Source organism: Rhodnius prolixus, unplaced genomic scaffold, assembly GCF_049639745.1.
Source record: "Rhodnius prolixus isolate KJV_2025 unplaced genomic scaffold, Rpr scaffold_8, whole genome shotgun sequence".
Lineage (NCBI taxonomy): Eukaryota > Metazoa > Arthropoda > Insecta > Hemiptera > Reduviidae > Rhodnius > Rhodnius prolixus.
In genome coordinates this window covers 14,529,533-15,484,072 of record NW_027411593.1, presented here as the reverse complement: position 1 = coordinate 15,484,072, position 954,540 = coordinate 14,529,533, and the positions used below count along the sequence as shown (strand labels likewise).

The 954,540-nt window shown below is 33.0% G+C and overlaps 16 protein-coding genes, 6 long non-coding RNA genes, 1 other non-coding gene and 1 pseudogene across 54 annotated transcripts; 12 read left to right on the top strand and 12 right to left on the bottom strand.

The window, feature by feature from the left end:
* Positions 1-1,806: 1,806 nt before the first annotated feature.
* Positions 1,807-13,902, top strand: LOC141450928 (alpha-tocopherol transfer protein-like). Of its 3 annotated transcripts, none has more exons than XM_074121845.1 (7): positions 1,807-2,008; positions 6,587-6,758; positions 6,833-6,989; positions 11,412-11,661; positions 12,378-12,488; positions 12,961-13,063; positions 13,605-13,902. In XM_074121845.1, the coding sequence occupies exons 2-7, from the start codon at positions 6,620-6,622 to the stop codon at positions 13,745-13,747; spliced, it is 903 nt and encodes a 300-aa protein (XP_073977946.1). In that variant the 5' UTR covers positions 1,807-2,008; positions 6,587-6,619; the 3' UTR covers positions 13,748-13,902. The 3 variants fall into 3 exon arrangements, with proteins under 3 accessions (XP_073977946.1, XP_073977948.1, XP_073977947.1); XM_074121847.1 differs by lacking the exon at positions 1,807-2,008 and adding an exon at positions 2,449-2,471; XM_074121846.1 differs by lacking the exon at positions 1,807-2,008 and adding an exon at positions 6,039-6,151.
* A 2,216-nt stretch (positions 13,903-16,118) lies between these two features.
* vap (RAS p21 protein activator vap) lies at positions 16,119-29,339 on the top strand. The gene is made up of 18 exons (XM_074121844.1): positions 16,119-16,437; positions 18,140-18,289; positions 18,634-18,840; positions 20,162-20,364; positions 20,481-20,701; positions 20,808-20,919; positions 22,702-22,823; positions 22,896-23,057; positions 24,481-24,593; positions 24,668-24,787; positions 24,861-24,981; positions 25,057-25,277; positions 25,353-25,557; positions 26,237-26,352; positions 26,611-26,765; positions 26,844-27,010; positions 27,623-27,748; positions 27,835-29,339. Exons 1-18 carry the CDS (start codon positions 16,241-16,243, stop codon positions 27,910-27,912), a joined length of 2,796 nt encoding a protein of 931 aa, XP_073977945.1. The 5' UTR covers positions 16,119-16,240; the 3' UTR covers positions 27,913-29,339.
* On the top strand, positions 21,520-22,277 carry LOC141451506 (uncharacterized; annotated as a pseudogene).
* Positions 29,340-35,589: 6,250 nt separating the features above from the next.
* On the bottom strand, positions 35,590-47,454 carry DCAF12 (DDB1 and CUL4 associated factor 12-like protein). Its single transcript, XM_074123018.1, has 6 exons — positions 46,750-47,454; positions 46,444-46,662; positions 46,008-46,292; positions 45,765-45,924; positions 44,480-44,631; positions 35,590-42,784 (listed from the first exon to the last, which is right to left on the bottom strand). Exons 1-6 carry the CDS (start codon positions 47,155-47,157, stop codon positions 42,629-42,631), a joined length of 1,380 nt encoding a protein of 459 aa, XP_073979119.1. The 5' UTR covers positions 47,158-47,454; the 3' UTR covers positions 35,590-42,628.
* A 145-nt stretch (positions 47,455-47,599) lies between these two features.
* LOC141451555 (ubiquitin-like protein 7) lies at positions 47,600-52,227 on the top strand. 2 transcript variants are annotated; one of them, XM_074123034.1, is made up of 8 exons: positions 47,600-47,887; positions 48,030-48,131; positions 48,214-48,317; positions 48,434-48,567; positions 48,656-48,818; positions 49,130-49,205; positions 50,131-50,294; positions 51,915-52,227. In XM_074123034.1, exons 1-8 carry the CDS (start codon positions 47,746-47,748, stop codon positions 52,083-52,085), a joined length of 1,056 nt encoding a protein of 351 aa, XP_073979135.1. In that variant the 5' UTR covers positions 47,600-47,745; the 3' UTR covers positions 52,086-52,227. The 2 variants fall into 2 exon arrangements, with proteins under 2 accessions (XP_073979135.1, XP_073979134.1); XM_074123033.1 differs by having other exon boundaries at positions 49,109-49,205.
* Positions 52,228-52,376: 149 nt separating this feature from the next.
* SK (small conductance calcium-activated potassium channel) lies at positions 52,377-688,663 on the top strand. 13 transcript variants are annotated; one of them, XM_074123002.1, is made up of 18 exons: positions 138,366-138,555; positions 139,761-139,841; positions 168,277-168,362; positions 171,352-171,469; positions 227,597-227,764; positions 233,233-233,428; positions 248,595-248,644; positions 306,014-306,622; positions 335,513-335,614; positions 479,155-479,532; positions 621,682-621,777; positions 630,831-631,252; positions 648,815-648,950; positions 671,529-671,639; positions 673,326-673,453; positions 675,883-675,952; positions 677,052-677,159; positions 679,061-688,663. In XM_074123002.1, exons 8-18 carry the CDS (start codon positions 306,035-306,037, stop codon positions 679,373-679,375), a joined length of 2,454 nt encoding a protein of 817 aa, XP_073979103.1. In that variant the 5' UTR covers positions 138,366-138,555; positions 139,761-139,841; positions 168,277-168,362; positions 171,352-171,469; positions 227,597-227,764; positions 233,233-233,428; positions 248,595-248,644; positions 306,014-306,034; the 3' UTR covers positions 679,376-688,663. The 13 variants fall into 13 exon arrangements, 12 of the variants coding, with proteins under 12 accessions (XP_073979105.1, XP_073979104.1, XP_073979108.1 ...); XM_074123007.1 differs by lacking the exons at positions 227,597-227,764; positions 335,513-335,614; positions 648,815-648,950 and adding an exon at positions 649,508-649,643 and having other exon boundaries at positions 138,365-138,555; XM_074123006.1 differs by lacking the exons at positions 227,597-227,764; positions 335,513-335,614.
* Positions 70,216-74,832, bottom strand: LOC141451562 (uncharacterized). The gene is made up of 3 exons (XR_012456887.1): positions 74,524-74,832; positions 74,026-74,359; positions 70,216-71,480 (listed from the first exon to the last, which is right to left on the bottom strand). It is a non-coding gene; the product is annotated as an uncharacterized lncRNA (long non-coding RNA).
* Positions 89,752-91,478, bottom strand: LOC141450926 (uncharacterized). The gene has a single exon (XM_074121843.1). It carries the CDS (start codon positions 91,436-91,438, stop codon positions 89,960-89,962), a length of 1,479 nt encoding a protein of 492 aa, XP_073977944.1. The 5' UTR covers positions 91,439-91,478; the 3' UTR covers positions 89,752-89,959.
* On the top strand, positions 127,117-130,275 carry LOC141450925 (uncharacterized). The gene is made up of 2 exons (XR_012456438.1): positions 127,117-127,719; positions 129,747-130,275. It is a non-coding gene; the product is annotated as an uncharacterized lncRNA (long non-coding RNA).
* LOC141450924 (uncharacterized) lies at positions 297,733-299,636 on the bottom strand. Its single transcript, XR_012456437.1, has 2 exons — positions 298,702-299,636; positions 297,733-298,586 (listed from the first exon to the last, which is right to left on the bottom strand). It is a non-coding gene; the product is annotated as an uncharacterized lncRNA (long non-coding RNA).
* Positions 385,304-413,196, bottom strand: LOC141451560 (uncharacterized). Its single transcript, XR_012456885.1, has 4 exons — positions 412,727-413,196; positions 388,148-388,421; positions 385,956-386,134; positions 385,304-385,708 (listed from the first exon to the last, which is right to left on the bottom strand). It is a non-coding gene; the product is annotated as an uncharacterized lncRNA (long non-coding RNA).
* Positions 459,095-460,363, bottom strand: LOC141450923 (uncharacterized). Its single transcript, XR_012456436.1, has 3 exons — positions 459,855-460,363; positions 459,591-459,741; positions 459,095-459,450 (listed from the first exon to the last, which is right to left on the bottom strand). It is a non-coding gene; the product is annotated as an uncharacterized lncRNA (long non-coding RNA).
* On the top strand, positions 490,121-490,315 carry LOC141451589 (U2 spliceosomal RNA). Its single transcript, XR_012456903.1, has one exon. It is a non-coding gene; the product is annotated as a U2 spliceosomal RNA (small nuclear RNA).
* Positions 622,618-625,739, bottom strand: LOC141451561 (uncharacterized). The gene is made up of 3 exons (XR_012456886.1): positions 625,602-625,739; positions 625,353-625,484; positions 622,618-622,783 (listed from the first exon to the last, which is right to left on the bottom strand). It is a non-coding gene; the product is annotated as an uncharacterized lncRNA (long non-coding RNA).
* Positions 688,664-690,497: 1,834 nt separating the features above from the next.
* On the bottom strand, positions 690,498-695,493 carry LOC141451550 (uncharacterized). 3 transcript variants are annotated; one of them, XM_074123011.1, is made up of 8 exons: positions 695,333-695,493; positions 693,073-693,949; positions 692,853-693,001; positions 692,563-692,776; positions 692,327-692,416; positions 692,179-692,248; positions 691,330-691,386; positions 690,498-691,243 (listed from the first exon to the last, which is right to left on the bottom strand). In XM_074123011.1, exons 2-8 carry the CDS (start codon positions 693,832-693,834, stop codon positions 690,801-690,803), a joined length of 1,785 nt encoding a protein of 594 aa, XP_073979112.1. In that variant the 5' UTR covers positions 693,835-693,949; positions 695,333-695,493; the 3' UTR covers positions 690,498-690,800. The 3 variants fall into 3 exon arrangements, with proteins under 3 accessions (XP_073979112.1, XP_073979113.1, XP_073979114.1); XM_074123012.1 differs by having other exon boundaries at positions 693,073-693,905; XM_074123013.1 differs by having other exon boundaries at positions 692,327-692,413; positions 695,333-695,491.
* A 343-nt stretch (positions 695,494-695,836) lies between these two features.
* On the bottom strand, positions 695,837-702,886 carry AsnRS (asparagine--tRNA ligase). 3 transcript variants are annotated; one of them, XM_074123014.1, is made up of 12 exons: positions 702,728-702,886; positions 701,994-702,039; positions 701,338-701,486; positions 700,196-700,445; positions 699,798-699,955; positions 698,501-698,644; positions 698,218-698,366; positions 698,015-698,143; positions 697,803-697,938; positions 696,767-696,880; positions 696,265-696,528; positions 695,837-696,131 (listed from the first exon to the last, which is right to left on the bottom strand). In XM_074123014.1, exons 2-12 carry the CDS (start codon positions 702,025-702,027, stop codon positions 696,000-696,002), a joined length of 1,659 nt encoding a protein of 552 aa, XP_073979115.1. In that variant the 5' UTR covers positions 702,028-702,039; positions 702,728-702,886; the 3' UTR covers positions 695,837-695,999. The 3 variants fall into 3 exon arrangements, with proteins under 3 accessions (XP_073979115.1, XP_073979117.1, XP_073979118.1); XM_074123016.1 differs by having other exon boundaries at positions 702,668-702,880; XM_074123017.1 differs by having other exon boundaries at positions 701,998-702,039; positions 702,728-702,880.
* A 360-nt stretch (positions 702,887-703,246) lies between these two features.
* On the top strand, positions 703,247-728,731 carry IntS3 (integrator complex subunit 3). 3 transcript variants are annotated; one of them, XM_074122996.1, is made up of 16 exons: positions 703,247-703,438; positions 703,632-703,796; positions 703,891-704,156; positions 714,225-714,496; positions 717,540-717,685; positions 719,637-719,868; positions 719,959-720,038; positions 723,166-723,358; positions 723,442-723,594; positions 723,715-723,856; positions 723,937-724,083; positions 725,193-725,478; positions 725,558-725,717; positions 725,914-726,121; positions 727,218-727,704; positions 727,790-728,731. In XM_074122996.1, exons 1-16 carry the CDS (start codon positions 703,361-703,363, stop codon positions 727,859-727,861), a joined length of 3,087 nt encoding a protein of 1,028 aa, XP_073979097.1. In that variant the 5' UTR covers positions 703,247-703,360; the 3' UTR covers positions 727,862-728,731. The 3 variants fall into 3 exon arrangements, with proteins under 3 accessions (XP_073979097.1, XP_073979096.1, XP_073979098.1); XM_074122995.1 differs by having other exon boundaries at positions 723,667-723,856; XM_074122997.1 differs by lacking the exons at positions 703,247-703,438; positions 703,632-703,796; positions 703,891-704,156 and adding an exon at positions 712,758-713,996 and having other exon boundaries at positions 723,667-723,856.
* A 3,185-nt stretch (positions 728,732-731,916) lies between these two features.
* RpL24-like (ribosomal protein L24-like) lies at positions 731,917-733,549 on the bottom strand. Its single transcript, XM_074123036.1, has 4 exons — positions 733,229-733,549; positions 732,467-732,653; positions 732,211-732,360; positions 731,917-732,136 (listed from the first exon to the last, which is right to left on the bottom strand). The coding sequence occupies exons 1-4, from the start codon at positions 733,307-733,309 to the stop codon at positions 732,021-732,023; spliced, it is 534 nt and encodes a 177-aa protein (XP_073979137.1). The 5' UTR covers positions 733,310-733,549; the 3' UTR covers positions 731,917-732,020.
* Positions 733,550-733,560: 11 nt separating this feature from the next.
* Positions 733,561-743,542, top strand: LOC141451546 (importin-11-like). Its single transcript, XM_074122998.1, has 19 exons — positions 733,561-733,877; positions 734,033-734,133; positions 734,258-734,371; positions 734,458-734,689; positions 735,563-735,731; positions 736,358-736,615; positions 736,702-736,857; positions 738,038-738,078; positions 738,158-738,340; positions 738,421-738,753; positions 739,540-739,704; positions 739,792-739,990; positions 740,408-740,487; positions 740,589-740,746; positions 740,824-740,920; positions 741,006-741,163; positions 741,237-741,329; positions 742,549-742,693; positions 743,317-743,542. Exons 1-19 carry the CDS (start codon positions 733,740-733,742, stop codon positions 743,419-743,421), a joined length of 2,925 nt encoding a protein of 974 aa, XP_073979099.1. The 5' UTR covers positions 733,561-733,739; the 3' UTR covers positions 743,422-743,542.
* A 1,766-nt stretch (positions 743,543-745,308) lies between these two features.
* Positions 745,309-748,134, top strand: Vha13 (V-type proton ATPase subunit Vha13). The gene is made up of 4 exons (XM_074123037.1): positions 745,309-745,537; positions 745,808-745,908; positions 745,985-746,083; positions 747,857-748,134. Exons 1-4 carry the CDS (start codon positions 745,456-745,458, stop codon positions 747,926-747,928), a joined length of 354 nt encoding a protein of 117 aa, XP_073979138.1. The 5' UTR covers positions 745,309-745,455; the 3' UTR covers positions 747,929-748,134.
* Positions 748,135-750,861: 2,727 nt separating this feature from the next.
* On the top strand, positions 750,862-928,329 carry LOC141451553 (protein Aster-B-like). Of its 10 annotated transcripts, none has more exons than XM_074123019.1 (11): positions 773,222-773,398; positions 773,942-774,046; positions 820,983-821,356; positions 887,473-887,559; positions 915,493-915,680; positions 918,142-918,245; positions 918,326-918,544; positions 919,486-919,663; positions 919,766-919,988; positions 921,963-922,017; positions 923,484-928,329. In XM_074123019.1, the coding sequence occupies exons 3-11, from the start codon at positions 821,235-821,237 to the stop codon at positions 923,604-923,606; spliced, it is 1,299 nt and encodes a 432-aa protein (XP_073979120.1). In that variant the 5' UTR covers positions 773,222-773,398; positions 773,942-774,046; positions 820,983-821,234; the 3' UTR covers positions 923,607-928,329. The 10 variants fall into 10 exon arrangements, with proteins under 10 accessions (XP_073979130.1, XP_073979131.1, XP_073979123.1 ...); XM_074123023.1 differs by having other exon boundaries at positions 773,225-773,398; positions 919,501-919,663; XM_074123022.1 differs by lacking the exons at positions 773,222-773,398; positions 773,942-774,046 and adding an exon at positions 750,961-750,979.
* Positions 796,860-803,382, top strand: LOC141450922 (coiled-coil domain-containing protein 85C-like). The gene is given in 2 exon segments (XM_074121841.1): positions 796,860-801,176; positions 801,179-803,382. Coding segments are annotated over 2 exon segments (660 nt in total). The 5' UTR covers positions 796,860-800,735; the 3' UTR covers positions 801,398-803,382.
* A 3,944-nt stretch (positions 928,330-932,273) lies between the features above and the next one.
* Positions 932,274-939,870, bottom strand: LOC141451554 (ornithine aminotransferase, mitochondrial-like). Of its 2 annotated transcripts, XM_074123031.1 has the most exons (7): positions 939,734-939,870; positions 939,515-939,647; positions 938,312-938,536; positions 937,665-937,888; positions 936,755-937,006; positions 936,403-936,658; positions 935,174-935,460 (listed from the first exon to the last, which is right to left on the bottom strand). In XM_074123031.1, exons 2-7 carry the CDS (start codon positions 939,642-939,644, stop codon positions 935,273-935,275), a joined length of 1,275 nt encoding a protein of 424 aa, XP_073979132.1. In that variant the 5' UTR covers positions 939,645-939,647; positions 939,734-939,870; the 3' UTR covers positions 935,174-935,272. The 2 variants fall into 2 exon arrangements, with proteins under 2 accessions (XP_073979133.1, XP_073979132.1); XM_074123032.1 differs by lacking the exon at positions 935,174-935,460 and adding an exon at positions 932,274-932,542 and having other exon boundaries at positions 939,515-939,767.
* A 926-nt stretch (positions 939,871-940,796) lies between these two features.
* Positions 940,797-946,866, bottom strand: LOC141451556 (dnaJ homolog subfamily C member 8). The gene is made up of 6 exons (XM_074123035.1): positions 946,714-946,866; positions 946,352-946,510; positions 946,203-946,269; positions 946,038-946,132; positions 945,721-945,960; positions 940,797-943,470 (listed from the first exon to the last, which is right to left on the bottom strand). Exons 1-6 carry the CDS (start codon positions 946,840-946,842, stop codon positions 943,342-943,344), a joined length of 819 nt encoding a protein of 272 aa, XP_073979136.1. The 5' UTR covers positions 946,843-946,866; the 3' UTR covers positions 940,797-943,341.
* Between the last annotated feature and the right edge of the window lie 7,674 nt (positions 946,867-954,540).

Genomic DNA, 954,540 nt, shown 5'->3' with positions numbered 1-954,540 from the left:
TTTTTGTTTAATTTATTAAATTAGTAATTTTTTGTGTAATTCGTTAAATAAATAAAACATTTAATGTTTTAAATAGGTCATTAATACATTTTAAACTTTGTTTTAAAGCATAAGTTGTTATTTTATTTAAAGTTTATTATTTCACCTTTTGTAAATAACATATGTATGTACTTTTCAATATTTTTGCTCTTCTTTTGATTTGTTTAATTTTGTATTTATAACTGTTTCAAACGCATTTATACATATTATTTTAAATAGCAGTAAATTAGCGTTATTAATTTTTAATTGTAGAGTTTGAAAATGTATACTTTCATTTTAAAATAATTGTGACCCCATTCCACGATTTACTTAATTTTAACTGGTATTTCTTGTGAATTTTAGGTGGTAAAGCGAATGTAAGACAAACCCACTCTATCGTAAATGATATATTATGGTTAATAAAGTGTTGAGCTTGTGAATAGATAGTAAACATCAATATGTCACCATCTCTAAAGAAGCGATTGGTGCTGTTTTAAAAGAGTAACAGTTTGAAAAATACGCTCTAATTGCACGTTTATATTCTCTTTTTTCTCAAATCCTCAAAACCAAATTCTTTGTGGTAAATCTTCAGTAAATTATTTCTTATGCAAAAAATTAAATAAGATTTAAGCAGCTGTCTGGTATTCTCGTACTTTTGTTCCGAACATATGAATTACTGGTCCTATTATTAATAGAAAACTTTTGCAAACATATAAAACAGTTGTGTTGCATTTGATGAATATGAGATCGTATTACCTCATTAACCAAAAGATCTTAGATGCTAAATCCTCTTTACATAAACACCAGGTAGACTGCAACTCTCTGGAAACAAACTTCTACCCTGACTGAGCCACAAATGATAGTGTCTAGTAGAAAGGACTAGTTCATCAAACTGGGTTTTTAGTCTTGGCTGGCTGCTATCTAATACCTAAGATTATCCGATACTTTGCGACAAGGAGAGGAGAGTAAGAATGGGAGTATTGCGGCGATTGCTGAACATAGAATGTGATGTTTCATGATCCATGGTTACATTAATAGAAAATATGTCCTTGCTAAATGATTTCAAGTATATTTAGGTAAACATTTTAAAATGAGATTTGCATTAATCTTTTAGAGATCTTTCTCATCCATCAGTTTGAGGAAATCACTTTTTTTTTGCGAGATCTTTGATAATAAGGCCTTATCGCTCACACAGTATTCAAATAAATCCTACTATCTAAGTCGTATAAAGTGGAGTTAGAGTTTTAGCGAATATCCCAAGATTGGGATAAGACCTATAATAAAATCCTATGACCTAGTCAACGAATGGTCAATGGTAGATTTACAAACTTTTACACAATAAAACCAATAATATTTACCACATTACGTAAGGATAATTTAAAGTAAATAAGAATATTTGTAATGAATTATACATCGTAAATCCTCTTGCTATTTAAATCCAAAATAAACAATCAAGAAAGCTTTTATCTGTCTACAAGTATAATTCTGATAAATTAACCACACAATGAATTTACAAAAAGTTCTCATGACCTAGTCATTGGTGTTAATAAGAAAACCAAAATTTAAAATAAAAAATGCTTCCCCCTACATAATTACTATAATTTGGATTAATACTTTAATTACCACGAATCAATATAATTAATTCTTCCTTGTTAAAAGGAACCAATATTTTTCGAAAGACCAAATAATTCAAAATCATTGTTTATTAATTTTTTTCTTAATCATTTGTTTTTTTAACTAATAAGAAATATTAACAGTGGAAGGTGCAAGGTGAATTAGTGTATCAGGAGTAATGCTGAAGGACGTATTTAATAAGGTGACTCAAAGAAATCTACTACTTCTGAGGTGGTTTTCATTAATTGTGGTTCATTACTGAGGTATACATCGTACGTTCCGACATTTAAAAGCGTTTCATTGTTACAATAGAACTTTTTGTTTAAATTGTTGTGATTTAAATAGTTTAGTTTAACATATCAAAATAGCCAGCCAGGTAAGTATTTTATTTTATTTAGTCCACAAAATATATATTCTCACTTCTTTTAAACAAAAACAAATGATTATTTTTCTAATTTAAAACTTAAAATGTAAACGAAAAACAATGAAATCATTCACAAGGCTTTCTCTGACTACTTTCTTCAAAGATTTAAGTTTTCTAATAAATTAATTGTATGATTGGTCGTTATAAAATTTTTTATTTAATTTTTCTTTTCTATTAAAGCTAAACATTTTACCGATGGCTTACTTAGTAATTTTCTTTTCTTTTATTCAAACTAATAGCCGAAATTCACTCATCTTCAGAAGTTGATTAAATCAAGTTTTTGTTGTGCAGGTTATATAAGCTAGATAGTTGCGCCAGGAGAGCAAATGACAGATTTTTGCAGGTCGTTTTCATTTTTTTAATTGTAACGCATTCATGATTAATGTTGCATATCTCACAATATCTAACAAATTTAGTAAGTTCTGCTTGTAGATTTGAAATGCGATCACTCGCATCTAACATTAATTCTTTTTGATTATTTTTAAATAAACACCATTCAAAGGCAGCAGGACAAAATGAAATATGTTTTGAATAAGATAGAGCCACCACGTGACCAGGGTTATATTGCAGGTTGTTCAGCAAGTGTTTTCCCAACCTTTTATGGATGATATTAATGGTCTCAATTTTACTAGATTTATCTCCTCAGGGAGGATTTCAAATCCAAAGTCTGCGTGTGTATACATTTTGCAGAATTCCATCAGAGAGATGTGACTCGCTAAGGAATTGCATTTTTGTAGAAGAAATATTGGTAACAAAAATTGCAGTGCCAAACTTTAAGTGGAGGTTCTTCATACTCCATTGATTTGATTGTTGATTGAATTGTCTAGAAGCTGTCAACAAAAATAATTTTTAGTTCATTATGTCAGTATTTATTAGAAATATTTTAGAATTTATTAGATTTACAAGAATATAGACTTCTTCATTTCAAGCGCTTTAAGACCAAATTCTTGTAGAAATATATTCGCAATATTTACCAACGCAAAATTAGGAAGTAAACTGATCTGATATCGTACGGCACGATGAAAAAATGTCACTTCTAGATACTAGCTTTTTATTTATATCTTTAAATCTATCAATAGTAGTCTGGAAATTCAATATATGTTTGCTTGAATAATTTAATCGAAGTATCAAGTTAGCTTAGTTGGATTAAATTTATTTAGGTCAAGAACAAATTCTTAGTAATATCTGTTACCTTTTAAATTTTTTGTTTTGTTTTGTTTAGGTTGGCATTATTTATTCCTATTTATAATATCATTTGGTTTGGTTTTAAATCTTTGATAATCATCACAAGTTTTGAAGTTGATATCAAATACAGGCGCAATATATTAGACTCCCAATTTTTTTTTTTTTTTTTTCTGTTTAAGGCGCGTCAACATCTGAGTTTATTGCCTCCCGGAGCTTTTTCAGTGCACTGCCGGTCTCCAAACAATGTTGACAGCTCTGTCCATCACCGGACAGTAAGCTGTAAGAAGCTCCTAGGAATAGGAGCAGTAGAAAGGATTAGAGCAAGTACAGAGAACAATATATAGAACTTTTGATATTTCGTCTTGGCCAATTCGAATGGGATGTTGAGGTCGTTGTGAAGAGTGAAGTTAGTTACGTAGAAAGGGGCGTCAACTATCTGTAGGAGTAGTTTTGATTGAAAGGACTGCTCAGTCCGTAGGTTCTTAGGGATTGCTGAACTGTACTGCTCTGGTCCGTTTGTTTTATATAACAATCGTTTGAGTGCTATGGGCATTTTGGAGCGTCGTCCAAGTGTATGCGAGAGAACTTTCGCACCATTTATCACTGCTTGTCTCTGAAGTCTTGTGTGTGGATGCCAAGTGAGGCTTGGCATATGAAGAGCCCAAGGTAGTGCATAGGTTCGTACAAAAAAAAAAGATTTTTATTAAAGAAGACAGGAGAACAGGAGCCCCTACCGAAGCAAAAACGTGGCACGCTGGTATTTCTGTGGTTTCATTTTAATCCGCCACTTCTTTGCCCAGGATTCTATTTTATGTAGGTGTGTCTGTAACTTGTATGAAGCTGATGTAATCAGTTAAAATTAAAACATTTCCCTTTCGATGATTCTGCATAAAAGTGACAACTATTCCAGTCTAAGGCTACCTAAGGCTAAAAATAGCCACTTTCCCATCTATCGAAGGCGTAAAATTTTATCTTTACTTGACGACATAAATGTTGATGAATTGATGAGGTTTTCTTTTAGCGTCATCGTTACAATCGTGATGATTTGCCATAGTTACGATTGATGAAGAGAAGCGAAACGAATGGTTTGATTCAAAGCACTCTTACAATAAAGGGAAAAAATACAAATTAAATAGCTTCTTATTGTAAACTCATAATAATAAGAATAATGGAAGTTTGAGAATAACTAAAGAATAGACCCTAATATTTCATATTTAAAATAAATTTTCAATGTAAAATTTACATGATTTTGGTCAGAATGAAATTGGTGCCGGAGGCAAATGTACGAAACGCCTGGTTATTTGCGTAGAAGAATAACAAGTTTTGGATAGATAATAAGATTAGAAATATAGGAGAAAGTCAGAAAACTATTATTGTAGTCACTTTTTCTATTAGCTAATTTTCTTTCAGTCTGAATTATAGCGATGATTTAAAGTATCTTAATATTGTTAGGAGATGATATTCTGCTAAATTAGAACTTTGGAGATTAGTATGTTGAAGTTTACAACTTTAAAAATTAAAAGTGTAAGTGATGGATTATGTGTGTATGAAGTTAGGATGATCATGTAAAAAAGTATTGCCAATTTCCGTTCTATTCTCTTTTTTATTTATTTTTGCCGAGCTTTCGAAGTAGAAGCTAGTTCTTTTCCAAAGAAGCTTCTAATCATAAAGATGGCTTAGTCCCAAGTTTGCCAAAATAAATAACAAAAAGCCTTAGATTAGCGATAATATTCCTCTTTGGATAAAACTATCAGACACAAAAAAAAGATTAATGTTAGTCATGAATGAATGTACCTTGTTTAGTACACATTAAGTTTTTGAAAATAATAGAAGCTGTTTTTGGTAGAAAAAGTAGATAAAACCATTTTTGAAAAGCACTCGTCTAGCAGGGCATTTTTGTAGAATCCTTCTGAGAGGGGCTTTAATGCAAGAAGAGAACATTAAATTAAAACCTTCTTAATTTTTAAGATCTGATTGCAATGTTGCCTTCATTTCTTATGATCTTGTTTAAAATAACTCATCAACCCGTTAGTTCTATTCCGTATGTTGGTTTTAAAAGAACATTGCAAGAGATGTAGGTCTCACGACGATTGCCGACTTTCCACGGAGGCTCTTGGTCTGTTTAAGGTGGCTCTACTTAATGTTAGGAGACTTTGGACCTGGTCAGCTAATCTAGGTGTTCAGTGAATAAGCTGCCCTTATTTATCATCTATTCCATTGTAGCCTTACCGTATCAGTGTTGGTTGTAGATTGTAGTGAATCTAAATAAAACCGGTGCGTAGATAGAAGATTGTTGCACTCATGCCAGGACCAGATTTCTGGTCTTCAGCGAGATAAAGATTTCCCTTAAATTAAACGAACTCTCGAAGTAACTAAACCTTCACTTGTCCTGGCTTCAATCGCTCCTAGTTTCACTGTTACACAATATTCTGTAATTCTCCAGCTACTCTTGATTGGAAGAATTTCCAACCAAAGACCTGGTGCCCATTCACGAGGAGTTTCTATCGGTATCCCTTATGAGTAACGTCGTTCTATCTATGCCACACTACGAATTGGACATTTGTAAAAAAAAAAATCGTGTTCAATGAAATGATTTCAGATATAAGTATTTCAGATTAAAAATCTACTTAGAACACCTTACATTACTGCTGCTCTTTTTACATCAAACATTAGATTTGTAGATAACATGTTTTTATGACTAATTTCCTGGTTGACCTTGGAAACGATTTCAAACGATTTTAGGAAGGATGCTTAGTTTGGTTCGAATTTATGAAATTCATTTTTTTGGCCAAGGTCAATTGCATTAATATTGTAAGCGAGCTCTTTGTGAATTGCTTACACGTGTTTATGCTGTTCATTTGCTGTATTTGAAAATCCCTGAAGAAGTAGTTTGTCCACTTTCTACTAAAGGTACTTTTTTTTTTAATATATATTCTCTAAAATTGATATTTTATCCTTCACAACAAACTCATGATTATTATTTCTGAAAAGTTTCGGTTTTACGTCCTTTTTACACATTTCTTCCTCAGTTCCAGAAAAACGTAAAGAATTTGATTTCCACTTTTTGTTTCATTTTACGTGTACTATTAATCCAGTCTATTTTCTAAATAAACCTGAAGAAAAAATATCCGAAGATGAATAAAAATCCGAAACCAGTCAGAAGTAATAAATAATTAGAGATACAATTTCATTTATCTTTTACTTTTATCGTTATTTAATTGCAACTATGCTAGCGATTCCCCTTCCTTTCCTTTAATTTGTAATGGTCAATGCCAAATTTCCCTTCACATATTTCTTTTGTGCAGATTTTCTTTTTGTAATCTTACATTTTCTTTTTCTTTCCAGCTAGATAAACATTTGTTTTTATAATTAAAAAAAATGACAGCGGCTACTAACGAAAAATGGTGGAAAATAACTAAAGAAGAAGAATATAAAAATAACAAGAAATTAAAACCAATTGATGTTAGTTTTATAAAAGAATGGATTAGGAAACAACCACACTTACCTCAACTGAATGGTTAGTTCTTTGCTCTAATTTTCTGTTATAATTTACTTAAACCCTTATTATCATTAAAATTGTTGTATTTTCAGATAATCAAATAATTATGTTTTTACGAGCGTGTGACTATAGTTTAGAAAGGACAAAGGAAACTATTGATTTAAATTACACTACAAGAACTAAATTACCAGATTTTTTTTCTGAGAGGGATTTAGAAAGAAAGGCTATAAAAATTGGGATGGAATATTTGTAAGCAAATTATTTTCATTTATACAAACTGCAATAATTGAGTGGTACCCAAAATTTTAATTTTTTTATTGTTCAAAGTTTTGGTTCCCCATGCAGTTCGAAACATCGAACATTAAATAAAATGTATTATTTTAGGCACCAGCTAATTAATGCTGTTTGCATTGTAAAGCTATTTATATTTTAAAACAAGTTTTCAAAAATGGTTACATATTTGATGCTGCAGTTAGAAACAATTATACTCATTGTTGTTAAATTAGGGCGGCAATAGTCAGTACTTTCAATCGACTGTTTTGAGGATACATGAAGAATTGACCTAGCGTGGTCGAAAAGTTCAGCAAGAATGTCTAGAGCGCTAAACCTCGTTCTGAACCTTCTGTAACCACGAAAACTTGAAATAACCTGAAATTGTTGCACTTGAAAAAATTTAGCTTCAGGGGGATTTGCTTAAATTGCTAACATATAAATTAGGACTGGTTGTACAGTGCCAACGTAAATCTGAAAATTTCCAATAGATTATCTGAATCTTCACTTATTCCTTATTCCAATAGCACTTCGAAGACATTTTTTCTGAACCAGGAAATGACCTTATTTGGGAAAGCGTACCCATTACTCCCCAGTGTATAAAACGTGTGTAAGCAGATTTGATTAGCTGCAGGTACACCTTGTCTTTCTTTTTTAGTTTAATATTCGCATTGATTGCTCAACAAAATTTGTCTATTGCCAGCAAATCTTCTACTTGAAAAATTGAATTATCATTTTTTTAACTAGATTAACCCGAAGAACTAAAAGACCTTGACCTATACAAGATGTTCATCATCTAACAAGATCCTGTTTGTTGGATCGGGAGAAGCAATTATTTTAAACCAAGTTCTGCGTTTCTATGGGCAGGTCATTAAGTATTTTCTTTATCTTTGTGCGTGCAAAATTAAAAAGAGGAACATAACAAAATCTAGTGTGAGAAATTTTTTACTGACGTCTTTCTGTTTATACAATTATTACATAAATTTTTATTTATTTATTTATTTTTTTGAATAGAACTCTTTTTAATTAATGAATATCATACACAATCAAAAGTGGAAGTTGTAAATGTATTTATTTTATTTTTTTGCTTAATATTGATGTGAATAGATTTATTTTCTGACAGACTTAGTTTTATACTCCTATCGTTTTATCAAGAATTTATAATGAATGTTTCTCAACATGGAATATTTTTATGAACCTTCCAAAAGTCATTTTCGTCAATTTTTAAAATATAACTTACATTTACACTCACATTACTGTACAAAGTCAATCGGTGGAACAGTTATTCCAAAAAATAAATGGTAATAAAAAATATCTAAAAAATCTATTCTAAAGTCGTTCCTTTTTAAATCTATCAACCTCTTTTTTCTTCAGTCTTGGAATTCTAGCATTGTTTTAATGTTCTTTCATATGTCGATGCTTGGAAAGAAAATAAATCGCTAGGAAAAGATTTTAAATTATATTAATATGAACCTAATTGTGAAGTGAGAATATTAAGTTTATAAAGAAAAGGTGATTTTAGTTTTAAGGAAATCGCCAAAGTTTAGAGGAAAAAAAAAGGTTTCAGTTTTTGAAGTCCCAAAATATAAATCATAAAGCCACTCTTTAATTTAACGGAGTTTGTTCAAATATATTTGTGTCAATTGGTGCGGACACTCCAGATTCGTGTTCCTGGGACTTTTACTCTTTTTTTTACGCATTTTAAGAGGATACATTGTATTCGTACAAGTCTTCGATTCTGAGCTTTATCTGGAACTTAGTATCAGATCGATTGTTTACGATAAAATGTATTTATTCAATTTGCTCGAACATCAAATCAGCTATTTCTTTAAATTTGTTCAACGAATTACACACAAAACTACTGAAAGAACAGGCTACTGAAACTATTTCTGAAAATTACTTTTTTAGAAGGGTTCTTTGGAAGTGGATTCTTTTTACGCTCCTTAGAGATGATCTCTGGCACTGCGACCAAGGGCTGGACTTATTCTGTCCTAATACAGGTCATTCATCCAGCATCATTTTTACCAATCTTTTTCTTTCTTACATCCGACATGCATAATAACTCAGTAATTAGCTGCAACTGTGCATATGTCTATACTTCAGTCAGTATCTTGAATATTATTTAACGAGTTCGCACTGGATTTTCGCTCCTGAGGAACCTTGTTTTATGAGTTTAATATTAATAATACGCTTATTTAGTAATTTCTTATTTCAAACAAACAACAATGATAACCTTGAAATTCAGCTAAATATTTATTTCTATTTCCTTTATTCCTTATTAAAATGATTTAAAAAAAAAATCAAAACGATACTTAAATTGGTATATGTTTGAACTTCTTCTTTTTTTAATTAAAATTCAAGGGTATTTTATAAGTTAGGTTTACACTTAATTTTTTTGTTCATGGCAGAATTTTCATCTTGTTCACATCCTTTACATTTTTCCTGTTATTTATTTTTACTTTTTAGTTCATTCAATATTATTTTAATAGTTGTAGCTTTTAATATTTTAATTAGTGTTGCAAAATAACAATCTAGCCTTGCTTTTTCCATTATTTTTTTTCTTTCATTTTTCTAAAAGTACTATTTTTTGTCTTATCCTCTTCTTGCATTCAACTAAGCAGATTGATGCTCAAGCCTTTAGCCTTGTATGAGCCTGCTACTCATCTTGCTCGAGGCGTGAGTGAACTTTAAATAGTTCTGCGAGTATATACTAAGAAAGTTTAAAATACTCGAATGCTTTCAAATTTGCTTAAATCTTACTACCATTCAATTTTAGTGATTTTTTTTTTTTTATTTGAACAGTATAATTGATTTAATCGTATGAATTTGATGACCAGTGTCAGTAATCTTCAATTATATAATTAAGGCCTTGTATTATTTAGAGTAGCTCGCATTGCTTAAAAGGTTTTTTTTTTATTTAGACTCAAGGGATTTTTTTAACACTTTTTAAATTAAGAAATTGGTTTTGATCTAGGAAGTATGCTCCCATCCGACTCTGGGTACTTGCCAGGCTCACTAGAGATGTCCAGGTCAAGAGAGGAGCCAGCAGTTTGGGATAACCATTCCCTGGTGCCTAAAAATCTTTCTACCCAAAAGAGTTTTATCATTCACCATCCTCTGGTAACTAAACATGCTTTGAGGGGAAGTTTTCACCAACCCACATTCATCAAGGTATCCCGTTGGGGCACTGCGCCATCCAACCTCGATACCTTGGATTGGGATTATTTAAAGTTGGTCTATGGCTTCGATAAACTTGAATAGTTGTATATCTCAGGCCCTATCTATATTGTCTTAGTGGGAGGTTTCAGTATTACGCGATTTGTGTGCCTGAAGAAAGACCCATAATCTGTTAAAAAAACTAGATTGACTGATAAACTGGGTAGTTCTCCTAAAAGAAGAAAGCACTGCATGCATTGTTTGGATTTGGCCCTAAGAAACGAAATCCTCAAATTTGGAAGTTAAATATGTTATTAAAATACTAATTTTGAAGCAAATCGACGGTAAAAACTACATTCAAATTAAAGGAAATAATTGTTATTAAGATGGAGGTCGGAGAATGATGGTTTGGCGTGCTATCTGTACGAATATCTTTTGAGTGAATGAATTCTAATAGAATACGAGAAAAGAAATAACAATAATTATTATTATTATCGAAAAATAAAATTAGAACTACAAAAAATAATTAGAACTGTGAGAATTGCAAAAAATTGTAGTAATAAAAGGATTGTGAGAAGTTCACGCTATAATTTTTCAATGTACAACTGAGTGAACGCAGTTACAATCAGGTGGAAAAAATAGAAAAGTCACTAAGTTCTTGGAGATATTTTAAAAGTTAATTTTTAGCAAGAATTTGATGAACAGCCGTAGGAAGAGCTCTATTATAATGAAAAATATGTTAATTGTTTGTATAAACAGAGTTAATTGGAGTAGCAGTGTAAATGTTGTTACTACATATTGTTAGTTCTGGATATTCACAGAGATGCCACAGTCCCTGCGAAATAACATGTCCACTCCTCTAAGGTGTGATAAGGGAACGTATTTCGAGTATTTTACCATAAAATGTAGAGAGTTCTTCGACAGGTCTTTTTTGTCAAAATTACTTGTCATAAAAAAAAAATTCATCAATTTCTTGAAAGCAAATTCTTTGAATTATTATCTTTGCGATAATTGACAAGCTCTCACACTAATTTTATTAATTGTAAGAGGAACAAAAGAATGCAAAGTTGGAGGAGTGTGGAACAGTTAGAGGAAACAATTGTTGTTTATATTTAAAAATAAATAAAATATTTACTTTTAGTTATTTAGAATAACTTGTATTCTTGAAAATAGAATCATAATAACATCTTCATTTTTAAAATAATATTTTCATAATTGAACTAATATTAAAAAATAATGTTCCAGGCATATTGCTGTAAGTCCAAAACGTGAAGATGACAGTATTGTGATTTCAGCTGGAATCAAACCGCTAGAAATTTCGAAACTCTTCACAGAAGAATATTTGAAGCTAGCGTTAATGATACACGATATGACCCATCTAGAATATGGTTCAGCTGAAGGTTACATTTATATATTGGATTTTAAGAATGTAACATTTACCTTGGTACTTCATTTACCACTTCCAGTGATTGTAAATGCTCTGAAATTTTGGCAGGTAATAGCTTTTCTTAACTATTATCTTTTGCAATTTAATTAATTAGATGATGAACTCAAGAAGTTCAACTTAATCGCTGTTTTTAATTAATTTAAGATTTCTTTTTTTGCGAAAATTCGAGCTTGACGGACAAAAAAGTGTGTCAAATAATCCTTATTTTAGTATAATTTTCTTTATATTAGTTATCTTGATTGGAACCACCGTTCCAATTAGGCTAGAAAGAGATATCAGAGACAACAGGCCCATCTAAGCCAGTTCAGGCACATAAATGAAGCAGAACGATGGCATGGCCTAGATCTTGTTATCTCAGCTTGGAGAAAGTAGTAAAAAAAACCAAAACCATTTTCGCCAAATTACTGACTTAAGCGGATGTATAAGTTAATGGCTTATTGGAAGTCTCGGAAAGCTGTGAAGGAAGCATTTCTCCCCCTAAAAGACCTTGCGAAGCGCAAAGAATTCAATAATAACGTGGGTGAAATCAGATATATGGTCTCAGAAAGTAATTCTCCAACAGTGCTTTCCATAACTTTCCGTACTTTTCAAAAGGGCCAAAAAATAATTTGGTTTGTGAAGTTACCATAAAATGAAATTTGGAAGAGGTGAGATCTGGCAGATATGACAGCATCACTATAGCAGTAGTAGTAAATTAAAAAAAAACAAAAACTCTAAGTAATTACAAAATATTAATGCTTCCTTTTAAAAATTTTAACTTTCAGTATTGTGCAACCTATAAAATTAAAGGAATTCATATTATAAATGGAGGAACTGTATTTGAAAAGGCTCTGCCTATTTTTCAACCATTTTTGAAATCAGAGATTGTTGCGATGGTAAATTATTATTTAACATGTTTTAAACATTTTCAAGAGTAAATTTAACATTATTTGACTATTATTGTTCTTATTACCTATTATTTTTTATAGACTATTGTAGTATAAGTTACTTGTGGTTTAAGCAGCTCAAGAGAAATAAAGAATGACTGTTAGGCTACAGTTCGCGAAGACATTAGAGAATATTTCCGCCATATTCTGCTTTTTATTTTTTGTAATCTACCAATTTCAGATGCTTCACCTTCAGAATATTTTGATAAAAATAGCGAAATCCAAGATTATCTGAAACTGGTCGATGATAAAAAATTTAAGCAAACTATCAGGAAAAATATCTCTTGTGAAAAAACTTCTTTTTTTTTATACTATTTAAAAAATAAAACTTCAAGTTTAGATATTTTTAGAAATGTTTATTTTATTAGCTAAGTAAAGTGGTTATTAAAATTTTTTAATTTTAACCTTTTTTTTTTTACAGATAAAAGTTCATTCAAATTATGAATCTCTTAGAGATGCTGTATCTCCAAAAACACTTCCAAGTGACTATGGTGGTTCTTGTGCATCAGTAGAGGAACTTACCAGTAAATATTTTTGATATTTTTAAGAAATGTATGAAAACTTTCAGTACTAGAGAATCAAAAGAAGGTGTTTTCGCCCTAAATTCTTTTCCATTGGATAATAGCTTCTTTTTTTTAATCATCCAACTAAAAATCAATTTTGGATGTGTTTCTGAGAAACACACTAGAATAGTAACTCGATTTTCAAAGTTCAAGTTAATATTCTCATAGCTTTGAGCAATATATTCAACAGTAAAAATAAATAATAAATGGCATAATAAACCATTCATTGGTTCATTGCCCCCCCCCCCAAAACAGAGTTCAGCAAAACGTTTTGTACCATGGCCATTGAAAAAGATAAAAGCAGAAAATTATCAAGCGCCGCAAAACCGAAACAATTTGAGACGGGGCCGGCAAAGCTAAAATGTAGAAGTACTTGGTTCAATTTCATGTCCAAGATTCTATTTAATTTTTAATATGATAAATTGATAGTAAAGTGTATATAAATAAAATCTTGAGGAATTCAAAGATTCTTCAATAAAGACGTAATATTCTTTTTTTTAAGGAGAAGCTTATAAAAACACCGCATTATATAAGGAATGGTTCTTTGAGGAGGAAAAACAAAGAGTAGAAGAGAGAAAAAGATTATCAAATGCACCAAAAGATTATGGAATTCAAGGATCTTTCAGAAAACTGGAACTTGATTAAATATGTATAATATTAAAGTTAAAAAAATGTAAAATAATTTTATTTTAATCATTAGAGAATAGAATCTTGAGCAAATTAAGCATAGAATTAAGCAAAAATATGTAATTATGTAAAATACATGTATAAATAAAAAATACTGGGATGTTTCAAAAGTCTGTGCTTCTAACTGTTTTACTTTAATAAGTATAAAAAATAACACTTACTAATTTATAATTCAAAGTATAATTCATTCAACGCTTTTTTCTTTTTTGCCTGAAATTCGATTTTTTTTGGTAACACTAAGGTTCTTTGAAGGGATATATTTAGTAATTCAATACAACTTACACTCCCATCTGCCTTGACCACGCACTTTGTTTTAGTATGGGAAAAATTTAGGTGTTAAAAATAAGAGCCGTTTAGCCTGTTAGCCCATTTTCAGTTGTAAAAAGTTACGAAGATTTACGGAGGGAATCGTGTCCTCTGTTATGTGTAAAAAATGTTATTTTTTAAGGAACAAATTGATGCTAGCGTTTATATGTTTATTTCTTTGAGTGCTACGTCTATAACTAGGTATTGGATTCATTGGAAACTTTAGCCTGGAAATCCTTCTGCATCATCCTCACAGACGTCATCGCTTAAAAAAGTAATCGATACAACTAATGTTGGTAATTTTTGTGTTTATATTGCAATTTATTCAATATGTCATAGTTCTAGGGGATCACATATTAAATACATTTTGAAAGTTCTTAATCTCCCTGATCAAAGATTGCCTAAAATGATAGCTTAAAAAATTGTCAATAAAAAAGCTTAATGGTTTGAAGATTGGTCAAAATTATGTTCACAGCTACAGTTGCCACAATATCAAGTAGATTACTTAGTTATCAGGAAACGTAATTTAAACAACTTTATTAGGGAATTGCAGTTAAGAGAAAGAGCCACTTAGAATAAAGAGCGAGGAAGGGGCAGTTTCTTAGGATTTATTCCAGACTGCTGTACAATGTAGATTATATTCGTAATAGATCTTACACTGATTCAAAACTTGTGCAGGCCAGATCACAATCATTTTACCTGAATTACAAACCTCACGCTCCAGATGCTTGTCAACTGTGTGCCCTTTGCAACTTAAAAGAAACCGAAAATGTTTTGCACTTTATCGGAGTATGCCCTTTACAGGCGGCAATATCTAGGGAAAAATGTGCTCTCAGTAGATGAAATCTACAGCAAACATCTTGATGGTAAGGACTGGTCTATTCTCTGTAAATATCTAAAAGATGCCCTACATTATAGGAAATTGTTGTCAGACTTTACATAATTAACTTCCGTTTTCAACTCCTGAAGGACCAAAAAAGTTGCATATTTGAAAATAAATACTATTAAGCAGCAATTTTTTAGGTACTGAACAGTTTCTGCATTAAATATTTCTTTTAATTTCAGCTTCTAGCTGAATCAATTCCGGATATCTTCTTCTCTTAATCCGTAACCGTCGAGGCTTTCTCGAGTGACATCTATCCACTTTTCCTTGGGTCTACCCTTTCTTTTTCTTCCTTCGGCTTTCCAATCTAGAATTCTTTTAGCCATTCTTCCATGTTCCATTTTTTTACTTATGGCCGTCAATGTTTCCTTCCCTCCACTTTCTGTAGCACAATTTTTGAAACGTCCATCTTCTTTCTTCATTTCTTACTTTTTTAAGAGATTACTTCACCCTTGATATTCGTGCTTAGTGAGTTTCTTTCTTTAAGTCTCATTCAAGATCCAAGTCTCAGCGGCGTGTAAAAGTATACTTTGTACCATGCTACTGTACATTGTCTTTTTGGTACTATTTAATATATCGCCGCTCCAAATTGCGGCGTTCAGTACACCAATAGCTCTTTTTGATCTTTCTTTACAATTCATCTTTTTTGATTGAAGCATTATCACTGATGTCAGAGCCCAAGCATTTGAAATTCTTCACCCTTGGATTTACATGTCTTCTATAGTAAACTCTTCTCCGCATTTAATCGACTTAACCTCAGTTTTTGCTAAATTGATTTCTATACCCCATTTTTATTTGCCTCTATTACATGGCGCATCATATATTCCAGGTCCTCTTTATCTTGGGCTATTATTAACTGGTTATCCGCAAGCTGTGGAGATGCAGGTTATTTTTAATTGTAATGACCTGTTCTATCTGAAAGCTTCATTCAGAATAGCTACTGTTTTAAATTGAGGGGGCGCGCATTCAATATAATATGATTAAACTTTAATCGAAATCACTAAATTTACTCTCAGTAAAAATAGTTCTTCACGAATAGTTTTCTTTAAAAATTATAATTCGTACCCGAAATGAATAGTTTGTATTTTAATCAAATGGTTACACTGTTTCTGATCTGAATGCCATCTAGTAGAAGTTTGTAGAAAGTAATCATTCATTTTGATGTTGTGTGAACTGTGCAGAGGACGTAGCACAGTTAATTTGTTTGTCATTAATTGTTCAATCACATACTAACTATGGGTATGTGATAATTGGTTTCAGCTATGAATATGGCTGAGTTTATTAGAGGTGGATGTGGAGCTGGGATAATTATGCCAAAAGAAAAACTTCACGGATCTCCAAGCACGGGCAGTGAGGAAGGGCACGATGGTGGTATTGCAGACGATTTTGACCCTTTTATGGCCGACCAGGAAGAAATAGGAGGAAATGAAACAATTCCAAACGCTCCCCCAGAATCTCAGTAAGAAAATTAAAAAATAAGAAAGTTCTACAAACAAAAAAGTGGCTAAGAAGTTATGATACTTTTAAACTTGAAAAATCTGTAGCTTAAGCTTTTTCCATAAATAATTTTCACTATATTGCACAAACTTATGAATTTACCATTTTCCACCTTATATATCAGTTTCCAATTAGAAAGAATGCTAACTAATGTTTTAACATGAATATTAACAGTTTTCTGAAAACAGCGCATTAACTTCCAATACCACTTTCTCTTCTTTGCCATTTCTTGTTTTTGTTTTTTGCAGTTATAATTTGCTGTGACTAAGAAAATATGCCTATGTATTTTTAAAAAAGAGAAGTATCTGTGAATTGAACATAAGTTCAAAATTATGATGTCTTTGGCAGAGTTGACATTTTTCATTTGGGTGAATTAGAGCTCTTGTTTATGCTTCATTTATTCGTATAAAGAAACTGTCGGTTGTACTGAATATGTGTTACATTTATTGTAAAAAGTACTCATTAATTTTTGTTAGCATAAAGTTGATTCAGTTATTTATGAAAATAAAGGTGGAATAGTCTTATTTACTTTCGGTCTTGTTTACTTCATGAAGTGAAGCATTTTAGTTTTTCTATTCTCAAGGAAATAATTGAGATGAAGTAAAATATTACTACTTTTTATTAATTGCTAAAATATAACCCATTATAACAAAATGTTAACAAGAAATCATTCTAAAAGTTGTTGGTTCCATGATTAATGTTACTTATATTTAGAAAAAAAAGTAGTAATTTGAAGAAGTTATTGTCAGCTAAGTCTGCTTTGGGTGTAATGAAAATTGAAGGACATTGGATTCTTTCTGTTTTCTTTAGATGTGAGGAACATATGTGGCCGAGCCGATGTTGCCCTTAATTTTTTGATGGATTAAGCTGAATAACGTTCGGCTTTTTTAAAAAAACTTACTTTTTAGTTCAGTTGTAGTTAATGTATTTGATGAAAAGTCATTCGGACTTATATTCATGATTAGATTGTCATTCTTAGTTGTGTAACTATGTTGAATTCCTTAATTCGGAGTTAAATATGTATCAGATAAAGCCGTGAAAAACAGGACTTTTTTTTTCAAAAAAAGAAGTTTATGAAACTTTTTTTCTGCAGAACGTAATAATTGAGTAGCAAAAGTTTATTTTTAATTTATATGAGAATACTTTAATCAGTTTGTGGTTGGAGTACACAAAGAATAATTTTCCTTAACGTTACGGATCCCTTTGGTCCTTCTTCAAGTACTGGTGACATACATACCTAATTGCAACTTAGAACCATACCAGTTGTGAATGTATTCTGATGGATAAGTAAATATTTGTGTTTGAGTATAAAATAAAATTTAATAAATATAAAAGGAAAATGTATTATAGGTGTTTCAAAATTGTTTGAGTATTTTTTTTTTTCAAGAGGAAATGAATATAATTAAATTAGATAATATTCATTGAACTCCTATGTCCTTCTAGTAGTAAAACATTTTACTCGTAGCTTCCTAAGTACTGATTTAAGTTTATTTCTGAAATTTCAGTACAATAAAATTGCTCAGTATTTAGTTGAACTTCACATTACAAATGATAGTATAGATTAGTGCAATGATAAATATAATGTAGACACCACATTCAAGTTTATTTCTTCCTATCCTTTTATTACTAAAAAATATATATATATATTTTAAATATGTTTGTAGATGGTACCACGGAAGGTTGGATCGCTACAGTGCACAAGAAAGATTGTGGCAAGCATCGAAGATGGGTAGTTATCTGGTTAGAGAGAGTGATCGTAAACCAGGATCCTATGTTTTATGCTATCTGGGAAAAACTGGCATTAATCATTTCAGGTTAGGAGCAATTTTATTTTTTCTTAGTTGAATTTCTTATCAACATTGGGTCGTTTCTTCTCTTCTAGCAGGGTCTCAAGTTATTTAAAGGAATTATTCCTCTGATTAATTTTATTAAGTAAACATTTGATTACGATCGAACTTTTATTTAGTATTAAAGGAGCTTTTTAAATGCCTACACTTGTTAAATTTAAAAATATTAATTGAATTATATTATTTATTGATAAAAATTCAGTAGAAAGAAGCCTATTATATTCTCGAGGGATTATAACAGGTTTCTTTCTATTTTCAACGTTATTGATTAGTCTACTACCCAACAAAGAAATTTATTTATAATGTGACAGAATTACGGCTGTGTGTGGAGATTTTTATATTGGTGGCAGGCAGTTCTACTCATTGTCTGACTTAATTAGTTACTACACCAATTGCTCTGATTTATTAAAAAGAGAACGCCTAGTACATCCTGTACCTCCTCCAGAGCCAGTAAATGATAAAAAAAGAATTGTTGCTATTTTACCATATACTAAAATGCCAGATACCGATGAATTGAGGTAAGTCATTTAGTTTGTTATTCATATTTTTGTTTTTATTTTTCTCCTTACCGGCCTTTTGTACTAATGAAAACTAGCATTAGAAATATTCGTATGACATTTATGGAGGGTTAAATACGAAAAAATGACAGTAAATTAGTGAAAGATAGCGTTTACTGTGTGTGGTGTGTGGATTGGGCGGCGTGTGACTGTAATATTGTTAGTCCTAATGTAGTCTCACAAATCCAGGTTGATATGGGTGCCTTTGTGATGCCTGAATATGGGATGTAATTCTGTTCATAGTTTGAAATTGTTCGTATAATTATTTATTAGTTTTTTTTAAATTTATATTTTGAAAGGAGAATTTGAAAAGCCTCAAAGCTTGTTAGAATAATTCTATATTACTTAAATAATTAATGAACATGATGGCCTGTCTCTGGACTGGGGTTTTCCCTCCCTATTGTACGACTTTGCGTACCCGTAGAGCCGCTGCAATTGTAGCTGTTGCAATGCTTTAGAAAAAAAGTGCGGTCCAATAATATTGCAACAGGGTCTTCTCAGTGGCTCATACTTTGGCCAGTCATTAAGGTGACCAAACAGAAATAGATCGCTCTTAATGTATCGACCATTTAAATTTTCTGTTCAATTGCTCGCTAAAATGTTTTACAGAGCTGGTCAGGTTTATAATCTCATTCGCGTGCTTTTTTTTTTTTTTTAAGTTTTATTTTTGTCTAATTTTGGATTTTCAACCATCTTCCGGCATTGGTTGTACAGGTTTGTCTAGAAAAATTTGACTTTCCTGAAAAGCTTGTATCCTATGAGAAAGCCCAACACTTTAATTTAGTGTCGGTGAGACAGATGCTCTAAACGTCTGAAATGCGAATCATTTTTCTAACAATTGTTGACTTATTTTGAAATAGATTTGTACTTGAATTTCGCCATATTTAAGTTGTTTCGATATGTAAGAGCTAAATATGCTCTGGGATTTTCGTCTTATTTCTTTATAAAACGCGAATTAAAGAATATTCCTACTTTCCCAGGATCTAGCTAGTGTCTCGAGTTGAAGATTTGAAATCTGGTTACTTTGCTCATTACTCTTAACTATGAGTTCTCAGCTCCACCGTTAATTAAAAGTTTACATACATTGTTTTGGTAGCAATTGTCGCCAAATAATCGAAAGTCCATCACAAGTCTCATTTAAACTCTGTAATAAACAAGGTTAAAAAGCCATAAGAGCATTGCTAAAACTCTTAATAGTTCTTTTTTGTGAAAGAATTTTTCTAAAATTTGGTGCCCTAATTTTACCATAAATTTATTTTTGTTTATTTATTTTTTGCTACAGCTTTCAAAAAGGCGATATATTTTTCGTTCACAATGATATGGGAGATGGTTGGCTTTGGGTAACAGCACATAGAACTGGTGAACAAGGAATGATTTTTCGTGATTTAGTTGAAGATCTGGATGAAAATATTGATCCAAATACAGTTTTTAATTGGTTTCATCCCAATGTTACTAAAAGTGAAGCTGTTGATATGCTTGTAAAATGTAAGATTTTATCATTTTTTTTAAATTTAAATTTAATTATTACTGAAAATTTAAAAAAAAAATGTAATTATCTTTCTTTTAAATTTTGTATTTAAAGTCGAAAATTGAATTATTAGGTGGCCCAGGTAGTTTTCTAGTTAGACCTAGTGACAATTCCCCTGGTGATTACTCATTATTTTTTCATATAAATAATCAAATACAAAGGTTTCGAATTGAAAAGAAAGGTGTGAGGTATTTGATGGGTGGTCGAACATTTGAATGCTTAGATGCTGTTATTAATCGTTATCGAAAAGAACAAATTGTCGAAGGACATACTCTAATACAACCAGTGTGCAGAGTGAGTTAAATTTTGTGTAATTTTTAAAATTGTCTTGATGCATCAATTTTATTAAAATTGTAATTGTAAAATTTGATAATTTACGTTTATTTGGTTTATTTTTAAGGCTATGTCTGATACGGATGGTCCAGTTAAGTCAAAGGAAGTTCAGCACGCTGAGAAAATTTATGCAACTTTAAGAGAATGTCGTGAACAAGTTGGACTGAAAAAAATTAAAGGTATGTAACAAAGTCTAGTTTTAAGTGATATACTGTACCATTGTTATGCTCCCCGATGGGGAAGGTAAAGCAGTGCCACTAGCTCAGTGAAGAAGGGGTGGGGAAGGGCGGTTTATAGTTGCCTTGAGCGCCACGCTGTTGTTTCGAGTGAAATAAGTACCGGTTTCAAGGGGATAAATGAAAATAAATAAAATAAAATAAAATAATAAATGATTAAACAAAAGGTGTAGGGAGAGAGGATGTTTATGGGCTGGTAAGAGTAGGTTCTTGGGGGTACAGCAGCACCCGGAATAGTAGGTTGGCTGGAGTAAAAGAGAGAACTGTAACTATAAGGAAGCAGGAATTTAATTTAATTTAGATTTACGGAGCATTCAATCATCGTGTAATGCACCAGCTACAGCAGGTCGTACTCACTTCAATATCAGAATAGGCTATTTTATGATCTATAACAGAAAATATAATGCTTGGTTAGAAATTATTGAACATGAATATTATATTAATTATACAAACAGAACTTGGAATTAAATTAATGGGCCCAGCTGACCAAAGAATATTTTCAACACATTGTACATTTAATAAGAAAAATAAATAAATTTAAATAATAATAATAATAATAATAATAAAAAACTTCAGTTCAGAATTATAACGGATTCAAACTTTGTCAAATTGTCCAATCTCCATTACCTTTGCTACCACCAGCGCTGGGGTTCACTCACCGCTCCTTTTAAATTCAACTTGAATTGGGCAGACACCTGGTTCTCTACTCTTGCCTGTACGCCTTTAGAGTTTTCGTTCTGTCGGTACACGATAAATCCTCCTGCAAGCGAGTTTTCGTTTACTTTTCTTCACCAGCTATCCAAAGGCTCAATTTACTTCGCCAGCGTCAGAACCAACTCTGTTCGGTTCGCAACTTTTTTTTTTCATCTGCTCCCACTGCCTTCTGTACTCCTGGATTTTCTCTCTTCTTTTGTTTCCGCTCACTTTTGGTCTTCTAATCCTTTCTTTTCCCAACCATTACTAAGCCTATTTTTTTTTTTAATTACACAAAATCAAATTCACTTCATTAAGAGGTGCATTACAAATGACTGACCCCCTCTCAACAAAAAAAAAAATATTATTTATTTATATATTTTGGTTTTTGTCTGTATAAATAATCACTGCCTCTCTCTCTTCCACCAGACTGACGGACCTAGCTATTATTTTCTTTTTAACCCCTAAAACCATTGGGGGTTAGGGACGAAGATATTTTTTCGGAATCTTGGTGTCCCTTAAGAGATGTGTTTTTGTGATAAGGACATTTCATGCTCCTTGGTGTAGTGTGCAAGTAGATGCAACTGAGAAGCATGTGCGGTATGATGTCTGGGTGTACCCTTTTAGTCGCTTCATACGACAAGAAAAGTATACTGTGGATGTATCCTACTTTTCAGAGAGGTGTAACAAAATGTAGGAGCAATAAATACAAAAATATTTACCCAATTGTTCTAAACTTGACTGCTCGAAGAGTTTTAATAATTTCTTATTTATTCGTCGGTGCTTTAGAAAACTGTAGAAGAAGCCTCCGTGTTTTTTATTTTTTCGGTATATACGAAAACAATTTTTTAGAAATAAAACCAAGATGACCATATTACAAAACAGTGGTGACTAGCCTCCCACCCTCCCATGATTTCTGATGAGTGTCTGAAATTGATTTCATTGCGTTATATTTTACATTACAAAGATAGAAATGGATAGCTTTCAAATCTTAGTTAACTTGACTTGTATTTTTTCAACTGTGATATTTAGGTATGAAGATGCAAGGCTATTTGTGTAAAAAAAGTGAAAAAAATAAGAAATGGAAATCCATGTACTTCGTATTGATTGAGGATGGAACAGATACACATTTATGTTTCTATGATAATCCCAAGGTATTTTAACAGTTTAAGAATCAATTATGTTCTTAAAATTGATAACTTAACAAAAATTTTTTTTCTTGGCAGCGAACAAAACCTAAAGGATTGATAGATCTCAGCTGTGCTTATTTATATCAAGTTCATGACAGCGTTTTTGAGCGACCTAATTGCTTTCAATTGGTGGAACGTGCACTTCCTTGTCTTGCCACAACCACTTATCTATCCGCCAATTCCGCAGATTCTGCTCAGGTAAAATTAGGAGAAGAATATTTACTTTAAAAATATAGCTGGTTATTAGAATAATAAAGTAATCGTTTTGACATAAATATTGAGTTGAAATGCCTGACCATTACATGACCTTCGTTGTTGTTATCCGAAATTTCTTCTTATTCCAACGTGGTGCGAGATGGCTTAAGATTCCTTTAAATAATACTCTACACAAACTGTCATTTCAACTGATCTTTTAAATGTCTAAGGTCTTGGGGAATGAATGCTTAGACGGGTTTTCATTCTCTTGCAAAGAATTTTCGTTTTTGACTTAAACGGCTACTATTGTCAACGGGTAAAATTTTTTTTTTTAATCTGCAATTGGAACAGATAGAAAAGTTGAATTATCAAGGGTTTTTGAAAAAAGATACCAATTGTTCTGTATGTTGTTGGACAATGACTCGTTATATCCCCTTGAAACTCAAGGCTGAAAGCCCTTGTACCTCCCTTCTAGTAATTCCATGATCTTTTTCTTTTTAAGAGAATGTAAAGCAAATTATGAACAAGTTGTCATCATTTAATAGGTTGAAGTATCTAACAATTTTAGATCAGTAATATTGCATAAACTGAAACTTACTTTCTCTTTTTAACGAATTCAGTTTTCTACTACCTCCAGATGTTTTTGAAGGGCACTGATAATAACCAATACGTCAAGCGAAATAAAATATGAGAAAATAATGATAGAATTAGAAAAAATAAGTGAAAGGTATTGAAGCAACATTATTAATACGCTTTGACCCAGCCCATAACAGATTATCATTAGACGGGGCGTGATTACACTAGAGGTGGGCGTGATTACACTAGAAGTGGGCGTGACACACTAGTGGTGAGCATGACCCGCCCACAGTCTGCAACTGTACTGCATTCTGATTGGCCACTACTTTGAAATTAATATTTTCAATGAAATAATTAATTTAAATTTTTTTTTCCAACATTTCTCCCATAGGTATTTAATAAACTTTCGATTTAAGCAAGAAAAAAATTTCACTATAAAAATACGATAAATAATATTTCTTTTGGAATAATACTTCATGTTTTATTCAATTATCGTTAACAGAAACAAAAGTTGAGAATTGGTATTGTTTTATCGTGAAATAGGTAATAGAGAAATGGGCTAGTACGCCACCATTAAATAGGCTGTAAGCTTGCTTTATGCTCCATCCGATGGAGAACTCTAGTGGCAATTTCTGAAAACAAATGCAGTTTCTACATTCACATTTAACCATGGTGGCTCACTAGATTTACACAGGACTATCTTAAACTCACATTTTAAATCATATAAGACTTCCTATCAAAATTCTCAAAAACAAAAATCTCTTTTTCAATACAAAATTTTATGTATTGAGTGAATTAGAAAGTGATTTTGGCCAACAAATTAGAGAAATAAAGGAACTTCTGTATATAGGATTGGATTGCTGCCATTAAGCCCCTATGTGTCACACAGATGACTAGATCTCCAAAGGTACAAAGACTTAGAGAATTAAGATGTCTTCAATTGCACATACTTGATGCTCACAGGTAAAAATAAGAAAAAATAAAATCATCAATGTTTTTATTGCTTAATCCTTTCATTATGTATATTCGTTTTTTAGGCTACCCTTTAAGCTCGTACCAAACCCGTTTTGTATCATTTCTTTAAATCAGGTCAAAGTAGCCCGAACGAAAGTAAAAAGTGGATCTGATCCTGTTTGGGATGAGGAATTTACGTTAGAGTAAGTCCAGCAATCAATAAATGAAGAATTTTGAACTCCTTAAATTTAATAAACAAATGACATTTATTTTCAGTGATGTCCCGCCAGATGTCTTGTCCTTTACCATTACGCTTTATAATAAAGGAAAACGTTCTAAAGACACCGAAGTGGCTGAAGTAACTGTAGAATTGTCTAGTCTTACTAATGGGGATGAAGTAAGTAATTGCTCTTGAGAACTGTCGGCATTGGGAGTTGAACATAAACATTAAAAATTTTGATTATTTAAACAGATTGAAGATTGGTATCAATTATCTGGTATAACCCCAATTGGTGAATGGGGCTCATTAAGATTGCGAACTAGATATCTTCACGATTTAATAATGCCCCAAGAAGAATATTCACCTATGCAACAGTTAATATTGGATCCTTCTTTAGAAGTTGTGAGAGCACTATCAGATATTTGCCATTTGGATAGAATGCCTTTGGCAACGTCTCTTTTACGGATATTTAGGTACGCAATATTTAGAATATTATTTCAAAATGCCATAATCTCTTTTATGTTAAAATATGCTCTTTGGTTTTGTAGACACGAAAAGAAGGAAGCTGATTTATTGAAATCATTAAATGATGCTGAAATTGAAAAAGAAGAGGAAACCTCTACATTATTCCGTGCGGCCTCATTAACAACTACCTTAATGGATTTATACATGAAGTCTGTATGTCATGGGTTTCTGCAATCAGCTGTACAAGATATTGTATATAAACTTATTGAAGCAAAACAATCTTGCGAGGTTAATAATTTTATTTATCTTGAGCTGTAATTCCAGACGTTGACTGATATTTTTACTGCCCCTTAATGTAGATTTTATTAAAGTAATTACAGAAATATTAAATTGAAACTTTCTTGAACCTATACCGTCCGTCACATTCGGTCTCGTTTAGGGTTTGTAAGGATTTAAAACCAAATTGGATTTGCTTTCTCTGTGATTTAGTTGAATAAATATTAAATACAATATATTGTGCGTTATGTGTTTCCTTGATAACATTCCAGCTTTTCTATTAGTGGGATTCGTAGCCATTGGTGTTTTGTGAGACTGGGTTACTAGTCCATCTGGAGGACCAGGTCATTTGATATCAGTCCCCTCGTTTAATCCAGCCGGCTTCACCACGCCTGGCCTGCCTGTGGTTATATTTGGAGTTTTTCTTCTCCTTAGACAGATAGCCTTCACCAAGATTGTGAGATCGGCCCTCCCAGGATGCAGTTTAACGTCTTGCCCAGGACGTATTTCTTATCATCGAAGAAAATAAATAAATAATTATTATAAATGCTATTCGTAAGAATAATTAAAAAAAAAGCAATAAGTGTAAGGAAACTCAAAATACCTGCTGTAATTTTAAAACTATTATTATTATTATTATTTTTGTACATTGAGCTTTGAATACTGGCTAATTAATAACTTTTTGTTTCAGCTGAATCCTAATAAAATGGAAACTCCTGACGATGCTTGTGCCAATGCTGAATTCCTTTTACAAGTGCTTGACGAAGTTACTTTATCTATTTTTATGTCTGCTGAGGCTTGCCCTAAGTATGTTCCACGATATTTTTTTTTAGAAATTGTAAATGAGAAGAGGGTTAATATTGAATGTTAACGAGCTTAATAATAATGATTCATCCAAATACGAGTAATAAGGAATTTTTGATGAAATCTCTCGAATTAATTGCAACTCTTCCTTTCACTCCTAGCTCAAATCAGAAATGCTTCATTAGCCACTGCTAAGTACCCCCGCTGTTGTATGTTTCTAAAAGTCGCCAAATTACACTTCATTTTTATTTTTCATTTCAGAACTTTAAGATATATATGTGGTTGTCTTCAAAAATCTGTAATGGGCAAATGGCCTCATGAAAGATTTGTTAGAACTAGAGTTGTTAGTGGCTTTATATTTTTAAGACTTTTGTGTCCAGCCATACTTAATCCAAGACAATTCAATCTGATATCTGGTACGTTTTTTGTTGTGTAATTTTTTTTTATTTTGACAAATTCTTGATAAAAACACAAAAATACTTTTTTTTTTATAGAACCAGCTCCTCCAATGGCTTCTCGCTCTTTAATTATGGTCGCCAAATGTCTTCAAAATTTAGCTAATTTAGTTGAATTTGGTGGAAAAGAACCATACATGGAAGTGGTGAACCCTTTTATATTAAAAAATAAAGAAAGGATGGTTGTCTACTTAGACCAGTTGTCAGTAAGTTGATCATAATTAAAAACTGAATATAGGACGAATACAAAAATCTGCAACTTATTTTTTGGAAAGTGAAACAGATCTAATGAATCATTCAATAAATTAAACTCGCAATAAAGCGGGAAGCAGCTTGTTGAAAACTGATCGGTTAACCTCTTAATCCAATCTAATCTAGAGAGGGAACCACATATATAATACAATAGAACTGCATATAGGCCACTCAAGGAAATCAGGGAAAAAATTGTGAATTAGCAATCTAGCACAATGTATTTATTCTCCAAGAATTATTGAGGTCTTGGCAATGTAGTACTGAATGAAAGACTTGAATATATTTTGATAAAGTTGTACTAAATAAACTTCCACTGTTGACTTTATGCAACCAAGGTTCATCTTCAGTTTGCATTAAAGAAAATTAATTTTCTAACTAAGCTGTAGTATGAGAACTTGTCAGTTGTATATGGGTTGATTAAAACCAAAACATTGAATTAAAATATGTCCAATTTAAAATTAAAAAGATCATTTGGCTTAAAAACAACTTCAGCCCATTTCTATCATTTTTATACAATTGGCCATTATTTGTTGACTGTTAAGAAGTTTATACCTTACATTTTGTAGAACATACCTGAAAAACCTGAGAGTGAAGGTGAAAGAGGCAAAGGAGATCCAGCTCGCGATCTAGGTACGTTACATCATATATGTGTGTCACACCTTAAAGAACTTCAGGCACTCAGTAAATCACAAGTAAGTATTGTGTGTAAATAATTACTTCTGTGAGAACTGTAAGCTCTTCCAGTTTAATGTTAATTAACTTTTTATTTTTTTTTCAGGCGACTTTAAAGAAATTGGTAACTGTAACAGAAATGTTAAGTAAACATAAGCAGAAATATTTGGAAATGATAAGGTAGTTTGTAATTGCTAAGCAAGTTTAAGAAATTAGTTCAGATTTTTTTTATTGTAATTTACGAGATCTTTATTTTTGACAAAATATTTCAGTAATTATCATAAATGAAAATAAAATAGATGGCATTAAGTTTTATTGCAGTAAATATACGTCATTTAATGATCTTGAATGTAATTTTATATTGTATTGGACTTATAAGATTCTTCAGTTACTTTCTATTAACTCATGATGTGCTAAGTACGCTGAAAATGTGATTGTCTGAAGATTAGTACTTACATTAAAATCTTACGAGTTTGAAAAATGCCTGACAAATGATGGAGGTTTTCTGTGCGTTTTTTGGTATGTAGCTTCTTTAAAATATTCCAACTGGTGTGCTATTAATTTATTTCGTTGCAAAAGTAAGTATTAATTTTTTAACTATCATTTTACAAGAAATCTTAATAATACTTACTCATTAGTAATTGTAGCCAAAGACTTTCCACTTCAAATTTAAATAATGGACACGGAGGAAGTGTTGGTCTGAGAACGGTCACTTTTGAATGCTTGTGAATATAGGTGATCCGTCAATTTTTCTGGTGTTAATAGTATTTGTCTATCCTTTTCGACAATCTAACCTAACTTCTTCACGCTTCAAAAATCTTACAAGTTGAAGTGTGTTTTATCTCACAAAATTTACAAAAAATGTTCGCACAATTATGTCAAGGCGATTGTTTAGTGAGACCCAGTTTCTCACTAATAGCCTTGAACAGACTTCCAATCAGCATCTTAATCCGAGATCAACAAAAGGTTCAACAACAGAGTTCATGCCTGATAACTCGATTCACATGTGCCAAACAGCTGCGCTGGGTATGAAAGGGGAAAAAGCGCTGAATATGGTCTGCCCATCTACCTCCCTGCCATCTTTGATCCCCTTGACGTAAAAATGTTTTCAGGTGACCGGATTATAAAGAAAAATTACTATGCCTACCATGATTCTTGTCCTTTAAAGTTCGATTCTCTGTGATTGGTAGAGTCAAATAAGCATCTTCGATGTAGCCTTTGGCTAAAGTTTACTGAGTTTGTTAGGTGTGCATAAATACTTTGAAAATATTATTGTCTTTTCTCCGTTAATCCTATAGTTTGAGTTTTGAAAGAGATTTGATTAAGTCAATATTGCTAGGTTTTCTTTTACAAAGGCCTGGTAGAAAACGTGAGAAAATGCAGGTTTCTAAAATCATTTGAAAGGTACTTTACTAGAAATTTAGCATCAAATAATTAGCCATGTCATTTGAGTGTGATGAGTTAAAAAGCATTTAAAAATAGAATAATTAACTCTATAGCATTTTTCTTATTTAAAGTTATATGTTATATGGTGGGAAACAGATTTACAAACAGTTCATATAAATGTTAAGCATTTTAACTTTTTATACGTTACAAAGTGATGATCTTTAAGGACTTCATAAAATAATGGTTTTTTTTTAAACCAAGCATTTTCATGTTAGAAAAATATGAAACATTACCAGACTTTTAACATAGTATTTTTGTACTTGGAGCTACTGAAATTGTTAACATAATAGTGTTCTCTAATATGTGCCATTAGTTTTGTATAATGTACCTTGTAAAATTTATAATATTTGTAAATATTCAGTAAACATGAAACTGAATTAAGGGGAAAACAATTAATAATGATATGTAGAATATTTGTATCTCTTAAATTTTTTGTTGCTAAACGCAATACAACTTTAAAAGTTTGTCTTCAGACCATAACTAATTAATAAACATTCCTTTAATTTCACTAAAACATAATGTGGGCGTTTAATAAAGAATATATAAATATTGTTAATAAAATTATTTAAGAAAAAATCGTGTTAATTTAAAATGAGTTGTTATCATTATTTCGTTGTAATTTATACATTAAATTTTAAATAATATTGAGTTTTATATATATTATTTGTTAGCTGACGTAAAATAATTTTCATTTTTCAAATCATATTAGCCTGAAAGTGTTTTGTATATAACGATATTATTATTTTATTTTAATAATTTTAACTAAGAGAGTGCTTTAAGTACATTTTGTTTTAAAAACACATCTGCTTTATTTAAGTGCAATCATTCAATCATGATTAGTTGTTGCAGTTCACTAAAAAATATCAATCATTGGTGAAATGGTTCTCAAAATCTTTCAACTTTGCAATTTGTTTATGTGGGTAATGATATTTTCAGAATTTTAATGTTGAGAAATGCCATTACAAAGAAACGTAATTCTTGTTGATGTCAGGTATTCACTTCAACCTTCAAACATCAGCTTTATGTGCTAGAGCTTCTCCTTGCTACTCATAAATGTTAGGTATCCTCTACTTTTTCATTTTCTTTCTAAAATTCAGTAAAACAATTTCAGTCCTAATTGCCCATCCACTTTTAATAGATTTCCTTCCTTGAAAACACTTGTGATTGAATTTTTTACAAGACAGACGTAAAAATTTTTTGTCCAAGTACTAAATAATATTATCCTTTATTTTTAAAATAATTTCACTACTTAGGCTACTTCTGCCTCTCAGATTCATTCTCATATTTCTTCACAGAACATTTTTGGATATCATTCCTGAAGCTTTCTTATTCCACTTTTATTTCATTTCCTCTATCAATTAGGTCCGAACATTATCTATTACATACTTTCCCTGCAATTTTAACCGCTGATAATTCCAAGCCTATGTATGTATACTTCAAGAATTTCGAACCCAAATGTTTTTTTATTCGACGCACATTTGCTCTTCTTAGCAAAACATGTATCTTCACTTGAAATTTAAATTTAGACCTGAAAGGTAGAACTATTTGAGATAAGTTTCACATATAGATTGAAATCAATGTAAAGAAGTCGGTCGCAGATACTTTATACCTGAAATTCCAACGTTCCAATGTTGAACAAAAAGAAGTCGATCGCAGATACTTTATACCTGAAATTCCAACGTTCCAATGTTGAACAAATTTCGAGAACCATTCATTTTTTTATTTTATTTTGGTTCCTGAAATATTTACTCTTTAAATTCAGAAATAGCATTTATAAAACTTAATAAAAAAAAAGTCGACAAAGTAATTGCTTAATGCAAAAGTATAAGAGTATTTTTTCCGCTTTTATGTAAATATGTTTATATTGGTAATTGTTTTTAAATATTTAAATTTTGTAGCTAATTGTTTATAATTTCAAGAAATTCATTTTTCTTATTTGAAAAAAGAAATTATTTTTACTTTTTAAATTGTTTCCTTTCTTTTTCTTATTTATTTTTTAAAATAATAAAAATAAAAATTTCACAAATTTTGTGAATAATAATAAAGTAATTACTGCCAATAATACGCCTAATTGTATGTTTCTGGAGCTAGTCTAATTTAACATCTTCATGTGGTGAACTTTGAAGGGTTAGTTGGGATTTTATTAATTTAACTTTTAATAATAGAACTATCAAAATTATATTGGATAAAGCAGCATATTTTATTGCCCTAATGTCTGGAAAAAAATATGTTGCTACTTTTATATTCTAAAGGGACTCAACATTTTCATTCTGGTACATTTTTTAGTAAGATGGAAAAAATAGATGGTATTTTGTAGTTCTACAAAAGTTGTGAACTCTACAGTAAATAATTAGCTCAGATGTTTAATGAATATAAAAGATAAGTGTGAAATCAACACCAATTTTCTTGAAAATTTATAGAAAGTATAAAGAGTAAAGTAAAATAATAGAAGTAGAAAAATATTTATTTCATTTTCCGGATTATTTTGTAAATATAAATGTAGATAATTTCTTCTACCGCTCTCATTAATTAAAAAGAAGATAAGTTTTACAATATCAAACAACAATAAATATATTAAAATAAGGATTATGTATGCGTTATTAAAAAAAAAAATTATATTTTTTCTTATGATTATTCTGATGAAAAAAATTCAGTTTAAAAAGCCAAAATTATGTATAGATAGAATAATTAATGTATATTTATAATTTATATTAATAAAAATGGAATAGATCTGATTTTACTAAGAATAAATTTAATATCGTAAAAAATCATTGATTTTTAAGGTTGGTTCGCAAAACATTAAGCAACCATATTCATCATCAGCCATTGAATTCCTTCGGTTTTCCTTTAAAGATTTTTTTTTTTTTTATAAATTATATTAACTGAAAAAAAAGAAGATATGTTGCCACCTTTATATTCTAGAGGGACTCAACATTTATTTAAAAAAATTAATATACTTAGTGCAGAAGTAATGAAAAGTCAGTTCGCAAAATCCCAGTTTTCTGCATTTACACCCCTCTGTTCGGGGTAGGGTTTTATTAAAAACCAAAAAAATCCATATGATCTTGAAGCTCAATAAATGCGCAACTTTTTCTGAAATTATGTGATTCCTTGATTCATTAACCATTGAAAAAATGCAGTTGAAAATTTTAACAAAAATCATCGAGAACGACATTTTTAGACATTCAAGTAAAAATTTCATCGTTATAAGAATCGTTTTGAGGTTCTGTACCAAGCAGATTTATAGGAAATTTAATGCTCTTTCGTTTGGAGTAAGCAGATTTGTTGTAGGGTAAAGGATAGAAAAGTTACGGCCGTTTTTATGGTGGAAAACGCGAATATCGATGAAAAGTTAAAAATGCAACAAATATCTTGGACACTATTGAGAATCGGGCCAAAGTGAAGAGAATATTTTTTGTTGTATTTGAGCTGTTAAATCACCTCCCCAAGTTTCGACCACTCCTCCGTATACACCCTGTATATCATTACTCCACTTTTTCGTGAACTTGCGAGCTTTGAAAGTATTCCGACAGATAGTTAAAGATCCTTTCTATGGATAAAATCGTAATCTTCATAATGACTTCAATAACTCAAAACAAAATACTGCTCTATCTGCTTGTTCTTAAAGTTTTGTTTAGTTTCGGGTCTTTACCAACGAGTCTGAATCGTTAGTGGACTCAATGCTATCTTACGGACTGAAGTGGTTTCTTTTCTCAAAGCACCAATGCCTCTCACACATACGAGGGGCATGTATGTATGTATACATGTACGAGGGTCGTTTGAAAAGTCTGTGCAAAAATAAAAACTACTTAATTTTTGGGGGTAAACCTTTTTTATTTTTCAACATAGTCTCCTTTTAGGCTTATACACTTCGTCCAACGCTGCTCTAGTTTGTTGATCCCTTCCGAATAATAGGATTTTTCCAAGTCTGAAAAATAGCCATTCGTCTCTGCAATCACCTCCTCGTTTGAATAAAATCTTTTTCCTGCCAGCCATTTCTTCATATTGGGGAACAAATAGTAGTCCGAGGGAGCCAAGTCTGGAGAATAGGGGGGATGTGAAACGAGTTGGAACCCTATTTCCATTAATTTTGCGACCACAACTGCTGAGGTGTGAGCTGGTGCGTTGACGTGATGGAAAAGGACTTTTTTGTGGGCCAATCGTGGGCGTTTTTCTTGCAGCTCGGTTTTCAAACGGTCCAATAACGATGAATAATATGCACCTGTAATAGTTTTACCCTTTTCCAGATAGTCGATGAGGATTATTCCTTGCGAATCCCAAAAGACAGTTGCCATAATCTTTCCGGCCGAAGGAACGGTCTTCGCCTTTTTTGGCGCAGATTCCCCCTTGGTAACCCATTGTTTAGATTATTCTTTGGTCTCAGGAGTGTAGTGATGTATCCATGTTTCATCTACAGTGACGAAACGACGCTTAATGTCCTGCGGATTCTTCTGGAACAGCTGCAAACCGTCCTTGCAACACTTCACACGATTTCGTTTTTGGTCAAGCGTGAACAATCGCGGCACCCATCTTGCGGATAGCTTTGTCATGTCCAAATGTTGATGCAAAATATTATGTACCCGTTCATTCGAGATGCCCACAGCACTAGCAATCTCACGCACCTTCACTCTTCTGTCATCCATCACCATATCATGGATTTTATCAATGATTTCTGGAGTAGTAACCTCAACAGGTCGTCCAGAACGTTCAGCGTCACTTGTGCCCATATGGCCACTCCGAAAATTTTGAAACCACTTATAAACTGTTCTAATCGAAGGTGCAGAGCCACCATAATGTTTATCAAGCTTCTCTTTAGTCTCCTGAGGCGTTTTGCCTTTCATAAAGTAGTGTTTAATCAACACACGAAATTCTTTTTCGTCCATTTTTTGAAAATCACTCGACTTCCTCGATTGAAACGAATGCCAAACACAAAGAAATAGACCGATCTGGCTGAAACTTGGTGAGCGTTCTTCCAAGAGATGCTACTAACTAAACATAACCTCGATACGCGCCAGTGGTGTTATCTCTCTGACTTTGCACGGACTTTTCAAACAACCCTCGTATTATATTAAATAGTTACACATGGTTTGCAATAATTCATGAATAAATTTTTAAAAAAATACATAAGGTTAATCGTATATTTTATTCCTAACTCCTTGAAATGTGCTTTAAACTTGAAAAATAAAATTTGATTTGATTTACGAAAACCATATAAATAAGTTTAATGATTCATCACTACATGCGCCAACTGAACTTATGGGCAAGCTCAGAATGAATGATAAAACGTACCATGGATAGCCGCCATAGAGGACAGGTCCGTGGCAGAACGTCAAGTCCAAGCGGTCGACTACATAACTGATGGCGTGCAGGAGGAAGAGAACGTGGAAAATAGAAAATAGAGTACGAGGGACAAAGGTGAAGTATAGAGCCCACAGTTAAGAAGAATGGTGAAGATCAAAGGGAAAAATTAAATAATAAGTTTTAAAACTGAAAATACATTCCATCCAAATATCATTTTTTATACATTATCAAATAAGTTACATTTTGTTTTACTTTATTACTATTATTTTTTAAAATAAAATTTAAATAAGTTCTAACTAGGTATCTAACTTAAATTAATCTTATAAAATTGTTGTTTTTTGTTTTTTGAATTAGATTTTATTTTATATTTACACTTTATATATCACACAACTGCAGTTTTAAATTACAAGTTTACAAATATAATTTAAAAAAAAAAATGCTTATAAAGGGTAACAAAATAAATCTTTAAATCTGTTGGGAAGTAAAAAAAAAAAAAATTAAAATTTAATAAATTGTACTTCTTTGTAATTTGTAAAATTCATTATTTTGTGAGGATTTTTTTTTATAAAGAGCACAATTCATTTAATAGTAAAAAAAATAATTAATAAGTCAATTTAAAGAAAAAATGAAAATTCTTTAAATATATTTAATAAATAAATGTACGCATGTGTATCGTAAATATATTTTGTAGGTGTATTATTTATATATTTTCTGAAACTTAATTTTTAAACAATATTTCTCTTCTTGGAATACATTCAAAGTGATTTATATTGAATACACATTGAATACAATATTTACATCACTTAAACATTAATAATATTTTTTTTTTTCATTACAAAAAAATTGTCTTTTAAAAACTTAAGAAGGTTTCGCGACTATATTATTTTACTTGATTGCATTTATCAGAATCTTTTAACGTACAATGCAAAGATTTAAGCTCATACCATTCTAACATTTTGAATTTTATGATAGAAATTGTGTATTGGCTTCGTGTTTACCAAGCTTGTCGTCGATTTCACTGCTTTTTAAAAATATACTGAAGACTGGCGAAGAAATCAAGTGGACAATGAATAATACTTTCTTTTTTTTTGTGGCAAAATTCACTGTTTGTGTGAGTTTCGTAATCTCATTTATTTAATTATTTTAAAATTGTGTTGAAAAAAACTTAAAATTATTATTTTTAATTGATAATATATTAATTTTTTGTTTAAATAAATATGGTGTTTCATAACTCTTTTTTTTTCTCTCTCTTTGTCTTGCAATAATTTTAAACACGGTGTAAAATACTGCTTTAAAAAATATTTTTAATTATTATTTTTTTCCATTTTGAACAAAACTAGTGTAATCTTGGGGGTCCAAGGATTTGTCTTGCATGGCTAAGATAATAGCCCATGAAACCATTATCTGACCCATCGTCACATATGCAAGCGAAACGTGAATGTTCAGGAAAGAAAATTAAAAGATCCTCAGGGTTTGGGAAAGAAAAATATTCAGAAAGATATTTGGCCTGAAATGTGTGAATGGAGGGTGGAAAATAAGAAAGAATCAAGAACTGATGAAATTGTTTGGATAACCAGACATAGTCGCCCAAATAAATTTAAAACTTAGATGGCTGGATGACGTAGAGGAAGACCTCCGTCGGGTTGGAGTGAGAAGATGGCGCCTTAAGGCTGCAGACCGTGACGAATGGGGAAATCTTGTTAAGGACTGCTGCACCAAGTAGTAAGTAAGTAATCTTGAAAGAGCTAAAAGTAATACCGAATTAAATTGCTTAGAAGGAAACGAGAAATTTTTTTTTAATGAAACTTCGATACATAGAAACTTGGCTCTTGAAAATATGGTTGTTTTGCAGTGCTACTAACATTGCTGACTTTATCTATCATGCAATACATACAATATTATTTCTTATTCATGGACGGTTTTTGATTTTCATCCATTATTAGAAGTTCTTTCTTCAATTTGATGTAGAGACTTTGACTTCTACTTAGAAAGCATAAAGTGGAAACTTAAAATCTCTAATCAAAATGATGAATCAACAATTCCTTTATAAATATTTATACAATAAATACGGGCCAGCTTTCTAAGAGTTTTCCTCATTTTGATACTACCTAATCTTTAAAATGGATAAAAATTTCAGCCTGACAGAATTAAGAAAAACTTACGCGCTAAGATGAATAAAATCAACAAATGTTTCTATATTGGGGAGGGGGAAGGTAATAATTAAATAAATATATTTGAAAATGTGGTAAAATATGACGGATAAAATCGAAGATATTAGAGAATTCTAAATCTTTGGTGGGATGAAAGCGCACTGATAGGTTCCAAAAAATCTCTGAAATATCATTTTCAACAATTTAAAGAAACCACAAGAACACGTTTTCATCTCCAGCTAAGATGTAATATTCTCGATTGAAGTAGTATAAATAGGAAACCTGAAATCAGCAAATAAAAAGAATTAATTATTTAAAATTATCCTGGCTTAACTTCATTATTTTTTTAGGCTCTATAATTTTTACAGATTTAGAATATTGAATAACGCAGAAAACGTGAATAATTTGATTTTTTTTTTTTAAATTACTATTTAATTAGTAACATTTACTTATTTAGAAAATAGATTCGAAGTTTGCGAAATTATGTAAATGAATGATTTTTTAAAAATAAAAATACACTTTTTTAGACTTTTGTACGGTAATAGTTAATAGTTTTAAGAGTTCAGTTTAGGATAAGCGCCATAGTGCAAAAGCGCTGCGACAGTTTACTAAATAATCATTTAAATACATTTTTTGTAGATTTGTTTAGGTGTAATTTAATTTACTTTGCTCAAAAAATTGGCTATCGAACACTTCTTGTCGCATACTTAAATGATTAATCATGCAAATATATGAGCCCATTGTTTACACAAGACAGATTGCTGACTAGCTAAGTAATAAATAATTAATTGCACTAGAACGTTCAAAATTTAAGAAACAATTTCAAAGTTTACACAGGTGAAATTGTAGTAACTTGAACAATTTATCTTTAATTAAGAGAAAAAATGTAAAATTACAGAAGATTCAGAAAATAAAAAATAATATTACATCGATAATAATATATGATTTAAAAATAAAGATATTCACATTTAAACTTATTTTTAAAAATTTGTTTATAATATAGTCCTCTGAAAAATAAATATAAAAGTAAAGATTTTGTATTGCACTTAGTGATGAAAGTAAATACACAAGTTTTTTTTTTTAATCATGAAAAAAGTCCTGTAAATGCACAAAACGAAATTAACGAACAGGTAAAGATACGAAATAGGACTTATAAACGTAATCAGATGTTAATTCTCAGTCCAATATCACGGCAATTCTTTAAAATTTGGCTTCTGAAAAAGTGTTCATGTGCAAATTTCAACATTTATTTTGAATTTAGCTGAAAAAAATAGCATTGGAAAGTCACTCCAGCATATTTTCGAAAACATTTTGAGGAATAAATAGAGAGACTGTTAAAAATGATAGTAGAAAGAAAATTAAGAGTTTGGTTGCAGTTTTCATTTTTATTTTACAAATATTAACTTTGTACCTGCTTCATAAGAGAAATTTTAATTTTTCGTAAATATTTGTTTTTAGTAATTTTAAAAACTTAGTTTAAAAGCAAAATAGATTTATTTTTTTACGAATTTTTCAGACACTCGCCATTTTTATTATTTCTATTTTACTATAATAATCCACTGATAGTATTATTTCTGGGAGCCTCCACAGCTCATAGTCTTGTGATAGACAGAGTGTTACTTACAAGGAGCGAGATCACTTTCTAAAGGCCGATGGAACTTAAAAGGATCTAGAAGCCAAAAGCCTTGCTTTAATCACAAAATATATACTATATGTTGACCTTGACAGAGAAATCAAGGATATTCTAATTCAAGGCAACTAATGAGTTAAAGACCAAGTACTAATATCAACATACGAAGACCACATAATCTTGTCACCAATAACTTGTACTTTTGGAGCCGTCGAATGTTTAACATAACTTAGAGCTCAAAATAAACAGCATAAAAAGGTTAGTGACGACATGAGGAAAAGAATAACGGTTGGAAACAAACCCATATTTAAGCCTCTTTAAAGTTGTTCAAATCGACTCTTTTAACAAGACCAACCAAAATTAAGCTGTAAGTCCCTGGTCAAAATCATGATCTCTCAAAGTAGTGGAGTAGCAGTTTTTAAGAATCTTCGAGAAGAGAATAATGAGACGTATGTTCAGACCAGAACAAGATACTTGGCGGATGAGGTCCAACCAAGAACTGGACGACCTGACAGGTCATGATGTTATAGTAAGTTTCATTAAATCAAAAAGAATAAGCTGGCTTCAGCATGTAGCAAAGATAGCAGATTAGAGGATGGTCAAGAAAATAACAGAAAGGTATTTCCCGGAAAGAGAACGTTTGAGGAAATGCTGGAGTAAAGATCAGTCTAAAATCGGAGTGACCGAATGGAAACGAAAAGCTCAAGACAGAGATACTTGGAGACGAATCGCCAGGGAAGCCAAAGTTCACGTAGGACTATAGAACCACTTAAGTAAGAAGGTATATTCACTTACTCCTAGATCAGCTCCCAGTAGATGACAGTTCAACCTATAATGATTTAATAAAATAATGGAATATGATGAAAATGCTTTCGCTGCGGGGAAAAAAATACTGATATTTTCTTTTATTAAAGCGCGTCAACATCTAACGGTGCATTTCCTGTAGCCCATGCTCTACAAGGTAGTACACACAAAGAGGAGACTAACGTTCATCACCAGAAAAAGCGCTGTAGACAGTCACTTCTAGATTGAGAAACTCTAAAGATACCAAGTAAAAATTTGAAACCAGGACCGATGCCTTACAAGTTCACCGCGCTTCCTACTAACCAAATCACCAGTTTTATTAAAATTAATTCCAACAAGATTATTTTTGTTTCACATATACGCAAATAACATTGCAAGCATTTCAATTAATGTTTATTGGTACACGGTTCGATTTTTTTTTTGGTAAAACTAATTCAATATCAGATGATACGTGCTGTTTAATCTGAGGATGGTAAAGAAAATAACAGAAAGATATTTCCTGGAAAGAGAACGTTCGAGGAATAAATACTTAGTCGATGATCAGTCTAAAATCGGAAAATGACTGAATGAAAACGAAAAGCTCAAGACATAAATACTCGTACTTGGAGAGTAATTTGATTACTCTTTAATTTGATTCCTAAATTACTGATTATTTAAATACTACTTTAAAATTTGTAGTAAGAAAACAAAGAGATTCAGATGTTTCGTATAACGAGAATAACAAATTTTAGAAAGGTGAACAAAATAATTACATTAAGATAAAAATAAAAAAAAAATTATATAATATTTTACGTCTATTGAAAAACGACAACTAAAAAGTCTATGATTGTTTTCAGTGCCGAATGAAGACCCCAAGCTAAGACAAGTAATAGTAATGCCTATTTTTAAGAAGGGCATTACGTCCAACTAACGATTAGGTGTCGCGGTTGAAGCGAATTGCAAACGTAAATGACTAAAAAATTCCCTTTTTTTAACCATTAAATAAAATTCAAAACTTAGACGCCAAAATAATTATTAGCTTTTGGTCCTACCTCAAATGGCTATCGTGGATGTTCAAGTTTTCAAGCACCAAATATTGAATGATTCTTAAATATTCTAAATATTATAAAAAATCGCAAAAGTATGAAGGAAGCGTAGCTAAAAACCAATACATCCAAGATTAAGTACAAATAAAAATTAGAATCTAATATGAAGAGTTCATTTATTTTAAATTTTATGTTAACAACTATTAGGAATAGAGATTCCTCCCAATAGCTAATTGAAGATTTTTAGTAAATTATTTTTCCTAGTTCCTCGGCTTCAAAATTTCCTGTAACCGCACTTCTAGTTTTTAACCTACCTACCTAATCTACATCTCCTATCAAGCAGGAACAAAGTTATTACTCTAAACATACATACATCTATTTAATGTATGCAACACTACTTTTTTTTATTACAACCAATATTTTTAATTTGATAGAAATATGTTTTTTCTGTATTAGACATCGGAAGACCTTTAGAAATCACTGTACTTTATTTTTAAATTTTAAAAAAGATTGTCTTAGGTTGTCAACAAATTTTTTACGATCTATTTAACGTAAGTTGCTTTCAACAATAGCCCAAAATTTATTAAAGATAATTTTCATAAAATTCTCTCGCTTTTTTAAAAATAAAGTTTCAATTTTTTGGGGATGGTATCAGAAATTTTTGACCAGTTTGGTTGGGGGTTCTCGGTTCTCTATCTTTAGAGACTGTTCACCTATGGTTTATGCAAGGACGTTGTGCATCACGACGTTGTATTCTACATTTCTAATTCCTTCGTGAATTTGGCGCACATACTATTGTGTTCATACAGTAACTGCAAGGTAACATACGCATACTACATCGTACATTTTAGTATTATAATTTTACTACTACTATAATTTTTCTTAACCAAACAAATTTATACGTGAAAAATAAAAAATAGCAAGATAAAAAAAATGTAAATAAATATTACAGAGAATTTTATGAAAATTCTTAGCCGAAGAGAAACTTACAATGCATTTAAAAAAAACAAAACACAAAAGATTCAAGTAAAATATTTGATGCAGTGCAATTAAAAAGATTCATCAACAACGCTTAGCTTCTTCAAATGCCTTTAAAAATAAAAGTGAGATGGAAATTAATTTCTCTCTTTCATACACAAACGTCCATTATCAGGTAAATTATGAAATCGAATAAATGAATGAACAAAATTTAAAATGTCGGATAAAAAGATTAAAACAAAGAGGTTTTTTTTTTTAGGTCTTATCGTTATGGATCGAGTTGAAAAGCACAATATATAATTTCAAGATAACTTTTATAAATAGATGTAAAACAGTAATTATTTATTATTATTATTATTATTTTTTTGCTATTGCAAAAATTTAATCAAGGATTAAAAGCTTCATTTAGGTAATTGATTGTTAAAGTTTCATTACTAAAATAAATTTCAATATTTAAGAAGTAGCAAATTTGCTAGGTCTGAGTACTGTCGCAGAAAGGAATGTTAAAAAAACAGGAAATCTCTGCAAGTTTAAAAGATTATCCCACTGGAGCAAATAAAAATATAAAGCAATGACAAATAATTCTTGCCTCATCGTTTTCGAGAAAATTGTGAACACAAACATTGCAGTACTTTGAAGAATGCATTTCGCAATTTTCAAGTATAAACAGAAGTTATAAATTTACGTGTTAACAACAAAAAAGTAGGATTTAAAGTTAAAGAAATAATAATAATAGCAAACGAATAGGTCTGGTTTAAATTAATTATCATCCAAATGTAATTAAGACAAAATTTAAAAAACTGAAAAGTTACATGTCAGAAGTGCTAAGTATTAAAGTTTCAAGTATACCTAATCTTGATTACAGACAACTTCAAAATAGCTAAATAAATCTTTGGAATTACTGATTTTTAGCTAAAAAGACTGTAGACCCAAGATTCCATTTACTTCAATTTTTCGAAAAATTATATTTAAATGTATTGAAACCACATTAAAATTCCCTCATAATTTAGGAAAATTTTGAACTGACATTCTAACTTTCTCGAAAACAAAGCGGAAGAAATTAAAATTTCCAAGCCAAATATGTTCATATACACGTATGATAATAGATTTATAAACTTTCAAGAAACAATAGGCCCTTGATGCTCCTTGAGCTAGCAAATAAACAAAAAAATAGCAAAATACAATTAAATACTTCTCGTTAAAAAAAATGTAGGTTGTAAAAGAATTACCTATAGAATACGTTTAATAACTGTTATCAATTTACCTTCTGTCCTGTCTGAAGCTATTGAAAATCTACACTAAAAAAATAAAAATAATAATAAACACTTTGTACAGTATCATTTATAGTTCAGCTTTAAAAATTAAACTAACAATATTTCAGGAAAGTCTTAAAATTATTAATAAAAAGAACGAACAAAAACTAGTCTCTAAGTTTATAGAGAGGGGATAAAAAAATAAATAAAATAGAATAGTTTTTAGAAAAAGTTCATCACCAAATTAAAAAAAAAAAAAAAAAATCACTCTACAGGTGTCCGCAGGATGATTTTTTTTGTAGTGTACACAACATTATTGCCATAAACCGGCATAATTTCCGTAGATATTAGCTGAAAGAGGACCGCCTGCTGTAAATAATCTGGTACCAGAGTAATCATAACAATGTGTGTAAATTGATGGAGAATATTTTACTTGATGAAGTCCATCCAATAATTCTTCATCTGGAAACTAAATTAAAAAGTGAAATTTTGTATTAATAGAATTGTAGAAGCACTTCAGGTTTTACTAATCAAGAAAAGACAAATAAAAACTTTATATCAAAAATATATCTTTAGAGATTAAAATCTAAAATTTTGGAAAAATATTTTTCAGAAGTTTGTAAAACAGGGCAGTTTTTGTGTACAAGAAGCCCTAAAGAAAGTACTTTTGTATGTAGCAGGTTTACTTCTAAACAGTGGCATTTTTAGATTTTTTAGAGGCCAACTAATCTTCTACATATCTTTTAATTTGAGTTATTATGCATTTTTCTGAAGTATGGTTGGAAGGAATTTCGCAGGTTTATGACATTCGTACAATTAAAGGAGTTTTTCTGATAGAAATATTCACTTAAAAGTTTTCTTGGAAGAGTAAAATGTTGTTGGTAGGTCGGCTATAAGCAAATTTTCTGCTTTTAAGAATGCGCCTTTGCTTTTTTTTTTTTTACCACAGCCATTATGACATGTTAAGGAAGCGATTTCAGACGATTATTTCATCCCATTTTTCTGTTTCAAACAAGGATAACACTGCTGAGGTGGCTATAAAATTAATGCTGTAATCTTTAAGGACCATCGTGGAAGCTGACCCACTTTAAACGGTTCAGAGGATCGTTAACAATTCGGAAGTTGTACATAAAGCTGTTGTGGATAATTTAAAGGTATTGGAAACAATAAAAACAAACACGAAAATGGATGTTGCATGATTTCAACGATCGACACTATTTTTTTATGTTCAAAGGTTTGTTCTACAATGCGTTCACACAACAAAAAAGACCCATTAGGCTTCTTTTTTTTAACAGAATCGTGTCTCGGGAATATAACTGAATCCTGTATGGCAGTAGAAAACGTTCTGGACAGAGGATGGACGAGGATGAATCACCCAAATACACGTCCCAAAAGCCAAAGAAAAACCATGCTAACGAGAAGTGAGGTCCGCGGCTTGCCTTGTTGTTTAAGCATATGTAGGAGTCTTGCACATTAAGCACAAGGGATTCATATTTTCTTCAGGAAATAGACCAAACCGACGATTAGTCGAAAAGTTCAAAAAAGATCAAATATATCATTTCACATAAACCACGCTCCAGAGAATGATAGAAGAGATTCCGACAGTTTAAGAACTGCAAGAAAGATTACAGGTCCTATGTCAAGACCTGAACCATCTAGTCGGATCTGATATCACATTCCAACTTTTAAGAGTTAATAGGTAGAACAAACTCACTAAGATGTGGATGTATGTATATCTCACAAGATCTCCGAATTAGAAGTGCGAGCATGAGTCTCATAGCAACCAGTACGACTGACGAAACAATAGCGACCAATGATTGTCCACACAATTTTTTCATGTCCATTTCACTACTTGAATGACGCGTTAAATTGACCATAGAACTCAAACGACTATCTATATATTACTATCCTTAAACCCATGTGACTTATGATCCACAGCTGAGTAGATGTGCTAAGTAAATTACCGAGTTTTTTCGTGTATTGCTTCTGGGACCTACTAATAACCCATGGATTGAATAAAAAGTTGTTTTTTCTTTTTTTTAAATATAAAAAATAATTATTGTCAAAAAAAATAATGATCTAAGTTTTTAACTGAAGTGGATCTGCCTGGTATATGATAATGTTGAAAAGAAGGTTATTTTTCTAAAAAAGTTAAGTTACTTACAACATATCCTCGCGAAGATTTTAGAATTACTGTGCGACTAGAATTAATACTTGATTCCAAATATTTTCCTGCTTTAAGGTCATAAAACATTATCATGCCAACTCCAGTTCCAATAGTCAAAATATTTCCCTGGAAGCTTGCAGATCTGATACCTAGAATAAATAATACATGAAATAGTACTGCGGACGTTTATAATTTAACTTTAGAGAAATAAATAATGTTGCCTGTTAAAACGATTTTATAGACTGATCCTCAATATTTTTTTTTTTTTTTTTTTAATGTATTTAGATATTTTCGATCTGTATATACATTTATAAACAATAAGTAAATAGGAATATATGGGATAAACTGGATATGAGAGGCAAGAGGAGAGAAACTACCTAGCGGTAGCACTCTCTACAGGATATTAATGGCATTTAGGTCTTCAGACTGCAAGGAAGTCGCGGGGCCACTGGTGATTCAGTCGGCGAGAAGGATTGTTAGGGATGTCAGAGGAGGTGAGAGACTGCCCAAGAAGATTAGATCAATTAGAGGGAGCAGTATGGAACTTTTGGTATTTCGTCTTGGCGAGTTGGAGTACGAATGGATCCTCAACATAGTATTATATTAGTTTCAAACATATTCAGTCTCAAATTTTGGTTGAGTATTAAGCCGAACTTCATGCGCAGCATAGACTTCAGATAAAACTTTATTTTTTAATTTATTTTATTAATTTTAGATAAAGAAATGGTAAAAAAAGAGCCCCGAAGACCGAAGGTCGTACACCATATCTTGTTTTCGAATAATATGAATAATACATTAAAAAATATATATAAAAAAATCGTGGAATTTGCTTCGAAGTTTGTGAGTTGCATCATTGTTTAAAACGTACTTGTAAAAAAATGCTCCACAACAATAACATACGTAATTGAAAAGGACACCGTAGAGGTTTGAAACGAAAGGACATTGTCCTGAGTTTGGCAGTGTGCTGGGAACCAATTATTCAGATGTTGACATCCCTTAAACTAAAATAAGAATACTAAAACAAGTTTTTGAATTGAAAAAAAAAAAAAAAAATTCTAAACTCAACGATTTTTAGAAAACATTTTATGCCCTGCGTTGTATTACTTCTACAATGGGCATATAGGATAAGGACAAATTTGTTTATATTGCCGAGAAGCTGATGTATTCACTTTAAGCACATATTTATAAATGGGAACAGTATAAGCTAATTGTAAATTTAATATAAGATAGATTAGCAAAAATATGTTAATGTTATCAGGCTTTTATCCATAAATATACTAACCACAACCGCTATATCTCGAAGGAATTTTCTTCACAGGTTGCAGAGTTCTGGAATCCAATAGAAGTGTGTAAGATTTGCATCCTATTGCATATAGGGTGCCACATTTTTGTACCGCAATGCAAACATTATCCTGACATGAAGGAAGTTTGCGTGAGAGTTTCTGTAAAAATAATAATAAGAACAAATATTATTAAAAAAATATAAGATGCAATTAAAAAACTAAGATAACTGATGAAGGAGTACCTGTCGAAAGCGCTCAACATCCCAGATATGGATGTATCCATTGACAGATAATGCAGCAAGTTCTTTTTTGGGCTCATTAAACGCAAGAGCTCTTACTTTTTGAGCGAACTTACATTCCTTGGCTGCTAGAGGATCGATGAATCGATAACATGGCATACCATCGGTAGGTGGCAAATCATCATCTTCATCCAATCTCCACAGGGCCAATCGGGTATCTTTTGAGCCAGAAACTAAAAATCTGTCATCGAGCCAACACAAATCTAGGACCCAATCGCTGTGTGCACCCTTCAACAAGAAAATTAATACAATGATTTAATTTGATGCTAAAAATATGAATCCAAATGGATGAAAGAGAAACATTCAAACTCTTAAAGAAAGAAATCTATTTTATCTAAACTATCAAGCTGTTTATATTTTAAAAGAGTTTAATACTCACTTCTCCTAAGCATACTGGATCTAAAGTTGGTAATCTATAAAAAGCTATTTCGCTGGAATTTTTTGCTCCAGATGCTAGAAGGGTGTGTGATGGATTGATCTGGAGCGCGTGAATACCATTAGATAATTCACCTTGTGGAGCGTCTGCGTTAGGTTCACGCTTACCATAAAGACTTGGAATTTGATCTATTCGTTCTGTGACTACATCGTACACCATAAGCTGAGACAACAGTGAACAGATAAATTTAAACATTTACCAAAACCTAAAAACCTAATGTTTTATTATAAAGTAAGCAATCAAACATACCTTGTTACACTTCGTGCCAAACACAACTTGACGATCACTTAACCACTGAGAACAAAAAACTTTATTCATATTGTTTAACGATATCGGATGCTCCCTAAACATATCATGCGCTAAGATATGTCGAGAGCCGTAATCTGGATTGAAAGTCCTTCGTTCCTTGAGACCCATTTCCCTACTACGAATATAATCAATAACATTATATGAGGTACTTAACAACTGTTTTTGAATAACGGGTGTTTCGTCTTCATCTTCAGAATCTGAGAAACAAATAAAATCCTCTGGCTTTTCTGGTTTCCTAGATTTTTCTAGTTTCACTGCACAAGCTTTAACGGCTCTCTCTTCAAGTCTCCCCTTATACGCGCAAGGTGGTTTCTTACCAAAAATGGGTCTACGAACTGTCGAGGCCATTTCGAAAAATGACAATGACGATTTACAAATACAAAGTTTTTAATCATATCCTTTCTAAGACACAGCGAGAAAACAATAGATTTGTGGGGGATTACCAAAATTCTTTACAATAAAGAACTTGAATTCACTAAACACCATAGTTCTTAAAAATCAAAAATTAGTTGAAATTATTTGCGAACACTATCCTTTAATTAATTAAATACAAAAAAAAACACTTCAAAAAAGTAAAAACTGTCAAATTACTGTTCATCATAACCTATTCAGCTCGACAATAACAATAACAAACAACACCTACCACACCAGCAGTTTTAGTTCTTTTCTTTCCCTGCCACATTAAGAGCTAAGAAGCTATTGATAATAAAAAAGTTTGCATTAATTTAATTTTTAAGTTTATTACTACTTGACGAACCCAAAAAAATTGTGAATACAATACTATTAAATGTTATTTAATATTTTCCAATTAATTTTGAGGATGACAATCAAAAATCACTTGACAGCGAGTACTTATAGTCATCGCGGGAAGGTTTCGTGGTAGAGTTTCGAAGAGCTCAGTGTGTGTTAGATGAAGATTAGAACGTAAACACAAAAATGTCAAATTTGTTATTAGGAGTTCGCACATCATTATATGATTTCAAAAAAATCAAATTAGAAAATGTTGATTTTGATTCAAAAGTTGAAAATTTTAAATGTGAAGTATCTAGAAAAGCAAACATTCCAAAAGATAGTTTAGGTGTTTATATTTTTAATTTTTATGAGGTTTTAATGTTTTCACTCTTTTTTTTTAATTAATTACAGTTGAAACATTTTTCTTAAGCTCGTAAGTCGCTTTTAACTTTAATTTACTAAATTTTTGTTTGTTTGTTCTTTGATAGAATTGGTATATTGTGGCAATATTTTAAGCGATGATTCAACTTTGCGAGGAAGCGGAATCAAACCAGGAGTTATGGTCCATGTATTAAAGAAAAAGACGAAAGGTATGTCTTAGACGCGTGAGAATTAACATTTTCTTCCAACGTAATTCCATTTCACAGATAATAATTCTCATTTTTGCTATAGAATTACCGCATCCTACTGTACCTATGTCTGAAGCAGATATACAGGCTCTCGTTGTAGCATTTCGTACTTTAACTCTCACTCCTTCATACCGTACATCGTTGCAGGTATATAATGATAAATATTTTGTTTATATGTAACTAATTATATTGCTTCCAAGACAGTGTGCTTTAAAACAAGTTTCAGCATTATTGTTGATAACACTAGTCTATACTTGTTTCAGAAACTTAGTCGTCCAGATATTTTGGATAATATTATCATGATTACTCCTGGCCTTAGTCAAGATCCTGTAGCAATATCAATGATTCAAGACCCTGAGTTATTGGTCAGAATGGGAGATATAGAAACTGTTAGAAGGTATAAAGATAAATTTAATATGGGAATATTTCTTAGTACATATGTTATTTTACATTTGAATGTAAAAAGGGTTTATGATTTCGTTTAGAATTGTAGAGCTTCATCCTGCCTTGGCAGAAGCAGCGAACCATATCGCAGCTGCAGCGCATGAAGAGGCAGTTTCTAGTAATAACTGTGGTCCTAGTACTTCAGCTGGCTTTTCACAACTTATGGACGTTTTAAGTGATGAGGATGATATGGAATCGTCACAGGTAAGCCGTATTACTAATAGAAATTTAAGTTTATTAGACAGGCTAATTTTGGTCTGAATACAGAACCAACAGAAATTTGAAATATAAGCATTTGATTAAAACTAGGAAATTTTGATAAGTAAGTAAACCTTTCAGTCATCCTTATAAATAGTTACCCTTGGTTAATGTTCTTATACCTGAACTATAAGCAGAACAACTTACATGTATTTTTATGCTTAGTAAAACTTAGTGTATGATTCCTCTATTATCTAATTCAGGATTATTTTTAATTTTAATTCTTTCATTTTTAGTCTTCTGATTCCGTTCAACAGGGAGTGTCACGTCAGCAGTCATTTTCCGCTATAACTCCAGCTCAACTTGCCGCAGCATTAGCTTCAGCGTCACAAGGTATGTTCATTTTCCTTCAGTGCCTTTTAAGGGATGCCCAGTGAATGGCGCATCGATAGCTAAGGTCATTAGCGCCCCAAAAGTCCGATATGTCCAAGTGGACCTAACTCGCCATAGCTTAGATCTGCTAAGAAATCAAATGTGTCTAAAGACAAAGTCGAAGCCCAACACAAAAAATCCTATTCTTCACGATTTATGTTGTCAAGAATATTGAGAAAATAAGTAATTCAAAAAATGTTGACTTTAACAATATTTGCCTACCTAGTTTGTTCAAAAATCTTTTCTTGTTGTTTAAGTACTTGTTGTAGTCACTATTTGAGACAATAATGTTCCACTCATTATTTTATTTATCGAAATATGCTGGCTAAAACATTCGAATTAATGCGTGAAAAGAGTGCTAGCAATATATACGTATATATATAAATAGTGCGCGATGACTTACAAAATTTAAATTTTTCAAAGTCTGACGGTGTTCGAAAAATATTTTGAGAGAGCACTGGCAGAAAATAAGACTCGCCCAGAATTCGTCTCAGAGGATTAAGAATTATTATTTATTGTACAAGCTTGGAAAATTGAGTTTTTCTCACCAAGCCCAGGTTTTTCCCAATAGGTTACAGTGGGTTAAAACACTTCCCTCATGTTTGCTTTCGTTACATTTTGTCTGCAATCGTTTCAATAGTTGAGAAGAAAACTCTAAACTTAGGTTAGAAAGCTATCTGCTGAAGGTTAGATAAGTTATAACTTAAAATATATTTACACTAGCAAAAAAAGTCTAACCTCGCAAAGAGTTTCGTACAACAGTTTGCAGGCATTCAGTCCTGTGTGATGGTGAAGATTTCTGAATTTCCACTTTATTACTTTTTGTTTAGAGATTTAAACAAATGTTTAAAGTATACATTTGTCGTATGCTTTTTAAACTTTTCAGGTTCTAGCCCAGCGACGGCGGCTTTGGGAGGAAATGCAGTAAATAGCATAGGTGGTGGATCCGGTGAGACCAGCAGTGCTATCACACCCGAAATGGTTAACGAGGCAATGCAAAGAGCCATGGCCACGGTTGCTCCAAATTCTCGTCTAGGAACAAACTCAGAAGTCAGTGTGGTAGAAAGAGATTATTTTATATTTACGATTTTAGAAACTCTTTTGTTTCTGTCTAAGAAGTTATTAGATATGCCTTTTTTCTGTTGATTATCTTGAAAGTACATTAAAAAGTTAGTTGGGCCTGTATCTACTCATTTTCGTTGATTTTATCCATTATAAAAAATATGATTTTTATTTTATTTTTGCCTGGTTTCGTAATTTCATCTATCAACAGAGGTATGTAGATTCACAGTTTAGTGTAGAGAATTTCACTTCCACCAAGTTGCTATACACCATATACAACAAACAGCTAAAATGGTTGACTGCGGTCTAAGTGAGGGAGATTACAACATGTGATTGTGTGGTACTTAGAATGTTAATATCAGGAAACGTTTTTTAATCACTAAATTATGTTAAGGAATAACAGTAGGTTATTGAGGGATCGGCACGTTTATGTATTGTAACCTTCTGGAATCGTAAAGTTAGAGTTGTATTTAGGGGGGTGTGAATAGACAGCATTAAATTATGTTAGTCGTTTGTACTTCATAATAATGATTTGTAAATTAAATATTCATAAACATGGGATTCTAATAATTTAATGCGTAAGTATGTAAAGTCTAAAAAAAAAACGCCTTAGTCAATTTAACGAAACATGATCGAGTTAATTTATTTTTAGAAGTTTCATTTTATAAAATTGTGTATAGTAAGTATTACTTTTTTCTTCAAATTCATCTTTTTTTTTCGTTTATTGTGTTATTAAATATATATATCATACGTATATTATAGAGTTTTGGTGAGGTTCGATTTCCTGCATTTTGGTCTAGTGACTGAGAATATCTTTGAAGAGTACTAAATTTGGGCAACCATAATATTTCAGTAACTGGCTTTGTTTTTATATATTTCTAGTCTCACTTTCCTCTCCCTCACACCCCATTCTCTCACTCCTTTCTCTCATTGTCTCTAAGATGGCCGCCCGTTTTCCTCTGAACTATTGTAATCCTGACAAATTTTAGAAAAAAGGGGTTTCTTCTGATATCCATTTTAAATTTTCTCTGGGTCCACAAATAGTTGTTTTAGAAGATGGTGGTATGTTTGTGGATTCTTTAGCTCATAAAAGAAATATCGGAGGTAGCTCAGTGTTTACTTTTACTTTTTTGCACTCCCAGGAACTTGAGAGAGATTTATTAAAGCAATTACTCTGCTAGTTAGTTATGTTTAGGAAAAGTGCATTTAGCGACTCATTTTCAGTTTTTTTTTTAATTCTTGTATATATATTTTTTTTAAGCAATTATTGCTTTGACCATTGACAGATTATAATTTGATATTGCTTAAGAACGTAATATTTTTGGAACAGTCATCTTTAATCAATACGAGCATTTTTTAGTTTATTTGAATAAGAAACTTAGTTTGCTAAGGATTGGAATCGATTTGGGGCATATCATTTGAGTGCTTTTAGTTACACTCCTTAGACTTGATAATGCATAAACTTCTACACTCACGGTTTTTGGGATTTCATAGTCCTATACTATCATTTATTACCTGTTAAGATTTCCTACATCACTAATTAGAAGCTCTATCATAAAAATTAAAGAATTTTAACACCAAAAATTAATTTCAAATTTCTCTGTTTAGGGTACATCTCAAGAAGGTAACAACGATCTTACCGAACAGATGAGGCAAATGAGAGAACTCGGTTTAACCGATGATGTAATTAATTTACAAGCGTTACAGTTGGCTGGTGGAAATGTCCACGCAGCCATTGATTTAGTATTTAGTGGTGCTATTTCATCAGAACATCAATAACAAGTAAAAGTATTTAAAATAAAATAAAAATTGTAAAAATACCGGCTTCCGCTTTCTTAATTTGTATATAGTTTATTAAGTTAATTTGTTGTAGTCTATTTATCAGTGAGAATAAATTTCAGTAAACATTTTGGGCTTCTTATTTAGATAGTTCTTAGTTCAATATTGTCAAATCCTGTTAATTTTATAAATTATTTTATTATTAAATTCTCGTAAGCTATTCAATCATTTTATGAAAATGTTCTTTTTCTTGCTTCACGGTGTGGAGTGAAATGCAATGTATATTGATAGATTTAACTAGGAGCATCTTCTTGAGGTTAACTTATGGTTCGTCAGTGTTGTTGTAATGTGATTTTGGGTCAGATACAGGCAAAATTCTGGCGAATTTAAACAAAGATATTCGTCTCAATTAAAGAGCTTAGTATTACCCTGTTTTCAACATGCAAACAAAGTTTTATCTCACTAAGATAACGCTTGTTTCTCCTTCTTGAAGAATTTTTTTAAAAAAAACCTATTGACCTCGCTATTTACAATTTTATACTGGTGCAATTTAATAATTCAAAGTTTTGATTATCTAACTGAATTTGTTCCTCTACCACTTTAGCAATCCTTTAGTGTAGCTCTGTACAAAAAATTTATAAAATCTCCATAAAAAAAGATTTTGGGTAATCTCGCCTCTATACTACTTGCCACGTGGACTAGGTCAACCTCTTCTCATTCTGACCCTGGGAATTCACTCAGTGCAGATTTTTAGCCCAATGCTTGTCAATAAATCTGGCTATTTGAATTCCAATTTTACCTTGATTGACTGCATTCTTTCCATAATATTTAATTAGCTAGTCAATATTACAGAAATCAAGAAGTAACTACAAATTATTTAATAAGAACATAAAAGGAATCAAGTTAAGTTGGTCAAACTAATTATTATTGTGAAAATAGTAATGCCTAATACTTTGTCTAAATCTTTAAAACAACAATTATTCTTAAAAAGTAAGTAAACGAAGCCAAATTCTTGCAGGATTGTTAATATTTTATAATAATTTTAGCAGAAACAAGTCTTATTACCAGGGGTGTCTTGTTAATTATTTTTGTATCGGAACGCTTAGGTGTATACATACATATACTTAATTTTTTTTAAATATTTTTTATGCACCAAAAAGGAAAGGAAGCGAAAATCATTGCGAACCCCATTTTTTGTATTATTACACATATATACGTTTATTACAATAATAAGAACATTTTATAAAAAGAGTTAACAAATATAAAACTACAATATAGTACTCATAAACAATTGCATAAATATTTATAATACATTAAAAATAATAATTTTTATAAAATATTCCAAATAGGATTTTGTTTAGGATCTTTTGGTTGAACTTTCTTTATTTTGTTGTCACCTTCTGAACGATGAGACCTCAACCAAATTTTTGCATAATCATCTGGATTAAATAATTGTTGCAGTGGACCATTCATTTTTATAAATAGGAGATTTGCTAGATTTTCAATTTATACTCTATTTCTTTGTTCATTTAAAATAACATTCATATTACTAAATCCTCGCTTACACTCTGCCGAACTGCAAGGAATAGAATTTATATATCAAATTAAAATTTGTAAATCTTCAGGAATTTCTTTGCCTCCATTATCAATGTAATCTCTAAACGCATTGATACATCGCGCCGTTGATGTTATTAAATTAAATCTAGTGCATAACGACTCGATTTCATTTTCCCCATAGTCAGTTTCAATATCCGTTGGCCATTCCGTTGGATCTAATACTCGAAATTCATTTATTAAATTATTTTCTGTCATCATACAATGCAATAATAACCACATATAAGACTTATATAAATTACATAAATTAGAGAATTCAGTGCTGGATCTGACCTCCAAGCGACCAGATGTAGAAAATTGTATTCACGAAATTTTTTTTTTTTTAATAAATCAACCAATTTTCGTTAAAACAGAAATCATCTTTAGTTCCGGAACGACGTTCCGGAGCGTTCCGCCTCGAAGACACCACTTCTTATAACCTGACTATGGGTGTACTTTCAAATAGTAGCACTCTATCGTCAAGGCAAAAATTGGATTCTTATTTTAATATTTATCTTCAGTGGTACACTTACTTTCACGTGGAAGTTCCCGTGTTTGAGTACAACTGGTAGGTCTTAAATTTTCTTATTCCTGTGTCTCACATCTCAAATGTCTTAGGTATTATGAGAGTTTTGATCTATTGCAAGTATTTATTTATTTCATTGCTTGCAATACAGGTCGAGCGATGCCTTCAGCCGTTCTGGAGTACGTGAAAAACTTGTGTGCCTTTCATAATAGATTAATTCGAAGCATGAATTGAATTAAGTTATTTTGGAATCAGTTGTTAAATTTAATGAATCATTGAATTCATTATATATTATGTCTGCATATACAGTTTTCTCTGATTATTTTATTTGTTTTCTGCACATAAAACGAATTGAGAAAAAGTGAGCGAAAATTAACGCTGAAAGCCGAGGCTATACGAAGTGAGTAGGGAGTTTATATAGCATAAGCCGGTTGCGTTCCAGAGCCATGCCGCTTCCAGTCGGGCGCCGACCCTCATGAAACTACGTGGACCAAAACTGCACGAATTATCGCAATTTTTTGTTTGTTTTTTGTTTAATTTTTATTGCTAGGAATAACGATATTTTTAATTTATTATATATATTTAAAGCAAAAAAATAAATATTATATAAACAAAATAAAGACAATTCCAAATTACATTTTATGGATTAATAAGTGGATGTGTTTTAAAAGTGTGACAAAGTGATGATTTTTTTAATTTTAATTTGTTTGGCCCTCCCAAAGAATATAACTGTTGTGAAGCAGTAAAACTTAAAAAATAATAGATAATACAATTAATAAATAATAAAGAATAATAAAAGATATTTTTTATTTTCTGGTGATTATTAACAACGAAATTTTGACAAGGTAAGAATTGGTGTTTACCCTTGTCACGCCCTAGTTAAAATCCACCCTTCACCATCCCTTTAACACTCGTAAATCTCTTACACGTTTTCCCTGTAAATCACAAATATTTTCCCAACAATTATTTGAACCACGTTTTCTTTTTTTTTTTCATTTTGGAAAGAGTCAAAATGAAAAGGGCATAAAAAAAAATATATATATATTTTCCTCAAACAAAAAGAAAACAAGCTTGCATTTTGTGTGTTTGTGAACTTGCTGTGTTTGTTAAACAATTAACATTATATTATTTCACTTGTTTAATTTGTTATCACTTATTTAATATTCTCTATAGATATTAGAAAAGGAACAAAGGATGCGATGATGTTTATTATAAAATTTTAAACAAAGTTGTTAAAACCAAGTTCTTGGTAATCAAAGGAAGGAATTTTTACAAAATTTTAAAGGAAACTTATTAACTAATACACATGCTATTTATACTTTTTCTTTTATTAATGAAAAGCAACTTTTTGAAAATAAACTTTCACTTTTATAACTATTTATCAGCTTCTTCTATTTACTCGTATTCGGACAGCTACGAAAATTTAATATTTGGCCCACAGGGAGAAGAAAAATTAATTATATAGAACTAAATATCTTTCGATTTTAGAAAAAAAATTTTGATTTTCTTCGAGTTTTGGGGCTTTGGTCACATTTTAATAAAATTATTTAGGTAAATTAAAATAATTTGAATGTATTTCAGAATTATGTACCTAAGTACTATACAATAAAAAAGTTTTATGAGAAAATATAAAATCTTTACATTTTATAAAGAGGTATACGTCGCTGATTAAAAGTGGAATTATACTGGGCTATACTCCCAACATACACTTCAATTTTGAAAGCAAAACATTCATCTTATTGAAGAATTTTGTAAGTTTTTTTTTTTATAGACCGTTATCCCTTTTCTGGCACCACGCGCCTGTATTTTGGTCACTTTATGCACCTCAAAATATATGAAACATTTTCATTCATTGCAATTTTCAATTTTCAGTGGAATAGTTTCTTTCAGACTTGAAACTTACTAAATAAATTTTTAATTGAACTTAATGTGACACGCTTCTTTAAATTATAATATGTGTCAAGAAAATGTAAAAAGGAAATAGTTTAGACATCTTTTTGGAATGTTGCTTCGAAATTTGAAGGAAATCATTCTTTAGTAAGTTAGCGTTTCCCGGAAACTGGCTATGACCACTTTCTTCATATGGAGACTCCTGAAGATTTATCCTCAATTCTACATATTTTATTCCCGATGGTAGTTTGGATTTTTTCTCTCTTTGATGTATTGACACTAATGTATTTTCCTGCGCCTTATGTTCTACGTAAAGAAATGATTGCCATCTCAAATATCATTCGGAACATCTGTCATCTCCCATTCTTTTTACCTTTAATCTTTAAACTTCTAACTGTACACGGTTTTTTCACCTTTTGTAAATTCTATTATTACGACAGTTTCTTCTAGAATCTTCCATCCTTTGGAACCCACTCATTTTGCCTTGGAGCTTTGTGTTATCTTCCGCAAGAAATCAATTTCAACTACAAGAAGCTTTTACGTCTATCTCCTTGTGAGGATCCACAGTACATTTTATTTTTTTTTGTTTTTTTTTTCTTTATGTTGTAATCGGAGAATTTTGTAATACGGAGCTAAACATTAGCAATGTTCTCTCTTGACTTTAACCCTGCATTGTTTTTTAAGACAGATAATAGATCTGTTCTTTATTCACATTCATAAAATACGAAGATGTATCAGCCTCCTTTGAACCTCCTTCCAATATATTATAATTTGTTTTTTGAGCATTTATATACATTTTTTTGTAACAGCTACGCGTTAAACGTTGTCCACTCTTCCTTGTCCACTGCTCAAGACAGTTTTCGAACTTTCTCAGTCTTTCCCTGTCTAAAACCTCTCCTTTATGGTGAGCAATATACCCTGTTGTTAAAATTTAAAGGTCTATAATAAGCGTGTACTAAGAATAAGACTTTACCAATCTGAAAAAATACTTATTCGGTATCACCTGCAGCGAGGCGATGTTTAATAAGCAGGCCAAGCTCCAAGACGGGTAGGAATACGTACAGCAATTTCGGTCTAATTATTGCAGTAAACTGAAGCATTATATTTACTTGGGACTTCTTGCTACTGGAAGAGGCAATGGAAACCCTGTTTGTTGGCGTTGCAATCACTAGATTTGTAATCTTCCAGAGGAAAACACGTCATAAAAGATTAGTCGATAAAACCCTGGGATTCTTCATAAAGAAGGGAAATATTTTGATCTACCAGTCTTTTTTAGGGATTGGAACTATTTGGCTCTTTGGTTGCAGTGACTAGAGAAACAGGACCCGCGTAAGACCCAATAAATTAATGATTTGAAAAGAGATTCGTTCAAAGTAGGTCCTGATGTTCGAATCAAGTATGTTTAAAACATCTAGAAAAATTGCCTTACTATTTTGATTTATAAGAAATTAAACATTCACTTTAATGAGCACTAATATTATTTCAAATTTTAATTATTACAAGCAATCACTCAAAACTTTATGTATCTGATAAATCCGATATTTAATAAAACTATTTTTTCCTCTTTTTTTATTAAATATAAAATAAGGCTCAGCATTTTCTATTTCCCTAGTATTTGTAAAAACGTTTGCCCTACAGGAAATAGACCATGAACGGAAACAGGTGGTAATCTTGTCAGGGCACGCATGGAATATCAATTGAAAAAAAAAAGATACAGTTTAAATTCCCGTGCTACGTAAACTCTTAGAATATTTACTGTTATTTTCAATTGCACCAACATTCGCTAGAATGGCACTTACACGAATTTTATTGAGCACATTATGATACGATTGAATGTGTAATAGCTTTGTTTTATTGCTGTTTAAAATGAAAGTCAGATTAAAACAAAAACATTTTTTTATTAATTAATTATTTAAAAACAGGAGAATTAATAATTTTTTCAATTCTATTGCACTTTTACACTTGCATTTTTGCTTTGTAAGTTAAAATTATAATGCTTCTACCACCTAATCAAGCCTTGATTCGAGCCCTGAGGGTAAATCTAATACTCAATACGCCGAGCTAACTGCACTAGACTACTCGAGGAAAGAAAATCGTGAGCCGCTAGCGTTTTATTCGCTTCGGAAGGTTATCGATAGTATAGGATGAAAGTTGACGAAAACGGAATCGGATGACAAGATTAGGAAAATGGAATTTTAATGGATTTTTGTGGATTATTAAGTTGGATACGTAGAAAGGGACATTCACGATTTTAGTGCGGATTTTGGGCTGAAGGGACTATTCTTTTGAGGTTGAATCGGTTGTTTGAACACCATTGTTCAATTCCGTTAAGTCCAGATAGGTTTTTTTAAAATGTGATTGTCTTAAGTCGTGTATTGTTAAACGAGAAACTGTTTGTTATAGTATTTCTTAGTCAGTAACGCCTGTTGGGCTTAATACTTTTAGTCGTGTGTGCGATTTCTATTTAGTGTTTTGTCTATGAACAACCCAAGGTAGAGGAATACATTGGTGGATGTGATAGGAATAAAATTGTAATCAATTTTTGGGAGATTTATGCGGATTGGAGAGTGACGGATTGGGATTTGGTTTCATTCAGCTATATTTTCCAATTTAATTTATTTTTAATACCATTTTTCTAAGAATGTGTGATGGTATTGCAGATTTTCGTGAATCACTGTTAGTTTTCTGTGAGAAAAAACAAAATCGCAGTGTCATTTGCATGAATGAGAAGGATAGATTCTAAGTTGGCTTTTTAGAGAAATCAAAATGGATTATTAATTTGAACGTGTAATGTGCGGCCGAGGCCAATTTCCAGGCTAGCGCAGCGTCATGAGGACGTAACGATCTCTAGTGATGTTCCACGTGGATGAAACAGGTATACACTTGATACCTTTATAATATTTATCAACTTTAAGTTAAATAAGTCCCAATTTCTGGTAATACATCCCCAAATTTGGTGTTCAGAAGACCTCAGACATGTGCAGGGTGATCCATTTAAAACACACCAATCGTTAATAACGTTTTAGGAAAGCGGAATTTCGAGAAAAAAAACCCACGAAGTAAACTATAGGTTTACTTTGTCTAGTTTTCAAATTTTCTAGCCCCGATGCTGTATCATCATTTTTGGTGGAGGTACGGCCAAAAACCTGATTGGGATTTCATAAGGACCACTAATTTTGACAATGATTATGAAAATTTCATAAAAAAAACTGTGATTAGTGACGTTGACCCCGTTTCGATATCCCTAATATTAATCAAAATATTTAAGATCAAAGTTACAATTTTATCTATTCGTGAACGATTTTTAATATTAATTTTCCACCAGAAATACACGTTTTGGGAGATCTTCTGACTGCAAAAAATGTTATTTGTGATGCAAAGTAAAAATAATAATAATAATAATTGAAGATTTTAAAACATGTAGTGTAATGTAATGGTTGTGGGTGAATCAGGATAAATTGGTTTTATCATCAAATAAAAGCAACCGTCACATCATTTTAATGTACCCAGTATGCAAGACTTCTTGACCTATGATTGCGGTAAGAATATCTTGCCAGGGTGTTGATTTAGTTGTCAAGAGCGTGATTTTGTAAGTGGGAGATCCCCAGTTCGAATCCCGCTTATGCAGTCATCCTTATTACTTAAAAAATCATAATACTTTTTTTAATAAAGTGTAGTCATCCGCGGGATTGGAACTTTATGAAACCCCAATCAGGTTTTTGGCCGTTATTCCGCCAAAAATGAAGACACAGAATCGGGAGTGGAACATTTGAAAACTAGACCAATAAAAACATATAGTTAACTTCGAAATTCCGCTTTCCTAGGAAGTTATTAGCGATTGTTGGGTTTTAAATGGATCACCCTGTGTACTAACTTTTGGCTTATTTGACATGATCCAATTATTTGTGCTCCTCACTATGCGTTTGGAGTGTAAAAAAGAATTAACTCTAAATAAATAGAAAATGGAGTCCAAGTCAAACTATGATGCGACATTTCATTCGGTATGATTCCCGGTTTGGTGGCCAATTGGTCACGCGATATTTTTATTTTCTTTTATCTTTTTTTTTTCAGTTCATCGCGTTTTTATTAAATATTCAATGATTATATCTTTGTTTGTCACACCGACCTCCTTTTCATCCCTTTTAAATTTGGTTTTTTGTCAGTTTATTTTTTTTATAAATAATTAAGTTGAGAGCCTTGACACGTCTTTTAAATACCCAACAATCTGTTTTCGGTGCAGTACTTTTCTTAATCTCGCTGGAAGAAGTATTTGCACATAGTGTGGATGTTAACTTTTCAATAAAACTTCATTTTAATCATCTTTTATTCTTAGTTAGAGAAGGTCGTGTCCAATTTTTTTTTTAAACAAAGTTTTCTTTTTAAATACATGTTTTGAAATTCGTCTGAAATGATTAAAAAACACAAAACACTGCATAGGTTAAGCATGTTTTTGTTTGTGAATGTGGAAACAATATTCTGAACACCAAAAAGTCGCAGATAACTAAATGTTGGTTTTATTGTTTTCGAATTATTTTGCAATATTTCAGTTATTAGGGGATTTCTTTTTTTTTAAAAAAAAGTTCCAACCATTTTTATTTAAAATCATGGAGTATTCACCTATCTATCACTTTTATCTGAAGGCTGATGTTACTCTAGGCCAGCTACACCTGGAGCCTGGACCTGTAGTAGTAACTTCACAGACAATATAGAATAAATTTCTCGAGACTCTTCTCGACGCCCTAAAATCGACTCCTTCTACGAGATATTTCCCATAATCCCACTACATTCCTTTATCCATAACCTTCTGCTGAAACTCCTCTTCACTCTAAATTGTCATCCTAACCCACTCTGCCACGATAGAGCTACCACCTACGATCCTTCTATTCCCTACAGACACAAAAGAATTAAGTATGTTCTACTCTAACATTCTCCCTGTAGCTGTAGGTTTTTCTATTCGTTTTCCTTGAATATTTTATCCTTGTTCCAATTTTAAGCGTTCCCTAAACTGTAAATGTTAATGCACTGGTACTTCATTTTTTTTGTAATGAATTGTACGTATTGAATAATACATTTTATCTTACTTCGATTTGACCTATTTCTCAACAAAAACAAAGTCGAGTATTTTCTGGTACACAATGGGTGCTCTAATCAGGGTAAAAAAAAAAGCGAGATCAACTAATATAAGATTTCGAAGACTTCATTTCGATTCGAGCTTCTTATTTATTTTGTTGTTAATTTTTGTTTTTATATTCGTGATGGAGAGTTGCTCCTCCATTGTTATATTTTTCTTAAACATTTTTTTCTAATTTCTCTCATTTTTGGCAAATAAAAATATTGCGAACTGTCAGTTTTTAAATAGTTTCATGGCGATTTCATGTTTTGAACTGCAGACTTTTTTGTACGTAAAGTTTTTTTGTAATGTTCTTTTACCGCTCGTGCTTAGTAGTATTGCGGTCTTGACGATTACAATTATAAACTTTGTATCCATACTAATTCCTTAGAAGCCTATTACTTTTATTTGATATTGTTAACAGAAAAACTTATTTAAACTGAGTTCTTAGAGAGAAGTAGAGATAAGCATTCCTTTAAAGTCCTATGTAGTACGGTGTTAACACCTGTATAATATTTTTGTCTTGAAATGTCTAAACAAAACTCCATCAAAGCAAATTTAAAGTTTTCTTTTTAGTTTTCAGCAGTTTAACTCCTCCTCCGTGACGTTTTATTTGCTAGTTGGACATCAAACCCGATTGGAAAAAATTAATTGTCTCCACATTATTTGATTAAGGCAGATTGACTGAGAATGTCAAAAGATTGCACGAATATGCCATAAACACACGCATTTCTTTACACATATATCTACATATTATGCTAAAATATTTGTGTTATAGTCGCCCAAATATTTATTCTTTCTTCATGTTTTATTCATCTAAATATTTCCCAAAAGATAAAAGGATTGAAGTCGTTCGTGTAGTAAAGGATATCTTAATTTTTTTCACTGTTTATTTAGTGAAAATTGAAATTAAAAATTCTTTTAAAGTAGTTTTGTTTTAGTAAATAAACTTTTAACTTTTTTAGTGCACTGAAAAAAGCTCCGGGCGCCAATAACCTTAGATGTTGATGCGCCTTAAATCATAAAAAAAAACAGTAATTTATTTATTTACAAAACTTTACATATGTATACAAAATGAAAGATTTTAGAAATTGGAGGTTTCAAGCTCAGCGCCTGTATACACTCCTCAGATAAATATTAGTACAGAATAAAAGAGAACATATTTACATTTTAAGGGAAAGAAAATCTGTAAATAAAATAACAAAATTTAAATTGGACTTTTTGAGTTGTGTTTTTCAAAAACTTAATACCGTACAATTAAAGGCCAAACATTTTAATTAAAAAAAAAATCCGGGGGTATTTTCGGTGATTTTAGGAGAATCAAAGCCTAGGTTGCTGGCAATTGTGGTCTCGGATTCGTAGTGGTCATGTTTTGAACTGTTACTCCAAGGACTATTGATATAAATTGTGCGGAAGGAAAACCCGGTGCTAGCCTGAAGGTCGAAATGCATTTACTAATGTGCACGGATCACCAATATTCTGGAGGAACGAATTTTTTTAAAGAATTTGTAAGAAGTTTACTTACATTTATAGGAGCCGTTTTTGAGAACAATCCATTGTAAAAAACCTACTACCGTTTGAGGAAATATCTTCAAAAATTGGTATTTTAGTAACACATGATTGTTTAAAGAGATGGGAACTTTCGGTAATGTACCATTAAACAAAAATCACACTTTAGTACGCACTCTTAAAGTTTACAATTAAAAATTTATTTGAATACATTCTATAGCAGCATTAATGTTAAATATTCTAAATTGAAATTTAGTAGGTTATTAAATTCTGGATATTTCAACATTTTTTTTTTCATAAAGCATCCGGTGGAAGCAGTGAATACTGCGGGGGTAGGTTAGAGTAATATCCGACTGTAATCCGACATTGCACAATGTATGGAAGAACGGAATCTCTCTCACCATATTTTTCACCACTCTTCCTTCTTTCTGCTTCTACCGGATGCTTTTTTATTCCCTCATCCCACTCTGGCTGTTGCTGACCTCTGGATATATCTTGAGCTTTCCTCAGGGGGCAATATCGCCCACACTGGAACGTGATGGTCGTTTTAAATACAGTATCCATTCAGCAAGTTGTATAATCTAAACGTTTAGTAAACATAACTTGCCCAAAGAAAGCATGGAAAATGTTTTTTCTTGAAAATCGATAGGAGAGTTTCAGTTTGCACTGCGCACTTTTATTATTAATAAATTTCCCACTTCGGCACCCGTTTCTAACTAATAAATTGTGAAAATCTATAATTGCTTTTCCTTTTATACACCCACTTATAAAAAAATAATCATTTTGATATTTCTAAGCACAATGACTTTTTGAGATTGACTGTGATAAGACTTCTTTCAGTCAAGCGAACATTCTTCGGTGAAATTTTCTTTGAAATTTCAATAAATGAAAGCCTCCGATTTCAGCTAATTTGCTAAATTTTCTCCTTAAAAAAAAAAGAAAAAAAAAGTTCGCTAAATGCCATAACAAATGGTATGGCCTAGATTCAACAGTTTCTCAAAAAACTAGATCAAAATAAGAAGATTCCTAAGTCATTTCCAGAATTAACTACTGTCTGCAGAAGACAGAAAGTCAACATTCAACATTGATAGAGGATGATCTGGAATGTGATGAGATGATAAATAGCGGACTAGAGGATTGAAAATGAGACTGAAAGTTCTAATGAAAGTAAAAATATAGACTTACTAAAGGGAATTTCTTAAGACTGTGTGGGTGGTTAGATTTGAAACATAAATTGGAGTGTTAACGTTAGTGCGGAGAAGAAATTGAAGATTCGAGCGTTAAGCTGAAACCCATAGTTCAATACCTTTGTTATTAAGTAAGAGATAAGATCGTTGGGCTTTTTAAGTAGTGGATAGCGCCTGGTAACTTCTGTTCGTTTAACTTCACGAAAAGATAAATTAAAAAAATAGTATCACTTCTTCTCTTAACGCGACTTACATGAATAAATCTTCTTAAAAATTTGTGAAGGAATAACAAATTAGAAAGCTGACTAACATTGAAGTGGATGGAACTTTAGTGGAAGAGGAACCAACACCCTCATCCAGAAACGTCTTAAAGGGATTTTAAGGGCAAATGTTCACTTAAGTCGGTACCATTGAACATTATCTGTTCAGTAAATCGGTTCTCATCCTTTTCTTAAAAGGTTGGATTTTTTAAATTTCAAATTAACCCTTATTTATATTGTTATTGTTGTTAAGTCCTTACATTAAAGTAAAGAAGATGCTTTATAATAATACACAACCATTCCCTCCAACATGAGTGCCTTTAATCTCGTTTTCCAAGGAAAATGTTTTTGAAAAAAGTGATCTACATGTTATAATAATGCCAAGTTAAAAACAAAATCTTTGGAGCTGTTTTTTGATTATATTAAAAAGAATAATCCCACAGAGCGATTCGTTAAAAACCATTTATTCAGACTCAAAGAACCACAAAAACGAGTATATCCGTTGAGAAATTCCATATAGAAAATCGAAACATTAATTAATCCTTAATAAGTTGTTTAAACTTGAGGATTTGAAAAAATAAAATATAAATAATTGTAAACTGTATAATTTCCTAAAATCTTTAGCAAAATAAATACAGTCGACTCTCGATAATTCGAACCTCGGTAATTCGAATTTTTCGATAATTCAAACTCTACAGCTATTAACTTCGGTAAATCGAAAAAATGCAGTATATTTCGATACGCTCGATAGTTCGAAATCCTTTTCTTAACAACAGGGGGAGAGAAGGCTCTATAATTCGAACGAGGCCGCTTCCACTCTTTACAATTCGAATTTTCCCTAGTAATGTTTACTTCTCATTTTCCGCTCATTGTTCATTTCCTGCGTAATGTTCCCCTCCTCTCAACCCAGTTTAACTTTCCCCTTTGTCACGATGGGAAGTACGTCTCCCTTACTGTGTCCGATACAAAAAAAAAATTATCGCGGCAGTGGAAAGTGGTTCGAAAAAATAAAGATATCGCCAAAACTTTCAATATTCCACCATCAACGCTTTCTACAATTCTAAGTTAAGCCACATTGAAACAAAAAACTGTTCCTCATTTTTTTAATTTGGTACATATATTATTATTTATTGAAATGTTAATACATATGTAATTTTTTGTTCTTTTTTGTCGTTTTCATTATTTTTACTTTTTTACTTGAGGCTTTATACTCGTATGTCTAAAATTTAGGTAAGTTCAATGTATGTATGTACATACACATCTACATAATAAAAACTCTTAATAATTCGAATTTTTCTTTTTCCTCTTGATAATTCGAAGTTTCGATAATTCGAATTTTTCTTGTAGTCCCTTGGATTTCGATTTATCGAGAGTCGACTGTACCTTAAGAGATTTTATTTCGTAGAATATCTGATTTAGAAAACTCTTGCCAGAAAACAAAATACAAAGCTCAGTTTAAAATTAGAAAGCAGCAGTAAAGCTAAACTTAAAATCTTCTTCATTTTCTAAATTTTACTATTGTTTGCACCACTAATTTATTATTTAGCTCGAAGGAAAGAGAGAGAGATTTTGTTGAAACAAACATTGAACGCGTCGTTGAACTGATTGAACTTCTACAAGAAGCGTATAATTCAATTTTTCTCTTTCAACCAGATGTTTTAAACATGTTAGACAGAATATTGTCTTTTCAATTTTACAATTTACTTTGAACTTTTCAACTTAGCCATTCGTTTAACCCAGCAATTCATTCTTGTTTCATATTCACTATTCATTCTTTATTTACTTATTAAATATGAACCACATAGTTAATTGTCCTTATAGGCTGGCTTAATTACTCTTCATAAACTTATTAAGCTCACATAAAAGCTTCTCGTACATTATTAAATTCAATTTTAAGTTATGAATGTTTTTATTAAGTGCTTTTTAAAGTAAATAAACGTTAAAATGAAAGCACTAATTTAAAGCTAAAACTTTTGCATTTGTTGCGAGCTGTGTTACTGGGACAAACTGGGAAATCCAATAATTTATTAAGACCATTTCAAAAGTTAAGCATATATTACGTCGGATTGTAGAATTAGGCATTGTCTCTCAAACAGCTTTAAGACGTTCATTATAATGCCAAAGAGACTCATACTGGGTAAATGGGGGAATTGGATTACGTCACTTTGACAGTTTTGCTATAACTTAGGCCTTATACTAAACTCTTTTTTTTTTTTTAAACATAAGAGAAAGAGATAGTGACTTGGAAGGCATATTATTTTGCAACCAAAAAAGACCCGTTAGAAGTGTCAATAAAATTGCTTTCAGCTTTGGATAATGCCAATTTATTTTACGATTGAAATTGCCTTCCTAGTTGTAGAAGATTGTTCATGATGCTGCCACTTTTTGTTTTTCGCTATCGATTTCAAAAACAGATTTAAACGGAATTCACAACAGTTGGTGATTGTTTAAAAATTTATGGTTGAATGAAACTTTTACTTTAAATTTCCATTCGATGATGAATCTGTAGGACAATAAAATGTAACTGCCAACAAAACAATAATAATATTAATGATACAGGGTTCAGAAGAATCAACACTAAATCTCTTTTATTTATATATTAATCGAATTGAATGGATTAACTCCGCCTTCGAATGTCTATTTACGGTTGATGCAGCTTCTTCCGCTAGAGACTGTATCTTCAAAAATATCTTGAAGTTTTTTTGGCCATCTAATGATTTTTAAGAATATTTTTCAAATGGATTTTGTACAGTGGAGGAATCATTCTCTCGAGGCACGTCACTGACGCTTGGAGTCCCATTAATGTTTTGTACAATCCACGTCTGGCTTATTTATTAAAACTCAGGCAGAAATTTCAATCTTTCCAGTCCAACTAGACGAGAATTTCAAATTTTTCCATTAATTCAGCAAGCGGAACTTCTAATTCCGTCAACCTTGGGTGTATAATCCAGTTATTAAGTTACTGAAGCAGAAATCAAATACGTTTGTTCAAAACTAGACAAGAATTACTTATATTTCCAATTATTTTGTAATGATGTTTTGAAATTCATGCGTGATTGGAAATGTACAAATAAGGGACACCGAATTTGACGTTACTATTGCAAAATAAAAAGAAAAATAAGGAATTTTCGTCTAGTTTGGCAAGAAATATTAGGATTTCTACTTCAGTGTATTAATAATTAAGCTTGAGGTAGAATGTATAAACAGAGTAGCCTGAATTTGAAGTTTCAATTGCAAATTAAATGGAAAAATAAGAAATTCTTTTCTAGTTTTCAAAAAATGAAGGAGAAAGATTGCAAAATAATGAAGAAAGAATTATTAATCTTCCCAGTCAAGCTAGACAAAAATTCCTTCTTTTTCCGTTAATTTTGCAATCGTAACTTCAAATTCAGGATACCCCATTTGCACAATCCACCTGTGGCTTAGATATTACTAGTATAAAGCAGAAATCTTAAACTTTTCAGTCAAACTAGACTAGAATTCCATATTTTTCCATTTATTTGGCAATCGTAACCTCAATTAAAAGGCTACTCTGTATGTACAATCCACCTTTGGCTTATTAAATAAAATACTGGAACCAAAATCTCAATCTTTCTAGTCAAACTAGACGAGAATTCGTTACTTTTCGTTTTATTTTGCAATTGTAACTTCAAATTCGGGTTACTCTATTGTACAATCCACGTTTGGCTGTTATTTTTACAATAAATTAGAAATCTCAATCCTTCCAGTCAAACAATATGAGAATTATTTATTTTTTCATTAATTTTGCAATCGTAACTTCAAATTCCGTCTACCCTGTGTATATAAGGTACCATTGGCTTAATTATTAATATACTGAATCATAAATCAAATACTTATGCTTAAAACTAAACAAGAATTACTTTTTTTTTTTCAATTATTTTGGATTGTATAAAAAGGGTACGACGAATTTGAAGTTACAATTGTAAAGTAACGAATTCTCTTCTAGTTTGATTCGAAATATCAGGATTTGTGCTTCAGTATATTCATAACTTAGCCACGCAGGGCCAACGTCAGCTCCAGGCTTACACGGGCAAGTGCCGGGGGCCCCATAGAACCGATGTGGGAGTCCTCCTCTTCGAGTGGAAGACCCAGAAGGAGCGATTAAAGCGAATCAAGAAAGCACAAGGTACATGGTATTAAACAGAATGACTGCCAAAGGTGACGGCGGCTAATCTTCAGAATAGTGACCGGGGGCGTGTCCTATTTATTTAGATAGTTTTATTTACTGCATAATCCATCTAGGTGGCTGTCACCATGTGATTCCCTTCATAAAGGGGCACAAAGAGGTTCGGTCTCCCAAGGGCCCACAAAAACCTGGAGCCTGCCCTGATTTGGACACTGTTTCTTTTAAGTTTAACATATATGTCACATTTTATTCATTATTATATTTAAATTAATTTACTATATTTTTAAATTAATGAAATATTTATTTGTGTATTTGAAACTTGGTCCATTTAAAGAGAAGAGTCAGGTTTATACACCGTCATTGACAAATAACTGAACTTTTTTTTTTTTTTTGACTGCATGAATCAACCCAACTTTATATGCACTTACCTAATTAACACACATACTTATATAAAGTAAATTATTTTTAAATGTTTTCAAGGCTATTTGTTCAAGGACACATTCTTAATTAGTAAATTAAGTTAATGTTATTACGACTTAGTTATTAATAAAATTGGCTTTATCAATTTTAATAAAGAAAGGAATACACACAAACTTTATTAAATTGAATGTGTTTGTCTGGGCTGCATTAGGTGTTCGTTGTGGAAGAAAGATAACGTATTGTCATGCATGTTCTACATAAAACATGCATACGAATTTAGCACGTCAGCCTCTATTAAGTAATTTGATTATTTCTCTAAATTTGTATATTACAGAATGTGGTTGCTTATAATTGGTAATATGGCTATGCTTTTTGTTTATTGGGTAGGACAGAGGTTTGATGAAATCAGCCATTAATTTCTTTTTGATTACTTTAAAATTAATATTGTTGTCGCCACAAGAGGAATTGTTTAGTCAAGCTTGTATCCTTTACTTTGCCAAACTACGGACTTATTTGTGGGTAGCATTCACAAATATTGTACTTACTAGCGATGTGAAACTAGAGAGGTTCTTTTAGACAGCCTTTGTATTATCAAATATTATCAAACAAATAATAATAAGAAAACATTGTTTTAGTTGTAGACCTTATGAAATGGATATGTAGGGTTTATATGATAGTTTTATGGTTCAGCGATTGTGGTGGATCCAATAAAGTTTTATTGAGGTGAGAAAATATTTTCGATATAATTATAATTGTTCAAGTTTTTAAATGAGGAAGCGAGTGAAGGCCTATTTCGTTTTATGAAACTAGGCTTTGGTTTTCTTCGTATAATTACGCCGTAAACTAGCTAACGTCTTACGATGAATCTTCATTTTCAGGATTTTAATTTCAGTTTGTTCAAGCATAACTCATATTTTAACTTTTGAAAATCTCAAATTATGTTCTTTTCATCTGTAAACATATGTAGAAAATTCCGATTTTAAAGTAACATTTATTTTATTTTAAATAATTTGTGAAACAGTTATCAGTTTGGCATAACGAAGCGTAGAGACGTCCGTCCACCTCTCCATATTTTGGAGACGTTGTTTACTGTATATGGGACTTGAGCCAAAATCAGTTTTAAAATATCCTACTGTCAAGTCCGTCCAAATTGTTGATTTATGTTTAAATTGGAGCGTGGCAACAATACGCTAAAAGACATTACTGAAATTATAATGGTAATTTGAAACAGTGGTTCTGTTAAAAGCAGGAGATGGAAGTTATTCAATACCTAGAGATTTGAAGGGAACCGAAAGTTGCAGCTTTTCATTAAATACAATTTTAAAATGTCTTATAATATTTTTTTGAACTTTTCATTTTATTATTTTTTAAATACTCATTAAAGTAAAACAGCTAAAAGTGCAAATACATTTTCACTTCAAATATTACTTACTAAGCAACAATAAACTAAAGCAGATGAGGTTAACAGTAATAATGCATTTTGGCACACAACAATAAAAGATAAAAATAAATATTACTAGAATTGATATAAAAAGCCCCGTAACATGGAATACTTAAATAGATATATGCATATACAGGGTGTCCCAAGCTATATGGATAACGACTTTTTCTCGGAAACTAAGATAGCTAGAAAAAAACTAAAAGATACGTGTTCCCTTAGTTTTTTGTTAGGAATCCAAATTTAATTTGTAAATTCTTTTCGGTGCTTCCAGAAGCGAGATACAGGCACCAACTTAATTTTTTCAAATGGGGAGGTGTGGTTTTTATTTAAGAAATAGATTCCTCTATTTTTTTAAAGAAAAATTTACTCGAACGTTTTTTTCTGTGAGCGATATTTTAGAAGTTATGAAAGAAAACATGATTCTTATAAGAAATTTCAAAATGATAATATTATAACGGTTTTTTGATTGAATAAGAAGAAAAGTACTATTTTATTATAAATTTTACTCCTCATTAATATTTCAGATCATGCTCGAAATGGCCTCCACCATTAGGGATGCATAGGCATGCTCTTTCCTGCCAATTGTCCCTTACTGCCAAAGAAATAGATTCGAATTTAACCGAGTTACCGGCAACTATTATTCTCTGCTTTAGTTCATCTACAGATGCAACTCCGACTTGATTCTGATACACCTAGATTTAGAAATGCTTTTAGGTAAGCAGAAATAAGGAAAGAAAGAAAAAAGTTATGAATAATCACCTTGTTTTTCAGGTATCCCTAAAGGAAACAGTCCATCGGTGTCAAATCCGGTGAACGAGGTGGCCACTATTTAGCCCCCGTGTCGATATAACACCATCAGGCATTTAAAGAGATATCTCGATAGGCAATTTGATGGGCGTGTTATATTGACAAGGGGGCTAATCAGTGGCCACCTCGTTCACCGGATTTGACACCTATGGACTATTACAAATTAAATTTGGATTTCTAACAAAAAACTAACTATCCGGTGATGGTTATCCGGAGGCCTGAAAAGTGCTCAGGGGCGCCAATGACCTTAGATGTTGACTCACCTTAAACTGAGAAAGAAACGTTTTAGTAAAAGTAATCGCCTATTTTTTTCAGGCGGGGCTTAAAGTCCAACTACCAATTAGGTGCAGTGGACAGAGGCGACTAGCAAACATACTTTACTGTAAATTTCTTTTATTAACCATTAAAATAAAATCCAAGGCCTAAAGACCGGGAATCGAACCCAGTACCACAATGTGTATTAACTTTGCAGGTCTCGCCTCTAACCGCTCGGCTACAGTTGCGCCTGAAAAAAACACTTTAATTACTACCATTTAGAGAAACTAAAAACTCTATCTTAAAATATGAAATTACAATAAAAGTAAAAAAAAAAACTAAACTGTCCTAGATAAAATAAAAAGTGATTGCTAAATCAGTTAGAGTTACATTTTAACAAATCAAACTTTAGCCAGCTAATCAACAAATCTAATTAACATTGATAATTGAATAAACAAATAGCAAAATTTAAAACTACAATCACAACAAAACTTTTATTTGCTTTGCTCCAATATAAAGCAATAAGTAAAAATAACGCAAAAAGGGTGTCTATTTGTCTTTTTTTTTTTCTGTTGAGTATGCAGTCGAATAAAATATTTCCTTCTCCTAACTGCTTCCCAACTTCATAATGCTTCAAACTGGAAAACCGTTCGCTGGGCTAATACCTCTGAGTGTCAGTATTTGAAAACCATTTTTCAACTCGAGCAGCATGCTTGAATACATTCTCTGTTAAAACATATTTTCATATATATTTGTGTTTCTATATTTATTTATGTACGCAAAAAAACAAAATTGCTTTCTGATTTACTGAATTTAATGTAAATTTAGATAATTCCTGTTCTATTCCTCGAAGTAAAATATTTAAAATTTAATCGATAGTTTGAACAATTATAATAATTGTTCACGCTGAGTATAGCGTCAGTCTAGTTTGCTACAATCAGTCAATAGTTCTGCATTATATAATAGATTATAGTCTTTATTTTTGTTTTATGCTGCTTAATTATAAGTTTAGAAACTGTTTTCCATTTAGTTTGCAGTATAAAGTGTCTACAGTTTATTTTGCCCATCAGGTGTTTGTAGCCATCCCCTTATTTTGCAGAATAGTTTGTCCAGGTAACTCTTCTTCTTGCACAGGATTTTTTGTTTCAGTTTCTCTTGTTTCCAGGGCTCGGGTTTCCACTGTTACATTAACGTGCCAACTTAGCTGCCCTCTGTCAATTATTTTGTGTGAGGGGTTCACATTTGAGCGTGCGTCTTATGGTTAAGTTATGGATCCTGTCTCTCTCTCTCTCTATCTTTTTCTATCTATTTTTCTCAGAAACTTCATTTCCATAACCTGGAGGCGACTCCGATCGGATTGCTTCAAAGCACAGGATTTGCTTCCATAAATAAGGTACATAGGGATGAAAGTCGAGCGGTAAATTGCCCTGTTTCGGTACTGGGTTCGATTCCCGGCCTTGGATTTTATTTTAATGGTTAATAAAAGAAATTTACAGTAAAGTATGTTTGCTAGTCGCCTCTGTCCACTGCACCTAATTGGTAGTTGGACTTTAAGCCCCGCCTAAAAAAAATAGGCGATTACTTTTACTAAAACGTTTCTTTCTCAGTTTAAGGTGAGTCAACATCTAAGGTCATTGGCGCCCCTGAGCACTTTTCAGGCCTCCGGATAACCATCACCGGATAGTTAGTTTTTTGATAGAAATCCAAATTTAATTTGTAATAGTCCATAGGTGTCAAATCCGGTGAACGAGGTGGCCACTGATTAGCCCCCGTGTAGATATAACACGCCCATCAAATTGCCTATCGAGATATCTCTTTAAATGCCTGATGGTGTTATTTTGATGGTACTTTGTTTACTTCTCTTTTGCTTAAAACTTTTATTTTGTTTACTACAGAGAACATTTTATTCTTAGCGGCCACTTTGGCATTAAATTCTTTCTTTATTTTCTCGTTGTCATTTATTCGTACCCCCTGATTCTTAAAACCAATGTTCGTCCCTTGATAAAGATTCTCGTTTTCTTATAGAGCCCAACATGTACTTAGTCTTAGCGGTATTTACAGTTATATTCCTGTTAGCCAACTCCTCTTTCCATATGTTTACATTTTCTTGCAGCTTCTATTCGGTGTCTACTATTTACTATAGGTCATCTGCAAGGCAGAGAAGGTAATTGTTTTTAAGCTTTCTGTGCCCAAGTCGTGGGTGCAGATTACACCAATCTTAACTGCATGGGAACCTAACTGGAAATGCCATTTCAATCAATAGATTTGTGCAGATTAAGCGATTATGTATTATTTACATTGAAGAGTGTAGACAGCATTATTATTATTTATATATTTTTTAAATTTTGGAGAGTTTAAATGGGTTAGGTCATTAGTAATAATAGTTTGAGTAATTATTAATGATGGAGACTGTAATTTTCCCAAAATCTTCAAACTAATCCCATATAATATTGAAATTGCTAATCGCTCTCTACTTTAATATCTAAGCTTTTTATTCTAAGCTTGATTGGATATCGGAAAAACTTGCCTCTAGCTAAAATTGTCATAAAAAAAAAATTGTTTGTATTGAACTTTTAGCCTCACAGCATTGAAAGTGAAAACCCTACCACAAGAGAGAGAAAACAATAGTTGTGAAAACAGAGCGAAAAAAAACCCTATTTGCATTAACTTTTATAAAAAAGAGGATTTTTTACAGTGAAAATACAAATGAAATTTTCTTTTAAGTTGTTTGAGGGTATATTTACATTTCGATAGCTTTTAGCGCTACAGAGGTATCTATATTGAAATTGAAATACCTGTGGCTTGTATAGTAGCACCCTCTATTGTGCGTTTGTAGCTGTTAACCATAATTAGAAGCCATAATGTACTGTCAGTGCCAGTTATATAATATATATCCGTTAACATTAAAAGAGAAATCGATCAACGCTATTGGAAATTTCTCTGGCTACCTTCGGCTTATGAAGAAAAGTCAACCTCGTACTTTAGTTTTGTTCAATGGTTGAGTTATTCTTTTATAACAAGTTGGTCTGGAATCTTTAATTACGTTTTCTCAATTATCAAACTATACAGTTCCTTCCACGACTGTTTTTCATCTTCCAAATCAGATCGTCCTTCGGTATTCCGCTTGTTCTAAAAAAAAAGGGTTAGTTTAATTTAAAATTTGAGTATGATAAAGTTGAACATTTATAAAAGGCGAAATGAAGGTAATAAAGTGAGAAGTTTGTGGTTAGAATAACATCAAAGAGCCATAAAACTATTGGTAAACCATAAAAAATAAAACTGAAGAGCCGCACTTAAAGTGAAACTGATAGCAAAGTTTTTAGAATCTGGTGATGCTAAGCCGAGCACATCCATTGTTTAGCAAGCTTCAGCCCCGTAAGCATTCATGTTGGAAATGCAAGGTATATTTCTTGTAAATTCTTCCACCAGGACCTGAAACCAGAAGAGAGTTTTTTTAATCGCAAGTGATCTCTTCTTTATCCCTCTCAATCATTTATGTTTCGAATCCAAATAATATTATCTGCTAGGCTTATCGGTTACATGTTATAGCCAAACTAAATCTATTCTCCTTTCACACAATAGATAAAAAAGGGGAATTCTACTACCATCATTGCGAAAACTCGTCCTCCACTGAACCTTACCTCAGCCCGCGAGCCTGGAAACAGAACCCCAGCGGGATGGCTCACGATCCCATAGCAAGACCAAGTAGGCTCCTACTTGAGGCCTAAAATGGTCACAGGCTGGCCATGTAAACATTGACTACGTTTTCTCCGCACCCTTCTGACATCAGCACGGGCATACTACGCCATTACAGGTGAAGATGGTTTTCCGTACCACAGCTTATCGCTTACAGTGGAAAGAAAGTGACTCAAGCGTAATTTTACTGTTATTAATGTTATTATTGTTGTAGTGACTAAGCAGCAAATCTGAGTTCATTTCAGTTCTAATTTTCTCTCTCAAAAAAGAATCTAATTTCATTATCTTTCAGTGGAAGTTGTTTGCATTTTGTTTCTTTTGAGTTGCAAAAGTTTTCAGTAATTGTCAAGTGTTGCTATATTTTCTAGCTTGCCTGCGTCTGCAGTAACCGCCACTTTGGTTCTGGCTTCTTGAATAGGCCTGGTAACTTGCTGAATTTAGTAAAAATAAAAAATGAAAATTACAGACTAAAAACGAAAGTAGTCTTCTGGTTGTTTTGTACTGTTAGCAATTTTAACTGTTTGTAAACAATCTCGAGAGACTTGTGTTTGTAGTACTTTCCAGCTTTCTACTTAGCAACGGCGTATTTACTTTTAACTTCTTCTTACTTTCATCCAAATCTTCTTTCTGTCTTACTCGGTTTTCCAAATTTGTCTCTGTCATATTCTATCATTAAGATGCAAAGAAACATTTATAAAACATTCATAACTCTTTTTTATTTTTCGTCTTCAACATTTCATTTATACTTACACAGAGAAGCTCTAGAAAATGTAATATTTCGTTTTGGAATAAAGCAATTTTTCATTTTAATTCTACTAAAACTCTGAAGTTAAAATCTTATCTCAAAGATTTATTTCTAGAAGAGAAAAATTATTCAACTTTTTATGTTAAGCAAGATAAAAAAAGTCCTCTAATTGAATTCTAATGGCTTAAACAGTAAAATTTAAAAGACATTTAGCTATATTCAATAAAAAATAGCATCCAAGAAGTTAATAATAATTTTAATTAATTGCCCATAAACGATCTCTATTGATGAAATCCCGAGATTGTGATAGCGAAAATAAAACTTTAAATGGGTTTTTTCACTTTTCTGCGATTTTTCGAAAATGCCTTCCTATGTTAGCCACAATAAATAGATCTAAAGTTTTAAATTTGAATAATTTTCAAATTTTTGAGCTACATACAAAACATTTTGGGACTAAATCAAGGTTTAAAGTTACAAATTCTGTTTTTGAAACTCACCAAATCTTCTTAAAAAAAACACTTTTTCGTATCCTAGGAAAGCAGAAAACGGATATTTCTTGTGATAATTCCATTTTAAATGGAACCAAGCCTAAAACTTATCACCTCCTACCTCTTTCAGAGAATTAAGAGAATACATTGTTATTAATTTGTTAATTAAATGTAAACACAAAGACATTTTTGTTAATTATTAACTTTTTGATAAAAGAAAAATGATTTTCTTTGTTCTATTTATGAAATTATGAAGATGGTAGAGCTGCGAAATTGCTGAAATAATGATTTGATATTACAATTGGATATGTTCCTTGTTTGCATAGCCAGTCGCTGCCTGTTAGTGCTGATGTGTATGCTATTATTTACTAAGATAAACATCCTAAATTCTCTGCTTACCTTAGATAACGTAACCTCAATTGCTACTACAATTGATTTGTATATTAACGGAGTAGAATTGTTTGATTTAGTTGATTTTATCATTAGTTAGTTATAGAAATTGTATTATTTTGTAATCATTATTTTTTAGAATTTGTCTTGAAAGGTTTTGTGAACATTTCGTTTTTACTGCTTCATACTTCATAGATTCGATCGTTTTCTCGGGAGTTCTATTTGACACTTCCTTATGCGTCGGTGATTTTTTTTATTCATTTTTCAAATGCCTCTTTAGCCATCAACTCATTTACTTTTTTCTTTTCTTATATCTTTTCCCTTTTATTTTGTATCGTAGAGTTGGTTTAATGGAGAATATCACGAGGCCACTGACGTTTCGACCAGTAATCGTTTACTCTTTACTTATTTCTGATTTTTCAAGCATTAATTTTTTAATTTATTTTTTTATCTTTGATTCATTACTTTTCAATAATTAAAGAAATAAGTTTGGTGAAGATTGAGCAGTACAGCAGCGGTCTGATTCTCCTTGGTTGGGCAATGTTGTGAATAAATAAAAAGTGAATAGGGCTCGTTGAAGGCGGCAGTTCAGAGTAGAGACAGACGGTGTCTGTCCTGGCCCGGGTGTATCGCCTGCTTGCAGTAGCCCCGGTTTATTATTTATCAATCCCACATACACCCTTGGCAAGCACGTGCACTATAAAAAAAAGTCGGATTACTTCTGATTTAATTTAACAGCGTCTTATTTCAGATTTAATAAAAGAAAAGCAAAGCTGGAAACTAAGGAAGTCTCTCTTTCTGTTCAGCCAGTCTTTCATTTAGGGATAAACTAGTTAAGTACATAATTATAGTAGTAATTAATAGTAAGAGTAATTAATTGCGTAATAAAATAACCAAATAAAAAAATTAATTAATTAGGGATCGTAGGTGCAAAATTCAAAGGGTAAACTAACAAAATATAAAAATGATGAACAAAATATTTAAAATTTTTTTAGCAAAACATAGAGAAAAGAACCCATTGTACAGAATAAAGTTAAACAAAAAGGACTAAAAAAATTGGCAAATTAGCCGAAACATTGTTTAATTAAATAAATAATATGACTACAGACTTCATAAAATTTTTTTTTTTGGATCGATTATTAAAATTCATAAAATCGAACATATAAAATCGAATTAAAAGGAGAAACTGATAATAATTATTTTTCACTGATAAGGGTACAGAACAATGGAGAGTTGCCAAATTTAAACAATATAATTTTAAAAAAAATAACAATTAATGTAAATATGGACTCGAAACAAGAAAAGAGTTCACTCTCAAGGGCAACATTTAATAATTTTCACGTCAAAGCCTCAGGAAGGTAAAAGACTAATTCTACGATTATGAATAAATAGCAAATAGCTCTAAAGGTGGTAGAATTATTGGATCTAGAGCAACAAAATGTATTAGTAATGAGCTCCAGCAGTGGACAGTCTTACGACGTCCAATCGCGTTGTAGTCTTCAACAGTCTGACAGCAAGTTGGAGAGAATTTTACTCAACTAAACACAATCTATTATAGCGTATTTCCATTCTCTTTCTATTCAAGCCATTGGGTCAATAATGTTAGTCTATAGGCAATCGATTACAGACCTGTCAAATATATACTACAACAACTTGTTTGTAATGCCATTGTCTGCTTTTATTTTGGTATTTCTTGTTGAATATTGATGTAATGAATATTATTTTTCATTTAACATTAATCATAGGGCAAACATTTACAATTTTGATTTTAAAACTACAGGAAATAAAATTTTTAAGGTCTTCGGAACAGTCGTACAACTCTCTACAATTCTCTACAATGTTCAAACATATGTTTTAGACGCCAAGGTAACCGAGTTGTTATTAGACTAGACCCGCAAAGCTAACATGTATTGCTGGTTTAGTCGATTCGATTCCCCCTATCTAGGCGTTGGATTTTATTTAATGTTTAATATGAGAACTTTGTTGGCTAATCGTCTCCGTTCACGGTACCTAATTTGGTAGTTAGACGTTAAGCCAGCCTAAAAATGAAATACACATTTACGTTATACCATAATCTGACCTCAGAATGCCTTAAAATAATTCAGCTAGAAAAAATAAAATTTGTATACATTATTAATCTAAACGTATTAAAGTTTTGAGACATTCGCAGAGGAAATAAAAAAAAAAAAATCTCGGAAAAAGTGACACATCCGGTAAGTACAAAGTAATTTAAGTACAGTAATGCATCCGGTTATTTTTCAGTCAGAATTTTAGCAACACATTTATCGCTCCTTAACAAAAGACGAAGGGCTGTAAATTATATTGAAATGATTCTTAATTGGGAAGCTAATGAGCCCCTATCTCGAAGAAGTACCCTTAATAGAATTGACAGGAACAAAAGTTTTAGATTAACCTGAGTAAAGTAACTATAAATTCATAGAAGCAATTTTTCTAGATATTTTCTAGAAACGAGAAAAATCTTTTCACTAGTGTAGGTTATACTCCAGCTGTGGAATTTACTACAAATTCAAAATTTTAACAAATGCGTGCATTCAACCCTTTATGATAATGTAATACGCAAAACCGTTAAGGTGAAGAATATCCACAATCTCTCCCAGAATCAGCTCTTCATCGAAAAAAGTTGTCGAATAGGATGATTACAATGTGTACATGATACAATCGGGTCACGGGACACATTTGCACATTCACCTGAATCTAAAACAATCACTTATTAAGGGAGGGAGTCCAGGATACTAAAAAAGAGATACAATCCGTTTTGATCCTATTTTAGAAAATTTGTCGTGATCGCAACTGCTTTCTTTTCGTAATAAGGTATAGTGAAAGTTGGGGGCTTTCTAGCACGGATTATGCACGGAGTATTGTGGTTTGTCTTCTCTCTAAAGGTACACATTATAACGTACGGATGTTAATTATTATTAGATAAAATTATAAAATAAACATAAAATAAAAAATTGAAATCAGGGGCATTCTTAGACGTAAGCCAGGCCTTCGATCGTGTTTGACATCCTGGATTACTGTTCAAACTAAAAAAGCATCTTCCCTCAACATACTACCTCATTTTGTGCTCCTATCTCTCAGATAGGTTCTTTCAAGTCAGTACTGGCTCCGCAATCTCTTCTTTCTCCACAGTGGGGGCGGGAGTGCCACAGGGGAGTATACTTGGCCCCGTTCTCTACACGGTATACACATCAGACATACCTGTACAACCCCCTACACTACTCTGTACACATGCAGACGACACATCCCTACACTAGCTACAAGTACACATCCCACATCAGCTTCATACAAGTTACAGACACATTTACATAAAATAGAATCCTGGGCCAAGAAGTGGCGGATTAAAATGAACCCCCAGAAATGCCAGCATGCCACGTTTACTCTCCGGCGGGGCTCCTGTCCACCTGTCCTTTTCAACAGCAATCCTCTTCCTTGTACTGATCTGGTGCGCTACGTTGAGCTCTACATAGACAAAAGACTCACGTGGAACCCACACACTAGACTTAAAAGACAAGCAATGACGAAACGTGCTAAACTGCTCTACAGACTACTTGGACGACGCTCCAAATTACCCATTGAACTCAAACGCTTAATGTACAATACTATCCTCAAACCTATGTGGACTTACGGACTAGAGCTATTGGGTTCAGCCAAACCTACAAACATACGGACAGTACAAACATTTCAGCCAAAACTCCTCCGACAGGTAGCTGACGCTCCTTTCTACGGTGACTAACCTCACCCTTCACCACGACCTCAACATTCCCTTCATAGACCAACTCGCCAAGACGAAATATCAAAAGTTCCATACTGCTCTCTCTACTTGCTCAAATCCTCTTGTACAGTCTTTCGCCTCCTCTGACATCCCTAACAATACTCCTCGACGATTGAATCGCCTGTGGCCCCGCGACTCCTCTCTCCTACTCATATTCTCCTCTTCACGTTCCCCTATCTCCTATAGAGAGTGCTACCGCTGGGTAGCTTCTCTCCTCCTGCTCTTCCCGCTCCAGTTCATCTCATTCACCTCCTATTTACTTATAGTATGTATTTATACAGATTGTGAATTATAAAATAAATTTAAAAAATAAAAATATAAAATTAATAAATAATGTAATTTTTAATTATTGTTACAGGAAACCGAGTAAGTGAATCGCGTAAATATTCTCTACAATTTCTTAACTTCATGTTAGGTTCAAACTGCGTTCAAATCACTTTATGCTTTTGTAATTCTTTGAATTTGGGATTCGAAGTAAGGCGAATTAAAGTATCACCAACTAATAAAAAAAGTAAGACCAAAATGGTAATATGTTTTTATGTAGGGTAAAGAAACCTTGCAAGAAACCGAAGACTTCCTCGCCAGATATAGCGAAAATTGTTTTTATTCAATTTTAGACCCTCCGTATCAATGTTAGCAAGTTTTAGAAGATAGAACTTGAGATGGTCTTGAGTCAGAACTTTCTTTTAAAATCAAGGGAGATCCATGGAGATGTTAGTTTAATTCAATTTAAATACCAAAATAAACTTGTCTTTAAATGGAGGACGATTCAGATATTCTTTTTTGATAAAAGAAAATTTGCAAACAAAATAAACGGACATTCAGTAGATAAACGAGGAATGATTTGTGAAAGGGTCACTTCTTTGAAGTTCGCAAAAAGGGTAAATATTAAATAAAGAAGAAGAAAGACGAGCCTCAAATAAATTGAAGCACATGCAGAATAGATGAATATTTTATGAATGAAAATCCAAATATCTACAAGTACATGAATCAGGAAATGCAATAAAAGATTCAACCGTCTACTTTATTTTCTAGAAAGATATCTCTTATGGTTTAGTTGTATGTGCTACATTGAAATGAATTCTGTAGACTAGAAATCTTTATGAATAAGATGTTGACTAGATTTTTACATAATTTATTTATATTTATAGTGTAATATAAAATATTTATCTAGCCACTATCGACTGGGCTAGCACTCGCATTTATATATATCGATTGAATCGAGGTTAGTTGGACAATGTTGGGTTGTGCCAATCTGGTCGCCAGGTGACCATTTACCGGCCGTCCCCTCCACTTCTTTACCAACATTAAACCTGATATCTCTAGGAGACACAATATTGGAAGAGCTCTCTTCATTTTGTCGTCGTTCCCCTAATATTGTTTGACTATGAGGCTATAAATTTACTCTCATAGAATTAATTAATTCTCTCCGCAAAGTTTTTAAAGAAAATCTATTCTATGTTATTTATGTTATTCAACAATATTAAGTTTGAAAAACTATTTTCCCCTTTTAATTCTAAAATTACTGGACTATTGTTCGCAATTAACAAAATTCCATTAGTAATTATTCTGTTTTAAACAACCTTCTTAAATCTCGTAACATTTTGCAAAACCTAGAATGACTTGTCTTAGGATGACTTCCTTTGCACTCTTCTCAACAAAGTAGTAAAGCTATTACTTTTGGAGGTAATCTAAGGCAATCTTCATACCGTGTTTGTTCGCCTGTTTTTAGGAACAGTTGTCCAAATCATGTAAGTATGTATTCAAATTGTAACCAAGTTTTGAATTAAACATTCAAAATTCAAACAGATAGAATCACCAAACGCTGACAAGACAAATCAAGGTGGCTACTGCAACACTAGAAGTAATTCTAACGTTCTTACTGGCTGGCATGCAGCTTACTTTTTATGCTAGTACATAGTTGCCTTTTATTCAGATAATACCTGGATGTTTGAATCTCTACGACAAGAGAATACGCAGTTAGCAACTCCTGATCAAGCTGAAGGCTTATCGCCTTCTCTCCGGTACTTTAATACTACCTGGCGTCCAACAGTAATTTGTATCTCGAACTTCAGAGTGGTGACATCGGGTTAGGAGTTTTATAAGTGGAAATCAATTTTCTACGGGCGAACCTGATGATGCCGTCTCTGAGAATCCGAAATAGATCAGAATGAAAGTAAAAAAAGGCAAGCTTAATGATTAAAAATCAGATAATGTCAATTAAGGGAGATCCAAGCCGAGTTCAACATTTAGTTATCTGATAGAAGTAAAAAATGGTAGAAATGATTGGCAAATTCTGATTGTAGTAATGCAAAGTTTTTTTCGAGTGACAGAATAAAGGCAATTAAAAGTTTGGGCCCAAAAATCGGAAATATTGAGCAGCTCAAAATAAAAGGAAAAACACGAGAAAATACTGTAAATTGTAAAAATATCACAATATGTATCGTTCTCGGAAAATTTAGCACCAAAATGCTTTTCCGACAGCTCTCGACCTTTATTGTAGTAATTAATTAAAGACAAGTCAATTTTGTTGGGTTCTAATTTAGAACTCTGAGTACTTCGTTTTAAATTTATATTATTTTCCTTTGGATTCTTAAATTCAATTACTTCATATTCAATACGACCAAGCGGAAATAAACTGACTAAAACACATTTAGATTTTACTTAATTACAAATACAAAGGAAGGAGCAGGAAAATGGCAGAGGAATGAAGCGGTCGCATATTTTTAGAAAGACGTTGAAAGAAGAAAACAGTGTCTTTGATTTAGTCACGTTTTATTTATTTATAGCGCACGATATTTCTTTTGTAAATTATGTGACATTTGTTTGCCTTACGTGAGGCAAGTTAATTCCTCATATATTATTCGATGTTATGGCTATTTCATTTGATATGTTTAAAGTATACATTTGAAATGTTCTATGTAATACATAGAAATTTATATAATTTTGCTTGAATTCCTCTTGTAGTATATAAATTTCAGTCACTCATACACGCATACAGCAAAACAAAAACAAACACAGAGAACTTAGCTGTATGAGCTACATCCAGTAGCATACGAGGTGTGGCTATTAAATAACGAGACTGATGCTGCTATAGAAGAACTATGCATGCGCCAAATCCTAACGACCGACAGCTGTGCAGCATAAAGCCTTCTCTTTCGATTGCAGCGTCTCACGTGTTTGTAGAGAAATCTGTCTGACCGGAACCGTCGTTTGTGTAAGAGGTGTTAGTTTCGTTTTGCCGAAAACATGATACTACACATGTAGTAGAGCAACGAATTTTCGTGAAATTTCACATGAAACTAGGTAAAACCGTTCTTGAAACTTATCTTTTATTAAATTAAGTTTATGGCGATGAATGTTTATCACGTGCGCAAGTTTTTGAGTGGTTCAAGCGTTTCCAAGATGGCCGAGAAGATGTCGGAGATGATGACCACCAGGTCGCCTTTCCACGGATGAAAATATCGATTATAATTAATCAACATTACCACCGTGAGGTGCTTGCTCAACTCCGTGAAAGAGTAAGGAAAAAACGGACCCGATTTGTGGAAGAACAAGTCACGGGGTTCTCCAATAAGACAACGCGCCGGCTCACACTGCATTGTCTGTCAAGACGTTTTTTAGCCAAGTACAACATCCCCAGTTTTAGGCCATCTGCCTTATTCGCCTGACCTGGTGGCCCCATTTGACTATTATCTGTTCCCCAAAGTCAAATCTGCATTAAAAGGAACACAATTTCAGTCCGTTGAAGCTGTGAAAGAAAAAGCAGCCCGTGTTATGCAGGAGCTCACAGAAAAAGACTTCCAGCACTGTTCCGAACAATGGTAAATTCGCATGGAGCGTTGTAGTGATAGGGGAGGGGTGTATATTGAAGGTGATAATAACTAAATATGTATAAATTTAAAATAAAATGTTTTACAGCAATAGTCTCGTTATTTAATAGCCACACCTCGTAAACCTTCACTTTAAACAAGAACCACTAAAAACCAGAATTTCATGACGAAAATATTATCGCCCACTAGAGGACATTTGAATACCACTGGAGGAATATGAATTTTTTGGAAGCGCAATTGTAGGCGATGAGCCAGACGTAAGAAATATTTTCAAGCCAATCTCTATACTTCCTTTTCTAATTTAGTCTCATGTCTTCTTCGGTTGTCTAAGGATGGTTTCTGATCCTTTGCACTTCATTTGTATTTTCCATTTCTATAAAAAAAAAACTCTCATAGTTTTAGACAGAACTGGAAATCTTATATTTCTTGCCGCCATTGTGTGCTTCTGCGATGGCTGACTTCTTTATCGCTAGTTAATACCGGATGTAGCTCACTAAATACTGATATTTCTGGTGTTAACTCAAAATAAAAGTAAAAACCTTCAAACCTTTCACTTTTTAAATTGATTACTTAAATTTGAGATGTTTATAAATAATATTCATTCTTAAAATAAAAAAAACTTTAAGTAGAACTTGAAGAGGAAATGGTTATCCTCATTCTTATTTCTTGCGGCTAGATTTCCGTGACACAAAGGTATGACAATTTGTTGGCAAGAGTTGTCTTGCATGAGTCACGGAATAGAAATAATATGGTCTATATAGTACGTCATCATGAAAACCGGTCAAAGTCATGTACTTTTACATGTTTCTATGTGTGCATGTACGACATAATTGATAACATCCATATTCAAGGATCATGCGGTAGCTTGCTAATTGTAACTTTGAATTTATCGTTATTATTAAAGATTGCTGCAGCGATATTTTACTATATTATAGGTTAAAGAGATGGTTATTTTGCAAAATATATATTTATATTTTTTAAATCAATTTTATCTGGTTGTTATTTAAGCACAATTTTCCTCAATTTTTTTGGGGTGAACAGTTCTCCTGAACTCATTATTGATCGTCAAAACAAAATATCTACTATTTTACGTTCATTTTAGTTAGCTGGTATGCAGAGAAATGTTTATATCGCTCGAATTCTTACCAATTTCGTGAACTTCCTTTATTTTTAAAGATAAAACACTTGAAGGAAAACTACAATTTACCCCTCTTAACGATTCTCTTTAACAGTTCTACCTCTAATTTTCGGCACATTAAAAAGAGCTTCTTAAAAAAGGAATCGTACAAGAGATTGAATGAGTTAACAATTTTTGCTCAAAACAGAATTTCAACAACCTTTTTCATCCTAGGATTTACTCAATTTTATTCTAGTACTAGAGAATAATTGAAGTGAAAGCTGGCAAAACAATCCACAGTCGTTACCTAGACCCTTATTTCGGCAGACGAATCTTCGACTGAGAGAAAAAGCTGCTATAATGATACCATTATGATGAATGGGATACACTAGATCAGAAAGGTTACAGAGATATCAAAACTCCTAATGGAAGACGATCACTTAACCATGGTTAAGTTGAGAGGAATTCGATGGTAGACGTTAGCATAAAATAAACGTTATAAACGTGGTCCCCCAATAAAATGATTCAACTCGAAAGTGAAGGCTGCGAAGATTAAGCTGATGGAAAGATGAATTGAGGCAGTGGCGAAGAAAGGCGAGTGATCGAAACGTCTGGAATACGTTTTTTTGGGGGTCATGTTCTTAAAAGAACGCAAAGCTCACTTTATACAAAGCTAATCTTAAATATAACGACGTTTGATTTCGACCTTCAACATTCCAATACTTGAGTACAGTAAAAGCTCCTTATTCGCACTTCCTTCATTCGCGTTTTCACTATTCGCGGATTAAAAAAATGCGTCCCAATTCCTATATTCGCGGATATTCGCGGAAGTACACTATGATAAAAGGATTCCAATAGGTATCCAACCCAATATCCTTTGTAAATGCCGTCAAATGGACTAATAAAAAAAGTAAAATAGATCTTAGTATTACAACTTTGCCTAAAGTATGTTGTTAAATGATATCGCCGAGGACTTTGACATAAGCCGCCTTCGCCGCGATCGGTGTTTTTGAGAATGTAAACGCACAGAATGAAAGCAATTGTTCGTGATCCAGCAATAGAAAAAAATGGAAGTGGCGTTATCATTATGGATCGAAGACCACAAACCAAAAAAGGGTGCCCCTGAGTGGTCCAATGGTCAGGGAGAAGGCAAAGTATCTTTACGCTCATTTTAAAGAACCTGTTGGTAGTTGTAGTGGCAAGTTCAAACTTTGACTGCAAACAAAAGCTTTTAAAAACTGCCAAGCAAGAGAAAATTACAAAATTCTTCAAACCATTGCCTAAGCCTTAAGATAATTAATCAAAATGGTCAAAAACTTCAATTAAATTGATATTTTTATATACCTATTTGTTTTTTTTTATTTTGTCACCTAGGAACGTATCCCCTATAATCCCATATAAATTACCATTCCGTATTCACGGTTTCTGTATTCGCGGCATATTTATGGAACATATACCCCGCGAATAAAGAGCTTTTACTGTATATGAAACAACAAGAACAATATTTGGATATTTTAAGGGAAGACTATTAAAATCGATTAAAATTTTAAAGAACAAAAAATCGACGCCAAGTTACTAACAATCACTCACAAAATTATTATTTCATGTGATTTTTCTTGGTTACAAATGAGAGAGTTCTCTCTGAATAAAAATAAACATTGCATTGGTACAGTCTCCACCAAATACTAAACAGGATTAAATAAAACAAAACAAAAATCAAAATTACCTAACTGTTCAATTACTGTTAAATATCTCAAATTCAATTACCAGCAGCTAGAGTGGAAACGGATGTTCCTATAGAACTACCTTATTGTCTTGGCTGCTGAACTCAAGCTACTTGAGAATTAAGACAGCATTCTCGGGACCCCCATTCTCTTAGCTACCTCTTAACCGACGTATTCTATTGTCTCTAACGCTCTCTTGTTAATCTAGAAAGTTATATTAGAGTTTAGTTATCTGCTGTCACTAAATGGAAGTCAATATTGAAATAGTATGTAAATTTCATGAATTTATAAGTTGGATAAAATTATTCTAAGTTAATATTTTATAATAATTTGACCAGATTAAAAAAGAAAAGACATCGAAGTTATTACTTATTCATTTATTCATGGACTCATAACGTTTAATAAATCCTTTATATTTCAAATCAAACCTTTCTTTCTTTTTTTTTAGTCAAATGAGAAGTTGAGAGGACATTGTGAGATGTTCTAAAAAAAAGCTTTCATGGGATGTCATTAGAGAGATTATCGTATTAAAGCGAACGAAAAACGTTATTCACTTCTGAACGGAGACATGCAGTAGTTGCCCTTTTGAAAGCATGCATGGAGATTGGTTGCTCAGGTTGATTCACTTGTGCACTTCTTTTTGCCAATTAATCCGACTTCTCATTTCCAAGCAGCCGACAGTGCCCTGGAATCCATTGGAGCGCTATAATAATCTTAGTACTTTCATTTGCACCCTCTGCATTTCGCTATGACTGCCGACTCTAAATAGCCCGCTCCAGTTTTAGCTAGAATCGCCATACGCGAGCCTACAAAGACCACAATACGGCACTAAGGTCTCCGTTTCATTTTATCAAAAGCTAGTGATATTCCGGCAAGCTCGCCATCATAATTTGTGGATATTTTCTCCACAGATATTTGAAAACGTTATTCTCAGGCATTATTCCTTTCTTTACAGCTCCAGTTAATTGAAGGTTACATTGTACCTGCGCTAATCTTAGGAGGCTTTTGGGGTATATAAATGCCTCTCGATTTGTGCAGTCTAGCTGCAGGCGCTCCATTACTTCTTTGACATTAGTTAAGAAAGTCTTTTGGTTCGTTAGTCTTTGTGTTGGTGCCTGATATTGAGACCAATGTTTTGTCTTCGTGTAACTCACTGTTTCACCCACACTCGCGTTTTCTTTCTCTGTGCCCGTTTTCTTTTAATAAGTACAGCTATGGCAATAGCCGCACGAGAAAATGACACGAGGTCTGTTTCCATATTAAAGATGCGAACAACTAAATTGCACTAGAGCAGTACAGGGCGTAGAGAGACCATGCCCATGTAGACAGATCTGACACTACTCTTGCAACTTGACACAAGACGTCACATCTAGAGCACTCTAGCAACTTAGTCTAGCTCTTTTTAACTCTCACGTCTGGACAGAACTGCGACACAGCTCTAGCAAACAGAAATGGTCTAGCAACTAAAAAGTGTCCCCGTGTAGACTTACCTTTATAATAAGCGTGAATTAATAAACAATCTCAATGATCTAATAGTGAGATCAGGATTGAAAATAATTTCTAAACCAAATAAAAACTGCGGAAATTGTTACTAAAGAAAATAAGATAAAAAAAAACAAATTAAAAGAAAAGGAACAGAAATTTATTTACTTCGAACTGTTGATCGATGAGAAGTAGAAAACTGAAAGAGAAATTAGAAGAAGAATAAGACTCAGCTGGGCAACTTATAATAGGTACAGAACATTGTTCAGATCCATGGTACGTGTAGGAATTAGAAAGGTACTGAGATACGGAGAAGCACGTTGAAAATAAATAGTAAAAGGCAATAATTGGATTAGAAAACAGACTGGAATGGATGATTTTTTTTTTTTTTCAGGATTTTAATGTAAAGAAGTTGCAGTGGTCGTATTATTCGTCCAGAGGATGACAGGTGAATCAAGAAGATTTTAGGTACCCTAAAGTTATAAAAAAGAAAAGAGGCAAATCATAGGGGCCTTCGAATAAACAGAGTGGAAAAAGATGAGTAACTGTACGCAATGATATTTAATTGATATTCACAAAGGCTTTCAGAAAATTTATTTGTTTTATTTTTATAAATTAAATTTTATGGTTTGATGGTTACTTTTATTTAGACAAAAATAATAAATTTAATCAGAAATGAAGATAATAATTTAAAATATAATTTCTAGCAATCAATTTTGTCTAAAATTTAAGCAATTTCAATCACCTTAAGGTGGCCACAGCTAAAGCTAATAATATTGTATGTTGATATGTAATTTATATAAAATATTTAAAAGAAATAGGAGTATATAAAATGGTATTTGTTTTTTAAAAAAGACATTATTTTGCTTCTTTTAAGCGAAAAAAAATATGTCACAATAAAAGCAATCAAATGCAAACTCTTATAGTTTAAAACAGTTAATATCATTCAAATATTTGAGAGCCGTTCTCAGTGAGTGATTAAAGAAATAGGCAGAACAATGGCGATAATTTGTGTTTGCAATTTATTATTTTATAATTTTTCACTTTACTACCTTTAATAGATAAGTTGAATAAATGGTTGTAAGCCGAGAATAAGGTAAAGTGTCCAAATATCGTCCCCCTAAGCCAAACTTAAAATTTCAAATACTAAACTAAAGTAAAAAATTCCCAAAAAATTAACTTAGGAAGTTCTTTTAGATGGCAACAGATACTGGTATCGTAATTGGACAAAACTACATAACTTCACCTTTGAATAATAAAAAAGGCTATCCTTACCCATTTTAGGGATTTTAAAATAGTAGTCCTAATTTCGTCCCCTTATTAAATTAACTAATTACTATGTATTTTAAGCCTTGGGTATAGAAATAAAATCGAATAACTTCAAAAATGAAATGTACGGTATTTATATTGAACAATTAAAAAATGACAATTATTAAGTAATTTTTAGAAAATTATAATCAGTTATGCTTCGAAACAAAAATCACAAATAAATTTTCTTACTTTGGGGAAGGATGCACACAGTTCGTGGCACCAATTGAAACACTTTGTGCACTGTACCCATTTCTCCCCTCGTTTATCTTCTGAAAAACTTTTTTCACATATGAAACAGGGCGTATCATCTTCATCCGAACTGTCATCGTCATCAGTTGATACAAGTGGGACCTGACTCTCATCCTCGCTAGAACTTGAATCACACTTCTTTCTTATTTTCTTTGAAGAAGGTTTCTTAAATGATGTTCCAGGCTGGTCCGATTCAATGTTCAGTCGTTTCTTAGCTTTTCCTTTTTGTACTTTATTCTTCTGGCGTTCTTCTAGTTGCTGTTTTTTCTCTTGTGAGGTTTTTAACGACTCCTTGTGGGGGGTTCCAGTCACTAGAAATGATGTGCCAGCTCTGGCAGAGGTAGATGCTTGGATAGAAGGTACATCCCTGATTTCCCGTGGACTAACTACTTTTGACGTACCATTCCGGTCGCTCTCTTCATTGTTCCCTTCAGAGGCAGTCTCTTCTTGCTGCTCCGCCATTTGGGATCTAGCTACAAAATCGTGTTCTTGAAATATCTCTGGGTTAAATGGATTAATTCCAGTATTTTTAAATCCATTTATGGCAGTTTCTAGTGTAGCAGCGCGTAAATAGGCTCCACAAAACAAAGAAGAAACCTGAAGTTTTCTCACAACTCGGTTGGGATTATTTGTTAACCAATTTTCAATTTCCTTAGCATAAAGGGTTTTCAAAGGAAACATAAAAGCCACGTCTAGAGGTTGAAGCTTATCTGTTGAGTGAGGTGGCAAGCAAACGATGGACACTCCGACAGTTCTTGCTCTGTCGATGAGGTCTAGGTTTCTAGTATGAGAATAATGGCCGTCAAGGATGAGCACTACGGGGTCTTCTTTTGTGGGCTTCACAATAGAAACAAAATGTTTAAACCACCTCAAAAATATGGGCCCAGTTACCCATCCGGAATCTGAGCACGCGTCAATCGATCCTGGAGGAGCTCCATCGAGCAGTTCAGCCTGCCACCTTTTTTGAGGAAATATTAATAGAGGAGGTACGTATTGTCCTGCAGCAGACATACAGGTTATTACAGTAATGGTTGCCCCACGTTCAGCAGATGAAATTTTGTGAACTTGTTTCTTCCCTTTGCTGGTAACAACTCTGGTAGCCTTGTGCTGAACTACGGTTATACCAGTCTCATCCACATTGAAAATTCGTGACGGATCAGATTTTATCTTATCAAGTTCTGTCTTGAGAAGAGAGAAATACTTATCTGTATTTTCTTTCGTAAATCCCTTAGCCCTAGCCATAGAAAGATTTTGGGGTCTTCTTAGGGAAAGTTCTGGATGACGCTTGAAAAATAACCTGACCCATTTTTTTCCAGCAGCTTTTGCTTCACTTGAAAAAGGATTATTAACTTGATTCTTAATGGCTAACTGGTAAGCCATTCGTCTAAGATCAGAAATAGTTAACCCATAATAATTATGCTCCATATCTAAACAATATTTCACGAGACTTCTCTCAAGGTCCGGCGAAAAAACAGGTTTTCTTCCAAATTGGATTTGGCACATTCTTCTGGGGAGATATTAGACTTAACGTAGTCTTTTAAGGTTGCTCTTGGGACACTAAATGCTTTGGCGGCTGCCTTATATCCAATATCTTTGTTTCTCACAGCAATAATCGCCTTCACCATTAAATCAGGATTCCAAGATTTGCGAGGAGCCATCTGTGGATTAATACTATTAGTACAATATTATTAAGGTGTAAAAAAAAACAAACTTGTTACAATAGTTTAGGATTAAATTTTAAATTGAAAATAAGTTAGTTATATAAGGGGACGAATTTCAGAATCACAATAAACGTGGGTCCTAAATCCGTCCCGGGAACGAATTTGAGCATCTTGAGGGGGACGGATTTAGAGCCCGACTAAGGTAAAAGATGGCGACTTCCCCTAGCACAACGGTGAGGGTTACGGCTCTTAGACTTGTTTAATATTGAAACAATCCTCTAATATGCGAATAACAATCATAACATCAAATATAGCTTACCTTGATGTACCAGAATAGCGTTCTGAAGTCCAATCTAAACTATACACAGCTACTTTGCTAACTAAAACTGCAAATTACTTAGCAAAACTTTTAACAGCCACGACTACTCCATTGCCAACTGTCAACTAGGCATCACTAACGTGATTCATGAGGTTCCCGGCATATAGCAGCACTCCCCTCGTTAGATACCAGGGGGTACGAATTTAGGCAGCGGGACGGATTTTGGGCACTTTACCTTACTAGCTCCTACTCGTAAAAGGCAATATGAAAAGAGTAAATCTGTAAATAAGTGATGGAGATTTTAGGCTAAAAACCTAAACAAAGACATTTTTGAAGGAAAATACCGTCCCAGTTCACCGGAAACCACATAAAATTAATTTGGACAGAAAGAAGTTTCAAAAAGCAAATAAATGTGTCCAATGGTGTATAATTAATAATGGTGAATTTAGTTAATATACACAATTAAAGTAAAAATGAAACTACAGATGTGAGTAAGTGAAAGTGAATTCGCTAAAAGCCATTATTTCAAGCCCAAACTCTATACAAACAAGAATGGTGAATACTTGATTTCCAAATCTGGCACAAAACTTGTGTTTCCTCTTAAAACATTATGAGTAAGTTGTAAGAATGTTAGAGAGTACATCTCTAATGCGCATACCTTGAACACACCAGTACACCTTTTCTTTCAGAAGTGTCATCCAAATTATATTTACACCCTTTCTTTCCCTACTCATCCAAAACATCTGTCGCCATACTTAAAGCAACTTCATTCACTTCCTTTTCCCTAACATCTCCAAGTAATTAACAAAATGACGCTTGCTGTAAGGTACTCTTGTTTCTTGTTACCATGTAGCTTTTGCAAATTCTAATTCCATTTTGTAGATTTCAAAGACAACAACAACATGACAGAAATGTAATATTAAATGTTCAGCATGCACAAAAGTTGTATTTCACAAGCCATTTGTAAGGTGAAAGGTGATGTTTATTACATTTAAGGATTTTGCGCATAAAACTGGATCAGAAATGAATGTTTAAATACAACTTTGTAATTTTAGTTTAATTAATTTTGGAGAGAAAAGACCCAATTAAGATTACTGAAAATGGCCAAAATACGGTTCATTGTAGATCTGGAATAATAAAATAAAATGGCTAAAGAGGCAAATTGTACACAAAACCGGGAATCAGGAAAAAAACAAATTCAGTAGCCACAACACTGTGCCATCACCTAGAAAATGTTTGTTGGTTTCAATATAGTTTGATAGTAATCAAACTGCTCTTTTATGGAAAGATGCTTTCTCAGAAACCTTCCTTAAAAACAATTTCTATGAAAAGAAAAGTAGTTGCCAGCCAAAACGACAGATCTTCAACTCACTAGGGTGTGCTAAGAGCTTCTTAAAAAAGGAATCGTTCAAGAGATTGAATGAGCTAACGATATCTCCTCAAAACAGAATTTCAACAACCTTTTTCATTCTCTCCAATATAACGTAGAAGGTAAAAGAGTAAAATTCAGGGAAATCACACTATAGAAGAAAACCAGCACAGTTAGATTTGCTCTAAAATCAATTTTGTTGGAATTAAATTACAAACCAAAAATTATTGAATATTTTTGAGTAATTATTGGGCAAAGAAATCAGATAGAGATGCTGGAGAAAGCCTTCAGATCATTCGCATTTTCTTGAACATAATTTTCTTAAAGTTTTGAATTTAACAAATCTTTCTTTCCTCGATAATATTTTACAAGCGAACTGAAGATATTAGAAAAAATTTCAAATAAAAGTCACATTTAGAGATTATTTGGGATTTCGGCTCAGATGAAACAATTCCAAAGCGAACCTATAAAATTTAGCACTAAAAAGATGATACAAAATACATTAAATTTTTGAATGGTTCTTCTATTTTGAACAAAAAGAAAAACCATTTTATCTATCTCATGATCTCATGAAACCAATCTATTAAGGAATAGATTTATTTTTATTATTCTTAAAATGTTTTTCCTCTTTATTGTTTGAGAAAGAAAGAATTTTTTAAAAATAAAGCAACCAAGATATTAGTGGCTAACTTTATTTATTTGTTTGTTGAGTTAAAAATTACTTTTCTCTTGAGTTGTCTACTTATATATTCATCACAACATGAATAATGTAAAATGACATTCTTTCTGAGCTTTATGAATTTTTATTTTTGAAGGACCAAGTTTTTATTTAGAAATTATTTGAATTTATTTATTTATAATTAAGTTAATTTATTTATTAGTGTTAAGTTGTTAGATTCCATTATTAAAACTGTCCGGTAGGACAGTTGTATAAGGGTTGACCATCAAAAACTGCACGAAAAAGCGTAACGTTGAAAAACACCCAACTTTGACAATTTTTTTCTCTTTTTCTATAAAAGATAAAATTCCCAAATTTTCTTTAAATCTTACTCCAAACCCTCCTTTATAACTGTAATTTTTTTGCAACCACCCAGATCTAATAGGTTTCGAGAAAAAAGTTGCCGAAAATGAGCAAAAACGGCTTTTTCAAAAAATGTTCTTGTTCTTGTTGTTGTTGTTGTTCTTGTTGTTGTTGTTGTTGTTCTTGTTGTTACCTTTTTTGTAAACAACGTAGCGCCTAAACGCGTGAACCGATTTTCATGAATGAGGTGTCATTCGATTCGGAATTTTATGTAGATGTGCCTTTTGGGGGTCTCGATGCTGAACATCGAATGGGAGAGGAGTTAGCCCCCTTTATGTAAGGCCCCCTCCAAAATTATTATTACTAATTACTCTGTAAATCTTGGCCCGATTTTGATAAAATTTGGTAGGGTGATAGGGTTAGGGCTCCCATACGTAACATTAAAGCGACGATCAACTCTAACACTTTTCAAGGGGAAGTATAGCAATCGTTGCAAATTATCGACACGTGAACCGATTTTCATGAATGAAGTGTCATTCGAATCGAAATTTTGTACAGATTTGCACTTTAAAAGTCTCGACGCCGTGCCTCATAAGGAGGGGAGTTTGCCGCACCCAAATAAGACCCTTTCTAAAACTATTATTACCAATATTTCTATAACGCTTAGTCCGATTTTGATAAAATTCAGCTCGAATAAGTGGTTATAGCTCCTCTACGTTGCTGATTCTCTTGCTCCTACTAAGAGGAAGTACTGCAATCGTTTAAATTATCAATGAGTGAACCGATTTAAATCAATGAATTGTCGTTCGATTAAAAAATCTTTCTTCTTTGCCTTTTAGGGAGAAGTACTGTAATCGTAGTTTATTTTCCTTACTCCTCTTAAAAGGAAGTACTGAAATCGCAGTTTAATTTTGCTATTTACGTACAAATACCTTCCTATGTTATTCAAAACGCTTTATCAAAAAAATTGTTATTGAGGATGGTTTGGGGGAACGCAACTATAATCATTCTATAAAAAGATCTCTCCAGTGGTAGTTACGGTTCCGACTTAACACCTTATCAGATTATAATGATAGAATTGCTTATTCCAAATTTTAAAAAAATCTGTAAAGCAGATATGTAACTTTGTAAAATAGACAAAAAGGAAAATCTATCCAAAAGGTACAAAAATCTCCTTAACAAAAACTTACAGTTTAAAATGTTAAGTATAAGGGTTGATTAAACGCCAAAAGGTACACAAATCAGCGAGTACCCAACATTTCATTAATACTTCATTGATAGTCAAGTAATTCTACTGCATTAATTTTCATTAATAAGTTATTTTTTAGAATTTATTAGATGTCACAGACCCTTATGCTGGCCACTTCATTTATAATATTTTTTGTTATAATTATGATAAATCACATATATACGTACATGCATGCTAAAGTAGAAAAAGACAAAGTTAGAGTAGGCTACTGTCTTGAATTCGTCTTACCGAAATATTCGTGAGCACAAATAATACACAGATAATAACAAGTAGATTATTTAACAACAATTATTCATTTCTCAATTGTAATTTAATTTAGTCCCCCTAATTTTACTTAAAGTAAAATCCTGGAATAATTAGCTGTCCTAAAAATATGCATATCTTATTTATTTTATATTACATATACACAACATTGTGGGAAGAACACCTAGATGGAGAATGTAATTGAAGAAAACTATATTATTTACGATAAAGCCAGATAATTATTACCTATTATTATAAACGTTTGACTACTTCATAAAATAACAATTACTTTAATCGAAGAATGAACTTAAACCGACGATTTTTATTTAAAAATAAAAATAAATAAATAAAATAAAATCATTAATGTAAGTTTTTTATAAAAAAAAAGTTTTGAATTTTTTAGCCTCATATTTTTTTTTCTTTTTAACCTGTAATTAATAGTTTGATTATTATAAATAACTAGATATTACAGTCAATCTACAGTGCTACTTGAACATATATTTTGTAGACGAAAATGGCCAGCATAAGGGTCTGTGACATCTAATAAATTCTAAAAAATAACTTATTAATGAAAATTAATGCAGTAGAATTACTTGACTATCAATGAAGTATTAATGAAATGTTGGGTACTCGCTGATTTGTGTACCTTTTGGCGTTTAATCAACCCTTATACTTAACATTTTAAACTGTAAGTTTTTGTTAAGGAGTAAGTTCTTTGCTTTGACTGAAGTTTGAAAAATTTACTACCTTGTATTTATTTGCAGCGTATCTGTTAGCGCACTCTATCTTACAGAAAGTTTTGAAGGAAAGATATTTTTGGGGTTTGCTATTAACTATAGCAAATTTATGTTCTCTGAAAGTGCTGGAACCTAGGGATATACCGAAGGAGCAAAATAAAATATCTGCAGAAGAGAACACACAATGTTTTAGTTGCAATTAGTCTTAAATACCTCTCCTACTGTCCAGCTTTGGACAAACTTCTCCGTCTGTGCTTCATATAAAAGTGAAAGATCTGTATTTGACGCTGATCTACATTTGTTTCAGGAAACGTTGGTGTCATAGAATTGCTGAAAAAAAAAAAAAATCAGATTTTATTCAAACTCAGAATTTTAGTAACAAAGATTCTTATTAATTTTAGCAGAATCAAGAGCTGTTAAAAAAAAGAAAAAAGTAAATTATATTAAAATTTCAGTTTAAAGAAGAGTGTAAGCGCGTGAGGCTTACACCCAGATGCGGAGAGGGGAAGATGACGTAAACGTAATTTAAATCGATACGTGCTCGGGGGGGATAAATAAATACAAAGAAAATATTTAGTAATGAAAATGGTCAAGAAAACACTTACCTTTAACACAGCGAGCGCACACAGCATCCGCCAGGCGGTGAAGGATCTCTAATTAAGCGGTAGAAGGGAATAGGAACTATTAAGGAGCGTAGGTAAACAAGTGTGTAAAGATGTGTGTGTGTAATGTGTAGCTGAGCTCCTAGAAGCGTAAGAAATATTGGGGTTCAAGCCCAAAGAGGCGCATTAGAATTGGAAGTGAGGTAAGCGGAAGAGGGAAGGGTAATAGTGCACCAAGTGCACTAGATGCGGATGAGGAAGAGGTAATAGTACAATCAATGCACTAGATGCGCATGAAGGAAGAGGTAATAGTACAATCAATGCACTAGATGCGGATGAAGCGAAGTGCTAGATATCAGCGGAAGTGACTCTTAGCAGGTTGAGGTGCAGTAAGAAGTACACCAGCAGACAGACTCGAGTGACGTAGGGCCGAAAGCAGCCGATGATGAAGCGTTGCGGTAGTACGAAAAGCTGTACTTGAAGCGTTGCTCCAGCGGACGCGTACTATATCTGATGCAGAGCAGGGCCAGACGTCGACTCGTTTTGAAGTGGTATGGAATTGAAGAGCACAAACTTAACTTGCACTGAGTCAGCGGCGTACTGAACTACAGCAGAAGGAAAAACCCCACGGGTAAGAGAGGATAGAGAAGGGACAGGTTGAAACCATGGGAACTGAGAACTAAATAAAACTACAAAATAGCAGAAAAATAAGATATTGGCGGCGACACCAAAGGAAAAGATTAACGAAAAATAACGCGTACTACGAGAATTGGAATAAGGAGAGAGAGAAATAGAAAAAGGCGAGATGGAGAACTGTCAAACGGTACCGCCGAGAAAGGACGGTACGCGGCTTAACAAAGAGCTTTGGTAGCAGAACTCTATAAAATAAATTTAAATAGAAGGTGTAGAACTAAGTTTTGACTAGAACCATTTCAGAGGGTCACATTAATTTAAAAACGGGATGAAAACTACACAGAATTCATAGTTCTATTTACAGTTATACTTTCACTTTTTTTTAGAAACTAAGCGGTACATATATTGACAAAAAAGTATATAACATTATCTTAAATATTTCTAATGGTCACAGTGGAACCGACCTAATATATTGAAATTTCAAAATAATTTTTCGCTATATTCTATCCAATCTTGAAAACTGTTTTATGTCTAAAAATGTCTGGTATCTTCTTTTTAAGATGTCACATTAAGCACAAATTTCCATTGGTGCTTTTGAAAGCTTCAAGTGTAGCTTTTTACAGCTTTTTTGCCCTTTTTTTTTTGGCCAAACAAAAACTTTCTCAACACAAAATTATTATTGTTTAAGAGCAAAGCAAATGTTGACCAAGATCTCCATGTAAATGCTGTATGCAAGAGCTAGGCATAAGTCTATAGAAACAGTAAGGGAACCAGAAAGTGCCAGCACCTAAAGATAATTTCATATTCATAAATTTCAAAATCTCATTTTCTTCAAAATTAAAAATTGAAGCATCTCATTTCAATTGGGGCTTAACAGATGGTCTTCCTTGAGATCTATAATTATTTCATAGAAAGGTAATTAATTTGTGAGAGAGTACAAATCAATGCTCCCACAAAATTAATTGAGTTTTTCTTATTCCTTTTGTACATATTTCCGCCTCCATGACCAGGATAATACATTTTATTGGGCCCGGTGAACATTTTGATAAAAGCGTTTTCAAGATAATGTGTTCATGGTCCCAAAAATATTGCAGACAATAAGAGATGGGAGGGACGAGGAAATATGTATCTACGTCCCATTGTCCCATTACATATTTTGAAAAGACAAAACTCTGGTGTTTGGAGTGTTGAGTAACCAGTTAACTTAAGGGATCTCCAGGTAGTAACACATGGCAATACTGGCTCTTAGTAAAGTTCCAGCTAAATATAGAATTAAAAAAAATAATAATAACTTCAACTTTAAAGAAATATTTCTAAACGTTTTTGTCCACAATTTACATGAATATTCAGAGGAGCTTGTTGAATTTAAAATGAATGCTAATATCTTAGTTCAAACTGTAATTGCTTTCAATAAATGAGTTTGCCAGAATTCACTTTTAGAAATGCTATTCTCCTACATTCTGTTTTTCTTGTTTTTTTGTTTAACATTTAACTGAAGAAGTTTTAACTGAACAATATGCTTTGAATGCCCTTTTATGAAGATTATGCTCGTTTTTTATGTCCAATTATTAAAAATGATATTTTTATCCCATTTTTTATCTTTGTAAAACAGAATAAAATTGGAAAGAGTAAATTTGATCAATTTCTCTTGATATGAATCCTCCTGTCAGATCCGCTTATCACAGAGAAGCCCATTCTTATCGTATTTATTAGATTTCCTTTTTCGATGGCCTCTGTATCCAATGAGAACATTTTGCAACCGGAGGGGCTAAAACTTATGAATAAACGCTTTCACATTTACTATCATCTTGACATAGTACATATTTACTTTTTACGTGTCTAAAATTTAAAGATATTTATTTATCTTGAAGTGATACAAGATTTAGATAAAATAGATGATCTTGTTTTGCATAAAATGAATAAATGAAGTCCTGACTTGAGATGAAATATTGGAATTGTGATTCTTTTGATGCCATTTCAAGATCATCCATTTTTAGACTCTAGGGAATCTGTTTTAATCTTACTAATTTAAGAATATGATAGTACCACCCAAGCTATGCCTGAGCTTACCAAAGCATACTTTTAACTTTGAAATTCAGTTAACGAAAAAATAATCTGGTTAGAATACTTACTTGTTTTTCTCCTTCTATTCTCGAGTTGTTGACTTCTAGATACATTTTAACACATCCCAAAATGTCAAAAACGTCTCCCTGAAATATTGTTTAAATAAGACCTTTTTATATACTCGTAAATACCGAGTTTAAAGTTAATAAAGCTTTTTTTCCGGAAAAAAACAGAAAAGTGAGAAAATTCATTCAGTAATATGGTACTTTCAGATGAGAGATTTTATTCCATTTTAGTTCGCAGTCAGATCCTGTGGGAGGGCTCGAATCTAAATATAAACTTTCAGTTTACTGCAATTTTGTTTTTCAGGTATGTCATACACTCACTGGCACTCATTCTAGTGATCTCAACACTGATACAACCGGAGAAAGCTTGCCCAAGTGCTACCTAGGATGGACATGCTTCCTTCCCTGTAACTGAACGTCTTCCCCAGATGTTCTGGGAGGTAAATTCCCTTTCCCCAACTCATAGCAGGATGATAAAGAGTTGGGAGAGTTAGGAATACCTGGCTTTAGGGACAGATCCTTATTCCGTTTCTGTGGGCGTGCTCCTATGTCCAGTGGTCCGCTGTGGAACTACGAGCAGGTAGAGATAGATTTTTTCCTCCACATTTTAATTTTATTTGGCTGGCGAAAGGGGACAAACACTAATATTTTAAATTTCTATCAACTTTAAAGTAAATTTAATTTTCACTCGACTAAATGTATTTTTAAAATGGAAAAAAATTGTTTAAAAAAAGAAAACTCTACTTTCAAGAAATCACAAAATACCTGGCCGCCTGATCTTTAATAAAACCTGGGCTTTGAGAATTAACTTGTCCAACCCCTTTATTATGTTTTCCCATATAAGCAAGAAAATTAATCGCATTGTAATTATTAATTAGATTTTATCTTTTAAATTTGCGTTAAAAGGAGGATTTAATTGAAGAAATAACTGATTGAATTGATGATTTTATCTAAGAAGATGGTCGTCATAGTGATTTGTAGTACTCTACATAGAAGTGTCTTAAAGTGGGTAGCAGACGGTCAATGATAGTTCTCTCGTTTCTGACAATATTTGCGGAACTCCTTATTTCTCGGGAAACCATTTTACTGAGTGGTATTTACTCTTTAGGCATTCGAGTGCGCACCATTCTCTAAACAAACAAACACTCTCAAAAGATAACTTTTCGATGTAACTGTGACATCAAAGCTGAACTTCAGCCTCGATATAGGATTTAAGCTAATATTATGTTCAGTATTACACTGCTCTATAGAGTTCCATAATTTTACTAGCGATAACTGTACTACCAATTTTAAAATGTAAATAATAATGTGTGAACATTATTAGACCAAATTAGACCCTGCCTGAAAAAAAATGAGCGATTAAGATAGTTTTTGTTTTAGAACTGTAACTTTTATATAGGACATTCTATTTTCCTAGGATACCTCTTAAAGCAGTTCTCGGTGTAAGGTGTAATTAAACATCCCTCTAACGTGCCATCTAAAAGAAATGATTGGCTTGATTACTGCTAATAGAAATTTAACGATATAATGTCTAGTTTTATAATCTAAACAGTGTTCATAATAAATAGCTGAACTTCAGCCTCGATATAGGATTTAAGCTAATATTATGTTCAGTATTACACTGCTCTACAGAGTTCCATAATTTTACTAGCGATAACTGTACTGCCAATTTTAAAATGTAAATAATAAAGGTGTGAACATTATTAGACCAAATTAGACCCTGCCTGAAAAAAAATGAGCGATTAAGATAGTTTTTGTTTTAGAACTGTAACTTTTATATAGGACATTCTATTTTCCTAGGATACCTCTTAAAGCAGTTCTCGGTGTAAGGTGTAATTAAACATCCCTCTAACGTGCCATCTAAAAGAAATGATTGGCTTGATTACTGCTAATAGAAATTTAACGATATAATGTCTAGTTTTCTAAACAGTGTTCATAATAAAAAATTTCTTTTTTTTTTATGTTTACAATCTCGAGAATGGTTGTCGAGAATGGACTGTAGAATAAATGTTCATGCAACATTTCTTTTGTGAGCTGCAAATACAATATATCTGTTACAACAACATTTATTTTGGGCTTCTCTTTTATTGGGGAACATAACTTTATCATAAGAACGATTAATTTTTAGTCAAAACGTTGTTCCATCATAATTCATGCTTAACAATTGCATTAAAAAAAAGTTATTGTTAACAGAATAATACAATAAAGTAAATAAATAAATAAAAAAACTATTAAATAAGTTGATAACTTAAAATAGTGTGCTTCTATTTTATTTAAAGAAAATCTATAACTTATTGAAAATGAGTATAATAGTAGATTATAAGAGCACAAAATAATATGAAGTTTGATTGATCACTTTCTACCTTGTGTACAAAATGTTCATTTCATCGAAGTTTGTTGTCCGTTTTCTTTCATGATTTTTGCTGTATATTGAACTGAGTTGATACTACATTGATGATTACTCTTTAAAAAGGAGTTTCCAAGTTCAGAAAAGTTTTTACCTTTAAGTTCCTTATTCAATGGAAAATGTAAGGGGCATTTGAAAGAAGTAGCCGACTAGGAAAAAAGATTTTTTGGATAAACGATATAGTATTGAAAAATCGATCGTAGAGGAATTTAAGCCATTGAAATGGCCTGTTTTTCTAAATAATACTTATTTAAAAGGAAATTTGTGAAAAGATGGAGAGAACAATGAAATGGAAAATGAGAATTTATGGATTCTACCTTAATTGTTGTTTGTGCAGTACCCATTTGCTATTCTTGCTGCTTAGAAGCGATGGTTGGTTAATAAAAGACAATCCAATCCAAGCACCCATGATCTCTCCAAGAAGAGGACATGTTGCTTCTTTGAAGTTACTGCAGAAGTGCCTCCACTTTTAGCCAAAGAAAACCCAACAAGTGTCCTTCTGTAGTAATTGTAATTGATATGGATTCTGATAATCTAAACTTCTTGAACGGTATATCAAGGATAATGATATTGATAAACACAAAGCAAAATCGGTCAAATCATTGAGCTGCAAGTGGCCGAAGTTACCACGAACTAAAATAGGATAACAGAAAAGCCCAAAGACCACCCTAGAGGCCACAAATCTTTCACACAGTTAAAAATTGAATTCATTAATCTGAATTGATATTTAATAATTTTAGCTTACATTAAAATAATGTGGAACAGTATTTTCTGTAAGTTCTATTTCTGTACTTTGTGGTTAACAATTTATCTTTCATCAAAATGAGAATAAATATTTGACATTTCTGCCCGCTGTTCCTCCACAGAGGACCCCAATATTCCCAGCTATTTCACTGTTTACTGTTATTGCACTACGCCACCTCCTCCATTTCGCTCTTTTAAATTTTATTCTACACCATTATTTTTAATATTATTATAATTATTATTATTAAACGACAGACATTCGGAAATTTAATTAAAGGTTTTCACTTGAAATTGTATCTAGTTATTAAATGTAGGTGATTTTTGAAAAGTTTTTCAATATGCAGTTTATTTCACGTCGATTTTATTTTAGGAAGAGACATTTTGGGGGAGGAAAAATCTAATTTATTGGAAACATAATATTTACGACTATGACTGGCATATTATGACTAATTTTGACATATTTGATTGATGACTAACGACAAAAAAGGTTAATTGACTAATATGGGATATTGACTTTTAATTAAAGGTACAACAAAATTCCTGAAGCCTTATTTTTTAGAGATGGACTGCAATTCTCTTGCCTCAGACATGGTTGGACGTTCTCCAATCTGTGAACTTCTAGGTTGATAAATTTTAAGGGCAAATCTACCTGGTGTCAGACTTCGAATTGAAGGAAGAAAAGTTTAGCTTCAGTATTTAGGGAATCATTACCCACTTTTCACCTTTGGAATCAGTTTTTATGATGTCTTAACGGTTGATTTTAAATAATTTTCAATATCTTAGAAGCTGCCAGTGAATTTTATCAAAGATAGCTGCATATATAGCTATAATCGTTAACGGAGTTACAGAAAGTCCATGCGAAAAAAAGTCCCATATTTAACGCATGTTAACATATATGTTTAACTTAATGTATTTTTAAAACCCATAGCACATATCTGCAACAATTATGGTGATAAGTAACACATAGAATTCATCCGATTGGTTGAAACTTCTATAGAAGAACAGTAAACAACACTCTCTATGACTTTTTATCAAGAAGGTTGCTTAGCTTCATTCAACTGGAGAATATCCAGCCAACTTAGCTTTGTTGGGTAACTACAAGTATAGGATTTGAGTAAGCTGATGCGTTGAACTTGACATAATAAGGTCTTGCAGTTTCAGAAGCAAAAGAAACAATGATAACTCGGTAAAAGGTAGTATTAGAAACAAAATAAGGAGCATTACCAATACGACGGAGGGTTCTTGATTGAAATATGGAGGAGTGGAAATATTTAGAAAATTAGTTAAGTGAAATAATTTTATAAAGATCAGATGATTCTAGTATCCAGCGTTAAGAACGAATTTAGTGTTCCAATTCTCAACTGATTCTATAAATATTTCTTACCTTTTTTCATGGTTCAGTCAATTTTTAATTAGTGTGTCAATTAAACTGAATAAAATTAATATATATTCAGACGGAAATTGAATATTATTTCTATCAACTTAATATTATAGCGGTTCGAAATCAATATCGTAGATAAAGTTCCACTTGTGTGGACACGAAGAATAGACGAGAGAGATAGCCATACTTCCAGACGGATCTGGGTCTGTGATTTCCCTCGAGTGTAAAAATCTTCGGCAATATCTTAACTTTCACTTTCATAAATGTATTTTCCTTTTTCATTATTATTTTATTAACTTAAAGATAAAGAAAAAGGATTTAATAGAAGAAATAATTTCCTTAAATGAAAATAAAGCTTTTCTCTTTGGTATTAATTTGTGTTCTTCAATTTCAAGTGATGTAACCACACGTGGAACAACTTTTTCAATTCACGCTAGGTTTTCTTTTTTGTAATATTCTGGCTTCAGAAATATACCCATCATTAAATTTATAGCTGAAAACAGCCTAACGAACAAAGCAAAGTAAATGAGGGCATTACGGATACAAGTTACACTGTTACACTGATCTTACCCTGATTGTTTGGGTGCTCTGATGAAGAAATGAAACACTAAAGCCGAAGATCATAAAATAATGAAGATATGAAAAAACAACTCATTTTTCCCAATGAATATCAATTTTGGAATTTACACAATTGCAATTCTTTCTTTCTTGGTTTAAAGGGATTTTAATACCAGAAGGATTTGTAAGTTAGATCTAATTTTAAATTGCGATGTCTGTTTTACTAAAGTGCGGAAATAATTAAAAAGTGATAACAAACACAGCATTAATAAGTTAGTAATATTGTTATTTTATCGAAAAGTGAGTAAAAGAAAATAAGGCATGTCGTTCTATATAAATCCACCATTTTATTTACTTATGTCAGCTAATTATGTTATTCTTCAATTCTAAATACACTATGTTTTAATCAGTTTTAGAGATTATTGATTATATATTGATTATATTGATTATTTCGACTATGGTTGTTTAGTGTATGGCGGTCTATCTGGTGATATTGAAGCTAAGCTTAAGCGCCTCATGAACTGCTTCATAAGATTTATTTTCAGCATTTCCAGAGACTCTCGCATTTCGCACTGCTACGATGAGTTGAAGTGGCTTTTTCCTGTCTATCGCCGCCAATATTTTTTGGCTTCTTTCCTTTTTCAAGTCATCCAGTCTCAAAGGCCTTCCTATATTTTTCAACTCCTTAAGTTTAAATCCTCCATCCATTCCCGTAACACTAGATCTCGCTCATCTGATCTTTATATTCCCTCTCACCGTACCTCATCCTTTGACAAGTCCTTCCTCATACGTGCTACCTCTCTATGGAACTCCTTGCCTTCATCTGTCCGCCATGCTCCTACCCTATCCATCTTTAAATCCCGTCTATTCAGTTATCTCCTTTCTATTCAGCTTCCTCCGAAATTCTAATTGTTTTAATTCATTTCCTTAATTTCTGCTGTTTTATTATTTTATTTTTACTTTCATTTTCACTTTTGTAAATATTTATTTATTTATTTAATTTCTGTATAATCACAGGCCAAACTATTAAGGCCTCTATTTGTACCTGTATTTATTCTTAGGGGACAATTGTCCCAGAATAATAAATTTCTTTTCTATTCTATTCTATTCTATATAAATTAATTTTAAATTATGTTAGTTTAATAGACCTTATTTAAAACATTAATTGTAACGATAGATGACAGAGCATAAAGAAGATTGAATATGCATATTTATAACAAAAACTGTCCCTTAATAATTGAATAATTAAGATATGATAATCACTGATGGATTATATGTGTAATGAATTTCATTACAGAACAGCTCTAATTGCTTTCTATTTAGAACTTATAAAGCTTCATCATTTAATGGGTGAATAAAATTAAACTTGTTTATTATTTTATAATAATTGGCCATTTACTAAAAAACTTGCTTGAATGTTTTATCTAATCTGGACAGAATCTACAACTAACCTAATCTTTAAATCACTAAATAAAGGTTACATACGCTACAATCTTTTTCGATCTATCCTCAAGGGCCCAATCAGCTCTGCCTTGGGCTGATCTGCATTCTGACCTTCATCGCGCTTAGATCTCTCCTTACAGCGTATCCTCGGTCTTCCTCTTCATCTTTTTGTGATCGCATGTACGCTTGGTAAACAACTTTGTAGGGATTTTTTTTTTATCTTCCAACGTCTCGAAGCGTCCTAACCACTTTTGAGCTTTCCATTATTTTTAAACACAAACCCAAATTTTGGGCCTTAAACGAATGCCTTAATACTTATAGGTATTTGACCTATAAACTTTCTTATCTATTCAGGGAAGAAAATTATTCTCAACACTCTGAAACAAAGAATGATTTAAAGCGATTCACTGCGATATCTGCCATGATTTTGGTTTTATTTTCTTGGATTTTCATTTTTACCAGCGATGATTGAAACTGTACAACCTTTTGACAAAAACTGCCCACCGCTTCTCCTCTAAATAATCTTCTTTTAATATTCAATCATTTTTTCTTTACTCCCCATTAAAGCGAAATAGATTATTTGAACTTTAACATTGTTACCGGGCTTTCGATTAAACGTTTTTCTGTGAAAGAGAGGTTGGTAGACTAATTCTGATGTGATAACAAATATAATCATCAATCAGACTTTTGAAGTTTCAATAAAAATTGTGAGTTGGAATTTTGAGCAAAATACTTTTAAAAAGGCAGTAGTAATAACTGAATTTAGACACACATTAATCGCATCTACTTTCAAATACATGAATGCATTGTATCAAAATGCTTCCAACCACTGGTAGCAGCCATTAGGGCTAAATATCTGTCAGCGTGGAAGGGTTAACGTTAAGCCAATTGATAACGACGGGGCCATCATCGGATTAGCCTTCTAAATGAAGTAGATTTAAGCTTATATAGGAGATAATATTTTAGAAATTTTATTTAGCGGGTTTGGGCAAAGTTATAGTCTTAGGCTGAAAACATAGTGGAGCGGCGAGCAAAGCGGCGATGATAGCGAAGAGCAAAGCGGCGAAATCAAACGCAAGTAAACATATGGGACCGCGCATAGTGGCGAGCAAAGCGAAGATAGAGCAACGCTATCTATAGAGAGTAGAGCGAAGCGTTATGATATGTTTGATTTCTTCGCTCTTATCGTGCTCAATTTGTGGTTATTTTTCAAAGGTTATGGATATTGATACATTTATTGGTTTAGTTTGTTTAAAGAAACCTCTGTGGGGCCATAGTATTTGCGAAGCTGCAATAGTTTTTAACAATTAATAATTAATACTTTAAATTAATTAACAATTAGTAGTTAATGGAGAATTCAGGTAATTTTTGCTACATTTAATTTGGTTCTCAATCCCTTAATGCTAACTTTCATCTAAATACTAGGCAAAATTAAATTACATTTTCACGTCCTACTACTTCTGATCAGGACGAATTCTCCAATCCTTCTTCTGTAGCGTCGTACTACTCCAGTTTTTCAGATGAACAACATTAATTTACGACAAATCATGGTGTAGTGATTTAATAAAATTATTGTTTTTTTAATTGACTAATTTCTTTTTATCTGCATATATTTCTATTTTATTCTTATTTATTTTGATTTTCTTATCTTAAAGTAACGGCTAGGATTAATGGGGTTACACAGATTTGTATTTAGTTAATAACCTACTTATGTAGTTAATTTTTCTATATTGTGCCTAACTCTTGTTATGAGTTGTATTACTCAAAAACAATAAAATTTGATTTTGATTAATGGGCTAGTATGTAATCAAATGTTGATAAAGACATTCGAAAATACGCATGAAACTTGCCATGATGCTCCCGAAGTTGTTGGTACAAGTGATGAAATTCACCAAGTTCATTTCTAGACTTATTTATGTCATGTACACTGCAGCTCCTACTACTAAGCTGCTGCTAATACCAAAGTTTCAACGAAGAATTTTCATATAAAAATAGTTCCTCCATCTTGTTTTGCCAAAGGAGAACGCGACTAAGCTCGTCACTATGTGCATGCGAATCTTTGCTCGCTGCTCGTCGCTCTCTTTGATCTGAAGCAGCTATCATCGCCGCTTTGCCCGCCGCGCCACTATGTTTCCAGCCTTAGTGAGCTAGCCGTGGATCAATTTTCGATACATGAGTAGCGATGATACCAACGTTATATTTATACAGTTCTGTATAAGAGTGACACAATTGAAGTTAAAGTGCCAACTATCGCGTTGACTATGGCACACGCTAAACATTCTGATTGGAAGAGATATGACGTTATATTTTCACCAGTGGGTTTGCCGCGAGAGGAAAGAATGAATTCTTGTTTCATAAGACTTTTTCATTGCTAAAGTAAACATCGAGAGCTGGATCATGTATCTACGATGGCGAATCGACTGCTGTTAGAATGGCTTAAGAACAGGAGTTAACTTACAACTTAGCATGTCACTTCAAAATCCTCAGCATGTCTTCTTTTCAATCACACTCTGAAATTCCTTCGTTACTTAAAATTAACCAAAGCAATGCGCCCTCTTTTACATAATTAATAATAACTAAACTAAGAATAATTCCACGTGGTTAGATTTAATTATTATCTAATTTTTACTGCAGTTAATTTCTTGTTGCATTTAATTAGAACATTCATTTTCTGTTTCAGCCGATGTACGACACTAAACTGGTTGTTTTTAAGAGGTAAGCAAAAAAAAATATAATTCTGTCTAGTTTTTATATGGATATACCTCTATGGAGGAAAAAAAATAGTGAACAAAATTCTAGAGTACTTTTTTGATAAAAATAATTGGTCTAGAAAGTCTTAATGGTGGAACGTAGAGGTATGAGGGCGTCTAATTGAGCGTGGTCTACCCCAAACTCCCTACGGTTCTATTGGGTTCCTCCATCACTAAAAGCCAACAGCTGATGAGTGTGCGGCAACTTATTAAAAAACTAGATTAACCGAATCCTTTCAATAATAATCTACCAGGTAAATCTTGGTACAAAGGATTCCGGAACCATCATCCTATTATTGCAACAAGGATAACCGAAAACCTCACTGTTTCTGGAGCCAAAGTAGCCAATACTATGTTTTAACGCTTGGTATAAATGACGTCTCTCGATACTTGAATGAAGAAGGAATTAAAGATGTCCTAGAAGGTTTGGACGTAATTAAAACTCTCCGCTAGGACAGTTGTATAAGAGTTGATAGTCAAAAATTGCACGAAAAAGAGTATCGTTGAAAAATATTACTTTATTTAGGTATGCCAATTTAAATTATGAATGTCTGATTTTTATTGTAAAGTGATTTAGGTATTTTGAATACATACCTAATGTCGTTTCATGAATATACTTGTTAGTCAATCAATTGTCCCACCCCATGTCAAACACAGGGTTTGATATATAATTTGATGTCAATCACAGGGTCATTGAAATTCTTTAAAAAATCATTTTTGGTTAACATAAAGATCGAATTTACTGCTATTTTAATATTAATTATAAAAAATACATCCTAATAACTTCCATCACTGGATGCTTGTCGTTCACTCCACTCACGCCTCTTGGCGCACATGCATGTGCGCGCACGTTTATGTAAGTGCATAATATACGTGCACGTGTATTTGCGCCATTTCCTTACCCTCATCTCTTTTACTTGTTGTATCTATTACAGTTGCAAAATAAATAAACAAATATATAAATATAATGGAGTGGTACAATTGTATAACCTACACCTGGAGCCAAAATAACGGAAAATATTCTAAACGAAACTCGAATTTTTTCTTAAGCTGTCAGTTACCGGTCCATCCGGTAATTCTTGTATGAATAATCAAATTTAACTAAATAGTTGTAAACAGAAAGATGTCAAAAGCATTTACTAAGTTCGAAAGGCAGAATGGTATGTACTAGCTGTTATATTACAATTTTATTTGGTTTCAGATATCAGGAAAAATAACATGTTTTCTGAAAAATATATTCGATTTTACTGCCAATTTTTTCCTTTGTTTACACCATCACTCACATTTACATAAAATAATATAAATAAACCTTGTTAAAGTATATTTTAGATATTTTTCTTTGTTAGTGTATAGATGTAGTTAAAACGAACAATATATGGCAAGGGAATTAGAGGAACTTTTATGATTTACGAGCGACATTTTGCATAGCCACACACAATTTTCTCTGTTTCTAATCTCTCTAGGGAGCCATATTGGTTTTAATTCTAAACGATAGCGTTAAATATTTCAAATGTTAATTCCACTTTATGTAGGCGCGCTGCAGCAAATAATACAATTAATGCTGGAAATTCTATTTATCTCATTTTGTAGAACATGTTAGCAGTTTGTAAAATTTTAAGTCTATAATATATTTTATTTTTAATTAGACATACACAAGTACGGATGCAAAAAGTATTTTAAGTGAATCTGCAGTCGATTCGTGACGTATTTATGTCTTGAAAACGTGAAAGAGATGCCTCCCAGTGGAGGAGCTAGACTAAAACTTCAGACCACTGGGTGAAGTTGTCATTTTAAGGAATATGGCCAACGGCGTTTCAGCTCTCCTAGGAGGATTGTTTGGGATTGTGAACGAGAAGAGTCTGTAAATATAGTTGGACGTGTTGTTATGGAATTTTCTATACAGGTTTTTAATAAATTGTACAAAATGAATTTTGAGGTTCAGTAAGACGGGTTAAAGTTTAATACGTAGAACAGGGCGCTAATGACCGTAGACGTCGATGCGCCTGCAAAAAAAAAAAAAAAAAAAAAAATACGTAGAACGGGGCGCTGATAACTTTTCTGAGTGCAATTGATTGAAAGGATTGTATGAGGTAGGAGTTGGAATGCTTAGTTGAATCCCAAACCTCGTAGATCCCGTTCGAGCAGATAATTCATGAAATCAGAGCTTTGATGGCAGTCTGGTTATCGGAGAGGTATAATATTCTCCTAATCTGGATAGATTCTGATGAGATTAAACTGTACGCTGTATCTTCCTATAGCGTTAACATCCTGATAGGTGCTATAAAACTTCCCCACGGGTTCTGAATACCTGGTTTTCAGCTCAAAGACTCTAGTCCCAGTTTCCTCAAAAGACATGTTCGTCCATCTTTGCACCATCCATTCTTATATTATCAATTCTATTTCTCTAAAACGTATCCTAGCCTAGTTGGTCCTTGGTAAATATATATTTTATAACTCATTGGCTCTATAGGTATTTATTGAGTTTTCTGAGGATGCATGTTATATTCTGTGCCTATCTTTTATTAATTCACAATCCAGTAACCCATATAGCTGCATTTTAATCGCCAATCCCATTCCTCTAGCTGATTTTGTGCGATGCTTTGGACTATTCTTAGACTAAAGGCTTACACGAAACCATCAATCACAAGTCAAACTGTCTTCCAGGTAAATTCAGAAATCCTGTAACCTTTTCAGAAACTCATGTCGCTCGTCACTCGATCAACCTTTCACCTATATAGCCTACATCAAGCCATTAAATAATTTTTATTTGTAAATTTAAAAATAAAAAGTAAAATAGAATAAAATACAAAATTATTTGACGAAATTTTGCCAAACAAAGGCTGAAAAATTATCCTCTTTGCAGCAGTAATATGATATTTAATGAATTTGATTCTTTCCTTAGTACAAAGGTATTTGTACAAAAGGAGTCTGAGACCTGATATTCTTTAACTGCAAAACCTAGGTTAAACCAAAGGACTAAAAAATAATAACAAAAACAAAAAAATTAACATAACAAAAGAAGAAAAAGAAAACTAATTGGGAAATCTGACAATTAGGCAATCTGACAATTAGGCAATCTGACAATTAGGCAATCTGACAATTAGGCAATCTGACAATTAGGCAATCTGACAATTAGGCAATCTGACAATTAGGCAATCTGACAATTAGGCAATCTGACAATTAGGCAATCTGACAATTAGGCAATCTGACAATTAGGCAATCTGACAATTAGGCAATCTGACAATTAGGCAATCTGACAATTAGGCAATCTGACAATTAGGCAATCTGACAATTAGGCAATCTGACGCTGTTTTCCACACTAAACGATTGCTTGTTATGTAAGCCCTCTTGATTCTTGCCCTTAATGCCTTCAAACAATCCGGCTCGAGCTGTTTTCTTTACTTTTACTTAAACTCACTCTTTAACTAACCGAGAAATGTATAAACAGTAAATTTATGTTTTTATTATTTACAACGTTTTCATGCCGTTTTGTTTTCTCATTTATTTGAGAAAGATTCTTGAGGTTGTTTCTATCCACTTTTCACGCTTTTTTATTCCGAGAAAGAGAAAATGTTGAGATCTTGCTTATTTTCAAAATTTAGTTTTGTAACGGTACGAAATGTTTGGATTAGCATCAAGTAGCCTTGGTATCAAATCTAAATTGCTATAAAACAAATCATTGTAGAAAGCTTAAAAAACTTGGCCATCGTTCCTTCTTGATAAATTTGATCACTCTAGGTCATCATGTTTCTGCCAAAATCCGTCCTCAGGAGGTGCAACTTGACTGAAGTGACTTAATCTAATATTGAATCAAGAAAATATCGAGTATTTCTAAACATTATTTGGGAAATTGCGGAAAACCGAGAGTGAAACGTTTTTGCTTGAATTGAATAAATTGAATATGAGCTTTCACTGCACAAATCGATTAACACCACTGTTTGAAATAGCTTAAATTTAAGTGTCAATTTGGTTCAGTCATAGCTTTTTATATTTATAATAAATTTCCCAAATAATGTACCAATAAGATTAACTTAGCGCGTCGAGACCCATGCCCCACGGCACCACAGTTAAAAGAGGCTTATTGTGCCCTCCACTTTGGATATAGTAGACGAAACCTCCCCTACTAAGAAGGTTGAGGGCTTTCTCTACTAGTTCTTTTTTGCGCTACTATCTCCTTTGGTCTCAAAGCAACGCAATCGAACAACAAGTGAGAGATCGTTTTCTCCTCTTCCTGACACAATCTGCGCAACGGTACCAAGCTAATAAGCGCCCCTTGGACAGAATCTACGATGCCCCGTAAATAGGCCTGAGTCATCTGATTTCTGCCCAAGCACAGAGTCACTTTGGCTCTTCGTTAACACAGCCAAAGCATAGTTCTTGCTGTGTTTGTCTCCAGTCTCTGAGAGCTGCACCCTTAGTGATTTCTAGGACAGGTTCCGGGCCAATGAATGCAGTGTTAGCTCTAATCCTGGCCAGTTGGTTGGCTGTTTCATTCCTCTTGATCTCCCTACATGACCCGGGCACACACTCCAACCGAACTTTATTGTGCCGAGCCAGTTATTTCAGTTATTTCTCCACTTTCTCTTTTTATGGAGTTAATAGAGTTGTGCAGTGAACGGTTCATGTATCGGAGTAAATGGAATACCATTTACAATAACAATAGTTAAATTAACAATGTTAGAGACGTAGTATGGAGCATATTTGGAGTCGGTAGATGTTGGAACTCTTGCTTAAATCCCACACTTCTTAATGTCCAAATCGGTTTCAGTAGCGCATTATATAAATTGTTTCCGCGTCAATTTGTATCTTATATATCAAGGATAAGGCCAATGAGTTATATTTATAAATGCTACAATTTGTTAAGTTACCTTAGTTAAACAATTTTTTGGGATAACATTTAGCACTGAAAGTAATTGATTTTTAAAGTTTGAAATACATAAATCTGTATATGATAAAAATCATGTGCAGATAAAAGTGGAACACATATTTTTAGCACTTCAGTGGATAACTTGAAGTGGTAAACATTAACCTTTGCCTATTTTAATTTAGCTGAACTTCACTCATGCAGTTGGCTTCATGCCATACACTGATGATTCCACATTTCAAAATTAATACGCTTTCCGGTTTTTATTTTGTCTATTTTAAAATTGAGAAATAGCCGGGTTCAAAGAATTGTGCATAGTGTTAGGTTAGTTTCTTATTCATAATTGGATATTAAATTACCATTTCTTTTAACGCGCTTAGCAGCAATAAATTTATAATTAATTACTGTTAACAGAATCCGTTGTCAATAACATTGGCAAAAACGTTTATATAGAAGGCTAATCAAATAACTACAAAAATTAATAACATTTAACAACACTGATAATTATTAAAATTGAACTTTTTAAAAAGAAGTTAAGAAGCTTTAAAAATTTGGATTATGAACCAGAAAAGAGGATTAATTTTCGTAATAATTAGTAAAGGGAAGGGATTAAGCTCAGTGCTTAGCTTAACTGGATTCCCGGTTCGAATCCAGCTCTTTAACTTTTCACTTCCTAGGAGCTTCTTACAACTCACTGATTGGCAGGGTTATCTGTAACGAGGAAATGTCCAGAGTGACTAAAAGAAGCACCATGCGCGCCAGTGACTTCAGATGTTGACGCGCCATAAATGTCTTTGTGGAGTTACGGTATAAGAGGGTTTCCCCACACTGGACGCGATGAACTCACAGAAAATGTTGAGCGTGTCTCAGGCGACATGACGTTGTTCTACCTTTGGGGGCCTGTTCGTGAGTTTCTACTCCAAGCGTTAACGTTGGTGATGCTATTGTTGAACCTTAAGGCTCCGAAATGTGTGCCGCTTCAACCAAACCCATTTTTCTGGCTGTTATGTTCTATATTCTAACCCATAAAAAATTCATTTTAGCTGTATTTTATTGTAATAAACTTTGACCTGTACAGATAGATAGTGGGTAGAACGTTCTAATACTCTCCTTTACATTGCTGTAATTAATTAGTATATAGTTCAAAGGTCATGTCTTGTCAACGCGTTACACCATAGCAAATGAAATATTTATTAATTGCCTGCAAATACCAATTCGTTTCTTTCTTTTAATGAAAGGTCTAAACTACTTGGGACGAATAAAAATTCCAATTTTTGTAATGACTTAGTAACTTAAATGTTACTATTAAGTTTTGTTAAATTGCTACCGGCTTAATCTTTAAATCTTTAAAGAGAAGATAAAGCAAACACAATCGTTAGTAGCCATTTATGAGAAATAAATATGCAAATGAGAGTCCGCTATAAGGCGGATCCAATCTTCTAAGTTGAACCAAGAGGACCTCCTTAGGTATTCCAGGTTGGATATAGAATTTACAATAGTTTGTTAAGTTTCGAATGGAAGAATCACAGAATGAATAAAACTACTCAAGTGAATTGTGGGCGAACGACGATCTAGAATAAGCCTATAGGTTTGCCGGCCTCAAGTGCCTGCTCAGATATTCTATAATCTATAGACTTATTGGAGTGTGCAAGTGAGTTTTTTGGTCGACCATTGCTTTATATATTTCAAACTCTGTTGTATTTAGAAGTAGGACTCTTTACATTAAATTAAAAAAAAGCTCTTAGAAGACAATCAGAATTTAGAAATTATCATTACATAATCTAACGATAGAATAACACAACAGTTAAACTGCAAGCTAAGATATTGCAAAATAAACAGATCAATCTAAGGTTTCAAAATTGGCGAGGAAACGGTCAAATAAAAAACAACTCGTCTTTATGCCAACGTTTCGACAAATATATTGTCTTCTTCAGGGCTTGGCTATGCGGGTTGTTTGAGTTACAGAAACTCATTATCAATACAGAAACAATATATTTGTCGAAACGTTGGCAAAAAGACGAGTTGTTTTTTATTAGACCGATTCCTCGCCAATCTTGAATCCTTAGTTTAATAATTTACGGTCACGAAGCCTATATATTCATAAACAGATCAATTTAATAAATCAAAATTAGCTGCACCAATATCCACTAATATCCTCTATCCTCTAAACAGAAATACAAAAACTTTTTTGGAAAAAATAAATGCAGTATAAGAGATTGTTTCACATGAAACAACAAAATATAGCTTTATCATTCTTCACGCCACTTCACTCAACCGTACGTTTCACAACACAAGCAACCCTAAAATTAGAAACAAAGAAAATCAAATAACAAAAGAAATATGTCAGTAAAGAAACTTACAGTTAAACATCCTAAATTAATTAATTATGAGTAGCCACAAATAAGTGAAACTAAATTAAAACCAAAAACAGAATAAGAAATAATTAGAAGGATAAATTATCACACACCGATATCAAGTTTATAATTGCAAAAGCAGCACTACAAAAATGGCAGACAGATTACAGTAATGGTAATAAAGGAAGATTCTATAAAACTATGGCTGATCAGTTACCTAGACAACCATGGTTTAAGGGAAACTGTCACTAATAAATGGGTTGTTACGATAATAAGCAGGCTGAGAGCGAAACACGCTGTGTGCGTATCATATCTTCACAGGATCAACAAAAGGTCCTTTCCTCTTTGCGTAGATTGCAATGAGGAGGAAGATTTTAAACATATAACAATGATATGTCCGACGTTATGTGGTAGAAAGGAAACGAATGTTTGACGACATATACAGGTATTTAGATGCACCATTTCGCTAAGAAGACATAATATTCTCCACCAACATATATGTGCTTAAGTCTATAGCAGAGCTAGCAATGAACTATGAATGTATTTAAAAGTTGTAGAATGAATGCAAGAAAATGATTACAGAAGGAGTACGTGATTTTAATTTCGGTTAAGCTATAAGGATGGCAGGAATATAGAGTACATGTAGGAATATAGAGCTGTGGCCATCCATTAGTTGTAAGTTTGTATGTACGAGGTCGTTTGAAAAGTCCGTGCAAAGTCAGAGAGATAGCACTACTGGCGCGTATCGAGGTTATGTTTAGTTAGTAGCATCTCTTGGAAGAACACATACCAAGTTTCAGCCAGATCGGTCTATTTCTTTGTGTTTGGCATTCGTTTGAATCGAGGAAGTCGAGTGATTTTCAAAAATGGACGAAAAAGAATTTCGTGTGTTGATTAAACACTACTTTATGAAAGGCAAAACGCCTCAGGAGACTAAAGAGAAGCTTGATAAACATTATGGTGACTCTGCACCTTCGATTAGAACAGTTTATAAGTGGTTTCAAAATTTTCGGAGTGGCCATATGGGCACAAGTGACGCTGAACGTTCTGGACGCCCTGATGAGGTTACTACTCCAGAAATCATTGATAAAATCCATGATATGGTGATGGATGACAGAAGAGTGAAGGTGCGTGAGATTGCTAGTGCTGTGGGCATCTCGAATGAACGGGTACATAATATTTTGCATCAACATTTGGACATGACAAAGCTATCCGCAAGATGGGTGCCGCGATTGCTCACGCTTGACCAAAAACGAAATCGTGTGAAGTGTTGCAAGGACGGTTTGCAGCTGTTCCAGAAGAATCCGCAGGACTTTAAGCGTCGTTTCGTCACTTTGGATGAAACATGGATACATCATTACACTCCTGAGACCAAAGAACAATCTAAACAATGGGTTACCAAGGGGGAATCTGCGCCAAAAAAGGCGAAGACCGTTCCTTCGGCCGGAAAGATTATGGTGACTGTCTTTTGGGATTCGCAAGGAATAATCCTCATAGACTATCTGGAAAAGGGTAAAACTATTACAGGTGCATATTATTCATCGTTACTGGACCGTTTGAAAACCGAGCTGCAAGAAAAACGCCCACGATTGGCCCACAAAAAAGTCCTTTTCCATCACGACAACGCACCAGCTCACACCTCAGCAGTTGTGGTCGCAAAATTAATGGAAATAGGGTTCCAACTCGTTTCACATCCCCCCTATTCTCCAGACTTGGCTCCCTCGGACTACTATTTGTTCCCCAATATGAAGAAATGGCTGGCGGGAAAAAGATTTTATTCAAACGAGGAGGTGATTGCAGAAACGAATGGCTATTTTTCAGACTTGGACAAATCCTATTATTCGGAAGGGATCAACAAACTAGAGCAGCGTTGGACGAAGTGTATAAGCCTAAAAGGAGACTATGTTGAAAAATAAAAAAGGTTTACCCCAAAAAATTAAGTAGTTTTTATTTTTGCGCGGACTTTTCAAACGACCCTCGTAAATAGTTGTATATAGTAGAGGGATGAATGTGTGAAGCGAATGTATTTATAAGTAAGAATGGAGAGTGAGTGATATTCTAGTGATAAGCACCTAGACGATGCTGGCTGTATGGCGAAAGCCAATGCCAAAAAAAGAAGGATAAAAAAATCAACAACAAGGGCCCCGTCAACATATCCTTAGTGCAGCACCTGATTAAAAAATAAATTTATTAAGCAGTGATAGTATTTACTTTTTGTTGCATAAGATAATATTATTTTTTTATAACCTATAATAAATGTTTTATTAGCAAACTCTTGTTTGTCATATTAAATCTTTTAGGTAAAATAATTTATCAAAATGTAGGCTATGTCAATAAATTACAGGTAAATTGCATACACGTAGAGACAAGATTTTTTTCCATGAGCTTTGCATCGTTTGACACAGCGTCTTTTTCGAGATTGATAAGAGACGAGAATATTGACTTTTCATGCCAGATAATTTAACACCGAAGATAAAAAGTGCAACCCATAAAGTCAAGCATGATTAGCCTAGCACTTGATATTTATTTCTGTAATAAAAAATAAAGTGACCACCTGTAGTGCCATTAAACAAAAAATAATATTTATGATACCATTCTGTTTTATTTTATTTTTTGCTTTATTTTTTTTTTTTTAATAAAAATTGTTGAATTTTATAAAAAATAACATCCTCCATAGAGTTGGGCAGCGAAAGAAACTAGAAGAAAGTAAATCCTTATAAAATAGAAATACATTTCTAAACAGAGAGAAAAATCTTTTTTATTCTATGTATTTATTTTCTTTATTTGCAACAAATCATTTCTAAAGAATCGTAAGCATTACATAAAAAGACTAAATAAGAACACCATTATAGTTAAGTTTAAATGAATAATGTAAATTAAGAACTTGCATATTAAGCAGCTTGGTTGAATAATGTACATTAAAACTGTCCGGTAGGACTGTTGTACAAGGGTTGATATTAATTATAATTTATAAAATGAAATGATTATTTTAAATAAATTGTAAAGTCTGACAAGTACATACCTATGTAACAAGATAAATAAGAATTATTTTTTAAAGATGCTAATTCAAATATCGACTGAACTGTGAGAAATTGTAGCCCTATTAACGGCCATTTCTTTTTTCTTTTTTGTACAATTTTGTTTAACACGTAAAAGTAAAAATTGGAAAAAGTTTTAGATGGAAATCATGACACTAACTTGAGGAAATTGCAGAATAGCGTGTACTTCGCAGATTTAGAAAGAAAAAAAGAAAAAGAACATTTTTGGAAGGTGAATTGCACTTCATTATGTGAATGGGCCAACTAGTATTATTACCTTTAAAATGTAAGAGGTGGATAATAAATATTCGTAAAAAAAAATCTATTTTTGAATACGTAATCACTCTGTAAAGACACGTCATCCAAAAAAAAAAGAAGAGGAATTACCGAAAGTGAGTGTCCAATTAAATGTATAGATAAAATTAGAAGAAGAAAAATAATGTTGATGCAATATTACGCAAAAAGAAAATGAATATAGCGTGCAACTAACCTAATGGTACCCTGAACACATGAACTGTATGTTATATTCCACATAGATACTCCATCAGTTTGGGATATAATCAATGACTTCAGCTTTACGTCATAAAACTATAATATTAAACCACTCCATGAAAAGGAGGAAAATACATTGGAAATAATGATAGCAAATTAGTTTTAAGGGAAAAAGCAGGGGGAGGAAAGCTTGAAAATTGGTGCAGGATAATTTGACGTTAGCAAGCAGTAGGTGGAAGAGATCGGGTAGTTTGGAATAAGGAAAAACACGGCATTTGTCATTGAAAACATGATCTATCATTTATTTATTCCGTTTATTATTTATTTGTTACTTTCTCTTGTTTGTAGAAGAGAAAACAATTGCAATTGAATGATTTTTCATATGATTTTTTCTCCAGAAATATATGTTTTAAAAGTATATTCTATTTTCTTTTTTAATTGTTGTGTATTTATGTTTGTAATTAAACAAAAAAGCCAAAACAAAAAAACCAAAATTCATCTTTGATATTACAAACGGTTGTGACAAGAAGGATTTCAGAAAAATCTTTCAACTGGAGGCACAACTTTACTGAATTTTTACCCTATTTTTCTTGTTTTTGTTTTTAGTATATATTTTCTCTACAATAAAGGCATTTCATTATTATTCTTATTATTATTATTATTATTAAGATTGTTTTTTTTTTTGTTTTTTTTGGCGCATCAACAGCTGAGGTCATTAGCGCCCGGAGCTTTTTCCAGTGCACTGCCGGCCTCCGGACAGTGTTCTCTCGTTACAGACAACACTGTCCATCACCGGACAGTGAGCTGTAAGAAGCTCCTAGGAAGAGAAAATCTAGGGGTCAGCTGCTGGATATTATTATTATTATTCTTATTATTATTATTACCGGAAGCAGATGCCTTCGGTTCAAGGAAGAGGAGCGTTAAGGATCGCCTGTTCCTATCGAACGGGTCTCGGAGCCTGCGGCACTAGTGGTGGTTGGAGTGATCCCCATAGATTTGATGGCCCAAGAACGTAAGATGGCCTACGATCTAAGGGAAGTCCTTAGAAGGTGGTGGCCAGGGATCGCTCAATTCAGTCCTGGCATGAGTGGTGGCAGACGGACATACGAGGCAGTTGGACTGCACGGCTCATTGGCAACCCTTCTGTGTGGGCCGGAAGAGAGCATGGCGAGGTCGACTACTACCTCACCCAGTTTCTTACAGGGCACGGGTGCTTCACCTCGTACCTGTGTAGGATGGGGAAAGTTGGAGACCCGTCATGTGTCTTCGGAGACTCTGACCTCGATGACGCCCATCACACATTCTTTTTGTGTGATAGATGGGTGCCGAAGAGGGAGAGCTTGGAGGAAGAGATCGGGAGAATCACTCCCGAGAGCATAGTAGGGATAATGCTCTCTCACAGAGACTGCTGGGACCGGGTGGCGACCTTTGTGAAGGCAGCCTTGATAAGAAAGAAGCAGGAGCTGGATTTCCGTCTGCTCCAGTCGTTCCAGAGAGGTATATAAAGGCCGGTAGGAGCTCGTATGAGCTATTGTGAGGCACCACCCTGAAGTAATGCGCAAGTGGTTCCAGGGTGGGTTTCTCTGCCTCTAGGGGAGGTGGGTTTTTTTAGTGGGTGAGGGTCCCGCATACCGTGGGCATTTCCCCCACGACGATGCATTGTGCATTTTCCCTCTCCATAAAAAAAAAAAATTGTTATAAGAGCTGAAGACCATAACCGAAATTGGGTTCTTGAGATCAAAGTGTGTACGGGGGCTGCCAAAATAAAAGTAAAACAGATGAAAAGAACAATGTTGACTCTTGATAATAGGCCTAAAGTGAAAAACAAATTTCAATAAGCATAACAAAAGATGATGGGAACTTTATCATCATGAGGCTTATAGAAATGATGATTGCATTCAAGCTAACCCTGGACTAATGGTATGTTGCATTTTTTATCCGCTAAGAAATCTAGATTTGAAATTCTAAGAGTGAAAACAAAAAAAAATTGTTCATAAAATTCAAAAGTAGTTCTATTTATTTGATTGATGGAATTCCAGGTCATTACCACTGGCTGAATATTTAATCTAAATCTATTCGTAGATTACAGTAGAAGCTGAGCTTTTCTAAAGAGCTAGAAATAAACTATAACAAAAAAATGAACATGAACAGCTTTCGGTATGCTCGTAAAAGTCTATGTAAATCCAAGTTTTGGAAGAAGAGAGGCTGGACTAGCCAGACGGTGCCTGTCTTTTCTAATAATAAGTCGGCAGTAAAAATAGTCAGGCAAGAAATATTGCGCAAATGGAGTAGAACTGTAAAAAAAAAAAAAAAAAAAAGAATAACAAAAAGTTAAGCAAAAATAAAGGACAAGCAAAAATGGAGATGGGGAAAAAAGTATAGAAATGGCACTTAGCTTCAGAGAACGTACGGACATGATGGAGTTGGCATTGAAACAAAAGTAATCTTCCTCATTACCACCTTTCTCTCAATATCATTGCATCATTTTGGTTTTTTTTCTAACTTCCGTTGCATTTTAAAACACATTTATTGTTATAAACGGGCACATCATCCATTATTCTTCTTTGAACAAAATATTTAAGCATTTTTTTTTGTTTAGGACATCCTTTTTTCGAACTCCGAAAGTTTGAGTCAATTCTCATCAACATTATACATTTTGTAACCGTACAATAAACTTGATTATAAACTTATAGAGAAGTCACAAACGCCAAACCCTCTCTGAAAACTTCTTCGAAACGAATTATTCTAGAAAAATTATAAAAAATCTGTGTATGTAATGTAATTATAATGATTGCAGAAAAGCCCAGAATCTATTTTCGACTAAGTGATTTAATATGAGAGATTTTGTTTAAGCTTGATTCTAGCTCTATATATTTAATTCCTCCATATTTATTTTACTTATTTACTTATTTAATTCCTCCATACTTACACTTTTTTTTCATTCCGAACTCTTTTCTCGTTTTTATATTTTTGTGTTCTTAACTTATAGTTATTTATTTCTGTTTCATTTCTTGCAAGTAAAGTGACCTCAACTCCTTGCCACAAAGATGTAATTCTTTTGTGCAAATAAAGTGATTGATTGAACATTTAAATCCTCCAATACTTTTAAAACACAAAATCTCAGAAAGTTGAAAACTTTATACTTCTAATTGGGTTCCATCCAAGAACCCAACATGTAACATGTAAATTTGCGATCAAAATCACTTAGGTAATTGAAATTATCACTTTTGCAAGAAATTTTTTACCAATTTCAGTTTTTCTGCAGAATGGTTCCAACAATTTTCTTAAAACTTAATAAAAACTTAGTTACGTACAAGAAGGCACAATAAGCCTCTTGGTGGCTGCAGTGCCGTGGGGCGTAGGTCCCGTCCCGCTGAGTAAAATCTAGTTACGTACATGTTGATCTATGACTTTTATTTGAAAAAAATTCGATAAGCATTCGTACATGCAAAGACATGAAGCAAAAGTGGGTAAGCTTGCCTTTAAACTATCATTTCAACACCACCAACCGACTTCTATCTAATATTTTATAAGTTTTGCTTAAATTTGGTATAATATATTGTACACCTATCCCCCGATTTACACGGTACTCGATTTACACGATTTCACTTTTACACCGTTTTTAAAATATGAAATTTTTTGCAACCCACCTTACAAATATATTCTTGCCACATATCGACATACTAGACCAGCGACATACCGCAGACGTTAACAACAGACTGGACATCCCCCTCCAACTCAGCCTACCACCAAAACCTTTTACACCTGCAGACGTAATGAACGAAATTCGCCGACTACCTAAAAAATCACCTGGCTACGATCTCATAACCTCAACCATCTTAAACGAACTTCCAAAAAAAGCCATACTATTCCTCACACTGCTTTACAACTCTGTCCTCAGAACGACGCACTTTCCTACTCTGTGGAAATTCTCAATCATCAAAATGATACCAAAACCGACGAAACCCATCACTAGTATTACTTCCTACCGACCAATCTGCTTACTACCACTTCTTTCCAAAATCCTCGAAAAGCTACTTCTTAAAAGACTTTATCCTTTAGTGTCAGAACAAAATATGATTCCGGATCATCAATTGGGATTTCGGAGAGATCACTCAACTTCTCACCAGGTGCTTCGCGTTGTAGACACTATTGCTACCTCCCTCGAGCGAAAGCAGTATTGCCCGAGTGTTTTCCTTGACGTCGCTCAGGCGTTCTACAGGGTGTGGCACGAGGGACTACTGTTTAAGCTGAGGGAGATTCTTCCTCATACTTACTACCTCATCCTCAAATCTTACCTAAAAGATCGATATTTCAGAGTCAACTGTGGAGCAGCAGACTCTGATATCCGTCTAGCTCGAGCTGGTGTTCCTCAGGGCAGTGTCCTAGGTCCTATTCTTTACTCCTTGTATACAGCAGACATACCTCAACATCCAAATACTATCCTCTCCACCTTTGCTGACGATACTGCTATCTTATCTCCACATTCCGATCCTCTTATCGCTACACGAACTCTACAAACACACATCAACCACTTACAGGACTGGCTTTTCAAATGGAGAATCAAAACCAACGTTACGAAGTCTAAGTTTATAGTATTTACTCTCAGACGGAAAATCCTACCTCCTGTCATCTTGAACCAAACTCCTATACCAGCTGTGGACAAAGTACGTTACCTTGGACTGCACCTAGACAAACGGTTGACATGGAATCCCCATACTAGACTGAAAAGACAAGAAACTAACCAACGCTACAAACTTCTCGCCAGACTACTTGACAAACGTTCGAAACTTAACCTACATAACAAAAGACTCTTATATCTAATGTTACTGCGACCCATTTGGTCATACGGCATCGAAGTATGGGGATCGACTAAGCGTTCCAACTCACTACGCCTCCAGGCATTACAGTCAAAAATACTTCGAAAACTTCTTAACGCTCCGTTCTATGTATCTAACCTCACTATCCATAATGACCTCAAAATTCCTTTCATTACAGATCTTGCTAACACTCGTTTTTTCAAATTTCATTCCTCTACAGCAGCTCATCCTAACCCTCTCATAGATCACCTATCTTCCTCCACATTACCAGGTAATCCTCTAAGGAGATTGAAGAGAAGATGGCCTCGTGATCTTCTCTTATCTTAAGCACGTTACTGGAGTGGCACCACTGGGTGCCTTCTCCAATCATGATTTCCCGTTATTTCTTTTCCCTTTCACCGTATTTGCTTGTTGCAACAACTGTTGCAGTGGTAAATTGCAATAAAAGATTTAAAAAAAAAAAAATATGAAATTTGAAAAAAAATTCCACACATTTAATTCCGTTCGATTTGTTTACATTGGTAGTAATAATTCTAGGTATTCCATTTATTCCAATCTAAAAAGTGGTACGAAAAATGTATTCCTATTTTGTATGTACTAAGGTCCCGGTACAATAAGAGCCAGTCCCAGTCCGTCGCTCATCAAGTCGACAAAGTGTGCACTAGTGGAATGATAGCAACGCGATCTTGTAGAAGCAGGAACTGTAAAAAAAACGCGTCGCTCTCATTATATCAGGACTCTTATGATCAAACTTTATACATATTCATGTGATTTAGTGGAATAAATTAGCAGCAGAAAGGTATTCTTAAAAACTTTATATGACATCATAGAAAACAAGGAAAAAACGAAGAGTCTTTGAAAGTGATAGCAGTACATAATGAAATTTCTAGTTCAATTTTTGAATTTACATATATTTCTTGTTTCTACACGTAAAATGAATTATAGGTACACTATTATTATTTTTATGTTTTTTAAGATGTATTTAGTTTTATTTTACTTTGAAATAAATAACTGAATTATGCACATTTAGTCTCTTTTCGATTTACACGGTTTTCTCTGGAACCTATCTTCCGTGTAAATCGGGGGATAGGTGTATTTTGATTAAAACTCCTAATTCAAAATTTCCACATTACTGACTAGGGTTTTTACTTCTATTTTTAAAAGATTTTTCTCGAAAATGGTTGCCCTTTTCATTTCACTTAGTATCTATAAACTCACACAAATCTAGAACTAATATTTGAATAATTTTTTTTCTAGCTGAATTAATTTTAAGGCATTCTGAGGAGCGATGGAGATAGTTTAAAAGAATAAGTTGGCTTTGATGTGCATTTTTACATTTTGATATTGAATATTTTAGAATTGTTTTAAAAGAAAAATCAAATGGCTGGTAATTCCAGTTTTCTCTAATTTGTTTCAAAAGTCAAAAGTTTAGAAAATTTTGCTGGACAATATAATGTTTCAGTTTTTTTGGGGAATTACATGATGATATAACGATTAGGTTGAGTTTTTACCTAGACAAGATTTGGTTAAAGAAGATTCTGCATTGAATCCACGCAAACTCAGGATCTACATTAGCCTCTTACCTTCACTTAAAATTATTGTTCTTATAACAAATTCATCCTTAAAAAAAACTTTCTATTGCAGTTGCAACAATTGCAATTTTAAGAACAAGTTGTTGCGAATGCATTTTCACACAAGATTTTTTGTATTTACAGAAATAGAAAAAGAAAATAAACAAAATATTTAAGTTTTTTTTTTTTTTTAAAAAGTATAACACTAATATTTACATATAATTGTAGAGAGTAATGGAACAATAGAGACGACTTGATATTTTTGGCACATGTTAAGACAGTACTTGTTTGGTTGAAATTAGTCAAGCTTGCCAGACATAAACCAGAACAGGCGTGAAATATTTTGCAACGCTCATGGATACTATTCCAAGCGCAAGTCTAGTCTCTCAGGGCCAAATACTAAATTTACTCTCGGTCTTTAAAAGAAATATACTTTAAATTTCTACTTTCTCCAATTATAAATGTAAGAAAAAGCATTGTAATTGTGATTATTTTGGATTTTAAAGAAAAAACAAAAACTTGCTAAGACTTGATAGTTTCAAACCCACTGAATTCACAATAAGTTTTCGGTGAAATTTGGTCAACTAATACTTCTCGGAGCCGTTTTTTTTTTTTTTTTTTCCAGTTTTTCTCTAACAGTTCCTACCAATTGTGTGGAAATAGATCTATAGTATTTAAGTGAAACATTATTCCAGAAAAATGTAATTAAGGTACCTCTAGGATTGAGACAGGGGATGATCAATACTGTCGTCTTGCCACCTTTATAATTAGAATTGATATAGAAATTGTACGCGTTAATGTCCAGGAACTGTCCGTGAAAATGGGTGGGATTGTGGAACTGATGTGGATCGTGGTCATAGTGAGGAAATGATAGATTTGGCATCCATCCGTTCGGAACGCTACAGTCTTTATAAAGAGCTGCTCTCATGTGTGGATTATGTGTCGTACATTTCAGATGAGCAGAAGCTATCTACGATGAGGTTAGTATTTCGGACGAGATGTCATATTCTGGGTCTGAACTATAAACCATGGTCCACTGAAGCCAATTGGGATTGTACCATGTGCAACTTGAAAGCTGAAGAAGATATTCTCCATTTTCTGGCTGTGTACCCAATTCTTGCTGAGTATAGAATGAGGTATTTTGGGAAGATTCAACTGTCCAAAGAAGAACTAATAGAATACTTAAACGGGAAGGATTGGAATAGACTTTGTTGGTATGTGAGGGCGGCATCCATATACAGAGATTTTCTTGTTGCCCAGTACAATGGATAAATATGTATGTATATAATGTAAATAGGTTATTATTATTAATATTATTTTATTATTATTATTTTCTCCAGGTTTTATTTTATTTTTGAGTTATGTTATAAGTTAATTTAAGTTGCGTTTTCATTTTTATTTTTATTTTATATTCTGTAAATTAAAGACTAACTTGGCAGACGGACGTATGTCTATTGTCGAAAAGTGTATTTTTTATTAGTATGGTTTATACAATATTCTTTTCAAATAAACACTTATTATTAGGGAACGGATTAGTATGTATTTACATATTTTTTTCTAGGCAATTTACAGACGTTTTTCAACTAGAAGTATTCATACTGACACTTTTTAAGCCGTTTGAGTCTACTTTTATTTCACATATTTCCACATATTTGGATGTTATTGCATATTTCTACATATTTGATTAAAATAAATAAATATTTCTACATATTTAATCAAAATATGTACATATTTTTTCATATTTTTCATTTTGGGCATATTTTCATAATTGGGAGGTGGTTGACAGGAACTGTGAACCACAGACTGTAGGGCTGTGAATCACAGTGGGTACAATGGTTATTGTAATTTACACAGAATGCTGCTAAACAGTGACGGGCACTTGTTAGTTCTTTGAAGAACGAAAAAGTTATTTTGTTTCTCTCTGATGCTGCCCCCAACATGGTCAAGGCTGGGCAATCTATTCAGGTATTTTATCCTAAGATAATTCATGTGACGTGTGTTGCTCATGCCTTGCATCGAGTAGCAGAAACTGTCCGATCTTTGTTCAGTGACGTAGATTCCTTAATCTCCTCGGTTAAAAAAGTGTTCTTAAAAGCACCAAGTCGCATTAAAATGCTAAAAGATCTCTATTCAGACTTGTGCCTTCCACCAGAACCAATATTGACAAGATGGGGTACTTGGCTGGAAGCAGCTCAGTATTACTATGAAAACTACAATAAAATCAAGAATGTCCTTTCACATCTCGAAGACGAAGCAGTAGCGATAAATACAGCCAAGTCTTTGTTCGAGAAACCTAATTTAAGGAACGACCTTGCATTCATTTCTGACAATTGCGTATTTCTTGCACAAGCCAATACCCAACTTGAGTCCCAAAATGTTCGACTGACAGAAAACGTGCCCAACGTTAAAAAAGTCATCGAAAAGATGGAAGGAATACCTGGGAGTAAGGGAGATCTGATCAGATCAAAACTGGCAGAAGTACTGAGCAAGAACAAAGGGTGGGAGACCATCTGCCATATTTCTGATATTATCAGTGGAACAGAAGTCACCTCAGAACATCGTGTACCCTTTACAACCAACGAGATAACTTCTTTCAGCAAGGCACCTATAACATCTGTAGATGTTGAACGATCTTTTAGTCGTTACAAGTCCATCTCACGCCCAGATCGTCGTCACTTTACGTTCCAACATTTGAAATTTCATGTGGTTGCAAACAATTTCGAAGAGTGAAGTTTTCAAAATTGAAAATTTAACACATCTTTTTATAAATAGTAAAAATGTTCTTTGTTGTATAAATCCTTATAACTTGTAAAAACAAATTATTTTGTTCCTAATAAATTATTATAAATTGTAAAAATGTTCTTTTCTTGTATAAATAATTATAACTTGCCCCCCCCCCAAAAAAAATTCCATTTTCATAAAAAAAATGTCCATTTTACTTAAATATTCCAGAAAATATTTTAAGAAAATCACATATTTTCCACATAATTGACGAAAATAAATGCATATTTTAATTAAATATTTGGCATTTTTAAATACATAAAAATCCGTTCCTTACTTATTATTATTATTATTAATTAGAATTGTCCAGTAAGACAGTTTTATAAGGGTTGATCGACAAAATCTGCATTAAAAGCGATGTTAATAGAAAGAATTCATGGTTGAACTAAATTTTATTAATATCAGCTGACAGGAAATTCAGCCATTTCATGACAAAATTTTTATGATACTTGAAATCCTTACCTACCCTTTTTTTTGTTAAATGTGTCAGTATAAATCTATATACTATTGCATCTTTTTCAGGAAAAGAGAACAAAATTGTCACCGAATAAACTGAGAGTTTTCTCAACTTTTTTTCTTTTGACATTCGTCTAGCGAATGCCATGTTTTTTTTTTTTCTATACGGCAAGAAAAAATCCACAGGAAGGTGGAATTAACGCACAACAAAAGATCTAATGGACAGAATAAAGCACATTTTTCTGGAGAACTTAAAAACTACAGATGCTGAACAAGAGAACACCAGCTGCGAAAGAGATAACAGACTACTGACGTCTAAAACCATAACTACCACAGGACCCTTTTTTCAAAAGTTAACAGCCAGCCAGTAATAATTTTAATTGTAAACTGTGTACTTTGTAAGGCAAAAACAAATTGCATGAAAAAAATTAATGGTATTCTTAAAAAAAAGAGAAAAAATGTTGTCCTTGTTGAATAATACACTATATTTCATCACTAGCATGAACTATTTTTATTTTTAATTGTGTGGAAGAATTCTGTAAAAACATAGTTCACAGATGTGTTCGCAGTGCAATAAAGCCTTCCTGTTAATTCAGCTATCTTATCTTTATTGACCATACGTTATTTAGTTATTGAGAATTTCCCTTCAGCGAGTGCGGATGTCTGTAAGGATGAAAATATTGTTTGTAAATTTTATTTTATCATATTTCACTTGTAGTGTTCACCGTGTATATTTGGTACTTTGTTGGCGCCACGATAGCCGAGCGGTTAGAGGCTAGACCTGTTTAAGCTAATATGTATTGTGGTACTGGGTTCGATTCCCCGGTCTTAGGCCTTGCATTTTATTTAATGTTTATTATGAGAACTTTGTAGTAAAGTATGTTTGTTAGACATCTCTGTCCAGGAAACTTAATTTGTAGTCGGTCGTAAAGCCCATCTGAAAGATTAGGCGATTACTTTACTTTATTTGGTACTCTGCGATTTTTATCAAATAACCGGGATTAAAATTATTCTTCAGTAGGTTGATGAGAAATATAAATTTAAAACGGGACAATCCCTGATGATGCCCACTAAACCTAAGTTTCAGATGGATGCTTAACATTACCTCTTTAAGTTTTACTCAATTAAAAAATTCAATTGTTGTTCATTCTTTTTGGTGACTGATTCATAGTTTCAATGGGATTGAAAAAATAACTGCCATTTCAGTCTAATAAAATTTATTTTGCCGAGCTCTCGACCTAGGGACTAGGTCATCTTCAGGGCTAGTTTAGAAAGTAATATTACATTTCAGGGTTGGTGTGTCTTCTGTCTTGTCTGTTCATGGACAGAAGACACACCAACCCTGAAATGTATATAGTATTACTTTCTAAACTAGCCCTGAAGATGATCTAGTCCCTAGGTCGAAAGCTCGGCAGAATAAATTTTATTAGACTGAAATGGCAGTTATTTTTCCAATCCTAAAAAATTCAAATAAAAGTAATGTTGTGTATTTACTCGCAGGCTTTCTCTTAATGCTAATGAATTTCGTAAGAACTTTACAGACTCCGGATTTTGAAACAAATTTAATAATGAATAACATTATTTCGATAACGAAACAGCTCCTTTCACTAAAAATAACAAATTATAGAGACACCAACTCTCACATTCACCCTTACGCCCTAAAATTAATTTTGGTACAAAAAAATATTAGAATACATATAAAACATGCATTTTATATGTAATTAATTTGTGTTCAATGTTTATAAACTTTAGCATTTTCGAAAAAAAGAGTAAAATATCTATCCTGTAAAGTGGTAGAATCGCTAATTTACTAGACGTCTTTTTGGTGGAACCCAATCGAAATTTAAGGTTTCATATTCCAGCAATGTTTAGTTTCTTGAAATGTTCTGTTTCACACCAGTCCCAAAAATCTCTTTTTTATACTCTTTTTCTAAAAACCACTCAGAAAAATAAATAAAAAATAAAAATCTAACCAATAAAATGGCATTTATGGTCAATCGGTTTTCTTCAAGTGTGTAATTTTCATTTTTAATAGGTTCTAGGTGAAAATATCGTTCATTTTCAAAGTTAATAGTTATTTATTTAACAAGTGTGGAAAGTAGTACTTTTCCTCACGCGAGGCAGGGTTTGCACGCACTAGCGAGCGAAGCGATGCGAGTGCAAGTGCAAATTGCCGAGTGTGAGGAAAATACTTTACACTAGAGTTAAATATTATATTTTTTCTGCAACCATTTATTAACTAATAAAATTAAAAATTTCATTTTTACAGTCTACAAAAAGTAATTTATTTATTATAAACATTTATTGTTATATTACAATTATTTACATTACTTACGTATTTACATTACTTATTACATTTTCTGCTGTTTCTTTTATTGATGGAGGAGTGTTTTCTAAACAGGAATCACTAGAATCCATTTTAAATTTCTATAAGGTAACACTATAACCTTTTTAACTGTTATAATTAAAAATATCTAATTATTTATTAAAGTATTATTTTTATTTCTATATTCCTTTCAATTTTTATTTTATTTTTTAATATTCGTTTTTTAATTATTTAAATATGCTTATTAGAGTTTTACAGAAAATATTTATGTTAATAACAAAACTTCTTATATCAAGGAAGCACAATAAAGTTTCTCCACTCACTTGTGCGGAAAGTGACACTAATGGGAATTTCCCCCCACTAGTGTGGGAAGTTGGGCATTACACAGCTGATTTTAATTGAGTAATGAGAACTTCCCTACATGGTTGCAGAAAAAATACTTTTCGACTCGGTGAGAAATCGTTAAAACAAAGAATTACCAACAAAAAAAAAAAATCAAACAATTTAAGTGTAACTTGATTTTTCTACGTAATTGTTATACAATTTTCTCGAGAATACAAAATTTACTTCACCATTACGTTCTTTATAGTAGCACCATATTAATTCTTACTTCACGTGTTCAGTATGGACATACCATTACTCACTTACCTTGAGCAACTACTATACTTCTAGCCTACCAGCTTGGTCTAATTGATGGACCTACAGTAGTCGCCGACTTTGTAATACTACGACACGCAATAATAATATCTATTAAATCCTGCAGGCTAACTTTATCTGTTAACATTGCAGGCAAATAAAGTTACCTAGAGGTTACTCTGTAATTTTATTTATTTTAAGTAAAGTAGGGAAATTGTTGAAAGTTTTTTGCTTGTCTATTATTGTTTTTAAAGTGAGCCCCACGTTGAGTCAAGTATAAAATACTTTGGGCCATATTTTGATAAAACTGACTGATTTTTACTTTTTATTGCTGATTTTTATCTTGAAATCCACTACTCGAATAAACTTCCTTTATTTTGTGTTTTACTTTTTATGGAATAATGTGATTTATCGCCATATTTCTATTGTAGATGATCTTTAAATTATTCATCATTAAAAGAAAGTTATAAAGCATAAGGTGGTGTTTATTCTTCACCTGGCCTCTAGACCAAGATTTGTGTTTAAGAAAAGTCTTTTAAATAAGGTTTCAACCAATTGTAATACTCTTTCGTTTGGAATAAGCAGATTTGTTGTAGGATAAAGGATAGAAAAGTTACGGCCGTTTTTATGATGAAAAACGCGAATATCGTCGGAAAAGTTAAAAATGCAAATATCTTGGACACTACTGAGAATCGGGTCAAAGTGAAGAGAATATTTTTTGTTGCATTTGAGCTGCTGAATTACTTCCCGAAGTTTCGACCACTCTTCCGCATACATCCTGAATAACAAAGATCATAGTTTTTAATGATAACCAAAATTTGTCATTATGAAATGTTTCTAAGTAGTATTGTCAGGCAATTGTAAAATTTTATTTTACTATTCTGCTAAAAGGTTGTATTGAAATATCTCACATGTTCTCAATACTTGTGTTTTTGGATTAGATTACAGATAAGTCAGATATTCAGAGTTCGTTGGGAAAAGGTAACTGCTACAATACTGAAGATTCACTCAGGTGTAATAAACTACGCTACTTCTAGTAAGGTAGTCGCGCTCTATTCTTAAGAAACTACTTCTAGATCCCAAAACCTTTAAATTTCTTAGTAGGTCGAGTGCCGTAGAATCTAATCTAATCTCCCTACTGGGTCTGAATTAACGGCCTCGCACTGTGCTGGGCTACTCAGCTACCGCACAAGACTAACAAACTTAGACTAGACATCGAACTTCCCAGACGAGGAAAGTAACTATAAAAATTAGTTTTTACTTTTTGTCCTTGACATCACCACAGATGGGTTACTAAATTAGGTTACGAAAATATTCGATATTTATTTCCAAAAGTTCGGTATTTTGATATTTAAAGAATATTTTTCATTTACAGGTTAATTGGAAGTGTTACGAGTGTGAAATGTAAAATCGTTTTTTACAATTACTCATTTACCAATTACTACGCAACAATTTTATTATAATTATATCATTTTTGGGAAAATTCATTTCCATTTTTTTTTATTTCATAAAAATAAAAGAAGAGATGTAACTTTTAAGATTTTTAATCAATGAATTTTTAACGCTCGACTTGTCAAAGTATGCCGAAAATAGCGCCTATTGTTTGAGAAAAGATTAAAAATATTCTGTAAAGTCTAAATTTGCGCAGAAAAAAAGAAGAGGATTACTGAAATGAAAGCTCATTAAGGAGAGAATATTTGCTCGTTAAATGTCCTAATTAATGGAGATATTTCGTCTGAGAAGCTGAGATATTCTTTCTTTTTTTCTCTAAATATTTATTAAAGAACATATATTTCTTATTGCAAAAAGCACTTTCTTAATTTAGCACTTTAACTGAGACACATTGTCTCAACTTGATAATAGCATCACTAAGTTCTGTTCACAGCAGCTGCAGAAAGTAGAACCAGCTAATATGACACCCACTTAGTACGTAGTATATTCCTACCATCACAATATACTACGTTCTACTTCAATAAACTCATAAAGTTCGCATGTCTATATCCACTTTCTTAATATGAAGTCACCAAGCTGTTCCAGGATATATCCTATTTAGAAAATATTACACTCTATGTTGAAATGATGCTCGCATTAAATCTCATGCTCACATTCCTTATGAAATCTTGTTTGGTTTAATATCACCAACATAATATTTTGCAATAGCAACTTAATATCATAAACGCTGTTATTACTAAATTTTTAACCAAAAAATTAAATGAGTAAATAAAACTATACAGTTTTAAAACTATAATAACTGCGATGCATAATTTATTTATCAAAAGATTTTTTAATATTTGTCATTAAAACTGTCCGTTAGGACAGTTGTACAATATAAAGGTTGATCGTCAAAAACTACACGAAAAAGCGTAGAGGAGAAGGTGGTGATATGGGACAGTCTTTTTTTACCTTGCATATTTTGAACACTACAGAATTCAAAATCTACTCTGAAGTAAAATCATAGACATAACATTATTTGTCTTTGAAAATTTGAAGTCCTGAGTGGATCACAGCAAAGAGTCTGAAGTTACATTGAACAAGTCTGTCTTGGTGCCATATTGGGTTTTCAAAAAGTGTGGTCGTAATATGGGACACACATAATAATTATATTTAATGTTCTCGTTTCTCCATGAATCGTAAAAATAAGCCTTAAAATATGCCACAAAACTATATTTTACACAATTATCGTACATTAAGGACAAAAATTAGGGTGTAATCAGTTTTCTGAGAGAAATGTCAAGAAATCTTTGAAATGATCTTTTTAGGCCCTTTACAGTACCCTGTAAAAAAAAAAAATTTATGAGACACTAGTTTCGTCCTCAGTGCCACTTTTCACACTTGTTCGGCAGACGATTAACGAGGTTGTTATATGGGACAACGCTGTCCCACAATACCACCATACGCCTCGTACAATATAACCTCATTTTTTTTCCAATATACATTCATATTTGAAATCCATAATACTGGCAATTAAAAACTCTCTACTTTCTACATGTTTAATGTCTAAGGGAAATTATTCTAACTTTCCTCGGTGTTAACCAAAAGCAGAGGAAAATCACCCTTAAGAAAACTCTTTAGCATTGACAAAATCAACACGGTCCTCTCTTGGACATAGCTGCCACTCGATTGGCGCAAGGCCTTCTGCAGCAGACAAAGCCTACCACAAAGAGTAGTAAGGCACCAAAAAGTAACAGATAGCCACTACTGGTCTCACAAAAACAGGGGTGTCCCAAATTCCAACCCCATCCCATATTACCACCTTCTCCTCTAACGTTGTAAAACGCTCAACTTTGACATTTTTTTCTCTTTGACAGTCAGTTGTGCAAAACCTTCCGAAGTATATTTTCATAAAGTTTATATTTAAAAATTTGTGACGAATCAGGTGTACGAATTTTGAATTGATTTTATTAAAAACTACTGATGATTTAATGAATTTATTATAAAAAGATACAAATTTGTACTGCTCATGTCTGAGACACCAGTATTTGTATTTCATGACAAATAAGTACAAGAATATAATTACGGTGTAAAAAAAAGGCGTGTCTACGCTTATAACTTGTAAGAAAATTGTCGAAAACGCAGTAGTAAACCCTAATACTGCTAGATTAGAACCCCTGCACTTTAGAAGTGATAGTTTGGTTCACTGGGGTCACCGTGTCTTTCTAAACAATCTACTGTCAATGAAACAATAAAAAATTCGGTAGTTACTGAAGTTGAAGCCCGCTAACCAGGTAAGAAGTTCACTGACGGAGAGCAACCTGAAACAAAACAAGGAGCAAACGGAAAAAGCATTCGTTGCGAGCATTGTATTAAAAGGGCATTCACACTAAACCAAAACACTACTAACTCGTATCGTGTTAAACACTATCGATTCGTGTTTTTAGTTCACAATCTTTTGTTTATTATTTTGATGAAGATACAAAGAAGTAAATTTCTATTTTAGATGTTCTGGCCTGTTTTTTTTTAACCCAAAAACCTGAAACAACACAGAAATAGTGATCTAAACGTTTATTAGTTGGATAGAAGGGGGATTTGTTTTATTTTTTGGGGGGTAAAAAAGCCTAGTGAGGGCACTGAATGGCTGCGGAGATCTCGAGCAATATGAAAGGATTAGAGGAAGCTTTTTTTATAAAACGTTACTTTATTTTAAATTAACTTGAATTTGTCATATGTTAGGCATTTTATTTTATCAAACCACTATAAACCTCATGCAAAAAAAAGAAAAATTTGATGGTAGAAAGCCCCTAATGCATGTTGTAACATGATTACATTTCTTGGAGCGCTCCTCTAATATAATATGAAGATTTTCATGCTTTTCAGTATACGTACTACAAGATAAAAAGTGCTGTCCACAGCTATTAGGAAGCCATGTTAGTGATGAATAGTGTGTTTCATAAGAAAAGATATATAACTTAGTTTTATCACTTGAGTTTCCGTCTAAAATAAGTTATAACCTGGTTAGAAAATGGAAAAGTTCCTCTCATTCCGGAAACTCTCTTATTACTTCAGTTTACTCGATGCTAACTGTGATTGCTCATAAATCTGCTCTGCAAGTCACATTTTATGTACGTATTAAGTTTGCTCGTAACTCTTAGCCAACAAAACAAGATATGAAATATAAGACGTAAGTATTCCATTAAAAAATAATATACATATATTATAAATTTATTTAATAATTTTTTGATGTTTAGAACCTAATAAATGAAAGATTTACTGTATTCTGCTGTTTTATTCCAAAAAAAAGGTGAAAGAAATTGATCATATTAAGGAATTAATTTATGTTAGATCTAATTTGTTAGTCTTGTCAGCGCTTTTTTCCTTATTATATTTTAAGTTTTTTTTCTTTATAACGCACTGTACAGTTGTGATTTCTTTTTGCTTTGATTAATGGTGCCATCCTGGAGATACATTCCCAGGACAATAATCGTCTTTCTTCTTCTTCTTCGTCTTCTCCTCCTCTTAATCCCCTTACATCTCACCTCCTCAGTACATTTTCAAAACAAAGATAATGTGATCTTTTGATCATTTGTGGAACATAGTTTTATTTCTTGGACATCAGGTGAGTTAGAAACTCTTTGTGAACTATGTGGATGCCTTACAATTTTACACTGTAAATAGCAAAGACAGAAAGCAAATTACTTCTTTCTTTCTTTCTTTACATTCATTACAAACAGAGATTGCAGAGCGCCTAACTGTTGTTTTGAAATGACTGAATGTTAGAAAAGATAGCTGGTTTTACATTACTACGCTTAAAATTGGAAATTTACTGCATTAGAATTTAATACATTACATCAGCTATGATTATCACTTTTCCAATGCAAAAACAAAATAATCGAAATGAAAATGTAATCTTCTTTTTCCCCAGATCTCTTTTCATATTTATTTTTTTATAACGATAAAGGGAAATGTTTTGACAAATTTTTAGGAGGAAAATTTAATTAAATAAGGCTCTTAACAGTTTTATCCAATTATCGGAGAGTTCTCTGCTTCAATTCTTCTATAAACGACAAGAAAATACTAAAAGATTGCTTTTAACAGTAAACTTAATACTTTTTAATGTTCATTTTGTAAACATCACATTGAGGGGCAAATCTTAATTATAATAAATATTTTATCTCAGTTTTATTAATTTTAATGCAGTTTTATTTAAAATTGAACGCTTGCAATTGTATCTACATATGTATAATTTTACATCATCCTTGAATTTCACTCAAATAAAAAAAAGGTTATAATTATTTTAGTAAACAGCTGATAAAATATTCCTACTGGTAAAACTCTTGAAAATTTGATTTAATTCTTCTTCGGCTAAAAGAACAAAATCAGCAGAAGCTCAGACTTATACTTCGCTGGTCAAGTATTTCCAACTTTACCAAGTTAATGGGGTAACTTCTAAAAGTACAAGAATTTCACTTAAAGAAGGTAATAAATAGTAGTTTGGTAATAGGTTGTCGTTGGGAACTTTACCAGCAAGAAAAGCCAACAGCAATGTAAAGATGAGTCACACCTCCCAAAACATTGATCACACAAATATGTTACTTATCTAAAGCAATAACATCTCTTCCTGACAAGAAAATTGGAAACTTTATTCCTACATAAATAACATTTGGATATGTTCTACACAGGATGCCGAACTTGATAGTTTAAATATAGATACATATAACTATTGCTTTAAACAAAATAAAAGAATTTATTTTGAATATTTAGAGAATTCACCTCTTACAATTGGCGTTAATGTACTGAGCTTTTGATTGACTATTCTGTAAACCAGAATATCTTTTGCAAATACTTAATGAAATAAATAAGGCGAACCAAAAGTGAGAACTGCCGTGGCTGTAATCTCTACTTAACAGAATTAATCCACTATCTGATATTACCACATTATTAGAAATCAAAATGTTTAGAGTTACTGCCTTAAAATCTTTGATTACCACAGATCTGTACTAGTTTCATCCTCACCTTCTTCTCTTTAACATAGAAATATTTTTTAATTTATATTTATTTAATTGTATAATAAACTTTTGCTCTTAACTTAAATATACTTACCCTATGTTCACGTCCATCTCTTGTATCTGTCCAAAAACTCATCAGTAGAATAGAGTTGGCTGTGTAATACAGAACTCAAAAAACATGCACGATGGTATTTCTAACAAGAACAATTTTGTAGTTTGGGCCAGCAATTCAATTTTTATTCACTTCTTTTTTGATAAGTAAATAGTTTCGTTTTAATCATTAGCTCAAGGCCCTCTGTTGCTATTTCCAGCCTATGCAGTAGCCTGTAAAGATGATGTTTAAATTAGTGTAAGAACCTAAAACATTTTAATAATTATTACAACAAGATAAGGTCATTAATACATTGTGAAATTCAATTAAAGGGATTATCAGCTTGAAAACTGTATTTAGATAAATGGATTACATTGCACAAAATTTGATCACTGGATTTGAGTGACCCATAACAGAAATCAGATAGAAAATTAATTAATCCTATAAACATGCAGCTTTTTATTGTGCTTACAATATGATATTTCTTTGTTTTAATTCTAAATCGCAATCATTCATTTAAAAAAAAATGCTTTAATTTTTCTTTAGAATCATAATATTAATATTCAACAATATCATTTACTCAGGTATGTGAACGATGAAAGTGTAGTGCTGCAGTCTTGCTTGCAGCTCACTGAAGGCTGAAAACACCTTCTTCCACAGTAAAGGTATAACAGTTACACTTGAAATTATTTTGATGTTAACATAATCAGGGTGATCATTTCTTTAATACTTCCCAAAATTAAAGAAATATGTAAAGCTATTAATTATACAATTATTGCATTCACTGAGTGTTGATAAATTGGTAAAAGTGTCTTATACACGCTAACAATTGCACCAAAAAAGTGCATTTTGTGCAACATACCTTTAAATTGTTCAACATTGTGTCCTTCTTGGACAAAGCGTTAAATCCAGATTAAATTGAATTAGGGTATCTTTTAAAGAGGAGGAATTATGTCTCAACGTTATACGTATTTTAAGTTACGTTCTTGATGTAAGATTCTTTTTAAATAGCAATTATCCTAAAACAACAGTTCTTTCTCTAAATCTTTGAAGTTCAAGCACCCCATCGTCGGTTAGATGTGTAGAAAATTCTTCACCAGGCAGTGGGAGAAAAATCATTAGATCTGTTTACAAAATACTTCACTTAGAATGCACTTGACTCTTTTATGTGTTCAGTTGTGGAAAGGAGACTTCTGTTTTCGCTCATACATATTTATTCTCTTCCCTTTATTCTACTCCTGCTTTTAGTAAACAAAAGGCGACACTTGACTTCCTCATTAGTAACATATTCATATTTTTGCTTAGGCGCTATTTGTATAAATAGAAGTATAAGATGATAAACAAATTTAAATTATGGTTGTTATCTTCAAAAATGAAAGCATTTTTAATGAAATATTCATAGTTCCATTGGCCTAAGATGTCTTTATTTATTTTGTAGCAGAAACATAACTGCAAAATGATGATGACAACGCCAGATCATTTATTACAGACTTCTTGACAAGTCCAATGTTACAGAAATATATAAATAAAAAATCTAGTGTGAATGACTTTCTTCTGATTTTCAAGATTCTAACTTCACTTCCTCCAAGTTGTATTCACTGGAAACTAATTAATGATTAAAATGCAAGCTATAGATCTTCGTGAACGTAATGTATTCACTTAGTTTAAAGAAAGTCTTAGGGAGCTCTTCAGGAAATGCTTTAAATAAATAGTAAAAATTAATCATTGAAGTGATATATTTGTTTGAGGACTTTTATTTAAACTGGCAATTTTAGTCAAATATCTTTTCAAATTGTGTGTTTTGATCGTATAGTAGGCTGGTATGGCATTTTATAATGAAGACTAAACATCAGAGTTTTCTTCAAAAGTGCTTTTCACAAAATAGACTTCTTTTTCTCCTTTAGCGTAACCAAGAGGCAACAAAGCCATTGGGTGTTTCGAAATCCTGTCTAGTGTCGGCATGAGAACAAATAAATACGTAGAATTGATTAATTTATAGGCAAGCTTTAGCTTTAGAAAAGGACCGAAAAGTGACCAGTAGCATAATCTTCAAACTGACCTCTTCATAAAAAAGGACAACTTGTCCAATCACACATATTATTTAATAGTTTTAACTGAAATTAGTTACTTCTTAGTGCAGTATTGTTATCATCTGTATAACAGTAATTTTGTGCATCTTGTAAATTTTCATTTTTGAAATACTATGTTCATAGGCACTGACCGATTATTTTCTAAAAACCATTTGTTCCTGCTCAGGGTAACACCTTAAAACTGACATTTTCCGTATTATCCAACATCCCGAGGAAAATATATACCTAGTAAATCCAACATGACCGTAATACATACTCCAATTACGATTGAGAGAAGTTAAAATAGATTTTAGCAAATAATCGCAATAAGTGCCAGATTTTGTAGATTGATCAATTATCAACATTATTTGAAATACTTATCAATGCTACTGCCTTTAAAACGAGCATGCTTACTGACGGTCATTAATAATGGCAAACAGTTTGTTAGTGATGTCATTAACGAAGATAGAAGTAGAGAGAGTTATAATGGTTAATAATGAGAAAATAGATTGGATAATGGTGAAATGGTCACTATGGTAACTTTGTCTACATCCATTACCAATGAGATTTGTTCTCTTTTAAACTATCTTGCCACGGAAAATGATCTAGTCTCGTAATTATTTAGGTTAAATTGTAGCCTGTTCAAAAAATAAAAATAAATAAAGCATTGTTTTAAATAATAACAGGTAGTTATATCAATATTGATGTTGTAAAGAGGCATATAATGAATTAGACAGATCAAGTAGACTATTGATTTAAAACCATTACTCCATTACATGTACCATCAAAACAAAAACCAAAATTTATTGTTACCACTGTATTCACTCGAGAATTTTTCACCCAGCTTTGAAACCTTGACTTCGATTCCTGCTATCTCTGTAAATTAAAAAAATCTTTTCAAGAAAACAAATACAAACTGAATTTACTCTTATAGTAGTTATTACTTGCCCTCATCTTAATATTCCCTGCTTCTTAAAATAGTATTTCTTGTGAACTAAAATTGTTATTTACTGTCACTAGCCAAGCACTCCTTACTTAAAGTTACTAGTTTTATTAGCCAGTAAAAAATTAAAGCGAAATAAAAGAACAAGTTATGTTCTCCACTCTAATCCATTTCCACCATGGGATGTGATGGAAATTCATTTTATTTTTTCCACCATTTTTTAGTCTGTCATTTTCCATACTTTTTGGATGAACAAAAAGTAAATTTTTTTTTCGCAAGCTACTTCATTAAGGGGTTTTTTTTTTCAAATGTGAATGCTCTTGCATGCAAAGAATTCTCTTTTTTTTCGGGCGCTCCACTTCTAGGGTCATTAGCGCCCCTAATCATTTTCTCTTATCTCTTTCCAAAGCTGACTCATGCTTCTTCTGGCGCCCACAACATCGTTATTATTTTCTTAAACAAATTTTTTCGAACTTAACTTGAATAGTTAATTGTAACATAAGTTCTCTACAATGAAAACGAAGGTTTGAGATAACCGAGACGTCCCTTTTGCCCTAGAACTTCTCTTCATGAAAAGAATTAAAAATAAAACATATCTTCATGTAAATTTTTATGAAAATTATAAAAAAAAAAGTCTTTACGAAAATTTACTTAACCGGCTGAGCAACCTTTTACTAACCCAAATTCTAGAAACATATTTCATTCTCAAAAGTAGTAGATAAAAAGAAATAAAATTCACTGAATTAAAATTTAGTGGTACTAAGAATGTGTGCTTCCGAAGAAAACTAAATAATCGATAACCTGCTTAATTAGAAACCGTAAAAAGGAAAACAATGGACACATTTTTGTCCTGTGGCCCTGAATAGCCTTAGGGCCTAATCTCTAGAGGACTGGACGTTATTTTAGCGACCTTAGCCTCAGAGTTCAATCACTAGAGGAGTGGACCCTATTTTAGCAACCTTAGCCTGTCTAGGATATAACAAACAATTGGGTTATCACCAACAATGACACCCACTTACCCCAAACCCACAAGCTAGAACCATAGAACTTGCTATGTAGTACAGCTGCTTGGTATAACAAACCCATACGGGTAAACTCCTAGATTTCAACAATGTACAGAATTTACCGTATCCTACTTTCACCAAAGACTAGGTTGTATTTCAAACAATTGGCAATCGTCTATAATTACAATCCTCTATATTCATAAATGAATACAATTTAATACTAAGTAGAAAAGCGTCACAGTTTTCTGACAAAGTAGTCTATAAAAATAATTTTTTAACTGCATTTTCTGTTGTAATTTGTGCATATTTTTGAGATTAAATATTCACTGAATTAAACGTTTCGATATTCTTGAAATAGGGCATGGTGCTCTATACAAATTAGTCTTTGAAATCCTATGTCCTATGTTACAATTTGATCAAAATGCAGAGTTCATTATTTTTTTCTTTTCTTAGTTTTGCTTTTCTATTTAAAAAATGAAGTATGAAGTTTTGTGAGGTAAAAGATATAAATTATATTTTTTGTTTTAAATTAGTTTTTTTCTTTACTCCTTGAATACAGAAGACATACCTCAACACCCAAATACTATCCTCTCCACCTTTGCTGACGATACTGCTATCTTATCTCCTCATTCCGATCCTCTTATCGCTACACGAACTCTTCAAACATACATCAACCACTCACATGACTGGCTTACCAAATGGCGAATCAAAACTAACGTTACGAAATCAAAATATATAGTATTTACTAAAAGACGAAAAATCATACCTCCCATCATCTTGAACCAAATTCCTATACCAACTGTGGCCAAAGTACGCTACCTTGGACTGCACCTAGACAAACGGTTGACATGGAATCCCCATACTAGACTGAAAAGTCAAGAAACTAACCAACGCTACAAACGTCTCGCCAGACTTCACCTTCATACGGCATTGAAGTATGGGGGATCGACTAAACGTTCCAATTCTTTACGCATCCAGACTTTACAATCAATAATACTACGAAAACTACTTAACTCTTCATTCTATATTTCTAACCTCAAAATCCCTTTCATCATTAACGACCTTACTAAAACTCGTTTCTTAAAATTTCATTCCTTTACAGTAGCTCATCCTAATCCTTTAATTGAACACTTATCTTCTTCCACATTACCAGGCAATCCTCTAAGGAGATTGAAAAGAAGATGTCCCCGCGACCTACTCTCCTCATAATAGTATAGTGATCTGTTCACGTTAATGGAGTGTCGCCACTGGGTGCCTTCTCTAATCTTCATTCAAGACCCTTTATTACATCATTTGCTTGTTGCAACAACCGTTGCAGTCCCAAATTTCAATAAAAGATAAAAAAAAAAAAATTAGTTTTTCTGTTCTTGAGTTAATTTTATGTTATAAAGGAGGATTTACCCTATATTATAAAGAAAATTTTGGAATTTTATCTTTTATAGAAAAAGAGAAAAAAATTGTCAAAGTTGGGTGTTTTTAAACGCTACGCTTTTACGTGCAGTTTATGACGATCAACCCTTATACAACTGTCCTACCTGACAGATTACATTTGTTCAGGTTTCAAATTGGTAACTAATATATTTATACATTTTTAGTTTTGTTTTGTTTCGTTTTCTGAATTTATGTATCATGCAAGCTTTCAAATTAAATCCCCATCTATTAAGCAGTTAATAAATAAATAATAAAACATTTCCCTAGCGAAATTCACAGATAATTTCTAATTTAGTGGAGCGATCAAGCTGCCCTCTCTGCATTTTTGATGAAACATACTGGTTTTATCACTATCTTGCATTACATTAATGATTTTTAAATTAATTGCTGAAATTTGCAGTTACAAGAAAATAATTATCTCTTCTTGTGGAGTTCTTTCAGTTTTCAATGATTTTCTCAAAAATCATTACTTAAAATTGGGTGAATAATTACTCAGGTAGCAGATTATAATTTGTCTCGAATTTTTATTTTTGAGGAAAGTTATTTATGATTGGTTCCGGGAAAGGAAACTGTTTTACATCTATGTACGATTATACAATGAAATCCACTTTATAAATAAATAAACTTGATGTAAACAGCTTAAATCGTATATTTAAACAACACAATTAAAATACAACGTTTGTAAATTAATATCCAAAATGACAGCACAACTCAAAACTACCGAGCGATTTATTTAAAATTCAAATCATTGCTGCGACAATATTTGAATATAGTGCCCCACAGCTATTTCGCATATATTATGAGTGAAAATTCAATGTTTTTGTTGATTCAATGTTTTTTAGAAAACAGAAAAAAATGTGTCACAAATAATGTCAATAATGGGAATTGTCACCAGCGAAACTCGAATGCTTTACACATGTTTAATTATATTTATTTTCTTACAATTATTTCTTATTATTTGAGATTTTAAAAAAAAGTTTTTTCATTTTGGTGAGTGGTTTTTTTTGTTTAAGTTTAAATTTACCTGGGCAAGAATTTATTTTATTTATTCGTGGTTCTGTTAACTTAGATTGGTAAATATGAAATGGCATGAGTACATCTCAACCATGTTTGAACTGTACATTTCTTTTTTTACCTGAAGTGTTATATAAATAAAGAAAAGGAAGTGGAAGCCTGCAAAGATGCTGTGTCTGACGTCACTGACTAAGATGTACCAAGTTTGAGATGTTCTATTGGTGTTCTTGAGGCAAGACGCAGCACATAGTTGCTGATAAGTTTACATTGTGAATGTAAAATCAAGTCATCATTCAAGTTACGCCCAGACTTCTTTGTAACGCAAATATGTTCGTGATATAACGGCACACCTTTTGTGAATCATTGTCAGTATATCAGACCTGCGGTTTCCGTGTATATTTAGCGCTGATGTTATTTTTTTCTTTCACTGAAAACTTTTCTCTTCAGCGTAGAGTCATATATTCGAAGATGCATTCTTACCAGACATATACGATCCGAGCTCATCTGAACAAAAGAACAAGTTAACTAAATGGCAGTGACGGCTTAATGTTTTTGTGGGCCCCCGAGAAAGACAGAGACACAACGAGTCCCATTGCCAAGTGTCATGTGTATAAATTCCACCTCTGGCATAATTATAAATACACTGTAGTAGATAAACCAATACTTCTAGTCAAACAAGACTAAAATTTTTTATTTTTCCATTCTATTCAGGGAACTGAACCTATAAAAACTACAGCTTATAACAAAGTAGAGAAATATAATGTATAAATTTCATCCTAATATCTTGTATACAGGAGTAGATGTAAGGGGTGCCACTACAGAGCAATTAAGACCAAAAAAATTCAACCTTCAATATCTTCGCAATTTATGGATCTGTACACAGAAAAAGTATAGCGTGTATCTGAGAAAAACGTAGTGTATAAGAGTACAAAATTTCATACTTGTCTGTTGCTTATAGAGGGAACAGCATAGAGGTCGTAATTTTAGAGAATTTCATAACCCAAAAAAAATTCAACCTTCAATATCATTGTAATTTATGGATCTGTACACACAATAACTATAGCGTGTAACTGAGAAAAACGTAGTGTATAAAAGTACAAAATTTCATACTTATCTGTTGCTTATAGAGGGATCACCATAGAGGTCGTAATTTTAGAGAATTTCATGACCCAAAAAAAATTCAACCTTCAATATCTTTGTAATTTATGGATCTGTACACACAATAACTATAGCGTGTAACTGAGAAAAACGTAGTGTATAAGAGTACAAAATTTCATACTTATCTGTTGCTTATAGAGGGATCAGCATAGAGGTCGTAATTTTAGAGAATTTCATGACCCAAAAAAAATTCAACCTTCAATATCTTTGTAATTTATGGATCTGTACACACAATAACTATAGCGTGTAACTGAGAAAAACGTAGTGTATAAGAGTACAAAATTTCATACTTATCTGTTGCTTATAGAGGGATCAGCATAGAGGTCGTAATTTTAGAGAATTTCATGACCCAAAAAAAATTCAACCTTCAATATCTTTGTAATTTATGGATCTGTACACACAATAACTATAGCGTGTAACTGAGAAAAACGTAGTGTATAAGAGTACAAAATTTCATACTTATTTGTTGCTTATAGAGGGATCACCATAGAGGTCGTAATTTTAGAGAATTTCATGACCCAAAAAAAGTTCAACCTTCAATATCATCGCAATTTATGGATCTGTACACACAAAAACTATAGCGTGTAACTGAGAAAAACGTAGTGTATAAGAGTACAAAATTTCATACTTATCTGTTGCTTATAGAGGGATCACCATAGAGGTCGTAATTTTAGAGAATTTCATGACCCAAAATAAATTCAACCTTCAATATCTTTGCAATTTATGGATCTGTACACACAAAAACTATAGCGTGTAACTGAGAAAAACGTAGTGTATAAGAGTACAAAATTTCATACTTGTCTGTTGCTTATAGAGGGATCAGCATAGAGGTCGTAATTTTAGAGAATTTCATGACCCAAAAAAAATTCAACCTTCAATATCTTCGCAATTTATGGATCTGTACACACAAAAACTATAGCGTGTAAATGAGAAAAACGTAGTGTATAAGAGTACAAAATTTCATACTTGTCTGTTGCTTATAGAGGGATCAGCATAGAGGTCGTAATTTTAGAGAATTTCATGACCCAAAAAAAATTTAACCTTCAATATCTTCGCAATTTATGGATCTGTACACACAAAAACTATAGCGTGTAAATGAGAAAAACGTAGAGTATAAGAGTACAAAATTTCATACTTATCTGTTGCTTATAGAGGGATCACCATAGAGGTCGTAATTTTAGAGAATTTCATGACCCCAAAAAAATTCAACCTTCAATATCTTCGCAATTTATGGATCTGTACACACAAAAACTATAGCGCGTAAATGAGAAAAACGTAGTGTATAAGAGTACAAAATTTCATACTTGTCTGTTGCTTATAAAGGGAACAGCATAGAGGTCGTAATTTTAGAGAATTTCATGACCCAAAAAAAATTCAACCTTCAATATCTTCGCAAGTTATGGATCTGTACACACAAAAACTATAGCGTGTAACTGAGAAAAACGTAGTGTATAAGAGTACAAAATTTCATACTTGTCTGTTGCTTATAGAGGGAACAGCATAGAGGTCGTAATTTTAGAGAATTTCATGACCCAAAAAAAATTCAACCTTCAATATCTTCGCAATTTATGGATCTGTACACACAAAAACTATAGCGTGTAACTGAGAAAAACGTAGAGTATAAGAGTACAAAATTTCATACTTATCTGTTGCTTATAGAGGGATCAGCATAGAGGTCGTAACTTTAGAGAATTTCATGACCCAAAAAAAATTCAACCTTCAATATCTTTGTAATTTATGGATCTGTACACACAAAAACTATAGCGTGTAACTGAGAAAAATGTAGTGTATAAGAGTACAAAATTTCATCCTTATCTGTTGCTTATAGAGGGATCAGCATAGAGGTCGTAATTTTAGAGAATTTCATGACCCAAAAAAAATTCAACCTTCAATATCTTCGCAATTTATGGATCTGTACACACAAAAACTATAGCGTGTAACTGAGAAAAACGTAGAGTATAAGAGTACAAAATTTCATACTTATCTATTGCTTATAGAGGGATCAGCATAGAGGTCATAATTTTAGAGAATTTCATGACCCAAAAAAAATTCAACCTTCAATATCTTTGTAATTTATGGATCTGTACACACAAAAACTATAGCGTGTAACTGAGAAAAACGTAGAGTATAAGAGTACAAAATTTCATACTTATCTGTTGCTTATAGAGGGATCAGCATAGAGGTCGTAACTTTAGAGAATTTCATGACCCAAAAAAAATTCAACCTTCAATATCTTTGTAATTTATTGATCTGTACACACAAAAACTATAGCGTGTAACTGAGAAAAATGTAGTGTATAAGAGTACAAAATTTCATACTTATCTGTTGCTTATAGAAGGATCACCATAGAGGTCGTAATTTTAGAGAATTTCATGACCCAAAAAAAATTCAATCTTCAATATCTTCGCAATTTATGGATCTGTACACACAAAAACTATAGCGTGTAACTGAGAAAAACGTAGAGTATAAGAGTACAAAATTTCATACTTATCTATTGCTTATAGAGGGATCAGCATAGAGGTCGTAATTTTAGAGAATTTCATGACCCAAAAACAATTCAACCTTCAATATCTTTGTAATTTATGGATCTGTACACACAATAACTATAGCGTGTAACTGAGAAAAACGTAGTGTATAAGAGTACAAAATTTCATACTTATCTGTTGCTTATAGAAGGATCACCATAGAGGTCGTAATTTTAGAGAATTTCATGACCCAAAAAAAATTCAACCTTCAATATCTTCGCAATTTATGGATCTGTACACACAAAAACTATAGCGTGTAACTGAGAAAAACGTAGAGTGTAAGAGTACAAAATTTCATACTTGTCTGTTGCTTATAGAGGGAAAAGTATATCAATGTGTCTTGGAAACACCTTTGACATGTGTATGGTAGGTTCGCTAACTCCTAACTATGGTAAAGTAGGATGGTACTACACTCAGGGTTGACCGAATTTGAATTTACAATTCGAAAATAAAAATAGAAATTAGGAATTATCTTCTAGTTTTAGTGCGATGATGGAGAATTTATTTTCAGTGTTTTAATAAATAAGCCAGTCGTGTATTCTATCCTAAACAGTAAACCGAATTTGAAGCTACAATCGCAAAATTAATGGAAAAATAAGTAATTCTAATCTAGTTTGTTCGGAAAGTTTGAGAGTTTTGCTTCTGTGAATGATTACTAAGTCAATGACGGATAACATACACTGGGATTGACCGCTACACTCTAAACTTGCTGATTCGATTAATAACAAATCAATTAGTAAACTCCTTAACAAAAACTTACAGTTTAAAATGTTAAGTATAAGGGTTGATTAAACGCCAAAAGGTTTTAATTACTTATTTGTTCAGGATTAAGTTGAAGCAATTTTAGGAGTAGGTGTGCATAATTAGCGGCTAACCAATGAGTTATTCATTATACTATTTATAACTTTGTGATTCCAATTCCTGGTCTGATTCTTTAACTCTATTACCAATTGGTTAGTCAGTGAATTGGAACAACCATTTTCACCTCTTCAATTATTTTTAAATGAGCATAATCACAATGTGATTTGTCAGTGCTTAATCCGATTGGAATATACTATAAATAATGCATGCGCATTTGTCAGTCGATGTTAATGACAGCATTATACGTAATATTCTGTGTGAATGTCAGCATTTCAGATGTTTAATATAAATCCTGGTTTTGTTATTGACTTGGCCAAGTAATCACTGTTTTTATTTAAATTTGTTCCAATTTCTGAATTTGATAGGTAAACATAGAATATTTTTAAGCTGCTAAGTTTAGGATCTTGGGTAGGAACTAGTAAAGGAGCTGTTTCCGCTTAGGGTTTGGTATACGATTAGTTTGAACTTAAGTGGCCCGAAATCGGAACTGGGACTGGACTTTTGTTTTAAACATGGTCTGTTGCAGTTGTTGCTTTTGTTTAGGATAGCAGGGTCCAGAGGGATATTAGAAAACGGACGGCAGCATTCTCCAAACTGTTGAGCGCGTTTCTAAGGGCGCAAGAAGAACGCGCAGTTTGTGTCTGAAATATCTAATTTAGAGTTCAAACAAGCTAAGGAATTATCAATCACCTGTTTAGGCCGTAAAATAAGAACGAAACATTTAAGGAGCAAAGGGGATAGTAAGTGTAATAATCTGAGAAATTTGCATGAGTTAATTATAAAAACAAGTTTTAATAAATATAGCTTTTTTTTTGCCTGTTAAGAACTTTAAAAATATCGAACTTTGTTTAGACATCCTTTAAAGTAATTTTATTTTATTTATTAAAGGCCCTTCGGCCATTCAAGAATCTACCCCAATAATATTCATTCATAATAGAATGGCTATCTGCAAAATGAATATACGAGTATTTAACGTGGAATGCTAAAATAATGGAAAGATGTGCACAATTACAATACTCACATATTTACAAGACGTGAGAGGAGGTGAACAATATTTAAAAAGGATTTTATTTGTTTTATATACTCTCTGTAATCCATTATCACATGCTGTTCAATATTTTAGATTACTTTTGGCGGTGCGCAAGAATTTCACAGGTGTGTCTTCTGAGTACGGTTCTGCACTTTGATTGATTGAAAATAGAATATCTGTTATAGCGAAAATATATCTTTCTCAGTTATTATATCATTTTTATTCCTTCAACTTAAGAAATTATAGAGACTTTTTTAATAAAAAAAGTATAACAGTTGCATAATATCGCAGCTGTTACGAACATAAAGAAGTTAAGTGCATAGCAATGCAGGAAAAAGAAAATCGACTTAGCCTAAAAGCTCGTAAATAAAGATATGGCGAACATATCAAATTTGGTGAAATGACCTTTTTTAAAGTAAATAATAGTTTTTAATTTCTATTTTATATTAAATATATGTTTAATAAAATAGTTATTAAAATTTCTTAAAGTCTAAAAATCTAAAAAAATTCAGAACTGGCAATACCTTTTAGATATCATCGCCAATGTTTGTTTTGTGTTACTATCATGTTCCACCGAAAGAAAAGCAAATCTCAAATGATTCAAACAGACTCGTATATCCGTTATGTATTTGGTTATTACTCATTTTAAGGTTTTATTAAAGAAGAAATCGGTCGGAAGTGGTATTCTACATGGCAATCTCTCTGCGGAGATTAGCCTCAATTTAAGAAGGAAATCCTGTGAGAAGATTGGCCTAAGGAATGAAGGTTATCTAAACTTTCTGTTAAGAAATTGCTGGGATTTTGATGGATTACACAATCCAATCAAAAGTATTACAAAAATTGGCAATTTGAGTGACAATCAGGCAAATTTTGACACAAAATTTAATGAACAAAAGAATTTCATTGGAGCTTTGAAACTACACAATTCAGCTATTCATGTGCACTGACTACGCTAAGGGACATTTTTTTTTTATACATCACATTATCCATTCACATTTTCTTGGTCGAACAAAGAAAATTAAAATTGTGCAGTTGGGAAGTGAAAGATGGGATAAGATTGATCGGGATTATCAATTATGCGATTAGATTGTTCATATTCATAAAAGGATGCATTGCTAAGTACCCAGCTACTTTTTTTATGCATTTATTTTTTGTTCCAAACGTTTTTTTCCTTTATCTGAGATTTTAATTTCTGACACTTTTCGATGTTTCTTATTGAAGTAATTCCTCTATGGGTTTCACAAAAAAAAAAAATTTGGCTACGAGTTCGATAGTGTTAAATTATTATTTGAATCTACTTTTAACTTTTTTAATTTCCATACTTTAAAGACTTAATATTAATTAATCGCTGGCACAAATTTGAAAACTAAGAAGAAAAACTAGAAATTTTAAAAGATTTGAATAATAATTAAGAATTCTTGTTCCCACAAAAATTTTTATTTTTCAATATTTTCCTTAAAGAAATATCACAAAATCAACATCGAAATACACTGGGCCAAAAAAGTCTGTGAACACTAACCTAAATTTTATTACTTTTATTATTATCTTATTAGAAACTTCTTTTATTTTCAAATGAAATATACTATTCGATAGAGAGAAACCAGAGTTTTTCATTTTATATTCAATCTTTTATTTTTGTTCAACAGGAATATCACAATTAAATGTTTAACAAAACAACACCCCAAACGAATGCAAAAAAAGTCTGTGAACACTTTGCAGAAATAAATCATTCTTACACATTGTACGTGAATTATAAATTTTAAAAACTTGTAGGACCTCCTATGTTCCTAATCACTTCCAACAAGCGAGCTTTCATCGATCCTAATAATTTTGTGGTCGTCAATGTTGGAATTTTATCCCACTCTTCTAAAATAGCGTTTTTTAGTTGTTCACGGTTTCTTATTCCTCGTTTATTTATTTCGCGGCTGATTTCATCCCACAAATGTTCTATTGGGTTAAGGTCTGGCAATTGTGGAGGGGTGTTTAGGCGCCAGAGTGTATTATTTAAAAGCCATTCCCGAGTTTTTAGTGCGGTATGTTTCGGGTCATTGTCTTGTTGGAAGACAAACGTTCCCTCCAACCCTAATTTTTTTGAATTTTCTTTTAAATTGCGTCTTAATATATCCACATACACATATTGGTCCATCATACCATTAATTAGATCTAACTTGCCCACTCCTTTAGCACTCATGCACCCCACACCAGAATGTTGCCTCCCCCATGCTTAAAAGTAGGCTTCATATTTTTCATTTTCATAGCTTCATTTCTTTTTCGCCACACTTTTTGTCGTCAATCAGACCCACATACATTGAATTTCGACTCATCTGAAAAGATTACGGTTTCCCAGAAACTAGAAAGCTTAGAAACATATTCTTTCGCGAAATCCAATCGGCGGTTACTATTTATTTTATTGATTAAAGGTTTTTTCCTCGGGACTCGACCGCAATAATCGTATTCATGTAATTTATTTCTAATTGTCTGTGGTGTTACGCTTACACATAACCACTTGATAATTCTTGACTGATTTTTTGAGCGCTTGTCCTGGGTTCTTCTCGAACAGACTTCAGAATTTGCAGTTTATGAAAGGAATTAAGTTTTGGTGGCCGTCCACTGCGTGGCCTACTAATCACATTTCCGTACTTTTTAATTATATTATGCACCGTTGAAGGGTTTTTTTGAACTATCTTCCCTATTTCTCGAATACTTTTTCTTTCATTTCGCAACGTCACAATAAGTTCTCGAATTGGTCTGGGAACTTCCATATTAGTGGTTAAATATGTACTAATTAGATTATTTATTCACAAAACTGACTGTAGTGGTTTCTACAATACAATAGAGAACTTTGAAACTTTATTCAATCGTTTTTCTGTTTGTTATCTTAATGTTTTTACATATTTATACAGCTGTTCACAGACTTTTTTTGCATTCGTTTGGGGTGTTGTTTTGTTAAACATTTAATTGTGATATTCCTGCTGAACAAAAATAAAAGATTGAATATAAAATGAAAAACTCTGGTTTCTCTCTATCGAATAGTATATTTCATTTGAAAATAAAAGAAGTTTCTACTAAGATAATAATAAAAGTAATAAAATTTAGGTTAGTGTTCACAGACTTTTTTGGCCCAGTGTATATAAAGATGACGCATTATGCACCTTTATACAGCTGGCAAAACAGATGAGTTATAGCTACTTTTACTAAAGAGAAATAGGTTATTTAGATTACTGTAATAAATACACTAGGTCTTAAATATAGTTGATGAAGTTTGCACGAAATATTGCAGATAGTACCCAGTTGGTATTACGCTAATTTCCATCAGTAGAGAATACCTGAAACCTTGATACTAGTATCAACAAGGTAAAACAGCGTATCGTTCATTTGTTATTTAAATGTTCTACTCTACTTGAGATGCTACCCCGGTTGTAAATGAAACCAGTTTTTTTTTGTTTTTTGGCTTTCTTTCATTTTCTTTGTTTGCTCTGTTTTTCAAGAACAATATTGTTCTTCAAGAACAATAAAATATGCGTTGAATTATATTCTAGTTCTATTTTCTGCTTTGCAAATAACTTACAACATTTTTAGTCATTATTATGCTATTTCTATTTTTGAATGTCCTCACTTTTGTACTTTATTACCATTGTTACTCGTTTTGATTGTCCCAATCTTTAATTTTATTTTCCTTTTTCTGTGAAGCAACGATTATTTCCATCCTTAAATATATATATGCATGAGAAATCTTTAGCTGTTCAGCGCGATCTTCCTTCTGTCCTGTAAGATCTACTAGGTCAGCGTAGACTTAGATAAACATGACTTCGGCGAGCGGCAGGCGAACAAAACGCACGCATTTGCAAATGATAGCGATTTTGCTGGTAGCTTATCTTATGAAGATGTTTCCCCAAAAGACAATGCCCTGTGACATATTTTTTTGAATAAGATTTCTACAATTATTGTAGTAAATCGATTAAATTGCATGGACTATGAGGGTCGTTTGAAAAGTCCGTGCAAAGTCAGAGAGATAGCACTACTGGCGTGTATCGAGGTTATGTTTAGTTAGTAGCATCTCTTGGAAGAACACACACCAAGTTTCAGCCAGATCGGTCTATTTCTTTGTGTTTGGCATTCGTTTGAATCGAGGAAGTCGAGTGATTTTCAAAAAATGGACGAAAAAGAATTTCGTGTGTTGATTAAACACTACTTTATGAAAGGAAAAACGCCTCAGGAGACTAAAGAGAAGCTTGATAAACATTATGGTGACTCTCCACCTTCGATTAGAACAGTTTATAAGTGGTTTCAAAATTTTCGGAGTGGCCATATGGGCACAAGTGACGCTGAACGTTCTGGACGCCCTGTTGAGGTTACTACTCCAGAAATCATTGATAAAATCCATGATATGGTGATGGATGACAGAAGAGTGAAGGTGCGTGAGATTGCTAGTGCTGCTGTGGGCATCTCGAATGAACGGGTACATAATATTTTGCATCAACATTTGGACATGACAAAGCTATCCGCAAGATGGGTGCCGCGATTGCTCACGCTTGACCAAAAACGAAATCGTGTGAAGTGTTGCAAGGACGGTTTGCAGCTGTTCCAGAAGAATCCGCAGGACTTTAAGCGTCGTTTCGTCACTGTGGATGAAACATGGATACATCACTACACTCCTGAGACCAAAGAACAATCTAAACAATGGGTTACCAAGGGGGAATCTGCGCCAAAAAAGGCGAAGACCGTTCCTTCGGCCGGAAAGATTATGGCGACTGTCTTTTGGGATTCGCAAGGAATAATCCTCATCGACTATCTGGAAAAGGGTAAAACTATTACAGGTGCATATTATTCATCGTTATTGGACCGTTTGAAAACCGAGCTGCAAGAAAAACGCCCACGATTGGCCCACAAAAAAGTCCTTTTCCATCACGACAACGCACCAGCTCACACCTCAGCAGTTTTGGTCGCAAAATTAATGGAAATAGGGTTCCAACTCGTTTCACAACCCCCCTGTTCTCCAGACTTGGCTCCCTCGGACTACTATTTGTTCCCCAATATGAAGAAATGGCTGGCGGGAAAAAGATTTTATTCAAACGAGGAGGTGATTGCAGAAACGAATGGCTATTTTTCAGACTTGGACAAATCCTATTATTCGGAAGGGATCAACAAACTAGAGCAGCAATGGACGAAGTGTATAAGCCTAAAAGGGGACTATGTTGAAAAATAAAAAAGGTTTACCCCAATAAATTAAGTAGTTTTTATTTTTGCACGGACTTTTCAAACGACCCTCGTATTATGGTGTGTGCAATTAATGAGTTTGGCGCCTGGAGCTTTTTTTTCAGTGCACTGTCGGCCTCTGGATAGTCTACTTTCGTTACAGACTGTCCATCACCGGTCTGTAAACAGTAAGAACCAACTAGGAAGAGAAATTCTAAGGGCCCATCAGCTGGATTCGAACCCATTAATCTCCGAGTAGAAATCCAGTCTACGCTGACCACTGGAGCTAATCTCTTTCCCATTATTTTAATATCATTTTCAATTTTCGAATTCTCACCTTTTTGCCTGCTTTTGTTCGCCATTAAACTTTAAAAAAAACCACTTTTACTTTAGCCACTTTCTGCAAAAACTTTAAGAGACCAACTAAGGGAAACTGAAACAGCGAGCAATCGAATCTGTGGTATTTTTTTTAATGTTTAAATAAGACGGGTTGTTAACGACTTGTATGGCTAGACATCTGCAAAATTTACGATTTGTTTTCTAAGTCTTTACAAACTTCTCAGCATGAGACTTCGCAGAGTAAATTCTAGAAAGGAAACTTATAAATCAAGCAGCTATAGTAGAGTATTTTGATACAATTGTTGCTAATAAACTTAACTATGTTTTTGTCTAGGGCTAGTAATTTCCAGATTTTCACTTTGTACCATTGTGTTAACAAGACTTGGTTTGGCAAATATTCGATTATTCATAATTGTATGCCAATATATCTATCTATTCGTGATTGGTATAAATAAAATCAGTTATAGACCATCTTCAGTACTCTTAGATTGACAGCAAAATAGATATTCAGAGAAGTATCAGATCTGCTTCAATCTTTTTGAAGTTAATATCAACCCTGCATGCAATATTGGCTCATAAATTGGAAACGAAACGGAGAAAAAGTTAAATGCCAAAGACTTTTCATTTTTACTTTCATAAAAATCGTCTGCCTACTATTCTTCAGTCTGTATAGTCATCTATTGTTCACTTTATATCCATATCAATATTGCATTCCACGAGGCTGCGACTAATTTAGCTGCAAAAAGAACCTTTTTAATAGACCAACATAGGTTATTATTTAAAAAAAACAACGTTTAAACTACATAAGTTTCTATTTCTAGATGAAATGTAAATAACATAAGTTACAATATATATTGATCGAAGCATAGCTCGTCATGACTACGTCAACAAAAATCTAATACACTGTAGTTAGTGTCTGCGATCAATTATTCATTATCTTTTCCTTAAATAACTTTGTCATTACGTAGAGAAAAACCAATTATCTCTTAGGAAATATTTTAAAATTTGTTACTTCTCAGAGATTAATTTTGTAGAAAATTGATGTTTATCTGTATGGTTTCGATGTAGATAGTATTTCTTCGCAATTTGGAAACTTAATGCACGCTTATTGGTAACCCTTATTTAGTATTATTAATACTATTTTAGATACTTTGGACCTCAAAAAATTTATAACCGGAGATAGTTCACTATCGAAAATTTTTCTGTAGCATTTCAGAATTTGAGAAATAAATACATTTATGTTTGTACAACATTAAGTTTGAACTTGTTTCGTTTTTATGGAATATTGTTCACAACCACCTCTACTCGTACACTAAGTATATTAACAAAATACCTTATTGTATTAAATTGTAATAAAAAAAATATCTTTTCTTTAACAGCAACCATACATTTTCCGTTTAATGGAAAATTTATTCACTACGTAAATTTAATGTGGTTGCAATTAACAGCAGTTCATTAAAAACAATTTTATTAACTGTAACTGAAAAAATTTTCACTCAACTTAAAAAAATAATAATAATAATGGTGCCCAGTTGGTTAAAATGTTTAATTATTATCTACCTATTACATTATTCTAGTTAATATTGTTAAAACTTTGCAACTAATTATAGTGTGAAACTGTAAATATTAAGTTAACTAATTTACTTTTTATTTTTTACTAACAATTTTGTTAGAAAAAGTTGATTAAGAAAGTTATAATGGCTCCCAGCAATATGTCTGTACTTGAAAGTTATTGTTAGGAGTATTGTTGTTACAATTACACGAATATTACAGAAAACAATTTTCATACAGCACAAATTGTACATGTGTTTAGTAAAACTCTTATATGTAACATTAAATACAAACATTTTAGTAACAAATAATGTTATTTCAATGTTTTTGTAAATTACAAGCTAGTTTTGTTGTATAATCTTCTTTATGGTCTGTTATTCCTAAGAAATAGTAAAATTATCTAGTATGAAAAACTCATTGGCATTCTAATATTAACCAGAATCATGTTCTCATTCCATCACTGTCAGAACCAGTTGTCCTCGTTGGACCAAGAGAATGTCTCTACTGAGGTACCCTGAATCAGTAAAAGTGGTAGTTGATGTTAAATAAACAAAAAAAGAACTAACAAGAGATGCTGAAACATTTTTAAATTTGGCCTCATCAGGGGACTCGAATGTAACAGTCCCTGAATTGGAAGTACCAATTAACTAAAATTATTATTATTATTTTTTTTTTATATTTTCTCGAAAACGGTTCCAAAAATCGCAACAAAACTTCGAATTTACATTTTATACTATCTCCAACAGTTAATTAATTATTTTTTTAAAGGAGTACTTGTTTTAATTTGTCTAATTTGTTTGAAAAGGGAGATATGTTTCTTTTACAAACAGTATACAAAGTTACAAACTGTATATTTCGAGGTGAAATTTAAATAAGTTTTGAAAATACAAGTTTAGAACTTTGGGTTCGGTGACAAGAAGAAAGTCGGGTTTGTTCAAAATCAGATTTTGGGTTTTGTTTAAATGTGATCTCTTAGTTAAAGTTCGAATTAGTAAACTGCATTTTCACAGTTTTCTTAAGTTAGTTTATTAGTAACAAGAGCAACGAAAAATGAAGGCTAGCATATTGTTTATTTTAGGGCCACAAGAAACCAGGGCCTCAAAATGCTCTCCCTCAAATACCCCAGTACAGTTCGCCAGTATCAAAACAATATCAGAGAATATCACTAGATCCCTTTAACTGACCAAGATCCTCCCATACTATCTGACCCAGGAAACGAGGACACTCGGGCTAAATAATGATACACTTCTCTCTTGTACCCTTCTGCCATTAACAGATCGTGGACAAATGGCGTTAGTATTCCAGGTGCGCAGGCCAAAGAGTAGCAGGAATAAAATTGGTTCCTGAAGTGCTACACTTACGTACATGTATCTGTTACTGTTAAAGGTTTTGGGAGCGCTGAAATAGATTTAGTGAGAACTTGCCACCAACACCTGGTTGTGGGATACGCCGGTGTTTAGGAGAAAAGATCATTTATTAGAAGTTGCCACAACATTGGAAAATCCAACTGTTAACTGAATGTCTTCAAAGTATAAAAACATCTTTTGAAATTGATGATAATGATAAAGTGTTGACAGTGGAATAATATGTTAATTCATAATTCACAAAATTTAAGAATAGTTTTTTTATATTCTCTTACTTTATTAGAGGAAGTGCTGCAATCGTACAGTTTTTCACCTGAATTAACCGTTTTGAGAATCCCTGTGTCCAAAAAGTGGTTTTCACAAATTGTCTGTGTGTGGACGGTATTCAAAACGAAGTACAACTTTATTAAATACATTTTTCAGTCTTTTTAGGATTCTCATTAAATTTGGTGTACTGATTGCTTATATTTAGTACTATAACTTTTATTAGAAACATTTTTGCCGAAAAAATCGATTTATGAAACTTCTTAAATAAAGAGAAGATGGCTTAGGTTTTGCTCTAAAGTGTCGTTGCAGTTTATTGTACTGGCTAACCAGTTGCAAAATTTTAATAAGAATCAAATGAAAAACTGCATTTCCAAAGTTAATGAAAAATGGACTAATTAAAAGTATCACTTTACTCAATAGAATTTTCGGTTTTTCCTCGCAAACGGCTTCTAAATAATATTTAAATTTTAAAAAGTATTTACAAACTATAAATCTATAACTTTTATAGCAAACATTTTTCCTGACAGTCGGTTACAGGTAAATGTGAGGCAATTTTTAGTTAGATTCCTTTTAAACCCGTTAAGAATTAAATAAAACACAAAACATTTAGTGTAGGCAGAAAAATGATAAGTTGCGACGTTAAGGATAGCTGGAGAAGATTTCTCTTTACCCTACTTTAAATAAGTAAATTTATTTACATGTAAATAAGAATTAAGTACTATCAAGTTTGCTTCAGGTAAGAAAAACTAGATGTGGCAGCTTGGCCAGAATCACTTTAATCATATTCTAGAAAATCAAACAGATTTACGAGCATACCATTAATGGGATGTGTTTATACGTGATTTGCGAGCCTTGCGCATACATGGTTTGAGCATTAACTTCCACATTATTAAAACATGTATTTTACACTTTACAGCAAATAAGTTGGGCACAATGTACAATCGAGTAAAATAGTGTTAAAGACCTAAATTTTATTTTATTCTATTTTTATATGAACTGAATTCAGTAGATATTATTGTGCTGACTGCAATTTATCTAGAATATTTTTCCCATTTTTAGTTTTATGAATGAACTCTATATAAATGTATTTCCAGTCCAGTGAGTTCTTTCACTGTATTTCCAGTCTGTTCATCTTTTTCTCGTAATGTCAAAGAATATTTTTTTAATTTTATTTTGCTCGATAAAATAAAAATTCTGAAACAATTTTAATTCATTTTTCGTGCTCCATTCATGAATCCATTTGATTGACAGTCAATCGTGGAATCTCTTTTAATTATTAAAATTATTACATTTGAAAAAGACTGGCCAATAATTTCGTAGGTAGAATATGAATCTATCGAATATGAATCTATCAAATATGAATCAATCGAATATGAATCTATCGAATATGAATCTATCGAATATGAATCTATCGAACATGAATCTATCGAATATGAATCTATCGAACATGAATCTATCGAATATGAATCTATCGAATATGAATCTATCGAATATGAATCAATCGAATATGAATCTATCGAATATGAACTTATCGAACATGAATCTATCGAATATGAATTTATCGAACATGAATCTATCGAATATGAATCTATCGAATATGAATCAATCGAATATGAATCTATCAAATATGAATCTATCGAATATGAATCTATCGAATATGAATCTACCGAATATGAATCTATCGAATATGAATCTATCGAATATGAATCTATCGAATATGAATCTATCGAATATGAATCTATCGAATATGAATCTATCGAATATGAATCTATCGAATATGAATCTATCGAATATGAATCTATCGAATATGAATCTATCGAATATGAATGAAACGTAGAGTAGAAGAATCTGAATTTAAAAAAATTTGTGAGTTGACATCTAGAGGATGATAATATTGGAAAGCGGATGGAGAATTCGCATCATATTTTTTAATTTAAAATGCTAATCATCCATTTTATTCAATTAAGCGTTTTCTTTCAAACATTAAAACTTGTATTTAGTAATGATAAAGGTTTACGTTGTTTACGTCATATGATAAGTTTGTTTTAGCCAAGATATTTGAATCTTTATTCAGGCTTTTACTGTACTGAAATAATTTACAGAGAGTTTTGTAAGCCTAAATCTGATGGGCGCTTAGAAGATCTAGTGCGTGCCAGTGTTTGTACATGGAACGCGGTTAGGTTTAAAGTGTAGTATGTTCCAGATCTGTCTCTCACAGAGTATATGAGAGAGACAGGAGGCGAGAGAGTGCGTAATGATGAGCCAAGTTTTCTTCTGCGTTCAATACAAATCCTAGGCATACATCAACTTCTTCTACTTCGTCTACATGTGGTTTTGTGTGAATACTCAAGCATCTGTACAATTACCCGTATCAAGATGGTATTACCCGTATATCTTCAAGATGGTATTACATCCTGACTACTGAAGAAGTGCACAGACATTTCCATCGACGGTTTAAGATCTCTACAGTTTAATGTAATCTCGTCGTTACTCTCGAGACTGAATTTATCATTGTTTGGCACTCATCGTCAGTAATAAACTAAATTCTTAGACCAATTTTTCTTATAATGATTTTGTTTTTTGTTTTTGCAATACTATCAAATTTGCTTATGATTAGCACTCAGTCTGTAATAATATTTACTGTTATTTATCGCGAATAAGAAGAAAAGTTATACCATCTATTATTCAATTTATACCATGGAAAGTTTTAATAAATTGAAATGAAAACATTTTAATGGAATCTTTTCGTATAATTAATAATTTCCTTCGCTTTTTAGAACTTCGGAAGTTCTGATCTATCAATTTTGTGTTTTATTAATCAGGAAGTGAATTATTAAACTTGTTAATTTGCAAATTTCCTTCTTCTCAAAAGAATTCTTTACAAATAGCAGTTCCTGTTTTAAAATAATCAAATTGATGCTGATAGATTGTTTTCCTTTTCATTAATCAATTGTTATTCCTTTTAATTTTTTTTAATAGTGACTTATGGAATCTGACTTAAATAACATCCTGCTAGAAAGTCACGTCGCAGCTGGGTACACTGTTGCTTATTTTCTGTTTCCGCTGGTAATTGAAGGTTACTATTACACTCATCGTTTCAACATTTTATCTTCTTGGCGAACCGCTACATTTCTTGCATCGGTTGTGATTACGATACTTGATTTCTCAGCAATCTAGGCAAATTGAAGCGATCACGACAAAATACTTCCGGCATCTTCCTGGCTAAGCAAAAACAACTAATATCTCTAGTTAATACTAATCTTTCTTTTTTTAGTAATGAAAATAATTAATTAAAAAAAGGAAAATTAATAGCGTCAGAATGAATTTAAGGATTTCGCCAATGTTACTTAAATTGATCCCTGAAATTTTATCTGCCAAGAGTTGATCTGCAAAAATTAACCTCTTCTACTTACAGCATTTACTAACACACTTCAACTACACCGACGGTCTATGAGCATGGATAATGTCTTTAGAGATGATTTTTTTTATTTTGATTATTGTATTTGTAGACGCGCGAAGGCACCCTCACCCAGAAGTGGAAAACGCGAGAGTTTTTAGAGAGGGTTAATCTCTAGTGGCCTTAGTGCGTAAGCCCCACCACCTCGGCAAGGTTGGACACCAAGTGGGGGTCAAGGCCTGAAGGGCCAGGCTCATATAGAGGGCAAACTAAAGATACCGAGATAACCCTGCAGATGTAGATGGAGAAAAACTGATGCTGAATAGAAGTATGTTTAATATAAAGGATACAGGAAGGCGGTTGTTGCTCCTTCTTCTTGCCAATGAACAAGATGCACTGTAGCTTGGAAAGAACAGAAATGGAAACACAGCGAAGGTTATAGAATCCGAGGCTACAGAAAAGGCATGGCGGGAAAGTTAAAGAGCCGCCAAGTAGAGCTGAGTACGACTGAACTGTATTTTTTTTTATTGTATGTAACATTTTTAAAAAGACTTTAAATAAATAATAATACGCTTCAACTTACCCATTTCCCACACATTTTCACAGAAATGCGTTTTTATCAAGATAACCTATAGTTTAAAGCATTGTTTTGTGTATAGTGATTATATTTTGTGATTATTATAGCCTTGAAACAACTTCTATTAAGGTGTCATACCAGGTGATGCTGTTCTTGTCACTGAAATCAATTACTGCTTCGTTGCTGAAGTTCGGGAAGGGTGTACCAAACTTCTGTAAAGAAGAACTTGAACAATGTCATGCTAATTACTTTCATACGCAAGTAATATCTTATTTTCTTAAAATCTTTAAAACTTTTATTAAAGCTAAACATCTCTTTACTTCTTTTACTAACCATCAGAGAATGAAGGAGGTGATCAGATATTGTGAAAGTTTTGAAATAGTGGTTTTTCCTGGAGAAACACAATTTGAGTCACTCTAAGACACCAGCAATTTTTAGATGTTCACGGTTTTGTGTAAACAGTCGCACGACTTACACTAACCGCTATTTGTTTTATTAAATTATTTTGATACTTAGAATTCGTTCTAAAAAGATAGTTGACTTTAATAATTACTTATTTAATAATGGTGATTAAGTTTTAATTGAAGAGAGTCACTCACCTCCACCAGGTCTCCATTAAAAATCCAATTTTCCCGACCAAAGTGACACACCCGAACATAAATTATGAACAAGTTAAAATGAAACTCTAAGTGAAATATTTGAAAACTACTAGAAACAGCGGTCTGAACGGTCTTTCTTTAAACTAATAAACTTCTATCTCGAAGTTTTTATTGGACATTTTAAACTTTTAAATTACGAATTATATTATATAGAGCTGGAACCGCGCAATATACTGAAATAACATTTTAAAAGAAGTATTTGACTTTATCTCTTTCAAGAAATTCGGTTTAAACAAAGTTTTCTGGACGAATATTGCAAAATAAAATTAATCTCTGTCCTGCCCTAGAGCTTCTTGTACATCTGGTAGCGTGGTTTTAGTGTGGGGTTGGCTTTAACTGGGTAGGCTTTTCAAATACTTATATACAGGGTGTTCATTTTAAGACGGCTCAAATGCATTTCATGCTTAAACGGTAGATCTGAGCAAAAAATGGTAGAGGAAAAATTTGTTACCCGTCACGTCTAGTTTCAGAATATGTGACTTGATTTTAGATTCCTGATCGCGTACAAAGGCTCCTTTGGTCTTCTCCTCTGGTTCGCAAGCCAGGTTAGCCAGGAGATTATTAACTTCTCTCTGTATCTGAGGAGGCACTTTGAAGGTACAGTACATGCATTATTTGATAAATTAAGGAATAAGTTTGATCCTTTACAGGAAAGATCACTTAAATATGTGGCAGGTTTCCAATTTGTTTGGTAATTAAACGCAACTCTCCCAAAATTACCAAATAATTATTAAACCTTCTTGTTTGTATCAGATGTAAAATTAATTTTTAGCCATTTTGTGAATGCTTGAGAACATCTAAAGCACTTAACATTTGATTTTTCTTAGAAAAATCACTCGGAAAACGACTTATTTCCCGCTATTAAGATAAATACTAGCTTTACGGCCTTGGCAATATTTTTAGTAGAAAGGGGATGAAAAAATACAAAAAAAATGACCTATCCTACCTATTCTTTCTCTTTGATAACAAGTTAAAAAATTGAAATATGATTAATAAATACCAGATTTTGAAATGGCCTAGTACCTTTAATTTTAGTGAAATCGAATTGCGGTTTCCGATTTCTTTCATAACTTTTTATACTCTTTAAAACTGTGTATATGAAAATGGGGGTCAAATCAAATCAAAAAAGCTACGGGCGCCAATAACCTGAGATGTTGACGCGCCTTAAATCATTAAAAAATAAATAAATAAATAATTTTCATTTTCCAGCCGATCTTACTGAATTAATTCAAATAAAAATAAAAACATTTAGACTTTAAATTTAATGAAGTTTTTCTGTTTGAAATAATTCTTCGTTTATCTCTCTGACTTCTCCGTAAGGCTGGCCTACGGATCCTCAATACCATTAAGCGCTACTCAGAATTGGAGTGGATGACTGCACAAATGCGGAAAGCTAGCATTTTGTCTAATAATTGAACATTCAGGCAGAACATGGTTTTTTTGAAGCTTTTTTAATAATCAAATATATTGAGACAGACTTAGCCTTGGAGCGTAAAAGGAAAGCTACACCAATTTCCACAACACCCAACCATTTTAAGCGGTGGCGTCCTCGTCTTCTTGGACCTCCTGACTTTCAGTCAATCGCAGCACGAGGCTATCTTAAAAATTGGCGATTATATCTAGCTCTCCGACAATGTCATCATCGTTAAGTTCATCATTAACTTAGATTTGCCATTTCCTATTTATACATTTTGAATTGTATAACATTTCTTAAAAACTCTATTCTTTAAAATCCAGCATTTTTGGAATCCTGTATGTAAAATGTACTTGGTTTCAAAACCATTGCTTTTGTTCAACTAAAACAAAATAGAAATTAACGAAATAATTTGTATACAAAAAAATATTTGTTTATTTAAAATTTTTTTTCATTAAATTGTTCTAAATTTGGTCATATTTTGGAATAAATCACGATAGAAATCTACCAATCCCAACTATTAAAACCTCTTCTTCAAATACTCCATTATAATCATCGTTATATTGGGAGTCTGTAACTTCTATAACTCGCTGAGTCAACATTTGTTCAAACAATACATTTGCTTTCTAGAACAGCAAAACGATGAACGTTTTATATCTATATGCAATAGTATGAGTTCCAGTTATAGTATGAGGCAATGGTAAAAGATGGGGTATGTATAGTGAAAGAATAGAGCTCAGGTGAACATCACGCACATTCGTTATTGATTCTTCCGTATTTACTAGATTAACAGTCCATAATTTGGTAAATATCGATCTCTAGATATCTACATTAGAGGGGAAAATGAATTTTTGTTTCTTTCGTATTCACCTTGTGTATTGACACAACTTGAAAGTTCCAAACATTATTTAAATGTTTTGAGGATTTTCCAATTTTTGTAAATGAGATTTCACGAACAAGACAATGATTTGAATTACTGTGAATTAAAATTAAAAAAATCTTGCGCATTTATTTACATGTGAATCGAGATACACTTTTTTTTCGCATTTTTCCCAGGTTAATTGATTTTTCTTTGGGAACTGCAACTTAAAGCACCCGTTTTGAGAGTCACTTCAATGTAATATTTTTTCGAAAAAGGTTTCAACAAATTGTATTAACTTGGCCGTGCTTACTGCTTAATAAATAATAGTAATTCTTTTAAATATTATCCCCTGAACAATAAATGTGTTGGATTCTAAGAGTGGTATATGTTACTGTAACATTGAGAAGATATAGTAACGTTGATTGTCAGAGCAACTAATTAATTTTTTCTACTTGGTAGTGCAATTTATGGATACTTTGGATTTTGCAAGAAAAAGAAAAAAAGATTAGGTTGTTTGTGAAGTTAAATTGTATCTACCTGCAGGAATACTTTTTGAAAAAAAAACGTGAGTTTTTGAAAAACCTTTGAGGAATTTACATTCCCGGAATGGCCTTTTTGTTTAAGAGTCTAGTAATATAATATGAGTACTTAGCAACCGAAATAAATTACTAATTATATTTAAAATTAAGTTCCTTGAGTTCGTGGGATAATGAATCGTCTAAAATTTTAGATGTGTACAAAGAGAACTTTACACAAGTATGTACGAAAATGGCTGCACAGGGGCCATTACAATGCATTAAATAAATCAATAGATTATATCCCTCAATTAAAATATACTAACAAAATTGGCGTAATAATGAAATGAAGAAAATTAAATTATAAACCATTTGAAAAACAAAAACACAGTTATGTTCAATATGCAGACTAACAGAACTAGAAAATACAATAGTTATTGTGGGGGACCGCCCGAATCTTATTTTGATTAAAAAATGTAACCTTCTAGTCGGCTAGGCGGTATGAAACAAAATATTTATGTGATTCATGTTGATAACGTTGGTACTGCAAAAAGTGCTAGTTCCACGTTGCTAATTGTAATAAACTATAAAAATAAAGAGTTTTGTGGTGTTTTGTATTTTTTTGTGATTCGAATTGGTAGTAAATAATAGTAAACCCACAGTTATCACTTTCATAGCAGTATGCCCTATTTTCAGCTCATTTAGAAAAAAAAAAGTATTTAAATATAGAAAATATGTCAAAAGAAGAATTGATAAACATTTTAAATGGAGAAAATTTAATAGGTTTATACTGTTTTGTAATAAAAGCAGGGCAATATAAGAGTTTTTTGATTTCAGAATTTAATTATTAATTTTTTGGTTAGTTTGATTTTGTTTTCATTTAGAAGTGAAGTTTTTTTATTTTTTGTGTTAATTTATTTTCAGTATTATGAAAGTAATGATTTGTTTTTTGAAGAACTAATACTCCCGGCAGACGGTACATTGCACCATGCTGTATTTTTCTTATTATTGTAAGTAATACATAAATTGTAAATATATCTTGATCAATAAAAGAAAAAAAAAATATATAATACACATAAACTGCATTGTAATAATATTTTAGATTAAGCCTAAGCTATATATTTGCCAGTAAAATATGTTGCTTCAAGTATCTGTTTAGAAGATAATCTCAAATAATTAAAAGAATAGCAACTAAGTAATGCTCAAACTAGACAGGTAATTTAGTTGTGATGGGTTCCTTAATTGTTATACAAAGTGGGCTTAAACTTTTCTCATCTTTGACTACACTGATGTCTTCAATGATAATAATTGGATTGTTATTAATGTGATATGAGGTATCTGATGAGATGAACAGATGAGAACTTCTAAATGTTATTGAGGATATTACATTAAGAGAGGGAATGTTGAAGAACCATCTCTTCTTGATGGAAAGTTTTATTTCTACATTTAGGCCAAGAATGAGTGAGAAAAAAATGTAGTTCTTGTTGAGTTGGGCAGATAGACTTTTCCTGAATGAAGTAATATATATTTGGGGAGCATCCAAATGTGGATCAATCAATTGGTTTTTTTGTAATTGATACTTTAAAGCTTCAATGATTTTTGATGATAATATTGGTAACTATTATTACTTAAAAGTTGTGTCATTTTAAAAAGTCGGCAATGAAATTTGGGACAAAAAATTGTAGTAGAGTATTGCTAATTTTTCATGTTGTCCAACTACAAATCGATGTCTTGGAATAGTGATTTTAAACATACTATAAATTTCTTCCGTTGATTTATTAAATAAAACCTAAGGCCAATGCTGACAATATCTTAAATACATCTTAGTTTTATGTTCTTTAACCGTTCAGAACTTCGCTGAAGTTTATAGCCTTAAGCTCCAATAACCATTTAAAGTTAGTACAGATTTTTCAGGCCCTTATATTAAATTAAATTAAATTGGCACCCCTTAAATTAAAAGAATAACAATACGGACCCAATCTCATTTCCAGCAATTTAATGTTCTTTATTAATTTAGGATACTAATAACGTATCTTGGCTACATACAGTTGTAACTTCATTAGATGGTTCTAAATTGCATTCTAGTAAAAGTTTGGTTTTGTAATTCTCCGAAATCTTCTTTCACAACACTTGAGCAAGACTGTTAAGTTGGATACCACTGACCTGACTAGAAGATTGACTAGTACTGTTTTAGCTAGCTGCCTCTGGTCACTGAAAACTTCAGAAACGGACTTTGAGACGATAGACTCAGGAGTATTTTATTTATCTACAAATTTGTGTATTTTGTTTTTTAAGTAAGGATATACCAATCTTTTATTTGAAAAAAAAAGTAGCTGTGAATTTAATAGCAGTTTTACATCTTTTATCAGTTCCAGTAGAAGAATTCAAGCTCAATTTAATGGCAATGCTAGTTTTTATTACGAAGTTAAGGTTCTTTATCATTCCTCTTTTTTTTACCACGCACTTAATTAAAAATAAAACAAGTAGAAAATTTGATCGTGATCAAGTTGCTAATCTGATAAACTGTTCATAAAAAATAAAGTTTCACTTGCAGAAAATTATTCGCTTTTATTAACTTTGAAAATAGTCTCGAGTCAATCCTCTATTTCTTTTTTAACATTACACATTCTGTTCTATTTTGAAACGTTCAACTGTAAACCTATACTTCAGTGAAAAATGATTAAAAATTCGTAATCTTGGATTGTGAAGAGTTTGCATTAAATTTAAATTAAACATGGCACGTATTGGTTTTAGTTTTGGGGGGCTTTGGACTACTAAATAGAAATCCTGTCACAATCTATGTATCCCATGCTACCGATTGAGACCAGAAGTTCAGTCTATTAAAGTCTGATTAGATTTCCTCCAAAATAAGCCAATCGAAAGTGATTTTTACTTTGACGACTTTTAATTTTACTTTTATAAGATTGATCCAACAATTTGTGGGGCCCCCTGATTGCGATAAATTGCCAAAAATTTCAAAAGTTTCAATTTAAATGTTACCAGTTTCGTGTAGATGTTACCAGCGTACTCCACAAATAAATTTTCGACAAAATTAGACCTACTTTATTGAATATATATTTATCCATTTGCTTTTCCTAAAAAATAGCTTCTACAATTTCCTTCAAACTCTAAGTCTGTTACTTTGTCTAATTATCTCAAGAAAATTTATTTAAGAAAAGTTCTTAAGGAGGAGGATAGCTTTCCTCTAAAGCTTTCCTTATTTCCTCCTCACTGGTTTACACTGTGACTCGTTTTTTTTTTTTGTTTTTTTCACTTTATTTTTATATTTACAACTGCAACAATTGTTGCACCAAGTAAATCTGATCTTATTGGTTCAGTTCTCTTGAAAAGTCATGGTTGGAGCAATCACCCACTGGCGAAACTCCTTCACAATGATTTAATCACAACAGATCTCTAGGCCATTTTCGCTTCAGTCGACGAGGAGGATTGTCTGGAAGGTTTAGAGAGGAGAGTTGTTGGACAAGAGGATTAGGATGGAGAGCTAGGAGGCTGTGAAATTTACGGTAGCGAGTCTTTATTAGGTCAGTGACGAAAGGGATGTGAAGGTCAGTGTGAATGGTAAGGTCAGAAATGTAGTAAGGAGCATTCAGGATTTTCCGTAGGATTTTTGACTGTAGTGTCTGCAGGCGTTTGGAGTTAGAAGGTTTGGTTGAGCCCCACACTTCAGCTCCGTATGTCCATATGGGTCTTAACAGTGTTTTGTAAATTGTCAGTTTGTGGTTCAAGTCGAGTTTGGATCTGCGGTCAAGTAGTCTAGTAAGTAGCTTGTAGCGTCTGTTCACGTCTTGTCGTTTCAGTCGAGTATGTGGGTTCCAGGTGAGTCTCTTGTCAATGTACAGTCCTAAGTATCGTACTACGTCAGCTGGAGGAATCGTTACACCGTTCAGTAGAACTGGTGGACTTGCAGATTTTCGTAATGTAAAAGTAATGTGCCCTGATTTTTGTTCATTAATTTTTATTTTCCATTTTCGGAACCAGGTTTCGAGAAGATTTAAATGGATTTGACTGTTCTGACTGGCTTGTATCGGATCGGAGTGGGAAGAAAGTATGGCAGTATCGTCAGCGAATGTTGGAACTATTGTATTTTGAGATAGAGGTAAGTCAGCAGTGTATATTAGAAAAAGAAAAGGGCCTAGAACGCTTCCTTGAGGGTTGTGACTCGTAAAATTATAAAATGTTCAACTAAAATTCCTATTAAAAAAAAAAAAAAAAATTCAAGTGGTGTACCATGGCTGCAATTTCTCCCTAAACATTTAGACCAGTACTTGCTGCAACTTTCTGTAATATAGGGAAAGTTTTCGAACGATGTAAAGTACAACCCATAACGGGCCTTACACTTAGACTGAAAGTTCGTTTTAAGAGGTTTCGGTTATAGGGAATGTTAGGTTTCCCTGTAATGTTTACCAGTTTTTCTTACTTACCAAATTCTTATTTAGATAAATCCATAATAGGAAAAGTTTTTTGTATGAATTTCTCAAGTTAATGACCTTTAAAGTTATCCTGCTATACTCCAAATTCTTAAGAATTTTATTAACATAACAGGGTAAGGTTATATGAAGTTCAACCTTATTATAAACAACTATCTTGTCTCATGTAACGGTGCGTATATCGCAAAGTGATTGACAGTAATGAATGCACAACACTCTACCTTCGAACTGACAACATAAAAATTCTTGAAAAGTAATCATTTCTCTTGTAAAAATTGCCTTCAAAAATCTACATTTAAACTTTTCAAATGCCTCATGAGAATAAAAAAATAGCTCAGAAAGAAACTACTATTTTTTCAAATACAGTGTACATTTGTTTGAGATCAGCTGTCAAACTTTAGCAGTTTATACGACTGGATAACACATTTATCGCTTGCAAAGTCAATCGAAACAATATCATCTATCGTTTTGCACAGTATCGTCATTTTACTTGAATATTGACGAAGTAGGAGCAATTTAATCATCGTCAAATTTTAATATCTTTCTCTGACATTTAAATCATTTCATGAACTTCAAGAAATTTCTCCTAACCAAAAAAAAAAAAAAAAAAAAAACAAGAAAATTGACGAGAAATGCAATTTTACTGAGTAGGTATCAGAAATTTTACAATATTTCTATGAAAATGGAATGCTAACTGACAAGAATAGTTATTTATTTAACAAGTGTGGGAAGTAGTACTTTTCCTCACGCGAGGCAGGGTTTGCACGCACGAGCGAGCGAAGCGAGGCGAGTGCAAGTGCAAATTGCCGAGTGTGAGGAAAATACTTTACACTCGAGTTAAATATTATATTTTTTCTGCAACCATTAGATTTATTAACTAAAAAAATTAAGAATTTCATTTTTACAGCCTACAAAAAGTAATTTATTTATTATAAACATTTATTGTTATATTACAATTATTTACATTACTACGTATTTACATTACTTATTACATTTTCTGCTGTTTCTTTTATTGATGGAGTGTTTTCTAAACAGGAATCACAAGAATCCATTTTAAATTTCTATAAGGTAACACTATAACCTTTTTAACTGTTATAATTAAAAATATCTAATTATTTATTAAAGTATTATTTTTATTTCTATATTCCTTTCAATTTTTATTTTATTTTTTAATATTCGTTTTTTAATTATTTAGTTACGTTAAATAAGCTTATTAAAGTTTTACAGAAAATATTTATGTTAATAACAAAACTTCTTATATCAAGGGAGCACAATAAAGTTTTTCCACTCACTTGTGCGGAAAGTGACACTAATGGGAATTTCCCCCCACTAGTGTGGGAAGTTGGGCATTACACAGCTGATTTTAATTGAGTAATGAGAACTTCCCTACATGGTTGCAGAAAAAAGAACATTTACTTTTACTTAAAACATGTGAAAGAACAAATAAAACCAAAAGTAGAAAAATTGTTGTATGGGAATCAGATATTAAATTGAGCATCAAAATCCTTGTTAAAACAGCGGAATTTGGTAGTTAATCTGCACGTGAGGTAGATCACAACTAGCCATGTTCGGTAGATGTAGAAAATTAAAATCTAATGTTTAATGCAGCATCATTCCTCTAAAGAATGAAATCCAAATGTTAAGGAAAAAAGCAAGATTGGAAAAAAATTTTGTCAGTTGTCAAAAGTGCATCAAGCGAATGTGATCTGAGTGGCTTACGTCAGAATTCTCGTCAAACCATTATTTATTTACGTATTTTAAGAAAAGCGAATGTACATAAGTGCATTTTATGATGTCGGTGTGTTTATATCGTTGAATTGTTAACAGAGTGGTTTGATCGATAACCGGGTCATGTAAAGACACAACTACGACCAAAAACACTCATAGAAAACTTATAAATTCTTCTGATGTTATCTTTCTGTTTGTCCCAACCATCAATTAATTCTAAAAGAAGAAATAACAAAACAAATAAAAACAAAATATACAACGTAAGAAATTAAACTTTTTTCTTTTCCCAAACTGGGTTAAAAAACACGCGCTGTTTCTTTAGTTTTCTGCCCCTTCATTTTTTAACTTCCTTTTACAAGAAATTATTTCCTTTTACACCTTTACCTCTGTACTTTGTTAATAATTATTTAAATCTGTCCTTCTGTACTATTTACATCTGTCATTATTTTGCGAATGTTTGTGCTTAATTGTGATTTCTATCATTTCACACTTTTTTTAAAACCAAAAATAGAAAATCTAAATTCTCTCTGTTTGAATCAGTAGAGAGGAAAATTTAAATTTAGCTCACATTTGAGCGAAGAAATTCCCTGCCTTTTACAACAGTATTAAGAGAAATATCCAGTTGTTTTAAGAAATTGACATCAATTCTAAGACTGGCCTGGATAAGGTGTGGCTATTGTAACTTCAGGTGACCCTCTTTGTGCTATCCACCACTGTTCTGGTTTTGGGACTACAGTGATGGAAATTAACGTTTTATCGCAACAATTAGACTAGAATTTCCACTTTTTCTTCGTATATTTGCACTTCTATCTTCAATTTAACGTGACCCTCTTTGTACTATCCACCACTGTTCTGGTTTTGGGACCAGAGTGACGGAAATTAACGTTTTATCGCAATAATTAAACTAGAATTTCCACTTTTTCTTCATGTATTTGCACTTCTACCTTCAATTTAACGTGATCCTCTTTATACTATCCACCACTGTTCTGGTTTTGGGACTACAGTGACGGAAATTAACGTTTTATCGCAACAATTAGACTAGAATTTCCACTTTTTCTTCGTATATTTGCACTTCTATCTTCAATTTAACGTGACCCTCTTTGTACTATCCACCACTGTTCTGGTTTTGGGACTAGAGTGACGGAAATTAACGTTTTATCGCAATAATTAAACTAGAATTTCCACTTTTTCTTCATGTATTTGCACTTCTACCTTCAATTTAACGTGATCCTCTTTATACTATCCACCAATGTTCTGGTTTTGGGACTACAGTGATGGAAATTAACGTTTTATCGCAACAATTAGACTAGAATTTCCACTTTTTCTTCGTATATTTGCACTTCTATCTTCAATTTAACATGACCCTCTTTGTACTATCCACCACTGTTCTGGTTTTGGGACTAGAGTGACGGAAATTAACGTTTTATCGCAATAATTAAACTAGAATTTCCACTTTTTCTTCATGTATTTGCACTTCTACCTTCAATTTAACGTGATCCTCTTTATACTATCCACCACTGTTCTGGTTTTGGGACTACAGTGACGGAAATTAACGTTTTATCGCAACAATTAGAATAGAATTTCCACTTTTTCTTCGGGTATTTGCCCTTCTATCTTCAATTTAACGTGATCCTCTTTATACTATCCACCACTGTTCAGGTTTTGGGACTAGAGTGACGGAAATTAACGTTTTATCGCAACAATTAAACTAGAATTTCCACTTTTTCTTCGTATATTTGCACTTCTATCTTCAATTTAACGTGACCCTCTTTGTACTATCCACCACTGTTCTGGTTTTGGGACCAGAGTGACGGAAATTAACGTTTTATCGCAATAATTAAACTAGAATTTCCACTTTTTCTTCATGTATTTGCACTTCTACCTTCAATTTAACGTGATCCTCTTTATACTATCCACCACTGTTCTGGTTTTGGGACTACAGTGACGGAAATTAACGTTTTATCGCAACAATTAGACTAGAATTTCCACTTTTTCTTCGTATATTTGCACTTCTATCTTCAATTTAACGTGACCCTCTTTGTACTATCCACCACTGTTCTGGTTTTGGGACTAGAGTGACGGAAATTAACGTTTTATCGCAATAATTAAACTAGAATTTCCACTTTTTCTTCATGTATTTGCACTTCTACCTTCAATTTAACGTGATCCTCTTTATACTATCCACCAATGTTCTGGTTTTGGGACTACAGTGATGGAAATTAACGTTTTATCGCAACAATTAGACTAGAATTTCCACTTTTTCTTCGTATATTTGCACTTCTATCTTCAATTTAACATGACCCTCTTTGTACTATCCACCACTGTTCTGGTTTTGGGACTAGAGTGACGGAAATTAACGTTTTATCGCAATAATTAAACTAGAATTTCCACTTTTTCTTCATGTATTTGCACTTCTACCTTCAATTTAACGTGATCCTCTTTATACTATCCACCACTGTTCTGGTTTTGGGACTACAGTGACGGAAATTAACGTTTTATCGCAACAATTAGAATAGAATTTCCACTTTTTCTTCGGGTATTTGCCCTTCTATCTTCAATTTAACGTGATCCTCTTTATACTATCCACCACTGTTCAGGTTTTGGGACTAGAGTGACGGAAATTAACGTTTTATCGCAACAATTAGACTAGAATTTCCACTTTTTCTTCGTATATTTGCACTTCTACCTTCAATTTAACGTGATCCTCTTTATACTATCCACCACTGTTCTGGTTTTGGGACTAGAGTGACGGAAATTAACGTTTTATCGCAACAATTAGACTAGAATTTCCACTTTTTCTTCGTATATTTGCACTTCTACCTTCAATTTAACGTGATCCTCTTTATACTATCCACCACTGTTCTGGTTTTGGGACTAGAGTGACGGAAATTAACGTTTTATCGCAACAATTAGACTAGAATTTCCACTTTTTCTTCGTGTATTTGCACTTCTACCTTCTATTCAAAGGTACTTAAAGTCGAAAGCAACGCAATCGCAATAACTTACACAATAAGAGAAAGTAACTGTTATTTACATTGAGTAAGAGAAAGGAAACCATCTGACCTTTAGATTATCAATTTGGCTGTGACGGATGGTTTTCATTGATTTGTTGTTTAAACTTTGACAAAAGATTTCCCTCCTTTCTGGATTCTAAGAATTATCTTCATTCCATCTCGCAACTAATAAATTTCACGATTGGGTTTTTATTTATTCAGGAATATTCTTCTTCGTGTTTCCTTTATTGGGAGGTAGGAGCACTTTTAATTCTCTAATAATTAATTAGTGAGCCATTATGTTCTTTCTTTCAGTCTTCTCGGTGGAAATGGGCAAAAATTAAACTTTACAAAGTAGGCTGACCCATTTCTTTTTTGTCTACGGGAATTTAATTATAACCAAACAAACTTGGAGATTAAATTCTTCAGATAGTTACCTCTAAATCCTCAAAAAATGATTGCGTAGAAAATTTCCAAATTTAAATAACAGACCGACAAATCAACTGAACTTGTTGTTCCTAAAACTAATAAATTATTGTAAGAGATTCAAATAAAATGCTTTCATCTCTTTTTTTAGCTCCCTTTCAGAGAGAGATAGAGAGGCCAATATTAAATTAAGGTATTCTCTCGATGAGAAATGAGCGCAGAATATTAATAAAATCACATTCAGAGTTGGCGGAATCAGTTCGGAATATTGAACTGTAATAGCTTTAAATAATTGAATTCAAGCGGTACCACAGCATATTAAATTGATGGAATTAAATGATACTCCAGGCGCTATTTCATGCATTCATCCAACAAATGATTTTGTTTTAATTTATCCACAAATTTTTACACCTAATTTAGGGGGAAAAAAATCTCTAGGGATATTCAGAAGACTCGAACTTTAAAAATTATTAATTGTATTAGGATTTGTAACCCTGATCATGCCTTCCTGGCAAAACCTTTTTAATCTCCTCCGTGTGGTTTAAATTAATTTTCTCACTAATTACCCCATTATTAATGAATTCTCGTTGTTTCTAGTTAGAGAATACTTAGCATTTATCTATGATTAGGGTACCCTACATAGTTTATTAAAACATTGGTTATTTCTATATATGTATAATGGACAAGGAATCCTCAGTTTATTTCGGTAGTATTTCACAAATTAATTAATTTTGTTTTTGTTTCATTTTATTTAACATGAAAATGCAGCATAACAAATCTGTTGTAAAAGATTAGCTGTTAATTAATGTGGCTAGTCTCATGCTCCAAGTGTCAGTGTTCTAATTACCTTGCCTTTACGTTAGTATCTTTGTAATTGATACTTCGTCCTCATCATCGTATTATCACTTGATTAGTATTATTTTTTTTTTGCGTTTATTTTCGCTACAATCAGCGCGTTAGCGCTATAAGTAACAGTGATAACAGTAACAATAAATAACAGAAGAATACGAGTGGAGAAGTTACCCAGCGGTAACACTCCAAAATAGGCTATTAGTCGCTCTCTTCACTTGAGAGGAGATCACGAGGCCACTGTCTCTTAAGGCGTCTTGTCGGGTTGTCAGAAAGAGTTCTAGAAGAAAGATTTTTAGCTAGAGGATTTATATGAGATTTCAGGTTGAAGTGGAGTTTTCTGTATCTTGTTTTAGCAACTTGTGTGACAAAAGGAATGTTAAGGTCAGTGTGTATAGTCCAGGTTGGAGACATAAAATGGAGCGTTTACGATAGTTCGAAGTATTTTAGATTGTAGCGATTGAATCCTTTGGAGATTGGAGCGTTTGGTTGAATCCCACAGCTCTATTCCATACGTCCAGAAGGGTCTTAAAATAGATGTATAAATCAGTCTTTTGTTGTCCAGAGAGAGTCTTTTAAGTAGTCGATAGCGTCTGTTTAGTTCTGTTCTTTTAAGTCTAGTGTGGGGGTTCCAAGAAAGTCTTCGGTCTAAGTAAAGCCGAAGGTAGCGGGCACGTTCACTACTAGTAGAGGTGTTAGGTTATATAAGACTGGAGGAAGAGTAATACGACGAAGAGTGAAGGTAATATTTTGAGACTTGGTTTCATTAAGTTTAATAGCCCATCTCTTGAACCACTGTTCTAAGGAGGAGAGATGTGACTGCAGATTTCTGTGAGCAAGTACAGGATCATGATTAGTGAACAGTAAGGCGGTGTCATCTGCGTATGTGAGAAGTGTAGTGTTAGGATCTGTTGGTATGTCTGAAGTGTTAATTATTTAAATTCTAGTTCTGTTAATTATTATTCTTTTAAACGTAAAGTATGTGAGATCAAAATTATTCTCTTAATAAGCAGTAAGGTCCAACCAGTCAATTTTTTAGATAATCACAAAGCCAACAGCATTGTGACCTTAAATATCTATCGTGCCACTAATTTGTTAGCTAAAATTTGTTTGTGGGCTCCCTAATTCTGAGCAATTGAACTGAACAACTGAAGAAATGGCATGTTAATTTTTCCTATGGTTTTGTCACACCATAAAATGGATTCAAAATTTATTATACTTTACCAGCGCTGGTCCAATGTGAACTAATACTTTGTACACATAGGTAACGCTGTTTTAGTTACAGTAAATGATGTATAATTAGTATTCTTTGCTTTTATAAAGGTTGGTCCAAATATCAACTGTTTTGAATCTTGTTTAGAAAATAAATAAATAAAAAGAGATACAAGTTCCTGTTTATTTACTTAAATGTTAATTGTAAATTATTTTTAATTTTCGAGCTTCTGTAAAACGATTTACAAGAAATAGGTTTGCTGTCAGAACATGGAAAATTAAAAAAATAAAAAAAGAAAAAGTAAACTAAAAAATTTTAAATTCCAAATAAGAACGAAATGGGGAAAAATTTATATTATTCACTACACGTAACGTATTATATTTTGAGTAATTACGTATACAATGTATTCATAATTAATTTGTAAAGTAAAGTTGACACAAATTCAGCTACCATTATACATTTTTTAATATTTTATTTTTCCAAACAGCTTGTTATTTCAAAATTCAATATGCAAAATTTTATTAATTTATGAATTTCACGGACATTTGCCAATATTTCAAATTTTCTTCTCTTGTAGTGACGCATAAATTCAGATTCAATATTCACGGTTATACTAGCTATATTTCCATTTTTAGATTGTTTACGCATTGATTTTTTTTTATTATTAGTAGCAATGTTAAGTAAAGTACTGCTTTCATTGTTTTTGAGTTCTTAATAATAATTGTAATTTAGACATTGTTAACAACCCAAATAATTATTATCTTTGAATATTTAAAATGTTATTTCAGTTTGAACACGGCAATCCCATAATTGTTCGTGATAGAAATATTCTAAACTGTTCGAATTCTGATGAATTAATTCGAATGTATTTTTGACTCTTTTTTGAGGAAGTTTTCTCAAAAAAATAGTTCCGATAACTTTGTTTTGAAACAAAGTTTGTTTTTTTTCTTTTTTGTACTGGCAAGGTGATCCACTACTTTTAATTTGATGTCCCAGGACTATCCGTTTTTCTTGCAGCTCGGTTTTCAAACGGTCCAATAACGATGAATAATATGCACCTGTAATAGTTTTACCCTTTTCCAGATAGTCGATGAGGATTATTCCTCGCGAATCCCAAAAGACACTCGCCATAATCTTTCCGGCCGAAGGAACGGTCTTCGCCTTTTTTGGCGCAGATTCCCTCTTGGTAACCCATTGTTTAGATTGTTCTTTGGTCTCAGGAGTGTAGTGATGTATCCATATTTCATCCACAGTGACGAAACGACGCTTAAAGTCCTGCGGATTCTTCTGGAACAGCTGCAAACCGTCCTTACACGATTTCGTTTTTGGTCAAGCGTGAGCAATCGCGGCATCCATCTTGCGGATAGCTTTGTCATGTCCAAATGTTGATGCAAAATATTTTGTACCCGTTCATTCGAGATGCCCACAGCACTAGCAATCTCATGCACCTTCACTCTTCTGTCATCCATCACCATATCAAGGATTTTATCAATGATTTCTGGAGTAGTAACCTCAACAGGGCGTCTAGAACGTTCAGTGTCACTTGTGCCCATATGGCCACTCCGAAAATTTTGAAACCACTTATAAACTGTTCTAATCGAAAGTAAAGAGTCACCATAATGTTTATCAAGCTTCTCTTTAGTCTCCTGAGGCGTTTTGCCTTTCATAAAGTAGTGTTTAATCAACACACGAAATTCTTTTTCGTCCATTTTTTGAAAATCACTCGACTTCCTCGATTCAAACGAATGCCAAACACAAAGAAATAGACCGATCTGGCTGAAACTTGGTGTGTGTTCTTCCAAGAGATGCTACTAACTAAACATAACCTCGATACGCGCCAGTAGTGTTATCTCTCTGACTTTGCACGGACTTTTCAAACGACCCTCGTAATAGATCAGATAAGTTACAACATCAAGATTTATACTAAGAATTAGTTATGTCAGTGTTCGCACCACGTTGTTTTTTTTACAATTTCAACTTCTTGCTTTGACCCAACTACCACAAAATCCAACTTATCTAATTTTGTTAGTTTTACTGACACCTTTTCTGTAACTTCAATTTCTGATTTACAAACATAAATATTTTAAGTTATGTACATTAGATGGCCAATTAAACATAAGTGCAAATTTATATGCTTAAATATAATGCAATGAAATAATAACCAATTGCATTTGATGAAAATGCGCTGAATGGGCTAATCTATTATTTATTTAAATTTTTCTTCAACATGTTTGAAAAGGATTTTTGTTTTTAGGAGGAAAACATCTGCTTGAGTTTCATTAATTATTCATGTAATGGACCAACTTTTTCTCTATTTTACTGTTTATGTTCCTATCTCTAAGGAATGTAAAGTCACAAAAGAAATACAATTAATATATTGTAACGAAGTTGACCTGGGCAGAAACGAAAGGCCTAGATTGTTCTAGGAGTTGAGCGACCAAAGTCTGTAACAGGCCACCACTGTGTAAACAAAAGGGCCGGTCTCTGCCTGAGGAGAAAAGAAAGGCCTAGATTGTTCTAGGGGTTAAGCGACCAAAGTCGGTAACAGGCCACCACTGTGTAGACAAAAGGGCCGGTCTTTACCTGAACTGGAAAGGAAAGGGCTTTAGTTTAAGGAGTTTAGTGACCGTAGCCTGTAACGGACCACCGCTGTGTAAAAGCCAGCTAAGAGAAAGGCTCCGGTTGGGGTGGTGGCAGTATTTGTTTTCCCCAGGCAGTGATTGACAGGTGAGAGTGAGACAGACGAGTTGGAGAGAGACAGAGAATTGGAGGAGGCGGCCCTAGTTGGGGTGGTGGCAGTATGTGTTTTCCAGCCAATGAGCGGCAGGTGGGAGCAAGACAGGCGGAGTTGGAGTGTGACAGAAGGTTGGTGGAGGGCGGCCCTAGTTGGGGTGGTGGCAGTGTGTGTTTTCCTCAGCCAATGAGCGGCCGGTGGGCGTTAGACAGACGGAGTGGGGCAGTCGCAGTTAAAGGGAGGCAGACACAGCTGGAGAAGTCAGTTATTAGAGTTTTTAGTGAAGTCTTTGAGTGAGTTTTGAGTCAGTCTTGGAAAGTTAGTTTGGAGAGACACTTTGGAAGTGACAGTTCTTGAGGAGAGTCAGTGTTGCGAAGTGCTTCGGAGTTAGCCAGTTAGGCAGTTAGTGAATAGTGCTTTAATAGTGCGATTGAGTCTAGCGCAATTCGGTGCAGTGCGGACCAGTGGTCAGTTGTGGAACAGTTTTGTGGTAGTGAGTAAGTAACAGTAAACTGTTGTGACTGTTGTAAATGGTGATTGTAATGAATAGCGTTTGCTGCTAGTAAATGTTAATGATAGTAAAGCTAATGTGTTAATAAATCAGGTTATTACCTACAAATTTAGCGAGTTTTATTATTTATCAAACCCACATATATTTAATAACTAGTGGCAGGCATTAGTTATAGTTGTGAAGTTTTTAGTAAAAGATAGGAAAAAATTTACAATATTAATGAAAAGTTGTGACCAAAAACAACAAATTTTTCATCGAAACTTAATTCATCAACACTTATCACTTTCTATTTGTGAATATCCGACTTAGAAAACATTAATTCAATAAATTAACGATTGAAAAATTAATAATTTCAATATTTTAATTGAAAAACACTTGCCCACAAATTATTATTTTATAAATGATAAAAAAATTTAATTATAAGATTGTCGACTATTACATAAATAAAATTCATGAGATTCAAAAAATTAACCGGATATTTTGGCTAAATGAAATTTGCTTTAATTAAACAGGAAAAGAGTTCTCTTCCGTAAAACCGATAAACTGAAATTATTTAATTGAAACATTTTAATTGAAATGAAAAGATAGATATTGGAATTCCAGATAAATAAGAACAAAGAGACCGAAATATTTTAATTTAAAATATTTTCACGTTATTGAATTTAATATCCTTAACAAGAAGTTATACACAAAACTAGGCACCGGACGGTCTATGACCATAGTTAGTGTCTTTATGGGGGTGACTATTTTATTTTGGTCATTGATTTGTGTGTGTAATATTTATAAATAAAGACTTTTTTGCAACCATGTAGGGAAGTTCTCATTACTCAATTAAAATCAGCTGTGTAATGCCCAACTTCCCACACTAGTGGGGGGAAATTCCCATTAGTGTCACTTTCCGCACAAGTGAGTGGAAAAACTTTATTGTGCTTCCTTGATATAAGAAGTTTTGTTATTAACATAAATATTTTCTGTAAAACTTTACTAAGCTTATTTAACGTAACTAAATAATTAAAAAACGAATATTAAAAAATAAAATAAAAATTGAAAGGAATATAGAAATAAAAATAATACTTTAATAAATGATTAGATATTTTTAATTATAACAGTTAAAAAGGTTATAGTGTTATCTTATAGAAATTTAAAATGGATTCTAGTGATTCCTGTTTAGAAAACACTCCTCCATCAATAAAAGAAACAGCAGAAAATGTAATAAGTAATGTAAATACGTAAGTAATGTAAATAATTGTAATATAACAATAAATGTTTATAATAAATAAATTACTTTTTGTAGACTGTAAAAATGAAATTTTTAATTTTTTTAGTTAATAAATCTAATGGTTGCAGAAAAAATATAATATTTAACTCGAATGTAAAGTATTTTCCTCACACTCGGCAATTTGCACTTGCACTCGCCTCGCTTCGCTCGCTCGTGCGTGCAAACCCTGCCTCGCGTAAGGAAAAGTACTACTTTCCACACTTGTTAAATAAATAACTATAAATGAATAAAAATACTAGATTTAAAGGAAACGAGTTTAAAATAGGGGATCATTTCTAATATTTTTGTAAATACATTCTTCTTTCTGTTTATTTAGGAATTAAAATAAATGCTGACTTGGAGTACACAGCATTCAGATTACTTAACCGGCTATCTGTATATTATACATAAATAATCTATTTGTATTGCTCTTCTACCGTATTATAAAGGACAGGGTAGTGTTTTTTTCCTATTCATGAGCCCTTTGTGATTCATTACTACTTTGGTAGGTGGCTTTTATACTGCCACTTACGAGAGTAACTGCAACTTAAAACTGCCCTAAAAAGCTATTTCAAGGAAATAAGAGGAAATAAAAGGCTATTTCGAAAATGAATATTATAGATCCATATGTGTGCAATGAGTTTAAAAATTTTATTTGAGGTGTCATGGACGGAGGCAGATAGCAAACATACTTTACTGCAAATTACTTTTATTTAAACATTAAATAAAACCCAAGACCAAGAACGGGAATCAAACACAGAACCACAATATATTTTAGCTTTGCCCGTCAGCCAAGGCCTCTAACCGCTAGATCAGTGGTTCCCAAAGTGGTCCCTACGGACTCCCAGGGGTCCCCGGTATCATTCAGGGGGTACGTGGAAAATTAAAATTGATTTAGGGGTCCCTGAACAACGTCAGGGGGTCCGCGCAAGGTTCAATATAAAATAATAAAACTGTGATCCATTTTTATTGTTATGGAAATTAGAGACTAACAAGGTGACCAATTAAATTTAATCAAAACCAAAAGGGTAATATCTGTGTTTGTTGCGAAACTTTTTCTGTAAAAACAAAACTTGGGAAGAGGAGAATGTTCTCAGTTTCCAAATCTTTCGAAATTGCTAAAAAGAGCTCACTGTCGAACACTTAACGGCTCTTCATGCAGACCTGAACCAAAGATTACTCGTGGGGATTGGCGGTTGCTACTCACAAACATTGAGCCGGATACAAATACTCTCATATCTCATCACGTTCATCCAAATTATTATTTTTTTTTTTAATTTTATTTTAAACAAAAGTTATAATTTCAATAAAAACTTCTTCAACTAGGTAAATGCTTTTTTAAATTGGTATTTTTTATACTATGCATTTATGTAGCTTTTTCACTTGGGGGTCCATGGGCAAGTTTTGACTATAAAAAGGGATCCATGGGTCAAAAAAGTTTGGGAACCTAGACTAACGTCTAGGCGTTAAAGTTTGGGCGCTAGACTAACGTAGCGCCTCGATTCAACGAAATAATACCCATATACAGAGTGAACATAACGCGCAAAAGTGCCCAGCGGTAGAAAGTGTACCTAAGTACCATTATTAATAAAGTTTTGGAGTGTAATTCTTAAAGGCGGAAGTTAGCCTATCAAAAGAGACAGGAAGTCTTAACCCTGTCCAACTTCCTGCTCCCTTCCAATTCAGCATTTGTCTTTTAATTTAAGTTTTATGATCCAATTTCAATTTGTGCATTACGCTGCATTACCTAAGATGAGCTGATCATACCAATTGTAACCTTTCACCAGAGAATAATGCTGGTAAAAGGTTATAATTGAATTTCTTTCAAACCGACTGTCAGCCAATATCACAAAACATTGGACTTTGTATGGTTATGTTTGTTTTATCGATTCTAATGCATTTACTACCTGCGGCCAGATACTCTGTGTAATGGTTGGATTTGTATTTGTGTAGATTGTACTGTGATTAAATTATTTTATTGCCTTCATATTAACTACTTCATGTTAAACCGCATTCTGTTTCCATTAGCGTAGATATAACATTAGCTAATCAATAATTTGCTTGAATTAAAACATTTATGTTTCATTTCACAGTATCGACTGATTCTTGTTAACAGTTATCCACAACCGTTAAGTAAATAGGCAGTCAAAGATAACTCTTCACTAATGGAAATCTTTACTTTGCGATGAGATTCTGTTATTCGATTTTATTAATACGGTTGATATGATGTTTAATTTTAAGCAGCTAACTAAGTGAACTCAACTTTTTGTGATTGAGAAGCAAAATTTACTGAATGCCTCAGATACTTCGTGTTTTCTTTGTTATAAACTAGTCATGTGATTCTAACTTGCTCATTCTGTTATTGCTCTCCCTAGTCGTAACTTTGTAGAGATTCTTCTTTTTCTAATTAATTTATCGATTCTAAGTAAGTTTTGAAGAATGCTTTAGATTAACTGTATTACTTAACACAAGATAGATTATTATTTTAATGCCTGCCTTCCTTTCAGTAACAAATGTATTTTCTAACCTCTTAGAAAAAAAAAGAAAAATTCAAATGAAAACCCAATCAAAACAATGAACCTAGTTTTTACTTAAAAATTGGAGTGTATATGTATATCATAACAAGAGCAAAAAAGTATTTAATGAGATCCACAAGTCCTCGGAAGCCACTTCTTTTACGAATGGAGTGGATGATGTTGTTCGATGAAAGCAAAACACAGAAATTTCAGCATGTAGTGAAAAACCTAATAGCCTTTTAAAGACTTAGAGTATCTCTAAATTCTATTTCAAACACAAATGGAACAGGGGAAAGTACTAGATTTAAATGTGCGTAAAATGATTCAAATTTTAAATATAATCGGTGGGGCCGTTTTTGAGTAAGAGAGAGGAAAAAACAAACAAAAAAATAAATAAATAATCGTCGAATAACTACAGCCTTTCTAGATCCTGACTTCGCCACCATATGTGCTGCTACAAGCAAAGCATGGGAGTCCAGAGTTTTGGCTTGCCTATCCGTTGATTTTGCCCAGTTTGAACAGATTCTTTGAAAAAAATAACGTAACTTTTGAAAAATCTAACCGATTTCAAAAAAAAATTTTTTGTTTTTTTTAGGAGCTCAAATACTATAAAAATATGCAAAAAAAAATATAACGTTCCATTTGAAAAACAAAAGTTGGATGCTGTATCTCGAGATACAGGGGTTTAAAAAAATGGGCCAATCACTGAATATAAACTAGACTAAAAATGATTAAATACGTGTTTTTTATTTTTTCGAAATTTCCCGCCGTTAGAAAAAAAAGTGGGTGGAGCATATAACTCTGGTCACCCAGTATACTTATATTATCGATTACAACTTAATTTTGTAAACATCATACGATGGCAATTCCATTTCCTTAAGAGAAACTTAAATATCTACAAAATTATTGATATATTGTATAGAATTAAATTAACTTTTTATGAACAAAATATAATTATTTTTAAAAGGTCTTCAGTTAAGTATCTTCGTACACTAAATCGTGAAATTGAAAACATACTGATGTACCTTCGTTATTGACATAACCATTCTGTACACCATTTTCCACTCTAGGTTTAACATGGGTTTAACAGTTCCCTAGGGAGAGGGTTGAAAATCAAGCGCTGAGAAACATTCTGTTTTCTCTCAGATACAATGCTGTTTCCTTTATTTATATTCTAGTCCCCATAAATAATTAATAATTTTTTCAAGGTATTTATTGTTTACTTCTTCCAAACATTTGTAATTTAAAAAATGTGTTCATTGTGGTTGAACATAAACAGATTTTATTAAAAGAAGAAATACGCCAAAGTTCTCTTACCTTACGAGGGTCGTTTGAAAAGTCCGTGCAAAAATAAAAACTACTTAATTTTTAGGGGTAAACCTTATTTATTTTTCAACATAGTCTCCTTTTAGGCTTATACACTTCGTCCAACGCTGCTCTAGTTTGTTGATCCCTTCCGAATAATAGGATTTGTCCAAGTCTGAAAAATAGCCATTCGTTTCTGCAATCACCTCCTCGTTTGAATAAAATCTTTTTCCCGCCAGCCATTTCTTCATATTGGGGAACAAATAGTAGTCCGGGGGAGCCAAGTCTGGTGAATAGGGGGGATGTGAAACGAGTTGGAACCCTATTTCCATTAATTTTGCGACCACAACTGCTGAGGTGTGAGCTGGTGCGTTGTCGTGATGGAAAAGGACTTTTTTGTGGGCCAATCGTGGGAATTTTTCTTGCAGCTCGGTTTTCAAACGGTCCAATAACGATGAATAATATGCACCTGTAATAGTTTTACCCTTTTCCAGATAGTCGATGAGGATTATTCCTTGCGAATCCCAAAAGACAGTCGCCATAATCTTTCCGGCCGAAGGAACGGTCTTCGCCTTTTTTGGCGCAGATTCCCTCTTGGTAACCCATTGTTTAGATTGTTCCGCACCCATCATGCGGACAGCTTTGTCATGTCCAAATGTTGATGCAAAATATTTTGTACCCGTTCATTCGAGATGCCCACAGCACTAGCAATCTCACGCACCTTCACTCTTCTGTCATCCATCACCATATCATGGATTTTATCAATGATTTCTGGAGTAGTAACCTCAACAGGGCGTCCAGAACGTTCAGCGTCACTTGTACCCCATATGGCCACTCCGAAAATTTTGAAACCACTTATAAACTGTTCTAATCGAAGGTGCAGAGTCACCATAATGTTTATCAAGCTTCTCTTTAGTCTCCTGAGACGTTTTGCCTTTCATAAAGTAGTGTTTAATCAACACACGAAATTCTTTTTCGTCCATTTTTTGAAAATCACTCGACTTCCTCGATTCAAACGAATGCTAAACACAAAGAAATAGACCGATCTGGCTGAAACTTGGTGTGTGTTCTTCCAAGAGATGCTACTAACTAAACATAACCTCGATTTCTGAAATTTCGAATTAAAAAAAAAAAAACAATTTGGGGAAACAAAGAATGATAATTATGTACATACAGTCGATGAAAAATAAAAAAAAAATAAAAGAATATATCAAAAAAGCTTTGATAACAAATTTGATAACAATTTAAATATGTTTTGTACTATTCAATATTGAAAAATTAACCAACATTGAACGTAGTCAAGACGTAGGTAGCACTAATATTAATTTTTAGGCAATAAGTAAGTAATAAAATATAATTTGCAAGCAAGTATAACAAATATAGTTGAAATTTAAATTAAATATTTGATTAAAAGTCTTACCTCGTTAAAGGAATTTAAAAAATTTTCAGCATCTCAATAGATCACCAATCCAATAGCACTTGACACTAGTTAAAATAATTTACAACACTATTCGCTCTAAAATTCAATATCACGCACTAAGTATAACTTGAACACAATTTATAAAATAGAATTTCACGTTATCATCCATTATTATTCACTTACTTACTTGGAAATCTCAACTAGAAACAATTACTATTAATTATTATTATAATTCTTAAATTTTGTGTGACTCACTGCAACTCTGCTTTCGATTGACTGCTCGGGAGCTTCAATTTATCAATATCGAATCGATTTTTTTATACGTAAATTGACATTAAGAGCCCTTTTTTTTAAAAAAAAATAATTTTTTACTTTCCTTTGAAAGAAAGAATTGAAATCGTACCTTTTTTTCAATATGGGATTTCTCTCAGACAAGTTGTGCTACATTTAAATTAAAATTTGAGAATGGCTGGTGGTACTTATATCTCCTGTTGTAACAGAAATAAACTTTATGGTTGTTCTTGAACACAGTAAAATGTCATATCCTTCGTCTACATATAACTGTAGCACAAAAACAATAAAAACTATCATAAAAGTACCTTAAAAAGATGCTATTAAAAGTAGGGCTTATTCATGACACTTGGATCGAGTAAGTAGGCACTTAGTTCATCAGAAATTAATCTTATTTTTTTACCTCCTTTCTCCGTAATAGTTACTTCCCTATTTATCATTACTTATAGAGAATCGTGTTGTAAGTTTGTTTAAGTTTTTCTCTTATTTGATAAAATAATAGTTATTTATTTAACAAGTGTGGAAAGTAGTACTTTTCCTCACGCGAGGCAGGGTTTGCCGAGTATGAGGAAAATACTTGACACTCGAGTTAAATATTATATTTTTTTTGCAACCATTAGATTTATTAACTAAAAAAATTAAAAATTTCATTTTTACAGTCTACAAAAAGTAATTTATTTATTATAAACATTTATTGTTATATTACAATTATTTACATTACTTACGTATTTACATTACTTATTACATTTTCTGCTGTTTCTTTTATTGATGGAGGAGTGTTTTCTAAACAGGAATCACTAGAATCCATTTTAAATTTCTATAAGGTAACACTATAACCTTTTTAACTGTTATAATTAAAAATATCTAATTATTTATTAAAGTATTATTTTTATTTCTATATTCCTTTCAATTTTTATTTTATTTTTTAATATTCGTTTTTTAATTATTTAGTTACGTTAAATAAGCTTATTAAAGTTTTACAGAAAATATTTATGTTAATAACAAAACTTCTTATATCAAGGAAGCACAATAAAGTTTTTCCACTTACTAGTGCGGAAAGTGACACTAATGGGAATTTTTCCCCACTAGTGTGGGAAGTTGGGCATTACACAGCTGATTTTAATTGAGTAATGAGAACTTCCCTACATGGTTGCAGAAAAAGATTATTATTATGATCATCTTAAATTATTGATTTTGAGTCTTTACCCAAAATATCTATTTTGAGATCTTCTCAGTCCGATAAAGTGGTTTATAGAAATTCGTCTGTTTGGATTAGTGTGTTGAAATTTAATAGTTCGGAGGTGTTTCCTTTTGATGGTAAAATAATTCATTTTCCTAATTATTTATATGTCAATAATAATTTGCATTACTGAATATTCTCGAAAGCGGTTTCTTAAGGTCTGTAATACATACACTTCATTAGAGAAAAGTAAAACAATTCAAAAATAAGTAAGCATCTAATTTAAAAATAATAATATGGAATACAGTAATTTTTCTAATGAATAATTCTAATCATTATTTTAAATAAAAACACATAAATTAGTATCTGAAGGTTAGATCTTGATCAGTCTGAATAGTAAAACATTACACATTTCACTAAAGTTCACTTAGAGGCATTACTACATCACAATACTAAAATTTGATTACCTCAATTAATGTAAATACTTTCTTATACTATAATTTAAAAAATTAAACTGTAAGTTAAAATAAATTATTAACAGGGAAGAGTCCATTTAACATTACAGTGCATGCAATTGCACAAGAAGCGAAAATTTTACGTCAATGTTCAGGTCCTTCTTGCAAACCTGATTCCAATCTAGTTATTAAAATTTCTCAAGTAGAAAAACTGCATTGATGAAAACCTTTTTATTTTTATATTTTCAAAATAATTTCCTAAAATTTGTACTAAATTTTCCCAAAACTTTGAAATTGAGATCTTTTTTTAAAGAATAATTTTCTTGAAAAATGTTGTGCTTTTTAAAGCAGAATTAGGTCATTTTGAGTTGCGGTTAAATGGTTCTACAAGTCAATAACTCGAGAATTGTAGTCAAAGAAAATGATACGACGGTTTATATGATTTTGTTTTGTTTTGTTTTACTTTTTCTATTTATAGAAGTATAAAGTATAGAAGAAGATATTTCAGCAATTATCTAAGAGAAAGAGATAGAATTTTAGAAAGATGGTAGAGCTGATCCAGTTACGTTCAACGAATAGAATACGCCTCCACACATGGGCACAAACATTCTACAGAATGTGTGGCCAATGAAGTTGTCCAACTTGACACACGGAGAACATATGTATTATTGTCAGTGTATAGAGTTTAATTTTAACCACAAGAGATTAATGGCGTCGGAGTTTTCCAGTTACCTCTTTTACTGTTATCAAATTCTATACCAGAACCAAAACGTATCCAGCACGTAGTTCTATATTTACATTTCTCGCTGTTCAATTCATCTCCAACTGCTAACTATTCACACAAAAGATACACAACCCTATCTTAATTAAAAACATAACTTAATGATTAAAACATACACTAATTATCTTTCTGTTTAGATAACTTCTTTTTTTTTAACGTACTCTTGAAACATTTAGTACAGAGTGGGTTTGTTAAAATTTCTAGAATGGAGCCCGCCAGTTAAATAGAATTAAAAATCACTTTTAACAAAGGGAACAAAGTGGTGAAAAGTTTAGGAGCTGGTGTTGGAGGGGATTAACACAGAAGTGGATTAGCCACTTTTTCAAGGATCTTTGCGACCTAACCTCACAATACTTACACTGGCTGGCCTAATTCTCACAAAGCCTTCAGTGGTAGTGAATTTGGGCAACTATTTGGGTTTCGTGAACTTTTGGGTACACTCTAGCTCAGGGGTCGGCAACCTTTTTCTGTAAAGGGCTACATGAGGGTATTGGTTTATTACTGAGGGCCGCAAAAGGGTATTGGTTTATTACCAAGGGCCGCAGTATTATACAGATTATACAGGGTGATCCATTTAAAACGCACCAATCGCTAATAACTTCTTAGAAAAGCGGAATTTCGAAAAAATCCACGAAGTAAACTATATGTTTTTTTTTGGTCTAGTTTTCAGATTTTCCACCCACGATGCTGTATCTTTATTTTTGGCGGAGTTACGGCCAAAAACCCAATTGAGGTTCCATAAGGACCACTGGTTTTGACAATGATGGTGAAAACTACATAAAAAATTGTGAAAAATGACGTTGAACTCGTTTCGATGCCCCCAATATTTGTCGAGATATTTAAGATCAAAGTTACTACTTTATCAACTCGTGAACGGTTTTCGATATTAATTTTCCACCAGAAATACACGTTTTGCGAGGTCCTATGACTGCGAAAAATGTTATTTGTGAATCAAATAACAAAAATAATAATAATTGAAGATTTTAAAACATGTAGTGTCAATGTAATGGTTATGGGTAAATCGGGATAAATTGGTTTTACCATCAAATAAAAGCAACCATCACATCATTTTAATGTAATATGCAAGACTTCTTGACCTATGATTACGGCAATAATATCTTGCCAGTGAGGGACGGGTGATGGTCAAGAGCGTGGCTTTGTAAGTGGGAGATCCCCAGTTCGAATCCCGCGTATGCTAGTCATTCTTATTACTTAAAAAACCATAATACTTTTTTTAATAAAGTGTAGTCATAGGCGGCACCCGAACTGAGGTTTTCTATTATTACTTGTGAACGATTTGAGTCAGTTTCTCTCGTTGTTTTTTGTTCTGTAAATAAAGCTGGCGAATGATATTGTCATCATGAGCGGACAGCTTTTATCCATTAAGAATTACTATCGATTGATGATCATTACGGCAAATTGCATTAATGAGGTATGACGTAAAAGACCTACTGACCCACCAACATACTTTAGAGTTCCTCTCCACCCATCGGAAACTAACTCCCCACTCTTTTCAATCTATGGATTAAAATGATGGCTTTAGAATCATCACTTTTGCTACCTTTACAAGATAAATATATGAAACATATCTGTTCGGGAAACAAGTATTGTTACCTACCATCCTTTATATATTATAATTGTTTTTTCGTGATACCTGTACTATTTAAACCAAAATGTGTAAAATAAGAATGTCTGAGGATGATAGGACGATATAAGAAAACATAATTGCGGAAACCTTTGAAAATTTAAATATGGTTTTTAAACTATGGTTTTTAAACTATGGTTTTTTTTATTTCTCTTGAAGTGATTAAACAATAACTTTTGACTTCTAATCTCTGAACTCTAGCCATTTTCTTAAATGACTGCGCTTAAATGAACATTCAAGATTTAATTAAAATTTTGCTTGGATGAAGAATTTTACTGAAATCTCTGATAACCTTAATTAAAATAAACGGTGTAGATTCAGCTCTGAACTTCACTCTAGTTTTTATGTTATTCCAAGCAATTGAATTTAGCTCGGTATATTTTAGATATTGCAGTTTGTATGCTTTGTTGGCACGAGCGAAATACTTTGGTAAAGAATTAGAAATGAAAACAAAAAGGATGTGCTCATCTTCATTTGGCATGCTAACTAGATTGCCTGGCCATATGAGAATGCTAAGTTTGATCGTTTTAAAGATGTCTGCTTCCTGAAATAGATGCTGTAATTTCTGATTCTTTCTTCTCCTCCAAACTGTGCCCTCTCGATTGGGTCATAGATTTGCCGGAGAATTCTTCTTTTAAAGACGTAGCATCATCTCTCTGCCACTTTTTTTTGACACTACACAGAACAGGCCTCAGAACCATAGATAGTATAAAATTACATAGATAAAGCCTTGACCCCAATAAAATTTCGAATCGAATGACACCTCATTCATGAAAATCGATGCAGCAGACGCTTAGGCGCTACGTTGTTTACAAGAAAAAAGGCAACATCAACAACAAATTTTATGAAAAAGGCCCATTTTTAGCACCTTTTCCTTCAAAAATCTAATCTCCAAATTTATAAACGAGTACAGTCGAGCCTCCCATAAAGGACACTCTCACTAGCGGCCACCTCCATTTACAGACAGTTTTTGGATTTCCCCGTTTTACCCCTATACACTTTCTATATATAAGAACCTCCTTCTAACGGACTCTGTACATAGCGACATTGATTTTGGGGAACGGATTAAATGTTTCACCACCCACCAACGACCAACTTATTAAAAGTTAAAAGTTCGTCTGACGCGGTGATAAAAAGAATTATCCCCTCTCAAGTTTTTCTTTTTTTTCTGGTTTTTCCTAAAGTTTCCTATACAAGCTCCATACATCTTGTACCATTTTAATCATTTTTCAATATAACTTTGGACGAACTATGTATATTATTTGTTCCGATATGTCTTTCAAAGTGGTTAACTCTAGAAGAGAAAATAAATATGTTGGAAGATTTTACAAAAACCAAATCGAGCCATCGTCAACTTGCCGAAAGGTTTGTTCTATTTTTCTAATAACAGATGATAGTATGAAGATAATTTTACCATAAATTATTATTGTTACAAATGAATTGTGATGATTATTATAAAAATTATTAATTAAGTCAATAATACGTAGTTTTCTGATAAATTTTTTGGATAATTAAGAAAAATTTGATGCATATCATATAGCTAAATAATTATGCAATTATGTACGTTTTTAAATATATTAATAATAAACAATTATTAAATAGATGTTTGGAAAAAAAACCCATATTTTTTCATTATGAAACTTGCCTACCTCCTTCTAACGGCCACTTTGCTTTCCCACGCCAGTGACCGTTATTGAGAGGTTCGACTGCATATGCTCTTTATTTTAAAGGAAATAGTACCTTGTATGAGGAAAAATAATGGTCAGTTTGTTTTTTATTCACTTGACGCTTTTTTTAGACAGTTTTTGACGATCAACTTTTAATAAATAAAACATCCTGGTATTTCGATTAAAGAAAAATTCGGAATAAACTAATTAGAGTTGGTCTTCAACGTGAAACATAAAATGTTTTCTTATTTGAGTCACGTGTTTCCTAGTTGGTCATCAGACATGACCCTATTATATGAAGAAAAACGTAGAGAAGAAATTGTACACGAAGAAGACGAGAGCAGGATCGAAGGAAGAAGAAAGTTTATTTCTTTGTTAAAATGACTTCCTTATTTCCTTTCTGTTTCCTTAATTAACTTTACACGGTAAGGAAGAAATAGTTTGATACATTTTCAGGAATATTAAATGAAAATATTTTCCTGTCTTCGCTAAGTTTGAATAGCTATCAATTTAAGATGCTGCAAAATATTTCTGAAAAGGGTTATTGGAAAACTAGATCTGGATCGTTACTCTATTTACTTATCCAATTGTCTTTTTGGTATTACTCCTATTTTTCTTCTGTTGTTTTCCTTTTAAGCTCAAGGACCATTAAGAATATTAAAGTATACAGAACAGACTGTAAGAAGAAACTCAACTAATTGAATTTCCAGAATAAATAAATATAATTAAGGAAAGCATTTTCCTCAACACAACAATACTGCTTAATAAAATATGGTAAGTGTGGATTTTGGCATTAGATTGGAATAATAACATCATTCGTGAGATAATTAACTTCAATTACTTTAATTTCTGAAGAAATTCAAATTGAAGTAGCACTTTAGTATTTCAGTTGATTAAAAATAAGTAAGGATTGCTCATAATCCGTTCCAGATCATCATTCTTGTTTATCTGGAATGATTTAAATCATTTATTATTAAAACAGCTGCAAAATTGTCATCTAGAGTCAAAATTTACTAAAAAACATAAGTACGAAGGATTTGGTCAGAAATAAGAGAGAAAACCATAGCAGCCTATTGTTTTCAAAGGAGCACTTGAAGAGTTCTTGACCTACCACATCCTCTTTCTCTAACCTTTCTTGCCCTCTGAACTTACTGAGGTTTGCTTTTTACTACATTTCTTGGCTGTTACCAAAATGTTGCTATTCATTCACTCATCATGGTCTCCGTTTAATCGGACATAGTTCTGTTGTTTCTCTTATTATTATTATTTATTTACTGACATAAGGGGTGGTTTCTGATCATCAAGGCACTGCAGCCCTTGAAAGATCAAATAGATGAAGGCTCCCTTTTTTTATGACTTTTACGGATTAACCTCCTAGACTTCTCATGACGCAAACTAACGATCGCAACGTCGCAATTAGGGTGGTAATTTCTTTCTCTTCCTGACACACTAAGCACAGGGGCTAATTACCCCTATCTGTAAGCACCCAGAAGCGGAAAACGCGAGAGTTTTAGAGAAGGTTAATCTCTAGTGCCCTTAGTGCGTAAGCCCCACCACCTCGGCAAAGTTGGACACCAAGTGGGAGTCAAGGCTAGAAGGGCCAGGGCCATAAAGAGGGCAACCCTGCAGATGAAGATGGAGTAAAACTGAAGAGAAGTGTAATGTAAAGGATACATGAAGGCGGTTGTTGCTCCTTATTCTTGCCGATGAACGAGATGCACTGTAGCCTGGAAAGAAGAGAAATGAAAACATAATGAAGGTTACAAGATGCGAGGCTACAGAAGTTTGGCGGGAACCAAAACGCGGGAAAAAACATGGCGGGAAATTTAAAAAGAGGGCGCGCAAAGAAAAGATGAGTTCGACCGAACACCTAACTGTAAATTAAGAAGGCTATTGAGATAACCCTATTTTTATTACAACCTCCAGTGTTTTCTACACACTTCGTTTTGTGTAATTTTTTTAATTTTTGGTCGCCAAGTAGTCACGTCTAAAAAAACTCAAAACGCAATCTGGCAAGGTTCTACTCTTCACAGGAGCTGGACCCTTCTACGAAGAACACCATATGGAGATGTTTTCTGATCTATTCTGCCTTATAATAAGGTATAATGTTAGGTTGTAATTCTGCATAGGCACTCGGCAAAGAACTGGTCAATTACCAATTACTGGCGGACCGCTTGGAGATCTTTCTTGACCAGAAGTTTTGTTATTGATAATTAATTCTTAAGCAGACCATTTTGTAAACTGATATTTAGTCTCTGCTTTAATGCAGTATTCACGTAGAGCTAATTTTATTGAGTTTTTGTTACCAATTTTTCTTAATTAGGTTTCAATTTAAAATTGTATAAACGCCTAATTTTTTAAAATCTAAAAAATCAACTAGCTGCCCTAATTAGGTTATTTGCTTATAATGAGTGATGCTAACAAAGCCTTTATAAAGACATAACAGTATATTTCAATGATTATTTTATTTCTTGGGCTTTCACAAATAATACAGAAAGGCTACTAACTACAATTTTACTGTTGTAGCCAAGAAAATAATTAGCAATTAGTATTCAAACAGTTCATTTTTTTTGTGTGTGCTGATTAAAATAAAAGGTTTAAAAATAAATAAATCTCTGGATAAAATGGTCGTTTTTAAGGCCACATTTTATACCAAATGAATCACTGGTATCAAGTAGGTTTAAAAACTCGCTTTCACTGAACTTAATAAACTGGGAAAATCATTCACTTCCATTACTCTGTAATTTCAATGGAGTTTTCCACGCCTGTCTACAGTTTTCTACTTAACCAGAATATATCTTGATTTCACAATTTGTAAAATATCCTGTTTTTTCTTGCTTCTTTGCTTCCTTTTATTTTTCTTTTCTTCCTTAATAAAAAGAAAGGATTTTTTAATTTTTTTTTTATTAATGTAGGAATCATTTTCATCAATAACTTTTTATAAAAGAAAATTTTAAGTTTTTCTTATAAAAGCTTCTATAATAATGATCTCTAACCTTCCCTTTAACCTTCAATAAAGGATATTTTAAGATTATCATATTTTCAGTAATAACAACTATAATGGAGCATCCTTTAAAAATAAATGCTTCACAATTTATACTTCAGTTATTAACTTATTTTCAAAGCATTCATCTATCCAATAATTTATTTAAAATAATAATGATAACGAAAATAATAATGAGAATGATATTGTTTTCATTTGATGACAAAATATTACTTGATTCTGGATTTTGGAGGTTCGACGACTTTATTTTAGAAGTTTTGGGACTAGTTGTTGACTGCAGTAATTCAGGGTTGATCTTTTTGTATTCTAACTAACCTAATTATGTTATGAAAGAGCTGACAATGCTCTCACAGTGTTTAGATTACGAAGAAATCTATTCATTAAGTGGAACGAATGGTCGATCAATTTTCTACTAAATTTTCTTCTTATTTATTGCACAGTGGCTTAAAATAGAATAAAATGTGTCCCTGAAAAGTGTGCCCTTATTCTACTTTTTCTGTGAAGATTCTTCTAATAAAAGTTATAGCTTTTAATACATTCATCTAACTTATGGTTGACAGAAGTTGACTTAAACGTGGCATCCTCAAAGAGAGATATCAGATTTGAATTCTGCAATTTTACGCTTATTGTGTCACAGTAGATTAAGGTTAACAGATTTTTTACCTGAAATCCGGGAACACCTGGCAGCTCCATGTTTACAGATTATCGTATCCTTGTTACTGGTGTCGTCCACTGATTAGAGTTGAGTTTCTCAAAGTAAATTCAATACTACTATTATTATACACTATAAATATAATTATTAATACATGATAAAACATAATATTCTTTTCTGACACAAAGTCACAAGTATTTTTTTTGTAATATGTCATCTCTTGAACTAAGTTTTGTAGCAACTTCTCGACGACTCATAGGAGAGTTAGTGATGATAGTTAACATAGAAAGCACTGTTTGAACACTCATTTTTGATCGCTGTTAAGTCCACATCATGTTCATTGTTGAGAAAACTCTTTCGACAGCCGCATTACTCCCTGGCAAACAGAGAAAGATATTTCAACTAGCATTTGCAGATTATTAAGTGATACCATTCTGCTAGTGAAATGTGAAAACACATCACACCGCCTTTCACATGTGCTGAGGTTCATAGTGTTCCATTATCTCTCACTCTCTCTTGATTAACATATTCCTTCAATGATGATGATCTCATCAAACATGACATCTTCATCCAAACCATACAAGTAGATGTGTTTAGCTTTGAAGAAATGGATTGCATCCTCAAACTTATCTCTCACTGGAATGCTTCTTAAGAGTCATATCTTTCCCACTAGGTGGTGATGATTTACAAATTACTTACCTGCTATTTAGTGATTCTAGGACTAAGGACATTGATATCGAAAGCGGGCACAGTCAGGGAGAAATGTAAAAATTCGGGGACATTCCGGGGACTTTTTTCAATCGGGGACAGAAGTACGAATTCGGGGACTGTCCCCGGGGACGTCTGGTAACCTTGAATAGATGGATTCACACACAATGAAAGAATTTATAAACAAAACTTTTTTATATTTAGAATGCTTATAAACAATATTACTTCTGAAAACTTTAAATGCAAAATCTGCAAGATTACTGTACCTTCTCATACTGGTCTGCACTAGAATAAAGGAAATTCTTTACAATGAAAGCAAGGTTCAAGTCGGTCCTTGTATACCCAAACATATGTATTAATGCCTGTTACTGAGAAAGGAGGTTTTGCTTTTTGTTTTGAAATATAAACAAACAAAAGGAGAATATAGAAGTACTTTGTCCTTCAACGTGAACATGAAGAATTGTTCCCACAGGTTTCATATATTCATCTTTACACCTCTTACTCCATTGTTTCCTAGACGTTCGACCGTTTCTTAGAACACAGGTGCCACTGATACATGGTTGAGATTCTGAAATTGAATAAAACAAAATTTTGAATTAATAGAACCAAGTTAATAAACCCATTATAGGATTTTCTAATTCCGACTCATGTTTTTGAACACGAGCAATCTTAGGAAACATAATGTTTCTTTATACATATAGAAATGGCTGGCCTGGAATTGATTAAATTAGAAAAATAATCAAGAAAAAAGTATAATATTTACGGGTTGTCCCAGTAAACAGAAATTTCTACGCTGAGTTAGAACCCAGACGCCAGTTCCTAAATTTCGTGTTCCTACAAGCTTCTTGTAGTTCATTGCCTGGTGATGGACAATAACGAGAGCACACTGTCCGGAAGCCGGTAGTGCGAATTTCTAAATTTGTTTTAATCCAGTAAATATTAGTTTTTTTTACAGTTGTTTATTTATTTAATGTTTATGACTAAAACAAGTGTTCTAATTGTAATTTTAGACATTTTTAATGACAAAGTTTTATGTGTGGAAATTTCAGATTAAACTAAATAAATCTTTCGTGAGTGCTTTCTAATTTATATCACAGTAGGCCTTCTTCTTTCGGTAAATAGAATAGAAAGCAAAAAAAGAATGTAGATAGTTTATTTTTACGTTTAAAATTATTAAAACACTATTTAGAATGTTTCACTAAATTTATTGACATTATTGAAGTTAGAAGGCCTTTGTTTGGTATTCGAATGTTCTGTCTTTTTAACTCTACAATATAATGTGACCTCCAATGATTTATGTTTGTAAAACAGACTTTAATAAACTACTACTTTAATACTTAAAGTTAGTCTGTAAACTCTAATAAAAATAAACACAAAATAATGGTCATTAAACTTCCCATTCAATGTTTTGAAATAAATGCGAACTGTAAAAATAAATACCCACAGATGTTGAATCCCACATGTTGATACTAAAACACTTATCGGTTTCACTTTGTAATATCAGTTTCATTGATACTGCCTTGACGGTTATTGCTTTGGCTATCGGCCAATCAGCTACTCGTTGTCGGGATAAAATTATCTCATTCTCTCTGTATTAGAGTTTATATATATTTTTTGTTTCTTTTCTTTTTTCAGAAAACCACTAAGAGTCGTATATTTTAAACTCGTTCTTGTTAGTAGATATTAGCGACAGTCGGTCGCTTTGATAGAAAATTGAAATAGGGTCTGACGGAAATAACTGAATATTACACAACTGCTTTTAGAGTTGGATTTCAGATTCTGCCATCTTGTTGCCATATTAGAATGTTCTCTTTGGTTTTTTCTTTCATCTTATAGTTTATTTTTTGACCGGAAATAAATAAATCCAACGATATTATCCAGCACAATAAAAATCCTATTTTTTGGTACTTGGTAAAACGGAAATTTTTGGTCAAAAATACACTTATGCAATACATAAATCCAATAAAATACAGTAAACTTGGTAGCTGATGCACTGCCTATTAAATAAATGAATAATCAGAAGGGGAACAATAAAAAATATGATCGACATTATATCGTCATTACTATTTTATCATTAAAAAGAAATATGCTGTTCGATTAATACGTAGCATAAATTGCTAGGACATGTGGGTGGCGATGGCAAAGAGGAGAACATAGGTCAAAGTTCAAGGGCTAAACTGCCACAATTAGTTTAGCAAAGAGACGATCTGTTCGTCAAAGTAGAATATTGTAAATGTACGACTTATCTAAAAGAATTTTAAAAATTTTGCTTAAGGACTATTTATTAAGTTGAGTCAAATTATTACTATCTCTGACTTCTCAAACCAGAGCTGAAATTCACTAGAAAGGAATCTATCAACTCTCGAAACTCTACTTTTATTTCTTTGAACATAGTGATGTCACGAAGAAGTAGTAGAATTTGGAGTAGGTACATAAATTTCCAGACTGAGATGCTTGTGTTACATAATTTTGGGCTGATATAGAAGTTGTATCGCAACAATCAGTTTTTCTGCAGAAAAGATTTTGATTGGAGAAGTGGAAGCGTCACTTTAACACGGTCAGATTTTTATAGTAAACATCTCTTAGTGATAAAGGGCCTTCTCGCGCATTGATACTAAAACAGATAAAGCGTAAAAAACGATAAGTTTATAACCCTGCATATTGTGAAAAGGCAAAAGGCATGGTTTTGCCATCTAGATCTAGAAAAATGGTCGTCTAAATAAGCCACCTTTCTTCGCAGGAAGTTTAATAGTCTGTGCCAGGAAATGGTGGAAATAACCTCCATTCGGCAATACAATCGTTAGGCGGCAGTAAAACTATCTCATACGTTGAGAAAAAGATATGTTGCAAAAATGACCAGTGGGTAGAATGCTGGACCAAGCAAAGAGGGTAGGCTATATCAACTAGGCTTTTCAAAGGGTGGCAAAATAAGGCCTCTAAGGCTTCATTGCCTTGGAGATCAAGCACTGTTCATGATTCAGTAAATGGTAACAACTGGATAGAATTTCCTCCTCGCTGCCGTTTTATACCAAACGTTTTATTAATAAGCAAACATTTATTGGGAAAGTTCTGATCTCCTGCTAATCGTAGACCTTCATGTAGATGCCTCAGTGTAATAGTCTAAATAAAACTAGAGTTTCAATAAAAAATTTTTTAGTGAATAATGTTTTGAAACGTTTAATCTAAATTAAAACCCAAATTGAACAAAAAAACTTTACATAAATAAACGCGTTAAAGAATTCTCATTGATATAGTTTAGATATCAATAGAAGCGCAATAAAAAACTATAAACTTTGACTTTGAATACATTTATTATTTAGTTACGACACAACTAAGAAAATCTTCATTAAAAAATATCCTGCCTCCAGATGAAGCAAATGAATAAAGATGGTTTAAAGTTATACTCCGCTATTTTTTAAAATAAAGGTACAGCCAGTTTAGATTTCTTAGAGTTTTAAGGCTTACTAAAAATAATCTTAAAGATCTTGTCTGAGATTGCTATGGCAACGTGATATTACTTTTATCAGGAAATGAGGACATTCTTTTTTATTTGTCAACAGATAGCATGGTTTTAATTTCCTCTTACATTTTTGTAAAGACTTCGGAATGCCCCCAAAAAAATGTACAAAAAATTGTATTTGTTAACCTGGATTATATAATTTTGTTTTAATTCTTCATAAAATAAACATTGATTGACTTAAAGATAATTGTAATGTTTACGATGCGCTCGATTACACGATGAACTTGGTTTTTCTTAGTCGGCCACACGTATTTTAGAGACAACTTCAACGACATAAGGCAGAGATTAATATTTTACTGTTTAGAATGAATCAGAGCGAGAATTGAAGAAATAGTTGTGCCATTTATTAATATTTTCAGAGGCTGAATGAAACATTGGGCAGTTATAATCGAATAAAATCGTCAGAATAGAGTAAAGGAATGTCAATTATTTCGTTTTGATTTGTTTTATTGCTATATCATCGAAAATGGTGGGCATATAAGACAACCCAATTTGGCCAAGGAGAGCTGTTATCTAAAAATGTTATAAAAATGATTCCGAAAAGAAAAATCAGGACTATAAAGACCTACTTCCTGATTAGTTGGAATTAATTTTTGAATGAAAGCCAATTTTCTTTCAGTCGCTTTCATGATTGTATTCTTAATAAAGTTCAATTCTAAAAGTGAACGGAGACTCTTCAAAGTAGATATTTCTTGCTTTATACTTCTTTATTATCCTCTTCCAATTAACTTCAATGTTTCTTTTCTTTTTCAAAAGAAAGAATTACAAACAAATAAGAAAGGGAAATATCAATCACTTAAGAAATAATTGGCCGAATGGCAGACAAATAGAAACTGATACAATCCCTTAAACTCATCCCTTTTCTTGGAATATTTTGCTATTATCAATATTTAGTATTCCTTTAGATCTGCTTCAAAAAGTTTATACTTAGACATGAAGCCGAAAAAAAGAGTATTTGATTGTCTAATTTACCCAAATTAACAAAATTATCCGTAATTTTTTGTCAAAAAAAAAAAAGAACTACATCTATATGTTTGTAATCACTATATAATTTCCAGTAAAAATTGTAGAAGCTGTTTTTTTTAGAAAATTACAAGTTACAGAAAAATCTCTCCTGTAAAATGGTACTTTCATACTGCTAATTTTCTTTAAATTTGAAAATTCAGTCCTAAATTTAATTTTTATTTATATAATACAATTGGCAAGATAATACGAGGGGGTACCCAAAAATAACCGGAATTGCGTTGCCGCGCATGGAGCTTATGTAGTACGCATTTCTGCCGCTAGACGTGTATAGCGCAATTCCTTGCCAGTTCAGTCCTGCCTGTGTTGTCTGCCTGGCTTGTTCTGTTCATCTGCAGTGATTGTTTTTACCAGCGCTGTTTTGTTCTTTTTTCGTTTTTTCTGATGGCAAGTTTAAGTGAACAACGTGCAGCTCTGAAATTTTGTTTTCTACTCGGCAAAAATGCTGCTGAAAGTGTTTTAATGTTGAAAACAGCTTACAAAGATGACGCTATGGGAAAAACTCAAGTATACGAGTGGTTTACTCGGTTTAAAAATGGCGACATGTCGATTGATGACAAACCTCGTTCTGGACGTCCGTCAACTGCCCGAATCGACGAAAATGTTGAAAAAATTCGAGAGCTGGTGTTCACAGACCGTCGACAGACAATTGATCAACTGTCAGAGAGTAGTGGGTTATCTTGGAGCTCGGTTCAGCGAATTTTAACGGAAGATTTGGGGATGAAAAGGGTTGCTGCCAAGTTTGTTCCTCGAGTTCTGACTGACAATCAAAAAGAACATCGAGTTGAAACATGTCGTGCTTTGAAACAACAGCTTGAAACTGATCCAGACTTTCTGTCAAAGGTCATTACTGGTGACGAGTCATGGTGCTATGGTTATGACCCAGAAACAAAGCAACAGTCGAGCCAATGGAAGACGTCATCTTCACCCCGACCAAAAAAATGTCGTCAAGTCACGTCAAACATCAAAACAATGCTGATTTGCTTTTTTGATGCCAAAGGCATAGTCCATTCAGAGTTTGTCCCCCCCAGGTCAGACCGTCAATCAAACCTTGTATTTGGAAGTTTTGAAAAGATTGCGCAATAGTGTTCGCCAAAAAAGACCCGATTTGTGGCAAACAGGAGACTGGTTCTTCCACCACGACAATGCACCTGCACACACAGCCATCTCTGTTACACAGTTTTTGGCTAAAAATGGCATGGTTCCGCTGCCCCACGCACCCTTACTCGCCTGACCTGGCTCCGTGCGACTTTTTCTTATTTCCACGCATGAAAAAGGGCATGAAAGGTCACCGATTTGACAACATTGAAGAGGTCAAGAAAAAAACGAAGAAGGAGCTGTCAGCCATTTCTAAAGATGACTACAAAAAATGTTTCGAACAGTGGAAGCACCGGTGGGACAAATGTATTAGTTGTAATGGAGAGTATTTTGAAGGGGATAAGGTTGTTCTGTAAAAAATTTGTAAATAAATAGCTTTTAAAAAATAATTCCGGTTTTTTTTGGGTACCCCCTCGTACAGTTAGCAAAAAGAGGCCCCTTGTCAACGTTTTCAGATCCAGAAAAATTAGATTTTTAAAGTACTACTTGACGAACACACCATTTCCACAACTATAGTTGTAAGAAAAAACAAATGCGATTTGTTATGTAGTCAGATCTTTAAAGGCACGAAAATTAAAGTGACTTATTCAACTTTAATACAAAAAAAAATCATTAAAATTTAATCAAAGTATGTCGTCGAAATAGTTTGTGTGTAAAAAATAGTTGAAGATAATTTCATTTTTATCGAAGAGGAATTTATTTAATAATAATAAAAAAAAATCCCATTACATTGTAGATCCCCTTGCTTCTTTATTTATTCTCAATTTATTAAACAAGCTTCATATTTATTATTTCATAATTAAGTTGCAATAAAATCGATAACCGTTGACACAGCAACCTTTATCAGGGATGGCCGAACTCCAGCTTGTAAAAATTGGGTACCTTCTCAAAGATAACTCCAAATCAAGTTGTATGTTTTAAGAATTTAAAGTTAATGAAAGAACTTAATGACATAAACCGTCTATGGTTAACTCCACTGCTGAATAATTCTTTTTTATTTTTATAAAACTTTAATTAAAGGTGACATTTTGTAAAGTAAAATGATTTGCTTTGAAAACTTTAATCAAACGCTTCAGTTGGTAATGATCTAATTTTATAAATGATTAAAATTTTAATTGAACTGTTTCCAAAATGTAAAAAATATCTGTTAATTTACTTTTTTTAAAAAACTAACTTAATGAGAGCTTTGGCTTTAAAAATAAATTAAAAAAATAAAACTGACCTCAATCTGAGGTATAAAATGTTGAAAAGACTACTTGACAAACGATCAAAACTGACCCTGACGAACAAACGAACACCGCTCTACTTGCCCCAATATGGTCGTACGGAATACAGCTCTACGGAAGCGCCAAAAAAATCTAACATCAACCGACTCCAAACCTTACAGTCTAAAATCCTGAGAACAATAGTTATCGCTCCCTTCTACGTCTCCAATCATACTCTAAATATTCCTCTCGTCTCTGAAACAGCTCAATCTCGATACACTAAACTCCACTCAAATCTACACAGCCATTACAACCCTCTGATCCACAACATGTCTACCACAACACTTCCTTCTAATCCACAGCGCAGACTAAAGCGGCGGTGGCCACGCGACCATCTCAACACAACGTCGACCTCCTAGGATGGTTGCTGTGTAAGCTTGCCAATCCGGCGAACTAACGGCTTCCATCACTGGATGGTCGTCGTTCACTCCAATCACGCCCTTGGCGCACATGCATGTGCGCGTATATGTATGGATTGTATGTATGCGTGCATGTGTATTATTTGTGCTATCCTATCATTCATCTCTTTTGCTTATTGTTCTACCTACAGTTGCAAAATAAATAAACTAATAAAAAAAAAAAAAAATAGTTTGATAGTTTTCACTTATTATTCTTTTCTTTAAAAGATTCAAATTATTATTGTCATAAAATTAATGAAGAATTTACATAATAATTTACACCAATTTTTAGCTTTTTATGGAGAATATGTTTCCCGAATAATTTACAATAGGATAAATGATAGCAAATATTGATTGCTTATTCAATACGGCGGTAGGGCTTTTCGTAATGTTGGCTTAAGAGTTAATTAAATGATTACATTTTAATTAAGAGAGGTATTAATGAAGTTAATTGTTTTTTAATTGTATATTTTATAATGCTACTTTCTTTTGTTTGTACGGGTGTAAGTATTGAGTTTGTGGCAATACAATCTAGAGAGACCCAATTCTAGAAAGGGTGAAGTGATTGGGTTACCACTTACTGACCATCCCACACTCTATTGGGTGATACAGGAAAAGACTTGGGAGACACGGTCAACGGAAGAACCTTAAACTTTACCAATAGAGTTACCAACAAGAGATCATCACTTTGCTAGCTACCATTGCTCGTACATCCACATTTCATCTTATATTAGTTTTTTAAGTTAGTTCGGTTTTTTTTATATTAATAAAAACTACTTACTTAAACTAATGCCAAATTTTTCAGGCAAGCAGGATTACCACAAGTACATAAACAAAAATGTCTGCGATATTTTTGTTTTTTTGAAATGCATGGATAAATATTTGAATAAAATTAAATAAAAAATTATGACCTTTGCGAGAAGAGCAGGTCAGAAGTTAGCTTGATTGATTGTTAAGGTCAGAGATGTCAGACAAGTAGAGGCAGTTACTTTTAATATTCTTATGAATTATTTATTATATAATTTACAATAATGTCCGTGACATTTACAGTATGCAATACTTTTTTCTGAAACTGCAAAGTAATATCAATTAAGTAATTGAAATTTTATTCTTTTAAATGACAGCACAAGTTTGATTTACAGAATAATTGTAGTGGAATGCTGTAGACTTGTTAAACTTATGTAGCTGACAGTTCCACTAGGTAGCTTACTTATACTCGTATAGTGAGCAAGGATAATTTATTACAGATAGATTGTTAGAAAGTGATAAATAAATGGTTTAAACAATAATATGTTCAAATAATGTTGGATTTGGGGACTGTTTTATCATATAATGAAGCAAGTAGTATAGTTTCTTTAGATTAACAATTGCAATAAGAGATTTGCCATAAGATGCTGATAATCCAGGTCCAGTTTACTCTTCTATTCTATTCGGCGAATTCTATTTTTTCTAAAAAAAAAAAAAAAACGCGTCAGTAATTACTTGATGAGCTAATTACAAGTTTTACTACGGCGACCTAGAATTAATTGGAGACACAGAATATTTACACAGATCAGATTTCGTTTCTCAAATTGTTGAAAGCAAATGAGCTGGAGCACAATACAAGCTACATGTCTCTATAATTTTATGTGTGCTCATGAATTATTTTTAAATTGGATAAAGTTGCTAACTTACCATTGGAGTCAGCGTCGAGCTTGAATAAAATGAAATCGACCAACGGGATGGCCCCAACGTTTAGTCGGTTTTCCAAGAGCCTTTAGTGCCCTTAAGTGCTTCACTGTAGCTTTATCTTCATTCTTTGCTATAGTTTACTCGAATTTCAATTAGAATCTCTGGGCATAACGAACAGGTCTTTGACGTGTAGATTGAAAGATAGTAACAGCTGCCTTTCAGTTTCGTCGTGTCTTCATTACTTTATATAATACTATTTAACTTAAAACCTCATTTTTATTAATCATCTTAAGTTTCTGGACCTCCCAAATTAATAAAAAAATCAATAGATCAATTAATCAATTAATAAAGAAATTAACAGAACATGTAGGTGATTGAAAAAACAAAATATTATTTCTTAAATGTGGAAATAGATATTTAGGACAGATTTAAGGAAAGAGAGGTAGAGAGTGACGTCAAAAAGGGTATTGGGTTTTACGACCCCAGCTGCTAAAGTACTGCGTCTTGTCACTATGAGGGTACTAAATATTTAAGGAAAATATACCCTGGTAAAAGAGTTAGTTTTCTGTCACTCGTCAAGCTGTTCCAGTGTTATGTAAGTCAAAAAAACTCATATCAAATCATCTCTGTAGGTCTGCTTTCTTTGATATTTTGACTTCTTGTAATTTGATAGTTTGATACTACGAACTTAGTTTGTTATCTCATTGGAGAGAATCAATGTGTTTAATTAGAGATAATGATGATACCACACCTGGGGACAATTTCATTTCGCTTCAGAAAACCATAAACTGATCATTGTTCACACATTTTGTTTATCTTAAAGTTCTCTTATGCAGAATCCTGCAACTTCTTAAACTGGGTAAAGCAGTGACCAGTGTGACCAGTATGTAGATTTAGGAGGGCTTTTAAAAAACCCTATCAGTCTATAAGCTAGTCAACCATTTTTAACCAGTTTAAACAAAAGAATAAGAAAGACATCATGTAAAGATCAGCAAATTAGAAAGATCTAATTATTTCATTCATACATGATGTCTTCTGCTCAAAAAATGTAGATTTAAGGATGGTAATTTTAAACTCTGATTTTGAGCTTCAGATACTTTCAATTTCATTTCCCAACCTTCTTTGTGCTCATCATTGTCTTCAAATTTCAAGATTTCTCAGTGCAAAGTTTCAAATTGGTTGATGATGTTTACACGTTTTTATAATTTCAAGGTATAATTTAACTTAAGACCCGAGGTTAATATTAGCACTAACTAATTTATTGGCAACTGTTTTCCAATGATATTTTGGGTCAGCCCTGACTTTGTTTAACATCATTGTCTATAATTTTTAACTAATTTGAATTACTTATGGATTATGGATGAAGGGAAAAAAATATCATACTTTCGGCAGGATAGATTTTCCTGCTATATGAATGTCCTGGAGGAAAAAACAAATTTCAAGTTTTCGCTCTTAGCAAATTTTTATTTTCCTTGAAAAAATTACCGATATTTGGCTCATAAATGCACTCGTTCATATTATTTAACACTAAGAGAAACTTCAAAAAATGAATTTCTAGTGCAAAGTCCATTTAAAACGTTTGCGATTACCATATTTCGCCAAACTCCTGTTTAAAAAAAAGGAAAAAATCAAAGTAAAATTAAAAATAGTAAAGATTAAAAATATATTCACAAAAAGGCATAATTACCTTCGGGATTTAGATAATTGAAATATCAATTTACAATTAATAATGCAATTTTAGTAATATAATAGTTATTTAACTTTCATATGTTATTTAACTTTCAAATAGTAAATATTAGAAAAAGTGTTTGTGCTATTACGCTGTGTGCTATTAGTAATTTCTCAGTTAAAAATAGTAGTTCGTTTGATTTTCTTGTTCTACAGTTACCTTATAGTTAATTTATTAAAAAAGTTTTGGTGAAAATGTCTGTGAGTAGCGGTGGCCCCGGGCCACCGTTTACTACTAATAATTCAAATAACTTAGACATTGATAATGGAAGTGTCGGTAACAATACTACAAGACGGACATGTGAGAATGGAAGTAAGAATATGGAAGTAGAAGTCACACCTTACCCAACCACTACAGCACCTAATGAAGCTATGGTACGAGGCAATAAAAGAGGGGGGGATGCTGTATCGAGTAGCGTAAATAAGGTTCATATCCATGAAATCAGAACTAATAATAAAAATCAACCTCCTAGCAAATCAGATTACATTGATAAGGCCACGAAAAATCGGTATCGCAATTCTGACAAAGGTCCATACGTAGTAAATTTGGAAGGAAATAAAGGCAATTTGGGTAAGTTACATAGGATGGCTCTGGGTAAGTGGCTGTTTAAGACATCTAGTACATATAAAGATGAAATAGTTGATATTTCAGTAACGGGTCAAAATAGAATGAAAGTGACCACACGTTCACCACAGGCTGCCAATGATTTATTAAATCTTGAAATTCTCAAGGAAAGAGAAATAATTGCATACATTCCCAATTTCAGAGTTCAATGTACTGGCGTAATCAGGGATATCGATGTTGAGTTAGAGGACAATGAAATTCTGGCCGAACTAATATCTCCGTCCAGGCCCATTAGCATTAGACGGCTTACTCGCAAAACTTACGTAAACAACAAACTGCTGACTGAAAAATTACCGGTATGTTTCATTAACTTTGACAGTCAAAGTCTACCACAGTATGTTTCACTGTATGGAGCAAAATGTAAAGTAAACCCTTACATTCCTTCCATTAGGCAGTGCAAAAATTGTTTACGTTTCAGACACTCTGAAGAACAGTGTAGAAGCAAAATGAGATGCGAGCATTGCACGCAAAATCATAATGTCAGGGAATGTCCCCTAGCCGAGGCGACATTGCCAGTGTGTATTCACTGTAACGGTGAACACAGGTCTACGTTCCGGGACTGTCCCGTTAAAATAATGCAAAATAATGAAATTAAAAATAAAATACTAAATAAAAGTTCCTTTGCCATGGCAACTAAAAATAAATTTGATGTACTGAGTGTGAGTGAATTTCCAGAATTACCTGAAGTTAGTCCGACAACTTCATCGCTAAGAAAACCTCCAAAAATAGCGAATAAAACTAGACACGTTAATAATGAAATGTTGTCAAAACAGTTTCGTGATGCAATGAGGTCAAAACCCTTGAATGATGACAGCCCAATAGTTTCCCGTATCAGTGGCGAAGAAATAAAACAGTCAGCTAGTAAGATGCACAGAATAACTATGCAAGGGACACAGAGTGGTCTGACATACAGACCATCAATAGGAAACACTCAAGACAGTGGTGTAGAGTATATAGTACACTTAATTCAAAAGATAAATAATGTGCATGACAACAACAACGAAATAATTCAGGTCATTACGTCTAACTTAGAAGAAATTCTTGCTAAATATATTAATAATTGTAATATTATTACAAAAGCTCCTCAATTAATTCAAGCTAAAATCTCAACTCACGAGCATGAATTGCAAAGGTCAGATAATACCGCACAAGACAATCCGTAACGTTAAGACCAACGTCAACCGATCAAAATACCCCTGAAACTTGGTTAAAGATGACGGACAATTTCAGCATCTCTGGATACGAACATTGGGAGAGCCGACAGATACACAAAGCTAAATCCAATAAGTGGACAACACTGCTTGAAACGTGGAAGCAACCAACCATGTTTGGTAGTGACAGGAATATGCTCATCATTCCAGCTGAGGAGGGGGGGAAACAAACAAAAACAAAAACAAAAAAATGTTAAAAATTTTACAGCTAAATATTAGATCTCTCGCTGCTAATAGGAATTATCTGGAATCATTTCTTAGACTGAACAAAATTGACTTGGCGTTACTTTCTGAAACTTGGCTTAAAAAATCACAATTATTTACTATTTCTGGTTACACTATTGTAAGAGCGGACAGAAATGATGGTTATGGAGGCGCGGGCATTGTGATAAAAAATAACATACAGTATCAAATAATTAGCTTCCCTTCAAAATTTAATAACAATGCGATGCAAGTTTGTGGTATTGTGTGCAAAGTAATGAATTTAGAGATGAGTATCCTATCAATTTATTGTGCACCTGGCCATAAATTAAATACTGACTACTGGACATCCCTAATCAGGACAATTAAACCTCCTTTGTTGATGTGTGGGGATTTGAACTCATATCACACTAGCTTCGGATGCTCTTACGATAATTTTGAGGGTCGAAACCTAATAGATGCCATAGACATTGAGAATCTCTGTATTCTAAATGATGGGACTCCCACTCTTATACGGAGACATGACAGACGTCCTTCCGCAGTTGATCTATCCGTTGGTACTCCATCTCTCATACCTAGGATGGAATGGAGGGTCGTGGATGAGCCGTTCGGGTCGGACCATGTGGGCATCCTCATGTCAATAGATAAACAAGTTCAGCCTGACCATCATCCTCCTCATAATAGTAGAAAATGGAACCTGAAATCTGCTCAGTGGGACAAGTACACTCTCTTATCGGATCAGCTGCTCTCTCAGATGCCTACCTCTCAAGATCCTTGCCTTAATTATGATCACTTTGTGGCGTGTATTAATGGTGCGGCCGAAATCTGTATCGCCAAGTTCAAACCTTATCTAGGGCGCAAACCTAAACATCCTCCCAAACCTTGGTGGGATGAGGAATGCGATAAAGCCAGAAAATACAATATAGATGCATTCAAGCAGTATAAATTGACTCCCAGTCTGTCAAATTTCATAAGCTGCAAACGAGCCTCTACTTTATGTAGGAAAATATATAGAGAAAAAAGGAGACTGAAATGGGCGGAGTTTTGCAACTCCTTCAATAGAAATACACCAGTCAAGAGGATTTGGAGTGGGGTGAGAGCTCTCAGGCATGGATATGTCGGTCGCAAAATCTCTTCAGACAACTGGGTTCCTGAATTCTTGAACTCCTTCTCTCCTGAAATAGTACCAAATCAAGATCAGATTCCTTATACATCCTTCGGCGCCCACAAACTTAATGATCCATTTTCCTACAATGAACTCATACTTGCCCTTAAAACAAATTCAAATACCTCCCCGGGTGAGGACAATATCCACTACCCAATGCTGACTAATCTGTCATCCAATGGCAAAAAAGTTCTGCTGAGAGTACTAAATGATGTTTGGGTTCAGGAGAAACGCATAGATGCCTGGAGCAATCAAATAGTTGTGCCGTTATTAAAACCCAACAAAGATCCTTCCCTACACGATTCCTATCGGCCCATTGCTTTATCCTCCTGCATAGGTAAAACCTTTGAACGCCTCATTAAAGCTAGATTAGAGTGGTGGGTAGAGGCAAACAGAAAAGTCCCTCAATATCAGAATGGCTTCAGGAAGAAGCGCTGCACTTTTGATGCCTTAGCTGGCTTTGTGTCTGACATATACGGCTGTTTCTCTGACAACAAGTATATGATGGTAGCGAATATCGACTTAAAAAACGCCTATAATTCTGTCTGTATCTCCGTGCTCATAAATAAAATGGTTAATATGGGCATTCCATCTAGAATTATCAGACACACGCATAACCTTCTCTCCTTCCGCTCCATTAAAATCCGGTATAACGGCAAAATATATGGTCCTCGTGTAACGCACTTGGGATTGCCGCAAGGGGCGGTGCTCAGTCCCTTGCTCTTTAACATCTATACGGCCGATCTTAAGGCAGCAGTAGGCACGGATGTTTCTGTATCTCAGTATGCTGATGACATAATCCTGTACAGTCAAGAGCTAACGCTAGACGAAAGTTTGAGAAAACTAAGCTGTGCAATGTTGTTGTTCAGCCGGTGGTGCTCAGACATGGGTCTCACTCTGTCTGAGAATAAAAGTAGCGTGACTGTGTACACTAGGCACAGAAAATACTCTATCCCATCCTCGATATCGCTAGGTGGCTATCAACTACGAGTTGAGCCCATCATGAGGACGCTAGGTATGGCAATAGATAACAAATTGTTATGGAGACAGCAAATTGAACAGTTGGTTAAGGGATGTGAACAGTCGCTAAACATACTGAGATGCATCAACCGTCTGAACTACGGAGCCGATATCAAAACATCGCTAATGCTCTACAGACAATTAATTCTTTCGAGAATAGACTATGGTTGTTTCCTCTACGGGGATGCGGCAAAAAATCACTTGGTGAAAATAGAAAGAATTCAGTACAAAGCGCTGAGGTCCTGCTTGGGGGCTCTCAAATCCACTCCTATCAACGCCCTTTTAGTAGAGGCCCGTGACTTCCCACTAAATATAAGAAGGAAGCTGTTAGCTTCCCGCTTCATTGTAGACAGACTGAGAATCAAAAATCATCCAGTAACTCGCAGAATCAGTCACATGGCTACTCGAGTCCTCACAGAAAGATACTGGTTTGAAAGGAAAAGTCCAATGCTAGTAGAAGTGTTCTGTGACTTGTCGCACTTCTCAGTCCCCTTAAATCACCTTGAAATCCTTCCTAGGTATCATTTTGACTACCCTACACTGATTCAAAACTATAGTTCGCATATCGCCGTCAACTTCTACCAATACGACCCGGATCTTCCCAATGCAGTAAATAATTCTTACCTCCTGTCCAAACTCGAGAACAAATTCCCTCACTTTAATTATTTCTATACCGATGGCTCTAAAAGTAGTGACGGAGTTGGATGTGCAATTTATGATTCCCAGTTAGATTCCTGTTCTCAATACAAACTCAATAATTTAGCCTCAGTTTTTACTGCAGAATTAGTAGCCATCAATAAATCCTTAGCTTATTTACTGTCATCGACGGTCCAGCACGCCATTATTTTGAGTGATAGCAAAGGTGTGCTCCAAAAATTACAAAACCCAGGCAGAGACCCCTCTTTCCTGATTATAGATTCCTTAAACTTGCTGAACCAATTGATTAGGAATGGTAAGTCAGTATATCTGATATGGGTGAGAGGCCATTACGGGCTGGTCGGCAATGAGAAGGCTGACGCTGCGGCGAAAGCAGCCACTCGATTGCGGGAGCCTACCATTAACTCACTATCTCCCTCAGACATAAAAAGCTATTACAAGAGAGTAAGTTATAAAAAGTGGGAAGAAAGTTACTCCATATCAAAAAATCTAAAGGGTAAATTCTATTCATCCATTCAACCTTCCATTCCGGTCAAACCGTGGTTCAATCAATTCACAGAAGGTAGAGGATTTTACAGCACCATCTGCAGGCTAAGATTTAATCATAATTATTCACCACACCATTTGGCGCGTATCGGAATTCACATAAACTCTACATGTCCTTGTGATTCCGAGTCAATAGCTGATGCCAATCATATAATCTTAGCCTGCGACAAATATACCAACGGCAGGGATCAGCTGTGGAAGGCAGTACTGAAGACAGACTGCCCTCTACCCGCCGATTTACATACTATACTGACGCACCAGACAGACAACATCTACCGAGAACTATACAACTACATCCGAACAAACAAAATAACAATATAAAAGAAATAAATTATATCCCCTCGTAACATCTGTCAAGGTGTACGTTTCAACACATACTAAATCCGACTGTTCAACTTTAAATTAATCGCAAGTGCACGTTACCAATGGCTAATTTGCGGTGTACAATAAGGCCAAAAAAAAAAAAAAAAAAAAAAAAAAAAAAAAAAAAAAAAAAAAAAATATAGTAGTTTTCACCTAGATAATTATTCAAGTAAAGAGGCAAAGTAGATTTGACTGAAATTGAAGATAATAGCTGGCCAATATTTCAACAAGCCGCCACCAACAGCTAATAATACGTTTGATGTTAATTTAGTTATCTATTTAACTTAACGATTTGAAGTTAAGTTCTGGTAGAATAGAAATGGAATAGATGGGAACTTTAGTGAATTTACAATTCACTTTAGGTGCGCAAATACATTTTACATATTAATTGGAATCAGTTTACCTTTCTATTGTTTAACATTATGGCTGTTGCATCGTTATGTTAGTGATCTCAAAGGAACGATTGCTCTTAGCCGGTAGCGCCTTCTGGTAGTTTGCTGTCCATTGAAAACAGCTTTAGTTGAAATTGCCGATGAATTTTTGAAAGCAAAAAAAAAAATTAACTAGTTTTAAATAAATCTAAATATCATCAGAAACTGGTTCAATAAGTAAAGTAATCGCCTATTTTTTTTCAGGCGGGGCTTTACGTCCAACTACCAATTAGGTATCGTGGACGGAGGCAACTAGCAAACATACTGTAAATTTCTTTTATTAACCATTAAATAAAATCCAAGGCCTAAGACCGGGAATCGAACCCAGTACCACAATACATATTAGCTTCGCAGTTCAACTGGTTCAACGTATTACTCAATAAAAATTTGTTGTCATAAAAGGAAAAATGGAGCAAAAACGATTTTTTATTATTCAATTTCAAACTAATAAAATTTGTTCTCAAATTAGAAAGTTGCTCTATAGCTCAATATGATATCTATCTCTTAAAAGAATTTTTTCAAAAATATTTAATGACATCCCTTAGGCAACCTGAGAAATAGGTAGTGGCTATTCTTATCATTGGCATTTCCCAGACTAGAACTCCAAAGAATTCTTCCTCCTCACTGTCTGGGAAGAGTTTCTATGCTTCCAAATCTTCTTTGATTGAGTTCAAGATATTTGAAGGGAGAATGGAGAACGTCTCCACAATAAAACTGCAACAGCCGACATTTTTTTTATGCCCATTCTCAATTTTTAAGGTTCTGGATTAAGGGATGAAGTTAAGTTTACCTCTTGAAGTACCAGTTCAAAATATTTTGTGTTCCAACAGTCATAAAATGATTTTTAGTTAATTATTGTATTAAAAATCTGCGTTGGAAGGTAGTGTAATGGATATTTACAGGACCTGTCTTCCCTTCGTGCGGGAATATAGCTCATATTGAAAATTCCTGGTGTCAATCAATACAGTCCCTTTTATAATTACAATAAAGGCTTTCTACTTATACAGAATTAGCCTAAACTTTAATATATTAAAATACAGAATTAGCCTAAACTTTAATATATTAAAATACAGAATTAGCCTAAACTTTAATATATTAAAATACAGAATTAGCCTAAACTTTAATATATTAAAATACAGAATTAGCCTAAACTTTAATATATTAAAATACAGAATTAGCCTAAACTTTAATATATTAAAATGAAAAGTATTATTTCCTTTAAAATATGTTTACTAAACCATTTAATGTGTTTTATTAAAAAGCCTGTGTGTATATCTACTAGAAAGCTCTCACTTTACCTAAATTTATTTATCTATTGTTATTGTTATCAGTTTGTATTATTAAGTATACCGTCTTTTCAGTCAAAGAGCTTTGGCTTTAAACAATTATGAATAACGTTGATGAATGTATAAGCATTGTAGATTAATAATTGTTTTGTTTTACAGGTAAGAAGTATGGAAGTGAATTGAATCAGGTAAAATATGTTGTAAGCTTTTATCTAATAACTGTTTGATGAGAATGGTAGATAGTTGGTCATCATCACATTCAACTTTATAATGATCTAGGCTCACTGTGCGCTTCTATTTTTACTTCCGCTTGACAGAGAGTTTAGAATGAAACATACATTTTAATGAACAGATTCTTGGGTTTGGCCAAGAAGGCTTCGCCACCGGTGGCACCCATTAGCCCAGTGCACCTCTAGCATTCCTTTCCGTTTAATTAAACTCAGTTGAGCGGCTCCTGAGTAAAGTATTAAGCAATGTTTTTTATTCTGTCTCTCTCTAAAGAGCCAAACTAGCTTTCCGCACAGGCGTAGAATATGCAGTACCATTATCTCTTCTTCTTGAAATCACCTAAATAGGATATTCCTCGCTAGACTCCCAAGATGCAGATGTTTCTTTAATTAACAATTGCTTACTAATTAGCCTTCGATCATCCGAATGGCCGCTCGGCCTCGTGGAATGGCCTTAGAACGAGTTGCTACTGATAAACTTTGCCATCTGCTTGCAGCCTAGGATTCCTCAGTTTCCAGTGAGCCATTGTGAAATGCTACCAAAGGTTTTGAGTAAAGTTAAAAACTCGGCAGGACCCCTTCTGCGCCAATGTTCTTTTTTTTCATGTTAGTGAGTTTAATTTGTTGGTATAATATTGCGAGTACCGGCGTATTCATCGACGGTTACAGGGCATTTATTGATTTTCTGCAAGTCTTAATGTGCAAAGATTGTTAGGGCGAGCGATAATTATTGAAGTAAAGATGGAAGTAGTAGCTATAAAAAAAAAATTACAGAGAAAGGTAAAATTCAGGCAATGTCCATCGCGATCGAATAATTATGAACCTCCCAGTTTCAGAAAATGCATATCCTCAAACTTTTCGTTTGCAATAATAAAAATGAAGGTTTGACTGTAGTTTTATCAATTTTCATGCAATTTAATCAATTACCAATTAGATCATGATTTTACTAAGAAATCCACTTGGTTTTCTATATCACTATTCTTCGCTAGAAACGTATTTTAGATGGATTTGTTTTTAGGTGAAGTTAGAAATCAAGATGTATGTTCATGATACTTTGACTAACATCAATTTTACCTTTTCCTTGTTATGGAGATGGCGGCTAATGGTGTCTAAACATTGAGTTCTGGAGATAGTGTAGAAGTTGGTGTTTGTATGTTCTTTATTCTAACACAAAGAGAGAACAAGAGAGCAAACTAAGGCCATTCAGTTTGTTAGGTAAAGAAATTTTGGAACTATTTCACAGTCGTTATTGCTTTTCATGTGAATTTACAGAAATATCTGTAGCGGTTTAACTTGATTCATGTTTTAGTGCTTTTATTGTTTATAAGTTTAGGTTGATAGCATTACTAATAGATATCGTTTATAGTTATTGTTGATAGATATTGTTGATGGATTACTTCGGTAGTTTATTAAAATAATAGTTATTTAATATTTATAAAATTTGAATAATGAAAACGGTTTTATTTTCACTGAATACAATATCCAAGAACACTTCTTTTTTTTTGCAATTTCTTTTAAATAAAAGGAGAAAGAGAAAAGAAAAATAAATCTTCATTTTAGAAAAGGTTGCTCTACTCTCACTAACAACCCTTGACCTCCATTCTAAAGCACTACCTTCTAGTCAAGAAAGGCTCAAGATTTTTAGCTCATTCTTCCTTAACTCAACATTTATACTTCTTCAATTACTTTATTACTTTCTCTGAGTAAGGGAACTGTTATGTTTATGACAAATGATTAAAATGGAGTTCTCTTTGGAAATATTAACATTATTATCCTCTGTGTCAGAAAAAATTGACTATAACTACATATAATGTACGCTATAGCAGTGACCATTTCAGTTCTAATTTTCAAGAAATTTCATTATGAGAATCGCCCCCGAGTGATTGCCATAGAATCAAAAATTAATTTAAGAACTTGTATAGTATATTATGTTCCTTTAGTTTTATATAAAACTTAAGCTTAGTATAATTACAAGTGACAATACTGTTTCATCACGAAGCTTCTTTTAATCCCTAGAGATTAAAAAGTTTTTCCGTCCCTTGATATTTAAGTGTAGTACTTTATTAATTGATTTTTAAAGTGAACAACTTTATAACTTTGAAATGCTGTTAAACAAAGAATATATATTTACTTAGGATGAATACTAGAAGTTAAAGTTTTAATCAAGTCTTTTTTACAAAGTTGCAATAACTTGCAAAATGGCTGTTTTTCCCTATAATATTGTGATTTTTTTTATTTTAAGAGGATTTTACTACTAACTACCGATTAGGTTCCGTAGACGGAGGCGTACAGCAAACATACTTTACTGTAAATTTTTTGTAAACCATTAAATAAAATCCAAGGCCTAAGACCGGGAATCGAACCCATTTACCACAATACGTACTAGCTTGCGATCCTCGGCTCTGATCTTTTAGCTATCGTAGCGTTCCTTTGAATACGGAAAAGTGGTATTTAAACAAAAAGGTATCTTAAGGTCAGTAATAACTCTAAAAACGGAAAATCTCGAAAAGTTAACATTGGAGATTTCAAGTAATCCATTTGGGAAATGGGAAAAGAGATATTAGTGAAAACTGAACAACCTATATGCCGAAAATAGCTTATTTAAAAGTCGATTCACTTTGCTTCTGAATTTCCTTTCTAAAACATCTTTAGCTTATTAATTTATTTTAATCAATCGCATTTTTAACTGTTCGATTCAATAGTTTCGAGAAGTTTCTGGTAAATGAGATGCTTTTCTGCTACCGCAAAGTAAAGACTGTTTATGTTTCCAACACTTCATAATAAAAAGCATAAAATAACTAATAAAGCTAATTAAACTAAATTAAACTTAAAATAAACTAATATTAAGTGTCTTACCGTTTCAAAACTAAGAAACAAGATAGAATGTTGGACTTCAAAGGCTATTCTAGTATATATCTGTTTAGATTTTTTTACTGGTGACCAAATAAATACTAAAAGCCACTTCGAGATGAAGACACTTGAATGCTCTCCTAGAACTCCAAGATACAAGCAATGAGTTTCTCTAGTCAACATTTTTAAAAAACTGGTTATAAGTCACAAAGAAAGTTTTAATTGCCAGTAAGTATTATCAGAACTATAGATGAAGACTTGAATGACTCAGAATGGTTATATTAATTTATCAATCTAAAACCTATCTACTATCTCGTATATACTTGTATTCTAACGATTACTCTATTGATTAACACCAGCAAAAAATGACAGATTTAAAGTATCAACAGATGTCGCATAAATAAATGAAATCAATGACGTAATTTTTTAATTATTTGAAAACCGAAGTTATGATAAATCGCATACATTGAAACCTGGTCACATTGAAAATTTGTTGAATAGAGAAATTAATGTTAGACTGAAAGTTCGACGGAGGAATTCCATAGAGGCTTGACAGATTAGATTGATGCCAATTTAATGGACATTTTTGGTGAGCAACTCTGGCCGCTGACATGAGAATGAAATGAAAAGAACAAGAACTGGCCTGATGAAAATGATTATTTATGTCACAACATTCTTCTGTTCACCTCTAGCGGCATTCTCCAGAGTCATCAAAATCATTTTTTTTTTTTTATTCATGATTTAATCAATCATTTCTATTCAAAGCCTTTATAAAACCCCAAATTTAATTTTTAAAAGCTATTATTAGGTTTTATGTAGAAGAAAAGAAGTGACAACGACCATTGTACCTGTATGCAATCTATTCTGGATGTAATGTAACTAACAACTTGACGGTATGGTGTTTCTATGTCTATATCTTACTATTTAAGAGTGTGTAGCCACCTTGTTTTAATTTCTTCGTGACGCAAGAATATTGACACAAATTTTTGAACAATTTGATTTAAAAAAAATAACATTAGTTATGTGTATTGTGTGTGAATTAATTAGAGAGTCTACAAATTTTAACTAACAATTTTGACAGATTTTATTTTTATCTTTTAGTTACCATTGCTCTATTTTATTTTGATCAAATGTAAAATATTTTGCCGGAAATTTGAAAAAACTAGTAAATAAGACAGCTGTCAGTTTCAAATGATCTTACTTTTCCTTTTTATTTCCTTCATGTCAAAAATATTATTTGCAAATAAATGAATGAATTGATAAAAAAACTCTTTACAACACAACATTTATATTTAATAGAAATGTATAAAAATAAATATATTATTATTTAATGTTTATTTTTTATTTAAATAGATATAGAAAATATTCTATATTAAATTCATGAAATCCCAAGCCACAAACGATTTTATGTAAGGGAAAATTAATATTGTGATTTCTTACATACCAAGAAACTAAATTTATTAATTAAAAGGAATTAATTGGCAGCAATTAATTTAGGTGAATTCTATTGAGGGCGCTCCTCTGAGAAACATTTAAAGTTCTATTTACGAGCAGTTGTGGTCGCAAAATTTCGGAGTGGCCATATGGGCACAAGTGACGCTGAACGTTCTGGACGCCCTGTTGAGGTTACTACTCCAGAAATCATTGATAAAATCCATGATACGGTGATGGATGACAGAAGAGTGAAGGTGCGTGAGATTGCTAGTGCTGTGGGCATCTCGAATGAACGGGTACATAATATTTTGCATCAACATTTGGACATGACAAAGCTGTCCGCAAGATGGGTGCCGCGATTGCTCACGCTTGACCAAAAACGAAATCGTGTGTAGTGTTGCAAGGACGGTTTGCAGCTGTTCCAGAAGAATCCGCAGGACTTTAAGCGTCGTTTCGTCACTGTGGATGAAACATGGATACATCACTACACTCCTGAGACCAAAGAACAATCTAAACAATGGGTTACCAAGGGGGAATCTGCGCCAAAAAAGGCGAAGACCGTTCCTTCGGCCGGAAAGATTATGGCGACTGTCTTTTGGGATTCGCAAGGAATAATCCTCATCGACTATCTGGAAAAGGGTAAAACTATTACAGGTGCATATTATTCATCGTTATTGGACCGTTTGAAAACCGAGCTGCAAGAAAAACGCCCACGATTGGCCCACAAAAAAGTCCTTTTCCATCACGACAACGCACCAGCTCACACCTCAGCAGTTGTGGTCGCAAAATTAATGGAAATAGGGTTCCAACTCGTTTCACATCCCCCCTATTCTCCAGACTTGGCTCCCTCGGACTACTATTTGTTCCCCAATATGAAGAAATGGCTGGCGGGAAAAAGATTTTATTCAAACGAGGAGGTGATTGCAGAAACGAATGGCTATTTTTCAGACTTGGACAAATCCTATTATTCGGAAGGGATCAACAAACTAGAGCAGCGTTGGACGAAGTCTATAAGCCTAAAAGGAGACTATGTTGAAAAATAAAAAAGGTTTACCCCAAAAAATTAAGTAGTTTTTATTTTTGCACGGACTTTTCAAACGACCCTCGTATGTGTAATCTACGGTCCTAAAACGCTTGTGCTCTGTTAAGGCGAGTTAAGTGCACTGCTAACATTATATTTTTTATGCAATTTTGAGTGTTAGTGTTTTAAGCTTAAGTATTAGAATCACGTGTGTTTCCACACCAGATTTCGGCGTACTATTCGTAGAACCATTTTTGCAATAGCCCGTTAGGAGACAGGAATTTTACACGCTTCCTTAAATAACAAAGAACTACTATTAATAGAAAGTTGGTACTCTAATTATACCTAATTGATATCACTTTATAAAATTAATAGAGAATATAGGTTTATAACTAATTGTACTTAGTTTTATGAGTTCTGTTCCTTTTAGGAGAAAAGATATTAAGAGATGTTGGTGATAAAAGTTAGATGAAGCTGTATGAGGTCCTTTAGAAACAGTGTCCATCGTATCATTACAATCGTTCATTAACAACTGACCAAAGCAGCATCGAGAAGTAACGAGCTAATTTGTTATTTGACCTTTGAAAGTCATTTTGAAAGTTTATTGCCTTTCTATAAATATTTTAAGTGATGAGTTAAAACCACTGTAATCACTGCAACTACAAAACTTCGTCATTTAAAATGATATAGATTTAAACAAGAGAAATACCACGCAATCTTCTTAAAAATAGAAACTTGAAGAACATTAGTTTACTGTTCGGCGGTCACAGACAAAAATAAACAATCAAAGAATGAATATTTTTTTGAAAGCTTACAATTACTTGTAAGAAATTTACAGTAATTGTATTAAAACGGCTCCAAAATAATTTGTGTTGAAACAAATGAAAGCCTAAATTTAGATTTCAAAAGAATGTGAATATACCCGACAATAAAACATGATCCTGCACAGTTTTATCAAATTTGCAAAAAATAGTGTTGTTGCTGGGTTTAACATCTTTGCTACAGCAGAAGAGTCAAAATTGTACAAAACGTGGAAAAAAAATGAGTAAATATTATATGAAAATAGTTCTAAACGTTAGTAATGTTAAACAAGTGTCCTTGTATTAAATAACCGGCTAACCGATAAGTATTTGATGTAACTCTTCGCTTATTTAACTGATGTACCAAACTTATACCCTTTAATGTTAAAAGCAAGACATCCAAATAAAGACTCTTTCTACAAAAGCAGACGCAGATGAAGTATGGCGACCGCTTTGAAATCTTTAAAAAAGCAAGCAATGCAGTCTTAGTTATTTCGTGAAGTTGTGTAGAAATGTCAAAATTTTGTTAATCTTTTCCACATCAGACAGCGTTAATTTACGAAATTCAGTCTGTTTACGAATGTGTCTTTTCAGTCTTTGGTTTGATTTCAGCTTCCTAGTTAGTCGTTTGTAATCGTAAGATAGCATACTGTGTCAGCAACTTGGAAGTTACGAATTATTCAATTTAACATCAGCACAAATAGTGTATCCAAGTGTAAAAATGGATTGGGTATTCTTTTGTTCATTCCTTCACCCTTAACTTCCACTTTTTGCACCACATTGCTATTAAGGATGATGTTCCTTCTTAATCATGATTATTATGGAAGGAGTCTATTTGCTGAGAAAGGTTGAGGATGGGAAGAGAGGTTAATAGTATCATCAGCAAAAGTTGAAGTTACTGTTGCAGGATGCTAAGGATGATCAGCAGTGTAAAGAATACGGATATTATAGTTGGTACCAAAATACTTCCCTGCGGAACTCTCTGTGAAAAATCCAAATTGAAAATCTGCCCAATAACAATACCTTCTTTTGCTTAGTGTAGAAAAGAATTAAAAAAATGAAAGGAGAAAGTCTCAGCGACTCTTAAGATTCTTTTATCTTTGGTAAGACAAGAAATACTACATATTAGAGGGCACTGGCAGTGACAACTGTGAAGTGATTGAACAAGAAGTGGTAACTAAAGTAATCTAATTTATCAATATTCCTCTAAAAAAACAATTGAAGTAAAAAATAAAAAAATGAAAATAAATATTTAAAAAAAAAATTACACCGTAATCCCTTAATCAGCAACTTGTCCTGCACCAACCTCCCATCAACCTCCTCCTCGCAGACTGAGGTGCCGATGGCCTCGCGATCACCAACCTGTTCTAACGATAAAATGGTTATCCTTCGTATTCAATTCATTCGGTATTTTACTTTAACCGACTTATCATGGTCATCGTTGAATGGCTTTCATACATGCCATTCCAGTGATTTTATTTTATTTATTTATTAATTATTGTATTTTGTTTTTACCTACTTTACATATAACTGTATTTATTTATTTTATTTTTTCTATATTAAAACTGTCCGGTATGACAGTTGTATAAGGGTTGATCGTCAAAAAATGCACGAAAAAGTGTAACGCTGAAAAACATCCAACTTTGACAATTTTTTTCTCTTTTTCTATAAAAGATAAAATTCCCAAATTTTCTTTAAAATATAGTGCGAACCCTTATTTGTGACTGTAATTTTTTTTGCAACAACTTAGATTAAATAGAATACATTTATGATGTACTTATATGTTTTTATATTGGATTGTTGCGTCTATGTATTACGCAGTCGCGAATTAAATAATAAAGGAAAAAATAAAAAATAACGTAATGAAAGGGGGAAAAAAATATTGATCTGGAAAAAATAGGCACTCTAAATTAATCGCTTGTAAAATATTGGCAATGGATTAAAGTTTGATGAACATACTTCAAGTAGAAGGGTAGATTATGATCAATATAAATATGCTTTCGATTGGACTGGATTGCAGGGATGCTGGTTAGCTGTTATCTAAGAAATAGACGATACGATGTGAGTGTAAGTAGGTAGGTTATTGTGGGGTTCACAGGGGAGAAAGGTGGAATATTATGTTCCCCAACACACCTGTCAAATGAACTCCAGAGACTGGCGCTCACATTCCAATTATATTCCCTCTCAGTAGTACGCCCATTTGCGCTCAATAAGTCATATCCCCTACACGGATAACTGTAATCAAAGGAAATAAATATATCATAGCGCGCAATTATGTTTACGAAAAAGTAAATAAATATATTTTCATATTTTATATAGTTTTTTTCCATCTTTTTCTTACCACTAGTAAAAAAAGAAGCATTGCTTTTCATCAATCAATTTTCGAAATTGATTTTTTCACCAGAACAAAAGTACAAAGAATTTTCAGACTTTGTTTTGATACCATAGTCGCTTCAGAAATCATAAATTTTGGTCAAAATCTCAGAAAAAAAAAGAAGTGCGTCTTTTCTGGTTCGATTTCAGTCTCTTTTTTTGTAGCGATTTCTTTTAAATTTTTCATCCTATTTTTCATCGTAATTGTTTATCACTTTTTTTTTGTTTTCTAGGAGTTCGCAGATTTTGTTTTTTTACTAAATTGTTGACTTTTCTTTTTAATTCTAATTTGTTGTATAGGGACCTTATAGCTTATTCCCTTATTACCTTAGACCAGTGGTTCGGCAACTTATATTAAGTAGAGAGCCATTTCTCCTTAAATAATTTTAATAAATCTTACCAAGAGCCGCAAGGATGATAGTGTAAAGAACTCTGAAGATCATTTGTATTCACAAATTATTATTTTATGATATTCAATAACATTTAAATGTTTTATATATTTATTTTCACATATTGCAAAGTAAATAAACTAATATATAATAATTAAACCTGTGTTAGAATGAAAAAGCGGCAGTCATATAATTATGTACTTCATTTTAATTTAATTCTATTCAATTTCAAACCAAATCTCATTTAAAATTCTTTTTGAAAAAATATCTTTACTTTAATAAATGAAATTTTCATTTTTTTCAACAAAATCAAAATATACAATATATTTTTGACAGGCTGAAGAGCCACACAGTTTGGATAAAAGAGCCGCATGCGGCTCGCGAGCCGCGGGTTGCCGACCCCTGCCTTAGACCAGTGGTTCCCAACCTGTGGTTCGCAAGAACTAAAATATGGTCATTTTTCACTTAACCCTTTTTAACACCTTAATGTTAACACTTTACATTTTTAAATTAATAATATATTTATTTGATTTGCGGCCACGTCTGCGGCGACGGCGCGGTGAATGGGACGTCGAGCGTGCGTAGAGCGCCTAAAAACAAGTCCAAGAGTCGACTAAAAAGCAAATGATGATGTGCGTGTAGCTCTGAGCAATCTTGTAAAGAAAATGCAAGCGCAAAAAGCACATTAATATAACTGAAAACATAATCACAATGTTAATTATAGTTTATTTTAAAAATTTAAAAGTAGTTGACTGTGATATTGAACCTTGTGGTCCCTGCTAAAAACAAAAATATTAAAATGGTCCCTGGTCATAAAAAGGAACTGCCTTAGACGTTTCAGAATATGTGCCTTCCTCAATGGCTGATTTAATACGGAGGAATGCTTGCTTCCTGAGGTAAGCATGATTATTACTCTGTTGTGGTTATAATCAGGTCAATGTAATAGCAGTAGCTGCTATAATTTTCTTCACCAAACTCATCAATAGTTTAAATTCTGAATCCGATCATACGAGTATATACTAAAAAACGTGCTTGCAACTAGCGGATAAATTCAGCAAAAATACATTAGTTTTAAATATAATAATCGTCCCACTAGTACATAAATACTGAATAAATAAGTTAGGCTTAATTAATTATTGATAAATTTCTGCTTTATAGGAGGAAGAGTGTTATATTTAGTGGTCATATAAAGTTGGATGTAGTTGGCGTTGAAAGTGGTGTGTTGGAGGGCCAACTAACAAATTCTCTCTCTCCACTTCCCTCTTCAGATGACTGAGAGAGAGTGAACTGCTTGATCAATGTTTATTCAAGCAGCTTAATATAAAGGTAACTCTAGTTGTTTCTGGATGTGTGTGTGTATCATGTCTACCTGAATCTGACAGGTTTCAGTTGAACTCTAATCTAACTGTTGCTTAAAATTTATTTGTATTCTTTTTGTTAAAGTAGCAACAAATTTATGAAATTTCACTTACTTTATCTACATTATTTTTTCTTTCAAAATTATTTAATTATTAGGTAAACCGTAATAAAACATTTTTGAGTAAAGATACATTTTATTTGTTAAATAAAAGGTTAATAGTAAAATAGAAGCTTCCGCCTTCCGTCTACGAAGCCAAGTTGGCAATTGGAAGTTAATCACTTTTGGAAGCAATTACTTCTTCACTTTTTTAACCATTTTTGTTAACTTCAGTTCTATGGATGTAGTATCATTAATTTTTTCCAAAGTTCTCTATGGCGTACTGATAGCCAAACCAGATCGTCAGTGAACGGAGATTTGAAGTAAAAAACTTCGAATGGCATTCTTCATTTGTTCACTGAATCTTGATAAGGTTATTTTTATATACAGGGTGTCCCAAGCTATGAGGATAACGACTTTTTCTCCGAAACTAAGATAGCTAGAAAAAAACTAAAAAATATGTGTTCCCTTAGTTTTTTGTTAAAAATCCAAATTTAATTTGTAATTTTTTTCGGTGCTTCCAGAAGCGAAGGCACCAACTTCATTTTTTCAAATGGGGAGGTGTGGTTTTTATTTAAGAAATAGATTCTTCTATTTTTAGTAAGAAAAATTTACTTGAACAGTTTTTTTCTGTGAGCGATACTTTACAAGTTATGAAAGAAAACATGATTCTTATAAGAAATTTCAAAATGATAATATTATAACGGTTTTTTGATTGAATAAGAAGAAAAGTACTATTTTATTATAAATTTTACTCCTCATTAATATTACAGATCATGCTCGAACTGGCTTTACTTCACTATTAGAAATGCATAGACATGCTCTTTCCTGCCAATTGTCCCTTACTGACATAGAATTAGATTCGGCTTTAACCGAGTTACAGGCATCTAACTATTATTCTCTGCTATAGTTCATCTACAGATGCAATTCCGGCTTGATTCTGATGCACCTAGATTTAGAAATGCTTTTAGGTAAGCAGAAATAAGGAAAGAAAGAAAAAAGTTATGAAAAATCACCTTGTTTTTCAGGTATCCCCAAAGGAAATAGTCCGTAGGTGTCAAATCCGGTGAACGAGGTGACCACTGAATCGCCCCCCGTGTCGATATAACACCATCAGGCATGTAAAGAGATATCTCGATAGGCAATTTGATGGGTGAGTTATATCGACACGGGGGGCGATTCAGTGGCCACCTCATTTACCGGATTTACTAATTAAATTTGGATTTCTACCAAAAAAAAACTAAGGGGCACCTATTTTTTAGTTGTTTTTCTAGCTATCTTAGTTTCCGAGAAAAAGTCCGTTATCCATATAGCTTGGGATACCCTGTACATATATATTTTTTTAAACTCAAAACTTATCAGCGAAGAAAAATAATCCCATCTTTACAATAATCCTGCTTTACCCACTATATAAGACTTAGATCAACTCTAACATAACGCCCGCTCATGGGATATGGAGGGGACAGCTAACAAGAAGGCTGGAAACATTAGGATTCAAGGGAAACAGAACATTTTAACAGTCGAAGTATCCTATTTGCTACCATCTTTCTTCTTAACCATGATTTTTTTTTTGTTGTTCATCATTCTTGATTAAATTGGTTCAGTATTGATATTTAGTGCAATTATAAGTATAGTGTAGTATATTCCTGCTTTCCAAAACTCTGATATGTATTTACTTCTTGTTGTTTTTGAGGGTCGTTGGCTGTGGTAAATTATTCTTTTCTTAATTTTAATTATTTATAAATAAACTAATCCTATTAAGATCAAAATTTCCCAGCTAAATGAACCACTGTGCTCTACTGATGAAGAAAAATGGCAAAATTAAATTATCGTTTGGTCCTCTTCTTTTGGCAGCAAATTTTGTTTGATATTTCTTTTGTTCTTTTTAGTTAGTTAATATTTTGTACATTTTTGACCGTGTAAGATTCTATTAAATGTACGTGGAATTTATTAAAGTTACATTATGCAGTTACTAGTTCACGGCTGCCAGCAATGTACGAGATGCACCCATTACTATTGTTTGGTATTGACCCAAAAGCAAATGTCCCCAACACTTCAAACAATACATGCTTGATTGATGCAAACAATAGAAGGCTATTGCTTTTATTTATTTAATTTACTTTTACTTAATTTGGTTATTAACTGGCTGGAAATGGCGTAATGACTAATTATTAATGTTAAATACATTTTTAATTTCAAATAAAATGAAAGGTCAGTGTGAGAGATAAAATGTAAGGATTGGCATTTGTTAATCATTAACAAATACTTAAGCAATTTATCTTGACAAACGGCTCACTTGGAATCCACACATTAGGCATAAAGACTGGAACTTTATCAGGTTAAAAGAACCTTTTGAATAAAAGGATACGAAGTTTAGGATTCAAACAAGCGTTCTAACCGTTCTCAATCTTTCAAGTTAACAGTCTTACAAAAATTACTAAGGTATCAAACTTAGCTCTTCATAATGACTTCGAAATTTCTTTTGTACAAAAGAACTAATTAAAAAGTGTCATAAAAAATTCACTGACTTTAGATCCAACCATCTTAATCCACTCATTCACAGATTCTCCTCACTCTCAATCCCCCTGGGAGGTTAAAATCTCTGCTGGCCCCGCCTAGCACTTCCTCTTTAGTGAATAGTTTCAATTAATTAGTTGAAGATTCACAATGAGTACCATCACTTGGAGCTACCATCATCCTGCGTGTTCTGGAACCTTGAAGTTCTTTAACCAACATCATACTCGCCTATAATACTTTTTTGTTTATTTGGGAGGAATTTTGGTGTACTGTTATGAAACAAGAATTTGTAAGAGGAAGGAATTCTGAGTTCGAATCCCGCTTGTAGCAACTTTTTATTTGTTAGAGAAAATATTATTTGTAAAAATATGTGCCTCCTCGTCAACTATTTTAATTTTCTTCCTACTTCAGTATCCCTTTTGTACCACACAATTTCATATAACTACTGTTTTTTTAAGAACAACCATGAACATCCCAAAACTAGTTAAGAATTAAATTTTACGTTCCATTTGATATTTAATAACTAGTAGATCATTAAAAAAAGTTTAGTATCGACTTGCACAGTAGAGAAGTCTTTGGGCGATCTAGCAAACTAACTCTTTGAAAATAATAACTTGCAAAAATCCTTTGTATTATATTAAAAAAAAATATATATTTTTCAATCATTGAATAAATGACTAAATTATTATTTTGAATACATAATGAAAATTTTAAGAGAAACACGATATTTGGAATTCTATTAGAGATAATACTCCGTAGTGCAACTACAAGATAATACTGTTAAAATTGAAGTTATCTCTTGGATATATATAATCTCATAATTCTCCGGTGCTGCTGTATTAAAGTTACAATCTACAATGGCCTTGTATTATCTCTGTAGCAAAAGGAATTCCAGCTTATAATCAATCTTGTAATATTAGCATCTATAGGTCTACAAGCATTATATATTCTAATATATAGTTCACTAAATATTGTTAAATAGAGCAGTTATATGTATAACTATTTATGTGTATATAATATATTTATACACATATAATTAGGCGTTGTAGCTTTAAGTACGGACTAGAAAGTGGGAGACACTCAGTTCGATTACCGCGTGTGGCTACTTTTTATTTTAATTGGTAAAATGTTAATCGAAAAGTATGAGATTCTGCCCTGTCTACGACACCTAATTTGGTAGTAGGACTGCCTGAAAAATAGGGATTACTTCTCTTTACTCACGTTTTAGCAACCAAAGTTTACTTTCCTGGGCATCTGACTGAGATTTAATTAGTTTTTTTTATGTAGGAATTCGATTACTTAATGATCTATGACTTTTAAAATAATATATGTTTTCTCAATTAAGGATGAAATATTTTTGCTGTATTTTGGATGGGTAACAATTTATAACTCCAGTTCAATTTTAAAGGTCCGACACACTTTGTCCAGTCGTTTTAATCATCGTCTCCTTAAAGTGCTCTTGTGAGAGTCCAGCTTTATTGTTGGTCTAGTAGTCCATTTGCATTTTACAAGTTGAAATAGTGTTTGTGAAGCCTAGTGAACATATTCTAAGTAAGCTATCAATTCAGGAAGGTCTAAATAGAGTATTGCTAGCATCGAAACTGATGCAAGATGGCTAGGGTCATGTAAACCTGAAGCAAGCACCATCGTAATGAGGTCTTTCCATATCAAGTTAGATTTCTCAAAGTAAAGGATTAACTTTCCTTCGCTTTTGAAAACGGATAGTTATAAACAAAGAGGTTTTTATCACATTGTAAGAAGGTAGACATTGTTCTAAACTTTTTAAACCTGTGAAGGTTCAAGTTTTATGAATTTTGAGTGGAAAAAAAAGCAGTTACAATCTTCGCGAAGTGTCTAAATATTAGCAAATTATTGGATCTAGGTTCTACTGGGATCTCTTCAACTTCTGTTGAGCAGAGAGCAGAGCTATCAGGTAAGCTCTTCCATGACTACTGTTGAAGCAAAAAGAAGTAGCAGAGACTGACTTTTTTGAGCTAACTTTCAGCTCTAGGAAGGGCCGATGTGAGCTGGCTCTTTGGAAATAATAGGCTGGCTAATCTAATTGAATGAAGGAATGAAGAATCGGCTGCTATAGAAAGATATTGCTGCCTCCATTGGACTAAAGAGGTTGTTACTTAGGGCAAATATGCGACATAAAGTCTATCCCTCTAGCCTTTGCAGTTCAAGGCAAAAGGCACAACTTCTTGCTAATCAAGATGCTAACTAGCCGCAAGTCTTGTCCTAACCTGTCCAAGTACCCCTACCTATAATAATCAGAATGTTTATTAGGGCACAGTTGGCTCAGATTATATTTCCAATTGGTGTTCTTCATCCAATTACTGGATTGCAGTGTGAACCCCTTAGCATTAAAGACCAAAAGAGATTTTACGAAAAAAACTGTGAGATTGGAAACACCGAACTTTGTACAAAGAAAAAGTTTTTCCAAACAAAACTTTAGAGAAAATTAGGTTCTTTAGCGGTAGTGTTTATGAAACAGAAACTGCCACAAAATTGTACAGTAATAATTATAAAGAAACTAGCTGTTGAAAATAAACATTTGGGTAGCAAAAGTTCAGCGTCTGTTATAAGATCTTGATAAATAGTAAAAGAAAAATCGATCATACTTTAATGTTATTAATGTTCCTTCTAATCAGCCAAATGGTTTTACTTGTAATGGATACAAGTTTTCTTTATTAAAGTCGATAAAAGTAAAACTTTTCCAAACGTCATTTTAAAGATACAAACATTAGGAATGCAAATCTCTTCGACTCTTTTTTTTTTTTGAGGAGATTAAGCTGAAAGAGGCGAATTGATGTTCCAGATCTTTCTCATCCACATGAACATTATAATTGGAGAAGGACCTCTGCCTAGGCTTAGAGAGGGAGAGAGAAGGCTTAAGGGAAAGAGCGGAAGAGGAGGATGTTCTTAAGTATGCTCTCCAAGATTGCTGCCTCAGATATTTCACATCCTACTTGACAACGTTTAACCAATTTAAAGCTGCAAAACTACTTCATCAGGCTTGTTATTTGTTTTTTGTTTTTTTAGTACTTTACTGCTTCTTTATCATTCTTTAATTTATTACATAAGTGTACTTAAGTTGTATACTTTAATGTATCGTTTCCTGCTAACCATTCTTAAATAATGGATTTTTCTATACCATTCATTATTAGAATATTCTTTGTTAACATAATGCTGAAAAGTTTTACCCACAATTACAGCTGCAATGGAAAGTATTAAAGTCACATAAAATTTGCAAATTTTCATTTATGTTCAACATGTTTTGGGAGTCCTGTGAAATAAAGCAAATTATTGATTAAAGTGGCTACCAAGTTTGTCACGAGAAAATAAACGTGATCAACTTTTGAATTACCTTTAGAAATTAAACTTTAAAATATCCTTTATCGAGTGAATTTCATTTCTGTTCAACTTCATCATTAGATTGGCTATTTTATGGCAGTCATAAATGAAAACTAAACATAAATGAAAAATAAAAAAGTATAAATTATTGAATTGATTTTTAATTTTGTCAAAAATTTATTAATTGTTGTGATGAAAAGTTTATTTTTCGTATTATTTTTCTTTGAAAATTTGTTTTGAGCATTTTGAGGGTTAAGTAACAATTTTCCGATGTAAACAACTTGATAATTGAAAGAGAAAGCCTGTTTTCACTATAGTTAACCCCTAATTTTTTCCATCATTAGTTTTATTCGCATCCTTTTATCTTTTTCACTTCTCCTATTTATATTTATCTAATTTTAATCTCTCACTTTCGTTTGTGTGGATTGGATATTAGAACTGCTTTCAGCAGTTTCAGTTTAATCACTTGTTTTAGAACTTTATTTATTCATGCAACTCCTCTGAATTTCATCTTCCTCAGATTAAACTTATGACTAACATTAGATTTATTACTTACATTCTCCACATTCTGGCTTTACAGTTTCAGTATCAGTTGTCCCCTAATCCTCTGATTACCTAAGTTTGAAACTTTATAGCCTTATTTGTAAACATGATAACTTAGAACATTTTTAGCCTTATTATACTATATTAAAGCTATTTCCTAACCAATCTCTTTTTGAACTTTGGCATTGAATCTGTAAACAGCGTATGCTAGCTAAGTTAATATCTCTTAATAAAACAAACAATATAAAATCAACCTCAACGGAACTGTTGTACAAAAGAAATTTAAGAATAGAAACATTTTGTTATTTGATGTAGTTCCAAAAATATGACACCTATCAAATTCACTGTATTGATCAAGTTTGCTAAAAATAATTTCTTTGAAAACAAACTTTTGCATAATCACTACAAAAAAAAGAGTAATAGTAATGATAATAAATTTAATTTTTTTATCTTTCAATTGCATCTTATTTCTTAGGCAACATCAGATCTTTAAATACAGTAGATTTCAAGGTATTATTAATTCATTTTTTGCTTCTTCTTTCAAGAACGGTTCATGACCAATTGTGTGTAAAGTACGAGGGTCGTTTGAAAAGTCCGTGCAAAGTCAAAGAGATAGCACCACTGGCGCGTATCGAGGTTATGTTTAGTTAGTAGCATCTCTTGGAAGAACACACACCAAGTTTCAGCCAGATCGGTCTATTTCTTTGTGTTTGGCATTCGTTTGAATCGAGGAAGTCGAGTGATTTTCAAAAAATGGACGAAAAAGAATTTCGTGTGTTGATTAAACACTACTTTATGAAAGGCAAAACGCCTCAGGAGACTAAAGAGAAGCTTGATAAACATTATGGTGACTCTGCACCTTCGATTAGAACAGTTTATAAGTGGTTTCAAAATTTTCGGAGTGGCCATATGGGCACAGGTGACGCTGAACGTTCTGGACGCCCTGTTGAGGTTACTACTCCAGAAATCATTGATAAAATCCATGATATGGTGATGGATGACAGAAGAGTGAAGGTGCGTGAGATTGCTAGTGCTGTGGGCATCTCGAATGAACGGGTACATAATATTTTGCATCAACATTTGGACATGACAAAGCTATCCGCAAGATGGGTGCCGCGATTGCTCACGCTTGACCAAAAACGAAATCGTGTGAAGTGTTGCAAGGACGGTTTGCAGCTGTTCTAGAAGAATCCGCAGGACTTTAAGCGTCGTTTCGTCACTGTGGATGAAACATGGATACATCACTACACTCCTGAGACCAAAGAACAATCTAAACAATGGGTTACCAAGGGGGAATCTGCGCCAAAAAAGGCGAAGACCGTTCCTTCGGCCGGAAAGATTATGGCGACTGTCTTTTGGGATTCGCAAGGAATAATCCTCATCGACTATCTGGAAAAGGGTAAAACTATTACAGGTGAATATTATTTATCGTTATTGGACCGTTTGAAAACCGAGCTGCAAGAAAAACGCCCACGATTGGCCCACAAAAAAGTCCTTTTCCATCACGACAACGCACCAGCTCACACCTCAGCAGTTGTGGTCGCAAAATTAATGGAAATAGGGTTCCAACTCGTTTCACATCCCCCCTATTCTCCAGACTTGGCTCCCTCGGACTACTATTTGTTTCCCAATATGAAGAAATGGCTGGCGGGAAAAAGATTTTATTCAAACGAGGAGGTGATTGCAGAAACGAATGGCTATTTTTCAGACTTGGACAAATCCTATTATTCGGAAGGGATCAACAAACTAGAGCAGCGTTGGACGAAGTGTATAAGCCTAAAAGGAGACTATGTTGAAAAATAAAAAAGGTTTACCCCAAAAAATTAAGTAGTTTTTATTTTTGCACGGACTTTTCAAACGACCCTCGTACACATCCAGCACTTTACTCAAGAAATACCTTGGGTAACCTTGCTCGACATTGCTTAAAAATTGAGCCAAAAAACTGAAGAAAAGTATTGGAATTCAACAAACGGGTCGAACAGTTTTTTATCAAAAGAATCTGGTTTTCCTGCAAGAGAAAAATATTTGTTTTTCGCTGTTCTGTAATTTAGTTGTTCCAATAATCTCGATGCAATACCATTGTAGATACGTCTTGTACAGCTCGTGAATATTCGATACTTTTTTTAGTGACATAGAATTTAACACAGTAATAAAAAATACTATTGTATTATAGGGATTGAATAAGACATAAAGGGGCTGTAATTGCTGATCTAAATTGAAAAATATAATTTAGGCTGGCACCATGAAAATATAATAGCCTGCCAAAATTTAAAATTTAAAAATGAATAAAAAAATTATTGAAGAAGAATTGTTGAATTGAAAAATTTTTTTGGGTAAAATGTGAAAGAACGATCAGAGGTCTGTGTGGTCGGCTGGGACGTATAATTACGATGGCAGTAACCCACTGAAATGAAATGGCACCGACTATTATGGACTATCCGGGGAAAATTACATTTGGAATTTATAAACGACATATGTACATGTCACTGACAGTCGCGATATTTAAAGAACAGCAGCCGGCTGTTTGACATTAATTACTGTTTACGGATTTGAAAAAAAAATGTTTGGTGAAATGCTGCACATTAATGGTATATTATTTTATGAGGAACTTTCCTAGTTCCTCCCAGATTTTATTTATTGTAATATAATATTATTGTTATAATATACAGGGTGTTTCAGGGTTAAGTTTCCTAAAATTTTGAAGGTATGCCCGTAAAAGGCTTTGTTTATGAGATATTCGCGTCTAAAGATTTCCATTTTATGAATTATTATTAGGTAGGTTATAATAAAAAAAAATTAATAGTGTTTTCCAACTACTTTATTAATTGAAAATAATGAGAATTAAAAGTAAATAAATAAATAATAAAGAAAATGAGGAATCGGTATATTTCTTCAACAGCAGCAATAACCGAACTGCACTGGATTGCTGTTATTGATTCAATTACTCTTCTTCTTAAAGAATGAAGATCATTGACCGGCATTTCATAGACTTTTCCTGTAATGGCACCCCAAGCAAAAACAATCCATTGGTGTTAGATCTGGAGAGTAAGCAGGCTAAGCCGTCGGTCCTGCTCGGCCAATCCATCGATTGAGATAATGTTGATTTAGCCACTTTCGTGGACGTCTGCCGCAATGTGCTGGACAACCATCTAATTGAAACCATGAGTTCCTTCTGATTTGAGGCGGAACAACTTCAATCAAAATGTCATTACTAAGAAACTGCAGAAATGTGTCCTCATTTCTTCTTGAAGATGGTAAGAAATGCGAACCAATTGTCTAATATCACTGAAACTCACGCTGAAAATGGTGCTCATGAATTGCACGAGGATTTTCGAGCATCCAGAGATGATAAGTTTTTTTGGTTGAACACTTCTTCTGAGGGTAGCTTCATCCGTCCAGAGAATATGACGCGGAAATTGCGGCTTAAGATCAACTTTATTTAAATACCAATCGTAAGAATTTCTTTGACAAAATTCGTGAGGTGGTAATAAATGTCGTACCCGTTGTTAATGCTATGGGTGACGTCCATCTGCAAAGAGAGTTTTCCTTACTCTCCTTAGAGAGTTGGCATAATGTGTAATTCAGCTACAGCTCTTCGTACACTGGCAGACGGATTATCATCAAAAAAATTGTCGCACTCCTTTCATTTCATTAAGGGGCTAGAGCTCCATCAGCATGTAGCATTAAAGCAAATGTGCCAGTTACTCTAAGACATTGAAATGTGGACCTAAAGATAGTCTTTTATGGTAATCTTTTATTCGGAAATCGCACGGAATATTCACGACGGGCAGCATTGCAAACACTATACACAAACACCATATCGGCATATTCACTGTTACAATAAATGCGATGCATAATGATGCAAATTCTGTAAAAGCGTCAATGTGATAAATGTTCTTCAGAAAAAGTTATTATTTAGAAAGTCTACAGTGCAAATTTCAGATGGTATTATTCCGTAAAATGTCAATATTGGTATGTGCAGTTCAGTTAGAGACACAAGGTGATTTTAGCAGTTATACGAGTAGAATCAATTTATTATCTAAAATCTTTAACAAAGCTTTAACGGGCATACCTTCGTAGGAATTTTTTTTCTTGTTATGAGGTCCTAAATTCATATTTTCAGTTAGGACACTTAACCCTGAAACACCCTGTATAATAATATAATTAAAGAATTTAATAGTAAAGTAAGTTTGTTAGTAGTCTCCGTCCAAGATACCTAATTAGATTGTTGGACATAAAGCTCACCTGAAAAAAATAGGCAATACTTTGCTTGTTTTACTTATTTGAATCATTGGTTTTTTGGAAAAATCTATTGTGATCACTTCCTGGAAAGAAAGATGATTAAATACATTCCAGCAAGGCCATTATTGTATAGTTAATTATTATTTCATTTAGCTTGAGCTCGTTTACCACACTCCCGCCACTATAAATCTTTCTCAATCCTCTCACCTATACGCTACAAATGCTGTTATAGAAATTGTATCTAATTTTGTAAATTACAGAGAATAGAAAATAAATGATTGTGATTAATTGGGTTCCCCTTCAAATGGGATGTAACTGTCTACATGTCACTAGTACTTCACCACAGATCTACTAACTCACAGATTAATTTGTCAACTCTTGTAAAGGCAATCATTTCCATCTAATTTCTAATTTTGTTAACTACAGTTTTAAGTTTATTTGAATATTAAAAATAAAGGTATAAAAGACACTTTGTATACAATACTAAGGTGACCAATTTTTTTACAATGAAAAGGAGGACAAAAAAATTTAAGAAAAAAGTACAACGTAAATAAGTGAAACATTTTATTAATTCAATAATTTACAAATTATGCTTACTATAATTATTTAATTAAACGAGCATTTTCCATTGAATGGATATTTTTGGTCAATATATCATTTTTTAACAGTATATTGGAAATTCCGGAGCAAGAAATATCCTTCATATTGAACTTTACAGTAAGTGCTGCAGCTGGAGTATCAACATTCAATCTTGATTTCTCACTTAGCCAAAAATCATTACCCATTGAAAAAACTCTTTCAACTGCTGCATTTGTTCCAGGGCAGCACAACGTAAATTCAACAGGAATTACTAAATTTTCGTAGGGAATGTGTTCATTTTTGAAATGGTTAAATATTTCCACCCATCTTTTATCAATTTCAACATGTTGATTTTCCCATTGTTCTAATTTATCAGAATTTAAATATATATTCAGTCTTCTAATTTCTTCAAACAGACAATTGTCATCGATTTTAATATCAGGCATTTCTTGCGATAAAAACTCAACACAATTTCTGAATACAGAGATTAACATATTGAAAAGGAGGACAGGTAGGAGGACATTTTTCGAGGGAGGACAGAACCTACAAAAGGAGGACTGTCCTCCCTAAAGGAGGACGATTGGTCACCTTAACAATACTGTATAACATAATTTGTTTCAGTGCAATGCGGATGAAGGTTATTTATTTATTTTTCTGAATTAATATTTAAGCATTTTCTTCCCTCTAAGGTTTGATTTAATTTTTTGCAGAGTATTCAGAGAAGCTAAATTTGAATATCACTTTGGTCAACTGAATATATATATACATATTATTTAAGGCGCCACGGTAGCCGAGCGGTTAGAGGCGAGACCTGCGAAGCTAATATGTATTGTGGTACTGGGTTCGATTCCCGGTCTTTAGGCCTTGGATTTTATTTAATGGTTAATAAAAAGAAATTTACAGTAAAGTATGTTTGCTAGTCGCCTCCGTCCACGACACCTAATTGGTAGTTGGACGTTAAGCCCCGCCTGAAAAAATAGGCGATTACTTTACTTACTTACTTTAAACATATTATTTATAAGTACTAAGAACTTAGGTACCTTTGTCGTCAATCTAGTGCAAAAAACCTATTATTTTATACTAAATGTTTTAGCCTAATGTCAACACAATCACAAACATGTTCCAGTGACCCACAATAAATGCATGAGTCCTTGTTAAATAATTTTGAAAATAGGATCCATAATTCTTTTCCTCATTCTAGAATTATGTGGACATGACATTTTTTTCAACAATTTTAAACAGCCATTAATAGTTCCCGTTAAATCTTTAAAATATCTAAGAGCAAATTGTAGTCCATGTGAATAATTTAAACATGAAGCTGTTGAATAAAAAATGTGTGAATAGATTTGTTCATTCAAACTGCAGATTGACAGTTCCAATTGAAAAAAACTTTATGTCAAAAAATGTATTAATTTTTCATGAAAAAAGTTCTTGTAGATTTGAACTTCTAATTTTAACTTCATAATTTTTTAATATTTCTCACTAAAGAAAATTACCTGCAGATTATATTGTTTCAATAAGGAATAGTTTCTGAAACACACAAAAAATGCGACACAATTTTCAGATATCCATGATTGATTCCAATCTCGTAAGTTTTTCTAAATTACACAGTTCACACAATTGATACTTAAAAATAGATTATCAAAATGTTTAATTGGAAAATGATTACTTAAAAATGAATTTTTTATCTCTTTTTATTAGTCCCCTAGTGAAAAGAAGTATTTCAACTCTGTAAAAATTTCCAAAATGAATTTCCAATGGAAGTCTTAAGTTCTGAGCCTCAAAAGTGGGTGTGCGACAAAATTTTCGAAAAAACTGAAAAATCTCAGAAAGATCAAACTCGAAAATTAAGTTAGGCTTCTAAGCACAGCTTCCGAATGTAACTTATTGATCAAAATTCTTTAAACTTTACTGATTGAACTTTTGCAAGTTTTTTAAGAGATTGTTTTGTCTCAAATGTCTCCTACAGTTTCCTCCGAACTTGGTTGTTTTAATTAAACCCAAGTTAATCAATAACTTCTGCTTGAAACGTTAACCCTGGAAAATTAGAATTGAAGGTATGTTTACTCTTTAAAACGATGTAGTGTAACGAACTTTCTTATTATTTACATGTTATTATTGTAGTTTAAATGCGCTGAAATCGCGAGTTTGATTTTATTACAGACAATAGTAGATATTGGTTAATTGATTAATTTGTATTAAATTCAGTTCTTGTTCGGGACAAAAAGGAGATTTTACTTTTAAAAATACTGGTTCAGTTTACAGTTTGAGAAACAGCATAATGTAAGAATTACATTCACTTTGAAAATACCTTAACGCAATAATACTCACACACACACACACGCAGTTTTTCATGTATATATATATATAGTGAGAGAGAGAGAGTAGTGCTCGTTTTTATTTTTTTGGTGACTAATTCACTAATCCAAAGGGAATTGCAAATTTTAGTGTTAATTTTTAATTCTGGAGACCTAATCTTGGGTTAGATGTGGACCAACGACTAACTTGGAATCCTCACACCAGGCTGAAAAGAAAATAAATTAACAGATAATTTCGCATGCTACAAGACTTCTCTTACAAAGGATCTAAACTTTCATTACAAAATAAGCATTCTTTGCACAACACTTTGCTGCGTCCTACGAATAACAAGTGAAAGTGATCCGCTAAGCATTCCAACCTTTACAGAATCCATCCTTTACAATCAAAAATCCTTCGAAAGATCATGAATGCTCCTTATTATGTCTCTGATAAGACCATACATAATGATCTATCCATTCCTTTCATATACGATCTGATAAAATGCCACTAACAAAGATCTACCTATCCTCTTGTACAAAAGATTTCAAACCTAACTTTATCCAATACACCCTTTAGACATCTAAAACGCCAGAGAGTATGCCTTGCTAATCTTCACTAATCCAACGCTATAAAATGATACCTCTGGGTATCTTCTTCTTCAAATGTCATTTTATTCAAGCTTGAAAATTGTTGAATTAGAAGACAAAATAATATATTTGTATCATTGCCAAGCTTTCGACTTAGGGACTGAATAACTCGACCTTATACTACATGAACAATGATAATTTTTTACATTATGTGTGTTTGCCTTAAAGGATGGTGTGACTTCTTTTCCTCAACACAGTACCTCAACAGTCAGGAAAGAAGAAAAACCTAAAACTAAACCAGAAAAACAAGAAGAAATGTCCATAAGTATAATCCCTGAAGAAGGCGCCACGGTAGCCGAGCGGGTTAAGAGGCGAGACCTGCAAAGCTAATATGCATTGTGGTACTGGGTTCGATTCCTGGTCTTGGCCTTGGATTTTATTTAATGGTTAAATGAGAAATAGTAAAGTACGTTTGCTATTCGCCTCCGTCCACGACACCTAGTAAATGGTAGCTGGACGTAAAGCCCCGCCTGAAAAAAATAGGCGATTACTTTACTTTACTTACTTTACTAATCCCTGAAGATAATCTGACCAGCTACTGTAGGGCGAAAGCTTGTCAGTAAAACAAATTATCATTGATATTAGCAATTACCATTCTTCCATTCTATACAGGATGAACCAGTAAGTATTGTCCATAGGCCTACTGTGTGTAGTACATCTAAAGTGGAGATCAATGTCATATTGGCCAACTTCATATTTTCCCCCTGTTCTTGAGTGATGTCACTTTAAATTGTTTTCTAAAATCATTACTTTTTTTCAATTAAAATGTTATTACTCAAAAAGGTTTAGTCCGAATTCGATTCTGATTAGACGGTTAGAAAGGCAGATAAATTTTCTAAAAATTGATACCATTTTGAAGCATAAGTCTTTCTCCAAACAGCCTCAATCTTCCTCCGGAAACTGGGAAAATAAAAGTAATCGAAATTTTTAAGAAAACTCATTAGGCCCTTAAGTGATCATTATCAGACGTAGGTGCTGGCACTTTTTATAAAAGTTTTCTTGACTAATGGGCTTTCAAACGGTATATCATTTTCCAGGATTCCTTTTATCTTTGTATGAGAAATTACGTTTGTTTTGCAAGAAAACGTGTTCACTAGCACTCAAGAGTGTTAGTTATCAAGTTGTACAATTCATTGAAAACTCTTTTAGATGGACCAGTAGTCAATTTTTAAAGTAGATTGTCTTAAAATAAGGAATTCAAAGGTTACAAATTGCACTTTAAAAAAAAAAAAAAAAATACTTAATGGTTCACCCTGTATACAAATCCATCCAATCCTAGAGATTATATTTTTACATTATTAAGAGAAAACTTTGCTTATAATATTTGCACACAATTGTATAATTATTCTTAAATTAGAAAACATATAACGTTACTCTTTGAGACTACTGTATAAAATCAACTTTATTTACTAATACACAAAATGTGAGAATGCTATTTAGGCTGAATATATAATATTAAGTGGGATGAACAACCTAAAGTTGTACATAATTAAAATTTTACGAAATTAACTCATATAGGTACATCATGTAGAAGAAAGTTATACAGTTATTATCGAAACTTTTTATTAAGATTAAGTAAGAGAGAATCAATTAAGGGTTCCGTACTAAATATTGTTTCTATTTTTTTACTTAAAACTTAAATTTTAAAAATGAATTAAATTATTTTTTTCTTTACTTTCTTGAGGCTGTAATTTTCTAAATAATAAGATGAAGAAATTTAGACTGGTAAAAGAAGAAAGAATAAAGGTTGGCCTCTTCAAACACGACAATAGGCCTTAAGGCTTGAAGCCCTTTTATGAAGGCTATTCAGAGAAATTCCCTTTCCGTCAACTAGATGTCTTATTCCATTACTTTTTCTTTAAATTTCAATGAAACTTGATTAGTATTTTTTTGTTTATACTATGTTTATTATAACTAAATTGACAAGGTGAAATTATTAACACAATTCTAATAAATATATACAAAATTAATCAATTGGGTTAAAACGGAGATGCGTTATTTATTTATCTATTTTTTAAATAATATTCTTTGTGGACCTGGCACTTCTTTAGTAATCCGTGAACTTGTGACAACATTTCAGTAGAACAAAATTATATATGGACACTCTACGTCCACTTAAGGCTTGCAGTGATAAATGATTAAACAATAAATGCAATGTTTTGAGTTTAGCAAATCTATAGTTTACTTCCAGTTAATCGCATAACCTATTCAAACTAACTCAATAATTTCTGAAAGGAAAGGGAGATTAGTTTAATTAGATCCTGGGTTCGAATCTAATTGCTAGCCTTTAGATTTTCTCTACCTAGAAACTTCTTACAGCTCATGTCCGGTGATGGACAGATAGTGTGTGGTCTGTAACGAAAGAACACTGTCCATAGGCTGACATTGCACAGTGACCTCAGATGTTAATGCTCCTTAAATTAAAAAAAATATTAATTTCTAAAAATGTCGTATTCCGTTCCCAAGACAATTCCTGCAATTCCTTCTTCATTCAAGTATCGAGAGACTTCATTTTACCAAGCGTTCAAACTTTGGCTCAAAGTTTTCGCTTATCCTTGTCACAAAGATAGGATGACGGTTCCAGAATCCTTTGTACCATGATTTACCTGGTAGATTATTATTGAAAGGATTCAATCTATCTAGATTCTTAATCAGTTGCCGCACACTCATCAGCAGTTGGCTTTTAGTGATAAGGAACCCAGTAGAACCGTAGCTAGGTAGGGGTAGATCACGGCCTACGCAATAATTTTGATAATTTATTTTACGTTTCACCAACAACTACAGTTTGAGAGTGATTGCAGAATATGTTTTATTTCAAATATTATGTGCCTAATTTTGATTTGTTTGAAGAATTTTGTCGGAATAAAACAGTTAAGTTAAAAATTACATTAATTTCTGTAGTAAAAATTTGTATTGCATAAGTTGATTCTTTATGAATTACGTACGGATCATTATTGTTGATATTTTGGTATCTAGTCTGGTATTTCTTATTTTCTTTTATCTACGTTTATATTGCAAAATGAAAAATCACTTCAATTCGTTTCCATATTGGGCAAGATATTCTTTTTCAACCACCGAAATCTACATATCTTATCTAAACATTACACGTATACACAGTAACACAGAGTAATATATACGAGGTATGTTCAAAAAATAAGGTGAATTTTCAAATTTCGCGGGCTACGTACATTCGAATTTCGATTGTCTTTTTTTTTTATGTTGGTACACTTGTCTCGAACATATTTTCAAAGTTGTAGCTATATAGCATGTTTAGTTTGTATGTTAGAGGCATAAATAAGACAAGTGTTTTGCGAGTTCGGCGATTTTCTTCTGTCGAAAAAAATGGATCAACGAATTTGAATCAAATTTTGTGTAAAAAATGGAATTAAGTGCTCAAAAACACTTGAAATGTTGAGAGTGGCGTACGGTGAGAGTACTCTGTGTCAAAAAATTGTTTACAAGTGGTACAAGCTTTTCACAGAAGGTCGAGAAGATGTGAATGACGACGCTCGCCCTGGACGCCCCAGCACATCAACAACCGATGAAAATGTTGAGAAGAATCGTCGAATCACAATTAGAGAAATTGCTGAGGTTGTCGGCATATCGGTTGGCACATGTCCTGCAATTTTTTTCGGAAATTTTGGACATGAAGCGTGTAGTAGCGAAGTTCGTTCCAAAATTGCTGAATTTTGATCAAAAAAACCGTCGCATGAGCATCGCTCAGGAATTGTTGAATGACATTATCATGTCTCAGTCACCGTATTCACCAGATTTGGCGCCCTGCGACTTTTTCCTGTTCCCATGATTGAAGAGACCCATGAAAGGACGGAGATTTGCGACGATTGAGGAGATAAAAACCGAATCGCTGAGAGAGCTCAAGGACATACTAAAAAGTGCATATCAGAACTGTTCCGAGGATTGGAAAAAACGCTGGCACATATGTATTATATCTGAGGGGGACTACTTTGAAGGAGACAAAATAAAAATCGATGAATAAATAAATATTTTTTAAGAAAAATGAAAATTCACCTTATTTTTTGAACACACCTCGTATGTATGTTTATTTGAGCATGATTTTATCAACAATAGTAAAGAAGTACAAGGTAAGCGTACTACTGCATTATGCCTCCTAGATTGAATAAAGAGATTTCCCTAACTATACCCTGGGAAAAGTCAGAGGTTCAATTATATGCTGATAAGAAAAATGGAGTTCAAAATGATGACATTAGTTTACGTTAACATCTGAGAAAAATAATCTAGTTCTAGTTGGGCGTTTTATTTTTCTAGTCGAAACAAATTGTATACAATATGTTTTTTAATTTTATATTTTGCGCTCCTATCTTTCAGATAGATTCTTTCAAGCCCAGTACTGGCTCAGCAATCTCTTCTTTCACGACAGTGGGAGCGGGAGTGCCGCAGGGGAGTATACTTGGCCCCGTTCTCTACACAGTGTATACTTCAGACAACCCTCTACACTACTCTGTACATATGCAGACGACACAGCCATACTAGCTACAAGTACACATCTTTCATCAGCTTCAAACAAGTTACAGACACACTTACATAAAATAGAATCCTGGGCAAAGAAATAGCGGATTAAAATGAACCCACAGAAATGTCAGCATGCCACGTTTACTCTCCGGCGGGGCTTCTGTCCATCTGTCCTCTTCAACAGTAATCCTCTTCCTTGTACAAGTTCTGGTGCGCTACCTTGGGCTCTACATAGACAAATGACTCAGGTGGAACCCACACACTAGACTTAAAGGACAAGCAATGACAAAACGTGCGAAACTGCTTTAGGCTGGAAACATAGTGGAGCGGCGGGCAAAGCGGCGATGATAGCTACTTCAGATCAAAGAGAGCGACGAGCAGCGAGCAAAGATTCGCATGCACATAGTGACGAGCTTAGTCGCGTTCTCCTTTTGACAAAACAAGATGGAGGAACTATTTTTATATGAAAATTCTTCGTTGAAACTTTGGTATTTACAGCAGCTTAGTAGTAGGAGCTGCAGTGTACATGACATAAGTTTAGAAATGAACTTGGTGAATTTCATCACTTGTACCAACAACTTCGGGAGCATCCTGGCAAGTTTCATGCGTATTTTCGAATGTCTATATCAACATTTGATTACATATTAGCCCAGTGTAACCCCATTAATCAAAATCAAATTTTATTGTTTTTGAGTAATACAGCTCATAACATGAGTTAGGCACAATATAGAAAAATTAACTATTTAGGTTATTTACTAAATACAAATCTGTGTAACCCCATTAATCCTAGCAGTTACTTTAAGATAAGAAAATCAAAATAAATAAAAATAAAATAGAAATATATGCAGATAAAAAGAAATTAGTCAATTAAAAAAACACAATAATTTTATTAAATCACTACACCATGATTTGTCATAAATTAATGTTGTTCATCTGAAAAACTGGAGTAGTACGACGCTACAGAAGAAGGATTGGAGAATTCGTCCTGATCAGAAGTAGTAGGGCGTGAAAATGTAATTTAATTTTGCCTAGTATTTAGATGAAAGTTAGCATTAAGGGATTGAGAACCAAATTAAATGTAGCAAAAATTACCTGAATTCTCCATTAACTACTAATTGTTAATTAATTTAAACTATTAATTATTAAAAACTATTGTAGCTTCACAAATACTATGGCCCCACAGAGGTTTCTTTAAACAAACAACTAATAATGTATCAATATCCATAACCTTTGAAAAATAACCTTTACAAATTGAGCGCGATGAGAGCGAAGAAATCAAACATGTCATAACGCTTCGCTCTACTCTTTATAGATAGCGTTGCTCTATCTTTGCTTTGCTCGCCACTATGCGCGGTCCCATATGTTTACTTGTGTTTGATTTCGCCGCTTTGCTCTTCGCTATCATCGCCGCTTTGCTCGCCGCTCCACTATGTTTCCAGCCTTACAGACTTCTTGGACGACGCTCCAAATTACCCATTGAACTCAAACGCTTAATATACAGTACTATCCTCAAACCTATATGGACCTACGGACTAGAGCTGTGGGACATACGGACTGTACAGACATTTCAATCAAAATTCCTCCGACAGATAGTTGACGCTCCTTTCTACGGTGACTAACCTCACTCTTCTCAACGACCTCAACATCCCCTTCGTACACCAACTACCAAATTACTGATTATTTCCTTGAACTGATACTTTACTATACTGAGTTTTTTTTTTTTTTTAACAAAATTCTTTTAAAGAAAATAGTTTTTAACATATTTTCGAAACTTCTCAGTAGATCTACAATCTTTATTTGAATAAATTTTCAAGGCGATTTGGTTTTTGGGGCAAAAACCAAAATGTGTGAACGGTAGGAGCAGGTAAAAATTAAATAATATATTTTTCATTTAAGAGTTTGTAAAAATTAATGTTTTAGATCCTCGTGGCAATCACATCACAGATATTACTTTCTCTAATTAAATATTTGTAAAGTAGTTGTCCCTTTTTGTTTCTCTAATAGTTTTTGTTGTTTCTCTTTTCAGAATGAACAACCAAAATCGAAGAAGAACGGAAAGTTCAAAATATTACCCAGGTAAGGTTAAAACAATTTATTTTAGTTATAATTGTTTGTTTAAATTTTTTCATAGCCTTACTGCAGTATAAGATGCATCTAATAGTTGTCATTTTAATTCTTTAAAATGCATTCCATAGTTTATTTCGCATTAACTTCCACATTTATCTCTTTTTTTATTGATTCATGTTCTTATTTTTGCAGCACTTTAATGCATTTTTTACTTTATTGTTTAGAAAAAGGCAGCTGGAAGAATAAGTTTTGATGTAAATCTTTCAATAATATAAATTTAAAATTGTTTTTTTTTTTTTTTTTTAATTTATTTGTTAAGTTACACCAGCGCTAGATGCACTATTAGTAACAATGTCAATAACTGATACCACTACAAACTCCACTAATTGAGGGGAGAAGTTACCCAGTGATAACACTCCCTGAAATTGTTTAGGAAAATTATTTTAGTATCTTTTAATGAAAATTATTCTTTTGTTGTCAAAGGTGAATTCTACCTTTTTATAATTGGTCCTAAAATTTCCCAGATTACTCCTTGCAAAAGAGTCTTTACTTCAAATTTAAATTAATAGCATTCGGCCACAGCGAATTGATTAGCGTTTCTTTATCTGCTATAACTTTATTAACTTTTGAGAATACAAATGTTTCTCTCATTAAAGAGTTGGCACAAATTATTTACAATATAAAGGAAAATGTGTGATTATTACAATATTTAAAGAATATACTTAAATAATGTACTGATTAATAGATTACTAAATCAAAGTATCTATAGAGAAAAGTAAATCAAAGTATATCTGCTATTAACTGATATGATGAATGAACTGAATAGAGAATATAAACAGCTGTAATCTGAGAAAAATAAAAAATGAAATAAATCATTAAATAAAAATCCCACTGCACTCAAATCTACATAGACATTACAACCCTGTGATCCACAACTCTTCCTTCAAATCCTCAACGCAGACTTAGGCGGCGGTAGCCACGCGATCATCTCAACAAATAACTTCGATCTCCTAGGATGGTTGCTGTGTAAGCTTGCCAACCTGGCGAACAATTCCTAACAATCCTCCTCGCCGACTGAATCGGCCAGTGGCCTCGCGACTTCCTAGCAGTCTGAAGGCCTAAAAATCATTATATCCTATAGAGAGTGCTACCACTGGGTAGTTTCTCTCCTCCTGCTCTTCACGTACCAGTTGAACTTACCATCACTGGATTGATGGTCGTCCACTCCACTCATGTCTCTTGGCGCGCATGCATGTGAGTATGTTTAGGTATGTACATATATATATATATATATACGTGTATTTGTATTTGCGATGTCCCTCTTCTCTTTTGCTTGTTGTCTTGACAACAGTGGCAAAATAAATAAATAGATAAAATTAAATAACTCAATCAATAAATATAAAATGAAACAAAAAATTAAAAGCAATTACAATATTTAAAAAATCAAGTGTAACTCAATTGAAATTGAAAATCAATTAAGGAAAAGTTAACAATTTTCCATTATTCAATATATATATATATATATATATTTTTTTTTTTTTAATTAAAATAAGAGTTGAATCTCCGAGGTGGCTTTTTCTTGTCTTTTTTCTTAAGGAACGGTGAAATCGGTTTTGAATTATTCACTCACTGATAGCATTTTCATTCAGTTTAGAGAAGTGAAAGAGAACTGGTAAAGGTCATTATCTGGTAAAAGTGGATAATAGTGGAGCAACGGCAGGATGAAAAAGAAAACACTTTATGTGTAAATCTACTTCACTTGTTTAGGAAATAAGAAAACCTACATATAAAACATAATGGTTTTTGGTATTATACTATATTCGGTTGGTCTTACTGCACATGTTACAGTATCATTCTTGAGCATTTCTGCATCCATTTTCTGTGCTCTTTCATTTAATGGGCGAACTCTTTTGTCATCATTTAATTTTACTGTTTTGCATAAAACCGCAGACTTAGTGGGTGCTTATTTTATACGGAATTAAATTATTATATTTAAGAGGGAAAAGCAAAGGTAGATGGTGTTGATAAAATAGTATTTCTAAAATATTCATTAAGAAAGTGTAATGCCTTACTTTTTTGCTAGTTTAAGTAAAACTCTTTACAAGTGGTTGGGTTATAAACTATCGCAAGCTTCTAGCCCGAATTAAACTTAGCAGCTAAGCACAGAAAGGAAAGGCACTTACAACGTTAACACAGTTGTACTTCATTCTCACTTAAACTAAATCTCATTTATGCAGTCAAGTTGATAGATAACTACCCTCGTCAGGCTAGATTGTATCTAACAGGAGATTTAGCATTCACGTCTATTTGGCTCTCTCTCCTTTAAAATGGCTAAATGTCTTCGTGCATTTGTATGAAGACCACTTAATCAAACTCTAAATCATTATTTTATTTAAAACTTTGTTTTTTTTTTCTTCGTTTTCTTACAAGTTTAACTTCTATTTCCTGCTAGTAAGGGAATTTGAGTTCCAGCAGTCTTTCTACTTCGAGCTTTCACCAGATAAATCCGTTTTGACATCCCCTAAGTCAAAAAAAAGAAGAAGAGGATTTTACAAATTGGTCTAAGTTATGTATGTGGGCAGCAATTAAATCTTTCTGGCAGTGTCCAAGATAAAACTTAGAGAGATGAGCTATGCAGCTGCGATTTGATGGCCTAGAGTTTTAGTAAAGATATACAATAAACTCCTCTGAAAGATGCAGAAATTTATATGTCACTCAATCTCGGCAGCTATTAGGACCACATCTAGGACAACTACGGAGAGGTTAGTCTATTTAACACAGTTGGATGTAATAATTCAGGGTGAAGCTGTAGAATAATAATTATATTGAAAACAATTACTAAATATAGACCCTGTTAATTACAAAATTATTAAAATCAATCGGTATTGAGTGATTCGGTGCTGAGAGATGCACAGTTACGAGGTGTGGCTATTAAATAACGAGACTGATGCTGCTACAGAAGAACTATGCATGCGCCAAAGCATAACGACCGACAGCTGTGCAGCGTAAAGTCTTCTCTTTCGATTTGCAGCGTCTCACGTGTTTGTAAAGAAATCTGTCTGACCTGAACCATCGTTTGTGTAAGAGGTGTTTTGAGTTTCGTTTTGCCGAAAACAAGATACTACACATGTAGTTGAGCAACGAATTGTCGTGAAATTTCACATGGAACTTGATAAAAACGGCTACTGGAACTTCTTTTATTAAAAGAAGTTTATGGCGATGAATGTTAATCACGTGCGCGAGTTTTTCAGTGGTTCAAGCGTTTCCAAGATGGCTGAGAAGACGTCGGAGATGATGACTTTCCAGGACGCCCTTCCACGTCCAAAACGGATGAAAATATCGATTATAATTAATCAACATTACTACCGTGAGGTGCTTGCTTAACTCCGTGAAAGAGTAAGGAAAAAAACGCCCCGATTTGTGGAAGAACAAGTCATGGGTTCTCCATCAAGACAACGCGCCGGCTCACACTGCATTGTCTGTCAAGACGTTTCTAGAGCCAAGTACAACATCCCAGTTTTAGGCCATCCGCCATATTCGCCTGAACTAGCCCCCATGTGACTTTTATCTGTTCCCTAAAGTCAAATCTGCATTAAAAGGAACACGATTTCAGTCCTCTGAAGCTGTGAAAGAAAAAGCGGCACGCGTCATGCAGGAGCTGACAGAAAAAGACTTCCAGCACTGTTTCGAACAATGGTAAATACACATAGAGCGTTGTAGGGATAGGGGAGGGGTGTATATTGAAGGTGATAATAACTAAATATATATGAATTTAAAATAAAATGTTTTACAGCAATAGTCTCGTTATTTAATAGCCACACCTCGTATTTGAGTGCAAATTCTTTGGTATAAATCCAAAGGTTTGTTTATATTAGTGGAAATTTTGCGGCACTAAGTAAAATGTTTCTGGGTTTCTTGAAGAACTAAAGGCGACTGATTAGAACAAAGAGACTGACTACATTAAGAAAGAAAACAGAAGGATTCATAAATGGTAACAAATTTTCCTTGCGGATAACGAAAAACCTAAGGATAAAGCAAAAGTTATTTAAAAAAATATATATTCAAAAATAATATTTCTCATTCATACATTTTCATAACTAGGAAATTACTCTTAAGGCCAGAATAAATCCAGTTTAAATAAAAGATCAAAATAATAAATGAAAGACTCAGCAAAAAGAAAATAAAAGAAAAATGCTTATTTCTGTAGCAAGATTTAAACTCATAAACTCGTTAATTTTAAAAGGGAAAGCAGAATGCTGATGATAAAAAGCGGAGAAATGTGTATGATGCAGAGAATAATTTCCTTCTTTTGATCATCAATCTGAGGCTATCATCATTAATCTACAAGACTATGAAGCTGAGGTTTGATATTACGTTACATCACATATCTGGGATATACTGTAAAGGTCACCATAATTTCCTGAACATTAATCAAAACATTATATAAATTCATGGCAGTAAGTAAACGACCAGAGAAATAAAATCTCTTTTATATGATGTGGAAATAGTTACACTAAATATTGGTTTTGAAATTTTTTGTATATTTAAGTCATAATTATTGTTTAATTATTCATTATTTCATAGGATGCCAATTTCAGTCATAATATTGATTTATTTTGCCAAGCTTTCGATCTAGGGACTAGGTCATCTTCAGGGCTTATTGTCTATACAATATTTTTACATTATTATAAAGTTGATGTATCTTCTGTCGTGTCTGCTTGTGGTGGTGTTGTTCAGTTGAGGTTCGAGATGAAGGCTCAAGCGAGTGGAGCTTCGACTCGAGCCTTCAGAGCTCGAGCACTATAGCCCTCGAAGCTCGAACCTTAAAGCTCAAGTTGGAGGCTCACAAACCTGGCGATGAAGGCCCACAAAGTGCAAGCCTTTATAAATTCTTAAGGAATGACGAGTAATCAAAGAACAACGTACATTTTAAAAACTATTGTATTCATTTATACAAAAATATTTTGAAAAATTCATTAACTGATATAAGTAAAGTAAGTAAAGTAATCGCCTATTTTTCCAGGCGGGTCTTACGTCCAACTACCAAATGAGGTGTCGTGGACGGAAGCGACTAGCAAATATTCTTCACTAAAAATTCCTTTTATTAACAATTAAATAAAATCCAAGGCCTAAGACCGGGAATCGAACCCAGTACCACAATATACATATTAGCTTCACAGGTCTCGCCTCTAACCGCTCGGCTACCGTGGCGAAAAAATACAAACAAGATAAAAAGATCTAAAAAGTTGTACTCGTTTTCACTTTTATGATCTTATAATCCAATAAATTCAATAGAACGGTAAAATATCACTTGATTAATAAATTTTTATTGATTTTTACCAAGTTGGGTGAAGGAAGAAATATTCCTCCTTCTTTTACTATCTAAGAATCAGGTGGAAAGACTTAAGAGAATAATCATGCAGCTTCTATGAGCGGAATTAAGGGTCTGTTTATTATGAAAATTTAAGAGAATTGGCACTTTGTTTTCTGTTGAAAAAATCCCAAATAGTAAGGGTTTTTTCTATCAAACTTTTGAGTTAGATCTAAAGATTCGATCTTGTTGGGCAAGAATCCTTACGTCTTTACTTTTTAGCTGATAAACTTGCATTAGTTACAACAGTGAATTCTACATTTCATCCAATGAAGGCTGGAGTTCCTCAGGAAAGCATTCTTAGACCCATTCTATTCATAATATACGCTTTACACATTCTAATTTACCCACAAACCATTATCATCACAACGCAGACAACATAACCGTTCTCTCTGCTCAGTCAGACCTAGCCCAGTCAACTCGTCTGGTGCAACATTTAAATTCTTGCTTTCAAAAAATGGAAAGTGAATGTAAACGTTCAAGAAGGTCAAAACATTACCTACATTAACAGACGTGACTTATGCCTTCCAAATTATACTACAAACAGACTTAATTCTTCTTTGTAATGACTTAGTACGATTCCTCGGACTGCGATTTGACAAACGCTTGACTCTCGAAGGAAATCTTTCGTTAAATAAACTAATTATCTAAACTTAAATTGATAAACAATTTAGCGCTGCAATAAATATTACAGTGTGTAAACAACACTTTATTAGAACAACACCGACATTTATTTTGTACGGAATATTAAAGTAAAGTGCAAAACAACAATGCTGCGGGCACGTTGCGTTTGTATTCAAAGCAGATGATAAATTATTCGCAAGTGTTTGGGGGTCTGTTTGGGAATATGGGATATGTCCGCTAGTTGTCCCATTTTCAATTATTATTCAGTCTACCTGTGGCCTGCTGATTCTAAAGTTTATTGAATATTATTAGCATTTCATTCGAAATAGAGTGTTCATGCAATTTATTTGTTCTTCCATTTCCGTCAACACTGACCTTCACCGAACGAACAGGGAGGGTAAGAGACCTCTTTGGTGGTTTCTTGAAACAAAATTGTTGGTAATGCCCTACATTATTTTCAAAACCATTCGGTTCTTATTTTAGTTCCATACTCTCTCAATGGGTGCTCCACTCGACCTTTCCACTTTGGTTTGTTTGTGATACTACAAATAGGTGACCTTACAATAAACACTTATTAATTAGGGCTTTGCTATAGATTGACTATAAAATTTCAACAAATTTTCGTGAAACGTCCGAGTAATGGCTATTTACGGGTTTTACTTCCAACTACCAGATTAAATGTCGCGGATGGAGGTGACTAGGGAACATAATTTACTATAAATTTCTTTTATTAACCATTAAACAAATCCCAAGGTCTAGACCGATAATCTACTTAGTACCACAACGCGTCACAGCTTTACGGTTCAAAGCCTCTAAGCTCTCGACTACCGTGGGGCCTACGGGAAACGTCTACTATTCTATCGTGTCGTTATCGTCTTTCTGCAGATAAATATTTACATCATATTAATGACGCAAAAAAAATGATGCAAAGAGCACCAATAACCTCAGATGTCCTTCACAAAAAGCCTATGTACACGTCAAAATAACTATCCGCACTTAGGATTAAGATGTAAATTATGTCCATTATTTTAATTTTTTATTATTTTTCAGGAATTCTGTGAACTTTGGAATTTTTTGGTCATGGGTACTTATATGGGCTGGCTGCATCTAAGAGTAATTCTTTCGGTCCTTCAAAAGACATTTAAGTTTAGAGCTAATCTAGAGCAGAAGTTCCGATTCCGGACTAGCATTTTTTTCATAGGTTTAGTTAGTTCACCAATAAGGTATTAGAGGATGATTGGCCTCATGGGTGTACAACTCAATGAATGGATTTTTTGGTTGCAGTTAAAAACAATTCAAAAATGAAAAAATAAAAATAAATGAAACTTTGGTGGAGAGAATTAGGCTTAGGTTGGGGTAAAACAAAAATTGATTTCCAGGATAATGAAAAATTATAGCGTAAAACATGTCCTACATACGAGGGTCGTTTGAAAAGTCCGTGCAAAGTCAGAGAGATAGCACTACTGGTGCGTATCGAGGTTATGTTTAGTTAGTAGCATCTCTTGGAAGAACACACACCAAGTTTCAGCCAGATCGGTCTATTTCTTTGTGTTTGGCATTCGTTTGAATCGAGGAAGTCGAGTGATTTTCAAAAAATGGACGAAAAAGAATTTCGTGTGTTGATTCAAACAGAAGCTTCATAAACATTATGGTGACTCTGCACCTTCGATTAGAACAGTTTATAAGTGGTTTCAAAATTTTCGGAGTGGCCATATGGGCACAAGTGACGCTGAACGTTCTGGACGCCCTGTTGAGGTTACTACTCCAGAAATCATTGATAAAATCCATGATATGGTGATGGATGACAGAAGAGTGAAGGTGCGTGAGATTGCTAGTGCTGTGGGCATCTCGAATGAACGGGTACATAATATTTTGCATCAACATTTGGACATGACAAAGCTATCCGCAAGATGGGTGCCGCGATTGCTCACGCTTGACCAAAAACGAAATCGTGTGAAGTGTTGCAAGGACGGTTTGCAGCTGTTCCAGAAGAATCCGCAGAACTTTAAGCGTCGTTTCGTCACTGTGGATGAAACATGGATACATCACTACACTTCTGAGACTAAAGAACAATCTAAACAATGGGTTACCAAGGGGGAATCTGCGCCAAAAAAGGCGAAGACCGTTCCTTCGGCCGGAAAGATTATGGCGACTGTCTTTTGGGATTCGCAAGGAATAATCCTCATCGACTATCTGGAAAAGGGTAAAACTATTACAGGTGCATATTATTCATCGCATATTATTCATATTGGACCGTTTGAAAACCGAGCTGCAAGAAAAACGCCCACGATTGGCCCTCAAAAAAGTCCTTTTCCATCACGACCACGCACCAGCTCACATCTCAGCAGCTGTGGTCGCAAAATTAATGGAAATAGGGTTCCAACTCGTTTCACATCCCCCCTATTCGAAAGACTTGGCTCCCTCGGACTACTATTTGTTCCCCAATATGAAGAAATGGCTGGCGGGAAAAAGATTTTATTCAAACGAGATGATTGCAGAAACGAATGGCTATTTTTCAGACTTGGACAAATCCTATTATTCTGAAAGGGTTCAACAAACTAGAGCAGCGTTGCTCTAAAAGGAGACTATGTTGAAAAATAAAAAAGGTTTACCCCAAAAAATTAAGTAGTTTTTATTTTTGCACGGACTTTTCAAACGACCCTCGTATGTTCCATAGTTTTTGAAAATGCATGTACCTTAGAAAAATGAAACTTTTATGGCGCGCCAGATGATGTGAAATATATTATTATTTATTTACAAGCATTTAGGCTACAAAATGGTATTGCTGAGAACACGGCAATAAATGAACAATAAATTCATAAAACATAATGAAATTTACTTGGAAAAGAAAGTAAAATATCAAATATCAGCTCTTTTATAACCATTTTCTCCATAACAAAATGATAGAACAGTATAATTTCTCAATATTACCTATGTCTAGAATGGAGGCGACTTGGTAATTTATAAAATCTTTTCACGTAGACGTATTTATTTATAAAACTTATTTCTGTAGCCCTTGAAGCGAGAGCAATGAAGTAGAAAATGATATGACGTATCCTTATTTTGGACAAAATATTTACAATTCTCAACATTAAAAATAAATTTCTTTCCTTTTATAAACAACCTAGTCTGACTTTTGACTGACAATCTTGATTGGTAGATAAATCTAAATTTGTCTACATGAATATTACAACTTAAGTAAAATGGATCAGAGTTAAAATGGGCATGTTTACTGTATGGAAACGAATGGAGATAAAATAAGGAAAGATTGTTGTGCCACAGATCGAAAAAGATTTCGCTCAAAAATATTTTTATTACGGTGCCCCTAATTGTAATGTTACAAGAGAAAGTTTCTATCAGTTCGCAGATTTGTTTTTTCTTCGTCAATGAACACCAAAACTACATTTAATTAGATAAACTAGTTTTTCTTAAACTATGCAAGGTTAATATTCATTTAGAAACGATCATTTAAACCTTGCCCAAGTTAATTGCATGTCCTTCACTTTTTGATAATGCCTATAGCTATTAAATATAGCTCAATTAATTATCCTAATGGGCTATACATCACACTAATTAATTGGAATCAATTTCATTGGATCATTTATACATTTTAGAACCCCCAACACAATTCAGTTCATCAGTTCGTGAATCAGAGATAAATAATTTATTTTGTAAATTTCCCTTAATTATTTTATTGACATTTTTATTAATTATTTTTCTGATTAGGAAGTCTTGCAATTTTGCTAATTAAGGTAATAGAGCTTGCACAGAAAGTGTGTCATAATTTTGGAAGTAACACTGGCAGGAGTCAAAACAGTTTTGCGCAGGAGAGATCAGTTGTTTGATTTGGTTGGATATACAGGATACAAACCTAACTTGGTAGTTGGGATGTAAAGCCTGCCTGAAAAAATAAGCATAACTTTACTGATAAAATATGAACCTGGAATACTGTTGATGTATTCTAAAAAGTGAAAGATTTTGACTCTCTTTTGATTTTAATGAAAAAAAATGCAAATTAGAGATATTTAAACTCATATAATTTCTGTCAACAATAAAGTACTATGTTCTGCTCTTCCAATCTTCAAATTTCTTTTAGTTCCTGTTTCAGAAATATAATTTCATTCTTGGCAAGGGCCGTTTTGCTTCCAAAATACACACATTTCTTTTATAAACAGTTGCGCCCTTTTTTTTTGAGAAATAGAAAAATGAAAAAACCTAGATTGCAATACAGTCGAACCTCCCATAAAGGACACTCTCACTAGCGACCACCTCTATTTACGGACAGTTTTTGGATTTCCCCGTTTTACCTCTATACACTTTCTATATAAAAGAACCACAGTCTAACGGACACTCTACATAGCGACCGCGGACATTGATTTTAGGGAACGGATTATATGTTTCACCTCCCACCAACGACCACCTTATTCTTAAAAGTTCGTTTGACGCGGTGATAAAAAGAATTATCTCCTCTCAAGTTTTTCTTTTTTTCTGTTTTTTTCCTAAAGTTTCCTATATAAGCTCATACATCTTGTACCATTTTAATCATTTTTCAATGTTACTTTGGACGAACAATATTATTTTTTCCGATATGTCTCTCACACGGAAGTGGTTAACTCTAGAAGAGAAAATAAATGCGTTGAAAGATTTTGCAAAAACCAAATCGAGTCATTGTCAACTTGCCGAAAGGTTTGTTCTATTTTTCTAATAATAGATGATAGTATGATGATAATTTTACCATAAATTATTATTGTTATGAATAAATGTGATGATTATTATAAAAATTATTAAATAAGTCAATAATATGTAGTTTTTTGATAAATTTTTTGGATAATTAAGAAAAACTTGATGCATATCATGTAGCTAAATAATTATGCAATTATGTACGTTTTTAAATCATTTAATAATAAACCATTTTTAATTAGATGTTTGGAAAAAACCCATATTTTTTCACTATGAAACTTGCCAACCTCCTTCTAACGGCCACCTCTAAACAGCGGCCACTTTGCTTTCCCCCGCCAGTGCCCGTCATTGAGAGGTTCGACTGTAATTAGTTTTCTCAGAGCTCACTGTCTATCGGCTACAGATTTGTGTCAATTTTAAATAATCCTAATTATTTTCATGCTTAAATAAATATTATAAGCTTACGAATGTATATAGGGTTTAGAGGGGAGTCGAATTGAAAGAGGTATCTCGTCGTTTGATGAAATTTATAAAGGAAGGAAACCATTAGAGAAGGGTTTGTGTGTGATCGCAAAGTAATAAAGAAAGTTTTATATTTTGATCAAGAAGTTTACCTTTAAAAAGTTGCGATGGAGGAATATTGTTCAAGTTAGATCTAGAACTCATCTTTGATTTTAGGTTGATCTTTTTTTGTTTTTTTAAATACTTTCTATTGAATTTGATCAAAGAGATTTGAACTTATTGGAAAGTGATTATAAGTCTTAATGTAAATTTCGATTTCCTTATATTTCCTGCTACGAGGTCTGTAAATTAGGTAATGAGACTGATTTTTTAATTTTTTTTTATTCAAAAAGAATTACAATTCTATGTTGTCACCTTCAAAATAACTTCCTTCTGAAGCCACACAGCGCTGGAGACGTTTCTTCCACACCTCATAGCAGTGCTCGAACTCCGATACTGGAACAGCCTTTAGCTGGTCGGTTACATGTTTTCGACTGTCCCAAAATGAGTTCCCTTGAGGTGATTTTTCAACTTGGGGAAGAGAAAAAAGTCACAAGGACTCAAGTCAGGCGAATAAGGAGGCTGAGGAGCCACAGGAATGTTTTTACTGGCCGAAAACTCGTTTATTGAAATTGAAAAAAAGCAAGGATGTCGAAGTCGAAGATCAAATGCATGCTGATTTGTTTTTTCGATATCCACGGAATCGTCCACAAAGAGTTTCTACCTCAAGGTCAAACAGTCAATCAACACTTTTACCGAGAGGTTCTTGAAAAACTTCGAAAAAGGGTCATTCGTGTGAGACCAAACATCAAGAATAAGTGGGTGTTGCATCACGATAATGCTCCTTGTCACACAGCAATTTCAATAAACGAGTTTTTGGGCAGTAAAAAACATTCATGTGGTTCATAATCGTATTACTCGATTAGGCTATGTTAGCTTGGCTTGATTTGTTGGTCCGGTAATTGTCCGATTTAGGGCGCATTTCTTCATTGTTGAACGATGTGATTGATGTTTCTGATCTGTATAGAACTGTCAGAAAAAGGGGTACATCCAAAATGGCTGCATCACTTTTCTTTGGACTAAATATGTTTATAGTACACGTGCAGATCTATCGATTTTATTAGAAACATTTACACAAGAAAATTTCATTATTTGTATTGGAAATTGGGGTTAGGAAGGCTACTCTCTGTAGCGCTATATAAGCCCACCTTCTTTATATTTTTAACAAAGATTAAATAAACTACTAAAATTCTGAGTTCGAATGAAATCCCTCCGCCAGAAGTATCGATTTACTGAGTTCAAATTTCGAAATTACTTTTCATACACGGAGATGCCTGATCTATTATTGTTAGCGTTACTACTCTAATTTACTTCGTTTTGCCGTATTCCTAAGCAGGGGTAGGCATAGACTTCTCTCTTGTGGGTTACTTAATTCTATTGCACTGTTTTGCAAAGTAAAAATGTGAAGTTTCGAGTTTGATTTAAATGTATTGGTTAGAACCTTCATAGGAACAATAAATGAGTGGGGCTATTTTCTTTTTTGAAATTTTGAAAAATATTTTCGGATAAAAGAAACTTCCTTGGAATTAAACGTTATTTTTCTCAATAAGTTTTCTAAAGCACAACACTTTTGAGTAGAAATGTATGTATTCTGACAGAAGCAAAGCAATTCAGTGAGACGATTTATAATAGACCAAGTTGAATTAGATTAGTCTTAAATCAAAAACGGTATCTAATTAATGAAATTCTAGTCTTCTTCGGTGTTAACCAGTGGTTAGTTTTAATGATAAGAAGTATGCAAATATATGTAGCATTATGAATCCAAAAACCTAACAGTAATTTGGGGGATTATCTGGGATGTTCATCACATGGTATTATTTTAACTTCATTCATTCCTTTCCAATGCTTAAAATTTATTAACTTTTTATTAGAAATTTGCTGTAATTCTGCAACATTTGCCGCATTTAAATTAATCTAACAAATGTAGAAGGAAGTAAAATATTGGAAAAAAAACGCGTTAAGATTATTTTTATTATAATCTATAAAGATTTTCAAGATCAAATCCGCAAACGATGAAATTCCAAAGAAATACTTCTAAGTTTAGTTCACATTTAAGCTCCTTATTTAAGCTTCTCTTTTTTTACATTTCCTTGTTTATGTTATTTAGATTGACATCGTATTAGATTTGCGGCTTTTGCAGCAGTTAATAAAACGAAATCAAGGAAATAGTCTTTGAAGATAACAATATAATATAATTTACCTCTCAGAGTTAAACAGAGAATACAGCAGTGTGTACACGCCGAAATATTTCCTTTCATCTTTCCATTATTGGCAATTTTTACTCTTTTACCATTTTACGCTCAAAAAGATAAAATTAGCGATACTCACTTAGGAAGATTCGTATCCAAATAAACCGTGGAGGAAGGAAAAATAGACTTACGTAGTTTACAATACTTTCATGCAAAATTTCATCTTCACACAAAATGCATGCACTCAGGCGTACCAACTGATGGAAGAAATTATGTAGTAGCAATACTTCATTCGCTCGAATTACTTCTCTCTTAACCGAGCAAACCGTGAGGCCCATGTTCGTTTCAATTCCCTGTCAGCATTACCTGGAATGGTTGATAGCGTACTGAATGGTTAAAGTGGAATTTTTAATTGCTGATTCTATTGAGCTGGTATTGTTGAATTGAAAACGTAGAAAAGCAGTTTTAACAATTGCTCTTCAATGTTTTAGAGATTGGAATTTTTCCGTTTAAATTCTTTGTTTAAATTCTGTACATCCAGGTAGATTTTTTCCCGTTGTTCTAATAGGCGATTATTTTACATTTACTTTGGCTACCTTGTGTAACACCTGCTTCAGATTTATGGTTGGGAGAGTAATGTTTCTATTAAACCAAACTTTGACATCTCGGTATTTCTAGTTAGACAGTTCTTTCAGGTGGAGCTAGTCGCAATCTCACTTCGTAATACTGTGTCCATAAGATATGGAATAGAAATTCCAAATTTATCATCTTCTTGGAGAGCCAGGAGACCGTCAAGTTCTTTGGGGGTTCCTCCAGCTAATGCAGGACTATTTAAAATTCTTGGAAGAGAATGAATATCCTCAATAAAGTGTTCCTCATCTAGGTGCTCAGCCATTCCAGTTTCGGTGGCGGATAGTTCGGTTCAGGCGAAGGACCTGTGTAGTTTTTTTTAAAACCTAAACCTTTGGTTTTGCGTACGGGCTCTAGCTTTTTTTTCTTTAAATTTAATGCTGTCGAAATGAGCTGTCACAGATTCTTAAGGAGCTCGTTGGCTGGACAGTAGATGTTTGCCACACTCAGATTCATTTCTGTTTTCTGGAGATCTTGAGCTTTGTCAGCGCAATTCTCGATAATTTATTTTAAAAAAACAAAATAGAAGCGTATAAGTTAATTAAGAAATCGTTTATCGAAAAGAAATGATACAGATTACCTTTTATATTGTATCTAGCTTCTGAAAACAGGAGTCCTTCCCTTGTCTTAAATATATAAAGAAGGATATTGATCAAAATGAAGCAAAATACGTAATGTATACAGTCTAGTACACTATCAAATTTCAAAACTTAATTTTACTTCTTCAAGCGGATGAGTTCTCGGATACCATTGATCAAATATAATAAATTAAATTATCTTAAAAGAACATTCTGGTATTTATTTACCTTTATTTTATTTTTTGTAATAGTAACTATCTTACATTTAGAGAAACAATGTTTATATTTTGTGGGAGATTTGGAATAATGACTTAGTTGTTGGTACTTTATAGTTACAAAAAACGGAAAATCTCCGTCTTAGTCCATGTTGCTAGATAGAGTGCCAGATGTAATTGCAGCCATCTGAACGTTTAGCCTGAGGTAAATTACTTTTATTATGTTTAGTGTAACTTTGTGGCATACAAATAACTCTTGAATTCATTATTCATTCTGTTAACGTACTTTAACTGTGATTTCTTTTCTTTCTTCATCTTTTTTTAAGGGATAATTCTTAATGATATTAACTTGAGAGTATTATAATTTTCATTTCACTCCTAAGTACCTCAGTGAATATTTTGAAGATTTTTTAATTAGATTTAGAAGACTCATAAGCTTAAGTTTATAAGTCAAATTGCAGGAGATAGTACTGAAAGAATATTCCCATTTGATCTTAAATTTTATATTCAAGAAATATTAGGTCGTCCGGTTGTGTTTTTCGTTATTGTAGGTTCGATGTTATATTTAGCTCTTTGGTTTGAGCTCTCATAGAACTGAACAATGTTTCCTTGTTCTAACATTATAGCTATTATATTATAATAGTATAGAAACTACTAAATAGAATGACCACTAAGGATTAGAAATGAATCATTTCTTCGTCTCCAATAGGATTAAATATGACTGGTTTTAGGGTTTGCTTTTTAGATTGTTTTGGAGGACTCCAAGATGGGCTAAATATGTATGTATTTGTACTAACCTAAACAGAGAGAACATATCAGATATAAACGAGTTATAGATCAAATGTCACACAATGAATAACAAGGTTTACCAATTAGAGTAAAAAGAGATGGGATGAGATCAATTACTTTTACTACGTTTTCATATTTTGGAAAAATAACAAAACTGCAACAAAAACCACCTTCTTGACACTCTTTGACCTTATAAGTTTCTTGTCTCTGTTTATGTAACGTTCAGGTCGTATGTTTGGCATAGAGAGTTGTAAAGCTTGTGAGAAGAATATTAAGCGAACTACATGACGAAGTTAGTCTGTGCACGTATCTGCAACGTTACAGCTTATTTCTGTTACGACATGTGAGACCATTTTGTTCATAATTCATCTTAAAATCCATTTTTTATTTTCATTTAATCTCTGTTTCTTTATTTCCTCTTCTAGATTTATGAATTACAGTTTTTTATCGGAAGTATATTTTATCTAAAATCTATCTATCCATTAATGGGGATTGAATGTTTTGCCTAGTTTTTGTAGAGAAACTAATTAATAGAAGTTGCGAATTTCTTGGTTCTTTTTATAGAAATATTGTTTTTAAGGAAGGGTTTTGGGGCATCATCTTTTTTTTTTAAAAGCTCCCCGATAAAACGTATGTTCGCTAAGGAGCAGGATTCAAATTAATGAGCTAGAACTAGCGTACATCCTGACAACATTCACCCAACGGCGATTGCCCTAAGAATTACGAAAATGCGAAAAATATGCATGCATTCTGTATGTTTTACTACCTGTGGGATAGAAATTTTTCCAACTCGTACTTTTTGGCCGCTTCTTGCCTTGGTTGATTAAAAATATTATATTGATATTTGGTGTAGAACCTCAGATAAACGGCACTTTGAAACAAAATTTAATGAAGTTTCTTGAACAAATATATGGTTTTTCTTAATTGATATTCAGACTTTTTTATTTCTAAAACAGACCAATGATTTGTTTAAATTACTTTGATGTTCACATTAAGAAAACATCGAATTAAAGTGATCTTGGCAAGAGTAATTAGAGTTCCTTCTAAATTACCATTCTAACACCTGTAAAGTTCAAAGTCCTGAATTATTTCTGTTCCAGATAAGCTGGCATTATAATGAAAGTAAAGAGTGTAAAGTGAACTTGTAGATGTCAATTTATTGTGGTCAGTAAAAGTTAATTAAAAAGAATTGGAGAGAATATAATACAAAATGGACAGATTGGCTGGGGACTCAGCCTTACTAGGTTTGGGAATTGTTAGGCTTAAATTACCTTAGACCGAGTTGGATAAAGGGTAACTGCTAGAGAATATTCCAGTAAGAGTTGATGAGGCGAATGTAAAACAAGGAACAGAGGATGATGCACTAACAGGGTATTTTAGGATGGTCAATATGCATAATTAAATAATACCGTCTAAACTCTTGGAAACCCTTCAATAAACGGGTAGATTACATTCAACATACCCACAGAAAAAAAAAGAAAAAATAGAACATTAATTCAAAACCCTTAGATACCTTTTTTTTGAGTCACTGAGAGGGAAAATGCATTAAGCTCCTTTAGAAGGAGGTTATTTGTTTTTGCGAACTCTCTCCGTCGTAGAAGGAAAACCCCTTGGGTGCTAGAAACGCTAATAAACTCCTCTAAAGGCAACGAAACCCGCTCTCTGAGACGCAGTGTTTCGTAATGTGCCTTTTTAGGCTTTGTTTCAGAGTATTCTTATTAGTTCTGCCTATTACTGGAATATCTGAGAGAAAATTTAGAGTCGGCGATTCTCGTGGTCAACATAAAGACTGCCGTGAGTTTATTAAGCCTTCATCTGTAAAGCAGAATGTATCAAAAATGTTATATGCACTGTTAAGATGAGGAGATAACGATGTAAAACGTACTTGTTATATAAGTTACTGAGAAAGGATTTGAACTCGTCAAGATTCTAAGTGGATATTTGGGTGCATCCAACTTCTCCTGCACCACCATACAAGCAGGACAGCAAGGCGCAATTCATAACAACTTAATCGCAGTAACGTTTAACGTTAAAATAATAATAATCTAAGTAGGGAAGGGATTAGCTATGCGGTTAGCGTACTCGACTCCTACGCGGAGGTCCCGGTTTCGAATCCAGCTGCTGACCCTTAGATTTTCTCTTCCTAGGAGCTTCTTACAGCTCACTGTACGGTGATGGACAGTGTTGTCTGTAACGAGAGAACACTGTCCGGAGGACGGCAGTGCACTGAAAAAAGCTCCGGGCGCCAATAACCTTAATATAAGTAATATTAAACAATATTAATAATATAATAATATTTGGTTGAACTGGACGCTGTAGTCTCGGATTATAATCCAAACAATGCTAACAGATCTTCTTCCGAGGAGTTTCTACAGCTTAGTTATCCTCATGGGTAATTAGGATGGAAAAATAAACGCCAATTTTAGTCATGATATTTATTTATTGTGCCGAGCTTTCATAAGGAGAGTCCTTAAGCGGACAGAAGATACATCAACTTTATAATAATGTAGAAATACTCGTATTATAATATAGACAAAAAGCCCTGAAGATGACCTAGTCCTTAGATCGAAAGCTCGGCAAAATAAATCAATAATATAACTGAAATTGGCATCCTATTGAAATAATGAATCAGTCAACAAAAAATAATGAACAGTTACTCATGGGCAAAGCTTTTTGTATGAGACGAGAGAACACTTTTAATCACCATGATCAGGGCCCTGTAATATGATTTTTTGTCAAAATTGTCCAACCAAAAGTGGTACATTATTTTAAGAATTTTTTAAATTTCCTGATTTTTTCTCAAACGATAAGTGGTCCATAAGTTTTCTAATTACAAAAGTTTTCTTGTACCACTGGTACCCTTCATCAAGAGCTTCTTGAAAGCTGCCATGACTCTTTCTAGACATTCATGAACATCTCTCCTATTCTTGTTTCACTTATTTCAGATGTTTAGATCTAAAAATTTTGAAACTCTAAGGAAATTCAAGGAGCGATGCTTAGGCCTTCCAAAATAGGGTCTTTTTCGTGAAATATTTACCATTAACGGGGATTGAATGTTTTGCCTAGTTTTTGTAGAGAAACTGATTAATAAAAGTTGAGAATTTCTTGGTTCTTTTTCTAGAAATATTGTTTTTAAGGAAGGGTTTTTGGGACATTATCTTTCTCTTTTAAAAGTCTTTTTATTTTACTGAATAAATAACTTCTATTACGGTGAAATCAACTAAATTCAGTCAAAATTCTGAATTGGAAATAAACCTTGGTAATTGTTTTATGAGTGTCAAACTGTGATGAGCGTATTTATTGGGAGATATCAATTTAATGGAAGCGATATACTTGGGTCGCACGTTGAACCTGCCACGAATTAAAACATATTCTCAATTCATTTCTGCGTATAACCTAATAATATGTGATACAAATCACCAGCCGAATTTGTCAGAAGTTATCACTTTTATTTTTAGCCCGAAATTACTATGGATTGATTGAAAAAAAAGGAAAGTAAATGGTTGAAAATAATGATTACTCATCTGTCTTTCTTAACAGCTGTCATTGATCATTGACAGATCATTAATCAGTATACTTTTATTAGCCATAAAGGTCATCATAAGTCAAATCAACTGATGATGATTTACAGTGTGTTATGGGCTCAAGTTTGCTCGAATTATTCTTGTTTTAATTGCGAAAACTACTTTTTTAGTGCACTTCTAATTGCTTGTAGATGGGTTAGAACCCGAGATTTCCTTGTAGGAGTGGTTAGCTACTGGAGTACGCTAACCACTGAGCAAATACCCTTCCATTTAAAATCCTATTATTACCACAGATGAGTAGTTACCTTTTTGGAGAGGCAGCCAACCCAACTTTCCAATAAGAATTAATAAAAAAAACGGCAAAAATGTTTTAGATCAAACTGTCTGCAATACGTACGAGGGTCGTTTGAAAAGTCCGTGCAAAAATAAAAACTACTTAATTTTTTGGAGTAAACCTTTTTTATTTTTCAACATAGTCTCCTTTTAGGCTTATACACTTCGTCCAACGCTGCTCTAGTTTGTTGATCCCTTCCGAATAATAGGAGTTGTCCAAGTCTGAAAAATAGCCATTCGTTTCTGCAATCACCTCCTCGTTTGAATAAAATCTTTTTCCCGCCAGCCATTTCTTCATATTGGGGAACAAATAGTAGTCCGAGGGAGCCAAGTCTGGAGAATAGGGGGGATGTGAAACGAGTTGGAACCCTATTTCCATTAATTTTGCGACCACAACTGCTGAGATGTGAGCTGGTGTGTTGTCGTGATGGAAAAGGACTTTTTTGTGGGCCAATCGTGGGCGTTTTTCTTGCAGCTCGGTTTTCAAACGGCCCAATAACGATGAATAATATGCACCTGATTATTCCAGATAGTCGATGAGGATTATTCCTTGCGAATCCCAAAAGACAGTCGCCATAATCTTTCCGGCCGAAGGAACGGTCTTCGCCTTTTTTGGCGCAGATTCCCCCTTGGTAACCCATTGTTTAGATTGTTCTTTGGTCTCAGGAGTGTAGTGATGTATCCATGTTTCATCCACAGTGACGAAACGAAGCTTAAAGTCCTGCGGATTCTTCTGGAACAGCTGCAAACCGTCTCTTGCAACACTTCACACGATTTCGTTTTTGGTCAAGCGTGAACAATCGTGGCACCCATCTAGCGGATAGCTTTGTCATGTCCAAATGTTGATGCAAAATATTATGTACCCGTTCATTCGAGATGCCCACAGCACTAGCAATCTCACGCACCTTCACTCTTCTGTCATCCATCACCATATCATGAATTTTATCAATGATTTCTGGAGTAGTAACCTCAACAGGGCGTCCAGAACGTTCAGCGTCACTTGTGTCCATATGGCCACTCCGAAAATTTTGAAACCACTTATAAACTGTTCTAATCGAAGGTGCAGAGTTACCATAATGTTTATCAAGCTTCTCTTTAGTCTCCTGAGGCGTTTTGCCTCTCATAAAGTAGTGTTTAATCAACACACGAAATTCTTTTTCGTCCATTTTTTGAAAATCACTCGACTTCCTCGATTCAAACGAATGCCAAACACAAAGAATTAGACCGATCTGGCTGAAACTTGGTGGGTGTTCTTCCAAGAGATGCTACTAACTAAACATAACCTCGATACGCGCCAGTAGTGCTATCTCTCTGACTTTGCACGGACTTTTCAAACGACCCTCGTATAATGATTACAACTATTGAGTAAATTGAATTGCTCAAAAAAGCTATAAGCAGTCCTATGATGGCTCGAATTTCCTATTTTTGAGTTACGATGACCCCCCCCCCTCAATGAATATACAAAATAATTTGTAAACTCTGCTTTTGTAAGCACAATGGATCTTCAACAAAATGAGTAATTCCGCGTGGAAAAAAAATCTGCAGTCTGCAATGTCATCTCTTCTTAAAGAGTTAATAGAAAATGAAAATGTTTTTTTTGTACATAATATATCATGAATGAGAGTTCTATTTTTTATCAATACTTATAACAGTTCAGATACAAAATAAATATAAAACTCAAGAAAAGATATATTTGGAGCCTAGAGTATAGAGAAGAGTGGGTATGATTGCGATTTATCTCCCTGAGATGAGGCTGCAACAAATCTTGTTTGAGATAATAAGGAAAGAAAAGGCTTTCTATCGGATAACTCTTGTAAATACAACACAAATACACATGAAAAACTGTCTAGTGTGATATTCGTTTTCTTTTTCACTACTATAAACTTCAAATTGAATTTTCTTTTATATTATAAATGGAGGTAATAATATTTATCGATACGGGTCTGATATTTATGTCTAATATTTTTGAAAATGGAACTAAATTCTATTTTCTTAATCTCCTTTTTTGTATCTCCACTCACCCCAATAGTTAAGTGGTGTTGATAGTAGAAATAGATAACTAGCTCTATTTCTTGCTATTCTGTCCAAACCTACTAATTTTGTTTCAAGATAGATTAACCCTACAGCTAAGAAATTGTATTATTTGCATAGAATAATATCTGTAATTGAAGAAAATCTATTTTTGGACCATACTTTCTTTCCGAGACTTTTTTCTCATAGATATGGATGATAAATAGTTATTCATAATTACAACAAATGTAATAAAACTTTACAGGAGCTTGCTAGGGAAGTAATTTTAAAATTTTACAATAGCTTCAGGCCTTATTTCATCTCATTACATAACTACAACAGATAAAAGTTTTTGTATTCATTCATTTAATTACCAACGACAAGATTATTTGTAACGGTTACAATATTTTTACCTTCTCTGGAGAATTTTAAAATTAATTAGTAACCGTATACCGTTTTTTAATTAAAAGAAATAATAAAGGGCCCAAATAAAATTAAAAACGAAAAATAAAATAAAAAAAAAATCTAAAATAGAATAGTGGATGTAACCAACCAGTTGAGTATTTTGCGTTGAGAATTCACTGCCGCATTTCAGTAGTAAGTGGTGCGTGTAATTGAATCAAAAAGTAATTAATGACACTAATGAATGTAATTCAAGGTGATATATATGCATAATTAGTGCCAAATCTATGTTAGCAGGCGGCTCACTAATGGCCATTTCAGTTCTTGCAATTAATTACGAGTAAAGTGTTTGGAAGACAAAGAAAGAAAGATGCGAAATGTCTTTCAGAAGAGAGCCACATCTTTTCCTGGTCCATAGTACATAAATTTTGGTTTTTAAATTAATTTTATGAGTATTCAAAAAGTTGGAATACTTAATCAACCTTTATTTTGTCTCTGACATAAATCTAGATAGTAACGGTAAAGTTGAACGTTAATTATCAGAAAGAATAGTTGGATTTACGTGATTACATAATTCATCGATAAAACTGCATCTACACCAATTTCTTCATGTGAACAAAGACTACAAAGAAGTGCCACATACGAGGTGTGGCTATTAAATAATGAGACTATTGCTACAAAACATTTTATTTGAAATTTAAACATATTTAGCTATCACCTTCAATATAAACACCTCCCCTATCCCTACAACGCTCCATGCGAATTTACCATTGTTCGAATCAGTGCTGGAAGTCTTTTTCTGTCAGCTCCTGCATGACGCGTGCCGCTTTTTCTTTCACAGCTTCAACGGACTGAAATCGTGTTCCTTTTAATGCAGATTTGACTTTAGGGAACAGATAAAAGTCATATGGAGCCAAATAAGGCGAATAAGGCGGATGGCCTAAAACTGGAATGTTGTACTTGGCTAGGAAACGTCTTGACAGACAATGCAGTGTGAGCCGGCGCGTTGTCTTGATGGAGAACTCATGACTTGTAATTTTACAAATCGGGTCGTTTTTTTCCTCACTCTTTCACGGAGTTGAGCAAGCACCTCACGGAAGTAATGTTGATTAATTATAATCGATATTTTCGCTTGAACCACTCAAAAACTCGCGCACTTGATAAACATTCATCGCCATAAATTTCTTTTAATAAAAGATAAGTTTCAGTAGCGGTTTTACCCAGTTTCATGTGAAATTTCACGACAATTCATTGCCCTACTACATGTGTAGTATCATGTTTTCGGCAAAAAGAAACTAACATCTCTTACACAAACGACGGTTCCGGTCACACAGATTTCTCTACCAACACGTGAGACGCTGCAATCGAAAGAGAAGGCTTTACGCTGCACAGCTGTCGGTCGTTAGGCTTTGGCGCATGCATACTTCTTCTGTAGTCATCATCAGTCTCGTTATTTAATAGCCTCACCACGTAGTTTGGCGATCTGCTATTCGGTCAACCTTACCACTCAGGGTCGAGGGAATGAAGTCATGTAAATATTTTGAATGTAATCAGCGAAGATATTAGAAGTAACTTCTCAGCAGAGAATACATGTTTGGAGCAATAAGTGGTACGCTTCATAATATAAGCGTTGTCTCCAGGCAGCAAAAGTTGTACAGAAAATGGTAAACAATTCAGGAACCTTGAAAATCGCAAAATCTCCATTGTCTTTCTCACAAAGGTTTAATCATCGTGCGGAATCATTAGAAGATTCTTTATGGTTTATTGTAGTAGACGCCAAATCTAAATGGTTTTATTGGAAGTCTATCCAGTGCAGCTTTCAAAGAGATATTTACAGATTTGGACCTTGAAAATTATTTTAAATGATTAAAACACAGTCTACCTCTTTCAAGTTCAAAATTTAATAAACGCGCTTAACATAATTCATGGAAAGACTGCTAATCCGGGCACTAATGAACTTGCAGAACGAGCGGTAAGAACTTTTAAAAATACTATGAAAACTGCAATGCATCTCAAGATTTAATGAAGACGAAATCGTTGTAGTTTTGTTCAATACTTTAGAACCATCATGGAGATGATTTGTTTTTAAAATGGATAATTATTAAGAGGTTATGTAATGAAAATAAGGTTTCAATTTTCAAAATGAGTTCACTTCTCTATTAGAATAAGTTTAGGTATTCTAACAGTATTTCATACTCTTATATATTTCAAATATTACGTCTTATCTTGTTTTCTTAAATCAAAACTTCTTTTCTGTTATTTCTCTTTATGGAAGTAGAAATAACAAAGAAGCAGAATTGAACTGACTAGCTAAGGTTACGATATAACAGTTGTAATGTTTTCTAGCAAAGCGCAGTGCAATAACAAACTAGATATAAAACATTCTCAAGATCATCATTTGATGATTGGGTCACTACTTGAGACGGTTGCATTCATTGCTCTTTGTTAGTGATATCCAATTTAATTGTTATCCAAATAATAATGCATCTATTTTTCACATTTTGTTATTTTTTTTTTATAATTTAAGCTTATCTTATAAACTAATCGAAAACTATTCAAAAAAAAATAGGAGAGAAAAAACATTACGATTAGTGAAGCTAAATTTTGAAAAGTTATCTAATCTGTATTCAGTGCTAGATTGCTTATTAATGAATATTGCAGACATTACACGATTCCCTTGACCACATAAATGGTAGCACTTGGAACGTTTTAGATTATTAATTATTACTGCAAAACCAGTGGAACAGTTTCCTTGACTATTTAATGGAAACCAGCAAAATATTAGTTTATGTATGAAGTAAGTTCACCTATTCCAGTAGCTACTAGTTGATTTTGCAGATTGTACAATAATTCCTAACTACGAGGGTCGTTTGAAAAGTCCGTGCAAAGTCAGAGAGATAGCACTACTGGCGCGTATCGAGGTTATGTTTAGTTAGTAGCATCTCTTGGAAGAACACCCACCAAGTTTCAGCCAGATCGGTCTATTTCTTTGTGTTTGGCATTCGTTTGAATCGAGGAAGTCGAGTGATTTTCAAAAAATGGACGAAAAAGAATTTCGTGTGTTGATTAAACACTACTTTATGAGAGGCAAACCGCCTCAGGAGACTAAAGAGAAGCTTGATAAACATTATGGTAACTCTGCACCTTCGATTAGAACAGTTTATAAGTGGTTTCAAAATTTTCGGAGTGGCCATATGGGCACAATTGACGCTGAACGTTCTGGACGCCCTGTTGAGGTTACTACTCCAGAAATCATTGATAAAATCCATGATATGGTGATGGATGACAGAAGAGTGAAGGTGCGTGAGATTGCTAGTGCTGTGGGCATCTCGAATGAACGGGTACATAATATTTTGCATCAACATTTGGACATGACAAAGCTATCCGCTAGATGGGTGCCGCGATTGCTCACGCTTGACCAAAAACGAAATCGTGTGAAGTGTTGCAAGAGACGGTTTGCAGCTGTTCCAGAAGAATCCGCAGGACTATTACAGGTGCATATTATTCATCGTTATTGAACCGTTTGAAAACCGAGCTGCAAGAAAAACGCCCACGATTGGCCCACAAAAAAGTCCTTTTCCATCACGACAACGCACCAGCTCACACCTCAGCAGTTGTGGTCGCAAAATTAATGGAAATAGGGTTCCAACTCGTTTCACATCCCCCCTATTCTCCAGACTTGGCTCCCTCGGACTACTATTTGTTCCCCAATATGAAGAAATGGCTGGCGGGAAAAAGATTTTATTCAAACGAGGAGGTGATTGCAGAAACGAATGGCTATTTTTCAGACTTGGACAAATCCTATTATTCGGAAGGGATCAACAAACTAGAGCAGCATTGGACGAAGTGTATAAGCCTAAAAGGAGACTATGTTGAAAAATAAAAAAGGTTTACCCCAAAAAATTAAGTAGTTTTTATTTTTGCACGGACTTTTCAAACGACCCTCGTATTTATGTTGATTGTTTCCGTTTTTAAAAATTACTTTTTTTATTTGATAGGCCATGTTGATAAGTATGCTTAATCTTCCTTCATAGAAATGAAAACAATGTGAAAACGATCCTTTTTAACTCCAAACATTTGTATAGTACTTACATAAAAGGAAGTATCAAGATCGTGCAAAATTTTCTAAATCGATTTATTCACTGGCAGTATCCATTTTAAGGTTCTCTGTGTCTCAAAAATGGTTCTCAGATTTGTGAGCGTGCGCTGCGTGTCAATTTGAGGAGTTTTGTGGCATCAAAACTCAAAAAAAAAGATTGCATTAAGTTTATAAATTTGATTTTGGGTACATCTACCACCTATCGATAAGTATTTGGAGAAAATTAGCTGAACAGTGTCACTTTTCTCAATTTTCAATTTTATAAAATTTGTTTTCAAAAACGCTGTAACGATTTTTTTTTTAAAACTTTTCATACAAATTTCACATAATTAGTTATACAATTTTTATTTGCAACATTTTCCTAGTGAAATTTGATTTAGGATCTTTATGGATAAGAAATGTTACGCTCCCTTTTAGAGTCTCGTTTCACAGTAATTTATGGATTCAGTAAGTTTTAAAGAGAATTTAATGGCGTGTTCTGTGGTTAAAAAAGTTGTATGAATGTTCGGACTAGTTTTTGTTTGAGTATAATCGACCTTGCGATATCCCCAGTAAGGTATAATTACCAAACAGACATCATCTTCCTTCGGAATATAATCAAGTTCATATTGGATGTACTAGATAGCTACCACGTTCGTTAAACGATTCTAAAAAGTATTAAATAAACGTTAATCAGTGTTGTATAATGATAAAAGAACATATTAAGTCTTTATCTTTGTATTTATTATTCTTGAAGGTATTAAAAATCTCATTTCTATTTCGCTATTGCTAGCCAGGAATGTTACAATAATCCTGGACGCCAGATTGACCCAATTATAGCGTGGATATGTAGTTGCCCGATAAGCCATTAAATTATTACGCTGTTTAGAATATTCTAGATTATTTTCCAATTGGCAGTAAGTAATAGTTATGAGGCGCGTCTTGGGAAATGAGATGCACGTTTTTCTTTATTAAATAAGCAGGTTTTATTATTTCCTTTTTTTTCCAGGTCTTATAATTCAGAAAAAGTAGCTTTTCTCTCAAGACCACTTGACAAACGATCAAAACTCAACCTAAATAATTTTTACCTACTGTTATTGCGACCTATTTGGTCATACGGCATCGGAGTATGGGGATCGACTAAGCGTTCTAACTCTCTACGCCTCCAGACATTACAGTCAAAAATACGAAAACTTCTTAACGCTCTGTTTTTTTATCTAACTTCACAAAACATAGTCAAAATCCCTTTCCAGGGCCGGCGACAGCACTCGGCTTACCATGGCAAGTGCCGGGCACATATCGCTTCTAGCGAGTCAAGAAGTTGAATCAAGAAAGCACAAGGTTTTAAACAGAATGACTGTCAAAGAAGACAACGGCTAATCTTCAGAATAGCGACCGGAGGCGTGGCCTATCTATTTAGAACGTTTTATTTACTCTATAACTTTTCATCTAGTTGGATGTTCCCACATAATTTCGTCCACAAAGAGGCTCGCTGAGGCTTTGTCGCCCAAGGGCTCGCAAAAAACTGGAGCCTGCCCAGTTACACAAGGTAGCTTGAATTTTCAGCTACCATTGCCAAATTAATAGAAAAATAAGAAATTCTCTTCTAGTTTTGAACAAATGATAGAGAAAGATTGCGAAAGAATGAAGAAAGCACTATCAATCTTCCCCGTCAAACTAGGCGAGAATTCTTTATATTTCCATTAATTCTGCAATCGTAATTTCAAATTCCGGGTACCATATTTGCACAGTCCGCCTTTGGCTTAATTATCAAAAGTACAAAGCAGAAATCTTATTCTTTGCAGTAAAACTAGACCAGGATAACTCATTTTACCATTGATTATAGTAATTCCAAATTTAACTCAACTCTTTGTGTAAAATTCACCTTTGTCTTAGTTATTAAAAGTATGAAAGAGAAATTATAATCTTTGCACTAAAACTAGACGATATTCATTATATTTCCTTTTATTTTGCAATCGTCACATCAAATTCGGTCTACCCTGTGTGTATAATGTACCATTCGCTTAATTAATAATACGAGGGTCGTTTGAAAAGTCCGTGCAAAGTCAGAGAGATAACACTACTGGCGCGTATCGAGGTTATGTTTAGTTAGTAGCATCTCTTGGAAGAACACACACCAAGTTTCAGCCAGATCGGTCTATTTCTTTGTGTTTGGCATTCGTTTGAATCGAGGAAGTTGAGTGATTTTCAAATCGTGTGAAGTGTTGCAAGGACGGTTTGCAGCTGTTCCAGAAGAATCTGCAGGACTTTAAGCGTCGTTTCGTCACTGTGGATGAAACATGGATACATCACTACACTCCTGAGACCAAAGAACAATCTAAACAATGGGTTACCAAGGGGGAATCTGCGCCAAAAAAGGCGAAGACCGTTCCTTCGGCCGGAAAGATTATGGCGACTGTCTTTTGGGATTCGCAAGGAATAATCCTCATCGACTATTTGGAAAAGGGTAAAACTATTACAGGTGCATATTATTCATCGTTATTGGACCGTTTGAAAACCGAGCTGCAAGAAAAACGCCCACGATTGGCCCACAAAAAAGTCCTTTTCCATCACGACAACGCACCAGCTCACACCTCAGCAGTTGTGGTCGCAAAATTAATGGAAATAGGGTTCCAACTCGTTTCACATCCCCCCTATTCTCCAGACTTGGCTCCCTCGGACTACTATTTGTTCCCCAATATGAAGAAATGGCTGGCAGGAAAAAGATTTTATTCAAACGAGGAGGTGATTGCAGAAACGAATGGCTATTTTTCAGACTTGGACAAATCCTATTATTCGGAAGGGATCAACAAACTAGAGCAGCGTTGGACGAAGTGTATAAGCCTAGAAGGAGACTATGTTGAAAAATAAAAAAGGTTTACCCCAAAAAATTAAGTAGTTTTTATTTTTGCACGCACTTTTCAAACGACCCTCTATACTGAAGCAGAAATCAAATACTTTTTTTCAAAACTAGACCAAAATTACTTATTTTTCTTTTATTTTTTGTAATGGTAATTTGAAATTCAAGCATGAATTTGACTGTACAAACATGGTACTCAGCATTTGAAATTACGATTGTCAAATTAAAGGAAAAATATGAAATTCTCGTCCAGTTTGACCGGAATTATTAGGATTTCTGCATCAATATGTTAATAATTAAGCCAGAGGTGGAATGTATACCCAAGGTAGTCTGAATTTAGAGTTACGATTGTAAAGTAAAAAGAAAAAAAAATGAATTCTCCTTTAGTTTCACTGGAATGATTGAGATGTCGGCTTTATTAATCTCTTGTAACAACTGGATAGGATTATCTAAGGGAGAATAAACTGCAGATCTCGTTCTATATCCTAAACAATCTGTTCGTGGTAACTTTGGATGTCTTGTATGTCTAACAACGTGACCTAATATCTAATAATAATAAATCATACATCAGACATAGTAATGTTTGCGTCAGTTTGTAACTCATCGTTTTTTATTGTTCCCTGTACCATATTTCTATGTCGTTTAGTCTTTGCAAGATCCTATGATGAAAAAAAGGGTTTTTCTTTTTATCTGAACAAAATGTCCTTTTGTTTTTCTATCCTCTGTTCGTTCATATGATCAGAGAAGAAACTAATACGCCTCGTTAAGCTTGCTGCATTGATCATGAAAGAACAAGACTTTGTAGAATAACCGTAATTATCATACTCGTATCTTTCAACAGAAATAGTCAGCCTAAAAAGCATATTGTGAATCTCAAAACTATATTGTACCATTCAGTACCATGGTACTATCGAGGTGCGTGTCTCACTAACTAGACATTACGAATATCTATGGTAAAACGCAATTATCATTTTTCCTAAAGTTCTAGTTTTAACTAGTTTCTCCATGTTTTTTGGAGTGTCGTCAATCTGTTTTATAAATTAGATGTAGTTAAAACTTTGACAAATTATGTAGTTTTGGGAATATTTTCTTTGGCGTGGAAGATACGGCAATTTCTCTTCAGTAACTACTAGTTTGTAACCGCATTGCAGACCTGCAAATAGCGCAGAAATTATTTTCAATTTAATTTGATTTGATAGCCTAATTTGAGTTTAATTCTTAGTGGCTTATCTTGAATTTTGACCGAGGCATACTATCATATATTTTACTTTTTTTTTGCTACCTAACTTTCAGCTCTTCTGCAAAGTTATTTAAATTTAGAATTAACCGAATTTAATTGTGCATGATGCATTGACACTTATTTTTATAACAACGTTCTCTTAAAGTGAAACAAAAAGTATTCCGCCGCTTACTGAACTACTTACAAGTACTGAAGAATAATTTTAATGAGAACAGTTGGTTGAGCAGAAAACGTCTTAATCTTGACATTGTGAAAATTAGTTTTTATTTTTTAATATGCACAAAGGTTCGTTATCTGGGGCTCTACCTAGACAGCGGTCTAACCTGGAACCCTCACACAAGACTTAAAAGACAAGAACTGAACAGACGTTACGGACTACTAAGGAGACTCCTTGGACCGAAATCCTCCATGAACGTACAAAACAAACTTACACTTTACAAAACACTATTACGACCAATATGGACATATGGAGTAGAATTGTGGGGCTCCGCCAAACCATCCAACATCCAACCTATCTAATCTTACCAGTCTAAAGTCCTCCGCCGAATCGTTAACGCACCATTCTATGACTCCAACCGCACCCTCCATCATGATCTCAATATTCCTGTATATGTAAATGAATTAATTCACACCCGATTCCTAAATTTCCACAGCGAACTCTCGCGATCACCCAAATCCTCTGGCTCAATCACTATCCACATCGTCTCATCCTGACAATCCTCCACGTCGACTAAATCGGCGTTGGCCACGTGACCTCATTGCTTCCTAAACCCCTAATAAGTTCCTAGAGAGTTCCAGCGCTGTCTGGTTTCTCTCATGCCGTCATCCTGGTTGTGGCACTGAGCCAGCTCTGTGACACAATCAAATGTTTATCTGTAAATACACATTTGCTAGATGTATATTTTCTACAGTTGCAAATAAATAAATAAATAAATAAAATTTTTAATAATTGGTCCATTATTATGTCTTCCTACCGATCATTTGCAATATAATATACGTAAATGACACACTACAAATTGAAGCACCTGTCCCACAGCATGTAATTTGAACTGGATATATCAAATAACAAGGCAGGTTTCTTACAGAAAATACAACATATTTTATCGCAAAGTTTTTCAGGAAAATAATAAATTATTTAAGCGTGAATTTTTAATAGAGCTGTCGGTTTAAAACTCAAATAAAGTTGCGAGTCTCAAAGCTACAGAAGAGTAAGTTTTCTTCAGCATTGTTAAAGTGAAAAAATAACCATATCGTTAGTCAGCTCAAGTGATTAATATTTAACTTTTTTATAACTTTTAACTTTACCTTGAGTTGAAACTCAAGATAACATTTAATTATCCTCTAACTTCAGTTTACTACTTTATTAGATGTTTTTGCCTTTATTTTGTGTTTATTATTAAATAAAAGTTTTAATAAATTAGCTCATTAGTAAATTATAGTATCAATTTTGCAATATTATCCGTCGTACCGAGTAGTTGTGTCTCTTTATCAAGTTGAATAAAGATTTAAAAAAATTATTTGAAGTATTTGGTAACAAATATTTTATTATTTTTTAAAATGATTTAAGGCGGATCGACATCTGAGGTTATTGGCACTCGGACAGAGTTCTTTCATTACAAATAACACTGTCCATCACTGGTCAGTGAGCTGAAATAAGCTCCTAGGAAGAGAAAATTAAGAGACAGCAGCTGGATTCGAACCCAGGACCTCCGCGTGGGAATCCAATACGCTACCGCATAGCTAATCCCGTCCTTACTATTATTATTATAAACTGCTCCACAAAAAAAGTGGCGCACTTTGAGAAAAGCGTTTATTTTTTGTTTTATCACATTTTGGGGAAAGATTATTAGTTTTAATTATTTTCATAACCAGTCAGGGAACAATTAATCGAAACAAGGCCCAAAGTTTCTTGTAAATAGAGAAGCAATTCCTCGTTTAATCCCCTTCGGTCTTTTTGTGTAAACAACAACAACGTGAACTTCACCTCAACAGTAAATAAATTTATTGACCTCTACAGTCGCGTTTCGACTTTTTTCAAGCTGAAAGCATTGCAAATTCTCAGAAAATGGTGATTACTTCAGAGCAAGTGGCCCGTATTATTGCAATAGTTGAGGATGGACGGAGTCAGCGGTACGCAGCACGAACGTTAGGGTTGCCTGAAACCGCCGTCCGTAGAGCCATCCATCGTTACCGGGATACAGGCCTCTGCACTCGCAGACGAGGTTCGGGTCGACCAAGAGCCACAGAAGCACTTGATGACCGATTTATTAGAATTCACACTCTGAGAAATCGTACATCAACTCCTTCTGAAACTGCTCAAACACTGTTTACTGTTCGTGGAGTTTCAGTCAGTGCTGAAACTGTACGAAGAAGGCTCGCTGAAATGAATTTACGCCCTAGGAAGCAAGCCATAGGACCATTGCTCACCGTAGACCATCGGAAAGCCCGTCTAGAGTTCGCTAGGGAACACCGCAACTGTCTGAGAACGATTGTAAAAACGTTCCCTTTTCAGACGAGTCCCGTTTTGCTCTCTACGCACCTGATGGGAGGCGATGAGTTTACCGAAGGCCTGGGGAGCGCTACGCTCCGTGCAATATTTCTGGTAGACTACCATTCGGAGGTGGTTCTGTGATGGTGTGGGCTGGGATTTCTATGGGGGCTTAAACTGAGCTCCACGTGTTCAACAGGGCAATCTTGAATGCAGATTTGTATGTGAGGGAAATTTTGCAGCAATATGTGATACCCTATGCACCATTTATTGGGGAAAATTTTATTTTTATGCAAGATAATGCCAGACCACACACTGCCGCCTGTGTTGTTCAATATCTACAGGATACTAGCATTCGTATTCTGAGATGACCAGCACGCAGCCCGGATTTAAATCTAATTGAACATCTTTGGGATGAGCTGGGTAGGCGATTAAGATGGAGAAATAATCCTCCCAGGAGCTTAGAAGAGTTGCGAGGTGCTCTGGTGGAAATATGGGAGGAATTAACACAAGATTTCGTGAGAACTTTAATAAGGAGTATGCCGAGGAGATTGGATGCAGTAATGCGAGCAATACACGTTACTAAAATTCTTTTTGTCTATTTTTAATCGGAAGAAATACTTTTTTTTTCAAACTCATTTTTTGCTGAGAAGTACTTTTTTGTTAAATTAAAGGTTTTCATTACTTTTAGATCATTTTTTATTTTATTTTAGCCTTCCCGTAACTTTATACTTCTTATATTTGCTAACTAAAATAAAATGTAGAACAAAAAAGTTACAGAGAAAAAAAAATAACGCATTTTTAAAGTGCGCCACTTTTTTTGTGGAGCAGTGCATTATTTTTTTCTATTTTTTTATGGTAGTAGCATAACATAAATAGAAGCATAAAATTTTAATTTTTCTATTCAATTTAAGGATCTGTTCTTTAAAGTTTCGATTCCAATTGTAATCAGTTTGGATTTTTTAAAAATAAATTTTCATAATTTATTGTTTCAAATTTAAGACTAGTCAAAATCTGACAATTTATTGGCGCCTGGAGCCTTCTCAGAGCACTTTTAGCCAACCATCAACAATTGTTGCGTGGCAGTGTATTTTAAAACAGCCTCATAGTTAGTCACTAAACTGGTGATTTATTTAAAGAAATAGGATTAGAAGCTAAGGGCTTATGAAATATTCTTTTAGAACCATTTTAAATAACTGATTTAATGACTAGAGCAGGACAAATGATTTATAAGAATAAAATATATAATTAGATTACAGTTATAAATGGCTGAACGGACGGGCATAGAAACGGCAATTGGATTTTTTTTTTGTTTTCTGTAGCAAAATTCTCCTATTTATATAAAGTGGTTCAATGTCCTTTGTTTGATTTACCCTTTGGGTAACCCCAAGGTTGGTGGAGATAAATCTCTGTTGACCTTTGAACTCAATCTACCCACCAACCGCACAAAACTCCCTCTAGCTTATAATTTTTAAATGATTTTCGATTTCTGGATTCCTATTTCAGATACTAAACTTTTTTTGTGGGGTTCTGCTTCTATTTCACAATCAATGTGAACCATCAGATCAATTTCCACCAGTCCTGTGGAATCTCATGTTAAAAAACTGGGTGAGTGACATAGCAGACCTTGTAGCGCACTTAGAGGCTCTCCAAATAGTTGGTTGCCATTGATGATACGATATCTATTAGGAAAAACCTCGGTAGTTAGCTCTAGAATGGTGACTACTACATATCTCCAAACTCATTCAAGCAAAATATACTGGGTGTTCATTTTAAGACGGCTCAAATGCATTTCATTCTTAAACGGTTGATCTGAGCGAAAAATGGTAGAGGAAAAATTTGTTGCACATCACCACTAGTTTCAGAATATGTGATTTGATTTTAGATTCCTGCCCGCATACGCGGCTGACGCGCGACCAAAAGTGAGGGTTTGCAGTTGACCCCCATTTTCAAATACAGTTTTAAAGAGTATAAAATGTAATAAAAGAAACCGGAAACCGCAATTCAATATCTTTAAAATTAAAGGTGCTAGGCTATTTCAAAATCTGTCCTCAGATACAGAGAGCAGTTGATAACCTCCTGGCTAACTTGGCTTGTGAGCCAGAGGAGGCACCTTTGAAGGCACAGTACATGCTTCACAAGTTGAGTAAAGTGCATTATTTGATAAATTAAGGAATAAGTTTGATCCTTTACATGATAGACATTGATCACTTAAATATGTGGCAGGAGGTTTCCAATTTTTTTGGTAATTAAACCCATCTCTCCCAAAATTACCAAATAATTATTAAACCTTCTTGTTCGTAAAAGACGTAAAATTAACTTTTAGCCATTTTGTTTTGTATGCTTGAGAACATCTAAAGCTCTTAACATTTTATTTTTCTTAGAAAAATCACTCGGAAAACGACTTATTTCCCGATATTAAGAAAAATACTAGCTTCACTGCCTTGGCAATATTTTCAGAAGAAAGGGGATGAAAAAATACATAAAAATGACCTATCGCGTGCTCTTCTTTCTCTTTGATAACAAGTTAAAAAATTGAAATATGATTAATAAATACCAGATTTTGAAATGGCCTAGCACCTTTGCCAAATATCTGTGAGTGGATTAAGAAGTTAAGTGCACTTTTGTTATCTCGTCAATTTTGCGTAAGGTACAAAAGAGTGAGTCTTAGACTTCTGTCCTAAATAGATGTCTCTGGAAGTAGTTTTTGTTAGTAATCTGCCAAAAAAATGCAGCTTCAATTTGAGGAAGACCTGCTTCTAATCTTTTTGGTCTTTCTGAAGCGATTATTGACATCTTTCTTTTCAGAACAGTTCCCAGTTTGCCTCTAACTTTTGCACAATCCTTTTTCTATGTAATGTAGATTTATTTAAATGGTAAATCAGTAAAAGTTTACAATAAATTTTATTTTCTTTGATTGGCGTGTGATATATTGTCTAAAGTAAATATTTTATTAAAACCTCAAACCTTTTTTAAACTAGAGTAGGAATTTCAGCTATTTTTGACTCGTCACAAGTGTTTATAGTTTCTAGGTCCTCTAGACATTATTTATAGTCTGTTTAACTATAGCCTGTGACAAAAGGGAACTGCAGAACTGGCTATATTTAAGGTAGATTCCCGAGCTTGCAACCTAATTTATAGGCACATTAAATAGATAGAAGTCAACGACCTGAAGAGACTTGGATCGTCTGCTTCAGTTTTTTGTCTTTTTACTTAATTTTTATATTTTGACTTCATTTAATTGATTGATATTTATACAGGGAGTTCATTTTAAGAAGGCTCAAATGCATTTCATGCTTAAACGGTTAATCTGAGCAAAAAATAGTAGAGAAAACATTTGTTGCCCGTCACCTCTAGTTTCAGAATATGTGACTTGATTTTAGATTCCTGCCCGCATACGCGGCTGATGCGCGACCAAAAGTGAGGGTTTGCAGTTGACCATACACAGTTTACCAAATACACAGTTTTGAAGAGTATAAATGGTTATGAAAGAAACCGGAAACCGCAATTCGATATCTTTAAAATTAAAGGTGCTAGGCCATTTTAAAATCTGGTATTTATTAATCATATTTCAATTTTTTTAACTTGTTATCAAAGAGAAAGAAGAGCACGCGATAGATCATTTTTATGTAATTTTCCATCCCCTTTCTTCTGAAAATATTGCCAAGGCAGTAAAGCTAGTATTTTTCTTAATATCGGGAAATAAGTCGTTTTCCGAGTGATTTTTCTAGGAAAAATCAAATGTTAAGAGCTTTAGATGTTCTCAAGCATACACAAAATGTCTAAAAATTAATTTTACATCTGTTACAAACTAGAAGGTTTAATAATTATTTGGTAATAATATTACCCTCTGGAAGCCACATATTTAAGTGATCAATATCTTTCATGTAAAGGTTCAAACTTTTTCCTTGATTTATCAAATAATGCACTTTACTCAACTTGTGAAGCATATACTGTGCCTTCAAAGGTGCCTCCTCAGATACAGAGAGCAGTTGATAACCTCCTGGCTAACCTGGCTTGCGAACCGCGTATGAGGGCAGGAATCTAAAATCAATACACATATTCTGAAACTAGAGATGACGGGCAACAAATTTTTCCATATACCATTTTTTGCTCAGATCAACCGTTTAAGCATGAAATGCATTTGAGCCGTCTTAAGATGAACACCCTGAATATATTCTTAAGGCAAAAAAATGACCTAATCTTTCTTTTTTCTTTTCTGCCTAAAATCCATCTTTAGAGACTCTTTTCGAAATCGAGTTCTTATGTGGTTCGTTAAGTGCACAAAAGTTTCTAGTTCAATAAATAACTTTATTTCTATGAAGAATGTTTCTCGAAAAACCTAATTCCACGCGAGGATATTGTGGATTTCGGTACATTGATATTACATTTAGCGGTAATCCTATATATCTCAGTGGCACAGGTACTTATAATTACTGCGGTGCTTAGGAAAATTCAAAATTTTATGAAATTTAAAATTTAAAGGTATACTGGGGCTCCAGAGATGAACGAAACAAGACTACTATGGGGTTCACTAGATTTGAATGAAGTCCTGAATGATGCCTAAAACTTGTTCACCAATTCCGACAAGAGTTTTTAATTGTTGGAATTTAATTTGAATATTAAGGAAAAGTAAAAATTTAGTAATAATAGTGGTCTTTATTAGTTGGTTGATTAGTTGGTTATAACCTGTAGACTAATTTCAGACGTCCGATCAGACTATCCAGAGACAAGTGTTCTATGATTACTCTAGATACCGCTAGTGAACCCACTTAGTCTTGTGTTGTTGAAATAAGGGAAAACCACAAGCAACCACAATTTCTCCATGTCTAAGCTCTTTACAGGCTTGCATTCCATCGGAAAACTGTCAACATAACCTATAATTTTGCTAACCCCATTACGATCTTACTGTTTCTCTTTAACTTCTAGCCAAATTTGCTGAATTCACTACCTCGTCGCCTTTACCTTACCTACAATCCAGCAAAGAGTTTAAACATTGAAAACTAGTGGCGCCTTGTGCAACCCCAATTAAAAATTAAAAGCAAAATTTTGTAATACTTCATCGTAAGATTATTCTAACCACTTAAATAGCAATTGTTTTACAGCAACTATCATTCATTTTTTCAACCAAGGCTAGAAGCTCCAAAAATTCGAGTAACACGTAAAATTCTTTTGATTTCGCGTAATTAAGGAACATAAAATGACCCAAAATTATTTTAAGTTAAAAAGTGGTTCAAGTAGTCTGTATGCTATATTGGATTTCAAATTTGGGTTTAATCACTTTTAATATTGATTATCAAGATATCAAGTTGGTTTTAAAACATTTGCTTAAAAGAGGTTATTTTTCCATTTGGTTGTGGACTTTTAGTGGCATGAATTTGAGTAACAAATAATATTTATTTATTTACTTATGGTACCAAGACTCCACTCTCACGCTCCAAGAGACCAAGAGTTGTCTTTAGTTAAAAAATAGAATAAGCATTCTAAGCATTTATTTATTTTATATTGTAGTTTTTTAATTTCAAGTTATTTATGAAGATATATGTACATATTAATTAATAAAGACAATTATTATTAATATTTGTGGAGTTTAATTTTACTTTAAACGTAAAGCCTCAACTTAATAATGTTACCTCAACGTGAGAAATAGCTGTGCACAAACTTAATTATGTTTTACAGGGCTGCAATTTCCACAGTTTTTCAGCGCCAACCGCTAGTGCTCAGAAAAAATGTAGGCATTTTGCTCTTCCAGTTGCATCAGGTTTGTTAGATTAGGTATGAACTCAAGATGAAGTTTTGGGTTTTAGCCTGGTGCAACGTATTTCCGCTTCACTCCCAAGAAAAACCGCCTTTTCGCTGCACTTTGTATAAATTTAACTTACACAAAACCCTCTTCACTTTATAGACGCTTACAACCTATGAGTCCTGACTCTTAAGGAAGCCATTGGATTCAGCTTACAGTCATCCAATGTAGTACTTATAATTTAATTTATCACAGAGTTAGCTCGAGGCCTTTATTGAGAAAACCTGTTGGCCTGCATCCAGGTTGTCTCAAGTTTGCAGAAAGAAGTTGTGCAGCACAGGTTGCTGGGCTAAAAACGATTGTCAGATGATTAGAACAATAATGTTGATATTGACTGGATAATGGCTTTCAGATGAATCACCAGATTTCCTACAGGATTTTGGTACTTTGTGGATTAATTCTTTGGAATAGAGTACTTGATGTTCATTATTGAAGGTACTGTTCGAGACATAAATAGGACGCTTTTACAGTTCAGCGGAGGCTTTGGACTAAAAAGATTGAGTACGTTTAGCGGAGATTGTTTTTTTAAATACATATTTATATTATTATTCTGTTACAATAGCCCATTTTGTTTTAAGTTAGAAGTTTAGGCTTGAATTTTTATGGGTATTCCTAAATTCATTGACAATACCATTTTATAAATTTGACTCCTTGTAAAATACCTTCTTGTTTCTATAATAACAGAGATAGAAGAAGATGGCATTAGACTCACAGCCCATTCGAGTAGCTGGTTTAATAATCAAGAAAATTTAAATAAATAATATAACACCATTAAATGAACTGCCATTGGAATAAAATATGTCATTTAGATAGATACATCATATTTATTATTTAGATGAATAATTTCAGCAGCAATAGCCTTTAGAAAATTCAGAAACATTTATGATCAGTCATTATACGTGAATTTTTAATAATTGATATTGATGCAAATCGGGGTCAATGAAATCGATACACATTATTCTCTCGATATTTTTTTCAAAAGACAAATCGTTTTTGGCTAATAAGAAGCGTTATCTTCCATTATTTTTGATTTTCTTTTAATACAGCGCTCGGAAATTATTTTCTAACGAAAAGAGCATTAAAAATATATTTTTCGTTTCCGCTGTTGACAATTAAATAAATAGATAATAATTATTTTTTGTCTGCACGTTTACTCTTTGAAAGAGGCTCCTGTCCTTCTCTCTTCTTTTACAGCAATGCTCATCTTGGTACAGACCTGGTGCGCTACTTTGGGCTTTTCATAGACTAATGTTTCACTTTGAATACGCACAAAAGACTTGAAAGAGAAGCTATGATATATCTTCCTGAACCGACTTATTATTGGAAGACAATCTAAGCTACCGACGGAACTAAAATCTTCTGAAACTCAATTCTATGATAAATCCTAAGTGGACACACGGACTAGAACGCAGGTGCTTAGCCAAACTGACTACTTACGGACAATACAGACATTTCAATTACGACAAATAGTTATTGCCCAGTTCTGCACCAGAAATCTTCCACTACATTCCGTTCTGTCAACATTCCATTCGTAAAGCTACTTGTCAAATAAAACTATCAGAAGTATTATTCAGTGTGCTAATCCTTTCGACCAGGCTCTTGACTCTGCTACCATCTCTGACAATCCTCGATGTCGAGTCCATTAGTAGTTTCACTTCTGTTACTCACACCTAACAGATTTCAAATTCATCTGATTCATCTATTGTATAGCTTTCTAAACGTACCGTAAATTTCTTAATAACTAAAAATAAAATAAATATAGGTTATTTTTGTCAGAAAAATAAATGTATTAAGTTTAACATTGAAAGTTGCATAGCACAGATGACAAACAGTGTTTACGACTCGTGAATTTGAATGATGAAATGTTTGGGATTTTGCCAAAGATTCCATTCTGTTGATGAATACAAAACATTTCACTCTATGAACCATTACAGATACACTCAGCTTACTAAACTTCGCATTAAATACTGACCTCGGCGTATCCCATGAGGTTTAGCATAGTTAAAAATTAAAGCAACTTCTCTTAAAAATTCTTAATTAATCTTACGGGGAAATAAGTTAAATTTAATGGACGCGCCAGATAGTTATTAATTCCTTGAAAAAAAAAAAAAAAAATTGGAAACCATCTGCCTTCGACTTAGCGAATAGTTGCTCCTTCTATGAAGATTTGGTGGTCATTTTAAAGCTTCTAAAGCTTATTGTGTTAGGAGACTGCGGAATAGGTTGACTAAAAAAGCGTCCAAATCTGAATTGTTAATATTGGTGTGCCACAGTGAATGTATTTCGTTTGTACAGACCAACTACACCAGTTATGTTTGAAAAGAATAAGAATTAATATCAGACAAAATATAAATAAATGCACCGATAAATTAATATTATTAATACTTTGCAATGGTTTAATTTTATATCTGACGTAAAAATCAAGATGTCATTTAATTGAATTTCTCTTGCATTTTTCCTTCTTACAATGGTTCTCCTTTATAATGCGATTACAAGGGCAGCGGAATAAAGAACCAATGAAATCCTCTTTCAATAATAAATAATCCCTCAATAGTTCCATTAATTGATTCTTCATCATCGAACAAAAAAAAAGAAAAAATATTGTTTAATCTTCTCTTAGCAAAAGCCTTTTATAATTAATTTGCGACCTCTACAATAACTAGAATTCTTAATAACATTAGAATTTTGATTAAGACTTTTTAATGCATTTATTACTGAACTGATATTAAATGTAAATTAGAAGTCACGATTGAGTTTAGAGTATGATCCATTTTTTTTCCAATTTTTAAGATACTGTACTTGAGTCATTTGTATTTTTTGTCTCTGTTTTTTGTTTCTTAAAATATTTTGAGAAGGCTTAAAAAACATTTTGTGTTAAATTTACATCAAAACAACGTCACCATTTCTAGCAGGAAATGTAAGTCCATTCGAAGACTCGTTTGTATAATTCTGTTGCAAAATGCAATTAATATAATCATCTTCGACGTTACTGCGAAGAAACAATTATATTCAATCATAATTACTATTTTAATGTTTAAATTTATAAATATTAAATCAGCAAATTGTTAGGTTTAAATTTAATTGATAAACAGCCTAAAATCGAATTTCGCTGAACGTTCGATTATCAGCGGTAGCTAATAATGAGGATATTAGAGGATCAAAATGGGTAGAAATGCTGGAGTGGAATTTGCTAAATTGAGAGGTAATCTGGTCTGATATTGAGGTCTTTATGGAGGATAATATTGGCGATACTCGTATAATTGGGGCAGTCTGGGTAATTCGCCAGCAGGATGATTGGATGCGTCAGGAATTAGAAGGCTTTGTGCTTTCTCAAATTTAGATTTTCAGCAATCACTTTAATATTAATTGATGCGCTCGGAGCTGTAAGTGATTCAGAAGAGCATTAATATGATACCTTAACTTGGCCGTTCCCCTAGGAATCCTCTAAAAAACAATGAAACAATCTTTCTGGAAAAATGTACAAATAAAAGTGATAGGCCATCATCTTTTTTAGATCTAGGATGCAATAAGTTTACAGGAAAACGGAATACCACATTTAACTTCCAGTAATTTCTGCGGATAAGATGTTCATTTAACATAACCACACAAACAGGCAATACTATAAAAATATTTCTTTTTTGCCATCACGATCACAAACGTCCTATAACAAGAGAGGAGAAAGAAAACAATAAAAACAGCTTTACTTCTTCCCAATAGTGAGGCGCTCTATGAACGTCTCCACAAACTAAAAAGAAAACTGCCAGTTAAAACATTTGGCAGGCGTAAATAATATAGCCACCGTATTATATTTATTTAGAAGTTTCTAAACTAAATAAATAAATTAGTTTAGAAAAGATTAGAAAAGTACTTACCAGTATAAATTTATAATAAAGTAATTTAGTCAGTTATTTAGCCGGTAGAAGTAACCTAAATTTATTGTCAACAGTAAAGACATACCTAAAGTCAAATAAACGAATAGAATATTCATATATATACTTTATTGTTATTTATAGATAATATATATGTGTTATAAGAAACATAATTTATAGGAAACAACTGGCATGATTTAGCAAATTGAATTCCAGAGTTGATATGTTAAAAAGAATAACATCTCTTCTAATATTGAATTATAATACCATTATCACTTAAATTTTATTTATTATTTTATTACAGTTATCTTTTGAAATTAAATTTTTATTAATAGAATTAAGATGATCAGATGACAGGCTGATTTATTATCTACTGTTACAAATCCATCCTCTGCTCCCAAATGTTTATTATTTAATCATTTTTGCAAAAGGTTAATAATAATTAATCAAAATGACTTAAAATGAAATGACTTTTTAACCTGGAGAAAAAAAAAAATTGAAGACAGCTATGACATTATTTATCTAGTGAATTTAAGTCACTTATTTAAAGTTTTCTGTCCATCATCTAGGACCCTAAGTTAGGTTTTAGAAAGATTATTCTAGATACGGAAAGAAAGTCTGGATTGGGATAAGTAGTTTTGCTTTGCAAAGTGTTACATCTTGATTTTGACCAAAAAACTTATTGTGGCGTTCTCTTGGTGGGTATCTAATCTAAATTATTATATTTCAACTTTCTGCGAGTTTGGTTTTATTAGTTATGGTGGATACCGGGTATTCCCAGGGACGATTAATATCGAAAATTGGCAAGATTAAAATACCTACTCTTAGTAGTAAATTAAGAGAATGAAGTAAGACGAGAATAGAAATACGAGAAAATAGGGTAAATTGTTCGCACCCAAATTTCCACGTTTTGTGATGGTAACATTAGCTGCTGTACAGGAGCGGAAAAGCTAATATAAAGCTGTATTCCCCAGGGCGGATATGAAAGTTCTCTATTCTTGCTTCAGAATACAGATATTGATCGGTTTTGATTGTTTATAAAGCTTTCATGCAGTCACTATCTAGTTTTTATTTATGTATTTTTATTTCTTGATTTAAAAGGATTTTAGTCGTTTAGAAAATTTTTGAGCTGGAATTTTCATTTGGAAAATAATAATTTGTGCACCAAATATGGTTTATAGAAACTTTGTGTATGCAATATCATGGCGGAAAATGGCAAGCCCTCTACGATCAAGTAGTTCAGAGTTTCCATATTCTTCACGAAATGGCATGGTATATAGTATTTAGAGATGTTTCTAGGCTAAATTAATTTGGAACGTATGATGAGGAAGGCAATTTGGGTAGTCGTTGTTAGGCTTTCAGCGTTAAACGAGGACATGCTGGAGCAAAAGCACTGGCGGCTGTTCTCTGAGGTAATTCATTCTTCTAAGTACTGAGGGGCTTTTAACCTTGTGGTGTAAGCAACAGAGTATCTCTTTCGCATCTACAGGACAAGAAAATGGGACATTTCCTAGCGGCCCTGTCGGATCGGGATTGGGGCTAAGATGGTCGTCAGTGCTAGCATAATCTTATCTTACGCCTGCTAATATGATAAGAATCTAGAATACATCCAGTCTAGCATCTGTGGAAATGGTAACAAAAGGAGAGAAACGTCTCTTATACCCTGTTATATTGGATTGTCGGTATTCGTTATAAGGTAGGATGCAGTATTCTAGGAAACAAAGGATCTTTTTAAAAGCCTTGGATTTCTTACAAGTACTACTAAGAGTCAGCCCAAGATAACTATTTGCTTCACAAGGTAGGATTGATTCTAGAAGTTCTTTTCTAGGGCCTCTCTTATCTCGACTTAGATTTTCAACACCGAGAGACCAGAGAAACTTATGTCACAAAAACAATGAGTAGACTAGTCTCTGGTCCTTGTTAATGCTTTCGAGGTTTTCCAACTATATTCAGGGAGAATGGCCCAGGCTTTTATGGAATAATTTTTGTTATTATGATCGTCTTAACCTCTAGCTCATTAAACTGTCTAAATATAGTGCAGATGCTTTTTGCAAAACTAGGGCAAAATGTTTCTTCCTTTTCCCAAGTTACCTAGAACTTCTCATCGCCTTAAACCAAGTAATTTTATTCAAAATACTCTTCTTTACCACTGTTCTCATGATTAAAATCTGTTGAAACCTTTTTCTTGTACGTCAAAGTTGGAATTAATGTCACATTTCAACAAGTATCATTCATTCTTTTAGACTTCTTTTTTCCAGCCTTTAAGCACTCCTCAATTTGATTCCTCTTCCATATTCTAGGTACTGAATTTGCTTACAACATGATAGCGTTATCCAATTCTTCCTTTATTGAGTTGAACTTGAGATTTCTAGAGTTTGTGAACATCTAGGAGAATTTCATACTTAAGAAAATACGTGAAAAACATTAAGCTACTTTCATAGTCCACAATTTGCCATTCCAGCTGAATGGTCGCATTTTCGCTCTCAATTATTTGAATACTAAGTCTGGTATCGTGTTGGAAGGTATTGAATGAGGCTGTATAGCTGTCTGATCCAGAGAGAATTTATTCTGTTCTGATACATATTTAATTTTGTAATTTACCTTGTGACTCGATAACCAATTTTATTTATAGAAGTAAATTATTCTATAATTTCTAAATATTTAAGAATATTTCATATTCAAATTTTAATAACTTTCATATAAATTCTTTTCCTTATTAAACTAGTTTAACTCTAATACATTGCTGAGTTTGAAACCGAGGCATCCATTTACCATTCTATGTCAAGGTAATACATAGAGAAAATCAATCTAGTTCTAGGAATCTATAATACCTTCTAAATATACCTAAAAAAGAACTTCAAATAAAATCTAATATCTCACTCATTTTTTCCCAAATTATTGTTTTACTATGTTATTTGATAACCTGATCTTTTATTAACACTTTTATTTTCCTATTATTATTTAATAATCCAAATAATAAGGAAGTGAATATTGTAAAAAAGTTGATGTATTTTGAATGTTTATTAGTTTAACTAATTTCCAAGTTTAACCAAACTACTTTACGTCTATGAAAAAATTACTTAAAATTGGTAATACAGAAAAGCGCTCAAGTGATGAAAGTTTAGCCCGAAGTTTAGTTATACTAATAATTAGAACGCAATATGCGAACATAATGCGGACCATTCTCATTCGTAAATGGCAAGGTACTTCATATCCCGTGCATTTTTGGAAGGGCCCTAAGAGTGATGGGTCTTTATGAAAAGAACATTTCACTAACACAAAATCCAGAGAAGCTTGAAATTAGTAAACTATTTTGAACACTTTTTATACAATAGTTTCCAGTAAATAGTTCCAAATATTTTAAACTAATAAACAAAAACAAATCACTTTAATTTGAAACATTTTTAACAAGAAAAAAGTATATTGTTTCAATGGAGTTCTTAAGGTAGTAGAAATTGAGTTCAAATGGTTCTTCTAAACAATATACTGTCTTATCATTTGTACATGCCAAAGAATTGTGAAAGGATTGTTGGAATTCAACTTTTGGGAAAATCAATTAATCGGATGAGCGATTAAAAAAATAAGTAATGACTACATCACAATTCCATAAATTTAGTTTTCGGTTTTTAGCTAATTTAGATACTATTAATTTTATTTTTCACATTTTTCTAAAAAAAAACATTAATTTTTTTAAGTAGTTTCGAACTCTAGAATTATTTGTGACATTGATTATTAATGACTTTGTGTTAAAAAGGGCGAAGTCTTCATTGTTGGACAACACTCACCCTTTTTTATTCCAGAAAAGAAAAGAACCATCTACATCCTCACCACGTTCCAACTTATTTGAGAGTCATTATACCTTTAAAGAATTAGTTTAAGAATTAGTTTCTAAATAATTGTTGATTCAAAAAACAATAAGATCAATAGAAAATGCACACCAGATTTTAATGTTGTAAATGATAAATTGTCCTAAACCTATAAAAATACATCAGGTTCATTTAATTGCACTTTTGGTTAAACAGTTTTCCATTCAAACTTTACAAAAACTTTTGGCTTATTTCTCAACTTTTTTGGTTTTCAATTAATAAACTGCTCCACAAAAAAAGTGGCGCACTTTAAAAAAGCGTTTATTTTTTGTTTTATCACATTTTGGGGAAAGATTATTAGTTTTAATTATTTTCATAAACTGTCAGGGAACAATTAATCGAATCAAGGCCCAAAGTTTCTTGTAAATAGAGAAGCAATTCCTCGTTTAATTCCCTTCGGTCTTTTTGTGTAAAGAACAACGTGAACTTTACCTCAACAGTAAATAAATTTATTGACCTCTACAGTTGCGTTTCGACTTTTTTCAAGCTGAAAGCATTGCAAATTCTCAGAGAATGGTGATTACTACAGTGCAAGTGGCCCGTATTATTGCATTAGTTGAGGATGGACGGAGTCAGCGGTACGAACGTTAGGGTTGCCTGAGATCACCATCCGTAGAGCCATCCATCGTTACCGGGAGACAGGCCTCTGCACTCGCAGACAAGGTTCGACAGCTCGGAGGGCCACAGAAGCACTAGATGACCGATTTATTAGAATTCACACTCTGAGAAATCGTACATCAACTGCTTCTGAAACAGCTCAAACACTGCTTACTGTTCGTGGAGTTACAGTCAGTGCCGAAAATGTACGAAGAAGGCTCACTGAAATGAATTTACGCTCTAGGAAGTAAGCCACAGGACCATTGCTCACCGTAGACCATCGGAGAGCCCATCTAGAGTTCGCTACGGAACATCGCAACTGGTCTGAGAACGATTGGGAAAACGTTTTCCTCTCTACGCACCTGATGGGAGGCGACGAGTTTACCGAAGGCCTGGGGAGCGCTACGCTCCGTGCAATATTTCTGGTAGAGTACCATTCGGAGGTGGTTCAGTGATGGTGTGGGCTGGGATTTCTTTGGGGGCTTAGACTGAGCTCCAAGTGTTCAACAGGGCAATCTTGAAGGCAGATTTGTATGTGAGGGAAATTTTGCAGCAATATGTGATACCCTGTGCACCATTTATTGGGGAAAATTTTATTTTTATGCAAGATAATGCCCGACCACACACTGCCGCCTGAGTTGTTCAATATCTACAGGATACTAGCATTCGTGTTTTGAGGTGGCCAGCACGCAGCCCGGATTTGAATCCAATTGAACATCTTTGGGATGAGCTCGGTAGGCGATTAAGATGGAGTAATAATCCTCCCAGGAGCTTAGAAGAGTTGCGAGGTGCTCTGGTGGAGATATGGCAGGAATTAACACAAGATTTCGTGAGAAATTTAATAAGGAGTATGCCGAGGAGATTGGATGCAGTAATACGAGCAATACACGTTACTAAAATTCTTTTTCTCTTTTTTTAATCGGAAGAAATACTTTTTTTTCAAATTCATATTTTGCCGAGAAGTACTTTTTTGTTAAATTAAAGGTTTTTATTTCTTTTAGATCATTTTTTATTTTATTTTAGCCTTCCCGTAACTTTATACTTCTTATATTTGCTAACTAAAATAAAATGTAGAACAAAAAAGTTACAGAGAAAAAAAAATAACGCATTTTTAAAGTGCGCCACTTTTTTTGTGGAGCAGTGTATTTGAATTGAAACTGTCAGAACTAAAGATCAGCAATATTATGTTTGATTTAATTCAATTCATGAAAATAATTGGTGTTAAGGTAATAAGTTACTTATTTTCTTTGTGGAAACCATTACAATCTATGGTAATGCCGGTTAATTCCATAAGTTCTATAAATTTATGTAATACATAAATTATGACAGATTTTTCCCTGTAATGGTTTTCTGTGTAATGTGTTCTATTTTTATAAGAAATTTCATTTTCTGACAATGCTGACACAAACTGACATGCTAATGTAAAGTTTTCTTTACTTCCAATATTCCTCACTCAGTTCTGCTTCTTCTTTATTTTGTTTTTTAATAAAACTTACCTGATTCATAATAAGTGTAGGTTATATCTTTAGAGTTTGTCGGCCATGCGTACATTTAAAAAGCCTGTCAGTTTGCTGGGAACGGCCAAGTAATACTTGTTCTCATATTTTCTAGATTACTTATGCACACATGAGGCAAGAAAACACCGCTACCTTCTAGATATGTGTTTTTGTGTGAACCTCTGAGTAAAGTGTTCAGAAGAAGAGAAAGTGTATGAGACATTATAAGATGGTGAGGTAAATGTTAAAACTGTTTTCCCAGACACAGTCTTGCTTGGTGCCCGTGCAGCGTGCTCTACAAAAATAATTAATTTTACCTCCATTAAATCTTTCCTCAGGCTTTTAAAACTGATTTAGTCTTAAAATACATTTACCCATTTCCCTTACACGCTGCTGGAAAGAGGAAATATTGTGATCACATCAAATTTGCAAACTGAAGTTTGCAACAGATAGGAATATTGTTTTTATTATCTTTTTAATTTAAGAACATATTATGGATGAAATAAAATAATGACGGAGCTGTGTTTTTTCAACTTGTGAATTTATTGGCGCTTGGAGTTTTTTTTTTACAGTTCACTGCCAGCCAGTGTTTTTACAGTGTTCTTTCGTTACAAACAACAATGTCCAACACCGGTCAGTGAGCTGTAAGAAGCTCCTAGGAAGAGAAAATCTAAGGATCAGCAGCTGGATTCAAACCTCGGAACTAAGCGCTGAAATCCAGTTTTACCTAAATTAACTCAGTATTACAAAAAATTGAATCATTTATACAGTTACAAACAAGATTTATCACAAACTTTTCAACAGACTATCAACAGAAAGCGATTATTTGAGAGTCGATTCAGGATTAATCAAGCATCAGCTTAATATTTAAAAAAAAAAAAAAAAATCGATATATTATGAGATTAAGCATTTAATAAAACATTTATTCACATTCCAAGTTTCATTTCACTTAAAATTCATTAAGTGCAGTTAGAGTGAAGGATTTAAGCAAAGTTGTCAGAAATTGCCTTCCTTGCAAACTTCGTAGGAGGTTCTCTCTTCACTTGTACTGCTCCAATAAATTATTTCATCTTATTCTTTACAAAAGGAGGGACCTACACTATCCTATTTTCACACTCGTCCTCAGATTTCTCTCTGGTCTAATTTAATCTGCAACTATTTCTTCGCTCTGCGTTACAAGTATCTGATTGGTAAAGTGTTTTCTACAATATTTGCTACAAACATTCTTAGACTTATCTGACTAAAGTTTTTAAGATTTAAAGTCAAGATATAAATTTTAACTTTTACTCAATTCCCCAGACTTGCCTCAACTTTTAAAACTAAGTAGCAGAATGTAGAAACTGAAAATTACATTAAACATTACATTAAATTACATTACATCTATTTAGTTTTTTCTTTTTATTTCTGTATGGATAGTTTCAAATTTATTTAATTAAAAGCTTTCTATTTTTTGGGTGAAGATGATGTAGAAGGCGAGATTATATACTTGGCCTTGAATTGAAAGACAGGTCTGGAAGAGGTTCCAAATTAAACTCTACTTTTTAAATGGTTCTTCAGTATAAGAAGATGGTCTTCCAAAAGACAATGCTTGGCTATCTTCAGCCTTTTCGTCTCCATTCTCACAGATATACGATCTTTCATTCAGAGACAATTCAACCTCCAACAGCTTTTCCTGTCTTTATTCTTGTTCCCTTGCCAAGGAGTTTTGATTTTCATCATTTTCTGTCTCATTCTGTCTTCCATAATTCCTAGAACATTTCCACAAGACCAAGCTAGTTAATTTGTCTTTATTAAATGAATGTTTACAACAAAAAAAACTATAAAATCAAAACTATTTTTGTAAACAATGTGAGCAAAAATTACCTTCTTTTGTTTACAAATTTTACCAAAAGATTTATTCTTGATAAAATAACTCTCTAATAAAGAAACCAGTTTTAATAAAATTATTATTATTTTTAATCAAGCAAAACTCAGTAAAAGCCTTTTTGAAGAGAAACATGAAACTTCAAGTAGAAAAGATCATATACCTACAGGATTTCTCTAAATTAATTGGACCAGTTATTAAAAAAGAAAAAAGGTTGTTTATCGTTAAAAGAAGTTGAAGATTTGGTTTCATTTTTGCCTTTTAGAAGTTTCCTGATACCAAGTTGTTGAGACCTCACTCTGTATATTAACATTTTCAACAGTGACCAATTTTTTGAAATTTTCTTTCTTCCTGAAATGTAATTTACTTACAATTAAAAAAGTATAGTTACAAATCGTACAAGAAAAGACGTTTCAAGGTGCAGTGGCTAAACACTCTACAAGTTCACTGTTTACATTAATAAATATGAGCAACTTTACTTTACTAAGGACAAAAAATAAATCAAAAACCTTAACTACTTTCTTGTGACATTTTTTTTGTATCTATTAAAAGCAAATGTACTTTAGTACTCTACATTTCTTCCTTTTTTATTTTCTCCTGCTGCGCTAGTCTACGAGGGTCGTTTGAAAAGTCCATGCAAAGTCAGAGAGATAGCACCACTGGCGCGTATCGAGGTTATGTTTAGTTAGTAGCATCTCTTGGAAGAACACACACCAAGTTTCAGCCAGATCGGTCTATTTCTTTGTGTTTGGCATTCGTTTGAATCGAGGAAGTCGAGTGATTTTCAAAAAATGGACGAAAAAGAATTTCGTGCGTTGATTAAACACTACTTTATGAAAGGCAAAACGCCTGAGGAGACTAAAGAGAAGCTTGATAAACATTATGGTGACTCTGCACCTTCGATTAGAACAGTTTATAAGTGGTTTCAAAATTTTCGGAGTGGCCATATGGGCACAAGTGACGCTGAACGTTTTGGATGCCCTGTTGAGGTTACTACTCCAGAAATCATTGATAAAATCCATGATATGGTGATGGATGACAGAAGTGTGAAGGTGCGTGAGATTGCTAGTGCTGTGGGCATCTCGAATGAACGGGTACATAATATTTTGCATCAACATTTGGACATGACAAAGCTATCCGCAAGATGGGTGCCGCGATTGCTCACGCTTGACCAAAAACGAAATCGTGTAAAGTGTTGCAAGGACGGCTTGCAGCTGTTCCAGAAGAATCCGCAGGACTTTAAGCGTCGTTTCGTCACTGTGGATGAAACATGGATACATCACTACACTCCTGAGACCAAAGAACAATCTAAACAATGGGTTACCAAGGGGGAATCTGCGCCAAAAAAGGCGAAGACCGTTCCTTCGGCCGGAAAGATTATGGCGACTGTCTTTTGGGATTCGCAAGGAATAATCCTCATCGACTATCTGGAAAAGGGTAAAACTATTACAGGTGCATATTATTCATCGTTATTGGACCGTTTGAAAACCGAGCTGCAAGAAAAACGCCCACGATTGGCCCGCAAAAAAGTCCTTTTCCATCACGACAACGCACCAGCTCACACCTCAGCAGTTGTGGTCGCAAAATTAATGGAAATAGGGTTCCAACTCGTTTCGCATCCCCCCTATTCTCCAGACTTGGCTTCCTCGGACTACTATTTGTTCTCCAATATGAAGAAATGGCTGGCGGGAAAATGATTTTATTCAAACGAGGAGGTGATTGCAGAAACGAATGGCTATTTTTCAGACTTGGACAAATCTTATTATTCGGAAGGGATCAACAAACTAGAGCAGCGTTGGACGAAGTGTATAAGCCTAAAAGGAGACTATGTTGAAAAATAAAAAAGGTTTACCCCAAAAAATTAAGTAGTTTTTATTTTTGCACGGACTTTTCAAACGACCCTCGTATTACTTGCTATATTGCAATCATGTCTGATTTTAGGATGTGTGTTTTAACGGGAAAAATCTATGTTCAGTCTTCATTGAATAGAAGAAAACAGTGGTCGGCCTAAACCCATTTCAATGCTCTAAAACATATTTTTTATAGAAACAAATTACGTTGTACATAATTCTTTTCCACTTCATTAGAACAACTCACAATACTTTAGTACTTCACTCCTCTATCCTTACTTACACATTAATATTTCACATCTTTAAAAAATTATGAAAGAATCCAAAAATTGTTTATCGCAAAAATAAATTTGTTTCAATTCGATTTTAAAGCACATCACAATTATTTCGATTGCACTATTTGTGGTGCAATTTGAAAACCAGATGGCACTACAACTCGTTTGATAGGCATCATGGCCGGTGTGGTTTTCACGAAACATTGATGTTGATTCAGCGTTTCCCTTGTTACTACCTCACACATGTGTCATCCAATTGTAGCCAATAAACCTTGTCCCAGGACGGCAGGTTTAAACTGGGTTTAACTTTCCGGGTAATCTCAAATACATTCGAGTAATTTTTTTTTTTAATTTCTACTTTTTTTATTTTTGCACATACATATATACATTCAAGTAAAAGTAAAGTAAAGTAATCGCCTATTTTTCCAACTTCCAATTAGGTGTCATGGACAAGGGTGGAGCTCATAGTTTACTATAAACTATTTTTTCTAACAAATTAAAAGTAGTCATACTCGGGATTCGAATTGGAGATCTCCCACTTACAAAGCCACTAGACCAGCGGTTCCCAATCTTTTTTCATTAGTGTACCCCTTTACCTGATTGTTTCCTTAGTGTGTACCCCTAACATATACATATATAAAATAAATAATCGTATTCTTGATTTTACGTATTGTAACTTTAAATTAACAGCAAAACAACCTGAATATAATGTGTCTTGTAAAGAACATATACATATGATATGTTCCTATTAAGAAAATCATTTATGAATAGGTAAACATTTCAAACCTATAACTATTGCAGGGGTCGTAAATTTAAAGAGCAAAGCGTTAATAAAGGAGAAGTAAATTATATGCGGGCCATGTGTAATATTAGTCAAAACTAAAGCAACATTTTTTCAAATTTTCGCAGTATCGAATGAGTACTTAATTCTTGTCAATTTATATGTTATTCAGTTTTATTATAATAATTTTGTAATTAAGTTGTAGGAATCATTTATTATATAATTTTTTTTCTCATTAATAACATATCTGTATAATTTTTATATCTTCCGCCATAATAACTTTTTTTTTGCTTACCCTTAAACAATCTTTCGCGTACCTCTAGGGGTACGCGTACCCCAGGTTGGGAACCGCTGCACTAGACCAACACCCCGCCACATGTACATATTTATGTGCTTCATTTTATCGATGAATAAAATTTAATTAAGTAAATATTATTTAAATAAACTGTAAAGCCTTCAGTAAAGACAAAAACTCTCTCATTAGCCCATGGATAACCAGGAAAGGCTCCCTCACTCCAAGGGAGTGCCCAGTAATTAGGAGACTCTGTTTTCAACAGAATCAACTTCTGGACCAAACATCTTTCGACACAGTACTCACAAAAATTTTAGTTTGAGCTTGGTAAGTGCTTGAATGATTACGGAGTTGCAGTATGATGGGATATCTTACTCTGTAGCTTCCAAATGCAGCCTTCCCTGTCCACGAAACATCTTCACCAGCTGTTCTGAGGATGACTCCCCTTAGCCAACCTCTCAGTAAGATAAAGACATGTGAGGTTATGAATATCTCAATGAGAATACTGTCTCAGTGTCACGATGAAGTAAAGGATTTTTGCCACCTAATTCTTCTCCTCAACAGAGATGAGAGAATAGAAAAAGTCACTCAAGCTTGCTCTAGTCCATCCACTAGACTCTAGTGGCTAGTGCAAGTCTTGTCAACATGGTCTAGTGATCGAACATTCAATATATTTGAAGAGTTTGTGGCTACAGAATAGAGCAGAGGATGGAAAGCTTTGTTCTTGATACATAAACTGCAACACACTATTCACAACTTACAAGAAATTATTACAAGAAGTCTTAAAATGCATGCAAAATACCGAGCAACTCCCAGTTATTCCCTTTATACCAAAACATTTAAAAACATTGGGCAACTTATTTTAAGCTCTATTAAAAACAACAAAAATTGCTTAGTTTGCTGCAGTAAAAATTATTAAAAAGTAACCACCGAGTAAAAATTAAATAGTTAAACTTTTATATTAATTAAGTGTTTTAGCTTGCCTAAAGAAAATTAAAATTTATATTCTAAAGGAAACTGTTTCTCAGCAAAATTAATGTAAGCAAAGTTAAGTGAGAGCTAAGCACCGACTGCTTCTTATTTTAAATTACTAGTTGAAGAAAATAAGCAGATGTTGGTGGAAAAATAAATTTTTATCGCTTAGCTCGGCCGTCAATGAAAAAAGTTAAGGAGTGTTTGATTTTTTTTATTCATTCAAACCATAATTCTAAAAGATAAGAAAATCCATGGAGATTGTGATTCAAGCTTAGTGTGACATTTTTCAATATATATTTTGATACCAATTTTATAAAAAACTAAAATAATGGATAATTTCTTACTACTAACATTGCAAAGCTGGCTTATCTACTTTGATAAAATGACATCTATTTTTTTGTTCTTGAGAAGATGATGCTAAAGAAATTTGTTGCAAACAGTCATTTGAAAACTCTCTCTTACCGCATAATCCGTCATCAAATTTTCTTTTAAACTTAGCATTGTTACTAAAAGTTGTTTTCAGTATTGTGCAATAACTCTTAGTAATCAAGATTCCTTATAAATTAATGCCTATTGCTTTTAAACACAAAAAAATAAAGTAAAAAGTTTAAATAAATGTACAAATAATGAAAGCGACGCATTGATGTCACAAAAAGTCATAGAAAATTTAAGTTATCTTTGAAATTTAGACTATTGCAGATTTCGATCACTAAACACATTAAACTTCGCGCATTAAACGTTTTTCTTTTCAGGTTTTTGGGAATTATTGGAGAAAAAGAAAGGTTATAAATTATTTTCCTTTAATTTCTTGATGTGACACTAGGTTATCTTGGATTAGAATGGGTTGTAGGGGCTTCAAACTTTGGTTTAAAAATATTTGTCAAAGAAAATGCATTTTAGTTCAACTTTAGAGATGGGAAGTATGGTTATTTATCCTTCGAAAAACTCATTTTAGGGTAATTTAATAACGAGATTAATTTATTTGATAAAAATCAAATCATAAATATCCGAAGAAAATTTGTCCTTTAGATCTTTGAGAATTGTAATTTGTTAAAGTCATGTGAGTTACAAACCAAATATATGCTGCCAATTAATCTTTACTATTAAATTTTACATTACTGCTCCAACTATCGGTGAAACTTAATAATAATACCAAAAAGACCTGTCTCATTAGTTCATTTTGATTAAATAAAAAACTATAGAATCATTAATTTCCCAGTTTGAAGTAATATCATTGTTCATTGCTTGTTCGAATTCAATTCAGTTGTTTCCTAAACTTTTACTGTATTAACTTCAAGCACTAATTTACTCAATAACTTTATTGAGTACCTTAACTCATTAAATGAGTTACAAGCCGCAGGGAATGTGTAACGCTCACTGTGGGGCCATGTGCGAAAGAATGGAAGTTAGTTTTTGGTCCATATACGAGGTGTGGCTATTAAATAACAAGACTATTGTTATAAAACATTTTATTTTAAATTTATACATATTTAGTTATTATCACCTTCAATATACCGTTGTTCGAAACAGTGCTAGAAGTCTTTCTGTGAGCACCTGCATGACGCGTGCCGCTTTTTCTTTCTGAAAACGAAAAAATCAGACTGAAATCGTGTTCCTTTTAATGCAGATTTGATTTTAGGGGACAGATAAAAGTCACATGGGGCCAGGTCAGGCGAATAATGTGGATGGCCTAAAACTGGGATGTTGTACTTGGCTAGAAACGTCTTGACAGACAATGCACTGTGAGCCGGCGCGTTGTCTTGATGGAGAACCCAAGACTTGTTCTTCTACAAATCGGGTCGTTTTTTCTTTACTCTTTCACGGAGTTAAGCAAGCACCTCATGGTAGTAATGTTGATTAATTATAATTGATATTTTCATCCTTTTTGGACGTGGAAGGGCGACCCGGGCGGTCATCATCTCCGACGTCTTCTCGGCCATCTTGGAAACGCTTGAACCACTCAAAAACTCGCGCACATGATTAACATTCATCGCCATCAACTTCTTTTAATAAAAGATAAGTTTCAGTAGCGGTTTTACCAAGTTTCATGTGAAATTTCACGACAATTCGTTGCTCTACTACATGTGTAGTATCATGTTTTCGGCAAAACGAAACTAACACCACTTACACAAACGACGGTTCCGGTCAGGACAGATTTCTCTACAAACACGTGAGACGCTGCAATCGAAAGAGAAGGCTTTACGCTGCACAGCTGTCGGTCGTTAGGATTTGGCGCATGCATAGTTCTTCTGTAGCAGCATCAGTCTCGTTATTTAATAGCCATACCTCGTAAATGAAAAAAAAAACATTTGTCTGTAATTTTTTGAAATAAATGCCAATTAACTAAAAGTTTGAGTTAATTTCTCCAGTGATCTGTTTACTACACCATACTCCAAGGTAATGCATGTTGCTTCTTATAGGCTACATACAACTGAAGAAAAAACTGTCTAGTTAAAGAGGCTGATCATAAAGTTACTCGAGAAAAGAGTTATTGCAAAGATACTACTGATAGTGTCACTTGATCTTTAATAAATTTCATGAATAATCGTCATCTTTCTAATATTATTCCATTTATTAGTTAATAAAATTCGCTTTCTTTTTGGATTTACTTAAATTAGTGCATAATTGTATAATCTTCTAAATGAAATCTAGTCCTTTTGAGTTTTTAACTAACGTTATTTAAAGACCTGGATTACTTACTTGTTCCAACAAAACGATCCCTTCTATTGAGTAGGATAACTGTTTAAAACTAGAGATTTAGTTAACGATACTCCTTCCTAGATAGCTAAATAGCAAAAAAAAAATTTACATCTCACATAACGAGAGACAACTTACTTGGATTCCAGAGAAATATGAACGTAGTGCATGACAAGTTACTTAATATCTCTAACTTGTTAATTTAAAATTTTTGATGGACAATGAAAGATTTATTTTTAATTTTGTAATATTTTCCTTTATAGTTTGCTTCATTTTATTGGTACATGATCAAATGTTCGTCTTAAAACAGATGGCTAATACTATACGAACACTGTCAAGCAAGACATAGACCTCTTTTCCTCAAGATCATGGCAGATGAAGCAAGCTGTCAAAAGAGTAACAAACAAATAATAACGAATAACATATTTAAATTCTTCACAGGTGGTGTTCGGTGGTGAAGATATGAGCACAGCGGGACAGGAAGTGGTCGGCGCTAACTCCGGATATGGATCTGCCGATGAAACGTCGCAATTGTTGGCGAAAACCACCAAACCGGTGCTTATGCGCCAAGATTGTACGACCACTCTGGTCGTATCGCAAACGCCACATCTATACGCGTCCGGTGGTTTGATGGGCGGCAGTGATGAATCCACCGGCCTACCAGCGCCCGAAGAGACAGGAGCAGCGCGTTCTGTGCCCGACATTGAAATGCATTTTGCACGTTCTAGAAGTGGGCCTAATCATTTGATACCGCATCGTTGTTTTTGTGGCGGCGAACGTAGGAAATCACAATCAATGGCCAGATCAGTTTCGCGGGAAAGTGTTCGATCGTCACAACCGGTACAACCACCGCCAGTATTTTTAACGACGGTCGCACAAAGTTCTAGAATCATTAGACAGAGTTCACAGCCGGAAGCGTGCCACTGTTGCCCTCATCACTCACCAGCTCCTAGTGCTTCGCTGCGACAGCTGAGAGAACCTGGCGACGGGATAGCAATGATTGCTGCGGATTCGCTGAGGATTAATGGCGCTATAAGACAATTTAAACAGGTAAACAATTGTTATTAGTTTTATTAATACTATTATTGTTGCAGAATAATTTTTTTAATTACTTTTTGTCCCAAACGCCTCCAACATTTCACGTTTTGGTTACTAAGAGTACGATAAAACATAAGTCTCAAAAAGAAGAATTAGTTTTTTTCCCCTTAGAAATTTAATGAATTAAAGCTAATTTAAATCAAGCTTGCACTACGTATTTTTCATAATATTCTAAACAAACTCTGGTAGTTCGATTAAAAATGTTAAAAATCTAGGTTTTGTACCGATAAAAATGTATGCCCTGGCCCAACATTTTAGTAGCTCTAATTCCTGATCCATTAGTGTAATCATTATCACTGGGTGTCCTAGTGATTATCTCACGTTCGCTTTGGTTAATCCTACTTGAGCTTCTACACACGCTCCAATCTAGCTAGAGGCTCTGTTTTAGCTATTAGCGACAGCAATGGAAAAGTCGTTTAAAATTATAATTAAATAAAAAATATACACGCATAATGTATTCAAACCCCAGAATATATTTTAAGTATTAAATCTTCATTCTCTTATTTGCAGTTGAATGTAATATATGCCCTAATCAGGCAATGTTTTCATTTAAAACAGACCGTGTTTATTTTGTAAATTAATTAATATTAAAACCACAATTCCATGTTAGTTCCATTTATATTTAGATAAATATAAACTTATTATCCAGCAATAAACAAATTTTAGATGTAATAAAAAGCTTCTATTCACAAGATTATTTATAATAATAATCAGTCAAAGTCAGTCAAATAATGTAGGGCAAACTACTGTAGTTTTATATCTTTTTCATTGAAGCATTTTAAACCTTACTTCTACAATCAGATCTAAACTAATTTCTGAGTTATATCGATTAATTCTTTCACATAATTAATACCAGGAGAACTTTGAACTTTTCCTTTGAAATTTTGTTAGATGTTGCTGTTCGTTACTAAAAATGAAACTAAATCATCTTTAAGCTATTTTACATTGTTTGTTTATTCAGAGATACTGAATAAAATAGTTTGTATTTATATATCACTCCTTAATGGAACAATATTGTGAGGTCTTTATTGGCTAGATTATATCAAAACTGAATAATTCAGGCACCTAATTTTAAGGAATTGGTAGATTTATTTTTTCATTTAGTACCAATAATGATATATTGGAGGCGTTAACGGTAACAAGAGTAAATGTAGACCACTAGAATGCGCAAGCGACGCTTGTAGCCCCAAGCTATCACCTATTTTATTTATATTTAGTTCACTGCTTCTGCCAGTAGAGTGGTGCACCTTTCACGTAGCTCCACATTTGGATTCCCTAATGATAAAGAGTATCTATGAATAATCTTCAACTTGTTTTTTGAAATTGTATTAATAGTTGTAGATTTTTTTTTTTTTTTTCTTTTCTAAGAACAGAAATACCATAATTTGTACGTTAATAAAGTACAGAAGTTGTATTTACTATTTTTATTATAACTAACATGAAAATATTTTATATAAACACTTTGTGACCACATTGAAAAACCCTGGCTGGTCACATCTTTAAGAAAAAATAATATTTTAGTAATTTTAGTAAAACCTTTAGTTTATGCAGTAGTGTAAAACGTTGTAGTATGTGCATTATTTTTGCAGCAAATATTACTTTTTTCTTTTACTTGGCAAAAAAGATTTTATTTTTAAATACTAATAGTTTATTTAAAAACACATAATAAAGAAAATAAAATTCTTTTAATTACAAAATAAAGCATTTAGTTTTTCAAAAACACTTTTTAACGGATTATCTGTATATATCCTTCTTAATGACCTTAAGTCATAGGTCATCTTCAAGAAGATTGCTACATTGCCAGTTCTAACAAAAGAGAATGCTCGCGACGATTCTTACTTGCGTCAGATTGCCAATCACATGCGACAGGTTAAAATATTGTGAATGAGGAGCGTAAATAAGTGTGTGAGTTGGAATGTATCATCTTAAATTTTGAACAATGCGTGCCCACGATTGATAAAATCAATGATAATTTAAGTAGTAAAGGTATCCTGCCGATATCATAATACGGGGAATAAATAACCCTCATAGTCATAATCTTTTCTAATAGAGAGGCGGCATTTAAAGACCATTAAGTGCTATGAAGTCTACTCAAGACTGGGGTATGCCAACTTCCTAACACGAATCAGCAGCTAAGAATAAGATCTTTGGAGCACTGGCATTCAGCGGATTAACAGATCGCTAACCTCTCGCATTTCGTACAGGAATCCTAAGGTTATAGCAAAATTTGAGATGCACAGTTATCCATAACACCCATATAGTGAGGGCAACTTTGGAGAAATTGAGACAAACGCTGTCCAGTTTTATTCATTCGAGCAGTACGTTTGCTTTATTCAAAATATTACTGTTTTAATAGGATGAAAAAATGAATTCCAGTTTCAGTCATTATAAACTTTATTCTGCTGAGCTTTCGACCTAGGGACTAGGTCATCCTCAGGGCTGTGGAACATATTTACAGTGTGTTAACAGTTATATTACCAATTAATTATATTACAATGAATATGTTTAATGTAACGAAAATTTACACAAATATTTACTTAATTTACAATATACTGTTTTACATCATTAGAGAGTTGGTGTGTCTTCTGTCTTGTCTGTTCATGGACTGAGTGTGATCGGTCTGTGTGTGATATGTGTTAGGTTGTGTGGAAGTCAGTGTTGCCAATTATCAAGTAATTTGCAGTAAGTTGGCGTATATGTTGTTTAAATTGTTGGTGTCAGTTCTGAAATTTAGACTGTTTTCTGTCTTAGATATGTACGATATCATTTCTACAAACTTACAGCAAAATACTTGTCAATTGGCAACACTGACTTCCTCACAACCAAACACAATCACAACACAGACCGATCGTATTCAGTCCATGAACAGACAAAACAGAAGATACACTAACTCTCTAATGATGTAATACAGTATATTGTAAATTAGGTAAATATTTGTGTAAATTTTCGTAACATTATACATACATATTCATTGTAATATAATTAATAGGTAATATAACTGTTAACACGCTGTAAATATATTCCACAGCCCTGAAGATGGACCTAGTCCCTCGGCATAATAAAGTTTATACTCGTAATGACTGAAACTGGCATTAATTTTTCATCTTATTGAAACTATGATTCAGTCCCCAAAAATAATGAACAGTAATTACTGTTTTAAGTTAATGGTAATGCTAAGATGATTTCTGTTCAATTAGATATATTTTTTATTTTGTAGATTAAATCCTACTTGTGCATAAAATCAAGTATTCTTTAAAAGGAGAATATTTATTAAAAGGGATTTCCAAAAAGAGAAAGTAATTGAGAAATGCTAAAGTTAAATAAAAATAGGGATGCCCGAATTCGGCGGCTGGGATTATTTCTTTAAATTTCATTTAGAATCCTCTGCTAAAGTATCTTGGAAGTATCTTGCAACAATATTGTCCTTGGAGAACGCTCTTCATGCATAATAAGCATTAAACGTTGGATTTGGACTCGGGAAAGTGCTGCTTCTCTGTAAAGTCGTTTCACCATTTATTGCCAATTCTCTAATGGAAGGAGTTTTTATTTTATTTTTGTTCCCTTTCCCATCAGCCAAGGAAGTGAATCCAGCCTGGAGGATTTAGTCAGTGGTTTTATTCTCCTTCTCTCCCACACTCACCAAACTCGCTCTTGCTCTGAGCGCTAACTAAAGTCTCTATTCTTTCCTTTCTGCTTTTATTTAACCAAGATATCGGCAATATTATTCAATTTTGTGAGAAAACTCTTCCTTCTTTTTTCCTTTTTTAAAGTTTTATAGATAGAATCAGGACACTTTCAGGCAGACATACTCAATATGCAAAGGTTCGTCAAAAATATTGTTCATCAGAAGACAAAAAAACATTATGCTTTCTATAGTACATTTATAAAGATTTAGTTACAAGATATAAGGGGCTCTAGAGGCCAATCTTTAATTTCTAGAACCGTAATCAGACCAATTGTTGGGTCAAGACATCTTTTACTTATAATTGGCTGTTCTCTTAGTATGCACGCCATGGGAAAACATATTTTTTCTATCGCTTATAGATAATACGAGGGTCGTTTGAAAAGTCCGTGCAAAAATAAAAACTACTTAATTTTTTGGGGTAAACCTTTTTTATTTTTCAACATAGTCTCCTTTTAGGCTTATACACTTCGTCCAACGCTGCACTAATTTGTTGATCCCTTCCGAATAATAGGATTTGCCCAAGTCTGAAAAATAGCCATTCGTTTCTGCAATCACCTCCTCGTTTGAATAAAATCTTTTTCCCGCCAGCCATTTCTTCATATTGGGGAACAAATAGTAGTCCGAGGGAGCCAAGTCTGGAGAATAGGGGGGATGTGAAACGAGTTGGAACCCTATTTCCATTAATTTTGCGACCACAACTGCTGAGGTGTGAGCTGGTGCGTTGTCGTGATGGAAAAGGACTTTTTTCTGGGCCAATCGTTGGTGTTTTTCTTGCAGCTCGGTTTTCAAACGGTCCAATAACGACGAATAATATGCACCTGTAATAGTTTTACCCTTTTCCAGATAGTCGATGAGGATTATTCCTTGCAAATCCCAAAAGACACTCGCCATAATCTTTCCGGCCGAAGGAACGGTCTTCGCCTTTTTTGGCGCAGATTCCCCCTTGGTAACCCATTGTTTAGATTGTTCTTTGGTCTCAGGAGTGTAGTGATGTATCCATGTTTCATCCACAATCACGAAACGACGCTTAAAGTCCTGCGGATTCTTCTGGAACAGCTGCAAACCGTCCTTGCAACACTTCACACGATTTCGTTTTTGGTCAAGCGTGAGCAATCGCGGCACCCATCTTGCGGATAGCTTTGTCATGTCCAAATGTTGATGCAAAATATTATGTACCCGTTCATTCGAGATGCCCACAGCACTAGCAATCTCACGTACCTTCACTCTTCTGTCATCCATCACCATATCATGGATTTTATCAATGATTTCTGGAGTAGTAACCTCAACAGGGCGTCCAGAACGTTCAGCGTCACTTGTGCCCATATGGCCACTCCGAAAATTTTGAAACCACTTATAAACTGTTCTAATCGAAGGTGCAGAGTCACCATAATGTTTATCAAGCTTCTCTTTGGTCTCCTGAGGTGTTTTGCCTTTCATAAAGTAGTGTTTAATCAACACACGAAATTCTTTTTCGTCCATTTTTTGAAAATCACTCGACTTCCTCGATTCAAACGAATGCCAAACACAAAGAAATAGACCGATCTGGCTGAAACTTGGTGTGTGTTGTTCCAAGAGATGCTACTAACTAAACATAACCTTGATACGCGCCAGTAGTGCTAGCTCTCTGACTTTGCACGGACTTTTCAAACGACCCTCGTACAATAAAATACTTGTATTAATAAGCTAGAAATATGCGTGAGATTAGAATACAAAACACACTGTTTCAGATAGTTACGGAACAATTAAACAAAAGTTGTAGATACCACAAGGTAAAGATACTTGAAGAAACTTTATTTGGTCGCCAACGATTTGACAAATATATTTCATTAAAAAAAATAATAAAACGCACAAAAAGAGTTTTAAAAAAAAGTAACTTATAAAACCAGATTAAGGGATAATAATGGAAAGAGTAAATCACTAACCTCATTGAATATTTGTTTATCTTTCAGTTATTGGAAGGTTTGCAAAGATGGTGTAAACTGAGCTAGTATGTGGCTCGACTTGAATTTTACTCACCGGTATACCGTACTGGATGGATACACCAACGAGGCAAATTCATTGGAGTTTTTAGTCATCTTCCTTCGTTGTATAACTCTAGTAATTCCTTAGTTTCTTCGTACGGACGCCACATTCCATGCTACAAAAACAATGTGCCGAATTATCATTTTAACAAGGATCTACCATTTTACTTAGACTGGAAACATAGTGGAGCGGCAAGCAAAGCGGCAATGATAGTTGCTTTAAATCAAAGAGACCGACGAGCAACGAGCAAAGAGTCGAGTTTAGTCACGTTTCTCCTTTCGACGAGACATGATGGAGGAATTATTTCTATATGAAAATGCAGGAGCTGCAGTGTTCATGATATAAACAGCACTAGACATGAACATGGTGAATTCCATCAGTTGTACCAACAACTTCGGGAGCATCTTGGCAAGTTTCATTCGTATTTCCGAATGTCTGTTTCAACTTTTGATTACATACTAACCAGCGTTGAAGGCATGTTAATCAAGAAAAGGACGCATTTCAATGTTAACCCCATTAATCCTGTCCCATTTCTTATCCAACACAAATCGGTTGTGATGTAGAGGGATCCTTTTGGTCCCACAGGGGTTTATTTTAAAAAAACTACACCAATAAATGCAGCAATATCCATTTTAATCTAGAAAATTGAGCGCGATGAGGGCGAAGAAATCAAACAAGTCATAACGCGTTGCTCTAATCTCTCTCTTGGTAGAGTTGCTCTAAGTTCGCTTTGCTCCCCACTATGCGCGGTCCCATATATTAACTTGTGTTTGTTTTCGCCGCTTTGCTCTTCGCTATCATCGCCGCTTTGCTCACCGCTCCACTATGTTTTCACCTTAGAGAAGATTTCTTGACTTTCCTTCTTAAAGCAGTTTTTTTTTGTCAAATAAGCAGATAAGAGCAATTATAACATAATTTTCTGTGATATTTAGATCTTAGTACTTTTTGCAGAAACAATTTAATATAGATTCCAAAACAAAGTTAACCTTGTCTTCTATGAAATCACTCTTCTCGCAAGTATTTATTGGTACTTATCGCAGGTGTTCAACGTTTAAGGAGTCAAAATCTGTAAACGTAATAGGTGAAAACGTTTTTTTTCAGTTAATACCAGTCAACTTTCCCTGCAAAAATAAGCGAATCTTGTTCATAAATACACGAGTAAAAGAATCATCTCATATTGTTTTAAGAAAACTTTGTTTTTACTCAAAACCTAATTTATTTTGCCACATCAGGATGCTGTTCCAACAAAAAAATGGTGGAGAACAAATTCCCTACTCTAACCAACGCTAATAATTTAACAGTTAATTAAATTGAAAAATCTGATAATAAACGGCATTTGTTTCTGGCAACTCTCAACGTCATCAGTCCACCCAAAAAAAAATATGATTCATTTTCAGCAGTATTTACGGATGATTTATGGTTAGGTTGATTTTAGAATTAATCAATTGTGGTGCAGCTTTATGAAATTAGTGCGTAAGTGTTACTGGGCTGTGCGCGCTATCATTGTAGCGTGCATGCGTACGTGACGGCCTCTTTTAACGGGACACTTGGTTGTTTTATGCTTCTATTTCCAAAAACGTTTGTGACATGTAATGCTAATTTTAAAGTTACTGCATACATTAAAAGTTACTGAGTTTTGCCACCTGTTTTGTTCTTTGTTTTTTTGATTTTTCCACTTCTTTAATTCATTTCAGTACTGCGTACTTAGTTTATATAAGCTAAGGCGAAGCTTTATGAGTAATAAATTAAGTACATATAGAATAAAAGCTCTTTTGCAGACCTGTAAGCTGTTCGTGATTTTTTTGAGAAGATTTTTAAATTTCTGAATGATCTCTGTTGGCTCATAAGACTGTGTCTCTTCTCGGATACGATTAAGAAAAGGTATGGAAAATATGAACTAAAAATTAGTATAAATTAAGGACTAAAGTATCTTGGCACGACTAAGTTTAATTTCAGCAGGTCCTGGAGTTTTATTTTGTCTGCCTTTTTTTGTTACAACTTATAAAGTAAATAATAATTTTATATACATTAAGTCCAATCAAGTGTACTTTGTGTAACAGCTACATTATAATCCGGAATCTAAGATTATCAATCTTCGCTCGCTTGGTTGATTCTTATTTGACGCTCAGTACCTTCTTTATGGGTAAGAGTTAGGCAGTAGGTTGCTTCTTGCCAGCGTTCCCTCGTTAATTCCTTCCTTTTGAGCAGTCTAATCTAATTTAAACCCTAAATTAAATTTACCTTAAATGCAAGGATAAAAAATTCTAAACTCTACACTTCCTTTAAGTTTTTTTTTTTTTAAGGACAACTTTAGAAACTTTGAAAGAATATGTTTGACGTTTAAAATTTAAACCATTTTTGTATTTCTTTTATTTGAAAAGAGGTTCTATAGTTTGGAAAGTTTACTTTTCTCTTCTACCTGGAACTAGCTGAAACTAGAGTGGCTCTCTTACTGTTATGGGTCTGTAGAAATCAATCGCTTTCATTGAGATAAAGCAGACGTGATAACCTTCTCGTAGGTATTTTTGTAGAATCTTTTAGGTTGTTTGAAGGATGAACTGCTTTTGCTCCAAGTACTCCAGCCAGAGAGAAAGACTGGCCAAACACTTCAAGACACAGTCTTATCTCTAGGCATCCTTCTTCCTTCATCCTTCAACTTCTTCTATGTACATGTATGTTTCATTACTTTTATTGTTTTGTCTTATTTTTGATGTCTAAAAGTCAAGTAAGGGCAGTTTTGTTATTTTTTTTTTTTTGTATTCTAAGGTATTATTAAAAATAAAATAAATAACACTCGAATAATCATTACGAAAATGTTTGACGTTTAGAGAGAACAAGATCCTACAAAACCAAAACAGAGTCCAAAATTAGGAAGCTTTCGTTTTTGTATGTACTTACTAATAATAACCTTTCCTTAAATAAATAACCTTTAGTTAACTCCTGAAATAATATCCCTTCTAATAATAATAACGCTTGATAGAATCACTGATAAATTTTCTTATACAAAGATCTAGAATACTGAAGAGAAAATCATTTCTCGATTATACAATTGATTCCTAGTTTTTCTGAAAACTTTTCGTTAGTTTTCTTAAGAATTTTTAATACAAATTTCATTTTAGTTCCTGCAATAATGCATCACTAAGTAAAGCCCAAGTCTTCTCTCTCTGCATCCTCCCAATAAGCGAGATATCCAGCCTTTCTGTCAATTCAATTTATTTCAAATGGACTATTTTCAAATTATTACAGTGATTTTCACTTTGGGCTTTAATAGTAATAATATTGCACTCTGGTTTAGGGGTCACAAGGTCGTAAGGACTAGTCTAATGGTAAGTTCAGGGTCATGACGATAATATTTATCAAGAAAAATTATTTAAATTAAGAGGTTAAAGCAAAAAATTGCCAAAATTTGGGAAAACTGTCAAGACGATTTAATTTTCAACTAAAGTTGACGAGCGCTGAAACTAGCTGATTAAAGTGACAGATGTGATTGGACAGATTTAAAAATCCTTTAGCACCAATGGCTAAGAGCATTGCTTTGAAATGCACTGTTTAGCACTGGGCTCTCTTTAAGGACGAGTTTTAGTAAGACTAAGAGTAAACATGAAGCTAATACAGAACAACTTCTGAGAATGCTAGTTGAACAGAACTAATGAAAAGTAAGATCAAAAGTTTGGTAAAGCGCTCAGCCTAACTTGGAAAAGACACGATTATCCACAGGATAGTTGCTCAACTTTTATTTATGGTCCTTCGCCCTGTCAGTCTTGAACAAACCTTAAGTTTCCATATTGTCGATGAATGGTCATTTCACCTAACTGTACTTATTAATCGAAGTAAATAATTTTAGGAATTTCTGCAATCATGTAACCAAATATGAAATTTTCAATTTAAAAACAAAAATGTTTTAGAACGTTCAGTTTTATGTAAACATTTTTGATTGTTTTTTGTTTTTACTTTGTGCTGCTTTTAAAATTGGTGCTTTTCCATTTCTGTAACTATCTAATTTTTTTGTGCTCATTTTTCATGAGTTCATTTCATTTAGATATATTTTATTCACAATGAATCAGGTTGCATGTTTATTGATTCTTTGCTGCATGTTGCACGTATATTTAGATTATCATTATTAAATTTGCAATTAAAATATGTTTAATGGATTCAATATTCCATATAATGAATTCTGAAACAGTTTCGCTTTTATTATTATCACTATTATTATTATTAAATCTATTTCAATGTTGCTCTGAATGGGCTTGGTTGTAATTGCATACATTATTGTATACTTGCTTCAAACATTTGCCACATCAAAATGCTTGTGCATGTATTTTTTTTTTTAATTGATAATGTATAAAACATTTTCTAGCTGAGAATTATACAACGTTAAATCCATTTAGTGCTCTCAAAATTCTACTTAACATTATTTTTTATTTTTTGTTTTGTAAAAAAATGAAAAGTAACAAAATTATTTCAGAAAAGAGCATTTTTTTAGCTCCCAAAAACTTCTTTATAGTCGTTTTACGAAAATGGATTTAACTGTTTGATGATTCTCGGTTATAGAAATTAGTACCTCATTTTTTTAGGAATTAATTTAAAAAAAAAAATAATAATATTAGTCAATAGGTGTGTGTTTAATGTTTAGATAACCATTAATTGAAAAACAAAGAACAAATAATTGTTATTTTATTTAGTCCAAGGATGAAGGCTACAAAATCGTCGTTATTTTCTGTCTAGTTCATCAATTGATGAATTCTGTTACATAACTCTGGCTCCACATATCCATGTTTTTAACACTTTCTAAGTTTTCATCTCCTTATTATCTTATTACTTGGTTCACTTCAAATTATTTCAATTTTTCATAAATATTTTAGGCATAAAAATGAATATTTGGATCAATATTTATGTAGCTAAATAAATAGTTAAATTCATATCTCATTAAACAAAATCACAAATATTTAAGTAACCTCTTCTTTTTCCAGTCGGACATTTTTAACTTGTATAAACATTTTTAAATTGATGTTGCCATATTTTCTCTTAATAACACATATCTCTGTTTCAAAATGCGTTATTCCCTCTCCTCTTTAATCTGTTTCCATAGAAGACTATTTGACCCTCCTGCTTGATTATTGTTTTAGAAGTTTTCGTTTTTACGTTACATTATTTATTAAAAAATTTTCTAATTGTAGTAGAGCAAGTATTTATCACTTATCACTACAACCAGAAGTTTAGTTCACCATGACCTCGTTTTGACTGTGTTATCTGTCCTATCTTAGATATCAGAGGCCTTTCTTTTCTGGAGTAGAGAGTCTAGAGTAAGAGGGTCGTTTGAAAAGTCCGTGCAAAGACAGAGAGATAGCACTACTGGCGCGTATCGAGGTTATGTTTAGTTAGTAGCATCTCTTGGAAGAATACACACCAAGTTACAGCCAGATCGGTCTATTTCTTGGTGTTCGTTTGAATCGAGGAAGTCGAGTGATTTTCAAAAAATGGACTAAAAAGAATTTCGTGTGTTGATTAAACACTACTTTATGAAAGGCAAAACGCCTGAGGAGACTAAAGAGAAGCTTGATAAACATTATGGTGACTCTGCACCTTCGATTAGTACAGTTTATAAGTGGTTTCAAAATTTTCGGAGTGGCCATATGGGCACAAGTGACGCTGAGAACGTTCTGGACGCCCTGTTGAGGTTACTACTCCAGAAATCATTGATAAAATCCATGATATGGTGATGGATGACAGAAGAGAGAAGCAGTTGTGGTCGCAAAATTAATGGAAATAGGGTTCCAACTCGTTTCACATCCCCCCTATTCTCCAGACTTGGCTCCCTCGGACTACTATTTGTTCCCCAATATGAAGAAATGGCTGGCGGGAAAAAGATTTTATTCTAACGAGGAGGTGATTGCAGAAACGAATGGCTATTTTTCAGATTTGGACAAATCCTATTATTCGGAAGGGATCAACAAATTAGAGCAGCGTTGGACGAAGTGTATAAGCCTAAAAGGAGACTATGTTGAAAAATAAAAAAGGTTTACCCCAAAAAATCAAGTAGTTTTTATTTTTGCACGGACTTTTCAAATGACCCTCGTAAGAGTTACATTACTCTTGATGACAGCACTGTAGTAGCAATGTTGGTATCGGTGATGTACAGATCAAAAGACAAGACAGTCTTACTTGTCATTGAATCCTTTGAAGTCTACTTAAGGCTGGCTAGTATGGAGGTGTTTATTTATCCTGACGAGAATCTGTACCAGATTAAGGGCTTTCTTGTTAGAATAACCAGAAATTCAAGAATTACAGGAGTAATAAGGTGGCGGATCTCTTAGCCACAGAAGGTTCTCGAAAGACCTGCACGTTTTATGGCATCCCACCAAAATAATAAAAATAAATAAAAATCGTGTTCATCGGGGGAAAAAAGGCAACCTAGTTTTAAAAATGTGTAAAAGCAAAATGGATTTCTTCTCTCATTGACACAAAGTATAATAAATTGCAATTTCTGAATAATCATGTACATAATGAGCCATATTCTATTAAAGAAATCCTTTTGTTAGTTTATGCTTTGTAAATAAGTTTTTATTCATAATTTAAACCATCTAAATATGCCCTCATGTTTTTTTTTGTGTTAGTGCATAATCCATGTTGTCTTTAAATAATAAAAGTTATAATTCTAACCAACAAACAAATCAATTATCTCTAAATTAATTATGATATAATAATAATGCAAGGCATGAATTATCTGGCGGTGGCATGATTATGTTTAATTCCGTGTTATCTCTTCTCTTTTTTTTGTCATCAATTAAATGATATAGTTCAACAATTTCTGTTGCTTTCATTTCTGATATTGATTTACTGTTACAATAAAAAATATATAATCATATACATGATTAAAAGAAATAAAATAAAAAATAAGAAGATGGAGTTTACTATAGTATCCATATATTTTTAGTGATTTATAGTATGAAATACAAATTTGATTGATCATAGCAGACTAAAAAAAAAATCTAGCCGTATACAAAATAGTTATACAAGTTTAATATAGAATGGCAAAGTGTTGTATGATGGATTAGTGTTATAGATAAATCTATGTTCGTCTATCAGCATGAATATCTCTCTCTATGGTACATATATAGTGCAAAAGAAGCAAACATAACAGAAAATAATTTTCTTTTTGGCTGATATTTTATGGTAATATGTCAGCATAAATTTTCGATTTATTTTAATATCAACTTGTCAAATGATTTTTCTAAAAATGTTTGATTCAATTTTTAGTTATGTTGCAATTACTGTTTCCTTAATGTGCCCTTAGTTATGTCTTTAATTAAGTCCACATTTTTAACTTTATTACATTGAGAAAATATCTTCAAAGGGAAATGCTCTGAACGATCGCCTTAATTGCAGCAATTAAATATTAAATTCGTTGCAGTTATCATGTTTAGAAACCTGTCAATCTACTCATCTTTATGGTTCTAAAACTTTTGGAAGACCTTGGTATCCGCAATGAGCTTAATTCAGAAGTCCCTATTTGTGGTTTCTCTCCTATTACGCACCCACCCCTGTAAGATTTCTTACATCGCTTGCAACTGGTTCTGCCGATTTTCCTTGACGTACCCGTAACACTCCGTACTCATCAATTGACGGGTCAACTCATCCACGTCATTTTAATCGCTCCCTTGACGTCCGCTTCTTTGTACAATTCGTACAAAGTCCTTGCTTTGTTTTTTCTCATCAGTTCTGTGGGTAGACCAAGTTTGCGAAGCTTACGTCAGAACTGGGCGAATAATGAAATTGATTTAATGAACCAGGATAAGCTCTTACAAAACCTGTTAGGTTAAAGTAACAACTTGGGAGCCATGATTCGTCTACGTATTTTCTATGCGATATTTTTTTACGGGAGTATCTAAGGTAGGTAAATTCTCGCACTCTTTGAGATTAATAAGATCCAATTTGAAAGTCATCTCTTAGTGGACCCTTGCCTCTTCGAACGTATACGTACTTAAGTCTAGTTCTGGATTATCAGTGCGGCCCATTTTGATTGCAGAATAAGAAAGATCTACTTTAGCTTAATGATGATGCTACGATGCTGATCCCTAACATTATGCACTGATTGAATTTGGAATCAATCATTGGGATCTCGTGATACTTCGCTTGGTTGCGCAATTTCCTTGACGCCCAAAATTAGGCATATAATTCTAAACTATTCCAAGGAAAATAAGTCCTGGAACATTAGGGCTCACTTCGAGTTTACAGTGTTTTTAGTCTCAAGATTTATAGCCCGAAACTAACCAATAGAATCAGAAAAACACATCTTTTAAATAAATTATTTATCTTTACAGATCTTTCCTACAAGGATCAGGATTTCTTTTGTTTTTGGTTTAAAAGGACCAATTTACAGTGAGCTGCAGTTTGCTGTTTTCTTCTATTGCTTACTTCTTCTGTTAGTAGATTCTATTTTGAGGACTTCTTTCTACTATCCTAATTTTAATCAGGATATATCTTTCTCTATCTATCTTTCCACTCAATCTTTCTGTAACAATTTTGTTCCACCTGCTGTTGCCACTTCTGGACCAAGTACTGGTCCAATCAATCTAGCTTTTTAATGAAGCCTCTGCTTCTCTTGCCTAAGTCTTCTTCCTTATTTGATTCTTTCTATGTCATCTAATTTTGCTTTATGTTTCTTGGACGCACTTGTGCCCAATTTTTTTTTGCAGCAGTCGAAGCAAGTGATTATATTGTAATAATAGGTATTATATTCACGTAAGAATTAACTTTATTGGAATTATGAAGGTTTGATTAGGTTATGTTTAAAGAAGTCAAATTGCTATTATAAAATAAACTATTGAATAGCTAATTGTTTGAAAATTGATCTTTTGCTCACTTAAGTAACAATACCTTCTAAGATCGCAGAATATCTCTTTTCTATCACATTTAAATTCTAAAATAATAACAATTTTCAAAATTGTTTAATGTTTATATTATACATAATAAATGTTCTCATTTTATTTGTGTGCTGTATGTGTGCGCTTAGCATAATTTCAGAAATTGATAATTTTCAGAAGAAAATGATCATAAAACCCCAAATAACGGGTGACACGTTTTACCACAAATATATCATCTTTTTTTGTTTATTTTTCAGCTCGTGTGTTCAAAGCGCAGTTACCATTTTTTTTTTTTTTTTTAAATCTACTGTTTACATTGAATTAATTATCTATTCTTGCTCAACAATTTGATTTCTTCGTAATTAATTTGATTTCTTGCTCAAACCTGCTGCAAATTTATTGGTTTCTTGCAAATAATGCAAGAACATTCACATGACTCTCTCTTACTGCACTTTATGCAACTCAATTTTCTTGAAACTCACAATTTAGAACTATATTTGAGTTAAGTTAATAACTTTTTAGAGTACCATTTTATAAATAATCGCAAAAACTACATTTAAAAAAAAATCTATTGACAATAATATGATATCATCAGTCAGCCAGTAACCCTCAAATTTGAATTTTTTTTTATATATACATGGTGACCATGGTTACAGGCTCCACCCACTTTTTTTTTTTTAACGGCAGGAAATTTTGAAAAAATAAAAAACACGTATTCAATCATTTTTAGTCTAGTTTATTTTCAGTGAGTGACCCATTTTTTTGAAACCCCTGTATCTCGACATACAGCATCCAACTTTTGTTTTTCAAATGGAACGTTATATTTTTTGTTGCATATTTTTATAGTATTTGAGCTCCTAAAAAAAACGAAAAAACAATTTTTGAAATCGGTTAGGTTTTTCAAAAGTTATGGTAATTTAAAATATGAAAAAAAAACAGTTTACTGTCAAAATTACGTTATTTTTTTTTTAAAGAATCTATTCAAACTGGGCACAACCAACGGATAGGCAAGGCAAAACTCTGGACTCCCACGCTCTGTGTGTAGCAGCACTTATGGTGGCGAAGTCAAGATCTAGACAGGCTAGAGTAATTCGACGTTTCAGATCATTGACTGAAGCCACGGGATTAATGATGCTTTACACTTTATTTTTTTTAGGTATCCCCACAAAATATAGTCCATTTGGGTCAAGTCCGTAGATCGAGGTGGCCATTGGATGGGACAATGAGTCTTTACGCACTTTTAATGGAAATTTCTGCCCAGCTAACCCCGAACCACTCTCGCCGGGCAACCATCTTGTTGAAAATACATATCTAGCCGACGTTGTAGATGAACATCTTCAATCAGAACTGGCAAAATATCTCTTAAAAAAATGTTAGATACCTTGCACCAGTTAAGTTCTCTCTGTAGAAGTATGGGGCCGATTAGTTGATTTCCTAAAACTCCACACCAAACGTTTGTAGAAAAAACAACCTGAACGTCGAATACTTCTAGCCTGCCTAGATCTTGGACTTCGCCACCATAAGTGCTGCTACAATTAAAGCGTGGGAGTCCAGAGTTTTGGCTTGCCTATCCGTTAATTGTGCCCAGTTTTAATAGATTCTTTAAAAAAAAATAACGTAATTTTGACAGTAAACTGAAATTTGTTTTTCATATTTTAAATTACCATAACTTTTGAAAAACCTAACCAATTTAAAAAAAAAAAAATTCTTTGTTTTTAGGAGCACAAATACTATAAAAATATGCAACAAAAAATATAACGTTCCATTTGAAAAACAAAAGTTGGATGCTGTATCTCGAGATACAGGGGTTTAAAAAAATGGGTCAATCACTGAAAATAAACTAGACTAAAAATGATTAAATACGTGTTTTTTATTTTTTCGAAATTTCCCGCCGTTAAAAAAAAAAGTGGGTGGAGCCTGTAACCATGGTTACCCTGTATATTTAAAAGTAATGTAATCGCCTACTTTTTAGTTATGGTTTAACGTACACCTAACAAATTAGGTACATGAGTGGGGCCGGAAGCACTCACTTTACGTACAATTATCATTTTTTTTAACAGATAAAAAGTAGCTAATCGCGGTATTCAGAATTCGGAACAAGGGATCTGCCACTTACAAATAAATGCTTCATAACTTTTCACCAATATACTCGCCCTTTTAATATATAATAGGTGATAAGTCTGTTCATTTATTTGGGTTTATAATATTAGCTGAAATTTTAAAAAAACAATTAAAATTATTTCATCGCATTTTTACACTTTTTGTTTTGTTGTGTTAATCGAATTGTGCAGTGAACGGCTCAAATATGCAATCAAAAATCCAAATTAGACGGGAAGTGCCATTCAATGAATAAATTTTTGTTGTTTTCAGCGAATTTTGAAGATAGTATCTCGAATTAGGCAAAACAATTATTGCATTCAACTTCGTATTCTTTCAAATTGTAACTTTATCACGTAAGCTGTGGTAATGGAAAGACGTAATAAATGATCATACCAGATATTTTTTTCTGGTTTATTTAAGAAGTTAAAGTTGTTTCAAATTAATGGACACTTCTAAAGTAAAGTTAATATTTCTGTCTTGACTGTTTTCGGCATTTGGGAAGAAGTAACGTCTAAAGTTTTGGACCTTTCCGCCTTATAAATGGACTGGAGGAATTCTTCTAACAAATCTTCTCCTACGGCTTTGAAAGTTTTTGGAAGATAACTGTACGAGTTAGCCCATTATTTTGATCTTCCACTTTTGACCATTCCATTAGCTCACTTCTCGTCGTTTAAATGCTTCAGAATTTGTCTTTCGTAATACAAAGTATTTATAAAATAACCATTGTAAATTATAATGTCTAATAGATCCAACATCTTGGTGAACCACACTTATTGTAAATTCAATTCATTAACTATTTCTCTGACTTTATCAGTAAATCTATTCTATACTCTTAGAACGGAAAGTAGCTTTGAAAGAATCTTAATTAGTAATCATTGTATTCAGAACATTCTTAGTGAGAACAATTTCAACTAATTAAAGAAATTTCTCTTTAGCGTGTAATTTAAAATTCCAAACTATCCTTCTGAAATAATCGCCTCAAGTTATAGTAATAAATCAACATAATTCTCGACAAGTTTTACCAAACTTTATTGATTTTAATATAATTAAATTCTACGACCGCAATAAAGAAATAGTAAGAGATGGTAGTGGGATGTACTAATGGCTTTCTGGCGTTCAAATAGATGTAAATTCATTGCGAAGTTTTTTTCTTTTATTTTCTTGTTCTTAGTTGATTAAAATAGTTAATTAATTAATAAATGTTCATGTTTTAAATGTTCATTTTAATCTTACAAACAATAGAAATTTTTTACTTTAATTGTTTTCCAATTTTAGCTGGTTTTTCGCCTTTTAAATTCAAATCAATTATTTAAAAGTTACTGGGTGGATAAAAATACGCAACATTATTGAATAAAAATGCCAACTTGGACAAAACTGGATTCAGGGACTTCATTGGGAAGTAGGATATTATGTATTTAGGCCACAAGTGAGCAGGCTGTGTCCTTGGTAGAAAACTGTTGACATCAGCCCTTCATCAATCAAGATTGCCTTGGCGAAGACCACTGAATCGTCTTCAGATTACAGGCATCAAAGATTAGTAAACTTGTGTAAGTACATACGAGGGTCGTTTGAAAAGTCCGTGCAAAGTCAGAGAGATAGCACCACTGGCGCGTATCAAGGTTATGTTTAGTAAGTAGCATCTCTTGGAAGAACACACACCAAGTTACAGCCAGATCGGTCTATTTCTTGGTGTTCGTTTGAATCGAGGAAGTCGAGTGATTTTCAAAAAATGGACGAAAAAGAATTTCGTGTGTTGATTAAACACTACTTTATGAAAGGCAAAACGCCTGAGGAGACTAAAGAGAAGCTTGATAAACATTATGGTGACTCTGCACCTTCGATTAGAACAGTTTATAAGTGGTTTCAAAATTTTCGGAGTGGCCATATGGGCACAAGTGACGCTGAACGTTCTGGACGCCCTGTTGAGGTTACTACTCCAGAAATCATTGATAAAATCCATGATATGGTGATGGATGACAGAAGAGTGAAGGTGCGTGAGATTGCTAATGCTGTGGGCATCTCGAATGAACGGGTACATAATATTTTGCATCAACATTTGGACATGACAAAGCTATCCGCAAGATGGGTGCCGCGATTGCTCACGCTTGACCAAAAACGAAATCGTGTGAAGTGTTGCAAGGACGGTTTGCAGCTGTTCCAGAAGAAACCGCAGGACTTTAAGCGTCGTTTCGTCACTGTGGATGAAATATGGATACATCACTACACTCCTGAGACCAAAGAACAATCTAAACAATGGGTTGCCAAGGGGGAATCTGCGCCAAAAAAGGCGAAGACCGTACCTTCGGCCGGAAAGATTATGGCGACTGTCTTTTGGGATTCGCAAGGAATAATCCTCATCGACTATCTGGAAAAGGGTAAAACTATTACAGGTGCATATTATTCATCGTTATTGGACCGTTTGAAAACCGAGCTGCAAGAAAAACGCCCACGATTGGCCCACAAAAAAGTCCTTTTCCATCACGACAACGCACCAGCTCACACCTCAGCAGTTGTGGTCGCAAAATTAATGGAAATAGGGTTCCAACTCGTTTCACATCCCCCCTATTCTCCAGACTTGGCTCCCTCGGACTACTATTTGTTCCCCAATATGAAGAAATGGCTGGCGGGAAAAAGATTTTATTCAAACGAGGAGGTGATTGCAGAAACGAATGACTATTTTTCAGACTTGGACAAATCCTATTATTCGGAAGGGATCAACAAACTAAAGCAGCGTTAGACGAAGTGTATAAGCCTAAAAGGAGACTATATTGAAAAATAAAAAAGGTTTACCCCAAAAAAATTAAGTAGTTTTTATTTTTGCACGGACTTTTCAAACGACCCTCTTATTGCTTGCGTACTCTAAGGAGATGGAACGGAATTTCATCCAAAGCGATCCTTAAATTAATTTCATCCAATATGGAGATGCTTACTCACACCCATTTCCCCATATTCCCACTGGCATTTCTGTGCGAAATGCTGCCGAAGGATATACCTGTTGGAATAATTTTACCTTCAATTGTTGTTTTAAGTTTAGTTTAGGGTTTTCTAAATTTACTTTCAAATTCATCATCTGCACTGTACAGAGAATTAGAAAATGGCTAAAATTTGAATAAAAATGCCCTTAAATCTTTTAGAGATATGCGTATACTAATCTGTATCATCACTGTTGCATAGGACACATGTAGGGCTCTCCTTGACTCCGATAAAATAGATGCTTCTAAGTAATCTTAAAGAAGAACAACCCTTCTTATTAAAAGGATCATGGGTATGCTATTATCCGGGTCTTTTTAAATCTCACCATCGCTGTCCATTAGCTTGTTAAGTCAGCTTGTCTCAAATTTCAGCTTTAATAGACTGAAAGGAATTTGGCAATTTACCTGTGATATTTGACTTTATTTTTTAGCACTGATGTCAGTCTAATCGTTCCCAGTTACGATAATTTGAGGTGAATTAGAAAACGATCTCTACATCTTAGCTCATCAGTCTGTTTGCAGTTTTTCTGCTGTTAAAGGCCGTAGATGTATCGTTGATGAGGGAGCATGCTTCCCCTGAAAATATGATTTCAGTCTTCACTTATCTGTTTTAGAATTAATTAGGCTCTTAACTATATTTATTTCTACAACTGCAATGACTTTCTGAAATAAGTGAAGCTGATAAATTGTGCAGCGTATAATATAAATGAGTAGCATCAGAGGAGAATCCTCCCAATGGTGAAACTGCTAAAGAAAGGCAATGCATTACGCTAACTATGCATTATGCAATTTTATTGAGAAAATCGCATGGCAGTCGGTGCTTCATTGTCTAGGAAGATTTCCAGTCAATGCAGCAATACAGTCCACAGTGTAAACAGTTAGAATTCAGACTGCCAGATCGGCTAAAGGTTGCAATGTTCAAAATTGAGGAATTGTATTGTGCAAAAGTACTCCAAGTTGCTTGTTCCCCTGGTAATATTTCTTAAATAATGGTTCCAAAGCTAGTTAGTAGATGAGAAGGTGGTAATATGGGACGGAGTTGGAATTTGGGACACCCCTGTTTTTGTGAAACCAGTAGTGCTATCTGAGAGTTTTTGGTGCCTTACTATTCTTTGGGGTAGGCTTTGTCTGCTGCAGAAGGCAGCGCGTCAGCCGAGTGACAGCTTTGTCCAAGAGAGGACCGTGTTGATTTTGTCAGTGCTAAAGAGTTTTCTTAAGGTTGATTTTCCTCTGCTTTTGGTTAATACCGAGGAAAATTAGAATAATTTCCCTAGGACATTAAAAAATGTAGAAAGTAGAGAGTTTTAAATGACAGTATTATGGATTTCAAATATGAATGTATATTGGAAAAAAAATGAGGTTATATTGTACGCGGTGTATGGTGGTATTATGGGACAGCGTTGTCACATATAACAATCTCGTTAATCGTCTGCTGAACAAGTGTGAAAAGTGGCACTGAGGTCAAAACTAGTGTCTTCTAAATACTTTTTTTTCCCTACAAGGTACAATAAAGGGCCTAAAAAGATCATTTCAAAGATTTCCTGACTTTTTTTTCTAAGAAAACTGATTACACCCTAATTTTTATCCTTAATGTACGATAATTGTGTAAAATATAGTTTTGTGGCATATTTAAGGCTTATTTTTACTATTCATGGAGAAACGGAGAACATTAACTATAATTATTATGTGTGTCCCATATTTACCACCACACTTTCTGAAAACCTAATATGGGCACCACGACAGACTTTTTCAGTGTAACTCCAGACTCCTAGCTGTATTCCACTCCAAGGACTCCAAATTTACAAAGATAATGTGTGTCTATGATTTTACTTCAGAATAGATTTTAAATTCAGTAATGTTCAAAATATGCAAGGTAAGAAAAGACTATATTCCCATATTACCACCTTCTCATCTATATATTGTGACCTCAGAATGCGACACCGTAAATTTGCGTTAGTTCTTTATGACCAATCAGAAAGATGCTTGAGGGACCATTCTCCGCATTTAATCTCCAGAATGTACCCTCGCTACAATAACCTTTCAGGCAATTTATACGAAATGTCGCGAGGAGCTAAAGTGTACTTGCAAAGTCTCCTCATTTGTTAAAACTTCCTCCAGATGTCTTTCTTCAGGGAATTGAAAAATCCTTATGACATACATTAATAACCTTTTACCAGGCACATTTTTGCATCCAAAATCACTTAAATCAACTAACACTTTATTCAACGAAGCTTGAAGATTGATTTGTAAGTTAGGACTGCTCTGTTTCAAGAAAAATTGTGACAACATTTCACACTAGATTCGTTTCGAGTTAAAATTTGAAACAAAGATTTCTGACGACAATATAAATAAAATAAAATATCTTTGCTGTGTATCTGTATTGAGCAAACTCGATTGCCAAGGTCTCCTTACCAAAAAAAGAAAAGAATAAAAAGTAAATAAAAAAAGTGTAATGTCACTAGAGAAAGGCAGAGTCAATAAATCTGATAAAATGGAGCGTGCAAGGATGGCCCAGAGGGTTGGTAGAAGTTATTGAGTCCGGTACTCCAGCTTCCTTCTTACAAGATCGTGCTGATACTTCTTTTACTATATAGAATTATAGGTCGCCACTCTACGCTGTAACCATCACCATCAACCGCAGAATTATTGAAGAGTCTCCGTTCATAGTATTTTAAATTAAAGTTTTACATTTATTTTTTGTTTAGTCCTGTTTAATTTAGTTGTAAAAAAAATGAGAGGTTTTCTGTGTTAAATTGAAGCAACTTTATTCTCCATTCATCAACAAAATAAAAGTATTAATAATAACATAAAGGCCGTAAATTATTTTTTACTAAATTTAGTCCAACAATTCATGATAAACAATTCACGCAATGCGCAATACGTTTAAGTTTTGGTCAGTCCTGTTCTCCAAGTTTTATTCTTAAATCGCTAAGTTGTGTTTTTAGGCGAATTAAAACTGTCCGGTAGGACAGTTGTGTAAGGGTTGATCGTCAAAAACTGCACGAAAAAGCGTAACGCTGTAAAACATCCAACTATGACAATTTTTTTTCTCTTTTTCTATAAAAGATAAAATTCCCAAATTTTCTTTAAAATATAGGGCAAATCCTCCTTTATGACTTTAATATTTTTGCAACTACATAGATTAAATAGATTTCGAGAAATACTTCGCTGAAAATGAGCAAAATCGGCATTTTCAGAAAATGTTCTTGTTCTTCTTCTTCTTGTTACCTTTTTTTTGTAAACAACGTAGCGCCTAAACGCGCGAACCGATTTTCATGAATGAGGTGTCATTCGATTCGGAATTTTATGTAGATGTGCCTTTTGGGGGTCTCGATGTTGTACATTGAATGGGAGAGGAGTTAGCCCCCTTTATGTAAGGTCCCCTCCAAAATTATTATTACTAATAACTCTGTAAATCTTAGCCCGATTTTAATAATTCTATAGAAGATAAAATTCCCAAATTTTCTTTATAATGTAGGGCAAATCCTCATTAATAACTGTAATTTTTTCGTGATAATATAGATTAATTAGTTTTCGAGAAAAACGATGCCAAAAATGTGCAAAAACGATATTTTCAAAAAATCTTCTTCTTCTTCTTTTGCTTGTTGTTGTTACCTTTTTTTGTAAACTGCATAGTAAATATTTGTGTTGGGTACATCATAACTTTCAAAAGTAAAGTGATACTGTTTGTAAACTCTTCTGAAACTTGTTTAAGTAGATATGATATCAGCTGACGGATTTCTAACTATATAATATCCACAGAAAACTACTCACTTCCTTCAGTTCACTTAAACTCTCTATAGAAAGTAAACCCAAACTATGTTCTTCGTAAATTCTGTGTTTGACACTCCCATTTCCTTCCTTCCAATATCTATCCCCATCATCCATCTTAACACTCCTTCACTGTCTTGAAATTCCACACTATGTCATTATTTAAGGAAGAAAATAGCTAGTGTTAATATACTGTCTATGACAAGAACAACTTCAAGTTTCTATACTTAGTCTGGTGTACGTAGTATACCCATTAACTTCACAGTTACAAATATTAGTAAATTTTCCTTTTATTAGCAGGTTTTTCCACCCCTTTGAAACTTTTATGCTACTTTTCTATTAGTTTTTTTTTGCTTTCCGATACTGAAGTTAAACCCACAATCCATTGACAAGTACCAAATTACTGAAGAAGAAGTACCAAATTACTGATTTTTCCGTATTTTTTCCAACTTTTATTTATTATTTATTTATTTTTCAAGAATAACATAATAATATAAGATGACTTCGTGGAGTAAATTTTAAAAAAATTTGTGAAGCATAATCACGCTAGAATTTTGTTTTTCTTTAGTTACATTGCCATTGAATATTTTCTACTAACACAGAAATCTGCTGGAACGGTTTTTGTTTTTAGAACAGTTAACCAATTGTCATCAAATGTGGAATTCAAGAAATGCTTCTAATTTCTGCTCTTAATTACAAATGGCTTTTTAGGGAAGGCTAGAGGATGCGATTCCCTGAAAATTGCTCCTGAAAAAAACATTGTACATAAATACGAGTAGTTAAACAAGGGCGTCACGATAGCCGAGCGGTTAGAGGCGAGACCTGCAAAGCTAATATGCATTGTGGTACTGGGTTCGACTCCCGGTCTTAGACCTTGGATTTTATTTAATGGTTAATAAAAGAAATATACAGTAAAGCATGTTTGCTAGTCGCCTCCGTCCATGACACCTATTTGGTAGTTGGACGTTAAGCCCCGCCTGAAAAAATAGGCGATTACTTTACTTTACTTACTTAAATACGAGTAGTTAAACAAAGAAAAATTACTTTGGGTAGAATATTTGTAATATGATGAGTTAAAAACATTTCACCTGTTTTTTTTATTCACAAAGCGTCTCATATTTCTGTGAAATTTTTTGCTTAATCACTATATTTTTTTACTTATCTAGTGTAAGTGAAATTGTAGCAATCGGTCAAATAGTAATAGTTTTTACTCGAAGGTTTTGAATATATTTATGTATTATAAAATACAGGGTGTCCCAAGCTATAAGGATAACGACTTTTTCTCCGAAACTAAGATAGCTACACAAAAACTAAAAAATACGTGTTCCGTTAGTTTTTTGTTAGGAATCCAAATTTACTTTAAATTTTTTTCGGTGCTTCCAGAAGCAAGATACAGGCACCAACTTCATTTTTTTAAATGGGAAGGTGGGATTTTTATTTCAGAAATAGATTCCTCTATTTTTTTAAAGAAAAATTTACTTGAACGGTTTTTTTCTGTGAGCGATATTTTAGAAGTTATGAATGAAAACATGATTCTTATAAGAGATGACAAAATGATAATATTATAACGGCATTTTGATTGAATAAGAAGAAAAGTACTATTTTATTATAAATTTTACTCCTCATTAATATTACAGATCATGCTCGAAATGGCTTCCACCATTAGAGATGCATAGACATGCACTTTCCTACCAATTGCCCCTTACTGCCAAAGAAATAGATTCGGCTTTAACCAACTTACAGGTATCTATTATTCTCTGCTTTAGTTCATCTACAGATGCAACTCCGGCTTGATTCTGATACACCTAGATTTAGAAATGCTTTTAGATAAGCAGAAATAAGGAAAGAAAGAAAAAAGTTATGAATGATCACCTTGTTTTTCAGGTATCCCCAAAGGAAATAGTCCATAGGTGTCAAATCCGGTGAACGAGGTGGCCACTGAATCGCCCCCCGTGTCGATATAACACGCCCATCAAATTGCCTATCGAGAAATCTCTCTACATGCCTGATGGTGTTATATCGACACGGGGGGCGATTCAGTGGTCACCTCGTTCACCGGATTTGACATCTATGGACTATTTCCTTTGGGGATACCTGAAAAACAAGGTGATTATTCATAACTTTAGCAGAGAATAATAGATACCTGTAAGTTGGTTAAAGCCGAATCTATTTCTTTGGCAGTAAGGGGCAATTGGTAGGAAAGTGCATGTCTATGCATCTCTAATGGTGGAAGCCATTTCGAGCATGATCTGTAATATTAATGAGGAGTAAAATTTATAATAAAATAGTACTTTTCTTCTTACTTAATTGCCAATAGCATAAGCCCTGAAAATGACCTAGACCCTAGATCGAAAGCTTGGCCAAAAATACTGACTTGAAACTGGTAATAATCTTTCTTCTTTTTGTTTACATGTTTTGTGAATAATCTTTCTGTAACCTTCTCTTTCCGTTTCTATGTTATTTCCCTTACGAAAGTTTCGCTAGAATCTCAATCTGAATTCAATACATTATCGTAACATCTACCTCCCTGCTGTTTTTCACAGTTTTCTGTAATGCTACTTTAACATTTCTTCATGAATTTCGTATAGTAACTGCACTTACAATATCCTTGATGAAACAATCTTCATTTGGAAACAGGCTAAGACATTTGTTTTGGAAAGAAGTTGATCAGAAAGTTTATATAATTTCCAATTTGGGGTAAATCAATGAGCCGGATGGGTAAACAGAATTTTGAGTCTCTTGGAATTTTCTCAATAAATATTGCAATGATTGATTGATTGAATAATGATAACCAGATCAATTATTGAATTAATTTCTCCCCAAAATAGGAGTGTATTTGATTCTTGAGAATCTATTTACGTCCATTCCTGATTGATGATGAAGATTGATTGAATAATGATAACCAGATCAATTATTGAATTAATTTCTCCCCCAAAAAAGGAGTGTATTTGGTTCTTGAAAATCTATTTATGTCCATCTGTTTATCTATTTTAGTGTTGGATTTTGATCTAATTAGATTATAGGTAGAATTTGTCCAGCGAAAAATGATAAAACGCATCACAATTTTAACGTAGACAATAATTTTACAATCAATTATTAATTGAAATTTTAAAAAAAGTCGTATTAGAATTGTTTCAAGGATATTGTGAAAACGGGACCCCATATTTAACACTGTTTGTTCTAAAAATGTTAGTTAATATTGAATTGTAAAAGAAAAAGTCGATCTGTTTCTACTGGTTACCAAATCTAGGAATTCGTATAAATAAAAGCAAATTCTTTGGACCATAATTCATGGCCAGTATAGGTTGCAATTAGTATTGCGATAAAACCAAGTAATAAGTAGCTCTTGTTTCTATCCCTCGGTCACACAAACTATTATATCGCCACTTAAAACTAGTCATTTCCTCTGTCGGCCAGTCTGGGAGATAAGCTAGTAACTGACATGAAATTTACGATATTATGTGAACATTAAATCCTTTCTTTTATTATTACTGCTATTATTATTGTTAGGATTTATTGTTGGGTTTTTTAGCGTAAATTTTTTTTTTGTTATAGTTCCATGTTAACTACTTAAATAGCCATGCCAATTAAATAGTTCTTTTAACGCTTTTCTCATGGTTAAATATAGATATATATTCAGAGATCTAAACGAAATCTGATAAAATCGTAGTTACATTACTGCTATTCACAAACTTCTAACATAAAAATTTATTCTTACATTTGGACTTAATACTTCGTTAGCTTCACTATTTTCTTAATACTTATAACTATTTCTCCCGAAATATAGTTTCTTTTAAAGGCATTTTTTTGATGAAATACTATGGAATTAAAATTCCAAACTTAACGAAACGTTCTGATTTTACAGCCCAGAAAGCTAAACTAATTTTATGTTTGTCTTTAGTTAAAATTCTTTAATTTGTAGTACTGAAGAAAGCTTTAATATTAATTAAAAAAATCTTGGGCAGAGTTGATTTTTTTTTTTTTTTTTTTTTTGAAGTCATAGAGCGTCATCTGTGACGAAACAATACCCTTCATCAAATTCTCTTCCAGCAGTTCCATCAATCAACTTTTCTCCGAGTAATTGTTTTTGGGGGCTTTCTAGAAGCATCGGATTGTAGGTGAAATGCAATATAGAAGATAAAACGTATTTTGTAAACTATAGTGGGTGTATGTAATTATCAAAATTACTGAACTGAAAAGTAATTAATTAAATTATGATTAGATAAAAAACCTATTTTCATTTAGGATCCTTTATTGTGCGAAATGATGTTTGTCCAGGGATGCACAATCTCTTTGAAGTCTGAAGGCTAGAATTGGTGCACAAGAGTTGGATGATAGGTCGCACTAGGTGGTTATTTTGTATTTAGAAAATTTCTGGTAAAGATTTGTGAATGGATTTAACTGTCCGCATTGAAGCATTTCATTTTTTTCCCGTTTCGAAATTGTTTCGAAACCGGACATTGTTTCAGTGAATGAATAGATGGTCAGTGCAGTTAGTAAAAACGCAGAGGAAAGCGTTGTTTTTAACCGTTTTTTCCACCGAAAAACACAGAAACCCCCTACATAAATTAAAATCCTATAATTACTTTTAATACCCCTTGATATTTCATAGATGCAAAGCAGTACATTGTTAAGATTCACTTGAAAGGATAGTTTAAGATTGCAGTTAGTAACAATCACTAAAACATCGTACTTTTTGGGCAAATGAAAACATATTTTAAAAGATACAATTGGTTTGGTGCTATGTTCATTAAAAACTATGAATGCGTTTTCTATTTTAAAGCTACAAATGAGCTATCAAATATTGCATTTTTCGTAGTAACCAGCAAAGAAACCAACCAGGAACATGAGGGATGTCCTGAAAAGGCACAGCAAATTCTTGTCTATCCAAACAGCATTTTGATTTCATTGACAATCCAACAAATTCGTATTCATTGCACAGATGGCTTTCTAACAAAGCTTGATACTGAATTTGATTTTTCCTTTCAATTGTTGGAAGTAAAATGAAGTTTGTTTATCGTACTATCTTCTCTTCCTCCAAAAGATCTGCTTTAATGCATTTTAATCAAACATTTACACGTACAAATTATTGGAAAAAATAAAAATAGTCCACTGAATGAAATATTTCAATTGATTTTCATTCTCAGCTTGAAATATTTGAAATAAAAGGTTTATCGAAGAAATTCCATCATAAAATGACTTTAAAACAAAGTATTAGAAATTTAAAAATACTTTTAGCAGAAAATTTAAGTATAAATTTTTATTTCTTTGACAGTAAATAAACTTAAATCCGAAATAATATGAAGCCTTCATCCTTGGTGAAATAAAACTTCACAAAACAAGAACAAGTAAATGATAATAATTTTCTATTATTTAATCAAATTGAAATATAATAAAATTTGTGATAATTGTGGGTTGTATGTACCAGGGAATACTGCTCAACCCAAACACATTGGCTCAACAGAGAAGGGCAAAGCTGCGCAGAGCTTTCACGGATGCTACTTCGGAGACTGTGAACATTGTAAAAACGGTGCGAAATTATATATCATTAGTATTTTTTATCTCTTCCAAAATAAAAATTAAAAAAAAAAAAAAAAAAAAAGTAACATTTAGCAGAAGAACAACAATCCTACTAAGAAAGACCCTTAGTTCTACTTTTCTTGCAAGCTTTTACGCATGCGTTAAAAGGGAAAATTCATTGCTAACTTAAATCACTTTTCTATTAAATTATCACGTTTTCACAATCCTTACACAGCCTTCACAATATTTCTTGAATTTGTTTTCTTTAAATTTTTTCATAAATAGCACTGTCACCTCTGGATATTTTTTAAAAATTATATTGTTATAATTATATTTAACTTTTAGAATATGAATTCTAGAATTTATTGTTTTTTAAAGAGGAGAAGAGAGAAGGCAGTTATTTATCTCCAAAAATTGAGTTTTTAGGTGATGTTCATACTTACAATTCTTTTATTATTATTACTTTTGTTTATATCCATTATTCCATTACGATTACTTCTATCTTCCTAAAAATCTCCTCTAGGAATCTCTCATTGAAACTAGCGACTCCATTTTTTACCTAGAAATCATCCTTATCACTTTTCAGGAATATCTTTCAAAAATTTTGTTCAACTCATCATCTAAGAGTTTTTTTTTATAAGTTAAATGACTATTGTTATTATTTGTATTTATTTATAATGATACTCCGCTAGCCGTACCAGCAACTAACAAACGATTTTCGGCGAAGAAGGAATTTCCTCCTGACTAACAATAATAGCCAAGCACTTTCACTATTTCACTGTTACCACTTTAGAAGAGATCACGAGGACACTGTCGGTCGCCTCAGTCGTCGAAGGAGATTATGAGGAATGGATGATGAGAAAATTGGGTTGGTTGTGATGATGGGGTGAGAAGGGAGTGACATTAAGGATAGTTTGTAGATGGGGACTGGAGATAGGAATGGATACATGATGATGTTATTTGATAAGAAGCATTAGTTGTGTACAATGAGTATTTTTGATCGAAAAAGTGAGGACAAAAAAAAAAATGTAGCAAAATTTAGTTACCGGTAAAGAAAATCATGATATTTCAACTAAAAATTTGGTATATATTTAGTCAAGTAACAATTTCTCATTTAGGAAAACAAGTTTTCTGATCTGATTACCGTTATAAGATATTGTGAAATTAAAATATATCAGGGAAATGTACAAAAATTATAATGAATAGAATTATGTTTACATTTCATCCAATTAGGGGCTTTTCTTCAACATAAATCAAAGGAATTTCTATCTTTTTAGGTTTTCATAATATGGAAGGTAATTAATTAAAAATAACAAGTCAATTATTAATAATTTTTGGGGCGTTTGTTGGTCTAGTAGTCAAGAGCATGGCTTTGTTTGTAGGAGATCTCCAGATCGAATCTTGCGAATGACTACTTTTTATTTGTTAGAAAAAATGGTTAATAGTAAAGTATGAGCTCCCGCCCCCGTCCACGTTGACTGGAAGGGTTTACCTTTTGGTTGTGCTTAAATTACCATCATCATCTTTGCGGTAGACCTTGCCTACATCAAGTCACCGGTATGTCTCTCTCTTCCAATCTCACCACTTCCCTACCAGCAGACCTCTACTCCTTCATGAGATTCCCATCTTTTGGTTGCTCTTCTTCTTTGCGTGCATCCAGCATCCATCATGCCAGCGGCAGAAACGTTTCTTTCCCCAGCTCATATTCCTAAACCGTCCGCAGTAATAGGCTTTGCTATTAAATTCATTGATTTCTTTTGCACTGATTACATATTGATTGTAACTAAATCAGTAATGTTGGTAACGTTTGCTATTGTAAGTAATATAACTTAAAATAGATATTGATTAAAGAGATATTATTGAATGAAATTAACAATAAAAGGGAAACAAGAACAACAATGTTCAGTATATTACGTACTTTGTCAGCAGTAAAAGACTGTTTAAATCTGTTGTTTCCGTTGTTAATAAAACGTACAGTCTGGGACTCCGACCAGGGGATATAATCAGAGCTCTGGGGTTATATAGTAAATAGAAATGTTTGGGTCTATATATGTATGTATAGCATTTGTTGTGCCTGTTGTTGGCGTACCGTAGAAGTTAGATTCTAGTTGCAACTTTGCGTCTGTGTATGTGTGGCCGGCATACAATCGAACGTTAAATTATTCACTCTTTACTCCACTCTGGAAAAGAAACCACATTCGATGTGAACAACCCACCACTGCGTATCCCAAGAATAACCCATTTCTCCCTTAGACTTCAACTTCAAACTACCTAAACTTTGGTGCTTCACTCACTAAGAAGTTCAACTCCTCAAACTTAAGGTATTTTTCTCACCCTCTCTGCCCTTTATCACACACCCACACTGAAAACAGGTCTTTACAAAATGAAGTTAACCTAGAGACTCTCCACCATGAAGTTTAGCAATAAAAAAAAATGCTAGGGCATCCTTTATGTTAAGGTCTCCATTAGAATCCTTACAAAACACAATACTCGGCATGTCGAAGTTTTACATAGCCGGCAAGATATGGTAATCAGCTTTTCTCTTTTTGTCCTTTTCTAACCCTTTATTAATGAAAAGAAAATCTAATTAACCTTTTCAAGGTCATTATTTTTTCATAGAACGATTTAGAGTTTAAAAAGTATATTCTAAATAGAATTGAACTTGAAAAGTTTTATAAACTACAAGAACATTTGGAATATATTATTGATTCACATTACTAGAGAATATCGAAGTTTTGATCATTATATTGTGTTTTTAATCACACTGGATTAGTTCCACATTTTCATCCATTTTTCATCCAAAAATCCAGAGATTTTTGCATATCGTTCCATACTCAGAATGTAAACTTCTGCTTCTTCTTGGAATCTATCAAGTATCTCTACTTTGTACGTATGTCTATGAAAGGTTCTTTTTAAGTGTGATTAATAAATTACTAAAGAACAATCTAATACTTTTGGTCCAGAACCTAGACAGAGTCCTGAAGCCCTAGGACCAGCATTGCTTCAAACCTAAGTCTTTGACTTAATCCATGGATTGCCTCTTCACTACTATACTACTTAGGCTCTCATCCAATATCCCTTTCGAACCTCGCTGTCGACTACTTCCAGTTGACATTACTGACTTGTATCGCCTCTATGAAAGTATCTTTCGAGATGAAACCACTTTTAAGATACCACTCAACCGTTCCCATCCGAGTACAGGAGATGGAATGTGTGCGTGAATAATACTCAGCAGAGCAGGTATTCTTTTTCAACCTCTGTAATCTCTATTTTATCTTTTATTCAGAAAGTCTCTGAGAAAGGCTATTTCTAAAGATCATCGTCACTTCCTTGATTAGGCTAGCCGTTCATCGGCATTTTTTCCCCCTGCGGATTGCCTGCCACCTTAGAAACGTCTCTTTTTCAAAGATAGTCTCATTTCTCTTTTCCACCTTTTTAATTGCTCTTATCGGCAATTACGAACAGAGTGCTAATTGTGAAAAAAATACTTATTTTATTCTTGATAATAGATTTGGAGTCTTTTATTTTTTTTAAGAAATTCTTCAAACTTTTAGGGCCATTTTCTCTTTGAGTACCTTGAATGTAAAGATTTATTGATTTATTAATTTGTGTAAAGATTTATTGATTTATTAATTTGTGTAAAGATTTATTGATTTATTAATTTGTGTAAAGATTTATTGCTGAACACGATAGTTAATTGATTAAAAACATAGCAAACCAATTGTACAAGTAAAACTACATTATTCAGAAAATAGATGATGCAGTGATAAAATGCTGGAAGTTATTTTTATAATTCAAAGTAAGATGAGTTTTTAAATTATCATTTCAATCGTAAAATTGCTTGTTGTTCAAATTTTAAATATGGTCTCTATGATTTATTCCCAAAGTATTTAACAGAAAAGTTGACATTCTTGTCTTATTACTTTCAAGAATTTGGGCACAGAATCATTTGGTCACAATCTTGATGAATTAGCCTGTGAAGATATCCCATCTGAGGTATTTCCGGCATTCTGCATAAGGGTATCTGAACTTGTTGGATGTTGCCCAATAATTCGACCAGGTGTCTGGCAATCTGCCAGAATGTAGGCGCTTTTAAAACTATTTGTATTAGTCGTTTTATTCTGCATAATCACAAACAAAAAATTCTACGGTTTATATACGCTTTCTGTTTCCGGAAAAGATTTCAGTAAAACTTACAGTTATCTGAGTTTCGAGTATTGCAAAATAATTGAGACAAACATTGAAGATTCATGTAGAAATTGAAATATTTTCCGTTGTGATCTTCGAACTTTCTGACCCATTTTCCCTGAGTACCTAAACTGGATAGATCGATTAGTAAAAAAAATTATGGTTTAAAGTGCTTATTCAATAGAAATGATTTAGGTATATCCAAGGAAATCTTTATTTAAAGCTCTTAATCGATAATCGATGCCACAGCTTACTTCTACACTCTTCCCGCCCATCTCAGTTCCGACTGCAACTTGCTCAGCATACATACGTATTAGGCCGCGATCTGCTCTTATTAAACATGCATTTCTCCACACTGCAGGGAAGTAAAAACTGCTGCAGTATGGCTACTTTTTTCGTCCAGTTCCGGTACTACCAGAAGTGACATGTTTAGATTTGGATTATCCTTCAAACAGGAATACCTCTGTCAGCAGTCGAGTACAATGGCCGGAAGGTGTAGTAAATTAACCTTAAACTCACTCACACCGTTTGATCACTAATTGTCTTGACACTGAACTGCCACATTGTCAGCAGTTCCTTCTTGGTCCAAGGTCAGTAAATAGGTGGCATTGACTTTGTGCTCTAATCCAAAGACTAGGAATTCTGATTATCCTTTCATAGAGATTAGATCAATATTTCTAAAATTTTTGAACATTAAATTCAGATTAAATACAAAATTCTTGTTTGAACACTCTAAGTTCGAACTTTTGTGTTTTCTTCTAACATCAGGTTAAACCTGTCTAGTAGTTGTATGAGAACAGATGATCCAAAACTAAAAAACGTAATCTTGCAAAGCGACCCAACTATAATATTTTTTTCTTTTCCTATAAAAGTTAAAAATCCCAAATTTTCGCAGATTAAATAGATTTAAAGAAAAACGATGTCAAAAATGGGGAAAAAAAGGCATTTCTAGAAGTTATTGTTATTACCTTTTTTTTGTAAACAACGTAACGCCAAAACGCTGGCACCGATTTTAATGAATGAGGTGCCATTTAATGAACATGCTTAATGTTTACTATCGTTAAACTGTTTGTCAAATCGTACATCACAATAAAAAGGGCATTAAGGTGAGTCTATTCAGACACCCTCTCACAGAAATGCCGTTGGTCTTAATATTTTAGTGAAGTTGTTTTTAAAAATTAATTTCTAAATTCCTTATCTGAATGAGTAGAGAAAATTTCGGACGAAAAAGTAAACGACAAAGTTCAACTTTTCTTCGATCGATTTTAAACGCTGAGTTAAAGTTGAATTCCGAGTGGCACCCAAAACAAATTTGGAGTTTACGATTCTTGCGATTTTAAGTTATTAACTGACCTATTCACATCTACACCTTGGCAGCCCTATAGCCTCGTTATTAGCTTTGATGCCTGAAAAGTTCGTATTTACTTTGGAAATCTTAGTTATTTTTTTAAAAAAGCTATTTTTGAAAGCAGCATGATTACCAAAATTACTCTTTTTCCCCTTTCCGAATCGAACATCCGATACAAACGCACAGTTCCCCAAAGAACTTTGAATCAAAGTTAAAAGTAAGTTCATTGGAGCAGATAAGAACTTAGAGAATATTAGGTGAGTTTTCTCTTTAAAATAATAATTAGAGGCTAAAACCTCGGCCATTAAATATTTAGGCAGATGGAAGAAGAACATCCTTTTCTGCGGCAAGAAAGCTAGTTCTTGACCTTCTTGAGGTGGAGCTTACTCCACTAGCTCTTCTCTCTCATGCTTGGTGTTTATTGAAGAGAGGGAGTGATTCTGTGCAAGACCCCAGATTTAAGGAAGCTTTATGCGGTCTTAATTCCCCTTCCAAAAGGGTTGCCTACTGACTAAATTAACCATTCACAGTTCCTTGTATTTTATTATGAAAGATCAATGCATCTACTTCACTATGCTTCTTTTCATGCTGTCTAATGCTTTTAATGAAATCAATATATTATTGTTAATAGTTTTTAAGGAACATTAACAGTTTCAAAATTTCCTTTGATTTTTTTTATTAAATTTTAAACCTCAGCAAATCTCTGTTACCACTTTTGACTTGATGTGCTCAAGTTAAACGATAATAAACATTTTTTTTTATCAATAGATGGAGTTACTGTCAATGGATGAGTAAGGATGAATTATTAAAGTTGCAGTCAAACAAAATGGCACTCACTTAGCGCAAAAAACAAGTTAAAAATGTCAAAAAAAATTCTTTTGATTCTTTAAAGTTTGTTGGAAATATGGAGCCCAAATTCCAAATTTAAGTCCCACCCGATCAAAAAATAAATAAATAAAAAATAAAAAAAAATAGGCAATTACCCTACTTACACACTCTTTTTATAATTTAACTGATTTTGCAAATGACGAGGGTCAATGGAGTATTTTTCCCCCCCATAATTATTGGAAAGAATGCCACAGCCTAACCTTCGAATTGTAAATCTTATGAATATACAAAACAAGTATTAAACTCTAGAAGGAACACGTCTTCGCGAATAAACTCTCCTCATAATGGAAATAACATAAAATAATACAAGCGAATAATATTATTTAATACAAATTTTGATTCTCTTTTACAAATGCGCCACCTGGTGTTACATAATACTATATAAAATCAATATTTAATTGAAAATTAATACGGACAATAATAACGATAATGGCAACACAATATTATACTCTCAAGAACCCAGGACCTGGAATACGTTCGCTACCCTTATTAACAGGATCATGTTCTGCATAATGATAATAATAGTCGCCATGGTTGGCGCATGGGGTTTCTGTTGCTGGTAAGTTCCCTAATAATCCCACCTGTTTTTGGCTGTTACAAAACAAAATAATTTTTGTGAGAGAATAAATTCCGATCTTTGAACATAGTATTTTTACAGGTACTTGTCTTTTTCCTTATTATTCATTACACTGTTTTTAAAGAATAATTAGTCACTTCAAAGAAAAATGTGGTACCACTTCGCTCCTTATTCCCTTGAAGTTCCTGTAAATTTAATTTCTTCTTTTTATGCCATGCGAAATATTAATGGAGTGTTTAAATAAAAATAATGCTTTCAATAAAAAGTTAGGTTATTTTTATATGCTCGGATTAGGATACAGAAAAAAAGGCCTGAACATCATTTTCAACTTGGGTGAAGTTGTAAATTTTCTGGTGCAAAGAAAATGTGTAATGGGCCGAACCAAATGGCAGTCGGATGGAGCTGCCAAGTCTGGACAGTTGGATGAACATAGAGGAAGTCCAGTGTTACAATTCTTTAATATTTTTTTTTTTAATTCTTCCTTTGCTTTTTTTTAGTTCCCAAAAATCATAGTAACAATTTGACCAAAAAAAATAAAAATCTATATTTTCCTTAATTTGGCATTAAAACAAAAAAACGCGTAAACTTGTTGGACAAAACTTATCTGTAATTGACCAAAACAGGAAAATTAAAACAAACTCTATAACTGTGTTAAATATCAGTACTTTAAGTATCATGTAACTAAAACCCGCCTGGACGTACGGTATTGAACTGTGGGGTTCAACGAAACGCTCCAATCTTCAACAAATTCAATCTCTTCAGTCTAAAATTCTCCGCACCATCGTTAACGCTCCATTTTACGTCTCAAATCTAACTATCCACAAAGACCTGGAAATTCCGTTTGTAGGTCCAGGTTGCACGAACTCGCTACAAAAAGTTTTCATCAGAACTTGCACTCTCATTCCAATCCTCTTGTCCGCCATTTATCCTCTCATCACCTTCTCTGGAAGGTGAATTTTAGACTGAAGAGATTGAATTTGTTGAAGATTGGAGCGTTTCGTTGAACCCCACAGTTCAATACCGTACGTCCAGGCGGGTTTTAGTTACATGATACTTAAAGTACTGATATTTAACACAGTTATAGAGTTTGTTTTAATTTTCCTGTTTTGGTCAATTACAGATAAGTTTTGTCCAACAAGTTTACGCGTTTTTTTGTTTGATCATCCTCCTAGACGATTAAAACGCCAGGGGCCTCGTGATTTTCTCCCTTCTGAAGAGAGTAGCTAATCCTGCGAGACGACTTAGGGAGTGTTTATAACTGGGTAACCTCTCCCCTCAATTAGTGAGTTTGTAGTGGTGTCAGTTATTGTCATTGTTACTAATAGTGCATCTAGCGCTGGTCTAACTTAACTAATAAATTTAAAAAACAAAAAAATAATAAAAGTATCATGTAAAACAAAATGTGACGTTGAAAATTAGAGATTTTACAAACTAACTAAAATTTAAGTTAAATATCTCTCTTCCTAATGCTTAGAAACATACAAAATTTCACTCCATTGTAGACAAGATCAAATTCTACAACTGTGTAAAATATCAGTACTTTAAGTATAATAACGTAAAAAATATACGACGTTGAAAATTAGAGATTTTACAAGTTACCCAAAATTTAATTCCATCTCGCTTCTTAATGCTCAGAATGCTACGAATTTTAATAATTAATCTTGTGGCCAAGTACATAGTAGTTTATGCTTTTTGAAGATATACAATCATAAGATTAAGGCAATTTTTCGCCACAACTTTGCCAGCATTTGACATAAAACCACATGGTTTAGATAAGTTTACCACTCCTAGACAACATAAAAAAAAAGGTGAAATAATATTACATTTTTGCAACGAAGAACCAGTGGCTCATTAATGTGGGAGCCAATCAGAGGAAGGTGCTGTGTACTGTGTTCTCCAAAGAAGATTTGAAAACATACCTAATAATCTATCTAGATGCTGTGTTAACTATGAAAATTACATGTTGTTGAGAGAATAACGAGTAGAAATAAATTCCGTTTTAATGTTCTCATAACACATGTGATAAAATGTAAACTTTTTTATATACTACATTTCAATAATTTTAGCTAGTATAATTTATATTCTAACTGTAGTATTTTCACTTCTAAAGTATGATGTTTTAAAAATTCAATTAATTTCTATCATCTCTAAATTTATTTTTTATTTTTTTGTATCAATTACTTGATGGTTTCTATTGATAATTACTTGATGGTTTCTATTGATAATTACTTGATGGTTTCTATTGATAATTACTTGATGGTTTCTATTGATAATTACTTGATGGTTTCTATTGATAATTACTTGATGGTTTTCTCAATGATTTCTATTGCTGGGTCCACTTTCTAGCACCTAGATAAGAAGTAAAATTCAATTTTACTTTCCACTAGAATAATTATATCTTTTTTTCAATGAAATAGTAATCACAGCATTGCTTAATTAGTAAAGATTAATAAACATTTTAATTTACCAAGTTAAATCTTCCAGTTGAAACGTTTATTTAACTTTGTAGATAAACGGCAGCCGTCTAAACTTCTCATAAAATTGTAGCAACCCAGATCTACATACATCCATGTTTATACATCTAAGCCCCTATTTGATTTTACTACTGATTACACAGACTTGGATTAATATTTAACAGCACATGTATTCAAGTTTTTTACCATTTTGTTAAACTTATTCAGCAATTCATTTTTTGCTGTTCAAGCCAAACATGGAGGGAAGAAGATTTGCATAACTCCATGGATCTTTTGCTAACACAGATTTTTAAAGTAGCAAATGTATATATCATATATTTTAGTTCTAAAACAAGTTTTACAACTGTAAAAGAGGAGTTTTTTGAAGAAGAGATATGAAACGGGCCTGAACATACTCGCCGTTGTTTAAATTACAATTTTTTTTACTGATCTCATCATTTCCCAAATGTCAGCATACAAAACATTTGTTAACTTAATTTATTAAAGAAAATAATCAACAATATATTCTCTGTTAACAGTGTGCAGCCTTAATTATATAGTTGTAAAAGAGAATCTGTCTAGACTCAAAGAAAAATGATCTGCTACAAAGATATTGTTGGGTTTCTGAATTCGAGATACAATTCACATTAGAGGATACTTAGTAAACAGGGTGAAAAAGAGTCGTTTCTGCAAGTCAATGTAAATATTCCTTGGCTCAATATTACTGACACATTTGAGATTCATAAACTATAATTATCCTACTATTTACGTTAAGGGTAAGAAATATAAGTTCAACCGTCCACTAATTGTTTTCCAGCAGAGACCCCTCTTTTCAAAGAGAACAGGGAGAGATTTGCCTATGCTACTGAATGTAATTTGGTCACTATCCACTCTGTAGATTCGGAGAAACAGATATTTTCTTTGTTGTAAGATGTTTAAGCAAGAGGTAGTGAATTCAAAATATTCCTAATATACAAATTATATCAACATTATCACCATTTTTATTAATTATGAGCATTTAATGTTTAAAAATCGTTGATAATTAAAAGTTTTTATTGAATATTAAAATGTTTGGCGAAAAGCCAATAGTTAAAAATTTGGGAAGGCGTGATTTGGTTGCTGCAGATCATAATGTATAAATATTACTGTAAAATACCAAAATAAAATGAATGATACAAAAGGGAAAACGTCTTTATTTGGAAATTACCAATAAAAATATCAATATTTGGATTTTATGCGTAGAAAACTGAAATAAACGTAATAAAAACAGAAATAAAACTATGTAAGCAGCCTCAAAATGCCTCCAAATAATTAACACTTAACTTCTGCACTAATCATGAAGTTGGCAGATCTTACTAACCGTTTATTGCAATAAATTTTACTTAGCTTGGGGCTCTTGTCTAATATCCTTTGAAATGTCTATTTAATTACAACTTAGGACTTAAATTCTGGAAGAGACATTTAGTAGCTTCTGTAAGGAGATAAGTCCTCGACTAGAGGAGGTATGCAAATTCTAGCACATATGTATGCCATTCAGTTGCCTGTTATCTTGGTTATAAGGAAAACAATAAAGTTGTCAGAGGAGCGCTAGCACACGCCTAAATTTAATAGTTTGGGTTGCTATAAATTTTGCACAATAGCTTCTTATACTTAAAGTGTGTAAAAGCTGTAAAATTGTCTGGAATTAATTTTCTTTAATTTTCTCTGGGATCTGAATGGTTAATAAGCAGTCAGTAAATCTTCACGAATATCCAATGAGATGAAAAAAACACAAGAGATTAGAAATTCAGAGGAATGACTTTCCCCGAATCACTCTTTCTACACTCTTCTAAACAGAAATTACCTAAACAATAGTAGCTGAAAATTGTTATTGAATTTTATAAAATACATCTTTACCAGTGCTTCCTAAAGTACTTTTTACGCAGGATATGAAATTTTTGCAAATGTTTGCCATTAATTTTATCTATTTATTTTTTATAAAACATCAATACAGCAACCACATCGAGTGGTGGATGTAATCGCTACTTCCCTTGAATTAAAGCAGTATGCCCGGGTGTCTTCCTTGACATATCTCAGGCATTCGACAGGGTATGGCACACGGGACTGCTTTATAAACTCAAACGCCTACTGTCTTCTACCTTTTACCTCATTCTTAAGTCTTATCTCTCCGACCGTTTCTTCCAAGTCAAACAAGGTTCTTCATCTTCTCTTATCCTTCCAATACTCGCTGGAGTTCCTCAAGGAAGCATTCTAGCCCCCTTACTTTATATTCTCTATACTGCCGACTTACCAACTCACTCGACTACAATTACTTTCACATTCGCCGACGACACTGCAATTCTTTCTCCTCATCTAGATCCTGTTATAGCATGCCGTGCACTCCAAACTCACCTCAATCTTCTCGAACCTTGGCTGCAAAAGTGGAGAATCAAAGTGAACGAATTGAAATCTAAATACATAGTATTCACTCTAAACAAGAAAACTCTCCCTCCTCTCTCCTTCCACAATACTTCTATACCAATCACTAACCAAGTACGATATCTCGGACTACATCTTGACAAACGACTAACGTGGAACCCCCACACGAGACTCAAACGAACTGACCTCAATCTGTGGTATAAAATGTTGAAAGACTACTTGACAGACGATCATAACTGACCCTGACGAACAAACGAACACTATATACCGCTCTACTTGCCCCAATATGGACGTACGGAATACAGCTCTACGGAAGCGCCAAAAAATCTAACATCAACCGACTCCAAACCTTACAGTCTAAAATCTTGAGAACAATAGTTAACGCTCCCTTCTACGTCTCCAATCATACTATACACTCTGATCTCAACATTCCTCTCGTTTCTGAAATAGCCCAAACTCGATACACAAAACTCCATTCAAATCTACACGATCACTACAACCCTCTGATCCACAACATGTCTACCACAACACTTCCTTCTAATCCACAGCGCAGACTAAAGCGGCGGTGGCCACGCGACCATCTCAACACAACGTCGACCTCCTAGGATGGTTGCTGTGTAAGCTTGCCAATCTGGCGAACTAACGGCTTCCATCACTGGATGGTCGTCGTTCACTCCAATCACGCCCTTGGCGCCCATGCATGTGCGCGTATGTGTATGGATATGCATATGCGAGCATGTGTATTTGCGCCATCCTTATCACTCATCTCTTTTGCTTATTGTACTGCATACAGTTGCAAAATAAATAAACAAATAAATAAAAAAAAAAAAAAAACCAATACAGCAACCATCAGTTAGCATCCTCCGGAAAAGCTAGTAATTAATTAAGAGTAACGCTACTTAAAACTCATGACTTCTAGCTTTCGATCAAACTAGAAAAACTAGTAAAACTTCATAGAAGTGTCAATAGGATGAAAAAATTATTGCTAGTTTCAGTCATTATAAACTTTATTCTGCCGAGTTTTCGACCTAGGTTGGTGGTTACAAATTTTGAAATTACCTCGAAACAGGTTGCCTTATATTGCCTTTCGAAGATTGAAAGCTCTTACCGACTGCCCTTCCATACCGTATAACTGGGCTCTACAACTGAAAAGTTATCTAGCTACTATCGGTAAAGAACATCTGTGGGACTGTGAGGACCATAATACCATTATAAAATGTAAAAAAGACTGTATTAGCGCATTTAGTAACCACTTGTTGAGCAAAGATATAGATTTTGTTATAAATTCAACTTTTAATTTGTTCTATAGAAATATTAGTTTATTGGGCGGCCAAGAAACGTACCTGGATTCAATTCCTCAAATCAGTCGAATCAGAATTATTTCTCAGATTAGACTAGCTTCAAAAAAATCTGTTCGATTATTTATTAATGGACTGAAATACACATTTTATCCTGAAAGACAATGTAAATTGTGTAATGAGGCTAGTTCTAAGGACGATCTTTGTCATTTCTTTACAGAATGTAAAATTTTAGATTGGCTGAGAAATAAATTCTTAGTTCATTTTCAAGAGGAGCAGGTTTCTAACTTGGTCCAATTTGAAAAATTATTGTGCGTAGATGATATCAAAGCAAACAGTATTTGTCAATTTACTATCGAGGGATTAAGAGTAAGATCAATATTATTGTAGGGCTTAAACATGTACTATTGTTGTCTCTCTTTTGTGCTTCTGTATTTGAATTATTCTCTGACATAACATTCATTTCTTCAAAATATCATTGTCATTTGTCTATATGTAAGATGCTGAAGATTTCTGTCATATTGTCTAAATAAGATTTCTTATACCCATATGTATTTTTTTGTGTGTAAAGTTCACTATATTTACAGGATTTCAAAGAACCCAGTTCTAGTGTCAGATTAATATTTTGTAATGTTGTTTCAGCTTTGTATGCTCACCCCCTTGCTATGGTGAAAAACTTGAAAGCAATAAAAATGTATTGTATTGTTTTCGACCTATGGACTAGGTCATCTTCAGGGCTAAATATACTGTTTTTACATCATTAGAAGGTTGGTGTGTCTCCTGTCTTATCTGTTCATGGACTGAATGACAAGACAGAAAACACATCAACCCTCTTAATGATATAAAAACAGTACATTATAAATAAAGTTTATAATGACTGAAACTGGCATTAATTTTTCATCCTATTGAAACTATGATTCAGTCACCAAAAATAATGAACAGTAATTCATAGAAGTGTGTTTAGATTTTAAATTTATCTTTTTGTTTCAATTTATACAAAGTATGTACAATTTTAAATTGAATTTTGAATTATTTTCTACAGAAATACTGCATGCAAAAATGGTCACAATTAATAGTAATTGTTGAAGGATGCCAGATAAGATTATTTAAAATGGGAAACTGTAAATGAAAATGGCAATAACTTATTCGCCAGATTCCCAGTGTAATGTTGAAATTTATACGGATTGAGGGACAGCGACAAAAAGCTAATATACCTTAAGTATACCTTTTTTTTTAACTTTGTTCTGGTATGAGCTTTTGTCATCTGGCATTCTAATGAAAAACAGTCTTTGTGATGAAAAGAAGTCCACATTGTTAGTAAGCACTTCTTTCATTGCTTTTTCATCAATGATAACTTCTGTGGTCTTCTGTGTCTCTTGCTGCTCTTGTTGCCTACCCGCCTTGAACAAGCTCTTATAATTAAATATGATTTACCACTTTTTGTTTTCTTTCTTCTTCTATTACTTTGTGGTTCTTTGTTGTACAAACAGTTGTAACCAACAAATGACAACTAATTTTTTTGTTGTTGTTGTGCATTCCTTTCATCGGGTGAATCTCCATAATAGGGACATTGTTTTTGTTGTTTGTTATCTGATGTTGGTAGTCACTTATCTCTTGCATAAAAACTCAAACATGAAAAACCTGTGAGAGATTGTGTTTTAGTACTCTTTAGCAAAGCTCTCATGCAAAATGTTATTCTTCTGTTTTTTGTTTTGTTTCTTTTTACCTTCGTTTATTTGTCCCAGAATCAGCATGTTGGCGTTTTAAGTAACAAAAACAGTGAACAATATTTGTTACAAACAAATGGAGAAGTTACAGATTGTTAAAATACTGGACCATTTAGTCACTCTCTTCAGAAGAGAAGAGATCTCGAAGCCACTATCATTTAAAGCGTCTTGTTGGGTTTTGGTGACTTGGATAATAAAAGGAATGTTAAGATCTGTTTGTACCGTCCGGTTAGAGACATAAAATGGAGCGTGTGCAACAGTTCGAAGTATTTTAGATTGAAGCGATTGAATTCTTTGGAGATGAATGCGTTCGGTTGAACCCTGCAGCTCAATTCCATAAGCCCAGATAGGTTTTAAAAATTGATGTATAAATTATAGACATTTGTTGTTAAGAGACCGCTTAGAACTACCGTCTAAGAATTTCTGAGTCGTCAAAAGTGTCTATTAAGTTCTATTGTAGCCCAAGGTAGCTGGCGACGTTCATTATTAGCAGAGCTATCAGGTTATAGAAGACTGGTGGAAGAGTAATGCGACGAAGAGTGAAGGTGATATTTAGAGACTTGGTTTCATTAAGCTTTGTAGCCCATCTCTTGAACCACTGCTCTAATGAGGAGAGATGAGATTGCAGATTTCTATGTGCTAGCACAGGATAATGGTTAGTGGACAGCAAGACGGGGCAAACTTCGTAAGCTAGAAGCATGGTGTTAGGATCAGTTGGTATGTCTGAAGTGTAAATGGAATAAAGAATGGAACCCAGAATGCTGCCCTGTGGAAGTCCAACGTCAATATTTAATTGGGGAGAAAGAAGACCCTATTTGCACTCTGAAGTATCTGCCGGACAATTAAAATTTTATGATTAAATAAAACGTGGCAGGTAAAATATTCTTAAGCTTTCACAAAAGACCTGTTTGCCATTCTCTTTCGAAGGCCCTCCTTCTGTACATCGAGGAAAACCCCCGAGCTGCACACCTTTTTTGTCAAGAATGGACGTTATAATGTCCACAACATAATGAAATTGCTGTACAGTAGCGTGGTGACGTAATTTTTCCAAATTAAATATATGTAATTTAAAATGTACATGAAAATTCAAGCCAGGCAATGTCACAAATTTTATAGCCCTTATGTTTTCAGAATTGGTTGTAAGTTCTACTGTTATATTATTCACGTGTTTTAGATTTTATAGCAAATACTGAAACGTGAGATTCTGGGTAATACTGTGCTTACGTTTGAATTTTTTTTTTTTAATTTTATTGAGCTAACTTTTTTCTAGAGTAAGCTGTTACACAATTTAAGCAAGAGGAAAGATTTCTTTAGTATGGTAGCTCTGTTTTAATAATTAAACTTACCAAAGGGAATCCAAATGGCCATATAGAAACAGGAATAAAATGATTGGGCATCTTCTTCTTGATCAAATTATTGTAATTACTTTTTTTCACCAGTGCTACATCCAACTTGGGACAGGCATTAATCATCTTCAAGTTTATTTTACAGAGTTGTACATGGCTGGCAAGAGCTAGAAAAGTGGCTTTCAACTTGTTTTTACTTTGTACAGATTCCGATTTCAAATGATAAATTTGAAAATATAGGGATTGTTTTTTCTAAAATATATCGACAGTGGACAGCATGGAATTCTAACTATGCATAGAATATAAGTTATTATGTTGTTTGACACACTAGAATTAAAAGACAAAACGTGCGAAACTGCTTTACAGACTTCTTGGACGACTCCAAATTACCCGTTGAACTCCAAACGCTTAATATACAACTACTATCCTCAAACCTGTGTGGACTTACGGACTAGAGCTGTGGGGTTCAGCCAAACATACAAACAAACGGAGTGTACAAGACATTTCAGTCAAAACTCCTCCGACAAGATAGCTGACGCTCCTTTCTACGGTGACTAACCTCACTCTTCACAACGACCTCAACATTCCCCTTCATAGACCAACTCGCCAAGACTGAATATCAAAAATTCCATACTAATCTCTCGACTAGCTCTAATCCTCTTGTACTGTCTCTCGCTTCCTCTGACATCCCTAATACTCCTCGCCGACTGAATCGCCAGTGGCTCCGCGATTTCCTTTCAGTCTGAAGGCCTAAACGACATTATTCTCCCATCTCTCCTCTCTCATATATGTAGAGAGTGCTACCGCTGGATAGCTTCTCTCCTCCTGCTCTCCTTCAGTTCATTACTCTCTCCATATTTACTGATTGTATGCAATGTATACAGATTGTAAATTACAAATAACTTAAAAAATATATATATTTTTGAAGCCATGGGAAAAAAAGTCACCTCATAGAATTTTATTTCACACTAGTTCAGTGATATGTTCTAGGTAATTGTTAGTGTCAGTGTTTGCATTTATACATACAATATATTTATAGTATGTGTTAGAGGGAGGTAAGAAGATAGTATTATTATTATTGTACGTCCTTGAATATATGAGAGCTAAGTGGGAAAAACCCTCTCTCGGCTCCCGAACAAGGAGGAGGAAGACAGCTAAAGCTTTAGCTGTAAGAGCTAAGGGAGTGCGACTGCGCACAAGAGGGGCGGCAGAGTGAGGAAGTGCGAGAGGCGGCGCGCGAGAGATGTAGAGCGGGAGGAAGCACCGGGTCAGTAGTCGAGGACTGGGGACCTAGCGCCAGACGACGCCCTCATCAAGTCCCCCGGATGATATGTGTTTCTTTTTTTTACGCCTTCCATAAAAAAAAATAATAAACCAAAATAAATATATTCATGTAATTAAACTAAATCAGATAAATAATTAAAAATATATATTGCAAAAAAAAAAAATATCATTCGAGTCCATTAAAAATAAAATAAATAAACCCCCCAAAAAAATTCGGTTCGCGTTTAATATTAAAGCTGGGCAAGAATGGGTGAAGCAGTGTTCGGCAGACTTACTTTGCCGTTAACAGAAGTTTGGCCGTGCAGTAATAATAATAGCAATACCACAAATATCAACAACAGATTATATGATAATGATGAAAATGTAGAAAGACCAAATCATCAAACTTCACCATCAATAATCAGGCCTGTGAACACCATCACCACCACCAACATTGCCGCAAGTAATGAGTGTCCATTATTTGAAGAGGATTATGTTGATGAAGATGTTTACGGATATTGTAAAGAGTCGACATCCATAGTCAGCCAAGGCAACATGAATCTGTGGTAGTCCATGCTAGTCTTCTTCTTAAACTCTAGCTTCATTCCTGCTAAGGTAATCCATTTTAAGATATTTTATTTTTTTTAATCCGTACAAAAATTATGGCTAATCCATTACCTTGTTTTGGTCCCTTTGAAGGGTGAAAAACAAATTTAAAAATTCATTACAACTTTGAACAATAATAAAACATTGTAAATGAATCTACTGCCTCTAAAAAGGTCCACCTTTGCTGTTAGATTATCAGATAATTTGATAACCAAAAGGTGATATGAATACTTATCAGGACTCCAGTTCAATAACAGTTATCACTTCATTATCACCTACCTTTTTTTTCAACCCTCATTAGCAAACAAAAAGCATTTAAAGATATTAAATAATATTGTAGCGAGGAAAAACCCCTAAATTTCCTAATTTTCCTTTAAAAACAAAACAAAAGTCAAACCAATTGAACATTCGCATCCCCAGTAGTTCTATTAAAATCATTTTCATTATCACGATTCACATTCAGTCCATTTATTTACTAATTAAGTGAACATTTTGCGTTTGATAAGTTACTAGAATTTTATTTCCACTCTAGACACCACTGCTTTATTTATCTGGGGAAAAAAACCGCTAACAAACTATGTTACAAACTAAAATCATTCATATCTTGTTTAATTAACCTTACTCTGATCGAACGCATACCTACACAGTTTGTTAACAAACTTCCTTCAATTTTTTTTGTAATTTTTCCCTTCCCTTGATGTTACCATAATTATTTAAACAAATCTAGTCACTAAAAAAAATCAGGCAAAATACAACTTCCCTGTAGTATAAGGACCACCACGGTAATAGTATATTATTCTTTAAAACATAATATAGTTGTGCAGAAAACAAAGTGTCACTTTTTGCCCCTCCCTTAAACATTCAAACTCTCGAAGCTTATAATCAATACGAATGGAATCATCAATGTTAAAAAACTATTTCTGTTAGAATTACACTCTCCTCGGCCCCCTTTTTTTATTGACGTAGTTATTTTTTTTCTCTTATTTTTTGTCCCAAGTCCTTTAAGTTCGTGATATTTATGCATTAGTAATGGATTATCAATTCTATTTTGGGACATTACTTGTCTTCTTTTTTTTTTAATTTCACTGAAAAATAGTTTTTAATTATACTCATAACAAAACAAAGGTCCATAATTTCAGCTTAAATTTAAATTTAAATATTAATTTTTTTTTCTAAATAAAATAAAAATAAACTTATGGCGCACCATTTCAAAAAAAAAAAATCAAAAGAAAGGGAAATCATTGTTTCCCTTGTTGGCATGCTTCTGGATTCAAAGATTTTTTGTTTAACTTCCTCATTGGAGTTTCGAATTTGAATTTACCCGTAAGAGTTTTGTATACATATTCGTAAAGACATAAATCTCTATCTAAAAATGCCATTGAAATGTCTAGAATTGATATGAAATAATATCGCTTTTGAATGAATAAGCAGTTATAAAAGGAAAAGATCGTTTTTTGATGTTCATTCGAGCCTTTAATCCGATTCTTTTAGAAATACTTAATAATCCGATTCTTTTAGAAATACTTAATAATCCGATTCTTTTAGAAATACTTAATAATCCGATTCTTTTAGAAATACTTAATAATCCGATTCTTTTAGAAATACTTAATAATCCGATTCTTTTAGAAATACTTAATAATCCGATTCTTTTAGAAATACTTAATAATCCGATTCTTTTAGAAATACTTAATAATCCGATTCTTTGAGAAATACTTAATAATCCGATTCTTTGAGAAATATCAAGTTAATAATTTTTTCTGGTAAATTTTCGTACGTTGAACTGCGATGTTTACACATTCAACCAATCTATGTTTTCCTTTGCTTCAAAAAACTTGTCATTTCTAAATACCATTTAGCAAATCTGGAAAGATCATTTCGTGTTGCCAAGAGAACGTAAAATCTTGAAATAATTTCATGTTTAAATAATGCACATCTACTTCTGCTACTATTTAGATTTCTAATATACTTTCAGACTATTATTTATTTTTATAATTTCTTTGTGGACATACCTAAATTTCTTTGGACTTTTTCAAAACTACAGTAATTTTCTCCTGACTGAAAAACTAATTTTTAATTAACCCAAAAAAGAATCTTTTATACTTTGCTTTTGGCTCAATTCATACTACACAGATTCTAATACAATGTGAACACCATTCCTCAATTCCCCAGATAGTGCAGTTTTATAATCCCCTCAAAATGGCTTTATAGTTTTGGATAACAAGTTTATTTCTGATAGTCGGATATTATGCGCGAATATTAAGAAATTCTCAATTACCTTGCGTAAGATTCCTCAATTTTCTGTATTATTTCTACCTTTAAGTCTCTACCTTAGGCAATAGGGATAGACAAGGTGTTGAACAGAACTGTAGCTCGCACATATAACTCTATTATTTATTCATGGTCCAAAAGGATGGATGTTATATTTCTGTGGCTATTTAAGGTCCTGCCTTTTGCCTATTTGTTTCTTTTCACTTTCAATTTATTTATTTCACAAGGAGATAAGGCTCCAAAATTCTTTTTGTTTCAACTTAATTCGTGCTCAATTAACTTACCATAACTTGAAATAAATGAGCATATATATATTGCTTCTAACTTGTTAAAATAAACCAAAAATTATTCATTAAAAAAATAAAATAAATAAAAACAAAACAATCAGTTAGTCTTTACAAGAACAAAAATAACAATAGTTTAATTGAACAATAGTTTAATTGAACAATAGTTTAATTGAACAATAGTTTAATTGAACAATAGTTTAATTGAACAATAGTTTAATTGAACAATAGTTTAATTGAACAATAGTTTAATTGAACAATAGTTTAATTGAACAATAGTTTAATTGAACAATAGTTTAATTGAACAATAGTTTAATTGAACAATAGTTTAATTGAACAATAGTTTAATTGAACAATAGTTTAATTGAACAATAGTTTAATTGAACAATAGTTTAATTGAACAATAGTTTAATTTTTACCTACCATTTCTCATCCAAGCTTTACATAGCCTTGGGACTAATCAGGTGCGATACTCGTGAAGTGAATCTATCCAATCAAGACTCGGGAATCTTACCTTTAGCGGCCACAAACCAAATGCAAAGAGTCTTTTGACATATCTATGTACATACATATGTCCGGTTCTCGAACGTGGTTGGCCTTTCAGTATTCTCCCTTAATTGTACAATCTCCGATTGTAAGTTCAAATAATTGTTGATTGAAACGATCTCAAAACGGATATTTCCAAGGTTAACCCAATTTAAAAAATTTAACATAATCGCAATTCTTACCATAATCTAGAAAGTGAAAGTTATGCGATAAAAATGATTAATTATAGTAATATTTGTGGTTAATTAATTTTGGACAAAAGTTCATTAAATGATTCTCGTGATTGTATCTAAATCAAATATCAAATTTGATTTTTCCGTGATTTTTTCCGTTTTTCAATTAAGTTTGGCCCTCCGTTTCTCGTACTTCACTCATTTACTTAGAGAAGCAATTTGTAAATAGTAAGAGATGGTAAAAACATTTTCTAAAAGTAAGGGGACCTCATAAGTGTTTCTCTTATAAAAACTCGCGTCAGAAATTTACATGAACACAGTACTTCCTCTTTAGAATGCTAAGAGAAGTGAAAAATACTGGCGTTGTATATTTTTAATTTTTTATTATTAGACAAGTATCGAAACTGAAAAAGCAGAAAAAGAGATCAAGTAAAGCTGCTGCTCCTAACGAACCAACAAAATTGTATTTCCATTCTATCTGGTTAACGAATCTGAGGCCAGAACATAATGCAAGATCCCTAGGGATATTGTAATGGAATAACAAGTTTATGCTTACTTGTTACTTTTGTGTGATTGAGTGTGGTTTTTTTTTTTGCCTCTTTCATTTACCTTCTAATAATGTTCACCAAAACAGCGTTTGGCTCATTCTTTCTCGAGGGAATTTTCTAAAAAGTATTCTTCTAAGAATACTGTTTTGAAAATCGATATCTCTTTTTTTCAACAATGTGAACAAATACTTGTTCTTCTTCTCCTGCAATCTAGGACTCCTTGGGTCACGAAGTTTCTTGTCTTCCAACTTAAGACCCCAGCTGCCTTTATTTCTTCAAAACGCGCTGTGATGGCCACAAACATCTACATCATAGGTTCTACCTCCTAGATGTCCTTCATATTATTTCTTACAGTCTAGTTTTCCTCCGTCCGATGAACTGAACCACCTTGGCCATCTTACCCCAATTAACCCAACAAGATTAAGTTCATCTAAGAGTTTTCTCTATAGTTAGTTCTTTAGTCCTTAAATTTTGTATGAAAACTTTTCACTTCCAACATTTTCAACCTCGCCGTGCATCGTTCAGGATTGATCTAGTCAGGATCGCCTTGAAATTCAAAATGGTTGCATGCATGAAGTCCTCTCTGTTTCATAGCGTTTTTAAGAATTGCCGCATACCATATACTGCTAGGAGTAATCAACATAACAAAGGAAATACTTGAAAAAATAAGCCCCTAAAGCAGAAACTTTAGTTAACACTTAGTAGCGACCAAAATCCAATTTCGTTACTTATATTCTGGATTTTGTTCCTGTGTTAGCCACCGACCGGATTTGATCGGCAGTCGGCCCCTTTAGCTTCAGTTTGACAGCTCAATGTTCATCAAGATATGCTGAATATGGATGAGCATGTATACTGGGTTTGAACAAAGGATTAGCAAGCTATACAAAAAATCTTTTTATTATTTAAAAAAAAAATATCTTTTTCAGATTTGTTTTCTATAAAATCTTCTATTGTTGATAAAAATCAATTTTCAAAAAGTCTAATATGTTTATTAATTTCTTACAATGTAAAATAAAATATCATTCAGTTGCGAAATTGGGAAAAATCTTAGCCTTCAAGGAAGTGGGTTCATAGCCCTTAATAGAAGTACGCTGAGCGTACAGAAGTTAGCCGAAAATTCTTCTTGAGAAGGTAATTCAAGAAAGAATGAAACAAGGTTACCTTGGGTCATACAAGAAGCTAAATTAGTATGGCAGAAAGGGCGGTAGAAGTCCTTTGAAGTAACATTATAGTAGGCCTTTGAACTAAGTTATAAAAACAATATACGCAATAGCCCAAAGGGAACTAAAAGGACATGCTTTGAGAGTGACTTAAGTCCAAACTGTCGTGCTTTTCCACATTTATATCGCTAATATTCGCTACTAGTAGTATTACGATTACGCGTCACTGAAATTTAACAATTCTTTAAAAGAAAAATTCCCCTTCTGCAGTATCAATTTGGTGATGATAGTACAGAAATTTAGTACCTTCAAATGCTACGTGACTTCCCAAACAAACAGTTGTTGAAACCCCGATCTCCAAAGATAAAACAAATGATAGTAAAAGAAAATACTGTTTCATTCCCAAGTGAAATAACATAGAATTCCTGACTCTTCTTAGTTACTAGCACTAAATCAGGATGCGAGAAGTTGAAATGAAGGGGAATATTGAAAGAAAAACTTGTGTAACTTATAATTAAACATATTTTCGCATGCCAAACGTTGTAACACTGATACAGCAGGTAATAAGTTTGTATAATTACAGATATTAACAGTTACTTGCCTACTAAAATAAATATACTTACATAAATGATGTGATCAAAGACCCAAGATCTTGTGATAAAGTTTGAGATCAAGGTAAGAAATTTTGAATAGAACACTCTGTGTAATATCCTTATAAAGGTACCTAATTAACAAGGAGCAATGAAAAAGAACTAATTAAGTATTCATCAAAGTGGGTTATTTATAACTATCTTTCAACAATTTCATAGTAACTTCTAGACTAGAATATGATTTAATTCCAAATCTAACTTTGTCTCTATTAGTTTCTCTTTTCCCAGACAACTAATTGGTCAGTTTCAAATCTTTAGGAATTAATTTCAATACCTGGCTACCTCTTTATGAATTGTCAGTGTTCCCAGGGATTGATGATGTTCTAGGTTATAAAAGCAGTTTATTTATTTACATAAAGATGATTATTAAACATATTTAATTAAAAAACTGTATCGATACATTTCTATGGTAAATTGTAAAAATTCTAAAGTATGAGGAGAATATTTATGAAATGAAAATAATAATAGGAACAATTAGGAAACAACAACAACAACAACTAAAAAAAAGAATAGTAAACAGTTTTATAGATCAACAATGAACCGGCACGAGTACAAATGGAGAGCTAAAATTAGTAGCAGATCCTGGTAGCGATGCCAATTCTAAATTACGAGAGAAAGGTAGTTCTGATGGCTGACTATGATTTATTAAGCCAAGCTCAAATTTTCTCTATTTTTAAGGTATATGAATGAGAAAAAGAGATGATTCTTTTCAAAAAAGGTTGTTCTTGCAACAGTGTTTTCCTTGGAACAGATTACTCTCAAAATTCTCAAATTTTAATGGGACTTCAAGATACAAGGAAGAAAACCCATTCATATTTCTGTAAAATCAAATTCTGTTTGAGGCAACTGAAGACCATAACTTTGCTTTACAGTTGATGCTCTTTTCTAACTAAGACATTAATCTATTTAGTTATTTTTCTCAGGTCTTTTTCTGCCGTTAGGTTTAGGATACATATAACAAAGCTACTATTTCCATCTCTCCTTGCTGAGATATTGGCATTTTGCTGAATAAATTCCAGCCTTAAGAAGCTGCCGCTTTGTCTGCATTTTTTTCATCCCTCTTGGCAAGGTATTGAAAATTTTTGTTGAAATACTCTCCTTTGAAATATGTCAACTGGTCTTTAAATGGAAAGAAATTACTACTGGCCAGTTTTTGGATCCCCAATTCGCTACCATGTTCAGCTATTTTCAACTATTTATTTCCTATAACCTGAAGAAGTCTCCCTTTTCTGAGCTATGGTCCTGTTGATACTGATTTTTTTGAATGACTAATTTTAAATTTAAACTAGGTCGTAGGTTATTACTTGACGTGGAATTAATTATTTATTGAATTGACAGCCATCAGCCTGAATATTTTCATTGAAACGATAATCAAGGTGATGTTTTAACTGAAATGAGAATCAAGATGCCATTTTCACTTAAAAAATAATCTGCTTTACATTCTCATCTCCTAACTTCACCCTTAAATTGTAATATCAATGCTTTTATATTGCAACATTGCTCCCTTTGTTTATCATTCCGTTTTTGAGATTGTACTGGGGTTTGTCAGTGTCCAAGGAAACGTTTCCTTAGCATTGTTGAGGTTGGACAGATTGTTGCCCAAATCAGTTACAGAAAAAAAAAAAACATATTAGATTCATATCCGCCCATAGTCTGTTAGCACAGTACCTACACTTCACTGGGGCCATCTAAATAGTCCCTCTATAACGACGAGAGTCAATAAATGCTGCAGTGTTGACAGAATGTTATCCTCTTGGGGATTTCTCTTTTCTGAGCTAGTAGCGGACATTCTAACAACTGTGTTGCTAGTAGGGAAATGATGCATTGTTTGTAAAAAAATAAAATAAAAATGCATTTTCTCATTTTGGTACCAAATGTTCCTTCTAATATTAAGGCGTAGTCTTAATAAACGTTACCTAAAATGAGATTATTTTTATTAAATTCTTCTATTTAGAACAGTGCTTCTTATCCGGTGTTCCGCGGAACACTGGTGTTCCGTGAATATGGTCCAAGTGTTCCGCGAAATTTCAATTTTAAATGTATTGAAAATTAGAAACTTAGGAAAGATTGAAAACAAAAAATCGTTCCTTTTTTTTTAAATTTGAATTTTCTACTACCAAAGCTGGCCTATCTTTTTAAGTCATAGTCTTTTACAGCATTTTTCCAGTGGAAGTGGATGGGCAAAATCGTTCATTTTCTTTTTAATTTTAATTAATACATATAAGTCAGCTGACTGCTCTAATGTAAGCAAGACGCGATTACTTATTGTGCTTATTGAAATTAAAAGTTTTTGGTGATTCATGGACTATTTGTGCCGATTTTTGGTAAGTAAGTACCTTACCTTAAGTGGTACTTGTTTCTAAAACATTCTCCGGTACATTGTGTTCGGAAGTTTGTTTTTTTCCTTCTTTTCCTATTGTGACAATTTATTAACAATATTATTAGCTTTTATTATGTGACATTTATTATTTTTAGTGAGTATTTCGGTTTTAGGATCTAATAAATTATAATAGCAGTAGTACTTATTTCAAAAAGTTAAAAAGTAATTGTACAAATTTAACCTGGACAGTAACTTTAATTATTTTGTTTATAATTATAATCATATGTTAAATTGTAAATATTATTATTAGTGTTAAGCAGTGTACATACGCATTTAGTTCGCTTTTCTTTTTTGTTTATTAACTTTTTATTACTCTCTTTCTGTTTATATTGTTATTCTCTTATTTATTTCTCTTTCACGATGAGCAATTCTAGTGACCGCACAGTAATAGCTACCTCCACGGACAACGAGTCCACTACCTCCACTTCTTACAAAAGGAACTATCCTTCCGGTGTCTCCCCCAAAAAAATCAAAAAAACCAAAAGTTCACGGAACGCCTCTGCCAAGAAGAGTCCTCAGTGCCCCATGCGCACTGCAACCTGCACTGCGGATCAACCGCAAAACCCTCCTGTTTTTGTTCAGCCAGCAACGCCCCTCGCTCAGAAACCTGAAGTCTCAGCGACCGTAACAGCTCCTCCAGGAGTTCTAACCAACAATCCCTTCGCTTCTTTGGCTGATCTACAGGACATGGAGACTGCAGCGCCCGCCTCAATACCTGTCCACAAGTCACCTCCTATTTACGTAAAAAACCTCAATCAGTACACTGTTTTATGCTCTGCATTATCGCAACTCGTGGGAAGAGATACCTTTATATGCAAAGCAAGAATCACGGATCTAGTCATACACGCAAAAACAGTTGACAGCTACAGAGGCATCATCAGGTACCTCAAACAAAATAAGGCGGACTACCACACTTTCCAATTAGAGGAGGACAAAGCTTATAGAGTAGTCTTAAGACACCTCCACCAAAGCGTGCCCGTCGAATTCATAAAAGAAGAACTTAGTGAGCTGGGCCACACTGTTCGAAATGTGGCACCAGTGATTCATCCAATCACCAAACAAACTTTGCCTCTCTTCTTTGTGGATCTCGAACCACGGCCAAATAACAAAGACGTTTTTAACATAGAAACTCTTTGTTACTCTAGAATAAAGGTCGAAGAGCCACACAAGCAACGGATTGTTGTGCAGTGCAAGCGCTGCCAGGAGTACGGGCACACGAAGAGCTACTGTCAGCATAGACCAAGGTGCGTTAAATGTGCCGGTGAGCACTTTACTCAAGATTGCGGCAAAATGCCAACCACACCAGCCAAGTGTGCTCTCTGCAGCGGCGACCATACAGCCAGCTATAAAGGGTGTATGGTGTACAGAGAGTTGCAGCGAGCTCGGAGACAGCCTCCCGTGTACGAACATCGGTCAGCACAAAGGAGTATTCCACAGCCACCGCCAACAACACAGCAGTCAAGAAACTTTCCTCCTCTGCATACTCCCATCACTAACCAAAATCTATCATATGCAAGGGTGGCCGCGGGACCTCAGCCGCCTCCTATTTCTCAAATGCCCACGACCTCATCCACAGGAGACATCAATACACTTCTCACAAGCTTCTTAACAGACTTCAAATCCCTCATCACACCTCTGATATCTCTCCTTACAACTGTCGTTTCCAGACTCCTTCCTAACCAATCTCCTTAATGGCTCTTTCTCAACACTCTCTCACCATCATCCTCTGGAATTCTAATGGACTGACTAACCGCCGACATGAACTAGAAATATTACTACGAGACAAACGTATTGACATCGCCCTTATAACTGAGACGCACTTCACTGACAGATCAAGATTTTTCATTCCAGGTTACACGACTTACAAGACTAATCACCCCGACGGAACTGGACACGGAGGAACTGCAATACTTATTCGAACTTCTTTACATTTCTTAATTCCCTACAACGCTACACCTTTCCTACAATCTACAGTAGTCTCTTTACTGACAGAGCCCTTCTCCTACACTTTTGCAGCTGTTTACTGTCCTCCTAACCACAATATCCATCAAAACGATTTCTCATCCTTTCTCTCTTCTCTTGGGTCTCGTTTCATATGTGGTGGCGATTACAACGCTAAGCATCCGAGTTGGGGCAGCCGGGTGGCGAATCCGAGAGGTCGAACTCTTAGGACTATCCTCTATCAAAATAGTTACATTTCCTTATCTCCTTCTCAGCCAACTTCTCCTCGCAAAAGACCTGACCTTCTTGACTTCTTTATCTCTTCTAATATTACCTCTTTACACACTGATATACACACATTAAATGACTTGTCGTCAGATCATAGCCCCGTCATTCTAACCCTTGACATTCACCCAAAACAAGCTCTTCCACGACAAACCCTAATAAACGGAACTGTTGACTGGGACTTATTTCGAGAAACTCTTGACGAAAAACTGAACTTAAATGTGTCCTTAAAAACTCCTCAACAACTAGACGATAACGTGGCATACTTGACTGCCGCTATTCAGCAAAGTATTTGGCACTCTACTCAACGGACTTCACCCAACAGAACTGCACAATTACCTCTAAATCTACCTCTACACTTGAGAGAATTGATAACGCGCAAACGTCGCGCAAGAGCTCTTTGGCATCGCACCAGATATCCCTCTCACAAAAGACTGTTTAACCAACTCACTAGAGAACTGACAACAAAGCTAAGGGACTACTTTAACGACCAATTCTCTGTTTATACGCAATCACTCACAACTGAAGACAACTCCCTGTGGACAGCAACCAAAAGAATTCTTAAATATAGAAAAACTTCTCACCCACTAAGACGCCCGGACAATTCTTGGGCTAAATCCGACGAAGAGAGAGCCCAGTACTTTGCCGAACATCTTTCTTCAGTCTTCACTCCTCATCACGACGTACAAGACTTACAACATACTGGAAATATTCTCAAAGAACTGGACATCCCTCTACAACTTTCACCTCCTCCTAAGCCATTCACTCCTAAAGACATCATGGACATAATCAACTGTCTTCCCAAAAAGAAAAGTCCAGGCTATGATCTGATTACTGCTAACATCCTTATACAACTCTCCAAGAAAGCAATAGTATTTCTTATTACTCTTTATAATGCTGTACTTCGAACCACTTACTTTCCTATTCTCTATAAATTCTCTTCTGTAACAATGATCCCTAAACCAAATAAACCTTCTCATATCCCAAGCTCTTACCGACCCATCAGCCTTCTACCCATCTTGGGGAAAGTCCTCGAAAAACTTCTACTACTCCGTCTCCAAACTGAAATAGTCCCTTTAAATATCATTCCTGACCATCAGTTCGGTTTTCGGAGTTGCCACTCGACTGTTCTCCAAGCACATCGAGTGGTGGATGTAATCGCTACTTCCCTTGAATTAAAGCAGTACTGCCCGGGTGTCTTCCTTGACATATCTCAGGCATTTGACAGGGTATGGCACACGGGACTGCTTTATAAACTCAAACGCCTACTGCCTTCTACCTTTTACCTCATTCTTACGTCTTATCTCTCCGACCGTTTCTTCCAAGTCAAACAAGGTTCTTCTTCTTCTCTTATCCTTCCAATACTCGCTGGAGTTCCTCAAGGAAGCATTCTAGCCCCCTTCCTTTATATTCTCTATACTGCCGACTTACCAACTCACCCGACTACAATTACTTTCACTTTCGCCGACGACACTGCAATTCTTTCTCCTCATCTAGATCCTGTAATAGCAAGCCGTGCACTCCAATCACACCTAAATCTTCTCGAGCCTTGGCTGCAAAAGTGGAGAATCAAAGTGAACGAATGTAAGTCTAAATACATAGTATTCACCTTAAACAAGAAAATTCTCCCTCCTCTCTCCTTCCACAATACATCTATACCAATTACTAACCACGTACGGTATCTCGGACTACATCTTGACAAACGACCAACATGGAACCCTCACACGAGACTCAAACGAACTGACCTCAATCTGAGGTATAAAATGTTGAAAAGACTACTCGACAAACGTTCAAAACTGACCCTGACAAACAAACGATCACTATATACCGCTATACTTGCCCCAATATGGACGTACGGAATACAACTTTACGGAAGTGCCAAAAAATCGAACATCAACCGACTTCAGACCTTACAATCAAAAATTCTAAGATCCATAGTTAACGCTCCCTTCTACGTCTCCAATCATACTATACACTCTGATCTCAATATTCCTCTCGTTTCTGAAATAGCCCAAACTCGATACACAAAACTCCATTCAAACCTACACGATCACTACAACCCTCTGATCCATAACATGTCTACCACAACACTTCCTTCTAATCCTCAACGCAGACTAAAGCGGCGGTGGCCACGTGACCATCTCAACACAACGCCGACCTCCTAGGATGGTTGCTGTGTAAGCTTGCCAATCTGGCGAACTAACGGCTTCCATCACTGGATGGTCGTCGTTCACTCCAATCACGCCCTTGGCGCACATGCATGTGCGCGTATATGTATGGATATATAGATGCGTGCATGTGTATTTGTGCCATCCCTTTTCACTCATCACTTTTGCTTATTGTACTGCATACAGTTGCAAAATAAATAAACAAATAAAAAAAAAAAAAATTAATACATATATCTTTTTTGAAAATTATATTCGATTTTTTATTATTCATTAATTTTAAGTTCCTGCTAAATACCGAATTTCGAATTTTTTAACGTTAGTGTTCCGCGAGAAAAATATATACATAATTGTGTTCCGCGTCTTTGAAAAGATTAAGAACCACTGATTTAGAATATTAACAACATTGAAAGTATTTCTTTGTTTCTTTAAATTATTGCATTTCAGTCGAAAAAATATTCGCAATGTCTTCAAATCTGTTGGGCATAGTTAATGGTTAACAACTCATCACACTTTTGCCAAAAATTTTACTAAAGACACGTCATCATTTATTTTTATCTGTGCATGTTATTTTTAGATACATAGCCCATCTATAAATCTACCAGAAAAGATAATATTTCATATGCCGCCTTTCAAACAATCTTTTTTTTATTATTTTTTTAAAAGAGTTTAAGTGGATCGTTCTAACATTTTTTTTATTTTTATAGATTATTTCTTACTGCTTTAAGTGGCAAGCTTTCTAAAAATTGTCATTTTTTTATTTATTGATTACTTAATTTTATGTCTCAGATTCTTTTTATCAACAAGACATAATATAAAAGAACCTGGAAATTTATCAGATCACAAACAACACCTCCATTGATTCAAACAAGTAAATAAGTTTGGATTCAGCTTCAAGTACAACTTATTGTTTTTGTTCGGTTGATTTTAGAGTCTATTTCCAGCGAGAACATATCACAGTTACAGTGAACACTATTCGTTGCTGATGAAATGAAAATATTCTTAAATTTGTTGAATACTGTCAATCAGTGGTAGCGGTTTTAGTGTATTAGTTAGGATTCTGGATTGTATCTAACAGTTCACTAATTCTAGAGTCTTAAAGATTCCATTAATCTCCAACCTTCAGGAATTCAAATCTATTTTCGTTAACACAAATTTAAAGTCCTATGTGAACAAATTATAAGAGATTATTTTAATGAATGTGGCTAATTCAATCATTGATTTGTTCGTTCATTACTGATCTAATCGCTGACCCTTTTAGTTAGACGGTTGTCTCCACTCAAATCAAAACAAAAAATTGATTATTCTATAAAACCTAAAAAATAAAAAATCGTTAAATGCTTTAGGAAATCCATCGATTTTGCGTCGAAACTTAGTACCAGTAGCGAAAGTGCTCCTCCTCCTCCTGCTCGGCGCTACAGTCTTAAAAGGACCAGGGCCTCCTCAACCAAAGCTCTCCACTGAGCTCTATCCAAGAGCGTTCAGTATCCATCTTCGCACACCAATTTCCCTCAAATCCCCTTCGACGTCATCAAGCCATCTCATTCTTGGCCTACCTCTTATTCTGACGCCTCCGAGCCTTCCATATTAAAGGCGTTTAAGGATGAGGTTATCTACCATCCTCTCCACATGTCCTAACCAACTTAATCTTCCTTTTTTTAATACATTGAACGATGTCTGCTTCTCCATACAGAGTAAGCAGTTCCAAGTTGGTGCGGATTCTCCATCTTCCTCCCTCGTTCACAGGACCATTTTCCCCAATTCTTTCCTTTCCCACACTTCCAAGGCTGTCTGACTCTCTTGGGTCAGAACCCAGTATTCGCTCCCATATACGAGTAGCACTACCGGTCTTATCAGGGTCTTTACATATGAGAAGCTTCGCTTTTCTAGAAAGGGATCTGAAACTTAATATTTTCTTTAATGCGAACAGGCACTGGCTCCCTGCCGCATTTCCCGCTTTTAATGTCCACAAATGTTTCATTCCTTTCAGTGACCAGAGACCCTAAATATTTAAACGATTTGCACGACATAAATTCGATTATTTTTCGGGTCTTCTTACTTGTTGCCGAGAGCTTCTCATATTATCTTGTCTTATCAGCATTTATCCTGAGACTTAGCTTTCAAGTGTTATCAAAACAAATATTAGCTTTGAGCGTTTTTAGACTTCCTCACTCATATACACAAAATTAGTTTCGAAAATGATCTTTTTCTGCAACCATGTAGGGAAGTTCTCATTACTCAATTAAAATCAGCTGTGTAATGCCCAACTTCCCACACTAGTGGGGGGAAATTCCCATTAGTGTCACTTTCCGCACAAGTGAGTGGAAAAACTTTATTGTGCTTCCTTGATATAAGAAGTTTTGTTATTAACATAAATATTTTCTGTAAAACTCTAATAAGCTTATTTAAATTTATTTTATTTAAATAATTAAAAAACGAATATTAAAAAATAAAATAAAAATTGAAAGGAATATAGAAATAAAAATAATACTTTAATAAATAATTAGATATTTTTAATTATAACAGTTAAAAAGGTTATAGTGTTACCTTATAGAAATTTAAAATGGATTCTGGTGATTCCTGTTTAGAAAACACTCCTCCATCAATAAAAGAAACAGCAGAAAATGTAATAAGTAATGTAAATACGTAAGTAATGTAAATAATTGTAATATAACAATAAATGTTTATAATAAATAAATTACTTTTTGTAGGCTGTAAAAATGAAATTTTTAATTTTATTAGTTAATAAATGGTTGCAGAAAAGATATAATATTTAACTCTAGTGTAAAGTATTTTCCTCACGCGAGGCAGGGTTTGCACTTGCACTCGCATCGCTTCGCTCGCTCGTGCGTGCAAACCCTGCCTCGCGTGAGGAAAAGTACTACTTTCCACACTTGTTAAATAAATAACTATTTATTAAATTTAAATTTTATTAAATTTTACTACTTTATTAGTGATTAAATTTGCACGTGTATATAACATACAGTACATTTTGAACTTGATATATTTGGTGAAACATGCTGTGAAATAAAAGCCCTCACTTTAAGGTTATTTTTTTGTAGGGAAAACTAATTCAGAATATCAAAAGGTTTACTGACGGTGTAAACTTGAACATTCTGTCCGATCGAATTTTGAGCCATGGATAATCCTTCATAATTACAATTATGAGCAAATTTTTTTACATAAGTTGACTGAAAATTTTCATAGAGAATTTTATAACAAGAGTAAATGTTGCTTTCCATCCGGTTTGCTCTCTTCTAAACAGATTAGTATTGTCTGAAGCAGGAAGCGTACAGTTTTAATTAAATCATATTGCTGTATTATACAGGTAACTACAGAAAAGAAAAAAACTCATTACTAACTTTTTCATCTTTGATGAAGATGTTTCAATTGAAAAAGCTTTAATAATGCAGTAATGCTTTTGTGACATATTCACATTAAGTTGTTTCAAATAATCAACAAAACCCGTTCTCAAGTTACCACAACTCTTCTACTTCAATCGATACAAAAGATTTAATTATTTTAATGGATCTTCTGATCATAGATCAAATTCAACAAGTTACTCGTAGTTATTTACTAAAATGGAACTAATTATTGCCCTTAGTATATCTGACTTTCTTATCTCTTCCAATTGACCATTTGTAGAAACTAGTCCGGAGAATTCTTTGATAGATATGCCAAGATAAACATCATCAAACGAAAATAAATTTAGGTACGTTTAAACTTGTTTCATGATTAATTGCTTTTTTTTTATTTAACATCGCATGTTTAGAGGCCTAGGGTATTTCTATTTTTTTCTCTCTCCGTAATTTTGTTTATTTGTTCCTCTTTTATTTTAATCATTTGGAAATAACAGAATTCTAAAGTTTGAAGAATGTTCAATTTTACTCTAAACAACTTTTAAAAACATATTCATGAAATGAATCATTTTTAAACTTAATTGATTTTTGAAATTAGTTCTTAGGTTTCATCTTAGGACCTATCCTATATGTTATATACACTGCAGACATACCAATCCATCCTGAAACTGTCCTTCTAACTTATGCAGATGATACCGCGATACTTTCTCCTCACATTGATCCGGTAACTTCACACAGAAACCTTCAAAATCATCTCTTTTCTCTTGAGGAATGGTTTAAAAAATGGAAAATCAAGTTAAATGAAACCAAATCTCAAAATATTACTTTTACTCTCCGCCGCATCACTCTTCCTCCGATCTTCTATGACTCAATTCCAATTCCTCCTGCCAATGTTGTCCGTTATCTTGGGCTTTATTTAGACAAAAGACTGACTTGGAACCCGCATACACGACTTAAACGAACTGAAGTTAACAGGCGTTATCGACTACTTAAAAGACTACTAGACCAACGTTCAAAACTTTCACTTAACAACAAACGACTGATTTACAATTCCATACTAAAACCCGCCTGGACGTACGGTATTGAACTGTGGGGTTCAACGAAACGCTCCAATATTCAACGAATTCAATCTCTCCAGTCTAAAATTCTCCGCACTATCGTTAACGCTCCATTTTATGTTTCAAATCTAACCATCCACACAGACCTGGAAATTCCGTTTGTTGGTCTAAGTTGCACGAACTCGCTATAAAAACTTTCATCAGAACTTGCACTCTCATTCCAATCCTCTTGTCCGCCACTTATCATCACATCACCATCCAGATCATCCTCCCAGACGACTGAAACGCCAGTGGCCTCGCGATTTCCTCTCTTCTGAGGAGAGTAGCTAATCCTAGAGATGACTTAGGGAGTGTTATCGCTGGGTAACTTCTCCCCTCAATTAGTTAGTTCGATGTCAGTTATTGTCATTGTTACTTATAGCGTGTCTAGCGCTGGTGTAACTTTACAAATAAAAAAAAAAGTTCTTAGGTTAACAGAGAAAAAAATTGTTTTGAGCAACGTTTTAAGTTCAAACGAGAAAACTGTTTTACAGTTAGTTGAACGTCAATTGTATTCAAGGCGGAATTGCCAGAATGGTCTTCGACATGCAGTAATTTAAACAAAACCTAAAAAAAAAAAATCTAGTAATGTACACTGAGCTCTTACAGGGTACCCGGTCATATCGTGGTAGAATTGAAAGTTTAATATACCCCAACACCGTTTTGTGGCCTCGAGCCAACAGTACTTGTCAGGAAGCCGGTTTTTTACTATGAAGAGAAATTGAAAATTGGAAGAGAAGGAGATTATAATAGCCTGAGGAAGCCAGAGAAGGGCGATTTAATGCGAAATAGAAATAGTTAAGAGGATTAGAAATTCTTCTCTCCTGTTACACAGTAATAGTCTACTTGTGGGTTGTTATTTGGATCAATTTCGAAGATCATTTTATATTTAGTTCAATTTCAAAAATCCAATGAAAGAAATATTCAGTAAAACTGTATTAGCGGGGATTAGCGATGTTGACATGATAAATTGAATTAAAAATTAAGTGAAATTCACACAAAGGTGGAAGAACCTTCTACTTGTTTCGAAACAACAAAAAATGGGCCAAAGCTACTGGCGGCACATCTACACAAATCGCAGTGGGTAAACATTTGTATTTTTCATCCTCCAACGTCTGTCTTTTGGCAAAGTAGCCATTCCACATTACTTTAATGAATGACTTAGTTGATCATAGTTCTTAGTTGATGTGCCAGCTGAAGCTTGGTTTATTCTACTGTTAGGAAACGTGACAAGAGAATCTTCCGACAAGACATCTTGGCCAACTATAGGCAGTCATGGCCAGTTAACAGAAAGAAAGCAACCATTCAGAAGATGTTGGTCTGTTGTTCGGCAATGGAACACTACACAAATTTTTCTCTCTCTGCTACAGAATATTGTTCTTGGCAGCATTTTCGGCTAGGCGTTTTGCAGATATAGTTAGCAGTGAGAGTAACACATCGGTCTTTGCAAATAGTTTATCTTAATATTTTCCTGTATTCACTGCAATGAAAATATAATTAGGGACAGTAAAAATTATGTGAAAACAAAAATCAAAGAAAATCTTTGATTTGTTTACGAGAAAAATCGCTAAAACCCTAGATATTGTCCTGATTTATGGTTACTGTCACGCAATGTGACCTGATTAGCGAAAACTTTCTATCTAAGAGTGAGTGAGGAATAGAGAAAAAGTGATACCAACTTTATGAATTTATACGATAATATATTATATATTAGGAGGCGCCACAGTGGCTGAGAGGTTAGAGGCAAAACCCGCAAAGCTGAAATGAACTGTGGTTCTTGGGTTCGATTCCCGGTCTAGGCCTCGGATTCTCTTTAATGGTTAATACAAGGAATTTACAGTAAAAGTATGTTCGTTAGTCGCCTCCTTATTTGGCACCTAATATGGTACTTGGACGTAAAGGCTGCCTGAAAAAAGTAGGCATTACTTTACTTCTTTTCATGAATACTACAAGTAATATGATGTAATTCGATAGACGAGGAGATGAATAATGAATGAACAAGCATTTTTTTGTGGCGTTGATGACAAATTCTGAACAATGAAGTTGAAGGTTGACTAGTAAAATTTAAATTGTAGATGAGGTCTCGTGCCCTCATAATGAGAGTCTAATGAGTTTATTGAAAAGCTTCTAATGAGCTTAATGAGTGCGATTGCCTAAATATTGTAGTTCTTCCGTTTTGTGGCCTCGAGCCAACAACAGTATATGTCATGGAGCAGCTTTTTTTGTTTTTTTTGCTATGGAGAGAAATTAAAAGTGAAAAGTGATGGAAATTATAATTGCATTGTGAAGCCAGAGAAGGGTGATTCAATGATTTTGTGCGCGGCTTCCATTTGACAGGTATGTCTGTTTCCGCTGTTTCAATATTTTGACTGCTCTAATTTTTTTCATCTCTTTCTTTTATCAGCAGCTCTTCTTTTAGCTGTTGTTTTTCCTAAGTTTGTAACAGAAAGATGGTGTTTCATCAATACAAAGTAGTATGTGACAATGCACTAATTAGTTTGTTAGTGAACCGATAAATTACGTAAAAGTGATCGTGTTTGTTAATTAGCAACTCTGTAACAATAGTCTACCTCAAATTATTTGTATCACAAAACATAACCTTCACTCTTTAACGCATCACTCTTCCTCCTGTCTTTTACAGCTTAATTCCTTTACCAGCAGTCAACGTAGTCCGCTACCTTGGGCTTTATCTTGACAAAAGACTTACATGGAACCCTCATACTCGACTTTAGAGAACAGAACACAACAGACGCTTCCGACAACTAAAAAGACTACTCGACAACAGATCAAAACTCACTCTGGACAACAAAAGATTTATATATGTAAGTATATTAAAGCTTATGGCATCGAACTATGGGGTTCAACCAAACGCTCAAATCTGCAAAGAATACAGGCCTCGCAGTCCAAAATTCTTCGCTCTACAGTAAACGCTCCTTCCTACGTCACCAATCAAACCATTCACACAGACTTCGTGTGTGCGTTTAACATTCCTTTCGTGAAACACAAGTGGCTGAAACACGATACAGAAAATTCCATCTTAACATTCAATCGCATCACAATCCACATGTATAACATCTATATTCCAGAACATTTCCAGACAACAATTCTAGAAGTCTTAAAAGACAGTGGCCTCGCGATCTCCTCTCTGATGAAGAGAGTCAGTAGAATTTAGAATGTTTTTGGAGTGTTACCGCTGGGTAACTTCTCGACTCTGGTATGTGTGAATGTTGTTTATTGTTATCATTGTTGCTTATAACGCTATAAAATAAGTTGATTGTAACTAAATAAACGATCAAAAAACAAAAAATTATTTGTAAGAGTCTCAGCTGCCAATAAATACAAATAAATAATTTAATTAATTTCAGAGATTCAAATATAAATTAGAAAAATCATACATAAATCCTAAAATACATTAACCCACTTGCTTTATTGAGTTGAATATGAGTCTAGGTTTGATAATTGCACCAGAAAGTTAATTAACTTTAGGATATATGAAACCAGGTTGAGATGTGGTAGATAATAGTGTGACAGGAAATTCACTTGGTGACATCTGGTTCTTGTCCAATGAATTGAAAGAGAACGGAAACGGAAGGTGGCTAGGTAGATGGAATGATGTAACCAGGTAGTAAATATCGATCAGAATGTAAATATTCCTATCTTGACTAAAAGGTATATGGTTTAAGAAGAGAAATCAAATGGAACGTAAAACTTCCCACATGGTGTCCTCGGGATTACTGTGAAGTAATAGTATATTTCACTGTATTACGTAGTAGTTATGTAGAGTGCCTTTTATAGCCACAAAATTACACATTACTAGTTTGTCTGTACGATTTACAAACAATTTATATTACCAACTTTGGTGTTCGCATTACTAAGTCCAAATCGTTCTCTTACACTGTTAAGTAAGCTGTAATCCCATTCGCACGATTTCATCCAATTAACTCGATTTAATAACATCTCACTTAGTGAAAGCGAAGATGTTTATTTTTAGGTATAAATGGAGAATTAATTTTACAGTTCTCTAGTCCAGCGGTCAAAACCCACGCTTCTTCCTCAAATATTGAAACCATAAATTCTTGACGAGTTCATAACCCACTAACATCACTTAGGCTAGACAAATGTTTCAAATAATAGGTAATAAATGAAATATTAAGTTTAAATAAAAGCATTGTTGTGGACTGAAACCTTATTCAATAATGAAACAAAAAATAGATTCAGCAAACTTGTTCGTGCGCTTAAATAATTTTCTTTCCAGTTTAAAATTCCAGCAATGTTCCATTAAAGTGAAGCTCCGGATGGTGAAGTTAGATCGATGATCTAACCGTACCTGCTGTTAAAATTGAAACTGTTTGGTACAGAACCACATTTCTGTCAATCAAACGATAGCGAACCAGCTAGGCGAAAATCCTAGAGTGTGAACTTTTAAAAAAAAGCTTTGTGGCAACTATTAGATAATAGTTATCATATTATAGAACAGCTTTTATGTATTTGTATATTTACAGCTGTATGTAAAATAATATGAGCGAAATTCTGTTCGTCTGTTACTATTTACTTGTAAATTAGAGAAAGACGAATTTCAGTACAATTGGCTCATAAGTAATCATGTTTGGCAATTGATCTAGCCAGGGCCGGATTTAGATGAAAAGCGGCCCGAGGCTCTTCCACTTACAAGGCCCTTTCACCTCCCATTTTTAAGTTTGTAAATTACATGAGAGATAATAAAATACATCACTACTGTGATGTATATCAATATGTCAAATGAAACATGATGTTATTGGTACTGTTTTTAGAATAGTGTAATTTTAATTTTGCTAACAATTTGAATGTAGGCCTTTCTTGATCTTGAGGCCCTAGGCTGAAGCATAGTTAGCCTATAGGAAAATTGCGGCCCTGGATCTAGCGCAACAGGAGGTCTCGCGGCCAATGGACTTCAGGATATAAGATAAATGGACTTATCTTCTTGGGATAAGAAATAAGACCAACTTTAGGTTTAGAAAGAAGACTGAGGTTTCATTTAAACTTTTAATAACGAAAAGAATTTTAAGATCAATTAAGATTCGACTATTGGATAAGGTTGGATACTTGGGAGATTTTACGGTTTATAGAATTGTAAGGATTGAATTCTTTTGGGGATGGTTGACTTGATTGCGCCCCCCACAGACTACAACCATGAATTTTCACAATTGGTCGCAAAATTATTTTATAAATCAATAGTTTGTTAGTTCGTGACAGGCTGGAACGTTTGTCTAAGTCTTAAGAAGCAGTCTGTATCTTATGTTCAGCTGTTGTCGTTTCAGCTTCTTTTGTCCAAGTTCACACCCGAGGTGCCAGTAGCCAAGAAGTGAACAAATAACGATGGAACTTATTAATTAATTCTGATTTTCCAAAAATAACACCATCTTTTAACAATTATTATTAATAATAGTTTCAAAATGTAGTCTACCTGCTAACTCGTTCCAAAGAATTCTTGATAATGTTTATACGAGTAGATTTGTTTTCTCTCTACTTAACAGATTAGAGGACTAATAAATTCTTATTGACTTCTTTGTAAAAGCACTAATAATCAAAAGGTCGGGTTTCTAACTCCATTAAGCTGGTAAGGCAACTTTTCCATTTGTCCAGTAGAACTTCTTAACTGGTTTGGTTTCAAAAGTGAAGACTAATGATTGCCGCAAACGGCAAAGGGTCGTAATGGGAGCACCCTCCGTCTAGAGTCGATACTTAATGGAAATTCATATTAGGAGGGTTTCGGTGCACTGCCTTCACAATGAAATCGTTGCCAGAGGAAGCTATATGAATGTTTAGCTATATGGATGTTTTTACCGTTGCTTCCATTTACATCTTAGCAAAGAATAAGATAATTCCTAGATACTGTAATCTCTTTCAAATATATTTACATAAAAATTGTATGGACTGTGGTATCTATCGTTGAAACCTTTTTAAAAGAACATTTTTGTAAGAAGGACTGCCGCAACTGCACGATTGTGATGCTCAGTGTAAGGGCTGAGAAAAGATACGAGTAACATCTCGTACAAAGCAAGATAGAAAAGTGATTTGAATCTTTGCCAAAGTATCTTTCTTTCTGGTTTAGCACTAACTGTAATAACATTCTCTCTTACATTTTATCCTTTATGTACTTACACAGATACATATATATTTATACGAAGCTATATTCTTATCGTATAAAACTAGATATTGAGTTGAGTGACAGCTATTTAGGATCCGTACCAGTGCATTACTTTGTTAGTTTTATTTTGGTTGTTTTCTATCTTTCTTCTATAATTCCTTGTTAAAAAATGTTCATTCGTAGTTCATAAAAGATTATTGGCTTTAAAATGCAAATATTTTTCTCATTTTATAATCAACACTGAAAAGAAGTACTCATACTTGCATCTAAAATGTTGAACTTTCACATTTTGTTAATGAATATAAAAACTCCCTTGTGGATGGAGGTTTTAAGAATACATCCCCAGTATCTCTGCTTGTCCTAAGAGGCGACTAAAAGTGAGAGACCCTGAGTCCCACTGTCTGTGGACTCAGGTTTATTCCCATCCTTTTTCCTGTTTCTCCTTTTATCCTACTTTGTCCTATATTTTCCAGAGTAGACAGGACTCTAAGCCGCAGCGAAGACAACAACCTGTCTAGGGGAAGAGGAGCCCAAAATCAGGCAGCCTGGTCCTCTAAGTTTGGGGTCAAAAAAAAAAAAAAAAAACTTACAATGCTAAAAGGCGTAGACGTATCACTAGAGAAAATGGACGGATCAATCGTCATCGACTAGGTAAACGGACTAGGGCTATTATTTTTGTGATGCTGGAATGTGCAGGTTGTAACAAATAAAGTGGATCTGTTAACAGTTGAATTGTCGAAATATGGAATCCAAATAGCCGTTTTATTAAAGACTAAAAGGAAACATTATGAGGAATGCTTGGGAAAATATACACATTTCTGGAGTGGTGTGGATAAAACAGCTAGAGTAAAAGCAGCAAGAGTGACTGTCCTGATAAGTAAAGAACCTGGAAGAAAGATAACGTCCTGGAACTTTATTAGCGAAAGGATAATTTCCTTGGAGATGAAGCTTATGGGTAGGGGAAATGGTCATAGTTGGTTCGTATGCGCCAACTAATGATACCCAGCTAAAAGAGAAGAATGAGTTTTGGAACAGCCTAAGAGAAAACTCCTGCAAGAGATATCGGAAAGGAAAAAAATATTTTTACTGGGAGATTTGAACTCCAGAGCTGATGGTGAACAAAATGGCAAGATATATGGAAGGTTTGGAGATAAAGAAACCAAATAACAATGGTAACAGGCTTAAGAAGCGAAAGGGCATGCTTAGATTTACATGGACTCAAAATACAAGGAATTTAAGATCAATCATTGATTATATCGTTACCAGCAAAGCTCGATAAGATTTCTAGACGTTAGAGTGTACAGAGATGCGGAACGTGGCCCAGATCACTTGCTGGCGAAAAGGCAAAACGTCATGGCCGTGGATAATAATCATATTTCTGCAGTTTAAGATGTGTTTTCAATGACTTAGTCATCAATTAATTTTTTTTTTAATAGAAAGATTCAAGGAAACTGGTGATTATTTTTTGTTTATTTTATTTTCTTTTTATATAATTTAAGGCGCGTCAACATTTAAGGTTATTGGCGCCCGGAACTTTTTTCAGTGCACTGCCGGCCTCTGGACAGTGTTCTCTCGTTACAGACAACACTGTCCATCACCGGACAGTGAGCTGTAAGAAGCTCCTAGGAAGAGAAAATCTAAGGGTCAGCAGCTGGATTGGAACCCGGGACCTCCGCGTGGGAGTCCAGTACGCTAACCGCATAGCTAATCCCATCCCTCTGGTGATTATTATACACACTTTTTAAAACTCATTAATTTTTTTTTATTCTACTTCGTTGATTGGCATTGTTACGTCTTCCTCGAAAAATTAGTATAAAAATATACTATTATTTTCGATACAATCGCATATACATTTTGTTTGCTAACATCTACTTCCGCCTAAAAGCAACATTTTGAATATTACCTTAAAGGTGTTTGTTGTGCATATTTTCTGAAATGACACTTTAGAGAGAAGTTTAGCATTAAGGTTATCTCAAAGCTATCGTTAAAGCAGTTTACTCAGTAAAATGTATCAAATAAAAATATATATACAGTTCATGCTATATTCTTATAGCAAAACCTTCAGACCTTTATTAGAGTTGTATGAAGTCCTGGTTCGCTGATTTGCACTTCTACTTGATGGAGTTATAACAATCAGTCCGATCTGTAATAATAAGTTCCAGTTGACACGATCCTTAGCTCTCTCATTCTTTCTTAACTTATCGCAATAGTTCTCACTTCGGCGGAAGTAATAAAAACGTAATAATAGTTCGTCCTTACTAGAGCCACCTAAAGTAATTTCACTGTCTTTTCCTCGCCGCTTTGAAAAATATAAATATATTTTTAAAATAGTCATAAAAAAAGGTAATAACTAGTTTCACAAAAGCGTTAAGCCTCGTAAAATATCTCTCCTTTTTAGATTATTGAGGTTAGATAAAACTTTGCTATTAACTGAACTGCAAAGGGAAGTAAATTTCATTTGATTGTACTTTCAAAAAAGTAATTTTTTGGTTTATCATTTCAGTTATAATATTTTGAGTGATAAAAAGTTTGAAAACTTTATTAATGAAACTCAATTTGTTTTAAAACAAAAGAAGAGTGCCATTTTTGGGGGGGAAAAAGGTGTGCCATAATTTTGTAAAATATATAATTTAGTATTTTCATTTCGATGGTATGAAAATAGCGCACTTCCTGCACGATATTCATTGATTTCCTGTGCAAGTCGATAATTAGATGACCGTCTACTTCCACACAAGTATTTTAATTAGACTACAAAGTTGATCAAACCGATACAATCCATAACAATTGACAGATAGTCTAGTTACTAGCCTTAAATATACAAAAAGCTCGCCTAAATAGCCTTCTTTAGCTTCGCATTGTACGACAAAGCTGCATTGAGCTCATTTTCAAGAGTTCCTGAAGATGACAACTGCTTTTTATATACGTATTTTACCAATTCAACATTGCTACCACTACCTTATTACATATTTTAAGAATTTTTTTATATAATAGATATTACATCTTTGCTTAGAACACTTGTAATTACTAAAATATGACTTCATTTTGCTGTGAAAGTTTTTAAGAGTTTTGGGAGCAAATAATTACAATTACTATTTGAACAGTCATTCTAAATTCTTCTGAAAACTTTTCCAATCGATTTGATTACCCATTCTGGTTAATTTGCAGTCGCCTGTGAAGCACTTTTGGTAGTTGGACTCTTCTTTAAATATTTGTTCCTTAAAGTGGTGTTTCTTTAAAGATAATTGCGCTTGACTGACAATATGGCTTTTAAGCTTCTTTATTTTTATTTTGCAGTAAAGCTGTCTTATTAATGCGGTGTTTTACGCACAGTTCAGTTCGACAATTAATTGTAGAGATGAATAGATATAAAAATATAATATTAAATAATATATTGGTATATTATTATATACATAATACACAATAATAGAAATAATATTTATTATTTTTTATTACATTTTGTGTGTATTACATAAATATTGATTTAGTAAATTATTCTATTTATTAAATATATTACTGTACTATAATGGGCATCGCGTGCCCATTTAGATAGAGTGAGCCATAATTGGGGCTTTAATGGGAACCCAGTAAAGAGAAAGTTAATAAATTATTCAATAAATTTTGGAGGGGTGTGACTACTATTGTGGTGGAATTGACGAAGTGATAATCCTTTCTTTGGGACTCTATTTTAAAATTTTATTTTCTAAGATTTTTGTAATTATTTTTTATAAACTTAAAAATAAATTAGATTTTAATAATTAAAATAAAAATCTTACTTTTTTTAGGACTATAAAGTGAAATCGTAAAAATAAAATGAAGGAAAACTCTCAGAGAAGTGGATAATCCATTTGGTAAAATGAGACATTCAGCTTTTTTCAATTTTTCGTTTGAGAGATTATTATTTTTTTTTTTTTTTTTAATTTATTTGTTAAGTTACACCAGCGCTAGATGCACTATTAGTAACAATGTCAATAGTTGATACCACTACAAACTCCACTAATTGAGGGGAGAAGTTACCCAGTGATAACACTCCCTATGTCATCTCTAGGATTAGCTACTCTCCTCAGAAGAGAGAAAATCGCGAGGCCACTGGCGTTTTAGTCGTCTGGGAGGATGATCTGGATGGTGATGAGATGATAAGTGGCGGACAAGAGGATTGGAATGAGAGTGCATGTTCTGATGAAAACTTTTATAGCGAGTTCGTGCAACCTGACCAACAAACGGAATTTCCAGGTCTGTGTGGATGGTTAGATTAGAAACATAAAATGGAGCGTTAACGATAGTGCGGAGAATTTTAGACTGAAGAGATTGAATTCGTTGAAGATTGGAGCGTTTCGTTGAACCCCACAGTTCAATACCGTACGTCCAGGCGGGTTTTAGTATGGAATTGTAAATCAGTCGTTTGTTATTAAGTGAAAGTTTTGAACGAGATTATTATTAATTTTATTTTGTTCATTTGTTTGTATTTTTTTTTTTTTTGCGTTGGTTATTTGGCACTTCGACCTAGAATTACACCTGTTTGGTCCCACACCAGTGCCAAATGAGACTGCATCAACTTTGTGATAAAACAGCTCTACCTGGAACTACCAGGTGCTCTTAGAAAATAGAGGAGAAGAAATGGGAGCTGACATTCTAGGATAACATGGAGCCATGCCGGCCTATTGACAGTGTTCTTTCGTTACAGAGAACAATATCCATTCTCAGCTGTAAGAAGAAACAATTGAGCTAATCATTTCTCTTATTATTATTATTATTTTTTTTATTTATTTTTTTTTATTATTATTATTATTTAAGACGCGTCAACATCTAAGGTTATTGGCGCCCGGAGCTTTTTCCAGTGCACTGCCGGCCTCCGGACAGTGTCCTCTCGTTACAGACAACACTGTCCATCACCGAACAGTGAGCTGTAAGAAGCTCCTAGGAAGAGAAAATCTAAGGGTCAGCTGCTGGATTCGAACCCGGGACCTCCGCGTGGGAGTCCAGTATGCTAACCTCATAGCTAATCCCTTCCCTATTATTATTATTATTATTATTATCATTATTATTTTTTTTTTTTTTGGCGCATCAACAGCTGAGGTTATTAGCGCCTCTAATATCTGTTCTTTCTCGAACATATTACTCCACTACTTGGGATGGCGGATGTTCTTGTAACCCTATTATCATTATTATTATTATTATTAAGTGGTCTCTGTGGGCCTTAAAGATCCTTTCATTCTCGCTCAAGAGAATATTTCAAGCTTCACGACACATGCTTTTCATCGCCATCCTCGCATTCATGTTCAGCAGGTTGTCCTTCAGCCTCCAGTCTTCATTCGCTTTTTCTGAGTCCTTACTCAGATCATCCATTCTGTGCTAATCGTCCTACCAAAGAAGTCGTCCCATTCTAATAAGTACGGCTTCCTTATTAGACTCTCGGAACCGGTATTTTCTGTCCGTATGATGGAACATATATTTTAGCACCAATTTTCTCCCATCAGCCAAGTTAAGATTCATTTACAAAGTGACGAGTCCATGGCCCTAAACTATAAATAACGGCTGAGCCTATAGGATGTTTTGGTCTTAGTGATCATTGCCTTTCAGGAGTTATTCTCGATAATGAAAGATTGATGCCATTTAATGAATACAAAAATTGTTCATGGGACGATTTTAGTTTAAAATAGGTTTGCAGATACTGCCTTATTTTTAGTTGGTTTAAATTCATTTAGTTAAAAAACCAAACAAATGGAGCGCGAATAATTCGGCTCACGACTCATCTCCAATTCGTCCACTTTCTGTATCTTCGAAAATGAAACTACTGTTTCTTTTTGGCCAATAAACATTGGTTTTTCCAAATAAGGGTATCAATATAACATAATCACAAATAATAAAAGCACTAAGGGAGGGGATTAGCTATGCGGTTAGCGTACTGGACTCCCACGCGGAGATCCCGGGTTCGAATCCAGCTGCTGACCTTTAGATTTTCTCTTCCTAGGAGCTTCTTACAGCTCACTGTACGGTGATGGACAGTGTTGTCTGTAACGAGAGAACACTGTCCGGAGGCCGGCAGTGCACTGAAAAAATTTCCGGGCGCCAATAACCTTAGATGTTGACGCGCCTTAAATCATTAAAAATAAATAAATAAAATAAAAACACTCATCTAGTCCAATAAAAATAATACAGCATTACAATCCATTAACTAATTAGGTGGTTTGACATAATTCTTGTTAATTATTCGTTGCATCGAATTATATTTTATTTTTTTAAAAAAAAGTTACAGATGATTTATCTGATAAAGAACAAATTAATCGATTTTTTGTTTCTTTGTTTGCATCGAATTATATTTTATTTTTTTAAAAAAAAGTTACAGATGATTTATCTGATAAAGAACAAATTAATCGATTTTTTTGTTTCTTTGTTTGCATCGAAAATATGTACGTAGAAACACACAAATCAAATTACACAAACAGAAAAAATAGTGAGGATTGATAGTTCTGCTTTTGCTCCTCACCCTTTAGAAAAAAGAACAAAAATTAAGTGAGAAACAGGTGAACTGTAAATGATACATGGTGTATAATTCTCTCCATTTTTCTATAGGGAGGTTGCAGTTTCTATAATCGCTTACTACTAAACTGCTCAAGCCAATTTTTACCATAAACTGGCCATGAAAAATTATTTTTCTCTCATTTATTTCTTTTTTTAATTTCCTTATGCGTTTTTTTGTTGCAAAAAAAAAAATAGTTATTTATCGAAAAGTTAGTAGCAGCATTGCTTTTTTTATTTTACTCGCGAATCCATGTAAACGAAGAGTCCCATTAATATTGTGTTTTTACCAAAATTTCCATTAATTGGTTGTAAAAAAAAATAATTGGTAACAGTTTCAAATAATATAACCTTTATTTTTCCACTAACCTTCCTTTTCTGGGAAGGACGTATTTTATTTTGATCAACAGAAACTCTATTGTGCTCCCTGATAATCGGGCAAGACCCACATCTCTCACAGTCCCTTCAAAATTGAGATATCTGAATCTGAATAGTTGTGTCGCACACATCAATTACCTCTGTAATTTCTTAAAGAAGCGGTTAGCTCATTTCTGCCTATAGATTAAAAATGTAATAAAAGTCAATCAAATGCTTGGCCCAATTAACATAATTAACAATATTCAAACAAAATGAAGTTGAAAGTGTTTAAAGCTATGATAGTACATCGCACTTGGGACAACAATTAACCCAACCTCATTATAAGCCTCATTACTTAAAACTTAATCAGAATTTAATATGTTGTTCCAAGTTTTGGAAATTAAATTATGCTGTTCATCCTTTAATTACGTTTATATTAGATATTAAGCGAGATATCGAGATAATACAATGTAAATTTATTATATTATATTTGCATAAATTTCTAAAAAAAACAAAATCGTTTAGTAGCTAGCCAGAGATTGTTATCCATTCGATCAATCATCATTACTTGATTCTCTTCACTGCTAAATTAAATCCATAATACTAATTTGCATGCTGTGGGAAAACTTTTAGCGTTTTAAATATTAGCATGCATATGCAGTGGCATTTACAGTCACTTTAGTAAATAATCCTCTTAAGCATAGGTTTACAAACTTTTTTTTTTTTGCCATCTGACCCTTTTCAACAGAAATATTACTGGCCACCCTCTGTTAATGTTAGGCATTTTAAAAAGTTAACACGATGGTGAAGATCTCCTGTATTTCAGTGGGTATTTAGCGCGAATAAACTAAATATTTTATTGCAAGTAGTCCCCTTATTACAAGAAATAACTAAATTATTTAATAAAATCATTATAGAATTATAAATTGAAAACAAAATTGAATTTTTATAGTTTATTGGGAATGATGAACTAGTAGCAGATATGGATATTATTCTGTAAATTCTGGCTCTATTTTGGTCAACAGAAAACTTAGATCAAAATTCAACTATTTGTTATCTAGTTATTTTTATTTATTTATATAGTTATACCTGAGTGACAGTTTACTTTTGTATTAGTATTTAATTTAAAAAAAAAAGTTAAGGATACTTCTTCTGTAACCAATAATGTTGATACTTCATTTGCAATTTTATAGATTTTACTTACTTTCTGGAAGGTTCCTAACATCTTCTTATAAACATCTGCTCCAAATGGTCATGTTTTCCTTCCTTAACAAAATTGGTAACTGCCTGAATTCTCTTCTCTCTAAAATTGTTTGTAAGTTTGGTAATCAATTCTTCAACTTGAAGCAACAGATTAATGTCAATATTTTTGTTAAATATGCTAAATCATTTTTTTTGTCTTCATCTTCTTTTAGTTAATGCGAATAAGCTCGTGAAGCACTTGTTTTCTAAAAACTTTGAATAGAAGTGAAATAAAATAGATTCAAGCAGGCACTTTTTTTGGCAACCAACAAAACTCCTGAGAGAAGCAAGTGGCAATGTAATTCTTTCTTTGACAGAAAATGCCTTTAATGACATACTGTAACAATATGTTCCAATGTTCACCATGACTTTCAGCTACAAAAGTTTTATTTTTATTCATTTATTTTTTTTAAAGCTTTTTTATGCTTTAAACCACCTTTTTTAGTTTATAGATTTTGAGCTAATCAATCAATACCTCTCTGAGAAGTTTCATCGTCTCACTTTGGAAACCTATACTGAAGTGCAACTTAATAATTTCTAACTTTCTTTACTCAAGTAAGAAAACGGCGGTGTAAGAAATGCACAAAATATATCAAGAGTATTCTTTAGTAAGTTCATTAGAAGTATCCTCATTTCTATTCATCTTATAATTCTTAAAAATTAATTCAGAATTCATTTATCTTATTACAAGTCGAAACAAGAAGATTTATTACTAAATTGCGTAAAAAACATTACAAAATATTGTCTAAATTTAATCTGAATGTAACTAAATTTAAGCTTAGGGTCATTTGGAGCGAGACCGATTAGACATTCTTGGCTACCTTGCTAGTGTAATTACTGAGGCATGAAGAAGGAGCCAACTCCCTTTGCTTTCAATGATTTGTGTCTGCCAACCTGAAATAATGTCACATTAAAAGAGAATAACTAAAATAAATAAAAAGAAACTGAAATCAAGACATTTACTAGCTACTTATGAGTATTTAAGGACCTATTTAATCACCCATAAATGATTACTTGACATGATGGCTACTTTAAACTGTAGTAAACCACATGTTAATTTTTTTACTTCTTTATGTCTACAGATTTCTTGAAGTTAAATTATTTTTAGTTTTTATATTTTATGGTGAAATAATTAAAGCACCTTGTTAATTTGTTTTTTTCAATTTTCTATTACATTTTGTTATCTTTATATCACAGATTTCAAGTTTCAAGAATCACTCTGCTCATCAGCATCTGAATGAAAATCAATTGAAAACTGCTTGATTGCTTGATTGAAAATTGATATTGAAATGCTTCTGATTCTCTCAATCACTTTCATCCCTAAAAAGAGAAGATTAGTAAGCGTTATAGCCTGCTTGAAGATGATTACATTTTTAAAGATTACCAACTTCAAGTTTAAATACTATTTTTCAAATGCTATAGAATGGAAACCCCATGTGTTTCAAAATATTCAACATGAAGCAAACATAAAGAACACAACAAAAATGGAGCAATATTGATTAATTGATTTTAATGAAGAAATTGCTTCTTGAAACTCTAATGGTAAAATTCCCAAAATATGTTAGCATGGTGGTTAAATTATTTTATTATTGAATCAAAGTATCAGCTAAAATTGAAAGTGGCATTAAAATTTAATAATTAATTATTTTTTGGGTTGAAGGAAAATTTACTGCCACTCTAAATACAAAACCAACTGTAATGGTAACTGTAAAGCTTTTTGAAGACTAGTTTTACTTGAAAATCCTTTGTATTTGCTTCTCTTAAAACTATTGTTGTAAATTTAAAAAGTATATTAGGAGCAAGATGAGTGAATGTTTCTCAATTTCATGATCATATTCCTTTAACTTGTGTTACCATCCCTTTAGATGTTCTATTTTATTAATTGTTTTCTTTGTACATTTACGTGTACAGTTCAATTTTTAAACCCATATACGAGGGTCGTTTGAAAAGTCCGTGCAAAAATAAAAACTACTTAATTTTTTGGGGTAAACCTTTTTTATTTTTCAACATAGTCTCCTTTTAGGCTTATACACTTCGTCCAACGCTACTCTAGTTTGTTGATCCCTTCCGAATAATAGGATTTGTCCAAGTCTGAAAAATAGCCATTCGTTTCTGCAATCACCTCCTCGTTTGAATAAAATCTTTTTCCCGCCAGCCATTTCTTCATATTGGGGAACAAATAGTAGTCCGAGGGAGCCAAGTCTGGAGAATAGAGGGGATGTGAAACTAGTTGGAACCCTAATTCCATTAATTTTGCGACCACCACTGTTGAGGTGTGAGCTGGTGCGTTGTCGTGATGGAAAAGGACTTTTTTGTGGGCCAATCGTGGGCGTTTTTCTTGCAGCTCGGTTATCAAACGGTCCAATAACGATGAATAATATGCACCTGTAATAGTTTTACCCTTTTCCAGATAGTCGATGAGGATTATTCCTTGCGAATCCCAAAAGACAGTCGCCATAATCTTTCCGGCCGAAGGAACGGTCTTCGCCTTTTTTGGCGAAGGTGATAGCCCATTGATCTATCTCTAGATGTGATCATAACTGTTTAACTTGGTAACCCATTTTTTAGATTGTTCTTTGGTTTCAGGAGTGTAGTGATGTATCCATGTTTCATCCACAGTGACGAAACGACGCTTAAAGTCATGCGGATTCTTCTGGAACAGCTGCAAACCGTCCTTGCAACACTTCACACGATTTCGTTTTTGGTCAAGCGTGAGCAATCGCGGCACCCATCTTGCGGATAGCTTTGTCATGTCTAAATGTTGATGCGAAATATTATGTACCCGTTCATTCGAGATGCCCACAGCACTAGCAATCTCACGCACCTTCACTCTTCTGTCATCCATCACCATATCATGGATTTTATCAATGATTTCTGGAGTAGTAACCACAACAGGGCGTCCAGAACGTTCAGCGTCACTTGTGCCCATATGGCCACTCCGAAAATTTTGAAACCACTTATAAACTGTTCTAATCGAAGGTGCAAAGTCACCATAATGTTTATCAAGCTTCTCTTTAGTCTCCTGAGGCGTTTTGCCTTTCATAAAGTAGTGTTTAATCAACACACGAAATTCTTTTTCGTCCATTTTTTGAAAATCACTCGACTTCCTCGTTTCAAACGAATGCCAAACACAAAGAAATAGACCGATCTGGCTGAAACTTGGTGTGTGCTCTTCCAAGAGATGCTACTAACTGAACATAACCTCGATACGCGCCAGTGGTGCTATCTGTCTGACTTTGCACGGACTTTTCAAACGACCCTCGTATTCTTAAAAATGTTTAGCAGATTGTTTCCTAGCAGCAACCCTAGAGCTGTACTGCTATCAGTACTTACGTTGAAATTATTCTCTTATAACGGAGCGCTTCCAAAGAAGTGGTTTTTCAACTTAGATTTTATCTGGTATGGATTTGGCTTCTATATTATAATTCTATGAGCGAAATTATACAAGCTTATTGCGTATTAAGCAAGGTGATAGCCCATTGATCTATCTCTAGATGTGATCATAACTGTTTAAGCAAACTCTGTAAATCTCCAGATATTCCAGCATACTTTTTTTAATTCATTTTTATTTAATCCATTCTATATTAACGCTAAGCTGTATATTTTCCTGCAAAAAAAATTATTCTAATGGAGACTTAACACAGCATAGAGAGGCCACAACTTAACACAAAAAGGAAAAGCTGTGAAAAATAATAAAGATAATATAATAATAATATTCAGCTTGTTGACAAGGACCAGTGTTATGTTTACTTCGTCTCGGAACAGCAAAGATTACCAAATTAAGATTGCAAATAAACTTCCACAGCGTGCTAGTTATCTGAAATGTTTGTTTCCTACTCGTTTCTGTTGGCATTACTCGAAAAAATAGCATTAACACCATTTAATATTTCTCTAACATTACTCCAGTTCTATTTAGTAACTGCAGTCTCATTGTCTAACACTTAAAATAACACTAATTTTAGTGAAAGATAAACAACCTGTTTAAGAAAACGATAAACAGTTCTACTTTTCACAGCTCATTGTCGCAACGACATCAATCGTACTTGTACTAAAATCAAATATAAATCCCCACTGTTGGTATAGTGGTTGAGGCAACAAATGGCCCGTTTCCAAAGCAGGACATTCTAGAGAGAGACAGAGGAAGAAGAAGAGACAAATTTTCCACCCTGTAAACCTAACAAGGTCACAAAGTTCTGGCAGTTGTCCAGGAATATTCATTTCAAAGCACGTTTTAAAGTTGAAACGAAGCGACAGAAGTGTCCGCAACACTCTCAGTCAACGGGATTTTAAAGTAACATTGGGTAGTAAGAAGGTCGCTATCTTTACTGGCCGATATTGATATCTTTTATAAGTGACAATATGAAAATTGATTATAAAGCGGTTAAATAAAATAAATGATGAAATCCTTCCAATACAAAATGAAACCTTAACAATGCTTTATCATAATTTAATGATGAAAAAAAAATACATCAGCTAATGTTCTATCATTTCTGCAAAGTAAGTTATATCTTCAAAAAACCTTCAAAAAAATAAATTAAAAAAAGAAATAAATAACTAAGACATAATACGAGGGTCGTTTGAAAAGTCCGTGCAAAAAAAAACTACTTAATTTTTTGGGCAAAACCTTTTTTATTTTTCAACATAGTCTCCTTTTAGGCTTATACACTTCGTCCAACGCTGCTCTAGTTTGTTGATCCCTTCCGAATAATAGGATTTGTCCAAGTCTGAAAAATAGCCTTTCGTTTCTGCAATCACCTCCTCGTTTGAATAAAATCTTTTTCCCGCCAGCCATTTCTTCATATTGGGGAACAAATAGTAGTCCGAGGGAGCCAAGTCTAGAGAATAGGGGGGATGTGAAACGAGTTGGAACCCTATTTCCATTAATTTTGCGACCACAACTGCTGAGGTGTGAGCTGGTGCGTTGTCGTGATGGAAAAGGACTTTTTTGTGGGCCAATCGTGGGCGTTTTTCTTGCAGCTCGGTTTTCAAACGGTCCAATAATGATGAATAATATGCACCTGTAATAGTTTTACCCTTTTCCAGATAGTCGATGAGGATTATTTCTTGCGAATCCCAAAAGACAGTCGCCATAATCTTTCCGGCCGAAGGAACGGTTTTCGCCTTTTTTTGGCGCAGATTCCCCCTTGGTAACCCATTGTTTAGATTGTTCTTTGGTCTCAGGAGTGTAGTGATGTATCCATGTTTCATCCACAGTGACGAAACGACGCTTAAAGTCCTGCGGATTCTTCTGGAACAGCTGCAAACCGTCTCTTGCAACACTTCACACGATTTCGTTTTTGGTCAAGCGTGAGCAATCGCGGCACCCATCTTGCGGATAGCTTTGTCATGTCCAAATGTTGATGCAAAATATTAAGTACCCGTTCATTCGAGATGCCCACAGCACTAGCAATCTCACGCACCTTCACTCTTCTGTCATCCATCACCATATCATGGATTTTATCAATGATTTCTGGAGTAGTAACCTCAACAGGGCGTCCAGAACGTTCAGCGTCACTTGTGCCCATATGGCCACTCCGAAAATTTTGAAACCACTTATAAACTGTTTTAATCGAAGTACAGAGTCACCATAATGTTTATGAAGCTTCTCTTTAGTCTCCTGAGGCGTTTTGCCTTTCATAAAGTAGTGTTTAATCAACACACGAAATTCTTTTTCATCCATTTTTTGAAAATCACTCGACTTCCTCGATTCAAACGAATGCCAAACACAAAGAAATAGACCGATCTGGCTGAAACTTGGTGTGTGTTCTTCCAAGAGATGCTACTAACTAAACATAACCTCGATACGCGCCAGTGGTGTTATCTCTCTGACTTTGCACGGACTTTTCAAACGACCCTCGTATATTGGAAAGATGAACTTAGTAATACAGATATTAGTATCTTGTGAGGTAATGAACAAGTATTCCGAATTATATAGTTTTGGAATTTACATTACCTTAATATTTTACGGATGTAAATGTGGGGATAATTAAAATTCTCGTTTCTTTTTTGTTTTAAATTAAAAAAAAAGAAGAATTTGTTGCTCCACTTTGGCCCAGTTTTAATATAAAAGAATTTCTCTTAAAATTCTTTTGTTTTTATTCTTCTTTTTTTAACACGCTTTTTAATACACCCTTATTTTCTTTTTTTTTTCCTAAAAATTAATTAACTTTAAACAAAATTGGTCTTTTCTTAAACATGAAATACTAAATAATTTCATTAATATTTATAAATTTCTAATTTTTGTAAGGTAGATATTAGATTGATGAACGAAAACTCCACTCACTTTCGATCAAAACCTATCCTGGAAAAACCATGTTTCCCAAATCTCTCGTCGTTCCATCCATATCCTTAAGCAGTTTAATAGTTCCCGTCACCTTTTTCCAATTAAGACCCGGCAACTCCTAGTTTCCTCTCTTATAGTCCCCCATTTCGACTATGGTTGTTTAGTGTATGGCGGTCTTTCTGGTGATATTGAAGCTAAGCTTAAGCGCCTCATGAACTGCTTCATAAGATTTATTTTCAGCATTTCCGGAGACTCTCGCATTTCGCACTGCTACGATGAGTTGAAGTGGCTTTTTCCTGTCTATCGCCGCCAATATTTTTTGGCTTCTTTCCTTTTTCAAGTCATCCAGTCTCAAAGGCCTTCTGTAATGGTGTTTGAGGAGATGTTGGTTGTAGATGTTGATGGATAAATAACACCTTGTATTGGTATAAGATATATACGAGGTGTGTTCAAAAAATAAGGTGAATTTTCATTTTTCTTAAAAAATATTTATTTATTCATCGATTTTATTTTGTCTCCTTCAAAGTAGTCCCCCTCAGATATAATACATATGTGCCAGCGTTTTTTCCAATCCTCGGAACAGTTCTGATATGCACTTTTTGGTATGTCCTTGAGCTCTCTCAGCGATTCGGTTTTTATCTCCTCAATCGTCGCAAATCGCCGTCCTTTCATGGGTCTCTTCAATCATGGGAACAGGAAAAAGTCGCAGGGCGCCAAATCTGGTGAATACGGTGGCTGAGACATCATAATGTCATTCAACAATTCCTGAGCGATGCTCATGCGACGGTTTTTTTGATCAAAATTCAGCAATTTTGGAACGAACTTCGCTACTACACGCTTCATGCCCAAAATTTCCGAAAAGAATTGCAGGACATGTGCCAACCGATATGCCGACAACCTCAGCAATTTCTCTAATTGTGATTCGACGATTCTTCTCAACATTTTCATCGGTTGTTGATGTGCTGGGGCGTCCAGGGCGAGCGTCGTCATTCACATCTTCTCGACCTTCTGTGAAAAGCTTGTACCACTTGTAAACATTTTTTTGACACAGAGTACTCTCACCGTACGCCACTCTCAACGTTTCAAGTGTTTTTGAGCACTTAATTCCATTTTTTACACAAAATTTGATTCAAATTCGTTGATCCATTTTTTTCGACAGAAGAAAATCGCCGAACTCGCAAAACACTTGTCTTATTTATGCCTCTAACATACAAACTAAACATGCTATATAGCTACAACTTTGAAAATATGTTCGAGACAAGTGTACCAACATAAAAAAAAAAGACAATCGAAATTCGAATGTACGTAGCCCGCGAAATTTGAAAATTCACCTTATTTTTTGAACATACCTCGTATATGTATTTGACTGACTGCCAAGGACTGTATACTTTACACTACAAGAACAGAACAGACTGACTGACGTGGCTAAAACGATGTGTGCAATTGAAGTGCAAGACTTTGAACAGAATTTTTTTTGACTTTCCTCTCGTTTTTATATACATTCGCCGAGCCTCCCTTCTCTGTGTGCCGAGGGGGCTGTCTCTTTCTAGCCAGAGGGCTAGAGTGGGTGAGTGGTGGGGTTTCACTACCCCTACGCTAGAGTGGATGAGTGGTGGGGTTTCACTACCCTTACACCTTCCTATATTTTTCAACTCCTTAAGTTTAAATCCTCCATCCATTCCCGTAACACTAGATCTCGCTCATCTGATCTCTATATTCCCTCTCACCGAACCTCATCCTTTGACAAGTCCTTCCTAATACGTGCTACCTCTCTCTGGAACTCCTTGCCTTCGTCTGCCCGCCATGCTCCTACCCTATCCATCATTAAATCCCGTCTATTCAGTTATCTACTTTCTATTCAGCTTCCTCCGAAATTCTAATTGTTTTAATTTATTTCCTTAATTTCTGCTGTTTTATTATTTTATTTTTACTTTCATTTTCACTTATTATATTTTCACTTTTGTAAATACTTATTTATTTATTTAATTTCTGTATAATCACAGGCCAAACTGTTAAGGCCTCTATTTGTTCCTGTATTTATTCTTAGGGGACAATTGTCCCAGAATAATAAATTTCTTTTCTATTTCTATTTGACGGCAAACTTATATGTTACGAAATTCGGAGGGTAAAACATTTGCATGTTAGCTTGTGAAGGTAACTCGATAAAAGTTATGGTAGCGTATTTCAGATGCTGGTTCTAGAAGTTATAGTCCTTGATACATCGATACTTTTTAAAGAGTTCTTTTACAGTGAGTTAGGCTCGCTCGTCCAGAATATTCTTCATGAGATGTTGACTCCTTTACTAGAACGCAATCTAGATTCCTTTTTAGCTGCGAATTACCAATCTTTTACCCCGCATTTTACCCTTTTTCTTTTCTTTTAGCCGAATTTAGGGCCAGAAACAAGGGACAAACGAACTGTCATTGGTACAGATAATGTTCGGCATCAGCCATAGTAGTTTTTCTTGGCTTTCCGGGTTGAAAAAATTAAATCTCCTATTCTATTTCTCTTTTAAAATAAGTCATAGAAAGAAGTCGAAACAGAACAAAATAGATAAATTTTCTGTTGAAAATCTTACCCTCCAGCAAGGGCCGGATTTAGATGAAAAGAGGCCCTAGGTTATTCCACTTATGAGGCCCTTTCACCTCCCATTTTTAAGTTTGTAAATTACATGAGAGATAATAAAATACATCACTACTGTGATATATATCAATATGTTAAATGAAACATGTTGCTATTGGTACTGTTTTTAGAATAGTGTAATTTTAATTTTGCTAACAATTTGAATGTAGGACCCTCTTGATCTTGAGGCCCTAGGCTGAAGCCTAGTTAACCTATAAGAAAATCCGGCCCTGGCTCCAGCCTGGTTTCAGACTGGAATCTAATACTACCTGCACTTCTTAACTGAGTCCTGAGGTACTTGACGATTACAGAGAAGACAATCGCGAACAACATCAAGCTGATAAACACAATTTTAATTTTACTAAATCTTATAGCTTCTACATCTTCTTTGTCAAATATTTGCTGATAATGTCACCTCTAAGAAATCCTTTTCAATTACTCTGTTTTGCTCTTTCAAGAGACCTAATTCAAGGTTTCCCGCTTTGTGGTGCAACGTGACCCTACCGCTTATCTTGTACTGATGATGGTGTTTTCCCTTAACCACTTTTTTTTTTCACTGGCACGTTATCTACCTGAAGAAAATCGTGAGTATTTCCTAGAAATCGATAAAGTGCTACACATAAAGAGACCGGAGCATTTCATTCGGAAGTGTTTTGGTGCAACAGTGAATCCTTGCCGCAAATCCTCGTGAGAAAACACTTTCATTTCTGTAAGGATCTTCTCCCATTGCACTGACTTAACAGGACGCACCTTGATAATCTTCAAGGCAGTATTTCGTATCTCCCTCTTAACGGCATCCTCTTAATAATAACTGTTATTTTAATTACGGCTCTTAATTAACACAGTATTAAGAGAGGTAAATTTAACTATGTATAAAATGTCTGCGATTTCCTTTGATAATTAAATACAGATAGTCGTGTTTCAATTAAATCACCATGTTTAGGTTATCTAATTCGTGTGCGCTATTAATCACCTGAGTGTCGTTTCCATCGTGTCCTCTCACATTCTCCTTCCTCCCTCAGATACACACAACTAACTCAGTGATAAAATTAAATGGTACAAAGATAACCGCAATGCTGCAAATCATTTTTACATTATCTTTAAATATTTATTGTTTTAAATTTATTTATTTCCTAATATACTGAAATTTAGTTGTTCCTTTAAACAGATTTTAAAGAGCTTTTGAGATTTTCATTTATTTTCATACATTTTTACGCAAGACAATGAATGAAGAAGACAAAAACTCGTACGCATGATCTCAATTAATTCTAAATACACCTTTGTTATTTAGATTTAGAGATAAATTCAGATTTCAATTCCCTATAACACGCAAAACTTTGGACAAATTTGAGAAATTTGTTTTTGCAGAGTAAGAAAAGAGTTCCAAATGTAAGAGACTTTAATAGCAATAATAACTTGATAATAGCTTATTTACTAGACAGGTAAAGCCTAGAAAGACTATTTAAAGAGAAGTAGTCCATCTAGTTACTATCTAGTCACTCTATTTATCGCTACTGCCTTGTTTGGCCAACCCTAAAGGGAAACACAGTTTCCCTTAATGCCCCCAGCACACCTTAAGTATCCCGATCATATCTATAATTACGAAACTCCAAAGTTCTAACCGTCCTAAGTCTATACGCTAGCCTAATTGCTGCCCTAATCCATTAGAAACTCACTCCACAAAGCACTGCACTACTCTCTAGGAGTCTTGTGGCTTCAGAAGATAAAACCATCAATTTAAGCACCATAGTCTAAAGTTCTATTTATCAATGATTGCTGTAGTCAGGTCTTCTTCTTTCTGTTTCGACTGTTGTTTAGTTATCTTGTTTAGTTTTCTTTTCTCTGGGTCTTTCCATTCTATGTCGCAAATCAATCGTTATTTACACTTCAGTTATACAAGAAGATAGGGCGCGCAACTGTACTGATGTGAAGCGTAGCAATTCGTGGTGCGATAACAAAGTGCGTGAAAAGCATTAAATAACAATGCAAGATGTGCGTGTCAGTACAAAATTAATATACAGGGTGTCCCAAGCTATATGGATAACGACTTTTTCTCGGAAACTAAGATAGCTAGAAAAAAACTAAAAAATACGTGTTCCCTTAGTTTTTTGTTAGGAATCCAAATTTACTTCGTAAATTTTTTTTCGGTGCTTCCAGAAGCGAGGTACAGGCACCAACTTCATTTTTTCAAATAGGAAGGTGCGGTTTTTATTTCAGAAATAGATTCCTCTATTTTTTTAAAGAAAAATTTACTTGAACGGTTTTTTTTCTGTGAGCAATATTTTAGAAGTTATGAATGAAAACATGATTCTTATAAGAAATTTCAAAATGATAATATTATAACGGTTTTTTGATTGAATAAGAAGAAAAGTACTATTTTATCATAAATTTTACTTCTCATTAATATTGCAGATCATGCTCGAAATGGCCTCCACAATTAGAGATGCATAGACATGCACTTTCCTGCCCCTTACTGCCAAAGAAATAGATTCAGCTTTAACTGACTTACAGGCATCTATTATTCTCTGCTTTAGTTCATCTACAGATGCAATTCCGTAGATAGTAGTTTTCTTCTTATTCAATCAAAAAACTGTTATAATATTATCATTTTGACATTTCTTATAAGAATCATGTTTTCATTCATAACTTCTAAAATATCGCTCACAGAAAAAAAACTTTCGAGTAAAAGTTTCTTTAAAAAAATAGAGGAATCAATTTTTGAAATAAAAACCGCACCTTCCCATTTGAAAAAATGAAGTTGGTGCCTGTATCTCGCTTCTGGAAGCACCGAAAAAAATTTACAAAGTAAATTTGGATTCCTAACAAAAAACTAAGGGAACACGTATTTTTTAGTTTTTTTCTAGCTATCTTAGTTTCCTAGAAAAAGTCGTTATCCATATAGCTTGGGACACCGTGTATTTAATAAAAATATGTATTATATTTTTTTTTAAAAAATTATCTATTAATGCCAAAGTAAAAGATTTTTACAAATTCTGCTATTTTTTTGACGTTCTTAGAGGATAAACATGAAACTTTTTAAAAGTTAAAATGGCCACTTCATTTTACAGTCGAAAAAGAGATAAATGTTTTTAAAATGAATAAATAATTTATGTAATGAAAATCAGTTAATTCCCAAGTGGAGATAAAAAAGAAGGTACAGATTCTCTTCACATATGAAGATTAAGTTCTATTACAAAAACCGCTACAATGATAGGCTGTAAGCTCCGCATGTTCACGTAAATAGCTTTATTTTCCGGTTTTCTGACGTAAATGTTTTACCAAGCACTTCTTTTATTGGGGATGGGAAGCTAGCCCTGTATGCTGGTACCTTCACTGGGCTAAAAAAAAAAGGGTAGAAAGCATTCTGGATATAAAAAAAAACAAAAAACATGTTGCCCCAGGGATCTAAAAAGGATTTAACTTCGCCTCCAGTTTTCCTCCTTATCATTTTCCTTCCTTGTAAAGCCTGCAGGTTAACCTGAGCGCAGCGAACTTGTTAACCGTCTCCAGAGGCTAACTCCAGGATCTTCACTTTTTCCAGCCCATTATTATAAACATGAGTACCTTAAATATATATGTATATATACCTTGCTTTGTAAATATTTTCTCTGAATTTTTTTTTTTTTTTTTTCATTTTTTTGAAAATCCAAGACTATATTTCTTATGGATCTAAATTACCTATAAATGTTTTTCAAATATAAAACCTTATGCAATAATATTTAGTAGGCTTCAACTTTATTAAAACTGTCCGGTAGGACAGTTGTATAAGGGTTGATCGCAAAAAAATGCACGAAAAAGCGTAACGCTGAAAAACACCCAACTTTGACAATTTTTTTTTCTTTTTTTATAAAAGATTAAATTCCCAAATTTTTTTTTAAATAACGGGAAAATCCTCCTTTGAAACTGTAATATTTTTGCAACAACCCAGATCTAATAGGTTCCGAGAAAAAAGTTGCCGAAAATGAGCAAAAAAGGCTTATTCAAAAATGTTCTTGTTCGCCTATACGCGCGAACCGATTTTCATGAATGAGTCATTCGATTCGAAATTTTATGTAGATGTGCCTTTTGGGGGGTCACGACGCTGTAAATCGAATAGGAGAGGAGTTAGCCTTAAGTATGTGAGGCCCCCTCCAAAATTATTATTACTAATAACTCTGTAAATCTCAGCCCGATTTTGATAAAATTTGGCAGGATGAAAGGGTTAGGGCTCCCCTACGTACCATTAAAGCGACGTTCTGCTCTTACACCTAATATTGGAAAGTTTTGCAATCATTTAAAATTATCGTTTCGTGAACATATTTTCTTGAATGAATTGTTATTTGGTTTAAAAACTGATGTAGATTTGCATTTTTACAGCTGTTTGCTGTGTATCTTTAGTAGAGGAGTTTGCCCCACGTTTAGATAGAGAAACATGGTATAATATAATGAACTTTAGAGAGTAGCTCCCTTTCAGAACGCCGCTGTAATCAACATTCTCCTAAAAGAGGTTGAAAAGAAATTATAGGTCAATAAATTAGGAGAAGTAGTAATAAAATTGCTGCAAAAGAACTGAAAAATTCATCCTTTAGAATCGGATTTGAATTCTTTATGAGCCCTCCTCATTAATAATGCTATAGAGTTTGTAATTTACGTACATCAGAAGACGCGGCTATTCCACTTTTACCTCTAAAAACGCTTCCCAAAAACCTTCTTGTTGCTGTTATCACGTTACTGGTTCCCTCTTAAGAAGTGTCAGTTCAACTGCCTGAGAGAAAGTCACTGCTCATGAATAGATTAATACTGCACATTACAGTATTAATAAAATTATTTATTGAAGTTAATTTTGAAGAAAACTGCAATCCATTGTAGTTACTGTACAACTAGAAAATCTAATTCAATATTTCCCACAGGGAAATCGGGCAGTTTTTGTATAATACTTGCTATCGGATAAAAACCTCGAACGAACTATCAATACCTCGAAACTCTTTGCGGAAAAAGTTATTATTTTGTTATTAGGTATTTATTATTGATTTTCGTCTATAATTCGGAAAAGAAAATATTACTAAATTGAGTTCCTCCACCCAAATATCCGTTTTGTGTTTACCAGAGTAAGGAAAAGTGGTTTTTAACTTAGTCTGTATGGGTCTTTTTATTAAATATCTCCAAAACTAAATATCGCTTCTGAAATATTTCATGATTCGGGAATTTTATATTGTTTATTTGGTCGCTATAGAGGAACTGATTGTAACGTAGCGTTCAAAACTCCTTAAATCGATAACAGCACTTATTAAGAGTGACTCATATTGGTCCATAATGTTTCCTTTTTTCTTTCAAAAATTTTTTCATGAATATTCAATTGAGAGGGACTTCCGCTAAAAGGAGCTGTTAGATTTTCCTTTTAAGTGTTAATTTCAGAAAGTCCAGGTGAAAACTCTTGAAGGATATTAATAAGGACCAAAAATGTGTTGCGAAAATTCAAAATTCAAAGAAAAGCCATCAAAGAAAAGTAGCACTTTATTGAGGATGTAAATACTTTGAGTTTTTTTTGAAAATAGTTTTAATGACATTCTCTAAAATTTGAAAGCAGGTCTTTTTTTGGGGAAGGCGAAATAAAGGTTTAAATATGCTTTGATATTCTGAATTTGAAAAAAATTTATGGGCAAGGATTTTGAGAATCAGAGAAAGTTGTGTGAGTGAGTTCACTCGTTTTTTTGATTTGCACAACTTTTTTTTTCTTTTGGTAATTTGAATAAAATATAAATTTATTATGAAGTTACGGGTAAAAAGAGCTAATTACACGATATCTGATTCTTTGTACACAAATCTCACGAGTCTAATTCGTAGCCATGTAAACATCTCAACTGGTTCCAACGTGATCTAGCCAAGGGTAGAAGAGTTGATTGTGTAATCGGATAATTGGAAAGTTGGGTTCACGTTGTACATCCCGCAGAGTGAAGTGACCTTATGACCTTTTGTGTTAGGATACTGAAATACAGTATCCATGGTGATGTCGGCTGCCAGCACTCTGCCTCTCACATTCTATTATTCTACATATGCAGGAAAGAAGCGGAACAGTCTCTGGGGAAAAGTACATTGCTGTAACACTTAACTTTTCGCACACAATGGCGGACTGCGGGAAAATAGTCATTCGGTGATAAAAAATAAATAACAAATAAAGCACTGCCTTCTTTAATATATAAACAAAATCTTTTGTACGCATACAAAGGAAACATTATCCTGCAACTTGGTAATGTCGAGACTATAGGATGAGGTATAATTAATCGCTGGGTCATTATATTCTCGGATAACCAGGCGACATTGCAGGCTATAAAGTTCAATGAATCTGCTCTAAGTTGATGTGGGACTGATTAGAAATTCTGACTAAAATTAGTAGCCAAAATAAGGCATTTTTCGTCAGGATGCCCAAGCACTTGGGTTACAGGGACCATTAGGCGAAGGATCGCTTGGTACGGGAAGAATCCTGCATAGTTCTTCCTTTTGCAGCAGTGCGGCCAACAGAGTTATGGGAGCATAACAAACCATAGGAGTAATGGACGCAAATCTTGGGCCAGAGGTAAGCGAACAAGTTGTTCAGCCGCAGCTACTCGCCCACAATAATAATGCGACATTATTCCTGCAAGACTGGATGGCCATTATGTTGATCGTGGTCCTTTTCACAGGCTATTGCACATTAAAGTCAACAGATGCATCGCATGTGTCTGGCAGAGGAGGTTGATGAAAAAGAATTTTACACGTTTTCTAAAAATGTGAAGGCTGGGTTTGTCTCTGGGTTTGTCTCTGGGTTTGGTAGAAGAGAAATCAATGGCTTCATACTAAGTGGGTGCTAGCCTTTCACCAAACACCTAACTTTAACAAAACTGACAGGGCTGGAGGCTTGGTCTAATTAGTGGGTGTCACAAATACGATCTTCTGGATCTTCACCAGAAATAGGTAGGCTTTCTGGCCAATATTTTTAAGTACAATCTTCGATTAAAGTCATTGTTACTTTATGTTGTAGTCAAGCGTTAATAATAATAGATTATAATTAATCTGGATTAATATTAAATAATATAGTCTTTAACTGCATTCTTAATCTAGGTGATCTTCCCACAATGTTATATGTATGTAATATAAGTAGATAAAGATATGCATATTTTTAGGACAGCCCAAAAAATAATTATAGTATTTTGCTACAAGTACTCAATTAAAAGGGCTACAGTAAATTGCAAGAGAAAAATCAATAATTATTGTTTAATAATTTACTAGTTATTAACTGAGTTGTATTAACGCTCTCGAATATTTCTATTAAACGAATTGGAGATTCAAAATTTGTTCCAAATCAATTATTCAAATTTAAACAGAAATCAACCCAAACTTTGCCTTTTTCTGTGTTAATGTGCATGTGTATGAGGTTACACAGAATAAAGGGCGCAATAAAGATCAATCACAACAATAATTTGCAAAAGAGTTAAAATATTGCGCCTATTTATTTATGAAGAAGTAATGTACATTTTAATGATATTATAACAAAAAATTATTACGAATGAATTGGCCAGCGTAAGAGGATTATTTGAACGATTTGCAAAACCTCCTAAATTTAACCTTCTATATCTCAATAACCATTATCACTAAAATATTGCTATTTATACCAGTTATAGAGTAGACTTTTCTCTTCAATTAGGTAAAGAAATAATTAAAATCGGAAGATCAAGAAGTGAGATATAGAGGTTTGAAATTTTGAACGGTTTGCAAAACCTCGACAATTTAACCTTCTATATCTCAATAACCATTATCAGTAAAACATTGCTATTTATACCAGTTATAGAGTAGACTTTTCTCTTCAATTAGGTAAAGAAATGATTAAAATCGGAAGATCAAGAAGTGAGATATAGAGGTTTGAAATTTCAACCATTTGCAAAACCTCCAAAATTTAACCTTCTATATCTCATTACCTATTATCAATAAAACATTGCTATATACACTAGTTATAGAGTAGACTTTTCGCTACAATTTGGTGAAGAAATAATTAAATTCTGGACAATAATAAGGGAGATGCAGAGGTTGGAAATTTGAAGGAATTTAAAAACCACCAAAAGCAATTGATTGAAGTTGATTCTACATTATAAAGAAAGAAATACTTATACTTATTATCAGGCGGGCTTAAAATCCAACAATTTAATTAGTTAGGAGGCGCATTCTGTGACGGTTTCTAAAGAATATATATCTCATATAAACCTGCAAAATACGTAACTATATTCTCACTCGTTATAATTAGAGTTGGAAATTTGATAGAACAGTTCGTACGTCTAAGAGTTATCTTACACTAAATTAAGGTTTGTTCCCCTAGATTTTAAAGGTGTCTGATGGAATCATATTTGGACATACAATTGAAACAGGAAAGTAGGACGTTTAAGCTGCGAAGTAAAAGTGTGGCAGTAGTTTGTTATTTCTGGAAGTTAAGATGTATGCTAACGACCATTAGAGGGTTATGAAATCGGATCTGATTCTATTTGTAATCAAACTCAATTGTAATCAACTCTCCTAATGACCAGGATAACATTTAATTGACAAACATAGTGCCCGCCCTTTATAACCTACATTCAAACTAATTACACTATTAAATTAACTATATTGAACTACTATAACAACTATGGACTACCTAGTTTATTAAAATTGTTTCAATCCAGAGATTATCCAACCTTAAGTGATTAATAGTTAAATGTAATTCATTTTGGAGCAATTATTTACTGCCAAGTAAAGCGAAGAGTTTTAGCAATGGCATATACTACAGAAGTAATCGATCAACTGATGGACAAGTTAATCGTCTTAAAGGCACAATGCTCTCCTCCTTCATTCCGATTTATATAGGTTTCCTCTGCGTAACTAGCGCTTGCAACTTGTCATCAATATAGACTGACTAATGATGTGTAAGGGCACTACCTATATTTTTAATTACAAAACAGCTGTCTGGTGGGAAAAATTCGCATATCTTGATGAAAACGAATGAAAAAAAGTTAGGGTATATTTCTCAATTTTTTTAGTTTATTTGCATATGGCTGTTAATTCACTATACTTGAGTTATTCTACAATTCATTCGTTACAAAATATCCAACGATTTTAAAGACAATTGTCTTAAAATGACAAGATATTTGGAATTGTATTTCTGGCAAACTGATTTTATTAGAAGCTGGAATTCTCCTCAAGCGGGAATGCCTTCAATTATAGATAAAAAAAACTCGTTTTACAAATATTAACTGTTCTTCAATGAGAACGCTTGTTCAATTTTCAATCCCGATTAACCTACGCTTAATCCCTGAACCAAAGCGCAAATTTATTTTATTTATTCCTAGTACTTTTTCAACTGCTTCCGATGCTTAACAGTTCTACACAGCTTTGCCACTACCATATTACCCTTCGGTTTCTTGTGAATTACTTACATGTTAATGTTTGTTAATATAGCAAAGAGTGTTATCATTTCATCAACAACCCATCAACTTACAATATTACAATGTTTACTACTAAAAGAATAGCTCTTGCGAAATGTAGGCTCACTGTGCAACTTCAGTATATCTAACATCAACTTCTTATTAATTTAATGATCCAGATTTTGCTCAAAGTTAAGAACAATCTATTCTGTATAAAATATTCAAAGGGACTAAGTTTTAAAGTGATTTTTAGAGCAACAGCAGAGAAGGTCTTGGTGCATTTGTGAATGCCAGGCGTATACATATTTAAAGAAAATATGACACCTTGCAGCAGTTTCCAATCTTCAATCACATGGTAACTTCAACTATTCTTGCAACAGTTTTACTCGCGAATCTGAAATCACACTCAAGAAGGCATATCCTCAATGGCGATTGGGCTGATTACTAAATTATCTTGGATATGGCTTCCCTACAAAAGGAAATAGAAATCATAAATCTGCATAAAAGCTCTATAGAAACTTGTAATACTAAACTGTTTAACCGTCATCCTGAAATCCATCAATCATGATTTAAAAAAGAAATAATGATTAACGAACAATCAGTCAGTGTAGAGGTGCTTTCACGTGAAGGTGAAAGAGTTAATTAATTTTTATTTTTTAATTTAATACTATTCAAACGATAGCCGAAAAATTACCATCATCCCAAACTATATAATTAGATTAATTGTCTATCACTTTCTTTAAAAAAGGTTACAGGAAATTTCTTGACACCACGTCCAACTCATCCTTCCTCGAAACTTATCTATCTACCCTTCTCACACTGACCAGTACCATAAGTGCAGCTGACCTCTTACAGCCATCTTTTTTTAATCATCACATTTCTAAGAAGTCGAAATTGTGCAGAAAGGTACTCCATTGCGGGCATCTACTAACTACGAGGTACGAGGTGCGGCGATTAAATAACGAGACTATTGTTGTAAAACATTTTATTTTAAATTTTAACAAATTTAGTTATTATCACCTTCAATGTACACCCCTCCCCTATCCCAACAACGCTCCATGCGAATTTACCATTGTTCGAAACAGTGCTGGAAATCTTTTTCTGTGAGCTCCTGCATGACGCGTGCCGCTTTTTCTTTCACAGCTTCAACGGACTGAAATCGTGTTCCTTTTAATGCAGATTTGACTTTGGGGAACCAGATAAAAGTCACATGGGGCCAGGTCAGGCGAATAAGGCGGTTGGCCTAAAACTAGGATGTTGTACTTGTCTAGAAACGTCGCCTTGACAGACAATGCAGTGTGAGCCGGCGCGTTGTCTTGATGGAGAGAACCCATAAGATTTCTCTACAAACATGTGAGAAGCTGCAATTGAAAGAGAAGGCTTTACGCTGCACAGCTGTCGGCCGTTAGGATTTGGCGCAAGCATAGTTTTTCTGTAGCAGCATCAGTCTCGTTATTTAATAGCCACACCTTGTATATACTCCATTGATTGTTTTGGATATCTAAATAAAATAAACTTTAAATACCCCTAAAAAAAACAGATAACAAATAATAACAATAACTTTACAAACATACAATAATTGGAAACGGAAAAAAAGAAATACGTTGTATCCTTTTAAAGAAATTCACAGAAAACTGAGAGGGTCTGAGCTTCTGGTAGTTTTTGCGTTCACGCAGGAAACCACAAAACTGAATTACCGGTTACAACTCAATTAGTTAGCTTTGTTCCACCAGCTTCATCCTCCGTCTTACGAAAATAGAACTCATTTCATTATTTCAATTTTTATTTAATATCCCCCAAGTTTAAAAAAATGTACTTTCTCCTACTTGATAAGGAAAGTATTACGAATTTCGAAAATAAGTTTTCAGGTCTTTTGAATCCTAAAAAGTGTTTTTTAAAAAATGATGTATGTTTAAAAAAAAGGACACATTTATCATTCCAAATTCCTCAACCAAAATTAATCACTTTACTAGATCAATCATTCCACTGTAAATCTCCTAAGTTTTTCTTTATAACTTAACACAAACATTACACTCAAAGTGGTCTAAGACTTTTATTGTATTTAAAAATATTTTTTACAGGGAAATTCGACTATAGGGAATTATGCGAAAAAGTAACGGCTCAGTTCTTTTATTGTTGATGGAGGATTTTATTATTAATAATATATTTTTCACATTTCTAATACTTTTTCTTCCAAATATTGCCTCTAATCTTGTATTTCCATTCACAAACATGTAGTAGAATAACATTTAGAAGAAGAATAATTTAGCTAGAAACATTCTTTTTAAGGGCATCGTTCTCATGATGAGCGATAAGTTCTTCTAAAATGATACTTCGGAGTAATGTGGAGGATTAATTAATCAAAACATTGTAATAATAATAATAATAACTAGGGAAGGGATTAGCTATGAGGTTAGCATACTGGACTCCCACGCGGAGGTCCCGGGTTCGAATCCAGCAGCTGACCCTTAGATTTTCTCTTCCTAGGAGCTTCTTACAGCTCACTGTCCGGTGATGGACAGTGTTGTCTGTAACGAGAGAACACTGTCCGGAGGCCGGCAGTGCACTGGAAAAAGCTCCGGGCGCTAATAACCTCAGCTGTTGATGCGCCCAAAAAAAAAAATAATAATAGTAATAATTTTTTTTTATAAGTGAGGGAAACCTTCATAAAGGTACTATGCGAATGGTTATGGGGGTTTCCTACCCACCAAAAAACCTCACTTCCTCGATTTCCTTGATGGACCCAGCCCGGGACCGTTTATCACATTACTTCAGGCTGGACCAGGACACTATACACTCCGTCATTTTACCATCATTTCAACTGATGTGTTCCTCTTCCACTTTCTTCTTTTTCAAAATATCGCAGACAGTCTTGTCCTCCTTAGTTCAATTGGACCTCTCGACTAACATTTTCTGCTCCCTAATGCTCCCAATCACCAACTCCAGTTGCATTCTTTCTTCGTCCCATCTCTTACACTCGAAAAATGTGTGCCGCGCATCGTCCTGAAGTCCCTTACAATAAACACACTAAGGGCTCTCTACTTTTCTCATGGTGTTCAGATGCTTCCTAAAGCAACCATGACCAGTTTAAAATTGAGTCAAGTAGCAAATTTACTTGACCATGTTTATAATAATAATAATAATAATAATAAATGCTTTATTTAAATTAAATTAATCTGTTTTCAATAATTAAAGCATAAATAACTAAAGCAACAGTGCATATTAGCCGTCTGCTAAGGAGTTTGGTGTTACATCAATTCAAAAAATTTGTAAAACTGAATCTTAATTGCGTCAAAACTGAATAAAATAAAAAAATCTACATTACAAATATAAAAGCAGAAATACAAAATCTGAAACTATTATTAAATATTTTTAAAAAAATATATAAACTACACTTATACAATATATAAATAAAACTATCAATATTACCAAATGTTTTAAAATTCGGGGGCATAAAAAAGTTACAACCTCGAGAATTCTCTTCAGATTTTAGTAAATATACATAATCTAAATTTAAGTTAATCTTTTTAGTGTTACGTAGTTAATAAACTACGTAAATATTCTGCAATTTGTCAGATTAAAATGTAAAAATTCCAGTTCTTAAAATAAAACAACTTGATGTGGAAAAAAAATTATATTTCCGGAATATTACATTCTGGCTTACATATTTTAAATAGAGTACAAGTGTCCTTGGGGGAAAAAAGATTGTTTTTATGAATAAAATGGTAGTAAAAAAAAAAAACTTGGGTTTAATGGTTTCGTGTGCTTGTGTGAAAGTATGTGAATACGGAGGCGGCATAATGCTGCATTAACTTCAAGCGGATGGTGACGGGTAGGATGGTGAAGCGGCGTTATGGGAGTCGTATCAGTGATATGCTACCTCTTGCTCTATGATTGTGGTCTCCAGACTGGATAACCCACAGAGAGAACAGGAGAGAGTTTGATGCTGTGTATATGAGGGATAGATGGAGAACTCAATAATTCGGGTTGGAACTCATTTCCATTCATAGCTCATTCCGCTCACCTCTCTAGCAGAGTATGCAAAGCGTACTCCTAACCATTTCCACAGCTCAATTATGGCGTCCCATCGACGTCGGCCCTTCTTACGGACTATCTTCTAACATCCATTTTGGGTGCTTCTCTTGTCTGAGTGGCTTGTTTCTTGTGCTTGAAGATTGCATAAAACAAGGCTAAAAACCCCTTGGGTATTGTTTGTTTCGGTACATTTACAGCTTTATTGCTATCTCATTTCAGGAGGAATAACAATCATTTACGATTTCGAATTTTCGAAGGAAATATAAATTTTAAACAATTTTAGTTCCAAACTTGAAGGACACAGCGTGGTCAGAAGTATGAAGTTCCTTTAGAATTATTCCAATTATCCACAATTTGCTCAAACTCCATTTTGGCAGATATCAAACAAAAATTTTAATTACTAATTTTGTTTAGATTTGTTTTTAAAGGAAAATTTATTAAATGACAGTTTTAGGCTGGAAACATAGTGGAGCTACGAGCAAAGCGGCGAAAACAAACACAAGTTAACATATGGAACCGCGCATAGTGGGGAGCAAAGCGAAGATAGAGCAACGCTATCTATAGAGAGTAGAGCAACGCGTTGTGAAATGTTTGATTTCTTCGCCCTCATCGCGCTCAAGTTTCAAGGTTAAAATGGATATTGCTGCATTTATTGGTGTAGTTTTTTTTTAAAGAAACCTCTGTGAGACCAAAAGGACCCTCTACATCACAACCGATTTGGGTTGGATAAGAAATGGGACTGGATTAATGGAGTTAACATTGAAATTCGTCCTTTTTCTTAATTAACATGCCTTCAACACTGGTTAGTGAGTGATCAAATATTGGAACAGACATTCGAAAATACGAATTAAACTTGCCAGGATGCTCCCGAAGTTGTTGGTACAAGTGATGGAATTCCCAAAGTTCATGTCTAGTCCTGTTTATATCATGTACACTGCAGCTCCTGTTTCTAAGCTGCTGTAAATACCAAATTTTCAAGGAAGAATTTTCATATAGAAATAATTCGTATTATGTGCATGCGACTCTTTGCTCGCTGCTCGTCGGCCACTTTGAGTTGAAGCAACTATCATCGCCGAGCTTTGCTCACCGCTCCACTATGTTTCCAGCCATAGGGATAAATTGCGGATGTTAGTAAGAATTAAATGTGTTGCTAAAGTCATGAGTTAGAAGAGAATCGTTTAAACGCATTAACATTAATGGTCTCTACAACTTTTATTACAGTTCAGAAGTTTTGGCAGACCTGCAGCTATCACATAGTTCCTCTTTAATGACATTTAATTTATTAAAAAGGCGGACCTACGCAGGCTAAACTCGGTACTATTTGTCCCAACTAGCTATCCTTGACTCAGGAAAATAAAACTATACTACGTAGTTTTCTTTAAGTATACTATAGCCTTCACAATATGTGCTCAAGTAATATGTGTCGCTAGAATTAATCTTCCATCCTCCTATCTTGCACCCTCTGCTCAGATATCCGAACATTTCTCTTCCATAACTGATTATGTCTCGTCTAATGCTAATTCTAAATGAGAAAAACGTTCTCTCTATACTCATTTCATAATTTTCAGATCCATAGAAACAAATCAAACAGTTCTCTGCAAAGCAATTGAGAAAACTGCGTACGTGAATGATTGCTAAGTGTGACAGTTCCACTGATTAATTCAAGCAATTAATCGTGATTTTTCAAACTACATTAGCAACCAGCCTAAAAAAAAAAAAATGCAGAAAATGAATTATAAACAGTTAATTATAACCAATTTGTAACCTTCCTGTTTTTAAAAACTCCACACACTTAATATTCACATAAATTACGAGTTTTAAAACCCGCCAATTTACTGCTGCATAGATATAACTGAATACTTAAAGAGAACTTTTGCAAAGAACTGTGAAAAAGTAGTAACTTTCTGCAATATTTTGGGATTTAGAAATGAAAAACTGGTGCAAAAAAAAATAGTAATAAATTAAAAACTCTTAGTATCTCTGCAAATGGTGTTGGCTACTAAAATCTTAATAAAATTTTGAATATAGCCATTTTTTAAGGTTGCATAAATTTTCTTTATAATAGCTATAATGTATAGCTATAAACTTTTATTGCCATATAAATATAGGTTTGCTATTTTATAGCTACTTCATATAAATGCAACATATTTGAATAGCTGCAGGAAAAAAACATAAAAAGTTCTATTAAATCTGATAGAACGTCATTAATTTATTCAATTTGTTGTAAATCTCAAAGAATCGCTTGAGTATTTTGATATTTCCTAAATTGAATACGATTTTCGTTTCATTATTTCAATTTTAATTGAAAAATGTGATTAATGCTTAGAATTTATTAATGTTTTAGTTTTAGGATGTGCTTAGATAAGCACACCAAACAAACTAACCCTCTACAAGGCTTTACATAAACCCATCTGGACTTACGGATCAGTGCTGTGGGACCCAACTAAACCCTAAAATATCTCCCGCATCCCAATCCTTTCAATCAAAAGTCCTCCGCCGTCTTGTTTAATGCTCGCTCTAAGCTCCTGTTTCACAAAGACCTAAATATATCCTTTTGTCACTGAATCTATCCATTCACGATTCCTCAATTTCACTTAGAAGCTTATCATGCCATCCCAATTCAACAGCTCAAACTCTTTCCTCATTATCCCATCCTGATAATCCTCCACGACGTCTAAAACGACGATGGCCTCCTATCCTAGACCTTTCTATCAACTAAAATTCCCGAGAGTGTCCAGCAATGGCTGATTTCTTTCTTACTGTGCCTGTAGGTTGCGAAGTGCGTTGGCTATACCGGGCCGTTTATCGCATCATGAAATTGCAGTCAACTATGTCCACCTTTTTTACTCTGTCCATTCTTTTTAGTATAGAATTCAATTTGTATTTATTTATTACATGCAAGGGTAGAGTGAGCTGTAAAATTGACTTTTGTTTTTTAAAATGGTTGCAGAATATTAACTTAATCCATTCCTAATAATCTGCCTGTTTAAGTGAATTAGAACACCTTAATTCAAAGCAAACTATAACATGCTCCTTTCAATAATTTCCCATCAAAAATGTTTTAAAAAGAATTGATATTTTCATAGATGTCTGATATTTAATTAAGAACTCAGAAGTTGCAGTATTTATCCCGCACAAAAACTTTCAACTACTAGGATTATTATTTATGAAGCTGCAGCTATTTTTTTTTTTTTTTTTTTTTTTGCATAGTTACATAAGTAAAATTTACTTTACCTATGTATATTTTAATATTAAAGTTTTTGAAACAACTCCAAATTTCATGAAACTTCAGACTTTAATATTAAAGCGCACATGGTTTCATATTAAACTAGTAATATACGTAATGCAGACTAGTTCATTTTTGCCTGTAACTTTAAAATTTGATTTTATTATTTAATGTTCTGTGCAAATATTAAAATTGTTGCGTTCTAATTTATTTTATTTTATTTTCTTAGATATGTAGTAAATTTAAACTATTTAGGTTAGTTAAAAATAACTAAATTTAAACTAATTGGTAACATTTTTTCTCTTTTTCCTCTTCTAAGGTTTCTTTTCACACTTGGATAACTTGAAACCATTTTTTCCTCATCTTGAAATTTGATTTTAAAAAGATTTTTGAAAAATGGCCATTCTATTTTTTCATTTATTAATTAAAATTGTCAAATTATTCTCAACTTGTGCTTTAGATACGCTTAAAGCTTATTAAATGTAGCATATTTTTGCGATTGATTTTTAGGCTTATATTACTTTAGGTATTTGAAGAGTAGTGTACTGTAGCCCCATCAATTAGCCTTCCAAGCCTCAATCAACTAAATCATCGCCCTCAGATTCCGAAAACCATCCTGTTACAAGTATAAGTGGAATTAGTACCAAGCTATACTTTTTGTTATGCAGAATAAAGAGTATATTTGAAAAGAAAGTCCACAGTTCAATTTAACCATTGTACTAAGTCTTTTTTCTTTGAATACAGTTATTATTATAGATTTTTGAAGTAGCTTTTGTAGTATTTTATTGAAGTAGAAGAAAGTTTAAAGTTGTTTTCACGTGAACTAGCAAAAATGAATTTCAACTAATTGTTTTAATGCTAATTTTTGTAAAGTCCTTTTAAGCACTCGTATTTCTTTTTTCTGAAACTAGATGTCGCAAATTGATTAAAAGAAAGATAATTTCAAAGAACGATTTAACATAATAATCAAGGTAAATTTAATATTTTTGTTTAATTTTAAAAGGAGCTTCATTAAATATTGATCAAATTGTAGCAGGATATATTCATGTATGTAGATACACCTACTCGTTGTTTCCGCCCCCGGCGATGTGCACGCCTCTCTCATTAAAATATCTCGGAAGACGTTAGGTGGACCCAACTTCTGTTACTTTGGTCCTTGAATAATAAACCCGCGCGGGCGGTTATTTAATAATAATTTTGCGCAATAATCCATCTAATGGTTGTCATCTATTTTCAGTTAAAATAACCATGCATGCTTATACCTATTTCTTAAATTTAAGGAAATTACTGGAAAGCATGATATGGGAGGGCCCACAGAGATGGAAAATGTGGTAAAAGAGACACCATATCGAACTTCGGCTTACATTCAATTCGATTTAAGAACACACGGTGTTAAGTTGTTTGAGAAAAATATTCTAAAATTCAGTGATACAATGCAGTATAATCTAAGTTTAACAAATCAAACTTCAACTGCTGCTTTCGCAAATAAAGTAAACACAAACAATTTATTAATAAAAATTAACTGGAATACAAATTGATTTGTGCAGAAGTTATTTTTTTAAACATATTTATTTAGCCGCTGTGTTATGTATCTTCTAGTAATCAAAGAAGAACCGAGATTATTCGGAAATTACACTTTTGAAAGAAGTCAAATTATTGCGTCTCAATCGCAAAAACTATTAAAATTTACCTAATGTTTCGTGATAATAGTAAACGTTAAGAATATTGATCCATGAATTATAAATTTTTCGAAAATTTATTCTGTACTTCCGTTAGCCGAAATCTCCGACGGTGGATTTAATGGCGAAATCCTAAACGGAATATCAAGCTTTTTGTTTCATAAACAGCAGAATGCTATGTTTTGCAGGTTGTTTTTACACAGGAATACCTCAAATAATTATTTAAATAAACTAAGTGTTGAATGAAATAAGTGGGTTAATAATAAGTAGATAAAATATCTGTTGATGTACGTTTCGCCAAAAATAGCTAACTATTCGTATGTTAACTTGTTGTGAATATTTTTTCGCATTATTTCGTCGAAAAAAATTCTTAAACCTTAAATGTATTTTTTTGAAAATCTTTACCAACAAGTCTGAGGCAAACTTCCATATTTTCTCTTAGGAATGAACTCGATAGTTATCAGAATCCCTAGTCGATAGCCGCTATTTCAAGATTAAAAGTAAAGGTCTTCTTTGACAAAATAATGTACTTATTTTGCTTGTAAACAGTTCATAAAATCAAAATCTAATGAAATCTTACGGTTCAAGGTTTCATATAATTGGAAAATACTACTTTTCAGAATCGCTGATTAGTTTTCTGTTAGTTACGCTGGAATTACTTACTTAATTGTCCGTTTTCCCTGTTTCGGATTGCCGTTCAGTTCAATGCTGATCTCCACAAATCTCTATCCTGCCAGCAGAGTTGGGCACTGATTAAAAAAAAAATTAAATTCTAAATTTAATTGATTAAATTTTTTAATTGATTAAATTTATTTTTAATTTTAATCAGAATTTAATCGGCGAATTTAATCGTAATTTTAATCATATGACAATTATTTAATCAATTAAATTTCAGATTTAATCGTTAATCAAACTAAAAAAATTATGATTAAATCTGAGAATTAAATTGAACTTTAATTTTAATCACCGAATTAGTTCAATTTCAATCGTTAATCAAACTAATTTAATCATCCACTTTTATGGCTTTTCAACCATTGGTTCGAACCACGTTTTGGCAAGGACCTTTCTCTAAGCGTCTTCAATAAATACTTTTCGGTTAATTTTTGTAGACTTGGACTTCTTCACGAGTCTCTAGACCAGTGGTTCTTAATATGGTCCAAGTGTTCCGCGAAATTTCAATTTTAAATGTATTAAAATTTAGAAACTTAGGAAAGATACGAAAACAAAAAATTGTTCCTTTTTTTTAATTTGAATTATATTTTAAGTTCTTGCTAAATACCGAATTTCAAACTATTTAATGTCAGTGTTCCGCGAGAAAAATATATACATATAATTGTGTTCCGCGTCTATGAAAAGGTTAAGAACCACTGATATAAAAGGTTAAAAATTTTTTGGGTCATGAAATTCTGTAAAATTATGGCCGTTCTATATCTCCCACTGTGAACCACGTATTGGTATGGAATTTGTTTCTCTTATACACTTTGTTTTTCTCAATTATAAACTATAGTTATTTTGTTCAGAGATCTATAAATGTAGAAGATATAAAGGGTTGAAAATTTTTTGGGTCATGAAATTCTGTAAAATTATGGCCGCTCTATATCTCCCACCGTAAACCACGTATTCGTATGAAATTTTGTTCTCTTGTACACTTCGTTTTTCTCAATTATAAACTATAGTTATTTTGTGCACAGATCTAAAAAGGTAGAAGATATAAAGGGTTGAAAAATTTTTGGGTCATGAAATTCTGAAAAATATGGCCGTTCTATATCTCCCACTGTGAACCACGTATTGGTATGGACTTTTGTTCTCTTGTACACTTTGTTTTTCTCAATAATAAACTATAGATATTTTGTGCACAGATCTAAAAAGGTAGAAGATATAAAGGGTTGAAAATTTTTTGGGTCATGAATTTCTGTAAAATTATGGCCGTTCTATATCTCCCACTGTGAACCACGTATTGGTATGGAATTTTTTTCTCCTATACACTTTGTTTTTCTCAATAATAAACTATAGTTAATTTGTGCACAGATCTAAGAAGGTAGAAGATATAAAGGGTAGAAAATTTTTTGGGTCATGAAATTCTGTAAAATTATGGCCGTTCTATATCTCCCACTGTGAACCACGTATTGGTATGGAATTTTTTTCTCTTATACAGTTTGTTTTTCTCAATTATAAACTATAGTTATTTTGTTCAGAGATCTATAAATGTAGAAGATATAAAGGGTTGAAAATTTTTTGGGTCATGAAATTCTGTAAAATTATGGCCGTTCTATATCTCCCACTGTGAACCACGTATTGGTATGGAATTTTGTTCTCTTGTACACTTTGTTTTTCTCAATTATAAACTATAGTTATTTTGTGCACTGATCTAAAAAGGTAGAAGATATAAAGGGTTGAAAATTTTTTGGGTCATGAAATTCTGAAAAATATGGCCGTTCTATATCTCCCACTGTGAACCACGTATTGGTATGGAACTTTGTTCTCTTGTACACTTTGTTTTTCCCAATTATAAACTATAGTTATTTTGTGAACTGATTTATAAATGTAGAAGATATAAAGGGTTGAAAATTTTTTGGGTCATGAAATTCTGCAAAATTATGGCCGCTCTATATCTCCCACCGTAAACCACGTATTCGTATGAAATTTTGTTCTCTTGTACACTTTGTTTTTCTCAATTATAAACTATAGTTATTTTGTGCACTGATCTAATAAGGTAGAAGATATAAAGGGTTGAAAATTTTTTGGGTCATGAAATTCTGTAAAATTATGGCCGTTCTATATCTCCCACTGTGAACCACGTATTGGTATGGAACTTTTTTCTCTTATACACTTTGTTTTTCTGAATTAAAAACTATACTTATTTTGTGCACAGATCTATAAATGTAGAAGATATAAAGGGTTAAAAAATTTTGGGTCATGAAATTCTGTAAAATTACGGCCACTCTATATCTCCCACCGTAAACCACGTATTCGTATGAAATTCTGTTCTCTTGTACACTTTGATTTTCTCAATTATAAACTATAGTTATTTTGTGCACTGATCTATAAATGTAGAAGATATAAAGGGTTGAAAATTTTTTGGGTCATGAAATTCTGTAAAATTATGGCCGCTCTATATTTCCCACCGTAAACCACGTATTCGTATGAAATTTTGTTCTCTTGTACACTTTGTTTTTCTCAATTATAAACTATAGTTATTTTGTGCACTGATCTAAAAAGGGAGAAGATATAAAGGGTTGAAAATTTTTTGGGTCATGAAATTCTGTAAAATTATGGCCGTTCTATATCTCCCTCTGTGAACCACGTATTGGTATGGAATTTTTTTCTTTTATACACTTTGTTTTTCTGAATTAAAAACTATAGTTATTTTGTGCACAGATCTATAAATGTAGAAGATATAAAGGGTTGAAAATTTTTTGGGTCATGAAATTCTGTAAAATTACGGCCGCTCTATATCTCCCACCGTAAACGACGTATTCGTATGAAATTTTGTTCTCTTGTACACTTTGTTTTTCTCAATTATAAACTATAGTTATTTTGTTCACTGATCTAAAAAGGTAGAAGATATAAAGGGTTGAAAATTTTTTGGGTCATAAAATTCTGAAAAACACGGCCGTTCTATATCTCCCATTGAGAACAGCGTATTGATATGGAATTTTGTTCTCTTATACACTTTGTCTTTCTCAATTATAAACTATAGTTATTTTGTGCACAGATCTATAAATGTAGAAGATTTAAAGGGTTGAAAAATTTTTGGGTCATGAAATTCTGTAAAATTATGGCCGTTCTATATCTCCCACTGTGAACACGTATTGGTATGGAATTTTGTTCTCTTGTACACGTAGTTTTTCCCAATTATAAACTATAGTTATTTTGTGCACTGATCTATAAATGTAGAAGATATAAAGGGTTGAAAATTTTTTGGGTCATGAAATTCTGCAAAATTATGGCCGCTCTATATCTCCCACCGTAAACCACGTATTCGTATGGACTTTTGTTCTCTTGTACACTTTGTTTTTCTCAATAATAAACCATAGTTATTTTGTGCACAGATCTAAAAAGGTAGAAGATATAAAGGGTTGAAAATTTTTTGGGTCATGAAATTCTGTAAAATTATAGCCGTTCTATATCTCCCACTGTGAACCACGTATTGGTATGGAATTTTGTTCTCTTATACAGTTTGTTTTTCTCAATTATAAACTATAGTTATTTTGTGCACAGATCTATAAATGTAGAAGATATAAAGGGTTGAAAAATTTTTGGGTCATGAAATTCTGTAAAATTATGGCCGTTCTATATCTCCCACTGTGAACCACGTATTGGTATGGAATTTTGTTCTCTTGTACACTTTGTTTTTCCCAATTATAAACTATAGTTATTTTGTGCACTGATCTATAAATGTAGAAGATATAAAGGGTTGAAAATTTTTTGGGTAATGAAATTCTGCAAAATTATGGCCGCTCTATATCTCCCACCGTAAACCACGTATTCGTATGAAATTTTGTTCTCTTGTACACTTTGTTTTTCTCAATTATAAACTATAGTTATTTTGTGCACTGATCTAAAAAGGTAGAAGATATAAAGGGTTGAAAATTTTTTGGGTCATGAAATTCTGTAAAATTATGGCCGTTCTATATCTCCCACTGTGAACCACGTATTGGTATGGAACTTTGTTCTCTTGTACACTTTGTTTTTCCCAATTATAAACTATAGTTATTTTGTGCACTGATCTATAAATGTAGAAGATATAAAGGATTGAAAATTTTTTGGGTCATGAAATTCTGCAAAATTATGGCCGCTCTATATCTCCCACCGTAAACCACGTATTCGTATGAAATTTTGTTCTCTTGTACACTTTGTTTTTCTCAATTATAAACTATAGTTATTTTGTGCACTGATCTAATAAGGTAGAAGATATAAAGGGTTGAAAATTTTTTGGGTCATGAAATTCTGTAAAATTATGGCCGTTCTATATCTCCCACTGTGAACCACGTATTGGTATGGAACTTTTTCTCTTATACACTTTGTTTTTCTGAATTAAAAACTATACTTATTTTGTGCACAGATCTATAAATGTAGAAGATATAAAGGGTTAAAAATTTTTGGGTCATGAAATTCTGTAAAATTACGGCCGCTCTATATCTCCCACCGTAAACCACGTATTCGTATGAAATTTTGTTCTCTTGTACACTTTGTTTTTCTCAATTATAAACTATAGTTATTTTGTGCACTGATCTATAAATGTAGAAGATATAAAGGGTTGAAAATTTTTTGGGTCATGAAATTCTGTAAAATTATGGCCGCTCTATATTTCCCACCGTAAACCACGTATTCGTATGAAATTTTGTTCTCTTGTACACTTTGTTTTTCTCAATTATAAACTATAGTTATTTTGTGCACTGATCTAAAAAGGGAGAAGATATAAAGGGTTGAAAATTTTTTGGGTCATGAAATTCTGTAAAATTATGGCCGTTCTATATCTCCCACTGTGAACCACGTATTGGTATGGAATTTTTTTCTCTTATACACTTTGTTTTTCTGAATTAAAAACTATAGTTATTTTGTGCACAGATCTATAAATGTAGAAGATATAAAGGGTTGAAAATTTTTTGGGTCATGAAATTCTGTAAAATTACGGCCGCTCTATATCTCCCACCGTAAACCACGTATTCGTATGAAATTTTGTTCTCTTGTACACTTTGTTTTTCTCAATTATAAACTATAGTTATTTTGTTCACTGATCTAAAAAGGTTGAAGATATAAAGGGTTGAAAATTTTTTGGGTCATAAAATTCTGAAAAATACGGCCGTTCTATATCTCCCATTGAGAACAGCGTATTGATATGGAATTTTGTTCTCTTGTACACTTTGTTTTTCTCAATTATAAACTATAGTTATTTTGTGCACAGATCTATAAATGTAGAAGATTTAAAGGGTTGAAAAATTTTTGGGTCATGAAATTCTGTAAAATTATGGCCGTTCTATATCTCCTACTGTGAACACGTATTGGTATGGAATTTTGTTCTCTTGTACACGTAGTTTTTCCCAATTATAAACTATAGTTATTTTGTGCACTGATCTATAAATGTAGAAGATATAAAGGGTTGAAAATTTTTTGGGTCATGAAATTCTGCAAAATTATGACCGCTCTATATCTCCCACCGTAAACCACGTATTCGTATGAAATTTTGTTCTCTTGTACACTTTGTTTTCCTCAATAATAAACTATAGTTATTTTGTGCACAGATCTAAAAAGGTAGAAGATATAAAGGGTTGAAAATTTTTTGGGTCATGAAATTCTGTAAAATTATGGCCGTTCTATATCTCCCACTGTGAACCACGTATTAGTATGGAATTTTTTTCTCTTATACACTTTGTTTTTCTCAATAATAAACTATAGTTATTTTGTGCACAGATCTAAAAAGGTAGAAGATATAAAGGGCAGAAAATTTTTTGGGTCATGAAATTCTGTAAAATTATGGCCGTTCTATATCTCCCACTGTGAACCACGTATTGGTATGGACTTTTGTTCTCATGTACACTTTGTTTCTCTCAATAATAAACCATAGTTATTTTGTGCACAGATCTAAAAAGGTAGAAGATATAAAGGGTTGAAAATTTTTTGGGTCATGAAATTCTGTAAAATTATGGCCGTTCTATATCTCCCACTGTGAACCACGTATTGGTATGGAATTTTGTTCTCTTATGCACTTTGTTTTTCTCAATTATAAACTATAGTTATTTTGTGCACAGATCTATAAATGTAGAAGATATAAAGGGTTGAAAAATTTTTGGGTCATGAAATTCTGTAAAATTATGGCCGTTCTATATCTCCCACTGTGAACCACGTATTGGTATGGAATTTTGTTCTCTTGTACACTTTGTTTTTCTCAATTATAAACTATAGTTATTTTGTGCACTGATCTATAAATGTAGAAGATATAAAGGGTTGAAAATTTTTTGGGTCATGAAATTCTGTAAAATTATGGCCGCTCTATATTTCCCACCGTAAACCACGTATTCGTATGAAATTTTGTTCTCTTGTACACTTTGTTTTTCTCAATTATAAACTATAGTTATTTTGTTCACTGATCTAAAAAGGTAGAAGATATAAAGGGTTGAAAATTTTTTGGGTCATAAAATTCTGAAAAATACGGCCGTTCTATATCTCCCATTGAGAACAGCGTATTGATATGGAATTTTGTTCTCTTATACACTTTGTCTCTCTCAATTATAAACTATAGTTATTTTGTGCACAGATCTATAAATGTAGAAGATTTAAAGGGTTGAAAAATTTTTGGGTCATGAAATTCTGTAAAATTATGGCCGTTCTATATCTCCCACTGTGAACACGTATTGGTATGGAATTTTGTTCTCTTGTACACGTAGTTTTTCCCAATTATAAACTATAGTTATTTTGTGCACTGATCTATAAATGTAGAAGATATAAAGGGTTGAAAATTTTTTGGGTCATGAAATTCTGCAAAATTATGACCGCTCTATATCTCCCACCGTAAACCACGTATTCGTATGAAATTTTGTTCTCTTGTACACTTTGTTTTCCTCAATAATAAACTATAGTTATTTTGTGCACAGATCTAAAAAGGTAGAAGATATAAAGGGTTGAAAATTTTTTGGGTCATGAAATTCTGTAAAATTATGGCCGTTCTATATCTCCCACTGTGAACCACGTATTAGTATTGAATTTTTTTCTCTTATACATTTTGTTTTTCTCAATAATAAACTATAGTTATTTTGTGCACAGATCTAAAAAGGTAGAAGATATAAAGATTAGAAAATTTTTTGGGTCATGAAATTCTGTAAAATTATGGCCGTTCTATATCTCCCACTGTGAACCACGTATTGGTATGGACTTTTGTTCTCTTATACACTTTGTTTCTCTCAATAATAAACCATAGTTATTTTGTGCACAGATCTAAAAAGGTAGAAGATATAAAGGGTTGAAAATTTTTTGGGTCATGAAATTCTGTAAAATTATGGCCGTTCTATATCTCCCACTGTGAACCACGTATTGGTATGGTATTTTGTTCTCTTGTACACTTTGTTTTTCCCAATTATAAACTATAGTTATTTTGTGCACTGATCTATAAATGTAAAAGATATAAAGGGTTGAAAATTTTTTGGGTCATGAAATTCTGCAAAATTATGGCCGCTCTATATCTCCCACCGTAAACCACGTATTCGTATGAAATTTTGTTCTCTTGTACACTTTGTTTTTCTCAATTATAAACTATAGTTATTTTGTGCACTGATCTAAAAAGGTAGAAGATATAAATGGTTGAAAATTTTTTGGGTCATGAAATTCTGTAAAATTATGGCCGTTCTATATCTCCCACTGTGTACCACGTATTGGTATGGAACTTTGTTCTCTTGTACACTTTGTTTTTCCCAATTATAAACTATAGTTATTTTGTGCACTGATCTATAAATGTAGATGATATAAAGGGTTGAAAATTTTTTGGGTCATGAAATTCTGCAAAATTGTGGCCGCTCTATATCTCCCACCGTAAACCACGTATTCGTATGAAATTTTGTTCTCTTGTACACTTTGTTTTTCTCAATTATAAACTATAGTTATTTTGTGCACTGATCTAATAAGGTAGAAGATATAAAGGGTTGAAAATTTTTTGGGTCATGAAATTCTGTAAAATTATGGCCGTTCTATATCTCCCACTGTGAACCACGTATTGGTATGGAACTTTTTTCTCTTATACACTTTGTTTTTCTGAATTAAAAACTATACTTATTTTGTGCACAGATCTATAAATGTAGAACATATAAAGGGTTAAAAATTTTTGGGTCATGAAATTCTGTAAAATTACGGCCGCTCTATATCTCCCGCCGTAAACCACGTATTCGTATGAAATTTTGTTCTCTTGTACACTTTGTTTTTCTCAATTATAAACTATAGATATTTTGTGCACTGATCTATAAATGTAGAAGATATAAAGGGTTGAAAATTTTTTGGGTCATGAAATTCTGTAAAATTATGGCCGCTCTATATTTCCCACCGTAAACCACGTATTCGTATGAAATTTTGTTCTCTTGTACACTTTGTTTTTCTCAATTATAAACTATAGTTATTTTGTGCACTGATCTAAAAAGGGAGAAGATATAAAGGGTTGAAAATTTTTTGGGTCATGAAATTCTGTAAAATTATGGCCGTTCTATATCTCCCACTGTGAACCACGTATTGGTATGGAATTTTTTTCTCTTATACACTTTGTTTTTCTGAATTAAAAACTATAGTTATTTTGTGCACAGATCTATAAATGTAGAAGATATAAAGGGTTGAAAATTTTTTGGGTCATGAAATTCTGTAAAATTACGGCCGCTCTATATCTCCCACCGTAAACCACGTATTAGTATGAAATTTTGTTCTCTTGTACACTTTGTTTTTCTCAATTATAAACTATAGTTATTTTGTTCACTGATCTAAAAAGGTAGAAGATATAAAGGGTTGAAAATTTTTTGGGTCATAAAATTCTGAAAAATACGGCCGTTCTATATCTCCCATTGAGAACAGCGTATTGATATGGAATTTTGTTCTCTTGTACACTTTGTTTTTCTCAATTATAAACTATAGTTATTTTGTGCACAGATCTATAAATGTAGAAGATTTAAAGGGTTGAAAAATTTTTGGGTCATGAAATTCTGTAAAATTATGGCCGTTCTATATCTCCTACTGTGAACACGTATTGGTATGGAATTTTGTTCTCTTGTACACGTAGTTTTTCCCAATTATAAACTATAGTTATTTTGTGCACTGATCTATAAATGTAGAAGATATAAAGGGTTGAAAATTTTTTGGGTCATGAAATTCTGCAAAATTATGACCGCTCTATATCTCCCACCGTAAACCACGTATTCGTATGAAATTTTGTTCTCTTGTACACTTTGTTTTCCTCAATAATAAACTATAGTTATTTTGTGCACAGATCTAAAAAGGTAGAAGATATAAAGGGTTGAAAATTTTTTGGGTCATGAAATTCTGTAAAATTATGGCCGTTCTATATCTCCCACTGTGAACCACGTATTAGTATGGAATTTTTTTCTCTTATACACTTTGTTTTTCTCAATAATAAACTATAGTTATTTTGTGCACAGATCTAAAAAGGTAGAAGATATAAAGGGTAGAAAATTTTTTGAGTCATGAAATTCTGTAAAATTATGGCCGTTCTATATCTCCCACTGTGAACCACGTATTGGTATGGACTTTTGTTCTCATGTACACTTTGTTTCTCTCAATAATAAACCATAGTTATTTTGTGCACAGATCTAAAAAGGTAGAAGATATAAAGGGTTGAAAATTTTTTGGGTCATGAAATTCTGTAAAATTATGGCCGTTCTATATCTCCCACTGTGAACCACGTATTGGTATGGAATTTTGTTCTCTTATGCACTTTGTTTTTCTCAATTATAAACTATAGTTATTTTGTGCACAGATCTATAAATGTAGAAGATATAAAGGGTTGAAAAATTTTTGGGTCATGAAATTCTGTAAAATTATGGCCGTTCTATATCTCCCACTGTGAACCACGTATTGGTATGGAATTTTGTTCTCTTGTACACTTTGTTTTTCTCAATTATAAACTATAGTTATTTTGTGCACTGATCTATAAATGTAGAAGATATAAAGGGTTGAAAATTTTTTGGGTCATGAAATTCTGTAAAATTATGGCCGCTCTATATTTCCCACCGTAAACCACGTATTCGTATGAAATTTTGTTCTCTTGTACACTTTGTTTTTCTCAATTATAAACTATAGTTATTTTGTGCACTGATCTAAAAAGGGAGAAGGTATAAAGGGTTGAAAATTTTTTGGGTCATGAAATTCTGTAAAATTATGGCCGTTCTATATCTCCCACTGTGAACCACGTATTGGTATGGAATTTTTTTCTCTTATACACTTTGTTTTTCTGAATTAAAAACTATAGTTATTTTGTGCACAGATCTATAAATGTAGAAGATATAAAGGGTTGAAAATTTTTTGGGTCATGAAATTCTGTAAAATTACGGCCGCTCTATATCTCCCACCGTAAACCACGTATTCGTATGAAATTTTGTTCTCTTGTACACTTTGTTTTTCTCAATTATAAACTATAGTTATTTTGTTCACTGATCTAAAAAGGTAGAAGATATAAAGGGTTGAAAATTTTTTGGGTCATAAAATTCTGAAAAATACGGCCGTTCTATATCTCCCATTGAGAACAGCGTATTGATATGGAATTTTTTTCTCTTATACACTTTGTCTTTCTCAATTATAAACTATAGTTATTTTGTGCACAGATCTATAAATGTAGAAGATTTAAAGGGTTGAAAAATTTTTGGGTAATGAAATTCTGTAAAATTATGGCCGTTCTATATCTCCCACTGTGAACACGTATTGGTATGGAATTTTGTTCTCTTGTACACGTAGTTTTTCCCAATTATAAACTATAGTTATTTTGTGCACTGATCTATAAATGTAGAAGATATAAAGGGTTGAAAATTTTTTGGGTCATGAAATTCTGCAAAATTATGACCGCTCTATATCTCCCACCGTAAACCACGTATTCGTATGAAATTTTGTTCTCTTGTACACTTTGTTTTCCTCAATAATAAACTATAGTTATTTTGTGCACAGATCTAAAAAGGTAGAAGATATAAAGGGTTGAAAATTTTTTGGGTCATGAAATTCTGTAAAATTATGGCCGTTCTATATCTCCCACTGTGAACCACGTATTAGTATTGAATTTTTTTCTCTTATACATTTTGTTTTTCTCAATAATAAACTATAGTTATTTTGTGCACAGATCTAAAAAGGTAGAAGATATAAAGGGTAGAAAATTATTTGGGTCATGAAATTCTGTAAAATTATGGCCGTTCTATATCTCCCACTGTGAACCACGTATTGGTATGGACTTTTGTTCTCTTGTACACTTTGTTTCTCTCAATAATAAACCATAGTTATTTTGTGCACAGATCTAAAAAGGTAGAAGATATAAAGGGTTGAAAATTTTTTGGGTCATGAAATTCTGTAAAATTATGGCCGTTCTATATCTCCCACTGTGAACCACGTATTGGTATGGAATTTTGTTCTCTTGTACACTTTGTTTTTCCCAATTATAAACTATAGTTATTTTGTGCACTGATCTATAAATGTAGAAGATATAAAGGGTTGAAAATTTTTTGGGTCATGAAATTCTGCAAAATTATGGCCGCTCTATATCTCCCACCGTAAACCACGTATTCGTATGAAATTTTGTTCTCTTGTACACTTTGTTTTTCTCAATTATAAACTATAGTTATTTTGTGCACTGATCTAAAATGGTAGAAGATATAAATGGTTGAAAATTTTTTGGGTCATGAAATTCTGTAAAATTATGGCCGTTCTATATCTCCCACTGTGTACCACGTATTGGTATGGAACTTTGTTCTCTTGTACACTTTGTTTTTCCCAATTATAAACTATAGTTATTTTGTGCACTGATCTATAAATGTAGATGATATAAAGGGTTGAAAATTTTTTGGGTCATGAAATTCTGCAAAATTATGGCCGCTCTATATCTCCCACCGTAAACCACGTATTCGTATGAAATTTTGTTCTCTTGTACACTTTGTTTTTCTCAATTATAAACTATAGTTATTTTGTGCACTGATCTAATAAGGTAGAAGATATAAAGGGTTGAAAATTTTTTGGGTCATGAAATTCTGTAAAATTATGGCCGTTCTATATCTCCCACTGTGAACCACGTATTGGTATGCAACTTTTTTCTCTTATACACTTTGTTTTTCTGAATTAAAAACTATACTTATTTTGTGCACAGATCTATAAATGTAGAAGATATAAAGGGTTAAAATTTTTTGGGTCATGAAATTCTGTAAAATTACGGCCGCTCTATATCTCCCACCGTAAACCACGTATTCGTATGAAATTTTGTTCTCTTGTACACTTTGTTTTTCTCAATTATAAACTATAGTTATTTTGTGCACTGATCTATAAATGTAGAAGATATAAAGGGTTGAAAATTTTTTGGGTCATGAAATTCTGTAAAATTATGGCCGCTCTATATTTCCCACCGTAAACCACGTATTCGTATGAAATTTTGTTCTCTTGTACACTTTGTTTTTCTCAATTATAAACTATAGTTATTTTGTGCACTGATCTAAAAAGGGAGAAGATATAAAGGGTTGAAAATTTTTTGGGTCATGAAATTCTGTAAAATTATGGCCGTTCTATATCTCCCACTGTGAACCACGTATTGGTATGGAATTTTTTTCTCTTATACACTTTGTTTTTCTGAATTAAAAACTATAGTTATTTTGTGCACAGATCTATAAATGTAGAAGATATAAAGGGTTGAAAATTTTTTGGGTCATGAAATTCTGTAAAATTATGGCCGTTCTATATCTCCCACTGTGAACCACGTATTGGTATGGAATTTTTTTCTCTTATACACTTTGTTTTTCTGAATTAAAAACTATAGTTATTTTGTGCACAGATCTATAAATGTAGAAGATATAAAGGGTTGAAAATTTTTTGGGTCATGAAATTCTGTAAAATTACGGCCGCTCTATATCTCCCACCGTAAACCACGTATTAGTATGAAATTTTGTTCTCTTGTACACTTTGTTTTTCTCAATTATAAACTATAGTTATTTTGTTCACTGATCTAAAAAGGTAGAAGATATAAAGGGTTGAAAATTTTTTGGGTCATAAAATTCTGAAAAATACGGCCGTTCTATATCTCCCATTGAGAACAGCGTATTGATATGGAATTTTGTTCTCTTGTACACTTTGTTTTTCTCAATTATAAACTATAGTTATTTTGTGCACAGATCTATAAATGTAGAAGATTTAAAGGGTTGAAAAATTTTTGGGTCATGAAATTCTGTAAAATTATGGCCGTTCTATATCTCCTACTGTGAACACGTATTGGTATGGAATTTTGTTCTCTTGTACACGTAGTTTTTCCCAATTATAAACTATAGTTATTTTGTGCACTGATCTATAAATGTAGAAGATATAAAGGGTTGAAAATTTTTTGGGTCATGAAATTCTGCAAAATTATGACCGCTCTATATCTCCCACCGTAAACCACGTATTCGTATGAAATTTTGTTCTCTTGTACACTTTGTTTTCCTCAATAATAAACTATAGTTATTTTGTGCACAGATCTAAAAAGGTAGAAGATATAAAGGGTTGAAAATTTTTTGGGTCATGAAATTCTGTAAAATTATGGCCGTTCTATATCTCCCACTGTGAACCACGTATTAGTATGGAATTTTTTTCTCTTATACACTTTGTTTTTCTCAATAATAAACTATAGTTATTTTGTGCACAGATCTAAAAAGGTAGAAGATATAAAGGGTAGAAAATTTTTTGGGTCATGAAATTCTGTAAAATTATGGCCGTTCTATATCTCCCACTGTGAACCACGTATTGGTATGGACTTTTGTTCTCATGTACACTTTGTTTCTCTCAATAATAAACCATAGTTATTTTGTGCACAGATCTAAAAAGGTAGAAGATATAAAGGGTTGAAAATTTTTTGGGTCATGAAATTCTGTAAAATTATGGCCGTTCTATATCTCCCACTGTGAACCACGTATTGGTATGGAATTTTGTTCTCTTATGCACTTTGTTTTTCTCAATTATAAACTATAGTTATTTTGTGCACAGATCTATAAATGTAGAAGATATAAAGGGTTAAAAAATTTTGGGTCATGAAATTCTGTAAAATTACGGCCACTCTATATCTCCCACCGTAAACCACGTATTCGTATGAAATTCTGTTCTCTTGTACACTTTGTTTTTCTCAATAATAAACTATAGTTATTTTGTGCACAGATCTAAAAAGGTAGAAGATATAAATTCTAGTGAGTGGTAAACATGGTGCTATGTGAGTGTAAGGTGGTCCTATCTAAGTCTAGTGAGTGGTTAAGATAGTTAAATGTGAGTGTAAGGTGGTCCTATCTAAGTCTAGTGAGTGGTAAACATGGTGAAATGTGAGTATAAGGTGGTCCTATCTAAGTCTAGTGAGTGGTAAACATGGTTAAATGTGTGTGTAAGGTGGTCCTATATAAGTCTTGAGAGTTACTAACATGGTATAGATGAGTCACCAGACTGGTAGAATGAAGGTGCCAAGTTTGGAAAAGGTGATAATATTGATAGAAAAGAGGCACCAGTTAGGCGGAATAAAGATGCATTGGTCTGATTCTGGTTTAACCATTGGCAATGTTTGGTTTTAAAAATTTAATCTCTCAAATTTTGATTAAATTAAAAAAATTAATCGTCCAAAGTGATTAAAACTAAATTTGGAATTTTAATTCAATCAAATAAAATTCTGATTATTTAAATTAAAAGTGAATTTAATTTTAATCAACTAATTTTGGCCGATTAAATTTTTTAATTTTAATCATGATTAAAATTAAATTTCGGTTTAATTCAATTGTTTTTTAATTGATTAAATTTTTGCCCAACTCTGCCTGCCAGTTACCAACTTGGTTGTAATTAATAATAAAAATGGACACGCAGAATTGATAAGCACATACAGGAAGTTGAATGGTAGATAAACAAGAATGTCGAACAACATGGATTAAGGTCATCAAGAGAGGAAACATCATTTTGGCAAAATCTCTTTTCCCTTTTATATCATGTCTATACAACGATTTTCACATAGAAATTAATATAGCATTGTGAATTTTGTATATACAATATTTATACATACACAATCATCTTGACATAAAAAGTCAGTTAATTTAATAAAATATTCAATAAAAATATTTCAGAATTTTTCAGACAGAATACTGTATACAGTTAGATGGACAAGAGATGTGTGTTTTTCTTTTAGTTTTTTATTGAATTGCTCTTTAATTTAGTTAAAGCTTTTTAAGTTTGGGAGACATTGATATGAAAATTAACCTGCTAACTTTCTAATCAGTTCAAACAAGAGATATCATTGTAACATCTGTCCCAGTGTAGATAAGAGTAAAAATTAATTCTCTACTCGATTATCTGTGGACGCTCTCTTGTTAGCAGAATCAAAACTTAGTTAAAAATTGTAGTAGCATCAGACTTCAAAAGATTGTGCGTTTTTTGGACAAGCTAACTATCGCTTTTCAAACTCTTGATATTTAGCTAGCTGCTCTAAAAATCTAACAATAACATTGCTAAAGTCAATAGCCGAATCAATCCTGCTATCTGCTAGTAAATCTCTAACTCGGATCACTCTTTAAACAAATGTAAAGTAAAACTCAGTCACACTGAAAATATCAAATACATATTTATATAATTAATCGGTTGGTATTTGTTTATTTATTTTTATTTAATAAGGGCATTTGTGGTCCTACAATAGGGCCAAAGCTGATTACTTGAACAGTAGATAGAAATTGTACCTAATTTCATTCTTATAATTACTTTTATATAAAACACTTCCAATTAAAAATGGAAACATCTGCATTTTTATGAGTCTGATAATGTTACAACTTTCTGTCTTCCCTTGAAACGTCTCTTTACAAATACTTATATAATATTAGAATACTTTAAAGTACATTGTACAGTATAGAGTTAGGTTATTAGTACGCAATACCCAAACCCGGAATCAGGTACTACCTTTTTCTCGGTCTTTAATATTTTGTAGCAACCTAAGAACTTCGATTATCCTTTAACGAAAGAACTGCTGTTCAATATTCCTGTCTTAAACCATTTTTAAGTTTAACTATGTTTTTGTAAAAATTGTTGAATGTTCGAAGCCATGGTGCTTTTATCATACTGAATTTATATAAAAATAATTAATTTTTCTGCAGTTCCAGAAGTGTAACAAGAATGGTGAATACCAATGTAGTTCCCTCATTGAAATGGCTTTTATTTTGAAGGTAATTATGGTATTTTTAGGCTACTAATGGCTTGTAATACTTCCAAGCAATTTTGCAGTAATTTTACTGCAGCAGCGTGGTGCTTCGAGCAGACATTTATAAACAAATAAAAGTATTAATTCAACTCGTATTTACGAGGGTCGTTTGAAAAGTCCGTGCAAAGTCAGAGAGATAGCACTACTGGCGCGTATCGAGGTTATGTTTAGTTAGTAGCATCTCTTGGAAGAATACACACCAAGTTTCAGCCAGATCGGTCTGTTTCTTTGTGTTTGGCATTCGTTTGAATCGAGGAAGTCGAGTGATTTTCAAAAAATGGACGAAAAAGAATTTCGTGTGTTGATTAAACACTACTTTATGAAAGGCAAAACGCCTCAGGAGACTAAAGAGAAGCTTGATAAACATTATGGTGACTGCACCTTCGATTAGAACAGTTTATAAGTGGTTTCAAAATTTTCGGAGTGGCCATATGGGCACAAGTAACGCTGAACGTTCTGGACGCCCTGTTGAGGTTACTACTCCAGAAATCATTGATAAAATCCATGATATGTTGATGGATGACAGAAGAGTGAAGGTTCTTGAGATTGCTAGTGCTGTGGGCATCTCGAATGAACGGGTAAATAATATTTTGCATCAACATTTGGACATGACAATGCTATCCGCAAGATGGGTGCCGCGATTGCTCACGCTTGACCAAAAACGAAATCGTGTGAAGTGTTGCAAGGACGGTTTGCAGCTGTTCCAGAAGAATCCGCAGGACTTTAAGCGTCGTTTCGTCACTGTGGATGAAACATGGATACATCACTACACTCCTGAGATCAAAGAACAATCTAAACAATGGGTTACCAAGGGGGAATCGGCGCCAAAAAAGGCGAAGACCGTTCCTTCGGCCGGAAAGATTATGGCGACTGTCTTTTGGGATTCGCAAGGAATAATCCTCATCGACTATCTGGAAAAGGGTAAAACTATTACAGGTGCATATTATTCATCGCTAGTGGACCGTTTGAAAACCGAGCTGGAAGAAAAACGCCCACGGTTGGCCCACAAAAAAGTCCTTTTCCATCACGACAACGCACCAGCTCACACCTCAGCAGTTGTGGTCGCAAAATTAATGGAAATAGGGTTCCAACTCGTTTCACATCCCCCCTATTCTCCAGACTTGGCTCCCTCGGACTACTATTTGTTCCCCAATATGAAGAAATGGCTAGCGGGAAAAAGATTTTATTCAAACGAGGAGGTGATTGCAGAAACGAATGGCTATTTTTCAAACTTGGACAAATCCTCTTATTCGGAAGGGATCAACAAACTAGAGCAGCGTTGGACGAAGTGTATAAGCCTAAAAGGAGACTATGTTGAAAAATAAAAAAGGTTTACCCCAAAAAATTAAGTAGTTTTTATTTTTGCACGGACTTTTCAAACGACCCTCGTATCTAAGCCCATTAAAAAAGTTTATTATACATCTATTTTACACATAAAATAATAATTTGAATTTATTCGAATGAAATCATTTATAAAATAATATGTCTTTCTTTGTTGACGATGACTCCAATAGAGCCTTGCTCTGCTCTAATAGTTACTGAAGATTGATTGGAAAAGTTTTGTTCCTACGAACTGACGAACTGAAGATAGACTTGGAATATAGTCAAAGGAAGTTACGCTAAAAAGTTTTACATCTAATGATATCACGCAATATCTCCACCATCTTGGGCATTATATATATATTATATTTTTTTACTCACTTTATTTTACTATAAGAGATAGTTTTTGTTATCGTATACAATTATCAAAATCGAATTCTGGTGGAGTCAGACTACCTTTTATTTATTTATAAGCTGTATATACGCTGTACCTGGATTTATAAGTAAATATATTATATAATAAGGTTCTTCAAGCACGGAACTTCTTTAAAAATCTCGGTTTAACACATTAAAACATTGCATATATATTTATATGTTTCCTTTTTGCATAATTAGCATTTATCGATAATCAGTTTTAGATCATCACAAAAAATAAATTTTAAATTTTAAAAATAAATGGAAAGTTGGGCAAGTTAAATTGCGAAATCAACTTTGGGAAATATCAACAAATAATCCATCGCCTTTCATAGCAATCACGCTAACTTAAAAAATACACAGTTCGCCGTTAATGGAATCTTATATTAAAAGTAATCCTTAAACATTCTTTATAGAACAATAATATTATCTTTTACCCTCAGATTAATTATACTCAAATAAAAGTTAATTAGGTATTATTATATTTTTTGCAGCAAATAGTTTAAACTATTCTAAAAACAAAATGAAAGAAAATTCCATTAAGAAATAATCCATTCAATGGAATATCGAAGGCCATCATCGAGTGGGATGTTCGTCACAGAAACAGTTTCACTTTAATTCTCTTATATCCAATCTTCTTATTATTTGACAGGTCCATAGTTCAGTTAGTAACTGTTCTGAAGAAGATAATATCATCGTACCGATAAAGTGTACAATATTTAATTATTATTTTTTTTTTTTGTAATGAATCTCAAATTCTTTAGAGAATCTATTGTCATTCTGTAACATTCGTGTCACTTCTTTTTCCTTATAAATCAAAAGCATTTGAACTCTGAATCAGTCGAAATATCATTCATGGTAATCTAGTAACAAGTCCACAGTTATACATTCTTTAATTAGTACTTCTATATTTCTTACGCCCCTGCAGGGCCGGGGACAGAATAGGCCTGCTCCCGTCCAGGATGTCGTAAAAGGCGACTAAAGGACTACGCAGGGGCGGCTGGTATACAGCCGTATGGGTCTAGCGAACCCACGGAACCCGAGCTCAATACCACGCACACACATATCAACAAAACACACACATCTTTCACACACAAACACTCACACTTTACAGATACCCCCTAAATCCCAGTGTTAGGTTCCGAGCTGGGAGGTTTGTGGGCAGGGGTATCGGCCCACTGATCGGCCCCGCTGAGTACCAGGCCAAACTCAGTGAGTAATTTGGTCTTCCCTGCGGTAAGGGCGCACTGCCGTAGGGTGATATTTAGAGCGTCCCATCTCGTGGGAACTATATGTTACCTTCCACAAAAAATATTTCATCAGGCGTTACTGAACAGAATGAAGCATCAGCTTCATTTAAGAAAATAAACAAAGGAAAGGTATTAGATCCGAGAGTAGTATTTTCCGGATCTAATACAGAAAGTCAATTTCTAGTTATGAGATGTCTAGAAGAAGGGAAAACTTTTGAACCCTTTTGGCCATACAAAATTTTTAGTTTCCTAAAGAATGTTTGCCCAGGAACTAAGACAAAAAAACTGAGAAATGGTTCCTTATTAATCAAGACGACGGATAATGAAAGGGCCAAGTCTTTACTTAGTGTAGAAAATTATGAAGGTATGAAAGTCAAAGTGGAATACCATAGAAGTTTGAACTACTCCAAAGGGGTAGTCTCAAGCTATGACTTGTTGCACTGCACGGAGGAAGAGATCTTAAGTGAATCAAAGTCGCAAGGAGTAGTCGAGGTAAAACGTTTATTCAAAAGAACATTTGGAGAGATAAAGCCTACTCCCGCACTTATCCTAACTTTCGAGGGATCCCAACCTCCGGAAAGGATAACCGCTGGCTTTCTATCCCTGCCGGTACGACATTATATTCCTAACCCACTTAGATGCTTCAAGTGCTGGTCACTTGGACACATAGCAGCTGGTTGCACGTTAGGTGACCGCTGTAAAATGTGCTCAGCTCCTCTGCACCAGAATGAGTGTCCGACTACGCCGCTCTGTATAAACTGTAACGGTCCACACTCATCCGTATCAGCTGACTGCGAAAAATTTAAAAGAGAGAAGAGAATCCAAGAAATCAAAGTAAAGGAATGTATCAGCTATAATGAGGCGTTGAAAAAAGTTAAAGCAGAAACTACCAGAGCAGTCACTTATGCAGAAAGTGTAAAAGGAAAAGAAACGAAGGACAGAAATTTGGAAGAGCTGGTGACCCGCCTAACAGCAGTTGTTGAAACTCTAGCTAAGAGCATCGGCAAACTAGAAGAAAATTACGAAAAAATACTTAAAAAACTAGAACCAGAAAGTGGAAAAATAATAGTAGCTATGGAAAAAGACAATGAATCCCAACCACAAAAGATGGAGGTGGTCAAAATAGAGTCCGGAAAAGACTTAGCCCCTCCAAGACAAAAACGTCCCCAAAGCTCAGGATTCTCTTCCAAGGGAACAAATAGTATCATATCCCCTCCGAGAAAAATCCAAAATAAAACCGAAGGCAGGAGAGAATTAAGAAGCAATGCTTCATCAAATTCTTCCTTGCTTAGCGTTGAAGATAAAGATATGGAGGGTATGGACGTAGAAACGCTAAGAAAAATAGTTACTGACCTTAGAAAGAAAGGAAAAGGGAAGAAATAAAGTAGAACCTAAAACTAGGTTCTATTTTATATATTCTATAAGTTACAAAATGATTCTGCAGTGGAATATTCGCGGTTTCTACCGAAATTTAGAAGAACTAAGGCTACTGGTAAATAGATATAATCCGAGAATTATATGTCTTCAAGAAACGAACTTTAGAGATATAGACAAACCAATTCTGCGGGGATACCAAGTATTCCATGCAGATTGTCTCTCAGGCAGCAGAGCCTGTGGTGGAGTGGCAATCTTTGTTAAAAGCGAGTTGTACTGCGAGGATGTCGTCAGTATTATGAATAATGTGCAAGCGATATATCTCACAGTATATATGCCCCGGAAAGTAACCGTATGTAATGTCTATATACCACCCGCGAATAACATAACTAAGCCGGAACTGCTCAGGCTTATTCGGGCATTACCATCGCCTTTTATAATTTTGGGTGATTTCAACGCGCACCACACTATGTGGGCCTCGAACCATGTAGGCCACCGAGGCAGAATCATTGAAGATATCCTAATAACAGAAAATATTGTACTATTAAATAAACAAGAAGCCACGCACTTTAATAGTAGCAATGGTACTCTTTCAGCCATCGACCTAGCCATGTCTTCGCCAGCACTGGCGCCATTCCTGGACTGGAATGTCCACAGTGACTTGTGTGGAAGTGATCATTTTCCAATGTTGATAAGTTGCTCAGTTGATACACCCAATAATCGTATGGCACCCAGATGGTCTATAAAGCAGGCAGACTGGGATAAGTTTACTTCGCTGGCGAACTTCGCTAGACGAGAATTTCCAGATATTGATACGGAACTAGAATATATTACCAATGTTCTAAACGGAGCAGCAGAGGCTTCGGTACCCCGAACCAGCACTTTTCCAAAAAAGCCCCCTGCCCCTTGGTGGAACGAAAACTGCAAAACTGCTATTAAAGAACGAAAAAAGGCCCTTAGAACTTTCCGTAATCAGCCTTCAGAAGAAAATCTATCAAGATATAAGATACTAAGATCTAGAGCAAGGAGGACTATAAAGGAGAGTCGTAGTAAATCCTGGAGAGAGTTTGTATCTGGTATGACGCAATCCACCCCAGCAACTGAAATCTGGAGGAAAATTAAAGCAATTATTGGAGCTAGAACAGATAACCAAATAGCTGACCTGAAGGTAAATGGGTACATCCGAGCGAGTGATTCGCAAAAAGCAGAGACGCTAGCCGAAACCTTTGCTACCGTTTCCCTAACTGATAATTACGCACAGGAATTCCTATCTAATAAAAGGGAAGAAGAGAATGTCATTGACTTCTCTGATAGTCCGGACAGAAATTACAATATGCCCTTTAAATTCTGGGAGTTAGAAGCCTCTTTATCGAAGTCCAAAGCTACATCTCCAGGAGCGGACAATATCCACTATTATTTTCTAAAGCACCTCACAAAGAAGAACAAACTTTATGTGCTTAGTTTCTATAATAAAATTTGGGAATCAAAGAAATTCCCAGAAGCGTGGAACCTAGCAATTACTATCCCCATCTTAAAGGAAGGCAAAGACAAATCAGACCCTCATTCATATCGGCCTATAACGCTGACAAGCTGCTTATGCAAGACTTTGGAAAGAATGGTGAACAGACGCCTAATTTGGTACTTGGAGACGCACAAACTTCTGAGCAGGTACCAGACAGGTTTCAGACATAACCACAGCACAATGGACCCTTTAGTTATTCTGGAGAATGCTATCCAAAATGCTTTCTTGAAAAAGGAACATGTAGTCGCCGTTTTCTTTGACATAGAGAGAGCATTTGATAGGGTTTGGAGATACGGTATCCTGAAACAACTTAATAATTGGAATATAAGAGGGAATCTTCCATGCTTCATTCAAAATTTTTTAAAGCAGCGTTTGTTTAGAGTAAGGGTTAATGGAACATTGTCATCTCCTTTTGTACAAGAAAATGGTGTCCCTCAAGGAAGCATTTTAAGCCCAACTTTGTTCCTTATTGCTATAAATAGCATTTTGTACTGTATGGAGACTTCGGTCCAGGGAATACTGTATGCTGACGATTTAGTAACATTCTGTACCGCTCCTAACCCCTTAGCCGCAGAAGAAAGACTACAAACTACAATCGAAGGTTTGGAACGTTGGTCAGGAAAAAATGGTTTGCGTTTCTCCCCCAACAAAAGTACTTGTATGCACTTCCACAGAACACGTAAGGTACATCCTACAATCAGATTAAACCTTGATGGAAGGAGTGTACCTTGTCTCGACAAAGTCAGATATCTAGGAATAACGCTTGATCAAAAACTAAGTTGGCGCCCTCACTTAGTAGATTTGAAACAGAGGTGCGTCCGAAAGTTAAATGCCATAAAAGTAGTAAAAGGAACTTCCTGGGGAGCAGACCGGCAGAGCATGATGAACTTCTATAAAGCCTTTATCCGTTCGAAGTTGGATTATGGGAGCATCGTTTATAGTTCGGCCAGAGACTCTGTATTGAGAATAATAAACCCTATACACAATGAAGGGATCCGTCTGGCAACAGGCGCACTAAGAACTAGTCCCGTGGACAGTCTGTATGCGGAAAGTGGAGAGTCGCCACTGGATGTTCGGAGAAACATACTTATGTGTAACTATGCGGCACGGATGTTGCCGCTTACTGAACATGTTGCCTATAATAGTGTATACCTACCACAATTCAGCAATCAGTATTGTACACACACAGGCACCAAACCGCTAGGAGTCCGACTAGCAAAACTATATCTAGAGCATCGCATTAACGTCCCCCAAACAATGAGTGAAACTCCCAATAAGATAGAACCGTGGGTAATGAATAGCCCAATAGTGGACTATTCGCTCCATCGTTTTAAAAGGGGCAATACCCCAGATTATATTTATAGAACCTTGTTTCTGGAAAGGACCAATAAGTACAAAAACTATAAACAGGTTTTCACAGACGGATCCAAAACGGGAAGTGGTGTGGGTTCAGCTTTTATGATCGATGGTGTAGCACACGGGTACTCGTTGAATAATGTCGCCAGTATATTTACGGCGGAATTATTTGCCATTAAAAAAGCAATGGAGTACTTATTGAATAGTAAAGAAAAGAAAATTATTATCTGTTCTGATTCAAGAAGTTCTCTGGAGGCAATATGCAAATTAGATACGGACAACAAGCTGATCCAGTCCATACATACGCTGCTATACTCCTCTGTACGCAGTCACAAATTAGTCATTTTTCTGTGGATCCCGGGTCACACTGGGATAAGTAACAATGAAGCCGCTGACAGGGCTGCTAAAGATGCCACGTTACTGAACGATAAGTATGAAATCATTCTGCCCTCAGACTGGAAAAGTTTTCTTAGACCAAAAATTATGTCCCAGTGGATAAGAGATTGGGAATTAGTTCCTCTAACTAACAAATTGAGGAATATAAAGTCAACACCAATGAAGTGGGTAACATCATGTCGAAACACTCGCCGTGAGGAGGTGGTGTTAGCCAGGTTGAGGATTGGCCACACGCTATTTACCCATGGTTACATCTTCAAAAGAGAAGAACCACCTATTTGCTCTGAGTGTAATAACGTCCCTTTAACTGTACGCCATATCCTGGTTGACTGCCCCAAGTATTCCAGAGCTAGGCAAAAGTGTGACATTTCCTCACAAATGGAAGAAGTATTGAAGGACGATGAAAACAGCGTACAAAACACTCTGCGATTTCTGAAGGATATTAATGTTTTTAATTCAATGTAACAATAGACACTTTACTACGCGAGGTCACTTTTAAAATACAAACTTATAGAAATCGGCATTTTACAAAAGTTAGGTAGCAGTAAAAATAACAGTAGTATTTGATAATAGTAACAATTTTAGGCAGTGTGAATGTGTGTGTGAAAGAGGTGTAGGGGGGCCAATGCCGGGGCAGGGGTGGCAAACTTTTGTCTTCTTGTCTCGCAGGACGTCTTCCTGCACTTTCTCGGGAGCCACTGCTTTCTAGGACGGGTGGGTCTGTGTCGGGATTGGCACCCTGGCACGCGTATGAATGGGCTGCGTAAATGTAAATAGATTTAGGATTGTAAATGAGTGAGAGGAATATAGAGTACTCCACTCAATGTATATATAGGAATATAACTATTAGGATGAATGTATTTATTAGGATGAATGTATTTATTAGGATGATTGTATTTATTAGGATGATTGTATTTATCAGGATGATTGTATTTATTAGGATGATTGTATTTATTAGGATGATTGTATTTATTAGGATGAATGTAATTAATAAGATGAGTATATGAGTGTACATATAAATTTTGTGTAAATAGGTTTTTTTTAAAAAATTTAGGTTAGATCTCTATGGGGTGCGAGGAATATCGAGTACTCCACCCCAACATTAGTTAGTTAGGTTAGAAGAAAATAGGAGTTAGGCCAACCGTTAGGTTTGTATCGATCAGATTGACTAGGTTAGGCTGTGTAGTAAAGTGTCTATTCTACAGTATAGTTTAGGTGCAAAGGACCCTTGTTGTTGCGCACCTTACAAAACCCCAAAACAAAAACATATATTTCTTAGTTAATTCCTCCTTTGTATATAATTTCGTGGGAGACCTTAGGCTCGCAAGAGTTAAATTGATGTCTTCTATGACCATTTCCTTGAATCACCTATTTTCGATTCCTGCTGCCTAATATCTGCCATAAATATAAGTAAAGAAACTCAATTACGGATTCACCAAATCTATGAGAACCTATTTTAAAGATATAAATAAAGTTTAGTGCTATGCTTTGGTTCCAACACCCTTACCATTGCAAAGCAAAAACATTAAGTCCTTCAATTGTAAAGTTAAATGATCTAATGTTTACGATTTCCATTAAGTCTGAAGTTGTTCTAATTTGAAATTAATTTAAATAATCTATTAAAAAAGTTAGGTACCTTGAGTTTTGAGAACTTAATATCTTAATATTTGTAAAACTGAAGAATTTAAAACTTATAGAATTATAACTTTACAATGAAAAAGCATGCAATTTTCCCCTATTGTGGACTTTTTTGTTTGTTTTGCAATTGTTTTGTTGAGCTCCTCCTGTATTCTGCTTCATTGAACTGCTTTGTTCCAACCACCCTACAAGAATATACAATTTCTAACTTGATTAGCTCCTCCTCTAAGGTTAGCCCTACTTTGCTTATGTTGCCTTCTTTACTTCATAGCACTTACCTATCCTATCCGCTTTGCTTTCCAGTCCTGTTACAATAGACTTTATTAATTTACCTTTTCTGTGTTAGATTTATGGCTAGATTGATGAATTTGTGGAAAAATAACCAAGAAAATTGATAATCTCGATAGGTATTATCTCAATTGGCCAATTTCAACTAGTAATTCATGAATTTTGTTTAGATATACTCTGAATGGTAATTTAGAAATTACTCTGGTTATTTTATGTTATTGTTGCAAGGAAAAAGTGATTCTCGTTGATAAAGCTAATAAATTCGAGGTTTTACGAATTATGACAACACGCTTATACTCAATGGTTTTGAAAAGTGCAAATTGACTTCCAGATAAAAGGTGTTTCGTTTCAGAAAACAATTGTTTTTTTATCATCAGTTCTGTTCTGCTTCCATCTTCAGTGGATTATACACATAGTCCAGTATTTTCATCACCGCATTCTGATTGCCTAATTTGTTTTCTTTTGATAGTATGTACAAAACATTATCTCCGCCGCGCAGACTGTAAATTTAGTAATGAAAGAAATTTAAGTAAAATCTAAATTGTCTAAAATGAAACTCGATGTATATATGGCGCTGTAAATATTTTTAAAAAATAATTTTTAGCCAATTATTGGAGTACATTTTTGAAATTTTTAATCATTCGTTGGCCAAAATGAAATAAACAAATACTTCGAATTGAACAAACCCTTTTATTTTCAAAACTGGTTTTATTCCCATTCAAGAAAAGATAAATTTAATGAACCCTATGTGGCAAAAAAGGGGAACTTAGCATCTAAAACCAATTCCGAAGAAAATCAACCGTCCTCTGGCGATTCGGACTCAGAAAGCGAGAGGATTAAAAAAATTTATGCAAAAAAGAAATAAACGGAAAGAGCAATAAAAGGTATTTCTGACTCTAACATAAACAAAATAGAGTTATTTAATCATAAAACGTAAATTAGAAAATCTAGCATCTTCTTAGAGCTTTTAAAATGAGTAAACATTTTGTGATTACAATTTTATACTCATAAAAATCTATTGATTTTACCTAGTGATCAAAAAAATGATTTGATGGAATTTTACGTAATTTGGCGAGATCTGATGGGATGGGTCTATAAATCAGATACTACAAGTTTTGCTGTGTGGTAAATGTGAGTGCAAGGCAAACAAACATCCCCAAACTATGACACCCAAACCAGCTGCAATTCTCTTCTTTGTCCAAGTTCAATAGGGCCTGTCTAGGAGGATCCTACACACGTTGGAGAAGAGGTTAGTGTAGTAGAGTTGTGTGGGTCTTAATTAAGACTAGGTTTACATCGTAGCCCCTTGAAGGGCATAACCTAAGGCACTTCTGACCCTCACCCACTTCTAGCTCCCTCTCTCTATCTTCTTTATATTCAAGTCTTCTAATTAGTTTTGTCCTGGCCATAATAAGAAATTTATCTTGCCAACCTTTATGTCTTGACTACCTCAACAACAACTGCTCTAGGATTACTGCTTCCAATGTGGCATAACTTTGTACAATGTAATTTTATATTTAATTAAACACTAAATAATTGGTTTAATTGTAGGCTGTGGATTGATTCGTAATTAAGAAACTTATAATTGCATAGTACTCTTGCCATCTCCTACTTATGAGAGCGTCATTCATTCTTTTATGTACTACTTTCGAAATTTAAATTACGCAATTTGTTAAACATCTGAATTCATCACTGCACTGCAGACACGATAACTTTAAGCTATACTCCTTAGTTTCCTGTTTTGCTGTGTAAATCTTCTATGATGTTCACAATGTCAACCATAATCTCAGCTAAACGCGAGAAAAACGCTGTTGTCCACTAAACGTGACTGTACATCAATATTTTACTGATCTAATGCTCTTGTTTAGTAGTAGGATAAATTTGGCACTTTCATATGTGGTCCCAAGGTAGAAAAGACAAGTAGAGAACACTTAATCACGACAAATGTATTTACAAACTTCTCGAAAAACTGTCCAAATTACAAGGAAATGAAAAATTACGGATATTATTGAGAACTTACTGACCTGAGACGTGAATTTCGGCTAAATCTACTATATTGAAGACGTACTCTATTCAGACATCACTACTGTGTTCCTTTTGCTTTCCCCTTTTTCCCTTTCTGGTGCAAGGTGAATCCCTTCAATCCTAGATGACGATATAAATCCAGAACCATTTAGGGTTCTGTGGAGGATGGTATGTCCTTTTCCAGCACTTGGTTTAATCACCCAGGTGTCTACATTATCTTCCTTCACTCATTTTGGGTCTTTTCTATTTGCATAGTCTCTGAGGACCCCTAAATTCAACATTACTTACACTGTATCGTTACAGGATAGATCGTTGAGTATGACATTCCCTAAAAGGTAACAATGTGTTTTCTATTCTATTTCTTATTTTTTCACAACACATTTCTCTTTTATAAAATTTAAATTAGCCTAATTAAATTACCACTTAATTGAATTATTTGTTTGGATCAAAGTGATTTTTATTTCGCAAGAACATTTATCAGTTTCCATTGAACATGTTTTTCCTGTTATTTTTTTAAAAAAAATTGCTTTTCATTGCACTTTTATGAACAAAAAAATGCAATGTAATTCTTGAAAAGTGATAGCCCCATTTCAGGAAAAACAACGGTTTAACCAAGTTATAGACCTCTATTTACGAGAATAATGACAACTATGCGAAAATATATCAAAATCATATCAGTACATTCTTTGTTGAAGTTAACTCTGTAACCACCTTGGCTTAAAGTTTTGTCCAAATTGAATCCAAGGTCACATCTTTTTAGATTTGTAGAGATAAAACCGTTTGGACGATTTATTTTTATAGCAAACACTTTTTGAACAGGAAAAACTTCTGTTATATTTTCTACTCGATTACTCTTCTTATGACGTGGAAAGAAATATTCCATCTATTGTATAAGGGTTGCCATCTGTTCAAGATATATCTGTTTATCAAGAAAGAATTGCAAAATATTGCCAAAATTTACCATAATGCTTGTTCGTTTCTTTTTTCAATGTTCCGCTTAGAGAAAAAATGTTTGGATTTTAATTTACTGATTTCATACGATTTACAACGGTAGTTCAAAAACACAAATTTTTGTCTTTAATATTTCAAAAAAAGGAAAATGTAAGCGCCTTATTCTCACTCGTTCACACAGATTTCAACGGTTTAAAGAATGAAACTGCTCGTTCTGATCCGTAATTTAAGGAAGTATTTTTTGATAGTAGAGAAAACATTCTATTTTAATGGTTCTTTTAACTGTATCATAAGTTAACTACAGTTTAATTCTAAAGGGTTATTTTAGAGCATCTGTCAAGTTATCTTGCTGGTAGTTTGATTCCCTTGATAGGTGCAAGAAGGTTCCTAATAATTCTCTTGTCCAGATACAATTTGCATTGATTACGATATGTCCCTCATACACTGCATATAATTGCAAAATCAATAAATTATCATTCAAATATTGTTCAATTTAGATATTGTACATTTAGTCGTGGGGATTGTTAATTATTCCATTGGGTGCAATATTATATTAATATAATACTGGAATAACGTAATATACTTACTATAAAGATTTTAATGCATTTTCCAAAATGATAGTTAAAGCTCTAAATAAAGAAGAATATAATACTGCTCGCCTAATCTTTTGCCATATATTTCCTAGTTATTCAAATCAATAGATTCGCATGTATGCTCTAGCCGCTCTAGCCAAAAGTATGTCATCTGATTATACTGCTTAGCAGTAATCCAGTCCTATAAAACTTAATATTCAATACTGTTTATGAGTGTCGGCATTCAAATTCAGGTTTTTAGCTGCTTATTATTATTCTAAAAATGGAAATTTCAAAATTATAAAGGTTCATTGCCATAGACTTTTCAACAAAACTTGAAAACTGAGAACCTCATGCTACATATTTTATAAAAAATCCCACTCTTACGTCCATTTCCCTTTTAAGAGAATGAAGATGAGAAAATATGTTTTCTCATGGTAAAGTTCACTTGTAAACAGTAAATTTTATCATCCATAAACGGAGTTTGATTGATCAGTTTAGCTTGCAGTGCATTTAAAACTATACTACTGTCTCTGTCCTACATAATACTTGCTGACTAGAATATTAAAGAAACATAGTGAAAATCAAATTCTATATGACAGGTGATGAATCAATCTTTGATTAAATTCCGAAACCTGTCAGATATACTAAAAACAATCGCACTAGGATGGATAAAATGAACAGTATTATTAAATGGTTTGATAGAATTCCAAAATTTTAGGAAATGAAGTTTATAAAATGGATCGTTGAGTTTTTGGGAATTACCTGAAAATGGCAGCATTGATTTTATTTCAAGTTTCATTTATAATAATATATATTATATATATATATATATATATATATATATATATTATATATATATATATATATATATATATATATATATATATGCTTGAGGTTAGAAAAATTTGAGTTTAAAACATAATTTTGGTTTCTGGAAAGTAAGTGACGTGTCGAAGTACGAGGACCCAAAACTTTCCAGACCTATACCTCAATACACTTGCCATCTCAAAGTGCAGCTTTTGGGTTGGTACGGTGTAATTTTTTTCCAGAAATTCTTACATATTTTTAGAACTATTCGTTATGCTTATTCCCTTCTTTTATCGATTAGTGTGATTTGAATTTTTCTTCTAAACAGCTGTTCACTATGCAAGAGCCGTACTAGAAAATAAACAAATCAGTAGGTAGTGTTTGTTCTACCTATTTCGTGAAGTTCTTAGCAATTTTAACTACAGCTTCTGTTTTGACAATATACTCTGAAGTTTAAAGTCCTTTTGACGTAAACTTAGTGCCTTATTCTGAGTGAAGAATTGAAATAAAATATTAAGTATGTTTACATTTTGCCAAATCTTCTTTGATGACAGAATTATTGATGAACTGCTCAGATCCAAAAGACCTCGAATAAATTCAGAAATATAATCTTGTAAAACAGACGTTTTGTTTAAAAAATATATACATACTATATCTATTTATAAGTTAATAAAGATAAGACCCCAAACTTTCAAAACTTGAAGTAAAAACAAGAGACATTTATTTGTAGACAAAAATGTCTTACAAAGAAGAACTGGTTGGAGCACTTGTTTTATTGTTCCCTTAAATAGTAATATTTAAATCAATGACAACTTATTAGCGCACAAAAAAAATGTAGAGTCACTGTATCTTTCTTGTAACAAAGGCTAGAATTAAAGAGAATAGAAGTCACGAATTACTATCCATCCATCTAAGTTAACCCTTCAAGATCAGTTGGGACAAGTTTCAAACTTAAGTCTATAGTTAAAAATCCTCTTTTTTTAATGGTTTCAAAACGTGAATTTTTTGTTTTTTCCTGTTTCAATTTTATAACTTCCATTAAACATTTTACTTTTTCTTTCTTTTTTCTTTTAAGAGAGTTTTTCTTTTCAACAAAATCCCAAAAACGATTCAAAAGCATTCTTAGCTTGTAGTAGTATGTAAAAGAAGTTTTTCAGAGCAATCTTTTTAAAGGTTGAAGAGCTTAACTTTAAATTCTTTGACAGTTCTTAATAGTTTTGTGGTGAATGTAAATGTCATCTGTTTACTTATGTGGCAAAAAAAAAAAATGGTTGTATTGTGGCTACACCAAAAAATATCACGCAATCAAAGAGTTATACTGGAGAAAAAATGATTCTTTCAATTCAGTTTTTTGTAAAAATAAGTTGGTACGTTCATAAAAAATTGCTGGGATTGGGTAAGAAGCTTTTCTTTTTCTTTTTTCTGGCTCGCTTGGAAAACGGAAAACAAGATAAGGATGCCCTGCCTTCTTAATAGTATTTCCTTTTTTGCATTTAATTTTTTACTTTCCTTGAGAAGTTATAATAAAACTTTTAAGCGAGAGCATTTCTATTAAGAGGCCAGTAAATGATTTTTAACAGTAACCAATTTCACTCTACAACTAAATGTACAAGCATAAACCCAGCTCCAATACTTCGCTTAATAAATCTAGAACTCGTCCTCCGTCTGACTATATTCTTAGTTTTGACGATGTAGAATAAGCCTTTAAGATGAGTTTAGATTATGATTAATGAGGAAACTACTCCGTAAAATGTATTTAAGTAGGAAATAAACGTACACCCAGTGAGATATTTACGTTGAATGATTTCTTTGAAGTGCACTCGAGCATGTCCTCCAAATTCCAGACAAGGAATGGCTTAATACAGATGATGGATTAGTCACTTGCCCTACAAACTTGTACCACACAGAAAGATAGTCAAGGAATCAGAAATTCAGCTCTTAGAAACCATCCATAACAAATCTGTTGATGGTTTTATTTAAAAAAATATATATTTACATCCAAAGGAAAAAGATTTTAATATGAATATTCTTTATAAACAAGACGAACAAAACACAAAAACCGTAATGAACCATCATGCTGGCTGGTTATTACATTTTTTTTTTTTTAATCAGTACACTGCAAACATGAGCATAATATATTATATAAATATATAATATAAATACAAAATACATTATTAAAACTTTCTTTGCAAGCTTTTTTTTGTGTATAATAAACATAAATTTGTAAAAAGTAATAAAGGCATTCTTTCAATCTCTTGTAGGACATTGCAATGAAAAGAAATAACATGAGCATAATAATGAGTAGCTCATTTACTAAACAATAACAAGAACAGAAAGTCTGAATTGTTGTTTCAGGTTAACTTAAAGAAGAGAAAACAAAGTTGGACTACAATATTAATAAGTTTAAATATAGCTCGAATTAAAAAAGGAAAAAGAAGAGAAAGAATACTTGAAATTAAATATACATAGCCTAGTTATTACGGTGATAAAAGTGGTCAATAAATCGAATATTATTCAATTATTGATAAATATAGAACTCTAATAATGAGTGCTTTTCTTTTCTGCCCACTATATTATTATTCGAACAAAGTAATCAAATTAAACTATTAAAATATTTAATACTTCATTTATATTTATGAAACTTCTTTGTATTTAAAGTTAAATAGGTGCTTAACAATATAATAAGCATACTTACAGTGACTTCCATTAATATTGGGACACCTATTACAAAATGATTTAAAAGGAAAATGAAAACAACATACAAAAGTTTGGGATTTTTTTTTTTTTTAAATAACATTAGCAACATCTGTGGAAATTATATATAAGTATAAATCGATGAAATTCAAAACTGTTAGGTAGCACTTTTTGAAAAAGTGTGAAATAAGGCTCTCAAAAATATTGGGACACCAGAAGTGCTAGAGTTTAAATGTTCAATATTTAAATACTCCTACTATTTAATAATTGGTTGGTAATAATTTAATAATTGCTTTTTGACTTACAATAGCCCTCAAACGATCAGGCATAGGTGAAACAAGTTTTTGGTTAATTCAGGTGGTGTTTTTTTCCCATTCTTCCAGGAAACATCGTTTTAATTCATTTTTGTTAGATATTACTCGTTTGCTTAAAGCACTAGCTAAATATTGCCATAAATATTCAATAGGATTAGGATCTGGTGACTGCGGAGAGGTTTGGAAAACTTTTCGGCAATTATATAACAGTGACTGACGTATCACCCAAGCCGTAGGTTTGGGGTCGTTATCTTGGTAGAATTTAAAAGACCCTAAAATACCCAATTTTTTGGCACTTTTTCCAAATTATTTTTTAATATATTACTATAAACTATTTTGTCCAACATTCCATCAATAAACACTAATTCTCCAAATCCTGATGCGGACATCCAGCCCCAAACCATAACTGACCCACCTCCACCCGGAGGTGGAGCTTTAAAACCCTTTAATGTTGGCTGTAAATTCTTCTTTTCGAGCTCAGCATTCGCTTTCCTCCAGCCCATAACCCATCCATCTGACTGAAAAACATTAAATTTTGATTCATCGCTAGAGTATATCATTCCAAAAGTCACTATTTTCATTAAAATATTTTTTGGCAAATTTCACTCTCTTAGCACGATTTATCTTACTGACAAAAGGATTCTTCCAGGCTACTCTACCATGATAGTCGAGTTTTCTTAGCACTCTCCGAACAGTTTCTGCTCCTTTTTTGCTCTCTGAACATGTCAAAAATTTCACATAGAAGTTTTGGAGCACTAAGTCGGTGATCTTTTTTAATTCTTTTAATATATAACGCTGCTCTCTCTCAGAGAGCAGTTGAGGGCGGCCTTTTTGTGGGGTTGAAACAATTCTTTTTTCTTTTTGGTAATGCTGAATGATGTTCCACGCAGTAGATGTTTTAGGTCCGATCAGTTTTTCCGTCTCTCTAACACTTTTTATTGTCTTTGTGCAAAGAAATTACAAGTTTTCTTTGTTCAATCGTTGTATTTGTATTTTTGCGCGACATGTTATACGTGGCTTGATTTATATAAACTAATTTAATTATTAATTTCATATTGAATATATGCTTAAGGTATATATTTACAAATTGTATAAATATTCGGGCAAAACCTTGGACAAACTATAAATTATAATAGTGTCCCAATATTTATGAGAGGTAGAATTTGCACTTATTATTATATATATTTTTTTTTAATCTACCAAAACATTTTTATGTACTTATTTAAATAGTTTTTATTTAATTAATAGTAATTATAATATGAAATGAATTTATAAAAATTTGAATAAATGGGTGCCACTTTTAATTTTCGTCAATTTTGAACTTCTGTATGTACTGTCCCAATATTAATGGGAGTCACTGTATATAACTTTTCAGCTTGAATTATGGATAAATAATAAAACCTTATTAATAATATATTAGATTTGCCCCTACACCTTTGGCACTATTACTGAAAACTAGGTGAAGAACGCCTAAAATGTTTAATCAGTGTAAGAAAAGTTGAGGGTAAATTGCAGATTGAAATAAAGTATTTAATCTTAAAGGTGGTTCTAATACTTTCGTTACTTACTGTTGGACAGGCTTCTCTTGAGTGATGTTCTAGATCACTGCATCATTTTTGGCGATACTAGTGAGAATCACTTGTATTCAATCGTTCATTCGCCCCAAAAATCACGTGGTAGAAGTGAAACTAAGAATTTGAGTGGTGAAATGTTCCAGCTAATGAAGGATTTTTTCTGTGATACTGATGGAGAATTTTAAATAATTCGTCTGTAGTTTTTAAAACAGCTACTCTAAAGTTGCAATTGTACGTATTCTTATGAACTATGTGAAATAATAGTATTATGCGGCATTGCGAGTGTGAAATATTGCGTCACCAGCCGAAGGTTGATCGCTAGAGTAAGAACCAGAAACCTTCCGCATTAAAAGGAAAAAAAGAAACCAACGCAAATGCCTACTTCGAATTTTATCACAAGAATGTTTCTTCCAAGGAATTCGCTCAAATTTAGATATTAATACACTAAACCTACCACGACCGGTCAATTGACCGTTTTTTAAATTTGTTTTAAATTTTCTAAATACAACGTCATCATACCGCCATTAAACTTCACGACTTTTCCTAAAATGTGTATACAATTGTTTTTTTAATATTCACTTCTTTTTCTAATATTTGATTTTTGAGAAAAATATGTAGTCCGTCTTAACTATTGATTATCATTTGACCGGCTGAATATTTTCATTTTATTTACTTATTTTAATATTTTTATTTATTTTTTTTGTAACAGAATTCTCTCGAAAACTCAATTTGATAATGCATTTATCGGAATATTGTTTGCATGTGGTGCATATGAGGCCAAAAATTTAGGATATTGCCCTTTTCTATGGAACAAAAAATAGGGACGAGCATTCTTCTCAAACACTGTGAGCAGAAATGTATAGACGGAAATTGTGAGCTTTATTCGAGTGGATCAAAGAAATCATCGATAAATTTGCTTTGATTTCTAAATTTTGGAACAAATTCGTAGAGAACAGTCAAAACTGTTCTAACCGAGAGCACATATCTCTTCCAAGGACGTTTGTTCCCAACAAAGTCAAGATGCAGATTTACTCGGTACATGCCAAATAAACCGGACAAATTAGGTATCAAATTTTGGCTAGCGTTCGTTGTAATAAAAGGCTTTCCATATTTGGGAAAACTTGAAAGCAGAGAACCTTCAGTTCCACTTGGGGAGATTGTCGCTCTGAAATTAGCAGAAATGTATACAGCTCGTGGAAGAAATATAACCGTGGAAAATTTCGGAGATGGCCTCAACAAATAGTTTTCAATATCCTAGACTTAGGCCCGGGATAAATGCATGGATTTTGTATTTAAAAAAACTACCGGAAATGAAATTTAAAGGCAAAACGTTTTATTACCACTGCAAAAGCATGACAAATACTAGTACACCAACAAGTGGTCGGAAAATAGCCCAATAAGATACTGCAAAGGCAATAAGACTAAAAAATGCTGTCTAAAATGTAAAAATACGTACGAGGTCTGTAAATTAAGTAATGAGACTGATTTTTTTATTCAAAAAGAATTACAATTCTATATTGTTACCTTCAAAATAACTTCCTTCTGAAGCCACAGCGCTGGAGACGTTTCTTCCACTTCTCACATCAGTGCTCGAACTCTGATACTGGAATAGCCTTCAGCTGGTCGGTTACAGCCGTTTGAATGTTTTCGACTGTCCCAAAATGAGTTCCCTTGAGGTGATTTTTCAACTTCGGGAAGAGAAAAAAGTCACAAGGACTCAAGTCAGGCGCGAATAAGGAGGCTGAGGAGCCACAGGAATGTTTTTACTGGCCAAAAACTCTGGTTTATTGAAATTGCTGTGTGACAAGGAGCATTATCGTGATGCAAAACCCACTTTTTCTTGATGTTTGGTCTCACACGAATTTTCAAGAACCTCTCGGTAAAAGTGTTGATTGACCGTTTGAAAAACAGTGGGAAATGTGCCTATAATTATAAAAAATGATGCAATAAAGAATCGAATCTACGAGATTTATTTTTAAACAAAAGAAACTGTGCTTTTTCATTGTTAGATAATTATTATCCTCAGTCTAGAATAAGAAATTTAAGTAATTTTAAAGTCTGGTCATATGACTGATCACGGTAGGAATAGTTGTGCATAAATGTCGGTAGGTTTAGTGTTGAAGAATGTGTCAAAAATAATGTAATTAAAAAAAATGTTTCAACTAATTTCTTTACTCATTTAGGGCTTTCTTTCCCGAATTTTTGATGAATAAGATCATTAGATAAATAAGTGGAATAAAAATTGTAAGTAGGTGAATGAAGTGTGGAATATGGGACAGAAGGTGTAACATCTACCGGGAGAAAAGAGAGAGTCTGCAAACGGCGCTGCCATTTAGCGGTGTCCCGGCTCCCGTTGCCATAGATACCTCTCACATCGCTACTATCCATGTAGAAAACATGGCTTACTTTCCTCCATTTATCATCAATGACGGACCCAAGCATCAATTTCAAATTATAAGGCCTACTCTACCACTCTCACCCCTTCTGCCAAAAGTGAACAGACCTCATTTTGCGCAAATTCACTCTTCTTTAAGATACCTCCTCCAGTATTATGGGACAAGTGAACTCTCTTTGCTTCTCATCCCATATGTCCAATATTTTGTGTTGAATTAAGTATCAAGGAAATGTAAACGTATTTATTTTTTGAGGTCATATCTCGTGATTGATTGAGGATATCAATAATCGGCAAAGATTTATTCATATGATTGCAATCAACTATAAATCAATTGGGTAACCTACATTTCATATTTCAAACTGAGATTAAAAATTGCACCAAAACCAACCAGAAACATGAAGTATTAAAGAAATAAAATTAAAGATTACCCAAATTATCTTTTATAAATAATTTTACTAACTTTTTTTCTAGAAATCTATTAGATCTATGTTATTCCGAAAAAAATTACTGTTATAAAGGAGGATTTGCCCTATATTATAAAGATGACTTGGGAGTTTTATCTTTTACAGAAAAAGAGAAAAAAATATTCAAAGTTGGGTGTTTTTCAACGTTACGCTTTTTCGTGCAGTTTTTGACGATCAACCCTTATGCAACTGTCCTACCAGACAGTTTTAATTTATTTAGGAATTCCAATAAGTTTAGCCTCTTATATTGTATAATTCAGAATTATTGAAATAACTTAATTTAGAGATCTCTACAAAATTTATCTTAGGGTACGAGTACTGATTTCCTGGCCTAAATTTAATTCTGACTCATTCATATTGCCATTAAGGGACTGAATGAATAAAACTGTATTCCTAAAAAAAATCTTTTCTATTTTTTTAAATCTTTTATTGCAATTTACCACTGCAACGGTTGCTGCAACAAGCAAATATAGTAAACAAAAATATAAAAGAAAATCACGAGTGGAGAAGGCATCCAGCAGTGCCACTCCAGTAACGTGCTTTGCTCTCACGATAAGAGTAGATCACGAGGCCATCTTCTCTTCAATCTCCTCAGAGGATTAACTGGTAATGTGGAGGAAGATAGGAGTTCTATGAGAGGGTTAGGATGAGTTGCTGTAGAGAAATGAAATTTGAGAAAACGAGTGTTAGCAAGATCTGTAATGATAGTGAGGTTAGATACATAGAACGGAGCGTTAAGAAGTTTTCGAAGTATTTTTGACTGTAATACTTGGAGGCGTAGTGAGTTGGAACGCTTAGTCGATCCCCATACTTCGATGCCGTATGACCAAATAGGTCGTAGTAATAGTAGACATAAGAGTCTTTTGTTATGGAGGTTAAGTTTCGAAAGTTTGTCAAGTAGTCTGGCGAGAAGTTTGTAGCGCTGGTTAGTTTCTTGCCTTTTCAGTCTAGTATGGGGATTCCAGTCCAAGGTAGCGTACTTTGTCCACGGTTGGTATAGGAGTTTGGTTCAAAATGATGGGAGGTAGGATTTTCTGTCTGAGATTAAATACTATAAATTTTGATTTCGTAACGTTAGTTTTGATTCTCCATTTGAAAAGCCAGTCCTGTAAGTAGTTGATGTGTGTTTGTAGAGCTCTTGTAGCGATAAGAGGATCGGAATGAGGAGATAAGATTGCAGTATCGTCAGCAAAGGTGGAAACGATGGTTTTTTGATGTTGAGGTAAGTCTGCTGTAAATAAGGAGTAAAGAAGAGGACCTAGGACACTGCCCTGAGGAACACCAGCTCGAGCTAGATGGATATCAGAGTCTGCTGCTCCACAGTTGACTTTGAAATATCGTATCTTGTAGGTAGGATTTGAGGATAAGGTAGTAAGTATTTCTTCTTCATTACAATAAAATTGGTCCACAGATTTCACTCCAACGATTCACCCCCAACCCTTTGAACAGAACAGACACTTGCCACTACCTTCACCTTCATAGAGCTCAATGAACGCATTAAATATTTTAGTCTGTCCTTTTTTTCCAAGACCACATTCGGTCATTTGAATTAACCTTATCCCTCGCAAATTCACATTTTTCATCAATTTCACTTCCACCAACATGCTTCTCTAATAACAGCGGTTTTCGTCATCTTCATTTCTTCCAGAGACTCTTCGCTTCCTATAACAGCGAGGCTTGATGTGGAAAGTTTATTTGGAATTTTCCTGACCAGTAGACTTAGTTCTTTTTTGCCTGACAAATTACTTAAAAAGCTTACCATTCCCGTAGAGGATTCTACTTAACATCCCCCGTTAACCAGCCGTTAATGTCTTAAAGCAAACATTAATCTATTGATGCTCAATCCTCAAGAGAAATATTGTTAAATCTGCAGAGTAGATACCCGGGATGTGGACTATTTTTAAAGTTATTTTGTTTAGCTGTTACCATGTCAACCGCCACACTCAATTTTACACATTTTTTTTTTTATTTATTTATTCTTTTTACAATCTACAAAAAGAATAAAATGTAATAAGTGAAGACTTCATAACTGGATCAGCTTGAGGAGAGAAGCTGCCCATTGGCAACACTCTCGCTGGAGTTTCTTACACTACTGGAGATGGTCACGAGGCCAACTGCGTCTCAATCGTCGTGGAGGACGATCTGGAATCGTTTTGGAGGCAAGATTTTTCGAACAAGAGGATTGGTACAGAATGGAAGAGAGTCAAAGAATTTTCTATATTTAGATTTAGATTCTTCAGTTACCGATGAGATCTTAAGGTCGTTATGGAGGGTGAAGTTAGAGACATTTCATAAAATGGAGAATTTTTGATTGGAAGGACTGGATTTTTGGTGAATTGGAACGTTTGGTTGAACCCCACAGCTCAAGTCCGGTTACAAATTTAAAACATTTTTTTTTTATGTCACTGTTTTAACACTCATATTTTACAATAATATGGCGGGTTACATGACAACAGCTTCACAAAATCACTTCAACATTTATAATTTCATTTCATTTGGGAGGCTCCGCTCCTACACTCCAAATTTTTCCCTCAGCCCACTCGCCTACCATTCGTTTTAACATGGGGGGGACTTCGCCCCCAAACCCCCTTAAATAAACTAACCAACTAAATTCTATTGCAGTCCGCTATGTATAACGCGAAATTTGAGTTGAGTCACGTGTTTCATGCTAAAACAATAGTTATTTATTTAACAAGTGTGGAAAATACTTTACACTCGAGTTAAATATTATATTTTTTCTGCAACCATTAGATTTATTAACTAAAAAAATTAAAAATTTCATTTTTACAGTCTACAAAAAGTAATTTATTTATTATAAACATTTATTGTTATATTACAATTATTTACATTACTTACGTATTTACATTACTTATTACATTTTCTGCTGTTTCTTTTATTGATGGAGGAGTGTTTTCTAAACATGCATCACTAGAATCCATTTTAAATTTCTATAAGGTAACACTATAACCTTTTTAACTGTTATAATTAAAAATATCTAATTATTTATTAAAGTATTATTTTTATTTCTATATTCCTTTCAATTTTTATTTTATTTTTTAATATTCGTTTTTTAATTATTTAGTTACGTTAAATAAGCTTATTAAAGTTTTACAGAAAATATTTATGTTAATAACAAAACTTCTTATATCAAGGAAGCACAATAAAGTTTTTCCACTCACTAGTGCGGAAAGTGACACTAATGGGAATTTTTCCCCACTAGTGTGGGAAGTTGGGCATTACACAGCTGATTTTAATTGAGTAATGAGAACTTCCCTACATGGTTGCAGAAAAAAGAAAATTAACTTACCTTATTCTCAGCGATCGAGTTTTGTCTCTTACTGTCGTGGTGATAACATCGTTCAGTATTGCTCTTTAAACTGTGAATGTTTTTAATGAGTTGTAAGTTGTGTATCAATCTGTAAATTTACCTGTTGTTACTTTATTAATTAAAGATAATCTTCCCAAACTTAAAAGAAAACCCATCGAGTGGAAGTGTAGAAAAAAGAAAAAAAAAAGAAATTACAGTAACTACTACATTTGAGAAGATCCAGTTATAGTGTTTATTAGCGGAGTGTACTGTTCATGTTTACTTTATACTGAGTAAGTAATACTTCAGCTTCTTCTATTGAACGTCGGTTAATATCTCTAAATAATTCATTTTTTCTTTCGCATGTTATTTTAAAATTTATCCCACTAAAAAACTACTACAAGTAATTCTACTATTCGAATATAGTTAACTGTTAATATGTCCGAATTTGAGCAACTTAAAGAAATACTCTGTCAATTTAAGGCGGAAATAAAGGAAGACATTAATTCTATGAAAAAAGATATTAGTAAATTATCTGACATCCTAAGTGATCATACACAGAAATATGCGGAATTACAAAAAAGAAACATGCAATTAGTGGCCAAAATTGAAAAGCAAGAAGAAATATTTCAAAATTTGTCCAGGAAAAACAATATATTAGTTCACGGAATGCCAGCTTTCCCAAACGAAAGCAATGATATTCTGGAAGAAAAATTTATTGATTTCTGCAATAACAAGTTATCGACAGAGGTTAAATCTGACGATATAAACTTTATAAAAAGATTGAGTATTAAAATTAGAAAGGATGGCCCGATACTTGTTTCTTTCGTATCTTTTAAAAAGAAAATAAACATTTTTAAGAATGTAAAGTTACTGAAAAACACTGACTTTTCAATATCAAATGATCTTGACAAAAAAACCATAAATAGAAGGAAAAGTTTACGTCAGTTGCAACTAAAATTAATAGGTGAAGGAAATTCCGTTAAGCTGAGAAACAACGGTCTTATTATTAATAACAAGTTTGTGCACCACGAAAACCTATCTTTAAAACAGGCTACGCCAGTCTTACAGTCTCCTAGTTTACAGGCATCGGACGAGAGGAAGAAGAAAAGAAGAAGAGATATGATAGTGAAAAGTCAGACTACAATTCCTGGCCTTTTTCGAGTCAGGACCACCTCAGAGTCTTCTACTGGACAATCTGAAAAATGCTGAGAACAGGACTAAACCTCTAGAAAAATTTTATGTTCTATTTTGGAATATCAGTGGCTTTCACAACATTTTCAAACTTGACCAGCATCAACTCTCAAAACTTGAAAACGCAGCCACTGTAGGTGTTGTAGAAACATGGTTACAAACTAGTATAATTACACCTTACTTCCTAAATAATTTCCACTGTCTTGAAATTAAAGCTACAAAGGACAAACACATGGGCCGCGCCAGTGGAGGCATTGCTGTCTTCATTAACAAATCTTTAACTTTAATTAAAACTATCGTACAAAGTAACTATTGCATATTTCTCGAATTATTACACGTAAGCCAATTTATTATAGTAGGTATCGTCTATTTGCCACCCTCAGTTGACTCTAAACTCTGCATAGATTCACTGGAAGAAATAATAAATGACGTTCACAGTAATAACCCACATCACACAATAATCATAGCCGGAGATTTTAATTCTCGAATCCAAGAACTCAATAATGGGGAGCCTATTTTTTTCGATGGCACACAATTATGCCCTAAAAGAACTAGTCTGGACAAACACCTGAATTTCAGAGGAAAGTTGTTAGTGGATGCGATGGAAAACAACGGCTTTACAAATGTAAATGGGCGCAGCCTCAGTGACAACCCTGCACAGTACACGTACGTATCCCGGACTGGAAAATCTGTTAATGACCTCATTTGGATTAATAACTCAAAAATAGGGGAAATTTTTGATTTTGAAGTTTTGTCATTCCCTGAATTCTCCGACCACCTGCTATGTCAACTCATTTTGAATTTTGGCTATTTTTCAACAAACTCGTGCACCACAGATGTAGTGCATAGTTACGGAAGAGAAACTATAAAATGGGAAGAAATAAATAAAATATCAGAATTTATGTACTGTCTTAAGACCTCTAAAGGCATATATCTATCATCCGACTCTCCTGATATACTAGCTGACAATTTCAACACAGTTATTAAGGTCGCTGCTGTTTGTGCAAACTTGATAGCTCTTAGACCTAATACAAAATATAACCAATACATCAGAAACAAATGGTTTAATGTGGAATGTTACATACTAAAGAAGAAAACCAGGAAGAGTTACCGAACATGGAGAAACTGCCAAACAGATCAGAACCTCTCACTCTACTTAGACAATAAGAAACTGTATCGTAATGCACTGAGCATAGCTAAACATACCTACTACGAGAAACTCACTGAGGGTATATCTAACGTCAGAGATTCACATACTTTCTGGAAAACGATAAAGTCTTTTTGCTTCAAACAGTGTAATACTAAGCAATCTTTAGTAACACTCAATGACTGGGAAAAACACTTAAAGAATATGAACCCGGAAATGAATGTGGAGCCATTACCTCTAACTTGTGGTACTGAAGCGGCAATTGTTCATCTGGAAGGAGACATTACAATGGAAGAGTTACTGATAACTATTAAAAAAACAAAAAACAGCAAATCACCGGGAGATGACGGTATCCCGAACGAGGTATATAAGCATCTTCCAGCTGAGTGGCATCAGTATCTTCTCAACCTCTTTAACTGCATTTTAGAGCATGAACAAGTGCCAAGGATGTGGGCGAAAGCCTTAATCACAATGATTTACAAGAATGGAGACCCATCTAACGCAGCTAATTATAGACCTATAGCTCTGATAAACAACATACTTAAGATATTTACCTCGATACTCGCTCAACGTGTACTCAAATGGGCTGACATTACCTGTTCTCTCCCTGAACATCAGGCAGGCCCCATAGAGGCTGTATAGACAACATTTTCACGTTACATTCTTTAATCGAGAACAAATTAAATAAAAAGGGTCAATACCTCTACTCCGTATTCATAGATCTCAAACAAGCGTTTGACTCGATAAATCATTCCCTATTATGGCAAAAATTAACATATCTCAACTTTAGCCCTAAACTGATTAGAACACTAAGAGATTTATACTTTAAAACTTCCTGCTCAGTTCTCACCTCAATCGGCAAGTCAAATGAAGTGCATTTAACTACTGGAGTGCTACAAGGAGACTCTCTTAGCCCAATCCTGTTCTCACTTTTCATCAGCGATATTGAAGTGTATTTTCGGAAGCGCAATTTAATAGGCGTCTCTATTGATAGTATTAACGATGTGATTATGCTTGCCTACGCAGACGATTTAGTCTTACTAGCAGACAGCCCCATAGACTTGCAAAAAAAGATAAATGTTCTTCAGTCATACTGTGAAATTAATGGTCTAACAGTTAATGTGAATAAGACCAAGATTGTAATTTTCCATAAGAGCCCGCACCAGAAAAAACATTCACAATTCTTCATCTATGATCAACCAATAGAAATTAAAAAATCTTTTGTCTACCTAGGTTTTACGTTTTCAAGTACTGGACTCTTCAAACAATCTGCAGACGCTCAAATATCTAAAAGTTTTTCCGCTTTTGGTTCCGCAAAAGCTGTAATCAACAAAACGTCAGCAAACTCTTGGCCAGTCTCCCAGAAACTACTACACTCCATTATCCTCTCCATACTATTATATAGTGCAGAAGTATGGTCGCTACCTTACCTGGATAAAATAGAAGCAGTACCACCAAGGTTCTACAAATCTATATTACGCCTACCACTGTCTACTCCTCACCATTTCATCCGCCTAGAAACTCAAGATTATGTTCTACACTACCAAGTATTCTCCAGGACAATTAATTGGCTAATAAAATTGTTATTAATGCCACCGGATAGATATCCAAGAATATGCTATAATCGCCTCTTAATTATGGATTCACTACACCCTAACTTGAAAACTAATTGGATCACCCAGATCAAGCAATTGTTTTACTCCATAAATAGAACAGAAATTTTCAACTCTCAAGATCCTTTTCTTATCATGCAATATAGATCTGAAATCGTTGAGGCGTTGGTGGAAAGAAGGACACAGATAGATATCAACAGAGCCAATATATCTTCCTACAATGAAGATTTCTCTCAGTTATACCCCTCTTTTAATTATTTACATTTTAATATGAGCTTCGATAAAATTCGTTTAGCATGTCAGCTCCGACTAGCCAGTGCAAAAGAAATCAAAATCTTTACAAAACATTTCAACTGTGCCATAGACTGTACCGAAGAATGTCACGTGTGTGGCTGCCAAGAAACCGAAACCCTTCTTCATGTACTTTGGCAATGTCCAGCTTATCAACCACTGAGAGATCTTTATCTGAAAGACTACAGCTCCGATATTCTTCTCATGACCTCACAAAACTCCGTCAGTTCTGTTTATCAGTACTTTTTAAATGTTATAAAAATTCGCTCAAACATTCTCAATACTTAATTAATTCTTTATTAATAACTCATTAATAACTTAGATTAAAAAACAAATAATTGTTAAATTAATAACTATATTGTTTTCCGATCTGTTCAAGTTTAATTACTACAAATTTCATTACGGTAACCAAAAGAAAAGTTAAATAATTTATTTTTATTTTACCAAGGAATTTTGATGTTTTGGTAACTAAAAGAAGTGATATAATTTTTATTTTTACTTAAATTTATATTTATTATATTTATTTAAATCATTGCAAACATTATTATTGTAATAATTTATCATAATCAACCTCATGATACTATTAGCTTCTTATTTTCATATTATTATTTTTTTTACTTTTTAGTATTACATTTTCTGTAATCTCAAGTATGTTTTAAGTTCATTTCAAAGTAAATTTCCTTTCCATAAATTGATATGTAAAATCTTTTTTGTTTCTCTTTAAATTTAATTTCAATTTAAAGGTTGTGTGTAAAACCATTATGTTATTATAATCTAGACGATAGTGACAAACTCTTGTAAAAAAGTTTAACTTTTGTACAATAAAGATTAATAATAATAATAAATTCTCAGCGATCCCTACCGAACGATTCGTACACTTTCGCAACTACCAAAGAAATCTAAGTCAAATTGATTGGCTGTCTGCATCATACGAAAAATAGGGGAGTAAAAAACGTAATTATGTTTGCAGTACAGTACATTAATTGGAGAAGAATTGGACCGTTTATTTTGAAAGTGGTGTAAGTCCATTTTTGAAAAAAATGAGATATCACTTAATTCATGCTTAATTTTATGTAAACTTTTTATGTATAACTAGTCCGTGTTTAATTTCTTAAAAAATTCCCATGTTTTGTAGAATTTAAAATTTGGTCGGTAAATGAAATTGCAGAATCATCGATTATGAAAGTGGTGTAAGTCCGATTGACAGAGGTAGGCGGCCTAGCAGATGGTTGCCGATCAGTAGCCTGTTATTTTACAATTGTTTTATATTAAATACTATCAATATCTTGTAATTTTAACAATGTAATTAGCGTCTAAAATTAAAAATATTACTTCTATTCTTTGTCGTGTCATTATTATTTGTAAACAAAATTGGATTAATATGAAGTATATTATTATTTATTAACATGAAATATTATTATATGTTAGTATATTATTATTTGAAAATATATATTATTTGATTTTTCAAAATTGAAACTAAACGGTTTTTACAATTGTCTAATTTTGAAAGTGGTGTAAGTCCATTTGCAGCTCGTAAGTATACATCAGTTTAGTAAAATACGCCTAAAACAAATTTATATAACCAAATTACATATTGATAAAACAGTAGAAACATTGCCAGACTTCATATAATTTGTCTAAATTTTATAATTAACAAATATGTTAACCTTTAATTTTCTCGAAATAACAGAAAATGGACTTACACCACTTTCAAAATAAACGGTCCAAATATTCATCAAGATATGATTCAGATTTTATTTTCTTCCAAAGCTTAAATTATCACATATATTTCAGGGACGAAAAATTGTCTGTATTCATTGTTAGACATTGCTTCCAGAATTAAACAGTGTTTTGCTGAAACAAAAAAAAAAAGCTACAATATATAATAAAACAAGCTTTGAGCTCTCACAGCGTTGGTTGAGTGACTCACAACGCCTGATATAGTTTATGACACGGAAAACTCTAACCTGCCACGCGGAAAAAACTTTTCTTTTTGTTGTTACGACACACATTTCGTTCACGTTGTCATGTTTCAAATGTTACTATGGTAACAATACAAGCTACTCGTCCATTTTTTTTATTTTTTAGAAATGTTCATGTATTTATTCATTTTATTTTATTTTTTTATTTCTTTAGCCTTAATTACTCGTACTTTATGTTTCGTCATAAGCGCTATTGACCTTCTCTCTTATCGAAAATTAAGTTATAAAGAAGGTTAAATTTACTGTATTTTTGGTTGAGGTAGCTCGTAGTTAACTTCAGTCTGTTTTTTACGGTTACTCCAAATAAATGTTAATTATGTATGAATGTTATCTCGCTCAGTGCCCCATCTGCCGGATGGGTTTTGCGGTCTTCAATAAAATCTCAGTAAGTACTGTTTATTGGAAGCTGAATAGTTGGAAATAATCTTTTAAGATTTATGTTTTGTGGTAATTAAAAGTTTGTAAAGAGAAAATCTTCGATTCAGAATTTAAATTGCATTAAATTTTAGCTCAGTCTAAAACATTATCTTGTACTCTTGCCACAGCCTTATTAAGGAAAAGGAAAAAACACTTTTATTATTTCCAATACTCTGTTCTGATGAAAATGCAGTCATTGTTATTGACGATACATCTGAACTGTGGCAATTGGGAAAATGATTTCTCTGCTCTTCGTGATTTTATTAAGAGAATTCTACTGTAAACAAGATTTTGTTTAATATGAGACTAGGTACTTCTTGGGGTGCGTTCCACTTGGCGACCACAACGACCACGACCACGACCGCGATTTTGGCCGTTCCACTTGCTTGTGGGCGTTGCGATCGAAAACCCAAGTGGAACGGACTGTGGGCGTTTTAACCGTTCATGTAAACATTACATATGGCGGCTTCGAAAATAAGTTAGAAGCTTGAAGAGGTTATTTATTAATTTAAACCCCATTTATAAGCAGTTATAATAAACTTTATTAATTATTGGTAAAGTTGACTTATATTAAAAGAATATATATAATTCAATTTTTTATATTGCATTTTGGAGTATTTATAAAATTTACGTTTAAATAAAATTAAAGTGTCTTTTGTGGCAACAGTTGGATATTTATTAATAATGCTTTAGAAAGTTCTTTATCTAGTTCCGATTAGAGTGGAATGCAATTTTACAAAATCGTAATGATGAAAAGCGAAAACTTAGGCCACGTATTATTAGCTATCAGAGTAATTGATCTTTATTCAAATGAAGAATTTAAAAGTTATTTCAGGTAAATGATTTTGTGTTATTCAGTGATTTAGTATGTAAAGGGATAAGTAATTATTTATTTATTTATTTTTTGTAGACTTTCGAGAAACACATTCTATTATTTACATGAAATAATACTTTCATTTACATGAGATAATTTTTTCGGTCGCCATATTTTGTTTTAAAAATTGCGCCAACTCTGAACGCCCACTTCGACCCAGCTTTTAAGGTGGGGCGTTGTGGTCGTTGTGTGGGCGAAAATAATGACGTCATTAGTGACGTTTTCGCCACGACCACAACGACCGCGGTCGCCAAGTGGAACGCCTGAAAGTATGTTTTGGTCGTTGTGGTCGCCAAGTGGAACGCACCCTTAGTTACTTTTAGACGATTTTTTTTAACAATCCTAATTGAAAATCGAAAGAAGTTGCGCTTAATTTTGGCGGGACCAAATTAACAAAGTTCTGCGATGAGAATGATCTACAGATTGTGAATGGTCACTTTACTCACTACTTAGATGGCGAGTTGTATTTTTTTTTAGAACATGCAGTAACTCTTTTACTTCTTTACTTTTGGATGAATTTGAATTAGTAATGTCTTTTTGAAAGTTTCCACAGTGAACTGAGGCAGAATGATGCCATTGTTTTATATACAATTTTTAAATATAATTATTTTATAAAAAATCTCCCAAAAATAAATCGGCAAGTTTTGTTCTCTAAATTACTTAGGTCGCCATGTTCCTATCTAGATCACTTTCAGTTTTACACTGTAATTTTCTGAAAAAAAAAATGCTTTCTTGACTTACAGAGTTGGTTTCATTATATGATGTTCATTGTTTCACCTTTTTCACGTAAATAGAAACCAACTTAATGAAGATGCTATCTTAGTTCATTCGTTCATCTCCAGTACGAGGAATCCATAGTCGTCCATGTAAACTCCTAGAAACCTGAAAAGATCGACTTGTCTTATATCCTGTTCAGTATTCACGGATTATATTCAACATATGTTTTCAGCTTTTAAAGTTCAGCCTTTATACTATCTAAGCTTACTTTGCTATCGCAGTTCTGAATAATTTACATTATTTACGCAAGGGAAAAAAAAGAAAAAGTGAAAAAGCACAAGATGGCGGAAATATTATTATAAATGTTAAAGAAAAGAAAACTTTTGACTATCCTTGGCAAAGAGGAAGAATAGAAAAATCGAAGGAAATATAAAGAAAGTTAAATGAATTTCCCTTATCTTTTATGTTTGTAAAAGAGAGAAAAGTGGAAAGCACCTTATCTAGAGTAAACACTGAATACAACCCGGCTAAGTATTAAAAATAAGTGTAATAACAAAACTACGCTATCTAAACAGCAGGTTCTCTTGTAATTTGTGAAAATTAATATTTAAAAAACCAATAAACATAAAAGGTGAAATTTATTGTGCTACTAATTTGTTTAATTGAATATTACAATATTTATCTTAATAATTTTCTAATTTTGGTTCTTAAAAACAAATAATTTCTCTTTTGTAACTCTAAGATTTGATTGAAGTATGATCTCATGGCAGGATGTTACGAATATGACAGGCGATCCTCATGTACTCGTACTCCTTTTATATAATTAAATAAATTAAATACAAAAATTACGTATAAACTCCGATTTGTCCTTTTTTAAAAAAAAAGAATCAGAGTACGGAAAACAGTATCTGCGCATACAACAAAAAGTTAGAAGGTGAAATCCGCGAAAGGGCATTAAATGATAATAAAATGTTTAAATATACTGAATGTTCTCCTTTCATCAGGAAAACAGACTCAATGGCATTTCCATTTGGTAAAGGATTAATCCTGCATTGACGTTTGTAATCCTTTTAAAAGGATTAGGTTCCATATTATTTCATTTTTAACTGGGAAAATAAGCCAGTTGTGGTGTGGAAAAAAAAAAATTTAGTGAAAAACCTATTTTTCTCGTCTCTCGAGTTTATCATATTATTTTTCGGTAAAAAAGAAAATATAAAAGTACCAAAACATGTAACATAACGAAAGGTTACACACTTTGTGCTGCGTTACTTTGTGCTTAATTCTCTGTCAGCTTATTTACACAATTTGTTTTATAATAAGAGCATGGAATCTGAAATGTCTCCATAAAAAGTGTCACTCTCTTCTCACATTTAGTTGCAGTTAGTTGCCTCAAGATCCTCAAATGTATGGCCACTCTAAAGTGACTTGTTTAGGCCTAAAGTTTTGAAGTTTAGAAATGTAGGCAACACCAGACAGCTTACTCGCTGATAACCAAAGTCTCTTACAAAGTGCTCTAATTTGTTAAAGTTATCGTTTTAATTCTTTCTTCTGCAGAAGACATCATCACTTTAAAAGTTTTTATTAATATTATTGCAGCTTTTTGAAGACCAATCTCTTTACAACTCTTCACACATTTATCTTTAAAAGATCATTCTAACCTTCGCCCTTTTCGTCCAACAAACACACGATGCTTCATAAAAGCCAACTAATATCGATTAATATTTCAGTAATGAATATTGCATTTATGGTTTTTTTTTTTAGATATTCATTTACTATAGTGTTTTGCACGCAATAATTATTGATCAAAATAAGCAATTATAGTAAAAATATTCACTAAACAATCATCACAATAGGAAAATAAAGCAGAAATCATTATTTGTAGTGCACAATCTGTTTATATGAACGAAATATCCCTAAATCGGACGAAAACGCGGAGCACTCAATTTTGGTGTCTGTCAACGGACGTTTTGATCAATCAATCAATCAAAATCTATCTACCGGAATTACCTAATATCTAAATAGATTTTTTCCGCCCTTTTTTTGAGATTTTCAACTCCAATTTTGTTGAAACTTATTATACTGACTGTACACGAGTTGATTTAACATATGTATTCACTTTATAGCTCTTTTGGGATTAAAACTTCTATTTGAAAACATTTCTCTGGAACAATTTTATTAAGGGAAGTGGTCGGGTTACAATGAGTAAAATGGCATTTACGAAAATTAAAAATAAGTACTTTAATTCACTTAATTAATTTTATTTTACATTCATTAATCGTTTTAAAATAATGTAATGATAATTTTTAATCATCACTGATGATTCAATTCAATTTTTAACTAAGGATGAATTAGAAACTGAAGTTGGAAATTTAATATTTCGTTGGTATGTTCCAATTTTTTAACGGCTTACTTACGTTGTCAGTTGCCAAAGACAAAGGTCCATCTCCCGCACTGTCTTTCTCACTCTATCTTCTTCGTCTGTCTTGGCACGATACCAAACACTTGTACCCGCATGACACACAAACTATGATCCTAAGTAAGCTGTGGTAGTCAAGCTCCAACGTCCACTACAATACGCCACTAGTCTGCTGGAAAGAGCGGTGGGTTTTGTAGTGGAAATGCCACTCCACTATGGGGTTTCCTTTAATTTCTTAGGATATAAGATGGTATCTGTAAGACCCGCAACAATGTTTTTACTGTCAAAGAGTAGCTTTACTATCAGAAAACACATGTCTTCTTTTCAATAGAAATATGGGCTTGGAATAATATAGCTTATTAGTTGAACTTTTTTCTTATATAATTTGTTTACAAAAATTCTAAGCTTAGGCTCGTATTATTCATTGACAAAATTTCCAATTTATTGACTATCAGAAATAAATGAATACTTTCATTGTTTCATTCTTATTAGTGAATTTTAATATTTCTTGAGGTTCCTGAGTCAATGACTACATCCTAAGTCATAAATCCCAATTCCTAGTTTCACTATGTGTATTCTAATAAGTACTCACAATTTCAACATTTCTACTCTGACTAATCACAATTATGTAAATATTAAATGTTAACCTAATTGCTATCAATTTTCTTCCATAGTTGCACTGTAACGAAATATACTATATGTTTAAAAAATAAAATCTGCAAATTCTCCACTGGAACAATTGTCTGAAATTAAAATTTCCTCATAACTTTTATGCTGCAGATTTTACTAAAATGTTTGATACCAATATGTGGTAAAATCGAATATTGGTTTATTACATAGTAGATAAAATAAAAACTGTCCTGTTATTGGTATTGAAATGTTCAATATCTTGCTGAATATCGAAATGTTCAATATTCGTTTTAATTAAGTTTCAAGTTTCTTTTTTATTTAAATGCTTTTTATTGTTCCATAAATATTTTTTAGCAAAATTCTAACCTCACTTTTACTCTCTATATCTCCCTTTTAGAAGAATCTGATACTTTTCCTAAATCGGAAGTTGTGCTTCTGAAAGAGGTTTCTTCAGGTCTATCTTTCTCCCTAATTTTTAATTTTTGCTGGTAGATTTCATCCCTGAAGATAGAAGATGGTATAAAAAATTATGAATGTGGCATAGAAGCGTAATGGGTAAATTAGAATAATGGAGTATAAGGCGACATAAATAAAGTAGTGAAAAGCACAAAGAACTGATGAGGGCACTTTCGTCTTCTGCTAATGCCGCGAGGAGGTGATGGTGTGTTTATTTACAATAATGGTTTGTAAGGATTTGGAATGTGTGTGTATGAAGCTGATGAATTTTCTGAAAGATTACAATTAGAACCTGGCAGCATTTGGTGAATGAATCGCTTACCTTAAACTATTTTAGTTTAGAAATTTAAATCAGCAAACATTTTATGGAAATAAAGTTAAATGTTTTGTGTACAATCCCTTCGCGTTAGCAGTAAAAACTAGCTAAAACAACTACCGTACACCGAGCCGCTAAGTGAATTTAAGTGCGATCTGTTGGCTACAAATCGAATTACCAAGCGACCTTCATAACATTTTGTTTAACAGATTTGATAGGTACATGTTGTAATCCTTATTTCTCAATGTTGCCAAAAAATTTTTGTACTTATGACGACTTCTTTTAAGTATGGAAGGAGAAAGTAAAGGATCTACCATCATATCGTAAACTATGCAATCAGACAGAAACTGTTTCGTCCCCCTTCACATGTTGTACAAAGAATGTCCAAGTGGAAATGATCCCTGAGGTTTTCGACTACAAACATACATAGTTTATTACAAAAATTAAAAATTAAACTAACAAAAGTAGAGAAAAAAAAATTATATTATAATTAAACAGTGAGAATAAACATAATAATTCAACAAAATGAGCCAAACAAATAAAAGAGTTATTTAAAATTGTAATGGTAAAAAAGGAAAAGGAAAATAAAATAGAAATATTAATAATAAATAAAGTGAAATTGATTATAATCAAAATAACAATAATTATTATAATTACTGCTTAGCACAATTAGCAACTTCAGGAAAACTTGTCCAGTAAGCCTGTTAAAATTGCAAAAAGGCGAATTTATTTTTAAATGAGTAAACTTGAAGGGTAAATTTAGTACGAGCAAGTTTTGCAATAATGTCAACTTATTGAAAGTGAGTTTTCATTAGCAATAAAATTTTTGAATAAGGGGCGTCTTAAATCAAAGAGGGAAGAAGACTGAAGTTATTCGCTACTGTAATTCAAAAGGAAGGAAGATTATTGCCAATTTCAGTCGTTATTTTTTTATTATTATTGTTTTATTATTTGGGATTATGGGAGAGGCCTTTGCCCAGAAATGGGCCTAATTCCAAATAAAGTTTTAACTTATGTTTATTACAATTATATTATTATTTCAATTATATTATTATTATAATTATTTTATTATTATTTGTGGATTAGTTCTTTTGTATATCAATTTAATTAAGTGTAAACTTTCATTTCTTTTTAGTTATTAATTTTTCTACACATTTAAATAGAAATTTTTCTATTTTTTAAATGAAATTTTTATGTATTTGGTTTCATTTATTATTTTGGAATTAATAAAGGCTATTTTTATTTATTTATTTATTTTATTTATTTGGGATTTGGTCATCTTCATTGCTTATTGACATAATAATATTTTTACATTATTATAAGGCTGGTGAATCTTCTGTCCTATCTGCTTATGAAATTGGCATTATTCTTCTACTTTTTTTTTCTAGATAATGAATCAATCACCAAAAACAATTAACCTTACCATCTATGTAAACTGGATGTGCAATTTTAGAATCATTTCACTCTTCTTCTTTTTCTTTTTGTAAATCACGGCTAAACTTTGTGTGAAGATTTGAAAAGCTTTTTATTTCTATGAATGTTTAATGACATTTAAAAGACTGCCCTATATCTAAGCTGGGTAGTTCCTGACCTGTGGCTTTTAAGGCAAACGCCAATAACTTTGTGGTCTGTAGTTAGAGAGGAAAATACAAAATATAGTGGGAAGCAACTTTATAAATAATGTGCAACATTTACAACGATAAAAGTGTTCAGAAGAAGTGATGCTGTTTTGATTAAATGAATAATATTTTTTAATGGGGAAAAAAATGTCGTGGGTAGCTTCTCAGAAATAACCAGTTTTGAGTTGGCGTTTGTAGTTAGTAAATCTAAATAAATCCTGAGTTGTGAAAATTTATTGATAAAAACATAGGGCAAAGCTTTTAGGCCAAGCCAAAGCATAACTACACAACTCACAGCTGTGACAATAATGAGAAGTGACTCCATTATTTTGTGTTTATTCATATTACGACCCTCTCATAGATCAAATACTTGTAGTTAACTATTAATTATTTGGTTTCCTGACAGCCATCTGAGGCTTATTTCTCTTTAAGTTAGTTCCCTAATCAATGAAAATTCTGATGATCCGAGGAAGGGCGTTTTACCAAAAGGAGATTTTGGGATGACTGTTATGGTGCAATAGTGTTAAGCGTGTAAAATAGTGGCAGGCAACATCACTTTAGGGTTCCTTAATGATTAGAATACCCAAACCTAACTGCTTCTGAATTCCCTGTTTATGTTAAAAACTAATTAAATAATGTGGAAACAATGAGAGAAAATATTCAGTAAATCGACTTATCAGATTATGAATTTTGACCTTTACTGTCAATATTACTGAATATGTAAAGAAACGTGTCTACATCTCACCTCAGTAGCTTCTACAACACTGAAATTTTTCCATATACCCTGTAAATCCTCCAAAATCAAGTAAATGCCAATTTTGGGCCCCCTGTGACTTGTCGTTTACAAATTTACAGGCCATGAGCTAAAATCAGTTTTATCATGTGGTTACTCAATTTTTGATACTATGATTACAATTGAAAATACTCGCTCTTAAAAGAAATAAGTACTTTTACCAGTTCACACGTTTTTCTGCAGATTCCATCCAGTTTCAAAGCCCAAGTAAAGATCTGTTATCTTCTTCAATTCAATTGATTCACAACAACCTCTTGACTTCGACGCCTCTTTTACCATTTCATTTCGTTTAACACCTTTTTTTTTTTGGTGTTTCTGTATAGTTCTTTTGCGCTTCAACTTTTCCATCTTGGATTCTTATAGAATAAGACAAGATTCTAATAGGGCGGCCCTAAAGGACTACGCCACTGCGACCCCTTAGGATCTATTGTGGCTCCCCTACTCTAGAGCTCTAGCTCTATAATCAGACTCTTAATTCGGAGAGCGACTCTTGTGTAAAGCTCACAGGCCTTGGTTTTTCCTCCCCGAGAAGTAACATCCTTAGCCAGAAAAGCCCCTCACACTGACACAACACGTGCAGTGCCGTTTCCTCCTCTTCCTGACAGAACCTACAAAGGCTATCATCTACCAGGCCCATGCTATGTATGTGTTTTCTGAGTCTGCAGTGACCCAACTGGGGGTCACTAATAGGCCTACAATCATCCTTATAGCCCCACGGCCTTGATGGATTAATTCTGCAGTCAGCCTTGGCGAATATCCCGTTATGAACTCCTTCGCCTGTCTCTGCCCTATGGTGGCAAACCATAGTTTAATGGCCGCAGTTTTAAGACACTTGGAGACCCCTGATATTCTTATAGTTTTAATGTTGTTCGTTTCCAGACCAACTCTTAAAGAACAAAATCCATGCCGAAAGATTTTTCTTTCAAGTGATATATGAAAGGATTATTTGGAAAAGTTTTTTCTCAAATATTTTTATAAAAACTGAAGTGAAGTATCCCATTCAAGTGATTGCAGGGTAAGAGAATGATATTTATATAAGTAATACTTGTACATAGAAGTGTGATTTAACAAAAACACTCAGCGTACTAACAAGATTGTTGTGATTGTACTTTTAAGGTGAACATTTGTCGTGTGCTGAACAGGCGCTCTCCGGGTCCAAAACAGTTAGGTGAAGTGCGTCTGAACGTCACACTCTTCAAATATAATGAGTAACTTTAGGACGGAGGTCTGGGATACATTCTCTCCTCTCTCATACACACCAGCTCGCTCTCATGGTAGGAGGCGGTAGAGTGTCCCATGTCCTGCTGCTCAGAAACTCGAGCAGTCTATGATTATCGACCGTTTTCACTTCCATGCCCGCCTCTCATTCTCTCTCTCTCTTAGTGTATCCAGACAACTGTTTTAACTTCCTACACGAACTATGTCAACCATGTTCTCTAACACAACGTCTCATTCGCACACTCGTACACTTCCGTACATCCGCCTACACACCAGGGTACAGACGACCGTCCCTGAGTATACTACACACAGTTTCAGCGACATGACCATCCTTACTTCCCCATATTTTGGTTTCAAAACAGACATGTTTCTCTAGCACACATATTGTCGCCATCATCAGTTTGAAAACTTTTCACACTCAATATACATATATAACGAATTGTTGCTTAACAACAGTCATTTAGTTTTAGATTGTGTCTAAAAAAATAAAAAAACATTGTTATTTTGTAAGTTTCTACATGTATTTCAAGTTGTCTTAACTGTAAGGGCACACCTTTATTTTAAAAATTATAATTTTCAAAAAAAATAACTTGTTTCCGTTTTATTTTTTAAATTATAAACTAAGAAATTTATGATTTTTGGTGAATATCGAGGTGCGGTCTTGAATTTTTTAGTTTTACAGTCGTGTTGGTGTTGGTATAGTCTCTTGTTTAGATATTGTGATGTTTGTCCGACGTATGTGGCATCACAATTTTTGCAATTGATTTTATAAATTACATCTGAACGGAACAATTGTGGTGTAGGGGCTTTTAGTTTTGTGAATAAGGTATGTAAGGTGTTTGTGTTCTAAAGCAAAAAAGTTGTTTTTATTCAAGACCGCACCTCGATATTCACCAAAAATCATCTATCAACAACGGTCGAAAAAACCAAAACCATTAAGAAATTTATGTAAGAAGAGTCATAATAATAAAAAAAAAACCTCAAACTTTAGTATTTTAGTTCCCTAAGTGGTCAAATTTCTTTACAAAACCTGGCTTACAAAATGGTAAATCAAAGTCAGTTTTGACTATCACAAAAACTTCACTAGCACAATGTTCTTTTAATACACACGGAAATAGCAACCTGTTGAACATATTTCTACATCTGTTTTTACAAGTTACTGAACTCAGAGCTGACAGGGAAAGTAAGCAAAAACTCTGCATAAACCCTACATTTAATAGATTGACGCACTTCGAATAGAAATGGCCACCTATAGAGAAGTACAAGAGTGTAAGCCAAAACTCACCAACTTTTACACCTTACTACTAATTACTTTGAAACGCAACTACCAGAATACTATCCTAAGAAACTGTAAAATCCCGCTGCCGCACGAGTTCGGTTACTGGGCCTCTTCTGAGGCTAATTGAGCCGATCTCTTTACGTTGTTCCCATATCCTTATTTTTTTTACTCCGTAAATCACTTAATTTATCTGAGATGATCTCCTTTCTCCTCACTCCTAAAGTCCTTTAAACCATTTTAAGTCACCTATCACTGAAGAAGAAGTACCAGGACCTGATCTTACAAACAATCGATCAAATCCTTCGTGACATTCAATATAAGAATCATAAATGTTCACTGAAATATCATTCCTCTAGCACGAGTTATAAGATGTGGCCATTAATTTTTGTAGTTATCAGCGTAAAATAAAAAATAAAATGGAAAAATCACTTCAATATCTACTTCATTGAATAAGATCTACTGTATAAAGGGAAATTTTAGGAGTTTAACAAAAAAAAAGAAGATAGTTTTGCTAAATATACTCCACGAATCTTGGGAAATTTACAAATAATAAGATATCAATAGGCAGGATTGATGTGAAGATACTCGTAGTTTCCACTAGTTTCCAAGTGGCGTCTTTATTCTAGCACAAAAGGGTTAATGGTTGTTGAAACATATCACAAAAGCCACTTCACCAAAACTTGGCTAACGATAGGTTTTTTAATGAAGCGTTACAACATACTAAACTTAGTTCTTGTAAATTATTCTTTCATAAGTAGAATCATAATAAGAAATTCTAGTAAACAAACATTTTATAGTTCTTGCTTTGGAATCTTCAATCTGATTGTTCCTTCGTGTTGAAAGTGGATTTTAGGATTGTTTACTGATTTTCGTTCAAGGTCTCAACCTGGATTTTATTTTCTCTTATCTCCCGAAAGATGAAGTATTGCAATCGTACTAATTTTGAATTTTGAATTTTCACCGAATACCAACGTTTTGACATCTCCTGAAAGCAATCCTTTGTAAAAGTTCTTTTCTCTCTCTGACACTCACTCACTACGATCATGTTTATGTGAAGATGTGGCGTAGTGTGGAGCCTTGTTATAAGGTTTTGGTCAAAGCCTGTAAACTGGAAGGACTACTTTCTTGGGCCTATTTTTGTCTGTTCATTTCTAGGCCTATTACTTTTATTTCAAACATTTAACTGGGAGATTTTTGGAGAGGCACTTATCTCTTAAGTGCCTTTTTAATAATATACGTAGTGCACTGCCATATTACTTGTTCTATTATTATTAATTTTTTGGCCGTATCAACATTTGAAGTTAATGGTGCACGGAGTTGTTGTGGTGTTGTTGAAAGTGCTCTTTCGGTGTAGAAAACAGAGTCCATCATCGAACAATGAGAAAGAGAAAATTCTATGGAACCAACCTTGGGTCTTGGCATACTCTTCCAAGGTACTAATCTCTGTGATAATATCTCTACTCTGAAAGCCTGTACATATTATTAAGAATTAAGTTCGGAGTCAATATCTAAATATCTTTTTATGCAATAATGATTTTACTTTTTTGTTATAATCTTTTCTCAAAAAATCTTTTTCTTTTTTTTTTAATCATTTATTTAGTTACAATCAACGCATTTTGCGTTATAAGCAACAATGATAACAATAAATAACATTCACACATATCAGTGTGGAGAGTGGTACCCAGAGGTAACACTCCAAAAAACATTCTAAATTCTACTGACTCTCCTCTTCAGAGAGGAGATCGCGAGGCCACTATCTTTTAAGACTGGAAGTGTTGTCTAGAAATGTTCTGGAAGATTGTGAAATGTTTTTTTTTTTGCGTTTATTTTTGCTACAATCAGCGCGTTAGCGCTATAAGTAACAATGATAACAGTGAACAGTAGAAGTAAATGAGTGGAGAAGTTACCCAGTGGTAACACTCCAAAACATTATATGGTTAGTCCACTCTCTTCACTTGAGAGGAGATCACGAGGCCACTGTCTCTTAAGACGTCTTGTCCGGGTTATCAGGAAGAGTTCTAGAAGAAAGATTTTTAGCTAGAGGATTTATATGAGATTGCAGGCTGAAATGGAGTTTTCTGTATCGTATTTTAGCAACTTGGGTGACAAAAAGAATGTAGTGTGTATAGTCAGATTGAAGACATAAAATGGAGCGTTTACGATAGTTCGAAGTATTTTAGATTGTAGCGATTGAATCCTTTGGAGATTGGAGCGTTTGGTTGAACCCCACAACTCTATTCCATACGCCCAGATGGGTTTTAAAATAGAAGTATAAATCAGTCTTTTGTTGTCCAGAGAGAGTTTTGATCTATCGTCTAAGAGTCTTTTAAGTAGTCGATAGCGTCTGTTCAGTTCTGTTCTTTTAAGTCTAGTGTGGGGGTTCCAAGAAAGTCTTCGGTCTAAGTAAAGCCCAAGGTAGCGGGCAACGTTCACTACTGGTAGAGGTGTTGGGTTATAGAAGACTGGAGGAAGAGTAATGCGACGAAGAGTGAAGGTGATGTTTTGAGACTTGGTTTCATTAAGCTTAATAGCCCATTTTTTGAACCACTGTTCTAAGGATGAGAGATGAGACTGCAGATTTCTGTGAGCTATTACAGGATCATGATTAGTAGACAGTAAGGCGGTGTCGTCTGCGTATGTGAGAAGTGTGGTGTTAGGATGAGTTGGTATGTCTGAAGTGTTAATGTAGTTAAGAATAGGACCTAGAAGTGAAATGTAAAAGTGGATTGTGATGTGTTTGAATGTTAAGATGGAATTTTCTGTAATGTGTTTTTGCAACTTGTGTTGCACAAAAGGAATGTTCAAGTCTGTGTGAATGGTTGGATTGGTGACGGTAGAAAGGAGCGTTTACTATAGAGCTAAGAATTTTAGTCTGCAAGGACTGGATCCTTTGCAAATTTGAGCGTTTGGTTGAACCGCCACAGTTCGGTGCCATTAGCCCAGACTGGCTTTAATATACTTACATATAAAAGTCTTAAAAAACAAAATATATTTTCAAACTAACTACAATTACTTAAGTTCACGTATCATAACGTTAAATAAGATAGTAACTTTTGCTAGGGGATACTGGCGCTCAATTCATCCTTTGACCACTTAAGAAACTAATCAGAATATAAAATAAAAAAATTAATTTAGCTTTTAAAAACTTTGTCCCAATTATAAATCTTTCAATTATATAAGAACAAAACCATTTCTGCAATCCTAATAATGCCTTACCACTGAAAAATCATTTAAAGAAATGTCTTAAGTCTTTTAAGTAACTATTGAAGTGTTCCTGTAATAGACAACTTTTCTTTTTTTTGCGCTTCTTGTCTTCCATTAAGTTTGTTTCCAACTCTTAAATCTTCTTAAGATTACGTCAGTTTAAAAAGAAAAAAACTCTTATCACAGCTATTGCTGCCATTTTTGTTTTTTCTTTAACTTGTCAGTTAAAGTTCAGTAAAACTGAACTTGTTGGATGGATTTCAAGTTTAAAAACATATAAACAAATCAAACTTAGGAACGTAATCTGATTTAGGATACAAAATTTGGAGGGCATAATACTAGATCTAAAAGCTGTTCAGTCAATTACAAGAGTTAGTAAATTCCGTAATTCTTTCAACGATAAATTTAAAGAGTAGATAAAACAAAGTGAACGATTGGCTAATGTCTAATTGAAACAAGGCGTAAGTAATTAATATTTACAAAATTAATTAAAATCTCACAATAACCATAATTTGTGCAATCAACTAAAACTATGCTGCCTTTAGAATTATTGCTAAGCTTTTATACAAGAATTCAGCCATATTTCTAAAATGAAGTATGCAGAAAACTTACACTTTAGTAAACCGTTGTGTAGGAATTATTGATGAAATTCGTTCCATTTTAGGAAGTTGTCACATGTCTTCATGTAGGAAAGTTTTAGTATCCCACGGGAGTCTAGTTTTGCTCGTAAATCTTTATTTTTTCCCAGCTCAGCATAAAAGCAAGGTCAAAAATTGGAGCAATACTTGTATTTTTCTACCAAAAATAGAAAAAGTTTTATTTTAGTTATGATTGCGAAAAGAGTTTTTTTTGTACCTTGAATTCGTGTGATTTAAAGGAAAGAGAAAATGGCATACGTATATTCTACTGGCGGAAATAAAATTTTCTTGCTGTGACCAAGTTAGTTGTACGTAGAAGTTGGGCGAAGTTTGAGAAATGGAAGCGATTAGAGCGCTCTGCATTATTATTCTAACACTAGCATGGCATTCGTGGCAACAATGAAGTACATCCTTTCAAGAATATAGTCACGAAGATGCCAAAATTCAAATCCAGCTGGCTGGCTTTGGTTTTTTTCTCTTTATAAAAAGCCTCTTACAACTTACACGGGCAAAGAGGGAACTATAATGGTAATTGGCAGCGCTTTTCGACCTGGATGAGGCTGGACTTACTTTTCAAACGAGGGTCGTTTGAAAAGTCCGTGCAAAGTCAGAGAGATAGCACTACTGGCGCGTATCGAGGTTATGTTTAGTTAGTAGCATCTCTTGGAAGAACACACACCAAGTTTCAGCCAGATCGGTCTATTTCTTTGTGTTTGGCATTCGTTTGAATCGAGGAAGTCGAGTGATTTTCAAAAAATGGACGAAAAAGAATTTCGTGTGTTGATTAAACACTACTTTATGAAAGGCAAAACGCCTCAGGAGACTAATGAGAAGCTTGATAAACATTATGGTGACTCTGCACCTTCGATTAGAACAGTTTATAAGTGGTTTCAAAATTTTCGGAGTGGCCATATGGGCACAAGTGACGCTGAACGTTCTGGACGCCCTGTTGAGGTTACTACTCCAGAAATCATTGATAAAATCCATGATATGGTGATGGATGACAGAAGAGTGAAGGTGCATGAGATTGCTAGTGCTGTGGGCATCTCAAGTGAACGGGTACATAATATTTTGCATCAACATTTGGACATGACAAAGCTATCCGCAAGATGGGTGCCGCGATTGCTCAAGCTTGACCAAAAACGAAATCGTGTGAAGTGTTGCAAGGACGGTTTGCAGCTGTTCCAGAAGAATCCGCAGGACTTTAAGCGTCGTTTCGTCATTGTGGATGAAACATGGATACATCACTACACTCCTGAGACCAAAGAACAATCTAAACAATGGGTTACCAAGTCTGCGCCAAAAAAAGGCGAAGACCGTTCCTTCGGCCGGAAAGATTATGGCGACTGTCTTTATTGGACCGTTTGAAAACCGAGCTGCAAGAAAAACGCCCACGGTTGGCCCACAAAAAAGTCCTTTTCCATCACGACAACGCACCAGCTCACACCTCAGCAGTTGTGGTCGCAAAATTAATGGAAATAGGGTTCCAACTCGTTTCACAACCCCCCTATTCACCAGACTTGGCTCCCTCGGACTACTATTTGTTCCCCAATATGAAGAAATGGCTGGCGGGAAAAAGATTTTATTCAAACGAGGAGGTGATTGCAGAAACGAATGGCTATTTTTCAGACTTGGACAAATCCTATTATTCGGAAGGGATCAACAAACTAGAGCAGCGTTGGACGAAGTGTATAAGCCTAAAAGGAGACTATGTTGAAAAATAAAAAAGGTTTACCCCAAAAAATTAAGTAGTTTTTATTTTTGCACGGACTTTTCAAACGACCCTCGTATTATGCCACTTCATGCTAGGTAGAAAAGAAAAATATCATGTCTTGACTGATTGACTGATGGGATTGAAATCGCATATTGGCAATACACAAGACTTTTGGAACTTGGAAAGCGGACAAGATAAAGCAAGAATTACTGATGGGAAAACTCTGGACTTCATAAAAAAGAAGAATTTTCGCCTACTAACTGCAAGGAGTCGCCAAGAGTCTTCAGATTACTATAAAAAAGAAAACCTTGTGTGTATTCAAATCTAACTATACTCGTACATCTCACTGAATTGATGGTGCTATCTGAACTCTTTGAAAAATCTTGAACTTAGTGGCTCACAGTGAAATTGATACACTTCAGTAGATAAATAAAAAGCAGAATTAAGCGGTTCAAATAAAGAAATAAGTCTAGAAACTCTTAAACACATTAATTTTTAATGTTAATTTAATAATGTGCAACCTTAATAACAATTTGCGAGGAATCGGTCAAATAAAACAATTCGTCTTTTTGCCAACGTTTCGGCAAATATATTGTCCTCTTCAGGGCCTGGATATTACAAATACAAAACAATTTACAGAGTCAGTAACATAGAAAAAACAGTAAAAATCAGTAATACAAAAATACACAGTAAAATACAATAAATTCTTTATAATTATTGAAACTTACGTGGCTATGCGGGTTGGTTGAGTTACAGAAAACTAAGACAATATATTTGTCGAAACGTTGGCAAAAAGACTAGTTGTTTTATTTGACCGATTCCTCGCAAATCTTCCATCCTAAGTTTAACAATTTGCGGTCACAAAAACTATATATTCATATTCTTAATAACAATAAAATATTCAACACTGATTATCACAGTAGTCCAAAACTCGGGGTCCTTTAATGAATATTCATTTTCAAATTGTACCCTATTTGATTTTTCTTGCTAATAAAAGGTTTCACTCGCGCTACTCTTCCATGATTTTTTTTTTTTTTTTCTTAGCACACGCCGGACTTTTTCTGGGCTTACTGACTTACCTAAACGTTTTCATAGTTCTACGGCTATTTTTGGTGCACTCAGGAATGGATTTTTTTTTCACTTCTCTAATTTCTTATTCAACAATATCTAAAAAATAACCTGGTGTATCATTTTGACTGTGAGCCACTATATCATCAGATTTTAATCAAAATCTGTTCACAAACAATACCTATTTAAACGGAAGTAGATCCTCCCAATATCTTTTGCCTTTTTGAGGAGGTTTTCTACACATTCACCCACTACAGAACACTTTAGTTATCGTATTTTTGTTTCATATTCATCATATCTTCCAAGATCATATTTTCCATGAAGAACCTGTTTAAAATTTAAGTAGAACGTAATATTGTTGCTGACTGCAATAAGAGGAAAGAGAAGAAAAGAATAAAAAAAAACGTTCTAAAAAAGAACTAAGAGATATACTCGTACTTTCTGCACAGAAACAAGTTGATGTTTGCCAGAATAAGTGCAAGCGAAAGTACTTCACAATTTATATCCCATCTAGGTGCTTTTCTTGTCTCTTTATTTTATTTCTTTTCCTGCGGCACATTATAATTATTACTGCCTATTTCCTGGCCATTTCTTCTCATCCTTTTTATTGCATTTGTCCTGTAACTTATTTCTCAAAGTTAGCTAACAAAAGGAGGGGAAAAAAAGAGACCAGAAGAAGAGGAATTGCATTTAAATAAGCATCATCTGTTCTCTGTCAGAAAAGTAAAATTATTACCTTCCATTGAAATGTTTTCTACTTAATTGTTCCTATTATATTTTCTGTATTACAATTAGTTCGTCTTTCCATTTTGTTTTTGAGCTGGTTATATCGTTAACACTACTTAAAGTTACCTGTAATTTTCAAAACTATTCAAGTACTCTATTGTGATATTTAAGTTGTATCTAGAATCTAATGGGAAAAGCGTCTGTTATTAACTACTTTACTCTTAGCTACAACGCATACCTCATCCCTGTAGCAGATTTAACGTTCTCTAGAGAAATGGTTCTTAGTGGTATTTAGCAAACTCTTCTGTAAAGTTAATATCACCAAATCTAAAACAAAGGAATAACCTTCCCAAACTAAGTAGAACATCCTCACGCTTTGTGTAAGATCTCTCCAATGAATTCTTTGGTTTCCTATAGTTATTGGTATTCCACTACCAGTCTTAGATTAAAAAAATAATAATCATACTCTATTATTTAAATTTGGCATACTCTGTACTCTATAAACAGATTTCGTATTAATTTAAGGTTTAAAGAGCCTTCACGGAACTTTCGGAACTTTGTCCGCTTTTTCTTTTACCAACGTATCCTGCGAGCCCTGGCTGGCCCTCTGGATCAAGAAGTGAGCTTATTAGAGCTGTTTTCTTCTGCGAATGGTGTCCCGCTAAAGCCTTGGATCTTCTCAACATTGATGGCCTTAACTGCTATCAGGCAATCGAAATATTGCCTGTTGAGGAGTATTATTCCACTATTCGGTTTTAACATCTTTTTTTTTAGAAGAAGTTCCTACTTTCGACTAGGAAGATTGAGTTTTACTTACAAAAGCTAGCTACCACTTCTTGCTAGATGCATCCACAGTCTTACAGGCATTGATTTAACAGATGGAATCTTCCGGAGTAGATGATCTCTATGTTCATTCTGATCTGCCTGTAATGTAAATTTTTACTGGGATAAAAACTGCAGATCAGTGGACATGTCCAGGATGAGTACCCTTTCGTGGTTCTTCGCATCAAATAGAGTACAGAATCTTATTGGTCGTGTGACATTATTCATTTGTTATTCATCTTAACATTTTTTTATTATTAAATTCATAACTGTAGAGTAATTGCCTATTTTTTCTGACTTGGCTGAACATCAAACTATAATTACATTGATGATTTTTATTAAACAACTAATTAATTTGTTATTTCTTGTTGTTGACAGTTGCGGAAGCCCGTGTCCACTCTCTCAATCCCCGGAGCGATGAAGGGCGGTGGTACGGGCGGGGGCGGCGTGGCCGGAGGTGTGGCCGGGGCCGAGGAGGCGGGCATTGCCTTGGTCGGCGTCCACTCGGAGTATCCCAGGTACACTGAGGAACGGGCGCTTGGCGGTGGCCTGATCTGTAAAGGTCAAAGCCTTGGTTCGTCTGGCAACTTAAACGGCAGCAAACACAAGCCTAACGTAGGCTACCGTCTCGGCAGGAGAAAAGCCCTGTTCGAGAAGAGGAAAAGAATTAGTGATTACGCTCTCGTGATGGGCATGTTCGGCATAATCATCATGGTCATCGAGAACGAGCTCTCCAGTGCTGGCGTTTACACCAAGGTAAGCATATTCACTGTACTTCTGTTTGTGTTAAAAACAGTGGTATTATTTACAAGTTCATTTATACCTTTTAAAATCGCACCATTAAGTATTTTAGATGCACAGCTGTTCTTATAATGTCCATAAATAACTCTCTGATTTTCATTAATTATTAAAACTGTCCGCCGGATCGTTGTTCAAAGAATGTTTACACCACCTTTCTGTAATTTCATCTTTGATACTGAAAATGGAAACCGCATTTTCGTGCAGCTAATATTTAGATTATTCTAACAATTGTATATGCAGAAGAATACTGTAAGGTCTATTCAACCAAATCAAGATTCTTTTCATAAGATTAACCTATCTCGAAGGTAACGTAATTAAAATTTTATTTTATTTATGCAATGAAAATCAGTAAAGATAGATCATCTGCACATAAAAAACCACGAACATGCCCAATCCCATCTAATCTTATGCCTGCATGCCCATCTCTCAGAAGATTCTTACATCCGTAAGTTATATAAAAAAAGATTTTACCATCACATTGATACCCATCATGTATTTGCTGCTCTTCATTTGACCTTTACTGGATGGTTATAAATCGTCTGTAGGCATTTGTAGTATAGTTTCCTCTGAAGAAAGTACACATCTAACGCTATCAGTACTTAGTACTTACTATTCATGGTAACTTAGAAATTCATTGTATAACATAAGTTAAGAATCTCAGAAGGCTACTTCAAATTTTGTATCAACTCCTCAGATAATTTTTCCACCTGCTGGAGATTGAAGAAAGCCGAACTCGTAAAAGACCCACCGGCAGAAAATATTAACAGAATCAACCATATTTAATAAATTACAACAGTGAAAAGTGGATTTTAACCAGATGGTAAAGTGTAGTAGATGATCTAGCTAGAAGAGCAATTTAGCGAATGTTTAGGGTGGCTGGCAAAATAGTGTTCAGAGTATAAGGTGGCTTCTTGCACTATATCCTGTCTAAACAGATGGCCATTTCTTCTGGAAACTACTTGCTTAACTTTCTTGAGATTTCACTTGCGACTTGTTAGAATCCTTTCCTAACTTGGATTCTTGGGTTACCAGATAAGTTTGTTACTTACAAACCACTTACTACTGGCCAGCGATATCTTGTAAAGTTTACCTACCATGTGAAATGTACTGGCATTTTATGTTCCCAATCCTGTTACAGCTTCTATTTCAGGATTTTAAACTATCCTACCTCCCATCTTCATTAATCAAATTTCTATTCTAACATCAAACAAAATGCGTTACCTTAGACTTTACTTAGACTGAAGGTTGACATGGAATAAAAACCAAAATCTAAAGTCAAAACACTAAAAAAAACACAAATACTATGCTGAAAAAAATTAACCGACGCTACAAACTTCTTGGCAAACGCTCAAAGCTCAGCTTAAATAACAAAAGATTTCTATGCCTGATACTAATAAGATGAATTCATATTTTGAACTTATGAGCACAGACTAAACATTCCAATTTTTCACACATCCACTCCTTACAGTCAAAAAAATTCTTAAGAAAATTCTTAATGCATTATTTTCTGATTTTGTTTTATTTCTATGTATCAAACCTTATTAGCCATTAAATCCATATGTCAACAATTTTAGCTTTAATAACAACTACAATAGTTTCCACAAATTTCATTACTCTACAGCAGCTTATCCCAATTCTTTAATCGAACTCCTTTCCCGTTTCGCAATACCAGATGATCCCCCAAGGAGATTGAAGATGGTATTGTATCAGTTATTACCATGAAAGTAGTGAATAATGGTCACCATAATTGAGTTATACTCAAGGTGTCTTCTCCAATCAATATTCAATTGTTTAATGTTTAAATGAAATTTTTTTTTTTAATTTATTTGTTAAGTTACACCAGCGCTAGATGCACTATTAGTAACAATGTCAATAACTGATACCACTACAAACTCCACTAATTGAGGGGAGAAGTTACCCAGTGATAACACTCCCTAAGTCATCTCTAGGATTAGCTACTCTCCTCAGAAGAGAGAAAATCGCGAGGCCACTGGCGTTTTAATCGTCTGGGAGGAAGATCTGGATGGTGATGAGATGATAAGTGGCGGATAAGAGGATTGGAATGAGAGTGCATGTTCTAATGAAAACTTTTATAGCGAGTTCGTTCAACCTGACCAACAAACGGAATTTCCAGGTCTGTGTGGATGGTTAGATTAGAAACATAAAATGGAGCGTTAACGATAGTGCGGAGAATTTTAGACTGAAGAGATTGAATTCGTTGAAGATTGGAGCGTTTCGTTGAACCCCACAGTTCAATACCGTACGTCCAGGCGGGTTTTAGTATAGAATCAGTCGTTTGTTATTAAGTGAAAGTTTTGAACGTTGGTCTAGAAGTCTTTTAAGTAGTCGATAACGCCTGTTAACTTCAGTTCGTTTCAGTCGTGTGTGCGGGTTCCAAGTCAGTCTTTTGTCTAAATAAAGCCCAAGATAACGGACAACATTGGCAGGAGGAATTGGAATTGAGTCATAGAAGATCGGAGGAAGAGTGATGCGGCGGAGAGTAAAAGTAATATTTTGAGATTTGGTTTCATTTAACTTGATTTTCCATTTTTTAAACCATTCCTCAAGAGAAAAGAGATGTGTTTGAAGGTTTCTATGTGAAGTTACCGGATCAATGTGAGGAGAAAGTATAGCGGTATCATCTGCATAAGTTAGAAGGACAGTTTCAGGATGGATTGGTATGTCTGCTGTGTATATAACATATAGGATAGGTCCTAAGATGCTTCCTTGAGGAACACCCGCTTCAATGCGATGTTTAGCTGAATACGATGTCCCGATTTGAATTTGAAAATGACGATCAGACAAATAGGATTTCAAGATGAGGAAGTGAGTGAACGGAAGAATGCCCTTGAGTTTCCAGAGCAAGCCCGGGTGCCAAACCCGATCGAAGGCTTGCTTCACATCGAGAAAGACACCCGAGCAACACTCTTTCTTCTCAAGGGAGGATGAAATCGTGTCTACCACTCGATGGCACTGTTGTACAGTAGAGTGTTGTCGCCTAAATCCAAATTGATGGTCTGGAATAATTTTAGAGGATTCGAGTATGAAATGAAAAATAAAAATAAAATGCATACATTAAAATCTACTTCCAATTGCTGGATTGTCAACTACAAATCTTTTTTGACATTTTCTATTTATGCAAAATAAAACCATTTAAGTTAATTTTTATTCTGCAAAGATTGTGTCTAGTAGATAGAGTTTATGAACAGATCAGAAAGATCATAAAATCGTTTCTGATCTGAAATAAATAAAATCTGACTGAAGCATGGTGTTTGCTGAGGCAATCTGAACGGAAAATCAAGTATGAGCTCTTTAAGAGTTTTCCTATTTCAGAGCTTTTGTCAAAACAATTTTCAAAACAAACACAACAATGCTAACGGTAAGAAAACACTTTTTTCTTATTCAGGGGCCTAAATAAAACAGAAGTTATTATTGGAGAAAACTCAATTACCAGTCTTGGCAATATCGCTAAACTTCTTGTTAGGTAAGAGATATCTGGTCTACACTAGATTAGCTAAAACATTAGGCTGATCAAACTGGTCTATTCGGCATTAATAGTGCATGTTCCCATGGTTTGAGAAGAGTAAATTCTCTAGAGGATTTCTGTTTTTAGGACTTCAAGCAGGCTGATTGAAATTATACTTAGCCCAGATATTAGAGGTAAAAGTTTAGTAGTTTATTATGTAAAACAGAATCAATAATAACATTATAATCATTGTCTCCTTTCTTGAAATTAGAGCAAATATAATCAGAATAAGTTCTTTATTTTTGTTTTATTTGAAAGACCAATAATTTTAGCAGTATCAAAAATTTGTTAGTCATTTCTAGTAATGTCTATATTTTGTTAGTTCGTTAGTAATGACTATTTTAGAAACAAGAAAAGGTCGAATATTTGACTCAAACCCTTATTTAAGTTCAGTCCTTTATTTTTATAGCACTTACACGTTGACCTATCGAAGCAAGGAGAACAGCCCAAATGAGGTTGCCAAAATATAATGAAGCAGACTGGCCATATAGTCAGTTCTTCTATAACAATGCAATCCAATAACATACCAAATAATTCTTCTTTACGATCAATCTGAAACAGTGAACCCATTCCAAAATCTGGCCTTGTTATCTGTGCCAATAATCCAAGAGAGAAGAACCCACCAATAGAAATTCGTTATCAGTCACAGAATTATTTTCCAATTCAGTAGATTGGATCTTAGAAAATTGGATCTTTGGTTTTTCTTTCCTTACTTTCTATTGCATATGAATAGACCCAATTTTTGTTCATGAGTTTCATTGCAGTAAATGCTAATTGGAATTATTCTTGGAGATATTAATTAATAACAGAATTGACGTGCAGTACTTAATTTCTGATGGGATGGATAATGTCCAAGAAAGCCTTCTTTTTTTTAAATACCAATTTCTTGATTTTAACTCTCTGTTTCAGGAACTATTGATGTTAATTATCAGAAGCTTCTGAAAATGTATTGATAAATGACTTAAATACGTTTTTTAACAATAAATTTAGTGATATATGACACATAATAAACATTTATTTATAAATGAAGGTTCGAATCTATTTTCTAAAATTCCAGAGTTGAGTTGGTTGATGAAAGAAATGTGGAATACAAATCATTGAACAAGAGAATTGACATACAATAGAAACATTTTAAAAAAATTCAGTAAATATGTTTTCCTCTTTCAATTTTAATAATAGAAATTGAAATAAATAGAACGAACAAAATGCCCCTCATAATTACCTCTGTGACTCAAACTGGGTGTCAATATTCAAGCCAATATTTACTAATGGACTTGATCTTTCGAACCAAACGTTCCAATTCGCAGAGAGTCCTATGTCTTTCAATCTGCCTCAACAATTCCTACCCAACAGGAACAGCTAAATTCAAATGCCGAAAATTCTATCAATCTTTTCTTCTCCGTTCTAACCATCTTGTTTAAAAATATCGCTTCTGATCCAGTGCCGAACGACCCTCCATGTTGGTAGAGCTGTAACTCTAACCTCATGATCCTCTCCAAGACTAATCGTAATCACATTCTGTTATCCATCTAATAAATATGTTACTAATAAGATAATATCTCTTTAAATGACAACCATGCCAAAGAAACACTTCACAGCTGATTTACTGAAGTGTTCTATTATGCAGATTGTTAATTCATTCGTGGTCAAAAATTGACTCTCTCCGAAAATTTGTCCATATCCTCTTTCGATAGGGTTCTCTTTTGTGTTAAAGTAATTTTACTTTTAATCCCAAGAATATATGTGCTGCATTTAGTTAAAATCATTGCGTTCGAACTCTTTAATCAGAATCGTCCCGTGTTGCATGCCAAAGTTTTAAAAAAACACAATAATTTGTATTTTTTTAATAATACATAAAACTTTTTGTAACTCTGCATTTTTTTTTTTTATTTTAGTTTTTTCTCAAAGAATTATGTGTTAAAACCCGATATTTTAGGTTATATTTATGATATTTATATTTAAACTCATATTAAAATACTGGCTCTTAATGACCTAAAGGTTTGTTGTTAATAGGGACGTTTAATAAATGGAATACTCCCAATCGTTCCGATTATCGAGGTTCTACTCGCTATCTACATTTATTAATGTACAGATTTAGAGCTTTTAGAGCGTCTACAATGTAAACGAATAATTCTTTTTCCTATGATTTATCTCCTTTTCCATATTTTATCTCATATTAAATGGGAAATCATGAGTATGGTTTCATACTATATCTGCCTTGATGTAATATATTTATTATTATCATTATTATCATTATTATTACATTTAAAAAAACATATTTAGTAAACAAATTTTGTACTAACGATTTTCTTTAATTGATTTATCCATTTGCTGAGATTGGTCACTAGCACATTGTGTAGTCCCAATAAGTTATATAACTTCATAGTTATGCAACAGAAAAGTTTAAATGTAAAGTTACATAATCGAACTGATGAACTAGTACTTATTAGCTAAATAATAGTACAGTTTTATTAATTAAAGAATGTAATTGTCACAGACACTAATTGTCTCACTTTTTTGTATCAATTCAGTTTTAATTTATTTATAATGTGTTCATTATGCTACAGAATAATGTACTTAAAATATGCCTAAAATAGCCCTCATTTCTGAGATAGTTCTGTCCTATGTTTTTTCTATTCATTTAAATTTTACTTTTAATGGTTGGCTAGCGGTCATATTGAGTTTTAAGTTTTTAAATTAAGATGATGAGACACATTTTCATCCTAAAATTAATTATATTTACGATGCATTTACGAGGGTCGTTTGAAAAGTCCGTGCAAAAATAAAAACTACTTAATTTTTTGGGGTAAACCTTTTTTATTTTTCAACATAGTCTCCTTTTAGGCTTATACACTTCGTCCAACGCTGCTCTAGTTTGTTGATCCGTTCCGAATAATAGGATTTGTCCAAGTCTGAAAAATAGCCATTCGTTTCTGCAATCACCTCCTCGTTTGAATAAAATCTTTTTCCCGCCAGCCATTTCTTCATATTGGGGAACAAATAGTAGTCCGAGGGAGCCAAGTCTGGAGAATAGGGGGGATGTGAAACGAGTTGGAACCCTATTTCCATTAATTTTGCGACCACAACTGCCGAGGTGTGAGCTGGTGCGTTGTCGTGATGGAAAAGGAGTGTAGTGATGTATCCATGTTTCATCCACAATGACGAAACGACGCTTAAAGTCCTGCGGATTCTTCTGGAACAGCTGCAAACCGTCCTTGCAACACTTCACACGATTTCGTTTTTGGTCAAGCGTGAGCAATCGCGGCACCCATCTTGCGGATAGCTTTGTCATGTCCAAATGTTGATGCAAAATATTTTGTACCTGTTCATTCGAGATGCCCACAGCACTAGCAATCTCACGCACCTTCACTCTTCTGTCATCCATCACCATATCATGGATTTTATCAATGATTTCTGGAGTAGTAACCTCAACAGGTCGTCCAGAACGTTCAGCGTCACTTGTGCCCATATGGCCACTCCGAAAATTTTGAAACCACATATAAACTGTTCTAATCGAAGGTGCAGAGTCACCATAATGTTTATCAAGCTTCTCTTTAGTCTCCTGAGGCGTTTTGCCTTTCATAAAGTAGTGTTTAATCAACACACGAAATTCTTTTTCGTCCAATTTTTAAAAATCACTCGACTTCCTCGATTCAAACGAATGCCAAACACAAAGAAATAGACCGATCTGGCTGAAACTTGGTGTGGGTTCTTCCAAGAGATGCTACTAACTAAACATAACCTCGATACGCGCCAGTGGTGCTATCTCTCTGACTTTGCACGGACTTTTCAAACGACCCTCGTATATTTTGTATTACCAAGATGAAACAGAAAGGAAGAATAATAAAGAAAATATGTAGAGAAAATAAACTGAAACACAATTTAATAAATTAAAGAGAATGTATTTTAATTTGATGTTTTGTGGCTTGAAATTGAAATTCAAATGAAAAGCCAGTTGTGTATCTTTCTTGAAAATGATAATTAATTACGGCTTACTGGGGAAATTCCATTTTAACATGAAATTTCAATAAGTTTTCCGAAGGGAGTATGAGTGCTCTATTCACAGAAAACTTTCTCGGTTTAATATTTACAAACTTCGTAGAATCAAGAACCTCAACCAGTCTCTGCTTTTTTTGGAATTATTCTTGTTAGAGGAGGAGATATTAAGTTTTGTAATTTATATTTTTTTTAAGGATGTATTGCTGTCAAACTCGCATACACTGATATTGAGTCAGCAATGAAAATATATGTTTAATTTTCTATTTTAAGTGCACAGATCACAGATAAGTACGAAAAGTGAAATGAATTATGACTGTGTAAACCTTTAATCGGAGTTCAAAGCCTTTGCAAGAACTGTGGAGCTTCAACAAGAAGGAATCCATCAAAACAGAGATAGGGTTGAGATAAGACAACATTAAGAGTGCTTCAGTCACAAATATAGATCAGAAGAAAGCAGAACAGTGTGTTTCTTAACAAAAATCTTTTTTAAAATTTGTCATCCTGAAAGAGCTAAGTACTTGTAGTCTTAAAGAAATACTCGTATTACATCCTTTAATTATTGTTCTCATCGTTCTACAAAAATTATTCTCGTACTAGATCCCAAAAAAGTAACAGTTGCGCTTTATCTAGCTTTGAAATGAATGAGAAAACTTAGCGGTGAATTCCATAGATTTGACTTCTGTAATTAACCCTCTATTCCACATTCCTTTTACTTCACAGCTAAGTCTAGAAACGTACTAACTTTTGTAGTTGAAGTAATACCTTTCCCACATTCGAGATTTTGGACATGTGAAGTCATATAGTCAAAAAACAGGAGAATATCCCCGTCTTACGTTTATAACTTATTACTTCCCGTTACTAAGTAAGAAATGTTATTGCAATCATCTAGATCAGCGTTTCCCAACCTTTTTTGTCTCGCGTACCACTTGCTTAATTGTACCACTTCGTAAATATGATTGTATTTCGCAAACTTTGTTATTCCAAGTGTGTTATTTTATTATCTTTATTTGTATAGAGATACAATGTATCAAGGAGTTCAAGTTCGCTTTATAAACTTTGTAAAGTGTAAGATCTTAGTTTTAAACGTTTTTTAAACAATTAAAAATTGCTTACATATTATTTCTTTTAAGCATTCAAATACCTGTAAGTACCAATTAAATTTAATGTTGCTTGGATAGGAGCTTACTCATTACAATCAGTCTCTTTAAGCAGATCTTTACATAGTTATCATTCAAGTTCTGTCACATGATGATTCTATTAAATTTTCTTTATCTTTTATCGATAAAAATGTAGCTTTTCCTAAATTTTCTTTGTAGAAGGAGGTTTGAAATCCAATTATTATTTGTGTTTTCGGGTTTTGGAAAATACTCCATGAAAGACAATTTTAATCCCGTTAAATGTGCTATTATATTTTCTCGTATATCTTGAGGCAAACTAACCTTATTACTGTACTTACGTATTAACAACGTTACTGTATAATAGTATTAATTAAAATAATGTTTATGAATTATAGGAAACAACGTTTCTATGATATTTTTATGATTTAATTTTTTTTTTTAATTTTTTATGTCCGCCATTATTGATAATTTTTCGCTTACCACCAACCAGCAACTCGCGTACTACCAGTGGTACGCTGATCTAGATATTCTATTTTCGAGTGCAGCTTTGTAACACCGGTTGCAGTACGCAGGTACACTTGGTGTGTTGTGCCCTATATAGTTTTTTTTTTTTACAGTTCTTCGAAAGGACATAGAACGCAGTTATCAGCCTTAGAATTGTCTCGTCAAACTGTTAATAGTATACGTCTTCTTAATAATAATACTACGTTATAGTATCTTATCCTGAAAACCACATTCCTAAGTGTTTGGAAAATATTTCTCAAAAAAGATTTATCATGACTTATATCCAATAAAGTGCACTTACGAATGTTTTATATTCTTCTTTCTATTTCCTTGTTACAAATGTAAGAAAGGTTTTGATTTGATTGTTCAGAGTTTGGTTATCTAGCAGAGTAAGCGCTTCTTAAAAGTTTAACAAAAAAAAGAAAACATCTGAACACCTCAACTAACCATTGCTGGAAGCGGTTTCAGATTATCTTTTAACTATCAGCTAGCTAGACAGTTGCTGCAAATTTTGGTTAAATTTTCATTTTCCAAATTCCAAGTGTTGGGAGATGTATCTTCTAAGAAATTTAATTAAATTCGGCGTATAGTTTAGAAAGATTTAGCCAGCAAATGTTTCATGTGTTTTCTCCCTTCTGTCGAGGTGTGCATGTAATATCAGAAGACAAGTTGCTGGTAATGTGTCGTACAGGATATAGCCCCATCTCCGTTAGTTTTCCCAGTTGTGTTATACATTCTCTGGTAAGAAAATTAATTTCATGGAGTACAATACGTGATGTCAACTTGTCTACGTGTACACATTATCACACTTCTTATTAGACTGATCTATTAGAGTATTCTATAACCCCTCTTCTCGACCGCCAAAACCCGCAACTTTTTATTTCTGTACTTCTTCCTCACATACAATTTTTTTTCCCTTCCATATTTTTTGTTAGCTCTGACACAATAAATTTAATATTGCTTTCGTAAGTGGTATGAGCGCCATTATTATTTAGTATGAAATATTACATTTCTAGCCTTCCTTGGTTTCTTTAAGGGATGAAGGGATGAATCACAAAAAAATAGTTTGAAGAAAGAAAAATGGCTACTTGTGTTGTTTATTTCTTCAATATTTATATTGGATCGTTAAAAACATGTTTTTCCATCAGACTTCCTCTTAACTCCCTCTGGATACTGAAGTAAAGTGGTGGTATGGCGATCGTGCAGAATTTAAATTAAACTTATAACCAGCAATAATTTTTGTGGTGCTTGAATCTGAAGTGGGTTTAACCAATTGGTGTGTGGATTTTTTAAATTTTTTCATAACGTAAAAACTGGTGAAAGTTCCAATATTAAACTTAGTATCAGTATTTCTTTTTCGAAACTAATAAGCATTGAATATTTTGAATTATGTTTGATTCTCCTCAGCCTTTTGGCTGAGATCAAAGTTTAGTATCTGTTCTTATCAGTTGAAACTCTGGAATAGTTACTATAGCAGGCCATAAAACTGAACTGATTTTTGGAAAATAATGGGATGACTGGGCAGGCTTGCTCACTTCTTTGTTTTTATTTATTTTTTGAAGGGGACTGGTTATAAGTTTGGACTGATATCCAGTTCCGGATATGTCTTGAATCCAGTGTGCAGCTACTTTTTATGGTGTGGAAGGGTATTATTAATATTCGGGAATAAGCTTCCGAATCAGTACGCGGCATCTAATTTGGTAGTTGGATGTCCAGACAATATTTTACTTAGTTTTGTTTTTTTTCAATTAATTTCAATTAATTTCATGTTTTTCAATTAATGAAAGCAAGAGCGTTCACGTAACTTTCACGCTCAGGCGTCAAACGTGCCCCAGTGTTTTCTTACCTCGAATGTAGTACGCTACCTGGGTTTCTACTTGGACAGTATACACACGTGGAATCTACACACGAGACTCAAAAGACTACAACTAAACAAAAGGTACGGAAAAACTAACCCTCTACAAGACGTTACTTCAACCCATCTGGACTTACGGATCAGAGCTGTGGGGCTCAACTAAACCTTCCAATATCTCCCACATCCCAATCCTTCCAATCAAAAGTCCTCCGCCGTCTTGTTAATGCTCCCTATTATGTCACTATCCTCATCCTTCACAAAAACCTTTTGTCACTGAAACAATCCATTCACGATTCCTCTATTTCCACAAAAGCTTATCCTGCCATCCCAATTTAACAGCTTGAACTCCTTTCCTCATCATCCCATCCTGATAATCCTCCACGACGTCTAAAACGACGTTGGCCTCGTGATCTCCTATCCTAGACCTTTCCAACAACTAAAATTCCCGAGAGTGTCCAGCACTGGCTGATTTCTTTCTTCCTGTGTTCGTACGGTTGCGGTGCGCGTCGGCTATGTCGGGGAGCTTTCGTATCCTGTATTGTACTTGTACCATTCACACCTTGCCTGGTGTATATGTATTTTTATTCAGGTAGAACTATCGAGAGTGCCTCTTTATTGGTTAGATTTTTTTAAAAATTATTTTCACGAAAACTGTCTAATGATTTACTTTAAACTCAGAGTACTGATTGGCTACTTGTAGATCTATTACTTTCTATTGAAACTCTAAAAGTTTTTCTTACCCTGTTATCTTTTACGTTAGTTCTAGGCTGTAGCTGAAGAAATTTAAAACAAAATTCTAACAGACCTAACACTCGAAACCACGATTAAAACCTTTTCCCTACTCGCTTACATCTTCCTTCTTCATTACTAACATATTATTCATTTCAGTCAGTCCGTCTACAGTTTATCTTAATGTTTTTCTAAATTGTAGAGTTTGAAGCAGATCAATTAACCGTTTAAGTTTGAACCTCAGTTGCTATGGTTTAAGATAAGATAAGATTAAATTAGGGCGGCCTCAAGGCCTACGCCACTGCGACCCCTTTGGATCTATTGTGGCTCCCCGACTTTAGAGCTCACCCTCCAGACCCGTCCGTTTAATTAGACTCTTAATTCTGGAGAGTGACTCCTGGGTGAAGCTCTCAGGCCTTGGTTTTTCCTCCCCGAGAAGTAACATCCTTAGCCATACAAGCCCCTCACACTGACACAACACGTGCAATGCAGTTTCCTCTTCTTCCTGGCAGAACCTACAAAGGCTGTCATCTGCCAGGCCCATGCGATGCATGTGTTTCCTGAGTCTGCAGTGGCCAGTTAATAAGCCTACAATTATCCTTATAGCCCCCCGGCCTTGACGGATTACTTCTGCAGTCAGCCTCGGCGAATAGCCTCTGATGAACTCCTTCGCCTGTCTCTGTCCAGTGGTGGCGAGCCACCACTCCTGAGACCTACTCTGCACCCACAAATTAATGGCCGCAGTCTTGACACACTTCGAAACCCCAAAACAGGGCTCCGGGCCAACGAAGTGTCCCGCAGAGCCTTCCCGGGCCAATAAATCTGCCACTTCGTTTCCTTTATATCCTGAATGACCAGGTACCCAAACCAGAAAGACCTTATTTTGGTCACTAATTTCTTTCAGGGCACCCAGACAGTCCCAAACCAGCCTTGAGTTGACCTGGTAGGAACTAATTGCCCGTAGAGCAGCCTGACTATCCGAGAAAATTACGACCTTGGAATTAATAATTCCTCGCCCTTTAATCTCGGTAGTGCAGATCCTAATTGCAGCTAGCTCAGCTTGAAAAACTGTAGCTAGCTTTCCTAGGCTAACCGAAAAGCTACATTTCGGCTTCACCCCGTACACTCCTGCTCCTACACCCTCTCCCATCTTGGAGCCATCCGTGTACCTTGCTATGGTTTGCTAAAATAGTGAATTCAACGAAAAATTGTCTCCGTGTTTAATAATTAATTTATGTCATTTTAATTGTTTGTTGGCGGCAATTTTGAGTTACGTAACATCTATGAACTATATTCCTTAGACTTGGTGTAACAGCGGTTGAGTGTAGCGAACCAAAGTTGTAACTTGGTCGTAGTGATACAGACAGTACGTTTTATCTGTGTGTGTGTGTGTGTGTACATAGTGTGAACCTCTTCAAAAACTCCTTTTTCTTTTTTAGCTTTCCTGTGCAGTCTACTCAAATGTGGCTATTAGTTGAAGGATTAGATCCTGTAGTTAAGATTGAATCCGATGAACTCCACATTTCGAAACCATTCATCGAGGAGTGATGAGTGATAATTAGTAATGATGGCCTAATTTTTAGGTCTTGTTTGGGTTTTCTAAGGAAATCTTTCAAGTCTTAGTCAAGGTAGCTGACTAACTCAGAGGAAGAAAAGGAAATTTGTTTTGTAGTTAATAGGTAATTTTTAAAGGGAAAAGATTTCCAAAAAAAGATTTTATGGGATCCGAAGAGAGTCGGTCAGTACTTCTGTGCTGATAGAGAGAATGGTTTTTGGGGTTGGTTTTGATATCTGCCGTGTACAAAGCCACTATATTAGAACATGAACTCCCAAACATATTTGAAAATATTCCACACTTTGTTTTATAAAATACAAACAATATTAATACATAACCTATATTTGCCGAATAAAATTCAGTTTTAAAACTTTTACTAAGGGAAAACAAACAAATTTCCATGTAACCAACCACCGTTGTAGAATGTAATGTATTCTCCTGGGTGACTGGGGCTATTACACCCAATGAACTATTCGCTCCATTCCGTGGAGCTCTGTTCTGCGATGTTGCCAAAACATTGATAATGGACTTATCAATAAAATATTGCACTTAACAATAAAATATTTGAATTTAGTTGTACGTTAAAATATTCCCACGAACTTCTCTATTATAATAATGGCTCTCTTTTCAATTAATAATTTTCTTAAAAGTAGAGACCGCTTCTTAATTAATTTTAATGAAAGATAGAATGGTATAGCTTATTCTCTGGGCCACAGTATGCATCCTACGGTTATCCCAGCTTATCAATAAAAACGTCAAATTCAACGACAATATTAGACAATTCACAGAATGTACATTGAACTTTCTAACTTGGTTTGATTTCTAGTTCTCCATCACTTCTATTTGAATTATCAAGGACTGTGAACTCAACTCGACATTTGGTCAACTGAACGAACCCAAAGAAGCGATAATCAGTGAAGGACTTGAGCCTTCAAAGAACTAATATTCTCAGAAAGGAAGACTAGATTGTGTTCAGAGTCTAAGTAAAAAATCATCATAAACTGAATTGTAACAATTCATAAGATGAAATTGCAGTATTGTTTTTCACCCTTTCTTAGTTTATTTGCAAATTTAAACTTTAATTTGCAATCTAAAGCTATAAATTTGATATTTAGCAACTTAAGAGTCACTTTCCTTGTAAAACTCCAGCATTCCTCGAAGAGTAATATCTCGGCATTGCTATGACCCAAAATTGCGTAAATGTACCATGAAGAACAAAAGTTACCACGTAAATAAACCAGCCTTTCTGAATGAAATGATGCAGCCATGTTATTTAGAGTCTGAGGCTGCAAAATTGTATTACAAACTCACTAGTTGAACATCTTCGGTCAAAAAACGGTGACTAAACTTGCTCTTCATAACGATCTCAACATCCCATTCGTTCACCAACTCACCAAGACGAAATACCAATTCATAGGTCAAAAAATTACAATTATATATTTCTATAATTCAATGATGAATTTTTAATTTGTATATAATGTAAGAAAAGGTTCTACCTTTAGAGATGAAATGTAGAGATTAGCTTAAGAGACACTGCGGGATCATTCAATTTCTCAGTACGGGATAATTCGGAATCAATAATTTATACAGACTTTTAAAACCTGTATTATCATTTTAACAATATTTTTATTGTATAATTAATAGGATGACACTGGGTTTTCAGAAGGGTTCATCGTTATACTTTATTTTTTTTCATCATTTAGTACGTGATATTCTTCTCGCATCAAAACTCCAGGAATTTCCTTCCAGAAAGTTCACTCGCCATGATGAGAACATAATGTGCTTCAGGGAGTGTGGGACTGAGTTAGTCGACTGAATGATGAGAAATCAAGTGGTGAACCAACCAACGCTAGAAGAACATTAACACAGAATGCTGCGGTTGTCATGGTAGCCACAGAGACGCTTTCTTCATCGATTAAATTCCCTGACCCGACGCCTCTTAATTCACACTTCTGCCTACGTGTAGGAAGAGAGAGCAAAAAGAAAAAAAGAAAAGGGAAAAGAAAAACAAAGAAAAACGCAACAAAGTTAAACACAAGGAAAACTTACATTTGATTTTGCTGGCCAATACACTGAGATAAGCAGTTACTTACTACCTTATCTATGTATTTATTTTTTTAAATATTTCATAAAAGTTTTGTAAACACTTTTATTTGTTACTTAACTGGAGGATATATGAACAATTAAAATAAGTGAAAGATTCCTAATACCTTCTTAATAAGTGACAATTATATAAGTAGTGTAGGGTATGATTTATGCCAACCTCCAAAATTTAACCTTTTATATCTCATTAACTATTATCACTAAAACATTGCAATTTTTCTACAATCACTAACTTTTCTCTACAATTCGGTAAAGAATTCATTAAAATCTGAAGAATACGAGGCGAGATATAAACGTTTGAAATTTGAACGAATTTGCAAACCACCAAAATTTAACCTTCTATATCTTATTGACTATTATAACTAGAACATTACAATTTATACGATTTTTAGAGCTAACTTTTCTCTACAATTTGGTAAAGAATTCATTAAAATCTGAAGAATACGAGGCGAGATATAAACGTTTGAAATTTGAACGAATTTGCAAACCACCAAAATTTAACCTTCTATATCTTATTGACTATTATAACTAGAACATTACAATTTATACGATTTTTAGAGCTAACTTTTCTCTACAATTTGGTAAAGAATTCATTAAAATCTGAAGAATACGAGGCGAGATATAAACGTTTGAAATTTGAACGAATTTGCAAACCACCAAAATTTAACCTTCTATATCTTATTGACTATTATAACTAGAACATTACAATTTATACGATTTTTAGAGCTAACTTTTCTCTACAATTTGGTAAAGAATTCATTAAAATCTGAAGAATACGAGGCGAGATATAAACTTTGAAATTTGAACGAATTTGCAAACCACCAAAATTTAACCTTCTATATCTTATTGACTATTATAACTAGAACATTACAATTTATACGATTTTTAGAGCTAACTTTTCTCTACAATTTGGTAAAGAATTCATTAAAATCTGAAGAATACGAGGCGAGATATAAACGTTTTGAAATTGGAACGAATTTGCAAACCACCAAAATTTAACCTTCTATATCTTATTGACTATTATAACTAGAACATTACAATTTATACGATTTTTAGAGCTAACTTTTCTCTACAATTTGGTAAAAAATTCATTAAAATCTGAAGAATACGAGGCGAGATATAAACGTTTTGAAATTGGAACTTTTTTGGAAGTTCCAAAATTTATCTATCTTTATCTCATTAATTATTATGACACGGAAGTTACCAGTTATATATTCCTTACGATTTGGCGTTAAAGAATCTAGTAATTAAGCGAATAAGTAAGGATCGCTTCCTCTAGAATTATTTGATCATTCTTGTGTTCTCCATTTTGTTCGTCTACTTCGCCCTTTTTTTTATGTTACTCCTAATTTCTTTAGAATTAAATTTTTATTTTCTTATTAAATTTATATTATGATAAAACGTAAGGAAAAAAAAGTAAAGAAAAATAAAGGATTGTAGAATGTTGAAAGCTTATCTTTATTTATATAAAGGAGAACAAGATAGTAGCCATCTGGCCATTATAAAAAATAATAATAGAAACTGTAAAATTAGATTTCCCTCTCTGAAAAGGTAAAATAGGAATTGTTGTATAATGTGGGGCAGCAAAAGAAAAAATGAGATGAATTTTCAAATAAATAAATAAGTTTTATTGTGTAAGAAGATGGTGCATGCCTCCTCATCTAACCTTAAAGATAGAGAAATCCCAGTAATCTGAGATGGAATCTGATGTAAGTTACCGCATGCCTCTCCGAGTGGGTATTACAGTAAAGAATAGACTGAGTCACTGAGAATGCATTCCCTAGCCGAGATAGGCTCACTGAGAAAATGAGAAACATCCAAACAGGTGTTAAATACAGAGGGATGCTGTAACAGCATTGCCGCTACATTCTTATCTAAAATGTATATATAACAAACATTCTTTTTTTTTTCTTTTCTTACATTATAGGTCATTTCTTTAATCTTTTGAAATATTATTTTAGGCCAGATACTGTTCAAACTACCTGTTTTGAAATCCGTTTTACTAGAATAATAGTAATTTTTATTCATTTGGTAGCCAGCGTAACATTTGTTTACTTTTTTTAAAAGTAGATTATTTATTTAAGTTGTAATTATTTTAGTAATTAATTAAAAAGATTCATCGTTTATCGTCCCGTTACTCCCAAAACCAAAATAATTTGGAAGAGTGCCGAATTTAGACGAAACGTTTTGTTAAGTTCCAAGATAATAAAATTCTACTTAACATATGCATAAGTCATTTTTATTTTTTAAACTTTTATTGAAATTTGCGACTTCAACGGTTGTTGCAACAAGCAAATGTGGTGTAATATCATGTCTTGATTATTAATGAAGATTGGAGAAGGCACCCAGTGGAGGACAGACACTCCATTAACGCGAACTATTGTACTGTTATGAGGAGAGTAAGTTGCGGGGCCATCTTCTCTTCAATCTCCTTGGAGGATTACCTGGTAATGTGGAAGAAGATAAGTGTTCAATTAAATGATTAGGATGAGCTGCTGTAAAGGAATGAAATTTTAAGAAACGAGTTTTAGTAAGGTCGTTAATAAAAAGGGATTTTGAGGTCATTATGAATGGTGAGGTTAGAAATATAGAATGGAGCGTTTAGTAGTTTTCGTAGAATTTTTGATTGTAAAGTCTGAATGCGTAAAAAATTGGAACGTTTAGTCGATCCCTATAGTTCAATGCCGTATGACCAAATAGGTCGCAGTAACAAGAGGTATAAGAGTCTTTTGTTTTGTAGGTTGAGTTTAGATCGTTTGTCAAGTAGTCTGGCGAGAAGTTTGTAGCGTTGGTTAGTTTCTTGTCTTTTCAGTCTAGTATGGGGATTCCATGTCAACCGTTTGTCTAGATACAGTCCAAAGTAGCGTACTTTGTCAACAGTTGGTGTAAGAGTTTGGTTCAAGATGATGGGAGGTAGGATTTTTCGTCTTAGAGTAAATACTATATATTTTGATTTCGTAACGTTAGTTTTGATTCGCCATTTGATAAGCCAGTCCTGTAAGTGGTTGATGTGTGTTTGTAGAGCTCGTGTAGCGATAAGAGGATCGGAATGAGGAGATAAGATTGCAGTATCGTCAGCAAAGGTGGAAAGGATGGTTTTTTGATGTTGAGGTAAGTCTGCTGTAAATAAGGAGTAAAGGAGAGGACCTAGGACACTGCCCTGAGGAGCACCAGCTCGAGCTAGACGGATATCAGAGTCCGCTGCTCCACAGTTGACTTTGAAATATCGTATCTTGTAGGTAGGATTTGAGGATAAGATAGTAAGTATGAGGAAGAATCTCCCTCAGCTTAAACAGTAGCATAAGTTATTACAAATGAAATTTTCATTTATTGAACCGTTTCTCACAGAGAGCGTAGTTCATGTTCGAATGAAAAAAAATTAAATCCGAGAATGAATACATCAGTTACAAATACTAAATGTTTCAATTTTTCAAATAAATTCATCAATATGGCGGTTAGAAGTTAATAGGTGATTATTTCAGCGACAGCTTTGGTATTTCCCAAACTAAACTTAGTATTTCCACTAAATTCAGGAAGACGGGGGACATACCACGCCTCTACATGTTCATCTGACTGTACTGCCACGGGGTAACAAATAGCTATTTGAGATTAAAGTGGAATGCAGCCAAGCCAAAGTTAGGTCTTTCTTCTGCAATCGATAAACCTAATTCTTTCAATTTTAAATCACAAATGATAAATGTGAGTAGAGTGGAAGCTGGTACTTCTTGCTAGCTCGGCAATTCGAGAAAACTGGCTTTTCAAACTTTCGAGCACTGTTCTCAACTTTCTCGGCTAAGAGCAGAAGTGTCCTGACACTTATTGAATCCAATCTGGATTTATTTTATGCAGCCTAGACTGTGAGAAAGCCAGCCCAACGATATCTGGAGGAAACGATCTTCAATAAAGTGGATGTAAAACGAATTACCCTTCTTTTGCTGGGGCCTAAAGGAGCTGGAAACTCAATGGCAAGGGACTTCGAATACGTTGACTAAGAGTTAATCAAGACACATGGAAAGCAAAGTATTTATTAATACATACTAATTATCAAGGCACTCTCTTCTGTCAGCTCACAGGAAATCAGAACAAGGGTCAGTGTTCACTCCATATCTCAGGACCTGAATATCTTACAAAAATCAAACTTGAAATATCGCTCAAATGCCACTAGCGGAAATGACAACTAAGTTTCGGTTAAGAACGGACGAAAACTACACTTTACAGAATTGATTTCAGACAGAATATCCATTGTTTTTATTGGTTAACCAAAGTAACAAGGTTAATAACAATTCACACGGTATTTATAGAGCCATAGATCTAATAACATTGATATTAGCTCTCAATGAAGTGTGTATGTATCCGAACAGTTAAACACTTAGTATTGTACAAACACTATCTGTAGGCAAACATTCTAGTGGCTTGCCAGTGCTATCTCTCTATTTACAAACTAACCTCCTTACAACTCTCATAAGATCAATAATACATGCGTTTAAATCGCTGAGATGTTCAGATAACTGGTACCAGATAATGGTAACTAGCCATTTTGGTCTATTGTCTGTTAAATCTCTGATTATGCTTCAGATGATGAACTCTAATTTGAGAATCTGTATTAAATGTGGTAGAGATTATATGTAATTTTCGCTCTGCTGTAACCATTTTTCTCACATTAGTAAGATTACCGTATGTACTGAACAAACTACTACTAATAATAATAAAAACAATTACACTGCGTCCAAAAGACCATCTGTGGGATTGTTGACTGCAATAATGTACGTAATTAACACAGAAATTGCTTTTAACTTTTTCTTTTACCTATTTATTTATTTAGAATTTACAGAATTTTGGAAATGTCACGTTTCTAAAACATTTACTCTCTGGCGGGGCTCTTGTCCACCTGACTTTTTCAACAGAAATTCTTTTAAACAGATCTGGTGCGTTATCTTGGGCTCTTCATAGACAAACGACTCACGTGGAACCCACACAGTAGACTTAAAAGACAAGCAATGATAAAACGTGCTAAACTGCTTTACAGACTACTTGGACGACGCTGTAAATTGCCCATTTAACTCGAAAACACTAAATATACAGTACTATCCTCAAACCTATGTGGACTTACGGACTGGAGCTGTGGTATTCAGCCATACCTACAAACATACGGACTGCAGAAACTTTTCAATCAAAACTACTTCGACAGATAGCTGACTCACTCTTCCCAAAGACCTCAACATCCCATTCGTACACCAACTCGCCAAGACGAAATACCAAAAGTTCCATACTACTCTCTCCACTTGCTCCAATCCTCTATTACAGTCTCTCGCCTCCTCTGACATCCCTAACAATCCTCTTCGCTGACTGAACCATCAATGGCCCCACGACTTCCTTACAGTAAGTAGACCATCATTCATATTCTGTAGAGAGTGCTACCGCTGAGTAATTTCTCTCCTTATGCCTTTCACGCATTCATTTATCTTATATATTCCTATTTACTTATTGCATATACATAACATATTTATCTACAAAAATATATAATAAATTTGTAGTAAATTTAATCAGTAAAAAAATAGAATTTTAATTATAATTAAAAAGTCACTAAAATATTACTGAATTTATTATATATGTACCATTATTTATTACAATTTATTTGAATCAGATAATTGTGACGGTAACTCCAAGCATATTTACAAAGAATTTATAATTGGTTTCCATTTAAGATAACTATTTAGATATGTTATTAACTGCCCTTTTGTGAGACTCTCCTTTTACTGAAATACTAAATAGCCCTTTGTTTTTCACCCAGGAGGTTTCTACATCTCACTTCAGTCAGGTGACGGAGAGCACAATGCGCTACACACCTAAGGAGTTGTGTTTAAGGGATATGAATAAAAATTTCAAAAATGGGACGAATCGTTCAGTGAAATTGAACGTTATCCCAGCTCACAATTTTGGCAATCATATTAACTTTGGTTCTGTTTCTATAACTCATTGTGTAAAATGATTAAATCAAGTTTGTACCTAAAATATACTGAAAACGTACTTTAAAAGGGTGACAAGTTAATTCTATCATCGACAATGCCCTTGAACGAAACATCCTCACAAATATTTTTAAAACAAGTTTGCAGATATGTTACTTATTCTTGTAAGTTGTACATCTCTAAAGAAAAACGTTAGAGTTACTTTTAAAGTGGGAAAAAATTAAGTGCTACTTCGGATTCCATCACTAAATTGTATAGCTTCCATCAAGTTTTCAATACAACTTAGATCGTTCCCAAACATAAATCGTGTGTACGTACACGCGTATAGACTGTTTTTAGAAACCCACTTTACCGTACTCAAGAGATTTCAAAACGGGATATTTATGGCAAAAATTTTGTTATTATAAGTATATTAAAGTATGACATTATCACCATACTCTGAGCAAGTAAGAATTAAGACTATAAATTAGCTGCACTGTTTTATTGATTATTTAATTATGAACAGTTTTGACGCTAGTTATTTTTTAAATCATCAGATAATTCGATTATTTAGGTATGTTTAATGTTGGCTTGACTGGAATATTGAAATCAAAAATCATGGTTGGATTGCCAGCTTTTATTGACAAAGGTTTGGACAAATATTCACAATGATGTATAGCTGGTTTTCTATTTTCACCATGCCCAAATTTGCTACCTTGCAGAGCCGTATCCATGTCGCCAAGTTTTGAAGCGTGGCCCAGGCCCACTATCTGACTATTGCCTTCTTCATTAAAGTTCATGTTTACACCAAGATCGATTAAAAGATTTTTACGTTTTCCCTCTTTAAACGGAATGTCAAAAGATTCATCCGCTACAAGAAATTTATTTTCTTTTTTGTGATTTTCATTAGCAGCTGTTTGTTTTGCTCTTAATTTTGATATCATGTAAACTAGTCCTTCAATAGCAAGTTTATCTTTTTTCAGGATGTCTTCATAATCGAATAGATTGCTTCCGGTTATCCATATATTCAATAGCAGGAAATAAAGTCTGATGAACCTTAAACAAATTATAAAGATTTTTGTTTAATAGAAACAAAAATAGATCAATGTCAGAGCTGAAGCCAAAAATAATTTATAGATAATCATAGATTATTCGAGACTTCATCTTCTGCCAATTTTTGAAGTTCTGGTAATAAATATTTCTTCAGAAATTATTTGCCACCTTTACAATAAACGTTGAGATGTTGTAACGTTATTTCACTTTGAAATGGAACTTTATAGATAAGACTAACTAAATTATAGATAAGACTATGTCTAAATGCGGATAATTTTATCGATATTTTCACGAAATCCAATCAAGCTGATTTCTTCAATCACGGCTGAACTCTTCAATCATTGCTTACTAAAGTAATGCCTATTAATAATAATAATAATAATTCGTCTTTATTCAACAACTCTTACAAAACAAATGAAAAACAAAATACATTCTTTATTGTAGACAAACCTTGCTGGTCCATGACTGTCGGAGGGAAGTAATATTATTATTGGCAAGTTTTACGTCCAACTACCGAAGAGATGACGTGACTAGTAGATAGCTAGCATGCTTTACTTGTATTCCAATAAATAAAATCCAAGACCAAGACTGGCAATCGAAACCAGTACCAAAACGACATCCTTAGAATCCCGGATCAAGAAACTGAGTCAGGAATTGAGAGTTGTAGGTCCATTAATAGCTGAGAGTTCGTACTTTACCAAAGGGCTCTATTGGCCGGCTGGCTGTGCACAATCATGATAATCAGTTTCAGCAATTCCCTTTCACTTGTAGGTCTTGTAAAAACAAATATCTTACAAAGCTTTCTATAAGAGATACCGGTCGCCACATTTATATTTATCAACACTCTTAGTGGAATTTTAAGAAACTACCAGAAAACACGTTGTAAGTTTATTTTTTCACATAAAAACTATATTTTGTTTTCAAAGCACTCTCTATATTCCCAAATTAGACAAGCAAACAAATAAAAACAACTAGGGTGAAGGGACCAGTAATTGACTGCTTAAGAAAAAATTCGAGTTTAAGATAGAATAACTTCCGTTATTTTGGCTCCAGGTGAAGGTTGTAAAATTGTACCGCTCCAGTAGGATGTATTTTATTTTATTAATATTTTAAAAGCAGTAAATTCGATCTTTATGTCAACCAAAAATGATTTTTTTTGGAAGTATGTCAGTGACCCAGTAATTGACATACCGAATTTTCGGTGGAACCAGTGTTTGACATGGGGTGGGACCAGTAATTGACATACAAATATATTCATGAAACGACATAAGGTATGCATTCAAAATCACTTTTAAATCTAAATAAATCACCTAAATCACTTTTTCAATTGGATTTATAACAAAAATTAGTCTTATTCATAATTAATTACAATCAGTTTTTAAATAGGCAAACCTAAATAATCTAATATTTTTTCAACATTGCCCTTTTTTATGCAGTTTTTGACGATCAACCCTTACACAACTGTCCTACCGGACAATTTTAATTAAGTCTAAACCAAGACAGGTAATTTGAAGAACAGCCCTTACTTTCAATAGTACCAAGGAGATATTAGCTAAAATGCTTGTTAGATCGTACACAATGTCTGTCGGCTCGCTTTTATCTCTTTCTCTCAACTCTTCCGCTCTCTTATCCTTTCAAGTTTCCGCTAAATATTTTGTTACTTAAACCCTTTTTTGGGAACTTTTTTGGTTCTCACTTTACCAAACTACCCTCTCTACTTCCGATTAGACTATGTGGTCACATCCTTGTTTCATTCATTCCGCCTATAACGCTGCTACCGATGGCATCTACGCGTCTTTGGGTTCGAGTTGTTGGTGCTTTCTAGTGAACCAAATTTCTCCTAGCTTCCCTTCTTTTGGAGCGCTTCGCTAATATTTTCCACAATCTGTGCTGCCAGTGTCATTTGCTTCGAAACCAAACTATCTGAATGTAATTCATTCTTACTTTCTGCATCTATTCAGTATTTTATTGTTTATTATTACTGAGTTACCTCTTGGGCACATGTATATATACATTGTGTGCACGTTCATCGCGTCCCGCAACAGGTTGTAAGCATTCGCACTTATAACAGTAATAAATAAATGAAACGTCAATGAAGAAACAACTAGATTAAAAAATATATATCTGTTATTGACTCTTTAACTTGGAAAGGATAGGTATTAATATACACATACCTACAAATAAACCACTGATATTCACATAACTAGGTAACCAATTGACAAAAATATGTGTTATTAAAATAGGCACACCATAAAAGAAAAAATGAATGAAAAAACAAAATATTCTTTCGGAATACATAGGAAATGAACATCATAATATATCTTACGTAATTGATAATTAGCCACTTGAAATCACAAGCCATTTGAAAACCTCACAAATCAACGGTTTTATTAAATTGGTAACGTTCTCCATAAAGTAGTATAGGGCGATCCACCCTTCACCTATTTGGGAATTAAAAATGGTTTTCATACCGATTTCATTTTTTTTTAATACAGTTTAGCCTATTTAGCCTATGGGATGCTATATATTCGTCTTCGGTCAACATGTCTGTTAATTGGTAAATACAATAGATCTTACAAACATTTTTATGTTATTAATGTGTAACATCACAAAGTCACCAACTCTCCACGTATGTTTGATTTCGCACCTGGTACTTCTCTTGAGGGAGCTTCATTTTTCCCCTGGCCGTTTTATTTGATGGAATTCTATGGTTCAGCCATTTCCTCCCTTTCTTCTTTGGAATGTGGCAAGGACCCAAAACTGAGGGAGAATGAGAGATTTTCCAACTCCGATAAGTGGGCGTCGTTTTTATCAATCACGTAGGTCTCGTGAAGCTGTTCGGCGATCACGATTATTCCAGTTTGTTGTCCATACATTGTTGTTCTCTACAGAATAATCATTCTGCATGCCCTCTTGAAATAAGGCGTACATTTGCTAATTCATTAATTTAAACATATTTTGTTGGAAGTTTTACTATTTATTTTGCCGATTTTTATCAATGATTTTATTTTACAATGATTGAATTTTTAATTATAATAAAATTTATCAACCTATCTTACCATTTTCCCAGGAAGTCAATCACTGGTCTCAAACAAAAAAGCTGTAGGACTAGTAATTGACATACATGTCAATTACTGGGCAGATTGCCGTTTCAAGGACCAGTGATTGACAGCCCCATTTTAATCCTCAATGCTTCTTATAATTAAAAAAAAAACTACATAAATGAAATCTACAAGTAATACTAATTATAACAGAACATTGATAACCACACGAATATATGAACAAATAAACGAAAAATAAGAAAAAAGGAAAATTATTTTCTTATCAATCCTCCTTAGCAACGGCTTGTTTTTTCCTTGATTTTGAACTTTTAACACAAATAACCTTCCACTGATACCAAGGAACCTTCCAATAATTAATAATTTTCTGGAACTGCTGCCCAAAGGCTTCTCAATAACGAAATTGAAAGAATCACCACTAAAAACGGCTCATGTCCCTTATAATACCAGTTTATTTCTGGTATGTCAATTACTGGTGCCCGGTCAATTACTGGTCCCTTCACCCTAGTTCTATTTAAGCTTTATCGATAGAAAGCATAGATTCTACCAAGAAATAGAACACCCACTCTGTGACCAATAGTAGAATACAGACAGAATTATAAATGTAGATATTGATTAGAATAAAAAGAATCAATTCTACCAATATTTAACCTCGAAAAACACCTTTATTAATTGACTTTAACTAACCCAAGCTTTTTTTATATAGGTCATGTAATTAATTGGGGAAATAGGTCATGTAATTAATTGGGGAAATAGCCCAATGTAAACCAAACATGATAAGACAAAAATAGGTTATCTTCTGTCAAAGTAAACTAACTACTTTAAATTGATGTAACTGGTTTAATTCTTTCCGTATATTTTACATTAAGTTCCTTTAATTAACAAGAAATATTAAATCATCCAGCTTGATTGGAGATAATGCATTTTTATCCTTAAAATCTATTCAAACGAATTTCAAGTAAACTGTTCGTGTTTATTATATCTTTTTGAGAAAAAAAGCGAAAAACTAAGAAAAAAAATAGTTCATAAAAGACGCATTTTTGGCCATTTCCTCAAACTGAAATGGCCCATCTGAGAATAGCTCAATCCACCTCCATTACTCACTCTCTCTATCTCTGAGAACGTCTTTAAAGGAATGAGTCATTCTTTTTGATTTTGGGAGCGATTTACTGGATTTTCCATTCCTTTAGGATATGTTTTATCGCATTTTCTATGCTTTTGAGTGCATCGAAGAATACTTTTTTGAAGCCTCAGTTAATTTTTAATGTACTTATTTCGAGTTTTGGTCAATCTAAACAACACTTAGCTGTTTACTAAACTTAGAGGTTGTTTCTTAATTTTGAATTTCGTTAATCTATTGCACTTAAATGTGTTCAATGGGAACAAATGCCTATTAATTTTCATTCATTTTCAAACCTGTTGACTTTGTCGTTTCGGATTATTTTTTAACTAAACAATCTTGTTCAATCCAAAAGTTCATTAGGAAATTGCGCCCTTCCTACTGAGGTGTTTTAGCAATGAGAATCTTAGGACAAATTGTTAGAGCAATTTTCTTATACACAAATCTGGCTAATATTTATGGCTGGCAAAAGTTTTGTGTCAAATAAAAAGGGGATAGCAGGAGCCATATGGTTACTACACATTAGGGATGGAACTTTGAAAAAATTAAGGAATACGCAGAAACCAAAAAAAAAATAGCTTTTTTTTAAACTTAGAAAACAGTTATTCATTTCCAGAATGTTACATTACTCAATGAAAAGTTTCCAGATTAGAGCAGTATTGCTCCCTTCAACAGCTAGAAGTTTGTTACAACATTAATAATAATAACAAGGGATGGATTTAGGATTAGTGGAGAATGCGCTAGAGTTACTCGCAGTGAACCCGAATTCGGTTCCTGCCAGCTCTTAGGTTTTCTAATCCCTGTTACAGCTTGTTCTGAAGGCTGGAACGGCACAGAATTAAGCTCCGGGAAAAAAACTGTTGTACCTTTACGCTCTAAACATTAAAATTACAATTCATATATTGTTACAATTTTTGAATTTGTTTAACCATAAGTTCTAAATGAAATGAAAATTTAAAAAACAACCTGGTAATCGACCACTTAATGACCTGTTGCCAATATATTCGTAAGTAAGCAAAATCATTGTCAGATTCATATAGTTAGACTATTATCCGGTATCAGAAAACTTATTTAAATATTTTACGCTGCAGTTCAACAATAGAATGTTAAGCAGTGTTAAAATTAACAAGTATCTAGACGAAGTGTGCAAGTAAACTTTACCTAGTTTTGCAATTCAAGTTAAGTCTAGACTGTAACAACAATAATAAATTTTACTTACATAAAATTATTAGAACTACTCCCTTATTACCTAATTCGAAGTCACATAAACGGAACTGTTAATTGAACACGGGTTTCTACGGTAACTCACCGAATGGAGACTTGATTAGATCAGTTTATTCCAATTTTTAAAATTGATATCTTTATTTACATAGATTTTTTTCTTCCCCTGTGTTGTGGGTAAATTATAATTATAATTATAGTCACTGTTCGGAGTTTGGACGTAGATTGTTCTGATTTTTGAGGTAAAAAAACATTTAAATTTTAATGATTTCAAAAAATTATAAAAATAAATAATATACCAAAATGTGTTGTCTAGGGATGATTTCGTGATCTGAATTCACCCGCACCCGTTCAACTCCAGTGTCTTGCTCGAGGGTTAATATTATGCTATATATTTAATTAGTAAATACCTTCATCGGAAGTCTGGTATCAAAAGATGAGTAATTGCAGATATTAAAATGGTGTGGCTACTATTAATTCTAGACTAGTAATGGCTAATAAGTTGATAGCAAAGAGAATTTCAGATGATCCCATTTGGCTGGAAGCAATTTCAACGCGCAAAAAACAATTTAAAGAAACAAACGGTTATGAATCCGTTAAATTTACAATACTTATGGTTAACAATATGCCTTCGTCGTCATCCAGAGAAGGAGAACAGTTATCTGAAACAACTGACATCTGCGCCATGCCCAATATAAGCCATCTAGTGGGCTCTCAAATCGTACCCTATCAACAAAGTCATTTTAAGACTTTTGTAAATACATCAATCGAGAAAAGTACCTCTAATGAATGCATGTATGTAGCGAATTAGGTATTCTTGTGAATGAGCTTTTTCATATTTAATGTTTTAAACATCGTACTGATTCACTCATATACTGAAGATTCATTAGCACTGTCTTAGTATTACTCTACATACGTCTCATTGGACATGCGTAGACAGAAACTTCTCATTAATATGAGGATAATGAAAATTAATATGTATTATTTCTTTTAGATAAGCAATGACGAAAGTGCGAAACTGCTCTACAGACTACTTGGAAGATGCTCTAAATTGCCCATTGAACTCAAACGCTTAATATACAATACTATCCTCAAAACTATGTGGACTTACGGCCTAGAGCTGTGGGATTCAGCCAAACCTACAAACATACGGACTGTACAAACATTTCAATCAAAACTACTCCGACAGATAGCTGACGCTCCTTTCTATGGTGACTAACCTCACTCTTCACAACGACCTCTACATCCCATTCGTACACCAACTCGCCAAGACCAAATACCAAAAGTTCCATACTACTCTCTCGACTTGCTCCAATCCTCTAGTACTGCCTCTCGCCTCCTCTGACAATCCTCCTAACAATTCACCTCGCAGACTGAATCGCCAGTGGCCCCGCGACTTCCTTGAGGTTTGATGACCTAAAGATCATTATATCTCGTAGAGAGTGCTGCCACTGGGAAGTTTCTCTCCTTCTGCTCTACAAGTACCAATTAATCTTAGTACTTCCTGATTTACTTATAATATATATATGTATACTCAGATCGCAGATAATAATTTTTTTTTAATATTTCTTTAGACACTTTTTAATTGTTTAATTTTATCAATATAATACTATCTATACTGGCCCCCTATTCTAAATTACTAATCAACTTAATTGAAATTTACAATGTAGGAATATTAAAAACGTACCTACATATTTCTGTGAAGAATGGCTTTTTAAATATAGGCGGAAGAATAGTCGACTTACTACGGAATAAGTTTTTCATTAAAACGCCCCCATATTCACAATTTCCTACTTCTCTTATTGAGTTTCCTCTATGAATAATAATTTAGAAGCAAGCGAGAGCATGCGGGCTTTCTCTCAATTCCTAAATTCGTAAAGTACAGCTGTACTCTCTAAAAGGGCCTCTTGATTAGAAGTCCCCCTTTTATAAAGCCACACCCATAATTGCTTTTAATACTTAAAAGCTCAGTACCGCCAGGTCAGATTCTAATTCTCTTTCTACAGGGAGAATAAAGTTTTTCCGAGCCGAACGTCATTAAAAGCAGATCATTTCTAGTCGAACTAATTTTTATTTCATTATTTTTTTTTTTGCATATTTAGTTAATCCTGAATAGTCTTTCTGTGTCTTTTTTTAAAAGGAGACTTTTCCTCCTTTTTTTTTTGAGGAATTTAAATTTAATTAATTTAAAAATGATCCTAAATTGGCCCACCATATTTACAAGCAAGTAATTCACACGAAGCTTGATAACCTGGTGTCACTTTATGATTTATTTATTTTAGAAAGCCACGCACGCGTTAAGCTCGAGCAGAATTTTATTTAAGAACTTCAGGAATTAGAATTTAAAAGGACTTTAAATAACTAAATTAATGAATAGAATAAAATAGAAATACAAATGAAGAATATAGAACTAGATATACCATAATAACGGCAAGACAATGTAGCAGGCAGCTTGGTTACCGGTTATATTGTAATTAGAGTTTTCTATTGACCTCAGAACCTGTAAACGGCACCAAAACTCTGTCTAACCTGGTTAATAAATAACAATAAATTATGTAATATTAAAAAATAACTAAAACTAAGCGTGTTTTCCAAGTACTTGAGAGACATGTACACTTCTGTCGCCAATTCTTCATTTTAACCAACTATTCTGAACCATCTGTTCAGAAACGCAATTCTTTATTATTTCTAGAATGAATAGAATATTATACTTTCCAAATTCAGCATGTTTTGTTCTACAAAACTAAGACCAATTCTTCGCAACATCTTATTTACGGATATCTTTCCTCACCTCTAAACATTATTATACCTTATACGAGGGTCGTTTGAAAAGTCCGTGCAAAAATAAAAACTACTTAATTTTTTGGGGTAAACCTTTTTTATTTTTCAACATAGTCTCCTTCTAGGCTTATACACTTCGTCCAACGCTGCTCTAGTTTGTTGATCCCTTCCGAATAATAGGATTTGTCCAAGTCTGAAAAATAGCCATTCGTTTCTGCAATCACCTCCTCGTTTGAATAAAATCTTTTTCCCGCCAGCCATTTCTTCATATTGGGGAACAAATAGTAGTCCGAGGGAGCCAAGTCTGGAGAATAGGGGGGATGTGAAACGAGTTGGAACCCTATTTCCATTAATTTTGCGACCACAACTGCTGAGGTGTGAGCTGGTGCGTTGTCGTGATGGAAAAGGACTTTTTTGTGGGCCAATCGTGGGCGTTTTTCTTGCAGCTCGGTTTTCAAACGGTCCAATAACGACGAATAATATGCACCTGTTATAGTTTTACCCTTTTCCAGATAGTCGATGAGGATTATTCCTTGCGAATCCCAAAAGACAGTCGCCATAATCTTTCCGGCCGAAGGAACGGTTTTCGCTTTTTTTGGCGCAGATTCCCCCCTTGGTAACCCATTGTTTAGATTGTTCTTTGGTCTCAGGAGTGTAGTGATGTATCCATGTTTCATCCACAGTGACGAAACGACGCTTAAAGTCCTGCGGATTCTTCTGGAATAGCTGCAAACCGTCCTTGCAACACTTCACACGATTTCGTTTTTGGTCAAGCGTGAGCAATCGCGGCACCCATCTTGCGGATAGCTTTGTCATGTCCAAATGTTGATGCAAAATATTATGTACCCGTTTATTCGAGATGCCCACAGCACTAGCAATCTCACGCACCTTCACTCTTCTGTCATCCATCTCCGTATCATGTATTTTATCAATGATTTCTGGAGTAGTAACCTCAACAGGGCGTCCAGAACGTTCACCGTCACTTGTGCCCATATGGCCACTCCAAAAATTTTGAAACCACTTATAAACCGTTCTAATCGAAGGTGCAGAGTCACCATAATGTTTATCAAGCTTCTCTTTAGTCTCCTGAGGCGTTTTGCCTTTCATAAAGTAGTGTTTAATCAACACACGAAATTCTTTTTCGTCCATTTTTTGTAAATCACTCGACTTCCTCGATTCAAACGAATGCCAAACACAAAGAAATAGACCGATTTGGCTGAAACTTGGTGTGTGTTCTTCCAAGAGATGCTACTAACTAAACATAACCTCGATACGCGCCAGTAGTGCTATCTCTCTGACTTTGCACGGACTTTTCAAACGACCCTCGTACTAATGGCTCTTCTCTCCAATATTCTCCTCAAACTTCTTGAGTTCATTGTGAATCTATCGACAAGGATAGAGTGTTGAACTTAAATTTGCCATCACACGTACCAAATAACATTACGAAAGCTGAGCTGCCAATTTCTACTCATACGTACGTGCAGACGTACACACTCCTAAAGAAGAAGCGCTACTAGATTGGCACTGATCTTAAAAAAACTAGCGCAAAGAGCTTAAAAAATTACGTTACTACTGATCTAATCCACCTCTTATGTTCACATCAAACGCTTCATTTCCACTACTTCGACCACAGTTGTGTTACAATGTAGTTTCGCCCAACCTTCAAATATCAAATCGTTACAATCCCTCAGCCTCCTTAAGTTCTTTTGCCGAATTGCAAAAATAATTGTTAGGCTAAATGCTAGATTAAAACCAGATTCCAAAACTGCGTACTAGCAGTCTACCAAGTCAATTGAACCTCCTTTTCTAATATGATAGTTAACAAACTCATGTCCCGTTAATTCTCGACACAGTATTAAACGACTTTGACGTCCTCTATAGTTCTTTACAGCTTCCTCGTGAAACCACCATTGGCAGGTACATATTTTCTGATCCAGTGATTTAACTTGTACATATATGTTATATTCTATGGATGCACAATTTGCTGATTTGCTGCTATTGCAAATATGTATTTAAAAACAAAAAACAAAAAGTTACTCTAATATATTTCGACCATCGTAGTTTTTGGTATTCTCATTAACCCAAAATGCCATTTAAAACTCCCAAAGAACCTGTTACCCAACAATAGCTGCAACAGTAATAAATGTAGATTGCAAAGATTTCTTCTGTCATATATCTTTACTGGAAAAGCGGTAAAATAATATTAGAAAATTATGCATTCCTTATTCTAGACACGTTTTTCTTCCACCCCTGGCGCAGAAGACTGCTCGCAATCTAGTTATAATACTTTATAGAATGCCGATTTACTTGGAAAGTCTTTAATGTGGAGCCATTCAAATCGACCTCAATAGAAATTGCTCATCTCACAATCAAAACTTAAGTAATTCTATTAAAAGTGCATTATATTAGGATAAATTATTTATTTAATAATTTCTCATTGAGTTGAAATAATAGTTATAACCAACGATCCTATGAAGTCAGTGAAAGCTAAATTACATTTTACACTCAAACTAGTATTGTTTACATTCAAACTAGACCAGAATCCCTTATTTTTCCATTAATTTGGCAATCGCAAATTCAAATTCGGCCAAACTGTGTGTAATATTCACCTCTGGGTTAGTAATTAAATGTATAAAGGAGAAATCTCAATCTTTCCAATCTAACTAGACGAAAATTACGAGTACCTATTTTACCATTAATTCTGCAATTGCTTCTTCTAATTAAAGCTACCCACTGCGCATAATCCATTTTTGTCTTAGTTATTAAAACAATGAAGCAGAAATCAAATATTATTTTCAAAACTAGACAAGAATTACTTATTTTTCCAATTTTTTTGTTCTGGTAATTCGAAATTCAGGCGTGAATTGGATTGCTCAAACAGTACTCAGAATTTGAGGTTACGATAGCCAAATAAAAGGAAAAGTAAGGAATTCTTGGAAAGATATAAATTTCTGCTTTAGTGAATTAATAACTAAAGTCAGAGGTGAAATGTATACACAGGGTAGCCCGAATTTGAAGTTACGATTGCAAAATTAAAGGAAAACTAAGAAATACTCGTCTAGTTTGACTGGAAAGATAGTTATTTCTGCTTCAGTGTATTAATAACTAAGCCAAAAGTGGAGTGTATACACAGTAAGGCCAACGTCGGCACCTGGCTTACAAAGGCAATGGCCAGCATCGCTTCTAGGAGCCCCTGGCCCCTTCTCCCAAGTGGAAGATCCTTAAGGAGCGATTAAAGCGAATCAAGAAAGCACAAGATACATGGTACGAGTATTAAACAGAATGGCTGCCAATGATGGGGGACGGGTAATCTTCAGAATAGCGACCGGGGGCGTGGCCTATTTATTTAGATCCTTATATTTACTGTATAATTTTTAATCTAGTTGTCTTCCGCCCCATGATTTCCTCCATTAAGGGGCCCGCTGAGGCTCTATCGCCCAAGGGCCAACAAAAAAACCTGGAGTCTGCCATGCCTGAGAATGTCTGGATTCGTGTACAACTTGAAATTGATTCTTGTAAAGTCGCCTACTAAGGAAATATCCATCAAATCGAACATTAACTGACTGCAAAATAAGATCTCGTCCATTCTCCGACTAGCAGATGTCTATGTGTCGGTATAATGTCAAAACTGCAGCCACGTTAATGTATATTAATTAAGTAATAACGAAGCATGAATATATGCAAGCTCTGCGCAGTCACAGTGACATTAATCATTATAGAACATGGCTTCTACTTAATTCCCAGATGGTTCATTATTAAGTGAACTGAGCTAAAAGTGCACAAGTAAGCGAATGGAAGGTGAACTTAGTGGAATCTTCTGCTGAAGTACTTCTTGAGTGTTTTGCGCTTTCTGACGTCTGCTTTAGTAGAATTTGTTCGGCAAACCTAAGTTATATTGAAGACAAGTTACAAAAAGTAAAATCAAGAAGATTTAGCAAAAATAATAACCAAAGCAAGTTTAAGGCAGTTTTTTTGGTTCACTTATTTAGCACTTTACAATCTGTATATAAGAGGGTCGTTTAAAAAGTCCGTGCAAAAATAAAAACTACTTAATTTTTTGGGGTAAACCTTTTTTATTTTTCAACATAGTCTCCTTTTAGGCTTATACACTTCGTCCAACGCTGCTCTAGTTTGTTGATCCCTTTCGAATATTAGGATTTGTCCAAGTCTGAAAAATAGCCATTCGTTTCTGCAATTACCTCCTCGTTTGAATAAAATCTTTTTCCCGCCAGCCATTTCTTCATATTAGGGAACAAATAGTAGTCCGAGGAGCCAAGTCTGGAGAATAGGGGGGATGTGAAACGAGTTGGAACCCTATTTCCATTAATTTTGCGACCACAACTGCTGAGGTGTGAGCTGGTGCGTTGTCGTGATGGAAAAAGACTTTTTTGTGGGCCAATCGTGGGCGTTTTCTTGCAGCTCGGTTTTCAACTGGTCCAATAACGATGAATAATATGCACCTGTAATAGTTTTACCCTTTTCCAGATAGTCGATGAGGATTATTACTTGCGAATCCCAAAAGACAGTCGCCATAATCTTTCCGGCCGAAGGAACGGTCTTCGCCTTTTTTGGCGCAGATTCCCCCTTGGTAACCCATTGTTTAGATTGTTCTTTGGTCTCAGGAGTGTAGTGATGTATCCATGTTTCATCCACAGTGACGAAACGACGCTTAAAGTCCTGCGGATTCTTCTGGAACAGCGCAAACCGTCCTTGCAACACTTCACACGATTTCGTTTTTGGTCAAGCGTGAGCAATCGCGGCACCCATCTTACGGATAGCTTTGTCATGTCCAAATGTTGATGCAAAATATTATGTACCCGTTCATTCGAGATGCCCACAGCACTAGCAATCTCACGCACCTTCACTCTTCTGTCATCCATCACCATATCATGGATTTTATCAATGATTTCTAGTAACCTCAACAGGGCGTCCAGAACGTTCAGCCCATATGGCCCATATGGCCACTCCGAAAATTTTGAATCCACTTATAAACTGTTCTAATCGAAGGTGCAGAGTCACCATAATGTTTATCAAGCTTCTCTTTAGTCTCCTGAGGCGTTTTGCCTTTCATAAAGTAGTGTTTAATCAACACACGAAATTCTTTTTCGTCCATTTTTTGTAAATCACTCGACTTCCTCGATTCAAACGAATGCCAAACACAAAGAAATAGACCGATCTGGCTGAAACTTGGTGTGTGTTCTTCCAAGAGATGCTACTAACTAAACATAACCTCGATACGCGCCAGTAGTGCTATCTCTCTGACTTTGCACGGACTTTTCAAACGACCCTCGTAATAAACTGCTTAAAGCAGGAAACTATATGACAAAATAATTTTCTTGTTTTGTTTTTTGTTATTTAAAAAATGTGCCTACGCAAGAAGAAAACACACACAAAAAATAGACTACGTTGGGTGAAAGGTAATCAAGGTTAAGAAACATAAGGAAATGGAAATAAGGAAATCGAATATTCCAAGCGTACGAGAAAAAAGTTAAATCGTCCAAAAAGGTAGCTGCTGACGTCTGCAGGAATCATTTCAAGGTGGCCAGAAAGAGTTCTCCCTTCCTGGTCCAGGTTACTGGAAGCTCTTGTTACAGTAATCACCGGTTTAATAGTCTGGACCAGGTGTTATTTAATCAGAACTAAACTTGTTGGTTTTTATTTGGATCACAGTTGCTTCGTTCAAAGTTTTAAAAGTTTTAGATCTGTTGTAGTTACTTTTCTTTTAGAACTGAAAGGAGAAGTTAAGCTTAGTGCTTTATTAGCATTCGCCTTTATTATTTAAAATATTAATACAATCATTTACTTATTGGTTTGTATCGTTGGCAGCTAGAAATTAATCAAGATTTGCCTATTAACAGTTCTTTTTTTCTAAATTGTTATATCCAAGCTAGGTGTGTCTTCTGTCCTGACTATTTAGGTAGTGATCATCCTTCATTCCAAAACATTCAGGACGAAGACAAAGCAGCCTTAGATAAAATAATGAAAAATAGTAAAAAAAGAATAGTTAATAGTATAAGGTAAATCATTTTTGTAAACTATTTTTTAGGCCAAATAAATGTGCAAATACGTTATTTTAAAATATGTACCACCGCCCTGAAGATGACCAGATCCCTAAGACGAAAAGCCTGGCAAAAAATAAAATGATTACGGCTAAAATTCTTCCTTTTGAATTAATGAATCAGTCACCAAAATCGATGAACAATATATTCTACAATATAAAGATTTCAAGAGTTTGTATTTTAAGATATTATTTGTTATATTTTAGTAAAGAATAAAGAGATAAAGTTTTCTATTATTTGGGTTTAATCTAAGGTCTACTCTGTTTATAAATTTCTGCTGGAAGTACAAATACAGTAAATGTGGGTGATTGTATATATGTGAAAGAGTAGTAGTATAGTATAACAATAACTTCACCGGCACTTTACCCAATCAAGTGGTAGGACTTGTTATAACCACTTTCTGAACTTGTTGGTAAGGCAACTAACTGGCTGATTCACTAACTACAACATCCAGCTGAAACTATACACACTAACTTACACAAGTCTGCTACTATACACTCACCTTACTTTGTTTCTGCTCTCTATAAACTTTTATTATGTATAAAATAATGGTTTTGTTCACAATTCGTGATTTCCATTGTTTACTTTATGCACAAATTATATTTGACGATGGTTGATTTTGGATGCTTGGTATTTTCTTTTACTCCATATTCATCTGTCCATATTAACATACACCTAATCATGATTTGCTTCATTATTAAGTGGGTTGATACAAGTACAAGTTCGTTTGAAATCTAATGTTATTTCAATTTTATTTCAAACTAACTGAAAGAAATATTACATATCGAAAGTCAAACAGCCAAACACTTGAACCATTATCGCCTCTAACCTCTTTAATCAAAATCTTAGCACCGTCTTCGTCTCTGACTGCACTATTCACGTCGACCAAAAAATTACCTTTTGTCTAATTCATTGCCAAATCCTGTCATAAAACAATTCCATTCCCAACTATCCCCTCTCACGAATCCTTTAGTCCAAGCCCTTTCAACTTCCCTACTAATCGTCCACGACGTTTGAGACGACGGTGGCCTCGCTGCCAGATGAGTATCTACCGTCAAATAGTTTGAATCTCCTGCTACCATGGATATATTACAACTGCCAACGCTGGATTTTCGTCGTTTTCATCTCGTAGTGTTGATTTTTGGTTTTTAGTTGATCTGCGTACTCACTTAAGGGCTTATAAGTCATCTGTTTTACTGGTTGCATTCATTTCTATGCAGTTTTAAAAATAAAAATCCCAATAAAACAAAAAATGAAAGATTAGATCAATATTTCACAACAATGCAGTGTAATTCACAGTGCCAAAACTATAAAATTGTACATTTTAATAAAAAGAAAATATATTTTACTAAATTTGTTGAAAAAATGAAACTACTCTGCTCTTTTTATGGATTGAATTTTATATTTTTGAAAGCTTCAGGTTAGGAGTCTAAACATCTTCATGAGATAAAATGATTACAGTTTGAGAAGAAACTTCTAACTATAGTTGTTTACAGGATAGTAGTTTACTAGCTACTCATGTTGGTTAGTTAGAAGTTTCTTCTCAACATGTAAACTATTTTATCCACTTATGGTTAGGCTGATTAAAATTCTACCAACATGTGAACAACTGTAGTTAGTTTCTTCTCAATCGTTTAACTATTTTATCCTCTAAAAATGTTTGGGCTCCTATTCGAAAAATTTGGGGAAAAAATATTTAATTCATAAAGGAAGACAAAATTTCGTTATTTCAACAACCAATCCAAAAAAAAAAAGAAGAGACGAGGCTTAATTATTTACTTTTGCTTTTATGGTCTGTTTTAATTTCTCCGTAGTTGTAGAATTCATATAGGTAATATAGAAACAATCTGAAATTTCCATTGTGCCCTTTGCAAATACCTCACACACTTGCATACAGTATTGCTGAGACAGTTTGACAGCAACTGAATCAAAAGTCAAAACTTGTCGAGTTGACAAATGAAAATAATGTCAGTCACAGTCACTTAAATTATTCTTTAAATTTATTGTTTTCAGCGTTGGAAGCCTTTTTGTCTTTTTTCAAGATGAAAAATAGATTCTTTTTTTTTCAATTAAAGTACTAATTTCTTTCTTCTTCAATATATTTCTAATTTTAAAGTTATTGGTTTTTAATCAAATATTAATTGGTGTATTAACGTTGCCTTTGCTAAACAGTTGATGATAACTATATTTTACAGAATTATTATTTCTGTTTTACTAAGATGTTTCTCCAATTTTATGTTATAAAATTAGTTAATAATTTTGCTTCTTTACTTAATAAATAAAAGTCTAAAACTCAAAACTTTTTTTTTCTTCACTAGTTTAATTCTGATTTACAAAATTTCTTAATTTAAGCAAATGCGTATACCATACATAAAATAAATAAATTTATGGGCAACTTTTGGAGTGGTGAAACATTATGGCGGAGCGAGCTCTTTTAAGAATTTTAAGAAAGTTGAACGGCATTCAAGCAATATAAATTCCAGACAAATATTTACATCAAGTTCCAGTTATAACTCTGAAAACCTTACCTTACCTCTGTAGCAAAATATTTTACAAAATTTAGTCAGAAAATCTTAACACATTACCTTCATACAACGCATCGCTCTACTGTCTTCTACAATGATTTTCTTTTACCATAGTCGGTCAGCTACCTTCGGCTTTGCATCAACAAAATATTTACTTGGAATCATCCATCATACATTACTGAAAAGAAAAGTACTCAATAAACACATCAGATCACTTAAAATACTTCTAAACATCAGAACAAAACACTTCCTACAGAACATCAGACTTATTTTGTGTAATAAAGCCCGTCTGGGTCTATGGATTTCAAACAAACGTTCAAACGTCTTCAAGAATTCAGTTCTTGCAGCCTAACATTAATCGTTGTAATGGTGAACACTCTTTCTATATCTCAAATAAAACAAATCACTCATACTCTAATTCCCACCTAGGTGTTTTAAATGATGAGTGAGTAATAAATGAAATATCTAGATTCAAATTCCCTGATATTCCGAGTATGAGACAGTTTTGATTAAACCTGACAATGGAAGGATGCAATTTAAGCTACCCGTTAAGTCAACACTTACCTACAGTGTGAGACAAACAGTAATATTAAACTCTAGACAGGAGAAATCCAGTGGGATGTCAAGTGCCAGCAACCAAGATATCTCAAAGTGGTCTCGGAAGGTTCTCATTAAACCAAATTATAGAATTATTTTGGGTCTCTGTTGGGAGGTTATTTAACTTTTACAAAATGTGTGCTAAATCTAAACTTACTTGCAAAATAAATTAATTAAATTAAGTTTTAAGACCCAAAATTAAAATTTAATAATGTTAAGACATTATATCGAAAATTACTGAAAAAAAAATGTAACAAACCTGTTTTTTTTTTGCGTGAAATAACAACAACAAAAATTAATTGTTTTCATTTCGCAGATTTCATTTTACAGTAGAAACACATAAATCCAGAAATCTCGAGCATAGTGCTGATATATAAATCACAGTTATATGTGCTGGTTTCAAGAACAGTGGACAGCGTCACGTTACATCCTGGATAGAACCACATAACACCGGTTATACGACTAGAAATAACAGGTAGCCGCCCCAGTAGATATATATATTATATATCTTCCTGCCATATATCTACAAACAACAACTTTTATTTCATTTTTATTGCTTAATGCCCACTATTATCGTCGGCGGATTACTTCCAATTGTTTTCTTCTCTATTTTTATTATGTTGTTTATTTGATTGCATTATGGGTTTAAATTCTTTTTTCATGAAAGTTCGGTTATACGAGAAAAAGGGAACGTTTTACAAATAAAGTTCTAGAGCTTGAAAACCCAATTAGATACGTCAGACGTTATCGAATTAAATATCAAATATTAAGAAACCTTTGGACGCTTGAGAAAACCATAGCTGCACCTTAAACATGTTCTAGCTTTAAAGAGCTAATGGAAAAATAGCCTGCTAAAGCTAGGCACGCTCTATCTGAAATCGAAGGAAAAGATGATATTACATTTTCCGGAGTGCCAATAAAGGTTATATTTTCACATTGGGCTACCAATCCAAATGTCTAATTTGTATTAAAAACTTTGCTTACCTTTTTACAGAGAAGAAATAAATTAACACGCGTAGAGGCTTTCTTTCAACAAGCTAGACCCGAACTACCGACTGTTACACCTCTCTAGTGCAAAACAAAGCCTGGATTCACTTGTGACCATTATCACAGAAAAATGTTTTTCCAGAACTGGAAAAACAGCACACCCAACTCTTTTTGTTTTTCTCTTTCTTTTTTTTTTCAACACAACATTGACTATTTATTTTAAATTAAGAATGAACTAAACGTGTAGTACAGTTGGCCTGTCAAATAAACCCACATCGTAACAAATAGATCTTGTAATATTTCTGAACTGGTACGTTGAAGTTAAACTGTGAACCTTCACGGTTTACAACCTGTAGCTATGTGTTATACTCTCCAATACAACGGCAGACAGTGTTTACAATGTTTGACCCAGACATATTCCTGAAATATTTCCTGTATCTGCAATCTTTAGTGTGGGATGCCCTGTCTTGTTATCCACCAAGAATATTTTATATTGCATCCTGACGAATATACGGTTTTATAGTTACAACTAGTTTCTTTCAGAAACTTGTTTCTCACTTCTGGACTGCAAGAGTAATAAATGTTCGTTAATAAATCTTCAAAGATTTTATTTATTTATTTATTTTGTTTGAGTTTCTAGCCCGTACAAAAAGAGTTGGATACATAATTCAGTACAAAATGCTTGCGTACAAATATTAATAAATATAGAAAAAAAGAATAATGAAAATTATACAGATACCTTTTATGTACATAAACTATATGAGAGAAGGAAATGAATATGTACATAAACCACACAAAACAAAAGCAAGAATAAAGGAAAACAGAACAAGACGCAGAAAATGTCAAAATTAAGAATCAATAAAATTAAAAATTTTAGATTATACTGACTAATAAGGCTGCATGCACATAGTGACGAGTTTAGTCGCGTTCTCCTTTTGACAAAACAAGATGGAGGAACTATTTTTATATGAAAATTCTTCGTTGAAACTTTGATATTTGCAGCAGCTTAGTAGTAGGAGCTGCTGCGTACATGACATAAATAAGTTTAGAAATGAACTTGGTGAATTTCATCACTTGTACCAACAACTTCGGGAGCATCCTGGCAAGTTTCATGCGTATTTTCGAATGTCTATATCAACATTTGATTACATACTAGCCCAGTGTAACCCCATTAATCAAAATCAAATATTGTTTTTGAGTAATACAGCTCATAACATGAGTTAGGCACAATATAGAAAAATTAACTATGTAGGTTATTAACTAAATACAAATCTGTGTAACTCCATTAATCCTAGCAGTTACTTTAAGATAAGAATATCAAAATAAATAAAAATAAAATAGAAATATATGCAGATAAAAAGAAATTAGTCAATTAAAAAAACACAATAATTTTATTAAATCACTAGACCATGATTTGTCGTAAATTAATGTTGTTCATCTGAAAAACTGGAGTAGTACGACGCTACAGAAGAAGGATTGGAGAATTCGTCCTGATCAGAAGTAGTAGGACGTGAAAATGTAATTTAATTTTGCCTAGTATTTAGATGAAAGTTAGCATTAAGGGATTGAGAACCAAATTAAATGTAGCAAAAATTACCTGAATTCTCCATTAACTACTAATTGTTAATTAATTTAAACTATTAATTATTAAAAACTATTGTAGCTTCACAAATACTATGGCCCCACAGAGGTTTCTTTAAACAAACTAAACCAATAATGTATCAATATCCATAACCTTTGAAAAATAACCTTTACAAATTGAGCGCGATGAGAGCGAAGAAATCAAACATGTCATAACGCGTTGCTCCACTCTCTATAGATAGCGTTGCTATATCTTCGCTTTGCTCTCCACTATGAGCGGTCCCATATGTTAACTTGTGTTTGATTTCGCCGCTTTGCTCTTCGCTATCATCGCCGCTTTGCTCGCCGCTCCACTATGTTTCCAGCCTTAGATAACATAACGAATCAGTCAAATTCTCTCTTCAAATGCTGATACCATACAGTTATGAAAATTATCTGAACTTGATCCAACAAAAAAGAAAAAAAAAATGATGTATTGGCTCTTATTTTGTCCAGAATGCTACTATTTCTGTCTCTGAAAGCTAGTATTAACGCCAAAGCTCGATTAAACGTCTAGCGTCGAACTAATTTGAAAAATAAAGTTGGTGTATAAGTGAAAGAAGCATAATCTGAAAGAAATGCTCGTGTGATTCAGAACTCAGTGACATCTTACGATATTATGGCAGGGCGGATGAGAACTTAGGTAGAAAAATGGTGTCTTTCATTGGGTTTGTGGTTTTGGGCTTTGTTTGAGTGAAAAATAATGGCCAAATAGAGCCATTACCACGTTTCGCTTTAATAAAGCCATCTTTAAATTCTCTCAGATGCAAACATTTTTTGGGGTGTGTTCCATTTGGGAAGTCAGTTCTCATTCTATGCCCCTTGAATTCACCAAATCTCGAAAACTCTAGGATCCCGAAATTTTAGTAAACGAAGATCCTACCTTCGTCTTTTCAAGGACCTAATACTTTTATCCCAGAAAAAAATGATCGGACTTGAAATTCTCAAGCACATATATGTCGAATGCACTACATTTTAAGACTATGGATAGAGGGCTTCAAACTAATGCGGTTTAATGTCCCGTTAACACGTTCCAGCCATCTTTATTATCTTCTTGAATGAGAACACAGCATACTTCATTCATTGCATACTGCATCATATGGAAACTTTTAAAAGTTGTCAATGAACCGACAAAGTCTGACCTGGTTCTTAAAGCTAGCAACTTTTCAAAAGTATAAATACCGAAGGCAATCGTCCATTCAGAATTTATTCTATTGTTTCACTAACTCCTTTGAATAGTTAGAGTGGAGAAGTATTTGGCTATATCGGGAGCCTCAGGCATCCACCATTTTCTATAAAGTCGGTTACATCCACTTTTTTTTTGGTTGTATATTTCAAGACGGAGAGTTTACTTTGTATTTAGCCAGTGATTCAAAGTTAAGAAAAGTTTCCTTTAAAGGAAAGAAAGAATTTTGTAAGAAGGAAGTCTTTGTTCCACTGTGGTGCAGAAACCATGGCCAGGTGCTTTTGAAACCGTGCACAAACTATGCTTAAACTTCGGCTAAACTTCTGAAGTTTTTTTTTTTTTTAATGGCCCAAAAGCAGATGAGTCATAAAAGCTATTAAATTAAAGAAAGAAATAAATAAATATATCAGATCTTTTCTTTTTAAACTTTAATTTAAATAACTGGTAAAGAAATAAAAAATAAAATTAATGCTTTATTTCAATAAATCAAATTGTTCAATTTAATTAAATAGATTTAATAAAATTAATAGTTACTTTATTAAGATGTTAGTAAATTAATGTAAACGTAAACAAGCATGTCTCCTCCAATGTTTACCCAAGTTTGTTAGAGTTTGCTTTGGTGTACATAGTTTTGTTGGCGTAATGCCATCGTTCATGTACAAGTTTTGGTACCTATATATATATTTAGATGTACATAGTCAACTACATTAAACTTTGTTAATAGTTTATGATAACACATTTATCGAATGATAACTGGTGATTTTGATGATAATTGACTTTCCTTTTGGATATTAGATGGTTCATTTTAAAGAATATTGTTTTCTTCAGAACCTAAATTAGCAAGTATTGGATTAGAACAAACATCAAAGAGAATTGTCTGTTGTTATTACTGTAACTAACTTCAAAAAGTTGAACAAATCTAATGAGACGTTATAATTTTTAAGAAAATAAATGTTTATCAATTTCTTAATTTTTATTTCTAATTCTCACCTTTTTGTTTCATTCTGTTGCTATCATATTAATGATTGATTTATTTGGAGAATAGTAAGCCTAAATGTTAGATGGCCCAAGTCTGTGCCACATTTTTATTCTAGAATCAGCTTGTATGGTTTTTTCTTTAAGTAAGCTTATGGGTCCATCGAACTTTTTTGTGGCTGGGTCCCTTCCAGCTCACACAAAATAATAATCCATGTAATTTTAAAGCCGTGATTTATTCAAATAAATGGTGGAAACGAAAATGTCAGCGAAATCTTGGAATCATTTCAATGCTTTACTAGCCGTAAATATAGGATGTTGAAAGCACCATTTTCACATTTAGTTTACCACTATGGTTTTGTATTGTAGAAACAGGAGCCTAGGGTAACGTTAAAATATGTGCTGCTATTTTGCAGTGCCCCTGGGAAAGGCATGCATGGGCGGGGTACCATGGGGAGGAATAATCCCAAAAGGCTGCCTTTAGTACGGGTTGGTTCGCTGTTTGACTGTGTGGTTAGTAGGGAGGTGAGATATTACATCAGAATGCCGGGCGTAATATTTGACGTTCTGCCATTGGCTCTGAGAGTGGTTCATATGTTGAATAGAGACAAGTCTTCATTTTAGTTCAGTCACCGAGTACATTTAGACTGTAAGCATAATAAGTCTGCACTTGAAACTAGGTTTATATTGTAATAGAAAAGAACTTTGCATACAGTTTCTATTCCTTTCAATTTAACTGTTGATTGCCAGTTGCAATGGGAAAGAAAAGCATGCCAAGTATCCAAGAACCAGTTTTGAAGAAAGATTAATAAATAACTACTATCACAGCAATAAAAATAAAAATGTAGTTTTTTTTTTTATATATATATTATTTTGGCTTACAAATTTTGTATTCGAGCTAACATCATTACGACTTACAAAAAACTACTAAAATCAAAGTAAAATTTACTCATTTAAGTCGCATTTTTTCTTTATTTTGCACAATAAAATAAAATAAGTTTTAAAAGAAAACAAAGAATAAAATGAGTTTGTGTAATTACCGATAGAAAGCGCGAGCTCCTCGAATAGTAGTTTTAAATCAAACTGACGTTTTGGGGATTGTATTATAATAAAAATTAATAAGTTTTGACTTACTATTTAGTTGGAGCACCCAACTCAATTTGGCTAGCTTACCACTAAAAATTCTTGTCAATGTGTCGAATGTAATTTGCTGTTTATGTAACAGTCCTTAATTATTTTCTTGGGTTACCACATCGTAGTTTATAAATTGGGTACATTTATTAAGGAACACACCTCCCTGAGCTACCGGGAAGATCTAAAATAGTGGTTCATCTTTGGTGGCCTATTAAATGAATTTATGGAATTCGCTCTTTATTTATCAGATTTTTATAAATTGGGCATTTTTTTCAACCAGAAGGTGCCATGTAAACGAAGAGGCCGACTGATAGAAATGCAAGGGGGGAACTTTGGGCACTATTGTAAATTTTGTAGTACCTCTTCCAAACCTGTCAATGGGATCAATAAAAATGCTGTTATGGAAGATAATATTTTTTGGAGAATCATTACTGATTTGAGGCACAAGATGTAATTAGAGAAAATGGGTAAGAGTTTCACAACCAAAACCTTTGGCAAAACGAAAGATGGGTTGAAAGATGGTTACAAGTAGTGTCTTTTTAGAAAAACGACAATTAGTACTAGCTAATTAGAAACGGAAATGAGGAAATGAAACTTAGTTTTCATCTTAAGTTTAAGATGAGCTGGACACAACTGGCTTCATGGAATGATTGGTTTCACTGCATTCATTCCCTTGGTTAAGGTCAGTGGATTGTTAGTAGTCTAAGTGCTAATTAGTGGTCCGCTCAGAGTTGATAGTGAGATGATTTTGAATCCTTTACGAGTGATTCTGGTTGGATCTTTTGGTAGGCATAGTGATTTAACGAATTTTCTCTACATAAAAAGAGTCACAATTAACTCCACTTTTACATTTTTGAAAAGGATAAAAAAAATTGACCTAATAATAACTGTGGTTAGGAACGCAGTGATATTATGATGAACTGTTCGCGCTATTAGGTGATTATGTTCAAGATATTTGGTCTGGCTTACGGCGGTAGAGTTCAGACTGTCAGATTTTATTGTTCTAACAGCTGTGAATCTTAGATAACTCAACAGCAAACCTGAGATATTGTTGTTTTTTCAAACTGACTCTCAATTCTCTCTACCCTCTACTCTGATTAATTAAATATTAAAGTGCAGATTTGTCTGATATTTGCGGTCAAATTACCCTATTTTTAGAGCAATTTAGAGCTATTATAACATCTCTCTCTATTCAAAGAATATTCCTTAGATTAAGAAAAGTAACTTTTGTGTTATTTATTTGTCGTCAAGTTATTTATCGCTGACTAATCATAAAAAATTAAATATTTGTTTTAGAATGGAAGAAACTATGTATGTTAGGGAAGTGACCACCTAGACTTTAATATAACATATTTAACGTTACAAATATAAGGCTTCTCCATGGCTTATCGCCATTTCTCTTACAATTATTAAATTTTTAAATGACCTTTTTTTTTTTATAATATTTTACAACTGTAAATAATTCCAAATTATTAATTACATGTTTTATGTTTCAGGTAAATGTAGTATCCAAGAGTCAAGGATATGTTATGTATTATTTGAAGTTATGTTTAAGGTATGTGATCATAAATTATTTTAAAAAATTCTTTAAATGATTCTTACTCAAACAGCAGATTTTTGCACACAAGATCTGCTATCCATTATACAATGGCGATTCATGCAATAGATATTTCAAAATAAATATTTTTTTTTTTTATTTATCCTTTTAATGTAATTTACACCTGTACCCACAGGGTACAATAGGTAAATGGGATAAATGTATAAACAATTAACGTGTCAAACGTGAATGACGGCCATCCAGTGATGGCCGTCATTAGTCACCCAGTTGGTCACGGGGCCAACGGCGCCTCAGCCGTCTTCGAGGATTGGAGGGTAGCGTAGTTGTAGACAGGTTTGCAGCTAAAGGGTTGGGATGAAATGAGAGATTTTGATAAAAAAATTTATAACGGATTTTGGCAAGTTCAGAGATGAGTGGAATTTGGAGATCTGTATGGATTGTGTGGTTACTAACATAGAATGGAGCGTCATAGTATGGTTTCTAACATAGAATGTGGCGGAGAATTTTAGATTGGAGTGTTTGCAGTCTATTGATGTTTGATTTTTTAGCTGTTCCGTAAAGTTCGAGTCCGTAAGTACATATTGGTGTGAGAAGAGCTGTATAGAGTCGTCGTTTGTCCTGCAGTGAGAGTTTTGAGCGTTTGTCGAGTAGTCTGGCTAGAAGTTTGTATCGTTTGTTTAGTTCGGTACGTTTAAGTCTCGTATGGGGGTTCCAGGTAAGTCTCTTGTCTAGGTACATTTCAAGGTACCGCACATGGTCGGCTGGTGGGATAGGTGTATGATGTAAGAAGACAGGTGGTGGAGTTTGACGTTTGAGTGTGAAGACTATGTATTTAGATTTAGTTGGGTTAATTTTTATACGCCAGTTTTCTAACCAAGGTTCTATTGAGTGAAGGTGAGACTGTAGAGAGCGTACTGCGAGGATAGGGTCAGAGTGTGTGGAGAGAATGGCAGTGTCATCAGCGAAGGTGTAAATAGAGGTATTAAGGTTAGAAGGTAAGTCGGCAGTGTAGATTGTGTAAAGTAGAGGAGCTAAGACACTTCCCTGTGGCACACCAGCAAGGACAGGATAGATGGAAGAGTGAGTAGTGCCTTGAAGAACTTGGAAGAATCTGTCAGAGAGATAAGAGCTGAGTATGAGGTAATAAGTGCTAGGAAGGATGCGTTTGAGTTTCCATAGTAGACCTTCGTGCCAGACTCGGTCGAAGGCTTGCGATACGTTAAGGAATACTCCAGCGCAGTATTGTTTTCGCTCGAGTGAAGAAGCGATGGTGTCGCTTCTTTAAAATTCATTTAATGCTTTTTCGACTCATAAAAACGCTTAGATTTTTACTGTTAGCATTTTTTTATTGTCCTATGTTTATTAAATACTCTTTTAGCTTAAATTCTTGGCTCTTTGTTAGGTTACTAATTGGGAAATAGATTTAAATGAATGAATGTAAAATTAACATGTAGAAATTTTACTCATAAATAGTGCAAGAATGTGAAAAATAGAAATTCAAACTTACTGAACTGAAAAATTAATTATAATTGAAAATGACTTTGTGAAAATAATGAGTAAGCATTCCAGAAAAGCAATTAAAATTATAAATAATTTCTTCCCACTTTTTTTATCTTTGCTTGTTGGAAATTGTATAAAATAGATACTTTAGTTTTCTTCGTTCAACAAAACTATTAACAATTCCAATCTAGCATTTCCTTAAATATCCTTGCAAGGTGAAAATGGTTTTAATTTATAAGAAATCTTTTTTTTTTGTGAGATTCAGTGGCAAGACCTAAACCAATTTTTTTTAATCTTTACTGGCTGTGAAACTGCGATAACTGCCTAATAGCTAGCAATCTTTAAATAAATTTAACAGTAGGAATTAAGTTGTCAGAAGAATCTATTAGTATTCTTATAAAGATTTAAGCCCTCGCAGAGCCAATATATGTTCTCTTTTATAATTGTTTTTGCTAAAAGAATTAGTAAGTCTAAAGTCGGTAAGCTCTGAAAATCTGAAGACTTTAAAATGAATTTTTATTAATTGTATTGGTTTTCTTCTGTGGCTTATGTATTTATTTTTATGTCGAATGAAATTTATTCAGACCAGAGTTCCTCAAGAGATATTGTTGACCCATATAACGAAAGTATAATTAATTTTTAGTAAACAACTATTAGTGATAAAATACAGAAACACTGTTTTATTCTATCTTGATGGTTTTTCAACAGAATATTTTCGGTGCACTTGCACAGTTGCTTTTAAAGAATTTTTAAAGACTCAAACTTTTTATTGTTTAATAAAAACTGTTCGATCGTATGATGATCACTTTTAAAATTTTTAATTTATAAAACCTGGTTGGGAGAACATAATTATATTTTCTTTATTTGGAAATGCCATCCCATATACCTACAAATTATTTTTACAGTGTCAGCAAGTGTGAATCGTAAACATAGCTGAAATCAAATTCTCTACGCCAAACTGATTAATCAACATCTAGAATTTGGATGAAAGTCTGTAGACGATCAGATTAAAAAAACATTCATGCTATGATGGATGAAGCTATCAACATTATGGATGGTTGAGGGCAACTTACATGTTATTTCATATAGAGATGGCTTTTCCCATCTCTCAAGAATGTTTCATGGACGGCAAACGATTAAAATTATTATTAGACAAAAATAGTATCATTGATTTTTTTGAGACTGAAACAACCTATGAACTGTACATTTTTTGAAAAGTACCATTATATTTTGTGCGTCGAAAGTCTGCATAATTATCCGTAGTTTAGAGTGCATAAACATGAATAATTTTGCAAATTATCATCCCTAGATACGAATTATTAGTAGTGCGTTGCAGGTCACATTTTCATTAACAAAGTAATATAGCGCATTCTAATTATCGTTAGTGAGATAATAAAACGAACAGATAATTATGCAATCTGCACACAGTTGTCAAGTAAATAGTTGTGGTTAGTACGACCAGTGAGGGGTGACGGTGGTAACGTTAACGAAGAGACGAGGAGGCAGTGGTCACGCACCGTAGAGCACGATATCCTGAACCTTGTTGGAGGTGGCAGGCACCCCGCTTAGTTGATTGTATTAGAAGCATGTTAGGACAGGATATGCCGGCTAATTGATACATTACACCTGAGGGATTTCCTTCCTAATCTGCTGCACTCACTCATTAAACGATCTCCTATCTGATATGTACTAATAAGAACAATTATATATATTATTGATTATTACATTCGATTCAATTGCAAATAGCGCTATCTAAGCAATTAATTAAGTTTCCTTTGGTTTGAGGGCAACATGAGATATTAATGCATTTAAAATGATATTTATGATTTGTACTTCGAACAATGATTAAATTTATAGTGGGTGATTTGTAAATCAAATCTAAACACAATTTATTGAATTTGCTCGGAAATCATTTTAAGTTAATGTTGGAAAAAAATCCAAATTTTATTTAGAAAAAATATGCAAAACAACACACGGCTACTACCAAAGCTAATCTTTACTACTTTGTCATATTCTTTTTTAAAATTCACCTAAAAAAAATTAAAAAAATGACGTTGCAGTTTCATCTTTTCACACTTCATATCAAACTACTTTCATTTCAAAGGAAAAGAGATTTGTCCCGTTTATATCCTTTCTCATATTTAGATTCTATTTTAGACGCTTCTCAGTATAAATTCCAAGGAAAAGAACCCCGTTACTGAGCAGGACAAGAGGCACGTGATTTTGTGATTAGTTGTCATTTATAGGGACTAAATGTTATTCATTATTTTGCAGCCCAAGGTTCCATTTTATTGAATTGTGACTTAAGATGAGTAGAAACTGTTGTAGAGTCAGTACAAAAAGCAAGAATCAATGTTTCATCAGTGATTGTACAAAGCAGCATGTTTGGATGTGACGGCACTTCAAAACTATATGCAGTATTGTAGGTTTAGCCCGAAAATACTTCACTAAGAATGCTGAATAATAAGAAGTAGTAGTTGTCAAGTACAAAATTAATAAATTAAATTTATTGTATTTAATTCTGAGGAAAGGGACTCAAGAATATCTCTGAGAAGTTAGTGCAAACAGAAGCTTTATAGTAAACTTAGAAGCTACAACAATTAAGTGCCTGCAGTAACAATAGCTATATTATATCACACCATAACTGTAAATTATCTAAGATTGTGAGATATACTCCTCTGTTTAATTATTTGTTCCAGGTGTATGTAAATATAAACACCGATACGCAATAACATTAATACTTTTAACGTCCGGCCATTTGGATTGTTTTAACAGATGCAGACATTTAGGCGATCTCAGCTCTAATAATAAGTAATAAAACCCTTGTACTTATCTTAAAATGTACTCCTTAGTGTCTCTAAAATATTACTGTAATTATCGCTTTCTTGGACTAGAGTGTTGTGTAATGTATGACAATTTGTAAATGTGCTGCAGAACTTGGTAATTAGACTAAACCTTACTAACGCTTACTTTAGGTTTACCATTGTTTTGGATTTAACTAGTAAACGCTTGTAAGAAATCTTTTCTGATTTACGGGCTTTTTATTTAATAACTGTTTTAAATAAACTACACTTAAAAATTGCCGGAAATTAAACAAAATGCGTTACTTTATTCATTTCATTAAGAGCATGTTTAAATGCTTGACTTTTAACAAAAGAATGGCAGATCGTGGCATCTTTGAAATTCTGGTCCTTACGACGTATGCATAGCTTACTGAAGTTTAGCAGGGCCTACTTAAGAGAAGTGTTTAAGACTAATACTTTGCCAATTGTTTAGCGCCCCTAAAAAAGAGTACTAGCTAAATATTTTTGTGGTAATTACCAAAGAGAGTGAAAAAGTTCAGGTGAGGTAAAGAAATAGCCATTCCCTTCTCGTGAGAAACGAAGAATAGAGAAGTGGCGGAATAGAAGAAGAAGGCGAAAAGAAGAGATGTAGCCTACAGCAAAGTGATTAGCCTTTTGGTACCCCATTCGGTGAGCGTTTCCCTCATGTACAATAATAATTTCCCTTCATTTGGAAGGTCTTTCAATTTATTTCAGCATTAAGACGTTCGAGCCCCAATGGTTAAATATCGAATTAATAGTTCGCTAAAGATGGGCTACACCATGGAGAAAGTTATGCAAAAATCAAGTAAAAATAAAACTGAAATTAGCAATACTTAACCTCTTATATAGTATTTATGTGCTTATCGATAGATCTAGTTCTGATTTAACTGAAATATAATGAATTCGTAAGAATCTTTTTATATTAAAATATTCTTATAATCTTCCTTAACAAAAATAAAGTTACTCGAACTTCACACAGTGATTTGATTTGTGTTGGTAAGTCTTTGAAGTGACTTTTAGGTCACAAATTTCGCTCATACTTTGTTAATCAATATTTTATTTGAGAAAATTCGAAATAGCTGCTTTGAGAAGTTTCCTATTTACAGCTCTTATGCATTTTGGAAAATGAAAAGGGACTCCTGAAGGCCTTCTCTACCAGCAAACATGTTCCCTTCATTACTTAAATGGATAGTTGGAACTTGTCTCTAGTTCTGCCTTATCTTGTAGATTGAAGTTTGGGAACTTTAGTAGTTCATTCCCTTTCTACAGCTTTAGAAGTGGTTTGTTCTATCAAACTTATTTGATAACTTAAATCAATTTAAATTTTCATTGAAATCAATTGTTCAATAATTAAATAACTAAGAATGACACGTCTAGCCTGACATTATTGACATTCTATCATTAGTTTAGTTAAACGAATTTAGTAAAATTTAGTTAAAAAATGTAGAAGGTTAAATAAATTTCTGCTAGAAAGTCTATTGCATCTAATGCTTCTTTATAATTTTAATAGAAACTAAAAAAGTCTTTTTCTCCAATAGATTGAGGTAAGTTAATTCTTATAGCGTCGTTATTTAAGAAGAGAACAACATACATTAAAGGGTTGTTTTATTATTAATGCCTACTGTTTACTAAAAGAGGTTTTCACTGTGCATCAACCAAACCATTTCCGGCAAAGTTTCTCTTGCCTTCATCAAGAATTTAACAACGAAATCACTTTGGGGAGAATTTCATATCTCTACGCTTTTCACATTCTCTTACAGCGTCGTTCTTTTGAGATTTGATTTGTCTCAAATGCAATATTTTTTTTTAAATATTCTTGAAAATTAATGTTTTTTCTTTCTTTAGTTTAAAATAATATATTCAAAGATGAGTAAGTACGTGAAAAACACTTAATTTAACAACTTTTTAGGGGGTACGTCTATGCTCTGCTACCTCAAAGATCTATAGTGCCCCACTTTCAGGTGCCAGGCAAATCCTTATAGCATCCCTGTCAGGTGACGAATAAATCTCACATTTTGAAAGGGTTCTAAGGAGAGTTTGTCTTCCTCCAGCACTCAGCTGTCTGAATCTTCCTTGAATAATTGCATGGCCGTTACAGAATCTGCAATACCATTCCGTTCTAGACAAAATTTCTTCAAACTATTAAATGTAACTGGTTATATAATATCATACATGTCACGTTTTAGAGAAATAACTTAGTGAACTAATATCCAGAAGTCAAAAAAGATAATAAAATTTTATAAACAATTTTTTATATTCATTCCATTATATTTAACATAAATAAGTTGTCGGTTTCTAATCTTAGCAGTTGTGTTTATTTAAATTAAGATTTATGTTTGACCTAATTAATGTAGAAAATATAAAGTTATAAAACAAAACAAAATAATACTTTGTACTGTACAATGTACAAATATAATTTATTCACTATTTAAGAATTTCATATAGACTAATGAATAGATTAATATTACTATTGTAGAAGGGTTCTAGAATAATAAAGGAGGTTAGAATAAGGCATATAGGTCATTCATTACTTGTGGAGATTACAAAGTTAATTCTGTAACAAAATGAGTCAGAGGTATTAGGATAAAGAATTAAGGGCGGTAACAAAATTTTATGGTTAACCATCAACTTTTATCAGAAGCCCTACCTAATTTATTATGTAAATTACCTTGAATAAAGGTCAAGAACATCTTTTGGGACACCATTTAGAGGTTAATTGATGTGATGTATTTTATTCTGCGTGTTGTTTTCAATTTTACTTTTAAGTGGAACTTTACATCGTTACCATTCGTAAGTAACCATATTTTAGTAGTAGCCATATTAACTGTAGTAACCTAGTTACCATCTTTTTAGAATTAAGGAGTATTAGAAGAAATTCAAACCCTAAGAGAAGGTTTCTATCCGATGCACATTTATGATTAATCATTTGCTAGTTTCCTAATTCTTCCCCTAACCATTTTACCTTCTTGGGCCGTTTAGTATAAGATGTGGCGTTTACACGCGATCTGTGCCATTGTATTTTAAGGTAGTATTCTGAGACCCTTCCTCTACACCAACTGCAAAGTCCACATTCCCAAACTGTAATCAAAAACTAAGAGATAGCAATGCAATCCTGACTTCTCATTCTGGTCCTAATCATGTAATAATTCAGGTAACTCCATGGACCTGAATCTACCATAACAATTAAACAAACAGTTAACAAACTGCATCTCGGTCTGATATGGGCATACAGAGCAGTATTGTTGCCATCTATTCAACCCTATCCTACAAACGCTTCCAATACATAGGCATTTTTCATCACAACCTCAATTTTCCATTAGTTACTGAATTACTCAATTCTCGTTTCCAAAATTTCCCTACCTATCTATTAGGTCATGAAATATATTTGCTTCGCCGAGGCATTCCTTTTTAATCAGTAGATTATTGTATATTATTACATTCTTAATTTTTTCAGTTTTCTTTTCAAATTTTCAAAGCAGACTAAAAGGAAAAAATATTCGAACAATTGAAATTGGTAATATTCAAACAGGACACTACAGACTTAATCAATAATGAAGATTCATAACCTGGCTGGCTGGACATTCACTGAACTGATAGGAAGCCTAGATAGATCGTTCACAATAGATACTGATAAACTGTAATCATGTGCTCTAATAGAAATAGTATGAATATAAATACCTACATTATATACATTAATTTAACATGCGAAAACATCTGAGGTCATTGGCGCCTAGAGCATTATTCAAGTACATTGCTGACCTCTGACCTCTCGGACCTCTTGTCCATCCTAGACAATGAGCTGTAAGAGATTCCCAGGTGCAAAATTTAGGGGCAGATATCTGTACTTAAAACCGGGACATTCACTAGAAAATCACTGAGCCAAAACTTACCTTAACATTAATTAACATTATTTATTTAATTAAGTTATTAATTATAACTTTACAACGTTACTTAATTTTCGATTTGTTTTTATGTACAATTGTAAAGCCTCGCATGTTTTGGATTCTTAAATTGCCAACTAATAAATAACTTTAAAAAGTACTTTAAAGTATTGTATTTAAAGTAAATATATTAGTAATACATTTTCTTGAGAACCAGGAAACTAAATTATCATCTTTGAGAAATAGTTGACAAAAAAAAATTATTTATGAGTTACTGAAGAAATCGTTTTTACGATTGATTTTAAAATTAAATAATATTACAGTATTTTTGCGGGTCAAAATCTTTGTTTGAGCTCTGAATAATTTGTTTCTCCATTGAGCTCAATACTTTTAGCAATTTATTACATTTAGACTGTAGCTTATAAAAGTTTATAATTAACATCTGAATAAATATTATTGAAATATTTATTTAAAATAAATTGTGATAATTTAAAAAAAAATAAAATAAGAATTACTAGTTTCTGGTAAGAAATGTGTATACTGTCTTGGCAAACTGTTTGGCAAAAACCCCAATATTACATTGTTGAATGGAGTGAATCATTCAGCCGTAATTCACAGATAAATAAATCTATAAGCAACGCTGGTATCCGTACAATTGTTCCACTGAGCCACTGGTTTTGTTTGTTATACTATTCAACTAACAGATATTGTACTTCATATCCTTCTCTACGAACATCTTCTCCTCTAATATTATTCTATTCAGAATGTTTATTTACCTTCATTTGGACTTGATAATCAAACCACAATTCTTCCTAAATTATGGTAAGTTATATCATATCCAATAAATACAACTTGTGGGTACACTCTCACCACTATTTTAATAAAAAAAATTGATTTAATAAAAGATTCTATCAAATAACTCTGGCTCTGGTTTAGGCAGACAAGGTAATGTAAATCTAGGTTTGTAATTTTAAGCAAGTCGGAACCTTTAAATTACAGTTGCTTGTCACATGTCTCGGCCAACAGTGATAACAGTAAAGAAACATCTGACTGGAAAAGGAGCTTCTAGGCTCATGGAAAAGTGCTGTGCTCAAAGGATTATGGAGGGTGGTCAAGTTGGTAATCTGTAACTCGATTATGAGACCCACATTGGTGTGCAGCAGTGAAACATAGGCTGTCCTCCGCTTTACATATATGTGGAGGAGTAAAATTCACAGAAGACTATAAGTCCTTAATAGGGAAGGAGAAGAATGGAGGATAAGAAGCAACAGATTCAGGAATCTGTACGCAGAGCAAAGTATAGTTGACCACATCAAAAAGTAAAGACTGAAATGGCTAGGAGATCATTTAATATGCATTGCAAATAAGAGAATTGTCAAAAGCAGTCGAAGGTCATCCTGGCGATAGTTGAAAGCGAGTGAGATGATTCGACAGAGTTGATGCTTATTGTAACAAAATGAAGTCGCCCAAGATCAAGAAGTTTGGAATGTTATTGGTCCTCCTCAATTTTATTTTGTTACAATAAGCATCAACTCTGTCGAATCATCTCACTCGCTTTCAACTATCGCCAGGATGACCTTCGACTGCTTTTGACAATTCTCTTATTTGCAATGCATATTAAATGATCTCCTAGCCATTTCAGTCTTTACTTTTTGATGTGGTCAACTATACTTTGCTCTGCGTACAGAAGAAGTTCTTCATAGAGTACGGCGACTCACAATGACTTAGATTGCTCAAAGAATAGGGTACGCCTTCCTTGAACTCTGACAACTATCAAGGTTTCAAAAACCTTCCTTGAAGAAGACGTACACTCCACCTGACCACAGAATCACCGGCACCATCACTTCCTATGCCCGCCGAGTTGCCCCCTAAGGAAACCTGTTTGTAGCAAAGCTTAATTTTACTTAGACTGTAACTCACCACAGGATCTTTTTGGTCATGGTGCCCTGACAAATCATTGCTTGCCTCAATGATTGTCAATGATGAGAGATTGTTCCAGAGTTTCTGCGGATTTTTCATTCTACAGTTTCTCCTGAAAGAATCTGGCAAAAGCTTTTAGGTCTCCTAAGGATGGTGACCCACCTTTCGGCCGACACAATGCACCCAGAGTAAGAGATTCATCCTTCAAAACAGAAAAATATCCGAAAAATAACTTTCTTAATCTAATTTTTGTCAATCTAATTTCGTCAGTAGTTTAAAAGATAATCAATAGGTTATCTGAGTGAATAATACAAGAATACAAATATAGCATTGTAACTCAGTGCTCTTTGCTTATAATAATTAATGACTATGATCAAGATATAAACAGAATGACTTCTAATATAAACAAAAAGAAAAATTCTACTGCAGCCTAAAGTCAATTTCCTGAGAGAAATCAATAAACATCGCGTGTGTGGGTGTATTCCATTTCTAAAGTAATATAACCAGGGTCTCTTTTTGTGGGAATTGTTTCTTGAATTATTTAACTTACGACTTCCAATCATACATAAGTACACACTACATATGTATGATTGGTACGGGCTCTATTGTGTAAGTTCTATTTTGCCTTTATCTCCCTCTTGATCTAATTTCTTTTTTTACCTTTAATATGATTGTTTTGGATTTGTATTACAGCTTTTCTATCTCTTGATTAGAAAATGTACATCTCCTTAAGTTAAGCCTCAAAACTAATATACAGTGTGGACGCTTAAATAGAAAAATCGGAAAACCTAAGTTAAATATACCTTCACAGTCAGAAATAGTTATAATAGAGTCAGTAATAAAGTTTTTATTTAAGATTATAGGGACCCGGTTTGGCTAAGTGAGTGTACTAAACATACAGTTGATGAATTATGGAACAATAAAAAAATATTACAAAAAGCATTTATTGATCTGTTTAATGATTCTGAGAAATAAATGATTTAATAAACTTAATCAAGTTGTTCGAAGCATTTAATAAAGGATAAATAATAACTGAAACAGCCAAGAAAGACTTTCCTTTTTTAAAATTTGAGTCATCTAGTAGTGCACTAAAAGATTCTTCTAAAGTAAAGCTGTGGTCCTAAATTATGTGTTTTAAAACTATGTGATCAAATTAAAAAGTACTCGTATTAATTCAAAAGGTTTTTGGTTAGTCAGTTTAGTTTTTAATTTTAAAAAGTATTTAGTTTTATTTTTTATTTTAACTTTTACTGAGCAATAGTTTCAAAATAAATTTAAGCAGATCATTTCATTCATTCATTTTTTTTAACTGAATTTTTATTTTTACCTTATATACCTAAAGTAAAATAGAAATATAAAATAATAGGTAATTATACTAACACAGCATTCCAAGAAAATGCATTTAGCTTCAAATACTTACTTGACAAGTTATTTTCTTGAAAATTTAGTTAATAAATATTGCTTTTATCTATCTAAATAGAAATTCCTTAACAGACATGATGTCAAATCCTTATTTTTCAGATATTCCTTTTCTTACCATATTAGCTGAATTTTGGGTTTAAGGGTGGAGGTTCATAACAAAGAAAAACTCTTTCGTAAAACTGTTTTCTGTTTAATTTCCCCAAATTTTTTGAAGGAATTCATGGAGCTTCAGTGAAATTAATTCATCTAGTTTTAGGTGAAATACTTACAAAATTAGCACCAGAGAGAACAGTACTTTCTGGGCGTGCCAAAGCTTTCAATAAGCTTCTTACATTTGACAAACTTATTCACAACATTAGTGTTAACTATCTCAACTTAATGCTCTGCATTTATAAGCTATATTGATTACTAACCTCAGCTCATAATTATGGAATATTAAAGAACTCAGTACCACTGTAAAATAGACATTGTGCATAAACTATTAAGTGCGATATAATCCAATGTGCTATAACAACACTAAATGTAGCCTTAAGTTAAATTAAATGACTATAAATAAGTATTAAATTAATAATATTTATTATATAATAAAGCAAATTATTAAGAACATTTAATGAATTACCTCTCTTGATAAAGGTCTTTGCAAGTTCCAAGCTTCTTCAATGACTTGTATAATTTTATGATTTATCTCCAATCTTTCTTTACTTTTAGCCGATTACCTTCTCCGATTTGTGGTCAACCTCACAATTTATTTGAGAAGAGAATGAATAGTTTCAAATAATGTAACATTATATTCCAAACAATTATATTATTAATTTTTTCATTTATTTATTTTATTAATTATATTATGAATTGTAAATTTATTTATTACAGGGCTTTTGGAGATAAAGTTGCCAAGTAATAATTTTTATTCTATTGGTTTTGGCACTTGTTGATTCTAGGAGTTAAATCTTTGTTAATGACTTTGTTTTTAACAAATAATTTATGGAATCACTTACTTTCCACTGAAAGGAAAACTTGTTCAATTAAATTTCCATTAGCTTTGCAATACTTGACCCTTCACACTTTTAGTAGGAATTAGGGTTTTTACAAAACTTTAGCTGTAAAATTTTGTCTTTGAATTTATTGTTAATAAAAAGGTTTACCTCCATCGACAAGTTTCAATCAAAATCCATTATTGATCATGCCTTTTTTTTTTAATATGTTGTTTTTATTAGAATACATTAATCACCATCGGAAAGCTTATACCACCGCATAACAGCACGTTGAGAGAAATATCTGGCATTGCTGATGGTCATTAAAGGAACATTAAGGGCTTCCTTGCGGTTGTTTAGCACTAATCTGTTCTCAGCACTGTCCTTACCTCTAGATTTCAATTTCATTTCTACTTGCACCGATGGGAATGAATGTTTAACCTACAGAAATAAGTAAATAAACAGATAATAATAATAATAAAAATATTTTTTAAAACATATAACTTAAATTCGCATAATTCAAATTAACAAAACTTCAAATACTTAACAAATATTTTGATTGCAATCAATATTGTATTCAAATCGTACATTTGAAGTGAAAAACATTTTAATATAACCTATCTTATCCACAAATGTCTTAGAAATCCCTAACTATTTTTGGGATTTTTTTCAAAGGGGTGTAAAAAAACCTTCAGTTTGATCATTCCCCTTATTAACAGAATCCAAACTATTCACTTTCCTGTGGATAGGATTTCAATGCAGCAATTTCATCTTATAAAAAACTCTTAGGGAATCCTTACTTGTCCCTACAATATTTCTAAAGATTCTGTCAATAATGTATTATCTGTCAGTTATAAATTAGTCCAATGAAAAAATAAACAAACAAACTAAATCAGATTTTATCTACATAAAATCACAATCTAGTACAAATTTAGAGCTCCATAAATTCAAATATAGGTACATCCACAATTTCATATATTCACACTTCACAGTATTAATTAATTATATGTACCTCTTAATTAATTGTCGAAATTAATATTCTGCCAGGATGTCAAGAACTCAGTCAATAGATGAAAATATAAATTTACAGATTTGATATTATTAAAAAATTTACCTATATTAAATACATTTTTTATTATTTGTGTGATTGAGCTCGGAAATGTAGGTTAAACTTTTTACTTTACCTCACCCTAGGCATGCAGTGGACATGAAAGAAAATGGTGATGCCTGTGCGGAGTAGCAGATGTAATATCCTGTCAGCAGAAGAATATTTGAAGTGGCCACTCACTCTTCTAGGCAGGTGGATGAATAGAGAGTTTTCCAACCAGTAATGGCAGTCCTTTCCAGGTTGCTTTAAGAAGGGTAGAAGTTTTTATCTTAAATAAAGCACCTTAACAAGAATGCTGGCTTCTGCGGAGGCAACATGCTCCCCGTTTGGCCTTCAAGGGATTAACATAGCCAAAACCCATGCTCAAAGACCAATTCGAACCTGTTCACCTACTCCAATCTATCTGTCCATCTTCTGCCGTCCAAAATCATATCTAGAAATTCAACCTGAAGGCTCAGACTGCCTTGTGTCTTGCTTTATATAGTTTGAGTTTGTACCTTGACAACACACTAACAAAAAGTCTGAATGTGTTCACAAAGATTTGTTCATATTTTAGCAAACAAATGTAAATTTTTAAATTATGAAATGAATCTTTATACGTTTCTGAATGAAATAAGTTCCTTATTTCTTGTTTCACATTTTCTTAAAAACATATTTTAACGAAGAACAGTTCTAATTTTTGTAGATTTTAAACAACTTAGAGTTATATTTTTTCACCCTTAGCAAGTTTTCAGTTGTTTCCCTTATCTCAGGTTAATTGAGTTTATTTCTTTCTAAGGCCAGCATTTTGTTTTTACTTTCTTTTAATGCCAAATTAGTTATTTGTAACATTTTTTTATTTTCCATCCCAAATAAATTAATATTTTTGAATTCTATTTACAAAAAATGTATTTGTATCTATTTCAAAATAATAATAAATAAGGCATTTAGTCTCTTAAAATTTAATTCACATTCATATTTCCTGGACAAAGCCTTGGACAGTTTTAACGTTGTATCCCATTTACATGATTTACATAAGATCAATACTTACTTAAGAAGGGTAAGTCTATATTTACGGTCTACACACTAAACTCTTTTTTTTTAGAGCACTAGCTCACTCGTGGTAAGTAACGTTATCTTTGTTATTTATTAAAGTCGACCAGGTTTTTTATTAGTAAATAATGGTTAATATATTCTTAGCGTCTGTAGGTTTACACTTTGCTATAAGTGCAAACACGTATATTTTCCCAAGCATGCAGAGTGAAATACCAATTTCTGAAATTTATTTTTACTTATTTCTTTTATAGAGTCACAATTTGAGATAACCATAAAGGTTAAACTGTTATGGTGACGGATGAAGATAGTGATCGCCAAACTGCACCACGAAATGTGAATATTTTACAAGTTGGAAAAATAAGTAATTTTTGGCTATTTTTCTAGAGACTGGGGTCTCTATGCACCTGCAGCTACACCTAATGATTTCCACGGCCGGTATTTTACTAAGAAAAGCTACGGGCGCTAATAACTTCAGATATTGACGCGCCTTAAATCATTCAAAATAATTTTAATATGAAGATGGTATAACAAGTTTGTTTTATTAAATAATGAAGGAATTTAGGTCGTTTACGATATTAGAGCAACTGTCTCAGTATATAATATAAGCTGTACATGTACGTAGCTAATAAATGGTGAAATCGCGTAATGTAAACAGCCTATGGATTGACCATAGCACCATCTGGTGCGATTTATGGTGCAGGAGTATGTTGGCTTTAAGCCCACGATAGAAGAGCCAACTGTCTGGTTTACGTTTGTGTGAATTAACACATTTACGCTGTACTATATGATCAGTTTTTGGACTCGGGCAATATTCGTCCCTCACGACTTGACATATTTAAATTAATAATGTATAACCAGCGGTAAGGGATGAGGAATATTATTACATACAACCTTGAAAGTCTTCATTGATATTGATTAATTTTGTTCCTTTGATTTTTTTATCTTCATTTTGTTTGTCAATATGTCAATCTGGCGCCAGTTAAGCCTTTATTGTCACTATAAATAACTAATCTTAACCGGTCTTACTTTCAGGTATTTAAGCAAAGCAAAATAAAAATGCTGCATTGCAGCTAGCTATAAACCCAAGCTGCGGTATCGCAAGCTTCCTTGCTCTTCGTGGGGGATCTGTACACTTACTTCAAAAAGCCCGTTTCTAGTCAAGAGGAACGTAATAAAACTTTAGAGGTATGCCTTGAGAAAGTTGTTACATCCATTAACAGAGTCGCTAAGTGGGCAACACTTGTTCTCTTCACTTCTTCCACTACTTCTGCGCTTCTAGGTCTACAGCTGGAGAAGGCCCATTCAGAACCCTTAACTATTTCTTTGACCTTTTACTTCGAATTTACAACTATTGTGAGTCTTTTTTCTTTCTGTTATGAAAGTTATGAAAGAGGTTTTATTATAAATTAGTGTGTTTTTTCATTTATAGGGCATTAGATTTAAGGCCATTTAGCCTATTTAGTGCATTGCTGGCTTTTAGGGCAACGTTCTCTTGTTCATTCTAGGCAAACAGGTTTTTCACGGTAGATTGATTTATATAAGTTTGCTAATAACACGGCATCTCGTTTGCAAGTCCAGTGGACCTAATATAATACCTTATAACTGTAAATAAATAAACCCTTCGTAATCCGAAACTTATCGTATCTTAACGTAAATAAGTTTCTTACCGTTTACAGTAATGGTTTACTGGTAAACCATTTTAACTTTAACAATTTCACTTGTGACAGAAGTTTACCATATCTAAAAAAAATCTTATAAACGTCCATTTCTTTCTTACCTTTGGCAAGTCTTTACATTGTGGCTACTTAAAAAACAAAACAATCTAAACAAACCCATTCATTGGTTATTTCATTTTTGCAACTATAATTTAAACTTTAATTCACATGTTTTGACTTAGATTTTTCACTAAACTTATTAAACGTTAACATTTTGAATCCAATGAAACTGAAGTAATCAAAGAACACTTTTCCTACATTAGTTTGCGATCTCTATTTCAGCAAACAAGAAAATATTTTTTGGAATTACAATAGCATTATAGCGAAGGAAACATATCGAATATTGATATCTCGTAAACTACTCGATAGATTTTGATTATATTTCACCTGATTATGGAGACAACTTTTGTCTATAATTGTATAAAATATCGTAAAAATCTGTAGAGTCGGAAACGAGATAATTAGAGTTAAATTTTGTTTTCGTTTAAAACAGTGAAATATTTAACTTCAAATATCTGGAAAACTACTCGATAGATTTTGTTTATATTTTATCTGTATATGGAGACAACATTTGTCTATAATTCTATAAAATTTCGTAAAAATCTGTCGAGTAGGAAACGAGATATTTAGAGTTAAATTATGGTTTGGTTTAAAACAGTGAAATCTTTAACTTCAAATATCTGGAAAACTCCTCGATAGATTTTGTTTATATTTTATCTGTATATGGAGACAACATTTGTCTATAATTGTATAAAATTTCGTAAAAATCTGTCGAGTAGGAAACGAGATATTTAGAGTTAAATTTTGGTTTGGTTTAAAACAGTGAAATTTTTAACTTCAAATATCTGGAAAACTACTCGATAGATTTTGTTTATATTTTATTTGTATATGGAGACAACATTTGTCTATAATTGTATAAAATTTCGTGAAAATCTGTCGAGTAGGAAACGAGATATTTAGAGTTAAATTTTGGTTTGGTTTAAAACAGTGAAATCTTTAACTTCAAATATCTGGAAAACTAATCGATAGATTTTGTTTATATTTTATCTGTATATGAAGACAACTATTGTCTATAATTGTATAAAATTTCGTAAAAATCTGTCGAGTAGGAAACGAGATATTTAGAGTTAAATTTTGGTTTGGTTTAAAACAGTGAAATCTTTAACTTCAAATATCTGGAAAACTACTCGATAGATTTTGTTTATATTTTATTTGTATATGGAGACAACATTTGTCTATAATTGTATAAAATTTCGTGAAAATCTGTCGAGTAGGAAACGAGATATTTAGAGTTAAATTTTGGTTTGGTTTAAAACAGTGAAATCTTTAACTTCAAATATCTGGAAAACTAATCGATAGATTTTGTTTATATTTTATCTGTATATGAAGACAACTATTGTCTATAATTGTATAAAATTTCGTAAAAATCTGTCGAGTAGGAAACGAGATATTTAGAGTTAAATTTTGGTTTGGTTTAAAACAGTGAAATCTTTAACTTCAAATATCTGGAAAACTACTCGATAGATTTTGTTTATATTTTATCTGTATATGGAGACAACATTTGTCTATAATTGTATAAAATTTCGTAAAAATCTGTTGAGTAGGAAACGAGATATTTAGAGTTAAATTTTGGTTTGGTTTAAAACAGTGAAATCTTTAACTTCAAATATCTGGAAAACTAATCGATAGATTTTGTTTATATTTTATCTGTATATGAAGACAACTATTGTCTATAATTGTATAAAATTTCGTAAAAATCTGTCGAGTAGGAAACGAGATATTTAGAGTTAAATTTTGGTTTGGTTTAAAACAGTGAAATCTTTAACTTCAAATATCTGGAAAACTACTCGATAGATTTTGTTTATATTTTATTTGTATATGGAGACAACTATTGTCTATAATTGTATAAAATTTCGTAAAAATCTGTCGAGTAGGAAACGAGATATTTAGAGTTAAATTTTGGTTTGGTTTAAAACAGTGAAATCTTTAACTTCAAATATCTGGAAAACTACTCGATAGATTTTGTTTATATTTTATCTGTATATGGAGACAACATTTGTCTATAATTGTATAAAATTTCGTAAAAATCTGTTGAGTAGGAAACGAGATATTTAGAGTAAAATTTTGGTTTGGTTTAAAACAGTGAAATATTTAACTTCAAATATCTGGAAAACTAATCGATAAACCAAAATTTCGTAAAAATCTGTCGAGTAGGAAACGAGATATTTAGAGTAAAATTTTGGTTTGGTTTAAAACAGTGAAATATTTAACTTCAAATATCTGGAAAACTAATCGATAGATTTTACTCCATATCTGTATATGGAGTTAAATTTTGGTTTAGTTTCAAATAGTGAAATCTTAAACTTCTAATATCTGGATAACTACTCGATAGATTTTGTTTATATTTTATCTGTATATGGAGACAACTATTGTCTATAAATGTATAAAATTTCGTAAAAATTTGTCGAGTCAGAAACGAGATATTTAGAGTTAAATTTTGCTTTCGTTTAAAACAGTGAAATCTTTAACTGCAAAAATCTGGAAAACTACTCGATAGATTTTGTTTATATTTTATCTGTATATGGAGACAACTTTTGTCTATAATTGTATTAAATTTCGTAAAAATCTGTCGAGTAGGAAACGAGATATTTAGAGTTAAATTTTGGTTTAGTTTGAAATAGTGAAATCTTTAACTTCAAAAATCTGGAAAAGTACTCGATAGATTTTGTTTATATTTTATCTGTAAATGGAGACAACTATTGTCTATAATTGTATAAAATTTCGTAAAAATCTGTCTAGTTGGAAACGAGATATTTAGAGTTAAATTTTGGTTTCGTTTAAAACAGTGAAATCTTTAACTTCAAATATCTGTAAAACTATATATATTTCTGTTAGAATAATATAGTATGTATCACATTATCATAGTAATATTTTAATATTGACAAACTAGATTAATTATTAATTACATATTATTATGAACGCGTGACTACTAGGTAAAGTACCAGCTTAACTACTAGGTTAAGTACCAATCAGTTTAATAATGAACTTAAACCTACCAATGTTTACTTCTTTCTGCTGTGCTTAACTTCCACTTAAATGAGATATCAAAAACAAAATTAATGCTAATGTTATTAACTGTAATTCTCTGTAATTTCACGGGTGAAATATTCATAAATGTTTTCATGTGGTTGATGTAAATGTTTGAGGAGGTAGTCCACTGTTACAAAGTTTTCTATCTTAGATAAAGATTTTTCTAATATAGAATATTTTGCCACCTGAATTATAATTACCTAGTATTATGGGTGAATTTTGTTTTTATAATTACTCTACTTTAATTTACAAATGGTTTACTTTTATTTAAATTCAGCGTTTTATTTTAACGAGAAAGTTGAGAAAGAAAGGAACTTTGCATGCAAATGCTTCAGCTAAATCGTGAAGTCTGGAAAATGGAGAAAGCTTTCAAGTCCTCCAAAAGATTTATCTTCGCATCTTATTCTACTTTTCCTACATTAAGTGAACCCACAAATTACTTTCTTCAGTTGTGTGAAATCTACTTGAAATACTTTCTTTAGACTTAATGAAAAACAGCAAATCTGTTATACTTTTTTAAAATTTTTGTTTACTAATTCTTCATTCTACAGTGTTCCAACATTGAAAAGTGGAAAAATAAACGTGACTGATACATCTTGACGCTGGAAGTTTTCAGTCCAATCATTTCAGCGAAGTTGTTCCGACATTATTACTAGATTCTGTAATTAATTTACTCTGAATAATTATGTTTTAATCAGTAAATTTAAAAAATGTAATATTGTATAGAATTTAAATTGTAATTTTTTATTTTTTATGGAACTTTATAAATGAAATCAATAATAATAATGTAATAATAAAGCATTAAGATATTAAAAGTCTATTTTCATTATTTTTAAGTTCTAAAACTTCCTTGTTTCGATTAGATGGTGTGATTGCATCTGAAAAACATTATAATAGAACGTCACAATGAAGACAGAGGTAAAATAATTTAATATACAGAAGCAATACAAGATAATATTTAAAAAATTTCTAAGTGTTATCAAGTTTAGAGAACATATTTATTGAAAAATACGTAAAACTGTTTTTTTAACTGGCAAATTTATGAAAATCATTACCTAAAAGTCTTAAAAATGGAACACATACATGTTTATTTGAAGGCCAAAATTAAAAATTTAGGGACGAATAGAAGAGATATTACGAAATTAGCAAAAATTAACGATGTAAAATGCAACTTTTGTATCAGTAGAACATAATTGTATAGGAGCTTATAGTAGAATCTGTGTGTAATGGGTGTGGCAGTGGAAAGAAAAATATCAGCCAATGCGCATTAAGTGCCTATCTGTACTAAATATGGCCACTGTACTTCTTTTCTGATTGGCTGATGATATCTTGATATTCTGCCACGCCTCTTTACTGTGATTGTACACTTAGCTCCTACAGTATTATGTTCCCCAGATACAAACTTGGTTTTCTGTGGCACTTTTAAGGGGATTTTTTAAATTTTACTTTCTTTTTAGTATATTACTGGTTTCTGTGATTAATTTAGTTTTAATAATTATGTAATAGTTAGTAAAATAAAAAATGCATTATTATATAGAATTTAAATTGTAACTTTTTAGTTTTTTACCAACATTATTTATGAAATCAATAATAGGGTGTAATAATAATTCGTAAGAAAGCGTTATAATAAATGTATGTACTAATAAAGCGTAGTGTTAATATATTTATTCTTTATTGAGTTTATTTTCATTACTTTTAAGTTTAAAATCATTGTTTTTTGTTTGGATTAGATCGCAAATAACTAGAGACTAGTAACAAATCAATTCAGAGCACTAATACGAGTATAAACTTTCATCCTTTGTTTACAAAGATACTTTATTCTTGATTTCTTCTCGGGTACTTTTTACTCTATGATAAGTACATATTGAAAGAAATGATAGATATCTAAAAGAAACACTTACTTAATTATACTTTAATTGAGTATAAGGATTTTGTATTATTATCACTCAGACACTTAAGCGATTCTCCCAACAATGACCGCTTTCAGAATTCCCAAGGGAACTACAATGAGTAACACATCGAGGTACGCTTGTTTGAATATTTCTCCTGGCGTCTTGAAAAATTTTCTTATTTCTCTGACAGCTTGTCCTCTCCTGTAATTTTGCCTCTCAATGGACAGAGATAGTTTTTTGCCTTACAAGGTTACCCAAGGCAACGATGTGAATTTTAAGCTAATATATAAAGTAAATATTATTAAGTTTCATTTATGGTTTTCGAGTTAATTTTAACTTGCATAAAGCCTTAAGCACCATCGTTTCGATGCAAAAGAACGACACAAGGAATAAAATTATAATCCTTATTTTCTTATAATAAATTTAACTTTTAACGATGAAATTGAGCTTTTCTAAGAAGAAATTATGAAGAAGAAACCGGTCATATTCAAGGAAAAAAAAAATTGAAATCAGGAAGGTCTATGTTCTGAATATTTAATCAGCAAACAGTTTGTCCCGAATGGATGAAACTTTCCCTTAATTATGAACATAAATCAGTCTCACACCTCTGGAGGATAATGAGATTTCCTTACATCCTTTGCATCTTCCTGGGGGACTTGCCGATTGATTTACGGCATTAGTAAGTCCACTCCACCTTCACTCCAATTTTCCCTCCTTTTTTGCAATAGCATTATTCAGAATTACTCTTTAATTACTTTTATTAAACTCTTTAAAAGTATTGCATTAATAAAATTTCTTACATCTCATGGTGTAAGCTTTTAAAATGTAATTAATTAACTCTTAATTGAGCTTTAAAATTTTGAAATTTGCGTTTTTATTAAAAAAATTCTTTTTAATAAGGGACCGGTGCTCAAGTAGTGAATTAATTCTAGAATGAGAGAAATTTACGTAAAGAGTGGTTTCATGCGTAGAAGCGAAAGAGAACACTAGCGAAGTGAACTGATTGAAGCTTAGTGCACGTAAACGTATGAACACAATTTCATTATATTGCTTTGACATACTAATCTCCTTATCATCTTTACGTAATTTCAAAGATGTCTAAGAAAACAAGCAATGAAAATTCATTACCTTATATAGGTTAGCTGAGCCTTTACCCCTTGAAATGTACCCTTAGAAATGAGTGCTAAAATTCGTTTGTACAAAATTTAATTTCTTATTATTATATTATGTACTATAATTTCTTAAGAGGAAGGTTTTTCAAAATGCTTTAATTAAATTTGAAAACAAGATTTTGATAAAGTGTTTTTAAACTTATTGATCGAGGGAACCCATCGTTTAAAAAATTGTTTCCAATATAAATTTTAATTACACTCTGAATTATATTACACTTTTAAATAACACAATTATAATTACTTGTTGGATATCTAAAAATGAATCTGTTTTTACTGATATGTTTCTATGATACATGGATATTTTATGTAAAATAAAATAGATAAAACCGAAGTAAAAAGAGACTGCTGAAATATGCTTGGTTTTTATTAAAAACTATTCTATAAACAGTACAAGGAAGACAATTAATTTTATACCTTTGGAATGAGCAGATTGCTGACAATTTTTGAAAAAGAAAGAAGGAAGTTCTAAACTTGCTGCAGAAAGAATTGCGTGAAGCAGATTATAATAAGTTGGCTGCCTCACAGTTTAGCAGAGATTATAGCACACTTCCGTTAAAGGGCGGAAATGCCCAGGAGTATTTAAACATACGTAAGTATTCCATTTTCAATCACCAAATTGATTGCACAGCTTCGAACTTGCAATAATTATTGTATAAAGCTCACTATAAAGTATATAACATATGTTTGTAATAAATCATACAAAAAATTGTGTTATTTGTATAATATGGGTGGGAATGAAGATCTAATTCACATATTTATAGTACGTCCCGCATACCATTCTGTTAGAGAAAACTACCTTTCTCATTATGGTTCACCTATTACCTATGACAACTTATATTACTTACTACTGTCATCTGCGGTGAAAGAAGACCTAATTAAGGTGTTTAATTATGTTAAAAAAGTACTACAGCTAAGGCAGTCCTTATGCGAATAATTTGTTTGAATTCTTTCTCTTTTCAAATATATTAAAAAGTAATTTTTGATTTTATTTATTTATTTTTCTCTTTCTATTTATAACATTGAAGATTTATGGACTATTATTTATTTTATAATCATAAGAGAAATCTTTTGTGCACAGTACTATTAAATTTTGATACTTTTCCTTTTATTATTATTATTACTATTAAACTTAGGATGGAAGATTTGCGAGGAATCTGTCAAATAAAACAACTCGTCTCTTTGCCAACGTTTCGACAAATATATTGTCCTCTTCAGGGCCTGGATATTACAAATACAAAAACAATTTACAGAGTCAGTAACATAGAAAAAACAGTAAAAATCAGTAATATAAACATAAACTGTAAAATACAATAAATTTTTTTATATTTATTAAAACTTACGTGGCTATGCGGGTTGGTTGAGTTACAGAAACTAAGAGCCAGAAATGGAGAAGCAGGTATATACAGGGTGTTCATTTTAAGACGGCTCAAACGCATTTCATGCTTAAACGGTTGATCTGAGCGAAAAATGGTAGAGGAAAAATTTGTTGTCCGTCACCTCTAGTTTCAGAATATGTGTCTTGATTTTAGATTCCTGCCCGCATACGCGGCTGACGCGCGACCAAAAGTGAGAATTTGCAGTTGACCCCCATTTTCATATACACCGTTTTAAAGAGTATAAAAAGTAATGAAAGAAACCGGAAACCGCAATTCGATATCTTCAAAATTAAAGGTGCTAGGCTATTTCAAAATCTGGTATTTATTAATCATATTTCAATTTTTTAACTTGTTATCAAAGAGAAAGAAGAGCACGCGATAGGTCATTTTTATGTATTTCTTCATCCCCTTTCTATTAAAAATATTGCCAAGGCAGTAAAGCTAGTATTTTTCTTAATATCGGGAAATAAGTCGTTTTCCGAGTGATTTTTCTAAGAAAAATCAAATGTTAAGAGCTTTAGATGTTCTCAAGCATACACAAAATGGCTAAAAATTAATTTTACATCTGTTACAAACAAGAAGGTTTAATAATTATTTGGTAATTTTAGGGAGAGTTGCGTTTAATTACCAAAAAAATTGGAAACTTCCTGCCACATATTTAAGTGATCAATATCTTTCATGTAAAGGATCAAACTTATTCCTTAATTTATCAAATATAAACACCTTTTGAAACAAACACCGGAAGGGGAAGTTATATATGTATGTGTTCAATTCAGATTTTTTTGTGTTCATTGTTGAGAAAAGAATTTTTTCTGCAACCATGTAGGCAAGTTCTCATTACTCAATTAAAATCAGCTGTGTAATGCCCAACTTCCCACACTAGTGGGGGGAAATTCCCATTAGTGTCACTTTCCGCACAAGTGGGTGGAAAAACTTTATTGTGCTTCCTTGATATAAGAAGTTTTGTTATTAACATAAATATTTTCTGTAAACTCTAATAAGTTTATTTAAATTTATTTTATTTAAATAATTAAAAAACGAATATTAAAAAATAAAATAAAAATTGAAAGGAATATAGAAATAAAAATAATACTTTAATAAATAATTAGATATTTTTAATTATAACAGTTAAAAAGGTTATAATGTTACCTTATAGAAATTTAAAATGGATTCTAGTGATGCCTGTTTAGAAAACACTCCTCCATCAATAAAAGAAACAGCAGAAAATGTAATAAGTAATGTAAATACGTAAGTAATGTAAATAATTGTAATACATATAACAATAAATGTTTATAATAAATAAATTACTTTTTGTAGACTGTAAAAATGAAATTTTTAATTTTATTAGTTAATAAATGGTTGCAGAAAAAATATAATATTTAACTCTAGTGTAAAGTATTTTCCTCACACTCGGCAATTTGCACTTGCACTCGCATCGCTTCGCTCGCTCGTGCGTGCAAACCCTGCCTCGCGTGAGGAAAAGTACTACTTTCCACATTTGTTAAATAAATAACTATTGTATGTGATCACTCTTACCGCACCCACAATCTATTCAACAAAACCGTTTGGTAATCTAGTGGTCTGCATATGACTGAATTTCAATAATGTAACCCAATTCCAACACTTCCTATTCTCAACAATAGTAAGTAAGAAAGAAAGAGATGACAATAAGAGTGAGAGTAGAACAAGAAATGAAAACAGACAAGAATATTATTAGCTGAAGACATTCTTGCTCTTCTTGTTTACATCCTAGCCAAGATTGCAGATATAGAAATAAAAATAAAAAGCACCAAAAAGAAAGATTTTGTTTGTTTCTGTAAATATAGTAATGAAAGTAATAAAAAGACATGATGACTAATGACAGCAGAAGAGCAGAAAAGCTGGTTTGACAATATCTTCCAAACAACTTTATTTTTACCATTTTCTCTTTCTGCTTTTTTACTCGCTCGTGTTTAAAGATAATTTTGTCTCCCCTTTTAATTTAACAAACTTTTCTTAAGAAGTGTCACCCATTCTTTTCTCAAGTCACATGTTAAATGAGGAAAGTTAACTGTGGAACTTAGCCTACTGCAAATCATATTACTGTTTTGGTAAAGTTCAATGTACTTACTGAGGACTTTTTTTTATAAATCTACTTGTGACCACACAATCCTCATGAACTAACTCAAGAATGAAATACTCCGGAGTTTTGTTTTTGTCTAATTTTAAGGCAATACAAAGGTTCCGAGACCAGGTTAAAAAGGCAAATTTAGTTACTAAATGAACATCTTGAAATATTTGTTATAGAAAATTCATCCTTCCATTCTAAGCAATTCAGTTAAATATTTGAATTTACATAACGTGAAATCTTGAACTGAAATTTTGTTTAAATTGTATAAGAAGTTTAGAAGTTCATCCCATTTTGTCGGTGTTTTTTAATAAAAATAAGTAGTGAACATCTCCTCTTCTGCTTCACAAAACATAACGAGTATTTCAAGCCATTTCGCCCTCGTAATCGCAGAATTCTATTAGTGTTTACTTTTTTTTTTTGCCTTTTCTTTGGCATTGGCTTTCGCCATACAGCCAGCATCGTCTATGTACACAGCCAGTATCGTCTAGGTCTAGGTGCTTATCACTAGAATATCACTCACTCTCCATTCTTACTTATAAATACATTCGCTTCACACATTCATCCCTCTACTATATATACAACTATTTACATAAACCTTACAACTAATGGATGGATTAGTACTCTATATTCCTGCCATCCTTATAGCTTAACCGAAATTAAAATCACGTAATCCTTCTGAAATTATTTTCTTGCATTCATTCTAATCGGCTATAACTTTTAAATACATTCATATTTCATTGCTACCTCTGCTATAGGCTTAAGCACATATATGTTGGTGGAGTTTACTTTCTTATCGTTCTAAACCTGTCAAATTTCTGTTAAGAAATATATGAAGTAGAAAAAGAACCAGCACAATCAGAAGATGCGAACCGATTTTTAAATAGGACAAAATTAAATACATATAAATCGCTCGAAACATGTATAAATTCAGAAAAACACAAAATGAGCAAAACAAAAAAAATATTTGGTAAAGTTAGTTGTTCTTTAGTGATAGGAATTTATACAAATCACTTTGTCTCTATAAGTTGTTTTTATTCACCAAATCTTGCTTTCTTGCTTGGTCTGGCAGTTACGAGTAAGATCCTACTTATTATTGATGTCCTGAGAAGTAAAGAAGTACTTTTTCCTGCTTCTCTTGAAGGGTTGAATGGTAAGCAGAAAATGTATATCTCGCAGAGTTTGGAATGGAAAATCTTTAACCAGTAACAACGATCGAACAAGCTTATCTGTTTTCTGGTAGCTTCAGTTGGAATGTGTAACTGCCGCCTTCCAGTTCGTTGTATCCATTAGCCATCAACTCCTTCGATATTAACCCTTCTCGGTATTGATTTGAACCATCTCTCGCAGAAACTATTCAATCATTGTGTAAATATTTTTCCTTCACCCACAAAAAAAAAAGCTGTTGTGATGAATTCACATATTTAACTTTTGTTGCAACCATCGTGTAATTTTAACGACAAAATTTTTTTGTACGTGGAATACTTTTAACTCAAATTTATGCATAGTAGATTTCTTATCCTCCCTAACCTATAATTATTTTATGTTAAAGGCTTACAAAGTACTACACATTATGATTTATTCGTCTTCCGCCAAGAAGATGTTTAGCAAAAGAACATTACAGCTCCTAGAAGTGATTGTTCTTTAACAACTCCAGTGCTGCCCGCTTTTCTGAAATTTTTCTTAATCCCTTTCTCCCACAACAATTTGGATCTTCCTCAGCCCTCTTGCCTATCACTATTACTTTGTTGGCTTAAGTGACAACTCAATAATCTTCCAGAGTCAGTTCAATTGGAATCTATCCCTTTTTGTAAGAAACTTGAACTAATGGGACTTAAATCCATTGTAGTTCTTGATTTCTGCGTTTTGGACTTTTCTTCGATTCTTGCGTCGATTTACTTAAATACTCCTTCTCGGTATTGATTTCTTGATTTATTTCTGTTAATGAAATAAAGCGCAGAAATAAGTGGAAATTTCAAGGATTCGCCGACCATTTTTTTTACCTTATGTCTAGTTATTTTTACTTATTTCTAATGAATACAAGATCTACAATTAGCGTGAAAAAAAATTAAACAAGCCTGAATATACTAAATTATGTACTAAATCATTGCTGATTATACCTGAACAAGATGAAGCCAGAATTGTGGTGCTTTACGAAATAATCCATCATCCAGAGTATCTATCTAGTCCTTTCAAGCTAATGTCCTTCCTTTGCCACTTGTAACACGCCACAATTACCTCAATATTGCCACAGTTACCCGAACTAGTTCTCTCTCGCTTTCTCAATTTCCATAATTATCTAACAGCACGTCCCAATCCCACTTCACTAGCCCCTTCGACGATTACCTATCCAGACAATCCTCCACATCGTTTGAAACATTGTTAGCCAGGCAACCACCTAATTATCTAGCCAACTGCTTATCTCCAGTAAGTTCCAGCAATGGTCTCAACACGCCTCTTTGATTGTCTTTAGGATAGTCAATGTACAATCTTTGAAAAATGAAAGAATTAATCAATTTATGAGCGCACAGAGATGAGAATTAATTTAAAATATTTAAAAATAATAATAATTTGGTGACTCATTGGCCCAGAAAACAAAAAGACAACTTTTATTGGAAGGCATTTTAGTAACCACTTCACAGATTCCGTTGCACTGAACGATTCCTTTTCTTTGCAACAGATTATAATGATTGTGCTCCCAGGGTCCTCTCATGCTAACCGGTGACCAGCAGTAACAGTCCCTCGTGGGATTTAGAACGCTTAAATTCTCGCCCTGAAAATGAAAATGCAAAGCTTTGAAATCGTTGATTAATTGGATTTTAATCGAGGTTTCTTCCATTAATTTACACCACCTGCTTATTAAAATTCTCAACCTCTTTTGCAACAATTGCATTAGCTAAAACGACTAGTTTTCATCTTTAAGTTAGTATTAGAACTCAAAATTTGAGTATTTTTTTCTCTTTTTCTCGTAATACATCGAAATTCTCACATTAGCTCCTTGTTTTTAACCAGTAAATACGTAAAACAGACATTAAAATATTCCTTAAACGCTTCTGAACTCATTAAAAAACAATTCTGAACTTAGCCTTAGTAAAAATCTGTCATTGATTAGAAAAACAAAAAAGAAAAAACCTCATTTCTATTTAATAAACATACCAAAGCTAAAAATTTAAGAATTACTTTGGTAATTTGTGATGGTAGCGTGTAGAATAACATAGCTCCAAGTTCCTTCTGTGCCAAATTACATTCATATTTGAACAGAGTTGGGAGAGCTTTGTATCTTCCAAATACAGCCTAAAACATCAAACTCTACCTTCAACAAATTATCCCTTTCTGCTCGGCTAGGCTATAAAATTCCCTGATCCTCCATGTTTGTTTTATAAATTAGATTTCTTTATAAATTAGAAGGAACAAACCGAACAAAATTTAACATTGATATTACAAATGAAAAATGTATTCTATTGTATTAGCTGTTTTACTAATATAAATAACTTTTTCACTAATATTATAAAAACTTTATTTATTATATCTACTATTTTAGAAATATCAGAGTTCCTTGGCAAGATAAAATGGCGCAAACAATTTAAACACCTTCTCTTATTGAGGAAATTTATTTATATGTGCAATAAAGCATTAATCTTGGAATTTATATTGAAAATTAGTTGGTTGTTAGTATCGTAAGTTCCCAAAGTTTAAAGTATTGCGTTACATATTCTTCATAAACCTTTAGATAAAATATTTTAAATTGTAGTTACTGCGGCCGTTTAGTTTAATTTTTCTAATTTTGAAGAAAATCTTTTTTTGGGGGGGGCAGATTTTGAACTGGAACATTCGTGTAGAATCCCACTTTGAATTCAAAACCTTGAGGTTGAGTTTTGAACATCATCCAGAAAGGACGTTCAAGGAACGTCATCTTGACGGCCTGGTTTAATTGATTTGAAGAAAGAATAATTAGGATTTATATTTTTACATCAGCTTTCTCTGCAAGCCCTAAGTGTGACTGGTGCGAGTTGGAGGAGGTTTTTTGAGTTTAAGGCTGGTATTCCTTCGAGGAATCCAAAGGAAGATATAAAGAGACGTGAAATACTAAAGTATTTTTTAATCAACACTCAGACTACAGATTGTCTAATGATATCTGTCATGTTCCTAAAATATAAAGAAGTAGTTTTCTTCTAATAAACTTCTTACAGTCACTTGGGTGTGTTTTTGAAAAAATCTAAAACAATTGAATTACATCATTCGTCCCGTGTATGACGTAATGTACTTCCTCAAAGTGATGTAATTTTATAATTTAGCCTAATGTCAGAAACATTTCTATCGTTGCCTATATTATGTAATTGTTTTCTAAATCATTTCCAGGTACCACATGGTGGGTGTTGTGTGGAGACATTTTTTCTGTATTAATAACTTAGTAAATAAAACAAATATTTTTAAAATTTCTTTTATGCTACAAAGTTTATGGCAGAACACATAGAGTGTGCAATTGTTAAGGTGAACTGTGTAACAGTAATTGCAAATCTGCAACCTGTTAGACTTTAAGACAAGCAACGTTTTTACCTAACTTCAACTAATCTGAGAAACAAGTACAAATAATGTGAAGACTGATGGTGTACTTAGTTGTTAACGCATACAAATGTCACAGTTCATTCTACTAACATACAGTTGTATTTTATGACATATTTTGTGGACCTTAAAACATGAAATTGTGACGAAAACTCAGTTTTTCAAAACTTAACAGAAAATAACTGGTAATAACATGCACCATTTTACTAAATAACTTTTGTCACATGAAAAATAAATTAATAAAAACAAAATGATGGATGAAATTCGGAGAAAAATTGAAAAAATAAATTGTATCTGACGCCATAAAATTACCACGAATTATTGTTTATATAATTTACTTTTAACAATGTATTGAATGAAAAAAAGGAAATAATAATACGATATTGTTGAAAAAAACTTTAAATTGGCGACCAGCAATGCTCAATTGTATAAACACTAAATTGGCTAACATCTAGCTGAATTGTTGTACATCCCGTTCAACCATTGAACCGTGTAAAGCTTAAAGCCATGAAAGCTTAAATTGCCTGGAATTAAGTAAATGGATAGTCGCATATGTACAGGCAGGGCAATTTGTGCTTCTAGTAAAATTGCTGCATTGTTAATGCGATGTATTCTTCTTTTTCTTCTATTTCTTCTTCTGTTTATTTATTTTAAGTTATGTTTAAGCCAATTTAAACTTATTTCTTGGGTTCTTGTATCACCAAAATTCACTTTTTATGCTTCGTTACGTTTAATATTTGTGGTCTTATCCGATTACCTGATGGTTCGCAAGGAAAGAGAAAAATCTACAGGCCACGAAAAGAAGTCGGTAGCCAACCCGATAGAAACGCTACCTCATATCTAAGTCTCATAGTTAATCTTCACCCTTATTGCACAAAACTTAAGTGCATGTGCAATCCATGCACTCTTGCCAGCCGAATTCCCGTCATGTTGAACAAGTGGCAAGCAAACTGGTGCATGCCTGGTAATCAGCGCCACAATGTTTATCAAATCCTTCCTGCTCCATTTTATAAACTCAAAAATCAAGGTAAATCCTTAGGTCTTACCTACTATAACAGTTTTATCGATTGGGTACAAGATTAAGTTGGTGCCATCACGTGTCCATTTCAATATGGTGTAATTCCCACTCTTTTATTCCAGCAACCGGACGGACAGCTGCTAATTATGGTTATCACAGGCTCTATTTTCATCTCACCTGACTTTTCATTACAGTGGTTCCTCTGATCCTTCTGACCAAATTCATTAAATCTTCTTCATTCTTTTACCAGCTTAATTGCAATACTGGTTTTTCCTGGAAGCTTTCAAAATACCTGACTATTCGAGAAAACTCTTACTGCATAAACCTATTGTTCTCTAGTTATTTTCAGCCAACTCAGTTTGAAAAGATACATAATAGAATGCCTCAGCGATTCGATGTCCTCCAGACAACAGTTCCCCTAGGTTTTACTGTCTTGAACCTTCATAAAACATATTCAAGTTTCATGAGTTTCACATTTCAAATAATATTTTGAAAAGTAACGAATTTATACTTATAATTCCTGCAAGGCATCCTGGCAGGGTGAAATATTAGGGCAGCATAATAAATATTCCATTAGGTAGATTTTTAAGATTAACAAAGCCAGCACAAATGATACTGCAATCCACACCGTCGAGCTTGTTTATTTATTTGCTTTAATCGGAATTTCCCATTGGTGCTTTGGAGTGCCTTTATTAAAACTGTCCGGTAGGACAGTTGTATAAGGGTTGATCGTCAAAAACTGCACGAAAAAGTGTAACGTTGAAAAACACCCAACTTTGACAATTTTTTTCTCTTTTTCTATAAAAGATAAAATTCCCAAATTTTCTTTAAATTATAGGACAAACCCTCCTTTATAACTGAAATTTTTTTGCAACAACATAGATGTAATAGGTTTCGAGAAAAAAGTTGCCGAAAATGAGCAAAAACGGCATTTTCAGAAATTGTTGTTGTTCTTCTTGTTGTTGTTACCTTTTTTGTAAACCGCGTACCTCCTAAACGCGTGAACCGATTTTCATGAATGAGGTGTCATTCGATTCGGAATTTTTTTTAGATGTGCCTTTTGGGGGTCTCGACGCTGTACATCGAATGGGAGAGGAGTTAGCCCCCTTTATGTAATAAGGCCCCCTCCAAAATTATTATTTCTAATAATTTCTCTGTAAATCTTGGCCCGATTTTGATAAAATTTGGTAGGATGATAGGGTTAGGGCTTCCCTATGTACCATTAAAGCGACGATCTGCTCTTACACTTGTTAAGAGGAAGTATAACAATCTTTCAAATTATCGAGACGTGAACCGATTTTCTTGAATAAAGTGTCATTCGAATCAAAATTTTGTACAGATTTGTACTTTAAAAGTCTCGACGCCATGCCTCATAAGGAGGGGAGTTTGCCTTACCCAAATAAGGCCCTTTCTAAAACTATTATTACCAATATTTCTATAAAGCTTAGTCCGATTTTGATAAAATTTAGCACGAAGAAGTGATTAAAGCTCCTCTACGTGGCTGTGAAGTGCCATCATGCTCTTACGCCTACCAACAGGAAGTACTGCAATCGTTAAAATTATCAATGAGTGAACCGATTTACATCAATGAATTGTCGTTCGATTCAAAATCTTTGCCTTTTAGGGAGAAGTACAGTAATCGCAGTTTATTTTTCTTGCTCCTCTTAAAAGGAAGTACTGAAATCGCAGTTTAATTTTGCTATTTACGTACAAATACCTTCCTATTTTATTCAAAACGCTTTCTCAAAAAAATTGTTATTGAGGATGGTTTGGGGACCGCAATTATAATCATTCTTTAAAAAGATCTCTCCAGTAGTTACGGTTCCGACTTAACGCCTTATCAGGTTATAATGATAGAATAGCTTATTCCAAATTTTAAAAAAATCTGTAAAGCAGATATGTAACTTTGCAAAATAGACAAAAAGAAAAATCTATCCAAAAGGTACAAAAATCTCCTTAACAAAAACTTACAGTTTAAAAAGTTAAGTATAAGGGTTGATTAAACGCCAAAAGGTACACAAATCAGCAAGTACCCATCATTTCATTTATACTTCATTGATATTATTTAAGTAATTTTACTGCATTAACTTTTCCTTCACATTTTTAGAATTTATTAGATGTCACCCTTATGCTGGCCAGTTCATTCATAATATTTTTTTGTTTTAATTATGATAAAATGAGTTCTGAATTATTCTGAGTAGACACATATACATGCATGTTAAAGTAGAAAAAGACAAAGTCAGAGTCAGCCACTGTTTAAATTTGAATCACGAAGGATTTAAAACAATATTTCAGTCTTGAATTCGTCTTACCGAAATATTCGTGAGCAAAAATAACACACAGTTAATAACAAGTAGATTATTCAACAATAATTATTCATTTCTCAATTGTAATTTAATTTAGTCCCCCTAATTTTACTTATAGTAAAATACTGGAATAATTAGCTGTCCTAAAAATATGCATATCTTATTCATTTTATATTACATATATACAACATTGTGGGAAGAACATCTAGATTGAGAATGTAATTGAAGAAAACTATATTATTTGCGATAAAGCCAGATAATTATTACCTATTATTATAAACGTTTCACTACTTCATAAAATAACAATTACTTTAATCGAAGAATGAACTTAAACCGACGATTTTTATTTAAAAATAAAAATAAATAAAATGAAATCATTGATGTATGTTGGCGTAAGCATTTTTTTAAAAAAAGTTTTTGAAATCTTTAGTCTAATTTTTTTTTTCTTTTTAACCTGTAATTAATAGTTTGATTATTATAGATAAATAGATATTACAATCTACAGTCTAGAACAAATATTTTGTAGATGAAAATGGCCAGCATAAGGGTCTGTGACATCTAATAAATTCTAAAAATGTGAAGGAAAAGTTAATGCAGTAAAATTACTTAAATCATATCAATGAAGTATAAATGAAATGTTGGGTACTTGCTGATTTGTGTACCTTTTGGCGTTTAATCAACCCTTATACTTAACTTTTTAAACTGTAAGTTTTTGTTAAGGTATTGTATAAGTATTGAATTCATTTTGGAAAGAAATTTACATAAAACATGACAAATGAGTGTTTAAATTGTAAGGGATAATTTTTTCTCTGTTCGTGTAATATTAATTTTAGTTGAGACCTCCGCTGATAGTTGTGTGTAGATTACTTAGCTTATTTTTTTTTATTATTATTATTTGGTCACGAATAGAACGAAGCATTATAATGTGTGTCAATGAATTCAAATATTTATGAATATCACAAGTATTTAAAAACTTTGAAGAGTGTAACTCTGAAAGAAAGTAGTTTGTAAATTATATTGGAAATTACTCGCATTGGATCCAAATTTAGAAAAACTACCACGCACTGCCTGAAACGAAAAGCTGTGTCCACTTTTGCAGCGTATACATTCTCAGCATTCTAAGCGACTTCAGCGCTCGAAATGATTACCGGATAAATTACAAACTTTACCCAAATTTGCCAAGAATAATGGCAAAGATTTTGTGTATAAGCAGAGAGCTTACTTGCTGAGCTGAAACTTCTTCACTAAGCATTTCTTAAATATAAAGAACCATTCTCCAAAAAATGTAAATAGAACTTGGACTATCAACACATTTCTTTTTTACTAATACGACTATTGTGCCTTAGTTTACTTTTATATTTTCTTGTTGGAACTATTTTACAATGTTTTCTAACAAAATTTAAAAAAAAAAAGTGGGCTATTACCGCGACATTTATTTTTCTAATAGGGTGATTAATCTTGCTTGGTCTACTATTGCACCTAATCTCGGATAAATTTAGAATGAAACTGGAGTTAGCTTTAGCACCCTAAGAAAGTACGTTTTATCTAGCAAAGAACCTGGGAATTAGAATCACAAAGGAAAAAATAAGAACTGGCTCTTTGCCAAGACTTTGACAAAGAAAAAGCAATAGGGAACAATCCAGTTGGCAACAGGTTCTAAGTCCTCTGTAATCTATAGGGTCAATCTACATAAATTGAACCAAGTAATAAAAATGGAGGACATTCCATATATATACGGTGACCATTATTTTTGTATCAAAAAACAGGACAAGGAGGAAAAAAAAACCTATGAAAAATATTAATACATTTATTAACTCGAGATCGGTTATTACAAAACAATGGCCATATAATATGGCCCATGTTCAACCGAAACTGAGCGACTACTTGCACTATACACTTATTAATTAGTAACAAAATGTAAATAGTAACTCTTGTAAATAGAAAAAATATTCAGTCTTTTAAAATTACTACAAAATTTGTTTTAATGTCACATTCTTTAAAACTATACCAGCGACAATAATATACAAATATATCTAATTTTCACAATATGAAAGTCAGATCTTAACAAAATCATACATAAATCTTCGAAAAAATATTCATATTTTCATTAATTTCATTGAGTATAATAAAATTTCATTGGAAAACTGTACAAAACAGTACAAATGAATAAAAAACAGGACATTTATGCTTAAAAAAAAAAGAAGGACAGCGTCTTAAAAAACAGTACTGTCCTGCCAAAAACAGTACGAATGGTCACCGTACATATATAGGAACCTGAATCTAAGGAGTTTCGTAAGGAATTATTAGACATCAACTAATAGGGGTTGTTTTCTTTATTTTCTTTAGAGTCAAATGTGTCACTACTAGCCTGCAACATTCGATTAGTAGTAGTTAGTAGCAATAAAATGAATTTTAATTTATTTTAACTGAAATGGGAAGTACGAGATTCCTTTTTCACTCAATATTCATATTATTTGGTCCAAATTTTCTTCTTATTCTACCCGAAAGAGCAGAAGATCTCTCACGCCTTATTATTATATTTAATTTTAATAAATAATATTAATTATTCAATTAGGATGCGTTAGGGATTGTCCAGAGAGTTCTAGACTAGTGAAGAACTTCTATCATGTCCTGGAAGACTTGCAGATTCCAAATATGTTATATCCAGTTCATCTCAGTTCCTTCATCCTCGGAATTTGCTACCGCTTAGTCCACTTCATTTTCATGAAATGCATTTTTTTTTGGGGAATAAATTCATGACGTAGAATGTTAAGAAAAAAGAAAATATTATGGAAATTAGAAAATGATCCTTTTTAAATAAAATCTCTGGCATTTGCACATTGTTTAGTGAATAAAAAATTCAAAAGAAAACTCTTCATAAATCAAAACGGTAAAAAAAAACTGGAAGCGGGCTGTAATTTGTCAAAAAAGCCGGAAGTGTGAAACTGGACTACAAAAAAAAAAGGTCAAAGCGTTAAAAGGGAATGGAGAAGAAAAGACAATATTGAGCAAATGTTGCGGAAATTGAATTAGATAAAAAAAATGTTTTGCTGTACTTAGTTCATATTTTATCTGCTCTTTTTTTTTATATTTGATATGCATCAAATATGTTGAGGAATATTAATAGTTTTCTGCGAATTTCTTTTACTTTTATCTAAAATATACCATAGTTTTATTGTGTGTTTATTTTTAAGTGAAATTCAATATTATATGAACTTGAAAGAACTATACTGACGATTCAAACTTCTCTCAAGACGTCTCGACAAAAGATCCAAACATTCATAAAAACAACAAACCACTTATTTACACAATAATACTCTCAAACCTGTCTGGACATACGGAAGGGAACTGTGGAATTCAGCCAAAGCTTCCAATATCTACAAAATCCAATCCTTTCAAGAAAATTTCAAAAATTTAATTTTTAAACTAATATCTAAAATCCTGAATGCTCCATACTACATCTCTAACCTTACCATTCACACTGACCTTCACATCCCCTTTCGTAATAAAGTCTCGCTACCTCAACTTTCACAGCCTCCTAGCTCTCCATCCTAATCCTCTTGTACAACAACTCTCCTCTCCTCACCTTCTAGACAATCCTCCTCGTCGCTTGAAGCGCGGAAGTGGCCTAGGGACCTACTGATGTGAGTTTAATATCCACTGAGAAAGAGTTCCATCAATGGGTGGTTGCTCTTACTTGTCATTCATGAGAACTTGACCACTTTCATCAAATTTACTTGTTACAACATTTTGTTGTAGTTGTAAATGTGGCTAATAAAGTGAAAGAAAAATTAATAATATCGAAATGCTAAAACCTAAGATCTTTGGAATGTTGGTAAAGCTGACTAGCAATGAGGTCAAAGTACCAATGCCTAGAACAAAGGACTAACCACCACTGCATTACAACAAAAGAACTTGCCAATTTGAATTTAATCCATCTAGGATTAGACGAGCAAATTCATCTATTGTCTACATTGCGTGCAACCTGTTTCTAGTTAAATCTTACAATTTAGTAACTCGTTTTATGCTAAACTTACTTATTGTAATTGTGTAGATATTATAGTTTACTATTAAGTCTGTTAGTTGTAATTTCCGTTTACCCTTTTCTTATATTATCTGACCTTAATTAACTTATTTCTTTATTGATTATTAATTCGCTCTGTCCCTACTATGTGGTTATTGTTAGAGCTACTTTGCTGGCAATTACGGTAAAGATATGTGATGTTTTCCAGAACCCAATAAACATTATTTGTTGCTTGAGTACGTTGTTGTAAGAATTGTCAATCGCAGTTAGTAGATTAAATAAAGAAATGAGAAGATAGACGAACGATAAAAGGTGTAGTAAATGAGCAAATAAATGTTCGAATAAGGTCTTACAGTTGGTGAACAATTCATCTTTTGGTTGTTAAGATGTGTACACATAGCAAAAAAAAAAAAAAAAAAAAGGACAGAGTGTTAAGAGTTCATTCTGTTCACTAAATTACAATCCTGCTACCGAAAAGAAGCGCCTAGTCCTCTACTTCTACACACAAATACAAAAGAATTGAACCAGAGCGTAACCCCTTTCACAAGGGCTGTTGAATTGCTAGGGACCTCCCCAATGTACATCGTTAGCAGCTATCTCAATCATTCTAGCATCTTGCTAGTTCAGTTCTTTTTGTTTCTATTCAAGCACAAAACTAGAAAATAATCTAGCTCTCTTCCTTCCAAATTACAGTCTTTACTAATACAGTTAGCTTCGTCCATTTCATTTTCTAATAAGAGCTCTTTTAGTTAACTTCTATTATTTTTTCTGATTCCAACATTAAATTGGTCAACTTTTTTTCTAGAAAAAAATCTCATTTCAACTTTTCCTATTCTTTTATTTCTTTGTAAAACTAAATCATATTTCTTTTTCTTAAAACTTTTTAACTTTCTGGAGCATTTTGATAGGAGAAATTCTCGAATCTTGCAATTTAATTACCAGGCATGGTGTATTTAAATGAGTGTATTAACCCTAGAGAAAATTATTATTAAATCTGATGCTTGAAATCGAAATTGGCTTTTCCTCGAAGAACTAAAATGTTTAGAGAAGAATGGAGAAAAGTTCCCACAAAAGTGTTATACTGATATCTGGAATGACAACATTTCTCCTCTAATTTGGGTCCTTCTAAGTAGGCTTACCATACGTCCCGGTTTGAGATCCCTGTCCCGGCGTCCCGGTCAAACTTGAACAACACCGACACTCCGGCCGATCGTTCCCCCGCGCCCATTTATTAATATGTTTTCAGTTCTTAATAATTTTGATTGCATTTCAAATATGAAAAACACAAATTAAGCGAAAAGCAAAACGAAAATGAGCCTCTTCCTCCTCTGCGTCCCGGTTTGGCTCTTCGTAATTATGGTAAGCCTACTTCTAAGCAACGCCCCGGACATAATCCGAAGATTATGCCTTCTGAAGGGAGGGACAGAAATAAACTAGAAGTTTCGTAGTCATGGTCTCAACTTATGAAACAAGGTATAGGTCTCCTGAACATGATTACAATAGAGGGAAGGGACCTTTGCCCCAAGGCACCGCAGCCGATAGAGGCTGATTGTGCCCTCACCTTTGGATCTAGTAGACGAAACCTCCCCTACTAAGAAGGTTGAGGACTTTCCCTGCTAGTTCTTTTTTGCGCTACTATCTCCTTTGGTCTCAAAGAGCTAAAAAGGTTTCATAGCGCAAATGGGCCTCCTGAACTAATAACAATTATACATCACTTTACCTTCTTGTGAATATTTTCTCTCACAGACAGTTCAGTAGTCAGTCACTAAGCTAGAGATCGAAGCTATAACTTATCATAATTCTGGTGTTCATCGAGTTCATCAAATCATGATGCATTTTTGGGTACAAAATTTGCCCAAGACATCATCCCGAAGGAAAACCTTGGTTACTAGTATAGAGACATAATAGTGAATTCTCGTTTTCGTGCACGAAATCTCATTTACAGATAAAGACAGTTAGATAAATACATTTTTAGAAGAACTCAAAACATGTATTCTGGTGAATACTGAGTTTCAAAAATAAGAAACGAACGCACAAGGGTTTTCCACAACTCGTGGTTCCCTTCAGCCATCGCGAGTCTTCTTCCAAGTGACACGATCCTCGGCCTGTTCCTCTGTCAGACCAAATCCCGCCATAATCTCCTTCACCTGATCCTTCCATCCACTTCTGGGTCATCCTTCGGCCATCCACCTCGCTGTCCATCACCACCTTAGGGCAATCTTTCTGGACCCATCCTCCTTACATGTCCATACAATGTGAGTGCCTTAGACTCTCTAATTTCCAGGTCGTTTCTCTCCACTCACATCCTTTTGCCTGATATCATCATTCCTGACTTATTTCCTGCCTCGAACATCCTGCAGATCTCCTCCAAAAAGTCTCCTCCAGAAGTCTCTCGCGCTGCCTTCTGTTCAACACGCAAAACTTTTTACTTGGAAAAAGAAAAGAATGAAAATTTTGAACAGGCTACTGTATTGGGACTGCCATCTAGATAGTGGTTGCGTTTAACTTTTCTCAATAGACCGTTAACAATGTTTGTAGTTATCATTTTCTTTGACTGTAGTGTATATAGTGTTGGATTTCTCTTGTTCCTCCAAGTAGTTCGCAAGTGTAAACTAGAGTAGATTTTAATCTGGCTGCTAGAACTTGAGAGCTGTGTGTTAAGCCTGAGTTGGGTGGATGAGATGAAGAGAACTGCGTAGCAATATTTTGAACGGATGTGGTAGGATTGCCTACATGTTCCATTTTCTCTGTGGTTTTATACTTGTTCTCCAAGTAACTTTTATGTTTCAAAGTTTTGTTATTTCACTTTCTTATTTGAATTTTATGTTTTTAGATAAAGTTGTTTTCTGTGGAGAATAAAATAATCTGCATAAACTGTGGCTTATAAAATTGGGGTTTAGACGGGGAAAAAATTAGCGAATTCTAGATAAAATCTAATTGTTGTAACGAACTTCAAAATATATGGATTTATTCTCAATTAGTTTACATCTAAATTAACTTAATTTAAACTCAACTAATTTTATTTACACAAAAAAAAAAGTACATAATTTCATTCTTTTTGTTTTTAAGAAATTCCTTGGTACAAGATGGTCTGAGAAAGTTGTCTTTTTTCGTTATTGTTATCTAAACATCAATTACTCGTATATTCACAATTTATTATTAAGTAAATAATTTCCAGCGCCAGAAAATGTCTGTTTTTCTGTGTTGTCTTACAAAAATGAAGTCTTCACTAAACTATCTTTGTTCTTGGCATTATTTAAAGAGTTGTTGCAAGTTAATGAGCCTTTCGTTATAAATATTTCAAACGGAATTCCTTTAAAACAGGACATAAGGCTGAAATAAATCTTGTTTTTCGTTTCTATCACAGAGTGAATATAATTTAACCTGATCGACAAAACTTATAAAGATATAACAATTATCCTCTTACTTTAAATATTCATCAAATAGAATTAACATCTAAATTTGAATTATAGATAAATATTCTAGTTGTCCCTAATGTTGTACCTTGTTCTGTTTACTGATTTTATCCTGAATTGTCCATAAAATTAAGCTTCAAATTATCTATTAAATGAGATATCTTCATTTTCCCACTGATTACATCTTGTTTATTCAGATTACATCCGTTTCAATGCACAGCCTTGTACCAAAAAATTTGTTGATTATTTCTCTTAATAAGAACACTATGATTTCTGGATGCTGGAAGATCTTTTTATGAAATTGAAATGCAATTAAAGTGTATGTTGGTGAATCATTTGTCTCTAAATATTTATTGAATCCGGCGTGTGTTTCGGTAAATTAAAACTGTTTTTACTAAAAATTTAATTGAGATTCCTGCACTGTCATACTTGTGATTATCCCAACAATAAATAACGCGGTACTGTATTAAAAATGATTGGAGAAGAAATGAATATTTCTATTTATAATTAATTTATGCAAAGAATGTATGGTAAATTTACTTTTTTTTTAACTTGTACTTTATTTATTTGAAGTGTTGCATCAGTGAAAGTTTAGTAGATAATGTATTTCCAAGATATTCATAAAAACTTAAAAGAAATAGATCTAAATATGTACAATTTCTAAGAAGCTAATCCAACTGGACTGCCATGAAAAATAACTTATGAGATAGCAACATGAATTCGATAAAGTTTCCTTCCATCCTGAGATTCTTCTCTGAAGAATTTGTAGTTACTGCTGAAAGCACGTGCCAAGAAAGAATCATTGAGTATTGTAATAATTTAAACAGCGTTTCAGCAAGCTGGAAGAGGGTCAGTGTGCGAACTTACTCTACTGGATCAATAGGGTGCTAATTTGTATGAATCTGATGTTAGACACTCTCATGACTTGCCCTTAAACCAATTCTCAAAGGAAGTGACAAAAATTCTACGGATTTCCGTCCACGACACCTAGTAAATGGTAGTTGGACGTTAAGCCTCGCCTGAAAAAATAGGCGATTACTTTATTTTCTACGGATTTACCAGCAAACTTGGGATTTTCGATACAATGGTAGTAAAACCGTGGAATTCCTTGAACAGGTACTTTAGAGCGAAGCTGAAAAGTGTCTTTTTCCACAGGTAACCTTCATAGAATCAATTTTCACGAAAATGTTACAAGCGAAATTAATGTCTTTTCATGAATGTACTAAGTAATTGCTTATTTTTTCAGGCGGGCTTTACGTCCAACTACCAATTAGGTGTCGTGGACGGAGGCGACTTGCAAACATACATTTCTTTTATTAACCATTAAATAAAATCCAAGGCCTAAGACCGGGAATCGAACCCAGTACCACAATACATATTAGCTTCGCAGGTCATGAATGTACTATTTATTCGGAGAAAATGAAGGCAAACTGAAATTATAAAAATATCAAACTTTTAACTTATAAAATTTTCAAATAAATCTTTGAGATCTAAGTGGGTGAAATTCTTCTCAAAAGTGATTGTAATAAGTGTGTGTATTTGATATCGTAAACAAAAATGTCTTTTGAAAGTCAGAGTTAGAATTGTATTAGTTAGTAGCTTGAGATTGTAGAGCCTGTTTTTAGGATTATTAAAAAAGACCAGAGTCCAACTATCTTAGGCAATATTATTCACAGACAACTCTAGTGCATTAAATTAGGTTATAAAGAATAAAACTAGTTTGCATTACGATGTGCAGGTGGTAGCTGAATGCGTACGTAGAACACCACATGCAGCCCCTTCGCAGCAGTGTTGAAATTTGATATTAAGTTATACAAATAAAAATTGTCTCTTATAAAAGTAATTTTTTATTACAAAAGCCACTAGCATTAAAGTTAAAATGAGTACATACGATAAAGCTATAAAAACTGAACCCTGTTTAAAGACATAAAATTGTTTTTTATGTTGAATCTATTTCTTTAAATACTCGAATTACTGATGTGTCAATTCAGAACATGCTGAACATCGTAGTCCATTGAAAACACCCTAAAAGAAAATCATTTTCCTTTAAAATTGTTTCAGTTAAAACCGATAGGCGTAGTTAATTCAGGATAAAAGCAAAATCCTTAGAAATTGTTGGTCATATTAGAAGAAGAGACATATCTTATTCTCATGTATTTGGCAAAATCATATTAATTTGAGCTAATTGAACGATATGAAAGAAATAAAATAAAATCATTGCATTTGAAAAGGTGTAAGCCCCCGAAGGCAATACGAGGTGTGTTCAAAAAGTAACGGGAATTTTCGTTTTTTGAAAAAAATATTTATTCATCTACATTAATATTGTCGCCTTCAAAGTAGTCCCCTTCGCATACAATACACTTGTGCCAGCGCTTTTTCCAATCCTCGAAACACTTCTGAAACTCGATCTTTGTGATAGCTTTCAGCTCTTTCAGCGATTCGCTTTTAATGTCATCTATGCTTGTAAAACGACGGCCTTTTAATGTTCTCTTTATGTTTGGAAATAGAAAAAAGTCACATGGAGCCATGTCTGGCGAATATGGAGGCTGGGGCATCGTTAAAGTTTTGTTTTTGGCCAAAAATTCACGAACAAGCAATGAAGTGTGAGCAGGTGCATTATCGTGGTGCAAAATCCATGAATTGTTTTGCCACAAATCCGGGCGTTTTTTTCGGATTGCTTCACGCAAACGGCGTTGAACTTGTAGGTAGTACTCCTTATTGATTGTTTGACCTTGTGGCAAGAATTCATGATGCACTATGCCATTAAAATCGAAGAACACAGTGAGCATAACCTTCACATTCGACCGCACTTGTCGAGCCTTTTTCGGTCTTGGCGATCCAGAATGCCTCCACTGGGACGATTGAGCCTTAGTTTCGACATCATATCCGTAAACCCATGTTTCGTCACCTGTTATAACACGTTTCAGTAGATCCGCATCGTTGTCGACTTCATTGAGTGACTCTTGAGCAACTTCCATTCTCCGCTGTTTTTGTTCGAAATTCAACAATTTTGGAACAAATTTTGCTGCCACACGTTTCATACCCAAAACATCCGAAAAAATTTCATGGCATGAGCCAATTGATATGGCAACATCATCAGCGACTTCTCTGATTGTGATTCGGCGATCGTTCATAACCATTTCTTTCACTTTTTTCACGTTTTCATCGGTTGTTGATGTGCTTGGACGTCCAGGTCGTTCGTCATCTTCAACGTTTTCGCGGCCATCTTGGAAACGCTTATACCACTCGTAAATCCTTGTTTTACTCATAGCAGACTCACCATATGCCTTTATTAACATTTCACACACTTTATTACATTTTTTACGCAAAATTTAATACAAATTCTTTGATCTATTTTTTTTAACAAAACAAAAATCGCCAAGCTCGAAAAACACGTCTAACCTTAACGGCTGCCACTTAAGAAGTAAACAATGAATATTACTGAAAATTTTATCGTACTTCAGGGGCATGTGTACCAACATAATAAAAATAAAAATTTTACAATCAGACTCTCCAAACCCGCGAAATTTAAAAATTCCCGTTACTTTTTGAACACACCTCGTATGTTCAATTGAGATAATTTAGAATATTTTAGAGGTGTAAAACCAAATTCACTAAACTATCTTCACTATTTTACATTAATTATGAGGTATACACTTAATATCACCTTTACTTTGCAAACATCGCCCGGGGCCGTCACTAGTAGCGCACATAATTCACTTGGAAAGGGCGTTACCAGTCTGTTAGTATGTTCTGTTATACCCTTTTACGTCTATGTCTTTGATTTTCACCATTTACTCGTCCCTAGCAATATTATGCATGCAGCCAAGTCTTTCCTTGATCTCTTGATTCCTCATTTAGTATATTATCTAATTTCATATTCTACAATTTGTTTTTAAAAGAATCTATGTTGCAAGTATTTAAAAAGTCATGGTTCGAGAAAAGATCTTTACATATTTTAGTATCTGAAAACTGTTTCGTCTCAAGAAACAGCAATACAATTTTTGACAATTTAATTAACAAATAAGGTTAGAATGTTACTCAGGAGATTTGAGGTTATTTGTGGTACCTTTTTTTATGTTCCTTTTTTGACAAAAACAAAAAAAGAAAATTAGTTTTTTCTACAAACTTTATTCTATTAAAATTATCTAATAATTATTTGCTACAAAAGTTTGTTACTTTTCTCTTTTGAAACTCTGTCTTTCTTCTAAAGTCGAAAAATAAAAATCTACTAAAAGCATATTAAATTGGGAATACCATTTTTTGGGGGCTTATCCATTATTTGTTTATGAAAAGATCAATGTGATCTTAAAAATTGCCAAGTCTCGAAGTAAGAGCGTTGTTATTAAGTAAATTTAGGAATTCTAATTTTAATTTAGAAATTAATAATTTAATAATTAAAATTTTTAACTTAAAGGAAAATTTAGGAATCATTTCAATGAATCATTATAGTCTTTCTTGTACGCACAAGTCAAGTTTCCGGTAGCTAAAACAGCTTCATTTTGTCCCATTAACCTCTGTTTTTAACCAAGTCACAGTTTTGCGCTAGGTTTGGTTGTTTTTAGGATTAGCTAACTCGCAAACTATCCCGGTCACAGTGACTTGCTTCCGTTTTTTTCCCACTACAGGTTGATTAATCGGGTTGGTGCAAAGAATTCGACTTAAAACTATATTTCCAACTTGCACTACACACGCTGAATGAGTGAGGAATTAATTAAAAATATTTTAAAAGGAAGTTAAAAGCCTCCATCGCCGCTTCCGAAATTAATGAAGTAAAAAGGGAATGGATCTCTTTTGATTTGGTCTGCTTTAAAAAAAAAAAAAAAAAAATGTGAAGGGTATGGCAGTAAGAGCCTGAAAAATTAGCTGTTCCAGGTTGACCACTATCATTAAATTTAGCCTTGCTAACCGCAGTTCTTCTGAAAGCTGATTAAACAAAACTTTCAGATGATTAAATGTATTCTATTCTACCACTAAACCTAACCGCGAACAGCCAGCAGGTTCCCAGAAGCTGCTAAAGCATTCCTCACCAATGTATACTCGAAACTATAAGCCTGTTTGAAAACTGCAAAACCCTTCTTCAAAACCTGACACGTTAAGTAGATCTTGGAGAAATATAAATTAGGATTTTTAGGGAGATCTATAGGCTGTAAATTCTTTGTTACTAGTTATGTTTACCTCAGTTTTAGAGACGAATAATATAAGATTGGGGTTTATATGGAATCAGAATAAAGTAGAATATTAACATTAATGTTAATGGTGTTTTTGTTTATCTTAAACACCATTAGAAAAACCACTTAAGATTTAAATAAATAAAAAAAATAAAAAATGTAAAGGTGTTTTATCTCTGGATACTGTCTCATTATTACTGTTAAGTCTGTGCTCTTGGTTTTATATTAAAAAGATTGGTTCATTTTTTATTTATTAATATTATTATTATTTTAATGTTACAGTAGGTATATTTTTCAGAAGAATTGTTTATTTCGTTTATACCAGACTCATTGTACAAGTTTATCTTAAACAATAAAATATTATCTAGTAGTGTAGGTAATCAGACTCAGCTGAAGCAAATGTTAAAAGTAGACAAAGCATCAGCATTGAAAATAAATGTAAAGAAAATAGTTCTTCCAACAAATAGCATAAGGAAAACTTTAATACGGGACATTAAAAATGGTGGATGAGATTGGTTATTTAGGCCAACTTTTCAGAGAGCACAAGATCGCTTTGGAAACTAGAAAGAAATAGAAGAATAGACAATGATAGGTTACTGAAAATATGAAGACAATCTTCGAAATCCAGCAATAAAACTATAGGAAAACGTTTTAGAAAAATATGAGTACCTTAACCAAGTACTAGTATATGGTTCATAAACTTGGATATTTCAAAAAATCACATAGAGTTACGATATACCTAAAGGACTAAGCAGAAGAGAACATTGAGGGTCAGAAGGAGATATAAAATGAGAATTGAAGAAGTAAAAATAAGACAGAAAGTTAAAGGATAATACGTAAAATCTTAAGAAATGGTTTTTGGATAGTCATCAAGCTGAGAATGAATACTAGACCAAAGACCAAATCGTGTTCTTCTTACAGACAGGATGAGGCAAGAAAGCAGACAGAGGAAGTGATGAAAAGATGATTTTGTGGAAATGGGTCACTATTTGTGAGAAACAGATTGGCCAGAAGTTGATGAGGGAGGAAAGATGCCTGTATTTTCGATTTCTGTTTTTCTTTAAATTAAAGCCCATCATGGCCAGGATCTGCTCTTTTTAGTCTTTACAGTTCATAAGCAATTTTAAACTATAAAAACTACATTTATAGTTGTATACCTAGTTTTCAAAAGTGGCACTGATGATTTTCTAGAAAACATTGAGTACACAATACTTACATCTAGATCAGATTAGCAAAAACCTGCGTCCTCCGTTACATTTTCCAGTCCCGATATCGTCAATCATAAGAGGAAATCAGATTTAATCAAGAGATGTTGTAAAAACTTCTTTTTTTTTTTTTATCTCTGTCTTCGTAGTACTTGCAATAATCGAGATCGTGTGTCAAATTTCTGAAAGCAAGATTTAATCGGAAGTAGTATGTTTGGAGGAGTATTTGAAATCACTTGAAAACGAATAAATTTTTAGCTAGGGATTATGGTTTGGGTCAAATTACTTCAAAATGAAAAGTCTAACGAAGAAATCAAGTGCAACCTCTCCAAATACAATTAAGTGATAAACATTTTTAGAATTAAGTAAAATAATAAATTAGAATTACCGTGAAGAATGAATATTTCTCGCTAAAGGAGTAAGTTCACTTATGTAACTGGAATAAGTGTTAGAAAATATGAGGAAGGTTTCGGAAACGGAAATGAGAAGAAATAAAAAAAAGTAAGGAAAGCAAGAAAGATGTTTTTTAGAGTTCAAGAAACTAAAAAAGAAAATTTATTATTGCAAAATTGAGAAGATGTTCCTTCCTCCCTATTCAGACTAGCGCAGTATACATCTCAGAAAATAAGATAAAAGTTAAGTTCAGTAGAAATGGAGTTCCGTTACAAGAGGGAAAAGAAAGAACTGAGGATAAAAGTAAGAGATACTGATGAAAGAAAATAGTTGAACTAGGTAAACTAAAGCAAAAAAAAAAGAACTTTGGAAATACGGTAAAGTCTAGAAGCGTTTTCTTAGGAACGAATAAAAGAGGTCGCCTGGCGAGCAGTGGAGATATGATTTAGAAAAGGAAATAGCTGGTTGAGGTCTAAGCACAAGCAGCGCAGAAGGAAATGGAATGAGGTTGTTGGCAGAAAACTCTACCCTAACAGTATGGAGAAGCTGGACAAAGTTAAAGTATAAAGTAAATTTAAAGGCCTTGAAGTTAATTTTTGTAGAGATTAAATTTGAATTTAAAAACAAAAACTATTTAATTACATCCTACGACCGTTATGTAGTTTAACATATTACTGAGTTTGCTGTTATAACCTACCAATAGAAAATCAAGCTCAATACTAAAAGATCGTATTTATGGAGAATATTTATCAGCTTAAACTGGGACAAAAATAAAACCAAATCATTTTTAACTATGAGATGAAAAAGATATTTTCTCTTGACCTACAAACTGTTGTATAATTTATAGTTTGCAAGTTTATTTTTTGTTTTTTGCTATGATGAAACTGTGACCTTTCATAGAAAAAAAGAACCAACCAAGAATAGGATATTAGTGAAACAAAAGAAATAACACTCTAAAATAATAGTAAAGCAGAGTGAAACATGCCAGAAAGATCCAGAAATATTTAGAATTAATTTGCTACCATTCTAACTCACCTTGTACACCTTCATCAGCAATTCAAATAAATTTAAATTTAAAAAAAAAAATGGAACATCCTGTTAGTACAACTATGAGGATTTGTGATGGGAATTCTTCTGGTTGTTTTTTTCCTATCTTGTTTTCCCTTGTGACGTGATACAGCAAATATTTAGGAGTATCTCCTAGAGCTTCATGGAAGGCAAATCCTGCTTGTTGCCAATGTAAATAACTTCTTTTTTTTATGGTTTTTGTATATTTAATGAACACTGTGAAGGTTTATGCATTTAACTTTAAAATTTTTCTTTTTTATGGTTGCAGATATTCATTAAACTTTAATGTTAAATAATGCTTGTGTGTATAACTACGTTCTTTAAATTAAATTTAAACGATACTTTTTATTTGTAAAAATTTTTATAGTATTATTAATAACTAAATTCAAACAATAATCAAAAGCTAAATATTGTCCATTTGGAATTAAAGTAAAAAATAAAAAAAATACCAGCTCAAAACGTTTCTAAATCTGACGCATATCTTGCTTGGGCAGAACCTGTAGGCGACTCTAATGTTAATTTACAAAGTCACTTGTAAATCAGCTTCGATAGAGTACGGCCAAATGGTACAACCTGCGACATCTCTTGAAAAATTTTGGAACTAGATTTATATAAAAATAGAATAATAATAGTTCAAAGTAGTTTTGATGTACTTCAAAGGTATTTCTTTTTTTAAAGGACTAATTTCCATCAAAATATAATATAATTTCTATCAGAATGAAAGAACAAAAAAGAAATACCAAATGGATGTGCAGTTTCTTCATGCGAAAACCTATTATCATCCTATTGGACTTGTAATCATTTTAGTTTTGAATTCGCGACTGCTCCTCTCACAGGACAAACATAAATCAGTGGAGTACTGATGAGCGAAGTGTATAAGAGATTTTACGATGGTATCGTTGGGAGAGAAGCAGGTTTGATATTGATGTTGAGGTTCTAAGTAAGGTGTCTTTCTAAATGTAATTTGCAGCCTATATGTGGCAAGGATATGGATTATAAGATGTGCATACATAGCTTTTAGTGTAAAGATCGTAAGCAAATAATTGCCATTTCCATTGATTAATCCATTAAACTGCAGTAGCTACAAGATCTGAGCTGCATGGACATGAAGTCCTAGCAAGTAGTACGGCATCGTTCACATAGCGGTCTGGGATAGATTGGAACAGTGACTAGTGGAATATCATGTTCAATAGAATTGGGAAAATTACTTACAACTTTGTTAATTAGCCAAAGTTGAACATGAAATATTGAAGAACCTTATGAAGAGAGAGAGATTGGGAAAAAAACAACCTGTCAAACTGTAACAAATAGATGATTCATGAAGTGCCACAGTCATCGGTTAGGTTAACAAATGTAGTGGTGCTCAACTGTCCGCCAAATCTCTAATACTGGGAAATTTGATGAATGACACCGGCCTTTCATAGTTTTTGCTCATCTCTGAATGCGACTGTGGGCTAGAGTATATTTTAATATGAATTTCTTTCTTTCATATTTTTTTTTTTTTTTGTAATCATTCCGCAATTTTTTTTTTTGTGTGACGTTACTTTCTTTATGTCTTTGTTCGTCCTTGTTGAATGATTAAAATGGTTGCAAAACAGAAAGATAATGCTGAGCCATAAGAGTCGTTCAAATGGTTTTATGTGATGAAGCCTCTTATTAAGTTAGTAAATCTAACTAACTCACTGTTTTTTGTTTAAGTATGATGAGTTATGAATTTTTTACCGCTGACAACAATGAGCATATAAGTTCTTAACACATATTGTTACTATTGTTATCCTATTTTATATTATTTATTTGTTGATATTTACCTTTTACCTTTTATTCATGCATATTTATTTAAGAAAAAATGTTCTGAAGGTATATTTCTTTAAACAAACGTTGATGTACACTGCACAAAATTCATAATGTTTTCTACTAGTGTTATCAGTTGAAAAAAATACATTTATTACAGAATTTCAAATTGAGAACATCTAGTTTCGTGACAGAAGATCAACCTCACTTCCTTAAAAAACGACTGCTACGTTTACAAAATAGATAAAGAAAACCTTGTGATTCTATATTCGATCATAAAAAGTAGAAAAATGATTGAAATCTGACACCTTGAAAAGAAAAGTAGGCGCTTTTTTGACGGAACATATTATACACTATAGTTTTTTTTTTTTTAATGTACAATAAAAAAAGAAAATAAAGAGAATGGTAATGTGCTGGGCATCGCTTGGTACAAAATTATTTTCACCACATAAAGTAAAACTTGTGTTGCTGACAGTGATATGGGTGATGTTCCTGTCATAAATAATTTTAATAATAAAAGAATATAACTCACTTAAAGTTTATGAATAAAGTAAGAACATGCACTTATTTTATTACTATACAAAAAAACAAGATTGAGAAAAGTGTTTTGCATTCAATGATTTTCGTGTAAAGTCGATAGTTTTTGTCGTTTCTTTTGCAAAGAAAATATATATTTTCTTAATTTATTAATTGAGTTTTAATTTTAATTAATTGCGAACTACATTGATATAGAAAGTATTATATGAAATATAATATTTTTTTATTTAAAAATTTGAAAGATAAATTAACTTATAATTATGTGCACTGATTCTCAAAGCTTAATTCATTAACCATTTAAAGCAAGTAACTTTTATGAAACTTGAATTTCGGATTTCGAAATCCAGCAATAAAACTATAGGAAAACGTTTTAGAAAAATTTGAGTACCTTAACCAAGTACGAGTATATGGTTCATAAACTTGGATATTTCAAAAAATCACATAGAGTTACGATATACCTAAAGGACTAAGCAGAAGAGAACATTTGATAAATGAAAAGTCGGCTAGTGGCAGATGCTCAGTGTGAACAAATGAACATGGAACATGACAGAAACGATTTATTAAACAGGCTTTAAATATACAATAAAAGAGAGTAATATAAACATAAAAGGTACACAACACATCAGCACACCACTAACTTGAACACATAGGATGGTAACCTCCCGCTCGGTTATTTCCTTAAAGGGTGATGGCCACTAATCAAGTTGAATACTCATCCCATCTAGCGGCGGGGTGACGAGGCTCGAGTCGAGCTTTGCTATGAATGCAATACTTGACAACATTGAGGGTCAGAAGGAGATATAAAATGAGAATTGAAGAAGTAAAAATAAGACAGAAAGTTAAAGGATAATACGTAAAATCTTAAGAGATGGTTTTTGGATAGTCATCAAGCTGAGAATGAATACTCGACCAAAGATGACCAAATCGTGTTCTTCTTACAGACAGGATGAGGCAAGAAAGCAGACAGAGGAAGTGATGAAAAGATGATTTTGTGGAATTGGGTCACTATTTGTGAGAAACAGATTGGCCAGAAGTTGATGAGGGAGGAAAGATTCCTGTATTTTCGATTTCTGTTTTTCTTTAAATTAAAGCCCATCATTGCCCTTGGAACTTGATTTATTTTATAGAATCTCTACATTATAATAGTAATATTCTTGTTATATCTGACTTTTCTATCTCTGATCTAGTTTTTTCTGGGTTTTTAAAAGGTTTCTAATAGATTAATAGTTTCTGTTAACAGAATCTGATGTAGGGCTCTAATCTCAAATGTACTATTGGGCTCTATTTATTTTCGGTCTTTATCTTTACAGGATCTATCACAATATTTAGATAACGTTTACTGGTTATTTCTGATAAATATGATTGTTTAAGAAAAGAAAAATTGGGAATTTTGCAATCACTTAATTTTTTACTTTATTACTTTCGTCTTTTTGATTTATTAATAAACCAACTAGAAACTATTTTTTTGGTTTAGAATTAAATCAATAATTAATACAAAAATTGCAGATATTTTGTTACCCTACCTACTCTGATTTCTAACCAACTTGAGGCTCTCCTCAGATTAGGCCTTAAGATGTATTATTTTTGAAACAGCCTTTCTGAATTTGTTCGTCCCTTCTTTAAGTCTATTGCTGAAGAGTCTTTTGGCCGGTGTACTTGTTATTACGTTAGGACAGGTCCTGAACCTAGGAAAGGAGTAAATCTCCCATACCTGGCCAGAAGATCAGCAATTTCATTAACTTTCATCCACCCTAACCATGCACTCATCCAAGATATTCCTTATAGCACCAGGAGAACCCCTGGGGCTCCCGAGCTTGTCAAATGAGAGCTGAGATTATTGTTTAAGTGAACAAGTGCACTCAAAGCATGTGACTTTATCAATTAGTACCACATCGAAGTTCAAACCAAGTTCATTATCTAAGTCTGTAGATTCTCGAGTGTTCTGAGAACGCCAATTGTATAGTTTGAGGCGTTTGTTAAAGAATTAAGAAAATCCGTAGAGGCACATCAAACAAATGTGATTAGACATAAAATATATATACTGTAGTAATAGTCTACAGGTGAATTTTTCTTAAAAATTATTTATTTAAATTTTCTGAAGTCTTCTCCGTTTTAATTAAAAGCTTATCTTTGGGATATTTCCCCAATTATTCATTGCATATTCAATTAGAGGAAACGTTTCGCCTGATAAATTCTACGATAATTGTGTTCTAGAATTTCCAGCAAGGTGGTAATTATTCTGAAAAGGAAATGGTATGGAGTGAGAATTTCCTTAGATAACTGAAATCCATTTAATTTCCCTATTTATACGAGAACTTCCATTTTTATCTTAGCTTCTACCTGTTTCACCATAAACTGGGTAATTAAATTTAATAATTTTTCAACGATAAATAAATCATTTTATATTATTTTATTTTTTCTTATCTTACTATTTATTGCTTTCTCTTACGATATAAAATATCGTAATGCAGAGAAATGATAATGCAGATTTTCCATTTTGAAAATCCGAAAATAGTTCGATGTAACTGACTACAAAGAAAAAATTGTTTTTACAAATTAGCATGCGTATGCGATTAGGATCAGTACAACTCGCAAACAAATAATCGCAGTAATTTGTCCACAATATATAATTTTCGTACAATTTGTAATTTTCTATAATTGGGTTTCGACAACCGTTGAAAGAGAGAAGTAAAAAAGGCTAAGTTTTCTAGCCAGGAATAAGGTTAGGAACAAGAATCAATGGTAAACTTAAAACTTCTTGGGAATTTAGAGCTCTAATTAGGAACGCTGGCTGTCCAGGCCATTGGCAAAAGATTCCATTTAACAGGATCTTTCCTGGCATCTTCAAAGAAAAATCGTTTCTTTCAAATTAAATATTAAGGCTAATAAGTTACAGTATATATTAACATTTGCTTATTATTTCCACGGTATGAATTCTACTCCATTTTAATTAAACTTACAAATAATGTAAACTGGGAAGTAAAAGTTAATAAAAGAAGTGCAGTAATAAAAGTTACGTTGTGCTTAACTCCATAATTTATTTATTAATTATAAGTGATGTATTGCAATATGATGTCACATTAAAACTCAAGAAATTTACATTTGTTTTCTAGAAATTTTGTTCGATAATCAGAACATCGAGTTTATTAGACATATTGGAATCCGTCTGCTTTGAATTATTTCTTTTTATTTTTATAGATGCCAGAAAATTGGGTTATTTATTTTGGCAGGCCAATTACATACTTGACAGATCACACTTGTTTTCTGTTCTAAATATTTTCGATTCCTAGTTTATTTCTATAATTAGTTTTTTTTTTTTTGATCACTTTAAATAATCTTAAAGTAAAATATTTAGGAAGGAATTCACCACAGAAAAGGTGAAATGTGAATACACTTAGGTAGAGAGAATGTGGGTTATCTATCTATCTAGAGTGGGTTATATATCTAGAGATTTTTTTTAATAAGTGCTTGGATATACAGTGCTGGATAATATTGTTGATTTATTGCATAGGATGTGTGCTTTTCTTATTTCTGGCAAGTTTCGCGTTTAAATCTACCTTCAGAGGTGGATGCATCAGTTTTAGGCAGCGGAATAATCATTGATGTGGCTTAGATTAAAAAAAAAGGGGACTTACAGAATCATCATTAGCCAAATTAGCTGACAAGGCTTGTAAAGTTAATTAATATAATGGTGTAGGACTTCCTGGGCATCCCAAAGAAAATTGAACCTCTTAAAACTTCTCTCAGAGCTGGATTTTCTTGAATAAGTCTTTGGTTTGCATTGAAATTGATACATTTTGGTTCAAATCTCCTGAGAAACATAACTCCTAGGTATGCTATAGATAACAGTCCACGACTTTTTCGTTTTGTTATTATCATGGCGAAAAACACATTGTTATTGTTTTTCTGCAAATTATGAATTCCATTAATGAATATAATACCCTCTAACACATAATATAATGAGGTGGTAAAACTGTACCATGCAAAGTAATGGCAAGTTAGAGGGAAATAAACTTCCTCCTCTCCCGGAACCTTTCTAGTGTCAATATTCATATTTGTGTTACCGTAGCAACTTCCAAGAAAAACTGCTGTGGTTTTCTTCTTAAAAATCGCCCACATTTCTAAAACCGTTCAGAAATTTGTACGATTAGGCATGCCACTTAACCCTGGCTTTCCCGAGTAGAAACCGCCACAAATACATGGAACCACCCATGAATTTAATCTTTAAAATAACTGAACAATTAGATTTTTTTCAAAGAATAATACCTTAAAACTAATTCGATTATATTCGGTCTAATTTATTTGCATCAAATTTTGGACTACTTAATTTGTCAATTCTTAATAGATTTGTGCAAGTAAAGGTACTATGAATACAATTGTTCCTTAACATGTATCTATCACCAACTATGTTCAGTACAGAAGTAGAATTTTCACAAAAGGGAAAATAATCTATTGGTTTCGACTTTGATAAATGAGAGTGATAGTGCTTTTGTAGATTTAGCCCACGAGTTGGCACAATTCCCACTGTGACAGGTTTAGTGATTGACAAAGTGTATTCTTGAATTGTTCGCTAAGAGACATGATTCAAAAAGAAAGATTCTAGGTCGTGTGGGATTTGTAAAGTAGCTGGGTTTTTCGTTGTGATCTTTGATGAGGAAGTGGGTAAATGGAAGAAGATGGTCGTTGCTAGTGAAGCTGACTAATGATACGTGGGTTTCTTGTTTGACCACTTCTTTTTGTTAGGGTTTATCTTAAATTTTTTTTATGTACGTACTTACCTTAAGAACGAAAATTAGTTTTTATTAACTTTACTGAGTTTATTGGTCGGGCGTTGCTTCAGAGCTTCTGCTGTTATTTGATGTGAAGGCTATATATACTTCATTATTAATATTAATTAGTGCCTTGTTTGATAATGTTTTCATGTTATTGATTTAGGATATTATAATTGAACGTAAGAATTTTTGTTTCAGCAAACAGATCCTTTTCAGAGGAAGAGAAACAATTGCTCAGCCAGATTCTCTGACGAATTTCATAACACCTTACCTTATAACAATTTTATTTTAATTTAACTTTATTTTAACAACAATATTTTCATCAGCAGCAACTTAGACTAGCAAAGAAAATAACCAAAAACAAAAAAAAATATATATATATGTACGAGGGTCGTTTGAAAAGTCCGTGCAAAAATAAAAACTACTTAATTTTTTGGGGTAAACCTTTTTTATTTTTCAACATAGTCTCCTTTTAGGCTTATACACTTCGTCCAACGCTGCTCTAGTTTGTTGATCCCTTCCGAATAATAGGATTTGTCCAAGTCTGAAAAATAGCCATTCGTTTCTGCAATCACCTCCTCGTTTGAATAAAATCTTTTTCCCGCCAGCCATTTCTTCATATTGGGGAACAAATAGTAGTCCGAGGGAGCCAAGTCTGGAGAATAGGGGGGTTGTGAAACGAGTTGGAACCCTATTTCCATTAATTTCTTGTGAATCCCAAAAGGCAGTCGCCATAATCTTTCCGGCCGAAGGAACGGTCTTCGCCTTTTTTGGAGCAGATTCCCCCTTGGTAACCCATTGTTTAGATTGTTCTTTGGTCTCAGGAGTGTAGTGATGTATCCATGTTTCATCCACAGTGACGAAACGACGCTTAAAGTCCTGCGGATTCTTCAGGAACAGCTGCAAACCGTCCTTGCAACACTTCACACGATTTCGTTTTTGGTCAAGCGTGAGCAATCGCGGCACCCATCTTGCGGATAGCTTTGTCATGTCCAAATGTTGATGCAAAATATTATGTACCCGTTCATTCGAGATGCCCACAGCACTAGCAATCTCACGCACCTTCACTCTTCTGTCATCCATCACCATATCATGGATTTTATCAATGATTTCTGGAGTAGTAACCTCAACAGGGCGTCCAGAACGTTCAGCGTCACTTGTGCCCATATGGCCACTCCGAAAATTTTGAAACCACTTATAAACTGTTCTAATCGAAGGTGCTGAGTCACCATAATGTTTATCAAGCTTCTCTTTAGTCTCCTGAGGCGTTTTGCCTTTCATAGAGTAGTGTTTAATCAACACACGAAATTCTTTTTCGTCTATTTTTTGAAAATCACCCGACTTCCTCGATTCAAACGAATGCCAAACACAAAGAAATAGACCGATCTGGCTGAAACTTGGTGTGTGTTCTTCCAAGAGATGCTACTAACTAAACATAACCTCGATACGCGCCAGTGGTGCTATCTCTCTGACTTTGCACGGACTTTTCAAACGACCCTCGTATGTATATTACTTAGTCATATTCAAATTCATTTAATTATAAACACGAAAAAATAACTTGAAGCAAAAACATTCGACTTAAAAAACTTAAAAATTTACCCAGTCATATTGTATAATGATAACTTCAACAAAAATTATTTATATAATTAATTTCTTCTGTTTGTTTTTTTTTCAACAAACTTGAAAAGTTATTATTAAATAAAATCTAAAGGATAAAACCAGTTGATATGTTGAGGGAGGAAATGGAAATGATTGTTATAAAAACAAGGTGTTGAACAATTACGAAGAGGATTCTGTATGAAACATGGCACTTGGACACATTCCAAAACCTTTTTTGCCTGCAATATTTATATAAAAGAAAAACCAGAAGTTGTTTCTTTAGGATATCGTAGATCCCACCTTCTTCACATTCAGGATATATCTTCATCAATTGTAGTTGGGTCCGTTCTGGTGCCGCAAACTGTTGCTCTGATAAAAGAATCTGAATATTTGCCACTGTATAATATGTAAACATTACGATCAGTTTTTTTTACATCTCTCTATATTCTAGATTTTAGCATTTATTTTTTCTCATCTTGTGAAAAATTTCTTTTATTGAAATCTCAAACTTGTTGCAAATTTTAAAACTAGTAAGCATTGATATAAATGTTATGTTAACAACGATTAAACGACAAGAGCATATGTGCAGATAATGGTTTGAGGAGCGGCAGTGGTTCCAAAATTTTCTAGTCTGGAAATGAGCTCTTAATTTTTTAATCAAACTTGTTGAGATCTTTAAATTAACATTAATTAATATAAAGGAAGGTTGTTTTCTTGACCATGAAGTTGTACTAATATTTAGTACAAATTCTGTTCAAAGGAATTTTGTATTTTAAAAATAATTTAAGTAAGTCGTGTAAGGGGGCTCATGGCTCATGGCAGATTGTGAAAAAAGGAGAAAAAAGATAATTAGGTAATGAGTTCATTGGCTCTAAATTGTTTTTTTAATTATTACTTTGACATCTTGTTTTTTTCAGTATCTTTAAAGTTTTTTTTTTACACTTCCGCAATCACACAAACTTTTTTTAAACAAATTTATAAAGAATTTAGTTTTTAAGGTTTAGTCCTTACCAAATTTTAAATGAATTAAACAAAAAGCTAGAGAAGAATGTAAATATTTAATAATGAGGCTATTTAGTATTCATTTTAAGTATATCTTTAAAGAAATTGATTTTTTGTTTTTAATAAGGAATTGAATGAACCAGCAAGTATAATAAAACAGTGGAATAAAGGAAAGACTCGGTTCTGGTATTGAAATGAGGACAAAACTTGAACAAATTTGGTGCCGTCCTTTACCCAACCGCAACATCTATACAAGAGACAGAAGCAAGACGTAGCACCACCGATGGAGTACTGCCGTTCCCGGGGGCCGCAGTCTTTACCATTTGTTTATTCATGCAAATTGCCAGATTAGTTTCCTCAAGTTTTATATTGTACCCTTGAGCCAACCAGGCATGTCTGGCCTTGAATACAAAACTAACGGAGACCAACACAACTAGTTATTGTTACTACCGCAAAGGATTTCCTTCCTTACTTTAATTCGCTTCTACTGAATAGCATTTCTGCTGGCACTGCTGTTATGTTGCACCATGTCTTCTTGTCTGAACACCGCCGGTAGTAGTCTGTGTAGAAAATGCTCTATCAATTTCTTCAATAGAACTACAGTTTAACTTACAAACATGTATGTATCGTTAACATTATCTTTGCGGTCATGTTTTCAATAAATTCTACATCCCTGAAGATTATGTTGATAGATTTTAAAGAAGAACTGCAAACAGCACCGCTTTATAACGTTTCAATATAATAATATAAGGGCCGCAAATCTTTTAAGAAAAGTATTATTCTGAGAGGTTACTGCATTTGTTTCGAACCCATTCAATTTACTCTTCATAGAAGTTGTGAAGAGCTAGAGTTAGTCTGTGAGCAAGCTAAACCAAATTAGTTGCATATATTAACTAAAAAAAAATGAATAAGCAACAAAAACTTTTACATTTGACAAATAATATTTTTTGCAAATAATCTTTGCAGGATCCCGATTTTTTTTTTTGTATATATTTATTTATTTACAACCTCTATACATATACATCCAGTAAATGAGATCATAATTTAGTTATGCACAGATTGTAGGCTGCATCCGAGGACCCAGCGCCACAATCGGGAAGGCATGTTGAGAGGGGCCAGCCAATGCTGGAACTCTCTAGGGCAGTGGTTCTTAACCTTTTCATAGACGCCGAACACAATTATATGTATATATTTATCTCGTGAAACACTAACATTAAATAATTTGAAATTCGGTATTTAGCAAGAACTTAAAATTGAATTCAAATTTAAAAAAAAAAGGAACAATTTTTTGTTATCGTATGTTTCCTAAGTTTCTAAATTTCAAAACATTTAAAATTGAAATTTCACGGAACACTTGGACCATATTCGCGGAACTCCGGTTAAGAAGCACTCCTTTATATCTTCTAAAATTATAGATCTGTGCACAAAATAACTATAGTTTATAATTGAGAAAAACAAACTGTACAAGAGAACAAAATTTCATACGAATACGTGCTTCACAGTGGGAGATATAGAACGGCCACAATTTTACAGAATTTCATGACCCAAAAAATTTTCAACCCTTTATATCTTCTACCTCTTTAGATCTGTGCACAAAATAACTATAGTTTATAATTGAGAAAAACAAAGTGTATAAGAGAAAAAAAATCCATAATAATACGTGGTTCACAGTGAGAGTTATAATACGGCCATAATTTTACAGAATTTCATGACCCAAAAAATATTCAACCCTTTATATCTTCTACATTTATAGATCTATGCACAAAATAACTATAGTTTATAATTGAGAAAAACAAAGTGTATAAGAGAACAAAATTCCATATCAATACGTGGTTCACAGTGGGAGATACAGAACGGACAAAATTTTACAGAATTTCATGACCCAAAAAATATTCAACCCTTTATATCTACTACCTTTTTAGATTTGTGCACAAATTAACTATAGTTTTTAATTGACAAAAACAAACTGAAGAGGAGAACCAAATTCCATACCAATACGTGCTTCACAGTGGGAGATATAGAACGGCCACAATTTAACAGAATTTCATGAGCCAAAAATTTTCAACCCTTTATATCTTCAACATTTATAGATCTGTGCACAAAATATCTGTAGTTTATAATTGAGAAAAACAAAGTGTTCAAGAGAACAAAATTTCATACCAATACGTGCTTCACAGTGGGAGATATAGAACGGCCACAATTTTACAGAATTTCATGACCCAAAAAATTTTCAACCCTTTATATCTTCTACCTTTTTATATCTGTGCACAAAATAACTATAGTTTATAATTGAGAAAAACAAAGTGTATAAGAGAACAAAATTCCATATCAATACTTGGTTCACAGTGGGAGATATAGAACGGTCACAATTTTACAGAAATTCATGACCCAAAAAAATTTCAAACATTTATATCTTCTACCTTTTTAGATTTGTGCACAAGTTAACTATAGTTTTTAATTAACAAAAACAAACTGTAGAGGAGGACCAAATTCCATACCAATACGTGTTTCATAGTGGGAGATATAGAACGGCCACAATTTTACAGAATTTCATGACCCAAAAAATTTTCAACCCTTTATATCTTCTACCTTTTTATATCTGGGCACAAAATAACTATATTTTATATTTGAGAAAAACAAAGTGTATATGAGAAAAAAAATCCATATTAATACGTGGTTCACAGTGGGAGATATAGAACGGCCACAATTTTACAGAAATTCATGACCCAAAAAAATTTCGACCCTTTATATCTTCTACCTTTTTAGATTTGTGCACAAATTAACTATAGTTTTTAATTAACAAAAACAAACTGTAGAGGATGACCAAATTCCATACCAATACTTGGTTCACAGTGGGAGATATAGAACGGTCACAATTTTACAGAAATTCATGACCCAAAAAAATTTCAACCCTTTATATCTTATACCTTTTTAGATTTATGCACAAATTAACTATAGTTTTTAATTACCAAAAACAAAGTGTACAAGAGAACAAAATTTCATACCAATACGTGGTTCACAGTGGGAGATATAGAACGGCCATAATTTTACAGAATTTCATGACCCAAAACATTTTCAACCCTTTATATCTTCAACATTTATAGATCTGTGCACAAAATATTTATAGTTTATAAATGAGAAAAACAAAGTGTACCAGAGAACAAAATATCATACCAATACGTGGTTCACAGTGGGAGATATAGAACGGCCACAATTTTACAGAATTTCATGACCCAAAAAATTTTCAACCCTTTATATCTTCTACCTTTTTATATCTCTGCACAAAATAACTATAGTTTATAATTGAGAAAAACGAAGTGTTTAAGAGAACAAAATTCCATATCAATACTTGGTTCACAGTGGGAGATATAGAACGGTCTCAATTTTACAGAAATTCATGACCCAAAAAAATTTCAACCCTTTATAACTTCTACATTTATAGATCTGTGCACAAAATAACTATAGTTTATAATTGAGAAAAACAAAGTGTATAAGATAACAAAATTCCATATCAATACGTGTTTCATAGTAGGAGATATAGAACGGCCACAATTTTACAGAATTTCATGACCCAAAAAATTTTCAACCCTTTATAACTTCTACATTTATAGAACTGTGCACAAAATAACTATAGTTTTTAATTAACAAAAACAAACTGTAGAGGATGACCAAATTCCATACCAATACTTGGTTCACAGTGGGAGATATAGAACGGTCACAATTTTACAGAAATTCATGACCCAAAAAAATTTCAACCCTTTATATCTTATACCTTTTTAGATTTATGCACAAATTAACTATAGTTTTTAATTACCAAAAACAAAGTGTACAAGAGAACAAAATTTCATACCAATACGTGGTTCACAGTGGGAGATATAGAACGGCCATAATTTTACAGAATTTCATGACCCAAAACATTTTCAACCCTTTATATCTTCAACATTTATAGATCTGTGCACAAAATATTTATAGTTTATAAATGAGAAAAACAAAGTGTACCAGAGAACAAAATATCATACCAATACGTGGTTCACAGTGGGAGATATAGAACGGCCACAATTTTACAGAATTTCATGACCCAAAAAATTTTCAACCCTTTATATCTTCTACCTTTTTATATCTGTGCACAAAATAACTATAGTTTATAATTGAGAAAAAGAAAGTGTTTAAGAGAACAAAATTCCATATCAATACTTGGTTCACAGTGGGAGATATAGAACGGTCTCAATTTTACAGAAATTCATGACCCAAAAAAATTTCAACTCTTTATATCTTATACCTTTTTAGATTTATGCACAAATTAACTATAGTTTTTAATTACCAAAAACAAAGTGTACAAGAGAACAAAATTTCATACCAATACGTGGTTCACAGTGGGAGATATAGAACGGCCACAATTTTACAGAATTTCATGACCCAAAAAATTTTCAACCCTTTATATCTTCTACCTTTTTATATCTGTGCACAAAATAACTATAGTTTATAATTGAGAAAAACAAAGTGTATAAGATAACAAAATTCCATATCAATACGTGTTTCATAGTGGGAGATATAGAACGGCCATAATTTTACAGAATTTCATGACCCAAAAAATTTTCAACCCTTTATAACTTCTACATTTATAGAACTGTGCACAAAATAACTATAGTTTATAATTGAAAAAACAAAGTGTATAAGAGAAAAAAAATACATATTAATACTTGGTTCACAGTGGGAGATATTGGACGGTCACAATTTTACAGAAATTCATGACCCAAAAAAATTTCAACTCTTTATAACTTCTACATTTATAGATCTGTGCACAAAATAACTATAGTTTATAATTGAGAAAAACAAAGTGTATAAGATAACAAAATTCCATATCAATACTTGGTTCACAGTGGGAGATATAGGACGGTCACAATTTTACAGAAATTGATGACCCAAAAAAATTTCAACCCTTTATATCTTCTACCTTTTTAGATTTGTGCACAAATTAACTATAGTTTTTAATTGACAAAAACAAAGTGTAGAGGAGAACCAAATTCCATACCAATACGTGTTTCACAGTGGGAGATATAGAACGGCCATAAATTTACAGAATTTCATGACCCAATAGATTTTCAACCCTTTATATGTTCTACATTTATAGAACTGTGCACAAATTAACCATAGTTTTTAATTAACAAAAACAAACTGTAGAGGAGGACCAAATTCCATACCAATACGTGTTTCATAGTGGGAGATATAGAACGGCCACAATTTTACAGAATTTCATGACCCAAAAAATTTTCAACCCTTTATAACTTCTACATTTATAGAACTTTGCACAAAATAACTATAGTTTATAATTGAGAAAAACAAAGTGCATAAGAGAACAAAATTCCATACCAACACGTGGTTCACAGTGGAAGATATAGAACGGCCATAATTTTACAGAATTTCATGACCCAAAAAATTTTCAACCCTTTATATCTTCTACATTTATGGATCTGTGCACAAAATATCTATAGTTTTTAATTACCAAAAACAAAGTGTACAAGAGAACAAAAATTCATACCAATACGTGGTTCACAGTGGGAGATATAGAACGGCCACAATTTTACAGAATTTCATGACCCAAAAAATTTTCAACCCTTTATATCTTCTACCTTTTTATATCTGTGCACAAAATAACTATAGTTTATAATTGAGAAAAACAAAGTGTATAAGATAACAAAATTCCATATCAATACGTGTTTCATAGTGGGAGATATAGAACGGCCATAATTTTACAGAATTTCATGACCCAAAAAAATTTCAACCCTTTATATCTTATACCTTTTTAGATTTATGCACAAATTAACTATAGTTTTTAATTACCAAAAACAAAGTGTACAAGAGAACAAAATTTCATACCAATACGTGGTTCACAGTGGGAGATATTGAACGGTCACAATTTTACAGAAATTCATGACCCAAAAAAATTTCAACCCTTTATATCTTCTACCTTTTTAGATTTGTGCACAAATTAACTATAATATTTAATTAACAAAAACAAACTGTAGAGGAGGACCAAATTCCATACCAATACGTGTTTCATAGTGGGAGATATAGAATGGCCACAATTTTACAGAATTTCATGACCCAAAAAATTTTCAACTATTTATATCTTATACCTTTTTAGATTTGTGCACAAATTAACTATAGTTTTTAATTAACAAAAACAAAGTGTACAAGAGAACAAAATTTCATACCAAAGCGTGGTTCACAGTGGGAGATATAGAACGGCCATAATATTACAGAATTTCATGACCCAAAAAATTTTCAACCCTTTATAACTTCTACATTTATAGAACTGTGCACAAAATAACTATAGTTTTTAATTAACAAAAACAAACTGTAGAGGATGACCAAATTCCATACCAATACTTGGTTCACAGTGGGAGATATAGAACGGTCACAATTTTACAGAAATTCATGACCCAAAAAAATTTCAACCCTTTATATCTTATACCTTTTTAGATTTATGCACAAATTAACTATAGTTTTTAATTACCAAAAACAAAGTGTACAAGAGAACAAAATTTCTTACCAATACGTGGTTCACAGTGGGAGATATAGAACGGCCATAATTTTACAGAATTTCATGACCCAAAACATTTTCAACCCTTTATATCTTCAACATTTATAGATCTGTGCACAAAATATTTATAGTTTATAAATGAGAAAAACAAAGTGTACCAGAGAACAAAATATCATACCAATACGTGGTTCACAGTGGGAGATATAGAACGGCCACAATTTTACAGAATTTCATGACCCAAAAAATTTTCAACCCTTTATATCTTATACCTTTTTAGATTTATGCACAAATTAACTATAGTTTTTAATTACCAAAAACAAAGTGTACAAGAGAACAAAATTTCATACCAATACGTGGTTCACAGTGGGAGATATAGAACGGCCATAATTTTACAGAATTTCATGACCCAAAACATTTTCAACCCTTTATATCTTCAACATTTATAGATCTGTGCACAAAATATTTATAGTTTATAAATGAGAAAAACAAAGTGTACCAGAGAACAAAATATCATACCAATACGTGGTTCACAGTGGGAGATATAGAACGGCCACAATTTTACAGAATTTCATGACCCAAAAAATTTTCAACCCTTTATATCTTCTACCTTTTTATATCTGTGCACAAAATAACTATAGTTTATAATTGAGAAAAAGAAAGTGTTTAAGAGAACAAAATTCCATATCAATACTTGGTTCACAGTGGGAGATATAGAACGGTCTCAATTTTACAGAAATTCATGACCCAAAAAAATTTCAACCCTTTATATCTTATACCTTTTTAGATTTATGCACAAATTAACTATAGTTTTTAATTACCAAAAACAAAGTGTACAAGAGAACAAAATTTCATACCAATACGTGGTTCACAGTGGGAGATATAGAACGGCCACAATTTTACAGAATTTCATGACCCAAAAAATTTTCAACCCTTTATATCTTCTACCTTTTTATATCTGTGCACAAAATAACTATAGTTTATAATTGAGAAAAACAAAGTGTATAAGATAACAAAATTCCATACCAATACGTGGTTCACAGTGGGAGATATAGAACGGCCATAATATTACAGAATTTCATGACCCAAAAAATTTTCAACCCTTTATAACTTCTACATTTATAGAACTGTGCACAAAATAACTATAGTTTTTAATTAACAAAAACAAACTGTAGAGGATGACCAAATTCCATACCAATACTTGGTTCACAGTGGGAGATATAGAACGGTCACAATTTTACAGAAATTCATGACCCAAAAAAATTTCAACCCTTTATATCTTATACCCTTTTAGATTTATGCACAAATTAACTATAGTTTTTAATTACCAAAAACAAAGTGTACAAGAGAACAAAATTTCATACCAATACGTGGTTACAGTGGGAGATATAGAACGGCCATAATTTTACAGAATTTCATGACCCAAAACATTTTCAACCCTTTATATCTTCAACATTTATAGATCTGTGCACAAAATATTTATAGTTTATAAATGAGAAAAACAAAGTGTACCAGAGAACAAAATATCATACCAATACGTGGTTCACAGTGGGAGATATAGAACGGCCACAATTTTACAGAATTTCATGACCCAAAAAATTTTCAACCCTTTATATCTTATACCTTTTTAGATTTATGCACAAATTAACTATAGTTTTTAATTACCAAAAACAAAGTGTACAAGAGAACAAAATTTCATACCAATACGTGGTTCACAGTGGGAGATATAGAACGGCCATAATTTTACAGAATTTCATGACCCAAAACATTTTCAACCCTTTATATCTTCAACATTTATAGATCTGTGCACAAAATATTTATAGTTTATAAATGAGAAAAACAAAGTGTACCAGAGAACAAAATTTCATACCAATACGTGGTTCACAGTGGGAGATATAGAACGGCCACAATTTTACAGAATTTCATGACCCAAAAAATTTTCAACCCTTTATATCTTCTACCTTTTTATATCTGTGCACAAAATAACTATAGTTTATAATTGAGAAAAACAAAGTGTATAAGATAACAAAATTCCATACCAATACGTGGTTCACAGTGGGAGATATAGAACGGCCATAATATTACAGAATTTCATGACCCAAAAAATTTTCAACCCTTTATAACTTCTACATTTATAGAACTGTGCACAAAATAACTATAGTTTTTAATTAACAAAAACAAACTGTAGAGGATGACCAAATTCCATACCAATACTTGGTTCACAGTGGGAGATATAGAACGGTCACAATTTTACAGAAATTCATGACCCAAAAAAATTTCAACCCTTTATATCTTATACCCTTTTAGATTTATGCACAAATTAACTATAGTTTTTAATTACCAAAAACAAAGTGTACAAGAGAACAAAATTTCATACCAATACGTGGTTACAGTGGGAGATATAGAACGGCCATAATTTTACAGAATTTCATGACCCAAAACATTTTCAACCCTTTATATCTTCAACATTTATAGATCTGTGCACAAAATATTTATAGTTTATAAATGAGAAAAACAAAGTGTACCAGAGAACAAAATATCATACCAATACGTGGTTCACAGTGGGAGATATAGAACGGCCACAATTTTACAGAATTTCATGACCCAAAAAATTTTCAACCCTTTATATCTTATACCTTTTTAGATTTATGCACAAATTAACTATAGTTTTTAATTACCAAAAACAAAGTGTACAAGAGAACAAAATTTCATACCAATACGTGGTTCACAGTGGGAGATATAGAACGGCCATAATTTTACAGAATTTCATGACCCAAAACATTTTCAACCCTTTATATCTTCAACATTTATAGATCTGTGCACAAAATATTTATAGTTTATAAATGAGAAAAACAAAGTGTACCAGAGAACAAAATATCATACCAATACGTGGTTCACAGTGGGAGATATAGAACGGCCACAATTTTACAGAATTTCATGACCCAAAAAATTTTCAACCCTTTATATCTTCTACCTTTTTATATCTGTGCACAAAATAACTATAGTTTATAATTGAGAAAAAGAAAGTGTTTAAGAGAACAAAATTCCATATCAATACTTGGTTCACAGTGGGAGATATAGAACGGTCTCAATTTTACAGAAATTCATGACCCAAAAAAATTTCAACCCTTTATATCTTATACCTTTTTAGATTTATGCACAAATTAACTATAGTTTTTAATTACCAAAAACAAAGTGTACAAGAGAACAAAATTTCATACCAATACGTGGTTCACAGTGGGAGATATAGAACGGCCACAATTTTACAGAATTTCATGACCCAAAAAATTTTCAACCCTTTATATCTTCTACCTTTTTATATCTGTGCACAAAATAACTATAGTTTATAATTGAGAAAAACAAAGTGTATAAGATAACAAAATTCCATATCAATACGTGTTTCATAGTGGGAGATATAGAACGGCCATAATTTTACAGAATTTCATGACCCAAAAAATTTTCAACCCTTTATAACTTCTACATTTATAGAACTGTGCACAAAATAACTATAGTTTATAATTGAAAAAACAAAGTGTATAAGAGAAAAAAAATACATATTAATACTTGGTTCACAGTGGGAGATATTGGACGGTCACAATTTTACAGAAATTCATGACCCAAAAAAATTTCAACCCTTTATAACTTCTACATTTATAGATCTGTGCACAAAATAACTATAGTTTATAATTGAGAAAAACAAAGTGTATAAGATAACAAAATTCCATATCAATACTTGGTTCACAGTGGGAGATATAGGACGGTCACAATTTTACAGAAATTCATGACCCAAAAAAATTTCAACCCTTTATATCTTCTACCTTTTTAGATTTGTGCACAAATTAACTATAGTTTTTAATTGACAAAAACAAAGTGTAGAGGAGAACCAAATTCCATACCAATACGTGTTTCACAGTGGGAGATATAGAACGGCCATAAATTTACAGAATTTCATGACCCAATAGATTTTCAACCCTTTATATGTTCTACATTTATAGAACTGTGCACAAATTAACTATAGTTTTTAATTAACAAAAACAAACTGTAGAGGAGGACCAAATTCCATACCAATACGTGTTTCATAGTGGGAGATATAGAACGGCCACAATTTTACAGAATTTCATGACCCAAAAAATTTTCAACCCTTTATAACTTCTACATTTATAGAACTTTGCACAAAATAACTATAGTTTATAATTGAGAAAAACAAAGTGCATAAGAGAACAAAATTCCATACCAATACGTGGTTCACAGTGGAAGATATAGAACGGCCATAATTTTACAGAATTTCATGACCCAAAAAAATTTCAACCCTTCATATCTTCTACATTTATGGATCTGTGCACAAAATATCTATACTTTATAATTGAGAAAAACAAAGTGTACAAGAGAACAAAATTTCATACCAATACGTGGTTCACAGTAGGAGATATAGAACGGTCACAATTTTACAGAAATTCATGACCCAAAAAAATTTCAACCCTTTATATCTTCTACCTTTTTAGATTTGTGCACAAATTAACTATAGTATTTAATTAACAAAAACAAACTGTAGAGGAGGACCAAATTCCATACCAATACGTGTTTCATAGTGGGAGATATAGAATGGCCATAAATTTACAGAATTTCATGACCCAATAGATTTTCAACCCTTTATATGTTCTACATTTATAGAACTGTGCACAAATTAACTATAGTTTTTAATTAACAAAAACAAACTGTAGAGGAGGACCAAATTCCATACCAATACGTGTTTCATAGTGGGAGATATAGAACGGCCACAATTTTACAGAATTTCATGACCCAAAAAATTTTCAACCCTTTATAACTTCTACATTTATAGAACTTTGCACAAAATAACTATAGTTTATAATTGAGAAAAACAAAGTGCATAAGAGAACAAAATTCCATACCAATACGTGGTTCACAGTGGAAGATATAGAACGGCCATAATTTTACAGAATTTCATGACCCAAAAATTTTTCAACCCTTTATATCTTCTACATTTATGGATCTGTGCACAAAATATCTATACTTTATAATTGAGAAAAACAAAGTGTACAAGAGAACAAAATTTCATACCAATACGTGGTTCACAGTAGGAGATATAGAACGGCCATAATATTACAGAATTTCATGACCCAAAAAATTTTCAACCCTTTATATCTTCTACATTTATGGATCTGTGCACAAAATATCTATAGTTTATAATTGAGAAAAACAAAGTGTACAGGAGAACAAAATTCCATATCAATACTTGGTTCACAGTGGGAGATATTGAACGGTCACAATTTTACAGAATTTCATGACCCAAAAAATTTTCAACTATTTATATCTTATACCTTTTTAGATTTGTGCACAAATTAACTATAGTTTTTAATTAACAAAAACAAAGTGTACAAGAGAACAAAATTTCATACCAATACGTGGTTCACAGTGGGAGATATAGAACGGCCACAATTTTACAGAATTTCAATGCCCAAAAAATTTTCAACCCTTTATATCAGTGGTTCTTAACCTTTTCATAGACGCGGAACACTATTATATGTATATATTTTTCTCGCGGATACTAACATTAAATAATTTGAAATTCTGTATTTAACAAGAAGTTAAAATTAAATTCAAAAAAAGGAAACAATTTTTTGTTTTCGTATCTTTCCTAAGTTTCTAAATTTCAATACATGTAAAATTGAAATTTCGCGGAACACTTGGACCATATTCACGGAACACCAGTGTTCCGCGGAACACCGGTTAAGAACCACTGCTCTAGGGGTTGGAAGGAAGTTTAGGAAATAGGTAAAAGGTCACGGGGCCAACGTCGTTTCAGGCATCGTAGAGGACTGTTGTGATGGGTTGCTGTGGATAAGGTTTGTGCGGTGGGATTAGGATGTATGGTTAGGCTATTATGGAAATTAAGGAAGCGAGACTGGATTAGGTCATTGACAAAAGGGATATTGAGGTCTGTGTAGAGGGTTAAATTGGATACATAATAAGGAGCGTTGACGATATGCCGAAGGACTTTAGATTGAAAGGATTGGATTCTTTGAATGTTGGAAGGTTTCGCAGAGCCCCACAGTTCAGCTCTACCGATTTTTAAAAATTGCTTCGTAAATTTTTGTATTCAAATTTTTTTGTCTTAAAACAACATTAGAATAGAATAGGAAGCTTTATTTACATATTTTATAAAAAGTTAATACATATTTAAAAAAATAAAAAATAAAGCAAAAAGCTATTGTTAGTCATGCTAATATACCGCCAGCTTAGAGTTTATCGTAACTTACTAAAATACACAAAGTAAATAAACAAATAAAATTCTATGACAGAGAGTGTGCATTTCAAGCAGAAATAAATTTCTAATAAGTATTATATTCATTTATCAAGAACATTCATTAGCTCAAACATGAAAATAAAACAAATTTGCCAATTTTCCTCCCTTAAGCAGCTGAATTATTTCTGCCTGAGGTTATACCTTCTTTCCCAGCACTTAATTCTGTATTCTTGTAAGATAGGACACTTCCCTAAATAATGGCAACATATCCTCAACTTCTCCCTTAAGTTACAAAGGGCACATAATCTCTATTCCTCTAAACGCATTACATTAAGATTTAATTTAAATAGCTGCCCTCTAAACTTGAAAATTACCTTGATTTGGCTGAAACTGTTATTGTCAGATATGTAGTGATTATCACCCTCAAAACAATTATTAGATGTTTATAAAAAGGATGGAAAACGGAAGATTGTGCTTTTTGCACCATTTTTTTTTTTCCTTGAAATTACTTTTGAAACGAGCGACCAAAAATTCTGACTTAACGCCTGCATAATCCAGGCTCACATTTATGTTAGTAAATAATGCTGCAAGTTTTCTTAATGCCATTGCATTCTATGCTTTATATCTTCCTCAGTTAATAATTTGGGCAATATCCCTTCTGGCAAAGATAAATCTTTCTCAAAACAACAGTATCTACTAGAGATACTGTAGAATTTGAGGTTTGGGTAAAAATCAATTGAAAAATGATTAATTTTTGCCAGTAAATTATTTAAGTAGGTAGACAACATTTTTAACAAATAACGCAATCTACCTATACACTAGAAAGCTTCATTAAAATATCTTGAGGTAATGAAGTGGAAATTTTCAATCATCCTCGAACTGATATTATAGTTTATAGAGTTAAAACCGCGTGAGAAAGATAAAAAGAAAAAGAAAAATGACAAACAAACCTTTAGAAAACTGGTTCTCTATTTGCCAGAAACTGCTAAGGCCTGTCACTTTATAAGGGATACATTTCTCATGTAAAGCCTTGTTTAAATGTCTCCGCTACGTCGCCCAGGACAGACAATAGACAAGATGCAGTAAATGCTTTAGAGTTCACAAAGTAGTCTAATCTGGCAGGACTAATTCAATGAATTAACTAACCATATAACGGATGCTAACTGCCCTACATTCATAAAAGAGCTAAAAAAAAAAATCTATACAAAACACCAAATGTATCAAAGACTTCTTACTTATTAATTAATCTGAAAACCACAAATTTTGGAGTAATTCTAAGGAAGTATTTGCTGCTTTGCCAATCCCCCCTAGTTAGAATTATCATATTTTTTATTAAACTGATTTCATGTCGAATGTTTGTACAAACTGAAAGTAACGCTACTTGCAAAATTGAAAAGGATAAAAAATAGTTTTTGCTTTAGAAATTTAAGTCATCCATCCCTGGATGATCAGGTTTATTCAATAATAATAAGAGTATTTTATTAAGTATAAAAATGTTAAACATAGATATGTATAAACTTAACACAATATTTAAAACTTAAGAAGCGAGTCTTGATATTATGACATTTAAAATTATAAAATAAAAATAAAAAGTAAACTCGTGAAAATTTGCGTGTGTTTTTTTATTCATCTAAGTTAAATCTAAAAGCTTTTGCAATATTTGATTAAGGTGCCCTAGTCCTTATCATTTATATATTTTAATATTGATCACTAGTTAGAAACGATTCATTAAAAAAACAAATTTATTTTGCCACTTAACCAGGATTTAAGCTGCCAAAAAGTAAAATAAATCTTCTAATTCTCTCCAGCACAAATATCGCATTTTGTACTCACGCTTTTAATGTTTTTAATTTTAATTTATCAAATCCCCACTTCATTTAAAGATCTATCTAACTCTATCCCATGAGCGGGCTGAGTCAAATAAATAGCGAATTTTATTTTTTTAAACGATATTTAAATCTCTGCAAACGGATTACGTTTACTGGTCATTTATAAAATTTACAGTTTTTTCTTCAATGAGAATATTCAATAACTTGCCCAGTTTCTAATCATTTTATTTAGAATAAAACAGAATTTAAAATATTTTGCATCTAAATTTAAATGTAGTAAAATCAAGGGTATATTGCATACATAATCATTCTCGACTTAAGTTTTGGTGAAATTTTTGCGAGTAGCGCATAATACAATGTTCGTTGGCAGAATGTCAATGTAATAAATGTACTGCGGTCTACAAACTAACCAAGTAGGGCGTGGTCTATTCTGCAGTTTTCTCTCTTTTAAAATGAACTTAGTCGTGAAGTATTTGATATTACTGTTAAATTCAGGTCTCGTAAAATTTACGAGATAAAAAGATAAGATAATTTACGAGATAATTTAAAAGATATTCTGTAAAATACCTATAGGAAATAGAAATATCCAATAGTACATTCTTCCTTTTTTTTAATCATGGAGACCCGAATTTCCCAATAACAGAGTAGGGTTTTTTCTGTTTTTATACTGCAGCCTCTTCAGTTTCAAAAAAACAGCACACGCCTCCTCTGTTAAAAAGAAAGAAGTCAACAGCAAATAAACATTGCTAAATACATGAGCTACTGAAATGAAAGACCAGTAGAAAAAATAAAACGAGATCAAAACCAAAATCTTAATGGAAGTGGCTAATTTATTAAAACAAAATGGGATATTTACAATGTATGTAAAAATGTTGTCTTAATTATAAACTTATTTTTAGAACTCTTCTGCAATATTAAAGCACAATATTATACATAATAGTACAATTAGTATATAGTATGAGTGTATTCATAAACAATAAATTATACAAATTCTGTTATAGCTTATTTTATTCGGGGGAAAGAATTGTTGACGCAGTCGAAGTTATCAGATAAAAGATTACCAAATCTGTGCATACGTGCAAGCAATAATTGGGATGAATAAATTTAGATAAAGTGTGTTTAGAACGGGATGTGAGGAACGTGGAAGTGGTTTAGAAAGAGAAGATATTTACAATAAAGGAGATTCTTATTTGAGGAATTAGTAGAAACTTATTGTTGTACTTTAGAGCATTAGTATTGTTCATCTTGTTTGGTAAAAAGTTCATTAATGCAATAGGAAGAAAGATTATTTGCCAATTTCAAATTTCTTCATTTTTTGTTTTTGTTACATATTGATAACAGATAATCTGGTCTGTTGGGCGGAAGCTTAGCACATTAATTAAATAAAAAATTATTACTGAAATTGGCAATAATCTTTCCTCGTTTTGGGCTTAAATAATTAATTTCTTATAGCTCTTCATTGGAACATGGACTAATACCTGTTAATAAGTACTCTGAAGCACCACTAGATTGGGCGGCATGTACTTTCCACTTAATGATTTTACTTTCTCGTTTACAGTTAAATTTCATAACTACATCCTATTGTAGTGACTCCATTTGCCTATATATATTAACTGATTATATTGGACCGCTTGTATGAAAAACTCGATTATTTGTCCTGGCCACAATGCGTAGCAAATATTCTTAATGGCACATAGCCTTGCATACTTGGTCATCAAAAATAATGCAAAAATAACATTTGCCCATCAATTGCAATGGACATCAAAATATGGTCGAATATTTCCAAGCCATCAGACGTTCGACGACGCCTGTGAAAGTGACATAGTAGAAACGTTACCTCGCCTCTGAAGTTAACGTACTATCTAACATGCATTGATCGTTTCAGCTTTTGAATTCTGGCATTTTCACTACAAAAAATTACTACTGGAACACTAGACAAATTGCTGAGCCACAATACTAGCTATAGGCTATCGCACACGTTTTCGACCGACAGCTTAAGACAATTTGAATGTCAACCGATACGATTTTCAAATAACTCACTAAACTTTTCAATACAAATTAAAAACCAGTTGAGCGACACTACTGAAGAGTCACACACTTGATCGTCATTTCAGTACTGTGTCAGCTCCTCCGTGGTCATTTTGCTGTTGGCCAGTTGCAAATTCGTTTTATAAATGCTATTATACTTGTCTGATTTATACTATTATTTACTGCTAAGAATTTCCGTCAGATTTTTTTTTAATGCACAATCCCTATTCAATTATTTTATAAACGAAACCATACTTATTAACATTCATAAAAACGCATCCTATACTGTTTCATTTTTTTATAAAGAAAAATAAGGATCATATTAAATTGTTTTCTATCTTCAATAAGTCTGACTAACTAACGTGTAACAGCTGAAAGCGTACAGTCTATGCTTAGAGAGGTAATTTTAAAGTATAATGTTATCTAATAATGGAATCTCTATCCCAAAATTATTCTACTTAGGCTAAAGATGGGTAGCAAGAATGTGGGTAAGCAAGAAGTGCTAAACATCACCTCTAGGTTAAAGGATAATAAAGCAGTATAGTCATTGATGGGGAGTCTACCCAGATACTTTCTATTTTATATGACAGACTTACAGCCACTTTGGTATGCCTTGCATGTTAAGCCTTACATATTTTATACAAAGTAACTTCTCTATTCTTTCTTGCTTTTTGAACTCCGTAGAGAATATCAGGTTATTTAAGCTGCCTAATAACTACATCGGTTTATTGAATATCATATATCTTGCAAAGCAGATGATAGAACATTAAATGGAATTTTAACTGCCAATTTTAAGATAGGTATCTTGCTTGCAAGCCATAAATTCTCTTAACTACTTATATTCTTTCTTACTGCAATCTGTCAAATTTTTGAAATCGCGTTTTCATCTCAGCGATTCATGCTTTGAGATCCTCTTAAAAGGCTTTTAGAATATGCATATAAGAGAATGTTTGAAAGAAAATACGTGAACCGAACATCTTATTGAGAAAAATGTGCAGATACTTGTTACTTGTTTTGGTAACATTTTATATTGTCGAAACCGAAATCTTTCATCCAAACGTGCGTTTTTAGTGGATGATAATATAAACGTTCTTTCATTTTCTAAATAAAAAAGAAAAAAACGCTTAAAAAATTGTTTTAGTTAGATTAAGCGTAAATTAAATTAGGAACTATCCTACAAAGGTTCCCTTTATTGCAAGATTCTCTCTAAACTTGAGAGAACACTAACTCTGATACAATCGTTGAGTTTTTATCGAAATATTTTGCTGGGGAAAAAATAATTAAAGGAATTTAGGGGAATTGGCTAACAAATCCCACAACTCCCACATTTGTGTTGGTGTAAGCTTTTACAATTTGTTTAAAAATATATATATAAATTTAGAATGTTAATCTCGATATACGTTCCCATTTTACTCTATACAATAAATTCCTCATCTACAATTCTGAACTGAAACCTTACAACATCCCTAACATATTACATGCATCACACAGAGAAACATATGACAACATTCCCTAATCTAATAGATCAAGCCACTCTTCGTTACGAGTTCCTGGGTTTTACTCTCAGTCGTTTTTACAATAAGATCGACCGGAAATGTTAGGAGGTAAACCGTTTGACTTGAGCAAAAGGAGCTAATGCAATGAATCTGTATGACGTCCCTTTATTAGGCCTATGAGAGCTCGAAATAGTTACCTAATGCATGTTCTCTTCCAATGCACGGTCATATACCTTTATCTCATTCACTATCTATCATCTGCATATTTCCCATTCCTCACTTTTTGTAAAAATATCTCGGAGGGTTGTTAGTGGGTAACTGCTCCACTCTTGTGCTCATCTTTATCCCTCAACACATTCATTATATGCTAATTATGCGGTTGTAAATTTTTTTAATAAATAAATTATAAAAAAAGAAAAGAATTTTAATTATCGTTAGATCTCCAAGGGATCTCGGAAAAGTAAATTTTAAATTTCCTGAAATGTTAATCTTTCATTTTGCTTACAAAAAAAAAACTTTCTCTCTTAATAGATTTATTACTAATTAATGGCTAATTATCTTGTGAATTTGTAACACTTCTATAAAGGCACTTCTTAATTTCAACTTTATAAACAAACTTAATGAATATTTATTTGCTAAAAAGACAGCAAAGAAAGAAATATAAAAGAAGCGTGCGTGAATCAAAAGATAATGATGTTAATTTATTTAATTCACTTCAAAAAGTTGTCGACTAACTTAATAAAAAGAAAATAAAGTAACTTTACTAATCTAATTAGACACACAAAAAATCACTTTACTAAAATTAATAGAAAATATTCATCTTAGCCTAATAAACTAACTACAACTGTAGCCTGTTTATTATACCTAGTTGAAAACAGCAAAAAGAAAAGTTGAAAATAAATTAAACAATTAATTCATCTTAGGAAATGTAAACATAACTTTTAAAATTCTTCTGCTTCTTTTCAGACGATTATCTCTTTTAACTTTCTCTTATCCGTTCTAAGATAAAGAATTGCAATCCAGCTCTTTTAAATACTCTTCTGCTAGTTTGTTACACATGATGCGAATTCGAGAGTCTTCATTTACCCTCGGTTTATAGACCAGGTCTGGCATCGCTCTTGATCCACCCGTGGCAAATTTTGCATTTGAAGTCGTAACCTACTGGTGAAAGGCTAGTTTAAAATAAAATTTACAAATAATCTGATGGATAAATCTCAGAAGAAGCTGGAAATAAGTGTGGTAGAGCGTAGAAAATTAAAGATATAGATAGAATTGATAAATGAATAAGATTGATATTAAGATCTACCAGACGGTTAGAGCAAAAAAAATCCAGGCTATCTTAAATAATTAAGCGAAAGCATGGACTAAATTCTGCAAAACTTGGCACAAAAGTGATCTTCTTTTAATTTGAATTAACTTTTTTTCAAACAAGGGACGAACAAAGAATAAAATAAAATAAAATAAATCAATAGATTCTACGCGTTATTCTTCCGAGAGCCTAAATAGCTTCTTCGTTGACATTTTTGATAAAGCTTTTTGCAATGAAAACATTATTTTGTATAATATACGAGGTGTGTTCAAAAAATAAGGTGAATTTTCATTTTTCTTAAAAAATATTTATTTATTCATCGATTTTTATTTTGTCTCCTTCAAAGTAGTCCCCCTCAGATATAATACATATGTGCCAGCATTTTTTCCAATCCTCGGAACAGTTCTGATATGCACTTTTTGGTATGTCCTTCAGCTCTCTCAGCGATTCGGTTTTTATCTCCTCAATCGTCGCAAATCTCCGTCCTTTCATGGGTCTCTTCAATCATGGGAACAGGAAAAAGTCGCAGGGCGCCAAATCTGGTGAATACGGTGACTGAGACATGATAATGTCATTCAACAATTCCTGAGCGATGCTCATGCGACGGTTTTTTTGATCAAAATTCAGCAATTTTGGAACGAACTTCGCTACTACACGCTTCATGCCCAAAATTTCAGAAAAAAATTGCAGGACATGTGCCAACCGATATGCCGACAACCTCAGCAACTTCTCTAATTGTGATTCGACGATTCTTCTCAACTTTTTCATCGGTTGTTGATGTGCTGGGGTGTCCAGGGCGAGCGTCGTCATTCACATCTTCTCGACCTTCTGTGAAAAGCTTGTACCACTTGTAAACATTTTTTTGACACAGAGTACTCTCACCGTACGCCACTCTCAACATTTCAAGTGTTTTTTAACACTTAATTCCATTTTTTACACAAAATTTGATGCAAATTCGTTGATCCATTTTTTTCGCCAGAAGAAAATCGCCGAACTCGCAAAACACTTGTCTTATTTATGCCTCTAACATACAAACTAAACATGCTATATAGCTACAACTTTGAAAATATGTTCGAGACAAGTGTACCAACATAAAAAAAAAAGACAATCGAAATTCGAATGTACGTAGCCCGCGAAATTTGAAAATTCACCTTATTTTTTGAACATACCTCGTATATCAGGAACTAAGCATTATTTTCATTAATCAAATAAAAGAAAATTTCAATAAATAATTTAAAAGATAAAATCGTTGAATCGAAGTGAAAAACATTTCTTGTTAATTTATCTATGTTTAAAATTGTAAGGAATGGCAAAAAAAGGTACAAGAAAAAGGGAGAAAATGTTCACATCTTCTGGGGGAAAAAGAAGTAGAAAACAATGGTACTTAGCAAACGAAGCGATTACAATGGAAACCCAGATAACAATTTAATACTTGAAAGCCAGTGACGTTGAAAATAATTTTTTCTCCCTTATCTTTCTTATTTGTTTTAAAATAATTCTTACTTTTTTATTTTAATTTCCAAAATCAAAGGTATTTAATTAAAAAGAGTTTGTTCTTGGTTTTATTAATCCTTCTTACTTAAATTAGGGTGGTCAAATTTGCGAATTTCTCTGTTAAATATTTCACCATCAACCCTAGATGTATCAGTGAAAAAAATATTATAATTGTTAATAGCATAAGCCCTGAAGATGACCTAGTCCTTAGATCGTAATCTTGGCAAAAAATAAAAAACATCATGACCGAAATTGAAAATATGCTTTCGTCATTTTAGATTAATGAATCAATCACAAAAAATCTATTATTCACATAACTCTATTGTGATTAAAAATTTGTTTACTTTTAATGCCTATTTAATTAAACAGTAACAAATTATTCTTGAGATTTCGGTTTCGAAACAAGCACCCTTGCCTCAGAATTTTGCATTTGCACAAATTATAACTGTATTTATAAATAAAATTAGTTTCTAATATTTACCCCTTCTGGAACACTATAAAGTATTCATTCCCTTTTATCCTGTTTTCCTGCTAATAATTTATGTCTGATGATTACAAACTTTACATCATGTTTGATCACGAACAAGAGATTTCAAACATACGAGGGGGTACCCAAAAATAACCGGAATTGCGTTGCCGCGCATGGAGCTTATGTAGTACGCATTTCTGCCGCTAGACGTGTATAGCGCAATTCCTTGCCAGTTCAGTCCTGCCTGTGTTGTCTGCCTGGCTTGTTCTGTTCATCTGCAGTGATTGTTTTTACCAGCGCTGTTTTGTTCTTTTTTCGTTTTTTATGATGGCAAGTTTAAGTGAACAAGGTGCAGCTCTGAAATTTTGTTTTCTACTCGGCAAAAATGCTGCTGAAAGTGTTTTAATGTTGAAAACAGCTTACAAAGATGACGCTATGGGAAAAACTCAAGTATACGAGTGGTTTATTCGGTTTAAAAATGGCGACATGTCGATTGATGACAAACCTCGTTCTGGACGTCCATCAACTGCCCGAATCGACGAAAATGTTGAAAAAATTCGAGAGCTGGTGTTCACAGACCGTCGACAGACAATTGATCAACTGTCAGAGAGTAGTGGGTTATCTTGGAGCTCGGTTCAGCGAATTTTAACGGAAGATTTGGGGATGAAAAGGGTTGCTGCCAAGTTTGTTCCTCGAGTTCTGACTGACAATCAAAAAGAACATCGAGTTGAAACATGTCGTGCTATGAAACAACAGCTTGAAACTGATCCAGACTTTCTGTCAAAGGTCATTCATTACTGGTGATGAGTCATGGTGCTATGGTTATGACCCAGAAACAAAGCAACAGTCGAGCCAATGGAAGACGTCATCTTCACCCCGACCAAAAAAATGTCGTCAAGTCAAGTCAAACATCAAAACAATGCTGATTTGCTTTTTTGATGCCAAAGGCGTAGTCCATTCAGAGTTTGTCCCCCCAGGTCAGACCGTCAATCAAACCTTGTATTTGGAAGTTTTGAAAAGATTGCGCAAAAGTGTTCGCCAAAAAAGACCCGATTTGTGGCAAACAGGAGACTGGTTCTTCCACCACGACAATGCACCTGCACACACAGCCATCTCTGTTACACAGTTTTTGGCTAAAAATGGCATGGTTCCGCTGCCCCACGCACCTTACTCGCCTGACCTGGCTCCGTGCGACTTTTTCTTATTTCCACGCATGAAAAAGGGCATGAAAGGTCACCGATTTGACAACATTGAAGAGGTCAAGAAAAAAACGAAGAAGGAGCTGTCAGCCATTTCTAAAGATGACTACAAAAAATGTTTCGAACAGTGGAAGCACCGGTGGGACAAATGTATTAGTTGTAATGGAGAGTATTTTGAAGGGGATAAGGTTGTTCTGTAAAAAATTTGTAAATAAATAGCTTTTAAAAAATAATTCCGTTTTTTTTTGGGTACCCCCTCGTAATTTTCAAGATCTTCTACCAACTAAAATATAATAGTCAAGATGCATGATATAACCATTGTACTGCCTCCATAGAACTAGTACTGTTTGGAAAACAATAATCTAACTGTTAAACAGAAGAATGGACTCCAAAGAACGCTCAATTTCTGCATTAGATTTATTTTTAACGTCTGAAAAGATATCTATTATCTCTTCGACGCTAAATTGCGAATTAGTGGTACCAGCACTTCGTAGAACTATCGTACGTACATTTCTATCAAAAGGTTTTAATGTAGAAAGAAAGTAGATTCTGGAATGCTCTTCGCTTAAAAGTTATTTTCTAAAGCTCTAGCAGGTTTTAAAAGCAATTTTTATCAGGATTTACTTTCATCTAAAAAAATAATTGGATTTACAATAAAATATTTTCTATTAGTTTAAACTTAAATGTAATTTCATCACATTTTTTAATTTTCTGTTGTAAATAAATAAGAATTTTGTTTTTAAGAATTCATTAGTAGAACATCACGGGGATCTATTCTCAGGTCACAAATAAATATTCTCTGTTCTCTTAGGCACTCTAAAGAACATTATCCGGAGTCTGGCAGTGCATCAAAAAAATTCAGAACGCAAATGACCTAAGATTTTGACACGGTTTTTTTTACAATAAACAAAATAAATTTTTTAACAATTCGTTACTTAATGCTGTCCTCTTCAATTTGGTTTCTGTCATTTAGTTCCATTATGAGCGGCTTCTACCACTCTCATAATAATTTATTTAATAATTACAAAACTAGAGGTTTTTGAATAATTTTTTAAAAATGATTGAATCAGTTTCTATTATTTAATAAATAATATCCTTAAAAAATAAAAATAAATAAATAGAAATATGATATTTATTTTAATTAAAACTTTAGAATTGAATGAAAGCTACAAACAATGAGGAGATGAAAGGAAGGCTAGTTAGTGCTGGCCTCTAGCAATGGATACAATTACTTTAATTGATTAATTAGTCACAGTAAAGAGTTCACACTAACAAAGGACCGCATTGTCATTTTATGCCCTTTAGGTCACAACCCTTTACAAAAAGCTACATATCATTCAAATCTTGAAAGTTCAATAAATAACCTCAACTAACTAATTTCCCCTTAATTGTTTTCTTTTACATTTCACTCCTTTGTATTTACTGTCTTAAATTGAACCGCTGAAATTTCAAATATTTATCATTTTAGTTTAGGTCACCCAGTTTCTAAATGTTTTACCACATAAATATCTTTCCATTGCGCCAGTACTCTATCCAAAGTTTGCCATACCCCTGAAGTAATATTTAAACTAAAATCCTTCCGTTAACTTTTGTTTTGCTGAGCACTAGATTGCTCAGAGAAATAAATGGATTAGTGATGAACAAAGAGTGGCTCATTACAACACTTACTAACTCAAGCTACATTTTACAAAAGATTGAGATGTTAAAATAAAGACGAACCAGAATCCTCCGCGTCGGAATTCAGTATACGCCAACCACTGAGGTAATTCCTTCCCTTTGTTTCAAGTAATAAACTCGCCTTCAATGTCTTGTAGATTACACTTTAAATAAAATCTACAGAGGAATTCAGAAGCAGTATTAAGGGGTAAAAAAATAGAGATCAAGTGCGACCTATGATGATTATATTACAAAAGCTGCATTCTAAATCTCTTGCATGCTTGAATTTGTAATATGCTGAATGTCGATAATATTACGTACTTGATGAATTTCAAAGATAGCACCACATGGCAAGAAACTGGAAGACATACAATACATCTCTTTAATCCTGGAGAATGACCCAGTGGAGCAGCGTACTAGCAATGAGAGACAATTTTTGCTGTTTGACATTCCTCCCCTAAACACATCCAGTGAGAATATGTTTTGATTCATTGCTTGATTAAATATTCAGTCCTTTTGCAGTTGCAGAAAGATTGGGATAACCACTATTGGTAGACTCCCCGCCTAAGATGGATAATCCTCTCTTAACTCTTGGTAACTACGTAGACTTTGTGAGCGAGTTCACAACGCACATCCAACCCGCTTTAGGCAAAAAAAAAGCACTAACTTAATGAATTTATTCTTAAATACTTCAAAAGTTAGAGCACTTGAGATTACAATTAAGTTTGTTTAATTGTTGACATCTAATTAAAGTGTATTACATATAAACTAATTTATTTATAATTTTCGCTTCTAAGATTTTGCCCCTTTTCTATTTTAACGCTCATGAAAAATCTGCCTGCTAAAATCGCCTGCCTCTTGCGTTGTTTCTTCAATGGATATCATTAAAGCTTGCTGTCGGCTTTGATAATTTTCCTTTCACCGTCATCAGAGTGTGTAAAGTTTGTCACAAAGTTGTCTTGAATGTCTGTACAAATTGTTCTACAGGGTATAATTACAGCTTCTTTGTGGTCTGGCCTACAAACACTAGACTATAAGCTCTTCTAACTAAAGCAAAATTTTCACAATATTGTACTGATTGAATAAAGTATCTATTTTTATCCTTATTATATTTATGGATTTATATTTATGTTCAAATTGTAAACATCTGGTGTAAACACTCCAAAGATTTTCTCTTACTAATTCTAATAGTCTAACGTTTACAAATTTTATTTAGTTTCAAATCTATTCATAACTCTGAAACTTTAGAAAAGTAAGAAAGAAAAAAGAAAAATTAAATAAAGGAAATAATTAATAATATTATGTTATAATAATAAAAATGTAAAAGGAAAATAAATTTTTAAAATTTCCAATGAAAATAGATTGTTACTGTATGGTGCATAATATAGCAATATACGCAGACTGTAATAAAATTTTATGAAAAAGACTGAATTGAGAGTTCAATCAAATTATAGTCAGAGATGAACTGAAATTGATTTCTTTCCTCTTGAAAGCATTTTTATAAGAAATATAACAGAAATTTAATATAACCTACATTTACAATTCATAGTGAATTATAACTAGCTATATATTGCAATAGACTTACTTTTATTTTATTACATTTCAATGTTACATCAATAAATGTATGTAATGCTTTATATTGTCAAACTTCTTCATGGCTTTAATGGTATTTTTTAGTGAAGGCATATTTATAAGCTTTTATCTTTCTGTACTCCAGGAAGCAAAACAATTAAATCCATATAAGGTCTCCGAAAATGTAAGACAATTTTTCTTGAAATCTTCTAATTAAAAAAAAAAAAAAAAAGTCTCCATGTATAGCCATATATATATACAAGACTACATATATAGCCTAATATATCTAGACTACATCTAAGGCCTAAAAAGCGTCTTATAACGAACCAAATACTAGTTTATTTTCTTCTTTCTTTCTCTTTTAAAACACAACTGTTTTGTTCTGTTACCATTTCTTATTAGGCGCATCTTTTTTGTTTAAAATAGGGCCAATTATTTTAAACAAACGCCGAGTATATCCTACAAATTTGGTTAATTTCATGACTTTCCCTCAAAAGGGGTGTAGTAAAGAAGATTTGGAGGTCTCTTCTGTCAAGGTCTACTAGGTTCTAAAAATAAAAATTTAGAAAGGGTGATATGAGCCATTTATATTATTTTAGAAAGTTGATCTCTTACCCGTATTGCATTCTGAAAACATCTGCTACTCATTAAATATATATTTCTAACTAATGAAATAAGAGGAAATACCTGCTAATGTAAGCAAAGTAAATACATTTACAATATTAATAGATAATTAGAAATATTAATTAAAATTGTAACTATTACTTAATGATAACAAGGTAGTCAACATTTATAGAAAGATTAAACGTACATTCATAACAAGCACATATTTCAGTGAGACTGGGTATTGTTAGCTTGGTATATCTGGTCTGCTTCATACAGCATTATTGATGCTTCAATAAAACATAACAACAGGGTAAACCAGCTCACTATTGGCGTGGCAGAATACGAGCGCGGAACAGGCCCTACGTGAGAAGCCGAATCACACAGTATTATAGACTGGGGAGTGAAGATACAGTCTATTAGTCGATATGAATGTATTTGTATGTGTGAGGAGACTGCACGACATTCAGAGTCTGTTGTGGACGACTGTATTGGATATCCATTCACTTGTATTGTGTACAATGTTGCACATTCTCTTCGCTTCATCTCCATAGATACAGAATCAGTCCAATAACTTGATATTCAGCCAGCCAATACTATTCGTGGAAAACCAGGACAGTTTATACTATATATTAACTATTGGATCAAAAAATTGTTCCTTTTTTCACTTTCCATTAGTAGCAAATAATTCTTCATATTTCCTGTCCCTAGGAATGTGAATTTTGTGATGCTTAATAATAATCTTATCGAATTAATGGACGCTGGCTCTTGGGTTTGTTGAGAAATGCATCTATTCCTTGACTTTCTCATCTAGGAATTTGACTTTCTTGGCCATTACTTTCAGTGCAGATCACATTCTTCTAATCGTAAACTAAAGCGGGTATTCAGCAAGACAGACAGCATTGTGTAATACTGTTACCATTCTGTCATACCCTGCAATTGTGCTTTTTACTTATTCAGAAGATATATTTCAAAGGTTGCTGTTTTAATTATTCTCTTTAGAAAGTTTATTTTAAGGTAGTTTTGTTTATTTAAATTACAATATATATAATTCCGAACCTACCAATAGATTAAGGTAGTAACTGAAATATCCGTTAGATGGCATAGGCTGTACAAGTTGGCTATATGTATTTTATTTCAACTTGAAATGTTTATTGTCAACAATCAAAACAGTATTCGAATTCTGACTCTCTGTCTAGTAGTGCAACTACATATCCTAATGTTTCTATGAAGTGAGAAGTACTCACTATCGTTCTGGTGAGTAACAAAATCAAATTTGCGCATTAATTAAAAAAAACTCTCTTATTTGGTTAAAAATTATTTTATATATTTAGTTTTTTTCTTATTTTCAGTTGTAATTATTATTAGAATTTTAGCTTTAAGATTTATTTCCGGTTTTTCATGCGTACATTTCTTCCCTTTCTTGAAATACAAGAGATTGTTTCAGTTCATTCAGGCCTCCTTTGGCCTTAGTATTCTATTTCAGGACCCACCGTTCTCACCGTGAAGTTAACCCATCTGAGGCACCCTTAAGGGTATTTTTATTTGGAAGTTTCTAGGTACCCTGTTCTTGGATAGCTTCGACTATCTGGCACCTTAAAACAGATTAACGAAAAACGGAGCCGAAATGTTCCGCTCGTTCCTAGACGGCGGTGACAAAGTAAATAATAGTTAATAAAGACTGGGTTTGCAACTTAAATCGGTTGGTGAAAAAAAAAGAAGCTAAATAACGAAAAGAATACTAAAGGGGCAAGGTAGTTATAGAAGCGTTGTGCTGCCCTTCTGGGAGCCTTCCCTTTGTATAGCGTGGTTTTCTCACTGCTGTCTTGTCTCTACCTCATTGATTTACAGGCGAAAATTGATTTTTCTCTCTCACTCTATTTACAAGTATTCCGTTATTGTTGGCCTTCTTGGTACCTTCTCTCATTACTTATAAGCTAGAATTGCTGCTCACCATCAGCTTAGAAACATCCAAACCTGAGCTACATCAGGAACACTGGATATTCTATTATAAAGTGTTAGGATTCTCAGCTAAACAAAAACTATTGAGTTTTCATTGAAATTAAAGAGTTGTAGAATAACGTTTGTTGCTAGACTTCTTATTGTGAAAACAGAAAGTAGAGAGAAGCAGGAAAGTTTTAGGTAGCTGAGGCTAGTTTCAGTTTACTTAAAATTTAACCCACGCTTGTTAATTTACTTTTTATAAGGGTATGTGTAAATTTCAATTTTCTTCTAAACTTTTGCAAAGAAGATTATCCTTCTGCATCAAATCTTAAGGTTCTATATAGTTCATAATACAAAAAGAGAGGAGGGGTTAAAAAATACTGTTTTTTCGTTTTATCTTTTCGAAACTTTGAATTTTTTTATTTATTAAACTTAGCTGCAGATGAAAGGTTCTTAATCTATTGGCGGCTGGTACCCAAAAGAATATGGATCTGCAGCCTAATGTACGAATTAAGTTTCTAACGGCCTACACATTAATACAATTTATAATTTTGAGGCAAGAACTTTAAGGCTCTTCCATTTTTTTTTTTTTAGATACATCCTTATTTGAAGAAAAAATCCAAGAAGTATTTCTTAATTTATAGGAAATTTTTAAATACTTTGTTAATTAAAATCAGGATTTTTATGGATTTTTCAAATATAAAATGTTTCCGATCGCGAACCCTTTCTAGTGAAATCAGTTTCTAAAAGGCTTTCAATAAATAAAAATAACCAAATTATTATTATTTTAAATAAGTGAATTCAAATTGTATTTGCTTAAAGACTTTCCAGTATTCCATTTAAAATGTTACGAATGATACTACATTAGAGAAACTATAAAGTCGGCCAAATTGACAAAAATATTAGTTTATCTTTCTCAAGTTCATACCGAGTAGAAATATCCCACTTGTTGATCACATATTTAAAAATAAAATTTTAAAATATATCCGTATTATCTCTTAAATAAATAAATAAGTTATAATTTTCAATTAGGCTAGTTTGAGAATTTAAATGAAACAATTATAAATCCAATCATAATGTAATTGAATTTCTTCTTAATAAAAAATAAAAGATTTGTGGCAGCATTTCTGGAAAAAAGTACTTAAAGCGAATTCTAACGGAATATTATGAGTAACTCCAATCTAGGGTTTGTTGCTTTTCGCACTGTGAACTGGCTATTCCAAAATTATGAATTGAGTAACTTCAGCATTCCAAAAAATAAAACAAAAAACTAGTTCTTTGGTTTAATCTATTATTTCGTATAGAAAAACCATTGATTTTTACCAGTATTGTTTACAGCTGGATGTCTCTATGGTACCGCAGATTTATTTCAGTAGTACCGGGCTTCAGTAACCGAAAACCTTCCATCAGAATGATGCAGACCCTAACATCGAAAACGGCTGAGTAGAAAATTTAAGAAATTGATGATTGTGAGATGTTATTCTCAATGTTGTTTCGATGTTACATAATTATGATGATATATAATTATCAGAAGTATTCTATTACAAGAATCATTTATAAATAGCAGCATATGACTGAACTTTATAGTCAAAATATAATTTCTCTAGGAATACAAAATAATAATCCATTAAAACCACCCACCCGCCTTTTTTAAAGACAGTTCTCTATTGATTTATAAATTGAGAAAAAGTAGTGTATTAGTAGTGTGTATTGAGAAAATAAAAAACAGAACAAATTAAAAAATCAAATCGATATTTACGAGGGTCGTTTGAAAAGTCCGTGCAAAGTCAGAGAGATAGCACCACTGGCGCGTATCGAGGTTATGTTTAGTTAGTAGCATCTCTTGGAAGAACACACACCAAGTTTCAGCCAGATCGGTCTATTTCTTTGTGTTTGGCATTCGTTTGAATCGAGGAAGTCGAGTGATTTTCAAAAAATGGACGAAAAAGAATTTCGTGTGTTGATTAAACACTACTTTATGAAAGGCAAAACGCCTCAGGAGACTAAAGAGAAGCTTGATAAACATTATGGTTACTCTGCACCTTCGATTAGAACAGTTTATAAGTGGTTTCAAAATTTTCGGAGTGGCCATATGGGCACAAGTGACGCTGAACGTTCTGGACGCCCTGTTGAGGTTACTACTCCAGAAATCATTGATAAAATCCATGATATGGTGACGGATGACAGAAGAGTGAAGGTGCGTGAGATTGCTAGTGCTGTGGGCATCTCGAATGAACGGGTACATAATATTTTGCATCAACATTTGGACATGACAATGCTATCTGCAAGATGGGTGCCGCGATTGCTCACGCTTGACCAAAAACGAAATCGTGTGAAGTGTTGCAAGGACGGTTTGCAGCTGTTCCAGAAGAATCCGCAGGACTTTAAGCGTCGTTTCGTCACTGAGGATGAAACATGGATACATCACTACACTCCTGAGACCAAAGAACAATCTAAACAATGGGTTACCAAGGGGGAATCTGCGCCAAAAAAGGCGAAGACCGTTCCTTCGGCCGGAAAGATTATGGCGACTGTCTTTTGGGATTCGCAAGGAATAATCCTCATCGACTATCGGGTAAAACTATTACAGGTGCATATTATTCATCGTTATTGGACTGTTTGAAAACCGAGCTGCAAGAAAAACGCCCACGATTGGCCCACAAAAAAGTCATTTTCCATCACGACAACGCACCAGCTCACACCTCAGCAGTTGTGGTCGCAAAATTAATGGAAATAGGGTTCCAACTCGTTTCACATCCCCCCTATTCTCCAGACTTGGCTTCCTCGGACTACTATTTGTTCCCCAATATGAAGAAATGGCTGGCGGGAAAAAGATTTTATTCAAACGAGGAGGTGATTACAGAAACGAACGGCTATTTTTCAGACTTGGACAAATCCTATTATTCGGAAGGGATCAACAAACTAGAGCAGCGTTGGACGAAGTGTATAAGCCTAAAAGGAGACTATGTTGAAAAATAAAAAAGGTTTACCCCAAAAAATTAAGTAGTTTTTATTTTTGCACGGACTTTTCAAACGACCCTCGTATACAAACAAAATTTAGCCCTCTTTAATACCGCATACATTATAAAGAGAAAAGGGAAAAGTCAGAAGACCTAGCGTGGGAGTGTGGAAATCTTCTTCAATAAGATTAAAGGTTAGTCAAACTAAAAGGGTCTTTTCCAAGGTGCCTCAACCAATCAGTTTAACTCTGTGTACTGTCAGCAAGGCTTGTTTTTTTAACCCTGTCAATAGCACTAACATTCTCTTTCGGAATACTCATCAAGGTTGATGAGATCAATCTTCTTCCTCAGTCTTATTCAAATAAAAACATTACTTGTTAAACAAAAAAAGAAGAACCAGTTATAAAAATTTAATTATTAACTTAATCCTTCTACTTGCCTAGAGTTTGGGAAAAACGTTTATATAACAAGAAAAGAAAATAATTACACAGATGAATAAAAAAACAATTAAAACATAGAACTCTGCGCCTTTCTTTATACAATTAGCATAACAATTTAAATTAAACAATAATAAATTCAAACATAATGTAATTGAATTTCTTCTTGAAGAACAATGAAAGATATTTGGCAGAACTTCTGGTGAAAGTTTCTTTAAATTGCGTTAATCCTTCATGACATTGCGATCAGCAACCGCGTCAAATGGCATCATCATTCATTGCCCTCTTATTTCTAACAGTACCAATTAGTGAATCTGATCGTTATGCTTCTTGCTAGGATTTTGTTGATGCAAAAATATTTTTGTAATCGTTTAACTCAATTTTCAAAAAAAAAATATTTGTAATGACCGAAATAAAAGATTAACAAAATTATTTTATCAAAATAAATAGACCGAAAACTGGGGGAAAAAAAGCTCCAGATCCTAATGACCCCAAAAGTTGAGGCATCTCAAATAAAAAAAATTAGAAACTTTAAAAAAGTGTTAATTAAAGTGATATGTATTCATAAAAGTATCCAAAAATCTTGAATGAGAAAATTGCTGGTTTTGTAAACCATCAAAATAAATAAGAATTCTAAAAGATGTTAATTAGTGACCGATTTGGCCACAGTATTCTCTACTTGGATACAGTTTAATTAGCACAAGTTCAGAAGTTTGTTGGCTGTTCAAACAATGAAATCTATAGCAAATGCTTTGAGGTAACAAGTTGAAGAGACTTTATTGTATTTCTGAATGTAATTATTGCACCAAAAAAAAAAAAACTATACTGTGAAAGCATTTGCTTCACTTAATGAATTTCAATTTCAAATAAATCATTCATTTCAAATAAATGAAAGTTGTATTGCATATTTCATTTATTGCTTCTGTTAATTTATTGCGTTCAAATAGAGTAAATGAATATTTAATTTGACTGATTTATGTAATTTTCAACATTTTTAATGTTGCCCAGAAAATGTTATAAGTAATTCAATTTTAAAAAATATCAAGTACGCTAACTTCAGTTAACTTTACTCAAAACTTTAATAATAACGATAAACTTAAAATTCAGATACTCATTATGAAGGTTTCTTTCTTATTTGTGGTAAACTTCATTGAAAGCCCTCCTTACTCCGTAAAGATTATTGGTTTCTATCCGCTTTTTAGTCTTCACTACTATTAATTTCAAAACTCATAACATCTGTTTTCTTCAACTGCCATCCCTTCCAAGATTGTTATTTAAAGTGTTATTTTTTAGATTTCTTTCTTGAGTAACCTCTGTAAACACCTTTACTTTAATAGCTTTACTTTTCTTTCGACCATTCATCCCTTTCTTCCTTTTGTTCATTCATATTTGAACAGTTACTCTCCTAAACAGATATATGCTGGCTAGCACTGGTAGAATTTGAGATAGCTACTTTCATGAACCAATGCTTGTGGGGACAATTGCTTCCTTTAACAGATATTTGTTGAGTAGTTGGGTTGGGATAGTTATTTTTCTGAAATGATGCGGCCAAAAAGAAGTTACTATTCTGAACTCCGGCGTCCCAGGAACTGTAACAGATGCATGCAAGGATTGTAACTGACCTCAACAGATGCTGGCTGAGAAGTTGCTTAGCTGGGTTAGTTAGTTGTTACTTTTCAGAATTGATACGTGCAGAAAATGATGCGCTGTTCTGATTATAACTACCGCATACTAACTACATGCATACTAACTACAAATAGTCTACGCTTGTAGAAAATTTACTCGGATAAAAGCGACAATTTAAATCATTACCATACTCCAATTAAAAGTGTGAAGACAACTTTTCTAACTTCATTAAAAATACAATTTCATCTTTTCACGACGATGAGGACAAACTCAAATAGAAATCAAATAATTAAAATTAAAGCATACGATTGAAAAAAGTTTATGAGAATGTTTTGCATATCATTAGATAAATTTATGTACCACGGTATCAGATCAATACTGTAAAACAAGTTTTCAAGAGTCGGTTTCTTGTCATAGCTTCATTTGTTTGGTTCTGAGAATGGTGAGATGGTCTACTGGTGGAGATCAGACCGTCCTTGCCAAGGCATTCCACCCATTTTCTTTACTTAATGTATTAGTTCCAACAAAAATTATGTGATTAGCGGCAGTAGCAGGTTCTTGAACGATTGGCATCTATTGAAATGCTGAAAATTCCAAATGACGAGAATTATTGAAACTAAATCTCTGTTTATTGCATTAATAATTCATTTAGTCTCTAAGAAATTACTTTACCAATCTTTTACCACTATTGATGATTGGACTGTGCACAGAATTTACTTTAATTGTTGATATAATGAATTACTTTTTAACCAGGATTGCCTCGTTTTTAACGTATGATCTCGAGTCCCAGCCGGATTTGGTAGTTGAACGCAAAGCCCGCCTGAAAAAATTGGCTTTAGTTTACTTCTTCTTTTTTTTTCACTTTTCTGTATAACTTATTTTCAACTAATAATGTATGAAGCCACCAGCAATTTTGATGTAATCTCAGTAATTTCATCAATCCACTATGCCTTTACCCACACCAGGAGCACTGCCATCAGAGAGCAAATTATTTAATAAATGTGAGGTCTGTAATCAGATAGAGGTTTACTATCATGGATATTGTAGATAAGCATTGATTGTGATAAGCATTGATTCTCATTTAAAACAATATTGTATGATTGGCAACCTTAGGTTCATTAACTTTTTAATTTAACTCTTTAATTCGGGCGGGAAGTCCCCGCACCCCGTGGTGTCGCAGCAGCGAGCGATCCTTTTCAATTTGAACTGGTTCAACCTTGGTTGTAATAAATTAACAAATCGATCCCCGTTCGATGCAGCTCGATTGTTGGCAACTTTGTCTTTTTTTTTTACTTACATGTGATCTCTGATTTGACTCGTTAGTCTGTTTGTAATGGCGGCATTAAATCGTTTTTAAAAATGTTAGAGGGTTGATGTACTTCAATACTAATGTGGATTTCTCTCACCATTTATGAGTTTAACCATGAGAAGTTATGAATATGTTAGCATGATAACTATAAGATGCTCTTTCAAGATGATATCGCATTGGCGACTTGTAGTATTATGAGATATTTTTATGCTGATGAGATCATTTCTTAGATATAATATTTACCTAATCTAATAGCATGTTACTGCTGAAAGTCATTGCGTATAGCCATTGTGCTACAAGGGTATTAAAGTCATAGAATTTGTAAAAGAACTAAAAACAAATAATTCCAGGGTAAACTAAAAAAAAATCTGCACGATTATAATACCTCAGTAAAGAACCATTGAGGGGAGAAAGAAATAATAAAACTTTATATCATTCGCAATGGTTTATGACTAGTTTTACGAATGTTATAAAATCATTCTCATAGGAATTTCCAGTTGTGAAAAGATTGAGATAAGATGAGCATCCCCATGTTATCTTTAATTTGGTTCTAAAGTTGATATTTATATTCACTTCCCAGAAAGAAATGTATACTCGTCTCTCACAATACTCCGCTTTTGCGAACACCAAGTTAAAAGTAGCGTTCTTGATACATGATCAAACCACTAAACTCATGGTAAATGTTTTACAATATTTCAGGAAATAATTTTTAAAGCATCAACGCAGAAAAATGGAATAAAATTAGCATTGCCGAAGACAATTGCCGTCAGCCACGTAAGCAATCATTTAATTCCAGTTTTCTACTTTCTGTTTTTCATCTTAGCCGTAATTAAAATTAAATGAATCTAATTAAAATTATTAAATATACGTTAATTCATTTTGCCTTTATAATTATTAGTTTTAATCACATTAGTTCCAAAGATTTTAAATTAAGTAATTGAAAAGTGGTTATTATGATTGCAAATTTAGAAATAACAAAGCGCGCAAGTTGCTGCAAGCCAATGATAAGCTGTGAAAATTTCTAAATTGCAGCTTAAACTGTTCATACTGTAACAGATGGCCAAGTCGGTCTGAGGTCGGCCTTAATACTAGGACCAGAGGGACAGAAAAATTGTACAACATTTGACTTTGTCACCAACAGACCTAATGGATTGAAATATTTAATTTAGTCTACTCTCAAATTGGCTCACTTTAATATTCTAATATATAGAGCTATGTAAGCAAGCACATAACATAAATTACTTCACTCTTGTTTACTGCAACTTCTTTTTTCTTTTAGGAATCCTTCTACTCCTCGGCTCTGAAGACCCTAATATCCGTCTCAACTGTCATTCTTCTTGGTCTGATAGTCGCCTACCATGCTCTAGAAGTTCAGGTAATTTCATATTTTTATCTTTAATTTAATCATAACTAATATTTTGTTTAGTTTTAACTGTACATAAGATTTCATTCTATCGTTTATTTAGCCAATTTCAAACTCATACGGTATGCCCTTGTCATTTCCTTCTAATATTATTCTCCGAGCACTGACTGTCGCCAGTTACCTCAAATACATTTTGTTAAAGTTCGTACTGCTTATTTTCCCAAGTTTTCTTTTGCCACTACCTAGGCATTTTTTCCTTAGCTTTGTAATCATCCTGACCAACTTATTACCATATTGGTTCTAATTTCGAAATATCTAATAGTAGTGCCACTTTAAATATTCTAAAAATAAGTCGTCAATAATGTATCCACAAAATACGCAATTTATACAAGTTAAATATTTGCAAATGAGACGATAAGAGCGATAAATTACACAGTTCTTCTCACCAAAGATTTTTAAATTAGAATTAAACAAAAAGCAACATTTCAAATTTCTAATAAGTACACTTATAAAAGCCATATGCCTAAATTCGAGAGCTGAAGTTAATGCAATTATAACCAGAACGAAATTTAATTATAACAATACCATCTTCATAAACACCATTCTAAATACCAAAACTTGCTAGTTTGTTTTCACGTAATGCAATTTATTAAAATAACTCTGCATTAGTTTCTAACTAAATGGGTTGTTCTCTTCCCTTATGAAAGCAATAATATATTAAGACCAACGAATATAACAATTATAAACCGGCACAGTTCTTCTTAAGTGTTACAGATAATTTAAAATTGTCGGATGTACTTAAAAAATGTAATAGAAAATCAATGTACATTATGTTCAGCTGAGCGGTGGCACTACTTTTACTGTTCACTAGAGATAGTTTTCCAAACTTGCAATTTTGAGTTCGATTCAGTATAACAAAAAAAAAAAAAAAATTGCAGTGGTCAATTTTGATATTTCACCAAGTCATTAAGAACGGAGTCTTATCTCAAGATTGCCTGTCGTATATCCTGGGGTTTATCTGAAAAGTTTCTTTTTTTAGGTAAAATTTACTTATAACTTATATATAGATAGTGAATAACCTATATTTACTGAAAACTGTATAGGTTAGATTTTATTTTTTTTATTTTGTTATTTACAATTTGTATACAGTATACAATAAGTAAATATGAAGACTATGATGAACTGATGCGGGAGGAGAGAAGCTACCCAGCGGTAGCACTCTCTGCAGATTTAAATTTAAAATAAAAACAGTTTAGGAATTAAATATTTTCGTTTTTAAATTTTAGTGTGTGAAATTCGGGTGTCGAGTCTTCGGCGTCACCAGACGTTGCAACAAATAGCCTTTTGATCAATCAAGCGCTATTTATCAGTTTTCAGTTTAATTGTGGCAAAACGATTCCAAAGATTTTGTGATGTTTAAATACATACATATGTTGCACATGTAACTGGGCCAACAATGTCTGTGAACACTAACCTAAATTTTATTACTTTTATTATTATCTTATTAGAAACTTCTTTTATTTTCAAATGAAATATACTATTCGATAGAGAGAAACCAGAGTTTTTCATTTTATATTCAATCTTTAATTTTTATTCAACAGGAATATCACAATTAAATGTTTAACAAAACAACACCCCAAACGAATGCAAAAAAAAGTCTGTGAACACTTTGCAGATAATAAATCATTCTTACACATTGTACGTGTACGCATGATACGTGTACGTATTATAAATTTTAAAAACTTGTAGGACCTCCTTTGTTCCTAATCACTTCCAACAAGCGAGCTTTCATCGATCCTACTAATTTTGTGGTCGTCAATGTTGGAATTTTATCCCATTCTTCTAAAATAGCGTTTTTTAATTGTTCACGGTTTCTTATTCCTCTTTTATTTATTTGGCGGCTGATTCATCCCACAAATGTTCAATTGGGTTAAGGTCTGGCAATTGTGGTGGGGTGTTTAGGCGCCGGGGTAATATATAAAAGCCATTCCCGAGTTTTTAGTGCGGTATGTTTCGGGTCATTGTCTTGTTCCCTCCAACCCTAATTTTTTTGAACTTTCTCTTAAATTGCGTCTTAATAAATCCACATACAGATATTGGTCCATCTTACCATTAATTAGATCTACCTTGCCCACTCCTTTAGCACTCATGCACCCCCACACCCGAATGTTACCTCCCCCATGCTTAAAAGTTGGCTTTATATTTTTCATTTTCATAGCTTCATTTTTTTTCGCCACACTTTTTGTCGTCCATTAGACCCACAAACATTGAATTTCGACTCATCTGTAAAGATTACGGTTTCCCAGAAACTAGAAGGCTTAGAAACATATTCTTTCGCGAAATCCAATCGGCGCTTACGATTTATTTTATTGATAAAAGGTTTTTTCCTCGGGACTCGACCGCAATAATCGTATTCATGTAATTTATATCTAATTGTCTGTGGTGTTACGCTTACACCATAACCACTTGATAATTCTTGACTGATTTTTTGAGCGCTTGTCCTGGGTTCTTCTCGAACAGACTTCAGAATTTGCCGTTTTTGAAAGGAATTAACTTTTGGTGGCCGTCCACTGCGTGGCCTACTAATCACATTTCCTTACTTTTTAATTATATTATGCACCGTTGAAGGGTTTTTTTGAACTATCTTCCCTATTTCTCGAATACTTTTTCTTTCATTTCGCAACCTCAAAATAAGTTCCCGAATTGGTCTGGGAACTTCCATATTAGTGGTTAAATATATATTAATTAGATTATTTATTCACAAAACTGACTTTTGTGGTTTCTACAATACAATAGAGAACTTTGTAACTTTATTCAATCGTTTTTCTGTTTGTTATCTTAATGTTTTTACACATTTACACAGCTGTTCACAGACTTTTTTTTTTGCATTCGTTTGGGGTGTTGTTTTGTTAAACATTTATTTGTGATATTCCTGTTGAACAAAAATAAAAGATTGAATATAAAATGAAAAACTCTGGTTTCCCTCTATCGAATAGTATATTTCATTTGAAAATAAAAGAAGTTTCTACTAAGATAATAATAAAAGTAATAAAATTTAGGTTAGTGTTCACAGACTTTTTTGGCCCAGTAGGTACTACTAAATTTTATTTGAAATTTTTTTATCAAAAAATCAATTTTAAAGGGGGGAATAATGGTAACCGTCCAGTTTGGTAACCGTTCAGTTTTTCCTATCTATTAAATGGTAACCCTTCATCAATGATGATTAGCTCAATGTTCAACTTTTTAATAGTGAACTTAGGTCCATACCCGAGTGAAATGACGCGGCGTTTTCGCTAAATTCTTATTTCGTTAAGCCGAATAGTGTAATAATCATTTTTTCATGAGTAGCGGTGTTAGCCTTTATCAGGCAAGCATTTATAGCTGTATCAATAAATAAATCAATCAGAAATTTGTCAGCCATCATGTTTTTCTTATTCTAGTCACGCAGTTCCCATCGTATTAAATTCCTTCTGTAGTTTCCAAAAACATACTTTACAAATTTTGCAAGCTTTCTTTACTCATTCTGCTTATAAATAATCAATACGGTAGATAAGGTAATGAGGAAGTAAGAATAACCAAGTCCATACATGCAATCTCTGGCAGGTATTGTTTACTGCTTTTGAGAACTTTTATTAGTTAGCTTGTCGGTTGACTAGAACTACCAATATTTTCCCTGAAGAATGAAGACATATCAGGAAGTTCCATGCAGCTCCTACAGTCTGTAACAGTTAATATTTAAGTTAACATAAGAAGAAAGAGTTAGCCTTGTACTTGCGCTAGTTATATGGATACTATGAGTGAAAAAGGAATATGAAAAGACGAGAAGTATCACTCACCAGATATGCTGGTGCATAACCTGGCAACTGCAAAAGAGGCGTTGGATCTTCGGCTACCAAATGTCACTCACCAGTAGAAGAATCTACCACCCACCACTCTCCTGAAAATACAAAACTTATTCTTCTCCCACAAAGAAAAAGAACAATTGGGTTAATATCCGATGAAAGTGGACGCGAAGCCGAACGTAATAGCTAAGCCTTCTTGAATAGGTAGGAAAGCTGTCATTTACTTCATTAAAATTTTCAAGCAATATTTTCCCTTACCTAATAAGAGAAAATGACTCATATTTTTTTCATTAATTATTTTGCAATATAAAAGGCACTGCAAATTTCCATGGCTTTCTGTTTAAATAATTTTATTTATTAATTTCATTTTTGTATTTATTAAAAAGATTTATTCTTGTTTTAGAAGTTTTAAAACTTTTGGTTAGTGGAAGAAAATGTTTGCTAAAGCAGAAAGGATATTTCCGAATATTGCTGTGAAATTATTATTTCTTAATGTGATGGTAGGTTTAATTGAAGAGTCAATGAATGTTTTGCGAAATGATGCATTAACTGGAAGATTTAAACTTGGCAGTAACATGAATACGTATTTATTGGCAAATTGTATTGGCGTGATGATTGGGGTTTGCTATATTATTGGCGGATGGTTGGCCGATTCATACTATGGTAAATACAGCGTGCTAGTCGGTAGCATGATCACGCATACATTGTTCTCATATCCATTGCTTGGAGTTGCATTCATGGATGATCTCTTCACTAATTTCAAAAGTCATATTGCCGCAGTCTTAATTGGTTATGTAGCGTACGGCTTTACAAAATTTGGATACGGTTGTATGATACCATTAGTCTCTGAACAGTTCAGTATGCCGCAGGACAAACAGAATCTTACAATATATTACCTCTTTCAATTTTGGTTATTAATTTTCTGCAAAATGTTAGCAAAACTTTTGTTGCCGTTAATTTTTAGCACAAAATTTTGCGCTGAAAGTTCTTGTGATGCTTTTATATTTTTCATAGGTATCGTTGTGAACTTCTTATACATAATGCTTCTATTCCGTTTTAAACGTATGTTCAAAGCGACTCATTTAAATCATCGTTATGTTGAGAAATGTGCTTCAGTTATGTGTCAGGCCACTTGGGCTCAAATTAAAAGAAGTTTAACCAGTAAGGAAAGTCAACCAAAAGAAGTTTGGTTCGATTTGATTGAAACTGAAGAGAACAGAGAAGTCGTAGCGGACACGAAATCTGCACTTGCTATATTTTCAGTATTACTGCCATGCCTTGGCTATTTCGCTACTGTTGAATACCTTCCTCATGTATGGCATATCGTCGGTTATCATATGAACACTGATTTTGTACTGTTCACATTGCAACCCTATCAGTTACATGGCATTAAATACTTGGTGGAATTAATACTTTTACCACTGTCTTATCAAGTATTCTATCCAGTGTTGCGAAAATTTGGTCTCACTTATTCCAAAATGGTGTGCATTGGTTTTGCTTTTGTACTGCTCGCAATGTGCTTAGGAATAACTAGTTACTTCCAAATGAACTCAGCAATAAATCATTGGCAGCCAATCGAAGAAAATGAAGCTTTGATCATAATATATAATACTATGGCCGTAGAATGCAATATCCAATCGGAATGGACTAATCAATTTATGTTGAAACCACTAGATATGAAACAGATACGTAATTTAATTTCATCAGAATGGGAGAACAATGTCTTTATAATAAAATGTGGGAATAATCTCTTACTGGAACAGAAAATGACTGAAGAAAAAGAACGATCATTTAGTTTGGTAATAATGGAAGCGGAAGACAATAATACAATTGCAGTAAAACATCCAGTACGAAAGGTATATAGTTATCTACCGAGAGTGTATGTTTATTGTGGAATATGGCCAAAATGTCCTGACAGTATGATTGAGATGATATCCACTACATCTACTATGTGGGTTCAAATTGCAGAAGTACCGGAACCCGGATTTTATGTAACATTTGACCTTCCCGAAGTTGGTAGATACAAGTTGAACATTGCTGGACTCATTAATAAAGTAAGTCGTTTTGGCAGTGGTGGTTTGTACAGTTTTATCATCACACAAAGTCCAAAAAAAAGCGAATCGGTGGATCTTTCAAGTTTTGAACTGAATCCTCCGAATCCTATTCATATCGTTTGGTTTGCACCACAAATTCTAATGATCTCTATTGCTGATATTCTGGCCTATGTTCAAATCCAAGTTTTTATCTATACACAATCGCCGACCTCTCTAAGAGCATTCATCTTTAATGTGGTCATCGGTTTCGAAGTGATAGGCGAAGAAGTGCTATCTCTCTGCTTTAAGAAGAACCTTTTAGAATTATTCCCTCAGTATCATTTGTGCATAATTACACTTGCTTGTCTTATTCTTTACAGCTATGCTAACGCTAAATATAAATTTAGAACTATTTATGAAAAGGAGATTCGATAATGAAAAAAATACACTAAAACATAATCTACCCATTGAAGAAATGTTACCTCACTCAGTTAATTACAATGTTTAATTTTCAAAATTGATTAATGATTTTTTGAATGTAAGAAATGATAATTTAAACCTTTAAATTTAATTTAAGAATATTTAAAAATCCAAAGAGGCTATTAATTAAATAATTGATAACTATAATAATTTTATTTAATAATTGATTTGTTGATTTTTATATTAAACACATTGCAGAAATAACATCCCAAAGACCTGGGATTTAGAGTTCTGTTTTGAGGGTCAACATTTAAATCTTTCTTTTATTTAGTGAAACGTCCTTGGATTTTTACTCGGTATTTAGATGTTCTCAGTACTTGTAACCTTCTCTAATTTCGGCGAGTAGGTTCCGTTGAAATGACTAGCTTTTATATATTTAGTGGATAATATCCCAGACTCCATGAAACTCGCTTTATCTTAATATTGAAAATTTTAAAATATAGTTCAAATAAAACTTACGATTGACGAATTTTCTTCAAATTCGAAAATAGCAACCCATTAATTCTTCCTTTCGCTTCCAGGTGAGAGAACGTATTCCTTCTGAAGATATTCTTTTTTTTTTTTTTTTTTTTTTTTAATTTATATCGGAAATACCCATTTTTCTCATGCTTTTAACAAGAAAAAATTGGATTGCCAAGTTGTGTAAGAGTCTATCTATCAGTCAGGGTGCCCCACTGGCAAAACAGTAACATAAGCGGAGTCGGACAAAATCCAAACCGGATTTAAACCAACTAACATTCACTTTGTCCGGACAAATGAACACTAACCTAAAGGGAACAATCTAAGCTCTTTACCAACCGAAGATGCTGAACTTAATTTGCTCACAACCTGAACAATTCGACTTAAGATGAAAGATTGTTTTCTCCCTTGATCTCATAAACTCTATTGGTAAGAGCCCCGTTAGGTAAAGATGCCTCCTTTTACCACAATGTCCAGGAGCTTGAAACGTGACAAATACAAAATAGGACCTTAATTCAGTGTTTTCGGTTGCCATCAACCCAATGAACTCATCCATAATTATTTGTGCCTTGTATGCTAATAAAGGGGAAAGGCAACGCCAAATTGTCTGGCCTAACCACAATCTCATTTCTTGAAATACATAGGTAGAAGAATATCTTTGCAATAAACAAATTTCTAAAGTCAGCACCCACTAAGAACATTCTAGCGTCAATTTCAAGACAAAGAAATAAGAATTTAGTGCACACATCACTTACCCTTTACTGTCTCAACAGATACTATTTCCAATACATGCAGAATTCCGCACTAGGTCATCCGAAATATAACAAAATCCACCATAAATCTTTGATGGAAGACAGTTGTTCATTTACTACGGTCAAATATTCTGCAGCCTCATGATAGCCCTCTGCTCTAGACCTTTCATCATTTATGGAACCATGTATCTGAACTGATTATCAACTGTCACCACACCAGATACCCCGTCATGAATTTGCCTCTCTCTAGAAGGCAATCTAACGCCGTAACAAATGTAGATAACAGAATGACCATATTGTTTATCTTGTCAAAAGCCACAAATCCTCTAAAATGGAATTCCCTAAAAAGGTTTTCTGAAAAGGTTTCCCATTTTTTCTGCATTTCTCCTAAAATTAGATGCGACTGCCTTCTGGGAGTTCATAATCTCTGGTTTATCCTGAATTTTGAATCAAGGCATACAGTATAGAATAGTATATTTTATAAAATTTCATCTTTCGAATTCATAATTTTTTTTTTTAAGTTTTTAAATTCTTCTAAATATATACCTTATCAGGATTTAATGCTCTGGATTTATAATAATGCCTGTTTCTCTCAAAACCTACCCACAGCGCTTTGAACAGAGCTTCATTCAGAGAGTACAAGTATTTCGATAGGTAGCATAGTTTTCATATGTGTGCGGCATTGACTGACATTAAATTGGCGCCAAGCGATGACAGCACTAGACACCGAATGTACGGTAAGGTTGCCCTCCTGCTATGGAATGCAATTAGTGCTCACTGCAAGCTACTAACAAAGTAAGATATAACAATGGCCCGCAGCGATGTATTAATCTAACCTCACGTTCAACGCCGGCTGCCTTTAACCATACCCACCAAAATGTCACAGTTAATGGGTGGTCATGAATGGCCCATTCTTTGTGTAATGCTTAAAATTCACTTCATCTTTGAATTGAATAATTTTCGTTTTGTGCTATCACTAGTATTTTTATCTTGCATTTTTTCTTTAACTAAAACGCTAATGCTGAAAACGATGACTGACTGAGTCACCGAATTTAACAATAAATCAAACTTAGGATGCAATAAACGTACATTCTACTCTGGATGTAACAGCATTTTTTTACTGTTACGCTCTGATAACTTTGTTAATTTTTATTGTTTAGTAATACTAGTTTAGTTTAACTAGTATTTAGGGTTAAATTTTTCTAGTCTGAGAAATTACGGTATTAGATTTCGAAAAGAAATGTCTAAATTGCATTTTATGAAATGACTACTATTTGTCGTGGAAGTAAGTTTTCTAATCACTTCCATAAGATACGCTGATTGATAGAAAATTAAAGCTTCCAGAAAAAATATTTACGTATATGTATATTTTTTTTACTTTTTGATCTTAAAAAAAAAATTACTTTTTTTTTATTTTGCATTTATAATTACGAACTTACATTGAAAACAACATATTTGCATCTTGAAAGTGTAACTGAAATATACTTTAATTGTTGCAGTTGTTCATGATCGACAATTGTGCAGACGATTGGAGGATAGCAATGACATGGCAACGGATATCGCAGATCAGCACAGAATTGGCGATTTGCGCTATACATCCAATACCTGGCCATTATTACTTTTTATGGACTACTAAATTAGCAAATAAAGGAGGTGATATCGGTATGCGATGGGTGCCGTACGATGTGGCTTTGTCTTTGCCAATGTTCCTGAGACTGTATCTAATATGCAGAGTGATGTTGTTACATTCAAAATTATTTACGGACGCCTCTTCACGTAGTATTGGAGCCCTGAATCGTATCAACTTCAACACCAGGTTTGTGCTGAAGACCCTGATGACCATCTGCCCGGGGACGGTCCTCCTTGTCTTCATGGTGTCTTTGTGGATAATTGCCTCTTGGACGCTACGCCAATGCGAAAGGTGAGTTCACTTTATTACCCTTTTAAAATTTTCCCAATCATTTCTAGTTTGACAATATTAAATGAAATCCAATTTGATTTTTTAAATATTATTTTTGATCATACATTTATTTATCTCCGATATTTCAGGCTTAATGTTCAATACAATATTTCTGCTACTGTGCTCTCATTGTTTAAAAATTTCCGGAAATCATGTTTTTCGTATTGTGCCATCTTCCAGAAAAGAGGTTTTCGATCATTAAGATGTCGTTTCCCAGGCAAAGATTTCGACCAGAAATTTCACTTCATGCTGGCACTGACATCATCCTGATGATAGAAAACTCTCGATGAACACTGCCGAAACGTACTGCCCTAGAAAAAAATAACGGTAAATGTAAAGAATAGTTACCCGGAGGTGTGGCCTGATTCGCTGTTACTATATAACTCGCCATATTCAAATATAAATATAAAACTATTTCTTTATTTTATATTTACATTTAAATCTGGCGGGTTATATGGTAACAGCGAATCAGAATCACTTCGATTTATTTATTTAAGATTGATAATTTTATTTAAACCCCCCTTTATGTGGGGGCTTTGCCCCCACACCCCCTGATTTATTTATTTCTTAATGGAAGGCTTTGCCCCCACACCCCCTCCTAACCTACCTAATCACCCTCAATTTTTTAATTTAAGTCACAAGATTCATAACAATAATTACAAAGAACAACACAAAAGAAACTTACCTTATTCTGTGGAGTCCTTTTCCTGAGGAGGGTATACTTGGCGGACTCCCTCCAGAAAATCCAAACCAACATCCATACAAAATTTTAAAACATTCATTACTCCATCCTCACTCACACTACATTCATGTTTTAATTTAAAAAAAAAAACTGCAAATTTAAAACGCGCATGCTCATAAAGTTACAAAAAAAAGGCACCTCAAGTCACAAACAGGGCACTCGCGGGAACTGATAATACATTAAAAAGGAAGCTGTTGCTATGCAGTAAGTGTACTGCGCATGCGCGCGAAACATAAGAGGTAAGAAATTCAAACAAATTATATACAGTACATTGGCGGGAAGTAGTTTAAAAACTCAACGGTAAGTGTGCTGTACTGCGCATGCCCTAAAAATAATCAGGCTACACCTCCGGGTAACTATTCTTTACATTAGCCAAAATAACTTTCTTAGAAACCCTTTTTTTCCCTCAAGGAAAAATTCCTACAATATAATTTTTGCCCACATATATATAACATCTTCCGAGAAATTTCCCTCTTTTCAAGAACATTTGAAAAAAGGGCAGATAACAATAAAGCAGAAATTATTCAAATATTACGATCAGAACAAAATATGAAATGGTCAAAACGTTCAATAAGAATAACTCACTTCCTCACAGACGAGGGATTCATTGTTTCGTTTTTGCTGCAATATACTTAAAGTAGTTGAATTAAATTGCTATTATTAAATTGAAACATAAAAGGGTAATATTTTTCAACATTATTGTTGAAAATATTTAAACCTAATTTTAAAATAAAAGAAATAATATTTCACAAAAAGAAGAAGTATAAGAAAATTAAATGAGGGTATAACAGTTCTGTTATTAATGAAGACAAATAATTAGAGATAAAGGAATTCCTTGTTTTCCCAATTAAATACAATTTTATTTAAGTACACACTTAAATAACAAACCAAACTTCGTGTAAAAAATGGTTCGAATTATTATATAAATTCTCAAATAGCTCAAATAAACATAAATATCATGTTTTTTAAAATTGTATTAAACATTTGCCTGAAATATAAATATATTTTAAATTTAACTAATAAAAAAAAAGTATTTCCAATTAATATCTATAGAAATAATAGAATGATTCCTATTACCATATTGTATTTAAATCATGCTGAGATATAACTGAACATCTATTTGTTATTACTTCTTTAATCAGAGAAAAACAATAATTTATTAAAATATAAATAAGTATAGGATGAAAACAGAGTAAGCAGAGCATGAGTAGTTTTATGTTGTGTACAGTAGTTGAAGCTTACAAGGATAAGTTATTTTATTCTGCTTTTTGCACTGTTTATTGGAATGTATACGTAACCGTAGCTAATAAAAAAAATGTAAGACACAAGCTTATACATAAATAACTTGTCAATAGTCCTTTCTCTCTCTGAATCTTTCTGTTTGGATTTATTGTGCGTTTACAATTAAAGAGTGAAAGCCAATGTTTTTGATTGGAAGAACATTTGTAAAATGTTTGTTTGATTTAAGCCTGTATTGGTTGTACCTTTGCTGTGCTACTAGTGGAATAAGTCTATTTGTAAAGTTGGTGAAATCCCAAGGACGGATGCAAGTTTAAAAAGAGATGAGAGCAAGAGCTCTGTGTGACCTATTTACTGGGAAATATATAACTTATATTCGGTGTTATTATGTTTAAAATTTCATCTCCTACCAGAAATTTGGTTTGATATACCATTTTCACAGCATACTTTTGCCATTAATAAAATTGGACTTGGAATATCGGTATATTTTTATATTTATTGATTTTTTTTTCAAGGTTATTGTTCGGATCTTGGGAGATAGGATCCGGTCTGTGTATTTGGATCTAGGTCTAGCTTTTAATGTTATTTTTCTATGGAATAGCTTTATGAGCTGGTGTTATATCACGGTTCGCCTAGAACGATTTTAATTGAATAGTTCACCAACATGAAAAAGTTTTCTTTCTCCTTATTATTTGGGTCAAAACTAACCAAAATCCACTGAAAACTAAATCGGTTTACGTTAAAGATTTTTTTTTTTTTCATTTTTCAGGTAAAAAAGGTTTGTTTCTTTTGCATTGTTAAGCCTAATAAATGGAAAAACAATACAGTTTTTTGCAAAACCAATGCATGCATTTTGAAGCTGAGGGAATTTTCGACAGATTGATGTATTTTATAAATGATAAAAATGAAATTTCGACATTCAAAATCAATAAAAAATATATTTTTGAGCAAAATAAGGCAAATACAAGGGTTTCTCGCATTTCATAGCTTACTTAACAAATAAATCATCTTTTTTTGTAGAAGAGAATGGGACTTTTCAAAAATGAGAAAAATTCCTGCAAAATACAATATTTATACACTGGGAAAAGTGAAATTTTCCAATTCAAATTCATTTAATGAAACTTTTTGGATTAAAAGAGCCCAAATAATTTTTTATCGCATTACAGGGCTTAGTAATCCAAAAAGTTTCATGCAAAAACAATGCAAAAAAGCCGTTTTTTACCTGAAAAATTAAAATAAATAAAAATCCGCAACGTAAACCGATTTGGTTTTTAGTGGATTTTGGTTAGTTAGTTAGACCCAAATAATAAGGAGAAAGAAAAATTTTTCATGTTGATGAACTTTTCAATTAAAATCGTTCTAGGCGAACCGTGATATACATATACATGTACTATTCCCTCTTCGACCAGCAAGATGGTAGAAATATGTGTTTCCCATCCTATTTTTCAGTTCTGCTTCATATATTAAATTAATACTTCGTTCCAAATAAGTTCTGTCATAATGATCATTAACCCATAATATTTCTTTTTTTTTTTGTTTTTTACTGTGAATCATTCTATTTGACAGATTTCCCAAAATTCCGCCAAACTTTCCGGTGAAAGTATATGCATTTATTATTTTAAGATTTAAGAGAATCGTTAGCTCTGCGATCGCATTTCAAAAAACCACCAGTCTAGTCAAACTTCTAATTAATGGAATAAGACCGCGACAAGCTTGTAGGCAGCTAACTCGCAGTTTTCTTTTGGTATTTATATTTTTTTCTTATCTTTTTTTTCTTTGTAAATATCCTTAAATCGGTGTGAAGTGTGCTCTTAACCATTCTTTAAAAATCATTTAGCGGCAAGTGATGTTAGTGTGAAGCTTATGAGAGTTTTCTTTAGCTTTTCCGCTTCTTCATTACCCGGCATACTCACAATCCTGGAATCTAACTCCTCCACAGAAACCAAGTTCAATAAGGATACTAATGAAAACACTGCAATTTCAAAACAGCACCAATCTAGCTGTGGACTTGTCTAGGCACAACTAATTTACTGAAACTTAGGTGCCTTTATTGCAGTAAACAAAATAGAAAACCTTTTATTTCGCATTATTATTATCTTTTTGGAGAGTCTGATTGAATGTGTTAGTTGAAAAGTTTGAAAGTGTCTTTTCTACGAAAAAGGGTGAATATTTGCCAAGATAGTGAACAAAAAATTATTTAATTATTGAAAGAATATGTATGATTTGATGTTGTAGTGAAGCAGCTAATCCAACATGTAGCCTAGCAGTGTAGCATGATAAAATTTTAGGCTTATAAATGTGCATTAATATGAGCATGTTTAAATAAAATTTGTGTAAATGGATTATTAAAAAATTTAAAAAAAAAGAAGAAGCTTTTTAACACTGTACAAGATAATAGATGAGTTTGAATTTTAACTAAAAAGTTAACTATTAATAATAAGGAGTACTTTTTATGTTTATTTCTTTATACATTAGAGAAAAATGAAATCCAAGAGCTTTTATAAGTAGGACTCCTCCATTAATTTTAATCTTAAAGACATGAATTAACCTGTTATATTCCCTGTGTTTGTTAATATTTTATTTATTTATTCGTTTGTTTATTTATTTTTTATTTTAGACAAAGAAATATTCTATATATTATATGTTTCCTTTTCATATTCATGACCATAAGCGTACAACCTTCCAACGACCCATATGCAATTGGGGAATTATTTTTTTTATTTCCATTTTCATTTTTATATTTATATAATAATGATGTCTTTTTTAATTTGTTTGGTTTTTATCCCTTTGTATAAGTTATAAATGGCTGCAAGTTTACTGTAGTCCACAATTTCCTTTATTTGCATTTTAAGTGTTTTCTTTTATGTTTTTTACTATATAATTTAGGGCCCTTAAAAAACTATAAACTTTTACATTAATAAAACTGTAGAAACTGTATTTATATGACTTAAGTTTTAAATAGTGAAAAATGAATAGCGTTTAAATGAATATTTAATAATATTTAACTCCCACTAAAGGTTATCCTTTTAATAAAAATTAAAGCAATCGATGTATCCAATTGCATTTTAAATAATTAAAAAATTGGCAAGTTGCATGTAGCGCTTGGCATTTTCTGTTGCCTAAGCAACCTTCATCTTTTCGGCATCATTTTTGCAGCTTCTCGTTACACGATTTGATTGTAACCATCCGAAATTAAGGCTCCTCGAGTGGTATTTTTAAAAATTCTAGTCCCCGTTAGTTATCTTTAAACATTTTTAAAATGTTAAAAAAAATAATATTTTATTTATTCGCTTTGTCGTCAAATTTTTTAGATACTCAGAGCTCCTTTAAGTAGAAGATTCTGTTGGCATGATCCTTCTAAAAGCAGAACACAGTTTCCTTGTGTTGACAGTCCAGATAAAGATCTTGAACCTCGTTTGTGTCTTTCCTTATACCAGAACCTGGTCGGTATTGGATTAAAAAGTGTTTTTTATAATTAGATAATGTGAGATTATTGTTGTTTAATCAGTTACTATGTTTAGCACATTAAGGTGTTATTTGTTAAATAACGTACAATATTTCTTAAAATTGACTATTTTCAAAAGCAATGGGTTTCCGAAAAAATAAAGCAATTAAAAAGCAAGGTTTCTTGAACTAAATGGGAGCTAGTCTTCAGAAAAGAGATGAATTTCGTTTTTCAATTTTTTCTTCTTCTTTTTTTTCTTCTTGACACAAGAATATGGTTCAAACAGCAAGTTTATCTGGCCCACCCGATCTGCTTGTTAATCTAGCTAACTGCTGATAGGCGTCTGTCTAAGCACCCAGAATTTTAAATTAACAAAATTACCAGGTCAAGATTTAATGATATAATTCGTAGAATACGTCTCAAACAAAGAAAGAAAAAATTATTTTTATCACGACTTTTAATATTATTTTTAATTGCTCTTTAGTTCTCTTTTAACAAATCAACAATTATCACGTCGAAATCAGTCTTGTCGGTTGCTGTGTCACCAGTGGCCTTCCTGAAATTTAATTTTTGATGCTAGTAGCTACTCAAACATTATGGAGGTTTAATTTTTGAAGAGTATCACTCCTTTGTCACTTCCATTCTTCTACCGATGGTTCTCTACAAAGAGGTGGCTCTCTATTGTACTGACTCTGAGGAGTTACCTCGTTTTTTATTGCACAAACTAGTCTTAAAATCCTGCAAAAAGGGAACTGGTACTTGCCACTTCTTCTGGGAACTTCGCGCCTTGTAACTTTACTCTACAAGGTAGTAACTTTACGTTTACGTGTGCAACTATTTGGGTAACATCCTCACCGTAAAACGCTAATTCTCTTTCACACATATACCCACACAAGAATGTGGGCCAAGAGCAGCTTTAGATGATAGCATATGGCTTCGTCCTCCCATCATCCAATTTAAAAAAAAAAATACTCAAGGACCCAAAAGAAAGGACTATTTTAAATTGTTTTTTTTTATCGAAAAGTATAATGTATATTCGAGAGAAAGTAAATTAAAAATGAACAAATGGAATATATCGTCACATTCTTGGATAATCCCATAAATACCATATTTACAAAGCAAAATTAACATGTGCTTTGTTGTTTTATTAAACAAAGAATTGCAAATAGAAAAAGTGCTGCTTTGGCTAAAAGATAATAATAATATAAGAAATAAGTAAAGCTATTACTTGAAATCGTGCTTCATTTATTTATTTTTGTAATGATTATTTATTTATTGTTTTGAAAATTTAACTTTCACGAAATACTGGAAAAGCTTCCGCTAGCTTATTTATTTTCAGTTTAAATTTTTTCAAGAATGAAATATTTTGAATGAATAAACTGTTAATAACATGTTTGTAAAATGATAATATACTATAAACATTGCTAAAAATTGCTTGAATTGATTGTTTATGGAATTTATTTAAATGGCCGAGCTGATTAAAATAAATAAATAAATAATTTCAAACTTAATGGCAGTCCTGGAAAGTTTCTGGAACAATTTTATGGAATGCACGCGCTTAATATTTAATTAAGTCATTATTTTATTGATCAGATTGTCATTTATGATTTTTAAAATGAATTTATGTTTTCTTAAATGAGGTTAGTGTTGGTGGTAATATTCTCATATATATAATATATAGAATTAAATATATATATATATATACCATATTATGTTATCTGCTATCTTTCTAGAAATTTTATTGCCTTTCCTCATCATTTGTTAGTTTTGCTGTGTTATTTCCAGTTATTTAACAAGATATGACGTTCTACTTTCTAAATCGAATTACCTGCATATACAGTTGATTTTCTAGCCTTGCCATAGTTACTAACTTGAATATATTCATTTTCTCTTTCATTAGACAAACTAAGGTGTGTCTTTGATCTGTGATCTCCCAATCTGCCTCACTATTTGTAGAGGATTTTGCAGGGAAAAAGAAACCCTTGCAAGAAAGAAATCTTTTATTAGATTTTCTTTAGATCTTAATAGCTAATTTTGTTGATGTTACTGAAAATGAAATATATAGCTTCCGATTAGTTTGTGCGATATTTGTATTATTATTCTGCAGATATTTCTTGCTTTGCCGAGAATAACTACTAACTACTCTGAGAACTAGCATAACGGCGTCTTAATTAAGTACTAGATAGCACTTATGACTATGCTACGGTTGTCAATCTCAGTTATCTTTAAAAAAAAAAAAACTGTACTGTGGTCGGTCGAACATAATGGGTTAGAAGTTGTAGAAAATTTTAACACAAATTGGGGAAATCTGTAAACCTTTCTAGCGCTCAGCCCTTTTTTTATTTCACACTCCCTGCCTTATTTTTAGATCCCAAGTAAATTAAATGGATCTCAAAATTTAATTCTGTCCAAAACAGGTTCTACTCTTTCAGATATCTTAACTCTTTTGTCTTCTCATCAAACATAGTTTTTGCAGATTATACTGAGGTGCTCGAAGTGTTTCATTCAGATCTTTAGAAGTTTGTTTAATGATTAAGTTTAGGAAAACAATCCAACTAACCACATTTGCTGTTTGCTTCTTAGTCGGCTCCTCGGAGTTTCTATCCACGTCAAAAACTCTTAAGAATGTCTTTCCAACAGCAGCCCATTAGTTCCGGACTTCAAAGAGATAAGTTTTGCCAATCACGCCGCACTCCCATTTCTGTCTTGATTATCTGATATTATTTCTGCAAATTCATCTAATCGCAAAACATAATTCTGCCATAACTATGTTCTTTATAGGTTTGCCAATTCAGCTGTACAATTTTAGTCTGCAAAAATATCTGAGCCTTAACCAAAATGTCAAGTAGCCTGTAACGTTTTCTTATATAAAGTAATATGTTCATTGTTATTGTTTAAGCTCATCTGATCACATGGCTGATATTGCAATGATAAAACTCACACAAATAAATAATATTTCACAATTTATTTATTGGTTTTATGCTTGAATAATATTGCCTCTTGCTTCATTACAATGTCGTAAGTAATAGGCCATGTTAGGTGAAGTCTTTCTCTCCAGTAGAAACTAGGCAAATCTTTTGTTATCATTTGTATTTATTAATGTTTTTACCTTTAAAGATCAAATGTTTGTAAGTTTATAACTTTAATTGCACCTTTAACAATATTGAGAATAATATTGGAGGCTACTCAAAATGATTTTGATGAAACAACTAATTTACAACTACTTCCACAAAATAATAATTATTAATAATTTCTGAATTAATTGGAACAGATTTAGAAAAATTTATATTGGTAATAATAAATAATTTAAATTCAATTAAAAGTACTCCACCAAATCTTGCTTTTTATATGGTCTTGGAGTAATTTTCCCTGAAATGTGAGAATTCTTGCAAATAGTTTTTTGAACAGGAATTTAGTTCAAAACTTTAGAACAAAACGCAATTTGCTCTCACCTCCAGAAGAGCTCTTTTAATGAATTTTCATTCGAATGTGCCCAAAAGTGCTTTCTGATTCCTTGGGTCCTTCTTATTATTTCTTATATCCTTGCCTCTTCCTCTTAAACCCATTTCCTTTTCTAATTTTCTGTCCACATTTTTTTTGTTTTAATATTAAATACTCTGAATTCCTCCATCAAGATTTCATTGCTTCTAAAACATCTACGTTATATTCTTTTTATTAGAACTTTCATTTTTGGAAACTAGTTAAAATTGTTTCAAAATCTACTAATGCTTTTCTATCATCCTTAATCAAGGAAAGACAAAAATTCTTTGTAATTGAAATCATAAATTGTTGACAAAAATAAAATATTGTACACTTTTGTACTGGTTGAAGTTCTTGGACAACTGAGTATTAACCTTAGATTAGGAATTTTCCTAGCTTCAAGCTTCGTGAGATCAAATGAATGTAGTTTTACTAGATCAGAAAAAAAAAGTATATCTATAAATCTGTCACAGTTAGAGAAGAAAACTGGTTAGGGGGAAAAAAAACCATCTTGGTTTTTTGCCGGTTTCACTAAACTTTCGTTTGATTTTTTGCTCACAGTTAAAAGAGGACGCTATATAAAGATCCCTTGGAGCTCAAGTACAACCCAACAATTTTAATGACATGAACTTCTCAATTATGATCTATGTTTTTACAAATGTATCTACAAGGTTAGTTCAATAGGAAAATGATGTAAACGTCACTTTATATTTAATCACTTCTTTGACTAGCCTACATGGTTTGTTTCATTCTCAAAATTTCTAGCGAAAGTAGTTACAAAGCAGATATTTGTAAAACTTATTCATTTCTTTACAGAAAAATATTAAATTTAACGTAAATTTGTTATCGTTTAATAATGTTGCCTACTAGAAAATAATAATATGAAAATTACTTCAAATAGAAGGAACTTTAAACACTAGAACAATTGTTTATTTACATCTATGGGCGAGCACTCTACAGTTTAATTCATTAATCAAACTTTTAGAATACATTTTCTCAAATTATTCTTATAGGGTTTCTAAGCTTCTAGAAGGTAGAAGTTGTTTTCTTAACATTTATTAATTGAATTTCATCCATCATAGATAAACTAAAGTATACAAAAAAAAATAAATAATCTTTAGGAAAGTAAGGTGCGTGGTTATAGTTACAAGTGTTAAATAACCTCCTCTGCATACCTTTTTTCTTATCATTTATAGCTAATTTTTTGCGTGTAATCATGATTCATTTTGAGAAAAAAATTATTATTAGGCGTGTGATACATATTAATTAAAAAAAAATAAAAAAATGTTTTTGTTGGTCTGACTACCCCAATTGAAGATTCTCAATCTGTACAACTAAGAAGAGACAGACTAATGAAACTATCTTTGCTTGAAAAACCATTGCTAAATTTTCCAAGAGATAAGCGAAATAATTACCAAGTTATAGTCAAACAGGTAGTGCCAAGAGCATTTACTCATTGATTATAATTTGTTTTAAGTAATTTTTAGTTTTCTGTGAACTGCTTAAGAAAATATATTTAAGAAAAACTCTACTCAATCCATAAAAGAGATGGAAGTATTGACAGATTGCATTAAATTACGCTATTTATTTTTAAAAGCCTGAAATAAAATATTACACATTTTAAGGCTTACTTTTATGGAAAAAAAAAACTAGAAATCGGAGTGGTAGCCGAAATTTTATCCACTTTACCCAATAAATTTCTAAAGAAAAACATAAATTCTGTACTAATAAATTTTGAAATTGAAATATGCTTAGTGTTATATTTCTTTTAATCAAATTATTCTTGTATGTTGATTATCAATTTTCGGTAAATGTATCTAACTTAAAATTTAACCATACATTTAAATTTAAACAACACCCTTTAACATTTAAATGCTAAAAATAAGGCACAGAATTCACCTCTTTCCTAACACTGTGACCGAACATGCACATATGTATTAATAATAATTAGCAGTTCTTTCACTTTAAATGTTTACATGTGCACAGTAATGGAATTATGTTTAATGTCTCAAAACATCACAGTATTCTTATTGTAGAATTATTTCAGTATATTCAGGAATAGTTTTTTTTTAAGTAAGGACGTTTTATCCTGATTAAGTCTATACATTCTGAATATCTTTAGTACATTTCCTATCATACAGATCTTTAGTAGAAAAATTATTCTTCATTTAAATTAAATTCCACCGATAAAATTTAATCTGAGCATTGAAGAAAACTGAAAAGCTTTAGCTTGATTGATAAGTTATTGAATTAGATTGAGAAAAGTGATTCTAAATAGTTTCACAATAGTGATAATTTGAGCATATTATTTAATTTAAATATAATTTGAATCAAGAATCTAGGAACTCCCTAGGAAACAAATTAGTCAGAAAACCAGGCCAGTGATTCTTTTCGACTTTTAAACATTGTGCCAAAGAAATAGGTTGAGCTTTTATTTTAGCCACTAATTAAATCATAGATAGCCTCAGCGTCCCGGTACTTCTTTATTAGTATGTCCGCTAGGCTGTTTTGGAAGGGATTACAAAAAAAGTTTAATCGACAAACGTAAAAACAATGTTTTAACTTCAGACAGTTATCCGTTATTAAGGTACAGCAGGGACTGTGGTTTCTTTTGGCATTCTTCAACAAACTTCAATCTAAAACTGTGGCTATTATCTAAGCATTCAGTGCGACCTGACCATTTTTGCTCATTTGCCCTCTGATAATACATGCGAACATCACGGATCCTCTTAGTTGAACGTACCTAAAATGGTAATGATTTCAACCTGAAAAACTGTAGACAATTCAGTGAGAAAGAGACATGTTAACAAAAATGCAGTTATCAGAAATCCAGTTGGAATGCATTTAAGATTCAGTGATTGATAAACTGGGAATAGCTTATAACCTTACCAAGAACTGTCTGCTTCAACCTGTTCAGAATAATCTAAGCAAAAACCATTTTCTCTAGGGTTACTAAATAAAAGAAATAGGCTAACTATTTTTTGTACTTACTTTGAAAGAAAGGAACCTTGTATTTGTTAATTTTCTGAATTTAATTTTTAACACTTTTAAAGAAATATTTGGCCCTTTTTTACTCCTACCATTATTTTTTTTTTTTTAATTTGTTAATAATTATAACTTGGGGCAGCATAACTTGTGAGTCATAAAAAGATTCTCGAACCAGTATTAATTTAATTAATCTGGTTAATCAATACTTTAAATTTCAAATATTTTTTATGTGATTAAAATTTATTGAATATATTAAGAAATAATCTTCTGATCAGATAATCCTGATTTCTTTCTCATCTTTGCGTCGAAGAGTTCCAATTTTTTTAGTAGTAAATAAACAGAACAATAATACTTTTGTTTCGAAATAAGTGATTAGAACTCAGTTTTAAAAATTCTGTTAGAGATTGACTGGGCTGTTGTCCATTATTCTTTGTTCAATTTTATATTTCTTTCCAAGTAAGCTAGGATATATATTTTTTTTTTTATTTGAATTAAATTTTATAAAGGAGTTTATTTAATAACTTGAAATACAAAACTTAATTAAAAGAATAAATTAAATTAAATAAAGACTTGTGAGTGAAATATGACAATGGGCAATATAATTTTAAAGAGACCATGTTGCAAAAAAATTTCATTAAATTAATTTGCTTTTTTCTTTTACATACTATTGGATAAAAAAAGTAATAATAATAATAATACAAAATTATTCATTTTTCACTTTAAATACTTGGATTTAATTTCCCGAAACTTGTGTAAGTAAAAATATCTCTTTAGCTCACAGATCTCTGTTTGTTTGACTTTGAATGAAACCAAAAAGTAAATTTCTATATAAGAGATCAACTATGGGGAGTTAATAATTGAAGCAAGTTTTACTTCCTCCAAATATGAACACAATTTTAAATAGAAGCGAAACATACCGTCAGTTGTAGCAATATTTAAGTGATAAAAACATAGAATTTTGATCATTATCAAACGTGCTGCCTAAATAAAAATCGAATTGGTTCTTCAGGCGTAAAAGTTACTTAAAATTTATTAACTGATAATGTTTGTATAGCTATGTGTCCAAAAAATGAAAAATAAATTGGGTAAGTCTCCGAGACAATGACAATTTATAATTGTGAGCAGTTAGCCAGCGCCCTCCAGTATAGATTGTTGGTAACGTCTGACGTTGTTACCGGTAACAGGGTGCTCCCTGCAATCGTTTTTGAGATATTTATTCAACATTAGATATACAAAAATCACGCCTTGACAAATCGTTTAAAATAAATTATCGTAAAGGAGTCCATGCATCGATCATATATTTTTGGTATAAACTCAGTTTTGAAAATTAAATTACGACTGTATGGGAGCTATTTAGCTCCAAAGATGTGTTAATGAAAAACGAAGTTTTACAAAAATAATAAATAAATAGCCACACTTAATCAAGATTTAAAGTTGGTAGATGTTCTACCAACTAAAAAGTGTAGACCCAATAGTTTTTTTTTAATCCTCTTTTCCTGCTTAAAAAACCTCTATATACTCATAGAATGGATTGGACTTTCCAATTTTTCATTAGACCCAATGAATTTCCTTATTAGAAACGGCGACTTACATCTTTTTTTTTTTGATGTGACCTTTAGCTAGCATTTCGAGATCAGAGATGTTTAGTACAAAACAACTTGTGGGAAAAACTATGAACCTTAAGGAAAAGTTTCTCCAATAATACAATAAGCATCTTTTGGCTACAATGTCTGTGAACACATCCGAGTTTAAGCTGATCTTCTTTGGCACGTTAGGTTTAACTAAACTTGAAATTGGTTGGAAAGTTTTCTTACGCTCGTCAAATCATATTCTACGTTTGATATTATGTCTAAGAATAGATAAATAAAATTAAAAGATCCTCCACTCTCTTTAAATACATATTTTCAGTAAAGCAGAGAATAATTTTACTCTTCTTTGCTTGTTTATGATTAAAAAATTCAATCTTTTTGTAGAAATCGAAAGTTTGGTGTAAATTGATCAGTTATAATCATAATAATTAAAAATTAAGTAAAAGGAAATCTTGCTAGTGTTTTATCCCAGAAACCAGATTATTTCTTTGTGAAACAATATTCCAACTCAGAATAATTTAGGCAAAACCAAATGTAACTTCATCTCCAACAATATAAGAGGTTTCTTTTTAAAGTTACAAGTTAATAAAATATGTGTAACATGCAATTAAGGGCCCATATTTATTTATTTTAAATTAAATTTTCAAAAATAAAATAATAAAAAAATTAAATATAAAATTTATCTGAAATAGTTTATCTAATTATATATGTGCTTTATTCATTTTTTATGTAGTATAACATTAAATTGATGTTAATTTAAATTTATTTATTTATGATTATTGTGTTTTTTAGTGGATCACCTTTTTTTGTAGTAATTTCTTTTTTTCTTCTTCTTTGAATTAAATCACTAATAAAATAGGCCTAATGTGCGTCCTTAACACAATGATAAAACTAAAAATATTTAAATTTTTCTGTTTAACACCCTGGCCTTTTATTTATATATTTTGTTTTTAATAAAAGAATAAATTTTTCTTAATTATTCACTGTCACGTTTATCAGTGTACGCATGCAAATTTTGGTCGGATTAGTTTATATATCGCTTTGTTACACCAATTTATTTTATTATTAAAAAAAAATAGACTCCAAAAAATAAAATTAAAAAAAAAACATTAAATAATAAAAATATGTAAAGGATGTTCTAATTAAACACATTCACACACACATAAAAAAAAAAGATGCATTCTTGCAACTTTATTTCTATATAATATATACATCTATATAATATATTATTTATATTATAAATGACCAAAACATAAATCCAACTTTACTTATGGATGGATTTGTTTATGCATTTTATTTGATTTACTTATTTTCTATTTCATTTTATTTATTGAAAAACAAATTTGTGTTGTAGTCGTAATTCATTATAAATTTGCATAGTGATTGGTGTGTGATCTATATTTTATTTTACCCCTTAAATATCCTCAGCCTCTGTTGTAATTATGTTGTAAAAAAAAAAACAAATAGAATAATAATCTTTTTTTATTATTTATTAATTTTTATGTTAGCTTTCCAAGTTTTTATTTTAATTTTTAATTATTTATTGTAAGATATTAAAAGAAACTTCTTATTCTGCAGATAAAGTATATTTTGTTTCTAAGGAGAGATATTATGAAACAGATGATTACTTGAAGTAATGTTAAATAATCAGTTCTTAAATGATAAAAAGTTTTATTTTTTTTTAATTATGATATAAATCAATTCAAGTGTTATATTTGTCAAAAGCATTTGAGTATTGATTTATTGATTTAAAAAAGAAAAACTGAAAATTCTGTACTGATAGAACTGTCAAAAATGCATACAAAGAAAAATTACCTGCGGTACAATGAAAAAAGCTCTTACTAAATAAAAAAAAAAAAAAGCAGAATAACTATTGCTTAAGGAAGTAAATTGAAACTTTTAACCACAAACAAAAGGAAGTTTCATAACTGAAATAAGGTTACTTATTTTATAACTGGTCCATTTTATAAATTTACCATTTACAGTGTTATTTATTGAGTAAATACTTGTATTGTTTTCAATTTTAAAGTATTATTCGTAATAAATTCCAGCATGTTTTTGTCTATATGTAAAGATTTAAATTTGTTTCTAGTGTTAATCACAAGATAACTATTTTTAAAAAAAGGAGAAAAGAACAGGATTAGACTTGCACAAGGTCAGATCTAGTTAATGGCCCTAATTAACTTCACAACTGTAATTTTGCTAAACTGAACCTTATAAACATTAAATTTGAACTTATTGTTACATAAAAATGGCCTGTGCTTGTTGTATTTCGGAGTGCATTAAAATAGTATACTTTTCAACTTAAAATTAATTATTGTTATTAAAAGTAGGTAAGTAACACACAAAATATGAAGTATATGTGTGTTTGTGTTTGGCGTTACTCGCCATAACAGACACGTGATCACAATAGAAACCAATCTTACCGCAAATTGCACTTCTGGTATATGAGGGCTTTAGTCTGTGCCGAAACGTTTGACAAGTATAGAAAGTCGAAATGGTAGCACGACAAGTATAACGAATGATTCAAGGGATGAATATGCGACCAGAAAAAGGTAAAAAAGTGTAGAAGTTGGAAGCAAATTTGAATCGATGTTGAACTAGACTTTCATGTTCATAGGAATATAGCAAGAACACAGAAAATTCACTCGAAATAAAAGACAGAAAAGAAATAAATGTTTAAGTCTGTTGCCATGTTTTCATCGAATAAACTAGTCGCATTCGCCAGCAGCGAATCTTAGTAAGTTACAACTAAAAACGAACATGCATCTGCAGAGCTTGCCACGATAAATCGGGAGCGCTAATCCTTCCTATCTTCTAGAATTTGCGAACAGAGTGAAGAAAAATCCATAAAAAAAATCGATTACCCTTAGAGAGAAGATTTAGTTCAAGACCTTTGGTCTTCGCTGATTGGCGAGAATTGAGTGTGGAAGTAAGAGCATGAAGGTAGAGTAGAACCATAATGGCCTAGTGATCTTTTTCTTTTTTTTTAAATTGGGTCCTGAAACTGGATCGGGAAAACGTGGATGAACATAGACACTCAATTCTGCTCCATTAAGAGCAGCGTCAGCAATTGTCAGAATCTTGGACTTTGACAAAAAAAACAAACAAAAACAAAATGACTCCGTTATTTGCTAAGAATAAAGAATGAAAATGGAGGAGATCTCTTCAGAAACGACAATTCTGGAAGAGAAACAGCCGAAGAGAGATATTCGGCCAAATTACTAGAAATACCGAGATCAGATTAGCAAGAGCCCCTTGTCAATCAAGAGTTGTCAACAAAAAAGGGACAAGAAAGAAATGGGAACTTCATATCAGTTAACTTGTCTTTAGATTTCTCATACTATATTAAGCTGCCATATGAATAACAAGTTTTAGAAGAAGAATAAAATGCTAGTTTGTACAAAAAACGTATTTGCAAAAAGAAATAATCACCTAAATCGTGACTTTTATCGCCCATTTGAACAAAAACTGAGAAAGTTGTGGAATTAATTATTTAATTAACAGTAACTCACTATATAAACAAATTTGCTTCATTGATATTTGTATATCTTCAACTTAATTGTAAGCGAAGAATCCAAAGTAAATACCCAACTTAAAATAGTAATTCAGGTCCACATCTCCCACGGGCATTTCCTATTTCAAATATGTATTGCATTTTCTCTGTTTCATTTCTTGAATTCTAAAAAAAAAAAAACATGTTATTAATCAATAGTTGAATATTTTAAGTAAAAGTTGCTGGAATTAAGTTTGAAAACGGTGAATGCAAACATTTCTTTGAGATTGTGAGTTAATTTTCAAGTGTGAGTATTGTTAGCGGGTAATTTTCACAAAGAATTTTCTAAATAAAGCATTTATGACAGTAAATAGATTATCTGTGCACAATTTTTATTTATTCTTAATTTGTTTCAATTTGCGATTTAGTTTTTTCTGTTTACCGTTGATAATTAAAAGTTTTTATTTCTAATTTTTTCTTTTTATTTTATTTTTTTTAATTTTTAAAAAAAGTATTGGAGTTAAATAAATGGTTAAATGTTCAGGTTCCACGATGAAGATCATGCTAACTATCTAAACTCAATGTGGCTGATCGCCATCACACTTCTTAGTGTGGGTTATGGGGATATTGTGCCCAACACCTACTGCGGCCGCGGTATTACGTTGACCTGCGGCATCATGGTAAGTCTCGTTTTGCTCAATCAAAACAAAAAAAAAACCTCCTCTCACCCAAAATAAATAATAATAAAAATATATACTCAGCCTAAATAAAACGTTCCTCCCTGCTTCTCCATTAACCTCTACAAAGATTATTTCCTTTAAAATTCATTTGGGTCCCAAAAGACACTGAGATGACCTTTCGGCGCGATTTATAATACAATAAGTTAATTTTGAATTAGATTTTAAACCTATTTCAAAGAAACATGAATTAAAATAATTTGTAAAAAAAAGACACTTTGCAGTCATTTATAACGGTTGTTATAGAAGCCAAAACTAACACTTAAAACATACCGTCTTTCTTTTCCAAAATAAATTGTCCCTAAATAAGATTTCTTAAAAATAATTAATTTATTTTTGCTCTTTAATTTTATCAGTTATTGTTAGGTTAATTTTTAGTTTGTATAAAGAATTTTCCAAATAGTAAATCACAGACAAATACTGGGTTGTAAGTGAACCTGAAGGTGTTAGAAGGTTGTACGTGATGGCTGCCCGTATTAAGTGTGGCCTCACATTGACAGGTTTCATGACGAAGATCATGCCAATCTATTGAACTCCATGTGGTTAATAGCGATAACATTTCTGAGCGTGGGATTCGGTGACATAGTGCCTAATACTTACTGTGGTAGAGGAATTGCAGTCAGCACTGGAATTATGGTAAAGTATTTTCCTTAAACAAATTAAATCTCTGCAATTTTCAACATGTATTATTAGTTTGTACTCTTAATTTTATTTCATCTTTTTCTCTTTTTAATCCTATTCAGATGAACAGTTTTTTTCTAGATTGTTGTTTTGTTTTTTTAGGGTTAAAGAAGCCAATCATTTAGGATATTAGACAATACTAAATCCCCAAAATTCATAGAGAGAAAATTACTGCTGTAGGTGCTTAATTAACTGAATCATTAAAATGTTGCAAATAGGCTGGCTAAAACCTTCAGCTTTTATTTCTTTTCCATTCTCCTCATTTCATTGCTTACCTTCGGTCTTATTAGTGGCGGTCTAGCAAATGAGCAGATGAGCTAATAATAGCTAAGTATAAGCCACTCAACATTTATTCAATGAAATTAGTTACAGAGCAACATTTGATGGAACTCTCAGTTACAACAAAAGATATTCTACTTTCAAACGTTTCAGTGATTCACATTTTCGTACTAACTTTATTTTTCACTGGAATTGTAAAGGTATGTTAGTTAAAGTAGTTGGTTTCAAAGTAATAACTAAGATAATACTAGGAAAACCAGAGAGGAAGGAGACAAAAAAGAAAATCGGTTTCCGAATTCAAAACTAATCCAGATGTTCCTTTAAAGAACTTGGCGTGATGCCTGCTAAAGTAAGAAAGGATAAGTACGTAGAAGGATAGTAAGAGAAATCTCGGGGCTTGAACAGCCATTATACTATGTTCCAGGATAAAAGGGCATCTAACTTACACGAAGACTTGAGATTCCCCAATATTCCGACTTCAAATAAAATCATTTATATTTTTTCTCAATTTCTCTTTCAAATTTATTAAAATAATATAAGTACATATTAAGCTCATTGCTTATTATTATTATTATTATTATTGTTTTAATTAAATTTGGAAATTCAAATATGAAAGAGCGATTCGAATTTTGTATATACTGTAGAATACTTTTTCAACTATTTTTAGCATGAAAGGCTTTGGAAGCATAATTTTATTTTCTAGGGGGGATTTGAAAGTGTGTTTCATTGTGGTGCGCTTATTATTATTATAATAACTATATTGGAAAAAATTTTGAAAAACTGTGTGTATTTTCTTATTTTCATGTTTTTTTTTTGTTTTTATATGATATTAATTTTTTGAATTGTATATTTTCTTTGTTATGTGTTTCTCTTTATTTTATTTATATAATTTTCATCTAAAAGAAATTATGAATGATTTGCACAATTATTTTTACCTTTGTACATTTACATATTATCGAAATTATGGACTTATTTGTTGACAAATTTCTTGTTACAATTAAGAGGGGTCCATTAACCTGGCGGCACTTTGGTTGAATTTTGAGACAAAACTTTTGCACCGAGCTCGAAACACATTGCACTCTTATGCACCACCAAAAAAAAATCTAAATTCGCCAAGGAAAAGCCACAATAAGCAATTAAAGTTTTTTTCCCGCCAAAAAAAATTTGGCCGGATTTGATTGAAACTTACTTCATTATGTTAAGTACACTTTGCACTCCATTGCACCACTTAAAAAAATTCATTAACTTTAATAATTACGGAGATATGGCCATTCAAAAGATCAAAGGGAATTTGCCGCAAACACTGAATTTCGAACCGCGACTTAGTATACAGGTAGAGGAGAGCTAGCACCAGCTAGAACCACAAAAAAAATCTAATAAAATATGCACACATTCAGAAATATAAGGAATTAAAGTGCTAAAAAAAGCATTAACTTGGCGGCACTTTGGTGGAATTTTGGGTAAAAAATTATTGCACCATGCTCAGAACACTTTGCACTCCTATGCACCACCAATAAAAAAGCTAGCACCACCAAGGAAAAGCCTCAATTTTCCATTTAAAGTTACGCGCGAAATTTAAATTCAAAAAAAATGAGTCTTATTTGCGGGAAAATTGGAGCGCTTTTTTCCAAAATAGCAAGTACTAGTATTAGAACAACTAGCCCCACACAGGAAATGCCAAAAATTAGCATATTTTCAAAGTAATTTACAAATTATTCAACCGATTTTCCCGCCAACTTACCTTTAACCGGAAGTGCTCTAAATTGAATTGAAACTCATCCTATTTTGTTCATGGTAGCTAGCACCAATATGCACCACAAAAAGAAATTTTGAATTTACACTAAAAGCTGATATATTGATAATAAAAGATGCACTGACAGACGTGACCATTAACTTTGCGGCACATTGGTGGAATTTTGAGAAAAAAATTATTGCACCCAGCTCGGAACACTTTGCAATGCCAATAATAAGCCAGCAACACAACGGAAACTGTAAAAATTCACCAATTGTACGCCAAATATAACTTTAACCGGAAGTGCCCTAAATTGAATTGAAACTCATTCCATTTTGTTCGTGATAGCTAGCACCAATGTGCACCACAAAAAGAAATTTTGAATTTACACTAAAAGCTGAGATATTGATAATAAAAGATGCACTGACAGACGTGACCATTAACTTGGCGGCACTTTGGTGGAATTTTGGGTAAAAAATTATTGCACCCAGCTCGGAACACTTTGCACTCCTATGCACCATCAATAAAAAAGCTAGCACCACCAAGGAAAAGTCTAAATTTTCCATTTAAACTTACGCGCGAAATTTAAATTCAAAAAAATGGAGTTTTATTTGCGGGAAAATTGGAGCGCTTTTTTCCAAAATAGCAAGTACTAGTATTAGAACCACTAGCCCCACACAGGAAATACCAAAAATTAGCATATTTTCAAAGTATGTTACAAATTACTCAACCGATTTTCCCGCCAACTTACCATTAACTTGGCGGCACTTTGGTGGAATTTTGAGAAAAAAATTATTGCACCCAGCTCGGAACACTTTGCACTCCTATGCACCACCAATAAAAAAGCTAGCACCACCAAGGAAAAGCCTCAATTTTCCATTTAAAGTTACGCGCGAAATTTAAATTAAAAAAAAAATGAGTTTAATTTGTGGGAAAATTGGAGCGCTTTTTTCCAAAATAGCAAGTACTAGTATTAGAACCACTAGCCCCACACAGGAAATGCCAAAAATTAGCATATTTTCAAAGTAATTTACAAATTATTCAACCGATTTTCCCGCCAACTTACCTTTAACCGGATGTGCTCTAAATTGAATTGAAACTCATCCTATTTTGTTCATGGTAGCTAGACCAATATGCACCACAAAAAGAAATTTTGAATTTACACTAAAAGCTGATATATTGATAATAAAAGATGCACTGACAGACGTGACCATTAACTTTGCGGCACTTTGGTGGAATTTTGAGAAAAAAATTATTGCACCCAGCTCGGAACACTTTGCAATGCCAATAATAAGCCAGCAACACAACGGAAACTGTAAAAATTCACCAATTGTACGCCAAATATAACTTTAACCGGAAGTGCCCTAAATTGAATTGAAACTCATTCCATTTTGTTCATGGTAGCTAGCACCAATGTGCACCACAAAAAGAAATTTTGAATTTACACTAAAAGCTGAGATATTGATAATAAAAGATGCACTGATAGACGTGACCATTAACTTGGCGGCACTTTGGTGGAATTTTGAGAAAAAAATTATTGCACCCAGCTCGGAACACTTTGCAATGCCAATAATAAGCCAGCTACACAACGGAAATGGTAAAAATTCACCAATTGTACGCCAAATATAACTTTAACCGGAAGTGCCCTAAATTGAATTGAAACTCATTCCATTTTGTTCGTGGTAGCTAGCACCAATGTGCACCACAAAAAGAAATTTTGAATTTACACTAAAAGCTGAGATATTGATAATAAAAGATGCACTGACAGACGTGACCATTAACTTGGCGGCACTTTGGTAGAATTTTGAGAAAAAAATTATTGCACCCAGCTCGGAACACTTTGCAATGCCAATAATAAGCCAGCAACGCTACGGAAATGGTAAAAATTCACCAATTGTACGCCAAATATAACTTTAACCGGAAGTGCCCTAAATTGAATTGAAACTCATTCCATTTTGTTCATGGTAGCTAGCACCAATGTGCACCACAAAAAGAAATTTTGAATTTACACTAAAAGCTGATATATTGATAATAAAAGATGCACTGACAGACGTGACCATTAACTTTGCGGCACTTTGGTGGAATTTTGAGAAAAAAATTATTGCACCCAGCTCGGAACACTTTGCAATGCCAATAATAAGCCAGCAACACAACGGAAACTGTAAAAATTCACCAATTGTACGCCAAATATAACTTTAACCGGAAGTGCCATAAATTGAATTGAAACTCATTCCATTTTGTTCATGGTAGCTAGCACCAATGTGCACCACAAAAAGAAATTTTGAATTTACACTAAAAGCTGAGATATTGATAATAAAAGATGCACTGATAGACGTGACCATTAACTTGGCGGCACTTTGGTGGAATTTTGGGTAAAAAATTATTGCACCATGCTCAGAACACTTTGCACTCCTATGCACCACCAATAAAAAAGCTAGCACCACCAAGGAAAAGCCTCAATTTTCCATTTAAAGTTACACGCGAAATTTAAATTCAAAAAAAATGAGTCTTATTTGCGAGAAAATTGGAGCGCTTTTTTCCAAAATAGCAAGTACTAGTATTAGAACAACTAGCCCCACACAGGAAATGCCAAAAATTAGCATATTTTCAAAGTAATTTACAAATTATTCAACCGATTTTCCCGCCAACTTACCTTTAACCGGATGTGCTCTAAATTGAATTGAAACTCATCCTATTTTGTTCATGGTAGCTAGACCAATATGCACCACAAAAAGAAATTTTGAATTTACACTAAAAGCTGATATATTGATAATAAAAGATGCACTGACAGACGTGACCATTAACTTTGCGGCACTTTGGTGGAATTTTGAGAAAAAAATTATTGCACCCAGCTCGGAACACTTTGCAATGCCAATAATAAGCCAGCAACACAACGGAAACTGTAAAAATTCACCAATTGTACGCCAAATATAACTTTAACCGGAAGTGCCCTAAATTGAATTGAAACTCATTCCATTTTGTTCATGGTAGCTAGCACCAATGTGCACCACAAAAAGAAATTTTGAATTTACACTAAAAGCTGAGATATTGATAATAAAAGATGCACTGATAGACGTGACCATTAACTTGGCGGCACTTTGGTGGAATTTTGAGAAAAAAATTATTGCACCCAGCTCGGAACACTTTGCAATGCCAATAATAAGCCAGCTACACAACGGAAATGGTAAAAATTCACCAATTGTACGCCAAATATAACTTTAACCGGAAGTGCCCTAAATTGAATTGAAACTCATTCCATTTTGTTCGTGGTAGCTAGCACCAATGTGCACCACAAAAAGAAATTTTGAATTTACACTAAAAGCTGAGATATTGATAATAAAAGATGCACTGACAGACGTGACCATTAACTTGGCGGCACTTTGGTAGAATTTTGAGAAAAAAATTATTGCACCCAGCTCGGAACACTTTGCAATGCCAATAATAAGCCAGCAACGCTACGGAAATGGTAAAAATTCACCAATTGTACGCCAAATATAACTTTAACCGGAAGTGCCCTAAATTGAATTGAAACTCATTCCATTTTGTTCATGGTAGCTAGCACCAATGTGCACCACAAAAAGAAATTTTGAATTTACACTAAAAGCTGATATATTGATAATAAAAGATGCACTGACAGACGTGACCATTAACTTTGCGGCACTTTGGTGGAATTTTGAGAAAAAAATTATTGCACCCAGCTCGGAACACTTTGCAATGCCAATAATAAGCCAGCAACACAACGGAAACTGTAAAAATTCACCAATTGTACGCCAAATATAACTTTAACCGGAAGTGCCCTAAATTGAATTGAAACTCATTCCATTTTGTTCGTGATAGCTAGCACCAATGTGCACCACAAAAAGAAATTTTGAATTTACACTAAAAGCTGAGATATTGATAATAAAAGATGCACTGACAGACGTGACCATTAACTTGGCGGCACTTTGGTGGAATTTTGGGTAAAAAATTATTGCACCCAGCTCGGAACACTTTGCACTCCTATGCACCATCAATAAAAAAGCTAGCACCACCAAGGAAAAGTCTCAATTTTCCATTTAAACTTACGCGCGAAATTTAAATTCAAAAAAATGGAGTTTTATTTGCGGGAAAATTGGAGCGCTTTTTTCCAAAATAGCAAGTACTAGTATTAGAACCACTAGCCCCACACAGGAAATACCAAAAATTAGCATATTTTCAAAGTATGTTACAAATTACTCAACCGATTTTCCCGCCAACTTACCATTAACTTGGCGGCACTTTGGTGGAATTTTGAGAAAAAAATTATTGCACCCAGCTCGGAACACTTTGCACTCCTATGCACCACCAATAAAAAAGCTAGCACCACCAAGGAAAAGCCTCAATTTTCCATTTAAAGTTACGCGCGAAATTTAAATTAAAAAAAAAATGAGTTTAATTTGTGGGAAAATTGGAGCGCTTTTTTCCAAAATAGCAAGTACTAGTATTAGAACCACTAGCCCCACACAGGAAATGCCAAAAATTAGCATATTTTCAAAGTAATTTACAAATTATTCAACCGATTTTCCCGCCAACTTACCTTTAACCGGATGTGCTCTAAATTGAATTGAAACTCATCCTATTTTGTTCATGGTAGCTAGACCAATATGCACCACAAAAAGAAATTTTGAATTTACACTAAAAGCTGATATATTGATAATAAAAGATGCACTGACAGACGTGACCATTAACTTTGCGGCACTTTGGTGGAATTTTGAGAAAAAAATTATTGCACCCAGCTCGGAACACTTTGCAATGCCAATAATAAGCCAGCTACACAACGGAAATGGTAAAAATTCACCAATTGTACGCCAAATATAACTTTAACCGGAAGTGCCCTAAATTGAATTGAAACTCATTCCATTTTGTTCATGGTAGCTAGCACCAATGTGCACCACAAAAAGAAATTTTGAATTTACACTAAAAGCTGAGATATTGATAATAAAAGATGCACTGATAGACGTGACCATTAACTTGGCGGCACTTTGGTGGAATTTTGAGAAAAAAATTATTGCACCCAGCTCGGAACACTTTGCAATGCCAATAATAAGCCAGCTACACAACGGAAATGGTAAAAATTCACCAATTGTACGCCAAATATAACTTTAACCGGAAGTGCCCTAAATTGAATTGAAACTCATTCCATTTTGTTCGTGGTAGCTAGCACCAATGTGCACCACAAAAAGAAATTTTGAATTTACACTAAAAGCTGAGATATTGATAATAAAAGATGCACTGACAGACGTGACCATTAACTTGGCGGCACTTTGGTGGAATTTTGAGAAAAAAATTATTGCACCCAGCTCGGAACACTTTGCAATGCCAATAATAAGCCAGCAACACAACGGAAATGGTAAAAATTCACCAATTGTACGCCAAATATAACTTTAACCGGAAATGCCCTAAATTGAATTGAAACTCATTCCATTTTGTTCGTGGTAGCTAGCACCAATGTGCACCACAAAAAGAAATTTTGAATTTACACTAAAAGCTGAGATATTGATAATAAAAGATGCACTGACAGACGTGACATTAACTTGGCGGCACATTGGTGGAATTTTGAGAAAAAAATTATTGCACCCAGCTCGGAACACTTTGCAATGCCAATAATAAGCCAGCAACACAACGGAAACTGTAAAAATTCACCAATTGTACGCCAAATATAACTTTAACCGGAAGTGCCCTAAATTGAATTGAAACTCATTCCATTTTGTTCGTGATAGCTACCACCAATGTGCACCACAAAAAGAAATTTTGAATTTACACTAAAAGCTGAGATATTTATAATAAAAGATGCACTGACAGACGTGACCATTAACTTTGCGGCACTTTGGTGGAATTTTGAGAAAAAAATTATTGCACCCAGCTCGGAACACTTTGCACTCCTATGCACCACCAATAAAAAAGCTAGCACCCACAAGGAAAAGCCTCAATTTTCCATATAAAGTTACGCGCGAAATTTAAATTTAAAAAAAAATGAGTTTTATTTGTGGGAAAATTGGAGCGCTTTTTTCCAAAATAGCAAGTACTAGTATTAGAACCACTAGCCCCACACAGGAAATGCCAAAAATTAGCATATTTTCAAAGTAATTTACAAATTATTCAACTGATTTTCCCGCCAACTTACCTTTAACTTGGCGGCACTTTGGTGGAATTTTGAGAAAAAAAATTATTGCACCCAGCTCGGAACACTTTGCACTCCTATGCACCACCAATAAAAAAGCTAGCACCACCAAGGAAAAGCCTCAATTTTCCATTTAAAGTTACGCGCGAAATTTAAATTTAAAAAAAAATGAGTTTTATTTGTGGGAAAATTGGAGCGCTTTTTTCCAAAATAGCAAGTACTAGTATTAGAACCACTAGCCCTACACAGGAAATGCCAAAAATTAGCATATTTTCAAAGTAATTTACAAATTATTCAACCGATTTTCCCGCCAACTTACCTTTAACTTGGCGGCACTTTGGTGGAATTTTGAGAAAAAAATTATTGCACCCAGCTCGGAACACTTTGCACTCCTATGCACCACCAATAAAAAAGCTAGCACCACCAAGGAAAAGCCTCAATTTTCCATATAAAGTTACGCGCGAAATTTAAATTTAAAAAAAAATGAGTTTTATTTGTGGGAAAATTGGAGCGCTTTTTTCCAAAATAGCAAGTACTAGTATTAGAACCACTAGCCCCACACAGGAAATGCCAAAAATTAGCATATTTTCAAAGTAATTTACAAATTATTCAACTGATTTTCCCGCCAACTTACCTTTAACTTGGCGGCACTTTGGTGGAATTTTGAGAAAAAAAATTATTGCACCCAGCTCGGAACACTTTGCACTCCTATGCACCACCAATAAAAAAGCTAGCACCACCAAGGAAAAGCCTCAATTTTTCATTTAAAGTTACGCGCGAAATTTAAATTTAAAAAAAAATGAGTTTTAATTGTGGGAAAATTGGAGCGCTTTTTTCCAAAATAGCAAGTACTAGTATTAGAACCACTAGCCCCACACAGGAAATGCCAAAAATTAGCATATTTTCAAAGTAATTCACAAATTACTTAACCTATTTTCCCGCCAACTTACCTTTAACTTGGCGGCACTTTGGTGGAATTTTGAGAAAAAAAATTATTGCACCCAGCTCGGAACACTTTGCACTCCTATGCACCACCAATAAAAAAGCTAGCACCACCAAGGAAAAGCCTCAATTTTCCATTTAAAGTTACGCGCGAAATTTAAATTTAAAAAAAATGAGTTTTATTTGCGGGAAAATTGGAGCGCTTTTTTCCAAAATAGCAAGTACTAGTATTAGAACCACTAGCCCCACACAGGAAATGCCAAAAATTAGCATATTTTCAAAGTAATTTACAAATTATTCAACTGATTTTCCCGCCAACTTACCTTTAACTTGGCGGCACTTTGGTGGAATTTTGAGAAAAAAAATTATTGCACCCAGCTCGGAACACTTTGCACTCCTATGCACCACCAATAAAAAAGCTAGCACCACCAAGGAAAAGCCTCAATTTTCCATTTAAATTTACGCGCGAAATTTAAATTAAAAAAAAATGAGTTTAATTTGTGGGAAAATTGGAGCGCTTTTTTCCAAAATAGCAAGTACTAGTATTAGAACCACTAGCCCCACACAGGAAATGCCAAAAATTAGCATATTTTCAAAGTAATTTACAAATTATTCAACTGATTTTCCCGCCAACTTACCTTTAACTTGGCGGCACTTTGGTGGAATTTTGAGAAAAAAAATTATTGCACCCAGCTCGGAACACTTTGCACTCCTATGCACCACCAATAAAAAAGCTAGCACCACCAAGGAAAAGCCTCAATTTTCCATATAAAGTTACGCGCGAAATTTAAATTTAAAAAAAAATGAGTTTTATTTGTGGGAAAATTGGAGCGCTTTTTTCCAAAATAGCAAGTACTAGTATTAGAACCACTAGCCCCACACAGGAAATGCCAAAAATTAGCATATTTTCAAAGTAATTTACAAATTATTCAACTGATTTTCCCGCCAACTTACCTTTAACTTGGCGGCACTTTGGTGGAATTTTGAGAAAAAAAAATATTGCACCCAGCTCGGAACACTTTGCACTCCTATGCACCACCAATAAAAAAGCTAGCACCACCAAGGAAAAGCCTCAATTTTCCATTTAAATTTACGCGCGAAATTTAAATTAAAAAAAAATGAGTTTAATTTGTGTGAAAATTGGAGCGCTTTTTTCCAAAATAGCAAGTACTAGTATTAGAACCACTAGCCCCACACAGGAAATGCCAAAAATTAGCATATTTTCAAAGTAATTTACAAATTATTCAACTGATTTTCCCGCCAACTTACCTTTAACTTGGCGGCACTTTGGTGGAATTTTGAGAAAAAAAATTATTGCACCCAGCTCGGAACACTTTGCACTCCTATGCACCACCAATAAAAAAGCTAGCACCACCAAGGAAAAGCCTCAATTTTCCATTTAAAGTTACGCGCGAAATTTAAATTTAAAAAAAAATGAGTTTTATTTGTGGGAAAATTGGAGCGCTTTTTTCCAAAATAGCAAGTACTAGTATTAGAACCACTAGCCCTACACAGGAAATGCCAAAAATTAGCATATTTTCAAAGTAATTTACAAATTATTCAACCGATTTTCCCGCCAACTTACCTTTAACTTGGCGGCACTTTGGTGGAATTTTGAGAAAAAAAATTATTGCACCCAGCTCGGAACACTTTGCACTCCTATGCACCACCAATAAAAAAGCTAGCACCACCAAGGAAAAGCCTCAATTTTCCATTTAAAGTTACGCGCGAAATTTAAATTTAAAAAAAAATGAGTTTAATTTGTGGGAAAATTGGAGCGCTTTTTTCCAAAATAGCAAGTACTAGTATTAGAACCACTAGCCCCACACAGGAAATGCCAAAAATTAGCATATTTTCAAAGTAATTTACAAATTATTCAACTGATTTTCCCGCCAACTTACCTTTAACTTGGCGGCACTTTGGTGGAATTTTGAGAAAAAAAATTATTGCACCCAGCTCGGAACACTTTGCACTCCTATGCACCACCAATAAAAAAGCTAGCACCACCAAGGAAAAGCCTCAATTTTCCATTTAATGTTACGCGCGAAATTTAAATTTAAAAAAAAATGAGTTTTATTTGTGGGAAAACTGGAGCGCTTTTTTCCAAAATAGCAAGTACTAGTATTAGAACCACTAGCCCCACACAGGAAATGCCAAAAATTAGCATATTTTCAAAGTAATTTACAAATTATTCAACCGATTTTCCCGCCAACTTACCTTTAACTTGGCGGCACTTTGGTGGAATTTTGAGAAAAAAATTATTGCACACAGCTCGGAACACTTTGCACTCCTATGCACCACCAATAAAAAAGCTAGCACCACCAAGGAAAAGCCTCAATTTTCCATTTAAAGTTACGCGCGAAATTTAAATTTAAAAAAAAAATGAGTTTTATTTGTGGGAATATTGGAGCGCTTTTTTCCAAAATAGCAAGTACTAGTATTAGAACCACTAGCCCCACACAGGAAATGCCAAAAATTAGCATATTTTCAAAGTAATTTACAAATTATTCAACTGATTTTCCCGCCAACTTACCTTTAACTTGGCGGCACTTTGGTGGAATTTTGAGAAAAAAAATTATTGCACCCAGCTCGGAACACTTTGCACTCCTATGCACCACCAATAAAAAAGCTAGCACCACCAAGGAAAAGCCTCAATTTTCCATATAAAGTTACGCGCGAAATTTAAATTTAAAAAAAAATGAGTTTTATTTGTGGGAAAATTGGAGCGCTTTTTTCCAAAATAGCAAGTACTAGTATTAGAACCACTAGCCCCACACAGGAAATGCCAAAAATTAGCATATTTTCAAAGTAATTTACAAATTATTCAACTGATTTTCCCGCCAACTTACCTTTAACTTGGCGGCACTTTGGTGGAATTTTGAGAAAAAAAAATATTGCACCCAGCTCGGAACACTTTGCACTCCTATGCACCACCAATAAAAAAGCTAGCACCACCAAGGAAAAGCCTCAATTTTCCATTTAAATTTACGCGCGAAATTTAAATTTAAAAAAAATGAGTTTATTTTGTGGGAAAATTGGAGCGCTTTTTTCCAAAATAGCAAGTACTAGTATTAGAACCACTAGCCCCACACAGGAAATGCCAAAAATTAGCATATTTTCAAAGTAATTTACAAATTATTCAACTGATTTTCCCGCCAACTTACCTTTAACTTGGCGGCACTTTGGTGGAATTTTGAGAAAAAAAATTATTGCACCCAGCTCGGAACACTTTGCACTCCTATGCACCACCAATAAAAAAGCTAGCACCACCAAGGAAAAGCCTCAATTTTCCATTTAAAGTTACGCGCGAAATTTAAATTTAAAAAAAAATGAGTTTTATTTGTGGGAAAATTGGAGCGCTTTTTTCCAAAATAGCAAGTACTAGTATTAGAACCACTAGCCCTACACAGGAAATGCCAAAAATTAGCATATTTTCAAAGTAATTTACAAATTATTCAACCGATTTTCCCGCCAACTTACCTTTAACTTGGCGGCACTTTGGTGGAATTTTGAGAAAAAAAATTATTGCACCCAGCTCGGAACACTTTGCACTCCTATGCACCACCAATAAAAAAGCTAGCACCACCAAGGAAAAGCCTCAATTTTCCATTTAAAGTTACGCGCGAAATTTAAATTTAAAAAAAAATGAGTTTAATTTGTGGGAAAATTGGAGCGCTTTTTTCCAAAATAGCAAGTACTAGTATTAGAACCACTAGCCCCACACAGGAAATGCCAAAAATTAGCATATTTTCAAAGTAATTTACAAATTATTCAACTGATTTTCCCGCCAACTTACCTTTAACTTGGCGGCACTTTGGTGGAATTTTGAGAAAAAAAATTATTGCACCCAGCTCGGAACACTTTGCACTCCTATGCACCACCAATAAAAAAGCTAGCACCACCAAGGAAAAGCCTCAATTTTCCATTTAATGTTACGCGCGAAATTTAAATTTAAAAAAAAATGAGTTTTATTTGTGGGAAAACTGGAGCGCTTTTTTCCAAAATAGCAAGTACTAGTATTAGAACCACTAGCCCCACACAGGAAATGCCAAAAATTAGCATATTTTCAAAGTAATTTACAAATTATTCAACCGATTTTCCCGCCAACTTACCTTTAACTTGGCGGCACTTTGGTGGAATTTTGAGAAAAAAATTATTGCACACAGCTCGGAACACTTTGCACTCCTATGCACCACCAATAAAAAAGCTAGCACCACCAAGGAAAAGCCTCAATTTTCCATTTAAAGTTACGCGCGAAATTTAAATTTAAAAAAAAAATGAGTTTTATTTGTGGGAATATTGGAGCGCTTTTTTCCAAAATAGCAAGTACTAGTATTAGAACCACTAGCCCCACACAGGAAATGCCAAAAATTAGCATATTTTCAAAGTAATTTACAAATTATTCAACTGATTTTCCCGCCAACTTACCTTTAACTTGGCGGCACTTTGGTGGAATTTTGAGAAAAAAAATTATTGCACCCAGCTCGGAACACTTTGCACTCCTATGCACCACCAATAAAAAAGCTAGCACCACCAAGGAAAAGCCTCAATTTTCCATTTAAAGTTACGCGCGAAATTTAAATTTAAAAAAAATGAGTTTTATTTGCGGGAAAATTGGAGCGCTTTTTTCCAAAATAGCAAGTACTAGTATTAGAACCAGTAGCCCTACACAGGAAATGCCAAAAATTAGCATATTTTCAAAGTAATTTACAAATTACTTAACCTATTTTCCCGCCAACTTACCTTTAACTTGGCGGCACTTTGGTGGAATTTTGAGAAAAAAAATTATTGCACCCAGCTCGGAACACTTTGCACTCCTATGCACCACCAATAAAAAAGCCAGCACCACCAAGGAAAAGCCTCAATTTTCCATTTAAAGTCCCACAAATAAAACTGATTTTTTTTTAAATTTAAATTTCGCGCGTAACTTTAAATGGAAAATTGAGGCTTTTCCTTGGTGGTGCTAGCTTTTTTATTGGTGGTGCATAGGAGTGCAAAGTGTTCCGAGCTGGGTGCAATAATTTTTTTTCTCAAAATTCCACCAAAGTGCCGCCAAGTTAAAGGTAAGTTGGCGGGAAAATCAGTTGAATAATTTGTAAATTACTTTGAAAATATGCTAATTTTTGGCATTTCCTGTGTGGGGCTAGTGGTTCTAATACTAGTACTTGCTATTTTGGAAAAAAGCGCTCCAATTTTCCCACAAATAAAACTCATTTTTTTTTAAATTTAAATTTCGCGCGTAACTTTAAATGGAAAATTGAGGTTTTTCCTTGGTGGTGCTAGCTTTTTTATTGGTGGTGCATAGGAGTGCAAAGTGTTCCGAGCTGGGTGCAATAATTTTTTTCTCAAAATTCCACCAAAGTGCCGCCAAGTTAATGGTCACGTCTGTCAGTGCATCTTTTATTATCAATATCTCAGCTTTTAGTGTAAATTCAAAATTTCTTTTTGTGGTGCACATTGGTGCTAGCTACCATGAACAAAATGGAATGAGTTTCAATTCAATTTAGGGCACTTCCGGTTAAAGTTATATTTGGCGTACAATTGGTGAATTTTTACCATTTCCGTTGTGTAGCTGGCTTATTATTGGCATTGCAAAGTGTTCCGAGCTGGGTGCAATAATTTTTTTCTCAAAATTCCACCAAAGTGCCGCCAAGTTAATGGTCACGTCTATCAGTGCATCTTTTATTATCAATATCTCAGCTTTTAGTGTAAATTCAAAATTTCTTTTTGTGGTGCACATTGGTGCTAGCTACCATGAACAAAATGGAATGAGTTTCAATTCAATTTATGGCACTTCCGGTTAAAGTTATATTTGGCGTACAATTGGTGAATTTTTACAGTTTCCGTTGTGTTGCTGGCTTATTATTGGCATTGCAAAGTGTTCCGAGCTGGGTGCAATAATTTTTTTCTCAAAATTCCACCAAAGTGCCGCAAAGTTAATGGTCACGTCTGTCAGTGCATCTTTTATTATCAATATATCAGCTTTTAGTGTAAATTCAAAATTTCTTTTTGTGGTGCATATTGGTCTAGCTACCATGAACAAAATAGGATGAGTTTCAATTCAATTTAGAGCACATCCGGTTAAAGGTAAGTTGGCGGGAAAATCGGTTGAATAATTTGTAAATTACTTTGAAAATATGCTAATTTTTGGCATTTCCTGTGTGGGGCTAGTTGTTCTAATACTAGTACTTGCTATTTTGGAAAAAAGCGCTCCAATTTTCTCGCAAATAAGACTCATTTTTTTTGAATTTAAATTTCGCGTGTAACTTTAAATGGAAAATTGAGGCTTTTCCTTGGTGGTGCTAGCTTTTTTATTGGTGGTGCATAGGAGTGCAAAGTGTTCTGAGCATGGTGCAATAATTTTTTACCCAAAATTCCACCAAAGTGCCGCCAAGTTAATGGTCACGTCTATCAGTGCATCTTTTATTATCAATATCTCAGCTTTTAGTGTAAATTCAAAATTTCTTTTTGTGGTGCACATTGGTGCTAGCTACCATGAACAAAATGGAATGAGTTTCAATTCAATTTAGGGCACTTCCGGTTAAAGTTATATTTGGCGTACAATTGGTGAATTTTTACAGTTTCCGTTGTGTTGCTGGCTTATTATTGGCATTGCAAAGTGTTCCGAGCTGGGTGCAATAATTTTTTTCTCAAAATTCCACCAAAGTGCCGCAAAGTTAATGGTCACGTCTGTCAGTGCATCTTTTATTATCAATATATCAGCTTTTAGTGTAAATTCAAAATTTCTTTTTGTGGTGCACATTGGTGCTAGCTACCATGAACAAAATGGAATGAGTTTCAATTCAATTTAGGGCACTTCCGGTTAAAGTTATATTTGGCGTACAATTGGTGAATTTTTACCATTTCCGTAGCGTTGCTGGCTTATTATTGGCATTGCAAAGTGTTCCGAGCTGGGTGCAATAATTTTTTTCTCAAAATTCTACCAAAGTGCCGCCAAGTTAATGGTCACGTCTGTCAGTGCATCTTTTATTATCAATATCTCAGCTTTTAGTGTAAATTCAAAATTTCTTTTTGTGGTGCACATTGGTGCTAGCTACCACGAACAAAATGGAATGAGTTTCAATTCAATTTAGGGCACTTCCGGTTAAAGTTATATTTGGCGTACAATTGGTGAATTTTTACCATTTCCGTTGTGTAGCTGGCTTATTATTGGCATTGCAAAGTGTTCCGAGCTGGGTGCAATAATTTTTTTCTCAAAATTCCACCAAAGTGCCGCCAAGTTAATGGTCACGTCTATCAGTGCATCTTTTATTATCAATATCTCAGCTTTTAGTGTAAATTCAAAATTTCTTTTTGTGGTGCACATTGGTGCTAGCTACCATGAACAAAATGGAATGAGTTTCAATTCAATTTAGGGCACTTCCGGTTAAAGTTATATTTGGCGTACAATTGGTGAATTTTTACAGTTTCCGTTGTGTTGCTGGCTTATTATTGGCATTGCAAAGTGTTCCGAGCTGGGTGCAATAATTTTTTTCTCAAAATTCCACCAAAGTGCCGCAAAGTTAATGGTCACGTCTGTCAGTGCATCTTTTATTATCAATATATCAGCTTTTAGTGTAAATTCAAAATTTCTTTTTGTGGTGCATATTGGTCTAGCTACCATGAACAAAATAGGATGAGTTTCAATTCAATTTAGAGCACATCCGGTTAAAGGTAAGTTGGCGGGAAAATCGGTTGAATAATTTGTAAATTACTTTGAAAATATGCTAATTTTTGGCATTTCCTGTGTGGGGCTAGTTGTTCTAATACTAGTACTTGCTATTTTGGAAAAAAGCGCTCCAATTTTCTCGCAAATAAGACTCATTTTTTTTGAATTTAAATTTCGCGTGTAACTTTAAATGGAAAATTGAGGCTTTTCCTTGGTGGTGCTAGCTTTTTTATTGGTGGTGCATAGGAGTGCAAAGTGTTCTGAGCATGGTGCAATAATTTTTTACCCAAAATTCCACCAAAGTGCCGCCAAGTTAATGGTCACGTCTATCAGTGCATCTTTTATTATCAATATCTCAGCTTTTAGTGTAAATTCAAAATTTCTTTTTGTGGTGCACATTGGTGCTAGCTACCATGAACAAAATGGAATGAGTTTCAATTCAATTTAGGGCACTTCCGGTTAAAGTTATATTTGGCGTACAATTGGTGAATTTTTACAGTTTCCGTTGTGTTGCTGGCTTATTATTGGCATTGCAAAGTGTTCCGAGCTGGGTGCAATAATTTTTTTCTCAAAATTCCACCAAAGTGCCGCAAAGTTAATGGTCACGTCTGTCAGTGCATCTTTTATTATCAATATATCAGCTTTTAGTGTAAATTCAAAATTTCTTTTTGTGGTGCACATTGGTGCTAGCTACCATGAACAAAATGGAATGAGTTTCAATTCAATTTAGGGCACTTCCGGTTAAAGTTATATTTGGCGTACAATTGGTGAATTTTTACCATTTCCGTAGCGTTGCTGGCTTATTATTGGCATTGCAAAGTGTTCCGAGCTGGGTGCAATAATTTTTTTCTCAAAATTCTACCAAAGTGCCGCCAAGTTAATGGTCACGTCTGTCAGTGCATCTTTTATTATCAATATCTCAGCTTTTAGTGTAAATTCAAAATTTCTTTTTGTGGTGCACATTGGTGCTAGCTACCACGAACAAAATGGAATGAGTTTCAATTCAATTTAGGGCACTTCCGGTTAAAGTTATATTTGGCGTACAATTGGTGAATTTTTACCATTTCCGTTGTGTAGCTGGCTTATTATTGGCATTGCAAAGTGTTCCGAGCTGGGTGCAATAATTTTTTTCTCAAAATTCCACCAAAGTGCCGCCAAGTTAATGGTCACGTCTATCAGTGCATCTTTTATTATCAATATCTCAGCTTTTAGTGTAAATTCAAAATTTCTTTTTGTGGTGCACATTGGTGCTAGCTACCATGAACAAAATAGAATGAGTTTCAATTCAATTTAGGGCACTTCCGGTTAAAGTTATATTTGGCGTACAATTGGTGAATTTTTACAGTTTCCGTTGTGTTGCTGGCTTATTATTGGCATTGCAAAGTGTTCCGAGCTGGGTGCAATAATTTTTTTCTCAAAATTCCACCAAAGTGCCGCAAAGTTAATGGTCACGTCTGTCAGTGCATCTTTTATTATCAATATATCAGCTTTTAGTGTAAATTCAAAATTTCTTTTTGTGGTGCATATTGGTCTAGCTACCATGAACAAAATAGGATGAGTTTCAATTCAATTTAGAGCACATCCGGTTAAAGGTAAGTTGGCGGGAAAATCGGTTGAATAATTTGTAAATTACTTTGAAAATATGCTAATTTTTGGCATTTCCTGTGTGGGGCTAGTGGTTCTAATACTAGTACTTGCTATTTTGGAAAAAAGCGCTCCAATTTTCCCACAAATTAAACTCATTTTTTTTTTAATTTAAATTTCGCGCGTAACTTTAAATGGAAAATTGAGGCTTTTCCTTGGTGGTGCTAGCTTTTTTATTGGTGGTGCATAGGAGTGCAAAGTGTTCCGAGCTGGGTGCAATAATTTTTTTCTCAAAATTCCACCAAAGTGCCGCCAAGTTAATGGTAAGTTGGCGGGAAAATCGGTTGAGTAATTTGTAACATACTTTGAAAATATGCTAATTTTTGGTATTTCCTGTGTGGGGCTAGTGGTTCTAATACTAGTACTTGCTATTTTGGAAAAAAGCGCTCCAATTTTCCCGCAAATAAAACTCCATTTTTTTGAATTTAAATTTCGCGCGTAAGTTTAAATGGAAAATTGAGACTTTTCCTTGGTGGTGCTAGCTTTTTTATTGATGGTGCATAGGAGTGCAAAGTGTTCCGAGCTGGGTGCAATAATTTTTTACCCAAAATTCCACCAAAGTGCCGCCAAGTTAATGGTCACGTCTGTCAGTGCATCTTTTATTATCAATATCTCAGCTTTTAGTGTAAATTCAAAATTTCTTTTTGTGGTGCACATTGGTGCTAGCTATCACGAACAAAATGGAATGAGTTTCAATTCAATTTAGGGCACTTCCGGTTAAAGTTATATTTGGCGTACAATTGGTGAATTTTTACAGTTTCCGTTGTGTTGCTGGCTTATTATTGGCATTGCAAAGTGTTCCGAGCTGGGTGCAATAATTTTTTTCTCAAAATTCCACCAAAGTGCCGCAAAGTTAATGGTCACGTCTGTCAGTGCATCTTTTATTATCAATATATCAGCTTTTAGTGTAAATTCAAAATTTCTTTTTGTGGTGCATATTGGTGCTAGCTACCATGAACAAAATAGGATGAGTTTCAATTCAATTTAGAGCACTTCCGGTTAAAGGTAAGTTGGCGGGAAAATCGGTTGAATAATTTGTAAATTACTTTGAAAATATGCTAATTTTTGGCATTTCCTGTGTGGGGCTAGTTGTTCTAATACTAGTACTTGCTATTTTGGAAAAAAGCGCTCCAATTTTCCCGCAAATAAGACTCATTTTTTTTGAATTTAAATTTCGCGCGTAACTTTAAATGGAAAATTGAGGCTTTTCCTTGGTGGTGCTAGCTTTTTTATTGGTGGTGCATAGGAGTGCAAAGTGTTCTGAGCATGGTGCAATAATTTTTTACCCAAAATTCCACCAAAGTGCCGCCAAGTTAATGCTTTTTTTAGCACTTTAATTCCTTATATTTCTGAATGTGTGCATATTTTATTAGATTTTTTTTGTGGTTCTAGCTGGTGCTAGCTCTCCTCTACCTGTATACTAAGTCGCGGTTCGAAATTCAGTGTTTGCGGCAAATTCCCTTTGATCTTTTGAATGGCCATATCTCCGTAATTATTAAAGTTAATGAATTTTTTTAAGTGGTGCAATGGAGTGCAAAGTGTACTTAACATAATGAAGTAAGTTTCAATCAAATCCGGCCAAATTTTTTTTGGCGGGAAAAAAACTTTAATTGCTTATTGTGGCTTTTCCTTGGCGAATTTAGATTTTTTTTTGGTGGTGCATAAGAGTGCAATGTGTTTCGAGCTCGGTGCAAAAGTTTTGTCTCAAAATTCAACCAAAGTGCCGCCAGGTTAATGGACCCAATTAAGAGATATTTTGTTCCCTTACACCCAATTATTTTTTAATTATTATTTATTAATAATTATTATTATATTATTTATCAATAAATTAAAGATTTTTATGTTATTACTTTTTCTTTCTTTTGTTTCTTTTTACAGGTTTTATAAAATATTTTACTTATTTAACAGAAGTAGAAATTAATCCAATTCTCAGTCCATTTAGGACGTATTTATACTCCAACAATTTATATGCTCATTTAATTGTTCGTGAATAAATATAATTTATTTTATTTGCTATTTATTCATTTTTGGAGTCTACTAGTTTTATTAAAGTATGATTCAAAATAAATAATAATAATACAGCCGTTATTAACAAAATGCGGCAAAACAAAGGCTATTTCCTCCCTTCGAGAAAAGTGGAAACGAGGGTTAGTAATTTTAGAATTTGTAATGATATTAAATTTGTATTTTAATGGTATAAATAATCTGCACGTATTCTTGGGGGGGGACATGAAAGTTTGTTTCATTGCGGTTCGCTTATCATTATGATAAGCAATTGCACATATTTTCTACTAGGGAAATGTTAACCTGACGAAGTGAATGAACGATTCAACGTTTGTTGTAGTTCTTGGATTTCTTCAAATTTCAGAAAATATATGGAATATAGAAACCATAGTGTTCCTACCAGATGAAATTTTTGTGTACTCAGAAACATATATTTCAATTACTACAGACAAAAAAAAAAAATTACCAGATATGTTTTCAATCTATTTTACTTGGACTATGCCAGTGGTTCGCTGACGATCTTAATCTGGCCGTATATTTGTGGCGGAAATATAGCCTGTGAATATCATAATTTATGTCATTCACTCAAACCTATCTTTTACTAGAAAACAAAATCAAAGCAATGTGCACCATTGCGAAACTTAGTTCAAGTAGTTTGCTCTGGATTAACCCACCTAGAAGCAAATTTGTGATTCAAATACATTGTCATGATAGTTTGGTTTAAGCTGACAGTAAAATGCAAGTTGTTCATTTGTTCTGCTAAAAACCTTTTGGTTGTTTAATAAAGATCTTGATCAACATAGACAAGGTCTTGGCAACACATTCTATATTTCACATTCTAGAGATTTGCGCTGCTAGTCAAAATCAGCGAATGCGTCAATCCTATTAGAGACACAAATTCTCCACTAGCAAAAGTTTTAATTTTAATATTTGTGTTTTCATATTTACTGTTCTGATTTGCCATATTTTGTAAACTCATTCAACATTTACTTTGTATCTCTTCTTAATTTATATATTTTAAATTATTTATGTTTCTTTAAGTAAATTTGATTTTGTTTTTAATGTGCACATAAAGAATAATCTTAACTTCTGACATTACAGATTAAACAAAAAAGAAAAAGATAAAACCCATTTTCATAAATAGAACCTTTCGCAATGATCTTCTTTTTTAAAACAGTTTTGGATAATAGTTAATTGTTAATTTCATCTCAGTGTCAAAGGGCCTGCAATAAATTTTCATATTTTCATAGATGTAAGGAAAGAAATTACAAAATTGACAAAACTTAATATTCCTTGAAGTTCTTTAAAAATTATAAATTACACAGGTTTAAGTTTTTTTTTTCTTAATTTTCATTTTCAACAGTTTTTATTTGATTAGACAAATTAAAGAATATTGAAACCGAATATGGAATAAATAATAACTTTGTTTAGGGAGCTGGTTGTACAGCTTTATTAGTAGCAGTAGTTTCACGAAAAATGGAATTAACCAGAGCTGAAAAACATGTACATAATTTTATGATGGATACACAATTAACTAAAAGGGTAAGTTACTGATTTATTTTTCGTTTCGTTTACTAGATATATTTTTTTGACATAGAATACTAAAATAGGAATAATTAAATTGCTTTATTTGGCTAATCTAAGAAATTTTGATTGGTAAGCACATGTCAATTTGGTAGAAGAGGATTTTCACCTTCTAAACTGTTCACATTAAGAATTTGTTTCTGTTGCCGAAATAGGTATTAGGTATTATTTCTTTTTTAATTTTGCCTAACGCTAACATCTTCAATAGGGTAATCGTAGAATTAAATTTCTTTATCGAAAGTTAATTTAATAGTTACTGTTAAAGTTAATTTAATACTGATTTGTTGATATGATCTGGGCTTGGTTCGTTCTATAGCGAAGATATTAATTTTTGAAGCAGTTGTATAAGAGAACGTTTCGTTAAACTTTGTTAAAAACTAGAATAATTGCCTACGAGATCGAATAAAACCTATTTCTTAGAGATGAGTTACAAAGAAGTTCAGTCTTGGTACTGAAGTGGAAATAGGAACATACATTAAATTAGGAATTTCACCAATGAAATTTTAAATTCAGCTTTTTTCCGGCTGATTACTAACTTCCATTAGTCTATTTTTAAAATATGCGAAAGCGGAGTAATAATCATTGGTTACCAAGCATAAGGAGCTAACAGTACACCTGACGCCTTTAAGAATAAGAAGTAGGGAACAATTGAGAATTCTCATTGAGTGCATATAGTCAACTGAAAACGTTCCACTTTTAAGCAATAGAAAATGTCATTAATAAAAGTTGGCCAGTTTAAGTAATTCTGGTCGATCCTGATATGTAATGAATTACAAACAAGAAAATAAGTATCGATTCTGTTGAAAATAATTGGAAGTCAGTCCAATGATTAACACAATGAAAGTTTGCTGGATTGAGGTCACAGAGTTTTCAGATAGGCTCCCCTTAGCTGTCCTTTTCCTCAGATCCTCTTACAGCTTACGACTAATTTCAGGACCAAAATCAGCTGGCCAGTGGTCGACCAAACTTTTTAGAAGGCGCCAGATGCCAATGACCTTAGGAGATATGATGCGGTTTAATCAACAATTAAAATACTGACCTAGTTAAGCGGGATTATGATAATGGAATAGTTACTTCATAAACGCACTTCTTACTGTTTCTTCAAAGTCAGTTTTATGATCCGTTGTGGTGCGAGCTTTAATGGAATTGATTAGTGTGCTAGGTCGTTTTATTAATTTATTATTTCTTTTAATAATTGGAAAATAGTAAATCTATAAAATGGTAGCAGATTACTGTAATATGAAATTGAATCCATCGCAGCATTAGGAAAGATCCTCAGGTACTCAGTTAATAAAGCCATAATGAGGAAACAGAGATTTGTTACAGAATTCTGTAATTGACGATGAAGTAAAATTAGAGATACCCAAGTGTGTAAAGATTCACATGCTCTCTGAATTAAGAAAAAAAAAAAGTAAATGTGCAAACTATGTTGTAGGCTGATCGCTTTAATTAACAATCTTAATTTTTGTGTTATCTTGAAAAAAAACGGATCACACATATTTACTTTTATTGCACGAAATAAATTAAAATAGCTGAAATTAATAAAATTACCCCAAGCTTTGTATCTGACGATTCATTTACAGATACATTTTTTTTATTTTAAGAGTAAATTGGAACTAAAAGTTAATTTTTTTGGATTTTCAGCTGAAGAATGCAGCTGCCAATGTTTTAAGAGAAACGTGGCTTATATATAAACATACAAGACTAGTGAAAAGAGTAAATGCAGGCAGAGTAAGGACTCATCAGCGTAAATTTTTATTAGCTATTTATGCGTAAGTGCAGTTATTCTTAATATGTACTAATTGTTAAAGTTAATGTGATTATTTAAACATTTTAAGTGACTCCATCCACAATTTATTGTTTTTCCAGTAATTGAGTGCTTCTGAAAAAGCCTTTTTTAACTCTTTGCGGCTAGGTGAGTTAAAAACTGTCCCACCTTTTGCTTAACTTTTGCTGCATGGTGGGATATATTTTAACCCACCTCGAAAAGTTAAAGTTATTCATACATTCAGCTTAATATGTTATTTAAAGTTTTTCATTCAGTTGGCATGCACCAATGTTAAATGCGTAAATAGGTGAAACAATTTTTATATTTATTATAAACTTGACCAATAGTGAAAAATGGTGGCACCGCATACTGTTCTGTTATTTGGATGCAGCTGTTGTTAATTCATATATTGTTTATAAAAAATTGGGTCAAAACATGGAACTTGAACATTTCAAAGAACAGTGCTGTACTATCTGCAAAGTTCCGCTTTGTTTTGGTAAAAAGTTGTGTTTGAATGAACACCATATAAAGCATTAGTTGCACAGTGGTATTATACAATACCAGTGTCCCAACTAAAAAAGGAATATTGAAATGTTATAATTTTTTTTTTTTTTTCTTATTTTGAGAGTAATGATTATTTGAGAGGGATGATTACATATGTAAGATAATGGAAATGAATGTTTATTTCCATTTTTTTATAATAAAAGAAATTCTGTGCAACTGGGGCTTTTATTTTCTTTAAAATCGTGTGCCTCAAAGAGTTAATGGCTTCATAGACAATTTTATACAAGATACCGTAAAAAGATTCAGAGTAGGGAGTCCTTTCCTCAGATATCTATCATTTTCCTTGAATAGTTGGTAACCCGGCATCCAACTTAGCCGTCGCTTTTGAGGTTTGTTAGGGCCTCCAATTTCTGACGGCATTCGTTGACTATCTTCTATCTGATCCATCCAAATCTGGGCGGCCTGACTGCAGAAAATATAGTAAATCTTCTTCCTGTACTACCTCTAAATTGGGCACAGTCAAATATTCCAGTATTCAGCCTAAAGTAGTGAAAAAAGTGTTTCCAAGAGATCGACGATCGTGACGCCGGAACCTTTAGTATAGTCTCTTTCTCTGATATCAGCGAAGTTCCTGAAGGCATTTGTAATGACCACAATTAAATTTCAGCTCGTGCTTAGTACTAAATAATTAAAATCCAAATCTGGCATTTTAACTCTGAAATTGTACTCATAACACATCCCATTAAATAATACACTAGTACATCTCTGGCTAATCTGCACAGACAGGAAGCCAACAAACAAACAAACAAAAAAAACCTCTGAAATTTGATTAAAAACTAAGAATAGATCTTTTCCTAAACATAATTCGACAATTGTTTTGAAGTAACCGATTATCTTTTTGGCCATCTCGAATCTACGGTTAGGAAATAGTTGGCCTGCCAATTTGGAGCAGAATTTAAAAAAAAAATTCAAGCTATTGAAAATTAAAGATTTTGTTTATGTTGAGTTAATTGGAATTATCAAAAGCTGTAGGGAGGTATGTTTAAGAGATGTATTAATATTCTAAGCTTCACTGAAAGATTTAAGCTTTAACTTAGAGTGAAGTAACTTAGTGCTTAAGGTTTACTGTAAGTATAGGATCTCTAACTTAGAGGGAGAATATAATAGAAGACTCAAATGTTTTGCTAACAGGTGCAAAATAAAGCCCTTCTGAAACCCCTAGATATGGCGGGTTAAAGGTGACTTATAAGCTGACTAAAGGTTTTCATGTGCTCCAGTTGCTGTTATTACGAAGTTATTTTAAGGCAGGTAAATTAAAAACTAGAGAATTAGGGAATAAGAGAAGCACAGGAAGGACGTAGAAGATGTCAAACACTTCTGATGGTTCCTATAAATATTTGACTATGCTTAGGTCCAACAGCCCAAAGGGAAAAAATAGAAGCACTGGAAAGATGAGGAAAGTGCTTAGTACTTCTACAAAGTGCTTAGAAATACTTGACCAAGTCGCTGTTTAGTGTAGCGACTAGGGACCCAAAAACATTTTCTTTTCATTGTTATTTTTTGCTGACGACAACGCAAACGCAAGTTAGATGTGCTGGATCTAGGCCGCACTGGTCCACCATCACTGTTAGATTCAGCGCTACTTCTGACACTTCAGTAAATCAAGGTTAAAGATGACTACAATCTCAATTCCTTTCCAGTTAACCTTATGCGTTTCTTTATGGTTTTGGTGTAGAATAAAACAAAGACAAAATTTAGAAATTGATATAGGCCCTCTTAATGAAGTACGAGTATAATAGTGAAACAAGTATTTGTGAATATTTGTTCTTCAATTATTTCGTAGGAAAATATAACATTAATTAAGCAACTTTCTGAAAATTTTACATTATTATTACTCGCTTTAAATTCATCTCTTTTTTTCAATTTCAGTTTAAGAAAAGTGAAAATGGATCAAAGAAAACTAATGGACAACGCAAATACTATAACAGATATGGCTAAAGTGTGTATTGTATACTTAAAAAAATTGTTTTTTATAAACATTGTAATAACTTTTTGTTCATTTATGCAACTAATTCTTATAACAAGAACATTGATTTCTTTTAATATACAATAGATTCCTAGGTTGTTTTTTTATAAGGTATGACATCTAATAGCTTTAAAATTTTTCTTACTTTTAGAAGTATTGATATCGGTCACCTTTTTGATAATAGAGTTTTCACTAAAAATATTTCTTTTGAGGTTCACTTAAATTATTTTTGAAAATAAGAATTAGCAGAATGCTCTAAGTTGATATTCTGTTTTGATACTATTGTCACTTCTAGTATATAAGTTTTTAGAGAAATTCTATTCCCTGAAGTGATGCCATTTAATTAAATCGATTCCTTCTCGGATATTTTCGAAAATAGGTGCCCGATGTTTTTTTAATTCCGAATACTATTTATCCTTCACTTCTCTTTTCTTTTTCTTTTTTTAATTCTCTGAAAAATTTATTTTTTAGAGGTTCTTAAGGAACTGCAACTTTAAGCACTAACAAACCCCTTAGAAACAATATACAGTTCCGTTTCCTAAATAATAAATTTACTTCTAGAATCCAAAATTAGAAAGAATTAGCCTGAAGTGGACTTTTAAGAATTAGTTCTTTAGAATTTTTTAGAAAACTATTTTATCTTATCGACTTTATTTAATTTGTATGATAATTATTTGAAACTTTTTCTATATTGTACGAGTATTTGGGTTTCTTATATTGGGGGTACTTGACTGTTGAACTGAAGCGTATTAATGAAATATTCTAATCCTCTGTTCTTGTTTGTTATCATTACCAACCGTCTATAATTATTTGAGTTAAGCTAAACTGGTGAAGTAAATTATTCGTTTGTACTAAGCAATAAATTTGCATTAATAGGAGTAAGATCATAAAATTGTTCACCCCCAGATTTTTGTCTACTATAGTTTGCTTACTATTTGATAAGTTGAATCAGTATTATTAAGAAGATAGATTTTGAAGTAGTTTATAAATATAAATATATTAAATTATTCGCAATCTTGAAATTAATTAGTACACACTTTTTTTTATAAAAACACGCTGATTTTATTTACAGACGCAGAACACAGTCTATGAAATAGTCTCAGACATGAGCACGAGGTACGATACTTTAGAAGAAAGATTACTAGGTTTAGAAGATAAATTAGCAAACATACAGGAACAGGTATTTTATATTAAATATTTTTTTTATCATTTTCTTTTATTCTATGTTTGGTTATAGAGTAATACTTTTGCTGCAAGAACTTTAGGTAATAAGTGTAATAAGAGTTCGTATTATGTAGCCAGGTTGTCAAGGGCCCTAGAAAAAACTTGATAATCCCCTTCTAAAGGTATTTGTTTACATTAACTTTATATTTTATGGGCTAATCTTTACAATAGCTCCCCAGAGGCGTGGCCTGTTTATTTTTGGTGCATGCGCAGTACAGCACAGTTACCGTTGACTTTTTAAACTACTTCCCGCCAATGTTCAATATATTCTTTTTAAATTTCTCAACTTCCCGCTAATGTGCTGTATATAATTTTTTTGAATTTCTTAGCTATTTATGTTGAGCGCGCATGCGCAGTACACTTACTGCATAGTAACTGCTTCTTTTTCAACGTATTATCACTTCCCGCTAGTGCCAGTGTGTAACTTTAGGTTCCTTTTTTTTGAAACTTCATAAAAGATGAGCGTTTTGAATTTACAGTTTTTCTTTAATTTAAAGCATGAATGTAGTCTGAGGGAGGATAAAGAGATGAAAGTTTTATCATTTTGAATAAATGTTGGTTTAATTAGTAATAGATATGTAGGTCCGAAGTGTGGAAGTGAGATAAGTATGAAAAGGAGTCATTTTTCCATGGGCGATCAAATGAGAGCATTATTTAAGGGAGTGCATAAAGTGTAGAAACAGAAGGATAGGGATTGCATTGAATAAGGTAGGCTTCTTTTCTTTTGTTTTTCATGTGTCTGAATTACAAATTAGAGTTGTGTTAGTGGATTAGTGGGGCAGTGAGGGGGGTGTGGGGGGCGAAGCCCCCCATAAAAACAAAAAATAGATCAGGGGGCGTGGAAATTTTTTTTTAAATAAAATTTTCAATCTTGAATTAATAATTCGAAGTGATTCTAATTCGCTGTTACCATATAACCCGCCAGATTTAAATGTAAATATAAAATAAAGAAATATTTTTATATTTACATTTGAATTTGGCGGGTTCTATAGTAACAGCGAATCAGAATCACTTCGAATTAGGCCACGCCTCTGGGGAGCTATTGTAAAGATTTACCATTTTATGTTTTAAGGAGTAAAAGTTTTCTCATTGAAAGGGGAATAAGTTTATCATAAATTAATTTTTTCTCTAATTCTGCATTAAATTGTTATTAAAATTCGTTTCGTCTCCTAGGGCGAATTGAAAAATATATTTAAAAAAAATAATAGAATGAGACGACAATATACTTTATTAAACGGTAACGTTGCAATTCTTACCGCCAAGATTCTTCCCAAGCCTTAATTCAGAGGAAAGAAGGAAGGGTTGCGCATATGAGGATGAGGTTTATTAAATTACAACTTGCGGAGTTGACCTTTATCTTAACTTTGAGAACTTTGCTCGGAGAGCACGGGATGCCATGTAAGGAACTGGAATAGGAATGATGAGTTAGGTTACTGCGGTGTCTGAAGGATTGTTCCCGGTTAGTACTAGAGGTAGGTTACTGCGGTGTAGAATATATTATTGTGAGAAGTACTAGGAAAGTCAGGTGAAGATAGCACAGCCGAATTGGTAATACATCGGACTAAGAAGAACCGGAGTGAACATAGCAGAGCTACTTATTTTCCTATTTCTACGATCTGAAGGTTAAATAATGAAAGAAAATCTTTTTTTGTGACTCTCAGCTTCTGAATGGTACTTATAATTATTTTTTTGTGCCACCCATGAGTTGGGTTCTTGATGAGGGGACTTGAAAGTTTTTAATGTATTTCATTCAACAGTTACTGCTTCGATTGTAGATTTACGTGAAAATAGACATTCCAATAAATAGTGCCGTTCGAATAAGTTTATGTTTCATCATTGTGAACATTTTTTGCACAGGTTGAACTGTTACCAGAGGTTTTAACCAGAGTACTACAGCAGGCTGCTGCAGCAGCGGCGGCAGCTGCCCAGGCGTCAACATCGGATCGTCTATCAGATCGACGTAATTTTTTACACCCTGAGAGTGCAGCACAAGCTATAGTACCAGCTACAGGTGGAGGAGGAAGTAGTGCATCCTGTCCTTCGCCATTATTGTCACACTCAAGAAGTGTTCCTCCGACTTCTCCTTACCATTGGCCAGCCAGCCCTATATTGCCCCCAGTAAGTAGTCGGACGCCACATCTTGTTCCAGAACCACTGCACCCTAACAGCTGAGTTCTAGCCTTCACATAGAACTTAAACCACTTTAACTAAAAATAAACTTCACTGCGCTATCTTTTACTCCACTCGATGAACTAGTTTTATATATAGTTTTTATATAAAAATAAATATTTAAAAAATAATTAAAAAAAAAAAATATAGAACCAAAGGACCGTGAACAGTGAACAGTGAACTTTCAAAAAGTAAAAGTTAAATACTTCAAAAACAGAACTGAATCTCTTTTTTTAAACAAAAAAGAAAAGAAAAGAAAAGAGTTTATGATAATGTTAATACCTAAATGATTTGTTTTGATAAAAATTTTGTCCTAATTAAAAAATGATAAATAAATTTATGGTATTTAAAAAATTAAAATTAAAAAATTCAATAAAATTTCCTCTATAAAAATCTCCTTTAAAAATTAATGTAAACTACCATCGTTGTTAACATTGAAAATTTAAACTAAATATGAACTAAAAGTATTTGAAAAATACAAATAATAGTAGAGTGTGTAATATTTTCAATAAAATAAAAAAAATACTATAAATATAAATGTTTTATATTTTCTAAATCACCGGTATATTTTTACTTTTGAAATATTAAATAAAGCCTTTCTAAAGTAATAAAAAGAGTATATTGTATATGAATTATTATAAAACTAATTTTATGAATGAAAGAAGCAAACTAAATTCAGAAAACAAAACAAGAAATGTATAAATCTTTAACAAATTAATACTCTACCAATTTTAAATACTTCTTAAATAAAAATAATTCATCTAAAATTTGTATTCAAATAAATAATACAAGTAAATAAAAACTTTTCTCTTTCTTTCAAAAGAAACGCTGTTGAAAATATTGCTCTAAGTTTCTGTCTGAAATCATATTTTTCCAATCCACAAGGATTTTCTGTTGTATCTAAAGATATGCGTTATTTTTTTATGTTTTTAGCACATTTCTCTACGCAATATATACTACAATAATGATAACAACCAGTTACGAGAATTGGTTTTCTTATAGTATTTTCAACGCTCAATTAGATCTCGTACTTGTATTTCGCTTTAACTTGTGGCGGAAATCGCATTTGTTGACCCTATATTACGCATTAAAACTTCAGGAGAAGGGGATAGGTAGAATGTTAGTGCTCTACAAAAAAAAAATCTTTTTATTATGCGTTTGTATATGATACCAAAATCGATGTGTGGTTATCATTATTCAGTTGAATTATAATTATTACGTCTGCATTTGCATAGTGAATTTGGTAAAACCATAAAATAAATCGATACTTTTCGAGTACAACAAAAAATCCGGATGTGATAAAAAAAAAAGAAGCTTTTAGGTGTGAATTCAATGTGAATAATCTGTACTATCCACCTATCGGCATGAAAAATGCTCATAGTACTTTAGTCTTCAGGCAGGTGAAGTCCATTTCATTTTACTGCTGACATATGGTGTACTTTCAGACTTACAGAATTGCATTAAATACTAACCTTTTTTTAAAAGATTTTTAGCTTCTGTATGTTCAACGATTTTTTGTTTTGTTTTAAAAAATCACTAGAAGTAGATTTGGCAGCGAGGTAAGTAATGCTTAAAGCATTCTATCTCTATTTACCTAATGGTAATGTGGTTAGGTCGGCAATACTGAATAATATCGTTGATTTTATTGTCGTAACCATGTTTATTGTAACCCTGTCTAGAGGTGGCTCTTACATACATTGATATTTTGGATAAATAGATAGTGCTTTCTGATTGTTCGACCCACATTTTTTTGGGGCTTCCTTGAAAAGCCTAAATAATTAACAGGTTTTCGAAAATATTACCCAGAATCCTTCTGGTTTCTATTGACAAACAGACATTCCAATGTGAACGCCTCTAGGATGTTCTTATAGATCGTAGAAACAATTCGTACATCATGATCAAACCGGTATATGTAGGTTATCTAGATTAGAGTTCGTAGGGGAAATAAAGGAAAATGAAATAGTGAATGATGTTATTATCTTATCCAGAATCATATTTTATTGGAGATATTAAGTCAGAGATTAAGAGCTATGTTGCTCAGAACGGTTGTTGTTCAGGCCAAAGGTGTTTTTAAGCATGTGTGAAAATCATACAATCATAGTCACTCACTTTTTCCTCTACACTCAGATCGGTAAGAAAACGCCTAACTCCAAGAACCTGTAATTTCAATTTGCTATTTACAGAACTGACCGTTTCGAACTCTGAAAAACTTAGATGGACATTTCGGCGATCTTACAACTGTTACCCTCCACAGCCAATACAAAATTATTAGAGGTCTCATAATCCATAATAACTAGTCAACCTGTTAATACTGAATACAAGAAAATACTATTTTTACCACTTATCAAAAATTGTGTGCATATCACGAAGTATGTACCCAAAAAAAACTTTTTTAAAATTTATTTGCGAATTATATGTACTCATCTGTGGGCAGTTTTCTTAAGCTGCAAAAAGTACTTTCCACAAATAAGCAACTATTCAAACAAGAAAAATTAAATTTAAGAGATGGGGTTAGTTACTTTAGAGTAAAAGTAATGGACTCCAAAGCGGGCATCCCTTGTGGAGGTCTGCAGCCCTTAAGTTTTCTCTTCCTATGAGCCTCTTATAGATAGGTCACTGACCGAAGAGCTGGAGTGCCCTAGAAAAAGCTTTAGGCGCCGATGTCCTCAGATGTTGACGCACCTCAACTAGCGCAAAAAGTTTCCGAAGATTCAAACTGAAAACTAAAGTACTCTTCTACTAGAAAATTTCCAGTTTATAATTAATAGAGTTAATAATTTAAAAATGGATTAGAAAAGTTTTTTATTTCAACTTATTTTTAATAAATAATTTGAGGACCTTAAGCATTTATTATTTACAGTAATGGAATATATTTAGCTCATATTAGCTTATTGAAATATTGAAATTAAATAAAATATATCTGTAAATAAATACACACAAACAAAAGGATAGAAAATTAGGTATACAAATAACGTCCAAGAAAAAATAATAAACATTTGAAAATAAATATTGAAATTACATAATAAAACTTTGCATTACTCATTATAAAAGAAGACCAAAAAAATTATATATTTGCAGAAACCGACATTTAAAATTTAGTAATTTAGGTGATGAAAGAGGAAAAAAGTAAACTAAAAAAAAGAAGGTATTTCAAGAAAATATATTTATACAGTATTATAACTATAAAAACATATATCTATATTTATTTAAACTAAAAATATAAAGCAAAATGAAATTATATATATAAAAACAAAAATGTAAATATATTTACCATACATTTGTAAATATTGTTAAGTAGTTGGTAAATCAAGAAAAGTAATAAATATTATTGTATATATATATATATATTTAGAGTTTATATGCTATTCTCGGACTTGCATATCAACAGATTGTTATGAATGATAATGTTTAATTTAATTTTAAAAGAACAAAAGAAAGAAGTAGATTTAAAAGATTTTTTGGGAAGGAAATTTTAAGATAAAGAGAATAATTTGGGAAAGAAAGTGAGTTACGTTTGCCTATTACATACTTGAAAAGATAAATAAAATTAAAGCAAAAAGAAAAGGAATAATTAATAATCTATTGGCTCTACATAAAAGAAGTAATTATTGCTTACATAATTAAAATACATATTCTCTAATGAACCAAATTATTTATTGGCTTCATTATAAAATGTTTTTGTTTGAAACCATAGCCATTATATGCGGTTTAACTTTCAATCCTTGAAAACAACACATCTATTTTTTTTATAAATTTTTGTAATAAAAAATGATTATATGACGAAATCTTGCTAAAGCTTGCTTGTTTTATTTTTTTAGCTTAAAATGTGTGATACAGTGAAAGTCTGGTAAGATTCTTCTCAAACTCAGAACTTTAAAAATAAAAAATGGAATAGATTTTGCCTTTATTTAGACACAGAAGATTCCCCAATGAGTTAAGGAAAAATATTTTTATTCAATCTTACAACTTGAAATGCCATGGCTGATATTTAAATAGTACATATGCACAGCATTGTCTTCATTGTCTAAAACATTTTATATTTGATAATCAGAGCTTCATAAAAGCTAACTAAGCACATGCGTTTTTTGTCTATACAAACAGAGTAGTCGATAACACATAAACCAGAAAATCTCTCCAGGGTGCAACGAGTATTTTAGCTAATGTCGATCTAAGAAAATAGTGGCATTGGAATGCCTCGATCTTCGTTTCGTTATCTTCTCACGAAATTTCTGCTCAGAAAACGTTAACATATTTTGATAAAAATTCCAACTTATTCTGTCCTTCTAACTCTGTCCTTCGATTCTACAGTTGACTAAGTGGCTGACTGAGTCATCTGTCACCAGTGCATTTTCTTACTAGGATAACCATCTAAACAACTTGATGGTTTTTTTTTATTGATCAATATCTGAAGATATGGTTTATTCAAAAAACTTTAAAATTTAAAACTTGTGTATGATTGCGGTGCCTGCGCTCTAACTAAACAGTATATAGTGAACGGTGAATGAAGAACTGAAAATTGTATCCATTGAAGGAGTGGCAGAGGATGTCAGTAAGAATATTTTCGGACATATCATATTGCATAAGAATATATAGTTTTCGTGACCGCAAATTGTTAAACTTAGGATGGAAGATTTGCGAGGAATCGGTCAAATAAAACAACTCGTCTTTTTGCCAACGTTTCGACAAATATATTGTCCTCTTCAGGGCAATTCTTCAGTTTCTGTAACTCAACCAACCCGCAGAGCCACGCCCTGAAGAGGACAATATATTTGTCGAAACGTTGGCAAAAAGACGAGTTGTTTTATTTGACCGATTCCTCGCAAATATTGCATAAGGTTTGTGCTCCTTCTTGGTAAATGTAAGTGAAGAATTGTGAAAACTTTTATAATAGTAAAGCTCGGATTTAAAGCGAAATTTTTAATGTAAAATTATCAGACTTTTATTGTATCTTGCAAGAATTAGTAAGGAAAAAATCAGTATATTTTTTTTTAATTGAAAATTATTTATTCTGATTCACAAAAATAGTATATCCAGAGTTACATACTACTAAGAATATGAAAATTTCCTGATAATATCAGCTGCTAGTAATAATAATAATGAGGTAAACATGTATTTATTTGTTGTTACTTATTATTTAAATGTGAATGCTGCTGACCGAAAATGTTTAATATTTTGTTTCTGAATAGGAATAAGCTTAAAAATTACAAAACGCTATGTCAATTTTAAGTTAATGGTTGTTTTTTGTTTTTTTTTTTTAGCTGTACATTTAACAAATATTTTGTAATAAATGGACATTTGTAAGTAACAAGAGCAAATAATCATTGAAGTAGTGCACACAGACTATATGCGGCTATCAAATGCCTTAAAGAGCGACTTTTTTTAACATAACTAGTAAATATCTTTTTTAACGAGCAATAAAGTTTCGTGCAATTTGACGCCACCTCATGTTTATTGCAATTCCCATTTTCTGATTCTGACAGCCTTTAACGTGTTGCCTCTAGTTCAGATTACCATTAAGCTAAACTCTTAAGATACTATATCTCTCCCAAAAATTCCAAGAGGGACCTTTAAATTAAAATATGTTGAATCTCTCCTTTTCCTTAGCCTAGTGAAAGATACAAGGAAACACTTATTAGGGGATGCTTCTGGCACTATCCTGATACTAAATCCAACGATTGTTACATTAACTCTTTCAAAAAAACTAAGGTGCTTATTTCTTTGGACAGCCAATCCATCTTTAAAATACTCCTGCTGAACAATCCATTCGCGTTCAGAAGATATAGCATCCCATCCATTTTTTTATTTTACATACGTTATCTTTTCGGCCCTCTTCATACATTTCCGCATCATGTCAATCATGAATTAGGGCACACTTCCGTGCCAAAACTTTTGGAACTTGTAGAAAGAGGAATTTTCAAGACTTACATCCAACAAAATAGATTTCAAAACAAAACAGATTAAGTCGAAAATTAAACAGACTTGAGGTTGGCTTGTTTCTAAGGGAATTAATTCGATTGTCTTACCAAATTCAGGCGAAATCATATGTATCATTCACCCTCATAATTCGAACTTGAAATTTTGTCCTGCCCAGACCGCATGGTGAGGGGTTAAAATTTGATTTCGTATGTTTTGTCGTAAAAAAATAATCTTTTTTAATGAAGAAATGATCAGAAGTGATGTACAGATTATTGATTAGCTCAGTGGTTTTCTACGACCATCTAGAGATCTCGGGTAAGGACTCATCTGTCTGCTCTGAGGTTATCTCTAGTTAGGAGTCTATTACTCCTTTCAGGCACTGTCCAGTAGGGTGTAATGTTGTGCTGAGCAATGCCCTGAAAAAGGGCGTCATTGACTCAGATGTTGACGTTCCTTAAATTAAATCCATCAAAAAAGTTTCATTAACAGATGGTAACAGCTTTTTATGTTTTATTTTTAGAGACGATAGGTTAAGAAACGTAACTTGTTTACTTATGCTCAATCACATCATTTCTTTTGTTGTCCAGGAGCCTTCACTTTCCCAACTTGAATCTAACTGATATTTTTTCCAGACTTTTTTTTGGGTGGAACTCATTTCTTACAATTTTTCCGAGATAGTTTACTTACTTTTTGGCGCTAAATTTTCACCTTATAACTTCATTAGCTGTACAGTCTACCTTCAACTTTATCAGGTACCCATCCCGCGTATTTTTAGCGATTCCTCCACAATTTTTGCCTCGAGTTTACCTCTATCGTAGAACCTCTCTTTCTATCAAGTAGTGTCTTCTTTTCGATGTGCGTAAAAAGGTATCAGGCTGCTTAAACTGGCTTTGAAGTTCAAAAAGTAACTAAAAAAAGTAAATCTCTTATCATTCTGCAGTTAAAGCTAAACAAATACAAAGCATAATTCATGAATTAGATATAAATCTAATTGTCTACCACTTCTATCGCACTCCTTTTACAGATATATACGAAGTAAACAAATATTCTCGTGTTTTTAATTAGTGGCTTTAACGTTAAGGTCATTAATCATCAACATTAAAGCCGTAAGCTTATGCTGTGCACTTTCTCCGCTTAATGTCCTCCCGTTAAAGGCTAAAACTTATATATAAATACCATCACCAGCCAGTTAGCTAAAGGAGCACTAAAAAAAGAAAATCTTGGAGATTACATCACTGACTAGAATCGAATTTGTGATTTCTAACGCGTTTAGACTGAGCTATCCCGTTCTCTAAAAATATTCTTAGATCTGCCCAAGCTTAAATCCGTGATCCGTAAAGCTTTGTGATATATTGTGTGGTACTGGGTTAGATCCCTGGCCTTGGTCTTGGATTCAATTTCAAGTGACAATTCGATAAATTTATAGGAAAGTGAGTTGCTATACCCCTATGTTACTAACACGACGGACCTAAAGCTCATCTGAAAAAAAAGGCAATACATTTATTACTTCTATTTAGAAATTCCTCAAACAAAATTAATCTACATAAAACACATAAAGATAATAAGGTAATTCTGAATGTAATGACACTGTTATTGGTTGACTCCAGTGTCACTTTTCTAACATCGAAACTTCACTTCTGCTTGACATTTGTTTTACATGATACGAACGTTTTCAAGTTTCTATTTGAGGTTTTTGATTTCCAAAAGACATATTGTGTGTTTCCGTTGTATTCTTACTCGTACAAATGTAGTTATTGCTTACAATAGTTCCAATAATTATATGCCTGCGCTAGGTGCCACCTATGTAGAGGAAGCAACACAGTAATTCTCACTCTTACTATTTTAAAACTAAACGCTTTTTTATGTTACAAAAATTAAGCAAAATTCACTCAAGAAATATGTAAAAATAATGTATCTAATCTATTTGACTAGGATACAACGTCCTCTTTAAAGAGTCAAATATAAAATAAAATCTTAAAATATTATTTTGTTGTTCATGAAAGCCACAAAAGTGTAATACTATTATTGGAAAAAAAAGAAAAATAATACTAAATAAGCGCTGTGGTTTACAATATTAATTCTAAAGGGTATTTTTTAATAAATAATTAAAAAAGAAAGAAAACATAAACCAGTACAATGGCTATGAATTATGAAGTGCCTAAAGTTTTTTATTACTGTTAGTTCTGTAATTATTTTTCTTGTGAAATTTAAAAACTCTAGTTAAGATTTATATTTAAACAAAAATAAATATTTTACAAATTCAAATACTATACAATGTTGTTTATTCTTTTATATAACTTATTTTGAAAAAAAGATTTTGAGTTAAAAGGAAAGCGTTTTAAACGCAGTCGTGTGATTTTTTGTTTAAGTAATATTCCCTTTTATTCCAGCCCAAATAATGAAAGAAACTAAGAAATGTTTGGCACAATTTCAGTTTTAAGTACATATGTAAAGTACTACTAGCAATGTTTCCCAGATAGAGGGGCATACGGCAACAGAATTAATGGCTAAATTCAACTGTTCCTACCCCCGAATGTCACACAATACGTTTGAGGCCTTATGATTTGCCGGTGGTAATCTGAATATATTGATATAACTTTGAATAAATTTGTAAAATTAAAAAAAAGTATTTCAAAACTTAAATATATTATTATATATATACACAATATTTAAATAAAAATAAAAATATTGCTAACTTGAAGTAACTTATATTACAAGCTTATCTGTACTCGTAGTATTACGATAGGCTGATGCTATTTTCTTACATTAACAACAAAAATCCCCCATAAAAACTTGAACATATTGCTTAGAAATAAAATGTTCTTGTAAGTAAACTTAAAACATTCTCTTCAAATAATTACCAGTGTTTTTACTTTTAAAAATAATAAGTGTCAGACGAAATAAATCAGTCCAATTGACTACATACTATTACTTATTAATTTTGTTTAAAGTATTTTAATTGATGAATTTGAAAATCTACTCTGTAAAACCTTTTTTTTTATATATATTATAAATAAATTATTATAACTCTCTAAAAATGATGTAAATGAAGAAATTAATTATTTTGGCAGGTGTAAATATATTAATTCATTCTAAAGACACTGATTTACAAAAAAATAAATAAAAGTTCCAAAGAGTAATAAAATTATACTGTACTTAATTTTTTAAATATCAATTATTTGTAATTAATAAGCACAAGTAGAAATAATTGATACTTATCACAAGAAAAAAATTAATGGAATGCTTTGTATTGCTTTGTTTATTTGTAATAGTATTTGTAGACAGATGACTGATAGGAAGAATAAAATGACAGGCTGTACATATGAAATATATGCAATTGGTTTTATCGAATTATAAAATAGTACTTTAAAAATACCACAATTTTTTCCCTTTCAATTTTATTACTTTCTTTTAGTGTTAGTGTTTCACTTTTTAATTCCAGCTTTAAAAGGATAGCCGACTAATCGAATTAATTTACAAGATAAATTTGAAATTGTGTCTACACATACATATGTAGGTAAAGCTAGAATGCTGTCATCTTTAGAAATTTGAGAACGGCAAGAAAGTTCTCATTTGAGAAAACATAGTCATTGGTGGATTCTGAGACACCTAGCTTGGCATTAAACAGCCACAAGCCCCGCCCATAACTTTGTGAAAATAACTTGAGCTTTTTTACATATAAAGGTAATTGGAAACCAATTGTGAAACTCTCGATAATAAGGAAGCAGGTGAGTGAGGGAAATCTTTGTAAGAAGAGCCGGAACCACCGGATGCTGCAAACTGCTAAGTAATATGGGAGGAGGACTCCTGTAAAGCCTTTTAGAGTTAATAAGTGGGAAAGGCTGGCTGGCATTGAGGAAATAAAAAAAAAAATTAAATCTGATCTGAAGAAATACCTATACAATTTAAGGCTAAAACTGGACGCGAACCTTTAAAAGAAGAGTGATTATCTCTTCGTACATTTTATGTTACGCTTCAAGTTGGTAAACATTTAAGGTTTAGTCCGGCTGTTCAATCAGAAGCCTATTCTTTAATGATTAGAAGTATTTGTCAGTAAGTTTGAGAACCATCGACCATTTTCCATTGAGATCCATTTTCTTGGTCTAATTAATTACTTAAATAGAGAAGTCGTTTTAGACCTATCAAATTTGCGACTTATTGAACGTGAGCGAAGTATTTGTCAGTAAGTTCGAGAACTATCGACCATTTTCCATTGAGATCCATTTTCTTGGTCTAATTAATTACTTAAATAGAGAAGTCGTTTTAGACCTATCAAATTTGCGACTTATTGAACGTGAGCGAAGTATTTGTCAGTAAGTTCGAGAACCATCGACCATTTTCCATTGAGATCCATTTTCTTGGTCTAATTAATTACTTAAATAGAGAAGTCGTTTTAGACCTATCAAATTTGCGACTTATTGAACGTGAGCGAAGAAACTTTATTAAGTGATTTTCGCAAAAAGTTAACAGCCGAGAAGCTCAGCCAAGTACAAGGAGGGATTTAAGAATAAATGTTTTTATGAAGCACTGCAGGCTCAGGAATCATGCGAGCTTAATAGTCGGAGTCTGCATGATTTGCTGGAACTGATGACCTGTATTCACGTCCTCTACCCTAGCATGAACTAATGGTGTTGCATGTAGCAACAGGTGCAGTGACGTGTTCTAAAACTCTGGTTAACCTGGAGATTCAAACTTTGATACTATGTGTCTCAGTGTCTATGGACGCTTATTAGATGAATATTAAGACCTATTACAACTTTTGAAAATATCTTACGCTTCATTTTTATTTATGATCGGGTATTCTGCACTACGACCTTCACTTAAATCAATTGTACACAGCAGAACTCTTGTTTTAGTGAAGTTCTATGAGAAGTGGGAGCTGGCAATTAGGGATAATCACTCCCAGGAGCCATTCCTACCTTTATCCTGCTCCATATTCCAAAGAAAGCTTGCCTATAGATTGCATAACTTATTCGTAGGTTATATAATCTCTTGGTAACTACCAAGGCTCACCAAGGAGCTCAAGTCGTGTGTGTGTGTAGAGACGCATTTAACCTCTCCCTGTTTATCCTGTGTCTAGACGAGATCAAGAAAATTTGTATTAACAAAGTTTACAACTATTGCCCTAGTGTTAAAGGGCGAAAAACTTTATATTATATAGAAGCATTTGTCCACGCAGGATTAGGTCCACGAATGAACAAGCAAAGCATAGAGAGTAAACGAAATTTTAATTAATTCTAAATATATTTGAAAATAAAATTGCTTACATTATCTTATTTTACTTGAAAATATACAAAATATAAAAAATAAATATTAAATGAATCAATAAGAATATATACATTTAATAAAAAAGCACAGAATATCTATCAGCTCACTTGCGAGCTCAGCAGATAGAAATCAGAAAGATGCACGAAGAGATTTAAGAATAAAATACAAGTGTTAGGGGGGAAAAAAATCTATAAATAATCTTAACGTACAAACATTAATAATGTATAATAATGTAATTTAAATTTTAACATTTTTTTGATTTCGAATAAGATAGTTTGTAACTTCTTTCTGAATCAGTTTCTAATGATCTTGAATAAGATCTTCTTGAAAATTTTGGACTGTACTTTTGAGAAAACCTAGATCTTGATCTTGTTCTAGACCTGGTTGATTTTGAATGAAAACTATCATGGTCTGTAGGTGGTGATTTGCTAAGACTATGAGAGCATGACTTTTTAGACTGTGATGGGACACTTCTTGTTATGCTTTGGAAATATTTATAATAAAGATGATGCGTATTGCGATAGTAATCAGTGTTTTGTGGATTCACATAATGACGGTTGGAACTGATATTTGTTCTTCCTAAGTTCATCTTTCGCCTTATCCAACTCGGATTTCTCCATCTTCTTGAACTTGTGTTCCCATTATTGTAGTTATTTGCTTGATTACCGTTTCTTCTGCATCGAGAAACTGCAATGGAGAAATTCAATACCAGCAAGACATTATAAATATAAAACTCTCTCAATTATTTGTATTTTCTTAAAATATTTGTGTACCTGATGATGAAGAATAACTGCTAACTTTAACAACTTCAGAATGGAGTCTGCTTCCTTCTAAAACAAAAATTATAAAACCTATGAAACACATCTATAAAATTTAACCCATTACTTTCAACTGTCATACACATAATATGATACTGAAATCCACACTAAAAAAAACAAAACAATTTTCCGAAACAAGAACTTGATTGGAAAGAAGACATATTAAGAATAAGAGATTGAATAGATAAGCAAATTTTATTTATAAAATGTATATATAATTGAAAGAAAAGTTTCAAAAATTTGTAAGATTTGCAGGAAATTAACAATAGAAAGCAGCAATGTAACCGCTTTCAGTCTTTGATGTGCTCCGCAATGTCTGGAGCGAGCAAATGGGTTATTAATCATTTTAATACCTAATTGAGATTTGTCTACAAAAATGATGGTATTCTATTATCTTAAAATCTTTTCCACTTCATCAATAAGTTTCAAGACCCAAATAGACCAAGACCAGGCCTTAAATCAATCAATTTATATTCGAAAGAATATTATTTTCAGGTTTTCCGCTATTTTTTCTCGTTCAATGCAATTTGATGAGATACTTCCTAAGAAGGAAGTTATCTTTTCAAATGTAGCAATATTGAGGATGGCTTAAAATGTACCTACCATATTATATTTTTTAAAAAAAGTATTTTTTTAAAGGAAAAATTTTGAATTAGGAATCAAAGAAAATTACTGAAAAAAAGGTAAACTAGAATCAGAAACGACCGAAAAGCGAACAAATACCATAAATAGGCACTAATCGATAAGCAAACTAATAGATCAATTATAAATAAAACAAATTTAATCCTTAGATAATATATTTACCTTTACTGCCTTTCGTTAGTTCGGAAGCTTCCTTTTCTTTTAATGTTAACTTCAACGATTCCAAATTTTCCTACAAATGAAACCCATTTCTTAAATTATAACAGATCACTTATTATAGAAAATAAAGCAACCAATCTCTTGCTAATACCTTGACTTCCAATTTTGTATTTATGTTTTCCTCTTTCTTAACATTTTCATTACTTTTAACATCCACTGAAATCTTTTCCTTGTTTTCCTGCTTCATAAGAGGTAATATGTTACTTACTGAATTAGCATTCATTATTTTATATTTATGTATTAACTTAACCAAATTGAGGACGAATGTTTAAAGTTTAGACAAATTCATTTCAAAACATACGTCAAAAAATTTTCTATTTGGATTACCTTAATAATTCTAAGAAGTTCTGTCAATAATCTTATGGATTCTAATTTCCTCTGAGCAGAAAGTAATAATTTTTTTTCATTTACAATTTTTTTTGATTCGTCACTTTCATCATTGTGGCCACACTCTTCTAAATCTTTTTTTTCCCCTTTCTCAAGCTTCTTCAACTTTCTCTTCCTTTCCCTTTGTTTATCAGTGATTTTTTTTTCCTCTTCCCTAAAAATTGGAATGGAGCTAAGTACACTTATTTTATTTACATTTTAATCAATAATATCATTGATATCATTCTTACTTCTCTTTCACTTCAAGTTTCTTTAGAGCGTCTTCAATTTTTTGTTTCTTTTCTTCAAGTTCCCGATCTTTCGCCATCAGTTTCTCCCTCTCAATTTTCCTTTTTCTAATAGAATTTTCACTAAGATGCTTAGTTTTGTCAAAATCAACCTATAAAATAAAAAAATTAATGCTTGGTTCATTACAAGCTAAGTTGTCAAATTAATAAAAAGATGAAAAACCTTGATGTTAGTAGTAAACGCTTCATTAGACTCAATCTTAAGCAACTTCATTCCTCTCAAATAATCCATAGCTTTCACGAAAGCTATATAATCTCTATATTGTACGTAGGCTTCAAATGTAGTATTTTGATTGAAATTAAACAATTTCAATCCGGATAAATGCGCTTTCATTTTACTTCTATATGGATCTACAGAAGGAATGTCCACTGCTGTAACTTCACCAAACTGTTGGAATATTTTTCTTAGTAAACTTTCACTAGGCAAATCCTCTTTCGATTTTGTAGAGAACCATTTATTTGGTAGATCCGAAAGATGCAAAGTGTCAGGTCTTTCGCCTGCTTTCATCTCATTCATATGCTTCGCATCTCGGAAAAAAGAATCCCAATCATGGCGAGTGGGAAAATCGGATTTGGCAACGCTAGCTCTTACTTTAACTACTTCTTTGAAGCCGGGCAACGTAACCTGTTTACCATCCAAACGAGCCAAAATTGCATTTACTTTTGAAGGATTAAGTAAATCGGCTTCAAATCTTATAAATTCTAATGTACTTTTAGTAACTTTGACTGAGCAAAATTTATCTGGTGAAGCCCAATTTTTAATATTTTCCATTAGAGTAATGTTTGATATAGATCTGCCAACCAGCTTCAAACTTGGAAGCTGAATAGAGATATTAATTTTCAATAATGGCTTCAAGTACAGATGCCTCTTTGGATAGAAGGGTTTAGCATCGCTTATATCGCTGCAACTTTGGAGTCCGGCCATCTTGTCTGCCTCTTGAGGTAAGACTTGCTAGGTGGTAATTTAATATTTGTCCCATCGTCACTTTGTACCACCTATATTAATATGGACATCTAATACTTAATTCACGATACTGAAACTGTAGAATATATTAGTACATTCATTATTAACACAAATTAATGAAATGTAAGATATATATATAAAGCAGAAATTCTGACAAATATTGCTATAAATACATGTTATTTTTCGTCAGTTACACTAAGAATATAATCTACTGATATGTGCTAAGGAATAGTTGTGAAATGGGTCTAAATATATCAAGAAGGAAAATAAAAATCTGATTAATTTTTTGATGTTGATTTATAGATACCCTTTAAAAATAGTTCCTCTGAGTTAAAATGAAGCACTTGTTTACCTATTTATGCGGAAATAAAAGCCTTTTACAACAGCATTAAAATTTAAATAATTTATTTTACCTAACAAAGGCAACCTTTAAAAAAATCAAGGAATGTTTGAGAAAACTTATTAAAAAAAATTAACCAGACTACTTTAATATATTTTAAATTAAATATTTTAATCTTATACATTCTCCTTTATAAGATTCACTTCATATTAGGATGATGGCTGATTAGGTACAAATCAGTCTATTTGACTACTAAATCCAAGTATCTGCCATAAATTATAAGAAAAACAAGCTTAGTTGCTAACGCTGATCTACATATGTATTGGATTGCCGTTTTATTTACTTTGAGTAAGAACTGCATTGAATAGATGCGCACAGAATCAATTTCAGAAAAATAAAATAAAAAAAAAAACCTGTTAAACAACTTTCCGTATGACAAACTATTCAATCATTTGAAATTTAAAAGATGTTAACAATAATAAATTTTTGAATTTTAAAAGGTGCAAAAAAATATCCTTTCGAACTTGCAACATTGTTCGATTCAAAATCCAACTTATATCCCTCTTACATTCGAAACTTGCTGGATCTTCCTTGAGAAATTTTAACAATAAAACAAGGCATATAGGGTCAACTATTTAAATTAAGTTTTATACCAAAGTGATGTTGAAAATAAAAATGCATCGAACTTAAAATTGGCAACATTTAACTTGATAAAAGTCTTGTAAACTTTATTCCTAATCGCTTTCTTAAAAATGTAGTCAAAAGAAAGCCTACCTACCGTCTTCGGTACCTAGAAATCAGTATTCTAAAAAAATATTTGTCATTTTGGATTATTTATTCAAGATTAAAATAGTTAAAATATATTAAGAAAGCAATGCATAAGTCCTTAAAAATAATAGAAATATTATCTGAGTATAATTTTAATTTGATCAACTTTATTATGCTAATTAAATTTAAATAACAACTATGCCATGCTTCAGCCTATTAGCACTTTCTATTAAACTGTTGTATTTTAACTTCATGGTTTGCAAATATCAAGAAACACTTTTATTCAAATTTTCACTCTAAATTCTCTGAAGGAAGACAAAAAATATCATTCTTTACAAAGACCTAACATACCATTTAAAGGTAAAGGCTCACTCTTCAATAACATGACGATAAATGAAAATTTTACTATAAACTTCAAATGAGGGGTTAAAATTTGAAACACGACCATTTACAGGGTAAGCCCTGAAAAATAAGACAGGTTATTTGGACAAACTGAAAGGGAGGTTGCATTCTGTTTTCAAATACCTAACCTTCCAATTCCAAGTAAGGTACGAATCGATTTATTTGTACATATTTTTCCTTGGCATCAGCTACGTACCCATAATCTGAACGAAAACCTCAGAAGTTCCGAGTATAGTCCTAGCTACATTGGAGCCTCTAAATCCTTGACAATTCCAGCAAGTTAATTTCTGATTTCTACGTGAATCTTATCTTTAATGGTTTTTAAAACTACCATGTTATCTTTTTAGCACCCAACCTCTGAAGAATGCAACCCTCATTCCTTTTCCTACTTTGCAGTACACTTGTGTAAATTTGTTATTGGGTTAATTTCGAATGATCAATGAAAACTACAACTGTCAGAATAACTTTTTTAATACATTGTTATGTTACATATTTTTATTGATACACTGATCAGTAAACAGGATGTAGAAAGAAAATAAATTACAACGAAGATTTAAGCATTTGGAACCGCTCGAAGCACAAGAATGAGTGAAAAGCACTAATTATTTGCAGAAATTTAGGGCCGACACCTCTTAAGAAATCGTGGGTAGAGACATACTTCCCTAATATGGTATCTGTTCAAAAGCCAACAAATAAATCTTTCTAGGCCCAAACCATAACCACCGTGTGGACATGTACCATATTTTCTCTGAAAATAACATTTATTTAGATTATTAATTAGGCCACGTTTGAAAATGAGCTTTAAATTGTTGTAAGAAACAAATTATAAATACAATATATACAATTTTATACAATACTTTATTTATTATAAACAACATTACCTGATCTGTATACCAATAGTAAGGTGTTGGATCAATTCCTTCTCTTTTATATCCTTCTAAAAGCTCGTCGCTATCACTTATACGCATTGAGCCACCAACTATTTCTCCCACACCAGGCAACAGAACATCCACGGATTCAGTAAGATTTTTATCTTCTACACACCGTTGCATATAAAAAGCTTTTATTCCGGCAGGGAATCGACAAAGCATTATTGGTTTGTTGATTTCATCAGTCATTTTTCTCTCTGGCATTTCAGGAATGTCCTAAGATACCCAAAAAGCTAATTATTATGAATACGTATTTAATTAACTCGTCCAATATACTCTGCTTTTATCAAAAATATTACAACTACTCTAATAATATAAGGGTTACAGAAAATTGTGTTGTATAGTTATATGTATGTGATATATATAGTTTTTAATACATTGTTTCTTACAGCTCACAGTCCGTACCTTAGCGGTCCTAACTGATAAGCAAGAATACAAACAAAAAAGAACATACTTCGCCAAATTCATAAAATGATCCATCTTCTTTCGTGATGTTGTTTTCTTTTAAATATTTAATAGCATCGCTGTAATCCATTCTCAAGAACGGTCTTTCTGGCACTTTGAAATCCTGAAAAAAAAGAAGAAATCGAAAATAAATTAAGTAAATGTCAGAGATGTACAAAACTACACTAGTTTAATAGAAGATCATGGTCAATTATTAGTTTTCTTTTAACTTAAACATTACGCAAGCTAGTTCTATCTATTATTTTGATTTGAAACTAAAAGAACGTTGATTTCTATGGGAAATTACTGCAACACTACAGGAGTTTCTTCCCTCCATTTGCACAACTTTGGGGGTTAAAGTGCCGCTCCTCAAACTTATGTGCATATTATCATTAACGATCTCACCTTGTGCTGAAGTTAAAGCATTTAATTCAAAGTCAGCATCCAGTATCCTGAAACGTTTATTCTCTATCTTGACAAACGCTTTGGGATAAAATGCTTTAACTTTCCTATAAGCAACTTCGCAAGTATCACTCACATAAATTTTATAGTCTTCCACCAATTCTAATAACTTAATCAAGCATTTTGAGTTAGCAAAAGAATTAATTACTGAAACAGCACAAAAATTTGGTGGGAATGCTTCCTTCAAAGCAAAACCTTACTTAGATAGAGCAGGCAGTGCATTAAATTTGCATGTTAATTTAATAGACTCAAACAACAGCAACTTATTTTACCGTAGCGAACAAAAGTATAGTGACTACTTAATTTATAGTATTGGTGGATTATGCGCTATGATGAAACAACACATGTTATGCTTGGTAAGAAGCAAATGGAAGAGAAAAAAATGGGAGCATTGCTTGGGGTAGCACAGGGAAGTACTGAGGTCAAGTTGTTTTTAACAAAATAACATTATTATGTTCAATAAACTGAAACAATCTTTTCAGTATAAATGATAAGTTAACTTAAACTACTGTAAGATAAAGTCATGTGACTTCTAGGACTTATTAAAACAAGTTTTGTTTTTAATGCAAATAAGAATAACTCACGGGGTTCAATTCATACACTATGTGACCGTATGGCGATTTAAGTACCCGATCTACAACATCACACACTAAATCTTCTAGTCTATCCAATAAATCGTTAAACGATATAAATGGACATTCAGCTTCCACATGTGTATATCTGAAATATAAGATAAGAAAGATGTAAAACTAAAACTGATAATGTGAAAAATAAATTAAAATAAAAGTGTACATACTCGGATAGATGGCGTCTGGTCCTACTCTGCTCTGCCCGATAGCTTTGTGCTATACAGAATACATCACCCATTGACGGTAAACAAGTTTCTAGATATAACTGAGAACTTTGTGTGAGATAAGCTGTTTCACTGAAATCAAAATAAAGCTAATAAGATTTCTAAAATCGTCAGTAAAAAAAAAAAAAAAGAAAGAAAAATTATACCCGAAATAATCCAGACTAAACAGTGTAGAACCTCCTTCAACTTGTGTTTGTACGAGAGTAGGCGGTGTAATTTCATTATAACCTCTACTGAAGTAATGATCCCTAAAAGCTTGCATTACTAAGGATCTCATCATCAATATTTTTGAAGTCTTAAACAAACAAAAAGAAAATCAATTGGATTAGCTTCGAAGTTGGTCTAATTGGAGTTTAATATATTTTTATACTGTTCATGGATTCCAAAATTCAAAATTATCATTTTGTTTCAATTATATTAAAAGCTTACGTTTTCTCCTCTAATCATAATGTGCCTGTTATCCAACTGAACGTCAGGTAGCGCCTCTTCGTTTAATATACTATCTGCACCTCCCGGTGGCGCTAGTCCAATTAATTCCCAAAAGTCAACCTGCATTTCATGTCCGTCGGGGGCCTTTAACACAAAAAAGCAAAAAAGAAATATTGAACAGATGATAAGCTAAGAGCCTGGTTATACCTAGAAAAGAAGAGCACGGTTTCACAATCTAAAGAATTATTCGACTCTACAATTTGTTTATCTTTGAGTATATCTTTTACTAAAAAATAAGCATTGGACGTTAATTTAAATAAAGATAAGACAATACGCTGCACTTTCTGGGCAAAACCAAGATTCGAAACGTTGAAAATATTCGAAATTAGCCATGGAAAAGTAAAAATCAGTAGGTTTTAAAAATGTATCCCTGTTACCCAATAAAATTCAATAACTCAGCACCACTCTTACTTTCTTGCACTTCATCAAATATTTGACGTTAAGTTTTTACCCATAATACATGTTTCTAAATCCCCTTCTTTTTTTTTTCTTCGCAAGATGTTTGTGACAAGAATATTTCTAAAATAAAAATATTGCAAAATGTTAAAATTTTGTTTTCCATTTGAACCTTGTCGCTTCTTGTACTAAGCGATTTTTTAGTTTTTCTTTATTTTCTAGAGAGCGCTTCCAATGATATTTAAAACTTTTCCTTCGAGTACTGGTTTTTCAGAAGTTCTGGTGAAATTCTACGTCAAGATACCCTCCAAAATACCGTTTCAGAACCAAGTTTTCTACTTCGCCATCTTCTGTGTATCCAATAAATGCTAAAACATTGCTAAAACTTCAAGTTTGAGAAAATGTTTAACCAGAAGTGGTGATTTTTCCGAATAGACTTACCTATGCGTTTACCCTAAACAACTGCACTAATTAAACATGGAATAATAAGTATCTATAGGTTTTATTTGAAACAATTTCTAGTAAAAGTGAAGTAGTTTACTAGTTTCTGGAAAATCCAAGACTTTAATGCCAAATGGATTTACGTGGATTGAGTTTACTCTGGAATGTGTAGTCAGATTCTCATATCTGTGAAGCTAGTAAGCAACTATTACTAGAAAATTTAAGAATTCTAACTGTTTTTGAAGCAAAATTAAGTCGTAGAAGTGTTCTACACATTTTTAATTGATTAAAACTGTTCAGTAGGATAGTTGTATCAGGGTTAAACGTCAAAAAATGCACAAAAAAGTGTAATGTTGAAATTTTTCTAAATTATTTAACTTCAAAATGTATTGGTGTTTACCGTCTTTCCTTGAGGTACAGCTTGGATAACACCGTAAAGAAGAACTGAAGATTCTGTTGAAAGCACTAAAGAATTGTAAGTTTGGCACAGCTTGTGGGTCAAAACACATTGTAAGAATCCGGTACCATCTCTTAGAGTTATGAACATTAACGATTTTCCTAATAAAAAAAAATAAATATTATTAAGAGATTTTAAGTAATACTTTTACCTTTAATTATAAACTCCAAAATTAGATAGCCTGACTTCAGACTCATTAGCGGAAAATATCACCTCAATAGATAAGTTACTACTAAACTTAACTAGAGCACAAAGTAACACAATTTGTTTAGGAAATTTTTCAATAACTCCTACGTAAACTGTTGTAGAAAAAAAATCGTATATCAAACCCAATATTTTACCTTGCCTTCTTAATCTGTGAACCCATCCGTAAAGCTTGACTCTAGTATCTCTTTTTTGTTTTGCTTGGCTAATTTTTATAAGTTCAGCTGCTGTTAAACTTTTATCTTCTTCAATAATTATTTTCTTTGCCTCTTCTAATGCATTTTCAGCTTGATCAGATGTATCCTTATCTTTTTCAGTTTTGTAACTGTCCCTTACAAAAATTTTTTGAATTTTTTTTAACTGCGATTTGGATGCAGGTTCATATTTCTGAAACGAAAAATATTAATAAATTCGTATAAATTATGACTAACGCATACAACAGATTTCTTTAGCAATTTTTTCATACACCAAACCAAATATATCTCCAACCATATTTAAGTTATTAAAGAATAAATAAGATATAAGGTTTCTTATAAATTTTAATGCAGAGATTTTGTTTTGTTAGTTTATGACGCGTCGACATCTGTGGTTCTTGGTGCTGGTTTTTTTTTTTTTTTTTAAATTACCGGGCTGCGAACAGAGAGCTAGGAATAAGCTCCTAGCAGGAGTAAATCGAAAGGCAACAGCTGGATTCGAACCTGGGATCTCTGCATGGAGATTCAGTCGCTAACCACTTAGCTAGACTAATTTCTTCCCTTGTGGAGAGATACTATTACTCACTTTTAAACAGAGGTTTATGACAATGTAAAACCATACCTGAACGGTCAAAGAGGATTTGAAAGTATGTCAGAAAATAATTAAAGGTCAACTTCTGAAAATATCAGGAGTCAGTATTATTAGTACGAAGAACTTCGGTGATTAAAATAACAAAAGAATTAAGATGTTTTTACACATCTGAAACCTGGATAGTTGAAAAAATGTAAAAATGGATTTTAGCCTTAGATCCATGAGAAAAACCAAATTATAAAATGAAGAATAAGCTAATAAAAGTAAAAAACAAAACAACTGATTTGAGAGATAATGGGGAGAACAAAAAACTTGTCTAGTATGGCCACGTACAGAGAATTCAGGATGGCCCATAAAAGCTGTGCACTCAGTTCCCCAGAGTGTAAGCGGTATCTGAGAAAATAAAGAATATAGGATTGTACTGGCTTAGGACGCAACCTTAGTAATACAAAAGCCGTGTAAAGAAAAAAGAAAAATTAAAGAATATAATAACCTGTCCTTCTTCTTTAGAGTCTACATATATAGTTGGAAAGGGCTGTTTCCCGGCATGTTTCATAGCCCTTAAAATCGATTTAAACGGATTGTCCCTAGTACCGGTTCCACTTTCATCGCTTCCATTCTTCTCGGAAGTAAAAAGTTCACCTAAAAAGAAAATTTTTATAAAATAAATGTTTACAAGAGAATAAGCATTTGGGATTGCCTTTTTTTGTGACTGTAAGGGCAGATTTTAAAAATAAAACAAGTTTATTAACTTCTTCGTCTACGTTTACAACAGAATTATGGCAAGTTTAGGAAGGGCCCCTCTCGCCGGGCGCATATGACAATGGATTATTTATTTATCAAGGTAATTTAAGCTAAGTATCAATCCACACGGAATCTATGAATCGTACTTTAAAAATTAAATGCAATTCATTGTCAATTCTTAAATTAAAAAGCTTGTTCTAAGTATTTGCCTAATTTAGTTATTTAATAAAATATTAAAAAAAAGACTGTAAAGAAAAGTTTCGTAGGAAGAGAAGCAGTGTATTTTTTGAAGTTTGGAAATTTACTAGGCATGTGATGCTCTATCCATAAATGTAAACATGAACCCAACACAAAAAAGATTCGAAATTTGGTTTAATCTTACGATTGAAATATGATCCACCATACCTACATTTGATGAATTTTCAGCTCCTACGACCATGACTTAATAATCCTGAAATAAAAAAAAGTTTTTAAAAAACTTATATTTCTTTAAAAAAAAAACTACAAAGCTTTTAAGCCAAAAGTGAAACCCACTAAAACACATTGTTATAAAATAATGCACAAACAAGACAAGTGTTTGCACATATACTGATTAAACACCTAAAACCGCAAATTTATTGTTTTGTTGAGTTCCATAAAATTTCTTTTTTTTGGGGCCTTAGAAGTTCCATAACAGGCAGAACTTCCTAAGACAATTGCAAAATTTGAAATTGGAGTTCAAATTTATAGCAACAGTTTGTATGATGCAATATTAATTGACATTCCCTTTGATACATATACTTATATACACATAAAAATTTGCACTTTTTTTACCTTACTTATAGATTGGCAGGGAAGTCACAATAATTCATTATAAAATGGAAATTCTTATATGAAATGCTATATGTATCATTAAAATTGATATTGACATATTACATCTATGTAACATGATGGAGTTAACTTATCGATGAATGAAGCTACTTTAAATTCATGTACAATGTGGTAATAAGCAGTATCATTTCGTTAGTAAAATATATAAATATATCATAACTACGGTTGGATGAAATTTTAGCAAAGCCAAATAAGCAAATAAGACAAACCTTTACAAGTCAACTATTGTTTTGAGTTAGAAAAAAAACAAAAAAAAAACAGTTGCTTACTCAGATCTGCTTAAGTGTAAGACTTAGATATTTTAAATAATAAAAAGAACGAGACAAATTTACAAGAAAAAATCTTTTATCTTCCACAATGATAACCACGCTCACAACCTTCACAAGTCAGTTAAGTTGCTAGTTCTAGCATGTGGCCAATGTGGCGAGCTCCTGTTTAGTTTTTAACACATACGCATGTGCTTTTTATACAAACGCACAATAAAAACAAGTATGTGAAGTAATAAGGATGTCAATGTATTAATATGGTAAAAACATAGTTATATTAATATTGGGCTAACTCATTTTAATTTGTGCTTCAATTAGACGTCAGATATGTTATACTTCAAAAAAAAATATTTTTTTATTTTTCAAGGTACAGATAAAAATATAATCATTGAAGATAATAACGAGAATAAATGTGTAATAAAAACAAATCATTCGAGTTAACTTAAATATTAGTTGAGAACTACTTTTTTATGAAAGTTTTGCAGAACGGTTCCTAGTGTCAACAACAAGAAGCATGAAGTGTATTCATCCGCGTGCTCAGAACACATTTCTAGGGACATAGGCTAGCTGCAGGATGTTAACTCTGTGTAGATATTGGGGTAATTTCGATAGTTAGAGTGGATTGTTGGTATTCAAATGGACCAGACTAAATTGTATACAGTCAGATTGTACAATACTTCACTTGTAGAGAATAAAAAGGACGAAATAGAAGAGGTAATATTGGCTTTTAAGTACCTTTCTAAAGTTTTTAGGCAGCCATTACAGTTTCCATTTTATTGGTAAACACTGTAATCCACGTTTGGAGCGCTAGCTCAGTTTTTTCAAAAGGAGGCACATTTGAACTTTTTTACAATTTTTTTTCTCGTGAATAACTGGACTGTCTCATTTTAAATCTTTCCTGTTTCAGAAATATGAACGTTGTTATTTGAACTTGAAGTCTTTAATATCTGGATTATCAGAGAAAGAATCGCATGATGCTCTCAATTCTACTGCTTCTAAGGATAAAGCCCACGAAGAAGTTTGTTTGGGGCTGCTGACATTAATTTTAACTGATCCTATCAATGCGGCTAAGGTAGGAAATTAACCAGTTTTTTTTTATTTCTGAACAAATTATAATGAATAGTATATTTGTGGAATATTTATATTTATAATTTTTTTCCCCCTAGAGTTATCGAGATTTGACATTAATTTCTCGTGATGGCCTGGGCGTTGTACAGGCCCATCTTTCTCAGCTTATTACTGAAAGATGGGGTAGATTAACAGATTGTGTAAGAACGCAGTTATTGTGGCTTATTAGGGAAATGATAAGGAATGGAGTTAACGGTGTTGACACACTCTGTTGGAATTTAATGAGGCATATGGCCGGTGGAGATGTTACCCAAAAAAATATTGTACTAATTGAATCTGTGTTAGATATCTTAGTAGAAAACAGGTATGTACAACCTTTTTTATATATTAGAAAGCATGTATTTTTTTTTATAAAGTGTAGAGGTATTTATTTATGTATGTGTTCATAAAAGAGAATAATTTATTGATGTAAAAGGAGCCGCAGGTTTAAAGACGAAATATTGATCCAAGAAAATTGCCAAATTCTGCAATTAATTATGTTGCAGGACCTTTTATGTATTATATACTTTTGAAATAGCTAATCAAAGAGATTCCCCTTTTCTATTTTATTGGGTTGCCCATGTTCTTTCAACTTTACATTTAAAACATATGAGAGTGGTTTCTCTTAAATTTGATTCCATGCGAACAAAATAGGCGAGATCCACAATGTTATGCTGATATGTGTATTCAGGAATGCTTTACGTCCAACCACCTATTAGGTTGGGTGGAGGGAGGTTGATAGCAAACCTACTTTACTACAAAATCCTTCTATTAACCCACTGCCACAATACACATCAGCTTCATGGGCCTCGCCTCTAACCGCTATCGTGGCGCCCAATAATTATTTAGAGTTCAATATTTGAAGGGTCAAACGATCAGGTTTGGTTTCTATTTATTTTTTATATTTTAAACACAATGTTAGCGGATGAGAAGTTCATAAAAATCTCTGCAATGCTAGAAATATTTTGATTTTACATTCGAGAGAATATATAATTTGGGGAGGGATTCGAGAATAACCATGAATTTAGGATAAAGAAATTCGTCTTTCTGTAACGCGTGTTAATTGCCGTCTTTTCAATAGGTTGAGAATTTAAACTGTTTTCAATATCAAATCTTGATGGGATAATATTATAAGAATATGTATCTTAAATCATGAAAAAAAGTAAAAATATTCTTAAAGTTAACTTTGTTTTCACTTTTAAACAATTAACTTACCCTCAAATTTATATCTTTCTTTACCTTTTAAACATCTAATTCTAAAAGAAATAAAATCTCAGAGCATCATTGGAATTTGGGTATTTTTCAATTTACTTTAGACATTTGTTTTAGCCAATGCCACGAATCTACCATAAAATTCTGAAACATCAATCTGATGAATTATAAATTTATTCTACATATATTAAGACAAAATTTAGGGCTTACATAAATTGCAGTTGGGATTATACAGTCTCCGTCAATCCTAAGAAAATGTTGTTTCAAAAAATAATTATAAACCTAGAGAGTTAACTTAAGTTTTCGGGATTAAAATTTCAGTTGTAAATTTTTAAATTGCTCAAAGGTTCAATTTATGTCTTAATGTATTGTTACTTCCTGATTTAGAAATTTTTGTACTTGTTTTACTTCGACTGTATTGATCCTGAGTGACACTGTGATTTCTAATTCCCCTTGTATTATTTAAATGCAAAATAAAATCGCACTGAGGTTAATTTGATAATGCTGTCTACTTTTGCAGCCGGAATCGTTGTAACTAAATGCCCTTCATTAATCAGATATCTTTCCTGAGGTCTGCTACGTTTATTTATTTTATTTTTTTCTTAGTCATCGATCGGTAAAAAGCACAGCCAACTTTCAGAATTTGTTGATGTCCGAACAGTTTCCCATGTATCACTGAGAGTGTCATGGGACAAGAACAAAAGGCAATCATCACTCTAAAAATAAACCAACCTGACCACGCATTATTTAGTTTTATTTTCCACAAATGTTATTAGTCGTAAAAGTTTCGAAATACTTCTGATGTGTTATGTACTGTTAAAGTTTAGTAGCATCGTGTTCGTATAACAAGACTATTGTTGGGTGTACCTTTAATTAATGATACTAACAATAATTGACGTTCTAATATTTTGGCAACATATGGGGTTGCACGTGGTCACACACGCGATGCGTCTTTATTCATGAATTTTTTTTACGTAGAATTTTTGTTTTTTTTTATAAATTGAAGAGGATGTAGATAATAAAATTCAAATCTACCGCGATCTATTGTGGTTTCCTTAGTGAAACAGTTACAAATTAAAATGTAGCCGTCAGTAATATGTACGATGTGTAAATGTGAACGAGTATGTGATGAGCTACAGCTTGCCAGTGGTTTTCTGAAACTATACCCAAGAAGTTGTACAAATCAAATATGTCTGTTGATCCTATGTATTGTGTATTGTATGGGGATCAGTATGCACTGTTGTAATGTTAGTCTTTGATGCCATCTGGGATGTATAGATCCTAATGTAATAATTATATTAATTACTCCCTCTACGGAATAGTTTTTAAGTAAGCACGCAAAGTCACTAATATCCATGTTTGGTATGGGTCAAGAAATAGTTAAATCAAAATAAAATTGTAGAAAAGAGGTTCCTTTAAATTATTCATCTAATAATTTTTTTTTATTTTTGAACAATCTACCCAATAGGTGTCAAATACAAACTACTTTCGTTAAATCATTATTTAATACTAAAGTTGATATTTGGATTTATTCCATACTTTGACGTCTTTATTAACCTAACATGAAAACAGCTAAGAAATTAATTTTGAGAGGCGAATAAATCAGTTTGAACAGGGTCCCCTCAAACTTGAAATCATGAAAGTTGTCAAGTAAAGATTTAAGTTTAAAAATTGAAAAATCTAGAGAAATTATTTAAAAGTATTAGATTTTACTAATATTTAATATTTATTAACTTAGATTATTATTATTTATTTATTGAACCTTGGCAGCACAGAAGATAACTTATCTTTAAGTTAATGATGTCCATTTAATTTTTGGAGCCCCTTAGGCATTGCTTTTTCTTCTTCAAGTGCGAGTCGACGGTCTATAGCGTGGTCTGAATTTTTGCCAATGCTGTTCTAATTATAAAAGTAGTATTCCTAACAAACCTCCGACTTAATTTGTCAAGACAGGAGAAAATACTAAATAAACGTAGGCCGTGTTTGGCAACAATGAGGTATTAAAAAAGTTGCGTTTTTGAAATTACTCCTAAAATGATGAAAGTATTCTAATATCCTCTTCTTATAGTAAATGGAGATTTATATAATTTATTTCATCGTCATACTGCAATGATGAATGAAATCCAGAATCAATGAGAAATACAAAAGAACATTACTGCCCCAACCTATGTTCAAGATTTTTTTTTTGTAAAGAAATTTTAAGTATTCTTGGTGTGAAAAAATGTCAAACGATTCCACTCAACGAAGAAGTTGAGTGCGCAGAATATGATCGAAGATACTATTCTCTCTAGCCTCCTTCTTCCAGTGGTGTGTTCCGTGGCAGCTTCCTTCATTTATTGGTCACCCACCGTGTTTTGTTTTCTTCACATTCAATTTCTCACCCTTATCGATAGCATACCCCTGATATATTGATAAGTCTCCGTTTCTTATTACATCTTAGGTTGTTCCAGAAAAAAAAAAAATCATGTAAAATTCTCACAGATTAAATGAGAACAAAGAAGAGGATACCATTTTGCCCAACAACTTTTTAAATCAAGAAAAATCCCAAAGGATAGTATCGGGTGTGTGCATTAATTTTAAGGATTTTCTAAGAGATGGCGTTACTAGTATTGAATTGCATCAGATTAAAGTTTAATTAACTTCATTATGAAGCGTCATTGTTGCGCTTTATTTTTCAGTATATGTCATATCGCTGTTGTGTAAACAACATTTTTTTTTAACCTTATAACATGTCAACTTTTATACCAACAAAACGCAATTTGCGGGAAGCTTTACTTTTCTGTTTCAATTGGAAGAAAAAAGCAGCTGAAAGTCACCGATTGCTGTGTGAAGTTTATGGTGAACATGCTCCATCGCAACAAACGTGTGAGTACTGGTTTCGACGCTTTAAAAGTGGGGATTTCGATGTGGATGACAAAGAACGTCCAGGCCAACCAAAAAAATTCGAAGATGATGAATTAGAGGCATTACTCGATAAAGACTCGTGTCAAACGCAAGCAGAACTCGCAGAATCATTGGAAGTTGATCGAGCAACAATTTCGAGACGCTTAAAAGAATTGGGAATGATTCAAAAGCAAGGAAATTGGGTGCCACATGAATTGAAGCCGAGAGACGTCGAAAGGCGATTTTGCATGTCGGAAATCCTGCTTGAACGCCACAAAAAGAAGTCGTTTTTGCATCGTATCGTCACTGGTGTTGAAAAATGGATTCACTACGACAACCCGAAGCGCAAAAAATCATGGGGTAAGCCCGGACATGCAACAACATGGACGGCCAAGCCAAATATTCATGGCGCCAAGGTAATGCTGTGTATTTGGTGGGATCAGAAGGGTGCCATCCACTATGAGCTGCTGAAACCTGGCCAAACTATAACGGGCGAGTTCTACAGACAACAATTGATGCGTTTGAAGCAAACATTGGCAGAAAAACGGCCAGAATATGCGTCCAGGCACGAGTCTGCAATTTTCCATCATGACAATGCTCGGCCACATGTTGCTAAACCGGTTAAAACGTATTTGGAAAACAGTGGATGGGAAGTTCTGCCTCACCCGCCTTATAGCCCAGACCTGGCCCCTTCCGACTACCACTTGTTTCGATCGATGCAGAATGCTCTTTCTGGAATACGCTTCACTTCTGAACAGGGTATCACAAATTGGCTTGATTCTTTCTTGGCTTCAAAAGACGAACAGTTCTTTTGGGATGGAATCCATAATTTGCCCGAAAGATGGGAAAAAGTAGTGGCTAGCGATGGACAATACTTTGAATAGAATATTTTGTACCAATTTTTTATAATAAAGCTCCAATTTCACAAAAAAAAATCCTTAAAATTAATGCACACTCCCTATAAATTCCAGTAAATGTTGCCAATGAATTCCCCTTATAACGCGTCCATCAAACATTACAGGTCAATAATTAATTAAATACCCGGAAAATATTAAATCATTCATAGTGAAAGTTTTTATATTATGAGCAACTAATCGATTCCATTAAATAAAATTTGCCTAGAGAGCGTCTCTGTGCCATATCTATTACAATAATTTTCTACACTATAATTTTATTGACGAATCTTTTTGCTGGAAATTCAAGTTCTTTTTCTTTTTATGGTTTAAGCATTTATAATTTTATATTGTGATCAAAACTATTTAAATTATAATAACTAATATATGAAATTAATAATTGTAATGATAGGAAACATTATCTCTCCTAGATTGCCACTGTATGTACAATCTGCCTTTGAGTGATATATTATTTATTTATTAATTAATTAGGTACACTCTATTATAGTTTGAGTCCATTTTGATTTAATTGCACCATCCATTTATGAGTAAAAATAAAAGATTTCGTAAAAAAAAATAAAAAAATTAATATTGATTTCTGTTTCAACAATTGGTGTGTTGTTTTATGACATAATAAATATTGATTGTAATGATTTACTTATATCAAAATAATTTCATCTTTCATCGTAGTCACAGAAGATATTCAAAATCAAAAAGGACATATGTATTAGTATTTCATGCATTTCTATGTAGTATTTTTTCATTAATTCATTAATTCTGCTAATTCATTCATTTAAAAGTAAAAAAAAAGTCTACCTCAATTTAATACTAACTTAATTTATTTTTTAATGTATGCAATGCGTAACCTTGATCTGGCAGGTAACGTATGGAGCACGTGGTGATAAACTTTGTTAGAAGTGATTAAGTATTCTTATCACTTATAGGTAGATACAGATTACCCAAGATTGATTAAACCTCGAAAAAAAATCAGCATTTTTTGTTATTTTTCTGCTTTTATCCAGCCAGTGACGATTTCTTAATCTATTTACTTACAACTTATGTGTGTACATCTCATTTTTAGCTATTTACCTAAATACCTCCCATACACAGTGAAGGTAGTATCTCTGCCTCCTGACCATTTTGTGTTAGTATTATTGAATTCGTCTCCTCAACAATTATTTAATTACACTCGCATTTATTTGTAAGCAATAAGGATTCGTATCGTGAATTAAGGGGACTTCTAAACTTTGCGGAGAAGGTTATTTAAAGAAGGTTGCCTCTAAGATGATGAGCATTTCTTTTTTTCTTATGCACATTGAGGATACATTATTATTTGTTGGAGATATTAAATGATGAATTCTGCTACTCGGAGAGGAGGGACTATTAATTGATTTTCTACAGATAAAGTGCGAACGTCGTGATTACAAGTAAACCTTCTTATTGTCGTAACTATTTGCCTTTTGTCTTATGTTTATGGTGTTTTTGGATGGTTAGGGCGACATGGTCTTATAAAAGCGTATCCCTTGATTTCAGTATTGGCATCTACCTGCCATTTCTGCAAGGGTAACTTTATTTTAATTTTTTTATATTGTCAGTGTTATAGTTGGTTTATACTTTTCCATTTTATCTGCAAGAAGTAGACCATAGTATTAAGTTTGCTGTTATCACTTTGTACTCAGCTGAACAAACATTTTAACAATAAAGCAAACGTTTAAATAAAGTAATACTCTTCCATTTTACATTTTTGGAGGTTTCCTTTGCTCTTTTAAAGTAGCTGTTTTTAGTTACAGTGTCCCTCACACGAAAAACTGAAATTTGACTTCTTCCAATTTGAGGATCGCAATTAATACTACAATTTCTTCAACGATGCAATAAATGTTTTTATAGTAAATGCATAAATTTTATAATTTATTTATTTAGAGTATTTGTGGGTCTTGACCTCTTCTAAGTATTTCCGTGAGTCTTCGCTATTTTTTTTTTTTTGCAACAGCCACTCTGTTGAAGATTTAAGAACAATCTTTGCAACGAACCTTCCAATTCTTTCGTTTTCGATACAGTGTATCGCGCAGAAAACTTGCGAGGATGTTAATCCAATAATTTTATTTTAATAACACAAAGTGCCTCTAGACTAAAACATTTCGGGCGTTGAACTTCTTGAGTTTTCTCATACAATGAATTGTACCCAATCATTTGAGAGAAAAAAACGTAGTATCTCTATCACACAAAAATTATCATTGATGAACAATGTCTCCTTCAATACCCTTGCAATGAATAAGGCCTGCAGAGTTTATTGATACATACAACTTTTTGGGTTTAGCAGATCTACCAGTAAATTCTAGTTATTATCACTGAAATTATGTACTCTTTCCTAAATTAAAACTGTCAGGGAAGACAGTTGTGTATGTTCTATGTAACAAAAACTGTGAAACAGTCTGCAATAAGTAATTTAAATAAGTTTAAAGCATTTTCATGATTCGAATATATTTTATTGTAAAATATCATTGCTTACAATTCTGATATAGTGTTGAAACTATCTGTTGAGTACAATATCACTTAACTCTGGCCAATTAATTAAAAAACCATTTTCAAGGATACTCTTTTCCTTAATCGCTGCTTCATTTTATGCTTATCGAAAAATCTGAGTGTCTCGAATCAATCTCGAATACGAGTCTAACAAATTGGTCAAATCAAAATTAGAAAATACTGCTTTAAATAATAAATAAATATTCCATAAGAAATAGCTGTCTTTTGCAAAAGTGCAAGCCTTTTGACTGTTTATCATAGACATCCTCGAAGAAAACGTTTTGAAATGCTTTGTAGCTTCTGACCTTACCACCAAGAATGTGTATGTATTTATTTTGATTGTAAATATTAGACAAATAGAAATCACAGAAATAAATTGAGATAAGAAAAAATAATATATTCACTCGTTTAAAATTAAATTGTAGCTATAAAAACATCAAAGTAAATTAATGATTTTTATACACTTCTCATAATTCTGCATTTATAACAAATCAACAATTTTGTCTATGCCTGTATTTCCCTGACTCACAGTTTGCTGAAAAGATGTACGTCATCTTTAAAAAAAAAGAAAAGCGAAATTGAATAATTAAAAAAAAAAATCAGAGAGCTTGGTATCCAGATGGGAAGTGAGTTTGATCAAGGATATCCTTTATCCTTTAGATTGAGCACTTCTGGCCTTCAGCTTAGAATTCCTCCAAACCAGTGGTCCTTAACCTTGGGGGGCTCTAGAGGAGAATTGAGGGCCATAAGCACCCAGAAGGGTTTATTATTTTTAGTTGTAATAATATTTTGTTTAGAACTAGATAATATATTTAGTTTTAATTATCTAATTGATAAAAAAGAAAAATTGGTGTTTTTTGATGTAATTGACTGCATTGTCTAATCGATAATCAAAGTAATAAGAATTAAGTAATAAGAACACGGAGTTCATTTTATATCTTAGTATTCTATGTTCTTTGCTTAAGATGGTTAGACTTGGTCTGGTCGAACGTTTGACGAAATCTTCTAAGTTCAAAGTATTCCTTCCAATATTTGTGCTTTTACTCCTCGTCTGTTTTGATTATAAAAAATAAATCCAGATGCCGCACATTTAAATATAGTATTAGCCAAAACGCAATGGCTACTAACTTTACTAATGATTTCTTAAATATGATATGAATCATAGTGTAGGTTAAATAGTAAGAAGAGATATGCGATGTACAGTTTTTCTGTTCTGAGTTTTGAGAAAAAAAAATACCCAATGAGGTGTAATTGGTCAGCATAAATCAATAACAAAATAGCAGAATTTCAAATTTGACATTTAGATTCGGTGCTACCAGAGAAATTTGCAGGAAGCTTTTAATCCAAATTCATTTGATAGTATCATTTACTGAATCAGTTTTCAGTTTGTTTATTTTTCTTTTTAGGATTTAAAACAAAATGGCTCCAACGATTTCCTTTAATCTTCGTTTGCTCATTGCTCACATGTAGATCTGTAACATTTACTTCTGACATTTTCCTGAAGGAATTGCTTCTTAAGGGCAATTTTGAGTAAAAGGTGGGTTAAGCTTCGCTTTTAAGAGCCACTCAAGTCGTGAAGTACGAAGTCATTATTTGTATAGCTCCAAAAGAAATTGAGCATGTTAGTAAAATTCTTAATTCAAAAAAATAGGGAATTGCTATTTGGTTGAACAAATTTTTTAGTAACTTTTCCTCAAGAAATCGTTAAAAAAAAAAAAAAAAAAAATGAACGTAATTAGAGATAAGAAATAGTCATGTGAGGTAACTTAATGGCTGATTAAAACTTATTTCGTTTCATTCGATTTAAAAAAGAAAAAATTAAATATTCATTTATCTATAAAGTGTATTTTGTTCAGAAAATAATGTTAATATTTTTTGAAGACTCCAAGGGGCTACCAAAAAATAATCATCAATCAAATGGCCATGGATTTGAAAATGAAAAAAAAAGGTTAAGAACCGCTTACTATTAAACATCTTTTGGGTGCAGCTGTCATTGTTCACAGAAGCTGACGAAACATTCCACATCAATTGTACGCCCTAATAGCGTATTCTTGTAAAATTCTTCTACAAAATTCGTATATGATTTGCGTTTTATCGCGCACGAATTTTGTGAAGAGAGAGAGAGAAAAAAAAAAGGTTTTATTTTCTAAAATCCCAACAAAAACAATAATTATCGATTAGATCAGGTTAAATGACCTCATCAATTACCTTATGATTCGTTCACCAAAGAAAAACATTTGAAAAGAGAAAGTAAATGAGGTCATTATTCATATTGAGATAATTCCTTGCAATTAAGTTCGACTGAGCTAGAACGCGTAATTAACACTTCCTATTTTATCAAAAAAGAGTACATCCTTTTATCATTCCTCATATTTTTATTAAAAGTCCTATCTAAATTTCATTAAAGAAGAATATTGAGTTGGGAGCAAATCCTTCAACCAGATCACAGTCCATACTGGTAACCTCTTATCTGTACACTCTCTGCCGTTCCATAGTCCACTATTATTCATAAAGAAAGAAGATGAAAATTAAATGTTTTCGATTTTTTTTTGTCCCTAAAGACAGCTCTTGTATCGATAAAGCATTCAGTTATTGATTACTGATAGGTTAGAGTTGTATAAAATGGTTAATATTTTTAAGTTTGAGATAAATTGGTGAGTAAACCATTATTTTTTTAATTGTAAGGTGAAAAACACCAGACTGTTACACCCTAATATTTATTCATACTACTTTATTTTTTTACGGTTTTTATTTACCTCAGTTTGTATATAGTGAAATTTTTTTCTCTGTTTTCAACTTCATTTACTTTTTAATCAATTAATTTGTTACTCATTTTTCCGATCAACAATCTATATTTTTTTTCCTTTTTTTCTAATTTGTAGGACATGGTTGGATAAATTTCCAGTTATTGTAGCTACCTCTGTGTATACTTTTTTAAGACTAATTGAAGATCATATGTCACCAAGATTAGCAAATTTACAGAAAAAAGAAATAACATTTACAATATCATTGTTGAGAGAAAGATTTTCGGATTGTCTATTAATTGGACGTGATTTAATAAGATTATTACAAAATGTCGCACGTATAACAGAATTTGACAGCTTTTGGAAAGATTTATTGCACAATCCAAAATCATTAAGCCCAGGATTTGGAGGTATTTAATACACACGCACAAAAATATATATATATATATATATATTTACAAAAAAAAACAACAAAATATTGCTGTAAATAGGCTTTATTATATGTTTTAACTTTTATCACAGTTGCATTTGTTTATTTTAAATAATGTACCCAAACTTATTTTTGCACTTGAATGATTTTTTTTTTTTTTTTAATAATTTGATCTCAGTTGCGTTAAATTGTAAAGTCTTATGAGTAGCACAAATGTTTATACTCAATTCAATGAAACTAACCACAAAAACATGTACTTATTTGTAATTTTACGAAATGATTTTTTTTCTTATTAGAGTTGAAAATCAAAGCTACTTTTCTTATCAGTGATTTGGGTAACTGTTAGAATGTTTTTTTGTTTAGTAAAATTTCTATTTCATTTCACAGTGGATCAGTTCTGAATTTTTTATAAAGTAGTAACCATTGATCAATTCACGTGGGTCATAACGTTGCCTGTAAAGTTCTATTCTCTTCCTCATTTTATTTGTTGTAATGATTATTATTTTTTTTTTTTTTATACTTTTTATCAATCAATAGTGTACCGAATTTAAAAACTTTATAGGTTCTGTGGTTTTTCTAGTAAACTGTAAAGTAGTTGTAAAGTAAAGTAATGCCAATTTTTTCAGGCAGGCTTTACTTCCAACTACCAAAAATTAAGTGTCGTGGATGGAGGCGACTAGCAAACATACTTGTAAAGTTCTCATATTAAACATTAAATAAAATCCAAACGCCTAGACCGGGAATCAGACCCTGTACCACACAACAATACATATTAGGTTGGCAGGTTTCGACTCTAACCGCTTGGCTACCGTGGCGCTGTTGTAGTAAACTGTATCAAAACTAAAGAAAAAATATCTCATAAATCAGTTAATTAATTTTTTTCTTTAGAAATAGTTAGAATTATATTTTATAAAATCAGAAATCTAATAAAGACGCTTATTTTTCTTCTGCTTCTTCATTTGGTCCTATAATGAGGAAGTATCAAGATGGTTAACCAAAAAAAAAGATTCAAATGTTTTAATTTTCAATTATTCATATTTTTTTATTTTCAATTTGCCATAATTTTTGAAAAACTACCTTTAAACAGCACTTCTATCTTGGTATACTAATCATGAATATAAAGTCCAATCGATTCTGTATGTCTCTTGATTTCGATATTTTTTGTTTTAGAAAAATCATGAAGTTTTTGAAGTTGATTTGTTTTTGTTCTTTTATCATTTAAAGAAAAAGTACTATGTTCGTTTTAATTTAAATTTTAACTGGAGGTATTTAATTTGGAGCCCGTGAATCGCCCAAAAAAAGTAGGTTAAAAGTGAAGTAATCGCCAATTTTTTCAGGCGAGGTTTAACGTTCAACCACCAATTTTGGTGTCGCAATCGCGGGCGTAAAGCTCATACTTTACTATAAACAATTTTTCCTAACAAATAAAAAGTAGTCCATACGCGGAATTCGAACTGGGAATCTACCACATACAAAGCCACGCTCTTGACCACTAGTCCCAGTTGGTAAAAATGTACGTTTTTGTTAAGATAAAACAAAAGAAGCACAAACAATTTTCTTTCCAGGCGCGCTGGGTATCGAGTATTCACTCGATTAATCGAAAGTGTCGTCTTATTGCTGTGATAATTGAACGATTTTCATAAACGTCGTTCTGAGTAGTATGGGGCTTCCCTCTTGGTGCAAATCCAATGTTTCTTAACATTTAAGTCTTTTAATTTTTAGCATTCTAACTACACGTATTTTGGCCCAGCGCTTTGCTTTTTGGTAACATTTTAGAGAATTGATTCGCTCGCAAAATTTCCCTCATTGGTCCCGATTTTCTTTTACAGTGAACCTATTTTCATAATACTGAAGCCAAGAAAAAATTTTTAGTAAAAGATTATTTTATTCACGAATAGAAGCCAAGTATTTGATGTAATTGGTTGATTTTAAGTAAATTTTTAGAGTTCCATTTTTTCTCACTTCTTTTTTCATCATAGTCTTGTTCTATGTTGTGCTGAAGATTATTGCAACCGTATCGAATTTTGGAGTTTTGAGTTTTTATTGGAAATATACTTGAGGTACCCTAAGTTAGAAAAAAAAATAGTGTGATCTAGTTCGAAAACAAAAAAATACGCAATAAGCTTTTTGGCGTCAAAATCAATCGTATTGAAATCTTATAAATTATGATTACCTAATTTAATAACACAGTAAAGGGCCCACTCGTGGCGCCAAGGTCCTAGGCCCTAAGGCACATATCTCAAAAATAATAAATAATCGGGACTTCTCCGATTTATTTGAAATATTTTTTGTGGAAATCGTTTTTGGAGGGTTTAAGGAGAGAAAAGAGGTATTTGAGATATATTTTCTAAGTTAAAAAAAAAAAAAAAATGGCTTACTCCAGATGTCCTCATTTACAATAAAATAATAAATTTGACTAATTACAGGTGAGCACTCAAGTATTTGTCTACTTCCAGAAAAACTGCTGATCCTATAAAGTTGCGATTCACAAACTTTCTAAAAAATACTGTAATAAACTGAGAAATTAATTTAAAAAATAATAATTAAGGACTTTTCTTTAAATGTAAATTTAAAACTAATGAAAATAATTCAGAGTTGCTTCTTACTGGTAATTAACTGGTGGTGAAAGATAATATTAATGAAAGCAGACAACAGTCACAACGTTTATTATACTATGAAATGAAAAATAATTAGAAAAAGACTAACAACTGAGATGAATTTTTGTTTTTCCTAATTTTACATCCTTTTTATGTTTACACATAACCTTGTACTTAGTTCTATTTAATCATCCTCTTTCTTTAATTTAAATATGGAGATTTGAATTATTTTCGGAGACGATTTTTGCATGATTCCTTCCATTATTTTTTTTATTATTATTATTTTAGTCGCTTTTTATATTGTGTAAATAGCTTTGCGAAAGCAAAACCAAAAACACTTGATTTCTTTCCTCTTTTTTAGTTTAAAATAAATTAACTTTTATTTTTCTTTTCTTTTTTACGGAAAAAAAAACGTTACTCCCACAGGTGTACTCAGTATTTTGCAAACACGTACTTCGCGAAAATTTCTGATGGCCAGACTAACACCAGATATGGAGCAAAAATTGTATTTCTTAACGTCTAATGTACGTTTCGGGAATCACAAGCGATATCAGGACTGGTTTCAAAGACAGGTAAATTTTAATTTTGTGTTTTAAAATTTTTTTTTTTTTTGTAAAAACCAAAAAAAAATATATATATATTTTACTTTATTTGCTTTCTGATATTTGATTTATTTATTTTTCTGTGTAGCAATATATTTATATATCTTGGGGAGAACATTACATTGCAGCATTCACCCAGCCACCACTGCCAATTCGCGCTTGCTTACTTGGGACGGTGGCTAATATATTCGCGGTGTCCAGTCTTTCTCGGATTATATTCTTAGGATGGAAAATACAATTTTTCCATCTAAAAAGTGATAGAAATCACCTAGCAAGTGTTAAAAGTTATTATTCTCAGGAATCAATTTGTATTTTACTAAAGCAAATGAATAAAGATAGATTCAGTTTTTCTTGCGGTGGTATTCTTTAATGGTTCTTCGGGAGAATGTATAATTTTGAATCCAATTATGAGAAAAACTAATAATATATGAGAAAGTTATTGGAGGGGAATCATTGAAGAATGAGAGAAAATAAATCAGATACCCGAATTCTATTTGCAAATAAAAGTATTACTAATCAACAGATTTGCGGAAGCAAATCGACAAATTCGGCGGCCTCTTCTTTTAAAGACTTACTTTTGAAGTTGCACGGTTTTTAATATACAGTACAAATTGATTTAAAATTTGTGGACAAAGATTCAAAACTAGAAGAGATAGATACTTCTTTTATGGGATCAAAGCCTTGCGTGATGTTAGGTCTGGATACCGTTAGTGATCATGAACATTAAAACTAAGAAAAATTTTGTTTATTGGCAGGAATTGGACAAAAGCGTCTAAAGTAGAACGGAAAAAGCTATAAATAATTTTAAAAAAAAAGCAATGACATAATAATTTTTGCTTGTATGTATGCGCTATGGGCGGTTCCAAAATTTGTGATGCTTAACTATTTTATTACGTCGCATAAAGTTCGATTCTTGAACGCTTCTTTGAAAAAACAAATGATTAACATGATCCCCTAATCTCGGATTTTCCGGCCGCCAAAATGTTGATCGGATCTTAGAAAAAAATCTTTTAAAGAACGATTCATTTTCTAATAACCCCATATTTTTTTCTTTATTTTTTATTTTTATTTGTTAGTGCATTTTTCTGATTAATTTTTCATTTCTTTCCACGATAAATGAATATAATATTAATGTATTAGCTTTAAATAAGATATTTTGTTACTGCAATTACATCAGTTGTTAATTAAAATTAAAAAAAGGTTTTTTCGAATTGAGGACTAGATTGGCCAAAAGAAATCTAAACATTTGTAACTAGTAAGATCATTTTATATGGACGTTCGATCGTGCTTGTATGTGTGTGTGTGTGAATGAGCCTCGTTTTTACGAAGTATATTTGGCGTGATGAGAAAGCAAGCCTTTGTGAGTGGAGGGCGGGCCCGTGCAACCTAATTTCATATAGCTATTGCAAATGTTTATAGCTTCATCTATTTTTATTATTTAGCTAATGAAACTTGATAATTAATTGTGCGTGATGTTCATAAATTTTCCCTTTAATTAGATTATTTAATTGAAAAACCTTTTAATAATAAAAGATGTTTTAAAAAAATAAAGGAAACTATCATTTTTATTTATGACTTATAAAAACTAATTTTAACTTCTCATATTTTACATTTTGACTTTTAAAATCTATTGAACTTCTTAGACCACATTTTTTGTTTCTAAATACTAATGTTTGTAGATAGTTTATTTTTAAAATAAGTGTATATGTAGTGGCAATCTATTCGTGAAAATCTAATCTTAATCTTATATAAAAGAACATTTTCGATGTTCATTAACATACATAATGAACATCTATGCATATTATTACATCGTTCACATAATATTTCCTTAATTACTTTACCAAAATTATATTTAATTTCGTTGATGGCGAAAACTTGATAATATTTCAGTTCTTTGTTTTTTTTTTTGTTTCTTTTGTAGTATCTCGCCACACCAGAAGCACAATCACTTAGATGCGATTTAATAAGATTCATTGTCGGCGTAATACATCCTACGAATGAACTCTTATGTTCAGATATTATACCAAGATGGGCTGTTATTGGATGGCTTTTAACCACTTGTACATCTAATATTGCAGTTACAAATGCAAAATTGGCACTTTTTTATGATTGGTTATTTTATGATCCAGAAAAAGATAATATTATGAATATTGGTATGTAGCTTTCGTTAGGTATTCCTTGAAAAATATAAAAAAGTTGAGAACGTAAAACTATGTACGTACAAATTATTATTATTTTTTTAGAACCGGCAATATTAGTAATGCATAATTCAATGAGATCTCATCCTGCGGTTACGGCAACACTTCTTGATTTCTTATGTAGAGTGAGTATTTAATATCTAATTATGTGACATTTGTAATATGGGGGTGAAAGAAGGGATGTATTTGACATAAATTGGTATATTTATATCTAGTGTACCAATTTTTTAAGAAATGCCTTTTATGTCAAAGAACCTCCAATGACGGTGATACACTTTTTTTGTTTTTGTTGCTATCATCTGAAGTGAAGGAGGTCAATGAATGGTACATATACATTAAACAAGGGCTGCAACTTAGACCAATTTAGTGTAAATAATTTGCTTTTTTCATGGTATTTAAATTTCGTTATATTTTCAATATTATTATTCATTTTTTACTAATTTATTAAAATTTTATTAATAAATTAGATTATGTTAGTGATAATTTAAAAAACTAAGAGTTTTTTGTTCACTTAGTCCATTAAAAACTTGTTAGTTTTTCTTTATTATTTCAAATGATGATTAATAATTAACTCAGCTCGTTTAGTGAATCTTGTTCTTCTTCTTTCTTGGCATTACAGCCATTGAAGGGCCCCTAGGCCTCCTCAATTTTGTAATTTAGGTTTCGAGGCGTAATAAGGTTTTGCAAGGTAAGGTTATCTGTCTGACGGCCCTATACCTAACCTCTGATACACTGGAGGACCTTAGATTAAAAGGGTTTACTCTCATTGTCGAAGTTATTTCCAAGGCAAGTTAGCCGTTGGGGTGTAATGTATGTGCCTTAGGGTGCTTGTTTACGAGATTGTAGATTAAATATATGGTATTCCTTACTGTAAAAAGAAACTGCATGGAGTACTGTGCTAGGAACCCGAGGAATGCTGCGAAAGAGAAATGGGTCTTGTAATTTACACAAATTAAAAATGTATCTTTCTATTTAATATCTAAGTACATATAATATTATACGATGTGCGTATTAAATGCATTTCCAAAATCACTACTGTTGAAGATGATGGATGTATAACGAACCTTGTTTAGCGAATATAAGCACGAAAATACCACTAGAGACGAAGTTCTAAGCCATTTCAGTACACTGTAAACCTCGGGTCTAGTGTTGTTCTAATCTCTGGTTGTTCTAACAGCAAACTTTACTAGTGAGGTTGTTTTCGTTGCTCATCATCGTATTAGATTTTTCTTGTATCTTTTTTTTTTTTTTCTATTTTACTTCTCATTGTTCTTAAAAAAGTGTTTCGATTGTATTTCTTTAAAAAATACGTGTTTCGTGTTTATTTAAATAATCATGAATCATTTCTGTGAATAGTCATAATCGATTTTGAAACTTGTTATTTGAGATATAGCTACTTTTTATTATATTTATAAAGCCTCGGCTAAAATTTGTCAACAGTAAATGCGACTTCGTTGGTATACATATATGAAGAATTTATTTTTACTTCGTCTCCTAACACGTAACAACTCATGAATATTATTTGAGTTTTCAAGGTCTCTAAAAGGGCCTATTCTCCTGTTTATGATGCATCTTTGCCTCAGTTAGAAGCGTGGGCAAGCATATTTAGTTAAAAGAAAATAAGTTAATTGTGAGTTCAAAAGCAGGCAGTACAGAAGATATAATAACCTTACATATGTATAACAATGTAACAAATGTTATAATTGTCAATAGAATGAGTCCTGAAGATGATCTAATCCCTTTGTCTCGAAAGCTTGGCAAATATAAAAAATAATGACTGAAATTGGCAGTATTTCATCCTTTTGTTTTTAATGAATCTAGTCGCCAAAAACAATAAACAGAACTAGAGAGTCTGAGTTTACTGTACACATTATTTTTCAGAATTTTATCGAAAATACATTTTACCTGCATTATTGTGAAGTGTTTTTTTTTTTTAAACTTTTCTAAAAGTCATTAATTTTTGAATTCTTTTTTGAGGTGAAACATATTTTTTTTAAATAATCATTCAATTTTTTGAACAATGAGTGTAGTGTCATCCAATGTAGTTCCTTTAAAATCACCCTGTTATAATCTTCTCAGTACTTATTTATAGATTGTTTTGAGTGATTATTGCTGTTTCCATAAAATTTGCTTTTCAGTATTTGTAAAAATAATTTCTTTGGTAAGAAGAATTATTCGAATTCTCGGTCCACTATTGCGTAGTTGTGGCATTCAATATCTTATTTTACAAATAATCTCTGTAAAATTACTATTCAGTCAAAGAACGATAGCGGTGCTTTTATAATATAAAGGATTCTTTTGTAAGAACTCAGTAAAATTATCAATTTTTGTAATATGAGCAGCCTTACTAAGAAAAAACCTGATATCAGCTATTTCACTTGATTCTTAGAAGCAAATGACTACAAACGTTCTAATTGTTCCGTTCTTTTTAATTGTTTATGTAATACAAATCAACGCAAATATATTGCAAGTTATGATGAAAAAAGTTTCTGATTTTGACATTGTGCAACATTCAAATATTTCTAATTTCACTCATGCATTTTGAAGTTATAAATGTACTGTACGAATCAAACTTCTATAATTAAGATTTTATGAAAAGTTCTTGTAATGGGTACAATTAACTTATTTTTAGATTAGTCAGTCTGTTCTCTATCCCTCTTCTTCTCACTCTCTCTCTCTTCCTGCTGGGTTTTGTTTTTTAGTTATTTTTATTCTTTCAAATTATTGAGTTCTTTGAATATATGTTTTCTTGATCACTCGAAGAACTTTATTTAAAAGATTTGAGTGATTGAGAAACTTCTTCTAATAAGTAAGGTTATATTAGTCATTATACATGGGTAACCAAATTGATACCTGCATTAAATAATAAACACAAGTATTTTAGAATTTTTTAAAATCTGTATGACGCTTTACCTTAGTAATATTCATACTGGATGACTTTGACAATTCTGTAACCATCATCAGTAGTGGATGGAAATTAAAAAACCCAGTTACGAATCCTCGAATATTTTAATAATACATAGAACTTTGAGATTAATTGGTGAGTTATGTTTTAATAATTAGAGAAATTACGTTTAAGAGTCAAAATTTAGTTGGAATAAACCGATATAATTAATTAATGTTGCTCAATGTCCGATTGGCTAGCAAAGATTTGGTTGAGAAATCAGAATTCTTTAACAGAGAGACCCAAACTAATACACTGGTAAATACTCGACTCTTTTTTTTTAATTTAATTTTTCAATTTATGTTTAGATCATTCCAAATTACTATCCTACGATGGCAGATAAAGTTAAGCATGGTATATATACATCTCTCAGACAGATATTAGAAAAAAGAGTTCTACCAGCGCTATATCCTTTATTTGACAGTCCAAAATTAGATAGAGAATTGAAGTCAATGATTCATGAAACATTTCCGGATTTCTGCTTCCCTCCTCCGGTTGAAGGTAAATTATTTAAAACATATAAATTATTCCAATAAAATGAAAACTTTTATTTCAAAATAATAATAATAATGATTTTCTTTCAGGAAGCAGAATTGATGATATGAGGGAGGATGATCTGAACGATGTAGGGCCACCTGATATAGAGTTACAAAATGGAAATCAGCCAGAAGCTGTATTCAGTGATGAAGAAGGAGATGCTGTTATTAAAACTGAACTTAAAGACCCACCTTCAAAAAGTAACATTAATTTTTATTCCGATATCCTATTGTATTTATTTATGCAGAAAGTCAGAATTTATTAATTTGTAGTCAATACTAAAACGAAAAAAGTAAATGCAAGTAAATCTACTCCTTCAGCACCAACGCCGCCTCCGCCACTGCCACCTCTGCCTCCTTCAGTTGCTATCAAGGAAGAAGTTATTGACATCACGAGGAATCTTGAAGGCGATTTAAAAGTTGCTGTGGATCTGCTTCATTCAGAAACTGATAATGAAGCAAGGTAGACTCAGAATTTACTGTTGTTTTATTCAGTGTCAAAAGAATGTTAAATGTTTATATAATGCTAATAACTCAAAATAGGTGCGAAGCAATGGACAAAGTTGTGCAGATAGTTTTACAAGATGAAGATATTGACAATGATGTCTTGGCGTCACTAGGTGCTTGTTTGTGTGAAGTTTTGCAGGAACAACTAGAAGCAAAAGTGTTTCCAGAAACTGTATCTCAGGAGTTAGTAATTGTATTTATCTATTTTTAATTTTTAATTTGAAGTTTACAACTGCAATATACAAATAGAGTGAAAGGAGTTATTAATTATTCCCCAAATACGGTTTATTTACTGACATCTATCGCTGAAGAAATAGCGAGGCTATCGAAGCCTTTGGTCGATAATAGGGTTGTTGGGAGCGCATAAAAAAGATGGATGAATTCGAGGATTTCGTTAACCATAGAGGTGAAAATAATTTTGTTGACTAAGATAAAGTTTTTTGATGAAAGTTACGTTTAAGTTGTTCTTTGATGTTTAATTAATGGTTCTTTTTGGTGACTCAGGTTGTAGCATTAGAGTTTTATCTTGCAAAGAATTGAAGACTGTAAAAAATGTATCCAGTATTTATATTAGAATGTAAACGGCACGCCCTCACAATTCGAATTCGTTAGTTCAGAGTGGTTTCAGAAGTGCGTTGTATATCTGGAGGTTATTTACACTCAGTTTAGAATGTCAGTGTAGAGTTCGAGGTAGTAAATGTTAACTTTTTTGAGTTCTTGTCTTTTGGTTTAATGTGTGAATTCTGCGTCAATCGTTTTAAATGTATAGGTTTAGAGTTCAAGTAATTGTGCTAAATATGCCCTAGAGAGTGCAGTCTGATTTAAGTAAAACATCATTATACAGAGTAAGAATCGCTGTGCCAATCTGCAAAAGTGAAAGATGTAATAAGAGAGTGAATGGCTCTGTGGTGACGAAAGAATTTGCCAAAGAATGCTGCCCGTAGGAATGAACATCAGCCAACACTAGATAATTATTTATTTTCGAGTATAATTTTATCGTAAGTGAAGGGACTAGTAATACAAAACTTCGCTTTATTAAATAAATATTGAACAATATATTTGAGAGTCTTTGCTCCTAAAAACCCTTCTTAAAAACAATTTGCATTGTAAAAGAATTTTTAAACAACTACAATGAGACGGCGCACGAAACGTAAAAAGACATCATTTAAGAGATCGTTTTCAGTGAAATGATTTTCTTCAATTTTCGGAATTTGTCGATTTACTTTATTTTTAAATTTGATTTTTTTTTATTCTTGATTTTTTGTAATAATGTTTGTCGTATTCTGTTACAGAACTTTAGAGGATAGTATAGGGAAACCAATATTTGTATTAATACGGAACCTTGTGGAATTATCAGATTATGACCAAAGAAGAAATCCACTTTATACATTATTAGCTGAAATGCATACACATCAACCTCGTTTAGGCTATCTATTATTATATTATTTACAAGCAAGCACTGTTAGCGATGAATCTGAAAATTCGAAAAATTCTAGAAATGATAAAATGCATACTTACAAAGAATTCTGTGATAATTTAGATAAAAAACTTGAAGAATGCATATTACATGATTTCAAAGTAAGTTAATTTGTTTTAAACTATCTTAAAAAATGTTATTAAATTATTATTAATTACTTTATTTGATTAAAATTTGTAGCTGTGTCAAGAAGATGATGTGCAACTACTCTGTTGGTTGGCGCCTGCTATTTATAATGAATTTCCTAACATTGCCATTGGAGATGCCAATCTTTTACATTTGGTAGTTTCTAGTGTAGATGCAAGACAATTACAAGAACTTGTTTGCAGGGTTGTACAAGGTAAACACAAATTTTCCTTAATTATTAACATGAGTGTTTTTCTCTTAGAAAAAATTTGAAAGTATCTATTTCTGAAAGATTTTTGAGCGGAGATGTGCTTCTACAATCCTCACTTCTTGCTTTCTAACCACAATCTGAATTTGTTGACCATAAATGTTATTAATTATTTTCCCCCCTTACATTATATTTATTCTAGGGAGTTTAGTAATATTACAAGAGGACAGTTTACAAAACATATTGACTGCTTCATTGATGTGGGAAACTTTTGAGCAAGTATGTCTTTGGCAGCTAGTTTCTGCTCATAGCATGTCAATAAGTACAATAATACCTGTTCTAACAAAACTTGATTTTGCTAGTCATGCTGAGGCTTTGACTGCTATACTACTGATGTTACAGCAAGAAAAGTAAGTTTTTTTAAAAAATGTTAAAAGCTAGCTACAGATTTTTATTTTATTATGTATATAAAAAGCATGTTTCAATATTATCAAAAATAATAAGACCTTAAAAGTCAATTCATTAAATGATAATGGATATACTGTTTAAATTGTAATGCAATTTCGATGATTTTTCTCATACAGAGATTTTTTCTGGAATTCTGACTTCGGATTGTCTTAGATTGGTTTGGTTTATCAAGTTCGTGTTCCCACGCTGACATGTCAAAAGGCCGAAGTGCTGTTAACTCATATTATTCTTACGTAATTTTTTATTTTGTAAAAAAAGCCCCAGAGTCATATTAACGCTTTTCTAGTGTCTGGAAAAAGGGAAATTTCATCAAATTTTAAACGCTAACTGACCTTTCCTGCTGTCTAAAAGTTCCAGTTAATTCCAAAGGAGTTAACACTTCTAAAGGAGCCTGGACACGGTACAATCAAATCTTTTAACGAAATGTTGAAATTAACTTATTTTAGATAAACTGTTTCCATATCTTCGCCCACCTGATTAACTTACGTGGTTAATACTTGCTGGTTAGAGGCAAACAATATAAGAAACGGGGGACTTCTGTTAAACAAATATATCTAACTTTGCTCACTGCATTAAATTCGAAAAGATTATTATTTTCCTACTTGTAAACTTGCTTCTTCACTGTTGCCATTACGATAATCAAAAGCCGATTAGATTCTCGCTTCTCGCGTCTTCCTCACTTAATCGTGTTGCTCATCAACGGCTAACACACGTTTAAGTTCTTGAATTGTTCAACGCTGTTAGGGCTCATTATTGAATGAGGGATTTAACAATTTTAGAAGAGCAAAACCTCTTTTTTTTAAACCTAATTTTTATCTAAGAAAGCATTTTCTGAAAGAGTTTTCCTTAGATGTTAGGTCAATCCAAAAATACTGTCGTAAATGATCTATTTTTTTAATAAGAATTTATATTTAATAACTAAATTTAGAACAGTTATTATTGTGCATGCAAAATAACATAAGGGTAAGTCGTTTTTTAGAGCTTTTACGAAAAAATTATTTTCCTCAAAATATTTTTAAAATAAAAGCATAATTACAGGCCAACTGCCGAACTACTAAAAGAAGTATTAAGTCGAGATGTGGGGCCAAATTGTGATCTTTTTGTGGTCTCCGTATTGATGGCCTGGTGTCGTGAACATGAGGATATTCTCGCAGAACTTATTGCTGCCTTATTATCAAGTCGATGTCCAGCAGTAGCGTCACCAAACAAGCGAAAAAGAGCTGGTACACGAGCGTCTGCAGCACCATCAGCGGAAAGAATACTTGGTCATCTTGATCGACTGCGTACAGGAACTAGGCATCTTTATAAACTAGATGTTATGCAAAAAGCACTTCAACAAGCACAATCCGCTTGCTCAGACTCACAGAAAAGTCAATTTTCTAATCTGTTCGCACTCGTGGAAGTTGATGAAGGAGGTGGCGGACGTGGTAAAGGAAGTGGTAGAGGGAGAAGACCTGCAAATTCAGTGGCTAAAAGAAAAATCGCCAAGGATATTATTTCCGACACTAGCGATGAAAGTAGCGAGGTAGTAACTTTATTTATTCATTTATTTTTAAAAAAAGATTTATTAAAGTCGTTTTCATATTTTTTGAAACTTTTTTTTTTATTAGGATGAAGAAATAGTGAAACCCAAACAAGCAAAGAAAAGAAAAAAAAATCTTGTCGGCTCTGATAGTGATTAACAATATAAATTCCATTATTTTATATTTATACAGACAGGAATATAGGTACCGTACGTACTTGTAATACGTACATGAAATTAACAAATTTGTAAAGTATTTGAAAATATTGTATATTTTGTGAATTTCTAGAGCAAAACTTGCTCGGTCATATACAGTAACCATATCCCATATTGGGATTCTGTTAAAGATATTAAAAATGTTTGTATAACAAGCAAAAGAAAAGAGGTGTACATTGCTGTGAATCACTTCCTCGTTATATTTTACAATATTGTATATATGTTGTAGTTTATTTGTAAATACAGAACCTATTTGTATGTAAATTATAATGTAAGTTAAATATATATATATAATATTTCAATATTGTAACTTTTATGTAGTATCATAAGTACATTTAAAAAGTTTGTTATTGAAAAGTCATGATTCGAACATCGCAAAATCAATTACAATGTCATTTAATATTGTAGAATCTCTCATCAATTTGTTGTTTTGTGGGTATAACGAATTCTTCAGCATAGATCCTAGGAAAGACTGACAAAACTGCTGAAACTGACGGTCAAATTTGGCCTTTTTTTTATACATTTTGCATTTTATTTTTCTATATTTTTGGAATTCGTGTTAGACATCATGTACGGAGAGTCTGAGGATCAACGGTAAAAATATAAGAAAGGGTTTGTTGCAATGCTTTCTCTAAAATTAAAAAGAAGGGGAAAAAACGTAACAAATCACAAAAAAAAAAAGCCTTCTCTTAACTGTTGAAAAAACCAAATTGTTTTTTGTAGGTTCCATATTTTTTTTGAAAACATTTGAACATTTAATATTGAAATAGAGCATGTAAATAAATTTTGTACTCCATGACAAAAAAAAAAGCGTGGATTTATCTTCAAATATTATGAAATAGGACTATGATAAATTTTTTTAGGGGAAAACAATCTACAGAAATTAATTTTTGTTGTGTGAATTTGTTAATTTTTGTTTAAATTTATACAATTATTTATGAATTAAACTTAAAATAAATAATTAAAAAAGAATCATTGAAGTGTTTTACCGTAAAGAATTTCTCTGATCAAAAATAATTGCTTATGTTGTAGAAATTGTTAATAAAAAAAATAAGGTAGGTAATAATTAGTTTAGTTTAAATCTTGTTTACTTACTTTTCCCGCTTGCTAAAAGAGTCTAGGTAATTTTACGAAAATATATCTTTAAAAAATAAAAAGTAATCGCTTGGAAATAAATGTTTTCGAGATCTCGAGGCCGAAGAATTTATTTTAAAAGTCGGCTGTCCTCTCAGGCTTGTTACGTCGCTTTATCACCGCGGAATTTAGACGAATTGAATTCCATCGAAGGTCACTTCTGTAATTTTTAGTTTATTTCGATTTCACCAAAGCTTCTCAATATTCGTTTTACATATCTTGATAAATTATGTAATTCCATCACATCGCGGTAATTTTATACTTTCTGGGGAGTTATTCGTCAGTGTGTAGGTAAACCCTACTCTACCCAAAGCTCATCTGCGCCTTTATAGCCACCCTAAAGAAAAAGTAGTAACAACGGACCTAGAATGAAAATTTTGTCCACACTGAGCCACCTAAGAATCTCAGCTGTCCGAACAAAGCTAGCAGGAACCTTAAGAGCAAACAGCTTAAGTTCCTCTATGGTCATCCTATTTCTATCTAAGTTCCTAAATCTAGTTTCTCAACTAAACTCTAAACAATTCATGTCTGTTGAAAAGTCTATATTTTAGGTAAGATAACGTGGGGCCTAATGTTGTTTCCACGAAGAAAAAATGTTGAGAGAAAAGGAAAAGTTCTTGAATTTTTCGAAAGCTTTTATATAGCTATTTCCATTTCTGACTTTTCTCCGCAGGAAAATGATTTTAAATGAAATTTCAACTTTTACGGTCTAGAAAATGGATTGACAAAACGTTTTCACCCGTATATTACATGTTCCTCTGTCTTGACAACTTATGTTGGAATAGTGCAAAACTGTAACTAATATCATTGTGATTAAAAATATGTATTTTTTTCCCTTTGATGTTCAGCCTTTTAACATGTAGTGCCAACGTCTGTGGTATGTGAGCATAAATCTTGGTGAACATTAAACTTGAATTTACGTTAGGTTGCTAAACTCAAAACGAGGTCCTAACCGCAGCCAACTACCTGCCAAGAATAGAAAAATTCAAATACAATTATCTAGAAATAGGAATCTATTCCATTTCAGAGGAATTAGTTTTTGATTATACCATGCGCGTTTGAGATAGTTACTCCGGAACGCACTGGGTTGACCCCACCAATCGCCTCTGCCCAAGTAGTTCCTCATCTTATATTTTTACGCCGGTTAACAGTCCAAGTTGCCCAGGTACAATAATGCGCTGCATCTTCAGAAAGGTGGTTGCCACGTTAATATCTTGGCTAATTTTCGCTGGATATTCTCAGCTGATCGCCGTACTAGAGAGAATATAGTGTCCGAACAGTGATACCCCTATCCTTCCAAAGTAGTGGCAAAATCCATACTTTCCATTTGAAATTGACATGCTAATCCTACAGAATTTTCTTGTATTATTATTAGGAAGACCAAGTATATTCAAAGAAAGTAAATTCAGTCCTTAACTTCATTATTTACGCTTCGTTTTACCAGCATTAAAAATAAAATTAAAACATTTTGGAAAGGAACTTTTTTCAATCTGGTACGTTTAAACGTTTTTTTGTCGTACATACGCATTACTGAAACAAATAAAAAGTCTGATGCTACTTTAAATGCATGTCGGAAAGCTATAACTCCACATTTAACTTTAAAAACTTTTGTTCAACCTTTGGTTTCGTTGAGACCTGAAACATATATTTCCAATGAATCGGTTTTAAAATGTATTGTTTATTATGTAATTTTTTTGGAAAAGTTATTGACTTTAAGTATATCTGAAATAAAAACAGCTTTACGAACCTTAGCAGAGGCTTTTCTGAATCATGTTGAGGCTCTTAAAGGTTTTTCTCTATTTTTATGAAAAAGAAAGCATTGCATTCGCGTAGGTAGTTCGAAATCGAGTTTTCTCCGATGACATCATAGAATACTAAATTAAATTGTACGTAGTAATTCATCTATCCAAAATTGAACCCGACTAATCTAAAATAAGCTGGCAAATTGATTCTTGAAGTTTTAACTTTCAATGCACACAAGTTAGTAGTATGGAAGGCTTATCAGGAAAATACTGAACTTCTTTTAGTTGGACATATTAGAGCGCACAAGTAAAATGAATTGTCTTTGACTCTTGGAATTAACTTTGGTTAAAAGGACTGCTGTCGAAATTAACATCGAATTTATATTTTTTTGCGGGGGAAAAGCTAGATAAGTCGTTTTCATTTTTATATTGCTTTATTAGAACTTTGTGATCTTGAACTTAATAGAAGTGGGTCCTGTAAGATAGGTAAAAAATAAGTTGATAAGAATAATACATTGATAATCAGTGGCCCATGTGGGTAAAGGTTCGATAAAAGTATTTCGAAACAAGAAGATGAGGTCTGTAAAACATCAGAAACGCAAACAAAAAAATCTGAAAATGAGAAAATAGCAAATTAGAAATCCATGTAATCCGTTTATTATATCTGAGTAACTGTATGGAAATCTGTAAGTAAAATTATAGATTAGGAGGCAAAAGAAAACATAGCGAAGAAAGTAAAGATCTATTTGGTCGTAGTATAGAAAAACTAGTTAAAACAATGAAAGTAAGATGAGAGGGAATAAAATTCTTCTCCCCAAAGGATTGAACTGTGAGAACTAACTAGTACACTAGATAGTCTATTAAGTACTGTAGAGGCATGGACGGCAATCCGGGTTTAAGAATCGAATGGGAAGATGTTCGAAATATTTTACATTATTGACAGAATAGAAGTTGCTAGAGTTTGGAAGTTTTGGAAAGATTAGACTTGGAGTGGATGTCATTGGGCATCCCAACAATAATAATAAAAAGAAATAATTAGTGTTCATTATTATTGTATTACTTCATAAAAAGATTCGTAAAAGTAAATTATTAATCGGAAACTGCAAAAGAAAGTGGTCATTAATTAAAATACGTGAACACAAAATATATTTTTGACATCACAGGTACAAAATTCAAATATACATGTTTATACAAGAGCGTATAAACTAAAATTATCAAGCTGACAAATCACGCTGTAACTTCCATTTCTTTACTTTCATTTTCATTATCATCATCCATTTCGGCATCAGAATCATGAATTTCTTCAACGATTCCTTCCTCCATTGCCTGTCGTTCTTTTAAACCTACAGCAACAAATATAATTAATGCATTTCTTTTTTTCCTCTACTAAAAGGCCAACTACCTTTGAAAAACTTACCGGCTGCAGGAGACCTGATTAAAGACAAATCTCTTTGAACTTCACGAATGTCTCGCTGTTCTTCTAATGCTCTTGCTTTTCTTAATCTTTGCATGATGTGTGTACCTTGCCTTCTCAACTTAATGTCCTCAATTTTTTTTATAGCTTCCACTACAATATCGAAAAGTAAATATATTACTAAACATGCAGACAAACAAAATATCCTATATGAAATAAGAGGTTTTGTCCTTTAAAAACGAGTAAAATTACCAATTACCTGTTTTTTGCCAAAATTCCCTGTCATATTTCAGAGGAATATTACGACGCCTTTCAAATTCAAATGAAGGATCAATCGCTAATTCCTTACCCACAGTTTTTCTGTATGCTTTTGTCCATTTTACTTTTCTCGGATTCTTTTTCTTTTTAAAAGCTCTGTGGCATTTAGAACGGCAGAATTTGAATATCTAAGATAAAAGCAAAACGGTACAGATGTATTAACTACAGCATATTACAAAGCAACGATTATTAAGGTTTTTCTATCTCAATAGTGAACTTAATTACATAGAAAAATTTGAGTGGTTATCTCATTACCTATCCCAAATCAACAAATGTAAAACCAACCTCAAAATATGAATTATTATGAGTGCCAGTTCATCACTTCATTCGAGTGAAAAACAAACACAGATGAACATTTCTTTGTGGTATATTAGCCATTTAGAAACATTACAAGCCCAAAATATAATTTAAAATAAATTTTATATGGAAAAAATCGAATGGTTTCAACAGTTTTAAAGTAATCTAAAATTCTGTGCTGCCAGAATTCTGGAGGAAACGCAAAGATGATTAAATATTAATACATTATTAAAGTATGGATCTTAGAACATTTGAATCAACTAGATTTTTTCAAATACTTTCTTACTTTCTGAGGGTAATATAATTCAAGACAGTAATCATTTGCAACATTTAGTGTTTTATAAACCTATCATGCACTACATTTTGTACACACTAATTAAATTAAAAAATTAATATATAAACTAACCTTACAGTCATTTCTGACAAATTGTATACCATGCCCTGGATATATCTTAGAAGAACAAAAATAGCAAGTATCAATTCGCATTTTAAACTACCACGTGTTTACTAACTGGAAAATATATAATTCCACCTTAAAAAGGCTAAAACCTAACCTAATGGTCTATACCGAAATTTCAAGTCGGAAAACATATATAATAAAGGGAATTATTTAGAAATATTTACGGGTATTCCCAATAAATATTTAAATACCACAGACCAGACCTATTTGCGACATTTCATATTTTGTGCAAACTTTATCCCCTAGACAGGCACATGCGAATGTCATGTTAAAGAGTTTATACGTAGGTTTTTCAAGGAAGGTTATTTATCTCTAGTTAGCACTTTATGGTCGCTGTCTTGCTAAATTATCCGAATAGAAATTAATGGCTGTTGATAGCTTCGTTTTTATTTTGTTTAATCAATTTTAAGATGTAAGGATATCAAAGGCTTCTAAGGTAATTCTAATAGCTTCTGCCATGGAAGTTAATTCTGCCCATAACATTGTTTTGGACACATTACAAAGAGCTGTAAGTCAGAATGCTGAAATTCTAAAACCAGCCGAACAGAAGCTACAAGAATGGGAAACTCAGCCGGGTTTTTATTCTATCTTAAAGGTAAAATATTGTAGATTTTTGTTTTTATTGTAACTGGATAATGGTTCGATTTTGATAGTAATAATGCGGTTCGTAAGTTCATCTGCATACATGCTAGAAGTCAAATCATTCTTAATTTTTTATTTTATAATTTAATTATATATATATTTTTTTAGGACGTATTTTGCAACACTTCTTTTGACATGGATGTGCGATTACTTGCCGTCTTATATTTTAAAAATGGAGTTGACAAATACTGGAGACCTTCAGCTCCGAAGTATGTAAAATATTTTAATAAGTTAATTATAAAATAGTTATGTATTTTATCTATTATTGCTCATGATGCTTAAGTTGTTAAATGTCTTCTTGTTTTATTCTTTTTATTTATTTTTTAATTTTAGTGCAATACCAGAAAATGAAAAAATAGCTATCCGGCAAAGTCTCTTATCCAATTTTGGTGAACCTATTAAGCAGATTGCAAGGCATTTCGCTATTTTGACATCTAAAATAGCTAGGTTATTTACTTTAATTTAAGTTGTCATTTTGTGCTGATTATTATACTCTAATTGCCTTTATTGAATAAGTATTGAATATTTCATAGGTATGATTGTCCTCGACAATGGCCTGAATTAATTCCAACCCTAATGGAAGCAATCAAAAGCGAAGATGGCATTGTGCAACATAGATCTCTGCTAATTTTACACCAAGTTGTGAAGGTTTTATCTTCGAAAAGACTTACTGGTGATAGAAGAATGTTCCAAGAATTGTCAGCCCATATATATCCAACAGTTTATTCGGTCTGGGATGCTCATTGCATATTGTTCTTTCTGAAGGTTAGTTTTTACAGTTGTGGCTATATAATTGTACTATTTAATTACGTGTTCAAACGTTTATCTTTCAGTAAATTTGTAATTTTAATTTAAAAAGAGATTTCAGTAGTAAAGGCACTTCAATAATTTCGCTATCCAGCCTGTTCGAAAAAGCAAAGTAGGGGAGACACAATTAATAATTTAAAAATAAGTAGTTGAGCTTGTTAATAGAGCGTTCTCCTCAAGTTATAAAGTTACAAATGTTATTAACCAGTATTCCAGAATTTTCCTTAACATTTTTAATCTACATCTTAGAATATTCACAACCTGAAATAATTTTTTTTTTCTGAAATTTATCGCGTTAAATAAAAATAATAGTGTGCAAAGTTAAAAAAATTCTAAGCTATAAAATTTCATAAACCTCATAAGTATACTCTTAACTTTGTAACAGTGTCATAGTGCCCGTCTCTTCTATTCTCAGCTTGCTTTGCCTCATTGCACATCTTTCAGCAGAAGAGTACTTGAACTTAACAGTAAATAAATTAATGCATTTTTTTCATTTCTACCCACAATAGGAAACAGTATTTTTCCCAGTTTACTTTATAAGTATCTTTTATTAGGGATTCAAACTATTTTATATATATATAGAATATTTATATTTGCAAATTTTTCATCATAAGTGTCTTAAGATATTACTTGTCTTCTGCAAGCAAAGGGAGCTTTACCTCATATCTTCGCGTATGCGGCCCCAATCCCGTAGCTAAAACTTATCTTTCAAATTTATGTTGCCCCAAATTTTATGTTACCAATGTAAACTCAATTCTAAAGTATACGTTCGCAATGCCTTTTATTTCTATATCTAGAAGTAAATACATTTTAAAAAATCTTTTTCTACAGGTACAAGAAAATGTTGATGATGCTACAAAAACACTAGAAAATGCGATACTATCTTTGAAGATTTTAGAAAAATTAACGGTTCATGGATTTAAAAGGCCTAATGATTCTCGTCATGTAAATCTATTTATAAAACTTGTTTTTGAAAGAGCAAAAGCTGTTTTATCAATATGTAAGTATTTTTTTAAGGATCTTTTTTTGTTAAATATTAGGTGTTTGTAAGTAATGCTTAGGATGATTACACGCTGTTAAAATTAAATTACAATAATAATTAATAATTTATTATTCTGTAAAATTTAACAATAATTTTTCAAGTAAGAAAATACTTCATTAATAGAATTTCCAATTTTGTTTTAACATTTATTTTAAATTTTAGCCAGTTGTACCTTAAATACCTAAAAACAACTTGCTGTAAAATTCTCTTATAGGTTGCAAACATTAAAATGAAGTACATTCACAAGACTAAATTCTAAATTAAATGGGGGGACTTCTATTATACGACTTCAAGTCCTCGTATATACTTATGTATGGGTCATCGTTTCCGTCTTTAATTCTTTTTTTTTTTCATCTATTCCTGTTCTGAGCTTCCTTTGTCGTTCAAATCATTAGCCTTGTCCTTGTGCCTCTACTTTGGTCGGTCTCTCTCACTTTCTTTATTTCTTTGAGCAACGCGTATCTTTTTTTTATTCAACATACTAACATGACCGACTGGTCATAAAGCTCAATCCACTAAGTCTTGGATTATGTTATATTTAAAAATGCCTCTTCAAGTTTCTTTAATATTAATGTTTATTTCAGGGCCATCGTTTAAATCTTTAGCTGAAGAACTTGCAAAAAAATTTATAATCAGATTAACTAATGTTTTATTGAGCCTTCTAGAGTTTCATCCCTTTTCCTTTGTTGAATATATTTCTTTTGCTCTTGAATTCACCGTTTATTACGCTTTCACACCACAAGGAGAACCGTATTTATTTGAAAGATTTTTAATTCAATGTTTTAATCTGATAAAAGCCCTGATACTGTGTCCTGAATATAGACCAGCTAAAGTCATTGAAGGTTAGAAAAATTTAAGTTATATTTATTTTAAATTAAAAAAAAAATATATATATATGTATTCATTTTACAAAATTATTTTATTCCAGATACAAAAGAACCACTTTCTTTGAAGGCTCATCAGATAAAACAATTATTTTTCGATACAACAACTTTAACAGAGATTTGTCGAAAGTTGATTACCCATTATTTTATACTGACACCGCAAGACTTAGCACTGTGGGATTCTGACCCTGAAGTTTTTGGTTAGTTGAACTGCGTATTTGTTTTCATTTTGAAATTGAAAGTGTAATTACTGATATCAAGGAAATTTCAGTTTAATTCCAAGAATTTGTTAAGAATGCCTTTCTTTTTTGTGACGTTTTTTATCATTTGGTTAGCATGCTTCTTCATATTTGAAACTCAAGAACACACTTTGTTTTTCCTCTTAGGGGAATAGGCCTTGCTCAAGTATAATCGAGTAGTCAAGCATCAAAAGAATGGGGTTCGCAGCCCGTCACCACCATTGTTACTGTAAAACCAAGGGGCGGACTTAAGGTTTCCCTAGAATGTCCAATTACATTGCCTCTTTTTTGAATTTAGACCATAAATACGCATTTAGAAATACTAATCCTTTTCGAGATAACAGGCTAATCAGATATGGGATATGGGTTGAAAATTAAAAACCGGATATTCAAACATGTATTTTTTTTGGGGGGGGTATCAAGTTCGAATTGATTATAAAGTTTCAATAAGCTATCTATAAATAAAGTAATGATATTAGTTATATTCCTAAACTTGTTTTTCGTATTGCAGTTTTAATTATTCTGCTTTTAAATAGTTACTTCAGGAAGCCACAAAAGACATCTTGTTTTGATCGGTTATTGCTTGTTTAGTTTTTAATTGTTTCATAATAGCGGCCATAAAATATTTTTTCAATCTTAGAATTACAAAAAGATCGGCTGAATTAGAAGGCGGAGGAATGAAAAAAACACTTTTCTTGCACAAAAATTGAGATTATTTTGTGTGTGATTTTTCTTGATATATGTAGCTATCATGTATTTAAAACAACTGTGTTTAAAACTCGAGAAATTTGATGTGAAAACGTTAAAAAAACATTACCAAAAAAACAAAGTGATGGGTATAAATCACAGTTGTAGATTAGTTTTGAATAAAAAGAATTATAGTAAAAATTTCAATATTTTATTCTCTTTTATTTTTATAAATTATATTAAGTTAAAAGAATATATTTGGAGTTGTTTTCGAGAAAATCGTGGCAATGAAGTGACGTCATATTTCCGGTGGTGGGATACCGATTAAAATATTCCTGCAGGCCGTCTGTAATCTTAACCATGATTCCAGTTGAAAGAAGAAATCAGACTGTCGTTTTTTTTAATCAATACAGGAAATAGTAGTATAATTTTATAATATTGTATTTTTTTAAAGCTATGGATGAGAGTGGAGAAACGTGGAAGTATTCCTTAAGGGTAAGTTTTCGGAAATAGTTTTAAAACTCATTTTATGGGATTTCTTAAATTATTGACTTTTATTGTTTATGATTTGTAGCCCTGCATTGAATCTCTATTTGCTACTATATTTCATGAATATCGTAGCAGTTTGGCCCCTTTAGTGGTTGAGTTGGTAAGAGAGAACCATACATTGGTATCACCAGATGACATTCCTGCAATTTTAAATAAAGATGCCGTTTATAACGCGGTAGGAATTGCAGCATTTGATTTGTACGATGAGGTAATAATTGTTTATGAATGCAAATATCTTCTTTTTTTCTAAATATATTGATTTATCTTACAAATTATTTTTATTAAAAGGTTAATTTTGACGAATGGTTTACATCTACTTTACACACTGAGCTAGGAATACAAGGTAGTAATTATCGGATTATTAGAAGAAGAGTTGCTTGGTTAATTGGAAGTTGGACTGGTGTTAAATTATCTAGTGATTTACATCCAATGATCTATGAAGCAATGATACCATTATTAAAGTCCGATGAAGATATGGTTGTAAGACTGACTGCTGCAAATACTATAAGAATTGTTGTTGATGTTTTTGAATTTAATATTGAAAGTTTTCTTAAATATCTCGAACCAACGTTTACTTTATTGTTCGATTTATTGAAGGAGGCTCAAGAATGTGATACTAAGGTATAATATTTTATTTGCTATAAACTCAGCTCAAAGTACCTTTTACATAATAAGATCTTTCGGAACCAATTTGGTACTAATAAAACTTGAACGAATCGATGTATAAAAAAAAAGCTTCATTTGAATTACCAGTAAAACTTCTCGATATCACAATACAATTCTATGTCACAAACTGGTGACAGTTATTGTTCATTTCGTTTAAAAGGAAATTCATCCTTTAATCTTTAACTTATAGTTTTCAGCTATCAAACTTTGTGAAAAATTATTTTTAACCCTTTTTTGCGTACTTTCTTTAATATTGGCGATTCTTTACCGAGGTTGACATTGCTGTTTAGGGTACAAGATTTAGCATAATAACCGAAACAATTTGCATAATGCCGTAGGGGAAATGAGAAAAAAAATGTCCGAGTTTTTTTTAACAAAATATGGAATGATACTTAAGTATACCCTATTCAGTGTACCCTATTCGAAACCAGAAAAAAACCCAAGTCCATGAAGATATGGTTAATATTAATGATGGTGATATAATTCCACATATAGCTAGATTTCGAAAATAATATTAGGTTGGAAGAAAATGTTTTGCATGTAAGAACCATTGTGAAAGCTGAACCATGCTAAACGGTTCAGGGTATCTCGGAAACCGGCATATCTTTCCTTCCAACCTAACGTAACGTGCTAATTTTTAAAGTGTCCACCTTTAACGTATTAAATCTGACTTAGTCTGAATGTTGTTAATTTTAAGTATGAATGTAAAATAATTAACTCTACTTAATTGTTTAATTTCAGATGCGTGTTTTAAGCGTTTTGTCCTTTATCATAGAAAGAATAGGAGTAGCAATAGAACCTTATTATAACAGTTTTATTCAATATTTGCCTCTTCTTTGGCATGAATCTGAACCTCACAATATGCTTCGCTGTGCTGTTGTAGCAACATTAGTACATCTAGTAAAGGTAGACTAATTTACTGGCCATTAAATTTTTAATATTGTAAAAAATAATGTTTTTCTAATTGTTTTTTTCTCATTCACATATTTTCAGGCTTTAGGAAAAATAAACGATTCGGAGGACGTTACAAATTTTATCCTTTCTGTAATTTCATTAAGTACTGATGTGCGTCAAAATTGTCATGTTTACCTTTTAGAAGATGGATTGGAATTGTGGCAAGTGGTTGTAGAAAACACGGCAGTAATTACACCAGCTATTATGCAGCTATTTAGTAATATGCCTCCTCTCTTGGGTTAGGATTTGTTCCAATTTATTTAGTTTCAATTTATTGTTTACATTATAGTAGCAATCTTCCTGATATGGTTATAAATTTATGACTGGCTCACTGTTGTGCGGCTTTTCCAGTAACTTTTGGTTGTTTGCAACTAACTCACCGTTAGGTTTTTTTTTTCTGTCCACTGATACTCTTAAAACGCCTTTTAAAAGAGGACTCTGCAAGTGGTTCCAAATAAATTTTATCTCAGTTTTTGAAATCTATGGTCTATTTAAATCAGATCCTTGATTGGTCTTGGACTGACATTGCACTGATAATTAAAACAAATTTTGAAAGATCGAGTAAAAATAACTCTTGCAGAGTGGGTTTTTTGGCATAAAGCTATGGAAGTTTATAACTTTGATACTGATTTTGACACTTGTTTGTATATTTTAGAAGGTAACTCAGAACATTTGAAATGTTGTCTGTCAATAATAAGTGCATATGCTCTTCTTGCTCCGAATGAATTACTTCAGGTAAGAACCTAATGTTCTTTACAGAATTAAATACTTTTACAGAATTCCTCAATCTTTATGGGACCTTTATTTTTACATTTTTCACTAATTTAACATTTTAGTTATACGGTGAATCTTTGGTGCATTGTTGTGAGGATATGTTGACTGATATGCAATCAGAAGGTGTTCTTATGGTAATGCGTTTACTGGAACTTTTCATAAAAGTCAATCCTATCACTTCTGCAAATCTGTTGAAACCTTTATTACCAAAGATATTTGAGTAAGTCTACATAAATTGTTTTTTAAAATGTAAGTAAAGTATAATTATATAATTAATTTAATTTGATTCAATTTTAGGATTATTTATCGAGGAGAAGAATTTCCAATGTTAATGTCTCTTTATCTTTCTATTTTATCCAGAGTATTATTAGTTTCGAAAGAAATATTTATTGAGGTTTGCTTCATTTGATATTTCGTTGTAACATGAATTTTCTTTTTTCTTTTTTGATGCAGATTTTTAATGACTATTTTAATTGTAGGTTATTAATAAAGTAAGCGTGAATGTTAATCAAAGTCCCGATTTAGTTTTAAATAAAATCATAGATGTTTGGTTGGATAAAATGCCATTAGTTTCTCAATTAGAAAAAAAGAAATTATTAGGTCTTGCACTATCATCATTATTAACAGCAAATTCAAGGTTTGTATTAAAAATAATATCAATAATTTTTTGTTTTTTTAATTTTTTAATTACAATTTTAATTTTTTTGTAGTTTTGTTTACAACAAGTTTTGTGGCATACTCCTGGCTGTTTCCGAAGTTTTGAACGATATAACAAGAACTAATGAAAATGGAGTCCATATAGAGTAATTATTTTTTCACACATATTGTAACTTTCTTTTTAATATTTTATTTAATCAAATTCTTGTGTAATCTTAAAGAATCTAAGTACTCAATGGGAACTTAGTAAATTAGCACATTACGTTAGGTTGGAAAGAAAGATATGCCGGTTCTCAAAGGTTATAATTTAAAATTGAATATCCCGAATTAATACTCGTTTAATTTGTTTAATGATGTTTGAAACTAGAATCTATACCTACTAACTGGTCACTAATTAAAATGTCTAATTCACAAAAATAAAAGACCCTAATAACTAACGAGGCATTGCTCAAGTTAATTGGGTGACTAAAACATTTCACTGTCTTGTGTAATAGGTTGTACAATCGGGCTGAAAATTGTGGCATAATCCCTGCATCTCAATCCAGAAAAGGTAGAAGATGTATTGATAATATCTTCAAATGACATTAAGTTGTGACCTTATTTGCAATTTTATACTTTCATAAGCGATTTTTTTATGGCATTTGATTTGGTTAATCGCATCTCCTTTGGGAGAAAGTAAATATCATTGTAGGTAGTTAACTTTTTAGGATTCTCGGTAAATTGTATGAAATTGCTACACTACGTTCAAAGTGAATTGGCAGGTACCTAGCGGACTGGAATGTGCAACCAGAGGAATATTGCAGAGAGGATCTCAGTTACCCCTACTTTTTAATTTATCAGTGTTTTTTAAACGTATTCTCGGAAAAAAAGGCCACTTCGGTATTTACATACTCTGATATTAATTATAAATTCTATATGGGCTGATGTTAATGAGCTGTTTGCCGATTTCCCAAGGGACGCTCAGGACAACTTAAATACTGTCGCTGATTACTGTCATCTTAATTGGATTGGAAGTAAATATAAATACATCAAGATGGATGATAATTGTTGAATGTTCTAAATCGTTGAGGAATACAGTAAATATGCGTGCTATGACGGATGAAGTCAAAGATGAGATACCCTTATTTTAAGGATTAATTCTTATAAGTTGAAATATTTTGAAGAAGAGGAATCTGTCCGTTTTGTGTTTATTTTTACGCTAATATATCTTTTCTGTTGTGTATATTTATCTTTTAATGACATTGTATATTGAAGAAATATTTTCCTTTTGTAATAGTGCCAAAACAAAAACTAACTCTCTTGTAAAAACAGTCTTGTTTGTAACAAATATTAAAAAATGAAACAATCAAATTTTTCTTTTTTTAGTGCTCTTTACTATAGTGAAAATGAATATTGTTCACTTAGCGATGATAACGGAAGTTTTGAAACAGAGCACGATTATAGAAAAAAACAGTTGGCTTTAAAAGATCCTGTCCACGTTATAGTTTTAGAGGAGTATTTCAAATCACAGGTAACATTTTTTTGTTTGTTACATAAGACATCCACCGGTTTCTGATGGCCACATGCTGCCAAATAGCGACTTTTAACTATGTATTTTCATCTTTCTAAAAAGCTATACCACAAATTTTCAATAATATATAAAGCTAATTTATCTTACGTTCTGTTCAAAGTAAAATTGTTAAAAGTTTCAAAATGTCTTTCCTTCTGTTGGAACCAAGCTTGATTAATTATCAATTTTAAGCTTAGCTCTTTATCGTTTGCGGTAACTGCTGCAAATCCTAAAAAAAATATTTTTTCAGGTTCACATATTTATTACTGCTTTACGTTAGTAGTCCTGTTTTTCTTACTATGTCCTAACTCTACCAAGAGTTATTTTTTGATTAAGAAGGATATATTTTGTCTTCACTATTATAAAAAATAAAAAAATAAATTATTTGACATAGAATAATTATTTATTCAGAACATCTTATCTAATCTTAAATCACTCAAAAAGAATAACTGAAAACCAAGGTTTTACAGCGGCACAAAATTTTAGAGTTCTGCCGGCAAAAATATTGATGTGTGATTTTCTTAATATTTTATGTGAGTCGGAGAACTGTTATATTATTAAAAGTTTTTATTTTTTACAATTAGATGCAGGAGTTACAAAGAAGTATCGGCCAAAATCAGTTTGATCAATTTTTGCAGACCGTCGATGTAGAAACGTTGGCACAAGTTCGTGAATATGTACCATTGTGATAATTTAGAAGAATTCGAAAGAAATGAGGAGGAATAATAATAAGATTCGTACTACATGTATATATTGTACTAATTATTGTTAAATAATTTATAATATATGCCAGAATCATTGCTTACGATATTGTGTGGAAATTATCTCTATTTATTACCTCATTTATAATAATTATTTAATTAAGATAATTATGTAAAATTTTATATTTCTATGCTAAAAACAAACATTTGATTTATTTTTAAGTCACATTTTAAAATGATAAATAATTATATACGAAATTGTTACCATAATCATTGCCTTAAAATAACATCATTAAATAGCTCAGAGGAGCTACTTCCATTTTTTCCTCTTATTTCTAGTTTTACTTATTTTATTTCATTTTTTTTTTTTTTTTTTAAGAAGGATATATTTTGTCTTCACTATTATAAAAAATAAAAAAATAAATTATTTGACATAGAATAATTATTTAATTTTTGTCTAACTACAAATTGCAGCAATTATAAAGTTCGATTAAGTTGGTTAAAAACAACATTTAGCTTTTGGAACAACACAAGCTTTGAATTTTTATTCAAAAATTATTTCTTTAGTCTAATTTACTCACGTGTTACAAATGGGCGTAATAATATTATACGAACAGTGGATATAGCACCCGCTGCATTACCCCTTATCAACAATTGACAAAACAGTCTAATAGGCTTCTTTTTTTTTATCCCTCCGAGCAAACCAAAAAAGTTTTTGTTAGATGTTGTAGGGATAGGCTGCGACGATGATTCCCAATCCATGGCGTATCCGCCAGGGTTTGATATTTTAATGAATTTAATCGACTACCGCATATCCATTTTACTAATTTTCTAGTGCAACACACGAATGAAATCTGACAATTCGAGATAAAACATAGATTGCTGAGGATGTGGTTTTCTAAAGAGAGCTAATAGATCTATTGTGATTAATCCGTTAATTATCTTTGTTCGAGCTTAGAATTGGGGCGAATCAATTGGAGCTCGAATGCGCATGAATGATGATGAGCTTTAGTATAGGTATGCTAAACTCGATTAGAGTTGCATACGTTAACTTCTGCAAAACATGTCAATGAGCGTTGAAGGGGGTTCTGTGGCTGACGTGCCCACTGTATGTGGTTGTTATGTTGTACGGCAGGTGCAACTGCAGAGTCGCGATCCTTTAAGAAAGCTTTACGGATGAAATAGGGTATTGCTTCATACTTACAGTAACATTGAATGGTATGCATTTAGAATTTCAACTATTTAGTTCTGTTTAGGTGAATTTCTAAGACCAGATTAGCTAAAAAGATTCCCAGCAACGACTTTTGATATAATTCAGTGAGAAACTTATTCGACTCTAGGCCACAACACCTGACGGGTACTTTGACGAAAACCCCATTCAGAATGTTTACTTTTTATTTTTATTTCTGTTTGAAATTTGAGGAAAAATGTAAGACAAAACAACCAAATGTTTATATCCATTACTGTGGGTTTACAACTTAAAAGGCAAGAAATGGTTTATTTACGCGAATATCATTTAAAAACTGCAGTTATATCTGGAGTGCTTCAATTAAAGAGTCTTAAAATACTTTTTTTTCTGAAGATATTTTTTATTGCTATAACTGAATCGACAAGTTTTGTTTGGAGTATTTAAACATTTATATTAATTTCACAATTTTAAGTAAAAAGGTCTTTTGAAAGCATTGGGGTGGGTCCTCCTTTGGATGGTAAAGGAGATCCAATTTTAGACAAAATTCAAGGCAGCAATTCAGATTTTTTCTTGCAGCTGAAAGAAGGCAAGTAGTAATAAATATTAATTTAGCGAAATTTGCAATACAGTAACAATAGTTATAAAAATAATTTATGTTGGTCGATGTAATGAATCAAATCAGTCGTTCTGATTATCTTATTCCCAGCTGTTCCAATTGCAAATACCCTCCATCCACCAATTCTGGCTGACTGCGAGGAAATATTCTGTGGGAAAATTGGTCGGAAGTAATTTTTAACTTTTTAAATTTTGCTTTGCGGTGTTGAAAATTTGTGATGGCGAGTCAAACTCAAGGTATTCAACAATTATTAGCAGCCGAGAAACGTGCTGCTGAAAAAGTTGCTGAAGCAAAAAAACGTAAGTGTAGTATGAATTTCCCTCAATTATCATTCATTTTTCAGCAGATAATATATTGTGCTGTTAAAAGAGAATATAATTTTTTGTTGCTGATTAGAATATTTAATTTTAAAGATCTATATTGTGAAAACAGTTTCAAGGTGGGCGTGGTCGTCTTTTTGACATTTATGTTTCTAGTACCCTCTAGGTTTTATTTTAGTTTTAGATTAATTTCAATTTTTTTAATACAATTTTCTTCTACGTTGATGTTTGAATTTTTTTTAATATTAGGTAAAGCTCGTCGTTTAAAGCAAGCAAAGGAAGAAGCCCAAGATGAAATCGAAAGATATAAACAAGATAGAGAAAAACAATTCCGTGAATTTGAAGCTAAGGTAGCGTAATAAACAATTAAGTTTCATTGACTGTATATAAAAATTAGAATTTTTTTTAATTCTTTGTTTATTGTAGCATATGGGGTCGCGCGAAGACGTTGCTGCTAGAATTGAGGCAGATACCCGTCAGAAAGTTGAAGAAATGAATCGAGCAGTGAATGTTAACAAAGAATCTGTAGGTGTTTGCAACTATACTTTTATTTCTAGAAAGTAGTATTCTTTTTTTTATCAATCATTTTAAAGCATTTTCTGTCGTATTATATTATCTTACTTTTGTACATTTATAAAATAGATCTGTCAGTTGTATAAGATAAATTTATTTGCCGTGAACTTACTCTTCGCAAAAAGATGATAACAAGGCAACTTTTATTCTTCTAAGTTGATAAATGAAAGGCTTAGTCGTTCTTGAAGAAATTAAGATTTTTAAAATACCACAATTATAGTTGTAATATTGCAGATCCTTGAAATAACATTCTGGGTCGTAGACATCTCGGACACATTTACTGACCTATCTTTCAGTGACAAATAGAATGGTGAGTCAGGTCGCTCCTATCCAACATCGACCTGATCCTTTCATGTTTTCTTCTGCTGTCCATCCACCTTGCACTCTAACACCACAAGTAGATTCATACTCTTAACATATCCACTCCCTTTTTTGCGACTATATACTTCCTTTCCATTTCTATCTACTAACTTTACTCTGCTGATCACGTAAAAAACGTCTGTAAAGTTTCTCGCTGTGATACCAGTTCAACACAAATTTTAACGTCGTTGAGCATATTCTTGTTGATTGAATTAAAAATCCAGCTTTTGTTTGTTGTTCCACTTTGCATACTTTGTTTTGTCTGGTTCCACTTTTTGAGTAATTTTTCAAGAATTTTGAGAGATTTATTGTGTAGGCACTCACTAAATAGAAGTCTGTTATTCTTTAAACATCTGACACCCCACTGAGTTTGTAAACGAGAGAGTCCACTCTTCATGATTTCTTTGTTTTGCTTAAAAAGATTCAGCAAATCTTTATAAACTGTGTGCGGTTGGATTTCCAATTATTTTAACATTTTAGGGGTCTACTCAATTCTTACTACTTTACTGTACTTAAAAGTAAAGCTCTTACAATTTTACAAAAACATTGTCCATAGGCCAGTAAACGAATTTCTTAGGTGTGATAATTTGAGAATGGGAAGTTATAGGTTTTGTTCGAATCACAGCACATTTTTTTGAATATTAGCAATTTATTCGAATACTATCCTAAATTTGAACCTTTAAATTAGGGTTGTTAATTATACTTAAAGGCATGTATATTATTACTTCTGTACGGCACAAATCGTCGACGTACTACTTGCGCTAGAATAAGTAGAAACTGCGTTCAGTATGAGAAGAACTACGCTAATTTCTTATTTTACTGTTTATTTTCTTTCTTTGGATATTGTAGTAGATAGACGTTAAATTACAGATTTTAAATTATTTTTCTAAAGCTAAAAGAAGTTAATTCAACCATTACAGAAAAAGATTCCTTTAGAATAGAGTTAATAATTCCTAGAAAGTGAGTCCATAATAATAATACTCTAATAAAACTTGAATCAATGAAGCAAATATGTTGTTTTTATTGGAAACAAGAATTAAATTTAATCTCATGAATGTAAATGCGCTAAGAAACGCAATAATACATAAAAAACTATAGAGAAAAAAAGGTTGTCTTACTAACATAAAGCCTCAAAAAATCATTGAGGGTAAACGTTTGTTTAAAGATGTCTGCTTTTTTTAAATTCGTTCATATAATTATTTAACAATTCGGGATCTAATTATAATTCTTGGCCAGAAACTACCACTATTAATAATAGAAATCTCAATTTTTTTTTTTGTTGTTTTCTCATATATCTAAAGAATAAAGACAATGAATGAAATAAATAATTTAATGAAAAAATTAACATTTATTTATTGATTGCAGGTTATTCAACAAATTCTGGAATTAGTTTTTGATATAAAACCTGACTTGCATAAGAACTACCGTACAGTCTGAATTTTGGTTTAGAAGGACATTCCCAGTTCAAAGGCAGATTTTATTCTTCAAGTATTTGCGGTTATGGTTATCTTATAATTTCATATTTTAATGATTGTTTTGTAGATGTAATTTTGATTTTTGTAAACTGCAATCATTGATGTATTAGATGAAAATGTATATTTAAGTTGTAATATATTGTTGAATTATAATTATTATTCAGTTTACCTTCTTTATTTTTGTCTTAGGAAAAATTTCTCTTTTATTAGACAAAATTCCAAAAAAGAAGAAGACTCTTCCATAAAATGATTACGGTTGAGAATCATGGGCAGTAACTCTTTATCAGGTTCCGGTGGGTACTAAACTTAAACGTTTAAGTTTTCAAAAAAGTGATCATCTTAACAACCATGGCTTTTAATTCAGTTAAAACCTTTTTGTGGTCAGCCAGAAAAACTCAGTATTACTGATTTAGAGGCAAGTACACTCATTTGCTGGATATTCTGACTCAATTTCAAGATTGATGCCTTCTTCATGATCTTGGTCCATCGCAGCATCTAAAGTGAATTTGCTTTCTTGGTTTATTGCTATTTCTTCCTCATATATTGCGTATCACGATATTCTGGAACTTTTATTTCAAACTTCAACCTAGAAAATAAGACTATTGCCAACTACCTCCTCAATTGAGAAAAATATGAACAATATAGAAGCAATACTAAAAAGAAGATTAGACTGTAAAAATTACCAATGTTTCATTTCGCATAAACTTTAAGTTGTAATATCTCGAATTCCGTCATTCAAAATTCTATCTAATTTGGCTCTATTATAGACTACAACTATCTCTACTGTTGTGAGAAATATGAATTCTAGAGATGCAATACTTAAAAAGATGTTAGATGATAACATTTATCAATCTTTTATTTAAAATGAACTTTTGTGTTGTAACATCTCTTATTCTGTCATTCAGAATTCTATCTAATTTTGCTCAATTATAGACTTTAACTGTATACAGTTGAATGAAATATGAACTCTAGAGTTCATCTCTACGTATCAAATATTTCATTTGTAATATACCTTACAAGCCAGGGTAAGCCACACTATTACGTTTTTTTTATTCATTTTATTTTATTTTAAACTATGTAGGCAATGATTTTCGGTATGTAGCTTCTTGTTCGTTGCTAAACTTGTGGCAATCATCTTCTTTATTAACAGTTTAAATAAATCCATGCGTCTTAATGTTTGATTGTGTGTGTAAATCATTAAATTGAAATATCTTATATTGCCTTTAAATATAAAATAGAAGTTCTGTTTGGTATCGATTGATTTTGTAAATCTAGCTAACTGATTTTTAATCTTACAAATGGTTGTCGCATCCTGGATATTGGCTAGACTCCAAACCTAAAGACAAGACAGTAAAAAAGGTAAAAATCAGATGTCTGCAAGTAATTATGAACATTAATAATAGTTTTACACAATAGTACTTAATTTTTATTGATTTTTATTTTTTTTTAGTTTACTCACTCTTCAGACATGCATGCTTTATTCATTATTAACAAAAAAAAATTATGTGTATACTCTCACGATAATCTATTACAGTTCTCTTGGTTCTGTTTCATACATTTCCTTCAAATTTCGAACTACATAAACTTACTATATTGTTTATTTACTTATGTTATATCTCACAGTTTTTAAAACCCTGCATTATATTGAAACGGAACTTTAGAATAAAAGGGTGAAAATATTTCTCTTTTCCCTATTTCCGTGAATACTCCTCTTTGAACTCGGAATTCTAGCAGCAGATAATACTCTTTAAAGGTTATAAAAGCGATAGCGTAGGCGATCATTTAAACTGAAAGATTTCCGTATATACCTGACAATTGATAGTGTGTGCAGGCTTTGTCAGGTACAAAAAGATATGCTGATGTATCGCGTCCTGAGAAGGTCTCAAGCTTGGTTCGTAGTCCAAGTTTTCAAACCTTAACAGGAGCCCCCACCAGACTAGAATGAAGAAAGTGAGTTGAATATCCAATTTTATATCATTAAAACTTTTCCTAACGAACTTCTCCAAACATGAAACTTACTTTTATCGTGGACATAAAATACAGATCACGAGAAGATGTTAAAAGATGCATCACTATAAAGGAACTTATTGTAAAATTTTAATTTAACAGAGAAATGTTTTTTGATAGAAATACTTTTTTGGAAGTGGTGCAAAATTTCCTATCAAGAGAGCTTAAGAGTAGATCTAGTTTTAAATTTGTGAAGGCCCTCAATAATATCAAGCACAAAATCACAAGTTGTGGAGAACTGTGCAAGTGCAGGAGGCTGAGAAAAGCGCCAGTCTTTGGTATAATTTAAAACTTAAAAGCAATGTATTTCGAACAAAACTTTGGGTAAGCTCATCTTTGGATTCTATATAAAAGCTACTTCCACCGTTCTCAACGATTCCTTTGAATCTCAATGACGCAGGTTTTTTTTTTTTAATGGTGAACCTCCACAGAATCTGTCAATTTTTTTTTTATTCAGAGGTACCTCAGATTGTGAAATTGCTGTGAAAACTCAATTTTAATGCAAAGTATAATGTTTTGCATTAAGATTTGGATATTATCAGTTAGATACTATCTAATACAAATAATCTCTGGATTGAATCAACAATCAGCGCTCTATGAGGCCTTGAATGAGAATGCCGAGCAATTTAAATGTGTGATTGTCTCTGTGGGTAACCAATCCTCAATTTAGAGTACCTTAATTAGAACACTAAATCTATAAAGCCCCAGAGATGGATAAAGTAAATCGCTGGAAACATATAGTTTTTGAATGTCTCTATTCGTAAAAGATTGCTACAGATTTTTAATTGAAATTGCATGTCTTTGGCCACACAAACACACCAATGTACGAGATAAATGCTGGAAATGGTTTGGACAAGGGTGGCTGGTAGAGACTTCTCTCCAGGGCGCCGCCGATCAATATGCTGCTGTGAGTGGAGACAGACTCGCTCTGGCGGCTACAGAGACTTGCTCCTCAGTATGTCGCTGGAAGAGCCCTAGCGCGTACTCCGCTAAATTCTCCATCCTGGTGAGTACTTCTTATCTACAAGTAAGATCTCTTTTACAAGCTTTTCCATATCTATTCTTATGGTAGGTACTGTACATTTTATTGAAAAATAAGTCGCTAATAGATTTTTGATTTTGCTGTAGTGTGTACACTCCTCTCGGCCTCAAAAATGCCATTTTTTGATGTATAATTCAAGAAAAAAACTTTAATAAAAAAAAAAGGCTCTTTCAAAAAAGCTTTAACCATTGACATCCTAAACGTTCAAGTAAAGAAAATATTTTCTTAGTGGGTAAACCTCAAGTTTCTGTGTTTATCCTGCTATATTATTTATAAAAACTTGTTTGCTATCTAAGAGTGGTACATTTTTGAATCAACAAACACCATTTTAATTTTTCATAAATTTTAATAAATAGATATTCTTAAATGGATATAAGTTAAAAGTGTTATTGTAAAGAGAACAAAAACAATACTTAATAAAAAATAATAATTATTACTTTTTACTAGAACTGATGACAGGTATATTTAAAAAAAAAATTAAATCCACACAATATTCTTTTTTTATGTGTATCTTGGTAATGATATTTTGGTCCTTAATTCGTCTAAATATTCAACAATGATTTTTGGAAGCATTTTTAAACGATTATTTCGTTTGGAGTCCAGTCTATGAGTTTGAATTACATGTCTCTAATTTTTTTTTTTGCCAACATTTAAAATTTCTAAATTTTTAATAATCTTAGCTTATAGATGAGCGCTCACAGCAACAGTTTATTTATTTTCGTTGTTTGTCTAATTAATATAAATTGCATCACAGTAGTTACATTTTTAGGAATAATGCTGTAGTTCGAACTGTAGCATTTTATGATTAATTTAAAACAGAGAATAGATTTATTTAAGAAATCTTATTTACTAAAATTTAATAATTGAATCACAGTTCTCGTCACTTAATTTTTATCGTACTTATTTCATTCGACTTATTTCCTGACAAGGGAAGCAACGTTGTATGTATTTATTTATTTTTCGTTTCGTTACTTACTGCTTATTATTTTGGGAAATCCTAGACAATCATAAGAATGTGGGTCTGATTATCTAGGAAAGCACGTGCTTGTACAATTTCAAAAGTAAAGTAGTAAACTAATATAAATCTAATAGTAATTTCTCTCTAATATTAAGTATTTAATCATTACTACTTTTAAACCTGTAAATATACTACATCAAAGGAAAAAATAGTCTTTAAACAGATCCTTTATCTTTAAACAGTTCTTAGTTCCACAGCTTACCTACTTGTTCTCCATTTGTCAAGAGAAGGGATGCTTGAGTGACGGTGAGTATTTAGTGACTATTCTAGTACTTTGCAGGATTGCATTTAATTGCAGAAACAATTTTGTTCTTTCTTATCGAGGAACTGCAGTTATCTCCACTTTTTTTTGTGACAGTCTCATCCTCAAGTTTTTGTCTAATCCTATAGTCCATAGGATATTATTAGTATATTATTAATGGTACCTGAGGGCGCTTCTTGGAGAATGTATCAATTTGGATTTAGCATTGTTTATTTGAAAATAAATATTTAGCGTGATTATTTTATTTGGAGATCATTTTTATTCACATTAAATCCTGTTTTTATATATTTTATTTTTTCTAATGAATTTTGAAAATGCTCACCAGCCAATGTCAATGATTTTATTGAGGCTAAAGTTAATCTGCAAAATTTAACGCTACCTTCTCTCTAATATTAAATATTTAATCTTAGTTGTTACTTTCACTTTTATTTTAATAAGCTTTCAGGAACAATTATTTTCCAAAAGTCCTGGACAATCATAAGAATGTGGGTCTGATTATCCATGAAAGCACGTGCTTTTACAATTTCAAGGAAGGAATGAAGACAAAACGGATTCGGCGATTTCTAAGCACAAATTTTCAATCATTATTAACGTTTCGTTGTATATTTAAGCTGTGAAATCCATGCTTAAATCGTAATTTTCCTTGCTTATTCGACGGAAAATATCTTCAGCCATGTGATATTTATATTTCTTCTATAACTCTGTTGGAGATGAAGGAGAGCAGGCGGTCAATATGGTTGCAAACAATGCGCAAATTTGGTTTGGATGTGGACTTTTCCCTTTTATCTTAATTCTAAAAAAAAAAAGACTAACCGAACTAATGTATTTAATATACGTTTGGCATTAAAGTACAATGTTGGAAACAAAAATTAAAGAAATTCCAGCAAAGCTATTGAAGATTTTCTATTTTTTCCTTTTTTATGAATCTCAACATCCAAAACCTGCTGACCTAATGTGTTTAATATATACTTAATATGAAAGTACAGTATTAGAATCCGAAATTAAGGAAATTCCAGCATATCTAATAAAGAGTTTGAATTTTGCCATTTTTTCTGAATCTCTACAGCTAAAACTGGCCGACCTAGTGAGTATAATTTACGCTTGGCAAAAAGATATATTGTCCGAAAACGAAATTAAGAAAATTTCAGCCAGACTAATGAAGATTTTGTATTTTTCCGTTTTCTGAACTACACCATCTAAAAGTAGCCAGCCTAATGTGTATTGTAATCGTTCGTCATAAAAATACAATGTTCGAAACCAAAATTGAGGAAATTCCATCAAAATTAATGATTTTGATTTTTTTTAAAAAAAACCTCTACTTGCGATTTATTTGCTCTACTTGCCTGTGTAACATTCGTCAATTTATTGTATTAAATTTTTATTCATTATAATTAGCCAGTACTTTAGACTACATTGGTCAAATCTCGCGTGGCCACTACTGGCCCCAAGAGATGAAATTCAAACGCTTTTGATCGCTTCCAAACATGCCAAGTTTTGGTATTTTATTTTATTTTTGCAAATAAGTTTCCGAACTTTTTTTTTATTTAATGAGCAATTAATATTGTTTTTCAAGGACATTAATGCATTCTACAGCGTAACATTTCTTCTTAAGCAGTTTAATGTCTTAATGTTATTTTGCTTTGACTGTTGAGTTTGAATTTCAGGGAACCGTTCCTGTTTGGTTCTTAATCTATATTTGGGGGGCAATAAGGTGTTAAATATAAACATTTTCTAGTGGAATCTGGGATGGGGGGGATTGATATGATAAAGCTTCCAAAAAAAAAAGATCTTAGTTTGCTACAAGACAAACTAGCCTGTAAAAATAATTTTAACATATAGATGATGTATTATGCGGGACTAGAGTTGTAACTAAGTGATGTTGATATGTTACGTACATAAGAAAATAACCAACAACAGACGATTTTAGCATAATAGATACAACGCTTTGACATTAAGTGACAGATTGGTTTTAGGCGATTGTAAATTACTAAACGTGTTTTCCAACACGATTCTGTTTTTTTAAACAATAACTAGCGCTGCCGAGCAACTGTTTTAATAAACATTAAGCTCCTCGTTGACTTTAAAATCACTCTTTGACGAATGCATTTGAAATAAAGGAATGAAATAAAATGCTTGCTCGTTGTATTTTTTGTTTACCTCATTAGGTTTTGTAATCTTGTTTAGATTTACTATTTCGTTTCATTCCATTTTGACAAACCCAGTTGGCTTGACCATATTTTTATTAATTTGCCTTCGAACCTTACAAAATAGTACTGAACTTACCTCGTAACTGTAGTGAAATTTTTCTTTAGAGGAAATCTATGCACCCACCAGATGTGACCTACATATATGGAATTTTACATATACTTATATCAAATAAGAGTAACATGGATCTCATTTTGAGAGTATCTCGTATGTGTAACAAATCCGTTCAGTAAAGTTAGATTTCAGGTAAAGCTATTTAAATTCGTTTAGTTATTGTCGGGTCCTCTTATAAGCACTCCTTACCTGGTTACAGAAAATAAAAAATAAATAAATTAAATCGTTGCTTCAAATAATCAATGTAGTCTTCTTCTTTTTATAACCAAAGTTATAATATAGGGTGCAAGACAATATATTTCAGATTTTAATTATATGATTATAGAATTTAAAATCCAATAACCTAGAACCAGATATAGAACTCCCAAAACATTTAGTCTTTTTGTGCTATTTGTTATATTTTTAAAATAGGTCTATAGTAGAATTACCTAGAGATTCATAATAATGAATAAAATAAAATAATAAATTTAAAAAATACATTACTTTTAACTTTAGTAGGTCATATGAGATACCAGGTGGTTCCATGAGGCGATAGGTCCACATTGAATAGTTCAATATGAATAGTTTTATTTACCAAGTGGATTAATCTACATAATGGATTAGTACATTATTTAATTGACGTAAACGTTCCTTCTGCAATAATAAAATATAAAGAAATGAAAGTGCAGGATTTTAAGTTTACTGAAGTCATAATATTAAGCCAGTTTTACTATACTAGGCAACATGCAACAATCAGCTAAATGCCAAAACTTTAAACAGTTTTTTTCCATAATGTGTAATAATAATAATAATAAAATAATATTTTAAACTGTAATTTTATCTTAATATAAAAATAATAATATAAATTCTGGTATGAACCATACAACACTTTATCTTACAATTTTTAGGATTTTTGTTTAATACATCGAATTTTTACTAAATTTTATTGGCTTCTTTATATCGTTGTAGAAGAGTAATAGCCTTTATTAATTGCCAAGTTGTTACATTAACTTTATTTTTTAGACTTTTTATTTACATTAATAAGTGTAATACTCATTTAAACATTCTTCGGCCCATAATATTTATTTACAACGTAAAAGTAGGCTCTTAATGGAGCCATCTTCCTGATTTTACCTGCCGTCTATTCCTGGTCTCCTAGACGTAACTTCCTCAAGATCATTTTCACTTATGTTTTTTGATTTGTTCTGTAAGGACCTACCTGCCTTTTTCCTGTAAGGGCATACTGTTGCCTCACTTCTGTCCAGAAGATACACCAACCTTATTTGTAACAATATGAAAAAATACTATAATTGTTAATAGCACAAGCCCTGCAGATGACCTAATTCCTGGGTCGTAATCTTGGCGAATATAAAAAAATAATGACTGAAATTGGCAGTATTCTTTCATCTTTTTGGATTAATGAATCAGTCTCCAGAAACAATGTACACTATTCATTAAGAATAAACTTTTACATCCTATAAAATTGTATCGTATTAAATATTATGTATTTCTCTTATTTTGTTTTAACAACAAAGCTTTTAATTCATTTTGCTTGAAAAATATTATTGACTCCTACCCTGAATAGATAATTGTTGGTGACATACGCCTTATTTTGCGTAACCCTGATTGAGGACGATCACCTAAAATCCGCCGGATTCCTCGGAACATTCTTAAAATAGAGTATCCTTAAAAATACAAAATACATACATTAGTAAGAGTCTAACCTCAGCGGATGACTTTCAGTTTCAATAGAATTACATACATTCTATTTATAAACTTGAATTATTTAGATTTTTAAGACTAAAAATAGTCAGGAATAATTATCAGGAAATTGTTAACACATGTGTTATAATAAGCTAAGAACAGTTAATTAGATTAACACTAAGTTTAGTCTCTAATCCAATTTGTCATGCGGTATTAATGAACGGGTTCACTTACTGAATGTATTCCTCTGAAATGAAACAAAAATTTAGATTACTGGATGTTGTTTTGGTTCACCTTGAACTTCATTTTACTTACTGGTCTTGTACGAGAAAATTTGCAACTGAAATAACTGTCAAAGAATTGAGTCAACCCACACAAAACTCTCGTTTGGAAAGTTTAGCTCTTATACAACCTTGAGGATCATGTAACTTAAACGACAAAAGGTATACAAATCAGAAAGTACCCAATATTTCATTCATATTTCAGATAATAATTGCAGCTAGTTAGAAACGTTCGCAAAAAGCTTAAGCATTTTATTTGAAATTTTACAACAATTGATATTTAAATATTTTTTTTGGTTTAAATTTTCAATAAAATTGTTTAGAATTTTGTTTTTTAGCTTTGGCAGACTCTTAATGCTGGCATTTTCATCTGAAAAATATTCCGTAAAGCCTGGTACCCATTTAAGTTGTTCTTTTTTGAATAGAATACTGAGCAGGCAATTTTTGGATAATACAAAGGCACAATTATTTTTATAATATAGTTTAATTACACCATGATATCTGACTATAGTTTGTTTATTTGATTTTAATATATATATTTTTTTTTAGATTGATACAGTCCTAGCAGTTTATTAGATACTTTTAGGATAAAATCACTGAACTCAGTTCCTGTCGTTTTACTTTAATTAAGATGGGCTGTACTTGTAATTGGGAACATTAAGTCTTGGCCATTAGTAGAAAGTACAGTTGGAAACACTCTATTTTTTTTTCTTCTCATATTTCAGCTTTTGGCAGCTTGAAAATCAAACCTTGGCATCTGATTCTAAATCTTACGCTCAAAATTAGCTGGCAGGTAACTATTAAAACTGTCCGGTAGGACAGTTGTATAAGGGTTGACCATCAAAAACTGCACGAAAAAGCGTAACGTTGAAAAACACCCAACTTTGACAATTTTTTGCTATTTTTCTATAAAAGATAAAATTCCCAAATTTTCTTTAAATCTTACTCCGAACCCTCCTTTATAACTGTAATTTTTTTGCAACCACCCAGATCTAATAGGTTTCGAGAAAAAAGTTGCCGAAAATGAGCAAAAACGGCTTTTTCAAAAAATGTTCTTGTTCTTGTTCTTGTTGTTGTTGTTGTTGTTGTTCTTCTTCTTCTTGTTACCTTTTTTGTAAACAACGTAGCGCCTAAACGCGCGAACCGATTTTCATGAATGAGGTGTCATTCGATTCGGAATTTTATGTAGATGTGCCTTTTGGGGGTCTCGACGCTGTACATCGAATGGGAGAGGAGTTAGCCCCCTTTATGTAAGGCCCCCTCCAAAATTATTATTACTAATAACTCTGTAAATCTTGACCCGATTTTGATAGAATTTGGTAGGATGATAGAGTTAGGGCTCCCCTACGTAACAATAAAGCGACGATCTGCTCTTACACTTGTTAAGGGGAAGTATAGCAATCGTTTCAAATTATCGACACGTGAACCGATATTCATGAATGAAGTGTCATTCGAATCGAAATTTTGTACAGATTTGCACTTTAAAAGTCTCGACGCTATGCCTCATAAGGAGGGAAGTTTGCCCCACCCAAATAAGGCCCTTTCTAAAACTATTATTACCAATATTTCTATAACGCTTAGTCCGATTTTGATAAAATTTAGCACGAAAAAGTGATGAAAGCTCCTCTACGTGGCTGTGAAGTGCCATCATGCTCTTACACCTACTAAGAGAAGTACTGCAATCGTTAAAATTATCAATGAGTGAACCGATTTACATCAATGAATTGTCGTTCGATTCAAAATCTTTGCCTTTTAGGGAGAAGTACTGTAATCGCAGTTTATTTTTCTTGCTCCTCTTAAAAGGAAGTACTGAAATCGCAGTTTAATTTTGCTATTTACGTACCTTCCTATTTTATTCAAAACGCTTTCTAAAAAAAATTGTTATTGAGGATGGTTTGGGGACCGCAACTATAATCATTCTTTAAAAAGATCTCTCCAGTGGTAGTTACGGTTCCGATTTAACACCTTATCAGGTTATAATGATAGAATAGCTTATTCCAAATTTTAAAAAATCTGTAAAGCAGACGTAACTTTGCAAATAGACAAAAAGGAAAATCTATCCAAAAGGTACAAAAATCTCCTTAACAAAAACTTACAGTTTTAAAAGTTAAGTATAAGGGTTGATTAAACGCCAAAAGGTACACAAATCAGCAGTTCCCAACATTTCATTAATACTTCATTGATATAATTTAAGTAATTTTACTGCATTAACTTTTCCTTCACATTTTTTAGAATTTATTAGATGTCACAGACCCTTATGCTGGCCATTTTCGTCTACAAAATATTTACTCAAGTAGCACACCATTTAACTTAGATTGACTGTAATATCTATTTATCTATAATAATCAAACTATTAATCACAGGTGAAAAAGAAAACGTTATAAAAAATATTAAAAAAATATGAGGCTAAAAAATTCATAAACTTTTTTAAAAAATGCTTACACCAACATACATCAATGATTTTATTTATTTATTTTTATTTTTAAATAAAAATCATTGGTTTAAGTTCATTCTTCGATTAAAGTAATTGTTACTTTAGTAGTAGTCAAACGTTTATAATAATAGGTAATAAATTATCTGGCTTTATCGCAAATAATATAGTTTTCTTCAATTACATTCTCAATCTAGGTGTTCTTCCCACAATGTTATATATATGTAATATAAAATAAAGAAAATAAAGATATGCATATTTTTAGGACAGCTAATTATTCCAGTATTTTACCATAAGTAAAATTAGGGGGACTAAATTAAATTACAATTGAGAAATGAGTAAATATTGTTGAATAATCTACTTGTTATTAACTGTATGTTATTTGTGCTCACGAATATTTCGGTAAGACGAATTCAAGACTGAAATATTGTTTTGAATCCTCTGTGATTCAAATTTAAACAGTAGCCGACTCTAACTTAGTCTTTTTCTACTTTAACATGCATGTATATGTGACTACTCAGAATAAAGGGCACATTAAAGAGAAATCAGAAGAATAATTTGGAATAGAGTTAAAATAAAAACCTGTTTAATTACGAAGATATAATATACATTTTATCATAATTGTAACAAAATAATATTATGAATGAACTGGCCAGCATAAGGGTCTGTGACATCTAATAAATTCTAAAAAATGTGAAGGAAAAGTTAATGCAGTAAAATTACTTAAATTATATCAATGAAGTATTAATGAAATGTTGGGAACTGCTGATTTGTGTACCTTTTGGCGTTTAATCAACCCTTATACTTAACTTTTAAAACTGTAAGTTTTTGTTAAGGAGATTCAGAGCAGTTTTAATCCGGTTTTGTGCAAACGTGTTTTATGGCACTTATTTATATAATGTAGAAAGTTTTTTGGGATTCGCTAAACTATTGAGTTTAGAAAAAGGCGTTACACCAAATTTTTAATTTAATTCAACTATTTTGGAATTAATCTTTTATTTTTAAGGTCCATTGATGTCCTTTTCAGAAGTAAAGTTTTAAAACTTAGTTAAGACTTTAAACAACTCCCATTAAAGTTGGTTGTTGATTTTCCTTAAAGTCAACTTTAAAAGTTAACCCACATAAATGCAAAAGTGCATTATTACTAGGCTTTAAAATAACTTTCAGCTCAGAAGACCTCAAAATGAAAACAGATAATAGAAAATGAGCAGGATCGTGATACTCTTAAGCGGCGCAAGAGGAACTAAAACTTTTTTTTTTTTGATCCGTATTAAAACAATGTTATTTTCTATCGTTATTGAAATAACTGAAAGTGCATTATATTAATTAAAAATGATATTGTTGAGAGAAATCAGATGGTCAACACTGACGTGCATATTGGTAAATAATTGTTTTGTTGTTTAATTCAAATGCATTCATTAATTTTATCAGATATTTAGTTTTTTTTTGCGTTATTGTTTGAAATTGATATTTTATATCGCACTAGTTCTGGTTTATATCTACTCCTATTGTATCTAGTTTTGTGGTTTCATATCAGAACATTTTTTGCAGATTATTGAAACAAATAACATATTCTCCAGCACATGTTCAATTTATCATTGGTTGCGGAAATAGTTAAATGCAATGGCAGATGGTGCTTAAAAATATGAGGACTGCAGCCATGAAACAATATTAAGTTTTTTCTTGCTATTTCTAACATTGAGGCAATATAATTATATTGCAAAAGTCTAATTTTAAGGCTATAACTTTCAAAATGAAATTTGGCAACGCACTTTTTTTTTTTTTTTTTGAAGAGAAAACCTATTCGTTTTTCTTTACAAGATGAGATTTCTTTCTTTAAAAAGCATTGTCAAAGCTTTTGTCATTTTTTTTAATCATGGAATTTTTTAAAATAAAATCAATAAATACAATCGGCAATCTGAATTTGATATCCTGCCCAATTCTGGTAACAAATATATGACTTAGCAAATATGTAGTAATCTTTTAAAGTAAAACAATATCCAGTACAAATATTATTTGTAACCCAACCCAGTTCAAGCCTAAGTCTTTTTCAAATGCAAATAGTACCTCCGAATGGAAGATAACAAAATAATAATCGATTCAAAATATGTTTTTTTCTCCAACATGCATTTACAATTTGGTAACTTTTTTTTGGTCGCAAAAGACTTCAGTACCGAATGAATAGTTTCGATCAAAACTCGATTTGAGAAATTTGACACTATCGCAATATCAGCGCTTACTGGCACAGTTAACAAAATTAAAGGTAATAAAAAATAAATAAAAGCAAATGTAATTACATTGCATTCTCCCTAAGGCGAACTATTCTTCCACCCGTTTACCTAAACCTCACTCCTCTTCCTACAACAGATTATGGTTAAGTACCTAGGACTCTTCATGGACAAACGCCTAACCTGGACTCAAAACGGAAAGAATTGAACAGACGATTCAAACTTCTCTCTAGACTTCTTGACAAACTTTCACTAAACAACAAACGACTTACCTTACTAAATGATTCTAAAACCTGCCTGGATTTACGGAATGGAACTTTGGGGCTAAGCCAAGGCTTCCAATATCTACAAAAACGGATCTTTTCAATCAAAAACACTCCATCAAATCGCTAATGTTCCTTACTTTATATCTAACTCAATCTTACTCTGAGATCTCCTTGTTCCCTTATGTTTCGGAAGCTGTAAGAAACCGTTACGTTAAATTCCACGCCTCAATTTCGATCTTCTCAATGAAATAAGTGGCAGTGCACAATACTGTTCTTCTTTGGGAGTTTCACCAATTCTCCTCTCATGTCACTCATGTATTTATAGTATGTATCAGTTGTATCAGCTTCACTTATTGGAAAAATATACTGCAATTGTGAAAATAAATAAATCAGAAATAAAACAAAAATTATTAATTACAGAAAGATAATAAAATTTTCACATTTTTTGATGAAGTCACTTTACTATAAGTGAGAGTCATTAAAAAATTATCTACGTACGAAATGACCTTTAGTATTTAATGAAATAAGGACGACCTGATAAGAAGCAATGATTATTTGCTTTACATTATTATTATTATTATTATACTAAATAATAACACAAGGTTACAGGTTAATCAATGAGAATTAGTTTGTAAAAGCAAGCTGTATGGTATAGATAATTCATCAATGAGCCTGTAGCAGTTATTCCTCATTGTACTACTTCAGAATCAAAATTAGTTTTTGTTTCACGATGATAATAGTAAGTATTTCGTGTGTTAAATTTTGTTAATGGTTATCTACCTCCTCAGATTCAAGTTTACAGTTATTCTCAGCTTTTTCAGGAATTTTATTTTTTAAGTAGGGAAGAATAGTTATTGTCACAATTTCTGTCACAAATAAAAGTTGTTTAGCTACAAATGAACATCAAGTAAATCAAGATTAATGAAAAACCTAGTACCCATTTTCAAGAAAATCACAAAAATGGTAAAAAAAATTGATTATGTAAGATGGCACATCCAGTCGGTTGATATTCTCCAGAATCTTATTGTCAGGATCAAATTCCCCTGGGAAATCAAGTTTCAAATGTTTGCGACTTTTTATTTTTGATTTGCGTTGAGTACACTCAAAGACCAATTTGAAAAAAACATTTCTTAAAACGGTTATTTCTTGAGAAAACACCATATCGAAAATAAGAAACAATCGTAATACGATTAATTAACAATAAAATTAGTTCAAATAAAAATATTGCAGATCTTTATCTGCGTGAATGAAGACTGTAGCAAAATTTAAAGGAAATAAGGAAGTTCATTTAAATAGCAATCTAATTTGCATCAAGGAATGAAAGTACCATTTCCTTGCAGATTTACATTTTTTTTTCTTAAAAATCAAGTATAGCATTTATATTAATGGGAGTAATCCACTTTCTATATAAAAGAACCTCAGTCTAACGGACACTCTACATATAGCAACCGCAGACATTGATTTTGGGGAATGGATTATATGTTTCACTTCCCACCAACGACCACCTTTTGATTAAAAGTTCGTTTGACGCGGTGATAAAAAGAATTGACCCCTCTCAAGTTTTTCTTTTTTTCTGTTTTTTCCTAAAGTTTCCTATATAAGCTCATACATCTTGTACCATTTTAATCATTTTTCAATATAACTTTGGACGAACAATATCACTTTGTCTCTCAAACGAAAGTGGTTAACTCTAGAATAGAAAAGAAATGTGTTGGAAGATTTTGCAAAAACCAAATCGAGCCATCGTCAACTTGCCGAAATGTTTGTTCTATTTTTCTATGATAATTTTACCATAAATTATTATTGTTATGAATAAATGTGATGATTTTTATAAAAATTGTTATAAAAATGATTAAAAAATCAATATGTAGTTTTTTTGATAATTAAGAAAAATTTGATGCACATCATATAGCTAAATAATTATGCAATTATGTACGTTTTTAAAAAATCTAATTATAATAAACAATTTTTAAATAGATGTTTGGAAAAATAACCCATATTTTTTCATTATGAAACTTGGCTACCTCCTTCTAACGACCACCTCCCAAGGGCGGCCACTTTGCTTTCCCCCGCCAGGGTCCGTTATTGAGAGGTTCGACTGTACTTTACTTTAGTTCGTGGTTCACGAACAATTATTTAACCAAAAAAAACAACTCAGTAGCCTCGAAGTTAGCACGATTTGTGTACACTTCAGACTAGATAAAAAGTTTTTTTTTATTAGGATTGTGCTAATCTTCTTGTAATACTATGGAAGAAGTTGCATCAGTTCTTTAAGAGTTTGAAAATTTTGGCAAGTTAATTTACTTTTGGATTATTTAGGTTTTAACTTTAAAAGAACTGTGGAAATTATCTAAGTATAGCGAAGTTAAGATTATTCGCAAAGTTCATTGCTATGATTTACCAAGCTACTTCTCTTTTATCCAAATTAGAAGATGCCGTATTAAGTTGTCTTTTGTTTTGTGATATTGTCGAAAAGTCCTTCAAGAAGTTTAGAAGGTCGTTTGATTATAGGAAGTTCATTTAAATAGCAATCTAATTTGCATCAAGGAATGAAAGTACCATTTCCTGGCAGATTTACATTTTTTTTTTCTTTTATCAAGTATAGCATTTATATTAAAATGGGAGTAATCCACTTTCTTTCCCAGCATCAGGTTATTTAACAATACAAATAATTACCGGAAAAACAAACTTCATTATAAATTACTCATTTAATTAAAGTTATTTTTAATACGTCCTTAATAAAACAATTCTATTTAACATTTTTGCTAATTGAGGAAGAATTTTAAATTATTATAATTTTATTTTTTTTTGTTTATTCCCACGAAACTAATTAAGTGTTAATTGTCATATATCGTAGTTCAGGGGGCAGGCAGGAGAGTTAGACATGAAACTAAATTAGTCCTTCAAAAGCCATTAATAATGAAATACTTGGTCAAGGTTGTCTTTTAAATATACAATTACATTAATATTTCTAACTATTGTTTTTTTTATTGTTAAAAAAATAACTGCATGATAGTCTACATTAGGACTAATAACAGGATTTATTAACACTTTTATATAAGTAATAATCCTTTTAACAGCAATTTCTGGTGGCTTTTCTAAGATTTCTAACCTTTGATTTCTTTCTCTACGACGTTATTCTGAAATGTAATAAATAAAATTATGTTAAATCTAATTTTTCAAGACTTCTTCTAACAGTAATCTGGTTAAATCTCACATTACTTTCTTTTTTACTAATTTCTCAAGGCTCTAACTTATACATTTTCTCAAATTCCAAAATTTTTAAACGTAAAAGTGTAAATTACACCGAAATGAACAACTTTACTAGGCATTTTCCTGGAAAGTCTATTGTAATTAGATGTGCATAAAGTTTAGAACAAAACTTTGGGTTTAGTAAAATGAGAAAAATCCTAAAAACGAATTTAAGTAATCAAATACAAAATCTCAAAATATTACTTTTACTCTCCGCCGCATCACTCTTCCTCCGATCTTCTATGGCTCAATTCCAATTCCTCCTGCCAATGTAGTCCGTTATCTTGGGCTTTATTTAGACAAAAGACTGACTTGGAACCCGCACACATGACTTAAACGAACTGAAGTTAACAGGCGTTATTGACTACTTAAAAGACTACTAGACCAACGTTCAAAACTTTCACTTAATAACAAACGACTGATTTACAATTCCATACTAAAACCCGCCCAAACTGTGGGGTTCAACAAAACGCTCCAATCTTCAACGAATTCAATATCTTCAGTCTAAAATTCTCCGCACTATCGTTAACGCTGCACTTTACGTTTCAAATCTAACTATCCACACAGACCTGGAAATTCCATTTGTAGGTCAAGTTGCATGAACTCGCTATAAAAGTTTTCATCAGAACTTGCACTCTCATTCCAATCCTCTTGTCCGCCATTTACCATCTCATCACCATCCAGATCATCCTCCCAGGCGATTGAAACGTCAGTGGCCTCGCGATTTTCTCTCTTCTGAAGAGAGTAGCTAATCCTAGAGACGACTTAGGGAGTGTTATCACTAAGGAACAGATTTTTATTTATTTAAAAATGCCAAATATTTAATTAAATTATGCATTTATTTTTGTCAATTATGTGGAAAATATATGATGTTCTTAAATATTTTCTGGAATATTTAAGTAAAATGGACATTTTTTTTTATGAAAATGGATTTTTTTTTTGGGGGGGGCAGGTTATAATTATTTATACAAGAAAAGAACATTTTTACAATTTATAATAATTTATTAGGAACAAAATAATTTGTTTTTACAAGTTATAATGATTTATACAACAAAGAACATTTTTACTATTTATAAAAAGATGTGTTAAATTTTCAATTTTGAAAACTTCACTCTTGGAATTGTTTGCAACCACATGAAATTTCAAATGTTGGAACGTAAAGTGACGACGATCTGGGCGTAAGATGGACTTGTAACGACTAAAAGATCGTTCAACATCTACAGATGTTATAGGTGCCTTGCTGAAAGAAGTTATTTCGTTGGTTGTAAAGGGTACACGATGTTCTGAGGTGACTTCTGTTCCACTGATAATATCAGAAATCTGGCAGATAGTCTCCCACCCTTTGTTCTTGCTCAGTACTTCTACCAGTTTTGATCTGATCAGATCTCCTTACTCCCAGGTATTCCTTCCATCTTTTCGATGACTTTTTTAACGTTGGACACGATTTCTGTCAGTCGAACATTTTGGGACTCAAGTTGGGTAATGGCTTGTGTAAGAAATACGCAATTGCCAGAAATGAATGCAAGGTCGTTCCTTAAATCAGGTTTCTCGAATAAAGACTTGGCTGTATTTATCGCTACTGCTTCGTCTTCGAGATGTGAAAGGACATTCTTGATTTTATTGTAGTTTTCATAATAATGGAAGCTGTTTCCAGCCAAGTACCCCATCTTGTTAATATTGGTTCTGGTGGAAGGCACAAGTCTGGATAGAGATCTTTTAGCATTTTAATGCGACTAGGTGCTTTTAAAAACACTTTTTTAACCGAGGAGATTAAGGGATCTACGTCACTGAACAAAGATCGGACAGTTTCTGCTACTCGATGCAAGGCATGAGCAATACACGTCACATGAATTATCACAGTAATACAATCTCTTTAATTAATTGATACTACGGGTTGAGCAAATTTGGTCACTAACTTTCTGTCAGGTCCCTACGGGGTACCCGAACGAAATATAAAGTTTAAGCTACATGTGTTTTTTTTATTTTTTATTTTGACGATAAAATGATTTATATACACACATATTTTCTAAAAATCACTTGTTAGATCTCAGGGGAACTGAAAACGGATATTTTCGGTTATAATTTTACTCAAAAACTCAACAGCCAATCAATTTGCTTCACCAAACACTTCAAATTGATTTTGGTTGTTTTGCATTTTCTTTGATGTTTAGGCAAAAGCCGCCAAATCACCGATTGACTAATTTGCTTATCTCTGTATCATATTTGATGCAGAACGAAGCAGCATACATGCACCGTATCCACTTATATCACTGTTCTGTTTGTACAAGAATATATTATTTTTTTTATACAAGACGCACTTTTGATTGAAATGGATAAACACTTTTAAGAATGGACGGTCATACTCTCACTATTGCCTGTGAGAGTACGTCACAGAAACAAATTGATTTTTTACTTTCCTTTCATTCATAAACAGTTTCAGTGCATGGTTCAATCCTCATCACATGATTTTATTATCGTCAGGCAAGAATAAAATAAATAAATAGCGAAATATAAAGTTGTGAGTATAAGAGATAACATTTAGTGGGACCTTATGATATTTGATGACCGGAGATTTGGTTATGTTGGCCGACAAGTTAACACTACTATTGGCTAAGTAAGAGTTTCCCAACCATTTTTGACTCGCGTACCACTTGGTAGTACATCATGCTAAATTGTACCACTTCGTAAAAATAATTGTATTTCGTGAAATTTGTTATTCCGAGTGTGTTATTTTAATATTATTATCTTTATTTGTGAAGAGATACAATGGATCTGTTACAAAGGAGTTCAAGTTCATGTTCACTTTATAAACTTTGTAAAGTGTAAGATCTTAGTTTTAAAACTTTTTTTCAATTAAATTTAAGGTACTTTTCCGTTAGCCGGGCGCAAATGTCGCCAATTATGAACCATACGCGAGCGAAGTCAACGGAATAAAAGTCGAAAACGTTCAACTATAAACAAATATTAATGAATTGTAAAGAAAACAGTTTTACCCAATACTGTTTTTCGCTTGCGCCCGGCTAACGGAAAAGTACCAAATTTAATATTGCTTTGATAGAGCTTACTCATTACAATCAGTCTCTTTAAGCAGATCTTTACACAGTTATCATTTAAGTTCTGTCGCATGATAATTCTATTAAATTTTCTTTATCTTGTATTGATAATGACGTAGCTTTTCCTAAATTTTCTTTATAGAAGGGGTTCGAAATCCAATTATTATTTGTGTTTTCGGGTTTTGGAAAATACTCCATGAAAGACAATTTTAACCCTGTTAAAAGTGCTATTATATTTTCTCATACATCTTGAGACAGACTAACTTATTACTGTACATATTTAGAACTTTACTGTATAATATTTAATTAAAATAATTTTTATGAATTATAGGAAAAATCGTATCAATATTTTTATGATTTAATTTTTCATGTCCGCCATTATTGATTATTTTTTGCGTACCACCAACCAGCAACTCGCGTACCATCAGTGGTACTCGTGGTTGGGAAACGCTGGCCTAAGTCATCCGCCGGGTTACATGATATCCACTGTTTACAAACATGGTGGAATCGACTAAACCAAAGAAGAGGTTCTACATGAGATTAACTACCCAGCTGTAGAGTTTGTCCCTATTTTTAACTGCATTTTATCATAGTTTCTATGAAAAGAGTATCTACTTCCGGAATGGTCTTGATAAATTATTATCATTTAGCCCATTGTGAATGAAATTATCTTCCAACGATTCTTTATTATAGGCACCTAACCTAACATAACCTAGTTTTAGGATTTTAAAGCTCTCGGAAATCATGAAAAAATACAAGGTTTCCCGATAAATTCATTACAAAATGTATTATTACGTAGATTATGCGGGCGGCTGTAGGTATAGTGGTTATGAAATGTGGATTTGTTGGTTGGAGATCCCCAGATTAGAATCCCGCTTGTAGTTATTTTGTATTTGATAAGGAAAATAATGAGTTAATATAGAAAAGCCCTCGTCCACGACACCAATTCGACGTAAATACTCGTCTGGCCAAATAGGCGATTACTTTATTTTATGTAGATTATACTCTTAATACGAGAAATTCCAGCTTAATATTAAATGGCTTAACTCTCGTAAAACTATATAGAAAAATGAATTTCATGGTATCTGATTTGTTAACATATTTCTTATTTTATTAATTGAAGTTTAGATATTGTTGGATTCTGTGGTAGTTTAGACGAATCATGTTCGCGAATGGCTCATTTAAATTTGGCTTGCTTCCACCATTGCTACTTGGCTGGCTGTCTACTACTCCTGCGGAATTTTACTATGCCGTAAATGGTTTTGGTCCTCTGTGGATACGTGGGGAAATAACCCCCAGATCTGGCGACTTCTCGTCTCATTACGTTTTGGACCACTATATTCATTAGAATGTCCATCCAGCAATCTCTGGTTGGCTTGTATTAACTTTTTAGGCCATGGTAGGTAGGTAACTTTCCTTGCAGAGGAAAATTGACCGTTTGCCTAGGCTTAACGAGGTAACAACATGGATTGGTACCATAATTTATTCGCTTCCTCTTCTTCTATGTATTCTAACCTCGCAGAGCCTAAGGTAATTACCACATTATTAATTACTATTAGAACTACTAAGGCGTTAATAATGTTTTGGCTTTAAGAGATCTTGTGGCTTAATTTGTTTAGCAAACATTTTCTCAGAAATAATCTTATTATTATTGTTTATAGTAGTGCTTACTACTTAATAAACGCAAATGCTAACCAGACATACATGTTTACCAACGGTGGAAGTGATCAAACATTTCTATCAGAAAACGAATGTAGTTTGCTCATCAGATTTACCATCAGCCAGTGTGGCTATTCGCTTTTTGTATAAAAATATTTGTCAACCTATGGGTTATTATGCCTTGAAGTAGTATCTACTTCCGGAGAGGATATGGTGCATTTTTATCACTAGCATGGATTGAATAAAATTGTTATCTTTCAATTGTTCATTCATATCTAGACATGTTCGCTCACCTAACATGACTGACAAGGTCAGCTATTAGAATTCGGGAAAAATAACATTTACAGTTCCTTTATACATATCTTTACTCAATGTCCAGCACGAAGTTTTTAATTATTTGTCTGTAGACTGCTGCTAGCAGTCTCCTTCAAAAAGAGAATCGCTGTAAGCGGATTTTGAAGTATGAATTTAATTCCTCTTGATTTACCTTTTTATTAAAATATTGATTATTCTACGTCTTTGTTCGCAAGGAAATGAAGTATTTCATACGAGGTGTTGCTATTAAATAACGAGACTGATGCTGACACAGAAGAACTATGCATGCGCCAAATCTTAACCACTGACAGCTCTGCAGCGTAAAGCCTTCTTTTTCGATTGCAGCGTCTCACGTGTTTGTAGGGAAATCAGTCTGACCGGAACCATCGTCTATGTAAGAGGTGTTAGTTTCGATTTGCCGAAAACGTGATACTACACATGTAGTAGAGCAACGAATTGTCGTGAAATTTCACATGAATTTTGGGTAAAACCGCTGCTGAAACTTATCTTTTATCACGTCCGCGAGTTTTTGAGTGGTTCAAGCGTTTCCAAGATGACCGCCCGGGACGCCCTACCACATCCAAAACGGATGAAAATATCGATTATAATTAATCAACATTACTACCATGAGGTGCTTGCTCAACTCCGTGAAAGAGTAAGGAAAAAACGATCCGATTTGTGGAAGAACAAGCCATGATATCCATCAAGACAACGCGCCGGCTCACACTGCATTGTCTGTCCAAGACGTTTCTAGCCAAGTACAACATCCCAGTTTTAGGCCATCCGCCTTATTCGCCTAACCTGGCCCCCATGTGACTTTTATCTGTTCCCCAAAGTCAAATCTGCATTAAAAGGAACACGATTTCTGTACGTTGAAGCTGTGAAAGAAAAAGCGGCTCGCGTCATGCAGGAGCTCAGACAGAAAAAGACTTCCAGCACTGTTTCGAACATTGGTAAATTCGCATAGAGCGTTGTAGGGATAGGGGAGGGGTGTATATTGAAGGTGATAATAACTAAATATGTATACATTTAAAATAAAGTGTTTTACAACAATAGTCTCGTTATTTAATAGCCATACCTCGTAGACTTCTTTTGGGACGTTATTAATTTGTACTTACTTTTGTGATTTGTGTTACTTAATTGGTTCATTTAAATTTACCATTTTGAATTACGCAATTTTAAATCAGTTTTTTCAAGTACTTTATAGCTTTACTTATTAATCTAACATACTTTAAAACCCAAAAAAACATTACTATGGTCTTTTAGAAAAAGCGCCCTTTACCACAAGATTGTGGGTTTGGAAAGGTACATCATTGCGTCATGAAACTATTTAATGCCCTAATTACCCATGCTAATTAATATTTTAAATTAAATTATATTAATAAACTTATATTTTACTTCTACCAATTCAATTCAATTCGATTTACTTATTTCTGTAGAAAGTAACATTTTTGCAATTAAAACTGTAGCTCTGAAAACAGACGATTCTTTTCCCATTCACCTAATTAATCCATTGTTCTTAACTTTCATCAAATAATTTGCTTCCAAACAATTATTTAGTTCATATTTTTAAATTAATAATTACATTTTCTCAGTGAGTTTAGTTTGAGATTGATCCTTCTTGACGTGAAAAGAAAAATGGGCGTTAATTAAAACGATTCAACTAGGAGAAATTTTATTTTATATTGTTGCCGTTCTTGTGAATTGTTTATTATTTGGCATTGAAGGCTCTAATGTTACATTTAAAGAACCTTAATTAGACTTCCGGTGTTCAGCCTTGATTCGGCTAGTTAATTACCTAATTAAACTAGTAACTTAATGAAGACATTTTTGGGGGGGCATTGTTTTTCCTCTTAAACCACTTTCAGTGGTTGAAATTTGATATTCGATCGTACTATCGAACTAAGAGATTGCAAAATGTTCTCTGCGTAAAATTCAATACATACTGCTTACTTAGAGTCTTTTGGCTCTTTTTTTTTTATCCTCTTTTGTCCTTAAATGCGAACTGTCTCAGATCGAACATCGCCAACGAATGCTGCGAAGAACTGGAGGCTGTGGTGAATCATAATAGCGTTAGGCTAAATTAGGTGAGAACGGTACAAAGGTTCTAGAAAGCAACGAGAAGACAGAAAATTTTTCCAAGATGGAGACATTGTGAAGTCACTAAACTTTTTGCTGGTAGGTCTACCAAAATACATATAGAGCCATTGAAAAAATGGTTTATTCATACTCCAAGATTTTTTTTTTTTGGAAGGGCCTGACTAGACTAGCTAGATCTACGTCATTGACAGCATGCCGTAGATACAGGGGGCAGGAAGTCCCTCTAGTGGAAACGTCTACGTAAGATGAAAGTAGACTATCTGCGGAACCGCAATAAAGGAATTGTTGCCAGTGGCGACCAAATCGGTCTCCAGTACGCTGGCAAGCAATTCCCAATGGTTAGCGCTTTAAACTTAGAACCAAACTGAAGGTTCGAAGTTCTTATCTGCCTCTGATCTGGTGTTCTTGAATGACGCTGGGCTGATGTGAACTGTATTCTTCAGCGGCCACATGGACCAACTTATAGCCTAATTACATATATACTTCCTTTTGGAGGTCCCGATTCACTGATTAGTTAAATTAGTTTCAAGTTCAGTCCCGAGCAATTGCATACTTAAAATGCTTTTATCCTATATAAACTACTTCAGAACGACAGTAATGCATGCTGAAAGGTATTGGAATAGCTGTCGAACGGCAAATAGCTTGCAGCAAGGTAATGTATTACACGGAGACATTCAAGGTAACCAGTAGGTAGTCTGACTGGCAGAGGAGGATGTGAACCTTTCTTTGGCACGGTAAAAAAACTCTCACTGGGTATATTGAAAACCCACCTTAATATAAGGTGTATAACTGGGTTAAGGTATTGCATAATCTTTCTGCAGAACTTCTAGAAAACTGATTCTTCATGAATGTAAGTCTTTCTGTGTGCATTTTCTTTATTTTGGAAGTAATTATTATATTTTAATTACGTACAAACAAAACGTAAGTTCGATTATACGTTTTACGTCCTTAATAGAAACTATCTTCCCTTAAAAATTAATACAAACTTTGAAGTTCACGGGATACTCTAAGCTCTGTTGACGTAAGTTAATTGGTTAACTGAATAATTCGTTGTCTATTAGTCTGTTAACTTTTTAACATCTTTCTAACATTTACGGTTCAGATATGTTTTTAAATAAATATTTAGTCAGATTTCAAAAAAAAAAACAATAAATTTCTATGGAAAAAGAAAGTTCTACTTTAAAATGATCTTATTATTAGCACTTTACAGTGTATTTCGTATTGTATAAAGAGAGAATTATAATGGTAGACGATGTTTATGTTGGCAACACTGAAAGTTAAGGAAAAAAAAGGGGGTCGCCAGCTGAAGTGCGGCACCGTTGCTAAGCTTGTCTAACGAGTTTAGTGCCTCCATAAGAGCGCCCTCACATGTATATAGACGTACTATTTATTTATTTATTTATATTTAATGTGGCGCTCTTATTAAATATCTGTCATTTAAATAATCTTCATAGTGTTAAGTGATGTGAGTGTGTATGTGTTAAAATGTTTAATTTAACTGTACTATTATTATAAGGTAAATAATGCAATATTTATTTTGAAATTTTATTTAAGTAATGTACATATATTTTTTTTTAAATAAAAAAAAAGGTTTCTCCTCCAGGGAATAGGTAATAACCTTTCCTTATTAATAAATAAGTGTAAAAAGAAATTCTTCAAGTTTTGGGAAATGCAAAATACTCTACAAATATTACTTAGATTCATGAAGATAATAGTAATTTTTCGTCACATTAATTCCGGGAGATCACAATTTACCCTGGAAATTCTGAGTTCGAATTCAGCTGCTGGCCCTTAGATTTTTTTTTCTTCCTATGAGCTTCTTCAGCTCACTGTCTGGTGATGAAAAGTGTTCATCAATAGTTTCAGGAGACGCGCCTTAAAAAAAAACAAAAAAAAACAGCATTTAATTTGTAATTAGATAAACGGTGCTGAATTTTCTTGAGACTTTCACAATTTCCATTTAATGTGTAATTTGTTTTTGTTTTATAAATTATACTACATAAAGTTTTCTTCAACTGTTCTTCTTTTAACCAACTGTTGTTTTTATTTCCATTATTAGGTGAAATCGCATGACCTTAAAACAGTGAAAAGTTATTTTCTTATGTATTTTGAACAATACAATGGATACAATATCGGATGGAAATGATTCTGAAAAAAGTCAAAGGTATATATTGTAATCAGAACAATAACTTTGTGATGTTTTTCTTCTAAATTTTTGATGTTAGCAAATGCATGTTGTGTGAAAAGTTACTGGGGAGTTTTCTTGCATTTTAATTATGAATTTGATGCGTTTTTCCCTCCTGTAAGTGGTTCATTTGAGATGGCTTATATTTTAACAGAACATACTTATGTTCTTTAATGTAGTGCCTGATTATATGATTGAAATTCCCTGATACTTTTCTCATAATTGAGAGTGATGTAACTTGAGATTCGGCCGATCCTTTCTCAATATGTTTTCTTCTAAGTAAGGATGTCTTTTGGTTCTTTAATGTCATCCTGATGATTTTAAAATAAATTGAGAAACTCGAAGTTTGATGCTGAAGACTATTTTGCCTCTGAAAAACACTTTTTTGCTGTGATGGAGCTTGAGATTCATGCTGATTTTTTGTCGATTCTAGATGACCCAATGGAAACGCTCCAAAATAATAATGATTCCTAAATCTCAAAAGTTAGTTTTCCATCCTTTCACACTAAGTATCTATTTATATTTACTCCTCGAGATAACTGCTACTAAAACGTGTTTATCGTCTGTTTGAGGTCACAGGAAATACTTTTCTTCTATCAATTCTGTTTCAGCTCATCCTCTACACTCCCGCAATGTCATCGGCTGTCTTTATAATTTTGTCCTCTTTTGTAGGATTAACAATTATTACCCGGGAGGTTTTCTTAATATTATTCAGGCTTTCGATCTTGTCTGCTACCTGAAGTAACATGATAACTCCAAGAGTACCCTCCAACTGCATTTTGTGTAGTCCTCTAATCATGTCTCACCGGTCGCTTTTGCAATGTCCTATCCTCTTGTTTGTAAGACTTTTTGCAATATTTCGTTTTATGCACTGCTTTTACATATTATATTGCGATACACTTTTTTTTTGTGGAAAATTGAATAAGCAATTGTTTTGAGGTATTTTTGAAGCTTAATTCTAAATTGCCACTTCCAAGTGTTGCTTCAGTTTGGAAGTGATGATATCAAGTATTGGAACCACTTTCTGGTACTTAACTAAATCTTCAGTATAGTATTATTTCCTAGCAACTAAATCTTCAGTATAGTATTATTTCCTAGCAACTAAATCTTCAGTATAGTATTGTTTCCTAGCAACTAAATCTTCAGTATAGTATTGTTTCCTTGCAACTAAATCTTCAGTATAGTACTGTTTTCTAGCAACTAAATCTTCAGTATAGTATTGTTTTCTTGCAACTAAATCTTCAGTATAGTACTGTTTTCTAGCAACTAAATCTTCAGTATAATATTGTTTTCTTGCAACTAAATCTTCAGTATAGTATTATTTCCTAGCAACTAAATCTTCAGTATAGTATTGTTTTCTTGCAACTAAATCTTCAGTATAGTACTGTTTCCTTGCAACTAATCAGAATGATTGTATCATTAGTTTCTTAACTTGAATTTTTGTTGTTGTAATTTTAAGCTTCCTTGAATATCTTTATTGTTATTATTTTATGAATGAAAACTTTTTAAGTTGAAGTAAAGTATTTATAGAGGTCCTATACTGTAATTTTAGAGAACAGCCAACCAAGTGCCAACATCTGTTCTATATCATTATTTTATGTGCTCTCGTAAGTTTATAGAATAGCTTTTATAATAGGAGTTTTCAATTGACTGAGTTGACTAATTTGTGTCTTTATTCCTAGTATTTTCATTTTACGTTTACCACGAAAGAAAAATTAAAGAATGGTGCAATTATTTATGACGTTGCAATACGGGAAAAGTGATTCTTAATGATGCAATAATAATTATGATTTGAATACTCCTTAAATATTGCAAGAAATACAAACATATTTAAAAAAAATTATCTCTTGAAAAACCCTTTTATTTAATGAATTTAAATTGAAGTCAACTAACATTTATTTAAACAAATCCTAGATTTAAAGAAAAATTTATTTTTAGAGACATTATCTTTTTGTTCCTTTTTCATTTTGAGCTACGGGTGTGTCGTATTGAATTTAATTTCACTTGCCGGGATAATCACATGGAACATGAGGATATTTGACAGGGGGGATCATTATTTATTTAAGAAATGTTTTGGTTCCGTTACAAGGAAAAAGAAGTCGCAGCTATCTTCCTTTAAGGAGACGATGGCGGGGATAATTATTGTTTGTGTCAGACAGGCTGGTCGTCACAGTTCAGCCACTTCTTTGTTGTAATGCTTTCTGGAAGAAGGGAAATCTATATTTTATAGAAAGGTTTTCTTTTTTTTGTTTTTTTTAAAATAAAAACCTACGTTAGCCGTCCAATGAATGTAGTTTTTAGAAGTACACGGTTAGAAATAGTTCTATCAGTATCCGTAAAGGAAGTCCTGAGGCTGAACTTCAAATTTTCGAAAAATTATTCTTACGGGAAACATATTTTAAAAATCAGTTGAGTTTTAAAATAAATCTGATACTTATTGTCAAACAAACTTTCTGTAACTGGTATTTGAAAAATGAAAACATTTTTGAAAACATAGTGCAAAAAAAATCTATAAAACACAATTTTTCCTTTTTTAAATAGTAATCATACTCAACCAATTTTTCTTAAAATTTAGAATTTAAACTTACTTATTGAATTTCTATTGGTATTTAAAGGTAATGAGGCCGAACATTTCACTTAAATGACACATTAGACTAGTAAAACAGCACATCGTGTGCCAATTAAAGGCTACCGCTGTGCCTAAAGAAATTAATATGTTATTGCCTTCTAGCGAAGCCTGTTCTGAGCCGATACTTACACTCTTTTTATTTTTTTTAACTTAGAATATCAAGTTGAACTACCGATAATTTTTTTAATTTTAATCTCTACAATAATCACACTCAACTTACCATTACTAAAAACTAAAAACTGTTATTATTTATTTAAAGTAACTTATTTGTCCATTTTATTAGGCAGGTATTACGTCCGTCTACAATTTAGGTGTCGTAGACCGAAGCGGTTAGCCAACATACTTAACTACAAAGTTTTAATATTAACCATTAAATAAAATCCAAGGCCTAGACCGGGGAATCGAACCCACTAACTAACAATACAACTTAGCGTTGCAGGTCTTGCTTCTAACCGCTCGGCTACCGCGGTGCCATTAATATGAACCTTATAAAACGTATTGTACCAGGAAAATTCAAGTGTTTTATACGATAATTTTACTTCCTCTTTAACGAAAAAATAAATACAGATACGAGGTGTGGCTATTAAATAACGAGACTATTGCTGTAAAACATTTTATTTTAAATTTATACATATTTAGTTATTATCACCTTCAATATACACCTCTCCCCTATCCCTACAACGCTCCATGCGAATTTACCATTGTTCGAAACAGTGCTGGAAGTCTTTTTCTGTCTGAGCTCCTGCATGACGCGAGCCGCTTTTTCTTTCAAAGCTTCAACGCAACGAAATCGTGTTCCTTTTAATGCAGATTTGACTTTGGGGAACAGATCTAAAGTCACATGGGGCCAGGTCAGGCGAATAAGGCGGATGGCCTAAAACTGGAATGTTGTACTTGGCTAGAAACGTCTTGGACAGAAAATGCAGTGTGAGCGGGCGCGTTGTCTTGATGGAGAACCCGTGACTTGTTCTTCCACAAATCGGGTCGTTTTTTCCTTACTCTTTCACGGAGTTGTGCAAGCACCTCACGGTAGTAATGTTGATTAATTATAATCGATATTTTCATCCGTTTTGGACGTGGAAGGGTCATCATCTCCGACGTCTTCTCAGCCATTTTGGAAACGCTTGAACCACTCAAATACTCGCGCACGTGATTAACATTCGTCGCTATAAACTTCTTTTAATAAAAGATAAGTTTCAGTAGCGGTTTTACCAAGTTTCATGTGAAATTTCACGACAATTCGTTGCTCTACTACTTGTATAGTATCATCTTTTCGGCAAAACGAAACTACACCTCTTACACAAACGACGATTCCGGTCAGACAGATTTCTCTACAAACACGTGAGACGCTGCAATCGAAAGAAGAGAAGGCTTTACGCTCCACAGCTGTCGGTCGTTAGGATTTGGCGCATGCATATAGTTCTTCTGTAGCAGCATCAGTCTCGTTATTTAATAGCCACACCTCGTATTATAAAAAAAAAGAACCTGCGAAAATTGCAGTTATAAGAAAATACTTATGAGATATTGTCGTAGAGTTTCACTGCATACGATGTAAATAACTAGTGACCTTAAAAAGAGGAAGGAAATGAGATAAAAGAAAATAAAAAAAATCAACCTTGATTTACGAGTAGGTTTTTGTATTCAGCGAGAGCCATTCATTCATTCATAGTTTATTGTTTATTCATAAAGTCCTATATTCAGTAGTATTTGATAAGATCCATTTATTGTTAACGATAAAAAGTGCCATTTTGTCGTAAGAACATTTAATTTTAATAAATTGTATGAATGAAAAAATCCATTTAATTTATTTATCAATAGAAGATGCAGTAACATAAATATTTACCAGGTACAGATCTTAACCAAATTACAAAAACAAAAAGTTACGGATTAACTCCTAATTATCCACTACATTGATTGAAAACCATGAACCTTAGGACCGTCAGGTGGAGTCATTTGTTATATAAAACATAATTCATGATGTCTGTATTATCTACGTAATAATCCATGAGATATACTGTATAATGGATATACAGTTAATTAAAACAAATTCTCTTGATAACGTGAATGGTTAGCCACTATACAATAATTAGCCGGGTCCAACCTTGTTTCGTTCTTTTTTTTCCCAACCAAACAAGTTGTGCCTAATTTTCAAGGCTTCTTCGATATCGAAAGCTCAAAATCGTTCCATCAAAATTTTATTTCGTGAATTGTGAGTGAGGTGAATGGTTCACCTGTCTAATTTTTCAATTAAATTTTCAGTAAGGAAGTAAAAAACAAACTGTTTTTTTTTTTTTTTTTAACAATAATTTTCCTTAAAGGAGAATATTTGCCAGTTTACAAAATTCAGTTGGTTATATACTAACCTGAACTAGGTCACATACACTGCCATTTTGTTTATTGGTTGTGCACTTAAAACAAATTTGTATATTGATATTACAGAGAGCACTGACTAATTCTGTTATTTTTCTAAGTTGGTAAACTTTGTTTATAATCCGTCAGACATCATTCATTGCCATCTGAGAGCGGTTAACAGTAGCCATATTGTCTTGATCGCGTGTATTTCTTTAGTTTATTTTTTTAAAAAAAAGTGAATTTGCATTTAAAAGTTCATGGCATTGAATTCATTTTATTTTAAACTTGTGTTAATAAATTTAGTGTAAAAATTTTGAATGGCGTTAGGTTTTCGTTCAGATAAGATGAAGAATTCCAATGATACGGTACAATTACTTTTTAAAACTAAGTAGGACTTTTATTGTCTACTTACTGGGATATTAATATGCATAGATATTACTTATAATAGTCATGTAATTTATAAGTTAAAACACTTATTCGAATTAAACAATTTTTGTTGATTAACGTTTGCAAGTAAGGCATCATTGCTTTACAAAATGTAATCACAATTTTCCAAAATAAGTTATTCTAAATTTTATTTAAGATAATTATAAAAAAATGTTTAAATAATTTCAATTAAACAGGAGTCCATTGTTAATTGTTTTGGGGGACAGTTTCAGTTACCCAAAAGGAAGACAAATTTCAATCATTTTCTTATTTATTTTTGCCGAGCTTTCGATCTTAGAGAATAGGTTATTATCTTCAAGAACCTATGCTTATTTGCAGTTATTCATTTCATTATATCATATTAATATACTATAATTATAGATATTGTAGTAAAATTTTTTATAAGAATAAAACTTCAAACCGAAATTCCAAGTTCAAATAGATATGGCAGCAAAAAGTTTCATTTGCTGAATTTTATTGAATTTAACTTTCCGCAAGGCAGCATACTAGGCCCCACTCTGTACACAATCTACTCCTCAGACATACCTACTCATCCTCAAACTACTCTTCTCACCTATGCTGACGATACTGCCATCTTATCTACTGACAAAGATCCATTAATAGCTCATAGAAACCTTCAGTCTCACCTCACTTCCTTAGAAAATTGGTTCAAAAAATGGGGGCTATCAAACTGAACGGGACAAAATCTCAAAACATTACCTTCACTCTTCCTCCTGTCTTTTACAATCTTATTCCTTTACCAGCTGTCAACATAGTCCGCTACCTTGGGCTTTACCTTGACAGAAGACTTACATGAAACCCTCATACTCGACTTAATAGAACAGAACTCAACAGACGCTTGAGATAACTGAAAAGACTACTCGACAACAGATCAAAACTCACTCTGGACAACAAAAGACTTATATGTGTAAGTACATTAAAGCCAGCCTGGTCTTATGGCATCGAACTGTGGGGTTCAACCAAACGCTCAGATCTGCAAAGGATCCAGGGCCTTGCAGGCTAAAATTCTTCGCTCTATAGTAAACAGCTCCTTTCTACCGTCACCAATCAAACCATTCACACAGACTTGAACATTTCTTTCGTGCAACACAAGTTGCTGAAAACACGTTACAGAAATTTCCATCTTAACATTCACACATCACAATCCACTTGTACTACATCTATCTTCAAGAACATTTCCAGACAACACTTCTGGATGTCTTAAAAGACAGTGGCCTCGCGATCTCCTCTCTGATGAAGAGAGCCAGTAGAATTTAGTATGTTTTTGGAGTGTTACCGCTGGGTAACTTCTCCACTCTGATATGTGTGAATGATATTTATTGTTATCATTGTTGCTTATAACGCAAAATGCAAAATAAAGCGCAAAAGTAAATTCAAAATTTCAAGAATCACTTGTTTTAATGAAAGCTTTATGATAGATTCGTGGGAGCATTTAGTTAAAAAAAAGAAGATTATTATTTCAATTGAAAAGTAAAAGTGTAAAATTTAATTTCTGGAATAAAAACTAAGGATTATTCATTTTTAAAAACAACGAATGCTCTATTTTACAAGATCGATTTATAAAAATAAATGAAATAGTGGGTTGGTTGAAAGACAGCCTTGGTTACAAGATAGATACTTGGTTGCTAAGGTCTATAGATACAGCTGAACGGCTTATATACACTTGGGACTATCGTGGACAATAGTTCGTAGATAGTATTTCCTGCTAGACGAAAGAGATTATTTACTTGTTAGGAATTTCGATCATACAACATATTATTTACTTTCTTTTCCTTACTTAAATTCTAAATGTCATAAGAATAGGTTACGCATGTTTTATTTCTTAACCTTTCACTACCTTTATCGCGGAAGTTTACAGTTAGTTGAAGTAGAATAAAATTGAGAAAGTGGAATATTGTACGAGGGTCGTTTGAAAAGTCCGTGCAAAAATAAAAACTACTTAATTTTTTGGGGTAAACCATTTTTATTTTTCAACATAGTCTCCTTTTAAGCTTATACACTTCGTCCAACGCTGCTCTAGTTTGTTGATCCCTTCCGAATAATAGGATTTGTCCAAGTCTGAAAAATAGCCATTCGTTTCTGCAATCACCTCCTCGTTTGAATAAAATCTTTTTCCCGCCAGCCATTTCTTCATATTGGGGAAGAAATAGTAGTCCGAGGGAGCCAAGTCTGGTGAATAGGGGGGGGGATGTGAAACGAGTTGGAACCCTATTTCCATTAATTTTGCGACCACAACTGCTGAGGTGTGAGCTGGTGCGTTGTCGTGATGGAAAAGGTGGGCCAATCGTGGGCGTTTTTCTTGCAGCTCGGTTTTCAAACGGTCCAATAACGATGAATAATATGCACCTGTAATAGTTTTACCCTTTTCCAGATAGTCGATGAGGATTATTCCTTGCGAATCCCAAAAGACAGTCGCCATAATCTTTCCGGCCGAAGGAACGGTCTTCGCCTTTTTTTGGCGCAGATTCCCCCTTGGTAACCCATTGTTTAGATTGTTTTGGTCAAGCGTGAGCAATCGCGGCACCCATCTTACGGATAGCTTTGTCATGTCCAAATGTTGATGCAAAATATTATGTACCCGTTCATTCGAGATGCCCACAGCACTAGCAATCTCACGCACCTTCCACTCTTCTGTCATCCATCACCATATCATGGATTTTATCAATGATTTCTGGAGTAGTAACCTCAACAGGGCGTCCAGAACGTTCAGCGTCACTTGTGCCCATATGACCACTCCGAAAATTTTGAAACCACTTATAAACTGTTCTAATCGAAGGTGCAGAGTCACCATAATGTTTATCAAGCTTCTCTTTAGTCTCCTGAGGCAATTTGCCTTTCATAAAGTAGTGTTTAATCAACACACAAAATACTTTTTCGTCCACTTTTTGAAAATCACTCGACTTCCTCGATTCAAACGAATGCCAAACACAAAGAAATAGACCGATCTGGCTGAAACTTGGTGTGTGTTCTTCCAAGAGATGCTACTAACTAAACATAACCTCGATACGCGCCAGTAGTGCTATCTCTCTGACTTTGCACGGACTTTACAAACGACCCTCGTATGCTGTCGCCATGTCTGTTGGATTTTTTTGCCATGAATAACCATGAATAGGGTAAAAAATGTATATTAATGGAGCCAAATATTTGTTTTTAGCACAGGTTTTCTTGATTTAAAAAAAACAGTTTATTATTTAAATCAGTGTAAATGAAGGTAGTGTTAGTGTTAGATCAAATTGTTTTATTTATACTTTGACATTGAGGTAAGATTGTTTTTTTGCAATTTAAAAACAGAATAAAATAATCATCTCTTACCCCTTCCAACACAACTAACTATTCTAGCTGTTTCTATCCTAATTTGTACACCCTTTAACCTTAAATTAGATTTGGAAGAGGACCAAAAATGCATTCAAATTTATTTAACTAAATTGTTTGGGTATAAATACCATTTTTATAAATTTATTGCATCAGTTTCGCTGTCTGAATCTGGGCATATACAGGGTGACCAGAGTTATATGCTCCACCCACTTTTTTTTTAAACGGCGGAAAATTTCGAAAAAATAAAAAACACGTATTTAATCATTTTTAGTCTAGTTTATTTTCAGTGATTGACCCAATTTTTTTAAACCCCTTGTATCACGAGATACAGCATCCAACTTTGTTTTTTCAAATGGAACGTTATATTTTTTTTGCATATTTTTATAGTATTTTTGAGCTTCTAAAAAAAGCAAATAAAAATGTTTTTGAAATTGGTTAGGTTTTTCAAAAATTATGGTAATTTAAAGTATGAAATCAAATTACAGTTTATCGTCAAAATTACGTTATTTTTTTTTAAAGAATCTGTTCAAACTGGGCACAATCAACGGATAGGCAAGCCAAAACTCTGGACTCCCCACGCTTTGCTTGTAGCAGCACTTATGGTGGCGAAGTCAAGATCTAGGCAGGCTAGAAGTATTCGACGTTCAGGTTGTTTTTTTCTACAAACGTTTGGTGTGGAGTTTTAGGAAATCCAACTAATCGGCCCATACTCCTACAGAGAGAACTTAACTGGTGCAAGGTATCTAACCTTTTTTTTTAAAAAAAGGCATTTTGCCAGTTCTGTTTGAAGATGTTCCTGTACAACGTCGGCTATATACATATGTATTTTCAACAAGATGGTTGCCCGGCACATAATGCGAGAGTTGTTCGAGGTTACCTGGACAGAAATTTCTATGAAAAGTGTTTAGGGACTCATTGTCCCATCCAATGGCCGCCTCGATCTCTGGACTTAACCCCAAGGGGGGATATCTAAAAATTAAAGTGTACAGTATCCTTAATCCCGTGGCTTCAGTCGATGATCTGAAACGTCGAATAACTCTAGCCTGCCTAGATCTTGACTTCGCCACCATAAGTGCTGCTACAAACAGAGCGTGGGAGTCTGGAGCTTTGACTTGTCTATCCGTTGATTGTGTCCAGTTTGAACAGATTCTTGAAAAAAAAAAATAACGTAATTTTGACAATAAACTGAAATTTGTTTTTCATGTTTTAAATAACAATAACTTTTGAAAAACCTAACCGATTTCAAAAATTATTTTTTTGTTTTTTTAGGAGCTCAAATACTATAAAAATATGCAACAAAAAATATAACGTTCCATTTGAAAAACAAAAGTTGGATGCTGTATCTCGAGATACAGGGGTTTAAAAAAATGGGTCAATCACTGAAAATAAACTAGACTAAAAATGATTAAATACGTGTTTTTAATTTTTTCGAAATTTCCCGCCGTTAAAAAAAAAGTGGGTGGAGCATATAACTCTACTCTGGACACCCTGTATTTGCGTAAACTATTAAAAAATAAAGCATTATGCAACATTTGGTTTTTCTATATTAAAATTAAGAATTTTTTAGAATGTTAGTTTATAAAAAGAAGGAACATTTGCGTTAGACTCAATCTGTAAATAATTTTTACATAAAGCGTGTTTAAAACTAGATTGTGTTGCCCAAGCATGTTATGCATATTCATTAAAAAATAAAAATAAAATGAAAAATCAGATGGGAGTAACTTACAATTTTCTTCAGCGGAAAATGTTACAACTACTCATTAAATTTTTCCATGTTTGATTATAAAGTAATTTTGCTGGGAAAGACCATTTGACTTTTCAGTGACCAACGTTGCAACTTTTAAACTTAACTGGCTTTTATCGTAGAACTTGGTTTTAAGCACTTTTGTAACTTACTAATTTCTGTTTTTGATCCGTTTTGCTAAATAATGGCTAGTTTACAAAATTTCTTCCTGCCTTTAGTATTTATTACCTTTTGTCATCGCCTTCTTTTTTAGTGTAGCAAAATCAACCGAGTAGTAAGCTAATGGACATGTAACCTTGGACAAACTGGCTGGTAACAGTCTGTAACCGGAGGGTTCCTTACCCACTGAAAAGTCGTCGACCCTCGCTGTAAATCGGCCCACATCTTTGTAGCCAACCTACGAACTTTTTGCTTTTTTCTTTGGTTAAGGTGGACATTCATTTTTCATTTTGATTTTAAAGTTATTAGCTTAATATATAAATAAATTGTAAAGTCAAGGACTTCAAAAACCGTATATTGTTATGCAGGCGGATCACGTAATTATCTTCTAGAATTTGAAGGCCCTATTGGTTCTTGCTTGATGGCGTTTAGAGCAAAGGAGATCTACAAATAAAATGGTGTTTCACCTTTCATATACTATAATTAGTTTTATTTATTTTTAATATGACGTCAATATTTATATATGGTAGGAAACTACAGCCTTCTTATTATACCAGTGGCCACCGGAAATCTAAAGCCATGTATCTGCATTTGTTGCAAATGGGCGCGTGATATTCTCTATCATTCGTCGGTATGAATCAGAAAACAGCTGGTCTTGATTTGTGTCATTTCTGCGTTTACTATATCCACAATATGATTCGGTGACAGGTACAGGTTGATATAGTCTGTTATCAACAAACGTTTTAAGTAAACATTAGCCTTGTGCAACTAGCTGCAATCATCTGTGTATTTGCTCTGAAGGAAATTAGTGACCAAAATAAGGTATTTCTGGTGTGGGTACCTGGGTCGTTCAGGACGTAAGGGAAACGAAGTGGCAGATTTATTGGCCCGGAAAGGCTCTGCGGGACACTTCGTTGGTCTGGAGCCCTGTTTTGGGATTTCAAAGTGCGTTAAGTCTGCGGCCATTAACCGTTATGGGTGCAGAGTTGGTCTCAGGAGTGGTGGCTTGCCACCACTGGGCAGAGACAGGCGAAGGTGTTCATTAGTGGCTATTCACCGAGGCTGACTGCAGAATTAATCCGCCAAGGCCGTGGGGCTATAAGGATAATTGTAAGGCCTATTAACTGACCACTGCAGGCTCAGAAAACACATGCATCGCATGGGCCTGGAAGATGATAGCCTCTGTAGGTTCTGGCAGGAAGATGAGGAAACAGCACTGCACGTGTTGTGTCTGTGTGAGGGGCTCGTGTGGCTAAGGATGTTACTTCTCGGGGAGGAAAAAACCAAGGCCTGTGAACTTTTCCCAAGAGTCACTCTCCAGAATTAAGAGTCTGATTAAAAGGACCGGGATTGGAGGGTGAGCTCTAGAGTGGTGGGAGCCACAGTAGATCCAAAGGCGTCGCAGTGGCGTAGCCCAGTGGTAGAGTTTGTTAGCAATCTTAAAACTTGCATTCCTTCCATGGACTTTTATATACATTTCGCAAGGATGTACACAATAATGCAAATTTTAAGTGCAATCTCAGTTTACACCGGATGTTTTTAGTAAACAATCGAAAATGGGTTTCGTAAATATCTGCCATTACTAATAGTTGAGAGATAGTAAACCAAAAAACTATTAAACAATCAAAAACTTAATGTAAATTGTAGAGGTTATGACAGAAAGGAATTTATAAGCAAAGCAAATAGCCGGAAGTGGTCAAAAACTACTTCCCATTCAATTACTGCGTATCATAATTTTCTTCGATGTGACGACGGAAAATCACCAACTCCCGTTGCTCGGCAACGTACCATATTTTGATATAAAACGAATCTAGGGGATGATGCAAATTATAAACAACGGTGAGATGATGACGTCTATTTCCTACAAATCGATTCATTGCCGTAGGGCAAACCCAAGCCTGGAACACGTGTGTGGCTCTCACAATTACTGTGCCCTTGCAACGAAAGAGTAAAGTTAATAAGAACTGTAGTTAATATAACTTAATGAGAATTGTAGACAGTGTAAAAAGCACAAAATACTGTAAATTAGTTATTTATTCAGTGCACAGTTGGTGTTAATTTTTCCTGTCTGCAAATGTGATTATTTTTATTCATTAACTTTTTATCATACGTGCATATGCGCATGCGCACAATCAAAATTAACTCGCTCGTGGGTACATGTACGTAAACCTCTGACGAGGTGTTTGCTTTTAATTAAATATTAAGTAATTTCTGGCGTGTATTACTCCCCGTACCTGTCAATGATAAATGTTAATCCAGTCTGGATTTTGTTGCATTTATTTATTTTTTAAATTGATCTACGAACACTGTATACCGCTCTACTTGCCCCAATATGCGCGTACGGAATACAGCTCTACGGAAGCGCTAAAAAATCGAACATCAACCGACTTCAAACCTTGCAATCTAAAATTCTAGGAACAATAGTTAACGCTCCCTTCTACGTCTCCAATCATACTATACACTCTGATCTAAATATTCCTCTCGTCTCTGAAATAGCCCTGATCTCGGTACATAAAACTCCATTCAAATCTACACATTCATTACAACCCTCTGGTCCACAACATGTCCACTACAACACTTCCTTCAAATCCACGGCGCAGACTAAAGCGGCGGTGGTCTCGCGATTATCACAACATTTAACGCCGACCTCCTAGGATGGTTGCTGTGTAAGCTTGCCAATCTGGCGAACTAACGGCTTCCATCACTGGATGGTCTTCGATCACTCCATTCACACCCTTGGCCCACATGCATGTTCGTAGACACATATATAGGCGTGCATGAGTATTTGCGCCATCCCTTATCTCTCATCACTTTTGCTTATTGTACTGGATACAGTTGCAAAATAAATAAATAAATTTATCTATTATATATATTGAAATCTGTTGATCGGCTCCCTCTTCAGTTTACTCAAATATGTGTAAAGAAAAATGAACCCCTGAAAACATTGGTCATCAGAAAAGAAATGGATCAATTTAAGAGATACGATATTAATATTTTTTAGATCTGCAAACTGGGCAGTTTAACTGTATTGTATAACCACAAAAAAATTGAATTTAATAAACAAACTTTGAATGGATAATAAATGATAAGGGAAGAGATTTCCTCATTGGTTAGTGCACTGAACTCCCAAGGGGATATCCCGGATTCGAATACTTCTTGCATGTAAATTTTCTCATCTTTGGAGCTCATTTATCTGTGATGGAAGGTGTTGTTTGCTAATTTTGGCATATCTAAGTTTGAGCTGACCTGTAAAAAAAAAAAGTTGTCTTTTACATCTTTCAAATTGTATTTGTTCATTTTCTATTGGCAATTCTATCGCACATTCAGTTCCCTACAGAACCTGTATCAACATTTTTGTAGCTAAAATGAAATAACTTTTGTTGAAAGTACCTCTTTCTTTATAAGAAAATTTCCGAAGATAAGCCATTACTGCAGCAGTAGATTTACAATATTCACAGTATTTACAATATCTGCTGAAATCGTGTGGAAATGATTACTGTTCACGATTTTTCGATAAACCCTGCATTCATTAGTTCTATTTATGAATTTGTTTCTAATAATTGTCTTTAAAATTAAATTTTTAAATATGTAGAGCCACGTTTACTCTCCGACGGGGCTCCTATCCACCTGTCCTCTTCAACAGCAATCCTCTTCCTTGTACTGATCTGGTGCGCTACCTTGGGCTCTATATAGACAAACGACTCACGTGGAACCCACATACTAGACTTAAAAGACAAGCAATGACGAAGTGTGCTAAACTGCTTTACAGAATTCTTGGACGACGCTCCAAATTACCCATTGAACTCAAACGCATAATATACAGTACTATCCTCAAACCTATGTGGACTTACTGACTAGAGCTGTGGAGTTCAGCCAAACCTACAAACATACGGACTGTACAAACATTTCAATCAAAACTCCTCCGACAGATAGCTGGCGCACCTTTCCACGTGACTAACCTTACTCTTCACCACGACCTTAACATTTCCTTCATAGACCAACTCGCTAATATCAAAAGTTCCATACTGCTCTCTCTACTTGCTCAAATCCTCTTGTACAGTCTCTCGCCTCCTCTGACATTCCTAACTATCCTACTTTTCGACAGAATCGCCAGTGGTCCCGCAACTTCCTTACAGTCTGAAGAACTAAACGTCATTATTCTCCTATCTCTCCTCTCTCCTCCTCGTATTCTCCTCCTCACATTCTCCTCTCTCATATAGAGAGTGCTACCGCTGGGTAGCTTCTCTCCTCCTGCTCTTCCCGCACAAGTTCATCTCATTCATCTCCTATTACTTATTGTATATATTTATACAGATTGTAAATTATAAAATAAATTGAAAAAAAAGAAGTAGAATTTCATCTACACAAAAATCTAGATTTAACTTGTGAAAAACAGAATGGATAACTTCTAGAAAAATTGCAAAATTTGAAGAAAGTCTTGGGCATTTTCACTAAATCAATTTTCGGTCAAATTGTTATTTGTAAATCTCCGAGACGATTGCGATATTTCCTCTTCTACAGCGCTAGTATATCGTTCTTTCCCAATTTTTGTTTATATTACAACACGTTCAGCAGAGAATAACCACACTTGATTGCCAGTTTTTTTATGAAACTACAAAATTTTATGAGAAGCGTGCAAAATTAGATTCACTGGCTGGAAACGTTTTTTTTTTACTTAATATAATTTTCGTAGCTTTCCATCCCCCATCTGAAACCGAAAACAAAAACTCATTAAAGACATCAAAATGTAAAAGAAATAGCGTATTAAGTAATTTGATTGAATAATATCGTTGAATCGTTGTTAATTTACAATTAATTCTAAAATAATTTGCTGTATTAACACAAAACTCTCAGCAGTATTCAGCGGACGTTTGCATGAAATCAGAATGGATAGATGTCTGTCCATTCTCCTGGTCTGACGTCACTTTTTAATGCTCATTTATCATATACGAGGGTCGTTTGAAAAGTCCGTGCAAAGTCAGAGAGATAGCACCACTGGCGCGTATCGAGGTTATGTTTAGTTAGTAGCATCTCTTGGAAGAGCACACACCAAGTTTCAGCCAGATCGGTCCATTTCTTTGTGTTTGGCATTCGTTTGAATCGAGGAAGTCGAGTGATTTTCAAAAAATGGACGAAAAAGAATTTCGTGTGTTGATTAAACACTACTTTATGAAAGGCAAAACGCCTCAGGAGACTAAAGAGAAGCTTGATAAACATTATGGTGACTCTGCACCTTCGATTAGAACAGTTTATAAGTGGTTTCAAAATTTTCGGAGTGGCCATATGGGCACAAGTGACGCTGAACGTTCTGGACGCCCTGTTGAGGTTACTACTCCAGAAATCATTGATAAAATCCATGATATGGTGATGGATGACAGAAAAGTGAAGGTGCGTGAGATTGCTAGTGCTGTGGGCATCTCGAATGAACGGGTACATAATATTTTGCATCAACATTTGGACATGACAAAGCTATCCGCAAGATGGGTGCCGCGATTTGCTCACGCTTGACCAAAAACGAAATCGTGTGAAGTGTTGCAAGGACGGTTTGCAGCTGTTCCAGAAGAATCCGCAGGACTTTAAGCGTCGTTTCGTCTCTGTGGATGAAACATGGATACATCACTACACTCCTGAGACCAAAGAACAATCTAAACAATGGGTTACCAAGGGGGAATCTGCGCCAAAAAAGGCGAAGACCGTTCCTTCGGCCGGAAAGATTATGGCGACTGTCTTTTGGGATTCGCAAGGAATAATCCTCATCGACTATCTGGAAAAGGGTAAAACTATTACAGGAGCATATTATTCATCGTTATTGGACCGTTTGAAAACCGAACTGCAAGAAAAACGCCCACGATTGGCCCACAAAAAAGTCCTTTTCCATCACGACAACGCACCAGCTCACACCTCAGCAGTTGTGGGTCGCAAAATTAATGGAAATAGGGTTCCAACTCGTTTCACATCCCCCCTATTCTCCAGACTTGGCTCCCACGGACTACTATTTGTTCCCCAATAAGAAGAAATGGCTGGCGGGAAAAAGATTTTATTCAAACGAGGAGGTGATTGCAGAAACGAATGGCTATTTTTCAGACTTGGACAAATCCTATTATTCGGAATGGATCAACATACTAGAGCAGCGTTGGACGAAGTGTATAAGCCTAAAAGGAGACTATGTTGAAAAATAAAAAAGGTTTACCCCAAAAAATTAAGTAGTTTTTATTTTTGCACGGACTTTTCAAACGACCCTCGTATATATATATATATATTTTTATTCATTTAGAATTTTACAGTTAGTTACTACGAAAATATAATAAATTTAATAAAAATAAGGCAATAAGCTCGTGGGCCAACGATTCCTCTGTCGTCATCATTGATTTTGAACAAGTATTTGTAGAAAGAATTTGTGAAAAAAAAAAGAGAAAGTATTTTTGATAAAGAAAACAAATTCTTGCGGCGATTTATTGTCTAGATTTTTAGTCTGCACGAAGGGAGAGAGAGATCGCCCTGTTGGAAGCCTAAAATAAGGAGCTTCGACACGAGATTTTTAGTTTTAATGGAATCAATTATGTTGAAATTAGTTGTTTTTTTTTAGATCTGTAAAGAACAAATTTATGCGAGCATCGATAATCCACAAGTCTTCTGTAAACAAACATACGTTTCCATCTTATGCCAATTAGTCTGGTTTTAGTATCTCTAGCGTTCGTTAAATGCAAAGATAATTTGAATTAATTTGGAGATTCCTAGTCAATCGTTTGTATAATTATAGTCCGAGGTATCCGTGATCAACAGTTATAATACGTTTTACAGGAAACTTCTACTAAGAATTCAATTAATTTTATATACAGGGTGAACCAGTAAGTATTGTCCATAGGCCTGCTGTAGGTAGTGCATCTAAAGTGGAGTTCAATGACGTATTGGCCAACTTCATATTTTCCACTGTTCTTGAGTGACGTCACTTTAATTTTTTTTCTGAAATCATTACTTTTTTCCAATAAAAATGTTATAACTCAGAAAGTTTTAGTCCGAATTCGATTCTGATGACACGGTTAGAAAAACAGATAAATTTCCTAAAAATTGACACCAAGTTATTCTCAAAACAGCCTCAATCTTCCTCCGGATGCTGGAAAAATAAAAGTAATCGAAATTTTTAAGAAAACTCATTAGGCCCTTATATGATCATTATCAGACCTAGGTGCTGGGCACTTTTTATAAAAGTTTCCTTGTTTAATGGGCTTTCAAACGGTTTATCATTTTCCAGGATTCCTTTCATCTTCGTATGAGAAATTACGTTTGTTTTGCAAGAAAACGAGTTCACGAGCACTCAAGAGTGTTAGTTATCCAGTTGTTTAATTCATTTAAAACACTTTTAGATGGACCAGTAGTCAATTTTTAAAGTAGATTGTCTTAAAATTTCGATTACTTTTATTTTTCCAGCATTCGGAGGAAGATTCAGGCTGTTTGGAGAATAATTTATGCTTTGAAATGGCATCAATTTTTAGAAAGTTTATCTGTCTTTCTAACCGTGTCATCAGAATCGAATTCGGACTAAAACTTTCTGAGTAATAACATTTTTATTGGAAAAAAGTAATGATTTCAGAAAAAAAATTAAAGTGACGTCACTCAAGAACAGTGGAAAATATGAAGTTGGCCAATACGTCAATTGAACTCCACTTTAAATGTACTACCCACAGTAGGCCTATGGACAATACTTACTGGTTCACCCTGTAGAGATGTGCACTGATTAAAAATACTATACAATTTAATTGATTTAATTTTAATTAGAATTAATTTTTAATCATATGACAATTAATTAGTGAACTAAATTTCAAATTAAATCGTAATAAATTTCAAATTAAATCGTAATCAAACTAAAAAGATTATGATTAAATCTGAGAATTTAATTGAACTTTAATTTTAATCACCGAATTAATTTAATTTCAATCGTTAATCAAATTGATTTTAATCACATATGAAATCAATTTTCACTTTAGTTTGTCAAAAAAAAAAGCATAAATAATTTGTTCATTTAATTTAATTTTTCTGCTATTGAAATTCAAATTTTTTGGGGGGGCGGGATATAAATAATTCAATTGCTGCTAAAATGTTTCATAAATGGGCTAGTCTTGTTCCTCTTATTTGGTTATCTCATTAAAAAAAAGCCTAAAACTAACCTGCTTTGTGCTTAATATTAACGAAATATAGACATTGGTAACTGCCTTTTTAGGCAATTGGTTGAATTTGTTGTAGTACTCGTAATTAGACATTCATTAGACAATAAAATGAAGAAGATTTCATTCTCTGTCGGGTCACACATACACTACAGATGATATATCCGTTTGTAAAATATTTCTAAATAATTAATATGTTGATAGTTCTATTTTTTTGTTATTTCCTGTTACAAAGTTGGAGGTTAAGTACGTGCACACCATTCTTTTGTTACTTTGTTTCCACTGGTGACTGTAGATACGTTGGCAGATTGTTAAAGGTGGACATACTGTCGGTGACTACAACATTCTTCCGTTTATGGCTTTTATCTTTTGTTTTTGTTTTTTAATTTTGTCCGCGCTTCTTTTATTATTTATAATTTCTTCTCACTCTGTTACCAGTAAGTGAAGGTATTATGTCGTGCATATTTTTAATTTAGAGAAAAAAACTGGTTAGAAAAATGAATTGCTACCACTGTAAATAAAAAATTGAAGTGTGGAAACAGTACGACTTTAAAATAAATAATATATATATAATTATATTTGTTCATTTTAAAATTATAAGACTTGATAAATGCTAGCTATATTTGTTCAGGTGCAATTTACCATACCAAGCATTTATAATTCTACTGTAACATAGAAGTATCGATAATGTATCTTATTTCACTTAATATATTATCTTATATAAAGAAATTTAGGAAACTGTGAATTTGCCTCTAGCAATCTGTTTACAGACTTTGATTTTCCAAACTAGTTGCCCTCAAAAAAACGTATAGGCCTTATCTTCTTCTACGCGAGATTTAATCATTTAGCTCATACGATTCCTTGATCGTATTGTAAACAAAGAAATCCAACCTTCATAGGTTTTGAGAAATAAATTTGTGGCTGGGGTTGCTCTCCTCCTTCATAATTGGTATCAGAAACTCAACATCGTCTTTTGCTTAACTATCACGACCTAATTTGCTAGTTTTTACACCCTGTATTGGATTGCTTAAAAAAAAATATCGCGTGCAATGTTATTTTGCCATATAGCCGATTGCCATGATGATTACATTGATATTGATAACATCGATACAAGTAATTGATACATGAAATTACCTGCTCTTAGTTAGTGAAAATTCGATCTTAAAACAAATTTAACAATAGTAAGAATTTTATCGATAAAATAATTGATTCATATTCTAAAAATAAATAAATAATGACGTTGCATATCTTAGTTCATTTTTGCGTATATTTTCGACGTACATAAAACTGGGCTAAAAAACTATAATTAAACTTTATACAAAGAATCAAATAGTCATAAAGAATTATGTATAATTTGGCTTTTATCTGATCCATATTAGGTTTCACTTTAAATACCAAAATAACGATAAATTCATATATATGGATATTTAATATTATGCAAATAGTTTTTCACTATTATTCTATTTATAAATGCAATAGTATTTCCTGAATAAGAACTATGATACTATTTTTAAACACAGCTGTATAGTATGATTGGTATGCTCTATGTATTTTCCGGCAATACCATTATTGTAATCTATGTGTATTAAGCTGGTGAACGTACAAGATTTACTCTACAATCTGACGACCTTAAGAGATATTGGTGCTAGATTTAGCACTGGTGTGTTTGACAATTTTTCATATCTTTAATGAAATATGTTAAGGGTGAAATCAATAAATAATCTCCTATTTTTTCTTATTTTTTCTTTCTCACTCTATCGGACAACGTTACTAACAAGCATGTATCTTTACAAATCTTATTTTATACATTCCTAGATTTATTGCTAGCGCTTTTTAAATATTTCAGTTACGTTCTTTACGCATTTTGGTTGTATTTTCTTTTTTACTCTTCTTTCGGTCAAAGTCAACATTATTTGTCGTTATCTCATTGTTGAGTATAATGCAAAAGATGAACAAAAAATAGTTGTTAAGGCTTCGAAGAAAGCGAACTAGCAGACTTTGAGCAAATGAGAAGTTATGTTCCTAAACTTTTTCATTAATTGGCGACAAATATTCGACTGCATACTTGGTTTAAAATGCATGTGCAACGAGAGAGAACTGAACGATGGTGTGAAAAAAAACAAAACAGAAAAACAAAAAGAGGTTTCTACAGAATACTTCAATGCTGTAAATGCAGTCTTTATTAAAAATTGTACCATTTTCAGAATAACTGATTCTTCGGCCTGTTCTTGTGACGGAACTATAGTATACAGATTCAATGACTTCTGATTTAAGACTTAAGGAGATGAAAGAGCAAGGTTGATAACAAAGATTATGAAATAGATAAAAGAGTTGGCCTATGAATGTTATTTCTTTAACTAATTCTATTTTCAGTTATTGAAATAACGATTTTTATTCAAAAAACGATTCTATTAACTCAAAATATGTTATAAAGGAGTCTTAAATGTGTTACTAAATTTCGAAAATGGAGGAATTCAACAATGAGGAGTACAACGTACCGGATTTTTCATTATTTAAAACGGATATTAAATAATCTAGAATCTCTATCTTTCTTCACTTAGTTATCCAAAAAAGTGCTCATTAAGAAAAATTTAAGGGAATAGTTTGGTAATTCACCAGATATTTAGGAGAAGAAAGTTCGGCAGTAGTTACAGAAAATATTATTTTTTTACCTTTTTGGTTTCAGAACTAAACAGACGCTATCGACTTCTTAAAAGACTCTTAGACGATAGATCAAAACTCTCTCTGGACAACAAAAGACTAATTTATACTTTTATTTTGAAACCCATCTGGGCGTATGGAATAGAGCTGTGGGGTTCAACCAAACGCTCCAATCTCCAAAGGATTCAATCGCTACAATCTAAAATACTTCGAACTATCGTAAACGCTCCGTTTTATGACTCCCAACCTGACTATACACACTGACCTTAACATTCATTCCTTTTGTCACCCAAATTGCTTAAACACGATACAGAAAACTCCACTTCAGCCTGCAATCTCATATAAATCCTCTTGCTCAAAATCTTTTTTCTAGAACTCTTCCTGACAACCCGACAAGACGTCTTATAAGACAGTGGCCTCGTGATCTCTCAAGTGAAGAGAGTGACTAACCATCTAATATTTGGAAGTGTTACCACTGGGTAACTTCTCCACTCGTTACTAATCATTTGTTACTCGGTTATCACTGTTATTACTGTTAAAGCGCTGATTGTAGCATAAATAAACGCAAAAAAAAAAATATTATTTGGCTCTAGTAACGTTTCGTAAAACATTGGTGCCCTTCATCAAAGACGTTATTTAAGTTTTAAAGAGCAGTCTAGTGATTACATTATCTAATAGAAAAAGATCTTGGTTCTAGTTCTAGTATAAATTATTCTAGACAGAAAGTTGACTAAAATAGGTCATAATATTATTTGCAATATCCAGGAACACTGCGTGAAGTCTACAGCGTGTTGCATAAAGAACAAATGCATCGGGTTTTCATACAGAAATTATCCTCAACCTTTCTAGTTAATTACAGAGTTATTTGATAAACTGGTTTTTACAATTACTATTCTGCCATCCTTCTAATTACTGTCATTATGTCCTGAAATTACAAAATTTCCCGTTTATAACATTTCTAAGTTAGCTGACTGATTCAAAGTTGCTTTTTCTTTCTTTTAAATTAAAAAGTTGCTTAGTGAATATTTACTTCTAATTTAAAAAGATAAAATAAAATAAAATCTTAACTTCAGGGTCGAAATTAGAAGTAACTATTATTTTTAAAATGTTTGGATTTAACGTTTATTCAACCTTAATATCCCAAAAGTATCTTTAATCGAAATCGTTTGGAATAAACATTTTAGACTACGATGAGTACAGTGTGAGAAAGAAGTATATAATTGATCGTCGCGGCCATATTCGAGAAAAATCTCGAACAAAGTGAAAAAATACAAAACATTCTGTAAGGTAGTAGTTCCAGTTTAGGATTTCGGTTTCTAAGTTACTGTAGGGTTCCCACAAATCTCATTGATTAAAGGGATCAAATGTAAAGTTACAGTTCTTTACAATTTTTTTGTTTTTGAGATACTTTTGTTCACGCACAAACCATTTTTTCGGTTACAGGTGACTTAAGAAAACCCTAATTTCCGCTAGAAGCTCGAAATTGAAACTTTGGCGTGATAGTATTACTTTCATTATTTAGTAAGAGAATGACTAAAATGTCACATTAGATGGTGTTTATTATCTCATTATTTTAGTCATAATTTTTATATAATAGCATAAACGCATTTCAAAACCCCTGTATTAATTCAGAAAAGAAATCTCCTCTTGTAGCATGATAGTATGTCAGTTGCAAAGTGAGCTTAAACAAATTTATTTAATTGCACAAACTGGAATTGTTCATTTAGTCGAATTTACATTTCTCAATTACAACAATAATTTCATTTATTTGCTTAGCAGTAACCTTTCCCTTTTATTTTAAAGATTTTTTAAGCATTTTCGAGCAAAGATTTGCTGCAATTGAGAATAAGCGTTCACTTAGTTTGAAAAAGGAATTGGGGAAATCGTAGTACATCTACTGGAGAAGAAGTATAACATATATAACCGGACAATGGCCCAATAAATATCTACAGCAAAGAGGTTTGCAATTGCGTGGGTGGGTTTGTATTCCTATTCTCTTTGTAACTTGGCAGACCAAGGCGAGCGATATCTCTTTCACTGTAAAAAAAAAATCTGTTTCTCCCAACTGGGTGGATAACTGACGAGGTCAAGGGAACAAGTTTCTAAAGCCCGCTTTTAATCTTGGCAAAGTGTAGACTGCGTTTAGTGAGGTAGGTGCCGACATACATTCCAAGTGCAACGGAAGAAAGGTGGGAATCTTTTACTACCGCCTAGCCATGTCTACCAGATAAAACACTCTATCCACAGCTTACTAAATCTTTAAAGGTAAACAGCTAGAAATGTAGAGCTAATAGTTCGATCTGATTTTGGGAAACCCAATTTCCCCTATTTCTCTTATTGCAATTAAAAAAAAAAATTGCATTAAAAACTTCCTTTACACTGAAATTTTACTTAATCCACAGCCATCAATATTCCATAGGAACTATACTTCCGCCAGATAAAAACTTTTTAGGAAATTGGGAACTTCTCTGGTCACGTCATTATTTTTTTCCTTCAATTTTGTGGTATTTTCTTTTCATCAATTTATCATCGTTAACTATCATACGGGAAATAGATACGTGCTTTGCACGCAAAATGCATTAGAGATAACCACTATCTGGTTCCATGAACAGCCTTAAAATAGATTATAAATTTATGCGTAATGCACTGTAATGGATTATCTGAGATTTTCATCGCTAAAAGTGCCATTTCGGGGCGTAATGTACAGGTTTCGTATTGTGCAGAATCTAGTTAATGTTAGTAATAATTAACTATATTTTACTAACCGAAAATTTGAGTACATACAATAGGCAAAAAAAGTATTTGCACACCCTGTTATTTTAAGGTTTCATATAAAAAAAATTCGCTTTTTTACCCAAATTACGTTTATTTAACTTCTTAAATCAAGCACTATAAGATGATAAATATAAATATGCAAAAGAGTCAAATAAATTAAGTATAAAGAACATAATGTTATTTTATACTGCAAAAAAAGTATTTGCACACCTAGTTAAACATTTCAAAAAATAATTTGGTTGACCCATAACCAATCATAACATTGTCCTTAATATTTAGTGTGCATACCTTTAGCTTCAATTACGGCTTGTAACGCCTTGGCATTGATTCAACTAAATTTCTTGTCACCTCATCTGATAAATTGTTCCAGGAATTAACTGACACTTGTCTTAAGTGCTCCTTACTTGTAATAGAGGTCTGGCGGACTTTCCTGTCCAAAATATGCCACAGATTTTCAATTGGGTTCAGGTCTGGTGATTGAGGTGGGTTCAGTAATCTTCTTGGGGCATTATAAAGGAGCCATTCTTTTGTAATGTTGGCCGTATGTTCTGGATGGTTATCCTGCTGGAAATGAAAATCGTTCTCCAAACATAATTTTACAGCACTTGCCTTCGAGTTGCCTCGCAACACCTCCAAATAAGACCGAGCTGTCATTATGCCCTCAAAACCTTCTAAATTACCCACCCCAGAATAAGCCATACAGCCCCAAACCAAGATATATCCTCCTCCATGCTTAACAGTTTTTAATATATTTTTTGTATTCAAACCAGTTTTATTTCTTCTCCAGATTGTTATTATATTTTGTGGTTTAAAAACCTCAATCTTGCTTCCATCAGAAAAAAATAATTTTTTCCCAAAATTCAACAGGTTTTTTAACAAATTCTTTGGCGAACTCAAGACGTTTTTTCCTATTAACCTCACTAATAAATGGCTTTTTTAAGGGTCGCCTGCCTCGTATGCCTTTATTGTGAAGGACGTTTCTTATTGTTTGAGGTGTAACCGTCTTTCCTGAACAAGACGCCAGGTCATGCGCAAGTTTTTGAGCGCTGTGAGTTGGTTTCCTCAGCGTGTCTTTGACGACCTTCCTCCTCTCCCGTTCATTTAAGGCTCTTGGTCGACCTGTTCGCTGTTTATTTTCTGTTGTTCCTCTTTTAATGATATACCTCACTGTTAAAAACGATAAATTTACTTTATTTCCGATTTCTCTATTACTGTTTCCAGCACGATGTAATATAAGCACTTCCTGTTTCACACTCACAGGAATTTTTCTAGATTTTGGAGCCATCTCAATGCACTAGTTGAAAACACAATTAAAACTAATGAATCTAGTAAAGGGAGTATAGACAGTACCAAAGGTGACGTTAATCCTCTTTTGTTAGGGCATTTGTTTTATTTACATGTCAAGAGATCCCAAATTACAGCTGTGCAAATACTTTTTTTGCCTATTGTAAGTCAAAACATCGAGAATTGTGTAAAAGCAGGTTATTAAAATTAGTAACTATAATTGCTATTCATAGAGCTAAAAATACCAGAATATCTGTTGTTTTTTTTGTGTTTTAATAAGAATTATCCAATTTTATATTGATTAAGTGATTCACCAGGTCGCCGAATGGCCGACAGTTTACACGCTCACACAGCCACCAGATGAGACTATTTATAGCCGTCTCCAAAAGAGTTTACATTGAACACGAAAGGAAGCCGAGACCTGAATATCTCCCATCTACTTAGGAGGCCCTTTCCATCCACCTTCCAAATAGTCTATATAATTGTAAAATACCCTAAAATATATTTAGGTAAACATTCGTTTATTTAGCTTACTTTTTTTTTAGCGCATACCACAGATCCATCATTAATTCTTTCGTATTTCTCGCAGAACGTATTCTAAATTTTTGATTCATGTTTCTTCAGTATTCACTGGGTTGTTCCAAACCAGAATCTTCTAGAACAGCGTTTCCTAACCTGTGGTACGCGAAAAATAATCAGTAATGGCGGACATAAAAAATTAATTCATAAAAATATAGAAACTTTTTTTTTCCTATAATTCATAAAAATTATTTTAATTAATAATATTAAAACAGTAAAGTTGTTAATATGTACATATTAATAAGGTTAGTTTGTGTCAAGATATACGAGAAAATATAATAGCACATTTAACAGGATTAAAATTGTCTTTCATGGAGTATTTTCCGAAACCCAAAAACACAAATAATACTTGGATAATAATAATAATTGGATTTCTAATCCCTTCTATAAAGAAAATTTAGGAAAAGCTACGTCATTAACAATAAAAGATCAAGAAAATTTAAAAGAATTATCATGCGACAGAACTTAAATGATAACTGATTAAAAATCTCCTTAAAGAGAATGATTGTAATGAGTAAGCTCTATCCAAACAATTAATTGGTACTTACAGGTAGTTAAGATATGCTCAAATTTGTTAGAAAACCTGATGCAGAAGCTGCTCGACTAGCTGCAGAACAGTCACGTCGAGTGGCCGCAGAAATGCGTGGCCTTAAAGAAGTAAATCAACGCCTTTCTGATGACAATCAAGATTTAAGAAGAGATCTTTGCTGCTTTCTGGATGATGATAGGCAGAAAGGAAGGAAGCTTGCACGAGAATGGCAGAGATTTGGTCGATATACAGTTTCTGTTATGCGACAGGAAGTCTTAGCTTATCAAAATAAACTTAGGGAGTTAGATTCCAAGCAACAAGAATTGATCAAAGATAACTTGGAGCTAAAGGAATTATGTTTGTACTTGGACGGTGAACGTAGTGGTATGTGTCGAGCATGTGGAGCTGCATTGCGGCGAGACGATGGAGACGGCAGCAGTTCCAGCACAAACGCCGACGAACCACACACATGCCACCACCACCGCACAACACTTTTAGCCCAGTATCTCAGAACTCCACAAATAATGATACTCCACAAATGTTAGGGTATATTCAACAATTGGAAGCTAGGGTTAAACTTTTAGAAGAAGAAAACCGAGGTTTGCATCAAAAACTTGGAACTCCAGTACCTCTTAGGGAACAGGAAGTGTTGACACCACCACAGAGTGTTGTACAGGCACTTACAGGTAGTTGAATGCTTCGAAGATATTAATTTAGTAGATTTGGGCACAAATATAATAATCCTAAAGAAGAACTTTGTAAATTAATTAATAATTTTGAAGAGAAGAATATGTAGGCAATTTTTAATTGTTTAAAAAAAGTGTTAAAACTAAGATCTTACAGTTTATAAAGTGAACATGAACTTAAACTCCTTTGTAACAGATACATTGTATCTCTTTACAAATAAAGGTAATAATAGTAAAATAACACACTCGGAATAACAAATTTCACGAAATGCAATCATTTTTACGAAGTGGTACAATTTAGCATGATGTACTACCAAGTGGTCGCGAACCAAAAAAAAGGTTGGGAAACACTGTTTTATAAAATAAAATTTGCCCAAAGTTTCCTTTATCGCTGTGCTATCTTTTGTAAGTGCTGAATTTCTCCCTTGCGAAATCAAGTAAGAAAAAGGTAGATAAATGATTATCTAGCTAGATGTCTGTAAAACAAAGAAACCGGACCAGATATTCCGAAACAGTTTTTTAATTATTATTGTGGCAAAATCTTATTGAAAAATAAACCGGTGTGACAGGTCGTTTTTATTGATTATTGTTATTAATATTTTTTTTAGAATTGCTTTCATAAATTCTATCGCAACTTTTTATACTGATTTCAAATCTCTTTAGATATTACTACAATTTAGTTACAATGCTATTAGTATTGTTTCTGTGGTAAGGCTAGCTGATTATCTCACAGTAGGCGTGCTTTAATGAACACGCTGGGTGTCTCAATTCTGAGATCATAGTAAGATAAATAGGAAAATCTGATATAAAAATCTATCTCACGGTTTTGTTTTTTCAAATAACAAAATTTTCTAAAAATTGTTGAAATAAGATGTGTGTGTGAGTTGATCAACGATTTACGAGTACATCAAGAAAAAACTTAACAATATCAAGTTTTCAGTGGCAGTATCGTTTTGAATTTTTCTCTGAATCGCCCCACAAAAACGTTTTTAGTGTTTATGCGATCATTCCAGCAGAAAAAATAAAACTAGCAATAAACACAGTTTTTGTTTTGTTTTATTTTTTAAATTTATTTTGTAATTTACAATCTGCATACAGTTGTATACAATAAGTAAATATGGAGAGAGTGATGAACTGGTGCGGGAGGAGAACAGGAGGAGAGAAACTACCCAGCGGTAGCACTCTCTATAGGAAAGAAAGAAAGAAAGAAAGATACGTTTATTATGCCCTGGGACTCATGTCCCTTAAGGGCAACAAAAATAAATCAAATTTACATAATAAACTCAAAAAAACTCTCGGTTAAAATAATAAATATAAAATAAAATCCAAACAGCTGTTCACAAAAAATTATTTACAATCAATATAAACTAATAAGAAAAAATTATAACTTTCACAACTAGAATAAATAATAAAAATAAATAAATAAACTATTTCCTCCTAAATTCCTGTAATAAATAGTCATAAAATAAAAATCTGAAATTAAAAATTGTTTTCCTGTTCGTAAGGTCCGTTGGTAGGTCGTTCCACAGTCTACAGGAAGTGACGAAAAAAGAGTTCTGATAGGTAGCAGTCCTGTAAGTTGGTATGTACAGTCTGGTGTGGACAGTCCTTGTAGTCCGTAAGTCCAGTACACCCTTAGCAGTAAACATGTCAAACAGATATCGTGGAGTCTGCGTCCTAAACAACTGGTACAGAAAATTGCCCTTAAAATATTTCCTGCGGAACTCAACATTAAGCCACCCCAACTCATGGTAATGTGCTGTTATATGTTCGTCTTTTCGCACATTTAATATAAAACGGACACATGAGTTTAGTGATCGTTTTAGCTTTAAGTTGAGTTCCGCAGTCAAACCAGCATACACTAGGCAGCAATAATCCAAATAAGGGAATATCAGTGTACTGACCAGCTGTCTACGGAGCGGTACAGGTAGCAAGTCTTTGTGGAGTCTTAGCTGGTACAGTGACTTGTAAATACTGTTTGAAATATCACTGACATGATTATTCCAGGACAGGGTATTCGAAATGGTCACTCCCAAACATCTAGCAGACTCTACATAAGGTATTGCAATGCTATCATTTACAATAATTTTTGGTACTATATCCAGCTTAATAGAACTTATATATATAGGAGAGAGGAGAGATAGGAGAATAATTGCGTTTAGGCCTTCAGACTACAAGGAAGTCGCGGGGCCACTGGCGATTCAGTTGTCGAGGAGTATTAGGGATGTCAGAGGAAGCGAGAGACAGTACAAGAGGATTAGAGCTAGTCGAGAGGGTAGTATGGAATTTTTGGTATTTAGTCTTGGCGAGTTGGTCTATGAAGGGAATGTTGAGGTCGTTGTGAAGAGTAAGAGGTTAGTCACCACAGAAAGGAGCGTCAGCTATCTGTCGGAGGAGTTTTGACTGAAATGTCTTGCACTGTATGTTTGTTGGTTTGGCTGAACCCCACAGCTCTAGTCCTGTAAGTCCACACAGGTTTGAGGATAGTATACTGTATATTAAGCGTTTGGGTTCTATGGGCAATTTGGAGCGTCGTCCAAGAAGTCTGTAAAACAGTTTCGCACGTTTTGTCATTGCTTGTCTTTTAAGTCTAGTGTGTGGGTTCTACGTGAGTCGTTTGTCTATGTAGAACCCAAGGTAGCGCACCAGATCTGTACAAGGAAGAGGATTGCTGTGTTGAAGAGGACAGGTGGACAGGAGCCCCGTCAGAGAGTAAACGTGGCTTGCTGGCATTTCTGTAGGTTCCATTTTAATCCGCCACTTCTTTGCCCAGGATTCTATTTGTGTGTCTGTAACTTGTATGAAGCTGATGAAGGATGTGTACTTGTAGCTAGTATGGCTGTGTCATCTGCATATGTACAGAGTAGTGTGGATAGAGTATACTTGGCTCCGTTCTCTACCAGTATACACATCAAACACAGAGTTAAATTCTGTTTGTTTACCGGTACATGAAGTGACAAAGTTAGCGGCAAAAATCAAACGGAAATAGCAATGAAGTGATTTTTCTTAAACATCGGTATGAAAAACTTTTATAATATTGACTAAAATCTACATTATCTGAGTGTCTGCTTTGGCGACGAATCTCAAATTTCTTTCTCGTAAATCTTCAATTTTTCTGGTCGCGAGGAAATTTAAAAAAAAGCAGTATTCATGTGTATATTCTAGTTTATTATTATAAATGAGAGCAATATTCCAGCTAAAAAGTTATGTTAATAGACTTCTATGCTAATTTGATTGTTCTCTTGGCTCAGTTTTTAATTAGTGAGAGATAAAAACAATTTTGCAGGCTGTGGAATTTTATCTGTTACAAGGCCCTCTACTCTTTTGGTCTGTACTTATATTGCGAGAGATTATAAACCCTTTCTCTGGGACAGATAAATGTCAAATTAATATTTTTTTTTTTAAATGTAGTTTTTTATTTATATAGTTACTGTAACAGTGAGGAAAAAATTCAACGGCAAATGCAGTGTATTTTATTGTAGTGGATCGAATAAAGCATTTCTAGTAATGCTGCGAAATATTTTTATTTATTTTGATATTGTTTTGAAGTGTTATGATAATCGTAGGAGTGGTTTATTGCGAAAATCTCAAGAAAAAAAGTGGAAAATCCATTAATTAAAATGACACAATCTTCGAAGAATTTCCTTCAGTCTTAAAAATTTTAATTTTGGACACATTTAAATATCCATAAAAAATATGTATCTGATATGAGCGCACATTACGCAGGGAATGAAGTGTATTTTATGGGGGGAAAAGTGCCCTCACTTTTTCCTCGTATTTAATCGTGTTTTCTTAGTAATTAAAAAAAGGTTTTAAATTAAAGTGTTAGATTCGTGTGTTTCTTTCTAATCACTTCGCAAAATTTAAATATATTTTAAAATGAGCCATTTTTTGAAGGAATCTCTAGGAAGACGAAAACCTATTCAGCAAAGTGAAACCTCCAATCAGGCTGTTATTCTTCAAAATTTGTGTTAAATTTCATCTCTCATTAGATTCTTATTATTGTTTATCTATAAGTTGCGGGTTCTGTAAAGCAGTTTTTATTTTCTGTAAAGATGGCTCCAAGATGGCCTGCGGGATCGGAGCTGGAGTGTATGGGGCTAAACCTAAGGTACTCATTGAGAGTGCTCTTGGGAGATATGCCACCGTCTTTCAGGCCGAGGTTTTTGCCAGTAAAACTTGCGCTGAGGAAAATCTGTGAATGAATCTTAGAAATAGGGAGCTTTGCATTTTTTTCGGACAGTCAAGCTGCACTGAAGGCCCTTTCTTCCTTCAGAATTACCTCTTCCCTGGTCTGGGAATGTAAAAAAGGCCATAGATCAACTGGCTCGGCACAATAAAGTCCGATTGGAATGGGTGCCGGGCCATGTGGGTATCAAGGGGAATGAAAAAGCCGATCAGTTAGCCAGGAACGGAGCTAGTACTCCCTTCATTGGCCCTGAACCAGTCCTGGGGATCATCAAGGGTACAGTTCGTGAGGCTCTCAGAGATTGGTACTGGAGAGAACACGAAAAGAACTGGGTGATGCTTCCTGGGGTCAAACACAGCAAGAGGGTTATGCCCATGTTTTGCAAACAAAGAACCAAAGTGACTCTAGGTTTGGGCAGGAATCAGATCACACTCATTACAGGCCTATTCACAGGGCACGGAAGGTTCAGGAAGCACCTGCACAAGGTAGGGCTTATTAGCTCGGAACCGTTGTGCAGATTGTGGTCAGGAAGAGGAAGAAACGGCCTCTCACCTGTTATTCGATTGCTTTGCAATCGAGAGACTGCGCTACGATATCTTTGGTACCTTGAGACCAGAGGAGATTTTAGCGCAGAAGGAACTGGCAGAGAAAGCCCTCAACCTTCTTAGAAGAGGAGGTTTCACCTACTAGACTTAAGGGAAGGCACAATAAGCCTCTTGGTGGCTGCGGTGCCGTGGGGTATCGGTCCCGTCCCGCCGTTTAAAAAATCTACTTTCTGTAGACAGATTTAGACCGAAACACTTATTATGGCGTATCCTGATTGTTCTGCTGACAAATTTCAACTTCTTTTTGTGATTTCCCCTTTTTTGTGTTACGGTGGAAACACAGACCATTGTGTAAAAACACTTTTTTTTGGAGAAAAATTAAACATTATTCTAGTATAAATATAAAAGAAAATAAATGAAGAGAATTTTTACAGGATATGAAAATGTTCGGGAAACTTATAATCCCACTAAAATATAAATTGAAATATGGACACAAATTCACCTGTTTTTAGAATTCTGACATTGTGGGTGTGAGAAAACATCATATAAATCATTTTATTTTACATAAAAACATTTTACGTCCCTTTATTGCGGTGGTTTGGTGGTCTCTTCTTGTGGATTTACTTCTCGCCGGTTTTTCAGTAAATATTTAATAACCAGTTATTGTGATAAAAAAATACTTTTCTACACCTTGCAAATGGATTGTCTAATAAATACTAACAAAAATACAGATTAATAGAATTAAGTTGATTGGAAATTGACCATTTCAAATGTGGATGGAATAATGTTGAATTACTCCAATCAATATGGATCAATATGAGACGTCTCGCCTGCTGACGATGATCTAGTTTTTAATGCCTGCGGTTAATAAGGTCTTTAATAAGCCTAATTTCTCTAGATGTTGTTATCTCAAAAAACCCATCAGCAGATTATCTCGTTTAATCTTGATATACTCTAAAATTCTTTTAAAGAATACTTAGTTAAAGAAATTTAACCGTGAGCTTTAACCCAGTTCCATCAATTTTTCTACAGTTAACTTACATTCACAAGAAAGCCTATTAAGTGAATGCCGCTAACATCTGAATCTTGACGTCTGTAATTATCTTACCACTAAGAGAAGTTTTTTAACTGTAAAATATAACAGGATTGTAGTAAGTAGAGAGTAAAGTAAGTGGTAAATGATACACTAAAAATCTCAATTACCTTGATGATGATAACTGTTCGAATGTTCCAAATCAGACAATAGTGTCTCGGATACATGATATTTTATATTGTTAGAAGGTGAATAGCATCATTTCCGGTCCAGGTTCAATGACTTTAATGCCTTCTGAATTATAGATAAAGAAAAAACAATACTTTACTTCCTATATTTGTATTTAGTTTATTTATTTAACTAATAATTTATTGTAAAAATAAGTCGAACCAAGAATGAGACGACATTTATCTTATTTATTTTGTCTGGAAAGAATAACTAGTTCATCTATCTGAATCATTGTTCTAAACATATTTTTAATTATTTAATTTTTGTTCTCTTTGTGTCATTTAATTTTGTTTTATTTTTTTTAATTATTCAGTTTTTATTTCTTCAAACTTTTTAATAGAAACTACTGTGATTACGTATTAGGTTTTCAAGATGTGTTTTCCGGAAATACATGTTTCGAATCCCTTGAACATGAAAGAAGTATTTTATTATTATTACTATTAATAATATTATTATTATTATTACTACTATTATTATTACTGGAAGCCATTGTCTAAACTTATGATTCAAGATTGGCGAAGAATCGGTCAAATAAAACAACTCCTCTTTTTTGCCAACGTTTCGACAAATATATTTTCTTCTTCAGGACCTGGATATTACAAATACAAAACAATTTACAGAGTCAGTAGTTGCAAAACCACCAAAATTTAACCTTCTATATCTCGTTAACTATGGCTATTAAAACAATGCGATTTATGTCAGTTATAGAGGAATGTATTCTCTACAATTGTGTACAAAATTCATTAAAATCTGTGCAGTAGAAAGGGAGAAAAAATAGATTGAAATTTCAACCAGTTGTAAAATCACCAAAATTTAATCTTCTATATCTCGTTAACTATGTCTATTAAAACAATGCGATTTATGTCAGTTATAGAGGAATGTATTCTCTACAATTTGGTATATAATTCATTAAAATCTGTGCAGTAGAAAGGGAGAAAAAATGGATTGAAATTTCAACTAGTTGCAAAACCACCAAAATTTAACCTTCTATATCTCGTTAACTATGTCTATTAAAACAATGCGATTTATGTCAGTTATAGAGGAATGTATTCTCTACAATTCGGTATATAATTCATTAAAATCTGTGCAGTAGAAAGGGAGAAAAAATGGATTTAAATTTCAACTAGTTGCAAAACCACCAAAATTTAACCTTCTATATCTCGTTAACTATGTCTATTAAAACAATGCGATTTATGTCAGTTATAGAGGAATGTATTCTCTACAATTTGGTATATAATTCATTAAAATCTGTGCAGTAGAAAGGGAGAAAAAATGGATTTAAATTTCAACTAGTTGCAAAACCACCAAAATTTAACCTTCTATATCTCGTTAACTATGTCTATTAAAACAATGCGATTTATGTCAGTTATAGAGGAATGTATTCTCTACAATTCGGTATATAATTCATTAAAATCTGTGCAGTAGAAAGGGAGAAAAAATGGATTGAAATTTCAACCAGTTGCAAAACCACCAAAATTTAACCTTCTATATCTCGTTAACTATGTCTTTTAAAACAATGCGATTTATGTCAGTTATAGAGGAATGTATTCTCTACCATTCGGTATAAAATTCATTAGAATCTGTGCAGTAGAAAGGGAGAAAAAATGGATTTAAATTTCAACTAGTTGCAAAACCACCAAAATTTAACCTTCTATATCTCGTTAACTATGTCTATTAAAACAATGCGATTTATGTCAGTTATAGAGGAATGTATTCTCTACCATTCGGTATAAAATTCATTAGAATCTGTGCTGTAGGAAGGGAGAAAAAATGGATTGAATTTTCAACTAGTTGCAAAACCACCAAAATTTAACCTTCTATATCTCGTTAACTATGTCTATTAAAACAATGCGATTTATGTCAGTTATAGAGGAATGTATTCTCTACAATTCGGTATATAATTCATTAAAATCTGTGCAGTAGAAAGGGAGAAAAAATGGATTTAAATTTCAACTAGTTGCAAAACCACCAAAATTTAACCTTCTATATCTCGTTAACTATGTCTATTAAAACAATGCGATTTATGTCAGTTATAGAGGAATGTATTCTCTACAATTTGGTATATAATTCATTAAAATCTGTGCAGTAGAAAGGGAGAAAAAATGGATTTAAATTTCAACTAGTTGCAAAACCACCAAAATTTAACCTTCTATATCTCGTTAACTATGTCTATTAAAACAATGCGATTTATGTCAGTTATAGAGGAATGTATTCTCTACAATTCGGTATATAATTCATTAAAATCTGTGCAGTAGAAAGGGAGAAAAAATGGATTGAAATTTCAACCAGTTGCAAAACCACCAAAATTTAACCTTCTATATCTCGTTAACTATGTCTTTTAAAACAATGCGATTTATGTCAGTTATAGAGGAATGTATTCTCTACCATTCGGTATAAAATTCATTAGAATCTGTGCAGTAGAAAGGGAGAAAAAATGGATTTAAATTTCAACTAGTTGCAAAACCACCAAAATTTAACCTTCTATATCTCGTTAACTATGTCTATTAAAACAATGCGATTTATGTCAGTTATAGAGGAATGTATTCTCTACCATTCGGTATAAAATTCATTAGAATCTGTGCTGTAGGAAGGGAGAAAAAATGGATTGAATTTTCAACTAGTTGCAAAACCACCAAAATTTAACCTTCTATATCTCGTTAACTATGTCTATTAAAAGAATGCGATTTATGTCAGTTATAGAGGAATGTATTCTCTACAATTCGGTATATAATTCATTAAAGTCTGTGCAGTAGAAAGGGAGAAAAAATGGATTTAAATTTCAACTAGTTGCAAAACCACCAAAATTTAACCTTCTATATCTCGTTAACTATGTCTATTAAAAGAATGCGATTTATGTCAGTTATAGAGGAATGTATTCTCTACAATTCGGTATATAATTCATTAAAGTCTGTGCAGTAGAAAGGGAGAAAAAATGGATTTAAATTTCAACTAGTTGCAAAACCACCAAAATTTAACCTTCTATATCTCGTTAACTATGTCTATTAAAACAATGCGATTTATGTCAGTTATAGAGGAATGTATTCTCTACAATTCGGTATATAATTCATTAAAATCTGTGCAGTAGAAAGGGAGAAAAAATGGATTTAAATTTCAACTAGTTGCAAAACCACCAAAATTTAACCTTCTATATCTCGTTAACTATGTCTATTAAAAGAATGCGATTTATGTCAGTTATAGAGGAATGTATTCTCTACAATTCGGTATATAATTCATTAAAATCTGTGCAGTAGAAAGGGAGAAAAAATGGATTTAAATTTCAACTAGTTGCAAAACCACCAAAATTTAACCTTCTATATCTCGTTAACTATGTCTATTAAAACAATGCGATTTATGTCAGTTATAGAGGAATGTATTCTCTACAATTCGGTATATAATTCATTATAATCTGTGCAGTAGAAAGGGAGAAAAAATGGATTGAAATTTCAACTAGTTGCAAAACCACCAAAATTTAACCTTCTATTATATCTCTTTAACTATGTCTATTAAAACAATGCGGTTTATGTCAGTTATAGAGGAATGTATTCTCTACCATTCGGTATAAAATTCATTAGAATCTGTGCTGTAGGAAGGGAGAAAAAATGGATTGAAATTTCAACTAGTTGCAAAACCACCAAAATTTAACCTTCTATATCTCGTTAACTATGTCTATTAAAAGAATGCGATTTATGTCAGTTATAGAGGAATGTATTCTCTACCATTCGGTATAAAATTCATTAGAATCTGTGCTGTAGGAAGGGAGAAAAAATGGATTGAAATTTCAACTAGTTGCAAAACTACCAAAATTTAACCTATATCTCGTTAACTATGTCTATTAAAACATTGCGATTTATGTTAGTTATAGAGGAATGTATTCTCTACAATTCGGTATATAATTCATTAGAATCTGTGCAGTAGGAAGGGAGAAAAAATGGATTAAAATTTCAACTAGTTGCAAAACCACCAAAATTTAACCTTCTATATCTCGTTAACTATGTCTATTAAAACAATGCGATTTATGTCAGTTATAGAGGAATGTATTCTCTACCATTCGGTATAAAATTCATTAGAATCTGTGCTGTAGGAAGGGAGAAAAAATGGATTGAATTTTCAACTAGTTGCAAAACCACCAAAATTTAACCTTCTATTATATCTCTTTAACTATGTCTATTAAAACAATGCGATTTATGTCAGTTATAGAGGAATGTATTCTCTAAATTCGGTATATAATTCATTAAAATCTGTGCAGTAGAAAGGAAGAAAAAATGGATTGAAATTTCAACTAGTTGCAAAACCACCAAAATTTAACCTTCTATATCTCGTTAACTATGTCTATTAAAACAATGCGATTTATGTCAGTTATAGAGGAATGTATTCTCTACAATTCGGTATATAATTCATTAAAATCTGTGCAGTAGAAAGGGAGAAAAAATGGATTGAAATTTCAACTAGTTGCAAAACCACCAAAATTTAACCTTCTATATCTCGTTAACTATGTCTATTAAAACATTGCGATTTATGTCAGTTATAGAGGAATGTATTCTCTACCATTCGGTGTCTATTATAAAACAGTTTTTCTTTAAACAGTGAAGTTCTTAGATAGTTCATACTTGGTACTCCGTTTTGGTAATTGTCGCTCTTGATTTGAAGTTTGGACCGTCAAAATAGTTCTCATATTTTTCTCAAAGTTCGTATTCTATTTACCCACTTAAGTATTCCATCTTTTATATTTCAATTTTAAAGTCAAGCTGGGGCACAACTTGCTAATGTGTAAATCTATCCATCCATCTGAATCATCGTTGTATTCTTATTTTCAATTTATTTAAATTATTTATTTGTAAAAGTAGACAATCAGTAAATTTCAGTCAATCTCTACGTCCAGCCACCGATCGGGTGTCATGGACAGTGGCAGGGTAGCTAACATACTTTACTATAGTATTTTCTTTTGTACCACTAAATAAAATGCGAGGCCGTGAATGGGGATCGAACCCAAAACTACAATTCTGGCTTCGCGAACCGCGTCTCTAACCACTCAGCTTCTTTGGCGCCTTTCATCTCTTTTTCCTGTGATGCATTCTTGTTTAAAATTTGTTGGTAAAGAAAACAACCTGGAGATAAAGTGAAACTTATTAACAAATAAAAATGGACAATTGTGGCTTGACAACTTGGAAAAAAATTTCAGTAATATTGGAACCTATGTAAAAAGTTATACATAGGACTGGGACTGTGTTGAAAGAATGACTTGGAGCAGGATTTTAAGGTGTTGGGAGTTGGAAAAGTGTTGGCATAGGATTAGGGTACCAGAAGTTGTCTGAAGCCCTCCATAGTTTGTCTGCACTGCCAAAATGGAAGGAAGTTTCGAATACCTGAATTAATACTAAGAATGGAATGAGCATAAGTCATATTTGTTCACTAGAAGTGCATCCTTAGTCTTTTCGAGCACGCTGTAATAGTCTAGTGATCACAATTGATTTCTTTTGTTTATCTCGGACTTTACTTATTGTAGTCTTATAAATTCTTCTGTCAGAATACAATGATTTTTAGATCTTCTGTAAGAAGAATCTAGGAAAATCACACTTCCTGCTTCAGAATAGTCTTTTTTATAATGAAGCCACTTTATTTAAAAACCAAAAAAAAAAGTCTTAAGAAAATTTAATTACGTTAGCCACGGTGGAAGTTAGTTGTGTGGGTTCACTCTAGATTGTGAATGTCCATGTTTGGGTTAAATAATCTCAAATACAATACAAAAATCTTTAGTCCTACTACATAATTAAAACGTTTTTTATTTTTATATTTTGGTGTGGGTAGTCTGTTTCTTTAGAAAATAGATACACTAATCACTAAAAATTATAATTCTCTAAATAAAGCTGTAACCTTCAAAAAGATTTGTTACATATTTATAAATAATTTTTCTTTTTTCTACGTGTGTTTACCTATGCATTTTACACGAATTATTCTATTTTTTAAATATTTAGTCTAAAGAAATAATACGCAGTTTTCGTTTTTCTTCTTATAAAATTCTATTTACATCAAATTATAACATTACAATTTAGTTAAAAATATAACCTCTTGCGGAAAAAGGTTATACTAGTAATTTTTATAATTTTCCGAACTAGATTGTATGACAGCCAAGTAGTACGAGGGTCTTTGAAAAGTTCGTGCAAAAATAAAAACTACTTAATTTTTTGGGGTAAACCTTTTTTATTTTTCAACATAGTGTCCTTTTAGGCTTATACACTTCGTCCAACGCTGCTCTAGTTTGTTGATCCCTTCCGAATAATAGGATTTGTCCAAGTCTGAAAAATAGCCATTCGTTTCTGCAATCACCTCCTCGTTTGAATAAAATCTTTTTCCCGCCAGCCATTTTTTCATATTGGGGAACAGATAGTAGTCAGAGGGAGCCAAGTCTGGAGAATAGGGGGGATGCGAAACGAGTTAGAACCCTATTTCCATTAGCGCCAAAAAAGGCGAAGACCGTTCCTTCGGCCGGAAAGATTATGGCGACTGTTTTTTGGGATTCGCAAGGAATAATCCTCATCGACTATCTGGAAAAGGGTAAAACTATTACAGGTGCATATTATTCATCGTTATTGGACCGTTTGAAAACCGAGCTGCAAGAAAAACGCCCACGATTGGCCCACAAAAAAGTCCTTTTCCATCACGACAACGCACCAGCTCACATCTCAGCAGTTGTGGTCGCGCATATTCCCCCTTGGTAACCCATTGTTTAGATTGTTCTTTGGTCTCAGGAGTGTAGTGATGTATCCATGTTTCATTCACAGTGACGAAACGACGCTTAATGTCCTGCGGATTCTTCTGGAACAGCTGCAAACCGTCCTTGCAACACTTCACACGATTTCGTTTTTGGTCAAGCGTGAGCAATCGCGGCACCCATCTTGAGGATAGCTTTGTCATGTCCAAATGTTGATGCAAAATATTATGTACCCGTTCATTCGAGATGCCCACAGCACTAGCAATCTCACGCACCTTCACTCTTCTGTCATCCATCACCATATCATGGATTTTATCAATGATTTCTGGAGTAGTAACCTCAACAGGGCGTCCAGAAATTTTGAAACCACTTATAAACTGTTCTAATCGAAGGTGCAGAGTCACCATAATGTTTATCAAGCTTCTCTTTAGTCTCCTGAGGCGTTTTGCCTTTCATAAAGTAGTGTTTAATCAACACACGAAATTCTTTTTCGTCCATTTTTTGAAAATCACTCGACTTCCTCGATTCAAACGAATGCCAAACACAAAGAAATAGACCGATCTGGCTGAAACTTGGTGTGTGTTCTTCCAAGAGATGCTACTAACTAAACATAACCTCGATACGCGCCAGTAGTGCTATCTCTCTGACTTTGCACGGACTTTTCAAACGACCCTCGTATTTATAAATAATTTTTCTTTTTTCTACGTGTGTTTACCTATGCATTTTACACGAATTATTCTATTTTTTAAATATTTAGTCTAAAGAAATAATACGCAGTTTTCGTTTTTCTTCTTATAAAATTCTATTTACATCAAATTATAACATTACAATTTAGTTAAAAAAATAACCTCTTGCGGAAAAAGGTTATAGTAATTTTTTTTAATTTTCCGAACTAGATTGTATGACAGCCAAGTAGTATCAGATTGTATTTAAACTTTTTATGATTTTTAATTTAATTATATCTAAACGAAATTCTATCGGTTCAATTCAATTTTGCGTTCAGCATTCATTTTCTTCAAAAAACCTTTTGCAGATAATACCCAGTGAATTACTAAATTTTTTTGAATTCAAAGCCACCATATAGTGTTGAAGTTACTTTATCTTTTCATTGGCGATTTTGATTTATTTGCGATTGGTATGACTGTGCATTATAATTTCCACTGTTTTGGCAGAATAAAGGGGAACTTATCCACTGATCTCCCTACCCACCGTTTTGGGAAAATCTAAAAAAATTAGTAATAATAATAATAAGCAATTTTTTCAGGAAATCTGGTTGAGGAATTTTATATACGAAATATTCAACCCTCCTTAATCGAACATAAATGACTGTTTTGTACTGTAATCTCAAAATGGATCACCACACTTCCACTTTCTAATTATAAGACGTAGTAAAAATAGCAAAGAGTAATGTGTTAGTACATTATAGGCCAACTTTTTTTGAGCACAGAAATAGTTTACCAATATTTTTTGAGTTAGCGTGAAAGAACTGTTAGTTTTTTTTTTTTTTAAACACAGAAACCATTAAACTTTGATGTGTAATAGTTATTTTAAATATTTGTTGTTCATCTAAACAGTTCGACTGAAAAATTGTTCTAGGAGCCAATTCTATAACATACTAGTAGCTAGGATAGTTATTTTTTAATTGTTTGGTTTATTTGTATATACTACAATTGAGATAAACGGTTTTATTTGTATGATAAAGTCAATTATTTCCTAATTATAAAGAATGCAAATATTACGCATTTCATTTTGGCTTTCATTAACCCAGTTTCTAACCCATATTTTGGGAACTTTTTTTTGACTAGAATTACTAATGACATACTTTTAAGTCAATTTTTTTTTTTGTTTAGTCCTTGACTTAAATGTGCTTTTAGTTTTCTAGAAAAAAAAAATAGATAGCGTTGTTATCGCTCTGTATTATTATTAATACTATTGTTTATCTACAGTATATTTTGTTTTTTACTTTCATTTATTTGTAAAGACATCCCCTAACCAGATGGAGTCGTACGCCTTATATAATATGCATTATTCATTAAAATCTGTAGATGGGATTTACAATCTTTTGCATAGAGGCGTCTAGAAGAACGCTGGACGCCCTAAGAATGGTTTTAGTCGTAAATAGGCTTTCACAATGTTCTCTATTTTCCCAATGCTTGGATCGCTTCATTAAAGACAATGCAGTATACTGGTTGTCCTCGCAGAAGTCTTTCTTGTCTTCCTGGAGTCTAGGCTGCATTCTGAAGGTTTTTTTCCCCCCACTTTATTTGTATATTTACTATTGCAACAAATGTTGCATCAAGTAGATTTGTCTTACTGGTTCAGTTCCCTTGTAATGTCATGGTTAGAGCAATCACCCACTGGTGAAACTTTTTCACAATGATTTAATCACAACAGATCTCTAGGCCATTTTCGCTACAAGCGACGAGGAGGATTGTCGGGAAGGTGAGGAGAGGAGAGTTGTTGTACAATAGGATTAGGATGGAGAGCTAGGAGGCTGTGAAATTTGCGATAACGAGACTTTATTAGTTCAGAGACAAAGGGGATTTGAAGGTCAGTGTGTATGGTAAGGTTAGAAATGTAGTATGGAGCATTAAGGATTTTCCGTAGGATTTTAGATTGTAATGTCTGCAGGCGTTTGGAGTTAGGGGGATTGGTTGAGCCCCACACTTCTGCTCCGTATGTCCATATGGGTCTCTGAAGATCTTAAGTTGATCACATCTTTAATGATGTCCATTTCCAGTCTAGGATTCTCTCCATTGTTACGGACCAATCAGGTGATTTCTTTGTAGGTGACATCTGCTTCATGCCTACCAACAAGTTTTTTTTCTTCACTCAAATTAATTAACTATGTGTGTAAAGCTGTCTCCTGGTGTAGCAAAAGTAGAATGCTCTATTTTCTCTTAAAATTTTAGACAAAGATTGATTATTTAATTCAAATATATCTTTTTCAAAAGCCTGATTTATTTTTATCATTTTTCAGGTAGGGTGCAGTTTGATTAATAATTTGTTTAGTTGTTTTTAGGGACCTTATTTTTGGTTAGGGATTTTAGATCGCTAAGTTACGTTCGGGCGATAACAAATTGTAATATGCAGTTGCGCCTTTCTGCGACGTTTCCCTTTTTATAATATTTTGTTCTCGATTGAGAGGATGTTGAAATTTGATGCTATCGCACTATTTAAACTTAGCCCAAATAAATAATTAATTATTATCGGAGCAAAAACATACGTTCACCTATTGGTATTGTTTTAATTAAAGTTTCCAAAAACTAACATCATACTTATCCATTGCACTCAGAAAATTGAAATAATCAAATTAACCTGTTGATATAATTTCTTGTTACAATCAGCGTTGACGTCAATAGAATTTTTTGATATTTGTTTTAAATTCCATTGTCTCATATTATTTTATATCATTGTGTTTAAATTATTCAATATACGTCCTTTGCTGACCAGAATAAAATTTACAGGATGTAGCGAACTTGAATTAGTAATTTGCGTTTAAAATTGAAAATAAATGAGCACAATTACGATAGATATTTAGACAAGTAATCGATAATTTGTATGCGTCATACCGTGCATATTGAATGGATAACGGATTTACACCCACCATCAGAGATTGTTTTTCATTTTAACAAGTATTCGAGAATTGGGGGAGTTCTTCTTATAAAAGTTTTTTTTTAAATTCCTACCATTCGTTTTGTCTTTTATTAGTAAACATTATTTTTATCTTTTAAATATTTGTATTATCAGTTTTCGAGTTTTATCAGACGTAGACTAACTGTGTAATATGCGATAGAAACCCTTTTTAATTTCAAATCGAAATTCTGCAAACAAAGTTGATAAGCTACCAATCATTTAAGTTATTAAATTGTTAAGATCAATTTTAAACCAGATAAACCTAAAGAAATCGGTTATAATAAAAGGAAACACTCTTGCAACGATAAAACCAATATTGCAGACCCAATAGTTAATGCCAATAGTGTTTTATTTAAATTATAAATAAACTAATAATACCTGGCTCGATTGGCTATCAAGTCCTAAGAAGTTAATTCAAGGCAGGGTAAGACAGCCTAGATGGACATTCAGTTTTGGTACATGTTGTCTGGGTGCTCAGGACAAAAAGCATAATGAGACAGTAACCAGACAGTTCAGCACGGTTACCGAGTTATCGAGTTACCAAGTTAATAATGATTGCTTTACATTGACTAATATAAAATAAGTAAAGAATTGCAAAATAGTCTATGTTTTTGTAATAAATGAAATAGTTTCATTATTATTACTTCATTTTCTCCTAGATCAGCGGTTCCCATTCTTTTTTCATTAGTGTACCCCTTTACCTAATTGCTTCCTAAGTGTGCACCCCTAACATTTATATTATATATATATATATATATATATATATATATATATAAAATAAATAATCGTATTTTTGATTTTACGTATTGTAACTTTAAATTAACAGCAAAACAATCTGAATATAATGTGTCTTGTAAAGAACATGTACATAAGGGTCGTTTGAAAAGTCCGTGCAAAAATAAAAACTACTTAATTTTTTGGGGTAAACCTTTTTTATTTTTCAACATAGTCTCCTTTTAGGCTTATACACTTCATCCAACGCTGCTCTAGTTTGTTGATCTCTTCCGAATAATAGGATTTGTCCAAGTCTGAAAAATAGCCATTCGTTTTGAATAAAATCTTTTTCCCGCCAGCCATTTCTTCATATTGGGGAACAAATAGTAGTCCGAGGGAGCCAAGTCTGTTGAATAGGGGGGATGCGAAACGAGTTGGAACCCTATTTCCATTAATTTTGTGACCACAACTGCTGAGGTGTGAGCTGGTGTGTTGTCGTGATGGAAAAGGACTTTTTTGTGGGCCGATCGTAGGCGTTTTTCTTGCGGCTCGGTTTTCAAACGGTCCAATAACGATGAATAATATGCACCTGTAATAGTTTAACCCTTTTCCAGATAGTCGATGAGGATTATTCCTTGCGAATCCCAAAAGACAGTCGCCATAATCTTTCCGGCCGAAGGAACGCTCTTTGCCTTTTTTGGCGCAGATTCCCTCTTGGTAACCCATTGTTTAGATTGTTCTTTGGTCTCAGGAATGTAGTGATGTATCCATGTTTCATGCACAGTGACGAAACGACGCTTAAAGTCCTGCGGATTCTTCTGGAACAGCCGCAAACCGTCCTTGCAACACTTCACACGATTTCGTTTTTGGTCAAGCGTGAGCGATCGCGGCACCCATCTTGCGGATAGCTTTGTCATGTCCAAATGTTGATGCAAAATATTATGTACCCGTTCATTCGAGATGCCCACAGCACTAGCAATCTCACGCACCTTCACTCTTCTGTCATCCATCACCATATCATGGATTTTATCAATGATTTCTGGTGTAGTAACCTCAACAAGGCGTCCAGAACGTTCAGCGTCACTTGTGCCCATATGGCCACTCCGATAATTTTGAAACCACTTATAAACTGTTCTAATCGAAGGTGCAGAGTCACCATAATGTTTGTCAAGCTTCTCTTTAGTCTCCTGAGGCGTTTTGCCTTTCATAAAGTAGTGTTTAATCAACACACGAAATTCTTTTTCGTCCATTTTTTGAAAATCACTCGACTTCCTCGATTCAAACGAATGCCAAACACAAAGAAATAGACCGATCTGGCTGAAACTTGGTGTGTGTTCTTCCAAGAGATGCTACTAACTAAACATAACCTCGATACGCGCCAGTAGTGCTATCTCTCTGACTTTGCACGGACTTTTCAAACGACCCTCGTATTATTTATGAATAGGTAAACATTTCAAACCAATAACTATTGCAGGGGTCGTAAATTGAAAGAGCAAAGCGTTAATAAAGAAGTAAATTATATGCGGGCCATGTGTAATCTTAGTCAAAACTAAAGCAAAATGTTTTCGAATTTTTACATTTTCAAGAAATCATTTAATAATTTTTGGTATACAAATATATTTACTTTTAAAAAATATTTAAAGACAAATACTCGTAAATATAAAATATAATTTATACAATAATTTTAAAAGGAATCGTTAATGACAGAAAGCATACTGCAGTATCGAATGAGTATCTAATTCTTGTCAATTTATATGTTATTCAGTTTTATTATAATAATTTTGTAATTAAGTTGTAGGAATCATTTATTATATAATTTTTTTCTCATTAATAATATATCTGTATAATTTTTATATTTTCGGCCATAACTTTTTTTTTTGCGTACCCCTAAACAATCTTTCGCGTACCCCAGGTTGGGAACCGCTGTCCTATGTAGATAACCAACTATTAAAATGCAGGAGAAGAGCAAATTTAAGCGTTAATTGTGGAAGTCTCTAAGAATCTTTTCTTACCGTTGTTTTTAATTTCAGAAAACGGGTTGAATGAACGAACCCGTCCTGTACATCTCCATCTACACATCATTCTTTTTGCCTATAATTATTATTATTATTTTTTGTTTTAAATTAATTATATTCTTGCAAACTTAAGAATCTATTACCTTATTTTATTTTTTGTATTAATAACAACTATAAAGGTGTAATAGAATATCTACTCTTCGTAGCACGCATGTTGGTAAAATTTATTTGCTTAAAAATTTTGTCTGATTTTATTATGGAGCCCATAAAAAGATGTGAGGCTAATGAATAGCATTCTGGGTAATTTGTTGAACAAAGGATTAATTGTTATTAATCCTTAGGATTCATTATGGCATTACAATTTGTACTTGAGCCAAGTTTTTATTCACAGATTTGGGTTCTTTAATAGAAAAGAACAATTTTTCCGTATTTACTTTATTTTTTAATTTAATTTAAGTTTTTTAAACAAAAGAAGTTTAGATTTTCTTCATTTTAGTTTTGTTTTTTTTCTTTTATTCTTTTAGAATGGAGAACAGTAAAACAAATAAAATGCCGGATAAATTTCAAGGCTTCGAAGTATGGAGATAAGCCTGAGGATATATGGAAACTTGAGTGATATCAAATGGTGATTTCTAATTAAGTTTTGGCTTTAAAAGTGGACAACTTTGGCTGTGATTTACTGCTTACCCTAGTTTTCCCAAAATTCTTCCTATTTTTTTTTTGTATCAAAATATTGTGCACGTGTTGCTGTCTGGTGGTGATAAATTATAACCATTATGGTCCATCCAGAGATCATGTGTCTAGTCCAAGGATATACGACCGTAAGGATCAAACAGCCGCCCGTGCCAGCGTATAAAAAGAAAGAAAAATATTTCTTCGGAGTGCTCAGGAGAAAAAGGTACTTATCTTTTTTCTTTTTTTTAATTTCTTTTTTCAGGAGCTTGTTTGTGTAACTAGTGCTTTTTAAATTGTTTAAATATCATCTGTCTCAAACATTATTCAATATTTGAACGTTACATTCACCTTTTTTTAAAAAAACTTGCACAATCAAATATTGTATGTGATGTACACAATATTCTCAATTATTGCACAATATTTAGAAGTTTGGTAACAAGGAACCACAGGAAAAAAAAAATTATAGGTAAAGTAAAAGCTTAATTACGATACTTTTGAATAGACAAAATTCTAATTTAATTATATTATTGGATTCCGACGCGAAGATCCCGGATTCGAACTCAGCTGACTTTAGATTTTCTCTTCCTTGAAGCTTCTTACAGCTCACTGTCCGGTGATGGGACAGTATTTGTCTGTAACACTTGGCTTGGCAATGCACTGAAAAAGGCTCTAGGCGCCAATAATCTTACAGCTCACTGTCCGGTGATGGGACAGTATTTGTCTGTAACACTTGGCTTGGCAATGCACTGAAAAAGGCTCTAGGTGCCAATAATCTTACAGCTCACTGTCCGGTGATGGGACAGTATTTGTCTGTAACACTTGGCTTGGCATTGCACTGAAAAAGGCTCTAGGCGCCAATAATCTTACAGCTCACTGTCCGGTGATGGGACAGTATTTGTCTGTAACACTCGGCTTGGCAATGCACTGAAAAAGGCTCTAGGCGCCAATAATCTCAGATTTTGTCGCGCCTTAAATTAAAAACAAACCAAAAATGGAACTGGAGATGTTGGGGTTCCTCTAAGGATTTCAATGTAATCCGAATCTGATCCTTAGAATCCAAAATCTATCGAAAATGCTCCTTATTATGTCTCTAGTAAAACCCTAATTATCCATTTCCTTCGTATCCGGCACTGATCAGAGTGACGCTATCAATGTTTCCTCGTTGATACGAGCAGCAATCCTCTTGTACAACAGATTCGAAGCCTAACCTAACCAATATATTTTTTAGACGCCTAAAGCGCCAGTGGCCTTTTAATCATCTGAACTGATTCCAACGCCAAGAAATGGTACCACTGGGTTTTTTTTCCTCAAAGATCTTACATTTCATTTTATTCTAGGTTCACATTTGCTTGTAAATTTTACCGTTGTAAATAAATAAAGGGTTGATAACACAAAATATACAATATTAAGATGTCTGACTTCATCTGGGCAAAAGGCTTCTCCGACGGAATCCACATAAATATTTAAAGAGTATAACTCAACCTATAGTACTAATTCTCTAGACAGTCGCTCAGTACTCTCTCTTGAAAACAAAAGGCTCCTGTATAACACAATTACGTCATCCCTTTGGAGTTGCAGATGCAAGATCTGGTTTCCACTATGCATTTTAATTCATACCTGTGCAATCCTTCCGACCAATGTGCTCAGAAAAATTATCAGCACACTGTTCTACTTTTCAATCATGACCCTTCATAGTGTACCTATCGTGCAATTGATCAAAAACCATTATACAAAAATTCCAGAACTCCACATCTTAATCCGCTCATTCATAGACCTCTCTATCTTCTACATCATCTTTCTTAAATGAATCATTGTAAACCAGTGATCTGAAGTTTGAGATTTATCTCCTCCATCATTTTCAAGACACAAGAGATATTTCACGAATCGACTGCAGACTTCCAAAATCAAGTCTTCCTCGGGAAGACGGAAACTCCGAAATATAAACAAGGATTGGTTGGGTTCTTGTAATGTGTAGTGAAATCAGCCGGCCTAGGAGAGAGAGAGAGAGAGAGAGATACTCCGAAATCAATTGATCTGGTCCTCCAGGACCCTGATTGTCAGTTCTGACAATCCTACCTTGTAAAAAAATTATTATTACGAAAGCACCGTCAAGGTTCTATCATAGATTCTTAGATGTAACATCAATGGTAAAATATATGAAAGGAGCTACTATACTCTTTGCTAGAACAACGCGAACTTGTTATGAAATGTTGAAGGCCAAAAGTTAAAGCACAGTCTATCAGCGTAAATCATCAGTTTTATGTGAATAATGTGAACTTAAATTTTGCTTAAGACGAGATCATTTTTATCAAAAAACTTCTTTACACTTTTTTTTTATTGATGTATTCTATTTTAATTTGCAGAGTGAGAATATTTATTGCGACGTATTTTATTATTATTTGTTTCATTATTATTTATTACGAAAATTATTGCTTCTTTCAAATCAACTCATCAAGGATGTTCCCAGTAATTGTAGAAGTTAGATCTTAACTAATTATAACTTGTCTTAAAGGAAAAAAGGAGATATCTAGCCAAAATTGAAATAATTGCGAGCTTAAAATCTTAAGGAAAGAAGAAGAAAAATTTATTAGTCTTTGCAAATAATTGTAGTCCTAAAAATCTCATAATTAATGTTTAGGTTGTTTTCTGCAAAACTACAGTCGATGGGAACCTTTCTTTTGTTCTAGAATCTGATATTGTAGTGTTTTTTTTTATTTTCGTTCAGACTTCTGTTGGCAGCCACTTTAATTTAGAACATAATATTTTAATTATTTTGCTTATTATCAACTTAGTAGGGATTGTAGGAAAGGTGAGGGTTGTTCTTGTATCATCTATAAGAAGTGAAGACTTCTTGCTGGCCGAGCTAGTTTACCAAAGATTTGGGCAAAAGAAGTGGCAATTTAAATGACTTTGCCATACAGAAGAGTGAAGCTCTTCTAGATATCCAGGACTACGGGGTACAGAAGATAACAAGAGTGAGGCTAATTCTCGTTTAAGTGATTGGTTTCCCAATATTGTTTTGTCAACAGTTAAACTTTTGACAGCGCCACAAAACAATTTGCCAACTGAAAAACAAACGATTATAGAACATAAGATTATAGTATTTTATATTGGGCTGCCAGACGTCGCATGGCCGTAGTAGCCATTGACCGTGAAGGCGTAGGGTAAAAAAAAATAACATAAGAAATATGAATACTATGTTACTGTGATTGGACCCTTTAAAAACTGTTTCACTTAACCGAAATCCGCTCCCCCTCAATAAAATTATTTTTCTGAGGAAGATTCTGGCGCTTTTCACAAAATCCTGTACTAAAAACTTGTACTACTTGTTAGCGGCTAGCTCTCCGACAACTTCCGCAGTTTACAGAGAGAGATAGTACGAGCTTTAATCATATAGTGATGTTGTAAAATTTAAATTCTTTATTATTGTCCAGTTAGAAAATTTGTTAATCAAATCCAGACTAGATAAAGTTTTATTTATATCAAATACAAAATATGCCCTGGCTGAAGTCCCACCCAGATAAATAATCTTGCTACTGTATTGGATTTAATATCTCCTGTTGTCCTCCTGACACGTAGCTTGGAATTTTATTTGAAAGAAATTCTAGTTTTTCTTTGAAGAAAAAAAACATTTGTCCTTCTTCATTCGGATAATAAATAATGTAAATCTACCAGCAGAGTATAGTTTCCTCAAAGGCTGTGCTAAATAGTAGATCCATTTATTACATTATGCACATACGAGGCCTGTAAATTAAGTAATGAGACTTATTTTTTAACATTTTTTTATTCAAAAAGAATTACAATTCTATATTGTCACCTTCAAAATAACTTCCTTCTGAAGCCACAGCGCTGGAGACGTTTCTTCCACTCCTCATAGCAGTGCTCGAACTCCGATACTGGAATAGCCTTCAGCTGGTCGGCTACAGCCGTTTGAATGTTTTCGACTGTCCCAAAATGAGTTCCCTTGAGGTGGTTTTTCAACTTCGGGAAGAGAAAAAAGTCAAAAGGGCTCAAGTCAGGCGAATAAGGAGGCTGAGGAGCCACATAGAATAATTTTATAATCTCTTCCAGTCATAATATATTGTAAAATGATTGGTTTCCGCATTAAGTAATACAAAGGGGCTACAAAGAGGAAGTGCCCTATTTTAATTTAGTTTAGCAAATTTAATTTAAAGTCACGATCATTTTAGTCTAGGCTGGCAATCAGCGTACATTGGTTTAGTGTACGAATCAGTAGACAGAAATTAATACAGTGGGAGCTATTACATTTATTGTTTATATTTTATTTTAATTAATAACATAAATCTGTGGTAATGGCCAACTGATTGTCTAACGCTGTTCTTAAAAAACAGAATTTAAAACAATCACTTAATTGGGTTATAAGGAACTAAAGTTTTTAAAGTACGTAATTGGAATGTTTAGCTGGGGACTAGAACACAATTTTCTAAGCGCTGAAGATAAATCGTCTTCAATCTTTTAATTCCATCAAATTCAAAAAAGACAAAGAGAACATAATGAGATGCATCACTTAAAGGAAATAGCTGTAAAATATTAAATTAGCATTTTATAATTCAGTAGAGAAATGGAATCTATATTTTTAATATTCTGTCTGAAATACGATGGTCGTTTGAAAAGTCCGTGCAAAAATAAAAACTACTTAATTTTTTGGGGTAAACCTTTTTTATTTTTCAACATAGTCTCCTTTTAGGCTTATACACTTCGTCCAACGCTGCTCTAGTTTGTTGATCCCTTTCGAATAATAGGATTTGTTCAAGTCTGAAAAATAGCCATTCGTTTCTGCAATCACCTCCTCGTTTGAATAAAATCTTTTTCCCGCCAGCCATTTCTTCATATTGGGGAACAAATAGTAAACCGAGGGAGCCAAGGCTGGAGAATAGGGGGGATGTGAAACGAGTTGGAACCCTATTTCCATTAATTTTGCGACCACAACTGCTGAGGTGTGAGCTGGTGCGTTGTCGTGATGGAAAAGGACTTTTTTGTGGCCCAATCGTGGGCGTTTTTCTTGCAGCTCGGTTTTCAAACGGTCCAATAACGATGAATAATATGCACCTGTAATAGTTTTACCCTTTTCCAGATAGTCGATGAGGATTATTCCTTGCGAATCCCAAAAGACAGTCGCCATAATCTTTCCGGCCGAAGGAACGGTCTTCGCCTTTTTTTTGCGCAGATTCCCCCTTGGTAACCCATTGTTTAGATTGTTCTTTGGTCTCAGGAGTGTAGTGATGTATTCATGTTTCATTCACAGTGACGAAACGACGCTTAATGTCCTGCGGATTCTTCTGGAACAGCTGCAAACCGTCCTTGCAACACTTCACACGATTTCGTTTTTGGTCAAGCGTGAGCAATCGCGGCACCCATCTTGCGGATAGCTTTGTCATGTCCAAATGTTGATGCAAAATATTATGTACCCGTTCAATCGAGATGCCCACAGCACTAGCAATCTCACGCACCTTCACTCTTCTGTCATCCATCACCGTATCATGGATTTTATCAATGATTTCTGGAGTAGTAACCTCAACAGGGCGTCCAGGACGTTCAGCGTCACTTGTGCCCATATGGCCACTCTGAAAATTTTGAAACCACTTATAAACTGTTCTAATCGAAGGTGCAGAGTCACCATAATGTTTATCAAGCTTCTCTTTAGTCTCCTGAGGCGTTTTGCCTTTCATAAAGTAGTGTTTAATCAACACACGAAATTTTTTTTCGTCAATTTTTTGAAAATCACTCGACTTCCTCGATTCAAACGAATGCCAAACACATAGAAATAGACCGATCTGGCTGAAACTTGGTGTGTGTTCTTCCAAGAGATGCTACTAACTAAACATAACCTCGATACGCGCCAGTAGTGCTATCTCTCTGACTTTGCACGGACTTTTCAAACGACCCTCGTAGATACGAAAACTCATCCGCAATTTAAAATCTTATTTGTATAGATGCATATATTATAAGTAAATATGATGGTGATGATGCAAATGGTGCGTGATGAGTAGGAGGTGAGAACAAGAAACAGGTACTCTTATATAACCAGAAAAAAAAACAGTGGATGGTTGAAATTGACGAACGAATTTTCTGTAAATTCACTTAACAGAAGTAGAGCATTTAAATTTACAAAAGTTATTCGTTTCAAGATGACTATGTTCATTAAATTGCCTTTCATAATTCTGACAACTTCTGAAGATAGCCTTGGAACCCTCTAAGACTATCTAGTAATCATTATTATAACGGAAGTGAAGAAGTTCAGTAAAGCGCTTCTTTTTTTGGGGGAATAATTTTTCTTAAGTTCAGACTGCGGTAGTTCGTACCTTATTCAAAACTTTTTTGTTTGTATTAAAGTAGTATTAAAGCAATTGTTTCTCTTTTCTTCCAAAAATATTATAGTTTTTTTGTCGGCCTTGGAGCCTAAAGGAAAAGCTTTACACATTGAATTTAACTCAACATATTAACAATTTAAATTGAAGGAACAATCAAGTTAAATTTCGCATCCATTACCCACACTCTCTAGCTTTAAACACTTTCCGGGGGTTCTTTTTGCGTTTCCCACCTTTGTAATATATTTAAAGAACTACATTTTAGTTGTAACATATCACTGTCTAAAGTACGTAGTTAATTGGAATCATATCACTTACCTCAACTCACCAGCAGTAGGTAAAATATAGTATACAGTTATTGTTAATGCTTGCAATCAGGATGTATTTCTATTTTTATAATCTTTACTTGCACCGAACGTCTAACTTTGAATTTAAATAATATTTAGTTTTTGATTCCAATCAACTGTACTAACCAAGTATGTTGTGACAACTGCTCCATTTGTATGAATTTAAGTTTTTCTTTGGCATTGTCTTTCGCCGTACAGCCAGCATCGTCTAGGTGCTTATCACTAGAATATCACTCACTCTCCATTCTTACCTACAAATACATTCGCTTCACACATTCATCATTCTACTACATACTGCTATTTACATAAACTACTGCTAATGGATGGAGCAGCACTCTGTGCTCCTGCCATCCTTATAGCTTAACCAAAATTAAAATCACGTAATCCTTCTCTAAGCATTTTCTTCCATTCATTCTAATTCGGCTATAGCTTTTAAATACATTCATATTTCATTGCTAGCTCTGCTATCGACTTAAGCACATAAATGTTGGTGGAGAATATAATGTCTTCGTAGCGAAATGGTGCATCTAAATACCTGTATATATCGTCAAACATTCGTTTCCTTTCTACCACATATCGTGGACATATCATTATTACATGTTTGAAATCCTCCTCCTCATTGCAATCTACGCAAAGAGGAGAGGACCTTTTGTTGATCCTGTGTAGATACGATCCGCACACCGTGTGGTTCGCTCTCAGCCTGCTTATTGTCGTAACAACCCATTTATTAGTGACAGTTCCCTTAAACCATGGTTGTCTAGGTAACTGATCTGCCATAGTTTTATAGAATCTACCTTTATCACCATTATTGTAATCTGTCTGCCATTTTTGTAGTGCTGCTTTTGCAATTATACCCTTGATATCGGTGTGTGGTAATTCATCAAGAAGAGTCTACTTCTTTTTTTTAAAAGATATTTGGCTGTTTTTTTTTAGTCATATAACTTCTGTTTGATCGAGTTTCCGCCGTATCCTTAAAGGAGTTTGACTTCCTTAATCGTAGTAGTTAATGACTTTAGGACTGAGACCTCCACAGTAATCCCTCCTCAATTTGTTGCAGTCTAACGGAGTTTTATTCTTTTTAAAATCATTCTCCATATTTCTTGTCCCATCTTAATCAGGGCATGGGCCTCTTCCTTCTTGTGTCTTCTGATTTCCGAAAAAAAGAAGTGTGTTCTCCTGGGTACTGTCTCAGGTTTCATTCTCTCCAGATATGCCAACCGTCTTATTCTTCCTTCCTTAACCAGTGAAATTAATCAGTAGTCTTATACTCGCAACTGATAATAGAGAGTTTGTGGTAGTTTTGGAGATTTTCAATACATTAAGCACTAAAAACTATTTCGAATTTTGGAAAAATATATTACTGGAGTAAAATTTTGTTAATGGAAACTTGTAACGATTGAAATATTTTGTGTAATTCAGTGTTAATACGAGAAAATAAAAATTATTGTAGTAATTATTCAAATTGATCACGCGTCAAATATAAAATTAAGCACAGTTAAAAAAATTAACTTATCTATAAAAAGTTTTTAAATTCAATGAACCATTTAGTTTAACTAATTACATATTCATTCATTTGACAGATCTGGTGTTTAGCAAATTATATGGCTCAATGCCAGTTTCTTGTGCTTTATGTAGTAGGCTTTTATTTTGTGTTGAATAATAATAATAAATTAAATAAATTAAAATAGTTTAGTTAAAATTGAATTATTAGGCCATGGACGCGTGGTTGATTTTGCAATATTAATATGTTCTCTTGTCTTTTTATGTACGTGGGAAGTGGTGCTGTTAATTTTCTCTTTCATTTTGGGCTGTGTTATACAAAAAAAATTAGAGTATCTAATAGGCTGTGTGAATATTTTTAAAATATCAAATAGACTAGTGAATCCGGCTTCAAAATATATACTTTAGATATTTTCTCAGGGAACTTGATAATTGTGCCAGCCATCCCTCAGAAGCCGGTTTGCATTTTCAGCTCACTTTCTCTCCTTAGTATCTGGAGAAGCAGGCAATTTTACAACTTTCTGGGTTTGGAGTAGCCACAGATAAATCCATCAATCCATTCATTTATACTCTATTCTCGATGTGGCTCAGGCCTTTGATCGGGTCTGGCATTCGGGCTTACTGCACAAAGTTAAAAAAATCATCTTCCTTTCACCTACTATCTGAACTTAAAATCTTATTTAACCGATCTGTACGGCCGCGTTCGTCAAGGGCAGGCCCTCTCGTCCTTTATACCCATAAAAGCTAGAGTCCCTCTAGGAAGCATTCTAGGCTCTTTCCTTTTCCTAGTATACACTGCTGACTTACCTCTATCCCAAAATACAATAGTTTCAACATTCGCCGACGATACCGCTATACTTTCATCCCACTCCGATCCGGTCCAAGCCAGTCGGAACATTCAAACTCACTTAAAGCTTCTCGAAACCTGGTACCGAAAATGGAAAATAAAAATTAATGAACAAAACTCAGTGCACATTACGTTTACTTCACGAAAATCTGCGAGTCCACCAGTTCAACTGAACGGTTTAACGATTCCTCCAGCTGATGTAGGACTGTACATTGACAAGAGAGACTCACATGGAACCTATATACTCGACTAAAACGACAAGACGTGAACAGACGCTACAAGCTACTTGTACTACTTGCTAGACTACTTGACCGCAGATCCAAACTCGACTTGAATCACAAACTGACAATTTACAAGACACTGTTAAGACCCATATGGACATACGGAGCAGAATTGTGGGACTCAACCAAACCCACTAACTCCAAACGCCTGCAGATACTGCAGTCTAAAATCCGGAATGCTCCATACTGCATTTCTAACCTTACAATACACACTCAGCTTCACATCCCCTTTTGTCACCGATCTAATAAAGTCTCGCTACCGCAACTTTCACAGCCTCCTAGCTCTCCATCCTAATTCTCTTGTACAACAACTTTCCTCTCCTCACCTTCCAGACAATCCTCCTCGTCGCTTGAAGCGCGGAAGTGGTCTAGGGACCTACTGATGTGAGTTTAAAATCCACTGAGAAAGAGTTCCATCAATGGGTGGTTGCTCTTACATGTCTTTCATGAGAACTTAACCACTTTCATCAAATTTACTTGATGCAACATTTTGTTGCAGTTGTAAATGTACTAATAAAGTGGAAAAAGAAACACACTGTAAAAGTAAACAAAGTCCTGTCTACTCAGTGTACTTTTAGATATTTCAAATTTAACGCTTAATGTTTTGCTTTTCCAATACTGAGGCTGGTAATTACGTTACAATTTATAGAAAAACACGGCCAACTGAATATTATTGTTAACACTTTTAGCCAAAGAGTAAAACTTGAGAGTGTATCCTCTTAAAAATGTACAGGTGATAGATTTGTACATTGTACAGAAAAGTTACATTATAAAAGGAAAGCTTACACTCACTTTTCCACTATATTGGACCTGGAATGGATATTCATAGAATAAAATTTTAGGTCAATACTTAATGGAATAGATAATGAATGGAACCGTTTTTGGAAAAATCTTTTTTCTTTTTACTACGATTCTCGAGGTGTTAACCTTATCATTTTGACTTTTATTTAAAGAACCGTAATGCCCTAAAACGAAATTTCAAGTAGTCAAATGAAGCTTTAGATCTATTCACAAAGTTTTTTTTTTTTTTAAATAAATTTCAGAAAACCCCCACACTAGTCTTAAAAGAACAGAACTGAACAGACGCTATCGACTACTTAAAAGACTCTTAGACGATAGATCAAAACTTTCTCTGGACAACAAAAGACTGATTTATACTTCTATTTTGAAACCCATCTGGGCGTATGGAATAGAGCTGTGGGGTTCTACCAAACGCTCCATTCTCCAAAGGATTCAATCGCTACAATCTAAAATACTTCAAACTATCGTAAACGCTCTATTTTATGTCTCCAACCTGGACTACACACACTGACCTTAACATTCCTTTTGTCACCCAAGTTGCTAAAACAAGATACAGAAAACTCCACTTCAGCCTGCAATCTCATATAAATCCTCTATCTCAAAATCTTTCCTTTAGAACTCTTCCTGACAACTCGACAAAGACGCCTTTAAGAGACAGTGCCCTCGTGATCTCCTCTCAAGTGAAGAGATTGACTAACCATATAATGTTTTGGTGTGTTACCACTGGGTAACTTCTCCGCTCATTTACTTCAACTGTTCACTGTTATCATTGTTACTTATAGCGCTAACGCGCTGATTGTAGCGCTATAAACGCAAAAAAAAAAAATCAGAAAAGAGAAAAATAGCAATAAAGTATTACTTTTGCTTTTGTAATTTTCTAGATAGATAAGACTGACTGACCCAAATACACAATCGCGCATAAAAATCTATTTATAAAAATCAATTTTGTTTTCAAGCGACATCAAATAACAAGATTTCCGTGTTAACTAACCAAAATTACAAAATCTGGTTGATTACAGCACAATTACACTGCCGGTCAAAAGTTTAGGACCACCTCAATTTTTTGAGAATATTCGATATATTTTGGAATAAATAACACAAACTAACATTGTTTTTCAACAATGGAGCTTTAATATATGTTAACAGAAGTACACAGTTCAATATACGAGGGGCACTATTTATATTTTGAGCCTAATAATAAAAAAACAGTAATTTGTCATTGAAAATGACTTTATTGTTTTTCAAAATATTCTCCTTTATCATCTATACACTTCTGCATGCGTTCGAACCACTTGTCAAAGCATTTTTTCATTCCGCTTTAGACACCTGGTTTTTGAATGCATCAACGGCTTCTTCTACCGACGAAAATCGTTGTCCACGTAATTTATTCTTGACGTTCGGAAAATAAAAGAAGTCATTTGGTGCCAAATCAGGACTGTACGGCGGATGACCCATTAATTCGATTTTTTGAGTGCTCAAATAGTCGGTTGTTAGACGAGATGTGTGACAGCTGGCATTGTCTTGATGAAGAATGATCCGATGGCGCTTGTTTGTTTTCCTTATTTCATCGAAGACTTCCGACAAACAAATGGTTGTGTACCATTCAGAATTGACCGTTCTACGTTCCTCTAAAGCAGTGGTTCTCAACCTTTCTAAAGCCGTGACCCCGCAATACAGTTCCTCATGTTGCGGTGATCCCAAACCAAAAATAATTTTGGTGGCTACTTCATGACTGTAATTTTGCTCCAGTTATGATTCGGAATGTAAATACCTGATATGCATTATGTATTCTCATTGCTACAAATCAAACATAATTTAAACGTAGTGATTAATCACAAAAACAATATTTAAATTATATATTGAGAAATATTTGTTACTAATTCCAATAAATAACATTAACGGCCATAACGGCGTGCGTTCCCGCTGAATAGCGCTGCTGCAGACGGTAGCGCGGCTTCTCAGCGGCTAAAGCCATCGGAAATATGTATTTTCCGATGGCTTTAGGCGACCCCTGTGTTTTGGTCGTTCAATCCCCCCCGGGGTCGCGACCGACAGGTTGAGAACCGCTGCTCTAAAGGCTCTGTTGCCACATGACCAGTTTTTCCGAAAAAAACAGGCGACCGTTTGTTTCGAAGTGCTTCGAGCGCGAAGTTGCTTTGTTGGATTTGGTTCATCTTGAAACACCCATACAGTCGACAGCTGTCTAGTTTCCGGCTCATACGCATATATCCATGATTCGTCGTCACCTGTTACAATCTTATACACGTCTTTTGAAGCACCGCCATTGTACGTACGCCTACCGTAAGTGTAATTAGGGTTTTGAGTGATTAAAACTTATTAATTAATATAAATAACAGGTGGTCTTAAACTTTTGAGCGGCAGTGTACTTCCGTTAGCGAAGGACAAAAGAAATGATCTTAATATTTCTAAAATTATATCATTATTTCAGTTTCCTTTTTTTCCCATGCCGTTATAATTAATTTATCTGGACATTCACTGTTGGCAAGGTTATTATCTTAAATGCTATTGTCAAGGTAATCGGCCAGATCTTAGTGACTTTTGTTTTTAGTTACGCGATATCTCACTTTTATGTGTGTTTTTTGTGAAATTTATTACGCAATATTTGCCGTTGGCATTTTGAGGTCATGTTTTAAAAGTTTTAAACTGGAATTTCTATTCTATGAAATGGTTATAATTTTTTTTTTTATTCTACCTCATGACCTTTACAAAAATTCTGTTTAAAAAAAATCACGTTTGAAGGTAGTTTTTAAAACTGGTATAAAGTATATAATATTAATGTTAACGAAATGCAATTGGCTTACAAGCATTTTAGATTAGCTATGCGGTGAAAAAATTGGCACATTTTTCTGCAATCACTAAATAATTGGAGTATTATTGTTCTAAATTTAGGGAAGTAAGTTCAAATTTAAATCAATAGTGATTGTAAGTAGCGATTGTAGAAGTTCTCTGTAGCTATATTCGCTTAATTAGTATGTTCTCATTTTTTTGCGTTAATGTATTATAAATTTAATAGATTTTTAAATTCAGCATTTATAACGCATTTTTTTTTTTAAATCTTTTGGTATTCAGAATGTTTAGGTGACTATTCACTAAAACATTATGAAAAACAAAATTATGAAAAACATTTCCAAAAAGTGTCTAATCCACCTTACTAAAATAATTAATCACATTATTATGTTCGGCTACTTTCCAGATATATGGAAAATGGCAAAAATTATTGTCATTGCTAAACCTGGTAAAGACCCCTCTTTAACAAGCAGTTATCGGCCAATCTCCTTACTTCCTTGTCTTAGTAAGCTGACTGAGAAAATTATTTTAAGAAGACTCACTTCATTCATTGACAGTAATAGCCTATTATCATCCTGCTAGTTTGGTTTCCGTCCAAGGCATTCGACTACTGCCCAGTTAGCCAGAGTAACAGACTTGGTAGAGCACAACTTTAATCTAAACAAGCATACGGGGATGGCTTTGATTGATGTGGAAAAAGCCTTTGATTGTGTTTGGCACAATGGCCTTATCTATAAATTAATTGAGAATGGCTTTCCGAGATATTTAATTTACTTTTTTCAAAGCTATTTAACTAAAAGAAAATTCAGCGTTGCACTCGGTACCACAGTTTCAGGTGTGAGGTTAATTAAAGCTGGTGTTCCCCAAGGCTCAGTCCTGGGGCCTACACTTTTCAACATTTTTATTAATGACGTCACCAAGCTGAAACTCAAATCCAGTTGCTCCCTGTTTGCTGATGATACTGCCTTCTTTATTTCTTCCTTCAGAGTTGACACAATAGCCAGACAATTATCGATAGCCCTTGAAAAATGTTTCAAATACTTTGCAAAATGGAAAATAAGGCCAAACCATGCCAAGACACAAATTATTTTGTTTACACGCCGCAGACCGGCTGTGAATAGATTTGTCCAAATTAACGGCGACTCCCTTCCGTGGAGCAAGGAAGTTAAATACCTCGGGTTGGTGTTAGACTCCAAATTAACTTTCACCAAACACATAAACTCAGTGTGCGATAAAGCGGTAGGAATTATGTGCAGTCTCTTTCCTCTTTTGAACCGCAACTCTAACTTAGATTTTCTTAATAAAAAACTTATCTACTATCTCTATATCCGCTCCGTACTACTATATGCAGCCCCTGTGTGGTCCAATACTTGTTGCACCAATTACGGGAAGTTACAAAGAGTCCAAAACAAATGCTTAAGGTTAGTTGGGTCATATCCCCGGTGGACACCCATAGATTACATGCATGCAGCACTTGATGTTGCCAGCGTGTCCACATTTATCTACAACGCTACGGAAAACTTTGTAACTTCCTGTACACATAGTCCCTACCCGCATATAAAAAGTATTATGGACCATAACTTAAGTTCTCTTAATTATAGAAAATACAAACAAAAAGGCTAAAGCATATCTTGCTTTAATTAATCTTATGTAGTAAGGTTTTTTTTAAATTTTTTGCCTTAGCATTAAGTTGGACTTGTAAATGTTGATAACCCAATGTAAATGTTGATATGTTGTGGAGAGGATATAGGCATGCAGCCTGAAACCTCCTTTTATATATATTTGTATAAAAAGTTTTAAATTGTAAATAAACATTTTCAAATTCAAATTCAATTTTTAAATCTTTTATTGTAATTTACCACTGCAACAGTTGTTGCAACGAGCAAATATGGTAAAAAAAAAAGAAATAAGAGAAAATCATTAGTGGTGAAGCCAACTTCTCTTCAATCTCCTTAGAGGATTACCTGGTAATGTGGAGGAAGATAGGTGTTCTATGAGAGGGTTAGGATGAGCCTGCTGTAGAGGAATGAAATTTGAAGAAACGAGTGTTAGCAAGATCTGTAATGAAAGGGATTTTGAGATCATTTTGGATAGTGTGAGGTTAGATACATAGAACGGAGAGCGTTAAGAAGTTTTCGAAGTATTTTTGACTGTAATGTCTCGAGTTGGAACGCTTAGTCGATCCCCATACTTCGATGCCGTATGACCAAATAGGTCGCAGTAACAGTAGATATAAGAGTCTTTTGTTATGTAGGTTAAGTTTCGAACGTTTGTCAACTAGTCTGGCGAGAAGTTTGTAGCGTTGGTTAGTTTCTTGTCTTTTCAGTCTAGTATGGGGGTTACATGTCAACCGTTTGTCTAGGTGCAGTCCAAGGTAGCGTACTTTGTCCACAGTTGGTATAGGAGTTTGGTTCAAGATGATGGGAGGTAGGATTTTTCGTCTGAGAGTAAATACTATAAACTTTGACTTCGTAACGTTGGTTTTGATTCTCCATTTGAAAAGCCAGTCCTGTAAGTGGCAATACGTGTGAAACTGCTTTACAGACTTCTTGGACGACGCTCCAAATTACCCATTGAACTCAAACGCTTGATATACAGTACTATCCTCAAACCAATGTGGACTTACGGACTAGAGCTGTGGGGTTCAGCCAAACCTACAAACATACGGACAGTACAGAACGTTCCAGTCAAACCTCCTCCGACAGATAGCTGACGCTCCTTTCTACGGTGACTAACCTCACTCTTCACACCGACTTCAACATTCCCTTTATAGACCAACGCGCCAAGACAAAATATCAAAAATTCCATACTGCTCTCTGCACTTGCTCCAATCCTCTAGTACAGTCTCTGGCCTCCTCTGACATCCCTAAAAATACTCCTCGAAGACTGAATCACCAATGGCCCTCGCGACTTCCTCACTGTCTGAAGGCCTAAAAATCATATCCTGTAGAAAGTGCTACCACGGGGCAGTTTCTTTCCTCCTGCCTTTCACGCATCCATTTATCCTTCTTTCTCCCTATTTACTTATTGTACATTACATTATACAGATTGTAAATAATAAAATAAATTTAAAAAAAAAAAATTTAGCAGTACGTTTTGAATATTATATAAAATTAGGCACCCCTGTTCAATTACATAAAACAAACCTTAAATACTAGTCTAACATCATGATGGATATTTTTCTGAAAAATACATCTCAAAAAATGTTTTCAATTGTAAATTCCTTTATTACAATTCTTGACCTTTTATTGTTATTGAATTTTTGTTTCACATTATCACAAACGTTTAACCATTTTTTTTACTCATTGGCACAGAATTAGTTGTAAACTCTTTTAGTATTCTTACGAGGGTCGTTTGAAAAGTCCGTGCAAAGTCAGAGAGATAGCACTACTGGCGCGTATCGAGGTTATGTTTAGTTAGTAGCATCTCTTGGAAGAACACACACCAAGTTCCAGCCAGATCGGTCTATTTCTTTGTTTTTGGCATTCGTTTGAATCGAGGAAGTCGAGTGATTTTCAAAAAATGGACGAAAAAAAATTTCGTGTGTTGATTAAACACTACTTTATGAAAGGCAAAACGCCTCAGGACACTAAAGAGCAGCTTGATAAACATTATGGTGACTCTGCACCTTCGATTAGAACAGTTTATAAGTGGTTTCAAAATTTTCGGAGTGGCCATATGGGCACAAGTGACGCTGAACGTTCTGGACGCCCTGTTGAGGTTACGACTCCAGAAATCATTGATAAAATCCATGATATGGTGATGGATGACAGAAGAGTGAAGGTGCGTGAGATTGCTAGTGCTGTGGGCATCTCGAATGAACGGGTACATAATATTTTACATCAACATTTGGACATGACAAAGCTATCCGCAAGATGGGTGCCGCGATTGCTCACGCTTGACCAAAAACGAAATCGTGTGAAGTGTTGCAAGGACGGTTTGCAGCTGTTCCAGAAGAATCCGCAGGACTTTAAGCGTCGTTTCGTCACTGTGGATGAAACATGGATACATCACTACACTCCTGAGACCAAAGAACAATCTAAACAATGGGTTACCAAGGGGGAATCTGCGCCAAAAAAGGCGAAGACCGTTCCTTCGGCCGGAAAGATTATGGCGACTGTCTTTTGGGATTCGCAAGGAATAATCCTCATCGACTATCTGGAAAAGGGTAAAACTATTACAGGTGCATATTATTCATCGTTATTGGACCGTTTGAAAACCGAGCTGCAAGAAAAACGCCCACGATTGGCCCACTAAAAAGTCCTTTTCCATCACGACAACGCACCAGCTCACACCTCAGCAGTTGTGGTCGCAAAATTAATGGAAATAGGGTTCCAACTCGTTTCACATCCCCCCTATTCTCCAGACTTGGCTCCCTCGGACTACTATTTGTACCCCAATATGAAGAAATGGCTGGCGGGAAAAAGATTTTATTCAAACGAGAAGGTGATTGCAGAAACGAATGGCTATTTTTCAGACTTGGACAAATCCTATTATTCGGAAGGGATCAACAAACTAGAGCAGCGTTGGACGAAGTGTATAAGCCTAAAAGGAGACTATGTTGAAAAATAAAAAAGGTTTACCCCAAAAAATTAAGTGGTTTCTATTTTAGCACGGACTTTTCAAACGACCCTCGTAAGGGAGATAATCTCTTTAACTCTTATGGGAGTTTGAACTTGATTTTATTGCCTGTGTGGGTGTCAACACAACTTCGAAAGTTTTACCCATTTAGAAAATTTTTCTTACTAAAAAACCAGTTAGAAGTAAAGTATCAAAAATATAACAAGATAGTTTCGAGTAGTTTGTAACTTGTAACTTTTTTAGTTTGCCCATTTATTCCTAGAAGATCGAAAACCAATAGAATTAGGTTTTAGTGTGACGTGATGAGTAAAGTGGCGGAGGATGTTGTAATCTGTTATTTTGCGGATTTTTCTTTTTACATCCAATCACTTTCTTTGCAGTCTCCATGTGGGCTGTCCTTTCCTCGGCTAAACTTTTTAATAGATAACTTGAAAGTTATCGATTGTTGTTATTCTTGTTCGCTTCCAAGACAGACTAGATTTAGAAATCACCTTTTTATAATATATATATGTTTAAAATGTGAATTTATGCATTGCATGATAGGCTACCCTACCAAGTACCAAGCACCAGTCACTTACTTATACATTTTTATTCGTATTTTTTTATACAGTCTTTCCTAAACTGTTTTTTTTTGTTTTACAGCATTATAGGTATTTATTCAAGATAATAAAACGAGATCAATAAATCGTGGAAATAATCTAGTAAAAATCGTGTCATGAAAGAAATTTATATTTTGCAAATGTATTTTACCTTTTGAGCCATAATTAACAGTTATAGCTGCTTGCACTCCCAAACTTGGGTAACTTTTTTTTATGTACGTTATATTATAATGTAATAGCTTTAATAATTTTAAAATACGGTTAATTGGCAAATTATGTGATTATTTTTACTCTATTTTATGAAATTTGCCCACTCCAAAAATCCAATTAAAAAAAATTAATTTTATTAGATTAACAATTAACAATTAGAGTAACATTAACAATTTTTTCTAACACATAAAAAGTAGCCATACGCGGGATTCGAACTGGGGATCTCTCACTTACAAAGCCTCGCTATTGACCACTAAACCAACACCCGCCTCGACTTACACAATTTCTTAAATTTTGAATTTAAAATTTATTTAAATTTTTGAATAACATTATCCTTATTATTCAGGGAAATAATACTTTTAACTCACTCTATCCTATTTCAGTTTGAGATAAAATGACTTTACCCCAAAAATTATTCAAATTAAAGTTATATATTATCTAAGTTAAAGCACTTAACCAGTTAAGCGCGGAATTTAGTTTTTTTAAAAAAAACCCACAGCGTGCGGAATTAAAATCACGACAATGACCGTGTATACACGTCGAACGCAGCGGCAAAACAACCAAAAGTTCACAACGTTGTAATAGTCATTGCAAGCGACTTTTTCTGCAATCTCTGGGGGTTTGAGATTACCAGAGCATTCTGTGCTCATTCAAAATCTTGCACCGCTTCATATAAGCATTGCTCCTAGTTAACTAGGGACGCAAGAGCTTTTACAAGGAAGAAAAGAGCTTTGAATTCTGTGCAAAATGAAATCATGCTCATACTGGAGGTCTGAACCTCTATCTAAGGTAAAAACGGGCATTGCACAAGGGTTGAGAGCTTCTATTTGTGTGCGTAATTCCCAATCTCTAATGCGGAGACCAAACATGTACCAACCACTTAACATTTGGCTGACTCCCCTCTCCGTACAAAATAATTGTCAGTTCTATTGGTAAGATAAAGGAAACATCCCAACAAATAATATTCTTATTGTATTTTATTAAAATTTCGAGTTTTTATAGTTAATGGCAATTTTATATTTTTCACAACGACTATACACGTCGAACACACCGTAACAGATATTTGTTTTGACGTACGAGGTGTGTTCAAAAAGTAACGGGAATTTTCGTTTTTTGAAAAAAATATTTATTTATTCATCTACATTAATATTGTCGCCTTCAAAGTAGTCCCCTTCGCATACAATACACTTGTGCCAGCGCTTTTTCCAATCCTCGAAACACTTCTGAAACTCGATCTTTGTGATAGCTTTCAGCTCTTTCAGCGATTCGCTTTTAATGTCATCTATGCTTGTAAAACGACGGCCTTTTAATGTTCTCTTTATGTTTGGAAATAGAAAAAAGTCACATGGAGCCATGTCTGGCGAATATGGAGGCTGGGGCATCGTTAAAGTTTTGTTTTTGGCCAAAAATTCACGAACAAGCAATGAAGTGTGAGCAGGTGCATTATCGTGGTGCAAAATCCATGAATTGTTTTGCCACAAATCCGGGCGTTTTTTTTCGGATTGCTTCACGCAAACGGCGTTGAACTTGTAGGTAGTACTCCTTATTGATTGTTTGACCTTGTGGCAAGAATTCATGATGCACTATGCCATTAAAATCGAAGAACACAGTGAGCATAACCTTCACATTCGACCGCACTTGTCGAGCCTTTTTCGGTCTTGGCGATCCAGAATGCCTCCACTGGGACGATTGAGCCTTAGTTTCGACATCATATCCGTAAACCCATGTTTCGTCACCTGTTATAACACGTTTCAGTAGATCTGCATCGTTGTCGACTTCATTGCGTGACTCTTGAGCAACTTCCATTCTCCGCTGTTTTTGTTCGAAATTCAACAATTTTGGAACAAATTTTGCTGCCACACGTTTCATACCCAAAACATCCGAAAAAATTTCATGGCATGAGCCAATTGATATGGCAACATCATCAGCGACTTCTCTGATTGTGATTCGGCGATCGTTCATAACCATTTCTTTCACTTTTTTCACGTTTTCATCGGTTGTTGATGTGCTTGGACGTCCAGGTCGTTCGTCATCTTCAACGTTTTCGCGGCCATCTTGGAAACGCTTATACCACTCGTAAATCCTTGTTTTACTCATAGCAGACTCACCATATGCCTTTATTAACATTTCACACACTTTATTTCATTTTTTACGCAAAATTTAATACAAATTCTTTGATCCATTTTTTTTAACAAACAAAAATCGCCAAGCTCGAAAAACACGTCTAACCTTAACGGCTGCCACTTAAGAAGTAAACAATGAATATTACTGAAAATTTTATCGTACTTCAGGGGCATGTGTACCAACATAATAAAAAAAAATTTTACAATCAGACTCTCCAAACCCGCGAAATTTAAAAATTCCCGTTACTTTTTGAACACACCTCGTATATGCACGTCAAACTCGGTTAACTGGTTAAAAATTTTTTTTGAATTGCTCACGAATTAAAGACATTAAAAAAAAGAGGAGTTTAGTGGGATAATTAACGTATGAAGTGAAAACGAAGGAAATAGTTTTAACCCTTTTAAAGAAAATATTGAGAAATACAGGTATTTCACACTTCAGGTGGTCGGATTTCGTAAGGTTTTACAATTCGTTTCCTGCATTGACATCCTGTTATTTCCGGTGATTTTTTTTGTTTTAAATATTGAGGTTTCGATCGCATAGAAAGGCTTCAGTTTTCTAGAAAAACTAAATTTAATAGCCATTGTTGTAAAATATGTGCTTTTTTTTTTGTAAGGCTGGCTAATATATAAAATTATAATATAACAGGGAGTAAAAGAAAACCTATGCGTATCGGTGGCTATGAAAGGCCACTATCAGCACGAAACTGTCCACCCCATCTCGAAGACGCCAAATAGAGCCGCTAACAACCTCAGACTTAAAAAGAAAACCTCTTGCTACAGAAAAATGGAAAACTGTCAAAGGAATATTTTACTCTGTGAAACCATGGTTTACAGCATATTCAGAAAATAGATTATTTTACTGAACCATGGTTGAGATTCAACCATAATTACCGGTATCACCATATACGAGGGGGTACCCAAAAAAAACCGGAATTATTTTTTAAAAGCTATTTATTTACAAATTTTTTACAGAACAACCTTATCCCCTTCAAAATACTCTCCATTACAACTAATACATTTGTCCCACCGGTGCTTCCACTGTTCGAAACATTTTTTGTAGTCATCTTTAGAAATGGCTGATAGCTCCTTCTTCGTTTTTTTCTTGACCTCTTCAATGTTGTCACATCGGTGACCTTTCATGCCCTTTTTCATGCGTGGAAATAAGAAAAAGTCGCACGGAGCCAGGTCAGGCGAGTAAGGTGCGTGGGGCAGCGGAACCATGCCATTTTTAGCCCAAAACTGTGTAACAGAGATGGCTGTGTGTGCAGGTGCATTGTCGTGGTGGAAGAACCAGTCTCCTGTTTGCCACAAATCGGGTCTTTTTTGGGCGAACACTTTTTTGCGCAATCTTTTCAAAACTTCCAAATACAAGGTTTGATTGACGGTCTGACCTGTGGGGGGACAAACTCTGAATGGACTAGGCCTTTGGCATCAAAAAAGCAAATCAGCATTGTTTTGATGTTTGACTTGACTTGACGACATTTTTTTGGTCGGGGTGAAGATGACGTCTTCCATTGGCTCGACTGTTGCTTTGTTTCTGGGTCATAACCATAGCACCATGACTCATCACCAGTAATGACCTTTGACAGAAAGTCTGGATCAGTTTCAACCTGTTGTTTCAAAGCACGACATGTTTCAACTCGATGTTCTTTTTGATTGTCAGTCAGAACTCGAGGAACAAACTTGGCAGCAACCCTTTTCACTACATAAGCTCCATGCGCGGCAACGCAATTCCGGTTATTTTTGGGTACCCCCTCGTATGTTAGCACTTATTCGCATCCATAGAGGCCCTCTCTTGCAAAAAAGAATCAATTGCTGAAGCAAATCACATTATCTTGGCTTGCAGTAAATACAAGAACGGTAGGGATCAGCTGTAGAAGGTAATATACGAGGTATGTTCAAAAAATAAGGTGAATTTTCAAATTTCGCGGGCTACGTACATTCGAATTTCGATTGTCTTTTTTTTTTTATGTTGGTACACTTGTCTCGAACATATTTTCAAAGTTGTAGCTATATAGCATGTTTAGTTTGTATGTTAGAGGCATAAATAAGACAAGTGTTTTGCGAGTTCGGCGATTTTCTTCTGTCGAAAAAAATGGATCAACGAATTTGAATCAAATTTTGTGTAAAAAATGGAATTAAGTGCTCAAAAACACTTGAAATGTTGAGAGTGGCGTACGGTGAGAGTACTCTGTGTCAAAAAAATGTTTACAAGTGGTACAAGCTTTTCACAGAAGGTCGAGAAGATGTGAATGACGACGCTCGCCCTGGACGCCCCAGCACATCAACAACCGATGAAAATGTTGAGAAGAATCGTCGAATCACAATTAGAGAAGTTGCTGAGGTTGTCGGCATATCGGTTGGCACATGTCCTGCAATTTTTTTCGGAAATTTTGGGCATGAAGCGTGTAGTAGCGAAGTTCGTTCCAAAATTGCTGAATTTTGATAAAAAAAAAACCGTCGCATGAGCATCGCTCAGGAATTGTTGAATGACATTATCATGTCTCAGTCACCGTATTCACCAGATTTGGCGCCCTGCGACTTTTTCCTGTTCCCATGATTGAAGAAACCCATGAAAGGACGGAGATTTGCGACGATTGAGGAGATAAAAACCGAATCGCTGAGAGAGCTCAAGGACATACCAAAAAGTGCATATCAAAACTGTTCCGAGGATTGGAAAAAACGCTGGCACTTATGTATTATATCTGAGGGGGACTACTTTGAAGGAGACAAAATAAAAATCGATGAATAAATAAATATTTTTTAAGAAAAATGAAAATTCACCTTATTTTTTGAACACACCTCGTATATCTATATTAAGGATTCAATTAGTGAGGAATCGGTCCAAAAACCGGGAAATAACAACTCCGTCTTTTTGCCAACGTTTTGACAAAATTTTTTTTTTACGTTTACTGTTTAAATGTTTACGTTTTTTCTGTGACTCTACCAATACGCGTGGCCACGCCCTGAAGAAAGCAATAAATTTGTCATTTGAAACGTTGGTAAAAAAGAAGGAGTTGTTGTTTGTTCTGGACCGATTCCTCGCTAAATTGAATCCTTAATATAAAATATCTTATAATCACTAATACTTACTGTAGGGCGCCTCGATCCTTTAAGGACCTTGGCCACCTTCAGCACAGCATTCCACTCGTCCTTATCCAAAGCACGGAGTCTCCATCTTCTGACTCCTAGCCTTCTGATATCGGTATCGACATCGTCCGGCCACCTCAAGCGAGGACGTGCTCTTTTTCTTCTCCCACCTGGAGTTCCATATAACAGTTTCTTTGGAATTCTTGTTTCGGGTAACCCTTTCTACGTGCCCTAACCATCTTAATGAAACAGTCCAGATCTGGTTCGCCATATAAGTCACGAAGCTCATTGTTAGTCCTTATGGTCACTAATAGCTGATACAAATTCGTAATATACATTACAGACGGACTGCCCATTTCAGACCAACTTAAACACAGTACTGGCTTTACCCAAACATTTACCTAGATTTGTGTAACTATAAAAAAGACTAATAAAATTAAAATATAATCAACTTTCACGAATCCATGCTGACAGTGATTTTAAAACTGTATATTACAGACAGACCACCCACTATTTCAGGTCAGGCCAATCAGCTATTATTATAGCTAATTTGCAATAACCATAAGGTCGAGAAAGAAGAAACTAAAAAACAAATATGTAATTTGAAATATAATATTTCCCAGATCTGATTTGATCGCTATGCTTCCTTCGGACTAAGGCAGAAACATTTCCTATTCCCTGAATTCTGAGAGATTTTGCCTGCTCCTCTCTGTCCTTGTACAAAGAAGTTTTGGCCAACGCGCTCAATTCAGTGAGAGAGGTCAATAACGTTGAGCCTAATTATCTATTAATTAGAAACGCTGGCAGCTACAGTACAAACTGAAGAGACATCAAACTTCATCTTTCATTCTCCCCACTCATCTTCCAACTTCAGCACATTACCCTCCCCTTTTTGTAATACGTCATCATTTTGGCTGGGCTACTACTATGCTGTCAACGTCACACCTAGTACAAACTTCCTGCTAGTTTTGTCTTTGTACGTGTTATTTCTAATCTATGATTTCTTCTATCCTTCTCACACGCTTTACATTGGCATGTTGCCCACTGTATTCATCAACCATATCTTCTTTCTGTGAGCTGCTGTCTGTGCCCATTCCGACAGCCTATGATAATGCAATATATATACCGTTCTTTTCATTTACATTCTTGGTGTAACTTGATACTGCGTTACAGATGCGGATGTTAAAATTGTTTCCTTAACTTGACGCAATCGTTCAGAACAATTGGGAAAGCAGTAATAGTCAAGAATGAAAAGTAACGCATGCTTAAAAGCACAAAATTTACTGTAAGATAGTCTACCAACTAATTTTTTAATCGGTAACTTTTAAAAAATATCATCGAAACAAAAAATACTCCAGCACTGATAGCGGTCATGAAATTTCTTCGAACACCTGGAAGGTAGATAATAATACAGTCGACTCTCGATAAATCGAAATCCAAGGGACTACAAGAAAAATTCGAATTATCGAGACTTCGAATTATCAAGAAGGGGGAAAAAAATCGAATTATTAAGAGTTTTCATTATGTATATATGTATGTACATACGTATATTGAAAATACGTATGAGCTTACCTAAGTTTTAGACATGTACAGCCTCAAGTAAAATAGTAAAAATAATGAAAACGACAAAAAAGAACAAAAAAAATTACATATGTATTAACATTTCAATAAATAATAATGTACATATGTACCTAATTAAAAAAATGAAGAACAGTTTTTTGTTACAATGTGGCTTGACTTAGTCAGTGACTTAGAATTGTAGAAAGCGTTGATGGTGGAATATTGAAAGTTTTGGCGATATCTTCTTTTTGTCGAACCACTTTTCACGGCCACGATACTGTTTTCTTTGTGGGACACAGTAAGGGAGACGTACTTCCTATCGTGACAAACTAAGAAAGAGAATTGGAAAGTTAAACTGGGCTGAAAGGAGGGAAACATTACGCAGGAAATGAACAATAAGCAGAAAATTGAGAAGTAAACATTACTAGGGAAAATTCGAATTATAAAGAGGGGAAGCGGCCTCGTTCGAATTATAGAGCCTTCTCTCCCCCTGTTGTTAAGAAAAAGATTTCGAATTATCGAGCGTATCTAAATACACTGGATTTTTTCGATTTACCGAAGTTAGCAGCTGTAGAGTTTGAATTATCGAAAAATTCGAATTATCGAGGTTCGACTGTATTTGATTTAGATTCGAGTAATCTTCGCGTCATTTTGGATGATATTCTTGGTAATAAATTTGTTTCATTGTCTTTGTCTAAAATATAATAGATAATAATAAAATCGATAACAATCAATACAAATTGTCTGTAACTTCTATGTTAGACATAGTTTCTGCTGACATTGCTGAAACTATAATATTATCAGCCACCTCTGATGAAACTCTTCCTTCATTTCGTCTTCTTCTTCCTACTTCAGTAGCCAAGATAACCAATAATTTTATTATTATTATTATCACTATTATTACTTATTACTACTATTATTATTATTAAAGAATACTCAAATCGAAAAATCGGCGGTTTTACTATATCTTCTTTTACTAATTAATTTACACCAAACAATCGAGTTTGATTGTTTTACTACTAAAGACGCTCATGATCGGCAGTTCGTCAGGTTTTAAAGAGTAAAGTAATAAATAAAATGCCCATAAAAATCGTGTAAAGTAGTAATAAAATGGTTTGTCACAAGGTTACTATTAGAAAGATTGAAATTCCAATAGTACGTTCATGGAGCTACTAGATAGCAGACTGCATGCAGTCTTACCATGCCAATGCTTTCTAGACTATGCCAATACTTTTCTAGTCTATGTATTCGTACATGCTTAGCATCACACCACTACTGGCTCTATCTTTAAAACAATGAGAGAAGAGAGATGCTGCAGTGGAAGTACTAAGTCAATACTATCTCCTACATACCTATCATTTCCTATTTCTTTTCAGAGGATTACTGGCTTGTCTTTGTTTTTAGTACAACTTTTCATTCTCAGTGCTTAAAGAAAACTATGTTCTTACTATCTGTAGGATATTGCACAATTTGTCAACATCGTCCATCAGAATATTCTTCTCTTTTTTTGTAACTTAAAAAAAAAATCAGTGTCAACATTTACCAAGATTTTTCGACTCGATTTAAGTTACTGATTCTTAGAAATTTTAACTAAATTACTATTAATTATTAAGGTTGCGTGACCTGCTAGACATCCTGGAGCTGGCTGGTAAAGTGACTTTTTCCAGGTAGAAAATTTTAAATAAAAATGATTTACTACCCTGCAATTAGTGTGTTTAAGAACTATTAGTATGGAAGAGAAGTTTTACTGCTTTTGAACATACGTAATTTTTTAGTAATGAAATTTATATTTTAACCATCCACCGGGTAAGTTAGAATTGTTAGAATTATTGTAAGAGAATATCGTGCGGGTGTCCGCACCAGAAATGTTCACATTACATAAGATCATATGTCATCATACTCGTAAGATTAAGATTAAGATAATAGATGGAACGGGACCTATGCCCCAAGGCACCGCAGCCACAGAAGACTTATTGTGCCAGTCCCTTCTTAGTTCTAGTAGGCGAACCCTCCCCTCCTAAAGAGGTCAAGGACTTTCCCTACTAGTTCTTTTTGCGCTACTATCTCCTTCGGCCTCAACGTTCCAAAGAGAGGCCGTTTCCTCCTCTTCCTGACATAGTCTGCACAACGGCTCCGAGCTGATAAGCCCCACCTTGCGCAGATGCTTCTTGAACCTACCGTGCCCCGTGAATAGGCCTGTAATCAGAGTAATCTGATTTCTGCCCAAACACAGGGTCTCTTTGGATCTTTGCTTACACGGCCAAGGCATCAAGGTCTTGCTGTGTTTAACCCCAGGACACATCACCCAGTTCTTTTCGTGCTCCCTCCAGATCCAATCTCTGAGAGCCGCGCGAACCGAACCCCTGGTGATCCCCAGGACAGGCTCTGGACCGATGAAAGGAGTGTTAGCCCCATTCCTGGCCAGATATCATACTCGTATGTATCGTATTTAATAAAAATAAGAGAGTTAAAATTCAATTTAGAAGTGAAGATAGTATAATATTCTTTTCTCGCAATTATATACACAAACATACAAAAACAATTTTACATAATTTTAAGATCTATAGCTATCAAAATAAAATTGTTTACTTTATTTATTTTCACAACTGCAGTATATTTCTGCAATAAGTGAAGCTGATACATACAACATGATAATAGATCAAGTACATGAATAGCATAATGGAAGAATCCACCCATTGGGGAAGTTCCCAAAGTGGTTCAGTTCACTATTGTACACTGGCACCTACTTCATTTAGAAATCGCATGGCCTCCTGCGCTTCAGCCGTCTTGGAGTATTTCCAGACAATGCATTAAGTTGGGATACTAGTGGATTAGGATGTGAGGTAATTGAAATATGGAATCTAATGTAACGGGATCTTATAGCTTTTGAAACATAAGGGACAAGAAAATCTCGGTGCAAGGTAGAGTTAGAGATATAGTAAGGAGCATTAGCGGATTCGACGGAGTGTTTTTGACTGGAAGGATTGCATTCTATAGATATTGGAAGCTTTGGCTGAGCCCTAAAGTTCCATTCCGTAAGTCCAGGCAGGTTTCAATATCATAGTGTAGACAAGTCGTTCGTTCTGTAGTGAGAGAAGTCTAGAGAGAAGTTCGAATCGTCTGTTCAGTTCTTTCCGTTTGAGTCTAGTATTATGATTCCAGGTTAGGCGTTTGTCCATGAAGAGTCCTAGGCACTTACAACAATCTGTTGTGGGAAGAGAAGTGAGGTTTAGCTAAACGAGTGGAAGAATAGTTCGCCTTAAGGAGAATGTAATTACATTTGCTTTCATTAATTTTAATTCTCCATTTCTTTAGCCAAGGCTATATGGGTTTGAAGGGAGCGATAGTCATTTAAGAGAGTCATTAAAGAGACAATACGTCTCTTTATTCAGTTCTATTTGTCAACCTTTTGTGTCGATTTCTAGTTATTTAAGAAAATAATATGCAATTCTTGCCTTAGAATTGTTAGTCCTGTTCTGCTCTTATAAGGTTTAATTCTTGTTAAAGAGGTAAAAGTTGGTTACCTGTTATCCGACCTGTGTGGGATATTTCTTTTTATAATTAACTCTTTTTTTATGTCAGTCATTAACCTGGTGCTGAGAAATTCTTTCCACCTGTTTCGTTAAAGCCGTTAGACCATCTGTCCTGGTGAATTTTCTGTCTTTTTTTCTCATTCTTTTATATCATTATTCCCTAATAACGGCTTAATTAAAACTGCAAACCACTAAACTGCTCTTTTAATGTAGTCTGCCGATTTCCCAACTGAATAAAACTGATAATTATTGCAACGTTTTGTTAAAATTAATGTTAAAAAGGAACGGAAATATTGGCAGTCTGTTTTTAAGTTAGGCCATATCATCTTGGAGGTTGCTCAATTATAATATTTGTGAAAAAAATTATCTTGTAGCTGAAATTCTATTATTTCAATAATGGTTAATCATTTTAGATTATGAATATATAGTTTTCGTGACCGCAAATTGTTAAACTTAGGATGGAAGATTTGCGAGGAATCGGTCAAATAAAACAACTCGTCTTTTTGCCAACGTTTCGACAAATATATTGTCCTCTTCAGGGCGTGGCTATGCGGGTTGGTTGAGTTACAGAAACTGTAACTTCAACTGCAACTTCAGTTTCTGTAACTCAACCAACCCGCATAGCCACGCCCTGAAGAGGGCAATATATTTGTCGAAACGTTGGCAAAAAGACGAGTTGTTTTATTTGACCGATTCCACGCAAATCTTTCATCCTAAATTGTAGATTATTGTATCACAATAATTGCGAACTATTGTAGATTATAGATTCTATAACTGGAGCATTAACCGAAATTAACAGAACATTTAACTGGCTACAAACGGACATATTTTTAAAAAGATGAAATGGATTTTAGTCTTCTTTTTGTCACCATATTTTTAAAAAGATGAAATGGATTTTAGTCTTCTTTTTGTCACCATATTTTTAAAAAGATGAAATAGATTTTAGTCTTCTTTTTGTCACCATATTTTTAAAAAGATGAAATGGATTTTAGTCTTCTTTTTGTCACCATATTTTTAAAAAGATGAAATGGATTTTAGTCTTCTTTTTGTCACCATATTTTTAAAAAGATGAAATGGATTTTAGTCTTCTTTTTGTCACCATATTTTTAAAAAGATGAAATGGATTTTAGTCTTCTTTTTGTCACCATATTTTTAAAAAGATGAAATAGATTTTAGTCTTCTTTTTGTCACCATATTTTTAAAAAGATGAAATGGATTTTAGTCTTCTTTTTGTCACCATATTTTTAAAAAGATGAAATGGATTTTAGTCTTCTTTTTGTCACCATATTTTTAAAAAGATGAAATGGATTTTAGTCTTCTTTTTGTCACCATATTTTTAAAAAGATGAAATGGATTTTAGTCTTCTTTTTGTCACCATATTTTTACAAGAGACTCTTCTCTCTTTGTTCGCGTCTTTTTTCAACTGGAAACAATGGCTTATGTCCTTGGCAGTAGTCATTGATTCTTACTTTCTCTTCAGCCTGATAGAAACTTTTTCAATCGTTTCCTTCTTAAGTTTTCACTACTTATTTAGAAGAGTCCCTATAATCTGGACAAAAATGTTTTTAGTAGCTGGTCAGTCACATCGATAAAACTAACAACTATTATATTATTTCAGTTACATATTCTCATGTTTTCAATTAATAACTTTAATACATTCGCGTATATCCATTTTCGTTGGATTGGAACACGATTATTAAACGCTAGGAATTGGGAACGAAGTTAAAGCGCGACATCGTATGGGTTATTTTGGATCTATTAGTTATTTTAGTCAATATCTCACCGTTTTTGGTCGCGCTAATGTGTCTGTTAATATGTGGTTTCGTTTTAATGTAAAATATGAGTCTAAAAACAAAACCGTGTTAATTAAAACTCTCCGGTAGGGTTTACTATAACTCTTTGTTGCAAATATAAAGAATGCTTTCATATCAGCAGAGGTATTTAATAATAGTTTTACTTTATAGAACAAATAAATTTATGTTCATTAACTGTTTAGATTCACAAATATTCATTTTGAAGTGCTGCTTATAGTCAAACTAAGCAATCAAAAATTGTGCTTTGCGCCGTCAATGTCACTATATAATATATAGTCACTACATAATTTCTGTAATTAATACATGAACTATTACTGCCCAACTTTTATATTTAGCAGTAAATAATTAAAATATTGGGAATTGTAAATTACTTTTATTATGCGAATGCAGTTGCACGGGTTATTATCGTGCAAATTTGGCATCCTTTTTTACGCGTAACTGGTAGAAGCAGGTTGCTCAAATAATGTATCATTTGTTGATTTTAAACGAATATATTTGTATTCTTAGTTGGTTTCGGTCTTTCAGCTGAAAGGTTTGACTTGATTGAAGTTAGGAGTAGAGGATTTGACTTATTTGATTTTCACACAGTACTCTTGCTGACAGAATTCATATTAATCTTAATATTTTTCAAGACTAACCGAATTTTCGCACAACTATTCTTGCACCAAAAAAGAATTTGATATCAAAATGGCACTCAAATGAAGAATGAAAGCTTTAGGTGCCTGACGGACGATCGCAATGGCATGAAGGGTTTGCTATTACGTTGAATCAGTGTAAATAGGCACAACTCTTCCCATGGCATTTAGTGCATGAATTATGCAGAAGTCCACCTCTACATAATGGACTCTATACTCCGACTAACTATACTGGAGATCATTCCCAAAGGTCTTTTCACCATGTTAGTTCTGTAGACTTTCCAGGAGTTTTATCATATGATTCCTCCAATTTCTGCAAAGCCTCTTTAGCTAATTGCTAGCTGTCCTAATTTACTAGCTAATTAAATTTGTAGGGATATTGATTTGCTGAGTGCTTCTTCTTGAAGAATCTAATGTTAGTGAAACAATGTAAAAATCGAAAGTTCTTCAAATTGAAGCCGTCAAGAAAAGTGTTTACTGACAGTGAGAAACCTACTTGTTCGCCATAGAACTAAGAGCGAACAGAAAAGGCATTCATTTAGAGATCTAAACAAATTTATAAGGAATAGCAAAACATCAATAACTTCTAAGAAGGATAAAAACGAACTGAAGGTAAGTGAGAAAATGTTAAAGATAAATTGAAAAAAAACCAAACTAATATTGAGAATAAAGATGCAGTTTTGGATGTGAGGAAGATGGAAGAATTTGGCGAGGAAATTTTTAAAAAGAATGGAAAAGAATCTTTTAAGGAGAGAAAACTAAAATTGCAGAATCTGTGGAAGAAGGAACAGTAAATATTTATACATTTATTTTGAATAATAACTACACAAAGTTACGATGTGTCATTTATTATTATTACTTATTACTTATTATTATTATTACTATTGCCTATTATATAGGCCGAAAGAACAGGAGGAAACCGATGGCTAATTAAAATGGAGGTAAGACGAGACACTCTGAAGAAGTGGCAAAAAGAATGCAAGTCCTGTAGCAAGGCAGCATGGACAAGAGTGTTGATTCCCAGGATTGAAGGATGGTATGATAGGTAACATGCTCAAGTAAATTTCTACTTGACTCAGTTTCTAACAGGTCATGGCTGCTTCAGGAAGTATCTGAACACCATGAGAAAAGTAGAGAGCCCTTGGTGTTTGTATTGTAAGGGACTTCAGGACGATGTACGGCACACATTTTTCGAGTGTAAGAGATGGGATGAAGAAAGAATGCAACTGGAGTTGGAAATAGGGAGCATTTCTCCAGAAAATGTTAGCCAAGACCTAAGGTAGACAAGATCTTCAGCGATATTTTGAAAAAAGAAGAAAGCACATCAAGTCGTTTTATTTTAAGAACTGGAATTTTACATTTTAATCTGACAAATTGCAGAATATTTACGTAGTTTACTTCGGCTGAAATGATGGAAAAATGACGGAGTGTATAGTGTTCCTGGTCCAGCCTGAAGTAATGTGATAAACGGTCCCAGGCTGGGTCCATCAAGGAAATCGAGGAAGTGAGGTTTTTTAGTGGGTAGGAAACCCAAATAACCGTTCGCATCTGGTACCTTGATGAAGGTTTTCCTCACTTATAAAAAAAAAAATTATTATTATTACCTAATATTATTATTATTATTATTATTAATATTCTCCAAAAAAAAGCTGCGTGATCTGACCTTATTTATTGGCTATGTGTTTGTCGGAATAAATAATCTGTTCTAGTGAATCTCTGACAGTAAAATTTACCACAATAAATTCCTGCGACGCAATCATAAAACTTATAATTACGTTTGTGGTAATATTAATAATATTGCAATGGCGATAATATAAAACTAGAGAATAGGAGTTCTCTCTTTTCTTTTTTTCTGCAGCCATACAAACAGGTGATGCATTACCTTAATTCACGATAACATTTCACGAAGAAGGAAAATTTTTATTTAAATGCCCTTGAACTTGGGCTAAATACCAAGTTAGATAGACATTTTTAATGGCAAACTTTTATGGTAATGTTCTCGCGTGCTAACTAACCAACCACCTACAGATTTTCCTTTGTTTTTCTCCTTAAATAGGTGGAAAAAAGGGAGTTTTCCTTTTAATGCATTGCTGTTCAAGCAATGCTGCCAGGCGAATTTGAATTTGCTGCTTGTTGACCTGTTAGACTTTGCTGTTTACAATTATTATAGTAATTTAGTATTGCTCTTATTAGAATTATTCTAGTATACTCGTACGAGTATACTAGAATACGTATAATAGCTAGTATTGCTATTGGAGAATCGGATACGAAGACAGCTTGCTTTCGTATTACCGCACCATTTCTTTTTGGATGTCAAGTTGTGAATCACAACAAGGTAATACAAGTTAAGTTTTGTTTAAATTACTTTAGCAAAGTTAATTGGCAGCCATTCACGAGTAAATGTAGAAAATGGCGAATTTGTAACTTAACGTTATGCACAAATAGGATGAAAAATTAATGCCATTTTCAGTCATGACAAACTTCATTATGCCGAGCTTTCGACCTAGGGGTGGGGCTAGGTCATCTTCAGAGCCAATTTACAAAAGTTTACAACGTTTTACATCATTGGTTGGTGTGTCTTCTGTCTTGTCTGTTCATGGACTAATGGACAAGACAGAAGACACACCAACCAATGATGTAAAACGTTGTAAACTTTTGTAAATTGGCCTTAGATGACCAATTTATGATGATAGAAGATGACCTAGTCCCTAGGTCGAAAGCTCAGTATAATAAAGTTTGTCATGATTGAAAATGGCATTAATTTTTCATCCTATTGAAACTATGATTCAGTTACCAAAAATAATGAACAATAGTTATGCCCAATTTTTTTTTTTTTTTACGATTTTTCCGAGTAAGTAATCTTTCAAAATTTCTTATTTCTCCATTAGTTATTAGCATAATCATAAACTACTATGTTAGAAATATATTTATTCTTCGTATTTTTATTTTTTAAAATTTTTTATTACACAATTTGAAAATTTATCATCAAATACCTTCAGGAGAAAAATTTAAATTGTATTTTTTCCGTAAAAGTGTTTAGCAATGAATAATTGACCAATCACTGTGAAGAATGAAAGGAAGACATGTAATTTATATCGATAGGCCAATCAAAGGAAAGAACAATTAGTTGGCCACGCCCACATTATATTGACCTCACACGCCCCTTTCAATAAAAATGTATCTAGTGGTTATACACCTAACTGATTATATTTCTTTGTTTATCTTTAGTTTTCTTGAAAATATCAACGATAATTAAATATTCCCACTTTTAGAAAGCTTCGATATTTCAAGATAAATATTCCATTTTGGTTTAGCAAGTAATTGAAACTGACTGACAGTTTTCTACCAATATCCATTCACTATAAGTTCTTTACTATAACCTGAAATGATTAAAATTAGTAATATTCTTTCTTGCTTTTGAATTAATGATTCAGTCGCCAAAAACGATGAACTATATTCTATTTATTAATATCCTCAACCCTATTCTATAACACACTTCTCCCCCCTATTACATCCTGCTCAAAGTGGCCGTCCCTGTTAAGCCACGTGACGCTATAAAAACTCTACTTCAACAATTTGACATAATTGCGTAACTTCCGGTTTACGCACGTTTATAAAAGAAGGAATGCATAAATAATTTATCATTAAAGATACACTTTTTGTGAGTAATGTTCCCAAATCAAATTATATTATTTACGTTTCACGGACTGGATAGTATTAACGTAACTCGTTGCAAGATAACTTACAACAATATTGTTATGGTTCATTAAAATAAATCACTGTTAACAGATTCGTTACTGTAGTTCATTGATCTTTCAATTTGTTTCACGGCCAAAGTTACTATTGTTTTTGTAAATAATAATATTTACGTGAACACATAAACATATCCTATTTATAAAAACTTGTTCTTTCTCAAAAGATTATTTCTGATGAAAATCAACAATCAAAAATCAGCACGATTACAATTACTCTCTAAAGTGGAGTAAGAGATAATAAAAACTAATTACAGGTAACAATAATTAAGCACAACTAATCCAACATAACTTCGCATTTATTGGAATTTGGAAATAGCAGCAAGTGATAATATAGTTTTATACCTCATTGATTAAATCAACAAAGTTTTTCAAATCGATTGTCGATTATCAGATAAGCACATTGACTGAAATGCGTGCGTTCATTCACTCTGACCCGTTTTCTTTTGTTTATTAAAAAAAAAAGAATTATTTATAAACAGCTTTGGGCTTAGTATCGATCGATTTTTACGCATTAGAATTACCAGAAGCGATAAGGTACACTAACATGGAGGAAAAAAAAAGGCGGAAGTGGCAGGTCGATAAAGACAGGCCCCCGGAAGTACCATACCCTGCTGTTTGTATTTAAAGCCAGGCCGGTTTAACCTCGTATAAACAGAGTATATAGTATGTTATTAACTTTCTTATTTTGTAGGAGTTTTATAGCTACAGTGCCATTTATGTTTTGTTACATTTTATCATCTGAGTTATAGTTTGTTTACTAATTTGTTATCATCATTCAATGTTAATGACATTTCCAAAAGATTAAGAAATAATCAAAAATATATTCAACAATGAATTTCTTACAGAGATTTTACCTCTTGTTTATTAATTATACACATATCCTTGAATTACTTGTGTATTACTTGCGTCACGAGGTTGATTACCCTCGAATCAAAATATTTTAGTAAATACAATAAACTAATGGAATCTTAATCAAGTTTTCTTTGCTTTACTTAACTCAGTATAGTTTCTATAATTTTGCTTTTCTATCATTCTATTAGATATTTATTGAAAGAAGAAATATTACAATTATAATAATAATAATAATAATAATAATAATAAAGGGAAGGGATTAGCTATGAGTTTAGCATACTGGATTCCCACGCGGAGGTCCCGGGTTCGAATCCAGCAGCTGACCCTTAGATTTTCTCTTCCTAGGAGCTTCTTACAGCTCACTGTCCGGTGAAGGACAGTGTTGTCTGTAACGAGAGAACACTATCGGGAGGCCGGCAGTGCACTGAAAAAAAGCTCCGGGCGCTAATAACCTCAGCTGTTGATGCGCCAAAAAAAAAAAAAAAAAATAGTAGTAGCAGTAATAATAATAGTAAATAATAGTAGTAAAAATAATAATAATAATAGTAGTAATAATAATAATAAATAATAATAGTAATAATAATAATAGCAATAATAATAATAATTTTCCAATTAGATTTTCTATTGGAAATAGTTATTTGAGGTTTCTTCAAGCCTTAAAAAACGTTTTTAGCGAATGGTTTGCAAGCGGGCGAGGGTGAACCGAATGTTTTTAAACTGTAATTTTAGTAAACTCAAGAAGCTCAAATTTTAGAAGCTCAAATTAGTGCTTCCCTGCCAATTTTTGGGAAAGTGCTTAAGAAGCTGCTTATTACTCGTCTGCAGAACATCCTATCATCACCTTCCACTATTCCTGATCACCATATTGGGAATCCGAAACTATCACTTTACTGTCCTTCAGGTTCATCGTATGGTAGACACTGTCGCCACTTCTTTTAAGCTGAAGTAATATTGTCGAGGAATTTTTCTGGTTGTCTTCCAGGCATTCGACAAAGTGTGACTCAAACCATTCTTCGGAGTACCAACTATCTTATCCTTAAGTCCTACCTATCAGATCGCTTCTTTCAAGTTATCCAACGTTCTTCCTCCTCACCTATTCATCCAATCCTCGCTGGTGGCCCTCAAGAAAGTATTCTCGCTCCAGCCCCTATACACATGGCTTATCTTCCTCTCTACTACCACTCTTCAATTTACACATACCGATGTTTCGGCCTACCTATTCCATAATTCAGATACCTGGTTTCACAATTGGGGAATAAAGATCAAGGAGGCATTTACTCTCGGTCATAAAGTATACCCGCCAATCTACCGGAACTATATTCTATTTCTCCGGCAAATAGAGTGCATCATCTCGCCGAACGCCTCACTTCCCCAACTAAAACGACATGAACTTAATTTACGTTACTGATCAGAACACTGCTGGACAAAAGATCTAAATTGATTTTTAGTAACCAAAAGAAACACTTCACAGCCTTACTACCCGCAATCTGGATGTGGAGGCTTGAACTTCACACCCAAATCCTCTAGCACCAAATCTTTATTCTAGGACTCTACCTGATAACCCAACAAACATCTTTGTCAGAGGCTTGGAGATCCCCTCTCTAGTGAAGAGAGTGACTAATAATTCAATGTTTTGAAGTGTTACCACTGGGTAACTTCTCCACTCGTTTACTTTTACAGTTCACTGTTATTATTGTTACTTATAGCGCCAACGTGCTGATTGTGACCTCAAAAAAATGAGTGAAAAAAAAATTAAAGCGCTTAACATCTAAGTTCATTGGCATCTAGAGTTTCTTCGATAGCGATTTGTACTAGATTCTTAAGAAGAAAATATCTATGGACCGATGATACTATTTATTGTCTTGAACGAAGATTATATAATACGATGACTTCCCAACCTCGTAACCGGACCTAATTTAATTATCTTTACTGTTTATAGACTGAATTTTGTGAATGAACTTGTTGATTACACAACCAAATCATAACACTTGAGTATTATAGTGATAACCTAATCATAGTTTAACCCGATCATATAAATTAAAGCTTTTGTATTTATTATCTTTATAGCAATCGCCTAAAATTACTTTGTTTGTTGAATGATACGCGTAAATTGAAACAGAGATTATTTTCAAATATTCATTAACAAAAAGTAGCTGGAAATGATTGATAAATTCCTATAATATTTGAAACCAGATCGTTGTCTTTTCATCGGTTAGTTTTATGAAATTATTACCAACTTTTTGTTTTTCTTTTATTGATTACTTTATTGATTGTACTTTACCACGTTTGTGCTGTTTTTTGTTTATTTAATTAGCCATTCAGCTCAGCTGGCTGATTTCAAATTACACAGTATTGATTTTTATAATCAGATTTTTGTAATGGTTTCCATTTTATTGCAGCCTATACTTAATAGCTAGTAAAATGTTAAACAATATAAACTTTTCTGAAGTTGAAGTTTACTACAATTTCGGATTTACTTTGTTGTAGTTTACATATGTCAAGGAAGTCTTATAATTTACAAAGTCTGGACGAAATTTGAGAAGAAGTTTGTAGGTTTCATTTCTTTTTCTTTCGTTCCGCTGGAAAGGAAAGCATTTTGATCTTATAAAATTTGCGACTCACGTGATCATCTCTGTTTTTGCAAAACGGAAATAAAATGAAATTTGCAAAATATAACCTATAATACTTTTCCAATTAGAAGCCTCTTTCTTCGTTTTTCGACTTAATTCAGGAACTTCTCCAAATAATTATTGAAAAAAAATTAATGAAAACAAATGATACGAGGGTCGTTTGAAAAGTCCGTGCAAAAATAAAAACTACTTAATTTTTGGGGGTAAACAATTTTTTATTTTTCAACATAGTCTCCTTTTAGGCTTATACACTTCGTCCAACGCTGCTCTAGTTTGTTGATCCCTTCCGAATAATAGGATTTGTCCAAGTCTGAAAAATAGCCATTCGTTTCTGCAATCACCTCCTCGTTTGAATAAAATCTTGTTCCCGCCAGCCATTTCTTCATATTGGGGAACAAATAGTAGTCCGAGGGAGCCAAGTCTGGAGAATAGGGGGGATGTGAAACGAGTTGGAACCCTATTTCCATTAATTTTGCGACCACAACTGCTGAGGTGTGAGCTGGTGCGTTGTCGTGATGGAAAAGGACTTTTTAGTGGGCCAATCGTGGGCGTTTTTCTTGCGGTCCGGTTTTCAAACGGTCCAATAACGATGAATAATATGCACCTGTAATAGTTTTACCCTTTTCCAGATAGTCGATGAGGATTATTCCTTGCGAATCCCAAAAGACAGTCGCCATAATCTTTCCGGCCGAAGGAACGGTCTTCGCCTTTTTTGGCGCAGATTCCCCCTTGGTAACCCATTGTTTAGATTCTTCTTTGGTCTCAGGAGTGTTGTGATGTATCCATGTTTCATCCACAGTGACGAAACGACGCTTAAAGTCCTGCGGATTCTTCTGGAACAGCTGCAAACCGTCCTTGCAACACTTCACACGATTTCGTTTTTGGTCAAGCGTGAGCAATCGCGGCACCCATCTTGCGGATAGCTTTGTCATGTCCAAATGTTGATGCAAAATATTATGTACCCGTTCATTCGAGATGCCCACAGCACTAGCAATCTCACGCACCTTCACTCTTCTGTCATCCATCACCATATCATGGATTTTATCAATGATTTCTGAAGTAGTAAGGCGTTTTGCCTTTCATAAAGTAGTGTTTAATCAACACACGAAATTCTTTTTCGTCCATTTTTTGAAAATCACTCGACTTCCTCGATTCAAACGAATGCCAAACACAAAGAAATAGACCGATCTGGCTGAAACTTGGTGTGTGTTCTTCCAAGAGATGCTACTAACTAAACATAACCTCGATACGCGCCAGTGGTGCTATCTCTCTGACTTTGCACGGACTTTTCAAACGACCCTCGTATTGTTGTCTTTCATTACTCGGGTAGAAATTACGGTGAAAGAACAGTCCTTAAAAAAAAAAAAATCAATTTTGGAAAAAGAAAAGTAGCAGTGTTTAAAGAAAATCAAAAGTGAAAATTTGTAAAATCGCGACATTAAAGGCACAGTTTCAGTTATCGGTTTGGGACTAAATTTTAGAGTCAATTATATTTAGTTAAATGATGTACCAAAAGTGTTATCTTTTCTGACATTTCGTCCTTAAGATATTCTGTTCACAGATACACCTAAGATATTCGCTAAAATATTTTTTGTTTTTTTTAAGATAAAACCACGTTTCCTAAAACATTTTACAAGATAACATTTTTCTAACACTTTTTGTGGAAGTTTACTAGATTATATTTGCAAGTAGATTAAAAAAATCTTATTATATTCAAGAAAAACAATCTAACTTAATCCATCAAAGATGCGAGTTATTATTTTAGCCTTCACAGAGACCGTGGTCTAGTTCCATAATAGCTACTTTATACTCATTGTTTTCATACTAAAATTAGGTAAATAGTATAATCTTGTTTATTCAAAATAACTCTCTAATTAACTGGAAATTTAGATTAAACTAAAGAAATGTAGTGAAACATTGATTCGCACAACTTTTTATTGAATCTTACACTTTCTACATATTCAATAATAATTTGCGTTATAAGTACAATGGAACCATTCAAAATGGACAAAAAACACTTATTTAAGTGTAAAACTCTGATATCCTATTATTTTCATATTCAGAATTTAGAATGTTTTCATTACTTGGTAATAAGTCCTTACAATACAATGAAATGGCACTTCGTAGGGCTGCTCATCTAATATTTCGCATATAAGGGCACTTAATCGATTATTATTCTGTCTATTTGCTTTTTATCTTCATAATTTTAAAATGTTCATTAAAATGAAATGTTGTCCTTGTTTTTTATGGATTACTAGATCCAGTTCCTTCTGTTTGCGGCCGAAATATCGCTTCTAGAATATCGTAAACTGTGTTGAAACAAGAGATATTTATCTTAAATGGTCAGGACTTGTTTTGTCGCTAACATAACAAGGTAGATCTAAATGTAATACGATGTACTAAAAGGAAATAAGAAAACTGAAGAAAAGTAATTAATACGAGTTAATAAGAAATTCATTTACTATCTAAAACAAGAAATTGAATAAATAAATAATTTTATTTAAAATAAACAAAACATCTCCGTATTGATCCCTCCATATTGTGAACAAGAGGAGGAAAAAACCATTACTAACAGTTAGTAATTGTTACTATTATCTGCACGTTATATCTATTACATTTTCAAGAAAATTATTCAAGCGTGTGTGGTGAAAATTGGGGAGTAAAGTGTGTAGCAAACATTACTAACAATAAACCCAACAAGGTATAACCTGATAAATAGGCTGAAATTATTTCATATTTAAGGTAGAATACCTTATTTAAGGTACCTACCTTAAGGTAGGTACTTGATTTCTTCATCGTCCAGCTAGCAATTCCGTTTTTTTTTTGGATATCTTAATCCAAGCAGGGATTTGATTAATGAGTCTTAATCTATACCCAAAGTTTGCAAATATACGAGGGTCGTTTGAAAAGTCCGTGCAAAAATAAAACCTACTTAATTTTTTGGGGTAAACCTTTTTTATTTTTCAACATAGTCTCCTTTTAGGCTTATACACTTCGTCCAACGCTGCTCTAGTTTGTTGATCCCTTTCGAATAATAGGATTTGTCCAAGTCTGAAAAATAGCCATTCGTTTCTGCAATCACCTCCTCGTTTGAATAAAATCTTTTTCCCGCCAGCCATTTCTTCATATTGGGGAACAAATAGTAGTCCGAGGGAGCCAAGTCTGGAGAATAGGGGGGATGTGAAACGAGTTGGAACCCTATTTCCATTAATTTTGCGACCACAACTGCTGAGGTGTGAGCTGGTGCGTTGTCGTGATGGAAAAGGTGGGCCAATCGTGGGCGTTTTTCTTGCAGCTCAGTTTTCAAACGGTCCAATAACGATGAATAATATGCACCTGTAATAGTTTTACTCGATAGTCGATGAGGATTATTCCTTGCGAATCCCAAAAGACAGTCGCCATAATCTTTCCGGCCGAAGGAACGGTCTTCGCCTTTTTTTAGCGCAGATTCCCCCTTGGTAACCCATTGTTTAGATTGTTCTTTGGTCTCAGGAGTGTAGTGATGTATCCATGTTTCATCCACAGTGACGAAACGACGCTTAAAGTCATGCGGTTTCTTCTGGAACAGCTGCAAACCGTCCTTGCAACACTTCACACGATTTCGTTTTTGGTCAAGCGTGAGAAAATCACTCGACTTCCTCGATTCAAACGAATGCCAAACACAAAGAAATAGACCGATCTGGCTGAAACTTGGAGATGCTAATAACTAAACATAACCTCGATACGCGCCAGTAGTGCTATCTCTCTGACTTTGCACGGACTTTTCAAACGACCCTCGTATTATTTATGAATAGGTAAACATTTCAAACCAATAACTATTGCAGGGGTCGTAAATTGAAAGAGCAAAGCGTTAATAAAGGAGAAGTAAATTAGACCCTCGTATTAATAAAGAAAAAGCCGAAAGGGTAGCGATTAATTCTGATATTAATGGCACTGGATTTTTTCACTTAGTGTGATAATTGTGTGTTAGGAGATTTACAAATTTTATTTTATACACTTTTCCCGTCAAATTCGAAACTATCAAAAAAAAAAGAAAAAAGAAGTACCAGTTTGTTTCAATGGATTTTTTCAATTTGTCGAAAAATGGATCTTAGACTTTTCGATAGTTTTAACTTAGAATGGAAGATTTGCGAGAAATCGGTCAAATAAAACAACTCGTCTTTACAGAAATTGAGTTTCTGTAACTCAACCAACCCGCATAGCCACGCCCTGAAGAGGACAATATATTTGTCAAAACGTTGGCAAAGAGACGAGTTGTTTTATTTGACCGATTCCTCGCAAATCTTCCATCCTAAGTTTAACAATTTGTGGTCACGAAAACTATATATTCATAGTTTTAACATTCTTTAACACAGCTTTAAAAACTGTATAGTTCTTATAGTCAAAAAGACCATCCGTGGAATTGTTGCCTACAATAATATACTTATCGTAAACATTACATAAATTGCTTTTAAACTTTGATTATAATTTAAAATCTCAAAAATATTATAGAATATATTGCATTATACCATTATTTATTAGAATTTGATTGAATTAGATAATTATGACGGAAATTCCAAGCGTATTAACAAAAATTTATAATTGATTTCCATTTAAGGTAACCATTTAGATATGTTATTAGCTGCTCTTTTGTGAGACTCTCCTTTTCAAAAAAGCGAATGCGTAACTCTTCTTAAAGTATAATAAACAGGTAAGAATTAAACTGTTGAAGGTCTGTGTAACCAAAAATCTTTTCCAAGTATTATTTAAAAACCTTTTAAAACCAGTTGTAGCCGAGCTTAATTAAGCTCAGAAATAAAGCTACCTCCAAAGTCCAATATAAGCGTAATGGACGGAACTCAATTGCTAAGCAATTAATATTGATTGGGATTCAGTATGTGAGTGAAATTCCAAATTTCATGAAAGTCGAACGATTGAAATTACAACTTTTTCCAAAATCGGTTTTTTTCTTTTTTCTCAATTTTTTCTTCTTATTTTTGTTTCAAATTATAAGACTTTCAAGAAAATGTCATTTCATAAATTGTTAAGAAATAATAGCGTTTCTTCTTGTACCATTTGTAGCTTTAAATTTTTTAATTTCAAAATAAAAAAATTGCAAAAACTAACAATTATTCCTGTATTATTCAAACATATAAATTGACCTTCGTATGTTACTTATCACAAAATAGTTCTAATTGATTGAGTGCTTTTTGTACAATAGTTAGTTCGATAATGGCGCCATATCGGTTAAAATTATTGCTGGGAAACCTCGATACCATTTTTAGGCGTGGACTGTGTTAGTTGGTAGTTTCCTTTTTTTAAAGTAATCAATTAATGCTAGTGTTGTATTTTTTAATGTTTCTTAAAAAAATACCATATTTAAAGAAAATCTGGAAAGGAAAATGCACATTTTCAGATAAGTGGTTCCAAAATTTCGTAATTTTCTTACAATAATAAATTATTATTTTGTAAACTTGTTTCTAAATGCATTAATTAATTTTTATTTATTAATATTTTGACTTTCAAAAGGTTGTTGTCCTTGTAACTTTCTTAAGGCTACATAAAAACTAAAAATTATTTAATAACAAAAAAAAAAGTTTACATTTAAGAAGCACATTTAAATTAAAACAAATAGTAAAATACTAAATAGTTTTGTAAAGGACATTAGTATTTATATTTAACAAATTTGCCCGAATTGTCCTTGGCACTCAACTTCTATGAATTGAACCAACAATTAGGGTTTTCCGCCTACGATGTTGTGTATATACGAACACGGGAAGCGAATAAAATTGCAACACATACTTTATCATTAAATACTTTATCATATGTTTGTGTATGTGTGGTTGAAATGGGGGTTTTGTGGGGAGGGGTTAGGAAGGAGAGACATTCCCCCGTCATACATTCGCGACACGTACTATAATTGTAACTTGTGTGAATAATTTTTAGCTCATTCATATAAAATGAGTATAGACATTTATATATCATACAAGATAGTAAATCTTCTTTTTTCTGCAATCGCTAAAAGCAATTGGCTAGTGATTTTTTTTTTTTTTTTTTTTTTTTTTTTTTTTTTTTTTTTTTTTTAATTATTTCTGCATGCTCCATACAATGTATAATACATGCTGGTATACAACATTTAACAACAATAATAGTTGATAATACTAACAAAATAATAATATTAAATTAAATGATATAATAAAATAATAAAGAATATTAAAATCATAATAATCAAAACAGAAAGAAAGATAATTATAAGAAAGATAAACAGAAAGAAACAGAGAAAAGAAAGATAATTAAATAAAGAAAGATCACTTTTGGGTCGATTGACTTAATTACAATTTATCAAAATTGATGTTATTTACAAATTTCACAAATAACGGTAGAATTTCGTTATGCAGCAGTGACAAGTGACTCAATTCCAAGTTATTTACCAAAATAGCCTGAATTAAATGAAGGCGAAAATTTTCAAGCAGCCTGCAATCAAAAATAATATGGGTGACCGTCTGACTCGATAAATCTCCACACTGGCAGTTGGGGTCACTAATAATGCGGAAGCGATGAAGGTATTGCCGGAACTTGCCATGGCCACTCAGCACCTGGGTTAACTTAAAGCCGAGCGGAAGCTGGCTCACTTTCAGTCGGTCATAGATGGTAGGGAAGAAGAGTTTAGTGGTGCTTCCCTTCTCGCTCGCTTGCCACCATTCATTCCACTCACTAAAACTTTCAGATCTTAAATTTGAGATTATAGTTGAGCGCGGAATTTTAATATAGGTACAATCCAAATCCATGTTCCTGGAGGCAGCCTTCGCTAATTTGTCGGCCATCTCATTTCCAACTGTGCCTTTATGTGCAGCAACCCAGCAAAAGTGAATAATCCATCCCCGAAGAAGAAGCGCTGATAAGACCTTTCGCGCACTTTCATAGAGTGTATGATGGTTACCTGCATTCCTTAAACAATCCAATGTCACCATACTGTCAGTTTTAATTGCCACAGTTCTGGCGGCCAGGTCATTAGGCAAGTCGAACTGAATAAAATTTTCCAGAGCCTTCAAAACCGCTAGGGCCTCGGCTTGGTTATTACTGCAGCAATCCTCTAAACGAAATTGTTCGGTACTGATAACTTGGTCATCCAAATAAATTACAACAGCAGCACCAACATGGATGTCATCTTTGCTGCCATCAGTAAATACTGTGTACCTATATTGAAGGTCCATGTCAATGCTTTGCACCGGCGGAACACTTCCCGGGTGTAGCCATTCGCTGGAAAGAACTGGCAAGTCTACATTTAAAACTGGACGATGAATTTGGTGAAAACAATGGTAGATCTTGGTAATCTCTTGAATTTTAATAATTATGGGCAAAGTATTACAAATTAAGCAGGCAGACTCATAAGACATAGTGCGAAATCCTCTAATAGCTTTAATTACCATAATTCTGTGGGTTCTAATTAACTTAAGCCTAAGCGAAGAATGTTTCAATGCACCAATCCAAGCAGGAGCGCCGTATGTCATTATCGGAATTACAATAGCGTCATGAATAATCTTCAGTGCATTACATCCAAACCCCCAGTACACTCTGGAAATTCTATGGAACATATTAGCCACACTTAACATTTTGTTGCATACACTTTCCACATGGGGTTTCCAAGAAAATCTTGAATCAAACACAATACCTAAGTATTTTAATTCAGTGACTGTTTCCAGTTCGGCTCCATCTAGATGTACGCATACGCTAGGAATTTTCTTTCTCTTTGTTATATATAACGTCTTACTCTTACTGGAATTAAATTTTACCTTTGTTTCGAAAGACCATTGAGCTATTTGGTTGGTACATATATTTGCGCTTCCTTCTATCTCCGTTGAGTCATTTCCCACAACAATAATCATAAGATCATCCGCAAAGGCAGCCACATGACAGTTCGACGGCATTGGATATTTCAAAAGTCGGTCAAACATAATGGTCCAGAATGCAGGGCCGGAAACCGATCCTTGTGGACACCCCTTTGTAACCATTCGAGTAGCAGAATAAGATTGATATGAAACTGAAGCCCATCGCTCCCGAAAATAACTTTTAGATAAAGCAAACAAATTTTTGGGGCAATCTTCTCTCCTTAACTGCAATAAAATCTCAGGCCACCAGGCCGAGTCAAATGCTCCTTTAACGTCAAGTGAAATCAACAATACATCCTTTCCTGACTCAACATTAGACCCAACAATATTACTTACATATACCAGAGCGTCAACAGTCCCAGTCTGTGGTCGAAATCCAAACTGGTAAGGGCTTAAAATTTTGTTAGAATAATAATAGTGCATAATCCTACCAATAAATAACTTTTCAAGTAATTTACTGGCAACCGGCAACAAGCTTATGGGGCGGAAATCTGAAACCTTCTCGAAGGAGTTTTTCCCAGGCTTCGGAATGATCACAAGCTTAGATCTTTTCCAAACTTTTGGAAATATACCTCGTGACAAGCACTCATTAAATATTGACAACATGAAGTTTGGAAATCCATCGATGACCACCCTCAGAATATCACAGGTGATTCCATCATCTCCGGGAGTTTTCTTCGGATTCATTGAACCAAGAGCGTTAGAGACCTCACTCTCGCTAAAGGGTACATCCAATGATGTGCTAATGTCATTTGCTGCAGCATTTCTGCACATACGATGATAATCAGCATCATCATGGAAACTATCCCGAGGAGCGTAACTGTCTAACAAAACTTCAACAGTCTCTTGTAGTCCATTAGTGAATGTACCATCCGATTTCTGAATAGTCGAAAGAATAGGCTGCGCTTTGAGCTTTCCAGCAGCAATTTTATAAGCTGCATTCCATGGGTTACCATTTACACTATTACAAAAATCTATCCAGGTTTTCAGTTTTTCATCTTTTAGCTTCTTAGCATATAAATGTTTTAATTTAAAATATTCAGTTTTGCGTTGTTGCCTTAGGAGTTCGTCACTATACGTTCTTTGAAACTTACGTCTTTGTTTATTCACTTCCTTACGAAGATCGTCTAACTCTTTACTCCACCATGTAACACTTCTTTTTGCAACAAACTGTTTTTTTTGGTTTAAAACCAAAGCCTTTTTGCAAGCATCAATTAAAGCTCCATGAAATTTACCAACAAAGCTTTCAAAGTCCCGCACATTTTTCGTAATGTTAGACAATTTGATATCCAAATTATAATTTATATTTTGTTCTATATTTGTATGTGCAAAAGCTAATTTTTCCAATTCATTTCTAAGAGAAGAAATAAAGAAACCAGTATTCTTTTCAGTTATTTTATATCGAAGCGAATTAGAAGAGTTCCCTATTGTTTGAGATGCATCTACGAGTATGTTGCCAACTGAAAACGTAATAATTTTGTGATCTGATAGACTATCATCTTTACATATTTTCCAATTAAATATTCTATTAATAAAGTTGTCTGAACAAAAAGTTAAATCTATATTACTTTTTCCATTAATAGTTTCAAAAGTGGGAGTACTGTAATCTAAGTTAACGATGCTAAATGTGTTAGTGGAGATAAACTCCTCAAGTTTTCGTCCTCTTTCATTTGTAATTGTATCATGCCATGTGATAGATCTGGAATTACAATCAGTACAGAAAAGCAGAAGATGATTACCAATAGATGCTCGAACATTATCGATAAGAGAAATATCGTGCTCAATATCCCTGGTGCCATCCATATACATGCTTACTGCATAAAATTTGAAATTTATATGACTAATTTCAACAACAACTATATCTTCGTTAGAATACTGGGACAGCAATGTAGCATCAATAGTAACGTTTCTACAAATAATGGTCGCTCTCTTCCTACCTAAACCCATTTGGAAGATTTTATAACAATGAGGAAACAATGCAACTTTATTATTGTAATTGTATGGTTCCTGTACCAGAGCCATATCGATATTTTCTGATTCCATAAAACGTTGCAAATTTAAACTTGCAACCCGAGATCTCTGAGAATTAAGTTGTACGCAAGATATATTTATTTTAGAGTTCCTTATGACATTGATTTTATTATATCTAGTTCTAGAATTACCATAAGTATTACTCATCATCATAATTAATATTCTCCTGTTTTCTCTTCACTAACAAATTATAGGTAGGACATAATTTACTCTTAGCAGAATGATTTGTATCAACTTTGTTTCCTCTAGAAATACGATTTAAATGAATACAATTGCTACAATTATGCTCAGATGTTTTATCTATTTTTTCACATAATTTACTATCATGGGCCTCAGAGCAATAACAACATTTAACATCATTTTTACAAAATTTAGACACATGGTTAAAGCAACGAGTTACTGAAATATAATCAGCACAAAAACAGATATTCCACATCATTCTAATTTTGGTTTTTAGTAAACGTTTGCGCAGAGAAGGATTGACTTCAATTATTAAATTCCTACAATTATTGTAACGATTTTTCCATATTTGTTTAGCAATTATAGTATCATTTTGTAAAACAGTGTTCAAATTCTGCTCTCTAATTATTTCTGTAACATTTTCCAAAGTAACCTCACTAGGAATGTTAAATACTATAAGGCGCGGATTGTGTTTTTGAATAGCCTCAGCAGTTATAACCTTCCCATTCGCAACATTTATTTCTTGACAAATTTTTTCCAACATAACCTTATTCTCAGTTTCAATTATTATTTTATTATTTTTTGTTTCCTTTAATTTAACTATTCCAACTTGGAGTTTACAAGGATTAAAACTCTTTTGAACTAAAGTTTTAACCTCCGCAGTAGTGAGGTTATTATTTTCATTACCACTTACAATTAATTTATGAGTGTTATTTTTCTTTTCGGTTTTCTGTTTAGAAGTTATTTCAGCATAACTAACTTGTTTTGGATCTATTTTGTCGCTTACCTGGATGGAAACTGGACTTTCACAGACCTTAACTTTATCTGTCAATTTATTGATCTCCGTCTTCATTTTACAGTAAATGTTTTCAAAATCAGTCACTAACTTTGTAACTAACATTTTTATTTCACTTTTTTTAATTTTAACGTTATTATCATTTATACTACTTAATATTTTTATAGCTTCAAAAAACTCAGTGTCTACACTGTTCGCCATCTTCAATCACTGGCTAGTGATTGAAAGTAATGGTTTTAACTTTTTTCAATTACTGTTATCTTACTTAATTAAGTTTTATTTTTACAATGATATAGATAGTACAAATATGTATATTATTATAACCTTATTATTAATACTACAGATATTGTAGTATTAATAATGAGGCGCCATAAGGAGGGGTTGGTTATAGGCTAGACCCGCAAAGCTAAGATGTATTGTTGGTTAGTGGGCTCGATTCCCGGTCTCTAGGTATTGGATTTTATTTAATGGTGAATGTAATGAAGTTATAGTAAAGTTTTCGACTGTATTCGACGCCTAATTTTGTAGTTGGATGCATACAGTGGAAGAGAAACTTAGTTTTAATAATATTAAAATTTTAAATTGAATGGATTGTTAAATTCATTGGTAATGAAAACAGTTTTAACTTTAAATTAGTACCTAATACTTTTTAAAATATTATATGAAATTTAAAGTATTTTTTTTGACGTGAATACGTCTTTAAAATTGCTATCATATGGAGGCAGTCCAAAAAAACTAATGATAACAAAATCGGGGGATACAGTTTGGCATTATAGTTTCTAATCTATCCTCTACATCCAAAATTAAATTAGACCACTGGATAGCTAAAGGATCAAAGAATTCATAACGATAAGCGAGGACTGTGACACATCGAGCGCGGTGGAGGGGTAAGCGCCGCCATTTTTAAATCATTTTGCTGCGTATCGAGATTTGCAATTAGTATAACTTTTGACTCAGAGAAGCTGCGATGTTCGTTTAAGTTTTAATCGTCAGCTGTCGTCACAATCTATCGATTGTATATAAAAAATTAGTGTAAAATAGTGACAGTGAATATAATAAGATGTTAGAATAAAAAAAATATTATCAAAAATATATAACGTCGCCCTATACGCGTCGAAAAGCCAAAACCAAATACAGAAATCGTATACGGTTGGAATGGGCTTCTCAAGAACAATCGAGTGGTAATAATAAAACACCATATGACCGAGTCAAGCTGTGCCGGGAACGTAAAAGAATGAATGCGGCCGAGCGGATCAACGACGGTGTCAGTACATACATCTGCAGCTGGGGCGGTTGAAATTATGCAAGTGGATGATGAAATCGCTTCTACATCGACAACGGACTGTATAGGCATAGATTGTGATCGATCTATTTCCGATTTGTTTCCTTGATTTCATCCTAAATACATAAATAAAAATATTTTATATAAAAAATATAACCCGTTACGTAAACGTATTCACGTACAACACACGGCCGTGGCCATGACAACCACATTTTTTTTTTTTATTTTAACTTAAGCCAAATTCGTCTTTACATACTTATATAGGCGGCACGGTAGCCGAGCGAGGCCCGAAGCTAAGATTTATTGTGGTATAGTAGGTTCGATTCCCGGTCTAGGCCTTGCATTTTATTTAGTGATTAATTATAGGAATTTGCGGTAAAGTATGTTTGCTAAGTCGCCTTCGTCCACGACACCTAATTAGGTAGTTTGACGTAAAGTCTGCCAGAAAAAATAGGCAATAATTTACTCTTTTTATTGGTGTAATAAAGTGAAAATGAGACTAAATACACGAGATAGCAATAAATACTTTTCTTGCAGTACCCAGCCTAGAACTAAATACATTGTGAAAATCTATTAAACGAGTTACTTACTAATAGTAAGTACCAGCAAATAGCAAAATTACATTCCCCTCAATTATGGAAACAATCATAAGTACAATAAACATCATTATAAATAATCATTTTCTAAAATATTAAATTCGTGTAAATCCTTGCAATTTTAATTTAATTTAAGCTCAAGTTAATCCAATCAAAGATATATTAAGCCCGCTGCTGGTACCAAGCGAATCCTTACAGCATCCACTCCAGACACAGATGAAGGATAAATCCCAGAATCTGAGTGGGTTGTAAATGTTCTTCCCTAGCACTTGATTGATTGCTAAGATGTCTGAATCTTACTTTGAACTATGGGCATCGCAGTTAATTTGGAAATTTATTGGAATTTTATCCATCCAGTTTTAGTATCAATTTTTTCTGGATCCCTCTGAATAGGCCTTACAATACCAGGATCTCGGGATCCCGAATACCGGAATCCCGGACGATTTTTGTCCGTAATTAAAAACCGGTATTTATGTAAAAATACCGGTATTTTTGTATTACACTGGTTGATAAAAATTGAATTTATACACAATTTATCACTTTTCAGATAAAGAATTTAATTTATTATCTTCAATTATTGCTGCTCTTACTCCTGTAAAATTAACAGTAGATGCATTATGCCGAAAAGATGCAAATCTTTTGACGGCTGACGCTTCTTTGATATTTATGTTAAATACTCTTTCCCAGCAAAAATCTACAAAAATTATTAGAATTATTGGAAGCATTAAAATCTCGAATTTTACTGCGACGAACTGAATTATCACAAATACTTCAGTATCTGCAAAAAGGCTCAAAAGATGTTGTAAAAGTATTTAAACGCATATCCAAATTTACAATCATTAAAAAAATTGTAAGCTTAACAAAACGGCTCACACATGAAAATCTAGAAGATACAGAAGATATGGAAGTTGTGCAAGAAACATCCCTTCCAATATTTTTTCAAATTAGTAACGAAACAATCTGACAAGGTAAACGTAAACGCATTAAAAAGAAAACTGCAGGCAGCAATAGACGAAACACTAAATACTTCACCCGTGCCTGCGTTTAAAAAAATTCCAAGTCTGGAACAAAAAATAAAAGATGAAATTACTTTTTTTGAAAAAACAGGAACCAAAGGAACGTATTTACAAAATGTGTATGATTTCTTAATGACAATAGTGCCGACAAGTGTAGAATCAGAAAGAGCTTTTTCAGCGGCTGGTTATATTTGTACGAAAATTCGGTCCTCGCTTGATGATGAAACGATTGATTGTTTATGTTTTTTAAGAGCATACTTTAATAAACAAAACGCAAGTTATTAATATTGTTTCATAAATACTTTCAATTAATTATATTTTTCGCTTCTTTAATTACATAATGCCATGCGAGCCTATTATATGTAAAATATAACATAAAATTTAATATGTACTTTTTTATTTGCACGATTTTTTTATCTATCTATTCCTACTCTCTATGTAATAAAATTAATAATATCTACTCATTTCAGAACAATATTTATTAGATTTCAGAAATTATTTGTTAACAAGTCAATATAATGTCTGATGTAAGTAAAAATATAACTAGTAAATCTTTTATTAATAATACCGGTTTTAATACCGGTATCCCGATATTTCAAATTTCAAATATCAAATACCGGCATTCAGATTTTACTTCGGTATTGTAAGCCCTACCTCTGAATCGACTGTGATCCGTGAGGATACCTATAAGTTTCCGGAATTTATTTATAGGTATGCCTCAGATCTGTTACCCTTATAATTCCCCAGTCAGATCTTTGATTCTCTCACTATTTTATCCAAAACTAGGTACCAGATTCAAGAAAATTCCGTGAAAGCCGGTAATGTTTTCATTTCAATATAACGAGAACGGAATATAAGATCAAGAAATAAACTTTATCAAACATCTGTGAAAAACCGTGTACTCTTGAAAGTTGTCTGAAAAAGATGAACAAATTTTAATTGAATATTCTGTAGAAAAAGATTTTGTTATTCCCTGCACAAAGATGTAGGTAGTTTTGATATTTTGTATGATGCTTTTTAAGTTCTTATTTCGGCAAGGAGAAGGAAAAAAATATGCCGCTATTTGTAGGGAAATTGTTCAGAGGTCATTTTCACAGTCTACCAACTTAAACAATTATTAACATTCTCTATTATTATCATCCTTGTCCTATTTGTAAAGGAAGTTCACTGCCTACTGTGTAATAAGTACCTTCCTTGTACATAGAATGAGGAGATTGAAGTCTATAGAAACGGAAGTAATGAAAAATATATCGTAATTTTGAAAAAGATTTAAATTAGCTTTTCAACGGACTTTTTGTCAAAAGATTTCTATTTTCAGATCTCCTTTACTTTTGTATAAAGTAATAAAATAGGCCGTTAAAAGTCACTGCTGTAGATCTCATGTTGAGATAAAATTTAACAAAGGTCTTACCTTTCATCAAGTTGTGTTAACGGGATTATCTGGCCATTTCTTCAAGTCGCAAATCCTTTCTCTTTTGTTGGCTACACAATATCTTGGGCACTAATTTTATTTTAACCAGGAGTTTGGTCATTTTCTTTTGAATTTCTTTTCTTTTGACTTTCTTCAGTTACAGTTTACGTTTAGGTTTTCTTGAAATTTAGAATTTTGTATTTAAACAAAAAATCGCTGTCCGCAGTTTAGGACTACATTTTTGATATAATTAGATCTCAGATATGTGCTATACGAGGGTCGTTTGAAAAGTCCGTGCAAAGTCAGAGAGATAGCAACACTGGAGCGTATCGAGGTTATGTTTAGTTAGTAGCATCTCTTGGAAGAACACACACCAAGTTTCAGCCAGATCGGTCTATTTCTTTGTGTTTGGCATTCGTTTGAATCGAGGAAGTCGAGTGATTTTAAAAAAATGGACGAAAAAGAATTTCGTGTGTTGATTAAACACTACTTTATGAAAGGCAAAACGCCTCAGGAGACTAAAGAGAAGCTTGATAAACATTATGGTGACTGCACCTTCGATTAGAACAGTTTATAAGTGATTTCAAAATTTTCGGAGTGGCCATATGGGCACAAGTGACGCTGAACGTTCTGGATGCCCTGTTGAGGTTACTACTCCAGAAATCATTGATAAAATCCATGATATGGTGATGGATGACAGAAAAGTGAAGGTGCGTGAGATTGCTAGTGCTGTGGGCATCTCGAATGAACGGGTACATAATATTTTGCATCAACATTTGAACATGATAAAGCTATCCGCAAGATGGGTGCCGCGATTGCTCACGCTTGACCAAAAACGAAATCGTGTGAAGTGTTGCAAGGACGGTTTGCAGCTGTTCCAGAAAAATCCGCAGGACTTTAAGCGTCGTTTCGTCACTGTGGATGAAACATGGATACATCACTACACTCCTGAGACCAAAGAACAATCTAAACAATGGGTTACCAAGGGGGGAATCTGCGCCAAAAAAGGCGAAGACCGTTCCTTTGGCCGGAAAGATTATGGCGACTGTCTTTTGGGATTCGCAAGGAATAATCCTCATCGACTATCTGGAAAAGGGTAAAAGTATTACAGGTGCATATTATTCATCATTATTGGACCGTTTGAAAACCGAGCTGCAAGAAAAACGCCCACGATTGGCCCATAAAAAAGTCCTTTTCCATTACGACAACGCAACAGCTCACACCTCAGCAGTTGTGGTCGCAAAATTAATGGAAATAGGGTTCCAACTCGTTTCACATCACCCCTATTCTCCAGACTTGGCTCCCTCGGACTACTATTTGTTCCCCAATATGAAGAAATGGCTGACGGGAAAAAGATTTTATTCAATCGAGGAGGTGATTGCAGAAACGAATGGCTTTTTTTCAGACTTGGACAAATCCTATTATTCGGAAGGGATCAATAAACTAGAGCAGCGTTGGATGAAGTGTATAAGCCTAAAAGGAGACTATGTTGAAAAATAAAAAAGGTTTACCCCAAAAAATTAAGTAGTTTTTATTTTTGCACGGACTTTTCAAACGACCCTCGTATATACATGAACTGCAGTAGCTCTTCATCAGTTTGGAACCCTCATCTTGCGTCTGAATCGCTCAGTGTCTAGTAATTCATTCTGATGGACCCCTTTTCAAGTTCTGCATCTGCTTTCCCGGTGGGTAGGTTTGTACTCTTGAATTTATACTTCTCTTACAACATATCTGCGAATATACATAAACCTTGTAGCCCTTCTTTTGCAAGATCGGTTGTTATCAGCAGCTTGAAAGCTAAAATGCCATTGGTCAGCTCTAACTAAAATCTGTTTACACACTTCGGTTAATATGAGTAACATTTCACCTTTTCTTGAAATCACGATTACAGAAGTGCTTGCCTTTTTTTTTCAGGTTCGATACACGTTTTTAGTCCTTGGATTTTATTTAATGATTAATATGAGAATTTATTGAAGTATGTTTTGACAATTGTCTCCATTCTTTAAGATAGATAAATCGTGTTCCTCGTTTTGGACGCCATATTCAGGAACTTGGGAACCATGCTTCCCAACATCAGGTTTTACGATACTGCATCTAATGTTTTGTATTTCATATTAATGTCATTTAATCCAGTAGAATAATTTCCTATTTTCAAGTTTGCTCTTTTATTTCGTCTTTACTTAACTTGATTTCTTTTGCATTGAAAACATTTGCCACGATTGCAACACTTCCACTTATTCAGTACAGTAAGAGGGGGGGAAAACTGTTTAAAAAATGACTTCTCCTACTGCAATATATACAAATTATCTTAAAAATTACAGTTTTCATTTAAAAAAAAAAGCAAAAAAAATAGCTTCAACATTATTCAAATACTTTGTTTACGTTGCCGATTTCGAAAATGACATAAAAACTATTTTAAAAAAAACTCTATTCAAGAAAATGGCCACTTCAAAGATAACTTTCACTTTATATTTTAGTATCTTTTTATTAGTACATAACTCTAGAAGTTATTAATTATACTGTAATTAAAATGCAATAATTATTTTAAAGTTTATTTACTCCAGTGATTGAAGGCACTTGAGAACTACATCAAAGAATCATAATCATAAATCATTTCCTCTTCCCAAATAACATCATTTTTTGGGGAGGCTTTTCTAAACAATTTTTATGGAATTTTACCCGTTAATCTGCTATTTTAGGAGGCACTGGAACTATTAAAATGGTTTGTAGTGCTTCAGATAGTTTAAATTATCTTCTAAGTTATTAAATTGATTATAAAATAAGTTTTTCTTTAAATAGATCTAAAGGACAGTTCAGTTATGTCATAATTTTGTTGCGAAATAAGAATATAATTTTGATATGACGAAATAAAATGAAAGAATGAACATAAACAAGAATATATATATATATATATATAGAAACATAATATAAAGAATATATATAAAGAATTACCTAATACAAAACATGTAAATTTCTGGACTATTTCTACTGTTCTAACGTTAATAACAAACTATTGGCCCAAATTATGAATTTGAAAATTGAAAATAGGATTAAAAGCATTTTACAAAAATAAAAATTGTATTTTAGCGATTTCCTCTGACGCAGTTCATTAACTCTGACATGTACTTAAAAATGTTAGACCTGTAACTTCAGTTTAAAACGTTTAGATCAATAGAAGGCGTTTTAGAGGCATTCTTAGAGAATTGGTCTTTCATAATTCTCTCATCAGGTCCGTTTTATTGTAATGATTCAGCTCAATATTGAAGTATTGCCTACAGAATTTAGAGTAATTCTAATAATTTCCACGGAACATCTTACAGATGTTAGCCATTTTCTCAGCATCCGTGGCTACTTTATTGCAGACGTTATTCATGTGTTTTGGCACAACTTCCATTCTATTCAGTAGCTTTCAGAGGTAATCTACTCCAGTACTATAAAATCGCCTAGGGATTTTCACCGTTAGTTAACCCCCTTGTACTATTCTAGCACAGCTCATTGTTAACCTTTTATTTATTAAAATCCCCATTTGATGGAAAAGTTAGGTTTTAATTTCGTGTATTGCCGTGAGCACCCCAACTCAATTGGAAACCTAGCTACCACTTAGAGAAGTTGAAGCCGGAAGTGTGGGATAACTACTTCCTGAAGCCAGTTCATCTCTTCTTTACATTGTCCTCCATAAATATTCGAAACAAAGCTTCTCTAAAAAAAGATTTTAAGCATGAAAACTTCCGCTCTGGTTCCTGGCAACCTAAGAAGACTCTTTAGGGAATCGCCTGGATTCTGGAAGCTCACACCATCTCCTGGAGATACTCTTCTCCTTCTATACTCTCGGTGAGGATATATCCCTGCACTGGGAAACCACCTAGGCTATCTCTGGCCTCTCAAGCCTGTCTCTTCCAAGTCCTCGTTGACTAGAAAAGGCTACTTACTCCGCTAGGTTGCCTTACTCCAGTTAGTGTGTCCAACTATTTGGGTACTGCGAACCCACAGGCTCAAACACGAGTTCCTCTCCACGCATATATAGATTTATCAATTTACAGACACCTAGATTTACAACCAAACACTGCTTTAGTAAGTCGCAATAGTTCAATAGTAGATCGCAGAGTCCAGTTTCTTCCATTGTAATCTACAATCTAATTGGAACGGGGTGCCTGCACCCTTGGAGATTCCGTTTTCGACCCAGTCATCTCTGTATCATCTAACCCTTCTTCGTAGGTTGCAAAACGACTTGGATTTGGCTTGGAATATGCTGAAAGAAGAGGCGAGTAACATTTTGGAGATATCTTGTGCTCTTTGTCGCAGTTTGCTGTCATTATTTCTTCTCCAAAAATCTTCCCCCAGACTTTTACCACCTTTGAACAGGATGGAAAGTGATGAGACCTCAATTATTACCTCAATCCTGGCAAGGGGATAATATCACATACCGTATCTGTAAGGAACGGTTGTCTTGGGAGTCACGGCGAGTAGTTTTGGATATCAGATATTTGCCTCCTCCTCATTTCAATAGTTTAATGCACACGTAAAAGTTTAAATTAAATAAATAATTACATAAGAAATGTTTACAATATTTAATTAGGGATGATTTTACACACAGTAGGGTTTAAAAATCATAATTACAGTAATAATATTAAATCAGGTGTATCATAAACCAAAACAATTAGAAGATAATGAGTGAGTATTGATAATGATAACAGAAAATAAAAGAAAAAAGTATAAGTGATAAATTCACTTGTTTTCGCAGCTGTTTAAACGGTGTGATAAGAAGGACATTGGAATGCACACTTATGCTGGTTACAGTTGATTAGTAACATTTCATATTTAGTTCAGTCCATTTGTCTGTATGTGCTGTCCATATTCAATCACCAGTTTATTTAATTTTTTACATTAATTAATATTTAAATCAATTGTCTGCATTATTGTGTCCTAATATTATTGTTTGTGCCAATGATCATGAGTTACAGGGTTCAACGTATTTCATTGCGTCGTAGTTTAAGGTAGGCGTATTTTTATTTCATTTTCATTACTTTGTTGCATTCTCCTTAGGTTTATGAATATGCGGATGAATTTATAAAACAAAAAACGCAGCTAGTTTAACCTGTCTCCTTGTGTTTATGAATATGCGGATGAATTTATAAAACAACAAAACGCAGCTAGTTTAACCTTTCTCCTTGTGTTTATGAATATGCGGATGAATTTATAAAACAACAAAACGCAGCTAGTTTAACCTTTCTCCTTGGGTTTATGAATATGTGGATGAATTTATAAAACAACAAAACGCAGCTAGTTTAACCTTTCTCTTTGGGTTTATGAATATGTGGATGAATTTATAAAACAACAAAACGCAGCTAGTTTAACCTTTCTCCTTGGGTTTATGAATATGCGGATGAATTTATAAAACAAAAAACGCAGCTAGTTTAACCTTTCTCCTTGGGTTTATGAATATGCGGATGAATTTATAAAACAACAAAACGCAGCTAGTTTAACCTTTTTTTCTTTTCGTCAGTACTACTTCTTCTTACTAATATAATTCGGGAGGTTTATAGTTATTTAATGTTTTACTTCCAGTAAGAGAAAATACGAATCTTGTCTAATCTTCTAAATTATTTTGCTAAATAAATACTTTTCGGTTCTCCTAAGAAGAAAATAGTTTTTAAAACAGAGTCCATGTGAATGGTATATCTCAAAAACGAAAGGATTTCCAAATGTGCTATTTTTGGTATCATTGTCAACATTCTGTCAGTAGCGTAGCTTTCCTTTAGCTTTAAAGCTACAGCTAAAAATTTTTCTTGAAAAAAGTGAACCTTATTCTTTTATAATTACTTATACTTAAACGTACAAACGCAGCTTTGATTTAAAAAAAAAAATCAGTTTGAATTACGTGATCTACGAATAAAAAGTAACTTGCCCTAAACCAATAATGCAGCCTTCCTGCACTTATGCAACTATCCGCTTCAGTACTGGTTACAGTGGGTACAGTACTTCGTCCCTTCTAATCTAATCTTGCCCTTCGGCTACCTCCAGGAGTTGCCGGAAAGATTATTTAATCACACTGCTAATTTGAATTAGAAAACTTTATTAAATTCAATCACAACTTGAAATTGCGGTTAGTTCCATAGTGCTAGTTAATGTCGTTGTTTGTGACCATTGTTACAAGCATATTTTATATTTAGAATAGGATATTTGATGCGACCTAGGATAATCATGGTCTGTAGTGCATGAAACAAAAAAGTCGCACCTCTGGTTGGCCAAAAAACTTACGGTCTTGAAAGCAGAACATAGTGTTGGTATTCTTATTTGATGCTGGGGTGAATCTTCTATCTTTATCAGTAAAAAACTATTGAATTTCATCGAATATCGGATTTATCTTTGTCGTGCTCATTAAAACTGTCCGGTAGGACAGTTGTATAAGAGTTGATCGTCAAAAACTGCACGAAAAAGCGTAACTTTGAAAAACACCCAACTTTGACAATTTTTTTCCGTTTTTTCTACAAAAGATAAAATTCCCAAATTTTCTTTATGATATAGGTCAAATCCTCCTTTATAATAAAATATAGGTGTTGCTTCACTGTGAACAAACCCATAAGTAATACCAAATTTTGTTGAGATATTAAAATAATATTTTTTAATTTCCGAACAGAAATACGTACAAAAATGTATTGGGAACTGACATATAATTTTGCCAAGAAGAATCCTTAAAAAGCGTTTACTACAATAGTAAATCTTTGAATTTGAATTATTATCTTTAATAAGTAAAGAAAGGCAAAGTTTTAATTACATGGCCTATTTAATTTTGATTTTTCAATTAAAGTCAAGATCTTTGTTACAGCAAATAATTCAGTTAGAACTCATTATTTAGACCAGACTATAACTTATTTACTGCCAGTAATAGTAGTAATAGGTTTGGAAACTTTCAGTTTTCTGATTGGACATTAACAGAACTTTTTAGTTGATTTTATCTATAGTTTTTTGTACTTTCATTCATTATCAGAGGTTTATTTAACAGTTTTGAATGGAAAATTCGATTCATCTGTACTTGTGAAACGGAATCATAAGTCTTTTAGAAACTCATATAGGATAAGAGCAGGTTGCTATAAAACTGGAGTATATCCTTGCCTTTTTTAGATGAATAAAACTCATCCTTTATTCTAGTTTATTTATTGAAATAAAATTAATTAATAAAAACCACTTTAATGGATATCCTGTCTTAGCAACAAGGTTACCTAAAGTACATCCTTACTCAGTAGTTGTTAATAAATGGCCTTAAACTACAATTGTACCATTTTGTCCTAAATTACATTAGATTATTACTTGCATACAAAAGCAAAAATCTTTTTCACTTGAAATAAATTCATTGGAGTTACTACAATTGTAAGTTGGCGACATTAATGATATAAGCATTATTTATTAAACCCAAATTGCCAATTTGTGAAAATTTATTATAATATTTATATTGTTTTTAAACAATTAGCTACATAGAAATCTATTTTATTACTGCGCATAAAAATGTTGATTGTGGGTAATAAAATTTTTTAATTTCATTGTTTCTTAGATAAATTTAAATAGTTTTAAAAACAAAGAGTATAAATCAACTTTTGCTAATAACTAAACGTTTTTTTTTACTCTCTAGAATGAGTTGGTACAACGAAAATTTGTTTCAGCTTTACTCTGTAGTTAAGAAATACAAACGGTCTAAACTGACTCTGACAAACAAGAAACGACTGTACACAGCCCTACTCGCTCCCATCTGGACCTACGGACTTGAACTGTACAGAACAGCGAAGCGTTCGAACCTAAACTGGGATCCAAACCCTCCAGTCCAAAAATCCTTCGAACTATAATCGACGCACCCTTCTACATGAGCAACCATACCATCCACACCGACCTGCGAATCCCCTTTGTTTCTGACCTTGCCCAGTCCCCGCTACATCAAATTCCACTCCAAACTTTACTAACATCATAACCCACAGCAACCTGTCCTGCACTAACCTCCCATCAAATCTTCTTCGCAGACTGAGGTGCCGATGGCTTCGCGATCACCTGGTCGAGAGATAAACCATCCTTCGTATTCCATTCATTCGGTATTTGCATTAACCGACTTATGATGGTCATCGTTGGATGGCCTTCATTCAAGCCCTTCAAGTGATTTTATTTTATTTACTTATTTATTTATTATTTTACTTTGTTTTTTACTTTATATGTTATATTATTTTTCTATATCACATTTATGTACTGTACGATATCATATTTGCTTGTTGCATTTTGTATTACGCAGTTGCGAATTTAAGAATAAAGGAAAAAAAAAAATACAATTTTACCATTTTGTCGTAAAATTACATTGGTTTACGTTGCGTACATCAGCAAAAATCTCATCTTTTTTTCACTGTACAGTCGACTCTCGATAATTCGAAACTCGATAATTCGAACTCTACAGCTGCTAACTTCGGTAAATCGAAAAAATGCAGTGTATTTTGATACGCTCTATAATTCGAAGGAGGTCGCTTCCCCTCACATATGTAATTTTTTGTTTTTTTTTGTCGTTTTCATTATTTTTACTTTTTTACTTGAGGCTATATATGTCTAAAACTTAGGTAAGCTCACAAGTATTTTCAATATACTGGAGGGTTTGGATACATATAAACATTATAAAAACTCTTAATAATTCGAATTTTTTTTTCCCTTCTTGATAATTCGAACTCTCGATAATTCGAATTTTTCTTGTAGTCCCTTGGATTTCGATTTATCGAGAGTCGACTGTATTTAAATAAATTGAGGCAAAAAAAGGTCTCGTTATTGTTCATACCATCTTGACTATCTTGGTAATGATTTGAAAGGATTCCTGGTACAGAAGTTTCTTTGATAAATTAATACTTACGTAAATAATATGAGTTTAAAGTAGTAAGTATTTTGTACAGGACGTTTATTGAATTGAAATGGTCGACTTAAAACGCCCCAAACGAGTAGAGAAGGTAGTCAATAAATAGGTTTTTCAAAAAAAAAAAGTCGATCCCAAAAATCGATTAATAATGAGACACTTTGATTTTGACATAAACTTTCACAACACCTTACTTGAAAAATTGTCGTCAATAACTCTTCAATGTGTAAATGAAGATTTAATGTAAAGAACAAAAAATGCAATAGTTTTGCAATTTTTTGAATTTCACAATTAAAAGAAGTAGATTAATAAATGAGTGGAAAACGGATGCAATAATTATATGTTGAGTGCGAATTGTGAGAGACAGAGATGGCCTTGGAAAAAAAAACTTACTACACATCATCATCTTCTGTTTTTATTGTTTTTTTTTCTCTCTCTTTTTGGTTGAGAATCATTGAAATAATCAAATGATAGCCAGTTTTTGTAATAACAGTTCCTCTTTTCTAACGAGGGAAATCCAGATCCGTTTATCTAATCTTCATCTATTACTGGGAAACTGTTTATGCCTGAGACCCACAGGTTATGCCTAGCTATTCAAAGGATATTCCAGTAACAATATGTTGGCTTTTTAGTAAAAGATAACAAAGAATAATTCACTATTTTTGGGAAACAAAGAATAATTCACTATTTTTGGGAATATTTTTTTCCCCCATCTGAAGGACTTGGCGTGCTATGCTAGACCATCGTGCCAAATAATTTGTTAACCCAAATTATCTAAATGTATCAAAGTGTAGGCAATTCTAATTTTAAAAAAAACTGATGATAAACCAATCTTCTGATGATAGATCTAAATCTCAAACCGGTCAGAAACAGATGCATGTTACGACAGGCAAAAAAAAAAATCTTAACACTGCTGACCCAATGCGAATGGTGTTTAGTCTCAGGCTCCATTCTGAAGCCCACAATGTTGGCTTGGCTTCTACTTTAAGCGTCAATATGAAAGTTTTGTATACGACAAAAAGTATGTTGTTAGGCCATCGGGCTTTGTTCGTAGAGACATCTGTAAAGGACTTAGCTAAAGTACTTCACTTTCTATTACTTTCAACATTAACTGCAAACTTTTTATTTTCTAATTAAAAAAAAAGTATCTTGTTAATCAATTAAAGTACTTTAAAGCATTTTTGCTGTGCATTCAAAAGAAGCCTAAATTGCAATCTCTTAAATGATTTTTTTAAATTATGGTTTTTCATGTAAAACAGTTTGAATTTACATTATGTTCATCTACAGTTTAAAATAAAATAAGTAAAACAGACTAAATTAATGTACTAAAAGATTAAAAATACCATAAATTTTTTTATATACAGGGTATTCAGCATAAGACTACGGTAACTTCGGGAGGCGATTCTGGGCATCATTTGCAACAAAAAATTCCATATAAACTATGGCTCGATTCGGCTCCGTTTTATAGATATTTTTAATTTTATGTTTTTTCAAGGTGTTACTACTTTTTAGCAAAACGTTGTCTATATTTCTCGAACTATTAAAGCTACAGCTATTTTAATAAGCTCATTAGAAAGAAGGTTAAATTTCCTTTTAAATAAGCTAATTTGTATTCCAAAATAATAATATTAAGTATTATATTTTGTGGCCCAAACATAAGAAATAGCAAGTTTCTAAATTTTTCCAAAAATTTTGACTTCATTTTTCTCAAAAACATTTTATATGAAAAAACCGTGCACAATTCAGGAAAAACATCTACACATGATCACCTTTCGAACGGTATACAATACATTGCGGTTATGTTAAAAATTGATGCAGAAATCTGTGATTAATAGCAAAAAAGTAGGCCTCAAAACAGCGTCGGCATTATGAAAGGAATTCACCTACCATAAGAATATAACTGACCAGTACGATTTTTTGCAAACGTGTAATTTAATAATTTATTTATTTAAGAACTATATTCAAAAAAATAAAACTTACATTAAAAATAATAAAATAAAATAAGAAGAACAACACACAGATCTAAACTGGTTAAACGAAAATCCTTTCTTTCGAAATTGGTACCTAACACTCATTTAACATCATATTCATTTTTCTTCTTTTTATTTTATTTTATTATTTATAATGTAAGTTTTATATTTTTGAATATAGTTCTTAAATAAATAAATTATTAAATTACACGTTTGCAAAAAATCGTACTGGATTTGATGATTCTGGTCAGTTATATTCTTATGGTAGGTGAATTCCTTTCATAATGCCGACGCTGTTTTGAGGCCTACTTTTTTGCTATTAATCACAGATTTCTGCATCAATTTTTAACATAACCGCAATGTAATGTATACCGTTCGAAAGGTGATCATGTGTAGATGTTTTTCCTGAATTGTGCACGGTTTTTTCATATAAAATGTTTTTGAGAAAAATGAAGTGAAAGTTTTTGGAAAAATTTAGAAACTTGCTATTTCTTATGTTTGGGCCACAAAGTGAAATACTTAATATTATTATTTTGGAATACAAATTAGCTTATTTAAAAGGAAATTTAACCTTCTTTCTAATGAGCTTATTAAAATAGCTGTAGCTTTAATAGTTTGAGAAATATAGACAACTTTTTGCTAAAAAGTAGTAGTACCTTGAAAAAACATAAAATTAAAAATATCTATAAAACGGAGCAGAATCGAGCCATAGTTTATATGGAATTTTTTGTTGCAAATGATGCCCAGAATCGCCTCCCGAAGTTACCGTAGTCTTATGCTGAACACCCTGTATATAATATTTATTACATGTCTCGTACAAAATGATGTATATTGAAGTAAAATTTCAGTTATCGTATGAAATATAAACCAGAAGAATAGGTACTCTTAAATACTGTCTCTTCAACAATTAGAAGTTGCCACTCTAAGTTGACCGAAACTTATATTTTAATATTTTTTCTCTCTCTTTGTTATTGGCCTCTTGAGCTAGCAAATCAGCCATTTACATTCTTCTTTAGTATATTGAATATTTAAATTTTGCCATCATCAGCTGCCAGAATAGTATTTAAATTGGCAGGTAACGGACATCTAGTCGCTAACACAGCCCTCCACAATCGTTCTCTTCCTTTAGTATTGTTAGCACATTCCAGGATTGGATGGTTGGCGTCGTGCTATTATTCCAGAAGTACAGGAACACTAGTGAGATGTTTCCACCCCAATCCTGGGCTAGATGGTGCGGCGAATAATTGTGGTTAAACCTCATTCTAATGACTGGGCTAACAAACTTCCTATTGTGGTTTTTGTATCTGTAAAACCAAGGTCTTTTGGGAACCACTAGATTAGATGGCTGGGTAAAATTGGGCCTTTTCTCGCCTTTGACACTCCGTATATCCGCTACCATTCCGGTATAGCACTCCGCTTTTGCATAATTTTTAATATTGGAGACTAACATTGAGTGTGGAGATGTATGTTGCAGGGAGATCGCATCCTTCGCTTTACGATCCACGATTTCTTTTCCTCTCAGACCTGTGTGACCCTTAATCCAGATTAAATGCACCGATTTGCCTTTTCTTAGAAGACTATTTAATGATTGGGAAGTTTCTAAGGTTAAAGCGGGTGCATTAATAGTATTAACTATTTAATATTAGTTGTAACTATTGTATATTTTTGTATAAATTTGAAAAAATGGTTTATAATTTTGAAAAAAAAAACAATACCTTTGACTACCTTAAATTTGAAAAATAAAAAATTAAAGCTGTTGTTTTATTTGTTCGTCTGTTAACCATCATTTGTTGATAACCTGCTTTACTTGATTCGTGCTTATAATTGCTAATCATTTTAATCGATACTTTCATCATTTATTATGAATATTGTCTGCGTATTTTTTGATTTCCGGTATTGTTGTTCACTATCCCATTTTTACTGACAAAGTAATTGAACTTGTGTTTTTTTTTTAAAAAAAATTAGTAAATAAATTGAAATATCCTTAATTTAATGATTATTGTTTGTACAATGTTACAGTAGTGGACAGTTGAATGTATCCAGGCGATACGATGAAGGTTTCTCTTCTGCGCCTGCCACCCCGACTGTTGAACGTTACGAAAATAGGTAAGAAAATCGTATTGTTTTAATTCTGTTAACTTACTTGGTGCATAATAAAACAATTCATAATTTTATACCAAACTATGCATAATTTTCACTGCACTATTTTCTGCAAATTAAGCACAAATCGTGCAGTTTCAGACTATTGCTGCGCAATGCTGTTTTAAAATTAATATCCACTTCTTACTTATACTTACTCTCATATTCTTTATCAATTTAAACAGTTACTGCGCTGACACGACTGTTCTGAATTAATTTTTTGTTATTAATGATTAAAAACAAATTAAATATAGTTGTCAAATTGAATTTTATTAATTCAATTTATTTTCTTTTAGTAATAAAACCTAAATTGCCATTAATTTTGTCCATAAAATCAACTTAACAAAAATGATCCATAATTTGTTTCTTTCTAGTTACGAAGTTATAATTAAAACATTTTATTTAAACTTATAATGACGTTTCATCTTTTCCTAAATACCAAAATCAATTTTCTTTGAGTGAAATTTCAGATAATAGTTCTGCAAGTGAATCTTTAGAATGCAGGAAATAAGATTCTGTTTTCTTTCTATTCTTTGATATCATAGGGAAATTAAGGAAGATACAAATCTGATCTTTGATGCAATTCCCTGACGTATTTTTTGTTCTTAGTTTTTCCAAATAAGTTTCTGGCAATTTTAAAAGAATTTCTATTCACTCCAATTTCACTTGATGCACAAAAAAAAAAAAACATGGTTAACACCTTTAGCTATTTGTAACACAAAGATTCTACACTCAGGGCTGCCAACTTAACGTATCTCCAGAAAGTTATACCTCGTTTTCATTATCAAACAATAGTTTTACCAATAATAATCAGTAATAATGAGTTGAATTATGTATTTTATTGTCCAATTCCATGATTCGAATGCGAAACATCCTGCTTTATCAAAGAAATATAAAAGAAATAATGAAATAAGAATAGCATATTTTAATTTTAAATTAATAATTTTTTATTTTTTATTTTTTTTTAAGTAGATATTTATTAAGTGTATAAATTTTAATGAAATATTAACGTTATATAAGTTTACAATATTTACTGATAACATTCATTTAACTTTTCTTCATTTTCTTTTTGTTCCCGCAATATTTTTCCTTTTAAATATAAGGTCAGGCCATTATTATCTAAAGATAGCAGCACTGGTTTTAACAAACATTTGCATTACACCATTATCTGATGGTGCTATTAGAATTGAATCATATTTAGATCTCCATTACAGATCCTTTACTTCTGATTTAAGGCAAAGATTACCAATACGTAGAAGAGTTAACATTTACACCATTTCTCCAAAGTGTTATTTTGTTGTAAATGTAAGATCTCATTACCTGTAATAAAATTAATAATAGTTAAATAAGCACCCAAAATTCCAAAATTGATAAAAATTCGTTGATTAAAAGAGCCAGTTTCCTAAAACGGTTCCAGTAATTCACTTTAACTCGTAACACTAACTGCATAGGTCTACACTTTTATTGGAAACCTGATAAACAATATTAAACGTAAATTTGTACATTTAAGAGGTTGAAAAATTGATAAAGAATGAATTCTATTGGAAATGTAAAAACATTTGTATTCTTTTGCAATATTAAATTCAACTAAAAGTTGTCTTAGTTTCTGTAACTCAACCAACCCGCAGAGCCACGCCCTGAAGAGGACAATATATTTGTCGAAACGTTGGCAAAAAGACGAGTTGTTTTATTAGACCGATTCCTCGCAAATCTTCCATACTAAGTTGTCTTTAAAGTTTTGATGAGGAGCGTTGGTCAGATGGTTTTAGACAAATTCATATCAACGAATTTATAGTATTTTATTTATGGATTTGTATTTACGAGGGTCGTTTGAAAAATCCGTGCAAAAATAAAAACTACTTAATTTTTTGGGGTAAACCTTTTTTATTTTTCAACATAGTCTCCTTTTAGGCTTATACACTTCGTCCAACGCTGCTCTAGTTTGATGATCCCTTCCGAATAATAGGATTTGTCCAAGTCTGAAAAATAGCCATTCGTTTCTGCAATCAGGTGATCGTTTGAATAAAATCTTTTTCCCGCCAGCCATTTCTTCATATTGGGGAACAAATAGTAGTCCGAGGGAGCCAAGTCTGGAGAATAGGGGGGATGTGAAACGAGTTGGAACCCTATTTCCATTAATTTTGCGACCACAACTGCTGAGGTGTGAGCTGGTGCGTTGTCGTGATGGAAAAGGACTTTTTTGTGGGCCAATCGTGGGCGTTTTTCTTGCAGCTCGGTTTTCAAACGGTCCAATAACGATGAATGATATGCACCTGTAATAGTTTTACCCTTTTCCAGATAGTCGATGAGGATTATTCCTTGCGAATCCCAAAAGACAGTCGCTATAATCTTTCCGGCCGAAGGAACGGTCTTCGCCTTTTTTGGCGCAGATTCCCCCTTGGTAACCCATTGTTTAGATCGTTCTTTGGTCTCAGGAGTGTAGTGATGTATCCATGTTTCATCCACAGTGACGAAACGACGCTTAAAGTCCTGCGGATTCTTCTGGAACAGCTGCAAACCGTCCTTGCAACACTTCACACGATTTCGTTTTTGGTCAAGCGTGAGCAATCGCGGCACCCATCTTGCGGATAGCTTTGTCATGTCCAAATGTTGATGCAAAATATTATGTACCCGTTCATTCGAGATGCCCACAGCACTAGCAATCTCACGCACCTTCACTCTTCTGTCATCCATCACCATATCATGGATTTTATCAATGATTTCTGGAGTAGTAACCTCAACAGGGCGTCCAGAACGTTCAGCGTCACTTGTGCCCATATGGCCACTCCGAAAATTTTGAAACCACTTATAAACTGTTCTAATCGAAGGTGCAGAGTCACCATAATGTTTATCAAGCTTCTCTTTAGTCTCCTGAGGCGTTTTGCCTTTCATAAAGTAGTGTTTAATCAACACACGAAATTCTTTTTCGTCCATTTTTTGAAAATCACTCGACTTCCTCGATTCAAACGAATGCCAAACACAAAGAAATAGACCGATCTGGCTGAAACTTGGTGTGTGTTCTTCCAAGAGATGCTACTAACTAAACATAACCTCGATACGCGCCAGTGGTGCTATCTCTCTGACTTTGCACGGACTTTTCAAACGACCCTCGTAAGTACAAAGATAAGATAGATTAGATGGGACGGGACCAACGCCCCACGGCACCGCAGCCACAAAAGCCTTATTGTGCCAGCCCCTTCTTAGTTCTAGTAGGCGAACCCTCCTCTCCTTAAGAGGTTGATGACTTTCCCTACTAGTTCTTTTTGCGCTACTATCTCCTTCTGTCTCAGCGTTCCAAAGGTTTCATAGCGCAAACGCTCGATTGCAACGCAATTGAACAATAGGTGAGAGGCCGTTTCCTCCTCTTCCTGACATAATCTGCACAACGGTTCCGAGCTGATAAGCCCCATCTTGCGCAGATGCTTCTTGAACCTACCATGCCCCGTGAATAGGCCTGTAATCAGAGTAATCTGATTTCTGCCCCTAACACAGGGTCTCTTCGGTTCTTTGCTTACACAGCCAAGCCATCATGGTCTTGCTGTGTTTAACCCCAGGACACATCACCCAGTTCTTTTCGTGCTCCCTCCAGATCCAATCTCTGAGAGCCGCTCGAACTTAGCCCCCCCTGGTGATCCCCCAGGACAGGCTCCGGACCGATGAAAGGAGTGTTAGCTCCATTCCTGGCCAGATGATGAGTTTTTTCATTCCCTTCAATGCCCACATGACCCGGCACCCATTCTAACCGAACTTTGTTGTGCCGCTCCAGTAGTTCTAGGGCCTTCCAAACCAGGGAAGAGGTTATTCTAAAGGTTACAAGAGCTTTCAGTGCAGCCTGGCTGTCCGAAAAGATACGAATCTCCCTATTTCTATTTAAGTACAAAACTTTACCCAAAAGTTTTAAGGGCACTTAATTTTAATTTAAATAAATTCAATTGGGAAAAAATTGGTAAAATAAAATGTTTTTTAAAAAATTGCTTAAGGAAAAGTTTCACTGTTTTCTGTTGGTTTAATATGTACTCTATAATTTTATTAGATAAAATTCTCCCTTCTGATGAAAAATAATAATAATTTGTTTTTACTAAGTATTCTGATAAGAACAAGTTTCGAGTACACTTTAGAGTTGTTAACATAAATTTTTCAGAAGTAATTGCAATAACTCTTGAGCTTCATTTTGTAAATCTGATTCAATATATTCTAAAGAGTTCGCTGAAGCTTTAGTTCCCCCTCTTAAGCCTTCATTTTGTAAGATTAATTATTAAGTTTAAACCTCTACAATATTCCTATTGATTCAGTTTTAAAACAGAAAACCCTGTTCCTACTGAGTAGAAATTAATCATGGTTTTTTTGGGGGGAAATTAAATGATTTCCGTCTAATCTGAATCTTCCTACGCATTCTTAGGAACGTCATCTTATTTTGAAATGTCTATGGACTCCTAAAATATCATGATGACGGGTTCACTGAGCTGGGTTACGTAATAAATATCCTCTTCATAAGACTTTCCTATGTTTATACTAAGAGTATGTTTTGACGCTAACCAATCTTCATGATAATTTCAATCTAAATCTAAAACAACTTATTTATTGTTTATCCAATCGTTATTTTAGGCTTCTCGTTTCATTATCTATAGCTGCGTGGAAAAAATGGCATCCCGTTATTATCGGTTACTTCACCTTTGATCGAAAAATCCATCGAGTTGTTTAATCAAATGTGACTTCTTAAGTTTTCTCCTCTTTATGAATTCAAAAACTCTTCCTCCGAACCTAAGATTCTGCTTCAAATTTTCTAAAAAAACTTAAGAATTATTACTAGGGAACGGATTCGTATGTATTTACATATTTTTTTCTAGGCAATTTACAGACGTTTTTCAACTAGAAGTATTCATACTGACACTTTTTAAGCCGTTTGAGTCTACTTTTATTTCACATATTTCCACATATTTGGATGTTATCGCATATTTATACATATTTGATTAAAATAAATAAATATTTCTACATATTTAATCAAAATATGTACATATTTTTTATTTTGGGCATATTTTCATAATTGGGAGGTGGTTGACAGGAACTGTGAACCACAGACTGTAGGGCTGTGAATCACAGTGGGTACAATGGTTATTGTAATTTACACAGAATGCTGCTAAACAGTGACGGGCACTTGTTAGTTCTTTGAAGTTGTCTGACGTTGTCTGTTCTTTCAGCTCGTTCGTTGAAGTGTCCAATCCATTTCGTTCGGTCACTTAGTGTATTCTTTTTTGGGTGAAATGCCACGAACATCGGCCTCAAACAAACAACTGGTTGCTAAATATCTTCGCGAGTTTCCAGCAGAACTTTTTCGAAGTGATGGAGACATTTTGTACTGCACAGCTTGTGACAAGCGCGTTTCTTGCTCTCAACGTTCCCAAGTCACCCAACATATTGCCACCACATAGCAATAAAAACAAAGCAATAATAATTGATCGCACATAGAGAATAAAAACAGAAAGAAAGAGAGGACGTCCTATCAAGCCTTCCTTACATCAAGTAAGTCTACTCTGAGAACAGATCTGTGTCGGGCTTTGGATAGAGCAGATATCCCTTTCCACAAACTTAAAAATCCTCATTTCTAAGGATTTTAGTTGTTACAAGTCCATCTTACGCCCAGATCGTCGTCACTTTACGTTCCAACATTTGAAATTTCATGTGGTTGCAAACAATTTCGAAGAGTGAAGTTTTCAAAATTGAAAATTTAACACATCTTTTTATAAATAGTAAAAATGTTCTTTGTTGTATAAATTATTACAACTTGTAAAAACAAATTATTTTGTTCCTAATAAATTATTATAAATTGTAAAAATGTTCTTTTCTTGTATAAATAATTATAACTTGCCCCCCCCCAAAATTCCATTTTCATAAAAAAAATGTCCATTTTACTTAAATATTCCAGAAAATATTTTAAGAAAATCACATATTTTCCACATAATTGACGAAAATAAATGCATATTTTAATTAAATATTTGGCATTTTTAAATACATAAAAATCCGTTCCTTAATTATTACATTCGAAAAGTGGGTTTGTAGATTCCCGTTAAAGTGCTGTTTTTCTGTAATGTTTCTTCTTAACTCTCGTGTATTGTTACGGAAAATTGCAATTCCTAGTTTTAAAACAAATGAACAAAAGGAAATTCCTTTTTCACAATGGATTTCCATATATGTAATTTCATCTTTTCTATTTTTGTGCGGATTCTCTCGAAAATAACTCCTAGGATTTTGTTTGAATTTTGTCTTTACGTTTGATGCACTCAGATTTATAGCTTTTACTAGAATCGATTATCTAGTAAAATTTGTTTTTGAGCAGTTCTTGGAGAAGAGCTTTGGGTAGGCTTCCTTTTAAGGTTAGGTTATCGTGCATATCGGCTCAAGATGGGTAGGTAGCACACTCTCCGTATAAGAAGGAACGTTTCCTCATCTCCCATCTAGATCCCATACCCATCAACCAATTATTGATCTCAGTACTTCCTTAAATATGTGTAATCTCACATTTAAATGAGATATCTTTGTTACTTGTATTGATTAAGGCTTCCTGTATAAATTGTAATTAGTTAATTGTTGAACTGGAGGAGTGTGATTCCTTTATCACCAACTCGCTTACACCAAAATCTCATAATTTACACACTCTCATTTAGATAACCTGTGCAAACAGTTACACAAAATAAACCACAACTAGTTGGTCTGCTATTGATAAGCGTTGGTATCTGTGCTTTATTTTATTTTATTATTATTACGATATTATTTTATAGTTTTATTGTTTTACTTTGGGATTTCTTCATTCAGTCCTTCTTTGCTTCGAAATTTCACCCTTAGAAGTTGCGTTTTTTTAAAAAAGTAGTTTTTCAATTAAAAAAATTATTTCTTTGGCTTTTTTAACTATTCATTATTTTCATATCAGAGATTAATCCATTTATTTAATCAAGAGTTATAAAGCATTAGATCCGTAATGCGTTTTCAAGAGAAGTTCAAACAAAAGTGTGAGTTAAAAATTCTGTAATTTGGTACTTTCTATTGCAGGATTTTCATTTTTTTTTAGATTATGTGGGAGTTGTCAATCGTGATATAAAGAACGAATTTCGTGCTTCTTAGGAAACAACGGTTTCCCAACCTACATTGTTAAGTGCATTCATTTATGCGCTGGCCATTAGCTAAAGACTACGTTTTCGAACTCAAAGGATTTCAATAAATTTTTAATAGACAGTTTGAGATTTCCTTTTAAGCTTATTAGGGACAGTTGTTACCAAAACCCATTGATACAATTACCTATTTTTATCTAGGGTACTATATTTTTTGAAACACCTACTACCCAGAGACCTCAGTCGGTAGCTTTGTAGCGCCGTCTGAGCACTACCAGTCAACGTACTCCGGCTGCTTCAAACAAAGCCTTTCTCGAAACCCTTGAGGATGTCTTAAAAGCATTTTCCTCAGCATATATTCTGGATTTTGGGCCATTCCATTAGTATAATATCCAAACAAAGTTGCGGCGACAATATTTCACAAAAGTACCAATAAATTCAAACGGTACGTGCAGTCAGTCTACTGGTGAAAGATGAAAGTAGACTTTTCTATTTTAAATTAATGAGAGAAATTTAATGCTTATATATCAAATAAATATCTCTTATTTTTAATTAATTTGAAACGACTGAAACTGAAAGTAATTGAAAGATTAAATTCCTGACAGCATTTCATCCGTTTATATCTGTTGTAAATTAGCAGACTTTCACTAATCTAAGCGAAATGTACAGTGTAATTTACAACAATCTCAATTTGGCGGAATGTAACTTAAATTCTGATTTGAGTTGTCGACAGCCAACTCAAATTAAATAACCATGCTCCGCTACTATTTGTACATTAAATTATTATAAATAACAAAAGTTACTGCGCCTTCTAGTTGTTCATAGCATTATTAGCGCCTTTGTTAGCAATAATATTCTAAATTATAATCATGACACCTAATGAAACAGAAAATTAAACTATCTGTATTTATCAACAGAACATCAACAATGTTCCTGTTTTGTTGAATTTGATGTTTTTCTACGCTTTCCTTGTTTACGACTTGTTGGTAGATTTCGTAGACACAATATATAAACAAATTGTTTATAAAAATAACCACTGACAAGTACCTTTTTTTTACGGTTTCTTTATTAAATAAAGGATAGCAAAGTACAACTTTTGACAAGTCTAATGCGTGAAAACAACTTAATATATATATCATTCATAGAGATTTCCAGTTAAGATGGTTCTTAGACTCGCCTACGGACATCCTACTCAAACCAGTCACTTTGTCTATAGTACAGACTGAAATAGCTGGCTAGTCTATGGGGTAGGTAACATATTGGCTGATGTCCAACATGATCTTTATGGTTCTTCACTTAGCTTGAACTTTCTTTACTGCATGGCTGTCATTAATAGCAAGTTGTAGTAAGACTTACTATATCTACTTCTTTTAATTATAACTCACTGTAAACAAGGAAAGTGTGAGTGTAGTTTTGGATTTCCACAAAAAAGTGTCACAAAATTCACAATCTTACGCTGTTCGGCAAGGCGGGATGATCGCTTCCAAGTTCCATTGTTTCTATCTTTCTCTAAAAATTATTTCTTACAAATATTATAGCTTTCAAAACTATCGGTAGACTTCTTATTAATGATTTTCTCAGATGTTATTGTCTGTGGCTAAAGTCACCTGTAAGGATAAGATCTTTTAGATTGCCAAGCATCTCTGGAAAAGGCAAACCTTATAATGGATTTTTCTGAAAAATAGGTGGTTGCCTTAAAAAAAAAAAAGGCTATAAACTTACGGTAAAAATAATAGAAGAAGGCTATCCGCTGACAGTCTCATCGCCTGTTCTAGAATTACACCAATCAATTAGTTCAGATGTAAAAACATTAACTACCTCCTTACCAAGATATTAAAACTGTTGTTTAAAAAGATAGCGCCAATATTGCGGTTAAATTTAAAATCAAAATATTTGAGTAAGCAACAAGTGGGTCAAAACTGCAAAGATATTCGATAAGAATTTAATCATCGATTGCATTAATACATTTGATTAATTGCATTAATCATATCGCATTAGTAAATAAGAATTAAATGCTCTCAAGATATTTGAGTTAAGTAGCTCTCTCGCTTTTATGATCCCTTTTTATTAATTGATTTATTTATTCTTTTGTTTTAGTTTATTTTTGCGGAATATCAACTTTATTATCTTCCATTTAATATCATTTAATAAAACCTTTGAAAGTAGCCATTTATTCCTGTCCTACGTTGTCCTAATAAACTATCTCTTTTTTATGTGTATTACTTTTAACATTAATTATTTTCATTTATTATTACATTTTTAATAATTTTATCGATTTTAATTATCATAGAATATTCTTATATTTTTATAGCATATAATTTATTTATACGCTTCATTCATATGAAACAGTGCCAAAGTTGATGTAATTTCTAAATTAGTTCATTGATCTCACGTCAGGGGGATTTTTTATGATAGAGTTAGGTGGCCTCTATTGATGATGGAGTTGTATTCATTTTATATTATTATTATTATTATTATATTTTTTTTTTGGCGCATCAACAGCTGAGGTTATTAGCGCCCGGAGCTTTTTCCAGTGCACTGCCGGCCTCCGGACAGTGTTCTCTCGTTACAGACAACACTGTCCATCACCGGACAGTGAGCTGTAAGAAGCTCCTAGGAAGAGAAAATCTAAGGGTCAGCTGCTGGATTCGAACCCGGGACCTCCGCGTGGGAGTCCAGTATGCTAACCTCATAGCTAATCCCTTCCCTTATTATTATTATTATTATTATTATTATTATTATTATTATTATTATTATTATTATTATTATTATTATTTGTTACCCAATTATTACTCTTCCGGTTTCATAAACATTATTGTTCATTTTTGAGGTTATGAATCCGCAGGCTCACTGGGATTCCCCAGTGTGCATTTTGATAGTATTAATTTAATAACTAAAATATTTGTTAATAATAACTAGTGTTTGCCAACTTTAATATGGTTTTTTAATAGAGAGAATGCTACCTGTCATCTTTGGGTTATACTAAAGTCACATTTCAATCTAACCCTTTGTTCATAGATGTTTCACATCACTCTCCACTTTGGTAAGCGCTTGTGTTAACTACAATTTTTTACCAAGTAAGAAAGGTTTTACAATACAATTTTCTTCTAAGTAATGAAAGAGAATTTCCCTTTGAAAAGTTTGTAAACAATTACACACTGTAATTTAGGAAATGGTAACCCAATTATTTCAAAAGTCTTACTATCATGTAAGCAAGCTTTGAACTTTATTAATAAATAAAAAAGATTAAAAATAAATAAAATAAAGAAACTAAACAATATAGGAGGCATTTAAATAAAAACCTCCAACTTCTAAAAACAGAGAGCCATCCATGCCTTCAATACTCCTCTGTTTGTCAGAATATTACCCTTAGATCTTCTTTTTTAACGATTCTCTTTGTAGCAGCAGTCGCTATTCTTCTCTAGGCTTTTATATTTCTTAGAAATCTTTAAGTTGTAGATCAATTGAATAGAAGTTCCGGACAATTAATCAATATGCTCGAATAAAAATCAAAATAATGTATTTAATTTCACCTCCTCGCAACAGGTAAAAAAAAATCTAAAATAATCATAAATTTTACAAATCATCATTTCCGGATGAATTCTTTACTCCACCCGGAAAAATTGATGTTTATCCCATAGACTACTGTCAACGTGAACAGTTATAAACAGCAAGTCTAGAAAGAACCGAACTCTCAGCTGTAAACACCCTTTTCACAGGGAATACGAAATAAGTTAGTGCCTATTCTGCTGTAGTAGACCGTTAAGTGATCTAAGATTTCGCCCAACCCTACCTTTTGGATTAATACCGAAGATTATAATGAAGATTTTCCTGCTTTTGGCCTAAGGTTTTCATTATTTCGACTACGTAAATCTAAGTCCGTGATGACGAACCTAAGATATGCGTTAGAGTTGACACGCGCACCCATTTTGGATTGCATCGACCGAGAAAACAAATTATTGTATAATTTTAAATGATAAAGCAATTTCTGGAGTATATTTTGAAAAGAAAAGAAAGAAATTACGGCCTTTATTGAGAATAAAGATCTGGCAAATTTTCTCAGATCAAAGATCGGCATCAGAGTCAGGTTAGAATCTTTCAAAACTTAGGTTTTTCAAAAAGTTTGGGTCATAACTTTTCTAAAATAACAACTGCTAATTTTCACTCTGTTAACAAAATTTTGTTCACTTGTTCGCTATACTGTACTTTGTTATAAGCTATAGTTTTACAAATCCATAAATTGAGGAGATATTGACGGTTGAAATTTGTTTGGGTCATGACTTGCTCTGAAATTTCGCACGGTATATTTCACTCAGTAAACAACATATTGGTAATTAGTATGAAATTTTGTTCACTTGTTCGCTATACTGTACTTTGTTATAAGCTATAGTTTTACAAATCCATAAATTGAGGAGATATTGACGGTTGAAATTTGTTTGGGTCATGACTTGCTCTGAAATTTCGCACGGTATATTTCACTCAGTAAACAACATATTGGTAATTAGTATGAAATTTTGTTCTCTTGTATACTTTACTCAGTTATAAGCCATAGTTTTTAGTTTACAAATCCATAAATTGAGGAGATATTGACGGTTGAAATTTGTTTGGGTCATGACTTGCTCTGAAATTTCGCACGGCATATTTCACTCAGTAAACAACATATTGGTAATTAGTATGAAATTTTGTTCTCTTGTATACTTTACTCAGTTATAAGCCATAGTTTTTAGTTTACAAATCCATAAATTGAGGAGATATTGACGGTTGAAATTTGTTTGGGTCATGACTTGCTCTGAAATTTCGCACGGTATATTTCACTCAGTAAACAACATATTGGTAATTAGTATGAAATTTTGTTCACTTGTTCGCTATACTGTACTTTGTTATAAGCTATAGTTTTACAAATCCATAAATTGAGGAGATATGAAGGGTTGAAATTTTCTTTTGAGTCATAACTAGCTCTAAAATTATGCCCACTAATTTTCACTCAGTAAACAAGATATTAGTATGAAACTTTGTCTTCTTATACAATATATCCGTGTTGGCGAATCTAAGACTCGCGTGTTGACATGCATTTACAAGAAATTGATTTATAATTTCCAATAATATACCGATTTGTTTCGTAATTAGTAGAAATTACGGGATTTATTTAAGAATCTGGCAAACCACAGATCAATGATCATATTTGGGTCATTTAATAAATCTTCTTTTTTTTTCACTACGGATGCAAGGATCCAATTATTTTGAATCTCTCTCTATATTTGTGGCAAGGTACCAGAGTTATGTTAGTGTTTTTCAAAATTTTGACATACCTAGCTCAAAAGGTTCGCAATCACTGAACTAAGTTGTACACTTTAAATACGCGTCCAAGCTTTGATGTAATTTGGTTTGCTGATCCTTTGAGGATACTATTGAATATTTTCTTGGGACAGACAGTCTGCCGGAACATTACGTTTTTTTTTTATCCTGAATGCCCGAACATCCAGCCAATACGTAGAAGTACTCATTAGAATGCCAAACTAGCCACTTTCTGGACTTCCTTGAATTAATAGCCAGTAGAGAGTGCCGCCTGGTTGTCTGAGAAACCAAGATACGTGGAGACTCTGATATTGATCTTACTTATTTATAATCTTATCATAAAGGTATTAGAAGTATAAATATATTGGTCTGAACGGTTGTTGCTAGCGTTTTTGTTCTTTTTCCGCAGTCTTTCACGAAAAATCTTAACTCGGATTAATGAGTTACCGGCTTTCCGTTTCTTCTGTCTTGGAGCAATCTTATTACCTAGCTTAAAGTCATATTTGACTAACATTGTCTGATGTTTTCCATATTAATTAAATTAAGGAAGATTCTCTGATTTAGGGGTTGATTATAACACTTCAGTGTAGCTTACAGTTTAAAAGAGAATTCAAGCTGTTGCTACAATTGAATGTTTTTTGATAATTCCGAAAACCGGAAATACCTCTCTAATGAAGGCATTTTTCACTACTTACTGTTATATTTTCCCTCAGTTTTTCCTACTTTCGTACAAATCGTTTCACTCTAATAACAACCTGATGACCGACATTTGTCAGGCAGAGGATCAATGTAACGCAATTTTATTTGACCATGCCAATCTACCCAACACTAACATAATTTTTACCTTTCCACAAACAGTATAATTTTCATTATATCAATAAAAATAAATCCTCCCATAATAAAATTACATTCATGAAAGTAACACGCTCTATTTAGTATTGCCATTATATACACTTTGGAGGAAGTGAAACAAATTACAAAAATAAATAGATTTAGGTTTGACGTGTAGCTAGTAAACAGTTTGTCGGATGATATGTGGAAGCCAGTACAATGGTTACACAATGGTTACTGGGGTTCCGTATAGGTTTGGTAACGGCCTTTTGTATGTAATTGTCGAACTGACAGAGGCGTCTTTCTGTGGTACATGTGCGCACCAAAAAGTAATTACACTTTAAAGTTATCGTTTTTTTGAAAGAGAGAGTTAATAAATATTATTGAAATTACTTAATAAAACATTCTTTTAGGCCACTTTTTACACCAACATGTATAAATACCATATGTATTTAAATAATTAATTATAGATTTATGAATTGTAACCATCTTGGAAGATGAGTAATTATAATTAATATTAGTTTTGCATGGTTAGTTATAGATTGCATGAGTTCAAGCGGCATGTATATCATGCACTCAAGCCGTGCATCATACTTAGTAAACAACATGCATCATCATTCATTATGATAATTTTAATGATACTTTTTTTTTGATTTTGCGAACCGCATCTTTCAATTTCTTCTCTAACTTTCATTATGAGAACTATTTCCTTTCAATTTGATTTGCATATTGTAAAAAGTAAAATGAAATTTAATTGTATAATCATCAGTTACGTTGATTCGAAGGCTGAGTTGGCCCAAAAATTTTTTCTCCAAAAAAAGAAGTTTATACGCTAAAGATTCAGATTTTAGAACTGTAGTTAATTTTGTAATTATGTTCTCTACGAACTAACAAAGCTCATACAATAATGGGTGTCCCATATTCTTACGTTTGTCCATCCAATTGGATAAGATGCAATGATGATGTATTGCTTTCAAAAGTCTTTAGAAAGGCCAGCCGAGTGTGGCTATTAAATAACAAGACTATTACTATAAAACATTTTATTTTAAATTTAAACATATTTAGTTATTATCACTTCAATATACACCCCTCCCCTATCCCTATAACGCTCCATGCGAATTTACCAATGTTCGAAACAGTGCTGGAAGTCTTTTTCTGTGAGCTCCTGCATGACGCGTGCCGCTTTTTCTTTTACAGCTTCAACGGACTGAAATCCTGTTTCTTTTAATGCAGATTTGACTTTGGGGAACAGATAAAAGTCACATGGGGCCAGGTCAGGCGAATAAGGCGGCTGGGATGTTGTGCTTGGCTAGAAACGTCTTGACAGACAATGCAGTGTGAGCCGGCGCGTTGTCTTGATGGAGAACCCATGACTTGTTCTTTCACAAATCGGGCCGTTTTTTCCTTACTCTGTTCACGGAGTTGAGCAAGCACCTCACGGTAGTAATGTTGATTAATTATAATCGATATGTTCATCCGTTTTGGACGTGGAAGGGGGACCTGAGCGGTCATCATCTCCGACGTCTTCTTGGCCATCTAGGAAACGCTTGAACCACTCGAAAACTTGCACACGTGATTAACATTCATCGCCACAAACTTCTTTTAATAAAAGATAAGTTTCAGTAGCGGCTTTACCCAGTTTCATGTGAAATTTCACGACAATTCGTTGCTCTACTACATGATGTGTAGTATCATGTTTTCGGCAAAACGAAACTAACACCTCTTACACAAACGACGGTTCCGGTCAGACAGATTTCTTTACAAACACGTGAGACGCTGCAATCGAAAGAGAAGGCTTTACGCTGCACAGCTGTCGGTCTTTAGGATTGAGCGCATGCATAGTTCTTCTGTAGCAGCATCAGTCTCGATATTTAACAGCCACACCTCGTACACTGTTAAGTTTGTAATCAGAAAAATCACAGCAGGAATTGGGTGACGTATTTTGAAACTAAAAAAAAAAACTGGACTTCTTGCACAAGAAATCTTTGAGCGAGCCAAGGGAATTTAAGTAAACTATTCTATTGGAAATTGCAGGACTTAATTTATACATTTCTGCATTATATTAAAATTTAATTACTGCTGTCTAGATATCTATGTCATTGAATATTCCATTTCATTAAGTTTTTCATTGCATTTAACTTTCTTTCTTTGTTTACATTGTCAAGTAAATGCTAATTGTAGCAATGCACTTTTGTTCCATGAATTTTGTCATGTTAAATGATGATGGTCATTAAGTCATTATGATGTCAATGGGTATTTTTTTCTAGTTTTATCTATTTATGTATAGACAATAAAAACGTACATATGTAACACTGAACTATTTTCTTATACTGTGATTATTACAATTATAACTTTTAACCAACTATTAACCAATCGTTTTAATATTGTAAGGGGAAAGAGAATAGATTGAATAATGATATAGAAAAGACTACTAATAAATAGATAGAAAAGCTATGGACAATACGTAATTTTTACACTATACTAATAATCATAATGAATGACAATAGCGAGCTAAGTAAATGAAGAATTGTGAATTATGGTAAACTAAAATGACGAGTGTTTTTTTGTCTTTTTCAATTGGTTAGTGACTCTTACAAATTAATTTGCCTATGAAAACTCCGAAAATTGACTATACTACGAAAGAGGAACTATGGCTATCGTATAATAAGTTTGACAGAATTAACTTTGTAAACTCCTTCTACTGTAAGGCCAACCCTTTGCTATGAGATTTGTACTCTTAAGAGCAAATAAATCATTCATTCATTCATTCATTATTATTATTATTATTATTATTTTTTTTTTTTTTTTTTTTTTTTTTTTTTTTTTTTTTTTTTTTTTGGCGCATCAACAGCTGAGGTCATTAGCGCCCGGAGCTTTTTCCAGTGCACTGCCGGCCTCCGGACAGTGTTCTCTCGTTACAGACAACACTGTCCATCACCGGACAGTGAGCTGTAAGAAGCTCCTAGGAAGAGAAAATCTAAGGGCCAGCTGCTGGATTCGAACCCGGGACCTCCGCGTGGGAGTCCAGTATGCTAACCTCATAGCTAATCCCTTCCCTATTATTATTATTATTATTATTATTATTATTATTATTGTTACTTTTTTTTTAATGATTTTAAGGCGCGCCAACATCTAAGGTTATTGGCGCCCGGAGCTTTTTTCAGTGCACTGCCGGCCTCCGGCCAGTGTTCTCTTGTTACAGACAACACTGACCATCACCGGACAGTGAGATGTAAGAAGCTCCTAGGAAGAGAAAATCTATGGGTCAGCAGCTGGATTCGAACCCGGGACCTCCACGTGGGAGTCCAGTACGCTTATTAAACTTAAGACGAAATCTTAACTTGCCTACCCCTTAGCAGTTGCAAGAAGCATTTTTGGGGGAAAAAAATTCGAAACATAAGTTTTACGAGGAAAAGGAAAATTAATGATTAGAGCTGCGAATTGGTCAGTGACTCTTACAGCACTGTCCGATAACGAACAGACCAGATGGCCCATGAAATCCAAAAATTGGAAGATCTGTATGACGGCAATCTTTCTCCTATTGAGGAGTGTATAAGGGGAAAGTAAAGCACTAAAAATGGAAAAAGATAATCACTAAAATTATCTAAATCGCCATTTTCACTTGGAGATGCTTCAGAAATTGTATTTTTGGTCGAATTCTTAGTTTTGAAAGTTTTCACTATTGTAATTTTGCGGTCGTTAAGTGAAAGTGAAAATAAAATAAATTATATTTCACCTTTTCAGTATATATTTCAAAAGAAATATTATATAAAAGATTATCTGTTTACTTTACACATACATTTTGAAGAAATAAAGTGACATACAAAACCAAAAAGAGAAAGACAAATGTAGTAAATCGGTGCTTTTATAGAAGACAAGATCATTTGGCAGCATCCCTATTAGGTCAATGTAATTTTATATTATAACCTCATTTATAATGAAACTTTGTAAGAACTTTTACATTGAACTGAATGTTTATATGGTTTGCCACTCTGTCTGGTCTTTTAGAACAGGGCTTCCCTAATTTTCGTTCAGCTTGCAAAAAGGTTTGAGCAATTACTCACCAGAATGAATGATCAAATAATTGATTACAAAAATGTAATCGCTAGGAATTATCATTTTGCAAACAATTATGAGAAGGAACTGCTTTATTTTTGTGTAAACTGTTAAATCTTTATTTGATAATGGAGAGACACAGATATTATCGAAATTTTATAGTATAAAAAAGTCATTTAAAATATCAAGAATTCAATGACTGTTTTCGTGTTGTTGGGTGGTTCAAAAAAATGGCAATTTTCGTTTTGCGACTTGAATAGTCTGAAGAGATAGATGAGCATGCTTTTTATGGTTATTCTGCTGCTATTAAAGCCCATGATTCTTGTCTTCCTCGTACCGGGCTGCTGCAAGGTTCAAGCAAAGACTACTGCACTTCTTAAATTGACTGCCACTTCAAGCAACAAATTCCTTCTAAATATCTCATGGCGCAGAACCTTAAATTTATTCTCTGTGTATTATATTTTACATTTTACATTGCTCCTCAAGTAAGTAGTAGTAATCGCCTAATTTTTCAGGCGGGGCTTAACGTCCTGAACTACCAATTACATGGTGTCGTGGACGGAGGCGACTAGCAAACATACTTTACTGTAAATTTCTTTTATTAACCATTAAATAAAATCCAAGGCCTAAAGACCGGGAATCGAACCCAGTACCACAATACATATTAGCTTCGCAGGACTCGCCTCTAACCGCTCGGCTACCGTGGCGCCTCATTGCTCCTCAATTGGCTTCAGCTAGCAAGAGGTTGTGGAGATACTATCTCGTACACCCGTTGCCAACATGGGTAAGATAGTAGTTTTCACGATACAAGGTAGTAAAACACACACATCCAAATATATAAACATACATGTATTTTAAGGTAGCTGAGGAAAATAATACATTAAAAAACAAAAACAAAAATTGCGTTGTATAAACGACTTTGTTGTTTAAAACGTCATAAATATTAGCACAGCTTATGTAACGCTGCAAGGTGATGAAAATAGTTTTCATTACGTCTGAGTGATCTGAGTAATGTGATGCCTATATTTTCTCAGGCGAGCTTTACGTTCAACTACCAAATTAGGTCTCGTGAACCGAGGTGATTAGCAAACCTACTTTACAACAAAGTTTTTCATATTAACCATTAAATGAAATCCAAGGCATAGGACCAGGAATCGAACCTAGTACCACAGAACTAATCGCTAATCGCACCGCCATTGCAATGTTTATACTATTTTAATTTTTTCGATTTATAACGAAGAAAAGCGATCTTCCTAAAGGAGAGAATAGATAAATAAAGTAAATTAAGTAAAAGTAAAGTAATTGCCTATTTTTCAGGCGGAGCTTAACGTCCAACTACCATTTACTAGGTGTCGTGGACGGAGGCGACTAACAATAGTTATTTATTTAACAAGTGTGGAAAGTAGTACTTTTCCTCACGCGAGGCAGGGTTTGCACGCACGAGCGAGCGAAGCGATTAATTAAAAATTTCATTTTTACAGTCTACAAAAAGTAATTTATTTATTATAAACATTTATTGTTATATTACAATTATTTACATTACTTACGTATTTACATTACTTATTACATTTTCTGCTGTTTCTTTTATTGATGGAGGAGTGTTTTCTAAACAGGAATCACTAGAATCCATTTTAAATTTCTATAAGGTAACACTATAACCTTTTTAACTGTTATAATTAAAAATATCTAATTATTTATTAAAGTATTATTTTTATTTCTATATCCCTTTCAATTTTTATTTTAGTTTTTAATATTCGTTTTTTAATTATTTAGTTACGTTAAATAAGCTTATTAAAGTTTTACAGAAAATATTTATGTTAATAACAAAACTTCTTATATCAAGGAAGCACAATAAAGTTTTTCCACACACTAGTGCGGAAAGTGACACTAACGGGAATTTCCCCCCACTAGTGTGGGAAGTTGGGCATTACACAGCTGATTTTAATTGAGTAATGAGAACTTCCCTACATGGTTGCAGAAAAACGTACTTTACTATTTCTCATTTAACCATTAAATAAAATCCAAGGCCTAAGTCCGGGAATCGAACCCAGCACCACAATGCATATTAGCTTTGCGGGTCTCACCTCTTAACCCGCTCGGCTACCGTGGCACCTAGAGAATAGATAAATACACGCAACTAATCCACACGAACTGATTATATTTTCCATTTCAAATACTTTTTCGGAAGCAATTCGTACTCATTGTAAATATCTTATGTGAGTAGTATTGAGGAACTACAACAAAATATATTTATAAGAATTAGTAAAAGTTATTTCCAAGTAAATTCTTGTAAAAAAAATCTTGGAAAATTGACAATAATCGAAACAATTTTTATTTTTTTTAAGTTCTATTTTCAGCTAGCTATATGACGGGTTTCTATGAAAGAACGGATGCATAGTAAATAATATATACTACTAGGCTAGCACCTGTGTGCTTGTGGTAGGTAGAGACTATGTACTTCTTGCAGCTGACACGGAGAGCGCCAGTCGGTGGAGAAATATGTCGAAAGTGGGGGTATTAACCAGCTGTCGCTCTTCATGTGTACCAAGAGAGACAATTTGCCTTCAGTACGGGTCAGAGCGGCATATGTGCGAGGTTGTGCGGTTATGTGTGATTGTGTCCGTGATTAAATCTGTAAGGAATTGTAGCCGTCATTATGTTGCCTAGTTGGTGCTTATGTTTCATGTGCAGAGAGTATATTAGTTAATAATTAATTTAAATTATTAGGAAGAGGCATTCCATTGGAAAATGTAGGTACATTTTATTTTATCGTGACGATCTATCATATTATTTTATTTTTTTCATTTAACGCTTTTCTTCGCATCAATCAATTCTACAAAAAAAAAAGGCATTTTATATTTAATGAGTAATTCAAAGAGGTTCTCTTCTAGTTTAAATTCAATTCCAAATGGTATACCGGCTTTACTGGCCCCTAAAGCTCGCTGTGATGTGATCAAGCGGGTACTTCTAATCCACTTACCACCCTACCTCTTAGTATTACAAAAGTTTTCAAGACATATAATACAGGTAGGCAATGTAGTTGTGTTGCAGTAACCCAAGGGGGCACATTCTTACATCTGTACGAAACTTATCAACTTACTACAACAAGAAAAATTATGTTGTGTACATGAACTGCATTCGGATTATCCTCTACTTCTAAGGATATCGTGGATACAAGAAAGATATGCCAAGCTTACAAAATATTTCTTGCTATTAAGTATACCATTTTTTTCTGGATACGCTACCCATTCCTCTTGGTCCATCGAAAAGAATAATAACAGTTTTTCAAGTGATGTTCATCTTTTATGGAGTACGCTGTACAATAATCAACTTTTTAAAGCAGAACTCAAATCCTGAAAGGTGTAGGTTTTACGGCGAAAACTATTTCATAGGATTTATAAAAAGATTTAATACTTCATACGTCCAGTCGATTGTATTCCGGATTACCAAATTAACTCCGAATTTTAAGTAACTTAATAAAGTCACATTAATATTAACAGGACGTAAAACTGTAAATTAACTTCTTAGGGGAAGACTAAAGAGTCTCGAAAATGTTCTCCAAAGTTCATTTTCCTAAAAAAAAAAAAAGTTTCAAAAAACTTCTGGATATCAATTTTAAATAAAATTTTTGCCGCTTTTTCGAGACAGTCTAAAGAATTAAAATTTTAAAAAACCCTTCTGTACAATTCGGTCGGAGGGTCTTGTGATGTTGCTGAAATGGTATTAAAATTAAGATTTTTCATTTTAGAGATCATTATTTAATCTTACACAGTCAATTCTAAAGAGAAATGCTTCTATTATTTCTTCTTGTTTCAGTAAAAAATATAAACGTAAATTATAATTTATCAAAAGTTTCGCTTTACTTCAATAATTAATGTTTAAATTATTTATTGTAATCTGACACAACTTAGATTACAAAATGACTTTACCTTGGTTTTCCATTGTTTATCTCAGAAAGTAGTAACTACTTATCAAGTATTTTTGTTTTCACTTTTCTTTGGATGTACAATGTACAATTATATTGGAGGAAGTATATGTTGGTAGTTTCCCAGTATATCCTTAAAATCACTTTTCCGGAAGTATCTTTCAAATAAAAAGTGACAGATATCTATTAAACTGTGAAGTTGATTAGAAAGGAAATTAGAAAGTGAATCGCGGGAGCGTTTTTAAAGATATAATCACAACTTTTACGAGGGTCGTTTGAAAAGTCCGTGCAAAGTCAGAGAGATAGCACTACTGGCGCGTATCGAGGTTATGTTTAGTTAGTAGCATCTCTTGGAAGAACACACACCAAGTTTCAGCCAGATCGGTCTATTTCTTTGTGTTTGGCATTCGTTTGAATCGAGGAAGTCGAGTGATTTTCAAAAAATGGGCGAAAAAGAATTTCGTGTGTTGATTAAACACTACTTTATGAAAGGCAAAACGCCTGAGGAGACTAAAGAGAAGCTTGATAAACATTATGGTGACTCTGCACCTTCGATTAGAACAGTTTATAAGTGGTTTCAAAATTTTCGGAGTGGCCATATGGGCACAAGTGACGCTGAACGTTCTGGACGCCCTGTTGAGGTTACTACTCCAGAAATCATTGATAAAATCCATGATATGGTGATGGATGACAGAAGAGTGAAGGTGCGTAAGATTGCTAGTGCTGTGGGCATCTCAAATGAACGGGTACATAATATTTTGCATCAACATTTGGACATGACAAAGCTATCCGCAAGATGGGTGCCGCGATTGCTCACGCTTGACCAAAAACGAAATCGTGTGAAGTGTTGCAAGGACGGTTTGCAGCTGTTCCAGAAGAATCCGCAGGACTTTAAGCGTCGTTTCGTCACCGTGGATGAAATATGGATACATCACTACACTCCTGAGACCAAAGAACAATCTAAACAATGGGTTACCAAGGGGGAATCTGCGCCAAAAAAGGCGAAGACCGTTCCTTTGGCCGGAAAGATTATGGCGACTGTCTTTTGGGATTCGCAAGGAATAATTCTCATCGACTATCTGGAAAAAGGTAAAACTATTACAGGTGCATATTATTCATCGTTATTGGACCGTTTGAAAACCGAGCTGCAAGAAAAACGCCCACGATTGGCCCACAAAAAAGTCCTTTTCCATCACGACAACGCACCAGCTCACACCTCAGCAGTTGTGGTCGCAAAATTAATGGAAATAGGGTTCCAACTCGTTTCGCATCCCCCCTATTCTCCAGACTTGGCTCCCTCGGACTACTATTTATTCCCCAAAATGAAGAAATGGCTGGCGGGAAAAAGATTTTATTCAAACGAGGAGGTGATTGCAGAAACGAATGGCTATTTTTCAGACTTGGACAAATCCTATTATTCGGAAGGGATCAACAAACTAGAGCAGCGTTGGACGAAGTGTATAAGCCTAAAAGGAGACTATGTTGAAAAATAAAAAAGGTTTACCCCAAAAAATTAAGTAGTTTTTATTTTTGCACGGACTTTTCAAACGACCCTCGTATTGTTTTTACTATCGCAATTACATTTATAAAAACACATGTGAACCCTACTACTATAATTTGAAGAATATTATACGCACAGCCTAAGCAATGAGGAAAAATTACAAATTTTCTTTCTCTCTAATATCTGGATCGTGTTTAGATGATAATATTTTAGAATTTCCTTGCATATTTTCAAATTGGGGTTTGTAAAGTTTTTTCGAGGACTTTCTTTTTCTTTTTTTTTAATGTAAAAGTGGATTTTAGAACTAGATCTGTTTGTGGTCAGTACAACCCCAAAACCAAAAATGATAAAGAGATTCAAATTAGATATTTTGTTTACTTATCATCCAGGAAATTTTGTAACGATATTTAGGTCATAATATATCGATCAGAATCACCACTTATCGAAATAGATTTATCAGTTTTCTTCTCTTTTTAACAGATATTCTTGAAAGTGATAATTGCCCATTTTTTTAACTTATTCAATTAATTAATTGTAAATTAATTGAATTTCTCTTAGTTAATAAAGAAAGCATTTATGATCACGTCAAGTTTTCATTGAAGAGATTCGTTTTGAGCCTCCCTTAATCTTTCTAAAATTGATTGATTTTTATGGGATTGAAAATCTGAAACTCTATATTTCGATTTGATCCAAGTAACAGACCTGACTATAAATTTGCAACCAAAATTCCATAACTAGAAAAGATGTTACATGTATAAATTTTTCATTTCTTTTTTGATTTTCTTGAAAATGGTTTCATTGATTTTCCGTAACCTTTACATGCACATTGTACTTAGAGTAGTTTACAACATTTATTTGAAACACTTTCCGAAGAAAATAAATTTTTTATGAGAGAAATGTGTTAAAAAAGTATTTTAGGAATTAGGCGCCACGGTAGCCGCTGGGCTGTTAGAGGAGAGGACCGCAAAGCTAAGATGTATTGCGGTTCTGGGGTTTTTGTATTCACTGTCCAGGCCTCTGATTTTATTTTGCGGTTAGCATTTTTTATTTTTTGTAAACTACTTTTGCTAGTCGCCTCCCAATTTGGGAACGTTATAGCGACCTAAACAAAATGTAGGCCATAGTTTAATTTTTGTTTTACAAATTTATTTTCTATAAAAATTCAGTTTTGTAAATTAACCGCAACAATATTTACGTTTACGATTGTTAAAGAACCACACAGAAGGTTATATTTGTTTAGATCTAAAAAAAAAAGAAGTCTTTGTACTCCTAAATATGTTATCCACAAGTCGATATTTAAATCTGTCGATAATTTATTGTTTATCGAGAATTCCTTCAAATTTAATTACCTATCACAGGAGATAGTATGGCTGTTTAATGTAAACATAAATAATTATCAGTTTTCTTAACTCGAATTGATATTATCAACGTAGAGGTCAAAAGCAACTACTTTGAAGGACATAAGAGTTTTTCTATGAAATCATATATGTTTATAAATATAAAGAGTTTCATTAAATTGGTAGGTTGACATTTTAATTTGACTTAATATAATTCTTAACTTCCTTTTACATTAGTACGGGTAGAATTCCAGCAGAATGTTTTAAAATCTCTGGTCTCGAAAACTTGTTTTTATAGCACATGGTCTGTGAGCGTATGTCTCAAAAAACGAAAAGTCGCATAAATCTCAAACTTATTCGATTAAGATTTAGAGTCTTTTTCAGAATATGTTTTACGATTCTTGTAGAAATTTCTTCTACAAATTTTCGTACAATATTTCAATTTCATAAAAATTGTCAGTATCTTAAATAGAGCTATAGTTAACGCCATTTGTGAAGTGTCTTTTCAGCAAATTGTTGTACTGTGTTTCACAGTCGCAGCATTCAGTGATTTCTGTGCCCGCAAACCCTTCGTCTTCAATACCCTTTTAAGATATTCTGAAGAACACTCCTCCAAAGGAGAAGCAAAATACTATAAGGTTTCTAATTCAAATCCATTGTTCTCACTAAGGAAGCTCCAGCGATGACGAAGTTCTCGCAGTTCAGAATAACCTTTTTCCTGATGCCAACACATCTCCTCCCACTCAATGCCATCAAAGAAGTTATATCCTCCTCCATCTACTGTTATAAAGTCCGAAGGAAAAGTCAACTTGAAAAGAGACGAAAGGATGAAAATCAGGCAATGAACATATATTTATTCTGTTTATTGAATTACCTATTTCAAAAATGAATCACGACACATCTTTCACCAAACACTTGGCGCTCTCTAGTGTACCATGATGCACCGGTGACGGAAACTCTCTAGTAGTGAATCTAAGTGCCCAATATTTTATGCCTACTCCTTAAAATACGATCCCAGAAGCAGAAAAACTATTTCATGTTTTCAGTTGAAAAGTTGGTTTGATGAAGAGTTTCACTTAAACCTGCTCAAAAATCTAAATTAGACTCAAAACTTTGAAAATGTTGTTTGGTTTTCATTGCAGGATTTCATTTCACTCTAAAATAATAATAATTAAAAAAAACTATATATAAAAGTAGAAATAAATTTAAAACGCACACCAAAAAAACACATGGTGTGAAAGAGGCCCCCCCCCATTCTGCAGTTTTACCGGAGCTGTGGTGTCTTGATTTTTCTTTCAGCAGCCTTAATTTAATGTAATGAACACGTATAATATTGTGGCTAACTATATTATCCAGCAAAAATGATTGTTACAATAGACAAATAAACTGTGCTAAGAGATAATTATTGTGAGAAGAGTTGACACCAGACTTTAATGTTACTTTCACTCTTTCTAAATGAAGCTGCTTGAAGGGTTTCTAATTTATGAGCTTACTTTTTTTATAATGAACACAGGAAATTTATTGTTGTAAACTTTCATTCAAATATTTTTAAATGTTTTAGTAGAGAAAAATAATACAAAACAAGTGTGTATAAAATTATATTTATCTCTAAAAAAGTAACCTTATTTTTGGTTGACTGTTAGCCAAATATTAACCTTATTATTCTATAAATTTCACTTTATAATTATTTATAAAAAAAAAAAAATCCCACGCGTGTTTGTAGATTGCGCTGTTGGTTCCAAAACACCTGCGCACTCCGTTGAACCTGAAGCGAACTATATCTTAACTAGGTGACTGCACGCAGGAAACTGTTCTGTTTTAAGAATTCTTTATGTAACCGTGAATGAGAGGGTGCTATTACGTAAATCAACTTTATATTTCTTTTTGTTTTTTTTCATTCTAAAATACAAACAATAATCAATTAGAACGTTATCGATTTATAAAGCCACATTGCTAGATTGGGGTTATGAGGTTATGCAATAGTTGTATGGCATTACACCTCAACCATGTGACATTGAGTAGACTGTAACGGTTATTTCTAGTTTAATGAACTATTTTATTCTATTCATTTAATTTTTTTTTTTTTTTTTAATGTATATGAAGAAGTTATTGATATATATTTTTTGGGCACTTGAGGTTGAAGTTTAAAAAATAACTGTACTTTATCGGAATTTGCCCTGTAAATGGACACCCATACGTATGAGCTTAAAGCAACCGGTGCACCATGAACACACTCTGGTGTGTGGCATTTTCTTGCAGAAAGTTTTTTGAGTTAACTACCTGACCGACTTTATAACGTCGATGGCAGAGGATAATGCCCTCGTTGAGGGCAATGAGGAGAGATGGTCGGTTAGCATCAGGTAGTGGTGATCCCTGGACTGCTGGCTCTCTGCCGGTCTTCTTAGACTCTCCTTATAGAGGTTTTTAACACCTAGGGGTGCTGTAGGATACATAGTCTCATGAGTGTAGGGCTCAATACGAGGTGTGGCTATTAAATAACGAGACTATTGGCTATAAAACATTTTATTTTAAATTTATACATATTTAGTTATTATCACCTTCAATATACACCCCTCCCCTATCCCTACAACGCTCCATGAGAATATTATATTGTTCGAAACAGTGCTGGAAGTCTTTTTCTGTGAGCTCCTGCATGACGCTTGCCGCTTTTACTTTCACAGCTTCAACGGACTGAAATCGTGTTCCTTTTAATGTAGATTTGACTTTGGGGGAACAGATAAAAGTCACATGGGGCCAGGTCAGGCGAATAAGGCGGATGGCCTAAAACTGGGATGTTGTACTTGGCTAGAAACGTCCTGACAGACAATGCAATGTGAGCCGGCGCTTTCTCTTGATCGAGAACCCATGACTTGTTCTTCCACAAATCGGGTCGTTTTTTTTCCTTACTCTTTCACGGAGTTGAGCAAGCACCTCACGGTAGTAATGTTGATTAATTATAATCGATATTTTCATCCATTTTGGACGTGGAAGGGCTACCCGGGCGGTCATCATCTCCGACGTCTTCTCGGCCATCTTGGAAACGCTTGAACCACTCAAAAACTGGCGCTTGTGATAAACATTCATCGCCATGAACTTCTTTTAATAAAAGATAAGTTTCAGTAGCGGTTTGACCCAGTTTCCTGTGAAATTTCACGACAATTCGTTGTTCTACTACATGTGTAGTATCATGTTTTCGGCAAAACGAAACTAACACCTCTTACTCAAACGATGGTTCCGGTCAGACAGATTTTTTTCTACAAACACGTGAGACGCTACAATCGAAAAAGAAGGCTTTTCGCTGCACAGCTGTTGGTCGTTAGGATTTGGTGCATGCATAGTTCTTCTGTAGCAGCACCAGTCTCGTTATTTATTAGCCGTACCTCATAGATCTATTTTAGTCTTAGTTTAATCTTTTACACCTCGTTTATATATATAAAAAAGTACAATTAAAAATAAAACTGTAAAAGGAGGGAAGGGATTTCGAAGCACAGGTACAACCCCTTTGTTAAGTTTAAGAAAGACTGATTGAAATCCGCAACAAGGATCGGAACCTTATTAAGGGCCAATTGATGCTTAAAAAACTTAGCAGATTTGAGAGGATCGGGTTACAAATACTGTAACTTTTCAGAATAAATTTCTACGCTATTGCTATTTTCTAGGTTGTGGTACTAATCCCACAAATTTAAACTTATCAGTTGAGGCAATTCACAATCCTCTTTATCTTAATACAATATTATTTTATTAGTAAAATTGTATTAGTATCTTTGAAGTTTTAATTCTTATTCTATAGCATAAGCATATTTTGTTGTTGTTTTGATATATTTTAATATTTGTCCATATTTATGTACACAGGGTAGAAATGGTGCCGGGCGGTAGGAGCGGGGGTGGTGATGCTGCTGCGCAGTTCATCAACGCGCAACAGTGCGCCTCAGCGGCCGCAGCTGAAATACTCATCTCCACCCCCGGTAGCAGCAAAGCTAGACAGAAAAAGTTTCATAGGCACTTTAAGACTGTTGCCGCTGATGAGAAAGTATTGAATTGTAAGATATCCTTTTTATTATTACTAAATAGAATTCTATTCAATTTGTTTTGTTTCATCAATTTTGCATGCAAGAAGTTCTGCAAAAGTCAGAAGGATTTGCAAATAGCAAATCCACAGCTAATGAACGAAATCTATCAGTGAATGATGGAACTACTGCATAGTCAACAAAGTGACATGCTCCAGCCAAGATGTATATTAAAAATTAACTAAACAGAATTCGTTGATTATTGTTATACTTAATTCCGTTATCCATTATTCCATTTTAAAATGAAATCGGTGAAAGTATAAATAGGTCAGCCCTGTTTGCGAAGTGTTTCACAAATTAACCCGCTTTTCCGCATCCTACTTATCTTTGATCTATTGTATCAGGATCTTGAGGTTAACGAATCCACATATTGCTGCTGCAAATTGTAGCAAAGCGTTTCTCAACCTTAGAGTTGCGGTAAATTTTAATTAAAAGTTTAAATAAACACTCACACACAAAAAAATCCTCTTGAACCAAGGGAATAAGAAACTTCAATATGAATAATTATGTCTTATCAAAACTCGAAAATGGGAAAAATCTCTCCGTATGAAAGCTCCGGAAGAAATTTCTAAACCCAGACTTGTTCTGCGTGTCGTTTGGATAAACTACTTCTAAATAAGCAATTTACGTTTACTTAAGCAAACATCTCAATTGGCTAAAAGTCGCAGTATCCCCAAATGATTTATTTTGCCATATTGCAGAAGAAAATCTTTTCTCTTCTAGTCTAGATGTCTGTCATGGCGTAGTAAGTCCATGCTGAAGGAGGATGCGGAGAAAACGTCGGCCATGTTTACATGGCCGGGACTGTGAACATTTTAGGCCTCAAGTAGGTTACTAATGGTACCATGGGATCGTGAGCCAGCCCGCTGGAGTTCTGACTCCAGGCTCACGAGCTGAGGAAAGGTTTCGTGGTGGTCGCAATGATGATAGTAGAGTCCCCTTTTTTATCTGTTGTGTGGAAGGAGGATGGATTTAGTTTGCCTTCCGGAAAAGTTCCGCCATCTTCTATTCCTCCATGATATGTCTAGAAGAGCACCTCCCACCCTCGAAACTCCACACAAAATACAGCCAAATTTGCATTGTCGGGTGGGGCGTAATAAAAAAAAAAAAAAAAAAAACTAAACATATCACTTTATTGAACATAAAATTAAAACATTAAATGATTTAGATTTAAAAACAACAATTGGAGAGAGGCTGCTTGAAATGTAAGCGATAAAACAAAAATCAGCTGATGAACGAGTTAATAGACCAGCTGACATAAACGAGGTTTCCTCAGGGGACCTTGTGCCCGATAAACCGTCAATCTTTTTGCAGTAAAGTGTCTGAATTCGTCTAACTCAAACAATTACTGATTTATTTTTCTACTGTTTAATTGTAAGTAGTCTTTTCATTCACTTCTTTACCGGTTTTCGCAGCATTTCTTGCTGAACTTTACTTATTAAAAAGACAACTATTTCATTAGGAGTAATGTACTACTCCCTTTATTATTTATAGTCTTCCAACCTTGAGTACCAAACATAGTTTTCCATTAGGAAGGTAAATTCCAACGAGTTGCCTCTAAATGAACTTAGAAATCGTCTTCATTTCTGTAGATCATTCTAACCAGAGTGTAAAGTCATTAATGCTGCACATGACATGATCTATTCTCGTCATAATGATTGCAGCATAATCATTGAACGGTTCAGTTACTACTTAGGAAACTTTTAGAAATAATTGCACTTTATTATTCTTCATTATAAAACTAATCTGTAAAGTTCTGTTGTCTATTTATTAGTATTTATTTTTTATCTTTTACACTACAAGTAAAATTAAAAATTTAATGCTCATCTTCTTCAAATGAAAATAATTGTAAATACAAATGGATGTTGTGTAAATTTGTTAAACATTCAAAATGTAAATACCCTAGTGTAAGCATATTAAAATTTATGAAGTTAGATTATTCCAGTGAGGTCATTTAATATTTAATAACTAAACATAAAAACGCTGTTGAAGAAGCTTTTTATAAAACAGAGACTCTTAGTAGACTAGAGATGTGTATTGTTTGCAAAGTTGAATATTAAACAAAATTATTCTGTAAAGTTGATTATCAAAATAATAATATCACCTCATTGTGTTTAAAATTTTACGTTAAATCCAGGATTAGATGATTCTTTATTTTATTCAAATCATTTAGATCAGATTCGTATAAATAAACTCTTTTGTGAAAATATACTGATCCAGTTTTGCTTCTATATCTAAAAAGTATTAAATGTTAAATAATTTTCATGAAAAGTAAAATTCTCATGATAATTAGAATCCTGCTCTTGGAAATTATATTTTTGTGTTAAAATAGAATATGTACTCGTAATATGAGTTTTTTGTAATAAAACTTTCAGTTAATAATTATTTATTGTAATTATTATATTTATTAGTAATTATTATTATATTGTTTCAGATTATTCTTGCGCTCTCGTGGCAGATATTTTGCTCCAAGGACATTTGTATATAACACGCAACTATTTTGCATTTTATTCTAACGTTTTTGGCTATGTAACTAAGGTATGTAAAATATTGTATAATTTGTAATTTTCTAATCTGTCCTGTATAAATAATATTGCTATTTTGTTAATTCACTATAGCTTCTCATTCCAACATCTACAGTTCTAAAGGTTACCAAAGAAAAAACAGCGTATATTATTCCGAATGCCGTTGGTATAACTACTGAAGATGATAAACATGTATTTGGTTCACTGTTATCGCGAGATTCTACTTACAAACTGATGGTACAAGTATGGAACGCTGCACTTACACCAACTCCTACACATATGCCGCATCCACCAAAGTCTGAATTAAGAGAGGTATGCATTTGCTATTTGTTATTTGTTAGATTTGTTGTAAGTGAATGTATTAGGGTCTTGAGTGTTCTGAGCTGAGCAGTTTTGAAAAGTGCAAATGTTAATAGATCCTTATCAGGTATTGCTACAGAAAATATATGTTCGCATTATCACTCATTAGCATTGGCAATTTTGAGGTGCGGTCAATAAAATTTATAGACAAATTTCTTTTTCGCACCGACGTTTCGGTAAATAATGTCTTAACGTCAACATTTCCATTTACTACTGGCCTCCAGACTCTATTCTCTCGTTATAGGCAATACTGTCCAAAGTAGTTCAACTCGAATCGCGTTCATCTCTCTTCCCCCTATTATTCTGATGGTTACTTGCTTCCTAATTGCCTCAGGGTGTTCCGCATGAGGAGTGTCCAGTCCCTATGTGGACGAAAACAGAAGGAGAAGAAAGAATTGCGTTTTGGTGCTTCAAGTACTTGGAGACCAGAAGGTAGTAGGCAAATGCGACTAGTGGGAAACCATGGATCTTGTGAAAAGACGCGGTCATCTTACTAAAATTACAACGCATATTATCGCAATTACTTCTTCTTTTCACAGAGTTAACCTAAAGCGCTTCTGCTGACTAGAGCAAATGACATTCGTGTGTGTCAGTCACCCATTTCGCAGTTAGTAAAACCCAAGATCTGGTACAGACCTACCAGACAATTCAAGGGATTGTTACCAATAGCGTATTAGGTTGCAATGCCTTACGGTACAGGACACGCCTCTTGTCAATTTTTTGTGAAATTAAAATTACGGTTAGGACAAAAATTCCTTGCATTTGCTGTTTAGAGAATATGTCTAGACTGCTCACGAAGTTGCAACAGCCAGTAAAACACTACACATTCCTTACATTTATAAAATTGAATATCCACAGTTTTAATTATTTATAAGCACGTTTATATGTTACAGTTTCTTTTGTTCCAGAGTATTGAGGATGTAATTAAAGAAGAACAATTTAATGATTGTAGCCCTGTGCCAATTATTAACGATGAAGAATCTAGTTTATCTGGTAGTGAATCTAATTTAGATTCAAAACTTACGAATACATCTATTGAAACTTCTTCAAAAGGTGCAAAACATAAATTAGGTTTGTGGCTTTTATTATTAAATAATTTTGTATTTTAATTTTTCTCCTCCTACAAATTATTACAAAAATTCATGCTCTTAATTTTTTTTTTTTTTTTTTTAGCTGTTGAAGTTAAATCTTATCATGACATGTTTTCTCAAACGGCTCCATCAAAACAGAGTTATGCCCAATATTATAGTTTTTTAAGTTCGATACCAAGACCGACTTTATTATTGGTATTGTCAACTATACTTCTTATAGTTCTATTTACCTCTGCAGCCATCTTGCTGTTCAGAATAGCGCGATTACAGCAAGGGCTTACCGATGAAGCCTACTTTAATGGAAAGTAAGTTACAAAGTTCTGTTATACTGTTTAAGTATTAATGTTCTAATTAAACTAATTAAAATATTACTAGCTAATATCTGGAAAAAAAAATTGTAAGGGTTTTTACACCTGTCAAAGGGTAGTGAATTTTTATCTTAGAAGGGATCAAATCGTTTGCTTACAAACACTAATTTCGTACACTTTACAAAAAATGTTTATGCCGAAACACCAATATTTCTGGAAGTTTACAGTCTTCTCCTGGTTACAGTGGAGATTTGGCTTTGTAAGTACCCGCCTAAAAGCATTATTTACGAGGAGAGTTCTTCGCAAGTTCTGTTTAAAAAAAAACAAAACTTAATTTGTTAAGTTTGAACCCAATTCACTTTGAATTAGCTATCTTACGCAATGCACTCACTTCAGTCGCTACCACTTCTAGCGTCTTTTGTAAACTAGTCGAGGACTTTCGCGATTCGCGGCAAATATCTTCACAGGTTTTAAAATAGCGAACATTCAGCTGGAGCTCCACTTTTAAGAATTGTAAGTCAAAATAGGCCAGAAGAGTGGATGTTGAAGATATAAATAAAAGTTTTTGTCGAGAAACACACAAAAAGAAGTGTTAAGTAGTTCTGCGCGCTACAAGTCCAATCACTTTTGCTGAGTGTTGTTTAGCATGATGTTATCGTTCTCCCGTCGTTATTCGTGCACAAGTAGGCGTTTTCCTTCCAAATTTTTGTGAACGATCTTCCTAAACGTTTTTTCACTTTAGAAATACGCGCTCATCTTAAAACATTGCTCACGAATGCCGAAGTAAATGCAATGTTCTTGTACCCAATTTTTAAGTTTTATTTTTACGCAAATTTTATTTTTATTTTTTCCCCCTATTTTCCATACTTTGATGCCACTTCGCATTAAAAAAACAATAACTAGTCACAAAAATTGTGAAAATTAAGTTACAATAAAAGGGATGGGTTTATAATTGCAGCACTAATAATCCAGCCGCGAGGGTCTGGGTTGGAGTTCAGCTGGCCATCTTCCTAAGAACTTTCTGCAGGTACATATTACTGTGAGTGGTGGACTTTGTTAGAAGACCTAAATAATAAAAATTCAAAAATAAATAAATATATGTACGATATGATGCTCACATTTAATCTCACATTTGGCTTACTGCAACTTACTTCCCGGTAATACTTAATTTCTTAACAATCGCCGATTCGCCGATTTTCATCAAATTCGAAAACCTACTTGATTTAAGTTGTCCATAGAACTTATTTTGCTTTGTAGAGTTATTATATGCCCCGTCGATGGTTGAATTTTTAGTTTCTGAAATATTCTATTCACTAATTTAAATACAGACCGTGCACCAAAAAATTTTTTGATGTGTTCACAAGGCCTCAAAACATGTACCGTGGTGAAAGTTTACTTCTGTTTTTAAAATTTGACTCGATTTTACTTAGAGAGAAAGCAAAAATAAAAGATTAGCGTTTTTTATTAGCATTTTCTTTTAACTAATATCCGACATTCAATATGTAGTCATGACAACTAAAGAAATGTAGCAATATGTAATTGAATGTAAAACGCTTTTTAATTCATTGCCCCAAAACTGAACTCGAGCAGGTTACAATGTAACATTATTCCACAAAAACAATAAATAATATTTACGTCCATTTCCAAGAAATGTTTGGCTAAGGGAATAACCGTTGCCATTGTTCAAGCTAGCCATTGCAAGGTTTTTCTTTATAACATCAAACTTTTTCATATAATATCTTTAGATTATAAATAGAGACAATATCTTGATTAGATAAGGGTAGCAATTAAAACGAATGTAATATTTGGTGCAGAATTGCAGACAAGTAAAATAATGGATCAGAATTAATAAAGCAATAATTATAACATTATAATAAACTACGTATTTTGTGATATGTTAGTAGATATAAAATTCTTTGTATATACCATTTTATTTACAGTTGACACGCAATAAACTAGTTTTTTTTTCAGGTCAGTGAGTGAAGTTCAGGCCTTCATTAATACAAATTTAGAACATATATCTAAAGTAAGTATTCTATCAATATCTCATCAATGACTCATTGATTGTTTGTACATTAAAATATCCATATTATGTTTCTGCTACCAAGTCATGCTTCTTCACTTTTTTCAGATAAATAAATATTACTAACAATGAATATATTAGTTTTTCCCAGTAAATTAAGATCTACATGATTTAGATCTGTATATTTGATCCTACCTATCTAATCTAATATACTTGCAATGTCACCTTTCCTTTGGCTCACATCTTTTAATGAATCTATAATCTCGGATTTGAGCTCTCTCCCACACTTTGAAATTCATTATTTTCACCAAATATTCTAAACCATGCCTGATTTATGAAATATCACATGTAGTTTTGTGGTTACTTCTTGTCCAATTATTAGGCCATTAGGCTGTTTTACTAACGTTGTAACCAAACTGCATAGTTGATTCAGAATGTTGGAACTTTGTATTGCAGTTTTTAATGTTTCATTCGTTTCGTTTTATTTGTCTGTTTATTTATTGAAGAATGGAATAATGCTGAACGTTTTTGCAATGTAGAAATTAAGAAAGTTCTGGAAGGTCTGAGATTTGAATCGTGAAAGTGAATTCAACTTAAAAGAAAAAATAAAAGACCAAAAAATTGAATACGGCCACTTAAGTTGCCCTACACACTGTTCTGAAGATATATACTTTGTAGGGATGACTTAAACCCATCCTAAAAGCATTCGCAATTATGAAATAATAGTTGGCAAGAAATGATGCGGCGAAATTGTGTTTACTTCACCATAGTATTGTTTGAAATTTGGTTAGAAATTACAATATTTTGTAATCCATCTTGTCCATCTTTCTCCATTAGCAAAAAAAGCTAAGCAGTGGTATCATTTTACACAGTGCAAAAAAAAGTCAGACTGATTTTCTTCCATAAGAATATTTTTTGCTGTTGTTTTAGTTCCCAGTAGATTGCTGTTCATCAATGTAACTGAAACTCACTGTCCGTAAGAGTATTGGACGCGTAAGGAAATGGTCACTCAATACCATTTACATAATGGTGTTACAGAAACGCTCCTAACCCTTTTGGAGAGAGAACAGCAATAGAACTGGGAGGCAGAGAAGTTCTGGGTTGAAATTATGTAACGTTTCTATTGCTGGGTTTAGATTTGTAGTTGATGCGATAGGGTCAACTTTGGGTAGTGATTTCGACTTCATTTACGTCACTGTCTCGTTCTACACTTGCTGAGTAATACGTGTTATCTTGCATGCCAGCTAAATAATGTTACAGATCAGTTGAGCTACTAATCTTCTTTACAAATTACCTGTTGGGAGAAACCAATCTAATGTAAGCATATTAACAGAACCAAATGACAATCTCTACACCATCAAGACAATTTGGTCGCCAGTCGATTTATCTATAGTAATCCTGTATTTCCTGTTTATTTGTACTCATGACGAATTAAGATTATTATTAATAATTAGAATTATTTTTTACAGGTTCGGCAATCTTTAGAACGACTCTCCTTACTTATTGAAGGTGGAGCAAATGAAGTGAGCAGCCGGCAAAAATGGAATCATTATGCAGGTCCTCCTGAAAAATTTCATCAGCATAATAGTTAGCATAATTTTTATTGAAAAAAAAAAAAAATAAAGAAAAAACAAATAAAACTTCCTCACTTTCAAAAATTATTAATTCATATTTATTTTACCATTACGCTATCATGTAAAAAAAAAGGCTTCCAAAGAAAAGGTTTTTAAGAAATTTTGAAATCCATTTATTGATAATTAATTGCAAAAACAAAAAATATGAGTAGAACATCTTATTTTGTTCTTTCCTAAGAAAGAGGAGGCTGTTTCCTTTGATCATGTTGCCAATTTTTAAAGTATTATTAGCTTCTATCTAAGTGGCGGAATATCATAGTTTAAGAATAATTAATGTTAAAGAAATAAAAAGCTAGGTTTATTTGACAATATCTTTTAGTAGCAGCAGATTTCTATTATTTTAGAGACTGTACTTAACAAATAAAAAAAAAACACATGAAAAATGTAAAATAAAGAATGGAATATATGAATAAAAAAATTAGATAGCATTTTTAGAGATTATATGGGTACATCTTAAATTATAAATAGTAATCTTTATAAAAGTGTTGCTCATATTATATTGGCACAAAATTTAAAAAGAAATAAGTAATTTTTTTGGAAATTTTGTTAAAGCATTGCCACTGTACAGAGGTGGATTTACCCAACTAGATCCTGGACCAAGAATTATGGTCCAACATTTTGATTCTAACCAGAACGCATAATAAGCTTTCTTCCAGTGTGGAGGTATGGGAATTAAGAAAATTATATTGAACTAACTAATATTAATAGATTAATCTATTGGGCAAGATTGAAATGAGACTACAAATAAAAACCTATTACGGTTGCTGATTTGATTCAGGCCTAGAAACTATGAATAGACAGGTTCTACACCCAGTTCGTGAACGAATAAGTGGGAGGTTTCAGATTGTAGGCGGCCAGCATTAAGCGAATAACTTTGACAAAGTCAAGGTCTCTCTTTTTTATCGATAAGCATTAAGAAAATTAGTCAAAAATGATCGCCAATTATTCGCTATTTTCGCAGCCAAATTTTTTTTTTTTTCCCCCATAAAAATTGCATTACTGGTTGCTTTTAAGTGCACAACACAATTTTGACTTTTACGGGACCCTAACTCTGCAAAGCCAAGTGCAGCCACAATTAATTGGTGCACAATTATGTTGTAAAAATGGTGGCTGCTAATCCCAGCTAGAAAGGCAGGCAAAAACTTATTATTTTTAGCTACTCGCATTAGAACAACAGAATATATCAAAAAGCTCTGGCGGGTAGGTGATCGTTGCATTGTGAGGAAGCTCTTGCAAAGTATTGCTCTGAAGTAGATTAGTCTTATTAAGTAGTAGTTTTGTCAAGAAATGCTCTGCTCGTTATATGTCAGTTTGAAGGGCTTGTATAGCTCTTTGGAAAAGTAAAACTTATGCCCAGCCTTACAGTGTTAATACTTATAAATAATTCTCATACTTCGATCCTTCCATCGCGAGTAAAAGTAGAACTTAAATTTGATCATATTCCGAGTAAATTCACCTCTGTAAAACACATTATCGACCATTATTATTATTTTGAATGCGATATTGATTTAATTTTGCATTTAAAAAAAAATAAATTCAAAATGCATTAATTATTATTATTTTTTTAATTATCACTGAATAAATGTAAATTGTTTTTCTTGATACTCATATTTAATTAGAAAGAGTAATGTAAGTACATATTATTGATTGGTAATAAATAAAAAAAAAAAATAATTAGATTCTACTTTTTGGGAATATAGGTAGTTGTTAAACTTTAGAGTTTGCTGCTCCAAATTAGTGAGGTAATTATAGAATATATATTTTTGGGGAATATTATTTTATTTATTAATGCATATATATAAATAAAAGAAATAGGTACCCTCTCGTGATTTTACAAATATTTCTAATTCCAGATTTTCTCTTTTGGTTTAACCATTGCATTTTTTTTTTATTTCTATATTACACGCTTCCATAGCCAGCTAAGAGACACCAGATCCTAAACCTTCAGTTGAGTTCAAGCCTCGAGATTTTTCTCTATAGCCGATGGTGAAGCCGTCTTTCCCAGGGGCTTTAGAAGAATGGGTAGATTTTGTTTTCATCTCCTTAAAGTGAATAATTACATTTATAAAATTTAATTATGAAGTAGGACTTTCAATGGATCCTTCTTTGTTTAATAAAAACCCTGATTTTATTCATAATTACAGTCTCCGGTTACCATAAATAGTAGATTTCCTCGCATTTCTTGTCAATAGATAAGTTTACTTATCAATCTTATTTCTTTTTGAGATACCAGTTCTACTTCTAACCATTTTTAGCTTACCATTTTGTTCCTTGAGTTGCTGGGGAAGACAGTCGTGCGGGTTCTTTGGTATTCGAACCCTGGAATTGGACACAAAAAAGCAAGCCTATTTAATATTAACCCTAGATCACATGTGAAATTTCTATATTCATTCAGGTTTTTTATCTAATGTTCATTACTTAATTAACATCTAAACGTTTTGAGTGGTTATTGAATTTGTGTTAATCTCGGATCCAGGTTAAGTTTTTTTTTGTTTCTTGAAATTACGAAGTAATAATATCTTCGCTGGTGTCTTCAGAATTTTTTAGTGATTTTTTATTATTTGATTTCTACCAATGGATCTCTTGGTAAACAGCACCCAAGTTTGTAGTTTTCATTCCACAGTTCAAAATATCCCTGAGCTTTTGAAGCCTGCGTCATATTTAGGAGATTATTGTACTCAGAAAATTCTACAAATAGTTTTTGTTATTTTATTTATTTGCTTTTTTCAATTTACTTGATACTTTGCATATCATTTGTTATTGTTAAAGTTATTGTTTAATTTTATTTTATTTTTAAATTTGGCTGTAAAAGTGAGATAGATGCCTGAATGTCATTTTTATCGTTTCTTTTATATTGCATTAAAAAATAAATCTTGTTTGTCTATAATTGTTGTATGTAAATTAATTCAAATTTGAAATTTTCAATCGTATTTTTTAATTATTTATATTATTTATTTGGTGTAATCAGCACTTGTATATCACCTTTTTTTTTTAAATAAAATTGTAAATTAATTAGTTTAAATAATTATCAGAAATATGAATTCTGCAAATAAAAAACAAAAAAAATCGTAGTTAATAGAATTAAATATGTGATAACGTATACTACGAGTGCAATGCCAATTTTATATTAAGTTTTATGTTTGTACTTGTTTTACTTTTTTGTATTCGTGGGATACTAGTTTATAAGTATAGTGAAAATTAATTATTGACATATAATTTTTTATATAAATTGTATAGTATTGACCTATAAAAAAAACAATTGTGCTTAAAAAAAACATAAAATAGAAATACAATTCTCTGTTTCTAGAGAAAAGTTCTTCTAATTTTATTTAATGAAATTAGTAGTTTGTCGCTTAAAAGAAGAAGAAAAAAAAAATCAATTTAAGCGTCCTCAGTTATCGCTAGAGCTGGAAGAAGAATACTCGGCTTTATCTCGAGAGCATATATCCTCCTCCACTTCTCAGTAACTACTCACGCTTTCTTGTGATGTCAAAAGACCTCCCCAATCAGCTGCTTACTCTGAGCAAGGCTTCGTGCCTCTGTTCTTCCGCAAAGATCGTATGACGTCTTAGATTAGGCCGGCTAAGCGCTGGGAATTAGAGTGGTACAACAGTCATCAAAGTTATTTCAATCTTTAGCTCCTTCCTCCACATGTTCTGAGAATGGCATCCTTTGTTAATGATGGAAGAGATAAGTATGTGATTTAAGATTATATCTCAATCTCGGCTAAGGGACTCAGCGGTTGCTGGGCCTGTATCTAGGGGGGAGTTGTTTGAAAGGCAAGAAATAGATGATATTCTGCATCCCTCCATCGGTGATTCAAGTTTTCAGAACAATTTTTGTAAAATTTTATAAAAGCATACCGTGACCTGGTACTTAATAAGAAAAGGTAATCAAAGGCAAAAGATTAGATGGAGGTCTGAGCTATATTCTTTTTCAGGGCGAGAATTTGGAACTGATCTTGAGAAATTAAACCACTGTTAAAGATAAGAAAAGCTGAAAACTTCCTTAAAAAATATTAACACAATAAAAATTCTATAATTCTTTTGTTGCTTGAGTAATTAATACATTCATTTTTAATGAAAGTTAAACTCATTATTATCCATATTGCAGTGAAATAAACCATTATATAACTTCTAGTGAAGTAACATATATTGGAAGGACATGGTATTAAGAAATCTTCCTATTAAGATTCAAGTACTCTTCCAAACTAAACAAAGAGATCGATTACTGAGGACCTAACGCATTTAAAGAAGAAATTAATAGTAGTTTTAATTTAAAATTTTCAAATTCATAAACATTCCTGTATAAACCTAACTGCAAAGATAAAATTAAAATCCACAAATTTTAAAGATTGATGGTACATACATGTAGACCCAAGGTACTAATATCGTTTTGAATAATTCGTATATATTAAGGCCAAATTTATGTAAAAAAAAATTTGTATGCCCAATGAAAAGTGAGGATATTTAAGTAATCTCAACAAAAGATATTTTTATTTATCTGACTATTAAATGCAGACATATGTAATTATAAATTGTAAAACATACAAGATTTTTTCGCAGGAATTTCTAAAATAATGATATTGAGACAAATTTTTATTTGGTTAATCGAATTCAATGTATTTTTTATTTAGTCCTGTACCATCTTGATTGTGAAGTACACTCTTTAAATTAATGAACACTGTGGTTTTTTATTCCTTCATAAAGTTTTAATACTTCAAAATAAGGGAAGGAGTTGACTCAAAATTTATGTCAAATTGTTTTTTGGTTTTGTATAAGTCTAGTTTGGTCAGCTCTCCTAGTTAACGCTATACAATACTACAAAGGAAACTACAAAATGAAACCTATTTACATTTCATTAATATACATATACTAAATATCGTCACAATATTTCCTTATAAAGAAGAAAAATTATGAGCCCCCTCACAATGGCGCACAAAAAAAAAAACTTGAAAATAGTGAACAGAACTGTGCAAAGTAAAATTGGTGCCGGAGTAAACCAATAATTACGTTTTATTTAATTCTCAAGCTATTACACTACATTTTTTACTACATACAATTTGCAGCTATTAAGTATAAATATATTAAATAAAAGTACATCTAAATTTTATCAATTTGTGATACATTTCTTAATAATTCATACATGGAATATTTTTTGATTAACTGACTACTCGTCCTCACACTTTATATAGAAATTCATTATTTTTGCTTGTCATCCTCAAAGAAAATAAAAACAATAACGGTTGAATTTCTTTTTTTTTTAATTCTTATACTTTCATGTTTGTACTAGAGGTTTTAGACTAGATAGACATATTCCATGATACTTTAATGCTTAATAATAGAGTTGTGGACACCCATAATATTCCATGATACTTTCATGTTTGATGATAGAGATGTGTGAATAAAGTAGATATGTTTAAGGAGAACGAAACGACAAAGCGATTAACTCGCCTGCAACAACTCAGATCGTACTGAAAGTAAATTGTGATTACAGCTGTATATAGTGGTTAGTGCTCCCTGGTGGAGAAAATACGAACTAATTTTGATTTTTCTTACTTAAAATAGTGATTGTGTTGTAGGAGTGACAGCATGAACTAAAGTTAATTATTTTATTAACTCCATTGTTTTTATTAATTATTATGTAGCTCGAGCTTTTTTTTAATTAGGAAATATAGTTAGATGGCATTAGGTATGTGTTAATTAATGATACCGGAAGTAAGATGAAATAAATTGTTTTATGCTGAGAAAAATGCATCAAATGCTGCTTGCTTGCCGAGTGTGCAATAGTACTGCCAGACCATATACGTGATTTTTTTGCAGGGTGGGATAAATATTTTTATTTTTTGAATTTTTTTCATAATTTCAGTAGATATTTACATGTTCATAATGTAGATTTTTACTACACAGACATTATATGCCATGATTCTTTTTTCATATTTGATGAATGTGTTTAAGGTGACGAGTGACAGAACGACCTTCTCCCCAGCAACACATGTCGTACTGAAGATAAATCTAAATACAGTGCTCGTGCTACCTGGTGGAGAAAATGTGAACTAATTTTGAGGGTTTTTTTACCGCTCTCTGACGGCATTTTTTCGAACTAATTTTTTTTTGTTTTTGTTTTTTACCTAATCTTTTTTGCTGAATTGAAGGTTTAATTTCATTGTTTCTTTTAATAACTCTATTATTAAATGGAATGTTTTGTTAGATACTTAATGGTCCAGTAACCATTTGCATGTTATCATTTTTAGTGTTTTTTTAATTTGGTTTTTAATTTTTTGTTTTATTTATTTATTTTAAACATTTAAACATAAATATAAGGTGCTAATGGGAAAATGAGAAAATTCATTATGACGCCTTTAAATTTGTTTAGATTATTCTTTATTTTGCTACCAATTATACACTTTTTTATATAACAAAAACATTTAAAACAATTACATGTTTTAAGTAAAGATTCTTAATATTAACTAAATATAAAATTAAAATTCACATTACATTTTCTTTGCTATACATTACCAAATCTACTGTCATCCCTCCACTTTCATTAGATAACAACCTACACAATGTTAATCAGACTCTTCATTCTAATAATTATGCATACAGTCCTCAACACAAGGCCGATACACTAGCAGATTTCTTTGAAAAAGTGCAAATTATGAATTCTAGCTTAGGTGTTCCTACCTTTACCCGTAAGGTAATCTCTGTCGCTAAAAATTATTTCACTCCACATCTACAACCTGATGAATGTATCTTAACAACACCAAAAGAATTAAGAAAAGAAATAAGAAGATTAAAAAATAAAGCCCCCCCCCCCCGGCATAGACGGAATAAATTCAAAAATTATGAAAAACATTTCAAAAAAGTGTCTAAACCACCTTACTAAAATAATTAATCACATAATTATGTTCAGATACTTTCCTGATATATAGAAAATGGCAAAAATTATTGTCATTGCTAAACCTGGTAAAGACCCCTCTTTAACCAGCAGCTATCGGCCGATCTCCTTACTTCCTTGTCTTAGAAACCTCCTATTATATATATATTTGTATACAAAAAATTTAAAAAGTAAATAAACTTTTTCAAATCAAATCATACAAGGTAATAGTTTTTCTAATCTAAAAATCAACATACCATGAAATAAAGTTTTAATATTATAATAAAAAACTTTTTTTCCACTAATGCTACCAATTAATGTGTCAAGCAGTTAAAGAATAGTGTTTCTAATTATATGAATTTAATAAATTGCATTTTAAATCTCTTAAAAGAATGTATCTTTCAATATGAACACACATCAACAGAAAAAAAACCTAAGCCAACGCTACCTAGCAGCATTGTTTGAAACTACTATAAAAATTTAGTTTTTAAAATTGTCACTAGACCGCATGAAAATGCATTTTAAAGCTATTTCAACTTGTCCAAATGGCTGTTTTACAATTGAATATTCAATTAAATAGAATTAGATCAAAATATATCCCATTTAAACAATTATAAAATTCACAATAGTCATTATAATTCTTCATTATAAATTAAATTATCTGTAAATTTCCATTACACACCGCCCTCAAGATGCCAGATAATCCCTGTAAAATTTGAATTTAAGTCAGCATTTTAGCGTGAATTTACTGAAACAAGTGAACTCTCCAAGCAAAATATGTAATGAAAATAATTTCCGAACAACCGTCTCAACTTTATTTGCAGTTTATGTCATATTCTTTATAGAAAGATTGTGTTCAATGTCTCTAATACTGCAGGCAAAATTGGCAATAAACCGAAAGAAAAAGTGTAAAAATCCGATTTAAAAAAATATACTACTCAACAATTTCATTACAAAAGTATAAAATCTGCAACCTAACACCCTTCCTCACATCATTCTTCTCGTAGGAGCTGTCAATACCTTTCTGTTGAACCAAATGTTGCTTCTTTCTCGGATGTCTTTTTGAATGCCTGATGAACTGTTGTTGGTAATGAAATTATTCTTTGTAAAAATATATCATTCATTATAAATTATGAATAATTATGTGAGGGCAAAAAAGCCCAAGATAAATAGATGTACTTTGAGCTATAATTTTACATCTTGAAATGTTCGAAGTTCGGTGTTTAGGAGCAAATCAAGATTGAAAAATTGGAGTGTTTAATGTTTAGTAATGTCTAGAATTTTTGACGATGGATAACAAGTTAAAACTCATACAAGGATTTTTTTCTGTCAGTTTTGTTTAATTTTAAGGCTTGGGATTTTTTTTATATCTATATTGTCTTATGTGCAAATATGTACTTCCTAGGTCAATGAATCCAACATTAAAAAAAATCAAGTTTGTAAATAATCTTGTAGAACATGTAATTGGACCAATATAAATTGGACAGTTTTCCCTAAACAATAATTTTCAAGTAAAAAGTTTAATTTGAACTGGAGTCGGTGAACTAGTCATGAAGGATCACTTGAAGAATCATTTTTTTGTAATTCACTTTTGCCAACCAATGACAATTTATGATGGCATTGTATTTATATTTCTAGTTAACTTCATTTGTTAAAAAAATATACTGAGGATTGTTAACATCGTTTCAGAGCTTTGTATCAATTTTTTAGATCCATTACGAACTCAAATTCTAATTACAAAAAATAAAGTCGGACAACAATGAAATTTATTTCAACATTGGTACTATAATTTTTTTAAAAATAACGTTTTGGCTTGTCAGAGTACTTGTCAGTTTAACATACCTTGCCACATCCTTTCATAAAATTAATGACCTTTTTAAATATACTTATAGCTTGGGTGACATCTTCCTCTGTCAGAGTTAACGGCGGCGTCATACGTATGAATTCATCTCTGCATGGCCACATTAGAAGGCCGCAATCTCTTAATTGGTCGCATATGTCACATGGACTGCCAATTCCTGAATGTTATTGTTATTATTAGAATTTTATTTTTATTGCTAATGTTTTCTTTTTATTACTAATTTAATTTACATATGGTATCTAGTTTTTTGATAAGTGGAAATAAAAATGTAACTCGGACTGGACCACAAATAAAAAATTGTTCGGCTCATCCAAAAGCTTATCTTCTAACGAATGATAACCTATCTTTTGTTTGTCTACCTTCCATCAAACTCCAATGGTCCGTTTTATCTTCCTTCACCAGGTTCTTCTTCCGTATTGGGCTAGCTTTTTTATCCACTCTCACATTAAGAAGATTAATAGAAAAATAATGAGTTTATTAAATAATAAGTTTTTACATACAAAACACATTATCAAATTAAAAATTCAGTAGGAAATTCACAACTAAATGTCGCTGGCTAGATGGAGAATAAGTAAAATAATAAAAATAAATGAAATAAAAAAATTGTAAATTTTATTTTTCTGAAAAATTTGCTGAATTTAATCTTTCAATTACGAAAAGCATTTCAATCTGTCATCTTATTGAAAAATCCTTTAATAATGAATTAATGGAGCCGTGTACTGCTTCCTAGATAAGTTCTGATATCGTAACACTAAACCTCGCTCAAAAACGAGTTACAGCCCAATTGCAAAACTTGAGATCCTCCTCTATATCAAAGGACTCAAGGAAAGTAAACTATATTGATACAATAAACAACTAACGTAGATCATTTTCTCTCTTTCAGACTCTAAAATGGTTTAAAATTTCAACAACCTAGCATATATTGACAATATATTCGTCTGCAAGCTGAGATTATTTCAGTAGAGGGGTGTTTCATATTCCTATTCTAGCCTTTAAAATTAAATGCTGATCTCTTATTCCAGTAATGTAAGACCTTAAATGTAACGTTCTTGCTAACCTTCGGCCCCCAGTGTTATAATCACAGACTAATAACAACCCATGGTTGACAAATCATCTAAATTTGCGTAGGATAAAGTGGCGGATAATCCCTAAAGATAAACTTTTTGATAGGACAAACAACTTTAAGGAATGAGATTCGTCGTCTGCCACAATCCTAAGATATCGATATCATCGTATATTAATAACACTCTTTAATCCTAATAGCCTGTTGATACAGGGAATTTATAGTTAACTTATAATTTTGACACCTGTAAATATATCACTGACTGTTTTTGGAAGCTTCATTGTTTTTATTTTTGGCAGATGTGTTCTTAGGGGTGAGACCTAAGCTCCACGGCATAGCAGCCAAAAGAGACTTAGGCTGGAAACATAGTGGCTAGCAATGTGGCTCGCCACTCGATGACAGCGAAGAGCAAAGCGACGAAAACAAAGACAAGTTAACATATGGGACCGCGCATAGTGGGGAGCAAAGCGAAGATAGAGCAACGCTACCAAGAGAGAGTAGCGCTATGACATGTTTGATTTCTTCGCTCTCATCGCGCTCAATTTTCTAGGTTAAAATGGATATTGCTGCATTTATTGGAGTAGTTTTTTTAAAAAAATAAAACCTCTGTGGGACCAAAAGGATCTTCTACATCACAACCGATTTGTGTTGGATAAGGAATGGAACAGGATTATTGGGGTTAACATTAAAATTCGTCCTTTTCTTGATTAACATGCCTTCAACACTGGTTAGTATGTAATCAAATGTTGAAAAAGACATTCGTAAATACGCATGAAACTTGCCAGGATGCTCCCAAAGTTGATAGTACAAGTGATGGAATTCACCGTGTTCATGTCTAGTCTTGTATATATCATGTACACTGCTTCTAAGCTGCTGTAAATACCAAATTTTTAAGTAAGAATTTTCATATAGAAATAATTCCTCCATCATGTCTCGTCGAGGAGAACGCGACTAAACTCGTCACTATGTGCATGCGACTCTTTGCTCGCTGCTCGTCGGCCTTTTTGGTTTGAAGCAACAATCATCGCCGCTTCACTATGTTTTCAGCCTTAATGTGCCATCCCCTTTTGATCTAGTAGATGAAATCTCCCATACAAAAGAGGTTGACGACTATCCCTACTAGTTCTTTTTGTGCTACTATCTCCTTTGGGCTCAAAGATCCAAAGGTTTCATAGCGCAATCACTCGATTGCAACGCAATCGAACAGCCAGTGAGAGGATCCTCATCCTTACACAATCTGCGCAACGGTTCCGAGCTAATAAGCCCCTACCTTGTACAGATGACTATGCCCTATGTGTACTGTTTAAATGTTGCTAATGTTCATGTTGTTAGGTTGGAATACCTGCAGGGATGCCAAGTACCCTTGGTGAAGAAGTGGCTAATCCACTTCCCCCTACGGGATTGGCATCAGTTTAAAAGATACACTGATTTTAATCCTATTTACAAGTTTAGGCCAAAGACTGAAATTTAGTCTACGGTTCTGAAATGACCGGCCATTAATTGTTTACTTTGATCATAAACAGATACTATGCCAATACAAAATATTGATTAAGAAAATTGCACTGATGGGCCAAAAATTGAATTTAACCGTGTTTTATAAAATTCTTCTGGTCTGCTTACAAACTATCACGGAAAAACAATTACATAAATAGCCTCATCAGTTATTCTTCATCATTCACTCTTTTTTATAATTCTTTAACAAAACACTATAAATATTCTATAAAATTTAAAGTACATAACAGATTTATTTGATAACATGTCTTTTTTTTAACATTAAATTTTCCAAAAATTTTTTGAAACAATGAGAACGTGCGGACATTCACTTTAGACACATACATTATGGCAACCCTTCATATGATCAACAACCTTTTTAAATATGCTTATAGCTTGAGTGACTTCTTCCTCTGTGAGTATTAATGGTGGAGTGAAGCGTATAAATTCGTCTCTACACGGCCAGACTAGAAGGCCGCAATCTCTTAATTGGTCGCATATGTCACATGGACTGCCAATTCCTGAATTTTATTATCATTATTAGAATTTTCTGTCTATTGCTATTACAGTAAATGATCTAATTTACACACGAAATCTAGTAAGGGGTTATTTTAGTAGTAAAAATCTTATACAATAATTAACTGAAATTTTTTTTTAAAAGAAAACGTGCTTTAGGAGAAAGATTAGATGCTTATTGTGTGGCACTCATGTAACGTAACCCAAAAATATTTTTACAGAGTTTTACTTTACTTCAAAAATTAAAAAGATCTCTTTATAAATAAAAAGTTACATACCTTTTTACTAGGAATGTACTGTCAACTTTGGATTGCGAATTGTATTAATGCTGAATTTTAAGAAATTCCATACCTAAAGAAAGGCTTTTTGACGACTAAAGCCTCAATTAGTAATAATAAACTTAATTCTGTTTTTAGATTCACTGAGCTCTCTAAACGAAGCTTGCTTTCCTGATGATACTCCATTTTTTGTTTTGTTTTTTATCTAAAAATCGGAGTCTTCCCCTTTAATTCATTAATTTCGGAATCGTTGCTTACAAATAAAAGTTATACTTGAAAATAAACTTCATTAGCAAAGTATTTGTAGTCAAATACACCTAACGAGGCTTTCAGTTGCTCTTAACGGACTCAAGGGCTTACTCTAGTATCGAATTACACTAATTTTATGGTGTACATTTTTCACAACGATGAGTTTTAAATTTTAGTAACTAAGTTATTTAGTGCGCAGTCGAGTAGTATATATGTATATCATTCTCTTTATAGGATGTTATATCTAACATATTAAAATGTTTACCATATAACAAAACAAAAAAGTTAAATAAACATTATTTAGTAATTAGTTGGCAAATAATGAAATTAGCCGGTCATTTGAGGAACTGTGGCTAGATGCAGAACCTTGGCCATTAATATACAATTTTAATGTTGAAAATAGTTTGATAATATTCTTACGTGGATCTATCTTACAAGCCCATAGAAGACCTCGTCCTCTTAATACAGGCATATCGTCCTTACTAAAAGTACATAACAAGCCATCCCTTAGTAGTGCACCCATTGCGCATGCATTTTCAGCTAACCCATCCTCTTTTATCAATTTCAACATCGTAGAAGCCACTCGTGCACCAAGAGGATTGCCAGCAAAGGTTGAGTGATGTGATCCGGGCTTTAATAGATCCATTATTTCACAACTGGCCAACGTTGCTGAAACCTATAATTAAAATTGAATAGGCGAAATTTGGTTTCAAATTATTTAAAAGAAATATGCTATTCAATATAGTGTCATCGCTGTCAAATGTTTACTTACAGGATACATTCCTCCAGCCAATGATTTTCCTAATACTAATATGTCTGGCTTAACGCATTCATAATCTACGCCTAGCATGGCACCAGTTCTTCCTAAGCCTGTAAGCGCTTCATCACATATCCATAAAACTTTATTCTGGGTGCAAAGTCGTCGAACTTCGGCCAAATATCCTTCATTTGGAACAATTACACCATAATCTCCTTGGATAGGCTCCATCATAAAGCCACAAACATTAGGATTTTTCAATACTTCCTAAAAAAGATCACATCATAATAATTATTAGCATTATTATTATTAATATATATTAGGCGCAATGAATTCTTAGGTCATTAGCACCATAATTAATTTATTTAAGGCGCATCAACATTTAAGGTAATTGATGCCCGAAGGCTTTTAAATGCAATGCTGGCCACAGGAAAGTGTTCTATCGCTAGAGATAACACTTTTCATCACCGGACAGTGACCTGTAGAGGTTCCTAAGGTAGCGAACCCATGACCTCCCGTGTAGTAGTCCACCGCACTTACAACTAAGCAAATCCTTTCCTTTATTCAAATTCATTCAAATTCGTTTTTTAATGGTAATGTACGATAAGAACACGCTTTCGCCAATCACTTAAATTATTATTATTATTTTTTTAATGATTTAAGGCGCGTCAACATCTAAGGTTATTGGCACCCGGAGCTTTTTTCAGTGCACTGCCGGCCTCCGGACAGTGTTCTCTCGTTACAGACAACACTGTCCATCACCGGACAGTGAGCTGTAAGAAGCTCCTAGGAAGAGAAAATCTAAGGGTCAGCAGCTGGATTCGAACCCGGGACCTCCGCGTGGGAGTCCAGTACCACTTGAATTATTATTATTATTATTAAAGGCTATTATTAATTATTAGAATCTAGGATGAAATTACATTACCTCTAAACTGCAGGGGTCATCATAAGGTATTAACTTTAAGCCAGGCAATAATGGTTGAAAGCCACCAAATAATAAAGGATCTGAACTACTGGAAATAGCTGCGATCGAGCATCCCCAATAATTATTTGTACAAAAAACAACTAAAGCATCTTTAGGACAAATCTTTTTAACTTTGTAACCCCAGATTCTTGCTAATTTGACTGCTGTTTCACAGGCTTCCACACCTGAGAACAAAATGAGACAATTAATTTCCGTGATACTTTCAAATTAAAAAGAAAAACTATAAATTATATTTTAAACTTACATCCTACAGGGATAAGCTATTTTATAAACACAAGGTTTGAATGAGATATTACATTTTTAGACTTATAAAATAACAAATGAAAAGTTACTTACGGTAATTTTGATATAATATATATAAATAATATAATGAAAAAGATGTAAATATGATTAACAGTTTTTCTTTTCTTCTGAATTAAAAAAGTTGTTACTTTCATTACCTTATTTCATTATTAACAAATTCATACTTTCAACATTCTTTAAGAAAATGATTTTTGCTTTATCAATGTAACAATTGGGCTGATAATCATCCCAGACCACCCTAATCTTTCCGAGTGTAAACTATGTAAGCAATATTATCAACATACCAGTATTCATAACTAAGACTTTATCATAATTAAACATTTGACAGATGGTTTGACAGAATTCCGGCAATATGTTATTGTTTAAGGAGCGTGTGGTTTGATGTAAAATACACATTTGATCTTGCATAGCACCAATGAGTTTCGGATGGCTATGTCCTGCGTTCACAGATCCCTGACCTCCGATAAAGTCTAAGTATTCTTTGCCATTTTTATCCCACAATCGTACACCTGAAATATTTTAAAGAAACAAATATAGTCTAAATTTGCATTAAAAAAAGCAACAGAGTGCAAAAAATAGGCTGTGTTTCTATTATATAAGTTCCAACATACCAAAGTTCTTCAAAACCCATCCGCCTTGTTTCAATGTTCACAGACACGATTAGATTGATTCTTAGACTCGTAAAAGGTTTCTTGTTAATACTTTTAATGAGACCTCTTCAATAGACAGTTCAATTATGAATTATTTGTTTACAATCAAAACTGAATTGTTTATACAGACTCTGTGCCTACTGAAACTACCATTTTCGAAGAAATGACTACAAGGTAGTGTCCGGGATTAACGTACTTAAGATACAATCTTTAAAAGAAAAGTTTAGGGCGGCCAGCGGGTCACTTCAATGAGGATGCTGTTCTATCCGACCAAAGCATTGTACACTTGCTCCGTATCTGGCAGTGTTTACAAAAAGCCTTAAGCCGCTATCTCATGAGAAGTGGAGATTGTCACATAAACATTCAGCTTTAATACCAGCTATGAGGATGAATACTTGCTAACTTCTGTTTAAAAAAATCCTATAAAATGACCCACTTTAATCAAACTAAAGAAAGAATTGAAGACCTTTGAAAGCAGTGGACTTATTTTCATCCACTCATTATCCTGTTTGTGTTGGTTCATGGCACGCTTTCTTTGCCATAGAAAAATTTAATAAAAATAGAATAATTTCACCCTTAAAGATAGTAAAATATTTTTTTGTACCCAAGAAATGCTACATTCAAAAATTCGACTTAAACAATTACTCATTACAGTGAGCACTAACGTACAATTCTAATAATATCTGACATTTACTAATTTGAAAAACGACTATACTTTTTTTACACCCGATTACAATTAGTAATTAGTATATTGCAGGAAATAAAAGATTTGAGACATCAAATCAGTTTTCTTTAATATAATAATAATGAGAAGATGTAAGAAAACATAACAATTACCTTGACCTTTACAAACTTCCAAGTCGAGGACTCTAGCATTATCAGCATGATTAGCAACACTCCGTTGAAATTGGTTGAAAAATTTGTGGCATTTTAATAATTTGTTTAATTGTCCTATGGAAGATGTCATGCTCTAAAATAGGAAACTTGGAATACTAAATGTATACAATTAAACATCTGCTTTTAAAATAAAAATAAATTTAGGTAACTTAAACTCACTTTAATGGTTGTGAAAAAAAATAAAATAATAATTTTATCACCTATCAGACAGTGCCATTAAAATAATTTTAAAAAAAAGAAAGGAAAATATGATTGTAAATTAGTTACTTATTACAAAAAAGCTGTATCCATGTGAAAAGAATATAAAAAAAATACTATCAAAAGAAAGGTGCGAGAATTTACGGTTTATTAATGTGAAAAGTGGTAATAAATTCTGAATTAATTAATAGCTAAAAAATTTTGGTAAGCTTTTTTTGCAGGCTTCTAAATAGACGCAGTTTTCAAGTACGAATATATATTAATTTACTTAATATAAAGACATTTAGTTACCTTTTATGTTCAATATCAGTTTCCTGCCAATGTGTATAACAATTTTGGTATAATGTAGTTTGTCATGTATTATGCAGCAAGACATTCCTTCTAGAAAAGGAATAACTACGCTAGGAGTGAGAAGTCAGCCAAGTCAGTTCTTCTGTTACAATTACAGAACTTTGTCTTGTCGCACTTTCTTCTTATTGAATGAATGATGTTTGCTGAGACTAGTCATTATTGACTAGAAGGTTATCGGTAGCTAAAACCCAGATATCCAAACTGGATTAATTTTCTTTCAAGGTGTGCCTCCAGATGGATCTCTTCTAGCCCCATTTTGTTTAAGGGCAACTTTGTGTAGTTTCATTGTTGAATTTTTGTAAAATCAAATAAAGGAAACTTTAAACTTATCGCAGATTGTTTTACGAGGGTGAAGCCTAAGACTTTTGGTAAAAATACGTAGATAACCTTTAAAAAAATAAATTCTCCTGAAGACATATGTCCTGTGTACTTGGTCTCTAAAGAATTACAATTGATTAAGTCCAGATTAGTTGTTTTGTAATACATTTATTTTTTTTAATGAGATAACCTACTAACTAATTTCTACGGATCTATACTTACGAAAAGAATACTTCTTGGCACTGCTTTCAAAAATATACGTATTTCTTTCGTAATAATTCATCAATTTTTTGAGATAATTTCCTGTTGTTGGAAGAAAATAAGGGAAGCATAAATGGGATGTCCGAAAACAAAATAATGAAAAAAAATATATATAATTTAGAAAAATGTTTACTTTCACAAACACGTATTTTTTTATTTAATCATTATAACTAAAATATAAATTCTATAGGATTTATGTTCTTTTTATATACAAAATTGCATGTTAAATTCAACAATGTAACTTAAACAGCCAAACGTTTTTGTACATTTAATGAACGAAAATTTACTCAAAAAAAAAAATAATAAAATTAAAAATTAATAGGCACAGTCAAAATGGTCAACTTTTTATTTTTATTTTTGACGCGTATTAAATTGGACAGATAGTATTGGAGGTAAAAGTTTGTTTTTAAAAAACTTTCCACAAAATATAACGACCAGAATGGTTTTTTTTGTAGCAATAAAAAGATTTTATAGATATGAAAAAGATAGCTTTACAATTCCTCAACAAATCTTAAGTTTGAATAAGCTGCCGACTTTTTACTTTTTTTTTTTATTCCTTTGGCCTTATGTGCGTACAGGTTACCTCTTTTTGATTTAAATATAATTTTCTTAAATATAGAGACAAGATATAAAAAGGTAAGATGAACAAAAGTAAGTTTACTTAATCATTCGGGATAGGCGAATAACTACTTAAGATGAGTGAAAAACAGGTGACGAACATGATTCACTCAACAAGTTAGTGCGAGACAATAATGTAAGTGCAGTCAAGATCTCTATACGAAACTGATTAAGTTTCGCCCAATGAATCAAAGGTATTATTTAAGACCTAACCATATTTTTAGTAATATTACTAATTAATACTCGCATCAACCTAATTTAGATGGTTGGGGTGCCTGTTTCAGTATACAGTCTTTCAGAAAAACCTGATTTAAGGAAATTTAAATTTTTCAAAGCGTTTCTAAGTTAGTGCTAATTCCAAATTTAGCAACACACAGAAAAACGAAGTGTATTATGAAGACATTTAGATTTCTCTGACCCATTTACTCATTGCATGGAGGTCTAGCGCATTTTTCTGTAAAGTTAACATCCCAGGCATATTGGATTATTTGATGCATTTGATCAAAAGAAATCCATAAAAATAGCCAGCCCAAAGCTTGGGCAATCGCTCCGGCTGGCTCCCACTCTTGAAAGATTTATGATGCTAATTTAATAAAGTATTTAATTAGAATTAAGCTTATTTCCTTCCAAACGTAATTTGGCAATATTATAGATTTGGGACTTGCGCTAATACTAGGCAAAAATGTACTTACAAAGAATTAGCCTATATGAAACAAAAAAATCTATTAATTGTAAACACAAGGGAATCAAGATTCCTCAACATACTTGCAAAATAAATTATTCCTTCAAACACTTTAGTCTCAACTTGAAAATAAATAAAAATTATCGATGCTAACTAAAAATTGTGTTTTTAGTTCGGTCATCGATGATTATCGAATAATTTACCTAAGATTAGTGTAACTAATTTAATTCTAGAATTGTGTAAACATCTAGATAAATTACTTAACAATTTAGCTAAGACAGAAAAAACACAACAAAATTCATGTTTTAAATTTGTATACTTTGAATTATACCAATGTTTTGTAGGTTTATTTATTTTGTTTACTAAAATAATTTTTAATTAAGATTAATTAGAATAATGCTTTAATCAATAGATTCAATTTTTATTTAATTTCAACTTTTAAAACAGAGAAATATTAAAAAATAATTGAATCAAATTAATAAGGGCCTCGCATTTTAATTCAAAGCTGTTATTACACTTTATTCACTAGAAACTTCAAAATGAATTGAAATCAGTTCAATTTTGGAATAATAAAGAACCATCTTACCCGAACAAATAATACGCATATTATCTCAGTTTTTATTAACGAATGATAAATCCGCTCAATGCCTAAACGGTGAACGAACTGTGGATAACTGAGAAACCTGAACAGTTCCAGGAGATTTTTGTTCATTAGCTTAGCTTATAGCATTCATAATGCCGGAGCAAAAAAAAAAAACCTTTAGATACTTATTTTTCAGAAACTAAAGAAGTATTTAGAGCTGACGTAGGAAGTTGCCAAATATAAATAAAACATTTAGAATACATTACAAGCAGCCAAATCTTCTTATCCCAGTTGTCTTATAACAAGTAGTCAAAGAAAGAGGAATTTCATTGATAAAGTCAAAAGTTGCACAGGAATGCTCAGCTATTCTTTTATCAAACTAATAAAACCCAATTGCTTAACAGAAATTACTGTTTAATCATTTCCTATCAAAAGTTTTTACTACAAGATCTGATATTGCATACAATATAAATTAATTTAAGAAAAACTAAAATGAAAAATTAACGCCTCTTATTTTATGAGATCTATCATTTCAAAAGATGTATCAATTTCAGATTTGGTAATTAAAAAATTAAATTAAAAAAAAATAAATAAAACTAAAAAGTCTGTTACCCACGAGGGAGTGAAATATCTACACACTTGAATGGAAATAACACGCACACAACTTTATCAGCTTTCTTTTTCTCTATACATGTACTTAATTTACACATAGTTCGTCTCTGCAAGATATTTTTTTTTTTTTTTTTATTGTGCGGGTTATCTGGTTTCAGCTTTGTGTTTCGGAGGCTTAAAGCCACCTTTGAACTTTTTCATTTTTGAAGGTTTTCCAGAGGTGCCACCTGCTTGAAAAGCTTTCCAACTGTCAACCCTGTTTTGTCTGGATTCCTAGAAATAGTTTTTCTACTCAGAAAATTGTTTTTGAAATATTTATTTAAAAAATTAACATTGAATATAATGATAATGATAACGATAATATAATGGGAGTGTCAGAGCTGACTTATTCCCTGTCCCTGACATGGCAAAAAGCGTAGTTGGTGGGTGCAATTGTTGTTTCCATTGCGTGAAGCAAACCGCAGAATGCCAGAGAACCATCATCATTCAAAGGAGCCTTAGGAAATGGTTTAAAGAAGTAAACTTGTACCAAAAACATGAATCCAAGTTGCAATTTAAGACTAAAAAACCAGATCAAAATATGCTACCTAGTTTCGGGTACAAGGTAAAGAAGAGGGACCTTAAATAGAGGAGAATTAATGATAATAATTTCAGAGTGTGTCTTTCGGCTCCAGCGATGGTTTACTATTTGCATGCAAACCACATTTTGTTTAAAGAGAATACTATCCCGTGAAAGTGGTACATCTTTATAATGAAGAGGGTCTAGGCTTACTGAAGTTATTTTTTTTTTATGATTTAAGGCGCGTCAACATCTAAGGTTATTGGCGCCCGGAGCTTTTTTCAGTGCACTGCCGGCCTCTGGACAGTGTTCTCTCGTTACAGACAACACTGTCCATCACCGGACAGTGAGCTGTAAGAAGCTCCTAGGAAGAAAAAATCTAAGGGTCAGCAGCTGGATTCGAACCCGGGACCTCCGCGTGGGAGTCCAGTATGCTAACCTCACAGCTAATCTCCTCCCTTAAGTTGTTATAATACCTAGCAGACGAAGTGCAGTCCGTTTATAATATGAATATTGTATCATTAGGCTGAAGTTGTGGATTGAATAAGTGGTACACCTTCCTCGTGTAATTTGAATTCAGCGTATCCAAAGATTAACTCTAGCTATTCAAACAACTCACTCGCACTGACCCATTACAGACGTCTACCTTAAAGACAAATACTGACTTTCAAGGATGTCTCACATCCCTTTTGTCACCGATCTAATAAAGTCTCGCTACCGCAACTTTCACAGCTCCCTAGCTCACCATCCTAATCCTCTTGTACAACAACTCTCCTCTCCTCACCTACCAGACAATCTTCCTCGTCGTTTGAAGCGGAAGTGGCCTAGGGACTTTCACTGATATGAGTGCAATCCACCGAGAAAGAGTTCCACCAATGGGTGGTTGCTCTAACATGACTTTCATGTGAATTTAACAAGTTTCATCAAATTTACTTGATGCAACATTTGTTGTAGTTGTAAATGTGGCAAATAAAGTGGGGAAAAAAGGTCATAATTGATCTTTTATATTGCAGTGGATTTGGCTTTGGACAAGAAATTTTTTAAGAGCCTGGAATTATCCTTATTACAACTGATCAAAAGAAAGTAGTAAATCAAGTAGGAAAGGCTGAGTTTAAAGAAAGTAATAATAATCAATTCGGACCGAACAAATTATATGAGAGGAGCGAGGTGGATTCGAAAGCCGGAGGTCTCAGGTTTGAATCCTAAGAGTTGCTTGAAAGATTTGTCATAATTAAGTGTACTTTTGAGTTAGCAAATATAATGACAGAATCTTAAATGGAAGTCAAATTACAAACACTAAACAGATGAATCACCCTCTGATGATGATATAAAATCCAAAATTGAGCAGCAACTAAAAAAACATGCGAGCTTCGGCGGATAAAATAAAAGATATACTAACATCATTGACTATCCACGAGACAGGAGGTTTGTTTGCAGTGTTCCTACCAACTGTTTTGCCTTTTTTAAAAACACTTAGTGTATATGTCTGAATAATCAACTCAGAAGAATATTTAGGCTACCGCACTGCATAAATTCCTCATAAATATTTAAACTAAGATACTAATTAATCTCAAATTTATAACCAATAATTGAATCTTTATTTGGGCAACTTCCATTTTTGTAAATTTAATTTTCCTATCACATTTAACCAACACACATTTATCATTTTTCTTACACATTATGTCCCCCTCAAATAGTCCAATAAGTTTGGAAGTTACAGATTATTTGTAAAAATTTTATAAAAGTGATTGTTTTATTTGAAAAACTAATTTAGAAAAAGACTCAAAAATTAGATGATTTCAGTTCAACACAGATTTATTTTTCGCAACAGATTTTAATAATTATATTGCACTTAAAGACCTTAAGAGATGTAAAAAGAACTATCGTAGTATTCGCCGAAAGGGATCTTTAAAAGACTAATCTTTATTTGCGACACAAAGATATTTTTTGTTAACAGAACTTACCTCGAAATTCTTTTGCCATTCCTTGTCCAACTTAGCTGCTTCTTCTTCTTCAATTTCTGCTTCTCGTTTACGTTTCCTCTCCTCAGCGTCCCTGATCTCTAAGTCCCGCCGTTTTCTTTCCATGTCTGCAAACAATTTCATCGTCATCACATATACTGCATGTTTATATTTGGCTGGATCATCTTCTTCCACGGCAGAACCCTTCCCTTCTTTCTTTTGACGTTTACGCTTTTCTTCAATCTATTGTAAATAAGCAAAACATAATAATCTCAAGAACTGTTTATCAATTTTAGTAATGAGTTTACTATATCATATACCATTAGATCAGTACGCCCTCTTGCTTCTTCAATAACATCCATACACTTCTTTCTCGAATCGTCATTTTCTAAAGTTTTCCATGCTTTGTTAACAACTAAAAAAATGGAAAATATATTTTAAGCATAACGTAAAACTAACTATAATTCAAAAAGAAAAACACAAACTTTCAAAAGCTTGTTGCGCTCTTTCAGGATCATCTTGGTTTTTGTCAGGATGAACAAGTATCGATAGCTGTGTTAACAAAAAGTAAGCTATCAGAATATCAATAGATTCACTTCTATAAAGTGTTTGATAAAGTATTTTCAAAATTTACCCGCCGATACTTTTTCTTCGCATCTTCTAGTGTTACATCTGGATCAACTTGAAGTACTTCAAACGGATTCAAATTAAAATAAGTTGAACCCGGTCGGAGCAACCGATCAATTTGTTGTTTAGGAGTTAATACTGAATCTCTCTTTTCAATTTCTTTCACCTAATAAGAAACAAAGGCTTATCAACAAAAACAGAAGCTTAGAAAATTATGTATTTTTTAAATCCTCTAAAGAGTAACTTAATAAGTGTAACGAGCAAAATACTATCAAAATGTAACCTCTAACATGAATCTTAACGCCCTTGGCACTTTATGTTCACAATATGAAATTAAGTAATGATAATTTTAAAATTAAATTAGTTTACCTCGGTATAGAAATTATTAAAAGCAGTTTCTTTTTCAACAGGTACATTTCCATTAACCATTGAGCCCAGGTTTGTAGTTGCCATGTTCAACTCTTTCCATAATCTAAACAAACTCAGTATTACCACCATGTAACGACTGAAATTCTGAGTATATTTGTTATATTTATATTTTTTCAGCTGATTCTTATTTGTTCAGAAATAAAAGAAAAAATCCTTGACCTAAACAAAGTTTCAATTTCTTAACAATTGAAAAGTATCGAGGGGACATTCTTGAATTAATTATTTTTTAGAGGGCCCCCTCCAAAAACTTCAAGGGGATTTATTGATTACAATTATAAATAGATTTATTTTCGGTTATTAAACATGACTGATTTAATGGAGTAGTTATTTCATCAATTCAGTTAAATTTGGATATAATAAATCCAGAAAAAACGAATTTTTTAACAAATATTTTAAAAAATCAACCAAAAACTAACCTGAATCTCTTAGACAAATCAAAAGGACCTAACGCTAAGTGATGAATAAAATAAAGACTAAAAGATATTAAATTGTGTACAACAAATTTTAGTGGACGTTTCTTAATGTCGAAACTAGTCACCCAGAAAATCTTTAGCATTCGATTACTTGCCTTTCTTTAACAATATCCAAATAAATTTCCGTTCCAGCGCCAGAGTTTTTTATCCATAGAGGGATATAATTACGGACAGATATTGGTATTAAGATTAAATCTTTTTTACATAGAAAGGGGTTCGTTTCAACACCATTGTGATAACTCTGTCAGCCAGTTTCCAGGTAAAGATAGGACAATTCCACACTGAATCCTGAAAAATTGTATCACTAATGTATTGGATGATCAGGCGATTTCGCGGTAATATTTAAGAAGGCTAAAAATGCCTCTCCCGAAATTAATGAAGTAGAACAGAGGTTTTAAAAGCCCGGTTCTTAAAAGTACTTCTCAAGTCTGATTTGGACAAAAAATTGGAAAAAATGATGCGAGCTTAAATAACTTTTATCCATTACGTCCTTATCAAGTGTACTTTACTGTTCTTATCAAGTTTCAGAATCTTTTAAGCGAATTATGCATGAAACAAATGCGAGTAACCGGAGTGATTCTGAGGTACAGCCGCAAAATAAGCCTCTTGTGGCTGCGGTGCCCGTACCGCTTTCTTATCTAGTGAGACGAACGCTAACTTAATGACTGTAAAACCCTACTTCATAACTCGAGAGATTTTTGTTTCATCTACCAAATATTTGCAACATAAACATTCATTGGACTAGGTCAAGCCAACATCAGCTGCAGTGGTGCTCAAGTATTAAACCTGACAAAATTTTGCTCACATTAACTTGCTCGCTCTAAAGAGACGCTTTTAAGAAGAAAAAGAACGTTATGCTTTGGATACATTATTAATTTTGAGCTGTTTCTTGACGGTTGCGCATTAATTCTGTTTACTAATTTACTCTATTGAAATTCTTGCACTCGACTTTTCGTTTAGTAGAAACAAGAATAGTATACAGTGAACAAAACATCAAACGTTATTAGTAATTGAACAGTTATTTTTTTGAAACTCCTTCATCCTTCAAACAGCTTATAGCCTAGTTCTAGCACCCTCTGATTTATATCACACATACTTCTTTTTACGTAGTCTAAAATCTACAAACATAGAGGAGAGAGAAAAACAGGACGTTAGGAGTTTTTAACCATCAAAAATTGCCCCTGCTAAGGGACTTGTTGACTCACAGGTGGATTCACTTTATAGGAAATGATGGCCTACAGTTAATCAGCTTAGTAGTGGAATTAATGAATAATTCTTGGAATGTAAAATGAAGAACGCGCTTATTTTGTGGGTATACTGGGTTCGTTCAATATTGGATAAGAAAAATGTATATTTACAGCTATTTTGTAACATTCATACATTGGAGAAAACTGTCCATTAGAACTTTAAGAAAAGAAAATCGAAGAAGTGTATTTCACTATAGATCTTAGCAAAGCAAGTTGATGACAAGAGTGAAGTGAAATACCGATATTCTTATGGATAGTAGCAGTAAAAAACTTACAGCTTTCAATGGGAAAAAAGTAAAGAATTTGTCGTAAAATGTAGAGACTTAAAGTTGAGAAATTGTTTGAGCGACCACTACGTTAACCTTCCTTCCACTATTTTTTTCTTTTTCTATTAAGGCTGACTTTTGAAAATCTAAGTAGCCCATGAGTTATGGCAGTTGATAGAAAAAGCGGAACATATACCAAACCATGGGTCTCCCCCAATAATACATTTAGACATAGCTTCAGAAAAAGTTTTCCCTTTCCTCCAGGAACTTGTCGTTGTAGCCGAAATCGAAAAGTTGGTATTTATCATGTTGGGGTCTTTCTTGTGGGTTGGCGTGACATTAGTGGCTCGGCGATACCGACTCTTCGTTTCTCTCTCTTGTCTCTGGCTGATTTGGGAGGATAGAAAAATGTAACGAAGCGTGATATATATATAGATAGTTTTATATATATATATATATATATATATATATATATATATTCAAAGAGTGGAGGTCCAGTTCTACTCTAAACGGAAGGACTGAAAGCCGGAGTTTTGAGAGTGAGAACATCTCCTTAATGTAAAAGATGGAAACTTTAACCCCGTCCTCCAAGGAGAGGAATCCTTTGCTAAAGCTTCACCGGATCTTTCTTCCTCCCACTTCCTCTATTTCAAAAGAGAATCTTTGCCCGTCACAAACTTGTAGAAAGAACAGTTTTCCCCCCCAAAACTTACAAACGATTGCTCTTTCTTAGTAAATCTTCTTTATCTGTTCCCCCAGTCCGGTAAATAACCGCCGAACTAGAATGCAGAATAGAGTAGTTTCCAAATTGTTCGCTGCTACTCTCTAGTAGAGGCTGGCGACAAGGAGGGCGTCGCCACCACAACTCTCGTTCGCCCCTCCCCCCCACATTAGTACAGAGCTGTTCTATCCTGCACTAACAGCTCCAGCATCCATTACTTTCCGCTAGACCCTCTCGCACACTCCTTCTCTTTCTATTGTTAATTATGATTTATCCAGTCGGAATCGCAGGCAGTTAAAACAGTTGGCATAATTTCATTAGTAACAACCTATACTACGCCCGTACTCCACGTTTCTCGTTTATTTCACTAATGTAGATCCAGTGATGTATCGGGGTAGACCCTCGCTAAATATTTTTGGCTGGAGTACTTCACTATACATTTTCAAAAGGAATAAATTTAACAATTCGTTGATTAATTTTTCTATTTACTTTACATCCGTAAATTAATTTTCTCTTTGGAAATTGAGAGCAAATTTTTGTAATTAATCGATTTTTCGCTTTCATCAATTTCTAATATTTATTTTAAAACTATTTCTGGGATTATTTAAAATTAATTTCTTCAAAGAGTCAGTATTTTCATGGATCCGAAAAACAGTTGATTCTTTTTTGATATTAACCGAAAACTTTGTTCTGAGAATGGCTGTTTATTTTTTATTTTTTGATAAATAAATAAATAAAAAAAATTCTGAGTAGATAAATAAAACCTAAACCTAGCCGTTTCATCTGGGACTACAATAAGCAAGAATTTTTTACACACTTCGTGAGGCAGCTTTTGGATACTGAGCAGGTAGATAATTCGATTATAACGTGAGTTCGGAAACGCCAAAAAAATTCCTTGATCCTAATCCCATTATCAAGTAGGATAACATAGGAAAGATAGAATAAAAATTAGGGAATCCCATGGTGATGAAGTGGGATAGCACGGGCCAGCAACTGATGGAAAGATGGAGTGAGTAAAATAACTTTCCACAATTCTTTTTACTGAATGCAAGTAATGGACACTTACTTTTCCTTACACCCTGTGAAATGAACTGAGGTATCTCAGGGAAGCCCAAATTCATAAAGAAATTATTAGACTATCTCCTACTAATAAAAGTTTAGTAAACATTCTAGTTTTGAAAAGATATAAACAATTGCTAATATTACAAAATATTCTGGTTTTTACTCTGTCAGAAATCAATGAAGTGTACCTAGTTTGTTTTTAGAAGGAATTTTATAGCGCACAAATTAGGATGTACTAAATATAGAAAGGTCTTTACCGAACGGTGCGTGTAATTCTTATTTTCATCAGATTAATTACAAGAAATGTGAGGATGGTGTTGTAGTTAGAGAAAGCAATGTATGGCCGTAATTTGTTGTCGGTACAATAATTTGTTGTAGTGAATCGGCCAGTTACCGTTGAGTATTACAGGAAAAACAGTGTGTTAGAATTCCCACCAGCTACCCAACTTAAGACAACCAATTAGTAGCATCTCTAAAACTAGATAAATCCAACTTTGTACGCCACACTGAAGAACTTCTACATCTCAACAACTCTTTTTGATATAATAGTCTGTTCTTCCTTTCATTCGATTTTAGCAAAAACCTTTCAGAGGAAACCACCCCCTCTAACGCTATACCTTACTGCTAAATGTTGGTGGGTACATATGTAAAGGCTTGTTTTATGTGCACTTAATACTTTGTTAAGAGTCTAGCTTGATTTAACAATACTTTAAGTTGGTTGTGCGGCCAACAGGGGCGCCACCGATAGAGCCATTAGTCCCGGGCCACCCTTTTGGGTTAAACACTTTCTGTTAGACCGCAATAAATTTTATGTAATCGTTACTTATGTAGCGAAACTGTTAAAAATTTACCTGATCGTTTATCTTCAACAAAAGAGTTTATTTAAGAATGAAGGCGCCGAAAACCTTTTTATAGCAACTCCGTTTAAAATATACTCATTAATTTCTTATCTAAATTGAAAACTGATGTGAGACAGCAACTTCTCTTACTGAAATAATTAAGACAATTTTAACTAACAAAGTGTACTTCAAAAACGTTTAATCGTTTCGTACCATTATAAAAGAAATTGAAAAATTAGACTAGATGATTTCAGTTTTTTGCCATATTTACATTGCTATTTGCTGAATTCAACATTTGAAGCTTCAAGCTGAATAACATAATTAACCTACTAATCTGTAAATCTTGTTCTCAGATTCCTGAACTCCTCTAGAATTTACCGTAAAATTGATTCAAGAAATAAGTTACAAATATCCTTCGACATAGTTCAAGACACACTTAGCAAAATATACTTTCTACCAAATTATTTCTTTTAAAGTATACAATCTTTATATTATTAATATTTTTTTAAGTGTATAAGAAGAAGAATGTTCGGCAATAGCTACACAATGTCTTTTTTAAAAATAATTTTCGGGTACGAGAAGCTTCAAGAACTTCTTGGAATTTTAAGAGTTATGTATGTCACAACGCACAAAACTAGAATGATACCAATGGTTTCCGAAACCTAGAGCTCCAATAAAAAAAAATGTGTAAACAAGATTTGCCGAACAACCATCTGCTTAATATAATTTATGGTGACCATAAGCAATCTTTCTTGATTATTGAATTGTCACATCATTAATAATTAATCTGAAAGCAATTTTCTTTTTATAATATATTTAATATTTAGTAACAATTTTCAGGAATTTCCGCATATTATCAGTAGAAGAAACCACTTTCACTGGAAGAAATGGGTCATCCAGTGGCCATCATTTCTGACCGCAAACTAAATCCGGTTATGTTATATAGTTACTAGTCGAACTATCATTAAAGGCCACATATTGTCAGAGATAAATACATCCAAAATGGACAGAATCTAGATTTAAGTTAATTAACTAATCAGCAAAAATATGGTTTGTATACTGTTTTGATTTTAAAAATAAATTTAAATAAAAGTTAAAATTGATTTTGCACCGACTGAAAAGCTTTATAAACGACAAAGTGAGTACAACGCAAAAACGGTAAATAGCAGAAAATTCAAATTTGATGTTTCAATCGGTGCCATCGTGGAGCAAGATAAATACTATTTTAGACATCACCAACTGGAATGGTTAGTTTACAAAACCGTTTTTTTTATATTTTTTACGGATTTTCTGATAAACGACTTAACGAAATTTCTTTTAATCTCACATTCTCATTGTAAGTGAGAAATCGCATCATATTTTTAGATGTGCTGTTCCAATTAGTCTTTGTTTATTTGAATTTAATACAGTTTGAAATTTTGATTCTGGGTAAAATTTAAAATTGAGATCAATTTGGTTCGCTTAAGATGAACAGACATTCTAAATCATTTGATTTTTTTTTACTGACCTTATTACAGAAACAAGACGTTTAATAATTTTTGTTTGTCGTTTTCAGCCAAAGCTATGTTAAGATTTGATTTACGCTCCCTCAAACGTGAATGTAATTCGTATCAGATAGCTTATAAAATAATTTTTCTCATCCAGTCATGATGCTCAAAATTGACGTTCTAGCATTCCTTAATGTTGCATCCAATTCTTGTAAGAAAAATCGTTATCACAGTTCTTTCAAAACTTGTCTAGAACGTAGTTTTAAGCTCTCTCAAATTGTTGTATAAATTCCAATATAAAACGCACAGTCTTGTTTGAAAGTCTAGATTTCCTAAAAACAAATCTGACAAGACAAAAAAAAAAATGTAAAGATAGGTGTTCTATGTTTCTAATTACAGTGCTTCAAAACAGGTTGCGTGATGGATTAATGTACATATAAGAATCTTTTTTAAGCAGATTGATTAACCAACTGTACTGACATGAAAATGATAATAAATTTACAGCGTTAAAAAGGTTCAATTGACGGTTGTATTCTAAGAACAAATGTGGGTTATTCTCATATAACTTGTTTTTTCGTTAATTATAAATTTATATTTTATTCAGCAAAAAAAAAAAAAAAATGTACTTATCTAAATAAATTGTGATGTCTCCAATTCATCTCCTGTTATCAGAGTTGTGTTGTGATACACTATCTCTTTTTATGATTCCCAGATGTAATTTAATTGAAGTTGGTGTAATGGAGTACCATTTGATTAAAGATGATATTTTCCAGCATTTTCTCAATAAAGATTTATTATGAACTTCCACTTTAGCACATAAAATTATTTCTTTGTTAAGACAATGTTAAATGCTCAAGTAATTGATTGAACGTAAAACTGAATCCATACCACAGGAAAAATAAGAAATAGCAGGGATTTTGTTCTGTTAAAGCCAGCTGTACTTTCCTCATCTTACCTTCGAGGGTTCATCCATAATTAGGATTCTTCAATAATTATTTAAAACCGTCGAAGTTGTAGTCCTAATATATACATTGCTCATCAGCATTTTGTTTACCAAAAATAAAGCTGGACTCGCTGTAAAATTTAAAATTCTGTCAAATTGATGTATTAGAGGTAGTACTACAATATTATTTGCAATTTGGATGGTGCACACATTTTGCAAAACTGATATTAGCTCTTCTTATAAATGTATTTACCTTTCTTTGCCATCCCTTGGTTTTGATCCTAAAATAAAGAAACTTTTGGGCCCAATTATCGATGAAAAAGCCATTTTTCAGGCGGACTTTACGCACATCTACTAAATTAGATGTTGTGGCCGAAAGCGACAAGCAAACCTACTTTTCTAGAAGTTTCTCTGATTAACCATTAAATAAATTTTAAGGACTCAGTCTTGGAATCGAATCCAAATACATTGATTACCTTTCTCTTTCACCGCTCGGCTATCTTGGCGCCACTAACTTGGGATAATAAGTGATGTGAAGTGACAATGATTAAAACATTTTCACCTATTATTAACAAGAACTTAGAAAACAGATTTTAAAATGTGTATGCTGTGTGTTTTTAAGTATTCAACCGCAGCTTTATTTTAATGGAGGTATTATAGAAATTACAATATTCTTCACATTTTGTCTACCCATTGGAACTCTTCCTAAATATTATTTTTGTTCTTTCT

Coding starts and splice junctions, on each gene's coding strand:
- LOC141450926 (XM_074121843.1), bottom strand. CDS start 91,438: ATGGCTTACCAGTTAGCCATTAAGAATCAAGTTAATAATCCTTTTTCA.
- SK (XM_074123000.1), top strand. CDS start 626,042: ATGTTTGCTAAAGCAGAAAGGATATTTCCGAATATTGCTGTGAAATTA. Junction 649,644..671,528: donor CAGTCAGCACTGGAATTATG/GTAAAGTATTTT, acceptor AACTTTGTTTAG/GGAGCTGGTTGTACAGCTTT. Junction 673,454..675,882: donor TTTTTATTAGCTATTTATGC/GTAAGTGCAGTT, acceptor TTTCAATTTCAG/TTTAAGAAAAGTGAAAATGG.
- Vha13 (XM_074123037.1), top strand. CDS start 745,456: ATGGCGAGTCAAACTCAAGGTATTCAACAATTATTAGCAGCCGAGAAA. Junction 745,909..745,984: donor TCCGTGAATTTGAAGCTAAG/GTAGCGTAATAA, acceptor TGTTTATTGTAG/CATATGGGGTCGCGCGAAGA. Junction 746,084..747,856: donor TGAATGTTAACAAAGAATCT/GTAGGTGTTTGC, acceptor TATTGATTGCAG/GTTATTCAACAAATTCTGGA.
- IntS3 (XM_074122995.1), top strand. CDS start 703,361: ATGGACCAGACTAAATTGTATACAGTCAGATTGTACAATACTTCACTT. Junction 714,497..717,539: donor ATTAAGCCCAGGATTTGGAG/GTATTTAATACA, acceptor TTACTCCCACAG/GTGTACTCAGTATTTTGCAA. Junction 723,359..723,441: donor CTTCCCTCCTCCGGTTGAAG/GTAAATTATTTA, acceptor ATTTTCTTTCAG/GAAGCAGAATTGATGATATG.
- LOC141451555 (XM_074123033.1), top strand. CDS start 47,746: ATGTCAAATTTGTTATTAGGAGTTCGCACATCATTATATGATTTCAAA. Junction 48,318..48,433: donor CATACCGTACATCGTTGCAG/GTATATAATGAT, acceptor TACTTGTTTCAG/AAACTTAGTCGTCCAGATAT. Junction 48,819..49,108: donor ATGATATGGAATCGTCACAG/GTAAGCCGTATT, acceptor TTTCATTTTTAG/TCTTCTGATTCCGTTCAACA.
- LOC141451546 (XM_074122998.1), top strand. CDS start 733,740: ATGGAAGTTAATTCTGCCCATAACATTGTTTTGGACACATTACAAAGA. Junction 736,616..736,701: donor ACCAGCTAAAGTCATTGAAG/GTTAGAAAAATT, acceptor ATTTTATTCCAG/ATACAAAAGAACCACTTTCT. Junction 739,705..739,791: donor CATTAGTACATCTAGTAAAG/GTAGACTAATTT, acceptor ACATATTTTCAG/GCTTTAGGAAAAATAAACGA.
- LOC141451550 (XM_074123011.1), bottom strand. CDS start 693,834: ATGGCCGGACTCCAAAGTTGCAGCGATATAAGCGATGCTAAACCCTTC. Junction 692,249..692,326: donor ATACAAAATTGGAAGTCAAG/GTATTAGCAAGA, acceptor TTTCATTTGTAG/GAAAATTTGGAATCGTTGAA. Junction 691,244..691,329: donor CAGTTATTCTTCATCATCAG/GTACACAAATAT, acceptor TCTCCATTGCAG/TTTCTCGATGCAGAAGAAAC.
- vap (XM_074121844.1), top strand. CDS start 16,241: ATGAATATGGCTGAGTTTATTAGAGGTGGATGTGGAGCTGGGATAATT. Junction 18,841..20,161: donor CCAGATACCGATGAATTGAG/GTAAGTCATTTA, acceptor TTTTTGCTACAG/CTTTCAAAAAGGCGATATAT. Junction 23,058..24,480: donor ATTCCGCAGATTCTGCTCAG/GTAAAATTAGGA, acceptor TTCTGTATATAG/GATTGGATTGCTGCCATTAA.
- LOC141450928 (XM_074121845.1), top strand. CDS start 6,620: ATGACAGCGGCTACTAACGAAAAATGGTGGAAAATAACTAAAGAAGAA. Junction 6,990..11,411: donor AAAATTGGGATGGAATATTT/GTAAGCAAATTA, acceptor ATAATGTTCCAG/GCATATTGCTGTAAGTCCAA. Junction 12,489..12,960: donor AATCAGAGATTGTTGCGATG/GTAAATTATTAT, acceptor TTTTTTTTACAG/ATAAAAGTTCATTCAAATTA.
- RpL24-like (XM_074123036.1), bottom strand. CDS start 733,309: ATGCGAATTGATACTTGCTATTTTTGTTCTTCTAAGATATATCCAGGG. Junction 732,361..732,466: donor GGAATTTTGGCAAAAAACAG/GTAATTGGTAAT, acceptor TCGATATTGTAG/TGGAAGCTATAAAAAAAATT. Junction 732,137..732,210: donor AATCAGGTCTCCTGCAGCCG/GTAAGTTTTTCA, acceptor TTGTTGCTGTAG/GTTTAAAAGAACGACAGGCA.
- LOC141451556 (XM_074123035.1), bottom strand. CDS start 946,842: ATGGTGGTAATACTGAGTTTGTTTAGATTATGGAAAGAGTTGAACATG. Junction 946,270..946,351: donor CGAAGAAAAAGTATCGGCGG/GTAAATTTTGAA, acceptor TTGTTAACACAG/CTATCGATACTTGTTCATCC. Junction 945,961..946,037: donor GAGGGCGTACTGATCTAATG/GTATATGATATA, acceptor TATTTACAATAG/ATTGAAGAAAAGCGTAAACG.
- AsnRS (XM_074123014.1), bottom strand. CDS start 702,027: ATGGTCGTAGGAGCTGAAAATTCATCAAATGTAG. Junction 701,487..701,993: donor TGAAAATTCATCAAATGTAG/GTATGGTGGATC, acceptor TTTTCTTTTTAG/GTGAACTTTTTACTTCCGAG. Junction 700,446..701,337: donor ACTCTAAAGAAGAAGGACAG/GTTATTATATTC, acceptor TTTTCGTTTCAG/AAATATGAACCTGCATCCAA.
- DCAF12 (XM_074123018.1), bottom strand. CDS start 47,157: ATGGCCTCGACAGTTCGTAGACCCATTTTTGGTAAGAAACCACCTTGC. Junction 46,663..46,749: donor TTGGCACGAAGTGTAACAAG/GTATGTTTGATT, acceptor CTGTTGTCTCAG/CTTATGGTGTACGATGTAGT. Junction 44,632..45,764: donor TTCGAGATATAGCGGTTGTG/GTTAGTATATTT, acceptor TATTTATTCTAG/GTATCAGATCTGCAAGCTTC.
- LOC141451553 (XM_074123022.1), top strand. CDS start 821,235: ATGGTCCATCCAGAGATCATGTGTCTAGTCCAAGGATATACGACCGTA. Junction 919,989..921,962: donor GAAGCCTACTTTAATGGAAA/GTAAGTTACAAA, acceptor TTTTTTTTTCAG/GTCAGTGAGTGAAGTTCAGG. Junction 922,018..923,483: donor ATTTAGAACATATATCTAAA/GTAAGTATTCTA, acceptor TATTTTTTACAG/GTTCGGCAATCTTTAGAACG.
- LOC141451554 (XM_074123031.1), bottom strand. CDS start 939,644: ATGACATCTTCCATAGGACAATTAAACAAATTATTAAAATGCCACAAA. Junction 938,537..939,514: donor GGAAGTTTGTAAAGGTCAAG/GTAATTGTTATG, acceptor AAAATATTTCAG/GTGTACGATTGTGGGATAAA. Junction 937,889..938,311: donor AGTCTTAGTTATGAATACTG/GTATGTTGATAA, acceptor TTTTGTTCTCAG/GTGTGGAAGCCTGTGAAACA.